At 33.7% G+C, this 938,605-nt stretch overlaps 15 protein-coding genes, 5 long non-coding RNA genes, 1 other non-coding gene and 1 pseudogene across 27 annotated transcripts; 8 read left to right on the top strand and 14 right to left on the bottom strand.

Annotated features, from left to right (window-relative positions):
- Window positions 1–58,314: 58,314 nt before the first annotated feature.
- Window positions 58,315–180,350, top strand: LOC149486225 (somatostatin receptor type 2-like). 3 transcript variants are annotated; one of them, XM_089699556.1, is made up of 5 exons: window positions 58,315–58,495; window positions 112,046–112,096; window positions 175,314–175,367; window positions 178,029–178,078; window positions 178,586–180,350. In XM_089699556.1, exon 5 carries the CDS (start codon window positions 178,644–178,646, stop codon window positions 179,886–179,888), a length of 1,245 nt encoding a protein of 414 aa, XP_089555682.1. In that variant the 5' UTR covers window positions 58,315–58,495; window positions 112,046–112,096; window positions 175,314–175,367; window positions 178,029–178,078; window positions 178,586–178,643; the 3' UTR covers window positions 179,889–180,350. The 3 variants fall into 3 exon arrangements, with proteins under 3 accessions (XP_089555682.1, XP_089555683.1, XP_089555684.1); XM_089699557.1 differs by lacking the exon at window positions 112,046–112,096; XM_089699558.1 differs by lacking the exons at window positions 58,315–58,495; window positions 112,046–112,096; window positions 175,314–175,367 and adding an exon at window positions 177,529–177,614.
- On the bottom strand, window positions 92,524–586,194 carry LOC149486210 (uncharacterized). The gene is made up of 3 exons (XR_016316111.1): window positions 586,030–586,194; window positions 93,812–94,111; window positions 92,524–92,633 (listed from the first exon to the last, which is right to left on the bottom strand). It is a non-coding gene; the product is annotated as an uncharacterized LOC149486210 (long non-coding RNA).
- Window positions 142,857–144,460, bottom strand: LOC149486227 (uncharacterized). Its single transcript, XM_089699538.1, has one exon. The coding sequence runs from the start codon at window positions 144,239–144,241 to the stop codon at window positions 143,492–143,494; it is 750 nt and encodes a 249-aa protein (XP_089555664.1). The 5' UTR covers window positions 144,242–144,460; the 3' UTR covers window positions 142,857–143,491.
- LOC149486226 (uncharacterized) lies at window positions 166,450–167,878 on the bottom strand. The gene is made up of 3 exons (XR_016316036.1): window positions 167,374–167,878; window positions 167,186–167,247; window positions 166,450–167,111 (listed from the first exon to the last, which is right to left on the bottom strand). It is a non-coding gene; the product is annotated as an uncharacterized LOC149486226 (long non-coding RNA).
- On the top strand, window positions 225,331–226,857 carry LOC149486224 (uncharacterized). The gene has a single exon (XM_089699552.1). The coding sequence runs from the start codon at window positions 225,331–225,333 to the stop codon at window positions 226,798–226,800; it is 1,470 nt and encodes a 489-aa protein (XP_089555678.1). The 3' UTR covers window positions 226,801–226,857.
- Window positions 278,430–280,160, top strand: LOC149486223 (uncharacterized). Its single transcript, XM_089698763.1, has 2 exons — window positions 278,430–278,785; window positions 279,164–280,160. Exon 2 carries the CDS (start codon window positions 279,175–279,177, stop codon window positions 280,099–280,101), a length of 927 nt encoding a protein of 308 aa, XP_089554889.1. The 5' UTR covers window positions 278,430–278,785; window positions 279,164–279,174; the 3' UTR covers window positions 280,102–280,160.
- On the top strand, window positions 301,495–388,846 carry Madm (MLF1-adaptor molecule). Its single transcript, XM_089699551.1, has 10 exons — window positions 301,495–301,959; window positions 378,745–378,969; window positions 379,281–379,411; window positions 379,490–379,668; window positions 380,008–380,182; window positions 380,302–380,420; window positions 382,740–382,887; window positions 383,261–383,459; window positions 384,617–384,736; window positions 386,223–388,846. Exons 1-10 carry the CDS (start codon window positions 301,834–301,836, stop codon window positions 386,373–386,375), a joined length of 1,575 nt encoding a protein of 524 aa, XP_089555677.1. The 5' UTR covers window positions 301,495–301,833; the 3' UTR covers window positions 386,376–388,846.
- LOC149486221 (uncharacterized) lies at window positions 309,419–331,364 on the top strand. The gene is made up of 4 exons (XM_089698557.1): window positions 309,419–309,433; window positions 310,332–310,552; window positions 330,398–330,459; window positions 330,534–331,364. The coding sequence occupies exons 1-4, from the start codon at window positions 309,419–309,421 to the stop codon at window positions 330,572–330,574; spliced, it is 339 nt and encodes a 112-aa protein (XP_089554683.1). The 3' UTR covers window positions 330,575–331,364.
- LOC149486222 (uncharacterized) lies at window positions 313,327–314,612 on the bottom strand. The gene is made up of 2 exons (XR_016316109.1): window positions 314,188–314,612; window positions 313,327–313,669 (listed from the first exon to the last, which is right to left on the bottom strand). It is a non-coding gene; the product is annotated as an uncharacterized LOC149486222 (long non-coding RNA).
- Window positions 331,967–336,780, bottom strand: LOC149486220 (uncharacterized). Of its 3 annotated transcripts, XM_089699562.1 has the most exons (4): window positions 336,244–336,780; window positions 335,527–335,771; window positions 333,007–333,196; window positions 331,967–332,430 (listed from the first exon to the last, which is right to left on the bottom strand). In XM_089699562.1, the coding sequence occupies exons 3-4, from the start codon at window positions 333,164–333,166 to the stop codon at window positions 332,273–332,275; spliced, it is 318 nt and encodes a 105-aa protein (XP_089555688.1). In that variant the 5' UTR covers window positions 333,167–333,196; window positions 335,527–335,771; window positions 336,244–336,780; the 3' UTR covers window positions 331,967–332,272. The 3 variants fall into 3 exon arrangements, with proteins under 3 accessions (XP_089555688.1, XP_089555687.1, XP_089555686.1); XM_089699561.1 differs by having other exon boundaries at window positions 335,527–336,777; XM_089699560.1 differs by lacking the exons at window positions 335,527–335,771; window positions 336,244–336,780 and having other exon boundaries at window positions 333,007–334,652.
- On the bottom strand, window positions 355,447–359,752 carry LOC149486219 (uncharacterized). The gene is made up of 2 exons (XR_016316110.1): window positions 359,434–359,752; window positions 355,447–359,339 (listed from the first exon to the last, which is right to left on the bottom strand). It is a non-coding gene; the product is annotated as an uncharacterized LOC149486219 (long non-coding RNA).
- On the bottom strand, window positions 394,374–402,388 carry LOC149486217 (uncharacterized). The gene is made up of 3 exons (XM_089699539.1): window positions 402,230–402,388; window positions 396,813–400,164; window positions 394,374–396,638 (listed from the first exon to the last, which is right to left on the bottom strand). Exons 1-3 carry the CDS (start codon window positions 402,250–402,252, stop codon window positions 394,833–394,835), a joined length of 5,181 nt encoding a protein of 1,726 aa, XP_089555665.1. The 5' UTR covers window positions 402,253–402,388; the 3' UTR covers window positions 394,374–394,832.
- On the top strand, window positions 411,081–413,811 carry LOC149486216 (lymphokine-activated killer T-cell-originated protein kinase homolog). Its single transcript, XM_089699563.1, has 5 exons — window positions 411,081–411,294; window positions 411,404–411,699; window positions 412,018–412,213; window positions 412,890–413,081; window positions 413,540–413,811. Exons 1-5 carry the CDS (start codon window positions 411,183–411,185, stop codon window positions 413,686–413,688), a joined length of 945 nt encoding a protein of 314 aa, XP_089555689.1. The 5' UTR covers window positions 411,081–411,182; the 3' UTR covers window positions 413,689–413,811.
- On the bottom strand, window positions 415,361–458,726 carry LOC149486215 (uncharacterized). Its single transcript, XM_089699565.1, has 8 exons — window positions 458,433–458,726; window positions 433,023–433,133; window positions 429,161–429,259; window positions 426,007–426,105; window positions 425,623–425,721; window positions 420,353–420,550; window positions 416,437–416,532; window positions 415,361–416,078 (listed from the first exon to the last, which is right to left on the bottom strand). Exons 1-8 carry the CDS (start codon window positions 458,442–458,444, stop codon window positions 415,905–415,907), a joined length of 888 nt encoding a protein of 295 aa, XP_089555691.1. The 5' UTR covers window positions 458,445–458,726; the 3' UTR covers window positions 415,361–415,904.
- On the bottom strand, window positions 458,778–461,561 carry LOC149486214 (uncharacterized). Its single transcript, XM_089698556.1, has 2 exons — window positions 461,516–461,561; window positions 458,778–460,244 (listed from the first exon to the last, which is right to left on the bottom strand). Exons 1-2 carry the CDS (start codon window positions 461,559–461,561, stop codon window positions 459,388–459,390), a joined length of 903 nt encoding a protein of 300 aa, XP_089554682.1. The 3' UTR covers window positions 458,778–459,387.
- On the bottom strand, window positions 464,840–493,613 carry LOC149486212 (uncharacterized). Its single transcript, XM_089699546.1, has 6 exons — window positions 493,523–493,613; window positions 470,209–472,097; window positions 469,479–469,934; window positions 467,027–467,122; window positions 465,183–465,336; window positions 464,840–465,037 (listed from the first exon to the last, which is right to left on the bottom strand). Exons 1-6 carry the CDS (start codon window positions 493,523–493,525, stop codon window positions 464,843–464,845), a joined length of 2,793 nt encoding a protein of 930 aa, XP_089555672.1. The 5' UTR covers window positions 493,526–493,613; the 3' UTR covers window positions 464,840–464,842.
- Window positions 479,383–479,454, bottom strand: TRNAM-CAU (transfer RNA methionine (anticodon CAU)). Its single transcript has one exon. It is a non-coding gene; the product is annotated as a tRNA-Met (tRNA).
- LOC149486208 (protein tiptop-like) lies at window positions 522,603–742,226 on the top strand. 3 transcript variants are annotated; one of them, XM_089699543.1, is made up of 5 exons: window positions 522,603–522,937; window positions 553,622–553,661; window positions 579,671–579,765; window positions 733,491–733,671; window positions 737,877–742,226. In XM_089699543.1, the coding sequence occupies exons 3-5, from the start codon at window positions 579,708–579,710 to the stop codon at window positions 740,905–740,907; spliced, it is 3,270 nt and encodes a 1,089-aa protein (XP_089555669.1). In that variant the 5' UTR covers window positions 522,603–522,937; window positions 553,622–553,661; window positions 579,671–579,707; the 3' UTR covers window positions 740,908–742,226. The 3 variants fall into 3 exon arrangements, with proteins under 3 accessions (XP_089555669.1, XP_089555670.1, XP_089555671.1); XM_089699544.1 differs by lacking the exon at window positions 553,622–553,661; XM_089699545.1 differs by lacking the exons at window positions 522,603–522,937; window positions 553,622–553,661; window positions 579,671–579,765; window positions 733,491–733,671 and adding an exon at window positions 736,419–736,751.
- On the bottom strand, window positions 525,766–527,089 carry LOC149486211 (uncharacterized). The gene is made up of 2 exons (XR_016316035.1): window positions 527,035–527,089; window positions 525,766–526,420 (listed from the first exon to the last, which is right to left on the bottom strand). It is a non-coding gene; the product is annotated as an uncharacterized LOC149486211 (long non-coding RNA).
- LOC149486209 (uncharacterized) lies at window positions 694,500–695,225 on the bottom strand (annotated as a pseudogene).
- Window positions 742,227–829,613: 87,387 nt separating the features above from the next.
- On the bottom strand, window positions 829,614–830,657 carry LOC149486207 (uncharacterized). Its single transcript, XM_089699537.1, has 2 exons — window positions 830,501–830,657; window positions 829,614–830,271 (listed from the first exon to the last, which is right to left on the bottom strand). Exons 1-2 carry the CDS (start codon window positions 830,516–830,518, stop codon window positions 829,696–829,698), a joined length of 594 nt encoding a protein of 197 aa, XP_089555663.1. The 5' UTR covers window positions 830,519–830,657; the 3' UTR covers window positions 829,614–829,695.
- Window positions 830,658–902,159: 71,502 nt separating this feature from the next.
- On the top strand, window positions 902,160–903,284 carry LOC149486206 (uncharacterized). Its single transcript, XM_089698762.1, has one exon. The coding sequence runs from the start codon at window positions 902,206–902,208 to the stop codon at window positions 902,968–902,970; it is 765 nt and encodes a 254-aa protein (XP_089554888.1). The 5' UTR covers window positions 902,160–902,205; the 3' UTR covers window positions 902,971–903,284.
- Window positions 903,285–938,605: the final 35,321 nt, after the last annotated feature.

Here is a 938,605-nt window from a genome sequence, read left to right as displayed (position 1 = left end):
CAGTCACCCTGTATTTATAACTCCGTATTAAAGAAATATTGTTTGTGTCTTCTTTTATTATGTAAACGTTTTTGTAAACAATGGCATTAAAGTTGGTGTAAATGAACAATAAATAAGACGGTAATTACATAGTAGCGACGCGCTAGGGCGCCGGGCGGCGTGGCGTACACCGGTAGCGGACGGCCGCGGTAGCGACGGCGGGTAGAGTTGTTAGAACACTCGCTCTTGTGTATAATTGTATACTTACATGTTTATAATGTCACGTTTACAATAATTAATTGTGTACATGTAATCATTGTTGATGAACAATTGTTTAACGTAAATTGTAAAAGATCTAAAATATTGCAATGTAACTGACTCTACATAATATTATAATCATGTCCAATAAAATTATATTTTTTTTATTATTGATTTTTCTGTAACACATACGACACTGCATATTTTACGGATAATGTAAATATATGAAATACACTTATCAGTTGTTAAGTAACGAGTGTAAGTGTCGAACGGTATAGCCCAATTTAGAAAGCGTACCTTCAGCAGTAACCAATAAGTGGCACGCAATATAATATTTTTATCGTAACATACATTTTATCGACAGATTAGCAGTCCATTGATATGCGCGTAGTACTATCATTGAGGTTAATATCTCGATATCTGGTGCTCGCCCAAATATTTATGTTAATTATGGTTTAATTGTGACGCGCTTCACACGGATTAGCGTGCTCTCAATATATTTTGTATCATGTAATTTGTTAAAACAAGTGCTGTCGATTTTAGTGACAGTTTTATATTTAAGCTTAGATATTTAATTTTAATTATCAATATCAATATAGTGATTTTATATAGTATTTTTATGTCTATGATACTTTCTAATGTTTATAAGAATTTGTACGTTTGTTTGTAATAAATTACATTATTAATGCAAAAGTTTGTTTTATTTAATTTATCCCGTCCTGTCTAGAATAATTTAATTAAGTTTTGCCTTGAATACAAAACAACGGTTAAAATTTTATCTACAAATGGACTCTCTGTAATAAATTATCATAGTAGTCATAATAGTATCCTAGTAAATTTTGAAGTTCGAAATAACCATAAAGATGCAGAAATATTAAGTATTACGTTAGTCTGTATTCATAAACTTTTGCTAGTCGATTCCATCCCAATGCTGCTGTTGCGGGCGATGTATTGAGTGCACGAGCCGACAGCCTCTTACGGCTTACCTGCCGCTCGGTGTTGCGGCGACCCAGTATGCGAACAAGCGATTGCGTTATCAGGCCAAAAGTTCAAAACGAGTTTATGTGACTTGTGCTATTTTTGTCTTCCGTTCATTACGTATTAGTTATTTGCTAAAGATACTATGGTAATGTGTGAACAAATAGTACATTAGTAATTAGTAAAGTTAAAAAAATAATATGACCTCAGCGCTCATTAGGCGCGCAAATATTTACTATGATGTTCGTAATGAATATAGAGTTAAAGTAGAAGTTTAATTACGTAGTTGAAAGACGTGTTAAAGTAATAATAAATCACGTCACGTCGTGATAGTTTGTGTGATTTCATGAATGAAATGTTATGTAATTGAGCTGCAATCTGATCAAACGAGTCACGACTCGACTCGACCGCCCTTTCGGCGCATTGCCTAGAGTTATGTATTAATTAAGGAAAAATAAACAAGTCTAGCTGATGATAGACGGATGCTCAAAATTCAATTTGCACACAGTGACACATCATCTTTTTGTTATTTCGTATCAGAAATTTATTTTATTCTATTTTATTGAATTACCACAGGTATATTTTAATGCCAAGATCCTTAAACGATATGAAATTCAATAAAATTCGCTCGCATTCCTAGTTTTTTCCGCGTAGCGATTATAAAGCGTACAAAGAAACTTGTAAGCTCAAAACTGTGGAACGCACGCAGAATGTCTAATGCACATTTTACTTGCATGAGACAAGCGTTTGCTTCGCGGAAAGCCTCGCGGCGCCACGTCGCTCGGCGGAGTTATGCACTAGCGAGGAGCGAGTGCTGGTTGGAAATAACCGAAGGCTCGGCAAGTCAGCAGGTGCAGGCGCAGCCTTGAACCGGGTCGCGCCGGTGACACCACGCGCATACTACTGCGCTGTGTGCATCGCTCTATTCACTATACACTCGTATACTAGCACTGGACTACTAGAAACATGTATGTTTAGACTTTAAGGTTATTAACTTATTAGCTTTGCTATCTTATGATTATTACTGAAGCGATGATTGTATACAGATGTATGTAGTAAATATCTTTGGATGTTTCGTTTTATTAAATGTGCCTGCAATATCATTAAGTATATGAACGCATATCAAAGAATAGCTCCCATATTACACACTTAAGAAACATACAGACATGTGAATCAATGAATGAGGAATGTAAAAGAGTAGGTAAGTACGTAAGTACCTACCATACGCCAATCGTTATGTAACATTGATTAATAGAAAAATAACTTTAAATTTAAATACCACGATAAAGGATCAACATAACAATCAAGTATTCTATCTTACTATCGATGCTGCTGGACACAGCACACTTTGGAATTTTACATCGACAGTATAAACATAAACACACAATCTATTTTCATTTCGAAGTAAAATAGAAACCTATTACGGCGTTTCAATGCGAACACTGCAATTGAATTCTTAAATTGCATAACATAATATAATAAGGCTCAATTAGATAAACACTTGATGCCTCGTGCGGTAATTACGATAATTATACAGGTCTGCCGCTATTTGCTGCACTTGTTCTTCATAACATAATCGTTGCAATGTAATACCAAGGTTGCACGTAGGCTAGAAATAAATAAATGTCCTCAAACGTAACTTTTTATAGGAAAGCAAGGCAAACCAGCCGTCGCCGAAGAAATCGAACAAGCGACTCACGCCGTCCATGAAATCGTAAGTAAACTGTTGACAACAGATTAGAGACATGAATAGGTCTCCAGCAGATTATATTATAATATTGAACACAGTATTTCATATATTAAGTAGCGATGAATTTAAAAGGATACTTACAAACAACAAAGGATAAAGTATTAAATCCCCTGTAGTTGAATATGGGCGGTGGACTCGCAAGCCCGTTTGCCCACACTAATATAAAAAAAATATCTTCCAAAACATATATGGAGGATTTATAAGTGAAAAAATGCTTCCATAAATCCTGGAAAAATCATGCGAATTACAAGGTTCTAACTTATAGAATGCCTGGGTAAAATGTGTCCTTTCGAATATATTTTAAATATTTTCCAAATTCAATACAAAAAGATAATAATATTTCATTCAAAGAGATAAGTGCTTTGAGGAGACCCTGATACTTTTAATTTATTTAAGGAAATAGAAACCGATCTTAAATGAAACCAAGATTCGTGATCGACTAAGATCCATATCGTAGCTTGGTTGAGAGATAGAGATTAGAGATATTAACATTGCAAAAAATTAGGAAAACTTTATTTTAAGAATTGGTTGAATAAAACAAGAGTTGAAATGAGCATAGAACGCAGTAGGTAGGTACATTTATGGATACAGTTTATAATATGAGAAGTTTATTGATTTTTTTTAAAACAAACTCACTTCATTCTGCAAAGTAATAATATAATTAATAAATTAGACGATTTTTATTGTAATTCTATTAAAAACTTTTGTTTTTTTTGAATAACACCACCAAATTATACAACTGAAATAATGATATGTACATATACATGTAATGCGTGTCGGCCCTTCTTAGCATTCAAATTTATGTCACCTTTAACTTTACCTACGCAAGCGTTTTGTCGACTCACTGGACGTATTTACTGTTTAGGAATTTAATTAAAATAAAATAGTCATTAATAAATTGGATCGCACGAGTATAGCTTTGGTTTGACTTGGCATTGTGTTGGAATTTTCCGTTCGTCCATAAAAAGTCATTAAGTTTGGGAAAAGCTCCCTAGAAACACGATAAATGTGATGGACGTGTACTTTACATTCTACGGAAAGTTCCACTACGTAAGAAAAGAAAAAATAGTTAAGTTTAGACTTTTGTATAGTTTTCAGTAAATAATAAATTTTAACTTACAGTAGTACCGAGTTATAGAAAACAGAATATAAATAATATCAATTTATAAAAGGAAACCTAGTTATGGAAATATCTAATAATCCTTTAATTTAAGTTTCAAAATGTTGTGTTCAACTTATTAATTAGGTTTCCTCCATTTATAATGGATTTCAGTTTGTGGCAGAAATAGGTAAATAGCTAAATGGGTAATTTATAGCTTTTAAATTCAGACAATACGTGCATTTGATTCTTTCTCTTGTAATTTAAAATTAAACATTTCAAGAGCAAGAATCATGAACAGATTTTAATGATTCTTATTTTGTTGGATTTGTGCCCATCTGAAATTAGACAATAATTAATGTAAAAAAATTGAAAAACATCTACCTGGGCAGAGCCAGTATGACCAGCTAGTTTTTAATAAATAAACTTTACAAACGAAGCAGACAAAAAATAGCAGTTTTACTAGTGATAAAATTAGAATGAATATAAAATGTAAATCTGACGAGGGCCGTGAGACAGCCTGTCTTCCGGCATGGAGCCTTGGAGCTGCCTAACTGCGCAGCGCTGCGACTTTTTGTGGCTCGGCCTGAGATCAAAGTCTATTTAATTAACGTGAGCTGCTATCAGAGAAGTTAGGAAACTCTTCTAAGATCTAAGAACCTCTTTATGTCGGTTAAAGGAGAAAGTGTAGAAGAAATGTGTTTTGTAAAATGACTAACGAATAATTTTTCTATTCATGTAGGTTCCACCTACTTACTTAAAAAATAAAAAGAATCAACATAAACTAAATAATAACTGCACTGATCAAATACATTGAAGATTTACTCAAGTTTAATGCATAGTGGTAAGTATCAGACATATTCACGACTAGACAAGAAGCAGTCGAGGGAGCCAGCGTCTGGCGTCATTAACTTGTAAATAATTCCAACTCCACACCAGTGCCATATTAGGAGATCAGGAAATCGAGGTCCAATATAAAAAGTGTTAGAGACCGTCGGAAGGGTAACCATGATTGATCACATTGGCAAAAAGTTGCGATATATGTTCGTATATAATATATGGTCCAACGACCTCTTTAGAGCTCGCACTGCACCGTTAACTCCACTTGCTCCGAGTTCGCAAAAAGTTGCTCCGAAACACGAATGGGCGCATTATTTTGATACATTCAAAACTTTAACGTTCTCTGCATGTTATTGAAAAGGTGAATTATGTGCCATTTATGTGCCAAATTATATGGAATAATTACAAGATTATAATATTATGTTTATGAGTAGTTCTATAAAAACAAATAAAATAGAGCACGACCGCTTTACTACGTCACGCAGCTAATACTTTATTTACACCAATCACATCATCCAGATTTGCATTGAATTAATAAACATGAAACAATCTATGAATTTTTATTGAATTACGCATCAGTATTTCCTTAATTAAAAATACTTATAAAACATCGACTGAGACTGCATGTTGATTCATGCAAATTGACTTCCAATCTGCAAATGTTTACGGAGACTCAACATGATTTGGCCTATTCCATAGTTTTAACCTTGTGTGTATGTAAATGATTGCAGAGTTTGAGCTTAATGGAGCAGGATCCGAGATGCTCGAAGAGACCTTGCACTGAAGTCACCTGCTCGTCGGGGAGCAGCTCCCACGACACACCTTCCATCTTGAATTCCAATCTGAATGCTTGCCTATGAGCAATCGATCTCGGGTAAGTTGTGGAATGCATCGCAGTATAAATTAATAAACCGTTATCGCTTTTGTTTTATCTCTGTGTAATGTAGAGTGTGATCGATTCGATCTTATAAAATACCTCATAGAAAGGATAATTTATTTATCGATTATAATTCTGAATTATAAATGGAATACTGAGTTTTTCGAGAAATGATTGGAATGTACGAGATCACTAATCTCTAAATTTATTTAATTGGGTTTTATCTAGCAAAGTTTTTGTCAAATGTCACGTCTAATAGACTAGAGTAGATAATTTTTGAAACAAAAAAAAATCGCAGTCGGATGAAACCCATTAGAAAAGGAGGGGAATATGATGAAAATGTAAGGAAAAATAAATTACGGTCAATCCGAGTTCGGGAAGTGGGAGGGGGGAGCTTTTAAGAGAAAAAAATGGTCTCTCTCGATTTCCGACAAAACTACAAGTCCTACGGAAAAAAGTTCAATGGCAAAGTTGTAGGTAATAAAAGGATCTACAACTTTTGTATTAACAATTTTTTCACATAACCTCAAAATTTAGGTGAAAAATTCAAAATACTAAGTTTTTGGTTTTTTATTTTTATCTACTTCAAAATTTATTGTTTTTCTACGAAATTTGGTGGAAACTTACTTTATTATGTCCCAAATACACTGTAATTTATTTGATTGAAAATATTTATTTTTTCGCCTTATTTTGAAGTAATACCAAAAAAACAACCTAATTTTCAATCGAAAAGTCACCCGTCAAAATATCAGCTTTTTTCAAAAACTTGGGGTGCCTTTTATTCATTGAAATCTCTACTTTCATATGATATAAAAAAAAATTAACACCACCATAGTAAATGTTCTCAGGAAATGCATACAAACAGTGTGAAAATTAGCTTTTACTAAATCAGGCACACTTCTCGAACTCTATATCTTCTCTTGTATCGGCTTTTCGGTAATATTTCAAAAGAAAAATAATTATCTGTTCTAAGTTTAATATTTTACAGCATATTCAAAAGCAAAATGATGTTGATAAAAACATTTCAGGTAGTTCGAGAAGTGTGCCTGATTTAGTAAAAGCTAATTTTCACACTGTTTGTATGCATTTCCTGAGAACATTTACTATGGTGGTGTTTATTTTTTTTTACACCATACGAAAGTAGAGATTTCAATGAATAAAAGGCACCCCAAGTTTTTGAAAAAAGCTGATATTTTGACGGGTGACTTTTCGATTGAAAATTAGGTTGTTTTTTTGGTATTACTTCAAAATAAGGCGAAAAAATAAATATTTTCAATCAAATAAATTACAGTGTATTTGGGACATAATAAAGTAAGTTTCCACCAAATTTCGTAGAAAAACAATAAATTTTGAAGTAGATAAAAATAAAAAACCAAAAACTTAGTTTTTTGAATTTTTCACCTAAATTTTGAGGTTATGTGAAAAAATTGTTAATACAAAAGTTGTAGATCCTTTTATTACCTACAACTTTGCCATTGAACTTTTTTCCGTAGGACTTGCAGTTTTGTCGGAAATCGAGAGAGACCATTTTTTTCTCTTAAAAGCTCCCCCCTCCCACTTCCCGAACTCGGATTGACCGTAATTTATTTTTCCTTACATTTTTATCATATTCCCCTCCTTTTCTAATGGGTTTCATCCGACTGCGATTTTTTTTATCTTTTCATTATTTTTAAAGGCTTCTACCCCAGTCTATAAATACCACAAACAATTTTCTTTAATTTGATTATTACTACCAGTATACTGTTTCATTTGCTCCGGTCTTTGGTTATGAGGCTTTAATTGTAATTTGGTTCCATTTAAAACGAGTCCAAAGAGGTTGAAGAACAGGTCTACCAATAACCTGTTGTCGAAACGTTACCAAGTCTCAAACCTCGTTCGATCCTGAACGAGGCGATTAGCGGCTGGACTCGCGTGAATACCAAATTGCCAGTACAATCATATTTGCGACATTTCATACAAGGGATATATAATAACCGTTTACTAATAATTTTGGTTGTTATTAGCGCCCAGAAAGCGGGTAACGACTGTTAAAAGTGTAGCTGATTTACGCGGAAACAACACAAGTGCTTAAAACGATATGTTCTTCGATATATTGAAATGGATAAAATATTTTCCCATAATTTCCGTGTAAATGAAATGAAAAAACAATTTGTTTCAATTATCAGCGTCTAATTCGTTCACGTATGACTCCACGGGGGTTGCTATAATACCAACCACCAACGAGTTAGATAGATCAGTTGTATAATAGTTTATTTACTGTAATAAATTACAATTTTACTCATCTAAGTATTAAAACTTTAAAAAATTTATATTATCTATTAAAAACTCTTTGAAGTCTCATGTGCTAAAAGTTAAAAAGGGCTGAAAGACATACTGGCCGATATAAGCAGTAACTATATGCTTGCAGTTGTATAAAATCTTTAAAAATCGGGGCTGACATTGACAAAATCATTTTAAATCGAATGCCAATAAGAACTGAAAAGGGAAATCGCAGCACGGCACACATACGAACTTGCTCGGGCGTTGTGCCCAAATCCGCGCAAGAAAGTTGCCAAATTCACCAGCAAGGGTGTGTCCGGGGTGCGGCGAGGCTTGCAGGGGGGAGGGGGGCACTAATTAACTCATCGGGCGCGCCGCACTCCATTACGGCCAGTTTATTGTGACAATTATTCGTTTCACCCCGCGAAACCCCGCGACACCAGGCGGCACCCTCGCCACTCGGCCGCACCTTTACACCAAACTCGAATCGCTCCTTCACTTCGATTTCACAAAACTATTTGTAACTTTACCTACGGGCTTATAGTTCCTTTATGGGGACGGAGTCGTTATGTTTCTCAATCGATGTGCTGCGCTTTTGTTTTTCCAAACGCAAAGATATGTGGGTATTTACACAAAGAGTATTTAAGTAAAAGAACGAATAACGACGTAGGTATAAGAAGAAGACATAAGCGACCTCTTACACGTTCAGGTCAATAAAAAATAGTGAGATGGTAATTATTTTTCGCTCTCATATACAATCATATATAATCTCATATATCTCGATCTGGTGTGTTTGAAAAAGAGTTATGATATGTGACTACTCTATCTAGGTATATTTTTGATCGCCTCTAATTTAGTAGCTTGTTTGTCACTTTTGTTTGTCACACCAATTAAGGAACTCTTCTGAATAAATTATCTTCCACTCGCTAAAACACAAAGCCAAGCTTCCAAACATCAAGTATTTTTGATGAAGAATTCTAAAAATACGCGCAAGGATGTGATGTGCCAGGCGTTGAACTTATCGATGTTTGTGGCCGCAATTATCGACAATTTGCTCGTGATTAGCGCCTCGCGATCCGGATACAACACTACACAACACAACACGTGCGTACCGCTGTGGAGATACAGTTATGTCATGTCCAAAATTGATTATCATTTAGTTAAATTGTTTTACTAATCATGTATATTATTTATCTTAATTATTTACAAGTTATAACACCCTCTTTTAACGTACACCCACGGTACCCTGTTTCGTATAGAAAAATACTTCGAAACATTAACCAGCGCTAGTTTCTTTTTTAATTTTCTCTTATGTTAAATCATCGTATTTTATGAGTCTGATGTTTTGTTGACTTTTCCATGACCCGGCATCAATTTGAGATAATGGTTTGATATATTAACTTTTATTGTTATTTTTATATATAATTACTTTTAACATACTTATTTGTCTCGTTAAATTTATCCTCTTCATTATTTATCATTATTTACAAACATTTATTAGATCTTCATGATTTACATAGAACGGTCATAATCTAAGAAAGAAGGAAGACTAAAAACCAAAATATAAATCAGTTGGAAAGGATCTTTTGCAGGATGCTAAGCTAGTTTTTCAGCTTATCCAATGAATTTACTTCAAGATAATGTTTTATTGTAGTGTAGTTAAGAAGTGAGAGCTTTCCGAATCATTAAAAAAAATCTACATTTATGTAGAGTTCATCTACACATAATTAATTGGTCAATTTATTAGTAGTCCATAATAATATTATGCATGATGTATAAATGCATCGATCATTGATTATAAAGTCAACTGTAAGTAAAATATAGACAGAGTGTTTGTTCAAACTCTACGAAGGAAATCTTGTGTGCCTTATAGATAATTGTAGAGTTTCAAACGCCTAGTGAATTGAAGTTAAAATTTGGGATTCATTCATAAAATGTCTAACCTAACACATTAAAGTTCCGAATTCCCTGTCCACGTGGCGCGAGGCGCGAGGCGCGAGCACATGTGTAAAGTGACATGTTTGTCGCTAGTGTACCACATGCTATCGCTATAAATACCACGATGTGCACTTAACCGCTAATACAATACGACTCAAATATAACTCTAGCAAATTAAAATAGGACTCCGTTTCGATTGGAACTCTAAGTGTTTTCGAGTCTTCGACCTCGGCAGGGTTATCGCGCGACCTCTTATCAGACGCACACACGCACACGGGCGTGGTACAGGCGAACAATAGGGCTATCAGCCCGCCTCGACCAGAACCGTATTGTGAGAAATACGCGGGAAAACGTGGAATGGTCAATATATCACTCGTTAAACACTCAACTTTAATGTTTATTTTCAATAATGTTCAATCTGACTGTATCTATGTGTTTATAATTTCTATTGCACCTTTCATGAATAAGTATTCTTATGTATAGTCTTTCAATATATACATATTATCTAAATAATATTCATAAATATACTTTATTTTATCACGTAGCAGCCCTGAAACAATGTGTGCACACTTGTATCCGCATTGTCACAAGTATGGATCGCTGGAACTACAAAAATTCAGTTATTGCTTTTGTTTTATAATTACATCGCATGGAATAATGTACTGCATTTATGTCCATTCATGTGACATTTCAAATGGCAAAGATTCTTCGAAATTATATCTATCATTAATAATATAATAATATCTTGCATTTAGTAATTAAAATCTATTTTCAAGTATTGATAACAATCGAACATAAAATCATCAAAGATATGTTTAAATTTATATGTGATAGGAAAACTACACAATCTCGTCTAAATAGAATTGTAGGTATATAAATTAGTAAGTACCTTATTTCAGTATAGACAACCAAAGATTTACTTTGGGAATAATAGTTACTTCTCTTCATGAAGATGAAAAGAAGTATAAAACTGATGTAATGAAATCAATTGAAAACCGGCTTATTGCAGAATAATCCATAATATAATCACATTATTAACAGTGAATATGAACATGCATGTTTTGTAAAGTCAATCACGAGGGGACAGCAATGCAGCGCCTTGTGATAACAATTATAGCCGATGGGTTGTGATAAGAGATGACCCGGTAAGTCCGGGTCGCTGTGATTTGCGTAATTCATCACATGACTGCTACTTTGTTGTGCAATAACAGCCCTTCTCGGTATCATTGGGTAAAGTCCATTTTCCTAACAACTGCAACATTAATTGTTTTTAGTTGTTACAGTTTTAAGTACAAGTGAAATATCTTGACAAAATTTTTGTGATCTTTTATAATACTAGCAGATTACGTGTCTAACTTTTATGTGAAACTGTAAAAAGGTAACGGTATATTATAAGCGCAAAATACATAATACAATGGTTGAAATTATTAAACTAGCTTAATTACAATAGTTTGCCGTAGAGCAGTTTCTTTGTTAAATTTGTGTGTTTGTGTCACAAAATATTAAAATACAACAAATATTTTCATCTCGCTCTCAATCCTAGAGACACACAGATAACAGCTAAAGGAATACGGAGGAAAGTACAAGTTATGAATCAGAAACGATTTTTTTATTAATTAAATCAATATCATTAAACTTGATGGTACATTCTAAATAAACAACGACTGAACTCGTTTTACACGCTAATATGACATTCTTTAGATAATTATACAATCTAAATATAAAGATATAAATATAATAATAATATGTTATATAATAATATAAATCTATAATATATCTTTCTTTTCTATTTCTATTGATAGATCAACGGAATATGAAATGCAAAAGAAATGAACACACAAAATATTAGGATTTCGTATCAGAGCGGTCGAACGGTGACGGTGAACGGCCGAGACTCAGATTAACTTGCAAATTAGGTGCCGCTACGAAAATCATAAAAAAGAAAGCCATAGCAATAATCGTCAATCAGATGCGAGCTCTGGGAATGGGGATAGATCGCTGGTTCCGTATTAAATATGCATTAGCCTAAAACATGGCTATAAAACACAATATATTGCCCATGTATCAGTTTTCCTCACGATGCATTCTAAAGAAAATTAGTAATGAAAACATTTTGAAATTAAAATGTTTATAATGTCATAATTAAGGTCTTAGAACGTCTTAGAACTTAATTGCTGTTGCAACGTTTCAGAGAACTTCCGTAAAGATTTTCTGTAACTTGGCTTAAACTCATAGGACAAGATGGTTCAATTTATATTTTTAATTAGACAACAACAGGAAGTTTCCAATATTTCAAACAATGAGAGTTATTTGTTATTTTTTGGTGTAATTGTTAAGTTTGGATAATGCCTAATTAAAATGAAAATATTTTTATAATAATTGAACAAGTGATAGCGTGTGGAGTGGCGTGAGGTCGCGTGAGGCTTCAGGCGTCTAATTAAGCACCACTTTAGCGAATTAGCCGCACAATGCCTCCACAGTCCACCGCAGCCTAAACCACTGGTGTTACTATTTCGGGTAACGTATATGAAGGAAACACGACACTTTCTACCAATTTAAATCTTACTTAGACTAAATTATGTTCAATTGTTTACTGTTTTGAGCAAAATAATAAAGTTTATTTGTACATTGTCCGATGAAAATGAAAACCAATGCTTTAACACCTACTGATTTCTGAAATTTTGGTGTATAAAGAAAGGATAGAGAGTTCTCATGTCTTCTAATATCAAATGTTGTTATTTAGGAGACACCTTACTTTGGTTAGATTAGTAGATTGCTTAAATGCTTAATGTCTTACATTCCTTAAATGATTCTAATCTGTGCTGATGTTATATTTATCAAACACGTTTGGAATATCCCGTGGCTTTTATGTGCTCAGAAAATTGACATATTAACGAGAATGTTTTTAACATGGCCATTTAATTTAATAGTTATTAACTGACTAACATATCTCTCGGTGGTCAAAGAAATATTATAGATGTATATATGAAATATTTTTGTTCTAGAAATAAAATACATATTTGTAGAGTTCTTTCATCTCTATTTTTTAGGAGAAAAAGTTGCCGTAAACAAGTTCAATCGATAAGAACAGAAAACACACACACACACACACACATTGCTTGGAGATGTGTGCTACCATAGATATTTTTTAAATGTAAGAATAATAATTTACGAATCTATCATCACTGAAGATATTTTTTTAACTGATGATAAATTTTCCTAACTGATGATAGTAACTGTAGATCAGTTTGGAAAATTGCATTGAACACTGTAAGAGAGCCGATTAATACCACTGCTTAAATTGTATTTTCTATTAGTTGTATTGCCTTTTGTAGTTATAATATAGGGGGCTGCTAATTGCCCCGTGTAAATCTGACAGCTGATATATCCCTCGAGATGTTCAATCATTCACACTAGACATAAAACAGTATGAAAAATTTGGCAGCAATGCAGACAGGGTCATAAAACAGATAAATAGGGCAATCCCCAACAGTTAAATTATAATTAGTGGGGTATCGTTTGTTAACCTCGGGGTGCGATGATGAATGCGCGGGGCGCGGCGGGGCGGGGCGCAGGGGCGCGGGGGCGAAGGGGCCAGTTAATGTCCCATTACTGGCTAGGCCTCCGCGGACCGTCGGCACGGCAGCCGCACCCTTAGCAGTTTAGCTTTATTTAAATATTACTAAGGTTATTAGTTAATTATGTTTGTAGAGCTAGCTTGTAAAACGTACTGTCCGTCTGTTTATTTTAGTTGCGTTTTATTGACTATTATTTAAATTTACGAGTTGTGAGATCATTGTATTGTAATTTATACATGTATTATCGAGTAAACGATGCTATTACCTACAAGTATGTATTGTCAAAAAGTCTATCTGGTAGTTAGTGAGCAAGGATATGAAAATATGACTAGTTTTAAGAAATTATGTCAAGCAGAGATGAATCTTTTTATACCGCGTGGTAATCAACAATTAGTGTAGGTAATCCAACATATTGTTCCATCACTGAAAAGAAACTGAAGAAATTTTGATATGACAAATGTTTTAGAGATTATAATTATCTGAGTAAATTAATGTGGAATTTAAAAGAAAATTACTAAAAATATATGAAAGAATTTATTCTCATTATCATAATATATTAGCACAAAACAAACAAAGCTGCATTTTGCCACATTTACATTACACTATTAGTCAAAACCGATTTGTTAATATACCACAGATAACATAATATTCTATACTTACAAATACTTAGTTCTGTCTAGTTGTAGGTTTGTCGAAAACCTTATTTTTATAGAATCAGTTAAAAAAGGATAAATTATCATAATTGCATTTTCTATATGCATATCTTTTATTTACCTTCTAGTTTTAAGCTCTACATTACACATAATATAGACAACATGTCAAAATATTTGAATCGATGTGGACTCTGAACAAGAGAAACAAATGAGAGTGTAGAGCAATTTCCCAAGCATTATTACGAATAGGTTTGCGAATGCTCGACACTCTGTTCGGTGTAATGTTTACAGCAATTGTGGATTTACATGTAAAATTTCGTTGTGTTGTGATCACTTGGATGTAAAGTCGGACCAACAATATGTTGCGCTTTGTTCATCTTGGTGAATTATATTAAAATTTAAAAGTAAAAAGAAACAGAAATGGAAGGGCATACGATCATTCACAATAGAAGATAACATTGTAACGACAATTGCGTAGCTCACTAGAATATTAAACAAAAACATATTAAACAATATACGGTTTTCAAAATCAGGAGCATTTCGACCAAATAAAAACGGCAAATTCTTCGACCTTTCTATTACAAATAAATTCTTTGGTATATTGTCACCTCGAACAACCGAAATCTTATTATTTCTTTTGTACATCGGCTTAGTAACAGGCGACAAGGTTTGTATAAACGATAAGCTTGAGGAAACTTGTCATATTATGTTAAATATATTACATTATTATGTGTTTTGTGAATTGTTTTCCTACTACACTATCGAATCTATTTATAGAAAGAAGGAAATGAATAGTTTCGAAGACAAAGCTTTATATATTATATCAATAACATATCAATGCGCTGGAATTTCTAGCTTAAATTGTTGCCAAATGTGTAGTATAAAAAGAGTTAGCTTATGTATGGAATTAATTATCCTGTCTAGAAATTAATATTGTCATTACATAATTTAGAAAAAAGTTTATCGAAAACAAGCAGCGACGAAGCTGGCATAGAGCGTAGAGCCGAAAGTACTAAGGCGCCATTTGATCTGGGCATTCTTATCATATTCATTAAACAGTAGGAAGCATTTATCATAGTCTATTTTTGCTATATACCAACGAGTTGAATGCATCTTTTTCAATCTAACGACTAGGTGTTTTAAGTTTAGTAGGTGTTATCTTTTGCGTTATGCATTTTTCACCCGCTCTACGCGGTACCCCAGGGCTGGCACTGGAAAAAAGGAAAAATTATATGGTTAAAATATGAATGAAACAATTCTGAAACGTACAGCTACTATTTATTAATTAATACATAATGTTTCTACATCGCTGATTTTCAGTAACTGCCCGATTGCTTTCTCCATTTCGACCTATTGTAGACCGCAACATGGTGGTATACAGGTTATCTTTAAAACCTCTAAAATCCATCTAATATGTAGACAATTCAATAAAAATGTTTATTTTTTTACAGAATAAAGAAGTGAACATGCGGGCTACATGTTAACCACGTTGCAATGTCATCTTTTAATTGCAAAAGCATTAAAACCGTAGCAGGTGGTTTAGGAGCATAATTCTAACCCTTTTTCAAAGCCTTTATTATAAATAAAAAGTAGATAAAATTCAGGATCCTTGAGATTTCAAGATGATTTGAATAAACGTTTAATTAGCTCTACGTGGTTCCACTTAATTAGGACTCGCGTTTATTTTCACAATCAGTTAGAGCAGCCCTTAACGTGTGACAGTAATACAATGTCGAGGCGTGCCACAGGTCGCGCTACAGGTGGCGAGGACGCGCCCTCAGTCCCTCCCGCTCCCCCCGCGACCCTTACTCCACCGGCACCGCACCCCCTACTAACACATTAGACTATTATTAACATTAATTGCTTTATATTATTAGAAGAAACAGACACTTGTAGCGGATTTAAGTTTAACTTAATTAAAAGTCAATTGACTTTTAATACCTATCTAATATGTAATTATAATCACACGTAATATTAAAGTAAGGATCATGTAAATCTGTTGTCATCTCTATCAGCATTAAACCAAATTTAGTTGACACTTCATGCTAATTATTTGATGTAGAGTCAGAATTATTTTATTGCCCACCTGAAATTTCATCAAAAGCATTGTAAAAAGCAGACTATGATGCATTTTATACTTTTAAATTCACAAAAAAATTTAAAGTAAAATCTCGGGAAACTTTGCAATCATTTAAAATTCCCGTTCAATCATAAAACACAAGAAAAGCCGCGAATTCTTTTAGCGATTGTTTCAGTGTTGGCTTGCACCCAGCGGCGAATTATATGCATCTCGCAAGATGGACAGTAGAAATATTTGTTTACCGACCGAAATAGAGTGATTGATGCGTCTTGTTTATTGCTCTCGTTGTAGGCACTCGCAATCGCATTGTTTACGCCGCTCGTTTCACATGCACTCGCACCAGCAGTTTGGTAAACAGCATGAATGAGCACATATTGTGGTACTTCCTGATATAATGAAGGATTTTCAAGATCGAATAATTGATATTTATCTAGGAGGTATCCTTTCGGCCCTTTTTACGAATTCATTTTCAGTGATAGACTGATGAAGAGAAGAAATCGAGACATGGATATTGATTCATAGTGAACTCGCATGTTTACACAGAGAGCCAAGTCAACTCCATGAGTTGGTTCATAACTCATCTTGTTAAACCTAATAATAAAAAACAAAATATTATTTTGTTTATCGTGACACAAGAATTAAAAAGAATGTAACATTATTTTAGTGAGGTACCGACTGTGCAGCAGAATAACATTCTCACCTTTATTTCTGGTTGCTACACTTATTGTAAGAAAGTTTAATTTCTATTTCATTTAAGGATGGAATTTCTACATAACTGGATGAATTGGAGTAGTGTAGATATTTTCTAACGGCATAATTTGCTCGCAGATTAGCTCATTCTGCAGCTCGCTTAGAAATTTGTAGCAGATTTGTCTCATTATAAACTGTTTTAAAATAGACAAAAAATAATTATATTTTAAGAAATCGTACAAAAAATGGCACATCGTTAGCAGGAGTGCTAGACTAGAGGGTCATAGAGATGCATCAGAATGAACGCAACAGGTAAATAAGAATAATTTCCATTCATACATGAATTGACAACATTAGACGACAATCTTCTGAATAAGTTTTAGTAGAAGTGGTCGCTGGATGCTATGAGAATGTCCGCGTCTGTTAATACTTATGATGATCAATGAATTATAAGTCCCGCGTTGCGTGCACGTGGCCGTACTACAATCCGTAGGGTTGACAGCGATACGACATAATTGTATTTATTATACGTTGATTATAATTATTGTAAACCAGGATTAACATAGTTATGGAATATTGTATTTCTTCCATGGTCTTGTAAGGTGTACTGTACGTGACCTATAGACATATACGACCAGGAATGCAATTTTATCTATTTTAGTAGTATTCTATAGTACTAATACTCAGTTGGAATAGACCAAATGAAATGCTTAGCATAGAAATCGAAGAAACACTAACATAATTGGATATTTAAAGTGTATTATTTATTGCTTGTTACAAGTTTCTGTTAAATATCAGCTAAAGCATCGCAGTCACAATTATACAGCCAAGACATTTTTAATGGTGAAGGATTCGGCGAATATTCTATTTACACGCATTGTTTAAACTTTAAGCGATTAAACATTTCAATGTTAATATACGTAAATTTTGTTCTTTTGACTAAGGTTAATGACATGCGTTTATCGAAGCCCATCGACAAGGCAATTCAAAATCTAAAAACTTAAAATTAGGGCCCTTCTTCGTTCATTGCGGTGTCTATTATTTTGAAGCAGTCAGCCCTAATTACATGTAACACATAGCTGTGGAAAAATATGTTTCCTCACCGACGCAATGACAAGAAATGTGAACGATTATAAACCTTATTACTTCAAGTTAAGGACACGGGTAAGCAGCTGCCGTGAATTATCGGAACATTAATTCTAGACATTATAATATCTTGGTGTAATATATTCAAAATACGAAACGAATAAAAGTGAAGGAGCCTAGAAAAGAAATAAAATGTGATTTTTTGTAAATACGACTGGTTGTTGAGTTTTTGTAAGTAAATTACGCGTTTATTATAATTAGCCGAGTTCACAGGTACACCCAAGTTGCGCTGCGCTCGGAGCGAGCCGCGAACACGTCCGCCGAACATGTGTGGTGACATGTACGATTAACATAACGTGAAGGTCGCAGGCGAGCCTCTGTTTTAAATAAACGTTGGGATCGTCTTTTATTTTATTGAAATTTCAACTGATCAGAATGTGAAATTATGGGATGTCCTTATGATGTGTTCCTTATGAACGAAATAAAAGTGAACTATAATATAAGATTTTATTTATTTATACGAAAACATAAAATGTACCGCTCTTCTACACTAGTTAAACGATATTAGATACTGTGATATTGTTAATTTTTTTGCAAAATATATTATGTAACCTATGACTCCAATTACTAGTGCCTGTTGGTAGGTTCTATTTGTACTGGTACTGGTCTGGTGTATTTACGAAAGGTGCCGTCCGGTACGGTAAGGCGGGTAGAGCTACACGAGGGTAGAGCTGACAACCGCCTTGCTCTAGGTTTGCATTTCTGGGACTGTGACAGGTTGTACTGGGAAAATAAGCGTTGTTCATAGTAATTGAATAACGCTTTTCGATTGCCGATTATATTGCTATATTCAAGACTCTATTAGTGACCGATAATAATAATTGGTCAGGTATTGGAATTAGATGAACATTCAACATACTTGCTTCTTACAGGCCGTAACAGGAAACGTACTGATAAATTATTATTTCTGAGTATTGTTGTTTTAAAATAAATAAATAATTTATCACCTCAACGGTGGCGGGAAGAAAAATGGTGCCTTACCGCTTCTTATTTTAAATTCAAGTGACTTATTTCGCCAGCCATATGGCAGCCTGGATTCAACACGAAATAAATTTAAATAATTCGACGATATCTTTGGTTATACCAAAACTGTATTGAATAACTCGGTGGCTAGCAACGAACGAATTTCCGAAACATTCGGCTTTGAACTTGAATGGTAAGCGAGCGATTTGTAAGTCAATGTGGATTGATATTCAGCTGGCTGGCTCAGGGCACGGGGCAGGCCAGTGACGGCCAGTGACGTCATCAGCGACTTCAATTATTTCTATAAAGCACGATCACGATTTTGCACTTAGTCCCTAAATGATAGTTCTTTCGGTGTTTGTGTACCTGCGATAATAATGGCACATTTAATTTTAATGGGATGATTTTAGAGTTGAGCAAATTGAATTCGCTATAATAATATTACTAGAAATTTTTTATAATGTAAGAAAAAATAAATTTTTTGTTCAATATTAGGCTACGTTAAGGGATCCTCGTTAAAGTTTATGTAAGAATCAAATTGATATCTCTATGTATAAAGTTACTTGTGGTGAAAGGTTTGCTTTACATTTTATATCTATCGATATTCGGATCAAAACCATAATCGTATATTCCAAAATTACTAAAGCATTGAAATAAAATAAAACCCCGAAGTAAAAATGCTAAAGTAGGTAAACAGCTAGTGAATAAATTGGATTAGTCCTTTTGTTAAAAATAAAATTATTTACATAAGTTATTTTTCTTGTTTTTTGACTTTCTGTGCTTCTTAAATTGAACGAAGATGATTTGTTTCGCAGTGGCTGGTTCTTATATAACATATCTCATAGCTCTAGATAGGTAACATTGTTTATTGAGTTAACTTCAATTATTATCTGAATTGTATAGGATAAAAAAACATTAAACATTTAACCATTTCAATTTAACACACATTATTATGTTGTAAATGACAATTTTAACACCCGCCATTGTAATTAAATGAAACGTCAATGAAAGTAAAATAATCAATTAATATTGCCTTAAATTAAAACATCTATTGATGCTAAAAAGCCTTGACGAAATGTCGAAGTATTGTGAACAAAGGTGATCAATTACTGTGCCATCGAGGTTATGTAGTGTGTGCTGAGTGTACCACATTGCGTAGATGGGTGCCCGGTGCCGCGGGGCGCACTTGAGCAAATATGCTTATACGTGGGTCACAATGTGGTACTCATGTTGCACTAGTTGTAGCACGTGGATTCGTATAATTCATATTTCGGTTCACTCTCTCTCTATGTTTAAGACGTTCAAATGGCGCTTCACTGGTTAGCAAATCTGCTTTTTGGCAGGTAGTTAGGATCTTATAATAATGCTAGAGAGTATTACACTGAATTAGAAAGAGATAATATGATTAACTTTTATTTGAGCGTTAATTGTGACGGGTTATGTCAGAGTAGAGTCTTTAAATAAAATGTGCTTGTGCAACGATTTTTCTTGAAAATTCTTGTATACAAGTTAAATAAGCGTAAATTGTACCTACATAAGTTTTAATTGTGAAAGTTCAAAAAAGGTCAAACTAGATCCCTAGATAGATTAAAACATCCATATAAAGTATGGTTTTCCACTATTTATGAGGAATCAATTACGAGCGCACGTCGACGTCACACGCCTACCCTTTATTTCACTTTGCCCAACAAACGTGACGCGTGTCGGCTCGCCCTGCGCCCTTTGCCCTTCGAGGTACAAAGTTTAATCTACTAATATATTGGTAGTTGGTACATCACATACGTATGCATGCTATAATGTGGTAGATTCTGTACTTTATAAAATGCATTTGAAACATGAATAAAAGGGTGGTAATGTTTATTAAAACTTTATAAGTTAGTTTTCAAAGTCTCGTTACACATTTTTGCACTAAACATAGCCTTGAAAAGTTGTTATTCATTTAATTTTATTGGGCTGACGTTGAGTGCAAATTAGCATAAGATATTACTTTAAAACAGCGCTTATATATTGTGCGCGTAGCGCATCCTCATGCTAGTGAGATATATTTCTGCTCACTTTACCTTAAATTAATATTTCTACTTCTAGGAAAATTATCTTACTAATTGTTAATTATGCTTAGCATTTCTGTAAATCATTGATTTAATAATCGTACAAAGTAGTCGAAATTTATGCAAATAATCTGTTTTGAGGGCAAATCAATTGCGACACGATTGAGACGTGACTCTTCACGATAGGACGCACGTATCTCAGCCGGGCCAAGGGGCAGCTCCTATCAACCCGGCCCAGCGCACGTGATATCGAACCCTCTGGGTTTATTATAGGGTTGAATTTGCGTTGAGCCACCGATAAGGTCAGTATGTTATCGCTTGGTGTTCGTTATTTTCCGATCAGTGATTGTGTATAAATATTGGATGCTCTATTTCTGTCACACCGATAGCGCGGACTTATGGCAGGACGATAAGCGACAGATAAGGGCCATTAAATTTGAAAAATATTCAGGATAATGTCATCTCCGACAAATATGTTTGCATTTTTATATTTTAATGGTATGAGAGATGTTTATGTCAAGTCGGTATTATTGCTTCATCAAATTGTCGATTTTGATTCTGATTTTACGATCTTTGGTTTATCTAGACTGAATGCAGATAAACTTAAGTCAACCTGTTGTAAGCTATTGAAAAAGTTGTAATTCCGATTTATGTGACGGACGCGGCTATAAAATTTTTATTCCTCGCTCGAGCTAACAATTTGTTCAATATTATTGGATAATTTATAACTCATTGAACAAGTTCTGTGTCAACTGAACGTAACAGCTTGTAATCTAACAAATTATTACTAGATTAAGGCTGTTTATAGATGTTTTGTTCATGGCTCTACGCCTTTGAAATTCCTTTAAAAATAGTTACACAGTAACAGGATAAAGATTTAAAAAAAATAAACGGACACATTTCACAACGATACAGACATAAAATATGGTTAGAAACAAACAACTACGAGCTAAAGAAAATTGATAAACTGATGAGCAATTGAAAAGCAACAATGAGTGCTGGTGGTAGCATATAGGAGTTGTTCTTTGTAACATTGGACCTATGTTTATTATAACAACTTATCGTGGTCTTGATTTTACAAAAATAACTTTTAATAAAGATTTAATGGAATTAACAAGTAGACAAGAGAACGGTAGAATTAAAACAAAAGTTGTGATAATAAAAAAAGAAAGCGGTTGGAATTGTAAAGTTGCTTTCTATTTTTCTAACTCTTAATCTATATTTATACGAGTCTTATAATTTAAACGCATTAAGTATTAACAGTATCTCATTAGAATGCGTTGACGTAACGTTACACAGTCCGCGCGTGTGTGCGTGCTGCGGTGCAACAGCGGCTATCAGGAATTCATGGAAGTAATCCTACTTCTTCTATATTCGATATGGCTGTCAATACAATATTCCATTTAAAATATGGTTAATAAACTAAAACAGACACTTCATTATGGTCAATTTATGAAATTAATAACATTTGTCACCGATCCTTGATAATGGCACAAATTTTGAATTGCATATTTTCGTTAAAATTAGATCAAAATCGACTCTACAGTCTACAGCAATCGGTTACGTGCCAAAAAACCGGCTCTCTGTTTTAAAAGCCTTCTTATGATAAAATATCAATCCGCATTGGGATCTACTTTATCATAACTATGAAGACGTATAAATATTTACATTTATAACAGCTGATTTCATTCAAGTTCTTATAACAATGTGTTATGTGTTGCTTATATATTTATTTTATATTATATATAATAGTTTATACTGTATTTTTGTAGTGTATTTAGTAGGTTATGTACTATTATGTGTATGTATATTTATATAATATGTAAGTATTATATTATATTTATATTAATTTATAAGTATTTATTATATATATTATGTTATTATTATTATTGTATATGTATATTATTTTTATTATTTGTATTGTACCTTTTGCTTAATTTATTTATTGAATTGGCGCCAAGTCGCGTTCTAGCATACATTCCTTACCAATCAGGGTTGCCTGGAAGAGATGGCTTTTGAGCAATAAGGCCGCCTTTTAGTACGTATGTGCCGTGTGTTTTCATTGTATTTAATTATAGTATAGCTTATTTATGTTTGGTATATTATGTACAATAAAGAATAAATAAATAAATAAATAAATAAACAATAAATATTTCAAACAATTTATTCGCCCATGAAGATATGACATAACAGAATATTCATTATACCATTATTCGTAACATGTTTCAAAAACTCTACATTTATAAAAGCTGTCGAAGACATTTAAGTTTAATACAAAACAAAAGTGCAATCAATTAAACATTTTAAATTTGCAGAAATTATTCCAATTGACCGGTTTCACTACACCCTGTAACGCTATAAGCCGCGCGTGAGTGTGCGACACTATCAAATTTTATCGAGCCGGTTAGCACACACACATTCGGTGCCGGGGTCACGGCCGGCGGGACTTCGCCCTTGCTCCACCACACCACATGCTCCTCGGCTTAGTATCACCTTGCACTGGTGACTAGACCAAAGGGTAAGATGACGTATCCGCCTGGAGTCTAGCTGTCAAAGATAAGGAATAAAAATATTTTTATTTGGTTAAGAGCCCGGTATGCGTCAGAATCTAGCGGAACTCTATGAGCTCTAGAAGAACCTGGTGATGAGAAAGTGGTTACAATTTGGTAAGGAACGTTGATCATCTTCTTGTTCGTGAAAACCAAGGAACCATCGCACACATCTCGGGACGTTACGTTGTCCTTTGGTTCTACAAACATAAGCATGAAATTCCGATATCGCATGTTGCATAGTTGTTACTTGTTATATGTTATCGCATGTTACATATTATGAATATGTAATAATTGTTTGACTCGATGGATATTCGGCTTCAAAACGTGAATCGGGAACCACTGTTGTAAATAATAAGAAAAACTCGCTTTTTGAATGTTTAAACAAATTAAGCTTATTGTATTACTAGATAAGTAATTCAAAATATGATCGTTATAAGTATTTTTATGCCCAGGGCAAATACAAGGCATATATATGCATTTTTTTATCCGTCTAAGTATAACGTTAAGGCGCGCACCGACTAGAGCAAGCGCGTTAATACATATAGATATTATATTAATTAACAGGAAGTTACACAGTCTAGTGATAGTTAAATTAATTTAATTAAGGAAATGAATTCCACCTCATCGTCTTCATCAAGTACGAGCGTGGTTTTTTGTCCGCGTTATGGCGTCATAATCTTGCAGTTGCTTGCTCGGTTAATGTCGTAATTAATTAATTATTAAGCCCATGGAAACTGGGTAAATTAGTGAGAGTTAAACAACGAGTCAACTGTGAGCCGGCTTAACGCGCCTGGCGTTCCGTATTTTTATCATCACAGATATTCAGATAAGTTACAAATGAGAGAAAGTTGTAAATATTATTATTGCACAACTTTATTACCTCTTGTTTTTGTAATGGGCTGACTTTTGGTCGCTCAATTCACACACAAAAAACTCACAATATGGTCCGGGAGCTAGGAACAGATTTTATGACCAAGTTCCTCTCAAGCGGTAATTAGTACCTAAAATGCATCAAAGTATAGTATTATGAAGCCTCGTGAACTTCAGCTGGAGCTCGGTTGGGGGGAAGAGCAGTTGTAGCCTCCCACGCACGTAGGAAAAAAAAAATACATTCATTCATTCCCTCTCAGCTAAAAATTTGTCAAATTGTAGCTAACCCAATATCTCAACGAAAAAAAATAATCAGCTGGTTACAACATGGTGTATTATACGTCAGCTGGTGTCTCGAATAGAATGACACATTAACAAAATCATCGAGATACGTGGAATTCCATCAACATAAGTCCCCGTAAAAGATAAGTAATAAGTTTATTAATTATATATTATACTATTATTTTTTTAATAATTATAGTTAACTAATGTTTTTAGTGGGTTATTTCATATTTGTTACACTTTTAGGTAGTTATGTGAATTTGATGATATGATAGTTATTTTTAAATGCAGTTTATAATATGTATTTGTAAAAACATGTTTACCGATGTGGCTGAATGTACGTAGTACCCCGATCATGCGCACAACTAACCACCTCCAAGCGTACCTTATTACTGTCTACATTATGCTAGCATGTGTTGCTTGAATTTTTAAAAATAACGATAATAATTAAAGATACGTCATTTCCTCCCAGATGAAAATTTGTGAGCTGATTGTTAATATATTGATGCGATAAATAAAAAAATCAGCTAGAAATAAGTTGAGGAAAATCTAAACTCAAACTCAAACTCAAACATTTATTTATTCAATTAGACTTCTTATAGAAGCACTTTTGAAACGTCATTACATATTTTAAAATTTACCACCGATTCGGAAAGCAGTATCTACGGAGAAGAACTGGCAAGAAACTCCATAGTTGCTCTTTTAAATCATGTCAGTTTTACAATTTTACAAAATACATATGTAACATCATATATTATAATAACATGCCAAAGAACTGTCCTGTGGTTTTTTCGCGACAACCCTCCATGGGTTTTTATCCGTCCGAGGTCCGTACGTGCGTGGGAGGCTACAACCGCTCACCCCCCCAACCGAGCGCCAGCTGACATTCACGAGGCTTTATAATACTATACTCTGATGCGTCTGACGAATTATCTCTTGAGAGGAAATAATGAACCAAATTTGGACCTGGCTCAATAGTAGAGTATATAATTTTAATTGCAATATTAAGAACTATAAAGTTTTGTAATACGTATAAATATAGCGTAGTGTATATTATATTATTTGCAATTTTATTTCAGACCCAAAACCCAATAATTCATAGTTCTAACATTAAAAAAAAACGCCTTATGTCTTATACAGTAAATATTTGACTAATTTCAGCACATTCGAACCTTGTGGTTTATCACAAAATAAAACCAGCGTTGGATTATGCACAGGACAAACGGAATCCCGAAATAAAATTTGAAACAATTAAACTTATCATTTGTTCTAGAAAAGTGTATAATTGAAGATGATAAACAATGTCATGGTGTTGCAAATGCGATACGCTATCAGAGTGACCTCTCACCCGCGCCCTCGGAGATAACTCCGCTCCTCCTCACCACTGAAGCCCCTCCCTCTGTCTTAAGTTTTGTAATACTAGCTTTATGCCCGCGGCTTCGTCCGCAGTTAAAGGAAATTCTCATGCGAATAGGATGTAGTCACAATGTATTATAAAATACTTTTTATAAGCTTATAAAAGTTTACACGAATAAAAAACATAAGTAGTGCGTTTTAGTTTGAATAATTGATTCGCGGTAAAAAGTAGCTCATCACCTTCGAACTATCTCCAGAACTAACTAATAACATAGCATAATATCGCTCCATTGCGGCGTGAGAGAAAGACAAACACGTATTTATAATATTATTATTGCTAGTAATTATTTCAACGATTGCGTACTGAAGGTCAAACACATTGTACCTATATAATATGAAAATTTCTTGATTGTTTTATAAATTAAAATCATGTCATGAGTCATCAGATTTTGATAGTAGGTATAAGGTAGGGGTTGAGTGGACAAGATAATGGATTATCGTCCACGGGAGGGTTATGGTAAACGTAGTAATTATTCATTTTTAAAAACTTTAATTTACTTATATTTTGCTTTTAATTTATAGCATACAAAATACATCAAAGCATTTATGTCGGATTTGTCGATTGCAAATTCACGTAAGTACTTACTATATTTTTTTTTTTTAATTTCGTTTTTTTTTTGCAGTTGATAATTAATAATTATAGGTACCTAGGTTCTTAATCGTTTAGAAAATATTTTTTTAAGTAATCAGGTATTTTGTAAGTGATAAATTAATATAAGATTTATTTTTATAATAAAGTTTCAAGAGGTATCAAAATTTAAGCACATAATAATTGTAATTAATTGTACATTTATTAACAAACAGTCATACAAAGACGAAATACAACATTCTTAGCCGTAATTAATATTTCAAGAATGTAAGTACACTTTAATTTGCCAAATAACTCATGTTCAAAAACATCTCGAATCACATTAATCATAATAATTATCTTTGCACATGATATAAAATTTAAAAACATTGAAAATGAAGTATTTTGCAATTTGGCAATAGCGCCATCTAGTGAACATTGTTTAAACAAAAATCTTGAACGATATTAAAAGCTCATTGGTGTAAGTAGTAACCAACATTAATAACAGATGTCGCTAACAAAAGTTTTTTTTACTTATGTTACTTTTTGTAAGTACATGTAATAGTAGGGGAGCCCAGGATGCTAAATGTGGATTTACTCGAGCGTCACGGGAACCTATTAGAATTGGTAGATTAGACCATAGCGAGAAAAAAAGGTCCTATAATGTTTTCACTTTTAGCGGTGGGGAAGGGTTTTTTTAATTTTTTTTAATTTAAAAAAGAAAAAAATTGGCTTGTAAATACTCAAGCGCGTTAGATATTGATATTTTGCATGCTCCAGGACGTCACTGAAAAAAAGTATACGTTAATCTGACGATTTAAGTGGCGATTTAATCGCTATGAAGAAAGGGTAAAAAATTTAAGTAATATTATTCGAGCGCGTCAGATTAATATATGGGGGGGTTAATTACAATATAAGAAGTCCCCATTTCGCTAATCTGACGATTCGAGCTCAACCTTAGGAAATTATGGATTATTCAAATTTTCCAGCGGGGCCCCTGAGCGCACCCACCAACCATAACTGCTCATATTGACTAGAGGTACTAATGAATAGCTAAGGTACCGTCCCTTATAGTAATCTGACGCGCTCGAGTAAATCCCAAAATCCCCTCTTGGGCTCCCCTACTATAATATGTACTTATATTATTTTTATCGAAGACATTCTTTTTTATAGTTTGAAAGGAATCATGGTAAAGCTATTCATAAAGAGAATATCTTGATAAAGATGAGAATTAATTTATTATTTTTTTGCGACTGTGTTAGAAGTCTGATTTTATATAAATGCCTTAAAATCATAATATATTAGATATCATCCGTCAAAATAGGTCCAGTCGTTCCTGTGATTAATAGCTGGAACAAACCGACAGACAGACGGACCAAAATTGAAAAATTATTATTTTGGTATAGATTAATCATACATATTACATAAGCTATATTATAGCTTTTAGCACATTTGAAAAAGAATCGAACAAAACCGCGCTCTTTAGCTAAAAGTAAGTTGCACAGAGTTCTCAAGTGATTATTAATTTAAAGAGTCTAGAATGCATTTGCTTCTCGGATAGAATAGAATAACAACCGTGAGTAGCTTGATACTCTGCAGTTGGAGTGTACGGCGCAATAACACGATATTATTGTGGACTCTTTGCTACAGGGACGAACTTACAAAGCTTGGGGCCGGGACCGTTTTCAAGAAATAACCTGCTGAGTGCTGACTTCCGTGCTGGAGCTAATAGTACTATCAACTATAAACTAATTACTGAATAATATATTTCCAAACGATTCGAGCGCTTCTTCATAATATTATATGAACTTGGAGAGCACTATATTATAATATGTTTGTTTTTGTAATTATTATTGATTCAATATTTCATACTATGTATTACACTATTATTTTATGATATATGTACCTACTTGATCTTGATTGTAGAGCTGCGATGTATAAATTACGAGTAATGATTAATAATAATTATTATTGTTCGAAAATAATTTTCCTCATATACATATAATACGAGCGCTAAAGTATAATCTTCACTGAATTAAATAATACTGTTAAATGATACATAAAATTCGTGGAAGCATTTTTCATTTCATTTCATCTATCACATTTTTGTCTGCTTCATCGATGTTGATGAAATTTCGTCGAGACAAAGGCCAGTTTATTAAAGAGCGCGTCCGATCACGTTGTTCTGATGTTAAATGAATATGTACCTATATTTTAGCGTTCAAAGACTGATGTAAATTCAATTCTACTTTAATTAAATGAACCGATACTTTATATGCTATGCTATCTAGGTACTGAATGAAAATTTAAATAACATCATATGCCAGAATTTAGATGAATGTTATTTCATAAGATTCTTGTTAACATATTAAGCGGTGGGGCTTCCACTTTGGGGCCTTTAACTCGGCCCGGCATTTCCCCTGGCAAGCACGTCTAACTTTTGTTCTAATACATTTTCATTGTCATCACTTTCAATGCAAAATACATGACTTTCAAGAATATCTTTAACAGGTGGAGAGTTGAGTGCTGTTCTTGAATTTATATTTTGTTGTATTTACCCGTTTTCTGTCCCGTATTTTTCTTGTGTATTGCTGTTGATGTTATAAAGTTTGGCAATTTACTATTCATTCCACTTAGCTAGAATTACGATTTTTATTTTATATTAGTTTTATTATTTACATGTTGAGCCAGCGATTTCGTCTGCGATGAAGAATTTTTTTTGCGGGCAATCCTAGTACATTTTCTTTTCATGTTATTTGTTCTGGCTGCGGCTTCGCTCGCATCAAGATTTTTTCTTGGTCCTATTAAGTTGCTCTACATATGTATTTTCTTTACAAAGCCCTAATGAAAGACAGACAATCTCAATTACATACAAATTTTTAATATTTCTTGCTATTGGTAAAAAGTATATTACTTTATTCACTATTCTAGAAAATTATTAACTTATCTCATTTTTTATGTGTAGTTAACTATTAAAACATATAAATATGTACAAGAAAATCACTTGTTAAATCTGAGACATTACTAATTAAAGAAACTCTAGATATTATCAATGAAAGGTGAACAAAAATGTTTCTTATATATTAAGAGATCTGACCCCTGAGCAAGCTTCAGACGAAACAATTGCTTTCTGAGAGAGTCTTATTACTTCCAGATGAAGAAATACAAGGCATCCACGTTTCACGAGGAGCTCTGCGGAATAGAGCCGGAGCCGTAAACAGACGACAAAAACTTATTTTGAATGTAAATAACTATTCATCCAATACCATTTAAGCCACTCTGATATCTCAAAGTTCGACTCAGTTTTAGTACATCATAAATTATGTATCTAACAAGGAACAATGCTCAGATAAAATATGAAAATGGTTAAAGTAAATCGAGTGATAATAGAAACATTAAGCTTTCTCAAAGGGCCGGCAATGAATTTTAATTCCTTGTTAATATTGAATTTTTATAAAGTTCGAATAAATAAGCGAGACAATTCGAACGTTCGGCAAATGTTTGGAAAGTTCCACAAGGATGGAAATCAAGAAAGGTTAAGGTCAAATATTTACTGAGCGTTTCGGTCGTTAATTTCAATACAAGTACTAGTAACGAGCTCGAGCGGTTAAACGGTGGAGCCTTTAGGGCCAGAATAACATTTTAAGTGGTCCTTAATTGTGAGTGAGTGTCGTGAATTCCTATAACATGAAGGGTATTGGTGAGCCGAACTCGGCGCTGACGGTTCAGTTTCGGGGGGTTGGTGCGAAAGGGGGGAGAGGGGGACAGGGAGGGGGGGACAGCGAGTGTTCGCGACACACTAATTGATTTACAGCGGGAACTACGGTGAGGAAGTTGTTTTTTCTGAAATCAATTACTCGTTCTTACTTAGTTCGATCACGCCGCTCGAATCAAATGCTCTCTAGAGAATTTTATGATTTTAAGTACTAAAAGTTTTATTTGAAAGATTTTGAATTCAGGAAAGTGGGATCAAGTTATAAAATTCATTAGGTACATTATTATTCTCGCATCATTAAAATATATCAAGAAAAATTTTCATTTCATACAATAACATTAAAACTGTTACGTATTTTCTTCGTAATATTTTTAATTTTTTTATGGAATCATGTTTTGAGTAAAAAACTAAAACTTTCATATTTGTAAGTTTTTAATAAAGTTTCCCAGTTTTATAAGATCCCATGATATTGAATGGCTAATAATTTCCTTCCATACAACATAAAAGCCTCCTCTGACCCTTACACGTCAGTTTACAAAGAAATGCTTACATAAGGATGAAAATACCCGGTTTCCATATTCATAATGTTTTGTGATCCACCGGAAAGGATTGGGCAAAAGGTTCTATAAAGAAAACGTTCATCGAGGTATAATAATAGCAAAGAGAGCATTTCTCTACCATAATAAGCAAAATATTATGATTACTTTTTTGTACCTATATCAGATAATATGCTCCGCAATTAACTCTGAAAAACATTAGAATGAAGTGAATGTTTTAAGTAGGTATTTTAATTAAATATTGTCAAGACAAATGTTTTTTTGCTGGTAATTTAAACATTTTGTTCAACATAATAATATCTCAACATAATTATTTAGGTCGATAATGGCGAGGACGAGCGCGACTAGATTCTTATAAAAACATATTTAGTTTTTACTATCAATAGCTTATTTACTTGTCTAGATTATGGATTGGTTTAAATTTTATTTTATTGTTTCATAGTTATATTATTGGGTGCTATTTGTCACAATAATTTGTATATAATATTATTTATTGTTTGTCGAGTGACAAATTGAAATGCCCTTAGAAAGGACGAAGGGTCAAGGGATATTTCGGCTTTGTATGTACAAACACACAGCAATGACTTGCGTTGCGGCCTGCGAGACATTGACGAGGATACAAATTATTAAACTTTAATTGGCACTTCTTGTTTCAATTCAGCCTCCGCAATAGTTCCTGAAACTTGTGAACATTATGTTACCTATGTCAAGTGTATCGTGTATCAAATGTACTTGTGTTATATGTGATACATATTGTTATGATGAGTTACGTTCAAATTATTGTTATGATGTTTAATTTTTAGTCTGTATAGGCACTAGGTAGTAAATTAAAAACATTATTATCGTAATAATGACATTATATACACATCCATACTAATATTATAAATGCGAAAGTAACTCTGTCTGTCTGTCTGTTACTCAATCACGCCTTAACTACTGAACCAATTTGCATGAAATTTGGTATAGAGATATTTTGATACCCGAGAAAGGACATAGGTTACTTTTTACCCCGGGAAATAGGATAGGTTTTAGCCCAGAAATCCCACGGGAACGGGAACTATGCGGGTTTTTCTTTAACTGCGCGGGCGAAGCTGCGGGTGGAAAGCTATATATAGACATAATATATAATTATCATCATCAAGCAAAACATACCTAATATACGAAAATGAAATCTAGATAATATTTCAGGATATGAACAATTTAGCCGAAACCGCAAATTAGTCACAGGGGTGTTTAGAAAATATTATTAAAAACCAAAATAAGCTGCAGTTTCATAATGTCTGGGAATGTATTTTAACAAGAAATATTAAGGTTAATTTATAAACCCACCAACAAAATAATTTCAGTTAACCTACTTAATTAATAATTAATTTATAAGTGAATCCATTCGAGAAAACAAATGAGTGTAACATTTTGTAAGTTTCATATTAAAATATTCCTCAGATGAATAGATCAAAAGGAAATTTCTTCGTTCTAATAATTTTAGACGTCTACTAAAGAAGTGAATAATTATATTTCGGCTTTTAGACGCTCTGTATGTAGGTAGGTATTTGAGAGTTAAAGAAATATGAGCAGATAAGTTTTGGAATCTAAATAAATTTAATGAGTGTAGGCTGTAGCAATATTTGTGATGTGAAATTTGTGATGTGTGTAATATCAGTTTCAAACACTTGATAGAATACATTTTCATAAAGATTTTTTATGAATTTATTCAGTAAGTTTACAGAGTCATAGCCGAAACTATTGAACGTAGAACGTTGAAATTTGGTTTCTATAAAGGTTCCTATCGGACCACTAAGGGAGGAAAATTAAAAAATAAATATTTTGGAAACTTTTATTGTTGTAAATAATTTTGCAAAAATATCAAGTACGATGGAAAACATGTATATTTGCCATCGGCGCCATCGTAATAGCAGTATATTGAAAGCAAGAAATAACTCGAAGGTTGTCGAATCCGATGTTTGTTTGTGAGCGTCGCAATCGGGGCGGTGACGCGTCGCAAACACGCCGTGACGCGCGACACGCGACACTCGACACCTGATTGAATTGATTTCTGAAAGTATAAGTAGTAAATAAGTGTCATGTCTGTGGTTGCGGTTTCGGCGATTAAAATGGGATTAAGGTTTGCTAGAACGGTAATCTGGCATGGTTGGTAGGCTGTTGTATCTATTTATCAGAGTCATTGGAAAGGGCAGCCTTGCAGCAGCAGTTAATACATTAGCGTAGTTAAACGTTTGTTTATGTGATCTTAACTAACTACAACTTAATACTAATTAGAAACCATCTGAACTAGAATTACATATAATTGGTACTTAATGTGAAGTTCAATTAACTTAATTCCTGCACAAATTTAAATTTAGATTAGCATTACAATTGCATGAATTTCGCTGATGATGAAATTAAGAGCATCTTTGGAAATATTTTTAAATATGAAACGGGACGCTGCGGGCTCATACATCACGGCGATTCTGATAGATTTACGATCTCAAAGAATGTAGCCCAGCAGTCCGCACAGTGGGTCGGGTTTACACGCTGATCGATCATACTAATTGTTATATAAACAGTTTGCGCAAATGGTTTGACGGAATGGTGGGAAGTGACGCCATTCGGCTCTGGTATTTATGGATGCTCTATTTAGAATAATACACCATTAACTAGCTGTGTACAAAAAAGTTGTTGTATCCTTGATTTATAATATGCAACTAGTTAGCTATTCACCTATCTCTAATATATATAAATCTCGTGTCACAATGTTTGTCCTCAATGGACTCCTAAACCACTTAACCGATTATAATAAAATTCGCACACCATGTGCAGTTGAATCCAACTTGAGAGATAGGATAGTTTAAACATGTAGGTACCACGGGCGAAGCCGGGGTGGATCGCTAGTCTCTGTATAATTTTATTTTATTAAGCCCATCGCAACTAAAGCTGTTGTATACTGTGTCTTTATCATTTTACGTTTTCCGTCATCTAACTCAGAGAAGGCAACGCAAATATTTCTTCAGCAACCCTTCCAAACGAAACAAAGAAGATTGCGTAATTAAACCCTATTATAAAGGATCGCGTTGTACGCGCTTATAAATTATTAACAAATACAAGAAAATGCTTAATTGTTAATTACGTAGCCGTTCTGCATTAAGCCAGTTAAGAGGCTGTCAAATATAATGAAGAGTTTGTTAACAATATAAGTGAATGTAAGTAAATTGGAGCTGAGTGTCTCGCGCAAACAATGCCGCGTGACGCGACGCGCCGACATCCGATTAACGAGGCTTTGGCAAGGGACTACACACATACTTACTGACTTTGACGATATTAAGATTGTAGAAAAAGTAAATGTCATAAATTATGCTGTTAAAGGGTTATATTTAAGAAGTTTTATTGTTACAATTGTTTAGAATAGAGTTGGTAATTATTTAGTTAACATCGTATAGAAATAGTTACACAACAAATGTATTAAACATAATATCACAAAAAGTAGTCATTACGCTATTTCAGCCTTTTCAATTTATGTTCTTGTTATAAAAAGCAGCCTTTAACGTTCCACTTAAATACAAACCAATCCATTTAGCATTTCAGTTAAAAACAACAAACAACATAAACACTTTTATTATATACGTACGAGCACGTGCGAATAAATGTGTAGAGACTTTAATTGTATCTGTAGTGGATGAATATTCCTCTCGTCGATGACGGCTGGCCCGTGATTGATATTGTGAGATCTCCATCTGATCGCAGCTATTGTATCTTATTTGATTTATATCCTACATACATTGTGTGGATTTGTAAGCTGTAGTTTTCGTATATGTGATAGATAGATCGGAAATGTGAATTTGTCTGGGATGTTTGTTATGTTATTAAAGCTGTTCCTCTATCCACTTAATTGTAAAACCCTGGTAACTAATAGGTACCTAATGTATTTAAATTTGATTAAATCCATGTTAAATGTTACAGAAGTTATTATTAAGGATTCTTGATCTCCGTATCATTATAATTTATAATAATCTACATTTACAATACAAAGTAAGTAATTAAATTTGTAAGATTAGTTATTAATCTAATAAACAGAGATTAGCCAAAGATAACGAATACACGAAGCAAGCCGTGTCTCTGAAACAAACAAAACTTCTAAATTATAATCCTTTATAGCGGCGTATTTCTATTATATCTCAAAACTTAGGTATAATATCAATTAATTGGGTATTATAATATTATAATGGGAGATATAAAGCTCATAAAGGTATTAATACAGCCAATGTTAAGATTTAAGGGTGATCACTAATCACACGAAGGTGAGGGTTCGTCGACCTGAGAATGGCCCCGATGAGGTAAATGTCAATACACCGCAGATACATCGATATTTACTTCTGATATTATCTGTATCTTTATTAAGATTACTTACAAGGAGTAAAAGAGATTGAGTGACTCGCATAACAACAAAATAATAGATTTATTAGCACTTTTCGTCAAGTTAGAGTTAGACTATCTCTTGAAATTATAATTTCTATAACTCAATTAAATGGATCCCGAGTTTAAATTCATAATAATTGGTGAATATTAAACTCGTATTATTAAACATAATTTTTATTATTTTACTCAATGGTTGTTCCGATAGAAATAACACTAATTTTTTTCCTTTATTACCTATACAAAGGAAGTACCGAACCAGTATTCACAAAAGAGTACTCAATATAGAACAGTTTGTTTTCTGAACCACCAAAATAACAGAGATTGCTCAAAAATATGAAAATATTCGAATGATTGAAACAAACTTTGTGAATTAACACGAGTGGATACTACAGCGAATAAAAAGTGGCGGAAAATGTTTGTTAAAACTTTGCTGTATTGACTTTCTCTATCGCTAACAGAAACATTGCTTTGTGTGATTCATATTCTAATAAATGAATAACTTTTTCTTTTTTTTACATTTTAACTTTCATATTTGTCCGTGGATCAATTAGAGTTGTTGCAAAGTTTCAAAATTGGTATATTTTCTGTTACGTTGTTGTATATTTGAATAATACGAAAACGAAATGGAATACATTATTCATTTTCATACCCACGTAAGCAGCTTATGATATAAATAACTAAAAGATAAGTTACCTGATAGAACTTGTAAAACTGTAGTCGATACTTGGTAAGACTATTGTTTATAGAACAAGTTCTCTTGTCTAAAATAATCCGTAAGCCATATTCGACTTGCAAAATAATTATATTGTTCGTTATGTTGAATTCTAAGTTCAAATATCAAATCGTGAATAAATACAGGAGTATATAAAAAAAGGAACTTTCAACTTCTGTAAAGTATTCATTGTGAATATCAATTATGATGTAACACATAAAACTATGATTAAAGTTCGTACCTAAACTATTTTCAGAGCATGTCTATAGTTTATACTACTTTCTTTCAAAACTTTATTATGAATGCAGTTCGTTTTAAAGTAAGTATATTGATAAAAAATTTGGCAAACATTCGCATATCCTGAAAATTTCAATGTTCTTGCGCTTTACTTCCGCTCTAGGTATTGGGAAATTTAGGGCGGGCGGCGCGGCGCGGCGCTTTCTGTATATTCTGACAATTATTTCTGGTTTCTTCAATTGTTAAAATGGAAGATATGAGTAATCACAGATATAGATAGTGTACTAGCACACGTTTCTCGTATCTCACACAAAAGGTCGGCCGTGTGGCGGAGGTATTGTAGCCGCGTCTAATTGCGAATTCCTGCTCCCGCGCGCAGCCTGCGGAACTTCCAGCATTCACTCGATACAACTATGCAAATACTTCATAATGATCCTCTGAAGACGGTTCCCTTCTACCTTCTCATTAACATTTGGTAACTGATTAATATGTGTTTATTAAGTGTTTATTATTCATATGCCTAGTTTTCTTTTACGGTGAATTGAAGTTGTCCTAAGTTATTAACTTTTTAATGTTAAAATGTCAACAAATTTTGTCTAAAAAGTAAGTCAGCTTTATTTTTACGGTTTTATTGTTGACTAAACATAAATGCAAGATATAGAGAGTTGCTAGAATGTGAAAATTAAATACAATAATAATTCCTATCAACCAAAACTGGGGCTTAATAATTTATTTTCCTATTATTCATAAAATTCATGCTGTCTTCATAATTCATATAAGACAAAAGGTTCTAACAGAACAATAACTTGTCCATCGGTAATGGAAATCGCGAAGATTACAAACAACTTAATGAATTAATCAACTATCAGGGGCGTGCACAGAGTTTTTGGACAGGGTAGGCAGAAATATTGCAATGATAAAAAATAATATAATAAAATAATAGTCATAAAAACTAATATTTCATATTGCAGTACTGATATTTGATTGGAGATACATAGTATTTCCGCAAAATAATGGAAAACATATCACGAACATAGGTCATATTATCTATAAAATAATTGTCAAAGTAGGTATGATATCCTAACTAGTATTCTATATTATGTAATTAATGATTAACTTTACCTTTGTGTATTACAAATTCCGGTATAGATCCATTTATAGATCGGCCTTTTTCCTATCACTCTCTGTTTGATAAAAGTTTATTCATAAAACAAAAATAAGAATTTTTCGTTAAATTAGGTATGCCTTATTATCTTACAAAATACACTGATGATATACATAATCTATTTAGTTACTCTCAAAACACTTCACTTGCAAATTGTCGTAGTAATATTGTAATTGTCATTATTAATTTTCTCAAAAAACAAATGTAAGTAAAAGTTTCTCAAAGTAAACGTTTGTTATTTCCAAAACAAAACAAACGAATAATGATACTATTTGCAGATGGTCTTTACCGCTACAAAATTGTATACATTATCACACTTCTTAAATTGGTCGCATATTCAACTTCAGTTTCGACTTTCGATGTAGTTCCGAATTCGGTTCGTACCTAATTCGTATATCTTCGTAAAAAGACATTGCCTACCTTGTGTGTTTGTGTGCGTGGTTTTATTACATCAGTGTGCCGTGTTTATAAGCACGCACACATATAAAATATGCGTAGACACGCAGAGCACACATATAAAAACTTAGACACGGATAGTTTGTGTCTTTGCCGTCCCGTGACGTACTGGGTCCTGTGGCGGCGCTAGTGCAGCGCATGAATAGTGACTTGAGCCAAGCCGGTGTTATAGAAATTAGATAATAATGCTACCAAAATACCGATAGATGGATCTAAAATATATTTGAAATATATTTTTATTTCATAACTACATTGCGCAATTAATAAAATTTAATGACGCTGTGAATTTCATTTATGCATATTAAATATTAATCAGAGTTTGGTAAATGGTAGGGTAGGCAGTGTCTTTATGTCTTTATGGAATGCACGCCACTGTCAACTATGTAGTTAGTATCAGTGGAAACAGGCAGTTAACTAAATTCACAGCCAAGTGGGAACTATGCTCAAGTGATCCGTATTGAAATTTGTTAATAAATTCTTATTGATGGATGGTAAGTCGATGAACTTGGAACTCGTGCCGGCGCGTCTAGTTTAGTAGTGCAGAATATTAATAAGGTTATGCACTTTATGGATATTAATCGTATCGATTATTTTGTAATTAATGCTTGAGATACGTGTGATGCACAAGGAGTTATTTCTAATGCCAAACAACCTATCTACACGGCATACATAATGAATTTCAAGTTATTGAATTTCCCATCTTATAGGTACTCGAAACCTAAATTGTATTCCAAATAGCAATGCCAATTTCATAGTTCCTATAATATTTCTGTACTGCGGGTTGCAGAACACCGAGCAGCTCCGACTGTGAAGTAATTCACTCACACAAAAACACATGAAACTTTAGAATCTACCAGAAATAACATCACATTTGCATTGTAAAGATAAAATGTTTAAGAACAAAAGATTTTATAAAACTGAATGAAAGGCTTAGACAGATACAGTCTGTTGAAATTCCGTGGAAATTAGTACGAAATGATTCATATTGTTAATTAGCTGTCACCATTAATGAAACGGGAATAACCAAGAGGGATTAACTGTTCAAAGGACATAATATTTCACTGGAACTCTGAATGTACTAAAATAGATGCCGAGTAGTTTTATATTATGCTGTATAGTTTGGTTGGCGAATATGTAACGTGGGTTTTAATCGCACCTTTATCTAACATTTTGTTAATGTTGTTTCAAAAATAGTTTTTGATTTCGTATAGTGTTGTAAAGAGATTTCATATTTGTTTGCATAAGGCTGTTTGTTATTCCTTACCAGGAGGCGGTTATAGTCTTTCATTGACCAAATATAACATTTTAAGCTATTCTTTATTTTAAGAGTCAGGATAAGTTTAAATTTCTATCATTGTTTATTCATAATACGTTAGTGCGAATGGAATACGAAGGAAATAAAAATGATAAGTAGGCATGTAGCCTGTAGGTAATAATCTCTTGCTAGCTTTAATTTCCAAATACTAATTTATTATCGTAACAAAAGTCTGAAAATTAAGGTATTCTAATTCATCGTTGGGCTTGATTCATCAAATTTCTTTTCTTATTTCTTTTTTCTTATTTACATTCATTTGTTACTAAGTAGCGACTTGCTCTACAAGATTTGAATGGAAACATTATAGACAAAGAATAAATAAAATTACAAATATCTTATGTTTCATTATCATAAATTCTTTTTCATTTGATCGTTTAGTTTTTAAATTAAAAATTACTCTGAAAATAAATGACACCTCTTGAAGGTCTTGCAAGACGGTCAAAGCGGTTCAAAATAACGAATTAAATTAACCTCTATATTTAAATATTACATAAATATACCCAATTGAAATCTGTAATTCTGCTTCACAAATACGCAATTGTAAATTCCGTTTATGCCTATTTCCACATTTCCTTGTGGACAGAAGGCACACCGCTGCACCACGTGGGCGGCGCGTGGGCGCTCGCAGGGCTAAGCTCTATTGAAGAGACCACGTGAGCGAATCCATGTACGTGTTACCCTATTGCTGCATAATAAACTATTAATAGTTGTAATGTGTAACAAGGCTCTGTTTCAAACTTAAACATATGTTTGTTAGTTACAGGAAATTAGAAGTTTCCAATTCGACGAAGCAATTGTGAGTTATGGTGTAAGTTGCTGTTTGTTATATTATGTTGTATTATTGTGTTACTATTTATATAATTTGTTAAAAGAAATAAGTCGCATAGAAAATTGTATTACATATATTGTTTCTTTAAGGGATAGCTTTCTTTTTACTAAGAAAACATTGCAGTTAGAAAATAGCATTCTTGTGTTATATGCGCGTAGAGGTAGAAATAAAAAAAAATTGTACATAATTTAACAGTTTTACATTCAATTTAATAATGGAGTTATACTCAACTCGTAAGGATTTTTGTATACAAGTATTAAATAGCTGGTATAATATTTTCAGATGATTACAAGAAACGTACTTTTTATCAAAGAGATATTACTTATTAAACTCAGCTACGGAGTCCGGTACTGACATCTTTTCAAATGCAAAAAATACTTTTTAATTTCAGCGAAATAATAATTTCCTGCTCGATTTAATGCTTTCAAAATATGTAAAGCGTGTAATTAATGGATTTCTTAAATATTCACTCGAATACAATTTCTCTTTTGTCATTAGATACATTAATTAAATAAAAAATGATATTCTGGAGTCAGACAGTCTGAAATGATAAGCGAGGAATTAATTATTGAATTCTAGGTATTTTTCGTAATTAGATACAATAAGATCTTGTTACTGAATTCTAGTAAAACATAATTATAATTAACTTTGATGTGAAACGAAACTTTATCGTGAATCTTTGCAATTGTGCCTGTAGTTAGATACAATATGATATTCTATCATTTAGTTTCGTTCTGTATAATAAATAATTGTTAAAAATACAAGAATAATGTATGCTTGTTAATAAAGAGAAAATAGAGAGTTTTATTTGGACGACTCGATCTTTTCGTATAACTTTATTGTCGAATGTCTTGATCTGATATAAAATATTTATTTTACAAAAAAAGTAAATCAAAACTATATTATGTAAAATGAACAGTTTTGTTTTTATATTTTTGTAATATGTTTTTCAAAAATGAAAAATTGAGAATTATATATCTCATAATACAATAGTGAATATCTGTTAATTTTATCAGAAGTTTTACTTAATCCTTTTTTAGACTATGACCTTTTAAGCCGAGCCTTTAACCTTTAAGCGAGGCTAATATTGTGGTTATAAAATTACACTAATAAATTGTTTTGTCAATATGAATTTTGGGTTCTATTATTTATGAGTTTACATAATATGTATTATGAAATCATGAAATACACTTTTTAACGTTCCATTAACTTCAACATAATAGTTTATAGGGCAATTTATTTTGAGAAGTTCAGATGTTTTTCTTTAAAAAACGTTCTAAACTTTAAAATGAATAGTTTTTTAATCTAGATAAAATTGTTCAATGTTTCAAAACACGAATAAGTTTACTAACAAACAGTACCATAGAAAACTATTTGAATACGATTTTATATGTAAATGTGCGCAATTATTTTCGCTTCGCTCGTAAAAACTAACGATCCACTAAATTTATCTGAAACAAAGAACTAAAAACTAATCCAAAGTTTGCAAACTAATTTTTATTAACGATCTCATAAAAGATGCAAATCGCGACTGGAATTAAGTTTGTATTGCACTTAGTGTGGGTTTCATAAAGCCACTACGTTCATTGTTTTAGCACAAAGTCGCGAAACTTTCTCTGTATATTGTGTTATATAACTGCGTATATTATATTAAAGTGGCGCACAGAACATCGGTAACACGGAGCTAATAATATGAATGAAAATGTTTACTTGGCTTCTTTCTAAAGCACTATTGAATCATCAAATTAAACCGGTACTGTAGTGTGTATTTCTAAAAATAATTCATCTATTGTGAAATAAATAATAAAGAATAATAATTTAATGCAATACATAATTAAGTACTAATAAGGAAGTAGTTCTTTTGTTAGCCGTTCGTGTGTTCTAATTTTCCTTTCAGATAATATGGCAGTGTTCTTTCTTAATACTTATAATCTACTAAACTGATGCCAGACCGAGAGTTTGCCTTCAATACAATAATGTTACGTAGTTAGGAACTAAAAACCCTGTGTGGGATTGTTTTACTATTATATGCTGGATATCAATAGTATTATATAGGTTTATACTCAGAAAATCACATACAACATACGGTTTGAGTTCTATCAACATGTACGATTTCTTGAAAATGTGTATTGACTGTCGCCACAAGTAAATTTATATAACACTCCACATTATAGGTGCATATGAGTCACTTATTACTCGTCTTTGATTAACGTATTAGTGTAATGTAATAAATATACTCAAACTTTTATCATGTACCAAAATATGTAGAATGAAAAAAATGTTGTGTGGTTTTATGAAACCACGGTAAAAGTGAAACTGTTCGAACGGTTCCGAACACTGCTTTGTGTAGCGCATGTCGCGTGTCGGTCGGCTGCCGAGTAGGTATACCTACTCGGCAGCCGACCGACACGCGACATGCGCTACACAGACCAAAAAGTTTGAGACAATGTAATAAAAGTTTCACTTTAAAAAAAAAAATATAACTTTTTAATGTATAAATCATTTGTTATTAAAATGTTAAGAAAAATCTTATTTGTTATTTTAATGTATTATCACTTTTCATAGTTCAGTAGTAGTAAATATTGATCTTTTAACATCTTATTAGCTCGAAACAGACAGGAGTTACAGCAGCTTGCACAAAGTCAATACGGAAGCCGGCTCAGTGCAGATGAGATGTAATCAATCATCAACAACTGTACGTTGTAGATACATGTGCCTTGTGCAGTAATACCACCTGTGCGAACCAACCGCGCTTAAAAACAAAATTGTGAAATGTACTAAATGTTATTGTTAACGAAACTAATTGTATTGACCACTCGTACAAAACTATCGTTAATACTTATATAATATGTGTAATAAGCTACAGCAAATTTTTATATTATTTGTATTGCTATTGTGCTTTTTACTGAAATAAATATATTTTCTTTTTCAAAACTTGTGAAAACTCAAGAAAACAAAATGACCCGAAATATTTTTTTTTGTGGAACTGTAAGGCGGGATTCAAAGCTTAAGTATTCAACAGTAATGTAAGGGCGCTTAATGTCATACGTATATTTAAAATAATGAAATAGGTACTATCTCTATCATAGCGTGGTGGAGAAAATTTTATTGATACAAAGGCTATATCTATCAACATAATGATTGAGGAGCTTATAATTGATGCAGAAAGACGAGCGGCTTGTGACACAGTGGGTAGAGGTAATTAACAATTAATTAATGAAATTGTTTCCGACACAAGTTTGTAACACGGCGGGAAGTCAATCAGATATCCGAGTACATGAAGCCTGTGTATTCGACACTAACAGCTAATGTTCTAAGCTGAACTTACTGTAGGATTTGAAGAAAGTTTGTAAATTGCAACGGTATTATTTGCGATTTCCTTCGAGTTTCGTGGCTGTCTGATTATCATTAATTGTAATGATAGTCAACTATTTTTTTAGTGTGTAATGATTAACTAATAACTTATACGTGTGTGTCATCATCATAATATATGTAGGGACACACATATGCAATTCGCTGACCGAGCTTTTGTATATGTGTGCGTCCACATTGTTTCCCCGACGCTTTCTACATTTTATAGCATTATATATATGTGTTGTTAAAACTAGCCGTCAAGCACTACTAAATAATAATTCTAATAAAATGTAGAAAGCGTCGGGGAAACAATGTGGACGCACACATATACAAAAGCTCGGTCAGCGAATTGCATATGTGTGTCCCTACATTATTCCCCCCCTTTTCAAAAAAATTATACACTCCAAAAAAAAAAATTTTATCAAAAGACATAATAAACAATTAAACACACAACAATTACCGTTAAATACAAAATGACAATGCAAGATAACAATGCAAGACACATATTAATTCGTAATATTTCTTATTTTTACATCGATAAAAAAATCTTACATCTAACGGCTTAGCCTAATTAAAACTGATCGGAATACGTAGATAGATCACGATATGGTCACACACTCACTAGTCACTACATGAATTTATCATTATGTTAAAACTACGATATTATTTATTTTACGCGTATCCCGCAGTGGGCGGCGCTGGCTGGGTCACTTGCCCTAGCGTCGCGGACGCTCGTCCTTGGTTGGCCTTATCCACCTCGCGACGAAGCCAACTCCTGATCCGGCGATGGCAAAAACCACGCAGGCCCAATAAGACTATGGCCGTAACGATCACAGCCAATACTATGATTACTATAACCATGGTGTTGACGTGATCGTCTATACTTCTGGATTCTATTTGCACGTTTGCAACTCCTCCAGTTTTCTCTTTTGTTGCGTAGTTACCCATGTTGTTAAAAATATTAAAAAATGTGTGCGTGTACTAGAGTACACACGTAAGAAGTGAAACTTCTTTATGACCTTATTTTTCAAAAAATAATTTACTATCTACACTAATATTACCTATAAAGAGGAAAACTTTGTTTGTTTGTTTGTTTGATTGATTGTAATGAATAGGCTCATAAACTACTGGACCGATTTTAAAAATTCTTTCACCATTCGAAAGCTACATTATCCACGAGTAATATAGGCTATATATTATCACGCTAAGACCAACAGGAGCATAGCCACGCGGGTGAAACCGCGCGGCACAGCTTGTATACAATATTACAGAAATACGTTAGTCTAACACGCTCGTCGCTTCGCTCCTCGCTACCTATTTAAATATTTACACCAGCCGCTGCTGAAACTCGCTCGCTTCGCTCGCTCGGCTCGTGCGGTAGTTCAAAAATCAAAAGTTAACCTAAGATGCTCGTCGCTTCGCTCCTCGCTACCTATTTAAATATTTACACCGGCCGCTGCTGCAACTCGCTCGCTTCGCTCGCTCGGCTCGTACGGTAGTTCAAAAGTTAACCTAAGATGCTCGTCGCTTCGCTCCTCGCTACCTATTTGAATATTTACGCCGGCCACTGCCGCGACTCGCTCGCTTCGCTCGCTCAGCTCGTGCGGTAGTTCAAAAGACCAAGGGAGACGCCAAAAAATTCGAGTTATATAGAGTTTTCAACTTATAAAGGATTTCGACTTAGGCGGATTTTGATTGGACATAAAGAGTTTGAGGTTTATTCTTATATAAATATTGAATTCACAAAACCATAATTGAACACCAATCAAGCAAACACGTGTTAACGTGAGTCATAGATTTATTATCGTATACCTACTCCTAAAATGTTTTCTAAGAAACAATACTGTACAAGTTTACATTGTCGGCAAGTTCTTAAAGGCGGTAACTTATTTTTGTTCGAACAATAGAGGTAATAAATATAAATTCCTAATGTCGAAATCTCGAAACAGTCAGAAATTAATGACGCACATAGTATATACATATTATGACAGAGGTTAAGCTTAAATAACTTGAAAAATAAATAACATGATCTCGCCCACGTGTTGGTGTTTTAAAAAATTCAATCAAAAACTGAGGTTAACTTTAAATACAATTTTAGAAAAATAAATACCACAATCAACATTCAAGTATTAGAAAAAATTGATACCATAATTCCACCCACGTGTTAGTGTATTGAAAAATACAATCAAAAAGTGAGGTTAATCATAAATAACTTAGAAAAATAAATACCATTATTACACCTAAGTATTAGAAAAATAGATGTAATTACTTATTTACTTTTTTTAGAAATTCACTGGAATTAGAATTAAAACAAACCCTTTGATTTTGCTGATCACTTTAATATAACATGTATATAGTCACGAGTACGGCGTAACGCAAAAATGTCACGCGCGCGGCGTAACGTAACGCAAAAATGTCTCACAAAATTTTTGTCCACCCCCGATAAAGAAGTTTCACTTCAAAAAAATATATAAACTAATTGCTAACTGTCTCCACTGCGAGCTGATTAATGAATGAATATACGTAATATTGATATTTTAATTAATAAAGGACAGTGCAGTCAGTCTCAGTAAGTCTACCGTCGGGCCACCAACCTTCACACGTTACTGTAATAATAGACTGGTGAAAAACTAAAAATGATAGTGAAAGGAGAGACATTTGCCTATCTCTAGAAAAAAAATATCGTTTCAAGTATATACTCGTTAATAGTTTTGAATGTCTTGTTTTTTCGCAAGTTATTAATTTTTGAACTCAAACTCAAACTCAAACTCAAACATTTATTTATTCAATTAGACTTCTTCCAGAAGCACTTTTGAATCGTCATTACATTCTTTAAATTTACCACCGATTCGGAAAGCAGTATCTATGGAGAAGAACCGGCAAGAAACTCCATAGTTGCTCTTTTAAAGTCATGTCCATATACAATATAATTTTACATTACATGTTACTTACATCTAACTACATAATATTATATATTATCATAATATGCCAAAGAACTGTCCTGTTATTCTTACGCGACAACCCTCCATGGATTTTCATCTTCCATATATTCCTTAATGCTGTAGTAGGCTCTCTGAACTAATACATTTTTTAAATAAGTTTTAAATTTAACACTACTAAACTCTTTAATACTATGAGGAATTCTATTGTAAAAACGTATACCTTGGCCCATAAATGAATTTTTAACTTTAGCTAACCTATAAAATGGCATTTCAATTTTATTTCTATTCCTTGTGCCATAACAGTGTCTATCTCCTACTTTTGTGTGTAAGTCCGCGTTTTTGTGTACATGTAAAACATTATTAAATATATACTGTGATGGTACAGTGAGGATACCAATATTCTTAAAGAGATCTCTTAGTGAGTCCCGAGCACGTAAATTATATATAGAGCGTATGGCTCTTTTCTGTAATATAAATATAGTTTCTATATCTGCAGCCCTGCCCCATAGTAGAATTCCATAGGACATAATGCTATGAAAGTAACTAAAATAAACCAATCTAGCCGTATCTTCATCGGTGAGATGCCTTATTCTTCGAACTGCATATGCAGCTGAGCTGAGCTTAGCAGCGGTGGTGGCAACATGGGTCCCCCATTGTAGCTTCTCATCTAGTGTCAAACCAAGAAAAACAGTAGACTCGACAGGGTATAATACCTCCCCGTTTAAAATGATATCCCTTTTGACCTTTTTTACATTTGGAAGGATAAACTCTACACAATTTGTTTTTTTTGCATTCAATAATAAATTATTAGCATTAAACCAATTAGATATGCGTAAAAGAGCAGAGTTTACTTCGTCAACATTTGTGTCATATCTATCCACATTAAATATTAATGAGGTATCATCTGCAAACAGTACTATTTCACACATATCCTGCAAATAATAAGGTAGGTCATTAATATACACTAAGAACAAAAACGGTCCTAAGATAGATCCCTGCGGAACACCAATGTTAATCGGCGCACCGCAAGATTTCTCTCCATTAACAACAACGGTCTGTACCCTGTTCTGAAGATATGAAGCTATGAGGTCCTGAGATAAACCTTTGATACCATAAAAATTTAGTTTCCGTAATAGAGTGGAATGTTCTACACAGTCGAAAGCCTTAGAAAGGTCGCAGAATATCCCCAAAGCATTCTTTGAATTTTCCCATGCTTTATATATATGTGACAAAAGAGCTATTCCAGCATCAGTGGTAGAGCGCCCCCTTGTAAAACCAAACTGTTTGGCGTGCAGTAAACCATTTGAAACAAAATGACTACATAATTGGTTTAAAATCAATTTCTCGAAGACTTTGCTCAAAGTTGGTAAAATAGAAATAGGCCTATAGTTATTACAGTCTTCTTGGTCACCGCTTTTGAATAAAGGAATAACTTTACTAAACTTTATCATTCATGAAGATGACTTAAAATTTAATTTAAAATATCATAACTTGTATTAATTTAAATCAAGCTTGTAATATTCTTCATTTTGCCATTAATCAGTTTAAGCCACTTCATTTGGATTCAAAGCAGTCTGTAACTCGGTTACAGCCTAATCACTGTTACTTGTTCTTGCCCTGGCTCAAATTGGATTATGCGATATGCATACATTGCGCTCTACCAAGTGCCAACACAATGCCTACATCCTTCGGAGAGTGTAACGACGTGCTTTAGAGGAATATGCTTAACTGCCAGAAATACCAGTCCATTCATATTTGCTACATATACTGAAGAAAGTAAGTAAATAGCCTTCATTTGTTGATGCCTTATAATAGATAGTAGTCAGAAAGGGTTGGTAGAGATATTTCATATTCACGATTATAATATGTAGGTATTTTTGTATGTAACTTGTAACGAAACAATATAATAATGCTAGATAATATCAAGGATAATAACTTAACAATATGATAATCAGTTTTTTAAGAAGTAATTATTAACTTTTCTCTGAACCTTTCTAGTTTATACCGTCAAAGAATCTTTCACATAAATACTTAATTATCTATCTGTATAAAAATATTTATAGATTATCCTGCAAGCACACGGCGCAGCCGCTACGAGTGTTCGAGGAGGCATCGTTATTGCAATCCTTTTTATTGGTTTTATTTACTGGCTTGATTTTACCGATAATGACATCGTTAGTTTTGCCACGAATACACGAGCTATGCAGGATTTTTATGAATTCACAATATAACGAAATCATTAAAACTACAAAGTATTTAACAATTTCAAATAATCTTAATTTCATAATTTTCGCTGAATTCATGAGTCAATTGAAGCATACGATAGAAAGAAATTCTTGGAAGTAGAATCGATCATGAAAACATAATAATATGTAGCTTCTGTCCCATACACCTCAAGGGGACGTGGCGCTTACAAATATTTTATTGCACCTAACAAAATATTGAATCTCTAGTGTATTCCTTAACATTTGGCTCACGTACAGCATATTCAGTAATCGCCATTTGATTTCCCATAGAGTCTCGCGAAAATCGAAATATAATAAACATGTTTATTCTCAGAAATGTCAGACATCAAACAAACTTAAGGACGATGTAGGTATAAAGAATACGTGATAATGAATCTCTGGTTCGGGCCACTTGTGAAGCGCTTGTGATAAACTGCGGGATAACAGACATTCAATCAATCAGTTGGAGAGGGGAAAGCGGATTGCAGACACAATGTTGTTCCCGATCTGATAAAAAGTGCTTTTATACCGTGCTTTACGAGATCATTTGTGATTAGGGGAGATTTAACATGGATATGATGATTTTAATAGCTGAAAAATATATTTAAAACGGAGCGCTTTCATAATTTGCTTGATGTCTTAAGTAAAATAATTATCAAAAAGTTTCAGTTAATATAATTACGAATGGAATATTTCTTTAATTGCCTGCTCAAAATACTGAAATTGAAATACTCTCTTTTAATATCATTACTTAGTTCTTTACTTTGAAGTAAAACGAAATGTCTAGATACCTTATTTTCTAACTTTACGTAGCCTGTTAAAGGTCGAAGTTAATCTTTTACAACAAGTTATTTCATCTCAGCATCTAAAACATATACGATAAGACAGGCGTAAATAATTCGAAAATCTTTTCTTACCAATTCAATGTGTAACGTTAAAATTTCAACATTTTCGAGAGATCAAGTTTTGCGAAGAAAAGATTTAATAAAAGCAGTCGAGATGAATATTCGTCGCTGTTTCACGTTAAAAGGACTTTTGTATGTTGCAGACAATGCTATCGAAAATAGTAATATAATAATGGAACTTGTATTCCCTTAAATTTTTGTCTGCATTTTAATATATTGTGATATTAACAAATATATTGGAGACGTTTGAGAGATTCCAAATTGTTTTATTCAAATGCCACCTCGATATTATACTATTTCTGAAGAAATTGTTGATTTTATTTATTTTAAGAATTGTCATATTAATTTATCTTATTGTACAATACATTTTCGTTCCATAACATAAGATACTTCTCAAAGAAAGACAAGCGACATTTGCTGTAATAAATTGATGTTATATTATATTACTAGCGGTCCGCCCCGGCTTCGCCCGTGGTACATATTTCGCAATAAAAAGTGGCCTATGTCCTTTCTCGGGTATTAAATTATCTCTATACCAAATTTCATGCAAATTGGTTCAGTAGTTAAGGCGTGATTGAGTAACAGACAGACAGACAGAGTTACTTTCGCATTTATAATAGTAGTATGGATGTGCTATTTATTAAATAGGTTTGAAGTTGGTGCCGAACATTAAGCACTTAGTATTAAGCCCGTGCACCGACATCAAACCTTTTTAATAAATTATAGCACATAATATAAATAATATGTAGTAAATAATAATGTCAAATCTTTTTTCTTTCTTACTTTTCCGTTTTTGAAGTCGGTTGTTTTTAACGCAGTTATTTTTATTAGTGAATATAAGCTTTCCGTGCGATTAGAGCTTTTTATGAAAATTAAGCTCTCCGTGTGATAAGAGCTTCTTGTGAAAATTAAGCTCTCCGTGCGATAAGAGCCTTTAATGAAAATTAAGCTCTGCGTGCGATTAGAGATTTTTGTGAAAATTAAGCTCTCCGTGCGATTACAGCTTTTTGTGAAAATTAAGCTTTCCGTTCGATTAGAGCTTTTAATGAAAATTAAGCTCTCCGTGCGATTATAGCTTTTTTGAAAATTAAGCCTCCGTGCGATTAGAGCTTTTTGTGAAAATTAAGCTCTCTATGCGATTAGAGCTTTTGTGAAAATTAAACTCTCCGTGCGATTAGGGCTTTTTGTGAAAATTAAGCTCTCCGTGAGATTAAGAGCTTTTTTGTAAAAATTTAGCTTTCCGTGCGAATAGAGCTTTTTGTGAAAATTAAGCTTTCCGTTCGATTAGAGCTTTTAATGAAAATTAAGCTCTCCGTGCGATTATAGCTTTTTTGAAAATTAAGCCTCCGTGCGATTAGAGCTTTTTGTGAAAATTAAGCTCTCTATGCGATTAGAGCTTTTGTGAAAATTAAACTCTCCGTGCGATTAGGGCTTTTTGTGAAAATTAAGCTCTCCGTGAGATTAAGAGCTTTTTTGTAAAAATTTAGCTTTCCGTGCGAATAGAGCTTTTTGTGAAAATTAAGCTTTCCGTTCGATTAGAGCTTTTAATGAAAATTAAGCTCTCCGTGCGATTATAGCTTTTTTGAAAATTAAGCCTCCGTGCGATTAGAGCTTTTTGTGAAAATTAAGCTCTCCATGCGATTTGAGCTTTTTGTGAAAATTAAGCTCACCGTGCGATTAGAGCTTTTTGTGAAAATTAAGTTTTCCGTGCGATGAGTTTTTTGTGAATATTAAGCTCTCCGTGCGATTAGAGCTTTTTTGTGAAAATTTAGCTTTCCGTGCGAATAGAGCTTTTGGTGAAAACAAGCTCTCCGTGCGATTAGAGCTTTTTGTGAAAATTAAGCTCTCCATGGGATTAGAGCTCTTTGTGAAAATTAAGCTCTTCGTGCGATTAGAGCTTTTTGTGAAAATTAAGCTTTCCGTGCGATATGAGCTTTTTGTGAAAATTAAGCTCTCCATGCGATTAGAGTCGTGTTCTTGGGTTCTTCCCATGAACTCGATCTACGCTCCTTGGACAACCTTACGCTTCGCATGCCCGCTCACAAAACCCGTTTTTACGATGCCTCCTTTACCGTGCAAGCTGTAAGGTTGTGGAACTCGCTCCCATTAAACATCAGGAAAGCTCAATCTATAAGCTCTTTTAAATATCAAGTCAAACAGCATTATCTTCACAACTGACGTTTAAATGTTTCATTCTTTCTTATCTATCTTACTTAGTTACTTTATCCTGTTCTTTTTCTTTATTCGCTATGTATTTTTTAATATTTGTATTTATGTATCTATTTACTACTTTTATTTGCACCTTATATTATGTTTCGCTATGCTCCTTCTACTTTTCAATTGTTTATTTTTATTCAAACTTTTCCTATATCCTAAGGTTGCCTGGAAGACATCGCTTCTTAGCGATAAGGCCGCCTATTTTGTACCGCTCTATATTACTTTGTTTGTATTTTTTTGTTTGATTTTGTTTTGTTTGTGTGTGCAATAAAGTGTTTATTATTATTATTATTATTAGAGCTTTTTGTGAAAATTAAGCTCTCCGTGCGATTAGAGCTTTTTGCGAAAATTAAGCTCCGTGCGATTAGAGCCTTTAATGAAAATTAAGCTCTCCATGCGATTAGAGCTTCTTGTCAAAATTAAGCTCTCTGTGTGATTAGAGCTTATTGTGAAAATTAAGCTCTCCGTGCGATTAGAGCTTTTTTGTGAAAATTAAGCTTTCCGTGCGAATAGAGCTTTTTGTGAATATAAAGCTTTCCGTGCGATTAGAGCTTTTTATGAAAATTAAGCTCTCCATGCGATTAGAGCTTTTTTGTGAAAATTAAGCTCTTCGTGCGATTAGAGCTTTTTGTGAAAATTAAGCTTTCCGTGCGATGAGAGTTTTTTGTGAAAATTAAGCTCTCCGTGCGATGAGAGTTTTTTGTGAAAATTAAGCTCTCCGTGCGATTAGAGCTTTTTTGTGCAAATTAAGCTTTCCGTGCGATTAGAGCCTTTAATGAAAATTAAGCTTTCCGTGCGATTAGAGCCTTTAATGAAAATTAAGGTCTCCATGCGATTTTATGCGGTTATTAATTCGGCCGGTATATTTTTTTTTATGTATGTATACCGATTACTCCGAGGTTTCTGAACCGATTTACGTGATTCTTTTTTTGTTCGATGCGGGATGGTGTCGAATTGGTCCCACAATTATTTTTTTCGGATAGGCCCAGTAGTTTTTATTAACCGACTTCAAAAAAAAGGAGGAGGTTATCAATTCGGCCGGTATGTTTTTTTTTTTTTTTAATGTATGTACACCGATTACTCCGAGGTTTCTGAACCGATTTACGTGATTCTTTTTTTGTTCGATGCGGGATGGTGTCGAATTGGTCCCATAAAATCGGATCGGATAGGCCCAGTAGTTTTTATTTTATAAGCATTTTTGTCTGTATTTGTAAATGTTGCAAGTGCAAGTTTGAAGTCGGTTGTTTTTAACGCAGTTATCACTTGTTTTATGAGCATTTTTGTCTGTACTCGATGACTAAGTTGATATGTAGCAAGTAACTTTGATTCACTTCCCGGTAACCGATTGAGCTGAAATTTTGTATACGTATGTAAATTTGATAGCGATGAAACATTATCATGACATGAAGCTGATTTGATGATGGAATCGGAAGGTGGCCATAGGAACTCAGTAATATATTGACTCAACTTTATCGAGTTTGGGCTCGTTTGATTCGTGTTGAAAAATACACTAAAAAGTATTAAATAAAAATAACTGCGTTAAAAACAACCAACTTCAAAAACGGAAAAGTAAGAAATAAAAAAGATTTGATATTATTAACTACTTACTACATAATATTATTGTACATAATATTTCGCAATAAAAAGTGGTCTATGTCCTTTCTCGGGTATCAAAATATCTCTATACCAAATTTACACATTCACATAAGTATATATGTATTTTGCTTTGCTTCTAGGGATCCTAGGTAATAGTAAAATCTAATTGAGATGTATGTCGTTATTCCGTTTTTTTTTCATTGCTATGTCGTTACAATACTAAGGTCCGTAATTATTATACGTATTTAACGTTCTATTAGGTACTACATGCCATTTTTGAAGACAAAATATTTGCGGTGACCTCATTTTTCAAGGCTATAAAAACCTGAAGCAAATTAATTTATTTCTGAGTTATTTATAACTCTTCTGGTCTACTAAATAAATTACACGCCATTAAACCGGCCGAGTTTAATTTTTAATAAACTTCCAAATTATATTTTATCCCCATTCTATGAGATTATAAAATCTCTCTGGATAATAATTGTACCGCTGGATATAAAGAACCTTGGGTTGTCGCGAATTGCTATTATAATGTGACGTCACTCAAATATTCCTAATGGATACTTCTTCGTGTTCTTTGATAGACTTTTATTTATTTACTTTGATGTTTATATGATTCTTTATGAAATATGATATTCATTTTTATAACGATATTGAGTTAAGAGATCATGTAATTATGTCAATATGTTTTAAAAGCACAGATAATAAATCAAATGTATTTACATAATTTTTATTTTTAGAAGAGCCTTTTAGGAAAAATATTCTATTGTTTCTATTATTAGGTCTTGGTTATGTTTGTCTTGCTTTTTTCTTAAATAAAATGAATATGCTTAGAAACTAGCCTTTATTGCAATTTATTCAATATATAGGTATTATTTAACTCGACAACACTTTATAGTTTTTTTTTTCTGCGTGACCACGCTCGTTCTAAAATAGCTTTAATTTCTAAATGTAAAGGTAATACTCGCACAAATAAAACATACCTATACTAAGATAGATATAGTTTACGAAGTTTACAATTGTCCTATCTTCATATTATACACAAATGCAAAAGTTTAAATGTAATTTCCACGCATGAACAGCGCAAGAGACTTGTAAGAATTTGGGCGCACCTGCGAAACAGTTTCGAACTAACATCGGGGAAGTTCAGTTTTGTATAAATGCACTGTGCAACTAAAAGCAGACATCGTACGTCTGTTACTTGTGGGATAGTGGAAATGCAATGAATGGTGATTCTCGGAAATTACAATGTTTGTGGAAAATTTAATCTGACCCCAATTAGCATTCATATTCTATAGTTCATAGAACTGGTATTTCGTGTAGACTACAAAGCTCTTTGATTTGGTTGATGCATTAACTTACAGAAAAGAGCCATTCGCTCTATATATAATTTACGTGCTCGGGACTCACTAAGAGATCATTTTAAGAATACTGGTATCCTTACTGTACCATCACAGTATATATTTAATAATATTTTGCATGTACACAAAAGCTCTGACTTACACACAAGAGTAGGAGATAGACACGATTATGGCACAAGGAACAAGAATAGAATTGAAATGCCATTTTTCCGATTAGCTAAAGTTAAAAATTCATTTATGGGTCAAGGTATACGCTTATACAATAGAATTCCTCACAATATTAAAGAGTTTAGTAGTTCTAAATTTAAAACTTACATAAAAAATGTACTAGTTCAGAGAGCGTACTACAGTATTCAGGAATATATGGACGATAAAGACCCATGGAGGGTTGTCGCGTAAAAACCACAGGACAGTTCTTTGGCATATTATGTAGTTAGGTAGATATAAGTTACATATTATGTAAATTTATTGACATTATTTAAAAGAGCAACTATGGAGTTTCTTGCCGATTCTTCTCCATAGATACTGCTTTCCGAATCGGTGGTAAATGTTAAAAATACTATGTAATGACGATTCGAAAGTGCTACTAAATAGTAGTCTAATTGAATAAATGAATGTTTGAGTTTGAGTTTGAGTTTGAATAGTTAGCTTTTCAGTGAATGCAATTGAATTTTTTTACCAAAATGCTTGTGTTTACAGTGTTTTATTATATAACAGGATTTGAGGAAGGTATACAAGAAAGAAATAGACTATACTCGTAAATTGCGAAGTGCAGGTGACAAGGGATTCAAATGTTTGTGATCGTGATAGATAGGAGAAGGGGATCCACCCCTTTTTTCCTGTCATCAACATTCAACATGCATGTGCCAAATAATAAAAAATATTTTATACAAACTTTGTACGCTTCTTCCTTGATGTGGTAAGGTTTGAGCGTTTGTTTGGCTTGGTTTTAGAATCGAATATTGCAAATATTCATTGAATGAAAACAAAAGCTTTTTATTTTAGCAGTACACTTTGGTACTGAAGCGAGAACAAATTATTAAATTACATCTTGATTTTAATACAGAGCGAGAGGAATGTCTGCAAAATATGTAATAATCCACATTAAAGCCCTTAAAATAATTAGATGTAATCTTCAGTGCTCATGTAATGAAATAGCGTTTAATTCCGACCGCAGCTTGACGAGCGCGTGATGTAATATCCATTGTTGTCACGTCTGTCTGCGACTCACAAGGATTTTATAACGTTTATATATTAATTAATGTGATTGTTATAAATGTATGTATGTACGGCATCTGTGTCTACTATTTCTATACTGCTTTTAATCCATTATTCCGCAACGCCGTACAAAAATCATGGAGACAAGGGGAAAAAATCTCTACCTGTACTTTCGAATTCCCATCTGCACTCAGTTGGACAGCTTACAAGTGACGTCATAGTGCTGAATCTTATTATTATATGCTCTTATATCGTTCTAGATAGGTCACCTGGTGGTTCAAATGACCCATAACTTTTCAACATGGGTCTGTAGTCTATGAAACTTTAATGACTGTTTTTAAAATAGCACCTATGCTCTTTTAATTATTTTATTTTATTACAATTTAATTATTAAAATAATTTCTCTCCTAAGAGCCGCAAGGGTAGAAGTGTGTGAAATACTACTAACGAAATACACAAAAGTGAAATACTTAAAGCTAATGCCACTCTTGAATGACGCAGCAAAACAAGATTGGTTAGTTTTGGAATATAATCCCGCAAAAATAAGTATTCTTATTAATTTATTTTACTACGTATGTCGTAATAAATAGGCTTAAAGTAGTAGTACGTTCTTTTGTTTGACTTTTCCTAATTCTAAATAATTTTTCAGCTGAATTTTTCTTTGATTCTAAATGTAGAGTTGATTCAATATTATTTCTCAAATAGTCTCTAAACATAAGAAATTATAAAAGAGTTTTAACAGAAAGTCTATTTATATTATACTAGAGGTCCGCCCCGGCTTCGCCCGTGGTACATATTTCGCAATAAAAGGTAGCCTATGTCCTTTCTTGGGTATCAAAATATCTCCATACCAAATTTCATGCAAATTGGTTCAGTAGTTTAGGCGTGATTGAGTAACAGACAGACAGACAGACAGAGTTACTTTCGCATTTATAATATTAGTATGGATTTGCGCTTAAGAGCTGTTGTTCAAGACAGGCCTACGCTCAAGCGGTAGTTAGTTTAGGCTTCAAGGCGGACGTGCGCCGAATATTGGCCGTGTTTTTCTATGATGGAAGGAAACGGGTTCTGAATAGACAACGTTGTAAGTTAGAGACCACTGTATATAATTTGATATAGATGTGATGGTTGAATTTTCTTATAATTGAATAATTGAATTCTTTATAGGAATATAGAGTACCTTAATAAAATAGGCATTAACTGACATAAAAATTTACTTAATTTTTAGATATATAATCTTATTTTGCTAACGTTCCTGCCTAAAATGCTTGATTTTTTAGCTCTGCAGTTTTTGTTAAAATAAATCGTCCGTAAAATTTGTTGTTATTAGGTACAGTGTATCGCAGTGCCGGCAGCGCTGATTTTTCACAAAATATTTGAAGGTATCTGTCATTTGCACTTTGCGTAGTGCCGCTATTTCGATGCGATCATTCACTTTGAAAATATTTGAGTTGCGGAAATAGTGGCTTTGTACATAAATCTCTGGAATTACGCGTGTTTTGCGAAACTATTTTTATCGCGCGCTATAATGAAATAGTTTAATGTTCTTGCATAATTTTACACTGGATTGTTAGTTTATTGTTGTATTGTAGTGATAACTTTTTTTTTATGTTGTTTAATGTTATAATTTTTGTTAATTCAATTGTATAATATATGAATTAGCAGTAATATTAATAATTCAAGATGAAGAAATTTGAAATTTATTTTTAGAAATACTCTATCATAATATTTTAAATATTATATTACTTTAACTATAATAAAAATTACAGAAATAAATCAAGGTTTTATTTTAAATCCAATTTACAGGATTCATGCAGTAATCGTTTTTCTTAAAAATATCTAATAATAAATTTCTATCGTGAATCGAACGACATCGATACGAAGTGGGTCGGCTTTAAATCATTAAAACTCTAAAAGGCGTTAAATAAATTTTTCTTCTTTGTACAGAGTAATACTGCAGTATTTTTCACGACAATATTACCTATATGTAAGCAAAGAAATCGTTGAATTATATGGTATATTATGAAGGATTTTTAATTTTATGAAATAAATACGATATTAAGTCTTTGGAACGCGTTTTGTTCCAAAATATAAATCGTAATTAAGTTTTAATGAATGTACAACAAGGTGAGTACTGACATTTTCACTGGTTTTCTCTCATATTATGTTGAAATGTCGTGTCGTAGGCGTTGCTACGGAGGATCTACGGTACGGGTCTACATGCTACGGTGCTACGAGTGTACGCTAGTCCGTTTCAGTTCGCGCTGAGCGCTCGTAGAGAGTGGACGGGTGTTTAGTTGGCGACTAGCGAAACTTTATACGATAACTCGTGTGAAGGAATATAATTATTATAAACTTAAGACATTATCATTCGAATTTCAGTGTGTTAGAACTGTTTTTAATTTGTGTTTATTGACTGTTTGTGTACTTATTTCTGATTGCTGTAGCAGTTAGGAGGTAAGTTTTAGATTTTTTTTTAGATTACTGTCTGTTTGATAAATATATTTTTGGTATTGTGAACAGCGCAAAAGCAGTTGTTTTCAGAACTTCTATTTCATTATTAATTTGTGTAATTTCATGCGTTTAATTATTCAGTTTATTTTAAAATTTTCGACCGATAATAAATCATGTAGAGTTTAGAAGAAGCTATGTATATTAGGTACTTTCTAAATAAATAAATAAATATGTTAATAATAAATAAAAATTCTTTATTGACAATAGAATACAACATTTTGAAATACTGAAGTCTCTGACTCCCAAACTAGGTAAAACCTGTATGTCAGGAGTCAGAAACTTCTACTGTTTATATATTACTTTAAATTCAATTACAAAGCAGCAAAGCAAAGCATTTTAACCTTAATTTTAAAAGTATTTGATATCGATATTATGGTTCTTAAATTAAAAAAGAAATTAAAAAATCTTGGATCAATTAGTTCATTTAATTGTTAAAACAAATAAAATAAAATGAATTTATTGTATTTTTAATTTCAAATTATACCAAATTAAAGTGTTTTTATTACTAAATCCAATTTCAAGTTTTAATTGAGTACTACTATATTTGAGCCAAAAAACGTGTTCAATTTCGCATTGGTTCGTTTTAAAAGAGCGTTCATATAGAGAGACCAAGTAGAGAGCGAATTTCAACTTATAAGAAAAATGCTGAAAAGTAAAATTCCTTTATCTCGTAACTTAGTATTAGCACAATCATTTGACTGATTGTCGGTCGCGTCGACGCTGAATAAATTATGTTCAAATTATCGTACCGTTTGCTTTTAACATTCAACACGAATTTGCGATTGTATTGAAAGAGTATTGGAATTTTAAATGTTCAATATCAATTGTACCTAGACAATAATTTTCCTCGTTATCTTAGGGTGATTGTTAAAGCTATAATTGTAATATAACTTCCCGGCAACTTTCATTACTACATAGTATAAAACGAAGTCGCTTTCTCTATCCCTGTGTCCCTATGTCCCTTTGTATGCTTAAATCTTTAAAACTACGCAACGGATTTTGATGCGGTTTTTTTAGAGTAATAGATAGAGTAATTCAAGAGAAAGGTTTTAGTATATAATTTATTAGGTTTTAGACAAAGCGGGTGAAGCCGCGGGCGGTAAGCTAGTAAAATATAAAAATATCTAACTCAAACCATTATTATGAACTAACTCATTATTTCTAGTTATTATTATCTACTCATACCTTATATTAATAATATAATATCATAAGTGGTTACGGTGTATACGTTGGTGGTATACGATAATTTTATAAGCTTGTCGTTAATTTTTATATACTTGAATAAGAATATAGAGTTGTTATCTTACGTTATTATGTAGATTGTATAGTCTCTTAAAATGTAGAGTTGTAACATATAACGTAGTATTATATAACGTAGAGTCTTTTTATAAATACTGGATTATATTTTTTATTATAACTTCATACTTATTGACAATGCATCAAGACAATATCTACATCCGTTCTAGCTACAGTTACGAGTGTACATATTGTCGCTGTCAGCTGCAGCTTATCTGGCGAAACTTGTGCATCCGCCGACGTGTCTGACGTGCTGCCGACATGCTCGTGTTACACTCATTACTATGGAAATCTGTAACGTTTCATGTAAAAAAATATGGAAAAGAGTCATGTGTTCTTATAAATGCAGTTCTCACATTGATTCTCGAAGGGAAATTTTCTAGCGATTAGGCTACTCACTTTACGTGACTTGGGGTCAGTCTTTTACCAATAGCAATATAATATAAGCTTTAAGTTAGTTTTAGCCCTCTATAAATAACTAATTTAACAAAATACCTTTAAATATGTCTTTTATTAAGTTCTCATGGTTGAATAAACCGATAATTTTTTTAATATTTAGGACTTGTAAAGTTTATGACAGGTAATATTTAGATAACAGTCTAGACAAGAGATAAAGTGTGCTTCTTTATTGTGAGGGAAATGGTCGGTAATATCTGATATTTTACGCAAGTGCGGGTTAAAACACGATAAGCTTAATTTATCGATAGCCCCTTCCATTGACATTTATTTTAACAATTGCATTTTTGTTCTATCTGTCTCAAATAATCGATCACCAATTAAAAATTTAATTGCGTAAAAATATTGATGAAAATGCGAATGCCTTTTTTACTGAAAAAATAATGCTACGAACTGAGTTTCCGCTTCCGTCGGGAAATCGTTAAAAATTCCAATTAAGAATCCATTAAGGTATAATTGTATTAAAAAGGCTTTTTTCAAAATTTGTTAAGCTGTTCTTTAAAATAAGGAAGAAGAATACTTAAAATCTTTTTAAAGAATCTTTAATGCGATTTCATTAAAAAGCATGTATTTTGATAAATTTAATTTCGAACGCTATACTGTTACCGTGATATCTACACCAAATACTTATAGTAAGAGAAGAAGAAAGAAGAAATACGTCTCAAGACACAAACGCATCTAATTGTAATTCGGATCAGTGAATCGAGAACAAGTGTAAAGTCCAACATTACGCCGCATTGTGAAGTTTGAAGGGAAGTGGGAATGAAGCGGAGCTGCGGAGCCCTCAAGTCCCGGCTTCAGAAACTTGGCGTATAATTAGACCTAGTTGTTACATGTGCTAATAGAAACTGCCTAGATTTATATTACTTTTATGAGTGGAGTATGTTGCAAATATCTTAATATCGAACACCATTGTTTAAGTGTAGAGCAGCCGAAATCTGTGTATTATATTAAATTTTTTTTATAACAAACATAATTATTTAAGATGACTTTTTAACATATTATGCATAGAGTAGCACGAATATATATTCGGTTGAACGGAAGAAGTAGATAAGAATTAAAAAACGCAGTTTTTGAAGTACGAGGTAGACATTATTTCAGATATATGTATAAATAAAGTTATCAATACGACTGTCGAAAATAGTGTGTGGGATGCTAATTTAACAGATTTGAAACGTTACGCGTGGCGCCGATTACTCGTAAATGTATCATATTTGTTAGTTCCAATCCCACTTTAATGTATGCCCTAAAATGTAATATGGAATCCAGTATGTTAGGAATTTCATAAGGCACAAAAAGTTACATTCGAGTAACATACTTTTGTTTTCATCTCGTTGTTTTGCTTTTTGCTTCGAATATGAATTTGATATACATTGCGAGCCGATTTTTATTTTCAGAAACAGGTATAGCAGGCGCGCATGGTAACGCCTGGACAATAGACTAGCTAGGTGCAAGTGAAACGGGGTAAAAAACAGGGAGTTTATTGAATTTTAGCTGCAGTTCATATTACTAGCACAAAAATATCCATATTGTAACCTAAGAACAATTAGAAATATTATATTGAGCTTAATACTTTAACGAAATAATATATTGGACGTTCTGTCAATCTGTCTAAATTTATTTTATATTTTTTACGCAACGCACGATGGATTGAGATTGATGGATGAAACATTAGAGGATTGATTTTAGCTACAAAAACAAAACTTTTACGGTTTGAAATAGGTGATATCAGGAACAGTGATTTAAAAACATCCTTCTGCCAGCTTTTTTCTGTAAAGACTGAGTTCCAAACCGGTAGTAAAACTATATTATAACGATCAAAAAATGCATTTTTGAAGCGAAGAAGTCTAATTGAATAAATAAATGTGAGTGTGTAGTAACGAGATAATTTGACGAACAAACAAGCAAATCCGCGGGCACAATATATTTACATTTAAAGATAAACTAAAATAAATACCGATGAAGTTTTACGCGGCTCGTGACTGCGCACTGATTGATCGAACACAAACATTGCCGGTGCAGTATACAATGGGTGTGTGTTTGTTTATAACTTAACCGATATTCATATTCAACATGTATTTTGCGCATTTGCATATATTGTTATAATAAATGCCGGTATTAGTATGATTTGTATTACAAACATTTGTACTCGTAAATTATTTTGCTCTATTATATTGTGTATGTAAATTGTAGAGCATATATTTTGTTATACTACAATGAACTATTTCTATTAATTTAATTACTTAGATTCTAGGATATTTGTAGGATTATAACATGTTTTCGGACACATAAATGCCTATTTATATGCTAGCTAAGATTTTAGATTTAAAATGTTCATCGTTATTATAATTGAATATAAATACATAAATAATAATATCCCCATAGTTTTTAATGTAATGTACTGTAGATAACTATTAAACACATTTGTTAATCGTTCAAATATACCTAAATTAGGTTAACCGAACATTTAGGCGTCTTTACACTAATGCGAAATGATCACGTGAAAAGGCAGTTGTAAATGATAAGAGCACTATCTGCACAAGGTTTGCGAGCTCAAGGTCACGGCCTTGCACCGGCGATGCAAATTGGAGCAAAGCATTGTCTTCGGTGGTGACGCAGTGTGGTACTGCACTCATTTGAATGTATTGTACTGTAAAGGTAGGACTGTTAGGTAGGAATGAAATAGTTGGTTCTGTTCAAGGAAAAATGTTAGTTAAATATAAGATTCCTACTATAGCTATCTGCACACGGCTTCATTAAATCCCGCTTTCTGTAAATCTTACCCAATTTACAAAAAAAACCTTCCTTGAGTACCTCGCATTATACACATGGATAGGCAGCGAGAAGCAATTTTAATTTTGACAACGTACTTATAGTGATGATTCATGTGATAAAAGTTAAGAAGACATACATATTATGTTAATTAAAGTCTTACCAATAGAGCGATAGTCGCAGAATGTCAATATATAAACCAATTTGATGTAAATAATTAAGTCGCTCAGCAACGAAATCACTTATATAAAAATACATCTTCCCGGTATTAAGAGATAAACAAGATGATCGTCTGAAGGAGCGAAGTCACGTGAGCGACGCCACGTGGCGGGGCGGAAGCGATTGAAACGGGATCTTTGTAATTAAGGGCTCTCGGACCCGCAGGGCCTTCACAACAGATAGATTTATGTACAATAAGATGTATTTATGAAGGCTTTAAATGGAAAAAACTGAAATAGACAATTCTTGTTAGGAATTCGATTCAATCTCATCTCAAAAGTCTATATCAAACATTTATTTATTTCACTCAAACTCGAATCCCGAACATTTTATGCAGTTATATACATTTTGAAATACACATGAGCAACCTAGTGTAAATATTGCAATATAAATGGAAGCACTTTTGAATCATTTTACTACATATACATTTATTGACTAGACAGAATTGTAGAGCATATATTAAATATTATCGAAAAACAGTTTTGAGTATTATATAGGAACCCATTTCCACTAAAAATAACAGCATTATTCAGCAATACATTTTACCCAAAACCATTTTTAAGCACAGTAACAAGTACACAGCAACTTATTTCTACAAAAAATAAGTTGAACAAAAATGTGTTCGCGCTAACAACTTCCCGTTGAAAGGAAGGCTGACATCTCATGTGATATTGGCAGCTTAGCAGCCCTGCGAACCTTTCTTTTCTCTATTACCACGTGATGTTAACACGTTCTAGCGTAAACTAATACTCTAATAATTGCAATAGAAATTAAACCTTGTTTCTGGAGAGTAACTTTGATATTTGTCTTTTGATAAAAGCTTTCCTGACCAAAATTATTTTGTCTTCATCTAGTATTTGTCCATTATTTTCCCAACTTTTATTTTCCGTAATAAAAATATCAAGTAGCATTAACATTCAATTGCATTTAGATTAAAATAATAAATATTCCCAGCGGTTGTTTTTGTAGATTTTGTGTTACATAGTTCATATTTTCATAGCATTCACTCTGGATTAAAATAGAAGAAAAATGTTGACAATGCCTTGACGTAACACTAAGAATACGCTTCACATTTGACCTTTGACCTTTTCGTCTTATTTTTTATTGTTTTTAGCTCCGGGATATAGTTATTTTATGTAATACTAGCTGCTCCGCGCAGTTTCACCCCCGTGGCTCCACTCCTGTTGGTCGAAGCGTGATGATAATATATAGCCTATAGCCTCCCTCGATAAATGAGCTATCTAACACCGAAAGAAGTTCCCGAGATAAGATAAGCAAACAAACAAACAAACAAACTCTTCAGCTTTATAATACATATAAGTATAGATTTAGTATGATTGATCAGAATTTGTCATAATTTCCTTGTACATAGGTACATGACAAAGTTTGCTAAATCAATCAAAGTAATAGATAAACTTTTTCCTAGTGTAACATGGCTGAAAAAATATAAAGGAAAGAATGTATAAAAGTGCAATGTATAAGTAACATTCTTCTAGAATTCTTTTAGAAACGCTATTGAATCGTTACATAATAATTAGGTTAGGTAACTTTCTACGGAGACTCTTTTCAAATCAGATAAAACTGTGTAATTAACATTTCTTCTTTGTGTATCTGACCCGGAAAACAGTTTTAAATTCTGCGACATGGCCAGAGTCATAATATTAAACTTTTATAAAGTCTTCCGTATAGAGTGCAACAAAAATCTATTACATAAATTAGTTAATTGTCGCGTTGCGGTGATTGTAATGAAATTTTGTATGCATATCGGGTCTGAGAAACGCCCAACATCTATTTTTTCTATCTTAAATGATAAGGTAAGGTAAAACTTGGTTAGTTAGTTATTTTATGTAAAAAAATGGATAATACGAATAATAAAAACTCATTATGTACACGACATAAATCTACAATAGCTCATATTAAACCAGCTGAAAGCAAATCTCCTTCAGCCGAGGGTCGTCGATATCAATCAAAGCAGTAGCAATTAGATATCCCGGCAACACGTGTCCCTGACATGCAATACATGTAGCTACGTGTGTGTGTGTCTTGATAGATGGTGTGTGCATTTGCTTTCATTAAATTGAATGAAAGAAAAGCAGCAAATACACCCGTGTATGGAATTAATCTATTTAACTAAAATGGTAAAGGTTGTTTAATTTTTTGTGTGAATTAATTCACAAAGGACTTTTTGGGTTCCAGTTAAAAAAAATATCTGTGTTATTTACCGATGAAGGTTTAGACTATATTATATCCCGCTACTACCAATAGCAGCGGATCAATTAACAATATTGCAAAACTACAAGCAAATGTGCCTTTTCAGAGAAGAAGTAAAGTAGCGTGGGTCAGCTAGAATATAATATAATAGCTAGAATAGTCATGAAATTTGATAAAAGTATAAAGACCGCGGTTGAAACGGTCTACGTACGCAAAACAAATTATTGTGAAAATCGTTTTGGCGGGTTTGATATTCCCCGTAAGAGGGTTTGTTAGTAATTTGATGTGGTTTCAGGATATATCTCGGGGAAGAGCAAATATAATAAACGTTTGGGCTTCTGTATACAGAGTAATATGTTTCAAATAATACCTTGTAAAATATTATTTGTATTTTTTGATGATGGAGAAAATTCTAAAAGAGAAATAGGCTACTTTCATAAATATAAAATGGGTTCCTATTATTTTCTGCTTATTTGTTTCATATATATTCAGCTGACGTAATGCACTTTAATTAAATATGACAATTTTAGCGATACATAATATGTATACATAATTTATCCATCTGTCGCACAAAACCTCGTTCAAAATATCTACATACACAGTTAAAAAAGGCGGTATACATAAAACAAAACCTTTAATAAGTTTTAATCATTTTAACAATGCAGGGCGGACACTGGGCGGCCGGCACACGATATCGAGTGTACCGTGACAGAGGCTTACTTTTAATAACAATAAAACTCTGACCGATAGCAGAGATACTGAAACTTATCGACAATGTTATCTTGACGAGCGTATTTATAACGCTGCGACATTTAATCCCGTTGTTTAAAATAACAAAACTAATTATAATATCGTTTACTTTAGTTAAGTAATAAATGTATCGTTTTGCTAGAATTTGGAAATTTAAGATAGGCATGCAGAGTTTGACTGAGACATGACTTTCGTGTGTCAATGTCAGACCTATTAACAATATTTAAGACTAAAGCCTTAAAACTATTAAGTACTGAATTCAATACAGTTTCAAAACATACAGCGCGTCCTTTCGTATTTAATTTTAGCAATCTCAAAAATGGCTTTGCGAAACACTCGCAATAATAACTTTAATTGAACCTTGCCATTTTGTTGGAGAAATAACCAATCTTTGATTTCGATATTACTAATAAAAACATTACAGTTTGGTAAAAGTAAGAAGAAGTACAAGCTTGATCATAATAATTGTAATACAACGGCCTCCTAAGAGTCTGGCAATACGTAATCCAGACAATAATAATAATGATCATATAGCTTCATATATTAGAAGTTCAGTTATTAATACTACACAGCATCTACAAATACACAATCCTCCTCGATATTAAATAACGAAGCAAACTGAGATATACACTAATATATCTGAAGATTCACTATTCATATGTAATGAATAGGTTCAGCAAAGCCTCCGGCGAACACAGCGTATAATTGCTACACTAGTTCCACTTCATGTTCTTAATTGAATACAGACAAATTGAATCCATGTAAAAAGCTTCATATTAAAGCATAAATGGATTCAGTTTTCACAAATTTTAAATACCAGGAAATTGCTGAATAGCTCATTTCCATTGAAATGCTATTTTCAAACTAAATACGCTTTACATATTTTGCTGTGTCTAAAAATAGTTGGTATTTTATTTATCTACACGTTTAAAATAAGCTGAATGCTTTGTTTGATCGGATGGGCTAATTTCAGGAACTGGAATAATTATAAATTATGTGTTATATGACTCAATTAATGAACCATATCTTAATATATATAAATCTCGTGTCACAATGTTTGTCCTCAATGGACTAAACCACTTAACCGATTATAATAAAATTAGCACACCATGTGCAGTTCGATCCAACTTGAGAGATACATGTAGGTACCAGGTAATTTAGTTTAGCAATTATAGAGCTGTGGTCCGATTCTTTTGGGTCTAGGTTGGCATTAGCTTCATGGCACATTAGCATACTAAGTGTTATTAAACCGAAGTGACGCGTCACCTACTTCCACTATAATACACTTAAATTTAATTTTGTATTCACATGCATGTTTTGCATGCAAATGTCGGCTGGGACATTCGTATGTTAATCGAAGCTGAGCTGCTAATTGGATAAGTATTTAATCTTATGCAAATTGTTATTAAGTGATCCCGTTTCGTATGTGCTGGAGTTTTGTAATTACCCTCAAATTCGCCAGTTTGGTTTTCACAATTTGTACCTTAATTTCAACGGAGCTGTTGACTTTTGGGTTGAGTATAATTTTAAGCATGCTGGTGTTGATAAGTGAGTATTAAGGCAGTTTGTTATAGAATTTATTCGTTTTATTGTATAATCTTAACTTTATAACTAGTTGTTTGTGGAGATAGCATAAAATTGGAATCGTGGCAGCGGAAAACGGAAAATTTGCGATAAACTTAAGTTTTTCAATAGACTTCAACAACATGACGATGATACGATGAACACGGACGTTTAAAGACACATAAAAATAATAAAATATGCTATTACAAATGTATCGAGCGAGTGCATACCGGAGTTAAACAAATCGAATCGTACTCTTGTTTCGTATGATGTTAATATGTACTGAATATCATGAATATATCATTACGTATCGGAAATCTGATATTTCAATTCATAGAATATAAACGAGGAATTCTCTTATCTCCGTATGATCTCGATATATTACGCAATTCCACATGAATACGAGTAGATTGAATGTTGAATTTCTTACACACGAAAACTCTAAAAATAGTACGTTTGATGTAGGTACTTTTCATGTCCACTTAATTCATTTATAAGACGACAAAGACACAGGTTGTAGGCGGGAATCCGTCGGCTATTTTGTATCTATAAAGTCTGTCTCCTAAGATCAATGGACGAAAAGAAGTGTCAGTAACATCCTCAGATCTATGCGAAAGTGTCTGTCAAACACAAGGGATATGTATTTGTTATTCGTTGATTTGTAAAAATAGGTTAGTTTTCAGAGTTTATGTAGGTTCCTAAAACGGTTGCCTATGTATATCGTTAGCTTCTTATGTAGTTATTAAAGTTATGTAATATTATAGTATGTTATTGAATCTTTTAGTGATTACGGATTGACAAAAAAATGTTGCTTTCACATTTAATTAAATTAATTATTTTTAAAATCGTTCTACTTAAACTCTTTAAGGTCAATTACAAAACGATCATGCAATATTGCTCTGATAACGCATAATAAAATCCAATATTTTATTATTAAGCAAGCTCATTTATTACGATTTTTTTATCGTAAACTCAAAAAGGTAAGGAAACATTATCTCAACACATCAAGGTAAAATAATGCAAAAATTTAATTAAAACGGCAACAAATTGAATACAGAAAACATTGCTTCATTCGGTGTTTAAACAAGCTGAACGTGTTTAAACATTTAATAGCGCGTGCAAACGACAATAATTTCCATAAAGTCCTCGCGCTAAACCCACTGTATCCCATTTGATAAGGTCGTCGTGTGACCGCGCGCGGTGCGTCATGCTTGCGAGTCGCGATATCTGCTTCTTATTTTAGTATTAAACATTTATTTTAACACATGGATAGTGGAGATAACTAAATTATGTATAAATAATTTACGCGCGTTTGATTTGATTTGACAATGCACCATATACATGTGTGTGTTATTTATAGTTGTAGTCAGTTGGACTCCAAAATTGTGATTTATAGGTTTAACCCGCAAGTGAACTGTTTGTAACGCCAAAATAAATATTAATTAGAAATAATCAATTACGCAAACATTTATAAAGAATCAAAAAACGCGCAACCATAAACGATCGAAACGCGGCGTTTGTACCGCACGTGAATACACCGCTTAAAGCTGACGTTGAGTAATGTATTTCGGACCTCTGAGATCTTGAGTTGAGTGCCAGTGTCGGCCGGAGTGTGGGTCTTTTGTTGGACCCGTGTATTGAGCTGAGAGTCATTATTATTTTGAACAAAAACTTATTTAGACAAGAAAGTAACTTTTCCATTTGTCCCTTTATAACGAAGTGTAAGTGATTGTTAGGAAATGTCTTACAAGAGGGATGTATTATTTTTGTTAATGGGTTCATGTGCCGAACTTGAGAATTGGTAAAAATATGTGTCGAGTTTCGATCGTAACTTGATATAATTAAATAATAAAAAGACAGACAGTATTTCCATGTATTTCATATCGTCACAATTACAATGTAAAGCAGAATTTGAAGTAAAAGTAAAAGAACATAATAATATTAAAGACAGGCCGCGATTAAAATTTTTTACTTGTTTAGATTTTGGAAGAACTTAATTTCCTGTTGGATAAACTGATGAGTTTATCCGTCAACTAAAAATTAAACTGGACGGAAAAACCAAATTCAATATTAAACAGGAAATTGAAAGTAAAATCTTAAAAATTTCAAATTCCTTGTACACTATAATTTCTTTTGCACAACATTGCTAAAAATTTGAGTATTTTTTGGTTAATTTTCTTAACAAAAAAACAATTGAAATCTAACTTCGCATATTATGTCTAAGAAAATGTATAGATAATGTGTATGTGACATGAGTCGCTCCTAAAGTCGGCCCTTAGAACCGTCTGTACTCGACATTTTATAGTTTGCTTCGATCGAAGTGGATAAAATTTTATCGTCGCGAAAGGTTACTCGTATGATATGTGCCAGTATTTTGTAGCGATATCAAACGCATTCCGTGTCAGTGAATTTTGATTCGAAATTATGTGAATAAAAGTTAATGTGTTTGTTTGATAGTATACTTTTGTACAGATAAAGAAATAAGAGGTTATGTAGATATTATTTATATTTTAAAATATTTAAAAAAAATTTCAGTGTGCATGGAAAAGCATTAAAAACTTATGGAGTGTATTGTTATGGATTAGTTATGGATATGTTAAGTGTACGTTTTCCGAACAAGACACGAATACAGAATTATAAAAATAATTTGAATTTCATTTTTTGTAATTATAGATTATAGATCAAAAAAATTAATTTACAAACGACTTAAACAATAGTAAAAGTAAATTTATATTTCTTCTTTATTCACAAGCTGTAGAAAGAACTAATTAAAGCGAGAGGTCTATTTTCAACATATTTATGAAGTTTCCACTTTAATTTTCATAGAACAAAAAGTTGTGTATTTGCTAGCGGCTTCACGTGACTGCGGCTAAGTAGGTTAGCGACTGAACACAATAGAAGTCTGTTGTTTTAGAAAACCGGGGCAAATGTATCTGTGTAATTTAGATTTGTAAACTTACGCAAAGTTGGACTTGAATGAAATGTTTTGTTTGCCATCTGTTTTTGTTAAGCTAGAAAGAGTTGAATAATTAATATAGTTAAGAATACGAGTTAAGATTTTCTACATATAATCATTTATTTGCTTCTATGTTGATCAATCTCCATAAATATTAATAAATACCTTAATGACAATATAGGTCTTGGTCACAGTGACAACTTCTCTGGCATGGACCATGGTTGCTTTATACAGCTAATATTTTACAGTCATTCGTTACGATGCAATGTGGTTTAACATACTTGTTCTCTTTCCTATTTTTATGGTTTATAATGAATGGAATTTAACTGTTAAATGTTGTCTTTATTACTTAATCATTTCCAATCAATATTATTTCCAGAATATAATTGTTCAGAATATGTAGGAGGTACTTAGCGAACATAAGTATAATGAATGATGCATTATAAATGCATCATTCATTAATATATTATATTCAATCTGAATTTTGTGTTTTAATGAAGTATAATAATAATTATGGGTCACCCGGACATTTTATTTGATCAGAATAATTTTCCAACGTTCTTAATTAATTAATAAATTTAAATTTAGCATAGGTACCTACTTTACCTACTTTGACGTCAACTATATCATCTCTTCAGTCAAGTTTTTCACTGGAAATTAATAAGTTGGCACCTATTTTATGATTATTCAAAGATTTAATACGTGCGTTTTATTTCTATTCTAGGCATATTCCCATACATTTTTTAAAGAAAAAAGCATTTCATAGTCTTAATTCTACTGCAAAATGCTATTAGAGCAACATTGGTTTTTAAAAAGCTAACTCCATAATATACTATTTTACCCTATAGAGAATTTAAAATGTTGACTTTCCAGTGATCCGTGAAGCTTAACCAAATACATTATGCATGGAATAAACTGAACAAATAGGAACATGGATTATCTATTTTGCATCGAGTTATGTGCGAGTAACATAAGCGGTATATTTAATGCATAGTTCGTGAAAGCTCTTATGTAATAGCTTTTGCGGTCACCGAGTTTTGTGCGATGTCTATTTTGGGATCACTAAAATACGTTTTAGAGTGATGACAACATTTTTGTGATAGATGTAGAGGTAATATCGATTGACATTATCAAAAAAAAATCGATATTACCTCTACATCCATGATAGATGTATTAAATCGCTGTAGCTAAACAAATCGCGCTTTCACAAAAATATATGTTCAGTCCTTATATTAAATACTATAAAAATAATCTTTCAGCAATGACTAATCCTTACTATAACAGACGCACCGCTACTTAAGAGCACAATAAAAGCAATTATGCAGTAACGCCTGCAAACCGCCGCTATCTGCTGACAATATTTACCTGATAACCTGTTCCAATACGGAAACACGGGAAAAACATTGCACCTTTACGTAATAGAGAACATAGGTAATACATAGGTTTGTAAATAATTATACACGTTCATAGGTTCAAAAACATAATTATCTCTTTAGTAATTATACTAGATTATAAACATTAATTGAATAAAATAATTATATATTATATTTATAGAATATAATTATAGAATAGAATTTCACTGCTTTGACTATGCTATTCTTAACTTTACTTTGTGTCCTTTAATTTATTGTATTTAATCTTACATAACTCCTGCTCTTGTTGACGAAGGTCCGACCACAAAATCCTATGTCACGCTGAAAACCCACACTTTTAATGAACAAGCGGAGAGATTTTTCCTCTTTAAAGCTTCCTTAAACTGAAATTAAATTTAAAACATTCTAGATACAGACTCGGAAATAAAACGCATCCAATAATTATTGTTCGTTAAGAATTACGGGCAAAAGACCATAGAACAGCAATAATAAACGAGATATCTCTTTCTTTTATATAAAAGGGAAAGTAAAACTTCAAAAGCCCAAACGAAATAGGAATCTCCAACGAAACAATTCAGTTTTTCCGCAAAGAATCGAAAACGGAGCAGAATAATACCAGAAGTGGATGCGTTATCTTATCGCAACCATTTACCCGATTACAACTCATTACTTATCCCCCCCTCCCTCCCCCTCCGGCGGCCGTCTCACCCCTGCGTCGCCCGGAACACGCGCAAAGCGATGGAAAATATCTCCTATGAAGTATAGTCCACAGAAAGCAGCAAATGCAATGCTAATGGGGCGCTTTTAATGGCTCGCCGATGTAGTTTTTAATTTTAACGACGTTATAACGTGCTTTTGCAACACTAATAAACGTTTCAACGTAATTTGTTTGCATTGTGAAAGAAATTGCTATTAAAGGTCCAATTAGGTCAAAATGTGAATCGAAAGTTATTCCTGCATGGGCATATTTCGGTCAATTTGCCTTAATTTTTGCAATTCCTTTGAATTGTGAACAAACAGGCTCAAGCGCTCGCCGAGTAATAAGTCAATTGATCTGAGCTACGTAAGGTTTCTTTTCAATTTGCCCAATTAATAGCGATTTCAAAATACCCTCGGATTTCAATGGATTCCGACAGCTTTTATCGAGAGTCGTTTTATTACAGTATCTGCAGTCCAACTAGTGTTGTGCCATGTCGATATTTGTGTTATTTCTGTTTTATAAAATATTGTTTATATGATATGAAATAGTTACTAGATACAATGTAATATGTATCGCATAGATAATTTTGGAATAGCAAGTTATCTGATATTCATGGATGAGTATTATCACGGTGGTCTATGATTAAAAGTAAGTGTCAAACATTATGAATGGTATTAAACCTGTAAGCCTATCAAAGCAAACAGATAATGTATAGTAACTTTTACTTATATTAAAAAGAATAGCACTTAAACGCACACATTTAAAAGCACTTATTATTGAAATTCCAATGTTATGTTACTAACATAACATATTTTAGAAGGCTCGAAATATAAAGAACAAATGAAAAAGCCTACCTTACAATGGTTAAGTTTCGGATGTAAAATAATTTCAAAAATTTATAGAGTCGTATCCAAGTTAATCCCTTTATTCATTACTTGTAACTCTTTCAACGTTTCCTCTTTATAGCATGACTGTAGAAAACAAAGAAATCTAATAAATCTTTCGTATGCGTCCCATCCCTATATCCCGACTCGTGGCAGTAGCATGATGGAACATGTGTTGGCGGGTGCGGCGCACCCGGCGTCAGACCTAATATATACCTACATACCAAGCTATGTACAAATGCAACTGGCAATCATTTCTTCGTTTATTTCTTGTTACTGTTAACGGTTTTTTTGTAAAGTGAAGTGGAATATGGTTTTGTATCCTATCGTGTAATTAATTTTCTTCTGGTTCTAACTTTATTGGAACAGAAATAATCCCAACTCAATTATGTGGTGATTTTTCACTTCGCAAGGAACCAGATCGACGAGATTTTTAACATAGAGGCACCGAACCGAAAATAATTAAGCCTATTTATTTATCACTAAATAATGTAACCGAAGGCTTAGACGAAAGCTTGTTTCATATACCTATACTAGCTGCGCTTCGCGGTTTCACCCGCGTGTCTCCGCTCCTGTTGGTCTTAGCGTTATGATATATAGCTTATAGCCTTCTTCGATAAATTGGCTATCTAACAACGAAAGAATTTTTCAAATCGGACCAGTAGATCCTGAAATTAGCGCGTTCAAACAAACAAACTCTTCAGCTTTAGATTATTCAAGGTGAAACTTCCAACCAACCTAGTGGACTAGAAAAACTATCCTTGTATATTATTTATTAGAACATTTCAGCTCACTTAGTGTGCTAAGCTATTCTAGTATGAATTGTATATGTCGTTTGGCAGGGGTTTGTTAGTTGCCACAGTGTAGATTCAAGTGAGATCCAATTTGTGTTGCAACGAGCTTAAATCTTACTAGAGATCTGTGTTGTTCGTGATTATGTTCTACATTATTTTACATATCGTAGTACTAAGAAAATGTTTTTGACGTGACAACGTCTTATAATTCGATAGAGCCGGATGCACGCACGAAAAAACATGACTCATGCGGCGTTACCTCACTCTGAGGCGTTCCATGTAAGGCTTGAAGTGCAAGTGAGAGCGCGGAACGAGCGACAAAGAAGCACAAACGGACGTTGTCACGTTCTACTATCGTCAGTAAACCGACTTTACAGACAACCAATTTTTTATCAAGCTAATGATTCTAATTTAGTATTATATTGTAAAAAAATGTTAAGTCTATTATCGGAAAAATATTATTGCCAATATAACATAGTGTTTTAGTGTACATTTGTTTGTATGCATGTCTGATAATCACATAGGTACCTATCGTGGTGCTTGCTATATTTATAGCCATTACATATATTTTTCGGTAGCAAATATTCAAATACTCGCATTGCTTAAATGCTACGTAAAACTCAAATTCAAATGTAAAATTTATGAATTCGTTTGTTCATCACGGTTAGGTATGTAGAGTACCGTATCTACTTGAAAAGCATGCGTTCGATGAATTCCGATTGCTCTTCCATTCATCCAGATAAATCTCTATCCATAGGTATTCCATTTATTATTTATACACATGCAAACATATTGTACAAATGTTTCGTGACAAGAATAATTTGTGACTCGGAGAGAATGATGAAGCATAAAATTGTTCTTTTTGAATCCAGATAAAAAATGTCGTGACAAAAAATTGCTGTATTGTCTAGCATTAATAGAATGCGATGCCTAATAAGTTCGAATGAATCAACAAAGCTAGTACATCGATAGCTCACATTTTGCGCGATCTTTGCTGATGATTTCGCAATGTTGATAGGCATTACATTATACCGTCTGCATATCACGATTGGCGACCTTCCAAGAGCAGTTGAGCCGACTTCAAACACCGACTTATTACCAGATAAATGTACCAATTCATCATAATATTGACATGTTTCGGCTAGTAGCGGCCTACTCGAGTTATTATAGTGCAAGTTTGTTTCAACGATCGTCATATTGCACTCTGTGGATTTATTACCCTTTCATTTTTCTCTTGCAGGAATATAGCAGTGAAGAAAAATGTAGGTTGTACGTATTGATATCAAATTCGAAATCTTTTGTTTATACTGTTAATGGTTACAAATAGATAGTTATAATGTAAATATTTTAAATAGATATTATTATTATGATTGGAGATTAAATTTAGAAAATAACGAGAGCTTATTTCTGGATATTTATGCTAAAATTAAAGAAGAGGCCACCAATTTATTGTAATATATTTAGATGAAAATAGGTCAGTATTACTTAATTGGATTTACATTGTGGGCTGTGAATTGATTGTGTATTTTCACTATTAATACAAACAGGAGGTACTTCTTTTACATCTTGATTCATAACGTACAACATCTTTAACGTCTTTAACGTACTACTTTTATATCTTCTACGATCACTCAGTCGATAACTTTAAGCTGAGTGCCGGTCTTGATACATATTTCAAGCTTTGCAGGAAAGTCCGGAAAATTATTTTCAAAAGTCAAACGTGACTGACTAGCTCCATCGTGCTGAAACCGTATCGAAGTGGAAAGATTGACATTTTTCATAAAAGGTTTTAGAATGACGTCATGTTGAGGACGGTATTTTTGGACATTCGTTCCATGAAGAAGGGTAGCTGATGCATGTATATTTATCGCCTACTGTATACAATTAGTCTAAAACTCTGTTGGAGTGTATTTCACAGTGACAACACTGTATTGTACTATTGTTATTGCTTCATTGTCAATCCTTCATAACCACTCGACGTTGAAACCAAATAATGGGCCGTGTCAAATGTGTCAAAAACATATATTTTGAATACAAGAACACAAAGGTGTTTTTAACCACAATAGCGCAAGGAATCTGAGTGAAAAGATACGGGGATGGTTAGCGAACCCCAATCGCGTGACGTGACAAATTATGAACACTGAGATTTATTTATGTAAAATCTGACACTACAAGAGCGAAACAACAAATTCTCTCTTAAAATTATTGCTGTGCACTGGTACTGTAGTATTATGTTTTTGTTTTATTAAGAAACAATATATTTCAGGCACTTGCGTATATACGCATACGCATTGAATAAATTATGTTTTTTAAAACTAGTTTTAACGATTCATTGTAGTAACAAAAATATCTGCGAATGTTTAAGAAATAAGTTAATTTAATGAAATAATATCAAACCGCACCAACCTATTCATCAAGATAATTTCCCTTTACAGGATCCGCCAAAGACCTTGTAATGTACAAGCGCAATGTTTATCAACGTCGCGAACCGAAACATTACTCATTTGCAGTTGCTCATAAATAAAATGTTTTATTTAAGAAAGAGCTGATGGATTTGTTTATTGTTCCTTTGGAACGCTGCGCTCTGTACATCGACGAGCGATATTTTAGCGAGCCGAAATACATTAGGAAAGGAATAAATGGGAAACGAAACAGCTATTATTTGTGTGCTCTTTTGTAGAAAAGATCACGTCATATTAACAGATTAATTCTATTAAGGCTTCAGCTTGTAAGGCTGTGGTTAAGGCACAGTTAGGGTCTCGATTGATACCTTGATCATTAAATCGGGTTCGAGACTACATGATCTTATTTTTATTGCGTCAAACAAGTACAACTTGTTGTTGTATTACAATTTAATTAATAAAAGTATCTCATCAAAAAGTCCATCAATATCGCCCTAACTTTTCGCCCTAAATAATATCCCCTGCAGATGCGAACAATTTAAAACTGTTATTAAAAAAAAATAAATCCTCATATCATTATGTGGAAACAAAAAGGTTGATACCGTTGCATAAATTAATGATACAAAGTAATTTGTTTTAAGCTTTATTGAGTTTATAAATCCAATTTATACTTGAGTCAACCTACCCACTTCACATTATCTGTAGAAATTTTGTTCCTCAAGGTTTATGTTACGTTGAGACGAGTAAAATCAATTAATTTTTTCTTTTAATTGGTTCAATAGGATTATCTATTTATCTGGTATATTGCTGATTTCTGTTGTTTATATTTCACCTGTATAAACCCTTTATTTTCGTTATAAACTAGCGGTCCGCCCCGGCTTCGCCTGTGGTACATAATATTTACGTTTTCTCTACATAAAAACCATCCTCGTACTTCAAGGAACATAATAAAAAAAGAATTATCGAAATCGTTTCAGCCGTTCTCGAGTTATGCGCTTACCAACACATTTTGCGATTCATTTTTATATATAAGAAGAAGATTATGTCATATTAGCCGACAGTAAGCTAAAAGGATTCCCTTATTATCTGCTTTTTTAATAAAGAAAATGGAAAACTTAATAGGCAGGTCCTCCCGTCCATCGACGAACGTAGTGAATTACTGCACAAACTTCTTAGCAAATAAACTTACATAATTATAAAGCTTTTTAATTTAAATTATAAACTTCTAATTTATATTTATTAATTTTCATGGTCATAATAACCCATGTTAGGTCATATTATTACTAAAAACATGTTGATATCATTGTTATATAATTATTGAAATGATATGATTATGATTTCAAATATGATATAACACATTATATTGACGCAAATGTTTGCGATGAAATCACCAACTTAAATCCAATTTAACTTTCCAAATATTTTAGATATTCAGGCTTTGGGGGTCTGCAAGCAAAACAAGCTTTTCACAAGTTACCGGTAAAATATATCACGAGGTTTGGCAGTTTGATTGCAGTCTGTCCTACTTCAAGTTAAAACGGTGCTTCATCAAAAACTATATCATATTATCTGCTTTTAAAATAGATGGGAGTTTAATGGACTTGGGGATTTTGTATATTTTTGTAAATAAACTTTTAAACTTCTCAAATAAGTATGTAGTGTGAAATATTAATAAGTTATTTCGTAAGGTTTATCTAAGGGTTTATCAAAGTAAATGTTTCTTAAAAGGTGTGTCATTTAATAACTGTTATAATAATAGACATAAACACAATATTTTTTTTTATTTCTTAAAGTTTTATTTTTCTTTTCTTAAAGTAAATTGTAAAGTAGTGTTAATTAAAAGTGCAATTCAAGAAAGCTTTGAGTTCTTTGCAACAACTCCTCTATATATTTTTATGTTTATTTTACATTGTCTTATTAAAATGGCTAAAGGACCAAGTAAAAATATTATAATTCTAGATTTAAGATAATATGTTTAAGAGGAAAATAAATTCCGATACTTTCTTAATAATATTAGTCTGTACATGGACGATAAATAGGTACCTCATATTTAAATATACGGTTGTGTTAATTATAATTTGCTAGCTTGAAATAAATTTATAAAACCAGGAAAGAAATTGGATACATTAAATACGTTTATAATGTACTATTTAATTTAAACATTGATATTAAACACAGAACTGCGTATACTTTCAGCGGTCGTGTTCATTTAAATTTTCAACGTTCGCGTTCTGATTAAATTTAAAATTTTAAAAGCTAGCTTTTATTTAAATTTCATAATTTTATACGTTAAAAGTTACCGAATAAGCTTCTTATGTTCTGAAGGTTAGTAATTAATGCATATAAATAGGTAATATTTAAAATGATATTATGTTTATCACATGTGAAATAAGTAATTGTAAGTCACAAATGATTTATTATAAAGTACTAGGTTTCCGCCCGCGGCTTCGCCCGCGCAGTCAAAGAAAAACCCGCATAGTTCCCGTTCCCGTGGGATTTCCGGGATTGCGTCATTTTCCCGGGATAAAAAGTAGCCTATGTCCTTTCTCGGGTATCAAAATATCTCCATACCAAATTTCATGAAAATTGGTTCAGTAGTTTAGGCGTGATTGAGTAACAGACAGACAGACAGAGTTATACTTTCGCATTTATAATATTAGTATGGATTTAGTAAGTCTCCATACTCCACGATAGGACATGAAACTTCACACATGCACGACACTCTACTCGAGAATATAAGAGTCGAGAGCTATAGAAATTGTCCATCCACTCACCACATCCAATAAATAATTTGATCACGTGGTATTGGCAGTTTAATAGACTCCTGACCTCAGTACCCTGGAATTGGCACACTTTAAAGTTGAAATGCTCTCAATCATACTTCAAGTTCGAGGAATGGAGCTTGCCCAGTCTACAACTACTCGGAAAGTCTATGCATTTCATTCGGAATATAATGTGAATTTTATTGAAACCGAAGAACTGTAAATAATATTAAATTTCAACTGAGATTCGCTATATTTTCCCGCAGAGTTTCCGCTGATCGCTTTGCAGCTAACTAAATAAAAGTCTAGTACCGACTTGTAAAATAGTATTCCACAAAATAACGAAACTTACGATGAAATAACGAACTCTATATTCGATGAAATAACATTCAGTATTAACGTTAAGTATACATCGCTGATAAATTCAACTAAATCTGTTTGTTTATAAACAATCGTATATTTTGTTAAACAAACAAATAATTGTTGTCGCTATGTAAACAAATTATACAAACTGAATCCAATTCAAATAAATACATTATCAAACAAACACATCAATTTATTTAAACAATAATAATTTATAAATAAAATAGGTAATACTTGTTTATGTAGTACATATATTATTATTAGTCTGGTAATACTAATAAAAACATAGTAAATAGTTGACTAGTAAAATACACGCGTGAGTATTCGTAGTTCGTAGTAAATTCGGATTTCAAAAGCGCCGACGAGAGGAAGAATTTTATTGCATAGCTTCTATCGCGGGCATTGAGCGCGGGGACTGAATCCAGAAATTCCGTAACGAAAAACCCTCACGCTCCCCACTCCGATGGGCGCGGCGGTGTGGCTTGAAGGCATATAAAATTTTAGCATGCAATAGCTTTACCGCGGCAGTCCCCGAGTGCCACACGTCTTTTTATATTTTTTTATTTGATTTTAATGAATGCGTGCACTGTATAGGTAAGTTCTTCTATTTTATTATTGTGCTCTTGGAAGTGGTTTTATTTTTGAATACCAAGCTATTGTATATTGCACGCCTCATAAGCGAAGCGTTGAGGTGGGTACTACTGTCACTTCGCGCAAAACATCTGATTTTTCAAACTTAAAATGTCTTTATGTATCATACATTGCACTTGTAAGATAATACATACACACACATATTAAGAAAAAACACTATTTTTAACGTTCATGATATTTTTGATGTCATTTTTGTTATTTAAACTAGTTAAAAAACAGTTTAAAAAAGTTCTGTCTTGGACGTCCGTGTGTCTGTATGTGCGGATCCTTTTTCTTGTTAACACGATAGCGACCGAAATACTTCACTAATCGAGTCTTTTTTTTTCTCTTACGCTTGAGTATGCTCAGGAATAGAACCCTTTCATTTTTCAGGGTCTGATTCGATGTGGTTTAATTGTTATTAAATAAACAAAAATAATAATTAATAAATATTTATTAAAAAAAAATTATGAGGCGTGCACTTTTGGATTTTCCAAATTTTTTTTCTATATGCGTTTATTTACATGTCTTAATTGTTATCGGTATCCTGTAATTCTAAATCGTATCGCAATTATACTATTCAACTTGTTAAATGGTAACTCTTAATGGTTACGTTATGAATCGAAAGCCATCGATTTTAACCTATTACATATTCTGTGATTTTATGCATGTACCTCAACATAGACTCAATCATATTATATTTTGAAGGCGGATTATTCGCTCCAGCAAGAATAGTAAAACGAGAGAGGTTAATTGTTTAAATTGCAAAAAATACAATTGTAGATTACCTAACATCATATAATTCAGTGCTTGTAAATTAGAAACTCCTCGTGAAGGTCGGTCAGTCTGAGCGACGTATGAAAGGTTTAAATCCTAATGTTTCAGTGGCATACGGGCTGCGGGTACTACGCATGAACATAAAGATAGTATCATACTAACAAGCAATTATTTTACTTTATTTTTCTATTTTCAGCAAATTTGTAGTAAGAAGCTCATAGGTATTTCTTTTTTATGATAAAAACATTTAAGGCACAGATGCAACAGCGACCTATTTCAAATTGAATGACATGTCAAGTAGACAAATATATATTTCAGTATCGACGTTTGAAACATGAATCTTATCTTATATATAAAATTCTCGTGTCACAATGTTAGTCTGCATACTCCTCCGAAACGGGTGGACCGATTCTCATGAAATTTTCTGTGCATATCGGGTAAGTCTGAGAATCGGCCAACATCTATTTTTCATATGTACCACGGGCGAAGCCGGGGCGGGCCGCTAGTAAGTATATAAAATTCTCGTGTCACAATGTTAGTCTGCATACTCCTCCGAAACGGGTGGACCGATTCTCATGAAATTTTCTGTGCATATCGGGTAAGTCTGAGAATCGGCCAACATCTATTTTTCATATGTACCACGGGCGAAGCCGGGGCGGACCGCTAGTATAAATATAGAAACATGTTTATTGAGAGGATGCAATACCTTATAATATTAAACAATAACTTCTTTCAAGAGAAATTATTAATTCCCTGATGACTTCCCATCAAAATAATTTGCATAGCAGTTAAATAATCCGACATTATTTCTTAATGAAAAGTAATTTGGGTGAAATTAGCGAACGAATCGAAACAATCCAGCATTTGTCTACAGCGATGAGTCGCTTGTTTGCGCCGGGACGAGCTTTTAATTGTTTCCATTTCAATCTGTTTTCACAATTATATTTATACTAGCTTCCGCCCGCGACTCCGTCCGCGCGGATGTCGGTCTTCGCGTGGATGTCGGTCTTCGCGTTTATTTCTCCATTTTGAGTAACTCTGACAATAACATCTTATAAATATCTATTGGACCCAAATACGGCTAGGCCTATAATAATACCCAACGTGTGTTCGCGGTTCTACAGAACAACGTCTATGGATAAAACTGAAAAATTAAGATTATTTTTTTTCTACGTATTTTTCCAGGGTAAAAAGTATCCTATTTTACGCCCAGGATAATAAGGTATGTATAATTATACCAAGTTTCATCGAAATCGAACCGTTAGTTTTCACGTGATGTCTTCACATACAGACAGACAGACAGACAGACAAAAATTTTTTTTATCACATATTTGGGTTTGGTATCGATCCAGTAACACCCCCTGCTATTTATTTTTTCAATATTTTCAATGTACAGAATTGACCCTTCTACAGATTTATTATATGTATAGATATAGATTATTGGAATATATTATAAAGGGAAAGATTTATAATTTAACTTATGTTCTGTGGAATTAATAAGAAATCCTCGCATTTGTTAGTTATTACTATTTATGGTTATAGTCATAGGTTATAGTCGAATACAAATATTAAGTAATTTAAAATCGAACACTTTCGAATAGTGATACCCTTATTAAGATAAATAATCCTGTTTCTTGTTTAAATATACCTACAATACCGAGATATACGACATAAAATTTTAAAATTTATAGGGTAAATAATTAACTATATTTTAAACCCATTGTCTCGTTTTTGTTATAAAAGCGTTTAGCTGTGGCGGGATAGATAGAGTGTAATTCAATTGAAGAAAGTTCACCGCAGCTCCTGATTTATGTCCGCGCGTTTATTGTTTTGTGAACTAAACTTATTACAGAAACAAATAAATCAAACATTTAGTCGCGTCTGATGCGTGTTTAATGGTCGAGTGTCTCGTCGCAGTTCATCTACACACTACACTTGCACAGATTTTATTTTTTTATTTCAAACTACTCTCACACTCTATAACCGTTCTGTTTCTATGAAAAAGCCAATTGCCCCTTGGAGGGACAGAAAAAAAAATATTATCTTTTATTGATTGGTTTTCTTACGGAGCAAGTAGAAAAAGTGAAAGTACCTTCTGTACAATACTAGAATTAAACTAAATGTCCATCTGAAATCAAAAACTATCATATTCAGCGATAAAATATTCATCGTATATCAAAGTGAATCAAAATAAAATGCTGATGATTGAAACGTGAATAGAATTAATAAATCTTCAAACTAAGCTATAGTTTTCAGAACACAAAGAGCGACGCCCAACAAGGAATGTAATATTTACTTCATAACATCGCCTGTTTTTGCGAACATTCCTATCGAAAACCTATTAATTTAACTTCTGTTCTATCGGCAAAACTATGAAAGAGCATTCATATCGTAGTTGGCACATCAAATAAAACTTTGTTATAAATTGCCCATTGAGTCTTAAAAGTCACTTACGGATATCGCAGTGCTTAATCAAAAGCTACTTTGGTTTATACTCGCACAGCTCTTCGTAAGTCTAGATTCTGGTTTAAGCTAGATTTATTAGACCTCTGGGAAATAAAATAAAAAACGCAGACGGTCAGCGGACGATAGTCCCGATTATGGATGATATTCGGATTGTTACGAGCGAGTTCTATATTTATTTATTTGTATTTTGGTCAGTTTGAAACGAGGTTCTAAATTAAACAAAGTTAGATGAATCGTCCGTCCGTAAGTTATTTTCGATGGTTTCAACAACATTTATAACTACCGTACCTATAAAATTCATATTTTGTGAAATATTGTGCATGATTGTGCTATCATTTTTTTAATTCTTAATTTTGGCATTTGGTGTTGCCAAAAGTAAGTCTAGTGAAAAAGGATTTATTTGAAAATAATATGTGGATGGTTGCTGTTTTTGTCATTTTTTTTAAATTTCATGAAAAATAAATTTTCAAATTAGTATGAAATAAAGGAAATTTAATTAATAAAATGGAATCGCAGACGGGAACCTCTAGAGTTCGAAACATACCATTAACCTGAATGCTAGATGTTTTTGCCTGTTTTATGTGTATGCTAATTAAGTTACCGCCTTTTATTCAGATTTTAGTGCCTACATATTTTAGGTTTTAGTAGTGAGAAGCCTAATTTACGATTGGTCTAGACAGCAAGAAAACTCAAATATTTGTCTCATTGTTCTTCTATATCATATTAATTTATGCAAAAAGCTCTTTTAAGAAAACGTTAAATGATATTTTTTATGTGACTGGAACAAATGAAATTCATAAATACTTTTTCAGCGACTTACGAAAGTTGCTAAGTTTATAGAAAACTACAATTATACTAACATATAGAAAAAAGTAGATACGTGTTAGATACTGTAATCGTAGAGCTTCAGATTTTTATTGATTCGTGGTGGTGAAACTTTATGATCATTATGTAGGTACTTTTCATCGATCATTCCAAGGAATAATCTGATGATTAACATCCATGTTTACATCGTTGTTTTTCATGAGCTTTTACAGAAAACAGTAAACAAAAGGGACGATAAATTTTACAAAAAATCTGTGGTCCAATAAATTAAGGTGATTTTCACACGGGCGGTTTTGCCGCGGCGTCGAATTGAATTTGGTCGCACCGCACACCGCCCCCTATCAGCGCGTAAATTTAAATCCTGGAGAAAACCACCAAAGACAATTAATTGTAAACAAAGCGAGGTTTCGTATAGATTACTTTGTTTATTTTGTTGGGCATTGTTTGTTAAAACATTTTGTTATAAATAAGCGTAATTTAAAGAAGGATTAAGAGGAATCTTCACGGTAGTATTCTACGAAGTATGTGATAATTAATTTTCTGTCTCTTTATTTAGCGTAAACTAAGTAAGATGGAAGTTTCTTTTTCAGTAATTCCTACACTAGATCCGTTGATCAAAGCAAGATTTTTAATTACCACTAAAGGCTAACCGCCTACAAGAAATCTCTACAATCCGTCAGCTTTAAGGATACACGCAAGTAGATTATATATTTTAGTCTCAACGTTCATTAACGCTAAGTCCCGCAAATGATGTGTAACTAAACACGTAAACACGGTCCCGCGTGTCGGCGCGTCTGTCACGCGGCCGCCCGGTCGGGACACGTGACACGATCTAGCCTTAAATAGTTATGTTTCCATACGCTTCATTATTAATAGTATTAGCAAAATGTTGGTAATTAGCGATTTTAATTTGTGAGCTGTAAATTGGGAAGTGGGAGTGGGAGTATTTTAAGTCTTCCAAAAATATCCATATCACAAAAATTCTGTTTTCTTTTTAATGTAGTTTAATTTAAACATCACCTATCTCATTATATTTCCTAAAAGTAATCCTATCCAAAGGTTGCCTGGCAGAGATCGCTTGAAAGCGATAAGGCCGCCTATTCAGCATGTTTATCTTATATGTTTTTCTCTTTTTCTTTTCTTCTGTATGTGTGTGTTAAATAAAGAATTTTGTATTGTACATATTTTATTGTATTGTGTTTTGCTACTTAAAACGAGCGTAAGCATGACTTGTGGGTAGCATGAAATTATTGCATAGCAACAAATATTATAGGATCCTTATTTTCTCCGAATACCGCTGATAATCTTTGATCATTCCATACATGGAAAAGATTAGACAAGCTTGAAAAGGAAATGTAACAGTTTGCTCGCTTTTCTTTGGATTTTCGTGGTTAAATAAACGATGTGACATCGATTGGTCGTGTCAAAAGAGTTACAAGGATAAAGCAAAAGGGACAAAAAAGGTAGCCGCAGTTTTTAGATGTATAACTTGTAAGGGATAATCTCTGCCTTTCCACGTGGAAGCGTCTTTTTGCGGATCGTTTTTATTTGTACATTAACTTTGGAAAAAGTTTAGTTTCAGTAGAATAGTTACTTGTCTGGTAAAATTCGGACGTTGATAAAATTGTAAGACAATAAAGGGAGAAAGGAATATTTAATTGGTAAATTCCTTTGTCTTGCGTAAAGAAGATGAAGAATTTATATTTGGTATTAAAATATTTTGTCTTTATTCATGCTTAGAAAATTTTCGAATCAACTAGCAATTTTGCTCATTGGTCACGTCAAATTTCGTTGAAAGTAAGCAGGTAACTACTAGTAGTTTAAAGCGACTAAACAAAAATTTGAATATACTCAAAGGCGTTGTAAAAATGTATAACTTCGTTTCACACCAACAAACTGTAATGAAATTGAATCGTTTTAGCATAATACTTTATGAACGAAACATTTTTTTTGTAAATTGATGTTTATTTTTTTTATTTTACTATAGTATAATATAAAAGGTAAACAATTGTTTGTCGCCACGGGTTATTTTTAAACATCCGCCCTAAACGTTGTTTAGCAGCGGCCGGTCCTTTGTCAATATTTTGGGAGATGAGGTGAAATTAGATTACTTAGCGCTCTAGTTTTAGAAGCTAGAGTTTCGGCCAATGTTATCGTCTATTGGAAGTATTTTCACGTTAACTGATTATTATTCTGTGTCGTATACTTAAGTATTGTCCTTCTATAACTAGGCTACTAGGAGTAATTTTATTATGTTTGTAATTATTGGTCTATGAACTATAATAATTTATGATGTATGAGCAATGGCTTTGCATTTTATTTTTAAAATTAAAGTCACGTGGTCTGTGGAAAACATAATACTTTAACTTATTATTATTAATTTATTTCTTATACCTATTTCGAGGCATGGCACTACAGAGCATAATATTACATACCCACAGTGTCTTTGAACTTGGAAACAAATCCACCTTCGACACGCGCGCCGCAAGCAAGATATAAAGATTAGTGAGGAGCTTATATCAATGCTATGTAAAGTTACTATAGACTAGCAGAATAGTATCGGGTTGCGATCTAGGTGGAAGGTAATTTTAAAATGCATTTTTATTTGAATGCAATATCAAATATTGGTAATATTGGCATTTGGTTATGCTGTTTAAACTTTTTATATAAAATAACCATACGAGTGTTATGAAAGTATGAACCGTGAGCGATTAGATTTTTTAGTAAAATACAGTACCCTGTACAGTATTTTCACTCGCGATATTAAACTCAATTCGCTAAGTATATTATATAATAATACATATCATATTTAATTCAGTACATGTCTTTCAAAAGATATTTAGATTCATCATAATATTATTATCTAAGCATTATGAAGCTTTCAGTAATCAGCAAAATCCATAACAATATTATAATTCAATTTTGCTACAGTAAATCTAAATCGCTTTATATGTTTACCGCTAAATTATACAAACACGTCAAAATTACGACTGTTCGAGCTTAAAGTACTCAGCGGTTGAAATAATGAGATTATTATCATTTATCACACGTGCGCGACAGCCTATCTTCTGTCTCTATCTATAGCTTTTGTCTCGCTCCATCCTTCACTATTGTAATTCAAAACTTAGTATGTAGAAACTTTCATGGATTCAGATCAATGGCGGTCTAGACATGATTGACAAAATACTGACTGTTTGTTGTGATATTAAAAGGTTATTTTAACGTTTTTTTTTTGTAAAGGCACCCGTCAATGTTATTTATTAGGTTCGTAGTTCGATTCAAATCTTAATACAAAATAAGATAAAGTCCTAACTACAAAAAAAGTTAAAAAATGGTTGGCAAAAAGCTTAGAAATAAAAATCTTCACGATACGACATTAACAACATTTGTTTTTAAATAGGTTTTATGTCATCTTACATACTTACAAGAATTCAATTAATAATTTTGTTTGAAGGATCATTTATCTAAATATAACTTTAACTAATGAAAAACAATGTTATACAAATTCTGAAGCAAATTACAATCGAAGAATGCTCTACACAGCACGTACACGTAACAAAATCAATCTCAACAAAGCTTGTAAATATACGATCGTGCAGATTTACCTGTTGCACCAAGGCACAAGGTACACTAAGCTAGCTATCGGTGAGGATTACCGGGCTGCGAGCTGCAGGCTGCAGGCACGTACCTCATCATACATTATTGGGACTGCACGTGAATCTTTCTTGTTTGTTTATTTAGTAAAGTGTGTATGGAAGTTGTGTAGGAGGTGTTGATAACGTACTTATTAACTCAGGCCCCGGAATCACAGACACAATAGAAAATCTATTGTGTCGCGGACCGATCTGGCTGTTCGGGGCTCAATGGGTTATAAGGGTTTCTTGTATACAGAATTACAGAAAATGAAGGTTTTGAAAAAATGATATTTGAGAAAATAATAATTTATCGATATAAAAGGCAAAAAAGTTTTTAAATCGTAACTTTATTTGATGTTATTTAACTTAATTGCAAGAGAACAAAATATTATGGTTATAAATATAATTATAGTGTAAAATATTTTGTTTGCCATTAGATTCTTAATAAATCTGGGTTACAGATCGAGTTATATGAAAATTAACTTAATTTGTAACTAAGTTTCCACAAACCATAATTATGTATCCTCCTTAACACACATAAGTTAATAACAGTATGTAAGTAGTCCGTGTATTTAGGTCAGATTTGGTCCTTTGTAATTAAACAAATTAAGTAATAACATCAACAGACTGGTAATTCAATCTAGAAATTTCATCAATATAATAAAGGTTTTATTGGTCCCATTCTTTTGTTCTGAATTATTTGAAAATTGAGCATTGTTTATAATTATCCTATTAACTCAAAGTTTCTAGCTGATAATTCTATAAAATATACAAGTTTATTTCTTCATTAGAGGAAATGTTCGAAATGGTTATGATCAAAAACATCATTAAGGAGAGTCCTATCCAATTAGTTCCCTTCCTCTTTAATGCCGACAATTATTAAATAATCTCCAATACTTAAAAGGCTACGCGAAAGTTTCGTAGCTGCAAGAAATTATATAATGTTATTTACTTTTTATTTCACAGAGTATATATGTATAAACACACAGCCAGTTTTAAACAGGTAAACAGGTTATAACTGCCCTAAAATTTTGGAAATTATTTATTAAATAAAACACGCGTAATGCCAGCAAGTATAAAATTACTGTGTGAAAATATTTACTTATTCGACCTTTTTGCATTTAAAGGTACAACCACATTGTTAATGGTTACGCAGAGCCTAAACAAATTAACCCAATGAAGCAATGAAATGTTAAAATCATATAAAATTAAATATTCTATAATGAAGATGTCGGATAAGTTGATTATTTTTGCAATAACGGAGTAATCACAAAATGAGGTAAGCCATCACTCAAAGTGATTAAGTATCTCGGTGTGACGCCGCCATAAATCACAGATCAGAGTTTGCGAAAATACTGCTTCAAATTCACGGAAAAATCACAAAAACTGACGGCTCATGGTGTATACGATTTCCATTGCTGAGTACATTGCTATTCCGTTTCGGTTTATGTTAATGAGCTAGCGAATTAATGCAGCAATGTATATAACTATTTTTTTTTCAGGTAGTTTTTTGGTGGATGCCGTATGATCAAGGTATTTATAATTATTCTCTAAAAGTACATCTTTTTTTGAAATTAAAGACATTAACTGATTTAAAGCGCAATTTAATCTACGTTAAAATATCTTCAAACACATGAAAATACCACCAGTAGGTATGTGATAATGTCTGATTTCGGAAAGGTACTGAAGGCTTATCACTGAAATACACACACACTCATATTCGGTTCAAAGGCGTATGGTATAAACTATAAAGTAAAACAGAACTTAAATAAAAACCCCGTTATATTTTGTTCAGGCACTTTATAGGCTTTGAAAACATTTTTTCAATCATTTTAATATACTTTTAAGAAGGGCTTTTATAATAAAACGGCCTCTTATACAAGATTTGCAAACTAAGTTTAACAGGCAATCGATGATTACATTTCCAATGTTTGCAAATACATATTATGTAACGTTACATAACTTAACCCTTCGTACAGAATTGTGAAAATACAAATATTGCTTATGTGCACTACAAATAAACTGAATAAAAAACGCAGTTCACAATTGTGTACATAGTATAATTTACTTATACCGTACTCAAAGCATACACTTACAAACATCAAGTGCTTAACAATAAGAACCTTAACAAATATAAGTCACTCGTATCAGCTTCAAGTGAGATTAGTCACCTGTCGAGAGTTACGCAGTTCAACGACCTTCACCTTTAGACGTGTAATAAATTGCCAATTTCCTGTGATCAGCTACTGCATGCCGTAACGTCTTTTTATAAGGGACTTTAACTGCTTCCGTTATCTTTTAAGTATATTTTCAGATAATCTTTTCATCTTTTATGGCGTATTGTATGCGATACTTGCATTGTCCTTTTTGGATATGAAATTTAATATTCTTTTGGGTAACAGGCTGTTAGTTATTTTTATGCTACTAATATCTATTATAAATGGGAAAGTTTGTATGTTAGTTTGTTACTCCTTCACGCAATAACTACTGAACCGATTTTTATGGTATTTGGCTCACCCATAGGAGGTAACTTGGATTATCATAAAGGATTATTTTAATCCCGAAAATCCAACGAGACCGAGTACTATGCGGGTTTTTCTTTGAAAAGCCAATGGTAAATGTGAAAAATAAAACTAATAATAACTACATGCTAACGGCTCTACCCTATTCTTTAAATATTGAGTTCATATTTCATCACTCGGGTGTGAATGTGATAAACATAAACCTAATAATGATATCAAACATTAGTTAATGCTAAACACTCTTTATACATCGCAACTGCGTAATGTTTTCGTGTGTCATTACCTTCCTACATTACGTAGTTAAACTAAAAGCTCACCTTAATTAGAAATCCCGCTTTATTACGGTAATATACCATGCTCTGGTAACATATAGAGAAGAGCTAATAAACGCGAGCGAACACTCCAAATATATTTTCCGTAAAAAATGCAGAAAGCTGTAAATCTGGGAATGAATGGAGACGAAGTATGTAACTATAGTACTGTGAAAGAAAAAATGGTTGAGGCTTTCAGTTGAAGAGATCTTTTCAGAGCTGAAATTTGGGATAAGCGAATTGAAATGGCGAGTTATTTTTGGGCTTGTAGAGTAATAATGAATTCAATGCAGCTAGTTAGCTGGTTGTGGGTGATTTGCGGATTAAATTTGTAGTTTTATGAAGATATTTTCATACTTATTCGTAGAATTAAATATTTTAACAGTAGGTATGTAATTATATGGCACAAAGAGGTACAATAATAAACTATGCTGAATATACGTCACAATAACCTTTTAAAATGGATTAAAAATGCATTTTACCTTTGACATGCTGAATACAAAAGATTACACAATAAAGAGTTATTGAACGCAAAAAAATCGCTAATTGGAAATGAAATCCGGATTTAAAAAGTTATTTACAATATTATTCAGTCTGCAGTTATTTATTTTATTTAATCAGTACATTTTTTTATTTGTAAAAGCTTATCCTACTTATGTTTTATTCGTGAATGTTTGTAATGGGTGGATGGATGTTTGTTAAATTTTCGAGCAAAATACGAGTGATTATATTTGAATAAAACTTGGTAAGAAAATAGACAATTTTCTGGATCTACCTTGTAATCGGACATAGGTTACTTTTAATCTCTCCTATAACACGAGTAATTTCACGGGTTTCGGCTAGTCGTAGGTATATTTATGTCACGTATTAACAGATCTCTCAAATGAGTCCAATAACCCTTTGCTAAATTCGAACATAATTTGTGTATCAACGGACGAATGGACGGACATGAGCTCTCTGTAATCATATTGATCGCACTCAAACTTTGAACCACAGAGCATTGTATGCTGGATGGATCAAGATTAAGTATTTATTATCCATACTAGCATATAAATTGAAGTTGAGGCACATAATAAAAATGTGATAATATGTTAATTGTAATTTATATAACACAGTTTGTTAGGTATGTAGTTATGTACGGATGGATTTTTGTAAACATCTTAATAAGTTAAACATCCCTACATCTTTCCATTCTCATTCATATATATATATATTTTAATATTTTACTTAAGAAGTAGAAATTAATAATTTAAGATACAAACCTTATCCAGTCCAATCTTGATCTGTGGTTTGAACTTTGATAGTAGAGATTGTCTAATCTAAAAATGAACGCCCCTCCACTAAACTTAATTGTTTCAATGTGTGAGGACAAATAATTATTGAACCACTTTATATGTGTGCGCGGGTTACCTATCTTAATCTCGAATTTTAATATTCCGAATATCATAATCCAGAAAACGTTTGGACATTTTTTCATAACCCCGAATTATAAAATTTCGAAGTTTTGTTTGCCATATAATCGCAACTCCGAATTTCATTTGCCCATTTCTTCATTTGTAAGACGTTTTACAATCCAGACGAATGAGTTCCAGACATACGAAATCTAAATGCACAAAATCCAGATGACCGTAATCCATATGCACGAAAGCCAGATTTTTAAAACACAAATTTTTGAAATACAGTTGATTGATATCCAGACAAACAATGTCCAGATTTTTGAAATTCAAATAAACGATATCCAGCGAAACGAAATCCTTCCAGGGGGTCGCAGCACGAACCTAACCTAACCTACTGAATATATTTTAACACTTTAACCTTTCTGTAATGGGCAAGTAAAACAATAGCGAGTCGGTTCTGGCACTCGCCGGCCGCTACCGCGGCACGCTCGCTTCGCTCGCTCGGCTCGTGCGTGAGGGGGCACAGTTCAAACCTAACCTAACCTACTGAGTCGAATTTGACACTTAAACCTTTCTGTAATGGGCAAGTAAAACAATAGCGAGTCGGTTCTGGCACTCGCCGGCCGCTGCCGCGGCACGCTCGCTTCGCTCGCTCGGCTCGTGCATCGGGGGTCACAGTTCAAACTTAACCTAACCTACCGAGTCGAATTTGACACTTAAACCTTTCTGTAATGGACAAGTAAAACAATAAATTTACTTACTGACATGTTTATTTTCAGTCGATAGTAAAGGTATAATCACGATTGTATGGAAATCAAATAAAAAGATTATGAAAATCTGGCAATAGTTTATCTGTTATACGATTATATGGGAACCAAATAAAAAGATTATGAAAATTTGGCAATAGTTTATTTGGAAAATGGTACGATGGGAAACAAAAAAAAGTATTCTGAGAATCTGGTATAATGAGATCTGTATTATGAAAATACGGGAAACAAAAAAATACTTTTTAAAAATCTGGTTTTGGTGCATCTGGAAATTGATTCACCTGGGAAATTAAAAAAGGAATTTTAAAAATTTGTCATTCATTACATCTGTCTTTTAAAAGTTCTAACAACCGTTTTCGGGGTTTTAATATTCGGGTAATAGAAATTCGAGTTTTTAATAGGTTACCGTGTGCGCGCGGCGATTCTACTGCAAACTTGGACTGTCTCGCGCACTGATTTGTCAACTAATCGGGCGATCAGTTCAGGTGCCTAGCATTGTATGGCGGGGAGAGCGCGCTATGTACGGAATGACACGTCCGTTCTGTCGTGCATCGCGTCATTTATGCACTAGTTGGCCAACTGGTCCTGTCGTTCGGGCATGGATTGGACTGGAGGACTGAACGACCAATGAGGCAGACCAATTTGTGTGTATTGCGTCTATACACGTACTTTGAATGTGAGCGTAAACACAGTGGAGGGGCGTTCATTTTTAGATTAGACAATCTCTACTGAACTTGATGTTTAGGCGTCGCATTGTCATTTTGATATCAGCTGAGCACAATGGGAATTTCTGAATAAAATGTTTGTGTGAACGATCCCTAACAATAATCTAGCCTTCCAAATATTTTTTTTTTATTGCAAAAAAAATTTTCGCTTCTCGTATTTTTCTACTCGTCACGTTTATACCAAAACATTAGTTGTAAATATTTATTCATTAGAAGGTATACGATAATACTAGTAATTCATTGCTTGGCTAATGTGGCCTTGATGTTTGAATCACAATATGATACCCAAACACAAAACGATCAGTTGCAAATACCAACGTGTTCATTTTCGTTTATTTTGTTTATACAAACGTAAAGCGAATTCTACGAACTCGGAACAGCAGAGGAATAGTTTACTTTCTGAGCTCTATCTCTTTACCATGCATTTTCATATTTGTTATGATTTTCCTATCATTTAATACTTTTTTTTCAGTTCACAGCGTAAAAATTACACCAATTAATCCAGCCACTAATTAAAAACCAATGTATTATTTAATTATTTACATAGCTTGTTCCGCGTGCTACATAGCGGCTGTGAGGCGCCAGGGAGAGTGGGCAAGGCGAGGGGAGACGCGGGGGGGGGAGTGCACAAATCGGTGGTTATCAATGTCACGATAGTAAACACCCACTTGACGAGCGCTAATTAAAAGCCGATATCTTATCGAACGGGATCGCTTGTAATGCTTGCTGTGCTATGTACCCTGGAAGAAGAAGGAAAATGTAAAATTAAAAAAAAAGTAGCTGAAAAACACAAATAAAGTAAATATAACAGTTTTCTTTTACATACCTAAACTTTTTAACGTCACGCCAAATATAATATTATTAAATCCAATACAAGAAACACGCCAATATTATTTCTGTTACTAATTTATTAAAGAAATCGTGATATTTGATATTCAATAAGCGATACAGGATAAGCTGTAAACACAACCGATATGCCCATAAATTTATCCTCAACAAGTAGGTTTTTGAGCTTACACGGGGTAATAAAAAGGATTATTTGCGGGAAAGAATAATTAATCCATGAGATAAAGTGCGTATTTCGGAGAGAAGCTGTGGATTGACAACGTGTGAACAGTTGTTGTTTGCGATGGCTCAATCTTATGGGATGAATTTGATCGAATAGTGCTTTATTGTTTATGTTCATATAATATGTAGATCTTTTTAGAAATTAACATTTTACAAAACTTAACTCAAAAAATACATCCATAATGTAACGAAACTTTAATTATTAGAAACAATTAAACGCCCTTCAATTATTAATTCAAAAACATTTATTGAGAGTGAAATTATATCCGCATTAAAATTGCAAAGCCCCAATTATATAAAAAAAATCTTTCCCTGAATCTTTCACTTCTTACATTAGGTACTGTATGAAGACCTTATGACATGTATGGAATGTGGCAAACATCACATATCAAATTAACACATGTGGCATGAAGCACCCTTCATGCCACATAAATGTAAATCTCAGGCAAGTACAGATTTTTACGAAATATTTCAACAAATTCTTGCTAAAACGTGCTAAAAGCAAAATCATTTATTTTGAATACACGAGATTTCTATAGGAAATCAATGTAAATGTGACGTGACTTAACCAAGAGATCATATTGTAACGAACACGGTATTTTTGAATGTAGCGCTGATTTTAGACAGTCATTGTTTATTTTTTATAAAATATTAATAAACAAAAATTTTACTTAAATATGTAGTTACGGACAATATGTAATATTGCTTCTTAAGCTAAGAAGCAATATTCATGACAGTAAAAATACAATTTAACCATCAATCTCATAGTGAACAATATACATATTATGCAATTGAAAATATCAGTTTAGTTCGAATCGATTCGATACCATTGCAAAACACAATCAAAAGATAACATGAAGCAATGAATTCATATGCGAATAAACATAATTTTGCAAACAATATCGGTGTTAAAAGATAATAATCAGCTAATTGTGAGCAAATATTCCTCATGAATGTATAATTATGCGCATTACCGCTTGTGTTTGATAAGAGCTTATGTGTCGTGTTATACGAATTTCTACTCTAACTGAATCGATTTAAAGTTCAATTATATATTTGTGACCGCTATAGCTCTGCTATGGAGTGTTTGCATAATTTTTAGTCGAATCCTGCTTTGCATAAAGTCGTTAATGCTTTGGCATGTTTATGATATTATAACGTTCGAGCAATGACCTTCCTAATTGTTCATACTTCTCTACAAAATAAGTTACGTATAAACTTCTATAGAGTATTCTTTATTAAATCTTTGATTTTATTGTATTGTATTGTTTTGAGTTTATTAGCCTATTGGGCTATTGCCAATGTGCTGGGCAAAAGACTCCCCAAGGCGCTTCTGTGAATCGAAAACTCATGTTATTAAATTTCAATGATTTGTGATTTGGTCTACTTAATTAAAACTTTTAATGGGGGAAAATATTATAAATTAATTTGTACCAGTTACAATATTTCAATATATTATTCAAAATAACGAAGACTTACAACAGTCTTTAATTTAATTTGCGGATTTATTTCACAAAATCTTCGCTTCGGACGATTTCATTGTGACGTTTTAATGAAGGTATGTATTTCCCCAATTCTATTAATAGCCTCATTTACCTGAAGCTACCTGTATCTCAGCTGTATCTCAATCACTGTCTATAAATGTCCGTTGCCATGACAACCCGATATTGCAATCTTATCTACAAATAGTCATATAGCGTCCTTTTCAGTGAAGATTCTCAAACTTTTTACTACAATGAAATTTAATACTATGTTTGCAAAACTTTACATCCAAACTAAAATTTTCTTTATTTCTATTCAAAATGGGGATATTATAATATCATGAAATATATTTAACTTGTCACTATCAAAAAGTTGAAAAGTTTACTTACGTATGGATGAATATAACGACAAAGGTTATTTTATGTCATGGAAGTAAAATTTGAAGAGGGTAAATCAAGGGGTAGAATTTATAATATTAAAACCGCTGTCATGCGATGCCGTGAAATGCAAGGCTAGTAATTCTTTTCATTTTTTTGCGTGTTGACATGTTCCACTTAAATTTTATAATTTTCAAATTAGCTATATTACAGTTCTCCCTGATAATAATCCTTACTAATATTATTATAAATGCGAAAGTAACTCTGTCTGTCTGTCTGTTAATCAATCACGCCTAAACTGCTGAACCAATTTGCATGAAATTTGGTATGGAGATATTTTGATACCCGAGAAAGGACATAGGCTACCTTTTATTGCGAAATATGTACCACGGGCGAAGCCGGGGCGGACCACTAGTTAGAAATATTTTCGACCTCAAATTTTTCAGCATTTTTTGATAAAAAAATGTTTTTTGACTAAGTATTATGTAGTAATGTAATAAGTAGTTTTCTTCGCAGACAAACCTGGGAATTCAGTTAGAATGTAGTTTGAGAAGCTTACGGGTGTTCTTTGGGCGAGGGAGGGGAGTGGGAGGGACGGGGGGGGAGGTGTCGATGTCTAATTACATTTCCGATATTGCGATATTTCTGACTTGCTGTTACAATGGTTTTACAGTTTCAACCTGTTCTATTGTTCTCTGGCTTGTTTTCTCTTTGAGATTAGGGGATGCTTCTCTATTATCTGATAAAATTATCTATGTATTTTAGTCAAAGTTCTTATGTAGATGATTATAATAATTTCTTGAAATTGTCAAGTTTTTATACTAGTAAAATGTTACCGTGTACGCTAGTAAATCTATTGAATGAAACAGAACCATTCATAACTTTGCACAAAATCCAATCCAACTTTTATTTAGCCATGGCATTTTCAAGATATATTGTTTTGGAAAGTTTAACTTTAGCAAGTTAAGAAATGATTTAAAAGTGTTTAAAGTGATATAAATGATAAAGAGAGTAACAAGTGAATCGCTTCGTACACAATGGAATTAATCGCCTTTACAACTTTTAATTGGCTTTTTGTAACCGCTTGCCTAACTGGCGGGGAAAGGTCAGCCATGGTTGGAATAAATTATTTATTTTTTAAAGAAATATCCCCAAAACTATGAAGTGGGAGTCGAGCATGCTTCGGCACGAATTGGGCCAGCTCGCACCGGGGAAGGTACCACACTCCCACAGAAAACCGGCGTGAAATAGCAGCATGCAAATGCTGCTGTGTTTCGTACGGTGAGTGGGAGGTCCGGAGGCCCATCCTATTCCCTTCCTATACCTATCCTTTCCTTTATTCCCATCATAAATCCTATCCCTACCTCTTTTTAATGAACAACATGGCAGCGGAATTAAATTACTTTTTACCCCAGGAGGGTACCAACCTTCACAGTGTTGGAGAATCTCTTCCTGAGCATTCATGCTCGGGCTGCCCTGCGTACTCTGGGGAGGGCAAAATCCCGCTCAAGAATACCACCAAGCGCAAACGAGCACATAAGTCTGTGCCACCTTCATTGTCCGTAGACTTTTGCAATGTGAGAGGCCTGCATTCTAACCTGAATCCCGTCCATCACCACCTAGAGACAGAAAAGCCGGCATTGTTGTTTCTTACAGAGACACAAATTCGTTCACCTTCCGACACAACATATCTCTGTTACCCAGGATACAAACTGGAGCACACTTTCATCCCACGAGCTGGTGTGTGTGTGTTTGTGAGGGAGGATATTTGCTATCGTCGTCTTGTCGGTCTTGAGGGCACTGACCTATCAATTATTTGGCTCCGTGCGGACTGTGGTGACCATCCCCGCATCTACGCATGTTTGTATCGGTCACATAGTGGTGATGCAGAAACCGACCGTCTCATCGAGCACATCCAAACAACGGCTGATGCAGTACATGAACAGATCCCCTCCGCAGAAATAATTATCTTAGGCGATTTTAATGCCCATCATACCCAATGGTTGGGTTCACGTACCACTGATCATGCGGGGAGATCTGTACACAACTTCGCGATGGCTTACGGACTTACGCAACTGGTCTCCTCAATAACGAGACTACCCGACATTGCTGACCACACACCCTCTATACTAGACCTTCTGCTGACCTCCCATCCGGCTAATTATCAGGTAAAAGTCGAAGCCCCTCTTGGGACTTCAGATCACTGTTTAATTCGGAGTACAGTGCCAATCTTGCGTTCATCACGGCCCCGTTCACTTGGGAGTCGCCGCGTTTGGCACTATAGGTCAGCAGATTGGGATGGGATGCGGGAATTTTTTGCATCCTACCCTTGGAAGCAAGTCTGCCTTGCACCTGATCCAAGTGACTATGCTGACTCAGTTGCGGATGTGGTGCTGCAGGGAATGGAACTTTTCATTCCAAACTCTGTAGTACCCGTCGGCGGTAAGTCCCAGCCCTGGTATGGTCGTCCTTGCAAAATGGCTGCTCGCCTGAAGCAAGAGTGTTTCCATGCCTGGGCAGAAGCAATGTCTAATAAGGATCCAAATGCTAGTGCTCTCAAAAAACGGTACAACTCTGCTGCCAGGGCCTACAAGAGGAAAATATCCACAGCAAAGTCGGAGTTTATTGGCAGCATAGGCGAGAAACTTTTACGCTACCCTTCTGGGAGCCGTGCTTTTTGGTCACTCGCCAAAGCTGTCCAAGGAAACTTCTGCAAGCCCTCGCTTCCACCCTTGCGGCGGGAAGATGATACTTTAGCCCACTCCTCCAAAGAGAAAGCCGATCTTCTGGGTGCTCTCTTTGCATCCAACTCAACATTAGATGACAGAGGAAATGTACCGCCTACTATCATGCGGTGCAAGAGCTCCATGCCGAATGTGCATTTCAGACAGAATGCTGTGCGAAAAGCTCTCTTCTCTCTTGATACACATAAGTCGAGTGGGCCCGACGGTATCCCCGCCATTGTGTTGAAAAGATGTGCTCCCGAACTGGCACCGGTTCTAACTGAGCTGTTTCGGTACTCTTATAACACCGGCATTGTACCTGCCTCATGGAGGACTGCCTCAGTGCACCCGATCCCTAAAAAAGGCGATCAATCGGATCCAACCAACTACAGACCAATTGCTATTACCTCCCTGCTCTCCAAAGTGATGGAAAACATCATTAACAGCCAGCTATTGGGTTATCTGGAGGAGAACCAGCTGATCAGTGACCAACAGTATGGTTTTCGTCATGGACGGTCGGCTGGTGATCTTCTAATCTTCTTAACTCACCGATGGGCAAGTGCTGTTGAGAGCAGGGGGGAAGCTTTAGCGGTTAGTCTGGACGTTGCAAAAGCCTTCGATCGGGTGTGGCATCAGGCGCTCCTCTCGAAAGTTACAGCCTATGGACTTCCAGAGAAATTATGCAAGTGGATTGCCAGTTTTCTTACAGCGCGCAGTATTCGAGTCTTGGTCGATGGATCAAGCTCTGACTTATTACCTGTGAACGCTGGCGTTCCCCAAGGCTGCGTACTCTCACCCACACTGTTCCTTCTGCATATCAATGACATGTTACAAATTAGTAACATTCATTGCTATGCAGATGACAGTACTGGTGATGCTATATATACCGGCCGCACTAATATTTCTCTGGAACACGTCCAAGAGTACCGTAACATACTTGTGTCCAAAATTGAGACTCTTCTTGGAGAAGTCTCAGAGTGGGGTCGACAAAATCTTGTCCGATTTAACCCTGACAAGACACAAGTATGTCTTTTTTCAGCTAAAAAAGCACCATTTATCACGGCGCCCCTATTTGAGAACACTCCCCTTAGTATCAAGTCTAGTATCGGAATTCTTGGTGTCAATATTTCTGATGACGTTCAGTTCCGCTATCACTTGGAAGGCAAAGCTACACTAGCTTCCAAAAAATTGGGTGTCCTAAATAGAGCGAAGCAGTATTTCAGGCCTGAACATCTATTACTACTGTACAAAGCACAAATACGGCCTCATATGGAATACTGCTCCCATCTCTGGGCCGGGGCACCACAATATCAGCTCCTGCCACTTGATAGCGTGCAACGAAGAGCCGTCAGAATTATTGGCAAACAAGCACTTACCGATCGACTTGATTCTCTAGATTTGCGACGAGACGTTGCATGTTTATGCGTCTTCTACCGTCTGTATAATGGGGAGTGCTCTGAGGAGTTGTTTGAGCTGATACCTGCCGCGGAATTCCACAACCGTACCGCACGGCATAAGACCAAGTTTCACGCTCACCATTTGGACCTCTGGCGCTCTAGTACGGTGCGATTTACCCGCCACTTCATTCCGCGCACAACCAAATTGTGGAACAGCCTGCCTTCGGCGATATTCCCGAACGCCTATGACATCGAGGCATTTAAAAAGAGAATATACCTCCACCTTAAAAAGTCGGCAACACATCCTCGGACACGTCTGTAGATGCCTATGGGCTGTGGAATTGCTTACCATCAGGCGATCCACATGCTCGTTTGCCTTCTTTCATATAAAAAAAAAAAAAAAAAAAAAAAAACATACATAAAAGGAAATCATTGTATTATTTCGTATGTTGGACGTATTCTAAGTCTATGTGATATTACTTACTTACTTACTTACTTACTATCTGGCGCGGTGACCCCAAAGTGGGTCTTGGCCTCCGACAGCAAGAAACGCCACTTATCCCGGCACGGAGCGATGTTTTCCCAGTCTCTTCTGTGCAGTGCCACTAGATCGTTGGTTACTTGGTCTGCCCAGCGATACTTAGGGCGGCCGACTGGCCGGCGGCCTGAAGGACGTCCCAAGTAAGCCCGCTTAGCAGCACGATCATCTTCCATTCGCATTACGTGGCCTAACCATCGTAGCCTGTGCGCACAGGCTATGTGATATTAGTTCATTTAATTAGTTAACTGTAAGAAACTACTAGCTTACACTAAGAAACTTTGTTTTTATTGAACTTGAACAAAATGTATGCAAAATCTGTTGTATTTATTCTATTCTAGTATTGAAGGTAGTATCATATTATCATCAGAACTGCTGCGTCCGATAAAATAAAAAACAAAGATAAACATTTATTGAATGTTATTGATTAACTGCCATTTCACTGAAATACATATGAAAACATGACGGATATAAAATACATTCAAAGGAAATGTTATGATATTCAAAACAGAATAAAGTTACCGAATCACGCATTTGACATTTAAATAAATTGGGATTCATGTGCATTTGGACGGGCGATGTGTAAATATTCAAACAGCTCAATGCAATAATATCGTATTTGCTCACTGAAACATTATATAAACGGGAGTGTAATAAATATTAATGTTTTGTGAATTCTGTCGTGAATTTGTAACAAAATAGCGGTAATGATTGCTTCGATATTTTCATATCATTTGATTTGTCTGTATAAATTATTGTAAGTGTTGTTTACATTTATTTTAATAAAACAGTAATAAGAGAAGTACTACCTTGATGCTATGAACTTGAGCCAAAAAGCTCTACATTCTCAATATATCTCTAAAGTTCTATCTAATAATGTTTAGCTCTACGCACTTAAGTAGGTAGCTGCAGCTCTTCATACATATTCTAAAGTCGAAATTATAACACGATCATTTCAAACAGGGTAAGTTTATTCCAGCAAAGTGAGATTGGGTCATTAGTTTTAAATAATTTAATAACTAGCGGTCAAATTACTTGAAAGTTCCTTATCCCTTAACCCTGAGCCGTGACAGGACAGAAGGGCACTTGCAGAGCAAACTCAGCTAAACTCAATTACGGGACTGTTGATTTTGTTAATTAATACTTGATTTAGTATCGTGCTATCTATTGTTCTAAATTGTAGAACAAAACTCGTTTTAAACGAGTTTTGTTTATAATATAAGAACACTAGCTTACCGCCTGCGGCTTCGCCCGCTTTGTCTAAAACCTAATAAATTATATACTAAAACCTTCCTCTTGAATCACTCTATCTATTAAAAAAAACACATCAAAATCCGTTGGGTAGTTTTAAAGATTTAAGCATATTTAGGGACATAGGGACAGATAAAGCTACTTTGTTTTATACTACATAGCAAAGTAGTAAGCTTATAAATAAATTAAATTTATATAAAGTATATTCAGATTATGAAAAATAATCTTAATATTATGTAAATAAAAATTTATACTTATATTTGAATGCTAAATTAATAATATCTCTCTATTAATTATTGTTTGCATGTCTAAACCACTGCACAGTTTAGTTTGATTTATTCAATTTGCCAACCGAGACTAGACAACTTGTAACGAAAATTATAAACAGGGTGAAATAGGGTTCAACTTTTTATAACTTGGCTTCAGTAACAAATCAAATAAACTGTCACATATCTTCTATAATATTGAAATACGAATAGTTTTGTAAATATGAAACGCAAGCCCGTGAAAAGTTTCGTTGCATCGCGACAGGAAGCGTTGGCTGCCAAACGGTTTCAGAGCGTGGAGATGTTGACTATATCCATCGTAAAATTGCATGAAATCTCATGTGAAGCTATGTATTAGGTTTTTTATTGCTTCGAAAATTCTGTTACATACAAAGTTTATTTTCCTCCATCATTAGTTCTAAACGGATAATTAATCAGACTTATGTTTAAGGAACATTGTTACAATTGTTTCATAATTCGTAAGCCGTAGTGGCTAATTAAATCAAATCCATACGGTGACTAACTGATTTTATTCTATATAGTATAAGATACCTATCTTCATTAAGTTTTAGAAAGGACGTAGACTAGAAGTATAAGGGTTTTTGAACAATTAAATTAATTATGTTCTTTGTTCAATTGTACTTTATTCGTATCTTCAATTAATTAATTATTTTAATGAAAATTAAACCACCTACTGCGATATAGAATCTTCCATCTATCTATTTTTTAATCTTTCGTCTCGTAATCTAACTATTGTTTTAAATCAAATCATCTATTCAGCACTATTAGTAGACGTATCTACTTAAGATAGTGCCACGTCTATTGTTTAGACATTGAAAAGTAAACAAATAAAACATTGCAGACTCGCACTTGGCCAATATAATTAACATACGCCCATAAAGCAGCTATAAACCGTCTCATTTTCGTTTGGGACATAAACAAAACAATGTCACCTGCTTTTGTTTTACGATCCGATCCATGTTTGTATGAAAATGTTTTTTTGCTATTTTATTGATATTTGTATTGGACTAATAAGCAGTAAATAAACTGAATGCTGTCATAAAACTGTTTATTAAACTTCGTTGAAGACCAATTGTTGAAAATATTGCATTGAATGAAATATGTTTTGAAATTAAAGTTTTATGTCCTACAAGATAGGTATAAGGTAACATATTACTACATGTAATATGGTAAGTGGAATACTGTTCTTCACCCTCGTTTTCATTATTTTATTTAATCATAATGAATACTTAAACAATTAACTCATCATAAATTATTGTTGTTTTTTATTTAACTAAGGCTAAAAAAAACATAAATAATTTTTTTTATTGACTCCTTTGAATGGTATGGTATGAGGTAAACCAACGAAATGTATTATAAGAAATCTTTATGGTAATATCTAATTAGGAAGGTCACAGACCTCTCCAATCTCTAAGCCTTATTTGCTCACAATGTTTAGCTCTTCAGGCCTTTACATGAAACTCTCTCATAGTGATATATTGTGAGCTTTTGATCAAATGCCAATGTATTGAAATCTGACGGCGACATCAATCACTGACAGAACTTAAAGTGTCATCCCTTGATACTGAGTGATTGATTGACTTTTAAGACTACTAAACAAATGTGTCGATACGTTACTTTTTGGTCGTTAGTTTGGTTTTTTTTGCTAAAAAGTTGGATGATAGTTTATACTTTATAGTGTAAGCCTCTTTTTGTTTGATTTTGAAATGAAATCGTAATATACATGAAAACTTACTAAACCCTCTTTTTTATACAGGGCATCGACCACACAAGGTTACTTGTAAACCACCAGCAACCTCGCAGGACAAGATAGCTAACATCATAAGTAACAACATTTGTTCTACGACTATTGGCATAACGAAATAAATTATTTTTAAATGATTTTTTAAGCTTTTATTGTACTCTCCTAAAATTTGTAAGTCTGTGCGCCGACTGTCGCAGATAGGACAAGTTCAAAGGCGCTAGCGCCGCTCCGCCCCTACCTTCCCCCTCTCGTTAACGTAATTTTTGGGATGCGCATAGAGTTTATAATATTCAAACGGAAATTAAATGAATTTTTATTTTTGTTTGAAAATAAAATCTAACAATTTATCAAAAGTCGTAGAACAAATGTTATTACTTATGATGTTAGCTATCTTGTTCTGCGAGGTTGCTGGTCTTTTACAAGTAACCCTGTATAAATCAGCTAGTTCTAATAAATCGAATTGGTCTTTTTAATCTTGAGGTGAAGAGAGAAGTCACTGGAAAGTTATGAAAATTATATTTTTATTCATTCTAAACGGTCGTGAGGTTTTGAATTATTCAACATGTCTCTCAAAGTTAAACAATGACAAGAAATCATTATTCAATGTTTATTCTTATTCTAACAATAATTTCCATTAGGAGAGTGAACGCGACTGTCTATTTTCAATAACAATATATATTTCTCAAGGCAAGATGTTTATGTTGAGTTTGGGAATATAGAAGTTATATTGTTATGTTAAAGTTAACAATATCGCGGGAAAGTATTCGAGCTTATCTTCAGTTACAATAACATTCTATTTTCCTTCTTATTCTTGAGTTATACTATTGTATACATAACTGAGAATCGCATATTTTATTGTACGGGTTATTGGTGTTATTGTTTTAAGTGTTTTTCTTCGAAAGCATGTGTGTATAATAATATATGCGTGCGATACTATAAACAGTTACCGAATTCTGCCATCTAAGACGAATTTTTGTGAAAAAATATTATAAAATGTTATAAATTAATGTATACAGTGTCCCGATATCAGTATACGAAGCGCCAAGGGACTTTAGTAAGTAGTTTTGCAAACACTGATCACGTAAAAAATACTTTTATACAACAGAATTACGTCAAAAAATTTTTTCTAAATTTTTCATTAAAATCCATGTTTTCTTCTCTAGCTTCGCGCAGCCGGCATATTATACCGCTTTGCTAATGTGAGCATTTTGTCTATGAAAAAATAATCCACGTGCTCTTATGGTTCACAAAATTCAAGAAGACAAAAATAATATTTTTGACAGTAAGTTTGGTCCTCATTTAAAATTTTATATGAGTTTCGTAGAGCCTGAGCTAAACACAACTAAAAACGAATTTTAGTTGTAGCACGTCGTTCATTATGCAATGCACGGTACATTACATTACTCGTACTAAATGTTCTATGACGAGATTTGGAGACCGTAATTAAATGATATCATTAACTTAACATGGCGTTTTAGCAGAATTTCCAACATTTAAGAGCTCTGTGCTACTTCTCAAATGTAAAATGTGAGAGTGTAAAATTTTTAAGAGCATAACAACAAATTTTAAATAATTATATCGGTCGGTAAAATAACCCAGATGAAGGGTAGTAATATAAGGGTAAAATAATAAAGGTAGAGTGAAGCTTTTGTAGATTAAAAGATAAATAGTACGTAATATTTGTAACGAGATTATTGATAGATTCAAAAAATCCATTCTAATTCTAATATTCTAATTCTAATTCTAATCCATACTAATATTATAAATGCGAAAGTAACTCTGTCTGTCTGTCTGTTACTCAATCACGCCTAAACTACTGAACCAATTTTCATGAAATTTGGTATGGAGATATTTTGATACCCGAGAAAGGATATGGGCTACTTTTTATCCCGGGAAAATAACGCAATCCCGGAAATCCCACGGGAACGGGAAATATGCGGGTTTTTCTAATTCGAAAACTATTCTAACTCTGAAGCTTTCAAGCTATTGTAGCTTTTGAAGCTATTGAAGCTTTCAAAAATAATTAATCTATGACTTAAGACTATTTCGACTATAGCTATTTTGTACTTATCATTATTTGAAATTATGGAAATAACAAAATTAAACATTTACGCATATGGAAAAGTAATTACGAGGTTTCCTGCTTGCCAGTAAATCTCTAAATCACGTAGACTTTATCAAGTAAATTAGAAATGTGTAGCGTGCATTCACAATTTGGAACACCAATTATTTTAGTTAATTCTTCATTATTTAGTTACTATGTTTTTCAAATAGCTATTCATATGTTAAATTATTAGATATGTTTGTTTGTTAATCCGTCACGCAAAAACTGCTGAACCAATTTTCATGAAATTGGGTGCACGCATAGATAATAACTTGCACTAAACATATACAATAGTTTGTATCCCATAAATCCCACGGGAACTATGCGCTTGTTCGTTCCACTGCGCGGGCGAAGCTGCGAGAGAAAAGCTAATAGTCTTAATCAATTAGTTATAATAATATTTGAATTCAGTCTAATAATGTTTCCGATTAATAGCTCACAATCTTAGCTCACAATAATATCACGCTGCAAATAGACTTACATAAACACACGTATATAGTATCAACAGTTAATTACCGATTCGACCTACATTTCCCTATACAATATTAGTTTCAGCAATCAGGCTAGGATATCCTTTGATGACGATATTCAGCCATTTTAATCGTAGCAATATGATACTTAGACGGGGTTTCCTTCATGTATTAATTGATATAGTATACGTAGACACGGCACGTGGATGTGTGTAATGAGGTATAATTATTACTTGTTTATTTGGTTATTATGTATTGTAAAAATGTTTGAGTAAGGAATAAATTAATTGATTTCATTCTCAATACATTCAATAGATTTCCAGTTACTTCTTTATCAAATATCGAGCATTATGCTCGCCAAGAAACCAGTCCTTTATTAATCTTGACATTACTTTGTGAAACGAATACGAATAGACGTTTATTATCATTAACGTATTAAAAAGAAGAATAAATAAAAATTAGTGAAAGTTTTTACATCGTTTTAACTTAAAATTATTAGGTTAGTTTTTTAAGTCGGAAAACACAAAATCTGTAAAGCTATATTTAAACGGTAACTTAGGTATAACATTTTTTCGTGTAAATCCCTCAGAGATTTCTGAGAAAAATCTTACGAGTTTGATAAAATTAAATTTTGTGTTCTACGTTAATTTACTGAAAAATTATCTAGAACTCCGTGATATAATTTTAATAACATTACATTGTTATGAGACTACGAAAAAACTTTAGACAAAAATAATATGATTTTATTAAATACGCAACATTCTATGACAGAAATATAAACGATAAAATATATGAAGAGGAAAAGTTTTCATAAAGGGATAAGAGTTATAAAATGTTCTCGATTAGGTACGTAAAAATGGATTTCATTTTAAATTTTTTAATCATGTGTCATTGAGGATAGATTGAATTTAAAAAAAAAGACTATTTTTCGTCACGAAATAAAAATTGAAGGTGCAACATTGGACACGAATTTGTATGTAGTTCAGATGCCATATAAAGGAAGACGTTTGCCAAGTCAACTAGTGTTTAAATAAAAATAATAATAATAATAACTGATGTTCTTGCTTACCCCACAAAGAAGATAATATTAATGTTTCGCTAGAGTTTATTTGTTCTGTTATTAAAACTTTTCAACTCGAACTACGCTGTGTTCTTGTGGTGAGCAATTTAATTTTGAAAAGCGTTGATTTTTCAGCTATTTATTATCTTCTTACCACCCAGTGCGACTCGTGTAGAAGTGTAATCGTTTTATTTATTGGACAGAATTGTACTTTACATCCTTCTAGTCATAAATTATTGAATGTGAAAATCACAAACATCACAAATTACAAACACTGGAAAGTTAACGATGAAGTATTTTTAAACAGTTGAATATATTTCTACTACATTTTATTCGTATACAAAACAGTATTTATAATTGTTTATGTAAACAATACGAAAATAGAAAATATGTTTATTAAAATTATATAATTGTATTCATAACATTATTATCATCTATTTATAATGTTTTTGGAGTCAGTTTATTTTATATTCATCTCGTAAGTGCAAAAACTAGGGACAAAATGTTAGTAGGTACTCGTCAACACAATCAAAGCAAATTAGAACAAAATACGTAATTTTACAAGTGCGTAATCCACCTGAACATCTTTATAAAAACACAAAAAACTAAGAGCCAAGTAAAAGCTTTTTCAGTCTTTATTAAAAGCAGAACTTTCACGCGGTAAAAAGTTTTGTTAATTCCGCTCTTAAAATACATTCTGTTTCATTATATTTGAGGATTTTGTGTAGTCTATTTTTATTTTTATTGAAAATAGTACTTTTTGTAGCGGTCTTGTAGAGATATAGAGATCATCATTTTAATAGCGCTATTGATATAAAATTTTCGTTTCACATAGTAATATTATATTACCTATATTATGTACTAGGTACTTCCAAATTATATCCATTGGGCCGGCAAGTCAAATAGACCGATTCCCTTCGCAATTAAGAAATAATATTACAATCGTCCTACTTCCACATGTTCTTTTATTCATGTCTTATTCAGACCAATTATTTATTATTGAAGCGGATAAACTTTATTTTACTGTGTTTTGGTTAAAATACGATTCTAAACCAAACGATAATAATTGCACTAACAATAAAAATAATTTACCTTTGAATTTGATATTTTTGGTTTACAGGCATTCAAATTCGACCACTAGTCGATTCGATCGAGTATCGTGAACGAATGTTTTATATTCTTTATAAATTTATAATTTAGCTTTATCAATGCGTACAGTGAAATTAGAAATTATAAATAGAATAAGCCAATAATAAACATAAAACATTTTACTTTTTCTTTGAATCCAACTTTGTTCGCGTTATTTGTTAGACTTCTCAATGTTACGCAATATTTTGAATTTTTGCCATCCATTTATTATCTGACTAGTGGTCCGCCCCGGCTTCGCCCTACCTACATGTTTAAACTATCCCATCTCTCAAGTTGGATCGAACTGCACATGGTGTGCGAATTTTGTTATTATCGGTTAAGTGGTTTAGGATTCCATTGAGGACAAACATTGTGACACGAGATTTATATATATTAAGATTTATAGATTTTTGTATATAAAAGAAAATTTTAACATTCAATTGCTCTTAAGTGTTGTAAATGACTTGTAAAGTGTTTACTTCATTAATTGTTAGACGTCTTCAATTGAATAAGATGTACTTGAAAATCTATTTAAGTGAACAAAGAATACATACACAAATGACAAATGTTTATTTCACGTAATGTTATGTTACTTTATAATTAAATATTCTTATACTGAAAAACAATATATAGAAAATAATTGCATAATCTACCAACGATAGCCGTTCAGCCTGTTCTTCATTGTTTATACATATAAATACAAACGCCATTAAAATCACACTTAAACATTACAATAGTAAGGTGAAGATAGAAATCTTATTGACTAGCACGTACATGGTTTTGTTTGCAATCCACGAACACAAGTAAGTGCATTGTGCATCGTCTGGAAAATTGCATACAAATAAATAAGTTTGCTAGTGTGACCGCGTGATGGATCTGGTGTTATTGGATATATAGGTTCGCTAGAAAGTGATCAAGTTAGAAGTATAGTAATGACAATCTAGCAACTGCTGTGATGGGTTTTGAAAGGTTACAATAATCACGAGTGTTACCGTATATTTTAAATGTTATGGGTTTCATTTCTGCTAACAACGAATATAATTGGTGTTTCAGTGATAGCTTATTTATCGAGGTAGGCTATATGCTTTAAATGATAACGCTAAGATCAGTAGGAGCGGAGCAATGCGGGTAAAACCGCGGGGTAAAGCTTGTATACAAACAAGAACAAGGAACTTCTAAGCTAGTACTATTTATATCATATTATATTTAAAAAGCTGTCCTTGGAGGAAGATTAAAGTAATATTTAAGGATTTTAAAAATGATTAAAGACGTGAAAGATAAATATGAGTGGAATGTACTTTATTCTCATTAGAATTTCTTTCGTAAAATAGGTATTTTTTAATGTTAATATTTAACATTCCTGAAATCTATCTTGCACGAATACCTATCTTGATAAAGAATATTTCAATGGAAGATGAGAACATTGAACTATACTCAGTTCATTTTTGTTTTCTATATTAACGAATAATGTGTCCTGAAATAACTTAGAGTGGAACAATGTGCAAAATTCCCAATCCTATTATAAGGCCATTATCACGATTTTCATGGATGGTGAATCTTTGTTACTGCACAGAAATGAGCAGTGTAGCGTAGATTGGTTTTCGGAAATTAGTTTATAGTGTGAGCAAGAATATAGTGATGATCTATGTTTACATAATTATGTATATAAGCAGTCGTAAATACATAATATGATTTCAATAGCGTTCTTTATGCGCAGAAGTATTGTTTGCTTGGAAAATGTATCTGTAATATTACTATTATTTTCGAATTGTTTTGGCACAACATAATATAGATAAGGGGATATGTTTAGAAACTATAATATCTCGTCACTTATATTATATTCAGTAATAATACACCTACTTTATATTTGCATTAGAGTAAAGCAGCTGTCTATTCATCTATTACATTTTCATGGTCTTATTTTAAAATAATAATAAAACTTCAACTAATGTAAGTACGTAAAATAATAATTTAGATCTAAATGTTACATCATGGAAAACCCAATTTATGAATAGAGACGGGAAAAAATAATCAACTCCCACATTATTTGCTTCCGTATAAATAAATTGACCAAATGACGGAAATATTTTTGATATAAAATATTTAAATCTTAAATACGTAGTAAATTGGCTTACAAATTATCTATGAGTATTTCTGCTTATGTCTTCTGTCGTTTTAGATTCATAGAATAGAAAGTACGCTTGTAAGATAAATGCCATAATCTCTGAGTACGCCATGTTGGAAATTCGTTTAGTAGGATCTTCGTTAGTATAATTTTACTAGTGTTTAATTATATTTTTTGTTACAGATTTGAAGATCAAACGAAAAATCAGATATCCACCGCAGCAGAAAACTAATGGTATGTATGTTTGTTATTGATTACTTGATTAGCATAGTGAACTTTTCTTTCGACTTTATTTACACTTCAGATTTGACTTCATCTTTCGGCGGTTTCATGAGTACAATCCAGATTCCATAAATACATAAATAGTTCAATATACTAATTGATACTTACCTTACTAAGATATAGGAAAATTAATAAGAAATCTGTATTTTCGGTAGTGAGAAATTATCATACATTCATGTACGTACTTTTGCATACCTTAAACCTTCTAATAAATTACACGTCAGAAGCATTAGCCATCCTCCACCATAAAAAGGTGTTCGCAACTCAACTCAATGACTGAGCAGTTAAAATCTAATTTTGTTTGTGATCCAAAAACTCTATAAACAGCGGCAAGTAAACCGACTTTATTTATAATTTATCGCCGTCTTTAAATAAAATTAAGTGAATAATTGGATGTTATTCTTTAAAATCTCCAAACAAATAGCTGCGGCGCGAATTAGGCGTATCTTTCGCAAGCGCTGGCTCCCCGCCAACTTCTCAAATTCTCAAATGTTTTCTTATTCATACGAATGAATAGAAAGTAATGGGGTTATATTTATTTAATGAAGTAGATTTTATTGCTTGTTCCCGCGGTATTTGTATTTGCATTCGATATTTTTTTGTGACATTGTATAATTTTGTACGATTCTGAATTTCATATACCTACAGCCGTTAACTTCTTCTTTCTGAATCAATGCTTATAATATGAACAGCATCAAATTTTTTCCAAAGCTCTTGATTATTTATAAGAGTGACTTATTGTCTATTATTTAATAGTGGTCATGGACTGAGATAGCAACAATTTTAACATTGATCCATAAAGTTCTCATCTAAAGTAGTTATCACTACTTTCCTATAGCTGATAAAACTAGCTAGCTTTTTCTTATTTCCTGTTTGTTTGTCACGCGTAAATTGAAACACAAGATACCCATAGCATCTGTGCATGAGTTAAATCTGTTCAACGAAGTAATTTAACTGAGTGATTACATTTGCTCGGATCGGATTCAGTTATCCCGGAGTATCAGCAACATAACTGGATTGTGCTGATTGAGAGGAAACTCGAACAAACGGTCCGATCGAGTGCGAGTTTGCATCGAGTTGCGGTAGTAATGACTCGAATTGTAATTATTGCGTGATTGCAAGCTGATGGGTCATGAAACTGATGAAATGACTGTTACATATTGATGGATGTATTACAAAGGTACTTAATAATACGAATTGTATGTTGCGTTAAAGTATGGGACATAACAAGTCATTATTTTTGATTTTAATAATATAGTTTAATTAAAATCGTCGGTTCATTGGAGGGAGTTTAACGAATAGATTAATAAAATGACTATTATGCTTGTGATTAATTTATTTGTCTGTGAAATCGTGTTTTGTTTAGTTCTTATATGAAATAATAAATATAAAATTGAATAAAATATCTTTTGTACATTAAAATGTCGAATTAAATGATTATATAATCATCCAACGGAAACATATAAATAGATAATTGAGCCGTGGATTAAATTTAAATATGAGATAAAATCACGTTTCCTGTCTGACCGCGACCGCGCGGACTGAAAATTATAATTTTATAATCCAAATGAGATAGGAAATTTTATGAATTTTTAGATGAATAAATTTGGAACTTCTTCAGTGCTTAAACCACTTGAATCATTAATTTAGTGCAAAGAAATCTCAACTAACACATCAAGTAGGTATAAAATCAGTATTGTAAAGTGTTAGTTATTTATGTGTATTCTGGACGGTATCCTTTTCCTTACCTTAACTATTTCTTTCCTTTTTTTCCCCCAACTGAATTATATTCTTACAAAGTCGGCAATCCATTTGCAGAGAAGTGAGGCCTCAAAATGTGCCTTTACAATATACATACAATTAACCCTCCGTGAACCACGTGGATAAAAGTTACGTCCTGCACTACGTGGGGTTTCCTGGACCCAATAATCTTTCCACGTTTTTATAGCTAGTATTTATTGTAAATTTGTAATGTGTATATTATTATTATCCCTTGACTATAAGAGGTTAAAAATAAAATAAATTTATCAAATATTATAAACATTTATTATATCTTTAGGCTATGTAACAGAAATAGTACTTTTTACCAACTAAAATAAGACTATGTTCGGTTCGGTAAGACTTTAAGAAAAAAAAAATACGTGTGGCACTCGGGGACTGCCGCGGTAAAGATATTGCATGCTATGCCTTCAAACCACACCTCCGTGCCCGTCGGAGTGGGGAGCGTGAGGTTTTTCGTTACGGAATTTCTGGATTCGGTCCCCGCGCTCAAAGCCCGCGATAGAAGCTATGCAATAGCTTAAAAATTAATATCCTGTACATCCTCTTCACTTTCACTTTCAGACTGAATGCTCAAGTGATCCGAGTCATCTTCACTTCCAGGTAGAAACAGCTCATCCGTATCGCTATCATTTTCTTCCATAAGTGCGGATATTATTGCATTTTCATTGATGTGATGAGCCATAATGAGCCCTAGAAACAATTTCAGATAATTTTAAATAATAAAAAAACAAACTAAATAAATATTTATATAAAAATAGTCGTATTTTATCACACCATACTGCTCACCTTTTAGTGGACGTCCCGAACTACGTGGGGTTTCTGACACCCAGCTGCACTTTGACGGCGTCCGTTTACCGCGTCTGCGACGCTATTACTAAACCAATGTCGCTAAGAGGTCTGGCAAGGTCGCAACTCCAGCTACACGAGGTTTCAAGACTTTCGCACAATGTTTGGAAAAGATACAAAGATTTTTTGTATGGCTGGGGTGTATTAAACCCCACATGGTGCACGGAGGGTTAAAATGCTACAAATGATAATTTTGAGGTTTAAAAATAATTCAGCAAACAGTGTTACCGCACTTTTAACAGCCTGGTGGTTGTATATAGGTTACAGGAAAATTAGCGCTACCGCAATTAAACATATTAATTTCTCTAAACCTTTAACCCAATTCTCGTCACCTCCACGAAAAAACCTTAAACTACTTACAGCGTATGTTAAATCCATCAGATATATGGGCACCATAAAATCGTGTATTGTTTGACCGTTTTACGATAAGCAAAGCGACATTAATGGTTTAGTGGGCGCTTAAAGACGTATCAGGGCTTTATTGCCCTTTCATTGCCCCTTGCCCCATCTGCCCCTCTGCCCTAGCTCCCGTAACCTATATACGATTCTTTGTGACCGCTACATTCGCAATTTATGAGTTAAGTATAATTTTGATTCATATTGCGATGGAAATAGGAATTCTATTTTTGTTTTATGGCCACTTTATTTGGGTTTTGGTAGTAACCGACTTGTCTGAAGAGGTTGGGTGAGGCACCATTAAACACGTTACTTGAAAACTCTACCTGTTTAGACATATGAGATTTATGTTAATTTCTTGTGCAACTTTTTTAAAGTAAGTGTAACGTAAAACCCTCAAAATATAGCATTCGGAAATATATCTTTAAACTTATTTTCAATTTGTTGTTTTGATAACATGCACATTGCACAGGTACACTTCCATAAACTGTTTACACCATACATTTACACCATTTATTTGCAAACAAAACACAAAATATTAATATTTATAAAGACAGGTGTCATATAAATCTTTGAAACATTCGCTTCAAGTAGAGACTTGACCTACATGTTGTGTTGAATTTCTTATATTTGGGAAAGCGCCTCGTGTTCGCGCATATAACGTTACAGCTTTCGTATAAACGAAGGGGAATTTTTCGTATATTCGGCTAGATAACGATCTATTTGTACCAACAACTTAGTTATATTTTGGGGAAGTTATGAAAATTTTGCTGTTTCATTTATGTTTTTATAATGCAAAACCATCCTTATTTGATCTTAAACTTAACAGGTTCCCCTGAAAAGTACGTCATAATATTTTATTAAAACTTAATAGAGATTTGGATAAAAAATAATGTGTATTAAGAGCAAGATTATTTTTATTCAAAAAAGTTGATTACCAAATGCTCCAGCATTGAGGACAGCTACAGATTTCTTTATTATATTTTATGATCTTTCATCTTGACATAAAAGGAATTCGCGTTAAAAATAATGAATAACGAAATCAATATCGAAGCGGCCATGACAGAGGGATTTAAAAGCACCGGTATTAAATTATCAGTATGTTTGATGTCGTAAAGAGATTCTTGATGCGTAAAATCTGCTTCTAAAGACTACAAAATGGGTTACATTTGGGTCATTGACGCAATTCACGTGAACGGTAATAGATTCAAAACATTCGCACGTCAAAAATAATCGGCTTTCAATATTTCTTAGTCAAAACCCGCGGCTGGAGTCGGGAAGGTCAGAGATTGTATCGCACGTACGGCGGTAATCTTTGACGACAATGCTGAGATCAGACCTGGCCTCTTGGCAATCATACATAATGTAACGCGATTATTTCAATGTATTGTTGGGACGGATTCGTCTGAATAATTTACGGTTGTTCTGAAGCGCAGATACAGTTAGCATGAATATCAAGCGTTTGTTTATCTCGCTCCTTATTTGCCAGTGTCACCGATTGAGTTTACATTGCTAACTTGTACCAGAATACCATTATTTATGAGCTCGTACTGTCTGTGCAAATAAAAATAAATCGATAGTGCTATTAAGAGGACAATCTTTGAGTTTCTAGTTGATTGAGTCGAATATTGAAAGACTGGGTGAATACAATTTGTGAACGTTTAAAGCAAATACACATTGAGTAAATACTTTGAAATAAATTGCTGTTTCGTAATGAAGTCTAAATTATTTGCTCTGAACCTGAACAATGGACAGTCTTAGATTTTAATATAATTCAGACAAGCTAAATTGTAAGCGTTACATCTTTATAAGAATGCAATGAAAAAGCAAATAAAAAAGTTGAACGTCCAAAAGATCAAATACGGGAACTTATTAAAAAGAAAAAGCAAATGTTTCAAGTACAAATTAAATATGCGGAGCGGCGAGAACGGGCGCGTCTCAATATTGTTCTTTATAGTTGCTATGAAATGAAGTATTTATGCACTTGGAAACAAATAGCTGTATCCTCTTGGAAAATGCAATATAATTTTTAATAAACGAGATGAAAGATCATAACTGAAGGGGTATTGGATGACGATAGCTAAGTTTATTCAATTTTTAATGGTCTCTACGAAATCTTAATATTTTTTTATGTGATTTCTCTTTAATAACTCTACATTTTACTTTATTTTTACAATTGGTTCAAAGGGTTCATATAAATTTGGTTATAAATCTTTTAATTTGTAGAATATTCTCGCAATGCTAAGGGGCGGTGGATATCACTTTCCAACAGGTGATCTGTCAGCTCATTTACTTGGCAATAAAAAAAGTATCTAATTATCAAGTACTTTTTCAGGCTACTACGTAATATTTTTTCCAGTTTTATGTATGAACATGGTCCCTTACGAATTAATTAGTATGATAATTAATACATATATCTGTTATTAGTTTAATTGGCATTAAAACACTGCAAACGGTCGATGGCAGCCTGTTGGTCGCGACGGCACGCCCGTGCAATCGCTTCGCTACAAATCACTGTCTGGCCCAACCCTCTCCAGAATGAGGTTATGTGTTCAAATGCAAAGCAATTAACTTTATATCCCAGATTTGCCCGTTGTTTGTGCCAAAATTAGTTTTAAGCATTTAACATATTTTAAGATTGATGTACTACTTGATGAATATACCTAAATAGTGTAAAAATTAATCTTATTTACCTACCTATATTTGAAAATCTCCAAGTTTGATAAGCGCCACATATACCAACCTAGTTCGTGGTTGATCACGTAATTACTGCTTCTAAAACAATTATTTTAATTAGTTAAGGACACAATGTAGCAAATATTATATTTTATTAGGTTCTATTGAACTAAAAAAAATATGAGAAATCAATTCAGAGCATCAATTGCAAATAGTAAACAAACACATTGGCTTTTGCGGTGTTTATATTATAAATTAGATTATGTGTTTATGTGTTAGCATAATTTCGGTTTAACTCAAATCTCAATTTACCACCAATCGATAATGGATCTACATAAAGTACATATGACTATTTAGAAGTTATTAACCTTAAGTGTAATATTACGTACTATGTACTACTACCACTTGGCCCCACTTCGCCCGGTATATTAAAATATCCTATCTCACTCTTGAAAAGTGTACTTTTTTAACAATGCTAGAATAATATTATGATCGGATCAGTACTTCCGAAGATTAACCCTAAAACATGCAAGTTAAAAACTTAAGGTACTTATTTATAAAATTAGTAGTCGATCAGTCATGTTTTTAATTAACTTATGTAGTAAGATTAATAGAAAAAGAGCGATAACTATATCTACATTTCCTAACTAATTCAGCATCCTATTCTCTACGGTTTACATAAAAAATGCATACAAAAGCAAATGTTTTCTTGCATTCTTTGTGTACAATATGTTGGTGTTACAAAGCACAAATTACGAATAAAACACGACGTAGCAATACTTTATGGTTTAATGTAGCATACTGCGACACTGTAGAGTCTGTTGCCTCATTTACTTTGCACTAAATCTTTGTATTGTAATAACTTTGTTTCTTTTGTATCGTAAAACTTTAATAGCATAGATTCAGTCTATTTAAAAGTCTTGAATCTCTTGGCTATCTAGATTTAGTTGATTGCTATGTCGTAGATTTGCTTTATCCCCGTCAATATTATATAGTGAACACTTAATATTAGCCTCTTACATTTGAAGCTATAAAGTCGCCCTTTGCCTCAGATGTCCTGTTTTTATACAAAATTTGTTTTTTCTGTTTTTGTATGCAATAAAGATTATAAATAAAATAAATAAATAATATGAAGATCACCAAGTTAGAATACAGTTTATAAAAATGTCAAAAATACACACACATTGAAATAATTTTATAGACGCATTACAAACTCATAGAAGTAATAAAAATACAGCCACATATAAGGCTATTCGCTCCGCGAATTTTTTCCATCATAAATAAGAAAAACTATCATTCACAGTTCAGTCTCCCCAAATATTGCCACCCTGTCTAGGGCTCGTAGGGCTGCCTCTCATTTATTTTTACTTTACATATTTATTAAACAATTTCATGAAGATATTACTGTAGTACATTTTGGGTTATCTTGATCCGAGAAAATTGAAATCCGGCTTGTAAGAGAATTTGGTTGTGTATGAATACATTTATTTTGGTGTATAATGTCATCATTCCGGTGAGAAGGTACAACACGTAAACATTAATATGTATTAGTTCCAAGTAAAGGTGTTGCAAGAAAAAGACTATTGAATATAAAAATAATGTATTTGATTTAAGACATTATATAACAACATAGTTATTTAAATAGTATTAATTTACAATTTAAAAGAATTTAATTTGCCTAATTTCAAAACTAACAAATAGAAAATGATTGAAATATCCTTTAGTGTCCTGTTGAACTATAGTGTATCCATCTGTTTTGCATGCTTAAACCACAATAAAAATAGCGGCAGCCCTAGTTCCCCACCATCAATCTCAGATAGCAAACATTCGTCAACAGAGTGTATAAAAAGTGCATTCGGGTTGATACCGCAATCCGGAAAGTCATAACAACTTCAGACGAAAACCAATTTTTACTTCATTTAGTCGGTTTCACTGAATTATTGCTCGAATATTTTACAAACTTTCGGATCCAGTTTATGGAAAGTTTTTTACTGCATATTTCACTCGGTAGTAAAACAAATAACGTGAAATATAGCGCTCCATGATGTTGCGATGCTTTCCAATTTGTTGGACCTTTTTGGCGTGTTTGTCTACCATTTATGGCTGGATTAAATTAAAGTTACTAGTTGGGGTATTCATGTACTTTATTCTGAAGTTATTTTATGATGATAATATGATTTATTAGACATTTTAGAAGAATAGAGCTTGGTTTATGAGGCAATGGACGGTGTAGGGTCATCTGTAGCATTATTGTTCAGGAATAAAATTTATGTATGTTAGTTCGCACGCACCAATGCATTCATATTTAAAATTATTTATTTATCTTTGAATAAACATAAATTTTATTATACCCAAAATCGTTTTATATTTCATCGAAAATATTGAATAGATAACATAATCGATCGAATCGTGATTTGTCACCTGTCAAATAGATATTACGTACTGTTTTGTTCTCCGTATTATTTTTTAAATTGTCACCATCACAATCACTATTTTGATACGTGTTACACATTGTTTGGAAGAGTAATTTAAGCAGAAAAAGTGGTTATAAAATAAAGGCGAAGCAACTTTGTACTCGTGAGTAATTAAGAAACTATTATTTTGCACTCCGTGACCTTGACACACGACTACCGGCAAAAACATTGCGTCGCTTCAACGCATAGATAACTCGCTTGCACTACCACCGCTGCAGCGCTTTAACGCTTTGCGCACGGCCGTGTCTATCAAATTAATTATTATTTATTACTGGCTCATTATTTTTACTATTATTTATAATAATTGATAATGTCATCAGCAAGAGGCAAGTGCACCGGTTGTTGTAACGCAATTACAAATAGAGAATACCTAACTTGTTCATTATGTAAGAAAAAATATGATCTTTACTGTGCGAATATTTCATCAAAAGTCTTCCATAATAGTATGAATCTTGATGAGAAAAATAAATGGAAATGTCAAGAATGCATCTGTAAACAGCCGAAGCTCGATAATAGTAATACTCCTCTCAGAAGCACGAAAAGTGATTCTATGAGCAACGAAACGGCTACACAGGACAATCTATGTGATGCGTATGTTAACACGCGTATGCGCAGCCAACACGTTAACACTATTGTTTCTGAGGGAGATTGTAATGAGCCCGTCACGATTGCCAACTTGAGGGATATTTTGAAAGACGAATTAGCTAAAAGTCTCCGGAATACTATTAAGGAGCTTATATCAGAGCAACTCAAAAATATACATCAAGAAATATCCTGCTTTAATGATTCGCTGAGCTTTTTTAATACTCAATTTGAAACATTAAAGACTTCCTTAGAAGAACGGAATAACATAGTGGATGAACTCAAAACAGAAAACGGAAAATTAAAATCGACAGTTTCGGATCTTGAATCTAGGTTGCACATAATTGAACAACAACTCCGCGAGAACAACCTTGAGATTAACGGAGTTCCTGAAAATAAAGGTGAAATATTGTCTAATACAATAATTCAGCTTTCGAAGACTATAGGCGCTCCTCTTGAAGAAAGTGACGTTCAGCATGTTACGAGAGTTGCTAAATTTAACAAGGAGAGTATCCGTCCACGATCGATTATTGTAAAATTACGAAGTACTCGTATTCGCGACACAATCTTGGCCGCTGTTGCTAAATATAATAAAAACAACCCTGAGGATAAACTTTCGTCACATCATTTAGGAATCGGCGGCCGAAGATCGCCTGTATTTGTCTCCGAGCATTTGACTTCTGCAAATAAGCAACTCCATGCTGCCACTCGTCTCAAGGCAAAAGAACGAGGATTTAAATTTGTCTGGGTCAGAAATGCTAAAATCTTTGTTCGTAAGAATGAGTTTGGTCCGGTTTTGACCGTACGAAATTACGATGCACTCCAGTCTTTAGAATAAATTGCGACCAGATACCGATATGAGTGATGTAGTAGTTTAATGTTGACCATGCTTGATATTTATTATCAAAATGTGAGAGGTATACGGACAAAAACGAATAATGTGTTTAATAATATTTTACTTTGCTCGTATGACATTATTGTTTTTACAGAAACGTGGCTTAACTCTAAAATAAGTAATGGTGAATTCATTGACAATAGATATAATGTTTACCGTAATGATCGTGACCCCTTCGAAAATAGCTATAGTAATAAAACGGACGGAGGAGGTGTTATGATTGCCATTTCTAATAAATTGAAATCTTATCGCGTTTGTAATTGGGAGGTCAAGAACTGTGCCTTAGAGGATTTGTGGGTTGTGGTTGATGTTAGTAATGAATCGAATCAGGGTCACAAAATAAGTAAAAAACTTGCTATATGTTCCGTGTATTTACCACCACCTGTTAGTCTATCAACCCTCAACAAATTTTTAGATAATTTAAATGATGTTGTTGTGAATAATGTTGATGACATTCTCATATTAGGTGACTTTAATCTTGGTTCAATTAAATGGATTAAGGACAATGATGATATATTCTGCAAACCATCTAACTACCATAGTATTTTGGATAGCAGTTTTGTTGACTTCATGGCGGTGAATAATTTAAATCAGTACAATAATATTGTAAATAAAGACGGCAGAATTCTTGATCTTGTCCTAACTAATTTAAATAATGTACACGTATCGCAACCTTTAGACATTTTAAGTAAATTGGATACATATCACCCCCAACTGCTTATTGAAATTACAAATGCTAAATCGAAATATTTGCGTAGTCAAAACCGCTGTGAATTTAATTTTCATAAGGCTAATTATTCAGAAATTATAAATTATTTAAAATTAATAAATTTTTCATCTGTTCTCGAGGCGTGCAATAATGTAGACGAAATGGTTTTGAAATTTTATGATATATTATTTGACGCTATACGTAAATTCGTGCCTAAACGTAACCCCACAAAAGGTAAATACCCACCCTGGTATAACTATTCACTCATTAGACTCTTGAGAGAAAAAGAACGGCTGCGTATTAAATTTCGTAAATTCAAAAATCCTCGCGATAAACTTGAGTTTGACATTTTGAGGGATCGTTGTCATAAATTACACCAAAAATGCTTAAACAGTTATAAGCAAAATATGGAAGACGGTATCAATAAGAATCCTCAACATTTTTGGAAATATATAAACGCAAAGCGTCGGAATGAATGTTCATTACCTTCTCGCATGTACCTCGGTGATAAATATGCAGAAAATGGTGTTGATATTGCCAATCTATTCGCTAATAACTTTTCATCTGTCTTTAAAAATAATAATTGTTCAAACAAAACGTTTTCTATACCAAGTATAACCTATCGTAACCATCCCTCCTTAGGCAAGGTGTATTTTACTGAACGTGAAGTAATGAAAAAAATAAAACAATTGGATATATCGAAGGGTTGCGGTCCAGACGGAATTCCTCCGTTATTTGTTAAACGCTGTTGTACAGTCATTGCGCTGCCCTTATATTTAATTTTCAACCGCTCTTTGGATTGTGGTACTTTCCCTTCTGAATGGAAGAAGGCTCGAATAGTGCCCGTCTATAAGAAAGGCGATTCAGCCAACATTAAAAATTACCGTCCAATTTCAATTTTATCATGTGTTTCTAAATTATTTGAATCTCTTTTGTGTCCCGTTATCGCAAGTCATACTTCCAGTTTCATTGATAGTAACCAGCATGGTTTTCAAAAAGGTAGATCTACTGAAACAAACCTGGTTTCTTATATATCCACTGTTTCGAACGAAGTTGACAAAGGCAATGAAGTTCATACAATTTATACTGACTTCTCTAGTGCGTTTGATGTGGTGCAGCATGATGTCCTTCTATTGAAACTTGAATCTCTCGGCATACATGGATCATTGCTTGCTTGGCTAACCAGTTACTTAAAAAATAGAATACAGAGTGTGGCGGTAAAAGGATATGTGTCCAACTATTACATATCTGACTCAGGTGTACCTCAAGGGTCACATCTGGGGCCAATATTATTTACGATTTTTATTAATGATCTATGTTCTGTTTTCAAAAAAAGTAATTATTCTGTTTTTGCCGATGATTTAAAATTATTTAAAACTATTAAAACACAACATGATATCTCAGATTTACAAATGGATCTCAATAGGTTGGAAGATTGGTGTAATAAAAACGGTATGATAATTAATGCTAAAAAATGTTTCTTCTTACAACTCTCCCGAAAAAAGAAACCAATTATAGCATCTTACGTCATTAATGGTCAGAATATAGAAACTGGTAACGAGATCCGCGATTTAGGAATCTTAGTTGATAGTAAACTAAATTTTTGTTCACACATTGATGCTATCGTTAAAAAGGCCAGTAGATTGTTAGGTTTTCTTAAAAGAAACACAAAATGCTTTAAATCAAAGACCAAAATTTTACTCTTTAATTCATTAGTTAGAAGCCATTTTGAATATGCAAGTGTAGTTTGGAATCCGTTCTATGCTGTTCACTCTCAAAGAATTGAAAACATTCAGCGTATATTTACCAGACATATAGCTTTCCTTTCACCGGGAATTTCACACAGATCGCCTTATGAATATCGATTATCATTCTTCAAAATGATTTCACTTCGTAATCGTAGATTGTTGCGCGATACTATGTTCCTGCTTAAAATCCTCAGAAATATAAATCATAGCCCGCAAATCTTAAGTCTAGTTAGGTTTGCTGTTCCAAATAAATTACCACGTTATCCTGTTTTTAAAGTTTTTGACCTTCCAAATTGTCGTAATAATGTTGGTAGAAACTCTCCAGTAACTCGTATATGTAGTACTTTTAATGACCTATGTAAGTCGTTGGGTGGTATAATAGACATAAATTTTGATTCACTTGTAGTTTTTCGCAAAAAAATTACTAAATTCTTGTTTGGTACAAAAATTCAGTAAAAAAAATGTTTAACGATTTATTTATTTTATTTTTGTAGTTAAATTTATTTAAGCACTTAAAATAACAGTAACGTAATTATATGTTTAAGTTTTCTTGTGCATACCTGTAATTGGTGTATACATCACATTAATATTCGTTAGTTGTTAAGATCTAATTGTTATAATTTTTATGTGTACTCTGTTGGTATGTCTAAATAAATAAATAAATAAATAAATAATAATTGTCACGGTTTTATTGTATTGGGATTATATTCAGTCCAAATTAGCGAAGTTTCAAATGCTCTTCTCAAATACACTTTGGTGAATCAGAAACAATATTTCAGTCCTTTTTAAAACTTATCCGACCAATTAAGTTTAAGACGTGCATTTTGAATATATTTTTCGAAATAGCTGTTGAATAATCTATTTTAGTAATTAATTTTAACCAAGGATTGAAAAATCACCCACATAAATGTTTAGGTTTTCATTTCAAATGATAACCTAATATATCTTCCTCATTCTAGAGAAAACGTCTTCTCATATTTCCGATGCCGATGATGTCGATGTTCTAACTAAAATTAACCACAAACAAAACCACAGGGTAAAGCTAGCAAAAAATTGCTTGGAAAACAAATGATGAACGTTAAATAAGATTTTTATGTATATTGATGCATGAATATTTAAAACTCCTCTGTATCGTATAAACTGGTTACTCGTGAACAGCTGAACAATTACCAAACATTTCAACATCGCTTGAAATCAAACTGAAATTGAGTTTTCTGTGAGATTCCACGAAAAATTTAACTCGGTACACGTCAAAAGGCCAGAACTTTATGCTAAACTAGTTTTGATTACACGAACGTAAATAAATAACGATAAAAAGTTTAGTTGAGGAGTCAGAAAATCTTGTTGCTCTCATTTTGTCTTTAGTAGGATGTATGTACAATGTACATTGTATTAATCTAAATCTACTAATGCTTTAAATTCTAGTTTAAGAATATCGAAATTTACAGAAACAAACTACGCATCTACATATACACATAATTATTAGATGCTGATGAGACAGGTTCAGCTTTTCTAGTGCCAAATTATTTTTTTCCGATTATCTTTATAATCTAGTTACCTATACCTATAGCAATAACTAACGAAATATTATTATTATTAAATATTAAACTGTAAATAATTATCAATCAATATTCCCAAACTATAGTTTTCAATTCGGAGCTTAATTGCATTGAAAAATTCGAAACTATAGAACTCTAATTAATAACTACCTTCTCCTTCGTCCGAAACTATTACGCAGTGTAATGTTCCATGTTTCATTTCCTTCACATACCGCAGTTAAAGCCTAAGCTTAGACAAACATACAAGCGTACAGAACTAGTTATTTTTACTGCTCTAATTTCTTTCGTACAATGCGCACTACAGTTATAGCTTGCCTTCATATTTTAGTCCAGTTTTACCATTATGTTTTACAACATTTTTAATTCGCTACTTTTACGACGTTGAATTTGCAGTTCGTTAAACTTGATTCACTAGATTGTGGTTTTAAAACGACAAAAAATGTTAAGTTTCAGAATTATTTTTTATTCATCTAGAGATGAGACAAGAGTGAATTTACGTGACATATTATAATATGAGATAACATTTCATCAATCGAATAACTCACGTATCATCTTGTGAAAATATCATTAAAAACAATTAAAGCAGGTCTAAGATTTTCAAACGAAACATTGCATACATTTTTATAGCTTGTATTGTGTGCTATAGCGGTGTTTCTTCCTAATATGTATAATATAATAACCCATTGACCACCGAGCGGCCCGATCGGGCCGAGACACAATAGATTTTCTATTGTGTCTGTGATCCGAGGACTGACGGAATAATATGCAAAGCCTATATTTATTTTATATGTGACCCGCATATACGTTTGCTTGCTCTGCTATAACAGAGAACACTACACTTTAGAGCGAGCTTACGTTGATAATTATTATGAGACAACAAAACTGCATCTTGCTGGAAATGTTGCTACTTATTTGGTTGAAAGTCTCTATAGAATACTATTTAAGTAGGTAGGTATTATTATAGTTAATAGAACGCAGTGTACGTTAAAGTGGTAAAAAGTTGCATTACATTGTAGAAATTAAAGGTAATTTTGCACACGTAAAATTCAACATATTTTGAATTGCAATAAATATTAAATTTACGTGCTGTTAATTGCATATAAATATTATAATAGTGCAGAATGTGTAATAAACGGCGCGGCGTGCCGCGGAAAATGGCGGAAAAACGATCAAAATGCTAATGGTCGTCAATATGGCAGGCGACAGTGATTGATCGCCTCCGTGTGTGCTCTGCCCAACTGCCTCGCTCGCAATCCGACTATTCTGGATTCCATTCCACATCATTCTTGCATAGTTTTGGAATAGATATAAAAACGAGCGTGTGTGCCGTGCACACGTGCCAGAAGTGAAACTTCATCTTCATTCAAAATCGTCTCAGTCCATGACGTGACGGTATTGCCATGACGCGACTTTGAAATTTTACTTTCAACGCATGTAAAGAGGTTTCACTTCAATTAGTCTCAAATTATTTATGTTAGTGAACTTAGCAGATCATTTTTAGCAGATCAAAAAAAAAATGTGAGTTCTTATCGCGTGCAGTTGAGTTCTACAGTTCCTGATACTTTTTAGAAATAGTTCTGGCGTTTTTACCTTAAAAAACGACATTTGAAAAAATGATCTGTCAACTTCGCGTAGCAGATCATTTTTAGCAGATCAAAAAAAAAATGTGAGTTCTTATCGCGTGCAGTTGAGTTCTACAGTTCCTGATACTTTTTAGAAATAGTTCTGGCGTTTTTACCTTAAAAAACGACATTTGAAAAAATAATCTGCCAACTTCCCGTAGCAGATCATTAATTTTAGCAGATCAAAAAAAAATGTGAGTTCTTATCGCGTGCAGTTGAGTTCTACAGTTCCTGATACTGTTTAGAAATACTCGCGTAAAATGAAACACTAGAAAATTTATTTATGTCATATTTCATCACGCCGTAGCACCATGCCGTAGCATCATGCCGTAGCATCATGCCGTAGCATCACGCCGTAGTATCATGCCGTAGCATCATGCCGTAGCTTCATGCCGTAGCATCATGCAGTAGCATCATTCCGTAGCATCATGCCGTAGCATCATGCCGTAGCATCGCGCCGTAGCATTACGCCGTAGCATCACGCCGTAGCATCACGCCGTAGCATCATGCCGTAGCATCATGCCGTAGCATCACGCCGTAGCATCATGCCGTAGCATCACACCGTAGCATCACGCCGTAGCATCACGCCGTAACACATGCCGTAGCATTACGCCGTAGCATCACGCCGTAGCAACACAGCGTAGCATCACGCCGTAGCATCACGTCGTAGCATCACGTCGTAGCATCACGTCGTAGCATTACGTCTTAGCATCACGTTAAGCCGGGTCCAGGTCGGGTTTTTTCAAATGTCGTTTGTTAAGGTAAAAACGCCAGAACTATTTCTAAAAAGTATCAGGAACTGTAGAACTCAACTGCACGCGATAAGAACTCACATTTTTTTTTGATCTGCTAAAAATGATCTGCTAAGTTCACTAACATAAATTATTTTAGTGTATTTACATAGTTGTTGCGTTGTTTTAAAAAACGGTATATAAGAGAGATCTTGCTAAAAGTACAACGACCCAGGTTGGTAAAGTGAAAAACTTTTCCCGTTACATAGAACAAAATGTTTTATAAATTCTAATCTTATGTATGAATTCTATAAAACTGCTAAATATTCACGAATGATAATCTAATACAAGTTTCAAATAACATCTTGTTACATCGACTTATTATAAAATGGGGAATAATAAAACGAGCGACTGAAAATAAAGTGAGCAACTGATTATGAGATACTGATTTAATAACTTGAGCGGTATGAATTTTTGTAATCGACAAATAAACTAAACAAGAAACGAATATTAGTTGATAATAAAATACAGATTGAGCGTACTAAAGGAGGATTGTGATTAATCCATTAATTGATATATTAGAATTCTATAAAAATTGATGGAAATAATGTAATAGTTGCTTATATTCAAGACATGGACATGACCTTTAACAAAATACTTACAAAATTTAATTAATGGTTATTTAAACATATCACGTAATGAACTACGAAAAATGCAAAAGTAATCTAAATGTAAATGCTAGTTATGGACTCGTGTTTCGGAGCCAAGATACGAGTTAGTCGTTTTTGTAAAGTTTTGAGAACTTCACTCTCAGGTATGATAATGGCGAACCAGGTTGTTACGAAATTTTAGAAAACTTTCACAAAACTTAAACATTACAAAGTATCGTAGTCTATTTGGAGGATTGCAAATTGTTGTTTGATCACGCAATTTAACTTTTATTTACTGGAATTGAAATAAGACCAGTATTTTTCAGTTCATGCCTCATTGGTTTCACTTTGTGTTTTTTATATAATAAAATTGTATTTACAGAATATGGAATATATTTATTTACGGGAGTAATAGACGGCCGGATAGAATTTAATATACCTAACAGATAAAAAATAAAAGAAATCTTGTTACATTTAATCATTTTTCTTCAGCACCAACAAAGCGAAGCGAAGCGAAAGCGAGCTTCTTCTGCCATCCATACTAATATTATAAATGCGAAAGTAACTCTGTCTGTCTGTCTGTTACTCAATCACGCCTTAACTACTGAACCAATTTGCATGAAATTTGGTATAGAGATATTTTGATACCCGAGAAAGGACATAGGCCACTTTTTATTGCGAAATATGTACAATAATATTATGTAGTAGTTAATAATATCAAATCTTTTTTATTTCTTACTTTTCCGTTTTTGAAGTCGGTTGTTTTTCACGCAGTTATTTTTATTTAATACTTTTTAGTGTATTTTTCAACACGAATCAAACGAGCCCAAACTCGATAAAGTTGAGTCAATATATTACTGAGTTCCTATGGCCACCTTCCGATTCCATCATCAAATCAGCTTCATGTCATGATAATGTTTCATCGCTATCAAATTTACATACGTATACAAAATTTCAGCTCAATCGGTTACCGGGAAGTGAATCAAAGTTACTTGCTACATAATATCAACTTAGTCATCGAGTACAGACAAAAATGCTCATAAAATAAAAACTACTGGGCCTATCCGAAAAAAAAATTGTGGGACCAATTCGACACCATCCCGCATCGAACAAAAAAAGAATCACGTAAATCGGTTCAGAAACCTCGGAGTAATCGGTATACATACATAAAAAAAATATACCGGCCGAATTAATAACCGCATAAAATCGCATGGAGAGCTTAATTTTCATTAAAGGCTCTAATCGCACGGAAAGCTAAATTTGCACAAAAAAGCTCTAATCGCACGGAGAGCTTAATTTTCACAAAAAAACTCTCATCGCACGGAGAGCTTAATTTTCACAAAAAGCTTTAATCGCACGGAAAGCTTAATTTTCACAAAAAGCTCTAATCGCACGGAGAGCTTAATTTTCGCAAAAACTCAAAATCGCACGGAAAGCTTAATTTTCACAAAAAGCTCTAATCGCACGGAGAGCTTTATTTTCACAAAAAAGCTCTAATCGCATGGAGAGCTTAATTTTCATAAAAAGCTCTAATCGCACGGAAAGCTTTAAATTCACAAAAAGCTCTATTCGCACGGAAAGCTTAATTTTCACAAAAAGCTCTAATCGCATGGAGAGCTTAATTTTCACAAGAAGCTCTAATCACACAGAGAGCTTAATTTTGACAAGAAGCTCTAATCACACGGAGAGCTTAATTTTCATAAAAAGCTCTAATCGCACGGAAAGCTTAATATTCACTAAAAACTAATCGCATGGAGAGCTTAATTAAAGGCTCTAATCGCACGGAGCTTAATTTTCACGAAAAGCTCTAATCGCATGGAGAGCTTAATTTTCACAAAAAGCTCTAATCGCACGGAGGCTTAATTTTCAAAAAAGCTATAATCGCACGGAGAGCTTAATTTTCACAAAAAGCTCTCATCGCACGGAGAGCTTAATTTTCACAAAAAACTCATCGCACGGAGAGCTTAATTTTCACAAAAAGCTCTCATCGCACGGAGAGCTTAATTTTCACAAAATACTTATCGCACGGAAAGCTTAATTTTCATAAAAAGCTCTAATCGCACGGAGAGCTTAATTTTCATAAAAAGCTCTAAACGCATGGAGAGCTTAATTTTCACAAAAAGCTCTAATCGCACGAAGAGCTTAATTTTCACAAAAAGCTCTAGTCGCATGGAGAGCTTAATTTTCACAAAAAGCTCTAATCGCACGGAGAACTTAATTTTCACAAAAAGCTCTATTCGCACGGAAAGCTAAATTTTCACAAAAAAGCTCTAATCGCACGGAGAGCTTAATTTTCACAAAAAACTAATGGCACGGAGAGCTTAATTTTCACAAAAAGCTCTAATCGCATGGAGAGCTTAATTTTCACAAAAAGCTCTAATCGCACGGAGAGCTTAATTTTCACCAAAAGCTCTATTAGCACGGAAAGCTAAATTTTCACAAAAAAGCTCTAATCGCACGGAGAGCTTAATTTTCACAAAAAGCTTTAATCGCACGGAAAGCTTAATTTTCACAAAAAGCTCTAATCGCACGGAGAGCTTAATTTTCGCAAAAAGCTCAAAATCGCACGGAAAGCTTAATTTTCACAAAAAGCTCTAATCGCACGGAGAGCTAAATTTTCACAAAAAAGCTCTAATCGCACGGAGAGCTTAATTTTCACAAAAAACTAATCGCATGGAAAACTTAATTTTCAAAAAAAGCTCTAATCGCACGGTGAGCTTAATTTTCACAAAAAGCTCTAATCGCATGGAGAGCTTAATTTTCACAATAAGCTCTATTCGCACGGAAAGCTAAATTTTCACAAAAAAGCTCTTAATCGCACGGAGAGCTTAATTTTCACAAAAAGCTCTAATCGCACGGAGAGTTTAATTTTCGCAAAAGCTCTAATCGCACGGAGAGCTTAATTTTCACAAAAAGCTCTAATCGCATGGAGAGCTTAATTTTCACAAAAAGCTCTAATCGCACGGAGGCTTTATTTTCAAAAAAGCTATAATCGCACGGAGAGCTTAATTTTCATTAAAAGCTTTAATCGAACGGAAAGCTTAATTTTCACAAAAAGCTGTAATCGCACGGAGAGCTTAATTTTCACAAAAATCTCTAATCGCACGCAGAGCTTAATTTTCATTAAAGGCTCTTATCGCACGGAGAGCTTAATTTTCACAAGAAGCTCTAATCACACGGAGAGCTTAATTTTCATAAAAAGCTCTAATCGCACGGAAAGCTTATATCTTCTTATATATAAAAATGAATCGCAAAATGTGTTGGTAAGCGCATAACTCGAGAACGGCTGAACCGATTTCGATAATTCTTTTTTTATTATATTCCTTGAAGTACGAGGATGGTTTTTATGTAGAGAAAACGTAAATATGTACCACGGGCGAAGCCGGGGCGGACCGCTAGTCTTATATATAAAAATGAATCGCAAAATGTGTTGGTAAGCGCATAACTCGAGAACGGCTGAACCGATTTCGATAATTCTTTTTTTATTATATTCCTTGAAGTACGAGGATGGTTCTTATGTAGAGAAAACGTAAACATGTACCACGGGCGAAGCCGGGGCGGACCGCTAGTTCACTAATAAAAATAACTGCGTTAAAAACAACCGACTTCAAAAACGGAAAAGTAAGAAACAAAAAAGATTTGACATTATTATTTACTACATAATATTATTATTTATATGTGCTATAATTTATTAAAAAGGTTTGATGTCGGTGCACGGGCTTAATACTAAGTGCTTAATGTTTGGCACCAACTTCAAACCTATTTAATAAATAGCACATCCATACTAATATTATAAATGCGAAAGTAACTCTGTCTGTCTGTCTGTTACTCAATCACGCCTTAACTACTGAACCAATTTGCATGAAATTTGGTATAGAGATATTTTGATACCCGAGAAAGGACATGGGCCACTTTTTATTGCGAAATATGTACCACGGGCGAAGCCGGGGCGGACCGCTAGTATAGAAATGATTTACCTCTTTGACAGAATGTCACTGACCTAATTGTTTTGAACTTCAATTGTTAAAAAATGGCCAATTCAGCGAGTGAAAATAGTAAAAGCAATGTAGGTCAGTTTATTGTGTACCTATAGGATATGCGGGAAAAAGCGGGTGTACACTAATTACGTGTAGAGTTAGCGAAGCGGGGGCTTGTGTGGACGCGGCGTTAGATGTTATACTACACATTTGTTTTGAAGATTCAGTCATACGTCACATGAATACACTATATCTATAGTACCTATATTAGAAATATAAAACGAGACCTATCCATTAAGTATTATGATAAATAACAGATTTAATTATAGGTTTTTGAACTTTGATTATAATATACCCATTGGTACAGCTATATACAGCTGATTATTTATTGAAATGATTCTTAAATTATACTATTGAATACAAATTTGATCTGATAAATGGTTGAATATTTGGAAATAGCTTTTCGCCAGAGATTTCAATTGTTTATAATATAAGTATTTTATATCAAGAATTTCAATTTTATTTTCATCTAAATCTAATGTAGTCTTTATTCTTCTTCTTATCCACGTAACTTTTAATTAAATGCCCTAATTTTAAAATTATTACCTATATCAATTAATTACAAAATCAGTTAAGCAGATAAGAAATGAAAGGTAAGTAGATAAGGCTTGAAATATTAATAGATATAAAGAAAAGTACGTTGCCATTCACAACGAAGAAGTTACAAAAATAAAACAAACATTACAATACTCGTTCAAAATTAAATAAAAAGAGAATACGTCATGTATACGAATCAATAAAATGTTCAACTTCAATTATTATCTATTTCAAAGAAAGAAACATTTATTTCCAAAGCACACTAACCATTTGAAGTCTTTTATTGATACCTAATCAAACAAATTCAGTAATTTATTAGTTTTCATGAATATTTTAATTCCACTACCTTATTACTTTATGTAATTCTCAATTATATACCTAGAATAGCTTTAGCCCAAGAGGTAACGTTGTGTCTTGTTGAAAAGCCAATACATTATAATCCTGGCTACAATCTATCTCTTAGATAAGTGCTGTTCGCAGCTGTTTGCATGGCGCATCCATCCATCCTCACAAACTATCGCGGTTATAATATCATGTCAAATACTGCATAATATTTTTATAACCAACTAGCTTTCCGCCCGCGGCTTCGCCTGCGTTTTCTAAGAAAAACCCGCATAGTTCCCGTTCCCGTGGGATTTCCGGGATAAAACCTACCCTATGTGTTAATCCAAGTTACCCTCTATATGTATGCTTAATTTAATTGTAATCGGTTTAGTAGTATTTGCGTGAAAGAGTAACAAACACACACATACACATTCTCACAAACTTTCGCATTTATAATATTAGTAGGATGTCAAATACTGCATATTAATAATAATAATAATAATAAAAATTCTTTATTGTACACAAAAAGAGAGGATAAAACAATTATACAGCAAAGTACAGAACAAGTACACAGGGCGGTCTTATCGCTTCGAGCGATTTCTACCAGACAACCACAGCAAAGGAAAGCTGCAGAGAAACGGAGTAGGTGGTGCACAACTGAAAGTTGAATTTTAATACATATAAATATATATACATACAATACATACATATACAATATACATACATACATATAATATATACAATAAATATACATACATACATAAATAATACATACAAATACTATACATATACTTACTATATACTTACAAAACAGTGTTAAGGTTCAACATCATTATCATCAATCTTGTGATAAGGATGCATAATGGTTCCTTAGCTCCTTTTTAAAAATAGGCAGGCTTTGAGCTCTCCTCACAACCTCGGGTAATGCATTCCATAGCGAGATGGCGGTGACAGTAAAGGAAGAGTGAAAGAATTTTGAATGATGATGAGGGAAAGATAATGTCAGTTTGTTCGAGGATCGTAAAGCTAGGGAATGGTTGGAAGATACGTAGGAAAAGTTTTGTTTCAGGTAAGGAGGAGTTTTAGGATCAAATAAAATGGAATACAAGAGGTGGAGTATGTGAGTATTCCGGCGAAGGCGAATTGGAAACCACTTGAGCCTGGCTCTAAATTCAGAAATGTGGTCGTATTTACGCAGTCCAAATATAAATCGGATACAAAGGTTTTGCAGTCGCTCAAGGGAGTTAAGCTGGCATTCGGTGAGGTCGGGATAACAGACATCTGCATAGTCTAAAATAGGGAATAGAAGGGACTGTGCAAGCGCAATTTTAGTGGGAATTGGTAAAATATTTCGGAGTCGCCTAAGGGAAGCTGCAACACCAAACATCTTTTTGCGTACTGCGTTGAGTTGTACCGTCCAGGAGAAGGTTTGGTCAAAGTGCAAGCCGAGGTTTTTGGCAGTAACGGAATAGGGAATAGGAGTGTTGTTGATTTGGATGGAAGGAATAGCGGTCCAATCAACTTTGGCAATTAATTGAGGACTTCCTATGATAATTGCTTGCGTTTTGGACGGGTTAATAGATAAGCCAAATTTATTAGAAAGAAAGAAAGAAAGAAAGAAAAGTTTATTCAACACCACACACATAATAAAAAGAAAAAAAAAATATACAAACTAAACAAAAGCAAAAAAATAAAAATAGTGACTTATTCCTAATCAGTGTGGTGCTAAAAAGGGTCGCTACTCAGCATGTGCTGCACTTGTTGTGAAGCGCTGATTTTCAGTAGCCCCTTGTTGGAGTGCCAGTCAATAGACTCAAGTTATAAAATATACATATTATAATTTCTTATGTATACTTAAATATAGATAATAATATATAAATATATAACAATTAATAAAATACACAACACAAGTACAAATTAATAATAATAGTAATATAAACAAAACACAATAACATAATTTTTCACATATAATATAGATATGAAATATAGCACAATAAACAATGAACACAATAATTGTACCCTGCAATATCCTATGCGACTAAGGCTGGTTACGAAACTCGGTAAGAAGTTGTTTTTTAAAGCCATGTTTAAAACTTGCTAAGGTCCTCGAGTTTCGCAATGGTGGTGGTAAATTATTCCAGCACTTAGTCGCACTATATTTAAAACTACCTTTAAAAATTGATTTATGGTGTTTTGGTACTGCCAGTTTGACGAGGGTCGCCCTAGTAGTTATACCATTATTACATCCCATCCATGTCAGTTTATTATAGAGGTACGCTGGGGCTTTGGTACTGATCACATCGAAGAGAAGAGATGCAAGATGTAAACGCCTACGATGGTCCATGTTAAGGATGTTTGCTTTTTTTAAATATGGCGAGATGTGCGTTCGAGCAGGAATATCCCAACAAAACCTTGCGCAAGCATTTTGCACTCGTTGAATGGCGTTTTTAGTACGAGATAGGAGACGGGGACCGTACATTACATCCGCATAGTTGAGTTTTGACAAAACCAAAGACTCACATAGTCTGAGACGTAGACGAGGATCTAGGTAATTTCTTATGCGATACAATAGTTTTAATCGGTAGAAGCAGTTTGCGATTGTCGTATTTATGAACTTTTCGAATCTAAGTGCTTCATCGAAAATTACACCTAGATTCCGAGCCTCACGCACACGTTCCAACGGGACTCCGTTTACATGCAACAGCGACGTTTGTTGCTCAATCTGTTTAATAATTTGAGGAGTACCCAGTATCATAAATTTGGTTTTATCGGCGTTAAGAACTAATGCGTTATTTATTGACCATTTTGAAATGCTGTCCAGATCGTCATTTAATTTTTGTATGAATTCGTCAGTTTTATCAGGTTTAAAAGAGGTATATAATTGGACATCATCAGCGTAAATATGGTAGTGGCAGTACTTAATTTTCGATATTATATCTGCAGTGTACAAGACAAACAAAATAGGTCCCAAAATAGAACCCTGAGGTACTCCTCGTTTCACTGGACTACAATGAGAAAGAGAAGTAGTTCCGTCACTATTAGAGACCACTACAGTCTGCCTACGTTCACTAAGATAACTCTTAAACCAAGCAACAGAATCTTGGCAAAAGCCGTAATAGACCAATTTTGATAAAAGTAGGTTAGTATCTATGGTGTCAAAAGCACGTGAAAAGTCTAAAAGGACCAAAAGCGTTCCTTTACCACAATCTTGTTCGCATAAAATATTATCCAGCACATCTGTCAATGCTGTTACAGTACCTCTTCGCTTTCTGAATCCAGATTGAAGGTCAGGCAGTATGTTATTGGACTCAAGATAATCCATTAACTGTTTGTGAACAATCTTTTCAAGGATTTTGGAGCAACATGGCAAGATGCTGATAGGCCGTAAATCTTTAAGAGATGCAGGATTACTTTTCTTTGGAAGTGGTCGCACCAATGCACTCTGCCACATCGCCGGAAATGTACTACTTTTTAAAGATACATTAATAATGTGCGTCAAGATAGGTAGTGTCTGTGATATTGTGAGGTTAATCATATCTAGAGATAAGTCATCAATACCTACTGCTTGAGACTTGAGACTCTTTAATGCCTTAAGTACAGTATCTTCGCTCACAGGCTTCAGTTCGAAAGAGGCATTGCTTATAAAGCGATGTTCGTTGAAGTGAGCTAAGTAAGATGTTGGTACGGCGTTATTGATAGGAACATTTAGAAAATGTGTATTTATAGTATTGGCGTCACTGATATGCGCTGGAAGTATGAAGTCATCTTTTAGTTTAATCTGTACATTATCTTTTATATGGGTCCATAAGGCGCGAGGATTTTGTATGTTAGAATTAATGTATGTTTCAAAGTAAGCTGTTTTTTCTCGATGAAGTGCAGATGCAACATATTTTTTTAAATCAATATAGTAGTTTTTGGCACTATCTGTCTTACAAATTTTAGCCCTGGCTTGAGCTTCGTCTCGTCTTTTCATCATTTGTTTAATATTATACGTCAACCAGGGTGGCTGTTTCAATTTGACGTATATATTTTTCCTAGGCGCATGTGAATCAAAAATTTCTACCATACTACTTGTGAACAAAGTAACGATATCGTTGACATTTTTTATTGATAACATGTAGTTCCAATCAACTGCGATTAACGATTTATTAAAATGATTATGATCTATGTCCCTTATACATCTACGCGAGATCCACCTTGGCTTTGTCCGTTCCTTTAAAATATTCAAATGGCAAGATATAACCGAGTGATTACTAAGAGAGGCAATGTGATCAACTGTTACACTAGATACGCCTGCATTGGTACAAATTAAGTCAATTAATGTTTCACTGTCATTTGTAAAATGAGTAGGTTGAGACACAATTTGGTTCAATCCCGCTGATTGTAAAAATTCGGATAACTTTTTTGTATTGTTGTGATTTTTGTTCAATACGTTCACGTTAAAATCACCTAAAAGTACAATATAGTCACTAAAAATGAATGTGCCTATAGAGTCAATGAGAGCATCAAAGAATGTGTCAACGTCTAACCACGGCGGCCGGTACGCAGTACCGATAACAATTGTGCGTCCACGACTTGTTATTTTTATCCACATCTGTTCAACTGGATGTGTCACTGGATGTGTTAATATGCGGTACGACAAGCTCGATTTAAGATAAAATCCAACCCCACCTCCCCGAGAACGTACAGTCTGTGGCCGAGGGATATGGCGTAGGCGGTAACCCGGCACAGTTGGTGCTCGCCCTTCCTCTCCCTCACGCAGCCATGTTTCGTTGATTGCCATGATATCGACAGCGTGACGATCCATTGCCACCATAAACTCATCATGGCGAGTGCTAAGAGAACCAGGGTTAAGAAAACCAATTTTTATTCTGTTTCCCCTATCGAACATGTATAAAATATAGTTATTTGTTCAAAAGTATTGTATTTGATAATAATAATTGTGTCTAATATTTTATATAAACAAGAAAAATTGTTCTCAGTTAATAAAAAGTAATACAAATGCATGTTATCATATATTTTACACATATAAACATTAGAATTAATTAATAGTGTTGTTATTATACAAATATAAGTGAGAAATATAAGTAAATATATTAGTATACACACATATTCCTTAAATACTATACAAGACACATACAATATAATTAATAATAAGATATAATATATTATAATATATACTAACGTTTGTAGAATACCCCAATTCAGCACCACACTGCCGCAATAATGAATAATAAACCTTAAACCAAGAACAGTATCCATTGGTAACTTAATAATTAACAAACTAAAATAATTATGATAGACTTCAACAGTATCATAATTCTTAAATCTATATCTTAACATTTTACTCGGTTGATATTTTATAATTAATGAAAAATTACAAATAAAAATTTTGCAAATATAACATGCCTTTCTATAAAATGCTGATAGCTTTTTACATAAAAACAAATTATATACAGTACAAATATTTAGAATTAAATTGTTCAAACGGCAATACGACAAAAAATTTGTTTAATGTCCTCTTCTGACTTTATACAAAAAGATTGAGAATTTGATTCACATCTAGCATATATACGTCCTGCACGGGTCCAGATATAACGCCATTTCATTTCAGTACCTTTTTGACGAGCCATATAAAACAATCTACGATTAGTACTAGTTAAATGTTCATTGACATAAAAGCGACGAGGCTCGCCACCGATATCAGTTCCCGCGGTGTCTGCGCCGCGATGCACGCGTGCAGCGCGCAGCAGGTCGTCCCGTACGAATCTGCGCGCCAAGCGCACGACGATGGGACGCGCACGAGACGAGTTATTAGGGGCATTATTTAAAGACCGCCGACCAGATCGATGCGCGCTTACTATGTCACGTTCATCCAACTGCTGACCAATTTTACGAGCAAGCGTCACAGCAATGTGCGTGAGGTTCTCGGCGCTGTTCTCTGGAATGCCCGTTATTTCGACGTCGTTCATCAGGTTGTCCTGTTCTGACTCATTGAGACGGTGTTGGAGCTCCGCAACCGATTTAAGCAGGCTATCACAGTTATCAGACTGGGCTTGTGTCAAGGTTTTATCCTCTAACTTTGAGACCCTATCTTCCACTTCATCAAGTCTGGTATTTATCTGTGATATAGCCAATGTTAACTGTGACATATCCCTTCGAAAACCGGACAGCTCTGTGCGCAAAAGCTTGATCTCATGAACCAGCGACGGCGCATCCTGCTGCATTACTGCATCTAAGAATGCATCGGTATCTTCGTTGGCTGGCATTGGGGGAGTACTCTTACTGCAGCCTTTACAAAGCCATTTCGGACTGATACGTGAGTTTGTGTTCATGTTTACACACGGCTTATGATAGGTTAAACTGCATTTATTGCATTTAGCTCCATCCGAGGTTGAAATGAATTTACCGCAAGAGGGACATTTGTTTGCCATTATAATCGTTATAAGTTGTTGTAAAGTGATTATAATAGATGTATATGGATTCTCAAAAGCAGTGAGTTAAATTTAAAATAACTTTAGCGGCACAAATAGGGATGATAAAAATTTTTCAATCGTGTTTTTATAATGTGGGTACTTGCGTGTTCATCAGCTGATCAACAGCTGTGTTATAGATTGTTTATTTCACAATACACATAAATTCAGTTCGAGATAACACTGTGGCACACGCGTTATGTAATTAACTTTCAAAATTAGAACTTTTTAGCTGCGTTTACACGACTAATAAATTATAAAACTCAAAAATTAACGGGAGCTAACTGACACTTCTAGTGGCTGACATTCCAATGTTATTACTACTCAATGTTGTTATTATTACTCCAGTCGGCAATACTTTTTAGGTCAGCATTCATAGTTTTCACGGAGTTGTGTAAATCTAATAGAGAGCATTGCGTGTACAGTTGTAAATCGTCTGCATACATATGGTAGGGAGAAGAAATATTTTGGGAAATTGAATTAATAAAAATTGAAAAGAGGAGAGGAGACAACACGCTACCTTGAGGTACACCGACAGAAACATTGCACCAAGAAGAAGTGGAATCATCAATCTTGACACACTGCCGGCGACCTTGGAGAAAACTACGAAACCAGTCAACAGCTGCTGGAGATATGTTAAGAGAACCAAGCAAACTCAACAGAATGTCGTGATCCACGGTATTGAAAGCATTGCTAAAATCAAGCAATGTAAGCAGAGTGAGTTGCCTGTTGTCCATTCCAATACGAATATCATCGGTTATTTTGACGAGAGCAGAAGTCGTGCTATGACCGGAGCGGAAACCGGATTGAAAAGGGTTAAATAGGTTATTTTTGTTCATGAACGAGCATAACTGACCCTGCACTAAACGTTCAAGAATCTTGGATAAAAAGGGTAATATGGAAATAGGTCGGTATTCGGAAAAAGAAGAGGGATTGTTATTTTTCGGGATAGGAATAATAAAAGCATCCTTCCAAGCTGAGGGAAAAGTAGACAACGAAATGGAAGAATTAAGGATAAAGGTAAGGACAGGGGCAATGATGTCAAGGATGGGGACGATCATATCACGACCAATGCAGTCGGGACCAAGAGCTTTCGATGAAATAGACAGAATATTCTTCTTAACATCACAGACAGCGAATTGACAGAAGTTGAACGGTGGGATGTTAGGAGTCGGTGCAGATGAAAGATTATTTAAAGTAACAATTTTGGTGCTAGCATCAAGAGCGATAGAAGTATTTGAGAAGTATTGATTCAGAAGGTTAGTATCGATTCTAGAGGAAACATTATTTGAAGGTTTACCAACTCCTAGTGATTTAAGAAATTTCCAAATTTTTGCTGGATCGCCGTTCTCGATCGATTTATGAACATAGCGCTGTTGTGCATCCCTACACATAGTATTGCAGCGATTACGTAGTTTTTTAAATTTTTCAATATTCTCAGCACAGCAGTTTTTCCTAAGCTTGACTTTAGCATTATTTTTGCGATTTATGGCTGCTTTTAATTCATTGGAAAGCCAGGGGGCAGGAAGGTGCTTGAGTTTTACTGGCCTTAAAGGAGCATGTTTATCGTAAAGCTGCAGTATGAGTAGATTAAATATGTCCAGCATTTGGTCTATACAACCAGCAGAATAAACACTAGACCAGTCAGTATTCTCCGCATCCTCACGAAGACGATCCAAATCCATTCCACTAAAATTGCGTTGCATAACAGTTTTGTGTTTCCTTTTGGGAGGTCGGACTTTGTAGGATAGGAATATAAGGTCATGATATGAAAACATCTCAGCTGGGCATTGGCCAAAGCTGGAGACGTGTTCAGGGGAAGAAACAATCATGAGGTCAAGGAGAGATGGGGAGGAATTGGGAAAATGATGTGTTGCGTTGAGAGGTAGGATATGCAGATTGTGGGAGTCGACAGTGGATTTTAACTTATCAGAACGATGATCACTCTTAAGCAAACAGGTGTTGAAGTCGCCCATTATAATAATATGGTCGAAGGAGGGAGAAAATTCTTCAAGGAGGAGATCAAAAGATGGGAAATAGTTAATGGAAAGGTTTGGACTGTAGAACACCCCAAGGAGTATACGAGTATGCATGACAGTTACTTCAACTAAAAGGTGTTCTGCTTCATCAGTGGGAGGTGGTTGAGAGGAGGAACTGAGGATAGTGAACGGGATATTACTGCGAAGGTAAATGGCGACACCACCACCGGGCCTACCAGTGCGATCATTTCTGATAAGCTGGAAATCAGGAAGGGAGTAGGATAAAGATGGTAGACAGGGTTTAAACCAACTTTCAGATATAAGGATGGCATGGATATTTTGGGAATCAACGAGTGCCAGCAAATCAGGATAGTGAGCCGGAATACTCTGGGCATTAATGTGGATGATATTAAAATGTTTATTGACAGCAAAGTGAGAGGATAGGGTAGAGTGTATAGGGGAAGAGGAAGTGCTATGGAAGCTATCGTTGCTTAGATCAGATTTGGAGGAATTCAATGAAGCATAACTTACAACACTGTTATTCAATGACATAATATATTGCAATAAACGTGAACCTATAGTCAATAAATAAATATGTAAGTATAATAAAAAATAAATAAATAAATATATAAATTATAATAATAAATAAATATATTTAAATATTTAGAGTAATAGATTTATATAAGAAGAAATATATATATGTAATAAGCAGTAATACGTACGAATAAAATATATAAGTATTAGTCTATTGAATTCAAAATAATTTATTAGTCAAAATACAATTTACCAAAAACACCTTCCAGTAGTTTTATAGAGTGGCAACACCAAGATACAAGTGCATGAAATGAAATGACATTTGACAAATGATAATAAGTGACAAATGACAGTAGTTTGTTTACAAGTGTGCAAAGAGTTGTAAAATAAAATTGACGGTGGTAAATAATTATATGTATGCAGATTGCAGGTACTGTGTGAGATATTACAATAATAAAGTACTGTAATAACAACCTATGCGAAGGCACAAAATCAAACCACAGTAATTTGTCACTCATTATTGCATACATTACATCTGCATTACAAAAGCGTAAACACACAAATAATAAGTGGAGAAACAGAACATGATAATATTATGGCGAGACTACATAATGAATTATAATAAATGAAAGATGATGAAAAATACATGATGGTGAATTTAGGAATAAAATAAAATATATTCCCGTAAATAGTATAGCAAAAGTTATCGTAGCAAAAACCGAAAATATAAGACCCTACACCATCATTTAATAAGCAATAAAAGAGAAAAAAAAGAAGTCATAGAAATATAAAACTACTTATGCTTAGGAATTCTTCTGGATCTCGCTGTTTGCTGCGAAGAAGTCTTCTGGTTATTGTCACTAGGAGCCGCAAGAGGTTGCTTTTCAGTATCAGGAGTCTGAGATTTAATTGAGTCTAAGTCAGCGATGGAATTAATCTGATTGCGAGTCCCGTCTGATCCAATAACAAAAATTAAACCATTCCTTGTCCAGCACTTGGATATGCCAAACCGTTTCCTTGCAGCAATGAAGAGGTCATGGCGAGCCTTTGTGAGGAATTCAGATACGGTAATATTAGTACCCTTGAATGCAGTCTTGGCTTGCCACACCTGGCTCCGAACCTGGATATCCTTAAATTTGACAAGAACTGGCCGTGGTTTGTCTTCCTTCATCATCCCCATTCTATGACACTGGCTAAATATTTGTGGAGCAACCTCGGGAATTTTAAGGTGATCAGATATAACCTTCGAAACGACAATGCTGGAGTTTTCATTCTTCGACTCAGGTATACCGTGAATCAATAGATGTTTGCGCCTGCTGCGCATTTCTAGTTGATCATGCATTTGGGTTAGTAGCTGAATTTGAGATGTAAGGCAGCTTAACGATGACAGCACAAATGTTCGAAAAACAGCAAAGTCTGAGGAAATCTTACTGGTGGGACTTCCAGAGCCATTGTTGCTATTTTGCAGCTCACGTTGAAACTCCTCCATTCTATATTTAAACATTTCACTCATATCCGCTACAGTTTGTGCAATGGATTCCATTTTGGAGGTTATGTTTAAACTTTTGTGTTGGATTTACAATAAATCTTGGTGAAAAGTGAAAGTGATTTTGTGTGACACTTACTGGATGGCAAAGGTAACTTTTAAAGCATATTACTTATGCAAACAACAGTAGGAGACAAATTTTTAATAAAACAGATCAAGAGTAAGAAAAAAGACATATGCACTTTACACTACCCACAAGCAGAAAAGCATATTTTCATTACAAACTAACTAGATATTCAAAAACTAGTATTAACTCGAATCAATCATAGAACAATGAACTATAGTCATGATTAATGTAACATCAGGTAAGATTGCTAGCTTTATTTGCGAAGGCTTGATTGATAGAGCTCACAGCCAGGTATAGACTATAGACTACAGACTAGACTAAAGGTAATGAATTAGGTTCTGAATAGACGACAGAGATAATTTTATTGGATGAGTAAAACGTATCAAAGGGAATGTGGATCAATTTCTCTTTGTGAGCTTTATAACATAATGGGTTTATTGTTTCAGGTGCGTACAATTTTTAATGATAAAATTTTTTAAAATTGAATACCAGTCTGTATAAAATGCTGCTAAAACTAAATACATTTGGAACACCACAAAATGTCTTTCGTTTCAAGAATGCTGCTTATGGCGACTGTGTTTCATCAAACATAGCTTTGACTACAGACATCGTTTAAAAATAAACGCATTTAAACGGTTCATCTGTTTCGAATGAAAACACAAAAATACACGTGTGATAAGTTAGTTTTCGTTAAGGTTGTCGTGACATAACGCCGCGGGGGAAATGTGTGCTGAAAAACTAATAACAAAGAAACGAAAAGATTTGCCGTTTATTTATTAAGGAAAGACTGTTATGGTTATTAAGCTTTTTTTATATTGAATATTATATGGGTAGAAGTCAAATTTGTAATAATTTCAGTACTGTTTTTGAGCGAAGTTTTCTTACCATAAAATTCCTTTAGAAAATTGAGAAAAACAAATTATTGTGTTAATATTCGAATTCCAATAATTAGTGTTTTTAATGTAACATTGACTTCAAAATTACTCGGTTAAACAACATTGAAAACTAAATAATAGAGATACAGCCGTAGCGAAATAATTAATTTCATTTTGTTTTGAAGCAAACACTAAGTCATACATTTACTTCATTAGTATAATATATATAGTATCGTACATATAATATGTTCGGCTTGAAAGGACACAGCCTGTAATGTCAGCAGGATATCCTTGTGCACAATCTAATGCCATCTATCAATGTCCGGTCTGTACCGATTAGTTACATCACTAACGCTTTAGCAAATACAAGAGTTATCCTAAAGAGATTGTGGTGCAAATAAATTTCGAATTGTGTTGGTTGGATTATAAAAGTAGTCTTGTATGGATAGTTTTTGGAAACTTTGCGATAATATTCCATGACGTAAGTTCACTTTATTTAAATTGAAATGTTTGAAGGGCGATTTATATAGTCACTATCACTATCACTACATAGTATAAAACAAAGTCGCTTTTTCTGTCCCTATTTCCCTATGTCCCTTTGTATGCTTAAATCTTTAAAACTACGCAACGGATTTTGATGCGGTTTTTTTTAATAGATAGAGTGATTCAAGAGGAAGGTTTTAGTATATATATATAGTATATATACTTTATTAGGTTTTAGACAAAGCGGGCGAAGCCGCGGGCGGTAAGCTAGTTAAAAATAAACGTCAAAATTTGTTCTAGTTGAAGCCTGAAAATAAGTTTGAGTGATTGTTATTTGATAAAACTTTCATAAACTTAATCTATTACAACTTCTTTTTATTTGATTGATTTATTAAACATTATATTTATTAGTGAGCTTTGTGTTCTGATATTTATTATTAAATATAACGAATTGGTACGAGTACATTATTGTGAAAGTAAATATTTGTCCAATGAAAATATGTTTGTTTCAATTCGTTTATGAAATATGTTTTGAAGATTAACGAGCCTTTACTACGTATGAACACTATAATATAGTTAACGTGATATTTACATTTATTTTATTTACTATTGATTATAGATTATAATTAGCTTCAAACTGTACTTCAAAATTAATTGTTACTGAATAGAAACTTTCCAATAACAATGAAGACGTGATCAATAATTATAAGACGTAACTTAATCCAAAGCTTTCTTCGAAATTTCTTTACAAAATCAAACCAAGATAATCAAGTCACAAATAGGATTGGTAATAGATACGCAAAGGAGAACTAGCAATAACAATGATGTTGGTCCATCCATCTCTGGCGTCACGTTGAACTATAATTTTTCACTGAGCCACGTGACGAAGCGCACCTGCGTCTTGCGCGTGATCGGATTTGTTTAGAAAGGTATTAATGGCAAATATAAATAGAGTTTAATTTTGGATTTTTATTGTGTTATTATTATTTATATATGTTTATTAGTTAGTGCTGACGTTGACGTTAAAAGTAGGTATTTTATGGTATTTTTCGAAAATACTTAAAACTGTGTCGGCCAGTAGCTCCGACATGAAAATAAGCGCCAAAATCGGTCGGCACGGTTTGCTGAAACAAAAAAAAGCATTATTTTTTTTTTGATATTATCGTATACTTGTTTTAAATTTGTGTAGATCTAGGTAATTGAATGTGAATTTTAATAATTTTAAACCAGACGGGTGAGAGATTTATAGTAATCTCGTGATACATAATTAATAGAGCGCTTAAATTAAAACGGTTTAAGGTCTTCTAATCCTTTAATAATGATAATTGGAAGGTTCACGGCCAAAGTGATTAAATATTAAATAACTTTTACCACAAATTTAAGAAATTTAGAACGATTTTAGTGTAAAGGTTAATGATGGATATGGATTTGAATAATAAAATATTCCTTATAATTATTATAGGTACTTGCTTCCCTTAGTAATTATAAACAATGTTTTTGGAAAAAGTTTTCAACGTCGACATTTTTATATTTTTTACACGATTATCGCAAAATATGTTGGTAAGCGCTGTTTAAATAATCGATTTATTTTTAAATTCCTCTTCCTATATGACTAAAGTTGTTTTCGTAATTTAAAACGGCCACAGGAGACTTACATTTGTGGATTTTCCAACTGACTACAATGTCGGAATGTTGTTTGTTACGTGACACCGCGTGACATGACATGTTTAGATAAGGGACGTCCGGTGGGAGAGGATTGTGTTCAATCTTTACAGAGAAATCTTAGCTTAATCTTTTTGCAGGTTGACATTTATAGCGAAAATCATAATAGCGGTTATACAGGGTGTCACACTTTTGGTATACTAAGCTCAAAGGAGGTTATAGTTTTGCATACGCTGAGTACGTAAAAAATACTTATAAAATTCCAGACGCATTATTTTTTTGGATAGATGAATTCTTAAAACTCTATGTATACACCCCTAACAAGCAACACGCCCAAATTTGCCATCCGCACGTGAGATATCGTTTAAGATTATGTTTTCATAGACAAAATGCTCACATTAGAGAAGCGTATATGCCGACTGCGCGAAGCTAGAGAAGAAAACATAGATTTTCAGGAAAAATTTAGCAAAAAAATTATGACGTAATTTTGTTGTTTAAGTATTTTTTACGTGATCAGTGTATGCAAAACTACAAGTCCCTTCGCGCTTAGTATACCAATAGTGGGACACCCTGTATATTATTACGTAGTACGTAGGTAGTTAAACTTCACAAAGGATAGGAACAGTGAGAATGTCACCTGACTGTTGAAGAATATCGATGGTGGATAAAAAAGAATTATGCGTGTGGTAGATATTTACAGTTCCTCATCTATCTTAAAATGTCCGTCCTAGCGATTCGGTTATAGCGATGGTTGACTTCTCATTCAGAAGAGTAAAAATAAAAGCACCTGTCACTTTTCATTAATTTAATTACGTGATTCAACAGTTTGTTTGCATTTCCGTACATTAGAACAAGCGTTCACAAAGTAAGTTATAAATAAATGGAATCTAAAATAGAAGTTTTAATTAACACAACATTAAATAAATAAATGACACACGGTCACAGAACTCACCTAGTTCGCTAAATAAATGCTTTTAGCGAAATGAATTTTACATTTTTAATCATGCCAAATATTTGTAAAGCTTTGCCTCGAATTTGTTCCGAGTTTGGAAGTTTTCTTGTTTACTCTATATTCAATATCAATTTGTATCAAAGTATCCCCGGGCTTGTTTGCGATGGTTATTAGGGAAACAGTTTTTATATAAATAGCTTTGTGTTTGCAAAACGAGGTAATATTAAAGTATGTCACTAGTGGAAAAATGTTTTACGCTTGTGGTGTCAACCATGTAATAAATGAATGTATTGGATTTAATTTGATATGAAAAATTGTTAAATTCCAATGCATTTTAACTAAAATTGTATTCAATATATCACAAATAACTCTGTCAATTCTTTCACGTTTCTATAAAATAAATTCAATAGTCATTCATTCAACTTACCTAATTTATTTCATTCCAAAACACTTTCCGAAGTTTAGTTTTTGGACAATGTTAATAGCCAACTTTTGAAGTTTGGACTTTCACTGAAAATTTGGTACAAAATCCTAATATTATTATGACAACACATAAATATTATTGCCAAGCCCTAAAACAAGCTCTGTTACAATAATTGAAGTTAGAAAAATAATATGTATCGATTCGTGGTATCGTGAAGTGTACACGAGCGAAGCCGCGGGCGGAAAACTAATAATACATTATTAAACAGATAACAAAACCGTATCATTAAAGAATTCTCCGAATTAACGCTACAGGCTAAATACAACAGGATTACCTCATATATTTCGTTCAAAGGTAAGAAACGAAATGTCAACAAAATATAATTTGAATATAAATGAGGTGACCCGAAATACGCGACGGGAAAAATCATTTGTGTCGAAATATCGAATATTTCTCTTCGATTCCAATCAACAGGATTTGTGAGGATGACACTGAATACGTTTCCAAAGTGTCGTATTACGGATTATTTTTAGCGATCTGTATTACAAGTATCGAATTCTAATAAAGATGGGTAATTGAATGATGATCTATTAGATTTCCGCCTGCGGCTTCGAAAACGTTTTCAAAGAAAAACCCGCATAGTTCCGTTAATTAGCTTTCCATTATTATAAATATTATGTATTTATGTTTGAAAATTATTATAAAACCTTCACGATATTATAAAGAGCATCATATCTACAATCTAGTACATAGGCTTACTAAAAATTATTAATAGTTTACATATCATATTGCTGAGCAAATACTTAGGTGTTATATTTAGAATATCCATCAGTTACAAATTTCCAATAATGCAGTCAACCAAATATTGAATGTCCAACCAACAAATAGTCTCAGCTATTTAATCGTATTATTGAATAACACGATTCCTAAAGGGGTCGTGTCTGACCACAGATAAGGGTCACGAGGGGTCACAGTATTTGTGTCTGATTCTCTGAGGCTGATACTGTTTCTTTACTCCACTTGCTTTGACGGACATATCCTTTGATACATTGAGATGTTTCAGGGTTTTTTCGGCCGCATTCCGTTAAGAGGGCGTATAAAGCCAGATAATTCTACGATTAAGCCTCGCCCATTACGCGCCATGCCGCGCGCCCTCACAATACCCTCATACACCCGGCTCATCCAACGTACGTAAAGTTCATCGCACGCTAAATTATACACAATATTCTTCGCTCGTTCAACGCGTATTTTCGGTAGTTAGTAGGTATGTTGTCTAAAATAATTGTATAAAACAGTGAAGTTGAAATCATCACAAATTATGTAATAAGTATGTCTTTTTATTATTATTTGTTTATAATTATTAATGATAATCTATACATATTATAAAACAGTAAAAAAACTGTCTGTATGTAATATATAAAAAAAAACAATATTAGGGAAACAGTATAGAGCACGAATCCGTAAAAAAAGTCTGTCGAAATAGCGAGTATAGATACTATTTTTAAATAAACATACGCAGTCGACGACACACATTCCTCCAGAACTTTATTTTGATTAATTTGGTTATAGTCCATTGAATGAGTCCCTCCAAGGGGGGTCTAGAGTGCGTGAGTTAGTAACGTAAGATGTTTCTTCGGAAACATGTCAAGAGTCCCTAGGTAATAAACATACTAAAACCCCGGGCCACTAGGAGGAGCCCCGGAGTGGGGGGAGGGGGGAAATGGGTCCATTTTTTCATTTTTCGCTTAAATCTCAAAAACGGTACATTTTAGAGAAAAACTTTTAAGGAAAAATTGAAAGGCCATAAAATTATCTACAAGTTGTACCTGAATCATTTTTTCCTATATCCTACCGTTTCTGAGTTATACGCAGTAAAACATGATTTTGGCTCAAACAATTTCAACATCAATCGATCAAAAAATATTTCTTTCTTCCAAAAAACTCAAATGTGCAACTTGTGACCAGTACTGATAGATTGCTCTTAATTAGTTCTATAATTGGTAAAATAAACACATTCCTCCATGGAAGCCTTTAGGAGGAATCGATTGTCAAAATATTATATTAGGGCAGTTTGAGTTACTGAACTTGATCTTTTTATTTTTTTCTTCCAAAAAACTCAAAAGTGCAACTTGTGACCGGTACAGATAGATTGCTCATAATTAGGTCTATCATTGCTAAAAATACCAGATTCCACCACGGAGGCGTTTACGGGGAATAGAATTTTATCAGGGTAGTTACGATACATGAACTTTTTATTTTTTTTCTTCCAAAAAGCTCAAAAGTGCAACTTTTGACCGGTACAGATAGATTGCTCATAATTAGGTCTATCATTGATAATAATACCAGATTCCACCATGGAGGCGTTTACGGGGAATTGAATTTTATTAGGGTAGTTAGTTAAAAAGTTCATGTATCGTAACTACCCTAATAAAATTCAATACCTCCTAAAGGCCTCCATGGTGGAATCTGGTTTTTTTATCAATGATAGACCTAATTATGAGCAATCTATCGGTACCGGTCACAAGTTGCACTTTTGAGTTTTTTTGGAAGAAAAAAAATAAAAAGTTCAAGTATCGTATCTACCCTAATAAAATTCAATTCCCCGTAAACGCCTCCATGGTGGAATCTAGTATTTTTATCAATGATAGACCTAATTATGAGCAATCTATCTGTACCGGTCACAAGTTGCACTTTTGAGTTTTTTGGAAGAAAAAAATAAAAAGATCAAGTTCAGTAACTCAAACTACCCTAATATAGTATTTTGAAAATCGATTCCTCCTAAAGGCTTCCATGGAGGAATGTGTTTATTTTACTAATTATAGACCTAATTAAGAGCAATCTATCAGTATCGGTCACAAGTTGCACTTTTGAGTTTTTTTGGAGAAAAAAAATAAAAAGTTCAAGTATCGTAACTACCCTAATAAAATTCAATTCCCCGTAAACGCCTCCGTGTTGGAATCTGGTATTTTTATCAATGATAGACCCAATTATGAGCAATCTATCTGTACCGGTCACAAGTTGCACTTATGAGTTTTTTGGAAGAAAAAAATAAAAAGATCAAGTTCAGTAACTCAAACTACCATAATATAATATTTTGACAATCGATTCCTCCTAAAGGCTTCCATGGAGGAATGTGTTTATTTTACCAATTATAGACCTAATTAAGGGCAATCTATCAGTACCGGTCACAAGTTGCACTTTTGAGTTTTTTGGAAGAAAGAAATATTTTTTGATCGATTGATGTGGAAATTGTTTGAGCCAAAATCATGTTTTACTGCGTATAACTCAGAAACGGTAGGATATAGGAAAAAATGATTCAGGTACAACTTGTAGATAATTTTATGGCCTTTCAACTTTTCCTTGAAAGTTTTTCTCTAACATGTACCGTTTTTGAGATTTAAGCGAAAAATGAAAAAATGGACCCATTTTCCCCCTCCCCCCACTCCGGGGCTCCTCCTAGTGGCCCGGGGTTTTAGTATGTTTATTACCTAGGGACTCTTGACATGTTTCCGAAGAAACATCTTACGTTACTAACTCACGCACTCTAGAACTTTTTATTCAATGGACTATTAGATTGTACGACATTTTTCGACTCAGCAATTATTCTAAAAATAAAAATAAAAATTATCCTTTATAAAATATTACAAAGTTCTTCGAAATTTACGTATTATTTTATCGAGAGCTGGTAACTTTAGCAGGTACCTTTCTGCGTGGCAATAGTCAGTAGACACAGGTAGAGAGTGAGGGTCCACATTTTCCAAATTTAAAATTGTTCTGTGAAATTAGTAAATTACTTTCAAACAGGGTCAATTAAACAAATATAAATTATTCAAAGTCAAAATAGCGAGTATAGATAGTATTTTTAAATAAACATACACAGTCGACGATACACATTCCTCCAGAACTTTATTTTTATCAAATTCGTTAGATTGTACAATATTTTTCGACTCTGCAATTATTCTGAAAATAAAAATAAATATTATCCTTGATTAATAAAAAAATAAAATATTATTTGAAAACTAGTTATTATTTTGTTCATATTAACAAATTTCTTCGGAATTTCTTCGAAATTTGTTGTATTATTTTATCGAGAGACGACTAAAAACATGTGATTCAACACTAGCTGATGCCCGCGACTTCGTTCGCGTGAACTTTAGACGTGAACAACTAGGAGAATTTATTTAGAGTAGGTGTAATTTATATATAATGGTATAGTTTGTTTGAGCTCCTAGGGTATGTTCCAGACCTTCGAATTTTTAAATTAAAATACCCATTAGACTGAACATTTTTTTTAAGACTTCATTCCTATAAATGTGTAGCTGGGCTCTTATGGGTCTATATCAGATGTTCCAGATCTTTGATTTTTTTTAATCAACAGAAAATTTCCATCAGACGCAACAATTTTTGTTGACGTCACTCCTATAAATGTTAGAGTGTGATCTCAGGGTCCCTCATCATACATTCTAGATCTTCGAATTTGCATATTTATATTGCCCAGATAATACCTACACAACAAAATAACTTTCATTCAAAGCCGTCCAATAGTTCCGGAGATTGGCGTGTACAAACAAACAGACACATAGAGTTTTTTTAGGATTTACGGGAACAAACCTATCCAATGTCCTTTCTCAGGTCTCAAGCTATCTCTGTATCAAAGTTAGAGCTTAGAGAGCCAGACATACATACAGACAAACAGACAAAAATTCTATAAACTATGTACCTATATTTTTGGCTCCTATATCGATTGAAAATCACGCCCCAAGTAGGTATCCGTAAAAATATTCAATGTACAGTTTTGACTTTCGTACAATTTTTTTTTATACCTATGTGATTGTAATATTATTATCTAATACAGATTGTAAATATATATAATGTGTACCTAGTTACTATTCACAACCTGTATTGGTTATTTACTGGAGCAAACATAGGAATCTACCTATAGTAATACTATAATATATATATATATATATTATAGTATTACTATAGGTAGATTATATCGGGAATGTTTTATAATATTATTATATATATAGTTATATATATATATATATATATATATATATATATATATATATATATATATATATATATGATAATATTATAAAACATTCCCGATTTGATTGATTGCATTTGCAAGGCGACCGTAGGAATTAGGTACCTACATAACTAAGTATAAAAAGTGTCTTTGTAAATTGTAGGTACCCACTATGAATGTAGGTATCTATAAATATCGTCGCATGAATACTCAACTCGCGGAAACGAATTTACAGAATTTACACAAATAATAATATCCAAACTCGCCTGGATAAACTCATCCTATGACCTTTCTCAGGTCTCAAGCTATATCTGCACCAAAATTAGAGCCCAGACATACATACAGACAGACATACAAAAATTCTAAAAACTTTATTTATGTATAGATATGTACTACATATTACTATGTAATACATATGAATATATTATATATATACATATACATATGTATATTATAAAAAAATACCTATTCAATGTAAGTACAGTTTTGACTTTCGTACTGTTGTTTACCATTTTCAACAAATCAATATTCGGCGTAATTATAAAACACGGCGCAGCAATTTTAGCGTGGTCTACTCGTCTCAACGGAGCGATAGCGTCTGATGTATGAAATAGAATTATGTTTTTAGCTCCCGGAACGTGCGATGGAAGATGATTTCTTGCGTAATTAAAAATATAGTAAGCGCCAAAAGTGTTTTATCGTGATTAAACCAAAACTAAAAGTAATTACACAAAATGCTCTGACAAATATCTTGCAAATGTTTTAATATAATTGTTTATGAAAAAAAAATCATAATAAGTATTACCATGTCCAGTAAAAAACGTAAAAGTGTGAAATTTAGAGGTAACTTCGTGAATTTTTTCTATCGAGTCAATTTCAATATTTTATGTTTTTGATCTGACAATATAATCGAAAATATCATCAAGTTTTACATATATTTTATTTTTTATATTTGGTCTTGAATATTACACGTATCAACTAAAAGTTGATTGGTGATTTGACTTTATACGCGCCCTTAAATGGGCCCGGATTATCCGACCATTTTTGGGTGATTATGTACTTTATTCGTGTATGGCATGTTTACTTATCTATGAATGTAAATCGGTCACTGAAGTCTGTCTGATGTTTAACAAATAAGGCTTTGTATTGATTATTTTGTTCGTTTCGCTTTTCAATTTTATTAAATTAAGTTAAAATAAGGAACTTCGCCACATAATTATTACAATAATAAATGTTCTTTAGGGAGATTATGAACAACATTCAAATATTGAAAAACTTTACCCACTCTACGCGATTACAGAGTACTTTCTTGTAGTACATTACTCCAATTAAAGAATGTATAAAATAATAATAAAAGAATGTATTTCGATGAGTACTGACGCCTTCTCAATAGAATACAGGTACATTATTGAAATATAATTTCATCAGAGAGTCTCCTTTGACATCAAAATTGGCTGTGGCCTTTCAATATTCAATTTTGTTGACGCTTTTTCATTATGAGCGATGGATTGACGTATGACGTTGAGTGACATTATATTGTAATGATTGTAATCAAATTGTAATACAAAATATTATGAAAATACCTGAAAATACAATGAAATATGTATTAAATAATATGTTCTTTATGACACATTCTCTGAATCTTATTTCAGAAGTACGATATTTCTCATGCAAAAAGACGCACGCTAACATTTAACAAGACCAAAACACAAATTATTTACTCAATAATTATAATTTTAGCTCAATGCTCATTAATTACTTATATCTCAATTTTCGTAAAAAATTCTACGTAAATTCAAATCATTATGTCGCTTTTTTCCGCATATTTTGGCGATCTCGCGAGTTCAATTAAAAATAACAAATTTCATAACCTACCTGATTTCCAGCACGTTTTAATCAATCTGCGTGAAATCGTTTTTATGAACAAACCAATTTAATGGTTACCAAAATTGTTTAGATAGTAAATTTCCCTTGCGTTCTTTATTATTTTTTTATATTTTGCCTCAAGAAACCAAATAATAAATAAAGTTTAGGCACCTGATTTAACGTTATAATCACATGTTCTATATATGTAATCCAACATATATACATATTATTATACCTATACTTCAACATTCTTCATTCATATTATGTCTACGAGAATAATTGAAGTACCTATAGTCATCCACTATCATCCATATTTCTATAAGAATTCAGGTACCTATAGGTGTTTACGTATTTCAAAGTCTACGTGTGTATTTTCCTTTACATGAAAAATGTTTGTACAATTAACACACACCACACTATCAGGTGTAAGCCGAAGTTAATGTGTTCATTCACCTCACACATTCCCCTGCCACAAACCAATGATACCAACATTGTATTCAAATATTTACTTATGTAAGTGATTACTTTTTGCTTGTCGTATCAATTTTTTCCCGCCCGTGGCTCCGCCCAAAGAAAAACTCAGATAAAGAGTCTATGTCTTATTCTGGGTCTTCAGCTACCTACATACCAAATTTCATTGTAATCAGTTCAGTAGTATTTGCGTGAAAGAGTAACAAACATCCATCCATCCTCACAAACTTCCGCGGCATTTATCATATAAGTATAGGATTAAGATGCAATGTTATAAAAGGATAAAAAGTTACCTAAACATGTATCCGAACGAGACGCTTAAATATTTTCGTAACACATTGAGAATTCTGAAAACACTACATTCTACAGCACTCGTTTGAAATAACATATTGCTTCTAAAAATATTATGTTTGGTTTCAAGTAAAAAGTCGTTCTTCAACAAGAAAACGGTCCTTGAGAGATAATTTTAAAACGTCCCAACAAAAGGATCGGGATTTCTTTTTACGTAATGTGAAAAGTAATAAAGAATTATGTACTTTTTTTAACATCGACAATAGAGCTCTAGGCGTTTTTTATTTTTAACTTTTGAATTGAAGGGAGATTTCTTCTAACTTTAAGCGAATGAATGATTTATAACACAAATAAAAGTTCAAAGGAGTGAAATATCTTGTAAGTCTGCAACTTGTAATAGACTCGTAAGAAATAAATAAATGCGAAAATATTTAAATACCATTGTTTGTTGAGGATTTATCAAAGTGGAAAAGCAGGATTAAAGTTATAAGCACTTTGAGATTAAACTTAAGGAGATGTGACGGACGTGCACAACAATGTGTAAATAATTGGAAGGTAAATATTATAATGTTGAGGTAAAAAGAAATATGAGATATATAATTATATATAAATATAATTATATTCCTAGACTAGAAGATCATTCGTTTTATTTATTATAGTACTTTACTAGACACCTTAACATTTATTCAAAGAAAACAAAAACCATGCTCACCCCTTGTCTGTGAAAGTACTCGGATAACTTTTTTACAGTCATCTATCACAGGAAAAGGTATAAGAAGTCTAACTCGTATTTGTTTGGATTTTTGTAAATTTAAAACTATTGGAATAGCTTTTGTAAAACAACTTTACTGCAACTATTTTCTGAAGTCCATAACAGACTTATATTGTTAAATACTATAAAAATTAAGACAATAGTTCCTATAATATTTATTTATTCCATTATTATTTAATTGGAGCAATTATTCATACTAGAGCCGTTTATTTCGTATGCAATGTATGCAGAGGAAATAAATAAAACGAATTTTAATTTGATATCGCGAAACGTAACACATTCAGTTCTTTAGCGCAAATATTTTCAGTGCGCCACTTCCGTAGTACTTAAATGTAATTATTTACATTTGAATTATACGATACTTGTACTTTGAAGAACTATAATATTATGTACATTTATACCTACGGCATTTTTGTGAATGTTCTTTTAATATTGGGAAAAATGAAAGTCTTTCTTCGTGCATGACTTTTTAAACTTGTTAATGGTACTTAATATTTTTTTACTTTCGTATATATCTGAATCACAAGATTTGTACTATTGAAATAAAATTAATTTCATAAAAAGCGTCACTAGATGCCATAAATTGAATGCATGAATGCTAATTAATCCGCATTCCTTCAAATTATTATTTTTTTAATGTAGAATAAATGATAAAAGAACGCACGCATCGCTCTGTATCCATTACAAAAAAATCTCTGCCACATGCACATGTCCTGCCATGAAAGTATCCAGTAAGCGCTATTATATCCGTGACTGAACCCATTCCGGCCATAGCTACCAGACAAGTGAGCACGTTAAATCTAGCAGAATGTACGGAACCGTAATAAACGACCAGCGGCCGAGGACCTTTGTCCTTAGGTTTAATCACTCGAAAGCGATGTCTTGCACATTCTATTGTTTGGAAAATGCGTTGTTGTTGTTTAAATTTGTGGAAAGTTCTCACGTAGTATAGCGAAGTATGTACGCAATACTATATTATAGTTTGATTGTAACGTATGTATAGTAAGATTTAGGGCTAATTTTTCAATCCTTGGTTAAAACTTATTCGTCGAATAACATATAAAATAACCATTTCAAAATGTATTCTTATTGCATGCAATTGACAGATTACGTGACATATTTTAATATTATCGTGTAATACTTTATTGGACGGATAAATTTTAACCAGGGATTGAAAAATCGGCCCTTACAATAATAAATTGAATACTGTTTGTTTTTAATTGATAAGAACAAATACTGGACTGACTTTGAAAATTGTTTGACTAATAAAAAGCTATGTTTAGCTGAGTGTTTTTGACCAGGCCAACCGTGGTAGAGCCAGCTCTAGGAACTAGTATTTATACGGACTCTTTATAAATTGCTTACTTTCCTATCTTCATATCGATGCAAATATATTTCATGTAGATATATCTTCAGTTAACCGTTTCTTACATTGCAGAACGGTGTAGGAAATTTGCTTTACATATTTTAAAATGCATGAAACTTGGTGTCATTGAAAATGCTATTTTCACATCCACTACTAAAGCGTTTCTCACAACTACAATATTACATTACGTAAACATTATTTATTTTTCTCTGTGTGCAATATTTTGTGTGAACGAATACGAATTTTCATGCTTCGAAAGCTTATATAGAGCTTGTATTTTGTTATCGATAAAAAGATACACTCTTTATAAAGCAAAAAGACAAATTGGGGCAATGTGACTAAAGTACGAACACCTTAAATTAATTTTATCACAATATCTCCTATTTATCTTATACTGTATACAAGACAGAATACGTATATACTCATCGTAATGCTAAGAATACCTACTTAAATTAGACATTTTATAATAGACCACTACTAATAATAAATTATGGATCCATCAGCTTTTTATCGTCATTCCCTTCATTACGTCTTTATACTTTATACCCTATAAACATAATGGAGGTAATTTTGTAAGTTTGTTTCTATGCTATCTTATTACAATTTTATGGTTAATTTAAGAAATAATAGAATTTAATCAGTGCTTTATAAGTACACAAAATTTGTCAGGTTGTTTAGTCTATGCAAGTATGCCTTACAATTTATATGTTTGCCAAATGGATGAAAAACTGAAAGAAAACCATGGTATTTAACTAATGTAAAGTTTCAATATAGAAAGATAGAAAAAGATTACTTGTTTTGAATAATGAGCCCGTGAGCTAACTTTCAGGAAATTTCCTTCAGTTTATTCTCAAATTGACAGCCACTTAAATCTGTAACGTTGGAACACTTCAGTGAGTCGTAAAAAATATGCTGATCTATTTAATAAAAGCAAATCATTGGCGCGGATGCAGTTTTATTGCTTCTCAGAGATCCTTCCCGACTCATACCTCTCGCTAACAAACTACGGACATAAAAATCACTTCTAGCCACATTACACTTTACACTCGCAGCTTTAAAGTCGAAACTCGCGTACAAAGTGATTTGAAGCGAGACAGATTAGGGCAACTACCCTAGATACGGGAAAATTTGAGATTGAGCGTTGCACATCGCCGCTGCAGTGAGTACGTCGTGTCATGTTGCTCTGACGTAACAAGCAATGTAATTTAAACGAGTTGGAAAGATGTTTTCGTGTGCCAAAGGTATTACGGAGTTGGCCGTCTGTCCGGAACGCGGGTCGCCGACCGACACAGAGTGCTTCTAACTTTAATACTTTGTGTAAATAAAACTCCACGAAAATGTAGTTCGTAGTTTGTGAGTTAAAAGCTCTTTAATCAAAATGTAGTTTGTTCAGCCACCTAATAATTATTGAGATTAAAGGAAAACTTTTCATAGTTTTATAGTTAAGTTCGACCGGACGAAGCCTGAATTACTGAATATATAAAGACGTCATACTGTATATATACAATTAACATAGTTTTAACAATATATACTTATGTAACATAAGGGTATTGTTTAAGGCCGGCCTTAAACAAGCGTTTACACATGTATCATGTTTATGGAATATTGTTACATGATGTTTGCTTTAGATCGTTCGGTTGTTTTGTTTGTAAACAATTAATGTTTCTTAATAATTTGTTTTTATTGAAAATTGTTATTTGATCGATTATATAGAGTTACTCTATATTTTCAAAGTCCCTGAGTGAATAAGAAAAAAAATACAGAACTGAATCCATATTAAGGTACAATAAGAACTAAATTTAAATATATTTCTAGTTACAGGGAAAAATATAATAAACCTGTATATTTACAATCGTCTAATTAATTAAGAGATTAAAATTTTATACCTACATTTTCGTCAACCCAGATTTTCATTAGTGTCCCCAGAGCTCTTAAATTTCAATTTACTCGTAATGAAATCTGATGAAGAGCGCATGGACCGTTTAATACCAATATGATTGTGTCACGCTCGTCACGCCGTCACGCCCGTCACGCTTGTCACGCCTGTCACGCTTGTCGCGCCTGTCACGCGCCGTCACGCTGACAGAATGTGACGGCGTTGATTTTACGCGCCCAAAATTGACCTTATTGATATACAATTCATTATTTATACAATTCTTATTTTGTATCTGTATTTTCAAAGGATATTATCTAATATTAACATAAATGGAAATTCTGTTATTGAAAGAAATGTGAAGGGCATTTATTTTATTTTATTGTTGACAGTCTGCTTTATGAATTATGGATTATTTCGATATTTATATTATTTCGTAAGTTAATAAAGTATTAATTATGAACGTAGGATATATTTTACGAACGAATGTAGGTGTACTGGGCGTATGCTATGGAGGACGCATATTTATTGCGTCCTCCATAGTTGTTATTAATAATGTTTATTAACAAATTAAACTTTGAGTATGCACTTAATAAATACACATAAATATAGAAGTATAACTAATGCATTATATAATAACAGTACATAATATTTTCTCCTTATTGCTGAAGAGGTAAGGGAACAAAGGGATTCTGCGGATAAGCAAGGGGCCTTCACGAATATCTTGTTATCCTTTCTAAGTATTTTTCTGGTGTAGTGGTAATAAACCATAATATGGTCTCAGTTGAAGCACTTTTTCAGCAAATACGCATTCACATTGTTCCCAAAATGCTACTGGGATGAGAGGCTCTGGTAGATACAATATGTATATTCCTCTGAATTTACATTTTTTCGGAATCTGTTCTTTTGTAAGAACTACATAATTATATTTGTGCACAAACTTCAGTGCAATCAAGTTCTTTAATTGGATTTATATACATGGACAAAGCGAGCTTGAGCGAATTGGCATATTTTTACAACATATTTTTATTATTCATTTATTTTCATGAATCGCAAGTATTTATTATTGCAATGGTAAAATAATAAGTAAAATATGAGAACATTCGAGTTGAATTCCTTTTTGTTTCAGCTTATATTAATTTATATTGTATTGAACTGCGGTGCACGACCCACTTTCATAGAAATGTCTTCATTTTTCATTGTATGATTAATTAAAAGGCTGCTACAGAAAAACACGAAGCAACAGCCTTTGAAAACACTCCGTTTAATTGAATCAATATTTCAACACTAAAGAAAACGTCCACCTTCTTTGTATGTAGATCTATTGATAAAACTTAATATCTTTGTAAATTTTAACACTAGAGCGCTCGCGCCTAAAATTTTCCTTGAGTGCACGCGAGGGTCACATATGTCACCCAATACGACGCACGTTTTTTTCATAAAAATCGTAGTTTAAAAAGTAAACGAAGTACTTATTTATGAATCAACTTTATTTTTAAGTGATGAAACAAAAAAAATATCAATATTTTCTCATTTTACTTAAATTATGAGCTAAACATAAACCTCTGTGAAAAGTAACTAATTTTTTACTTATTGTGATCAATCAGTTTTTTTTACTTTGGAAACTACAAATTTGATAAAAATAATTATCTAATTATAAAGTTTAAGAATAAGTTGTTCTTATCCAATAAAATTTTATTTTCAATAAAAAATAAGTATGTCCTAGCACTCGAATATGAGTATTTTATTTCGATTTTAGTTACCCATTATATTAATAATTTCTTAAAAGTATAAATTGATCATAAGAGCAGTAAAAAATAAAAGCGGTATACTTGATTTTCACTCGTAATTGTATGATTTCAAAAACTTCCTAGAACGCTCGCGCGGGGGACATGCGTCACCCATGTACTTTTATATTTTCGCAGAGTACACTTTGTTGCACCAAGGAAGCTGACACGCTGCTAAAATGTCCGGTGATTGGTAGTCGGGGAATACCTGAGACAACAACACTCAAGCACGATTCTTTAAAAAAATATTTAGCAATATATAGCACTGGGTGACCTATGTCCCCCGCGCGTGCGCTCTAGTGTTAATGTTTCCACTGGTTCCATCATAATATTATATAGTTTTATTGAACATAGATCGCTAGAGCTCAATGTTGTTAACGAAAGGGCTCATTATAATATTTAGGCCTGAGGAAAAGAAGGTAGAGATAGAAACCTTTAAAATACACCCGCTGATTCTGAATATTAATATAAACGTAAAGTAACAGATTTGTAGTATAAATATTAATAATATATTATTGAAGTGAAACTTCTTTATCGGGGTTGGAAAAAAATTGGGGGCGTGAGATTTTTCCGTTACGCGCCATCTTTTTCGTATCCCTACCACGCGTGATTCGACGTATTTCTGTAAAGTTGCATATAGTAAATTATTTTTTGAAAAATAAGGTCATAAAGAAGTTTCACTTCTTACGTGTGTACACTAGTACACGCACACATTTTTATTATTTCATTCGTAGTAGACTAGAAATTTCATCTCAACGTCAATACAATAACGGTAAGCTCCTGTAAACAGGCTGCGAAGTTGTAATGCAGTTTATTATTAACTTTAATAATAAAAGTTTGGCATTTATTCAATGTTTTCCGATGTTTTAGCAGCTTCATAAAAACAATCTGTTCTCTATACCAAATAATATAAGACTGGCGATCGATAACAATTTAATTTCTCACAATAAAATTATAACATTTGTTCATATAATTAAAGTTCTTCAAAGTTCGGTGTAGACATTATTTTTAATAAATACTTCCACTGTGTTCAATTGTTATGGATACTTTTATGAAATAATATTTTTTTATTTCGATTGACTCATATTGGAACACTGAAAATTCCTCACTTATTTGAATTTTTCCCACAGCAAAGCCACTGCTAGAGTTTCCTACCGCCTTTCTATAGAACTTAAGACCGGTGGCAATAGGGCATGTTCTCTTTGATTCTAAGCCGTGTTTACGATAGGCATTGTTTACACAATCAAAATAAATCATGAAACAAACAGGCGATTTAAATAACGAGTCAATGACCCCGTTCGGAGCCATTACCTTTGTAATCTTGTTTACCAAACAAAGGCAATACTCCAACGGTATCGGATCGGAATAACTCGCCAAAGTAGTGTTTATGTCTGTCCGTCCGTAAATAATGAAGATTTAACTCGTTTTACGATCGCTCCGGGAACCATCATCGACGCTACATAAACTTTGTACTATTCGACATTGTGCCAATAGTTAATATGCAAAGAAGATAATAATTCTGTTTATAAACCTTAACGCAGAATAGTAGTGTGATAAGGTTGTACTATTATGTACGGACTAGATTTCCGCGCGCGGCTTCGCCCGCGTTTTCAAAGGAAAACCCGCATAGTTCCTGTTCCCGTGGGATTTCCGGGATAAAACCTATCCTATGTGTTAATCCAAGTTACCCTCTATATGTGTGCTAGATTTCATTGTAATCGGTTCAGAAGTTTTTACGTAAAAGAGTAACAAACATCCATACATCCATACATCCATACAAACTTTCGCCTTTATAATAGTATTAAGATTAAGATATTATATCACAGTCTAGTTCCTAATATAATCTGGAATTAATGGTTTACAATCGGCGAATCTAGAAGTGCGTTATCTTACAACTATACAACGCTTACTATGTTATCGTGATTCGAGAAGTTTCTTTCATTGAATCTTATATCAGTTTATTGTATAGTTGCTTATCTTTTTTCGATAATCTTATATATAAAAATGAATCGCAAAATGTGTTGGTAAGCGCATAACTCGAGAACGGCTGAACCGATTTCGATAATTCTTTTTTTATTATATTCCTTGAAGTACGAGGATGGTTCTTATGCAGAGAAAACGTAAACATGTACCACGGGCGAAGCCGGGGCGGACCGCTAGTAAACTATATTTCTATGTTTATTATAACTACTTTCTGAGTATATCCATACCCTATTCACATATTTCATAGATAATTATAATTAAGTGGTAATGTTTTATGTAATAGAGTTTATTATAATTAATCGTAATCTTTCAAAAGGTTACATTGGGTAGCTTTGAATAATCTTAATTAAAAGTTAATTTGAACTTACATATAATATTACTGAGCTTTAATATTAAATAATTACGTATGCTGAGAAATAATTATCTGAATAAAAATACTATGAAAATAATAAACTGAGGTCGAAATCACGAGGGCCACTACAAAAAGATGTACTAGCATACCGGCGAACTGCGAACACCAGAGACACCTAGTCTTTGCTATAAACCTCACGGAGCTCGAGACCTTTCCAACGAATGCAATTCCGTCGAAATCGGTTCATGTGTTCTGGAGTTATAGCATCAGGAAGGAAAACCCGACTTATTTTTATATAGTAGATTTCCCCTTTACAAATTTCGAGTAAAAAATAACCTAATGTAACACATTATACAAGCTTCCAGCAAATCATTGTTTTCACTCGCAAATTGTCATTTTAGACAGGATAATGTTACGTCTATTATAGTCATATTTGCTGTGACGTCACGGGTTTAGAAATACTTGACATAAAGTGAGATTCCAGGTATCGTGTCCTTTGTTTTAATTTAACAAGAGAATACAATTTCCGGGAGCTGTTGAGATAATACTGAAATAACATGGGGATGACATAATTTGTTAGCTTTTTACACGTAGGGATATTTGATATTTTGCTAACAATTATGAAGAGAGATTATTGCATTTTTAGTAATGCTCATAAATCCTTTATTTATCAGTTTTAACGAGCTACCAACCATTTTACTGTAGTTGTAGATGATCCCTTTAAGAGAAAAGATCAGCTCAAAATACATATATAATAAAAATGTATTCATTGAAGTCACATTGAAGTCCTTTTTTATAGAAAGGGCTTGAATACAGTTACAGAAACGCGTAATAAGATATTGATGTTTAAAACCGATAATAATTATATAAGTTTTGCAAACAATTAAGCTGTCAGCTGTATTTACGCGTTTGAAGTTAAATATAATAACGTCTGATATTTATGAATTCCCTATGGATATTGACGTCAACGGCTCTATTATGGTTCATTGAATTAAAATTAAATTACAAGTATTTAAATGCAAAGGTATTCCTTCGTATTATGTGAGAAATTAAAATTCTAATATTACCTGGGCTTAATATACTTTTAAACCCCAGCCACACTATGCTACTCGTCCTGCTACTCGTGCTGCTCCTCGTCCTGCTCATCGCGCTGCCGCTCGCCTCGATATTGCCGTCTGGCCACACACTGCTCTACTCGCGCGATTAAGACGATACACAAAAAAAAATCCACTGCTTGGTGGGCGGAGTCTAATAGCTCGCTATCGCGAACGCGGGTGTGCGCGAGTCATTCTTGCAAACTCGCCGCGCTGCCGCTGGTCGACTCGGGACAAACATGTATGGAGTCGTCATACAGTTATAATATTGTTATACATATATTTAATTGTTGGTTTATTGGTTTTATTTTCTTGCTTATAAACAAATAATCTTCTTTTTAACAACTACTTAGACATTATTAATAATTATTATTATTTCGTAATGTTTACTTTATTACAAAATAATACAGGTTATAAATAATCTTTAAAATAACAAAAAATATTGTTACTCTGAAAAAATGAAATGGTACTCAATAACGCGGACTACTGAATTGATTTAGATAGAATTTGATGCTGACGTAGATATTACATCATGCCCAGAAATGAAAGGTACTATTTCTGAAAGAAGTTATAAACCCTAATTCTTCTCAGTCAAAGTCAAGAGTGGAAGATATCACTAATACAGTAAAACTGATGCGAAACTTTGGATGTTAATTTGTATATTTTTTGTTAGTTGTTACTTAATCACGTCAAGACTACATTACCAATTTTCATAAAATATAGCTAATTGCCTGGATTTACACATAGGATACTTTTTATCCAAACTGAACACTTCTGTGGGATAAAACAGGATTCAATGATATTTTTTTAAATAAAAAAATTGTTTTAAAAAAACACAAAATATATTGACGCATGTATTTATTTCTTGCACTCTATTATAATTGTAATTATTCATTACAAATAATCAAAATAAAATAGCCAGAACAAAGTTAGGCCCTGGTAGGGTAGGTAGGCAGGTACAGCAATGTGAGACGAACACTGGCTTATTTATACCAATAATAATGTATTATAAACATTAAATTAAGTTTACTTTCTAACAACAAAAATACATAATATTAGCTAATGTGAAAAGGAATCAACCAATCATCCCACAACAATGAAATGTGCACACAAATATTCATCCAAATCGGTTAATGTGATTAGGAGGAGTGACTGCAGCGCCATCTTCCGGGCCCAATTGTGTTTCCAGATCACCCAGGAACTCAATTACTTACTTACACAAAATTTTTCGAAATGAAAACTCACATTACTATGTAAATATGATTCATATAAAACCTGTTTTAGTACTAAGCAATTTCCCGCACAGGTGTAGTAAGTATAAATGAAATAAATATCAACATCAAATTCTTTATACAACATACTTATCTACCACCTACTAAGAAATGTAATTCTTGAAATTTTTTCGTATTTTTTTAAATATAATACTACTCCAATGAGCTCCTGTTCCATATTACGTCCACCATGCTTCCACTAAGTTCACCATGATTTTTTATTTCTTGGCACTTTGTTGCTTTTTGCTAAAAATGGAATCATGCGATAAAACCAGTAGAGCGTTGATAACATACATTTTTGACTGAATAAAGATACTTACGAAGGAGTGGGTTCACATTGTGAACAATCAGTGGGTTTATTTTCCTTCTGGGTTCCGGATTTCTGAAAAGATTATCTATGCTATAAATGAAAAAATCTTACACATTCGTTATGTACTCAAAACAGGGGTACATATCAAACATCGTCTATAATACAATTATCATCAAATTTTAAATAAAACCAACTTACTTCATTAATTTGTTCCAATTGTAAGCATTCTTTTTCCTCCAACCTTTATGTTTCTTCTTCTTATTTTCTTTATTGTCCCCATTTGTCTCATTTTGTCTTATCGTGTTGTCACCCTTTTTTACGATTGCGCGAGCGACACAAGTTCCCCGTGTGACGGCCGTAGCGGGAATGACTCGTGCAGCGATCGGGGTAGGAAGGTACAGGGCGGCTCTCGCTATATTGGCTGGTCGCGCGCTAATTTCAAGTATTTCTTGTTTATTTCAAAACCATCGCATATTTCAAAATTCTAAATCGGTAGACGTATAGGTTGTATATTTTATGGTTAATATCCAAAAAGTCGTAACTTTACGTTTGTTATTTTGAAGATGCCAGAGATTAAAAAAAAATAACAATGAGAACTTTGTATTTTTTTTCTATCGAGAAAATATCATGGAATCATGTTTCTAAAACGGTAGACGTATTGTGTTACTATTGAACTTTCTTCTCAAGAATTTTCATCACGACAACTTTAGTAATAAAAAAGTTACGAAGGTTTAAAAAGGGCCGTAAATGTTAGAAAAATTCATTCATCACCTTAATCGCGACGCTCTTCACTAGGGATGAGTCGTCGACGTATTTTTCATCAACGAGACTAGATCGTTAATCAACTAGTTAAAATCTTCGACTAGTCCATGTGTAAAATAAATAACTATTATTTAATAAATTCTTAAAACAATAAATTCTTCTAAAGCCGTTGGCAGTGACAACATTGGCCGTAATATGATCATTCCTATCCTTGATACCATCATTCCCATTCTAACTCATATCCTTAATTTCTCCATAACATCCTCTCAATTTCCAACTCCTTGGAAAGACGCTCATATTATCCCCCTTCCCAAAAAAAATAACCCATCTACTTTTGGTGATTTCCGTCCCATATCCATTCTTCCTTTCTTATCCAAAGTCCTCGAACGCCTTGTTAATGAACAGTTAACTATGTTTTTAAATTCCAACAAGCTGTTTGATCCTTTCCAATCCGGTTTCCGTCCCGGTCATTGTACGGCTACTGCTTTAGTTAAAATCACTGACGATATACGTATGGCAATGGAGAATAGGCAACTTACTCTGCTCACTTTGATTGACTTTAGCAACGCATTTAATTCTATAGATCATGACATAATGTTAGCTTTATTATCCTCATTAAACATATCAAAATCTGCAAGTAATTGGATGTATAGTTACCTACGGGGACGCCGTCAACGTATCTACAACAACGATTCTTATTCTTCCTGGTGTGATATCGTTGCTGGTGTTCCTCAAGGTGGTGTACTGTCTCCGCTTTTATTTTCCCTATTTATTAATTCTATTTCAAACAACATTTCCTCTCTCTATCACTTATACGCGGATGATCTACAAATCTACACGCACTCGTCTTTTGAAAACCTACCTAATGCTATACGTGAAACCAATAAAGACCTATCTTCAATAATCGAATGGAGCAAAACACATGGTTTGAATATCAACCCAGTTAAAACTCAAACCATTATAATAGGAAGTCGTCACTTCATTAACAAAATTGACTGGGTTGGTATTCCTAAGATTACTGTTGATGGGCTCGTTATTCCATACAGTTCCACTGTTAAAAACCTTGGCATATATCTGGACCAAACACTTTCCTGGTCTCAACAGCTACAGGAATTGCGAAAAAAAGTTTTTAGCTCTTCGGCTTCACTTAGACGTTTACGTAATGTCCTACCAATTCCCACTAAAGTTGAGCTAGTACAATCATTGCTTCACCCTATCCTTGATTATTGTGACAGCGCCTATCCCGACCTTAATGAAAAGCAACTAGATGCTCTTGAACGTGTTCAAAACCTCTGCATAAGGTTCATATTCGGTTTGCGTAAATATGATCATGTTTCCTCCTTCCGTACCAAACTGAAATGGTTACCTATACGCCTTCGTCGGAATGCACGCATTCTTCATCTTCTTTACTGCATTCTATTTGATGTCAGAACACCAATCTATCTAAAGGAGAGATTTAAATTTCTTTGTTCCAATAGCCTTGTGTTGAGATCTACATATAATCTCTCTCTTTTGATTCCATCTCATCATTCAGATTTCTATCATTCTTCTTTCACAGTACGTGCTATAAATCTTTGGAATGCTTTACCTAATCCAATAAAACACGCCCAAACAATATCTTCCTTTGATAGACTGGTTAAAAATTATTATCTTTCGCTGTAAAGTCATTTGTATTTATATTTTTAACCCTTAACCAGTGACGTGAAAAATGTATAACACTATACGGGACATGACGTCTGACAGACTACTACTTTCAAAGTAAATTTTAGGCATAAAATGTAATATGTACGTATCAAAATTGTGTTGATATTTAACCATCGGTATGTAATAAAAGACACAAAACTAAATACAATCAGCTTTTATTATAAAAATAAAGAAAAAACAGTCATTAACTCTATCTAGTACTATTCAGCCTTAATTGACTTGAGATCTCCATTTTAGCCTTTTAATTGACAAAACACAAGTAACATTTGAAATTTAACATTTTTTACTTAAAATCAAATCAATAAAGAAACGAAAGAACAAAACAGCACTTCTGAAAACAAAAATATAAAAAATTTGACAACCGCTCAACTTTATATAAATCACTGGCAATTTTTGCACAGGGGGCGAGAACATTGCAAGCAAACGGGATTAGAACACCCGACACACGTGTAAATTGTCATTCTGTGTAGTTTAGGTGGACAAACCCTACATGCTCTTCGTTTACCCTGACTTGGCTCATGACTTTGGTCACCTTCTTCGATCATATCATCCCCCAGAACTCGCTTTATCACTAGTCGTAACTCCCTTGGTAATTGACTGCTGATGACACGTCTTTGCATATGTGGTATCACTAGCGAACGGGCTAATGACTTCAAAAAATCACCTCTATCGGCAACCTTAGGTTGATACATGTTGTATAATATATAGGCGTTCATGCCGCTCAAATCAATAATGCGGTAGAATAAAACCATTGGCCACCTTCTCGTTCGGCGGCTGCTGGAATAATTGGAGCACTTTTTATCAGCTTCGTCTACACCACCTTTGGTTGCATTGTAATAAAGAATAATTTCAGGCTTTTTAGTATCCTCATCAACTTCGTTGTTGTGATGCATTGAAGGCACAAATATCACAGCTCTATTTTTTTGGGTACGTACGAGCACAGGGTCTTTACTTTCGTGAAATCGTGAAACGTGATATTTTTTTTCATTGTACCCACATAAGCCAGTGAATTTGTGGCAGACTTTTTACGTTTCCTCTGATTTTCCGCCATTTTGCACTGAAAAACAAAAAAATGGTTTAAAAAACATTTGTATGACAACTAGGGACATTTAGCCTGACAGACTCCTTTAGATTTTGTAAGTGTTTTTACTCACGTGTTTTACAACCGACGACAAGTCCGCCTCGTTCCCCGATCGTTTTAGCACTAAAATAGAGGCTACTGAGAAGCGGTGTCGCGGCAGGCGGGGGGAAGTGACCAATTCTGAGAATTTGTAAAACACGCGACGCCTGTGAGACTCCGCGTCACTAGTTAAAGGTTAACGCCTATGCACATACTTAATATATTTTTATGTATGTATGTTTATTATATATGTATATATGTTTATTAAATATGTATGTATGTTTATGATATGTATGTATGTTTATTAAATATTATTGATATGTTAAATATTTTATATTATTTATTATTTTATCATCTTCTTCGTTCTTGCATTGTTTTACACCTCCAAAATTATAATCTTCCAGCATTTCCTTGATCACAGGTTGTCTGGTAGAAATCACTTGTTAGTGATAAGACCGCCTATTGTACGATAATCCTATTTGCTGTTATTCTTTTTGTATTGTTTTATTTGGTGTACAATAAAGAGTTAATTATTATTATGTTTCTCTTCTCCATAATACTCGGGTACCACCAGAAGGACAGTACCCGGATCTTTGGAAGGCTTACGTGGGGACACGGATCCAACACGCAGAGGCCCTTTCGAGACTTTTAATGTGTTGTGGGACACCAGCCGCAGCCTGCCCATGACTGCACTATAGAGATACAGCCCTAGGCAGTCCGCGGCCGATGTAGGACTATTGCAGGGTATGGAAATTTAATAATTGGGCTATGGATTGGGATGCTAAATGGACTGGTACTGGGGACTATGGGAAACTATGGCACCTGCCTTTCTACTAAAAGAAAGTAAAAATATGTTGGCAGGTGGTGACTCGCCCTCTCACTGTATGGGCCCCCGAAATAAGTCACTGCAATAGTGCGACAAGGGGGCAACATATTGTGAGCAGCTAAGGGTGGAGAGGCGTCCCTGGACTTTAAACTTATTATTATTAAATTCTAATCTCAATAAAACAATTAATAAATGTTTATGCTTTCTTACAAAAATTATACTCCCTAAAAAAGTATGTATTACTAAAAAACTTATTATCGTTTGTTTTTATAGTTTAAATTCAAAACATTGATCTTGTAAACCAAAAATATTTTTTTTTAAAAACTTCATTGAATTCAACTAGTGCATTGGTGAGCGATGGAATAGTCGAATCGTTGAGTGTACATATAGACGGTTAATTTAACTAGTCCGTTGATTCCATGACGCCCATCCCTAATTCGCACTCGTACTGCCGGTCCTTTGACTCGCGCGCACAAGCCGACAAAATAGGGAGCAGTGAGCAGGACGATGAGCACGACGAGTGGCATGACGAGTAACGTGGCCACACTACGTCCCTGCTTACTTCCCTCGTCACTTCCCATACCACTCGTCGAGTCGTGTGGCTGGGGTATTATAAATTCCTATACTCTTTATGACCGAGGTCTAAAGTTAGTGGGATATCAATTCTAAAACTCTTTTCTGATTTTATTAAATAGCTTAATTGAATGTACAGATTGCATTTTTATGCACTTATTCTCTTCAATATTTTATGTCATCCTATATAATATAATACCTATATTAATAGAAAGTGAAAAAATGCTTAACAAATACCTGGAATTGCGTGGAAGGTGCTCGATTAAATATTTAAGGGATTTTATAAATCTCCACCCTAAACTAAAGGGGGTGAAATCGGGATCGGAATGTGAGAGGAAAACTTTAAAATTTTATACAAACAACGCTATTCCATATTGTGATATTTAAAATTATTTAGCGTTTGTTTTCCCAACTAGATCTTAAGAAATATGTTATTTATTACTGTTGTATGACGTCACATGAAACTAATGTGTTTTTATTGGAAGAAGGGCGAACGGAAAGACGGATAATTTATTTTATTTTTATTTTATTCATATTATATAAATCAATTTAACAAAACATTTTGGATAAAGAAAAATGACATGAAAAGTTTCCAATTAAGTCAATATTATTCAAACTCATAACTCAAACTTAAACATTTATTTATTCAATTAGACTTCTTCTAGAAGCACTTTTGAAACGTCATTACATATTTTAACATTTACCACCGATTCGGAAAGCAGTATCTACGGAGAAGAACCGGCAAGAAGCTTCATAGTTGCCCTTTTAAATCATGTCATTTTTAAAATTTAATTTTACAAAATACATAATATGTAACATCATATATTATAATAATATGCAAAAGAACTGTCCTGTGGTTTTTACGCGACAACCCTCCATGGGTTTTTATCGTCCATAATATATTTGTTGTGATATTAATGGCTTGGATATCAAAGAGTTGGCTTCGTAAAGAGTAAGCCTAGCTGTTTTCCTGTGTTTGATTTTATGCGAATATTTGTATATTTCATAATAAGGAGCATGTCTCATCAGTCTGCCAGCGAACACGACCAATATTTAAAATAATTTAGAATTTTAAAGGATTTTTTGAACATTGAATTGTTGTTAAATATACATATTATATTCAACATTACTTTCATTCCATCGACGAAAAACCTTTTAACCTCAAATACAAGTATTTCTTTTTCTCTTAAAAAACATGCTATTGGTAATTAGTTTCAATATTACCTATATTTAATGCCCTTCAATATTAAGGTACACACCCACAGTATAACGCATTTTCAACGTACACGAATCATTTTGTTTTTCCGAACTATGTATAATTTACGGCGCTTGTGACGTTACTGTGCTGTGTTTATTGCTCTAGGGAATTACGGAACGGTACGAACATCAACAGTCGTTACTTATCCTACCTACTATTAGTCTTATTTTAGAACAGTCTGTGACTTGTTTGAAAAATTCATCATTTGTTACGTAAATCTTTAGATATATCAATATCTCAATATTTTCATACATTTTACCAATTATTGCGTGTAATTGGTTATGACGATAGAGTTGTTACATACTTCTTTGTTAAACATAGTTGTTTAAGTAGTTTTTCCTCATTGTATTTGTTGGTAAAACATATTTTATTTATAATGATCATAGTGAATGCGGAAGTTGGAGGAATGATGCTTTCTGATGTATGTGCTCTTCAATTGAACCAATTTAACGATGTCGTAGGATACTTCTTTTTCTTGTATCAAAGTGTTGTTCTATGTACACTTTTATCTGTATTATTACAATATATGGTCATGTGTCAGTTTAAATATAAATGCTTTGATACCGTTCGATTTTATTGGCTATAAAGTGAAATATTCTTTTCATCAACTCACAATACAAAGACAAATTATTTATGACTTGAAACAGTAGTATTGAGTCTTATATAAAAGACTGGATTTTTTCATCGACAGCCCTTTTTATCCCGATAAATTTCGATGTCAATTTGTTTACAAAGAGTTTTTCAGTTGGATAGCTTTTTCGGTAGGCAATGCGCTCAATTTCATTTGATAAATTCGACTCAGAAACAAAGCAAAAAACCTGTTCATTTCGGTGTATTTAACATTATTTTAAAACACTCAATTTAATTCAAGGTTTTTATTTCTATTTGAGTGAATCTCTATGCTTTTATTTTTGTTAAAAATATTGAAGGCCATAAATAAAAATAAAACTATTTAACGATAAAATTTAAATAATACATATGAAAGTTTTGAGTCATTAATATATAAGTTTAGTTAATTATATTTATAAAAAATCTCATTAATGTTATTTTATATTAAAGCGACGGATAACCTTTAAATACCTCCTTCAAATTCACTGTCCTACTCGTCCTACTAGTCCTACTTATATTATAAATGCGAAAGTTTGTGAGGATGTGTATGTGTGTGTTTGTTACTCTTTCACGCAAATACTACTGAACCGATTACAATTAAATTTAGCACACATATACAGGGAAACTTGGATTAACACATAGGATAGGTTCTATCCCGAAAATCCCCTGGGAAACAGGAACTATGCGGGTTTTTCTTTGAAAACGCGGGCGAAGCCGCGGGCTGAAAGCTAAATACATAATATTATAACTTTCTAACTATTTTATATCAACATAATTAGTTTAATAATTTTAGCAAAATTATTAGAACCAATGAACTAAATTTAATTTAAATTTCCAATTAATTAAAATTCTACATTAATTAATTTCAATAGGCTTGCAATAAAATAAGAATGTTTATGTCTGGAAGAAAGTCAGTTACTTTTGCTATTTAAAATATAAATTATTATAGCACTAAAATTTTTAAATACATTTTACTGAGAGGCGAGTTTCTCGAACCTCATTATTTTTTTTAGAAATTAAGAAAACTTTCTTGAGGTATAGAATAAAATTCATTAATAATAATATAACAACATCTATCATGTAAAATATAGTGTAAAAAAATATTTTAATAACACTAAACACCGTTAGGTACTTAAACAATCAACAATAAATTAAATAGCATATTATTGATATACATCTTCGATTAGATTAGCACAATACGAAATTGACCTATTTCCTTCTCCATCAAGTGGAATTCCCTCAAATGATATTTCATACTTGACAGCAATTTATTTTTATTGTTTCAGATGCGACACGGCGTCTAGAATCAATTTTATTACATCGCCACTTACGCTTCCAAGGTAATATCTCTTATATTATATTTTATTACTAGATTTCCGCCCGCGGCTTCGCCCGCGTTTGCAAAGGAAAACCCGCATAGTTCCCGTTCCCGTGGGATTTCCGGGATAAAAACTATCCTATGTGTTAATCCAAGTTACCCTCTATATGTGTGCTAAATTTCATTGTAATCGGTTCAGTAGTTTTTACGTGAAAGAGTAACAAACATCCATACATCCATACATCCACACATCCATACATCCATACATCCATACAAACTTTCGCCTTTATAATAGTATTAAGAATAATGTGCTACTAGTTTTCCGCCCACGACTTAACCTGTATTAATCTTACCAAATTATAAAATAAATAAAAATCGTTTATTTAGTACAAATACATAACACAATACAATTTAAACTCGACGATCAAATTATGCACTATAAAATCTTCTTCCAGAACCACTCTACCTATTAACAGAAACCGCATCAAAAACTGTTGCGTAGTTTCAAAGGTCTAAGCATTATAAGAACAGACAGCGGGAAGCGACTTCGTTTTATACTATGTAGTACCTACTATTTAGAATGCTTTAAATATAAATTTTCTACTATAATAAAATATTATGTCGTTTAGTGTACCACGTCAAAATTTATTTCCACAACTCAAAATAGTGATAAATCACTTATAATTACGGTTTGTAAAATGATGCATGAAATCTTCTCGCCAAGAACAATAAGCTGAGTATTTATTTATAGTGTGTAATAACAATGGCTCTTCGTGTCTAAAATTAAATTGTAAATATAAATACAGCATTAGATCCGTGTAGTGGAATTACGCAAATATTATTGATAAACATGAATGAAACCGCATGGTTCGATTCATAAGTTCATAATAAAAGTTCTATTTCGTTAGCCAATTGTAAGTATTTGAAAACTTTACAAATATTATTAATTTCATTAAAATGTTTTTCTCTTTAGTGATTGAGATACGAGTTAATGGCTTAGTTTATTATGGAAAATATAAACATTATTACCTTGCCTCTATTAGTTTTGATAATACACTGTGAAGAGTTTCTTACTAGTTGAGAAATCACAGATACGAATTAAAAATCTATCTATAATAACTAAATAAAAGTCACCTGCCACTACGGAACTGGTAGCACACATCACTATCACTACATAGTATAAAACAAAGTCGCTTTCTCTGTCCCTATGTCCCTTTGTATGCTTAAATCTTTAAAACTACGCAACGGATTTTGATGCGGTTTTTTTTAATATATAGAGTGATTCAAGAGGAAGGTTTTAGTATATAATTTATTAGGTTTAAGACAAAGCGGGCGATGCCGCGGGCGGTAAGCTAGTAAACAAATAAACAACAAACAATACATATTAAAAATTTCTTTGCAAAAGAAGAATAACTCGCTCAAATGCTCCTACGATTCATAAATAAGACGATGGATTGTACCACGATATGGATTTACGGACAAAGAAAGGCGATAAAAAGAAAGTATACCGTATTAAAGTTAAAGAATAGACGTATTATGGTTGTTTTTGCTAAGCCAAAGGTAGTAGCACTTGATAGACAATGTTGGTAGACAAAGGCCTTTGTCCAGTAGATTGGATCGTAGATACATCTTGTGTGTGCATACAATGTAGCCACACTAACATGTTCTTCAAAGTTCAAGTTCCTATCTCAATATAATATGAACATCATCTTAATTGACTCATAAAGCGAAGCATTAGAGAATGCTTTAAAATCGAAAATTTGCCTTGTTTTAATTTTTTACTGCCGAGTTTCCCACAGATGCATATAAGTAGGATTAAGATTTCTGCAACAGGCTCTATTGACTTTCTCGGCTCTATTAATAGAGAAAATAACTAAGCAAAAAGTATTGTAATGAGGATCAAATGTAATATATTTAACTATTTGGTAGATATTCATTAAAATTCAATGGTGTATTTCATTATATCAAAATATAAGGCTCTATAAAAGTAGCGTTTTGTTATTTGTAAAGCTTTAAGCTATTACAAATTAACACGGAATTCAATAAATGTTCAACATTCCGCCAAATCGATTCTCATTTGCTATTTGACAGCAGCATGTCTCACCCCACGCGTGCAGACAATATTTAACAAACAATTCGTTATTAATAATACGTCTTTATTTATCCGCCATCAAACGTACGGACTCACCCATTGTTCTATTTTAGCGGAACGCCTTGTAAACACCGAGGCTTGACTGCCAAAATATATCCAGTCTACAACCACAAATAGGTATTTAACTAATTCTTGGAGAACATTACATAATTTGTTTCCAGAATGTTCGGGAAAATAAATACTTACAAGTTTGTTGAGGGGATCAAATTTGGTCTATTTGTTGTATTTGCGTTTACTTCACTTTTTATGTAAAGCAAAATAGCTAGATCTATTCTCGCTTATAATATTAATACTTTATGTCTTAGTTATTGTTCAAGAGAGTGCCTACATTTTAATTTATTAATAAGACAGTAAAAGTGTCATAGATTAACTTTCAATCTTTGAACCTGAGAAATATCAATTTTATTACAGCGATTGATATTTATTTCATAGCGAAGAAATGTTACATAAAATGCAAGCACTGAAAAATGATACATTTCTAAAACGCAATTCATAAGATGCAAATTCTAACTGAATCTTATTTTGTTTCAGATCCATTGCGCGTCCAGCAGCATTATTATCATAAGCAACAGAAACAAAATGTAAGTGAACAGCGTCCATTAAGAAATGATATTATTTAAGAGCTACTTGGTAAAATGGTCCTATGGAAATTCTTCGGACACTGTCGATCTAATAATCTTGACGTATAATCAGGGTAAAAGGCCAAAGAAAACAATCGCTATTTTAAAGTGATTTAGTGAGAAGCAGGAATTCAGGTCACTCGTATTATGTCATAAATTTGGACTGTTTTGAAATGATATGCATATTTTCGAATTAATTTTATGCATACTTTATATTTTTCATCTGTCAAGTAAGATAGTCACTATGCATATTGAAACACTAAGCATATAGCAATTATCAGGTGGTATTGAAATGTGAATTGATGGGTTCTATACGTCCCCTTATATCGTGTACTTCATGCGATATCTACAGAAAGTCTTAAAATAACTTATACACACATGGAAAGTAATTAAAAACCTCTTTTAATTTTATAATAAAAACAGTTTATCACAAATATAATAATTAATGTTAATTTCCTTTCTTTACAGGTAAAGACCTTGAAGTAGAGAACATTTTACGTAAATCGGACAGACAGACGCTGCAACAATGGAGATAGAAGAAGTAGAAATGTATGGCAACGGCAACTATGCGTACGATGAAAATGGCACCTTCAACAGCACTTTCGAGAACTGCCCCAACATTAATCTTCCTGTGGTGTACGTGGTCACGCAAATCCTGTACGCTATAGTGTGTGTCGTCGGCCTTCTGGGTAACACTCTGGTTATATACGTCGTCCTGCGCTACTCGAAAATGCAAACAGTAACCAACATGTACATCGTCAATCTAGCCATCGCAGATGAATGCTTTCTGATCGGAATACCCTTCCTCATCATAACTATGTCGCGTGGAGCGTGGCCGTTCGGCAGGTTCATGTGCAAAGCCTACATGATATCCACCGGAATCAACCAATTCACGAGCAGTATTTTCCATTGCATCATGAGCGCCGATAGATACATAGCGGTGTGTCATCCGATCGCCGCGCCGCGGTTTCGGACGCCATTCGTGTCTCGTATCGTGGCGGCAACCGCCTGGACCGCGTCCGCTCTCGTCATGACGCCGATATTTATGTACACAACCTTGATACCCACCGAGAGCGGGGTATCTTGCAACATAGTGTGGCCGGAACGCGACTTCAACAAAGGATCGAGGACTTTCACGTTATACTCATTTGCATTGGGCTTTGCCGCGCCGTTAACACTCATTTTCATCTTCTACTGCCTCGTTATTCGCAAGCTGAAAACTGTGGGGCCGAAAAACAAATCCAAAGAAAAGAAACGCTCGCACAGGAAGGTGACGCGGCTGGTGTTAACGGTTATAGCGGTATACGTATTGTGTTGGCTTCCTTATTGGACGTTTCAAGTAGCCCTAATTTATTCCCCTCCCACGGAGTGTGCGAGCCGCATAACAATTACCGTTTTCCTAGTCGCCGCCTGCTTCAGCTACAGCAACTCGGCCATGAATCCTATTCTTTATGCTTTCTTGTCGGATAATTTCAAGAAGAGTTTCCTGAAGGCGTGTACGTGCGCTGCCGGGAAGGATGTGAATGCGGCTTTGCATGTGGAAAATAGCGTGATACCGAGGAAGAAAGGTGCCGGGGCAGCCCGGGCGCAAGCTAGAGCCGCCAACGAGAAAAGAAAGGCTGCTCCGGGGATTGGCGGGTCTAGATCCGAGGCATCCACCGCGATGACGTCCCAGTCGATGGCGGTGAACGAGCCGCTGCACCTGGACAGCCGGCCGTCGACGCTGACCCCGCTCATAACGCCAAACGGCCTCACGCACACGAGGCTCTGAGTGCGGGCCTCTCGCCGCCAGCGCGAGCCCTCCCAGTCGCTCCTCGAGGAAGACACTCTGATTGTATCTATAGATTAGTTCTGTGTAAGCGCATACGTGTATAATCTCCGACAGCTGAGTGACATGAGCCCTGTCATTCTAGCTGTCGAATATCTTATCAAATCTCGATGTTATTTAAATGTCAAATTGATGTGTTGCGCGGGCACTGGGCGCGTATACGAGGTTCCTTGGAGTCGCGGCGAGTGAACATTAAGTGTGAGGTTATGTGTAAAGTTATGTGGACGGACGTGTTTCGACCTGGGGTTGTAACGATGAATTTATTAAGTTTAGGTAGTTTTCTCGCAAGGCGAATAAGTTTAACATTTGTATACCAGTTAGTGTAAAAATGTACATATCGTGTAAATATTCATAAATTGTCATATTGTCAGAATTGGATTAAATTACATATTATTGAATATTGGAGTTGTGTTTTTTCTTCTACTTTCCTATAACATAATATCAGCCTATCAGAAAATATTGATGTCCCGAGGGTCCGGGTGAAAGCGACAAATCTATACCTGCTTATACTACAGTCATTTCCTGATCGATTTTCTTTTAGGGCAAGGGTGGACTTCACTGTCCTACTGCACTAAAATCGATTCAGCTACATTAATATTTTTAGTCCTTGAACATCAGGCAAAGCGATAGGATTTATCTTACTAAATAAATAGAGATTACTGTAAAGAGTGTATCTTACGCTATAAATACTGAACCGATTTATTAATGCTAAACTATTAACTATCTCTCTATAAGAATGAACAAGAGGCTTAGTCATTCTTTAAATAACAACTATTACTTTTACGCATATACGGTGCAGATGCATGTACATGTACAATATACACATAGGTATAACAAAATATTATTAAGTTTTTATACTGTATGTCAACGAAATAGCTCTACCGATTCTGATAAGTTAATCTATTGTAATAACGAGTATTCTAGAGTGTAGACTTATATGATTCTTAAAAAGAAATTTAAAGTTTGGGCTCAAAAAATGCAATTACATATTAATTTTAACTAAGCTACACTTTTCACAGTAAGGGTATAATAAATAATTGATATTATAGTAAAGAGCTGGGCATTTAAAATACAAATGCAAAAAAATATTTTTAATTGCAACCAAATATTTTAATCACAGGTCACTGTAGTTAGCTTATTCCTGCTGAACTGAAACCAAAATAATACATAAAAGAGAGTATGTAAAATTTTCTTGGCACGATCTTGTTTACTCTACTGGAAATTATTACTCTTTAGCCACAGAACCATTTTATTACTCTTTAACCCATGACCTTTTATACAAGTAATAATAATTTAGTAAAGAAGCTCAAATTTCACAGACTAATTTACTTGAGAGAACATAAACTATCAACCAAATTAAATGTCAACGATGCTGATGTTTACATTGCAATAGCAAAGAAGACTTTAAAGTGATTATAGCTTTACAAGGAATCGAGTTCACAACAAACGTTTCAGTCTGATTAACTCAAGTTTTTAAAGGGCATCGTTGACTTTTAATATTAAAGCAAAATCAACTCAAGAAAACGGAGTTTAAACGCAATAATATTATAAATGCGAAAGTTTGTGAGGGTGTGTGTGTGTGTGTGTTTGTAACTTTTTCACGCAAAAACTACTGAACCGATTACAATGAAATTAAGTACACATATAGAGGGTAACTTGGATGAACACATAGGATAGGTTTTATCCCGGAAATCCGACGGAAACGGGAACTATGCGGGTTTTTCTTAGAAAACGCGGGCGAAGCCGCGGGCGGAAAGCTAGTCTCTTTATAAGTTTAACTTTTAAAGGATTCAAATGATTATATTGTCAACTCGACTCCGAGAACAAGTCATATATTATGGCAAGTTATCAACATATTCCAAGCATGTTACATTTTTAAGGCTTCTTGTATGCTAAGAGAAAATTAAATAAGGCATTGAAGTTAGGAATTTAATAATGTTCGACGCGTTTGATCGAAAATTGTTTACGATAATAAAAAAACTTTTTAAGAAATTATCGTTCACTTGATATTTTATTATTGGTAAAGTTTAGAAGATATTATGTAATAAGTAGGCAATTTTTTCCATTTGCTCTGTAGAGTTATTATAATTACAGGTACCTTAATAAACCATCAAACTTAGATTAATTCTCTTTATGACTTTGTTTTTATTGAAGTTAATTTTTAAGAAAGCTTAAAACTTTTGTGAATATATAATTTAAATAGGTTAATAACTACCGTGATCAACAATCTGCTTTAAAACTAATGAACTACGAAACTACTCTAACTTAAGAAGTTTCCTGACTGACTTTTTTAAATTTTAATTTTAATGCTAATTTGAACTAAAGACATAATAACTGGTTTTTTATTATATTTTTTATTAAAACAATAACTAAAGATAGCAATAATATAGAAAGCATTCAAAATCTATTATTAGACACCGATTTATGTTATCAAATAATATGAAAATAACTAGCGGCCCGCCGGCTTCGCCCGTGGTACATATGAAAAATAGATGTTGGCCGATTCTCAGACTTACCCGATATGCACAGAAAATTTCATGACAATCGGTCCACCCGTTTCGGAGGAGTATGCAGACTAACATTGTGACACGAGAATTTTATATATAAGATTTATTACTAAAGAGCATAACCATCTATCATTCTTAAAGTCTAATGTGACGTATGACCGACATCCACAGAGCGGCAGAGCGAATTACATAAAAAACTACTAAATCTTTAAGAACGAGCTTGTGTGTTAAACATGTATACCACGTACCAAATATTTATTATTTAAAAAAGTAAAATATATAAAGAAACTCACGTACAAAAGCCAATAAAGAAAATGAGTAGAAGATTAATCTGCCGATGTGTGTCAGTCCGACGCGACGGAGGGGCAGACAAATTGACAAGCCGCCCTATATTTACATACACGGCTTCACATGAGATTAATATTTGCATACAAATATGAGCAAGTGGCTGACGTCAGCTGTGGTCAGTCTGAGCGATTGAATCGAGCTCAATTATGCATGTTCTAGCAATGAAGAAACTGTGTACATTAATGTTAGTTAAGAGTTAAGATCGAACAGTACAGGGTGCTTGGTGAATGAAAAGTTTATAGTCGAAATCGAACTAGAATTTTAATCTTTAATGTCTTCATTTGAAATTTATAGCGTTTGTAATATTATTGGATTCATTTATACATTAAACTATTTGTATATTCACTAATTAAAGAAACAATTCATAATATTGTTAAATTTACTTTTATTTTACTTCAAATAATCGATACTAATATTATATAGCTGAAGAGTTTGTTTGTTTGAACGCGCTAATCTCAGAAACTAATGGTCCGATTTGAAAAATTATTTCGGTGTTAGATAGCTCATTCATCGAAGAAGGCTATAGACTATAATATATTATCATCACGCTAAGACCAACAGGGGCGGAACCACGCGGGTGAAACTGCGGAGTGCAGCTAGTAATAAAATAAAATACTTATTTTGCAAGAACTGTGGAAGATTTACAGTATATAATTCATAATTCATCACAAATCGCCCATTTACATAACCAAGAGGTTATTAAAAACTATTATTCCTTTTAGGCAGCCATCCTTCAGGTTCCTTACTTCAAACGTTAACTTATTTCCTTATAATAAAACCATCAAAGCTCACGATATTGAATTTCCTTGCAATAGCGTTGTTTGCGTATAGAATGAAGTGTCCGTATGTTGGTCAGCTCATTGAATTGGGTTTGTGGGTCAATTGTGTACCACGCTATCTTATGCAGGCTTGGAGGTAATATCATTCATAATGTTGTATTTTTGAAGTGTCAAGTAGAGATTGGTATTAAGTGAAGTCCCATGCCCCCTAGTGGGGTAAGGGGCAGATGCATTATACATCTGTTTCACTGATAGATTTTCTATAGGGACAAGTAGGTGATAAGCCTTCTGTGGCCTACCAGACCGAGACATGACGATTTTTTATTCGTCTCCACCGGGAATCCAACCCAGGACCCCTCGGTGCTACGTTCAACCACTGTACCAAGGAGGCGGTCCGATTGGTATTTCATATAGTATAATTTTAAATATATAGATAATTAACACCCAGACATAGAGCAAACATCAATGTTCATCACACAAATATTTGCCCTGGGTGAGAATTGAACCCACGACCTCTGGCTTCGAAGGCAGGGTCGCTATCAACTAAGACAACCCGTCAGAATAGATTATTAAATCTTTTTGGATTCGAACGCTCTTAAAGAGATCTAGTTAATGCAAAGAAAATTTTTCTTTTAAAATCTGAGTAAGCATTTCACTTGATTATGCATCTTGCTTACAAATATAATATTGATAAATGAATCTGTATCTAATGACATTCAATTAAATAAAAATATTCAACTTTTATTAATCTTTCTTGCCCTAAAAACAAATGTTGTTGCAAACCCATTTATTACAGAGAACTAAACAAATCCTCACAAAGGCCATTGTTCAAAAGTCAAGATGAAGATATATTGTGACATTTTCATATTTCGCACAAAACAAAGGTTAGTCATTAATTATCACCTAAAATTGCCTTAAAGATTAATGACTATTTCTTCCCATTACATATGGATATAGTACACGCTCCATTTACCTTTCCCCACTTCAATCCGTGCCAATTTAGCTTACAGCTGAAGCTCTGTTACAGCTTAACCCGCCATTGGTGACGTGAATTTGACTTACAGCGTTGGTGACTCCGGTCTCACGCTCCGGGGTTTTTGACTACGAGTTTATCTGTAATTTACGGTTCATGCTACTTTTCATTGGGATAGATATAAAATTTGATCTTTTATTGTCAATAAAACATAGGTATTTAATAAATCAAATCTCTTTTATTAGCATAAGACAACATCTTTGAAATAACTAAAATTGTCAAGTATTTTAACAAAGTTTTTTTAAAACTCAAAAATAAAGCATCAATCTTAATTATTTAACAGTAAAATTAGGCTTAGTCAGTCTTATGACACTGAAAACATAAAATGAAGTAACATAAATGGTAATACTTCGACCAAAAAAAAATATACAATACTAAAATCACTCATCTTCAACAGCCAAACAACTAGAGCAAGTTATTGGTACTACGTGCGATCTGGTTCGAAATTATCTGGTTCGAAGTCACTTCCAGATTCACTTTCCGATGACGTTTGTAATCTGTCCTCATCAGATACTGCTTCTTGCAAAAGAGCCTCGAGACGACACTGATTACTTTCGTAAGACATGCTGAAACAGTGTTCACAATTTGAACAAAAAACACGGAATTTCTTGTAAAATATCGATCAAATCTAGCAAAACGCTTACTAATAATAGAATTATATGATTAAACTATAAATTACAACAACAGCTTTATCAAAATATGTAAAATAAAAAAAATACACAATAACCATTTTACTTACTTAGTTGGTGACGCCGGTCTCACGCACCGGGTTGGGGCCAAAACTCAGTAACGTGCGCCCGCGTCGCTGTCGTGGGGTAGGGGTAGGGTAGGGGGCGCGAAATTAGGCAGCTACTCGAAACCACAGTGCAATTCGATAAACGGTGACAAAAATATTTGGGTTTCTTTAACTGCCCGGTCTCACAGACATATGAGGTCACCAATGGCGGGTTAATAGACTTATATGATAATTAAGATGATGGACAGACTGTATACAAGAGCATGCATGAAATAGTGTTGTGGTTAATGAAGTTATTATTATTAATCATAGTATAATGAATAAAGCTGAGGAGAATTTAATAGTATGTAAAATAAATTGTTCAAAATCTTTACACGCACACGACCTTTATTTAAGAAGTTACGACTTAAGTATGTAAATAAACAATAATTTAAACAACACTAGTAAATGCTTTTCTTTTCTTTGATCTAAACCAAATCTAAACTTATCTTATATATAAAATTCTCGTGTCACAATGTTAGTCTGCATACTCCTCCGAAACGGGTGGACCGATTCTCATGAAATTTTCTGTGCATATCGGGTAAGTCTGAGAATCGGCCAACATCTATTTTTCATATGTACCACGGGCGAAGCCGGGGCGGACCGCTAGTCTAAGTATAAAAGAGTGACAGTTATATAACTGGCACATTACAGCACATAAAACTCAAGAATACTTACTTACTGAACGAATCTTAATGATTTTTAGTCCGTTGTGTTTGTGCTAAATGTAAAACTATTGAAAAATGAGTTTACTCATCGCAAATAATTTTAGGTATCATCCTTTAATTAATGATAATAACGTACCATAAAAACATAAAACATTAATAATTATTGTTTACACAACACGATAATTTGAACCAATTGCCTGTAAAGGCAATGTAATAATTATAGGACGAAACGTGGAGCCTCCCATTGAAGTAGGTCGATTGACAATTAGACGCGGACACAATGTTTACCGCTCAACGCTTGTATCCAGGGGTAATTGATTTTGGGATTACGAATTTAGAGGCGTCATGGAAAAATCTCTTTATCGAGACGACTGTTTGTTGTGTGAATTTGTCTGTAAATTGGTGTATGAATTATGGATGTTAGTGATTAAAGTACGGTACTATTTGAGGAGCTTCGGAACAAAAACCGCTAAATCCACTTTCTAAGATTTTTGACAAATCGGAAAAAACGTTTTATTTCTTTGTTTTTTTAGGTAAAAGAGAGTAGAAAATCTTAATATATCAACATTAGCAACATTGTTTGGTGGCCAAATCAACAGATTCGTGTGTGAAGTAATAAACGAAAAAAAAAATAAAAAAAAATGGATATAGCGGTTTTTGCTTAGACTATCCGGATTTATCGTTTTTTGAAAAAATCAACTAAGGATTTATCGCTATGTGAAAAAACCATTAACATTTTTGGTTAAAACTAAGTATATGAGGAATTAAATAATTAAAAATTAAAAATTGATATATCGGTTTTTGTCTCAACCTTATAAAAATCTATCAAATTTATGTAGGATTTATCGGTTTCTGTTAAGATATCAATTTTCTTTTACCTCATCAGTGGATTTATCGGTATCTGTATAGATCATTTAACTTGAAGCGCATTTTTCTACTAGATTCATCGGCTTTAGAACAGATTCAATAAGCTTATCATGTAAAATTATGCAAAAGCATCGAAATTACAAAAAAAAAAAAAAAAAATACAGTATGTCGTTTATCGGTTTTTGTTCCGACCCTCCTCATTTGTAATAAGGATTGTAGGTTACGTTGTGTAAAGGTGTTATACCTCGATAATCTCTAAAAACTAAAAAGCAGTCAACAAAATATGACTTCCCCAATAATGAAAATACGATAGCAATATACCTAAAGCAAACAAATATTTCGTCATATTCTTAACAACTGAATCAACTGTGAATTTACAAAGGTGTGCACTGTGCAGTCAATGAAATTAAAATCCTTAAAATAATCATTAAAAAGTCCCTAAAGCTATATTTAATACAAAATTTCTTTATTACTCCTTAACTCTATTACAGAATCAAAGCTCACAACAAAATGAAAACTCTGCCTTTATCCAAGTGTTTAATAAATATATAAATGATATCCCGACATGTCCCAAAGTTGGCATTCAAAGTCTGAACAGGAGCGATCAAACTGTCTGCAAGACACGTCGTTGAGAAGTTATAATTGGTCCCATCCCATCCCCAGGGGATTCCCCAACTTCGTAAGCTCCTAAAAATTAATTGCGATAAATCTTTATAAATATGAGTCGTTGAGTGTCCAGAAATGTTACGGATAATGATGTTTATATTCGAATTTTCTTGATATTTATAATCGTTTTCTTATTTGCTAATACGAGTTTTTATGTCATCAAACATACTTTCTAAATAAGTATTTCAATAATTTTATAAGCATACAGTTTATTATAGCATTATTATATTACTTTTAAGGGTGTACTTACTCTTACTTGGTTACTGAACGAATCTTTGAAATTTGGCTGTTATCTAACGAAAATCTTTATTGCATTCATGTATTTAAATCATAAATAAAGTTACTGAAATTAATGCATGTTATACAATGTATATTTACTCCCATTTATCATACTACCATTTTATTAGCTTAATATTAATATTGTAGAGTTTATTTAAACAATAAATAAAAAAAATAATAACGTATACATAAGCAAATCTCGCGTGAAAACAAATAAATGTAAAATATAATATTGTTTAGAAAGTTTCAGCTTAATAAATTGGGCCAGAACGAGAACAAAAGGCCCATAACATTACACTAAATTTCCATTATTTCTTGAATTCAGAGTCCGTGTCACGATACGGAATTTCATATTCTTATACGAATAAATGATTATAACTTTAATAACCTTATGAACTTGTTATTTTCGAAATATATAGGTACTAAGTAATGTCGAAATTTTATGTTGTATACCTGCAAGAAATTTTAAGTATATCGAAAGAAGTTGTAGAAGAAAACTACAGCATAAAACATGTTCTTGTGAATCAAACTACTTCAATAACATAAATACCCCATCAGAATCAAGTCATAAAAAGGTTTGTTTTAAACGAGTGAGTTGTTCACTAAACTACAAAACAAAAGATAAACAGATCGAAAGCTTGTAGTTTAAAAGATTTCGCTGTAGTCTGTGCATCGCAGATAGGACACAATAATATATTGTGGTAATGATCGCTCATGATGCGGCAACGCTCCCAGGGCGTGCTACAGGGATTATTGTTAGGGCTGCTACACTTGTGTTAAAAAAAATAATAATTTATACTTTATAAATTTTAAGCTTTCTTACACGTCTTGTTTAAATGTATCGATATGTTCAAATAAAGTACGATTAGTTAGAAGATATTATTAAATATTTTGAAGATATATGTATATTTGAGATATTTTTGAAATAAAACAGAGTGCAGAGAGAAGAAACTAAAATATTTATTTCATTTCAATTCGGTATTATTCCATAAATAAATATTAAATATAATTTTACGCTATTTCACGCCTACGTGACATATAGATTTTCAACAATACAGTCGCCTAGTGTGGGCTGACTATCAGGTGCATGACATGTAAATTTCCAGAATATTTCAAAAGTTTTCTGTATCATTTCTAGTTAAATTGAGGTTAATAACATCAAAACTTAAATGACACGTATCATATTGTATTTATGATTTACAAAAATACGAAATATTCACACTATGAAACTAAAATTGAACTTGAACAATGAACAATACCGTTTTAACGGCTACATAAATAACCTAGGGTTTTAATATAAGCCATTTTTCTACGAATTTATATAAATCACCCGATTAAAAAAATATGACTAACTCCATATTATTTATGATAGACCTGTCGATAAACATTTATAAAAAATACTTTTTCTATCCATTATTTCAATTAAAAGCCTTCGCATAATGAATACGAAAATAATTCAAATTTATTATAACACACATTACAATATTAAAGAACCATCGTGTTCTGCTATACTAATAAAAAATAGCGTACCAATATTTCATTCCTTTCAATAAAAAGGTTTTAAAAATCATAGGTAGCAGCCCTACATCATAAGGATAGTCGTACACCTGAGTCAGCCCCGCGACCAGACGGCTGAGATTAATAGTACCGAGCTTTGAGGCCCTTGACCCTACAGGTGTTTGTATTTCGTTACATTCCGAGCTTTATGTTGTCACAGCTCACGTGGTAATTCTGAAAAATGTATTGTATCTTAATACGATTAAGATTCGTGAAATAGATTCTTCTTTATTCAACGTTTGTTGTGATAAATGAAAGAAAGAATTCATTTAAAGAAACAACCTACACAAGATTAGTTCCAATGCTGAAATTCACCTGCGATCCCTTTTTTTTTAGACACTTTAGACCCATCAATCTTAATATTTAAAATATTTATTTGTTAAAAACTCTACCTTATAAATGTACAATGCACAAAGTCTTGTATCGAAACTTATCAAAATATAAATACAATTACTCACACATATTATCAAATTTAATTACAATATCAGTTCCAATCTTAATCTTTGTGTCAGAATAAGCAACCTCTGCGTGCATAATTGTTTAAAATACCTACAACTCCATATATGTATTTAAACTGTTTTCAATTTTCCAAAAATAATTAATTAATAACTTATTGTTACTCGTAGGTTGTTTCGGAAAAAGACAGCAAAGGTATATTCCAAGTATATTAATTAAGTCAGCTTTGTATAAGCTATATTTGCGCTCCTTTCATCATCAGTTAATATTATCACTAGGTACGGAGTGTAAGCTCTTAACGGATTTGAATATTAAATTTTAGAGAAACATTATTATTTAGTTATAAATCATACATCTTTAGTTTATTCGTAGCTTTTGGAATAGCTCTTGTATGAGACCATGAACGGATACTGTGCAACAAAAATCTTTATCAATATTTGGAGCTTTTTTGCATGTATAAAATGGAATTATTGGATTTAGTTTTGAACCTTATTTGACAAGAAATAAATTACATAAGTATTTGTAAAGTTCAGTTATGAGGTTCTTTAAAATCCACAGTGTAGATTGAATTATCACTACATAGTATAAAACAAAGTCGCTTTCCCTGTCCCTATGTCCCTATTTCCCTATGTCCCTTTGTACGCTTAAATCTTTGAAACTACGCAACGGATTTTGATGCGGTTTTTTTTAATAGATAGAGTGATTCAAGAGGAAGGTTTATATGTATAATAACATCCATTAAATAGTGGAGAAGTACTGTTATTTTTGAGGTTTCTAATGTGATGTCGTAAAAAATTACTTTTCTTCCGCTTACATTGCAAACGCAGGCTGAACCCTAAGAGTTTTATCAAAATAATGTACTAGGTATTATACACATTGAAAAGGTCTACAGAAAAGTCCGCGATGGTATATGTCTATCTCTTATGGATAACCCACAATAACTTTTTTTGTCATTTACTTTTTACGAAAAATAATGGTTAATTTTCGATGCGATTTTAACCAATACATCATTAATCCTTAACCAATTAAATACCTTGAATACATTGTTCATTTAATATAGATCTATATGGCCCTTTACACCGTATGATTTAAGTGAATATTTTCGAAGATATTACAGATTTAAAAATTGCGGGACGTAGCGTACCGGTACCGGCCGCCCGGCTATCTACTTTAATTTTATACCCGTGCGAAGCCGGAGCGGGCCGCTATGTTTTTATATACAACGTTCACAGTTTTTCTGTAGTGTATTTAGTATCAGCATTGCACCCGTGCGAAGCCGGGGCGGGTCGCTAGTACTTTTATAAAATAATCTTGACACGGAGCGACCTCCTTTGCGGAATGATCTATAAAATGTTGCCAATCTCATACTTTTCTAAAAGTAAATTCACAGTTTTCTATTAAAGCCCAGGTTGAAACAAAATAAATATAATTTCAGTGGGCTCATCCGTTAGAGGGCGAACGTGAGGGGACAGCCAGACGGCTTTTCTAATCTTTTCTATATATAGTTACTTGTATATACTTTGTACTTAGTTCAGTATCGTCACGTTTCTAACTAGATTTTTCTTTACATATTGAGAACATTATTTTGTAGTTATTTTGTTGTATAACATCATTTTAGTATGAATAACTTTGCGTTATGTATTAACAAGAATTTATTTTATATTGAATTACTATTGTTATAATATATCGGAAAATATTGGTAGAATACTATACTAATAAAAGTATTGGTATCGTTTACATGGGTATTCGATTTTAATCACTATAATCCAACACTAGTCAAATATAATATCTATTCTTGAGGAATGCAATCAGAAGGCTCGTAGCTATTAAAATGTTATTTGTACAGCTACCTTCCTTGCAAGTTTTAGCATCGAATGAATACTTATATTCTGTGTTTTGTGAACTCAAACTCAAGTGGTGGATCATTAAGTTCCTCAGACTTTATTAACTTTATTAATTTTGACGATTTAGATCTGCTTGTGCTCTACCAGAACGAATCTTTTTTATCAGTATGCATCGTTTACTAATCTGTACTATACAATTCCTTCGATGAACTACATTCCTGTTACAATAATCCACGTAACAAACTTTTACTTTACACAACGCACGAAAAAACACAAACGCCAGTATGCCGTTACAAAACTACGTAAACTTAAACACATTTAAAAAGTATGGGCTTGAATTCTATCCCACTTCTGATGTAAGAAATAACACGCGAGGCCGGGTAAAATATTAGTAATTTGAATGTAATAAGAATGTACTGCGATTCTACACAGCTACCTAATTGATGTAGGTAGTTGATAACAAATCGCAGCAAGTCAACCACTATTAGCAAAGTGAGGGTAGTTGGGTCGAACGTCGTATAATCACTGTCCGAGCCCCTAGGCACGATTCTTACGAATGCACCACGAGTCAAAGGAAAGCGGCTTTTTATAGTATTCAGTTCAGATATGAAATAATGACAACTATTCATCCACAAAAATATTAAATCAAAAGTTACGTCTAACACTATATATTATAATAAATGGATGAACCGATTTTGATTAAATATGCCTGATTATACTTCACACATCATGCCCTTTCATTTGATATGTCACTTATTTTATCATTCACACTTTTATACCTACCACCTATATCCAATAAATGGATGAACCAATTTTGATAAAATACACCTAATTGTACACGCCATGCCTTTCATTAGATATGTCACTTGGGTAAATTTGATAAAATTCATTTTTTAATTCTCATTTTAACCCCTATATCAAATAAATGGATGAACCGATTTTGATAAATTTGACTAATTGTTCTGACAGGTCGTGTACTTTCATTTGATTTGTCACTTGGGTATAAATTAAAACATTCGTTTTTTTCATTCCCACTTTTACCCCTATATATAATAAATGGATGAACAGATTTTGATAAACTATATCTAAGAACCAGCGTCGGAAAATATTCCCCCTCACAAATACCGCATCTTATTACTCGTTAGCGGGCTACGGTGGCACAGACAGACACACAAACACACATAGCGGTGTGTCATAACACGTCCCCTCTTTTTGCGTCGGGGGTTAAAAATAGAAATTTTATATAGAAAATTTACATAGAAGTAACTATAATGCAATTTGTGCAGGTTTTAGGCTGAGCAAAAATCTAAATAAAGGTCCTTTGAACTCCTCCCCCCCTACTGCACCCTCAGCTTACCCCGCCCCCCCTTGGGGACTTTCGATATGACAATCTGGACTTGTCAAGGAATAACTGTAGCGTATAACTTACGTAATAAATTTATTTATGTGTTATTATCGTACAATGTACAGTGTATCAATAGAATGCCTTAGCAAATGTTCGCCGTGATTACTTAAATGGTCATAACATATTCACAATATATTTGTGAAAACCGCATCTAAATCGGATAAGCCGTTTCTGAGATTAGCGTGTTCAAACATACAGACAAACAGACAAAAATTTTTTCAACAACAGTTTTGGATTCGGGCACGATTCAATAATAACACCTGCTAATTTTTTTTTACATATTTCAATTGTACAGACACTACTTTTCTACAATTTTATTATATTATGTATTGATGATGATGATGATTTAAAAATTGCGGGACGTATCGTTTGCGGCGGTACCGGCCGGCCGCCCGGCTATATATTTTATTCCCGTGCGAAGCCGGAGCGGGCCGCTATGTTTTTATATACAACGTTCACAGTTTTTCTGTAGTGTATTTTGCATTGCACCCACAGATTGCACCCGTGCGAAGCCGGGGCGGGTCGCTAGTATATTATAAAGATGAAGAGTTTGTTTGTTTAAACGCGTTAATCTCAGGAACTACTAGTCTGATTTAAAAAATTCTTTCGGTGTCAGATAACCCATTTATCGAGGAAGGCTATAGGCTATATATTATTACGCTAAGACCAACAGGAGCGAAGTCACGCGGGTGAAACCGCGAAGCGCAGCTAGTCCTTCATAAACATCATTGAAGACGTTAGCATTTTTCCATTAAAAACTGTTGGATAAGTATACAGAAGTCACCTTCACGTGTATTTCCATCGTAGACGCATAAATACGTTGAATGTACTTTATTAAGGCGGCAACCGGTCGGTGTACACTGGCATAAAGTGGCGCGAACTAATGCCCCACGGTATGCTAAGCAGCTAATCTATGCAGACGACACGACACACGACAAACAACGATAATGTGTCGTTCTCGTGTCGGAGACAATGTGGCTTATTGTGCCATGTTTATCGGGCAGGTTTTTGTTTTGCATTTTCTTTCATTTGTTTTGTAAGTCAGAGTTGCATAAGGCTTCAAAGTAAATACAAATCAAAATCAAAATTATAAAAATGAGCAATCTATTTAAAACAAAGGAAAATAACGGCATTCTTAACACTTAATTTTCAATTATCGCTCTTCTAAAGTATTTATTAATCCTTCTGTGTATTTATAAATAGATACACATAACCCAATGTTATCTGATATTCATTTCATGCAATTATCGTTAAAAGCTCTACGAGTTATGTAGGCGTTAAAGTCTATTATTGAATGACATATAGAACTAGCCTCTGTGCTTTGAATAGTACTTAAGAAGTTCGTTGTTAGACACCAACCGCTAAGTCAAAGGCCTTTGAACAACTGGTTGGCCACCAACTATAAAGAAATAAGTGTGACCCAATTCTTGAAAAGCTACAGTTCCAAAGTGAGTCTTCAACGCTAAATCTCTTTAAGTCTATTTGAGTTTCAGTCTAGATATAGACATACACACCAGTTTGTAAACGCTTCAGACGAAAGTTCTATCCGTCTAAGTTAGGACTATATCCAATATTAACTCTTTAAGATGGGAAGTTTTGCAGCCTTTAAGACGTATAATGGTTCTTTCGTATAGCTTTTTAAACAAGAAGAATAATGGCGAAATGATAACTTCTACGCTTTAAGTTTGCACTCAATTACAAAAATCTTAAATAAGTAAAATAATTCAGCGAAAGTGTCTCAAATCTGACAATATGTATATAGAGCACAGTCCTCTATATTGTAAATGCGAATGTTTGGAAAAAATGTAAAATGCAAGTAACGTTGCGAAAAAGATATTATGCAACTTGGTCATACAAAAAAGGGAGCAGATCTGTATAAAATTCTGGTATAAATTATTTTATTCATAAGTTATTTCTAGCATGACGTGTTACGAACAATCATTATTACCTATTCATTGTCATCAGACTGTAAAGACATGGTCATGTGTAGTAATTCCAATAAGACCTTTGTCTTGAATCTTGAATTAATAATAATTAATACATAATATATTGTATTTAATCAGTAGATCGGATCGCTTTTTATTTATGTAAGTGAAGCGCACCTAATAGATACATAAAATAGCATGTAACTTGCCTTCGAAATAGTATTCTCAGCAGATATAAATTTATAATAGACTAGCTCTTGCCCGTAGCTTCGCCTGCGTGGAAAAGATAAATATTCATGGTACAAACATTCATCCCCTATCTTATCCCCTTGGGGGTAGAATTAATCAAAATCCTTAGCGGATACCTACGTCCTAAAATCTACCTGCGTGCCAAATTTCAGCCCGATCTGTCCCGTGGTTTGGGCTGTGCGTTGATAGATCACTATGTAGTATGTACCCTTGAGTTATAATGTTGGTGAACTTAGCAGATCATTTTTAGCAGATCAAAAAAAATGTGAGTTCTTATCGCGTGCAGTTGAGTTCTACAGTTCCTGATACTTTTTAGAAATAGTTCTGGCGTTTTTACCTTAAAAAACGACATTTGAAAAAAATATGATCTGCCAACTTCCCGTAGCAGATCATTTTTGGCAGATCAAAAAAAATGTGAGTTCTTATCGCGTGCAGTTCAGTTCTACAGTTCCTAATACTTTTTAGAAATACTCGCGTAAAATGAAACACTAGAAAATTTATTTATGTCATATTTCATCACGCCGTAGCACCATGCCGTAGCATCACGCCGTAGCATCATGCCGTAGCTTCATGCCGTAGCATCATGCCGTAGCATCATGCCGTAGCATCATGCCGTAGCATCGCGCCGTAGCATTACGCCGTAGCATCACGCCGTAGCATCACGCCGTAGCATCATGCCGTAGCATCACGCCGTAGCATCATGCCGTAGCATCATGCCGTAGCATCACGCCGTAGCATCATGCCGTAGCATCATGCCGTAGCATCACGCCGTAGCATCACACCGTAGCATCACACCGTAGCATCACGCCGTAGCATCACGCCGTAACACATGCCGTAGCATTACGCCGTAGCATCACGCCGTAGCATCATAGCGTAGCATCACGCCGTAGTATCACGTCGTAGCATCACGTCGTAGCATCACGTCGTAGCATCACGTCGTAGCATTACGTCTTAGCATCACGTTAGGCCGGGTCCAGGTCGGGTTTTTTCAAATGTCGTTTGTTAAGGTAAAAACGTAGAACTATTTCTAAAAAGTATCAGGAACTGTAGAACTCAACTGCACGCGATAAGAACTCACATTTTTTTTTTTCATCTGCTAAAAATGATCTGCTGAGTTCACTAACATTGAGTTATATTTGTTAACCGACTTCAAAAAAAAGGAGGAGGTTATCAATTCGGCCGGTATGTTTTTTTTTTTTTTTTTTATATGTATGTACACCGATTACTCCGAGGTTTCTGAACCGATTTACGTAATTCTTTTTTTGTTCGATGCGGGATGGTGTCGAATTGGTCCCATAAAAATTTTATTCGGATAGGCCCAGTAGTTTTTATTTTATGAGCATTTTTGTCTGTATTTGTAAATGTTGCAAGTGCAAGTTTGAAGTCGGTTGTTTTTAACGCAGTTATCACTTGTTTAGATAAAAAAGAAATGTTAAAAACATTCACTTAACTAAAACCTACATATAAGAATGCAGAATACCTTTATTCTCGACTTCTTATAATAGACTGCTCTCTCATAATGTAAGCCAACAATGATGTTATCTATACTAATATTATAATAATATTATAAAGAGGAAAGGTTTGTATGTATGTATGTATGGTTTTCACGCATAAACTACTGGACCGATTTTGATGAAATTTAGCACAGTTAATCTTTAGACCCTGAGAAAGAACAGAGGCTATCTTTTATTGCGAAATACGTACCACGGGCGAAGCTGGGGCGAACCGCTAGTGATGTTATAAAAGTTCAATTGACTCAAACTTAAACATATGAAGGTTTAAAAATAACCAGGGGTATATAAAGAAGTAGAATTTACTTTTAGACAAACAAAGGCTTTAAAAGTAAGTAAATTAGGTTTACGTAAGTTTTGTACTGAGCCTGTATTGATGTCTCGCAAGTTCAACTTAAGTGCTGTTTCAAGTAAGTTACGAGTTAAGAACTAAGTTATCTGGGACCTAGTACAGTCGACGAAATATAAAAAAAAAAAACAATAATAAAAATGGGTGTTTTATTATAACTTTAGATATAAGAAATAGGATTATTTTGAAAAGATTTTAATATATAAATGAAATTTCATACTTTATGTTAGATCATATTAACCTTCCTATAGTACAACTTAGTTAGTTAGTTAGAACTTCACTTATTGTTACAAAAGTTACAAGAAGTGTGCGTGTGGGAATGGGTGTGTGTGTCATTATACATAATATTATGGTTTTCTTTCCTGTTTTTCCCGCCTAAAGCTTCGACGGCTTTGTCTAAACTTAACATATTATTATAAACAAAATCTTCATCAAGAACCACTTTATCTATTTAAAAAACTGTAACAAAACCTTTGCGTAGTTTTAAAGATGAAATCATACTATGTACAGACAAGCAGACAGTGGGAAGCGACTTTGTTTCATCGTACTATGTAGTAATTATGTATTAATAGGAACGTATTTTAAATCAATAAGCGTAAAATTCCGTAATTTATACATAAAATTCAAACTCAATCCAAATTAACTGTCGAATTATTGAGTGCATGTAACAATTAATAGTACTTTATCGAAAAGCCATCGACTGCAGGAAGCTTTAATAAACTAAGTAGAGTTGATTGCGCCAATTAATTTTCTTTGGAACGAAACGGGTTTGAACGTAAACCAAAGTTTAACCTTGCCTCTTGCCAACTTTGTATTTACTCGGTTAAGGCGCTTTAGTGCCATTGATTTAATAATTACTTAAGGAAAACTTTAATTCAATCTTACTTAATTAACAGCATGTTTTCTGCTTTTTATTACAACACAGTATACAGCTCTATGTAACAGTAATCTAATGTAATCTACACTTTATTCAGTTATGTATTATTTATTTTATTTCATTACAACTGTAACATCCTTACGAATATGAAGAATACGTTCTACTATCTTTCTGACTGTCAAATATTAGGTTTAGATCTCTACACCATCATTACTCTGACTTTCTAGACGTTATAGACGTTATAGGTAAAATCCTAACTTTTTGAAATTTCAAAAAAAGTACAATAATTAAAATGGTTACTACACGTGTACTCATAAATTTGGTAAATAACTGCTACCATTACTTAAGCGCGTCACACACGTCACACTCCCGAAATTTTGTGGGTCATTTGTAACAGGATGGCGGTTCTACAGGGGTCTTAGTACGCAATGACAATAAGAAAAATGATGGTCCGAACGCTGATACCGGATACCTTAAGATACTATAATATAAAATATAACCGTATCTTAAGATAGAATATTATAGTATCTTCACCGTGTGTGACGCGCTTTATTCCTTTCAGATCCTTCGTTCAATAAAAAAATTGGTTATCTGCAAAGTCGGTTTACTAACGATAGTTGAACGTGACAACGGCCGATTGTACTTCTTTGTCGGTCGTTCCGCGCTCTCGCTTGCACTTCAAGCCTTACATGGAACGCCTCAGAGCAAGGTAACGCCGCATGAGTCATGTTTTTTCGTGCGTGCACCCGGCTCTATCGAATTATAAGACGTTGTCACGTCAAAGAGAAATTCATACCCCAGAAATATATCCATATCGCAACATTCTCCGTATTAATGATAATTAGCGAATCTGATACTGAAACATAACAAATAATGAATGTCTTAACAATCTGTATAACGAGGGACAACAAAGGAACTAGGAAGGCTTTGTTCCCGCCATATTGGATACATCGAACAATGTGTATGTGAAATATTAATCGTAGGAATGTTTAATTAATAAACTATAAGGAGTAATTATTTGTATCCGATGTCGGTGAGTAATCTGTTTACGTGATAGTTTTGCTTTTAATAGACACAAAAATTGGGTGGGTGCGTGGAATCAGTGAAACAGATGTATAGGATAATTATTAATTATATATTTACAGGTATAAGCGTTACGGAACATATTCAATTGTTTGTAAACTTTATAAATAACAATGCTTTTAAATATTTTTTGGATGTTTGACTAACTCAAAAGCTACAGAACCGAACTTAAAAATACTTTTGAGCAAAAAGTTTCACTACCCATTCCCGACTTCCATACTATGTTAAATAGGCTCGGGTAACTTAGTTCAAACTGCTAGTAATTCACAATAAAATACGCAAATACCTAAATTTAATCTTTAATACCACTAATCCTATATTTCTAATCCTTGAAGCGAAAGGCACGCTAAACGTTGTCTCTATAAAGTGTAGTACCCTCGAGAGCCCACACGATTACAGTGGAGTATAAAGCCCGGATATTACGGGTTCACTGTGGATACCAAATTATGTTTTACAGTATATGCCATGAATTGCTGATTAAACTAGTGAAGAAATTGGAGTATGCAAAAATATTATAAAGTAGTAAAATGAATGGTTCTTAAGTGGCCATAGAAGACAATAATCAAAGTTATAGAATACTAGCTTTCCACCCGCAGCTTCGCCCGCGCAGTCAAAGAAAAACCCGCATAGTTCCCGTTCCCGTGGGATTTCCGGGATAAAACCTATCCTATTTCCCGGGATAAAAAGTAGCCTATGTCTTTTCTCGGGTATCAAAATATCTCTATACCAAATTTCATGCAAATTGGTTCAGTAGTTAAGGCGTGATTGAGTAACAGACAGGCAGACAGAGTTACTTTCGCATTTATAATATTAGTATGGATTTGTAAATTTTTGTCGCCTAACATTATAATGGTCAGCTACATTTCCCTGTAATTTAATTTTATTTGGTCCCTACTTCTTCAATGTATGTACTTACGTATAAAATATCGTGTCCAACTTGTGTCACATCCAAGAAGCTTATATCTAATACACTGGAGATTGCACTATGACCATTAACTTGTAACAAGAAAATATGACCTTGAATCACGCCTGTATGTTTTTTTATCCCTTTCCTAACTTGGCAAGTGGGTGTGAAAGGGATAAAAAAATATACAGGCGTCATTCAAGGTCATATTTTCTTGTTACAAGTTAATGTTCATACTGAAATCTCCAGTGTATTTGTTATAAGCTTCTTGGTCACATCTAACCTTTGGATAACAATCCAAAAACTGTCAAATATTTTATTTAACGACCCTAATTTTATATCACAAACTATGATCACCAATTCCTACAATCGCCTTAAATTACAACCACACTCGAATGCATAAGTTTATCATCAGCATTAAGCGAATAAAAGCGTCGCCAACGAAATTTCCATTAAAATCGAATCGTTACGATTCCACAGAAATGCAGAACTTTCTGGAACGGAATGTAGTTCAGATCCAATCTGCGGCAACTAATTGAGGACCATCGATATGCTAATACAGCTTGTTCGAGTTAGTTTCTCAGATTACGTGTTTTTACCTACGTACCAATTTTCTAACAAAGTGTAAGCCAGGTTGAATTATACAAGTATCTTTTGTACGTTTTACCTTTGTACAAATAAAATTGTATAAAAGACTTTGTTCTGAATAATACAAGAAGTTTTAGTTTGCTCTACATGAAGGATATATTCTCATTGTCAAGAAGTTGTATGATTTGCTGCTTTGTAGACACTTGTGAAGTTGTCGTCTTTGTTTAGTGAGTGATCTGTTTACGTGATAGTTTTGCTTTTAATAGACACAAAAATTGGGTGGGTGCGTGGACGTATATAAAAGCAATCAGTGAAACAGATGTATATGATAATAATTATTAATTATATACTTACAGGTATGAGCGTTACGGAACATATGCAATTGTTTGTAAACTTTATAAATAACAATGCTTTTAAATATTTTTTGGATGTTTGACTAACTCAAAAGCTACAGAACCGAACTTAAAAATACTTTTGAGCAGAAAGTTTCACTACCCATTCCCGACTTCCATACTATGTTAAATAGGCTCGGGTAACTTAGTTCAAACTGCTAGTAATTCACAATAAAATACGCAAATACCTAAATTTAATCTTTAATACCACTAATCCTATATTTCTAATCCTTGAAGCGAAAGGCACGCTAAACGTTGTCTCTATAAAGTGTAGTACCCTCGAGAGCCCACACGATTACAGTGGAGTATAAAGCCCGGATATTACGGGTTCACTGTGGATACCAAATTATGTTTTACAGTATATGCCATGAATTGCTGATTAAACTAGTGAAGAAATTGGAGTATGCAAAAATATTATAAAGTAGTAAAATGATGATCATTAATCGTTTTTTTTTTTTTAGATAACTTACTCATATTTCGTTAAAAATTTTTTTCTTAACATACTACTGAATGTCGTAAAAATTATGATTTTGTTGTTTTTTTTTATCAGTCTATAGTATCAGAACTAGTCCATATTATAAAATAAAATATGAATGGAAATGTATGTACGTAAGTTATACCTCAATTACAAGAAACTTTATCGAAAGTTTGACATTTTCGGAACTGAATAGTCTTTATATTTCTTGAGGAATTCATTGGGCTAGATATTAAATCAAAACTTGGGTGGGAGGTTTCCAAAATACACGTTCACAATATTTTGTAAAGGGAAGGGACTGAAATCAAAAATATCACATAACTGTTATCACCGTGATTTAACAGTGATATTTCTGCTATATTATATTACTGAGAACTTCATTAATGCACACCTTGTTATGATTCTCGGAATAATAAATTAAAATCCGACGTCAGTACAGGTATTTTCATTAAACAAGATAATTATTATTAAGAACTACTGAGCATCACAATTTACTACCATAATATTAATTTGCATCACTAATTATGATTAAATATAAAAAAATAAGATCATCGTTATCTTCGATTTCAAATTGAAAACACCCACAAATATTTAAGTAAAGATTACAAGAACTGACACTACAAAAATCACTGTGAAATAATGTAACATTCCGACATCACTAGATGTCACAAAACCGAAAGGTCCTCTCTTACCGCCCACGCCAGAACTCCTCTGACTCCATCTCTATTAATTTGAAACATAACAACGGCCCACGCTTCCTCCCAAAAGATGAGAGAATAATCACTGTGAATTATAAATGTAACAGAATGAGGCAACCTTTGAACCGCAACCGGAGGGACTTTAACAAAAATACTCTTATTAATTCGCCCGAATAAATGTAATTCGAATGGTATGTAAACAATGTTTAGGAAATATCATTAAAATTGTGTAAGCAGAGGTATTTCTCATTATTTTTGGGGCCAAAGATGATAATTGGATAAATGGATCCTTTATGTTAAATCCACATTTTATAATTAAAGATAGAAATTTAAAATTAACAGATTGTTAGATATTGGCGTTTGGTTCTTAGGTTAGGTTCTTAAGTGGCCATAGAAGACAATAATCAAAGTTATAGAATACTAGCTTTCCACCCGCAGCTTCGCCCGCGCAGTCAAAGAAAAACCCGCATAGTTCCCGTTCCCGTGGGATTTCCGGGATAAAACCTATCCTATTTCCCGGGATAAAAAGTAGCCTATGTCTTTTCTCGGGTATCAAAATATCTCTATACCAAATTTCATGCAAATTGGTTCAGTAGTTAAGGCGTGATTGAGTAACAGACAGGCAGACAGAGTTACTTTCGCATTTATAATATTAGTATGGATTTGTAAATTTTTGTCGCCTAACATTATAATGGTCAGCTACATTTCCCTGTAATTTAATTTTATTTGGTCCCTACTTCTTCAATGTATGTACTTACGTATAAAATATCGTGTCCAACTTGTGTCACATCCAAGAAGCTTATATCTAATACACTGGAGATTGCACTATGACCATTAACTTGTAACAAGAAAATATGACCTTGAATCACGCCTGTATGTTTTTTTATCCCTTTCCTAACTTGGCAAGTGGGTGTGAAAGGGATAAAAAAATATACAGGCGTCATTCAAGGTCATATTTTCTTGTTACAAGTTAATGTTCATACTGAAATCTCCAGTGTATTTGTTATAAGCTTCTTGGTCACATCTAACCTTTGGATAACAATCCAAAAACTGTCAAATATTTTATTTAACGACCCTAATTTTATATCACAAACTATGATCACCAATTCCTACAATCGCCTTAAATTACAACCACACTCGAATGCATAAGTTTATCATCAGCATTAGGGTGACAAATCAACATCGAGCTATGCTGCGCTGTACTGCGCTGTGCTGTGTTTGGTCAACTCGCTCGTCTAATATTTTAATGAGGATACAAACAAACCATGCTGCGCTGCGCTGTGTGAGGCTACGCTCTGTTTAAAAACGCAGCAGTCTCGAGCGAGGCGCGTTACCCGCCGTGCTGAGCCGCACTGTGCCGAACTGTGCTATGTTTTTATGGAGCTCTGCCAAGCTGCGCTGTGTCGAGCTTATCACTACAGAGAGAGAGATAAAATAAAGTCGCTTTCTCTGTCCCTATGTCCCCATATCCCTTTGTACGCTTAAATCTTTGAAACTACGCAACGGATTTTGATGCAGTTCTTTTTTTAATAGATAGAGTGATTCAAGAGGAAGGTTTATATGTATAATAATATCCATTAAATAGTGGAGAAGTACTGTTATTTTTGAGGTTTCTAATGTGATGTCGTAAAAAATTACATTTATTCCGCTTACATTGCAAACGCAGGCTGAACGAAGGCTGAACGCCCTACGAGTTTTATCAAAATAATGTACTAAGGAATTGAAACATTGAAAAGGTCTACAGAAAAGTCCGCGATGGTATATGTCTATCTCTTATGGATAACCCGCAATAACTTATTTTTGTCATTTACTTTTTACGACAAATAATGGCTAATTTTCGAAGCGATTTTAACCAATACAGCATTAATCCTTAACCAATTAAATACCTTGAATACATTGTTCATTTAATATATTATGGCCCTATACACCGTATGATTTAAGTGAATATTTTCGAAGATATTACAGATTTAAAAATTGCGGGACGTAGCGTTTGCGGCGGTACCGGCCGGCCGCCCGGCTAAAGTAAACTAAACTAAAAAAAATGTTGTGTGGTTTTATGAAACCACGGTAAAAGTGAAACTGTTCGAACGGTTCCGAACACTGCTTTGTGTAGCGCATGTCGCGTGACGGTCGGCTGGCGAGACCAAAAAGTTTGAGACAATGTAATACAAGTTTCACTTTAAAAACAGAACTTCTTTTTCAAAACAAAATAAACTTCTAAGTAATAATAATAAACATATCAAAGCACATATTTATCTATGTTTGGCTTAGTTTTGAGCCTTGTCTGTCCATCTTTTCCCAAGTAAAAATCACGGGAACTTCAGATATCTCTTCATTGTCATCGTCTTGCTCGGTTTCGTATGTCTCTTCTTGTATCTCCACGTTGCCTTCCACCTCACTGTCATTTTCGTCTTCATAGCAGAAACAGAACTTGATTCTTCCAGCAACAATCTGATTTGATCATCGTTCATTTTGACATGAAGTATGGCCTAAAAAATTGGTCAAAATGTAATTTAGAGCAACATTCATACATATATTTTACTATACATACTTCATAAAGTATTCAAAGTCTTAAAAAATATATAAATGTACAAAATATATAATATTAATACTTACACAAAAACTTGCACCTATACTCGCGTCGGTCTCACGGACCGATTGGCGCCAAATGCTATGACACGTGAACTTCTGCCGACCAGTGACCACGCCGCGACCTGCACTAAAATGAAGTTAGCCCCAAATCCGGAAACTAGCAAGGAACTCGACTTCACAGGATTTACCTGCATAAAAATAATTACGAAAATGTGTTTCGTCGGTCTCACAGACCAACGCGCGAGTATAGTAAGGTTAAAAAACGTAGCTTAAGAAACACAGCACAGCACAGCGCAGTACAGCGCAGCATCGTTTAATTGTTAAAAAAACGTAGCTTATGAAACACAGCACAGCACAGCACAGTACAGCGCAGCATAGCTCGATGTTGATTTGTCACCCTTAAGCGAATAAAAGCGTCGCCAACGAAATTTCCATTAAAATCGAATCGTTACGATTCCACAGAAATGCAGAACTTTCTGGAACGGAATGTAGTTCAGATCCAATCTGCGGCAACTAATTGAGGACCATCGATATGCTAATACAGCTTGTTCGAGTTAGTTTCTCAGATTACGTGTTTTTACCTACGTACCAATTTTCTAACAAAGTGTAAGCCAGGTTGAATTATACAAGTATCTTTTGTACGTTTTACCTTTGTACAAATAAAATTGTATAAAAGACTTTGTTCTGAATAATACAAGAAGTTTTAGTTTGCTCTACATGAAGGATATATTCTCATTGTCAAGAAGTTGTATGATTTGCTGCTTTGTAGACACTTGTGAAGTTGTCGTCTTTGTTTAGTTAGACCTAGTGTTGTTTTAACATTGGAAGTATTAATTAAACAGGTTTCATCTCAAACTAGGCTATGGTCTTCGGTCACTTGTAATCAACGTATTCAATAGTCTTGCGTGTTCTGAAAAAATAAGCAAATTTAAGTTTTTTAGTATGACTTATATCTTACTGGTTATGTAAAGAAGTCTTGAGAAATTACTTGTTTCAGTATGGCGTAACTCAACAATGATAAATAAATTTTAAAAAATATATAAATAGATTGTTATTTCTTTGAGAATTATGTATATACATAATACGTATTTGTAAGTTCGGTGTAATATATAAAAAGTTGGAAAGTGTTTGTTATGTATATGTGTATTGTGTAACTAAGCCTGGAAAAGACAAGTTTGAAGCAGTACTTACGCGTAAACCCGATAGCTTAGATAGGTTGTGCCTATTTGCATATTATGCTTCTAATGTTTACGTCTATTTGGATCAGAGTATATGTATGTTTGTTTGCATTAATCACACAAAACTTTTGAATGATTTTCAAAATAAGGTTCTCCTCCTAATCCTGATCAAAATAATAATATTGTGGTTAGCAGAGAATATTTATAGATTTAAGTGCAAATAAACACTTAAATCAGATCACAGAGAACACTATCTTCTCGTAACCCAAAAATCGAGTCAACAATTTTATTTTATGATCGCCAATAATTCAACATCTGTATAAATGGACGCGGCGCATCTTCAGGAAAATAAGAAAATAACTTGGGAAATTTTCGATGGTTCGAAAGTTTTGCGAAGATGTAATCATGGTTTCGAAGTTCCCTTTGAGAAGTTCTGTGAAATATCTCGTATAAATAATGGTGCCGTAGTTATGGAGGAAAAAATTGCTATTTAAGAGCAAATAACCAGCGTCTTGCACTGACACTTAGATATAAAAAGTGGAGTACAGCTACAGCAGTTCGGACAGATTGAATTTATTTTTACAAGGCTAATAAACTATGATTTTGGTGCTGTTAGTGATGGAACAACACAATTTGATAATCTAAATTATTCTTTTATATGAGTTACAACTCTGAATATTGAGTAGCAAAATAGTTTGAATGGGCAATTAAAATATTTATTCGTCTGAGTACACAAATATGTTTCAATGGTATTCAAATCAATAGATTATATAAATCGTTATACATTCACAATGTTATGATAAAATATTATCGCTGAAATTTCCTAAAACAGTTTGTTAAAGCGCCGTATTTACTCTAAAGTCTATACAAACGAGTAACTGGCCATTTATTCCAAAATAACATTGAATAATTTCAAATTTCACTGAATTATACTTGATTAATTTTGGGAAACGTTTCGTTTAAAGTTCCCAGAAAGCAATGAATAAATGAATGAATAAAGGGTTTTGTAACAATCATCACGTGACCTTTAATTAAATGTAACTCCAGGCGAGTGGGCGATGCATATTGCAATTCCAATAATTCCTGAATAATGCGCACGGTATGCTTTCGTTCATTAATATATAGTCCGGGATCCATCGCCCATTTTTGCAAGTGATTACTATCAAGCTAATTTTTCGTGAGTAGCTTTATTTTGATGAGATGCCCAATATTTTCATGTACGAAACTCTCGATTGTGGTAGCTTACAGAAGTAACAAGGATACAATTTTTTGATTTGACGGTTCTCAAATATTTATTACGCAATTTGTAGGACAATATGTCTGTTGAATTATATAAGTATTAAATAAGTGAAAATAAAAAAAATCAGCTGGTTAGTAATCATTTATGATGACTTCGTTATCGATACACATCGGAAAGGGGGACTCTTTGATCAAACCATAGATTTTGTAGGACAAATATTTTTTCGAATAATTTAGATAATTATCTTGAGATTGAACAAAAAAAAACATCCAGTTAGTAATTAATATTTGAGAACCATCAAATCAAAATATTTGATCCTTGTTTCCTCTGGTAGCTACCACAATCGAAAGTTTCGTACATGAAATTATTGGGCATCTCATCAAAATAAAGCTACTCACGAAAAATTAGCTTGATAGTAATCACTCGCAAAAATGGGCGATGTATCCCGGACTAATACTGTTAATTTGTTTTTAATTTGGCTATCCAAATATACCGAAAATGTGTAATGCGATATAATATTATTTTAATTCTTGGAATAAGAATTGAATCTACATAATATTTTTTATGCTTTCAAAATAATTATGAGAAACATAATTCTTCAGAATCCAAATGTTATTTCGCAACTTTATACCTAATAGTAAGTAGCCAATATCCTTAATTGCTATGTTTTGACAAATTGTGATATAAAAGTACTTACACCCACTATTTACGTACGAGAATACACTAGAGAGAGCTATTTTTACATTTTTGCACTTTTAATATAAATTGTGGGAGTAAGATATTTTCCTATTTTTGTCACAAATGATTGACTGTCATTTTGAGAGCCTTTCTTAGATACAAAATATACATATTTAAACTCAAACTCAAAATATTTATTTATTCAATTAGACTTCTAGAAACACTTTTGAATCGTCATAACATAGTTTTACCAACAGTTAGTTTCGAATATATTATGGTCACGTCTCGCAAATAACGTTTAGGCCCATTCTCATATATCTCCAATTAGCTCTGATGATGCTTGGCATCTCGCCACACAGGGGAGTTGCGAGATACGTGCTTAATTTTGTTCCTTTTATTGCTTGAAGGTTAGCTATACGTCACTTTGTACAGATAAATACATATTTTTATTTGTGTGTTGTATGTCCTTATAAACGAGGAGGGACTTACCTTCTCGTTCCTTTGAAAAAACTTCTGTAAGGGAATGTAGATTTTCTCAGCTTATTTAATACTAGCTGTTGCCCGCGACTTCGTCCGCGATTACGTCGTTTTTCGTCATTCGTCGTTTAAAAAAAATACGTGACACTTTATTTTTGAATGTTCTTTTAATTGTCTCTTATAAAAATAAACTACATTAAAATTGAATACTCTGATTAGAAAATCTTAAAATCGGAGGACATCGAAAATCTGAGGAAAACATGAATTTGATTTAAATTCTACATTACTTAGTAATTCAAATAATAATCTAAATTAAATGTAGATTAACAGTTTGAGCGCATCATTATATAATATGTACCTAAGTATTAAATTACGTTAGTTTACATAGTAATTTTACTAAAAACACGATGACTTTCTTTCGCGCTCGGTACAACAAACTAAGCATGTTTGTGGTACGTGGCCCGCGTCACTTGACCCCCCGCGAGTTCCCCTCCGTTACTATGCGAAAATACATTCGTCGCCCTACTGTAGGAAAAATTGTAATATTTTAAATTCGAGAAATATTGATTTCTTGTATTCGACTATTCGTTGTAGTCGAATACAAAATATATTTGAAGAAACTTAGGTTGGCCTTCAGGCAAAAGGGATCCTATCAAATGATAAACTTGACCTTGTATCTTAAAAGTAAGCATGAAAGGATCCTCTGATAATTGTTGAGCACCAAAGGATCATTTAAAACGCACTACTATAAGAGCGAATATTGTCTAAGAACTGTTAACACCTTGGCCACGGACACCGGCGGCGCGACCGACGGCGCGACGGGCGGCGCGGCAATTCGCGCGGCGCGGTAAGCACGCCACGGGCAGTTGCGTTCGCCGCCGCGACCAGTGTAGACGAGGAGACGAGATGGCTTTATCAAAGTTAGCTCGACGTTGTTTGGAGAGTAGCAGCTTTTTTGCTCAAGATTTAATGTTTGGAAGATATAGTGGAGTACACGAATTAAATAGAAATCGTGTTACAGACGGAGAATTCCACCAAAAATATGAAAAATATAGGCATGATGAAAAATTATGTTGCGGGTGGCTAGACTTCCAAATAGCTGGTCTAGCTAGAATTTCTGCAATAAAAGCTTCCGTCTCCATTTTTGCGAAAAAAAAAACAAACTATTTTAAATTAAGTTCGCTCCGGCAGTAGTCGCCGCGTCTGCCGCTCGACTCCGTGGCCTGCGCCGTATTAACTCATACATTTGTTTCGATCGCTAGTCGTGCCGCGCGATTCGCTCGGGGAAATTCGCCGGTCGTCTCGCTGGTCGCCGCTGCGCGTGGCATGCCCAGTACATTTCCATACATTTGATTCATTCGCAAGACGCGCCGCCGGTCGCGCCGCGCGAATTTTCGCTATAGCGAATTGTCCGTGGCCAGCACGTAAGATTGCACATGTTCCTCTAAAAGTAGTGATTTCAAAGGTTCTGGTGTATCTTCAAACGAAAGCCGACTCCTTACTCCTCTTTAAAGCATTACAAAAAGAACATACTACGTTAATATCGCCTATACAGAAGATGATCTGTAATCAATTGTGAGGTTATAAGCAAACCCACTTTTATATTTGTCGGACCACACCACCGAATTCGTAGATTGATCTTCTATGTTTACCTCTTAAGTCTTAATAGACTGTCGAAATCTGTCTACAGTAAGACGGGCCTCTCGCTATTCGTCCGTTTCAAGAGACCGAATAGTTTCAATTCTTAATCTTTCATTAAACAAACTTATTAATCGTACTTGTCTCAAATAATCTTGTCTCAAATAATGGTAATATTCGCGTCCCTACTCTAGTCATTGCTTATGCTCATGTTCATCTTCAAGAGATCGAATAATATTATGGTGCACCCTATCATTTGTCAATCGGTCTTCATATTGAGTAAAAGTTTCAGATTATCGAGATAAAATATGCCATTTGCGATCAGCTGTGAGACGTTATACCCTCTCAGTGAAGGTTTCGGTCTCACAGGATAGTACATGCCGTTCGCGGTCAGCTGTGAGCCGCAATTCTCGTTGTGAAGCGGTTTCAGGTTCTCGGCATAACACAATATGTTGTTTTCGGTCAATAGTAAGCCTCTTACCTCTAACGATCCTTGAGAACTCTTATTTCTCATTTTCTTAGCTTTACTCGAATTTCGATATAAAGATTTTTTAGGTGGCACTGATGCGAGTAAATAAAAATTAAGTTAAAACGGACTGAGAGTGTTATAATCATCAATCATCATCATCATCAATACATATAATAAAATTGTGGAAAAGCGATGTCTGTACAATGAAAATATGTAGAAAAAAATTAGCAGGTGTTATTATTAAATCGATCTTGAACCCAAAACTGTAGTTAAAAATTTTTTTGTCTGTTTGTCTGTATGTTTGTGCACGCTAATCTCAGAAACGACTTATCCGATTTAGATGCGGTTTTCACTAATGTATTGTGGTAATCTTCATTTAACAGTTAGTGTTTATTTCATGTCAATCGGTTCAAAAATAAAAAAGTTATGACAATTTATAAGTAATCACGGCGAACATTTGCTAAGGCATTCTATTGTACACTGTACAGTGTACGATAAAACGTAATTTATCTGTTATACGCTACAGTTATTCCTTTACATGTCCAGATGATCATATCAAAATTCCCCAAGGGTTTGGGGGTAAGCTGAGGTAGTAGGGGGGGCGGGGTCAAATTAACATTATGGTTACTTCTAATAGGTAAATTTTCCACACAAAATGTCCTTTAAATTATGTCGTATTATATTTTTAACCCCCGACGCAAAAAGACGGGTGTTATGTGTTTGACTGCTATGTATTTCTGTGTGTGTGTGTGTGTCTGTCTATGGCACCGTAGCTGGCTAACAGGTAAACCGAATTAGATGCGGCTTTTTTTTGTTAGGCAGCATATTTTCCGACGCTGGTTCTTAGATAAATTGTATCGAAATCGGTTCATCCACTTATTATACCTACATAGGGGTAAAAGTGGGAATGAAAAAAATTATATAATAATTTATTTTTAAAGATCGTTGGGAAGTTTATGAAATTATTTATTCCTTTTTCTATACACTTTTCTTCGTCTAAACGGTTAAGTTACGTGCTCCCTCTCTCTCTCTCTTCAGCCTTTAGTTACGTGCGTGAGACAGGAAACATCTAATTTGGATTTGTTGCTGGATTTGATAAAAATTGAGTATCGATTAAGCTGATCAGTGGCTACACCATACATTATTAAAAACATCCATTTAAGAAAGGAAGGAAATAGAATTTGCTCCTCTCCCCCCCTGGTTCCTAAAAAATAATATGACATAATTTAAAAGAAATTTTACGTAGAATTAGTTAGGCATTTCTTTTTTGATTTTCGATATTATATACTAATCATAATTTTTAATTACAATATTATGTAGTAACTATTTGGTATAGGTTAGGCATTTCATTTCTTGATTTTCTTTAATAAGTTGGTACGTAAGTTTTTTAGCTCAGTTTAGTAAGAAATTTTAATAACAATTCTTTTAATTATTTATGGTAGTACGTATTTACTCAATAATTGTATGTTAAGTAGTAATTCAGCATGGGCGTAGCCACGGTGGGGCTGGGTGGGGCGCTTACCCTGGCTTTGATCTGGTAGGTACCAATTGTGAAGGGGAGTGGGCGTGGGCGTTGGCGTGGGCCTGGGAGTGGGCGTGGGAGTGGAAGCATGAAAATAAAAACAATTATTGTTGCCCCACCCTGAGCCCATGGTCATAGGTCCCATAGTCACTATTCCACGCGGACGAAGTCGCGGGCACAGCTAGTAGACAAATATAATCAGAAAGCTTTGAACTCCTAAGCTCAACCATAAAAGATAGACATTAATTATGATGTCGGGAGATATTTTTTATATAATATGGAGAACATTTCTTTCATACTAATAATTGTACCAAGTTTCGTTTAAATCCGTCGAGTAGTTTTTGTTTCTATAACGGTTATACAGACAGACAGACGGACAAAAACTTTTGGCGTCAGTGTCGATCCCTAATCACCTCGTGATAGTTATTTAGGGAATATATTTCATGTACAGAATTGACCTCTACAGATTTAATATAAGTATTATTCATATAGTTAGATGCCAATTTCCATGTAACGTTAAATTCGACTATACAAAAACTAACAGACAACGCAGGTTACTCTCGTTTCCGTAAGTTGAGGCGGCTACATATTCGGTCCTCATAACTTCACTTTTTGAGAACGAAACGACAGCGCGGTTTAATTCGATGCCAACACCATCAAAAAAAGGAAATATTTTTAAATGTGAAAAAATATTATGATTTACACTATTAATACTATTTTAACATTAACACAAAATATAAGATAGTGAGTGTGTAAAAATAAATCCAGCTAGTTTCACATCAAACTTATGTTTTTAATTAGGTATACGACATGAAAATATATTAATTACCAAGCAATAATCATACAGGTAAATACTGAACAAAAGTATTAACAGTCAAAGTATATTTTTACTTACAACATGTAAATGATGAAGGAATAATAATTATCAACGAACTAACCTTTTTGTATTATTGTTTATAAATATAAATTCATAAACAATAAATTTATAAAGAATAGAAAAAATTCGACCACTAAAGAATGCTGGTTCGAGTCCCGCCTCGTTATCGAATTTTTAAAACACGAAGATTTTTAAAAATGTAAACAATGAACACAATCAATATTAGATTAACTGTAAGTAATGGTGTCTAGTTTGACTTAAAATAATAAACATCTACCCTCACTTTTAAAAATGTAGTATATTCACACGAATTATAAGCGCACCTTATAGGGAAGGGAAGATATGGGTTAAAGAGTTAAATAAATAAATAACATAATTATATTTAAATTATTAATTTTTAACATTGTGTTCAGTAGTGTTAACATGTAAATTGATTTGATTTTTACGAAATCTCATAGATGGCGCTGTTTCAAATTTGTATACTAATAAATTCATTAAACTGATTCTCTGCCCAAATTACGTAAATGACATAGTTTTTATTGTGTAAAGCTAGATAATAGCATGGCTTACCCGAAACCAACATTTAAACAAGAGTCTTTAGATTGTACGCTGTCGTAATACACGGAATACGTAAGAAAAAAAAAGGTTCACAGCTCCTCCCCCGGAGGTGATAGCATGATAATATGTTTAAAAAAGCCTCACCCGACCTGTTAGTAATATTCATGCAAAATTTGAAGTCAATCTATGCAGTACTTTTCGAGATTAGCCTGGACAAACATACAGACAAACAGACAAACAGACAAACAGACAAACAGACAAACAGACAAACAGACAAAAATTCTAAAAACTATGTTTTTGGCTTCTATATCGATTATAGATCATGGATTATGTATTCTTTTAAAAAAATATTCAATGTACAGTTTTGACTTTCCTACGATTTTATTATATGTATAGATTAAAATTACCTCATTGATTTTGACTATGTATTTTTGTTTTCATTTCTTGTTGATAAAACTCAAACATTTATTTATTCAATTAGACTTCTTTTAGAAGCACTTTCGAATCGTCATTACATATTTTTAACATTTACCACCGATTCGGTAAGCAGTATCTATGGAGAAGAACTGGGAAGAAACTCCATAGTTGCTCTTTTAAAATCATGTCAATATTACAATTATATTTGAGAAAGATGAATATTTTCATACACGTAACAAATCAGTCCAAAATCATTGAAATTATAAGATTAGAAACAGTAATAAAACGACATGAAATTTTATTTCTCATACATTTTATATCAGGATTAAGTATTCTGTTGTAAAGTTGTGTCGATTAGTCAGAGCGTAAGCAAGAAGTATCAATTACAATGTATGTACAGTTTGTGAACTTCGCAACTTGAGAAGTACAAGTTGCCAGAATTGGCGATATGTTTTACATGTTATGTTTACTGACATTTGGTGTGGGTGTGTATTGTATTTAAAATAAATTTGGGTGCAGAAGTTTTAATTAAAATGGTCTAATCCGTGGTATTTTTATTACTTTGATCCACATTAATTGATTTTCGAAACGTTAGCTATTCAACATTGGATGAAATCGATTTTATAGCATTCATTACGGTCTTTGAAAAACAAGGAAAATATATGTGAACATCATGGATGTAAGAAATAATGAGAACAAACATCTTATTTATTTTTATAAGCTCCTTATGTATTACTTATTTATTAATCGTTAATGGAAAACAAATAATATTTCGCTCTAGATTTGTAGCGCAGATGGTCGCTCGATCGTTCATAATTTATTTTGTTCTCATTTCATGTTGAAGTTTGAACGAAGTTTTTTCACCAATAATAGAGAATATAATAAACACGAAATAATATTCTCAAGATTTTTATTAAAACTTCTTTAATTTTTACATACTTAAAGAAGTTTAGTAATTTCAAATAGTATGCCAAGTTATTTATTCCATGAAATATATAGTTTTTTATTCCAATATTATATTGTACTAATTCAAGTTTTGTGTAGAAATATTTAAATGATTTCAGAAGTAGGGTCATAAACATGTTTAATTCTCTTGATAGAGTACGTGTTATTAGCCTAGTACCTTTGAAAGGTATCATTTTTTATATCGCTCTTATTTACATTTTCCGAAACAATAATCCTTACCTCTATATAAAATAATGGCTGTATTGTTGTAAACAATGTCTAAACAAAGCCGTAGTTGGTGAAATAAAAATTGGCGATAAGGACTGTCAACGGTTCACGAAAAGGGAATTCCTGTGAAATTATTTTATCCACATTCAAAAGTTACATGCGAGAGCGTGCAAAAGTGTTAGAAATTTTCAGCTAAAAACTTTAAAGAACAGTGATAACTGATAACAATTGAAGAAAAAAAGATTACTCAATTACTCATAAACAAGGTATGGGACGTCGAATCGAAAGCCTCTCTATATAAAGCCAAACGTAAATAATATCATCTAATAAATAAGATATTTTAAATCAAATCAAAGCACTTTATTGTGCTCCAAACTATGCATACACGTAATATTATAAACTGATAATATATGGCAATATTATCGCTAAAGCAGTGACCTCTTCCAGGTAAGCCGGTAGGTAGTCTAAACTATCTAAACTATAAAACAAAGTCGCTTTCTCTGTCCCTGTGTATTCTTAAATCTTTAAAACAACGCAACGGATTTTTATGCGTTTTTTTTTAATAGATAGAGTGATTTAAAAGGAATGTTTTAATATAATATAATTTATTAGGTTTTAGACAAAGCGGGCGAAGCCGTGGGCGGTATGCTAGTATCTAATAAAATACAGTTTGCAAATTATTGTAGAGCCTATGAAATTCCCTAAATAAACTGTTATTGAAATAAAAAATTGTTACCAACACGATTGTTACAAACGTTTACCGCAGCCCAAGTCGATGGAAACCGTAAAAATTTATTGTTATAAGTCGGCTTTTCGATATCACTAGCGTTTATTGATTTTATTAACCATTTGATATTTTATTTACTGTATAGTTACCCAAAAATTCGTTTATATTTGTTAAATTAAATAAAAATAATTGAATGTAACCATAGTAGGTATAAGCACAGAATACATAATAGTAGCTAAACGCTAGTATAAGTATATGTACCAACTTCATTGATATTTATTTTCTCCGCGTTTTATCTACTGATGCAGATTTCAATAAAAATTTTGTAACCAAAAAATAAAAATATCATCAGTCTTCGGTCTTTACTTAATATCTTGAATCCTGTCACCTTCCTGTCCCTATATTTTTTCAGATCTTCAATCCATAATCAATTATCAATTACATGAATAAAATAAGAAAACAAGATAAAACCAAATGTTCTTCTTTCCATGTTCGATCATCTGAAAATGATATGGAAATAAATATATCCCATTCATACATGTCTCGATGTATTTTTGTTTGAATTAATCCAACATCATATATCAAACACGACATTTGTTGTGATTTATTTTCGATTATATCAAACGGGTTATGAATCCCGCTGATCTCGTATATTCTTTGAATGTGGGCAATAGATTTTTGCAAGGTTTTGTCTGTTTCAGATGGAAGGTTTCATTTTTTCAACGGAAAAGATTGACAAGACTTCACTAGAAAGTTATACTGCAAAGTGATACTTGAAAACACGTATTATATAATTATTATACTCTATTGAATTTTTATCCTATACTGAAAAATACAACAAGAAAAGTGTGAAACTCCACCGAACTGTCACTGATTATAAGGAACATGAAATGTTACTACAGTACAATATTGTATTAAACATAATATTGTCTTTTTAGTAGCCAATATTGCACGTAATTACAAATTGGTTAAATTACTGTTAACATAATTGGCACATATTGGACACATTTCTGTGCCACTTTAATTGCAAATCCAACTTACAAAGAATGCCGAATTTTCCATACTATCAGTGCTATATAGTACAATTGTTATAACTTATAAATTGTGTACATAGGAACATTTCAGGAAAAAGGTGAAACTTCCTAGGTAACTCTCGAATTTACTCGTCTTTCGATTAGTCTGCAACATCGGTTAATATAAACCTTTATATAAATAAATAATAACAAGTTAGTAAAAGCTTGTAAAAAGGGACTTTATTTATTATTCATCACCAATTCCTAATTCCTTATTTTTCCGATGTTACAAACTTTACCTACCTCTTTATATCCTAAGTAGATCGCTCGACTCAACACTCGCTTTAATACCTACTTACTTTAAATAAATAATTGAGGTAGGTTTTAATATTTAGATTGTATTAGTTCAAACCTCAAAAATACTATATTTTTCGATTCCCACAATTTGCCAATCATCGCCTTCTTGATACTTGGATATCTCGATAATCGGTTTATATCTAGATTCCGTACAATTTGGGAACTCTTTCATGTTTTATTTCATTAAATGTCCTCGAAGGGCAAGATTACGGAATATTTTATTGCTATTTTCTACTATTTTACAGATTAATCTTCGTGATCTAAATGTTTTTTTTACTCCGATTACAAGAAAATTATTAAAAAATTCTCGAAAATGTTTCCTAAATCTCCATTAACTCAAGAACAGTTGTGTACCTATATTATATTGTATTGTTCTTTGAAATAAATCTTTTCAAAAAGACTGTTATAAAAACTTGATAAATGACAATGATTCTGAAACTTTTTAGTATCGACAGAAAAACGTATCGTTTTCCAATACTGTAAATAAATGAAACAAAAAGTCCGCCTACACAGAAAAGGAGTACACGCGAAAACCTGAACCAAAAGATGAATGAGCAAACGCTATGTTACGTATAGGTAAGCGTACTAAAATATATTTTTAATTTAGTCAAAATTGTATTGCTGGGAAAAAATATACTATAAGTTACCTAGTTTTTTTAAATATTGTTCAAAATAGGTAATTTAAATATTGTATGTTCTTTGTGTTATATTTTACTAGCTGTGCCCCGCGGTTTTACCCGCGTTGCTCCGCTCCTGTTGGTTTTAGCGTGATGATATGATTATACCTAACCTATAGTCTTCCTCGATAAATCGGCTATCTAACACTGAAAGAATATTTCAAATCGGACCAGTAAGTAGTTCCTGAGATTAGAACATTCAAACAAACAAACTCTTCAGCTTTATAATATTAGTATAGATAATACGCTAATATATTTTCTGTTATCACCAAATCACAGACACGTTCGCAGCAACACGCATATTTTTACCAACAAAAAAGTAAACAAGAGAATTTTTTATAATAATTCGGACATGGCCGCCGCGATGGCATAATTACCATTAATTTTATCCTAATTGAATTTATGACGTGACGCAAAACACGACACGTTACTGTTTCTCATTACGGTTTCATTAATTTAGTTTGTTTACACCGAGTACTTGTAAAATCTCCGAAATTTTTGATATAATTTTGCAAATTACTACGAATACAAGTAGTTCACGATTAAGCTTTCTCACCTTTTTAACTATTTCTGAGTTAAATAATATATTCATTTTAATAATTTCATTTCATTAAATCTGTAGAGGGTCAATTCTGTACATTGAAAATATTGAAAAAATAAATAGCAGGGGGTGTTCCTGGATCGATACCAAACCCAAATATGTGATTAAAAAATTTTTTGTCTGTCTGTCGGTCTGTCTGTCTGTCTGTCTGTATGTGAAGACATCACGTGAAAACTAACGGTTCGATTTCGATGAAACTTGGTATAATTATACCTTATTATCCTGGGCGTAAAATACTTACTTGATACTTTTTATACTGGATACTTTTTATTCTGGAAAAATACGTAGAAAAAAAATTAATCTTAATTTTTCAGTTTTATCCATAGACGTTGTTCTGTAGAACCGCGAACACACGTTGCGTATTATTATAGGCCTAGCCGTATTTGGGTCCAATAGATATTTATAAGATGTCATTGTCAGAGTTACTCAAAATGGAGACCATCCACGCGAAGACCGACATCCGCGCGGACGGAGTCGCGGGCGGAAGCTAGTTATTAATATAGACTGTATATTTTTTGTGTTTGTGTTCTTTCTTCATTTGAAGGAAGGCACTGGGCCTTCTGGTTGGTTTCATTTATTTGGTTGTGATATTTCTATGGTTGTGACCATTTTGTTAATACATAAATTAGATACCTATCTGTATTTAGTTGTGTAATAAAAGCATACATATTTTACATGCATCTCGTGTAGAATGATGAAATCTGGCAAATATTCATGTACAGAACCTTCGTTCCGCTGATTCCAGGAACCGCATTGCTAATTTCCCGAAGGACAAATAACACTGTCACGAATATACCAAACCCATCGATTGTGTAGATTTATAACGTAAATCACATCTGTGTTTACAACTCTATACACAGAAACATATCATTTTATATAGACTTACAAAAATGTCAAAATATTACCGCCCTAGCAACATATCGAAGTAAATGAAAACGTAGGTACCTTACACAGGTAGGTATCGTTATGTCACACCTCCTATGAAAAATTGAATCGGTCCATTAGAGTATTAGAGGAGATAACATGCATAAAATATTTATATGCCACTAGTTACTTGATTTAGCTAAACAAACCCAAATTCGGAAGTAGTGCTAAGTCTAAATAGTAAAACTTAATAATCATTTGCAATAAAAACAAATAACTTACTGATAAATCGTTGAATATACATAGTACAATATTATTGCAAAGTTTTAACTCTCTATGTGTCCTTATCATAAGAAAATAAGTAATGTATAAAGTATCGAGGCTCATTGCACAAGGAAATAACACATCTTTCTCATAATTATGGAAAAATTGTATAATAACATTATTTTGATTAGCTGCTTCCTTGTTATTTATTAGCTGTTTTGTGACTGTAGAAAACAGGAAAATGGTATTTACCGTAACACATTAACTGTAACTTTTTCCCTATAAGCAATATATTTTATATAATATAATATATTATATAAAATATAATATATTATATAAAATATATCGTTAAGGGCCGATTTTTCAATGCTTGGATAAAACTTATTCGTCGAATAATGTATAAAACTACCATTTTAAAAATGTATTCTAATTGCCCGTATTTGACAGTTTACGTGACATTTTAATATTATCGTGTAATACTTTATTGGATGGATAAGTTTTATCCAAGCATTGAAAAATCGGCCCTAAGAATATTATTCTTAACGAAACATAAGAATAATATAATAAATTATAGTTCCCTGGGGGAGGTACGGGGGCGTTCCACGTCATTGCGTTTCAATTGAAGACATTTTTATGTCAAGATAGGTTCTCTACCTTAATCTTTTTTAATAGAAAATGTATGTTATTGACCAAATGATAAATTGTGCGTTTGCTGCCTTTGAGTAAATTCAAATTTTCGTTGAGGAGCCTTAAATTTGCCGTTTAAAATAGAGACACTTTATTAATTGGCTGATTAATCTAGTTGATTGCAAGGTATACATTGCACTTAGCTATATTTTAAGCTTGTTGATGCAATGGATCTGTTTTGAAGCGCATTGAGTTAGTAACTATCAAGTTGGTAAGGGTGGTAGGTACGCTCAATAATATATTTTTATTTACATTCATATTTCGTTGGCGAAGGATAAGATCGTTGTTACTACCCTGTATTTACAAAGGAAATTTAATGTACAGGAAGGGAATAAACAAATACATAACAAAAATATTATGTAAAAAAAAACCGCCTCTCACAAGGAAAGTAAACATCATTAAATATAACGAAGTAATGAAAAACAAAGAATCACATGTCAATTCGTGAGCATATCTAATATATCTTCTTTATGGGATTGAATACATAATCGCATACAAAAGGTATGTAAGTGAGGTCATTTTGGCTTTAATGGTGGGATAGAGTAATTTCCGCTCAGAGCTGAGCTGCGAATCCCATCTCGGCCATTGAAGTGTGAAACATTGCATGTGATTGCATTCCAGTTTTAATGTTAGGTGTTTATACTTGATTCATACTCTGGCTTCGCTTGTTCGACTTTAGAGTAGAATGGTAGAATTTAAATAGTACGGAAAGAATAAACAATTACTCTTTGTAATATCCTTCTAGTGTTTGTCCAAAATTACAGATGAATTCAGAAAAGTTTAAAAATACCGAGATTAAATGTGAATTTTTTAAAAAAAAGTATCAGAAAGTAGGTATTCTATTTCATTTATGTCTGAGCTATACTTGTTAAACTTCCATGATACAATGCGTGTCACTTGTTATTTTTTGTTTTTCGTATGAAATTCCAAACATAACCATTCACCATCCTTAATTGGGATCATGTTAGGATCGTTATCGGGTCGGGTATAACAGAACAAATAAATAATTAATTATTAAAAGTAACATAAATACAGAAGATTTCTTTAGAAGTTGAATTGTGATATCTTATCATTAATATGAACATCTATACATATAATAAAATCGTAGGAAAGTCAAAACTGTACATTGAATATTTTTTTAAAAGAATACATAATCCATGATCTATAATCGATATAGAAGCCAAAAACATAGTTTTTAGAATTTTTGTCTGTTTGTCTGTTTGTCGGTTTGTCTGTTTGTCTGTTTGTCTGTTTGTCTGTATGTTTGTCCAGGCTAATCTCAGAAAGTACTGCACAGATTTACTTCAAATTTTGCATGAATATTACTAACAGGTCGGGTCAGGCTGTTATATACATATTATCATGCTATCACCTTCGGGGGAGGAGCTGTGAACCTTTATTTTTCTTACGTATTCCGTGTACTACGACAGCGTACAATATAAAGACTCATGTTTAAATGTTGTTTTTGAGTAAGCCATGCTATTGTCTACCTTTACACTATAAAAACTACATCATTTAAGTAATTTTGGCAGAGAAACAGTATAATGAATCTTAGTAGTATAAAGACAAATTTAAAACAGCGCCATCTATGAGATTTCATTAAAATTAAATCAATTTACATAATATTAACGCTCCTTGGAAATTCATAATTTAAATATTATGAATTATGATGTTGGTGAGGTTGTTTTTTTTTTAAAGTTAAATAAATAATTCATATCTTCCCAGAGTCCATTTCAGGTGCGCTTATATTTCATGTGAATATACTAAATTTTTATAAGTGAGGGTAGATGTTTATTATTTGATGTCAAACAAGACACCATTACAGTTATATAGGTAGTTATATCGGGGCCACCCGCAGTACATGCGAGCGATGTCATATTTGTTAACGCAGCAAACTATGGCCACCCTGCATCGCCTTAATGCATACGTATTGTATTTCTTCAAACGCTGCATTTTTGTTTAGAGATAAGTTTATTAGTTTAAGTATTAGTTTAATTCATTCTGAATGTAGAAAGCACTAATTAAAGACGTGTAAATTAAATCTTGTGTTTTTAAAAATCGTCCTTCGGTCCGTCGAAATTTGAGTGGCGCAGCCGGTAGGATACTCGATAATATCCTGCTGCCGAGCTATCAGTAAAGCCATAATTAAGGACCTGTGATAGTGCGGTACAGACGAGTATCCTCGAACTAAATAAATAACTCCCGCGACGCGTACGCGTAAAAAACTGAATCGCTGCAGTGAAACGCGTACGGAGACCTCAAGGACGAGCATTCAGGATCATTAGTGAAGGACATGGGAGCGAGCAGACTGTGAGTAGACCTCTTCACTCCTGTTTTTCATATTCCCTGTTTTTCACGAAATCCCCGACCCAAAATAGTCGGCCTAATCATTACGTTTATTTGATTTTGTTCATTGCAATTATCGTGATAAGTCGTAATTTTTAGTGTTTAATTTTAATTGTTAGTTATTAGTTAGTGATTTTAAGTGTTAGGTACTTTCATTAATTTCGTGTTTTAATCGATAAAACTACGCAAAATGGAAGAGATTAAACTCATTCCTAGAGAAATACTATGTATCATTCCCAAATTTGATGGGGATGAAAAACTGTTAAACCTATTTATCAATAAAAGTGAATATATTATAAGGTCATTCCAAGATGCGAGTAATAACGCACAAAACTTATATGTATACCATGCCATAACGAGCAGGCTTATCGGTAAGGCAGCTTCACTGCTTAGTGATTACCAAAATATAACTTCATGGGCTGAATTGAAAGAAATACTTACCCAACATTTCGGAGACCCGCGATCGGAAGAGTGTATAGCATTAGAGTTAGAAGGGTTAAAAATAAAACAAGGTGAAAGTTACATACAGTTTTGCCACAGAATACAAAACGTAAAAAGTTCCCTATTTTCAAAGGTGAACCGCTTCACGGATGAAGGGGTCAAAGCCGCGAAAATGATCATATACAATAATACTGCGTTAAATGTTTTTCTGTACAACCTCCCGGAGGACATGATCCGGATTATTAGATTAAGGGGTTGTAAAAACTTAGAAAATGCACTTAGCGTAGTTACGGAAGAAGTAAATTTTATACAACAATATAATGCAAAGACTAGTAAGCCAAAACCTATAACCCAAAACACTTTTCAAAATTCATTCAAACCTAATTTTATTACAATGCCTATAAATCAAAACTTTAAATACGGCAGTCCTCAACAGCCAATTGGTTATAGACCAAATTTCGCCCAACAACCCCAACAAAATTTAATGCAACCACCTCGACCAAATTTTATGCAACAGTTAAAGCAAACACCACAAGCCCAAGGCTATAAATTTGGCACACAATCTAATAATAACCACCAATTGCGACCTTTTCAAAATACCGGTTATCAATTAGGAATAACAAATCAACAAACAGACCAACCTCGTTTTAAATTTGGCATACAACATGCCCAGGCACCGAACCCCGGCTTAAATAGCGATGTATCAATGCGTACGGCACCTATGAGGCAAAACGTAACTCATAACATATATTACTGCGATGAACCAAATTATGAAAATTACGATAACTCACCCTTAGATTATAAAGAAGACGCCGCGAACGAGTTATACGAGTATACCGATCCGGAAGTAATTGAAAGCAATTTTCATGACAATAATGAATTTCCTGTTACCGGCCTCCGACGAGACAGCGAAATAATTAATTTAAATTATTGTGACAGCTTCTTAAAATTACCACATATTATAGTTCCCGAAATAAAAGCAAAGTTTCTCATAGATACAGGAAGCAGTCGTTCCTTTATAAGTCCGGCCAAAGCAGAAGAATATTTTAGAGATCATAAACAGTATGAACAATTTACAGTTGTTAGTACCCATGCGCAAAGCACTCATGATGAGGTTATAGAAATTCCATTATTAAAAACTTTTAGAAGCGCACTTTCCCACAAATTTTATGTATACAATGTAGACAGTAAGTATGATGGATTAATCGGATCTGATTTACTTAAGAAACTAGATGCAAATATCGATATGAAGCACCAAGTTTTAGAAACATTTAACGCCAAAATACCGATTATATATAACCCTCCGTTAAGAATCACTTTAGAGCCTCGATCAGAAACTAGAGTATCAATTCCAACTAACCTTCAGAACGGTGACGCTATATTAGATTTTCAGATTTTTCGTGAAAGCGTTCGTATGCCAGCAGCAATAGTCGACGTGTCAATGAAAGTTAATGTAGATGAAAAGGATCGAAATCTTCAAAAACAATTGACCGATGAAATAGTAAAAGTTAGTAACGATCAGGCGGGAAAATGTGACCGACCCCTGACGCCGATTACAATTTCGTTTGATTCAGACCGAACAGTGCCTATCACTAAAAATAATCGCCCAAGGTCCCCATATTCGATTCTGTCACCTGATAGTAGTACAATAACCATGGAAAGCAGCACCTTGACTGCGTCTAACAATAATAGCGAAAATTCAGATACGGTTCATTCAGCTCGCGATCTTGATACGGAAGGCATGCTGATTCTAGATCAAGCTGTAGATTTTAATAAACAATTAACTCAACAATTTGTAAAAGATCACCACAAACGCACAAAACTCTTATACAAATATCTTACAGACAAAATTATTCATAAGAAACAGGTTATTAAGGATAAGCATGGCGGTGAAAATGATTTTAACATAGACATAGGATATTCAGTTTACATTAAAGGACTTAACACGAGACGTGCTAAAGATAGGCCTACATATCAGAATTATTTCACGGGACCAACCCATAGAAATATTGTGCCAGTAACGACACACAATCGTGAGACTAAAGTTCCAATTAAATACATTAAGCGTCCTCCGCAGGTTACTGCTTCTGACGATCCATGTGATCCAAAACCAGGGCCTTCAACTGCACCAGATTAAACGGAACCCCGGAATACTACCCCTCCGTGAAGGCTATGCAGTCGTCAGCAATGACACATGGAGAGTTATTAAGGTGTTAGATTTAAAGTTAATATATGATGATTTAGAATTTAATATAAATAGTTATCTATCATTTAGAAATCAGGTTCATAGTTGTATTGATGTAAAAGCGTTAGGTTCCGATTTTATTACAACAGAATTACAAACAGATTATCATATGAATTATACTATTGATAAATTTGAACAATTAATTCCGTCTTCTAGATCTAAACGTGGTTTATTAAATCCACTTGGTTCAGTTATAAAAATTATCACCGGTAACCTCGACAACGAAGATGCTATACAATTCGAAAACACTATTGAAAAATTAAAGACTAAACAAGACTCTATAATACATAAGATGACGATCGTTACTGAGATGGTGGGTTCGTTATTAAATGTAGCTGAAATATCTAATGACAATTTCATTGCAATCCAGAATAAGCTAAATGTAATTGATTCGCTTTTAAATGACACAAATTTACATCAAAAGACTAATGAAATTATACATACATATTCTGCATTTTTACATAATTTTATGTCTATTTACGTTAGATTAAGTGAAATTGAAACTGCTGTAGCTTTTAGTGAAATTAAACTTTTACACCAATCCGTTGTAGATACGAAGGAATTATTACTTTTATTAAAAAATATTGAAACTAGCTCTAAGTTACCATTTCCAGTAAATTTAGATAATGTTCTTAAAATTGAACAATTAATAGAAGTACAAACTTATGTAAAACAAAGTCAAATAAAATTCGTAATGACTATTCCATTAATTACTGATGATATTTACTCATATTTTAAAATAATACCTTTACCTATATTTAACAAAGAAAAAGGTCAGACTTCCCTTATCCTTCCCAAATACCCATATGTCCTTGTGAAGGGGTTGAAAACGATGCCACTTTCACAACCATGCAAAGAAATTGATGAAGACCGGTTCCTATGCCCGGAAATACTGACATCAACATTATATAAAGATGATTGTTTAACCGATCTTCTGCGGCTATCCACAAATGTTTCCAGTTGTCAGCAGATTCCCATTTCCATAGATGACGTGAAAATCGACAATGTTCTACCAAATAGATGGATACTTTACGTAAATGTGGAAACAGTACTTACTAAGGTCTGTGAAAATGAGGTAACCCAAGAATTTCTTCGTGGTACTTATTTATTGGCGTTAGACGAGATTGGCTGCTACGTGAAAATCGGAGATATAACACTAAAGAAATATGAAGCGAATGGAAATGATATTATATACCCAAGTTTACCAAAAATTATATTACCAAATTTGATGAACTCCCAGACCGACAGGAAGCCTGTTAACCTGAAGGGTGCAAATTTAACTGACATAAATATGCTTAGGCATTTAATTGAAAATAGTGAAAATAGTGAAAACCAGTTTAATAGTACAGTGAATAGTGCCGTCGGAGTGATTAACATTATAACTTTTGTATTAATCGTAATTATAATTGTAATCGTCATAGTTATTAAGTCTAAATTAAGAAAAATATGTATTCAAGAAAACCCTTCAGATTTTCTTGAAACTGAGGATGGAGGAGTTATATCGGGGCCACCCGCAGTACATGCGAGCGATGTCATATTTGTTAACGCAGCAAACTATGGCCACCCTGCATCGCCTTAATGCATACGTATTGTATTTCTTCAAACGCTGCATTTTTGTTTAGAGATAAGTTTATTAGTTTAAGTATTAGTTTAATTCATTCTGAATGTAGAAAGCACTAATTAAAGACGTGTAAATTAAATCTTGTGTTTTTAAAAATCGTCCTTCGGTCCGTCGAAATTTGAGTAGGTAATAGACGTAGTATTTGTATTCTCTTTGGGTAATAGTAGATAACAGTGATTGTGTTCATTCGTTACATTTTTAAAAATCTTCGGCTATTTTTTAATTTTCGCCTTCTTGCGTTCCCACAAAAGGTAAGTTGTAGCTTTTATATTTATTGTTTATTATAATTATATAGTTATACTCATGTTTTTAATTAGTTAAAGTTATGACAAAATAAGAAAATGATGAAATTTTATTTTTATGTATAACTTTTACAAGACTATATTATACGCCCAAAGAAGGTCACTTTAGTTCTTGATAAAACTTTATTTGTTAGTAGCTTTTTAATAAAATTAGGTACTTATCTTTTGATTTTTTTTTATTTACAGATTCAATGTTCATAAAAATTGACGATTTGCATGAGGATGTAGTGGAAATTAGTAACCTTGCGCGTGGTCAATCAATACATATAATAAAATTCTAGAAAAGTGATGTCTGTACAATAAAAATATGTAAAAAAAAATAGCAGGGGTTATTATTAAATCGATCCCAAACCCAAAACTGTAGTTATAAATTTTTTTGTCTGTTTGTCTGTATGTTTGTGCACGCTAATCTCAGAAACGGCTTATCCGATTTAGATGCGATTTTCATTAATATATTGTGGTAATCTTCATTTAACATTTAGTGTTTACTAGGTTTCCGCCCGCGGCTTCGCCCGCGCAGTCAAAGAAAAACCCGCATAGTTCCCGTTCCCGTGGGATTTCCGGGATTTCATTTTCCCGGGATAAAAAGTAGCCTATGTCCTTTTTCGGTTATCAAAATATCTCCATACCAAATTTCATGAAAATTGGTTCAGTAGTTTAGGCGTGATTGAGTAACAGACAGACAGACAGACAGAGTTACTTTCGCATTTATAATATTAAGTATGGATTTCATGTTAATCGGTTCGTAAATAAAAAAGTTATTACCATTTAAGTATTCACGGCGAACATTTGCTAAGGCATTCTATTGTACACTATACAGTGTACGATAAAACGTAAGTTATCTGTTATACGCTACAGTTTTTCCTTATAAATGTCCAGGTGATCATATCGAAAGTCCCCAAGGGTGGGGGGGGGTAAGCTGAGGTAGTAGGGGGGGAAGGGGTCAAATTAGAATTATGCTTACTTCTAGGTAAATTTTATACATAAAATGTCCTTTAAATTATGTCGTATTATATTTTTAACCCCCGACGCAAAAAGATGGGTGATAAGTGTTTGACCGCTATGTGTGTCTGTTTGTGCCACCGTAGCTCGCTAACAGGTAATACGAATTAGATGCGTGTTAGGCAGCATATTTTCCGACGCTGGTTCTTAGATAAAGTGTATCAAAATCGGTTCATCCATTTATTATACCTAGGTATATAGAGGTAAAAGTGGGAATGTGGGAAAAAATATTAGTTATATTTTTATCCAATTCGGTTTATCCATTTATTAGATTACAGCGGTAAAAGTGGGAATGAACAATAATCGAATGTGATCAAATAATATACTCAAGCGGCATATCAAAATATAAAAGAGCAACGTGTTTTATCGAAATCGGTTCATCCGTTTATTACATTTAGGGGTGACAGTTGTTAGATAAATAAACCAAATGGAGCATCAAACGACAGGATATGACGTGTACATAATACATATAGGTATAATTAGATAATATGGTTTACATCAAAATCGGTTCTGCCATTTACTAGGTGTGGAAAGAGAAGGGTTGAAAGTCTGTTAAAGAAGAGGGGGATATGGGAGCGGGAGGATAGCCACACCCTGGAAATTTTGAATTCTACTCAAAGCCACATAGGCCTGGCTCTTGGCAATTTTTTTTTCCTAAAGATACCAAAAAGATGTCAAGGAGCAACAAACTTATAGATATCAATATGATGTAGGAATGTAATGTAAGTATGTAACCGCAATCGCCGGTACAGCCTGAAAATCAGCGCTGCTTTTGTGCAGCATTTTGCTGAGGCTGTCTCCGTTTGCCCAATTGTAAGATAAATTTTATAATGTGTTTGGCTGTGTTTTTTTTTGGCTAAAAAAAAAACACAGCCAAACACAATAATAATAATAATTTCTTTTCTTTCTTTCTTTTTCTTTCTAATATGGAGGTAGAGGTCAAAAACTCACTTGAAAATATCACATGAAATAAGAAACATGAATAAGAAACCGAAGTTAAAAATTTAAAAATTAAAAAGAAAAACCCAACGCAACGAAGGAAAAGGAATAAATAATAATTTTACAAACTTCCCGACGATCTTTAAAATTAAGTACCATTATAAAAAAAATATAATTGTATATGATATTATGATAATGATGGTATGGCAGCCCCGATGACTTTGTTTTTTTAAAGTGAAACTTTTATTACATCATCTCAAACTTTTTGGTCTGTGTAGCGCATGTCGCGTGACGGTCGGCTGCCGAGTAGGTATAAAGCAGTGTTCGGAACCGTACGATAATTATTATCGTACAAATACGATAATTTTGTGCCTAAGTTTCACTTTTACCGTGGTTTCATAAAACCACACAACATTTTTATTTTTATAAATATTTAAAATGGTATTTATTTTTAAAGATCTTCGGGAAGTTTGTAAAATTATTTATTCCTTTTTCTATGCACTTTTCTTCGTTGCGTTAGTTTTTTTTTTTAATTTAATTTTTATTGCACGGTCTAAACGGTTTAGTTACTACAGGCGTGAGACAGGAAAGATCTGAGCGCTGAGACAAACGTCAAAACGCAAAGGAATAGAATCCGCTATCGATACTAATTATTGTCATAAGCGTATGATGTTTTGCTAAGGATTTGTTCACCTTACCAACGACGACGACGACCACGAACAAAATTTTCATCCAGTCGTAATTTAACAAAATTGTGCTAAACACAATTAAAAATAAATTATTAAAATTTCCTGTCGTTCTGGTGATTGGAATTTTTTTTTGAGATCAATGAATGAAAAAATAGATTTTTCGTAGAAACGGTAAAATTATCTATAAAAAACTTCAAATACATTGTTTTCTAGGAGCCACCGTTTCTACGAAAAATCTATTTTTTCATTCGTTGATCTCAAAAATAAAAATTCCAATCACCAGAACGACAGGAAATTTTAATAATTTATTTTTAATTGTGTTTAGCACAATTTTGTTAAATTACGACTGGATGAAAATTTTGTTCGTGGTCGTCGTCGTCGTTGGTAGGGTGAACAAATCCTTAGCAAAACATCATACGCTTATGTCAATTAGTATCGATAGCGGATTCTATTCCTTTGCGTTTTGAAGTTTTTCTCGGCGCTCAGTTGCTGCATGATATATTGTCAAAAACATCCATACAAGGAAGGAAGAAAAATAAATTTGCTCCCTTCCCTCCTGGTGCCTAAAAATAATATGACATAATTTAAAATAAATTTTACGTAGAAAATTAACTAGGCATTTATTTTTTATTTTTTAGCTCAGTTTAGTAATAAATTTTACTAACAGTTCTTTTAATTATTTATGGTAGTACGTGTTTATTCAATAAAAGTTAAGTAGTCACCTACTATGCAGTCACTATTCCACGCGGACGAAGTCGCGGGCACAGCTAGTCATTAATACAGATCTTTTTTTAGAATAAAAATAGATTGTATTTTTGCGACGGAATATAGGGTTTCTCAATATTGGCCGCTCCAGTGAATGATATCTTGTTTATTCGATATGTTTTCAGCTTTGATATAAGAATATCCAATTATAAATAATCCTTCAATAATATAAATCTCCTGTTCAATGGAATCTTCACAATTTCTGGGGTGAAATAAATGGATCACGTGATTATGTCTACTCAACGTGGTTAAGAGTCGACAATTTGAGATTTTTCCTCATAAATATGGAAAAACATAGAAACGTTGCTAAAATGATCAATAAGAATTACACATTTCTTTCACCCATAATTTTCACACCAGGATCCCTCTATCTTTTGTTAAAAGTTGATAAATCAAATAAAAAGCTTCAAAAGTCTTTTTAGAACGTTAGATTCGAACAATCGATGGTCATCGTTCCGTCGTTAGAATGTATTCGCTGTAAAAGTCCAAAACGGGATAATTTTTCAGTCTGGCTGTGCAGTCAGTGGGCTGGAAGCGCAGTCCATCAGCGCTCAGATTCTAACCAGACTCGAGATCATGGGCCAAGTTATGGCAGATCGCGATCGCAAACGCAATCTACTTTACTATGATAATATATAATATATGGTTTGTTGGCCTTTTAGACCTGCATGTGTCAGTACTGAATAAGTGTTTGTAAACATAAAGCTCTTTATTTTCTAAATGCAAAGTGAAGTTCAATAGATACAAAATACAACGCTCGACATACTTTCTTCGCAGCATTGAAAATTTCATGTGTATAATAATAATATCATGCGACTTTTACTCGCCTTAATTTTGTACACCAGCCCAACGATTCCGATTCCGGTTTCACCCGCGTGGCTCCGCTCCTGTTGATCTTAGCGTGATGATAGCCTATAGCCTTCCTCGATAAATAGGATATCTAACACCGAAAGAATTTATTAAATCGGACCAGTAGTTCCCGAGACTAGCGCGTTCAAACAAACAAATAAACTCTTCAGTTTTATAATATTAGTATAGATAATCATGATCGTAGAATCCGCTCCCGCTATCGCTGCCTCCTACAACTTCGATCACCTCTGGCTAGACAGATGCTAACACATTTTTCAAGTCACTTTGGAGTCAATGTTTTATCTCCGAGACGGAATATAATTTGTACACATTTAACATTTAGTTAACGATAAATAATGGAGAAATTACGCCAAATATTCAAATTGAACCGTTTTGATTAACTCTCCCACTCCGGTCTTTCCTTGTTAAGCAATTTGTGTTGGAATTGTTTGAAATAAATTAGTAATTAGGAAGATGATATTCTTATGTTCAAACATTGAGAAAAGATATTATATTATTTAACAATATACACACAATAAAACCTAAAACACAGTTATATAATTTTTCATGCTTTATTTACACTTTTCATGAATGAATGACGCTTTTTCATTCATTGTTTTAATATAATAAATGAATAGAATGTAATGAATTATAAAACAAAAATAAAATAAAGTATTAAGCTCCTATCGTTCTTTTATGGCTGTTTACTACGTAAAGTATAAATAAATAAATAAATAAATCATTTATTCCACTTAAAACCTTTTACAAATAAGAGCGACCCAGGCTCCTAAGATAGTAAGAACTGTTTTTCAGGAGCCTGTGTCTTCCATTTACAGTTACATGACACGAAAAAAATCAGAGACAAATTAAATAAAATCAAAAATAAATTAAAAAATTTACATGCAATTAAAACTATTAAAAAAAAAAATCAATAACAAATAAGTACATACAGCAAAACAAAAAACAAAATGTGTCTAGGTATCTAATTACAAATAAAGCACGTCCAAAACAAATTTCGAAAATTATATCATCACATAAATAAATTCATCTAAAATTAAATAAGTTAGTAATTATAAAATAAATTGAGCAACATATATTAAATCAGCAAAAAATCAATATTAAATCGAAACAATGCAACACTATTATTATAAGTTGTTACAATCAACATAACAATAAAATGTAAGTTAGTAGTACCTAAGTTATTATAGCTAAATATTACAAATTACAATTTCCAATCAATTAAAATTACAATTAAAAGGTAAAATTAAGATTCATGATAAGTATATTAAAATGTAAAAATCAAGAAATGGAAATTAATAATTTAAAAATTAAAATTAATAAAAAGAAAAAAAAAAAATCAATAAGTCCAAAACCATTATCAATACTATATTAATTAGGAGAATAAGATTATGTAAGTGTGCGTGTGTGCAGGCGTGCATGTGTGTGTGTATGTGTGTATGTGGGTGCGTGTGTGTGTGTGTGTGTGTGTCTTTGTGTTTGTGGATACCTGTATTAATAATTAATCCATTTAAGGAATTTATAATAGATTTTCTGTGTCATTGTAGTCAAGTCTAGATAACCAATTCAAAATTCTAGCCTTAATTTGGTAATTGTTCAGAGCAGTAATATTATAAAACTTATTCATTTTATTGTACAGTTTTGGAGCAATATATTTATAGTGCCTGTGTCCAAATTTGGATTTAGTCCACGGAACTGGAACAGCAACTCTTCTATTTTTGTTATACTCATTGCTGTTATTAAATCTATGATAACGCCGTATACATTGATACACAAATAGTTTTCGGACACTTAAAATCTTCACTTTAGAGTATAACATGGTAGTTGGGTGGTCGAATGGTAACTTGAAAGCTACTTTTAAAAGCGCACGCTGAGACCTTTCAATTTCTAAGAGATAGGTTTTTGCTGCTCCTCCCCACGATGTTATACAGTAGCTTATGAGGCATTCCCCAAGTGCTTTATAAATTAGAGTTATTAAGTCATTGCTTGCAAAGTTTCTAAGTGTTTTAAATACATATATTAATCTTCTGATCCGCGTTGAGACATTTCTAATTTGCGGAATCCAGTTAAGCTTATCATCAATTATGATGCCAAGATATTTTATTTGGGGAACTCTCTGTATCTTCGGACACATGCATGAGCCTGTAGTACTGCTGGAATCACGGTTGCACGGAAAAACATGTAGTGTAAGGTCCAGGTGATCAGCTGGACTAATTGCAGATGTTTTTGAAAAACATAGGTATTTAGTTTTAGATACATTTAATTTTAACAAATTAGTCTCCAACCACCCGGTCACAGCTCGAAGTCCCTTTTCAGATTTTTTAAATACCTCTTTCCATGTTTTACCTTTAAATAATATAACCGTGTCGTCAGCAAACATAGTTACCTCACAGTCAGCCACATTTAGTTTACACAGCTCATTCACATATATCAGAAACAGCATAGGACCGAGAGTGCTACCCTGCGGCACTCCATAAGAGACCTCACCCTCGTTACTCAGTTTAGATTCTATACGCACAGATTGCGTTCTGTTAGACAGGTAATCTGTAAACCAGGCAAGGGGAAGGCCCCTTACGCCCACATGCTCCAGCTTAGCAAGCATAATTGGGATGGACACAGTGTCGAAGGCTTTTTGAAGGTCTAGAAATATTCCTAGACACTTATATCCTTCATCCAGATGCGTTGACACTTGTGTAGTGAGCCGCAGTGTGGCATCCTCAGTAGATCTTCCACTTCTAAATCCAAATTGGTTGCTATGTAGGAGCTTATTTTTTTCTAAGAAGCGAGTAAGTCTCTTGCTTACACATTTTTCTAATATCTTAGCTAAAGTACATAGCAGAGAAATAGGTCTATAATTAGAGGGGCATGATCTGTCGCCTGATTTATGGATAGGGATAACAATGGCTTTTTTAAGAGGCTTTGGAAAAACTCCTGTTTTAATACTTAGATTGCATATATAGGATATGTGGGGTGACAGGAGGTCTCTGAATTCTTTAAATATGCGGGTAGGTATATTATCATAGCCAGAAGCACTACAGGAATTCAGCTTAGATAAGAGCCCACATATTTCTTGAGGATCAGTAGGACTAAGTAGAAGAGAATTTTTAGGACACTCATCGTTTTTTAAATCTAGTGTTAATTCCTTCTCCGTTTTCTTCAGTGAATTAAGGGTAGATTTTGCGAGTGTTCCACCTATTGAAATAAAGTAGTTATTGACTACATTCAATGCGTCAATCGTATCATACTTTAAATTTAAAAGTTCATTGCTAGGTGCTCTGTTGTTCGATAGACTACATGCCTCCTTTATTATCTTCCACATGCCCTTTGGATTGCCATAATTTTTGTCCAATTTGTCTTTATAATATGACTTTTTCACATTTTTTATGATGTTATTACATGTGTTTCTATATTTCTTGTATTCATCGAGTAAAGCAAGATCTGTGGGGTTTCTTTTGGTTCTTTTATGTAATCTATCTCTTTTTCTTAAACATTTAATAAGCCCGAAAGTAATCCAAGGTTTCAGGGGTCTTTTTCGGTTGGGAACTTTTTTAACTATTTTGCAATTATTTAATGCAGATTCAATTTTATCGATGAAGAAAGTCACAGCTTCATTTGGGTCTTGTATCTTATAGAATTCGTACCAATTTGTATTGTCTATTAAGTCAGGGAGAAGCTTATGATCATAGATGGTTTTATACAGCGTTTCATTATTGTTCTTATCTTTTGACGTGCTGATTTCTAGAAGGATAGGTGCATGATCTGTCAAGGGATCAAAAACAACAGTTTTACACCTTTTTTTTGTTCTTAACATGAAGTGATCTATGCAAGATTTTATCCGTGTTGGTTTATTTACTCCTTGTCTAAGTCCATGGAAGTACATCATGTTCAGATAGTCACACGCGTAACCCGTAGTGTTACTGGGAAGAATATCCAAGTTAATGTCACCAGTCAGAATGATTTCATTATTTGAGATAGTGCTTAACAATTTGTCCAGCGAATTTATAAACAGTGAAGGATGAAGGCTTGGTGGTCTATAGGAGCAGATAAGAGAAAGATTACGCCCAATTGTTAGAAGAAGACAATTCCCACCTTCCATTTCCGGTTCCGAAAAAGTATATTTGAGGTGATTTTTAATATATACAATAACGCCATCATTCTGATTGAGACTTTTACTTGTTTTTATGGCAGTATAAGAGTTCAAGCCTGGTATTATACTGTCCCCGTTTATCCAACACTCTGTTAAAACGACAATATCTATATTTGAGTTTAAGGATGCCAAAAATAGAGCAAGTTGATCGAAATTTTTGTGGACACTGCGGATATTTACCGTTAGTATTAATAGCGATTTGTGGTTATCTGGGCTACTAAAGTCTGCAGGACTCGGCAGATATGTACAATCGATTTCACTAATTATTTCTAACTCAGTATAAATATTATTATCGTCATCGAATTTGAAAGCATATTAAAAGTTTCGCTAAATTAGGGACCCGAATATTAGACATGCACTGGTTAAATATACAATGATCATCTGAATTATAAGCACGTGCCAATTTGCAAAGTAATATAAGTAAATACAGATTAAATTCCTTGTTATTATGGATATTGTGTTTTGTATAATAACGTGTGTAATGTGTATGTTGGATTTTCACAGTTCTTTGTAAAAGATCATAAATAGGGTATATAGGGAGAAATAGAGTTAACAATAAATTATTTCGATAACTATCATAATGTATGGATATGAGAATGGTTTTGGATAATATAAGTCATGCTGTCGCTTCATTCAGTTGTCGCAGCTGATTTTCTTCCTTGATATGAATATGTTGTCCACCGTCCGTTTTTCTCATATACACTCTGCCATTCGTTGTCCAACAGAACTTATATCCATGGAGGTTTGCAAATTGTCGAGCTAAGTAAAACAGTTTTCTGGTTTTGGCAGTGAGGCTTTCCGTTATGTATATGGGAACAACGGGTCCAGGGATGCCAATGTGTTGCGAATTAAACTTATTGTGAGTATTAGTTTTATTAAATTCTTTAACCTTGGATAGAATTTTATTTTTAATAGAGATGGTAGTGAAGTCCACCAAAACAGTCGCTGAGGGTTTCTTTTGATTGAACTTATTAATTATTTTGGAAACATCTTTTATATCAGATAATTGAATTGGCACATCCAGAGAATCACATGTCTTGTTGACAACCGATAAGAGGTCAGCCGTCGCAGCGGGAGTGGGGGGGATGTTTCGAATTTCAATCATGGTGGATTTTTGTGACCTATGCATCATATCAATTTGATCCTCTAGAGACTTTATATAAGTTAAAGTTTCTTTTCTCTCTTTCTGCAACAGTGTCACGGCACTTTTAAGATCTTCATACTTTTCTGACAAGAAGTGGAAGGATTTTTCTATTTCCGAATTTGTGTTTCTGATTTCAATGTTAGTTTTTTGAATGCTGATATTTTGTTGCTTGACTTCAGCAATATCATCAGTCAGTTTCTTTAGCACTAGCTCTTGTTCTTTTTTCCAAGCGTCAATTTTGTTAAATATATCTTCCTTAAATTGTTGGTGATCCTCTCTAGTTTTATATACATCTTCTTCTTGCGATCCCCTGCGACGTTTTTGGCGTTTAGGATTTGCACCCTTCTTTTTGTCTGTAGGATCATAAAATTTTGCTGTCTCGGTATCCGAGTTATGCGGTGTGGTTTTGCTCATTGGTGGAGTACGTTGCATTTTTAAAAGAACTTTATCAATAATAATAAAAAAAAAGAGAAAAAAAAAAAAAAAAAAAAAAATTTTTTTTTTTTTCCTTGCTGTTTTGCTACCTTTTGATCACCATACATACACTCTTTTCAAGAGGAAATAAATATAAACAATTTCTGAAATATATTTTCAAGTAGGGCCATGCGAGGTTTGAACTATGGTTCAGATGATTTATGACCGAAGTCTATCCGACTCAGCCACCGATGCGCTAGTTGGAACAGCGAAATTATTGATGATATGTAGCTTATAAAAATACGTTATGATTATCGAAGTTACTGAGTCATTGACCTTTGATTACGAACAAAGAACACAGTTTTTTTTTTATTTGCACTTCGTTTTCACTGTAATTATGAATTTATTATTTTTATTTATCGCTTTATTGAGTAATAATGTTTAGTTTAAACACTTAGAACACTATTTTACAGTAACTTATTTGTTCAAATTCACTGTTGAATATTGGGCATTTCACTGTTGTACTTATTATACTTAACACATAATTATTATATATATTTTAGCACTAGTAAACATTAGAAGAGGTAGTCTGGGAGATGCACTTTACTATTTTAGACTGTTAGATCCAGATTAACACTGTAAATATTTTATTGTAATTTATAAACACGGAGCTGATACTTTCGTGCCGACGATGAGTACGCGAATGAAAATAAAAAAAAAAAATTACTCTAAACGCACCTTAAGAAGTTTCACTTCAAAAATATAAATGAAAAGAAGAACACACTATAAAATAACTTACAACAAGACAAACAAAACGACTCAATACTCATAACTACCAATCATACAAACCGAGACTTTAAAATCTATACATCGGTACACTAAAGGCACAGTACCCACTACAGAGGTCCCCAATCCCCTATTATCCAGCCAGTAAGCTGTAGCTTACAATTTAAGCCGAATTCTCGAAGATTCCATTATAGATCTGCGCATTTTAACGTCCCCTACATTTTATATTGGAATAAAGGCCTCTACCCATTACAACGTTACACTATGACCGTAACAGAAGGTGGCAGAGGCTTTTAAAAAAAGTGCTACACTGATTTTCATGACATTTGGCACACTTATAACAGAGGGTAAGTTGGATTAACACATTGGATTTAGAAGAAGTTTTAATATCGAAAATCCCATGGGAACGGAACTATGCGGGTTTTCCTTTGACTATGATTATGATAGCATAACGTGTTGCTTTCCGACCCTGACACGTTCCTATTACGGTCATAGTATGACACGTTGTAGTGGGTAGAGTCCATTATCTATACGTTTGTATCAAACAACCAATATCGATAATGGACAAATTGATAACCATCGTGTTGAACAATATTGAAAAGAATGTACGTACACGATAAAATAAATTACGAGCTTCTTGATTATTTACCAAATGTTATAAGAATGTTTTTATGAATAATTTAATAAGTTAAAATAAACTCAAACTCAAACCCAAACTCAAACATTTATTCATTCAATTAGACTTCTTATAGAAGCACTTTTGAAACGTCATTACATATTTTAAAATTTACCACCGATTCGGAAAGCAGTATCTACGGAGAAGAACCGGCAAGAAACTCCATAGTTGCTCTTTTAAATCATGTCAGTTTTACAATTTTACAAAATACATATAACATTATAATATATTATAATAACATGCCAAAGAACTGTCCTGTGGTTTTTTCGCGACAACCCTCCATGGGTTTTTATCGTCCATATATTCCTGAATACTGTAGTACGCTCTCTGAACTAGTACATTTTTTATATAAGTTTTAAATTTAGAACTACTAAACTCTTTAATATTATGAGGAATAATATACACAATGAGATCTTGCTTCCAATACGTAAGTATTACTAACCCTGACTGATAGAGTATTTATTTATGAAATCTTTAATATCCTATGTGTATATTCAAATAGCATCATCATCATCATCATTCCAGCCTTTCAGGACGTCCACTGCAGGACAAAGGCCATATTTTAAATAGCATAATATTGTTTATTTTTTTAAAAATTCAAATTCAAATTATTACCGACTTACAATCTAGTTAAGGAACTATCGCAAAACCTAGTTCTGCAATAAAAACTAAAATACTAGCAAAAGTGTAAAAAATGTTTATTACGACGTATAAAAGTTTGGTTAAAACAAATAGAGAGGCGGCTGGGTTCGTTAAAACTTTGGCGTTAGCAATAAACACCTAAACCATGCTTCACTGTGGTTTCAGTATAATTTTATTATTATTACTTTTACTGCCCTTGTTAAAATGATAAAAGAGTAAACATTTTTGTGAAACTTTTTGAGCTATTTTTATAATTATGTTAGCAATTTAATTATGTATCTTTCAACATGTATTGCCCATTCGAATGCGATGAAATTTTATGACAACTGAAAATTCAACTAAAAACCTTATTCTTAAAATGCACTGAATTCATAACATATGAATACTCTACAGTTCTACAGTAAGAATTGTCGTAGACGTTCTTCACGTAAAATGAAATAAATGTTATTCAACAAGAACGCCAAAAGTTTTCTGGTAGGCATCATCTACTCTTATTACATTGAATAAAATACAAAAATATATTTAAGATCCTGATAAACAGTTCGTTTTATAGAAACATTATCTAAACATAAATCAGAACAACAAATAAGCATAATTATAAAAAATAGTTTATGGCTAATTGGTGAAAGAACTTGAACAATTACTATAAAAATAAATATATAACATACTCCTAGCCACAGGAACTACGTGAAGCAGCGTAACACAGCTATTTCAAAATAAAACATCTGTATTGTAAAAATATTCCAGCTTTGTAGCTGTGCTGTATTCAGTATTTTTTCACGTTTCATGATTTGCTTGATGTTTTATTCAAAGGGTGTTAAGTAATATAGTACATTACCTTTGGCACGATACCAAACGCATACATTATCGACGATAGGCTTATATATTCTCTAGACTAGATCGCTTGCAATGCCTGCTTACATACTACGGATTACTGCCTGCGATGTGAGATAAGTAATGATTTATATTTATTGGCGCTCTTTTTTTCTCGAGATAAACGTTTGATTTTGTCACGATAAAAGTGGTTTATCGCAGATAAAACCAAAACTAAAAGTAATTACACAAAATGCTCTGACAAATATCTTGCAAATGTTTTAATATAATTGTTTATGAAAAAAAAATCATAATAAGTATTACCATGTCAAGTAGAAAACGTAAAAGTGTGAAAATTAGAGCTAACTTGGTGATTTTTTTTTATCGAGTAAATTTTAATATTTTATGTTTTTGATTAAACAGAATCGTTGAACATATCATCTAGTTTGATATATATTTTATTTTTTAGATTTGGTCTTGCATATTACACGTATCATCTAATAGAAGATTGGTTATTTTGCTTTATGCGCCCCCTTAAGCGAGCAAACATATTTATAATAATATATTTTATTATTATTATAAAAAAATATATTATTATAAACATGTTTAAACTAAACATGTTAAAACTACTCTGTAAGTGATTCAAATGTAATCTTTTGAGAAATAAATGTCTTAAACCGTAACCTCTAGAAAAAGGTACACAAAACTGTATCACGGGGTATTTTCCGTTGATTTCAACAATTTCCTTTCATTGCTTGGATATCACATTCCCAGTGGGTAAGCCTATATTTTCAGGCGCCGGTGTTTTGCAGAGTAAAGTGCATTGAAGGACGCTACTTTGAATGTTATGCGCGCGTTTGACCCGCGATGGATGCCGCATAAATAACTATATGTTTATGCGCCTGCTATTTATTATGTGTCTATCTATATTTGGTGTTTGTTGTACTGGAAGGACGTTGCTAATAGGCATATACAATGGCTACGAACGAATTAGATCCATGGTTCGATGTGTAATAATATTACCTACGTGTCTTTTGGAATCTGATAGCTAGTAAACTATTTGTAAATAAAATTGATCTCAGAAAACAGATGTGAAATGAAGGTACCTATAGATCATAGAAACGACTTTAGATTTTAGAATAATTTATGAGAAAACCTACAACTACTTATTTTATTTATTCCAATAGGATATATAATATAGAATAGGCACGTAGAATAAAAAGATAAAATAGGACCACAGATTCCCTATATCAGCAACGCAGATTCCCAAAAAACATTTCCACAAAAGCTTTACAAAACTACAACAATAAATATACAAAAAAGATATCACTATTCTACGCAATACATTAAGTCGCAATTTAGTGAAAAAGTTCCCACATTAGCGGCGGGAAGGCTTATTTCGCAACGACAGGCTTTTGGCACTCCGGGGAAAATTACCTCGGGCAAGTAATGGCCCATGCTGATATTTCCGGGCTAAGCCAGACTAGGCTTGGCACGCGGCGCCGCTCTTTGTAAAGCTTTATTGCCTGACATTTAAATGTAATTACTGTTAATATTAAATTTAATTAATTAATTTAATATTTTCGTAATTAAACTAAACTATCAAGTAGAGAAAGTGTAAAATACAACCAAAATTAATGGCGGTATATGCATTGAAATTACTTCTTATGAAAAAAAATGTTTTTTTTTATTTGGCATTATTTGAAATAGTAATAATATGTATAAGTACTTTATTATCTGTTTGACCCTTTCAATACCGATACAAATATTTGTTTTATTTTTTATTCAGACTTTACCAACCGCCTCTTAGTGATATTAGTAAATTAATTTATTAATATTTACCATAGATTTAGTCTTTTAAAAATAAAAACTTGGAACATACATTCCAGTAAATATATGTCTCAAAGTTATAAATATGCACAATTCATACAATACGTTGAATTGTCACATAAATACTTATTCCAAAAACAACAAATATTTTTCAAATATTCTTTATGTACTCAGTGTACAGTTTACCGAGTACATAACAAATAAATATAATAAAACTTTTTATTTACGCAGACGTTCTTACGAGAAGATATTTTCAAGTAAATTTAATACCACGCATGTCTAGCGAGACTGGATAACATTTAATTTATTATTTATAGCATGTAAATGTTTGTTCATGCATTTATATTTTATATTAGCCTTGTTTTATTTTTCCATTTTGGACATAAATAAGCCTAGTCATTTATTCAAGTTATTAAATTTATTTTTATTATTTATATAAACACAAATATTTACGAAGTTATTAAACTAATTTAGTTTAGTGAAAAGTTAAGATTTACAAGTACATATTAATTAATATCACTACATAGTATAAAACAAAGTCGCTTTTTCTGTCCCTATATCCCTTTGTTTGCTTCAATCTTTAAAACGGATTTTGATGCAGTTTTTTTAAATAGATAGAGTGATTCTAGAGGAAGGTTTTAGTATATAATTTATTGTTTTAGACAAAGCGATGAAAGCCGCGGGTGGAAGGCTAGTACATAATATTACTCTTTCAGCCATTTCCCTCATTGGTTGAAGTGTTCTAGTGATCATCCTATCATATATCCGAGATAAGTTTGAGTTTGCCCCATATAAAATGAAATGAAATGAAATAAATTTATTTGTCCATTATATGATTTACAATTTTTAATCAAATACAACGGGATGGCACTAGGCAGGTAATTGATTTACTAGACTCAAATCTTTCATACTTAAACGAATTAAATTTAACTTAGTAAGTATTAAGACAATATTTGATCACTGTTTTAACAGAGAGTTAGTTGACTGACTGGTGAAACATCTATAATTACACACATACTTATAATATAAAACTGAAGAGTATGTTTGTTTGTTAAAACGCGCTAATCTCAGGAACTACTGGTTCGATTTGAAAACTTATTTCAGGGTTAGATAGCCCATTTATCGAAGGCTATAGGCTTATATATCATCACACTAGGGCGAATAGGGGCGGAGCACTGCGGGTAAAACCTCGGGGCATAGCCAGTTTCCCTAGATAAAAACTATCTTTTATATATAAATCTCGTGTCACAATGTTTGTCCTCAATGGACTCCTAAACCACTTAACCGATTATAATAAAATTCGCACACCATGTGCAGTTCGATCCAACTTGAGAGATAGGATAGGTTTTATCCCGGAACTCCCACGGGAAAGGGAACTATGCGGGGTTTTCTCTGAAAACGCGGGCGAAGCCGCGGGCGGAAAGCTAGTATATGTATATAAATCTCGTGTCACAATGTTTGTCCTCAATGGACTCCTAAACCACTTAACCGATTATAATAAAATTCGCACACCATGTGCAGTTCGATCCAACTTGAGAGATAGGATAGTTTAAACATGTAGGTACCACGGGCGGGGCGGACCGCTAGTAAAAACTATAAAATTAACAAATGCGATAACAATTAGGTGACACATACCGATGACGCATCCTAGCTTTCTCTACATAATGCGGGTTAGTAATTCACGATAATCGGTCGCGATAACATCCGGCAGAATAAATAGTTTTATAGGTCAGCCTAATGAAGTCCCAGACGCTCAGGGTTAATATAATTATGGCGTAAATGAGTTAGCTTGCTCGTATGGGAAACATCCTATGGTTCGAGCCTTTCTATGCTGTTTTTGTCTATACAAATATTATAAAGAGGAAAGGTTTGATTTTTTGTTTGTTTGTTTGTTTGTATGAATTGAATAGGCTCCGAAACTACTTGGCAGATTTGAAAAATTCTTTCACTGTTGGAAAGCTACATCATTTCTGAGTGACATAGGCTAGGTTTTATCCCGGAAATCCCACGGGAACGGGAACTATGCGGGTTTTTTTTTGAAAACGCGGGCGAAGCCGCAGGCGGAAAGCTAGTTATATTATAATATGTATGTATGGATACTGAAGGTTTATTAATTACAATTACTTATCTTATAAAGTGAATCTTGTTTGAACTTCTAAATGGATGGACGATTGAAATAGACTCCCAAAAGACTGATTTTAAAAATTGATTTACTACTTCAATAGGTAAGAATTAATTTCTGTACTCTACATACATTTTATAAGTTAACAACTAGACAACGTAATAAATAAAGATTCATCATATTAAAGAACAGAAGTCTAAGCATCATTCTATACATTTATTAACTCTATAACTCTGATCCGTAATATCAACTGCGATTGCTAGATTAAACTGTTATTATTGAATGAAGTCGTCGTCGATGTACATTAAATTTCGCTAAAAATCGCTATTTTTTGACATAGGTTTTCTTTTACGAAAAACGTTTAAACCAAAGATTAAGAATTGTCAAGGTTAGGGTAAACTTAAGTTTACAAATGAAATTACTAACCAAAGACGTGATAATACCAGTTGATTATCACGACTAATACATAAAGCATCAATCCACGAGCACCACTAGGTCGGTCACGCGACTCCACTATCATCATTATTCACGCCAGCCTTCATTAACTTCGAGTGCATATTCCTTATCGACAGTGCATTTTATCTTAATTAATTTTGCTACATTTTTAATGGCAACAGCAATAGATAGCATCTACTGATAAAATATTAGATTGTAAATTGAAGCTGAACATATTTTTTTAAAAGACCTATGACCATGAGGTATACATATTACATATGTTTATCTAAGTAAATATGTTAATATGATAGAGTTAAATAAGATATCTTCAGGTTTCAGGTTCAAACAAAATATTATTGTGAAGGTATTTGTTCCTACTTGGTCTCATATATTAAAATTATAAATCTAAGTTGGTATAAACATTCATGTTAAATAACTTTAATAAAATTAATTATTAGAATGTATATGTCGCAGGCAAATTGTAATATTTCGCAGTTTACAAACGGTCGGCATTTTGTAATATGCCGAAAATTCGTAATCAGAAATTTTTGGTTTGGATAAGGGGGTGGGTTCGGTTAGGTTCGTGTTTTTTAAAACTACACAGAAATAGGAGCCCCACAAAGTGGGGCTCCGTCGGCTCGCGACGGTCTTTTTATAGAATTTTGGAAAAAGACTTTGGAGAGAGAATTTTCAACATATTACAAAATGCCGACCGTTTGTAAACGGCGAGATTATACAATTATTCTGCGACATATAGATAGCCTTATACCTTATACCTTTCAATGTTTCACTATTTTTATATTTTAGCAAAAAAACATACAACTGTGTGCACATTACAAATTATTGGCGAATGTACCCAATTTATTTGCTTTCTCGTAAAAATATAAACGTCCAAGATTTAATTGGACCATAATTAGAAGAGATGTATGTTCCGTACAGTTAACTGCTGAAATAATTGTATTGTTGACTTTGAGATAAGGTTTTTCAAATATCTTGAACTTGTATTAGAGGAAAATTGCTAAATGAAATTCCTTCTTTATTCAAGTATGTAGGCCGTTTATCCTGGATTAGAATCTTGAATTTCATTTGGATATTTATTCTATCGATATTTATTCTATCGAATAAATATCCAAATAATTATTTTAATAGAATACATATTACAGTTCAATATCAATTATCGCCTACTTATATCTTCTAAATGTGGAAAAATAACGAACGATATACTTACTACGAATAAAATTGTGTTTATTCATAGAAATCTAACTCGTAAATATCTGTATTCAAACATTTTTTGTATTTTTATTTGTAATAATTTCATATAATCTTATATATAAAAATGAATCGCAAAATGTGTTGGTAAGCGCATAACTCGAGAACGGCTGAACCGATTTCGATAATTCTTTTTTTATTATATTCCTTGAAGTACGAGGATGGTTTTTATGTAGAGAAAACGTAAATATGTACCACGGGCGAAGCCGGGGCGGACCGCTAGTTGAATATAAAAATCAACAACAGGGGCTTATGTCCAGTCTAGTGCGCTGAGTGTTCTAAAAAATGCAATTTTGCAATACACAGCTGATATTCGACCTTACCACTTTACAATAGAGTTGAGATGACTTTGTTTCAATTTTACCGCTGCTAAAAAGAGCCATACACACCGAATTATAGGATTATTTTAAAACAACGAAAGAAAATAGAAAATTAAACCGCGATAAGAAATCAAATTCGCTTTGGCTTCACGTCTTTAAAGATTAGTATATGTATTACTTTCAAAATAATAAATACAGTTTTACTTAGGTAAAAGTAATAGTTTTCAAGTGAGCTTGATAATATTACTATGTTCAATTATTATTAAACACAACGGGACTATTATCTCTATCTAAAGTTTATGCTTATTTTAAACTCTCAAAGTTTGTTGAGATTACGTATTCCCCAACGCATTGTTTGATCCAAAAATGATTGGAGCTACTGAAACACTAATTAATAAAAAAAATGTACTTCTGAATCTTTTTTTATAACAACTCATTATATTTTAAAATGGCGACTTCTGAAATAGCATTTAACGTATGGATAAAACTGCTTTATCCTTTATCCCGTACATTTTGTAACACGGACGTTTTTAAAGTATAAAATTATTTTATATACAAATCTACATAACATTGAGATACCATTCTGTAGAGATGAAAATTTCGCTTAAAAGTTAGGATAGTTGATCGAATTACTGTTCGGTGCAACATGCGTCCAAAATGTATAAATGATAATATCATCCACTGACCCGGCTGCCCTTCACAGTAAAAGTATCATACTTTTTATATCCCCCCTCCCTCTGCCCAACCCTCCCTCGCACCTACCCGCGAACCGCGAAACTTAGCGTTGATTAAATTTTTAGAAAGAACGTTGCACATTCCGCGGAGAGAAATGGCTTCATAATGCAGCACATATTTACAAAACACCGTTCTGTCCGCTATAAGCCGTGCGGACGTTGGCAAATTTTAAAAATTTACACTTCCCACGATTTTCTTTGGTGTACGGAATTTTATGTTGCCTTTTCGAGCGAGATAACACGTAATGTCAATGAGGATACTGTGCGGAATTAGAACGAATGCTACTGGTGCTTTAGAGTCACATTTATACAGAAAATCCTTAAAAATAAAATCTTCAATAACTACATAATAAAAGTGTGTGTTCGATTTCTGCTAATTATATCTATTCGTGCAACCAAACTTAGTATCATTAAAAGAAACATTCTTGGAATATTGGCTTAAAACTTTTTCATAGTTCCTCGTATTTTAGACCGGGAGATACTGACACAAAATTTCGAGTCATTTGTAACAGGATGGCGGTTCTACAGGGGTCTTAGTACGCAATGACAAAAAGAAAAATGATAGTGTGAACGCTGGTACCGGTGGGTTAGTCGCGTGGGCGTTAGTCGAACTCGTCGGAAAAATAGCGAAAGTCAAACGATTTGTAACACAAAAATTTTAGAATTTACCGATAGCCCATAAAAAAGAAGTAGGCGGTAGTGTCATGCCATACTTTTCCGGTATGACTTACAGCCCGCCATACCGACGCGAATGTGTTGATTTAAAAAAAACAATTATTCAACCATTTGTACCAAGCTAACTTTTGCACAGGTAACCATCGTCGTGCAGCCATTTACGAAAATCGCCATGCCATACTTTTCGGACGATTCCAAATGGTCGCCATACCGCCGAAAATCTGCAAAAATTTTTTATTTCTCCTATCTTTTTGTACCAGTATTGCATTTGGCTTTTTGGAGAGTATTTGATAAAATGTGACCATTATTATATTTGCCATACTTCTAGTAGGGGGAAAAAGTGCTGTCATACTTGAAAAATAAATTTATTATTAATTTATATAAGTGAAGATTTCCAACACCTAGATCTTTGAAATTTTGTATTTATATTCGTTGATCCTCAAACTTACAGGAAAAATAAGTGCCATACTGTTACAAATCGTTTGACTTTCGCTATTTTCCGACGAGTTCGACTAACGCCCACGCGACTAAGCCGCCAGTACCAGCGTTCACACCATCATTTTTCTTTTTGTCATTGCGTACTAAGAACCCTGTAGAACCGCCATCCTGTTACAAATGACTCGAAATTTTGTGTCAGTATCTCCCGGTCTATTTCAAATGGACCTTTTTTTCGGTTTAACGTTACTCGTGCCTCCAATAACACAACACGTGTAAGCTTGCAGAGCGCTGACGTCCGCTCGTAACATATTTCATGTACTATTTTAGACTCTTTTTAATTAGCCCAGTTGAAGAGACAATATTATTGATAAGAGAATTAAATATTATTTATTTATTCAGGCAAAATAGAATAACATGTACCTAACATTCACATAATTTCAATTAAAAAAATTATACCTTAGTTAATTAATTACCTACATAAAATTAGTTATAAATTAATTTCATAGATTGTTACCTTACATATTATTTATTTATAGATAGACAAATTTAACACAATATTCACAACATTTTTTATTACATAGTATCAAATTTGTAGAGTATTAAAATATACGTCTTTATTAAATATCGAACTAAACTACGTGTCACACGTTCAATGATGTATGATGTAAGTACATTCTGTTTATCAAGTCTCCATAAAACAAAACATTTATTCCGTAACATAAGTTCATGATCCGTTTAGCCAGCGAAGACGAAGCGAGTTATGGCTCTACCTGAAAAGCACTAATCTATTGTTATTTTAATTTTCAGCAAAAAAGCTCGAAATTAATATTACATCTTAATATATACATTTTAATTTATTGTGACTGCAAATAAATTCACACAAATATTTACCCCGGGTGGGAATCGAACCCACGACCTCTGGCTTAGAAGGCAGCTGGCCGCTACCAACCAAGCCAACCGATCAGTCAAAAATACGATTATGAATGAAGATTTTATTAAAAGTAATAGACCGGGAGATACTGACACAAAATTTCGAGTCATTTGTAACAGGATGGCGGTTCTACAGGGGTCTTAGTACGCAACGACAAAAAGAAAAACGATTGTGTGAACGCTGGTACCGGCGGCTTAGTCGCGTGGGCGTTAGTCGAACTCGTCGGAAAAATAGCGAAGTCAAACGATTTGTAACACAAAAATTTTAGAATTTACCGATAGCCCATAAAAAAGAAGTAGGCGGTAGTGTCATGCCATACTTTTCCGGTGTGACCTACAGCCCGCCATACCGACGCGAATGTGTTGATTTAAAAAAAACAATTCAACCATTTGTACCAGGCTAACTTTTGCACAGGTAACCATCGTCGTGCAGCCATTTACGAAAATCGCCATGCCATACTTTTCGGACGATTCCAAATGGTCGCCATACCGCCGAAAATATGCAAATATTTTTTTCGCCGAACCATTTGTAACACCCTAAATTTTTTTTTCAACAACTCCTGAATGATTATAAATAGAAGTGTGATAATGCCATACCTGTGGGAGGTGGCGAATGTGTATAAGATTTTTTTTTATTGTATGATTTTATTCGTATTTTGAACGATTTGTAACAGTATGGCATTAATCTTTCCTATAAGTTTGAGGTTCAACAAATCTAAATACAAAATTTCAAAGATCTAGGTGGTAGAAATCTTCACTTCTATAAATTAATAATAAATTTATTTATGAAGTATGGCAGCACTTCTTCCCACTACTAGAAGTATGGCAAATATAATAATGGTCACATTTTATCAAATACTCTCCAAAAATCCAAATGCAATACTGGTACAAAAAGTTTGGCGAAAAAAAAAATTTTTGCAGATTTTCGGCGGTATGGCGACCATTTGGAATCGTCCGAAAAGTATGGTATGGTGATTTTCGTAAATGGCTACACGACGATGATTACCTGCGCAAAAGTTAGCCTGGTACAAATGGTTGAATTGTTTTTTTTAAATCAACACATTTGCGTCGGTATGGCGGGCTGTAAGTCACACCGGAAAAGTATGGCACGACACTACCGCCTACTTCTTCTTTATGGGCTATCGGTAAATTCTAAAACTTTTGTGTTACAAATCGTTTGACTTTCGCTATTTTTACGACGAGTTCGACTAACGCCCACGCGACTAAGCCGCCGGTACCAGTGTTCACACCATCGTTTTTCTTTTTGTCATTGCGTACTAAGACCCCTGTAGAACCGCCATCCTGTTACAAATGACTCGAAATTTTGTGTCAGTATCTCCCGGTCTATAATAGAAATACTCTTTGAGAATAGGTATATGCATAGATTTAAGTTTACACTAGCGAATGAAGCTGGGCGCTAGTTAAAATAATTAATCAACAACCGGACAACGTACAACGTAAAAATAAACATGTATTTATAGAACATCAGGTATGAACAAAACTAAATAGTTTCTGCAAAACTGCAAAGCTGCCGAGAGCCTGTGGTTTGAGCTAAGCTTGCCTTTACTAAGCTTCATCGTGTAAAACAATGCAGCCTCCGTTTTGCAACTTTCCCTGCGTCTATTTTGTTTTAGATAAAGTTTGCATAGAGAAAAACAAATTTCGGGTTGCGAATAATGTTTAAAAATAGATTTCACAGTGGAAGAGATAAAATGTTTTTGTTCGTTCATTCGTATTTATAACAATTTTAGATAGTATAAAAATATAAATGCAGTATGATACTTGACTGAATGAATATTTCCAAGCAAGAGGTTATTTTTAACGTTTAGTTGTATTTTTTAAATCATTGTATTAATTTGTGGCGTTAATTGTCTTGCTATATAAATATAATCGTAAACGTAATCCTATAAATAATAATAATATTTGATGCCACCACAATACCCTCGCAACACAACATTGTTTTCAGTTCAACAACTCCTTCTAGAATATTCGATAACAGATGACAAAGCAAGCTGTTAAGATAATAATTGTGTAGCATCTGTGCCACGTATGCAAGGATGCAAACGTGACGTCGGGTTAAGTGCGGCCACATCTGCGGCGCGATACAATTTCACTGCAGTTTTGATACATATAGGTTTATGTATGTACATTGTGTGACTGTTTGGCGGCAATTTTCTGGTATTTTGTTGGTTAGAATAAGGTTTGTTTCAAGGATTCGTTTTTAAGATAAATCAGACAACATAACATAATCTATGGTACTAATATTATAAAGCTGAAGAGTTTGTTTGTTTGAATGCGCTAATCTCGGGACCACTGGTCCGATTTGAAAAATTCTTTCGGTGTTAGATAGCCCATTCGTCGAGGAAGGCTTAGGCTATATATTATTTCGCTAAGACCAACAGGAGCGGAGCACTGCGGGTAAAAGCTAGTATAATATTATATGTATATAGGTATGCAGGCATGAAATATACAGGGTGTAATCGTTAAGTGTGCACAGGCGATTATTCCGTAACTATTACAGATATCAAAAAACTTTAAACTGATATCGAAAGTACTTAACCTAATGAGTAAAATGGCCATAATAAATTTTTAAAAATAATACGAGAAATATCTAAAAAATTAACTTTAAACCCTCCCATACATTTAGTATGAGATATGAATATCCCATGTACATGGGTTGATCCAAAAGTAATGATAATCAATATTAAACAAGGTCATTACAGTTAAAATAATTATGTATTTCTCTAGATAGTCTTCTAACTAGATAATATACTTCGATATTTTTTTTCCTTAACTTAGAAAAAAAAAAACTTTGACTTCATCTACAAAAACCCCTCAAAATCGGCCATCACTTCGCTGTCGTCTTAAACTTTCTTATATCGACGGTGTTTCTTGTGCCGAGGTAAGAGATAGAATTAACTAGGAGCTAGATCTTACAAACAGGGTGGGTGTTCAAGCATTTTCAATGCCGATTTTTGATTGGCAGCCATCGCAACTGACGCTTTGTGATCTGGTGCGTTGTCTTGGTGAACCAACATTCAAGACCGAAGTTTGCCATGTCTCTTTTTCTTACTAACCTACCCGCAATCTTTTAATTTGGTCTGTGTAGTAAGAGCCCTGTGTAGTAGTGGCTACCTTCTTAAAATATTCCACATTTCTTCAGCGTCCCAAAAAACTACGGCTTTAATCTATCCCACTAATTTTCACTTTGAAAATCTTCACCGTCACTTTGGAAGCTCGCATCCAGGCCATTGATTGTTTCTTGGTTTCAGCATAAACATGGTGAACCCAGGTAACGCCCATGGTCACAAATCGTGACAAAAAATTATCCTGATCTCATTAAAAATTTAGAAATTCACCCTCTAAATGTCGAATCGTTGTTTCTTCTTTTCGTCGGGAAACATTCTGGCTCGCACTGTTCACATTAAAATTAATGTTAATACTTGGAAACGTGACCTGTAGATATAATTTTTTTGTGATAACTTAGTGATTACATGAGCAAGCATAAAACATTTATTTTATATTTTTATGTGCACAGGAAATACCCAATTATCATTACTTTTGGATCAACCTATACATTTAATATGAAAGATTTTAGCTTTTTTTTTGTTTTTTTGGTTTTCTGCTTTAATTACTTCGTAAATTTGGAGGGAAGTTCATTTAGAAACTGTAAATAGACCTCCTCATTGTATTGCACAATAAGGACGTCACTTCGAAAATCTACTATGAATACAAAATGTATGGGAAATAAATTGTATGGGAGCGTTTAATGTAACATTTTTGGTTATTTCTCGTTTTATTTTTAAAAATTTATTATGGCCATTTTACTCATTAGGTTAAGTACTTTCGATATCAGTTTAAAGTTTTTTGATATCTGCAATAGTTACGGAATAATCGCTTGTGCACACTTAACGATTACACCCTGTATAATTACCTGATTTCCGCCCGCGGCTTCGCCCGCGTTTTTAAAGAAAAACCCGCATAGTTCCCGTTCCCGTAGGATTACCGAGATAAAACCTATGTGTTAATCCAAGTTACCCTCTATATGTGTGCTAAATTTCATTGTAATCGGTTCAGTAGTATTTGCGTGAAAGAGTAACAAACATCCATACTTACAATAGTATAGGATATACAGACAAGAAACAATGTTTTTCAGCAAAGCTTCACCTATAAATAAAAATAAACCTTTTAACAATCTTTTCACATTTTCAATACATAAAACACTGTCGACATCTAAGAGATGATAAAAACTTTATTCAAAACTCGCGTAAATTTATACACGACGCGATAACGGTGTTTCGTTTAAGCGCTTTGAGACGCTCCATTTTCAGCGTCAACTATTGGAGTCAAGATAAAAATTTACTGCTAACTGCTCCACAATTTTAATATGGAAAAGTTTGTCATAAAACTATCGTATTATATTCACTTTATTTGCCTTTTTTAATGCCGCGAGCAGATGTGAGCGTCGTGTTTATGACGAGCGATAAACAAGATTGTGGCGATAAAACGCGGAGCGTCGCGTCCGCATGTGTGTACATAGCCTTATTTACGGCCACTTGCCATCGCTTGTAACGGACGACAGAATTGGATTAATCTTTGCTTAATATGTGATTGTGATAATAAAGTGTGTCGCCGGCCTGACACAAATGTTTGTCGCAATTCAGATTTGCAGATAATGTAGAAAAGAGCAAATATTATATTTTACTTATTGACGACCTATCTTCGCTACTTTTTTTGTGATGTTACCTTTTTTAAATGCATTAAAATCGATCCATTCATTTCCAAATGAGATGACAAATTTAACGATAATAAACTGCCAGATAACAATCAGATATAGTACTGACTGAATATTCTTTGGTAATTGGTACATTTTTGAAGAATTTTAATAATCATCGCTTGACGATTTATTCCTTGAAATTTATTACCTATATGAAAACGATGGAATAAAAAGAACTAAAATTACCTTTGTTCTCAAACTTATTAAGATATTCTTATCAAGTATCATTTTCAACAAAGATCGCAAAGTACTTTGAAAGTCGATTGTTGCAAAAGTATATTTTTAAATAATTTGGAAAATCCAAAAGTGCACGCCTCATAATTTTTTTTTAATAAATATTTATTAATTAATTTTTGTTTATTTAATAACAATTAAACCACATCGAATCAGACCCTGAAAAATGAAAGGGTTCTATTCCTGAGCATACTCAAGCGTAAGAGAAAAAAAAAGACTCGATTAGTAAAGTATTTCGGTCGCTATCGTGTTAACAAGAAAAAGGATCCGCACATACAGACACACGGACGTCCAAGACAGAACTTTTTTAAACTGTTTTTTAACTAGTTTAAATAACAAAAATGACATCAAAAATATCATGAACGTTAAAAATAGTGTTTTTTCTTAATATGTGTGTGTATGTATTATCTTACAAGTGCAATGTATGATACATAAAGACATTTTAAGTTTGAAAAATCAGATGTTTTGCGCGAAGTGACAGTAGTACCCACCTCAACGCTTCGCTTATGAGGCGTGCAATAATCACTCTATTATATTTTTGGCCATTAAATTTCATACAGCTTCTATCAATGGATCTATTCATAAGTATCGAATAAATTTTGCTATTTAAATTTTATTTTAAGGATTTCTTATTAGGATTTGTCGCAACATGAGTGTATTTCTAGAAATATAAATAATTTTGAATGTCGTTCTGCATCGCTTTGTATCTTTTTTATCTACTCACAATAAATAAATAATAAATAAATAAATATTTCAGGACAATTTTCACACACGGCACGATCTGATACCATACTAAGCTTTCGCTTGTGTTATGGAAACCAGATGGCTGATAAACATACATAATATATAATTTTTAAATAAATACTTATATATAGATAATTAACACCCAGACACAGAGCAAACATGTTCATCACACAAATATTTGCCCCGGGTGGGAATCGAACCCACGACGACCTCTGGCTTGGAAGGCAGGGTCACTTCCAACCAAGCCAACCGATAAGTCAAATGTAAAACAAATGTCAAAATGTAAAAAAAAAAAGCTAATAAAGCATTCATAACTTATTTATCGTATAGGAGCTACCAACGTTGACAAGAGAGCATTTTAGTATAGTTGGTTCTTTGATATACTGTTCCTCTTGCTATTTCGGTTAGAGTCCGGGCTGTCTGGCTGGTCGCAGTGGTTGCGTTTATTAGTGCGCATCTTATCTGCACAGGAAAATATCCTTAATTTAAAGTCATTTTTTAACGCGTAATTTTTTATCTTTTGCCTTTAGATAGATCCATGAGACATAATTTTTTTATTGCAAGACGTTTTTTTCGTTGTTGTTGATGTAATTTCACTTATTTCGATGACATTTTAATGATTTTGAAATAAAAAATTGCGTATGGCACCTATTTAACAACGAAAAAAACGTCTTGCAATAACAAATTTATGTCTGATGGATCTATCTAAAGGCAAAAGATTAAAAATTACGCGTTAATAAATGACTTTAAATTACGGATATTTTCCTGTGCGCACTAATAAACGCAACCACTACCGCCAGCCAGACAGCGCGGACTCTAACCGAAATAACAAGAGAAACAGTATATCAAAAACCCAACTATACTAAAATGACTTTTTTTAAAACGTTAATAGCTCCCGTACCGCTTGCAACGAACTATATTTTGAACACTATATATAGCTCTTAGGCGTCGTTTTATTTAAATTTAATTTATACCGATGAATATGTAATGTTTGAAATACAATTAAATAACACGTTCTTTAAAACATTACGTAAGCACATTCAGAATTAAAATGTATCAATCAATGGATGTGGTTCCTGAATGCCAAATATAAACATATTGTGTTCCCAATGGCAAATAATATGTATTTTATTGTGCCGCTAATTGGCAATGTTGTTCGTTCATTAATTGGTCATTTTGTTTTCTCGAATATTTAGTAATATCAATATTTTCCACTTCAATCATTCGGATTTCCAATAACGTATGAAGGTATTTAACATATTGTTAATTCTCTTTAAATGGAAAATTTTAATGGTTTTCAGCTGTAAAATGTAAGCAGATTTGTTGAAAATGAGGTATGCTAGAGTACACATAGAAAATGAATTTGCGAGCTTTATCACGATTCTTAAATTGAATGACGAATAAAGTGAACACAGAATATTAAATTTGAACCCTTTTTACTGTGTCGTAAAATTTACGACCGTCAAAATAGGCTTCGATATCAACTATCGATTAAATGAATTGAGAACTCTGTTCGTTTTACGATACATTGAAATATAACATCATAATATATGTAGTACCTAATCATGTAATGCAAAAACTGCTTAACAGATTTTGTAGAAAATATGCACCGATGTGCCTAAATATAGATCGTAGTGTGTAGATCACTTTCTGAATAATGTAAAGTTTACATTGAAGACCCTGTCAATCAAAAAAACTTCACAAGAACAAAGTATCTCCTTCTATAACATAAAAATATACATTTTACTTCAACAGAGAAATTGTATTTCACAAAATGTTGATATAATCATCAAGATATCGTTAAAATATACCTTTCAAAATTGCACTTAACCGTGTTCAAGATAATGCCAATAAATAACTAACACAATTTCGCCAAAAAGCATCACAATTTGAGATGATACACGCGACAAAAAGCGATCTGTTTTAAAAGCTTCGATGTTTTATGGATAAAAGCCGAAATTCAGATCTTCCTCTCAAAATACACTTTGTTATGACAATGTATTATGTTTCTGAATTATATTATGGTGATTGGTTCGCTTTATTTATTTATGCGAATGGATACCTATTAAATTCTCTGACGTTAATAGTATTAATTTTAACTTGATCTGTTTCCTCAATATTATTTTTATTTTTGCCGTGAAGTTCTATTCATTCTTTATTTCTAAACATAAATCTTAGTTTCATCCGTCTTCTCTTTTATAAAGAAAAAAAAAAGATATAACTCAATGCACAGATTCCGAAGTTGTCACATTTTTATAAGAGTTATATTTCATTTTTCGTATCGAGATTAAAGTTGGCATACTTTTTAATTAAAAATTATGAAAGATATTCGTTATGAAGTTTTAATTAAATGCCGAGAGCAGAGAATTTGATCATTATTATGCGCTTAAAAATATAGCTTATTAAATTTAGGTACGTTGCCGCTGAGCCGGTTCAAATGCTTTGAATGCCTGGAATTTATAAATACTTACCTCTCAGTGGATATTATTTATTTAAAAGTGATTCTATATTGCCTTCAAAAAAAAATAATGAAAATTAATAAATCATTTTTATAGGGCTCTATGTATTTAAACTTAAAGCACACTCTACTTTCGTAAATTTAATAAGTATAAAAAAATTAAACTAAGTAGTAGATCTCTCTACTGTCTGAATCTGTCAAAAGTCTGAATGTATTATATTTTAGTATTAAACTCGTAATTATTTAATAGGTTACATTGATTAGGTACCTATACTCATTTCGCGCCAAAATATCCTCGCGCTATGACAGGCCGTCAACCACAAATAGCAGAATATAGTAGAGTTAAGAATGTTCAGACCTCCATCATCTGTCGATATGGATTTCTAAAGTACCTACTGGTTTATCGGAGGGCTTTAAGATTTAATAAATGATCAGCGGCCTATCGCCTGTGACAACTTGAGCTGTAGTATTAACATGATTGAAATGATGCTCGGCTAACCCGACATTATTTATAGTCGCTGGCGAGCTTTGTGATAAAAAATAAAATGGAATTTTGCCGCTTTTCAGTTCATTTTGTGTCAACTGCCTCGTGTAGACTGGGAGATACGGGAAAATGCTGAAGTGTTTCTAAACTTTTTATATCTACGTACGCACTATTAAAACTAATCAAGTTAATTAACACATAATACTAGAATCACAATTGATTAATCTCATAATATTCATTACCTTAATACATTACCTATGACAAAATAGCAAAAACAACCTTGCTTAACCCAAAAGTGTATCCGTGTGGCCTGGAATCTAATTCCCTTCACTAAAACGCACTGTGCACCTTTTCACTCAATTATTGAGAAGGTAATTAGTCCGCCATCTTTTAGTGTCCCGGCTGCGGCTCTGATTGGATTTGCTTTGACACAATAATCCATATTTGGGTAACTCTGGTTTAATACCTGCAAACTTACTCTGGTGTAGAGCTTAATAATAAAATTACTTCTTAAAGTAAAACGACATATGGGAAATACTGTTATTTTCAATATTTGATAAATAATTATTAAAAATTATACGTTCGTTTAAATACATAAATAATTATAATTGCATGATTTTTATCACGTTTATTTGTTTCAAAGTATTTATGAGTCTGCTGTATCCTTTAAAATGAGCCACTTTCTTGAAGTAAGATTCTGAGTATTCTAGACAACCAATAATTTTCTAGATCCAATTCTTTAAATCAAATCGTAAGACATGATTTATAAACTAATTTTTTATAATAATATAGTACTACAGTAGAAGCACAATATAAAGTCTTAAGTTCCTATAGTTTTTAATAGGTCCCAAGGGAGTAATTCCCAAGACACAGTTAAATGGTCCAGCATCTGGTGCCGACTCAGCGAAATAGGCGTCCCAGATAAAATAATAAACTTGGTGAGAGCTATCTACAAGCGTTACGTATGTAAGGTCACACATGACGGACTTATCTCGGATGACATTGGTGTGAGTGCAGGTGTGAGACAGGGCTGTTTGCTATCTCCCTTGCTTTTCCTGGTGGTACTAGATGGCATAATGCATAAAGTCAACGAAGGTAAGCGACGCGGTATAGAGTGGGGGTTGACCGACCAGTTGGATGACCTAGACTACGCTGATGACCTGTGTCTGCTCAGTCACAAACACGTTGACATGCAGTCCAAGCTCGATGACCTTCAACGTGAAGCTGCTGTTTGTGGACTAAAAATTAACACCCTAAAGACCCAGGAAATGCGCACTGAGGGGAGAAATCCACAACCACTGACTTTAGGCCCACAACAAATAAAGCGTGTCCAGCAGTTTACGTACCTCGGCAGTATAGTGTCTAATTCCGGTGGAACCGAAGAGGACATCACTTCGAGAATCGCCAAAGCAAGGGCAACCTTCGCGCAGCTACGACCCATATGGCAATCGGAGAAGCTAGGGCGTGGAGTGAAATTTAAAATATTTCGCTCCAACGTAAAGAGTGTCCTTTTATATGGGAGTGAAACGTGGAGGGTGACCAAAGACATCACGCATAGACTTCAGGTCTTCGTCAACCGATGCCTCCGCCAAATACTGCGAATCCACTGGCCAGACAGGATTTCCAACGACAATCTATTGGAACGCTGCCACGAAACTCCTATATCCCGTCAAATCTTACGTCGAAAATGGACTTGGATCGGCCACACCCTCAGAAGGAATACCTCACATATACCTAGGCAAGCCCTGGAATGGACTCCGCAAGGAAAAAGGAAGCGTGGCCGTCCTAGGCAATCCTGGCGACGATCGGTGGCGGCGGAGGCTAGGGCGATTGGGTTGACGTGGCAGGAGGCGAAGAGCGTAGCCCAAGACAGAACGCAATGGCGGCGCACTGTGGACGCCCTCTGCCCCACATAGGGGCCACAGGACACTAAGTCAAGTAAGTCAAGGGAGTAATTATTTAAATTGCGGTTTAAAATATGCTCCACAATAAAATGTTACCATTTTACACACAGTGATTGTATTTCTCCCAAACTATGTTTTTGTAATTACAATAATTGTAACTATACGGTGCTAACAATGTAATTAGGGACATCAACGGAACTTGTAAATCTAGACTATTAGCACGTTACTCGGCTAAGTTACTACTTTCAGATATATGTTACTTGGTAGCAAAAAGTTTTAGTTGCAATGTGTGGCGATTTTAGGGTAGGTAATTCGTTATTTCATGCTTTTTTTCGATTTGGTACCCCTTAGATTTAAAGATGAATTTAAGCAATGGAAAGTTGGAAAAAAGAAGTTTCTTATATTATTAATTTCGGTTTAATACAGTTATAAATACAGGTTATAAAAAATGTTGTGGTTACGAAATTTTTTATGAAATTCTTCATGCAAGCACTGAGTACTAAACGATTATTGACTATTATATATTTTTTATTTTTAATGCATGGTGTTCATTTCCTCTCGAACCACACGATAAAATAAAAGGAACAATGCAATAATTTACTCCACCTTAGATTTAAAGTATATAGAGGCTCCAAACAAGTTATCTAGAAGCACTACCGATCTGCAGCCTGCATCTCAAAGCTTTGAGAGAACTCGATTACAAGTTTAAATGTACGAGTGTGAACGCATGCTCTGAGCACTTTGAATTTTCCTGACGTGTCATATTTCTTTTATCGTTTGTGTAGGTAAAGAGAAGCATCTTTTTGAGTGTCAAAAAGAGTTAAATTTAATTTGTACGATAGCAATTTCTGATGCTGATTTTAAACTTTTCTTATAAAATTATAGCACTAGATTTCCGCCCGCGGCTTCGCCCGCGTTTTCAAACAAAAACCCGCATAGTTCCCGTTCAGGTGCGATTTCCGGGATAGTTTTATCCCGGAAATCGCACCTATCTTCTTAGGTAATCCAAATACCTATCTATCCTTAGTTAATCCAAGTTACCCACTATATGTGTGCTAAATTTCATTGTATCCGTTCAGTAGTATTTGCGTGAAAGAGTAACAAACATACACACCTACACATACACATACATACATCCTCACTAACTTTCACATTTATAATATTAGTAGGATTATGGCATTTACCCTCATTAGAAACCTATGTTTGAGCATTGAGAGCAAAAATCGTCGTATTAAAGTTTTAATATGCACATAAACTTAATCAAACATTCAACAAAAGCATCACAACGTATCTCAAACAACAATAATTCCTTTAAATAATATTATATTTCATTTAAAATCTCTGCAAATATGAGACATATGAGCAACGGTTTATTCAACAACGATGTTTGTTTGAGAGGGCAAACATCATAAACGGCTGGACAACAAAGAGCAGTTTGGACTGGTAATTAGTCTACCTGCGGTCACGAACTAACCGGTTGAGACGTCACGTATTGTTCTGTCTGGATTTTAGCAATATCTAGTATTTAAAAAGACCCTACGAAAACTTAATGTAGCTTTTCGAGGAATCACTAGAAAAGTATGTATAGACTTCATGGTTTTACTTCGTATGTGTATGAAAAGTTTGATATATTATGTTATTTTAATTGGTGTATTTTATTTGATGCTTCATAATAAGTATTCGTTCTCAACTACCTAGTGTTGTTTAGCGAAGGAGCGCTTTGGTATTATAATCTTTCTTTTTGCAAAGAACAACATTTTTCAAACTATGTATTCTCTTAAAATGTATCACAAATTGACGTTTAAATTAAACAAGAACGTAACTATTAACATTGTAAGTTAATAATTAATTATTGATTATGTTTCTAAATACTTTAAGCATCAACAATTTTGGGTTCCAAAATCTTTGCTGCATTTGTACATCATTACGCTCTTTAATCCTTGCCTTCTTAATCTTTATTTTTTATTCCCAACTAAACAAAAGGTCTCTTAAAAAATCCAGACACAATTCAGTACATTTCCCCTTGAATAACGAAATAAATGCTAATGAAACGTTTAGTTGAAGTTTAAATGTAAAGAGTTTGAAGATTTGATACCAGATTCTGGATGTCGGGACTGACTCTATTATGTACTGTCTGTATTCATAATTATCAACATTGGGGACTTCTTACATGTACCAGTACTAATAATAGTAATATTTGAAAATGAAAGTTTAAGCCAAAAAAGTATTAATTTAAAAATTATATTGTAGTAACAAAATACTTCTAAACGAAGATAATTTTGGACTACATAATTTAGTGATGCAAAGAATTTAGGAAAAGAAACAATAAAATAGTGCCAAAATCGTTAAATCTTATGAGATAATCGCGTAATCAGCAGCAAAAATCTACAAAAAGTATTTTAACTTTGTTAAAATAATAATTATTAAAATTGTCAACTTCCAATCATTTCCCTTTGTTTCAAAGGCAATTTGCAATTTCGTGACCCATTTATTTTCATTTGTTCAGCTATTAATCAGTGTATTTTATTAGAAGACGCCTCTGATTTAGTCCACAATTCATAAGATTTTTTCAATTTTTTTCAAAAATAATAAACCCAATTCCTGTAACTAAATCGAGAGTTTAATATTAAATTGTTATATAGGTCAGTATGTTCTTACAGCTTATACAAGCTGTGCTCCGCGGTTTTACCCACAGTGCTCCGCTCCTGTTGGACTTAGCGTGATGATATATTATAGCCTATAGCCTTTATTCATAAATGGGCTATCTAACACCGAAAGTATTTTTCAAATCAGGCCAGTAGTTCCCGAGATCAGCGCGTTCAAACAAACAAACTCTTCAGCTTTATAATATTAGATAGATATATAGTATAGATTTATAAATATTAATGCATCTGTTTCTTATAGCGTTATTACGGCAACCCAAATCCAACATACTTGGCCTACTGATTCCCTGCTCGTAACAATATTTCTATTGCCAACTTACTATTCCGTGAACACAAGCTATTTTATTGCCCACTGACACTTCCGCCATGTTCGCTTGCCAAGATGCAATCACTGAGGAAAATAAAATACAGTAGCACCTCGTTAAGTCGAACCTCGATAAGTCAAAAACCTCCAAATCTCGAAAAAATTTGTTGTTCCCTTCCCTTCAAACCCGAAAACCTCCGTAACTTGAAATATTGGCCCTCTGTTAGTCGAAATAATCACCGAGTCCCTCCAAGCCATTTTGGTACATATTTTCACTCTATAACTCGAAAAATTAAATTTGACCTCTGTATCTCGAACATGGCAACATTTTATTTTACAATCTTTATAACTTGATCATTTGGACTTTAACAACTTGCCGACATGACAGTGCAGTACACTATAATTGTTTCTTAGAAAACATTTTAGGAGTATACGATAATAAATTTATGACTCACGTAAACACGTGTTTGCATTAAGTAGGTATCTAATGACGAAATTATCGATTCAGTAGCTCAGAAAACCGATACTAATGATTAAGATGACATAGAAGACGTGAATAGTACATGCGCTCCATGGGTTTCCATCAAAGAGGCAAGAACCGCATTGAATACGTCCTTACGAAATTTTATAGAGCAAACCAGTATCTCTGAAGAAGAAGAATTTTCTGTTCTTTATAGATTAGATAATGCTAGAGAACAACCAAATTATCTAAAGCAAAAAAAATACTGACTTTTTTAATGCCATATTTTTTATTTTAAAATGATTTGAAATAATGTTGATTTGTAATAAATAATTTAAACATGTTTGTCACCTCTGCAAGTTGAATTTTAATGTACTTTACCTCTCTAACTCAAAATTTATAAGAATAAACCTCAAACTCTTTATGTCGAATCAAAATCCGCCTAAGTCGAAATCCTCCATAAGTTGAAAACTCTATAACTCGAATTTTTTGGCGTCTCCCTTGATATTCGACATATAGAGGTGCTACTGTACTTTGTAACTCTGAAGGCTCATAAAATTACATAGTATGTACAAATTAAACATAATCTTATTAAAAATACATAATGTTTAATCTAGTAGACAGACAATAATAAAAATCAAGTTTATACTCGTATTAAATTCCACGTAATTTTCACGTCGATTTAAAGATTATTTTGATTATTTTTTTACGGAAGTATATCTTTACCACTTTTTAGCTCAGCTGATTGATTTTCTACTTTCTAAACTCTGAAATCGCTTACCTTTAAAAATATATTTATTAAATCTAAATTACTATTCTAAATTTACATAGTCTACAAGATAATTGTGTGTAGTCCCCCAGCCAGTGTTGATTCACATTCGGAGTCCTATCTCTTCACCTGCCGTCATTGCTTCGTTATTGAAACTGCTAACAAAGTTTGAACACGTTTACATTTTCATTTTGCGCAACGTTAGCTTCTGATTATGCGATATTATTACACTGTTATTATCTTCTGTGACAGATACAGAATCCATAATTGTATTTTAGATACGAAATTATTTGACGGATAGTATATAAATGCTATTTTGCAAAATAAAATTTAATACAATTTCAGAAAGTAAATATACACCTATCGATAAGGTAAATCTAATTATTTTATATTTATTAAATAAAAATAATAATAATCAGCAGGGACATGTAAGCATTGCTATAGCAAGAGACGCGAGACAGAGTCCACAACCCAATTATTTATGCTATTAATTATCATGTTTTATGATATAAATATGCATTTCTTGTACGCCACTTTACAGATTAAAAATAACAAGTAAACAGATACATTTATATTATACTAGCGGTCCGCCCCGGCTTCGCTCGTGGTATATATTTACGTTTTCTCTACATAAAAACCATCCTCGTACTTCAAGGAATATAATAAAAAAATAATTATCGAAATCGGTTCAGCCGTTCTCGAGTTATGCGCTTACCAGCACATTTTGCGATTCATTTTTATATTATAGACTAGCGGTCCGCCCCGGCTTCGCCCGTGGTACATAGGTATTTACGTTTTCTCTACATAAAAACCATCCTCGTACTTCAAGAAATATAATAAAAAAAGAATTATCGAAATCGGTTCAGCCGTTCTCGAGTTATGCGCTTACCAACACATTTTGCGATTCAGTTTTATATATAAGATTATTATATAAAATATATACTCGGATATTCCTCGGACTTTGGTCACTCGCTCGTCGCCCGTAGGCTCGCTCCACTGAACAATTTTCTAGTCTCTTCCATGTGATCGAACAATGCTATGATATCATCTTTATACATATTTTATTAACTTTTAATCTATTTTGTAAAACACTCTTGTTAGCTCTGATTTATCAAGGACTTTCTAACGCCTGTCATTGAAAGATTTCTGATAATAATTTGAAACTTCTGTGGCTAAATTCGTCTAAAAATCTATTATATTTTACAGGTTTTGTTAGTGATGTTATAGTTAGTTCTTAGTTCTCTGCAGGAATGAAATAAAAGTCTACTTAGGATACTGTTATTGTTATATTACAATCACATACAATGCACCTTTTAAGTTTTATGCGTTTTCCACGCTACGGCTTTCATACTTTCACACTTTATATTCTTACTAGATTTCCGCCCGCGGCTTCGCTCGCGTTGTTAAAGAAAATCTCGCATAGTTCCCGTTCCCGTGGGATTTCCGGGATAAAACATATCCTTTGTGTTAATCCAAGTTATGTGTGCAAAATTTCATTGTAATAGGTTCAGTCGTATTTGCGTGAAAGAGTAACAAACACACACACACATCCTCACAAACTTTCGCATTTATAATATTAGTAGGATAAACACACATACTGCTCAATCATAAAGCTTTGAAGCAAGAAAAAGATTATGATTACTGATTAGGCCGCAAAGCACCATCCAAGCTGATTCAACCTAAATCACATAGACCGTACTTACCTATAATATTATTTGTAGATTTTGGTGCGATAATGACCTGTGAAAAATTGTCGCAAATTCAAACTTTCGCATTTATAATATGAGTAGCATATTATAAATGCGAAAGTTTGAATGTTTGTTTGTTTGTGACTCCTATACGTGGGCGTAAAGCTAGTGTTTTTTTTTTTATTGTATGTTAGAGAAGCGCTTGACCACGATCTCGACTCATGGAAAGCTGAGATGTGGCCTAAGATGGAGCGCGCTTCCCTAGAAGGCACCTGTTCACTCTTTTCTTGAAGACCTCCATATTGTACTCGTCGGGGAACACAGACTTAGTGTATTATGATTTAAATTACATATCGACTTGACATGAATTTAATATTAACAAGATGGTATTGATATATATTTATTCATATTTGCTCTATCCAGTTGCTCTATCTACGAAACTTCCGCGTCTTTACGATAGCTATAATTTTTAACCATAACCTTATCACAATAACACCTACTATACTAGTACTTTATCATAGTTTAATGTGCACAATGAGTACATACGTGCTGTGCCTGTCAAACACTAATCTTTATGACATTTCCACACATATCACTTTAACTGCCTCCGTTTGATAAAGAAGTTTGCCGTAAATTCCATTTATTTACGAGGAAAGGGAATCATAAAATATTTATGTGTACGTACTAGCTATTACAATTGAGTTATTTTTGTATTTCAAGAGTTAGTCACGTCTAACGGATTTTAACGCGATTAATTCATAATTTTATTTTTGCCGACATTTCAAACACTATATAATAACGCGGATGAAGTATCAGGCACGTAGATCCCATTAAAAGTCTTGTTTTAAAATTAAAATAACCTCGTAAAATGAAAAGTGAACAACACATTGGGGGGGCAACCCCCCATTTTTGTTATTTTTTTATTAAGGCTGCTTGCTTTAGCAAGGTAAAAACAATAATAAGTCTGTGATCTAAGTTTACTATGAAATTTTATGTAGTTTTAATAATATCGACTCGTTTTTTAACAATAAATTAAAAGGTATATATTTACAGTATCTTGTTCTCTAATTGCATGAATATTGAAATCTGGAATGAAACATTCACCTTAAGTTTGATGCACCAGACAATATTTAAACAATAAACAGTTCATTAGAATACTAAATAAGGGAGGAAAATGGAAGATATGAGATTTTGAACTGTAGATTTTAAAAGTAAACATTTTATTACTAAAATAAACTTTCTCTCTGACAAATTAATTTAAATTAAACAAATTTCAGGAGCCGACGAGTTTCATAATAGGTATATTATTAATTGCATGGCAAATAATTTAAAGATTTTTATTGTTATTAAAAAGTTACATTAAAAAACTAACCCACAGCTTCATATCAAATTTAAACCGCTTTTCCTTCCATTTAATACGAAACTCAACAATAAATCCAACGTTCCCTCAACACTAATATACATGTTGGAAATATGAATGGCTTAAGAGATTGCGTTCACAACGAGTTCGGAAACGAGAACTATCCATGTGAGATAAATAGCATCAAAGTACACGGATATAGAGATTTTAGATAATAGATATTTAACATATTGAGTAACAAACTTAGCATACATATTATTATGAACTTGACAATAGTTTATTCTATAACACTAGGCCTTTTTAATATTCCTTCTTATAATTTCTCTCTGGAAACTCAAACTACGCGTCGCTGTCAGTATTTATTTTGTGTGTTTTATGGACATTTTAGTAATTATCACGAAAATATATTATATGTAGTTTAAACACAACCAAACATAAATAAATAAACAACATATATTTCATTAAGTACTCTATTCAATAGTTTCAAAAAGTACCTCATCCAGTGCTATATACCTACTCGTAAGTCTCCCTCGAGAGCGTGGTGCCGAACTTTCTATTAACACGATTCTGTTTATCCACAGTTAATTTAGACCCAGTCGCTCCACACTACACTAACGCCTACAACTTTATCTGTTAATACGCAGCTTGCGAAATAATATTATTCGATGACTTTAAATCTAAATAATTCAAACAAGATAAATTAGAAAACAAATTATTGGAAAAATTGTGTGTCATATTTACAGTTAATTTGACCATTAATAATTGTTATAAGCAATGTGTCATAATATTATATTGTAGTTATATTAAGCAAAAAATGAATATTAACTTTTTAACGCGTATTAAGCGATATTGTCAAAATTAAAGACCATTTAACATTATATTTACCTCTAATTGTAAAGCGCGTCACACACGGTGAAGATACTGTTATATTTTATATTACAGTATCTTAAGGTATCCGGTATCAGCGTTCTGACCATCATTTTTCTTTTTGTCATTGCGTACTAAGACCCCTGTAGAACCACCATCCTGTTACAAATGACTCACAAAATTTCGGGTCATTTGTAACAGGATGGCGGTTCTACAGGGGTCTTAGTACGCAATGACAAAAAGAAAAATGATGGTCAGAACGCTGATACCGGATACCTTAAGATACTGTAATATAAAATATTACAGTATCTTAAGATAAAATATTATAGTATCTTCACCGTGTGTGACGCGCTTAATTCACTCAACAAACGCCGGTTGAACTTATAAATAAACAAATCTTTGACTTTTTTATGAGCCATCAACTATGTACCACCGGGACATAAAGCGTGTCCACACTAAAAAATAAATAAGTCCCCAAACAATCGGCCTACATTTTGTGGTCCCAGGTGAAAGTGACCCTTCCTTTAACCGCACCCTGAAAACTTATTTCCTCCACATCCTGGTGCAATAATATGTATTTTTTTATTTCTTCCATTGCATGTCCTAAAATAGTTGAGGAAAACAAATACATTCGTAGGACTGTAAGCGATTTTACTCACGATTACTCTCGTGATAAGGGTATTAGTAGCATACACTTAATTGTGTTTAATATATTTTACCATAATATAATGATAATTAGTTTCATATTCGATTCTTTAAAAAATGGCAGTTTAGGTACATGTACCCCATATACATAAATCCGATCGAACTTCTTGAATGCTCTACAATTTTCAAATGTTTCCAAATGATATCTGTAATCTGTAAATGTTTCATTTTTATATTATAAGATCTGTTTTACTAAATTCATGATAAACGCATGAAATTAAGATACGCAAAAACCAACTAAGATAGGCCATTATTATGACGAATATCCATGGGGTTTGAGCAAAAAAAGGTTTAACCCGAAGCATATTTCACTGTCAGAAGCTATAATTAGTTTGTGACAGTAAACCCCGGCAAATCCCGTTTTTTGCGTTTTCCTTATGTAGCTATAAGAATTTTTTGAGAATTTTCATTTATTCCTTAAATATAAATCACACTCCAAACTCATGCACTTATTTTCTAGCGTGTATTTTTGTAAATTTGAATTTCTCTTTAGCATTGAAGAAGTTGTAGTTGTAATTTCTCGTAGCGGCTACGGTATTTCGTAGCGAGCTACGTGTGCTACGCGATTGAAATTGTATACCTGTGCGACATCTAATCCTAGTTCCATTTGATATAACCTTTTATAAAGTGTCCTGTAATATTATACTATATTTTTATATGTATTTTTATTTAAATACCCCACAGAATAAACTTAATTATCCATACTAATATTATAAATGCGAAAGTAACTCTGTCTGTCTGTCTGTTACTCAATCACGCCTTAACTACTGAACCAATTTACATGAAATTTGGTATAGAGATATTTTGATACCCGAGAAAGGACATAGGATAGGTTTTATCCCGGAAATCCTACGGGAACGGGTTTTTCTTTGAAAACGCGGGCGAAGCCGAGGGCGGAAAGCTAGTTAAACATAAACTTTCTTTACAGAATTTTAAAGCTTAATTAATCAATAAGTACGTCCGTGTATAAATAGTGAATTAATTTTTTAAATTTATAGAAGCTCGAATGACCCTACTGATCAGTACAGTAGCAAATATATTTCGTCGGGTTTTCTTTGCTATTATTAGTAACTATATATTATGTGTGCAATAAAAATTATATAAATAAACATATAGTAGATACCATACTAGATTTGACTCACATTGGCCAAAACGTAGTTGCTATCTCGACGCTGGACATCGAGGCTAATGCATTACGATTATGACAATGTGTTGTACCAACAGAGAGCTAAGTAAGTTTCGGTGTCCTTATAGAATTAATTTTAATGCCTCGTAAACAGCTTCTTTACGACTCGCGCCTGCGAGTGTGAACGGCTCTTATGTTTGTCTTGGCCTACTTAACTTTAATGCTTTAAATATACAAAGGTAAAAATGGGATAAAAAGCATCAGTTATATTCATTTTAAGTAGGTTTTTTGACGATTTATATTTACTTTAGACCCATTTCAAATTATAGTTAGAATCTTAATATTACAGTTGAGTTTCATTGTTTAATCGGTTAATGTTCTAACAATGATTTTCTTTCCTAGAAAAATGAAAAGAGACGCTATAATTTGAAAACAGCCTCTCAATTAAATATATTTTAAATTTATTATCTGTATACTTTTATTGCCTAGATAATCCAACTAGCTTCCAGTCTAGACTAGGTGACGTCGACGATGAAAAAGTCGATTATTGTTTATTTGATATTTATAAGTTTCCAAGAACAAATAATTAAAGCGTGTCCCAGTTACAAATTTCCACCAATATACCATTGAAATCCATTTTCACTCTAATTTTAATCAAGTGTGCTCGAAACTAAATTACTCTGTAAATGACTCAGAATATTCCAATATTATTTAATTAAACTTACAAAACTGAGCCGAATATTTTATTCGGTTAAAATAGACAACCTTGTCTTGTCAGACATCTAATTGATTGTCGTCTACGAGTTTGTAAAGTGGTTGAGAAAACTCGAGCTATTTCGTGATAATCAATGGTTTGGTGGTTTTGAGAGAGATGGTTAATAGTTGTACTAAGTACCCTTTTAGTATGTGGAGAAAATATAAATAGGAAAAATCCCATCCTAGGGAGACAGACTCTATCCGAACAAAACCTCATGATAATTTCATATGAGGCTTGATCCTGGTCTGATAATATTCCTTTAAAAATTAATTTTATAATAATGAAAATCAAAAGAAATATTAATACAACCTAGATTCTTGCTGCCTTTTCTCCCAAGAATATAATATTTCACAAAGATTTGAAATTCCCAATTCAAAACTGCATAAAAGGCTATCAACTTGAATGTAAAGGAAATTCTATCGAATGTAAGATACATCCGTTACACACCCGGAAGTTATATGCAATGCTAAATTTCAGACGTCAAAAATTTATTTCCTTAGGTTTTCTTATGAATGTGCAATGATCAGCATTCATTACATTATCCTTACTAAGATGAAGCGTTAAGTTAGTTAAAATCACAAATTATAGCTACTTGAAACAAAATAAGAGAATAAAGAATAGTATAGGAAAAAGGGCCGGTGCTAAACAAATAGCAGTGGGTCCCTGCAGGGCTTATCAGTTTGTCACGGAAGAATTCTACCATACCCGTGGCCCCGTCGTTGATGCGGCTTGACGGAACACAGTGGGGTTTTGGTCGGTAGGAATCCGACATAACCCACGGCCCCTTCCCCGGAGGCCGTGGGTATCTATGCAAGATATCCCCACTTAAAAAAAAAAGGGCCTATCAGTTTACTGTAGCTAATTACGGAGTACACTAGTCGCCCAAGTTTTAATGACAAACTTTAGTTGCCGTAACCTTTAGAAACCCGGATATTAGAACAGCTGTAATTTGTTGCACAACTATTAGTATAAATATATATATTTCATATATAGATACTTTATTGAACACGTATTTGTACGTAAAAATAATGCGATGATAATTTCAAATACAACGTGTATCTTCCAATAATTGTACCCATATCGTCAGCGTTTCATTCCAATCAACCAAAAAAGACAGCAAAGGTTTTATATTATTTCATTACCAAGCTGTAGACTAGTTAACTTGCTTTATTTTTTTTAATTAATAATTTTAAAATCATTTACAGAAATTGTATAATCGTATTTAAATATGAAAGACATTTACTAATTTCACTTCATTAAGAACTTTTTAATGAATAATTTGCTTCATCAAACAAAATTTATTCAATTAGAAACTAAAAACATATTTTTAACTAATAATTCAATCGTCAATCATATTATTATTTAAACCATAACTCAATATATTTTAAATAAATTTTAATAATTTCAATTAAAACCCTGAATATTTTATGATGCCGCGGTTTAAAGTATAACTTGTGTGCACTCGACTTGGCGAGCTTTTAACATAAATTACTTAATAGAGAAGTTTAAGTAAACTTTACAATTTTTCACAATCTTTTCGTTTGTGTTGTGATTTAACGGTGTATGTTACCTACTTTAACGTTACTTAGATTAAAGAATACATTTTCATTTCGGATAGTTGTTTCTTTGCCTGACTTCTATAAGAAATGTTAGATCTAACCATCTGTAAGAATTTTTGATTTGAGATTGAGTTTAATGTGAATATCTTTATCTGCAGTTAAAAAAAATTGCATCACGTTTTTAAATATTTTGAAGTTATAAATAACACTCAGAATCTGATGTTTTTGTAGTCATAAATATTATTGATAACTTTACAATTTTTTTTTTGATATAATATTATTATCGTTACAATCTAAAAATACTTACAAACACTGTTATACACTTTTCAATCAGCATCACTGTTCTTTACAGTCGTAACATCAACGTGTCAATATTAGTCATAATATAATTAGAGTTATGAATCAGTTGGCAGCCCTACGCCCAATAAACGTAGATCGCAACGCACACTACGCAAATTGATTAGTCAGCAGCAGCAGCAGCCAGTACGGCATCGGTTCTGAGATCAATACGTGGCATTAGCATCCGAAGGATCGGATTACTTAACGTCACGATCGCCTCTTTTTGACTGCTTTATCTGCTACGTTTGGCAATTTCAATAGGGCTGTCGCTGACCCATTTTATAACATTAAGTTTGTGTTTATACAGTTCAATGTGTGAACTAGTTTTACTTTAGTTGAAAACTATTAGACTTAAGTCAGTTTAATCTATTTATCAGGGAATTAAACGAAGATGATTAAAATAAAGGAAACATCATGTAAAAAAATATTAATATCACCATTCGAACTAAAACTTTTCAATTATAAAAATCTTACTTAAAACTTTACTATAAAACCTACTAAGTATATATCAGTTGTTTGTAAATTCTTTAAAAATGTTGTCACATTTGTGCCAACCCTATCTTTACTGGGCTTTATGTATCTATTTCTATCTTAACGGATTTGCGACAATTGTTCGAATCGTATGTTCATCCGCAAATATACGTGAACATGTACTCTAAACTCTATAACTGTTACACTAAGAACCTTCTTTCCTTGGCCTAACAACGTCAGTATACTGGTAGAATTCACAATTCATGAGTTTGCGAGTACCTATAGGGTTTATTACACATTCAGTGATTAAGGATTTTACATTTATGTGCTTCGTTTAAGTCTTATCGATTTATTTTATTAGATGAGCACATTTAAACACGGAAAGGTAAACATTCTAAACATTCTATCAATTGTGTTTACTGTTTAACCTATTTCGAAATCGTGGTAATTTATTTTTCAATTGAAACGCAAAATCAAAGGGTGATATTCAAATCCACAATTACAAAGTTTCAGGTAATTGCTAGTACATAAAACTAAATGGGGATTTGAGTCACGAAATGTGACCTTAACGATGTCCATTAAATTGGGGGGCGTCGATAAAATATGACGCCCAGGGGACACTTTATTTTGGACAAGTGTGAAGCCGACAAAGCATTCCAGATCTTATTCGTTGATAATCACAGCGCTTCGAACAAAATATTACATTCCCGGGAAAACAAGTCGTTTTATAAAAATATTGAATTGTTTTTGCCAGCGCTGGCTGTAAAGGTTGAGATAATAGACGGCATTCATTGGAATCTGAAGAGACTTAAGATGAAGGAAATAAATAAAGATTTGAAAACAATAACACACGAATCTTGAATAATATCTTGAAATTTTTTAGCCTTCGTTTTATTATAATTATGTTATGTGATTAACATTGAAGTTTTTTAGATATAGGAAAAAAGTTTTCTTTGAGTTAAAGTCGATTTAAGTATGTATACATGAATAAAACCGTTGAGCTTTAATGAACCTGTAAGGCTGTTAGGTACTGCGGTACAGCTGCCCTAATCTCTACATAACCCAGCAATCTTAAGGACAATTTTGTAACGTCCACAATTAACTACCATACTACGTTTCATTTCAAAATTTACAACTAAATTATTCCTGAATATTCTATTGAAAAAATAATATGTTTATTCAGAAAGTTTGTAATAAGAGATAGTAAAGTACACATAATAATGTTTTCCTTAAATAATTGTTTATTCTCGTCGCAGATTGTGTTCCAATCCTGTTAGAACTGAACTCTTAGTGTAGTGCATCCTTTCAGACGCACTAGAAGTCTGAATATAGGTATATAAATAGATTGAAGCGTAGAATGGTTCGCAAATGAAACTGGAGATTATATTTGTAATGTCAAAGAATACAATGTCTCTAAACATTTATATTATAAAAATAAAGCTGTATTTTTTATGTACTTACTGTCTATTTCAAGTAAAAACTCAGAAATGTTATACTAAAAAAACAATAATTAAAAATTAAAGAAGTTGCTAGGACTGAAAAAAATAAGATGTAGTCCCATATTATGTAGGCTATAATTGTTAACTCAACTTCGAATAGGTTATGTAAATAACAACAAAAATATATACAATAGGTACCGTTACCAATTCGAGATATAAATATACAAACATTATAATTTATAAAGCTTTAGGGCCCATATCACATGTTCTAACCAGAGCGAAAACGCATGGTAAGTGCATACAATATTGTGTAGTACCTCGGATCTGGAGGACTGAATGCACATTGTGAATATTAGCATTAATTATAGCGGCCATTAATGCCATAATATTCATAGATCAATTAACGCAACTAGCTACGCTTCAGTGATATTGAATTGACTAATTATACATAATATAATCTAGAACTTGTCTACAACAATATTAAGGCGTTAATAGGGGCTAGCGACCTTGACGACGATTTACAAGGCGGGATCGGGGGACCGGCGCGAATCTACCGTAGTAAAAGTACGTATAAAAATTATTTAAAATGATATTTGGGTATGGAATCAAAATTTAAAACAACCATGCCCTGTGTTTCAATTTCATAAACACACTGTAAAAATACTACAATAATTGACGTTATATTGACTTAGCGTTTTGGTTTAAAGTCCAAAAATCTACCTCAGTTCATGATTTTTTTCCCAAAAACCTGATTGTAAAATAAACAAATTAAAACAACCATGCCCTTTATCATATTCGAAACTTTAATATACATTTTTTTTAGATATGTACATTAAGAATCTAAGAAGAAAAACGGTTATAACTAGAGTTAATTTTCGGTATTAAAAGGTCATTCTACCCGATTCACGCCTAGTCGTAGTGACGTAACCGATTCTTGGTAAAACTTATTCGTTGTGCAGTTGTTCGAAAGAATATAAAACGCGTCAATTCTTTTTCTACTTTCGAGTAATTGGTTCTACTTCTTATTTATTTATTTATTAACCATTTATTGTACCAAATCATTTAACATCAAAATAGATTGTGATATAGGTATAGATATCTAATAATTAGTTTTCTCCAAAACGTAGATTAAAAGATTGAGAATATTAACAGCGAAAATATCATTATAACACATTTATTATATTAACGTTATAAATGTATTAAACTACGCCAAGAAGCATGATTGTCACACATAAAAGGATCATAAAGCGCTGTAAAATATCAAACACAATAGTTTGCTTGAAAAAGCTAAGTCCTTTATGCTCTATGGCCGGAAATGGGATTCGCGTTATATGCGTTTAGGATCAGCGCACATTAAGATGCGAAAATATGCTTTATATTATTATAAGAAAGTATAGTATGGGAAGGATTGGCTTGTTTATATAGCTACAAAAAAATATAATATAGTAGAACAAACTTTCAAAACTTTTATTTTCATATAAAGTTTATAATAAATGCTAATTTTTTAAATCGATTTGGACTATAGTTCCTATAGAGAAACGACAAGAAAATCATATCTCATATATTATGTTTTTGTAAGACTATAAAGTAGTTATAACTAGCATGACTTTGTTTGTACTACACAGACTACACAGACTTTTCATTGCTATGGAGCTGCATTTAAGGAGATTTTTCCGACTTACATTGACGTGCTAAAAGTACCTTTCCGCTTTAAAACCTCAAATGTTACCTCAAGTGTAAGCTGTTCCTTAACGTCGATAGTCGATAACACCGCGTCGTAAAGAGAGCAGCATTAAAGTCCACAAACCCATCTCACTGAACGAGCAGATGCAACAGAAGCTGATGTATGACACGAGTTTACGGCTCTCTAGTCTCTGCTCCACAAAAAGTATAGTAGTGCTTGGAGCGGAAAATAGAATATCCCATAGTTATGTGTGTGTATTTAATTTAGTTATACATATATTGTATCATCTTAATGAAATTGCATTTTTGTTTAGATTTTTTAAGCAAAGCCTGAGAAGATACTAGTTTTGGTCATTGTTTTTGTGATTAAAACCAAAATAAAAGTAAACCATTACCATTACCATGTAACATAACATTTATTGCAAGTTAAAAAAACTGCTGAATAAACGTAAACAATGTAACAGACTAAGGGCCGATTTTTCAATGCTTGGATAAAACTTATTCGTCGAATAATGTTTAAAACTACCATTTTAAAAACGTATTCTAATTGCCCATATTTGACAGTTTACGTGACATTTTAATATTATCGTGTAATACTTTATTGGACTATAGTAGAGAAAAGTAAAGGTATATAGATGAGGCAGAATAACATGATTCAATACGATTTCGACTAGAGATTGGAGATTTCGACTAGAGAAACCCATGTTCGGTCGAATATTCGGTACAGCTGGGATACCTATATTTTGCATTAAGTTATCATCTTTTTACCAACCTACTTTAATTGAAAATAAAGCTTCATTGACGATAAAATCAGAAAGCTACACTCTAAAATACTTACCTCATTACACTGTACTACACTGTACACTGAAATCATCATAATACACGGGTCTTAACAATAAAAACTTACAGTATCACTTTGCCGAACATTAGATGATTCAGCCGAATATTCGGCCGATTATGAATATTCGGTAAAGATGCCGAATATGCCGAATACCGAATATAAAACGAATATTCGGTCCATCTCTAATCGTAAGTGGCACAACAAAGAAAGTACAAAACTTTTTCACAGCAAAATTCCATTAAAAAAATTATGTCTCCTGAATACTGTTCTCCATATCTATTGTTACATGACATAAAACTTTATTACACTGCATCAAAGAGTCAGTTAATACTTTATATTTCTGATAACTTCGTTCCTACCAATTCGAGCAATTCCTTCTGGAATCTTCCAAATTTGTTCATGTTTTTCTAAAATACATGAAATGTAACATGTTTATTGTGTAAACATTGGTGTTTTTGCAAGGTTGTTCCTGATGTGTTTCTAAGTTATAGCGTAAGGTGGGAAAATATTTGAGAAAAAGCACTCAACTGTGTGAGGTAAAATGAAAAAATATGAAGTTGTCTTTTTAGTTGACTTAATTTTAACTGAACCTCAAACTTTTACCAGCATCACAAAATACATAACATAACGTAGCCAGCATACAATGTGATGAAGTAGCGTCAAAATCTTTAATAATAAGAGTACTTTCTCAAATCGCATTACAGATTGTGAATATCGTACGATGTTCAATATCTATGATGAAGAGTTTATTTAATCGAATCATATTGTTATTAAATCGAAAACAGAACTACACTATTGTTTATATTGATATTCCAGGATATTAATTGAATATTTTCAGGACATTAATTTGTTAACACAAAAAAACTACAGTTAACACAAAAACAATTGAACAAATTGTGACAGAGCTTTCACTAGCAAAGCTCTATCTAATAAAAAACTCCGACTCTTACTTTCATGAAAATAAAACTAAATTAAACAAATCAATCTTATCATCCCTTTAACCAGGACAATTCAGTTAAAACGAACAGTATAGTGAATAGTGATTCCATAACATCAGATAGCAAGTGATGGCCCATAACGCTAAAGCCTACGTGAGACGACTGACAATCTGTCAACAATATGGCACTCACTTGTCGGTTTATAGCGTTATATAATAAACTTTAACGGCACTATAACCGTTATTCCATTTTCTATTTTTTATTACGAAGTGCCTATGTACAGATATTTACAAGTAATCTTTCTTTTATCGTGTTTAACTTTGGATACGACCTTATTATCTTTTATTTATAAGTTGGAGGAATGGTAAAGGATGTATTATAAATTTCTTTTTCGGTCAAATTGCCATTTGTCATACTTTTTTTAACACATAAAAATATTATATTAAATGAAAAAATTCGTAATAACAAACTCGACCGAGATTAATTGACCTTTCCTACCACACCGCGATTCAACCGTCAAAGGACTAAAATTGAAAATGATATGTGTTCAGTTATTTGTAGAGGTACCTATAGGTAATTTTATGTCTTATCCTAAGCCAATAACAACCTGATATTAAGCTTAATATTTAAAATTTATTAATTGCATAGCTTCTATCGCGGGCCTTGAGCGCGGAGACCGAATCCAGAAATTGCGTAACGAAAATCCTCACGCTCCCCACTCCGACGGGCGCGGAGGTGTGGCTTGAAGGCATGCTACGCAATAGCTTTACCGCGGCAGTCCCCGAGTGTCACACATCTTTTTTTTACATCAATATAACATTTATTTAAATTTTTAATAAATGTTTCGCAAAGACAAGTTTGCTTTATAATATCATCGTAATCTTTACATTTATCAATCAAAGCTGTCCTGCTTGTTATTGCTACTAAGTTTGCGTACATTAATATTATTAATGGGAGGTCAACCGGTTGCCTGATAACGTGATCAAGAATTCGTCGAAATAATGTATTATTAATATTATAATGATAAGAATTGCCAATTACTACTTAATATGTATTATCAAACTCGTGACTCGTGTGCTCGTTCTTCCCCGTGTAGCTCTGATCCACTTGCTTTTGATTTTAAAATAATAAAATTATATTACCTAATACTCTTTATTTGCAAATCCATGAACAAAAGTGCTTTCACGCAAACCTAAAATAGCTATTAAATTACATTTTTTAAATAAGTTAAGCTTATACAGCCTTTTTTGATTCGTAAAACCAAGTTATCGTTTTTTTTTGCGAAATCAAAAACCATTTTGTCAGTTTTAATCATCTACTGATTCCTACAAACAAGTAGATACGTACCGTACCTAATCTTCGTATATAAACAATATTGAACTATATTATTTTCATAGAACGTAGGTACAATCTTCGACCGCTGAGGCTAAACATGTAAGTGTTACTAAACAAATTAATGTATTATATTTTAATCAAATAAAAATTTCCACTTATTTCATGCTTAGTAGTTATAAGTAGTTACAAGAATAGCATTTAATTAAGTATCTTAATCCATATTCCATATATTATTTATTATTTCTTTACTAGTACTTATGATAATTATATAATTTTAAGTTATCGAAACGGAAAACCATATTTAAGAACAAAACAACGAATTTTCTTTACTACTCAATGAATATTTTTTCCCAACTCTACAATCACAATTTTTGCTCTTACAAAAACTAAATGTCTAATTTAAAACATCGATCTCATATTACTATTTCTGAAAATCATACTATGTCTTTCCGTCGCTAAAACATTAAATTTTTTCAGATAAACTCAAAATGGTAACAAGAATAAGGATGCTGATACCTCTTATATTTGTTTGTCTTCCATGTCTCACCACCGTGGAGTGTCGCTTCAAAGGAAAGATTCATGTGAAACATACACCTAATATGTGGCTGACAAACATTCCGGATTCACGCAAATTAAATACACTTGCATTTGTCGGCACTCGCGATCCACCGACATTCGAGACTACCTTCAAACGATTACCCAAACTATTACCATTGTCTGATAAACTGACGGTCGGCATACGCGTTTTCGATATGGGTGTACGTCGGATTAACAACGATTTCGCTATGTACAACGGTTCCTTCAACATGCGAGCGAAATTTGTGGACTTGGTGCAAACCATAAAGAAGTTCTTGAAGGACAACCCTAAGGAATTCGTTATAATGATCATGCACGCTGAATCCACGGCTTTGAAATCGACTTTGTCCGAGTGTGAAATACTTAGGAAAAAGTATGTTGAAAAATATCCGAATTTATTCGTAGAAAATTGGTCGTTGGACGATACCGTTGGGCAGCACCGAGGAAAGATCTTGTTGCTTGAAAAGAGTCCCGAATTCAACGGATGTTCCACTTTACTGCCGTGCGTGGTGCACGATCAGCAAAATGAGAATCTAAAAAATGATTTGGGTGAATATTATGAATATGTTCGAGAGCTTCAAGCTGAGGTAAACAAACAAAATTCCAAATGCTACCTATTTTACATGACGACCAATCGTGAATTTTATTTTAAGGATGAAAAAATTAGCGCCGATGCGAAGCTTACAAAAATGATACAATATAATGATCAAGACATTCCTGAAACGTTTGGTTCATTAATTGATACATTTAATAACACCAAAAATTCTTTTTACACCATCGTAGCTGATTTGCCGACTTTGGATGTGCTTAATTTAATTATATCGAGTAATACTAAGTAGTCAACAATGTTTTAATTATAACATAGTTGAAAAATAATAAAGGTTATTTTTAAAAGTAAGTTTATCTTTTTATTACAAGACATATTATAATGCAAAGCATGAGGGGGTGCTGTATTACCGGAATGTATTCATAGGCTAGAGTAGATAATTTTTGAAACAAAAAAAAATCGCAGTCGGATGAAACCCATTAGAAAAGGAGGGGAATATAATAAAAATGTAAGGAAAAATAAATTACGGTCAATCCGAGTTCGGGAAGCGGGAGGGGGGAGCTTTTAAGAGAAAAAAATGGTTTCTCTCGATTTCCGACAAAACTACAAGTCCTATAGAAAAAAGTTCAATGGCAAAGTTGTAGGTAATTAAAAGTTCTATAACTTTTGCATTCACAATTTTTTCACATAACCTCAACATTTAGGTGAAAAATTCAAAAAACCAAGTTTTTGGTCTTTTATTTTTATCTACTTCAAAATTTATTTTTTTTCTACAAAATTTGGTGGAAACTTACTTTATTATGTCCCAAATACACTGTAATTTATTTGATTGAAAATATTTATTTTTTCGCCTTATTTTGAATTAATACCAAAAAAACAACCTAATTTTCAATCGAAAAGTCACCCGTCAAAATATCAGCTTTTTTCAAAAACTTGGGGTGCCTTTTATTCATTGAAATCTCTACTTTCATATGGTGTAAAAAAAATAAACACCACCATAGTAAATGTTCTCAGGAAATGCATACAAACAGTGTGAAAATTAGCTTTTACTAAATCAGGCACACTTCTCGAACTACCTGAAATGTTTTTATCGACATCATTTTGCTTTTGAATATGCTGTAAAATATTAAACTTAGAACAGATAATTATTTTTCTTTTGAAATATTACCGAAAAGCCGATACAAGAGAAGTTATAGAGTTCGAGAAGTGTGCCTGATTTAGTAAAAGTTCATTATCACACTGTTTGTATGCATTTCCTGAGAACATTTACTATAGTGGTGTTTGTTTTTTTTTACACCATATGAAAGTAGAGATTTCAATGAATAAAAGGCACCCCAAGTTTTTGAAAAAAGCTGATATTTTGACGGGTGACTTTTCGATTGAAAATTAGGTTGTTTTTTTGGTATTAATTCAAAATAAGGCGAAAAAATAAATATTTTCAATCAAATAAATTACAGTGTATTTGGGACATAATAAATTTTTAAGCTTTAATCTGTGTTCTATCTAAAGATTAAATAAACTGCATTAGTTTCCGTCTACAAAGTGCCATAATCATCAAATAAATATCGAACCGTAAGAATTTTTTTTATATTTATCTACCCGAACGAGAATCACAACCATCTTCGCGGACAAAACGCGTAAGCGACACGTTCTGCACGGCGCTTAAGCTCTTTTAGCCACAACGTTGGGACTTGGGACGTACTGCAACGCATCGTGAGCATTTATTTCCGTGAAAATTCAATGAGATTAATATTCTGACTGAAAGTACTTTTATATGGGAGCATTTATTGCAGAGCTTTTCCAAAAATATTAAATTATTGCTATATTTCTTTTTTGCTTTAAATTGTGAAAGCAAATAAGATAGATAAAAATTCTTAATTATGTCTGCATCTGAATTGGAGTGGGGATGCTGTTCCTTAATTGATATTAATGAAGAATATATACATTGTATTAAATGCAAAAAATCTTTTCATTGTAAATGCATGAATCTGGATTCAACAACGTGTGAACCAACTTTGTGGATATGTCCTATTTGCGTCTCCCAAACACCTAAAACTAAAAATAACGATAATACACCCGTTCGTTTCAATCCGAATATAACTGTTCGTGGCAATAAGAGACAAGCTTTACAATCGCCACCGGGAACGTCAACAACAATGGCTGAGGACAGTGTACGTGCTATCATACAGGAGGTAATCGGAAATCAATTTGATACGCTGATCGGAAAGTTCACAGCTGCTATGAAAGATATATTAAACAGCGAGCTTAAATCCATGCGCGAAGAAATTAAGGATATTAGAGATTCTGTGAGTTTTATGAGCCTCCAATATGAGGATATCTTGAAAGACAGAAAAGAGGACCAAGCAATTATCAAGAAACTGCAAGAACAAAATGATGTTCTGTCAGCCACATTGAAAGATGTCTCATCGCGTCTTAATAATTTGGAACAGCAGGCTCGGGCTAACAATATTGAGCTGCAGTGTGTTCCTCAAAAGAAAAATGAGAATTTAATCGAAATAGTTAAGGAAATAGGGAAAGTTATAAATAGTGATGTGAAGGAAGAAGAGATATCCCACTGCACGCGTGTTATGAAATCCAATAATTCCAGTAAACGTCCTAAGTCTATAATTGTCCAGTTTAGTACATCGAAACGCCGAGACTCGTTTCTTGCAGCCTCAATTAACTTCAATCGTTCTAAATCTATTACTGAAAAATTAAATACTTCATACTTGGGGCTTGATGATGTTAAATCCCCTATATATATCACTGAACATCTAAGTCCCTCAAATAAAGCGTTGCATGCAGCAACCCGCATCAAGGCAAAAGAAAAAGGCTATAAACATGTTTGGGTCAGAAGTGGTCGCATTTACGTGAGGAAAACGGACTTTACTGAATACATATTAATAAGAGACATCGACTCATTGAATAAAATAGTTTGATTTGTATAATTTAGATCTATAAGCAAGTTATATTTATTGTTAGTAAGCATTAAAATTCAATAATTTAAGGATATATTATCAAAACACTCGCGGCTTGAGATCAAAATGTGAAGATTTTTATCGTAATTTATGTAATTCTATGTATGATGTAATTGTTTTGACAGAGACCTGGCTCAATGAGGATATCGTTAACAGTGAACTTTTTGACGATAGATATTTTGTTTTTCGGCGAGATAGAACGCTTACTAAATTCAATAATAAAATTAAAGGTGGCGGCGTTCTGATTGCTGTCTCAAAGAGGTTCGCTGTTAGTGAACTCGTAAATTTTAAAAGTGACTATGAGGACCTATGGGTTTCAATCAATATTGGTGTTAGATTTAAAATTACATTTTGTGTGGTATATTTACCACCACCTGTACAAAAACCAATTCTAGATCATTTTATGGATAATTTTAATTCTGTTACTGAAAGATTAAATGACGAGCATATAATACTCATTGGGGATTTCAATATGAGCTGTTTGGACTGGTCTCACGTAAATATTTCTCGCTCCAACGCATATCCTAAATTATATCAAGATTTTATAGATTTTACACATTTAAATAATTTAAAACAGTGTAATTATGTCCGTAATTTTAATAACAAATTGTTGGACTTGATTTTTGTGGATGTACTTGGTTGTCTTGTAACAGAAGCTACAGATTGTTTGTGTAAAATTGATCCTTATCATCCCCCACTTGATATAACATTGAATTTGAGTTTAGATAGCAATTTGGAACCGAACAAATCTGTCAGATTTGACTTTAATAAAGCAGACTATACGAATATCAATACGGAGCTAGGATTGATTAACTGGCATGAACTATTTAATGACCTTAGGGATCCAAATTTGATGGTTGATATTCTGTATGATCATGTCAATGATCTAATTAAAAAATTTGTTCCTACAATATCTAATAAAAAACGTAATAAGCCACCTTGGTTTAATAAAAAACTTGAGAGATGTATTCGGGAGAAAAACAAGTACATAAAAAAAATTAACCTTTATGGAAACCCCCTCGATAAAATAGCTCTTCGTTTATGCAGTAAGCGTTGTGAGAAGTTATCCAAGCAATGTTATAAATGGTATATAAGTCAAATGGAACATAAAATTAAGGAACAACCAAAGTATTTTTGGTCGTATATAAAAGCTAAGCGAAACGGATCGAGTACGTATCCAAAATGTATGTCAAATGGAGTGAATTCAGCATCTACTGGACAGGATATTTGCAATTTGTTTGGCTCATATTTCCACTCTGTATACTGCCCAGTTAGAAAGTCTTCCGAAGGAAATACGTCATCCGCCAACTTAAATATTATAAAAAATAATTCTGACTGTTTCTCTTCTTTATATATTCACAAAGATGCTATTATTACCAAGCTTAAAAAACTAGATATCTCTAAAGGGTCAGGAGCTGATAACATACCCCCTATTTTTCTGATAAACTGTGCTGATCAATTAGCTATTCCTCTTTACATCATTTTTAATATTTCGCTTAGCACTGGAATATTCCCAGATAAGTGGAAGCTAGCAAAGGTTGTTCCCATTCACAAATCTAATTCAAAAGATAATTTATGCAATTATAGGCCTATTGCAATTCTTTCAACTCTGGCAAAAGTTTTCGAAAGTTTAGTTTGTCCGAATATCCAAAGTTACTTTAAAAAATACGTATCCGACTACCAACACGGTTTCACTACTGCGAGGTCTACATGTACTAACCTGGTTCTATTTGTAGAAAATACTATCGAGTCTGTGGATGCTAATGGGCAAGTTGATGTCGTCTATACAGACTTCTGCAAAGCGTTTGATAAAGTCTCGCACAGTGTACTAATTAATAAACTATCTCTTTATGGGTTCACAGGACAATTTCTTAAATGGCTTAACTCTTATTTAGAAAAGAGGTATTTTTATGTTGTTGTTGATGGCTATAAATCTAACATATTTGATATAACCTCAGGCGTGCCGCAAGGTTCACACCTAGGGCCCATCCTGTTTAACATTTTTATAAATGATCTGCCGAATTGTTTTCTTAACTCTATTCCTTACATGTTTGCCGATGACCTTAAGTTAACCATGACTATAGGTAGCATTGATGATGCTTTGTTACTACAAGATGATGTCAACAATTTGTTCACCTGGTGCAAAAGCAATTGCATGGAGCTCAATATTAAAAAATGTTCGTGCATTACATTCACACGCAAGACCAATCCAATCATCCATAATTATACATTGAATGGGTCACACTTACAAGTTGAATCATCTATCCGAGACTTAGGGGTAATTATGGACAAAAAGTTAACATTTGTTCCTCATATTGACGCAGCGATTAATAAGGCTTCAAAATCTTTGGGTTTTATTATAAGAAACACTAAATCGTTCCAAAATGCTGAAACCAAAATAATGCTATACAATACGCTGGCGCGCAGTATACTGGAGTACTGTGTTGTTGTGTGGAGACCTCACTATGCAGTGCACAGTCTCAGGATAGAGCGTATCGTGAGCGTAGCGTGAGTATTCAAAAGAGATTTTTAAATCATCTTGCGTTTTCTGTAGGCAAAGCAAAAGAATTAAAAGGCTATAATGACCGTCTAACCCACTTCAAAATTAAAAAGTTAGATAATAGAAGGAACGCATTAGACTTAATGTATTTATTTAAAATTTTAAACGGTCATATAAACTGTTCGGCGTTGCTATCAAAATTCAAATTTAGAGTTCCTTTTACATATCCCAGAAATCCCGTTAACCTTTTATCTCCTCCATTACGCAAGACTGTCCTTGGTTCCAACTCTCCGATTCCCAGACTATGTAGACTTTACAATAAATATGCTAAAGATTGTGATATGTTTTCCCTTAGTCTAAATAAATACAAGTACCTGGTTAATCACTTAGACTAATGGATGTTGATTTGTTGTTTAGATTTAAGTATAACTATTTTTTTTTCTCACTGTATAATAACACCTTTTATAGTTTAATTGTACGCATGTGGTGTTTACCTACTTAAATTGTGCACTTAGTTTTAAGATTATTTTTTGTATACTTGCTTATTTGTGTAACAATTACTGGTAAACCTAAATAAATAAATAAATAAATAAATAAATAAAGTTTCCACCAAATTTCGTAGAAAAAAAATAAATTTTGTAGTAGATAAAAATAAAAGACCAAAAACTTGGTTTTTTGAATTTTTCACCTAAATTTTGAGGTTATGTGAAAAAATTGCGAATACAAAAGTTGTAGAACTTTTAATTACCTACAACTTTGCCATTGAACGTTTTTCTATAGGACTTGTAGTTTTGTGGGAAATCAGGAGAAACCATTTTTTTCTCTTAAAAGCTCCCCCCTCCCACTTCCCGAACTCTGATTGACCGTAATTTATTTTTCCTTTTATTTTCATCATATTCCCCTCCTTTTCTAATGGGTTTCATCCGACTGCGATTTTTTTTATCTTTTCATTATTTTTAAAGGCTTCTACCCCAGTCTATCATTGCATAATTCCGACGAATATTTAAATTACCATTCTCTAGTTTACGGATACAACATTCGACATTGAAAAACACAATACACCATAATAAAAAAGGAGATTTCTCTAACATATAAACGATATTATCGTGTCGTTTTACAATTATACTACATGGAGCACTGTATATGGTCAAACATTAAGCTGACGAAATACATAATATCAGTACCGAGACCCTGATTAGCATGTTGACCCTCAATCTTTTATCGTTACACTTCTGCTGAACTTTAACTTCACATAATATTATCTATCAAGATTGATTACTTCAAAGGTTCAATGTACTTTAGTACACAGGAAACGACCTTATATTCGGAATTCCCTATTTCATCGGAATTTGGTCAAATCGTTAATATATTTTATTTTCTGAGTTGGAAGTTTTACTAAGTACTAACGAATTATGATAATAAAGGCAATTTTCAAACGGAAAAAGAACCATACGGTAACAAATATAATAGAAATATCCAGTAATAGCTTCCCAAGTGGCCACAATTTCCAATATTGTATGAAAGTCCGTCGCACGCGAAACCATTATGGTAGTAAATAATTTAAAATTTGAAAAGCTTTTCAATCTACAAAATAATCACTGAAATTATTAAAAAAAACACATATTTTGTCATTTTATTATTTAACAAAGCAAAAGCATGGCTATCTATTGCAATTCTATGATAACAATTTAAATACAGTTTATACTTTATACTTTTTTAAAGTTAAAACAGTTTTGAGTCACGTCACTGCCGATCCTGATAGCTTCACAGTATGTACATTGTTTCATCATTGGCGCGAAATTATAAAATTATTTGTAGCCTTTAGTGAGAACTTGAAAGCTAATGTGCTAAGCTTCATGGGACGTCACAGAATGAATGCGGATATTGTTAACTAGCGGTCCGCCCCGGCTTCGCCCGTGGTATTTATTTCGCAATAAAAAGTGGCCTATGTCCTTTCTCGGGTATCAAAATATCTCTATACCAAATTTCATGCAAATTGGTTCAGTAGTTAAGGCGTGATTGAGTAACAGACAGACAGACAGAGTTACTTTCGCATTTATAATATTAGTATGGATGTGCTATTTATTAAATAGGTTTGAAGTTGGTGCCGAACATTAAGCACTTAGTATTAAGCCCGTGCACCGACATCAAACCTTTTTAATAAATTATAGCACATATAAATAATATGTAGTAAATAATAATGTCAAATCTTTTTTATTTCTTACTTTTCCGTTTTTGAAGTCGGTTGTTTTTAACGCAGTTATTTTTATTAGTGAATATAAGCTTTCCGTGCGATTAGAGCTTTTTATGAAAATTAAGCTCTCCGTATGATTAGAGCTTCTTGTGAAAATTAAGCTCTCCGTGCGATAAGAGCCTTTAATGAAAATTAAGCTCTGCGTGCGATTAGAGATTTTTGTGAAAATTAAGCTCTCCGTGCGATTACAGCTTTTTGTGAAAATTAAGCTTTCCGTTCGATTAGCGCTTTTAATGAAAATTAAGCTCTCCGTGCGATTATAGCTTTTTGTGAAAATTAAGCTCTCCGTGCGATTAGGGCTTTTTTGTGAAAATTTAGCTTTCCGTGCGAATAGAGCTTTTTGTGAAAATTAAGCTCTCCGTGCGATTAGAGCTTTTTGTGAAAATTAAGCTCTCCATGCGATTAGAGCTTTTTGTGAAAATTAAGCTCTCCGTGCGATTAGAGCTTTTTGTGAAAATTAAGCTCTCCATGCGTTTAGAGCTTTTTGTAAAAATTAAGCTCTCCGTGCGATTAGAGCTTTTTATGAAAATTAAGCTTTCCGTGCGATAAGTTTTTTGTGAAAATTAAGCTCTCCGTGCGATGAGAGCTTTTTGTGAAAATGAAGCTCTCCGTGCGATGAGAGCTTTTTGTGAAAATTAAGCTCTCCGTGCGATGCGTTTTTGTGAAAATTAAGCTCTCCGTGCGATTAGAGCTTTTTGCGAAAATTAAGCTCTCCATGCGATTAGAGCTTTTTGTGAAAATTAAGCTCTCCGTGCGATTAGAGCTTTTTGTGAAAATTAAGCTTTCCGTGCGATTAGAGCTTAATGAGAAAAATTAAGATCTCCGTGCGATGAGAGTTTTTTGTGAAAATAAAGCTCCATGCGATTAGAGTTTTTTGTGAAAATTAAGCTTTCCGTGCGAATAGAGCTTTTTGTGAAAATTAAGCTCTCCATGGGATTAGAGCTCTTTGTGAAAATTAAGCTCTTCGTGCGATTAGAGCTTTTTGTGAAAATTAAGCTTTCCGTGCGATATGAGCTTTTTGTGAAAATTAAGCTCTCCATGCGATTAGAGCTTTTTGTGAAAATTAAGCTCTTCGTGCGATTAGAGCTTTTTGTGAAAATGAAGCTCCGTGCGATTAGAGCCTTTAATGAAAATTAAGCTCTCCATGCGATTAGTTTTTAGTGAATATTAAGCTTTCCGTACGATTAGAGCTTTTTATGAAAATTAAGCTCTCCGTGTGATTAGAGCTTCTTGTCAAAATTAAGCTCTCTGTGTGATTAGAGCTTCTTGTGAAAATTAAGCTCTCCGTGCGATTAGAGCTTTTTGTGAAAATTAAGCTTTCCGTGCGATTAGAGCTTTTTGCGAAAATTAAGCTCTCCGTGCGATTAGAGCTTTTTGTGAAAATTAAGCTCTTCGTGCGATTAGAGCTTTTTGTGAAAATGAAGCTCCGTGCGATTAGAGCCTTTAATGAAAATTAAGCTCTCCATGCGATTAGTTTTTAGTGAATATTAAGCTTTCCGTACGATTAGAGCTTTTTATGAAAATTAAGCTCTCCGTGTGATTAGAGCTTCTTGTCAAAATTAAGCTCTCTGTGTGATTAGAGCTTCTTGTGAAAATTAAGCTCTCCGTGCGATTAGAGCTTTTTGTGAAAATTAAGCTTTCCGTGCGATTAGAGCTTTTTGCGAAAATTAAGCTCTCCGTGCGATTAGAGCTTTTTGTGAAAATTAAGCTTTCCGTGCGATAAAAGCTTTTTGTGAAAATTAAGCTCTCCATGCGATTTTATGCGGTTATTAATTCGGCCGGTATATTTTTTTTTTATGTATGTATACCGATTACTCCGAGGTTTCTGAACCGATTTACGTGATTTTTTTTGTTCGATGCGGGATGGTGTCGAATTGGTCCCACAATTTTTTTTTTTTCGGATGGGCCCAGTAGTTTTTATTTTATGAGCATTTTTGTCTGTACTCGATGACTAAGTTGATATGTAGCAAGTAACTTTGATTCACTTCCCGCCCCCCGGTAACTGATTGAGCTGAAATTTTGTATAGGTACGTATGTAAATTTGATAGCGATGAAACATTATCATGACATGAAGCTGATTTGATGATGGAATCGGAAGGTGGCCATAGGAACTCAGTAATATATTGACTCAACTTTATCGAGTTTGGGCTCGTTTGATTCGTGTTGAAAAATACACTAAAAAGTATTAAATAAAAATAACTGCGTTAAGAACAACCGACTTCAAAAACGGAAAAGTAAGAAATAAAAAAGATTTGATATTATTAACTACTACATAATATTATTGTACATATTTCGCAATAAAAAGTGGCCTATGTCCTTTCTCGGGTATCAAAATATCTCTATACCAAATTTCATGCAAATTGGTTCAGTAGTTAAGGCGTGATTGAGTAACAGACAGACAGACAGAGTTACTTTCGCATTTATAATATTAGTATGGATTAATAGTAACAGTTTATGAAATAATTCATAATATAATGGGCACAATTCACTAATTTTCTTCGTGAATATTATCAAAAGTAAGGGAAGAGATTGTATTTATTCACTAATTTAAACTCAATTGTACATGAGTACTTTGCTACTACAGAAGCGATAAATAATTATTTAAGTAATTTAATTCGAGTATTATTATTTTTTTTTTAATCTTTAAACGACTTATGTAGAACAGTTTAGTCGCGAAAGTAATTGACAGGCCAACAGACTTATATATTTATAGAAAACGAATAAAATGAATTGCATTCTACTAAGTAGATACCAATAATATCGTATTACAGCGTAATATTTCTCAAATGTTATTGATATTTAATTCGTCCACTACCATTAAGACTAACAGAGCTATAAAACTGAAAACGTTAGCAATGAAATCGCTCTTATTGCCTACAAAATTGGATTGAAAATTGCTTGTATGTCGTACCATTCAATTTGATGCCCCATAACTTCTTATAACTGCGATGAAGACTGCAGTATAATTGTGCATTATTGTTCAAGTATGCATAATGCTGTCTCAATGTATTTGAGATTCAGTTTTCTATATGGGAAAAGATTAGTCTAAATCCCCTTTTAAACGATTCATAAAATTTGAATGCGCACTTAGATTTTCAGTATGTTCTCTAATATAAGATTTTATCGTATTGCTCCACTAATATTATATTACGGCAATAATGCCGAAAAAGAAGCATCCTTATTACATATAGAGAAACAACAACAAAAACAAAGTTTATGAATTTGTGAGTTTGTGACATTGAAGGGGTAATCTCTGGATCTAATGAACTGATTTTAAAAATGATTTTATCAATAGAAAGCCACGTAGCCACGTCATCTGTTAATGTCATAGTAAACATAGATATATAATTAACAGTAACATAATATTATAATAATCTATAGGTATTAACAGCATATGATATTACCATTACTACACCAATAAACGAACGGACTTTCTATTATTCATAATATTATTTATTCCCTAATCCATTCTCGTCACGGCCAAAAATACCAAAACCATTCGACATTATTACGCATGATCGAACCTATATTAAAAGACCACTAAAGCAAACCTAACTCGATACATTATCACAAATTACTATTGTTTCCTGGACCATTCTTCCAACTTTTCTAGAGAACATAACTTAACCTATTTGTTGTATTCATAGCGACTAACAAAGTTACTTTCTGACAGCTTAGGGCCATGTTTTTCGGTTTCGTCATTAATTACTCTCAGCTCATTAACCTCACCAAGGAGGTCTCGTGAAAGAATTATACTCACGAGGTAAGTAGGCTGGAAGTAAGGCTAGAAGAATGATTTAGCGATACTCTTACGGCGTACGTCTCGTATTTAATACGCCTTTTGAATAACATAAGATAATAGAAGTAGAAAGCTATAACAGGCTTATTATTTCTCTTTGAGGAAAATTACTTTGTTGAGACCATTAGAAACGTATAATGGTATTTTTGTCTTCTGTTTGACTTTAAGAAAACAATTAACATTTAGGAATCATGTATAGAGAAATTATTATATTATTAACTATAAAATCTTTTAAATTGATTTTAAATACGATTTATTTCTTATAATATTATCAAATATAATAATATTATGTAACGTTTTGGACGAGCAACTGTGGTCACAGGCAGAGAGAACGTTTCTAAAAGTAGGAAGTTACCTTCGAGCTTTTGTTAACATTTGATATTATGATATTTTTTTATAAATAATCACAGAAATGGACTCACATCCAAATAGACAGAGAATGAATACAATTCCTATGTAAAATGTCCCTGTGAAATGTCCATTGATATACAAAATTTAGTTATATTATAACAAACACTTACTATAAATATTAAAAGTTTTACATTGGTATGAAATTATTTAAAATATTTAACAGCTCAAATAAAATTACATAGGTCTATGTAACCAATATATATATTGTATTTTCCGCAGTCGATTGAAAAAGCTTTGTCCCTTTGGTCAATTCACAAACTAAAACTGTTTGATTTTACAACTAAAATAAGTTTCCTGGCGACTGGCAGAGAGCCAGCGCTTACTGCAAGGTACTTGTTGTAAGTTATCATTTAAAGCCTAGTATTTGCAGTCGGTAGTTACGTTTAAACGAGGCTTTGCACTGGCTCCAGTCCAAACGAGGCATATTGTTCTTATTACTAACTGGAATATTATACATATTGTGACTATGGATTGGATACGGTGCTTATGGGTTTCAGTGCGAGATCATTTTGTACGATAAAAATTATTTTGTTTCAAAATACCGCAGCTTTTAACCAATTGATATAAATATAAAGTAGTAAATTTTTCTTTTACGGTATTACAGAATATCGGCGTGTATCGACACTCTATTTTAGCTGATGGGAAATGCAATTATGTAATGCCACTTCAAAAGAAACAAGGAAAATAATAGAGCTTAAAACATTATTTCAATGGTCGAAGACATATATACTTAAGTATTACATGAGTCCAGCTTATTACTGAAATATTTACAATCCTATATATGTATTAGTACAAGCTTGTGCTGCTAATACGATTGCACGAGAGCTTACTTATCCATCCACCATAAAATAAATAGACAGGAAACCCTTCACCATACAAAAAATACTGTTCTGTAACATATTCCTTGTCAGATTAACATTAAGAATTAATAGCCCACACATCTTAAGGTATCAAAGAATATTAGCTGCCATTCACCCAGATCTAACTCTCCCCTGTTATTCATAAAACTGTATTACAAACCGACTTGTGACCAGAATACAAAATATACCAACAAAATGGCGGAAACCGAAACTTCTGCCAGAAAATATGACGAATTGAAAACAATTTGTTACCCACAAATAACAGGAAAGCTTCCGAGCAAAAAACTTGCGGGACTCACAAGTTCCTGAATACGATATTCGCATCTAAAATATGAGGACAAAGTTATAATGAAATACTCGTGGAAGGTAACTGCATAATAATATACTATTATTATGTCAATGGAAGAGATTCATTACTTTCAAAAAGTTTAAAAGTATATCTATATATTCGTATTAAATTATGTATTCAGTGAGTGTATTGTTATTTACTTACTTATTATTTTCTACTAACACAAGTTATAATATTTTTTATTGATATCTCTTCAATAATAATTAGTGACTGTGTATATGCAATATATCTACCAAAATAACATATTTATTTAGCAGTGGAAGCGATCTCAATAACGGATAACCACTTATGTATTAAATGAATGTTTTCAATTTATTAACTTATCGTTAATATAATCTTTTATGTATAAATAATTTTAATTGATAATATCAGATAATTTTTAATACCTATTATATAATGTGTACCACTTACCTTATTTGCAATTAGGAAGGGTTGCAGGCCTACGATACAAGCTGTCTTAGTGTAGGCCTGCAGTTCATAATAGGTATTATTATCTTAATCATCAGGTTCTATTATAATATCCTTGAATAATTTTTTATAGGTTTAATTAATAAAGATAATGATTATGCATTTAATTGTATTTATGAAGAACTAGCTTTCCGCCTGCGGCTTCGCCCGCGTTTTCAAAAAAAAACCCGCATAGTTCCCGTTCCCGTGGGATTTCCGGGATAAAACCTAGCCTATGTCACTCAGAAATGATGTAGCTTTCCAACAGTGAAAGAATTTTTCAAATCTGCCAAGTAGTTTCGGAGCCTATTCAATTCATACAAACAAACAAACAAACAAAAAATCAAACCTTTCCTCTTTATAATATTTGTATAGATGTATAGATAAACGATTTGATTTGATGCGATTTGATCGTTAATTTTTGTAGGGACACACATATGCAATTCGCTGATCGAGCTTTTTGTATATGTGTGCGTCCAAATTGTTTCCCCGACGCTTTCTACATTTATTATAGAACTAGCGGTCCGCCCCGGCTTCGCCCGTGGTACATATTTCGCAATAAAAAGTGGCCTATGTCCTTTCTCGGGTATCAAAATATCTCTATACCAAATTTCATGCAAATTGGTTCAGTAGTTAAGGCGTGATTGAGTAACAGACAGACAGACAGAGTTACTTTCGCATTTATAATATTAGTATGGATGTGCTATTTATTAAATAGGTTTGAAGTTGGTGCCGAACATTAAGCACTTAGTATTAAGCCCGTGCACCGACATCAAACCTTTTTAATAAATTATAGCACATATAAATAATATGTAGTAAATAATAATGTCAAATCTTTTTTATTTCTTACTTTTCCGTTTTTGAAGTCGGTTGTTATTTTTATTAGTGAATATAAGCTTTCCGTGTGATTAGAGCTTCTTGTGAAAATTAAGCTCTCCGTGCGATAAGAGCCTTTAATGAAAATTAAGCTCTGCGTGCGATTAGAGATTTTTGTGAAAATTAAGCTCTCCGTGCGATTACAGCTTTTTGTGAAAATTAAGCTTTCCGTTCGATTAGAGCTTTAATGAAAATTAAGCTCTTCGTGCGATTATAGCTTTTTTGAAAATTAAGCCTCCGTGCGATTAGAGCTTTTTGTAAAAATTAAGCTCTCCATGCGATTACAGCTTTTTGTGAAAATTAAGCTCTCCGTGCGATTAGAGCTTTTGTGAAAATTAAACTCTCCGTGCGATTAAGAGCTTTTTTGTGAAAATTAAGCTCTCCGTGCGATTAGAGCTTTTTTGTGAAAATTTAGCTTTCCGTGCGAATAGAGCTTTTTGTGAAAATTAAGCTCTCCGTACGATTAGAGCTTTTTGTGAAAATTAAGCTCTCCATGCGATTAGAGCTTTTTGTGAAAATTAAGCTCTCCGTGCGATTAGAGCTTTTTTTGAAAATTAAGCTCTCCGTGCGATGAGCTTTTTGTGAAAATTAAGCTCTCCGTGCGATTAGAGCTTTTTGTGAAAATTAAGCTTTCCGTGCGATTAGAGCTTTTTGTGAAAATTAAGCTCTCCATGCGATAAGAGCTTTTTGTGAAAATTAAGCTCTCCATGCGATTAGAGCTTTTTGCGAAAATTAAGCTCTCTGTGCGATGAGTTTTTTGTGAAAATTAAGCTCTCCGTGCGATTAGAGCTTTTTGTGAAAATTAAGCTCTCCATGCGATTAGAGCTTTTTGTGAAAATTAAGCTCTCCATGCGATTAGAGCTTTTTGTGAAAATTAAGCTCTCCGTGCGATTAGAGCTTTTTGTGAAAATTAAGCTTTCCGTGCGATTAGAGCTTAATGAGAAAAATTAAGCTCTCCGTGCGATGAGAGTTTTTTGTGAAAATAAAGCTCCATGCGATTAGAGTTTTTTTGTGAAAATTAAGCTTTCCGTGCGGATAGAGCTTTTTGTGAAAATTAAGCTCTCCATGGGATTAGAGCTCTTTGTGAAAATTAAGCTCTTCGTGCAATTAGAGCTTTTTGTGAAAATTAAGCTTTCCGTGCGATATGAGCTTTTTGTGAAAATTAAGCTCTCCATGCAATTAGAGCTTTTTGTGAAAATGAAGCTCTATGTGCGATTAGAGCTTTTTGTGAAAATTAAGCTCCGTGCGATTAGAGCCTTTAATTAATCTCTCCATGCGATTAGTTTTTAGTGAATATTAAGCTTTCCGTGCGATTAGAGCTTTTTATGAAAATTAAGCTCTCCGTGTGATTAGAGCTTCTTGTCAAAATTAAGCTCTCTGTGTGATTAGAGCTTCTTGTGAAAATTAAGCTTTCCGTGTGATTAGAGCTTTTTGTGAAAATTAAGCTCTCCATGCGATTAGAGCTTTTTTGTGAAAATTAAGCTTTCCGTGCGAATAGAGCTTCTTGTGAATATAAAGCTTTCCGTGCGATTAGAGCTTTTTATGAAAATTAAGCTCTCCATGCGATTAGAGCTTTTTTGTGAAAATTAAGCTCTCCGTGCGATTAGAGCTTTTTGTGAAAATTAAGCTTTCCGTGCGATTAGAGCTTTTTGCGAAAATTAAGCTCTCCGTGCGATTAGAGCTTTTTGTGAAAATTAAGTTTTCCGTGCGATTAAAGCTTTTTGTGAAAATTAAGCTCTCCGTGCGATGAGAGTTTTTTGTGAAAATTAAGCTCTCCGTGCGATTAGAGATTTTTTGTGCAAATTTAGCTTTCCGTGCGATTAGAGCCTTTAATGAAAATTAAGCTCTCCATGCGATTTTATGCGGTTATTAATTCGGCCGGTATATTTTTTTTATGTATGTATACCGATTACTCCGAGGTTTCTGAACCGATTTACGTGATTCTTTTTTTGTTCGATGCGGGATGGTGTCGAATTGGTCTCACAATTATTATTTTTCGGATAGGCCCAGTAGTTTTTATTTTATGAGCATTTTTGTCTGTACTCGATGACTAAGTTGATATGTAGCAAGTAACTTTGATTCACTTCCCGGTAACCGATTGAGCTGAAATTTTGTATACGTATGTAAATTTGATAGCGATGAAACATTATCATGACATGAAGCTGATTTGATGATGGAATCGGAAGGAACTCAGTAATATATTGACTCAACTTTATCGAGTTTGGGCTCGTTTGATTCGTGTTGAAAAATACACTAAAAAATATTTAATAAAAATAACTGCGTTAAAAACAACCGACTTCAAAAACGGAAAAGTAAGAAATAAAAAAGATTTGATATTATTAACTACTACATAATATTATTGTACATATTTCGCAATAAAAAGACATGGCCTATGTCCTTTCTCGGGTATCAAAATATCTCTATACCAAATTTCATGCAAATTGGTTAAGGCGTGATTGAGTAACAGACAGACAGACCGAGTTACTTTCGCATTAATAATAATAGTATGGATTATTATTCAGTAGTGCATAACGGCTAGCTTAAACAACACATATTGTAAAAAAGGATTAAAAGTGATTAAAGTAAAGGCATTATTATTTGGGCAACCTTGGGGGCAGCAGCACTCAGCGCTACTCAACATTGGTGACCCCGACGTGATGCGATGTGCGGCGTTCCTTAGGCCAAAACTCATACGGGGAAATTCGAAAAGTCCGAAAGGAGTAATAATAGCAGTTTTTTCTATATCGCATGGGGCAACTTTTATGCAGTTATAGGCTCTATTTATGTCCACTTTTGAATATATTTTCTTATTAGCCAATATAAAAGTAAAGTCGTGTAATCGCGGAACTGGATATCTGTCGGGTTTTGTAATTGCGTTGAGCTGTCGATAATCTCCGCACGGCCTTAACTCGCCATTCTTTTTAACTACGATATTAAGCGGACTAGCCCAAGCACTTTTAGAAGGCCTACAGATACCTAATTCTTGCATAACCCTGAACTCTTCCTTCACCTTTTTGTATCTATCCGGGGGTAACGGTCTAGCTCTAGCATGAATAGGTGGGCCGCTCGTCTCTATATAATGCAAAACGTTATGCGATGTAGTTTCTTTAAACGACATCGGTTTAGTAATGTCAGGAAACATACTTAATAAATCGTAATACGGATGACTTTTGCACACAGAATTTAGCGATTGTTGCGTACACGAAACTAAGGAGGCTAATACATGTAAATCGGTAGTTTGATCAATTAACTTTTTTCCATACAAATCAACTAATAATTTATGATGTGTTAAAAAATCAGCTCCCAATATTGGCTGTTTGACGTCTGCTAAGAAATCCCAACGGTACGGTCTTCTTAAATTAAGGTTTAAAACAATTGATTTAATGCCATATGTTGCAATTTCTGTACCGTTAGCAGCGTATAATTTAAGATCGGATCGACATAATTTATTATATTTAAATGGATTTTTAGATACGGGCAAAACGGAAACATTGGCACCGGTATCTACTAAAAATTTTAAATTAGTGTTTATATCTGTTACCATGAGACGGCTGCACGGCGTGATGGTACAGACCTCCACCGTAGTCTGCACCTGCCTAGCTAGTTTTCCGGCTGGGCGGCTGCTGCGCTGGGGCTGGGGTTCCTCTTCCACGCGCACGGCGGGATGCACTTGTGAGCGCGCTGCCGGAACCTGAAGTGGTAGCTGCACAACCAGTCGGGTCCGCCGGGACGACGTCGCTTCGAAGATGACCTTGACGACTCTCGAAAATTGCGTGACGGTGTTCTGGGTCGCCGGGTGTATCGCTCGTGATCGTAAGCGCTCGATGTTTGAAAGGCGCACGTTGATTTTCGCCAATTCCGCCGAAAGGGTGCCGTAAAAGTTAGATGTAGGCGTCGCCATATTAAAATTTAAATTCTTCCAATAAATCTTCGTCTTCAAAATAATATTTAATTGTATTAGAATTTCTTGATGTTCTTTGTCGGGGGTCACCAATGTTGAGCAGTAATGAGTGCTGCTGCCCCCAAGGCTTTATTATTTGGGCAACCTTGGGGGCAGCAGCACTACTTAACAATTTTAAAAGCAAGACGCTGACTCAAGTCTCTTTACCACTAAGAATTAATTCACAATTCAATAATCTTAATACCCGTTCCCGTGGGATTTCCGGGATAAAACCTATCCTATGTGTTAATCCAAGTTACCCTCTATATGTGTGCTTAATTTCATTGTAATCGGTTCAGTAGTATTTGCGTGAAAGAGTAACAAACATCCATACATACAAACTTTCGCCTTTATAATAGTACTAGCGGTCCGCCCCGGCTTCGCCCGTGGTACATATTTACGTTTTCTCTACATAAAAACCATCCTCGTACTTCAAGGAATATAATAAAAAAAGAATTATCGAAATCGGTTCAGCCGTTCTCGAGTTATGCGCTTACCAACACATTTTGCGATTCATTTTTATATATAAGAAGATTAGGATTATAATAGTATTAGGATTAGGATTAGGATTAGGGATGTAACGATACATGATTTTGCCGATACGATACCGATACCGATATTTGTAGTAATGTATCGGCGATACCGATACCGATACCGATATCGATGGCTTGGTAGAAAAATAAATAGTGAATTATGCATAAAAAGTTACCAACATTTAACAGAGACTCAACTGTTAATCGTATTCTTTTAAATAAAAATGCCAAATCAAAAAACAACAAAACCATTTATTTTAGTATTATTATTTTACAAAGTCAGTTAAACCTTAAGTAATACACATACAATCAGTACCTAATAAAAGTTTACTATTGGTAGAGTTTTTTCAGAAAACAAAGTGCGCACGCGCGGGCGGCCTCCCGCATCGTTTATTGGGCGCAGTTTTTTTAATTGTTTGATATCGGTATCGGTTGTTTTATTATCGGCGATACCGATATATCGGCTTGTCGATTATATCGGCCGATATATTAGTATCGGTATCGGTATCGGTATCGTTACATCCCTAATTAGGATAATAAGCCACATACATGAACAAAGTAAGGCTTTATGAATACACAAGATAACACCATCTTAGAAGCCAGTTGTAACCACACACTCATGCTGTTTAATAAATTACTTAAATGACATTTCTCTAACCTCGATCTTCATAAAATCTTAGTTGTATGTAATGAAAACCTTGAATTTTCTTGACTCAGAAGACTCTATAACGTTAATATAAATGAGTTGGCATAATTATTATTTCGTCGCACATGACACGCATGACGACACACTAATCTCATCACGTGTTCAGATCAAAGCTACACTTAGCTGAGTGCGCAACATAGTGCCGAAATTCTAATTATTAATCTTTTACGTGCTCAACTTTCATACAGAACTTGTTAATAATGTTAATTTGCTTGTATTGTATGATAAGGCGCAAATTAAAATATTAATTAGGAGATAATGATTAGGTACCATAGGTCGTTTGGGATAATATTTTCAGGACGGGGTGAAAACACACGCATGTACTAGATTATCCACCATTACGCTGAAACCATGTATAAATCAATAAGAGAGCTTTGACAATAATAAAACAAGAGGTGGTGGTACTTGTTAAATTAATATTATAAGTAACACAACAATGCGATTAAAAGAGATTAAAAAAAACAACGTAAGGATAAACGAATCCTTAGTGTCGCGAGTCCGACTTGCACTTACCCAAGTTTTATATAATATAATATATTAATATCTACACCAAAACCACATTATTCGATGTCGAATCATCATACATGATACAATAAGTAAGACTAAAAAAAAAACGGGTAAACTGAAACAATAGTGAAACAATGGATCCTTGAAGAAATAATTACATTATCTAAGTGGTTACAGTTTTCTTTCACTTAAGTTGACGTAACACTCCAAAACTAATACTCACAAAATGTACAAGTACCTACGTCCATTATTGAGTTTGTCGTATTCATACAAACTTTTTCTTAGTACCTAATAGAGAAAATATACTTCTCTAGTAGATAGAACAAAGGATAATTAATCTATATGGGTCATTACATTATGAAAGTAAACATAAAACTAGTTAAGTACCTACTTAGGTACCTACATTACAAAAAAATACTAGGTATCAATTATTGTTAGATTTGAGAAAAATAATGTGCCTACCTCTCTAACTACTACACTAAATAGATTGTAGGTACAATTAAAAGTAATTTGGAAGTGCTTACTGCTTGGGCCGTAAAATCGATAAAAAATCCATGTACCTACACTATTTACTACGTGTTTAATTTTATTTTCAGTTTTCCAACAATTTCGGCTTTCTCTCCAATTTCCAAACTAAAACACGTTACCAGTAGACACTGCTAAGTGCTAACCACCCGCGTTTATAACCAAACTCAAGTACATATTATACACCTATTATACAAGTATTATACAAGTACAACATTATACATGTTTTGTTTTTATGGTAATTATCAAACCTATTTGACTTTATTATCACATATCAGGGCTTTAATATAATATGCACTAAAAGTGAAAATATCCTACTTACGATATTTTTGTTAAGTATACCTACATAGGTATAAATATAAACATTTTACTTGATACGTAAGTAAATAAATATAATTAAATATTATGTTACATTCGTAAAGATGTACCTACCTACATTATTTTCTAGTGGTGAAAGAATTTTTGAAATCGGTGAGTATTTGTCAGAAAACATGGCCCGGGAGCCCATAACAGATTTTCATGACCAATTTCCACCAGAGTGAAACTTCGTAAAATGCATCAGGGACTTACGGGAAAACAATAATTATTATTATTACCCATACCACAGACTAATAATTATATACTACGTACATACAACCCATACCCCCATCTCATTACATATATAATACTGGGATTTTATAGATAAATTTAGTAAAGTGACATCTATGAACAATTTTATGAATTAATGAAGCGATTTTTGCAAACCTTACTTTAGTTGTATTATGTTAACGCTAGATGTCGCTTTTGAAGATAGCGTTCAATGTTAAGATTTTTTTATTATTTGATATAAAATTAATGCACATTATTTACCATTAGGATATGATTTAAATACTAATTATAAAATAAAATTAGAAAATTTATGAAGATATTACATACAATTCACTTAACTCTAGTATCTATGGTGCATATTTCTCGTACCTACGTCCGTCGATGAAAAAAGTTAATGTTAGTCTATGGTATATTTGTGTCGGACAGAAATACGTCGAGAGTTTCGCCGGTGAACGATTTATTTCAATTAACATGAGTGAGCTCACTAGAGAACTTGCGTCGTATCGCTGTTTATAGAGAAATCTGTGAACTTCATTTTTCGTAGAACGGAACCATTCAAGCGAATGCTGCGTAGCAAATAATGGATTGGTATGAAACAGTGACGTCTCGACTTGCAACCTTGGTTATGGTTACAAGAAAAAGTGTATTTTGAAAATATTTCCAAGTGTTTTCTTAGAGAAAACGTTTTGTGAGATAGAAGTCGACTGTGCGTTTGTTGAGTTTGTTGTTGTGTTTTGACGAATTCGGTGTTATGTCGGGCGGCAGGAGCATCGACAAGGAGCGCAAGTCGCCCCGTGAAAGTGGCGAGGATTCTGAAGATGAAAGCGAAATCCTGGAAGAGAGCCCCTGCGGTCGCTGGCTGAAGCGACGGGAAGAGGTAAGCTGGCACTTATTACATTATATACAAAGTCAATTTATGTAAACCAGGACAAAAGTGTCATCAGCTGATTAACTTCATACAAGTAGCTGCATAAAGACGTAATATGTTTCGTCCTTTGTAATATTTGTACATTATTATTATCTAGGTTTCATATTATGCATTTACTTTGTGCTTCAATACTCAATTTATGCTTATAAACAAATTACTAAATTATCAGTTCATAGCCTTGATATACAAGGTTATATTATTAAAATAAATGATAATCAAAACTTTGTTTAGGACATAAACAGACATTATAAGAGAAACATGAAATGTTTATTCTGCAAAAGAAACTGATAATTAAATGATGTGTATTTATAGTAGAGTAGTAAACATAGTTAAGACATTATCAATCAATACATGAATACCTACTTAGGGAAAAATCTTAAACTACATTCTTGCAATGTCAGTGTTTTGAGTGGAACAACTGTGAAAAACAAAATATACCTACTTTATTTTTATAAAACTTTAGCATAACTTAGTTGTTTTATCATTAATCCATCAGTAGCAGTAACTTTTTTATCTTTTTTTCTCTATTTACTTCATCTGATAATGGAACTGTGTAGTCTATCTATAAATACCTAGTGATATTTCTGCAAGATACTTATTTGTGAATTTTCATTATAACAATGAATTAAACACAATTTTACATTACTCTGATTTTATAATGTGGCTAATAAGACATTATTTGAATTTGATATTTGGTTTTATGGCATTCAAATGCTTTATAATACAAATGGAAGGAAGGACCAAGCCGCAGGCAGAAAGCTAGTGATATATAACTAGCTGTGCCCCGTGGTTTTACCCACATGTCTCCGCTCCTGTTGGTCTTAGCGTGATGGTATATAGCCTATAAAGCCTTCCTCGATAAATGGATTGAAATGGCTATCTAGCACTTAAGTAATTTTTCAAATCGGATTACTTCCTGAGATTAGGGCATTCAAACAAGCAAACTCTTACAGCCGTACAAATAAAAACTTGCTTATTCAAACCTTATGCAATGCATAGATATGATAAGAATAAATAAAGAATAAGGATGTCATAATTTCTTACAAATAAATTTGGAATAACGTCGATGTATCTATGCTCACGCTATGCAATAGGCGCGAAGCGGCAACGTCGCAATTCATTCACAAAATTATGAAAAACATTGAAATTGTCTACGGTTAAGCCTTGGTGCTGTCATTTTGCTGACGCTCGTTTGACTTCGTCGAATTTGTTGTGAAGTTTCATCATACGATGTTCTGTTTATTTATTTTTTAAATATTTATTGGAAATAATTTAAATATATCATTAAATATGCAAGCAAATGAAAGAGAACGCTATCCAATATCTGGAGAACAGAAGATAAACCCACCTTGAGATAGAGAGTTGCCAAATAACTGGTACTCAAAACATACAACTCCAGGCTTAGAAGATTTATATTTTCAACGAAAGTGTATATTATTGTGATAAGTTTAGAAATAAGTTTTATGTATGTATGGTTTGGCGCATGTTGTAAATAAATAAATCATTATAAATATCAAAAGGGTTTTTCATAATTTCGTATATTTTGACATTTCATACAAAATTTTCCATTTCAATAGGTACGTAATGAAATTATTAATTTGCTCAACTTTTTCTACTTCTCGTATTACTCTCATTGCTATTATCTCAAATTTAGGCTGAAAATTGCTTCTAAAACTTGTAAAACACAGCACAATGTACTAAAAGATATGTTATAACTCGGTTATGTCAGACTTATACTAGGGTGGTAGCCGTAATAAGGACGGAATAGCATTAGTATGAATACTTATTACGAAGTTATACTAGGTTACATTTATTTCGTGTTTATTTGTATGATTTTTCCTTATTCTTAGTTTATTCTTTGCATAAAATGTTATAACTCGTTTATTTGTACGGCTGTTAAGCTTTTTAATATTCGTATAGTTATACAAATAATAAGTTGATTGCACAATATTAAGATAACCTTAATTAAGGATATCTGTTTTATATATGCCTTCCACGTAATATCTTAATCTTAATACTATTATAAAGGCGAAAGTTTGTATGGATGTATGGATGTTTGTTACTCTTTCGGCGGAAATCTAGTTATTAATAATTTTATTGTTTATGGAAAATTTATAATGGAAAATACTATTTAATTGAGCAGGTAATTTAGTTCAATTGAATAAATGGTTTACTAGAATGCTGCGACTTCACTTGTATGACACATGGGTAAACCTTGGAGGGATTGGAGTTCTAGCATGAAACGGGACCAAACATGTATGCATCTATCATAAACTTTCACATTCATAATACTTACATACAGCCATCCTTACAAACCGTTGCGTTTATATTATTTGTAGGATCAGTTCGATGACAATATATTATTATGGTACTTAGATTAAATTTGATAAGTGTGTGAATCCCATATCCCAGTTTGAACAAATTATTTTACAATTTATTTCAAATATCAATCTTTACTTTGTCTTATTCATTGTCCTGAACTTACCTTTCATTTTAAACTTATTGCCTAGTATTAAGAATTAATCTCATTATATTTTATATCTGAATCTATTTTTTACAATAACTTAATGGCTTCTTCGATGGTGCTGTCATAAATTTAAGTAGAAATCAACTTTTAAATTAGAACTTTTCACTGCGACCTGAGATGATGATGAACTTTTCTCAAAATTATTTTGTTGTTTCCTTAGTTTACATTTGAAACTGGCTGTCATTATTATTTTGGTAAATCAAAGGAAATTAAAAGTAAATGTAAGATAATATTTAATCCCTAAATTACATATTCTTATACAGTTTGGAAATTTTCTTGGACCCTGGGGGGACTTAAAATAACGAAGATAGCAAATATTTGCTGAAAGGAAAGATTTCTTTAGTTTAATTTAAAAAATATATAACTGCATTTAAAGATCTTTGAAAATTCACTTGCCAAGATGGGGAAGCGGACTGGCTAAAAATTAAAATTATTTCTTACTTCAAATTGATGTGAATAATGTTTCAAATAAATAATAAAACGAACATGAACACTTTAATTGTCGTCAATGACTTGTAAACATCAAGAAAGTTATTAATTTTAACACTTATATAAACCAGAAATTTAGTTGAAATAAAGCGTAGAGTGAACAGGTACTTTCCAGGGAAGCGCGTACCATCTAGACCACATCTCAGCTTAACATCAGGCGAGATTGTGGTCAATCGCTTCCCTATTCTGAATAAAAAAAACAGTTAAAATATTACTTTATGCAATGATAAACTATGAAAGTTAAATATATGTTTAAGTAATTAATTAACAATTGAAGGCATAATGTACATATTAAAAAAAATATAAATATTTAGAGATGTAGGTAACAAATGAGAATTTAAAGACGAAGCCTATGGAACGTTGAGTTTTTTAGGTAATTAGTTGATGAACCCAACACATGGAATATAAGCGTATGGCGAGTTGTATGTGTAGGTAAAAAGCAATTGTTAGGTCGCCCGACTTTCCCTGCCTCGGTCAGTGACCGTCGATTCGGCGTTTGCGCAACCAAAAATCACTGTCACTTTCTAAGCTAGACTCATTTATCATGATTGCGAATTGCCTGTTCATCCATCAATATGTAGTACCGCTCGTATTATCCTACTATTTAAAAATGTATTTTATCATCAGCAGTCTAAGTATGATTGTGGAGTTTTCGGCCAATTCTTCATGGTGTAAGCATTATATATTTCTGAACTGGAAAATTTGTCGATATCATAAAAACGGAAGTCAATTTACGTAAAATACGTTTAGTACCTTCAGTCATGTGCCTTAGTTTTAAATAATTCAGACAAAAATTAAAAAAGACGTGTGGCACTCGGGGACTGCCGCGGTAAAGATATTGCATAGCATGCCTCCAAGCCACACCTCCGTGTCCGTCGGAGTGGGGAGCGTGAGGTTTTTCGTTACGCAATTTCTCGATTCGATCCCCGCGCTCAAGGCCCGCGATAGAAGCTATGCAATAGCTTAAAAAACAATTAATGTGCTTTAAAAAAGACTTTTTTTTAAACTTATGACCGAAAGCAAAATTTTATTTTTTGAAAGATATTCAGAGAGGATTTAAACATTTAAATGAGTACAATATCTCAACTAAGCATTTATAAACTCCATGTTTGCCTAGTTTTGTATTCCAAAATATTCACCATCTATGTACTTTCACATAGAAGTGGGTCGAGTCATGCGCTCGGAGATTTATTTGGATAATTACAGGCTGATTTGCATTCTCACCGGGACGGCACCCGGCATGGGAATGGACCGACCTTTTGGCGTAGCTACGTTAGAATTACCAATACAACATACATGTATGATGCTAGAGATATTTCGCTAATGTTCGATTTTATTTGAAGCGAGATCTTATCACAATATTATCAATATTTATCTAATAAAATTTAATAAGATAAAATCTAAAGGACTCTTGTGTCATCGACGAAATTATTTCTAAGGTTGATATAAAATGTGATTTTTTGCGGATATAAAGTATGTAACTATTATGTTTGGAATTTCTTAAAATCTTAGGAAAAATTTAAAATTTCGCACTTTAATACAGAAGCGCACATAATTTAGTATATAAGTAGGTAACTGAATGAAATCAAAATTTCCCAGAGGCGAATACGATAAAAGCTAATGCATGTATATAACAAATAGTTACACGAAAGTTCGACACAAATACAACAGAAGGTCACCAAACGTCGCATGTGACGACTCCAGAAGCAATATTCAAATTGGCTTGGATATTCATCAATAAACATTATGTTGGAAGTCGTCCTGAGCCAATGTTCGCGAGACGACGTAATGCCGTCGTCAGACGTCTACTTTCAACCATTCATTTATATTCAAATTAATCGGTTAGAACCGTTTGCTAAATTTTTAATGAGGAATGTTATTGAAAATATTTTCTTCGAAGAATTATCACAGCACATAATTATTATGTTAAAGCTCTATATTAACTTCATCATCATCATCATCATCATCATCAGCCCATATACGTTCCCACTGCTGGGACACGGGCCTCCTATGAGGGTACAGGCCATAATCCACCACGCTGGCCAAGTGCGTGTTGGCGGATGACACATGTCGTCGAACTTTTTAATTCTTCGACATGTCGGTTTCCTCACGATGTTTTCCTTCACCGTTCGAGCAGTGGTAATGTTACAACATGCGCAGATAAATTGAAAAAATTAATTTATTTCCTGCACGCTCGCCTGGTCTCGAACCCCGGACTTATCGATTCGAAGTCCGAGGTCTCACCACTGAGCCACCACTGCAATTTTTACTTTATTAGCATAATGCGTAGCAGCATTGTGAGTGCAGTATTAAAGACGAAGTAGCGTGGATATGCTAACAGATTATAATAATTGTTACCAATATGATAACTCTAAATACCGGGTAGCCGTAACGTAATTACGAACTTGGACGTTACAAAGAGATCCTTATTTTATCTCAATTGTTCGATCAAAACGTTAATGACTTGGTTAGTTCTTGGAACTGATCTGATGAAAACTTCTTGATAATAGGGAGGTATATTGTTGTATTCCTAAAATAAATATTGAAAATTCAAAAAAAAAAAGTTAGTTCGATACCCAAGTCTTGGCAAGTGAATTTTCCATAATATATAAATGCAGTTTTCAGCAAAATTTTTCATCTTCTGTACTTTAAGTAGGTACTTTCCCTCCAGGGCCCCTAGAAAATTTCCAGTCTGTATATTGTTTCGTTTCGCTAATAATGTTTTCACAAAACCAAACTACAATTACATACCTACAACCGCTACAAACATTTTTTTTATTTAACATTATTTTATTCAAATTTCAACTTTGCTACACATTAAGTATCCAATTATCACGTCATTGCGGTATCCACCAATTAAAGGAATGAAGCCGTCGAGAATGGGACGAGCAATTCTAAAAATAAGCTACAAGTTCATAAACTCCTTTCTAACTGTCCAAAGCTCTTATCCGCCGCCATCGAAACCACGAGAGACGAAGACTATTCATCATTCATAATCGTTTCAATTTTTTGTTATCTTCAACTCTCGACGAAGATCAAATCAGCACCGATTGTAGAGGCAATAAGATCCACATTTGCGTAATTTCATTGGTATGGTTTTTGTTATATTAGTGGGTCAGTGGCGCGTTTAGGCTCTACTGGTGTGCGAAAGTGAAAATTAATATGTTCATCCATCATTTTGAACTTCGATGGATGGTAGAAAGTTCAGGTTCGCTCAGAATTCACGAATCGCGGTCGATTCACTAACATTATGTTGAAAAATACGGTGATAAAAGTCTCATTTCGGCCGAATCTATTTTCCGGAAGCGATTGATTTAATTTCAAGTTGCCTGAAATTTTAATTAAAATTAATTACGTTCCAAAGAGCAAAAAATTTAAGCGTTATCTATTCTATTAACTAATTCATGTTTTCAAGTTATTACCTGTGCAGGCTATTACGCCAATATTGAATTTAATCAATAGTAAGTACCAAGCTATTTTATCGACGTAAATATTGAAGTATTAAACCCGTCGTCATTGGATGAAACGGCTCGGTATCAAGTTATGTAATGTATATCCGACCGCAGGCCAGACCGGCTGCTAACATTAACATACTGCGAAGATGTTTCACAGTTCACACATTCCTTGCTAATACGATCAATAGAAATTAATAAAAAGCTACAAGGAATCTGAGAAATTTCGTAATGTCTGTTATAAATTTGCGATTAATTATCATTTGTTATCACCCCGCTCTCAAGTTTCCCATCATTATAGGAGTTTAAATAACCAAATGGAGTCATTATCCTATAACAAGCAATGTATAATTGCTTTATTTAGGCTTTATTTAAGTATTTATGAGGAATGCGCACAAATTATATCCATGAGGTTTTTCTGACAATACTTCTCAACATAATAATCATTATGAATGTAAAGCACTAAAATTATACCTGTAGCGAAATAATATTACCTACTACATATTAGTTTTAAACGCCATTTAACAGAAATTCTATTTCAAAATTGGCTCCACTTATCCCCCAATCACTTACTTACTGATTTAAGAAACAATAGTTCTAAGAAGAACATCTCTGCATAGACTGAACATCGAATAAAGAAAATACTAGTTCGTCAATATATTTCGTCTGGCAGTATCCGCAGCATGCTTACATGTATCCACCCTGGACTAGACCAAGCTTCTATAAATGATATCGTGATCGCAATCCGCGATCTGGGATCTGGCCATCTTTGCACGTTTGCGTCTGCGTGATCTCTCCGTCCGTGGTTTGACGTTTGTCTTCGTCAGCGCCGGTGCACGCGACGCGGCAATTAGTTTATTTTTTGCCGCCATAAAGTGTAAGGATGCCTCTCCTCTAGAGAGAGCAGTGTATCTTATGCTATCGATTAGATCGAACGATAATGTTCTTGGAGAAGGTACTTTTTTGTTTGTTCCTTTTTGCAATGTTCCATGTATCTCTTTGAATTCTGTTTCAAGCAACATGGTATCTTCAATGTTACTTTTGTTGAATCGTAAAAAATATTTTATCCTAAATGGCTTGCAAATCCCACTGCTTTGAATATCTTCCTGTTTGATTACTGTTTCCCCTAAAAGGTTGGCTCTATGTAAATCTTTTAATACGTTTATAAGCTTAGGTTTATTCATAGTTTATCCGCTTATGTTTAATTTAGTACGCTATGTATATTTAGATTTTAATTGAAAAGTTAGGCTTCCAATACATTGGAAAGTTATTAGAATTTAGATTATCGTTATTCTAAATTCTGTTGCTTTTTTCAGTATCACCAAAATTGTATGAGATTTCTGAATTTTGAAACGCTTTTATTCAGAATTTAATATCCTTATTATCAGTTATCATCCTCATCAAAACAGTTATTTCCTTGACATTTTCTTTCATTGAATACAAAACGTTTGCAGAGTTTGATCACGCTACGTATGTTATATTTAAGTACTTAAGGTGATGAATTAATTTTTCTAACATTTACGGCCCTTTTTAAACCTTCGTAATTTTTATATTATTAAAGTTGTCGTGATGAAAATTCTTGACAAGAAAGTTCAATAGTAACACAATACGTCTACCGTTTTAGAAACATGATTCCATGATATTTTCTCGATAGAAAAAAAATACAAAGTTGTCATTGTTATTTTTTTTTAATCTCTGGCATCTTCAAAATAACAAACGTAAAGTTACGACTTTTTGGATATTAACTATAAAATATACAGCCTATATGTCTACCGATTTAGAATTTTGAAATATGCGATGGTTTTGAAATAAACAAGAAATACTTGAAATTAGCGCGCGACCAGCCAATATAGCGAGAGCCGCCCTGTACCTTCCTAGTTCCTACCCCGATCGCTGCACGAGTCATTCCCGCTACGGCCGTCACACGGGGAACTTGTGTCGCTCGCGCAATCGTAACAAAGGGTGACAACACGATAAGACAAAATGAGACAAATGGGGACAATAAAGAAAATAAGAAGAAGAAACATAAAGGTTGGAGGAAAAAGAATGCTTACAATTGGAACAAATTAATGAAGTAAGTTGGTTTCATTTTAAATTTGATGATAATTGTATTATAGACGATGTTTGATATGTACCCCTGTTTTAAGTACATAACGAATGTGTAAGATTTTTTCATTTATAGCATAGATAATCTTTTCAGAAATCCGGAATCCAGAAGGAAAATAAACCCACTGATTGTTCACAATGTGAACCAACTCCTTCGTAAGTACCTTTATTCAGTCAAAAATGTATGTTATCAACGCTCTACTTTTTTTTATCGCATGATTCCATTTTTAGCAAAATGCAACAAAGTGCAAAGAAATAAAAAATCATGGTGAACTTAGTGGAAGTATGGTGGATGTAATATGGAACAGGAGCTCATTGGAGTAGTATTATATTTAAAAAAAATACGAAAAAATTTCAAGAATTACATTTCTTAGTAGGTGGTAGATAAGTATGTTGTTTATAGAATTTGATGTTGATATTTATTTCATTTATACTTACTACACCTGTGCGGGAAATTGCTTAGTACTAAAACAGGTTTATATTCATATTTACATAGTAATGTGAGTTTTCATTTCGAAAAATTTTGTGTAAGTATATTAAATTGAGTTCCTGGGTGACCTGGAAACACAATTGGGCCCGGAAGATGGCGCTGCAGTCACTCCTCCTAATCACATGAACCGATTTGGATGAATATTTGTGTGCACATTTCATTGTTGTGGGATGATTGGTTGATTCGTTTTCACATTAGCTAATATTATGTATTTTTGTTGTAAACTTAATTTAATGTTTATAATACATTATTATTGGTATAAATAAGCCAGTGTTCGTCTCACATTGCTGTACCTGCCTACCTACCCTACCAGCAGGGCTATTGCGTATCTCATTTGACATTTCATAGTGATGATAACTTTGCACGGTGCTCAACGATTTCTTGTCAAACCATGTTTTTCGTATTGGCTATTATAAGTTATCAACTGAAATGACGTCATGAGCACCAAATCAACTTGAAAGCCACCGTAACACATTTGACAGGTGTTTTTGTATCGATAGTTTATAAAGTGGTATTCCGTAAGCCAAGTGACCATCAAAAGGTTGATCACTATAATATTGTGAAAGGAACTAGTATTGAGCAGTGTTTTGTAAATTCTCAGTGATCGACACTATAATCCGGATAATTTAAATATTAAAAATATATTATCAAGATATAGGAAGAACAGCACGTATATGATTTAGCGTCTTATTTCAAGTGTTTCTATACTATTTTATGTATATTAAGAAAAGAATTTTTTAAGTGTATTAATACATAGCCATTTTATTTTTTCCAAAAGGTTTTTAGTGGGATCCATATTCCATATAATTTATAAAGTATGGCCCGTGCTTTTTTACTTGGATTTGCGGAAGAAGAAAGAAAGAGGAAAGCATTAAGATTTAAGAATTGAAAGGCGACGCTTACGTGATGCTAGTGATCCTGTGGTGATCCTTTACAGCTGCCTGAAAGAGAATTTATAGCGAATTTTCGTTTGACAAAGGCTGGTTTTCAACTGGTGGTGGAGATGTTGAAATAGGAAACATTTTTCTTCATTAAATGTATTAAGTAATAGTAAGTCTAAAAATATCCATGTCTTTTGTTTTTCCTTTTTTATGTGTAATTTATTACTGATGACTTACAAATCAATAAATTTACTATTCAACATTAATAATTATCTGTATTGTATTAGGTTTAACAGACATTAATAACTCATTTATAAATACTTAGATATACCTACATAGAAAATAATACAATTATTAATGTATATCTTTTCAGTTTCATTCCAAATTAAACATAATGTATGTGGATGCATCATTTGGTGGTGCAGCACATGATTCCTATGTTTGGAACCATTTTCATTAAATACTAAATCTTCATTTAATTTCTGTGAGCATCATATGAAGTATGCATAGAGTATAAAATATTATACCTGTTTTTAGGTGACTCAGGATATGCGCAATGGCTCTGGATGATGACACCAATATTAGGAGCATGACGGGACACCTGAAGAATACTATACCAACCTTCATTGCCGTGTCAGGAATACTGTTGAATGGTGTTTAGTGTTATTAAAAGCACGTTGGAGTTGTTTGTTGGCCCATAGAGTACTTCATTATGATCCAGTTACTGCTGGTAAAATAGTGAATGCATGTGTTGTTCTGCACAACATTGCAAATATGCAGAATGCCAAAATACCCGAAATACAGGCTTCTGATGCTGGAAGTGAACATATGTCTCAGGATTTAGGAGAGGATGCTATATGATGTTGAGGTTATACAAGATCTTACCAGAGAACAATAATTAGTACAGAGACTATGGAATTCAAGAAGATGATATGTATAATCTTTATATATAAAAATGAATCGCAAAATGTGTTGGTAAGCGCATAACTCGAGAACGGCTGAACCGATTTCGATAATTCTTTTTTTATTATATTCCTTGAAGTACGAGGATGGTTCTTATGTAGAGAAAACGTAAACATGTACCACGGGCGAAGCCGGGGTGGACCGCTAGTGTTAAATAAATATTTATTGTGCTTAATGGCTTAAAAATGTATTAGTTTTAACTGATAATTATTTATTCTTGTATTTGTGATTAAACATATTTTCTTACTTAGATAATATTATAGCTTCTAATCGAATATGACAATATTTCTTGTATAATTTATAAATAAATTATAATATGTTGTTAATGCTCTGATATAAATGTGATGTAGTTGTGTCAATTAGGTAATAGTTAAAACAAGGTATTAAAGTAAATAAACTTTTGATATCTAAAAAAATATTTTTTATTTATTTTTAACGAAATTTACACCATAAAGATTGTGTTCAATAATTGTTATTTTTAGTTAAATCTAGACAGTTATTTATGAAAAACTTAGAATAGAGTTATAAATAATTATTAATAATAAATTACATTAATGTATAGTATAAAAAAGAACAAAAACTATTTAAAATCATTTTAATTTACTAATATATATATTATATATGTATATCTTCCTGTATCTTGGTAAGTGATGCAGCTAATTTTTCTATAGCAGCTGTATGCCTTTCCTCAACAGCCAATCGCTTGCTTTCAACTCATAGGCCCAATGAGGCACTCTCTCATCTTGGCTTACTGAAATAACAATAGCATAATACTTAATTCACTTACATTTTCAAAATTAAATATTGTACTCAGTAGTTTCTTTGAGTAACTAGAGCAACTATTTTGGATTTCAATACATTAAAAAAATTGTCACAATTAATTAGATAAACTTGTTAATCAACTAACTAGGTATCTGTAGTTTATAGAAAGGTAAAACACATTATTACAATAACAAGTAGGTATATTTAAAAATAATGGATAGTTTAATGGGAATTAATAAAATAATATTTAATTCTCCTCAATTACTGTTTTCCGACAAATCTATCTAATTTAGAAGCTCTCATGAATAGTCATAAGACAATATAATAATTGTGCTTGAAATAAATAACTTACATTTTATTAGATGTATTTTAAAATAGATTTTTGTTAAACATTTCATAAAACTATACAAAGCAATTTAAAGGATACAAATATTTAAAATTTTCAAATTTATATATTTAAATAATTAATGTTAATATTTCTCTAAAAACAAGGGTTATAAGACTTACCTCAGTTTTATTCATTTGTTATGTACTGTTTCTAACTTTCAAATACACTTGTGTACACAAAACGACGACCAAAATTGTAATTGTAGACAGACCAAAATTCAAGTGTTATGAATTTAGCGCCATATAAGAGTAAACATTTCAAATCCCAAGTGTTCCGGTTAATATAACACGTAAGATTTAAATATGCTCACGTATTTATGGAATGTACGACCAAATGTATATATTTTTAATTTTGCTGCATAATGTCGATAAAAAATAGTGACGTTCGATGTCATCGTTGATAAGCACCGTAATACACCGTGACATGATGTCCACTTACTAAGATACGCAATACCAAATCTTTAAATTTTTAGTGGACATCAAAGTTCAGTGATCATCAAAACTATGTTGATCACTTAATGTGTCAAAATTAGACAATAGCCCTGCAGGGCCTAACTTTGTTCTGGCTATTTTATTTTGATTATTTGTAATGAATAATTACAATTATAATAGAGTGCAAAAAATAAATACATGCGTCAATATATTTTGTGTTTTTTTTAAAACATTTTTTTTATTTAAAAAAATATCATTCCGACCGCACCTATTATAACCTGTATTATTTTGTAATAAAGTAAACATTACGAAATAATAATAATTATTAATAATGTCTAAGAAGTTGTTAAAAAGAAGATTATTTGTTTATAAGCAAGAAAATAAAACCAATAAATCAACAATTAAATAAATGTATAACAATATTATAACTGTATGACGACTCCATACATGTTTGTCCCGAGTCGGCCAGCGGCAGCGCGGCGAGTTTGCAAGAATGACTTCGCGCACACCCGCGTTCGCGATAGCGAGCTATTAGACTCCGCCCGCCAAGCAGTGGATTTTTTTTTGTGTATCGTCTTAATTGAATAAATTATATCCACGTAACCTTGATGAAGATTACACAACATGAGTGTTTTTGCCCGTGAACCGATACCGTCCAGACGAAAGCGTGTTCCGACATGTCCTATCGCGCTGCGGTGACGTCACATGCTTCTAGTCAAATTACAAGACGAATTGACCATTACGGGACCGCAGACATGACAACGACAGCCGTAATGATGAAGATAATTTAGAGCCCATATTTGATTTGACGATCGGTGATTAAGGAAAAAAACTTGTTTCTTATTTGCACGAGAGTTCCACGAAAGTGTTTATTCTTTGTGCCATCTTACCAAATATCTGCGAACATATAAAGGATAAATTCATTATTGAAAATGGTGTTTAAACCTACGGATATCTGATAGATATTATATTGGATCTAGAAAATATGTCGAAACGTTTATTCGACCAAAACAAACATGAGGATTCCTTGGCCTTAATCTTGACCGTCTATAAAACCGGATTATCAGATTAGCTGGTAAAATGATCCCATTTAGAAGAGGTAAGATGAGACAGATAATAATTTGTAATTTATCTGTATTAGAACTTTAGAAGATGTAGGTGCTTGTGCTTGATAAATATTTTGCCATAAACTGTTGAGAACAGGTTTTTTTTCCAATACCTTCTACGCTATTCGAATTTTAGCTCTTCTAAAGAACTTGATACCCAAACACAACATTTGGAAAAACTTCATCATTTAAATTTTCCACTACATGATTAATGTGAAGTTAAAAGTAGGTACTAGATAAATAAATAACGGTATACCGTTTGTCCAATGTGTTACTATAATGGACGTCGATGACTCATTTGGGTCATATATTTTTAAGTACTTACGAACTGTTACGTTTAGTTTATCACCTAATTTTATGACTAGAAATTTGTTCACCATTGTAACTATCCTTAAATTATAACGCAGTGCTGCAATTACAAAAGACCAGATATTTTTCTGTAGATAAAATGTAATACTGCCTTTGAATATGTACAATAGAGAGAACGTAGTACAATATTCGCATACATAAATCGATAATACAACAACTTGGGAGTTGCGAGTTTTCATATTAATGTAAAGCTTTGTCTGAATTGTGAAGCTTCATGCCTAAATTCTATAAGAACTTCGAAAGATCCTAAAGTTTAAAATCAAAAACCATAGGTAATCAAATTATTAGGGATGTAACGATACCGATACCGATACCGATATATCGGCCGATATATCGGCAAGCCGATATATCGGTATCGCCGATAATAAATCAACCGATACCGATATTTTTTTATTAAATTTCTTTCTTTTCTTTTATGTTTTTGCATTGTATTCATTCATATTGTTTTATTTCTGTTTCTGTAATAGTGTTAAGGAAGAGCGGAACCTCCTGACACAAGCATTTTATTTGCTTACTAGGAGTGTTCCAATCACAAATTTGTTTATGTAAAGGAAAGAAATAAATAATTTTGAATTTTTTTAATTTTTAACGTGATAACGTTTTTAAAATCGTTTTAGTCGGGTGACATGTTCATAAACTTGTGTCACACCAAAACCTCACGAGCGCGATCGCAGGTATAACGAGAGAGAGACGGACCGATCTCCCGTTTCATCTCGAGCGCTGCCACTGCATTATGTTATCACGTAAACATCTCGATCGTAAACCTACTTTACAAACAACCAATTTTTTTGATATCAAATAATTCAAAAACCCGCGCCCAATGAACGATGCGGGAGGCCGCCCGCGCGTGCGCACTTTGTTTTCTGAAAAAACTCTACCAATAGTAAAATTTTATTAGGTACTGATTATATGTATATCACTTAAAGTTTAACTGACTTCGTAAAATAATAATACTAAAATAAATGGTTTTGTTGTTTTTTGATTTGGCATTTTTAATTAAAAGAATACGATTAACAGTTGTCTCTGTTAAATGCTGGTAACTTTTTATGCATAATTCACTATTTATTTTTCTACCAAGCCATCGATATCGGTATCGGTATCGGTATCGCCGATACATTACTACAAATATCGGTATCGGTATCGTATCGGCAAAATCATGTATCGTTACATCCCTACAAATTATATTAAACAGACGTAAAGCAATTATCTGCATGTAATGCCTGTAACAATATGATTATGTACAATGTTATATAGGTACACCGGATTTTAATTTAAATATAGTCTACCTAGATCGGTTTAATATCGAGCTGAATACGTTACCACAGCCAACGTGAATACGGTCTTAGCTCGGTTGCGGCGCTCGTTATTTATTGAACTGTAGTTCACATTATACGCTTTACAGGGCGCTATATATTTTTAATCTCGCTTCCAATCTTCTGTTGGAAGATCATAATAATTAAAAACTCTGTTGCGGAATGGTGCCTCCATTTTTAATCAGCTTTCTTTGGTTAATAGTGATAGAAATAATCGTCTCGTAGATAATATTGTAACTATGAATTCGGAAGGTCTGTCTTATATTCAGAGCATTTTTCTTTTTTAGGTTTCTTGGCTTTGGTTAATAGAAGAAGAAATAAACTTGTTTTTTCTCTAGTTGTCTGATGTGGAGCTTTTATTGAATTTCAATATTATTGTACATAATAAAGTTGGCACATGGGAATTATCTAGCAAAATTCGCGTGAAAGGTGAGGAATTTACGATCTCGCTCTACTCACTTCGTCTAACAGAGGCAAGGAATTTTTAATAAGCAAAGACCAAGGCGATTGTATTCTATGAAAGGGTATATTATGTTTCAAGGAAAGTACGTTTGTTAGGGTTCCGTAGCCAAAATGGCAAAAACGGAACCCTTATAGTTTCGTCATGTCCGTCTGTCCGTCTGTCCGTCTGTCCGTCTGTCACAGCCGATTTACTCGGAAACTATAAGTACTACAGTGATGAAATTTGATGGGAATATGTGTTGTATGAACCGCTACAAAAATATGACACTAAATAGTAAAAAAAAGAATTGGGGGTGGGGCCCCCCATACATGTAACTGAGGGATGAAATTTTTTTTTTCGATGTACATACCCGTGTGGGGTATCAATGGAAAGGTCTTTTAAAATGATATAAAGTTTTCTAAAAAACATTTTTCTTAAAGTGAACGGTTTTTGAGATATCAGCTCTCAAAGTCGTAAAAAGTATGTCCCCCCCCCTCTATTTTTATAACTACGGGGTATAAAATTCTAAAAAAAATAGAGGTGATGCATGCTAATTAACTCTTTCAACGATTTTTGGTTTGATCAAAGTATCTCTTATAGTTTTTGAGATAGGTTGATTTAACTGTAATTTATTATATTTGCTGCTACGGAACCCTTTGTGCGCGAGCCCGACTCGCACTTGGCCGGTTTTATTAGTTTACGTGGGCTCGGTTTCACATGAATTGTTTTTAAATTTACATGATGTAATTTAGGCTCCTTCTAACGAATAGTTTATTTGAGTTTAAGCGATGCAGACTGGGATTATCATTCCTTTACCATTTCCTGGGTCTTTCACATTACGATCTTTATTTTGTCTCTTATGTCAACTTCATTGCGATAAATTTCGCTTTGCCTGAAAAATATCGGTTATTGACTATCGCTGTCGTCCATATTGTTAAGAATCATAGGATACTGTTTAATCGTTTTTCATTAGGTAGTGCTAGTCACTACCCTTTTTTGCAATTGTTTTCTTAATGATTTTACAATTTCTAATTTATAAAAACTTTATTTGAATCAAAAACATTTCAAGTGATATTTTATCATGAATCCTACTTATCGTGAAAACTTTGTAGATTAGTTCTACCTACATTAACGTAGTTAAGCAGTAAGACTCGATGACTCGGTACGCAGTAGTTTTGCCAACTTCTGTATTTGTAATTGCCAAGATCATGTTATTATAATCACGTCTATTAATTAGCGAATTCATTAAATCACTGGTTATTTATTTAGCAGCAAGCGTAACAAGTAACAATGTAGACTGTTTACTGTATTTGGTCACGAAATGGCTGATCACGAAGTCGATTTAGCATAAATAGATGTAGTACTTTGATTAGTGAATGAATTATTACAATGAATGATATGTACAGTTATTGTTTATTGTCAATTTATTGTATTGCTTAGATTTTTGGATATTATCTACTACAATTTGCGTTTAACAATTCGATTAAAATGGGGGGATCTAACCACATAACAACTAAGCCTGCGTTATCATTTGTCATTATCACAATTAAATGCACAAAAAACGAAAGTGTAGAAATCTATTGGAAATGTGAAATGTTTTTGAACCATTAGCAATTGTGATTATTATGCAAATAGAAATAACTGCACTACTTACCCACTAGTAAAGTGTGATTGTAGTGTTTTACAAAAACCACAGTAGTTATGTACCCATATATGCAATAGCATGGTATATTCTTATTTCTTTATTAAATACAAGACACTGCTACAAAATAATGGATTTCCTGTACCTATTACTTAATAATTTAAATAGATAAATATCTCGTTCTCTGTAAAATGTATTCAATTCGAAAAATGCTACGCTTACTCGATGGCAATTTAGAAAGTGTTACATCACCAATGGGCAATGAGGCCCGCCGATCAGCAGACAGCCGGCAGACGGGAGAAAGGCTGCTCGGTGCGCCGCGCCGCGGCCGGTCGGAGGGCACTGCTTCGCTGTTTTTGATAACTGATAAACTATGGTTTATGGCTAGTCAAGAGGATTTTGCTTATTTAGTTGTCTTAACTCTAAACAATAAATTTGAGACAATATGATAAACATTTGAAAATGTTTATAAATTTCGTACTTAATAGAAATAAAAATGGTGAACATATATATATTTAAAAGACTGCCTCTCTTCTACTAAAGCAATGAATCAGTGTTATTTTATAATTTCAATGATCAAAAAATAAACAAGAATTAATAAAAGTTTAACATTTAGGTTATAGGTAGTTAGCTGAGGTATAAGTGTTCGATTGACGGGTCATTTCATATATTCAGAAAGTTCGAAATCGGCTCAAAAATATTTTTCGAATATAATACGGCTTGAATAAAGTCTGCAAACATTGTTCTGTTGTATTTTTGTTTACTGAAAATATTTTGCGAAACCTGCCAGTTATTCACTGTCGAATATTAATTGAAAATGTTACAACGCTCTATGTTACTTTAACACACGTCACATGTTTTTTCAACATTCAGAAATAAAATTTAAAGACAAAAATAATATCCAAGCAAGCTAATAAAATAACTCTTCAATCCCATAATATACTAATAGATGGAAATGTAAAATCAACACGATGCACTAAACAAACATGAAAACAAAGACGTGTGGATATTAATTGCAAACGGGATATTAATTGCAAACGGATTGATATCTCGTAACTATAATATGAAACAGTGGTGGCATTGAAAGGAAACGTTGAACCGTGACGCGGACGGCTTGCCAGATAAATGGCATTGTGGGCTGTGGGCTGCCTGTCGACGGGGCAATCTTGCTTATTTTCAATTAGGTCGCTTTATACGTCTTTAGGAGGTATATGTCCTTAATGTGATTTAAGTAGTAATAGCACATCCCGGTTTTGACTGAATGGAAACGGATGAAATAATGTTTTAGCCCACGCACGATAAAGTATTGGAATATTGTCGATTTGCATTTGGCTCTTGTTACAAATATTCAAACGATAAATCTTCATTTTTATTTAATGAACAATAACAGGTAGATTAATCATGCTAAAAGGCAATCGATACAATAAAATAACTGACCGACTTTTTTGTCGACCGTACAAACGAAAGTGCATACTTGTGAAATTGTTATGCTAATTGTTAGCGCAAATGCACACATCTAAAATATCTGGTTGAAATTGGAAATCTCAAGCAGTATCCGCAGAACAAATGGTTATATTAATTCAGCGAGCTTTCACCGATACTATAATGGGTTTGGAAAGCACGTAGCAACAGAGAGCTCGCGGAGGGTCGATAAATCCTGCCTCCTGTCGCGTGGGCTGCTCCGGCGTAAGAGGGCTGATGGTGTTGTGATTGTTGCCGACTTGTGCGAGGTGCGTACTGTGTAGGGACAGTAACGAAGAAAAAAGAATAAATAGATGACTTTCAGTAGGTATGTTTTAATTAGTTATGTCCTGTGTAATGTTATTTATTTTATTTTTAGAGTGAAAACTTGTTCCTCTGGGCATTTAGATAAATAAGGTGTATATCTGCTACTATGTATTATGTATTATAAATCCGATTAATTTGTATGAGAAAATATATGTAAAATGAAAATTCTATATTTTTTTCTTGCGATGATAAAAACTTGAAGCGGGTCGAGCGATAACGTGAAGTGCACACGAGAGATGGTGTGCTGGTTGTATAATGTGTAAAGTAAATCGTAATGTTTGCCATTTAATAATAACTTAACAACGCAAACAATTATATTGGCGTGCTATTTTTAACATATCTATTTCAAGAACCGATTTAATGGCCGGCTAAAGAGGTCATTGCTGGCACTAGCGTAATTTACCTCGTAAGTTGTATGATTAAGGATAATAGGTCGTTCGCGAGACTCAAACTGTTCAATCTGCGCTTTCGGAGAAATGTTCACTAGCGCAGTTATCTTTCTCGTATTGAATGCTGCCTTGTAAATTATCGCTAACGTGTCAATTATGTAAATTTTCTGCTTTGGAATCGATGTGCATGCGTTCTAAAACGGTCTCGTTGCAGTATGGTACGATTTTCTGGCTTATAAAGAAAATATGCAGTAATATCTTACAAATGTAATCACAAAACGTTCAAGTATAAAACAAAGCAAGCCGTACTGAATTAGTATATCACACGCCAGCTCAGTCGGCAGGTTTCTACTAGCGCACTTTCACCGCCAGTGTCCCATTTACCAATACCGGGGTGGTTCGTGGTCCGTGGCACGCCCACGTCCATTGTTGGACTTGCCACTGCAACTGCACTTGCAACTGTTTCTGGACCCCGAAAAGCTGGACGATATATCTAAGGATTTCATCCAAAGATCCCATCAAAGTTTTAGGTATGATGGAAATTGTAATAAAAAAAAATTATCTCGATGGTAGAAACAAAAAAATGCATTGAAAGTGTCCAATATACATTCTCAAATTTGATGCATTCGGTAGTAAAGAACATGTGAAGGCATTGTGAAGGTGATAGTTTTCTTCGGACCAAAGCAAAAAACGTCCACTAGCTCTTAAAAGCAATGTTCGGTTTGTAAATCTTTGCATATAGCCTAGCATCTCCGTGCCCGCTGTCCTGACGCGCCTTATTGTAATTTATAGCCGTACATTAGAAACCGATCTCTTTGCTGTACATCGTAATGATAAGGTCGCGAAAACATCGTTATTTATTGGCCAATCTCTGGGTCGGTAAAAATAGCTTTATTGTGATCGTAACGTATTGATTTTGAACACAAACAACTGGATTTATTTCTTTCCAATGATACCGTTTATACACAAATAAACGAATATTCAAATATCAGAGATCAAGATCATCTTTGGGTTACAAGTTCAAAATCTAAATATGCACGCTCTCGGCAAATCCGCCTACTCATTTAATTCTATTTTATCATGACTACGACGTAAAATAATAAATGATTTGATAAAATGTCCATCCTAATGTGACTTTATTTAGATATTATTTATTAACGAAGCTTTGCAGGTCATTGCTCCAGTAAGTTCGTGGACAAAAACTAACCATTTCCCATAGAAATTAGATTGTTTCACGTGATATGAGCAGCGATCGTTAAATTAAATTAGTCATACAACTACCAATAAATTATAAAGATTTCCCTTGTTGTAATTTTGTCATAATCCTATGACAATTCCCCTGCGACGTGTAACCTTATTTCCAGTATTACATTTTCTACTTCAGGTAAATTAATTTTATTAGAAACTAGCGGTCCGCCCCGGCTTCGCCCGTGGTACATGTTTACGTTTTCTCTACATAAGAACCATCCTCGTACTTCAAGAAATATAATAAAAAAAGAATTATCGAAATCGGTTCAGCCGTTCTCGAGTTATGCGCTTACCAACACATTTTGCGATTCATTTTTATATATAAGAAGATAATGGTTCATTACTACTTTCTAATATCATTATAGCTCCACCGTTTCATTACCAAAAACTTTATATACTTAATCCAACGATTCCCAGAAAAGAAGTGCAACTATATTAGTGACACATCGTCTAATAACGATAACTCAAAGTCCTCTACAGACACTTAAAAACGTAAGCAATACAAAGCTGTAGGTACTCCGGTAACATAATATTTAGCAGCAGGAAATAGCAGCGATTAACCGGAATGGTCTCACCTCACCCTCCCGGGAGAGGAATGCTAGGTTCCCTCATTAAGTGTTACACCGAGATTAATTGCCGCGGTTATTTTAAGGCTTTACCGGTACTGGCTATGGCCTTTCATTGGTCCCTTTGTTAAGCCTTAGATATGTAGTGAACCTTGGGTTAGATTTCGTAGTGGATAAGATTCAGTAAGGGAACTGCTAGTGCTCAAATTTAAAAGAAATTTATTGTTATTCCTATGACAGATTTTTGTTGTAGGTACATTAAAAATTTCATACTATTAATTTTGATAAAAAGAGGAAAAGTGAGAACACGCCATCAGTTATTTATATTTTAGCACCATAAACTTATTTGTTTAATATTTCACGTTGACTACTAAAAATAAACAACAATCTGTTATAGAATCACGTCCTCAATTACATAAAAGTGCCTACACTAAACCGCATCATGTCCTAAGCTGCACACACGCCCAGTGTATTTATAATTTCTTCCACGTTAGCAACTCCTTTAATACACACGGTACTTCAATTATGGTAATGAGATCGTTACAGGCGTGATTCACCATCCGTCCCCGTGGTGATTCATGCGGTGATGCGGCCGATGTGTGACTGTGTGTGACGATGTAGTAACCATTGTACGTGCTGGTCCTTCTGTAAAGGCCTGTCTAAAGGACAAGGGAAAGCTTTACAATTTGGGCGGATTATAGGTAAGAAGGAAGTAAACAATAATAGTGATGCAGATGGATTCTCGTGGTGGAATAATTGCTAAAATGCCAAATTGGATAGCAGAAACGTTGTAATGAACGCAGGAGAATTATAAAGAATAATTATGCGGGTGATTGGAATGCTAAAATTACAAATGCAAACAGCATTAAGGTTGTTCCTTTAAAACTTATATTTTTGTTACCTACATTTGTTTAGTATTTTACAACAGGAAACGCGACGATCGTTTACATACAAAAACACATCTGACCAGATTGAAAATGAATATGTTATACCCAGTTATAACAGTAACCAAGCACGCTACCAAAATTTGCATTAAGAAATTGATAAAATCGCGTGTCCGACGATACCCATCATTACATTCATGAACGGCACCGTTATTTTGCGTATGTTTTTGCGACTTGAGCAAAAAGTGCACAGCGCCGGCGCGTATTGACGCGAGACAAAAAGTACCAAGATTTATATGGTAGTGCCGTAGTAAACACGAATCGAGTATCGGCAGATGTGTTTTTATCTAAACGAAAACTTATCCGAGGATTTATTACTTTAAATTGCGGTTAAACGAACGATACTGGCTGCGCACTTGGTAATTTTCGACTCGAGTTGCGGAGCTCAACTGCAAAGTGGGAATTACTCATGTTCGAGCTGACTTGCACTAGCTTTCCAGTTTTATTGAGGTTTAGTTACAATATCTGTTGGGTTGTGATGCCAGTAAACATCCGTAAATGTTAGAATATTTTAAAACATTACTCCATAACTATGAAATCAATATTGATTGTCACTATGTTTACAAAACACTCAGAAGTCTCGGAATTCTCGGCGATTGAAAAAATAATGGAAGAACAAAATATGTATGTAAACGTTGCGAAACTTGACACTTTTGTATTTGTTAAAGTTTGCCGACAACACACTGTTCATCGGTTCTGCGAAAATCTTTTAATGTGTTTAAGATGTTACGATGTTGTTCATTTATTTTACTAGGCAATAATCTACTTAAGAGATTTGGATAATCCGTTGTTATAAGGCATTAAATGTTCTCGTTGTTAGTAAATAAAACATTTTACAAGAAAGACCATGTTTTACGAACAAATAACAATTAGGAGACGATAATCCCGAAACTATTGGTAAAGCCATTGAACAATTTCAGATAACGTCTCTAAAGAATTTTTTGCGACGCTAAGTCCCAACCTATAAACTTGGTGAAATTGAAGTTTCATGAAATGAAAGGCTTTTAGGCTGTGCCCTCTGGCTGTGCTCCGTTAACCTACAAAATAGTTCTAAAGCGAAGCCGCGTGCGTCCCGAGGCTAAAGTCTTATTACATTACCACAAAATTGAAGATTACTCTGCAATCAGGGATTCAATCTTGCAATTGGCACGGTTTATCAATAAGATTCTTTGAGTGTTGTTATCCATAGTACAATGATTTATATAACTGCTAATCCTCTACAGCAATAACTTAATTTTACATCCAAATTATGTACATACCTATAATTGTACTTGAATTTATTAAACATGATTGTGTTAACTTTGAAAATTAGATTTTCCATCGTCACCAATTTTGGGCGTTTACTCCTTCGCGTCCTATTTTCAACAATATATCAAAGTCAAATTAATATTCCTCTTGTCAATGATAGTATTGTTCACGATTCTGACTCATGTAGCAAAATGAAATTATATATTTCGGCGTCCAAGTGGAAAGTTTTACGCTAAGTTTGTACCTACGTAGATAAGTGAAAATGCACCGATAAATTTATTGAATAATGGCATGCTGTAATAAAATTTAATACGTATTAATTTTCCTCGGCAGTGCCATGATGACGCAGAATGTTTTATCACCGATCTGTACTATATAAAATGATACGATGATATAGCATGTGACGTATGGCGTGCGAATTTTTCCTAAGGTCGACGGGTTTGTACTGTATCAATTTGCATGTATGTAAGTGCTCTATTTCTAGAACAATAAATGTGTAAATTTCTGATCACTTGCGGTTGGCAGTGACTGGCACGAATTTTAGGAAAATTTTGGTAATTGTCTCTAGAATTTCGACGAATTAAAAGCCTTGCAAAGCAGTAATAAAAACGCGTTTTTATATAAATTTATACGTTATGTTATAAATTCTGGAAATTTTCTGCATGCATTAGCGCACCACAAAATAACAGCTGTAATAACTATTTATAGCGAACTACACACCGGCAAGTGGCAACAAATTACCCTCATCTCTTTTATTTATTAGACGCTACAAAGTGTCTCGATGTATCTACGAAACAATCAATCGCATTTAATCCGAGAGCCCATCGAAATGCAAACGTAGCAACACTTGATTATAAACGCACAGATGGTCCAACGTTATAATTTATTCCCCTACATCGGTGGCTGATAGTGACAAATCGTCCGCAGAGAGTTGGGGCTACGTGACTCCGTGGCCGTCGGCGCCCCGGCTGCAATCGTTATAGGCACCATGACTGGCCCAAGCGTTTGACATTTTTTTGAAAATCATCTCCTTTTGTCATTGTTTGCGTAGCTGTGTGTTATTGTAGTTGGTTGATCTTATAATAATACAAGAACGCCTCTGTGTCGGTTTAATATTTTTGTCGTTCATGAAGTTAATGCCATTTATATTAGAATATTTAACTGTATTTTAATTACTTTACTCTTGTATTTAATAGATGTTTGATAGCGAGTCGATGCTATCTACGAAAGATACTCGCGCGTACGGAAATTGTTAATAATATTTGGCAATATGTGACGACAATGTGAACGCTTTGGCGCAGAAATATTCCACAGAGGGCTCCATCCCAACAGAGCCCGCGTAATCGGATTACCTTATTATGGAAACAGAAAACGTTTTATTTGCCGCCTTTATCGAAACATAGCTACAAGGATTAATTTTGATTTATTAGAAAAGTGATTTTTTTTATTATTTAATCCTATTGGAATGTTGGTAAGAATGGGAATATAGTCAAAAGAACCAAAAGATATTTTAATTAAGGAAACCCTGTTATGAAGCCATGTATCACCAAAGTCATTATGCGCATCGCGAACTATAAATATAATGAAAGATTAGGGCAATAAACGTATTTTGGAGCAGCCACTAATTGGCCAGCGGCTGGTGGAATCGGCCAAGGTCCCCGGCTTCCAACGCGTGACGTCACGCCGCGGCCGGCGTGAGGCAGGTCGTAAAACATGATAACGATATCAACTATCGCCGCGGTTACTGTACTCTAGTTAAACGTGCAGTATGAACTATAACGTACTTGCTACATATTGAAATGGAAAAGTGTTTTGTTGATTTTCCTTCAAGGCATTAGGCAACAAAGCGATGTTATGATATTATGATTTTTAGGTAGGATAGTTAGGACGCCAGAGAGTGATATAGGCTAGGTTTTTTAGACCGCGGTAAAACATCTAATTTCTATGAAAATTTCCTTTGACAAACCTGGCGAAGCCGCGCAGAATAACTAGTTTCTAGTATATGTAAAATGTTCTATGGTATTGTATTCCCAAGCTTCTCTGAAAGAATTACCTGGAATGTTCAAAACGTAGTTAGCAACATTTTGCTATTGTTCCACTATGCAGCGTGGATTTAACAATTTAATGACGGCACTCTTATACCGTCTGGTGTTTTAAAACGTAATTTTCAGTGCGTTTATAATAAACAGTAGTTAGATCGTTTTTGTGAATAGTATAATATTATATTATGAACGCCTTAGTAATTGGTGGTACTACGTTTTTGTGGATATTTTTATATTATCTGTTTGTATGTTTTATGTTAAGATTTATTTGAATTATTTATTTGTTGAAAAGGTGACACCTGAAATTGCTTACAATACCATAAAGATCTATCATAATTGGCCGTTAGTGGCAAAGCGTGGGGTACTGAATCTTCAGGACTAATAATTGGCGCTTTCGATTGACGTCACAGACACTTGCGCACACAACCGCCATGTTTACGGCTGACGTTCGTTTTCAGTTTCCATGCTGACTTTCTAGATCGTAAATTTCGCCAATTCTTTGATAATAATAGACGTTTTGAATGTTATAGCGTCGTTGTTGCATAATGCATTGGATGAGTTGTGATGCTTGTTGTTTTCGATGTATGGATGTTTATTTTTGTTGAACGAACAGATGTATTGTTTTCATATTTTTTAATACTGCTGCGGTTCAACATGCATAAGTAAACTTGTTGTTTGGATGAACAAAACGGCTTTGTTTTGTATAACCAACTAAAATTCATCGTCAAATAAAATTCGAAACATGTATTGTATTCATTTAAGTGGCGTCTCTCTATAGAACTATTTATGCGAAAAATAGATAAAGCAAAGATTAAAATACAAGTCGCTAGCTAACAATGCTAGCGACTATATCCATACTAATATAAAGCTGAAGAGTTTGTTTGTTTGAACGTGCTAATCTCGGGTACGACTGGTCCGATTACAAAAATTATTTCGGTGTTAGGTTATCCATTCATCGAGGAAGGCTATATAATTATCACGCTAAGACCAACAGGAGCGGAGCACTGCGGGTAAAATCGCGGAGCACAGCTATTATGAATATAAAGGCTATCAAGAAATGGCAGTTACCATTGTGTAATAATGGTCTTATTTGAGACCACTTAAAATCGTATTTTAATTTGTACGTGATAAGAGTGTATAAAGCATAAATAACGAAAAATAGCGATTGACGAGGGAATCACGGCTGTTGCTTTTCGATCTATTTTATTACCCTCAGGGACAGGAAAATGATAGATAGGGTTTTCGTACAAATGTATCTAATGCCCGTTTCTAAACATAGTTTATATAAATATGACCTAGATGTTTGTAAACTTGTCCTATGATAATGACCTACGCTATTAAATCAATGTAGGTAAATTTGTAGTAGATTGTATTGTGATTGTAGATTGTGACCATTTGTAGTAGTTTATGGACCATATGTAGCTTGTAGTTTTTGGTCTAACATCTTATCAACTATTTTCTTTAAGTAAAACGATCTATCTATACTAATACTAGCGGTCCGCCCCGGCTTCGCCCGTGGTACATATGAAAAATAGATGTTGGCCGATTCTCAGACTTACCCGATATGCACAGAAAATTTCATGAGAATCGGTCCACCCGTTTCGGAGGAGTATGCAGACTAACATTGTGACACTAGAATTTTATATATAAGACTAGCGGCCCGCCCCGGCTTCGCCCGTGGTACATATGAAAAATAGATGTTGGCCGATTCTCAGACTTACCCGATATGCACAGAAAATTTCATGAGAATCGGTCCACCCGTTTCGGAGGAGTATGCAGACTAACATTGTGACACGAGAATTTTATATATAAGACTAGCGGTCCGCCCCGGCTTCGCCCGTGGTACATATGAAAAATAGATGTTGGCCGATTCTCAGACTTACCTGATATGCACAGAAAATTTCATGAGAATCGGTCCACCCGTTTCGGAGGAGTATGCAGACTAACATTGTGACACGAGAATTTTATATATAAGATTATAAAGCTGAAGAGTTTGTTTGTTTGTTTGGTCGTTTCGGTGTTAGATAGCCCATTTGTCGAAGAAGGCTATAGGCGGGTGCAAGAGCAATGCAGGTGAAACCGCGGAGCACAGTTAATTAAGGTGATGAATTAATTTTTCTAACATTTACGGCCCTTTTTAAACCTTCGTAATTTTTATATTATTAAAGTTGTCGTGATGAAAATTCTTGACAAGAAAGTTCAATAGTAACACAATACGTCTACCGTTTTAGAAACATGATTCCATGATATTTTCTCGATAGAAAAAAAATACAAAGTTCTCATTGTTATTTTTTTTTAATCTCTGGCATCTTCAAAATAACAAACGTAAAGTTACGACTTTTTGGATATTAACTATAAAACATACAACCTATACGTCTACCGATTTAGAATTTTGAAATATGCGATGGTTTTGAAATAAACAAGAAATACTTGAAATTAGCGCGCGACCAGCCAATATAGCGAGAGCCGCCCTGTACCTTCCTACCCCGATCGCTGCACGAGTCATTCCCGCTACGGCCGTCACACGGGGAACTTGTGTCGCTCGCGCCATCGTAAAAAAGGGTGACAACACGATAAGACAAAATGAGACAAATGGGGACAATAAAGAAAATAAGAAGAAGAAACATAAAGGTTGGAGGAAAAAGAATGCTTACAATTGGAACAAATTAATGAAGTAAGTTGGTTTTATTTTAAATTTGATGATAATTGTATTATAGACGATGTTTGATATGTACCCCTGTTTTAAGTACATAACGAATGTGTAAGATTTTTTTCATTTATAGCATAGATAATCTTTTCAGAAATCCGGAATCCAGAAGGAAAATAAACCCGCTGATTGTTCACAATGTGAACCCACTCCTTCGTAAGTACCTTTATTCAGTCAAAAATGTATGTTATCAACTCTCTACTGGTTTTATCGCATGATTCCATTTTTAGCAAAAAGCAACAAAGTGCAAAGAAATAAAAAATCATGGTGAACTTAGTGGAAGTATGGTGGCCGTAATATGGAACAGGAGCTCATTGGAGTAGTATTATATTTAAAAAAATACGAAAAAATTTCAAGAATTACATTTCTTAGTAGGTGGTAGATAAGTATGTTGTATAAAGAATTTGATGTTGATATTTATTTCATTTATACTTACTACACCTGTGCGGGAAATTGCTTAGTACTAAAACAGGTTTATATTCATATTTACATAGTAATGTGAGTTTTCATTTCGAAAAATTTTGTGTAAGTATATTAAATTGAGTTCCTGGGTGATCTGGAAACACACTTGGGCCCGGAAGATGGCGCTGCAGTCACTCCTCCTAATCACATGAACCGATTTGGATGAATATTTGTGTGCACATTTCATTGTTGTGGGATGATTGGTTGATTCGTTTTCACATTAGCTAATATTATGTATTTTTGTTGTAAACTTAATTTAATGTTTATAATACATTATTATTAGTATAAATAAGCCAGTGTTCGTCTCATATTGCTGTACCTGCCTACCTACCCTACCAGGGCCTAACTTTGTTCTGGCTATTTTATTTTGATTATTTGTAATGAATAATTACAATTATAATAGAGTGCAAAAAATAAATACATGCGTCAATATATTTTGTGTTTTTTTTTAAACAATTTTTTTATTTAAAAAAATATCATTCCGACCGTGGCTTTGCCCGCGTGGAATTAGGTTATATCGTGAATCCTGTTTTTTCCCACAGAAGTGTTCAGTTCGGATAAAAAGTATCCTATGTGTAAATCCAGGCAATTAGCTATATTTTATCAAAATTGGTAATAGTCTTGACGTGATTAAGTAACAACTAACAAAAAAATATACAAATTAACATCCAAAGTTTCGCATCAGTTTTACCGAGTCAAGAGTGGAAGATATCACTAATAAGTGATATCTTCCACTCTTGACTTTGACTGAGAAGAATTAGGGTTTATAACTTCTTTCAGAAATAGTACCTTTCATTTCTGGGCATGATGTAATATCTACGTCAGCATCAAATTCTATCTAAATCAATTCAGTAGTCCGCGTTATTGAGTACCATTTCATTTTTTCAGAGTAACAATATTTTTTGTTATTTTAAAGATTATTTATAACCTGTATTATTTTGTAATAAAGTAAACATTACGAAATGATAATAATTATTAATAACTAGCTAAAAAACCCGGCTTCGCCCGGGAGTTGATATGAGATGACGTGGTAGAGTCGAAATAAAAAAATAAACTATGACGTAAAAAGTAAAAAAAAAGTTTATTGAAAACGTTTTCTCATTATTTATAATACTTGTTTATAAACAACATTTTTCATTTTATTGTCCGGAGTATATATATATTTAGGAACAGAAGTGGGAATGAAATAAAAAACACAACGTTACAATTATTTACAAAACTCGTTAATAACTTTTATTGACACTAATACCATTTAAATTTAAAACCAAGAACACGAAATACAAAATACAAAATTATAAAATAATTTTACACTAATTCCACACTAATTTTTTAAACATAACAGTTAAAAAACTTATACAAAGGAAAATAACTAGGCAGTTGACTTCACAAACGGGCAGAGTTGTAGTATGTCAATTGACTCGCGACGAATGGTGCCGCGAATTAGCGCGCCAGCGCTTTTATTTGCAATCCGCCACCACGTCTTGTCATCCCCTCTATTGGCGCTGTCTTAGTTTTTATCTAACACGGCCTCTCCTGACTGGAGGACGTCCCCGTTCTCCTTTGTTTTATGCGGAGAAGTACAGGCTCCTCTAGAAGTGCCTGGTACAGGTTCATCAACAACGACTCGGTCATTTGTGGACTCCTCATCTTCAATACTGGCAGCATCTGGGAAGGGTTAATGATAAAATATTAGCAACTAATAAACATTACACTCCCCTTATAGCAGGTAAGCGCAATACATAGAGAGGAAGCACTACGTTCGCTATCTCTGACACCAATGACAGCATAACATAGGCACGACGTTCGCGTATTATACTTTACACATATAAAATAAAACGACCACATGACATAGGCACGACGTTAGCATATCATGAGTCCAAGACAAATGTATAACATAGGCACGACGTTAGCATATTATACGTTACGCATATAAAATAAAACAACCACATGACATAGGCACGACGTTAGCTTATCATGAGTCCAAGACAAATGTATAACATAGGCACGACGTTAGCATATTATACGTTAAAAATAAAACAACTACATGACATAGGCACGACGTTAGCTTATCATGAGTCCAAGACAATTGTATAGCATAGGCACGACGTTAGCATACTATACGTTACACATAGAAAATAAAACAACCACATGACATAGGCACGACGTTAGCTTATCATGGGAAAACTATAATTTGTGACATAGGCACGTCGTTCGCTTATCACAAATTAGGGATCAGCTCACCCTCAAAAAACGCAGCACATGTCTCAGGAGTCCACTCCCCACGCCACGGCACCATGAATTCTGCCGCAGCCTGCGTCGATTTTCCATAAGAGCCCGCCAGTAACTGCAGCTCGTATCGACCGTGGGGAAGCGCTTTGACCACGCGATATGGACCGCGCATACCAGAGTCGAGTTTGCCAGTTGCTTGAGCCTGTTTTATAAGAAAAAACCAAAGAATTAATTTCAAATAACCGTGGTGCCTTTCGGCTTGTATTTACAGTTTCGTCTTGCCGACGTTGATTATTTTTTAAGCGCTCAGAGACACGTTGTCTACGCATTTCTCGTAATGCGTCGCGATTGGGACGAGAGCCTTCTAGTGCGATGTCACGAATGAGGTTACGTAAAACAGGTGTCGCAGCTTCAATACCCACCAATAGATTCAGAGGTGAAAAGCTTTTAGTTTTCTGTTTTGTGATGTTCAGAACCAGCTGTAGTCGCCATATGACATCAGACCAATCATTTTGTCGGTGATTGCATTCTATACGAACCATGTTGAGTAAGGTTCGACAATAACGTTCAACCTGCCCGTTTGAATTATGCATCTCTGGTGTTATGAGATGCATGTCAATGCCCAAGTCAGTAAAAAGTTTCGTTATTTCTGAACTCTGAAACATTCGACCCCGATCTGCCACAAATAATTTTAGGGGTCCCAAACAAAGAGATAACATTATAAAAAAATATTTTTAATTCAGTGGAATCTTGACCAAACATAGGATACAAATTACAAAAGACAGTATTTGGAAAAATGTGCGTTTTTATGTGTTATACATATCAAACAATGGTCAATGTATTTTTTTTTTACAAATAATAACACCAACCAGACACTATGTCTATAATTTTGCAAGGCCTTTACAACGGCTAAAGTTTCCAGCTCATAGGAATGATACCTTGGCTCAGCACCTTGAGTTTGTTTACTGAAGTAACTCACCACCCGCTTATGCCCCTTTTCATGAACCTGAAGAAGCACTGCATCATATCCTATACAGCTGGCATCTATATGAACTTCAATAGGTAAAGCCGGATCATACATAGCTAACACAGGTTCACTGGTAAGATGAGAAATAATTACTTGGCGTGCTTCTTCTTGTTCACTACTCCAAATAAAAGGTACCCCTTTTTTCGTCAACTTTGTAATAGGCACAGCCTTTATAGCAAAGCCAGCTATGTAACGTCGAAAATAACTTGAACTGTCTGGTTTGTTTAACGGTCTTTGGAATCGGTGCTTCGACCAAAGCTTTAATCTTTTGACCACTCGGTCGTACCTGACCCTGACTAATCGTACGTCCCAAATATTCGATTTAAGTAGATAGAAAAGAGCATTTCTTTAAATTTATGGAAAACTCCGCGCTTGTAAGAGTTTTAAGAACTCTACGTAAAATCGACAGACCCTCCTCAACCGTACCGCTCATAATGAGGACATCATCGACGTAAACTAGGGCTTCGCGATTTAATATATCGGTGCCAATGATGATTGGTGTATTCATCAATTTTGAACTAACTACGTGTAAATCTACTTCTAAAGTAATTTCATTAAACTCTATTGGTAAAGTGACAAAATAAGTCGATTCAATTTCCTGCCCACCACGCAAGATCCTAAATGCAGGCATTCGCACACATTTCAAATGCTTTAATAACGATAAGGAAAATAATGATATACTAGAGCCGCTATCGATTAAGACATCGACTGGGATTCCCTGGATGACAGCTACAACAATCTTTATTCTTACTGTCCGGGTTTTCTTCGCAAAAATTAACATTGTTTGTATTACGTGCCTCCCGACTTTAATTTTGCAAAACACGCCTCAGTTTTATGGCCGGGCTTTTTGCAGAAATCACACAATACAGATTTATTCGAATTATTAATAGAAAAATATTTATGGTCATTACCAAGAAACATTTCTGTTCGTTAAATCGTCGTTTACGATTATTTACTACATGTTCAGATTTTAAAGAACGATCATAGCGCGACCTGTGATCAAAATGTCTGTTTGAGGAGGAATTGGATTTAACGTAAATTGAAAAGAATTCAACCAATTCATTTGTCGTTAGCTTTGCATTAATGGCTGCAGCGCGAATCTGCGGATCCGTAATCCCTCGTATTATTATTGCAGATATAAGTTCGTCACTTAACCCCCTAACAACACGCAACCTTAGAAGAGAGCGACGAGCATAGTCTGCATACGTTAGGTATTTATCAGAATTGATACTCATAACGTCATATAAAATATTCGCGATATCAGGTTTCTTAGGACACAAAGGTTTAAATTCTTTTTTAAAATTGCTCCAACTACGGTCTGATGTTACCCATTCATTGAGCCATGTCCTAGCATCTCCCTTTAAACAATTACCTATACGAGATAGACACTCATTATCATTCCATTGATTTATAACCTTAGCGCAATCGACCTCCTCACACCAGGTTTCTATATCGTTTATACTCGGATCAAAATTTGAAATGTAATAAGATTGGCTCAACCTCACCGTCGTATTGATTGATCGTATAGCATCAACAATACGATTAGTAGCGTTACGATCGCAGCCGACTGTGGCGCTCCCGGAATGTCCCGGTGAAGAAGGGACCGCCGACCCTGAGTGCGCCGCAGACTCCGGATGCACAGCGACGGCCTCGACGATCCGTGACCTCGGCGGCGTTGTTGTCACACCGCCAGTGTTGGACCCTCGTCGCGACGGAGAAGAGTGACGTTCTTCTAACGACTTTATCCTATCTGAAATTTGTTGCATTTGTTGTGTTAATGCATCGTTGAAAGGACTATATCGTCGTCGGCTGCGTATAGGAGGTGTAGCACTACGATTCCTAGAACAGCTTCGGTCTTTGTGCTTATTATTAGGCATCTCGTACGTAAATATTTCTTTTTTTTTTTTTTACAATGGAGGAAAATGTTGATATAAGGAATCGATAAAAGTTAAATATGAAGGAAAAAAAAAACACACACTTAATATTTCGTTAACGTATTAATAAAAAAAAACAAAGTTGCGGGTACATTAAAAAAAATACGTATCGTACTATACAAAGATGAAATAAGCGTAATGAAATCATATGCTGTAATTTATTTTTTAACAAAACACAAATCACAAAGGGTTTAAATAAATACTTCAATTATACCAAAGCTGCTTTAAGCTATAAATTGATAAGAACCTCGCTTCTCCTTAGATAGCAAATGATTGGAATATACTCACCAAAATTTTGCGTTATATACTTAGCCACACAACTACTATTTTAGTTTCACTTAAACGAAACAGAATAAAAGGTTTAGAGATTAAGTATTATTGAGGGTAATTTTAAAAGTGTTATAAACTAATTCGTTTGAAGAGTCAAACTGCCATTTTCGGAAAGCAAACGGTTAAGGACGCGTGAGAATCACTATCCCACTTCTGAATTTAGGAACAGAAGTGGGAATGAAATAAAAAACACAACGTTACAATTATTTACAAAACTCGTTAATAACTTTTATTGACACTAATACCATTTAAATTTAAAACCAAGAACACGAAATACAAAATACAAAATTATAAAATAATTTTACACTAATTCCACACTAATTTTTTAAACATAACAGTTAAAAAACTTATACAAAGGAAAATAACTAGGCAGTTGACTTCACAAACGGGCAGAGTTGTAGTATGTCAATTGACTCGCGACGAATGGTGCCGCGAATTAGCGCGCCAGCGCTTTTATTTGCAATCCGCCACCACGTCTTGTCATCCCCTCTATTGGCGCTGTCTTAGTTTTTATCTAACAATATACATAAATTTTTCGGATTTCCTACTCTTGAGCAAGCTACATATAGCTGACCGTGAGAGAAGCAGGATTCTTTGAGGTTAATGCCACAATATTTTAAAGTTTATCCTTGCGCTTTGTTAATTGTAAAACTAAAGGCTAATTTTATTGGAAACTACAGTCTTATTGAAATGGCAATTCCGAAGAGATCAGTGGTATTCTAGGTATAAATACTGTCTGTCCTTTGGTCTTTCCAGAAATAAGTTCAGCTTCAATGATATTATTCGATAGCTGTTTTACGATCATTCTAGTTCCATTACATAATTTTGGGGAGTTGAGATTTCTGAGTAGTATGATTGGAGTTCCAATTTTCAGACGAAGGCAGTGTAATGGCATTCCTGGTACTTGTAAAGAGTTTAGAAATTCAGTGGGGAAGTTGACACTTTCTTCAATAGATACCATCGTGTCGATCGATTTATATATTTTCTCTTCACCAGGTATTTTCTTCAGAATATTAAAATTGATATCGTCAACGATATTATTTTTAGTGGCCAAAATTGCTCTTTGAAATAACCACTCTGCATTAGTATAGTTCTGAATAATATTTGGATAAATTTTGTCGATTAGTTCGTCTTCAGTAGTGGCTATATTACAGAAATCACTATTAATCCGTCAGTCCTCGGATCACAGACACAATAGAAAATCTATTGTGTCTCGGCCCGATCGGGCCGCTCGGTGGTCAATGGGTTAAGTTCAATGAGGCCGGTCGTTTGGTCAGTAGGATATGTACCTTCGCCGATTTGTAAAAGTATTTTAGCAAATTGTGCTGTTGTTTCATCTCTTGATAATTCAACTCTCATGTTTTTTGTTAATTGCAGTATTTGGACTTGTGGCCAGAGATGTGATTTTTTCAAGCATGCATTGATCTCGTCTGCTGATGTTGTCTTGGGAATAACTGGAAGTGTTTGTCGAAAATCACCTGAGAGTATGAGTAGAGCTCCTCCCATTATTTCAGAGTTTTTTCGCAATTCTTGTAATGTTTTGTCCATGGCTTCTATAAATTTTTTATGGGCCATGGTGCATTCATCCCAGATGAAAATTTTAGCTTGTTTTAGAATTTGACCACGTCCAGATTTTCCTGAAATTTTACATACCGGGAATTGTTGTTCGGCTATATTCAATGGTATTTGTAAGGCAGAATGGGCAGATCGTCCTCCTTCCATAAGTGTGGCTGCAATGCCAGATGATGCTAGTGCCAGTGCGATGAGTTTTTTAGCACGTATTTCCGCCAGTATTAGATTTATGAGAAACGTTTTACCGGTGCCTCCTGGTGCGTCCAAGTAAATAATTCCACCAATATTGTTATTTATCCGGCTCATTATAACGTCGTAAACTTTTTTTTTATTGTCATTGAGAGTTGTGAGCAATGTATTCAAGTAGTTCATTGATGTTGTAACTTTTTTCCTTCATAATTTCGTAGTTTAGCACACTAAAAGCATTTCTTTGTGGTGCTGGCATTCCAAGTTCTACTTAGGCTTGATTATTTATTGCTAAACATTTATCTTCTAAGCGAATGAGTGTTTCATTGAAGATCTCGTCATTGAATTCTATAGTCAGTTCAGGATTAGCTTGTCGGACTTGGTACAATATATCATCACTCATACTCCTTTTGAAAGAGTCCCATAGCTGTTTTGGGTTTGATGGGTTACATGTTGTTAATATTATAGGGAAATTTCACGAAAAAAACCCACAAATAACTTTTTTCTATTTCGTTTCAAAATCGAGAGTTAATTAAACACACTATTAAAAATACTCACACGTGATACTTCTAAATAAAGGCTCACAGATAACTTCTCTTCTTTTCGTTTTGAAATCGCTCGTTTCGCTGTTCAAATTAAACTAACTCTGGTGAGCGACACCGGGCTCTTATATATTCAGAGAGCCTAGGCTCTAGAATATTCGAGAAAAGTTGAAAATATTTTCCCTCTCACACCTTCTAGAGTATTCTGGTCACTATCGTCCGCCATAATAAAAGGTTCTATAGCGGTAGCATTTGTACTAAAAGCGCGAAATTTTAAAACCTAAATTTTTTAATGTTTTGAGAACTAATTTGGATAACTAAATGTCGCTTTAACTCCAAAATATAAGTTAGCTAATGACGTACAAATACACAAAATTTAATAACTTTATTATAGCAACAAATTAAATTTAAGACTTTATTGAAATTGGAATTTTAAAATAATTTCGTGTCACTACTACACATGCTACAATTGCTCGCAACGCTTTTGGAAATGCAACCTAAACAATCGTTGTCCTGAATGAAGTTCAAATATTCGATAACAGATGGCGCCACTATGTAGGGTTGGAAAGTTCCTTATATCTTTAGAAACACGCCCTTAGATTAAAACGGGAACTTTCTAGCTTCTGTAGCGGTAGCGTATGTAGTAAAGGCGCGAAATTTAAAAACCTAAATTTTTAAATATTTTGAGAATTAATTTGGATAACTAAAATTATGTCACTTTAACTCCAAAATATACGTTAAATAATGACGTATAAATACACAAAATTTAAATTTAAGATTTTATTGAAATCGGAATTTTAAATTTCGCGCCACTACTACACATGCTGCAATGGCTCACAACTATGGAGACTATACACTATTGGAGTGTAATATAGTCTCCGAAGTTCAAATATTCGATAACAGATGGCGCCACTGCACTTAATTTCCAAGTTGAAGGGTCGGAAAGTCCCTTATATCTTTAAAAACATGCCCTTTAGATTAAAACGGGAACTTTCTTGTTCGAGGGGGGATAAAGGGCTATCACACCACATAAGTCCCTTTATCGTGTCGGGACTCCTTTTTAAGTTTTATCGGCACGCACATTTTATCGACTTAGTTTTATTATATACTAGCTAAAAAACCCGGCTTCGCCCGGGAGTTGATATAAGATGACGTGGTAGTCGAAATCCATACTAATATTATAAATGCGAAAGTAACTCTGTCTGTCTGTCTGTTACTCAATCACGCCTAAACTACTGAACCAATTGTCATGAAATTTGGTATGGAGATATTTTGATACCCGAGAAAGGACATAGGCTACTTTTTATCCCGGAAAAATGACGCAATCCCGTTCCCGTGGGATTCCCGGAAATCCCACGGGAACGGGAACTATGCGGGTTTATCTTTGACTGCGCAGGCGAAGCCGCGGGCGGAAACCTTGTAAAAAAATAAACTATGACGTAAAAAGTAAAAAAAAAGTTTATTGAAAACGTTTTCTCATTATTTACAATACTTGTTTATAAACAACATTTTTCATTTTATTGTCCGGAGTAGGTATATATACATAAATTTTTCGGATTTCCTACTCTTGAGCAAGCTACATATAGCTGACCGAGAGAAGCAGGATTCTTTGAGGTTAATGCCACAATATTTTAAAGTTTGTCCTTGCGCTTCGTTAATTGTAAAACTAAAGGCTAATTTTATTGGAAACTGCAGTCTTTAATTGAAATGGCAATTCCGAAGAGATCAGAGGTATTCTAGGTTTAAATACTGTCTGTCCTTTGGTCTTTCCAGAAATAAGTTCATCTTCAATGATATTATTCGATAGCTGTTTTACGATCATTCTAGTTCCATTACATAATTTTGGGGAGTTGAGATTTCTGAGTAGTATGATTGGAGTTCCAATTTTCAGACGAAGGCAGTGTAATGGCATTCCTGGTACTTGTAAAGAGTTTAGAAATTCAGTGGGGAAGTTGACACTTTCTTCAATAGATACCATCGTGTCGATAGATTTATATATTTTCTCTTCACCAGGTATTTTCTTTAGAATATTAAAATTGATATCGTCAACGATATTATTTTTAGTGGCCAAAATTGCTCTTTGAATTAACCACTCTGCATTAGTATAGTTCTGAATAATATTTGGATAAATTTTGTCGATTAGTTCGTCTTCAGTAGTGGCTATATTACAGAAATCACTATTAAGTTCAATTAAAAGCGCGAAATTTAAAAACCTAAATTTTTTAATGTTTTGAGAACTAATTTGGATAACTAAAATTATGTCGCCTTAACTCCAAAATATAAGTTAGCTAATGACGTATACATACACAAAATTTAATAACTTTATTATAGCAACAAATTAAATTTAAGACTTTATTGAAATTGGAATTTTAAATTTCGTGTCACTACTACACATGCTACAATTGCTCGCAACGCTTTTGGAAATGCAACCCAAACAATCGTTGTCCTGAATGAAGTTCAAATATTCGATAACAGATGGCGCCACTGCACTTAATTTCCAAGTTGAAGGGTCGGAAAGTCCCTTAAATCTTTAAAAACATGCCCTTTAGATTAAAACGGGAACTTTCTTGTTCGAGGGGGGATAAAGGGCTATCACACCACATAAGTCCCTTTATCGTGTCGGGACTCCTTTTTAAGTTTTATCGGCACGCACATTTTATCGACTTAGTTTTATTATATACTAGCGACCCGCCCCGGCTTCGCACGGGTGCAATGCTGATACTAAATACACTACAGAAAAATTTTTAACGTTGTATATAAAAACATAGCGGCCCGGCCGGCCGGTACCGCTGCAAACGGTACGTCCCGCAATTTTTAAATCTGTAATATCTTCGAAAATATTCACTTAAATCATACGGTGTAAAGGGCCATATAGATCTATATTAAATGAACAATGTATTCAAGGTATTTAATTGGTTATGGATTAATGCTGTATTGGTTTAAATCGCTTCGAAAATTAGCCATTATTTGACGTAAAAAGTAAATGACAAAAAAAAGTTATTGTGGGTAATCCATAAGAGATAGACATATGCCATCGCGGACTTTTCTATAGACCTTTTCAATGTGTACAATACTTAGTACATTATTTTGATAAAATTCGTAGGGTTCAGCCTGCGTTTGCAATGTAAGCGGAAAAAATGTAATTATTTACTCGACATCACATTAGAAACCTCAAAAATAACAGTACTTCTCCACTATTTAATGGATGTTATTATACATATAAACCTTCCTCTTGAATCACTCTATCTATTAAAAAAAACCGCATCAAAATCCGTTGTGTAGTTTCAAAGATTTAAGCGTACAAAGGGACATAGGGACATAGGGACATAGGGAAATAGGGACAGAGAATGCGACTTTGTTTTATACTATGTAGTGATATAGATATAGATGTCTAAGTAGTTGTTAAAAAGAAGATTATTTGTTTATAAGCAAGAAAATAAAACCAATAAATCAACAATTAAATAAATGTATGACAATATTATAACTGTATGACGACTCCATACATGTTTGTCCGGGTCGGCCAGCGGCAGCGCGGCGAGTTTGCAAGAATGACTTCGCGCACACCCGCGTTCGCGATAGCGAGTTATTAGACTCCGCCCGCCAAGCAGTGGATTTTTTTTTGTGTATCGTCTTAAACAATATTTATAATATTCACTAAAGCAAACAGGGGCATCAATGAATTACATTCAATATGCCCGAGCAACATTGTAAACGGGAAAGTCGGCGAATGTGGTGTTTTACAATTAAAAGCAATAGCGGTAGGAAAGCTTGTCCCCACTGCGACATTGGAAAAGTTTTAATTGCGATATTAAGTGCTAATGCGACGTTAATCGTAACTGATTTCAATTGCGTTTATATTTATAATTGCTTAATGTTTTATAAGGATTACAAATTGAAGTGGTTGGATAGGTTTTCGCTTTATCTTGCTGTATTCATGGCTTCCTTTATATGTTTACCAGGTTTCTGCCCGCGGCTTCGCCCGCGCAATCAAAGAAAAACCCGCATAGTTCCCGTTCCCGTGGGATTTCCGGGATTGCGTTATTTTCCCGGGATAAAAAGTAGCCTTTGTCCTTTCTCGGGTATCAAAATATCTCCATACCAAATTTCATGAAAATTGGTTCAGTAGTTTAGGCGTGATTGAGTAACAGACAGACAGACAGAGTTACTTTCGCATTTATAATATGTATTAGTATGTTAATCGGTGATATTTGTGTTTACGTTGTTTCCTCTTTTGTATATGGTTGTTGGAACACTATTTTTTTTTTTCGTTTTTTATATGACATTCTACTTATAATATATCACTGTTACATTATGCAATTACTACATTTTTCATATTGGTAGGGCTAGAGTGTTTTCATTTTTTCATTATAAATGTGAAATATCATTCAATGCAGGCGAAATGCAAAATTAAGTTGAAACTGTATATAATTCATTTTCAGCATTCACAAGTAAACATAGACGCGGTAGGTACAGGCAAGGTGCTAGACTACGATTCGCGCGGTCGTTGAACTTTCAGCGGTGTTTCACGCGTTATTACGCAAATACGCAGGCGACGTGACGCGCGCGTTGCGTTGCGTTTGATACTACGCGACGTTGCGTAATGCGATGCGAGAGGCATTACGCTCTTTGCTGATTAGCGTTTTAAATGATGTCCCGGTTTGGTGAATTCTATAAATAGAAAGTGCTGATGTTGCGTTGACGTGTTTTTGCACGCCTCATAAGCGAAGCGTTGAGGTGGGTACTACTGTCACTTCGCGCAAAACATCTGATTTTTCAAACTTAAAATGTCTTTATGTATCATACATTGCACTTGTAAGATAATACATACACACACATATTAAGAAAAAACACTATTTTTAACGTTCATGATATTTTTGATGTCATTTTTGTTATTTAAACTAGTTAAAAAACAGTTTAAAAAAGTTCTGTCTTGGACGTCCGTGTGTCTGTATGTGCGGATCCTTTTTCTTGTTAACACGATAGCGACCGAAATACTTTACTAATCGAGTCTTTTTTTTTTCTCTTACGCTTGAGTATGCTCAGGAATAGAACCCTTTCATTTTTCAGGGTCTGATTCGATGTGGTTTAATTGTTATTAAATAAACAAAAATAATAATTAATAAATATTTATTAAAAAAAAATTATGAGGCGTGCACTTTTGGATTTTCCAAATTATTTTTTGTTTACTTTTAGTTCATTGAAGTAGGTATATCTTATTGCATCAGTCCATTCAATATAAACACTGAATATCTTAAAACTTTTTTTTTCAAGCGCTTTATAATAGCGCATAAGTATCTACTAGTGTAATATTTCATTGAGCATAGTTCATTCGAAGCGTAGTACGGGAAAAATTCTTTTTAAAACCATCGACTCCTATAAATGCATAGCCACTACAAAAATGATTTGTCATACCATAAACCTGCGACAATCACAGATCGCACATATGCTTTTATAACAGGGATACGTTTCGCTGAAAAGATGAAAATACATTTTGCACAGATCCACCACACACCTGCGCGTGTCATAAACAAAATATTATGTATTAAATAATACACCTTGAATGATCTCAAGGAAAACACAAGACGATCGTACGGTTATCTAATGAGATTAATACGATACAGTTGTCTCGGTGTCGGGTGTACGTAACGAAATACTGTAGTCTGTGTGCTAAAGGTGTATAGCTGTAAGGTGTGTTTGACGCGGTTGGCTGATAGCCTGATAATACCTATAGGTACTAGGCATGATACCCGGCTTCGGCTAGGTTGAGGAATTGGTGAGGTGTAGATGTCCCACTGTCGTACATTAATTGTAAAACATACAATTGGACAAATAAATTTATTTCATTTCATTTCATTTCATTTCAGATATTGAGGATGTAGATGTGTAGGATATTGTAATAAGGCTTATCTTAATTGCTAGGCAATCTCGTATCTAGGTTAGTTATCTACGACTTTTTCTGATTGAGTATACTTCATGAAAAATAAGTTCACCGGGACCGAAACCAAAACTTCTTGTAAAGCTGACATGCTATTTAAATTTAGGAAGTTCTCAAGCCATAAAAAAATATGAAATATGAATCGTTGAGAGCAATACAATTTATCTACGTAAACAAAATTAATTCTATGCTATATTATATAGCTTTGTAAAATCCTTTCTAATCAACGGGGACGCTGAAGTTTTATTTTAAATGGGCAATATTAAAAATTGAATGTAATTTATTATATGTACAAAACGGTTTTCTCTTTAATTAACAGAGATTATTCAATAACCACAGCCTGTTTGTCACTACAACCAATTAGTTAAAAATTCAGAGCTCTGAATAACCTTTCAAAAATTATTACCTAGTAACGTTAATTCATGTAAATGAAAGATAAAATTCTCGAGTCTACTGCAAAACTATTCATTTCACATTCATATTAAATAAGCAAAAGTAAATTTACACTGCATATGAGTAATATAAATATTATGCATGAATTAAGTAAATACATATTCTCAGTTTCGTAGTTCATATATAAACTTTGTAATAGCCATATCATAAGATAAAATATATTCATAAACTATGTCTTCATTCCTTTGATTACAGAATTATTTTATTAAGTTCTGTATAAAACTAAGTCAAGGATTCGTCATAAAATTTATAAGCCAACAACGACAAGAGCAATGTTTTCTCCCGAATATTATAGTAAAATAACGATTCATCAAAACAAAATTGTAAAGAAAACGCTTTACAAATGACCGTTCAGCTAGTTCAAACATAATATTCAAAGTTATTTCAATAAAACTATTTTACAGATCGTATAAAATTTAATCAACAGTTTCAATTAAGAATTTAGTCCAAGGCGTTTCCTTTATAATTGCATTTTTATCTAGAAGTACAAAAAACAATTACGTACGCAGTAGGTATTTGTAGAAGAAAGAGTTCTTAATTAATAATTATCTAATGCATTGTTTCAGGTAAGCCACGTTGAGCACTTTCACCGAGAGCGTAAGATTGTTTGCTATTATCTGTGCTGTGTATGATGTTTATTTAAATACAGATAATGTAACAATGTTATGTTGTAATCAAGCCATTAATGGACCAGTACAGATACTAATTGCAGACAGATGGATGAATCATGTCGATGATTTTAAGTTTTATTGCTTATTGAAGATGCATTCGATTGAAAGTTCGTGATTGATTATTCTTCGTTTTAAACATGTCGCAAGTAATATAACATTTATTAATTTATTATAGGTACCTAAGAAGATATCTAAGGCTTTAATTAAAGCGATTAATTGTGACATTGTCTGTTTATCCTCTATAAGTACGTTCAATAACATTGACTCGGAGAAAGGCTGTATAAAACTGTATAAAAAAAATTAATATTGAATTTCATTAAAATAGATTAACATTTAAAATTCTTTCTTTTTCACCAACCATGAACCGCTTATAATATTTACGGTATCTAAAGCCCGCTTGCTCGCGTGGCTGGGTAAAAACGTGCCTATATGTTACTCCGAGAGTAATAAAGGTCATGAGAACACAAGCTAGATAAATATTACCTTTCTTACCTAAATATGTACATTGTATAACTTCCCACTTTGGTGCGGAACCATTATTCATCAAATCCTTAGCGTTTTTCCGTCCACTGTTTGACACGAGCCTCTCCTAAAAACTATCATCATCATCATCAGCCAATATGTTCTCACTGCTGTGACATGGGCTTCCTTTGAGGGTTGAGACCATAATCCACCACGCTGGGCAAGTGCGGGTTGGTAGATGTTATATGTCGCTCTCTGATTGCAAATAGTGGCAAAATTGTATGAAATTGAAAGTTCTTCGAAAGATTCGCGGCGGGCCTGCACGTCATAGTCCGTTTTCTTATGGGCATGCTTGTATGGAAAGGTATACATTTTTGAGTAAAGCAATGAAATTTGGTTCGAATGTTGTACTCGTCCACCTAAGCCCAAATCGCCTGGTAGCCAGTGTCTACTCCCCGGCAGAAGGGAGGGAGGGGGGGTTATAGAACAGAGCGCCCGGCGCTCGGAAAAAAAATTCTGGCGGATTCATTTGGCCCTTTGAGTCGAGTTTGGTGTCGTTATCAGGTAACTAGATGATGCCCAATTCATTCCCCATACCAGTTTTTTAGGGTTCCATAGCAAAATATGTCACAATCTTTAAAATAATAAACTTTTGGCAGTGGCAAAATCCAAACAAACCAGTATATTTTTATATTTTTGTATGAAACTTGGTTTATAAAAAATACTGTCTGAAAGGCCATTTCATGCAAATTATAAAAACATTAACATGTAACATATATCTCACCATTTTCAATGTGAAATAAATTATAGAAAGTACAGGAACGTTCGTCAGCGCAGCGTGGGGGACGGCTTATAGACCCGAAAAATAAGCAATAACATAAAACAAAAACCAGTCAAGTGCGAGTCTGACTCGCCCATCGAGTGTTTCGTACTTATTTGTCCTATACCATGTTATCTTGTCTGGTAGGACCTGGTTAACTGATACAAACACACTTTCGTCTTTATAATATTAGTGTGATTTTTAATCATCTTTAAATTATAAATGAAGTCAGGTAACATTGTTAAAAATAAAGATATATAATAATAGAACGTTTCTGTATTAATAATAATGGCAACCACCTCCACAATTACATAATTCGGTACATTTGAGCTGGCGTATAAAACACTTCAACCTGGAATTGCAAGACTTCACGCACCGACATCTTATCAATTCAAAGCTTCTCTTTTCTTTTTATTTCAAATGGGCAAGGAATATTTTGATTTTTTTAGGTCCCTTAATATATATACAGCCTGTAAAACTGCCCTTAAGGTGTGTGGTTTAAGGGCAGCTTCTGTGGGAGGCAAATTTTCGATTTGCCTGTCCGTTTTTGTTAAAAAATTGTTTGCGACCCTCATTTACTGTCACAGCGGGGTACAATGTGAAAAATAAACATGTACTTATAATAATTATAAAAAAAATATAAGTTCTGGATAAGAGTATCCTTAAAATATCGTGACCGTCCTTAACTATCATGCATTGTAATCACAAACTTTTCAATTTCACTGTCTGCATATTTGCCACTGTAAAGTGCTTCAAATCCTCGTGTGCCATTCGGATATGCCTTCCATACCTCAAATGCATGTGTACCTATAGTTCTTTTAGACCTTCTAGCTTTGGAACACACGATATAGTAGTAGTAGCCAAAATAATGTTAAGAACAGTCGACAGACATGGCTAGTACAGAATATCATGTATTCCAAGCTAAAAGGTCTAAAAGAACTATAGGTACACATGCATTTGAGGTATGGAAGGCATATCCGAATGGCACACGAGGATTTGAAGCACTTTACAGTGGCAAATATGCAGACAGTGAAATTGAAAAGTTTGTGATTACAATGCATGATAGGTAAGGACGGTCACGATATTTTAAGGATACTCTTATCCAGAACTTATATTTTTTTATAATTATTATAAGTACATGTTTATTTTTCACATTGTGCCCCACTGTGACAGTAAATGAGGGTCGCAAACAAATTTTTAACAAAAACGGACAGGCAAATCGAAAATTTGCCTCCCACAGAAGCTGCCCTTAAACAACACACCTTAAGGGCAGTTTTACAGGCTGTATATATTTAGGGACCTAAAAAAATCAAAATATTCCTTGCCCATCTGAAATAAAAAGAAAAGAGAAGCTTTGAATTGATAAGATGTCGGTGCGTGAAATCTTGCAATTCCAGATTGAAGTGTTTTATACGCCAGCTCAAATGTACCGAATTATGTAATTGTGGAGGTGGTTGTCATTATTATTAATACAAAAACGTTCTATTATTATATATCTTTATTTTTAACAATGTTACCTGACTTCATTTATAATTTAAAGATGATTAAAAATCACACTAATATTATAAAGACGAAAGTGTGTGTGTATCAGTTAACCAGGTCCTACCAGACAAGATAACATGGTACCTATAGGACAAATAAGTACGAAACACTCGATGGGCGAGTCAGACTCGCACTTGACTGGTTTTTGTTTTATGTTATTGCTTATTTTTCGGGTCTATTAGCCGTCCCCCACGCTGCGCTGACGAACGTTCCTGTACTTCCTATAATTTATTTCACATTGAAAATGGTAAGATATATGTTACATGTTAATGTTTTTATAATCTGCATGAAATGGCCTTTCAGACAGTATTTTTTTATAAACCAAGTTTCATACAAAAATATAAAAATATACTGGTTTGTTTGGATTTTGCCACTGCCAAAAGTTTATTATTTTAAAGATTGTGACATATTTTGCTACGGAACCCTAAAAAACTGGTATGGGGAATGAATCGGGCATCATCTAGTTACCTGATAACGACACCAAACTCGACTCAAAGGGCCAAATGAATCCGCCAGAATTTTTTTTCCGAACGCCGGGCGCTCTGTTCTATAACCCCCCCTCCCTCCCTTCTGCCGGGGAGTAGACACTGGCTACCAGGCGATTTGGGCTTAGGTGGACGAGTACAACATTCGTACCAAATGGCATTGCTTTACTCAAAAATGTATACCTTTTCCCATAAGAAAACGGACTATCAATCCAATTAGCCACCTTATTAACATAATGGTAGAGATTAAAACAATTATCTTCGCGTTATGTCGTCGGTGGATTGTCGCCGGCCTAAATGTCTGATAGCGGAGATGCAGTGACGTCACGTAATTGGCAGAATTTTTAAATGTATTGACTCAATTAAAACGTGGTAAATTTGTTTAGTAGTTAAATTAGATGACGGGTTAGTAGTATGGATTCCCGGACTCTGCCTCACTGCGTGAGGCAGAGTCCGGGAATCCAGTGAATCCAAACGAGAATCCAAACATACCCCGACTAAAAAAAAAAAAAAAAAAAAAAAAAAAAAAAAAATTCTATTCTGAATCCTATCAACATTCCAGTCCCATCTCTTACAATTCCTTTTCAAAAACTGGAGATGATATCGCTCAGGTGTTCGTCCATATGAATCAAAATATGCCATTCGTATCGATATGTACAGCTACCCAGTGTGAACCTGGTTTATCATCCACATCCAAATTGCATATTATATACGTTGGTACATGGGTATACATAGGCAGTCTATTAGCAGCATAAACATTATTTTCTAGACTGGGATGAATCTTTTTCATATGTTTTTGTAATTCTAGTGTATCCATGATATTACTGTTATTAGCAGATTATTACAGTACCAATCTATTCAATGGTTGTCATAGGAATGTTCAATTATAGTGTTTTGTATAAGATTAAATAGGAAGTTTGTAAGGAAATAAAAAATAGTAAATTGTATACAATTTGTTTTATTTAATTTTATAATGTTTCCTTTAGTTACATATACACATAATGCATTAAGCATAACACATAAATCTAAAACATAACACACATTATAACCTTAACTACTATAGTCTACAGTAACATTTCTATTTTTATCTATTTCAATAATATTATCAAACTCAGCATAAACAATACAGTTAATTGTTTGTATTAGTGAGGATTCAAATCGTACTTCTAATCTTACACTACCATGCTTTATGAGATTCCAATGAGCTGACGAGTTAGCTGATAAATCAGGAGTTAAATCAAATGCTAAAAGACAGTAACCTTTGGCATACTGTTCACGAGAGATTGCATTTCCTTCATTAAGAAAGTGAATACCAGTCCCCGAGAATAGAGTATGATATGCTGATGTAAATATATTATTATTAAAAGATGGTTGCAAAGCTTTTGAAGGTATTTGTTGACCATCAATATATAAGCTGAAAGAGTTAATGCCATAGTTTTCAAAGTTAAATGGATTTTTAGTAAGTGAGCCATTAAATGCGGAATTGTTCACAAATCCAATAATACATCTTTTAGGTACCTGTCCTAAGAATATATTATCAAGAGTTTTTCCTTGAACACCTGATGGAATTGTTAAAACTTTAACTTCAGCACGAGTAATAGGATATTTAGCAGTGGTAGAAGCTAAAACTTTCTGATGTGCGAGTAATACACTTGGATTAATTCGTGCTCTTCGAACAATAAGAGTTGCATCCGTAATGCAAACTTTAAACTTTTCATCATTTGACCCAGCAATTAAATTAAAACTCTCTCTTGACCGAACTAATTTTACACTCATTTCAACACCATTAATTAAAAATTTATCTTGATTGAAAATGTCACCATGAAGATGACCAATCATTTCTATTTCCCTACTTTCATTAACTAATTCCTGTCTTTTAACAAACCCTATGTTTTTACCATCTGTGGAATCCATTTTGCCTGCTGTATCATCATACCAAAGACTACAAGTAAGATGAGATTGTTTAGCAGCAGGAGCATAGTTTAAAAGGGTTTCCATGTATGCTCGATAGGCATAGGTATTATTAGGTGGTGATACAAGTTTTTGGTTTAAATAAACATCGAGTTGACTAAAAAGTGAATGCAACCAATTATTTACAGGTGCTACTACTGTAGCTGATGTCAATTTTGTTGAATCTTGATTTAATACTTTTGCCTTTATGTGGAGTAATGTATGAGACAAATCTATGTAGTCATCGCCTGTTCCAGGAACTTGAAACTCGATAGGTCCATCATCAGCAAGAGATGAAATTGGTTTATAGTGAATCCACAATCCATTTTCAATGCTTGTTTGTGTAGACGGTAATGCAAACAAATCTAATTCTGACTTAACGCACTCACAAGAATGATTATGAAGGAAAGACATACTTAATTTGAAAATATATCTTTGATGTTTTTGGGTTTTAGACCAAGTTTTTTCGTAGCTTTCACTTTAGCTGTTAGTGGTGGAATGAACGAGGCCAATCGTTTTCTTTTAGTTATATACCCAGATCCTGTCATGTTTAATCGATCAATTTTGTCATCAGCCTTTCGTTTTAAGTTCGTACTAACTTGCTTTAGACGATCTTTTATTGAGGTTTCCATAGGACGGGCTTGAATCATATCCGATAAAAGTCCTACTCCAGCGTTTAATGCCTCCTTACCAACCACTCGAGCACCACTTGAAAGTAAAGGTAAAACTGATCTAAATAACCCTCCTAAGAAGCTCCCAATACCATGACCGCGTTGGTATGGTGAACCCTTATAAATTACTCCAACTCCTGATCCAGCTTGATGTGAATAATAATTTTCATATGGACATTTATGATGATCATGAGGAGAATACATTATTATAATTTGCGGAAATGTAGTTTAATACACACGGTTCCAAACTGGAATGGTATTTTTTGTCCTGCGCTGGATCTTATATCCATTTCCAGCGTATCGAACTCTCTTCGCATAACGGGTAAGTAGTGAGGTGGAGAGAAAACGTGCATTTTATACGCACCATAAATGTATTTTGAAGGATCTAATGAAATGACTCTTAATAGCGGAGTCATAACATCACCCACAATCTGAGGATCGATAATGTCGCAATATAGAAATAGTTGAGATGGTAACCCTAAGTGTAAATTAGCAGGACACTTCCCAAAATTTCTGTCTAGGAGATTTGTATTTGGTTCATAACCTAGTTGTAAACTTAATTTGGGTGATAATGTTACGGATGTTATATTTTTATCCAAAACAGAAACAGACACAAATTTTGTTATTTCATCATAACGAAATTTCAAGTTCTCTCCGATACCATTTAACGCTCTCAAAATATGTTCAACGTTATCGTAGTTGGTAGCGGGAATATGTTTTTTGTAGTACACTGTTGATGGTTTATCTTCATTAGGAATTAACATGGTTTTTGTGATGTATACAACATTTTCATGATCTTGAACAGTAAACATTGTGCATGGATATTGAAACTCGACAACTCCAACCAACCATTCACCTTCTAATTTCATAGCTTTTGGTAATTTTGTTGAAAAATTTGTGGTCTTGTTATCAGGAAAGTATTCCATTGAACTATTGCTGAGCAAAGTTAAATAAAAACTTTCTTTATTCATATTTCTTTTAAACTAGAAGCTAAAATCCAACTGTTAAATTTATCTGGATAACCTCTCCACTTCACTAATACTTCTTTTCTGTTGCCCGAATAACGAGTGCCAATTATTTTATCTATTTTATATTGTGAGGTGGGGTTGTAAGTGACCTTCTGTAATTCTCTTTCATAAAAAGTACCAACTATTGGTTCATTTTGTAAATCTGTAATTGTATAAACAACCCATGGAGATCTATCAATTATTGAAGATATAATAAATATTTCATCACTCCAATTTGATTCATATCCTTTTTGGAAAACATGTTTATATTTAGTTATTCGAACATAATCACCCACGTTGAAATTTGGTTTTGAATTTTCTAAAGAAAGTTTGTTTGACCCTCTATCATAAAGATTAGTCCAAACTGTCATAATATTGTTGGAACTTACATCACATGGGCACATCTTAATACTCGAGTGAATGCTGTGATTATAAGAGTATATTAAATCTTGTAAAACATCTATATATCTATAAGTATTATTATGAGTGAAATAACGCCACATTTTCATTTTTAGAGTTCTTTGAAATCGTTCAACAATACTTGCCTTAATATCAGGATTGTTAGTGGTATAGTAATTTATCTTTTTGGATTTAAAGTATTTTTGTACATCTTTTGAGACAAATTCTGTACCTTTATCAGATTGTATGTGAGTAGGTGTTGAATTACTTTCAGTAAATATACTTTCAAAACATTCTTTAGTTGTTTCTGAGTTTTTCTTTTTCATTGGTCTTGCAAAAGCATATTTACTAAATACATCAATAACACAAAGTATATAGTTGAAACCATCATTATATTGAGAATAAGTTCGCATATCACTTAAATCAGCTTGCCACAGCTCATTAATATTTGATAGAATGTACCTATTACGCGGGAATTTTTTCCGAATGGGTTTATGTAATGTATATGTTTCTTGTGATTGTAACCATTCCTTTACTTGCTTTTTATCCATTTTACCCTTCATAGCTTTTGATAATTTATCAATACTACCAAAACCAGCGGGGTTAGATGGATCATAATAAATCCTGTTAATTTCTTCTAGTACGGGGTCCATTTTTCCCAATCGATCTTTTTACGTATTTTAGTTATATATCTTTTATCTCCACTGCTCGGTGTAGAAAATTCTTGAACTTCAATCTCAGAGGTTTTGTTCAGATCTTTTGCTTGAAGTTGGTTAATAAACTCACATCTCTTTGGATTTCCAATATAAGTAAGTGGTACTTTAATATCTTTTAATGCTTTAGCAAATCTATCCCACCCTATCGGATCACTTTTTTTTAAGGGTCTAAGTGAATCATTTATTAAATCAACAATATTACTTCCTGGAATTTTTTCATTATCAATTATGACTGTACCTTCATTATCCCAACGTATTTTACTTTTACTTATTCCAATTAAGTTTAATAATGATTCACCTTTTTTATTATAAGTTTTCGGTATTAAACTGAGTATTTGTGTTGGTGAATACAGTGGATTTGCCTCACTTTCTATACTTTTAATGGAACCTTTCTCCCCCAACAAAGATTCAGCATCAACTGAACTTTTTTGATCTCTATCTTTATTTTTAAAACCAATTTTAGACTCATTTGAATATTCATTAGATGTATCAGAATAAATTGGTAATCTGAGTGGTTGACGATCCTCTTCGGTAAAGTGAAGGTATCTTTGTAGTGTTTGTAAATATAGCATCCACTTCTTTCGGTCTTCCGTCTTACTATTCATAATATTTTGCATTTCAATATCTAATCGAGACAAATTACTTGTATCCTTATTTTCTTGTTTTAATTTTTCAATCAATCCAGGTTCAATAAGTATCATTTTCTTAGCATTTTCCATGTTAACTGGCTAGTCCACTTACTAATCCACTCAATATTGCACCTAATATTATTGGTAAGAAAGCCCCTCCTTTTTGTATAATAATATTTTTTCTTAGTTTATGTTTACACTTACGCACCAGTTTACGGAGTATATTTTTGTGTTTATTCAATTTTTGTTTATCTTGATCTTTAAGTGGTATCTTTCCTTGTAAAACGTTATGAATACATTCACAAATACAATTTATTTCTTTTTCATCACACGTTTTAAGTAACGCTTTTTGATATTTTGGTTTAAGCGTATGCAAAGCATTTAGCAAATGTTTATGCGTTGTAACTCGACGAAGCATCATTTAGAAATGATTTGAATTGTTTGATTCTTGGTGTATTTAAACTCTTTCGTGGGGACGTAGACTGTGCAGTGACCATTAAATGGGAATACATGTGTCTTGATACGACAAAAATCATTTGTATTCTGTTTTAAATCTACCATTAAATATCCATGCGCTTCTAAAGTTGCATCCCTGTAGGCGTCTTCAATGAATTTTGTGTTATCTGGTGACACTTGTCGTGCTAAATATCTTATTTGAGTTTTATCTCGAGGGTTTTTAAAATAAATTATATAACTTGAGTTTAAAGAAATATCTCTTTGACCTTTACCTTGATGAAATAAATTTTGTGTTAAATAAAATACACTAAGATTCCTGTGATGACTACCTTTTGTAAATATATCCACAATTCTTCCATCAGACTCTCTCATTAGATCATCAATAATAATAAGGTGTGGGTTTTCACCATCAAACATATTAAGATTTGGAATTCCTTGATGATACTTAACATTTGGTAAATTATATAAAGGCTGCATTTCGTCGTAGCACCATGTGATTTCAGAAAAAAATTCATTACATACACTACTCCTATGTTTAATGAATTGAGTAACAAAGTTAGATTTTCCACATCCACTTGGACCTGCTACGATGGCAGCAAATGGATGAATAAAGTGAATCATTTTTATACTTCTATCTTCTTTGGATGTAGCAATAAAACTAAATATTTTTCTCTTTAAACATTTTATTTATACATTAAGGTTACAGTTTAATATAAATAAAGTAATATATACAAATAAACACAACCTTAAAAATTATTACAAAGCACATATATCCAAAAAAATAAATAATAATAATAATAATCAAATATATTCATAACTAAAATTTTTGAAATATAAATATCGTTTTAGCTGAAATTGCCATCGAGTTTATAATGACCCAACGGTAATGTATCTATATTGTTTGGTAGAATGTACCGCTTGGCATCATTAAAGGATAAACATGTTTTATTTATTTCTTGTGTAAAAATTGTATGCTTTAATGATTTAAATCTATACATTTTACAATATTGAACGTTTTTATTAAACAAACATGACTTATAATTATCTAAAGTTAATTTTTTTGTGACACACTTATTAACACCCTTTGCCTTAGTAATAATTTTATCATCAACCTGTAACGCATACATTTTTGATCGCAGACCTACAAATTCCATAAAAATTCTACCACAGTTTTCATCTTTGAAATAACCTATTTTTTTTTTTATTTAGTTTAGGAAAATTAAAAACGTTGTTAGCATCATAATCTGATGTATCGAAATATGTATTAATGTCCAGTTTTATATCATTATAAAAGTTACTCGTAAATATTTGATAAATGAGACTGTCGGTATCGGTGTATAGCAATTTCAAATTGGAACCAAATTTATCTTGCATGTAATTGTAGTGGAAATCATACATAAGCGTTTTAGATATATCTAATATACAAAATCCTAGATAAATAGGTTTATTATAAATTAACTTTGTTTTGTTTAATTGAATTGCAACAAGACTATCAGAAAAAATTGAAACACTGTGAAAATGTGGTTGAGCAATTAAATCTCCAGCTCCCAATACTTTACCCCGATTTTCCCAATGAGTTAACAGTTTAACATTTACACGTTTTTCAATATTTTCCATAGTCTTACCAAAAACAGCGTTGTTCATTAGTTTATAAAAATCTTTCTCAAAATCTGAAATAGCTTGGGTTCTCAATTGTGTATTTAAGTCTATATATTCTTTTAACCATGGAGTCTGATTAAATTTTAATATTCTATGAATTTTTAATAATTTTAACCCCATTTTTAAGCATTGAATTAAATTTCTATAATATATAATATATTTGGATTTGTTTTTTAAGTTTGGAATCAATCTAATTTCTTTAGCGTCACCTACAGGTATGTTTTCTGGACAAAGAGGTAAATCGGAATGTTTATCATGCAAATCAACCGGATACTCAAGATCTACCTCCAAGATAAATCCTATCTCTGAAGAATAACTAACATTAAAATCTGTATCGGGGGAAGCCCACTCAAAATTACCTGTAGGTAGATATTGGGACATAGCCCAACCATACAGGTTATTGGCATCGAAATACATTAAAAATGAATCTTTATCTTTTGAGTTATAGTTGGACATATAAACATTATTTGCTTTTGCATAGCGAGTGCTACACTGTGAAACACCTCCACGTATTCCTGATTTAATAAAAGCAATCATCTCAATATCTGTAAGTAATTCTAACTCGATTCTAGTATGTTTCAACATAGCATCCCAACTTAATCCAGGAGCTGTATAGTAATGGGCGGGATCTAAATCATAAGTTTTTATGCAAACACATCTAAAATTTTCAAAAATATCTGCTAACAATAATACATCGGTTTTTAAATAAAGATTTGAATAGTCCATCATATTTTTACATTTAAAATGATTCCAAACGTCTTTCGCATGGTTGTAATCTTCATTAGAAATAAAAGAATCTGTGAGAGTACTGTAAAATTGTGATTGCATTGGAAGTTGATATTGGTTTAATGCATCAAAATCTTTAACAAATTCATATGGAAATACACCTTTTTTAGTTAGTCGTTTAAAGTCTTCTAAATTAGGGAAACATTTTGATAATTCTTTAAAATCATTATCGTTTAAATTTTTTGCTAAGGTATCTAAGCTACTGGGTAAAAATTTAAGTGAATCCACAAAACGTAAAGTAACATTACTGTTATTGATTTTAATTATCTTTGAAAATGATATATATTTTTCTTTATTTTGTGGGAGAACTTCTACCTGACCTTCATCAAAGTTTAATGCATGTACAATGAAATGTGCATCATAATGACTTAAATTGTGCAAGAAGACTGGTATAGTGTAAGGTACTCTAAATTTTTCTGAACAAACTTTATGCACGACCCCAATAAATTTCCCAGTAAACCAATCATGGTAAAACACTGAATCCCCATTCAAATTTTTATTACAAACATAACAGTGTTCAGATTTGCTAACTATATCTTGTTCTATTTGTGATAAATTATTAGAAGCTTTTTGAAAACCAATTTTCTTCACAATTATTTTCAGATTATCTTTTAACGATTCCATAAATTTTAAAGCACAATTTTCACCAGTATATGTTACATATTTAGACAATTTATCATCATAAGAACATTTAATGTAATATCCAAAACTATAAACATTGTGTTTTTGTACATTTATCGTATGTGATTTTGTAGGGTCATTTGAACACGATGCTAAAGGACTTAAAAAAGCCTCAAAATCCGCATATATAACAAAAGGTAACTTCAGTTTACGTTGGAATTTATCAAAACTTAATTTACTTTCAGATACAATATCACCCCACCAATTTCTTTTATTTTTATCAACGCTTGGTATTTGTGTACATATATGTCTGCAATCATTTTTTTGATGGTTATTCAAACGTTCATATGTTGAAAAATATTGTAAACAAAAGTCACATAGATATATAGCTTCCTTCGATTTTGAAATTTGATGACTTATTAATCTTGACATATTTTTTATGTAACAATAATGACCGATTTTACCCTGTGTCAAATATAATAAATTTATATGAGTCTGCATTTTGTTCTTTGTAAAATACAAGGGTCCGACAATACTATTTTTTTTTCTTTGTTCATTATATTCTAGACCAAAAACATTAATACTAATATTGTTAAGACTTTCAATTTTGTGAATATCGTTTAATTTAACTGGAAATGTAATATTACCGAACTTCAATTTATGACTGTGTTTGGTGTATGATGATACTCTATCCGAATTTTTATGTATTGGAAACAAAGCGGATAACAGTGCCCACTTAAAACAGGCGTTATCTGTGTTTTTAACATTTATAACAGCTTTTTTTATTTTTATGTCATGTGGTAACTCAATATAAGATTTTCCTCTTAAAGGGTTAAATTGATTTATATTCATATCCAAATGTAAAATTTTTTTCAAACTCCACCCACTATCCTTTTTCTCGAATGAATTTATATAATTAATAAGAGAATTCGTTACAGTAGTATAAAATATATTTAAATCATCACCGGTGCAAACAATAAAATTCATTGATTGAAAATCAAAAGTGTTATTTATATTTTTTGACTCCTGCACAAAGTCACCATATAAAATAAAATTGATTTTTAAAATTGTATGCTCTTCTATGGACTTATTTATTAACGTAAATATTGTATCTTTGACTGAAGCAAGAAATAAATCTGGTGTCTCAAACTGTAAAAAATTTTGATTTTCAGAAGTTACTCTATAAGTTATTATTCTATTACCGAACGCAGTCTCAATTATCTTAACATTAGGTTTTATTGAATGTTGTATTTTATCTACATTATTTTTGTGTACGTTGCTTCTCAGATGATTAGCAAAATATTTTTTGGAAACACTTATATTACAAATACTACAACATTTCGTCTTGGAATTAATACCTTCATTCGATGTTGATGGTTGTTGTGAAGTCCGTGAAAAATCAATTTTAGTTGCAGATTTTATCCTTTTGATGTCATCAGAATTAACATCAACTTCTGCTTTCCTTTTGGTTCCCCGTCCCGTTTGTTCCACCCTAAAAAAAAAAAAAAAAAAGAAGTTATTTACTTCGATTGCTTAAAATACAAATAAGAAAGAAAAAAAGATGATTATAAAAAATATATACTCACAATTTTCCATCGAATTCATCACATAGCTCCATCAAACTTTGATCATGAAATGAGTGATTTAATTCATTTCTTTCTATTTCATCACAAACGTTTAAAAGTTCATTTGTATCAATGGATAGGCTTGTCAATTCAAGATCCATTTCATTGAAAAAAACACTAACACATTCTTCAGACATTTTAAACACTATATTTGTTTCACAACTGCTTTCTTGTAACACACTTTTTGCCTTAATGCTCAATGGTCTTCAACATAATCATTGACTTTATACATTGCAACGTACTATTTATACTAGTAGATAAACTAATTACTAAACTACCACATGAAGCCGAAAAATGAATACATTAACATACTTAGCTAACAACTAATACACATGACATGACACAACAAACACAAACAAAAACAACAAACATAGTTAAGCAATCACTTATGTACTTATGATTATATTGACAATTTGGGAATCATTATCTTTGGACTTCAGTTTGTGGTGAATATTGCTTAATGTATGCTTAATGCATTTTGTGTATATGTAACTAAAGGAAATATTATAAAATTAAATAAAACAAATTGTATGCAATTTACTATTTTTTATTTCCTTACAAACAATAAATAATATACTATTATAAAGGCGAAAGTTTGTAAGGATGTATGGATGTATGGATGTATGGATGTTTGTTACTCTTTCACGTAAAAACTACTGAACCGATTACAATGAAATTTAGCACACATATAGAGGGTAACTTGGATTAACACATAGGATAGTTTTTATCCCGGAAATCCCACGGGAACGGGAACTATGCGGGTTTTCCTTTGCAAACGCGGGCGAAGCCGCGGGTGGAAATCTAGTATACATATAAAAATATTGCATATATTGGGATGACAATATAACATGATGTTAGTTTAGGTTGATGATTGATAGAAATTGGATGAGGTCAAACATGTAAAAATGAATACATTAGACCTGCAAATGAGTCTTCATAGAATACACCCCAGCCTCCAGTATAGCGTGTACCCCTCGAATCGCCTGCCAATGCATATACACATACCTGCATTTATTATATGCAATCTCGACCCTGACTCACAGCCAGGTTCTCATTGGGTAGCTATTCATATCAACCACGAAAGAGTTGGAGAATATTTTGATTCCTTTGGACGTAAACCGATTAGAGTAATAGCGGAATTTTTAAGAAGAAATTGTCGCATGTGGGACTATAATACTGCTAGAATTCAGGATATCTATTCCACGTTTTGTGGAGAGTATTGCGTGGTATATTTGTACTACAAGTTCCGAGGCCTGAGATTGGAAGATTTCCTTACAAATTTTTCGTATGACTCACCAAGAAATGATATGACACTTGTTAAATTGTATTGTAGTGTAATGCGGGTGTAAATAAAGAAATAATATATGGAAATAATATGTTTTATTTTCAATCAACTCTTTTACAATCCTTGTCCTGCCGTAACAAAGTTCGATACATCAGATTACCCGGAAAAACAATTAGGTTAGGTTAGACTTTGATAAACAACGCCAGAAGCGAATCGCTTTTTTTAAAAAAGCAACAATTAGGTTAGGTTAGGTTAGACTTTGATAAACAACGCACGAGCCGAGCGAGCAAAGCGAGCGTGCCGCTGCAGCGGCCGGTGAGTGCCAGAAGCGAATCGCTTTTTAAAAAAGCAACAATTATAATAATATAGTAGGATAATATATAAATATAGGATTTTAGACGTATTTTTTCTTGAATATAATAATACATCGTTTGGTTAGAATAGCGAGGTAGGTCGTAACAAAGAAGTTTAATACAAAAGCAGTGATAAGCGAGGTGCACAATGAGTAATAGATATGAACGCCGATAGATAATAGGAAAAGGCAAACAACCGGTGGGTCATTAGCGTCCCATTAATGACCCATCGATTAACTCTTATCTAATTGATATTTGATAAGAGTTAATCGATCTGCACACCTCAGCTATCTTTGGAACCGTGCATCCTATCGCTTCGGGAGTGAGTGCTATCGACTCAGCGTGGCCGCTTTAGTGGGAAAAGAGTCCAAACTTTTTTTTTTTTTTTTTTTTTTTTTTTTTTTTTTTTTTTTAGTCGGGGTTTTCAATCAAGTCACGTCCTCACCGTACCATACAGTGAGGCAGCATAGAGTGAGGCAGTACCCGGGAATCCATACTACTCGGGTTCATAAACGTGTGTATGTTTAAAACGAATTTTTATCTTAGGAGATTATTGGTTTTATACCAATTGAACGGTAACTTTGGTGGGTAGGTAATAGCTAGGTACTCTGGTTATTATATTTGTTTACTTTTAAACTGCGAAAGGAAAGGCTCCATTGTCACAGATAAACACAAAGCTTGCATTCAATCATTATCTGCATAAGTTCATAGCCTGTAAAATTGTAGCCATAATGTCCAAATATGCCAATCTTCAGCGCAGACGCACAACAAAATATTCCATTCTCAGGTCTCAACAATATTCCAAATAGTGTACCCAAAGACATTTCACGCCGGCACCCGGGGTCGCGCGTTATCGGAACTCGGGAAAAGTGAGATAACCCACATTTAGACTGATCTTTAACCTGAGCGGCGTTTAATTAATTTCAACTTAGGTTAAAGGGTGGCAATTAGTGTTATAATGTTACATCTGTTTATAGGTTAGTTATTGCATTTTCAAGCGGTTGAAGAGATTAATGAGAAGTTTTTTTTAATATTAAGTACAGTTATGCGGGTAGGTACAGTTGGTTCGCATAACCAATGTATTTACTGTTGTTTTTATAAACAATGTTTATAAAAACCTTATTTGTAAATACATATTTAAATTGTGTCGTGACTTTGTTTTTTTTTTAAATGCATTGACATAATGTAAGCTAAATAGTATCTAATAAATAAATACTGCTATACTTTTGTGCATTAGGTATTTAAAAATTTATTCATTTTAATTTTTAGTCTCAAATATTATCTAAAATTCGAACAATCAATCTTAAATCTTAATTAACAATTGGTTATCAGCTAATTGCCGCCGGTTATATCTTATCAGTCGTCTTAATCCACGAATATTAATTAGATTCCGTTCGATTCATCATTTCTGTGCGTGATGAGGTAAATACTTTACTAATAGGTGTAGCATTGATTTTAAACGACTTTTTATAGGAAAATGTAGTTTTTTGTTCACTGTCTTACGTCTTCTACTTGGTAAATTCCGAATCGGTGGTAGAGGGCACATTTAAAAGTTTCTGAGAAAACATTTCGATTTTATTCATAAATCATAATACAGTTAATTTAAATACTCTTCTAATCGAACATCAACACGATCCGTATTAGAATGAACTATGAAGCAAAACAATTTCGGTGATTCGTATTTGCGTACACGCAGACATGAGGCTCGCTTGAAATTTAAATTAATAGTATAAATTGAAAACAACTTCGTAAAGCGTACGCATATATCCTACAAAGTTTATAAATTCTAGTTTTTTATTTCTCTGTGGATGTTTTGATGTTCCGACACGCAAAAAATATAACGGATTTTTCTTTATTTGGTACGCAGATAGATTACGGCCTGGAATAGCAAATAGACAATTTTTATATCTTTTGAACAAAGCCGCACCCTACATATAGCATAAAATATTAAGATTAGTCAAGCGAAACAAGGCAATCATTATTTAGTTGTGAACAGCCTCGAATTTGATTAGGAAGCGTGTTTAATTTGTAACAAAGGTGTAAAATTGGTGTTTAATGATTAGGAAATTAGAGCTTGGTGATTGTTTATTGTAGTTATACCTATCTACTTATTAGAAAAGAGCGTGTGTCCAGAGTATTCTTTGACAAAGATCCCAAAATCGTCGCCTTCATCCATGACGTGACGGTATTGCCATGACGCGACCTTGAAATTTTACTGTCAACACTATAATACTAGGTAGATAGAAAGGATGATTTTAGTAAGGATAATTCAACGGAAAATAATAATATGACCAATCAACCTGAACGGTTTTCGTTTTCACGTCGCATTATCCCCTACCCATCCTCTCCTCCCCTATCCTTAATCCCTCCCATCCTCGCCCCTTTCTCCATAATTCCTTCCAAATCCCTTAATCCTGGTAGGCAACAACCATAACCTCTGTTATGGTTTATGGGCGACGCAACCTGCTTACCACCAGGCAGTGCGTCCGCTCGTTTGCCTTCCCATAACATAAAAAAAAAAAAAAAAAAAAAAACACAGGTACTATGTATACAAATCCAATAGCTATGTGCATAAAGCCCGATTTACGCGTTACGTAAGCTATCTTATAATGAAGCCGTACAGGCGTAAATATAAAGCAAAAAAGTATTTAATGCCATTTACACATTGTGTATCCGACATAACCCACGGCCCCTTCCCCGGAGGGTATCTATGCAAGATTTCCCCACTTAAAAAAAAGGGATGACATTATGTCGTAAATGTTTTACACGGAATACAAAGAATTCCTCAAAAACCTATTAATTTGACCCAACATTTGAGCCAATTAAAATGTCTTTCAACCGCTCGCGATAAAATACTCGTTTGTCTTTTTATTCGTTGAATTATAACTTTTGTGTAAGTATGAGTTTTATGTCAAAGCAATAATTACGGACTTTTTTTATTAGATTACGTTGTTCTGCTTGACTCGTTGTAGAACTCGGTGGGACTTAACTTTTTCATTCCTTCTTTAAAGTCCCCTTTTGTGACAAAAAATAGCAACTTTCTTTTTCTGTAAGGATTCGTTCATTAACATATTTTGTTTAGCGCCTCATGCGTGAAAACCTATTAGACAGGCAGAACAGACAGAGAATTACGTACTTTCTCATTCAAAACTATAGAGACGAACCAAATGTAAGTTTGTGTTCCTTAGATGAATTTATTTAGTTTATTGTTAGTAGTTTATGAGAATGTACCTTCTTAAATCTGGGTCTAAAAAATTCGAACTAATTTTTGCGATTATCGCATTTCATAGGTACTCCAATATATACGCTTATGTACATAATAAAATTAAAGATATCTTGTGAAGTGGACAAATAAATATAGTTGGGAGTACTTATCTGTTGATGTTTTCTTCTAACCGCACGATATGGTAATTTGCACTTAAATATAAATAAATGATAAACATGGTGTATTTGTGTATTAATTATAATATGAACAAATTGTTGTGTCGTTTTCGAATCAATCGAGAATTTTAGCATCCACTTACTTTTATGAGTACAATCAACAACATCACAAAAATGTAAGTCACTCACGTAAATTAGTCTGTTCAGTTTTTAGTGAAATTGTTATCTCATTTTATGCCAGGCAGAACCGGGTTGGTTGGTTAGTTTCAAGAAAAACGCTAATTGCATACATAGAAATATGTTAATTGGCAGACGGTGCGCGTCAGTTTCCAAAACCTTATCGTTACAACTTACAATTAACTGCCGCACGCTACAATACTTTATTGAATACATGTTGTATCCTACGGTTTGCAACGTATATAAAAAAAACCACATAACCTGAAATGTGCAGTAATTTAGACAGTTTTCATCTGTTCTCTCTTTGTAATATGGAGGCCTTTCATCTTGCCTGAACGCGGAGTTTAGTTAAAAGTCATTTTCAAGTGCATTTTGCATGTGATTTGTTAACTGTAAATTTTTAATTTAAGACGGGGTAAATAAATAGCATCTCTACTTTTCTTTATATCTGAAATTTGGATAGATGCATTAAGTTAGTCTGTAAGGTATTTATTCTATATGTCCGTACAATTTATTGTTTGTCACCTGAAATAAATGTAATAATATTAATTAAATTCATTACATTCTAATAAGTTTAATATGACTATGTATGTTAACATATTACGATTTGCGACTGGCAAAGCGTATTAGCAACAAAAAGATTAGGTCCTGCGTATAAATAATGGGATGTCTGAATAAATCAGCGGAATGGAAATGGAGAATGATTCATGCATCGAACAGTGAAGGGTTCGGCTGTTGGTATAATTGCTTGAATATAAATTGGATTCTTTAGCGTTCGTATTGACAGACGATGCTTCTGGGTCAATAATATTGTGTCAGTTATTCATGCTTGACTTCTAAGGGGTTGGACAGTGGACTGCTTTGGATGTTTTGTAATGACAAGAAATAAAGAAAATATAGTTATCTAGGTGCTTTAGAAAAATGCTTCATTAGAAATAACATAATACCTACTGATCGAAATACAAAAGTAATCGTATCATTTATTTACAAATATAGTACGTTTTTGTTATGCATATTGTTATTTGTTACGTTAGAATATAATGGTTGATTGTGTAATAATAACAATAGGAACTAATTAAATGTCTATAAAATATTATAGTCGGTTTTTATTTGCAAAGTTGAACAAAAACATGATTTAATTAACACGTTATATTGTGTAAAGGTGAACAAATTGCGCGGTTGCGATCGACCACCAATATTTGAGGTAACACGTTGATATTAACACATATAGGTAAATACTTAATACTGATGACAGCATGTGTGTTAACGCTTTAATTTAATATATTTGCCATTTGTATGTGACTTGAAAATAAAGACAGACTCCTAGGTAAATATCTTCAAAATGTTTATTTCAAGTGAAAATACACAAAATGCTAATAAATAACTGAAATCGCTATCCATGCGAATGCCTGCTTTAAAGTATTTATTTCAGTATATAAACTTCAAATAGTTGCAGTCGTATTGATTCGGCATTCAATACGATAAAAGTGAAAACGTTTATCTATAGAAAAACGTAAGCGGAAAAACATACTGATAGCAATTAAGATACTCTTGTATGATAAAAACACTCAGAGGTTTTTCCGATGATCAATATTCATTGAGCACGCGACGTGAATAATTAAATTAATTTCTTTCCCTTTAATATCGTCCGTTTTATGGTGGAAAATTTTGTCTAAACAAACAGACGGCCACCCAGTGTTGTGCCCACATAGTCACCCCCGCTCCTACGTGAACGACAAACAAAATCAGATTACCGTCTGCACAAATACATCGTATAAATACAGTAAAACTAAGGCAAATAAAATCATATTAATCTCTAAACAATTTATTGACGAATCTTAAAAAACTTTCAAATTAATGTAGCAGAAATGTTCGTATATCTGAATCGGAAGTCAGTGAGCTTTTCAGAGAAACCGATCTCGAGCACCCGCTCAAAACTCGTGCGTAATCCACTGAGTGGTCAACTCGGAAATATAATCCTACTCGTCTCTCGGAAACATTGAAGCTACCCTTATTATATCCAGATTTTAGAATATCCATTTATAATACGTTGTTAATAGATTTTTAATTCATCGCATTTAGGGAATTTTGTTATTAGGTTTATTTATTTGGATATAGGGCTAAAATATTACTTGAATTGTTTCGTTTAGTAGGTCGTTCGCATAGTGCAGTAAACAAGAAAATACTTCGTTTAGATGTTCAAAGGGGTATAAATAGTCACGGCATTCAGCAAAATATCCTGAAAATGTAATAAAACAAGAATAGTAATATAAATGAACGGATTAAGACACACTCCTGGAACTTGTAGAGTAATCAGAAAGATAAAACAAAATAGAAGATATATCTTTGTGTATGTCATGTAATAACTAATTCAATACGATCGTCGAATACATTGTGCGAGTGCGCCAGGAATAGCCGGGCGCTTTATTTTGTTTTAAGTTGTTCCGTCGGGACTCGGGAATAACTTGCTGCGAAATGTTTGTTGCCTTTAAAGGATCTGTTGTCGTCGACCAACGATTCTTTATTTACACATCTTCTATAAATAACCTTTTATCATTATACAACATTGCCTGAAATTTAAAAAGTAATTTCCGTGATATTATTGTTACATTGGCCTTCATTCCTAGGATCATAATAAGGATTTATTAATATTTAAGAACTCGTCATTTGCATTCAGAAAACTATTGTTTTCCTTTAAAAAACACTGAGATGATTAGAAACCAAGGATGGAGGAAAATGTATCTGTGTTTAATGATCCTTCTGCAAAGGGCGCAGTTTCCTTAGATCACTTTATTATTCAATTCAGGAACTTCATAACATTATACTAGCTTTATTCATCTCATTACAATGCAGAAGATGCCATTCGGCGCAGCTGTGTGTGCGGCTTTTTGTGGAATCTAAAACAATTATGTCACTTTCGCCGTCGGGATCACGCAACGCTTATCTGATGTATCAGTGCGCGCCAGACCGACGGGTGGCGAGTCTATATAGATAAATAGTACATGGCTAGTTTTGTTCTTGTTGTCGAGTATTTGTGGCGATTGTCACGCGCACAATGTTTGGACGGATGCTATGTCAGCCGTTGAATGCTGCTGTCGTCTCGGGAATATCGAAGAGTGGATCTGTGAGACGGGCGAATGAAAAATGCAAATAAGAATAAGGTTCTAAATGAATAAATATAGAAATTATTCTTTTAAATTCGTGTTCATTTGTTTACTTTAAACGTTAAGTGCTTATCAAAAGCGTCTAAAACGTTAAGGGTAGAATCTCTGAGAAACAACGAGAAAATATTTTATAGAAAGAACCTAAAAGCCCTCGGGAGTCGGTAACAACTAACAAGTCATACCCTTATCAAACTTGTTTGCATACATTTTAATTCAAATCCATCGTTGCGAAACTGAACTTCAAAAGCAACGTAATTTCTGTTTGATGATTTTCTCGTATGAAATGCATGCAAGATGCATGGCAATGCGTCATCGTTGATTAGAGTACACGTAAACTAAACGAATAACTGGCGTATTAATCATCGCTCGACGTAGGTGGGATTGACAAAGTGTAGAATTTTCCAGAAAATCGCAATTCTCATGAGCGTCAGACACGTGGATGCTTTTATCGTTTAGCAGGAAATTATAAATTACACACTTTAAATGTCAAATGTTTCATATTTGTTTATGAAGAAATATTTTGTACAAGCAAGTATAATATTAGTTCTCCCTTATTAAATTTTTATTACTACCTAGTACCTACACTTGTCTTTAATGTATGCCCTGATCAACAACACAGCTATTTTTTTCTATTTTAGCGCAAAGCTCCTGACAGAAATTGTACATAAAAATGGTAACGTAATAATATCTGCTTAATTCCTTCCATTATAATATTCGTCGGATAACTTGAGACCTGAATATTGGAGCATTACTTAGTCGCTAATAGCAGTCACATTTATCACACAAAAGCCTCCCACTAGGGTCTGCACAATGGCACGCCTGTTACGTTTAATGTTCCATGAGCTGGTTCATCTGATACTTGCTATATCCCGCGGCTTCTCCTGTACGTCCAAACTCAGGATTAATGTGTTTTGGATATCCATTATAGTGTATTGGATAAATATTGGACGAGATTTTATTGATTTATGATCGCTCTGCATTTCTTTATCTTCTATCGTTCACCAGCATTATTTATTCCATTAAAAATAAATGGTTATGACTTTAAACTCGTGACTATTATTAGAAAAAGGATAGCAGGATTGCGGAGGCGGTTTATATGGGCCATTTCGCTGCCACCACATCAAAGGTGGGATGGAATTCCAGATCTCGCCGAGCAGCCATTACCATAAAGTTTACGTTTTGAAAATAGTGGGTTTAAAGTGGACAGGCGTTAGATAGTGCATAGGCGCTTGGATCGGTGCCAGGGCATTGTCGGCAGTCGCGAATACTGCGCCGGCACAGGGTCGACGACACCGGACGCGATAGGAGAGGGAAATTGAAATGGACACTATTATCTAAATATCCATTGCAGTTTAAACTTTGCTATACAACTGTCCGTTGTACGATGGGGCAATGTGCTTGTAATTGGTTACCATTTATGGATAGTAAAAGTCATTTATGTGCTGTGAAAAGATTTAAATTGAAGCACTTTACTTGGTTGGCAGTAAACCAAACTAAATTCTAATTTCATGCAAGTTTGACTTTTTGAAAATTTACCCGCAGAGACAGATGGAAATAAACATTATTCCATTTATATTATGACATCGCGTTATGGTATCCTTAAAATATTAAATTGGGATCCGCAAATTTCAGTAGGAGTGATTCTAAAACCGAAAGTACTTGTATAACTTTAGAATTGCAGATGTTTAAAATTAGACTAACTTTAAAAGGTCTCTAACTTTACACATCTTGTTTTTTGGCGATTTCAGAATAAACAAATGTGCAAATATTACATAATCTGTAGCGTACTATAAAAATGTCTGTGGCGCCAAAACCCTTATCTCTTTGGCAGTATGACAAAAATGTTCAAAACAAACATAAATATCGAACATGCTAGAAATTTTACAATGTTCTTAAAATACTCATAGCGTACCGAGAGGATGCACTACATCACATTATATGTAATAATCGTTATAAATTTACCAGAGCTACGAAATAAATTTGTGAACATAGGTATATTTCTCTAGTGAGTTGCTAAAATTTCAAGAAAACTGCTGACGTTATAGACGGATAATTTAATTTAATTCTACTCGACAAGATCGACATAATATGCTAAACTACCAATAAAAGTGCCCACCAGACAAATTAAACTCAATCTAACAATTGAATTGGAAAATTGCTGTTTTGTACCTGACAACGAATCGGAAAATCCGCCCTTCGCATTGACGTATGCCATCCCAGCGTCTAGGCGAAGCCAAGCAAAAGTCAGTCGGCTGCGAAATAAAACGTCAGGGTCGCGGCATTGACCTTGATCGCGATTGACTGCCCCCGGGAGGCACCGGGAGCGCTATTCCTATCGGTGACGTCATCCTGGTATAGCACGGTCATCGTTGACGCGGGCTACTACACGCCCACTTTGTCAGAAAAATGGGGAATGGTTGATGTTGATGGTTGTAGACAGAAGATGTTAATTGGAACTGTGTGGTCTAGAAAGAGATGATTTACTTTTTCTGTTCAATTCAGATCATCGCACCAGTAATGCTGGTAACCATGTACTTTTAATGTTGTTTGTAAGTGTTTTTGTATACAAATAGAAAGAAAGAATAAACATTTATTTGTACCGATGCATATTAATACATAAAAAATAAAATTAACTTATAACTAGTTACAACGGCACAAAATGGATAATATCCACTCAGTGGTTTAAGAATCTAAGGACATATAAGACACTTAGATTCTCCACTGATTTTCAGTGGACACCACATTGACATCCTGACAGTGGCAAATATAGAGTCTAATATTTGTTGCACTTCGCAAAACTAGAAAAATCTTAATGTTATTTTATTTTCGCTACAAATTGCTGCAGTAATTTACGCTGTTTTAAATGATCGTGATCTTGTTGGATCTCGGCCTTGACCAAAAATCGGAACTTGAGAAATTGAAAATAAGAAACTTGGCCAGAGCGACTGCTTTTAAATTAATTTACCAAAATGTTCCTAAAAGCAATGTATCATTTATTTGCATTAATATAATTATGAATAGCTCTAAAAGCATTCGCTTTAAATGTATTTAAATACGAACGTAATCAGGATGTTTACAGAAGCGTCCTGAGATTGAATCTGTTATCTCATTTATCTATCGACTATTACGTGCAGTGGAAACGACTTGGCTGTTTATTTATTTATAAAATAACATTAATGGAAAGCTTATTTAGTTGAGAGTTTAGATTTCTTACTTCCTATTTACCATTTCGTATAATTACAACCTGAGGTGTTATAAACCGAGAAGAGTTTAATTTTTAAGATACAATATCTTTTTTTACATACTATAATTATATTAATCGCATTTAGATAATCTTCTTTGTAAGTTTTTTATTACGTAGTCATCGACTGAATTGAACAGCAAATCATGGATATTTCACGTTAACATACAATGCGCGGTAAACATTAATTTTATTAGTGTGCGTCCACACTGAATGCGCGGTGGCGGCGGCCTAGGCGGGCGCGACGAGCGGGCGCTCGCGGTGGCCACACCGACGCGCGAGCTCAAGTAGCGGTTCGACGTTTTTCGGGTGTTGCAAACTTTGGACGATTTGCTATTTTTACTGGACAGTCCGATTTTGAGATGAGATCATTATAGAAGTTGTACACGAAATAAATAAAACAGAGGAATAACGGGTGAATCTTATATGAAGAATTGAGATTATACCCTACAAAATTACTGTGGTGTATATAAGTGTTTTAGATTGAATCGCACTTATAAATAAAGAAGTTTCACTTCAACAATTAAGTATTTACCGCTATTTTACGCAAAACAATAAAGGATATAATATAAGAAGTCGAGCGACAAGACCGAACTGGTTTGATACCCCCGCCGTCCGCGCATTGGGTCGCTTGCTGACTAGGCCCGTAGTGTGGCCAGAACGCGCGGATAGGAGAGTTTGAAAACTACGCGCGCTGGCTCGCTCATTACCGTCGCACTAGGCTTCCGCCATAGTCATTTCAATGTGGACGCAAAGGCGCGTTTCATACGTTTGATATTTCGCGCCCGCCGTCGCAACCGCGCTAGGCTCGCAGTGTGGACCTGCACTAAACGATTCTTCGAAAGCCGAATTTTATGGCGGTACCATGTTATCGTTAACTTTTAGAGAAAGTCGTAGTTGGAATAATGTGTTCTATTATCTAATATGACCTTGAAAACCTCAATTTGTATATTGTATACCTAATTTGTGATTCAACGTGAAATAGGACAATTTCAAAGGTCGCGTCGAGTAAGTTCCACAATGCTCGACATCCGTATAATAAATCAATCGTAGCGGATTCTTTTTGCGCCCAATATTACAAAGAAGCCAAGGTGAATATCACAACCTTTTATGCGAACAAGCTACAGTACATTTTGACACCTGCCCTTTGATGTATTATGGAGCAATAAATCGTTGCCAGCTTACGCCTTACGCTTTCTTAAACGATTCGCATTCAATTAGATTTCACGCGTAAATAAATCTCACATAATTTATTTAGCGTATTAAATGTAGGTAGAGTATTATTTATCCTGGTTTTCAGGACACTTTCTTGAAGTCATTTCACATAAATAGGAAAAACCTTTTTTTTAAATACGTTTCTTATAATTAGATGGCCAAAAAAGGACAAGTATATAACAAGAAACAATGTATTGTATATAACAAGAAACAATGTATACATAAAGATTAGACCTCATATTTGTAAACATTATGTACCTACTTGACAATCATCTTGTAGCCGGTCTCCCACTAAGTAAGGTCCGCAAGAACCAACACGTGTGTTTTTCTTTCACTCCATTCTATTAGCCACAATTTTATATACTTACATTAATGAATTTCGCGCAAAATCCATCAAACATTTGATACACAAAGCTTCGATTGATTGATCTATTTCCTAAAATTCCATTACAAATATTGCTTATAGGAAGTTGACTTTGATGTCAAAAAGAGGTTTCAATCAAAGATTGCTCAAAAGGCTATATTATGTATGTATTATGTAGTCTTGAGCTTTCAGCTGTCTTGAGAAAAATCGATAATATTATAATCCCGGGCACATGTAATGCGTCGCATCCGTTAATACCCCATTAAGAAAAATAAACTTTCCTACGACTCTGTACTGTTTTGCTTCAATTAAGTATCGAAGTAATTAAACTTTACGCTCTATCTTCTACGAGTAAATATTGGTTATTATAAAGCCATTATTTACAATTTGTATGTTTGTATTTGTGCACTATTGAGTAAGGATGCAGTAATATATTGTATCGATAAGCTATTTTCTATTAAATTTAATGAATAAAGATAGGTATCTATATTGTCAAAGATCCGTTCACAGGTGGACTCAAGTCCATTTGCGTCTCGCGTTTGACGAATGCCAGCCCTAGTTACACTTGAAGTTATTGACGTCGCCGCAAGGCCACCCGCCGTCCGCTTCCGCAATCGTCGGCGAATAAACAAAATTGTGCGCACAAGCATATTGTTTTACATTTCACGTGACGTGTCGTCACGGCGTGACGTCACGCGCTGCATTGCGCACTGCACTCGGTGTGAACGAACCCTGCGCGTGCGCCGATAGTGTTATCTTTATTGCGAATGTTGAGTGCATTCTTTAATTGCAATGCTTGATATAGGACTCGCATAAATCTCGAGTCTTTCCAGTTTCCACTCGTCCTAAGATATTTTTATTTTCACTTCCCGTTGAAAATGTTTACAAGCATATAATATCATATAGGTATAAGTACAGCTTCTGTTGTATTGTCTTTAAAAGGTTAGCAGTACAACCCAGCTCAAATGTCGTCGTTATTGAATTACATACTTAACAGTAAAAGTCATCCTAACGTAGATACATGAAACAGCTACAATGCTTAAACGATGTTTAGTTCAAATGGAATTTCTTAACTTCGAACTATCGATTATTGATTATAAAAAGGTATTTGAAATTTACTTCTCTAAAAATCGAATAAAAACACGTTTTAAATGAATACTTTTAATTTGTAATAAGGATTTCATTCATTTTTAGGTATATAGCTTTTATACCTCTGGTAATAAAGAGATCTTAATTAACCGTAACTTTAAAGAATAAAATCTGTACAATGAACATTAATTGCAGAATTTCGCATTGAATTCATAATCAAAAGGTTTTTGTTCGACTACACTTTTGCGAGCATTTATGAATCGTTTCTTCTACATAATTGCTGATAGGAAATAACCGGTTCTGTAAGTTTCAGCTTTTGATATCACAATTGCCAACATTTATGTTTTAGGTTGTTATAGGTTTCTAGGTTTCTAATTCGTAAATTTTGGTAATCTATAAACGCAGTAAAACATTAATTGCCTCGTTACCTAACTTGAAATTCATCATTACTGCACTGAAAATAAAACAGAAAAGTTTTTATTTAGAAATTGTATAAATAGAAATATACGGTATATTGCATTCAACAACAAGATGATCACATACATCGGTTCTGACGATGTTCCATCTCTCAATATGTTCACGCATGAATGGAACTTTGACGCCTAATTCTTGGCCGCCTTCCCTCGACTAGTCGTCACTATCGCCGCGAACGGTGAATTGAATTAAATATTAAAACAATAAATATTATCGCTAATAGTAGTTCTTATACACGTGGTAAAGTTACTACTTACAAGTGAACGAACTTAGCACGTGCGATGATAACTTATTGCAATATTTATGTGTACGTCGTAAACTGGCGAATGTTTATACTTTATAGTTTCCGCACGTATTCTACAACTGTCTTAGTTTTAGAAAAACGGATTTATAGAACTTTAAAATAAGCTCTTTAAATTAGGGTGCCATTTTACATTGCCTACGTCAGTTTATTTTACAACTAAGATAGAACAAAAATACAAACATGAAACCTTAAGATAAGATTCTTCTTTTTCTTTTAAGAGCAGTCATGAAATTAACACTTGCAAATATACATAGGTTCCGTGTAATACCGATAAGTAAATGTAAAAAGGCGAAACTTTTAACAGCCTATTACTAAAATGGAATAAGTTAGCAACGAAGCAGGCCTGGAGAGGATTGGAGAGTATTACGTAAATTGCAGCCGTGTGTTGGCATGTTAGGTGCTCTTAAATGTACCTATTTTTTTTCTACTTTCCAGAAATTTCGATTATTCTAACTACTCTGCATATATGGCTGTTATGAATGAATCTATACAATCTATTGAACAAGGTGTATAACGATAACCTAGTTTATATTACGTAGCGAATGGCAATAAATTTACAAATCCATGTATTTCTCTTGGCAATACGCAGTTAATGCTCTGAATTGTTAATCACTCATTCACAAGCGCTTTCATGAAACCATGTAATTCTACGCGTGTGCATATTGAATAATATTTGAGAAGTGTTGAAATACTATAGAATTGATCTGTTTTGAATTTCGTTAATCTGATGAATTATTCAGGCAAAATAACTGTTTATCTATGCTTAGTTCATATCAAAACCTGTTAAGCCATATAAAACTAAATAGTAAAATATAAATTAAAATATGAAGCTATTCCAATAAAATATTTTAGATCAACGTGCTCACTATAGTCTATTCTATATTACTCGTGCGTTCAAAGCAGTTCTAATTAATACGATTCCTAATGAAATTCCGTTTGATGAATGTTATTATAAAGCTCATTAGAATGCAGCACGCCACGGAGCTTATTAAAGCTCAATAAATTCACAAATTGTGGTTGGTTGCGTGCGCGAGACGCGGGGTTCCGTCGCGGGAACGTTGAGCCCGTAACCCCGGAGACAAGTTCATAATCCTGACTTCGAAACTTTGTAAAAATGATAATATTTACGTCGGCAAACGAATATAACCTTGACAATTAAAACATCAAGGATAAAATTATGTGTAACGAAGAAATGATGAAGGATTCATTTTTGAGATATTTTGTTGTATTTGAACCAAGAAGCTTATATCTAATACACTGGAGATTGCACTATGACCATTAACTTGTCACAAGAAAATATAACCTTGAATGACGTCAGTGTTGTTTTTTGTCTCTTTCTGTGGGTGACCACACTGGTTTGTATATTCAGGATTTTTCGAAATAAAAAAAACTAAAAATCATGGTCTATAAATAATAACGACATATATTTTTAACAGTATTTATATTATAATATTACTGGTCAACTTACATGAATAATTATCATCTTTATAGACCGTACATACCATTTTAATTGGTAGAGAATGATAGTTTTAAATAACGCTTGATAACTTTTGATCTCATACTACGATTTTTTAATTAAAATGAGTGCTACATACATTAAAACATCGTTTTGGTTACTCAAGCTTCAGTCTAAATCTTTTCAATATTCCAAAGGGAGAGTTGCATCGCTAGTGTTGATGTGTGGTAACGATATTACAGTTCTCAGAAATTCGTATGTCTTTCAGGAGCTGTACTTACGGTTACTAATGGTTTCATGGTGGTTAATTATAATATAATTAAAATTACTTTATATCAGTTGAGACGCAGTAACAAGAATGTGGTAAATAAAAAGGTATAGCACTTTTCAAAAGGTATTTTTTTTCTGGACCGTAATCCTCAGGCTTAAAATGCAAACTGCATATTCTGGCATGTTGATAAATTTTACCCTTGATAGGCACTATGGACAGCCATTTATTTCTTTTTATTTCATTTTTGGAAAGCTGAAATACGTAAAACAAAAAAATATTAGGTTAAAAAGTATAAATTTCAATGTAAAAAAGAACAAACCACAATATGTGAGTGCAATACCGATGTCGTGTGTTGTTTCATTACTAGTATAAAAATTTTTAAAATGGTGTTCTAAATGTTCATCATAATATTGTTTAGCAATATATTATCGTCGCTATCCGTAAAAACCCATCATCATGGTTACCTTACTTGTTAAATTTGTTTGTTGAAAACTTGTTGAAAAATGATGAAAGTATTAGGAAAAGAACTTATTTAACATGATTGCTTAGTAAAATGATGATAAATTTGACGATTTTTGCCATTAAAATGATTCTAAACAGGTAAATGCATGAGTATTGAGGAATATTGTAAATAACGTAAATATACACTTGCCTGTGAAATTATAGGCCAGAATTTGGTGTCCAAAAACTTCTGCAATTTTTCACAATGCAATACATAATTAATATTCGGAAAATATTTATTAAATACGCAACAATATTAACTTAAATATTCGAAGCGACGCAATTTTTTTGACACTTATGTCATTCCGCCTGCGGCTTCGCCCGCGTTTTCAAAAAAAAACCCGCATAGTTCCCGTTCCCGTGGGATTTCCGGGATAAAACCTAGCCTATGTCACTCAGAAATGATGTAGCTTTCCAACAGTGAAAGAATTTTTCAAATCTGCCAAGTAGTTTCGGAGCCTATTCAATTCATACAAACAAACAAACAAAAAATCAAACCTTTCCTCTTTATAATATTTGTATAGATTGTCAAAGTGAGAGTTGCTACAATTTTATTATGGTAACTACCCATAATCAGGGAATATCGCTTTTTAATAATTGGTTCAGATACTTATTTTATTTAGCATAAATAATAATTGTCTCATCCAACAATGCTTCTGAATGACGTTGTTGGCAATTTATCAACAAACTCATGTACAAAAACTAACCTTTTGCACAGAATATTACAGCATACATAGTAGCCTTGGGAAAACTTCGTATTAACAGTGGCAATACAAGTTAGGTGTGAAAGTGATAGAACACAACAATTTTCTTGTTACACGTCAAATGTTCATACCGAAATCTCCAGTGTATAAGATATAAGCTTCTTGATTTGAACTATGCGTTAAAATAGCAATCTTTTTATATCAGACTAGAGGTCCGCCCCGGCTTCGCCCGTGGTACATATTTCGCAATAAAAGGTAGCCTATGTCCTTTCTCGGGTATCAAAATATCTCCATACCAAATTTCATGCAAATTGGTTCAGTAGTTTAGGCGTGATTGAGTAACAGACAGACAGACAGAGTTACTTTCGCATTTATAATATTAGTATGGATTCCAACTATATTGAATAGTTTACGTGGAATATAAGTAGAGAAATTGAAATGGAATAGACCGAGATTATATATTTTTATCGGAGATTTAATACCGGGCTTCCAGCAACTCCTGCTAGAAGCTCTTTTAATTTTAAACTTCTATAATAATTTAATATCGTATTCTATATATAAGTTCAGTATTGAATAGTGTGCTGGAACTAGGAATAGAAATAATCAATATTATAAAGATTAAAGACTTCAAGGAGTGGGGGAGTTTGTAGAAGGGTAATATTTTGAAAATACTTTAACTAATAGAAAGCCACCTTATATTTGAGTATGGTTATATATAATTTTATTCCTGGTAAACCAGTCCGGAAGCGGCAGTTCAGATATAATTTTACAATAAACCTGGAGAAGGTGGCCAATAAAATATGAGATTGCACGCAAGGATAACATGATCAGACGGCAAATCGCATGGAGCTCGGAGACTCAATTGGATGATTGGTCGCGGAAACCACGACAAGCATCAATGATTTGCTATTGTTATTGTTAGTGCTTGCTGATGAATATATCATGCAAAGTCACCTTGTTTTTTGTTTCAATACAATGAGTCCTGTTTTCAATTTCATCTGTTGTTCGTGTGATAAATGATGCAAACTGCGCAAGGAGGTTTTGGCTCTTGTTGTTCTTACAGATTTAGTAGGGAATTTGAAGTAGAAATATGAAGATTGTTACAAAATATTTATGATATGATTTTAAAAATATTTGGAAATAAGAATAGTTTAAAGGAGAATATTGCAATTTGCAAATGAAGAATCCTTTCTTTCCCTCTAACGAACTTTAATTTTTATTAAGACGTTATATTATTATCAAAATTCTACCATTGTCGATTATTTTTTTAACAGCTATTCTCCTACTTTCCAGGTCGAACAGCGAGATGTACCAGGCATCGACTGCGCGCACCTGGCGATGGACACCGAGGAAGGTGTCGAGGTCGTCTGGAACGAGGTGCAATTCTCGGAGCGGAAGAACTTCAAGGCACAAGAGGACAAGATACAAATGGTCTTCGATAATCTTACACGGCTCGAGCATCCCAACATCGTCAAGTTTCATCGATACTGGACGGATACCCATAATGACAAACCTAGGGTAAGAATATTTTAAATTTTATTCCCTAAGAGCTAGCGCGCACGAGCAACTTTGTCTCCGCAACTATTTTGTCTCCGCAACTATTTTGTCTCTCCACCCATGGGCTAGTATGAAAGTGCGCGCACGTAGCGACGCAACTCCCCATACAAATTGATGGGAGAGACAAAATAGTTGCGGAGACAAAGTTGCTCGTGCGCGCTCGCTCTAATTTTAAGTTTATTTCTGAAAATTAATTAACTTAAAATTAGTGATATTAAAACATGTATTGTCTTTTGATTTCAACTACTAAAAAAATATTGTTACATTTACAGGTCATATTTATAACGGAATACATGTCCTGCGGTTCACTCAAACAGTTCCTGAAACGTACCAAACGAAATGTCAAGAGACTACCTCTGCAGGCCTGGAAACGGTGGTGCACGCAGATCCTGTCTGCTCTCAGGTATGTTCCACTTTAAACCAAGTGCTATAAACGACTTTACCAATGAATAGTGGTCTTAAACTAATTGGTTATTTCTAGCTACCTCCACGGTTGCGTGCCTCCCATAGTCCACGGCAATCTGACGTGCGACACAATCTTCATCCAGCACAACGGGCTGGTGAAGATCGGGTCGGTGGCGCCGGACGCCATCCACCAGCACGTGAAGACTTGCCGCGAGAACATGCGCAACATGCACCTCATCGCGCCCGAGTACGGATGTAAGTGTGCCCGCTGGCCGGGACAGCTAGAGGGGACTCACTGTGTTGTTTCCGTTTGTGCATCTCAGCAAAATGCCTCCTGTAGCGCCCATGTTTTATAAATATCCTCTTAAAATCTCACATTCGGTAGCTCTAACAATTGTTTTAATAATGTTATTGAAGATGCAATTAAATTAAAGATTTAACTCGATTATTAATAGATGAAAAGTTCACTTTTTTCAATCTTCGTCCAGCCTCCCCGTATCCGAGCGAGGATCGAAAAAGCCACAATTTTGTTGGATGCATGGACGGAGACTGTAGTCACTTTACGTATTTATTGCAACTTTATTTTCGGATCAGCATCTCAAATGGTGACCCCAGCGATGGATATCTACTCGTTCGGCATGTGCGCTCTCGAGACCGCCGCTCTAGAGATTCAGGGAAACGGTGACTCCGGCAGCCACGTGACCGAAGATCACATCGTACGGACCGTTGAGTCGTTGGAGGAGACCAGGCAGAAGGACTTCATATACAGGTATTTGTCTCTCGCACGGGTGTAAGTATGGTAAGCTTTCTTGCATGGGTACCTAACTAATTGTGGTCGGCCGCGACTTGCAAGGCTGCGCGCTAATACGGTCGCGTCTATGTTTGCAGGTGTATAAATAAGGACCCCGCAAAGAGGCCAACGGCAAAGGAGCTCCTCTTCCACCCATTGCTCTTCGAAGTGCATTCTCTGAAACTTCTGGCAGCGCACACACTCGTCAACACTAGTGGTGAGTAATAACCATTTCTATTTGCTTTTTTGTTTCAATTTCAGTTTTAATTCTTGTTTTTGTTACGGTGTATTTACATCAAACGAACGAATGCACATTCTAGCCCCCACTATGTCAAATACTTTTGGTGTAAACAGGGTTAGAGCATTTTTTGTTGTTCATAGTGCGTTTGAAAAGATTAAATGCAATAGTCTCATACTGTACAACACTGAATACGAGTTTTCGTTTACATTAAACGATCACGAAAGAATGCTCTAGGTCTATGTTCGTTTGATGTAAATGCACCATTAAATAAAATCCAATGACGTTATTATAAAATCATAAAAATTATACCTAGTAAGGGGGCCTGAACCCCAATCCAATATGACAAACTTATGTAATTCAAATAAAGATTTTATTTATTTATTTAATTACTAGATTTCCGCCCGCGGCTTCGCCCGCCTTTTCAAAGGAAAACCCGCATAGTTCCCGTTCCCGTGGGAATTCCGGGATAAAACCTACCCTATGTGTTAATCCAAGTTACCTTCTATATGTGTGCTAAATTTCATTGTAATCGGTTCAGTAGTATTTGCGTGAAAGAGTAACAAACACACACACACACACACATCTTCACAAAGTTTCGCATTTATAATATTAGTAGGATTAAAACTGCTTTTTACATTATCTCTCTGATTAAATTTTTTAATTTATCTATCAAATTAAATACTTAATTAAATCTTAATATACTATTATAAAGGCGAAAGTTTGTAAGTATGGATGTATGGATGTTTGTTACTCTTTCACGTAAAAACTACTGAACCGATTACAATGAAATTTAGCACACATATAGAGGGTAACTTGGATTAACACATAGGATAGGTTTTATCCCGAAAATCCCACGGGAACGGGAACTATGCGGGTTTTCCTTTGAAAACGCGGGCGAAGCCGCGGGCGGAAATCTAGTAAGTAATAATATTACCTTCACAATCGCCTAAAAAAGGTTTAGAGCAATCTTCCGTATCCTCTCCCATCTCACGGAACCGTTGTATTAAGTTCTCTTCTGTATTATTTTGTTACCGTTGTATTATTTCTGAGAAACATGAAATATAAGGTTATTTATTATGCATACCATGTTTAAATATAAATTTATAGTTGAATCGTTTCTATAGCCTTAAATACGTATTTTATCATAATTTATCTATAATATTATTTTTGTTGACCTATCGAAATTTTCCTGGCTTATAGAATTTTTCCTGGCGTATATAATTTTTCCTGACTTATAGAATTTTCCTGGCTTATAGAATTTTTCCCGGCGTATATAATTTTTCCTGACTTATACAAATTTTCCTGACGTATAGAAATTTACCTGGCTGGAAATTTTGCTGGCTAATAGAAATTTTCCTGGCGTATAGAAACTTTCCCGACGTATATCAATTTTCCTGGCGTATAGAAATTTTTCCTGGCGTATATAATTTTTCCTGACTTATACAAATTTTCCTGACGTATAGAAATTTTGCTGGCTTATAGAAATTTTGCTGGCTTATAGAAATTTTCCTGGCGTATAGAAATTTTCCCGACGTATATAAATTTTCCTGGCGTATAGAAATTTTCCGGACTTATGGAAATTTTCCAGCTTATAGAAATTTTCCTTTATGGAAATTTTCCTGTCTTATAGAAATTTTCCTGGCGTATAGAAATTTTCCTGACGTATAGAATTTTCCTGGCTTATAGAATTTTTCCCGGCGTATATAATTTTTCCTGACTTATACAAATTTTCCTGACGTATAGAAAACCTGGCTTATAGAAATTTTCCTGACGTATAGAAATTTCCCTGCCTTATAGAATTTTTCCTGACGTATAGAAATTTTCCCGACTTATGGAAATTTTTGCGGCAAAGAGAAATTTTCCTCACGTATAGAAATTTTCCTGGCGTATAGAAATTCTCCTGTCTTATTGAAATTTTCCCGACTTATGGATTTTTCTTGACTTATAGAAATTTTTGCGGAAAAGAGAAATTTTCCTCACGTATAGAAATTTTCCTGGCGTATAGAAATTTTCCTGTCTTATCGAAATTTTCCCGACTTATGGATTTTTCCTGACTTATAGAAATTTTTGCGGCAAAGAGAAATTTTCCTCACGTATAGAAATTTTCCTGGCTTATAGAATTTTTCCTGGCGTATATAATTTTTCCCGACTTATACAAATTTTCCCGACGTATATAAATTTTCCTGGCGTATAGAAATTTTCCTGGTGTATAGAAATTTTCCTGGGTTATTAGTTTAATTGTTGGACATATTGTAACACTAACTGCAATGTATAAACACCGTGTGTCTCGTGCAGCGAACATATCGGAGACGATAACGGACGAGGTGTGCGGCAGCGGCGGTGCGCTGGCGTGGTGCGTGCGCAGCGGGGAGCGCCGCGAGCTGGCCGCACGGGACCTGCAGCCGCACAACGAGAAGTTGGAGAAGTTCGTGGAGGACGTCAAGTGAGTGCTCTGTGCCTGTTGTGTCCGGCAAACATATCGGACGAGGTGTGCGCCAGCGGATAATTATAGTTTCTATTGGATGACATTCATTTTTTCTTGCAAAAATTCATAGGTTACAATGAAAATGACAGCAGTAGATATACTTAAGGGTCGCGCCATTTAGGTCGCCACAATGTTTTGAAGTGATAACTTTTTAAAATCGTTTTAGTCGGGTGACATGTTCAGAAACTTGTGTCACACCAAAACCTCACGAGCGCGATCGCAGGTATAACGAGAGAGAGACGGACCTATCTCCCGTCTCATCTCGAGTGCTGCCACTGCATTATGTTATCACAAGTTTGTGTTATAATAATTAGAACGTGTCGCATATCAGGTACGGCATCTACCCGCTGACGGCGTACGGCTGGTGGTCGGGCGTGCGTCGCGCGGCGAGCGGCGGGCGCGCGCGCACCGCGGCCGAGAGCGCGCCCGCGCCGCCCGAGCCGCGCGCGCGGGACCGGGAGACACGGCGCGTCGTCAACATGATGTGCAGCCTCAAGCCGCCGCGCGCCGACGCGCCCGCCGACCTGCTGGTGAGTGAGCGAGTGACTGAGTGAGTGAGGGAGTGGCGCAACTCGCGGTGCACAAGCACGTGACAGGCGAGTGAATGCTCAAAACCTTTTTAAGCGCGTATATAAAAAATACTCAATATAACGTTCATTATTTACATAGATTTCTATCGTTTTTACTTAAGAAACAAACAGTCATTTATAGAAAAAATAATACATAAAGAGATTTATACTTTAATTTCTTAGCTATAATTACATTATACACCACTGCTATGTAATGCCAGTATGCCAAAATCATAAACATTTACAGAAACAGTTCAGTTATAGGTACAATATTTCGTACAATTCTTTCTTATTAATTTTCTTTCTTGTAAGTTTTTACATTATTTATATACATATTTATTATTTAACTACTACATACATCCAAACACTGACATCGCCAATCCGACATACATAATTGCATACAAATAGTCCGGGATACATCGCCCATTTTTGCAAGTGATTACTATCAAGCTAATTTTTCGTGAGTAGCTTTATTGTGATGAGATGCCCAATAATTTCATGTACGAAACTCTCGATTGTGGTAGCTTACAGAGGTAACAAGGATAAAAATTTTTGATTTGACGGTTCTCAAATATTTATTACGCAATTTGTAGGACAATATGTCTGTTGAATTATATAAGTATTAAATAAGTGAAAATAAAAAAATCAGCTGGTTAGTAATCATTTATGATGACTTCGTTATCGATACACATTGGAAAGGGGGACTCTTTGATCAAACCATAGATTTTGTAGGACAAATATTTTTTCGAATAATTTAGATAATTATCTTGAGATTGAACAAAAAAAAACATTCAGTTAGTAATTAATATTTGAGAACCATCAGATCAAAATATTTTATCCTTGTTTCCTCTGGTAGCTACCACAATCGAGAGTTTCGTACATGAAATTATTGGGCATCTCATCAAAATAAAGCTACTCACGAAAAATTAGCTTGATAGTAATCACTTGCAAAAATGGGCGATGTATCCCGGACTAAAACATTATAGGAATTAAGACCACATTATCCTAACCACACGATACACATAGTGTTTATTTTTTTCGTATTTTCAAAATCTATTTCAAAAGGTTATCAAAAACTATGTTTACTTTATTTTAACATAAACATTTTACCATTCCAGATGACGATCCTACTGCGCATGGACGACAAGATGAACCGACAACTAACATGCGCGGTATCGCGTCGCGATTCAGCGCAAGCGTTAGCGCATGAACTTGTACAGCTCGGATTCATACATGAGGTGAGATTTGAGTTTGAGTTTGAGACGCGTAAACAATCGCACACACACACACACACACACGTTATAACTTATAAGACACATTCGTACACACACACGCGTTATATGCGTATAGGAGTGTTGCATTACATACGCATGCGGTCTTACTTTTTTACAAACAATGAATGAATAAGTTACGTAATTCAATTAAAAATAAAATATAGATAAGTACTTACCAGAAAAAATTGGTTGTTTGTAAAGTAGGTTTACGATCGAGATGTTTACGTGATAACGTGTTATTGGTGGCAGCGCTCGAGATGAGACGGGAGATCGGTCCGTCTCTCTCTCGTTATACCTGCGATCGCGCTCGTGAGGTTTTGGTCTGACACAAGTTTCTGAACATGTCACCCGACTAAAACGATTTTAAAAACGTTATCACGTCAAAAACATCAAATGATTTTATTTATTTATTTATTTATTTATTTATTTGATTTGCCAACAGATGTACATCTTATATTTATAATATATTTTGAGTATGTGACATAAATTAGCATGCATAGCAAGATGTAGATCCAATTACAGGCAAATACAACATGCATTTTTGAGTTGTATCAAATAATAGCTTCTAATCGTAGTATAAATTCTAATCAGAAAACATTATTCTCATCAGTATAATTTTTATGTAAAACGCTTTTATATGCAAACAAACTAAGAAAGTTGATGTCAACTTTAGTGCTGTTAAATAATCTATTATGTTCCCGACAAACTCTAGCAATGACGCTGTTGAAGCCTAAATTGGTTCTATATCTTTTGACAAAAAATACATTGGTTTTCCTAGAGTATCTCCTTGGAACAGCTATATTAATTTTTGATAGAAGATTAGGACAAATATACGAATTTGTAACAATTTTATATAACAACATTTGATCTGCCATCCATCTCCGATGTTTAAGACTTTCCATTTTAAAAAAGTTTAATCTGAGGTCGTATGATTTTAAAGATTTAAGTTTTTGCTGATGAACAGTAAGTAGATAAAGAAACTTTTTCTGTACAGACTCAAGTCTTTTTATGTGACATCGATAAGATGGATTCCAGACTGGTGAGCAATATTCCAAGAGAGATCTTACTAATGAACAATATACAATTTTTATAGGTAGGTGTAGGCAATATACACTTTTGAACATTTTGCAATTTCTCCATACAAACCCAAGAAGTTTTAGAGATTTCGTTACTATATTATTAATATGATGAATAAAACCTAATTTTTTATCAAATGTTACTCCTAAGTCGAAGAATAAAATGTATGCTCTTATAGATAACTTGTAACACACAATCATTCTCACGCACACACTCAAACTGCTCACGTACGTGGTGCCGCACTATAATACACATACATTCGGACACATGTATACTCTACACAGACACAACTCACGTGCATCATACAAACGCACATCACACTTGCACATACACACACTGACAGTGTATAAAACATTGCGTATATTGTTCGCAGGCGGACCGCGACAAGATCTGCCGGCTCATGGAGGAGTCGTTCCGCAGCAGCTTCGGCTCGCCGCCCTCCCCCTCCCCGTCGCCGGCCCCCGCCCCCTCCCCTTCCCCCGCGGCCCCCCTGGCGCACCGCGCGCCGCAGCACGTGGCCAGCTAGTGACGGCGCGCCCCGCACGACCCCCCGCACCCCTCGCCCCCACACCCGCCCCGCACAGCCCCGCCCCGCTCGCCAGTCGCGCGCCGACCGCCGAGCGCGCCGCACGTGCCACGTGTCCGACTACGCTTCTATTGCTGCCCACTGTTTCTGTTCTTGTAGCTGGACTCCCGTAGTGTAAGGTGGAACGATAAGTGTCGCGTTTGAACGCGTGCGCTTCGATAGTGGAAACATTTCGATATTGAGTATACGTTTACTACTTGAAGTTTAAGGATATATCGTTTTATGTTACAAACGGGATGATAGAGTGAGCGGACTGGGTTGCCAGCAGTATAATGTTTTAGCGTACAATTAATTTATAATTCTAATTTTCGATTGTAGACCTTTTGTAACTGACTTATATTCATCTATATTTTATTTATCATGTAAAATCATGTTGTTATAACTGAATGGTAACCCGACGAAGATAAACCTTACAATCAATACAAAAATTTCTCTATAATACATATTATTATAATTCGAATTAACTAATTGTCTTTAAAATAACTGAATAATGATATGAAAGTAAAGTTTATCTTTGTATAACGCTAATCTCACAAAATGTTCAATATTATTTTTATTCATGTTGTATGTTACTGTAATAGTACAAACCACGTTAATAATATTTTGAATACTGTTATTTTCTTTTTGCAATTTATTTATCAATTAGTAACCCTTAAAATATAATGCGAGCGGACACGTGCGTTACACACATCATATTATTATTTGGTAGCTACGTTAAATCAATGTTTAAATTTAGCATTTAAACGATTGCATACAAAAATAAAGGTCCCAAAGTTGTACCTTGAGGGACTCCAATAGTATTCTGGTTATATTTTATTTCATTCACATTTCACAAGCTTGTAAATTTTATAAATAGTGTATTCGTCGGTCGTGTAATTTAATCGGATAAGTTAAGTCAGTGTCAATTTAAATTTTTATCAAAAAATTGTTGATGCAGTATATCTAATGTATATTCAAAGTCGCCGACTCCTAAAAACACTTGTATAATTATTTCCGATGCACATAGCTTTTAATGATGTATTGAAGTGTTTTATAGTCAACTAGAGACGGGCCCGAATTTGTACTGGACCAGAAAACCTAAACACAGTCAAATCGCTCCCGTGTATCTTAGCGTAAGTAGCGTAAGATAGAACTCTGCGAAGAGATTTACTTTTATTTTTGCATACGAATGGAACTTCGACGCGTTCCGTGTTAGTGAAATTGGGTGAGAGTCACAATCGATATTGGAAAATTAAAAAAAAAAATATAGCTGTAATTGATGCATTTTAACGAAATATATAAAGTGTAACAGTGCAATATGTTTGCGAGCCCGCGCGGCGAATGTCTGCTAGTCGAATGAATCTGTCTTTGTTTGGATTCAAACGCTTCCTTGAATCCTGATCGTCTAAGGAAATCTAATTATTTCGGTTCGATTCCCGGAGTTCGAACGATTAGGGATCTGTATGAATGTGTATAGACGAGATGATATTTAAAAATTATTTAAACGATAACTTTAACGATAGTAATATGTATAGTGAGGCTTCCTCTTAGAGCTTTATGGATATGGTTATGTAAGTATACGGAAAAATGAACATACTCACTTCGTATTAAGGTTCAATTTGTACTGAGATGACGTCGAACATTGCGCTGCCCGTTGCTAAATTTATTTTCGTATTGAATTTCTACGGCCTTGTTAATTCGGAAATGTATCGGCTAGATTGTTGGTGTTCATAGAAGGTTGAAATATTAACTCTATCTTCGGCCACGCTCCAGTGGCCATCTGTTCCTTTTGGATTCTTTATCTTTGTTCATTTTTTACATCTTTGTAATCAGCAGGTTTCCAATAAATTAAAATTTGACAAGTTAATCGATCGAACAACACCTATCCGTCTACGTTTCCGCCATTCGGTGTGTTTTCGTTTTTATTTGGTAAAAAGTGTTTCCTTTCGTTTCGGTTATACGTAATTGCAGTGGTGCTAATATTGTGTCCTTGATTTAAAATTTCACGAGCGCTAGATCTTTTGGTGCTCTCAATTTTTTCTCTTCCCCTGAAATCCTAAGCTTGTGGTGCCAAAATCAGGTGCCAATTTAGGCTTATTATCGATTGGTTTTTATTCCACACTACCTTTAGTACATCAGCAATTATCTTTGCATATGTTTCTTTTTCATTTCTTATCCACATTAATTTGATATATTCGTATGAGGCCGAGCTGTAGACAAATGAATGCAATAATACGTCTTCGAAGAACATATTGTATTGTCGCTGTGTGAGTCGCACCGGGAGATGTTAGTTGTAGTGAAACGAAAGACTGGCTAATGTTACGTAAGGTTTGGACGGACACGCTCCTGCTTGCCTTCGATGTGTCTATTTATTTGATTAAAATGCTCAAATTTTATATCTACCCTCATAATTAACGCAGAAGTATCGAACTTTCAATTATAAGACTTATGTAACTATATACACAGAAAAGGTTATTAATTTATAATATTAAGGAATTTATATAGAATCAGTTAAAAGCCAAATGATCAAAGACAAGTAGGAGCGGAACCAGGAGGCAGGTGTCTAGCGAGTGATGTGACGTGCCCCGTGTAAATATTCGCTTTTAGTGTAAAATTATACTTAAATGAATATATTATTATACGTACCTACGAGTTGAGGCCGGCGCTTCAAGTCCTATGTAATCCGATTGCTTTAATATTGTTTAACATATTTTTATTAGCCGTTTTATTCATTATATTCCATCTAGTTTTAACGTCGTACGGTGGTTCTGCGCGGTCAAATTTTTCGTATATTGTGTGACATTCATCTGTTTTTGACCTTAATAATACAAACTTGATTTTTGTATTTCGATACATCAAATAAACTTAGGAAAGTTACACACAGTATTTACCTTTAAAATAATGGTTGTCATGACAACTATACGATAAATGTGATCGTGCATTATCACCGTAATGTTTGTTAGATTTCGTGATGCCATCACTGTTCCTAGCCACGTGGTCACTGTGAGTGTGACCAGTTCGATTCCAGACAACCGCGGTTTGAAAGTTATCACTTCGTCACTACCATTGTCTTTTATAATAACTGTAGCAATTGTGAAGTTGTGTCCATTTAAATTGAATCAGATATACAATAACCGATACGTTGTTTTTAATTTATATTTACGACACTAGGCTAAGGTGTTACGGGCATAGGAAGTTACGGACCAGAAGTAACCTAGGTCACGTTATGAGATAGGTCAATGATACTAGACTGCTAAGTAGCGTTGAATTACTCCAAAATGTTCTATATTGTAATACGTTTAGATCTTACGCTATGACGCATTTTGTTATCGACGACTGACATTATTTTTTAAATGTTTTTTTGGAATTGTCTACAGAGTTTTAAGTTAGAAAAGGATAGCAATTTAACATTCAATTATGAACCTTTTGCCAAAATGAAAAAAATGTATGCGTGTACTAGTGTACATACGTAAGAAGTGAAACTTCTTTATGACTTTATTTTTCAAAAATAATTTACTATATGCAACTTTACAGAAATACGTCAATCACGCGTGGTAGGGATAAAAACAAGATGGCGCGTAACGAAAAAATGTTACACTAAATTTGTTTCCAACCCCGATAAAGAAGTTTCACTTCAATAAAGAATATTTAAAAAATAATGTCTGATCATATTGTCCGTAATCAGTCTAGTTAATAAGACCCCGCTTATTGTATCTGTATACAACTGAAAAATGGTTCCTTTATCACAAATGTTTGTAACGTTTTTACTATATAATATGCGTTCGGATGAGATTTTTTAAAAACGTATGTAATAGCATTTGTTCTGACCTTGTTTATATTTTATGAACACATGTTGATTTCGCCGTTGTATATAATTCGTGTTCGGTTTTTGTTTTACCCAAAGAGCTATGTGTTCACGTATGAAATTTTTTTTCTTTTTTATTTTTATTATTTCTTTTAATTTGTAATTTATTTATTGGACCCAGATTTGCATTTGCACTCGTTTAGTTAAGAACCGTTGAGAGTAGTCCCGCTATACGCTCTACGGATAACATAATTATGCTCAAAGTGACGTCTAACAGATACTGATCGATCAATCGAGTGATGTTTGCATACTATTCTAAAATAAAATGTCAATAAAGTGGTATTTTAAAAGTCTTTGTGTTTTTTATTTTATTATGTCCCTGGTGATGGTATAATTATTTTGCTAGCCAAAATGCCAAATGCACCGTGCATGAAATTTATGATATCGATAATTAAAGTAGTTCATAAGTAGGTAGGTAAATCACAAAAACAACTCAATCAATAACATGGTTGAGGTCTGAGTTTAGTAAACTCACATCTAGATGGCGCTAATTTGCCAGCGCTAATTGCACTTGGATAAAAACAAATATATTGCTTAATACTATATGCTTATGCTTATATTACTTATTACATATACTATATGCTTATACTAGCAAATGATACCTGCACTAGCCCTCATTAAATATGTGAAGATGCACAGGCCACTTATGAAAATAATAATCTGTGTTAAATTCCAGTGTCCCTTCGTCCAGCATACTCACCACAACTCACCATGGAATCCTGATATTTCATGAATGTCAAAAAACTGTTCTGAAATAGTGCTAAATAGTGCCCAAAGGAAAAAAATAGTGCTCTTGTACTTGCGAAGTTATAGCCATAGTTCGATGAGTATGCTGGACGAAGGTTTCGCCCAGCATACTCACCTCCGTCCGGAGAATCTGTATACGCTTCAAACATAATTCATACTTCAAAAAATAGTTCCCAAATAGTGCCAAACGGTGCCCAAAAAGAAAAAACAGTGCTCGAATAACTTCGGAGTTACAGGCTTCGTTCAGTGAGTATGCTGGGCGTAGGTTCTACGCCCAGCATACTCACCTCAGTGCGCGAATATCGAACGAGCTATAGGAACAATTTACGTCTCAAAAAATTGTGCTTGAAATAGTGCCCAATATCAGTCCAATTTTTGCTTGACTTTTGACCTAGAAAACCATTAAATTTGATTGTAAACTTCTACATACATTACATTGAGTACAGTCGAATACAATATTATTAACTTTCTTTCTAACAATTTTTGTCTTGTGTAAATTATTTGTTTTGTTATATTGTCTATGTAAGGGAGTATTTACTTTAGAATCGCAATATTATTAATTACACATTATTTTAATAATACTTTATAATAATATGATTAAGCCTTCGCGCGTCGCATGGGACCCCGGTAGCTAGGAACAATGATTTTATATATTTGTCTAGATCACGGCGCTTGAAGGATTAAGATATCAAATGAAGTAAATCATGCATGAAAAATAAAGTTGCTGTTATTAATGCTTACATTACAACTGACAAAATTATTCAAAATAATCATTTTCCGGATCAAGGACGGTACCACAACGTTTACGGAATTGACCTGTATTCCTCATGTGATAAAGTTCAATATAGTGTGGCAGTAATGGATGCACGTACGGTCAATAGGTATGGGGCTTACGACGCGCGGCGCCCGCGACGCTAAACATTTTTTTATATGTATATTATATACAATATTAAAACTACAATTTTTTCTATTTACATTGATTATATTATGAATGTTAACAAAAGCTGTGAACTAGTTAACTAGAATTCTGATTACTTTGGCCCTTTAAATAGTAATAAATAACGTAAGTAATTAAAAATGTTTTTTATTGCTAAACCTTTCATTGATGAAACTATTGGAAAGAGTTTTAAAAATTTGTATAACTATGTCACAGTACTAGTTTTGACTGGTTATAAGTTTTGCCTGCAACATATATAAAAAAAGAAACTGTATAATTTCCTTTTAACAATTTTTCAAGATATTAATTTTATTGGCTGCAAATGACTGTTTTTATTCAGACAAACACACAATGCAATGAAGTAATAGACTTCATTTACGCTTAAAGTTTCATTCATTTATTATTATTTATAAAATATATAATAATGCATCGAAAGTTTTTGACATGTGAGAAAATACCATAATTATTTCCAATAACATGAAGTCTACAATTAGAAAGTTTAATATTTTTGTCCAAAAACATGTGTCGACGACTGTACCCCATTTTACGTTAGTATGTAGAAGTTTACATTAAAATTTAATGGTTTTCTAAGTCAAAAGTCAAGCAAAAATTGGACTGATATTGGGCACTATTTCAAGTACAATTTTTTGAGACGTAAATTATACCTATAGCTCGTTCGATATTCGCGCACTGAGGTGAGTATGCTGGGCGTAGAACCTACGCCCAGCATACTCACTGAACGAAGCCTATAACTCCGAAGTTATTCGAGCACTGTTTTTTCTTTTTGGGCACCGTTTGGCACTATTTGGGAACTATTTTTTGAAGTATGAATTATGTTTGAAGCGTATACAGATTCTCCGGACGGAGGTGAGTATGCTGGGCGAAACCTTCGTCCAGCATACTCATCGAACTATGGCTATAACTTCGCAAGTACAAGAGCACTATTTTTTTCCTTTGGGCACTATTTAGCACTATTTCAGAACAGTTTTTTGACATTCATGAAATATCAGGATTCCATGGTGAGTTGTGGTGAGTATGCTGGACGAAGGGACACAAATTCCATTATTGATATCTTTATTTATTATATTATGTGATATGACATAATGTGGCAATATTATGTACAAGTCTTGGTAATGTACAAGTGGGTAATCCAAGCACCATTTAGTTAGATCGATAACTAACAAAAAGTAACTTGAAAATCGGTCAAAAAGAATAAAATGTTGAATCATCTGATTTGATTAATTCAAGTGTATGTAATGTACAGGTACATCTATCGGAATTCCATTGAATATTGTCTAAGGAAAACAAACATAAGCTTTATATTATCTCGTATGTGACATTACTAGATGGGCAAGATTGTTAAAGTAATAGAAACAAAAGTTTGTACAACATATTTATTCTTATCACAAAGTCACAGAACACAACCATTTCAATACTGTCCCTACCCTTCAAATTACTGCAATATTCAATTATCTGAGCTGAAACGCACGTAAATAATAATCACGTTGAAAGTTCTCTATATCAAACAGTTAACAGCAGAGGCGGCTCGCCCTAAGGAGCGCTGGTGCAGTGAACTCCCATAAATAATTATAATAAAATCATACTCCTTAATTTCATTATTAATATTAATTATTACTATTTAAAATCAATCGTAATCGTAAAAATCTACTGTCAATACCAATGAATATATCCATCATTCCATCATTCCATACACTTGAATAATACTGTATTTATACAGTAACGCGCGAAGGGGAGCGCTCACGATTGCGCTCCAATGAAAAAATATTTAGTTCATTTCCTAATACGAAATCCAATAGGAGTGAAAGAGATGGTTTGCCAGTGCCCTGCGCGCGTGAAACAGAAGATTTTCTATGGAAAGATAGCAAAATTCGGTGCGCCGCTCCCGCAAACGTTGCCGGTTCGTTTTTACCGCCGCGCGCGACATTGCCACTCTCTATATTATAAACAAACACTCGACTCTCGAGTCTCGAGTCAACTTCAATGCACGCGCGCGAATGCAAATTCGGGAATTTTCTAATTAAAATCATAAGATACGTGTTGAAATAGTCTGTAGTTATCAGTATTACTTGTGAGTGTGAAAATGAACAATTATAATGTGGCGTTCATTAAAAAGTGTGTTAAAACGTTACAAATTCGGCTTGAATTGAAAGCAGGGACTGCCACGGCCTGAACTTGACCTTACGCAAAAATGTACGACAAAAACGAAAACATATACGCGTGTGTTTAAATCCGAACAATATTATGTGAAAACACCGTGGTTGTATGGTTGTGATGAAAGCAACAACAGACATTTACGAATGTCTTGTCGCTTTAAGTTATAGATATTTTTGCACACCAAAAAGAAAGACGTATGTATTTCCTTTATAAGTAATTTTTTTGATAAATGTACTGCTTAATGCTTTACACCACGTATTTTCAGTGTTTTATTTCAAGTGAACACCCATAAAATTTTGTCACGAGCCGCCTCTGGTTAACAGATATCAATTTTTAACTTACAAGTCTTTAAAACAATCGTTTACATAACAATTAATCTTTGGCTCAAACAAACATAATTAATTAATCGAAATTTTATTATATAATCACCAATTTAACGTGTAGTACCTAACGGTCATTATATCAATAACTACAAACTTAATTAATGTGAAGGATTAACTTATAACACACTCGGTAGTCGGTTGGCATCGTTTTTCATAATGTACACATTGCCGCCGAAATGGTATTAATGGTTCCGCATGACTACCAATAACGCACTGTTGTAACACGGTATCTGCTCGCTTTGTTATTGCAGATAATTCATCGCTCTAACTTAAACTACATTTATTATTTACATAACATGTCCGAATAGGATTTACAACTGGTATTGGTACGGTAGCGTGACCGACTTGGGATCCAATTCTTCTTTCTCTTCCTGCTCCGGCACGTAATAGTGCAGCTCGTAGGCCGGGGAAAGTTCCACCGTGGAGTTGTTCTCACAGTCGCCGGCGGGTCGAGTCAGAAGTCGACTCAAGTAAGCCCTTGACGAAGCGACGTCTCTGCCGTGCTCTCCGTGTAATTCGCTGTGGATAATACTGTTGTTGTACAAGAGCGGTAAATTCGATTTGAATCTTTCGCTATTTTCATTGAAATTATGCACGAATCGTTGCAACACGTCTTTTTTGTAATCAGTATCGTAGTCGTAATTTTCGGGAATATCTGGCTTTGTTTTTGTTTGTGGCATAAAAGCATCATTCAATGTTACACCTTGAGATGGAATTTTCGTATATTGAATATAATCTGCATTTTTATCTTCCTCGTGATCTTTTGCCACGGCATTTAAAAAGTCTCTGTAATTCTTTATGACATCAGACGCCTTGTTGAAGCTTCCATCGTCGGTGACGAACGTATACGTATCTTTGTCTGCGTTTATTTCAGGAGCGGGTGTTATGTAGAGATCTTTCTCATATTGGATTGGTTTTGTTGTAAATGAGTTTCTAAAAGTACTTTTTAAAGTTGGAGTAAACATATTTTCCTTGCGAGCTTTCGGTAGAGAAGTTGTTTTCTTTGGATAGGAAACTGGAAGAACATTTGTTGGCGGAGCGGCATCAGTATAAGCATTCATCTTATGGTTGTAATCGTCATATCCCTTGTTTTTAAACATAGCCTTCTGCGTAGTCAAAGGTGGGAAATATTGAAGAGTAGGTTGTCTATCATCATGTTTGTTATGAACATATCTGTTGTTAGTTACGGGCCAAGGCGGGGGAGTATTGGCCTCTGTGGTACTTTGGATCGGAACGGTATACTTTTTCAAATCTAATTTGGCCAATGACAAGTAGTCCGCGTCGTCTTCGTCTGAGGAATCATAATATTCTGCAACATTAAACACTTTCTTTGTTTTCTCAGTTGTAGCTTTTGGTTTGGTAGTTGTAGTATCGATTCGTGCCTGTACGGTAGTTGGAGCTTCAGTAGTCCTTGTTGTAGTAGCTTGAGTGCTTATCGTAGTCGTGGGTTTCGGTGTTGTAGTTGTAATTTCCGTTGTTAACGTGGTTGTAGATATTCTATATGATTCCGTGGAGACAGATGAGTAGTTTTCGTTTGATAAAACGTTTTCTTTTGAATTTCCATCTTCATAATCATTATAATAAACATTGCCAAATGCGTCTGTCTTCTTCTTCTTAGTTTTTCTCATCTCTGCTATTTTTTCCAATCTTTCTCTTAGATCCGGCGTCTCGTTTTTGTTTGATCTCTCAAGCAAATTGTTCCATTCCGTCTCAGTCTTATTTTTTAAGACTTGAGTGAAAGGTTTTGAGGAGTTCTTCGGATTGAAAACAATTCCCAGTGAACTTAGGCTCTCATTTCGCCAACTGTTATCATCGGGGTCTCTTACAAAAGTTTTGGGCGGCTGCACTTCTATTTTTTTGGGGGGTTTATAGTTTGGACTAACGGGATACAAAATTGTAGTTTTTAACTTTTCTAGTATACTCAATGGTTTAACACTTAATTTTTCATCACTTGTATCTTTCACAACTGGCTTACTAACTTCATAGATTTTAACCGGAATCGTAGATTGAGGCATTGTTGTGGTTTCAATAGGATCTCCTTGATACCTGTCTTTATTTTCCTCATAATTATTTATCCTATCTTCTTTTAAAAATTCTTCTCTGATATCATCTTCATTCTGAAAGAATATAAATATAACGTCAGATTTTGTATAACGTCTGTATACGTTTTTTTTTTAATAGTTCGAAATAATATGTATTTAATCGAAATATAAACTATTTCAAAAGGAACATTTTAAATACGAGTAAGTATGTCTTAAATAGAATTAAAGAAATAAATCGATTTCACTTACCATTTGTATAAAAGTTCCTGTTTGTTTAACATTACTTTGTTTATTTCCATAATCACCATTTTCAGGTGTGCGTTCCTCAGACAGTGTGGGATAAGGTTGGAATGTGGTTTGTTTCTCGTACTTATTGCGTTCTTCCTTACGTTCTTCAACTTTATCGTCCTTAAAGACAATTCTAATATTATCTTGAATTTTATAATCAGGAGTTGATGAGATCTTAGATTTCGAATCGTTTTGCGTCGTTAGATAAACACCATCATTTTCTTTGCCTTTTATTTCTTCATTTGAATTAGGAATAGAAATAGTTGTTAATTTATAAGGTTCATTGGGTTCTAAATTTTGTGTCGTTTCCATGTCGTTAAACTTAAAGTCAGAAGGATACTTCACTGCGACAATGTTTTGCTGTTCTGTCTGCTTTGTTTTAGAAGTCACGTTTTCATTTTCGATTGCAGTTGCACCCTGTATCTCAGATTCATCCTCTTCTTCAATCGTTGATAGGAACTTTTTGCTATATTCATCTAACATCGGTGCTTGTTTATATTGTTTATATTCACTTCCTTCGTCTTGATTTGATTTATTATTAAATTCTTCTTGAATTGTGGTTTGGGGTGGTATCTTGTTAACTTTATCGATATCGACTTTTAATGTAGTTTTATTAATTTCAACAGTTTTGATGGTATCTTCCTTTTGTCTTAACACGTCGCCTCTGTTCCTTTCCGTGTAACTTTTATTATATTCTTGCAACTCTTTGTCTGTTTTATCGGTTGATTCGAATTTTCTATTATAGTTTTCCCTTCCATTGTCATTTCTTGATTGAGAAGGAATTCTTTCGTTTTCCCTGCTTCTAGAATTTTCATTCCTTCTATTCATACCAGTTGATTCTTCCTCCTCTCTCGAACGAGATCGAGATCTAGTTTCGTCTTTCTTTTTTTCTGGCCTTTCACTTCTTCTGTTGTTATCTCTATCTTCATTTCTAGAACTTTCTTTCTTTCTGTTGTTACTATTAGATGCTTCTTCTTCATTTCGTGGACGAGAGCGAGATCTGGATTCGTTTTTCTCGTTCATAATCTTCTCAGAACTTTTATCATCATGAATCCTTTCCTCTTTATTTTTCTCGAAGTTTTCATTTCTTCTATTGTTATCTCGATCCCTAGAATTTTCATTTCTTCTGTTGTTGTCTCTTTCCCTAGAATTTTCATTTCTTCTATTGTTGTCTCTGTCCCTAGAATTTTCATTTCTTATGTTGTTGTCTCTTTCCCTAGAATTATCATTTCTTCTATTATTATCTCCGTCCCTAGAATTATCCTTCCTTCTATTATTACTATTAGATTCCTGATCTTTGTTTCTTGAACGAGAACGAGATCTATCTTCATCTTTTTCGTTCACTATCTTTTCAGAACTTTTGTTGTCACGATATCTTTCCTCGTTATATTTGTCTGGTCTATCATTTCTTCGGTTGTTATCTCTATCTTCATTTTTGGAATTTTCTTTCCGTCTATCATTATTAGGTTTTTCTTCTTCTTCTCTGGAACGATATCGAGATCTTGATTCATCTTTTTCGGTTATTATTTTCTCAGAATTTTTATTATTATGATTTCTTTCCTCTTTATTTCTTTCAGATTTCTCATTTCGTCGGTCATTATCTCGTTCTTTTTCATTTCTCGCACGATATCGATATCTGTCCTCATTTTTCTCATTTACCGATTTTTCTGAACTCTGATTTTCGCGATTTCTGTATTCACCTTTATTATCGCTTCTTCTATCACTATCCCCGCCTTTTGAAATTCCTTTTTCATTTTCTTGTCGTGATCGATATCGATCATAATTTTCTTTAGAATCAATTTTCCATATATTTAAAACCTGTTCTTTTTCTTCTCCGTACGGTTTAATATTTTCTGTCATGCTGTTTTCTGTTTTATTACTTTCTCGTGAAGTTTCTTTACTATCCATTTGGAACGATTGGCGGTATTCTTTGTTTTTTGAATCTTTATCGTTATTTTTATTGGCATCAGAAACTTCTTCTATAGATTCTTTTATCTTTATATTATCTTTTCTTCCTTGCTTTTGGTCAAAATCTTGCCACTCTTTCAATATTTGCTTATCAGTCTTAGAGCCATTTCTATCACGGGAATTTATATTATCATTAGTGTACTGTTCTATGCTCTCATTGATATTTTTGGAATCCGAAGATGATTCTTTCTTTCTTTCGTCATTGTTTTGTTCTTTATTATCATTCGATTTTCTGTTAGTATCCTCCTTATAGTCGGTATCCTTATTTTTGGTATTAATGTCCTCTTGGCTTTCTTGGATAGTTTTAATTTCATTTTTATCTTTCTTGCGATCATTGTTATTCTTATCATCATCGTTCCTAAATCTAAACCTGAGCCTACCTTGTTTTTCACCAGAACTATCTTCTTTACTTCGATATCTCGATCCAATCCGCCAACTTAATTTCCTATTCTTAGGTCGCTGGGTGTTTAGTTCTTGTGAACTATCCTTTTTGTCGTCGTTGTCTTCAAATAAGGATTTTAACGAGAAATCCAAAAATCCGCCGCGTTTAGATTCAACTGTGGCAGGTGTTTCTTTGTCAGTAGACGGTGGTGTGTTTTGTTGAGTTTGTCCAAGATTGTCATTCGCAGATTGATCTGTTACCTCCTTGCTAGAAGTTGTGTCGTTTTGAGCATCTGATTTGAAGAATGAAAGAAAACTTTTTATTTGATTCAGGGATGGTATGTCTCCTTGTTTAGAATCTTGTAATGGACTACCCGTTTCGTCTGTAATCATTTCCTCAGATCTATTTTCTGACATTTTAGGATCATTTTGGAGGTTGCTTATGGGCTTTCTGTTTATAGTTGTATACTTCTTCCAAGACGGAGTAGTCTGTTCCTGGGACAAATTAATATTTTGTGATATATGCCCGTATTTTTCGTATGTACTTTTACTAATATGATCATCATTGAGTGTCGATATTGTAGTGAATGCTCCAATGTTTTCAGTCGATTCGTTTGTTATTATCTGAGTGCTATCAGATACTTTTTCTTGCGCCGTCGAAGTTTCATCTGTCGCATATTCTACTCGTTTCGTTGTACCAAAACTATTTACAGACGTTTGATCATGAGCAGTTGTCGCAGGTATGGTAAGGACTTCTTTTGTCTCAGTTTCACTTACTAAGAGCCTATTAGGATCTGCAATGTCATTCGGCCGCCTAAAATCATCTCTAACTTCTAATCTTATACTTTCTTCTTGATCAAGGTCCTCGATAGCGTCGTGAAATTCACCTGGACGACTAATTGTGAACGTATCCGCGGGTGTGTCAATGAGAGACAACACAATGGTCAAGCTGAACGCGAATAACCTGAAACAAACATAATTGAAGTGATAAATAACAATAGATACCAAGAGGTATTAATAAAACGTTCAAGTAAAAGCCTTGGCTTTTATTTCTATTTATCGAAAACATAAAAGTTATAAAATAAATGTAATTGAAACAATTAGCGTAAATATCAATAGGTATTACATATTTGTACGATTAGTTGTTTCTATCAAACATTACGCAAGTGGTAAATAGAAGCAAATACACTGGTTTGTATGGTCACGCGAATTCGTAAAGGATCGGTTGCAGGATGGCTCTTTATAAGACAGACACGCACGTTAATATTATTCCAATGTTTTCATACTTAGTAAAAACTTAATGAAGTTTTTCCCACTTATTATTCAATTGTTCAAACGGATATTATAAAAATAAAGACGATTACCGAACAATCGATTACTATTTTTAAACATACAGACCTTTATATAAGATAAATTCCATTGTTATATTTAACTTACGTTCCTGAATATCATCGACCGGTGTTTATAAAATAGCATTCGCTTCATTTCCTGACCTTATACTAATGTTTTATTTTGTATGTTCAATGAAATTGAAGGTAGTTACCTATATTATTACTTTAAGGCTTTAGCGTCAGATCAACTTTTAATATTATTTCCTGTACTTAAAATATACAAGGAACTGGTAACTTTTCCGTATTTCAGAAATCTTTCTAAAATATTTACTTAATTAATCAATTTGATTTTATCTGTCCCAACTCCCATCACACGGTTTTTATAGTAATTCAACATCTTATCGTCTAATAGTAAAATGCGAAACAAGATTGTCAATATAAATTTTGGATTGAGTAAAGTAAAAAAAAATACTAGCAGAGTAATAATATGTAGGTACTTTTTACTTTCAAATCTAACGAATTTTGACCTTCCTCCACACTCTAAATTTAAAACTCTAATTCAATTTAGCTCTATAGTGTGTCTTATACAGTGGATAATGGAATCTCAAACCTCTATATAAATCTGGTCAAATGCCCATACGATACAATAAATTAAAATATTTGAATGAGATGATTGATGATTGAACATTTAGATGAGAGGTGAATTACTAAAAGCTAAGGAAAATAAGAGCCCTTAGCTTCCGTCACTTCCCCTAATGGCACAAAACGCATCCGCCTACATCCTCGTATCTTATTGTAATTTGCATCCCCTCAAAGTATCGGGTGGTAGCGTGCATACTTGACCTAGCGACTCTAAAAAAAAGCAATCGACCCAAATAATATTACAATTAGTTAAAAATATGTAGTTACCACAAGTTACAAAATAGTTACTTAGGTACTACAAAAAATATATTAGCATACGCGTTTATAATATCCCTAAGCCAATAGAAGTCGTCTTCGTGAAAAAAGTATTTTCGTATAGAGGCAGTTTTATTTACATAGCGAATTCTGATAATTTGGAAGTTGGATGTCAATTATTGTTAATTCACTGATTCATGGTTTAATATATTTTGGGCTTGCAATGTTAGATATATTTAATTTTGTTAAACGAAATAAAATATTATGATTTTCGTTAAATGTTTTATGCCACATTCTGTCATTCTGGATTTTGGATTTTTACTTGCCTATTTTAACTGTCATTTAATTGTGTTCAGTGTTATTGTTACAAATGCAATGCATGGCAAAGCATATGAGGCGACAGAACCGGCTAATCCGCTTATAATTACCGAATAACACTCGGTCAAGCATATACATAATATAACTAAAATCACAGTTCCCTAATTATGCCACTGTAATAATTTCAACCACGAATTAATAGACAATTTTACGTAAACATCCGATTTGCATTATGTACTTCGCAAACTAATCGTTACGATCACGATTTAATTTTAAAACGATTCAATGAGGTTTCTATTTCTTAATTAACTTGGACTGTTTAACAGATCGAGTAATTTAAGAACAAATTAATAATAATTAAAACTATTTTGAACGTTATTTTCAAAATTTAAAATTTTCTCGTTGATCGAATCGCGGACTAAAAAATAGCAGTTGTTATGCAGTAATTAGATGCACGAATCACTGAAACGCACTAATTCTCACCTGAAAGTGTTACACAGTGACATCTTACTGCAGTTGCATCACTAGCACATGGCCGCACGCGCGCACGCCGCGATCGCCCTGTGATAACTGCGATTTTTCGCGATATTGATGATTATCTGTGTCGAACGCAGAACTTCCTTCCATTGAGTAACACAACTTCAATATCAAGAGCCCAAACTTCGGCCGCTAACCTTCAAACGTTTTAGTTTAGTTTCCCTCCAAACCTGCTCCCGGATTAGGGCTATTATCTGTAGGCGCAGGAAGATATAGATTAAATAACGTTAGTTAATGCAATTAATGATATTTATTGATTATATCTTCCTCTGAATGCGTATAGCTGATAAACATATGTCTTTGTATTATTTTAATGAAATCGCATCCGAATGTCGCAATTCTTGGCTCGGGCATTAAACTATTTAACAATTTAATTAAATTAAAAAATATGTTGTGTGGTTTTATGAAACCACGGTAAAAGTGAAAGGCTTATTACACTACCCGATATGAAGGGCCCTGCATCTAGGGTGGGCGTGTTCCCTAGTTAGTGTGGCGCTTATTACACTTCTCTGCGAATTGGGCCCTAACTCAGTTTATACGCGAATGTCTAGAGAGATAAACGTATTGTTGCATTTTACATTATGCCGTCGTCAATATCGAAACTTCAAAAAGTTGCTGTAGCAGTGGCAACCGTTGTCGCAATAACAAATATTAAAAAAAGAAGAGAAAGATCTGGGTGAAAGAGTATTTGCGGTTACGTGAAAAGCTTTCAAATATGCAAATACTAAGCGTGCTTGAACCGGGAGTTTTAATGAATTAATTAGAGTAGGTGCAGAACAATTTGAACACTTGTTGAGTTTTAAAACAATTAAATAAACAATTGATTTAAACAATTTATTTATTTGTTAACATGGCGGTGTGATCACAAACATTTGGAACTTCCCTTTTAAGTTATATAAACCTGTAGTAGGGAAGTTTGGTGACACCTTACATACAAAAACAGCCATGGGCGTAGCCACGGTGGGGCAGGGTGGGGCACTTGCCCCACCCTGGCTCTGACCTGGAAGGTACCTAACCAAATCTAAAAAACTTAATTATCTAGGTACTGACTACAAAACTTAATATCCGTTAAAAAATTCTCACTCGAAAGTTGTCAGTCAACACAAAAAATGCGATCTAAACAAAAAGCTTGCGCTTCTATGTTACATGATTTAAACCACTTTTGGTGCCAGAAAAAGTAGTGTAGTACTGTTACCCCATTCAAAGCTGTTTTTATTTAGCCAAATTCGCACTAAATTTCCCATCCAATTACACTTTTGTTTTAGGTTAAGTTACTGACCATAAAAGCACAAAATGCTGACAGATCCAGGTGGAGCTACGCCCGCAATCTTACATAAAAGTTTTTGGCCGATATCTCATAAACTATCCATTTTAAGGCAAAAAATATGGGGAATTTTTGGTGGATAGTAAAATTTTACATGTTTACGATTTAAGGCCTATTTAATGATCCGATTAATCATTTTTGGCAAGTTACTCTTTAAAATATTGGATTAGTCAATGAAATGCAAAGGCATTACTATATCGCTCATTTGCTTCTATAACGTGACAAAGTCAAAATCTCAATTGTTGGGAAAACGCATTTGAAAGTTTAAAATTCCTGTAACTTTTTAATTATTATGCTTAGACTATTCAGCTCAATACAACATATTAAAACGTTCTCGTTTTTTTGAATCAAATTGTATTCAGAACAATTAGTCGGTTATTAAATTTATTATGATTATTTATTTCAGAAAGGGCCCTTCTTGTTGCGTTTTTCTTGTAAAAAGTGTGCAGTATTGCGTTACAAACAGATATGTATCATTTTTCTTGAAAAAAAAAATTGAATAAAAATCTAAAATTTTACAAGTTATGTCGTATTGTTACGTTTTATTGATAATCAGTAACCTAAATGTATTGGAAATTTTAATTAAAACGTGTTACTGTAGTAGAAATCTTTTTATTTTTGTACTTTGTTTTACAAAATGAAAGATATTTTTGCGAAATTATTGTGTAACTTTCTCTGAAATACAAGTAATATACACATTTAAAAAAAATATACAATTATAACCAGACATTAATATTTTTTGTTTTACTTTTACTCACAAACGTTGGCAATTATAATATTACGACCCGCCCCGAATTCGCACGGGTGCAATGCTGATACCATCGATTTTTCTGAAGACTTTTTCATGTGTTAAATACTTAGTAGGTAAATTATTTTGATAAATCTCGGAATGCGTTTGCAATGCAGGCGGAAAATAATGTAATTATTTACAACATCACATTAGAAACGTCAAAAATAACAGTTCATTCACCTATTTATGGATGCTATTATACAATATACATATAAACCTTCCCCTTGAATCACTTTATCTGTTAACAAAAACTGCATCAAAATTGCAAAACGCATTCGGCCGGGGAAAACGACTTTGTTTTATATTTTGCTTATCTCAGTAATATTAGGAAACTAATCTTTATTGCGGGTCCCGGTCATACATAAATCAAATAAACATATTAGCTAAACAAATCACAGGTTCTTGTCTCGAGACAGCTTCTTGATCTCTCCTAAATTCCAGTAATCTTTCAGTATTTCATGGTGTTGTTCTTCGGAAAAAAAATTGACACTTGAAAATGCAGGTTTCCTTGCAGGATTCTCTTTTAGTTGACGGGGCGGCACAGCTTTTTTGTGATGCTTTCGATTCGTAGGACTGTCTTGCATTTTTTAACTGATTTGTAATATTTTTTTTTTCATATTTCTTTATTCAGTGGTATTTTTTACTCGTTTATGCTATAAAATAAATTGATTGTTTAATTCATTTGTATTTCGAGAATCGGTATGATCTTTTCGTTTTTCTAACTTAAGTGAATGTAAAATAAAATAATGAATATTTTCTCGTACAAGATTTACAAGCTTCCTAGACCGTGATTCCATCTGAAAAATAAATTGAGTAATCAGACAACATTTTTATCATTTATAATGCAACATTGTAGCGTATTCGTTGTAAAAATGTATTATTTTTTATCAAGAATGTGTTAACTTGAGATAACCAACATAAATACCAAACATTTTGTACTTTTATTATCAACTGTAACGGAACATCTTAAATTAACCAACAAAAAACATTGTTTATTTCAGCAACAACGGGACAATCCTATGTAAACCGTAGCATGCGAATACTATTTTTTCTACAATAATGACCCACATACAAATGTCCCGTTATAGCTGCAAATATAAATCAGTAAAAAAACAAAAAGCTGTACTTACCTTTCAGCAAAACCGTGATACAATAAGCTGTTACGTTTTTACCGCAATCGGGCAGCAGTTTCCTTCTCAAGGGAGCAGCGACAACTGACTTAAACCGTTCTTGCATTAAATTCAAGAGCAAAAAGAGATTTCGCTAAACCGATAGTCGCCGACCTTTTCCCTCATAACTCGGTCATTTTTGGAGCTAGAAATATCGCGTTTTAGCAGCAGGTAGAGCGCGATGCGACGGATTCTACTGTATCATTATTCCATAACGATACATATGCTCGTTAACACGTTCTTGTCGCAAATGAGCGATATACATATATGCATTATCCATTTATTAAGATTACTTTATTTGAATTTTTTTTTCTAATGCTTTTTGAGTTATTTAACGTTTGGCGAAAAATAGAAAATTTCAAGGTATACATACCTTCGTATATATTTCGTACAACTAAATAATATTGAGTAGTTATTTTATGTTCGGATGCAAGAATAAAATAAAAGAAAATGGAACGAAAATATTTAAAAAAATGTATTAAAAATTTTTCTATAAGTAAAAAAATGGTTGCCTGTAAAGTCGGTTTTACGGGCGAAGATTTTACGTGACAACGTCTTTTTCTCGATCATAGTTGAGTGGGAGAGAGACGCAAGGCATTCGGCGGGCCTCTCTCTCGTTCGGTGACTCATCGTAACGTTACCGAGCGTTACACTTTTTCATAAGTGACTCCCAGTCGCAACCTAATTTAAGACGTTGTCACGTCAAAAAAAATCAAAAATGTTGCCGTTTCGGAAATGGTGAAAATCCACTTGCATTGGAAATTTCTTCTTCGTTTTCATTACATCACCTGCCACATCACCCGCCGAGCGGCGGCATTTCTACATTATACGTAGAACAACTCAATAAATATTATGGGCACTCAAAAAAAAATTCAAACAAAAGTTGTAGAGAATAAAGTGATCTAAAAACAATGTACAATGTACATACCTACATGCATTTTATTCATTAATCCAATATTTTAACGAAAAACCGGTTCATTAAATTTATAGGCCATAACCGTAAATAGTAGTTTTACAGAAAAGTTTAAAGAGTATAAAAGATGCGAAATTTTTCTTTCTACAAAAAAGTCTAAGTAACTTTTGCCCTAAAGTGGATTATTTTCGAGATATCGGTCAAAAACTATAAGATTGCGAGCAAAGCTCCACCTGGATCTATCAGCATTTTGTGTTTTAATGGTCAATAAGTGACCATTAACCTAAAACAAACATGAAATTGGATCGTAAGTGCAAGGTTTTGCTTTATTTACTGAGTTATATCTACCATTTGAAATGGTTTATTTTTCCATTTACATAGACATGTTTAGTACCTAGATTTTTATGGTAAAAAGGAATCATATTATTTTATTAGAAAGATAAACTTTATTATATAGGGATGAAATTTGCAACATAAACGGCTGTACCTATCTTTTGATTTATTCATTATTATTCCAGCTTGATACCACCACGCGTTCTTGAAAAAAAAAAAGTATTTTTAGACAGATAGACAGAAGGACAACAAAGTCTGTCTGTCAACACAATTTTTCTCAGAAACGCGTGGAGGTATCAAGCTGAAATTTATATCGAATACTCAAGTCTATCGAAAACTAGTATGAGCCAACGCAATCAAAAGATCCATTTTATGCTGCAAATTATCGCAAATTTCGACATTCGCAAGGAAATCAAAACCTACATTGTACTTCCCGTGAACACAGTCTTGAAATTTGGTTAAAACTTAAAAGCAATGTCTTATAGCACAGATAAAGGGAAAATTGCTAAAACATACATTTTAGAGTTACAACATAATAAAAAGTAGGTTTGTTCGGAGCTCTCGGTGCGCGAATCCGACTCGCACTTGGCTGGTTTTTTTTTTTGCCCCACCCTGTGCCCATGGCTAGCTACGCCCATGAAAACAGCCACTCCACGCACTAGTCGCGCGGCAACTGAGCTCCCTAACCGCCCTAAACGTTATTACATTACCCAATCTGCAGGGCGCTTAGGGAGCTAGGCAGATCGGGCAGACCCGATCGCCCTAAATCGGGACACTAACTCCCTAAGTCTTATTACACCACTCTTAGTTAGGGTTAGGGTCCCTAAAAATTGGGTGGTCTAATAAGCCTTTGAAACTGTTCGATCGGTTACGAACACTGCTTTGTGTAGCGCATGTCGCGTGACGGTCGGCTGCCGAGTAGATACCTACTCGGCAGCCGCGATACACGCGACATGCGCTACACAGACCAAAAAGTTTGAGACGATGTAATAAAAGTTTCACTTTAATAATAATTTATTTAATTAATTAATAATTAATTCGGCCTTACCGAACATAATCAGAATTATTTTTAACATAAAAATATCAACATTTGGATGGTGGAAACTTGGAAATTTACCTTGTAGTGGAAGAAAAAGGAAATTCTAGTTATAACTAATAAGGGGTTTGTAGATGACGCCACCGACTTATAGGTTCTGTAAGCATTAAGTAGATACCTACATAGTTTTACGTTTAATATTTCCTCAGTTTTAAATTTTTGTACATTATTAATTTAATTTTGAACACAACAAATAACAACATTGATACCAAAAATAAGTCCTAACAAGTATTCTTCTTAGAATATCAACAGCATGAGCTACCTTCAAGGTGGCGGTGTTCATCATGTAAGGTTAATAAATGTTATAACCACATATAACTAATCTATTAGCAGTAAATAGGTCAAAGTAACAGATGTAGAGATGTAATAAGATACTTTCGGTGTTTCCTTGTGTATTAGATAATAGATATATCATATACCTATGTAATATACATTATACATACCTACATGAAGTTACAACTTATTACTTACATCCCGTATGTATTACTTTACTCTTTGACTTACATGTTACAATTTGCGGACGCAAACTCAAATTCAACTAATGTAAACGAATAAAACACGCTAATAATGAAAGCGTGCAAATTTAAAAATATAAGAATTGCAAGATTATGGAAAATATTCATAATATATTTAAACTGTTATCCATACTAATATTATAAATGCAAAAGTAACTCTGTCTGTCTGTCTGTTACTCAATCACGCCTTAACTACTGAACCAATTTGCATGAAATTTGGTAGGTATAGAGATATTTTGATACCCGAGAAAGGACATAGGCCACTTTTTATTGCGAAATATGTACAATAATATTATGTAGTAGTTAATAATATCAAATCTTTTTTATTTCTTACTTTTCCGTTTTTGAAGTCGGTTGTTTTTAACGCAGTTATTTTTATTTAATACTTTTTAAGTTTTTAGTGTATTTTTCAACACGAATCAAACGAGCCCAAACTCGATAAAGTTGAGTCAATATATATGAGTTCCTATGGCCACCTTCCGATTCCATCATCAAATCAGCTTCATGTCATGATAATGTTTCATCGCTATCAAATTTACATACGTATACAAAATTTCAGCTCAATCGGTTACCGGGAAGTGAATCAAAGTTACTTGCTACATATCAACTTAGTCATCGAGTACAGAAAAAAATGCTCATAAAATAAACTGGGCCTATCCAAAAAAAATAAATTATGGGACCAATTCGACACCATCCCGCATCGAACAAAAAAAGAATCACGTAAATCGGTTCAGAAACCTCGGAGTAATCGGTGTACATACATAAAAAAAAAATATACCGGCCGAATTAATAACCGCATAAAATCTCATGGAGAGCTTAATTTTCATTAAAGGCTCTAATCGCACGGAAAGCTAAATTTTCACAAAAAACTCATCGCACGGAGAGAGCTTAGTTTTCACAAAAAGCTCTAATCGCACGGAGAGCTTAATTTTCACAAAAAGCTTTAATCGCACGGAAAGCTTAATTTTCACAAAAAGCTCTAATCGCACGGAGAGCTTAATTTTCGCAAAAAGCTCTAATCGCATGGAAAGCTTAATTTTCACAAAAAGCTCTAATCGCACGGAGAGCTTAATTTTCACAAAAAAGCTCTAATCGCACGGAGAGCTTAATTTTCACAAAAAGCTCTCATCGCACGGAGAGCTTAATTTTCACAAGAAACTAATCGCACGGAAAGCTAAATTTTCATAAAAAGCTCTAATCGCACGGAGAGCTTAATTTTCACAAAAAGCTCTAAACGCATGGAGAGCTTAATTTTCACAAAAAGCTCTAATCGCACGGAGAGCTTAATTTTCACAAAAAGCTCTAATCGCATGGAGAGCTTAATTTTCACAAAAAGCTCTAATCGCACGGAGAGCTTAATTTTCACAAAAAGCTCTAATTCGCATGGAGAGCTTAATTTTCACAAAAAGCTCTAATCGCACGGAGAGCTTAATTTTCACAAAAAGCTCTATTCGCACGGAAAGCTTAATTTTCACTAAAAGCTCTAATCGCATGGAGAGCTTAATTTTCACAAAAAGCTCTAATCGCACGGAGAGCTTAATTTTCACCAAAAGCTCTATTCGCACGGAAAGCTAAATTTTCACAAAAAAGCTCTAATCGCACGGAGAGCTTAATTTTCACAAAAAAACTAATCGCACGGAAAGCTTAATTTTCACAAAAAGCTCTAATCGCACGGTGAGCTTAATTTTCACAAAAAGCTCTAATCGCATGTAGAGCTTAATTTTCACAAAAAGCTCTAATCGCACGGAGGCTTAATTTTCAAGAAAGCTATAATCGCACGGAGAGCTTAATTTTCATTAAAAGCTCTGATCGAACGGAAAGCTTAATTTTCACAAAAAGCTGTAATCGCACGGAGAGCTTAATTTTCACAAAAATCTTTAATCGCACGCAGAGCTTAATTTTCATAAAAAGCTCTAATCGCACGGAAAGCTTAATATTCACTAATAAAAATAACTGCGTTCAAAACAACCGACTTCAAAAATGGAAAAGTAAGAAATAAAAAGATTTGACATTATTATTTACTACATATTATTATATATTATATTATGTGCTATTTAATAAAAAGGTTTGATGTCGGTGCACGGGCTTAATACTAAGTGCTTAATGTTCGGCACCAACTTCAAACCTATTTATTATTTAATAAATAGCACATCCATACTAATATTATAAATGCGAAAGTAACTCTGTCTGTCTGTCTGTTACTCAATCACGCCTTAACTACTGAACCAATTTGCATGAAATTTGGTATAGAGATATTTTGATACCCGAGAAAGGACTTAGGCCACTTTTTATTGCGAAATATGTACCACGGGCGAAGCCGGGGCGGACCGCTAGTGTTTTTATAAGTTTTCAAATCGTTAAAATCCGTTCAGCCACGTTCAGCCGTTCTTGACTTACAAAATGTATTTAAAAATTCACAATAATAGCGCCATCTATCGGAGTACCCGCGCGGCTCAGTCGAAATCGAATCAGAGCAACATAAAAATATGAATTTCGTTGCGCATCAGTGGTGGCGCAAAAAAAATATACTGAACAAAATACTAGTGGTTTCAATAAGAAACAATTTACAAGCATTTAATAAACACAAAAAGTAACTTTTATGGAACGTAACTTGAACGTAACTATAGGACATTGAATTTTGACAGATGCTGACTGACGTATTGTTCGTTAAAAATTAAAATTTGAAAACGATAAACAAAACAGATCTTGTAGAGACGAGTTTTTGAAGAATTTATCAATTCAGAATCGGTATATTCAAAATGTCTGAATTCAAAACGCCAGTGAAGAGCAAATTAATGAGTGATGGTGGTGAAAAACGAGAAATAACAATTCCTCCATCACCTTTCCTGAACAGACTCGGTTATGGAACAGGTAAATAAAAATAGTGATGTTGACTTATTCAAGGAAATTAGTTTTTATAGTAAGTAATAGTTATTTTAATAGTGGTATGTTGTCTTAAAACATTTTATTTATTTTTAAGGTGTATCAGTAATGCAACTGGTGCGATCACCAAAAGCCGGCCAGATGAGATCACCGTGGGCATTGAAGATGATAAATAAGCGAGTGAAACCTAACAAAGTGTACACAGAACGGCTTCAGGCGGAAGCTGAGTTATTACAAAGAATGTCACATCCCAATATTGTGGGTTTTCGGGCGTTTAGCAAAACCAAGATCCTTTACTTGGGTATGGAAGCCTGTGATCTTTCGTTGGGAGATATGATTGAAAAGAGAGTTGAAGATGGATTGGATGCATTTCCACCCAAGAATATTATAAAGGTAAATGATTTTATCACTTAAGTATTATATTTCTTTCAGTAAATGTTATTTTCATTTGATAGTCATAGAATATTTTCGTTATTTAATTTTTGAGTTCAATTATATATTAACGGCCTTACTAATAAAAAGTTAAACAATGGATAAATTTCAACCATTTTCTACCATAGCTGTGTCCTGCTCTTGCTCTCATGAAACGTCAATCATAAAAGCAAGACAAGTAATTGCAATAACTAATCCATTGCATAGCGAATGGGTAACATTTTATTAGTAAGACCGTAAAACATTAGGAGTAATGTTTTTTAAATTTAATGGTTTCAGGTGGCATTAGACATAGGGAGCGCGTTAGACTACCTTCACACAAAGATGCAGATCCTCCACGGAGACATGAAGTCGTACAATATATTGGTGAATGGTGACTTTGTTGTTTGCAAACTGTGTGACTTTGGGGTCACATTACCACTTAATGAAGATGGAATTTTTGACAAGGAGAATGCTGGCAAGAAAGTGTATTATGGTAACTTTATTTGAAATAATTTCATATTTAATATAATAAATAAATAAATAAATAAATATATAAATATTATAGGACATTATTACACAAATCGACCTAGTCCCACAGTAAGCTCAATTAAGGCTTGTGTTGTGGGTACTAGGCGACGATAAATACATATAATATTTAATAAATACATATATAGATAATAACACCCAGACCCAAGAACAAATAATTGAGTTCATCACACAAATATTTGCCCTGACCGGGGATCGAACCCGGGACTGTCGGCTCAGTAGGCAGTTACTTTACCACTGCACCAACCGCGTCGTTATAGTAAAATGTAACACTTAAACAATAAATAAAGTACAATATTGTGAAATTGATGCTAGAGCTCTCATGGATATTTAAAAAAAAACTTACTAACATACTTAAACTTTTTAACATACTTATAATTATTAAAGAAGGAATTTTTATTTAAAAATCGATTGTATTAATCAAGTTATGATGAAAATGTAATTGTTTTCTTTTTAAATGAAATGAAATGAATTTATTCGCAAGTGGTAATACAATGGTGTTATGAGAGACTTGTTCTTCACAATTCGCCAGTCACAGCTGGCATGCAAATAGTTACTTTTTTAAAGGAGAGGGCTCCAACTTTTCGTTTTTAAAGAAGCTTAAATTTTTTAATTTTCTACAGGTACAGAAGCATGGAGTGCCCCCGAGGTGCTGGCAGGTGACGAGATCAGCAGCAAGACAGACGTCTGGCCGTTAGGACTCACTCTGTTTGAGATGATGTCCCTACAGCCTCCGCACACACTGATTGATGACAACTTTGACGAGAGTCTCGAGTTCGATGACAGCTATGTGGATAATAATTTTGAATTGTATGGTAAGTAACTATAGAGATTATTTGCTGTTATTGTATGCAATTGTTCCATGTTGGATTTTGTTTAGTGTATTTTAAGAGTGTTTTAATTAATTTTATTGATCTACATAGATTTTACTCATCATGTAAAAAGAATGCTGGATGAAAGTGATGGGGTGTGTTTTGGCATGTATCGATTTTAGCACGAAAGTTATTTGCTGCTTATTTTATTTTTGAAGTAAGCTCTCGAGTCGTGGCTTCGTAACTACGTATTTGTTATTCTTATACCACCTCATAACACCAAATAGACCAATAAATCGCCAATGCGCAGCTTTAACCGTCAGCGTTCTTTTTACATGACGCGACCTATATACACATTTATTCTTGAGCTCAAATATTTCTCATTTTAAATTCAAATACTATGCAAGTGTTATGTGTATAATGTATATTCTATCAGATTTTTTATGTTTCTATAATTTCAGGCACTCGGCCAGCGATTCCAGCGACCATATCTATAGAGGAGTACAGTGATCCCATCGCACTGTTCCAAGCTTGCACAGAGACGGAGCCCTCCCGCAGGCCCTCTGCAGAACAGCTGGCGGCTGTCGCTATGAATATGATGAACAAATAGTGATGAATATATTATATGATGATAATGGTGCTCGAGATGTCTGTGAAAGATATGAACTATATTGTGTAACTGTGAGGACAGGATATTCCACATTGTTAATAGATTTTAATAAATATATTGATGATCTCTATTTGTGCATGTGTTTTTTTACTGAATTCAACTTACTTTTTATAACTTGCTCTTTAATATCTAAAAATTGATGTATAAAATAAAAAGGGAGTAAATTGTGAGAGAAGTAAAACAACAAACAACTTTAAAAACAACTTATATTTAAGTAACATAAATAAAAATTCAACAATCTTAACCTAAGTATACAACTCGTATGTACTAATGAGATTATACATCAATGAGTCGGTTAGTTTGAGCGGCGCGAGATTATTTGAGATTCAACAGGTAATGACTAGTATACAAATGATTGTTGCTAAAGTAGATTATTGTATACAATTAAACAATACAATAATAATAGAATAATGCCACTTTATCTGGACAGTGGTAAAAAGGATTTTCTAAACCATCATATCGATTTTTTATGCCGAGCACACATTTCAGAAGTGAAACTTCTTTGGCATTGGCGAGATTCAAAGATGCTAAAATCGTCGCCTTAATGACGTGATGGTATTGCTATGACGCGACTTTGAAATACTCTCAACGCGCCTAAAGAAATTTCACTTCAAATTTCCAAACGTTATTTTTTGACTGAAAATTTTTATTTTATCCCTTTTCACTGTCACAGATAATAAATATGAAAGTTAGTACATAGTGTGGAGTATGACAAAATATATTTTACTATGTGTGAGGTACATGTAAGGCAAATAGACTAAGCTACCAGTGATATTATATTACATATACAAAATAGTTTTTATCTTGATATTGTTATTGAATAAGTAAGATGTTTTGAAAATGGTACAACTAATGAATAAATGATTGAATAATTGAACCAGGAATCAAACCCAGGACTTGGTTTTATCACAAGTTAACTACAATACCAATGAGGTGAATTAAAACAGTATTTTGTTAGTAAGAGCTATGTGAAATTAATATTTTGATAAAAGCAATATGATTTTTATAATGCTTCGTCGCTATTTTTATGCAATATTGTTTGGTTTAAAATAGCTACAATTTTTTCACATTAAGTTATTCATAAAAAAATGAAAATATTATTAAATAAAAACTAAATCTATTCGATAAATGGACAGGACGCTTACCTAGGAACCTTGCTATCCCTGTTATTTTATTTATTTAGTTTCATTTCATGAAGGTAAATGAAGAATACATTTTTAAATAAATAAAATGTTATTGTGCTTTTAATGACTGAAGCTTAAATAATATTGTAAAACATGTTGAATAAAATATTTTCCATAAATTAAATCATATCTTTTAAAGTGTTCCATATTGAAGTAATAAAATTCTAAAGAAATGGTTATATTTATTTTAATTAAAATCATGATGGTTTTAAAATTAATATTCTGATTTCTAGTCATTGAAGTTATAATAATTAGATTGTTAAGTAATTGATAAATGTAGTTCACTCCTCACTTCATTTTAACACAATATTATTACAAGTTGATACTAAAATTAGCAACCATTTTTTTGCAAATGTGGGCACTGGGCGTGGGCTCGATAAGAATAAGCTGGTAATAGTATGTGAGGTGTTAATGTTAATAAGTATACGTATTTATATTGATATTGATAGTGTATCTATAATTCATTCATCTGTCAAGTGCTAAATGTACGCTTATTGGTAAGCCAGGGGACGGACACAGGCGAGCTTGTGCTAAATGTGTTAGAGGGATTATGAAGCTTTTTAGGTAATTTAGGTACCAGGTGTATATATTGTATATTATTGTTTACTATTATCACGAGTGCAAGTTAGCGAGATAAGCCACTACATCACTTCATCCCGAGCCAGGGGACTGACGCAAGACAGTTGGCCCAACATGGTCACACATATGCGCAGGTAAGATAATGTGTGTTTGTATTATGTTTAACGTGGTAAATGATGATATTTTGTGTGTGTTATGGTAAATTTTTGTGGGGGGGCGGGCTTGTGGACAGTTTTATTAGTGATTTGAGGGGGGGGGATAGTATGTGTGTTTGTATTATGTTTATCATGCTAAAGGAAGATATTTTGTGTGTGTTATGTCAAATGTTTGTGGGGGGCGGGCTTGTGGACAGTTTTTTCAGTGGGGGGAGGGGATAATTTAACGTTTTTACTATCACGAGTGCAAGTTAGCGAGATAAGCGACTACATCCCGCTTCCCCGCAGCAGCAGCAGCCGCAAGCGGAGTGTGTCCGTGCGCGTTGCGGATGTGCGGCGAGCGACGCGCCAGGAGACGGACACAGGAGAGCTGACCGAACATGGCCGCACCGTGCAGGGCTGTTTGACCGTTCTGCGGGTAATAAATTATTATAAATTGTATAATAATATACAATATGAATTAAATAGTTTGTGTGGAAGAATTTGTAGCATAACACACGAACTTAAAAATCTTAGACTTAAGCTCTATCGTTTTTTTTTTAATATTTTACCATTATGCGAAATCGGGGAAAGCGATCGTCCACAATCTTTATACATATAATGAATAAACTGTACTTGAAATATACTTGATGTATAGGAAAAATCAATTCAGGAGTTTTACATGTTTCTTAACTAGAACCACACTCATTTTTTATTCGAATAAATGATGATATTTTAGATCGTTATTCAAAAAACTGACATTACAAATAAAAAATAACCAAAATACATACCGGCAGTAATCCCAAGTCAGGTTTATATTTCAGCAACTCCTGTACAACCGCTGCATGGCCCTTGTGCGCCGCTTTGAATAGAGGTGTTGCACCGTCCTGGAAAGTGTAATAATTTTGTGGTTAGTATGTGATAATTTTCTGTTCATAATTATGTATTGTCAAAATATAAATATGGGATATATTTATAATGTGATTATTACTGGCAAATGAAATTATAATATAATAAATAAATTATGCTGTTGGTGTTTGGCAGTATGTTCTACTTAGCATTTGCTATTTTTTCGTCGTTTCATTCGTATTTGGTTGGCGGTTAGTAAGATTTTTTTATTATCTTGCATTAACTGTCTTTTCTTTTTTCATTAATATATATAATTAAAATTAAATGTACAAATAGCGGCATTATGGCTCTAAGTTATCTCTGTCCGGCAATTTATATATTTGTCTGCATTTTTGAAGTGAAACTTCTTTATCGGGGTTGGAAAAAAATTAAGTGTAACATTTTTTCGTTACGCGCCATCTTGTTTTTACCCCTTACACGCGTGATTGACGTATTTCTGTAAAGTTGCATATAGTAAATTATTTTTTGAAAAATAAGGTCATAAAGAAGTTTCACTTCTTACGTGTGTACACTAGTACACGCACACATTTTTTCTATGAGTCTATTGCTTCCCTGTTTTAATTCTTGCGTCAGTCTATATCTCCCTTTTTATATCCCCGCTAATTTGCAGTTATAAGTCAGTCCCCTGTGTACCCAGCTTATAGGAGAGAGATAGCTCTCCTGTATCCATTAGTCAGTCCTGTCGTCCCCAGTCTTTCTACCCTGCTTTCATTTGTATACTGAAGTATTATTTATAATATATAAAGCTACACTACCACTGACTCACTGACTGACATCGCTTTTCTCGGAAACTACGGGGAAAATGGGGGGGATAATTATGTGATTGTGTAGAGGTGCGCCGAGTGAGCAGAGGAAAAATATAGCGATCTCGATCATCTTCGAAAACCGAGTGGACCCCTGGAGGTGCGCAAAAACGGTGGTACCTGGAGGGGGGGTGTCTGAACAAAAAATGCTCGGAACTGGTGGCGATTACCAGGGGTGGTGGAAAAATGGCGATTTTCGCGAAAACAAGATGGCCGCCGTACTTTGCCAAAATCGCCGTTTATGAATCCTTACGTCTCAAATTTGGCACACGTGCTCTCTTCGAGCCGGCGAATCGATCGGTGCCCCGTTCGAGTGGCTCCGGGCCCCCGTTTCCGACTTCCATACAACGTAAAATCCAACGGCCTGCGGAAACGGTGCGAGTTGGGTGGGGGGTCCGGGAACTAAAAATGATCACCACCCTGGGACGCTACCAGGGAGCCATAGTGGGACGCTCGATTTTGGAATTTTTCCATTTTTGGCGCAAACATAAAAACGTAAATTTAGACGAGGTGGCGCAACGGAGAAACACACCAATGATGCATTCATACTCGCCCAGCTCTCAGGATATCCAGAAAAATCCGAAATTTTGAACTTTCTCACAGCCCACGGAGACGGTCAACGGCCCGCGCAAACGGTAGCAGCTACATCTGGGGTGCTCAAACTAAATGTGTAGTAAACCTCGAGCAATTACCACATATAGTGAAAAAAATTCAAAATGGCGGAAAAAATGGCCGCCGCCATACAAATGCTAAAACGGCCATCGCTGGTCCGATCGCGCTGAAACTTGGCACAGGGGCTTTAATCGAGCCGCACATTAAGTTGGCATACTCATCATCGAGTTTCCATCGCTGGTTTCCGAGTTTCATACAACGCGAAATTCGACGGCTCTCCGAAACGGCGCCAGATAGGTGGGGGGTGTAGAACTAAAAAATGATCAGGAAGATGGGGTGCTACCAGGGCAATTGAGAAATTTCAAATTGGACGTAATTTTTTTTTCAAAAATGGCCGATTTTTCGAGGCAAGATGGTGGCGCCGGTTACTTTACGATCGGTCTGAAAATTGACTTTTGTGCTCTGATCGGCCAGATTTACAAAACTGCATACTCAGAATTTCTCTCCGACCCCCGGTTTCCATTTTCCATACATCAGGAAATTCAACGGCTCTCTGAACCGGTGACAGGTAGGTCGGGGTCGCCTAAGTAAAAAATACTTCAAAACCTGGTCCGCTTCCAGGCATATAAAATTTTTTGGTAAAAAGCGAAATTTTTTTTTTCTAAAATTTTGTATGGAAATTTCCATAGTAGGAAGGGTAATTGAATAGCAACGGAAAAAGACGGCGCCGCGGGCTGCTTGCTGCACGCGCACGGCGCATACGCGAAGGTCGACAGCCTCCCGGAGTAGAAAATATTTATAAACTTTTGAACTACCGCACGAGCCAAGCGAGCGAAGCGAGCGAATCACGGCAGCGGCTGGCGTAAATATTCAAATAGGTAGCGAGGAGCGAAGCGACGAGCGAGTTAGGTTAACTTTTGAACTACCGCACTAGCCAAGCGAGCGAAGCGAGCAAGTCACGTCAGCGGCCGGCGTAAATATTCAAAGAAGTAGCGAGGAGCGAAGCGACGAGCGAGTTAGGTTAACTTTTGAACTACCGCACTAGCCAAGCGAGCGAAGCGAGCAAATCACGTCAGCGGCCTGCGTAAATATTCAAAGAAGTAGCGAGGAGCGAAGCGACGAGCGAGTTAGGTTACTTTTGAACTACCGCACTAGCCAAGCGAGCGAAGCGAGCAAGTCACGTCAGCGGCCGGCGTAAATACTCAAAGAAGTAGCGAGGAGCGAAGCGACGAGCGAGTTAGGTTACTTTTGAACTACCGCACTAGCCAAGCGAGCGAAGCGAGCCAGTCACGTCAGCGGCCGGCGTAAATATTCAAATAGGTAGCGAGGAGCGAAGCGACGAGCGTGTTAAGTAAACTCTTTAACAGTTTATTATGAAAAGTCACTGCCCACTATCGATTAGACACATCAAAATGATGAAATTTGCGGATGACGTTTCAAGAATTTAACCAATATGTGAATAAGTAATTTATAAACAGTTTCGACTGACTGTAGAATCGCTGTTAGCAGATGTAACAAATGGACAGGAAATTCAAATGCATTTTCAAATGACTGAAGATTTCTGCCCTGGGATGAGCCGCGAGCTGCTTGCAGCTCGCGCACCACGCACCCTCGAAGGTAGACAGCCCCCCGGAATAGAAAATATTTGAATGGGAAATTTATAAGCACTTCCGATTGACTGTGGAATCGCTGTTAGCAGATATTAACAAATTGACGGGGAATTTTTATGCATTTTCAACTGATTGAAGATTTCTGCCCTGGGATGCTTCGCGGGCTGCTTGCAGCCCGCGCACCACGCACCCTCGAAGGTGGACAGTCTCCCGGAATAGAAAATATTATAATGGGGAATTTATAAGCACTTCCGATTGACTGTGGAATCGCTGTTAGCAGATAATAACAAATTGGCTGGGAATTTTAATGCATTTTCAATTGACTGAAGATTTTTGTCCCTGGGATGTACCGCGGGCTGCTTGCAGCCCGCGCACCACGCGCCCTCGAAGGTCGACAGCATTTCAGAATAGAAAATATTTGAATGGGGAATTTATAAGCACTTCCGATTGACTGTGGAATCGCAGTTAGCAGAAAATTACAAATGGACTTGGAATTCTAACACATTTTCTAATGACTGCCCTATTGCTTCAACCCAGGGGCAAAAGGGGCTCGCGGGCTGCTTGCAGCCCGCGCACAACGCACCAGCTAGTAATAAGTATAATACTACATAAGTCCCCTCTCTAGCCAGCTTGCCCTCTTTCAATTCTCGCATCAGTCTTCTGTCCCCAATCTATCTCTCCCCTGTCCCCAGTCAGTCCCCTGCCCCCAATCTATATGTCCACAGTCAGTCCCCTGCCCCCAATCTATCCCTCCCCTGTCCCCAGTGACTCACCTGTCGCGGTCTATCCGCGTCCGCGCCCGCCGCGAGCAGCGCCCGCGCGACCCGCTGGTGCCCGCACTGCGCCGCGATCCACAGCGGCGTGGCGCGGTCCAGCCGGGCGGAGTCCACCGCCGCGCCCGCTGAGAGCAGCGCGAGGCAGACTTCCTCGTGGCCGTTCTGGGCCGCTATGAATAGGGGAGTGGCTTTATCCTGCAATATGAAATGAAATGAAAATGAAAAATATTTATTTGGACCCACATTATAAAAAGTTTAAATACATGAGACACGACAATCGCCTAAACTAGACCTGTGCTATAGGCGATAAATAATATAGACGAGGACTTTGAATAAGAAAGAAAGAAGAAAGAAATAAATTTATTGTCATTAACAACACAATCTGCCACAGAATATAACAAAGGTTAATATAATAAGGTTTTTGCTTAGTCCTGGACAGGAAAATGATAAAAATGAAATATTAACAGGGAACTGACTTTGTCCCTAATATTAATAAAACCACAGCGGATGACGTGAACGAACAGACTTTTTTTAGTAGTAATATTACAGATTACATACAGTAGGAGGCGCTAGTGATACAAACTGATTTTGTTACCATATTAAAATAATACCGCCACTTAACAAAATCAAAAAATGAAGTGACAATCACTAGCTTCTTATAAGAAAACAAAACACAAAAAAAATTTATGAGAAAGTTCTTGTGTAAAAGAGGAACAAACACACAATTGTATATAAACTCTTACTTTTAACTATAAGTATATAGGATAAGATACTTTAATTAACAGGTAAAATGCCAAGCTTCTTCATAAAATAATAATGTTTTACAGAATTTAAACTTTTTGTAAGTATGTCTGCTGGCATTTCAGTTGTCTGTAAATAGCTTAATTTTATATAATTATTGGCTACAGCCTCTCTTACAAAGTTGTATCTAATATCAATATGTTTTGATCTACGATGGAAAATAGGATTCAATGCTAGTTTTTGAGCACTTTGACAATCATTAAATAAAACAATTGGATCCGATTTTCCAACAATTTCAAACAATAAATTTCTTAAATAAATCCCTTCTTTACATGCTTCAGACATGGATATATACTCAGCCTCAGTGCTGGATAATGCTACATTTCTTTGTTTTCGACATTCAAAAGATATAACAGTATTTGACAACATAAAACAGAAACCAGAATATGACCTTCTGTCAGTAATATCTGAACCCCAGTCAGCATCTACAAAACCTTCTATAGAAAGATTATTCTTACAAAATACAAGGCCATAGCTTTTAGTCTTTTTTAAATATTTTAGAATTCTCTTTGCATGCTTCCAGTGGGTTTCATTATATGCATTATTAAACTGGCTTAAGTAAGTAACACTAAATGCAATATCTGGCCTACTAAGAACTGCTAAATACATAAGTCCACCTATCAACTGCTGAAATGGATAATTATTATTACAAATAAAAGATTTCTCTAATTTTAAATTTGCCTCCATAGGAGTTTCTGCAGTTTTACAATGTATCATATTAAACCTTTTCAACAATTGATCAACATATTCTTCCTGATCTAATGTTATTTTAGTTTCATCAATTTTAACTCTTATACCTAAGCATTTTCTAATTTGACCAAGATTTTTAATTTTAAATTTACTACTTAATTCTTGAACCAGCTGTTCAGTAGCTTTCTTACAATTTGAAAATACAAAGAAGTCGTCAACAAATAGTGCAATTACAATTTTTACATTATCTTTAAATTTTGAAAATAAACATGGTTCATACTCTGACTTTTTGTAACCTAAACTAATCAAGTAATCATTGACTCTCTCATACCAAGCTCTAGATGATTGCTTTAGGCCATATATCGCTCTTTTCAATTTTAACACTTTATTTTCACCATCATTACACTCAAAAGTTACAGGTTTTTTCATATACACAGTTTCATTCAGAAAACCATTAAGAAAAGCGGTGGTTACATCGAGATGGGTGACATCTAAATTTAATTTAGCTGCTAATGCAAACAGTAATCTTAGTGTGGAATATCTAAGCACAGGGGAAAAAGTTTCATGATAGTCCACTCCAGCCTTTTGAGAGAAACCTTTTGCCACTAATCTAGACCTATACCGCACATTATTATCACTATCATATTTCTTTTTGAACACCCACTTGCACTGAATTACCGAACTATTTTGAGGATGGTCCACAAGCTCCCAGGCTTCATTCTGTTTGAAAGAGTCCAATTCTTCCTTCATGCTAGCTCTCCAGAAAACACTCTCCGGGCCATTCAAAGCTTCATCAAGCGTGACTTCTCTGTCAATATCTTCACATTCTGCAATACACAGATTTGTATACCAGTCTGGTTGCCTTCTTGTACGTCTTGGTAGTTTTTCTTGTTCAACCAAGGTGATATCTGAGTCTATAGTGGCATCAAAGAAGCTGTCGCTAGAATCACTTACTGAAGAAGCTTCTGCATCTGGAATATATGTCTTATCTTGATCATTATCTTCTTCTAAGATTGTACTTTCATTTTCTTTTGTGATGCTTTCCTCCACTGAAGACTTGTAGTCGACAGGTATCTGTACAGTATCTTTAACTGACTCATTTGAAGACTCCATGATAACTATGTCTCTGCTGGTAGTCACGGTATTGCTTGTTTTATCATAAACTCTGTAGCCCTTAATATTTTCAGCATAGCCAACCAATATCAGCTGTTTGGCCTTTTCATCCCATTTCAAACGTCTTTGTTTTGGAACATGTACCATTACTTTGCTGCCAAATATTCTCAAATGGCTTAAATTTGGCTTCTGGCCTGTCCAGACTTCATATGGCGTCCTGTTGTTCAGTCCCGTAACCACAGATCTATTTCTGAGATATACAGAAGTATTTACCGCCTCTGACCAGAATTTCTTGTCTAAATCAGCATCAAAAATCAAACATCTGGCCTTTTCAACGATGGACCTGTTCATTCTTTCGCATAGACCATTCTGCTCCGGGGTGTAAGCATTTGTCCTTTGGTGGACAATTCCTTGCTTTTTCAAGTATTTCTCAAATTCCTGACCACAGAATTCACCTCCGTTATCTGTCCTTAGAATTTTTATCTTTCTGTCTTTCTGTTTTTCAACCATGGACTGAAACTCAACAAAATATTTGAAAACTTCACTTTTTGCTTTCATAAAGTACACAAAAGCCATCTTACTGAAGTCGTCCACAAACAAAACATAATATCTCGATCCCCCTATCGATAAGTTTTCCATAGGGCCTGCTACATCTGAATGTATCAATTCTAGCAAATCCTTAGTCTTGGATGAACTTAGCTGGAATGGTAATCTGGTTTGTTTGCCTTTACAACATATAACACATGATGTTTTATCTATTTCTGCCATGTCTGGATATAATATTCCATCTACAGCTCCATTTCTCATTTTGTTTAAGCTGTTACTGTTAATATGTCCCATGCGCCGGTGCCAAGTCTCACTCGATGCAATCGCTGTTGCTGCTAGTATCTGTTCTGTTTGTAATGTACACAACTTATACACACCATCAATTAATTCTGCCTGGCCAACTAGTTCTCTCTGTCGATTATATATATAGCAAACATTTTCTTCGAAAATTACACTGTTGCCACTTCTAATCAACTGACTGACGGATAGCAAATTGGTGGTTAAATCTGGTATAAACAATACATCTTTCACTGTGATGTCATATTCTACATCTTTCACAACTGTGACAATGTTGACATCACCAGAACACAGCACTGGAACTCTAGTCTGGTTTGCAATAATAATTTCTTTAATTTCATGTTGATGCGACGAATTCACGAGGTTATTTTTACATGCCGTCATGTGTTTACTTGCACCACTATCAATATACCAGCTGTCTTTATTGAATTTTCCAGTCAGGAAAATAGCATTAAATGCGTTAGTTTGTTTCCTTTTCGTTGTTTCTTCTTGCGGACACTGATTTTTGTAGTGACCGGTCTTTTTACATCTGTAGCATTTAATAACCTTATTTTCAGACTTTGACATTGACTTCTCTGACAGTTTATGGCTATTTTTAGGGTTGCCATTTCTCATTTTATGCGTTCCTCTAGCAATAAATGCACTATCGCGATCGGAAGCGGAAACAGAACCAATTTCAGACGACATATCCATTAGCTTCGTTTTTATTATATCAGATTTGACCTCGCAACCTGAATGTTCAATGGCCATTATCATGGGGGCATACTTTTCAGGCAATCCCGCCAACATCAGTGCACCAACCCACTCATCTGTTATTCCAAAACCCGTTCCCTGCAATCGCTGGCTGTTTTCAATTATTTGCGTTACATACTGCGTCATTGACTCACAATTTTCAAGTCGAATGTTGATGAGATTTCGTAACAAACAAATCTTCCTTGTATAGCCGGAATCATCAAACATCTTCTTGAGTGTAGTCCATAAATCATATGTTGTGACCGCCTGCTTAATGTGAACATAAATCGACGGATCGATTGACAATATTAGCTTCGCCTTGGCTTTCGCATCTTCAACTTTTTGCTCTGCAGTAGCGGTTGATTTCAACTGGCTTTGTATGCTCGCCGCCATGCCTTCCAACACCAACAAATTTTGAGCCGCAAAACACCAATCATCATAGTTCTCGCGTCCTCGCAACTTTGGAACACTTGCTAAGTAGTTCGTCGTCATTATTATCGCAAACCTAGCAGTAACTTTAAACTTTAAACTATAAAAAACAAGAAAAATACGTAGCTGGGCACATAACCTAATAAAACCACAGCGGATGACGTGAACGAACAGACCTTTTTTAGTAGTAATATTACAGATTACATACAGTAGGAGGTAAGGAGGCGCTAGTGATACAAACTGATTTTGTTACCATATTAAAATAATAAATATGAATTGCAACATTGAGAAATATTCATGAAATATTTCGAATCTGCCACACAATATAACAAAGGTTAATATAATAAGGTTTTTGCTTAGTCCTGGACAGGAAAACGATAAAAATGAAATATTAACAGGGGACTGACTTTGTCCCTAATATGAATTGCAATATTCATGAAATATTTCGTTAAAAACTGAGACATTAATATACTTAATATTGATTCGAACCGTCCCATTTTTTCAATATTATTTGGACAGTCAGAAAAAAACAAAAATAATAGTTACCTACCTAACTTTAATCTTTAAGAATCAAGAATTAAGTGACGGTAATTGAGGAAAGTACACATTATAACACAAAGTAAGAAAATATTTTATCGCTCAATGTAAAATATACACACCTTCATACAAGAGTTAACATTGGCTCCTCTATGTATCAACTCTTCAACGACAGGTAAGTGCCCACACTGACAGGCCACGAATAAGGGAGTTCCGCCATCCTGAAATTAGGATAATTCACATCTAAAAAACTATCCTATATTCTTTTTCTTATAACCATGCGTTACCTTTACGTTAGTATTCTTTAAAATATTATAAAAAAAGACGTGTGGCACTCGGGGACTGCCGCGGTAAAGCTATTGCATGCTATGCCTTCAAGCCACACCTCCGAGCCCATCGGAGTGGGGAGCGTGAGGTTTTTTCGTTACGGAATTTCTCGATTCGGTCCCCGCGCTCAAGGCCCGCGATAGAAGCTATGCAATAGCTTAATTAAAGTGGGTATTTACCGCAGACGGGGCATCTATAGCGGCTCCGGCGTCCAGCAGCAACCTCGCGATGTCAAGGAACCCGCCTTGAGCCGCGAAGAACAGCGCCGTCGTTCCTGTCTGATCAACACACGGCTTTAAATTACCCTCATGTTAACTTTATGCACCCAAAAGCAAGGAAGGCATTAAGGAGAAGGACATTTGGAAACTTAGACATAATATAGTAAAGGAACAGGTAAAGATCTGAGACAGAAAGAAAAAAATAGAAGTTGGATAGAAGAATGAATAACTAGCAGGACAGGCAAAACCATAGAACTTAATATGTAAAACGTCAAATTCTTAAAACGCCGAAAACTGCACAACTGCAGTACAACTAACGTTTTTGGATGTTAGAACCAGAAAACTATACCGAAATATCAGTTGTTTTCCTCTACATATATCGTGTCTGCTAATATAAAGTCAACATCAGAAATGTTATTAGAGATTTTCCATTAAAGAATATCCGTTACGCCTAATGTTTCGGTCACATGCCTTTCTGAGTTGAGACCGCTAACCATGGACTAATAGAATCTATATTCTATTAGTCCATGCCGCTAACTCTTGCATCCGTGTTTGCGTTACAATCATGCACTATAATAACATCTGCACAGTTATCTTATCTCCAGAGATTAATAAATCAAATAGAACAATGCAGAATTCATAATTTAACAAAAAACCTGATTTTTTTTCAATACACAAAAAATTGCCTGTATTAATTTTTAATCTATAAACATGCTGGTTCGTACAATAAATTTTTAAACGAAGGGTTAAAACCTATATCGAGAAGCTATTGTAGTCAACATTGCAATAATAGCAAAAACAAAGGTCCTTTTGTTATCGTAGTGACATTTTGCGTGTATGAACGAACTTGAATAGCCTCATTCACCTGGAACAGGGGAGTGAGTGCTATTCATGGCGATAAACAGTGAAAGGCTAAATAGGTCGCTTATGTGAAATGTGAAGCAGACTGATTCGTGTTATCATCTTTATGATTTCGTTTTTATTTCAATTTGAATGAGACCATTTCTGGCTATTTGATCTTTAAAAGGAGACTAAAATGTTTACTTCATAATCGTATAGGAGCTACCAACGTTGACAAGAGAGAATTTTAGTATAGTTGGTTCTTTGATATACTGTTTCTCTTCCTATTTCGGTTAGAGTCCGGGCTGTCTGGCTGGCCGCAGTGGTTGCGTTTATTAGTGCGCATCTTATCTGCACAGGAAAATATCCGTAATTTAAAGTCATTTATTAACGCGTAATTTTTAATCTTTTGCCTTTAGATAGATCCATCAGACATAATTTTTTTTATTGCAAGACGTTTTTTTCGTTGTTAAATAGGTGCCAGGCGCAATTTTTTATTTCAAAATCATTAAAATGTCATCGAAATAAGTGAAATTCCATCAACATTAGTCCCCGTGAAGGATATACTATGTATAATATTCATTTTACTATTTACAATTTTTTAGCAACAATCTACCATGGTGCCTCCTTTTCCCAACGAACCTCAAATAGGACGTTAATGTAAACTTGATAAAAACCAAATATCATCAAATTCATATTAATACCCAAAAGTGTAATAAATATGAAACCATCTATTAAAAATATTAGTTTACTAATTATTCAATATAAGTATTAAAAAAGGATAATATAATATAAGTAATAAAGTTATTACTTACCTTTTAAGCGGACTCATGTTGATGTAATTTCACTTATATCGATGACATTTTAATTATTTTGAAATAAAAAATTGCGTATGGCACCTATTTAACAACGAAAAAAACGTCTTGCAATAAAAAATTTATGTCTGATGGATCTATCTAAAGGCAAAAGATTAAAAATTACGCGTTAATAAATGACTTTAAATTACGGATATTTTCCTGTGCGCACTAATAAACGCAACCACTACCGCCAGCCAGACAGCCCGGACTCTAACCGAAACAGCAAGCGAAACAGTATATCAAAAACCCAACTATACTAAAATGACTTTTTTTAAAACGTTAATAGCTCCCGTACCATAATAAACTGGATCAACTTCCACTAGAAGAATATTATGATAACCAACTCTCCATACTATCACTGAATACACAAATATGCATTAATTGCCATTTCATTAGCAAACTATTGCATGATTTTGCAAGTTTCATTAATATTGTTTTATGCACATGTCGCACAACATCGAGTCGGTCATAAATTTTAACTATTTTGCGTGTTTGCGTGGTTGCTACATTTGGTTGATATTTGATAATGATGCATAACAAAATTAGCTGTAAACAATTTTGAATATCTAGTTATGTATTATCTAATAATATTGCGCCAGTTATTGGCTGTAGGTACATTCCAAATTTTGTTTATTTTAGTTGATTGACGTCAAAGTATTCGCAATTCTAATATCAAAAGAAATGCATTAATTAATTTACAGAAAAGTCATGATTTATAATATTATAGACTACTAGCGGTCCGCCCCGGCTTCGCCCGTGGTACATATTTACGTTTTCTCTACATAAAAACCATCCTCGTACTTCTAGGAATATAATAAAAAAAGAATTATCGAAATCGGTTCAGCCGATCTCGAGTTATGCGCTTACCAACACATTTTGCGATTCATTTTTATATATAAGAAGAAGATATGTATATGTATAAAAAAATATGTGTGAAAGATTCCAAATGTAACACAAGGCAATTATTGCTAAAGCTTATCAACGCAACGCCAAAATCCTACTATACCTTTTTTTTTTTTTTTTTTTTTTTTTTTTTATTTTTAAGTGGGGAAATCTTGCATAGATACCCACGGCCTCCGGGGAAGGGGCCGTGGGTTATGTCGGATTCCTACCGACCAAAACCCCACTGTGTTCCGTCAAGCCGCATCAACGACGGGGCCACGGGTATGGTAGAATTCTTCCGTGACCCCGTCAGCGGCTGCCCGTCGCCGGGCCAAAACAAATTGTGAGCCAACCAGCTCTAACCTCATGGGGCGGCGTGAGCGGAACACGTCTCACGCCACCACATCTCTCCGGACGATGGACTAAATCCCCGCTCCATCGCCCAAAATCCTACTATGTTATACCCATATTATAATATTCTATTCATACAATTAATTTATCTCTAAAGAATACAAAAGCTATGAGCAGTAACATACCGTCCTGCAACAGGCGGGGTCGGCTCCTTGCGCCAGCAGTTCCTGTACGCACTCCGTATGCCCCATCGCGGCTGACAGAATCAGCGGCGTGGTGCCGTCCTGCAAACATACATATTCAATCAAACGTTTATAACTTAAACTAGACTTCAGAAGCTTTTTGAAATCGGCAGGATACAATAATAATTGATTATTGACCACCGCTTCGAAAGGTAGTTTCTACAGGGAAGAGCCGACAAGCAGAACTGTAGTTGCTCTTGTAGAATTAGGGCATTTTATTCAGCAACTACTTGACTTCAAAGAAAATGGAGTCATTAACTACAAGATGACCCGGGGAACTTCCTATTTCCTACCACCAGGTTATACTGTGAAGCAAACAAATATACTCCATTCTACCAAGACACTTTCAAGATTTTCCGACCCAATTTGACATCCAAAAGCAGGTTGATCGATAAATAAATAAATTACAGGAAATATATAAAGTTAACTCGAACACATCCAATAAGCGATGGCGTGATGAAACAACGGCACAATCAGTTAATGTGAAATGAACATTCGCGCCGCTCCAGCGAGCGGCTTGTTACGTGTTTGTATGGAAATGGGATCTCTGGACGCGACGCAGCGTGACTGCTTTTTCTGGATTCTCCGAACATCGTAGTACAGGATGTGGTGGTTGCTATGCTATTGTTTTTTTGTCAGAACATTAGAGCGTAGAGCTTGTGTGAGAACAAATTCTATCGCTGCTTTTTCATCTCTTGTCTTTAATGTATTGTCTTCTCTATTCAGTGACTAGACGTTTAATGTTAAATAGATAGACACAGAGTAAATTCAGAAGTAACCTAATAATATACCTATAAACTAATAAGGTAAATTTTTGGTATGGAAATGTAATGTTTAAACATTTCTGTAAGTATAGGATGAATATGGAAATTGGAAAGGAAAAAAATTGGGCAACCAACCATGGTAATACATGCAAATACCATAAATTTTGATAAACTACGATAATAAATCTCGAATAAATAGCTACAAAAATAACCATAATTATGGTATATAACGAGATAATTAGCCCAAAAATCATGCTGAGTAATACGAAGAGATATGCAAAACATTAGCAAGAAAAACAGAAATCAGTCACGCACGTTGTTATCAAGGTTATGGTGAAATATTATGCAGGGACAAAAAGTCGATCCATCATAATGTAGACCTTTCTCCTTACGTAACCATGAGCGGCCACAACAATCTTTGATGTTTCGGCCATTATGCCATAATCTTTGTTTGTCGTGGAACATTGAAGAATTTGGTTCTCATGAAATTTATAAGGTTATGCATAAAATAGTGAATTGGTCTTGGTTTACAAGCTTATGTATAAAGAATTTGGTGGTCTTCGACTTTATTAGCCATATTGATGGTGGGAATAAAAATGGGGAGCTGTTTGATTTTTAAATGTGTTTCTTAAGCAATTGTTAACCAAAAACAAAGTGTTTTGAGCTAGAACTGTATGTAGAGCGAGCGTTCATTTTCCGAAAGAGCTTAATGTATCTTCCTGTGCTATTTGGGTCACATATGGACAAAAGCAGATTCCATGCTTTGTCAGAAATGGAATCGTCATATACGACGCATTAATAATAGCTTGCATTTGTTTAATTACTATTATATATGCTTATTATTAAAATTTTGCATTTAATTATTATTAATTTATGAACGAAACGGACGGATTAATATAAATGCGGCGTTAAATTTCATTATATTTTTCTATGACCGTGAAATATGAGTATTTAATTAAACAGTGTTGCGATCCATAAATACGAAGAAGTACAATGAACCTGTATTTACGTAAAGATGTTTGTCTATTAGCAACTGTGATTAGTAATAATTTGAAATGCGTAATAAATTCGCGATTTGGAGCGGATATCTTGAGAATCGCTGATAAGTTTTTCACTATCAAGTATGGTAAGAATATAAATGATGAAAAATTGTTTTTTCTTTGTAATTTTTTCAAGTACCAGATACTTAAAATTCTTGCTCCGTGCGGTCTCTAGAGAGGAGGAAATGGAGCACGAAACCTACGGTTTCACATACATACAAAAGTGTATGATGTACCTATACCTAGTAGAATCTTCTAAAAATGCGAGATTACGTTCACGTTAAATAAAATTATTTTTTACAATCAATCCTAATTCTTTTGCATTTGCAGAGACTTGTGATAACGATGCTTTTCAAATATGCGTAATTTTTATTTGCGCGGTGTTATCATTAATTTATTCATTCTCCTTTTCACAAATTAAAGACGTTATCGGTACATTACGAAACTTTTCACCGACAATAAGAAACCGTTTTCTCTTGATTTAATTACTTTTTGCATCATAAGTTCCAGAAAAACTTCAACATCACTGCCAAAACCGCAACGACTATTTTAAAGCATAATAGTACTTCACAGTACGTTATAAAACACTCGCTACCTCGTTAACCTACAAAGCTGTAAAATGCACTAAACATTAAACATATTTCATATTTATTTACTTGCACTTAACGTGTTAATGCAATGGAAGTTACTAGAACATTTTAAAACAACGGGATTCTAAAAATATTTGTGGTTGAAAATAGTTCAGAGAGTTCCTTCCTGAATGCTAATTGGTTTTTAAATTCAAAGGAATCTTGCCATATTTTATGCGTGTGCGTCGATTGTTCTTTTCTCTCGAAAATATAAAGCTTTTTATTTTTTTAACCGACTTCAAAAAAAACGAGGAGGTTATCAATTCGGCCGGTATAATTTTTTTTTGTATGTATGTACACCGATTACTCCTAGGTTTGTTAACCGATTAACGTGATTCTTTTTTTGTTCGATGCGGGATGGTGTCGAATTGGTCCCATAAAAATTTTATTCGGATAGGCCCAGTAGTTTTTATTTTTACGTTCACGTTACACACATAATCCCATAATCCAGACAAATACAAAATCTTCCTAACTTTCTATACCTGTATACTTGGCCTGTACACGATACCTGTAGGTATATTATATCAACGTGTAATATAATACGTTATCGCTTTTACCTTGCATTTCCAATTTTCCAGATACTTCAAGCATATACAAATATTTAAAAAATTTCTCAAATCTCCAATCTTTAATCAGAAACTTTACATATACATACTTGCGATTCTCGATACAAATTTCGCAATCTTCTAATGAATGCCACACGTGTTCAATTTACATACCGGACCTGTGACTTTCGACTGATCCGCTCCGATTTATATTGTTTTTCGACGAATTTGATTTTAGCAATGTTGCTGGACTAGTTATTTTTTGAGTTAAGTTGGTATAAAAAGCGCTATGGAATAAACCTGTACTTTCATAATATACTCGTCTATGTGTCATATGTGGTTAAGCCATTTTTTAACGATTTCCGTTCATTTATCACTACAGAATAGCACTTAGTTATATATGTTATTTTAATGGCCTAGATTTCTAAAATTTAAGTGATTTTTTATTTCTTTTGTCTCTGTATTTTGTAAGTACATACGTAAAAGTAATTTATTTAATACGAGTATTGATATGTAAGAAGAATAGACTTAAATTCTCCGCTTTATATAAATCAAGGCAGCACGACATAGTGTAAGCCGATTAATGATTGTTATTTTTACCCTATTTAAGCACGCATGTAAAAATTATGCTGCATTTTTATTCATTTCTATCCTACTATCGAGTTACATGCCGATTCTTTTCTGTGGAAGCTATCTTCCAAATCATTGGTAGTTTAAAAACATAACTATTCATAATTATTAAACCCATAAAAGTATACATAAATGAAAAGGGTAAAGTATCAACAGTTTTTTTATTTTATATAAGCTTAAAATAATAATACACTTACCCGATCTCTGGAGTCAATATGCACTTTGCCGGTATCCAATAGTTGTCTGAGCCTGTCGCAGTCCCCGCGCAACGCTGCGAGATGAAACTGCACGTCTGTCCGAGATTCTTTCTGAAAAAAATAATATTTTTATGAGTTCTAGTAACTTCTAGTAATTACAATATGTAGTGACCACGTAGTGACCGCCTCCTTGGTGAAGTGGTTAACGCCTGAGCGTAGAAACGAGTGGATCTCGCTTCGATTCCCGGTAGCGTCGTAAGAAATGTCTTGGTCTGGTAGAAACAGAAGGCTATTCATCTACTTGTTCGTAAATAAAATCGATCAGTGAAATAGATATGGATACACCACTAGGGGACACGGGACTTCACCCATAAATATTAGTGTTACTATATTTCTTTGAGATTTCTAGTAAATTAAGCAGTAGTTGCATTGCAGTATTTAATTGAAGAAATAGGCCACCTTGATTGTCGATATGCACGTGTTTAGCATTACGATAGGTATTGGTTATTTTTAGAAAAATCTATAGTAAGTTTTATACAACAAGAATCTATTATGTCATTAGGGCATGCAGAACCGAGTCCGGTTCCAAGTTTCTGAAACCCGGTTCCAAATCGAGCTCAGAACCGGGTAGAACCGGGTTACCCGGTTCTTTTATAATACATCGGATAAAATACGAAATTAAACAAGAGTAACTGTAAAAGTACCTGATGGGCCTTTTATTTTACGCGGCTTGTGTCTTATTTTATTAAATTAATAAAGAAACAAAATTTCAATACTTCTCTTTATTTATCAGTCTTATAAAAGTACCTTGTTATCATAATATCACTTAAAAACTTAAACCTTATTCATTAACTGCAAACTGTAAAGCAAAAAACCGGCCAAGTGCGAGTCGGACTCGCGCTCCTAGGGCTCCGAACAAATCTATTAGTTATAATGTTGTAACTTTAAAATTTATGTTTCTAGCAATTTTTCCTTTTTCTGTGTTAAAAGACGTTACTTTTACCAAATTTAAAGGCTGTGTTCATGAGAAGTACCCTGTAGGTTTTGAGTCCCATGCGAATGTCGAAATTTGCGAAAATTTTTAGCATTTACGGCTGTATCTTTTGATGCGTTGGCTTGTGAGTTTGACTTTTTCACAGCATCAAGGGACCCAAGACTTGAGTATTCGATATAAATTTCAGCTTGATACCAAAAAAAAAACATGACTGGATCATTATATGAAACAGCTCAACAGCTTTTCAAATTCACGACAAATGTAATAAAAATATTTCAGTAGCCTCTAGTTTTTGTCATTTTCAAAGCCTAATTTTTTTTTGGTAATAATTCACTAGGAAACTTATAGCATCTGGGGGGGGTGAGACTAACGGCAGAGAATAGAATAAACGCGGAATAGAAACTGCTATCGCTAAATTTTTGACATACGTTCATGATATTTTAGTAATGGTTCGGTCACACTACCCACGACGACGACGACCACGACCAAAATTTTCGTAGGGTGAATAAATCCTTAGCAAAATATCGTACGCTTTTGACAATTAGTATCGCTAGCGGATTTAGACAACCAATCAGAGCCACGCTTGAGGCGTGGCACGAAAATTCGCGATGCACGTGAGTCGGACGTTGCCAGATAGAATAAATTTGTTAAAATAATGCAGCAAAATATAAATAATACTTTATATTTTAATATTTTGGTCGGAACCGGGAGAACCGGGTTTCATACAATTCAGACCCGGTTCTCAAGATCATCAAAAAACCCGGGTTTGTCCGGGTTTTTCGGAACCGGGTAAACCCGGGTGCATGCCCTATATGTCATTGACAAGAAACAGACCTATAGTAGGTACTCATTATTCCGAGCTAACCCAATTTTCTTCGCTAGCCTGGCTCTATTATTCTCTTTTCTGTCATTTAAAATTTTAGGCCCATTCTTACACACTATTTATTCAGATTAATGTACGTCCACACTTGCATAATAAGAGCAAGTTATTACAAACTTTTATTACAACTGTATATAGATCGTTATATTTATTTAAGGAACCTAAACAATATCACTTGGTTACAAGGACAATCAAAAGTCCGTAATATTCTAGCATACAGGCAAAAATAGTTTCACATGCAAACCATAGCTCTTATCCCTTGATACTCATAATCATAGAAATACCTTGTATAGAAAATATTTTCAATAAATCATAACCATAGGTCATTTACGTCAGCTCTATATAACCATATTCCGAGTCATTCACAGTGTTCGCGTCAGTGGAATTGTTATCAACGGTATATGTAACTGTTGTTGTGATCGTACTGATGTTATGTAAAACTATATTCAATGTACATGTGATAAAGATTATAAATATAGTTTATTAACCCAAAGTTAGATAACGGATGCGTGAATGAATGTTGCGAATTGTGTACGAGATTTGAATTATGACAACTAATTAAAATATTTACAAGATTTACGAAATTAAAAACATACATTGAATTGACAGAAGTGGAGCAGTATCCAATGTTAAACTGAAGATATAGGTAGGTAAAAATAAATAGAAAAAAAAATTGTTTCGATACCACGATTTCTAGATCATCATAAATCACGTAATATTTTTCAATGTTACCGTACACTAAATTTAAAAATCCAGGAGGTCAATACACATTAGAAAAAATAACTAGTAACCTTGTAAATAAACAAATTAATGACGATAATCGTCAAATAAATAGCAGGTAATAAACATCGTACCTGCAACGTGTGTGCTAATTTAATTCATCCTGCTGCGAAGTCGTTATGTTGATGGCATTTATTACCGTGAGACTGTGATTTATCTTGTTTGTTTCAAGGAAATAATCATAATTACATCTGAGAATTAATAAACTTTTTATGTGTTTTAAGTGAATTTAATGATGGAATTCGTTTCTAAGCTCGTTTCCTCTCCTATCAAGACCTGGGACGACATACCTATGTCATACGCAAGAATAAGATCCGTTAGAATTTTCGGAAGGAGGTTTTAAGTTTTACCATTACAAATTATCTGATCCTTCCACTTTATACGATTACAGTTGATTTAAATTGAGCCTGAATACCCGTTCGAATAATTGCTTCCAAAAATCATCAGCTCAATATAAATAAGATTGAAGATACTAAAGACAGCAATTACCTGTATCTATAAAATAAACAAATAATCATAAAATGATTAATTAACTTCTACAGTTAATATTTTAATGGAGTTAGAAATATTGAAATTGCATTGAAAAATGGTCCAGTGAAGGATTTATATCTTATCTTATCCATTGTGATTCAGAGGTGCGTATTTTAAAATTTGAAGACATTTTCGTAGGAATTAAAAAGAAAGAAAGACACAATACAATCAAAATAGTAATAATTAAATATGGATTAATGATACCAATAAACCCGCAAATGATGTCTTTGTACGTGAAGCAACAGTAAACACATTTACACACACATAAAAGCGATCATAATAGTGAAGTCGTTTCTTATAGAACTATAATTTGTGCTTTCAATGGAGACAGCAGAATTATAGCGTCTGGCTGGATCGTTTAACGTAATGACCAATCATTTAGACGGACATACAAATTAAAACTGTCTTGTTTGTCTGCTGTGCTATAGATACTAGAAGAATTTAATATGGGAACGGCTGGAACTTATCATTGATTGAGTGGTACATAAATGGATACAAGTCTTATGATACGGGCAAAGCCTGTATTGATTGCTTTAATCCAGGACAAATATAAATTATGTACATGTATATCTCCATATAAGCAGTGTTAAAAATGAACAATAATGTTAACTTTTCGATTATATAATATTTTGTTACAGGATGTTTACAACGCGCTCGGATACGATTCAATCTATCTCAGTTTATTATGTAAAAACGCTAAATTTGAAGAAGAGATCGAAACTTAATTAAAGATCTTACTAAAATCATTGGACTAAATCTCTCTTGGAAAAGTTTTATAACTTTAGCCAAGCTCAGTAGATTAGCCAAATTCCCTAAAAGTTTCGTTTCTCTCGTGTTTGGAATTAATACTGAATCCATTTATCTTGAATTTCACACTAACGAGAGAACAGATAACTTTGTAGAAAAATAGGAATATCCTTAGTAGCAGAGATAAATCTACAATAATAACGAGTCTCTACTTTTGGATTTAAAATGAAATTACACATAAACTAAAGATTTAGAAGACTCTATAATAGGGTAATAAATAAAACCTAGATTTACTCCTCTGAAAGGCTTAGGAGCACTTCAATAAATTGTAATTTAGCCTTTCGAGAGCTGTTCTACTATAATCCGATACTTGTTTTGGGTAGCCGCTAGCATTTTAACGTTTCTAACATTTATGTTCTAATATTTATTTTAGAAGACATTATCCTACGCATTATTCTTTATCCATGGTATTATTATACCTTATTTGCACCTAAGATGAGTTACTTCAAAACTAAATAATTATAGAATCAAAATTATTGAAAAATAATTATTATTATATGTATTATTTAAAAACAAACAAAAAAGCAGTGGAACCGGGGCGAACAGTTAATATTTATTAAAATTCAGTATTCAATATTCATAATCAATATTAATAATCAATATTAATAATCAATATTCATTATGGAAAGCATAATTCCAAAATAAGACGTCGCAAAAGTTTTCGCTTGTTGCTTCCTCTTGACACTGATTTCTGTCGAAGGCTCATAAATAGAGATGACTGTTTTGCTGTTTTCATTTTTGTCAGTTTCAGCTTTTTTGGCATCACTATCTTGTATTTTTATGAATTATTCAATAGGTTTATTAATATAAAACCATTTGGTTTTGATTTCTGGTATATTAATATTTCGGGATCTGTCTTGTAGGTACTATCTTAACTTGCAATTAGATATTTAGTACAAAATATAAGTAGTACAACTCCGCCAAAGCTTATCCTAAAAAAAACAAATATTATATTTTACATTCTTCCAGATAAAAAATTGACACTTGCTCTATATTTTATAGTCATGAAAAGGAAATGAATTGCTCTTGGCAACGAGCAGCAATAAAACAATGTTTGAAGACAGTTACTACATATCGAAGCATAATACTTAATTAAAGAAAATATTAAATATAACAGTTTTAGTATAACTTTTTCCTCTCCAAAAAATTGTTGCGCTAGTAGCTTTTCAAAAAGATGCTTTTAAAAATGCCAGATAAAGAAAAGGACAGGTGAATGATTATTAAGTGGCCAAGTAGACAATTCTCATTTTTATACAAAAAAATTAAAATGTAGTAAAACTGTAAAGGTCAACGTAAATAACAACCGAGTTCGTTAAATTACGCGTTCGATGTCGATTGAAAAATATAAATCTAGCCTATAAATTGTACAACCGTATTCTAACGATACCCCTTCTAAAGTTTTAGATAAATACACAAACATAGATACGACCCTGAAAAACAATTTCAGAACACATCCGGAAGTCATTACCACAAATAATGAGTCAGTCCCTCGCTTACCTTTCGCAATACCCACAGGTTATTCTGATGCAAATGCATTAGCAAATGTAACTTTCGTCTGAGTCACTTGACCCCGCGATCCTTGCAGGAATATATCGCACAGGAGCGGCAAACCGGTTGCTGTGATGCTAACTAGGGTTATTGTACTTTATTATGCAATGATCAGCCTGGAGGAGTATGAAAATGATGTTTAAATCTATGAGAATACAGGTACGAGCAATTCTTTAAGATATACAGAATACGCTATGCCTAACGAAATTGACAATCTGTTATTTATTCACATCAAAAATACACCTTACATATAATAAGAAAGTATACTACTTGTAGCCAAAAAGTGAAATATGGACTAGTTTATTTATATAATAATAAATCTCTAGATATATGGTACCGATCACTGTTTTACCGAAACAATAACTGGTCAAAAATCAAAAAATGTCCAGTCTGTTTAAAATCTATGATCCAGCGGCTACAAAATTTTATTATTAAAACTTCATAAAATACTACAAAAAATTGCACGCTGATACGCGTCTAATTGCATTTCACGGTATAAAAATGATTGATAGCATGAATGAACGAAAAAGGTATTTATGCTATAAAATAAATATCGTTCGTATATAGCAAAAGGACAAAAGGATGCTTATGTAAAACCTGATGCATTAAATAATGTAAGAATTAAAATAGATGTTTAAACTCAAACATTTATTTATTCAATTAGACTTCTTCTGGAAGCACTTTTGAAACGTCATTACATATTTTTAACATTTACCACCGGTTCGGAAAGCAGTGTCTACAGAGAAGAACCGGCAAGAAACTCCATAGTTGCTCTTTTAAATCATGTCAGTTTTACAATTTAATTTTACAAAATACATAATAATATGTAATATCATATATTATAATAATATGCCAAAGAACTCATGTCCTGTGGTTTTTACGCGACAACCCTCCATGGGTTTTTATCGTCCATATATTCCTTAATAATATAGGCTCTCTGAACTAGTACATTTTTTATATAAGTTTTAAATTTAGAACTACACGAGTTGATGAAGTCGTCATAGAAGTTGAAGTCGACAACAGTGTCAAAAGCAATGATTGATGGTAACCATAACATGCTTTCACTGCTTTTAGACGTCTTAATTTGTGGTTCCATTCTCCATTTACGTAACCATGATGTATGGTCTGTCAAATCAACGTCTACTTACCAGCTTGCTTTTAAAAGAATGAGTAACAATGCTTTCAATTTTTCTTATTAGTGGCAGCAGAGTTTAAGTTATCGTTTGTTTTTTTTGGAAAGCACAAGAGCGCTTTCGTCCTGTATTAAATTTGTGGTGGGTGCAATGTCTTTGTGTCCTACTTCTCTTAGTATCCTAATCCTAAAACTTTTAGTTACTTTATCCGGAAATCACATCTTCTAACACACATACCAAATTGAAAGGAAACTATAACGCTAAAAAAATCGTATCATTAGATTTGATTACTATCATTCAATTATTTCTATAGAACTATTATACAACACCACGTAATCAGTAGAAAGGGAACGCCAAAATAACCATAATAGTTCATAATAATCTACGTAATTAAAGCCAATGGTCAGTTCACACCTACACAAGACAATGAACGCCTGACCCACATCTCGTAATAGCGAATTAAGATTACGATTACACTCGTTACGCAACCGCAAGAGTAGATCGCGATTATCCACTAATCAACTTCATAGATGTTGAGATAGGTGAGTTGGAAATTACACCGGTTACTGAAGTTCAGGAAGAACTGGTTAAAAACTTCCAGGAACAAAAATGTTCTTATTTAAAAGGTACCTACTGGATTTTTTCCAAAAGGCATTTTACAGGAAGAAAAGTAGGGATATCAACAAATTAGCAGTAAATGCTCCGACTAATTATTTGTATATGCTGTCAAATTTGCGCAAATTAGCGAATAGCGTGGTTCCTTCCTTCTTCCCTGATTTGAGCGTGTCCCAATCTAGCGTGCTACCTCTCAAACATGGATAAGGAAACGTCGATAGATCAGCATGACGTGACAATTATTAAGATTTCCCGGTGCCGTATAAATAATTTGATACGAAACTTTCTATATAATCTTCCATATTAGTTGGGCAATGATATTGTAAGTAAATATTTGCACGCGACCGTGTCGTTGGAGAAAGTTGTCTTTTGACACCGATTGCACTCCTTTACGAGCATATTGATTAAAGATATCCTTTTAAATTTTATACCCTCTACCGATTTTATACGAAGTATTTTCTCTTCTTCTTCTAAAATTACATGTTCATTGACTTAGGCTTTTGCCTGAGTCAATATCAAGTATTGTTGTAATAATTATTATGAACTTGGTCTTCAATGAGTATTTTTTATTAAAACATCATATTAATAAGGTTATTGTATGTTTGTAAGTCAGTTATCTTTTTCCTGTTTTAAATTTAATCAAATGAAAGTATTTAGTATAGCCTTGGCCTACTCTATTAACTGGAATGATTACGACCAAACTGGTTTATAGAACTAAACGAAATAGATCAATTGAATACAGTGTCATATTGTCTATGTCATTTCTGTTACTACCATGGTAATATAATAGGTATATTAAGTTATAAGTAGGCCAAGGCCACTTTCATTTGATAGTTCTATAAGAATGAGTGTCTTATGTTGTTGTTGGATAAGAAACAGAAAAAATGAACATCTTTTTTTACTGATTATAAATAGAGCTTTTCAGACCAGCCTATGTCATCATATTGACTGAAATAGCCATTTCTAGTCCTAATGTCTCAGAAAATTCTAATACATTTGAAAATTTCACTTCCTTGTACTTCTATGTATCTGAACTACAATAATTGAGGCTACAGCAGTACAAATACTAGCACTTGTACGAACAATAACAGTAATTAGTAATTACATACAATTCAATTGTTATTTGCTCAATATTCATCTATATCTCGATTATCGTGGTAGGAACAACGCAATACAGCGCAGATTAGTCTACTAAGATTAGAGACGGATTGCAGCAAAGATCAACCGTGTAATTGATAATTGACTGTCATAACAGTGAGCAAACTTGATGATGGAGCGGTTACGAGACTACGGTTATAAGGAGTTAGGATTTTAGCCGGTATATGATATGCTTACATATTTAGATTTTAGATTATTGAATACCTACTTAACTTGTAAACCCTTTTAATATTATATCAACTGATGGTACGATACCATAGTGCTTTGTAATAAGTAGTTAGCACTTAGCGCCATTGCCGCTTGAAAAAGTAATTGTTTTGAGGTCCAATTTAAAATTTGAATTAAAAAATGTTGCGTTGTTAAATCGAAGTCATTGCAACACTTTTTGTTAACAAACAATAAGTAGTAAGAAAAAGATTAAACTAGTCAAATCATTCTACAATTTATTACTTACATTGTATAATATTATGCGTTATAGGTACATTGCATATTGCCTGTAATACTTTACTGAATCTAGGTCTTAAATGCCAATGTACCTGTATTTATAGCATTCGTTCATGTTAATATGCAACGCTACTTAAATCCAATTATAAATAGTTTGTTTAAATAAAATGTTAATATATGCAACGGATATTTCTGTAAGTGATATTATACTTTTTATTTTACACCTCATTTGATCCCTGCATGTATTATGTAGTAAGGTAAAGATTTTGGTATTTGCAATGTAGGTAGAAGGGGAAAGAATTATTCCTTTGTTCTGTATGAACAAAGGTCCCAGGGAATCGACTGTGTCATAAAGAATTCTTCGTTCACGGCTAAGAGCTTATAATTATTCAGCAAATATAAGCGATAAATTTCCAAAAAATATGAATATATTTAATCCTTCGAAACGCACCTCATTTTTCCTAGCTTGGGGTTGTGACTTGTGACTCTAATGTAGTATTTTGCCCAGAAAATTCACGATAGCCAGTAAAAACTACAAACCAAAGCCAGGGTACATACTCCGAGATCAACGCTAGCTCTGATGTACGTCCTATCCAATAACCTATACTACTGTAGAGATAAACTACGATACCATGGCGCGCCCCTCCAAATTACTGTTTCAATGTGTGTAGTGAAATACAAATATTTAAATATTATATTATTATTATTTATAATAATATAATAATTAAATTATTAATTATTATATTATATTACTATATTATTTATTATGAATTTCACAAATACTTTCAAACGTTTTGAATTTTGGAGGGGCGCGCCATGTTATCGTAGTTTATCTCTACTACCTATAGTAGCATAGTTTATAGTTAGTAGTGTAGTTAGTGTAATGTTCTAAAAGTACACATAGATCACTGAAGCCGCTGCCGAATTTAGAGCATACTTTAGAAATGGAGAGTTGTTTACATCCGCCGGCACGTCCTAGACTTTTTGTGATCTGTAGGGTTGCCACACTTTTCGTTTTGCTATCTGGGATATTTTGGCCGTTTTATGAACTGATATGCTCTCTATGTGACCTTTATTTAAGGTCCTTATTAATTAACTCTGAGAAGATTAAACAAAAAATTAAAAAACCTTAAAAAATTTTCGTCACTAAACTGATCTAAAATAAGCTCTATATGTATAATCTGTAGCAATGGCATCAACACACTTATCTTAGAATTATTTAATTACCTATTAAATCATTTATTATTGATCTTTACAGAATCTCTGTGCTAAACCTATTTTATCTCAACGAACAGAAATACACATAATGATTGATATTCGAAGTCCAAAAATAAATTTAAATGGATAAATTTAATGGTCACTATACTGTACAAGTGAACACCGTTGTGTTGACAGTTACCGTCGCAGGCGCACAAAAGCACTGTTATTGTTTTTTGCTGACTTATGTAACTCGTCCTATTTCTCAGCGTGCCGCTTGCTGGCGTTCATTTTTTACTGTCTTACATTTTGGCTGTAGTTCAAATGTTAAGATTATTTGTGCTATTGAGATTCGGGTATTGTTTTAGTTGTATAATGTTAATTTACAATCATTGATGTTAAATGTAATTACGAGATTGATAAGCTTTTTCTTATTTTTACCTAGTTGTCTTATGAAATGTAAATTAATGTTTGGTTTTATAAAAAGCACTTGAACGACAAGTCTTGGTATATAATTAAAAATATTAAAAGAGTTCGCTTTAATATTACGACTCAGTTGGCGCATTGGTTATTGACCCGGAATATCGCCTCTCAGGCTGCTAGGTACCTAGATTATATTTAATAGTAAGTATTTATACGTACATAATTTAGTTTACTTCTATTGTTAGTAATTAGTATAAATCAAATCTTGGTTTGGCCGTCATTTCATGTCAAAAAGCTTCTTCAAACAACGAACCCATACATATATGAACGTTTAATTTCACAATAATTCAAACATTCGTGATATGCATTGAAATTGCTTTACGGCTAATTAATAAAGTAACTAATTGCAATTTGCAAGTATAACAAAACAATAAATATGAAAACATTTAGCAAACAAAGCCGCGAGTATATTTATGTAGAGCCAAGTTAGTCATGCTCTATATACATAAGCTAATTATGTACACGATGTTACATTTAACATATTATCTGCTATTTCAATAAGTACAATAATAAGAGTATTTACACAATATTCAAGTCTGTACATCAACATAGTACAACCTAGGGACATCATATTATAAGATTTGTTCGTCGTTCGTCGCGTCGTTTGTAAAATATTTTAATACTTATAATAGGAGGGGTCCGGAGGCCCAAAAACAACAACCCCCAAATATGAACGCGGCATTATTAGGCTGGCCGGCAAAGCACCTGCAACACTTCTAGTGTTAGGTACAAGTATTTATGGGCGGAGGTGGTCCACCTGCCCCTTTGCTTGCTCTGACATTAAAAAAAAACTTATAATAACTCGGTTGTGCAAGATCAAATATGGCATAATGTACTTTAAAAGTTTAGGTGCATGAAATGTTATCACTTCTAATAAAAATTGATGTCAACGATCGAGCTTCGAGAAAATTGCTTCAACAATTTTGAGACAAAATAAGTCCTACCTATAGTAAAAATTTAAGTAATTTTAAAATAAAAAGTAATACCCGGACAATAAACAAAATAGTTGAATATGAAATAGTTTTGTTTCAATCGTTTGAAAGACTTCATATAATAAAATAAAGGCTGTTATTTTATTTATGCTTTGAAAAAGAAAATCTATTGTACAGACAATTTGCAAACCAATTGTGAATATAAAGAAAATGGCAATTCTAAAACGTAATACTTCAAGGCTGTACAAAAGTATGTGGAATGAGAATTTAATTGTGTTTATTGTTCCTTGTGCAAACAATGAAAAGACAAAAGTATGTTTCATCATCGGCTCTTGTAAATAAATAATTCAAGCATTTTCATTTTATTTTAAAACGAAGTTTGAAAAAAAATCAACGCTCGTTAAAAACACTGTGATTCCGAAAAATTAACAAAAACTTTTCTTTCATATTATTTTTTTACCAATAAACTCTCTTTTCAGATCTCTCCCTCAACACATATTTCCAAAATCAAAAAGAAACTTCGATCTTTAAATAGAAAATATAGGCTTGAACAAATTAGTATGCTAAGTGCTAACAAGTACATAATATATATTTATACTGCAAAAAGAAATAGCCTACACAGAGGTCAGTTTCATAATCGTAAAGTTCGATGTACCTTCGGTCGTGCCCTTAGTTTTTGTGCTCGCCTGCGCCGGCGCAGCTGTCAGATGCATTGCGCAAGCCAGCTTTAAAACAACTTGCATTTTTGTCTAAGCTGCATTTTAATACAATAAATCGTAAACATACATAGAGTAGCTAATGCCCATTTGTTCGTCTATCATTTCCACAAAAATTTATGAATGATTCAAAATACCAATTGAATGTCGAATCTTGGCCTTCAATTTTCATACTCAATTTAATCAAAATCGATTCATCGATCGAGCCACGATTTCTTTGCCTTTAAATTTTTGACATTAGTATAGATTACAAGGATAGTATGAGTACCTGTTAAAAATAATATCTTGTTACAACGAATACAATGACTAATCGTGTAAGGAATCAATTCTTCTTAAGCAAAGACCACAATGACTAATCATGTAACGAATCAATTAACACTAAGCATCAGTAGTTACAACTCAAGGTAACCCTTGTCCACAATTATTTAGAGTTCCAAGCCAATTAGAATAACTACGGAAGCAAAAGTATCGATTTTTCTCAACTACGGCATTCACAGCCTTGACATTAACCCATAGTAATAAATAACATATTTGGCAACTGTTATTTGCCGACAAACGTTACGGTTAAGGTCAGGACAAAACTAATGGAAAAACTACTTCGATCGCTGCTAAACTTTCTACTATGTATTTGCATTTACAAAACGTTTCTTTTCATTAAATCTTATTTTACACCAGTTACAATTAAATAATCTTGTAGTAAAACTCGAAATACCTTTTCAACATTTATCATCAACGTAGTTACACGTCTTAAAGAGGAGAAGTAACTGGTAAGGACATCAGAGGATAATTATCAATCGGAAAATATTTATAAAACAAAATTCCTACTTCCATACTTAATTTAACATACCTATTAACGAATATTTCCAAATACATTCCTACCTCATTGACAATAAAAATTTTATCTCTAATTAGACAAAAACAAGTTTTACTGCAAACAAGGAAGAAACCTGATGCCTACAGTTTTTGTTCCAACCAGTTTGCTGACGATAAAAACTGACAATTACCTACACCTATACAGTAGTCATAAAAGTTTATTAAAACTAGGTTACAGAGTCCGACTTTTTAATAAATAATGTGGGAACAAGCATATGTTATGGGCCACAATAATAATATTGTTGCTGTGGTGATATTGCGTCGTATGAAAACCTTTTCAAAAGACCTACAAGGTTAAAGAAGAACTTGGATAGAATTTCGACAGGTTGATGATTTAGGAAATAATTGAAAGCTGCTTGCAAGGGGTATAAAAGGATATTCGTGCTAAGTTTCCGGTGATACATATGAATTGAACTAAAAAGATGGCTCAAGAAAATGCTCGTAAACAAAAGTAATGCGATTACTATTTTTAACTGAAGATTATTAGTTACCTACTACGGACAAAATATTATAGAAAGTTGGATCAGGAAGACTGGACATCATTATTAATAGTTAAGAGACCTCAGAGTCAGAACCTATATCATCCTTACCTAAAAAAGTAAGTAACAATAAGATATGTCCCAAACTATTCAAATTTCTTCTCTAACAACCCGAACAAGTTTCATAACGAAATTACAAAGTTAATAGATTTCCTCTTGACATTCCTGAGGCCGGACGGCATAAATACAAAAAAGTTTATGAGCAAATTGCCGAACTTCCCTTATTAACATCAAAGGATGTCATGGGAACGAAGCCATGTCATGAGTTATGAAATTCGTGGCATATATAAAATCGCTACTGTTTTGAAGTTAAAATTACATTTATAATGTGTTTTCTTTGTTATTTCCGCGCTTTAAATGGATATATTTATTCCTAAATAGAATTATTCCGGGCTTAGAGCTGCCTTTGTAAATATCCTCTTTACAATAATCTCGCTCGTTTTCTGTAAAATACTTGTTGCTTCGGATTACAATTTTCAATAGGTCACCGTGTATCACGAGCCATTTATTTTACATAGATATCATTTGTTTCAATTTAGTGGATCTGTCAATCAAAAATTAAAATTAAATTTTTCATTCATAAAGCAAAACTTTATCATGTTATTCATAAGACATAATAGGAAAAATCCTGAATAAATAACGAGGTGCTGGGTAAAGCCCGAATCGATAACAGACGGAAGGCACACACCGACGTCACCGCATGCATTTTATTATAAAAAGGAAACCTATTATTGTATGGAGAAGAAATTTAAAAATTGCAGAAGCTTTTTGTATATTTGTCGACTTATGCTTGTAGCCAAAATTATATCCTGTCCATGAACTTATGGGAGATTGTAATTTCGCCTCAAATTTTGTAAAATGAGGCAAATAAGTGCGTATGTGTAAGAAATTGTCATATCAGCAGTGAATTTCCACTTGAGCATTTTGTTTTAGATATAAATTTTAAACATTACAAATAAAGTGTTGATTCTTGAACTAGAATATGAACCACATAAGCACAACGTTAGATATTTCGAGTAACTGGCCTATTTGCGATCAGCAAGTTGCCTTGAAAGTAACGGAAGCCAGAGCTGGTATGAAAAGAAAAATAATGCAACTACATTGAATGTTTTGTTATCAATGGAATGACGTGGCGTTCTTGGTTAATTGCTATTAACTTGGTTAAATGACTCTTGGATTTTTAGCTTGCTAATATTTACTGTGTTGAGACTTGAGGCATTGAATGCTCTAGGCATTTCCGCTAATGCTTACTTTCCTTTGAAGTCTCCTAATTTATTTAAAAGTCATTATTTAAACGTATAAGTATGTAGACGAAATGTATACTCACAGGGACAAACACAGAGCTAAAACAATAAGTTCGTTAAGGTCTAACAACATTATAAAGGTTTAACATTCGCCCTTGGATTTTAACCTAAACAAGGTTATTTCACGCTACCTGCTTAGCATATGTAAATTATCCTCTTATCTTTAAGAAAACATTTCGTATTTACTTGAGGAAAAGGTGGTTAATGGCTGAAGAAGCCTTGAATGGTAAATGGTAATATGTGTGTAATATGCATGTTCACTCGAATAAACGGGAGATTGTCTGTAGTGATAATAATTGTTAGAAATTTGAAGTAAGTAATACCTACATATTACAAAAAACTGAGGCATTTAATGAGGCAATAAATGAAATATTAGTACATAATTCATGCTTCCGAAATATTAAGTGATAAGCTTGTAAGTATTTACTTATGTCTTTTCAGATATGTTCATCGAGCAGCCAAGTATTCTGATGCAAATGTATGCACTTTTATGTATATGAAAGCATCCGGGAATAGGAGGAAACGCTTCCATCTCTAATTATAACAAAAACTGGGTATGGAATGTGATGATATGGAAAACTAGCTTTATAGACGTGTTTTCACTCGCTAAATTTGTTTCATGTAAAAAAGTGTCTTTCCTAGGGAAAAGAAATTCCTAATAATATGTGAATCGGATTTTAAGGAGAATGAGATTGGAATTTAAAAAGATTTTCTGAAATGGGATTTTGATTAAGAACATCTATAGCATATAAGGGTAATATTACGGATTTAAAAGGTTATAATATATAACCGTTATTTTCTTTGAATAACGAGGAAGCAATTTGACCTTAACTGAATAACAGAATGACCAGTGACATCACTTTATCTAAACATAACTCCTACGTGTTGTATATTCACATTTGCTCGCTTTTGAGTTTGAGTATGATTTCTTAATTATATTTGCGATGTAAATTAGACAGAGGACTTTGAACGGCCAATGAACCTTTAAGAGGAATTACGTGTGAACGTTTTACAAATACTTATACGACCTCTTATAATGATATGTGAGTATATTTTGATTTTTCAAGAGGACAGATCATTAAGCTGGAGCGGCATACCTCTCTCGCAAAATACTTGACCAGTTAACTTGACCAGTCTACTTAGAGTGATGTCCCGTAGTGGGGTAAGGGGCAGATGCATTATTCATACATCTGTTTCACTGATCGATTTTCTTTAGGGACAAGTAGGTGATCAGCCTTCTGTGTCCTGCCAGACCGAGACATTTTTTTTTTCTTCGTCTCCACCGGGATTCGAACCCAGGACCCCTCGGTTTTACGCTCACGCGTCAACCACTGTACCAAGGAGGCGGTCGACCTCCTACTTAACTGTTCAGTTATTAATTCTACAATTCTTATTAAAATATACCAACATAAATTGAGTTAACAACTTCCAAATACGCAATACAGGATTGGCTTTGCGAAATTGCGTCAATCATTTCCAAGTGGGTATGTAAAACCGTTTTAAGCAATTGAACTGCGTGCGTTATCAGATAATCAAGTCTATTACTAGCTCAGCTTACACAACGCAAGACCGGGAGATAACAAGCGCTAAATACCTGGGATTGCGTAAAGGTTAACTCGGTATAACTAACATCCGAGCTAATTATGTTTTCTGCAATGGTTATACATTTGTTTTTATATCAGTGATACCTATTAGAGCTTAAACGATAGATTTGATGGTCTTATGAGGATTCGTTATTTGACAATTGAAAGGATCTAAAGCAAAGTTAACTTATGTATTCCTCAGACTATAACATATTGTGAAGAAAGAAATATTTATCAAGCTTCGTAGAGCAGTTTGGGATTCACAGTCAACATAAAAATCAGAGATGTTGCACAGAGTGGTGTTAGTAATGGCCAGATAAGTAATTATATATCACGAAAAACAAATAATATTATCAATTAGCTTTTATTATACTACGTGACAACAGTTAAACGTAGTGCAAATGAACCACAGGGCCGTGTCTCAAGAGTCGCAAATTAAGGGCATCGCATTGGTCAGCTAATTATATTCACAACCAAACACCTGCTGGTAAATAGGTCTGTGACTTGTCAGACCATATCATATTACTAGATTTCCGCCCGCGGCTTCGCCCGCGTTTTCAAAGGAAAACCCGCATAGTTCCCGTTCCCGTGTTACCCTCTATATGTGTGCTAAATTTCATTGTAATCGGTTCAGTAGTTTTTACGTGAAAAAACATCCATACATCCATACTTACAAACTTTCGCCTTTATAATAGTATTAAGATTACGATTGTAATAATTTGTGCCGTAACATGGAAAAGGCTAGTATTTTGATGAGAAAATTCATATATTCATCGTAATATATGTTACGATATAAGGTTTAACGGCAGACCGTAATATTTTTTATCATTGCGAAAAATTGTAATGCCAGTATACTCACAAGTCACAAGGTTGATTAATTATTATTAAAGGATGTAGGATATACTCGTGTATTTATATGTCCTGTTATAAAAAATAATATTATTATAATATAACCATGCATTTTATTACGTAAATTATTATTAGTCACGTCTAGAGACAGAAAGATTTAAATTATATCTATAAAGTCTAAAAACGTGATAATAAAATTGATGTAAGTAATATGTAATAAACTATGTTTTATCTTTCTTTATCATGATATTTTACTATTATAGTCTAGGATATTACAATTATCTCTTGAAAACCTATTCTAGACGTAGTTTTTTTGCTCAATTAAAATACAACAAACATTATTTATAAGGTAATAATTACGACTGAGCTATAATATAAGGGATAGTTGAATCTTTGATATAGGAAAATGTAAAGGGTGATTTTTTTGCTGGTTTCTTTTTGGCAATACTGTTTTTGATAGATCACGCGTGAATCGTGTCTTGTGTCTTTATCAAACTTGTTCAGTTTGGTCCATAATTTAACCATGAATCGACTTACGAGTTACGAACGAACAACGCTTGCAAATTATTGAATTTTACTATCAAAATGCATGCTCGGTTAAGAGAGTGTGAAGTCGGTTAAGAAGTGCGCGATGCACTTCATCGATTGGCGATTTTATTTTTTTTTGCCCAAAATGGAAGAATTGGACATGCCTCACACGAGGTTTCAAAAAGACGGTGCCACATACCACACGGCACGCGAAACAATAGCCCAATTGAGAGCCGTCTTCGGCGAACAGTTTATCTCACGTTTTGGGCCCGTCGATTGGCCGCACAGACATGTATCAAGATAGACTAAGCGAGTGTATGTACTTCCCGTGTCCAAACTAAGTTTATGAAACTTACTTGACGCTGGCCTACACTCAGTCCGCGCTTGCAGTTCGCCAAGGAAAGACGTGAAACTGAATAAAGTAAAATGCCGAATTGCGCCGTTATAAACTGTAGAAACTCCACAACTGTGAGTGGCCGAGTTAGCAGAGATGTTTCCTTCCACCGGTAAGTAATTTTCTAATCAGAATATGCACTATTTATTTTAAAATCAAATAAAGAATATCTGTGGAAAACGATCGTGACAAACACGGATACCAACTCATACGAAATGATTCGGAATACATTGCGGCTTTTACTTGGCACGGTAAAGATCGCGTCGTATGATAACAAGCAATGAATAGCGTCTTCTCATTTTTCTGTTCTCATTTTTCTGTCCAATTTTGTGGTTAGTGATGTACATTTGATGCAACAGTTCTCGATTCTAATCGATTTTATAATCGAACAGAAAAATGATAATTTGAAGTAGCAATTTTTCAGAAAAAAAGGCATAGATTTTTTTTGTCATTTTTTTTGACCTAGAACTTTTAAGTATTTTAATACAAAGGTACTTAAAATAAATATTATGACATGGACGCCATTAGTTAAAGTGTCATCTTGGGAGTTTTTTAAGAAAACTCCTTATTGCTTAGACTGAAATGAAATGAAATGAAATGAAATAAATTTATTTGTCCATTATATGATTTACAATTAATGTACGACAGTGGACTATGTTTGTTTTTTCAGTTTTCCAAGTAACCCGAACATAAAAGAAAAATGGATCGATGCAACGGGACATAAAGATTGATTGATTGACAGTTTCATTACTTTCTTTCGATGGCCTCTCTAGTACGTAGTACATGGTAACTCAATGGGCATATGTAAGAAAAAGCTAAAACACATTAGTTTACTTGTTAGAATATTAAAAGGTTTATAATTTTATTTTATCATTCCTCTGTCTATGGTAATTATAATTTTTCTGTCTTGAATCGATTTAGTAATCGATTACGATTCATTTATTTAACTACCTCTTAGACATAGATCTGTCTACCTCTTAGAACCGTTTGATCTGATTTCTTTCGATTTACTTCGATGGGATAGGACGATACTAGAATCGCCGCGCGAGTGGCGTCCTAATCGATTTAGCGTAAAATGAAATTACCATCACTAAAAAGCGCTCGTGACGTCATAACGCGTCAAGGTCAGTACAAAAAATATGACACGCTTGGTTTTCATACAGATCGCGGTACTTGCGTTGTCTACTAAAATATACATGTCTGTGATTGGCCGCCTAGATCGCGTGATCAAACGTCTTTGGACTATTTCTTATGCCTACAGGGATAAACCAGCAACGATTGACGCACTGGTAGCCAATATTGAAGCATTTAAGTATTCGTGATATACCGGCCGATATGTTGTAGAGAGTGTGCCGAAATGCGAATGGGCCATCTAAACCGGAGCCGTGGCCATCATTTGCATGAAATCATCTTCAAACATTAAATTATATTGATCGTTTTATCAATTCCATTATAGATTACATCAACATTTTCAAGTTTTTTGTGTTTTTTTTGAAAATCAAATCCTATAGGTACCTCTTAAAAAATCACCCGTTATATAAATTGTTCTATTAGGCTCTCTTCTGCGTAGAGCCTTTTTAGTGCACGACAGATTCAAAGTGTTGACTTTCTAGATGTTTTTTCTGATAAAACAGTGAAGTTAACCCAAATAAAGGTTTCCTCATAGAGGACATACACGGTTTCACACCTTTCTAGCAGTCAAGATTCCAATGTTCTTATTTAGAGATAGCAGCTATTTTACATTTAATTAGCTACTAATTTGGTGTTTAGAAATTAAGTGGATTCTACTTGTGTGGTGTATGTTGAATATGTGATCGTGTGTATTAGTTAGGTAGACTTGGACATAACATAAGCCACGTGAATCGTGATATCTTTAATGAGGATGGAAATTGCTTCGATAAAAAAATGACTAATTAAGAAGTATACTGTATACTGTATATTAACCATAAGAATGATAGGTACTTACATTTTCTTATTTTACATCCCACTAATATTATAAAATATAAATGCTAGTGAGGATACATCCAGTCTATTGTATATGTGTATGTGTGTATGTTTGTAACTCTTTCATGCAAATACTACTGAACCGATTACAATGAAATTTAGCACACATATAGAGGGTTACTTGGATTAAAACATAGGATAAGTTTTATCCCGGCAATCCGACGGGAACGGGAACTATGCAGGTTTTTCTTTGAAAACGCAGGCGAAGCCGCGGGCAGAAAGCTAGTAAACTTATAATTAGGGTTATCTCATGGTTATCTTGATAATTTAATTTTATGAAAGTATCAATCACATCCTACACTTTTTATTTTTAATTAAATACCTACACAAATAATTCAAATAACGGTTAGGAACCGGACGCAATTTGTATTTAAATTATTTACCCGTACTAATGTTATAAATGAGGATGTGCAAAAAAACTGATATTATAAAGTCAATATTTTTACTCAGTAAAATCGTAAACTTTTATTATAAAACACTAGCTTTCAGCCCGCGGCTTCGCCCGCGTTTTGATCGCGTGGAATTTCCGGGATGAAACCTATCCTATGTGTTAATCCAAGTTACCCTCTATATGTGTGTTAAATTTCATTGTACCTAATCGGTTCAGTAGTATTTTTGTGAGAGTACCTAACAAACACACACACACACACATCCTCACAAACTTTCGCATTTATGATATTAGTAGGATTAAATGCAAATGTATACAAAAAAACAAAACAAATTCACTATCCCAACGAAACAGTCTCATACTATAAAAAATGTACCTATAGTTAGGTGATCGGTAAAGCTAAATCCAGACACATCCAGGCGGCCGTGGGCTGGGACCTGGGTGCTTTCCTCTGAATGGCAGGATATATTTACGCGACCTACAAACAACTCGCACGATCGATTGAACTCTGAACAAATAAACATCGGAACGTTGGAACTTGGAATATATGTACTTAATTTTAAGTGTAAGCTGAATGTAATGGGCTCCGTGATGTTTGGGAATTTATATTTTTAACTTTAGTAAAGGACGTACTGTATCTACACTAGTCTACACTAATATTATAAAGAGGAAAACTTTGTTTGTTTGTTTGTTTGTTTGATTGTAATGAATAGGCTCATAAACTACTGGACCGATTTTAAAAATTCTTTCACCATTCGAAAGCTACATTATCCACGAGTAACATAGGCTAGGTTTTATCCCGGAAATCCCACGGGAACGGGAACTATGCGGGTTTTTCTTTGAAAACGCGGGCGAAGCCGCAGGCGGAAAGCTAGTGTTTTATATAGATGCATTTAAAGACTATTACTTCATTATCACTATTACTTCAGGTTTTTATTCGTTCTTTTTATGACTGTTTTACCACAAAAAATCGTCGTTTATAAACCGGAATTTTATTTGGAAGGACATATTTTGGTCTCATTTCGATATAATTTACGTACTTTTACCTTATTAATTGTTTATTACTTGAGGGAACATTATTATTCATTTTTGTCAGTTGTTTCTGACTTATTCTTGTAAACACTACTATTAGACTAGAGTAGATAATTTTTGAAACAAAAAAAAATCGCAGTCGGATGAAACCCATTAGAAAAGGAGGGGAATATGGTGAAAATTAAAGGAAAAATAAATTACGGTCAATCCTAGTTCGGGAAAAGGGAGGGGGGAGCTTTTAAGAGAAAAAAATGGTTTCTCTTGATTTCCGACAAAACTACAAGTCCTACGGAAAAAAGTTCAATGGCAAAGTTGTAGATAATAAAAAGATCTACAACTTTTGTATTGACAATTTTTTCACATAACCTCAAAATTTAGGTGAAAAATTCAAAAAACCAAGTTTTTGGTTTTTTATTTTTATCTACTTCAAAATTTATTTTTTTTCTACGAAATTTGGTGGAAACTTACTTTATTATGTCTCAAATACACTGTAATTTATTTGACTGAAAATATTTATTTTTTTGCCTTATTTTGAATTAATACCAAAAAAACAACCTAATTTTCAATCGAAAAGTCACCCGTCAAAATATCAGCTTTTTTCAAAAACTTGGAGAGCCTTTTATTCATTGAAATCTCTACTTTCATATGGTGTAAAAAAAAATAAACATTACCATAGTAAATGTTCTCAGAAAATGCATACAAACAGTGTGAAAATGAGCTTTTACTAAATTAGGCACACTTCTCAAACTACCTGAAATGTTTTTATCGACATCATTTTGCTTTTGAATATGCTGTAAAATATTATACTTAGAACAGATAATTTTTTTTCTTTTGAAATATTACCGATACAAGAGAAGATATAGAGTTCGAGAAGTGTGCCTGATTTAGTAAAAGCTAATTATGACACTGTTTGTAAGCATTTCCTGAGAACATTTACTATGGTAAGGTTTATTTTTTTTACACCATATAAAAGTAGAGATTTTGATGAATAAAAGGCTCCCAAATTTTTTGAAAAAAACTGATATTTTGACGGGTGACTTTTCGATTGAAAATTAGGTTGTTTTTTTGGTATTAATTCAAAATAAGGCGAAAAAATAAATATTTTCAATCAAATAAATTACAGTGTATTTGGGACATAATAAAGCAAGTTTCTACCAAATGTCGTAGAAAAAAAATAAATTTTGAAGTAGTTAAAAATAAAAAACCAAAAACTTGGTTTTTTGAATTTTTCACCTAAATTTTGAGGTTATGTGAAAAAATTGTCAATACAAAAGTTGTAGATTTTTTTATTACCTACAACTTTGCCATTGAACTTTTTTCCGTAGGACTTGTAGTTTTGTCGGAAATCGAGAGAAACCATTTTTTTCTCTTAAAAGCTCCCCCCTCCCACTTCCCGAACTCGGATTGACCGTAATTTATTTTTCCTTTAATTTTCATCATATTCCCCTCCTTTTATAATGGGTTTCATCCGACTGCGATTTTTTTGCACTTTTTATTATTTTTAAAGGGATCTACCCCAGTGTATATTACCTAGTATAGGAGATGTCTCTACCTTGCCTCCATACAAAACAAAGTCAAAACAAAACAATCCAGTTCTGCCAGTTTGCCTGCTTTTGAGTACCTACATATTGTAGATTCTACTAGCTCTCCCTACGCAGTTTAGTGCACTTACGCTTCATTTTCGCTTAATAAAAATTATTCATACAAATTCCTTCTTCCTATATAAACTCTATAATGTTATACTTAATAAAGAAAAAGTGAAATTAGTTATCCAAAGTTCGAACTATCTACTTGTTTAAATTCATACAAATTTATTATGCAGTTCATGTGTAAAATCCTAACAGACAGACATATTAATTTCGTTTATTTAATAAGTACAGATTGCGACATTTTCTAGAATAAGACTCGAACAAAAATTGTAGAAAAAATTGTTTTTAGCGAGTGAACAGGTTCAAAACAGGTCGTGGTGGCGCCAATGAGTGACAGCGCGACGTGCTTGATGCATTGCGATAAATAAAATTATAACTACACTAGCTGTGCCCCGCGGTTATACCCACGTGTCTCCACTCCTATATATAACCTATAGCCTTCCTCGATAAATGAGCTATCTAACACCGAAAGAATTTTTTAAATCGGAACAGTAGATCCTGAGATTGGCGCGTTCAAACAAACTATTAAGCTTTATAATATTAAGTATAGATTTGTATAGTACCTTATAGTGGACTATAAAAGCTAGCAGTTTTATAACACTAATGGCTTCTCTTGTATGTGCTTACAAATTTATTTCCTCTTACACACCACAGATTACCAAATATTTAATGATAACACATACAACAAAATCTACCCCTAAATCATTTAAATTTATATTGTTAAGTATAACAGGAGAGGAATTTTTTAAGGTTTATCAATTTATTTATTTTATGATTGTTGCTTGGTTCATTATCTTCACTGACATTTTGATTTCTTTTGGAGCTTTTTTATTCATAGATTCCCAAAAATTGTAAGCAGAGGATATCCTTTATATCATGAGTTCTGACGATTAAAATACTGCAATTTTGTTTTATTTTAATTCAATAATATTGGAAATGGGGACAAAACTCTTACTTTTCAAACAGAAGCCCCTAGGTTAGCATTTTAATTCTTAAATATTATCTATTTGAATTAATCAACAAAGCATTAACATTTTTTCATAGAACCAATACACTAAAATTGATATATTATGGTATGAATTGATATTATTTATGAAAAAGGATTTCTAAAAACATTCCAGGATTACTATTATTGCTATTGCATAGGATGTCTTAAAAGTATGACTTATATTATTTCTGTAGTGACTTTCTTGATCTTATTACTGATAAAATTCATGTCTGTCCGATATCTTTAACAATATTGGATTATACATGGTTATAACTTATAACTAAACAAATAAAATTCCTTACAAAACTACAATTAATTAATCCCTCAGCCCCCGGAATCACAGACACAATAGAAAATCTATTGTGTCGTGGCCCGATCGGGCCGCTCGGTGGTGAACTAAAGAACTCAAATGAAGTAAAGGTAAGAAAAATGCACTAAAATTTTCCTTTAACACCTTAGCAGCCCCTACGGCCTACCCTCCCTCCTAATATGATCAAAATATGCACATTCATTAAAAAAAATTATGCCTCAGCATGAACAAATAAATTATGCATGCATCAAGCTCAAACACTAGAACACTATCTACATAAAATACTAAATTTAAAATTATAAACCTCACCAATCTTCTCATACAATAATATAATAATGTTATAATATTAATTAAGATATGCTAAAAATATTTTTAATAAAACAAAACAGATGGAATACATAAAACACTATCACTGCTTTATCTGCAGCGTGTATACAGTACGTTTAATAAATCGGCAAATATACGCAAATATAAAAATAAACATTATCGGTAAGTCAAGGTTGCACATTCTCAAATACCTAATCACTAATGCATTTCAATTTTCATAGTAGATCACAAGTTCTTTCATATTTATAATTTCTCAACAAATACTCCTTAAAAATAATATTTCAGTGTAGGTAGCGTATTTGGATTTTATAAAATTATAATATAAATTACGTAAATTATCAATCTAAACGGTTTGTTCCTTCAATCTACCCGAAATAAAAATTAATTTTCTTAATATTATGAGAAAAGCAGTAGAAGCACTTACCTTTAGAGACATTTTATATATATTTCAAATAATATTCACTGCACAGTAAAATAAAAATCCATCGCAAAACTGTTTCATATATTTATTACGCGAGTGTTTACTGTTTTAACTCAATTATCACATAAAATAACCACACCAATGTTACGATAAACTTTTAAATATATATTAATTGTTTGTAATAATACGTTTGTTATTTTTGCATTAACATAAGACCAAACCGGCGAATTTATAGAAAAATTCAACATGCGCGACTACGCTATACCATTCACCATGTTGTATTATTTATTTTCCCTCCAGTCCTGAGTCCACCCAGGCACCCAATGAGTATTGGAAAAATGATGTAGCGACGACAAGCCAATTTACGAGTTACCGAAATATTTCAAGTGTAGTACCTAATAAGAAAGTTCACACCATAGGTTCACACGGTAACTGGTATATAAACAGTTCGTGCGCTATGCATGGACAGTTAAGGGCTTGTCGGGACGCGGGTTGGTCGCATTAGGTCGAATATTAATTACATACCGAATAAATATATGTAGTTAACGAAATATAACCTTTGCGTAGTTATTTCATCTTTTATTACACCCGCACATAACAAGCCCCTACATTGGTGACCCCGACGTGATCTTAAATCTACAATCAAACCATGATGTGCTAAGAAATCTGCACCTAATATAGGTTGAGTTACCTCGGCGATAATAAATGACCATTTATACGGTCGCCGTAAACTGAGATCTAAAGTCATTAACTTAGTACCAAATGTCTTAATTACACTAAACTACACTTTATAATCACTACACAGTACACTCACTCGCGGATCGGTTATTTTTCGACACTGGTAAAACTGAAACATTAGCGCCGGTGTCCACTAAAAACTTAAGATTACTTTTCCTATCTTTTATACACAGGCGTTTATTTTCGGTGGAACAGACATCCGCCTCTGTCTGTACCGTATTTAGTTTTTTGGTCTGCTCTCTTGCTGCTTCTGCCACGCACAGGGTTGAATGCACTTGTTGGCGTTGTGCTTATAGCGGTAATGGTAATAACATATCCAATTGGAATTTTTGTGTTTTGATATTCCTGTACGATCGCGACTTCGCGATGCGGAGCGATGCGTGCGATTTCCATACTTTCCACCACTAAACGATCTGCCTCTCGAGCCTGCAGATTCCAGCTGGTTTATCCGCTGCGTTAACTGTGTAATCTGTTCAACCAGCGTAGGTTGTATTGAGGATATTTTATCTCTGGCACACGATACCTCCTGTATCTCCGCGAAACGTGTCGTTTCTATAATTTTATCTGCCATGTTAGCTAATTTCTCTGTATCCTTTAATTCGCTAACAGTGAGGACTGCTTGCACGGCTGCGGGTAAATGTCCCATCCACAGCATCGTCAATGTTTCCTCCGAGAATTTATTTCGAGCCAGATCTCGCATACGCCGTAAAAGTTGCGATGGCTTCTGTTCGCCCAACTCAAGTTCTTTCAATAATTTCTGGACCTGACGCACTTCCGATTCTTCATAGACTACGAGCAACCGGTTTTTCAATGCTTCGTACTTCTTTGTATCGGGTGGTGCCAATACAATGTCACTAACCTGCTCAACGTGTTCGCGACTTAATTTCGCTACCACCAGGTTATATTTCGATTCGTCCGCCAGCTTCTGATTCGCCACCACTGCTTCAAACTGCGCGAACCAAAGTCGTGGTGATTCTTTCCAGAAGTCTGGAATTTTACTCGACACAGTGATCTGCGCGAGAGCATTTTCACTCTCGTCCGCTCTAATTGGAACTGCCGGACTTGTTATGTAAGTACCTAGATATAACTAAGCCTTCATCGTACAAGGAAATACCTAGCCACGGTGTTTTTCACCATATTGAAACGACTGGACCTCCAGTGTTTGCCCGGGCTAGACCTTTACCTCCAGCTAGATATAAAAAAGTCAGGGAAGAATTTCGATACATGCAGGAAGCAGGTATATGCCGACCCTCTAAGAGTCCTTGGGCTAGTCCACTTCATGTGGTACCTAAGAAGAATGGCGAGTTACGTCCGTGCGGGGACTATAGAAAGCTTAATTCTATAACCAAGCCGGACCGATATCCTATACCGCGCTTATCAGATTTTACGTATTTATTAGCTGGTAAGAAAATATTTTCTAAAATCGACATAAATAGGGCTTATCATTGTATTCCTGTTGCCCCGGAAGATGTAGAGAAAACTGCAATAATAACGCCGTTTGGGTTATTCGAATTTCCACGCATGACGTTCGGTTTGCGTAACGCTGCGCAGACGTTTCAGCGATTCATGCATCATACTGTTTTTCAGGACCTAGACGCGGACAGTAAAGATAATATTTTTTGTTATATTGATGACGTCATAATAGCTTCATCAAATGAAAGCGAACACCGTAGACATTTAGAATCATTGTTTAAGCAATTTAGCAAATATAATATAACCATTAATTTAGCGAAATGTACGTTTGGGAAAACGGAAATCGACTTTGTTGGTTATCATGTTACGTCAGATGGTATTCGCCCGCTTGATAATAAAGTAAAAGCGATTAATGAATTTCCTAGGCCCGAAAACATCGAACAATTACGTCGATTTTTAGGTATGGTAAACTTTTATAGAGCGCATTTACCTAACGCAGTTTCATCACAATCGATTCTCAATAGTTTCATTCATGGCTCTAAAAAGAAAGATAAAACACCCATTGTGTGGACATCAATCGCCGAACAAGCATTTGAACAATGTAAGTCGAGCTTGTGTAATGCGATTACGTTGTCGCACCCTTTAGCCGATGCATCGCTCGCACTTATGACGGACGCATCGGATACTCATGTAGGTGCAGTTTTACAACAACGTGCAAATAATGAATGGTTACCTTTAGGTTATTTTTCTAAGAATCTATCTAAGACTGAATGCAAGTATAGTACGTATGATAGGGAGTTATTAGCAATTTACTTAGCTATTCGTCATTTTCGGAATATGGTCGAAGGACGACAGTTAACGGTGTATACGGATCACAAACCGTTAATTTATGCATTTTCTAAAGTAAATAGCGAGAAAGAGTTACCCAGACGTACACGACACTTGATATTCATTAGTGAGTTCACAACGGATTTGAGACATGTTAGTGGGCAAGATAATGTCGTTGCGGATTCGTTATCTCGAGTCGCAACAATAAATTGTCCCACTGTGATAGATTACGCGGAACTTGCTAAGGAACAACAACAAGATTCTTATATGTTACAATTATCTAATTCGAAAGACGCTAATAATAGGTTAAAGAAAATTATGTTACCTGAAAGCGGTACATTTATTTATTGTAATTTAGATAATGTTAAAATTAGACCCTATTTGACTGATAAATTTCGACGTATTGCTTTTGATAGTGTACATAATTTATGTCATCCCGGAATAAGGACTACACGCAAATTGATTCAAAATCGTTTTTATTGGCCAAATATGATTCGTCACGTTGGCCAATGGGTTAAAAGTTAAAACATGCATTGAATGTCAACGATCGAAGGTTAATCGACATACAGTGTAAGGTTTAGGATCGTTTCTGCAGTGCGATAGGTTTGAACATATTCATGTTGATTTAATTGGACCTTTACCCACTTCACCCGAAGGTTTTAGGACGTATTGCCTAACCATAGTGACAGGGGGACGCGATGGCCAGAATGTTTTCCTACGAGATATATAACTGCTGAAACGATTTCGCGTGTAATATATGAAGGATGGATCTCTCGTTTTGGTTGTCCGAAAAAGCTAACAAGCGATCAAGGACGCCAATTCGAAAGTCAATTATTTGCTACACTAATGAAGTTATTAGGTATTAATAAGTTGCGTACGACACCTTACCACCCACAGAGTAACGGGGCGGTAGAGCGTTGGCATAGGTCGCTTAAAGCGGCATTAACGGCTCGTTTATGCAATATATCATCATCTTGGGTTACGGAATTACCAACTGTGTTGCTAGGACTTAGAACAGCAGTAAGAAGTGATACCGGCATAAGCGCAGCAGAAATTACGTACGGAACAACTTTACAATTACCAAGTGATTATTACGATAAAAAGTCGAGTTTAGAAAAAGATAGCAGTCTTGAGTATTTAAGTAAATTACGAGACTCTATTAGGAAATATCAGTCAGTAGCTATTAGGCAGAATGAAAGACGGAACATATTTATACACCCCGATTTAGAAAAGTGCGATTATGTTTTTGTAAGAAACGACGCAGTACGTAAGCCTTTACAACCAACATACGACGGTCCTTATCGTGTGTTGAGTCGAGAGGAAAAGGTATTTTACATTCAAATGACTGGCAGGAAAGTTAGAATATCTGTAGACCGTCTAAAACCTGCATATTATTTGAATGATGATAGTGATACGATATCTGGGGCAGATACTAAGGTTCCGTTACAAATTCCAAGTAGCGAATTGCCTAATACACATACCACGCGTAGTGGAAGAGCTATACGATTACCGGTACGATTTAGGTAATAGTATTGTATTTGTAATTGTTTCAACTATTTTAAATTTATTAGAATTACGATGATTATAAGTATTCATAAGACTTCATAGAAATGTGTAATAAATACTTAGTAATCAACACATCGTATTTAATAAATAATAGCACTTATGAAATTTGAAACGAGTTTTTTGTTCATTGTTTAACGTTTTAAGTATGGTATTTCAAATTTATGTTTGTGTTGAGTTTTGATTGAAATGTTTACTACTTAGAAATTTAAGTACTTTTGATTTATGGCTTTTGAGTGTATAGTAATAGCCTTTGTAATATTAAACGATAGGTACAAGTGTAAAGAACGTATTGAGATTTGAAATGTTAATGTTACTAAGTGTTGATTGACGTGTAAAAATTATCGCACGCCACTTAGAAGATCCAACGCAAGTTTTTGTAATAACGTAAATAGTAACGAAATTAGGTGTTAACTGTTAACCACTTGTATACGTTATGATTGATTTATATTGTGAACATTTTTTTATACTTTATATTGTAAACATTTTGTAACCTTATATAGCGACACTTTATATATACCCCTTTGTTTATTATTTAATTTTATTGTAAGATTTTTTTACTTGTATACCTTTTTTATTTTAAGGGGGGAATGATGTAGCGACGACAAGCCAATTTACGAGTTACCGAAATATTTCAAGTGTAGTACCTAATAAGAAAGTTCACACCATAGGTTCACACGGTAACTGGTATATAAACAGTTCGTGCGCTATGCATGGACAGTTAAGGGCTTGTCGGGACGCGGGTTGGTCGCATTAGGTCGAATATTAATTACATACCGAATAAATATATGTAGTTAACGAAATATAACCTTTGCGTAGTTATTTCATCTTTTATTACACCCGCACATAACAAGCCCCTACAATGACATACGGAAATGAGTTGCAGTGTTGCCATTATGACTTTGAAATTAATATAATTTACGTAAATTCTTAACTATTTTAATAAAATTTTCAAGTAAAATAATAATTAACTTATAAATGCAGTTTTTAAACCATTTTTTTTTATTTATAAAAAAAAAATTAAAGGACATGCACGCCATCTAGTTTAACTAAATTTAAAAATAATTCTGTGTTGATAAAGTTTTAAGAGATGGCGCTAGAACCAAACGAATAGGTAAACTCGAAAATATAGCCACCATTACACCACTAGTTTTTAATCAGTACAAAAACTTTAAGGACATGTTAGCGAATATATTATTATCATATGTATGATGTTAGAATTACATAATATCGATAAATAGCAAAGATATAATCATTTGTTTATTTAAGAAAGTCTCACCAAAATCATAGACACATTGCAGAGTTCATTGACTTATTCGTTGATAGTATTGTGATAGTATTATGTACTTGTATACGTAGTGTATTATTATTAGTCTGTGGTATTACGTTGTATACCACAGATCTAGCACTAGATCTGTGTTGTTTAAAAGTACAATTAAGTCTGTGCTACCTACTAGATATTATATTATTACTAGCGGTCCGCCCCGGCTTCGCCCGTGGTACATATGAAAAATAGATGTTGGCCGATTCTCAGACTTACCCGATATGCACAGAAAATTTCATGAGAATCGGTCCACCCGTTTCGGAGGAGTAAGTATGCAGAGTGCAGACTAACATTGTGACACGAGAATTTTATATTTAAGATTAGTATTATTCTGTGTGAAGCGTTTACTTTTGCGTCTATACTATAAATTATAATACCTATAATAATTGAGGAACTGATATCCAGAAATTCGGTATTGTGTGAAAAATTAATGGGGTTTAGGAAAATACTTTCCGTTTACTATAAAAATGATTCAGCATTTTTTAATTTAAAAAGTATTTATTAATAATCATAATAAAAAATAACATTGAATATTATGTAGACTATTTTACAACAATTTCACTTTCAATTGATTTTTAACTTCTTCAACGGCAGCCTTTTGATTGTATTTATCAGGATGTTTAGTAATATAATGCATCCGTAATTCCGTGGCTAAGTTAGTTTGGTACTCGCAACACTTGCATTGATAAAGATACATCCCTGGATGTTTTTTCCCTTTGAGAACATGTTTACGTAGATTTTCCTGAAAAAGAAAATTGAGTGTTAAATATTCTCTTTGATAGATGGCGCTGTTATCGAACATATATTATATGTTCAAGTATTTTTACACAAAAAATATAATGAAAGCAAAAACAGCGATAACAATCTTAAAAAAAGAATAAACTTACCAAACTCCCACAAGTGAAGTTACAATGCGGACACGCGTATGGTTTCTCTCCTTTGTGGCAAACCATGTGTCGTTTCAAATGACTAATTTGATCTGTTTTGAAATCACACTCAGAACATTCATGAACCTTCGCTATCCCGTGACTTCTGCGATGCCTATAAATTAAATAACAATAATTATCTATTTAATGGTAGCCAATTAGCCAAATAATGATTTTTTTATGTTTTTTATATCAGCGCCATCTAGGTATTTTTAGATGTATCACTACACTTAATTTAAGCTTAATTTTCATTTGGATAAAATGACATACGATGCATGACGTTCATAATAATATTTGATTATGCCACTAGATGGCGCTGACACAATATATTATAAGGAAGGGCGGGGCTATTTTGTCAGCGGGGCAATCTTGTCAGAAGACTTTGTAGCCTACAGTTTAATAGATTTATAGTAACAACATCTTTCGGCAGGTATAAAATTTAATTAACTACGCGATAAGCTAACAGATGTTGCTGTAGGATACATGGTTTTGGAATTACAGCTATTCTTCTACAGTCGCCATTTTGAATGGACACAACATAGACGACGCTCCGCAAATTTTATTTCGTTTTACGTGTAAAAAGTAATTGTTGTGAAATCTGCCCAAGGTTAGTAATAACTTTGAATGTTGGAGATTCTTTCTAAACTATTTATTTTATCTTACGCTTTAAATAAAAAGTGTTATTAAGTCCGATGTCATAACCACAAAAAATATTTTGGCGGGGCTATTTTGTCCATTTTTAAGACGAAATAGCCCCGTCGATTTTGTATGAATTTGCAAAAAGCTAGTGACGTGCTACGATTGGCTTTCTTATCGACATAAGCATAAATGTTGAGGCAACTGACATTGTGTTTTGTTATGAGTACACATATTTAACTTAACATTTATAAATTAATTACTTGATGTAAACATAATTTATCCAAAATCTATTTTGGGTGAATTGGAGTGGTATTACACTTATTATTAAGTATACCATATAAGTAATAAATATTTCACTGTAATTACAATAATACATTTTTAATTAGTGAAGAGAGTGCCAAATAGCGTCAAGTTAAGCCACTTAACTTTTCTTATTCAAATTGATTCCACACAAAAAGTTATCGATATTTCAAAAAAAATTGTATCGATATTGTGTGCGCGTCACTATCTTGTATGGACGCGAGACGGAATAGCCCCTCCAAAAATTTAGAATGATTTTTCTCGAAAATGAACCTTATGTCTGCGTAACTAAATACAAATTCAAATAGGCAGCGTCATCAGTATTGTATATTTCTGAGTAAAATGGAAATTGCTCCACAGATGTCGTTCTATTTAACTCTTGACGAAATAACCCCGCGCGGGGCTATTTTGCCCAAAGTCAACTCCTATTAGAATTTAGCTATTTTCTTAGCTACTGCAATCGTTTTTCACGTTCTAAATATGATGAATAGAATAAGAAATAACGGCTTGCTTTGATGTAATTGACAAATTTTCCGTAGCTATTATTTAAGAAAAAATACAGACGTGTTCTTTTTTGAGTGTTATTTTTCGGACGGAATAGCCCCGCCCTTCCTTATGGATTTTTAACGAAAAGTTTAAAAATTATAATAAGCAGTTTCGATTCCCGCCTAATTTTTACCATTCATTAAAATCTTTCAAACCTTTACAAGCATTTTTGTTATAAAACTATCTAATAACTAAAATGATAAGAATGTTATAAGTAAATCATCCCAAATTAAAGTATTTAAAATTGCTAGATACTGAATTTAATTAAGTTCAAACTAATGTAAATTGTAATAGGTACAGATTTTTTATTTTTTATTTACCTGAACAATTGTGACGGAGTACTTGCTACAAACGTGCACTGCTCTTCAGGGCATTTCAATTCAAACACTGGACAAGCGTGATCGATCAATTCTTTTCTGTAAACATCATGATCAATAATTAAATTATGAGATCCAACTAAGGATGGTAACGTCTATGATATGTGTTGTGAAAAATACTAGGATGTATTAAGTTTTGCATTTCAATAACAATCAGTTATTGAATTCGTCGATTTTAACTTGCTTAACAGCTCTCACGTCTAATGTAGGTAAATACAAACATTATTGCTTTTATTAGGGTACGTAGAATATTATTATTAGTCTGTGGTCCTACATAATTAATTCTGTATGGGTATGACGTCATATTTCACAAATCATCAAAAGGCACTGAACCACAGACTGAACCTATAACCACTTAGCTAGATCGCATTAAAAAAGCTTTAAAACGATGCAAAGATTGCAAAAGTTTTAACCAAATTAGAAACATAAACTTTTGAGCTTCTAACATCTCAACGAAATTCTTCAATGTTAAATTTTATGACTTATCATAAAAAGTAATGGTCAAAACAATAAGTTGACGAAATATAAATCAGACAAGGCAAGAACAACCATATACAAATATAAACTTCACATATGATTATGATATTATGCTACGTGAATTGCGAATTGAATCGACATCGATCCTAAACCCACGCTCTCTGAAACATATAACGAAGATTAGAAGTAAATAACGACTCTCATATACAACCTCCATATAGCGCATATTTATTACCTGTTAAGCGTAAAATAGGAGTGGACGAATCGCCATTACATAATTTCGGGGCGAGAGAGGCGCCAAGGAATTCGCTTGCAGCTAACGAGGTATGCGACCGTTGAACTTTTAAAATTGTTGCATTTTATTTCAGAAAACTGCGACAGATCCTGGCTCGTCTGTTTAATAAAGTTAACGAGCGTGGAGTATGAGGTTACGTTAGAAAGAAAAATAAATTATTTTATATTGATTATGTTTCGTTAGTCTGATTGTTGTGTCGATAAATCGATTTTTAGATTTTGTCGTAGCGTTTTAGGAATTAATATTTAAGATGGAGTGTTTGTTTGTTTAGATGAACGGAGCAATGAAAAAAAAATATTACTTTTGAAAGCAGACGAATTTACGTGCGTAAGTTAGACGAAGTTTTGATAAATTTAAATCTTTGAGATGTTTTTTCGAAGCGTAATAGGCAATGGCTGCTAAACTAGGTACTCATACATTGCTGGCACATATTTCCATGAATATAGAGTCATTGAAAATGATACCGTTTAACTGAATGTATGGCAAACGGCGTTAAGTTACCCAAACACCAAACTTAACCGGCACTTAAGCAAACTTTTCCAAAATTGGACTCTCAAAGTGTCATTACGCAAACACTACAGTCTATATGTTAACACTAAGTGCATTATGCACATCAGATGTACCAAGTTGCACCATCATGGCCGTTAGTGGCCTGAATGGGGCATCCTAAACTCGCTGTTATCACCGTTTTGTGGTGATTTAGGTACTTTTTATTTATGATGAATTAGTAATTAAATATGTATTCAGTATTGTACTTAATACATCTGAATACTTATTTTCATATTAAGTAACTAACATTTTTGATCATACAACGTTTGCATATAAACAAGAAAATATGTTTACAGAATATTGTAACGTACAGCGAGCGTCTCACAGAAAATCGTTGTTTTTTCAATAAAGATGACAGTGATACCAACGATTTATGAGATGTGAAGTCACACCACGATATGAGCATCGGAGAATGAACTATGATTGAGATTTATTCAGTAAACACGACACAAGCGCTTATAAACGAGACGAGGAACGGGCCAAGTCGGGAATCATGTCACGCGAGTGGACAGATCAAAACGGTATATTTAGAAGCGACAATTCAAGAGATTGTCAAAGCGAAAACCATTTGGCATATCGTACATATCGTCGAAACAACACGTGCCTTCAATAAAATGTAAGTGGTATTTTCAGTTACGAAGCATCCGGAGCGGGATTTATGTGTGTTCAGTTAAAAACGTCAACACTGGGACGGTATCAAAGTATCGGTGTCGTTATGAATGCGCCTGATATTTGTGAAGGAGTTGTGTGACGGCTGACACTGTTGCATCCGCCGCCGCGAATGTTGACGGCCTTTATTTTAGTAGCGCTTGCTCATAGCTAGTTCTATGATATTCAGTATTTTAGCACGTTATATAAATACCGGAATGCCTGGTAACGCTCGGACTGTTAAATTATTTGTGATGTACAGGGACATCGAATAACTTGCTTTGACAATGATAAATTTAATTTGAATATAAGTACTTAACATTACGCTTCTTTACTTTATTAGCAGTAAACGAATTTTCAAATGGGTGAACTTGTTCTCAAATTCATCGCAAAAAAAAAAACATAAAATAAAAACAAAATACTTACTCATCCTGAAACTTCTTTTTACATCTGCCACATTTAGGTTCAACTCTTTTTACAACTTCAGAACTGTGGCCTGAACTCTGATCCTCATGTTTTGCCTTCATATGGTTACTGAGACTGCTCTGCCTTGTAAAATTTGCTCCACAAACCGGACAAGCGAAGGGCCTTTCAAACGTGTGCTGCCGCAAATGCTCCCGTAGTGATTTCTTTTTAAAAACCTTATTGCATAGAGGGCAGGCGTATTTAATAATTTTGGAATCAGTTGATTCTTGCAGGGGTGATGTATGGAGTACTTCATGGAAGAAGCATTCAGCCTGCGAGTCGGTGGTGAAGAGGCATTGGCTGCAATTCCAGAGACCAGAGCTGATGGCGTGCGGCTCGAGGAATTGACAGGCGTTGCGTTTGATGTGCTGCGTCACTTCTTGGGGTAGCGTGAACGCTTTGCCGCATTTGGAACATCTGTTATATTGAAAAATTAATTGAATTGTTTTTTTTTTTATATAAAGTCATATACCTAATGCGCTTATCTACAGCACAATAACCTATAAGAACCTTAAATACATATTTAAATTATTGAATTGTGTTTTTGTCTGAATCTATCGATGAAAGGGTTGATAATTATTTTATCGAAATTCGAAAAAAGTAGGCATATAAAGAAAGACTGTCACACAATTTACAAATTTAGATAATGATGATGATTAGCAAACCAAATAACAGGAAGAAACATACTTACTTTTTCTTTATATTTGGATGAATTCTTCGAACATGATCTCTAAGTTCAATGACGTTCTTCAGAAGTACTTTTCCCGGACAGTACGGGCATTTCTTTCTCAAATCCTTAGTGCATAAACCACGAGCGATCATCTTCTCCTTGGTACGTACTCTGTGTTCAGACGTCTGTCTATGTTGTTTCGCCTCTGATGAAGAATTGAATACCCTAGAGCATACGAGACAAAAGAAAACTTTCGCTTTATGCTCAGACTTTAAATGGGAACACAAGGAAACTGACGATTTGAACTTCTTCTTGCAATGCTGGCACTTGTGTAATTCCTGATACATATCGGTTGCTGTGTACGCTATGTCATGTCCAGTTTTCTTGCAATGTTGTTTTACTTCTATGTTATACCGAAATTCCATATCGCAGGTATCGCATTTTATTACTGACTTCTTGCGGATAATTATTGGCATTGATCTATTGATAACTGCAACCACTTCGGTGTGTTCAGAACTGGATAAGTGGTCGAGCATTTCTTGTGAAGTATTACATTCAAATTTGCAAAACGAACACCAGAATCTGCCACTCATTGACGCCACTTTCTGTTCATGTTCTTCCGAATACCAATGTTGCATGAAATTCGAAAGCCAGTTAGTGTAAAACTTGCAAGGACTGCATTGAAATGGTGATTGATGCACAACAGCATCCATGTTGTTTAATATAAGCTGTTTATAGTCAACGCTTTTCATATCGGTTGCTTTTCTGAAGTGATAGTGAGATATCAAGTGTTTTCCCATCAAGTGTAACCGAACACGCGATTTACAACCTGAACATTGTACAAAAATCGGTTTCCTTTTTCTCTTCTTTTTCGTTATTGCCTTAACGCTTTCTGATTTCTGTCTCTTTCTATGAAATTGTGTATAAATAGTGTCATTGGTGAATAATGTGGACCGTGTAGAGCGTTTCTCAGCTACTGTTCTTATCGGTTCTAGATGTCCAGCGAACTCTAGTTCATGCTCTGGAAGTACCTTTCTCATATGCAAGTTAGACATTAAATGTTTATCGTAAATAGCTCTAGAGCCCAGCCGGCGATTACAAGGTCCACACCAGTACTGTACGGAGCCTTTCGATTGGATCGTTGTTTGCATAATTTGTGTTTTATCTTGGCCTGGAACCCATTTGCCTTTTGTATGGTCAGGTGGCGGTGCGTCGTAATCATCTTCACGGTCATTTCCATCTATACTAAGTCGCTCCCATTCATCATGTTCTGGTGATGCTGGTCGCCATTTGCCACCTGTGTAGTTTGGTGGAGGTTTCCACTTTGCCTCATGAGGCGGCTCTTCCTCATCTTCATCTTCTGAATCATCAGACTCATCCAAGTCATCGTCTCCTTTAAAATCATTATACGTATTAATGCTATATGAAGATGTAGGTAGATCTTTCTTAGCCGCGCCGCTGATACTCGCAACAGCATTGATCAGTTTCATTTGATTATCTTCACTTGTTTCTATTTTCAGGCTGTGTCCACCAATCCAATCCTCTCCTCTTAGATTATTTTCTAATGGGCTCATTCTAGGAATATCTCTAGATGTTGATGTTGAAGCAATTGTTAGTGTGTTTTTTCTATCTGCACTAGATTTGTAAATAGGTGTCGGTGGCGTGAGTCTCGATAGCGATGAAGATTTTTTGACGCTACTCTGCAGTTCTAAGGATTGAAAAAATACATCAGCGCCGAGACTGTACGTCGGCTCCAGAGGATCTATTGTAGGAAGCACAGATTTGTCAACACTCTTCAACTTTCCGCATCTCTCTTTTCGATGCTTGACGTAATTGTCCAGTCCGATTATAGTCTCATTGCATTTGATGCAAAGGTGATTGTCGTCATCGTCGTCGTGTGGCGACAGCATCTGGAAATAGAGAGGAATATGAATACAGTTACGCGACGAACGAAAGCGATTAAGGGATGCGATGTCGTGACGGAGCGGAAATAACTTATTAATCGCGTGGCGTCTAGATATTACGGTGACATCTCGAAGGCCGGTGAACTAGAACATAAAATATGCCTTGAATGCGAATTATTCAACCGTAGCTATTTCGTGATGTACAATAGTGTATGCAAGCGGGGCTCTCATTACTGCGCAACTTTGTTTCGTTATAACTTATAACCCTATATTTGCATAAGACGATCTATCACTCTATTAACTTGAAGTCACTGTGAGTTATGAAAGAATTTGATTATTGTTTGCTGACAACTGGGTCGGAAAACGAAGGGAATTGCTGCAATATGACAGTAGTTTGAGCTATAAATCACGATGTTGTTTCTAGAAATAAAGTCGGATTCAAAGCAGAATTATTATGTTAAATAAGCGTCTATCGGCGTAGCCTGCCCATAAATTATACAAACACAGCTAATATAAACTTATGAAATAGGACTAGAATAAAGAATTATTTACCGATTTTATTATCTAACATTAGACTTGTTCAAGATTTACATATTCTTTCAAAAGTTATACGCTATTTGTATAATTTTAATTTATTCAATTATTTTGAAATTTACTTATAGAATTGTACAGATCGTCATATTGCTTCATTACAAGGTTTTCAGAAGGTAGTTCTTTTTCTTATTGCAAAAATTACAAAATGAAACAGCTGATTTAATGAACTTGAAAAAGGGGCAAACGATGATGTAGACAGTAGACAGGTCACTAATTCTATCTGTAACGCCGAAATTTATTTATATAGCAATATACAGTATGTTACATTTCGCGTATCACAAATCTATTAACAATAACATGGACACGCTTCAATCGCGAGCGCACCGCCTGACACCATTGTCGCTGACAATTGACAAACCGCTGACAAATGACAGGTGACAAATGGCCGCGTCAGTTGCCGCTAATGACGTTATTGTCGTGTGTTCGTGGAATCTTTTAATTATGGCCGCGGTTTCTTCGTAGCGATCTTGGTTAGGCTGTGTCTGAACTCTGAACAAGGTGTACGCGGAAGGTAGAAATATAAGGATTTTCTTTCCAATAATTTTCTGTTGCGTTATAACGCAAATAAAATCGTTAAAAATTATAGAATCGGGTAAATATTTTTTTAGTTTTGTAATTGCTAATGTTTTGTTGGCTTATGTTTAATCTAATTTCTTCAAAATCGCTGTATTTTTTCTAAATGTAACTCTACAAAATGGAAACTCATAATGCGTCTTATTATTGAGTCTATTATAGAAAGAAAAAATAATTACCTATATAATTTAAAAGAATTAATAGAAGAGCATTTCTTTATAAAAAATCTACATATATGGTGGCATATAATTTAATGTTAAGTACCTACATAATTATAATAACATAAATTGTAGATTACCAAATATTTTTATTGTCAAAAAATATATTCCATCCTGAGCATCTACGATAGAAGTTCATGAATTTTTTAAATACACCATACAAAAAAACTCTTATTCCAACCAAAAAAGCGTCTGCCCCTTGCCCCTTGCCCCACTGGGAGCTGGGCAGTGAAATAAAAGCGAACACGGGTGCATCAGAAGTCAACCGTGTCTATTGTGTACATGTGTCCGTCAGCCCGCTGTCTGTCCGTCACTTGTGTGCGATCGGGTTACTTTCGTTTCGATACTTTTGGTGACCCAATGATTTTTTTTTTTTATGGAGGACGTTTTAATAAGTAAGTGTAACACTGTGATGGTATGGTGTTATTATACCAAATTCTAAAGTAATATTATTTAGTATTTTACTAGCATAAGGACCCGCCCCCACCGGATATGCTGTTGCACTCACATAGCAATTTACCGTAAAAATATATTTTTAGAGGAAAGATTGCTTTTATCTTTCTAGATCTCAAGTCCACTCAATGAATTAAACGCTGTCATCTTAAGCATGTTTAAGTAACAAAATATGACTAAAGTCCGGTCGCGGAGCAGGAAGAATTTCGTACATTAACCTGTTATTACCTGTCACTGTCACTCCCGCGTAAAAATAATGTGTCTTGCTCGCACAGGTGCAATGACCGCCGTCCTTAGGGATTGTAAACCTTTAACCTGAGAGCGTAAGGTTTGTGTTTGCTTGATTGGTGTCAGGTGTTCAAGCATAATTTTGTGAATTCAAAATTTATAAGAATAAACCTCAAACTCTTTATGTCCAATCAAAATCCTCCTAAGTCGAAATCGCGTGTTAGACTAACGTACATATTTCTGTAATATTGTATATAGAAAAATTATTTTTTGAAAAATAAGGTCATAAAGAAGTTTCACTTCTTATGTGTGTACACGCACACTTTTTTTATATAATATATCGTGGTTATTGAAAAAGTTAAAATGTAACTAACTAATAAGTATTGTAAATGAATAAAGGACATTTATTTAATAAGTTAGTAAAAAACATTTTCTCCTCCAAATATTTCATGTAAACTGCAGTCTGCACTTCATTCAAAAATGTTTGTGACCACTGTCAGTAGGTAAAGAGGTCATTGTACGAAATTCTTTCTGCTCCGCGACCGGACTTTAGACAAGAACACAATGTATTCCAGTAATATATTATTCTCTAAATTATTATAATTATAAGAGAAACGAAAATTTAAATTAATCAGGTTAAAATTTAACTAGTTTCATAGTTTATCGAGTTCATCTTCAGCAACTCATTACACAACAGAGACACCACATCAAGTTTTGTATTATAAAGAATATTCAAAAAAAAAGAATACAACATCATCCCAACAAAAAGTATCGAAATGCATCACCCCTCGTCGTCGTCAAAGGCTGTCGTCCTAATAACGACGTCGCCATCGATCGACCCCGCCCTGTCACCTCCGAGCAACAGACAACGCACTGCCCAGTGCATTCTACTTGAGACCTTCATATTTTGTGTCCGCTTTCATATTAATTCAATTATTCGATTAGACTTCTTCCAGAATCACTTTTGAATATTCTTAGCTCAGTTTTTCCACTAACTACCGATTCAGAAAGCAGCATCTACAGAAAAGAAGCTGCAAACTCCGTAGTTGCTTTTTTAAAATTATGTCCATTTTAAATTATTTATGTAGAAATGACAGATTTTAAGAAAGGTAAGGGAAGGACACGGGATTGACTGCCTGTCTAGTGTTTTTTGGTGTTTTCTAGCTTTAAAATGAATGATTAAGCTTGATCTGAGTAGCTGAAATGTAGGAAATATTTAATGGATGTAATGCATAAAAATAATATATATGTTTTAAATTAGAGCTATCGAAATGGACCACTTGCTACTAAGTGAATTGTATGCTATGTATGTCTTGCTATTGTATTGAAAGGTTTCATTATTTCACGGTGTGTGGTACACGTACAGCCTCCGGTGTATCCATCTATAGAAGGTTTTATTCTTTGTTACCTATGATATTTGTATTTGAGCTGGATAATTTGCTTGTTCCAAACGTTGGGAAATTCACTTAGATAAACTAGAAGTTAGTTTTCGAACAAAAACGAACGAAAATTCATTTCATTATTTTTTCAAAATGCTATCTAATTATGATCTGGGTCAATGTCGTTTCAATGGAATGATAATATTATGTCTTAAATAACCCATAAAATACCTAGGGAAATAATTTTAATGGAAGTGATCTTGAGATCAAAAACTACTTTTATATCTTGTGATCTTATCAAATTCCAATAAACATAGATAATGAGCTTCTTTCCGGTCTCAAGATTCATCTTTTATCACACATCAAAATAGCATTAGTTTAGATTTAGTACGAAGGTATATGCTTCACTCATACAACTAAAGGTAAAATAATATGCAGAAGATCGTCTATAAGATACTCGTATTTGTATCGATAGATTGATATTCCTGTAAGAACTTGTATTATAGTAGAATTTTCATGTTCCCTTCACATTATGATACCTACATAAAATATATTTAAGTAGGTGAGTTCATATTTAAAAATATGTTTATTATTATTCAGATTTTTCAAATGTAGGTACGTTTTATCGCTTCCCGTGCAGTCGAACGCAGGTGAAAGTCGTTAGAAGGAGCAAGTCGAATTCTCATAAGAAAGAATTCGATCATCAAACTGCAATTTCAACTTCTTTCAATTATGAAGCATATCAAAATTTATTTGTCCTAAAACAGGTTACCTATATTATATGAATCTGTAAAGCATTTCAAAAGGATCGCCAACAATCGCCGGAAAATGGCCTGATTTCACATCTTTCACAGGTAAGTTCACAGGTGATGATGTATTGAAAAATATATTTTCATCGGAAATGTTAAATATCTTGTGACGCTATTTGTTTTTGGTGGAAGGATTATTCGTAGGTACCTATACCTATCATCAAACTGATTTAACACATTTCTAAAAAGACGACTTGAATTTTGAATTGATTGGAGAGAAGTAAGGCAAGTCCAATTAAGGCATCGCCATCACAAATATATACATTATACAACATTATAAGCGAGCGGAGCACTCCCCGCTGACGCGCACATAAACACAGAAACATTTCAAAAAGGTCCATTTCAACTGCGATGGATTTATACCTATTATTTATTGGGATAGCCAGCCTCTAACGATGACGAATACAAGATACGTAAACCCTTTTGAATGGTGATATATTCCCGTGCGTCCGCGGTATAAAGAACGCGGCAGGGTGCGCGTGCGGCGGCGCGCCATTGGTCGCCGCGGCGACTGCTCTCGCGCGCCGTGACGCGGAGTAATGATGGCTGTACACATAAACCAATGACGGATAGGCACCTTTTTCAATGCATTGTGTGTGTAATATACTTGTAACAGATACGGATCTCGTGCATTAACCGAGGGCCCCGGTTGATTGGTAATACGGAATACTTAATCTTCGCGGCGACTAATTTATTGGTATCAATTTTTAAGATAAGTTAGCTCGACGTTTTGCGGGAACCTTGATTTATGCGTTACTTATATTTTGTTTTACAATATTGTACGTTCTAAAACATCTCTCGTGAAGTTATTTTATGGGTTTATTTATCCGATTGTTGTGCTGTAAATCATTTGTCGGCGAGTCAGGTTTCAGATATTTTAGCTAGCTGCTAGATACATGGCATTATTACTAGTTGTTTGGACTTTGGGTTGCCTACTATCGAACTATATTGTGACATGTTACGACTCTAATCGAACAGGAGAGGAAAGATTTTATGAATATTAGTGAAAGGCATTGCAGAAGCTGAGAAAATTATGTTCTACGTTCTACGATTTATCAAAATTGGTATCAGAAAACAGCATTTTCCAAAAGAGACAAGTGCATGCTTTAGATATTTAGTAGGTATAGAACTAGCAACACAACTACTAGATACCTACTTAATATTGATAGCTAGTTTAGACGTAATGAAGAATGCTAGTTCGGCATTCAGTGCTAATGAATCAGCGGATCCCGGGGGAGACATACGTTACCGGGACCTTGACTTATCTCCTGTTTGTTAAGACCTGCTTCCTATACTGGTGCTTTTTTAATGTCCAGTTTAGTCCTCTTAATTTGTGATGAAAGACTAGGGTGAAGGAAAATTGCTTTTCTAGGCCTACTTCGAATTCTTTACCCGATTATTTTATTCATTATTGTAATAAGCAATTATGAGTGAAATATTTGTTTGTATCTTTAAGGTATCATCCCGAATAGGCTGTTGTTGTTCATCTGTTCCACTGTTTATGAATCAAACACTCCTTGAGAAATTAAAATTTCATGGTAGGTATGTAGTGGCCTGTGGCAGTGATAAAAGACCTAATTAACCTTTGAGAATCATCGAGTATTAAATAGTAAAAATAAATTAACGAACTCAAAATAATCTTCCTAACTGCTCATCAAATTCTAGAAAATCGTTCTGTAAACACAATCCTAGTGCTATAACAAGGTCTAGCTAGTTATTATCTACTCATCCAGTTACCAATTCCGTGCTCCCATTCGATAAAATACAATCCACATCTAATATAAAGTACTGCAGGTTATTAATAATTATATAGGTAAGGAGGAACAGCGAGGCTGGGAGGGAATCAATTATAGTTCTCATTAGATTTAGGCGTGGCCACCGATTTATGTTCAATGCACCTTTTGCATACCTGACGTGCGTCCAATGTATTGGTCATTTATTTATAATTTTTATGTTGGACTAGAATTTTAATTATAGCTGTATATTTGCAATGTGAACTAGGTAGTAAACTGTTTGAATTAGATCAATTATTTAGATTCAATTTAAAAATATGTTATTCGAAAGATGCTGGTTAAGTATATTTCATTCGAAACGAAAGTGGAAGGTAAACCGACTTTATATTACCTAGGTACTTATTTTCATAACTTCTATGTTTTAGTTCCTTGATTTTCGAAAAAATGAATATTCAAATACTTACCCAGTTACTTTAAAATTTAAAGCGTCTAAGCTCAGTTCTACCAAAAATAGAGGATCTATTTTTCCAACCTCAAGGGTGAATCAAGGCTAGGCTACGCTGGGTGGTACCTACGTTCATTAAAACCACAGGATACAGTGAATGGTACTGAAGAACCGCCGTCAGCTATCAAGTGGTATTTGGTATCATGTTGGTGATACCACACGTTTGTGGGATATTTTATGATTATAATATTATCTCTTACGTATATTTTCTTCACTGTCAAGTAAAGTTGCGGTATTTAGGGTAGAGGTACTTGTTATGTAAGTGTCTTAAAATCGAAAAATTATAAGCAAAATGTTTTTTTTTTTTTGAAAACTGTACAATTAACATCTTTTTGCATACTTTTCTGTATGACACTGATCACTCTGTCTTAAGTAAAAACATGTTTAATTATATCATGAAGTTCAAAGACATAATAAATGTTATTTAACTGTATTTAAAATACTTGCTTGCAAGATGGGACTGGTCGCGCATTCCCCAACTTCGGGGTAACCACGTGTCCGATAAATCAACAGTGGCACAATAACTGCAAGATTTCAATTAAACATAAATCTCGCGTGACGGCCCGCTAATGGAGTTGAAACTCGCCCCGCAATTACATAGATGCTTGTAGCCAGACATATTTACTGTTCATTCACTTCAATTGTAACTATCACCTCTGAGTGGGTAAAAAAACTTTGACTCATATTTAATGGACTGTTGAAAAAAATAGATTTATTTTATTATGAAAAAACAAGTGTATTAAATAAAAATTATGTTTGTAATGATATTTGTATCATAATAAAAAAATAAAAAAAATTCTAGCAGAGCGTGGTTTCGATCCACGGACCTCTGGGTTATGGGCCCAGCACGCTTCCACTGCGCCACTCTGCTCTTTGTGAGAGAAACGAAATTAAGTACCATATTGCGCTTACTACATTATAACTGAAGTTTGTAAATTATTGCAAACAAAATAAATAAACGAATATAATAATTGATTTTATAGTTAATTAAAATTAAATATAATTAATTGGTAGCTATGAATATAAAAAATGCAGTATTCAACGTAAGATTAGCAAATATTTTAGATTTCTTCTCTTCGATAATGATTGAGTCGTAAAATTTTTACGATACAGTTTATATTTTCATGAATAATTCAAGGAAATGAAGATTTAAGAAGCCCACAGGCCAAGCTATTTAAAAGCGATAAAAACTGATTTTATCAGTATCATTGAGATAGGAAGATAAGAATAGAGGGTAGGTGTGTGACAGTAAACACATGTTTGATCAGCTGTTTAATTTAAAATATTATTTTCGTTTTCATCTTAATATTTTTTAAAAAGTTAATATGCTATAAATACCTTGGCCATTGGTTATTGTATCCTATAATTATTTCACTTAAACTTGGTAGCTATTAAAATCAGTGTCACAACAACATAACCTCACTTATCACTATCTTGCACTATTCCTTTGAATCATGGAATCTATTGCACAGTCCATGGAGCAAATGGTTGAAACATTCAATCACAGAATGGATGACTTCCAAAAGGATCTCCAAGCTATATCTGCAGCACCAATGGGTAGTCCCTCGTCGAAATTGGCTTCAGACTTTACTGTATTCCGAACCTTTGTGCTGACTTCATTACAATGCCTTCAGTCCGAAGTTGTTCTCCTTAATAAGCTTGTTGATCAACAAGAGATGCAAACCAGGAAGAAGATACTATTAATTCATGGAGTGAAGGAGGATAAAAATGAAAAAGTGGACTCTACTGTAGCTGGTATCTTAACCGAGCATCTGAATATTCCCGATGCTTCAATAACATCTTTCAGCCGCTGCCATCGCATGGGACGAAGCAACAATGATAGACCCCGTCCCATAGTAGTCAAGTTTAAAGACATATCGCTTAAGCACAAGATCTGGTCTGCCAAGAAAGATTTGAAGGGATCTGGCATCACATTGTCTGAGTTTTTGACAAAGCCAAGGCACGATGTTTTCATGGCTGCTCGAAAGCGATTTGGTGTTGAGCGCTGTTGGACCAGGGATGGCAACATCTTTCTGATCGGGCCGGATGGGAATCGGCACCAAATTAATGCACTTGCAGACTTGGATGATGTTCCTGTCAGTGATTCTGCCTCAAACCGGCCTGTTCACAAAGCTCCAACTGCATCATCTGGATTCCAGCCAAAAGATAAATTGCCTCCAAGATCCAAAAGAGTAATCAAGAAATAGATCTTCAATACGTCAATATGGTGATATTGTTCTTTACTCTTCTTTTTTCTTGTCTGTATTTTGATATGCTTTTTTATTTCCTTCCTGATTATGGCTTTGGTATTATCATTTATAACTTCTATTGCTTCTCTCTATGCCACTGGACTTGTATGTTTTATGTTTTTATCTTTATTTGCCAAAATTGCTATTTCAAATCTCTGTTTGTGTGTGATATGCTCCTTCTTTTAAAATTAACTTCTATTTTTTTTGCGTTGGTAGTTAGAAAATGCTAGTTTATGTTAATAATATGTAAAGAAATAGTTCTAATTGGCACACTATATTTTGTAAACAATTATGACACTCACGTCAAATACCACAAGTCAAATGTTACCGTCACAAGTTTTTTTTATCATAGATACGTGCATTTTTGAATATTAGTTGATTAGCTGTAAGCAGTGTTTTTTAATATAATATTATTGTTGTTTTTCTTTTTTAATAGTTATGTAATGTTATTACTTATTACCATACTATCTAATGTTAAAGGTAACTGATGGGTAAAGGATAAACTGATAGATTGTTTTTAGGTATAATTGCTTATATATCACATATATTTGTATTTATTATTTTGATTATTTTTATAGGTATTGTTATTTATTATTATTTATTACAATTTATTTATCAACTTTTATTTTTATGTCTGACTCTAATAATGATAGTTTTGTCTCAGCGTTATCGTCCGATTCAAGCAGCAGTACGAATGATAGCTTCCAAAGTGTATCGCACCCATCTCTACAATCTTTACTCATAAACAACTTCACCGATTTTTCTAAAAATTTCAATGTCGTTCATATAAACGCACAAAGTATCCCAGCGCATTATCCAGATCTTTTACTATCCTTTGAATCCAATCCCAATATCCATGCAATACTGATATCCGAATCCTGGTTAAAGCCCACACTCCCATCTTCCTGCTACTCCATACCCGGCTTTCGACTAATACGCAACGACCGTATTGGAAGAACGGGTGGTGGTGTAGCAATCTACCTGCGTTCCCATATTCCTTTCTCAATTATTAGTTCTTCCTGTCAACCCCCTCCTCCTGATGCTCCTGAGCATCTCCTTGTCGAGATATCCCTTTCTCACACCAAAATGCTCTTAGGAGTATTTTATAGTCCTTCGATGCATGTGGACTATTTTGCGTCATTTGATCAATTGCTGGAGAATTTTGTACCATCCTATGACCACATAATACTTATGGGTGATTTTAATACTTGCCTGGTTAAAGATGATTCGCGTGCTAAAAGGTTTGTCTCAATTGTCGATTCTTTTAATCTCCACATACTGCCTCTAGATCCTACTCATTACTTCCCAAACAGTTCTCCCTCCCTATTAGACTTAATCCTTGTTTCAAATCCTACCCTTGTCTGTAAACATGGTCAATATCCCGCGGAAGCTTTCTCCTACCATGATCTCCTCTTCCTATCCTATAAACTGCGTGCTCCTAAAGTAAAACCTCAAATCCTCTTGCAGAGAAATTTTGCTGGAATGGATCTTGATAGACTGAATCAGGATGCGTGCAAGATTGACTGGAGTCTTGTGTACGATGCAAGTGACGTAAATGAAATGGTAAATGTGTTTAATTCTTTACTGGTGAATTTATATGACCATCATGCTCCTGTCAAACGGGTAAAAGTTAAACACTTACCAGCTCCATGGCTAACTGACGACATTAAATCGATAATAAATTCTAAAAATAGGGCTAAAGCAAAATTAAGATCAAACAACTCTCCTGCTAACCGGGACAAATACAATAAGATTAGGAATCACTGCAATACACTATGTAGAGATGCTCAGCGGCGCCATATCTATAATTCAGTCGAGGACGGCGACACGGCCAAGGTTTGGAAATTTCTAAAATCCTTAGGAGTTGGTAAACAACAGCAGCCTTCTCTTCCAAATAATATCAATATCGATCAGATGAACCAACATTTCACAAAAAATCTTGTTAACTTCGATTTAAATCATAAATCACTAACTTTAAATAATCTTTCTTCTTATCAAACTCCTAATTATCAACCGTTCCATTTCAGGCAATTCTCCGATTGTGATGTTAAGAAGAGCATTTCATCGATTTCTTCTAAAGCCGTTGGTGGTGATTGTATTAGCCGCAGTATGATCCTTCCTATTATTGATATCCTTACACCTGTAATAACTTTCATATTTAACTCTTCCATCTCCTCTGGCATATTTCCGGATGCCTGGAAAAATGCAGACGTTCTACCCTTACCTAAAAAAATCCATCCTGCATCCTTTTCCGATTATCGTCCAATCTCCATCCTCCCTTTCTTATCCAAAGCACTGGAACGTTTAGTCCACGAACAGTTAACCCGTTTCCTCAACAAAAACTCCATCTTAAATCCTTGTCAATCTGGCTTCCGTCCTGGGCATAGTACGGCTACTGCACTCACTAAGATCACTGACGATATTCGAGCGGGAATCGATGACAAGCAGCTCACTATTCTTACCTTACTGGATTTCAGTAACGCGTTCAACACTGTAGACTTTGATATCCTAGTGAGCTTGCTTCGCTCCATTAACATATCTCCAACGGTGATTGCGTGGTTTCAAAGTTACTTGCTGGGGCGTCAGCAACGAATCAAAGTTGATAGTACTTTCTCAACTTGGTCAAGCATCACTGCTGGCGTTCCACAAGGTGGCGTCCTTTCTCCTCTCCTCTTTTCCATATTTATTAATAATATCACTGTTTCCCTTACTTCGCTCTCACATATGTATGCAGATGATCTCCAAATCTATACTCGTTCAACTCTCGAAGATTTACCATCTGCTATTGGATTGATGAATAAGGATCTTGCCTCGATAGTAGCTTGGAGTAGATCATACGGTTTGGGAGTCAATCCATCAAAGACTCAATCTATTATCATCGGGAGTCCCAGTTTCATTTCGAGGATTGACTGGTCAATTCTTCCTCCTATTACTGTAGATAACACAATTATACCGGTAAGTGATTCGGTTAAAAATCTTGGTGTTATGTTTGATCGCACTTTATCTTGGCACAAACAAATTAACGAACTGAGTAAGAAGGTATTTGCTGCATCACATTCGTTAAGACGTATTCGGAATTTCTTACCCATTCCAACAAAAATTTCTCTTGCACAGTCCCTCCTCCTTCCCATCCTCGATTATTCCGACATTTGCTATACTGACCTTACTGAATTGCAATTGGACAAACTTGAACGGCTGCAAAATGTTTGTATAAGATTCGTATTTGGCCTCCGCAAGTATGATCACGTCACAGAATACCGTATGAGGCTCAAATGGTTACCCATACGTCTACGTCGCAACATGCATATACTTACATCTTTGTACAAAATCCTTTTCTATCCTCAAGCCCCTGTCTACCTTAAAGAAAAATTTGAATTTCGTTCGAATGTTGATTTAAATCTGCGCTGCACTGGCAATTTGCTATTGAAAATTCCTCCCCATAAATCAAAATTTTACCACAAATCCTTCCATATACAGTCGATACTTCTTTGGAACGCTCTGCCAATTGAAATCAGACGTGCGAAATCGCTGAACATATTTAAAAATTTAGTTTTCAACCATTTCTTCTCCCAAATAAATTGTTAGTATCCTTATATTTTATTTAATAATTGTATTGTATAGGTATATATATTATGTATTGTATGTATTGTATATTATGTGTACGTATATATTAATATGTATATAATGTATATGTAGGTATTCTTAAATTATATTTATTACATATTATTATGTATTTATAATATAAGTAGTTGTATGGTTTAAATATACTGTAATTCATTTTCATTGCTGCACCACCTATTGTTTTCACCTCTTTCTTATAATTAAAAATCCTACCCATAGGTTGCCTGGTAGAAATCGCTTAGTAGCGATAAGGCCGCCTTTTTTAGCTTTATAATCATATTGTCTGTTTCTTTTTTACGTGTATTTACATGGTGCTGAATAAAGTGTATTTATTATTATTATTATTAATTAAGATAAACGGAAAATAATGTAAATAAATAAAGAATCGTAAATTGTTTCAAGGTAAATATGGCCGTATAGCTAACTCTATTGCATGTCAAGCGCCTGCAATAAAAAAAATAAAAAAATTAAAACTCGTCTTTATTGTTCCGACCGAGGCAGTGACGTGCTTATTAAGAGGGAAAATTGAAAATTGACTCGGCGAGATGATTGGCAAGGGAATATTAGCTGGATGCAATTTTACCGGCTTCATTGTTTGCGTTTTTAAAGGAAATTCTCGTGTGACGTTAATCCATCATTTTGGCGCGCGACATTGCATTACGCGGGAAAACATGGCGGTCGATTTATGTCAATTGTTTTTTAAAGGATGAGTATAAATTATATTTTATATCATAATATTGGATAAGTAATAACTAGATATATTTTGAAAATTGTTAAAAAAAAAAACAACGTAAAGTCGGCAACACATCCTCGGACACGTCTGTAGATGCCTATGGGCTGTGGAATTGCTTACCATCAGGCAATCCACATGCTCGTTTGCCTTCTTTCATATATAAAAAAAAAAAAAAAAAAAAAAAAAAAAAAAAAATCTGAGTGTACTAAATTCTTATACATATTTTAGTTCCTAAACTAGATGGCGCTCATGTTATTACTGCTAATTTGATTTATGTGAATATAATCTATCACAAAGGAGCATTTAGGTACTTAAATGTGTAAATATTTTATCATTTTATTTTTGAATGAATTATAATTTTTTTCACTGAACGAGATTCATAAAATAAAGAATGCAAAAATTAATTATGTATAAATTCCACAAAATATGTCACCTCTCAACTACTATTAAACAAATACATCTAATTATGTATTTATGTTTATTTAAATACATACTAAAATTACAATTTTACATGAACAATATCCTGGCATAAAATATAAAACATTTTATTTTTAAAATTAAACTTGACGTGTTATAAATTTTCCATTGCAGATTTGAAGCAGCCTGTATACACATGAATGTGACGTAAAGTACTCAATACTCGTACATTATTTTAATAAATCAACAACAAAGGGTTCTTGAGATGTGATGAGAAAATAAAAATGAGCACATTTGAAAGCGACGCGCGCGCCCCTGGCGGCGATTGCGCGTCACAGCTGCGATATTACACCTTCATTATTTGCGTTATTTCCAATATGCCCGCCGTCTCATTATTCCACACGACATTACTAATCCCGCGGGACATCCTAATGGATGTGATCGTGTGTCTATGCGTAACTTATTGAAATGACGTATCGCGTACCTGAGGGCCCGAAAAAATACATAAATCATGACGGCTCAACTATAAATAAATCGAAATCCAATAATTATGAGCCGGCCGGCCACAAATCAAGCGCGCATACTAATGCCGTATCCTAAGATCTGATTAAAAACATCAATACTTGTCAATAGAGCCTCCCATGTAATTATGTTCAACAATATGGCGGGTGTATCAAGGCATAATAATTGAAGAATCGATTTAATGAAGAGTATTAATTGTAAGCGCGACTGCGCGCTCTTCAACTGTTTAACTTTAGCTGCCATGTTCTCTAGAATAAAGACAGTTTCAATTTCATGTAAAATATGAATTCTGAAACACACAGATGAAGCAAATATTAAACTAATTATTTAAAATTGAAGAGCATTACAAACAAAACATAAACAATAAGTAGCTTTTTAATTTAGAACGTTCATGGCATAGACAATTAGCACAGCTAATGCACGATTTAAAAACCGAAACAAGGAATGTATGTAAATTCTGCGTCTCTTGTCAATTGGCAAGTTGCGATGCTATTTCAAAAAACGACCTTACACCATTGCGATAGGGGTGTTTTAAGTGGAAAGTGTAATGTGGTAGAGGTTTGAAACAACGCGTTAGAAACTGCTTACACGAATTAGCGCATAAAGCGAAGGGGCGAAATTAGAAAACTCGGTAGCCCCGCGCTCCGCGCCCACTCACCCCGCGATCGTTCCGCACGTCATAATGTGACAATTTACGATAAGGTTGGATTAGCCTGTTTGTCTGTATACAGTATACACTCGGGTAGATTCAGGACTGTATTCAATTTGAACTCGTGTAAGTGACTACATGAGTCCTTGGTTTAGATGTAGACTAGACGATTGAGTAACTTTTTATATGGTATTCAATCATAAAGCTTGTCTACTACTAGAAAAATAGTAAGAAAATGAAGGTTGGAATTTATGAATTGAAGAGGGTAGATGAAGCTAAGTTTAGTATTCAGGTAAGTAAATTCAGGAAGAGTCTTCTGACATCCCAAGATACAGACGGCCACCAGGTAACTTTTTTATGTTTATGTTATTAAAAATACAATTAAAAGAGAACCCAAGTTCAATTTAACGGCTGTACTGAGATTCAATCGCTCACTACTAAAATGTTTATGGTCACAGCGTTAATTCCTTGAAGGGTGACCGCGGCCGTGAATAATTGTCGCTAAAAAGAAAGCAAATAGCCAAGATTAGCATAAAACCATCGAAAGCGGCCGGAAACGGCGCCTTCCTTCCTATATTTGTGAAAATTACGCGCTTCCGTCAACCATTTTGTTTAAAACAAACGCAAAAGCTAGCGAGAATTTTCATTTGTAATTTTTGCGAGTTAATTAGTTGAGTGGAGTTACTGTAATGTGAAGGGAACTACAGAAGGAAGATACATATTAAATACTAGCATAATACAAGTACCCTGGGTACTTGCTGTAAAATGTTTTATTTTTTATGTAGAAGTTGCGAATAACAGACCAGAAAATATCCTACGGATACAGAATCCTTATTTTGAATATTAGCAATTTATCATCAAAGATATAGATTGCAGAAAATTATTATCGAAGCTTCTTGGTAAAGATAATGAATGGCAGCACCTACCTAGGTAGTTGTAATTGACTTTCGGATTAGGAATATTTGCACGAAAGAATTCAAATTTGTTCATTCGTTAACTTATTGAAGAATTCATGTTCAACCAAATTCATCGAAAAATTAAATTAACAAGAGATACGGTCCACATCATGCAAATTATTATAGGACCATCTCTGTATTTATGCCATTTGTAAGCTTTAATCTAGTCGTGTTTCTGCCATAGAAGCTATTCTTTTAAACTCCACTTTAGTTTGATCAGAAGTTTAACATTTTCCCTTCGAATGTAACCATTTATATCAATGATCGTGCTACAGTTGCAGGAGAACATCTCCATCATGCCGCTGCCGGTTCCAATAAGCCAACGTGAGCTGATATATTGAATGACCAGTCACGTCCAAAATCGAGACCCCCATAAACGATAGACGAACAGACACGTAGCACCGTTAAAATTTACGAATAATACCGCAGGAACGAACGACAGACATCTGCTCCAATCGCAATAAAAGTAGACGGCAGAAAACATAGAATTTTATCACCGCCGTGTCCATCATAAAGCATCCCTCCGCGCCGCATAAAAGTTTACAGGCATTCGGCTAATAAATCGTGTCAAATAAATAAGTGTTGAGTCGGTTGGCGGCATATTGATTCGTCATTCGCCTTAGAGCGGGGGTAGCGGGCCGGGCGCGGCGGCTGGGTGGTCATAAAGGTGCGTAATGGCCGCCGTCGGAAGACAGCGCAGTGCGCGCATCGATTAGCGCTTTGCCGCGTCAGACGCCGACGCAACGTACATTCACTCCGCTGCACAATCGAACACATCAACCCATCACTATTTTTTTCATTATCTGTACCAATTATTTCAAATTTGACATTACGCAAAACTCGATTGGCGCGCTGTCAAATGAACATTAAATAGTTTCGGCGGCCAATACTAGATGGCGTTAGCGGCTTCATTTGTAATTGTAAGCGGTAATTTTGTGCCGTAATTTATTTAATCGTAAATAAAAGGTAATAATTATAATAAAGTTGATAGTGTCAGTGTGAGTTAATGAGTGCAGTAAATCATAATACACCTGTAATAACGGCCAGGCGCAGTTGTAAGTCTGCCAAAGGAATTGGAACGGTAGATAGAATTTATGCACCATATGGATAGTCAATTTTAGTTATAATTAGCCCGATGTTAATACATATTTCATTTCACGTTTCGTATTAATTAAACAATATCCTTGTAACGTCAGCTGTCTTTAGTATACTTTTAAGTTTATTTAATTTATCGCGAATGAAATGGATAATTATTATTTCACGTGGATTTTAATCCCGTAAAATATTAGTATTTCAAAAGCTCTCGTCACATAACAGAATGCCATTGAACGACCACATTTATAACGATTATGTGAAACCTAAATCACATAAGGTGACAGATATATAATATTGCATTAAGATGATCAAACGTCAAATTTATACAGGCTGATGTTTTATGCATATCTGATTGTAAAATATTCAGCAATCTATTGAATAGTTTTAAATTAGGGATTATTATTATGGATGAAATATTAAGAAGGGCTTCTATATTATTAGGGATGAAATTTTTTTATATTATTTCTTTAGTGGGTAGGTATAATAGATACCTATATATTATATGCATGTATCAGAACATTAAATTGAAATTGTTTAGTTGTATAACAGTACAAAGTATGCCATTTCAAGTTAAAGTCCCAACACAAAAAGAACCAAGATTATTATTTTGCTCCCATGAAGTAGGTACTAGAAGATAGTAATAATTACAATTATTGATTGCTGTGTACGCTACGTAACAAATATACCTATTACCTTACCATTTCAAGCACTCCAAATAAATCGATACAAATCGATTGACTCGAGATCATAATTAATCGAAAGTTAATTGCGAAGCATCCTGTGCATGAGTCGAGCCTTTGGACTTTGATTAAAATCAACAAATGACGACTCGATTTTCACCCTTATCCCGATGACAATACGGGCTTTGTAATTATAATATCTACCACCTGTCATGTGATATATTGACTAAAATAACATATCTTATTTATGTCGGTTGGGGATGGAAAAAGGTTTTATTGTGTACGAGTATGTATGAATTATTGTCCTGATACAAGAAATTTTGACGACTGTGTTATTTAGATATTCGTGATAACTGAATTGTTTGATATCATTTTTTATGTATTAAAATATAGCATCTGTTGCAGTTCTTCAACAAAGAGCAACTGATGCATAGGTAAGTATGTTAATCTATAAAAAAATACCTAAAACATAGTTCATTTTGACTGCTTTGGTGATAACTTAATTTTTAATGGTAGATAAGATAAAAACGAAGGTATGTACCTACCTATATCAGTTTGTAATGCAAATTCTGATTGACTTATAATTACTAAGTATATTTACCGTTTTTTAATAAAAAGTTTAGTGTGATATAGATAACTACGTTGATGTCTAGGTATAATATTTGAACATATTTAATGTCTAAATACAAATCGATCATATATTTAATACACAACTCAGATTTTCATATATGTATAACTTTTTATCCTTATAGAGTTTTGCAGAGTAACTTATCCCATTACAAAGAACGGTTCCTGAGGGATAGATATACAGCGTTCTTGTGCCGTCAAAATCCGTTATTCTATCTTCTTCAAGGAGCAGCCAAGACATGGGAATAAACTAGTCTCGTCTTTGTTCGTTAATGTTTAAAACAGCTCTAAATTTTCAATTATTTATTCTGAACCTGAATGATTTAAATAAGAAATCAATGTTTATTTCCTTTCGCACGTATGTCGTATAACACAAAAAAGTATTCTTGGAAATATTGAACAAAAAATTGATTTAGTTTTTGCTAAACGTGACGTTAATACGAATTTATCAACAACACGCAAATAAATCATAACAATCAATGGGAAATTTAATTTAAATTCATTAAAGCATTATTAGGTTACATTAATACAAATGGTCGGATCCTCCCACACGTCGCATTTTAATTTAACTAGTTTGACCAAGAATTTCTGTCAAAAGGTCAAGCCGTGGGGCGCCATGTTGATTTTATGATATAATCAGAATTCGGAATCTATGGATACCAAGCAAGCATTTGTTTTCATTTAATTACACCTTTAAATTATTTGGATATGTTTTGAGGTGTGAAATATTGATTAATTTATGAATATCGCAGATTTGCTACAGATGAGTCGGTCGAAAATGTTATAATGGAATCGAGAAATTAGAATTGTACTTTTTATTGATAGTGTATCACTGTGTATGGTGTCTTAGGTACACAGGTACACTAAACATCAGATAAAAATAAAACTTTAAATGTATTCCAATCATGTACCTACTTTACTTGTGACTATAAATCGACGATTAGGCTTTTAGCTGAAACTTTGTATTTTCTCCAAACGGTTATCGAACCATAAACTTCTTAGTTAACCACTGTACCTAGTGTATAGAATATATTAAGGTAATAATGCAATACTGCACCTTGGCCCAATCTACAGCCATTTCATTACAAGAATCACGATATGCAAACAAGCTACCAATTCGTGTACCTACCGCTTATAGAAACAGTCAAAACAAAACGGCCATTAAACCGGATGCCTTCAATTGTTTTCAATACATAGCTCATATGAATAAAATTTAGTAGCTATCTGTCCGTATATCACACGACCTTTCCGTATTCCAGCCCATTACATTGAAACATAATTCATCCGAGTTTTCAGTGGGACACGCAAGCCACTCTCAAACAGACTGCGGTACGAATAAATTAAGGAATTGCTAGCATATCTAACATCTCACTTTTTACTTTAATTAATGGTTTTGAAGAACTTCAAATGAACTTGTGTTAAGCTAAAGTTAAACTTTTTTATAGATTAATGTTTTTAAATATGTGGCCACATAAGTAATTAAAGTAATAGTATCGATTGAGAACAGGAGAGACCTTGTGGACTCTCTGAAATCAAACAAAATTATTTCACGTCATACCTATCAGTTTTCTGACCTTTCATTTAATAGACAAAGAAAGAGCAGCTTTGGGAAATATAGCTCCTAATATTGAAAATATTTATTTCTAGCATAAATTAAAAATAAATGATGGAGGCAGCCCTGGATTCATCGAACAGTGACACGTGTGTCAAAAAGCGTCATCCGGCGCTCTATCACTCAATACACATGACGTCTGCTGCTGACCGATCAGATGCAAAAGGTACCACTCTTATACAGTGCGTAATAACAGATATCAAGTGCTCTCCCGATAGGGCTGCCGCTACATTGTTTTTTTTTTATTGTAATGAATTAATTTTAAATGTATCCCATGATAATTTTTTTCAATAATAATAGTATGCTTAATAATACATATGCACTTAAAACAATAACTGTTATAATTATTGGTTTCAAAATGATGATCGATTCATGTTTACACTTTACACCCGATTCATACTTATAAAATTTCTTACATCCGTAAGCTTAGAATAATTAAGTCCGTAAGTTTAAGTTAGATATATGAGACGGAATGTAAAAACACACACAATAAAAACGTACAGAAACTCTGCCGAATTTAAACTAAGAAAACACCAACGGAATTGTTGGTCATACCCCTAAATTCCAGGGCGGTGTCCAAGGCAATAAATTAGTAAATAAAAATAATATAAATTAAAGCGGAAGCATTATTTTGTCCCGTGACGTCACGCTAATCCCCGCTGTTGATTTATTATTAATTAGCGATTCCCCAACGAGAATTGTTTATTTTAAAAATGTGTCCGACATACAGCCCTCTAAATCCATTATATTATATTTATGGTCTATTCCTCTTTATGGCGAACAACAATAGACTTCAGTCCAATCTGCTTTTTACTGCATGCATTTTTTAAATTAATATTTTTAGTAATTAGGATAATTCGGGGAAATAATTTTCGAGATTACCTAAGTCATAATGGATTGAGTAGGTAATTCAATTTAATTATGGTAAATCTTACATGTTTTTAAATCAACAAAAGTGCTGCAGTGAGAGGGATAGAGCAAAAAGTTTGTTGTTACGAACAAAAATTGCGTCAAAACTAGAAGTAAAAGTAGCATCACAATAGAAAACTATTGCGCCATTATAATATTTGTAACAGTAATGTTTAAAAAAATAAAATTTACGGCCGCTATAGACAATGGCAGCAATGCATCACTCGTCATAAAGGCAAGATTAGACGCGTCCCGTGTGACAGATTTACGAGGTTTGCATAATGCTCTCAAACAAAAACAACGTGGGACAAGAAATATATCTTCGAACGCGTGATTTTTTTGCAAAACTCCATCTCCATAATGCTGAATGGACTATCAATTTTTGTATTATTGTTATTCAATACTAAACAGAAAGTTAAGCGATTGGAATACATTTTGGTAAGCGTCATTTGAGAACATTATTCTTTAAATATATTGAAAAAAGACAACTATCATGTTTTAAAAAACTGAGTTTATATCGGTCACATAAAACTAAGGCAAAAGTTGAGAGCCGTTGGACATCTTTTTGTTAGAGCGCCATCTATGAATACTTGTTTGGAAACTATAAGCATCAAACATTTTGAGGTTAGAACTTGAAGATATAATATTTCATTCATAAAACTGAAAATAGAGCTTGCTATAACAAGGGTAAATTTATTTAGATTTTTAGGAAATCGTATCTGTTCATAGCCATAAAGATTTGTAGATAAAAAAGATCATTATTGCAACAATACTTCCCATACGGGTTAAACACAATTTACGGAATGATAAGATGAATATACAACTTTAAATACATTTATGGGTCAAAAGAAATTATAAAATTAACTTACCATCAAGATTTAACACGTATAATGAATTTAAAAGCAAAATAATTGTCAGAGCAACGTGTGACTCAGCTCACTTTACAGCTACAAGAGGGAGACAGAACGAAGTGAGCCGGAATCGTTCGAAGTTGGTCGAGTCGTTTGTTGGCTCAGAGGAATAAACCTATTATTCCTCTGAGTTTGTTGGCGTCCCGCCTCCGGCGTGACGGATTCAACTGACAGCAAACGCGCGCGACGCGTTGCATGACGTACGTGTGGCGCGAAATGCGACTTCAATCGCGCGCTCGACGCGAACATTCAAAAACAGAACACGATGATTAAAACAATGTTACAGATTTATGAAGACTTTATCAAAGTAATGTTGCCAATGTAAAAAAGTTATTCAAATGAAGATTATATTTTTAAATTAATTGCAACTTTAAAACATTTCATATTATTGGTGTTATTAAGAGGTAAAATGCAAAGGTTCGCCTTGATCTGTGTTGTGGTATATTGAAGTAAATAAATTATTGAAAAATAAAAGGTGGACAGCCGGTGTAACCGGTCGAAGAGATTTAAATCGTTGAACAGGTAAGTCGGACAATGGCTATCGGGCCACGATTCGCTTAATTAAACATGATAAATAAAAACACATGAGAATGACCGTCGTGTAACTTGAGCCTGTTATTTTGCATTATAAGCAAATGCTCGCTTCTATACAGAAGCTATTTTTATTACATAATTATAATACAGTTAATATTATAATAGGGTCTTTTTGAATTTAATTATCATGGTTAAACACGATAAAATACGGTTTGCGTCTATCTGAAAAGACAACTTCTGAATGTTTTAAAAATTAAAATAAATTTTATTTTACCTACAAAATTATAAATTTAGGTTGAAATAATAAAATGACATTGAAACATTTTATAAAATAGTAAATAAAAACTAAGTGTTTGTATGTCTGCCACTTAAGTAAGACAAAAACTTTTTATTTCTATTATTGAAATACATATTTAAATTTTGTAATAAATGTAATACAGATTAATTTTTGTTAATAAAATACACTCTAAAAACATACAATTTATAAATATTTCTTAATTCTTGAAATAATAACAGCGGGAAATTAAATGTTTTAGCTTCTGCAATCTACCAAGAGATGGCGCTAGTTGTTCAGATTGGCGAATTTAGGCTCAAGTAAAGTTGTAATATGTATTTTGAATCAAAGTTTGATTTTAATTAAAACAAAATAAAATTAAAGATGTGCATGTAAAATTATTCATTTAAGGTTTAATTTAAAATGATTTTCTTTAATAAAACGTTCCTTCTACCATTTTTTTTGCTCCGCAAAGATTTTCTTTTTTTTTCCAGGTAAAACTAAAATATAATAATATGTTGTGAATGCTGATATTTATAATGTGTTTTATAATTTATACAAAAAATATTACCAGGACCTAACAAGATCACTTTTTTATATAAAAATATTTATATTATATAAATTGGACCCATTAACAATTCGACAAATTATACAACTTTAACATGACTATCCGCGTCAATAATTGCGACATGAAGATAAAGAATATACTATTTATAATTACAATATAGAGTCTATTGAAGTACAAATATGGTAAAATGAAATTATTAAAATGTATTGAATTTATTATTGACACGCTAAAGCACTATCTTCTAGTAATATTTTATTACCAAGGTGTTACTTTATTTGAGTTCAACACATTAGCGTAAGATGTGAATGTAATCACTAATCATTAATTTATTGGAATAAAACAATCTATAATTCTATGTATCATTTATTAATTATGTGTAATTATTTCCTTATTCATTGGAAGAATAATACAGTTACTAAGTGCTAAGTGGATGTTATAAAATATTTATTTGATTATATTAATGCGTTATAGATATTGCCGAAAATGGTTTTATGTCATATCAATATTATGAAAAATGTTAGAAAATGAATTTTCCCAACCACTTATGCTAAATAGTAAATATAAATAATATTATAAAAATATACTTAATATTATTATAATATTATTTCGGTGTTAGCACATTTATCGACGAAGGCTTTATAAAGGCTAAGGTATACCTGATATATATATCATTACGCTAATACCACGTGGTTGGAGCCACCACGAAGCGAAGCTAGAAATAATTTGGAAAATCCAAAAGTGCACGCCTCATATTTTTTTTTAATAAATATTTATTAATTATTATTTTTGTTTATTTAATAACAATTAAACCACATCGAATCAGACCCTGAAAAATGAAAGGGTTCTATTCCTGAGCTGAGCATACTCAAGCGTAAGAGAAAAAAAAGACTCGATTAGTAAAGTATTTCGGTCGCTATCGTGTTAACAAGAAAAAGGATCCGCACATACAGACACACGGACGTCCAAGACAGAACTTTTTTAAACTGTTTTTTAACTAGTTTAAATAACAAAAATGACATCAAAAATATCATGAACGTTAAAAATAGTGTTTTTTCTTAATATGTGTGTGTATGTATTATCTTACAAGTGCAATGTATGATACATAAAGACATTTTAAGTTTGAAAAATCAGATGTTTTGCGCGAAGTGACAGTAGTACCCACCTCAACGCTTCGCTTATGAGGCGTGCAAAAATATATACAACCGATACTGAGAATATATTAAATTTCTTTGAGCTTTCGCATTTATAATATTTAATGAATTAAAATTACTTCTTGTAATAATTTCCCGAAAAGGACCTCCTTGAATTAGTTACCTACCTTTTCAACATAAAATTACGAATTATTTATTTATTCTCTTATCAGCACTTTTCAGACTTAATGTGAATAAATAGGTAAATTTCATTGAAAGTAGAGAATATATTTTTAAATTAATAGAAATACACAATAGTAATATAAATTAAAGTACCATACACATTAAATGGATTCACTTCCATAACCAAAAAATCTTCAACTTAAACATCCCGCTCTACATAAGCAAAATAATTCAGAAATAATCCTAGTTTAATGTAAAAACATGGCAACATAAAAACACAGTCAATTCCCAGTTATGGAGTTGCAATCTAAGTTGGATCATTTTCGCCTCAGTGTTGCCATTACCAAATAAACAGGCGGGAAAAGTTTAAATGAATTGGCAAGAATACTTCGTGAAACGGTGGACAGGGGTCAATGTAACTTTGATGTGAGGTAAAGTCAATTAGGTGCTGATTATGAGCCCGTTTTTATTAGTCGCAGAAATGTGAATGTTTGAATGGGTTTGTGTTGACTGTATTATATTATCTGGGTAATATTTATGTAAATTGGTTATTAGAGATGGTGTAGGTAAGGTCAGTTATTCACCGTCCCAGTCTATTCCGTTCCCCACTGCAAAATGACTTGAAAAATTGAGGTCGTAGTTAATCACAATGGCCAAGTGTGGGTTAGAGTGCGTTTCACGAAAGAGTTCCCCTGCCGTTATGTTGGCTTACCTGACTGTCAAAAACGAAAATATTTTTTTTTAATAAAAAATGACAGAGAAAATATTCTCGTTTCTTCGTTTTTGACAGTCAGGTAAGCCAACATAAAGGCAGGGGAACTCTTTCGTGAAACGCACTCTAGTAGTCAGTAGATGTCACATGTCAACGACCGATGAAGATGATAATGATGAGAAATGTCAAACATTGATAGCACTTGCATGATTTGGATAACTAGATAAACTTCTAGGCCACATAATTTCTGTAGTCGCTAGTCTATATTTAATTATCAAGACTATAATTTTAATTGATGTCCTTCACACTCCAAATTTTAACAAAATCGATTCAGTATTTTTGAGAAATATCAACAAATATCTTAATAGCCAAACAAACAGGAAAAAAGGACATCCACGACATAAATTCGGTTTAAAATAATTGTAACTGTTATTTTGTTTTCATGACCACGGAACCTCGCGTGCGATGTCACATGTGATTATTGTAAAACAAAGGTTAATTGTAACAAAATATAATTATGATTTTGTAAAATAAATACATCTTCCTATTTCTTAATAATTGATAATAATTACCTACTACTAATATTATAAATGCGAAAGTAACTCTGTCTGTCTGTTACGCTTTCCCGCTTAAGGGTGCACTCACACACATCAGTCACCGTCACGGCACGTCACCGGACAGGATTAAAAAAAAATATGTATCAATAGTTCTAGTATGACTCTGTTCCCACACGACAGTCGCCGGCACGAAATCTATCAGTGACGTCCCCGGTCAGGCACGTCAAATAATCTTTCCATACATGTATCATACTTTTATCCCCACTCACCCGGTGCCGTCACGTCTCAGTTCAGTCAGCGTCGTGCTACCGTCAATTGCTACATGTTCTCTAGCGTGACACACGTCTAATCACTCACTAACCTGATGTATGTGTTCAATGATTCAGTCAAACCGGCGACGTGACTGACGGACAACATGACGGTGACTGGTGTTTGTGGATACGTACACAAACCGTCACCGATCAGTCATCGGTGACTTGACGGTGACTGATGTGTGTGAGTGCACCCTTAACCTCTCAACCGATTTTGATGATATTTGGCACAGACAATCTTTACCTCTAGACCCTGAGAAAGAAAATAGACTACCTTTTATTGCGAAATATGTAAGTACCACGGGCGAAGCCGGGGCGGACCGCTAGTTATCTATAAGTAAGTATGATCTATCGACTGTAGCAGGACTTGTTTTTTGAGACTTTGCAATAGGACGTCGTGTGTTTTTAATTAACCCGAAATCACTAAAATAAATAAATAATAAACAGATTTTTTTATAAATCTTAATGTATTATCATGTTAAAATTTAATTTGAATTATTCCATCGATCTAATTTAAAAATTAGATTTTCATCTTATTTACATTTATTATTTATTTGTTCATAACATCCTCTTGTTTACTAATTTATGTTAATTACGAATTTACTTGGCGGATCTTAAATATAAAAAAAAAATCTTATAAACATTTATTTAACAACAAAATCAGCACTTGCATCGTCCTTGTATTATAAAATGCAATGTTCTCAATATTGTTTTCAATTTGTATTGATATCACGTCAATCGTCTACCTATCATTTGATTGACTCTGAGTGATGGTGATAAGGCTGATACCATCGGCTGACAAGAGCTCAAGATATGGAGATCATCCGTTGATGTGCGGAAATGTGTTCTGGAGCAAAATACGCAATACATATTGATAAAATCAAAATGCGTTTCAAATCTGCTTAATTTTGGTAAGTTCTGTAATAAGAGAGAAAATAATATTAGATGAGGAATTTTTTTTATGAATTTGAAAGTACAGACGGTATTGTGTTCATAAAGGTAGGTATTCACTATTCACCCACATGTGAATGTGCAAAAAAATATTTCAATTTATCTGCATATTTTTCAGATCGCCACTGCTTCAATCGACATGTGTGTAAGTTTCCATTAAACGAAAATTATAAATATTCCAGCGGACTAATATCGCAATACAATTTTATATTTCAAACCACGAGCATAACCATAAACAGCGTTCCACACAATACGACACAACATTAATTCTATTAAATTCACAAATAAATTACCTATCAGCGGTAACAAGGAACAGTGTCTGAAAACAAAATGTCCACTAATTTAGCTTACAATAACGACACGTAAGTTGACACGCCACCGATAAGCGCTCACCTGCTCATTATTCCCTGCGCGCACGCATCCACGATATATCCATTTAAACGCATTTCGTTACTATCTGTCATCGCGAGCAGACGTGTATTGGAACGCGCGATTAAATCTCTTCGCGGTGGTCATTATAATAAGCGCTGGTAATAGCCAGATAGTGACCTGGAACGCGTGACTCACAAATTTGTTACACCTGGATCTTAATAGATGTTGTATTTAAATTTGCTACGAATTCACGATATTGTGCTATTCCACGGAAAGGTGCACTTTTTGCATGTATTTGTATTAAATGCAATTTATCGAGCTGTTTATTTTTATGCTTAAAAAGGAATATTATATAATTTTCAACTGTTACGAGCACTAGGTGAATTTTAATGTTTCCTTGTTTAATTATATTAACGTTTTTAAAAAATTAAAAGAGTATTTTTTATACAGCCGTTTGTAAATATATTATTTTATTAATTACAGATGTTCCTTATCAAAAGGTTTAAATCTGCTTATCCATTGACCACTAAAATTCATTTAGAACACAATTTTTTATTTATTTTACAATAACATGCAAAACGATCGAAAGTAAACGAAAGATTGATTTTAAATAAGTATGTAAGACTAGTATACGAAATTGTATTGTGTTGTATCACTAGTAAAAAAAGCTCTTCTAAACACTTAATAAAAGTTTACCCGAAAAAAATTTTTGACTTTGAGTATACCACATATGTAGTAAAAATCACGCAAACGTTCAAAGCTCAAACTCCCCATAATTACCACCGTATCCGGTGATCCGCGATAACATTCCGAAGGCACAAGATGTAGAATTGATCAGTAGTCAGTGTTAGTATGTGGACAAAGCGAAACAAAAAGGGGACGCAAAAAATGTCTGCCGCGCTATCTGCAGCCCGCGATCCTGTCGCACATAATAGCACAGGGAGAGGTGTGGAGTGGGTGTTGCGTTTTAATTGGTAGCATCGAACCTTCTTATATCATCTTCGTATATAAGTTTTAAAATTAATATAGAACCGGTATGTTATATGTGAACACCCTGATATCAACTAAAACTTTATCAACACATTTTTAAAATAAAATTCATAAGTATTGCCGTCCATAAGCGATTGACGAGTAACAAACTACTTTTCTGTTCAATTAATTTCCAATGCTTTTCTTATTATTTTTTCTTATCTGTTTATTCGTTCTGTATGTTGGAAAAGTTTTTTAACGAAAGTTTTGTGCCTCTAGCTATGATAGCTATCATAAACGCTCTACCATTTAGTCTATCATTGCCTTCACGATCTTATGAACATTATTTGCTTTGCTTTCCTGCCTGTTTACTAATTAAAGCCCTATTTACGCAATATTAATAATATCGTTTACCAAAACGTTTCGATGCAGTCGGCATTGCAAAAAAAAAATTACTTAAAAATTTAAAAACAATATTCATGCGACTCCACTGCTCTGTTGTTCCGCGTCGGCCCAGTAGAGCACCGGCCAGCCACGTAAATCTACATCAACACTGTCCCTTCGTTTTGTTCTCATTCACTTAAGGCTCGCATTCACAACCCCCCCCTCCCCCTCCTCACTCCCCCCACGTCACAGTGTAGCTTATTACGCGTTATCCAGGAATCCTAATTAGTGTTTAGGCATTTAATTCTGCTTTGGATATTCGTCGTATTGATCTGTGTTTGTGTTTATGTTTTTCAATGTTCGAGTTGCTATTTGTATTGGTATTATAGATATGAATTTTAGTATTGATTAACAAAACAAGAATATTGGTTATTTTGGTAAATGATGAATCAATTTTCTCAATTTTTTTAAAAGATTTCTATAGAACTTTTGTACGTCCGCGTCGTTCATTGAATGAACAAATATTTTGTGCGTCCTAGAGAGATAGAGCCTTAATTTCATCAATGCGATCAAAATAATGTGAATGTGAAATAGAAAAGAAAATATTTGTTCTATTCAGAAGAATATTATCGCATATATTATAGGTAATTAAAACCATATGAAAAAAAAAATATGTAATAATAAATTTATAATCCAAATCAATCAAAATTCTAAAACCTGGCTGCAGCTAAATTTCCGTAAACGCTAAAAACGCAATCGCCTCACAAAAAATTGCTTTTAAAAACACAAAAGTACCGCTGCAAATTTAGCACATTCAAAATATGAACGTTATCGACGGCGGTGACAGGTGACGGGCGTCAGGCTCAGCTGACGTCACGCGTCACCTGTCACCCGTCAAACTGAATTTGGGATTGACAGCGACGAGATACGGCGCTGTCACGCCGCTTCCAGCCAGTGACGGGTTATTTCCACAAAACGACGGAATTTGCGTTCCAAATTGAATTGTATTTTAATACTAATGGACGTATTGTAATTCCGATTGCAAGGCACCTTGTATTCAAATGCAGGAACCTATTTTTAGGATTTAAAAATATGTGGCTAAATATACAATTACCTTCAGGAAATGAGTTCTCTTTAAATAAGGCAATTTGTCAATTACATAAATATATTGCTTACCGTACGTTTTTTTTATTATTTGTCCTAACGTTCAATGTGATATCGGTTAAAATTGTTTTATAATAAAGAGTAACCACAGTATTACAATATCATTTCCGAGTAACTCTACATCTTGTTGTATTTCATTGATCTATAGTACCTACCCAATAAATGTTCTATAGGTATGTATTTAAGTGGTTATTAGAAAGAATATAGGTAATATATATGTATATTGTACTCCAAGTGACCGGCATGCAAACCTTATGCCACAGATATTCCTACCTCTAACTGTGTAGACCACTAGTATAATATTGTTATGGTGGTCATTATGATAAAAACTTAATGTTTTTCTTGTTTTTATTCGCAGTTTCTCTGTATGCAAATGTTCCCAGCGTTTAATTACATAACAGGCAAAGTCAGGAATTACAGCTACTTTATATTTATAGCCGGATTAAAAATGTATGCGATTTATAATTGCACGGCTGACTAGATGCCGGCTGTCGCTCAAACGTCAGCGCTCGCTCGTAAATTATGACGTTTTTGCTGCGCGCGCGCACGCAAATCAGAGCGGCAAAGAGTACCTAACGAGGTTTATGTGGTGATTGTTTCATTTTGTGTATGAAACGAGGTGTAAATGTGAGTTGATTCGATTGATTTAAAGAGGTTTATCTAGATTGAGAAGTTTTTGTACAACAATAGATACTTTTTATATAAAAAATAAACAGTAACCACAGGAATAAGAGCTACGAGAGAGCTAAGATATTTAATCTTCCAAAATAATGTATCTCTTTAAATTACTAGGTTTACCTACTTTTCAGAGATGGTATGTATAAAATTCAGTAATTAATATAATAATAATAAATAATAGGTAATACTTTCAATTGTTTATTTTTAAGGTTGTTTTTCAGGAACAAAATATGTTGTCTGCATTTTTTTTTAAGAATTTAAGAATTATCCAGTTGCTCACAGAGGTTGGATGTTCGTGCGTATAAACCACTCATAATTCATATCTACACATAATCTTTGACACCAAATGATAATGCCTCGCACGTACAAGGGTGGGCAAAGCTGAACTATTAGCATATTAATTATCGAATCCCCGACCGTCCAGTTCGCGTGACTATATTACCTAGCTCTAAGAAAATGATGTACTAAGATTAATCAGTTTAAAAAACATCTGCTGGGCAGGAAGTGAGTTCCTATTTCTGTCTAATTTATTAATCTTTGAAATTGTAAAAACGCAAACTATTGCTAATGGAGGCTAATCTAATTAATTGGATGTATGTATTTAAGAAGTTTGTGAGTTTGATAGTCGGTTATGCAAAACAGCTATGCATTTGTGAAATTTCGCTGGCTGATATCTAGTTTGCGCATAGAGTTTGCGCTTCGAGAATAAAGAATGCGGTAAAATTATTAAACAAGAATAGTGCCTATAATATATATTTTGACAGTGATGGTGACAATTATTAATCTATACTAGTAATATAAAGCTGAAGAGTTTGTTTGTTTGAACGCACTAATCTCAGGAACTATTGGTCCGTATTTAAAAAAATCTTTCGGTGTTAGATAGCCAATTTACCGAGGAAGGTTATAGAATATAGGCTTTATATCATCACGCTAAGACCAACAGGAGCTGAGCGCGGTTAGTTTTATATAATATTTTAACATTATAAATATCATTCACTAAATTTCTTTCTAAATCTCAACTCGCTGCATTATCTTCGCACACAACAAAGTTTTCTCAATATCCGAGTAGTACATAATTTAATCAGATCGGTGCGGGTTAAGACACCGGTGTTTACCACTGAGAAGCTGCCGATTACCGGCCTATCTACCACTCCTAGTCTACCTAGAGTGGCTGGGACGCGTTTCCATGGTAACACGAGATTTAAATAACATGTCTTGTAACATGTTAATGGACAATGATGTTTGTTAGATGGGTAAGACGAATACATAATCATTTTTTTTATTTTTTTATCTGTTTGTAGATTTTGTTGGCTTATAAGTTGCAAAGGGGTACAATATTGTTGTAATCATTTGAGTTATTTGCGTCATAGTTTAAGAAGTCTGATGGGGTCGATTAGGTAAAACTTGTACTAGGAAACTTATCAAATGCTCAGCGCAGTTATTTCGTTTTAAATGACGAGTATGGTGTCAATAGAGACCTTCATTTATCTACGTTCTCATAGGCTTGCAATATAACATTAACTCTACGTTGTACCATCTGCATCAGCTCTACCACGCTTATTTTACCGTACCGCGGTGCAATGGAGATAAGGCGGCATCCACAGTATCAGATGACGGGTTCGACGCGTCGTGTTTATGACCGGGCCCTTATTTATAGCGACCGCCGACACTTATTAACGCCACATTGTTTCTGCCGCGATTCACTGTGCGTAATTACTGATATACTGACGAGATTTTATGGGTCCAAATTTGATGGGGTATGGAAAAGTTTTGTATAATAGGTCTGTGGTATGTATATTGCCTTACTTCTGTTGAATTGTAGTTGCAACTTGCAACATCGAAATGTTACATTTAAAGATTGATGGCTAAAAATGGATATTATAATATTTTTTGGGAAAAAAGAAGTAACAATATGACGTAATATTATTATCTTAGCGGAATTCTCTCTTTGTTGATATAAAATATAAAAAATACATCAAACATATTACTTATATACAAGATTTTTTTTAAAGAAATTCAATAAAATAAATATTGTCAATAAATATACTTACCTAATAAATAATTTTATCATCGATATAAAATCAAGGAATTGAATTTCGATACACATTTCTCCAACAATAATTGCTCACTATGCCAATTATAAATATGTTATGTAGGTTCAACATTAATTCCAATTCACTCACACAACCACACATAAAAAATCGACATCCATTGCTCCTCACGCATTCACAACCACGAAATCTTAAACAATAGCAGCAATGTACTGTAAACTATGCTAGTGGTGTACTGGTGTAACACACACATACATTCAAAGGAATATAATTACGTGCGCAGGAGTGCAGTAAATAACAGCGGTTATGGCGAGTGATCGATACCCGAGTATGATGATTGATTTTAATGGTCGATATTCTGCAAAGGGTCTTAATTCTATCAAGAAATTTTTATGCAGATTTTTTTTATTGTGTCAAAAGGAAACTGGTTTAATTAATGGCTGACATATCAACACAAATTCCAAAATAAGAAAATTCGAGAAATTCCACCCTATGCTTAACAGGGTGGTGGTATAATTAATCGTAGAATGAAAGGATATTTCAGGATTTTTGAAATTCAGAAATCTGAAGAGATTGATGGAAATGGGTGACAAAGTAAGGTACTACACGACAAAAGTCAGATTTATGTAAAACTTGTTTAGATATTCTTAATACAATAATTAGTCGAACTACACTAACCCGGATGAAGTCAGAGGCAGAAAGTCAATAATAAAGTTTCGCATTTTCGGTACAGCCTGTGGTACAGCCCTTAAAGTGTCGGACGATTATTATTAGTAATCTGTGTCGGTGAATACCAAGGTATTCGACTTTCGTGGTGCTAAGTTGGCATAATTGATGCAATTATTTTCTCAGATACTAGTAAAAAAAAGGAATTACATCAATAGTACCTAGTGAAGCTAATTTTATTGTTTAATCGAGTCATTAATTAAAATATTTAAGAGTAAGTATTCATTCTTCTTCACATCATAACCATTATAGTCCTTTGTAATTATCCGACAATGGACACTTCAAAGAAATGTCCTACATAATCTAAATACTTTTTAATTGCATTCATTATTTCATATCGTCACTTGAAACAATGTACATATACCCTTTTTCACAGAAATAAGCCTATAAAGAAGTACAATATGGGTTCCTTCAAGAAGCGAATAAATAGGCATTTTCTAGGTAGACATGATTTACCACCATAGACCGCGTCACCGCTTTCCATAAGGTGGGACTGTGGTCAAATGTCTACCTATCCTAATGTAAAAAAAAAAAAAAAAAATATTATTATTAGTCTGTGCTATAACTTTACCCACAGGTCTTCAAGACTTGATTATACATGCTTCAAACTCCATATTAGTCTGAAAGATAGCATTAATGGGATATTATTTTTACATATAAATGCTTTACATGTCAGTAAGCCAAGGTGCAGTATACGTGGTAGAAATTACAATGAAATTAGAAGCAAAGCTATCGCTATATGATGGCCGTTGCCTATTATAAAATTTATTTAATGGTCCTTCCTTACACCACCTGCTTTTAGCAAACAAACATAAATATACTTAAAATCATGCGCATTTGGTTGCGGATAATGAGTATAAATTATACAGATATGATTATCTAATTAATAGAACACTTTGTAGATTTGCGTGCTTTTTGCATATCTTTGTTGAAGTACGAAATGCGTGTTATCTAGTTTTTTAGTTTCCCTGTATGTGTGTTAAATGGGTTTGATACAAAGTAAGTGTGTATTACAAATCTATACTAATATTATAAAGAGGAAAGGTTTGTATGTATGTATGTATGGTTTTCACGCATAAACTACTGGACCGATTTTGATGAAATTTGGCACAGATAATCTTTAGACCCTGAGAAAGAACATAGGCTAACTTTTATTGCGAAATATGTACCACGGGCGAAGCCGGGGCGGACCGCTAGTGATTAATACTTTTCCAAACAGAATGCTTCACATTATTGTTTTTCTACTTACATTGCACACGTATTAAATTGTATATTATATGGATTACATAGTCAGCCTGTTTCAAATTATTTAAATTATAATTTTATAGGTACCTACTCTTTCTTTAAATTAATAATTAGTTTCAGCACTTGAAATGGTAATTTATCTTAATTTAGGATAAAAGTAACCTATGTAATCCGACCACATATTAATTATTATTATCTATCTACATATATAAACTATCTGCATGCAGAATACAATCAATATTTGTTCAATACTTTTTGCGGCATATTTATATCAGCAGTCACAGAAATAATAATATCATAGAAGAAATAGATTCATATATGATCTAAGATATAAATAGATTCAAATAGATAAATAGTACAAAGTGTTCGTTTGATAAGTATGTATCAAATAGTCACATGTTTATTATCAAAGACAAGATATTTTTATGGTAAACAGATTTATGTAGTGTTTCATAAATCTATTTTTATGAAGACAAATCTATACCAATATTATAAAGCTGAAGAGTTTGTTTGTTTGTTTTTTCGAACGCGTTAATCTCGGGTACCGTACGGGTAAATACGGGTACGTACTACTTGTCCGATTTGAAAAATTCTTTCGATGTTAGAGCATTTATCGAGGCTATACATGCTAAGACCAACAGCAGCGGAGCACTGCGGGTAAAACCGCGAAGCGCAGCTAGTAAATCTTAATATATATAAATCTCGTGTCACAATGTTTGTCCTCAATGGACTCCTAATCCACTTAACCGATTATAATAAAATTCGCACACCATGTGCAGTTCGATCCAACTTGAGAGATAGGATAGTTTAAACATGTAGGTACCACGTGCGAAGCCGGGGCGGACCACTAGTTACTTATATACTTGAACCTACCTCTTGAATAACTCAATAACCGCATCAAAATCCGTTGCGTAGTTTTAAATATATACATAGGGACTAAATAATACATAGAGACAGATAATGTTTGACCCCATGCAAAATGCAGCTTTCCCTGTACATCACCTTAAGGTAATAAAGATTAGAATATACCTATACAGAAATAGTAATAGAGCCTAGGTTATACGACCCAGGGTTTTTATTTTTCAAGACGGGAAGTTACATTAATATAATCGCCCAGCAGTTGACCTGTGTGGTCTACCAGGTGTCTAAAGGTCAACTCTTTACTGCGTAATGTTTACCAATTTATATAATGATTATGTTTTAATGAACATTATTATAAACGTAATGGGAGTAAGCATGAGAGGACATGTGTTATTTTACGACTGCGCTTGTACGATGATGTAGGACGTGTTTATTAAAATGCTATTTATTATTACTGGCTTTCTTTAATAATTTTGAACACGCTCTATATGTAAGTAAACAGATTATGTCGTAAATGATGATGATGCAGTAAATATAAAGGGAATATACCTACTTATTACATTTGCAAAAAACTATACATGTAAATGATTTTTCCTCATTAAAAATTGACATAGTTTCATTCCAGTAACAAATCGCAAATTAAGAAATAGTTATTTAATAAAAACTCTACGCTTTATCGACTCTATATTCGCAACTACAATGTTCGAACTGCGTAATAACACCAATAAAATATTTATCCGTTGCTCGATAATCATTCATTATCCATCATACACAATCGATGAACAAAAACCGTTAGTCCCACATCACTATTCAAGTGGAGGATCTCAATCAGTGTCGACGCAGTCGGGTGAAACAACTATATTCTCACGGAATCATTTTAAGAAAGAAAGAAAGAAAAAATATTTATTGCCACAAGTTACACACACTTAACAACTACCTACTTACATTACTAAAAAAAATTAGAGAATTTACATGGCAATCGGGTCAGACTCAGCCATGCTGTCGGGCTTTATCTTTTTATAAATAGAGAATATCGATTTATCTAATGTAATATTATATAAATTTATAAAGAATAGAAAAAATTCGATCACGTGATCATCGTGATCGAATTTTTTCTATTCTTTGGCATTTGAATGCCATAAAACCAAAAATATAATGTAATATTGTTTTCATTGATGTAGAGTTTGTAATTTGTATTCATTTTAGGTTTATATATATTCATTAAAATCGTTACATCGTCTTCATTAAACACATACTTATCGAAGATAACACGCACTTTGTGATAATATCTTACCTATATGTATGTGTGTATGATGATTGTAATTTTCCAAACAAATGAATCTTTAAAAAGTTAATTAATTTACTACATAACAGGAAAAAAATCCACAAAACATCTCTGACAAAAAATTTGGCTACTTATCGTAGAAATATGCATGTATGTTTTGAACAGATTAAAAAAAAATGAACGTGAACTATGATGAAAGTTTCCAAGAATTCCTAGAGATAACCATTAAAGTAGACGAAGATTATAGCATAATGCACTAGGACCTAGGTTAGAGTCTAGACCGTTAGATCGCACCTGGCTAAGCGTAACCTCTGATAGATAGGCGCGTATAAACTTTCTTTGAACATAATATATGGTTATCACTTATCTCGTCTTTGGATTTGATAAATGATATATATAATAATTGTGCCAATTTAAAACTATATATCCATAAAGGCATATATATGTAAATCCTGAACTGTTTTTTTATTATGAATAACTGAATATACAAAAACTGAACTATGTACATACTACATATTCTTAGTACGTATTTGCTATTTCCTCAGTAGATATTATTTCACACTACGATTAATAATATCTTTAAACTTTTAACAGCACTCCACATAATCACATCAGGTATTGATAAGCATTCCGGAGTTTCATAATCTACATAACGTTGTAAAATTGAAGACGGATTGGGAACGGCGCTAGTAAAGTGTAGATACTGGATGCAAACCGATAAATATATAGGTTGAGGGTTGGACCGGTGAATAAACATGAATGAGTTTACACCGCGGGCGCAGCAAGCGGTACTGTGCATATTTTGTTTGTGTGGTACAGGTATTGAGTAAAGAAATAGTTTGATACTGTACTTTATAGACCTAAGTACATGTAGGAAGGTGTTAACAATCATCTTCTAGAAAAATATAGTACTTGTCGCTTCACACGTAAGCAGGAATGAAGAAACAGGGCGATATATTTCTATTTTGATCTAGAAAATTACGGTTAATCTATCAGTCTATTATAAAGCTGGTTGTAACGTCTCATAAGGTGAAAATTATTGGAATGGTTTTCTTTAAGGGTAGTTAACTGCAAAAACAAACAAAAAATACCTGCTTTCTGAACAGGTGCTAAATCATGATTTTTCTGTATACGTTTAAAAAGCGCAAAAAATAAACGATTCAGTTCGAGTTTGAGAAATCTGTATTTGGGCTTCATTACGATATTTTGCAATGTTACATTGTCACGCTCACGTTGATATTTTCAGTAAAAGCAGGTGCTTTTCAACATTGTATCCAGTAAATTAATCTAATCGCTCTTGCGCCGGTCACGGCAAATAAATTTAATACAACTAAACAAATTACAACATTTTATTGATAGCCTAATGTTCAGTGCACACGCTATGTTACAATGAGTGATAAATAATTGCACAAGAATAAATAGGCTTTAGAAAAGAATTGCAGATATTTCCATGTGGTTTGTTTTATTATGATAACAACAGATTGCAGATATGTTTGAAATAGGTCATGTATGTTAATAAAAAATAAAAAGTCCGCTAACTGGACGTTCCAACATTTAGAAATAGTGAAAATACAATCGTAATCTTTAGGACTTTTAGTTGGACGGCCTTCTAAGAGCGGACACAACATGCAAACAACAAAATATATCAAACAATTAATGAGATAATTCATTCTTCCGACAATATTATCAAATTTGTCACTGTAGATTGAAATGAAACCAAATTTTTTCAGTCTTTCTGTACGTATACCGACAATATGTCAATGCTCCATAGTTTACTTTAAATTTTAATCTCAACATCTAGATTCTAGACCACCAATGTAGACTATCGCCCAAAAACATTATCCCTAGGAAATAACAAAAATATACAAATATTGTAGCGTTCCCGTTCTTCGGCCAGCACTGTACTCCTGTAAGACAGGCCTCACTCAATATCGGATATTGTTCTTGCAAATGAGTATTTATGTCATCGTTTGTATAAAATGTGCGCCAGTGTGGCTCACGCGTTCCTGCTATCAGCCGTTGTTTATTGCAGAAACTTCCAGAACATTTTTTTGTTCTGGAGCGAACGAATTGTTTCTATCGATTACATGGAAAGGAAGCTGATATTTGTATTGTTTATTTGGTTCAGTTTTTGTTTCTTTACTGAGATATTGTATGTCTTTATTAATTCGATAAAAGGTAAGATATGTTTATTTATATTGCTAGTTAAAGTAAAGCTTTGTGTTCCATATTATTTTTATCATATACTAGCGGTCCGCCCCGGCTTCGCCCGTGGTACATGTTTACGTTTTCTCTACATAGGAACCATCCTCGTACTTCAGGAATATAATAAAAAAAGAATCATCGAAATCGATTCAGCCGTTCTCGAGTTATGCGCTTACCAACACATTTTGCGATTCATTTTTATATATAAGACTAGCGGTCCGCCCCGGCTTCGCCCGTGGTACATATTTACGTTTTCTCTACATAAAAACCATCCTCGTACTTCAAGGAATATAATAAAAAAAGAATTATCGAAATCGGTTCAGCCGTTCTCGAGTTATGCGCTTACCAACACATTTTGCGATTCATTTTTATACAGTACTAGCGGTCCGCCCCGGCTTCGCCCGTGGTACATATTTACGTTTTCTCTACATAAAAACCATCCTCGTACTTCAAGGAATATAATAAAAAAAGAATTATCGAAATCGGTCCACCCGTTCTCGAGTTATGCGCTTACCAACACATTTTGCGATTCATTTTTATATATAAAGATATAAGATTTGTTGTTCTCCAATCTGATCATCTGATTGTAAAAATGCCTTCTGTGATAATTTAAGTTACTGAATCAAAACAATGTTACAGAAATGATGTTACTTTTTCGTCCTAAATTTTAATTGCTGTTAATTATTAGAATAGGCATGACGACAGTATCCATAAATGTTCGAATTAGTGTTTTTAAGGGAAAATGTATAATATATAAATTAAAAATAGTGACTTAGAAATATTAAAAACATTAAGATTAATGAGATTATCAATAAAATAAAACATTGAAATTCTGCAGTCGGCCATTTTGACTGAAACACGCGTGACGTCACGTCTACGTAAACAACTCACAACAACTTCGCGGCAGGTGTATTTTGTTGTTATGAATATGCTGAGAATACGCATTTTTATTTATTTTCTATTTTTTCACGTATGCTTTATCGACTCAGAACAGAAATATAATTGCGAATTCACGAATATGTGGTTCGGGTTTCTCTGCGTCAAATTTATACAATCATTTCATATTATTTTCTCACTTTAAACAATTACTAACACTTTTTTGGGTATTATTTTTATGTAGATTCACATTGCAATACTGCACACCACTTATAAACTTTGAAATTAGATTCTATAACACTTTATAATTAAATATTTGTTTAATTTTACTTCGCTATGCATACAGATAATTACGTATTTACGTAAGAGTGACGTCACGCCTACGCCATGACACCTGTGAGCTGTTTTAGCACAGTTAATAAATATTTTTTGAAAAATGGCTTTTATCTTCGTTAAATTTAAGTATATTAGCGAAATATAGGGTTTTTCTTGTTTAATAAACGTATACACACATTATGGAAGAGGTTTTGAAAATCTTTCGTCATGCCTTTACTCATAGGACGCTCTTTTATCTGCGTTTTTTTAAATGGATTACCAAACTAAGCAAATCTTTTCTATTATAGAGAACAACTTACAAACACAGCATGCAGTAGATATGTTTAAAAATATGATATTCCTTCAGTTTTAAAGATCGACTCTACACCATGTACAGTCTGTGATACAGTTCAACAGTCAGCAACCACTACTACAAATGAGTGATTTAAAAACAATAAAATTGGCTAAAATAAAAGATTTTTATTTAAATTTTCTTTTATGTCATGTTTTTATTTATACAAGGTGTGGAAGAGTGCGAGGCACCGCTGTTTTATGGGTCGTTAAATGTTAGAAACAAAACATTATCTTAGTTGTTCGATATTATATTAAATAACTGTTTGCTTGATTATTTTGGTCTGTGGTTTAAACATGAACTTATAGAGGTTTTTGGTATAAGTATTGTCTTTAAATAAATGTGAAAGTTATCCTGTATATGTAGGTACTTAGGTTTGATGCATAAGCTGCTGAACTGATTTGGCTTAAGTAATTTTGATTTAAAGGTGCTCTGAAAAAAGGAAAATTGTTCTGAATTCTACATATTGAGGATGAATATTTCAATGGAAAACTGGTCAATGGTCATCCTTATCAAACTTCAGGAATGGATTAAGTTTTCGTAATAGACCAACATTTTTCATCACATACCCTAGTTAAAATAGTTTAATATTTATATTATTTACTATTAACAAAGATGTTTCTTTTCAAAGATAAAAAGGACACAGTTTATGATAGTATGTTTTATTTAAGTATTTGTGACATTAAACCAATTGTAAACTTGAAAGCAGGAAATCCTCGTTAAGTTTATTGACATATTTAATTAAATTTATTTTTTATTCTTAATCAAGTGACTCCTTACTTCCACCACAAACAGCGAACAAAGATGGCGGGATTTACATAAAAACTCTTTAATCGTAACTCGGTGCTATCGCTCCGAACATATTACCATAAATTAATCCAATAAGGGAACGATCAATGTATTCACTGCGCGGGCGCAGGCTAATGGCCAAATCTAATCTTAATACACCGAAGATTAACATCGCGTGATGTACATTGCTGGTTAAGTATTACACATGAATTAATAATCATATCGTGCTCATACTCAGCGAGCAATGGATGTGCTGGTATATTGGACGTACGCAAGTTTATGTTTTAAAGATAAAGAATTGGTTATGTGGTAGTAAGTTGTCTTAGTTATGATACCATTAGGCTCTGACATCGCTTTTCGCATTCTGACGGACGGACGGGACGATTCCCTGATAAGACGTAATAAATTTACGTGTTTATGGACTTTAAGTTTTAACAAATAATTGACGTAAATCGGGGAAATTAAGGACAAACTTGTTGGGACTTTGTGGACATTGATAAGGTTTTTTATTGAATTGGTTTGGTTTAATTGCGTTATGTATGGTTGTGGAGCACTTTGTAAATTATATGTTTTTGGTATTTATACCAAATACATCTTATAAGATGTTGGCATATAATGCATTTTAGATATAAAGTATAGAAGTATAGCTGACATACCTATAAGCCTATACACAAATGAGGGAAATTGCATTTGAATTGTATTTCTTACCTACATTTACGTTTATCATTTTCCCAAACTAGTTCCTTAGTTCAGATTCACATTCTGCTCAAGGTCAACCAAAATGTCAGCGTGAAATTAATAGTAATTGTGAATAGACGATTCACACGCGTTCATACTACTTCATGCAAACAAACACAACGTAAAAAAAGTAATTTCCTTTTTTATTTGATTACTAATTTGTACATAAAGAGATACATATAGAAAAACACATAGAAAAACAGTGTACCTATACCTAGGTACCTATTATATTTTTTATTTTTAGAATATGTATTACGATAAAAACATACCTATATTTTAGTGTTTATGTAAAATTGCAATATTTACGAGTAGGTATTTCGCGTGGGTGAACTCTTATGAATGAAGTCGTGTCTTTGGTGAAAGACCCGAGGTAATGTCAAGGCTACGACTTATAATAATCGTGGCTTATGTTCTTTATAGCTTTAGCTATAGTCTATACATATTATATAAAACATAAAGGTTTCACTTAAATCGATCGTAATGTGGGATCAAGTAAAAACTAATCTACTATTTTTTATGAGACGAGAAACACTATATGTATAGAAACGTAACATTTTATTGTATTTGATTTTTACCATAATTTGTAGAAGTTTTATAATCATCACCATTCTTTGGGATATGTATTATGTAGTTCTATTTTTTCAATCTGCACAGATGCAGTTAATATAACGTTTCAAAAATATATAACCGCTTCGCCTATGCACAGTCGAAGATTGGTCGTACCAACTAAGATTGGACAACACTTGTAAGTAGATCATCAAAAGTATAGTTTACGATTCCAAAGCAAAAGGACATACTTAAACATTTATTTTTATACTGTATTAGCGGTCCGCCCCGGCTTCGCCCGTGGTACATATTTCGCAATAAAAGGTAGCCTATGTTCTTTCTCAGGGTCTAAACATTATCTGTGCCAAATTTCATCAAAATCGGTCTAGTAGTTTATGCGTAAAAACCATACATACATATACATACAAACCTTTCCTCTATATAATACTTATTAGTATGGATAGACATACATAAATACGATGAAAATGAATATACTACCGACTCATACTATCTGTAACACATACGTCACAGTACCTACACTGTATGACTGTAGTCTGTACAGTGAGTACTGAGTACCTACTCACAACTCACAACTCACTATCTATTAGTTGAACAAGTGACCGCGGTTCCGACGCCGCTTCCCGCATTGTTTATCGTGAACCTGTCACCGCTCAACTAACTAACCATCCTACAGTGTTATAAGCTGTTGCCTGTTACAATATTTTAATGGTGCGTTTACACTTTTGTGTGAACTGTGTATGACTGACCGGTTGGCTTGGTTGGTAGTGCCCTGCCTTCCAAGCCAGAGGTCGTGGGTTCGATTCCCACCCGGGGCAAATATTTATTTGTGTAATGAACATAGATATTTGCTCTGTGTCTGGGTGTTGATTAACTATACCAGTATTTATTTAAAATTATATAGATATGTATGTTTATCAGCCACCTGGTTTCCATAACACAAGCGAAAGCTTAGTATGTGATCAGATCGTGCCGTATGTAAAAATTGTCCTGAAAAATAATAGCGAGGTTAACGAACAAACAATGCAAACGAACAAACAGTGTAAACAATGCTCTATTCGCCTCGAGATTCGCGTATTAGTGGTTTTTGGACGTTATCAAAGGAAAAACGAATGTGTGAGCAGCGATTAATGATTTGTGCAGACATTCGTATACGAATGTTTCGTCGAAAGATGTTTAAATGCCCCAAAACTGCAGGTCGCATGTTCTGTTCTGATTTTGAAATTTAAATATATAGTAAGAAATAATATGATGAGATGTTTGCTTTCGCTTTATTCGAAGGAATTGGAATATAGATAACAAATACCTAGAATTTTTTTTGTTTCTTTTTCTGGTTCTGCGGGACTCAGAAGCCAACTCGCGAGATAAAGATTGTTAAATTGTAGAAAGGTAGGTAGTGTAGGTACCTACATCGATACACAAGTCTGCTTTTATAAGATGTTTTTCAACAATGTTTATACTTAATAAATTTTTTGTTTTAAAACTTAGTTTAATTCCATATACATATATATTTGTTAAATATGTTGGTCATCGAAATTTTATGCGAAAAAATAATAAATTTTTATAGGTAAGTAATGAAAATTCAATATTAAGTACCTAATTGTTCTAATAGCACCGTTATTTAAAAGTACTGTGTAATTAGTAATAGGTCTATATCATCTAAGAAATTATATAAATAATAGGTTGTTAAAAATAGGAATGTATGGTAATGTCTGCTCGTTAGCGACTGACTACCAGTTACCATATTGGGATTAGTGACTAAGGGAACTGTATTTATAAAAAGTCAATTGTAAAGACAAAAAAATAATAAACGGTTAATTTCCTAAAAATCTTCATATTAGGTATTGTCCTTTCCTTTTGATAAAATTACATATTTACAACTCAAACTATGATTGATAAAATAATTAAGTTTTTTAGTATCCTTTTTTGTTTTACAAGTAGGTACATATTACCTTTCAATTTCAAATATAATGATTTTCATCACAATGTCTTTCATTTATTGCATCAGTGTTTTTAGGCAATCTGTGGTAGAAAACAAAAATATAATGCGCGTTTTAAACATCTACCTTAAATTTAATCCGCAATAGAGTTCAATTTGGCTTGCACGGTCCTTTTCCAAATTCATTATGTTTTTGTTTAGGTAATCTGTGCTCGTAAAGCGCAATTTCGCGCGCTTGACGCCTGTCATCACATGACGTCTGTTTTATGGCGCCAAATTATATGCGAGATGCACCGGTATTAGATTACCTATCTAGATTTTATTGTAGATTGTTTTTTATGACTTTTATGATGTCCTGATTAGGGGTTTTGTTAAAATGAGAGGATAACGTTTGTGTTTGCATTTTTTCGCTAATAAGCAAGATATAAAACTTATGACATTCTAGGTTAGTTTAATGGCTTTCGAGTTGTCAATGGAATTTTAATTGGTTACAATTTGCATGATTAAGTATCGTATTCTTTCATCACAATGTCTCTGTTTTGTATTTTCTGTGAAAGGTAGGCATTATGTTCTATGCATATTGTTTGTCCCGTTATAAAAAATACATTTTATAGCTATAAATAGGTAGTGGTAGGTAGGTAGGTATGTATGTGTATTATTCAGGTAAGGAATGACAAACAGGTGTTTCATATATGGACCTATCTAACGTAGGTAGGTAATGACATTATAATTAAATGATTTTTCAATTTTGATAAATTAATAGTTGCATTACATTTTTATTTTTTTTTTGTAAAGAAATCTAATACAAATTAAAGCAGGTACCGGTAAAACCTGCTAGCTTTGCCAACGGTTGCAGACTTTGCCATAGCCAACTTCTGAGGGAAAAAGTGTAGTCACATCTTAATATCAGTTTTTTGTCATGTATGCATGCCTTTATAGTAAAATTTATGAGTTAAATGGCAAAGCCGAATGAGATGTGGCAGCCCAGCTTGTTTTTGAGATGTAATTTTCGGCGGTTACTTTTTTCGAATTTTGGCGGTATGAAACTTAGTGCTCCGGAACTTTTACAAAAACAAACGGGAAAAGCATTGCCTACGTAAGTATTTTTTTGATATTATGTTAACATAATGTTCTTTAGCTAAATAAAAGCTTATTTACTGTGCTACAAGCTACCTTTACTTCGCAATTGGTATTGGTAAATTCAACAACCCCAATCACAACGTCTGTGATGGTGACTTTGCCATGTTTTGTTGGAGGTTAGGGCTGCCACAAAATTTCTGATGAATATTTTATCAAGTTTAAAATAACAACAATTTTTATATTCAATCAAGATCATATAAATAAGAATTTGTCATTGTTTAAATCTTTTAGGAATGTCGTGTAATGTGTGATATTAAAAATAAAGTTAGTTAGTTTAATGAATACTATTTTTTTTTGTTTTATTATGTAAAACAATTCAAAGTTAAGAAACTAACTAGAAGTAATTGATTATGTTTTTTTTTTACTTTTACTAAATTGTTCCTACTACGAAAACATTTTTATTTGACAACCCTAACCCTAACTTCTTCTTATATAGGAAATATTTTGGAAAGGTTGGTGAATTTGCCACCTTCTTAGAGAGTTAAATTACCAGTGCTAAATAATATAAAGTTTTTACTTTATTTTACGGGATATAGGAAGAGTGCAAATACAGTGAAACTTGGTTAAGTGGGACCTGGATAAGTGAGAAACCTCCATAACTGGAACTAATGCAGAGGTCCCAACACTTTGGCACTGAATTACCTCTGTTAGTGGGACGAGGTAAACCTCTATATCTGGGATTTGTTCTTTCGATTTATCATCATAGTCACCTCTATAACTGAGACAGCGAGTAAATTTTATATGCATATACCTCTGTAACTGAGATAACATTGTTTGTTTACTCATTCTTATTCTACCCACAAATTCCACACGTAATTCCAAGTACGTAAGTACAAATTTTGAGCTTCAATTACCTGCAGTTTTAGTTTCGCTTTACTATCATACAGATGTTAATTTGAAAAATGTCAAAACGAAAGCTACAATCGTTATCAACCCTCTGTAAATGAGACCGATATTTATTTATACCTGTATATCTGAGACACTGGGTAAGTGGAATACCTCTATAAGTGAAACGACATTGCAGGTCCCTTGATGTCTCACTTAACCAGGTTTCACTGTATATTACTTTTTCACCTCATAAACTCCAAAAATTTCATTTTTTCTTTCATATGGCAAATTTACCAGAAGTGACAGCTAACTTTGCCATAATTGTTTTTATGCTTAAAATATTATAATTTACAAAAATGAAATAGATATTTAGTAATAATGTAAATTTTCATGAAATTTACTACGTCTAGGTGCAGGTTACTCATTACGTTTTCATACAATTATATTTTTTTAAAGCGAATCAAACTTTTTAACCTCTAGGTTGGTAGGTAGACAGCATAGGTACTTCTTCCTACGGTTGTGACAAACAAACAAAAATAAAGCGAGCAATTCACGCTGTGGTACTCAAAAAGGTGAAGGTGATAAAATTGTCACTTTATGGTGATCGCATTGACAGCTGGGGTCAACGACCGCGGCCTATTTGATACGTAATGCATTCGTTTGATTCGTGTTATCAGTTCGTTTATTGTTTTTTGCCTGCATTCATAAATTTTGATTCCTGTGTGAGGGTTTATTCGATTAATGATACAGATTGATGGATAAGGGTCAATGTTAGTGTTTATTTATTTTGCAAGGTTTGGAGTTGGATGTAATTATTTTGCTCATTGGTGCATTATATGTATTTGATACTTACCTACCTACTGTTTATTATAATTTATATGAATATATTATACCAGTGTTTATAACCAATGTCAGTATCAAAAAGGTTTTGTATAATAAAACAACCAATGGGAGAAGCTGTATACATTTATGTTATAAGTAAATCATTGTTTTAATGGATAAATAATTACTTACAAAGTAAACATGAAACCTAATAGACTACAAGCCCGCATAGGACAAAAATATGGGTCAAATGAACCACCAGGGGATATATCTAGAACGATAGCAGAGCAAAAAATAATAAGATTCATCACTATGCCGTCACTTGTAAGCTGTCCAACTGAGTGCAGATGAGAATTGAAAAGTACAAGTAGACTCGGTAAATTTTGGTCATATATTTTTGTACGGCATTCTTAACCATCGATAGATCCATTAAAAATAATAAGAAACCGCTCAGTGCCGTACAAAAATGGTGGTCCACCAAGTCGGAATTTTTATTTAATTTTCGAGAGTTACCGGGGGTAAATTTGGTCATTTGACCATGTACGGCATCTGTGTCATACTATTGCTATACTGCTTTTAATCCATTATTCCGCAACGCCGTACAAAAATCATGGGGACAAGGGGAAAAAATCGAGAGTTGCAATTCCCTCTCTTTCCCCACTCCAGGGGGTCATTTGACTAAGTACGGCTTCGGTTCCAAAACATTATCTAGCACTCAAAAGTACTATTAAAAGCAATGCCGTCAAAAAATAATTGTTCTTTTAAATGTATACCAATAATCATCTTAATTTCATCGAATTCTTAATATAAAGAGCTGTAAGGTCATTTGACCCTGTACGGGAACTTTTTTTTTAACATGATATTGTAAAATTCAATTGTTGTATAGTATTGCCGTTCAAAAGAAACCGTTCTAAAAAAAGTTATAGAGAAATGCAAAACCAGAAATTTTGTTAAAGTTTAAACATCGTAGATTAATGAAATATAATAGTTTTCTACACTTTATCAGTTGTTTTAAATAGTATTAACATAGATAAATTAGGAAAAAACGATGCCGTACATTTTTGTGCAGACCACATCTTTTAGGCTGATGAAAGCGACGAAAGCTACAATTTTAAGGGTGCTTTATGGCCATTTGATACAGTACGGCATTAACATATTTTTACCCAACTACGGCAAAGCAAAAGGAGGGTTATGGTTGTTTACAGGTCATGTATGTATGTTCATCTATTCCCTCGTAACTTCTAAACTACTTATCAGAATTCGACAAATGACATATCATTAGAAGCGTCTGAATTGTTCACTGGATAACCAGCGACTAGCTAGCTAAAGGCTATATGGGGTTTCACAAAATCTAATGTGGCGCCCTCTAGCGGACAAAACATACAGAGTAAAAAAATAAAGTTAAGATAAATATGCAGTGTTTGGTACCATTTGAAAGCGCTTTACTTGTACATTTTGAATATGTATATATTACTAGCATTTGCTTGTGACTTTACCTGTATTCATGGACTGACTGCATATAATTCACATCTTTTCGTTCATAGCTTTTTTATTAGTTCATCAATTTAACGGAGTCCATTCCACCTGACTGTCAATTTCCAAGGTGATAATTAACCACCTCGAGCTTCTTAATATTAATGTATATTTATATTTTATTATTAAAATATAAAGCAAACATTTCGTTATATGGATTTTTTTCTTTTTCAGATTTTTCCCCTTTGAACCAACGAAAATGTACGGCACATGAAAAAATATTATCTATGCATAAAATACTTTAAAAATAAATTCATTTCGTGTTGTGTCAAATGACCCCCTGGAGTGGGGAAAGAGAGGGGATTACAACTCTCGATTTTTTCCCCTTGTCCCCATGATTTTTGTACGGCGTTGCGGAATAATGGATTAAAAGCAGTATAGCAATAGTATGGCACAGATGCCGTACATGGTCAAATGACCAAATTTACCCCCGGTAACTCTCGGAAATTAAATAAAAATTCCGACTTGGTGGACCACCATTTTTGTACGGCACTGAGCGGTTTCTTATTATTTTTAATGGATCTATCGATGGTTAAGAATGCCGTACAAAAATATATGACCAAAATTTACCGAGTCTACCTGTACTTTTCAATTCTCATCCGCACTCAGTTGGACAGCTTACAAGTGACGGCATAGTGATGAATCTTATTATTTTTTGCTCTGCTATCGTTCTAGATATGTCCCCTGGTGGTTCATTTGACCCATATTTTTGTCCTATGCGGGCTTGTAGTCTATAATTGGACAATCCGAGTTGGAAAGATAGTGAAAAATCACTGAATTCCGCGGCAAAATGTCAACCAGCCAGCAGCATAGTGCGTACAGAATAGGCGTGCGATAAAATATGTTATCTATAAAACAGATAAGCTATTAAAAAAAAACATTTAATTCCTCAACGAAATGTCAACGCGCGAATTCCAAATACAAAACGTAGGCACAACAGCGTCGCGAGTGAGTTACGCGGGAACGGCGGTGGGCGGGGCCGCGGCAAGCCCCTCCCCCGTGCGAGCGGGATAGCCGCAAGGTCACCCTCCCGCTCCAACCTTTGACTTCAACTTGTCAATGACACTTCTATAAGTCGCAAGTTTTAGCTATCTTCGCGTAATTGTCGTAAATATTTGTTTAATCTGCTTTCATCGTCATTTTTAAGACTTATCTATTTCAGTTTACAAAATTTTTTTCTTTTTTTGTAAATTATGGTTTAAAATAAGATATTAGGTTTACCCATTTGCAGTAAAAATAATATTGTCCGTGATTATGGACAAAAATAATTTTAACCTTGTAATAATATCGGAAAGCCATTGTTTTTAAGATTTAAAAAAATACAAATTGTACCTACCTACCTAGAAAATTAACAGTTCATTAATGGTTATTTTTATAAATTTATAGTAAATAAACCTACCTACCTATTATTTATCTAATTTTTTATGTCTATTAGAGATCCAACATCTTAAAATTGGGTCCATGTCCTATTATCAAAATCAGGACTTTGCCGTTGCTGAAGTGATGGAAACAGTTTCACATTCGGTTTAAATTATCAAAAAATCAGACTGGGAACTTTACTGGGAAGGTTCAAGTTCTGGTTGCAATAACTTTAGTTTGCTTCATATTTCATTATAATAATTATAATATTCTACCTATAGATATTAGACCTATTACCTAAGTCTAGCGACGATAAATATACAACATCATATTAATAACAAAACTAAAATTATATTAAAACATTAAAGCCTCACATTGCGAGCACAACATTGTTTCGTTTGACAATAATTCATTGTTCATAATTGAAACCTATACTTAACGATTAATAATGTTAATTCATTCAAGATTTAGCGTAATAAATCGCAACAGCGCCTGCAGCGCATATTTTTCAATACAAAAAACGTGGAGCAATGCAAAAAGAGCGAGTGCATCTTATCACGGGGACGTTTGATTGAGTGCGCTAGTTCGGGCGGCCGCCGCGGCGCTGCGGGCGCCCGCTCCGCGCCGCGCGTCACTCCGGCCGCGGCGCGCTCCCCGACCGCTCGTCGCGCACACCGCCCGCGCCGACCGTAAACAATCGCACGTGTTGCCGCGAGTGCTACTCAAACCTCGTACTCCATACCCAGTGCTCAGTGTTGTGTTACCCGCCGCGATACCGCCGTACACCTGCCCAAATATCTGCCCGTGGATCCCGCGACTAACCGAGTGCCGTTCCGTTCGCGTATGTCGAAAACAAATATCACTTGGAAAACAAAGGATAGTTGAGTTTGCTTAGGTGCAGGTGATCGGTGAACCGGTGACATTGCTTGTTGACACTCCGAGGAATTTCTGCTGTAAGGTAAGCGATTGGAAAACGACGAGGAAACGTTTTCACGTCGATGTTGAATTGTGAATGTTTTACAGTTTCACTTTATTTTACACATATTTGTAGTATCATCAATTATATTTTACAGTTTATTCAGTTAAAAGTAACTTCGCTAATAGTTTCCTGTGAGACTGAATTTGGTGAAACGAAAGTTGGCAAATTCAGCAAAACTTCTCAGTGATGTATAGGCGACGGCCGGCGTCGGTTCTGTGAAATATTCTGTAGCGACGAGGCCTCGAAAATTTTATGTTTTCCGAGATTATTGCGAAAAATTTGCATTTTATTCGTATTTGAAAGTATAATATCCACGATAAAAAGCTCGTATTATTTTATTGGTTTATTTCGCACGAACGGGATAGTTAAATATAACTTTAGATTGGGCCTGTTCAAAAAGGTCTAATAAAAAGTTAATAATTTCAGAATAATGAATATCATTTAATATTCTTCTTCTTTCTTATTTTAAAAATATGTACAAGAGTTTTAAATGGTTATCAAGGTAGAGAATTGTAACAGAAGTTAGAACACAGTTAGGTATAATACAGTAAAAAAGTTTACTATTAAAAGTTCCACTTGTTTATTCCAATATAATCATATTTATACATAATATTACTTACTACTATTTATATCATTACTTACTACTATTTATATCATACACGCTGTTATATTTTAAAATAGATTGTGCTTTCTAAAACTAACAATAAAACACCAAACACTTCAAATTTTAGAAAACAATCCAAAATCACACACAGTTTATCAGCAATCAAATTAGCGGAAAATGTTCGCACAAGAGTGCAACGAAATATGAAGTGCATATATTTTTCTTGTCCGCCATCTTTAGTTGTAGTGCGTTGCGGGCGACGGGGCGGGGGGTGGAGGGGGGCGGGGTGCTAGAGAGAGACAAAACGCAAACATAGCCCTTTTGACGTTTGCGACTGAACATTTTTGCGATATTTTTTAAATTTGCATTTAAAATATGCCATTTTATTAAGAAATTTTCACTTGTGACTTGTGAGTTGCGAATATTTTATGCGTGATTGAACACTTTTTAATTTATGTTAATCGTGCAGTGGTATTAATCAGTTTTGTTTTACACGAACTTTAGAGAACTGAGAAAGATTTATTTGGTGTAACGATGTTTTGTGCAATGGAAATTATTCTAAAATTAACTGTTTACAATTAATATTGTTTTATAAAAAATACCGATGTAAATTATAAAGATCAAAATAGCTAAACATGTTTCTATAATTGTTGCAAGAAGTAAATAAAACCGCGACGTGATAAAACAGCAATAGTATTTAGATAGGTAGGAAAAATGGCGAAAATGGTTGCATTTTTATGGGATTATAAATATCCAAATTAAAATCTACTTAATTACCTACATATTAAGTATCAAATAATATAATTACTTTAATGTTCTATTTATCAAAGTGTATCTACCTATAACTAGGTAGGTGCGTATTTTTTCATGAATGGACCATTTTTGATAATATTTTATTTAGTGTAAGTAACTAAATAGATTCGTAGTAGGTATAGGTAGTAACTTATATTAATAGCAAAGTACAAAGGTATGTAGGAAGGAAGATTAATTAGAGAAACCTATACCTACCTACCTATAAGTTTTATTTTTATGCTCACGGTTTCACTCCATCTGAAGTCTATAAATTGCTATTTATATATTGACCTGTGTGATAGGTCAGGTATCTGAAATTACCTGTAACATATTAAAGGTATAAATAGCAATGTCCCATACCCAGTTATGAGTAATACAAAAATTATCAGTATAATAAAATATTTTAAAATAAATATGGAAATGTATTCACATATAATATAAGTTTTATTATAGTCACGGTACATTAAAACACACATGTTACGAGTGCCGTGTAAAATAAATAATATTATGTATTTGACTATTTGAGTTATGTAAGTGTGTTCGTTTATACCTAAGTACCTACTGTCCTATTTGGCTCCTGACATGCTGTTTTACTATTTTCGATAGTGTTCTAAATATAAAATCGTTTGAAAGTAAAATTATTTCGTGGTAAGGACTAATTGATTGATGAAGTTTTTGTTTATGTATAAATTATGATCCTAACGTGAAAAACACTGATATGGGTAGTTCTACAAAGTATGGAAGAAACTGAGTCTCATTTCGGCCCACATTTTTTTAAACGTTCTGTTTGCGGAATTCAGTCTAATGACAAGAGTACAACATGTCTAAAAGTATGTAGAGCGGAACAGTCAGAATATCTAATAGTTTTCGATTTATGACCATTTTAAGGAAATCAACCCACAGGAAACTGAGCAGGTCACCAGGAAACTGAGAAAAACAACAAAAATCGGTAGAGATCAACGAGATCAACGTTTATTTATCATGTTTTACATGAATTTGTATTATTAAATAAATTTTTAATGGTACTAGTACCTTTAATAATAACGAAAAATAGCTCTATGCTTGGCTTACATACTAATTATATACTTAAGGAGTCTTGAACAGAAACTCTATTCATCAAATGATCATTGAGCATTAAGAATTAAGTAAAATCTTCTTAAAGATAGTTAACAACATGAAAATAATGAATGACACTTCAACCTAGCATTGTACTTAAATCTAGTAAAAGAAAATAATAAAAAAGGTAGGTATTAATAACTTTGGCGGTTGAAATTGATATTTTTTTTGTTTTATGGCATTCAAATGCTTTATAAATATAAATTTATATTTCTTTTCTTTATAAATTTATATTTATAAAGCATTTGAATGCCATAAAACAAAAAATATCAATTTCAACAAAAAAAAAAGGTCGTGTTCCATCGTTACAATATTGTATTCACTGAAAAGTGTTTCATATTGGTTGAGATGGTTGTTAATCATCTCAATAGATGTAGCGCGGTGTGTCCCTTAGACACATAAAACTGAAAGAATAGAATAAATTCGATTGCTATGGCGGGTCACGAGTGGCTGAATTGGTCAGGCATCCGCCCCGGAATGGTGCGAAAGGATACGGGTTCGAGTTCCGCCTCGTGATCGATTTTTTTCTATTGTTTATAAATTTAAACTTTGGCGGTTTCAATACTATATTATTTTTATGCTAAATTTTAAAATCACAGTCAGCTGAGCAGTCAGGGCATGTGAACAATATAGAATTGCCTTTAATGCATCCATCATGTGCCCAATTATTGCATACTAAACACTGGAACCAGTCATTTCTTGTAGTATCTTCGCTGTGAGACCACCACAGATAAGGCACTCACAGTACACTACTGTATTTATTTTCCTCTCCATTTTTTGTTTCATTTTCTTTGCCTCTACATTTCTTGGAATCCAATTTTCGCTTCTGTTTTGAGTCTGTTTTTTTATCGTAGTCTGTTTTTTTTCTTTTTCAGCTGCCACTCTCAGGGGATCTATTTTAATTTTTTCATACCTCAATTTCTAGCTTTCCTTTGGTTTCGCAATTTTTTCTGTACAAAAAAATATAATATTTAGTGTTCAAAATACAGTGCAATGCAACTAACTTTATTTTACACTTACATGTGTATAATGATTGTTATTAGACTATTAAAAGATTTATTTTTCTACTAAGTCATGACATAAGTTAAGTTGTAGTGTAAACACCTACAGTCAAAATAGTACTAGGAACTGCCAAGATCGGTAAGAGTAATGTTTTATGCTTTTTTCCGAAGCTTCTATAAGATTACGTGCATACTTAAAGATGACCATTACCAATACTAATTATCTGTATATATTTAATTACGACAGCTACTCAAATGACTTATTTCATTAATTTATACGTAGTTTAATGTTTATAGGTAGAAAGTTTTAAATTATCTTACGCAGAAACAATGTTTTAGTGTGAACTTATCAGGATCCTGGATGGTCATCAGTATCCTGGCTTTCAATTTGACAGGAAACTGAGACCAGGATCCTGAGAATATCTGTCTAATATTTAAAAAAACATATCAATTTACAACATTTAACCAGAATTAAGCAAAACTAGGCCTTTGCGTCAGCATCTTACGTATCATAACGCTATATTTCCTAATATTATTCAATAATTACGTAAAAAATATCTTACCAGGATTCTGGGAACTTCACTGATTACGACACCACTTCCCTTGTTCACCGCGCCGAGCTGACTATACTACGCGCTAGGTGTGAATAGCTAGATGATATTCTTTGTCTCTTTCATACGTCTGATTGACTCAACTGAACGGCAACATTGCACGGCAAAAAACCTAGCTGTTATTTGCTTATTTTACATCGACCAGGATCCTGATATGAAAGCGTGGGGACAAAATGTTGACAATATTTTTTTAATGTTTTTTTGGGAAATTAAAGTAATAATTATTCTACCTAGCAAGAAAACACAGTAAACTCACCGATTTGGCTTTCAAATTACCTTGATACAGAAAAGTAAATAAATCACGACGAACTTTAAACCAGAATTTGTCCGAGGGACAATTCAGGATCCTGAGAATTTGACACTTTGAACAAAGATTTCGTGGCATAAATAAATGTTTTTATTAATTATTTTCAGTGACCAACAAGAAACAGCTTTAAATAACAGTATTCCGTACAAATTAATTACTTTGAAACGTTTTTTTTAGTATAATTTGGCTGAGCCGCTAAAAATTCCTTACTTTGTAGAACTACCCATATAACTAATCGTAGAAGTAACAGAGTAGAACCTTTTATAAATATACGTATATGACTACTGAAGTAACTACAGTACATACCTACCTACTACCAAAATAAAACAAACCTAGAGATAACCAAGGACTTTTTCTGTATTTTCCTTTTGGTCAATATTTTTCTGTTACATTCTTATTAGAGCTAAAGGTAAAATATGTAGAAATATAAAATATATTTCACAATAACCTGTAACATTGCTTTTATTCTAGTACATATAGGTAACATATGTAACCTATTTGTAGTCAAGTTTCATGAAACTAATCGTCCGAAATCTTGTTACAATATCTACTTCTGACCACGCGTTTTCAAAATAAAATTACTATTGTATGTAATTTAATCATTTAAATAATACATCTAAAGCTGTTATATCTGTATAAGTTAGTATAGTTTTAGTCTAAAATCTAATATGAATCATCATTTTTTAAGAAATACACAAACATTAATAGCATTGAACTGAATTACCCGTAATACCTTGCTCTTTCCATGTTAGTACCTACATTACAACGACCTAGAACAAAACCATTAAAAAAACGTGGAAAATGCGACGACACACTATTTAAACGTCAATATTGAAACAATAAACACGAAATCAATACGCCGCGTTTGATGGTGTTCCCACGGAGTGATAGCTCGCGTGGAGCGTGACCGTAATTACAAATGGCGCCCGCGCAATGTCAGTGCCGGGATTAATCATTGGCTACATAGTTTTGTAATTACACTTAATTAGGCGTTAAAATTATTTGATGTATGGCAACTCGTTTTAGTTGATTATAAGATAATTGTGTAGTTATTGCGTATGTGTATAATATATGCGTCTATTTTGAGAGATCTGTAAGTGGTGAATCCTTATTATTTTTGGAAATAAGTTTACTTATAATTGTTTACGATATCGAAGCATTATAAAATAAGCCGTCTGTTGAAAGGTATATTTTATTACATGACAGTCATTTATCTTTTAAGTGCCGTCAAAATCAGGCCTTTACGTAATAAACTAGATTGAAACAATTCTAAAATATCATACCTATATATAATAATTTGGTATTATCAATTATGTATTAAGTAAAGTATAAACATTACTATTACGACTTAGGACGTAGTGTCATTTAATATACAGTTTATTTATCTTTATTTTTTGCATATAAATGTTGTTTAAATAAGTATTTATTACTGGATACAAACATACAATTTTATATATAAACTAGCGGCCCGCCCCGGCTTCGCCCGTGGTACATTTACGTTTTCTCTACATAAAAACCATCCTCGTACTTCAAGGAATATAATAAAAAAAGAATTATCGAAATCGGTTCAGCCGTTCTCGAGTTATGCGCTTACCAACACATTTTGCGATTCATTTTTATATATAAGATTATTAACAAGTGATTAGCACACATTAGCAAGGTTAATTGTATAATTGTTGTTGTCATGGAAACACGATAACATTACTATGTTGACAATATTAATGACAAGGACAAATATAGGGAAAATGTGTGAATAAGAGAAAGACATCACTTTTCCTGTACCTACAGGTAGATAGTAAATATCCTACTTCCTATCCAGGTTATAGGTAATTCAGTTTCTTGTATCTAGGTAGGTATGTATGTTTGCTTTTCTTTCAAAAAGTACTTAAATTCCTACTGAATCGATTTGCATTAAAATTGGTATACCTACAGATGTATTGAGAAAGAAACTAACTAGTTAGCTAGGTAGGTACCTATATATTTAAAAAAAACATTTGCTATACCGTATTTATAAATTGAGCAAGAAAAACCGCAACGTGAAGCTAGTTTTTATTAATTATCCCTCAATAAATTATTAATTTCCAATAAATTGATTTACGATGATAAGTGAATTAATTTTATTCAGTTGGTTGTTCTCTAATTCCTTGAGTTAATAAAACCTGTATTTTTATCCATTTATCTGTATACATAATAAAGTTGATTTCTTTATAGGTTACTTATATCAATTTATTGTCAAATAAATTTATTGAACTTATATAACTGGAACACACATGGCATTTAATTATTTAATAACGATTTTAAAATTAAAATAATCATTAAAATAATATTAGATATTACACAATAATGTCCAACAAGATGGCCGCTCCCGCGCATTTCAATGGCGCTGTTAATCATCCGCCATATTTATTATATTTATTTTGTTTTGAATCTTAATTTATTTCTGCTATTAACATGTTGGCTGTCGCCCGCGGTTATTGGTATACGAATGAAATTATTTATATTATGATAATTGCTTTTTATCGAAGTTTGTAGAACAATCAATATTGTTTGCATTGAGATAATATTACTACGTATGGAGGAGACACCACGAACAAAATCTGTGCGCCATTTTTTTGCTCTAACTAAGTTTTAAAAATTATTATTTAGTTAGGTACTTAACGATGAAAGTTATTCCTTTGCACTTTTCCGTATTATTTGTATTATTTGTGCAATATCGTAACACACACGAAGGCATGTTTGATGCGTTTCACTTTAAAACCATTAAAAAATACCGCTCAACATACGTCACATGACGTATGTTGAGTGGAACATAAGTGATGTAGGCGGTGTCGTCTCCTATTAATATTATCTCAATGATTGTTTGACAATTTTATTTTAATTTAAAGATGGTCGAGTTTTACGAGGAGAAATTTCAAATTATGGATATAAAACGTTTTGATAATTGTTGTACAAGTCTTGCAGCCTTTGTAAGTAGATGTACCTACCTAGTTGTTTGGTGATTTTTGGAATTATCTGAAAATCTTCAGCAGAAATTTAATACAGAAAAATAGACTTTTTCGCCACGAAAAACCTCTAAGGCTTGTGCATTGTCGCATTGTTGCATGTATATTGTCTTACTGAATTGAAGAGTCCAGAATTAAAACACTTTTGTCTTATTGGTGTTTGCTCTCCTAGTCATATTTTAAATGTAAGTTTGTCAAGATAGTTTTCATAAATATTACGTTATATGTTTATTTTATTCATAACTTTTCATCTGCTTTCAACATAGGCGCAGCCCAGTCGATTTGTTAGTAAAGTAAAAAGAGCTCATATGAAGCACTTATTCTAACACCATATGAATGTACATATAATTTAAAAATACTAAAACATCACACGACCATCTACGTACGCGTCTCCCACGCAACTGAAAGCTATTTTAGCTATTCCTATACTCTATAAGTCTATAGTATTTCTACCGTTAGTGGTCAAATCAGCAACCGTTTTATGTCAACAACATAACCATTTATTTGTTTAAAACCACTCAAAATGGTAACACCACCCACACCTAACGGTCAATGTTAATATGAGAAAATGCCGATCCTTGTGATTTTACAACTTGAGTGGGATTTCAATGGCATAGCATTTGCATTCTTTTAACGGAGATGTAAAAATTTTGTGAGGGTCTTTCACTTTATAGTCAAATCGTAATATAGTAAATCTATTGTTCAAAGTTATGTTTTATTGGATAAATGTAATTAAAAATCATGTAACTTCCATATTACTTTATGTTAAGTTTAAGTTTTCGTTCTGTTATATTCTTTATACATGATTTAAGTTCACACACAGCATACTTACCTACCTACATGCAAAAGTTAGCAGTAGCTAGCTGTGCCACTTATTCAACAAATTACCTAATGTTGAATTGAATACAGCATAGGTCAAGATTAAGTTATTAGGATCTTGAATCACTCTCTACATAACAAAATCCTATCAATATCTAATGTCAGGTTCAATGTCACCAACCAACAAATAGATATTCATTCTAAATGTGTTCTACATTATGACTTATGTTCCTGTGTCCCCTAGCTGGGGCAGAGGGCATCCACAGTGCTTCGCCAGGCGTTTCTATCGAGAGCTTCCCTTTTGATTTCGCTCCAGGTTTTCCCGATTTTCTTGGCTTCGTCTATGACTGTCCGCCGCCAGGTTTGTTTAGGACGACCATGCTTACGCTTTCCTTGGGGGTTCCAGTCTAAGGCTTGCCTTGGAATATGATCAGTTTCCCTTCGGAGCGTGTGGCCAAATCCAGTTCCACTTGCGGCGTTAAATTTGCTGGTCAATCGCGATCTCACCACAACGTACCCAAATTTCCAACGTTCTAAATTATACACGAGCTATAATAAAGTTGTTTCGAATAACAAGTCTAGATGGATGCAAGAGACCTAGACAGAGATAACACATGATCTACGGGTGCGGGAATCCTATGACATTTGTGAAGTTATGTATCCAAACGGGTCACTTCGGTCACTATGAGCCACGATTCGTCACCGATTTACATAAATACGACATTAGGCTGACTTAATTGACACCGCGAGATTTATACGTTACGACCAAAGAATTTTTATCGCTCCGATATCGTGACGTGTAAACTAGTTTATTTATTTGGGCGCTCTTTTGGGTTTCACGTCGACGTTTCCGGTGGTGTTTAATGAATTAGGCGCTTTCTTGTAGTTTTAGTCGTGAATGTAATAGAACGTGAATCACGTTTTTCAATTTTCATAATATGTAGGACCTATTAGTACATTTTTCTTCGTGTGCTTTACGATCGTTTTTACACGATTTGTTTTAATTCTGTAAGATTGAACGTTACTCAAGTGAATGTATAACCGTTAATTTCACATAAAACTGACGATTTAATTATTGAGTACGTATCTGCTTACTAAGTAATGACCCAAGAATTTAGCTTCATAAAAATTAATGTTCCAATAAATACTGATTAATGAGCTATTAAATGAAATTGATTATATAACGTGTGTTAGTAGCATGCTCATCGATACATGGATATTACTACTATGCACTTTTTAAATTAACTGATGAGAAAGCTAAAGGTTAAAGAAAAAAATTGAATTAAAAATAGTGTAAAATTACGTTTTTAAAAAGTTCTATCTAATGACTAAAAGGCTTACGGTTATATCAATATCTATACTAATAATTATATTATAAAGCTGAAGAGTTTGTTTGTTTGTTTAAACGCGATAATCTCGGGAACTACTGGTCAGATTTGAAAAATTCTTTCGGTGTTGGATAGCCCATTTATCGAGAAAGGTTATATAAAGGCTATATCATCTCGCTAAGACCAACAGGAGCGGAGCACTGCGGGTAAAACCGCGGAGCACAGCTAGTCTAATAATAAAATCAACGAAACCATTCCATATGCGCAGGAGTTTCAACTTCAAACGACAATCTGTATATAAATTACAGCTATTATAAATTTCCTACACCCTTATCAAATCAAACAGCACCAAAGCAATCTATTTGCTCTGAAAAAACAAGTAACAAACTGATTGTTTCAGCACAGGCTATAAACATGTCGAATATCGATTATTCACGAGTATCGAATAATCGATGCCGTAATATCGGCCGAATTGCTCGGATCGCGCGGCACGTCGTTAGAATCAGATCAAAAAGTCGATTGTGTAAACATAGGAAGGTATAATTCGATCAAATGCGCTATAAAGTATCTATGTGAGATGGTAGCTATGATTTTTTTGTTGAGTACCTAATTTATTTGAAAGTTTAAAATTCGATTAGTAAAGTAAATAGGCATTAATTCCATATTTAGCTTGTAGTAGCTATAAAAAGTACCTACTTAGAAGAAGACAATTAAATGTGTAAGAAATGTCTTATTTAAAAAAATGCAATTAGGTAACCTACTAAATTATCAACTAACTAAGCCTTTCAAAAGCCAGTTTTTTTAATTTACAAAATAATTCATAGGTAAAATGCAATATTTCCATCTCACCAATAAAAAAAACCTTCGTCCCAATAATTATTTTTTGCAATTTTTTCTTAAATACTTTTTTATAAATTCTCACTAATAAAATAAATGAATACATGGCCACATCACAATCAAACGTACATTACCCACAGTGTTTGTGTTGTATCAATTGGCGCGAACGGATGGTGTTTTGACAGGCCAGTAGCGAGCAGTCAGCACATGCGTAGTGTAGGCGATAATGGGGTTTAAAGCGGGATTTATTCATTACTATTGCTTCTATGGAGACAGTGAGAGGAAAAATTTTAAAGATAATTGGATATGGGTGGGATATAAAAATCCTTCTGTCCTGTCCTACAGCCTCTAATAATCATCGACGTTTAATGTATTTTAATTTACTATCTCACTCATTCACATACTTATCATTTAAACAATATTTTTTAAGGATAGTGACGTTAATAAGCTGGTTCAATCTAATCTATGAGTAAGACTGAATAATCGATAGATCAAGAAGGAGTTGTCTACTAAGAAGGCTTATTACTGCAAAAGATAAATGTAAAATTATCCCAACTATCTCATCACCAAGCTATACAAAATCCGAACACATTCCATTCCAAACTGCCCTAAAACACATAAAAACATAGCACAAACAATAACCGAACACAGCATCTTTACAAGTCATTAGACTCCCCCCACCCCCACCCGTTTGTAATTAACTAGCGCCCATAAATTGACCGTAACTGTCATATCATATTGATTTAGTCCCGAGCTTCCGTTGGGAATTAAAATTGTTTTTTCCGTGGAAACTTCCTGGCAGAAATGTAGCCATCTGGGTTTGTAGGCAAGCTGGTGATATTTGGACTGCCAGAAAAGTATTTTTCGGTATAATAGTTGTGCTATGGAGAAGCAAATGTAGTAAATGTAACGTGATGAAAACCTTGAACCCATGCGTAGTCCAACTTATTAGTTATTTTATAGTTCAAATAGATTAAGGTGTACCAGGTTTATGAAGGTATATTTCGGCCCTTTTATTTTTGCAATCTGCATATGGGTTTGGGCTATGCGCCATCCTACTACTAGGGGATAACAACTACAGGCCCAACATTGTGATCGCCTCGACGTACATGCCGGCAGACGAAGACCCACCACCGCGAGAATTTGCCAGGCTGGTGGAGTACTGCGCGGGAGAGGGTCTGGAGCTTATCGCTGGTACAGACTGCAATGCACACCACCCCCTATGGGGGATGCCTACAGGTAACAACAGAGGCAGAGACCTTGTTGAATACTTATTTACAACTAGTCTTAATTTAGTAAATACAGGTGCTGAACCAACCTTCGTTACTCGCCGATGTAGAACTATCATTGATCTCACACTGGCGACCCCTGGCATCATAGATAGCATTAACAACTGGCACGTGTCAAAGGAGGCTTCTTGCTCCGATCACAGGTGGCTACGTTTTAACCTACAGGTTAACACTATTACACCCATTCCTACAAGGAATCCCAGGAAAACTGATAGGACACTCTATCGGGCCCATCTTGAAAACCTCCTCGCGAATTCATGCTTTCCAGACAGAATAATGCTTATACAGGATTTAGAACGTCTGGCAGAGCAACTAACTACAAATATTATTTCCAGCTATAACACTGCCTGCCCACTGCGGGTAACGAAAGCAACAGGTGCCAAACAGCAATCCTGGTGGGGACCGGAACTTGCCAAACAAAGACAATTGGTCAGAAGATCACTGAACCGTGCAATGAACACTAACTGCGACCACGATTGGAACACTTACAAAGTAAACAAAGCTGAATACAAAAGACAAATAAGATTCAGAAGCAGTGCAGGATGGAAGAAATTCTGTGATGGCATTGAATCCTGTAATCAAGCAAACAGAGTGCGCAAAGTCATCTCCTGCTGCAATACGTCCAAGCTGGGATCGATCAAAAAATGCGACAACACTCTTACAAAAACACCAGCTGAGACGGAAGCTGTTCTGATGCAGACACACTTCCCCGGCTGCAAATTCATACAACGACATGAAAGGAAAGACACAGCAACCCACACACCATGTGAGGAAAACTGGAGTACTGCTGAGCTCATAGTCAGTAAGGAAAAAGTACAATGGGCAATCGACAGCTTTCAAGCATACAAGGCACCTGGTCCAGATGGTATATACCCGGCTTTACTACAATGGGGGGGGCCGATACTCACGTCTCACCTATCTGCCATTCTGACATCCAGCCTCGCTCACGGCTATATACCGACCAGCTGGAGGACTGTTGATGTTATTTTCATTCCTAAACCAGGGAAAACAGACTACACGGATGCGAAGGCCCACAGACCTATCAGCCTCACATCCTTTTTACTCAAAACATTAGAACGGCTCTGTGACAGACACATTAGGGATACTGCCCTCGTGCGTATTCCATTACATCGGAACCAACATGCTTACAGCCACGGTAAATCTACCGATTCGGCCTTACACTGTGTAGTGTCCAAAATAGAAGAAGCCCTACAAGAAAAATCAATGTGCTTGGGCACTTTCGTAGACATTGAGGGAGCTTTCGATAAGACACACTACTCAAGTATACAAAATGCCCTATCACAGCATGAGGTTAACCCCACAGTAGTCTCATGGATTATAAACATGCTAGGCAGTAGAGAGATACAACTTAGCAAGGATAAAACAAAGAAAGTGCTGGTCACCAGAGGCTGCCCACAAGGGGGAGTTCTCTCACCGCTCCTGTGGAACCTAGTTGTGAACGACTTGATCAGCACACTAAACAAAAACAAATTCCATACCATTGGATATGCAGATGACCTAGTAATACTTATCTCTGGTAAGTTCACGAGTGTTGTCTGTGAAATTACACAGAGAGCTCTATCAATAGTTGAGCGCTGGTGCAACAAATATGACCTTTCAGTGAACCCGCGCAAGACGGAACTTGTTCTATTCACTAACCGACGCCTTCTAGGAAGCTACCAGCTACCAAAGCTATTTGGCTCCGTACTTCAGTTATCGAAAGAGGTTAAGTACCTCGGGATTACCTTAGACGATAAACTCAACTGGAACAAACACCTTGAGAATAAGATCGAAAAAACAAGCATTTCTTTCTGGCAGTGCCACAAAATGATTGGTAATAGATGGGGGCTCTCCCCGAAAGTCACAATGTGGCTCTACAAAACTGTCATAAGACCAATGCTAACTTACGGCTCTGTGGTTTGGTGGCCAAAGACACAACAATCGGCGGCTATAAGCAAACTGCAGAGATTTCAAAGACTCGCCTGTCTGGCAATCACTGGCAGCATGAGCACAACACCGACTGCTGCGATTGAGGCAATGCTCGACCTGCCACCCCTACATCTTTTTGTAAGACAAGAAGCTCTAGCGACAGCTGTAAGGTTAAAGACACAAAACCTATGGAGAATGGTGCCTACAGCACACAGTAAGATCTTAACTATGGCAGCTGAGAAGGAGTCCTCACTCCTTGCCATAAGTGATAAGATCCCAAAACAATTCATCTTTGACAAGAAATATAAGATACAGCTACGTGAATACACGTCAGAACACAACAGCGTTGAAGACCTACTAATCTTCACGGACGGGTCTAAGACTGGAAATGGCACGGGTGCTGGGGTCTTCTCTGAGGACCTAAACATTAACATCTCGCACCCCTTGGGACCCCATAATACAGTCTTTCAGGCTGAATGCCTAGGACTTCTACTTGCAGCTTCGGCCATAATTAAAAGAAATGTAACAAACTATTCGATTCGGATCTTATCGGATAGTAAAGCAGCACTCATGGCAATCAAAAGCCATGAATTCACTTCAGGGTTGACCCTTGAGTGTCACTTAGCCCTCACTAAGGTATGTGACCTGGGAAATTCCCTAGTATTACAATGGATAAAAGGACACAGTAGCTCACGTGGAAACGATGCTGCTGATATACTAGCCAGAAGGGCATCTGAAACACCGGTCATGGGACCTTTTCCCATTATACCGCTACCTGCTAGCTGGACCCGGATGATGATTACCCAGCTCACTAGCACTGCTCAGAGAGCGGAATGGTCATGCAGATCTGATTGCAAGCAAGCCAGAGAAGCCCTACCGGACATTGACTCGAGACTTGCACGTCGGCTTCTCAACCTACGTAGAGTGCAACTACGCGTAATAACAGGGACCCTCACAGGGCACGGCCCCTTTAACAAACATCTCTTCAATCTAGGGATCACAGACAGTCCGCTATGCAGAGCATGCATGGAGACCGAGGAAACGGCAGCCCACGTCATCATGGAATGTAAGGGGGTTGCGGAGTACAGGGCAAGACACCTGGGGTCTCCCGGGTCCCTCCCCGAAGCCTTTGGCAGCCCTCACAAGCTGCTTGGCTTCATGGAGGAGCTCGGGTGGTTTCAATTTTAGCTGGTTTCCCCCACCTCCCTCTCTCACGCAAAATAGGCGCTTGACGTCGAGTTGCGGAGAAATGCCCGTATTATTATTATGTTTCTCATCACCATAATACTCGGGTACCACCAGAGGGACGGTACCCGGTCTTTTGGAAGGCTTACGTGGGGACACGGATCCAACACGCAGAGGCCCTTTTGAGAGTTTTAATGTGTTATGGGGCATCAGCCGCAGCCTGCCCATGACTGCACTATATAGAGATACAGCCCTGGGCAGTCCGCGGCCGATGTAGGACTATTACAGAAAAATGGAAATAAATAACTGGACTATGGAAAGGGGTGCTATGTGGACAGGTTACTGGGTCTATAGGAACTATGGCGTCTGCCTTTCTACAACAAAGTTTGTAAAAATATATTGGCAGACGGTGACTCGCCCTCTCACAGATGGGCCCTCTAAAAAGTCGCTGTAACTTAGCAACAAGAGGGCAACATGTCGTGAGCAGCTAAGGGTGGAGAGGCGTCCCTGGACTTTAAACGACGATCACGCGCTCCCTGAGGGTCCAGCATCACGTGCCCACTCGCCACTTACGCTTCGCATCCACCCTTCGAGCTAAAAGCTCTCGCGACTCCACTCTGGCCGGCCGGTTAAGGCAAGCCAGAGGTGGGGGTCCTGTCCTCGTCAGGCTTCACTCCGACCGGCCGGTGAAGGCGAGCCGGAGATGAAGACAGGGGCCTCCCCCGGGAGCACTCGGTTCCCGCGGGGTCGCTACTCCCCGACACCCCGCCACAAGGTGTCCTGCGGGTTGACTGATTGCACGGTTGGAATATCTATTGTCTAATAGATATTCCAACCGTGGGCGATGGGGTCGTCACATCCCTACGCCGTTATTATTATTATTATTATGGGTTTGGGCAAAGTGAAAGTTAATGAGACGTCATAATATGCACGTTACGTATGTTTATCCAAAACGATTTCCTATACCTATTGTTCCAGACTGTCTACATGTAATTAATTGAAATGTTGATAATTAATTTTGCCAAATATATTGGGTACAAATTCCAGAGCGTGTAAATCGCCTTCCCCTAAAATGAAAGGACTCTTATGGTTACGGTTTGAAGAAGTAATGAAAGTGACGTTACAGTTAATTGGGAAGTGCATACCTATGACTAAAGATCTGTTTATAGGATAAATCTGTTTTTGGAAGAACATTGACACGTTAGATTCATTAAATCAATCCATCTCATATTGTAAATTCAAATAAAAGGTCCTTTATGTTGAATATTCATCAATAAATCGCAGGTCGCTAGTAATAAAGTACGTATATATTTATACGTCGCTCGTTGTTATTACCAGGCCGCTGTCAGCTGTCCGTCAATCAATCAATCAATCAGGCGACCCGACCGAATTTATTGATTGATTCCCGCGTGTTATGATAAAACACGTGACAAAGCATTATGGCTCCCATTCTTTGTGTAATAGCGGCTATTTTTGAAAGAGATGCTGGATATGATGACGTCAGACCAGAAATTGCAATGCACGTAGCCTCGAAGGTTCATCAGTATTGGTAATCAGTTTAAAGTATAAAGATCAGAAGTGGGAGCAAAACTGTTAAAGTAGGTCACATGGGTAGTTTTTTTCTGCCATCCCACAATCCTATTCAGATAGTAATCCCATCAGTCCTCTGATGGGATTTTAGTTACTAGATTGGCGCGTGCTTCTGTCACCTGCTGTGTATTTGTTGCTTGTCATATATCTTCTTGTAGAAGAATATTTATGCAATGGTAAATAATTTACAAATTCAGTAACTCGATGACGATATTTTTGTAGTTTATTTTAATTTTTAGGTAATTTAATGAAGTAGAAAGATAATTATTAATTCATCTCGGAAAGGGGAGTCTCAGTTAGCAAATGACGTTATAATTTTGTAAATGTAAGAAATTTAATTTGGTACTGTCAAAATAAGTTTAGCAGCTGTTATAGTGTATCAATTATCAATATGAGAAGTAATGCTGTGGTAATGCTTAGTTTGAGAATACATAGGTAGGTAGTTTAAAATGGCAAAAAAAAAACATTTAATATGTAAATGTTTTATTTTTTTAATATTTGGTTTTGTTCTGATTAGCAATATTGCAAATAATCAACACCAGTAAACTTTACGAGCAAAGTATCCATCTAAAATCTAAATCATCTAAAAATCAAGGTTTATACCCGTCAAATTGTAATTACCACATCTCAACGCAATAGCAACCTTATCCCCTTGCAATAAGATGCAAATCAGCTCACGTGTTACGCATGCAATAAAATATGCAGTGTAATTATATCGAATGAAGCGGGCTGTCCGTCTGTGTGTCAATCAAACTGTGATGTAGATCGATTGGATACAATCTTTGTTTACGCTAACGTTTTATTACAGAAAATATAAATTTAAATTAATTCTTGATGCCTAGCTGGCTTGCGCCTTGCACGCGGTTGTGGAGTGCTTTTAATTTTATTTTTTTAGTGAATTTTAAAGTGCGTGACGAATATTTTAAGAAATAATGTAATCATTGAATGATTGATTTTAATTACATGTTGAATGGTATGATCACAATTGTATGACATAAAATAGTTTTAGAGAAAACATAGTTTTAGAAAGCAATAATTGATCTGTTAATTATATATCGTAGATATGACAGATATTGTGTTGTATTTAAGTATTTAATAAACAATATGACTACACATTTGTCTGTATTTTTTAAAATAAACCTAAAAGCAGATTGGAATATGACGTAGATATTATTGTAGGTGAAGTCGTATTGCGATCTGTTTATAGGTTGACATTTATTAAAAATCGGTTCAATAATTTTAAATATTTATTCTATACCAAAATGGGAAGGTTTATAATTTTATTTAAATTATCACGTGATCGTCTATTCGTATGAAACATCTTTGCAAAATAAAATGGCTGAAATATATCGCACTGGGATATTATAGTTTTGAATAGACATTTAATGCGCTAACATTCGTCCATATATTATTGCCGGAAATTACCTTATATGGCTATGGAGCCGTTGGATACCATTTGAACGTCACGACACGACGCCGATGCGACATCTCGTTGACGTACGATACGACATGCGAATTTGAATATTTGCATTATAAGTTGTAATATGTTGTCGTGGTCACATGATTATGTTAATCGAAACATTATTAATTAAAATATGTTTTATAGTAACTTCTATTAAAAGATAGTAAATAAATAAGTGAAATACAACATGTTTATGACGGTGTTTTTAGTAAAATAAATATATGAACTTATTTCATAAAATGTCACAACAACATTTTCGAGATGTAATCGATAAAAATGTTTTAATTAAGCAGTAGTAAGGAAAGCTCGGTAAACAAGCTGGTACAATTAAAGTGTCCGATACATTTATAATAATTGTCTTTCAAACAATATAATGTGTTTATTGTATACGACATATCGTAACATGTAAATGGGAGTCGTCCATTTTGTTTTATTGCATATCGTTATGGGAAATAATTGCATCGTTGACCTATGTTATGTAAATGGAACCCGCGACCCTCGAGTGTGAATAGGCAATAGCGATAGATATATCTTAGCTTAGTTGTCAACCATTGGGGTATGGGACATAAATTTTTTATATGAAAGTAGCTCAATTTATCTTAATATAATTATAAAATTAATCCCTATTTCCCTTGGTCACGGCATCACGCATGAACGGGTGGAGCGATTTCGATAATTCTTTTTTTATAATCTTCTTTGAAGTACGAGGATGGTTCTTATGAAGAGATAACGTAAACATGTACCACGGGCGAAGTGGGGGCGGACCGCTAGTTATAATATAATTTTCATTATTTGCAATGGATTTTAATTTTCTGGCCATGTAAAAGCTACATTGCCAAGTTAAACCATAGTTAAAGTTAAAATAAAATTGCAAAATCTCTCAAAAATTTATCCATATAATGCACAAATGAACTAAACCATGAAAAACATTTCATAGCAGCGAGTTAAAGCCGTCAATCAGGCATTTCCGGGCATCAAACCCGCGCCGTCAAAACATCAGTGCGTTGAGTGCAGCTGACATTGAAATTACCAATTTTCAATAGAAATTTTGAAGCCCCTACTAGGGTTCAATCGGCATTTTAAGTCACGAGACGAAAATGATAATTATTAAGTATGAAGAGATATTTTTGTCTAATGATTGCATATCTATAAAGTGCAATAGCACTTGCAATGCTAAGGCTATTGGCAAAATAAATAATTACTTTAATTACGAAATAACAGGTAGGTAGGTACACTAAATAAAAGTAAAACATTATATATCAAAATTAGTTCTCAGAAGAAGAAAAACATAAGAGATTATTTTACAAAAATCTGTTTACACTTTTACGTCCAGTATGTTATCAAATTCTTGAAAACGAAAAACAAATCGATTAGTATACGTAGCAACTTAACACCATGGTATACCGTAAATAGGGTTATCACTATTGAGAACTTAAAAAATAAAAATTTCATCCATATCTCTAGGGTTGACTTTATTATATTAACCAACATACACTGGGTAATAAGTTAAATTGAACGAAAGTCAATGAACTATTTTTACTAAAACGATAAGTTATTATTGCGTACCTAGTACCTACTCATAAATTAACACATCAAAATATTTTGTATCAAGGTAATGCAAGTTCTTTTGAATGATATTTTATGCATCTCTGTCTTTTAACTGCGACTTCAGTTTTCTGGTTAAACTCGTGCTTATATGAAATGAGAAAAGTAATTCATTTTCATCGAATAATTTTTGACATACCTATATAGTACATACCCAGAATGACCGCCTCCTTGGACACAGTGGTTGACGCGTGAGCGTAGAACCGAGGGGTCCTGGTTTCGATTCCCAGTGGAGACGAAGAAAAAAAAATGTCTCAGTCTGGCAGGACACAGAAGGCTGATCACCTTCTTGTCTCTAAAGAAATTCGATCAGTGAAACAGATGTATAATGCATCTGCCCCTTACCCCACTAGGGGACATGGCACTTCACACACACATACCCAGAATCGTACTTTTGACTTAAATTCATAACTTCTAACCATCCTCTGTAAAACAATTACGTCACTAAATTCGAAATATTCCAGATTATACAATAAAACAAACAACTCGTCAGTGGCAGCCCTACGGCCCACAATGCTGCCAATCACCGATACAGCACATTTGTTTGCGATGGCTAATTACCTGCTCAAATATACGCTTATTTGTATTCTTTATTTGGACTTGCTTGCTCAAACAGTTTGTCAAGACGTACTTGCGAAACGGTTAGGTTTTGAGAAAATGTGCTTGGTTATGTTTTAGTACCGTGTTTAGACTAGAAGATAATTCTTACATAATCTTTAAATACTTTTTAGTTAAATATAAGAATTACAAATGCTATTCTATCAATTCTATTATTTTTAGTATTAAAAATAAATAATGATGTAGCCTATGGTTCCTTAGCTGCTTCTGTAATATGTTGTAGTATATTGATGTATTTCAGCCAAATTTGTAAATCGATGATTTACATTTTGAATCTTCTACTTTATTAACTAAGTCTTGAACTTTTATAGGTTCTCAATTTGACTGCATTTTTGCGCTTTTTTACATCAGAATAGGGGTAACCAATTTTGATGATTCTTTCTTTATTTGGAAACTGGTGCCTTCTGTGCCTTAGAAGTCGGTTTTTTTTAAATAATTATACAATATTTCCAAGCTGAGCAATAGATGTCATTCCATCAAGTAATCAATATGACAATTGCACGAATAAGAATGCCAAGAACATTCGAGATCAATCCCATTAATCCGTCAGTATATCGCAATAATTTACAACAATCGCGATACAATCTCGTTTTATGTACGAATGAAATATAGTGTATAATGTGGCATTCGATACATGACGTAATCATCTAGACTGAGTTTGAAGCTAGCTTTGGAAGTAAATCTGGTATGATTTGTCACTTTCTAGAAGAATTAATGTAAGTTTGATGGGTTATAAAAATACAGGGCAACATGAGTCAAGCATTTGTTTGTGGGACGCCGAGTTTTCACGTGTTTTCTGCAATTCAAAGTAAATTGATAAGAGATATACTCGGAGCCAAATATTACATTTATTTTATGAACTCTAACTGTAGAGATTCCTACAATGAACCCATACGCTAATTGTTTTGTTTACATTATAAGTGACACGAAAAGGAGTCCATAATCTCTAACACATTGCATAGAAATTATTAGCTGACATACCCGCAGATATTTTCCTTGAAGACTTCTAAAGACCAAAACGTTAGATAAATCGTCATCTACCGTTTAAGGAAGTGTCGCAAATCATTACACGGCAAAGTAATCGAGCACTCTCTGCTATCTATCGACTATCCACATGTTAAGTATTGCCATAAATCCTATCCTAAGCTACTAATACGCAATCAGCGTTTTGTCGGAACTGCTGGTACCTACTCTTGATATAAATATTGCTACAAAATATACAAAGGAAAAATGACTCGCATGGCTTCTTTTTTATATTTACAAAAATTTTGAGTATCCTGTATAAAACAAAATAATGTTGACCAAAAAGCACACCCTGTATACGTTTTTAAAAATGCTCAACACAATTACCCAGTCCGGCAAACACATTTTTATTACCTCGATACAAACTAACGTAATGTAACGTTTTATATTACTAGTTTTATTAATTGCTATGACGACGCCAGGATGTAATTAACAGGTTCTCATTCTAATTATGCACTTTCGCAATTATTGCATTTAATCCCTTCGGTGCGGTGGTTGAGCGATGGCTTTGTGTCTGGCTTTCCGGTTCGATTTGTATACAGGATGTTTAAAAAATGGAAATCTATTTATGGATGTGCAGGGGTCAATTATTATATTTGCATGTTGAATGTTCAGTGGAGTGTGAAAGATATTAATAATATTTTTATTAAAGGAAATAAATTATTTAAATTATTAACAATGCATGAAGTGTTCGAAACGTTAGTCTTTTTAAGACAATCTAGGTACTTACAATCTTAAGAATTGCATGTAATAAAACTCGATTAAAATATTCAATTCAAAGAAAACAACAATGGAAATTGAAATAAATATTAACCAAAGAATAGTAAAATGAAAAACTACCTTTACTACAGATTAAGAGTCATTACGAGAATTCCTGTTACAGCCACTTTATTACAATAAAACAGTTCAATGAATCCAATAGTATTTAAAACTAATAAAAAGTATTGTATGGTTTCCAGAATGATTCAAACGAAATTCTTTATAGCTTTTTAATAGTACGGACACTGACGGAGCCAATAAGTTGAGATTTGATCGTCACCAATGACATCGCATGAATTTTACACTTTACGACTCTTCATTAATTTTTATCGCCCTCATTATCGGATCGTCCCCGTATCGCACGGTCGCTAAGTTGACGAAACATTTTTATACATCTAACTTTATGACGTGGAACTCGAGTAAAATACTTTGTCAGATAAAATGCGTTCTGCGTAAATGTCAATAAATAATATCGCGTTTTGATTCGTTTATCCTTTGGCAATAAAACTCCATTGGTTTTTATAACGCATTTACGATCTTGCTTCGATGTTATTTTTCGCTTGGACTGTAGGTATAAACGTTTCGCTTTTATTATTCCTTTGAAATTAATTTCCGCTATTATTGTGTGACAGTGGACGTTTTATTGAAACTTTTTATACTTTTTGCGTTGGACCTTGCTAAGATCTGTTCGTTTTATTGAATGATTCTTCGTTGTTGCTTCAATCTGGTAGTGGATTATACAAAAAAGATTTATTGAAAGTTATAAGTATCCCGCGGTTTTGTACCTAGCACATGTTATTAACTGATAATTTCAATTTAGATGAAAAATGTTTACCTTATGAATCTGTAACCCCATATATTAAACATTTTATTTCAAATATAGATAAATAACTTAAGTATCCACTCTCGAGTATTTAAAAATGTTTCAATTGAAGAAAAATTGATAGTCGTGTTGCGATCGTGTCGTTACTTCTAAATATATATTCTAGTACAGGCCACACGTAGCTATGTAAATAAAAATTTGTAATTTTATACTTTCGATGATGAGTTGTGGCGGTCATTAATATGGAGATTTTAATTTAATATTTTATTAATAACTGGTTATTTAACAAATAGGAAATAGCGTGCTAACTGGTAGCGGGTTCAGTTTCCGCCGAGTTAACAGTTCGTAATATTTTAATGTGGTTTTGATGGTTTCCCTTCGCTATGTTTATTTAAAATTTTAATGTCGTAAGTAATAAAAGGTGTTATTTGTTTATTTGCCTTTTAATTGGAAGTTTGAATAATTATACCTATATGTTACTTGTGATAATAGTATTATATCAGTACTAGCGGTCCGCCCCGGCTTCGCCCGTGGTACATATGAAAAATAGATGTTGGCCGATTCTCAGACTTACCCGATATGCACAGAAAATTTCATGAGAATCGGTCCACCCGTTTCGGAGGAGTATGCAGACTAACATTGTGACACGAGAATTTTATATATATAAGATTATTACACAGGCTTTAAATATGGATTGGTAAATACCGTGGTAATTTTCAATACAATGTCTGTTTTTCGTTTGTATTGATGAAATCAGATAACAAATAGTGTTTGTTATGGCAACGCTACAACTTTCTATTACTTAAATTCTTAATGTGTAAGTATGCAAAACCGCACCCACATATTTACATATTACAAAACAATAATCATTTCATATCTTTAGTGTAAAATGAACAAACTAGGCACATTCCTACCCTACACGGTTTTCGGAATTCTTCACTACATAGTATAGAATAAAGTCGCTTTCTCTGACACTATGTCCCTACATATAGCAACAGATTTTGATGCGGTTTTTTTAATAGATAGAGTGATTCAAGTGTAAGGCTTTAGTATGTAATTTATTACTTATTAGGTTTTAGACAAAGCGGGCGAAGCCGCGGGCGGGAAACTAGTAGATCTATACTATATCATAGGTATTGATAATAATAATCTTTCTATATTTTGATAAACAAAGTCACTCATATATCTTCAGATATAAGTGTTGGCAGCTCAAAATTCAAAAGAGTCCATTGAAGCGTACAAAGGGCGCACCTGAAAGCCAGCCCTTCGCAAAAATCACCGAAATCATCCGATCCATCTGTTATCGCCATCAATAGATACGAAATGGATCAAAATGGATCAAACTCAAGTAAGGAGAGAGGTTAAAAGCGCGAGCGGAAGCGGGAGATTCTTTCGTTGTGCTCAGTTTTTAAATTGTATTCGTAACATTTTAATTTATAAGTATTTCTATGGAAACACTTTAGATAGGTAATATGTACTAAGAATATATTATGGTGTTGTTGTACATTTTTAATTTATTTATGGAGGACAGAGTTATGTTATGAAACTTTCAGTGCCTAACATTAATCAGTAAATCGTCCGTATGAACAAAATCCTTTCTAACTGCTAAACTTTTTCATATTATCTAGATAGAGATTCATTTTTCTAAGAGATTTTAGACTTATTAACTATCAAGCTACTTGTCTTTTTAAACTCGCTTCCGCTCCCGCTCCTCCCATGACCACTGTCACGCTGAGCTAATGCTTCATCTATTTGCCAGATTCCAAACAACATCATTTGTTACACCATTCAATGGTTTTCGAAGCTTGTGTTAATAAAATTGCACTTCATTCCTTTTTGTCGATCACCGTCACTTAGCCGTGACGGGGGTGTCCATTGGTTTCGACTTTGTGGGATAAAGTTATGGGGATGTTTCTATGGATAAATATAATTTATTTCATAAATATTTGCTGTATATTCAATTGCAGATTTTAGTGTATTTAATTTGTATTTTTGTTGAATTTATGTATGAAATTATATGCGACTGAACCTTATTTCAGGTGTTTAAAAAGACTGTATGTGTATGTAAATAAATGTCGGATCGAAACCTGTTTAAATATTTGAAATAATTTTATTGGCTTTATTAGTAAGGTACGTACCAATAATAAAACGATACATTTTAAAGGAAAGCGTTTCATAGACATTATTTTAAAGAAGTCGAGTTGCAAATAACTAACATAACCTTTTGGCACAATTAAAAAATAATTGTCGTAGTAGTATAAATAATTGTCGTGTCCGTACTTTCAATTCTGTAGTTAATAGTTACATTGAAAAGTTATTTTAATGGTTATATTAGGCGTTCTAATGTCCACCAAATCCCCAAAGCATAACTCCCCTAGCGCTCAACAGGGTCGGCGCGAATTCGCAAGTCATCTTGACGAGCGTCGGGTTCCATAGTAAATACTTTATTTTTACAAACTATGAACGAATAAAGCAACTTATTGTGAGATAACGCTTTTGGATAGGAATTGGAAAGGAAGTATTTCGAGACACTTGTGAAGTAAAAGTTTAAATTATTAATCTAAACGTTTGTGTACTGAAAGTGAATACAAAAAGTAAATTGTGTCTTCATCTTATACGTGTAAAATATACATATCTATGTATATTTGGTAATATGTGATGTATTTTTATTTTAAACTGATTCTTTGCTAGCTGCAGATACATTTTTATATGCGTATACAGAAATCTAGACCCCATAAATTTCTTTTTAAAATACCACCTACTAACCAAACGATTTCTGATGTGTTATATTAGTATTACATCAATAAACAATATCCCATAGAACCCCACACCCCGATGGTATCGTGGTGCGGCCGGTCACGACGTCCATCATTCGATTCCTTTGACTCGTCAGCGCCTGTCCGATACAACTGACAAACAGTGATGGTCTGTTCCGCTTGGTGTCTTTTGTTTTAGTTAATTTCTTTAATTAATGGTTGGTTGAACGATAAAATAATTATTAATTACCTACTGGAACGATGATTGACGAATCTTTTTTTATTATTAACAGAATGTGCTGCAGTAATTAATTTCATGAAAATTATTTAACAATTGCATGATAATATAATTATTAGTCCTTTTACAGTTTTAATGTACCTATCTATATATTTATATTTACTCTTAGTATGAAGTTAAGTTTTAAAGTATTATTACATTCCACAAAGTAAACAAAGCTATGGTTTAAAGTTTAAACACATTTTTCTATTTATTCAGGTGTAACTTAATTTGGTCGCAAATTTTTTCACGTTGTTACATATGTTACATTTGTTTTATTAAAATTCATGTATACATATTGATCCCAAAGTTAACATCAATTGCGCCAAAACTAATAGCTAAATTAGAAAAATAATAGAAAATTTTAATGTTTTACCGGAGTGTCAGGCAATTTATCCAAAGCATTCGTAACGCAAAATTTATGGTTTTATCAGGTCAATACACGATGAAAGCAGTACCAAACCAGGTATAATGGTGTAAAGAGTACTCTTTCTCTCTTGTATTTATGAAAAGCTGTAACCTTATTACTGAAGATATCAAAAAATTTCATTGACCGATAAAACGCCGGACAATCCCAATTTCACGGTGCGGCCGGCGGGGCCCAAGCGGAGCGCGCCAACCAATGACAAGCCGACAAAGCGATACAGAGATCATTTCTAATTGTGGGTTTTGATACGAAAACTCATTGTTGTATATCTCATAATCAACAACAAATCCGTCTTTTGTACGCGCCGATTTCACGATTTCTAATTAAATAGAAAGGATAGTATTACCTGAACTCCAGGCTATTGTTCCACAATTGTTTTAGATAATCTCGAGTGGTCGTGATTTGATAAGCATTTAATTCGTTTACTTGGACGATTTCATTTGTTGACCTTCCGATTGAGTGGGGTCAATGAACCTGTGATGCTCATCAAAATGCGATACCTCAGCATTATTTGTTTGCAGTACTGTCGAAATGTGATGTAAAGAGAATTGGCGAAAATTGTGAAGCATTTCATAATATGTATACGTAGAAAACTTGGCTAATGTGTCGTTTTATGTATTTTGTAAAATCAAAATGTAAAACTGACATGATTAAAAGAGCAACTATGGAGTTTCTTGCCGGTTCTTCTCCGTAGATACTGCTTTCCGAATCGGTGGTAAATGTTAAAAATATGTAATGACGTCTCAAAAGTGCTTCTAGAAGAAGTCTAATTGAATAAATAAATGTTTGAGTTTGAGTTTCGTCATGTAATCGTTAATTAAATTGTTTACGTATAGATGAAATGGTCAAAGCTAAATTCTCTAAAATTTAAAAAGAGGTATAAACTATTTAAAATAAAATGTCTGTGCATTGTAAGTAGGTATATTTATGTAAAAGATTATTGTAGGTTTCCTAGAAACAATAGACCTCTTAATCTAGAACTAGAATTAAAAATTAATAATTTTTTTATGTAATATTTATTAAATATTGGATCTAAGTATGTATTTATAAATGTCAATTAATAAATTGTCACAATTTAATTCCAATAATTTAAAGCACGATTTGAACGCGTCAATGACATCAAAATACCCGTTTTATCTCCTTGAAAATTTTGAAGGACACGTAACACTTTTTGGTTCCTTAATTGATATTAATTTTAATAATTACCTAGATATGCTTGATACGTGTAATTTATTTGTTTATATTAGAAGCTGATCCATTTCAGCAGATGTGGCTTCTGTAGTAAGAAGCTGTCCACTACAACTTCACAATTTTACATTTTATAAATCAACAAATGCTTGCCCTATTTTTAATAATATCTGTATGTCTGAAAGTTTATATTATCGATAGACGTGAAGATATTTACAAGTTACTGCTAAAAGGAAAAAAATGCTGTATCGATTTTGCTGAAATATTGTATGCAGTTTAATTATGGCCTGGCACATACGCTAGTTTAGCAGATTGTCTTACCAATAAACTGCAATACTATTCTATCAATTTTAAGGAACACATGACAAAACAAGATCTCGCTATTTAATGAATAAACAATAATAATAATTAGTACGACACATTCCGTGCGCGCGCGCACCGCGGGCGGCGGAGATCTTCATAACTCGTAGGGTGCATATTTTCGCCACTTTTTGGGACTCTTTTGTTTATGTATTTTAATATCAATATTTTAAATATAGAACGAAGACTGTAATGGATTTGAAATACGTTTTTTATTAATTATTCCATTCGTCGTTTTTTTTAAATTTAATGTGGGTCGAGTAAACGGGTAGGTATACTGACTATTACAACAATTTTGTTTTTGTTTTGCTTCAATAGAAATAGTTTTAAGGATAAATTAAGAAAGCAAATGTTTGGTGCAATCTACTTATGTTATAATGTGTTGTTTTTACTAACCATCCGGTTATAATACCTTTTGAAATAATTTAAGTCTAAAACGAGGCCACTTATTTTTCTTCCCTCACCACCCATAAGAAGCATATAAACCGCCAACAGCTCAGTCCCACAGTCCCCCCTCCCCCAAACTCATAGTCACCCCCCATTACATCACAGACCCTATTTACAGTGAAATGATTTATCCGCGCGGACGACACGACGATATTTACGATTTAAATAACTGCACATTTTATGAGCACACTTGAGAAATTGCAGCGTTATATTCGCTTTTATTGGCGCGTTTAATCAATCAAGATGTATTCATAAAAATACCAATTGAAGTTTGGATAATGTTTCGTTTGTTAGATTCATTTGGCACAAAAGAGCAAAAGTCAACTATATTTTTAAAGTTTTTAACTTTATTTATCATCAAGTTGTAAATTTTGATTTAATAACTAAATATGGATGACATTATTGTACAATTATTATCACATATTAATTAATTATTATGCAACTTATCGTCATTTTGGCGAGATTCTGCAGTGACCACCTACTTAGTAAAACCAGAGAATATATAAAACAGAGCAAAGAACCTTCCTGTAATTCCTCGGTTCAATTACTAGAAAAAACCAGTGTCCGCATTCGAGATAGATTTAGGTTACCTACATTCCTGTAATGAAAACCACACCACAAGAGACTTCTACCTGTGGCCACACTCAAACTCAAAAAATTAATTAAAGCCCTTGCTGTTTAATTAGTGGCATGCCAACGATGAGTTATCGTGGACTGGTTGAAGCTGTAAATTTTAGTAAACACATTCATCTTTTGTCTTGCGTATAAATTATTTTTGTTTTGATCAAGGGAATACACTTAGAATATAAATTATGCTCAATAGTGTTATTTATGGCTTGGCTCTACGCTTGTAATTTTTATGTAATGGTTGGTTGACAAATCGGGAGTTCTAATTGTGATGGTGTTAGTATTCTTAGCATGCTATGTTGTTTGTGAGCAGTGCATCGGTGAAGGTCACCTAGTTTAGTTTTTAATTTTTAATATAAGTACTATCAGTAACCTGATGGCTGTTGGTTTGAATGATGAGATTAGGGAAATAAGGTAAATTTAAGTTTTATAATAAAAGGTTAATAAGACTAAATATACCTAATTTATAAATGTGTGTGTGTGTGTGTGTGTGTGTATGTACCTATTGATGCTGATATGTATATATTTTATCATCGATTTAGATAAGACGATGACAACGAAGGTTACTAGGTTACCAGAAAACTAAACTTGCAAGTATGTACTGAAAGAGATGAGAACGTCCCTTAAATGCTCTTTCTCGGTAATATGAAGGGTATAAACAAAACCACGGGAACGTACTAGTAAGTTAGTAACAATATAAACTGAATAGTAATTAGCACATTATTCAATGATTCGCATATCCACACAAAAACATGTCTGCTCACACGATAGCATCTCTTGTAAACTTTACAATATTATGACATAAATTAAACACGGCGGTTAACAAGTAAAAATAAAAATGGCCGCTGTCAATGTGACAGGTTTACTCGCGAATTGCGTGATTGTCTCCAATAAGCCGGTGGCGATGTGTGCTGGTTAGTAAACGCGGTTCTGCTTGCGATTTTCAAATCATTTAGGTACTATAATTAAAGGTGTCTATCATCGCTATAAACATACATTCTTAATTTTCAACCCATATCTCACTTACTTTTTTTATGGTAAAAGTTACCAAACTTCTGAAAAGTTGCAATCGATGTGTCTTTTTTATTTTTACTTTATTAATCAAAGATTTTGAAATAAGGAAAATGTGAGCTTAATATCATCAGAATTCAAATTGCAAAAAGGGCAAATGTAGTTACTGAATAACAGAGAGTAGCGTCGAAAGGAATTGTTGATTTCGTCGATTTTAAAATCACATGATTCTATTTGAAATTAAGCTTTTTTTATTGAACGTTGAAGCACATGCGCAAAGTTCTAGTGTTCTTAAATTAGATACCTATTTCTAGTGTTCTTATATTGAAAAATGAGTTCGACTGTACTTTAATTCAATTTTATGTCTTTAAAACCCCAACAACAAAGGTTTCTTACATATATTAATCAAAATAACAGGCTTCTATCTGCACGATATCTTGTTTGATGATGTACCAGGAAAAGACCCTTAAAACGTCAGATTTAACCCAATTTTTGTCGCCCATTAAACCCTGTTTACAACCGCCATAAAACTTTAAGCACCGACCAATCAAGAAAGATCCTCGTTTACTGGAAGTTAACTGTAAACGACGGTTTTATTTCAACTGGTTATTTGGAATCGATTGTAAATCGATGTGGCGCCGGTTGTACGCGAATTAATCGATTATTCACTCGTATATCTTAATACGGAATGATACAACTTTTACTTTTGACGCATTATAATGACCTTACTCTTACTAGCTGTTAAGTTGATGGTTTTTTAACAAGATTAGTTGTTGCGATTAGATAATTTTTATGCATTTTTAACTTGCAAGTAATTATCGGTAATATTCAATTAAGATATATGAATAACCTACTTCGTGTTTGTTTCAGGTCATTGCGACGTCGATATGGAATAAAATATTGAAGCAATTTTAGACATCATTAGGTTTATGTATTACCTATTATAATAAATATGCTACAAATGACATGGATCAATTAAAAATATCCACATATTGGTAGATTTCTGTTAGATACCAAAATTATCAGGCTAAGGTTAATGCTTAGTGTCAGCGACGTCTTCTTCAATTATTTCCTGTGGTGTTGAACATAGATCCTCTCGTTTATACTTCTCTCACGCCAATTATTGTATTGAAGCGTAGGTAAATCAGCGAATTAGTAATGTGCAGTTATTTTATCATGTTTAGCTTCAACGTCTTAACAGATTACTTAATCGTCCCGAAAATAGCCTCCGGCTGCGTGACTTAGACATCCATCATAGCCATGATTTGTTTGCAATTTCTCAAACATCACATTAATAAGCCGAGTCCATCCGAGATTCTATCGGGACACAGCATTCCGGCCTACTTGTACCGTTCGCCTTTGAGTTACCGCCGAATAAAACTGCCATTACAACTAAACAATTTCAAAATCAAAACGCACCGTCCGCGCCGGACGGGCGGAAATATCCTGTATTCGATCAGGGATAAGAATCAGTTTGGGCCGCGGCCCGCGGCGATTGTGACGGGTAAATTGTATGATGTCGTCGGTGTATGATGGGTTTGATTTATGCGACAACGGTTTCATATTCTCGGTACGATCGTAAAAGCGTTCGGATCGCGGCGTGTCGGCCGTTTGCGCACGTTTGATGCTAAATTGTGTATGATTTATCGTTTAATGTGGCTCGTTACGTCGGAGATGGCACACATGAAAGTTTGAGGCGATCGCTCGAGCCATTAATTGTTATTGCGTCTTAGTCAATATGTTTAATTGCTTTTCCGTTAAGCCAAACAATTCGTCAAGTGCTTGATGTGTTTAGTGTTAGCTATTGTGGAATGAAGAGTTGAGTTCAAATGATGTTATGTTCGTGTGAAAGACGGTCGCAAAACCCAATTGAAAAAGCGCGTAGCGGTTATCTGCGTCTCGTTCCACGATAAAGCAAGCCTGAGGAACTTTATATACCTACCTACCTCGATATCACCACTCACCAGCATCGATTATAAGTTCAAGAATATTCTACATCATATATTCAAGATATTATTGTGTATCTACAATGTATTTATTCAGTGGGCTCACGATCAAAACAAATAAATTCTCAAAACTAACCATTCAACTATTTTGACGTTTGACATCACAAAACACGCTTTTAATCAACGAAACACATTGCTTATATAGAAAATAAATATGAGAACATGATGTAAAAAGAGACCTGTAAATCTATCAAGATGTGCAAAAAGTCTTATTTAGATCGCATGCCTCTATTATCCTGCTAAATAGCAGGGGACAGAAACGTATTGTCATCTATCAGACTATAAACAGATAGACTGTTCCCATCATGTCTTGAGTAATGTCCTCCAGAAATAGCTAATGTGAAACACATGTAGACTTGCTGACCAGCTTGATGCATTTGGAATTGACTGGTAAGTGTCTCGTGATGTGGTCAGCTTTGCGCTAAGCAAGTAACTTGGGATTTGGACTATTGCTGTACTCACAGAACTGTTATGGAGAGACTAAAGTTTATGATGATTGTGAGTAACATATTAATGCAGTATATAATTAATTTTAATTGTATTATACAGCACTAATTAAATATATTCTGTGAGCATTTCAATTAATCCAAATAATATGAAGGAAGCATAGGCGTGAAGGACGCGGGTTCGAATCCCGCCTCGTGATCGATGTTTTCTATTCTTTATACTTAGATTTATATCTCCTTATATCTTCATATCCTGGTATAGCAAAAGATTCTGCTTCTCCTTTTACCTAATATTGTATCCGTATCGACAACAAAATATGTATTTCAAACTCACACCTATCGATCTGAAATCAAATAGCAATCAGAACCCTCAAACATAATGAGGTCCCGCACAAAAGGACAAAGGTCGCGGATTCGAATCCACGATTAATTCCATTTCAACAAAAGAACAATTTCTTCAACTTGGATTGAATCTTGACCCGGCTTTCAATTGATTTTTGATTTAAAATCTGTGAGAGAAACGTTCGTATTGTTATTTTTGCATAGGCTATTGGAATGTGATGGTTTGGTGTTATTGATACGCTTTTTAAGAAATATGATATTTGGTTTAATATAAAGTAATTGTTATTTATCGTAAAGACAACTGAATTCCACTGGTTACACGATCATTTCATGCCTTTTGTTATTTTTAAATAAATCGATATTGAATTTTTTTTTAATGAAATTGAGAGTAAAATTTCAAGATCGTGTCGTGGCAATACCGTCACGTTATGGAGTGGCGACGATTTTGGTATCTTTAAATCTTGCCAAAGAAGTTTCACTCTTTTTTATGATTATGTACCTACATATTTTAATCGAGTTAATGCCCGTATAAATAAATTAGTGTAGTTATTTTTAATTTTCTAGTACCTATCCACTATTTTGACGACCATTGTGTCCGTCCAAATTATACCAATCGTATTAACACTTCGTTTCTTCGAATTTCTTCAACCATCAAACTCTTTTATCATCCATAATAGTAAAGATTACAAGTTACAATCGTCATGATATCAAAGTGTGACGTCATCAATAACAGATCTTACCATTCAAGTGTTCGATCTGCGATAGGGTGCCGTTAGCTTTGTTTGATGAGGTAGGGCTGCTGCTGATTAGTTTTTGGTGAATTAAATTCATTTAACATTACATTTTTTTTGCGAAGAAAATAAATAATTATTTGCTTTAAAAAGGACTTATTTTTTAAGTACCTACCTTATATTTTTTAAATATATCTTATAGTTAGTGTTTTTAATTTTAGTTTTACTGCTTTTAGATTTGAGTTAAGGGAATAATTGATATGGGAATTTAAAAATATTATAGACATCTAAAAAACCTGTAGCGTCTATATTAAAAGTCTAATAATGAGTAAACTATACTTAATTAGAACTCGTAGTGGCAACCCTAGATCACAGTATATTGATAAATCCGATTATTTTAAACTTAGACACTTGACAGGTAAAATTAGGTAAAGTCAGAAGATAATTAAGTGTTCAATCTCACAATTAAACTAGCTTTTACCTCAGCTTCTGCTGTTTTTTCCTAAAATAATTCTGATGAATAAGGATTATGACTGTCTATGAGACTATACCATGAGCTCTTTTAGTAAAAAATATTTAAAATGAATTATCCAGCAATCATGTTCGAACCCATACCTAACTAGCGCCTGCAGCGCTTTAATCGCTTCAATAAAAAACAAACACAAATTGCGTATTCTTATTGCGCTTTACGACTCGTAATAGCAGCGCTCGACTGATTGAATTGTTCAGCGTGTGACGTCATAGTGGTCATTGTTCACTAGCTACGTAGTTTCATCAAGTCTTACGAATTAGTATGTTTCATTGCTGTACTAAAGGATCTGGGTTCGAGTCTTGTGTAAACGAGAAAACAATAAAAACAGATTTTAATGTAAAAACTGTTTGAACTGTTTTGATGGCGTACAGAACAATGATTAAGAAGAATAATATTTTTTTTACAAATTTATAAAACCTGAATAGGTAATATGTATGATAAGATAAATTCGGTGTCAATAATATACTTAACATTTGTAATTTGTATTGGTAGATTAAAGGATTAAAAATAATACCTTAGTGAAATATCTATTTCCATTAATAAGTTTCAATTAGAACCGCAATATTTCCCATCGACCCTACATTTTTCACACAGCCACTATCACTACTGCGGCCACCGCAAAAACAAAACTAGACGCTAATTAATATTTATAAGCAACAATCCGTCTATAAATAGGCGATGTCGATTACACTATCTCGGTTTCGATTATTGATTAGTAAAAGGCAATAAACAATTCATAGTTTTAATGTTTTTATGCGCGTGCGCCGGTGGTCCGCCATTTGCAATACACGCGATCTGTTGCCAATGTTGAATTCCCCTGTTTTATTGGAAAATTATGCGCTATGGGCTATGCCCTACATATAATATTAACAAATCAATTTATGGGAATCGTATTTGCAACTGTGAAATAAGCAAACCTGTTTGACACTGTGTATGTTATCCTAATAGTGCGTAAAATACCTTCACTGGCACTGAAAATTTAAATTGTTTTTAAATCCCTTAAGGTAGGTATTACGGATTACCTTTATTTAAAAAAAAGTATTACGTAAGTTACAGTAATTTTTTTTAAAATATGTATATGTATTTAGGTATCTAGTCTATTCCGTAATTGACCTACGTAATAAAGTAACATGTGTACTTTATGTAACATCATAAGTTGTATCTCTAGTATTTCACAAGATTTTTTTTTTTTTTTACATTTTGATATTAATTGTTTACTTATTTTGAACAATTATGTTAACTTCAAATTCCGTTACCTAGGCAACACTGAGTTCAATGAAGTAATGAGCTATTAACGCTCGGTAACTGACGATTACAATGTATATGAACGTTGGGAATCAGTTAATCAGGTGAAAACATAAGAATGTGTAAATAGCAGTTATTTCACATATACAGTTAATTTTGTTTGTGTTTGTAATACTACAAATTAGGATGTTTTAAAGCCAATAACAGTGATAAAACTATCATAAATTTTTCAGTGATAAAAATAATTATAATTATTTTTATCACTAAGCCATTACTATTTATTCCGCCCAAGAAAACTTTCACAAACATTACCTACTGCTATTTAATTTGTTACCTCTGTGTTGTGTTAATAATCGTGATATTCACGGTTTTTTTGCATATTAATTGTTAGTTTGTAAACATAGTTAATCGATCGAAACGTACGTGCGTTCATGAAGAACGTGTAGATAGCTACATAGCTATTCTATAAAAGAGCCAAAATTGACGTCAAATCCTGACCTATCACCCAACATTGTACCTAAAAATACACGTGGAAAAAGCAAAAAGTCCCTAATTGCTGCAAACTTAATTAATCTCAAGACAGTGCGCACAGTAAATCCTCATGATTAAAAATTCAGTAGCGCTCCGTATCAAAGTCGCCGCGTGCGTGGGCGCAATTTGCGTAGCTTCATTAGTGATACACTTATCGAAATGCCCTTTTTATCCCTTTTCAAAATCGACAGGTCTTTTAATTAAGCGCGCGTGAGGTCCGCCACCTTGTGCGTGAGTGCGTGTTTTGTGCCTAGGAATCTAGGGAATTAGGCATTGATATTTTGTTAGTACTTTTATAATATTATGTGCAAAGCGTCAATATCGTTCTTATTTTACTTTAATTTTCCATTTTACTTTATTTGAAATCTTTAATGTTCGGAAATTGCAGTAGATTTATTGCCTTATCGAATTATTTGTAATGGAATATACCTATTTCTGCTAGAAATTAGGAACTATTAAAAAAGTTAACCGTTTGAAGAAATAAAGTGCGTATTAACTGCGTATACACAAGAAAACTATCGAATACACAAGTGTTAGTTGTTACTGCTTCCACCATAATAAAACATAATACCTTGAATAAAAACAGCTACTTAAAAACGATTATAAATGAAAAGAGTGTAGAATTACAACATAATTCCGCTAATCCATTTAAAGTACTCACGTCGGTAAATACTAAAATACAAAGGCTTGTACGATGTACGTGGTGGAGACAGCGAGTCGCCGTAACTATAGTCCAAAGGGTTGGATGTAGGGTTTTCAACATTTAGATTGAGGGAATAATAGTAAAAAAATGTAATTGTAAACAGAATGTATACGATATATTTCAAGGGAATATACAACATACTCCTTTAGTTGTAGATTTAGTAAGAGAAGGAGTGTTTGCAGCCTTTCTAATATTTATCGTGAGTAATTATTTTTTATTAAACGTCAATACATATTGTAAAAAATATGTATTGACGTTTCAAAAGTGCTTCTCCAAGAAGTCTAATTGAATAAATAAATGTTTGAGTTTGAGTTTTGAGTTTATGTCGAGACCTTTCAGTAAGCTGCCATGTTGTAATAAATAATTGGCTTATGAAATTTTATAAACATAAGATAAACTGCACATATTTAGTGTTATTGAAAAAATTAATTATGTCCTACAAAAAATGTAGCTTCAAATAAATAATTAACCTCCAACCGATAACATCATGTTCAACAATTCCAAGTTGACAACCCTAGCTAAATATCGGAATTTGAAAAATATGAGATATTGGAAACATGCTCCTTATCGGACAGTAGCCTATCTCTGATCGATGTCTCGGAGCGGGATGGTTCTGACACCTGCCTCCAGACTGCTGGCAACACTTAGGTTTTATTCTGGTATAGCTTATAAACAGATAGGGGAATATTCATGTAAATAATTTGAAGTATATGTCCATCTTCATCAAATTCTGATCAGCCTCACTAGAAGCAGAACATTTTTAAATAGTTATTTTACAGCGTTGGCTGATATGTATATTTGTCAGATCGATTCGATCGATTAACCGTTCCGCGATTATTTGTTTTTTTATTGCAATTCAACAGAAAATAACTAAAAGAAATAAACTTTTTTTATACATGAATTGATAATTATTGTCACTATCACATTTTGTAACAATAAAATCCAGTTCAGTTTTTGTCCCGATTGATGTTAATAAGTATTAAGTAATAACCATTTGATAAATTCTGAATGTGACTTACATACATTATACCAGTAAAGTATCGAACATTGAGCGATAGAAATTTCCAAACAAATCAAGTTAGCAACACGTTGGACCGTCGCCGGCGTCGCTTTATGAGGCTCTTGCTCTTTTTTCCTTCATTTTCGCGGACACATGCGCTCAGCACCCCTCTGTCAAGACTCTATAGTCTTTAGATAAAGACAGCATTACCGTGAGTAAGGGACGGATTGAAGAGTTTTGAGGCCCGGGCTTGGGGCTCTAATTAATATGTGACATTCGCATTTTTGATTTTTGTAGCTAATCATATAAGTTACATAACTATAACAATAACCTATCTTTATTAGGTATCTGTTGATTAATAAGTATAAGGCATTATATTTTAAAATCAAGTTAAACATACATACATAACAATAAATTCAGTGCAATTCTTTAGGTTTATTTATATCTTATATATAAAATTCTCGTGTCACAATATTAGTCTGCATACTCCTCCAAAACGGGTGGACCGATTCTCATGAAACTTTCTGTGCATATCGGGTAAGTCTGAGAATCGGCCAACATCTATTTTTCATATGTACCACGGGCGAAGCCGGGGCGGACCGCTAGTAGTTATATAGTATAGTTTTTTTTCAGATCTGTAATGGCTTAGTATTAAATCGTAGAATATGTTACTACCGCTTACGTTCATATTTTTAAATATGCGTTACGTTTCATACACGAAAAGTTAGAGGCCCCATATCAAGGGCGTCGGGCCCAATACGCAAAGGAGCGGTCAGGCAGCGGATGTGAAGATAGGAGGAAAAAGGACCGTTCTGTCGGAGACGCGTTATTTTTGTTGCAACTGGGGATTTTTGCAACTTGCGCATCGATTTGTGGCGTCTGCTTAGTTTGATTTTAATTAAGAGACTGGGTGGTTTCTGTTAGCTATATGTGTTTATTAGTTTTGTGCAGTTTATTAGAATTTTTATAGATTAATTAGGGTTATGAACGTCTTGATGTTTAGGTTTTTAAAAAGCCTCAAATCAGCAGGATGTACTTCTTTAAATTTTGCTATAGTAATAAGAAATTAAATAAAATTTAACCTGATATGAGCTAAAATATTATTAGCGGTTTTCCGGATTATTAATAGAGTAGCTTTTAGGCAAATTACATGTAATTTAAATAACATAAGTTATTTTGTAAATAAATTATATCATCTTTTGCATGAAAATACTTGTAATTATTTGTAAAGACACACATATCAGTATAGTAGTTGTAGAATATGTGTATTTACATAGCAATGCTGTGTCCAGTTATACAGATAGGCGATCGCAAGTTGTTAATCCCGTCCTTCTTGTTATAAAACCATTAATATTATGACTGCTGACATTTACATATATACATACATACAAATATATTATTATCATAATTAAACATTCAATTAACAGACCAATTATAAAACATCTGCCAGTAATATTTTCAGAGCTGTCGTTTGTCAAAATTACTGATAAAATACGATGGTTTGATGATCGGTGGACGTGTTGTGACAACCCTATTATGTTTGTAAAAAACATTGTGCATTTAAATACATTTAATTTTGATAAAAAAAAATAAAAAAAATAATAATAATAAAGATATTTTGTGCGGTAAGTGAATGAAACTCTTCTATAATAGAGTATTTAATGATTGTTAGCAATCAAAATTGGTGTGTGATAATTTTACTATAAGAAGTAAGTTTGTTTCTATGCAGTAGCAATCTATGATCGGCTGTCATTCTAGATTTATAATCGCCGTATTGGTGGCAAACATCGACGATCATTTGTTGGGCCAATGCTTCCCATTGTGAAGAGTTCCCATAAGGGCATAAATTTTTTCGATATCGATGTTATGTGTAGCCTATTATAGGTACAATCACATGAAATCCTCTCAAATACAAAAAGTACAGAGAATCCGAACAATCTAGAAGGATGTTTATCAAGCATAAACTCGAATGATTTTATCGTTTTAAAATATGGTAATGTCGACCGCGGCTCAATCATACGCCGGTAATGGATCGGCAGCTGATTGGTCGCCACTAAATTATAGGACAATAAAAATTTTATGGCCCAAGATACCTGCATTGACAGCAGGCTTCATTTCGTACTGTTTACATTTATTGAACACGCTGGCTTACACACTGTGCAACGTGTTAAAAGCAAGTTTCAATGAACTGTTTTCACTTTTCAGCGGTTACTCTTGTTTAATATTTCTTGTGTAATATTTTTTTCAATATGCGTAGTCATGTTATTTGGATTGACTATGCAGTGAGCATTCATTATTTTTTTCAATTTTTATTTAGACAACAACTCAATGAAGATCACACGTACATTTTTGATTACAGCAAATTTGCACAGAATGCTTCACAAATATTTTTTTTTCTATATATTCAAAATAATAAAAATAGGTGGTAATATAATTACTTAATAGTCCACTTAGGAAGTCTTAATATGATCTTAGCGATTGTACGAGTGTCGCGCGACATTTCCCAGCACAGTGGGTAAGCGCATGCAAGTTTATGCACAGCTCGAGCTCATTCTGCGGTAATCAATAAAACTGCTAAGTTTTTTCACCTATAGCAGTAGTCGTTACACGGCCATATGTTTTCCGATTGTATTTTATAGGATTATATAGTGTACTTATTATTCTCTTCATTTGTACATGAGTTTATTGGTAATGAGCTGTGGTAATCTTAATATATGTATATAAATCTCGTGTCACAATGTTTGTCCTGAATGGACTCATAAACTACTTAACCGATTATAATAAAATGTGCAGTTCGATACAACTTGAGAGATAGGATAGTTTAAACATGTAGGTACCTACCACGGGCGAAGCCGGGGCGGACCGCTAGTGAGTTATAAGTATTGAGTGGATTAAATATGTTACAGTGGATGAGTTCGTTTTGATCCAGTGTTTGATACATTAATAAGTTAATGACATTATGAAAAGGTAGACTGAAGGCTGTTAAAATTATCATATAAATTCGATTATGTTACATAGTCCGACTTAGACATAGGTAACATGATATATAGTTTTTATTTATCAGGCCCCCTTCCTTTCCCTAGAGCGAAAGGGGTATTTTTATTTATTTATTTATTTAACAGTTTTATGTACCATTACAAATTTTATTACAATCATATTAATGTAATATTAAAAGAAAAGAAAACATTCACAGCACATAAGGCAACCTTATCGCTTATTAGCGATCTCTTCCAGGCTGCCCAAGGGGTATATAATTTTACAAAAGTAAAAAATCTATTGGAGAGAAGATGAGGCAATGATTTGCTATAATTTAAAGCCAATTCTATAATGGCGGTCAAGGCGGTTCTATTTCACAAAATGCAACATTGTTGGAAAGCGTAGATCCTCGATGATTTCTGCATTATAACTCTTTTAAAACAGATTGGCATTTTTATCATAAAACAAGTTTTCACTCAAGCTGTGGTTGAGACCTTGAGATGATGTTTCAGAAATTTTTGTGGTTTGTCTCCGGCATTTACGGTTGTATGCGGAAGCCCTAACAATTATATATTCTGGGAAACTGCGTCTTTTTAAAAACCAAGAAGAAAAAATACAAATTTTAATCATGATTCAGTTTAGACTTTAGAACCTAAACATGGTAGATAGATTTCAATTTAGTCGTAGATTATGTATATGTGCTGTTAAAAATGTTTGTAAAGTATTTCTTGTAGGTACCTATGTGTGTGTTGAAAGGATTACATCAAGACATTTATCGACAGATAAAAAAAAATCATTTTACGGTATTTGAACAAAGAGTAACAAAACGTTAACAAAGGATTAAAACATTACATCTAAGTAGCCGTTTTTAAACTATTCTTAAATAAGTATTCCAAGTTGGTATAAGAATACTTTAAAAAACTTTAATTTCCGCACGAAAATCATTCGCAATTGTCGGGGTCTACCATTATGTCCTGTGAGTTGAAGTATATAAGAAATTCGTAGAAGCTGTTAGTGACAGCGAAAGGCTAGTCATTCACAATTATACAAATCAGCCCAGTAAATCACGGAATAAACGGTGACGTAGACAATTGAGATTCATGACCAATAAGGGCATTCACGCGGCCGCTAATGTGCGCGCACGCATGTATTGATGCCACACTTGTTATTAATTTATCGGTTTGAACTGTCAAGTGTGACTGATACATGGTGAGGATTGATGTGTTGCATGGTGATGGAACTAGGCTGGTGATAGTATGAAATACTACCATAAAAGCAGTTCTGCATCTTCAGACGTAGAACTGCTTTTTGGGCATGTTATTTTGTAGATTTGGTGACCATGATTATGATTTAGGGCATTTTTGAAGTTTGTTCGATTGAAACGTATTTTTTTCTTTAATGAAAATCGAGGCTTAGGAAAGAGAGGAAAGAAAAGTGAATTAAACGAGTGGCTTATTGCCATTGTTTTCTGGTTGTAAAATTTTATCATGATGATTATTTTTTTATTAGGATTTGATCTGTTCTTATATTGTATACACGTTGTGAAACGACAAGCCCCAAATTTACAGTAATTTTTGAGCATGTGTCAATTTTCCTGGAGCGATCGTGACTCAGAGCATCACATGTTTGGATAAACAGTTTAATTTAAAATTTGTGTGAGTTGTCATCTAAATCATTGTTAGCAAAAATATTCCGTTATTGATAGTTTTATTACCGGATAGCAGATAATCTCGACGTCTACAGACTTGCGCACAATTTGTCTGTCGTTTGAAATATGCGAGTGGGTTTCATATCAGATGTCGTGATATGCGCTGCCATAGATCAAGTCGCAGATGTGGCATCGCGAAATGTTCCAGCCTTGAAGTGAAACTAGTTTCTTGGCGTTTTGAATTTGATTTACTCGGTCTACGTTAATGAGTATTAAATATTAACTGGCGTCAAGGAAGTGCTTTACTTGTAAATAACATCCGTCAGATGAAGTTATAGGTAATTATTTTTAATGTAACATAAACATTAATTGTCATGTGGCAAAGAGTTTGTGGTAGAATGGTATAGTGCTTAAATGTCATCGTTTTCGGTATTTGTAGATTATGTACTAATAATAATAATTATTCGAAATGGCATATGTATAGATGATAATCTTTGGTACACGAGTAACTTGTGTGGACAAGGTTTCCAACAAAGCGGACAATGTCCACTAATCTGTGCACAATACGTGAAATAGAAACTGCAAGTCAAGACATAACAGAATTAAACGTTGCACTGTCGCATTTGACACGAACCGACTGACGTATCCGATTGATACCTTACTCTTTGCCCGCACAAAATTAACTCTAATAACTTCAAATAAGGTCGCTTTTGCGCTGCAAAGAAGTTATTAGCGGGAAACATCAGCATCCATCATAATTTTGCCTCATTTTGTAATGCTATGCTGCTATATTTTCATATGTAAATGCAATTTTCTATTTACCGGCGGCAGTAACTTTATGTTAAGGGTGTAAGGTGGATTTTCGCGATGCATTTTATAGCTAGTGCGTAGGAACACTCTGGTTATACTTGTTGGAAAGTTGTTGAAGTCTTGGGTTTTATTTCGCTAATCAGTCTGCGATTTCTCTGCTAGGCTTTAATGCTTTGATTAGATGTAAATGCGTGAACAAATGGCGTGTCCGTCAGTGCGCTTGGCGTAAATATATTATTTATTTTATTTGCCAGGAACTGACTTGATCAATTTGCATAAAATGAAGTACCTACTCATGACTATTCTTACCTATAAAAAAAATCGTATATATGGTATAAACTGTTTATCAATGCAATCTTCGGCTAGTTTGATAAAAAGAACTGGAAATTAAAAAGTGTTCTACTTAGAGTGGACAAGTCCAATTCTAATTTCTCATACCTGGAAAATTTTCCGATAGAAAAACAACACTGTAATAAAATCGTTCAAAAATAATGATTAAATCCATAAATATTTGAAGTAGTTGCAGTTTAGTATAGCTCTAATGCTCTTTACCGCCACTCGACGCTAGGTGTCGCTGACAGGTGATCGGACATTCATTTTAAATTATTACGCATCGTACTGTAGGGTTGTCACATGATTTTATTTATAGCAGTTTATTAGCATACTTTTTTCTGCTTCTATTTAGTGTTTTTAATGACATTATAATGACTCCAAATAGAATTTGAAATATAATTTACTTATTTAATTATAACAGCTTAGTCGTTATATTTCTTATAATATTATTTAAATTTAATTAAGCATTATGGTTTAATCTACAACATTATTTAGAGTTTCTTCGTTAAATTCGTTCTTAAAAGCAGTTGTTACGCGTAGGTTGTATAGCCACCTATGTATACGTACTTTCTTAATATTATTTTTCTACTTACTCACTGCTTTTATTCTTCTTTTGTTCTTTATTAATTTATTTAGATTGTAATGAAATCTAGCCCTCAGATAACCTGCAGTACAGTTATACGCAAAATTAGGACGATCGTGTCGTAAGGTCTGCGTCTGCGCCATCTATTCATTGACTTTGATTTAGTGTAAGATCTGCGAAACATTAGCTGAAAGACCTCTTTAGTTAGTCTTGGTTCCTAGTACATATATTTAGTTGAAGACATTGCGATAATGCGTAAATATTTTCATTCATCTTAGACTTTTAGTTTGAATATACTTCAAAAGTTTTCTGATTGACAATTCTAATTTAGTACTGTAAGTATTAAGTATAGGTAAGAACAGTTCTAATTTAAATATGTGTTTCTTTTTTATTTTCCTTTTTTTACTATGTTACGTTACTACTTTATCTGCCAATCATAACGTTTTTATCAATGTAAATAACGGTCACGTGAGCAACTGAGATTGACAAAGTGCAACGTAAAGTAGATGTCTCTATGACAGCAGAAGTCTGTTCGAAACCACGCTTGCTGAAAAATGTCCGAAATTTCATAAAAAGAGCATTTGAAATAAATTTTAGTAAAAGATTTTGTGATTTTAATCTATAGGTATGTTTGAACCGTTTTCTAATAGAAGTTTTAAGACAAATACGAAACATGTATGTTGTTTGTTTAGATTATAACATTCGTAATTAAAACTTAGTAGTCATACCAACGCCCATTTCATATAAAAACGCCCAAATCAATTTATCAAAATAATTTGAAAAACTAATAACATCCCAATTTGAACAGTAATTTTAAACGAATCGGCTAGTACCTACTACCTACTTATTTCGGTAACTAATAAAACATTATAGAGGCAGTTCCATTTAGTGTAAACGATATAATTATCGTTATTAAAATATAATAATTAAAGTGATCGTTTTGACATTTTAATCATCAATAGGTAGTGACGGCTTTAATCACGGCGGCGTATGATCTTAATTAAGGCTTTATTAAAAATTTCCACGAATTAACTGCAGATTTTTGAAAGCTACATAAATTATTTATTTTTACACGTTACGATAGATGGCTACGATATCGTGAAGCTGATTGAATTGTTCGTGAAAATTCTACGGAACATGTTAGGTTAATTTGCTGTGATTTTTTAAAAAATATTTTTCTATAAATTCATGATTATGCGAACATTGAAAATGTCTTCGTTATCGTAATGGAGGGTCACTTGTTGCTGTATCATTGCGCGACATGGTCAAAGTACCTAGGTACGCATTCTGCTAACGATTATATAACTAAAGATTGAACATTACAGTCTGCCCTTGGTTCGTAATGGTATTATACAAACGACACGACATCGTGTCGTACCATATAAAAATCTCATATCAATATCCGCCAATATCCAGGTAATGAGGGGTCGGTAATTAAATGTCGCCTGTCAAAGCCGTCGCCGCGTCAAATTATAATGCGACTCGCCAAAATGGCCGACAATGACGTCACGATACATTTCCATTGATGGCGTTTTGAAACTGGCATAGTATTAGAATAGGGGTTGAAAAGTTGAATAATTTATTTTTTTTTTCACGAGGCATAGATATAGCCATAAGTGCGTAGAAACTAAGCATGCAATCATTATTTTGTTAATAATTAATTAATGTAGCTGATTAAGATGACCCGTAAAATAAACAGTATTCTGTAAAAAAGCAATTAGGTGCTTAACTTTTTTGATTGTACGGGCATTAGGAAAAATAGTATTGTTGGTATCACCCTTACCTCAAAAATTGCTACACTAATATTCACTTATATGCAAAAACAGTTAAATCAATATCCAGAGAAGATCATATTTTGACTATTCTACTAAAATAGATAAACTTTAAAATTACCTCAATAAGAAGCTTAAATTATGTAAAAATACGTATTAGTTCAGAGAGCCTATTACAGCATTAAGGAATATATGGAAGATAAAAACCCATTGAGGGTTACGCGACAACGTAAAAACCACAGGACAGTTCTCTGGCATATTATGATAATATACAGTTACATATTTTGTAAAATTAAATTGTAATACTGAAATGATTTAAAAGAGCAACTATGGAGTTTCTTGCCGGTTCTTCTCCATAGATACTGCTTTCCGAATCGGTGGTAAATGTAAAAAATATGTATTGACGAAAAGTGCTTCTCGAAGAAGTCTAATTGAATAAATAAATGTTTGAGTTTGAGTTTATAAAAGTACCAAATCAAAATGACTAACAGAAAGGCACTAAACACGTTCGATCTGCATCTGTCCACACATAAATCTATCCACAAAGAATTAAAACGTCCCACGATGGGGACGAATAAATCTTCAAGATATCGGAACGGGACTATATTTTACAAGTTTTTGACACTCGATAGGGAGTCAATGCCACCTGCTATGATGGCGAATTATGATTGGGATGGTGTCTTGGTGCTAAGTGAAAATAATAAAAATGTTGTGTGGTTTTATGAAACCACGGTAAAGTGAAACTGTTCGAACGGTTCCGAACACTGTTTTGTGTAGCGCATGTCGCGTGTCGGTCGGCTGCCGAGTAGGTATACCTACTCGGCAGCCGCGATACACGCAACATGCGCTACACAGACCAAAAAGTTTGAGACGATGTAATAAAAGTTTCACTTTAATAGGTAATTGTATATAAGCTTTAGATAACAAATATTAAGAAATAAGATACTTAAGTATATATTATTATGTTTTGTTGAAATTCTTACGTTCATTTGCCACTGAATTGGACCTGCATTATGTTTAATAATTCAAATAATCTACACAGATTTAAAACAATTTTTTAATTATGTTCTTAACTAACTTATAACTGAAATGATTGACTTAAAGAATTTACTAACTATTATTTTTACGTTGACTGTCGTTTTGGGGAAATAAAAAAGGAGAGCTTCGTTCATGGACGAAGTTAAATCGCTTAAAAAATAACGTTAAAATAATCTGATTCAAGTCCTCAATTCCAATCGCACCTTTGTCAAGGCGAGCTCCATATTATTCGTTTATTTAAATTGAAACTTGTTGAAATTAATTAATATTATGTAATTATCGGGTGAGGCTTTTATCACTCAGCAAGTCAATTATTATAAAACAACGGACAGATCGTTGTCAGATTGACAGAATTTAAGATATAACCACAGATATAACCTTGTTTGGTTCTGTAAATAATCAAAAAGTTACGCTGTTTTATATGAATGTTAAGTTTTGAAGAAGTGCTGAATGAATTGGATTAAAATTCATTTATACCTTATGTTCACATTAATTACTGCTATATTAATATTTTTCTGTTAGGTTAAAAAAAATCTAATTTGAAAGATTAAATGAAGAAAGACGATATGTACGATTGTTACTCAAGATTATAATCAAATCTGTGATTTATATCATCAGTATTTAATATTATTTATTATTTATTAAAATATATATGCCACTGGTATCTACAGTAGGAGTACCTACTCCTACACCGTTGAACCATTTAACTTTCCACACTGTAAAAAAATCCTCTTATGTTTAAAATTACGTCGAACCTGATAAAAGCACTAAACAAACCTTTCACATGCTCCAAGCATATCTTACCAACATTACCAATAAAATATGCAGTGAATGTCACAGTAAATCACAACCACAGGCTCAATCAGGTTCGGACGAATCCCGTCCCAATGAAGTTAATAAATTGTCAAGGTAAAGAAAAATAAAGTCGCCAATAACAGTATAGTTTGGATTTTATGTTGACGCCCTTTATCTCTGACGGACGGCTTTTATTGTGTCTATAAAGTTGGCAATTCACGGATCGACGTTTGATGCGTGCGCGCTGGAGCGGTAAATGATGAGGCTGTGGGTATGGCGCGACCTTTTGGAGTCTGTATTAAGGTAGTATGTGGGTTTTGTGTTCTGTATAAGTTTATTTTTCTGATAATCTGAATGTTTTGGAGTCTTTTGGGGTGCAAGCAACATATAGAAATAAACATAAACTTCGATAGGTATATCTTAAACGCTGACTTTAGATTAGAACAAAAATAAAATTATTTTCCATCAGATTTATTATGTCAGTACTTAACCATAAATGATTTCTGACGAGTCTTGTAAAAAACGTTTTTAAATTAAGTTTCATTGGAAATACGAAACGAGTTCGTCCGAAAAATGTTTCCGTGTGTTTTCAAGAGATGATATGCATTAAACCAGTTTTTAATAACATTTACGTAATTTGTTTTATTTTTATGGTAAGTAAAGGAGGTTTAGTGCTGTATATTAAGAGCAAGTACACATTGGGCGCTCGGCGTTGCGTTAAGCGCGCGTTGATAGCGTACATACAGCGCGCGTTAGTAGGGCGAACATACTTTTGGATCAGTTCGAAAATGAACGTCGAAGAGATCGCTTGTGTGTAGCTCGACGACGACGAAGACAAAGAGAATATTATGCACCTAATACAGAGATGGACTGACGCATGGGTTGTTTGTTACATTATATCTCAAAAAAAAAACAATACGGGGCCTAAGTTCTTTAATTATTTTAGAATGTTTGTAAACAAGAATTGAATTTATCTTATCCTTATAATCGGGACATTCTATATGCCAGATAGCTGGTCGCTTTTGGATTTATCTATAAAGAAATCAGTATCAAAATGCTCGATCTCTACTCAAAAGCGCGCGTTGAAATGTACAGCAATATGACCGCTCATGTATCTCGAAGCACGCGGCTGACGCTCTCCCAACGCGCGTTTGAACGAAAATCTCAAAGCGCGCGTTTGACGCGCGCTTGATCAGAAACGCGCGCTTGCATGTGTACACTTCAATAGAATTCGAGGTTCTCGAAACGAACGTTAGCAAAGCGCGCGTTTCAAAACGCCCAATGTGTACTTACTCTTTATCCCATCAAAAACATCCTGTAAAAAACCCAAGTCTCGCAGCTCAGTCTTTCTACCGTCAAAAGTTGTGAGATCCATGTAATACCAAGTCGGTTAATCTATTTAGTGTCTACTTGAAGGACCTTCTGTCTTAAGTTATTACATAAGTTATTATCATGCCAATATTAAAAATATTTAACGTTTTAAACAAATAGATCGACTTGGACATCGCTTGATTTGATTATTAGTATGTATCACACTACACAGCACGACGGGCCAGCGACCAACAGGAACGAGAGTTTCAATCGCGTGAGGCGCGAGAGACTAAAGAATCTAATATAATATTGTAATATTCATTTTGTTTTCATGCGATGTCCAAGACGATCTATTTGTTTAAAACGTTAAATATTTTTAATATTGGCATGATAATAACTTATGTAATAACTTAAGACAGAAGGTCCTTCAAGTAGACACTAAATAGATTAACCGACTTGGTATTACATGGATCTCACAACTTTTGACGGTAGAAAGACTGAGCTGCGAGACTTGGGTTTTTTACAGGATGTTTTTGATGGGATCTCACTTCTTTTTGTAGAGCCTTTCTTTTTGATACCATTGAAAATCGCAAACTTATAGGTTAGGTTTCGAGGCACATACGAACAGCATGAGGGCGCTCGCACGTATGCGTGCGGCTGCCGCTCGCTCGAAGGCATTCACATTTCATTGTTCTGTCATTTTGGCGTATATTTTGCTTGTCAGTCATAGAGTAAAATAGAGGCACGTCTGTCTGTAAGGAGGCTAGTCGCGCCAACAATTTATATATAACAGATTTAAATTATAATATATTGTTTTATTAGATTTTCGTACTTCAAGACATGTCCAATCATGTGTTTTTCATTACGTCGACCATTTTACAAGTAATAATGTTGTTCAGTTTCATGGGCTAAACACACCCTTACCCACCCTATACCCCCTCCCTTGCCTCATATGGTAGGTAACTATAAAATGTAAAATTTATAACCACCACCAACCACCAACTGCATAAATAACTTTGTAATCCCATATATTTATATGGGATTACAAAGTTATTGATGCAGTTGGTGTATTTGGAAAACTGGACCGAAATTACAAAATATTTAAGTTTTCCCATGATTAAGACACTAAACTCTATATGTATTCCAAATATGAAGCTTCTAAGTCTGCTAGAAGTGCCTTGGACTTATGATGATCGGTGAGTCAGTGAGTGACAAAATTTAGAAACTTTAACAAGTTGTCATTCTTAAACTACTGGTTCAAATTGACTGAAATTTTAAATATTCCGTGTTTATACAATGCCGGATTAGTTACTGAAGATTCAGGTTTCTTGCTTTATCCACAACCGAATTATAGGGGGTCGAAAAAGGCCCGAATTGCTTCGAGAAAAGGATGGTACGGCCGTGCCGCTTTTTTTTTGCTCGACTTGGCGGGGGCACTGCCGTGCCCCCAGATTATATCATAGTCTGTCTAGACGGGGGAGTAGTCTTCATATTTTTAACCGACTTTAAAAAGAGGAGGAGGTTATCAATTCGGCCGGTATGTTTTTTTTTTACATTTGTTTACAATTGTTTGAATGTGGTTGGCATTAAAATAATTGTTTCTTATATATGTATATTCAATGTATATCATCAAATAGTTTCAATTTCTGTTATTTACCTGACCTATGTATAATGTAAAATAAATCGAAATAGAACGTTAAACTGTTAAATGTCAGATTTAAGTCATAGCGATAATTCTTAGCAGAATTTTTTGTTCAATAAATTAACAATTTATCTATAAGGTAATATATCCACAAAATATTAATGGCTTTATCGTCAACAGTCAAAACACAAACACCAACAATATTTGTCCTTTAAATATTGTACAAAGGTGTGTTAAATTATTTGCGTTAATTAACATTAGCCTATATTGCACGCCTCATAAGCGAAGCGTTGAGGTGGGTACTACTGTCGCTTCGCGCAAAACATCTGATTTTTCAAACTTAAAATGTCTTTATGTATCATACATTGCACTTGTAAGATAATACATACACACACATATTAAGAAAAAACACTATTTTTAACATTCATGATATTTTTGATTTTTGTTATTTAAACTAGTTAAAAAACAGTTTAAAAAAGTTCTGTCTTGGACGTCCGTGTGTCTGTATGTGCGGAGGATTTTCTTGTTAACACGATAGCGACCGAAATACTTTACTAATCGAGTCTTTTTTTTTCTCTTAAGGTAGCATTCGGATCTGGGCGGTCGCGACCCGGCAGCCGCTGCCCCGCAGCCGCGACCGTGGTCGCGCCGTACCGCTTCGTAGGGAATTGTATGCGATTAGTGTTGCCGCTCGATAGTCCACTATCGATAGTCTATCGATTAACTATCGATAGTTGGGGAAAAGCAATAGTATCGATAGCACTATCGATACTATCGATAGTGTCGATACTATCGATAGTATCGATAGTCCTATAAGCGTAAATACTATCGACACATAGCAATACCATCGATAGTATCGATACTATCGAAGCTCAATATCGAACGAACTATCGATACTATCGATAGTGTCGATACTATCGAAGCTCAATATCGAACGAACTATCGATACTATCGATAGTGTCGATACTATCGATAATATCGTCCCATCGATAGTGACCTTTTTCTCGATAGTATTGCTTTATCAATAATATTATAGTGAATGACAGAGAACTAGATGTTAGAACTAGATGTCTCTTTATTACAACGATTAAACCAAATACTAGTCTTAACTTTTAAACTGAATCATAATATGGGTCGGTGGCACTGACTGACCCATTATACCAAGAAATCGTGAACAATACTATTGCACAATTTACTACTATCGATAGCTCAAAACAATCGATAGTATCAGTACTATCGATAGTATCGATTGTAGTTGCAATATCCAGTAGCAATAGTATCGATACTATCGACAGTATCGATAGTATAGCAACTATTGGCAATCAATACTATCGATTTTATCGATACTATTGCAGTTCATCAATAGTATTCCATGATTAACGCTATCGATAGTGTCGATAGTATCGATAATATCGATACTATCGATAGTGCTATCGATATTCTGACTTATTTTCAAGGTCAACTATCGATAGTCAAACTATCGATAGTTCGGCAACACTATATGCGATAGTTACCGACGCAAGCGACCGAGCCGCGCGGCCAAGGGGCGTGGCCTGCTCGCGACTTTGGCAGCGCCGCCGAGCCGCTCCGGGAGCAGTACGGTCGCGCTGCTGGCGACGTTTACCGATGAAAACGACGAGTTTTTAGTTGAATTAATTGCTAAAAATCCACCACTTTACGATCCTTGATTTAAAACCTATAAGGATAATGTTATGATATTATGAATCGATTTTATTCCTCTTTGATGATAGTAAGACCAACATTATTTGATCATCCTCTTCTTCGTCCTCTATCAGTCTCTTCACGAGTTCTCGCTTTCGTATATTTGACTATTATTTTGACTGAGTGCTGTTTGACTACTGCGCGTGGCAGTCGTTGCCCGGGTCGCGGACGCTGTTATCCGTAAGCTTCTGGCAGCGCCGCACAGCAGCGACAATGCAGGGCCGCGGCTGCCAGGTCGCGACCGCCCAGATCCGAATGCTACCTTTACGCTTGAGTATGCTCAGGAATAGAACCCTTTCATTTTTCAGGGTCTGATTCGATGTGGTTTAATTGTTATTAAATAAACAAAAATAATATTTAATAAATAATTATTAAAAAAAAATTATGAGGCGTGCACTTTTGGATTTTCCAAATTATTTTTAAAGTGGTGGCCCTTAAAGCGTTCTCTGCAATAATTAAAACAAAAATGATAAAACTTGTTCCGATAGTAATTCAGTAACTTAAGGCACTCAAATCGATTTGGCGACAGTTTTAACAAAAATATACTAATAAATAATCTGTAATAGGTCCATTTAAAAAGATAATACTTGACGAATGAAATTATTGTGCCAATTAGTGAAAAAAACATACAAAATATGAGTTTATAAATTTACAAGGACGTCTTCGTATGAAAAAATACTAAAAAGTCTTGTTTTTTAGACATATTGCTCTTTGTTGACATCTTATAGGTTAAACGAAATTTATGAAATTTATGTTATTATGAATACAAGTCATTGTCGTTGTATATATTATTTGCTAAACCGTATATAGGTATGAATAAATCACGCTTTAAATCCGTCACAATCGGTCATAACAATATTTCATTGTCAAAAACAATATAAATCAAAATAATAGTCATAATTAGACATCGGATTATATGCATTTGCATATTTGCATATGCAAATGCATAAAACTCTCTAATTACGGCGTTAGTGCATATTTTAGCCTTTTTCCCCAATCGTGCATATTTCGTTAAGTAGCGGGAGTTTTGATTGGTCGACTAACCTTTATTAGCCAATCAGAACGCTCAGCGAGTAAACAAACCCTATTTTGGGATGGTAAAATGGCAAAAAATTACAAAATGGGCTCCATTTTAAGTAAATTTTGAGCCATTCAAAATAGGGCTAGATTACCCTTTTGGGGCTAAAAACTTAAAACACGGGTTGAATTCCAAAAAAAGGCTAGATTTAGCCCGGAAAGGTCTAAGGTGGCAACACTGGGCTCGCGGGTGACAAACGTCACAAATTTGCGCTCGAAAATTTGGTATAAATGCTTAATTGTATATTGGCACAAAAACTATACTTAATTTCAAGAAAATTTCAATGTTTTGTACAATCTTTGATTTAAATACAGGGTGTCCCAAAAAGTAGTGATATACTGAAGCTGGGAGGTAGAGGACTTAGAGGGCTATCCGAATCACCCCCATGTGTGTTATGCGATTTTTCGTATTTTCGGAGTTATTACATTTTTTTCAATTTTTCATCTATCGCCGAGTACGATGAGATTTTTATTTATGGTGACGTGAATTATTGCGCTAGATGCTTGTTTTTTTTTGTGTGCTAAGCTGAAAGATAGGCCAATTCAGTATGGTAACATTTACTATCGTTAGATCTTCGAATGGAATAAAAAAAAGAATTAAATGCTATGAAAGATAAAATTACCCAGTATGTTCATAACTTCAAGGGCCCATAAAAAAATAAAATCACATAAAAAAGGTTTTCCATTTGGCTTTTAAAAACTTGCTCTATCGATCAGGTAGCTACCCTAAAAATTTCATTTTATTATTCTGAAGGCTTCAATCGAAAAATTGAAATCTAAATGTGGTAAGTGCAAAATTTTTATTAACATGATGATTATTAAAACCAATAAATAGGTGTTTAAAAATGAATTTTTTTTAAATAGCCCCGCTGTTGCTCAATGCAAGTGCGACATCACCGTAAAAAGTTGTCTTTTTAATGTCTGAATGCTCTTTTATCATTTTTAATGGTTTCTTCTGCTACTATGAATTTCCGGGTTATTTCGTCCAAATTGTGGCAGTCTCTCGTCTTTGTAGTATCCCCACGGAAAAAATTCAATAGGGTTTATGTCCGGAGACCGTGGAGGCCAGGCTAAAGGGCAAAAATACCCTGAAAGATGGATTGGTCGTTGCAGCCTGCGCATGCGCCGGTGACGCCTGCTTTAAAGCCTGGCCTCCACGGTCCCTCGAATAAATCCCATTGATTTTTTTTCAATGGGGATACTAAAAAGACCTCGGCTACTTGAGAGAATGCCCCAATTTGGACGAAATAACCCGGAAATTCATAGTAGCAGAAGAAACCATTAAAAATGATAAAAAAGCATTCAGACATCTAAAAGACAACTTTTTACGGTGATGTCGCACTTGCACTGAGCAACAGCGGGGCTATTTAAAAAAATTCTGGTAATTAAATACCTATTTATTGGTTTTAATGATCATCATGTTAAAAAAAATTTTGCACTTACCACATTTAGATTTCAATTTTTCGATTGAAGCCTTCAGAATAATAAAATGAAATTTTTATGGTGGCTACCTGATCGATAGAGCAAGTTTTTAAAAGCCAAATGCCAAAATGCCAAACCCTTTTTTATGTGATTTTATTTTTTTATGGGCCCTTGAAGTTATGAACATACTGGGTAATTTTATCTTTCTTGGCATTTAATTCTTTTTTTTATTCCATTCGAAGATCTAACGATAGTAAATGTTACCATACTGAATTGGCCTATCTTTCAGCTTAGCACACAAAAAAAATCAAGCATCTAGCGCAATAATTCACGTCACCATAAATAAAAATCTCATCGTACTCGGCGATAGATGAAAAATTGAAAAAAATGTAATAACTCCGAAAATACGAAAAATCGCATGACACACATGGGGGTGATTCGGATAGCCCTCTTGGTCCTCTACCTCCCAGCTTCCGTTCATCACTACTTTTTGGGACACCCTGTATATAAAAATAATAAAGGTTTTTTGATTTTTTATTGTGCATATTTTAGGCATATCAGTCGTTTTTAGTGCATATTTCGGCCTTTTTTAGTGCATATTTGCATGCATATTTTGGCATTTTGTTAGTGCATATAATCCGATGTCTAGTCATAATGCACCCGCATCAAAAGATCGCGTGTCGAATTACATATGATATTAAATTTATTACAAACATCCTCATATATATCCCTTTCTTGGATTTTACAAAAAAATCGATTTTATCACGAGAGCCTGTTAATTTATCGACTTCTAGACGGTTCGAAATGCTTTGTCACCGATTAACCCTTTATTTATCGATATTACGATTTTATTGTAATCGTTTCTTGAAAGATCCGGCATGTTTTTTGTAATGCTTTGACATGTTTTTACTTATCGTAATGAAATTTTTGAAGCTTCAAATATGAAACTGATTTTGGGTTTTGAGTGATTTTTCAATAAAACATTGATTATATTATGTCTGTAGAACATTATTGAAACTACGAAAAAATCTTTCAGTTTGTCTGTTTTATCTAGGTACGACTAAAGCAATTTGAAGATTTCGATACAATTCGATAATGAACAGTGAATTGATAAGGTCATTGATAAAACGAGCTTACTATAGCCTACTACTAGATGGCGCTGTGGGAATAAGAGAGAAAAATAATATAATAACTTCATGTTAGGGTTAGTTTTTGTATTGAAATCGGAAATACAATTTACTTTTTTTTAATCTAAATTATAAACAACTGACTTAGTTATTTGCTTTGAAATTGATTCAATAGCAATACCAATGTAAACATTTGTTCATATAATTGTACGACGGTAAAAACTTGATTTTAAGTTAGAATGATATAACTTATAAAACATCATGATAGTAAAGAAGCTTATAAAAAAGATCTTTTTTTAAAGAATTCTTAGCAGCTAAAGAGGTTGTTTGTTAGTTTGTTTGAACGCGCTAATCTCAGGATAAACTGGTCCGATTTTAAAAATTCTTTCGGTGTTAGATAGCCCATTTATCGAGAAAGGCTATATATCATCAAGTTAAGACCAACAGGAGCAGAGCACTGCGGGTAAAACCGCGGGGCTAGTAGTAATTTATTATTGTTTGCTTTAAGATATTGTTAATACTATATTAATTAGAAGCTATTTTAACCATCTTTTTGTTGCATTAAAGATATAGTAGTAACCTACCAACACTTAATTTCTATCCTTTTTATACAAATACAAAAGGTAAAATTTTGGAAAGTCTTAAATATTTGATATTATTTACTCAAAAGCATGCTCAAAAGTTAATTCAATATTTTTATGTGAATCATACTCAAAAGTTGTGTAAAATGCTACAGATGACATTCAATCATATGTCAACAGAATTTCAATGTCGGGAAGGTCGGATGCAGTTTTATTTTTATTTTAATTTATTACTCAACGCTCTTTTGATAAACCATTAAGATCTATCGGTAATATATTTGTTTTTTATTTAAATAATTGCTTATAAAATGACAAATTTATTTGATTTATATTTATGTGCGATGATTTTTCATCGTCGCGTTGTTTGCATTTAGTGATGATGTCACTTTTAGATCTTGTGAAAAAAATCTACACACTGCCAAAATTATTATCAGTCAATTAAAAATACTCACGGACATAATTTTTTTTCTATTCTACCACCAACCATGTTTTTTGTCTTTTTTGTATGTCTGTCCGTGCACAACTACAATACGGCTGTCATTCCAGATGAGCGGTCGCGAGGCGGGCGGCAGGCGCGCCTAAGATGCGCTCGAAGCAGCAGCCACGACCATCCTACCGTTGGCTGAGCCCTAACGAAAACGGTTAGTTATTATTTATTACCTAGGTTTAATAAGATCTAGTTTTAATCCTAACTTTAAATCTGTTTTTTTTATTGTATTAAATAGTGTTGCTTATTAAGATAAATTATATCGAAGAATTTGAATTTTCGTCAACATTTGTCGATAAAAGAATATCGCCAGAACAACTATTCAATGTACCTCGACATTTATTAAAATTTTAAATATATTTAAGAAATTATTTAGATGTTGAACAAATTTCACTTCAAAAGAATTGCTTAATCTAAATCATACCGTAACAAGCCTTCATTCAGCTATCAAATGACAGGAATTAGTCAAAGATATCTGAACTAAAAGTTGGATAAAAATGTAACTAAAATATTGCTTATTTGAAGAGTTGTTTCGCATGAAAACTCATCAATTTGCAGTCTTGTTACAAATACATAGAGTCGTTATTGTTATAGCACTGTCACAAGTTTGAATATTCAAAGTGAAATGCAATAAATATAAAGTTATTGCTATAGAAAAAACGTTACACAAACACAGTGCATAACTCAAAGGTCTTTTTGTATGTTAAGCCACCGTGACGCTATAAATTATATTTATTTTTGCTATTATACGCTTTTTGTTGATTGTAATGGGTGTTAAAGTGCAGGCTGGGACCGAGACACGCTTGGCCGTTATGGGATCCATCTATGTTTTAATGTGGTGACAGACTAGAGGATATATAAGATATTCTATATGTACATATTATAATAGTCCTTTAAAATAGTTTTTAAGTATAGCTACTAAACTTAACCAATTTTTCAATTATTTTTGCGGGTAGAAAGCGGCATAATGCTATTGTTGTATTGATCTTGATACATATATTTTATGTGAATTATACCATAATATATTCACCCAATTATTTATTGAGCTTTGAAGTAGAAGGCATCTTTGCCATAAAGAATATTTTTTATGAATGTTTTATATCACATAAAATTTAAGAACATGAATGATTTCAATTATTCCACAGGATTGTCCAATTTCAACCCCACAATATTATCTTTAAACGGTAACTACGAAAGAATTAGCCCCTCACCTTTCCACGTATCAAATTTTAATATATTTCTTGATCACTGTATATTACAAACGAACATCTGTCCTAAAATCAGCGTGTCCATGCACAATGACTCGCAGGGAGATGTAATAAAAACCGAGTGTTCTGCATAGTCTAATTTATGGCCCAGCTTGATGCTTTCTCTTTGTGGGGTATGGGACAATACTTGGGACAAACAGTGGTTCTTGTAATTGCTGGGTTCGCGTGACTATTGTTTTGTTTTAGGGTGGGTCAATGGAATTGTGGTGTGACGCAATGCTTAAAGAGAAGGAAGTATTTTTTAATAATGGTAATTATTTCAGTGACGACAATTACAAAACTTCTTAAGATTGAAAATCTCCCAAACTATTGAACCGATATTGAACCGAATTTTTAGCATAGGGTAAATAAAAGAGAACATTTAATATTGATCAAAGTCATAGATAAAAAGCTTTCCGTTTCAGCTAGTTTTTATATTATTATTTAATAATGTATACTACATTATGTAACGGCATGACCTAAATAAAAAAGCTTCTATTCATTTATGACAAAGTTTCATATTTAAAACGACATACTATTTTATTTCTAAAACATCTTATCCAACTACTGACTAAAGTCTAAATAACTTTCAAACTCGATAGAGTTGAGTCTTCTAGCCCAATTAATTATTATCGGAGTAAGTTTTTCATAAAACAATCGTCCACAAATCTTGAATCGTAAAACCATTGATGTTTTACGATTGGCGGCTCCCGTCTTAGTTTTATGTTCTAATTATATTGTTCCTTGTGGTTTGTCTTCGAGAGGGTTAAGTCATAAAATGTGGTGAAAAAATTGTATGGAAAAACATTTGCATATTGGTTTTGAAATGGTTTTGAAGCTGTGAAACTAATAGTAATGAATGTCTCGGTACTAAAACAGTGGGATGTCTTCTACGGATTTTAGTATTTCCGCAATGTTTTGTGTGTGGTATAGATATTGTTAATTCGTATGCAAATGAATTTAGCAATGTAAAAATTATATTTAAAGAAATTTAGTCGTAGGTTCATAATTTAAGTATGGTTTTAATACAAATCACACAAATTGTTTTCACGTAAATGACACAACATAGCTTTAAACTGTATTCCTTTTTGTGTGCATTAAAACAGTCGAATACTACTTTTTAAGCATTTAGTCAATTGTTTAGTCACTATAAAAATTCAAAAGTATAGAAAAAGTTTCATTTTACGATAGAAAAGTGATAAAACGTTAAATCGAGAATGGCTGTCAAAGCGAATCAATCACGCGCCAATAAAAAGCAATAGCGAATCATAAACGGGCTATAAACCGGCTAAAAAAAATGTGTCGTATCCGCGCAAAGCTGTGTTTACAAACAGTGGGCACACTTTATCTTTACGATCGGTCGGGTAGGCCGAAAACACCCGATGCCTGATTTATGGAGTTCCGAATGACTCCCGTCTTTGCGACCAATTTACGGCTTCATACAGTTTTATAACTGATTCTATCTATCGTTAACTTTTGCTGTCTTTCATTTAGGCGGTTTATACACTATTAGGTGATTTAGTGCTGTGTAGGTAAACTACTTGGTTTTAAGTGATGGTCGCTGATCGTTCAATTGATTAAATACTTAATTTAAAGATATGTGACTAACACATTGCGATAATATGAAATGTTAACTAGAAGACATTTGTACTAAAAACATGATTGTTTTTCATATGATGTGTTTTTTATAAAAATAAATACACAATACATTATAATAAATATTTAGATTTCACACACTAATCAGCCAAAGAAAGAGAAACGTACCGTATTTTAATGAAATTATTATAAAACATTATGTCAGTGTGTCTTCTACCTATGCTGTATGTTTATCCAAATTAACATGTAATAATTAAGCTACGCAGCGGGCAGCGTCGGGGCGGTCACTTGTATCATAAACTTATGTGATATTTTAACATAATTATGTAGTTCTTTGTACATTATTATAAATTTTATGATAATTATAGTTTTAATATTCATTTTGGTGATGATTTAGGGGCGCGTTGTCATAAATCGTATTTTATTATACCTAGTGTTTTATTCATTTAGAGAAATTTGTTATATTCAAATTCTGTCATTTGTGATTTGAATTATAAATTCATTTATGATAACCATTATTTAAATAGTTTAAGGGAATTTTATAGGAGGAATTCATGTTATTAATTTTATAGCATATTATTAAATACTTGATATTAATGTTTATCTTTCAGTAAAGGTAGTTATACATTTCACAAGTTTCTTAATAATATGACGAACTATCTACATAGCAAATTTCAGCAAAATCGATTCAATTGTTTTTATAGATCCATAAATAGAGCTTTTTTATTTACATTCTAATAAAAGTAAACTGTTTAAAATACATCTAAGATCATGTAGTCACAAAAACCAAAGAGATTTACGCGCCGTAAAGGTCGTTCAGACGGCTATAAAAGCGCTTCACACTTGTCGCCGTTCTGTGGAAGATCGTAAACGTGTGTGGTCATGGCTTAATTCAATTTCTAGAAATATTAAACTTTAAATTTAAAGAACTATGTTTTTTATTTACCTTTGTTGTAAATATGCTAACCCAAGTAACTTCGTCGCCTTATAGGTGCATTAATGAACGAGAAAAACTTTTTTTAATTTTTTCTTAAGATTTTTAGAGCCTTACTGAAACCTTCCTCGATTAATTGTATCAATCAAACACATAAACTCTTTAGTTTTTTTTTGTAAGTATATCTGTTGTCTCCATTACCAGTAATTACTATACTTAGTTATTATTCTGTGCCATTTAACAAGGATAAGATAAACAATCAAATTAAAAAACCGGTGACTTTTTGTATAATAATAATTTATCTATTGCTAAAGGACTTATAAGTCAAATATAAATATCCTAGTCCAAATGTCAATTACGAAGAATAGATGTGGACTAATGAATTAATCATATTAATCAAATTTTTATTTTTAATAAATTCTAATTAGCACAAATATTGAATTTTCATTTAAATTATGATCAAATATGTCACTTTGTAGTTTGTTTCAAGAATAACTGTTGTTTTGGTAGTCCATAAAGTGGTGTTCATAATACGTACCTACATTGATATTATCGCTTACTAGGAAAAGTAATAAAAATATATATAACTTTTAAATGTGTGAGTTTGATATTTTGCATTATGTTTCCTAATTAGATAGCTATAAGCTACTCATTATTTCTATTTTAGTTTCATTATGAGTGTATATTAATCTATAGGTACTTCAAGATAATTTTTCTCATTTATGTAGGTACATATCAATTTTAACTAATATAAAGTCCTTTTTGGAAACTAGGCTCAATTAGAAATTCCACTCATGCTTTTATAGTCAAACTAGCGGTCCGCCCCGGCTTCGCTCGTGGTACATATGAAAAATAGATGTTGGCCGATTCTCAGATTTACCCGATATGCACAGAAAATTTCATGAGAATCGGTCCACCCGTTTCGGAGGAGTATGCAGACTAACATTGTGACACGAGAATTTTATATATAAGACTAGCGGTCCGCCCCGGCTTCGCCCGTGGTACATATGAAAAATAGATGTTAGCCGATTCTCAGACTTACCCGATATGCACAGAAAATTTCATGAGAATCGGTCCACCCGTTTCGGAGGAGTATGCAGACTAACATTGTGACACGAGAATTTTATATATGAGATAAGATTAATATTAGTGGTACATTTACGCTAACCGTCCATTATGAAACCGTTCTTACAACTCTAATTCACTTAACTATATTAGCATATCTAATGTCCCCTCGTGTCGATTAAATCAATCTGTATGGACCGATGTCACATCATCTTTATGTGTATATGCTTACGATCACGTGAGTTGTTCTTGTATTGGTTGGGTTGTGTATCTTTGTTTCTGAGTTTTATATAAGTACCTATATAAAAAATGTTTATGTATTTAATTAAACTGTGTTATAAATAATTTGATAAACGTATCAAATTACAAACTTTATCTTATATTAAACTAAAATTATGGAGATTTTCATCAGTTTATAAAATATTCGAAATTAATTATGAAATCAATGTAATAATTTAGCAATGCAGACATAATCGTGACTGTTTGTTAACATTTTTATTAACGACTGTGTTCAAACATAAATAAATGGGAAATGTTTGTGATATAAACATTTCGTCTGCGACAAGTATGCCGATAGTACAGTTAACTTTCGATCGATTTGAATATTGTATTTATTCCATTTTGTAATGTAGTTTTGTAAATGTGATAATATACTTTCAAAAGCGAGAGAGAGAGAATTGCTCTAGTATTTTTATTACGTTTTAGGTGACATGAAAAAAGGATATTTAGAAATAAAAATGAAATTTAATCTCTAGTATTTATAGAAGCCATATTTTAATTAAATCTTGTTTTTTTGTATTTACCAAAATGTATTTATGAGCAATTTTTATACTACCATTCCATCGAAATCATCACCAAAAAGACGCGGGTTCGAATCCTGTCACACAATCAGATTCTTTCGAAGTTTTGAAGTAATGTTTAAACTTATGTAATCGTATCAAATTTCTATTTATTAACGCGCGATCTATTTTTATGTGACATAAAAATAAATCTCTTAGCGACAACCGTAAAAATGGATATATTTCGCTATGCAAAATATATAATTATTTAAATCAAGACATTTAATGACAACGGAAGACGGAATGTGCTGCTCGACTGTTACAAAACTAGCTTCTGTTAATGTGTATTATAAATTATATTAATATGCATACATAAATAATAAATATATGTTCACACACACACACATGTTAAAAATGTAATATATCATAGAGGCATCCGCGACGACTCAGATCTTGGAAAAGTTTTTGTTAACGAAATTAATTCTGTAATTGTTGGAATAACATATTCCAACACAAGCTGTGCTCCGCGGTTTTACCCGCAGAGTCAGCTCCTGTTGGTCTCAGCGAGATGATAATATGTACCTAGCCAATAGCCTTCCTCGATAAATGGGCTATCTTACATGGAAATAATTTTTCAAATCGGACCAGTCGTTCCCGAGATTAGCGCGTTCAAACAAACAAACACTTCAGCTTTATAATATTAGAAATAATAAATCATAAATCAAGTAATAAGCATGATAATGTAGGATTTACAACTAGAAATAGTCGGACGTAGGCAGAGAAATGAGACATATAACTATAGACCTATTAGATACTAGCTGTTGCCCGCAGCTTCGCTTGCGTGGAAAAGATAAATTTTCATGGTATAAGTTTTCATCCCCTATTTTACCCCTTTAGGGGATGAATTTTCTAAAATCCTTTCTTAGGGGACGCCTACGTTATGACATCTACCCGCATGCCAAATTTCAGCCCGATACGACCAGTGGTTTGGGCTGTGCGTTGATAGATCACTATCAGTCACCTTTGAGTTTTATATCTATACTAATATTATAAAGAGGAAAAGTTTGTAAGTATGTATGTATGTATGTATGGTTTTCACGCAAAAACTACTGGACCGATTTCAAAAATTCTTTCACCATTAGAAAGCTGCATCTTTACTGAGCAACATAGGCTATATTGCATTTTCAAAAAAATTAGAGATCCTTACCAAAAATGCAATAATGTAACCCAAGGTGTAAAAAAATCCTCAATAAAATTTCTGTCATCGCGTGCGCTGCAGAATCTATTGAAGATAGAACAAAAAAATGTTTTACGGTATTATAGAATGGATCAATATCTACAAGAAAGTCCGCGATACCATATGTCCATCTCATAGAGATCCTTTAGTTTCTTTGATCTGTGGTCCATCTTCAGTAGTTATGTTACTACAATAACTTTTTTACGTTTTCAAAGTAAATAGAAGTGCCGACAGTAATCAAACCATGTTATCCATACACATATATTAATCCTTATCCCATTAAATGATGTTTTACTATAGACTGTTTCAATACCAGCAAAATACTTTTTAAATGAAAAGAATTGGATATTCCATTCAAAAGATATAACGAATTTTTAAAAGTGTCAATCTACAGAAAATAGTAGGTATACTGTTCGAGCAGGCCGTAGTGCGGGGGTCACGGAGGAATTCTACCAATATGCGTCTTGACGGAACACAGTGGGGTTTTGGTCGGTAGGAATCCGTCATAACCCACGGCCCCTCCCCCGGAGGCCGTGGGTATCTATGAAAGATTTCCCCACTAAAACAAAAAAAAAGGCCGTAGTGCGGGACGGGGTAAAGGTGATTTTCATGTGATTAAAAATTAAACCTATAGTCCGACCTATAGTAGACTTTTCACTGTAACGATATCGCTATCTATGCGAGTGAAGCCGCAGGGCATTGCTAGTATTATATAGTTTCAGACAAATTGGTGAGGCGTGCCAAATAAATATATCTACATACATATACTCTTGACTGACTGGTTGGCTTGGTTGGTAGTGGCCCTGCCTTCCAAGCCAGTGGTCGTGAGTTCGATTCCCACCCAGGGCAAATATTTGTGTGATGAACATAGACGTTTGCTCTGTGTATGGGTGTTAATTATCTATTTAAGTATTTATTTAAAATTATATATGTTACATATATTAGCCGTCTGGTTTCCATTACACAAGCGAAAGCTTAGCATGGAATCAGATCGTGCCGTATGTGAAAATTGTCCTGAAATATTTATTTATTTATATCTTTCAGCTTAGTCAGTTACAAAAGTAATAATATTAAGCTAAACTCTAATCTCTTGATGTAATTTTATATGCAAGTTATTAGCCAATTAATAAGTTATTAACTACGTCTGTATTTAAAGTGACGAGAACAAATTTGCAATCTACTTTGTAATGCATGTAACATAATTCTAATCACTACATAGTACAAAACAAAGTCGTTTTCTCTGTACCTTTGTATGCTTAAATATTTAAAACTACGCACCGGTTTTTCATGCGGTTTTTTGTAATAGATAGATTGATTCAAGAGGAAGGTGTATATAATTTACTTTTATAATTTAGGTTTTAGACAAAGCTGGCGAAGCCACGGGCGCATAGCATTATGTAATGTAGGAATTGAACCAGTATACCTAAGCTCATTACCACTGAACCACAAGTAATTAATTGTGTATGTAAATAATACGATTCGTAAGCAGCGCATGGTATAATATCCTCACAGTTCTTTTTGAAATTAACATGTCTTATTCATTAATATTCATATAAATAATAAGTGTTTGTGATATAGTAGCTATGTCTTTGGTTTGTGTTATAAGAAAACCAAATTGAATAGACCCCTTTGTAGGTAATTGGGTAGACTAGGTAGAGTCGTATTATAGACTAGCTGTGCTCCGCGGTTTTACCCGCAGTGCACCGCTCCTGTTGGTCTTAGCGAGATGATATAGCCTTATACCTTCCTCGATAAATGGGCTATCTAACACCGAAGGAATTTTTCAAATCAGACCAATAGTTCCCGAGATTAGCTCGTTCCAACAAACAAACTCTTCAGCTTTATAATATTAGTATAGTTTAGTATAGAATATGTGTAAGAAATGTACTGATTATTAAGAATTTTACCATATTAAGTAGCGAAAATTTATGGGAGGATAAGGATGTATGTTTGTTATGTTTTCAGGCCATGACAGCTATTCTTGATGTAAATTGCCACAGAGATCGATTATGATCTGAAATAGCAACCAACGCGAGAAAACCGCGTGTTAAATCTTATAAATACTTACTTGAAATTCGGTTTTGGGTTGTTTGCGACAAAATAATATAAATTGATCAGGACCACTTAATACAAGTCCTTTTTTGGAAACTTAATTATGTATTGCAAAAGCTATTCGTCAGTCACAAATTTTAAAGTCATTTTTTTAATATACATATAAATATGAATTATAATGACATTATAGTAGCATTATAACAGTAAAAAAGTTTTTCATTAATATCTGTAGGATAGAAAGAGATAGAAAGTTATTCTGTCTTATATGCAAAGCAAGCAACGTCACGGGCTACAACATGTATAATTTTAAATGTCAGTAAAATATTTGTATATTACCTCGTGAAATGCAACTCGTCAATCGTATTGTGACATTTTAAAAGCAGATCCCAAAGTGTTCAAGATTGAAGTCGAAGCGTGGGCGCGTTGATATGTTTATGTTTTTTCCAATGTTAATTAATTTGGTAATACTTAATTTTTGAGTTTTGAAATCCTGTTTGGGAAACGTTCGTGTAGTTTATTGGTTAAGTGTTACAATGTATGACTGTGTATGCTTGTAATTTTAGTACGGTTAAAATACAAGGTATAGGTAATGTGAAGAATTGGAGAGCCCGGGCAAGGGATCGAGGGGTCTGGAAGAAAGTACTGGACCAGGCCAGGGCCCACTCGCGGCTGTAGAGCCTCAGATAGGATATAGGTAATGTAATTTACAAGAACCGCATAATTGTTTTGTTTGTATCGGAGAAAATGTTGATGATTATAAACTCTTAAACTGTGAAAAACTTAAAAGAAAGTATTCAATATTGTTATTAGTATAAACGAATTGTTTGTTGTTTACTAACTTTGACAGACCATTGATAGACTGATGGTAATGCGTTTCAGTTTAAGTGATTTTTTTTTCCAAATAAATTAATCCCTGATAAATATTAAGATCTATACTAATATTATAAAGCTGAAGAGTTTGTTTGTTTGTTTGTTTGAACGCGCACATCTCGGGAACTATTGGTCCGATTTGAAAAATTATTTCGATGTTAGATAGCCCATTTATCGAGGAAGGTTATAGGCTATATATCATCACGCTACGACCAACAGGGGTGGAGCCACGGGGGTGAAACCGCGCGGAGCGGCTAGTTGTTACTTGTTAATAATACTAGTCACAGTTTTGTTGCATTTTTCAAATATCACCCTCCAATCAATATCAAAGTGATTTCTCAAGTTGCGCTCGAGTTGCAAACTGCTGCCAGCAATAACCATCGCCTATAATCTCATTAGATACGTGTTGTATGCAATAACGTAAGTACGGCAGGTAGTTACAGGTTGGTTGATTTTAACGCGGGGAGACGGGGCGCTCGAGTTCGGGATGGTGTAAGGTATAGGCGGATAGAGGTTTGCGAATGAAGTTTATTTATTTATTTATTTTATTTATAAGTTTGTGAATTGTGGCCTGTGTTGCGCTATTTCTGAAACAACAGGTTAGCGAAGTGTATTGGTTGTTCTTATGACATATTTTTCAGCAGAAGGTAGTTACCATAACAGTTGTTAAATTTGTAAACAAGAGATAGGAGAATTCAATTACTTACAAATAATCTCTTTTTGATTTGTGTTAGAAAGCAGCCTGCAGCATTCATGATTTTCGCTTGGTTATATGAACTTAGGTATACTATGTCCAAATTATAACAAATCTTTTATTTAGTTTATTCTAGTCTCAGTGGTGGTGATACTAATTTTACATATCTTAAGCCAAATTATAAACAAAGTGTTTTCGGAATTTCACCCGTATCTCTATGTAACCAATTTTGAGCTGATGAACTATTATATCTTAAAATCGCTTGCCCTTATCCCTTGCGCCACTCAAACTACTCGATAGCTGATAAATTCTATCAATAACAGAGGCGAGAGACGTCGCGCGCCCGCAATAGTGTTTACCCCTTCGAGTGTGAAATAAGACGTTTAGTTTAACTTGATTTAGCTTTGTCAGTGTCTTGCGTCATCTGGGCTCTGGATTATGTATTAAGGCTTATACATGCGCTAATAACCTTGACCATACTTGACGGATCTCAAACCTCTCCCGCTGCACCTTCTTTTTTCCTCGCATTTTGTATTTAAAAAGATACCAATCAGTGAAACAAAAAATCCTCGTCAGGGACTGTTGTGTAACTGATAATTTATTAAACATAAAATTTTCAGAGCTCTAAGTCAGCAGGTTACGAAGTTTATAGAGTATTTGCGGAAAAATCGATGGCACATTTTTTTTCTAGAAATCTATTAACTTTGGAAAAAAGTCCTCGCGAGCAATTAAAGATCAAAGACCATCCTATTTTATATATTTTTTTCGGTATTGTGCTTTATGTTGTACCAGACTTTATAGAGGTTGAACATAGTAGAAATTGCCGGGTAACGCCTTAAGTATGTTTGGTGGGCAGTCACCCGAGGAATTTTATATAATACTAATATTATAAAGCTGAAGAGTTCGTTTGTTTGTTTGAACGCGCTAATCTCAGGAACTCCTTGTCCGATTTGCAAAATTCTTTCGGTACTAGATAGCCCATTCATCGAGGAAGGCTATAGGCTATATTATATCATCACGCTAAGACCAACAGGAGCAGAGCCATGCGGGTGAAACCGCGGAGCGCAGCTAGTATATAATATAGTTAAGTATTTATGTAGGGCGATAGACCCAGGGGTGGGCTGCGTGGTTAGTGTTGGAGGGATTTGTTATAAAATCAAACTAAAGTTACACTAAATAATTTATATTTTCTAAAATCACTGTTATACTTGTTTGTTACCAAACACTATTATACTTTTACTTGCTAATGTTTTACTGTTAATGCTATTGTTAATAATTGTTATATTATATGTTAATTATCCTGTTATGTTATGTTATATGTTTAATGTTTAACGCGTCGCGACGGTAATATGTTATTTGGTGGACTGCATGAATTTATGTTAAACGCCGCCCGCGATACCTAGTATTTGCTGACTAGGCTGTTCGGTGGTCATTGCACCGAACAGTATTAGTCTTCAATTAATATCTTCTCGTCTGCGTGAACTTTCACGTGCGTAATGTTTAAATTGTCATTAAATTTCGTAAATTTTGTCATTTTCGGGACAATTTTCTTTACATTTTCATTTCGTTAAAACTATCTATCGAACTTTAAAAGAAAAAAGTATGAGTAAATATGGTTGGAACCACAAATTTTTTTAGTGCGTATGCACTTAAAAATGCATCTCTATTTTTGATAAGGTTCATTTAGAACTTTTATATGTTCGAAAGTATTCTATGTACAGGGAGACATTATCTTTGTAAAGAACTGAATGTAGCACACTTACAAGCGATGTCGTGACTCGGTTCGACTCCCGACACGTGCACGCTTCACAAATAACATGTAAACTGCGTCCACTGAGTTAAGAGAGACATTTTCTCTCCGATTTTAAATTGTTTTTACGAATATTTTAAAGAAAAATGAGTAAGTACATAATTTTATAAAAGATATTTATCCTAATTACTTACGATTCTGCAAGTTGTTTCTACAATACATAACTGGAAAAATCAACTGTAGTTTGCTCTGTTCACATCATATTATACGTTTCCTTTTTGATATTTATACTAACAACATTAAAGTATATAAGTATTTAGTATTGTCACGATGTCATATCCATTTTAGAAATAGTGACTTGGAACACCATAAATTGAGTAAATATGCAGTAAATTTAATTGAATTTAATGAAACAATCGAAGGCAGTGACCGTTCCCAGAGTACCAGGCGAGCATGAGGGTGTGGCAGATCGATCTATATATCATGAGAACGTGATAGTTCACGACTTATGATGACTGCGGCTAATGTAGTTACGTCGCGGTGGAAAGCTTGCCTAGGTGTCCTAGATACTATATCAATAAATACATATATTACATTTCGACAAGTATAGAAATGTGATTTATATAGTTCTGAAATAGTTGAATAAAAAGATTTTAAGAAATACATTAGTGCTAGAAATGAAGATTAATGACGAGCTAATTGGAGCGGTGTTGTATTATTTAAGGAATATAAATATTTATCAGTCTTAATTGGTCGTTAGTTTTGTATTCGAATATTGAAATTGAATTTGGGTAAATATTAATTTAAATTTATACATTTTTATAAAAATGTCTTAAGTAATACATCCTTCTTAACTTTTAGGTATAGATAGTTCGTTTTAAAGCGGTGTTTACACTGCAATAAGGGGCATTACACATCTAAGCCGGCGAGCGGAATCATTTAATCATCAGCGACGGGGCGCGCAACTAGTGAAGCAACAGGTCGCCCGCCCCGCGCCGCCCGCCCCGCGGTGTCTTCAACGTTGATTCGTGAATATACCAATGTTTAGGGGATTTAAAATGTTTTTTTGTATTATAACATATTCGATAACTATAACTTCTTACAATAAATAATGACGATATAACAACGATTTATAACTATGACTTATATTGAAAGTTTAGCATGTTATTAAAAAGGTCATAACCGCAGGATATTAAGCAAATTCATCAACTAATACTTAATTTAAAATATTTTTTTATAGTGGCAGAAATATACCTATATATTATTAAGCTAGGTAAATAATGTGCAATGAGGGTTTTTAAAAGAGATAATTTATTATGTAGATAATATTTTAATTGAATATTTGTGATATTGCACGCCTCATAAGCGAAGCGTTGAGGTGGGTACTACTGTCGCTTCGCCCAAAACATCTGATTTTTCAAACTTAAAATGTCTTTATGTATCATACATTGCACTTGTAAGATAATACATACACACACATATTAAGAAAAAACACTATTTTTAACATTCATGATATTTTTGATGTCATTTTTGTTATTTAAACTAGTTAAAAAACAGTTTAAAAAAGTTCTGTCTTGGACGTCCGTGTGTCTGTATGTGCGGAGGATTTTCTTGTTAACACGATAGCGACCAAAATACTTTACTAATCGAGTCTTTTTTTCTCTCTTACGCTTGAGTATGCTCAGGAATAGAACCCTTTCATTTTTCAGGGTCTGATTCGATGTGGTTTAATTGTTATTAAATAAACAAAAATAATAATTAAAAAATAATTATTAAAAAAAATTATGAGGCGTGCACTTTTGGATTTTCCAAACTATTTATTTAATTTGATTCATGCCTATATTTCAATGTATTCATGTAGGCAGCCACTACATATATGCAATAGGTATACATAGGGTCAGGTATTTAGGTGGTGTCCATATAAAATATTGGCACCGGTACATTCCTATCAATTACGGTAATAATTGAATAAAGCACGGGGCCGGGTAAATCACGGTAATCTGGGAAGTGCAGTAATTAAAGATAACGCACCTATACGCGTAATGGACCAAGTGCGCGTAATAGAGTAAGGCGGTGGTACACAGGGCTTGGTTGTGAGGAATATTGACTAGGTTTGAAGACGTTTACATGTGAAATAGATAAATAATGGATTTTAGTTGTATAAACAATGAACCTTTTGGAATTTTTTTGTTATTTTATATGTACTAAAATATATTTGTTTTTCGAAAAGGTAGGTAAAATAGGAAATTGTTTTAACAGATTTGTATATGAAACAGCATGGTTATATACTTACACGTCTATTGTATGTATTCCTTTTCTAATTAAATAACTAGCTTTACAATTTCTTAAATTAAATCCATCAATTAAAATCAATAAACCCAGTGCATCCCCAGCTGCATACAGATAATAGGTGCGCAAGCGCATACGAAGCTCCCAACATCGTTTACCGGCCATAAATATCGCGGAATCGTCCGTAATCACCGGATTTCATTACACCACTTATTGCTCCACCATTGATTACTGCTGGATTGGAACATGTGTAGAATTAAAGAGGGGGGTGGCTTCTAAGGTGGTGATTGGTTATAATAATTATTTGGTGAGGTTGTCATATACAGATGAGAGAAGTATGATATTTGTATGTATTATAAATTTGTAAAATCGTTGACGTTTAATGTTATAAGCCACGTTTATTTTTTTTGAATCGTTAGAAGAAGTTATTTTTTTACAAAAATAAATATTAATAAGCTGAAACACGTCATCTTCAGTAATTCTTCAGTAAAGATTTCTCTTATCTATAAATGGCATGATGATGGTAATAAATTTGCGTATGCATACCTTTTTAAAGATACCTTTTCCGTGATTGACTCACCTTTGATGCACATGACGTTTCGCATTCATAATATATCTACATATAACTATGTTTCCGACCGCGGCTTCACTCGCGTAGATAAACAAAAACTTGCATAGTTTTCATACCCGTGGATGTCCGGGATAAAACTTATCCAATGTCCTTTCCACAGGTCTCAAGTTATCTCTGTACTAAATTTCATCCAAATTGGTTCAGTGGTGAAGAAGAGACAAATAGTTAATAGACGGATAAAGTTACTTTCGCATTTATAATATTAGTTAAACATTAGCGAGCTACAGCATCAACAATTTTACATACGAAATAAAGAATCCAACACAATACTGACGAGACATTCACTATTTAGTATTTAGCCTTCTGTTTATTGTGTTTAGAGTATAAACAGACAGATTTAGTGGACATTCCTACAGTGTGTGCTAATAAAGTGCGTCAGTCGTGAATGGGGCCAGCTGGTTTATAAAATCAAAGCCCTTTGAATCTCAAAGAATTGTAAGTTCTACACCCACGTGGTGTGGTGCGAGGTTGAGCGTGTGGAAATATCGATGATCAATATAATATTCATGGAAATGAAAGTGAAATTATGATATTAGTGTTGCAATTTGAGAAAATTTTATTACCTATGTATTCTAACGATACCTATTGAGCCTACTGTGGATGTCCTCGCATTTAGTTTAAGTAAGGTTAAGTTGGACAACCTATATCATATCTGATATATCACTACATAGTATAAAACAAAGTCGCTTTCTCTGACCCTATGTCCCTTTGTATGCTTAAATCTTTAAAATTACGCAACGGATTTTGATGCGGTTTTTTTTAATAGATAGAGTGATTCTCGACGAAGGTTTTGGTTATTAATTTATTAGGTTTACCACAAAGCGGGCGAAGCCGCGAGCGGAAAGCTAGTATATCATATTTGAGTCAAATTAAAAAGCAAATTTTCCAATTCTAAAAAATGTATGTACTTACTTTGAAATATCGATCTATTTCCTTTTATTTTTCGCTTCCGCTACCGCTTATATCTCAAACCTCAACTTGTAATAAGTTACAATGAGTCACAGCACCTTCACAAGGCTGAACTCGTCACAAAAGGACTGGACGTATTCTTTCTGCCCAGTGACATAAACGACACTTAATTATTATGTATATTTTATAGTGCAGTAGTGAGTAAGTGTGTTCGAAGTGTAGTAAGGATGTTAAAATGATTACAGATTTTTACATAGGAGTTTTTAGTTAAAATTTAGTCGATTAAAGTTAAACATGAGCTTAATTGACTACCTGCAACATTTAAACTATTTAGTTGTACTTATTCTTTAGTTGTGTTTGTTTCAAAAAGTAAATTTATTCATGTTTAGACAGATAGAAATAATATTTTAAAACGATCTCTTCCTAAGATATATTGCATCACTAAAATATAATAAAATTAAATTAAAAATAGAGCTTAAACACGGGTAACACACAAAATCTCTCCACATTTTTGAGCCTTTCCTATAGCTTTAGCAAGTTATAAAATATTTTTCGCAAGTTTATTCAATTCTATAGATACTGCTATAATAATAACTTATAGGTAAACAAATCTTGCCCAGTAATTTTTTAAATCACATTAGATAACTCACAATATTTCTATTCACCTCTCGCACTACCTACCTCCATAATTTCTGAAATCAGTAGCCGTCTCGCTGACTACGGGTATTATTGCATTTCGCCATTTAAAGGCGCAAATTACATCGCATTCTTGGATCCTGTCTCAGCGCCATCTATCGGCCATTACCAATAATTCCTTAACGTCATTACGTAGCGCGTAATTGAATCTGATAGCTAGATACTTGAGTAGCCGTGTGTTTTAGGGTTCCGTGGGAACTTTTATTAAAAAGAAAATTAATAAAATATGAGTAAATTGTAGACTGAATGCTTTGTGGATGTGACTGTTATCACGCTTATTCAAAAAGGTAGTGGATGCTGTCGAAATACATTAATGACATAATTTGCAAAGGTCATCGATATAAGGCTTATGCTAAATCTTATTTGGGTAAAGTTCTGATTGAAACAGTTTTTGAATTATTTAAATAAGCAAGTTTTACAACTTACATCATGTTTCAGTTACGAGTAATTTTCCGTTTTACACTATAATAGACTACGAACCTTCGATATGTAGACTAAAAAAACTATAGAGTCGCAAGCTTATTCAAAAATTATCTCGCATACTCTAACTCTAAAAGGAGAACTATTCGATTCAGTGTGACCTACACAGCTCTAACGCTACGTTCACACCTGTTTTCCTCATTTGCTTAGAACAATGGCTTGTTATGGCCCTTTGCCTTATCGGGCGCAATGACCCGAGCGCAGGAATTAAATTGAAATCAAATATTTTACTTGCTATTTGGAATTTGCGGATAGGTATGTATTTGAGGTTAAGTACAAGATTATGTGACTTAGTTTGCGTATAAGTAACTGTATCAGTAAAGTTCATGATTCTGTAGGTTCACATAAGCGTATATTAGCGCGATGGTAGCGATAATACACATACTATATATGTATATTTGTTGTATGTGTAATAAATTTCTCATAAATAGCGAGTTTAATTCCCGAAATTACCATGTTACCAGATAATAATACTATCTAGTAATAATTTATACTAACACATACAGAACTGCGTCATATCCATGAAAAGTAATTATCTAATGAACCAGATTAATTAAAACTCCCAATAAGTCTTAATATTACGTTGCTATCGTAGCAAAGGACTTCTACATATCGCATCTGATATCTAAAACTTCGATCCCGTCTATCCATATTAGTCCAAAAGGACCAAAGCAGAGCACTCTTATTAACAATTCAAACACGAATCCAAAAGGCTTAAAAAATTACAGTCTCGTCCTTCTGATTAGGAACGTACAAAGAAGCTGATAATTAAATCGGACATCACACTCGCACTCGATTATAAATCGAATTCGCCTCGACGCAGAATCGATATTAACCTATAAGTTATGCGAGTGAATTCGTTGCGATTTAGCCAAGTGATGACAGGAATGGTGTGGAGTCGCTGGGAAGAATTTGTAGCTTTGATTTTTAGTTATTAGTTTCAATGGGCTTTTCGTGATTTTCAACGAAGTTTATGAATTTAAATTATAATAATTAATATCTAAAGTAATTGAAATTATGCTACTTAAAAATATCGTTCTTCAGTTAAAGAATAATAAATTGATAACATTACGTGAAGCAGAATTGTTCGTCAGATTATTTCTATACCCAAAGTAGCCGGCTATTAAATATAAATAGTGATTGAATAATGACATTTGTTAATATATGTATAGTAATTTATTATAATCTACGAACTAACATTAAACATAAAACAATTTTTATTAAAGTATAAAATCAAATCAATACACATTCACAACTGAAATTCACAAAAAAAAGAACACAAGCCCACTCCACACCCGGCGCTGTCCTGAGACAGGAGGCACCTGAATTTTCTTTTTTCCTTCATTCCAAAATGAAGTAGCCGTACGGAAGTGGACAGGCACACCCCCACCCACCCCCCCGGCTTTAATTAAAGGCCAGTAAGGTTTTAACACGTCTCTAGTCCACCTTTGACGGGGTCTTGTCTTTTCAAGGGCTTTTTTTAAGGGTGAATTACGAGATTAAGAGGAAAGGGTTGTTCGCTTTGATTCGACTTACACTCGAGTTGAGGATATGTTAGGTTGGCTGGTTGGTGCGTCTTCGTTTGACCGTTTGATTCGGTCAAGTGTCAATTTTAGTGACGTTAGCAGGGTAGTTGTTGTTTGAACGGATTCTAGCTTGTTTTGTTTTTGTTTTAATTATGTACTTTATTTTTATTTATTTATAAAGATTACGTACGTATTGTAAATTATTAAGTTGAACCTCCTCTAAAGTTACGTAACAATTAATTGTTCATGATTAAATATTTAGAAATTAAAGACTTTTTAATGGTCACGGGGAGACTGTCTCCCCGTGACCACGCTCGCTGTAAAGTGTTCGAAACATCGGGAAAATAATATAATGAATAAATCGCGTTTAAAATCCCTTAATAAGTCTTTAATTTCTAAATGTATAATACTCGCGTAAAATCAAACACTAGAAAATACTATGATTAAATATTATTTGCTGTTGATTTTCCAGAATTTAACTTGGATATTACATTTTAATTTAATCCTTAGCAGTAAATTGTTCAAACAAATATTGATCCGTTATGAAAAATAACTTTGAGTCATAAATGTTTAAACATTTAATATATATACCTATAAACCACGATAATTTTAAAAACGTTACTTGTATATTTAGTAGAATAGTGAACTTGAATTGAAATAAAACGGTTAAAAAATATATAATTTATACAAAATTTGAATAAAAAAATAGCCGGATGCTGTGTTTTAGTAGGAATTAGTAATAAACAATGGTAGAACACAAGATGAGTGGCGCCATAACAAGCTTTGTGACTATTTAAGAAATCTCTTCATTTCAAGATCTCTGACCTGCGCCCACGCACCGCGTAATAGCTTAGACTGCGGTTATAGGCGGGAGCATAAGCGATTTTAGAAATAGACTATTTAATTACGATTTATTACCCAAGCAAATCTATAAAGAATGTGTACGAACTTATGATTTAAACTAAATAAAACAAGGATGTCGAGAGGGAAACGAGAGGCAAAAGAAAGAACCCGGAATGAAAGATAATGACTTAGTTTATCACTATTAACAAAATTTAAAATTATTGTGAATTATCCAAAAGCTTCACAATAAAGTTCAGATAAAAGCTTTCGATTCAAAGATACTTAACACACAAACGCAAATATTTTATGTAAAATCTAATTAAATGTTTAGTGTTTCTTCTACTCTATTCTCAGGGGTATTTTAATTTAAAACTTATAATCTTGTTTTTAACAAAAACATACTAAAATACTAGATGCATGTTTGAAGTAAAAGTTATATCTATACTAATATTATAAAGCTGAAGAGTTTGTTTGTTTGTTTGTTTGTTTGAACGCGCTAATCTCGGGAACTACTGGTCCGATTTGAAAAATTCTTTCGGTGTTAGATAGCCCATTTATCGAGGAAGGTTATAGGCTATATATCATCACGCTACGACCAACAGGGGTGGAGCCACGGGGGTGAAACCGCGCGGAGCAGCTAGTTAGAGATAAGTAGGTATTCTAAATCGCTTAAGTACCCGCTTCGCTTATGACGTACCAACGAAAAGTATCATTTACTATAATTTTATATATTCATACTGCGGTAACGAACGCTTTCAGTGGGACATATTTATTTACTTTTGTATAGCTTTGACGATTTTTATTGGATTCTATAAGCAATGTGATGTGATTCCAATGGATTTCATTTGTGTATGTTTGTTCTGGGTGTTTATGAGTCATTTACGATACATATGAATGGTCGAATGGATGTGTATGGGATATAAAGTTAATGTAGAAAGAAAAGATGTGTGGAAGAATGTCGTTATGGTCGCATTTATATAAAAAAGTGAGAAATTTTAAATGTATAAGGAAATAATTTAATAGAGCCCGTAAAATCTAATATATAATATTATAAAGGCGAAAGTTTGTATGGATGTTTGTTACTCTTTCACGTAAAAACTACTGAACCGATTACAATCAAATTTAGCACACATATAGAGGGTAACTTGGATTAACACATAGGATAGTTTTTATCCCGGAAATCCCACGGGAACGGGAACTATGCGGGTTTTCCTTTGCAAACGCGGGCGAAGCCGCGGGCGGAAATCTACATAGTACCGTATAATTTGGTTAGTTTCTTACTAGGTTAAAGTTTCTAACTTGAGCAACAATGATTTGTTTTCCATACAATACAAAAATAATTTCGCGAATACTGCGAGATTTATGTATTTATCGTAACGCTTGACCATCCATATGTTTTCCTATTTATTTACATCTGCTAACAACGTAGCATATTAATTAAAATCAATTAAAGTTATTACTATAACGGACACTAAAAAGTGGCCCATAAATCGTCAGCGCATTGGTATATATCATGCGATAATGAGACGTTAGCTAATTACGCAGTACATTGCGGACCCGCTGCGCGAGTGACGTATAGATTAAGTTGTCAGCGCGTAATCGATGCTTTGATATGCGATATAGCTGTAATGATGGCTATCGATGGTATGGAGTATAATTTGTTTAATTTTTTATTTGTGCTATTGAACATTTTGAATAAATATCCATTTATTCAGGGTGGTGGGGTTATTATATTTTCTAGTATCCGTCAGCATCATCTTGTCCTTGTTTAGTTTGTGTTGATGGTTGAATGTATGTAAAAGAATTTCTAAAATATTCATAGCGTATTTAATTTTTTTTATAGCATTTTAACTGGTTAATCTAATTAAATTGTATCTTGTTAACAATTTGTATAAACTATAAACTATTAAAAATGAAGAGAGCAATCTGAAACTATACAGTACCGATATAAAGCATTATGTAAATGAATATGACATAAGGTCTCGTGGTATTAAGGAGCCTTCACACAGTCACTGCACGTGACGGGACGCCATGTGGACTAAGTTATGAGTTATAGCGGGAAATAGGGAAGACGTAGCTTTAATGATGACAAAGAAATGGATATTTGATTGATTTAAGGAAGTTCTAATTTAATCGAATGATATTATTATTGAATATTATAATAGTGCACTTATTGAAACTGAGAAGAAAAGTGTGTGTTAAATTGATGTATTTTAATTCGACTGTATTTATTTGTGTTTGTTTTTTCTCGACTGTAGATTTTATGAGATTGACGTGATTCTTCTTCTCATTGAAGGAAATAATTTAAATATAGCCACTGTCTTACTGTTGTCAGTATTGTGTATGCTATCAAAATCGGTTAGTTGACTTTCAAAATCGGTTACTTGACTATCAAAATCGCTTATTCGTATAAAAATCGCTCCCGCTACATCCTATAACTTGCGCCAACTCCAAGACGAAGACAATTGTCACGTCAAAGACAGTGCGCTGCGCCACAAATCAGCCGGTCAGTCGGCGGGCTCATTGGTTTGCTCTGCGCCGGATTGGTCAGTAATTACTGCGATAGCCTTTGTGTGGGGTAAGCGTGGACAGCAGAGGTCGGGAAGCGGATGGGTTGAGTTTACGAATGTTCCGAGGAGCAATTGATTTGGTTTGTTTATTTTTTGGTTATTGATAAGTGGTTAGTTTTTGGGAAAATAGTCTTACATACCTAATGTACGTAGGCAGTTATTTACTGATGAGCTTTTTTTAAATCTTTGAAATTGAGTCGAACTTAGAGAAAGAGTAGAAAAGTGAGGTGATTGAATACTTTTGTAGTTAATCCATTTTAAATTAACTTACAAACAATCTCATCTTTGCTGATCATAACATGAAGAATGATAACGTTTATTATAACTTATAAGTTTCAAGTAATTGATAACACTAAAGTGAAGTTGCAAACTAATTAAAAATAATACGACGAACGATAGGTCATATAAAAGCAAGTAAAAAATACAAAAAGTGATAAAGCATATAATGAATTTATTTTCAAAATAATGCAATGTATAATGTAATTGGAACTATACAAATAGCCAGTCAAGCGAAGCCGAGCATAAAACTAGTATATCATAGAAATGAATTCCATATGTCGATAAGTTAAATGGCTAGTCGGATGGAATAATTTCTAGCCCCAGTCATTCAACACTTCTTATCCATTGCGGGGGCATATCGGGTGGAGCCGGGATATAATCTAGGTTTATAGTCCGAGAGCTGGTGGGGTAATCTGTGAAGTAACTGTGTTGGGGAAATTTTACATTAATTCTTTACATAGGTATTTCGTTTGGTGTAGCTTTTCGATCTAATATAATATTTTGAAATAATTATGTACACAAGTGTGATTTTTCTTGATATTTATATGCCATAATTTTCAGATAAACTAGTGCGGCACTCTTTATTATTATCTAATTATAGAATATAGCGTACCTAAACGACTATTTCGATAATAAATAATATTAGGTACCTTCTTGTACTCTTCTTCAATAGGGTACATATGAATAGATTTCATTGAAACATATCAGTGACTCTAGCTCTCTGTCTATAATCGCATGCGTCTCACACGACCGGTTTTTAAATCGGATTCAAGTGCAATTAGTCAAGCGATGTGAAAAGTCTGCCGATCTGCGGATTTTATCTGATTAACTGATGACTTAAGATTTCTTCATTGGCTCTTATGGTGAGTGATTAGAACACATTTACGCTGAATATCTCTGTATGTGTATTAGGAGGAGCGATTTCTTTCAGCCAACTATAAATTAAAAATATTCGCATAAACAGGAGATGTATCCCAAATCAATAAATGATTAAGAATGTTGTTTTGTTTGACGAGATGATAGAGCTTGCTTGCTTATGTTTGACTAAGTAGAGGTTTACGCGTTTTGTTTAGAGTCTATTGAAGCTATAGCATATCTGTAGATAAACGCTTGAATTTTTTTAAATAAAAATACAAACTTCAGAAGCTTTCGTAATTCGCGAAGACCAAAAAGGGTGTAGCAAAATTTAGTAAATGAAAACGAAATATTTCATTAATTCAGCTAGCTGTAATATTATAGTTTCATCGATCTTTACTTAACCAGTTTCTCACAGGACAGCTTCGAACATTTATCGAAGAACTTATAAGAAAATCATGTTGATTATACAATCCCTAAAAAGTACCTAAATTACAATATAATCATGTTCCTTCTCTATACCTACACGTCGATACAAAATATTCTTACATCTAAAAAACCGTCTACAATCCGCTGGCTTTATCTTTACTATTCTGCGCGGGAAAATTATGACAACTGCAGAGTTTCCGTCCCGCTCTAGCGCGCTATCTCTCTCTGTTATGCAAGTTGCAACGACTGTCGGGGGACATACTAAGCTTTATACGGCCTTCGAGGAACTTGTGTTATCTTCGCTCTTTTAATTTTGCTTTAAACTAGTTTTTTTTAGTTTGCTCATCGAATTTTCTGGATGGTTCCAGTGTGGTTTAAAAGAGTGAGTGTTGTTTCGAATTTCCTAGGATTTTTCCTAAACCTAACTTTTATGGGCTTTGTGTTCGTATCAGAACGTAGAGTCAATTATCACTGAAAAATTTCTCCATATAGTTTGCAATAAATGAATAAACTTTTCGTTTTTCTTATGTTGGTAATTACAATCACACGATGGAGCAAAATATTACTTCAGTATGTAACGTTCCCAACTCTATCAAACAGTTACCAAATGATTTTCTTTAACCTACAATGTCGTAAATCCACCGTTTATGGCTGCAAAAGTATGTTAAGTTGGCCGGCGATATTTCCTAGACTGCTAGTGACCGGTAGATATCAGCGTAGATTGTAACGCGTCGAGTAAATCACGAGGATTACCGCGAAATTACTGGAGAGTGGATAGTATGGGAAGAGGCAGATTAAACGTACTCATATTTTTTTGAGAATTTGTTTAAGATTATACTGAGTATTATATTATAGGTAGGTACTTAGTCATTTGTATTTTTTTGGTTGAGCGACAAAAGAAAATCTTTATAAATAGAAATCAAGTTAGTATTCAACGGAAAAGCTAGTATGTAACTATAGGAATCATGGATCCATTATATTATGTAGTTCGAAAGTTTTTTGAATGTCTGTCGCAATAAATATTCTAAGTACAATAAAATATAGAGCAGAACATACTTTAGTTTGATAGGTAATAAGTACTATAATTATATGTAATTCGATTCTTCGTATTGAAAATAATTCATGTTGAAATAAATATTGATCAACTTCATAAACTATTTAGATCAGCCCAACTTTCGGCCATAAATTAAATCAGTTTTATCTGCGCACCGTACATGTACTACACGAAAGAGCCTCTTAGGCAATGATTTGTTGCGAAGTACCGTCAGCAGCGATGTAATCTCTCACTCTTACAGCGATCGAGATTCTGCCTGCGTGGACGTTGACCGCTAGGAACTGCTACTAGTTACTAGGTTTTAGTGGTTTGGTTGATGAAATTGATCAATTTTGAGTAGGTAGTGTTTTTTTTGTTGACTGAAATCTATACTAATATTATAAATCTGAAGAGTTTGTTTGTTTGAACGCGCTAATCTCGGGAACTACTTGGTTCGATTTGAAAAATTCTATATGCTATATGCTATAGGCTATATATCATCTCGCTGAGACCAACGGGAGCGGAGCAATGCGGGTGAAACCGCGGAGCACAGCTAGTTGTTAATATTTGAGGTGTTTTTCGGTTCGATGTTTTTAAAGATCGCAGTTGAAAAGAATTGATTTTATCAATTTAAAGTTAAATGAGTTTGCAAGATAGACGTTGTTTTCGTAGGTAATCATCATGAATGCTTACATGCTCAAGTCAAACTGCACTTTTTTATATTTATTTATTTACACTTTATTGTGCTGGTATACAAATAATAAATCCTTAAAATTAAAACTTATAACTAGTCCAGCACAGAAGGCACAGATATTTCTACTTTTTACCTTATTAATTTATCAAAGAACTGACGAACACCCATAAAACGTCGACGATTCCAAAAGTTTCGTACACAACTAGGTATATGAACTTTTGTTATGTCCAAACATTTAAAACGACGACAAAAACAAAATTTCTCAAATAAAGTTTCGAGTGCTAATAATTTTTCTTTATAGGCGGGAATAATTTAATTCGTTGAAGCAAAGAAAGGAATAACCTTACATCCAATCTAGACGGTGTAGTGTCTTTATGGCAGTTTGCGAGTGAAATGAGATTCAAAAACGAAATTAGCTGGAATGAAGCTGGGGATTTGATTAAACTACGTTTTTTTTATATTTCAGGTTTAATTTTTGATGACCGTGTTTATGATTGATAGTAAGATGAAAGAAAATTTGATTGCTCAAAATTGAAAAAATGGGGAAATTTAGGAGTTAAAACTAACCTTGTTGATAAAATAGTAAAACCGATAAATAGAGTGAAGGGTATTGAGATTATCGTCTGCTAGCGTAAGGTAGCCCTTGTTAGAGCTTGAAGCTTTTATCAAAGCACGGTAACCTTTCTCTTTTGTTAATTAATTTAGTTGCCTTTCCCATTTACCTTCGTAAGAATACTATTGAAGCTTCTTCCTGTAATATATAAAGTTATAGAATTTTTAGGACATTAACAATTTTCTTGTATATATTGTAAAACTAGAGACATCATTATTCTTTTTGACGATTATAATAGTAAGATATTAAAAAAAAGCTTTCGGTTAGATCAAAGAGAAATTAACCATTACAATCAGTTTACACCGTTCAAATTTCTTAGAAATCAGTCCTATTACGGGCAAATAAGCAAATAAAGTGCATAGTTCATCAACCCTATAAGGCAGGGCGCACACTGAAGGCTGTAGCCTGTAGCGCATATTTCTGCGGGGATCGTGTGGTAGACACATTCCCATGCTAATCAGAGATGCTGTGTCTGCAGACGCTTATAAATGTCCCCTCTTGCGGATTTTCATCTTATTGCTTTGAGATATTTTAACTTTGTAACGATCAAGCTTGGAGAAATGTGGATATGATGTGACGGGTAAGCGCGAAGTGAATAAATTACCTACTTATAGAACAGCATGGTGTTGTGATAAAATAGATGAGAAATATACGTAGGTAATAAATAAAACTATTAATTTTTACTACATAACCAAAATTATTTCAATGTGCTCATAACAAAATAAATAGCTGACTCGTTAAATAATTTGCTATTAAAACGCGCTGCCGCATCCGCGTGTACCTCAGTGACAGTGACGTCACGCGATATCTGTCACGGCGGCTGACGGCTGATGTCACGCGACGTCCGACGGGGGCTGTCAACTGTCAGGTTTGACGTTCGCGGGCTGTCATCCGCGCCGACGTTGACGCGGCGCAAGAAAATCGCTGCGACAATGTTATTCGGATGTTTATTCGATGTTCGATTAATCGAGTAATAGACGGTGACGTGTTTGTTTGCGTGATATTGTAATGACAATTATTATAGGGATCGTTCATGGATAGCGCTGTTAGCTGTTTAGACAAGTGTGACTGCGTTTAGTTCTTAATTACGAATAATTATTATGTTTACGCCTAAGTTTTACTCGAATTATGTAGACATTCTTACGTTACGTTTTTCTCGTCCTACGTGTTGTTTTTCGTTTTTACTAAGATTTTATTTGATTACCTACAAAGAGACATTACATACAGGTCTATTATATTTGATGTAAGCTTTTATTTAGGAATTTTCTATTCAGATATTTGATTCAGCACATAGTTTTTCATTCTGTTTTCCCTTACTTTCAGGTAAGACACTGGAATCTACAGAAGCAAACCAAAATTACGTGGCAAGTTGTAAGTAATCATTGCATAACGACACATGCCAATCAAGCCTGCTTTTACGCGTGTATCAATCAAATCATTTGTTCAATATACTTTGTAATATTTTATCTTTGTTCTTCACGACATTTACTTCCTGTATCCAAACATCGATCCTATAAAAATAGACGCATTTGTCTACCAGAATGAAGAACCAGTTCATATTATAGTTAGGTACTATAAACTCGGTCGAACACGTTGTACAATCATGCAGTGAATTTCCGTATCAAATAATAATTCGCTCGTATATTTATTGGTTGTGTCCTAATGATTGATAGCCCCCGTAATAGATAGCGGAGTGATGTGCAGGTAAATTGCAAGGAGCAGCCAACGGACATGATGTATTGATGTGTTTTTATTGCCAATTATAGATTATGTCGTAAAGACGGCGCTGTCTAATTATTTTGACGGAATTATGGTAGGCTAGTTATGTTAGAGCGGCTTTTGTTTGTGAGTGCAATTTGGAACTTTTTAGAAAGGAATTTTCGGTAATGTAATTTGATAAATTGCATTCCCATCATTTAAAGTTTTATTCTTTTACAGGTTTCTTCATAATTCGCGAAATCATATAATTTATGTGATTTTTAAAGTGTGTATCTACATATTAGGACACAGTTTATGTTAATGCGTTTAGTAATGCTATTTTGAGACACAAATATAGGTAATACATACTGTAAATAAAACACAGAAGCTAAGCTTATTAAACAATACTGAACTGTATATTCTAGGCATCCATTGAATAAAAATCCTGCCAATAAGAAAATCAAATCCCACGGAAGTCTCACCTGCAATGAGACCATGCAAAAATGCGTAACCAAATCTCTGCCAAAGCTCAGTTTAATTAACACTGGATGAGCTTCATTATCCCCCCTTAATTAATCAAGTCTACATTCGGTCTTAGAACACCTACGCTTGCCTTAACCGGCAAATCATGCCCTTATGTTTAATTGGCCTAATGAATTCCATCTGGGGCATTCGTGGCCTAATTAAGCATGTTTTTGTACGCGTAGGTACGTAAAGTACTTTTGTTTTAGCGCTTAGTGGGTTTAAATAGATGGTGTAAGGATTTGCTATCAGGTGTGTGGATTCTTTGTATTGTTGACACAAAGGATCCATGGTTAAAAAGTTTTATGATAAATTATTATTATTGAATAAGCTTATACCTATTCGTATATCTGCACATTGTGAAACAGACACTGTACAGCCTGAAAAAGTTATATAATGTTAAATCTCATACAATTAAGTACATTCTTGTTCTTGATTTTAAGTGCGTAAGTCAATACTTACTTACCAATATGTATTTTTTCGTTGTAATATGTGTTTATACTTTACATTAGTTACATTTAAAATTTAAATATCACATAATTACTATCACCTCTCATACATAAAATCTACAACCGTACAATAGCATCTACCTATTTACACGATTAACCGACTTCCAAAAAAGGCGACATTTTTTCAGTCGTGTAGGTAACGCATGCGCGCGCGCATATCAGATATAGCAGCGCCATCTATCGTGCGCCGAGCGATCTATAGCGTAAACTCGCGTCCTTTCTCTTGTTAGCGTAATTAACGAGCGATCTATGCCTTCCTAGCTATTATGATTGTGTAGATCGTCAGGTTAGGTAAGAGCGAGCGCGCACGAGCAACTTTGTCTCCGCAACTATTTTGTCTCTCCCATCAATTTGTATGGGGAGTTGCGTCGCTACGTGCGCGCACTTTCATACTAGCCCATGGGTGAAGAGACAAAATAGTTGCGGAGACAAAATAGTTGCGGAGACAAAGTTGCTCGTGCGCGCTCGCTCTAAGGATTTAGATTTTGTATAAGATGGTTGAAATGGTTGTTGTTACATTGAGATGAAAATTGATTTTGTTAAAGCTCGATGAATTTGGGTTAGTTTATTTGTCTGAATAATAAATTTGAACCTACATATTATTGTCGTATATAGGTACTCGTACTCATAGATAAAATTGAATTAATTTTCTGAAAATCTTTTTACATAAATAATACAGTTTACATTGAACGACCTTTTTAATAGCTTAAAACAAGCATTGACGCTGTAAATATACAAAAGTTTAAAATTAAAAATGTCACCAAGTACAATGAATATATTTTTCCTTCTGTACTCAACCACGTACACAAAAAGTTTTCCTAGTAAAAAATACATAGTTCATAATTCCTAAATAGTAGATCTATTGCAATGTATATTATGGTCATTACGATTATGCCACTAACCTGCGATGGCATCGTCTATATAGGTAACTCAACCACCTCGATACACAGTGGTATTGCCACAGATTGCAGGCCCACTCACTTTCAGACGTTAATTTGTGTGGAAGGAAGAGAATGGGGAGCTTCATAAAACTTTTCAGGAGTAGCTTTTTCTTAATTTTATTGTTTTAGATGTGGGATTAGAGTTAAATAGATTTGTTGAGGCATAAACAAAAGGAATTGTATTTTATGATCAATTTGAAATTGTAGGAATTTTGCAATATTTTTCGCAGTGGTAATATATCAATGTTTGTTTCTTTATACATATATGTAAATATTTGTTGATTGTACACAGCTTCTGTTAAATTACTTCTATTTCTATTTATTTGTCCTTAAAACTCGTTAAAAAGTTTACTCCAGAATGAAGTAACGCATCTGCCTCTTAACTAATCTTTGGAACAATATTACGTATTTAATTTTGAAAGGTCCGATAGAAGGATCGTAAGTTTCGAGAACATTCGATTCGATACAATAAATTCCTTTCCCGGTATAAGTACATAGCAACAAATCATTTATAACGCTATTTATATGGCGATGTACTAAACAGCTCGGACTGACGATTTAGATTTAGTGATTAGGCTCAGGGCGAGTGTATAATGATCTGTAGTTGTAATGATTGTGTGTTTTAAAAATACGTCTATTGGATTCAATTGCAGAAGCGTCCTATGGTTTTGAAAAATCATTTAAACACGGCAGTATCATTGGGATAGGTAGGTAGCTATTTATAAAGTACAAATCACTGTTTTAAACTCAGATCTTTTCTACTATCCTAACTAACCATGCAGAAATTTATTTTCACCAATAGAATGTATAATCTGATCACTTTGAGTGGTGAAATAAGTTGCCTCCTAACTTCCGTCTACTCATATAATAAATAGCATAATTTATCGTCTATTATAGCATCTGATCAACCGCATCTGTTTACCATATTGCCCAAATAATAAATAAGCCGAAATCGCTTAGATATCCAACGGGTCGTGTATCAGCCCTGGTTCGCAGAAGTATGCGCTACCTGTGCTGTCACTTGCGATTTGTGGTACAAGGCCTTAGTTAGGGTTGCCACTGTTAAGTTTTGGAATGGGGTTATTAGGTTGTTGCTTTCTAGGGCGGATTGGTAATGCGAGTATTCGAAGTATCTAGGTACATATATTGTTTATGTATTATACACACATTTTTAGTGATATAAAAAGTTCCATTTTATTAACTGAAATAGCAAGTATACGTTCATAATTTTTACTCTAGGCACTACGTATAATCATATTAATAAATCATTTATATATATTTGCTTCTAGTAAAGTATTATATTATCTGTGCTTCAATAAATTTTTGATATAAACCTGCGTCCGCGTATCGAAAATATCAATACCACCGCAAATAAGATCAAAATGAATTAGCTATCTCGCTTCCAGCTGTAGCATGATGTGGAAATAATACCGACAATACGATAATGTTCTTGTGATAATAAATTGTGACATCATATAAATAAATCCACCTGTCTATGACAAAGTTGCTCTTCGCGTGACTGACTCATCGCTGTCAACGGATTGGCTTGTGCTTTGCGTATGAACTATGAATATAATGAGCAATATTATATGATTTATTTGGGATTCTGGGGACAATATTTTCATTAGAATAATCTAATGAAAATAGTGTATAAATTCTCTATGATTGTTAACTGTAGCATGCAGAATTTTAATAAATAAAATACATTGATAAATTCTGTGAATTCGGTCTGTGAAATAATTTTGGAGTTAATTTTTAGCCCTTATATTCCATGCGTAAGACGGATACCATTCCAAAATATCAAACATGCTGAACGTTAATAATCAAGTTTTCACTTCTGCCGGCACTCCCGGAGTGCAACCCGTCTTTTTTTTTATTTAATTTTATACGCAGTGTTAACTTTTAATAAACAAAGATACAGTAAAAAATATAGTTTAATTTAATTATTATATAGGTTAAGTGGCAACCCTATCGAGCTGTCACAATTTTCGTGCCCTCTCGTATAATGAGGCACTTTTCTGAACTCATTCTGAATCATATCGCGCGATAAATCTCCGCGGTAACGCACGGGATGCGCGCGCGCAATTTTTGTTTCCTTTCGAAATAGGGTTGTCACTACAAAAAAGTGTACTTTCGTTCTTCTTTTGTTTTTTGTTGTTTGGGACACGTTTCAATGGTGCACAATCATCATTAATTCCTCTTGAATTGTATTGTAGAGATTTTATTTTACTGTACGTATGTATCTATTATTTCATTCACATACAACACGATTTAAATTTAGTTTGACATAAAAAGTTCACAGAAACGAATCAAATCAAAATTTAATAGCCAGCGTATCTATTCAACACGTTAGCCGAATAAAATAAATACAGATTAAACAAAATTAATTGTAAAAAATCCCTAGCCCATAAAAATAAATAAAACAAACGATTTACATTTTTAAAAGCCAATCAAAGTAACTCACGGTCATAACCGTAAGCGCGATGGCGGCGATAAATTCCAAATATTATGGCATTAATATTTGAATAAACATGTCTGTTGCGTCGGCTGTAAGTCGCTGTGTGACACACGGTGATGCTCATTTGCATCAAGATCCCTAGTGTTGAATATGAGTTTAACATAAATATTAGAGGACGATTCGCTTTGTTCGTGCTGTGATGTCAAACGAATTGGTGCGTTTTTTAACCGTTTCCAAGACGGAGAAGATTCGTTGAGTTTTTTGTGGCTTGTGGATGTAATGTCTCACTTGTGATGCTGAAATCGATCTCAATCGTATGTATAGGTCAATCGTGATTTTCGTTGTTGGATACGTTACTATAAATTGCTATAATAAAATAGTGCTTCTGCCAAGTATCTATCAAGTATCAAGTAAAATGTACCTTGACATTAGGGACGCTAATTAGCTACAAAAATTATGTAGTAAGTAATCTATTTTGATTGCTTTGATTAAGACTATTGAAAATAAGTGTAAAATATGCGGGAATATTTATACATTCATTTGAATATTACAAGGTTTCACAAAACATTACAAAACATTTCATTACAAGTAACTTTTAAGTTACCGAGAACCTATGTTTGCGATCGTATCGTCATTCTTACGCTGATAAACAATAAATTCAACTTAGCCGTCACAGAGTTATTATGTTGGACATAAGTTAAGATATAGGGACCAATAAATTGTACGCTCTATGACGAGCGGACAACTTCAGACATTCAATTAAATTGGATCCAACGTTTGGATCGTGTCGATCATGTGATGTGAAGGGAAATGTTTTTTAATAGTTGGGCAAAATAATTAGGACAATCGTTCCAAATACTGTTGGCAATTTTTTAAGTAAAAAAATTTCGTTTTGTCGTAGTCGATCACATCACTTATATTATTCACTTCTTATAGATTTTTACGTTAAAACTGAATCGGTGAAACAATAATTCTCTATTGTCAGTCACAGCGCATCCCGGATTCAAAACGTTTCAATCGTGACTATTTTGGGCGTCACCGGGATATCTATCTCGTTTGTTAAGAAAAGGTGGGGTTGATTTAATTTTAAATTCCAAACTGATGGATTTATTTGCCTTTTTTGTGATGGGAGGTGCGAGTTTTTAATGGAATACATTAAGTTTGTGTACATTATACAAGTGGGGTTTTATGGGACGTATTTATTGCGTAGGGAATGGGCCTAGTGTATTTAAATGGCTTTCGATTTTGTTTATGTAATCACGATTTTGGATAGAGGGTTGCAGTAAATAGAAAGGATATGGTTTTGAGCTATGCTGTTGATTGTTCATAAAAATGGTTGTTACATATTTAATATGTCCACTTTTCAAACTCAAACATTGATTTATTCAATTAGACTTCTTTTAGAAGCACTTTCGAATCGTCATTACATATTTTTAACATATACTATTTTTTAAACACTAAGCGTAATTTGTCCGCAAGATTTGAAAATTTAGATAAATTAATCTTGAAACACCTAACTATTTTAGAACTATTTATACTTTTTAGCTTAAACAAACTTGATTATCGAGATAAAGTAAATCACAGGGTTCTACCAAACAACAAAATAAAAACCATAAAACAATGCAATTTCAGCGCATAATCCCCACAGTGTAATTATAATCGCGTCGAAAATACACTAGACATTTAAGATAATAACACATCAGTCATCTGGCGGCTGACACCGGCACTTTGCGAATGATCTACGTGCGCGGGCGCATTAATTCTCCCACTTGATCGATTTATACGCTGCTGGTCAGCGAACTGCAGTTCACTTCGGAAAGGTTAGATGTTAGTAAGGTAAATAATGAGCTGTTAAGCTTGTAACAGGATTTTGTTGTCTTTTTTGGTCCCATATGAAATGTTAAATTGAACTATCAAGTATGCAATCGTTTATAGGGTTAAAAGTGTATTTATTTTAATAGTATAAGGCACTTCATTCAAAGAAGAACAATAAATTCGTTCTGCCTCGTTCTAGCAAGGAAGATAATATTACGTTAAGAGAAAACATAACGTCTATGTCGCTTTGTAGTTCTCTATTGGTGAAAGAATCGTCAAATCTCTCAAGTACAGTTTTTGAGTCTATCCATTATGAACATACAAAAATGTAATCTTTAGTCTTTATAATATTACAACAATGTTATCAATTAACAATCGAAACAGTAAAGGCCACACACAGCTTGTCACAACAGATCAGCATTCAATACAGAACCAGAATAACACCTCAATCCGGCCAAGTTATCACTCAACATAATAACCGGGTAATGCGCCAAATGTCTGGTCTGTCCGTTTGTCGGCGCACAGCCACAGAACAAAGCAGTCACTTGTCTAGCTGTAAGATAAATAGGACAGTCGTAATCAAGACTGATTTGATGTTTTAAGGGTCGTGCAGGTGTGCTGCTTTGAGATTTAATTAGGTTAGGGTGTTATCTTTAATTTTAACCATTGTTAAGAGATGGTCATGTTATATTTTCTTATATCTCGTTGTGTGTCATTTAAAATATGTTTCAGTTTGGCCTCATTCTTTATACCGCTCAGATTTTTCAAAAGGGCACCAAAGATTTTATATTTTTTTATTACCATATTTTATAAAGTATGTACGAATCGCACATAAATAATGTAGCATTTCCTTTTTTGAATGTCCACGGTGATATATAAAAATTACGGAAACGAAAAAAGTTGAAACTTAAAAACCCAATAAATTATAGGATTAGTTGTGCCGTTAATTTTTCAATCTATAACCGGCAAAGGGTTAACCTTAAAACGAGCGTCATTATCAAGTGACAACTACAAGGCGACGAATCGGTGGACAAAGTTGTAGCTACGGCGGGTTGCGCGATTTTGAGCGCTATTCCATTGTGATATGGGGTTTATAATTAGTTAGTATATGTTACTTATCACTGTCAGAGGCGTAAAACATCTGTCATTCGCTAACAAATGTAGACAGAAATTGATGCGCGCATGGACAGTGAAAAACGCGGAATCGCGTCCGGCGACTATTTTTGTCGCGCAGCTGTCGCGCGGCGTCGCTAGGTATCAAAGTGGCCGTATATCTGGCGCCACAGATTAATTGCTAAATTAAACAGACGCAGCATTGAGTGCTTTATGCGAATCGTGATGGGTATTGATGGTTCGAACACCTGAACGCTAGTGGGATGTGCGGTTTTTTTAATTAATGGTTTTAATTCTGATGGTGGTTGTTTTATAGATCCTTTTTTCAAATGTTAAAAACAATACCTGTAGGTAAAGACAGACTCAACGGGCAAAAACACTACTATGTTAATGTTTGTTAGTTTTAGTTTTGTTACAAAAATATTACGCGGCGCCACAACATCGCTCTTAATATAACACATAACTCAATCCAAATTGGAAGCACTGAGAATTGTTATACAGTAAAAGGAGATTGCAAGTTCTGTAATTTGAGTAATCTATATTCTATGACATAAGTAAGAGGGACATTGTGAAGTTTGCAGTGACTTGTTGATATGTTCATGAAATATGGTTGGTATTGACTTCGCTCAAGACTATTAACTTATAAATTAAAGTGTCATAGATTCATAATGTAGAAACGGTGATTCGTGTATATGACAAATAAGATCCTGGTGCCAAAATGACTAACGCTTAATATAAATTATATAAGATGTTAAACAAAAGACGCAGATTAAATACCTATTTTTCCTAATCCTTTTAAAGTTTTAAACAATTTGTAAATTTTAATGTAAACAGACCTTAAATATTTGAAAATTGTTTGTAAAAAGTACTGTTTTAGGTTGTGTCTTTTTTTAATTTCTGAATTTGAATATTAAGATAATATGGACATTTCTAAGTAGGACAGTTAGTGCTCTATCTAAAAGACTAAAATATCTTGAAACAACAACCAAAAAAGTTATACACACACATATACATACACATATTAAATAAATCAAATTCTCCAAGCACACACTCGAAATATCGATACTTTTTTGCCCCAGACCTACATGAACATCGAAATGAAAACTTTCCCAATGAACCCGAGCAATAAATAAGGCCCACAAAAATTCGTCACGCGCTAACTCCGTACATTTCATCAACAACAATACAGCATTTCGACTCTCATTGTACTCCGTCTAATAAACTATCTCCTAGAGATATCCGAATGACTTTTATGGCTGTTTCTGACATATTTGTGATGCCCCAAGATCGGGATCCCGTCATGGATTTATAGATTCCGAGCCATTTCTTCCGAGCGGTCATTCTTTGTGGAATTTTTTGTTTTTTTCTTGTGTGCGTATGATTTAGTGTTATTTCTATTTATGATGGTTTTATGTCTGTTGTCTATGATTTGAAATTATTTTGATGTGTGGTGAATGGGTGTGCCATTTGATTGCTTACGTGGTTTGAGAAAAGAGACTATGTATTAGAAGTTTTGAAGTTATTCCTGACCTTCCCATAAAGGCTTTCCTTTTCTGTCTACTTGACTTTTGAACTTACAATAACACATTATACATTTCCTGCGATTGCCTAGTCTACGTCGAGATTGGCTCCAGTTACCTAAAATACATACGGCGAATCTGGGGGCACGGCAGTGCCCCCGCCAAGTCGAGCAAAAAAAAAGCGGCACGGCCGTACCATCCTTTTCTCGAAGCAATTCGGGCCTTTTTCGACCCCCTATAATTCGGTTGTGGATAAAGCAAGAAACCTGAATCTTCAGTAACTAATCCGGCATTGTATAAACACGGAATATTTAAAATTTCAGTCAATTTGAACCAGTAGTTTAAGAATGACAACTTGTTAAAGTTTCTAAATTTTGTCACTCACTGACTCACCGATCATCAAAAGTCCAAGGCACTTCTAGCAGACTTAGAAGCTTCATATTTGGAATACATATAGAGTTTAGTGTCTTAATCATGGGAAAACTTAAATATTTTGTAATTTCGGTCCAGTTTTCCAAATATACCAACTGCATCAATAACTTTGTAATCCCATATAAATATATGGGATTACAAAGTTATTTATGCAGTTGGTGGTTGGTGGTGGTATCAAAAAGAAAGACTCTACAAAAAGAAGTGAGATCCCATCAAAAACATCCTGTAAAAAACCCAAGTCTCGCAGCTCAGTCTTTCTACCGTCAAAAGTTGTGAGATCCATGTAATACCAAGTCGGTTAATCTATTTAGTGTCTACTTGAAGGACCTTCTGTCTTAAGTTATTACATAAGTTATTATCATGCCAATATTAAAAATATTTAACGTTTTAAACAAATAGATCGACTTGGACATCGCATGAAAACAAAATGAATATTACAATATTATATTAGATTCTTTAGTCTCTCGCGCCTCACGCGATTGAAACTCTCGTTCCTGTTGGTCGCTGGCCCGTCGTGCTGTGTAGTGTGATACATACTAATAATCAAATCAAGCGATGTCCAAGTCGATCTTTTTGTTTAAAACGTTAAATATTTTTAATATTGGCATGATAATAACTTATGTAATAACTTAAGACAGAAGGTCCTTCAAGTAGACACTAAATAGATTAACCGACTTGGTATTACATGGATCTCACAACTTTTGACGGTAGAAAGACTGAGCTGCGAGACTTGGGTTTTTTACAGGATGTTTTTGATGGGATAATATCTACTGTTTATGTGTTATTTATGTGCACTCGTTATTTTTTTTTTATTATATCTCCGTTTGCTGTAAACGATTTTGATTGTGAACGTTTATATAATATCGTATTAATTTTGAAGAAATCGTTGCAAAATAATCGAAAAACGGTAAAATAATTTCGCGTGAAGGTAAAAAAATCGGAATATTTATTTTTAATGACGATTAAGCGCCATTATTGATTTAACTGCGAACCGGAGCGCGTTTATTTGTTTTAAAATATAATTTACTCGATAAAATATCGATTTACTTGCAAATTGCGTTACGATATCGAATTACTAATAATTACGTGGATTCGAGGATAATCAGTTTCTATAATATTAAACAGTTATTGTTTTTTTTACAGTTCTCTCGGTATTTCGGGTCGAAATGTATGCGAATTGTTACGGGGAATGTTTTAAAACAATTTCAGAAGCGAATAGTATCGCGTTATCGACATTTTGGCGATTTTGATGCTTGACTGCTTTCTCTTGATATTTAAATTGATACTGTTATTACATTTTTTGGACTTTTTTATTTTTTTAAGAAAAATACAGTGTTAAGATTGTACGTTTTATTGTTCAATGGTTCGTTTGAATTTTTAATTTAATATTATATATTTTGAACTGTTTTCGTTCGGTTTAATTTTGAACGAAGATAAACTTTATATTAGCACCCATTATAACTGTTCTTTTAGGCTTGAATTTTTCACACGAAACATGTTAGGTATATAACCAAAATTTTCAAAGTACATAAATCAACAAAATCTTATTTTTTAAACACTAAATTCCTACAAAAATAAGAATACCAAGTCCCATAGAGCTCGTGAGCGCAAAGTACAGTCAAGACAGAAAGTCATTAGCCGAGTGGTTTGACTTGATAATTATAAATAGGTACAATTAACGTTGATTTATACGCGGCCCGCCGGATTAAAGTCACCGATTAATAGTGACATCTGCGGCGATCGATCCTGCGACCTTTGGCTTCTCTCCGTGACTGTACTTATCGATAGCGCTCGTTTATCTGATGTATCGATAACTGATGTTTATTCTAGAGATAGTGATGTACTTAGGTGTTATGTATCGTCGGTGAATGTATCTTGGGGTATTTCTTGCGTTGATTATTTAATATTTTATGTTTTTTTTATAGATGTAATATTTATTAGTGTGGGTATTTTTAGAGTTATTATATCGTGTAAATAAACACGTTAACGTCTAAAACGTAGACTTATTGAAGGATATAATCTATTTGTGTTCCATAGTTAGGTACATAATTAGTTTTAAGATGTCACATCGCTGTCTAAAAATGAACGAACTTTCGAATTTAAAACGTGTAAAGAATATGTAACATGATGTATTTTGATGTTAATAAAGCAGGATATAATTTCAAAACAACGTAACAAAAAACTCATCAAAATATAAAAGTAAAAATCCACTGCCTGTTATTATCTCATACGTACTTTTAATAAGACAAAGAGGGTTCCCTAAATGCGGGCGACACTTAATTTGTATATTTTAAGACAAAATAAACTGTGGTAAAATGCAAAAACTGTCTCGGAGGTTGCGCTGACGTTGCAACGAATTAGCCGACCGGGGACAGCGGTGGAATGGAGCTGCGGGAAATGTTAATGCTTAAATTTATTGAATGTGTACACTGTACAGTCAGGTTAGGGTAAGAGTTTTTAAAGCTGTGAATTAAGTTCAGTTTAGTGTATAGATTTTTAATAGTTTTTATTATAGTCATTGTCTGTGATTCATTTCTGATTGAATTTAAGTATAAACATTTCATTATTATAATCGCAATCGATGCTAATCTAGCAGTCTACTATGATTTTAATAATCGTAGTTTTTTAGTATATCACATCGGAAAATTACCAATAGAAGACCAACATCGACTCCACAGCACCTCTGTGCGGTCGGCTACACTGTCACAAAGTCCTCACGCCTTAGCAATGCAAACGTCACAAGGCGTCTATTCGCGACAGTACCTGCGACACCGGCATATATTTGACACTTTATCTACGCGATTGTACCCGCATATATTATATACTCGCTGGATAAATGTACGCGATTGTACACTTCAATTTATACACCTTGCTACATATATTTAACGTTTCTTTTCAAATGTCATGGCGTATGCTGTTCGGTCATATGCGACACTATAATGGTTGGTTTTGAGATCTGTTTCACGCGTGTTTATGTTTTAAAATAAAATCATGTAAGTATTATATTGGGTTTTCATTATTATTGAAGTGAAAACTTCTTTAGCGGCGTTGGGTATAAAATCTTAAACTCGCGTCAGGACACGTGGCCTGATCGAAAAAGCGTAAGACGAATTTTTTTTTTAACCCTTATATTCCATGCGTAAGACGGATACCATTCCAAAATATCAAACATGCTGAACGTTAATAATCAAGTTTTCACTTCTGCCGGCACTCCCGGAGTGCAACCCGTCTTTTTAGGGTTCCGTAGCCAAAATGGCAAAAACGGAACCCTTATAGTTTCGTCATGTCCGTCTGTCCGTCTGTCCGTCTGTCCGTCTGTCACAGCCGATTTACTCGGAAACTATAAGTACTACAGTGATGAAATTTGATGGGAATATGTGTTGTATGAACCGCTACAAAAATATGACACTAAATAGTAAAAAAAAGAATTGGGGGTGGGGCCCCCCATACATGTAACTGAGGGATGAAATTTTTTTTTTCGATGTACATACCCGTGTGGGGTATCAATGGAAAGGTCTTTTAAAATGATATAAAGTTTTCTAAAAAACATTTTTCTTAAAGTGAACGGTTTTTGAGATATCAGCTCTCAAAGTCGTAAAAAGTATGTCCCCCCCCCTCTATTTTTATAACTACGGGGTATAAAATTCTAAAAAAAATAGAGGTGATGCATGCTAATTAACTCTTTCAACGATTTTTGGTTTGATCAAAGTATCTCTTATAGTTTTTGAGATAGGTTGATTTAACTGTAATTTATTATATTTGCTGCTACGGAACCCTTTGTGCGCGAGCCCGACTCGCACTTGGCCGGTTTTATTTTTTATTCAAATGATAATTTTCATCTCCGTTAAGTTTTGGACAAAAATGGCCTTAACGTATAACAGATTATCTTAACCATATTTTAGTTTCACTGTGACAACAAAAACAAAAAGAACTCGTAAATGGGGGTAAATCAATTTCTTTACGTCCTATCTATACTAATATTATAAAGAGGAAAAGTTTGTATGTATGTATGTATGTATGTATGTATGTATGTATGTATGGTTTTCACGCAAAAACTACTGGACCGATTTCAAAAATTCTTTCACCATTAGAAAGCTGCATCTTTACTGAGCAACATAGGCTATATTGCATTTTCAAAAAAAATAGAGATCCTTACCAAAAATGCAATAATGTAACCCAAGGTGTAAAAAAATCCTCAATAAAACTTCTGTCATCGCGTGCGCTGCGGAATCTATTGAAGATAGAACAAAAAAATGTTCTACGGTATTATAGAATGGATCAATATCTACAAGAAAGTCCGCGATACCATATGTCCATCTTCAGTAGTTATGTTACTACAACAACTTTTTTACGTTTTCAAAGTAAATAGAAGTGCCGACAGTAATCAAACCATGTTATCCATACACATATATTAATCCTTATCCCATTAAAGGATGTTTTATTATAGACTGTTTCAATACCAGCAAAATACTTTTTAAATGGAAAGAATTGGATATTCCATTCAAAAGATATAACGAATTTTTAAAAGTGTCAATCTACAGAAAATAGTAGGTATACTGTTCGAGCAGGCCGTAGTGCGGGGGTCACGGAGGAATTCTACCAATATGCATCTTGACGGAACACAGTGGGGTTTTGGTCGGTAGGAATCCGACATAACCCACGGCCCCTCCACCGGAGGCCGTGGGTATCTATGAAAGATATCCCCACTAAAACAAAAAAAAAGGCCGTAGTGCGGGACGAGGTACCTAAAGGTGATTTTCATGTGATTAAAAATTAAACCTATAGTAGACTTTTCACTGTAACGATATCGCTATCTATGCGGGTGAAACCGCAGGGCATTGCTAGTACTTTATAAAAATCCTTCACACCTATCTTTATCATAAACACGAACAAGAATCTCTTTAAAGTATAAACTAAAGGCTAAAGGCTAAAGCAAGCAAACCCGTCATCCAGAGACACCGTTGTTTTATCTCCATGTTTTCAGCAAAAATATTATGGGCATACGAGCACAGCATTGAATAGCATGTCTATACAACCCCTTTGAGTTGACGAGATTGCATCGCACACTGTCGCAGACACTATCTAGAGATGTGCTAAGATGTATGTTATCTGTGATTTTGAGAGGTCACTATTGGCTGTTGACAGTTAACTTTTTAAATTGTAAGCATTTGTGGCCAGTATTCGATTCTGAATATGAATTTCGTGAATGGGAGTTTTAGGTTAGGGAAGATGTATGATTTAGTTTTTTACTTATCGATGTAAATAATACAATATGATATCAAATAGCTATAAAAATTCTTAGATGTTCAACGTCAAGAAGTGTGCTAATTTTAGAAGAAAAAGGACGGAAAGTTTCCAGCTTTTTAAGGTTCTATCGACATATCGTGCAGACGGGTATTTTTGTCGCGGCGTCAATAAATAATGGCCACGGGTCAAACACTGAGAGCCAATGTGTGTTGATCTTGCGCTGTTTCGTGTACGACAAACAATGCCTTACCATTGGTTTCACTTCGAATTTGGAACGAGAATTGATTTAAATTTAGAAACAATTTTTTTTATTGAGAATATTTAGATATTCTCAATAAAAAAAAAATCGGAAATGTGCATATAAATTAAAAATGGATAGATTTCAATTTTTGTAAAAATATGTTGCAATAATATATCTTTGAACTGGTATATCTATAAATATTTAAAACTTATGTATAATATTGTAACAATTTGATATAAATAGCTCACTTGATCTACTTTCTATGAGAAATTAAAACGCCTATTGCTTTCAAATGACATAACCACTTTAGATTGACAAAATGAATCGATAAAGATTAATTAATTAGTTCTGAATGTCAATTTATTTCCTTTTCCGTCATAAATATGTGATGAAAGTGAGCAGACAAGAGAAATTCCGACATTTTTGTATAAAAATATCTTGATGATTTGGTGATATTTTATACCTATAGTTGATATTAATTAGGCGGTTGTATTTATTAATTTATTTAAATTTTGTAATAGTGTCGTAGGTTTCATTTCCATACATGATAGTATCTCTACTAGAATCTCGTGGAATGCGTTCGACCCCGTTATCAGATAATAGATGGATTTTTTTATTGTTTTTATAGAATTTTATATTAATTAACATCGTGGTATAATTTAAACGTGGTAAAATTGTTTGATAATTAAGGCGTTTCATTGAGGTTGTTTCGTGAATTAATTATTATTTGGTTATGTACAATATGATAGGTTAGCCATTGATAGTATCAATTACATTAATTCATATAAATTATTAATTTTGAAAGTTTCAAGTTATCAATTTGCATCAAAATCCAATTGTGTACCTGTAGGTACATAATAATAGTCGTAATTTTTGCTTACGAATATTAATTTTAAATTTATTTTAATTTCATGCAGAAGATTTAATGACAGTTATTTCAAAATTTCGAATACAACGGAATTTTCAATAAGATTTTAACTATCGAGAAAATCTCGAATCGACTTGCGATCTAGTTGCAATAGTAGTGGATACTCTATACTGTGTAGACAGTGCATATTTAGATTGAAGTGGGATTACTAAAATAACTGAACTGAACAATGTCGATAGCTTCGTTGACATTTAGCCCTGTTGGCTTACAATTTAAACATTTAATGAATTAGAATGAGTGACAAGGGACTTTGATTTGCGAGTTATAACTATGTTCTTATAACTTTTAAAATTCAATTTTATAAGCCCTGCTACTTTTGAATGTATATGATTATGAAATACAATAGTGATATTATGGATAGATTCTAATATGTAAGGGAATGTTGCCTGGTAGAGAAAGCTTGTAAGCGATAAAGGTTGTGGCTTTAACTGTCAGTTACAAGCGAACTTTACTTGACTGTGTTTTGTATAACTAAACGGCGGCATTCAAAAATTCCTCAAGGAGGGGCTTTAAGTCATAAAAATTAAATTCTACCAACAATCGTTAACCCATAAAATCGGTTTATGGGCCATTAACATTCAGTAATATGATATATTTTGTAACCAATGATCGAACAGTGAGATATGCTTTGACTTTATCAAATATACAAATTCACTCCCACGTGACTTGAAAATTATATCGACTTTGATATTCTGTCGATATTAATTTATTGTTTTTAGTAATTAATGCTTACGTATTACATGAATATTCATTCGTTTTGTGCTACTTGTCTATCGAATCTCTTAGGTATTTTATTTGAATTTGAAAAAAAAAATGATTTAGTTTTTGATGATCAATATAAAATGACTACTGACTAATCATTTATTCTTACTAGGTACTAAAAATATAAATTTAATTAATACTCATATTTCAAAATATTAATTGAGTATTTTACTATTTTATAATCCTGATATAAATATCGATACAGCTGTCGCTCGTTTATTACAAAATAATGAACACAGAAATAAACAGATCCATAAAAAACTATTATATTCAAACAAAAACGTAACTTTAATGTGTCGTAAACTTGAAATCTATCTTCAATATAATAGTATTCTAATACATCGTAAAAAATGTTTCGATCGGTTCAAATGTCTTCATATTGTATTTTATATACGTTTTATTAGTTTTATCGCATGGCCTCATTAATTTTTGGCTATCATGTTAATGAATTATCAATAAACTAATAAATAAATGTCATATTGATCTAATTTTATGATAGACTCGAATTAAATCTATGAATTCGTTCCAAATATTATGTATATTGATGAATTTATGCATAAATTTGGTAATACGATTGAATATTGATATTTAATTTTGTGTCCATTTTGATAGTTTAATATGCGCTTGTATTTGTATTTGCAGGTGCAATAGATATGTTTTAGACTGTGTTATTAATTTAATAAATAATTGAAACAGATATCGGACAATAGCGGTAAGTAATTTATAAACAATGAGACTTACTACCGACATACGAACGTGATATATTTGTATCCAGGAAAATAATAATTATAATATTCTTATCTTCTTCTTCTCCATAATGACTGACCGGTTGGCTTGGTCTGACCCTGCCTTCCAAGCCAGAGGTCGTGGGTTCGATTCCCACCCGGGACAAATATTTGTGTGATGAACATAGATGTTTGCTCTGTGTCTGGGTGTTAATTAGGTATCTATATACGTATTTATTTAAAATTATATAGTTATATGTATGTTTATCAGCCATCTGGTTTCCATAACACAAGCGAAAGCTTAGTATGGGATCAGATCGTGCCGTGTGTGAAAATTGTCTTGAAATATTTATTTATAATGATATAGGTAATAATTTGTTTATCAACAGGCTATTTACCTAATTAAATACTATAACCATAGAAAATTACCGAAAACGGAAACATTTAAGACAGCTCAAATAATTCAAGATTTAATTACACCAAGAGTCAGTAAGCTGTCCCCGACAGTGACGTTACAGTAACTAAGACCAGTGACTGTGAAGTTAGGCCTTGAATGTTACGCGCTAGTCACTTGCCAGAAATGGTATTTTTGTGTCTGCTTTTTTGGAGATTTTGGTGGTTTTAGAGAGAGGTATTTATATATTATAAATACTAATATTATAAAGCTGAAGAGTTTCTTTGTTTGAACGCGCTAATGTTAGGAATGGTCCGATTTGAAAAAAAAAATTCTTTGTTAGAACGTGTTACTGTTGTAGAGATAAACAATTTTTGTAAAATATTATGTAAGTATGTTTAGCAGGAAATGTTTCTTGTAAAATATAGAACATATTATTTTTAAATAGATCCAACTCTTGTCGAAATTAATTTTATGCTATCTTATGTATGCTAGCTATTCTAACTATCTATTCGGATGAAATATTTAAAATATTATTATATTTTTGTTTCAGGTAAGGCACAATCGTCATATTCAGCATCTTCTCTGTGGTGTTAGTGCTCTAAGGTCGGTGGTTAATGTTAAAAATGTAATAAGGATTCAAAAGTGCTTCTCGAAGAAGTCTAATTGAATAAATAAATGTTCGAGTTTGAGTTTAAGCACTCAATATCCCTTGTTTAAAAGTGACCAAGTCTTTTTCATTAATGAAATTAAATGAGTACAAATATATTTTTATAGCGTTTTCGTGGACAATGGTGAATGGACTTTGCAGAAGTTAGCATTTGAGCATTACGTCATAAAGGTTCTTGTTATTAACTGAAGCGCATAAAAACAAAAGAGAACCGCCATTGCAAGGGTAAATAACAATCAATCTAAAAAAATAGCATCTGCCCCAATCACCATATAAATAGTGATTAAAATGGATACATTCAATTAACAGAAAACACGGAGCAGTCGCCAACAAAACTATTTTGACCACCCCGTGCACAGGATAATTTATGACTTCTTAAAGCATTACCGTAAACTGAAGACGCATCAAAGGCGCCGACATTTAAGTGTCATTTGCGTTACAGATAAGGGCCTGTTGTGTTTAAGTTAATATCGTCATAAAAAAGTTATGGCTCGTCTAAATATTTCTTCGATAACTATTAACAGTTTTATATATTTACCAACGGACCTGGCTTTGATCGTGTTGCGTAAAAAAGTATGGGAAGGTTCTATTTCAGACATTTTGTATTTTTAAGTTTATGATCAACGAAATTGGTTCTGGAGTTATTATGAGAAAGTGCGAAAAACATTTTCATGTTAGGTACTTAAAAATTAATTTATGAATTATATAATTTGTTTGATTACATAATTAGGAAGATATTTAACAATTTCGGAGCCCGGGAGAGAACTAGCCGGTACTTGCAACTAACTTCTTCAAAAATTATTTGTTCATAACTAAATATACCCTTTCATAAATTATCAAATTTGTTGATATTAATAACGCTCTTTGCCTTATTATATTAATGTTACATAACACATGTCCAATCGAAAAGTACCACAAAATCTGTTCACATATATCTATAAATAGTGTAGAGTATAATGTAAATAAGAAATCCGTCCATGTTTGAAGCATCCACAGCGATCGGCGATCGGCCACAATCACGTGTTGTGCGCGTCAACACAGACACGCGATCGTAAATCGATAGCACACACACAAATCATTCAAAAGACTCGTAAATAAGTCTACGAAACACATTAATCATTGAAAGGTCCAGAAGGCCGCGAACGCGATTGGCCGGATACGAGAACAATTATTTAAATCCCGCGCGCCGATTGGCCGGCTGACGTTGATGGATTCCCACTCGGGCGCAGGTTACGCATGTAATTTGCGTTTTTGTGGACTTTTTTGCCGTATTTAAATGCGTAATTTAACAATCGTGTTTTCGGTTTTTGCCTCGTTACGTCGGTCGGTTGCAATTTGTTCGAATCGCACTCGACCGGTATTTTTAAGTGTTTCCTTTTTATGAGTGTTTTTAGTTGGCTCCGGGTGGGGAATAAAAAGTGTTAGAAATTACTTGTTAATTCAGATAGGGTTAACTATTACATTCATAACGCACATGACGTGGTACAAAGATATTTTTAATCCATTCTTCACATATTTTTTCCCGCAAAATAATTAATTTAGATGCGATTCCACATTTAACTCGACACGACTGGGAATATACAACAATAGTTTTATAGAATGGAATATTCAGTCTCACCATCTATTTAGTCCGTGAGGTAGAATGTTAAAGCGTTAATTATTATCTAATCGACCACGCAATCGAGTGGTTTAATGAGGACGGTAGGGTTACCACCGATACAAAGTTTATGGGACTAGTGAGATATTTAATGGGCTCGAATAAATGCTTATTTCAGTCGTATATTGTAAGGCAATGATTGTATAATTTGTGTGAAATTTATTTAACAAATTCAAGCGAGCAAATATTTCTGTTAACGAATGTTTGTATAGGTATACATATTTTGTTTTACAACAGGAAATAAAATAAAGCGGTACCTAACATTAATGAAATATTTTTACAGCAGTAATTTCTCCATCACTCACACTATATTTAACTATAATATCATTTCTGCTACCAATTTTATTTTGATATTAATTGTTGTTGCATTTTAAGAAAATTTATTTTGAATTTTAATTTTTTGTATCGGTGAAACGAAAAGAAACTGCTTATTTCTTAATCTAATTTTTTTTTGATTAAATAAAAAATGGCTACAGATGAACACATTGTGGCGCCCCTAGGCGAGAGGCGGCTGAGCGGCGTCCCACATAAATCTGTCAAGTTGCGCGAGCGCAGTAAAGCACGCATCTTGATCTAGAACAGGGGCGCGCAACATTTTACCCTTCCTTTTGTTTTGATTTCTTTTACGATAAAATTAAAACTATTTTTTCGTAAGAATTAACTATATTGTAGTGAGTGATCGACGAATGTAAGATAGTTAGTTAATTAACATGTTCATTATTTTGAAGATTGTAGTTGACTTGATTTGAATGAAATCGGATACAAATGTTGGGTGCAACAAATATTTGAAACACTTTCGTTTTTAACTGACATAATTTAATCCTGCACGAAGACAGAGATTAAAAATACAAACCTATTTGAAAAGTTTTAAAATTAAAATGATCATGAGACACAAGAATACATATATTTTAAAACCATTAATTGCTTTAACACTGTACTCGACGTGTATAAATACCACATAATAAATCCATCACATAACTCACACACCTTGGTACCGATAAAAATACATTAATTACTATGAATTATTTAGCCATTAAAGAAGTTTTTTCTTACTTGTAATATTTGTCATTATTAATCGAAGAGTGAAGACTGAGTTATGTACATAATCTTATTAAATAAAAAAATCGAATAAGAATTTCTTTCCATTACGCATTCCCTTCGAACTGGAATATAAAGTATTGCTGATAAATCTGACTCAAAAATAATCACAGCTTTCCCATAAAGGTGGTCTGCTTGTATGTCTATCTCTGCGTAACTTGGGAACTGTTAGGCGTATCGTTGATCTAAACCCGCTCTTGACCGCGTAGAGATTACCGATATGTGAGGCATTTGTATCGTGTATATATAAAATGTTGGTAATGTGATCAAAAAACGATGTTACGAAAAAGGATGTTATCAATGACAGAAGATGACGATGTCCCAACTAAATTACATATTAAAAAATGTCCACGCAAATAATAATTTCCGTGTTTTTTAATGAATTTTTTTCTAAAATTTTGTCGTCAAATCATTCGATGCTTGCTTATAATGAAATAAGATATAAAAGTAGATTTTGATATGTAAGGATGTGTAAAACGCAAGAATCGACAGCGCGTGAACACCAACATATAAGGCTACAATCACCAAAAAAATCTAATCACAAGATCGTTTCTCATACATCCAGCTGATCCCATCCACCCACAGTACCATTAAATGCTTGATTTACAACCGAATATGAAATTAACTATCATGTTTTAAATTACAAAATATCATTCGTAATATATTAGGGACTGTCCGTTGAAGATTTATATGGAGCCTGGCCCCTTGAGTTGACGTGGATTGAATCCGACTCTAACAATTATGAGGTCTCGTCATGCGATCATTTTATTATTAATTTTTAATATTTTATTCAAAGCATGAATTGAAAAGTCGCCTTTCTTCCGTTTGAATGGAATAGTTGCCGCTTATGTTTGTGTGAAATTATTTTTTAATTTAAATCACTAGTACAAAGGTATGTGATACAAACTATTTAACATTACTAATATAATACCTCAAATATTCGGCTTAGTTTTATTCTTATAAGAGATAAAACATATTACATATATTTTACTAACGAGAAGTTTATAATAAACACATGTATTTAACTTGTACATACAATTAAAATTTTACACATGCTGTTATAATTTGTAAATTTTATTCTTTTAATTTAATTTGTCATTTCGGTGTTCTCTAGAGAAATAAAATGTAATGTCAAGTAAAGCTATAATGATATAACATATAAAACGATCAGTTTTTAATCATTATATTTAAATGAATCATAAATACTGTTTGAAATTCAGCCCTTAGGAAATAGTGGCAGCCATCGCATCCACAATACATTATAAATTATTAATTGTTATCTGTTACTGAGGATTTCAATTATCAACGTCCGATGGCCGAACATTTAAAATCAATTAATGACGTATATTAATTAACGGCAGCAATAACTCGTAAATAATTACGTTTTATTTACGTACGGCCCGCAAACGGCCACACTTCATGTAAATTTGACTGTTAATACGCGACGATAAACGCTCGCAACGACCTAATCCACCGCGCTGTGATTCTATTCGTATCTAATGCTATTTGGTTAATGGGACTGTCCGAGCGTTATGTTTATTATATTCACCCTATTGTCCCGTTTTATGAAATAGTTTAAATGTCATCATGGACACTGTTATTTTGTCAACAATGGCTGCTTATTTACGTGTTTACGGCTTTTCTCATACCTTGTTTAGCTTTTTGGAATAAAGTAGAGTATGTACGGACCAAAAATTTTGAAGATTGTTAATTTATGATATTGCTGAACAATATTAATTACTTTTAAATATTTAATTTATCCCCTTTTTATCTACGCTGTAACAGATTAGAGCATAAACTTACTCACTCTCACACTCACTGTAACAGATAGCATACGTTCATCTTCGAAAACAATTTCACATTTATAAAATTGTAGATATTAAAAATAGTAAGTATTTAATAAACAGAATAAAATAATATACCGGGTAATAAAGACTAGATATCCGCAGAGCACACCTAATATTTTACACGTTTCGCAGTTCGATTAATATAAACGCCATTTTTTATCAATCACCTATATAAATGGTATTATTAGTTGCCAAACACTGAAAACCAATGACATAATATTGATTTGTATCCACAGATGAGGTCATCTTAATTAATTCCCGCCATTATTTATCATCTGTCATTTTTATTACAGACTATAAATTTGCCACAGATGATGTATTGTCGGAGCTTTAATTGCATCTATTGGTTGTCTATGTAAATGTTTTGGCGTAGTGTTGCTAGGTGGAATATATTTGATTGGTTTTTAAATATTATTATTTATGGTGTGTACTGTGTATATTGTTATGTGAAATTTTATTGTTTGGTGCATGTGTTTATTGGTTTCGATGGATTTGATTGACGTTGTTTATTGAGTGAATTTGATTAACTAAAATATAGACAGTAGTAATAAATTTTTGTTCTGCATGATGTTAACGAATTTGATATAAGTTTAGGTATTAGATAATATACCTAGTCTGTTGAAGAAGTACAATATGTACTAACATATAATGTATTATGTACGTAAATTAGTCAGAAACTGCTTTTAATGAAAAGTTGTGTTTCAAAAGTAATACCCGCTACATATTATTAGAGCAAACGAAACCGACACCTTGTATGTTCTACTGTTACCATTGACTACTGAGCCGATTTTAATGAAATTCAATAAAACAAAACTTTCCAGTTTATGTTTTCGTACATTCCTCAAGGCAATAACACTATATTTTTCAAGTTCGGGCGCCATGCTCTATAATCGATTTCTATGTAAATAATTGGAAACAGAGACGGCACTCGAACCGGCTACCATCCAACACGACCATTCGGATGCTAATTTTACGAGCTGGTCGAGTGATGGATATCTTAATAGTAGGTATTACTTGTCGTCCGGTTAAGTAGGCTTCTGTATTGGAGTTGGATTTCATTTATAAACTGGCTGTTTGTCTGTGTATCGGGATACAATGTAACGAAAATATCACTTGAAAGCATTGAGATATTATTACTACGTATAGAGAGGACACCACGAACAAAATCTGTTAAAAATTAAAACCAATCAATGTAAAAAAATTGGTTAGAGACGATTGGCTCTAATTCGTGTTACAAATAGTGTCGTAGCGATGTCCTCTCTAGTACGTAGTACATAGTAACTCAATGCTCGAAAGTAAATAAACTTTGCCTATGACGTTATTTTGAACGCTGGCTTAGTAACCATAACAAACGTTATATCAACAAACATGTGAATATCAATTAATATTTAATTAAATATCATCTTTCCTGTAGATGAAGATCTGAAAATTAAAATACTTCATATTGAAATAAATCTGTTTTTAATTTTAAATAACGAATTAATTTATATCACCACTCTTAAATATCAATTTAATGAACAACGAGCTAATACGAATAATTAACAGCCAAACCGATACAAAGCGCTGGAACCCATCGGCTCGCATCGACACAATCGAGCATTACTAGAAAACGATCAAAGAATAAAGTACAATAAGGAACAGAGCCGGCACTGCACCTATTTTACCTACGAGCACGAGCTAAATTCCCCGACTCCATAATCCCGTTCCGCTCGGTAACTCTGTACTACCTATTAAACGTTTCCTTTATAGCGGTTCTCACTCAGCCCGATTGGTCGCGCTCTAGCGCAGGAAATTGTCTATAATAAGTTACGACTAATGGCGGAATTGTGCAGTTTTCTTATCCCCAATTCCTCGGGGCGACTTTAAATTTTGATGTATTTGATGTCCCAGTTAGTTTGTTTTAGTTTCCGAATTGTTTAACGTCGAAGTGCGCTGGCCGATAAAATCGGATGGGTGCTTTTGTTTTGTATTATAACGTTGTGCAGATTGTTTTAAATGAAACACACTTATTAATGTACTATTTTTGCAACATTTATTACCGTTGCTACGCTACTATTGGTTTACAAATGGACTTTGGTGCTTTCAACCAAAAAACAAACAAAGTAATTCTTCTGCTTTATACTATTAGTTTATAAAGCTTTTCCATCAATCATTTTATCATCTTAAAATTGTATTAAAGTTTATAATTTATTCTCAACTTGTCTCTCACTTATAACCCTAAATACCTGAAACAATATAGCCTCACAGATGCAATTGCTCGGCGGCATTACACTAGAAGCGCATTACAAAATGTAATGTCGCATCTGCGTCGTTACTCTATGGCGTTATAGCAGTTTTCACTCAGACGACTGTGCCGGTGACCCGTACCTTGTAGACGTTAGCAATAACTGTATTATGTACTTGAGTGATCGTTCATTTCACCGACTTCACAAGATGAGGCTATTCTTTTGAGCTGGTTTGTAGATTATGTGTTTAAAATTGATATTATGTAATTTTATAATATTGTTAGATGTAGTTTGTACGAGTGTGAATGTGAACGTTATGTTTTGGTACTAAGTTCATACATTTTATTTGTATTTCATAATCTCCACTTATTAGTATTGTAATTAAAACTTCACCGTACAATTAGAAAATATTATTCTCAAATCGATACTGAGATTATGTTCGTTTAACGTTTTGTGTAGTTTATAATTGCCTCATTTGAAAAGTCGAAATATTAGCGTATACTTATTATTTGGCGAATTATTTTGTTTCTCTTTTTAAATCAAAATAAAGTAGGTAAGTAAATAATAATCAATTCATCGTATTCAAGTAAAAAATGAACATCTAATGACATAGCTTAAATATTCAAATATGGCCAATTTTATAACAAAGTCACCGCTTCAACATAAATTTAATTTTAAATACGAAAGGGTCACCCTTCCAAGAACATAAGATATGTTTCATATTTTAATCATTATAATCAAATTCTAAGCCGTGCTATAAATTCCTAACATTATTAATCCAAAGTAAAAATTAAGATACATAAATATGTCCCGTCCTCTACTTTACGGGACCTGTATACAATACTCGTAAAACTGTGCCATTCCGTGTCCAAGTAAATAAGGTTCAAAATCGCTCAATTCCTTCGCAAAATATCATTGATATGACGATACAAAAATGATGCGTCGGGGCTTTTCTTAAGTCCAAGTGATAGGGTTCAAAATCGCTTGTTCGAAATGGAAATAGCCGTTGCAAGGGCCATGTAATGCGACAGTTTGTAAGCATGAGCTTCATAGGGGGTGGGGGGGATGAAATACAAGTTGTTTGTACCTGAAGGTCGTTGACTTTAATAATATATTTATCTATCTAGCCTTATCTCGTCCCTTTTTGTAAAATTGCTCCTTTTGTTTGTGGCAAATGCTAGGAGGTTACGTCATTGGGTTAAATTCTACGGGTAGACTGATAAGATTTTGTATTCCAGTAGGGATATCAGCTTATTTGATGCTTTCATTCATTGATCTTATCGTAATCAGATGTTTTAAATTATAGATGGTATGAGCTGAATTTAAATCTTTCAATTATTTCTAAACGGTTTTGCAAGCAAATAGTTCAGCCTACTTTACAGTTTTTGAATGGATGAATCTTGTTTTGTAAATTATAATTTCAAAGGAAAAATCGCTCTAATTTATCCATTACCATGGTTATGGTATAAGTCCGTACCTTTGTATAAGTAGGTGTAAATTGTGAAGTTGTTGGTTACTCTTTTGTTCAAAACATGCTGACTCGATTCAGATGAAATTGGTATGCAAATAGATTGTGACCTGAGACAACCATATAGGTATACATATTTTGAAAATCCTGAGGTCTTCCTACAATATATTGTAACTTTCTTCATTGTCTATTCAATTGGAATATATCACCAAATATCAGCATCACTCACAAAACATATGACGAGCGAGAGGGACGCAAAAGTAAAATCCAATCAACATAAATAAACAGAAAGGAGCGGCTCATTAAGCGCAGACACTGATTGGACACTCAAGTACAAAAATCTAACTAAGTTTTCGTCCAAGTACGATGAGGGATCAGTGCATTCAGATCACGTCGCCGCTTCCCGGTCCTAATTAAAAATCGACCGATTTTTGTTAGCCACTGTACATCTCGCTCCGATAATCGTGTGGGGGGTTCCCCCACCCGCTTTTTAAAATGCTGGCTAATTAGACGGAATAATAAAGTTTCTAAATGGATAATTTAAAGCGTATTCTAGGTTCAGGCATTTAGATTTTATTAAGAATACGGCAGGTTTCTTAATTGTATCTTTTGGGATTGCTCCTCGTTTGTACAGTCTTCTAATTCCTTGGTATAGAAATTGAACAGACTGATTGTTAAAGGACAAAGGAGAAGAAATATTTTTATAACAGAATCAAACAATAAGTTTTATTTAAACTGCGGTTTTTCTCGTCTGGTTGTTATCTCAAACAAGTAGCCAGCTGAATTGAATACCCTTGTATAGAAAAATTAAAGTTCCTGTGGCCTTCTCAATCATAGATCGTCAAAGGTGTCCTGTGTATTCAATTTTCTGCCTGAAACTTTTTTAATTAATATTTGATGATAACCAATCAGTAAATCCATATAACCAATAGGTTTTCATACATTTTTTAATATTTTGAGAAGCATTGCTGCTTCTTCACAATAGAGATGGTTTTTCCAAACCGTGTTATATTACAAAATACATACGGTAGCTCTTGCACGATGTACTTCATAGTTAGTTAGGCTCCTTTTGCACACCTTTAGCTGAAAAGTAGCATGTAAATCTCGTAAAGTATAGAATCAAAGTGCTTAAATATGAACACTATAAATACCCGCATGCCCGTTAAGTTCAAACGCCGTTTGAAGCCTGACTCCCTCGGCAGCTAATTTTTCCCCTCTGTCCTCAAAGGCGGTCCGTCACTCACATAAACAACTGAAAATAAACAATGTTTCTTTGCGAGCACTTGCTTTGAGGCGTTTTAATTCGCTTATTCCGTTGCTGGTAAATTGCAAGTGTGTTTCCGAATTAAGACGTTGGTTTTGTTTAGGGGAGGAGCTGATGGAAGCTTGGAAAAGAAAAGCCTGGAATTGGAGTGATTGGGTTAAATCATTTATTTTGTCATCATATTTACAGAATATGGGAACTGTTCATTATCGTGGTATCATTTGTAAATAATGGTTTAAGGTATAAAGAAGATGCACTGATGACATAGGATCTGTTACATTACAATTTTTTACTGAATGATAATTTGAGTATAATTTAAAGTTTTTACATTTGAATTGTTTGCACATACACATACAATATATTATAAGCTTGCAATAGTCAGTAGTAACCCTGTAATTGAAGTACTATTTATTCATTTTACTTACGTTTTTAATGATGAACCAAAAAATCGCTTCCGCGTATAAATGAGTGTTGCTTTATATCTGGCGAGTGGCGAGGTCTGGTCGCGTCACTCGGGCGATCGCAAAGCGATGTGATCCTGCGCTCTCAGTTAAAGGCTCATAATTTTTCTGTACTCGCTTATTGTATCAAAGCATTCTCATTGTTATTTATATTTTTCTATTTACTCTCTTTAAGCTCTTCATAGCTTGTATTTTTAAATAACCGATATTTTTTGCGGTCTCTTAGGAAGAATTATTTTCATTCTTAGAATTCAAAGTTTATACATTACTAGCGACCCGCCCCGGCTTCGCACGGGTGCAATGCTGATACAAAATACACAACAGAAAAACTGTGAACGTTGTATATAAAATTAAAAACATAGCGGCCCGCTCGACTCGCCCGATAGCCGGGCGGCGCGGCCGGCCGGTACCGCCGCAAACGCTACGTCCCGCAATTTTTAAATCTGTAATATCTTCGAAAATATTCACTTAAATCATACGGTGTAAAGGGCCATATAGATCTATATTAAATGAACAATGTATTCAAGGTATTTAATTGGTTAAGGATTAATGCTGTATTGGTTAAAATCGCATCGAAAATTAGCCATTATTTGTCGTAAAAAGTAAATGACAAAAAAAAGTTATTGTGGGTTATCCATAAGAGATAGACATATACCATCGCGGACTTTTCTGTAGACCTTTTCAATGTGTATAATACTTAGTACATTATTTTGATAAAACTCGTAGGGTTCAGCCTGCGTTTGCAATGTAAGCGGAAAATATGTAAAAAATAACGACATCACATTAGAAACCCCAAAAATAACAGTACTTCTCCACTATTTAATGGATGTTATTATACATATAAACCTTCCTCTTGAATCACTCTATCTATTAAAAAAAACCGCGTCAAAATCCGTTGCGTAGTTTCAAAGATTTAAGCGTACAAAGGGACATAGGGACATAGGGACATAGGGACAGGGAAAGCGACTTTGTTTTATACTATGTAGTGATTACAAGAATTATTACTGCAGGGATTATGAACATTTCTGCGTTAAATTACGTTAGATTATATTTTAAATTTAATTAACAATAAAAATTATTATACTGTCGTCCACCATTGTTTACTAGCTGTGCTCCGCGTTTTCACCCGCATTTCTCCGTTCCTGTTAGCGTGATGATATATAGCCTTCCTCGATAAATGCGCTATCTAACACCGAGAAGAATTTTGCAGTTCCTGAGATTAGCGCGTTCAAACAAACAAACAAACTCTTTAGCTATAATATCAGTTATCTGAAACTAAAAACAAAAGGAATTAACAAATAATTAATAAGCTAAGTACAATAATCCCAAGACAGAAAGGTGACAGACAGGCCCGTGTCACGGACAGCTCGTTTGTCACTCCGACCTGTTCTACGACGTGACAGGCATCCGTCAATGTCACGCAATTACTAGCTATTTATATTTGTTACCTAGTTTGTTTTAATTGAAACAAAATGCTGTCGAATCGCAGCAATTAACAATGGGTGAAACAATAAAGGATTATTTTAAAATATCAGTTTTTCCTTCGTAGATAATATCATAAATAGCATATTCTTTTTAACATTGAATTTTAGAAATAATTCGTATGTCCGTATTATATTTGAAATTTGAATGTTTATTTGAAAATCAGTCTATCGCAAAATACATAATATTCATCAATAATCAAATTCGATAACATTATAAGATCGAAACTTGTCTTCGAAGTTCGAACAGATAATGTGAACGAACTCGTGTTCATTCAAATACAAGAAAAAGCTTTGAAACTTTGTGAAAAAATGATCTTCATTTAAAAGTTAAGTAAACATCCTAAAAGCGGTCGAATTCAATAACGTCTCAATAATTTATTTTTATTTTGACCACCACATAAAAGCCCAATAAAGCATGGCAGTTAGTTTAAAAGCTTATCTGTTTCAATTATAACTCGACCCTTCCCAGCACGCGTTTCATTACGAAACCGGGCTCTTGATATACTGGTTCATCAAACGTAAGAAATAATGACATAACCAATGTCATTATTCCCCTTGATAGCACAAACATGCCACTAATCACTCGTTCCTGACTGCCATTCGTCACCGTCCAACACTCGCCACATAGTACACAAACTATCAACCGTATCCCGAAGCAGTAAAGGCGATTTTGCAACAGCGGTGTGTGGTTATAAATTTGTCAGTAGAACGTCCAGTTAGTTCTGACCTGCCACCCCTCTTTGAAGTCCAAGTGAATCGGACGTTATCGGGTGTTTACTTGAGCATGTGTGGGGTCTCTTAACGGTGGTCGTTTCGATCATACGTCAAGAAATGTTATCGGCGGGTCTTAATTGTAGATAATAAGGGGGGACATGTGTCTCTGTCGCTTTGTGGGGAGAGGGGTGGGGGGTGCACTTTTTGTTAAGATACGCTATTAATTTATGTCAATCGAGTTACCATGTCCGGAGTGGACGGTGTTTTTAAGTCGCGTTAGAATTTTAACCATTGCTCTTAATTATAACGTTTTGTTACGATTTCCGGTGTTCATATTTGTGTATTGACTGTATTTTTATACAATAGCTTGATTAGAAACTTTAGAAAGTTAGATGTAAATATAATTTGTTTTTAATTTTAGTTGTTAGTAATAGCTTGTAAGGAAGTTTCCGTTAAAAATAATTATAATGATTAGGTACATGAAAACGACAGATCTTAAAATCTTATCCAATCTCGATTTAGCGAAATATTAATTTTAAATACTAAGTCCAGATAAATAGTCTAGCAGCAAGTTGCAAGACAGTTAAATCGACATTGTTACGATCGCTCACCTGCTTTCTGGGGTAATATCAATCCATCTGCCGGGGGGAGTGGGGTCGGGTGGCACAAAGGATTTTATCTTGAAGTCACGTCTGTGGTCAGTGCAGTGTATGGAGCTCTGGGTTAGAGCCTGTGGACACTGATTGTAAAAAGAATAAAGAAAAACGTTTATTTAAAATATTTTTGGTAACATAGGAATTTGCTTAGATTTACGATTTGTTTACAATATAGAGATGTTCAATTGTGTCTTTGTTGACCAAAACAAAGCCAAAGATACTAAATAACTTTTACTAACTTTTTATTTATTTATCTGAGACCACACACCACTATTTAAAACGAATAATTACTGGCATCATTAATGACTTAAATAATGTTTTACAATATATAACAAACACTACAGTTTAATGAACTTACAACATAAACAACTAAACAGAAAAGCGATGAAACACACAAAAAGTAACGATGTAACTGCGCCCCCACTTCGAATACTTGCAAAATAATATCTATATCGAAGGTTTCACCTGCATCCGTGGGGTAAGGAGGTGGGGACGGACAGACGGACGCTTCTTTGAGGCTATTTAATTTTGTGCAAATGACGTCCCACGTCACAGACAGACGCTTTGTTGTTCGGCGATTTTTGTAATTCTGTTTCAGTTAATTGTCCTTGCTTGGTAATTGAATGCATCATGCATGTGTGGTTTGGTGTTGTGGTTTAGTTTATAGTAATTTTTAATTTGATGTTGATAAATGTGTTAAATTTATTTAAATTTTTTAAATATATTTATTGTTAAATTTATACTAGTGTTTGTTGGTAAAGTTGAAAACTATTAAATGAATTAAAAATTCACTCACATATCGAGGGATATTGTAATTTTAATCTATCATTCATCAATTTTGCATAAAACTTTGTGTAAGTCAAACTTAATACAGAAGCGTAGTTGGTAATTAGTGTAATTACACATAGTAACATTTTAAAAACTAAAATTAAATATCTGCAAGCAAAAAAAATCGCAATCAAGACGCTGCAAAAGTTTAAAAATTCGACATTCAATTCCGAAGATCACACGGACTCGACGCACACATCTTAGCTCGACTCCCTCCGGGAGGGGGGGTGTCCCCGGTGGGTCCGTCACGTCACTGTCCCGGATCGCCATCACGCCCGTCTCGTTTACGTCACGGAGTTACTTGCACGAATATCATTTGAATCATAGAATGCAAATTTTGTATAATTTTTCCGCTTTCTGGCTTGGTTTCTGATTTGAGATCTTGGGATGGTAAATATCTCGAATATTTTATTTTATAAAAGTTGTTGCAAATACTTCATTCAACAAAGATAGGTTTGGTCATGTGAACTACTAATTAAATATCGCCACGTAAATTTAAATAATTCATCTTTAGAAAATTTAAAGGATCTAAAATATATAGATACATAGAAGTACAGACTTAAAATATTATGTACACAAAAATTACAATAACAAAATAATGACTTAGTAATTATTGTTCAGAAAACGGCCAGTTTATACTAATTTCCAAATACCACATATCAAACTTTTTTACATAGCACAAGGAAATTAAAAGACTCCAATGCACTTTTAAATTACTCGATCGCCATAAAAAAGGCCGTCGTCAGTCGTCACACGAAATGCACCGAATCAATCTATCAACAGCCTTCAAGTGCAATACGTTGTGTTTTTCCATCGTGCGATCGTTCCGTCTTACGGTGCAATATCAATCCATCTGGTCACCCCCCCTCTCCCCTCTGGCCCCCGGCCCCACGCCTCACCCCCTGTCACACCCCACGTCAGTTTGAAATGACTGTCCCGGCGCACAGCTCAAGACTGACGGTCGCTTTGATATTGCCTCGTTATTTCTTATTGTATTGCACTTTACGTTCGTGCGGGTGGAACGTTCTAGAAGATTTGAATGTATACGTAGATGTAATGAGCAGAATTTGTATGTGCATGTGGAAATTAATTTTCTTTGGTCGGAAAATGCTAACTTCTTCAAACGCCTTTGGTTGTTTTGATTACCTCAAATATAACATTAGTTCAATTTTTTACATGATACAAATTACTTACCCTTTTTATAATTTGAAAAAACTTGCATATACAGTAGTACAACAACAGCAACTTTGACGTATGTTTTCAGGTTCTATTATCTTTGAGGTTCCAAAACAATCGCAATTCTTTTTGGAAACGTAGGAGATTCATCCATAAAGATACAAATATAATCGTTTGTATTGCAAGAATGTCAATCACTAGAGAACATCTCAAAGACGATATCCAGACTACAATCTGTCTACCTTGTGAGATGACAAGTGGGTCTCGATCGAGTGACCCCCGCAGGTCGTGTCGTGTCAACATCGTAGCGCACTGCGCACTGCTATTGTCTCGTAAACTTTTGCTATAATTGCAACAATAATTTCATTGACAATTCAGGTGCCAGGAACTGGGTCTGTTTCCAGTTTTTTGTTTTGGTAATTTCTGACTGATATTGTAATTAGTGGAAAAGTAACTTTTATTGTAACTTTGAAGTCATAATAAAGTAAAGGAAAAGTACTAATTTTGCCTTTACTTCGTCATATTTAAAGAAAGTTTTATACTGATTTGTACAAATCTAAAAAAATCGTGTCAAATAATATTTACAATACATAACACTACCCTCACTATTTGCGTCTACAGCAAAAGAGTTAAAGCCGAACCATCTGTCCAACACACTGGGGAACGATTCGCTGTCAATCGAATCGAACTCGAAGGAAATGCAATCAATAATAACATCGGCCGAAATAAACTAAGACGGCGTTGTGAGAAGTGGTGGAACGGTTCAGTCGCGGGCTGTCATCGCTAGCGAGACTGTCGTGACGTGACAGGAGTGACTTGGGCACTCGTGGTACTGGGCATGAGCGATCGCGTTTGATAGTTTATTTGTTAACTGATGAAGATTAGCAAGTAAGTAAAACATGGCTTAGCATGGGAACATATATAAATATGGGAAGGACATAACAGAAATTATAAATTTCTGATAAAATATAATAGTTAATTGGTTATTAAAAAAAGAATATGAATAAATCTTTTATAGGTGCTATGTATAAAGCGAAATGGCATAGTGATAAATAACTAAAAGTAGCACAGAAGCAAACTTCACACTATACGTCCCTCATAGCCTATTAAGTAACATGCCCTGTGTGTGCCACATAACCAGACTAATCTAATAGAAAATTCACAAATAAACCAACCGCTGTCCGCTCATCGCTTGTTCCTCACCCATCCAAGTCTGGAGTGAAATTTCCAGCGAAGCAGAGTAAACTTAGCGACGTGGAGCGACAGCGCTGGCGTCATCTCTGCAAGTTAATGCACTGAGTGTGCCGTGTTTGACGGCCATCATGAGCACTGTTTAATTAGAGCGGGGCCGGAGGGACGCCAGCTTTTGGGGACATAGTGTTTACAATTAGGTATAAGTTTGATGAACGGTTTTGAGAATTTTGTTAGATAATTTTGGTAAGGATGTAATTATTAAAAATAAGTTAAACCAACTAAGCCATTTTTTGTAGATAAACTAAATATTTATTAATAGTTTCGTTCACTATATATTGCAATGATTTTCACCTGTAATGGTTCAAAGATTTGCGTCAGATTCTATCTCGGCAATCTTACCATCTTCAATTGAGCCGCCACTTTGCAGCACTTCAATCAAACATCCCGGAGAATAAACAACCAGCAGCCATATATCAGCGTTTGAGAGACACAGCAAATTATTTAGACGCTCCTACAGATAAACAATAAAGAACACATGCTTCGAGGATAGACGTCGAATAACAGGCATTGTGACAGCTCAATGAAGCACCGGGATAGGACGTGCGATGTGGTCATCCAGCTAGAATTCCTAAATACATAAAGTTAAAAATCATCTTCACCTCTCAAGTATAAGACAATTATAAGACATTTAATCATATCGCCGTATTTAATTAATTAATTCACAAAAGCTGTCAACGCTATCTCAAAACTGATAACAATTAAAGTGGTGCTAATAGACCGTTGTATAAAATTAATAGAAATGCTAATTGTATGATAAACCGAACAACCAGACGGACAAGATTGTTCAAATTAGCTTGTCAATATCGTCTAATCTTGAATCAAAGTTTGTTTTATAATTTGTGCGACAAGGACAATGAATAATAGGCTTTTAAGTCGAGTATTTGTGGTGCTTTGTATTTTGAAATTACTGTGACTTTCCGCTGACTGTAATTTGATTTTTCTCATGAAAAGACTGGGTTTCAATTAGCTTATAATTATATTCCTGGACATGTCCTCTATGGTTCACAAAGAACAAACTTTTGGCAGTTAATAAAAGTAGAGATGCAAAGACAACTGCAACAAACGTCTGTAATGTCCAGGAGTTGTTTAAAATCCAGCATTAAACCCGTCAAAATGGCGTCCGTTCTATATTAATCTATTCACATAAGTCCTTCCAATTATTCAAGTTGAATTCGAAAAGTTTTAGTCAGTTGACACACAAGTCGGACCGTCTGTCCTTGCACGTAATTAGCTGCATTTCCGTTTTGCATTACTTGGCCATTTTCGTGTTTGATTTTTGCGCTATTTTCCTCCGCTGTATGAAGTACCAGTTGATATGGTTTTTGCATGTTACGTTTGCTTGGTGGTGATTTGATGTACGTTTAAGTTCGTTTTGTGAATGCTATGTTACGTCTGGTTTTGTATTCAAATTGTTTTGAGCTGATGTTATTTTATTATCGTTGTTAATTTTATCGATTGTAACTTGTTGCGCTTGCAAATATAATTGTGATCATTTGTTTGAAAATATTATGATAATTTATTGGATACTGAATTATTAATATCGATGTGCATACTTCGTGTTCTATAAAGTCTGGACGGGATTTTCGAATGTGTCACGGATTCGTCACAGACAATTTAGAATTCGTGAAAGTTTTATAGCATCCTTATTACTCATTTTACCGGCTACATTTTGCATTTTGTAATTTTCTGGTGAATCACATACATAAATAACTAATGTTTGTTAGACAACATTTTTCCCTGGAAGCTTGGAATTTTGCATCGTTTCTGGCTCAATAATTAAGGAAATTTCTTGGAAATAATAAGGTTTAGAAAAAACTACGTGAAGATATGATATGGTTACACCTAGTATGTAATCAAGGAATTCCTGAAGGTGGAAAGATTTGCAAAGAGTGTACAAACGACAAATGTCACAGGAACGTATAATACATATGACAGCAGGTGCAGAGAAGGCGCAATGAGCACTAATCAATACGGTGGAAGGTGGCGAAAAATAACGAATGTTGTATTACCGATGCTCGTGTGTTTCCGTGCGCACTCAGATGCAAAGTACCGTCAGCATGTTAATGTGTAGTAAATTTTCATATATTAAAATTCTAATTTGAAATTAAACATAACATGTGTTTGTATTGGTCATCATATTATTCCTTAATATTGGATACTTTTAAAAATGTCAAACGGAACTAATAATAAGTTTAATCAAATTTAGAACATACAAACTTAATACCTACCTAATAGTTGAACGTATGTAGATACTAAATAAAACTATACTTGGTATTTTTCATGGTGCCTGAATTTTTAAATAAAAAAAAACTTTTCAAACGCAATATAATGTTAGTACCTATAGCATATTGAAAATTTTGTACAATTTATTATATAAATCATTAAAGGACATGTGCACATTATAAAATGATCTTCATTCATTAAACACCAATAGACGAATTCATATAGATATTATAAAAAAAAAGTTTTTGTTGAAAATCAACTTTTTCTGCCAACGCTACATCGTAATCGACGGCCGGCCGGGGACGTATTGGGCCGTCGTTGAGACGCTGGCTTGTTTTTAAAGCTTTCTTCCCCGCCTCCACAATCGATGCCGTCACTTGGCGCCCCCCGAGTGCATACGTGAACACTGTCTTTGGTAATTACTCGTATGGGGTAATGTGACATTTAGAATTAGTAAAATGTTATTAGTGACCTTTGTGTTATAACAATTGTGTTAAATATGCTCTGATTATGTAGTAGCCTCTCGTCCACCCGTGATCTCTACTGAGCAATGGAATGCCTTCTACTATTTTGCGTTTTAAACACCATTCATATTTATTAAATTAAATATAACGTGTAAAATCAGATATGAAAATTTCACAAAAAATTCGTTTTTAACTTCGGAAAATCACTGCGAGGGCTATCAACGACCGCGAAGTATAGCATCCCTAACTGATCATCTCCAACAAAACATATTATTGCAAAAGAAATACATTTAAAAGGAATAAGAAATGCATTAGCCGTGTGTGCACAGTCAGTCCGCAGACGTGCGCCTGACAGCCCTGTCATGTCAATGCCTGCAGGCGACATATGAAATTCCCAGCTCATAATAATCTTAGATAGTTCATTTTCTGTCTTAGTATTGTAGGAGTTCATATGAGCACTGAAATTTATAACTTGACCCAATAAACAATGTATTCTTTTGAGTCTTGGAAATTACATATAATTTTATTTAGGACAGTCACATGTCAAATGATTAAACAAAAAGTAAATTGGAACAGACAATAGAAGGAAATTGATAATTTAAATAAAGTTTGTAAATCTTTTAAATATTATGTGTTGCCCCGGCAAAAAAGTCGCAGGTTTGAGTACCGCCTCGTGAAATATTTTTTTCTATTTTTTTTTAATTTCGTTTGTCCCTTGTCCTCATGTCGAAATCCCCTTAGCAGTTTTACTGTACTGTTTATATTTCCTACTTGGAGTTATTTCGATTGATTTTATATCACTTTACGATTATTTAGATCAGCTTTATATTGCGTTCTATAATTTCCTGCCTGTATTTCATCGTACTTAAGTTTGATATTTCGTTGCAAGCCTGTATGTTCTTCTTGAAGGTCCCATCTTACTAAATATGGACAAAATATTGCATATAAATATATAGTTTGGATTAGCATAATATGCTTCTCTTTTATAAAATTATTGCAAGAAATAAGTGGAACAGACGAAATACACTTTATAATTTAATCATAAATGAAAAGAAATTCAATTAGCACAAGTAACGTAGTGATTAAAAATTGAAATAATAGTTAATTTATTACAAGAAAATGTATCGCAGAGCTCACGAACCGGTCGCATATTTGAAACTATTTCTTTCAGTTCGACAGCTTATGCGGTTCGAAAAGGTTACGTTTATGGATAAGCTATTAGCGATTTTATTTAAATTAAAATTTAATTAAAATCTAACATCTTATTTTTATATTTTTTTTGTGATAAGCTAGGCAACTGAAATCGAATTCGGCCTATTATTAAAAGAAAAAAAAAATTCTCCCATTTTGTCTACAGTTGGATGCTGTACACTAAAAAAAATGTTGTGTGATTTTATGAAACCACGGTAAAAGTGAAACTGTTCGAACGGTTTCGAACACTGCTTTGTGTAGCGCATGTCGCGTGACGGTCGGCTATACCTACTAGTAGGTATACCTACTCGGCAGCCGCGATACACGCGACATGCGCTACACAGACCAAAAAGTTTGAGACGATGTAATAAAAGTTTCACTTTAAAAAAAACACAACAGTACCTACGCAAATGAGTTCCACAATTTATTTTAGATGTCATTTTTTACTGATGTGAGTCTTTACTCAGCCTGAGTTAGGCTGCTTTTCCACCAGAAATGTGCGAGGACGCATAGCGAGGGATGTGTTTGTAAAGAAGTAGGTAATAGTATCGCTTCAAATGCTAAATGAAGCGATACGAAACGAACCCGTATTTTTTTAAATATTTTCCGCTCCCGCCCATCAACGCTCGCTACCTTACAGCTTTTAAATCTCAAACTTTTCGCTGTTTTAATTAACTTGACGTTGCATTTACAACTGTGTTGATTTGTTCGTAAAATACTCGGGAACTCAGGAATCGTTTCTTTGGTTATACGGATGGAGTTGCGTTTATTTCTATCGTTGATGTCGGTCCAAAGTTCGATTAAATGTTCGAAAACTTGTATTAAAGGTAATAGGCACAGATGTGGTAATAGGGCTAGGTAAATGACTTTAATTTTGGTTTTTCGAATGAGTTGGGAAGTGTATGAATGGCAGATGTATGGAGTTTGCTGGAAAAGCTGATTTTAATGTAGTAAATAAATTATTTCGGTTTGAGTATTTTTCATTTAAGTAATTAATTTAAGATAATTATATAAATATAAATTGATATATAATCAATGTCTTTATTATAATTTTTGTAGGTATAGAGTATTCATAGTGCAATAATTGACCGCATGCTGCCAACTAAGGTGCAAAAGTTGGCAAACAACCAAAAAAGTTTAACATAACCTATGTGTTTGCGCCTTATTATTATTATTAGATTTTAATGTGTTGTTAATAAAGCTCTTTCTTCTGAGATTTAATATTGTCTATGTTTTGTTGCATTTAACATGCTTACGTTTTTTCATGCAAAAGGGGTGCATGCATTTTAACTACAATTTGTTTGATAAATTTACTTCTCATCATCATCATCAATCATCTACCATTAATATATTACATTACTATAAAACAAAAAACGAACGAAAAAGAACTGAAAAATTAGTTAAATACCAACTTCAAGATCAAATGTCAAAAGTCACAAAAAACTTCTAATATAACCGCAGTTCAATTAAAATTAGCGAAAAGTAACAACGCTGAATTCATATCCACAAATATCAAAGTGCATTGGAAAGAACAATGGATACGGGCTTTCATTAATTTCGGAATATACAAGTCGTGTGAGGTAATTTCAAATTTGTAGGTAATGGACTGACTAACTGATTTTGATTTTTCGTGAAAGTTTTTAGACTTGTGTTTGTTATGACGTTGTTTATTTAATCTGTGTTTGATTGTATATAACGTAAATTTAGAATTATATAGAGTTGCGTACGACTCAGTAGTTTTCTTTGAAAATAAAACAAATACATATTTACAATATTTATAGAAAAATTTCACGTTTGATAACTTGAAAATTTAAGTGTTCCGTTGATCTCGTCTTGCCCTTAATAAAAGAATGTATTTTTCATGAAAGCACGTAAAGCACCTGCCCGTACACGCCTTAATTAAACATAAAAAGGTGACCCCAAGAATCTCGCAAACTAAACCCGGCCATAAACCGAAATTGGATTACAGAACAAATTTGCTCCTACACCATTCATAAATATTTTAAAGCGAGCCCTCGAACTATCCTATCAGATAACCCTAAACTGCTGCTGTGGGTATTTTCGATCCCGATATTAGGCAGGTAAGGTTTCCCATCATGGTATTGCAAAAGAAATCAAATTAGATATACAATAAGCTCGGTCGTGGCCCGATTTACATAAGCATCTCGGCTATTCGGCCGGTTGATACGAGATTGCGGCTCGGTAACAATATTGCTTTGCGCACACTGTCTTGAGTTTGTTAGCGCTTGACATCTACCCCGATATCCATTTTCAATGGCATGTTTGTTGCTTTTTTATTTGCGCCAGGAGGCGACATGGGGTATTCAAATACGCAAGTTTCATTTGAGGTCGGATGTGGGCTAGGAATGCAAACGGGTGATGGAAGGTCTCTGGGACCCTCGCAGCCTGCATGCATGTTTGCATTTATGTGACATTTTTGGGATTCGAGCGGGCCAATTTTATTCGATCGGTTAAGAGAGTATATTTTTAAAGTGACTTGGGATTGTGTGATCTTGATGTATTGCAAAGAACTTTTTATTTGAGAATATATATTCTCTTAATTCAATGCGGTGCGTTTTTAAATTACTTTCAAATAATGTAAACAAGTACTTTACATATTCATTTGTGTGATGAAAATAATTAAATATATTTTTAGTACCTTGTTAATATTATAAAATCATTAATATAACTTGTTTTACACGCGACATCTACGGGTCGAGTTCGTGGAAACGTTTAATTTAATGGACACGATTTAATCTCAATTAATATTTTAAAATTTAATATTACGATAAAGAATGCACAAAATATCGAATAAACAAATTACGTACGCATAAAAATAAAAGCAAGTATTACAAATCCTTCGGTAGTTACAAAAATAATTTCAACTCAAGAAATCCGGTTACCTACTGATATGTCGCGGCAATAAAATGAAGTCTTTATGGGTGATAAAATCCCCTCTATCCACTATCTATCGGCGGGTATCAAGTCGATGCAAATCCACCGTTAAGTGAAGTATAACTAAAGGTTTATATACTTCTTATAAGAGTCGTAAAAATCGTCCCGTGTCCGGGGCATTATAAAAACACGGGGGCCGTGGAAGGGTTGATTTGACCATTTCGGGTTCGTTTTTACGTTATTACTTGCGTTGATCTTATGTGCGTTGAGGTGATTGTAGTTAATGTATTTATATATGTCTTCTTGTTTTGATTTTGGTTTGTTTCTTGGTAGATATTACACCTATCTACTTCTTTTATTAAGAGAACTATTATAAAACTTCGAAAACGTAACATATCACACAATCAGTTGTGATTCCAAACGTTTTGTATTATGGTCATTAACATTTGTGTAAGTAATGAAAAATTATTCATGTTCTTTTTTTGTGTTTTACAGGTAAGCATCGCTTTGTTTATAAAACATCTGCTGAAAGATACTACAGTACGGTGCGTATATTTTTCTAGTTTAATGTTGGCCTTGATTTTAATAGATTTTCACCTTAGAGCAGTTGGTTTAATGCTCTAAGATTTTAACTTAAATAGAGATAGTAATTTTTTAATTAAAAGTAATGTCCACAGCAGAAATTTTATCGATAGGACATTTAGGTACTATCCTTTTCCAAAATTGCTCTATGAAATAGATAAACAGGTAGTCAAAGTAACCATCTCTCATATCATATTAAGAGTTACATCCATACATTCATATCTCCATACATCCATACTTACTTGCCAATCATACACGGATTGTGCGGATCAAGCCCTGATCGAATGTAATAACTGCATTTACCTCCATTTCATATTCTGTATGATTTTTCATATAATTGGTTGTGAAATTGTAAGGAGGGTAAAGTAGGGCAATGTGCCGATCTGTGTTTTAATTTGACGGGATCGGTGTATGTTTGCGTGGTTATAGATATCTTTTTCTGTTATTGTTTCTACGTTTTTCTTTTATCCGATTTCGTAAAGTGGGATATTTTATATCTACTGTAACTGTATGTGTAGATTTTGAGCTGTGTCGTTCTTATTATACATACATTAATTACATACATTCGTCGCAATCGTAAGGGTAACATTTAATAGACGAAAATTATTAAATGTAAACTTTAGTTGCAAAGTTTAGGTTTACGTCCTTCAAATTTAATCCTTTCACAAGTCTGGGAAAAGAGGAAATTATAGTTAACACATTCAATTTTCAGTAAAATCTCAAGCGTCCACAACGAAGTCAAAAGCTTCCTAAATTTAAAACTTCTTTCACCTGACTCAAGCGTGATAGCAGATCCATATAAACACAATATGTCCTGAAAATATTTCTTTTTTTCAATTCTCTATAAAATGCGATAGAAATATAACCAGGGCTGCATAATTGGGTATTAACAGATAGTCGGTGCGGTTAGACACCGATCCGTTCAATCAACTTTTCATTTGGGCTGTGACGTATCGAGCCTGGCTAATTAAATCCCCTGTCATTTATATCACAATGTAAAATTAATATTCATTCGGCAATTTGTCTCTAGTGGTTTTAACTTTTAACGATTTGAGGTGATTTTTATTGAAAAATGATGCGTCAGTAGTGCTGGATTGTGATACACTTATTTTATTGGGATTCGTTTTAAAAATGTTTTGGTTACTAAAGAAAGGAAAGATTTGGAAAGTTTGGTGAAGAATTTTGATGTGCCTATCAAGCTAATTATAAATATTCCATAATCTTTAAAAATTCTTAACCAAAGGACAAATCTTTTTTCCCGACCGGACTTGCCTTTTTTAAGAGAAAATTTAAAGACTACACATATTGCTTATTGAAGTACCGCCAAAGTCAAATCTATAATTCAACCCGCGCAAAACAAACAGCCTCTATTACCCCACTACTCACTACTAACATGAAATTTACAAAACGTCCACGCGAAATTTCATACAATTTCCAAGTCCTTTCAAGCAACGTAAATACTGCTCGTATTGACACACATCGGGTGGTGTGAGTGTGGGGGTGCACACACACACGCGCGGAAGCGGCATTAAAACTTTTGAGTGATTCTGCTCAGTCAAACGCGGCAAGACGGGGTCCGGTAGTGTCCGGTTCGGTGCATATGATTGTGGGAAAGTGGAGATAAGTTTTATGTGTGATTTTGTAGAAGTAGTACAGTGTAAACGAGTTTCAGTACTGGATTGGTATGGTTATTTAGTAAGGATTGCTGGCTAATTGTAGAGCTGCAAAAATTATCGATCGTTTTGACTGATTGCTTATGATTGAAATCCTTTAGTACATCTTAAAATCGGCTTTTCATGAGATTAACGTCTTGATAGATATTCATCTTTATATACATAGGTTTATATCGGCTTAAATACCTATCTTGGAAAATTGAAGAGTTATCTATTCAGATGCGGATGACTGATTAGATACTTAGATACTGCGGATGACTGACATACAGTGCAGTAAAAGCAACAGTAGAGAGACATTTTTTTTCTCTATATTTTATTCAATTTCAAGAATATTGTACTTCTTTGATATTCAAAACAACACATTAGTATTTTAAACACCTTCATGCAATAATCCTTAATACTGAATGAAGTAATTTCTTCGAAATCCCAGCACAGACGAGCGTGTGGTCACCGTCCAGCGGATGCGGCGTCGGGCGAGCCGGGACGAGTGCTTCACTAATTTGCGACTAGACGCTAGATTTCCAAATTATACTTTCTCGTTACCGTTGTTTCATCTTATGGCGTTTGCATTCGTTTTACGAGACTTTTGAATTATATAGTTTTAATGTATGTTTAAAATGACTTAAGATTTTAAATTATTATAACACTTATAGGAATTTTTCTAATTGCTGAACATGTTCTGTTTGAACTTCACTTATCTTATCGAGTTAAAATGACAAATAGTGCATAAAATATATGTATATTAGTCAAAAAGTGTAAAATCTGAAATCTGTTCAGCAATGTAAATGAAAAATAGTATAATAATACGAATTTGTAAGTTATCATTTAGTCAATACGCACTATCTCGATCTTCCAAACTATAAAAAACTGGTGATACAAAATAGCCTGTAAATTAAAACACATTCTAAATATCGCACTCTTACATATCCAGATGTAGGGTAGGGATAATCACCCCCTTGCAAATAATGTCCGTCGCCTTATGAGTCGCCCATGGGGGGAGGGGGGCGGCCGGCCGCAGATCAATCGAATCCACCTGCACTTTTCATTCTTTAGACAGACATCTTGTATTATATTTTCAATTTATTGCTTGCTACGTTTTGGGAATTTTAAGAGGAATGTTTAGTATATTGTGTTTTTGGTTTGGGTTTGACTTTTCTAATGATAAACGGTTAAAAAATGATTACAGGATGCCTTTGTTCATTTACCTCGTCTTAACAATTCATTTATTGATAATGTTGGTACGTAAAGTAGAAGAGTTACAATACTAAAAATGTTTGTAACAATTGACGTCAATGTGCCTCTTTATTTCTGCAAAAAAAAAATCATTTGAACAAGTGTCAAGAACGGAAAATGCCCCGCGTCAAAGATAACGTCAAGGGGTTGAGAAAAAATCTTATCTCAAGCGGAAATTTTGAAAAGTTGTACAAATTTTCGGGGTACTTAATTGTTTTTTCCCAAGTCGATTGGACTAACTATTTAAGTGTATTCAGCCCTTTGCGTGTCATGGAGTAAAGTTAACATGGAATAGTTCGTCTGTAGGGAAAATAAAGGGTACTTGATATAACACTTAGTGAGATCTTGTCAACGGTCCCGATAAATCGTGTGTTGGCATTTTTATTGCCTCCGCCGTAAGTGATATACTGTTATAGTAATGATAAAACTTAATTTTATCGGGTTTCAAATAAATTTATTGTGTAAATTGCAGCTGTTTTGTATTTGAATTACAATTGATATTGGGAAATGTTTTGGAATAAAATTGGGAGTGACACCAATCCCCTTAATAAAACTAAGGATTGTATCTTTTAAGTTGTTGGTGACTGTTTATCTTTTACTTTTTAGATGCACAATTTTTTTTCAGTGAATTGGCCAGTTCCTGCAATTAAAACAATATTTGTTCCAAGTGTTTAACTACATTTGGATTAGAAAGTAATTTCATTGAAACTATAAAAAAAATTCAGTTCAATTGATAATGAATACACTATTACCCATAAAATATTTGCCTGAGTATTAATCCAGGCGATGATATTTTTACAACAAATTTTAATCAAATGCGTTTAACAATTATGAATGTTCAACGCATAGGTATCACAACATTAAAACTTTCGAATTTATAATATGACTAGCTTTCCGCCCGCGGCTTCATCCGCATTGTCTAAAACCGAATAAATGATGTACTAAAACCTGCCACGAGAATCACTTTATCTATTAATAAAACTGCATCAAAATCAGTTATGTATTTTTAAAGATATAAGCATACATATGGACATAGGGACAGAAAAAGCGACTTTGTTTTATACTATACTAGCTTTCCGCCTGCGGCTTCGCCCGCGTTTAAAAAAAAAAACCCGCATAGTTCCCGTTCCCATGGGATTTCCGGGATAAAACCTAGCCTATGTCACTCAGAAATGATGTAGCTTTCCAACAGTGAAAGAATTTTTCAAATCTGCCAAGAAGTTTCGGAGCCTATTCAATTCATACAAACAAACAAACAAAAAATCAAACCTTTCCTCTTTATAATATTAGTATAGATAGTGATTAAGATACAAATCTATCAATCTATATATTCCATATTTCCAATACCCCACACGGTCTTCCAAGTTAGCAGTTCCACGTCGCGGACATAATTTAAGACGGACGGAGGGAGGCTGTGTCGCTGCCATCTGCAACTTGATTTGTTTGCACTGTTACTATGTTTTAAATGTATCGTTTGATGTGTACTTTACTGTAGAAGTTGTATTGATTGAATTTGATAATTTTTTGTTGATTGTGATTGAATTAAGACAGTCATTCGCGGATTTGTAATTGCATGTTTTATTTGATGTTGAAAATTGGATATTAATTTAATACTTATTCTGAAAAGTAGAGCTTACGTCTTTTATTAATGTACTGTAATAATTTTTTTATTGTGATTATCAATACATACATGTATTAGAAGTAGGATAATTTATACATTATACAGTATTTATTTATGGTCGATTTGCAATGATGGAAAGTTGACCGCGCGTGTCTCTTGCGCAAATTATATTTACTTTAAAATTGTTTTGTGTAGTATCTAGTTTTTTTTATATTTTTGCTGCAAGTCTCATTGTAGACACTTCTAATGGAAACAAAATTATTGATCACATTAAAATTAAAATTTTCAAAAGTGAATGTGATTTTGTAACGGATGTGAGTGTCAAAATCGAGTGGTGCTGCGGGCTCCAGCTAGTTGTATATAGGTATATTAAGATGGTCAGTGAGTAAGCTTCACTACATATTGAGTCGTTAGTTAGTTATGTGGCTAACTATGCAGTTAATTTCAAAGGAGTATTTGAGTAACTGTACATTTTCAAAGTAATGATGTCGTACATTTTAGTAATTTAAATAGTTTAGATTTGTTTATAAAAAGGGTATCTACTTATGAACTAATTAATCGAATCATTGAATCTTTGATATCTACCGTGACGCTAAAAGAAAAACTAAATAGAAATAATTATTCTTTAAAGTTATCGACATAGCTTGATAAATTATAAAAATAGTGTGTGCATTTATTAGTTGATCACCACTAATTAACTGAACTGACATCATAACTGCGCCTCTCAATTACGCTCGCGTTTGTGCAGTGACCAGCGCTTTTTAGCCGACAGTAGCGGTGTAATGTATGCTGCAACGTCTCCACCGGGTCTCATAATATCGTGGCGTATTGTTGGCGCACTCAGCACATAAACAGAATTAACTTAAAACTTCTAACTCGTAAAGAAAGATAAGCCCATGCATTATCATACAAACGTGACCAATTTACGACTCATTCGAATTCGCTGGCTAGCTTCAATTATTATAAATACAGCGTATGTGGGTCAGGGGGTTGTGGGCTCGGGGGTAGGGGTTGGGGGTTGCATCGGGGGGTCGCAAGGTGGGTCCGACACCCGTCAATCGATTGTCAAGAAGTGCAGGCGTGCTGGAGATAGCACTTTCTCAATGTATTTAACTTTGTATAAGTTTGAAATGTTTTTGACGGTTATTGTGCTTTTTCAAATTCATTTGTTTTAGTTCCGATCGCTGAATGGGTTGAACTCTGTTCTGTTTATGATGTTTTTGCTAAACTGTTTTCTTGTCATGAACATTTTTTAGAAGTGCATAATTATTATTGGGTGCTACAACTGTAATTATTCGTTAGCTGCATTTATAGTACCTACCTATGTTCTATTTATTTATGTATATAAAATAATTTGCAACACAATTTATTTCAAACTTAGTTCGCGTATTCCATCAAAAATCCATTATTAGAAAATAATTTACAATCCTGGTTTTTATTTGTAGTCAAGATAAATAGTGAATGAAATAACGTACCTACATAGGTAAAGCACCTACATAGATTTGTCGTGTTATTAATTTCAAACTTTCATCGAAATTCCAAACAAGTTTACGGGCAGAAATCAACTCTATATAGTCGTTGACTGACCAATTTTTTATTTTTGTTTAGATCTTAGTCACGTACTAATAAAAAAAGTGTTACATAATCAATCGCTCTACATAGAGATGTAGAGACGCTCTAAGGTGATAAATATGTATAATTTATTTCGTCGGGAAAACTTTACGCTGTCCATGCAGTCTGTGTGTTTGTCGCGAGATCTATCATCGTCCCAAACGAGGGAGCCAGCTGTTGTGAACTGGATTGATAGAGCCATAAACTATATTTATAGAGCACTTCGGGAATAGTTGCGTGTCCGCGGAGTCGCCGGAGCGGTGTAGAGTTGGAGTTATTTTGTAGAGACCTAGAAGGTGCAAGAGCCTTTTATTAAGTTAGTGGTAGAGATTGATAGAGTTATTTTGTAGAGAGCTTCTGAGGTAGAGACGAACATGACGAACTAGGTACAAACTACAAACAACAAGTAGAAGGTAATTAAAATTTCTGAAAATACGATTACGGTATTGTATTGAAAAGAAACAATAAAAAATGACACATAAAGAAAGTTTGTGATATGTGAATTTTAAATCCGCAGGTTTTTGTGTATTTTGTTTGAATCAATTGATATAATATATTGATAGATCAAAATTTAATAAAATAACATTTTTATTTCGCACCTAATCCATAAAAAAGGAAATCCTAATAGATAAACAATTTTACATTAATTTTGAGTCTACAAATTAATATCGAAAAAATTATGAGTCATCGCAATATCTTGCCGCATCCACGTTTCGTAGATCGTTGGCTCGATAATGTCGTAAACAGAAGCATCCTACGCGACTCCCGAACTAATAAAACAAGCGTTATTGTCGTCAAAATATCTACACGACCTGTTTAAAAACACTATTTTCGGTCCAATCAATCACGACGTTGTATAATATCGCGGACTTTGGATGCGGCGGATTGTGTTGAGAAATGATGCTGCCAAGTATTTAAAACTCAAACTCACACTGAGTTTGATGTAGTCAACTGTGTATTTTGAAATTGATTAATTTTATTTTTGATGTGATCGTAGATTGTGTTTTAACAGTAGCTTCTTCTTTCTGGTAGCCTGGTACTTCTATCTGGCTCAAATTTCGTAACGCTCAAGCTTCTATTTTGAATTTGTTTAATTTTATTTTTGATTAATTGATAGTATATTGTGTTTTAATCATAGCTTCTTCATTCTGGTTCCCTGGTACTTCTATCTGGCTCAAATTTCGTAACGCTCAAGCTTCTAATAGTTAATTAAAATTGTATTATTTTCTTTATGTTTATTCATATTTTATTGGAACCATTACCTAGACACCTTAAGTTATAGTTTGCTTCAATGAAATTCGTTCCTTATATTTCAACAACTCATATGATTAACAAATTGCATTCGACAAACATGTCGACGAAAAAGTCGATTTAATGAATAAATAATTAAGTTTTGAGTATTCCAAGACAAGTTTATACATCAACTTATTCATACATAGGTATTTAGGAAGGATAACAACACATATCTGTTACGTTTTTACAAGAGGAAAAAGGCGGCATCGTCTGATTTATGCAGTAAACACATAAATCTGACTTCTGTCTGTCATGTACGTTGGTTCAGATATGACGAAAGTATTTTCAGTTTAGGAAATGTGATTTATTTATGGTCAATAAGATGTTATTTATGGTGATTTGTTAGTGCTGTATTAATTATATGAGTCAAAAAAGGTTTTTATGTACTACTACTAATCATAATTTAATTACTTTTTACACTGCTATAGTTAAACTACAATGTTCTCGTTTAAATAATAATAAATAAAAACTTTATTGACATTAAAAAAATAGGTATAGCTTATATATGAATCCATAGGCTCCTGAATTAGTTAAATACTGTGTCTCAGGAACCAGTGGCTTCTCCCATTAATTTCGAAACAGTATACCTACGTTATCCAAATAAATTTTTAAATATAACAAATAAAGGTAAGTGGAAAGCGCGCGTTTGCTAGTAATAGTTAAAATACAATGAAATGTAATGTAGAAAATATAAAATGAATATTGTTGATTGTAAATTGACTATTTCAGGGTGTAGGTAAACTATCAGTTTTATTGTATTGAATGGTGAATATTGTTTTTCTTATAGTGATGAATAATTTTTGAAAAAGGGATAAAAGTTTTTTAGGAACATTTGTTTCTCACATTTTAAGTAACATTTCTGCATTATTTAAAAAATGTAAAGTCTTAAAGGCACCTGAAGTGAGTATACAGTTCAACAAACTTGGCACGCCTTTGGGGGGAATATGACAAGTTTATGAGGAGCTCCCTCTTCCCTCCGCGGAGGGAAATTAGTGCTCATTGCGCGATGTTTATGAGTGGTGGAGTTCTCAAAAATACGGTAATGTGCGGTTCGTCTGCTGTATATCGATTGCGTGACGGCGAGGTTTTGGTTTAAAATGGTGGAATAGTTTGTTAAAAGTCGTAATTTGGTGATTGTATAATTTTGAAGTGTTTGGAAGGATTTTTTAAAATCTTTCACTTATGACTATGACACGTAGTATTTTTGAGAAACAAAAGCAATCTAGATCATTCCTTAATCTCTACGTAAAGTAAAGTCAAAATTGTATGAAAGATGTCTTATTTTTTAAAGTTATTCAATGACCTACAACTTTTGACACTGATAAGAAACATAATTCGTCCTATTACACATTTCTTGAAATTTAAGCAAACCACAACAAACGCTTATAAAACCATCCGTCTTCCCTCTTCCGTTTAACATTCATTGCGCCCTTCCTTCACAAGCGAATACAATATTCGAAACTAAATACGCGATGTACATCACTATCCTTGTTACAACCACAGGTAAAAAATGTTCAGGAACGGCCCGTTTCAGGACTCGTTGATAAATTGATCGCTATTAAGGTCAGGTTGGCGTCAAATTTGTTTCCCTTACCGACTCACTTGTATGTCTAGTGTTAGCTCAATTATTATCTATTTATCTGTTATGTTTAAACAGGAAATCGATTGTTTATAATAAATGAGAATTTAGATATGTTTGGTATTCAAATATGGACTTATATATGTTGAAAAGTACAAATATACTAATGTCACTACTAATTAGTGGTAAAGAAGTGATAAAAATTGTTTGCTAAAGATATATGAAACAAATATATCATATTTAAATTGGAATCCATATGAAAACAGTTTATTATAAAGAGCTTACTTTGTCGAACTGAGTTTTTATTCGACATTTTGTCCCCATGAATTCGAGCTAACAGCGCGGCGACGAAATATACAAATATTAATTGTTTTTCTTTATATACAATATCATATACATAACAAATTCTATGTCCACCGACCACCAACGAGCTCACATCAAACAAAGAAACGTTCAGTATTATTATAATTACATAGTTAGTGAGTTAGAATCGATGCGATATCCTCAGAGGGGCGGCAGGCGTGATTTATTGGCCCATAAAGTATTATAATTAAAAGCCAAGGGGTGAAACTATATGGACGGAAACGCCACCCCCGCTCTGGTCAGGTATTTGTGTTCACGATTTTAATATTCAATATAGTAAAAGGATGTGGTCACGTGACTGGATGGAAATTTTGGGAGTAAATTTTTCTATATATATCTATGTAATAGGTATTGAAGAAAAAAATTCTTAAGTATTTTTTTTGGATTTGAGTTCTGTGATTTTAATCAGACTTAAAATATACCTAAGTGAGTATTTTGTCAAGTTGAAAAATTACTAACTTCTCTGTTGGGTACATATTATTATGATCATAGTTTTGAAAAATTAAAATGGTGATTACGATCAGGAAAATTAATTCTGAATTCGTTTTAATTTATTATATTTTAAGATGCATGTTGTTTTGAAACTATGAGCTACTGAGCTTATTTGCCATAATACGTGTACGTGGTACGTACACGTATTATTATTATTTTTTGTCAAAAAAAAATTTAGGACCAATTTAGCTAAAACTACACAACAATGTTAGCGAGAAGACCATAAACGTCATGGGAAGCATATCGTAAGAATTATTTGAACGCAAGACCGGCGACGCGCAGTCTCGCGGTGACAAACGGCCTGTTTATTAAACTCATAATGCTATAGTGGTGTAAATCTTGTGGGGGGAGGGGGGAGAGCCACTAATTTTCTGCAATAGCCACTAACCTCCAGACGGAGCTATCTGCATGTGATGTGCAGTTTTCTACGGGCGATCTTTGTTGGAAAGTACGGTTGGTAGAAAAGGTGATTTTTTCAGTTTTAATAGATACTCCGATAAAATGTGCATATATTCGTCGATGTAATGAAATATTGTATAAAATATTATTAATTCCGAATTGTTATTGTTTCAAGACATTGATTATTTTAGCATAAATTTTTAATATACCGTTATTTTATATTAAAATACAAAACGATCGTTTATTCCCAGCATAAGCCCTCGATCCGAGGATGACTCATTAGAATTATTTACAGATTTGCGCAGAGAAAATTAAATTCTGTCAGAGAGCGACAACAAATCATGTTTATACCTAAAAATACCTTCGGTGGCCATTAAGTGGCGCGAGCGCGGACTGTCCCGGCCGGGGAGATTAGGCAAGGAGGACATTACACTGAAATTATTTATTTAGGACCCTAGATTACATTACTCCATACACATAAATAACGAAAACAATAAGAGCTATTCTAATAAATTATCTTTTTATTGCCGGATTGTGAAAATTTTAGACACTTATCCAGGGGCCGCGTGGGGGGTATTGTCCCAATTATTTATAGCGGTTGAGACGCGAGGGATTCTGAATTCGTCGGCGCGTCTGTCTCCTTGTAGATTCTATTTTTTAATTAAAACTTTTAAGGTTAATTAATGGGCCCATCACCGCGGTCGGGATATCTTTATACGTTCGCTCTTTGATACGACGGGACAATCATCATAATTTAGAGTACATCTGTCGCTTCAAGTTTTTTGTCTTTTTGTGAAGGCTCTTTTACCTTATAATTACATTTTAGTGTATGCCATTAATTCTCATTAAGCGAGACGTACATAACTTACACATTATAGTTATGTATATATTCGTGTTAAGAGTTTTTCGACAAAATATAATATACAGTAGGCGCGCGATAATCCGGCGCTCGCCAATCCGGCACGCTCAGTAGTCCGGCACTTCGGGACTCAGAGAGCCCGCTCTATAATCCGGCATTTTACATAGCTGAACGCCGGATTACTGAACGAAAACGTCACAAATGATGAACCTAATATGTAATTTTATTTTTTTTATTATTTTTTTTTTTATAATAAATTCAACTTAGGTACCATTTTAAATATGAAGTCTTATTTCCTATACTAATTCGATAATCCGGCATTTCCGACAATCCGGCATAGAGGAAAAATTGCCGGTGCCGGATTAGCAAGCGCCTACTGTACATCCTAGATTTTTTTATATTTCTGATTATTTATGCAGTTTTATAATCATTTGGTTGAAGTACTTTCTGGTAATATTTTATACAGATTCTATCGTCGAATGAATTATAAATGTGATAAGGTGTTTTATGTCGATAGAATTCAAGCATATGTCGAATAATAAATTACGCGTATCTCTCAAGCATGCATAGAATGTAATTCAAAACCGCTGTTAGTAAACATCCACCATGAATCAGTTCTATTGTTCGCCGCGAAGCCACAAATCAATCACCAAAAAAACCAAATCCAAAAGCAAATGTCCTTCAAACCAATACGGCACAAGAATACCTCGCCATGAATAATCTAATAAATAATCTTTTGAATCGTAATTTATTAGGTATAGCATTACCGGACGGAAGCCTCGCGGGAGCGAGAGGGGTGCGGGAGCGTGCGGGGGGGAGCGAGAGGGAACGAATGTCGTCTGTCATAAATAACATCGGGCAAAAACAATGGACAATGGATCGTGGTGCCGAGATACGTCTTCTTTACCCCCGCCCCGTGGGGGAAGGTGGCACATTCAAATGCGCCGGGACGGTCAGAACGCGTGCGCACCGTAGTGTTATAAAAATTCTTTCTCGAGCTATTTTTGATGGAACGGTGTGTTTTATGTGCTTTTTATTGAGTAAATATTTACTAATATTGTTGGTTTGGACGGTGTTCGAACAGATTTATAAGTCATATTTATTGTTTTACCGCATGAATTGGGACAATAATCAAGTTTTATTATTAAGGGGACCTAAATTTTACAGACACACGTAATATTCGTAATAAATTATAATGATTTGTTGAAATATTGTTGTTCTTTTGGTTAGCACGAAGTTACGAATACAGTGGTAATAAATGTAAGCCCACGCGTGTTAATTCCTACTCTATTACCCATTTAGCGTTCTCTAAATACGCGCCATGAATTTTAACTAAATTAATAAAACAATTAAACGTTATGTCTGTTATTTCCTTATTAATGTGAAGCGCAGTGACGTTTATAGCTAAATAAACATAATGATATAACTTGTAAGGGAACACCCACGATGTCCAGTTCAAATTTATTTGTATTTGTGCGATTGTCGTACGCAATTAAAGATATCTAAGGCCCTTTACACAGGAAGCGTCTAAATGCCTTTGTTGTGGATCAACAGCTTTCTACTGTTGTAGGTAACGAGCGCGGGGCAAAGGGAACTTTTAGATGGTTTAATAAAAATATTATATATATGAATATTGACAACAATAAAGTGATTTTAGTTTTTTTTTTGTTATATATATAGAATGGACAAAATCACAGACAAAATTTCTGTATATTTTTTCCATACTTTAGTTTCCATTCTAGTTTCTACAAGTTGTGCCAAAAAAAATATGGACGTGGTTTTTGTCACAGTTACAGTCACAGTGTCAAATGCTAAATTTATATATGTACCACGTGAGTAAAACCACGTGCTGAAGATAGAAAAACATATTTCTTATTTTCTAATGCGTATGTATGTCTGCTTCGTTTGTGCAGAGCCTAAACCGCTAATGTGTTTTCGATGTATCGCCTGCGTGTGGGCACAGGTAGCTTGTCCACTTAACGACTCGGCCATTTTTATTGCTTTCTCCACTGCTGGTAAAATTGAATTGTTACTGTCATTTTTTAAACCATGAAATGTTACACCTGTAAGTTATTTATCTAAATTATATTTATAATGCAATAATTGAACATAATATAAAAAACAAAATGCATTTCTTATCTCATGATTAGTTAAGTACTGAAACATTAAAATATTTGCAATTATGAATTTGAATTCACGATACAGCTGTTAAAATAAAATGAAATAAACAGTATAAACGCAACAGTTAAATGTAACTGATATAACTAATCTGTTAAATATATTATGTAATACACGATTTATAGATCATTAAAGATCTATCTATACATATATAGAATAGTCTCACCTATATACACGGTGGACAATATAAAGGCGAACACTTAAGAATGCCAGCGTTAGGCCAACTCAAATTTAGTTTTACGATGTGCGCAGTGTCACTAAATAACCGTCAAACAGACACGAATTTGATAGATTAGAGGCCCCATTTTGTCCCTGAAATAGAAGTTCCTTTAAAATTCTAGTAAAAGTTACTTTGATATTTATGATGAATACATTTAATTTGATGCATGGAACAAATACAAGAGAGATAAAGAAAATTTAAAATGTTTCACGTGCCAATGGAATAAGTTTTAAAGTGCGCCGACATACATAATGCAACAATTTAGTGTATGTTTGTTTTATAAATGAAAAATTGTCGTTGTCAGATCGCGTTAAAACACAAATCGCGAATCAAAAAGTAAAGCAACTTTGCTCTACATGTGCCCTTAAAACCACCTCCTTCGATTTAACTCTAGATCATACGCTTTGTCTTAAGGCCCCGATCCCGGGCCCCAACCCGTATCATTTAAGCAGGATTCCATTGCCTCGTAAAGTTTCGATAAAGCTCTAAAAGTGGGATCCGACATACCGACTCTAGTTTATTGCTATTGGGATGTCGATCGTTAAATTTTTTCTACGATTTCATCAATCAGGCTAATTCTCACATATCCAATAGGATTTTTGAGACTACAATAGTGAGGGTAGATTACATAGTTTATGTGAAACAGTTTTTTATTGTCGTTTTGGATACTTCGATACGGACATTCTCAATTCGTATTTTGGTTTCATGATGGTATTTTAGGTACATAAAGTATTTGTATTATTTTAATGAAATACATATTTGGAATTCAAACTAAATAGGGACATTTTAGAAGTGACATTACTCGTCTTTCACGGCAATAGAAATAAAATTAAATATAAGTGATTATGTTGCTCTATGATGCTGTAGAAAAAAGTTTTATTGGACACGATTTGGCGCCAAAACTCATTTTATGATGATATCCACTTTGTAATATAATTACATCAGATTTAAATGCACGAAGTATTTTTTTACGATTCTTTATAAGTGTTGCACTTGTACAAAGTGTACCTGCTTTTCTGCCAAATTGGATGTATATACGTTTTTAAAATATTATATCAAATCACACTAGATATATACGTATACTAGCGGCCCGCCCCGGCTTCGCCCGTGGTACATATGAAAAATAGATGTTGGCCGATTCTCAGACTTACCCGATATGCACAGAAAATTTCATGAGAATCGGTCCACCCGTTTCGGAGGAGTATGCAGACTAACATTGTGACACGAGAATTTTATATATAAGATAAATATGTCATGCGCTACAAACAGATATAAATAATTTACTCCGCATGTAAAATAGAAGACAGACAGACAGATAGAAAGGACTAGCTATTATAGTGATTATTTCTATATTTGATATCTCGTAAATTCATAGAATTGAAATGTTTATAATACATTGCATCTTATTTGATATAAACTCTATATTATACTAAAGGTGAACAGACAATGTAAACGCATATTTAATAGAATTTAATGGTTCTTCTTAGCAATCAAATATGATATTTATGTGTGATAGATCCAAGATATAGTAAATAAAACCGTGCTAAATTTATTAAATTTATGGCAATAATAGATAATTAATTTGTTTTATTATCTGAATTATCATTATTTATTATAAAAGTTTCAGTATCCCCCACTTTAGAAGCCGAGACCCACCAATTTTGTTTGTGCTACCAGGATAACAGAGATATAGAGACAGTGAAGTAATCACATTGGAAAGACCGCACAAAGCCGAATCATTGTGTTTATTATCTCCCAATAACAGGCCGTGCTGATTGACTACACATTCGCATATTTATTGACTGATCTGCACATTTTCACCTTAATAGTCTTACGCACTGTGCACAACTCATCCGCCATCCCTGTCTAATGTACGTCGGTCGAGAGAGACGTGTAATGTGCAGACGGATATATGCACAGTGTTGCAATTGCATACATCAGAATCGAGATAAATCGCGACAGATGTTTTGTTTCTGGATAAGTGTTGATTAACAGTTTCCAATGGATACTGGTTATGGTTATTTAGGCGGATTTATTTTAAGCTAGTGTTTACTGACTGCGTGTGTCCGAATTTTCGGATACAGTAGAGAAGCCTTTGTATGGAAGTTGTCAGCTTTTTAATATAGACGAAATAACTGATTTATTTTTTGGTCCAGTCTCATTTAATCTCAAACTCAAAATTTCTAGGCATTACAGGTTGTCTTGACTTTATACTTTGCTTTGCTTTGCCAGTTATTTAAAATTACTGAAGTTTCTCTCCTTTTCTTATAACATCATACGTACCCTGTAGTTTAGCAAATTAATAGTATTTTTTATCAATAAATGCCAATGATAAAAATAAATCAACACTTTGTAAGTAGTTTGAATCGTTTAGCTGATAACACGTCTTCCATAGACTTACAAAAACCTTGATTTATTACATCCCAGAACAAAATAGACATTAACATTCAAATTAATATGAGTCGCCATTTTTAATAGCTTAAATATTACTTCAGGTTATTGACCGGGATATTAATACATCAACGTTTAATGTTCTCGTCAACTGTCGCCATTAATTACAACTTATACACATAAAAATGGGCCAATTATGCGATTTTGGAAATGCCAAACTAGCTACTATTTGTTTTAATGTAAATTTGATGAATATATAGGAGTTTTTTGAGTGTTGTGGAAGGATTGTGTGGGAGTCAAGCAAAATTGGCTACCAATTTGGAGAATAGATTCTTGAAAATGGTCAATAAATAAATTGTTGTGTCTGCTCTTTATCAATTTTTTTTAAAGAACCAAATGCAGTATTAGAAAACCAAATGCAAATTAAAATAGGTCTTACCTTCGCATACAATTGTCCCTAAAAAATATATAGTATAATGCGTCTGCCCCTTACCCCACTAGGGGACATGGGACTTCACTTTTTTCACATACAATCGTCTTCTTCCTAACCCAGCAGTTTCGTAAACGTCGATCAAACAGTCAGTTCTTCAGATATAGACGCCTAAAATTCTCTCCGAAACCGTTATAACTACGTATATTTTTACACACAATTTATGCGGTTGTTTTATTCCAAGATTAATGGCCAATAAAAGTTGAGTAACGAAAGCTGCCGCCAGATTTAGCGGAGACATGTGTCGCGGGTTCGACGATAAAAAATAGATTAATTTTAAATCTGTTAAATTGAGGAAATGTTGCGTAATTGTTTACGGCGTTTATTATTGGAGCTAGCTGCAGTTTTCAGCTCGCAATGCAGGGGAATAATATCTTTTTACTAGCTGCTCCGCGCGGTTTCACCCCCGTGGCTGCACTCCTGTTGTTCGTAGCGTGATGATATATAGCCTATAACCTTCCTCGATAAATGAGCTATCTAACACCGAAATAATTTTTCAAATCGGACCAGTAGTTCCCGAGATTAGCGCGTTCAAACAAACAAACTATTCAGCTTTATAATATTAGTATAGATTATGTAGTGCCCGGGCATATCGGTTTCGGAAGTTGATAATAAGTGGAGTGAATTGATGTTGATAATGTATGTTTGCACATGCGATACTTTGTTACAGAGGTTAGGATAAGAAACTTAATGTCGTAGGTTATTAAAAAGTCTATACTTTACTATTTTTATATTTGTAATGAATTCATAAGGACTCCTTTATTAGGGTACACTTTTATGATTTATATTTTTAATTTCTTGTCATAAAATCGGTATAGGTCTTAGCGTTTTGATTAAACAATGTTATTGTTGTTGAAGATCACATCATGAAGAATGTCCTGCTATTCAAGAAGATCATATATTTATTAATAGAATTAAACGGCTTTGAATATTCGAATAGTAATATTAAGGAAAGTGCCAAATATATTTAAAATTCTAAATTCATCATCACAAGCGTATCTTTGATATTTTTATAGTGTACCTTCATCCGCCCACCGTGCCATAAATATATTATACATCATTACTATTTTACGACAACATCAGTGTTAATCTAGTTTTTATGACAATGTGTGACACCCACGGTATGTTTTACACTTAGAGCGCAATTTGATATGAATTAAAGTAATCTTAATTCGAAGGTAAGGAAGGTACCTTAATATAGTTATAGGTGCTGTGCTCCGCGGTTTTACTCCGCTCCGCTCCTGTTGGTCTTAGCGTAATGATATATAGCCTTCCTCGATAAATGGGCTATCTAACACCGAATGAATTTTTAAAATCTGACCGGTAGTACCTGAGATAAGCGTGTTCAAACAAACAAACAAACTCTTCAGCTTTATGATATTAGTATAGATAATAATTAACCTAGTGCTTATAACATAGTTTGGAGCAAAATTAATATAAATGCGACTGTCTTGTCTGTTTCGCTTTCATGGATAAACCACATCACCGAGTGAAATGAAATTTGTAATGAAATATTGACCACACTTTCGAAATAAAATCCTGAAAGAATTGAAATAGAACATAAAAATTTATTCTGGTGGTTTTATGCCAGGGTGAAACCGAAGGCCACAGCTAGTATGTACGGGCTTCAAAAGCCTTCGTTCGGAATATTTTTTATCTACCTATAATCATAAGTACCTATAGCGATATTTATCTACGTAAAAACTTACAGATTTATTATATTTGTAAGAAGGATAATGAATAACATTAAACGTATGCGTGCTTGCGTTCATCTGACATTCACACAACCGCATTACTATCGGTTTGTCGTTTTCCGAGGTTTTATTAATGTCTGTTGACGTAGAGTCACAAATCAATCGTTTTCGTAATACTGAGTCATGTTTCTATGAATATATGATGGCTTTTTCGTGAATCAACGTTTCTTAAAAGTGGATGTTTTATTGCTCTTATAAGCATAAATAACTGCAACCGTAGGAGGAGTTGAAAATAAATAAAATAACTATGTACATACTGTTATCATTATTATTTAATGATTAGTTGCTGTGTTCCGCGGTTTTATCCGCTCCTATTGGTTTTAGCGTGATGAATTCTTAAATTTTTTCTACTAATAATTATTTAAACAAAAAAAATATAAAAAAATGTATAAATTCTTGGAAGTACTAATTAAAAATATTAAAGTTTTGGTAACTTCATAAAATGTATTCTCAGGAATTTCTTTAAGAATTCTCCTTAAAGAAATTTCAAGGACATTTTCAAGAATTTCACAGCATCATTATAAACTTGGAACATGTTATGGCCAAAATATAAAAAAAAATAGAAATGTCAATAAAGTGTATGCAATTGGTAATATCGTAACAGCTGAAAAATAACAAAGCCTTCTTGCGCCTGATTCTTTTGAACCTGAATACATTATAAAGAGGAGAGTTCGCTAGTATATAATAATAATTATGATATACGATTGTTTAATTTTGATTGACCTTAAAGGAAGTTGTTTCTATACCTATGGTAAGTTAAAAGGGCAAACCCAGACAAAAACAAGATTGATTATATCAGTCCCTGAATCTGAGGACAGCATGATCACGTCCAAAACATTAGAATAAGACGGTATTATTTCACGAAATTATAACACGTCACTCATAAATAATAAGGAGCCGTCAGACTAAGTTTGTCCAAACGACACTTACGTCTGAATGATAAATATGGCGCCAAAAGGCCTCCGTTCGTCACAATCTGGCTCTAGTTCATGTTTCACTTACATTTCCACTTTAGTTTGGCTGCTTAAAGCGCGAGCTTTCCGCGTTCAAAGAAACGCAGCAATGGATTGCTACATTTATTTATTTCGTTTTTCATCTCGCTAATTGTATTTGTGAGGGTGATGAAATGTTGCTATGGGAATCTCACAACAATATGGTACATGGAAAGGCAGATTTTCTTACAATATCTTTAAAATTATCAGCAAGAAGCTCCATTTAAATATATATCTAGCTAATCTTATAAAGATATAAGCTGGGACTAAAATGGAAGCCGTACAGATAGCACAAAAACTCGCTCGCGAGTTATGCTCACTTACCCCGTTATTGCTACACCAATGGCCTATCTCCTATCCCGCTTCCACCCCATATTAATAGCGCCCATCTCACTCACACTTACGAAAATATCCGAACAAAGCAAGTGCTAAAATTTTATTCGCAGCGCACGTGGTACTGCCCGCATAATGCAGAAAAAGAAAAGATAAGTGCATATTTATACTATCCGTACTCGATATTTCGCAATGTATACGATCACGATTTAATGTCGCGGTGCTGTGAAATTTAAACTCAATTCTCGTTCTAAAATGAACTTTAGAACCGTACGTGTAAGATTCAAATTCACTCGGCAATTTCGTGATAAATGTCGCTTGGCAGTCGCTCCGGAGTCGTACCGTACTGTAAGTAGTCGCCAGAATGTGACATCTACTTTTATAGTTTTTTTAAAACAGTCTTTATTGGGCCTTGTTCTGTCGTATTATTTTTGTAGTTTTTTAATCACTTGACCACTAGTTACTAATGCTGTTTTATACAGAAGTTCCAAAGTTCAATTGGATGAAACGGGAAATATATTTTCTTTTCTAACCAAATATTTTTTTATCTCTTATATTCTTCCTACTCTTTCCGGTATGTATTATTTCTTAAGGCATATAAACATATAAACGTCGTTATTAAAAATACATGGTTTTCTTTTTTCAAATCTATCAAATGATTTATTTTTTATACATAATGCAAACACACATCAAACCAAACTGTGGGGTATCATAATAATTAGTGATATTAATATTTATGTTTATATTTTGTTTCAGGTATGTACTGCTCAAGGTAAAAAAACAAAAAAAGCAGGCTCTAACAAAACGCCAATCTGATTGATTATTAGTAATTTTATTTATTCAGTCCGTCCGTCCGACCTGATTGACATATTTAAACATTAATTGACAGCTGTCAAATTTTTAATTGCAAAATCACGAGGCCGAGTTTTGTCGCTTTTATCTTCCGAATATAAACTTTTTGCTCACTGTGTTTATTACTAATTGGGAGATACGTCGAGAAAAATAATATTAATTGACAATACTGTTCACAAATATTAAATTATTTCTTGGCATAGTGACTCTTAGCCTTTAAAAATGAAATTAAAAACAAACGTATTTAAAATTATTCATAATATGTGGGTCACCTTTCTATTGACACCTGCTAAATTTAGTAGTCTAGTGACTAGTCTATTTGGAAACAATAATAATCAATCAATAAATTCAGTCTAGTCACTGGTGTATTGAAAATAGATCTGAACTGTGTCGTATTAATAATACAAATAGTTCCTAATGAAATGACATAAACAAAATTTTAATTAACTGAAAATTTCATTAAAAGATGATTCGTTCACTATTCACTGAAAGTACCAAAGCGGCAGAACCGGCAGGAGTTTACACATCAATCAAACGTCAAACGCGGAGTGAGCATTAGTCACCGAGGTACCAGGCTACCATGAGTCCCGACTCCCGACATATCAATCAAACGTCAAGGCAATGCAGAGTAAACAGCGACAGGTCAAGGGTCGCCGCGCCGCGCCCCTCGCGACCCGCTCCCCCCTCTCCCGCACTTGATTGATTTCGTATTGAAGCATACGTGCTTGCAAGACGTGTTCAATGGTAGATCTTAATTTTATAGAACTTGAAGTATTTTTAAAATTGACTCTTATCATCTTAAATTTCTTGAATTTAAAATTCTAAAGTAGAAAATGTAGAGATCTAGGCATTTTTAACTTAATAATAATATAAGTGTTTTCAAAAACAGACACCTCATTCTGGTTTTGCGTTCTTTTTTCTGGTAAAAAATATATCTCGTTCCTTCATAATAACAATCCACTGGATATAGAGTCCAGTTTATGAGTATAGAATTCTTATCCTACACATTTTATGTTACCTTATTACTTTTCCAATATTCGTATCTTATTCTACCTACATAAAAACGTAATCTTTGCATTTTAATAACGATTTCATTAAGAATATCCACAATAATAAACGTCAAGAAAAATTGTCATATCTTCAGCATTCTATTTACGTTATCAGGCTCTCGATTCTAATATTAATTCTCATCATATCTCGGGTGATTGACGGGTGTCTGCGAGGAATATATCCGTCACTGCCCCCTCCCCCCACCCTGGGAGCACCTCCCACCCCCCCTCGAGTGAAATATCTCAATCTTCAGCGCGATTTATTGATTGATATATCGATTCTGCTCCGAATTTATAGCTATCGGTCAGATTTGATTTGGATCTTATGATGTATGTGCTCACTGTTCGTACGGGTGACGTTCCATGATTGTTGATAGCTATTACGTTGTTTTATGTGCGGAATACGTCGTGAAATTATTTGGAATTCTCTATTCCAATTTGAATACACAGAATAATGAGCGCTGAATACATTTAAAAAATCGAACGTTGTTTTCGCGCGCATTTTGCTGCCAATTAATGTAATGTTTTTTTTTATGACGCTTCTAGTTGCCAGTGTCAAGGTCGAATGTGAAGTTAATATTTACTGTTCTTTTTATTGACTCTGTTCCGAACGTTAATGAGGTTGTTATTTTTTAATAGCCATAATTTTTTAAACACAATTTCATGACAAATAGCAATAAGTTTAGAGAGCTTTACGAGTGACATTAGATTATTGTCAGACAATACAATTTGAACGTCGTGACGTATTCATCCGAAAATATGTAAAGCAAACGAGGTGCGAACTCCCCCGCGCGACATCTGTAGGCTATTTGTCAAACATAGTTTATTTTTGTCACTCTTTATTGCTCGACGTCGCGATTTTGAAAACTTTTACTATCTCTTATGTTGCATTCTTTATGGTTTTGTTTTAGCGTAAATCAAATAAAAATACGACGTGTGCGAAATGATTCAAATCTACTGGTTTTGCTAAAATGTCAACCGGATCAATTAATTTATCACTTGTATCGATATTTCAAATGACAAAAGTTCATAGGATACATTCTTGTTTGATTTGGAACAGATTAAAAACGTTTTATCTATTTAATAGTTTTTGTGTGAAACGGAAACATGCAAACGATAAATCGACTGTTATCCGAATCCTATTATATTGAAACCTGTTTGGTGGTTTTTGCGTGACATTTGAACCTATTAACAAAAAAAAGTTGGCTTCACATAATCATTCTGCCGAGTTTCATCATATTTACATATTACCTTTTACGTTTCAATAAAAGAATATTGGAGTGTACCGCCTCGAGAAATATTTTTAAGGCTAGCCTGTAATTTTCGCGCAAATACGGAGAACCGTTCTCATTCCAACACCACAACTATTTTCTTCATTGACGTCGAGTTCCAGACAGAGAGGCGTCTTCATTCCTGTGACATGACGGAGACTTGACAGCTACGCATCTAAAGAAACCACACGCACAATAATCGACTCTACTTACATAAAATTAAGGTTTAATTCGCATCGTGCGGAAATTTGCACAAACCTTCGTACAATGTTTTGTGTTACGCCTGACGTGTGTCATAATAGTTGGTGCTAAAGTTCAAAATGGTTATCGATTTTACTTGGCAAGCTTGTTTTGATAGAGTGGCCCGTCAATTAAATAGTGTTCAGCGTATGATAGAGTGCAGTGGTGCAGACTGAAGATATTGTGGGAACGCTTCTTATGTGACCTTTTAGTTATCTGCGGCGCGTGACGTTCGATTGGTGTTTGATTGATAATTGATTGTTGATTGTAATGATCGGTTGATGGTGAATTGGTGTTGTGGAAATTGTTTTTTTTTTGTTTGAAAATGTGAGACGTTATTTCTGGTAAGATTTTCTGACTTTTTTTTTAACAAAAGATTTTCGGTTAATAGGATTTTTATTGTTTAATTTTTATATTATGTGAGTTTTTTTAATTAAATATTAATCGAAATAAAATTTCGTCCAATCCATTTTTCCATCAGGTACTGCTACGTAATATTAGTACTTCGCTAAATTATTTACCAATTCACAATCAGTTTATACTACACATTAGTCACTAAGTACAGTAAATGTACTAAAATTCATACACCTACTTAGTCACAACGTGTGACGTCACGCATCCCTCAGTAACGTGACAAAATAAACAAACACGGGGAGAAAAATCGATGACAGACATTGTCCGACCCAGACTTTGAGATGTCAACTTTGATTGAGTCAGATGTATAGACTTATGAGCCGTAGACGCGCCAGTGCGCGTGTGTGCGTGATCCCATGCGTTTTATAGTAACGTATCGAGTTTGTATATTATATTCGTTTGAGCTTATTCGCCTGTGTTTAATGTATGATAGACAGAAAATTTATTGGAATGCACGTTTTCTTTATTTAATAGTCAATGTCTAATAAGTTTTCTATATTTATATTATTATTCGCATTACATTATAAGTCGGTACGAAACTCAAAATCTATTTTAGCATAAATTTACTTGAAATAAATTCTGATTAGAAACGAATTCCAATTCGACTGAATCTTAATAGAAACTTATTACGTATCGGCCATCATTTAACAGGTCCCCTTCGATAGCACGCTCAAATAATCCCAGCCTTAAAGCTTGACCAAATAGCCGACAAAATATCAGCTGTCTAGAAACATCGCCGCGTCTATGCTTTACAAAGGCAACGGGTAAATAAAGCGGTGGACAAAGACGTCCGTCTGTGCGCGACATCTGAGCGACGTGTGTCCCCCCCAGTGGCTAGGGCTGCCACTAGCCACCCTGCGCTGGGCGTACGGGGTTCAATCCTGTTTGTGACTGAATATATTTTATGTATTGATAGTATGATGTTTCTTTAGTGTAAAAGTAGTAATTGTACATTATATTGTTTTTTAAATCATATATGTATTATATTATACATATTTCATTAAGTTAACTGTTTGTAACATTGCAATATTGTGATGAGCTGATAAATTCATCCAACTTCTATTTTTACGGCTAAAAACTAAATCTTATGTTACGTCTATTATTTTGTTGTTAATTCATTCGTTCGAGAGTGTGAAATAATCATATAATGTTCTATTAATTAAATATGCTACGAGTAGAGCCGTTTTTTTTAAGTATTCCTCCAGAAACAGGTGGCAACCCTATCACGGCATGTCGCCCACACCCGCCCGCCCCACCCCACCGATAATGATGTTAACTCGCCAGCACCGGCCCGGCTTTGTCGCGTTTTTGACTACACGGCTAAGAAACCTTCATTAATATTGTTTTTAACTTCCTAAGATCAATTAGGGACATCGTCGTCTGTTAATTGATACTGACTTGGATCTGTAAATAAATAATGACAATTTTTTAGAAAATAAAATTGACGCTGCATAATTAACGGACGATAAACTCTCGGTACAAAAAGAAACTACATCTGGTGGAAAGTTGCATGCAAATGGTTTACTAAATTCCGAATTATAATACTTTTTCATTTATCAAAACCTCATATTATGATACAGATTATAATTTAGCAATCACATTGAACAAAGAGCTCTGTATCGATTTTGTTTACTACAGTTATGTATGTACAAATAAATGTACAAGAATCGAATCTTCGGTCTCGGTCTATAAACACAGTACTCGTAATTCAGCGGCGTCATCAACAATAAACATCTCTTATAAAGCGTATAATGTACAAACTAAATAAAATACAAAACAAAATTTCATCGCAACATTCTAGTACGAAGCGGGTCGGGTATAAATTGTCTTCAAGAGCTGACCGCCCCCTCAGGGGGGCATGAGGTATGGGCCGACCCCCGTTCGTCTTGCTTATGACTGACAGGCGGACAACTTGAGTGATTGAGAGTGACTGGAGATATAATGCGCTCAGGCGGAATACGCTGCGGCGAACAACGTCGTATGTACCGCCGCGTCTATGCAATTCTTAGCTCTATGGCAAAGATATAGGGTGCAATTTTACGTGAATTATCGAATGCTTGTTACGTTTTTAATGTTTCTAAAATGTGAATTAAAATACGGTGCATCATTTTAATGCGATACGCGAATGCAATTAGATGCTAAGAATGTATAAGCCTTCATAATTTGATATACATAATACATTTTCAGAATTATAGTTACAATTTCGTTGGCTATTTTTGCACAGTTCTATTGTAATTTGGATTATTCAGCTTCGGGTAAAATTTGCAAAAATATATTTTGTTTTTTTTTAATTTGATCGTAAGATACATCTCAGTTTTATTTGTTACTTTGTATTCGTAAAACTTATAAAATATTTTAATAAATTACTACGTCTATTACCGTTAAACTAACTTATTACACCGATCACCTATCTTAGCTAGATATTAGACAAAGCCTATTAATTGAACCTATGGGCTGATTACCTGTCTGTATAAGGTTGCGTGTAATATGATGTTATTAATCAACACTAAGGCTTGTTCAAGTTGTTCCCAGTAGTATAGTAACGCTAATGTTGTCGATACCATGACCTACACTACATATTATTAAGGAGTTCAAAAAATTTATGTATTTATAATTTACTACTACTAATATAACAATTAGATAAAAACATTATGTAGTCTTGTGATGGTTTTAACAACGAGATTAATCAATCCATCTGAAAAACTGAAGGTCGTGCCTAAACTTCAAATATGAACATCGATTCATTGAAATTTCCCAATGCAAGTATTAGGATATCATAGCCTAATGCCACCACGATGCTTCGCTGTCGGTACATGTCATGTACAGTTACGTGTACTAAGTTCCCTCTAAAATACATTGTAAGAGGGCCGGATTGGCAATCTATTGGACATCCCATCGACACACTAAACAACACTACGAAAAACATGTCCCAACACAACACACTTTACGACTCAGCTGCGAAGTACCAGGCACACATAACACATTAAAAGGTCGCAAATTATCGACCGACACCATGCCGATACGTACCGGGCCGCTGTAATGCGTCGGCATAAAGTACATTTTTGCATAACGACGCATCACATTTGCAGCGTAGGAGTGTAACAAGATGATGGTCCGACTATTTGATTCGAAATATATCGCTAAGTCCAGTTGTAAATAAGTGTCGTAGGTGGGTTCGATTCCCGCGCTGTTCGAATTGTGTGTGGCGTGTTTGGACATGTCCTGTATTGGATTGTATTTTAGATAAATAAATGATCTATAAATAAGTGCGTTATTGGATTGAATGTGTCATACTGTACAGCGATCGCGTAATTGTATATTAATTTATTACCATGAACTTCATAATGTTTGTCAAAATCATTGTTATTATAATATAACCAAAGTTCAACTCAATTGAATAAATTCAATATTAGTTGCCCATAAATTGAAGATGGTGTAAATTTTAGAATGTATCGTCGATTAAACGATTTCGTGTTGTCATTATTCATTATTGCAAATTTACAAATACCTTGTTCTTACATGTATTAGGGTTGTCATCTTTTCAATATATTATATAACAATATACGACAATTAATAACAAATGTGCAACTATGAAAGTTGGTAATTATTTATTTCATTGATTTTCAAAATTGAAAATATTTTGTTAACCATTAAAGCTTTTAAAGAATGTAAATAGTAAAACGTTAAGTACTACTTGGATACAACTTTTGAACTGATATAAATATATTGTAGTAAATAATAATAAGTAAACTAAAAATATATTTTTGTAGTAATTATAACAAGTGACAACCCTATTTACATAAATACGTAGAGTTAAACATTTATGAATACAGAAGCAGTAGTTACCACAAAAGTTTCATCATAACCGTCAAACTTAACATTGACCCCGTCATATTAAATCTTTGACAGATGGACAGACAGAACATCTTGAACATAATTTATAAACTTATATTGCAAAATATATTTAAATTCGTAAATGTTGGTCATTATTGTTAATAGTAAACAGTAGATATAATCTGCCTGCCGAATCTATTTTATTCGTCAATACTTTTTTTCTAGCCTTGTAATAAATTCAAGTATAATAATTATGTTTTGATCAAATTTTTCATATGACACATACAAACCATTCTGTTGTCATCTGTCAAACATTTGATGTAGATCAAAGAAAACAAAGACGTGTCAGGATTATCTTAGGTTAGGTTAATATAGCAAAAAGATTTGGAAATACTAACAAAAATATTAAATAACAGAACCCGGGTGGAGCCGGGCGAGCATCTAGTCTATATTATAAAACAAAGTCCTCGGCCGTGTCTCTGTCTATTCGCGAACTTAAAATCTATAGTTGATTATTAACCGACTTCAACAAAAAAGAGGAGGTTCTCAATTTGACCGGTATATTTTTGTTTCACAAGTTGATAGAGTTGTTTGCGGGGATAATAGCTACCTATATATTTTTTTTAGAAAATGCAAGTGAAGTCGCGGGAATAAAACTAGTGATACATAAACATATGACCCTCTATCACCGACTTTGAAGATGTTAATTCAGTCAATAGCGAGTGTCAATCATCGTTGATTGAATCAGCAGAGCGAGGCCGGCGGGTCAACATGACATGTCGACAAATTAGTTTTAATGTATAGAAAAATTTACATTACCAGTTTTATGTGTGGTTATGGAGTTAAAAAAGAAATAAAAAACATTATTAACCTTTTAATATTAGAAATGTTAATAATAAATAATAGTAATAGAAGATATTATGACTGTTGCATTTGCAGATTGGCTACTTTTTGCTCATTTACTACATGAGCGAAGCTGCGTACTCCAGCTATGTTTTTGTTGTTATTGCATTGTAAATTTTTATATAAATTAAACGAAAATATAGTTCTAACCTATTACCTTACTTTTGAATCGATGTAAGCGTATGAATTTTATCGATATAAGATAAAAATAATGTAAAATTTTCTAAGGTTTTTTTCATAAATATAAAGGAACCCTAAAAGCAAGATCCGTACACAGTGATCAATCGGTAACAGCAGATAGAATCATTGTACTTTTTATTATCTTAATTATATCAAATAATAATTCATTAATTACTAATGAGCTGATAAAAATGATCTGGGTTTGAAAATTCTGAAAATTTGGTAATTAATCAAATTTTATTAGTAAGCGGTGTGTTCATGTTTTGTGGCACGTATTTCCGGTTGCCATGGTAACGCATATATTTGCATTTACTTTATCGTAAATGATTAAGTTTCACGTAAATAATTAACTGCATGTTAGATGTTACTTATGATTCTGATGATAGTATTTGTGAGATTTCTCGGTCAGTAGACATCATTGTTTGATAGTTAAGACACTTAAAATGATTCCTCTTAATATTTTTGTGATTCCCTAAACCAATTTTGCGATATTATAATTTTTAAAATGTGTGTCTACCCAAAGGTGATTAATAAAATAGGTACATAAAAATACCAAAATTTTCATTTTTTTTATTAAATGTAGGTTGTACATTAAATGCAATATTGGAAAGGCATAAGAATAATTGCAACAGCACCACACAACAAAAACCAAAGTCGCGAGAAAAATCTAGATAATTTGATAAACAATTGTTGCAACATATTTGTCTGAAACACAATCTGCCAACGCTGATAACTTATCATTCGATTACTATGATTGATTTATAATTTAATGCGTAAACATTAATCATTCGGATTTCAATAAAACACTAATTAATATTAGTTCTATTACAATATATTATGATATATTGTCTGTCCTGTCGTTAATCCTCTGGATAAATAGGATTTAAATCTGTAATCTTAAGTTTTAGTTATAAACATGTACCTACATAATAAACGAACAATCCCCCTTTTGACATTTATAATTACTTACCTACCTACTTTGTTACTCTGATCACATGAAAAAAAGACGTGTGGCACTTGGGGACTGCCGCGGTAAAGCATAGCATGCCTTCAAGCCACACCTCCGAGCCCGTCGGAGTGGGGAGCGTGAGGTTTTTTCGTTACGGAATTTCTAGATTCAGTCCCCGCGCTCAAGACCCGCGATAGAAGCTATGCAATAGCTTAAAACTTTACTCAATATGTGCTCTGTCCTACCATCGTAAATAAACAAGTGCACTGTATTTTTAACATACATACCTACAATTAGACTTTTATCTACACATAAGTAGAAAAATTATCCCGAATCTGTCTCTAAAATTCCTTTCTTGCTAAACGTTTCAAATTACATTTAATGCATTAGAAATAAAAATAAAAAATTACTATCTACCATAAAAAAACGCATGAAAACTTTTGACATTGCGCCGAACATAATACGCTTCACCCATACGTACGGCATAACAATTACATTATTAGATCGCAAGCAAACCCGCGGGAAGATTGCAAATCTGCATAACCAGTAAAATCAGATGTTATTGCTGTCCGCCCGTCCGTCCGTCCGTGTTAGTGACTAGTGTGACGCGTGACGACTTCCTGACGGTTCGCGCAGGTGTGTGGGGTTGACTTGGTCGACGTCTGATGAGCGGAGCGGGAGCGGGAACGGGAGCGGAAGCGGGAGCTAGTTATTGTATTTTTTTTTGTATGTGAACATAATATCCCTTGCCGATATTATAACATTATTAATTATTACTTTATAGTTTATACGACCTCTAAACGAGAGGGTAAATCGATTTAGCTAGGATTCATTCAAAAAAGTTGAGAAAAGTTCGATACTAACGAATGTGATAGAACTTTTAGTTTTAATTAACTATTTTGTTAAGTAATTAACAATTTTTGATAAACTTAGGCGAGAATGTAAAAAATATATTAATTTTCAATTAAGTGATTGCAATAACCAGGATCTTTCGTTAAAACCTTAGTTATATCACCTTGGTTCTCAGTTTTTACAGAAGGAGCGCATTTCGATAGATCTATTATATTCCCACTTAATATAATAAAACTAAAATCGATAAACAGGAATATCACAACAAAAATAATCGAAGCAATCAGTCAGTTACTAAATCACTACCCGAATGCGCCGACGCATCACGCTCAACTTGATTAAGGGCGCATGCGCAAACCGACGCGCGAATATACTTAGATAAATTAACGTAGTAAATATATTTCTATAAGAAGGTAATAATAGGATTGAGATGTAAGATAAATGTTTTATGTTGTGTGACGACAGTATGTGGTAATACGTGACAAATAAAGTAAAAAAACTTGTGGTTTCATCAAAATTAATTTGAATCAGTTCTCCATAATATCTATATATGTGAATATGCTATAGTTAGGACGACTTAGCTTTTCGATTCAAAAGACCAAAGTTTAACTATTAGTTCAAACTGAGTACAGAGCCACATCTGGTTGGATAGTCTTCACCTGTTACTATAGAAGGAATATTGTTATTTATTTATACTAATTTACTTTGAAATATCTTATAATATTTAAAAAGCATACATTAATTTTGCTAACAGTCCACGAGCAGTAACCTCAATAGTGGGGCTAATTAACTGACAAATTATAAGATATAGGTATAATTCGACCATAACAATGAAACTTTGTAATATATTATCTATTAAAAATTGCATAACTTATTAATTTAAACATATTGCGCAAAAAATTTGGTCACAAATGTACTTTAACATTACCTGTCTTTCAGTCACAACACATAGGTACTGATATAATATAACAAAATTATATTCCATATAATATAATATAGTAACACAAGCATTAATCGTCGTACGCTATCTCGATGCCGGGACTCGAACCCGCGCCCTCCGGCTCTGATTGATGCGATGCGATGACGTCTTGCTAAGGTGCAGGCAGGGATAGGGTTGTCAACGGGGAGTTAATAATTTCGACAGGTGTCATTCGTGTCGAGAATTAATTATTGGGGTGTTTATTTGCATTGTTTAAACCTAAGGTAGTTATCTTTCTTTACCTTTTATACCTGTCTATTGCATTCACAAAATCTGGGTATTATGAAAGATGCAATGTTTGATGTTTAAAAGAAAATTTTCCGAGCAAACGACTTTATTTTTAATTCAGTCTGTTTAACTATTGTTGTCTAGAATAATGTAGAGATAGAATTATGTAAAGACAAAATTTATAATATCATCAATAGCCGTTTCTTATAATATTCAAAGATAAAACGTATTTATCAATTAGGTAATTGAAATTTACTTAGAAATTTTCAATCCTTCCGGCTTTGAATTATCATAAATTAAACTCGTGATAAATTTAATCTTAATGTACTTATTGCATCAATAACTGCTGAGTACCTATTTTTAAATATATTTTGTCATGTCATGACATGTTTTTCCAAGTAGTCAATCAATTAATCATTTTTCTTATCATTGACTCCAACAAATATTTTAAAACTAAAAAGTGTCAGCCCTACGAGAGACATTTGAATAGACGTTCCCAAGGCACGGCCGGCTGAAACAAAGAGTAACAAATAACATATGATGCGAACGATCAAACGTTGCACCTACACGCGCCGGATTTATTAAATATTGTTTGACATTACACAGAGGTAGATTATAAACTTGTCTCGTAGTGGCAACCCTAATATTTTGGCACAGTAGGTACATACGCTCTGTGACGCTAATACCTACTAACATTTTTCCTTCTACTGTCCCATTTGAATCCAAAATTGCATAGATTTATTGTATTGCATTACAATTCTTGTACATAATAAATGTAGGTACTTTATAATCAGCTTGAAACGTATCTACGTTTTAAACACTGAAAAATAATATTGAATTTTACAGTAGTTAGTTTGCTCAACAATGTTTTCTTACACTTAGCTAAAACACTGCTCAAGAAACAAAATAGAAATCCGCGACGTTTCAGCCAAAAAAAAGGTCATCTAGGAAGTCGGTGAACGGCGGAAACAACCCAAACCGGGGGTATAAGACGTAACTCAGCCCCAAGGTGTCCCCAGAGCGCAGTCGATGGACGAAGCCTTCATTTACATTTCTATGCACTAGCTTGAATTTTATGCCACTTGCTCCGGTAGTTTTTGTACATGGCTGACTCCGCTGAAGTGAATTGAATACATAGCTAGAAATTAAAGGATGTACAACTTTGATTGTAGCTTTGTAAGTAGTAACGTTGGGTTTTGATGTGTGCATACCTTCGAAGGTTATGCTACCCTGGTAATATTGTCACAATAGTTTGTATGCTTGTCAGTCGATCATGCAACAGAACAGATTTATATGATACTAGCGGTCCGCCCCGGCTTCGCCCGTGGTACATATTTACGTTTTCTCTACATAAAAACCATCCTCGTACTTTAAGGAATATAATAAAAAAAGAATTATTGAAATCGGTTCAGCCGTTCTCGAGTTATGCGCTTACCAACACATTTTGCGATTCATTTTTATATATAAGACTAGCGGTCCCCCGGCTTCGCCCGTGGTACATGTTTACGTTTTCTCTACATAAGAACCATCCTCGTACTTCAAGGAATATAATAAAAAAAGAATTATCGAAATCGGTTCAGCCGTTCTCGAGTTATGCGCTTACCAACACATTTTGCGATTCATTTTTATATATGGGGCATTTCACGCCAAGCGACACAGATTTCAGGGTCAGGTTTCAGATTTCGGTTATATTTTAGTATGTTACACCTGTATATATTCTCGGTATGTATACGAAAAATTTTTGCATTTAGAAGCTTAGTTTTCAAAATACAGGTCTTTGAAGATGTCAGTAAGCGCGAGGTATGGGGGACTTTGAATGTAATTATCAGTTCAAGAAAAGTAATTTTTAAATAAATGGATGACTGAATAATATACCCCATGAAATAAACTTTTTATGCTCATATTTCGAATTTCGAATTTATATTAAATTTCCTTAGAAAAATAAAAAAATATTTTTCTTTGTCATTTTTTACAAACTTTGCGTATTTTTAATTTTTTTAAAGATCATTAAATAAATAGCTTATATTATACTTAAACTTCATGCAAAGTTCTAGAGTGGTCATCGCAGAAGTTTAGAAGCTACATGTATCATAATGTCGAAGTGCGGCAATATCCCCATACTAGCGCCTTTTTTTTTTTTTTTTATAGTGGGGAAATCTCCTCCGGCGCACTTTTATAGAGATTACCTCGCAGCCCCCACCTCACCAGAGGTGGCGGCCCTCGGTCCAGCCCCACGGACCGGATTACGAGTTGGCAGACGGGCGTTTTACAGCGGCCGCCGCCCCACACCTCTCTGCAGGAGTCTCCGCGCGTCATCACAATGACGCGTCGGGATCCCGCCCTCCGCTGCACGGCGTGGCTTGCTAAAACAGCGAGCCCGCCGCGCCGCGACCTCTGGCCGCCATCCACCGCCGCATAAAAGCCGGCTCCTCTCTGGCCCGCAAACAGGACCTCTGCCGTCGGGTCAGTCGAGGCTTTCCAACCCCAACTGCCGTTCAGCGCCACCTTTGCCTAGTGGATACGGGGTCCGCCAAGCCACGACCTCTGGCCGCCATCCCACGCCGCACACAGCGGCCGCTGGGCCACACCTAGCCCTGGCCGTCGGGCCGGTCGAATCTCCCCGACTCTAAACCAGCCGTTCAGCCCCTCGCTGGTCCAATTTCGCTTCACTCAGAGGGCCATAACTCTGAGCTACTGAGCCCCTCCGCCGCGTAGCGCCTAGCGCGACGCACTGCAATATTCATAGAAACGGGGACAAAAATTAAATTCTAGAAATTTGAATTAAATGAAGTGTCAACAGATAGGTCTTTAAAAATTGATTAGAGGTTTATCAATAAGTTTTATGCTAAAATAAATAATTGACGAGATATACGTATTCAAAGTCGTAAAAATGTCATATTACTTTACTGAATATTTTATTTTTAAGAAAACTAAAGTAATATTTTCTTGCTTGTTATTTACCACTATAAAATCTTATTAAAACCTGAAACGGTGTTATTAACTAACTATAATGAGATAAATACTGCAGTACGGTGCGCTAACCAACTAAGTGCTAGTATGGGGATATTGCCGCGCTTCGACATTATAATACATGTAGATTCTAAAGTCCTGCGATGACCACTCTAGAACTTTGCATGAAGTTTAAACATAATGTAAGCTATTTATTTAATGATCTTTAAAAAAATTAAAAATACGCAAAGTTTGTAAAAAATGACAAAGAAAAATATATTTTTATTTTTCGAAGGAATTTAAATATAAATTCAAAATTCGAAATATGAGCATAAAAAGTTTATTCCATGTGGTATATTATTCAGTCATCAATTTATTTAAAAATTACTTTTCTTGAACTGATAATAATTACATTCAAAGTCCCCCATACCTCGCGCTTACTGACATCTTCAAAGACCTGTATTTTGAAAACTAAGCTTCTAAATGCAAAAATTTTTCGTATACATACCGAGAATATATACAGGTGTAACATACTAAAATATAACCGAAATCTGAAACCTGACCCTGAAATCTGTGTCCGCTTGGCGTGAAATGCCCCATATAAGATAAGAAGATTTGGTCTACAGGTAGAAATTAGAATATGTAATTAGCAACAATAATGTTATATTTTTAAAAATGTATACGAATTAAAATTTTCATAGTAAAGATTGGTTAAAGAAACCCTTATAATACATTCTCTATTATGTATAAATACTGCGTAACCATCTATACTATCCTACCAAAAACATAAGAAAAACACATTGTAAAAAGCACTAAGGATCATAAAAACAGACAGCCACAATTCTATTTTGACTCAATCAATAAAGCATAACAGGTCAAAATAAATCACCCACTTAAAATTGATAAATTAAAAACGAATTTATTATAAAGATTGAGCATCTCAACACCTTTTGAGGGTCGGGCTGAAGATTGACGGATGCTGTCTAGACGGGATAAATATTATAATTGTGGGTCCGTACATCTTAATATCAATAACGCTCCCTAATGAACTAAAATAACGTCTATCAATCAATGTGTGGATGGGTTTTGTTACACTTACGGTGGTCTTAGTGTGGACATGCTAGTAGATTTTAAATTTGTTTAAAAATTGATTTCGAATTACAACTTAAAAAAATATGCTTTTGAATAATTTATTTGTCTACACTAATATTATAAAGAGGAAAACTTTGTTTGTTTGTTTGTTTGTTTGTTTGATTGTAATGAATAGGCTCATAAACTACTGGACCGATTTTAAAAATTCTTTCACCATTCGAAAGCTACATTATCCACGAGTAACATAGGCTAGGTTTTATCCCGGAAATCCCACGGGAACGGGAACTATGCGGGTTTTTCTTCGAAAACGCGGGCGAAGCCGCAGGCGGAAAGCTAGTAAGAAATAAATTGTGATTGAAATAAATAGTGTATGAAAGTTTTTTGTTATGAAATATTCAATAGTCATTGCATAGGGCAATGATGACATTTTGTAAATTTTATAAGTTCAAAGTTTCGCTGTTTCATGCTTTAGTAAAAATAACTATTAGCGAGGCTATCTTTCGTAACCGCGTTTAACCAGGCGATCATAAATTGTAAGCAAACTCCAATTAGAGGTACCTTAAGAAAAATACGTGACTATCCGACAATTAAGAGGTTAAGTTAGGTTACTTTAGGGCAGGTCCACACAATCCCAAAGCGTGCGAGATTATCTAAACCTTAAACTTTGTCCTGCAACTTGTTTATTCTAAAGCAGGTGTACACATGCACACGTCAACTGTGATGAACGAGTACAGTGTACACTACGCTTAAGTGGTCTTGGACATTGTCAAATCAATAGTATTTGTATGTGAGACGTGCTTTCAATCGGTCGATGTTTATTTTAAATGTTTCTATTTTATGTAAAAACGAGTCGGGCATCATCTTTGGAATAAAATTGGTTTCGCAGATTTATAGATATGTTTTGGATATATAAAAACAAACAATTAGAATTTGTGAAAAAAAATAATTTTAATTGATGAGGCGGAAGGTCAGCTAGTAATTAATTAATTTAATAAATTAAACCGATTTGTTATGATTTCTATCACCAATAACATGCTATCTATCTATCTCTTTTCTAAATTTAATTATGAAATGGTATCTATATAAAAATAGATATTGAATTGATCGTACATGAGATTATATACCTAATTGATCAAATACCAAAATTTTATACATACCTACTTACATAATTTGTAAACTTTAACCAATGCCAAACTACAAATACTAACAATACAATACAATATCACTAACAATTTAATACAAACATCAAAATCGATGCATCCGTTGCATAAACTAATTTTTCATTTAAGTAATCACTGTGTTTAATTTCAATTTACCAAAAATTGTTCTCTATTAAATGATAATAATTTCCATTTATTTTACTTAATAAAATTTTGTGGAGTCTACGTTTAAAACGCGTCAGTGATCGACAGTTTTTAATAATTCTGTACAAAATTAATTCGGCCTTCAATCAAATAATTCATTTATCAAACGCGACTTTTTGTAAAAATAAATTACAGCTTCACTTAAAAATAAACGTCCGTACAAATTCCGTATTATGTCACCTTTATTTTAAACTCCATTATATTGGTGAGCTAATCAAATATTATCATTCATTTTTTAATCCACGATACATCAATAAAAATCACAATTTTAAAGGGGCTACTTAGGTGGATTGCACATATAAGTTTGCGTGAGTGTTGAGCTCTATTGTGGGGGTGGGAGAGCGTGTTATCGCGTGGCTCGGGAGCGGTGGGTGGTGTCAATAAAGATTAAGAGTATTCCAAGTGTCAAGTTAGGCTGGTCGTCAACCGTTGACAAGTGATTGACGCCGGTCGCCGAGACCGTAAAGAAATACGACAGTGACGGGTTTAGTGCGGCCTTTATTTGTTCCCGTTGAATTATCTGCTTGTTAATTTTATTGGACGGCTGATTGATTCTCTTTTTATTGTTATTTATAGACTGGTAAGTAAGTTGCAAGAGACACATTTTGTATGTAGGGATGTTGGGAATGAATATGTCATATTTATTTTTCAGTTTTCTGTTTATTCATGTACTTACTGCATCTTACTGTATTCATTTCAAAATTTGCAACGGTTTTTGTGATGGTTTAATATTTTTTATTTGTTGGATGGTGTCATATTTTGTTTTCTTCAACCTCGTCGAAACCAGGGCGGTCGGCTAGTTAAATAAAATATTAACGTATAATCTTTCCTGTGGGATATTTGGCACGCGTGACAGACCACCGAAGATGTCTGTCACGCGGTGACAGCAGTGAGGAATGACGCCTGCGTGACAACCCGATGCATGGTACAAATTTGTTAATTACACCTCTATTTTGGGATCCAGTAACATTGGTTTTGTCATCGCTGTGACATTTTCAGGAAATACTCTTTAAATATTATTGCGCTTGACATTTGTAAATATTACAAGAAGAATTTGCTATTTGTCACGGGTGTTAAGATAAATATTAGCAAAATGAGTGTCAAGTTTGCACTGCACATATTTTAACGTGTTTTTTCAAAATACTCTTATTATATTGAATTATGTATTCAATAGAACTTTTACATATCATGTTGCTCGTGCTCACACAATTTACTGCTACATTTTATCAATCACAATCTTAAAATAGAGTATGACTGCTACAAAAATATGAAGTCAGCAATTATTTAGATTATCTTAGAAAGTTCTATTCTGAAACCAGCGACGCGTCTTCAACGTCGGCTTTTATCTCTTTCACACAATAAATCCCAAGAACGTCATCAAGTCGACAAATCATCAGGACATCAAAAGTCCATCTATTCGGCCCATTTTTCGTCACCGTCAGTCGACATTTGAGTCCCCTTCACCAACGAGTTGTGTGGTCGATTGTTCTAAGAAACTATATCCACGTTACGTCAATTTTTAGACACGAATTAGGTGATCTTTTAATAGTATCGGTTTAGTCAAAACTGGGTTCTGCTGACTTAATTGTGTTTTATTAATACTTGGCGATAGCTTTATATATACTTTCTTTGTTTTTATAAGTTTATTCGGAATAAATAAATACTTGAAAGGATCTTTTATTTTTCAGTAGGTACTCAAGATATCGATACAGAAATGCTTTAATTACTATTGTCTTACACGATTTATTAAACTATACATGTAAAGAGATGTCTCTGAACATTGTAATTATAAAAATGAGAAATTATATATAAGTTTATATGTCAAGTCGATCGCCGTAACAACAATGCAATCGCGCAATAAACTCCAAATCGCTCATAATCGAAATGCGAAAGATACGTAACCAGTGAAGCGTGACCCTCGATCATTGGCCGTCACATTTGTAGGATTTTCGCGGCACGTCCGAGACGTAATAAGCGACCGGTCCGTCAGGAGGGTAAGGAGAAGGGGGTCGCCGGAGTTAATGAAGTTTTCTCCGCGATTCCCACAGGTCGTCACATGCGGACCGAGTTTGCGGCACATATTGTGCACGTCGCCATCGCCAGATATTGCTCGGGTGAAATGTTTTAATAAGCGCATCCCGGATAGCGGGGCCTAGCGTTATTCGCTCTTATTAATGTCTATTGTTTGGAGTTTTGCGTTATTGCGTCTGTATTGACGGGTTTTATTTGACGCCATGTGGACGTTATTAAGATATCTGATCGGGTTGGCCGTGGATTGTTCAATCTCCAAATGCTGTAAACAATGCGGATGTCTCTATATGTTGTGTACTAATAGGAGATGTAGCTTGTTACATTGTTTGAACTGAAGAGTTCACAAAATAGAACCGAGTTCCGTCCTTATGGTTTATTTTATTTTATTTATAAGAACAGTGATTTGATTATCTGATTTATACCAGATTGTTTTTAGTATTTGTACCTCATTCTACATCAAAGGTTAAATGTATCCAAAGACGTTAAAAACTTTGCATAAAAATGACACTATAATGGATTTTTTTATCCGTATCTTGACGTATATCTCATCATTATTTGTCACGGAGTTAAAAAAAATATTAAGCTTGCCCGCATTGCAGCAAATACAAAGAACCACTAATGAGTGTGAATGCAATTGTGTTCTTTTTCGTCACTACGATTCTTACGCTAGTTACAAAAAAATACATTGAAAAGCGTCTACAAGACGAGCCATTTATTCTAAACTGTGCAATTCAAAGTTATGCACGATTCGTGCGCGGATTGAATCGCTCGCCCAAATTAACAAACTTCGCCACTCCGCCCGGTCTCCCCTTTCACTGTTTTGTTCAGTTTTTGAGCTCGATCTGTGTACCGGACGTTTTTACATTGATTTATTTGAAAATTACTTTAAATGAACTTTAAACGTGTGTTTAAGCTTAAAAGTGATATTTTTATATCAATTTGCAATTACACTTTTTAAACACCAATTAAATTCTTAAATTAAAGTCTCCAACGAAATAAAACAATCGAAACGAGCACTCGTATCTCAGACGGCACAGAACAAAAACTAGACGAAACGTAGTCGATAAAGCAATACAAGAAATACGTAAACCTATATCCCATCAAAAACATCCTGTAAAAAACCCAAGTCTCGCAGCTCAGTCTTTCTACCGTCAAAAGTTGTGAGATCCATGTAATACCAAGTCGGTTAATCTATTTAGTGTCTACTTGAAGGACCTTCTGTCTTAAGTTATTACATAAGTTATTATCATGCCAATATTAAAAATATTTAACGTTTTAAACAAATAGATCGACTTGGACATCGCATGAAAACAAAATGAATATTACAATATTATATTAGATTCTTTAGTCTCTCGCGCCTCACGCGATTGAAACTCTCGTTCCTGTTGGTCGCTGGCCCGTCGTGCTGTGTAGTGTGATACATACTAATAATCAAATCAAGCGATGTCCAAGTCGATCTATTTGTTTAAAACGTTAAATATTTTTAATATTGGCATGATAATAACTTATGTAATAACTTAAGACAGAAGGTCCTTCAAGTAGACACTAAATAGATTAACCGACTTGGTATTACATGGATCTCACAACTTTTGACGGTAGAAAGACTGAGCTGCGAGACTTGGGTTTTTTACAGGATGTTTTTGATGGGATCTCACTTCTTTTTGTAGAGCCTTTCTTTTTGATACCATCTACTTCTAACGACTTGATTATTTTAACAAACTGCATAAATAACTTTGTAATCCCATATATTTATATGGGATTACAAAGTTATTGATGCAGTTGGTGTATTTGGAAAACTGGACCGAAATTACAAAATATTTAAGTTTTCCCATGATAAAGACACTAAACTCTATATGTATTCCAAATATGAAGCTTCTAAGTCTGCTAGAAGTGCCTTGGACTTTTGATGATCGGTGAGTCAGTGAGTGACAAAATTTAGAAACTTTAACAAGTTGTCATTCTTAAACTACTGGTTCAAATTGACTGAAATTTTAAATATTCCGTGTTTATACAATGCCGGATTAGTTACTGAAGATTCAGGTTTCTTGCTTTATCCACAACCGAATTATAGGGGGTCGAAAAAGGCCCGAATTGCTTCGAGAAAAGGATGGTACGGCCGTGCCGCTTTTTTTTTGCTCGACTTGGCGGGGGCACTGCCGTGCCCCCAGATCTATTGACCGTCTAGGGGAGTGCATTAATGACATTTTTCACATGTTTCTTACTCAGATCACAGGTCAGGGGGTGGCGGGGGGTGGCGAGAAGGCGCGGGGGGAGTGTGAGGGAGGGGGGGTGGACGTCTCGCGTCAATCAGTACTATGGACGTGCAGCGAATGCTACCAAGGTTTTTCGATAACGCCTGATTATTTGCGAACGCGGTGATATTCTCCGTTTATTGAGGATTTAGTTAACGCGTTCTTGGGATTGGTTTGTTTTTTATTCATTGGAAATCGGATGGAGAAGGTGGACGGGTGCGGTGTGATTGGATAGTATCCGTTTTTTGTGAGTATGGAGTGTAGCCTGTAGGCCAATGTATTGCGCTTTATACGATCTTGTTAAGTTGAATTAAGTATGGATATATACGTATTTGTGAGTTTATGCATTTTTCCTATGCATTATTTTATCATACGTTCTATTTTTACACGCTTTATATTAGCTTCACCTGTATGTTTGTATGTTTGTAACCGACTTCTTTGGGCGCGATTTTGACCCACTTTAAACGGCCAGATTTCGTTCAAACTTTGTAGATTTATTGAGGACCGATGACAATACACTAATTTGATAAAATAAATAATAGTTTAAAAAAAATAAAAAACACGCTTTTTATAGAAAACCGAACTAAAAGCGTGTTTTTTAGTTTTTTTAAACTATTATTTATTTTACTGTGCTACAAGTATTTTAAAACTATTGATTCAAGTACCTATCATAAGTAAAGTGTAGGATTCAAATAAAAAATGGCTATTTTTAAACTTTGTTTTTATTCCTAAGTTCATCACCCACCATACTTCATTAAACTTATTAAGGCGTAAAAAACATCAAGGTCACAGAACACAAACTTAAAACTAAACTCACTTTTAATAATATTTTTATCGACCAAACGGCCCAAAATTAATCCGTTAACAATATGCATCTAAAGCAAAAGCATCACAAAAAGCCACACCATCTGTTGCAGATTATAAAAAACCGAACAGGTAAGTCTTTGAATGATTTCAAGGTCCTCGAGAGTGATCCTCGATCACTCGAGATCTGAATGAGTGAGTGAGTGAATGAGTGAGGTTTGGAACACCAGTTGATCGGGCGTGATGGGCCGGCCGTCAGTGTCATTTGATACGGGTGGCGTGGAGTCGCTGTTAGTTCTGTTTTTATGGGTTTCTGTAAAGTAAGATTTGTTCAACTCTGTTCCATGTTGAGGTATGAACTGTTTATTAAATTATGTTGTGAAGAAATGTATTCGTTTGTTATAAGTAGGTATAAGATTAAATGTTTAATCATGATTAAATTAAAAGTATAGTATTGGTACTTGTTATTGTATTTCTATAATCTGTGATGGATTGTTTATTAAATTTTTCGATAAGGTTCATAAGCGTGTTAAAAATAATGTAACGAACAAAGTCCTTATTAATTGTCGATTTAGACGCTGTTACTACACGTGAGACATTTATCTTTCAAAACAACTTAATTGATTAACCAAAAACATCATACGCTGTAAATAAAGTGGAACATATTTCACAATCACTCAAGACAATACATGCCACGCACTTGTGCAGCACAACGCGGTCGAAATAAAATTTGTCAGAGTTTTATTTACGGAACTCAACGTCACAAATCGCAGTTCCATTGAGCTTTTTGCAACACGGGTTATCGAATGCATTAAAATACGCGACAATAGTGGCCGTGTAAATCAAAAGGCCATAAAACGCCACAATTCGGGCGACTCCACGCCAGCGCTGTGCTTGATTTATACGGTCGTCGGTGCGAACGTACCTAGCGGAGTCACGGCTTTTTTTCTCCGTTTTATTGATGGCGTTCGGTTAAAAAGTGGCCGGGGCGGGCCGGCTAAGCGAGCGCCGTCAGGGTTTGCAAATGATTTTTCATCCGACTCATCCCGCGTTTTCGGCCCATTTGTCAGCGAGTGAAAAAGATGCATGTACGCGGTGTTGTGATTTTTTTTCATTTATTTTTTACGCTTTTACGCGGCGCCATTGACATGTGAAAGTATGTTAGCGTCGGGCCAGTTTATAAATCTACCGGGCTTTTTCGGTTTAAGGCTTTCGGACGTTTTTTGGATAGATTGTTGTTATGATTTCTGCGTGTTTCACTTGTGGTTAGTGCACTTTTTTCTATGCAAAAATTATTTGCTATGTTTCATTTGAAATGAAACATGGATGCTGTTAAGTTTTTCCTATTGCAGATTTACGTCCATAAGACTATCCGTCCGTCCAAATGTCGTCTATTAGAGGTGTAATTTTTTTACAAGTTAACTTATTCCAAATATTTTGCATAAATGCAGTTCTCTACACAAAACAGCTACCAGGAACACATGAATACTATACAGTATGTTTGCAAAAACGCATACTTTGAACAGCACATGCACCGACCACAGGTTGTATGATTGAAGAAGCCCACAAAAATGTCGGCCAACTATTGGAAGCCAAACCGCGGCGCCGTTTGTTTATCATTTTATGGGATACACCAGTGTTTATGAGCCCAATGTTGTTATAATGTTTTATTTTGGCCACGCTGTATTTAGTTGTGATAATATTTAAATTTGGCAAGTGATTTAAATGGGAATTGGCCCATAGTGCATACAGAATTGCAATGTTCGAGTGGTCAGGAATGTATTGAAGAAAGAAAAAAAGCAAATGATAGGAAAATATGTTTATCGTTGTTTGATCCAGTTCGTAGCCACGCTGCTATTAATTTAACCAGAATGGGTTGAGCTATTGGAAAAATGTGATGAAATTTAGTTTTGTCTTCTGTTATAAATAAATAAAATGCTGCAAGACACATAATTCATTTTTCTTCATTTAAATGAAAGCTAGAATATAGTTATTTTCAAAAGCTATTATGCCAGCAATAGCTGTGTGTATGATTGATATAAAATTGATTGTTTTTACAATATGACATGTTACAGTTTATTTTCAGCTGTTTAGTTCTCACAGTATCAGTTTAACCTAGTTCAGTTTAGATAGCGTGTGGTTAAATGTCCCGGAATATTTGATTATTTATTATTTAATTTAGACTGAAATTAATAAGAATAAGTCGGAAAATGTAATTGTTACGACTTCCACAAACTCTAAAAATATATAATAGTTAAAATACATTTTAAAATGCGAAATAAAGACCAAAACGTTGTTAAGAAAATTTCCGTCACAATACAAAGTGCATTTTATACAAAACGGATGTAATTATAAAAATATATTAATTCCCTTACAAAGATGCATAGAAACTCTTTTCATATGCTAATCATGTATTTAATCACATCGGAAGTTGTTCACTTGATAATTATGTGAAATGAAAACAATAAAAAATAATTTCGCGCCGTGCACGCTTCGTAAATAACGATTATGGCCGTATTCGAACAATTACATACTTGGGGATGGCTCGTTAAAAATCATATTCGGGGGAGTAGACGTGCGACTGGATGTTGCGACTGGTCGCGCGATTGTGTCGGACTTGATGCTAGTCTTTATGATAAAGAGTAAATTTATTACCTTATTACATATACCTATATTATAAATATTAACGGTATTTTATTTATTTATTATTTAACTAGATTTCCGCCCGCGGCTTCGCCCGCGTTTTCAAAGGAAAACCCGCATAGTCCCCGTTCCCGTGGGATTTCCGGGATAAAACTAAAAAGTTACCTTCTATATGTGTGCTAAATTTTATTGTAATCGGTTCAGTAGTTTTTACGTGAAAGAGTAACAAACATCCATACAAACTTTCGCCTTTATAATAGTAATAGGATTTTTAATTTACATTTATTTTAAAAGTTCATGTTTGTTTCTATTTATAATTAGAATTTGAAGGAATCATGTTGTACTGAATAAGACTTATCTTATTCTTATAAATAGGTAAAAGTAGACAAAATATACGAATTTTATAATTATTGACATTCCAAAAGGCATCGTCTCAAAATAATTGTTGGATAAATAAGAGCTTACGCAGAGATATTAAAAATAACTCTACACACAGCAAATCGCAAGTATACCTACTCAGTGCGACGAGAAAATCGCATGTACACCTCCCCACGCGGGTCGGTTAACACGGTTAATAATAGGCTCCTTACCCTCGCCTTATCTGCAGTATTAAACCATAAAACATTATAATTTACAACCCCACGTCGCGGCGCTATGACGTCGCGCACTGTACGCGCTGGTGCTCAAAGTTTTTCATCTCTGCACCTAGTATGAAGTCCTGGTACCTCTGTAGCGTATGAGAAGACTTACACAATTTTTTTTTAATCTTCTTCTGAATTACATTTTTTTATGGTTTCCATTAGGGTTGTAACGGAGGCCTACTTAGCGGAGGCGGAGGCGGATGCGGAGGTGAAGAGGTTCGCCTCCGCGGATGCGGAGGTTAACGGAGGCGGAGGCGGAGGTGAAATTTGTTGGGAAAATATAAATAAATTTATGATTAATAGAGTCAGCAACCATTATTTATATTATATATAACATACATGTTCATGATTCATCTTAGTAAGTAATCAAAATTGACAAGAGCCAAATTATATTTTACGAACAAAAGCTTTGCGGCTTTTTCGCCTTATAAGCGGTTTCTCAAGGGTTCGTAAATTAAACCAGCAGCACTAAATAACTGTTCGCTTGGCACTGAACTTGGTGGCGCCGATAAGTAAATGCGAACTATGGGAGCAAAAACTTTATATTTAATGTTATATCTCCACCACAATAAGGGATCTTCATTTAGTTGGAGTCTATTTTCTTTATTATATTCATTAATTAGTGTTTTCCATATCATGAGGTTGCTGTTGGTATCCATGCTGTCATTTTCCGATTCCTCTTTATCACTGCAATTCTTCAACATATCAGCCAGGTTGGAATGCACACTTTGTATTGGTGACAAAATCTCGAAACTTGTGCTTGGGTCAACATTACTCGCATTTGATGCTAATCTCGCTCTCTTGGCTACAGAAGGTTCATCATTGTCAACTCGGCTTGCAACATTCGAGTCATAAAGGGTTAGCAAACGTATTAGTTCGGACTGAACCATTTCACTTGAAAACACGCAGCCGAGCGGCCGCGTCGCCTAGCGTCGCTCCTTGCGCATTGTTTGTGATCGTAAATGAACTGCCGATATGACTCCGCATAAATTTTGCGGAGGCGGATGCGGAGGCGGAGGTTAAATTCGTTGCGGAAGTTCCGCAGTAACGGAAGCGGAGGCGGAGTTCCGTTACAACCCTAGTTTCCATTATGGATAATTAATACTCTCTATACTTAATTAATTACCAATGTGCTCGCCAACGACTGGTGGTTTAGTATTACTAATTTTTACGTTTTATTTTATGCGTACGTATTTTGGGTTGCTTTTTTATTTAAATAGAACAAAACTTGACTTGTACTAGTCTTTATAATAATATTAAAATTCTTAAATATTAACGTAAAACATTAATTACTACGTTATGTTTCAGTTCGAGCTAGTTAGTATACGTTCTGTATAATTAAAATTGAACGAAATATTTCCATCTCTTCCCCATAGTCGTCATATTCATAACAGCAAGTTTAATCTCCCCCCACGCCGTAATTTGAGAACCGCTGGCGAGATACTTAAAAATAACGAGATTCTAGCAAATATTGTAATAGCCTTTCTCACTCCGTATTTAGTGGCGGTCGCTTTAACTGAGTCGACGTTTTTGTCGATGTCGATAAAACCCCCCTGTTTACCTTACATCGATAGCGGCCGTCACATCCCTAAATATGTTATGTTTTGTGTTAATAGACCCTGTTAATGGTTATTGTCGGGTTAGAATTAGTGTTGTCTGTTCGTTTGTGATATTTTACTTGGATTACACGGTTTGTTTGTTTGTAAATGCTAATTCTGTTGGGTCTGAATTATACGCCGTTTATGTTATTTTTGTTGTACCCTGTTGGGATCATACACATTGACGATATTGCTATCCCTTTTAATCGTCATATTGTATGATGAGATGATGCATATATTATATTTTAGAGATATAATTTTAGAGCTTATTAGGTAAAAATTAAATTTTGTCTTACACCTATTATAGTACTTTTGAAAATCATAAATGTTTTCGAGTGAAGATAATTTAATCTTAGGTATTAAATGTTATAAATACCGTCTAGCCAATATTAATAATGATCAATAATGCACGAGTCTTAATAAAATCAATAAGGAAATACCAACCCTACATATTAAGCACATCTGTACCAAATATTTGCAATAATTCATAGTCAGGAGTCGTGTTGGAGTTTTCTTTCTACAACATGATTACCTACATAAAACTCTGATGGTTATCTAACAATGCCAAATTTTGAAATGTACCTACTTAATTAATTTAATGATCGATTAATTTACTATTACTTCGTTAATTGTTATTATCATCCCTTCAAATCAGGAACGAAAGAACAATTTCTTATCTCTCGTAAATAACGCCTTTAATTTTATCAGTGGCCGAGATTACAGCAAATCTACTGATTACTATTTATTCTGTACTCTATAGATACAAGTTAACAGTAATCTATTGCTAATATTATATCTGTTTTTGTAAATTTCCTTATCGCATGGGTCTTCGCAAATATTGGTCAGGATTACCATATTCAGGTTGAATTACCATGATTCTGTATGTTCATGTGATTATATGGTGTAATGTAAGTTGGTAGAATCATGATAGTGAAGTAGGATGTAATTCTTCTTATGTAATACAGTTTCAATTGCCCTCTATATTTTTAATTTATCAAGCATCTATTCTATGGGAAACAACCTTTGAAAACTTTATTATAAAAATTAACTCCTGGCCTCAATGTACCAACAATCAAAACACGATTCAAGAAGAATACTCAAAATGATCTATTATTTCTACTTTTTTTAGGTTTAGTTAATTCATAAACAGACACACAACCACGTCGTTTCCCAAACTGTCACTTCTAATCCCCAAAATACCACAACACGAAACTTTTAAGACATCTCATACAATAACAACAGCGTATTAAAACCGTAAAATATCACCTCGAATGTGCAAGGTAAATGTAATTAAGGGGGGTAGATGCAAAGGAATCGCCTCCACCGGGGCTAAAGCGTCCCCGACCGGACACTTTGAACGAATTATGACGGTCATTATTAGAGCGTGGACAGAATTAAATTGCCGCCCCCCCTCACCTCTCGCACCCCCGCAACCCCCACCCCTAAGTATGCCCGCATAATGATACCTGTCTGGTACTTATCTTAACCCTTCGCTCGGTGATACAGTTTTCTAGGTGGGTTTTGTTTTTTTTTTTAATACATTTATTTGGTTCAACTTGCTTGGTTCTGGGGTCAGTAGTGAAATATTATGTGCTCGTCGGTTTATGGTATAAGCGATGATCGGAAAATATTTTATTACTTACCAAAGATGTCTATTTTCGTTATAAAGTATGATGTAGCTACTTTTAAAAACGCAATTTACAAAATATTACAAACTGGTAAATATAAGGTAGATAAAGAGCATCTCTCCTGCATTTGCTGTGTTTTTAGAAGCACACATCGTTCGCCAAACTTATAATAGGAACAAAAATGCGGCCAAAGCAGGGGGGCACTACCAAGTTCACAATTTAAATAAAGTACCACTCATCCAAAACAACTTGCCACGGGCCATATTTCAGCGGGAGACAATTGCCATTTGTGTGTGTGTATGTGTGTGTTATCAACACGTGTAGGTGGTAAAGTTTGATTTATTCGTCTTTATATCGTAAATGGATTAGGGAAGGCCCCTAAGCCCCTTTTATGGCGGTAATTGTAGGAGCATTTGAGCCAAATATGCTCTGGCAGTTGCTTGGCATTTGGGAAATATGTTTAATTGTAGAGGTTGGTTCGCTTTCTCGCACTAGGTGTTACGCATATTTTCATGTACTTGTATATGCTCTTTCCCCTGGTTAATTTTTGTTTCGAAGAAAAGTTTATTTTGTTGTCCAAATTTCCATCTTTAAATTTATAAAAATTGAACACAATTCATTATTGTATTTAATTTGATTTTAAAGAGATCAAGAAAATGATTGCTCTACTTAATCTTACATGTTCTGTATTTAAATTTGCAACTTTTTGTTTCAGGTATGTTAAGTTTACGAGTACCTGCTTATTACTAACACTACAAGTAAGTAAAATTAAAAACGGTTTTTGAACATTAGAAAAAATATAATCTGAAGAAGTTACAAATTCTGATTTAATTTCAAATTCAAATTCGTTTATTGTTTTTGGTCTGGTTTTTCTGATACGAAATCCATCGGGACCTCTAGTATTAAAAGTATTACCTGTCTGATTTAAGAACAGTAAAGCACAGCATCCTTCACCATATCTTGCGACTTTATCAACGCGCGACAATCGCGCGGTGCGATCTCGACGTGCAGTAGCCCGGTCAGGCACGACCCTTATCTTGCTACAGTTATAGCATGTGCTACTAGGCTTTCAGAATTGACTACCAGTGAATTTGAAACATGATAGGAGGTATGCCGTATGGGGTACATAGAATTGACATGTTTTACACTTTATGTACGCGAATTGTCGTAAAGTTTCCATAAAGCAGCTGTTGAATATTTTTACTGGGTATGTACAATAGTAAAATATATAGTTTAATTTTTATGCGTATGTCAGTCGAAATTGAACAAGTTTCGAGAACTAGTCCAATACCATTTTTTTCTAATAAAAACACGCTTGAAGTGCGCTATGGTGGATATAGCGCATTATACTATAATGTATATCTATAGTAATATTATAAAGAGGAAAGGTTTGTAATTATGCATGTATGTATGTATGTATGGTTTTCACGCATAAACTACTGGACCGATTTCAAAAATTCTTTCACCATTAGAAAGCCTGCATCTTCACTGAGCAACATAGGGTATATTGCATTTTCAAAAAAATTAGAGATCCTTACCAAAACTGCAATAAAGGTGTAAAAAATTCCTTCATAAAAATTCTGTCATCGCGTGCGCTGCGGAATCTATGAGGATGGTTCTTATGAAAAAAAACGTAAACATGGTACCACGGGCGAAGCCGGGGCGGACCGCTAGTTGTATATATTATAATTAACCTCCAAAGAATCAGTAATCACGCAGACGTAAGGTATATAGAAATGTAGAACCGCCAAGACGCAACCACAATAATGTGGCAATGATTTCTAACTAATGAATCCGGACTGGGTGCAGTGGTGTTTATTTAAATTTGCCGTGTTCACCTGATTAAGAGGACTTGCCTATAGTAACGAGATTCCAATTCAATTGTAACAATTTACAAAGTGAATAAAAATTAATTCGTGGCAAATAAGTTTTCATTTCAAACTTCAAGTTCAAGTTTTAAAACTTTCACAAGGTCATTTTTTTATTGGAAGTGAAAATTAATCTTGACTGAAAAAAAACATTTAATATTCAGGAGGCTCTGATTATTTTTAAATAAAAATTTTAGTTACTTTAAATAATTTGATTCGGAAAGCAGTTCTTTACGAAAATAATTTGAAACAAGTGCTCGAATCGGGCTTGGCCAGTATTGTCTCACAGCACCACAACACTAAGGGCCTGTTCCACCAAGCATTAAACGTCTGAGCAAGAATTAAGTCTGTAAATAACATACCTATCCAATTAGAAATCTTTCCTATTCCCGTCACACGGTGACCTCCCCCTGCTTCACTTCATTTGCAGAGTCTAAGTTAAAATCAATTATGCCCGCGATTGTTTCGTTAGTGGAAGCAAATGTTTTTTGTCCCGGTCCCCCCCGCCACCTCGCGTATTCGTGTCTCCCTCCCGCCTCTTTGTATTCCACGGACGAACTGTCTCGCTATTGCGGATTTCTTTTGATGAAGTCAGTCTTGTGATTGGGTGCATTTTGTTCATTTGGTGCATCTTTTTTTACTTGCTTCGCTTTTCTCTCTAATTATGTTTCGTGGGTCTATTGTGGACGTTGTACTAGGAGATCATTGTGTCTTGAATGGTCTTAAATATTTGGAACGAATATTGAAAATTATTTCTAATACATACGTATACATACTTCGTATGGTTATTTTTAGGGTTCCGTAGCCAAAATGGCAAAAACGGAACCCTTATAGTTTCGTCATGTCCGTCTGTCCGTCTGTCCGTCTGTCCGTCTGTCACAGCCGATTTACTCGGAAACTATAAGTACTACAGTGATGAAATTTGATGGGAATATGTGTTGTATGAACCGCTACAAAAATATGACACTAAATAGTAAAAAAAAGAATTGGGGGTGGGGCCCCCCATACATGTAACTGAGGGATGAAATTTTTTTTTTCGATGTACATACCCGTGTGGGGTATCAATGGAAAGGTCTTTTAAAATGATATAAAGTTTTCTAAAAAACATTTTTCTTAAAGTGAACGGTTTTTGAGATATCAGCTCTCAAAGTCGTAAAAAGTATGTCCCCCCCCCTCTATTTTTATAACTACGGGGTATAAAATTCTAAAAAAAATAGAGGTGATGCATGCTAATTAACTCTTTCAACGATTTTTGGTTTGATCAAAGTATCTCTTATAGTTTTTGAGATAGGTTGATTTAACTGTAATTTATTATATTTGCTGCTACGGAACCCTTTGTGCGCGAGCCCGACTCGCACTTGGCCGGTTTTTTTTTATTTGATTAATCTGTTGAGTAATGCGACTCAATAAAATATGTGAGCTCTACATAAAATATAAATAACACCATTTTCTAAGAGTAGGTAAACTAACTATAAACTAACACACATACTCTGACACACGCACGTACAAACAAACACATTTCCATACATAATAGACGGTAATAAGGCATGAAGTACCAGGAGCCCATAACGCGCACGTAGCATTCCCTGGCCGTCTTCGCATTGAAGCGTCTTGATGCAGTGACCAGCACGCCATAGGAATACTAATTCGTCAATTATTATCGGACGGACGCTGATTTTAAGTAGCTAGTTAGGCACTAATTTGATTTTTTCACGCTCGTAGGTAATTGAATTTTGTACGGTCCATTTTAAATTGAGCATTCTTAGTTCCTACTTCGTAGAATGTATTTCATTTAAGGGCACTTATATAAATCATCATAACATTTAGCGCATACGAATTTTAGTGGGTAAGTAATAATTATTTTTGTGGGTTGAACAGTCAATCAGATAATCAAGGAATATTATTCTTGTAAGGGCTGATTTTTCAATCCTTGGTTAAAACTTATTCATCGAATAACGTATTAAACTACCATTTCAAAAATATATTCTAATTGTTCCTATTTGACAGTTTACAGGTGACATTTTAAAATGTGCGTGTAATACTTTATTGGACGGATAAATTTTAACCAAGGAATGAAAAATCGGCGCTAAATGTGTTTAAAATTTAAATTATGACGCATATAATTAGAAACCTTTAATTACTAAAAGACAAATGAACATAATATCTTCATTACCTTCAATTTCTATCTATTTATAAATAAATCATATGATTATGTGATTGAGTTGGCATGTAATTAAAGCATACAAGTTGCCTCCCGTGGCGCCTGCTGTTTTTATATATTACTGCGGAGATTTTATTTGTTTTCCTATTAAATTTATCTATTTTGCATATGATTACGTGAAAGTGTTTAGGGGTTAAAGGTTTTATAATTTTAAAATAAACAGAAGAGTTTTATGGTGTATTTTTTATGGTTTCAGTCGTATATAAGCCAATATCCGCTTTCCAAAATTCTTATCTTGTTACGTATAAAAGGATATTAATGCATAATTAAACAATAATGTCGGTTTTAGTGTCTTATTAAAGATTATATTTTAATTTTAATGGAGAGTTGTTTGAAAAATGTTTTTAAATATATTGCATCGAATGATTACGAATACCAAGTATGCAATGACACCGGAGACACGAAATATTTAAATGTTATTCAAAAATATCACACGGACATCACCATGTTGCTTATAAATGTGTTATCGCGTATTAGTCGACATCAAAAAGGTACATTCATTAAAAATATTGTTATTTCTGATGACGGACAGACGACCGGAAACTGATACATTGGTCCTCGGTATGGACTTCAAAAAAAGTTTTATAATAAATTTGTCAGCCGCGCGATTGACTGATGTACCAGGCGTTCAGAAATGTGAAGGACGTTTTTTTGATGCTTTGATGTTATAGAATATAGAAGTATATACATTGATTTAATTGGGCAGTTGTATATTTGGTGGGTGATGGGATGTCATATAGATTTTGATAAAGGGTTTTTGTAGCGAAGTAACTACATATTTTTAAAAAGATAAAGTTAAATTTGAATCGTTAGTTAAGTGTGAAGTTTTACAAAAAAAAATGTCTTTTGAAATATATTTCAGAATGACGTCAATTTTAGGCATTTGTTGTACCTACTAGTGTGTATCTTAAAACAAAAATGTTCAATTCTGCGAATTAATTTGATAAAATTTATTGAAATAATGTAATCGGAAAATTTGCCTGCAACGATTGATTATGAAAAAAAATCAAAAGTAACGGGTTTTAATTCCGCTATGAAAAAACGGTTCCCGCGTTTGATATTTGATAAATTTTTTATTTTAATTTCTTCACTCGATAAGCTGATATACTGATTGATGTAAGCTCGCCTTCCGGAGCTTTCGACGGAGAGAATTTTTTTTCTTCTGGCGCCTAAATGATGACAGTTCCAAGTTGATTGAGAGAGTGTCAAGTTTATTAATTGAATGTATTGTTTTTTCTCGAATGTTCCTTTTTCATATGGTTTTGATGTTGGTTAACTCTGTAAGGGCTTTGGTGCTTTTTTATAAATAATAATATGTATTTTATTTAAGTAACTACTCTTTTAATAAAAAAAGTTTCAAATAATACGTAAAATTAAAAGGTTCTCCACAAAAAATATGATGTTCCTATATTGGTAGGATTTAAGTATGATAAAAAAGTCACTGAATACCGTAACTCTTAATATTCAAACTTAATGAAATTTACGTCTTTGTACAAAATTAAAATTACCTACTAAAGAACTGCGTTATAGGTTATAGCCGATTAGTTAGTATAAACCGTTCAGGACAAACAGATGAAATAAACATACTTAATAACATTTGTTCAATTAATGTGTCACTGTTTAAAATGAAATTGAAATGTTGTTTTCTAGATTCTTATAGATTTCATCGTTAAAAATTCATAGATTTATATCGACATAAAAGTTTTTATTACCGAGTGATGAATTAATCAAGAATTATTGTATAATCCCGGACGTATAAAAATGATATGTCCATGAGAGATTTGTGTCATATTTAATCTTATTATGGGACATTAAAATTTACTTGTTTTCGATAAAATACCTCCACCTGCGTAAATGATAAATGTCACACATCTATCAACGATTATTTCGTACTTATAAATTATTGCACTTAAAAATAACTTCGTTTATCGTGCGTTTATCAATGCTATATATATTTTTTTTATCTTTTAAAATTTAACTCCTATAATATAGATAGATTGATAAATTATCGAATACCTTGAGTTGGATTGATGTCATTTAAGGTGTATGTCTAACTTATTTATAACTCAATTGAGCTGATTACCTTCTGCCCTAGTTGCCTGGAAGAGATCACTACTAAGTGATAAGGCCGCCAAATACACTAAACTGCTTCTTGCTTTTATTTTTGTATTCTTTAGTTTGTAAGTCTGTTTAGTTGTATTAAAGAGTAAAATAAATAAATATGTCCTAATTTATCGAATTGTGCACAGCTTTTCGGCCGTTTGACGACTTTTTTATAATTTGTCATCTCAGAACTTTCGATTCGTTGAACCGATTTTGATGTTTCTATTTTGTTATTTGAAAGCTGGTGCCTCCTGTTATTGTTCCAATTGGTCTTGTTTTGACAATTCAAGGGGGTTTAGTTATCCTACTAATATTATAAATGCGAAAGTTTGTGAGGATGTGTGTGTGTGTGTGTGTGTTTGTTACTCTATCACGCAAATACTACTGAACCGATTACAATGAAATTTAGCACACATACAGAGGGTAACTTGGATTAACACATAGGTTTTATCCCGGAAATCCCACGGGAACGGGAACTATGCGGGTTTTTCTTTGAAAACGCGGGTGAAGCCGCGGGCGGAAAGTTAAAATAAATACAATTTTAATCAAATCCGATATTGGTCTTTAAGTTGGGACCTATATACTTAGTAACTCTACTTGTATTTGCGTATCGGTATAAACCACAGACATATATTATTAAGTAGACAACGCAAGTACCGCGATCTGTATGAAAACCAAGCGTGTCATATTTTTTGTACTGACCTTGACGCGTTATGACGTCACGAGCGCTTTTTAGTGATGGTAATTTCATTTTACGCTAAATCGATTAGGACGCCACTCGCGCGGCGATTCTAGTATCGTCCTATGATCCTATCCCATCGAAGTAAATCGAAAGAAATCAGATTAAACTAGATCTATGTCTAAGAGGTAGTCAAATAAATGAATCGTAATCGATTACTAAATCGATTCAAGACAGAAAAATGATAATTACCATAGACAGAGGAATGATAAAATAAAGTTATAAACCTTTTAATATTCTAACAAGCAAACTAATGTGTTTTAGCTTTTTCTTACATATGCCCATTGAGTTACCATGTACTACGTACTAGAGAGGCCATCGAAAGAAAGTAATGAAACTGTCAATCAATCAATCTTTATGTCCCGTTGCATCGATCCATTTTTCTTTTATGTTCGGGTTACTTGGAAAACTGAAAAAACAAACATAGTCTAAGCAATAAGGAGTTTTCTTAAAAAACTCCCAAGATGACACTTTAACTAATGGCGTCCATGTCATAATATTTATTTTTAGTACCTTTGTATTAAAATACTTAAAAGTTCTAGGTCAAGTCGTATTAAATGACAAAAAAAATCTATGCCTTTTTTTCTGAAAAATTGCTCCTTCAAATTATCATTTTTCTGTTCGATTATAAAATCGATTAGAATCGAGAACTGTTGCATCAAATGAACATCACTAACCACAAAATTGGACAGAAAAATGAGAACAGAAAAATGAGAAGACGCTATTCATGGCTTATTATCATAGGACGCGATCTTTACCGTGCCAAGTAAAAGCCGCAATGTATTCCGAATCATTGCGTATGGTTTGGTATCCATGTTTGTCACGATCGTTTTCCACAGATATTCTTTATTTGATTTTAAAATAAATAGTGCATATTCTGATTAGAAAATTACTTACCAGTGGAAGGAAACATCTCCGATAACTCGGCCACTCACAGCTGTGGAGTTTCTACAGTTTATAACGGCGCAATTCGGCATTTTACTTTATTCAGCTTCACGTCTTTCCTTGGCGAACTGCAAGCGCGGACTGAGTGTAGGCCAGCGTCAAGTAAGTTTCATAAACTTAGTTTGGACACGGGAAGTACATACACTCGCTTAGTCTATCTTGATACATGTCTGTGGTATAAACTATATCTTATAAAAATCAGCTTATTAATCAGGAGACCATGATATATATTTTATTATCTTATACGTACAGGTAACGCTCTTATATGTACGTGCTTTTAGACGATCTTGCGTATTAATATATTAACTAATAACACATAAATGTTATGCAATTTATTTCAGATAAAACATCTAATAAATAAGATTATTTATTAAGCATAATAAAGATAATTATTCTTTATATCAAAATCAGATTTAGCGTACTAAGGTACGTAAGGTCGTACTTTGTATGACCACATAAGAGCAAATAAACAGATTTGATTTGATTTACTCAATCAAACTATTGCCTTTTGAATAGTTTAATGTTAAAATTTATCAGTTCAAATGTAAAAGGAAAAATCTAGTTCCATGTTGTATTTATATTAGTTTTTAAAGGACGCTCGGAGGCGACTCCTTCGAGTTATGAATGACATCACATGCAACGCGGTTCACTAAAATTTGGATGCGGCATTTTATTAATTTAATTTAAATGTAGAGTACCGTACTATGAACGAATATGTTTTCATTGCCGTTTTATTGTCATAATATATAATGCTATATTTCCTAAAGTCCCTTTATCCATGCAGTTCCAGGTCCATACAGATATAATATTTTATCCATTAATAAAAGAAAAACATTACCATCCTTTCCGTTTTTTGAAAAATAGTAAAGTCAATGAACTTTGAAAGTTAACTTGTACTTAGATACATACTCCCACTTAATTGTAAATATTCATATAATATTTTTACTATATCACAAACAATAATAGTTACCACAAAAGGAATGACGAATTGCGCCCCACACCGGCCGCGGCGCGCACAAAAGCGGCCGTCAATAACTCGCATAACTTGATTACCGCCGCAAACACAACTCAACATTTTTATAGTCACTATCGGCCTATAAAAATGCCGATGTAAATGCCTCCTCCATAAGTGAATTCGCAATTACGTCCCACAGAGTATAATAATACTTCAACGCTATCTAAATGGTGTTAGAATTGTTTTCATCAATAACGCACTGAGTGTGGATTCTTGTAGTTTGACGTTTGTGTTTTTTTTTCAATTCGCCGCGCATAATCTGTGGCAGCTGTCAGTTGACTTTATGGTCGGCCGGTTTATTGATCGGGATTTAGGAGGGTTAATTATAATTTGAGTTTTTTGTAGGTTTGTTGATTACGAAATTAAAGGATAATAAATAAATGATTTTATTCGTAGTTTTGAAATAATTTGGAAAATCCAAAAGTGCACGCCTCATAATTTTTTTTTAATAAATATTTATTTTTGTTTATTTAATAACAATTAAACCACATCGAATCAGACCCTGAAAAATGAAAGGGTTCTATTCCTGAGCATACTCAAGCGTAAGAGAAAAAAAAAGACTCGATTAGTAAAGTATTTCGGTCGCTATCGTGTTAACAAGAAAAAGGATCCGCACATACAGACACACGGACGTCCAAGACAGAACTTTTTTAAACTGTTTTTTAACTAGTTTAAATAACAAAAATGACATCAAAAATATCATGAACGTTAAAAATAGTGTTTTTTCTTAATATGTGTGTGTATGTATTATCTTACAAGTGCAATGTATGATACATAAAGACATTTTAAGTTTGAAAAATCAGATGTTTTGCGCGAAGTGACAGTAGTACCCACCTCAACGCTTCGCTTATGAGGCGTGCAATACATAACATAATTCACTCCTTTAATTTTGAATTTGTGTCAAAACCAAAAGTAACCTTAGATATCTTTTCGCAAGGACTTCTCTCCTTTGAAAATAAGTATCATCAAAATCAGTTCCGCAAGAAGCTAACTTTGACATTTAAATAGTATTAGAAATAGCCATCCGCGCTGCTCAAGTCAGTTTCCACTACTAAGTATCTAACCCATACAAGCAAAGGTGCCAGAAATCTATAACAACATGAAAACCATTAATTAAGCCGAAACAAATCTATCGCAACCAATAGGGTGACAACCCGTCGCATGTCCCGCGCCAGTCCCGCAGGGTGTTCACACGATCAGATTGCACTTGCTTTATGGCACCGAGCGGACGCCATTAGCGGGAACTGAATTGCCTAATTAGAAACAGGGAACTGGTTTTCAGGTTCGCTATTTGTGAGGAGAAAGGTACACCTGTTAATGGATTGACAATGTATTGACTATAGTCTATACCTACATAGTCAAGTAATACCTCCTTCCATAGAAGCAAACATTCCATTCGTATCATATATTTTTTTCAAAGTGCTCTACAAAACCAAAATTCAATATAAAATGACGTACATATATTTAAAAATGTATTCATTTATCTTATTGTAAACATTGGCCACACTTCTAAAACTCATTCCCTTTTGAGCACAACCGATACAATTTTTTTTACATGAAGCATATTTATCTATAAATCGTTTAATTATTTTACATTCTCCTGCGTAGATAACAAACAAATTTGCTCACGTTTAGGTCATGTTTATCACAAGATAATTCGTTCTAGATACTAATTGATATTTCTTATTTCAATACACGTTTTATTTTATCAAAAAATTGTTTATATCAGCTTCTTAGATCTATTCCACTTCTATAATGAAAAAAATCTTTACCTGATGATGAAAACGTTACATGTGTTTTCGTTTTCATTCATAATATTTGTAGAAAGTGTGCTTAGTAACTAATATTGTCTAGTCATGCTGGAATCGGATTAAGATATTATTAATTAGAGATAGGCATTTATATTATTGATAGGGCTTAACGACCGTTGTTTTAATACTATCATGGACTTGATCGACTGTTGACGGGTTTTACCTGCAGATCGTTTACTGACCAGTGTTGTATTACGCTTAATAGTTCCAACATCCGACAGTCTTATTAAGAAACTAGTTACATATGAATGTAAACAAACGCTGAGCTGAAAGTTAAGGTTCAATAACATTCAAAAAGATTTCCATTTTATTTAGTGTTTGATTAAAATACAGTCCCGTTCGGCGTTTTTACGATTACAGATATATTTATGAAGCGCGGCGTACACCTGATAAATGATCTAAATATTTTGAGCGCATCGCGTCTCGACCCATAAAACGTACGATTTATATAAATTTTATTTTATCGCATCAAAGAAATAAACAGGCGCTCATGATACAACACTATATGCAACGGCATTATCTGTACATACGAACAGTGAACACCCGCGGAACGTACATAAAGATATCTGTTCCGTAACACGAAAACATTATCGTTGAAATATCGATACAATTTCCTTGATCTGTTAAATAAAATCTCGTCGGTTGACGTTTTGTTGGAATTTATGCACGCGCGTACATCGAGAGGTTGTCGTAAAGTTGAGGACGTTATGGTCGCTGATAAGTGCGGCGCGGGACTGTCCGGCGGACATGTTTATTGTGGACACCCTACCGGGACGAACTTTGCGTTTTTATTGCGATAAGCTTAGAGTGACTAAATCCGTTTTAGTGTTTACAAGGCGGCTGTAAATTTGTATTAACTGGGCTTGAGGCTTTAGCGCCGCTCATATCTGTACAGCGATTGAATTGCTCTTGTTTTACGAATGTTTAAAACGTCAGAATGTGTTTTTCGATGCTAGAGCAAGTTAAGATCTAATTGAAAATTACTATAAATGTATGAAGGTTGTTTACTGAACAGACTGGAAAGAAGCGCTAAGAAGAAAAAAAAAGACGGGTTGCACTCCGGGAGTGCCGGCAGAAGTGAAAACTTGATTATTAACGTTCAGCATGTTTGATATTTTGGAATGGTATCCGTCTTACGCATGGAATATAAGGGCTAAAAAAAAATCCGTCTTACGCTTTTTCGATCAGACCACGTGTCCTGATAGACTAGAGTAGATAATTTTTGAAACAAAAAAAAATCGCAGTCGGATGAAACCCATTATAAAAGGAGGGGAATATGATAAAAATGTAAGGAAAAATAAATTACGGTCAATCCGAGTTCGGGAAGTGGGAGGGGGGAGCTTTTAAGAGAAAAAAATGGTCTCTCTCGATTTCCGACAAAACTACAAGTCCTACGGAAAAAAGTTCAATGGCAAAGTTGTTGGTAATAAAAGGATCTACAACTTTTGTATTCACAATTTTTTCACATAACCTCAAAATTTAGGTGAAAAATTCAAAAAACCAAGTTTTTGGTTTTTTATTTTTATCTACTTCAAAATTTATTGCTTTTCTACGAAATTTGGTGAAAACTTACTTTATTATGTCCCAAATACACTGTAATTTATTTGATTGAATATAGTTATTTTTTCGCCTTATTTTGAATTAATACCAAAAAAACAACCTAATTTTCAATCGAAAAGTCACCCGTCAAAATATCAGCTTTTTTCAAAAACTTGGGGTGCCTTTTATTCATTGAAATCTCTACTTTCATATGGTGTAAAAAAAATAAACACCACCATAGTAAATGTTCTCAGGAAATGCATACAAACAGTGTGAAAATTAGCTTTTACTAAATCAGGCACACTTCTCGAACTACCTGAAATGTTTATATCGACATCATTTTGCTTTTGAATGTGCTGTAAAATATTAAACTTAGAACAGATAATTATTTTTCTTTTGAAATATTACCGAAAAGCCGATACAAGAGAAGATATAGAGTTCGAGAAGTGTGCCTGATTTAGAAAAAGCTCATTATCACACTGTTTGTATGCATTTCCTGAGAACATTTACTATGGTGGTGTTTATTTTTTTTACACCATATGAAAGTAGAGATTGCAATGAATAAAAGGCACCCCAAGTTTTTGAAAAAAGCTGATATTTTGACGGGTGACTTTTCGATTGAAAATTAGGTTGTTTTTTTTGGTATTAATTCAAAATAAGGCGAAAAAATAAATATTTTCAATCAAATAAATTACAGTGTATTTGAGACATAATATAGTAAGTTTTCACCAAGTTTCGTAAAAAAGCAATAAATTTTGAAGTAGATAAAAATAAAAAACCAAAAACTTGGTTTTTTTTAATTTTTCACCTAAATTTTGAGGTTATGTGAAAAAATTGTGAATACAAAAGTTGTAGATCCTTTTATTACCTACAACTTTGCCATTGAACTTTTTTCCGTAGGACTTGTAGTTTTGTCGGAAATCGAGAGAGACCATTTTTTTCTCTTAAAAGCTCCCCCCTCCCACTTCCCGAACTCGGATTGACCGTAATTTATTTTTCCTCACATTTTTATCATATTCCCCTCCTTTTCTAATGGGTTTCATCCGACTGCGATTTTTTTTATCTTTTCATTATTTTTAAAGGCTTCTACCCCAGTCTATGACGCGAGTTTAAGATTTTATACCCAACGCCGCTAAAGAAGTTTTCACTTCAAAAAAAATCACTGGTTTTCAATTAATCTTGTATGAAAAATGTTCTTCATAGCCTATGATCAGTTACGAAATTATGATTTTTTAAATTAAATGCTTTGTTTATTAGAGGACGTTGTACAGAAATTATTATTAACATGTATTATCGATAAAATAGGCTAGCTTTTAATAATAATTATTAGAAACACAAAGACACGTGTGCAAAGGTGTGGCTATTAAGGGGACATCCGATAATATTTATCACGGAGTGACGCCTGCGCAGATAAAAAGATAAAATATTACGACCGATGTGTAAACATGCTACCCCTAAAATGGTCATATTAAAGCTCGAATAAAACTTATGAAATATTTTTGTATTTTTAATTTAATCAATCACGATAGTGTATCTGGGGGCACGGCAGTGCCCCCGCCAAGTCGAGCAAAAAAAAAGCGGCACGGCCGTACCATCCTTTTCTCGAAGCAATTCGGGCCTTTTTCGACCCCCTATAATTCGGTTGTGGATAAAGCAAGAAACCTGAATCTTCAGTAACTAATCCGGCATTGTATAAACACGGAATATTTAAAATTTCAGTCAATTTGAACCAGTAGTTTAAGAATGACAACTTGTTAAAGTTTCTAAATTTTGTCACTCACTGACTCACCGATCATCAAAAGTCCAAGGCACTTTTAGCAGACTTAGAAGCTTCATATTTGGAATACATATAGAGTTTAGTGTCTTAATCATGGGAAAACTTAAATATTTTGTAATTTCGGTCCAGTTTTCCAAATACACCAACTGCATCAATAACTTTGTAATCCCATATAAATATATGGGATTACAAAGTTATTTATGCAGTTGGTGGTTGGTGGTGGTATCAAAAAGAAAGGCTCTACAAAAAGAAGTGAGATCCCATCAAAAACATCCTGTAAAAAACCCAAGTCTCGCAGCTCAGTCTTTCTACCGTCAAAAGTTGTGAGATCCATGTAATACCAAGTCGGTTAATCTATTTAGTGTCTACTTGAAGGACCTTCTGTCTTAAGTTATTACATAAGTTATTATCATGCCAATATTAAAAATATTTAACGTTTTAAACAAATAGATCGACTTGGACATCGCATGAAAACAAAATGAATATTACAATATTATATTAGATTCTTTAGTCTCTCGCGCCTCACGCGATTGAAACTCTCGTTCCTGTTGGTCGCTGGCCCGTCGTGCTGTGTAGTGTGATACATACTAATAATCAAATCAAGCGATGTCCAAGTCGATCTATTTGTTTAAAACGTTAAATATTTTTAATATTGGCATGATAATAACTTATGTAATAACTTAAGACAGAAGGTCCTTCAAGTAGACACTAAATAGATTAACCGACTTGGTATTACATGGATCTCACAACTTTTGACGGTAGAAAGACTGAGCTGCGAGACTTGGGTTTTTTACAGGATGTTTTTGATGGGATATGGTTATCTCGATGTAGTATGATCATTTTAATAACAGCTGAGAAATACACCTGCCTTGTCCTTTATGAGGACATTATTAGACTGTTCAAATATCTATGTTGTAGACCAATTAATTTATACCGAAATTCATCGATTTCTGTTTTATGGATATCCTGAAAACTCACTAGTTACTACTAACTAAACGTAAAAAATATTACAAATACCTAGCAATATCAAAAATTAGAAAAAGATCGTCCAATAAAAAGCACTCAAAATATTCCATCAAGTACCAGGCGAGCCGCAGTTTGAAGAGCTCTTTGCAAAAATTAAATCATACGACGCCCGCGCGACAGTCGTACGATGATTGATCCATCGATTGTGCGAGACGGCCATCCGTCACGGTGTCGCCGCCGTGTCGCCGCCGTATCGTCATCCATCACACCCCTTTATCAACACGATTTTTTATCGTCTCGACGATGTTGGTGTGAAATTTTTGGACTCTTAATCGTAATGCAACAATAGGCTATTTGACAAGGTTTTGAAAACTGTCTCAAATTATTAAGATACGTTTATAGAGCACACAAAATACATGTTTCTTAATTTTTTGTAGTTATTCATTGAGAAAATGGAAAATAAAAACATGATATTCAAATACGCCGCCAAAACACAATTTTGAAGAATATGGCGTCTCGCGACCATGGTGACGTCACAGCGGCGTAAATATCAACTTGCTCCTAGTACTTATTGTTCGTTTTTGTTTTAATTATAGTATAATTAAGTTAATCTGTTTAAAAACCAGAGAATGAGTTCTTATAGGTGGTGTGTAGTTCCTGGATGCAGAAATACAACTATTAAAACCCCTGACAAACTATTTATATGTGCTCCAAAAGATATAAAAATGCGTAGAAAGTGGTTGCAGTTAGCTCGCAGAAATCCAAGTGATATTAGATATATCAATTAAAACAGTTATATTTTTTTGTGAAGACCACTTCGATGTAAGTATGGTGTTGAATACTTAGTAGGCAGTTTATTTTATTTGCAATACATAGTATAAATCGTCTCATTACCTACCTGCTTGAGGTAAGATAATAATATATATAAATTGATGATGACGTGTTTGTATTGATATTGAAAATAATCAATACAAACACGTCAATCCTATAAACTGGATGGCTGAAATGAAAAATAAAGGACTTAATCTAAAAAATGTATACTTCATAATTTTATTATTATGCTATTGTGATTCATGTTTGTAGGTACAATTAACTAAAAAGGTAATGAATGACGATTGAAATATTAACTTACGTAGCTGTTTTCACATTTCTCAATTGAGGAGCGTAAAAATCTTGGTTGTTTTTAAAGAACATGCCAACCATTATAGCACAGTATTAGAATATTATGTCCTAATTATAGCGTCCACTTTAGGTAGATTTCTACTGTCTGCTTTTTCGAAATTAGGTTCCATGACAAACAAAAATAACACATAAAGAACAAAACTGATTACAGACACCTTGAATCACAATAAATAAGTTACACAAGAAACAAAACCAAAAGCGAAATTCAGCAACGACGTGAGTAAACGTTGGGATCACTTGTTATTTACGCCGCTGTGACGTCATGGCAGATGCAGCCAATCATGGATGTTTTCGGTCACGTGGTCATTTTAAAAAATATGATATTTTTCTCGACGATTTATAAATAAATAAGTTATTACATATTTATATCATTTATTTATTTAAATCGCTTCAAAAACCTTATATATATATGGATTACACAAAAAAGTAATTTATTTTTTATACTGTCAAATAGCCTATTACTTGCGTTATTAATTGTCTGTCAGCAATGTGGGATTATATAATTTGTAATGTACTGCGAAGTACATATTTTGTCTCTCAGTTGATCTCAGTTGAGAAAAAGCTTCTTAAAACTATGTAAAATCGTCAGTATGAATAGAAAAATTATTTAAATTATTTAACTCGACAAAAAATTCGTCGAAATGCACAGCTCCAAAATATTATGTGTTCGTAATTTTGCTTTAAAATTAATCCTCACTACTTTTGACCTCGACTATTTTTATATATAAGTTATGCCTTCGAAATAAAAATAAAATTTATAAATTTGAACCAAAAAGCTCATCTCGCATTTGCTCAAAGTCGGAACCTGTCAACTACTACCCAAAAAAAAAAACTGTTTAACAGACAGGTTTATTACATTCAAAATACAATTAACAAAACATATTCTACTATAAGTACCACACGGTTTTAATAGCAATATGAATAACTACATGAAATTATAACATACTAGCGGTCCGCCCCGGCTTCGCCCGTGGTACATATTTACGTTTTCTATACATAAAAACCATCCTCGTACTTCAAGGAATATAATAAAAAAAGAATTATCGAAATCGGTTCAGCCATTCTCGAGTTATGCGCTTACCAACACATTTTGCGATTCATTTTTATATATAAGAGAAGATGATTAACACGTGTACTCTATAAGTAAATTAATAGATTAGTAATCATAGAATAATAAGTCAGTAGATATCAAACTCAAACATTTATTTATTCAACTAGATTTCGATTAGAGCTTTTAAATCATCAAAAGACAGAAAAATTACCACTGATTATTTACCACCGATTCGGAAAGCAGTTCTTGTATCATATCTGTATATTGTATATAACCGTTCCATTAATTACAAAGTTTCTCAATCATACGCAAATATATTAATTACCAAAAGACCTCCATCCCACAGGGCTATTTGCTTTACATTAGATCAAACGTTAAGGCATGCCATGCGAACCACAATAATTGGTATCGCATGCTAGACTCCCATAAACGCTTCTTTGCTAATAGGGCCTCGGAAACACGGAGGCACCTCACTTTTAGTACAAATTTTACTAGCTATGTAATTACATGTACACGGAATTCATGCGATTGTAGAATTTTTAATGCATCGCTCGAGTGACCTTTGTTTTATGGTGTGGATGCATTTTTAGGTTCTCGTAAAACGTCTGACGTATTAAGGGCAGGTGTTTCGAAAATTTGTCTTATAGTTAAGTAGATGTCAACTTCGTATGACGAGCAAAATTACGTCTTTACTTCGGAGTATACTGAACAATTTTGTTATTTCTTTTGAAAGAATTGAAAACAAAAAATTGTGACTGATTGATTGGCTTAGATGTAGGTAGAAAGCGTACAACGTCAATTGTAACAGCAAATGTTTGCTCTCTAAAAACCCGCCAGTAACTAAATGAATTTCAGAAGACTAGATTTGTGCCAACACTGTATCCAACGTATAACGAGCTGATTTGTCAATCGCCATATCGACGGCCATCTTGTTTGCGTGTAAATGTCACCAGCGGCCGACCAATTACAAGCGAGCGCGGACGCATTGACGGCAACAGCGCACCTCGATACCATAAACCTTCGCGCCATTTATAGAAGGTGAAATCTTCGATCAGCCGTTCCAATTAATGCTAAACCGATACTGGACCTGGGAATAAATCTTTAGATCCTGTCCGTCAGATTTCGCCTAGGTTTTGCGGAATTTTTGAAGGTGTTTTATGTGGCAAGCCAGTCGCTCGTTAATTGTGCTGATATTTAACTATTCGCTTGTTTACAGCTTAATGAATAGTGCCCTTTATAGAAAATGCGTTTGAACTAAATGCCCCAAATCTTGCAGAACGATGAAGCAACATGTTTAAAGACGATTGAACTGAATAACGAATTATTATTTGAATTGAGTCGCGATTTCGAGCAGAGCTTTGAGATCACGGAAGGGTATACAGCACGAGAATTATACATTTGATAATAATAGCCACCCGCGTTTAACGCCAAACGCCCGCGGCATTAATAATTTCGCTGCAGACGCCCATTGTAACCTCACTAGTCGAGAGACACGATCGCCATCGCTGCCTATCTCGTATTTCCTCCGTCCCCGATCGACCATGTACAGAACCAACTTAATATGTGCATCACGAAGACACGTATATGGTCACCGCCCAATACCACCGGCCAATCCTATCACGCATTTAAATCCCACATTGTATGTATATCGAAGATGCCGGGCATAAATTGAGTTTTCCTCGCGTTAACTCATCCTTCGCTAAGCCGAATCAATCGGCCACTCCATAAATTAAAAGAAACAATGATCCTAAATTATTGCAGTTGTCGCTTATCGTCTTTTTTGGGACATAAATGAGAGCGGGCGACTTATTAGGGCCGGAATTTCACCGGCAGATCGACAGGCGTGATAGCGGAGGGAATGCCGATGGATCCACATTAATTATTTCACTTCCTCGTCGCAAATGAAGTAGCCGGTATCGGGTCCATCACTCGGATATTTTTCGCTAGCTCGCCGCATTAACATAAAACAAGGAGGCACGCTCGCCCGTCCATATTTCTGCTACCGTCGTGACGGGCTCGGTATTGTGCCCGCGATACCGATCAGCGACGCATGCGCACGCCGCAATATTTAGAAGCTGTCTCTTAAATTCGCGTCCGAAGCGACTTAACGAGTCGCATTCTGCGTACGGCGACATGCGATCGGCTATTGTCCTTTTCCTTTATTTAGAACCATTCCATAACTGGACACTCATTCTGCCGAGATAAATGGCTCACGTTGTGTCAAATGGGCTCGTACTAATTTAACTGAACTAGGAACTATTTTTACGCTACTTTCATTGTTGGGATGCATTGTAAGGATCAAAGCTGGCCAAGATTATTCGACGATAATTTGTAATTAAATTTATCAGATATTTAAAGTCTGAAATATGTTGCAGCGTAATTGATTAAAGCGAGATTTAAACGTTGATAAATTTGAATAAAATACATTGAAGCGAATATTTGTAAAATTAGGAAAAATCTGAAAACTTATTTGTATTAGAATAACAGTACCAGAAAAATGGTACCAATACAACATAATAAAAATATTAATAACTTTGCCAACTTGGTCGCATAAGAAAGTCAATACAATGCAAAAAATAGGTTTCTTCCACAGACATAGATAGACTACGCAAGTACCGCGATCTGTATGAAAACCCAGCGTGTCATATTTTTTGTACTGACCTTGACGCGTTATGACGTCACGAGCGCTTTTTAGTGATGGTAATTTCATTTTACGCTAAATCGATTAGGACGCCACTCGCGCGGCGATTCTAGTATCGTCCTATCCCATCGAAGTAAATCGAAAGAAATCAGATCAAACTAGATATATGTCTAAGAGGTAATTAAATAAATGAATCGTAATCGATTACTAAATCGATTCAAGACAGAAAAATGATAATTACCATAGACAGAGGAATGATAAAATAAATTTATAAACCTTTTAATATTCTAACAAGTAAACTAATGTGTTTTAGCTTTTTCTTACATATGCCCATTGAGTTACCGTGTACTACGTACTAGAGAGGCCATCGAAAGAAAGTAATGAAACTGTCAATCAATCAATCTTTATGTCCCGTTGCATCAATCCATTTTTCTTTTATGTTCGGGTTACTTGGAAAACTGAAAAAACAAACATAGTCTAAGCAATAAGGAGTTTTCTTAAAAAACTCCCAAGATGACAGTTTAACTAATGGCGTCCATGTCATAATATTTATTTTTAGTACCTTTGTATTAAAATACTTAAAAGTTCTAGGTCAAGTCGTATTAAATGACAAAAAAAATCTATGCCTTTTTTTCTGAAAAATTGCTCCTTCAAATTATCATTTTTCTGTTCGATTATAAAATCGATTAGAATCGAGAACTGTTGCATCAAATGAACATCACTAACCACAAAATTGGACAGAAAAATGAGAACAGAAAAATGAGAAGACGCTATTCATTGCTTGTTATCATACGACGCGATCTTTACCGTGCCAAGTAAAAGCCGCAATGTATTCCGAATCATTTCGTATGATTTGGTATCCGTGTTTGTCACGATCGTTTTCCACCGATATTCTTTATTTGATTTTAAAATAAATAGTGCATATTCTGATTAGAAAATTACTTACCGGTGGAATGAAACATCTATGCTAACTCGGCCACTCACAGCTGTGGAGTTTCTACAGTTTATAACGGCGCAATTCGGCATTTTACTTTATTCAGCTTCACGTCTTTCCTTGGCGAACTGCAAGCGCGGACTGAGTGTAGGCCAGCGTCAAGTAAGTTTCATAATCTTAGTTTGGACACGGGAAGTACATACACTCGCTTAGTCTATCTTGATATATGTCTGTGGTTTCTTCAATAACTTATTTTGTCACAAATATGCGTTATTTCTTGCATTTCCAACTGAAGCATTACCGAATCTAAAAACAAAATTCGATCCTAACTAAAACACAAGTCTGACGGACTAATATCATTACCGTATAGCCGGCGTCACAGCGTACATTATCTTGCCCGGGAATGCTTTCTCTAATTTCCCGGGACGTTAATAGGGGGCGACTTTTCCACCGCAGCGTTGACACGTTCCATTACATAAGGACGGTGGCATAAATACCTTATTGGTGTTGCTCGCTCCCACCTTTCTCATTACGGCAGATCATTAGGTGTTGATAAAATGCGGTCGGCGCTGTCTCCACGAATCGGTGCATCTTAACGTATTACGGGTCATTCTGTTCCTCCGCTTTATAATTGAATTACGATCGCAAAACAATGGCTTGATTTTGTTAGGGTTTTGTTTTATGGTTGGTTTCGTTTTTGGTTATTATTTTTGGTGATGTTACTGAAATGGTCTCTAGTACGTTTTACGTTTGATCGTGAATTACATTTTTGCAATATTTTTGAATGCTATTGACCAATTAATTTATTTTTGATTCAGGTTATTTCATTGCTATGCTCGACAATTTTTTGCATAACTTCGCAACTTTCTCCAGAGTTCTCATCTAAATGGAAAATATTACAGTCTACCCAAATAACATTCAGCGAAAAAACATCTAAATTATCCTTAATCCCGAATGCATTGTAGGATATTCTTAGCATATGCTAATGTGCACTATCTATTCTAAAGCTAGACTCCAATCTAGCATCATATTATGCTATACATATATATGGTGAGTGTCTGTGGTCGAGTGTCGAGGGTATGGTAATGAAATCGACATTCCCCGGTTAAGGATGACCCTTAATGCATCTAAATACGTTATAAAATACTTGCGTTTGGACACACGGTTGTGACGATTTAATGTTATTTAGTTACAGCGTCTATTGTTATGGTAAGTTCTTATTATTTTTGTTGTTTGATGAGATGCATCGATGTAAAATTTTACGATAACTTTACTAGTCCTTCCCTAATTTAATTTTAATGCTGTAGTGAACGAAAATGTTTTATTTCTCAAACCATTGTATGCCTTCCCCTTAATAACAATTTTATATTAAATTTTAAACAAATATCGCAAACAGTATTTCGAATACGACCATCCCTAAAAACGTAACATCACGCTATTTTTAGCTGACAAGGATATTGTTCGAATGAGAATTCTCGTTGGCTCCACATTCTATGTGACTGTGTGTCTCGGCCAGTGCAACGAATGCTTGCGATGCACTTGCCTTATGGTAATGAGATCGAATCCAAAATTGGATGCAGTGTCCAAGAACCACCATATTTCGATTTATTTAGTGATGCGGTTGAAGAATGCCTGGCCCTGATCGAATAGTTGAAATTCTGTTATTAGTTGGACAATGGATAAACGGTTATGATTATAATTTGATAGATAGAGAATTTGATATATCGAGAGATTTACGAGACTAGTAGTAATTAAATTTTTAAGTTTACAAGATAAATAACTAAATATTTTTACTGGTTTCGTTTATAAAGTTAGGTAGCTAGGTTATCTTATACTCTATCTTCATGATCTGTAATTTTATCTCGCTCATTTTTGTCATTTGATACATCTACAGTACTTTTAAAGCAACTCTCTGGTGAAGAGACTCTCTCTCTTACTATATTTTTCTATCTTGTGACGTATCTGCCTTCTTTCCTTATTTGCCCAAAGCTAGTCTTAAACCATACCATTCGTAAAATTGTCAAGTAAATACATGGGGTTTAAAAATGGTTATCGCTGTAACAAATTAATTCATAGATACATATTGAGCGCAATTCGCGGACAAGCATTGTTATCTGGAGTAATGTAAATATTAACGTTATCTGTCTGTTTGCTAGTCACGCCTCTATTGTTTGCGGCTTTTGTTTTTACTTCATGTTTAAACGGTTTAGATGGAGATTATTTGGTTAGTTTATTGAGGGATTTAAGTCTGAGTTTTGGATTAACGTCCTCCAGATATGGTAGCGGTTTATTGTTTTTGTCTATGTTCGTATTGTTAGAAGGTATTCATAGTTTTGTAGGCTGAGGCCTATGTCCAGCAGTGGACAAATGTAGGATGATGATGATGATGATAGTTTTGTAGGTATGTGAGATATTGTTCAAATATCAATACAATATCATATGAGAATGGTTCGCCAAGTCGTGATGATCTTGATATCATTTTATATGATTGAACTATTTTGCTAGGTGAGTTAAATTTAACATGTCCAAATATTTGACAGGAACTAGGAAGTTAACAAACGTCTACAAAAACAAGCACACAGATATGCAAAACATTGACGTATCGAATGATCGTAACAAAAGCGGGACCATAAATACGTTCCATAGATGGCGCTGTCAGCGGCCATTGTATATCAATATCGCAAATGTATTCCACGTAGTCTGCGCAAACGCATTCACCTGTCGCAAGTGGGCGGGGTCTGCTACTTTTGCCCTTTTTTCCCCTTTCGCAATTTCGCCTTTTTATCTGTCAGCGGAATTCGGGTGCAATATTTTTGTTCGGGAATGCGAAGGTGCTGGGATATATATGGATGGCGTTCGGTATTTGTGCGGTTTGATGTGACTTGCGTGGGTTTGTCTTTTTGGGCTGTGTGGTGACGGATATTGTGTGCATTTGCTTGCGTGTTTTTGGTGGATGTTTGTAGGCTTTCGATTATTTTCGTTCTAGTTTCCTTGATTTTGATGAATGATTATTGTGTCCTATAATTTACAATTTGCATATCTTATCTATTTACTTCGTAACTTCGGTAGTCTTGAATTTAATGATTCTGTAATAAAACAATGTTGATGATAACGAATGCAGTGCTTTAAAAATGCTATGTAAATGCTAGACGTAGAAAAAAAAATGTACAGAAATTGAACAAAGGCAAGAACACAATATTGGAGAAAAGGTTGATATGCGATGCATCATGACGCATATATGCATATGCACATACAACAATGAACAATGGGAGCATAAATCAGAATAATTAGTTTTGCTTGAGCGGAGTAGAGTCATTGGTCAAAACGCGAGAGTCCCCGCCCCCTGCAGTGAGCGGCGTTAGAGCAGGTACTTGGATTGGATCAAAAGTAGCGTCAGCAGACAAGGTGACGTTCCAAAAAAATATTAATTTTTATTTCCACTTTGGTTTTCTTCAATGGTTTTATATAAATAAATAAATTTTAGGGTCTTATGGAGTATCAAAAGTAGGAACCGGAGGAAGAAGTAATTCTTTGTAACTCTAAATTTTAAATTATGACTATATTTGTGGCAATACACTGAAACAATAGGTACGTTTTGTCACAACGTTATTTTTTTAGTGCAACTATTAAACTTCGTTGTTTCTAAAGATTTCATTTTTATATTTGCTGGCGCACTATAAAAAATTATAAGTTTCCTTTGAACTCACTTCAATATTTACAAAATTCTTCATTAAAGTAAAATATACATCCAATAAATTATGACTAGATAAGTACTAAGAAAGTGACGTTACAGAATTACTTTAAACACAGACAGATTCGTCTCAGAATTGTATAAACAAAAACGCACGAAAATTAAATAACGATTAACTACTTTTTACATCGACTACTTTCCAACTTATTCTGCTGACGGTACGCAAGTGTCCAGCCGATCGCGTGCCGTCTATTGTGAATCGCATGTTTTCTCTATCAATACGAGTTTACAAGTATAATCTGTTACAATATCGACACCGGGTTGCTAGGGGCAAGATTTTTTATCTGTAGTTAAAAGTTAAACATTTCACTTCAAAAAACCGTTTTGAGATACCTCTATTGTTTAATTTATATGTACCTATTTAGTCTTTGTACAAGTTTTCAAAGAACCTTTAAAATTATTGTAACAGCAACATGTTAGTCCCAATATCTAATATTTGAGATATTGAATACCGAGAGAAACAAATATAAAAACTTTATTAGGTTTAGAATCTATAGATTCCAATAATATTACAGATTTGTGGTCACCTAAATAACTATAAATAAAATTAATCAAAAAATCCTAATAAATAGTAAGTAGGTACGTAAGTATATTGAAGTAAATTTGGAAATAGATATTCACTTACTTTAGATTCAAGAATTTATTTGTTACTGTTTTTTAAATTTTATTATACCGATAGTGAACATATTTCCATTAAATTAATGAAGAAATTGAAAACGTCGAAATTAAGACACGTATAATTTCCTTCTTTTAGTCTTTTTTTAAGTAGGTAAACAATACCAAAACAATAAATTATACAAAAACAACATTATCTGCGCAATAAATATCTTTTATCCACAGATCAATTTAATATCATATTTTCGTAAATCATTCAATTAGTGTCAACTGATTATGGTTAGGGAGCCAGGTGCAAATTTGGTTAACTATTTCCTCTCAAGAGATAATTCGTCAGACGCATGAGAGTATAGTATTATAAAGCCTCGTGAACGTCAGCTGGCGCTCGGTTGGGGGGGTGAGCGGTTGTAGCCTCCCACGCACATAGGAAAAAAAATACATTCATTCATTCATTTCCTCTCAGCTAAAAATTTGTCAAATTGTAGCTAACCCAATATCTCAACGAAAAAAAATAGTCAGCTGGTTACAACATGGTGTATTATACGTCAGCTGGTGTCTCGAACATGAAAGTTAAATTTAAAGAAAAATTTATTTTCCGTTATTTCCTCTCAAACAAAAATTTACCTGATGATAGCTTATATGTAACTGTGGATAAATATATATGTCAGCTGGCTGTATCTTGGTGGAAAAACCGTCAGCTGATACGGGAGGCTACAACCGCTCTTCCCCCCAACCGAGCTCCAGCTGACGTTCACGAGGCTTCATAATACTATACTTTGATGCATTTTACTAATTACCGCTTGAGAGGAACTTGGTCATAAAATCTGCTGCTGGCTCCCGGACCATTATATTTTATTTTAATAATAATTATAGCATAAATAGATTGTCTATCATAATTACTTTTATTAACGAAGAAATACACTACGTAATTTTTATTTTAGTATATTTTGATATTGTATTTATCGAATCATTATTACAAATTCGACTAATAAATCACTCATTTACATTATTTTCTTGTGTTTGATTTATGCACGTTACGGCTTCGCACGTGGTACATATTTCGCAATAATAGCTTATGTTCTTTCTCAGGGTCTAAAGATTACTTGTGCCAAATTTCATCAAAATCGGTCCAGTAGTTTATGCTTGAAAACCATACATACATACAAACCTTTCCTCTTTATAATATTATTATAGTATAGATTTAGAAATTTAATTTTTTATAGGATTTTAAACTCGATTTATTCATATTATTATCACAATACAGACACGTCGAAACGCCGGTTTAAATAATATCATGAATAAATCGCGTTTAAAATCCGTTAAAATGTCTTTAATTTCACTCGTTCTCGTTAAAATACCATTACAGAATTCTCGATCAACATTTCTATTCATTACTCGGAACAAGGCTAATGTTATTATATCTTTAATATTAAGAACTAGCGGTCCGCCCCGGCTTCGCCCGTGGTACATGTTTACGTTTTCTCTACATAAGAACCATCCTCGTACTTCAAGGAATATAATAAAAAAAGAATTATCGAAATCGGTTCAGCCGTTCTCGAGTTATGCGCTTACCAACACATTTTGCGATTCATTTTTATATATAAGAAGATTATGATAAATCGACTCCCGCTGTTTAAGGTAGGCGTCAGACGGATACAGTATTGACAATATGTTGATTCGTGATTGACCTTAGGGTCAAAACGGGATGTGGGCGTAAAAATATTAGTAGATAGACGCCTTGGTAGTTGGTGCGTATGAATCAAGTTTTTATAGTGTCGTTAATAAATTAATTTTTATGTGTTCTAGATGGCAGTTTTCATACTTTGAAGATTCTTAGTTGAAGACAAATTGAGTGTAAAAATATAATTAAAAAAAAAAAAATATGAACTTGATGTCCAAAGATTGGATTGTATTATTATACTAGATGAATAGATTAAGCATGCGATGGTAACAAATTACTAAAATCAATTATAAAGATAATTAATTATAATTTATTATACCAGTGATAAAAATACTATAACATTGAAAAGAAAATAATGAAAATTACTTGATAGATATAAATTATAAGAGATATGAATAAATTTACGTACTGAATATAGATAACAGCACTTAGTGACAAAAAATATCAAAAATTTAGGTGATACAATTCATGATAATGATGTCTCCGTATGACAGATTAAGTTGTTATCGTTAATTAATATTGATAAATAATTAAATCATACGACAAAGTGATGTATTCCTATAAGTAGGTACTTAAATGGTCAAAAATAAGATATACTTCTCGTTAATGCTGATAAACTAAGCGGTGTGTACAAGTCTTAATAAAAATACCTAAAAATTGCCTAAAGATACACGTGATTATAATTAATTTATAATAATAATTATTATTATACGGATGTGCCAATAATCTTTCCATCTAATCTGGCTAAAACAATAACAACTTAACAATTGTGAATCTTATTAGTAATTAATTAGTTATCATTCCATTCATAATCATGGAAAAATACAAATTTTGATACTTACCTTATGATTACATGAAATTTACGACTGCGATTTCACCAATCGTATTTCAATCACTGATTGATTGATGATTGGCTATTTGGAAATTATAGGTACTTACTGGATTTAAAAATCTTCCATGTCCAAACTCAACTTTGAGAACATTACTCTTTTTTAGTTCATAGAGTTGGTAAGGTAAGATTTTTAATGCATAATTTATGTCATTAATAATAACTAAGGCTAATTCTATTCTGCTATCTAGTTCTTTTTTAACACCAAAAAAAAATACTAGCATCATCCAACTCTAATAAACTACAATAAACTAAACAATTCGTATTAAAAACGTCTTTCCAACGGACCCTAGAAAAAATATGGTCGGGCTTACACGACCCTATCGCACCTCAGACGGCAGTATTAATGTAGCCTCATCCACCCTCTAATGAAAATGATGTCCAACCGTCTCCACACTGACAAATATGGATTGTAACTTAGTACTACAACCTGGGTGAGATTTTTCAAGATTTAACTATCTGTGGGTTTGGGAACTCTGGATTTGGGGTCGTTTGATTTGTTTTGGTTGATTTGGTCAGTATAAGCATTGATTGAGTCGATCTCTATAAGAGAACTTGGTTTAACTGTATACAAATTTACATCATATTTGGAATATCGTTTATTTGTATGTTTGTAACTGAATCATATAAATAATCTTATTAAGATGAATCAACGGACAATTAGGTAATAAAAGTAGTCTGCAAGTTTCTAACATTGGCATTATCTGTTGTGTAATTTAAAAAGTCTTCTTTTTTATGCTTCATGTGCTTCATCGTCTGCTTCATGTAGAAAGTTCCCCTGGATCCATTTTGTCCATCTTGATACACTAAAATACTTATGTAACTATCTAAAATATTAATACGTTCCAATTCAATTTACTACACAAGCTTTATTTATTTTTCGTTTGTCTTTTCTTTTTTGCAAGGGTTTATATTATGATTGAGAAAAAGTTTATTAAAGTGAAACTTTTATTACATCGTCTCAAACTTTTTGGTCTGTGTAGCGCATGTCGACCGACCGTCACGCGACATGCGCTACACAAAGCAGTGTTCGGAACCGTTCGAACAGTTTCACTTTTACCGTGGTTTCATAAAACCACACAACATTTTTTTTATTTAGCCAGTTCTAGAATGCACATCGCACTAACTCTGTACCAACAAAACTTAACCTTGGTCCGGGTGTACGTCACCCATCCATCACTCATTGACGACACTCGATTCATAAAGGTATTAATTTAACTTCGTCTGACGTTGATTGATATTAACGATATTACGATGTACTTCAATAATTACTGCGTAACGATTATTCATACTGTTGCCGTGGGTTTTATTAATGTGATAAATTAAAAGATATCGAAAAAATATGTGTTGATGATCTAACACCGGATTGACTTAATTTAAGATATAATGTTTCTACAAAACTGAAATGGGTTGGAGATTTTTTATATTGAAATCAAGACAAAGCTTAAAACACTGCTGTCGTGTATGTAGAATTTAACATTGATAAAATCAATGTCCTATCATCAGACATTGGACCAACCAGGTTATATTAAAATAATAGTAGAAAAACAAATTGAAAATGAGTTTAACAGAATCATGACTATTATTAATATTATTATAACGAGTACAATATGGGGGTCTTCAAGCGAAGAGTGAACCGGTACCTACTAGACAAATGCGCCGATGCTCTTTTGACCGGCGGCGGCGTCTAGCATCTTATTTGCCGGCGGCGGCGGCGTCATCGGCGTAATCGGCGTGGATGGGGAAAATGACTAAAATACGCCTAAATCTCCATTAAATTTCTTATTTATACCAATGGCGACAATCAAAATCAGAAAAAAAAAACAAGGAATTATAAAATAGGGAAGTAGCTACGAGCAAAATATAAATGACAAGTACAAATAATATGCAAATTATTTTACCTTTTGTACTTGTTTCTTGCACATGTCATCTGAATCGGCCTTAACAAGATTGTCGTCATGTGGGATAGTGATGTCTACCAAGAAAATCCTGGAAGTTGCTCGGTCCATCACCACAATATCAGGTCTATTCGCTAGAATAGTCCTGTCTGTGATGATGGGCCGATCCTAGTACCATTTGGCACGGTTATTTTCCAAGACCGGCTCCGGCGCGTACTTGTAATAAGGCACTTTTCCGTCAAGAAGGCCATACTTCAGAGCGAGCTCTTGGTGGATAATCCTAGCTGCTAGGTTGTGCCTGTGCAAGTACTCAGTGTTGGCGAGCATGGAACAACCGGAAGTAACATGTCGGAGAGTTTCTCCAGGACGGTGACACATACGACATAAGTCTGGGTCCCGTCCTTTATGATGTACTTCCGATAATTATTCGTTTTAACCACCTGATCCTGTATCGCACAGACAAAACCCTCGGTTTCCCCAAAGAGGTCACCAAAACGCAGCCAGTGAACGGAGGACAAGAAATCTACATGAGGTTCATGCAGAATCCTGTGAAACCTACCGTGTAGCTCTTTCTCTTTCCATATGGCCTCCCTGTCGGAAATGCTGAGCACCGCCGGCTTTTGCCAGTCCTGTTTGGCCAGGGACAGTGAGTCCTTTGTCACATTCTATGACTTCAGCATGGATGGCATAGCCAACATTGCGAGGAAATAGTCTCTGAGTTTGCATATCTCACGATTGTGCAGCAATATATTAATTGCACGCCTCATAAGCGAAGCGTTGAGGTGGGTACTACTGTCACTTCGCGCAAAACATCTGATTTTTCAAACTTAAAATGTCTTTATGTATCATACATTGCACTTGTAAGATAATACATACACACACATATTAAGAAAAAACACTATTTTTAACGTTCATGATATTTTTGATGTCATTTTTGTTATTTAAACTAGTTAAAAAACAGTTTAAAAAAGTTCTGTCTTGGACGTCCGTGTGTCTGTATGTGCGGATCCTTTTTCTTGTTAACACGATAGCGACCGAAATACTTTACTAATCGAGTCTTTTTTTTTCACTTACGCTTGAGTATGCTCAGGAATAGAACCCTTTCATTTTTCAGGGTCTGATTCGATGTGGTTTAATTGTTATTAAATAAACAAAAATAATAATTAATAAATATTTATTAAAAAAAAATTATGAGGCGTGCACTTTTGGATTTTCCAAATTATTTATTATTATTATATATTTAAAAATACTAATGCTTTATTTAAACTATATACGCCGATGACGCCGGAAAAAAAATCGGCGGCGTCGGCGTGACTGAAACGGCCGGCGGCGTGCGCCACGCCGATCGGCGCACATGCCTAGTACCTACTAGGGAAGCGCATGGTACGCGCTTAGACCGCATCTTAGCTTTCCATCAGGCGAGATTGTGGCCAAGCGCTTCCCTATCTAGAGTAAAATAAAAAAAAATTGTTATCAATCCATGAAATAAATGATGTTCACACAATAATTATTTGCGTCCATATAAAATAGGTAGCTGAAAACACAAAACAAATCGCGTTTTAAAAGGTCGTTAAACATCTAAATGGATTAGGGACAAATCCCTTGGTTTTGAACGAGATATATCATCCTATCATTACGATGACTGCTCTAATTCGTTGACACTGGAGCCTGTGACAGCTACAAATGATACTTGTTGCTCTTGCGATCACGATTGTGGCCCTTATCTCGCAACTGATTTACAATAGATCAATTAAGATGGATTGATGCATTTTTTGGAAGAGAAAATTGAGATGAAATCGTTTGAAGTGTAACCAGATTTATGACAAAAGCAGTATACAATATACATATATATTCGTATACATATAATAAATATTCGTTAATTGAATCTAGCTAAGCCAGTAGTATATAATGCAAGGAATATGTAAATATATGTATTTATTATTATATGTATTTATTATATATTAACTATGTTATTCCGTGATTTACCTTGCAATTGTAATTTATATAATCTCCTCTCTTCATGCTAAAATCCTTTATACCGCATAAACAGATGCCTCTCCTTATTAGAAAGAAAGAAAGAAAGAAAGAAACATTTATTTATCAGAGACAGCACAACACACACACATACATAGATATTAAAACATAAAACCGTACAAGTAAAATAAGAAAACATCGCAATAAGAAACAGTTACAATAAAAGAAGCAAATACTTAAATTAATAACATGAAAAACACGTACAAAAAAAAAAAAAATATTAGTTAGCAGTAGTTGATTGACCATCGATAAGACTATGCAAATATAATAGAATCTTAACTATTCCTAATTAATTATAATAAACTCTCAGAAAGAGTTACAGTATCAAAAGAAAATATGAAATCGTTCCATTACACACAGTACTCAATCTCGAGTAAATGAAAACACCATACAAACACTAGTAACGGCTAGTTCACGAGTATTTAGGCTTGATAGCTCACTGGAGTGTGACAGATACAAATGATGCCTCCACTTGTTGCGTCGCTAAGTGATTCTTAAACGGATAGAAACGTGACGCTATTCTTTTAGTGTAGACTTTGATTGGATTAGATTGCAGTTAGAGACATTTGGAGACATCTTGATGCTTGCCAAAGGTAGAGGGTAATAAAATGGAGTGTAGATATATAATTTAAAATATGTGATCTGATTGATTTTACTGTTTGAATGTACCATTAAATACTGGTACATTGCAACCTTCACACACACAGCACAGTTTACATAAACCTGACTTTTAATAAAATACACTCAAAAGTTAAATATAATTGAACAATACAAAAAAACACTGAACTTCCATCTTTAAACTATCTTCGGTTATTTTTAAAACTTTCTTCAGTCCGTTCTAGGTAGCGACGTAATTAATTTGGTATTGTCCAATAAATTCCCGTAATGCTCAGCTAGTGTTTCGCGTCTTCAATACTCGATAACAAGTCGTAAATTCAGACCGGTAACGAATCCTAGGCAGTAGCTTTAGTAGCTAAAGAGCGGTGAAGTAAACGCGCGACAATTTGTCGCAAGTCGTGAAGAATGGTGTTATATCGCGTCGCAGTTATAAACAAGGCTTACAAGCCTTTATACTAAATACTTTTCAAAGTACTATGAAAAGTATTTGGTTCCATTATTCGTGATGTATTTTACCTACTATTACTATCATTTCTTCATTGAAATAATAAACTAGATTTAACTGTTGTTTTTTATAGATCTTCAGTGATGAATAGAATTAACAGATTCCATTGTTTTAATTTACTTGACTCGACGCACGAGCGCACATTTTATTGGTAAAAACAGGCAACTAAGTTCAAAACTTTTAATCTTAACTTGCTTGAACTGTCCTATTAAAACTGTCCCAGAATATGCAACTTTTAGTCGCATGCACAGTAGCTTTCGTCGCACGTTTACCCTTGCTCTAAACCTAGGTTTTTATCGACCAGTAGGCTATCTTCTATCACGTGGTAATTGACCAGGTGGGATCGTAAACTGTCAGATAGTGTGTCGGCGCCTGTGCGCGGACAGGGGCAAGATAGCGCGGATTAGTTAGAAAAGATTGTTGAAAATTGATTGTAATTCGCTGGTAGGCTGATCACTTTGTTGTGGTATCGAGTGAGGACTACATACATACAGTGTGAGATATGTACACTGCATACCTACGTAGTATGCAGTCGCTACAATGGAGGTTGGAAGGAATCAAGAACCCTTTAATCGTCTGAACTGCAACATAATTGTGTAAGTTAGACCTACAGATGCTATGCAATTTTAAAAGATAGGTAGTAGATAGTATTTTGTAATTCTCTAATGACTTAAGACAAAATAAATTCTTCTGAAGTAACAATACTTTGATTTTCCATTCTCATTATTAACCATCTAGGTACATTAAAGAACTACAGAACCCTCTAGGAACCATCCAGGAACGTGACATCACAGAACAATATTCTAATACCATTAACCGTCGATTGGCTCACAAAACTTGCGGTCCGTCGGTTCTTTAATACAAAAACTACGCTTTGTGGAATCGAACGCGCGAACAACGGAACAAAAGCTTGTGCTTTGTGCCGTCTGGTGCAGAAGTCGATAACGAGAGCGGGGAAATTACGTGTCGTCTTCTGATTGAAACTTACCATTCGATTTATTTAATTATAATAACCTCAAAGGAATCTGTCTGTTTGTGGTACGAGAATCAACAAAGATATAGTTTTCGAAATTTGTTTGTTTAATGCAAGAGGGACGTCTATGGAAGTGACAATGTAGGGTTTCCAATTGGAAAAGTATGTTTAATTCCTATATTTCGTTCCAATAGGTCAACCATGTAGTATTTAAAGTTAATTGATTGATTGTCTGTATTACTGCCTTTCTTTATGTAACTCTTATTATTTTAACTGAGACATAGTGAGTATGTTTACTTTCAAAATCGATAAGAAACAATAGTTACTTATTTTTACAAATTTAAAATACCTTCATTGTATTTTTAGAATGATCTATCTTATATAAAACGTTAAGAAAAGAAACAAATGTAATATCAAAACGACAATCTTCATTATTATTAATCGTTAAATCAACAATACTTTCATCAAATGCTCAGTGCGGAAACTTATGGTATCGCTCCGATATATTCAACTGTTTACTCAATAAATTCTATTCGATTATCAATCACCAGAATTTCCGATAAGTAAGTGCACTCGCTACGAACTTACAAAGAATGTAAAGCAAATAAAGTTTGTGTTGCGAAACGGTGTCCCTTATCGACTGATACGGGATAAGGATTAGTGCTACCATCACCACTTGATTGATCATTAGATAAATGTGACATAGTATCTGTTTGAGTGATTATACCAACCGCTGATAACTTATACCCCGATCAAAGCTCAACTAAAAATCGTTCAAATAACTCATATCGCCGATTTATCCATAAGAACGGCTAAAACGACAGCGATAAAGTTCAAAACCTAACGACGTCCCCGTCTCTATCGAGACCTATTTATGATGGCACGATACAATCAAGATTTATAAGTTTTATTGCGACCCAATGCGTTTCGTTAACGTTGACATCCGTATCGCTAATCAATAATTTACCACAGATAATCGCGCTTCGCATCGATTTACGGAGAAGCTAACAATTCGTACCGTTTTCCGAAATTCTCAATTGTCCAATTGGCTTTAGCGAGATAAGTCTATACAAGTCGGTTGCTTAGAGCGGAATCAGACAGATGACTGCAACGGTGTTGGTTTGCGGCAATAATTCAAAAGCATCACGATAACGCCACGTGTCATTTGAGCTCGAATTCGGAAGAGCATTCAGGGGCATAGGCAAATGCTTCCTTTGATCTGAGCGGAGCAGACGCGTTTGTGGAAGTCGGGCTCGCCTCGGGCATTTCATGCGGTGCATCTCTGTCCGATATGGATTGACACGATGCGTTTTAATCAATTAGCATGCAAAACGCAGTTCACGAGCCAGTGAGCAGTGAAATAAGCGGACCGCGCAGGCCACCGTGTCGCTGCGTTTTTGAATGCTCTCCGATTACAGAGTGCTTTTTTCGGTACGTTTTCGGTATGATAACTTCATAATCGGGACGAAGGGTCGCGCTCTGCACTTTGTCCGGACGGTTTAGTCTTAGTTAATTTGATACCCAGCATCATGGTGATATCCGGTGTCTAGATGCGCATCTGAAGACCATTCATGCTACATTGACACTGCTGGATATTGCAACAAAATTTGGTCCCAATTGCGTGTTTGTTATCGACCAAAATTAGAATTATTGTCACATGGCAGACGAATTTTAATCACGATATTGTGTACAGCAAACACGCAAGCGATTAAGTTCGATTACCGTTCAGGTCGACAAATTAATTCTGGTGTTCTTAATTGGGCAGACGCTTCGAGCGATAAGCGGACGAATGAATCGATATTATCGACTTATTGAAATTATGTCAGCTGATAGCCGGTTTGAATAATTGATCCGTTCGAGTCTATGACTAACAGAATAATCAATCAATCATTAATCATATGTTTGCGCAACACGACGAGCTCTGGCCCCGTTTTGGGTAATTTTCCTATTTTTATCGAATGCGCGATATTATCGTAACTGTCGTTTTAAAATGTTGCTTTTCCCATTCAACCTAAATTTCAAGTTTTATCAAGATTTACGAATGTATTGTTTGTCTGTTTTCGCTTGAGCAACCGACTTTACTTTTCAATTTTAATTTGTTCCATTGACCTGTAATAGACGGTTATCTTATATCTTAATTGAACCTGTTGCTGAATGTTTGAAGCTATACAATTTACTACCAGGAAGGAACATTCTAACTTGGCTACATAAACTATATGTACATTCTAAAGATAGCGGCTCTTATTGTTGCCAATTATTGAGACGAGTTTTATAATAATAGAAGAGATTACATATTTTTAACACACAAATTGAAAATAACTGCTTTAGACTAAACTAAGTATCTTCTCTTTGTCCACAGAAGAAGCTACAAGTCCAGACAGCGGCGTGAAGGATCACCACCGCGAGAGGGGGGCGGTGGAGAGAGAGGATGAAGCCTCCAGGTCCGCCTCCCCCGCGTCCCGCACCTCCCCGGCGCCCGACGAGAGGGACATCGAGCACAGCATACCGGCCACCCTCATCCAGGACCCCAATGCAGAAAGGTAATGTCATAACATTTGATCAACCTTTCTTAGGAAGGTCATGAGTTCCTTAAAATAGGAACAGTAGGTTTCCATGAATTCCTTAAAGTGGGAAATAGGAGAAGACAAACTGATATTCTACCTACTCGTAGGTATCTGATGATAGGATACTTCCTAAAACAACTACTTCTTCTTTATATTTTTATTATCTTTTTAAATAATAGGCATATTGCACAAAAATATAATTAGTTTTTATCGAGCCATCAGAATGTGAAAAAAATAATATCGAAAGCTCAATAAAACAAGCATTGTTGACTTTTCGGAACAAGTAATATCGATAAAATTCGCATTAATGAATCATTAAGCTATCAGAACTATCATTCAACGCAACTGCGACTGCTAAGAGCATTGTCTGCTTGACGGTGGTCTCGCCTTCAATCCTGGTGTCCACTTTAACGATCCCATTGTTTTCGATGATCAGTTGTCAACTGCTGTCCTCGACGCTATGGAACCCACCAATCATAACGACCTCAACGATCACCTCTATCTCGAAGAATTAAAGTTCACAACTGACCGTATTGGAGTTCAATGATTTATAGCCGCTCCAAGAATGAATGGCTGCGATAGTGACAGCTAGTAGGTAGTGACACTAAAAATGATCAAGAACTTTACGTTTGACACTCCATCAATATATGTTTAACTGAAGAAGCTCCGTCTCCTGGATAGTCAGGAGACAAGATTGATCGAATATGCTAGATAATGGTCGCTGTAGATAAAGTAATATCGACGATTATTATAACCTTGTTTGTAATTTACGTGCCATTTTAAAATGTCACTTACGGCCTCAACCACATTATTGATTAAGGACAAACAGATACAGTTTTGTTTTAGATTAAATACTCAGAAGTTATGGATTTTAACAGGTGTTTAATAGATTAAATAATTTAGATAAAAAAACCCACGATGTCGTACAGGAAATCAGTTCGATATCAGAAATCAAATATACATTTTATATATGAATTTAAACAGATTTTCATAATTATATTATCTTTAAGTAGTCTAATAGTGATAAAAACAAATAAAGTATATTAAAATATGTTAGGAGTGTCATAAATAATAATCAATAATGGTTAATGTATAATTTATAAATCCGAAACGGCTTAAAAATACACGAATTATGGATGAAAATCAACAACTTAATTAGGAACATAAATGTTTATGAGGAATAAAAACTATAAGACCAAGGGCAGCCGATTTTTATCACTCGGACGATATTGCTATCGTAAAATCGACTCTTTTGCATATAGGTTTAGTATTATGGATGGATTGTAAAGTTTTCTAAACAGCAAATAATGTATTGGCAGGCTATCTACGCTCCCTGTTCCATCACTGTCAATTAGCTGCAGTGAGGAGACGTCATCAATCATAAATATTCTCCTCTAGAATATCCATCTCAGATACTATTGTTTAGATTTTCGATTCGTTTTTTGTATATCAATTAATCAGGTGATCTGTATCACGCTGATATTATCACGAACAAACCTAAAATGTTCATTTTTAAATGTTTAATTGGGTAAAAAGTTGGTTGCAATTAAGAATTTCTTTATTCCGATAATAAACTCGCCAAAATTATTAGTAATGCACTTTTATAGCTTCAGACATCTGGTTGCTTTATAATTCACGTTGTAACTGTGAAATTATTCAACAATGACAGGTGTCCCCGCGCAAATGGAGATCGTATGATCTGACGCTATATTGAGTGACATCACGTCGCTTGAAAATATATTTGTTTTTGGTAAAATCATATTTTTCGAACATTTTTGTAGTTATAAAAATCGTGAAATCTAGATGGTATCAATGCTTATAGGAAATAATACACTAAAATATTAATAAAACAAGAATATTTCCAGTTTTGAAAATTTCATAATTCAAGTTTTTAATTGAAATCCAATATATTATGTACCTAAAATCTATCTGAGATCGCTTTAAATGTAGTTTAGTCACACTTTATAAGTAGTGTCCCAATTTAAACTCTCTAAAAAACTCTTTTATATCAATAAACGCGGTAACTTTGCCATTTTTTACCTATAAGGCATTTAAATGTGCGCCTGTTTCCGAAAGTGTGCGTGCCGAATGTGTGGGGAAAGAGTATAATACCTGTCACATAAATATTAGTGATTGATTGACCCGCACCCAACTAATGCTTATAGGATGCAATAAACAGCTGGCGATCCGTTTGAAATTTCATACGTTTGTTTCAAACTCGACTTGCTTATGGTTACCATTAGCTTAATTATACTTTTAAACTACTATTTATTAGTTTTGTGAATTGTATTTTTGGGTATCATGAATAAGCTTTTTCCAGCACGATAAACAAGACATTTTCCTTTGTCAAACGCAGCAATCTGTTCATGATACACGTAAATCCGTCCCCTGTCCCCTGTCTGTCCGCGGTGAAAGGCCTCGTCTCCGCGTGTCGCTGCGCGCTTTCCTCGTCACCGTCTCCTAATCCCATAAGTCGACAATCTTACATCAAACATTCATTTAAATTACAAACGTCGATGAGTTATCGTATCGATAGCTCATCAAACTTTTGATCGGTGTCACGACGGTGACTCAGCTATGCGCCAGCTACACTGTCGGCCTGTCAACGAAACGATCGCCCGTCATTGCACGTCCACCTCGCGCATAGCACGCACGCTTGCATTACGCAGCGCACCACCCCTCGAAGCCGAATACGTATACCCGTCTCTCTCCTCCGCTCCCATTCGTCCGTTAGCCCGGCGGCCGTCTCTGTCGCTCGCGAGGCGTGCGGGGGGAGGGTGTTGCAGGCGGGTCGTAAATCACGAGGCATCTCATTCCACGCGGGACCGCCGCCGCCGCCGCAGGCACCGCGCACTTCCTTCTCGACCGCCGGCCGCATCTTTCGTGTCGTGTTTACATTTCCAATAGTTCTTAGGAAGTCTATCTGTTCTCATGTTCAAAGTGTTTCAACGATTGTATTGTGCTCATTAATGGATTCGAGAACGCTTCACCATTCGACGTTTTGAAAATTTCGAAAACATTTCGTCGAAGATGATTGTTGAACCTGACCACGTGAGGTACGATTTTTATTTATACAAGTGCACTTTTATTTTGAATGAATATTATTTGAATTGGAAATTCTATCAATTAGTTACGGCTTAGTTATTCCGTTAATGTTTGTTTTTATCACCGTCTTCGATTTACATATTAATTTATTTTTGTTATGTTTGCTGACAAAATTATTGTTGAAATATGTTTCTCTCTAATCAATGTTTATTGAACGTTTGACAATTATATTTCAAGACACACTAAAGGGAAATAGTTTCCAACACCTGTGCACTAAACTGCTGTAAAGTTGGCGTTTAGTTGGCAACTCTGATGCGAACTCAAATATCCTAATCCTTCTATTTTCGTTGACAAGATTTATTTTTATTGTCTTCATATCGAAATATGTTACATCAGTCGATATCTTTTATTGTCTCATAAACATTGATAACTTATATACCTTCCTCTATTCACGCTAATAAACATTTATCAAGGAATTATCTTCGATTCTCTTCTATAACTATAATTGCCAACATTCTTATATATATGATGACTTGTACAGATTTCTATTGTCAATTAGTTTATTTCGTATTCTAATTTAAAGGATGCGATGAGTGTTATCTTACAATTTAAATTAATAACGTAGAGCTAGTCTTGTAGGCTTTAAACATCTAATTTACAAAATAATAGCCTTATAATATATGAGGTCACTTTAGGTTGACTCCACTTATATGAATGTTGATGATGATTCAATTTCCATAAAGCTATAATCGAATTTAAATGGGATCCTATTAACAGTTCTTTTGAAATAGAAAGTTTTCTCAAGAGATCAACGTCATATTTTATTAATTTTAGTGATAAAAAAATATTTATAAAAGACATTGTAATTGTAAATAATGACACAGTGTCATGTTCAACATATGATTGAATATTTTTAAAATCTCATTTAAATGTAAATGTCTGTTAAAACTTCAATAGGATGTATTAAATTATAAACACATAATGTTCATCCATAAATATTATGATAAACGATAATATACAATCGTGTTCTCACACACGAATATCTCGAAACCGGTTTCGCTACAAATGAAAAGCGAAATGATAATTTAATTCATGGATTACGATGTGTGTATTTATAGTTGTTGTTTTGTCAACAGGGAGAGTCCGAGATGTTTGTCGCGGGAGTCGTCCGGCGCGCCCCGGTGTCCGTCCAACGACTCGGTGTACTCCGGCCGCAGCGCACCCAGCCTCCCGCTGCCGGCTGCGCTCTCCGCCGCCCTCCCCGCAGCGCTTCCAGCCGCTTTGCTCCCTCCGCACTCGGCCGCTGTAGCCGCCTACCTCGGCGCTGCAGCCGCTGCGGCACAACAACGTCTTCTCATGTCTTGCCAGGAAGACCTAACCGACGCAGAACGCGCAGACGCCGTGTTGGACTTCAGTACAAAACGAAGTGAGTCGCCCCATGACGATGATGATATGGACGGCGATGATGCCGTCAATCTTAGTAAGAATGAAAACGGGCCTTTAGATTTATCTGTCGGCACAAGAAAGAGAGGACCAGAAGATTCGCCGTCTCCGGTTCCAACGAGAAAAAGTTCTAGGTCTGCAGATTTTAAGCCTCTTGCGACGCCATGGACCACGCCCGTTGCTCCACATTTGCCATATTTCGCTGCCGCCGTAGCCGCAGCCAGCCTCTCACCTAAAGGGGGTGTACCTGGCGATTGGAATGGAAAACTTAAGCACGGTGCACCGACCCCCAGTGATGCGACAAAAGCTCTCGAGAAGATGAGCGAACTGAGTAGGTTAGGTGGAGAAGAATTATTTAGATCTGTTCAGAGTGCAGCATTAGGTGCTGGATTAACACCGAACGCTGCCGCTCGACATTCAGCTTGGCAATCGCACTGGCTGAACAAGGGCGCAGACCAGACTAAAGATGTTTTGAAATGTGTCTGGTGCAAGAAAAGTTTTAATTCATTAGCTGATCTGACAGTTCATATGAAGGAAGCTAAGCATTGTGGAGTGAACGTACCGGTGCCTCCCACGTCAGGTGCCCCCATGCCATCCTCTCTGCAGCCGCCATCGAGCTCGCCCTCGACGCCGTCACATAATTCTTCGTCTTCAAGTAGTTCATCTAAGCCTAATCATAATGATCTTAATATGCTTATTAAAGAAAATATGCCAATACCTAGAAAGTTAGTTCGCGGTCAAGATGTATGGTTAGGAAAAGGAGCTGAACAAACTAGACAGATATTGAAATGTATGTGGTGTGCTGAGAGTTTCCGATCATTAGCAGAAATGACTAGCCATATGCAGCGTACCCAACATTATACAAATATTATATCACAAGAACAAATTATTTCTTGGAAGTCTTCCGATGATGCTAAAGGTTCAAACTCTAGCACACCAGGTACTAATAACGCTGTTCCTCCCACCACGGGAACTAGTAGTCATGTAAGCGCAGTTTTAACTTGTAAGGTTTGCGACCAAGCGTTTAGTTCGTTAAAAGAGTTGAGTAATCACATGGTTAAAAATTCGCATTATAAAGAACATATTATGAGATCTATTACTGAAAGCGGGGGTAGGAGACGCCAGACACGTGAAAAACGAAAAAAGTCGTTACCTGTTAGAAAGCTACTTGAACTCGAGAGAGCACAACATGAATTTAAAAATGGCGAAGGTAACAGCGTCCCAATGGGAAAGCCCATTAGAGACTTCGGTGCTGGAAGCCGAATTACTTGCGAAAAATGCGGTGATAAAATTGAGACTGCACTATTTGTAGAGCATATACGTCAATGCATAGGCGCGCCCATGTCTAATAGCCAAAGGAATTTTCTGAAAAGCGCGCTTCTTTCCAATAACATTATTCCACCTGATGTTCCCGGACACGTTACACCGACTAGCCGCGATGGCCGTAAGAGTATTAATGATGAAATACCTTCTCCAGGTTCTGCGCACCATCGCTCTCCTTCATCTATTAATGAATCTTCTCCTAGTTCCAAAGACCATAATGCTAGTAACGATAAAAGCTCTTCGCCATCGGTTCTTAATGCTATTGAACAATTAATAGAAAAGAGTTTCGATACACGTTCACGGCACTCGGTGCCCGGCATGCCTGGCGGTGCTTCACACGCTCCAATCGGCTCAAGTATCTTAAAAAGGTTAGGTATAGATGAAAGCGTAGATTATACAAAGCCTCTAGTAGATCCTCAGACAATGAACATGTTGAGAAATTACCATCATCAGCAAGGCTATGGCCGTCGCGAGCGTAGCGGTAGCGAATCCAGTTCAATGTCTGAACGTGGAGGCAGTAGAGTGGAATCACTCACTCCCGATAGAAAGCTAGATTCATATCACATGACCCCGCGCACCACGCCCGACACCCGCGGCTCTCAGACCCCGGCGTCTGAAGATAGACCTGCTGAAGTTAGAATAAAGAAAGAGGTTACTGACGATGATGAGCGCGAAAACGGTGTAGACTTGAGCAACCAGCCTGTTAGGGTTAAAACTGAAGTAGACGATGACGAGGAGCAAGCTAGGCCAAATAGTTCGGTAGATGAAGATGTCAAACCCGCTGTTACTAAGCGTGAAATAGAAGGTCCAAGTCCAGTGCCTAGTCCGCGCAGTCCTTCCAGTGATCGATCTGCCCCTACTCCTGGTACAGAACGAAAGCCAGCATCTAGTTTGGGTGCACTCTCCTCTATGTTCGATAATTTAGCCGGTGGTGCTTCATCCAATGAACCCAGTTCTTCCCGTCGCAGCGGTAGTCACCCGCTCGCAGCTTTACAAAAACTTTGCGATAAAACTGAAACAAATTCCAACAGAGCGCCCGCTCCCGCCCCTTCCCCCGCGGGCCCTCCTAGCATCTTAACTTTCAGTTGGGCTTGCAACGACGCTGTCGTCACTGACTCCATAATGAAGTGTGCTCTGTGCGATACGCCGTTCATTTCCAAGGGTGCATACCGACACCATCTCTCCAAAATGCATTTCGTGAAGGACGGCGCGTTGCCCGAGCCGGTCCCGATGAAGGCGCCGCCGCCTGCCGCATCTCCCGGCACGCACAAGAGCGGCGGCTCCAACGCGGCCTCCCCGCAGGACCCGCGCAGTCCCTCGCAGTCGTTCGACGAGAGCCCGCACTCCAAGTTTCTCAAGTACACGGAGTTAGCGAAGCAGCTGTCTAGCAAGTACGTGTAAGTGTGACGTGTCCGCCGGGCCATCAGATGTGATGATACCATATCCTGCATTGAACCTTCATAGGTTTAGGTCGCATCGCGACGCTAAGTATTTCGAAACTCTTTGCCAATTTAATTATTTAGGTAATCGTTAGAGATCACCGCGTAGATCGGTTAGTGTAATTAATCTAGCGACATAAGTATACGCCAAACGTCTTACGTTCATTTAGGTGTAAGAGAATATTTTTAAAATATTGCCTTTAGTTAAAGAGGTTGTAGCGCGGCCGGCCGGTCGGCTTATCTTCCACGACGTATCGTAATTCCATTTCGATAATTGTAAATATAAGTCACGTTAAGTCTTGAAATTTAGATTCGATCTCTCGTAAAAGTATATTTTTTGCTAATAATCTAAAAGGAAGTTTCGTCGCGCGACGATTGGCTTGTCGCGTCGCGGCCGTCAGTATTCAGACGAATCCGTTGCAATATCATGTTTCGTGTTACTTAATTTTTATGTAAATCAGAGTTAGTTAACTGTTCTAAGTTTATCTATGTATATTTTGGAGTTTTTTTGTTTTTATATAATTTTTGATATCCGTCGATGCCTGTAATCTCGGAGATCCAATCTCATGGTCGATTCATGTAAATACGACGAAATCGTCATAGGATGCAATATAACAATCTCCTTAGTGTAAATTCGCTGTAGGTCCCTCTCCTCGCGAGATCGCTATTTATTATTTAGACTAAGTAAGTAAATTAGGTAACCCTACTGTGAACACTTGTATACCATTGTATCAGCGCATTATACGGTTGTCCGAATAAAAATTATATTTAAAATTTATTAAAAGTGATATGTTATTTTCTTTGAGGACAATTACATTCGTATACGTGTAGGTCTTTTGGTATTGTGAGATTCTTCCAATGTAACAACAGTTATACGATGTGTATATACGGTCTTATGAGTGCAAACTCTTTTATATTTAATAAAGAATATTGTAAACTTGTATTGTGTAAGTTTCAGGCGAATATCAATGAAGTGCGTTTCTGTACATATTTAAAGGTTCGGGGTTTGCTAACATCGTTTAGGATATTTGCTAGTCTATATTTACCCGAGCCTTTGAATGTGTTACGAAGTCGCACGTAATTATAAATGTAACGTTCAAAGTATCATTTAATAATAAACTCAAAAGAATGTATACGCTAGCTCCGACGAGATATATTGCTCATTTAAAGTGGTGTTGAAATATTGATTTTACCAAATTTAATAATCTTATTTAATATTTTATGTTGTATTTCAAAATGCAATTAAAAGCTCAAAGAAATATATATGTTAAATACTTTAAAGGTTATTTTATTTACCATTTCCCCTTGTATTACTGACATCGATTTTTATATTGACTAATTAGCGATAAGACATACACGCACACAGGCAACATGTTTCTGTATATGTTAATTTTTTCTTCATATAAAGTGAGTGAAGCAAAAATAAAACACAATAATAGAATTAAACTGTTTAATTATGACTTGATCATATATAAATTAAATTGAGACAGACCATCTATGGAGATTATTCTTAGAATAAATGGATATACAATTATTACTACAATTATTAATAAACAGATTTTTTAAAGTAACTTTACAGTGGAATGTCTGTGACATGTCTTATTTCAGTACTAGCTTTCCGCCCGCGGCTTCGCCCGCTTTGTCTAAAACATAATAAATTATATACCTTCCTCTTGAATCACTCTATCTATTAAAAAACCGCATCAAAATCCTAAAGATTTAAGCATACATAGGGGACAGAAAAAGCGACTTTGTTTTATACTATGTAGTGATTGAAATTCGATGTGAGACAAGTAACTAATTTGAAATAGAAAATTATAATTCTTTTCATATTATGTTCAAAGCTGATTTTCATTTTCAAGTAATAGTTTATTTAAGAACATCTTTTATATAGGTTACATTTTACTGGTTCTACAACATATGAAAGAGTGTAAAAATACACACATAATATTATATACATAAAATAAGTAGGTACACCCTTTATTTCATTGATGATCCAAATAACGACACCATATGAAATCATTACACACTGTTACAAAATTAATTTCTGAAGAACGGAAACAGTAAAGAATTCACATTATTTTTTATATCTACTTATAACACACGTATTTGGGTTAAACATTGTAACAGAATATCAAACCAGTTCAAAAAATTTGCAAATATTTTGACATGCCTCCGTACAAAATGACAAAAACTTTCTCGCATTTCAAGGGAGAATGTCTATAAAATTAACTAATATGAAACACTCGATACAAGACATTTTACCCAGTGTAGACTGTACTTTATTAAGTATTTTTTATAGTTAGAAACACATTTCGTCTTAACTCATCAACAGATTAACAACAATTTATTGCTCGCACATGTTTGACGAATTTAAAGTGGAATAAGAAATAGGGCAGAATTTTAATGACTATAATATTATGTCTTAAAGTACAATAAGTATCATAATATTCGTTTCCTATGTACAATGCTTGATTTTTTATCGAAAAGGATGACTTTTCTTTACAAAGGTTTCACTGTCTTGAATAAACTGTTAGTAGAAATTAGTGATTACTCCATTTGTTATATTGATACGTTCTCATTTAATTTTTTTATTTATATAATATAATATCTATGCAATAAATATGGAAAAAGCAGTAGGTAGGTAGTAAAACCAAACCATCACCGGCTTGCCGATTTCCCAAAAGGATTAGTATATTTTTAATGACTAGTCATCAGCTTGCGATTTTTAAATATATCCATTTTTTAAATGACAACTAAAACTGCACCAAATAAAATATTTTTTACTGAATATAATACGACAAAGTACGTGCATACATTACCAGGCTAATTAGTCACTCCACCCCCCCGGGAATCACTCAGACATCTTAACCGAGCGTCGATTTAATCACACTAACGACGCTACATTTCATGTTCGACGTTAAGAATTGTTGACTGTCCATTGCTGGTCAATTTTGCGAGCGAATAAATTTAGTTGAGAAGCGAGCAGTGGTAATGTACAATAAAAAAAATAAAAAAATACAATAGTAAGTAATTGAATTAATTTGCTAAGTTTAGTACCTACAGTAACGGTAATTATAATTTAAACTATATAAGTACCAATACAAATTCCATATCAACACATATTATTACTTTGTAAACAATTTAAAATATATAGACCAATTTGAAATAATGGATAGAGCTTTTTATACTATTAGCGCCATCTGTTGTCGATTTTAATGTAATCAAATAATAAGTCAAGTATTCTCAATCTGAAATTCTATACCTCATATGCATCAGTCCTTGGTTAAACCCTACACAGTTATAAAGCTTTGAAATTTTGTATGTTTGCACGTTTACTATACTGATTTTGAAAACTTCCAAGCTAAATTAATAATTCTTAGCAACAATTTAGCCTATATTTATCAGTCTTCTTACTCCAACCCAGGCGAAGCCAGCTCAAGCAGCTAGTTACACAAAACCTTGGGTCATTTACACCCACCCGATATTTTTCGCTCCACAAAAGACTCATTCCTTGGCAAAAGGGTTAAACAGTTAACCCTTTGACAAATGCGAGGCTATCGTTAACATCAATCCGCTTATTACCCCAACTAAATCATTTATTGTGCTAAATCTCGGTATTTATTCAGCGGGTCGAAGAGACCGATCACTCAAGCGTCAGGGCGCCGGTGACGGGTTAACGAGGAGATTTTTAAGGGTTACCTCTATAGACTGAGTGTAGAACTTGGTCTGAAACTTTCAGTGATAATTTTAAGAAGAATTACAATAATTAGTGCAATCGAAAGTAAATACATACAATCCATACTAATATTATAAATGTGAAAGTAACTCTGTCTGTCTGTCTGTTACTCAATCACGCCTAAACTACTGAACCAATTTGCATGAAATTTGGTATGGAGATATTTTGATACCCGAGAAAGGACATAGGCTACCTTTTATTGCGAAATATGTACCACGGGCGAAGCCGGGGTGGACCACTAGTCTATACATATAATCGTAGGAAATAAAATAGTAAATAAAATTAGTTTTTTATAAAACTTATAGGCTATTCGGGTAACGTGGATACGTAAGTATGTATGTATGTATGTATGTAGTTATATTTATATTTCAATATTTTAAGATGTTTCCTACTGAAAATATTATCGACAATTTATAACGTTAAAATAGATGTGGTTTGGTATATCCATACTGCCATTTTATTTATCTTTTAAACTGTAATCTAGAATAACTAAAAATAATATATCGTAATCGAAAAATCGCTAAACATAAATAATTCAACAAATTATAACAACTTCCGTCTCACTTTTGAAAAAATGATTCATAATTTTAATTTTTGAGTTCAAAATGAAAAGTAGAACTGCATGCTAAATAAGAAATACATAATATGTATGCTGACATCTTTTTTAATACAAAAAGCACAATGCAAAAAAAATGATTTTAAAGATTTTTTCTTAATATGAAAAAAGCCTTTTAAATCTATATATGAAATCGAAAAAAAAATTAAAATCGTATTATCTATACTAATATTATAAAGAGGAAAAGTTTGTAAGTATGTATGTAAGTATGTATGTATGTATGTATGGTTTTCACGCAAAAACTACTGGACCGATTTCAAAAATTCTTTCACCATTAGAAAGCTGCATCTTTACTGAGCAACATAGGCTATATTGCATTTTCAAAAAAATTAGAGATCCTTACCAAAAATGCAATAATGTAACCCAAGGTGTAAAAAAATTCTCAATAAAACTTCTGTCATCGCGTGCGCTGCGGAATCTATTGAAGATAGAACAAAAAAATGTTCTACGGTATTATAGAATGGATCAATATCTACAAGAAAGTCCGCGATACCATATGTCCATCTTCAGTAGTTATGTTACTACAACAACTTTTTTACGTTTTCAAAGTAAATAGAAGTGCCGACAGTAATCAAACCATGTTATCCATACACATATATTAATCCTTATCCCATTAAATGATGTTTTATTATAGACTGTTTCAATACCAGCAAAATACTTTTTAAATGAAAAGAATTGGATATTCCATTCAAAAGATATAACGAATTTTTAAAAGTGTCAATCTACAGAAAATAGTAGGTATACTGTTCGAGCAGGCCGTAGTGCGGGGGTCACGGAGGAATTCTACCAATATGCGTCTTGACGGAACACAGTGGGGTTTTGGTCGGTAGGAATCCGACATAACCCACGGCCCCTCCCCCGGAGGCCGTGGGTATCTATGAAAGATTTCCCCACTAAAACAAAAAAAAAAGGCCTTAGTGCGGGACGGGGTAAAGGTGATTTTCATGTGATTAAAAATTAAACCTATAGTCCGACCTATAGTAGACTTTTCACTGTAACGATATCGCTATCTATGCGTGTGAAACCGCAGGGCATTGCTAGTAAGGTATAAATAAGCATTTTTTCCTTTAGGTATATACTTACATTATAAACTAAATTTAAACCGCCTTCCTTACTTGTTTTGGGTACGGATTTCGACTTGACTCTATTTTTCAAAGGAGTTTTAAATTTTCGTTGAAAAAAGTAACTTTTCTATTGTAAAAATTGAACACTTATAAGGTATTTTCATAAATTTCTATTATCAAATTAGTCACAGATTGCAGCTTTCAAATGAAATAAGAATCATCAAAATCGTTTCATCCAGTCGCAAGTTACAAACATAAAAAACATACATTCGAAATTTACGACTTACAAATTTTATGTCTTCTATATATTAGTATATATGTAGTTGTAAAAGTTGTAAATTGACTGTGTGGGAGTAGCAGGTGATAATTCTTCTCTATCTAAATTTAATACAGAATAAAGTGTCGTATACATATATTATTTTAGTTTAGAAACGATGAACGAGATCTTTTACGAAAACTGCATGTTTTAAAAGTAGGTTATTGTTTAATCTATACTATCTATACTTAATATTATAAAGCTGAAGAGTTTGTTTGTTTGTTTGAACGCGCTAATATCAGGAACTACTGGTCCGATTTGAAAAATTCTTTCGGTGTTAGATAGCCCATTTATCAGGGAAGGCTACATAAATAATACATCATCACGCTAAGACCAAGAGGAGTAGACCACTGCGGGTAAAACTGTAGGGCACAGCTAGTAAATATACACAATGTACGTAGCTACTTTTACAAATATACTATTATCGTTTATAACAATTAAATGCACATGTTTTGCTAATTTCCTATAGGTATAACAATAGAATGAGCACGTATCTTGAATTATGATTGCTGTTTTAACTCAATTTCCAGTCAAACTTAAACATATACGTTTAACATAGATACTATGGTTTTGAATGTATCCTGTATAATATTACTAGCTTTCTGCCCGCGGCTTCGCTCGCTTTGTCTAAAACCTAATAAATTATATACTAGAACCTTCCTCGAGAACCACTCTATCTATTAAAAAAAACCTCATCAAAATCCGTTGCGTAGTTTTAAAGATTTAAGCATACATATGGACAGAGAAAGCGACTTTGTTTTATACTATGTAGTGATTAATGCGAAAGTTTGTTTGTTTGTCTTTCTTTAACGCAACAGAGCAATTTTTTGACATGATTTTATATGTCTGGAGATATGTAGGAGACTAGAACACTCTCTGTGTCTCTGACATAAGCTACATACTACTACTACATGCTACATAAAGCTACTTTTTACCTCGGTGAACCGTGAAAATTAGGAATTTCCATTGAAATTTCCTCTATAATCTTATGTATCTGGAGATAGGAGGCTAGAGTGACATACCACGGCTTCTTACCACGGTGAACCGCGAAAGATTTTCATGGGAATTTCCTCTACAAGCGAAGCCGCGGGCAGGCAGCTAGTGACTAAAAATTGCACTAATGTTTGTCAAATTTGCGATCTTCTTGACCGCATTATCATGTCGGGCGACATCTGTCGTTGATCGATGAACATGTGTCGAAGCGACGGACAAAAAGAGCGGTCATTAATCAAATAATGCGATTTTGTGCAGTTGCACGCGAAATAATATATTTTTGTAGTTTTGCACGTTTGGGGTAATTTATTGATTTTGTGTAAAGACTGTTTGGTTGGGATTTTGGACTTTATTATTTGTTATTGGCTCGGACAATTAAAGGTAATTCATATATTATACCTGATAATTTATGATTGATTGGAAGAATAGTTAGTTTGTGTTCTTCTGTTTAAATGTGCACATAATGAATCACTGCATTTAATCTAACGATTCTTATATTTCACAGTCAATATGGTAACAATCACACCTTACCTTACTTCATTAACAACAAGTCTCACTTCAGAAAATTAAGCTTATTATTCATCCAGGTTTTCTATCTTTACGCTAAAACTTATCAAACACAATCCAGCCACACAAAACATTTCTTAATTGATAATATGTTACTATTATGACGTATAACACAATACTCAGATACATTCAAAATCATATGCTGGAGCACATACCCCTTCAATGCCCTAAGTCCTAAGATGAATCACGCGCTAAAATAACCGGGATAAATACAAAACGCTTTGTGATGACGATGACGGATGGGCGACGCTTCCGTGGCGTTGTGACGCTCCAGATGTCGTCGGTGATCAATCGATGACATCTTGTATTTTGAGCAGGTGACTTCTTCGGCTTTACTTATAAAAAGTTAAACAATGGATAAATTTCAACCATTTCCTACCATAGCTGTGTCCTGCTCTTGCTCACATGAAACGTCATTCATAAAAACAAGACAGGTTATTGCAATAACTAATCCATTGCTTAGCGAATGGGTAACATTTTATAAGTAAGACCGCTTATGTGGAGGTTAACTAGTTGAAGAGTTCTCCGTGGAAACTGCTTTTCGAAACGGTGGTAAAACTATCTTAATATGACGACTATGTTATGATGATTAAGGGCTGATTTTTCAATCCATGGTTAAAACTTATCCGCCCAATAATGTATTACACGATAATATTAAAATGTCACCTGTAAACTGTCAAAGACGGGCAAAGAATACATTTTTGAAATGGTAGTGTAATACGTTATTCGACGAATAAGTATTAACCAAGGATTGAAAAATCAGCCCTAAAGGTTATGGTAATAATAAGTTATGACGATTCAAAAGTGCTTCTAGAAGTCTAATTGAATAAATGTTTAGATTTTATTTGTGTTTAGTATCTTTTGATATTGTTAATAAAATATTTCTTTATTAGGTCTTTGGACTGCAACAGCAGAGTAGCTGAAAATATAATTTAAAATAGCAGTTTTCTGTCATTTATCCAGATTGACAGACTGCTCTATTTAGTGAAGGAGTTTACAAGGAAATTGGTATAATCAAGAATCTTAATGTTCAATGTCACGTGGTGTCACGTTCAGCGTGGTGGATTATGATTTCTGGTAGAAGGCTTATGTATCTGTTCATAAATATTATAATAATATTATATTATACTAGCGGTCCGCCCCGGCTTCGCCCGTGGTACATATGAAAAATAGATGTTGGCCGATTCTCAGTCTTACCCGATATGCACAGAAAATTTCATGAGAATCGGTCCACCCGTTTCGGAGGAGTATGCAGGAGTATGCACATATATACATTGTGACACGAGAATTTTTTTATATAAGATTATAATATTATAATGGTTTGATGATAGTGATGACCAATTTGGAAAGTAATTCGGTGTGTAAACATAACATTAAAAAATCATAGTAAGTAATTAAAAATTAAAATATGTTATCGTATCTACTTATATAATAGCTGTAAAAAATGGAGTCTTTCAAATGGATTGACTCGATTTTTTATTTTTTTTATAAATGTGGGTGAGTTCACCCATTGCTACGTTTGAACTACCTTTTAAAGATCTTTAACTTCTCCGACTTGTCTCTACTTTGAATAGAAAATACTCAGAATTGACAAAGCTGTCGAATACAGACAAACTGATAACTCAATAGAATTTTATGAAGCTTTTTATAGAGAATAATTCACCAAACATACCAATAACAGTAATTTTAAGAATCAGCCCAATCAATTATGAATTTTATTTCACCATAGATAATGTTTTCCCTTATAGTTCCGACCAATATGTCATAAAAAATCACTTTCTCCTTTTAACATTTAACGTCACAAATTTAAACAAATTAACGTAACTATTTATTTTGCATATTTTGAATAATAATTAATCAGTACGCATTAAATTAATAATTAACTCCTCTCAAAAAATATGTAAATTTACTCAGATTTTATGTGTTTATAAATAGTATTTTAATGGACGTGGAAAATATTAAATAGCTGCGCTACTTTACAATCCAAATATTCAATCAGGCACGTCCTAACAATATAAACATAGTAATATCAAAACTAAACATATAAAAACAATACAAAAAGCAAATTATAATACACATTAAATCACGTCAATCACTCCATTTGGTATTTTTGTTAACTTCTTAACCCGTCAATGCCGGCGACATTTCGTCGACGTTTGATTGAGTCGTGAGTAGGGTCGCTATTTGTGTTATTGTGACAGAATCAGGTGCTCGCCCTGAATGGTCCAGACTGACATTTCATATTTGAGCTCTTAATTTGATCGCATGTCTGCCACAATGACAGTTTAATTTTTAAATGTTACTATTTCGTAATATTACATTCACTCAGCGCTTAATCATTATTTATTAATTCCAAAAACGTAATCATTTTTATTAAAAGTCTATATTAGGTAATTCGCGATATGATACACTTTTGGTTTTATTGATTACTTATTGATGTCTCAAGGAGTTTATAAATAGGCATTACGTAGTGTAATTAATTCAGTATTTTTGCATTTTATAATTAATTAAACGTATTTTGTAAAAGATTACGACTTGTATGGAAAATATCTCAAAGCTGTATTTCTAATTTTGGATATAAAATATCACTGTCCACTTATAGATCGTCGTCGCGGTCGTTCGATCAATAGAATATTTAAAGTAAAAGCGAACAGATTATATTCATATTTGAAACCGTTGATTCATCAACCAAAGTCATTTTGAGACGTGTAAAAAATAATCTATCGCATGTACGTAGTTTTTGCATCGGAAATGTCAAACATAATTACATCAGTCCACAATGATATTTAGTGCAACGTCCTTTGCATGTAATTTATTAAAATTAAATTCGTATCTTATGACGTTAATTGAAATTAAAATGTGGCCAGAATCCGAATCGACCTCGCCCTGTTTAAAACAATATTCATAACCGACTAATTTACGTAGCACTTAATCGATTGAAAAATACCCTCGACAAACGGTGGTTGTTAGTTTAATTTGAGTCTTAAGGTAATGCAATAAGGTCGTGAAATGGGTTTCGATGAAATATGAGAGGTACAGTCGCCGTCAACAGTGATTGATGTGCGCTGACTGACGTGTGCACGAAAGTAGGGTGTGAGGGCGCAAGGGATAAGATTGGAGCGTTTTTGTTCCTTTAATATGCTGAATCTTAGTAATTTTGATTATATTGAGTTGTGCTAAATATACAGTTCTGATATTATTTAAGATGAAACTCAGATATTGAGTTTAATATTGTTATTGTGTTATAATATGTTATGTAATACTTAATAGTACAATGATAGATAAACCTAATAATAATAATTTCATAGGGACTCTAAATATTGAAAAATTAGATTATCTAGATTATTTTATAACTTCAAATCAGTAATAACGTTATTAATTATTATACGAATAATTCGTTAGCTCTTTATAGACTACAGAGAATAGAGCCCGCTCTTTCTTCTAACTTGGCCAAAAAATAGTTGGTAGTTCAGTAAACACGGTTGTTGGAATACAAGGTGACCTGGCCGCTGCGACCCCCGCGGGGAAGGGTTGAGTTTGTCGTTAAAAGTACCGCTAATTGAACAGGAAGATGTAATGAAAACAAACAGGAAAAGGGTTAATTTTTGATGGTAATAATTTTAATTGTGTATGTTGTAATTGAAGAATGGTGACCGGTCATTTGGAAAAAAACTTTTAATAAACTATTTTATGCCATTAAGGGCTGATTTTTCAGTCCTTGGTTAATACTTATTCGTCGAATAACGTATTAAACTACCATTTCAAAAATGTATTCTTTGCCCGTCTTTGACAATTTACGGGTGACATTTTAATATTATCGTGTAATACTTTATTGGGCGGTTAGTTTTTAACCATGGATTGAAAAATCGGCCCTAAATGTATTCGCTCGCGTAAAATTAGTCGTAAGGACTTGCTTCATCATGCATGAATATAAGGCAATTACTCACATACTTTTGTTTCTTTACACAAACTTCGAGAGCTGGTGTAAACAGATTTGTTTGAAATTAAATAAATTTTAAAGCCTTAATCAGTATAATACACGAAGATTATAAAAACAAAATAAAACAACAACATACCTACTATTGAGTATTTTTATCTACTACGCGTCAATGGCGCCAAAAGCTGTCTATAGCACGATGTTAGTGAATTAAAGATAATATTTTTTAACGCAATTGATATCGTATTCGTGGTAATAATATTGTCTGTTTTATATTTCGAAGCAACATATACAAAGAAAGTTTTTTTATACACGTTTAATAAAAAATAGAAAAACATTAACTTAGATAGTGAGAATCGATACTAATATTATAAATGCGAAAGTAACTCTGTCTGTCTGTCTGTTACTCAATCACGCCTAAACTACTGAACCAATTTGCATGAAATTTGGTATGGAGATATTTTGATACCCGAGAAAGGACATAGGCTACCTTTTATTACGAAATATGTACCACGGGCGAAGCCGGGGCGGACCTCTACTATATTATATTTTAATACCCACACAGTTGTTTTCTGTTGATTATATAATAATTTTGAAATGTAGGTAAACTATTATTTAATAATTAAAATATAATATTAATGTTATTTTGGAATCATATAATTACTCTGTAGGTATGTGGCTCTTGGAAATTGTTGTTTTTGAAGTGAAACTTCTTTAGGCGCGTTGAGAGTAAAATTTCAAGTTCGCGTCATGGCAATACCGTCAAGTCATCAATGACGTGACGGTATTGCCAGTAAGGCGACGATTTTGGTATCTTTGAATCTTGCCAAAGAAGTTTCACTTTTGACACGTGTGCTCCACGGCCCGCAGGCTCTTTTTTATTTAATATGACAAAGGTAAGAATAAAATAAAATTTTGGAGATTGATAAATGCACATTTTCTATAATAACATGAGATGAGTCTTCTTTGAAGTTTCAATAATAACAAAGTTAATGCCAATGCACCATATTATGTCAAGTCAGAGTATAATATAAAAAACCGCCGACAAAAGGGCTAAGTATACAAAAATATAAAACAAATCGTAAAAATATTTACATTCGCAAGAAAACTAATAACACAATTAATCTTACTAATGAGACAGAAGACAATCAATCAGAATTTATAAAAGCTAAAATAGCATTAAAAGTATACAAATAATTATTTGCCGAGAATGTCCTGTCTATTCGAAAGGAGATAAAACTTAACGCTAAGTAGATCATCCATCAAGGCTCACTTCGCAACACCTGCCCTTTGAAACGCCGGCGAGATAACTAAAAACTACACTTAAACCACCATCGCATCATATTGGGTCCATCCACACATGACATCACTTGAAGTATTAATTGCACGACTTAATCGATTGGCTCCCACGACCGCGGGACATTCGTAGACACAAATGTATCTAATGCAAGATAAACATTCAAGCGAAAATCGATCTTATAAACTATAACTAAAGTCTATTTTGCCACGAACGTTTGGTAGTAGTGCAAGGACTTGAGTGGATCGTGGTACAGTTTAACGACAGTTTTTGTAACGTCAGAACAGCACTTGGTCTTATTAAACGAACATCCCGTACGACAACGCCCTTTGATCGTGTTGGCATAATGTGGATACGACCATTATTACATTTACATAGATATAAGTCTACAATAACATGCATTTATCACATTTATACAGTGACAAGCCTACAATTATTACATCGATAATTAATATGCTAAAAAGTACTACATATGCACACAAGACCAACTTCTGCAGTTTATTAACAACACCATCCAGTCATTTCAATTTCCTCATGCATACAAAATTCATCGATATCAAGGACAAAACCATTCCAAACAGGCCTATCAAGAGCACACACTAAAATATAAAACTCACTACCATTAAGATCGCTCAGACGACTTCAATCGTTCAATTATGACCCCATAAAGTCATGACTTTCATGTCATTATTCCATTGTTTGGAACTCTCAGAGCGTATCCATATGTCGCCGTCTTGCACTATTAGTCTCGAGATTAGTTCGGTTTTGACAATTGATTTATGTCCGTCAAGTCTCGTCACGGCGGCGCGGCGACTGCGCGCGCGCATGCCCCTCCACCCGCGCTCTTAACAAATAGCGGCCAAAGATTATTGCGCAGACATATTGTGTGGTGTTGGCGGATAATGTGAAACAACTACATATTTACTAATCAATGAGAGTTTGTACAATCCTACAATCACATCAGGCCAGTGGTGAATTTTTAAGTTAGATTTATTAGACAGCGATTTCTTTTTTTTATATAACATGGAAGAGCGATTCTAATTTTCCACTAAGGGTAGCACCTAATATCGTTATTATATGAATGAGCTTGAAAATGTACTAGGAGAGATAGATACTAGGGTACCTTATAAATAACTTCTTGTTAAACTAGGTGTAAATAACTATATTATATCTCTGTGTTAACATAATAGCATATCAAAAATTAATCATCTTCACAATAAAATGTACTTAAATAAACTAGAAATGTTAATTAATTTTATAACTGTATGAATTAATTAGCTATTTATCATTGTGTTTTATTTCAACGATGAATTAAAAATATTATGAATGCAAATATATAATTAATTAAATTAAATGCGTGTTAAAAATTTATTGAAACGAAATTAAAACTCCGAAATATAAAAAAAAATCGTATTAACGATAATCGTCCGTTCGCCGAGATACTAATATTATTCTTATCATAACTTACCTATTTATTATAATATTATTATTATTTGCCCATAAATTTTGTATGATATTTATGATATTGAACTATAAAAAAAAGAGAAATGAAAGCAGTGTCACATCTGTATATTTGTTCAGAGCAAATCAATATATCATTGAAACAAAAATAGTTGTTCCCTGTTCGCGGGAGAAGTTTTAGCAAGAAAAGAAGCAATTTATTTTGATCTATTTTAAAGTTTTAATCTCTTACATCTGGATGTATTGTTGACATGTTTATAATACGAGCTGTGTATTTTGTTTTTGAGATACGTTAGAGAATTCGAAAGAAATTTTGTCAGAAAGTTTAAATTGAAAAGTACTGGTGATTAGAAGTTAGTTGGTGAAAATTGTTTTATTTTTATCTTTTATACTAATATTGTATTTGTTTTTATACTAATATTGTATTTGTTTTTGTTTGAACGCGCTAATCTCACGAATTACTGGTCCGATTTGAAAAATTATTTCAGTGTTAGATAGCCCATTTATCGAGGAAGGCTATAGGCTATATATCATCACGCTAAGACCAACAGGACGCGGAACCTTGTGGGTCAAACCGCGGGGCGAAGCTAGTGGTGGATAAAAGTTAGGTGACCATCGAAAACCTCGTAATTTTTAAGTCGACGTAAATTTGTAATTACTTATTTAATATCAATCCTAACTATTTAAGTCGTCAATGATAAAATAACACATGATAAGCCCACAACCTGAATTTGACGAAATAATATTATGGAGTTTGAAGACACCCGCGTGGTAGATTACGGCTTAAACCCTGCTAGGAGGCCTTGCAATGGAATCAAAACATATTTTTAGGATAACAAGGAAAAAGATTATTATCTTGCTGTCACTTGTCAGCAATGTAATCGATATTTGTTTAATTTAATTATTATTTATTACTTACAATGATGATAATATGAATATCAATAAAAATTTTCCTCATTCACACGTTGTCTTTATTTATGTTATTATCTTTCTGTAATGTAGCCTTGAATACGCTGTTTTGACTAAAAATAGTTTTATGCTGTTATTATTTTTAATATAAATGATGAAATACGAATGATTTCCTTGAGATCTTTAAAAATTAGCAGATAATTTAAAAAAATATGGCCAGTAACCTACGATTTATTGATCATCGTCATTATTCGAACCGCTAGGGACTGGAACATGCTTCCTGAATCTGTGTTCCCCGATGAGTACAATATGGAGGTCTTCAAGAGGAGAGTGAATAGGTAGGTACATTCTAGGGAAGCGCGCTCCATCTTAGGCCACATCTCAGCTTACCATCAGGCGAGATCGTGACAAAGCGCTCCCCTATTGTACTGTAAAAAAAATCATTTTGTTACTACTATAATACTATTTGAGTGAACATAAACCGTCTCTATGTAGGAAACCAAACACAACAGTCAACACCGTTTTATCGTATTTTTTAGAGATTTGAGATAAAGCTTCCATAGTATCATAGATTTTTAGTGTTGTATGCGTTTCCATAGAAATCCATCCAGTCCGTGTATAAAGTGTTGATCGTTTTACTGAAATAAAAATACAACTAGATCTTAGGAATGTTATACATACAAAACTCATATTATACTAGCAAACCGGCCGAACTCCGTTTCGCCACCAGAGACACCTTTTCTTTGCTATAAACCTCACGGAGCCCGAGACCTTTCCAACGAATGCAAAACCGTGGAAATCGGTTCGTGCATTCTGGAGTTATAGCGTCAGGAAGGAAAACCCGACTTATATAGTAGATTATTGTTGAATAAAACAGGCAATCTGAAAAAAGTATAGAAATATATCGCTTGGATTGACGCAGGATAAAAAAAGGAAAAAAATATTTCAATCAGAAATATCGTAGTTTTGGACTGATGAAATCATTTTCAAGATCTCATAACTCATTAGTTCCGGAGTTTACTACATACAAATAAACAAAACATTCTATTTTATACCATCAGTATAGAATAACACATCTAGAAATTAATAAATCTATACGTTCAAGTTAGATTCATCATTACGTGAAATTCATATAAAACCTTACTAGTGTGAGTACGCAAGGCCACGCACACATGCGCACATTTGTTACAGTCTAATTAACAATGTGTCACTCGCTGGCCTGGCAGGTGAGTGACGCTGAGTGACGCGTGACAGCTGACGCGAAGTGACGCGACGTGACGTGACGTGACCGTAATGAAATTGTATATGAAATTAAACTGTGATTGCGTCGCGGTTTTTGGTTTGGTGATGATTGATATTTTTTATGTTTGTATATATTTTTATGTAAGGTTTGCACATTTTTGTAAGAGGAAATATAAAATGTTTTTAAAAATAATTTTTGTCTATACGAATTCTTCTTCTTGTTTTTTTTTTCTTTAATTTCACCTATCTGTTTGAGCACTGCGATCTTGACTTACATTTCTCTTCTGCTGATACTGTAAAATAATCTCTTTTACAATATATAAGTAGGAAATACTAATAGGGTAAAAAGGGTGGACACATAATATGTATTGTATTTATTAAAAACTTATCAGGGGATTTTAATAGGACATAATCCTTATTTTATTCGTGGTCACGGGCAGTTTATTCGTCCTACAGACATTAAATAATAATTAAAATAATTCATATGTATTTAATATTTGGGTTCTGAGTTTTGTGCCATGAATGAAAACTGTTGGTACAAATAATACAAATGGATTATATATGGTTTTAATATAGAAATAACTGATTTTTACTAAATGCATATGGATCAATACCAAAATAGTAATTTTTACAATTTTTGTATGTCTGTCTAATCTCAGGAACGGCTCGCCCAATTTTGACGGGACTTTCACTGAAAGATAGCTGTTGTTATAAGGAACAGCATAAACTGTTTTTAGAACATTAGGATTAAAAGTAAAAACTCATTCACGCGCGCGGGTGAAATCGCGGGGCGCAGCTAGACAAATATGTCCAACGCGGCTAGCCGCTAGGTAGATAGACTCCTTCAGATAACAGTAATTAAATTATCTATTCTATGTATCGTAATCACAATCAATCATACAAATCGAAATGTTTTCAAAATTGTGCTTGTAAAATATTAATTATTACACTTCATACAGACACAACAAAATAACCGCATTATTATAACAACAATTAACAATAGATTCTAACGAATCATTAAGCTGTGAAAACCTCGAGTCATTCAAATCAAAAAACAGACGAACTGAATAGAAAGCGCAAGTCACAAACAAAAAAGTATATTTCAAAAATGGCGCGCGTCTGACATTTGTCAATCTCGCCGTCACGTCAATGACAATTAATGGGTGTCTATACAGAGTTTTATGGCTTTTATTACTTCAATTGTAGTGAAATGATTAATGTAATCGCTAATGCAAATCCGGCTGAAGCACGCATTGTGCTGTGTAGTTTTCTATAAATTGATTTATTGTGCGACGTTGTCCGGTGGGTGTATGGATTTGTAGATTTTTGTGAAATCGTCAAGTAAATTGGTCGTATTTTGTTGTGTGACGTTTATTGATGGTTCGGTTTTCACCTCGATGTGGGACACAAGGTTTTACTGAGTGCGAATGTTATGCTTTAATTTGCAAAGTGTGGAGTGAATTGTGGACTAAAAGATAGAAATATCGCTACTGACATATTTTTTTCTATAATTTAATTAAATACTCTAGGATTTGTCAATAATTATTAATTGAAATACATATTATTTTACTATTTTTTTTTATATCAATGAATAGTGAAGACGTAAAATATTATTCCAATTTCCATGCATTCCATTATATAAATAATTTTATAAAAAACATTTAACTTTTTTATAGAGAAAGCTTTCATCACCATAATTTCAGACAGACAGAGTTATTTAAAGTGTGAAATCAAAATTTTCATCACGCAATAAAAAGATCATCGCTCTGAAGCGTCGGTCCTTCGTCAGATGTCAGTTGGCGGTATCAGGCGCGCGCGACGGCTGTCAGTCAGCCATATTGAAAGAAATGTCAATGCGACGTTTATTTTCAATCTACAGCGATAGGAATGAATTGTATTGTGAACGTAATTAGTTGAGAATGCTATGAAATAGATTGTAAACGAGATTCGATAGTGTGGCGGCGTTTTTGAATCGACAAGGATATACTAGGACTGATTTTTAATATCACTTCTTGGTCGAAATAATGTCTTAAATCAGCTATACTTTAATATTATAAAGCTTATGAGTTTGTTTGTTTGTTTGAACGCGCTAATCTCAGGAACTACTGGTCCGATTTGAAAAATTTTTTCGGTGTTAGATAGCCCATGTAACGAGTAAGGCTATAAGGCTAACGAGTAACGCTAAGACCAACTAGCTAAGAATATACGATAAAGTTCTTGCGATACAGTTCTTATTTTAATGTTAAGACTGAGAACGAAAATCAAGAGAACGAAAAAGGGACCTAACAACATGGTACATAGACATTAACGGCCATAACTCCAAACTTCATATTCCATCACACGTTGCCAAAAATACAGCTGGATTCATTATCAGTGCGATACATCACGGGTAATGGCGGGGGGGTTGATTCATAACCTATAAATCAATGGAGTAGGGAGCAGTAATAGGCCAAATATTGTACATTAGGGTGTGCGGAGTTTTATTTAGTTTTGCTTGATGCTTTTTGGTGATGTTTTTGGAGAATGCGTGAAGTTGTCAGCGTCTTGAATGCGTCGTATTTTCATAAATTAAACATCAGATAAATTAATATTAGTTCTTTAACATTTTACAATCATTATCTAATTATAGATTATGTTCCCTTTATACCACCGTTTTTATAGAAGTAAAAGAAAAGGAAGAATAATTAAAACCACGTAGACAAAAAGTGGCTCGTGGAGTAATCAACAAAAAAGTTAATTCTAAAACAATACTCTCCTTCAGGCATAGTCGGGTAAAAGAAACATACTTTTAAAAAAAATCAGATGTTTTGCGCGAAGTGACAGTAGTACCCACCTCAACGCTTCGCTTATGAGGCGTGCAATAATTGTAAAATAATTCCAGTTCGATCGTTTGATCTCTTTATCGCTGTTAGCGCACGAAGTAAATCAAAGAAATTGAAACGGGGAGTTGAAACTTGTAATAAAATGTTTTTATTTAGAGTTTTAAACAAAAGTCGGCGTGACTGGCACACGGCATAATAAAATGAAATGAAACAATCCAATGATTTATTTTATAACCGTGGACGAGCTTATGCAGAAGTTACAATTGTGGCTTGTTTAAAAAGTTTCTACCAGTTGCAGAGGTAATAAAACTTGGGATGTTTTAAGGGCATGGGGCAAAGAAATGATGATAGGTATTACCAATACAGATGCAGTCATTTTCCGACTATAATACTACTTTAGGCTTATTATATGCATGTTTTTCCACGTATATGTACGTAACTACTAAAAAAAACAGACCAAACCTTTTGTTGAAACCGATTCCTTAGTTAATTAATATTATAAATTTAAAAGAGCAGTCGGTGAGCTTGTAGAATTATACTATATCTTCTCTTGTAATCCTCTCGTTTTAAATATTAACTCCTCCTAAACTGCTGGACCGATTCTCATGAAATTTTAGAACTGTAGATCTGAGAATCGGCCAACATCGATTCTTCATACTAAATGATAAGAGTAAAGCAGAAAATTTCCGGGACATCTAGTAATTTATAAGAATGTTTCTAACAGCTATCACCCCCATTACCGACCGATCATATTCTATACAACCGCAATTATTTCTCTCTCGTCGCATATCGTCCGGCAATCGACAAGCGAGTATTATTTATACGCGACACAGGACACGGTGTCACGGCAACTGATCTACGACTCTCTGACACTCGCGCCGGCATCAATTTTTGTCGCTACGTCAAATGTGGACAGCGCGATTGATTGCTAAATAAAATGCGGGTGCAGGTACGAATTCTTTTAATTACTGTTCTGTGTGATATTTGTTAATGTATGAACCTGTTAAGCGCGTCACACACGGTGAAGATGCTATAATATTTTATCTTAAGATATACTGTAATATTTTGTGGGTCATTTGTAACAGGATGGCGGTTCTATAGGGGTCTTAGTACACAATTACAATAAGGAAAATGATGGTCAGAACGCTGATACCGGACACCTTAAGATACTGTAATATAAAATATTACAGTATCTTAAGATAAAATATTTTAGTATCTTCACCGTGTGTGACGCGCTTTATACACTTACCATTGTATCATTATATCTTTCATTAAATAAATTAATAAATATTTCAAGACAATTTTCACACACAAAACCAGATGGCTGATAAACATACAGATAATTTTTAAATAATTATACTCATATAGATAATTAACACCCAGACATAGAGCAAACATCTATGTTCATCACACAAATATTTGCCCCGGGTGGGAATCGAACCCACGACCTCTGGCTTGGAAGGCAGGGCCACTATCAACCAAGCCAACCGGTCAGTCATTTATTTATAGGTAGAATTTTTATGTAAACTCTATATTTGACATTTGTGAGTGAATATGTATACATAGATCGTTTTTCAGAATTTTAAATGAAGAATTTCAGAATTAAATTATTTGGTATTATTATACATATATGTAGGTAGATGTTTTGGGGTCACACTACACTAAATGTACACACTCGTTAGTTATAGGCTCGAACACTGCGTAAGCAGAAGCAGTAGGTACCTACTATTAATGGAGCTTTAAAGGTTTTACATGTGTAAAGGTTTTAAGGCACTTTTATGAGGAGGCTCCCTCCCTTTTAAAGTAAGTCTCAATTCTTATTTCGTTCATAATTAAAGTAATAATTGATCTAGAGAAAAAATATCTTAGGATTCGATAATAAACTCTATTTTCTTACTGTTAACATTTATTTTAGACATGAAGTCCAAGTAAATCTTTAAAAAAATGTAATAATCCTTAAAAAAGGCATAATTTTTGAATAATTTATTTATTTATTTTATTTATTTATTTATTTTATCATAACATCAAATTACCATTACAGGCTTAACCTAATGCGGTATTGACTTACACTAAAAACTTTACACAGAAAAACTAAAACTAATAACAAAACAACTTAAACTTACGAACTAGATAGTAATCTAAGGAATATATTAACACGATAATAATACAATAATTAATAGCTAATAATATACAAAAGAACCTTTACTAATTCACCCAATGGGCACGTAAAAATGTCCACTTTGCCATGGACGTCATTGAGAATGCGTAGTGCTCGCACGAGAGGAGACTTCGCGAGCAGCATGGTTCGCGCCTGAGGGACGTAAAGTAGCGGCCGCGGCGGCCTGTGACGCTTCTCAGTGTACTTGTCCGGCACACATAAAGAGAGGGATTGCAGCATTCCAGGGTTATGTGCAAATCCCCGCAATAATTTAATTAAATACAGCGCAAGGGAAAATTCCCGTCGCACTCTAAGTTCATTGTACCCTACCATACCCAGTATGAATAAGGTAGGATACATTAATGGGTAGAAGGGGTATACCCCGTAAAGTTTAAAATAAAGGTGTCTAACGAATTTATTTTGAACCCGCTCTAACATGACATTATATTTTTCTTCGTGTGAAGACCAAATAATGGAGTTGTGCTCCATGTGGCTGCGTATTAACGCGTTGTATAGCACTTTTACAGTTGCTACATTTGTAAAGTCCCTTACGTGCCGCAGTAGAAACCCAAGATTTTTGTAAGCCTTTTTGCAAATATTTGTGATGTGCTCACGAAACATCAGGTCCGGTGTGAAGTATACTCCTAGATCACGCACCTTATTCACCCGTTGAATAGGTACGGATCCAAGCGAGTAGCTGTAGTGTATACTCTTATTCGCGCGAGTGAAACTGACTACGGAGCATTTAGCTATATTGAAATGTAGCTTGTTTTGCTGACTCCAGCTGAAGAAATGAATCGAGCGAAAATGTTACAATTACGTAACTGTCTTGTACATCGAAAGAAAAAGACCCAATCAATCATATACTAAAGTTCTATTTTGATTGTATGTGTGCCTGTTTCAGAATATTAATGCAAATTCACATAAAATTTAGGGAGCCTCCCCTTAAGGTGGTGGTGGTTGGTGTTGGCATCCCGCATCTAGGAGTTCGGAGGCCACGTGTCAGTCCTGCGCCTGATCTCACTATTACAGTGAAAGTAGGAGCGCGTGTTCGCGGTCCCTCCTAGTCCACGATTTATATCATGTCTAGCAGTTGAATAGGCTCTGACCTATTGGCTGCCCTGGAAAGAAAACATCATTATTTAATTAAAATAATACACAATACGATTAAATAATTAATCAAAATGAATTTTGATTTGTTACACAACTTGAATAAATTAATTAATCATCAAAAATAAACCAAGTATCAGCGTAAAATTATGGTTGTAAAAAGCAGTTTTATCAATCCGCCGAATTTCGCTTGACCGACGTGTTATTTAATATCGTGATTTTGTTAAATCTACAGCGGGTAGTGGCCATTAATCATGGTAACGTCAGTAATTAATGTAATTTATGTACGCCGTATATTTTCCGTATTATGTTATGCGAATGAGGTCGTTTATCTGCTAAAAATTGCTATTGTTCTTCTGGTTCTCTTTATACTATGGTATTTAGAAAGAAAACAATATTATTGGATTGGTGGTAAATGATACTTAGGTCCAGGTTTTGGTGGAGGTCTGAGCTGATGTATTTTTTAGGTCAAATAACTTGCGACAAAGGAGATGGAAAATTGAATGAAGAATGAACGAATAAAAATTATTTTTATGTTAAATTGATTTTATTTGCAACTATAAATCCTAATCTTCTATCCTAACATAATAAGCTCAGGGTTGTAAACAGCTGAAATTATAATTTAAGGAAACAACAGAGCAAAATGGACTTTGTAAAGAAACAAAAAATATCGATATGATAAGATGCAGTAATAAGACTGGTGCCGTATAAAATCAGTTTTAATGCAAATTTAATACACCTCAATATTTAAAATATCTAAGAATATATTAAAATCGAAACTTTTCACGTGACGAGTTCTTATTTTTAATGTTAATCAAATATATTAATTAATTACGACCGGTTTCAAATTATTAATTCAACACAAATATTAATCTTATTCGTAGGGGAAAAATATGACTATGATAGCGATTGTCTTCTATTTTTCCTAGGATTATTTTTGTGCAGGTAGTTTTTCACTAATTCAAAAAATCCTTTAAAAAAAACTTTATTTTCTATTTTTAAGCAGATAAGAGGCCGTGTTTCAACCATCATACTTCGTAAAATTTGTGTTATTGTTTCTTAATTAATTTCCCATGATTTATATATTATTTTTGAAGATATTGATGAATTGCCATTATATCTCTTATTTGAAAGATAATATAATAAATAAATATATTTTTAATACGAATGTTATAATATCCATTTAGCATGTATTTTGTTACCTCGATCTTGACTCTAGCCTTGAAAATCGTTCTTGTTTGAACGAAGTCGCGTGACTAAGTAGTGATATATTGGAATTTCACTTATTTTTCAAATATCGATTTTACTACATGAGTATATTCACTTATAATACCACAAGAGCTTCAAAATTATCGGGTATTTTCCGATAGGTTCGTTGCAAACAAATGAAGGAGTCAAGTTTTTAGTCAAGGTTAAAAAATCACGAGCGCGAAACGCGAGTGATTTTTCCTGCAAAACTTGACGACTTTATTTGTTTGCAGGGATCCTTGAGGGAAATGCCAGATAATTTTGAAGCTCGTGTGGTATTCGGGAGATTATTTTTCCGTCCCAAATGTCGGCCAATAATTTCACAATTGAATTGAACCTGTCAGTTTGACGTCAACGACCAGAGAAAATTTTCAAAAAATTATCAGTATAATACCATGTAGGTGTAGGTGTACCACGTGACGTCGAATGGTGCAATTCTATTGGTCGATATTTGGGTCGGAAAAATAATCACTACAATTTTTTTTTAATTTATGTGTTAAATTGAGAGTAGAGGCATTCTTTCAACCAACTCCTTCAGAGGTTCTCAATTCGACTGTATTATCGGGTTATGGATATCTTTCGACTCGGTGAACAGATTTTGAAGATTTTTTTTGAAAGCTGGTGCCTTCCTAATAAAATTTTGTCTAGTTCTGACAGTGTACAATTGTAAATTTTACAATTAATTGGAAAAGAAAATCTGTATTAATCTCTACCCCATATTTGCGATCATCAACCACAATAAAATCAAGGACATTAATTCCTATTATGTACCAAGATTTTAATGAGTATTTAATGACATTAATCAAATTCTTCACTTCCCTTAGTTTCTAAAACATTTTTCCTGCATTACAAAGGAACATCTATCACTGAATAGCATATGTTGATAGGAGTCCGTTGTTACCATCAGGCGACCCGTCTGCCCCACCAAACGCTGCAACAAGGGAATATGAACTTAAACAATAATATATAAAGTTGGTTTTTGATTGTCCTTACCAAGTTTGCTAGTGATTCGGACTGAGTTCTGGATTTGTAAGGTATATCCGTGAGTGGATAAAGTTTTCGTCACACATTCTGTTTGTCTTTGATGAGGTTTTATTTTTTTCTATTATGTTATCTTTTATGTCGTGATGTATTTAATAAATGGCCACGAAATACATGTGTATGAAAATAAACATAATATTGTGGATACAACATAGAATGAAATACGACTATAAAATTCAGATATATTCTAGTATATTCTCCGATCAGGCAAATTATTATTCATGAAAGGCTATCATCTAAATTCTTATCAGCAAAACAAACCGCCATTCAATGCTAGATCATAAACAAGTCGAAAATTACTAGGGCCCGATCCCAAAAACAATGCTCCGGCCGAGAAGGCAAAACAAAGCAAAATGGATTCTATAAATTTAAGGTCAAAGTTCATATTTCAATAAATTTCACACACATGCAACTTTGTGAATAACTTTTTTCAATTATAAAAGACTTAATCTGTTTCACCGGCGGCGTTGCAATTTGATCCGTCTCCCGTTTCGCGTCAGTCGCTTTTCGATCGCCGCCCAATAATTTTAAGACCTTGCACTCCCGAAAAGGTTATCCACGAAAATGTTAATATAATAGTTGCTTCAGTGGCACGGGTTTTGTTGGCGTGAAGGCATAAATCAATTTTATAGCCCCATCTAAATCAAACGCGTTTTAATGGGCGGCCCCCGTCATATCATAGCAGAGTATGATAATTTACGGCTACTATGTGACGAATGTAGGAATAAAGGTCTCCATCCCCTCTGGAGGGATTAGTTTTATGTCCTAAACCGCAGCCGTAAATATGTCAAACCGTATCTTGCGAGTGTGAGGAGATAATTTTTGGATTTACGAAGTGTGTTGATATGGGTTTTTCTTGGTACATTGTTTTTGATAATGTCTCGTTTGAGTGATTTAAGCATGTCGGTGTCAGCGGCGCTTAATCCGAGCAAACAAAAGTTTTTAATGGACGAATGTTACTATGCGCTGATAGGGATTTGTTAGCTGGATTTTGTACCGGGATTTCACTATTAATACGTAACAGTTTATTCGTTTACGGGCACGTGTTATTGTGAACTAGTTTACTCTGACTTCGTCTGTGCTGCCATATAAAGGCCTGTATGTTGCAAGCTATCTTTGAACCAAATCGATTCAGCAATTTTAGTGTGTTTGAGTAACAAACGTCCGAATGTCAGAACATAAATTTAGACATTATAAATTATAATGTTAATATTGAACTTTCGGAGGTTCAAGCTATCAAATAAAATAATAAACACACTGCGATTTAAATCAGTTGTTTATTTCATATTATGAATAAATAAATAAGAGATTAAGTAAAATATTGAAATAGGAAGGGACATAGGTAATACATACATCTATAATACATGAGTATCTACAGTCTACGAGATAGTCAGATACCTACGTAGGTCGTAGGGTTGTGGTATACAACACATAATAATTAATTTGAATGTAAGTATCAACGAATATGAAGATTCAAAAGCCCTTTTATACTTTCTAGATGCTCCAAATAAGTTTATTTTTTAGATCTAAATTAAATATATCATCTTAATGAAAGCTACACGTACATATTATATTTTGATTCCTTGCTGACAATAGTTAAAATATATCAGAGTAATCAATAAAGCACCTTCAGTAATGATCATCTGTACTAATATTATAAAGCTGAAGAGTTTGTTTGTTTGTTTGTTTGAACGCGCTTATCTCAGGAACTACTGGTCCGAATTAAAAAATTCTTTCGGTGTTAGATAGCCCATTTATCGGGGAAAGTTATAGGTTATAAATCATTACCCTAAGACCAACAGGAGCGGAGCAATGCGGGTGAAACTGCGCGGCACAGTTATCCTTTATAATGCATCAAGAGGGTTGAATTTTACTGTGGACATTTTTCACGACACATCAAATAATCAGATCAAGTCTGCAGTGAATTTCCAAACTAGCATCAAAAAGCACCTTAATACTTAATACCATTAAAATTTATTCAATTATTCCCAAACTTTCAAAACATAACCGTACCGTATCAAATAAAAAATGCCTACGAGAACATTATTTATCTAATTTACGATTAAGGGACAGATACTATTGGTAGTATCACATGGGACATGGCCATAAAACAGCTGTCACTCGATTGGAGCCGACGCTCTAAATCTGATTTACTTAATAGTGGATATAAAACTTAAGGTGTCAATTGTTCAGGAGATATTTGGTGTCAGGTATATAGAGATATAGTTTTATGGGGTATATGGTATAAATAAGAGTGATATGGTATCTTTAATAGTAAGTGAATCATTTGTTGGTATTTCGTCACATAAAATTTGGCTAGCCTTGTTGAAGATCAGCTGCTGGCCGCATTTTGAATAATTTATATCATAACTAGCTTTCCGCTCGCGGCTTCGCCCGTTTTGTCTAAAACCTAATAAATTATAAACTTAAACCATCCCCTTGAATCACTCTCTCTATTAAAAAAACCGAACTCAAATTACGTTGCTTGGTTTTAAAGATTCAAACATACAAAAAGCGACTTTGTTTTATACTATGTAGTGATTAAAGTACTAACATATTTATTGTTAGTGAACAACTGAACACTATTTGTCAAGTCTGATAGTGTCTAGTATTATTGAAGATTCATTCCACATAGTTAGCGAGGTAGTATCGACATTGATCAACAAAAAGTTTATTTCAAATATATCGTTTTTTTATCTATGATTTAACACATTGTTCGTCGATCATTAGCCAGCTTTAATGATTGTACTTATTCTGAGTAATTTTAACCCTTTTTATGTTTGTTGTTTTATCAGAGGAAACCAATTGTTGACTCTGCGAATATTGTCTAACTAGCTTTCCACCCGCGGCTTCGCCCGCGTTTTCAAAGAAAAACCCGCATAGTTCCCGTTCCCGTGGGATTTCCGGGATAAAACCTATCCTATGTGTTATTCTATGTATAAGCTATATTGTGGTAAAGTTTCATTCAAATCCATTCAGTAGTTTTTACGTGAAAGAGTAACAAACATCCATACATCCATACTTACAAACTTTCGCCTTTATAATAGTAGTAGGATAATGTCCCTCCCAGAGATCGAATCTTAAACCATGTAAAGTAGCATCAACCGAGTCTAGACATATAGTATAGCTATAGGGTGTACCATAAGTTATCGTCACGCAATAAAACATACCTTGAACGTGTCGCGTGACAACACTCGGCCAAACTCATATCTACCCTGTTACTACATAAATCAATTTGTCAGTCTGTCACGCTGCTCTTTTAGTTTACTTTTAGTATACTTGCGCGAGTTTACGACGTTTTTATGTGTATTTACTATTTACAAGTTACGTTTTTAACTGAATATGGATGGGTTACGTCATGTATGCGTAATAAGTGCGTAATACGTGTTTTGATATAAATATTGTTTCAGTTTTGATCCATTGACTTTAAGTTGGTGATTGTTTTGTAGTTGATTCGAATCTATTTAATGACCATTTTTATTAGATTCAAATCTTAAATTTTAAAAGCATTGTACTTAATACATTTTTATCATTACAATTTGTAATGATAAAAAATTGTAAGGAGGATCACATTTTGAAAAATATATTAAGAACTATGATATTTCTTCGTGTTTATGATTGGCCTATTTGCTATACAAACCATTGATTAATTCGAAAGAGAAATATAATTGAAAATATCTGCTAAATTATTTCTAGATCCTGTTTTCCCAATAATAAAAATAATGTTTATTCTCCAATTGTGTTATCGAACACAAAACCAGGTGTTCGGTATAAAATAATAAATTGCGAAAACGCCTATTTCGGCTTGACTAACACCTTGGCCACGGACACCGGCGGCGCGACCGACGGCGCGACCGGCGGCGCGGCAAGTCGCGCGGCGCGGTAAGCACGCCACGGGCAGTTGCGTTCGCCGCCGCGACCAGTGTAGACGAGGAGACGAGATAGCTTTATCAAAGTTAGCTCGACGTTGTTTGGAGAGTAGCAGCTTTTTTGCTCAAGATTTAATGTTTGGAAGATATAGTGGAGTACACGAATTAAATAGAAATCGTGTTACAGACGGAGAATTCCACCAAAAATATGAAAAATATAGGCATGATGAAAAATTATGTTGCGGGTGGCTAGACTTCCAAATAGCTGGTCTAGCTAGAATTTCTGCAATAAAAGCTTCCGTCTCCATTTTCGCGAAAAAAAAACAAACTATTTTAAATTAAGTTCGCTCCGGGAGTAGTCGCCGCGTCTGCCGCTCGACTCCGTGGCCTGCACCGTAATAACTCATACATTTGTTTCGATCGCTAGTCGTGCCGCGCGATTCGCTCGGGGAAATTCGCCGGTCGTCTCGCTGGTCGCCGCTGCGCGTGGCATGCCCAGTACATTTCCATACATTTGATTCATTCGCAAGACGCGCCGCCAGTCGCGCCGCGCGAATTTTCGCTATAGCGAATTGTCCGTGGCCAGCACGTAACAAGCTTAGGAAGTAATTTTTAATATTGTTACAAATCGACACTTTGTATTTGATGCTTGTAATATATCTTAGGGTCTGCAGTTGGAACGGTCTTGCATTACGATGTGTGTTTACTCAATAATTCGATACAAGTGTGGTGGTGTGAGTGAAGAGATGTAGCGATTTGAGATGAATGCTTTGAGGTTTAATTGTACAATTTTTATTAAAAATATAATGTAGTTTGACTCTTCTTATAAGTTATTTACTTCACAATCTTTTCGATAAATTTCTTGTATTATATGTACATTTATTATACATTCCATTATTGTCTATTAAGTAGGTATTCGTCTAAACTATGTTTTTTTAATTTAGGAAATTAAATAGAAATATTAAGGAAATTTACCTAATTAAGCCTAAATTATAATTGCAGCAATTTTATGTAATTTTAAATTTTTGAGAATAATTTTTTTCTTGTTTGTTAAACGAAATTAGCGCACCTTGAATATCCGCTTCAGCTCATTCTCACATACTAGAAAGTATCGCAAAACGATCCAGTCGCGACTCGTCATTTCTCGCATTGTCGTAATCCGCTGATTTACTAGCAACATTAATCAGCTTGACGGCCGATAGGGACTAAATCACTACACGCTACTATTACACTAAAAACACTCTTATGCCTAGGTAATAAGAACTAAAATACCCCGTCATTACCGTCTTTTAACTATCACTACTGCATGATATTGCTTGTAATTCTTTTTGCGAATGTTTTGTATAGAATTTCTACGCGCGTTGATTTATTGGTCGTTTCGCGGTATGCCCTTTTTGAGGGTTTGACTGTTGCTTGATGGGTGATTTGAATTGTAATTGAAAATAGTACTATGTTACAATTATTTATAAGTACACGTTCTTTAAAAAAATATAATAAATAAATAGGTAGGTAATTTCTTATATTAATTTATGTCGAATGTAAGAATTTATAAAAAAAATGTAAGAACCTAATCAAGCGTCTATTTTCAGTTTAATAGAATTACTTTTTTATTGAATATGGGTTTTTTTAATGATTAACACCTACCTACGAGATAAAATAGCACAAAAAAATCCAAAAGTCCCACCGCAATCGCAAAATGAAAATTTCCTAAAGTGATTCGTAAAATGATAACACCATAATGATGTCGTTTTGAAAAAGCAGTAGATAGATAGAACGAGAAACAGAGGCCAATAATTATTCATTGTGTTTTTAACAGTTGCGCCAGAAGCTCGAAAATTGCAATAGGGTAGCACGGTGTTCGCCTCAGTGATGTCGTAAAAATTTGTTCTTGGGAACCGTAGAGTCGCTGTTGGTACTCAAATTTTTATGAGGTTAATTCATAACTTGTGTAAAGTGTATTTTTTAAGCGCTTGTTTGACAGAACAAGTAAATTATATATTTATAAATAAAAAGGTGAAATAATTTAAATTTTGTAGTTTTTATTTATTTTAACTGTAAACTATCAGTTTTGGTAAAATAAAGTAACAATCTATCTAGAATTGAAATTATATGCTATGTAATAAGCTTGAGTTAATACAAAGGGTGATATGAAATGAAATGAAATAAATTTATTGGTCCATTATATGTTTTACAATTAATGTACGACAGTGGGTCCCAAACTAAGGAAAAGTAAGTACATAATATATAAAATTATATTATGTACTTATTTTAAAAAGTCTTTTCATCCATTACAACACTAGGTCCTATTTTTTAAATCTTCATCGCATGAAATTCAACCTCTTTGATTCAACTCAACAAACACAATTTGGTCATCAGGAAAAAATACAATGAAGCCGCTCCATATCTTTTCCTCTTACCCGCCCAAGCATCTCCTGACTTGTTAATGCCTCCAGCCTACTATCTTAGCATATTGCAAGACTAAATAACACCATTATTCGCATCCCAGCCAAATATAGAAACGTTAGGGAAAATATTTGAGAGGCGAATTGAATTTATTATTTAACTCTAATCAAGTGGAGTTTCTTGAATATTTATGAAGTGCCACTTGACGGTGGCTGAATAGATTCTGAAAGGTGATGGTAGGAATGTCTCTTTAGCAGACTTCATTAGAGGTACAGTTTTTGTGGATAATTTGAAATTGGTTATTGCAAACAGCTTCCCACAGCTACCTGTGCACTGAGTAAATTATTAGGCTAGTAACTTTCGCAATAATAAATAATAAAAATAGTTTAAAATAAGTTGACAAAGTTGAATTAAATCTGTCCGTTTAAAGGGTTCAAAATTAACTCTAAAGGAGTAGGTTATATACAAACATAGAAAAAGGTAAAGCTGAATAAGCGTTTATAATAATAACTATAATTATATACTAATGTATGCTTACCAACTTCAAAATTTTTCATTGATAATTTTTTTTGAGCCAATAGACAATTACTGCACCGTTTACTTACCTACGCTACTGCATTGCAACGCTTCTCCAGAATTACTCAACAATAAAAACCAAAATAACGTTAATTACGCGAATCTCAAGAGCAAATGACAGAGGGTATAAGTCAAAATTCATTACTTTATAGAATTAGTTCGATTCGAATTAAAGGGTTGAGTTGAGGGCCAAAGAAAATTTCCGCGAAGGGTCTCCCCTCAGTGACGCGCAGTTTTTTGTTTCCATTGTACTTGAGAGCTATAAATTCTACGCCTAGTATGTATTTTGTATATACAGTAATATAATGGCTCTCTGTAAATCTACTACAGTGACTTCCGAAAGAAGAATGTTCATCCGATTCATTTAATTTATTGTTTTTCGTGTTGCTTTAAGTGTCTTCAGGATTTGTTGGGACAATTGCGAATTTAAGGAATAAAATGCTGGATAAATAAGAATAGTGTGGAGTGATGAAGATACGTATTAACCTAGTTTAATGTGCACGGGGCCATTGATAATAGGGTCAATTATTGACCTTCTTTTCTTGTCAATTCAAATGTAATATAAGAACTTCGTATCAAATGATTGAAAATTAGGCGACGGTTACATAATTTGAACTATTGAAAATTTGACACTATGTAAATATTTTTATAATTATGTAATTAAAAAATGATTTTAAGAAATAATCTAGGTAATAATTTACAAGTTATAAGAATGGATTAATCAAAAAGTATATTTATTAATAAAATTATGAGATAGGTTTACGAGAGTGTGTATATTTACTAAACTAGAAATTGCTGAAACACTATCATATACCCAAAGCAATCTACGCATTACTTGCCTCTAACAAAAAAATGCCAAAACATTACTTCACGGTGTTTATACAAATACACAATTTAACAAAGAACGCCGCTATGAAACCATATCACTATCTACTTAAGGTGTTAGAGCGGCTCCTGTGTCTTATTTACCATCGAAACAAATGTTTGACTGCGCTTTCAACTGTGTGTTTAAGTTGAGAAAGATACTGTTTAAGAAGATGCCGCGGTGTAATTTCAACTTTAGAAGAATTAAGGTTATTTCGTTGCGACATTAATAAAGGCTGGTAGATGTTTTTTAACGTGTTTGACTGTGTGTGTTATTGAGAGGTCCTATAGGTACCTATTGGTAAACGTTGGTTTATCAAATAAAAAGTTGAGTGAATTAAAGAAACAAAAGCCTTGCGGTTTGTATTACAGTTAGGATAATTATGTTTCTGTCAGTTAAAATGTATGAAACATGTCAAAAGTATCAAATATAAACTTAGAGCAGTTGTTTTAATGCTCTAAGAATATAAAGGACAACATCAGCAAAAGGTGAAAATGGCTCTATAATCTATTACTTACTCTCTTTCAATTTCATACAAATTAGGCTAGTTTTTTTTGCGTGGAAGAGCAAACCCACATCTTTATATTTTACAAACTTTCGTGTTTTAATATTAGTAACATAAAGGTACCTATTTATCTTATCTTATATATAAAAATGAATCGCAAAATGTGTTGGTAAGCGCATAACTCGAGAACGGCTGAACCGATTTCGATAATTCTTTTTTTATTATATTCCTTGAAGTACGAGGATGGTTCTTATGTAGAGAAAACGTAAATATTATGTACCACGGGCGAAGCCGGGGCGGACCGCTAGTATGTATATAAAAATGAATCGCAAAATGTGTTGGTAAGCGCATAACTCGAGAACGGCTGAACCGATTTCGATAATTCTTTTTTTATTATATTCCTTGAAGTACGAGGATGGTTTTTACGTAGAGAAAACGTAAATATGTACCACGGGCGAAGCCGGGGCGGACCGCTAGTTATTATTAAAATCATAACCGCACTAAAGTTTACAGTTAACACGCATACGCAAAGGAATCAAGGCCCATCCATCTGTGTTTGTCACAAATCAACAAGACACATTGCATCCGGGACTCGAACCCGCTGTCTGTTATTCTTTATTATATACATTTTTTATTTGCGTTTCGAGAACATTCAAGTGTGGTAAAAGTGTTTGTGAATGATTTTTTTGCTCTATGTTTCAGGTTTGGCATGTATTTAGCGGGAAAAAACATATGTAACTTGCAGATTTATGAATGGCATCTAGATTTTTAACAATAACCTAGGTCATTAGAGAAGTCTCTATGCCGTTTCATAATATGCTATTATTTGAAAAATGTTATGCTGCATGGTTTGTGTTTAAGAAAAATATGCTGTGAAAATCTTAGATAATACTGGAAAATTTTTGGATAATCGTTGAAATTGGATTATAGACATGATAAAAAAATGGACCCTATACAGAGAATATCTATACTAATATTATAATGGTGAAGAGTTTGTTTGTTTGTTTAAGCCAACGACTGGTCCGATTTGAAAAATTCTATCTATATCTATATTCTATAGGTGTTAGATAGCTAGTTTACCGAGGAAGGCTATAGGCTATATCATCACGCTAAGACCACCAGGAGTGGAGTAGGTACCTACTGCGGGTAAAACCGCAGGGCAAAGATAGTAAAATATGTATGTGAAATTATAATATCACGTGTTACATGGAACTATGTCTACTTGATGCTTTTGGTATTGTATGAAAATGGGCTGAAGCCAGAGTCAAAAAGTTTCATTCTTTAAAAAGTAGTACTTTACACCTTACCAAAATATTATCTTATAAATAATCTGTTATTTCGTTGCATGTATATTTTGTACGTTACATAATATTATATTATAGATAGTAGTTTGTTAATCAAGAGATGAAGACTGAAAAAAAAATAATGTACTTAGCTCTATTTAATTTTATATTCATAAACATAAGTACTGATAACATATTACTAGTAACAATACTAAACGGTTAGTCCATCAGGCAGACGCAACCTAGACCTTTAATTGCCCTTCACACGTCACGATATTTCAATATATTATTAAAATTTCAAAGAGCCAATTACGCGTCGTATGTCGTATCCGACCTAAGCCGCGTGTACCCGCGTTTTTTCCACTTAATGATGTGATTTATTGTTTCCTTCACGCGGGATTAGCGCTGCATATTATTGGATACGACTATTTATAACTTACGATATTTTGGTCACGATGTCGCAGATAAAAACTCGTAACTTTTAAATATTTTATAATTTGGAATAAATATATTATTTACCGTTTTTTCGTATATTTTATGTAAAAATAAGTCTTTTCTAAAGTCAAATACTAATTAGAATGTTCCAACATTCTAATTAGTATTTGACTATTTTTATTTGAATGCAAGGAAATACGATCAAATAAGATAATGTCATACTATTTTGGGCTACTGGAATGGTGTTTTGAATAAATTAACCTAAATTAGAAAATTAATTTAATTAATAGTCTCAAAGGTCACTTAGCGACAAGATTAGAGTGCAAAAATTATAAATTAAAAAAATTTAAATTATAAATTAAATCGGCATGTTCCGATACGAAAAAGTTGAACATCTTGCGACATTTGTCAAACTATCATTTAACTATTTGCTAGCATGATGTATCTAACATAACCTAGGCATTCGAAGCAAGAAATGCACTGGGAAATAACAGTAAACATTTTGATAATAACCTCGATAGAGAACTTGACACACGACACGACATCGTGTCGTATCCGCATCGTCCCCGGGTCGTGTCAAGTCGCCGCGGGCACATGTCTGTCACCTTGCGTGCACAATCCGTGCGCATGCGCGACTCCATAATTGGACTGTGAAATTTCGTCTTGTTTTAGACGTGTTAAATGTAAATGAAGCATATGTAAATATGTCAGCTGATAAAAAAAACTCGATTTCATTTCGGATCAGTCAATATTTTCTTTTATCGCGTGTATGTCTGTGTTGATGTTCGCAATGGTTGAAATATATTGGATGAACATGAAATCTTCTTGGTTAAGATATACTAAGTCGTAAAGTTTTAATTTAAAGTAAAACTTTAATAAAGTTAACGGGCCGGTTCCACAGCTACCTGATATGTTCCGTTTAGCTTACCTATCTGTTAGTTATAATATATACTAATATTATAAAGAGGAAAGGTTTGTAATTATGTATGTATGTATGTATGGTTTTCACGCATAAACTACTGGACCGATTTTGATGAAATTTGGCACAGACAATCTTTAGACCCTGAGAAAGAACATAGGCTACCTTTTATAGCGAAATATGTACCACGGGCGAAGCCGGGGCGGACCGCTAGTGACAAATAATGTAGGTACGAATCATAATGTATCCGGAACATTCAAAATAACACGAAAAGATTATGAAAATAATTTTAATAGGTAATTTATTTTTTTATTAGCAATAAAAAAGATTCAAAACACATAAATATTTGGATTTTAAACCTATTTTGTCAAAGTAAAAACATTTAAACTGTGTTTTATAGACACCTAGCGCCATCTAGTACGAGTCAATGGAAAACCAAGGGTCAACTAATTTTTTTATGGAGATTTCAAAGGTAAAAAATATGTTTATCAAATTAATCATTGTTTTGACTTTTTCGCTTTGACGGCAGAAAAAAAAATGTTAATTTTTTTAATAGATCATCACAAAACGTAAATTTTTCATTACTACAAACATACACAATAATTACAGTAGTTATATTTTATGGCAGAGTAGTGGCTAGACAATAAATATTAATTATTAGCATATTTTTGGAGTAGGAAAAATGGTCTTTACAATATCGTTAATATTATACAATTAGTGCGTTTAATACTGCCACTTCAAGGCCAGAAAGTGTATGAATTTTTAACTACATCGTTTAGGTGATTTATTTGCCATTGTTAATAGTGTTTCCTTGTATTTTTGTCATTAATGTGCAATCAAAATGATTGATAGGAACCACTAAATGGTAGTCGACAAGTCAACGTACTTGCGAAGTATTTCTAATTTATAGGTTCAGTCTACCTAAATTGCACGACGATAAAAAAAATCAACATCTTAAATTAGAATTTTACTCAAACGGAAATAAATAGATAAGCAATGAGCAATATGGTTTCTAAGCTACGCAAGGTTTAACATACATGTTATTACAATACAACCTTTACCTGTGACTTTACTTATCGGAATTTGCTCTTACTATCTCAATAATTTTCTGGTTAAAGAAAAATCGTCATACCGAGTTTTAAAGATTTTATCAGATTTCTATAAAAAAATCTATATCCAACACTAGTCAATATTCTTAAACAAAAATAATATTACAATTAAGATACATAATATATATGTATTGAGTACAGTCACCATTTTCAAAGTAGAAACATATATTTTATCACAAAATCGCCGTACAAATTGTAACTAATCTTGATTTACACGAAGCGTTTCAAGTCATGCGAAATAAAAAAGTGCATTCGTCACAATGTACCTACTGTAAAGCGAAGCACGTTTTGATGTGATAGATTTATGGGTGTAAGTCACAGCTTGTCATATTGTTTGTTGATTTATATCTGCCACTCGGGAGAAAAGACGTAGTAATTGGTTATATTTTATGTGAAATAAAATTCTATACGTTTTGTGATGTTGTATTTTTTGATAGACCGAAAAAGAACGGAGGTCAAATAGTATTTTTATAAACTTAAAACGTCATTCGATTCGATGTCTTACAAAATTTAGGTGATTTGATTTTTGCATTACGTTTTAAATTGACATTTTATATGATTGGGACGATTTTAATAAATAAAAACAAGTTTAAATCAAATACTCTTGCATTAATATGTAAATATTGAAGTGTAGGTATTTATATTCTTCACTAGCTGCGCTCCGCGGTTTCACTCGAGTGGCTCCGCTTCCGTTGGTCTTAGCGTGATGATATAGCCTATAGTATAGCCTTCCTCGATAAATGGGCTATCTTACACCGAAATACCAAATCGGACCAGTTGTTCCCGAGATTAGCGCGTTCAAACAAACAAATTCTTCAGCTTTATAATATAAGCATAGATATAACTCTATAATGGCTTAAATAAAAACATTCTATACAGTTTGTACTTATGTAGTATCAAACTATATTATTAAGTATCTAAAATTATTATTACGGTGCTAAACATGTTTGCAAAAAATGTAGGGGTTGAATAAACATTAAACCTTTTTTCATTATTACTAATGATTGTAACAGCATTTTTTCCAACAACATATCTTTTGTATAAATGAAATATGTTTGCCGTTTGACAACAGGTAACCTGGCACTGAATTCAACATTAATTGCAATAATTATTACGGAAAAAGCAACTCTCTATAGACTCAGTATGGATGTATGTTCGTCATGGGACATGTTAATTATTATTTATATACATTTATTTCGGTCTAATGTACGACAGATTTCGGACTCAATTTATGATTGATGTTATGGAGTTTGCGCTTTTGTTTTTAATTATTTTTAATTTATGAGTGTTTTTTAATATTTATTTTAATACGACTGTGAAATATTAGTAATATGAATTATTTTGGTTGTTCCCGCTTTTCGTCTAAACTAAAAAAAATATTATTATGTTGACGTTAGGTACTATCAAAATTAGATAAAAGAGTATGTTTTAACAAGTAGGTTTTACACATCAAATTAACAACGATTAAAACATTTTAATTTATACTGTCATTAAAACAAACAAATAATCATGAAAATAAAGTACTCGAATCTTTCCCTTATCTTACTGCAATCAAAACATCGAACTAAAGCATTTCCCGCCAAAAATTAATCTGTCAAAAGCCACAGACAAAAAACGCGTTCAAAATTCGAACAAACGCTTCGATTGATCTCATTGTTTTGGCGGTTTGGAACAATGAATGCTCGCTAATGTCACCCCATTTGATCATTCGATTAAAGGAGATGTCCAAAAAATGACCCAGAATCGACAGGAATGAAATGTATACCAATGGATTGGTAATTAAATATAATATAATGTAGCAAAAGCAGTAATCCTGAAATCGTTATAGTATAGGAGCTAGGAGCAAAATAAAATAAGTAAGAAATTCGTTTAAAAAATCAAAAAATAAGTTTACGTCATGTTGTAGCTTAATATGACGTTATAATAATGTTGTATCACTTGTGTTATACATGATAATTATCATCAACACATTTTAAAAGCAACAGCAACATAATAACATCATGTTCAATGCTAGGGCATGCAGAACCGAGTTCGGTTCCAAGTTTTTGAAACCCGGTTCCAAATCGAGCTCAGAACCGGGTAGAACCGGGTTACCCGGTTCTTTTATATAAAAATACGAAATTAAACAAAAGTAACTGTAAAAGTACCTGATGGGCCTTTTATTATACGCGGCTTGTGTCTTATTTTATTAAATTAATAAAGAAACAAAATTTCAATACTTCTCTTTATTTATCAGTCTTATAAAAGTACCTTGTTATCATAATATCACATATAAACTTAAACCTTATTCATTAACTGGAAACTGTAAAGTAAAAAACCGGCCAAGTGCGAGTCGGACTCGCGCTCCGAGGGCTCCGAACAAACCTATTTTTTTTAATGTTGTAACTTTAAAATTTATGTTTCTAGCAATTTTTCCTTTATCTGTGTTAAAAGACGTTACTTTTACCAAATTTAAAGGCTCTGTGTTCATGAAAAGTACCCAGCTGTAGGTTTTGAGTCCCATGCGAATGTCAAAATTTGCGAAAATTTTCAGCATTTACGGCTGTATCTTTTGATGCGTTGGTTGTGAGTTTGACTTTTTCACATAAAAGGGACCGAAGACTTGAGTATTCGATATAAATTTCAGCTTGATACCAAAAACAAAAACATGACTGGATCATTATATGAAACAGTAAAATCAACAGCTTTTCAAATTCACGATAAATCTAGAAAAAATATTTCTGTAGCCTAATTTTTGTCATTTTCGAAGCCTAAATATTTTTTTTTGGTAATACAACCGTAGGAAACTTATAGCATCTAAGGTTAGACAACCAATTAGAGCCACGCTTGAGGCGTGGCACGAAAATTCGCGATGCACGTGAGTCTGACGTTGCCAGATACAATAAATTTGTTAAAATAATGCAGCAAAATATAAATAATACATTATATTTTAATATTTTGGTTGGAACCGGGAGAACCGGGTTTCATACTATTCAGACCCGGTTCTCAAGTACATCAAAAAACCCGGGTTTACCCGGGTTTTTCGGAACCGGGTAAACCCGGGTGCATGCCCTAGTTCAATCACAACATAACTGACTAAAGATTCCGTTATTAAGTAGTAGTTTTTATTTTGGTTCAAGATACTACAATTGCTATAGTACTGTGTGTATTATTGGTGCCTAATTCTGTGGCTAAGGATTGGAAATAAAAAATAATAATAGGTATAGTATAGGAGTTAAAAGACAATACAACTGAATAAAAAATCGTTTGAATATTATTAATATGTGGATGAGATTATCTTTGTTATTATAATTTTAATTTTAATTGATTAATTGCTTTTGCTGGTACATTCATGTGCAACACAATTTGTTGTAGATTCGAATGTAGTTGCTATTATAGATAGGTAGATTATAATATCATTAATACAACTTAATAAAATTAGACCTAATTATAAAAATAAATGAATAACAACGATATTCTAACACACAACATAACGAGTTTTTATTATTTTCAAACGATTTTTCACTTTGTTTTTTGGCTCTTAGCTCCTATACTATACAGATTTTTTTTTTCAATCTTTAGCCATAGAATTACATAATATAATACTATAACAATCGTAGTATCTATAAAATAAAAGAACAAAACTACAAAATTGAGAGTTTTTGTTATGTTGTGCTTTAACGTTTTTGTTTCGTTTCTTGTAAAATATGATATTTATTATGTGTAACCCAAGTGATAAAACATTATAACATCGTCATATTAAGCCACAACATAACGGAAACTTATGTATATTATGTTTTTTAAGGAATTTCTTAGTTATTTTATTTTGCTCCTAGCTCCTATACTATAACGATTTCGGAGTTGCCCCCTTGGTAATATTATATTATACTTCAATGCGAATCCATTGGTATACGTTTCATTCCTGTCGATTCTGGGTTTTTGGTTCATACATTTTTGGACATGTCCAAAAGAAAAGCGCATATAAATCAAACGCCTGGTAATAACTGCTTTGCTTTCATTGCAGCCTTTTCTTGGATCTTAATTTGATTATAATTTGGTAGCGATTGCGAATTATCGATTTTTATTCTGAAATTGAATTTATAACTACGCAAATCACCTGGATAGGACTCTTTAATATTGCTCATATTTATATTTCATCATCATCATCATCAGCCCATATAGGTTCCCACTGCTGGGACACGGGCCTCCTATGAGGGTCCAGGCCATAATCCACCACGCTGGCCAAGTGCGTGTTGGCGAATGACACAATATGTCGTCGAACTTTTTAATTCTTCGACATGTCGGTTTCCTCACGATGTTTTCCTTCACCGTTCGAGCAGTGGTGATGTTACAACATGCGCAGATAAATAATTGAAAAAATCAATTTATTTCCTGCGCGCTCGCCTGTTCTCGAACCCCGGACTTATCGATTCGAAGTCCTAAATATGAATATGTAATAGACCACTGAGCCACCACTGCTCTATTACATATTTATATTTACAGCTTGTTTTTTTCTTATCTGTTTTTTGTACATTATTTAAAAAGAAAAACTAATTCTGTAAACTTAACGTAGACTACACAACACAGTTAACAGTAAAATCTATTCCACAGCATTGAAATCGATGTGAAAATGATGAAATTTTCGTATTGGCAACCCGCATGTTAAATGAATTAAAGCATTTAGTTTGTAATGATACCACCCCGGGGTGGGAGACACCCCTGGCCATTCCGTAATTTTATCGGGTTATAAATTTGAATTTGTATAATGCGCCGGCATTAACGCATGATTTATACAACTTGACTCTGCTAAGATTTCAAAGATGAAAAACAATAAATTTTGTACCCGTAACTATTACGTTTAATGGGAACGGGTATTGGTTTTGTGTGGATGAGACTTCCTACTTCTATAGTGAAATGTGTTTTATAATGTTTGTAATAAGCAATGTTTATTTATAAGGATCGTTACAATCCCCAATATCCACAATATAAATTATAGTAAAATTTCAAAAGTGTTGTCGATTGTGAAAACGATTGTTTACATATTGTTAAGTTTTTTATTACTCATAAAAATAAAAACGTAGTGACCAGTTGTTTTAGCTACTTTACAGGTATTTTTCTGGAATATCTTTTAGTTAAATTTTTGCGTATTTTACCAGTCTGTGTATTGTTGTTTTGTAGCCTTTTTACAATTTTCTATAAAAGTTATATAATATTATTTTAGGCTAAAACTTCATTGTACATTGTTCATTAAGTCAGCAACAAATTCGTAGTAGCTACTTCCATTCTTAACTAAGATAAGACGCATTCTACAAAAATCCTTAATTTTGGTAGGTCCACACAAATCTAACGGCACAAAGTTGACGACTTTTTACTTGGTCGATTTATGCGATACATTTAGGAGGTGCTCGTCGTATACAAGTCAGTTAAATATTTAGCTTGCCTTCTAATTTATTCGGTTTATACCGGCTCATTTGGTTCCGCGCCATAAATATGCTAGATTGATATACTTTTTTGAACAGGTTTTTGATTCGTTGCGCTGTACTATTGATATTTTTATTGAGGCGTTATTATTCCGTTTTACGTTTATGGGCTGGAGCTTTTGGGAAACTTTGGGATATGTATAAATGTTTTAGTGCAATATTATGTTTTAGTAAGGATAGATAAAAAGTTAAGTTTATCTGCAAACTCATGATTGCTGTTTCACAAACTAAAACGGATTAAGTATACATAATATTGAACTCACCTTTGTTAATAAATAGGATAAATTTGACCGCCTCCTTGGAACAGTGGTTGACGCGTGAGTGTAGCACCGAGGGTTCCTGGGTTCGATACCCGGTGGAGACGAAGAGAAAAATTATGTCTCGATTTGGTAGGACACAGAAGATGCATGCATCTGCCCCTCACTCCACTAGGGGACATGGACTTCACTTTTTTTGTTAATAAATCGATTTTACTCTTTATCTACCACTGTCCAGGAATATGCGAAAAAGTTTGAGTATAAAGTAGTACATACTGACCATGGAAAAGGAATATTTCTGGTCTAGTTTTTGCCTCAAAAACAATGCATTAAAAGTGTGTAATACTGAATAAGACGTAAAAAAGAACAGGATTGAAGGTCACTACATAATACCTTCCTAGAGTCTGAACGCTTATAAAACACCATAAAAATAACCACGATACAGCCTTTTACTGGTAATCCAACTAATATGATTACAACGCTATAATTTATAGTTAATTACGTATTATAAAGTACAGGATAGAATCGATTAACGACTCGATTGCAATCGATTTTCATTAATGCCGCGATTCGATGTTTCGTGATATTAGTTCAGCCCTTATTGAAGGTATATTGTGGCGTGTTTTGATAAAAGGAATGTAAAATTCTTCTCCGTAGATACTGCTTTCCGAATCGGTGGTAATAATTGTTAAAAATATGTACCTAATGACGTTTCAAAAGTGCTTCTAGAAGAAGTCTAATTGAATAAATAAATGTTTTAATTTGAGTTTGAGTTTGAAAATAGGTGGTGATGACTCAACTAACTATGTATAGAAGAAAGGTTTGATTGTTTACGTTTGTTATGTAATAAAAAAACTAATTAATCTATTTTCAAAGTCAATTCTCTAGTGCAAAGCTATGAAATAATGAATAAACAGTTACTTGATCCCTAACGATTTTGCAGGTGGAATATCGATGGAAAAATTATCGAATTTATCTTAGATTATATCTTCACGACCTCCTTGTTAATATATAAAAATTCATTAACAAATTTAGCTTTGAAATTTTGATTACCTACCAGTCGGAAACTATGTCTTCTCCCTTTACACAGGCAAGGTTCCTGAAGATTATTCAAATTAAAATGCCCTAAAATCTATGATTTAAGAACTAAATGATAATGTGACTAACGACTGACCATCCAAAGAACCGACCTAGCTCGCTGTTCCGGCCCTACACGAAAAATTCATATTGTAATGTGCGAAAGTGTCTTCATATATCATCTTATACTGGATCACTTAGTTCGGGACTGTTTCCATTGTTATTGTGGCGGAATAAGTAAATAAGATAGTTTATGGAATATTTTTCTAAACCTTTTTCTTCGTTATATGATGGAAGAGCATTTTGATATAAGTATTGTGAAATTGTGTTTTAAAAAAAAATTAACCATAGACATATAATATATACCTAATACATGCAAGGAAAAAGTTAACATTGTTTTATCAATGTATGTCATTGATAAAAAAAAAGTACAGATACAGATATAGCTGTCCTATCGTATTTATCATCTCTCTAGGAGTTAAAAATAAGAAACAAAGAAATAAATTGCCAGAGACGATTGAGATTCACGACACAGAACGTCACGTTACACCATATTAAATATTATATTGGCATGTAACGCACGTCAAATCAGTTTTTTTTTATTGACGTATCGTACGCCATTGGACACAGTCCCCCGCGATCACGGTCAAGCCTGCAGTGGCCAGATAGTGGCCAATGATTTAATGCCAACTTTTGACACAACTAAGCTTTTTGGACACAACGCGTATAAATAACGCCTAACATCAAGGGGAAGATTGTTGTTTTTGTGCTTCTTCCATTTGAATATTTTTTGTAAGAAAGCAAAGTAAAATATATAACAAAAACCTTTATTTACATAGATATACCTACATAAGAGATACATGGCAAGTGTAGTTAACAACAACGTTGTACGCGCAATGACGAAAATTTTTTGACATCGTTCCGTATTTGCAAAAATAAACGATAATTGAATGAATAAAAAGCCGGAGCGTCCAAGAATTTCGTTCGTACTTCGTAGTGATATCACGAAAAAATTACCCGTTTATTCACAATAAAACGTATAACTTCGGCCGTTGGCCACTGGGAGCGAATCACAGTTTTATGGGGCGATAAAAATTCATGATCCCGATGTTGACAAGTGATCTTAAAGAAACGCAATTGAATCTTATTTTGTTATCAGTTCATGGGATTTTATTTGATATTGTAATTGTGCTGAATTCGTTATGTACTGTGTGACTGTAGGGGCCGAATTGTAGCATTATGTAGGTAGATGTAACGTGTTCTTGTAGATTAATATTCGTCGTATTAAGGGAAATATTTTACGAAACTTATTAATGAAATTTATACAGGGTGTCCCACTATTGGTATACTAAGCGCGAGGTGACTTGTAGTTTTGCATACACTAATCACGTAAAAAATACTTAAAAAAAATTTCAACAACAAAATTACGCCAAAAATTTTTTGCTCAATTTTTCCTGTAAATCCATGTTTTCTTCTCTAGTTTCGCGCAGCCGGCATATACCGCTTTTCTAATATGAGCATTTTGTCTATGAAAATATAATCTTAAACAATAGCTCACGTGCTGGTGTCAAAGTTGGGCGGGTTCCTTGTTATGGGTGCACACAAAGAGTTTTAAGAATTCATCTATTTGAAAAAAAAATGCATCTAGAATTTTATAAGTATTTTTTACGTACTCAGCGTATGCAAAACTATAACCTCCTTTGAGCTTAGTATACCAACAGTGGGACACCCTGTATAGATAAGTTTCATTTTTGTAATTTAGGCACACGATGCATAATGTGGTTTTGTTTTATAGTGTTTGTATTACAATACTATCTTTATCGCATCATGTATAAATTAGTAGATATTAATATTATGCTATATCAATAATTAGTACAGATTTTTTTATATTAAGAGAATATAAGGATAATTGCGTATTAAATTTATCTTTGGAAGGTCTGAAAAAGTTGATTTCGTTAATATAAAATAAATTAAAAGTAATAATTACCAAACGTAATTATCAACTCGGAGGTAGGTATGCAAGCTAAAAGTGCAATTATACACATTATATAAAACTTAATAACCAACATTGCAAAATAATCGATATCTATATTGCAAATTAAAAACAGCTAAATAAACGAAGACGTGGTTATCGGTTTTAATATTAACATGTAGCAAATTGTATCTTTGGAAAGGTACATTCATATAGACTGGAATCAAAGTAAAAAAACAACATATACTTTCTCTATTTTATTTTGTTTTTGTTTTTTTTTTCAAATTAAAACTGTCATTTTTCTAAAAATATTCAATATTATAGATAATTAAATACATAATTCAAAATAGAAAATACAGTTTTTAAACGATAAAAAAATTTTGGTAAAGTGTAGGTACCTATCATTTCAATTCTGTAATAATTGTCATTGAAAATGAATACAGGGAAATTAGTTTAGAAATAATTAAAATTAAATATTAAAACTCATTGAACATTTTGAACATTACGAAAAAACTCCTGAATCGTTGCCCTGTTCCTGCCACCTACAATACCAATAATAAATCACTTTTTGTAGTTTCAATTGAAGTATAATATGCACTTTACACAACTAACAAGAACATTTTTTTGTCTGTCTTCGCATAAATTATTTATTAGACCATATTCTATTGATTAATAAAGTATCATCCCTCATATTATGTGCAATGTACCTCACACATAACGGATTCAAGGTGACCTCAGGAGCCTATTAAAAAATTATGCGACGACACCTTTCACATCGATACAGATAAACGTAAATGATCATGTCGCAAGCGCATCCACGACTGATGCGACAAATCGTGTGTCCATTGTCATACGATATTTATTATTTAAAGTCGTATCGTATGAATATATGAAATAGTAAGGTATGCATTGAAAACAGCAATGTATGAGAGGAATAAAAAGGATGCAAACACAAGGCAATGTGTGATTTTTGTTTGTTTTTTTTTAATATCGATTTTAAGTAGGTAATAGATAAGTACCATTGTGTTTAAATAATTAAAATAAGACAAGATTCTTATTGCATTTTACTTTTTAAGTTTTTAGTTAATAATTTTTAGGCATCTTTATATTGTAATTTTTATAAGAAAATATACTCATTCTTTTTAATTATGTAAAATATTATAATTGATTAAATAAATGTCTGTACCTAATAAGAACTATTAGGTACAGACATTTAAAGTTATAGTCACTTAACTCACACAATTTACAGTTAATAAATAATCAAGAACTTTACATAAAAAAATCAACGTATTTAATATTTATCGTTTTACAATGGACACGCACACAAATCGAGTCGATCTCAAGCGTGTCAATAGTTCGAAAGCAAATTTGACGCTCATTTAAAACTCGTAAAACTTTACAGTTGTATGTGAAAACATCTGAAATCAACACTCATTGGTTATCGATTCTCATTTTCACTTATATTAAGATTTCGTATCATATTTCTTGAGAAAATAATGGGTTTAAAAAACGATTGAAACATATTATTAAAAATGTTCACTTTCAACATTTTGTTATTATTTTCGAAAATATTAAGTTGATATGAAATCAAAATTTTTAGTTTTAAAGGTATCTACTTAGTTTAATAGTTTGCTTGGGAGGCAAATGTCGACCCTAAGTTATTATAAGACCGACTAGTTTTCACCAAAAAGAAAATATTATGTAAAAATAGAAATCAGCTAAATATATCAATACAGATCGCTACAATAAGCCATTGTATTTGTTACATCATAGAAACGTCTTGAATCTTGATAAAGAAAGATGGCCGACTATTAAGCCTGGGTAACAAAACTACATAAATCTCGTGTGTTTCGCCGAAATTCCTATGTTTATAGCAATTAACAGTCGACGCCGTGTCACTCCAAGGCAACATGATTTAGAGTTAGGCGCTGTTTATAAGAAACGTGTTACATAAGATGTAAACAATCATTCAGAATCGGTCTTTTTTAAACAATTGAATGGCCATAATGTACCTATACGTAGTTTTAGTAAAGTCTCAACTATAAAATTATATACTTTGTATTTATACTTACGTTAAAATCGCTACTAATCGCTATTACAAAATATTATAAAAATATAATCACAAATATATGTGTTTTATTAACTAATTTCAAAATCAAAGTAATATGTAGTATCGGTAATTGCGAAGTACAAATACAATATGTGCAAAAATAAATAAATATAATTTCCATAACTTGTATAACTTTTTACACAAAAATTAATATGAATAATATCTTAACAATGAACAGCATGTGAACGCGACCTTACCAGTCCCGCCTTTTTTAGTAATTTATTGTCGTCTTAATTACTAACTTTCGATCCTGACGGAAGGGATTCGTCCACTTCGGAATCTATCCAAAGATAGAAGAGAATTTTAATTCATACTTTTTAAAGCTATCGACCCGAATATGTATATATCTATGAATTTATCCATTTAACCATTGAACGATACTTACTAATACACATAGTAACTATTTAGTAATATCTGCTTAAACGTGCTATTACTACCTATAGGTAGGTACCTATTATATATCTATATACCTATTATTACCTTAGAGAATGCAAAATTTCTGTATTATGTACCTACATTTTGCATTGTCTAAGTATGCAATTTTTTGTGATAAATGACGCCGGCCACAGATCACAGAAACTCTCTATGACGCCGGCAAACGAATACAACTTTTTGTATGATATTGTTTCGTCCTAAAATTTGCTATTAAATTGATAACAAACACTGAGAAATATTTACGTAATAATAGAAGCTGTGGTGAAAAGCAATCCTCCAACGCAAAGAGAAAGGGATCTCCTACCAATCTCAATAAATACTTCAGTTAGGCTCGAATAGTTATTTTTGGAACGTATTCTACTTCAAAAATAAATATCAGTAGCGCTAATTAGTATACATACCTACTAATTACTAACTGCTTGATTGTCTAATTCACATTATACGCAAGACAAGACAATATTTAGCATCAAAATTCTTACCACTTTCTAAAAACACAGTAACAAGAGCAGCTGTAAAACATTCCCAAAAACTTATTACAATCGTACCAAAAATTAATCTTACATTTTCAAAAAAACCATTGTTGAAACTACAAAAAACAACGGCCGAACATTATAATACATACTATTTATTACCGCCCAAGTACCGCCTTCATCACGTATATCATCTTAATACATTTCCATAAATAAGTATATAATAACACCTTTGGAAAACTGTAACGCACAAAAAACCTAATCAGTCAACGTCAAAAACCTCATAACGCTATCTCGAAGGCAATAGAGTCGAAAATCGCTTTAAATCCAGTTACGGGAATATCGATTTTATTGTACATTAAAAGGGTTTAAAATTAATCCGTTTAAACGCAGCAAGACACAAAATAAGTTGCTCCATCGCTTCGAAGGCATAGACCTTACTCCCTTATATTGGACCTCGAACTTTGTTGAAATTTCAACCTTATCTATATGTATTAAGGTTCAATTTTGATAGCAATTGCACTTATATAGGATCAATCACAAATCAATAGTGACAAGGTCCAGCCCAGTACGAATGGAGTTTAATTGTCGGGTCGGTATTATCATTAGTGCGCAGGCGCATCTGATGCTATCTCGATCTTAGATCACTGGTGATTTAATTGTGTTTTAGTCTGCATTTCGCCGCCAGCCGCATTTTTATGGAATAGGTTAAGGGCGATATCTATGTAAAAAAAAACTTGTTTAGTTTATTAATACTTTTCGCTATGAATGTATTTCTAGTCATGCAAATCACGATTTCCTTTTTGCAATCTTTAAGTAAAACTGTATGATTCCCTCCTTTACTTAAATTTTCGCTTTTAAGGACCTTGACTGTGAAGACCTTATAAAAAATATGATATTCAAATGCAAATAGAGCATTCTAATACTTACCTAGATTTGATCAACAGTCTGTATGTCACCTGAATGCTTTTTTTCAGTATTAGTAATATCTCTTCAAACAAGAATTATCAAAATCGGTGCACTACTTCCAAACATTACTTCCAAATTTACTAAACAACACAGGGAAGTGAAACAGGGCCTTCGAAAGCCATCAGTTTTTATCGTACTATACATAAATACAGGGTTCACATGATGCAAGGTGTCGCGCCAGCTGCCTATTTACATACGAGCTTGCCTTGAATTTCGTTATCCAAATGTATGTAATTTATTGTCTTTTTTGCATAGAACTCCTGTCTTTGGATAGCATAAGGTTTTAGGAATGTGACGTATGTTGTTATATTGTTGTCTGATGTGAGGAGAGAGTGTAGGTTTAAAGTCATTGTGCGGTATAATAATTTTAAAAATAATAGTGATGAATTGCTACTTTTTGATTCAATAATAGAACATGTTATTATTATAGTGGTACAGACCATGACCACACTCAATAATTTGCGTTAAATAACAAATATAGGTACCGATGCGTATGATTACGTTAAATAACGATGTCAGTTGCAAATTGCAATCGTATTTCGTTGCCTAATTTTTTACTTAATATTAGATCCAGACCTTAATTTACCGAACTAGACGTCGAATAGGTATATCTCACAAGTCATCAAAAACTAAATACTTGAACAGTTTCATATCATACAAACGTGTGAATAAATACCACAAATGATCAAACTTCTCAAAGATCGACAGAGCCCTCAACCACCGAAGTCTATCCAACCATCCAAAATAAACCATATAAATTATAACTATCCGACGTATATAATAATTTATTCACCGACCGACGAAGGTCGTACCTACATATGACGAGAAAAAAAACCTAGTCATAAATAAGCTGATATCAGATTGGGGTTTAACGTTTTAATAAATAACTCGGGACCCTGTGATTCTTTCCAAATTAATAGTAATACTGAATAAATCAATCGGAATGGAAATGTATCGGAATGATTTGTATTGCTGAGGAGCAATCAAGGGGAATGAACGGATTTGATACTTTATAATGAATTTAGTAACTGCCGCTTATTCTCTGTAGAAACTGCTTTTCTAAACGGTGGTAAATACTGAATGTGTTTTGACAGTAAAAAGTACTTCTGAAAGAAGTTCTGGATTTAGTTATATTTATAATTTATGTGTGTTACATCTGCTAAATAATGACTAATTTGGAGATTTTTCTATATGAAGCAATACTAGGTATATTCCGTATATTGTACCTGTTTCGAGCCTGTAGAATAGAAGATAGGTACGATTTAATCAATAATTAATTTTATCGCATTTTCATTTTCTTAGCTACAATCTTTATCACGAGGATGTAGTTTTAAAAAGCGAAAACATTTAATAAAAACCCTGTTTTCGTAACATACTTATGTAATTTGTTATTACGATTTGTTATTCATCTGTCAATTCAAATAATGTCCTTGAGTATACTCAAGTAAATAAAAAACAAACAAATTGCATTTTAAATAGATTAAATACTGGTTGTGTTTAAGGAAAATGCTTCACATTAAATAACACTAGAATTAAGAATATGATGATCTAAATATGTATTAATTTTAAAGTGACAAGCGCATCAAACTACATGAATAATCTTGATAGTTGATACTTTATTGAAATTATGTAATCGAGATTGAATGAAGAAAAATAGCCAATATTATGAATCTTAATAGTATATATGAATCTTAATAGTAATAGACAGAATAGTAATAGTAATAGATACTTGTATATTTTAATCGTGAATTTGGTTAACAATATAACTTGTTAGTCAGTTTTTATATAATACGTTTAACAGTGTAATTTTTTTCAAAATAACGCAGAAGCAAATAATTTCTTATCTAAATATCTACAGAAGTACTCAATTACAAATACGTTTTCATTTTTCATTTGAATGGTATGACATATTATTATGCGCAAGCGCATGATGTTGAATATTTTACAACTTGGACAGATGGCGCCATCTGTTGTGAAGCGTCGTAAACAAATTATTTGTGATGAATGAAACGAGTGTAACTTTATTACTAACGTTATCACTTATCAGTATATTATTGTTTTTTTATTGTTTGTTAGATTATTTATATGGCAATACTTGACATGAATATTTACATATCACAAAGTTTTAGAATCCTAATTACTTACTAAATAGGTATGTAACATAATATTTAAATTCGTAAGATTAATGATTATTATGTCTTTTTTATGACTTTAAGAAAAACCATAGACTAATATACTCAATATATTTATTAGTCCATGGAAAAACCTAAATTTATATCATAGATAATAATTACAATCGTTCGTTTTCTGCTTGGTTTTCTGAAATTTTGCCGGTATTATGGCACCAATCGTCAACTTTCAACAGAAAGTGACAACCTAACAATTCCATAAACATTACACCTTGATGGAAAGACCCGATTCCGTCGAATTATCATCTACATATTGGCGATAGTCCCGTTTATTCGTAACTTCCATGCATACAAAATCAAACATTTCATACAATATTTCGACGTCAGTTCGACATTTACAAAACATAGCCGATACGAGCCAATTTCGGTGCGATTCTAAACAGAGGTTACCGTACAATATGTAGTTGTCAACTCTTGATAGAACCTGTCTTTCAAACTATCAACTCTTTACACACATCACTATATACTATACCACAATTTCATACGTAATTTACAACCCTACAACCTTGGCATAAAGTTGACAATCCGATGAAATCCAACCGTGACTTACGCCGTTTTAACGGAGAACGCAAATGTAAACATGTAGTTACGTTATGAATGTTAACATCGATGTGTGATATAATCCATTGCGTTACCAGTTCATGTAGCTCCAAGAGAGGGTTGTTAAAACCGGTAATGTATATCGTTTTAGAATTAGTTTCGTATTAAGAAAGGAATATGAACGATGCAGTTTGACGTCTTGGGAGAAGCTAGGTGTTGAAATGATCGCGGTAGGATAGATCAATGATATGTCAAAATCGTGTTATACTTGGGGGATTTCAGATATCCAGACAGTGATAGATTCAACCTGTACGGATACACGACTGCGGCAAATATTGTATCAATTCCAATAATGTTACACATATTGCTTACACTTTGTAGGATTTGAATTTGTTATTTCTTAAGGTTCTTGCAAGATTGGTCTGGAAATAAATTCTGAGGTTTCAAATTCCGTTAAAAAAGCATTAATTAGAAGTTATATTTCATATTTTCCTTCTGTAAATTTCCAAACAAATGATTTTTTTTTATAAATTCCAATTTTATAATTCTTAACTTCCCTATGCACTGCAAGAACGGGCTACACAAATATTATGTACACAGAAAATTGTGCAAATTGTTCTAATTGCACGCGGCACGCCTCATAAGCGAAGCGTTGAGGTGGGTACTACTGTCACTTCGCGCAAAACATTTTAATCTGTTCCAAATTAAATGTATCAATGCTCCAAACATCACAGGTGCGAAAGATACAGTTAGTCCGGATCATTGCAAAACTACGTATTCAGTCACGTATTTAGGTAGGTACGCCAAACGCCTAGCAATAAATTCCCGCTGTTAATATTTTCCATTGTCAGCTATAGATCTAAATTGAACTTCAATTTAATTAACAATAAATCATATCGATGAGATAGACAAAGGAGTGAATTAAAGTTGTCCAATAAATATTGTTATCTCTCATAGTGGCTTATCTTGCGACCCATCGTGTGATAGGTGTGCCCACTATGTTCTGTAATTATCATCCCTTGTGTAATTTTAACATGGTTGGGAGCTGTTTTGGGTATGTCTAAAAAGGTAAGTAAAGGGCTTAAATATAATAGGTATATATGTATTATTTCTTAATAGCTATAGAAAGTTTTATCAATAAATATTTTGCTTGACTTTGAAATGGGTCACAAATATCGATGTGTGAAAGGAGTGTTGGATAATTTTCGTTTCTGAATGATGCTTTTTAACAAAATCTTGTAAACTAAATAATTAGTTGAAATTTTATTATATAACTATGTAGGTTGATAAGCATGAAAAAGTTGGTTTTAGTTACCATCCTAAAATTAATCTATAGTTATTCCTTGAATCAGCAATGTTAGTTGTATTTCTTCTTCTTCTCGTTAGTCTTTATTATTTATTACTTTTTCGTTTATATTAGACATTATTAGATATTAAATACAATGATAAACAAATTATGAAATGCAATTGATCTCTCATTGTCTCTGAAGTGAGATCGGGCGACACTCCTACCTGAATAACCCAATAATTGTGTACATAAATCATTTGAACGACTTCTGATAATTCTCCCTTTTAACTAAATGTGTGGGACACGGTAGGAGAAACGATATCAGATATTATTTAAGTATTAACCAAAACATTATTTAGTCTTTTCTCTCTATTTATGTGAGTTTTAATAAATACGTAATTTATCTAGTCATATATTAGTTGTTTGAAGTGTCATTAGAAGATAGGAAAAGGTTTTGCTATTGGGACATAGAAAATTTCATGAGCTAACATTAAATTCGTTTTGAAAATCATATTCATAATGGTCTGTTTATTCAATTACGAAACACTGATATTTAGCACAATATGTTAGAGTTTGATAAGCACGTCTGGTTTTCTTGTGGTCTGTGTTTGTTTATTATTGTAATCAAAATGATTTAAAATTATCATCACTTATTACCTTAATAGTTGTTACATAATAATCAATGTTTATTGTTTTGGTAAAGTGCATGATATAAGTAAAGATATTCCGTGCCAAAAAGCGTAAATTATGACCCAATCACTGCATCGAATAAATTTTTTATCTAGGAAAATAATTATACGGGTTCATTTCCCGCCAAAACCTCATTGCTTGTGCCTTAATTTCCCCACCGTAAGGGTTTGCCCACGATAACGTGATACGTGCAAATCGTTACTTTTCAACCTTTTGTTAGCAAAGACGATAATACACATAATATATGTGCTTTGTTTCCTTGCGTTTGTCACATTTTATTTTCATCTCAAAGGATACCTTTAAATCTAATTTATAATCTTTTACTGCCCCTTTATGCTGTTGTCTTTTTGAAAATTGTATTTGTTTGATGCCCGAGGGTTGTTACTTGTTACTCAAAGATACGTTATCGTAATTTACTTTAATTTTATTAAGGGACTTTAATTATTTTGTAGAACGACAGAAGCTAATGCGGTACCCATGGATTAGATATTTTAACATTTATCATATCTAAGTAACTTCTGTTTCATTTGTTGTTACCTAGTTCTTGTATGTAGTGAAAATGTACGAGTCATTTTCTATTAGTGCCCCTGTTTAAATTGCACTGATTGATTGATTATAACAAAACTGAAAGCCAAGACTTACATTTTTACAGCACACAGTGCAACAATGCATCATAAATCAAACGAGATACCTGAAAGAATTTTCATCAATGCCTCCAATATCCAAATGGCTAGTTTGCACCTCACAAAATGACTCAAAGAAAACCGCAAAACACACCTTCGTACGAGATCATAAATTTTGACAAACGGCCATGTAAATAAAATACACACAGCGCTTCATTTTTACCGACCGCCTAATAGATTCCCCTAAGTGCTCAGCGAACAATTTCATAAATAAAAAAAGTAATGTCCCATTCATTAGTCCCGTACGAGCGGTGTCACGTGATGATTTAAGGGATCCCGTGGTAATGGCACGATAAATAACACTGCAGGCCACTCTAAGTACACGAAAATGGCGCTTAAGCGACTAGCGCCACCTAGTTGCGCGGTGGGTACTAAGTAAATCATTATCTGTGATGTATGCTTGTTTGTGGAAATTATTGTTTTTTACTAATAGTTTTTTTTGCACAACTTTCTTTTTTTAATTCGGGATGTACCTACTGGGATAGAAGATCTCGTACATGTACAATTTTAAATACTCAATTTTATTTTTTGTACATATATGTATTATAATATGCAGAAGAAAATTAGTTGTTTGTGTTGATTGATAGTGAATGTACTAGGTAATAAATTGTCTCATAAAATTTAAAATGATCTTTATAGTATTTTGTAAATTTTACACATTCGAATATCAATCAAAAATCGATTGAGTTCAGTCGATCAACACTAGATGGTGATAATATGGTCTTTGACCATAATGTTATTGTTCGCGGATAGATGTCACTGTTATGGTCATTGACCATATCAACTTTTATTGTAGTTCGTGATCTATCCAATAGGTGGCGTTACATATCCTGATATTATATTATTTACTTTAATTCACTTTAATAATTTAAATAGAACAAATAAAAAAATATCCAACTAAATTGAAACAAGCCAATCTTTATAAATTATACATAATGTTTTCCTTACTACTCTTACTATAGAGCCATTAATTTAATTTTTAAAGATTTGTAGATAGGACCTATCCCACAAGAACATTAATGTTTTTCTTTTAAAATTAATCATTAATTTAATAATTAAAGATTGTAAATGTCCAAACGATCAACACAGGAACAGAAGAGAAACAATTGATATTTATTTACTATTCTTCTTTTTCAAGGTCCATAGAAGAGAAGTCTACATAATATGTCTGACTGGCATAGAAGAGAAACAATCGTATTTAATTATTTACTATTCTACTTTTTCAACATCCATAGTTTTCTAAAAGTCTCTTGAATTCTACCTGCTATGATCACCAGAGTACCTTATGCATGTTTCCATACCACACTCACCAATCTTCCAACAATATGACCAACAGATCTTCATGCACGTTTCCATACCATAATCGCCAAGTTCATTACGCACCAAACGATAATTAACGATTATCCCGTAACGTGAGATGTGAGACAACGATAAAAGAGCCACGGTTCCGTAACGATAACGATAGATAGCCGCTACGGAAACCGCTTCCTCTGTAAATCACGAAGAATATCGTCGGTCATCAATTATAAATATCAATTATGCTGAACAACTTAAAAATATTAAGGGATGTTAGCGTTTTCCATTTTTTGGTACTGTATTAATTTAAAAGGATGGAGAGGCTTGATCTTAGTAGGTAATTATTGTTTGAATCCTGAGCAGACTATTTTGAATCTTTGCATGTATTAGGTAACAATCTGACTGTACATTTTAATTTTACGTTATTTCTGACTGAATTCGTCTTAGTGAATACAGCAAAAGTTGTATAACTAAAAAATTCAAATTCAAATTCATTTATGATGAACACTTACCTACATTAGGTAGATGTTTTGTCTTACAAATTACACGTATATTAGATGCTTTGAATACAGCAGAAGTTGGGTGCAGAAAACCTTTCTTAGTTTCTGTTTTGTCTAGATCTTTTCATATTATCTATGTCAAATTCAATTTAGTCAAAACGCGACGTGTGATATTTACAATATTTCGATAATAGAAGTATCATTGTGTCAAGGCACAAAGGATTATAACCATCAATATTTAACACGTTCCATCACAAACAATATGCTATTAAGGGACCCTTTACCTCAGCGTACATTTACTGTATTCACGTATAAATCACACGATATTTCAAATAACACGTAAACATAATAAATAATAACAATATTTGCGAACACTCAACCCGCGTATCGCCCGCGCCTCAAAGTTGCCCGAATTTTAATAATAATATATCTTCGTAATTTATTTGGCCGCCGGCAAGGCGACAACGTTTTCAAATTGCAGATCGACGTAATGTTATAGAACTTGAATGTAATAATTCAGCGTTTAATTTGATGTCAATACTAATTTATTTGTATGATTCGTCAATTTATGGGGCTCGGGCGGTAATTAATTGTGAATAACATAGTCGAATTTCTGTTTTACACGTCAATTTATGAGTTATGTATTGAATGGGAATAATATGATTATTGTGAATTGATTATAATTTTAGTAACGTAAGCTCTAACACTGACTCATTGAAGCTATTTTTTTATAATGAAAAACCTTCCATTGATCTTGACATTTTTATAGTGGGTATGTACTTTTATAGTAGGTACCCATATGTTATAAAATTAAGCGATAAGACTTTTCGCAAATAATTTTAATACATGCAAATATCAATGAACCTAGAACACTATATTCCTAACAAATTAAGGCCCAGTTTATCCAAACACATTAAACCAACACAAACATAAGCAGTAAAGCAGAAAGTACCATTTTATAAATCATCGTAAGCCGATACCCAATTCAGAGAATTCACACAAATTTAACCGGGGAAATGACATTAGGGCATAAAAGTCCCAAACGTCGATCTAACCGGGCGGCTGCCAAAGATTTGACGCCAATGGTAGCGAATCGTAAATTACCATTATCTGCAGACGCACGGTGCTACTATTTATTATTTATGGGTCGGATTGACTCGCCTCGGGGCCGATACGAGGGCGTTTTTCCCCAAAGCGCGGTCAGGGTTGAATTTTCGAGGTATGATTTGCTAATGCTCGAGTTTTGAAGTTTTAATCTGATTTAATTGGGTTGTTATATTATTGGATTTTGTGGAGAGATAAATAGATGACTGATAAAAGTGGCAACTAATCTGTGCTAATATTATACAGTTGAAGAGTTTATTTGTTTGTTCGAACGCGGTAATCTGATGAACTATGTGTACGGATTTAAAATCATTTTTGTGTTGGATATTTAATTAATCAAGGAAGGCAGTAGAAGCGACCAATAAGAGCGAAGATGAATGAAAAAAAAAATTTAGTTTCCGAAGCTCCTGTTGAACTTGAGTGCGCTGCTAAACAGTTATGAATCTACTATTAGTTGTATACGTAGTATATTATTATTAGTCTGTGCTATTAGTTTGTAAATCCTAAAATGAATGCGAATGAAACCGCGTAGCACAGCTATTCGTGCATAGTAATTCCTATATAGAATGGTATTAAACCATACAGTATATGAATGACAATTGTACTCACCCTGAAAGAAAATCCACCAGCGCAATGGTCAATCAGACATACTTTCCAAAGAACATAACACACAAGACTAATCTGATGTAAGCACCGAGTACATAGGTACACAAAAGCAGGAAGAAATAATTAAATCCGAACGAGCTTTCCCTACAAATTTCCACTCGACGAAGAACTAGTGACATAACGATATACGACATCGCCATCTTTCGAAAACTGCTAATTAATAAAACTTGAGTCATAAATAAAGTTAGGGGTAGTGGGGGTGGGGGGTGGCCGTTAGCAAAAACTGTTAGGATCATAAAGCTGTCAACGGATGAGGCACTGCCTTTGTTGCTGTTTCGTCGAGGCGGACCGATAAATCTAATGCGAGAACAATTTGGGGCGGCAGTTCTTTTGAGTTTATATAATTATTGGATTCGAGTAATTATGGCCTTTGGAAGGTGAGAGATCTCTAATGAAATATGTACGGTAAAAAAAGACGTGTATCTTCGAATCCGTCACTGTAGTTGTCCTGAGTAAGTACGTTTTAGATTTTTTTAATCAAAGATATTAAGAATTCTTACTTTGACTTTTAAAACTGTGTTTCTTTCTCTCTCATACTGTTTTATTTGATAGCTAAGCGTGAAAAAGAACATATTTTCAGTCAATCTCAAATGATTGTACAAAAATGAGTTACAATATAGGTATTATTACTCACATATTTTGAGGGTAACGAATAAAATACGTATACACCGGTATGTATGAGGGAGTAGTTATCGTTTTAAAGTGTAATGTATGTGTTAACATTTATTTATTTTCTTTACTAACCCTTACTTTCTATTCATCCCGCGGCTTCACTCGCCTAGAAACCAGATGAAAAGCAGCCAATGTGTTTGCAAATTCAATTTACGTTAAGAAGACATTCATCCTTCAATTTTTACATTGCAAGATAGGTCGAGTGAGTAAATTGACATCAGTATTAATAAAAATTTTGGAAAATCCAAAAGTCCACGCCTCATAATTTTTTTTTAATAAATATTTATTAATTATTATTTTTGTTTATTTAATAACAATTAAACCACATCGAATCAGACCCTGAAAAATGAAAGGGTTCTATTCCTGAGCATACTCAAGCGTAAGAGAAAAAAAAAAGACTCGATTAGTAAAGTATTTCGGTCGCTATCGTGTTAACAAGAAAAAGGATCCGCACATACAGACACACGGACGTCCAAGACAGAACTTTTTTAAACTGTTTTTTAACTAGTTTAAATAACAAAAATGACATCAAAAATATCATGAACGTTAAAAATAGTGTTTTTTCTTAATATGTGTGTGTATGTATTATCTTACAAGTGCAATGTATGATACATAAAGACATTTTAAGTTTGAAAAATCAGATGTTTTGCGCGAAGTGACAGTAGTACCCACCTCAACGCTTCGCTTATGAGGCGTGCAATAAACAACGAAAGAAACTCTTGGACCTGTATAAAAACATCAACGATCTATAAATCGTTCGTCGGTCAGCGCCATCTATCTTGCGCCAGGGAAAGCGCCGTAATGTGGCGTGGTGACTGACAGATGGCGCGCGCGCAGGAAACACTTATAGCGATATTTGCTTACTTTACGATATAAATTATACAAAACATGTGTAATTGAAAGGATTTGATTGAGTGATTAGGGATTTTATTCGGTTGTGTGTGGATGTGAGATTGGAAATTTTCGGGTGAATATTTTTTAAGGTATCATCTTGTGAATGTATAATTTTATTGCTAGAATTTAGGTCAATATTTATATCACTTGAGTCTGTAAGTAGGTATATAGATAGGTAGGTATTACTTATTAGTATGAATTATTAAATAAGTTTTATCTATTACAAAATTTTACATGTGAAATTAAATTCCTCGTTACGAGGTAGGTAATTGAGTAAACTTACATTACGGGAAAAATAATTCTTAACACAAATACCTACGCTTATACTTTTATTACGATTTATTAATCTGCATGTTCTTGTCAAGCGTAGGTAGGTACTTACTGGATTTTTTCAAAGAAACTAACTACCCTCATATTCCATATTATGAAATCACAAAATATTACCAACTAATAATCTATACTTACATTTCTCTCTAAAACACATTAAAGGGTTTTAAATGATTACTATAAGTCCTGAGTGACTGATGAGTGTGAGGGACTCCCTTGCGGCCACTCCGAACGAACCTCTAGACTCTAGAGACTATGATGGACAGGTGGAGTTAAATATTTGCTTTAAAATCTGCTGGATTTAGTACAGAACTGCTATCGAGACACTAAGAAAATAAATATATTAGGTAATGGGTGTAGTAGTATTAAAAAAAAAAATGCAAATTGCAATCACTTGAGATTTGTGTTCTATTTTGGACCCTTTCCTATTTGTTACACTTACGTAAAAATTATACTAGGTTCACCTACGACAAAAAACTACTGTATATCGTAAAAACTTATTACTTCAATATACATATTCAAAAGAAAGATGACTTTTTCTACATGATTTGTCTATATTGGATGCTTCATCTAAATATATCCAGCCGCTTCAAGTTTTAGGTATGCATATCAAACACACACAATCAGATAAATAAAACTAAGTTTACACTTAAACGCAAGTTAATTAATACGATCATTGTAATTACTACATACCAAAAAGAACTAGGTACTAAGTTATTTTCATTTTAATATCAATTTTTTACTCGATGAAAATGAAAAACCTCACTACCATCGAAGTGTCGTATCGGCTGTATGGCGTTCAACATCCCTTACAAAACTTAAAGCATTGAAGGGTCGGATCCGTAACACATCGGTACAAAACTCGTCTGTCCGTCCGAACTCGGGCCGATATATCAACATTAGCCATGTTCCCGTCCGAGCGAACGGATATAGAGATACTGGATGGCGCTGTGTACTTAATATCTCAACGAAACATTTAAATGTGGTTAACGCCGTTTTTATTAGAACTTGTTTAATTAATTTGCACATCCAAATTTTTATATTTTAAATTAAAATAATGTTTTAAGTATTTTAAATTGAGAAAATAGTCATAGTGGAGATACAAAAGCACATTGTTAAGAAATAAGTTAGATATACGAGAAGCGTACCTAAGAACAATTATAACGTAGTTGGTAATCATTTATGGAATAAAATTCACAGTACATAATAATGAAAGTTTAATTGAGAATAGATTTCAAAACTACATTCCTAAAAATAACATGTAACACTCTTCCCTCTTCTTTTTTTTTCAAACTATTAAACATCCCGCGTTTGTTGTCCTCAGCAGTTAAACCAATACATATTAAGTAATCAGTGGTTATATCTTAAACATGGTGCCATGTGTTTAATTTATGTCACATCCAGTTCTCTACAGCCCAGCCGTCCACGCCCTGGGGACGTCAAAAATGAAGATTTAGTCCCTCGCCACGTCATACGTTACTGCTAATGAAAACACGGCATAGTCCGTGATGAAGTGGACGGGTCGCGGTCCTGTCTTATACTTTACTGTCCCATCCATTTTAGATAAGTCTGGTCCTTGGTGACGTCACGGTTTTTTAGGATTTGAAGGGGTGGTTCTTGTATGGGACGAGAGGTGGTTCTTGTATATAGTGAAAAGCGCATTTCGATAGGGTACATGAATGTATGATGCAGTTGAGTTTGGTGTGAAAATCAAAAGGAAAGGTCATTTATATGTAAATATTAAAAATTGTAAAAGATACAATTCATGAAATATTTTTTTAAATTTATTTTTAACGAATTTATGCAAAAAATAACCGCATATCAGAGAATCTGATTAGAATTACGTTCACCTTATACTCCTAAATTGATCGTTTCTTTCAGTAAATAGCAGCTTCATAAGTAATTTACTAAAATTGTTATCAAAGTTAAAACAAAATTTATCATTATTAGTTCCTCCGGTCCGGTGTAAAGCAACAAACATACGACATTTAATCTATATTCTACAAAGTCGACCCAAGATAATATCGGCTGTATAAATCAAGATGCGGTCGCATGGTAAGTGATCAATACGTAGTATGATGTAGTGATCGTGGTAATATTTCAGTCTGCTAACTTGCCCCCTCGAAATTATCGGAGTTTAGCTATTATAATAATGTCGGCTGGAGAATACTCTGGTTGAAAATAATTAATATTTTTTCCATTCTTTTTACATTTCAAGTTACGTCAGATGTTTTGACTTTCTGGGCATGCATTTATTATGCTATGCATATTTTACAACAAATATGGGTTTCATTGTTAGTCATCTTGTTATAATATACAAGCTTTGCTTAATTTAATATAAGGTAGTATTGCCTAAATAGCGCAAATGTCGAAGAATATATCATATTTATTTATTTATTTAAATACATATATATAACTAGCTTTCCGCCCGCGGCTTCGCCCGTGTTTTCAAATAAAAACCCGTTCCCGTAGGATTTTTCCAGGATAAAACCTATCCTATGTCCTTTCTCGGGTATCAAAATATCTCTATACCAAATTTCATGCAAAGTGGTTCAGTAGTTAAGGCGTGATTGAGTAACAGACAGACAGAGTTACTTTCGCATTTATAATATTAGTATGGATTTTGTATGATTTGACCCTGACAAGCGCACACATTCAGCGAATAGATGATCTATGAAAGAAAAACTGGAAATAGAGAAAAAATTACTCAAGGTAGTTTTAATTTTAAATGACAAACTAACATCAAATAAACATGCATTGGTGTAATAAAGGTTAAATAAAATTAATTTTTAACTGTTTTTTTTAATCGATTAACCAGGCAAACGACCAGGCGGGTCACTTGATGGAGAGGGATACCCGCGGCCCATAAATAAAGTACTCGGAAATCTCGGCTACACAGAAAACTTAATACAAATATTATTTAGAACTATAAATTATTTCTGAATATTTCTTTGAAGTAGAGTTACTTCCACCTCACACTGAAAGTAGCCAATCTTGAGCGCAAATAATTTATATCGGCGCATCACGAGAGGGTTAGTCTTATGTGGGTTACGTTACTTCATATATCCCTCACGTCCAGTAAAACGAGAGGTATCGCCTTCGCAAACGAATATTCTAGAATGTAATTAAACTTTCTAGTCTTTGGATAGTTAAGCGGACTTTAATACAATTTTTATTGAGTATAACATTTGATTAGACTTATTTTAGGCATGATTTGGGTAATGAACGTACCTTTCTACATAAAATATAAATGTTATTCAATTACTTACATATTTTATAAAGTTGAAGAGTTGGAGTTGAATGTGTTTACTTATTTCAGGAATTGGTTGAATGGAAGACTTACACTGAACTGTTAAAAATGGTAGTAAACTCTGGTGAGGACATTCGCCACTTTTTGACGCTTACACACTTTTTGACGCTGCGGGCACGACTGGTAAAATAATACTTTGATTGCTATTGACTGGTTTTAATGTCTGAACCATAGAAATATAGGCATAGTTTACTTGTGTGTACTGTTTAGCTATCGGTTTAAATGTGTTGATTTTGGCGACAGCGGTTTTCATACGAATTATGACATTATAGCACTTATGTGTCTTGTTATTTAGATTTCTATGGTCCCATTGAATTTAAATTTTCATAAATAGATGGAATCTAATATTATATAAAAAAAATCTTATTGGTTTTAAGTCGCATCGGAAACATTTCAAGATCCATTGACCTCTTCATCTTTTCCTTACACTTACCTAATAATATTATGAAAAATGTACTGTCCTATTCTAATGTTATTTTACAGCCACGTTTGCATCAAAACAAACCGCTTCATTCAACAAACAAAGTTTTAAATTGAATCCAAAATGGCCACGCAAGAGTATTTTTACTTATCTCCTTCATAAACAGGGCTCAAACCCTTTCGCTATAAATCCGGTGACCCCCCCTCCTCCCCCCTCCCGAGGTGGTTTGAATGGAGATTGAGCCAATTAAAGTAATCGCCGTAACAGTCGGCATTGCCTTGGATTAGTTTTGCGGCGAACAGGAGAGTGGAGCTGTGTTGTGATACAAAATATTGTTACTTTGTAGTAAATAGTACCTACAGTTTTATTCACAGAAGAAAATAAAAGTAAATTAACATGTAAATATAACATTAGCCCATTGACCACCGAGCGGCCCGATCGGGCCGAGACACAATAGATTTTCTATTGTGTCTGTGATCCGAGGACTGACGGATTAGTTTCATAGGGAACATGGAATTATACTTTAAGTGATGAAGTAAATATCGTTATAATCAGGTCATAAAAACATTTTTAAGTAAAATATAATTAACGGAAAATAATTCACTCTTATGTTATCGTATCACTTTGCAACATATTATTTACTTACTATAATATGTTTGTCTGTTTGACTATAAATTTTATTAAGGAGTCGTACTGCTTAAAATTAAACAAATACACAAATAGAGAAAATTTACTTTACTTCATGCAGATTTTGTTCGTATAACTTTTGTTCATTTAGCAAAATTATCAAAACAATCCGCTCCACGCCACTCCTGTTCCAAGGATTAGTATCATACAATACAAGCAACGAGTGAATCCTTTTATTTATTGCTATTTATTGTTATTGCATTCGCTCTGCTCATTTCTCTCTTCTAATAACATTGTCTTGTAAATTTTACTTAGCTTTTTAAATATTATTTGGCTAATTAGAATAATTCTTTGCTTTTTTAATTAAATACAGATGTATGAGGGTAGTGTTTACTCAGCTTAAATTTATATTTATTATTTGAGTATAATTATTAATGAAGATCTTTAGTGGTTATTTGATTACATTATTAATATTATTCAGCAGATAATATTTTTAATAAATAGAATTATTGTCACCACCACCATTTTTTTCACACCATCAAATTGAAATTACCAAATCTTACTAATCAAAAACGTGGTTTATTAACTAGGAAGACAATCTTCATAAACAAGTAGGACTTCCCAGAGCTGTCGACTAAGACAAATCACGAATCATGAGAGGCATTGCACATCAATCAACCCCGTTGCATGTCACGTCCATCAAGTTAGACCATCATGCATGCTTGACAGTGACGTGCATGACCGTTTGAGATCTTTATCAAGTATGACTAATTGTTACATAAATTCCCGCTGTAATTGAGATAACATTTCGAAATAATTAAGACGCTTTTTTGTTCTTTAGATATCAGATTTCAGCAGATTAAAAATATAATCTACAAAATTATTTTTATTCTAAGCTAGCTTATCACAGCGGCTTTATCCGCGTTGTCTAAAACTTAAAAAAATATATTGAATCTTCCTCGTGATCCACGCTCTTTATTGGTGAAAACAGAAATCAAATAGGTGTAGTCGTTTTTGAGTTTATCGTGAACAGACATACTATTAACACACGTTGTTGTAGCCTAGAATACCTATAGGCGTTGGAATAGAGTTCCACACAGTTCGAACTTCGAATGAATAAATTCGCAAAACGCTATGTCGCATGAATGTCAACGGCAAAGGCATGTAAAATTTTCTAAGATCACTATTTGAAATAGTGAACCAAATTTTACCTACCGCTTTAATTCTTCTTAAATCTTTCATCTAAATTGGACTCCATCAAGAATCCCAGTTTCTCAAAATTGATCTTCGTTCTCAAGAGCCCAGTTACAAACCGTTTAGACGTAACCAAAGGATAATTCGCGCCAAAAACCAACAACCATAACTTATAATTCTTGCATTACGCTAAGCCGTATCACACCAGCGTGACTCAATACATTATAGCGCTCGGGAAATGTGGCATATTATAATTTCAACATAATAATGGCCATATTTTACGAGGACATAAACACTAGATCATCTGATGTACGCATTACGGTGGCCGTTAATTTATAATAGCTGTTTCGACGGTATTTATGCGAAGAAATTGTTGGCTTATTGGATTTTTAGGTGGTGAATTAAGCGACATTTTTAATGCAGTTCTCAAGTTCTTAATTTTTGTAAAAGGTCAATTTTTTAATTTGCCTCATCTTGTAAGTAAACACATGTAAGTTTTTAACAGAATTGTATGTTCATATCAATTGGAGAAAGGCTATGTGTTTGAAGTAAACCTCAGTATTTCATCAAACCGCGGGAGATGAGGAAAGAGAGCTATTCCCTGACAAAACGATCTTCTATATCCTGCCAGACAAGGCATTTTTTTGGTTAGTCACTACCATTTTCAATTCTACGCTTACACTTACCCCTACCAACACAGGATCATTTAAATATACGCGCACATGTACCCCTATCTCCAGGAAGACGATAACTCCCAGTTCACCATCAAGTAATCTCTTTACCCATGACATTACTCTACCATTGAGGCAGGTTGTAACATTGAACCCAGCAGATGAACTCTCGGTCACGACCACGTTGACATTTATCACTTCTGACCTTTTGTTCGTGTAATCATTTAATAATAAACATTCATACCATCTTGCATCCGAGTATGGAAATTGTTGATTTCGTTCTTCATCTGTTTATTTAATATTAACCCGATATGGTTATTCTTTATTTGGTTTATTGAAAGCGGTGCGTTTTATTTAACAATTATAGTGTCATTACAACATAGTATGTGAAATTATTACATTATGTATTATGTCATTGATACTAATAGTTCGCCCGCGGTTTCGCTTGCGTTAAAGACATAGTTGTTCTTTTGAATTGACATACTAAGGGAAAAGCTTTTTGTACTACAAGTACTACGGTGTATAGACTATATTTTTTCTCTTTTGTTCTCACGACAAAAAGTAGTCCATGTCTATCTCTAGACAGTGGGCGTCCATGCGTGAAAACAAAGCAAATACATACGTAGTTTTTCTTTCGCTGTTTTTAGGGTTCCGTAGCCAAAATGGCAAAAACGGAACCCTTATAGTTTCGTCATGTCCGTCTGTCCGTCTGTCCGTCTGTCCGTCTGTCACAGCCGATTTACTCGGAAACTATAAGTACTACAGTGATGAAATTTGATGGGAATATGTGTTGTATGAACCGCTACAAAAATATGACACTAAATAGTAAAAAAAAGAATTGGGGGTGGGGCCCCCCATACATGTAACTGAGGGATGAAATTTTTTTTTTCGATGTACATACCCGTGTGGGGTATCAATGGAAAGGTCTTTTAAAATGATATAAAGTTTTCTAAAAAACATTTTTCTTAAAGTGAACGGTTTTTGAGATATCAGCTCTCAAAGTCGTAAAAAGTATGTCCCCCCCCCTCTATTTTTATAACTACGGGGTATAAAATTCTAAAAAAAATAGAGGTGATGCATGCTAATTAACTCTTTCAACGATTTTTGGTTTGATCAAAGTATCTCTTATAGTTTTTGAGATAGGTTGATTTAACTGTAATTTATTATATTTGCTGCTACGGAACCCTTTGTGCGCGAGCCCGACTCGCACTTGGCCGGTTTTATTTTTTCTATACTAGTATTAGGAATATATTTTTGTAGTTTATAATGTGTTAAATGGTGACATTTTGATTTTATAGTTCGAGAAATTTATGAAAATAAAAAGAACCAGAAATTTTTTAAATTAGTTGTCGACTACATTAGTAAATCTTATATATAAAAATGAATCGCAAAATGTGTTGGTAAGCGCATAACTCGAGAACGGCTGAACCGATTTCGATAATTCTTTTTTTATTATATTCCTTGAAGTACGAGGATGGTTTTTATGTAGAAAAAACGTAAATATGTACCACGGGCGAAGCCGGGGGGGACCGCTAGTAAATAATAAAGTTTTCAAACTTATATTTTTGAATAATTCATAGGTACATCGTTTTCACATAAACTCTATACAAATATCTGGCTGATGTATTCGATGTTCAAGTACTTTAAACTAGTTACTATTTACTTTTAACTAGGCAACCTTGGGTCAGTTCCTAAGCTTCTCTTGACCTGTGTTTTTATAGCATATTGTTTAAAAAATATTAGGTTTTTTCCACTTTTTTGACGTTATGTAACTTTTTGGTTTTTTCCGCTTTGAAAAAGTAACACACTCGTCACGGACTTGGTTTTTTGAATCCAAAACCAACATTTATTTGTACAAACTATGATTGGAGTGCTTGCCACTTATTTTCCTTGTAAATGTTCAATCGAACAAAAAGTAAAGTTTCAATAAAATATTCTTTAAAAATCTAAAGTCTATATCTACTAATAATATTAAATAAAATGTTATTTTATTTGTATAATTTAAAATCCTAAAATTATGGACAGTATTTAGAAATTATTACACCACTAAAAAGCTAGTTATTGTAAATGTAAGTTGATAAATGGCATAACTATGCTTTGACGATTCAAAAATGCTCTTATGAAGTCCAATTTAATTAATTAATGTTTGTTGCTATAAAGCCGGAGCGAGTTTGTTTGTTTGATTGATTGATTGACGCGCTAATCTCAGGAACTGCTGGTCCAATTTGAAAAATTATTTTCGGTGTTAGATAGCCTATACATATATCATCACGCTAAGACCAACAGGAGTGGAGCACTGCGGGTAAAACCGCAGGGCACAGCTTGTACTTTATAAGATGGATATCTGTCCTAATAACTGTATATCGCACAAAGAGGCAATAAACGCACCACTCACTTTCAGTGACGTAACTGGTCGACATTTTGAACTTTAAGTAAAGGCTTTGTTTCGCCATTTTCACTTTTATCCTAACTGGTTGGACGGGTGACGTCACAGTATGGAGTATAGCTGTATGAGCAACTCGTAAGAGTTAGGAAGTTAATGGGATTATTAAATCAAACACGACAGAAAGCCAAGCTTATAATGAAGCTATTCATCATTTTTTTATTTAAAAGGATAAAAGTTGTTGATAAAGTTTTATTTCTTGGATAAATACTATCGTATCGATTTAATTAAAATTGTGTACTGTAATATTAGGAAAATATTAATAAGAGCAAACGCAGCACGTAAAAAACAATTGAAGTTATATCAATCTGAGTAATAAAATATAAAATTGTTGAACTAAAAACGACCTTATACCGTATACGTCTTATACGGTATAAGGTCTCTTTCACGCAAGTTTCAATTAAAAATTGATTTAATTTTTCTGCACTGTATCTACTAGTTATTATTCTGTGACTATATTCCTTTACATCTATAAATAAAATGTATGTCAAGGACAATAATATCCGAATCATTGTTTACACATTACGTAAAGTGAAATCCGGATGCCTTAGAATTATCACCATTAGCTGAACAGTGTAAGGTCGTTGAAGTTTGCATCATCGACTTGCAGGAATCCATTGTTTTCCTTGTGTATCGAGGTCTATACTTATCAAATAATTTCAACTTTGAGTGCACAATAAAAAATTAATGTTTTGAAATTGGATCGTGTAATTTTTTGTATGAATTATACGACTGCGTAAAGTACTCGGTGTCATTAAATTAGCATTTTAAGTTCACACGGATTGATTGAAACAACAGGGTGTATCCATTTTTTTCCGTGAAACCTAGGCTCATCTGTAATAATAATGAAGGTTTTAAATTGAAAGATTCAAAAAATTGTTTTCAATTAAACTATATTAGGCACATTATTATTTATACATAGTCTTTGCAAAGTTCGATATCTTCAAGTTCCGGCATAACTTCATGTTAACCATTGCTATATTTAAAAACATCGTTAATTGTCGTCAAATAAAAATATGTGCAAATCATTTTCACCACATTCAATTTAAGATAAATATAAAACATAATGAATCAATCGCCATTCATCTAATGTATATATACTATATAGGTTTGCATTAGTTTTATAGTTTGTGTAGTGTATGTCCTTCCCTATTATCGGCTCTTAGACGCACACGACCTCTCGCTCCGACCGCCTGCAGCCAACTGAGCTGTGTGAGCGGTGTCACCGTTGCACGTGCGCAAGAGATGACATAATACTTCCCTCTCTTTCACTCACATACACTACATCCCTCCTTTATTTTAGAAATTTTTAATTTGTTCAATTAATTTTATTAAATAAAATATTATGTTCTATTCGGGTATGTTAGTCTATACCTAAGCACCAGTATCAGTTAGTAAACACAACTCAGGGACACGTCCGCTCCATACCAGTGATAGAGTAGAATGTGTCACCTGGCCTAGTAATATAATTCTATCTATATGCAACATCTCTCCTTTTCATTTTTTTTTTTCTTTTTTTTTTTTCTACATTAAGTATATGTATATTCAAAATTATAATAATTTTTACAATATATGTATTCAAATCGATATTAATTAATAATTTTTTCAAACTCAAACCTTCATTCATCAACCAGACCTCGTCCAGAAACATTTTAAAATCGTCAATATAAGGACAAAATATGAATTTACCACTGGTTCGGAAAGCCGCCTCAACAGAGAAGAGCCGGCAAGAATATATGTATAGGCATATAGTCGCTCCTTCAAAATCATAGAAAATAGAAATGTAACATCTTATGTAGGTATTTATAATAACAATAATGACAATTTATTTAAGTATACGACAATCTATCATGAATAAGTTGTATACTTATATTTAAGTTTATTAAGTCATCATTTATTTATTAACCAATGGGACGAAATCGTTTTCAGTAACTTAATGTATATGTAAGGTATAATGTTTAAACTATGTTCCTTCTGTAACTTAACTGTACTTTTGACTAACTGTACCTGTACTGTACCTGTTTTATTTTTTCCTTACATGACTATTGCACTACCTTGTTGATATGTTTCACTCACTATTTATGATGACCTGCACTCCAGGTCATTTAGAAGAGGTGAATGCTGCTTCTTCTGACGCATAATTTAATTCACTTTACCTGCACCGGCATCACACACCGGCATTTTCCCACATATTAAAATTATAAATAAACGATAGCTGCAAAAGACCTTATAATTGGATTAGTAACAATCTAAGTAAAACTTCGGTACAATTATTACCAAGTGAAATGCCTATAGACTGGGTACATACTTAAATGCTCGGTTATTATTTAATATCTATATTCTGTATATATGTACTTCGTTACTAAAACAATATATGTTCCGATTTTAATTCAATATACCTAATAAAATCGGAATGTAATATAATATGTATATATATCTGTACCCTAAATAATATAATAAATATTATACGGCAAAATTTTAACCAAACATAATTGGTTCATTATTTATTCTTATTTAAGCAACAACAACTTATCATATGATCCTTAGGCACAAGGAAGATTTGTTTATTTCTTCGTTTGTCCGTCTCTCTTTCATATCGTAATAAAGCGATTTATGATATATTTTTGGGCGATAGTTTAGAGGCTAGAAAGTGGCAGCCTTTTTTATAGCGCATTAAAAATATTTAATTCATACAGATACATAGTATTACAATGTTAAGGTTCATAATTATCAATTATTTAAATACCAACTTTCGGGTATAAACCACTCTGACAGAATTATAGTCTTAGTGGAGCTTGCTCTGCAACAGTACAATATCATACTACCTATACTGTGCCATTGACTTCTATTGAACCGCTTTTAGCTTCACCTGTATGTTCGTATGACTGTATGCAACCGATTCTTTTCGATTCGCTTAGGACCTACCCAAACCGTACAGATTTAACTTCAGTGACAATATTACAACAATTTATTGACAATACAATAATGAATATTTAGTAAAGCGTGATTAATAATGTATTTCTTTTTTTATACTTCTTATTGTAACCTCAACACACACGCGGTGTTGTTCATTGTATGGTTATTACATTAATAACACATAGGTATTTAAAATTCAATAAATGTAACGAACCTAAAACGAATCAAAATGTATCATTTTGTTGATGACTTTTTTTTATTTGTTACTTATGATAACATTTGTATTTGTATTACTGACAACTTAATAGCCACTTGAAAAAGATAAAGATAACTTAATGACAATAATAGTGGCTAGACATTAATCACACATTAATGGTCTGAAAATAAGTACTTAGTTGGATACATATTATTTTTTTTTAACTGTACAATGTTAACTGTAACAATCAGTAATACAAATTTAACTGTAACAATCAATAAAAATTAATTAACTTGAATTTACAATATTCAACTTTGCATTTCGAAGTCAATACCACTATACCACCTCAATATTGTAGAGATTAATACTTGGAATTTATATTCTGACTAAGGCACGAATGGTGACCTTTTCGCGATAATACATTTTTTTTTTTTTTTTGCTTTGATAAGAAATCTTTAACGTATTTCTTAATTGATAATCTTTTATTCATTCTAGTACGATATCCATTATTTTTTCGCAGCGGTGTTAATGCATTAGGTGCGATATTGAATGTTCAAAAGATGAGCTCTTAAAAGATGTATTACGTCGTAAGTACCTACTTTATGAATATGAAATCAGACCAGTCTTACAAACCACCATTAAAACTTGGATTTTATATGAATTACTACGTTGTAAATCTTATTAAATTCTTAATAACTTTTAAACTTGTAAATAAAATTATTAGTGTATTGACTTTTATAATACTATTCACGTTGATGTTTGTGTTGCTGATTTTCTCGTCTATTATAAAATTGGTGTTTTTAAATTAAAAACAGTCGTTATTAATATAGTAATAACTAGATACACATGGTGTATGATTTTACCATGGTTCTTACATATACCTTGCATATAGGTACCAATATTTGCGGTATGATGTGGTTATGATCCATTTTTTATTTTACATTAAATGTTCGTCTTGAAATTGACCTTTATTATCTATCTAAAAATTTTAAGTGTATATTTGACAGGTTGTTTGTCACTATACACTATCTAAGTATCAAAGTAATCTACTATATAAAAATAAGTCGGGTTTTCCTTCCTGACGCTACAACTCCAGAACGCACGAACCGATTTCCACGGCTTTGCACTCGTTGGAAAGGTCTCGGGCTCCGTGAGGTTTATAACAAGGAAAAGGTGTCTCTGGTGCGAAACGGATTTCGCCAGGTTTGCTAGTTATTAACAATTAACGATTCATATTTTATGCCAACTGTCTATTGTCCAACTATTGTCTTTCACGGTATATTATTGTATAAATTACGTAAAAGTCGTTTTCAACGTTCCAACATGTAATGATTAACAGTGTGTTATACCTAACCCCAAACCGGGGTGCTACATTTCCGCTGAGGGAGTAGTGTTATACTACTGCTACGTTCCGTTTAGAAAGCTTCTACATACCCGCAACGTTCCCGCGCAGGGAATTGTCGCGTCCTTGCCACGTTCCGATAAGGAACCTCATACGCTGCTACATACCGCTTAAGACCCATCTTCAGTAGTAGTACGACATTGCTACGATTGCCGCTGAGGAAATCCTTCTACGTCTTGCTTGCTTCGGCTCCTTAATTCCTGTTGAAGGAATTCAGCGACCAACCCTAACGACACCCTACCGCCTAGCCTTCGCAACGAGACGCGCACTCCATCTTACGTCCACCTATATCAGTAAGAGCCCTACCGGAGGGTTTGGACCTAGGCACACCACGGCTCTTATTGTTACTGATATTTGTATTTTATTTTATTAATTAACTAAATTAATTGTCGACTGTATGGTGAGCAGTTCTTATTATTATTTTTTTTTGTTTCCACCTCACCTACAACGCCACATAGTATGTATATACAATAAAAATGAATAGCCAAATATGTTGCCAAGTGTAAAACTCAAACCTCGGCGCGCGGCGCGTATCGGCTTAACCAATCCGGATAATATTCATATTCCAATTCGTTTAACGAACCGATAAATGGCGAAAGAGCATAACAACGTCTGCCAGGTGGCTAGTTTGAAATAATGAATATTGAGACTACTCTGTATGTCTCTCATTCCATTTATTTTTGTTTTCGAATATTCATTGTTTTATTACCTTACTCTGTTTATGATTATTATACAATCACTTAACCTGACTAACTTTATAGTTGTCGGTTAAAATATGTGCAATACCTACCGCAGATATTTTAGGCATTGTTATCATTATGATTATTCTTTCGTTGTTTAACAAAATCTGCTATGAATTTACGAAAATATTAAGTCACCTTTAGATATTATGAATAATAAAAACTACCTACTGTAAATATTTTAGCATTTATTATTTATACTCTTAAAATTGTGTTATTCCATTTTTAATTTGGATAACAATACTAACCGTAAGTATTTTCGAAGATACAATCCATATTAGAAGAAACACTATGAAATGATGACTAACTATCACATCTTTTTTAAAATCGCGTATGTAAGTGCATGAATTCGCAATATCGGCATCACCCAAAATATAAACATTTTATACGAGCATCACCCGTATCACATCACTACAGGCATCACCTGTATTGTAATTATATTACGACTACCAGGCATCTCTGGTATAAAATTACAAAGTACATACGGGCGTCACCCGATTTTTGTTTTTTCCACTACCAGGCATCATCATCTGGTATAACATTACAAAATACACACGGGCGTCACCCGATTTTTCTTGACCACCAGGCGTTATCTGGTAACACAGTACAAAGTACACACGGGCATCACCCGTTTTTTTCCTGTACTACCAGGCATCATCTGGTAACACATTTCAAAGTACGTACACGGACGTTACCCTTTTTTTTGTCAGGCTTCATCTTGTAAAATTATAGCTTAACGACAACAACTTTAGAAATCCCTTGTCGTGGTCCACATCACCATCGAAACACATACATCAGAACTTCCATAATGTTACTATATTAGCCTGTCCAGGAAACTTACGTTCCTGATATAACCATGATGATAACCATTAATTACTTCTTTATGCAATAATGAATAATCTTAAATAATACTCATGCAACTTCACATCGAGTAATTAAAATAAGATATAAGTGGGTATTTGGTATAATTATATTTTTTGTAACCAGACAAATCTATTCTGAGCTGATCGGGAATCGAACCTTCTTAGCTCATTTAATCATGTTTAACCAATCCTCTAAGCAGGTTTTTACATATCAGTATTAATAAATTTATATGTAATCAAATGTCCCAAAATAATAATCTACAGCCTCGACTAAACAAAATATCACATAAATTAATCTCGCTTAACGCAGTTACAGTCCTATGAATGACTACGTGAGTACATACTGGACGACGCTAGCTGTATACCCGTACACTGTACAGTGTATTTATCATACAGGCACCATACGCTCGAGCAATAAAGACAGCCCGCGTATGCATTGGTATTTGGTATCAGTGAAGTTATGTATACGAGAAACATTTTACAACACCTACTTTATCCTTCTGGCTACAAAAACAGCGTTATTAATACATACCTACTTACTAACGCATTATCACCAATACAGTTGTTCTCTCTTTTACTCTCACGCACGAGACATAATACATGTCTCACTCATGTACTTCGTAATAACAACTGCCGATTAAAATATAAAAGAACGTCCAGCCACGACGCTGAATGGTGCGTGACTAAGTGAAACTCGGGCACTTAGCTGAGTTTTTTCTTGCCAAAATAGAGAGCGGGTAACGTATCTAGCTTTTTATATATCATAGTCTGGCTACAATTATTTAAGAGGTTTTGCTAAATCTTTATGTAAACGAAACCTTCGTTTTCTACGGCGCGGAGGCACGCACATGTTATTGCTTTGTGCGGGTATTTTTTTTTTTATGTAAGCGGCACAAAATATCATAATTAAAATAAGTATGTGTGTCTATTATTATTAACTTTAATATTCCCTTCGATGTAACTTGACTGTGGATATAATTAGTTCAATAGTTATCACAGCACACCTATTTCCTCCCTTTTTTTGTTTGTTTTGTAATTTTTTTTTTTATTATCAACAAAAAATTACTTACATTTATTCCCGATTTACCTCGTCGCCAAAAATGTAGTGTATGTCCTTCCCTATTATCGGCTCTTAGACGCACACGACCTCTCGCTCCGACCGCCTGCAGCCAACTGAGCTGTGTGAGCGGTGTCACCGTTGCACGTGCGCAAGAGATGACATAATACTTCCCTCTCTTTCACTCACATACACTACAGTTTGTATCGTTTTTGGGTCACGATGTGGGTGGTCTTGTTCCCTAATGGATGCCTGCGAGCTATAATATTAAATGTTATGTTATAATAGTTGTATGTATTATTTTTGTGTATGTAGGGATGATACATATTATTTAATAATAATATGTATTTAATACTAATGTACCTATTCAACAGTAAATACTTCTTAAAGATGTTCATTTAAATTGAGAAACTAGGCTGGATTTTATTATGAGTAGTGGTGTTTTTGGGGCGCAGTAAAAATTTTACTTAGGTATGTTCAATTTTGTTTTAATGTAATAGACAAAATCCCAGATATTACAGTACTATGTTGGAAAAGTAATTGAACTTTTTGCATCTACAGTTTGCCGGTAACATAGTAAAGTTATTGCAAGTTTATCACGTCTCGAACCCCAGCCTTTTTTAAATGTTTCTAAGACCACTAAACTAATGTTGCTCTTATATAACATGAACCAATCAATCTAACTAATCGTCTAATGTCCAAAGAAGGTAAAATTGCCGTAAATTATTTTAAAAAAGTACTTACTATTCAACGTTACAAATTCGCAATACGTGTTATCCGCTTTTGAATTATTTACCATTCCTATTATAGATACCAGTTTACATTTTGAGACGTACAAACGGTCAAAAGACTATAATTAAGAAACATGTAACAGGTGCGTTCTGATACGCAACTGTGCACCGAATAACCAACGTATTAAGGGCGTGTATCGCATACAGATCACACGTTGTGCAACTCAGATATAAGGAAATGTAATCCTGGCTGTACATTACTTATTTAAAAGTAATATGTAATATCTTACGCATCGAAATTTTATAACTTATATAACTATCTCATTTCTTATTGAAGGGGATAATGTGGGAAAGTTAGGGGACCATTTGAATGGTTTTGAAAAACTTTTTTTTCTACTCACGTTTGCATATAAAAACTATGCATAAAGCATATACTTTATTGCTTAGGAGTTAGGTTGTATGTATAATAAAATTATTTGTTTATTTATAATTCATCTTCTTCTTTGTTTATGGCCCCACCAAATAAAGGGACTTCGCCAATGTCCAGGGAAAGTGGAAGAGTCAGGAACTTTATAATTATTTTCATGGATATGTAATTGTATTGTCATGGGTATTCGATAAACGTGCAAATTTTAAAATAAATCAGACGTCTTGAAGGGATAGGTTGGAAAAGTTACGTAGGAACGATATTGACACTCGATATACCTACTCCTATAGGTAGGCATGATGCATACTGACAGGTCAAACTCATGTGTTTCAGTCATGCTGTGCCTAATCTAGAAATATTCCTACAATCCAGATAAATAAATAAATATCTAAATAAATAAAATACTATTAATAAATAATATGTAATTTTAAGTTTTCGTTTTTGATTCAACCTTAGCGGATCTGCTGAGTTTATCTCGCAGTTAAAATGGCAAAAAGTGTTAAATAGGGATGTGATAAGGAACATTGATAAGAAGTGATGAAACCAATTTTACGTCCATCCATTAAACTGCCTGTACACGCACGCATTAGAAGTGTTAAAACTTAAAATCGAAGTTTCATCTGCGGACGAATCCTCGGCCAAAATTAACTATTTTTATAGCTCTTATGTTTTTCTGATGTGTATCTGTATGTATGTATATATTATAATAACCTATATTCCTAAAAAGTTTCTTCTTAATCCGTCCAGTAGTTTTTCGTGAATTTATAATAGTAGGATAGGATTACAGCAATCGAAAAAACTAAAATAAACTCCTTATGTTGCGAATTAAAAACAAATGCATTATTTAACTGACCACAGCTGATTATGAAAGGCAGTGGTCAGTCACGTTGAGATGAGACGCGGATGTGTTGTAACCGTCTAATCAGATGTTTTGCCGCGCTGCATACCAAGCATGTGGGTTTTTTTTTAAATTTGGAATTTAGAGTGGCCAGTATGTTTTTCCTTTGTTTAAATTGGCGGGAAGTGCGTTATTTCTTTTTTTTAGATGATGCTGTAGTGGCTCTATGTTCAAATAGGCGGGAAGTGCATTGTTTTTTTAAGGTCGTAGTGGCCAGTTCTTTTTTTTTGTTAAAATGGCTAGTAATTTTTTTTCTTGGCAGCATGGAATAAAGAAGTAACTTTTTTTTACAAATAGCAAGCACGATATGTAGTGATAGCTTTAAAACGAATTTTGGCCAGGGTACTTAAAAAATTGTTCATGGTAGACTCTTTGTGTAGAAATTACAAATTTCATCGTGATAATATTATCCATTATTTTAAAATTATATTCAAAGATCTCATTTTAAATATTATATAATTACATACCTACTCAAGTTACTAGTTATTTTTGCAAACACGAAATCGTTTGGCGAACATATCATAAAAAATAGAAACACCTAATCACTATTATAGCATGAGTGGGTGAAAGTGACTTACCAAATAAAGCCATAAACAGACAATCAGATATAAACATCGCTAATGTTACGTGATGGCCAATAATGACAGGAAATTGATGTGAAAACATAAAAACAAATGATAATAACCAGATATGATATCTGTGTAAAAAGATATAATGTGACCTAACAAAAAGTTGGATATTTTGTATGGAAATGAAGTGGCCAGTATAGTGTGGTCCAAGGGAAAAGTGGCGCGATTTGTGAAGGAAATCGAGCGTAAAATATGTTTTTATAATAAAAAGATAACTGGATACACACTGTTATAAAAAAGAGATAGTGCGGGGAAAGTTTAGATTATTATTTAAAAGGACATTTCGAAATGCCTAGTGACTAGTCCAAGTGATAGGTATGTGAAGAAATAGACCTTCCTTTTCAAACTATGTTTCTTAATAAAAATGTCACAGTTTAAACTGAAAATTTATGTTTTATCGTCTTTTTATTACATGTGACATTATTTTTTACTTCTGTTTCGTAAATTTAATAGATGACTTAAAAAACAAACTGTTTACTAATATTTAAGAATACCTTAAAACATTTTATTGCTATGATGTAAGATATCCGCTTATTCCTCTAAAAATAAAATGAGCTATAAATCATGTTTGCAAATACACAAATGCAAATAAAAATTTGAGTCATAAACTTTTGTTGATTAATTATTACAAAATTAGTTACGTTATAATATAATGTTCTCATAAATATTCATTATACTGGTTTAAACATTAACATCTTTTTACGTGTTTTCTATTAAAAGCAAAAACAATGTTTATGTATTGTTTAATTCACATATCAAAATTTCCAGGTAATTTTTCGTATTTATTTCATTAAAAAAAAAAAATAACTTTTACGTAGTTTACAGCTTCACAATATGTTTATTTACATAAATACTAGCGGTCCGCCCCGGCTTCGCCCGTGGTACACATGAAAAATAGATGTTGGCCCATTCTCAGACTTACCCGATATGCACAGAAAATTTCATGAGAATCGGTCCACCCGTTCCGGAGGAGTATGCAGACTAACATTGTGACACGAGAATTTTATATATAAGATGAATTCTAGTTCCAAATATATTTTTTCTCATAATTAAGAGGTATTTATTAGGTACTTATTAATGCGGTAAAATAAATGATTTATTCATTTATTTAAATTCATAAAAACAAATCTTGTTTCCAGACTACTTATTTAACTAATAATAATATTAAATATGGTGATCTTTCGCCAATACCAAGAGGAAGTTCATTAGTCACGATTACGGACATGACTGGCGTTATGTGAACACTGAACACTGAACACTGTATATTATACTGTTCCTGATTACAAAGATTTTTACATATTATAATGTCATTATAATTTATAGGTAGTGAAATGTCCGAAAACTTCGTCTTCGTTAGCATGGTGGTTAAAAATGAGCCTATGAGCTAAATGGATTATAATTTATCCTGTCACCTGTATACGAATTCTATCAGCCTCTTATGAAAAGGTGACGAACGTCCATCCATCCATCCTTTATATCTTCACAATTTAGAAGAATATTGTGTATTTCGGACATAATTATTAATCTTATCTTGTTATCTTCTTCTTATATATAAAAATGAATCGCAAAATGTGTTGGTAAGCGCATAACTCGAGAACGGCTGAACCGATTTCGAAAATTCTTTTTTTATTATGTTCCTTGAAGTACGAGGATGGTTTTTATGTAGAGAAAACGTAAATATGTACCACGGGCGAAGCCGGGGCGGACCGCTAGTCTTATATATAAAAATGAATCGCAAAATGTGTTGGTAAGCGCATAACTCGAGAACGGCTGAACCGATTTCGATAATTCTTTTTTTATTATATACCTTGAAGTACGAGGATGGTTCTTATGTAGAGAAAACGTAAACATTTACCACGGGCGAAGCCGGGGCGGACCGCTAGTTATAAATATAACAAAATGCCTTTTTTATTTGTTATTATCATTTTATGATTTTTAATCATATTTTAATTATTTTTGTTAACATTTTTTAAGACCCATTAAATAAGAAATTATCCTCATGAAATATTATAGACATATTATGTACTAGATTTCTGCCCGCGGCTTCACCCGCGTTTTCAAAGAAAAACCCGCATAGTTCCCGATCCCGTGAGATTTCCGGAATAAAACCTATCCTTTGTGTTAATCCAAGTTACCCTCTATATGTGTGCTAAATTTCATTGTAATCGGTTCAGTAGTTTTTGCGTGGAAGAGTAACAAACAAACACACATCCTCACAAACTTTCGCATTTATAATATTAGTAGGATAAATTACAAATGTATTCTTGACTCACGTTATGAGAATCGTAGCTTTTTCAGTAAACAATACAAGTAGATATTAGTATAATTTCATGATTACATTTGTAATTCTATTTCTACAAACAGTACAATGAATAAAGTTAACAATTTGCGAACTTCGTAGAAAATTGTATGTTGTACCGTATACTTAATTATAGGTTATCCAATTTTGATGTAAAGTTAGCATTTTAATGTGTGAAAGTGTAAATTAATTATTGAATTCAAAATATTCGGATCTCAAAAGCGAGAGCAGCCTTGCGAAGCAATTGCTGCGCGAAGCAGCTTGGTCCGTGTGGACGTGGCTCGACCGTGAAAAGCGCGTGTGACGTCATTTTACTCTACCAAGCGACGCACACAAGATTAATGTGCGAAGTCCCGTGTCCCCTAGTGGGGTATGGGGTAGATGCATTATACATATTTTACTGATCGATTCAATTAAGTGATCAGCCTACTGTGTCCTGCCAGACTGAGTAATTTTCATTGTCTCTACCAGGAATCGGACTCAGGACTCTGCAGTTCTACGCTCATGCGTTAACCACAGAACCAAAGAAGCGCTCGCTCTATGGAGACCCGCCTGTTTTCGTTCAAGATAATTTACACTGTACACATTCACACATTAAAATGCTAACGATATACCAAAGTTGGATAATAACAGTAATTGTGTATGAAACTCGGTCATTAGGTGAGAACTGCTTATGTTAATCAACATTATGTAATTATTATCTCGTTTGGAAAGACGCGTTTTTGACATCAAATACGAAAAAAAATGTTCAAAAGATACAAAAAAAAACAGTATAGGTATAGGTACTATACATAAACAATATTTTTACTGAATATTCAGTTTGGATTTTTGGGTTGAGACTTCGGTATTCATGTAAAAGTATGTAAAATAATCGGTAACCTTGAAAAAATATAGTAGATTTTATATTTAAAATAAAACTTAGTTTATAACATTTGTGAATTTTAGCAAAAAACATACCTACAAGATTTTAACAATTTCAAGACTTAATTGTTTCTACCAAATGCATATGATTTTGAATAAGGTAAGGCATTAGGTAAAGGATGCGGGTTCGAATTCCGCTAATGAATTTTTTTCCATTGTTTTAATATTTAAAATGCTTAAACTTAATTTTTTCCATAGTTAAATGATGGATTAGTTACTATATCATTACTCACTTTCCTAAAGGTTCATGTCATTGACTTTTGACCGGTCACAGTTCAGAGTACGAATATTGCAGTTTTTCAAATTGACGTCAATTTTCAAAATGGCTGCCGTAGGCATTTTGTTAGTTCCTGAACTTTGCGGTCAGAGGAAAGTGAAATTGTTATTTGTTTGAATTATGCCATATTCAGAATACATCAAAATATATCTAAATACTATCAAATAAATAGTTTAACTTCATTTCCATTTTGAGATATTAGTTTTTAGGTTTCTCAACAAGCTGTAGGTATCTGAAGATAATCATGTTATGAGAAACAGGAACATTCGAACATAATTCATTATCTATATTCTATACTAATATTAAAAAGCTGAAAGTTTGTTTGTTTATTAATTTTGTTTAAACGCGCTTATCTCAGGAACTGGTCAGAATTGAAGAATTCTTTTGGTGTTAGAGGAAGCTTATAGGCTGTAATATAATATCATCACCTAAGACCAACAGGAGCGGAGCAATGCGGGTAAAACCGCGGGGCACAGCTAGTTGTATATATTTTGTTTTTTCTTCTGTTTATTACGCTCTTTTCACGGTGTCAGTTATTGGTAAAATTATATTTTTTGTACATGTATGTTTGAGAAATAACTTCATTGATGACAGGGGACTGCTGATGGCCTGTAGATATAACATACGGATGGACGGAACAGAATTAGTTCCTGGTGTTATGCACGGAACTTTGTTACTTTCTCATACTAGGTATATATATGTATTATCATGGCATATACAGGGTTACTTGTAAAACACCGGCAACCTCGCAGGACAAGATAGCTAACATCATAAGTAACAACATTTGTTCTACGACTTTTGATAATTTGTTAGATTTTATTTTCATACAAAAATAAATATTCATTTAATTTTCCGTCTGAATATTATAAACTCTACGCCTCCCAAAAATTACGTAAACAAAAAGCGAACGAGAGGGGGAAGGGGGCGTCGCGTCGTCCATCCGATAATTAATAGAACATAGACTTACAAATGTAAGGAGAGTACAATAAAAGTTAAAAAAATCATTTAAAAATAATTTATTGCGTTATTCCAAAAGTCGTAGAACAAATGTTGTTACTTATGATGTTAACTATCTTGTCCTGCGAGGTTGCTGGTGTTTTACAAGTAACCCTGTATAGATATACTGTTTTACTTAGAACTTCAATAATTCTATAAAGTAAGACCTTGCAAGTCTTCATACGAGCTTCAGCCTAGGTTTGTTTAAGAAAAAATAAAACATCACTACATAGTATAAAACAAAGTATGTAGCATTTTTTGTATGGTTTAAATCTTTAAACTACAACAGATTTTTGAAGTGAAACTTCTTTATCGGGGTGGGAAATTTAGTGTAACATTTTTTCGTTACGCGTGACATTTTTCCGTTACGCGCCATCTTTTTCACGCGTGATTCGACGTATTTCTGTAAAGTTGCATATAGTAAATTATTTTTTGAAAAATAAGGTCATAAAGAAGTTTCACTTCTTACGTGTGTACACTAGTACACGCACACATTTTTTTTAAGTAGATTGATTCAAGATGACGCTTTTAGTATTAGCTAGTAATATTATAAAGCAGAAGAGTTTGTTTTTTTTTTTGGTTAGTTAAACGCGTTAATCTCAGTAACTACGGGTCCGATTTGAAGAATTATTTCAGTATTAGATAGTTCATTTATCAAGGAAGGCTATAGGCTAATAGGAGCGGAGCAATGCGTGATAAACCACTGAGATCAGCTATTTATAAATATATTCAATTGTTTTATCAGTGAATTATATACATATATAATTCACTGACTCATTTTCTTTTTATTAATTGACACGTGTGAAACTGTTAGACAGAAATAGTCTTCAATTAATCAATACTAAATAAATACACATTTCGCGGTTTTTAATCTAAAACTAACAAAAACCAATTTGTTACAAATTTTATTAATCGTGCTATACCTACATATTAAATAGTTATAAATTATCTCACCACGGAATATTCGTAAGATAAAAATTTAATTTGACCTTTAATCTTTTTTGCGTTACCAGGATCCAAGAAACGCCCAGAAGATTACTCCAACACGCATTATACACAAATAAAACCGGCCAAGTGCGAGTCGGGCTCGCGCACAAAGGGTTCCGTAGCAGCAAATATAATAAATTACAGTTAAATCAACCTATCTCAAAAACTATAAGAGATACTTTGATCAAACCAAAAATCGTTGAAAGAGTTAATTAGCATGCATCACCTCTATTTTTTTTAGAATTTTATACCCCGTAGTTATAAAAATAGAGGGGGGGGGACATACTTTTTACGACTTTGAGAGCTGATATCTCAAAAACCGTTCACTTTAAGAAAAATGTTTTTTAGAAAACTTTATATCATTTTAAAAGACCTTTCCATTGATACCCCACACGGGTATGTACATCGAAAAAAAAAATTTCATCCCTCAGTTACATGTATGGGGGGCCCCACCCCCAATTCTTTTTTTTACTATTTAGTGTCATATTTTTGTAGCGGTTCATACAACACATATTCCCATCAAATTTCATCACTGTAGTACTTATAGTTTCCGAGTAAATCGGCTGTGACAGACGGACAGACGGACAGACGGACAGACGGACATGACGAAACTATAAGGGTTCCGTTTTTGCCATTTTGGCTACGGAACCCTAAAAAGGTAATCTTATATATAAAAATGAATCGCAAAATGTGTTGGTAAGCGCATAACTCGAGAACGGCTGAACCGATTTCGATAATTCTTTTTTTATTATATTCCTTGAAGTACGAGGATGGTTTTTATGTAGAGAAAACGTAAATATGTACCACGGGCGAAGCCGGGGCGGACCGCTAGTAAATTATAGATTTCTAGCAATAAATAATACAGATTTGCCAAAAAAAACTGTTAAAAACAATAACAAGTGGCCATTAATATAACTAAGACGCGGAATTGAAAACTATGAGAAAATTCTCAGGTATTTGCATTCAATTGAATACGAGACAGTGAAAGTATTTTTTAAGATGAACGCAAACATTAATTTATGGAGACTATGTATATGAGTCACGTATGTAAATTGTAAAACTAATGAACACTGCATTTTTTAGTTATAGATTTGATTGAATAAAAAAAATACTACTTTTTATTACATAATGCAATTCTTTCAAGAATTAACAATACAAAATATAACCTAATTTGGACTATATTAATAGGTCTTTTACAGATGCAATGTAATTTTTATTTATATCTTAAAAACAAGTTTGATAAAGTATCAGTTGAATCTAGATAGGAAAATTGAATAGAGTATTTTTTTCGGGAAAATAAGCCATAAATATATGTACATTTATAATGGAGAATACCCTTATTACGTAAAAATAGGTGTAGAGCTGTGGTGTAGAGTGTAAAATAGTTGGGTAAAGCTGCAAGCAGTAGCTATGTTTATTCTTTGCTACTTGTGTATTACGGCACGATATGTAGAGTTAGTGAAAGTCAAGGACAGAGCGTATGTTTGCAATTTCGCGGTAAAAAATAAAGAAAATTTTCTATTAAATATAACTTAGGGGTAACTTATACAGGTACTTTATATAAAATACCAGAAAAAAACATTTGTGGAGTCCTTCAAATAAATATCTACGAAATTTCGAAAAAGGTTCCACAACTACTATAGAACTTAATAAAGCAACAGATATAAAAATGAGATTTAATAATATGACAAAATATTTATAAACGGATTTCATTGAACTTAAGTTGATCTACATAAAAGTCAACATAATAATAATTAATTATTTACCTCTAATTATCCCAAATAATATCAAACCATTAATATACATATTTCAATCATGTAGTCACCTGTGAACAGTTACACAATAGAAATCAACGCCAATTAGACATCAAAGCGAATTAACATCGGATATTATGTATGTATGTGTAATATCAGAAACCAGTGTGACTACAATCTAAAGAAAGGCTTGCGGGTATGGTAGATGGATAGTTGAGAGTGTATGATTGATAGCGCGACAGTCGCAGGACGCGTTCATATGGACTGGATAGGATGCGACTAAAAGTCGCAAGACAAGTTGGGAAACAAACGACTTTAACTGAAAATTTGTAGAGCATATAGAGCAGTATTTTTAATGGATTATCGTCGTTAATATTTAAATATGAATTTAGGAGCAATGCGACAGCAGAAATCGCATGACAGTCGTCAAGTAACAGGCAAGAATTTCTATTCAAAATGCTTTTTATCAACAAAATAAGAGATAGATAGATATTGTTATATTTAATAATTTAGAGAGACGATCTATTTATGGTTCGAAACAATTACATACTTTATAAAATACATTTTTGAAGACGTAATAAAATATTTTTTTTACTTCTAAAAATTCTGTAATTGATTTGTTGTTTTATTACAGTTCAAAAATTATATGTGTATAATGACGAATTGTAGGTATACTTAAAAAATCTGTTAGTGAAGTAATTCAGACACTACAGTTGTGTATACCTCCTAATAAGGAAAGGATTCGTATATTATTTGAGAGCAAAATCTGCAAGCTATACGTATACACACCGCAATTTAGATTTTAGTGTCGATCTAATCTTCTAATTCTTAGTTGTTATATTGACTAATGGACTTGTAAATTTTACTATCGGTTCGGTAGTTACAATGTATATCTTCTAATATTATAAACAAGAAATATTTAGTTTAATATTACGATATTGTTCGAAAACTACTTGGCTGATTTAAATAATTATTTGACCTATAGAAAACCTAGTAGTAGTAGTCGTTACCTAGAAATGTCTTGTTTGATACTTGTTTTTTGTTCCAGGTCTACCCGGGTGAAGCCAGGATAAGCGACTAGTTGTTTATAGAGGCATATAATGATCCTAACTATTGGTGGTCCACTAGACTAGCACAGATAATCACCTATTTGGCTGTAAAATCAATTGCTTTAATAAGTATGTATAACTAGATTTCCGCCCGCGGCTTCGCTCGCTTTTTCAAAGGAAAACCCGCATAGTTCCGGGATAAAACCTATCCTATGTGTTAAAAGTATCCTAAGTTGCATTGTATCCTAAGTTACCCTCTATATGTGTGCTAAATTTCATTGTAATCGGTTCAGTAGTATTTGCGTGAAAGAGTAACAAACACACTCACACAGATCCTCTCAAACTTTTGCATTTACAATATTAGTAAGATGTAGGTAAATAAGTACATATATACAATTAAAATCTATTTCGTATTGATCCAAAAACAACATACCTTCTATCCTATGATATACTAACCTTACCACTTATTAAAACCCACACGTTCGCGGCTCTTAAAAAGCCTAGTCCCGTATTAATTATCAAAAACCGCGACCGTTTTTTGGCAATATAAACTTTCGCGAATAAAATATCATACAAATACCACTTGGCGCTTGTCAATTGTGGTAAAAGGTTGCATTTTTGGCATAAATACCGAATTGTTTTGCCAATTATACGCTGTTTATTTTATTCAGTCGCTAATTATGTATAATTTTCGATAAAGATACGCACATTAACCGTGATTCATGCTCATTGCCTTTCGTTGCGATGTGATTTATTACATGGACTGTACGGAAGTAAAGAAAGTCATCAATTATATGGTAAATTTAAAAATTAACAATTTATGCATAATATATTCGTAAAATATGAGTATTTTTTACACAGCTGTAGTAAATATATTAACTCTTAGGAAAATTTGTAAGTACCTACATAATATTGTTTTTCCGATTGTTTTTGAAACTTAACTATTCTGAGAATTACCTATAACAACACACAACATTAGTTGTTTAGTAAGAGGAATAAGTTTATATCATAGTGATTTGGTCATTATCAAAATGGACAACATGAAATTTATGCGCAGGATAAATTAATTTCCCTTGTCCTTTGTCTTGTTGTACCAGTCTTTAATTTACTTAAAGTTATTTCAAATCAAATAAAATTACGAAAATTTTATGTAACTATAATTTGTGAACATTTGTTTGATCATACGGCCTTTAAAAACGAGAAAGCAACGCTCGAATAACGCTAAAGTGGGTTGAAAAGCATCAGGTTCTTACGTATCCCAATCTGCACCAGTTTACGCAACTGCTGAATTTTTTGTCTCGATATACTTTCGAAAGCTCGAAATCGAACTTGCGATTTACATGGTCAACATAACCACATGCTTGCATAACCCATTTCGGTTCGGGAGAAAGTGCATCATAGCTGTATACCTACATCACTATGGAAGTAGTATTATGGCTATAATTTCGCTTACGATGGCGCAAGCGACCCCGAACGGGTTTCTAATATCGATAATCCTTGTGCAATTATGTAAAAATACAATCAAAATCACATCTGTGATATAATAACGATAGCGTCAAGGATGTGAATCTGTTACTGTACTGAATTATTTAGCGGCCGAACCGGCTCTCGTGAAAGTAAAAGTGAATTTAAAACAAAAGTGAATTGCGTAACATCTTTCATTGACATCTTAATTCGATCATTAGTGAGGCCTTGCGATGCATTCGCTCGCGCTAATTGTATTTTCGACTACCATGTATGGGTTTTGCGTTTACCTTGCGCAAGTCAAAAACGGGCTATAAAAAGATAGTTTTTTATTTACAGAAACTTATTAACTAATATAATACAGTTAACATTTCGATCACAAGTTTGACTATTTTTTTAGTGGGGGACGCCGTAGGACGACGAGACAGAGGGGACGCCGTAGGAGCCGGAGGGCACGCCGATGGTCGAGTATCCGGCCGAGCCGTGACCGCTGGAGTATCCGCCGTGACCGCTGGAGTATCCGCCGTTGCTGTAACCGCCGGAGTAACCGCCGGAGTAGCCGCCGGCGTATCCGCCAGAGTAGTCTTCGACGGCTTGGTGGTATTGGGCGACCTGGATGCCCTGTTGGAGGGATTCAAGTTCGACGCCGACGATTCTGTCGTGGGGCACGCCGTAGACGGGGGCGGGTGGGCCGTAGTGGGAAGAGATTCCGTGGGAGATGCCATGGCCGGAACTGGAGGACTGGTAGGCCTGGTTTTGGATCTCATCCTTCAGGATGATGTGGCGAATCTTTTCCAATAGATGGGGGTCGATGTGGTAGCCCTCTGAGCTCTGGTGGCCCACTGGCACGGAGGAGTAGTGGCCTCCACTGCTGAGCACGGAGCCAGAGCTGCCATGGCTGTAGGACGGGGCGGAGTAGCTGTAGCCCACGGGGGGTTCGGCGACGGCACAGCCGATTAATGCCAATGCGACCTGTTGACAAAACAAATTTATAAGAACACTGTGAAACACTTTTTAGCGGTCTTTTTAACGCGATTTTAATTTAAGTTTTATTTAAGAGAGGTTATTTAGAATTTTTGAAAATTATATGATTTTTACGATTGAAATTTTGAACTGAATTTGCACTCCAGAACCAAAGGACACAATTGATCTAAACACTCTCACTGTACACTAAGGATCACAACACTGCATTCCGACTTACAATGGTCCACTTAGCCATATTGATGCGATCACTGTGGAAGCTCGAAGGTATGTGGTGTGTCCAAGAATGGCAACCGCTTATATAGCTAGTAATCTGCCGTACCTTTTACCATCCGCGGCCAGAGGACGAACGTTGCTTACGAATAAAGTGTGCTCGTAACCTCTGAATTTAAATCTGTATTAATATTTTATCTTAATGCACTTTCTTGGAATACTTTAAAAGAGAAGGTGATATCAATTATTTACAATGTGTCTTTAATCTAAATATTTTTGAGTTTTCTAGTGATATAGATAAAATCGCGAATTTAGTGTTTCAGACATGATTTTACATATCTTAAATTAATGGTCGCTTGCATTAAATGCTTGTATGAATTTATGATTAATTTTATTAGTATTTTTATTAAAAACATAAAAAAATTACAAGATAAGAGCTGATTTATATTAGGTATTCAATTATGTACCTGTTCAAATCTAATTAAAAACTCTAATGTTTGTAAATATTTCTTTAAAGGCTTACACTTTTAATGTTTAAATTTTAATTTCACGATTTAAGTCTTACAAATTCATAAATAAATTATAAAATTTAAAATATTCGTTTGTTTTAATATTCATATTTCACTGAAATTTGCCACACTTAACCTGAATTCCGTGCAATTATTTCCAAACGCATCATAAATATAATAAAACAAATAATCCTTTCGAGCGGAAGTGTACCAAAAGTTTTTGACATTAAAATTAAGTCCGCGACTGTACTAGAAAGGAGTTTGTGCAACAATTACGCAGTCTTTGATATAATTTAATATACATATAATAAAATAAAACTGGTAGAAGCAGATCATATGATAGGTGTTGGGCAATGGGTCAGTACTCAGTATTTTGCTTGTTCCATACTATACGATACATGTATAAAGCTGGCTACTCACGTACCTGCAGCAGGGGCAATATTACACCCTTAATTGTCTCTTTAATTGTAATGTCTATAGGCAAGCAGGGGCAATTTAGAGAACAACTGAAATTGCTCCAACCGCTGTGCAACCGAAATTGTTCCAATTTTGCCCCTGCGGCAGGTAGGTGAGTAGCCGGCTTTAGATTACATGTAACACGTCACATGTTTACGCATTTACATGCTACAAATATGGTGGTATCTTGGGACATTTTTTATTCTTCCTCTGACCTAGAAGTATTTGCAATTCTACTTAAATGTAGGTGCCTTGTGTGATTTAACGCGAGTATTATTTTACAAAAATATATAATTCTATAATGTATCTGAACACTTACTGCCTTTATGTAGATGATAAAATATTTGGTTTGATTATATAAAGAATTGATGTCACCTGAATTTTTTTTTATGTTAGGATTAGGCAAGCATTTGACCATCGCTTCGCCTGATGGAAAGCGACAAGCGTGGTCTAGGATGGAGCATGTTTGCCTAATAAGTGTCTATTCACATTTCTCTTGAATAAATCCAGATTGTAGTTTCTGGGAAAAACGGAAGCCAGAAGATTGTTCCACTCCTTACTAGTACGCATAAGAAAGGAAGAAATAACAATATTAATCTATATTTTCTCCATTTATAGAAGAAGTAGCTACGTAGCGTACATTTCGCCATGAAAACATCATGAACGACGTAAAATAGAGAAAATTGTATTCATGTTAATTAATGGATACAAATAAAATAGATAGAATAGTAAAGCTGGTAATAAAGTATATTCTATGAAAAGAAATATAATATGTACCAATTTTTTTATTTAAAGACATACCAACAGTAGCTCAATTTGTAACATAATATAGAATTCGTACTAAAAATATCATTCTAAATTGGCTATTAATTACAGGTACATATACCATTAATTGAACATTGAATTTAATTTTGTATTTAATATAAATTATACACAGAAAGAAATGACAGAAAATAAATAGAGCAACGTGAAAACAATATTATCAAAAATAATAACTTAGCGGAATTCAATAACAGTATCCATACAGATAATTCCAATAATTTTATTCTTAAAATACCAAAACGAGTCGATGGTATTATGAATTCTTAACAAACATTTAAATATGTAAAGTCTCTTAATGTTTGATTGTTCACACTATTATTTTGCCACGCTCCAAAATATCTTTAGACCTACTTCTCATGGTGTAATAATACGAAATTTATATTATAATTGTTCTATCTTTGTATTATCTTTACCAAAAATGTGGTTCATGTTTAATGAATCTAGATCTATCTTAGATTAAAAAAAAACTTTTTGGTATTACGTAGTAATAATATTTAGGTAAGTTATATATATATCTACTTCAGGCTTTGACTAATACGAGCGAAGCTTTTATGAAAAACAGACGAAGTAGGTTCAGCAATTATCATTATAAAAAACGCTCTATAGGGTAAAAGCCGGATAGTTGCGCCACTTTTCAAAAAAGCTATATTATGAAAAATTATGTACTTAATAAGAATAATGAAACATGTATATCAAAAGATAGGTCTTTAAACCATCATATTAGCCTATTTTATTAAACATAATTATTAAAGGTTTTGAGTAAATCCTGTTTTATTTGACCTCTCAAATGAAGGATAGTTGCCTAATCTAGCGGATAGTTGCCTATCGTAAATAATACTTCAGAGGATACTTGCCTCGTGAGGGGATAGATGCCTCACAATATTTTTTTAAATAAAAACAAATTTATTTCAATCTATTTAAGTAGATCAAAAAATTTTGCAACGTCTTCTTGTTGAGACCCCTCGCTCTTTCAATTGATAAACCCTCAGCTTGCCTCAAAACTATTTCGGGATTTCTTTCCAGAAAGCTTTTTAACCATTGTGGCCCAGCCGTTATGCTTTAACCCCAAATTTTCGGCAAACTGGTAAGCTAGCTGACGAATTGTATTTCTTTCAGGAGGAAATCCTGGGTCTCCGAGCTTTAGTATATGAGTCACTAGTCTTTTTTCATTTTCAAAATCAAGGACAGGGTATTTTCCTGGAAGTTAAATAAAAAATTAGCGAAATGAATATTGTACCGGCACGGAGATGCCTTATTACCAATAAAAACGCAATAATATTAATATTTGCTAGTGAAAGAATTTGTAGTTGCGGATAGTTGCCCCGAGAGCAACTATCCGCACAAGTTTCTAAGGCGACTATCCTTTTTGATACGGATACTTGCCCTTTTTATTTGCGAAATAAATCAACAATATTTTGCAATAAAATGTAATTTACAGTATAATTTAAAGTCTAATGCACGCAAAGAAACATAAACTATATTGAAATCACAATTAGTAACAAAAATATTCAATACAAATGACTTACCAATATAGTTTCAACGCCTATCGAAGTTTCACCGCGGAACAATTTCGCTCGCACAGATGAAACGCGTGCGTCTACACAAACGATTGACGTGGCACTGAGGTCTGCGGGAGGGGTACTTACAACTATAGTAAAGCGTTATTGCCACTAATGTCCGTAACATAGTGTATTCGAAACTGCGGCAAGTATCCCACTGGCGCAACTATCCGGCTTTTACCCTATAGTGATGACCGCTGCCTTGGTACAGTGGCGACGCATGTGCGTAGAACCGAAGGGTCCTGGGTTCGATTCCCGGTGGAGACGACGATAAAAAAATGTCTCGGTCTGGCAGGACACAGAAGGCTGATCACCTACTTGTCCCTAAATAAAAATCGATCAGTGAAACAGATGTATGAATAATGCATCTGCCCCTTACCCCACTAGGGGACACGGGACTTCATTTTTATAAGATTAAGTGATAATAATTCAGAATTACACTAATAATAATCATAATTTTTTTAGGATATAATTTTTATGTATGTTTATCTGAAAATTTGTTGTCTTTTGTTAAATTCACAGTTCACAAATCACTGAGTCTTTGGGATTTTAAAATAATATAATGTGTGAATCAGAATTTGTATTAGTCGCGATATCTTTATTTAGAAACCTTGAAATAATTCTCAGACGACTTACCATAATTTATGCGTGCATGTTGATTACATCCGATAGTTAAGTTGGCGACTTAAACTCCATAATTTACTTAAAATTTTGACCCCAACCTTGAGGAAAGCAGGTTTTCTGTTATTGAACCAAATAATCTTGAGCTTTTACTAGCCTTGTTAACTAGTTTTACTTAACTGTAAGAATTATGGTGTGGAGACAGTTTGAAATGAAATGAAATGAAATAACTTTATTATGGACATATTATGAAAAAGAAAGATACAATTTAGATGAAAAAAAAGGAACTTAAAAAATACATATATGCCATAATTAGGCCAACCACTCAGTGTGTCATCACTGATTTTCAGTGGCCGCCTTAGGATGTCTTATTGACAGTTTAGCATGTATTGCAAATTTTGTATCATTTTTGAAATAATTTTCTTATTTACCTTTTACCGTTGAACACAGTATGTACACAATACCGTTGAACCGAATTAAAACAGCATTTTTTCATCATAGTACACTCGAAAATTTTAATTTTATTTTATACATAAATTTTATTGTATTTTAAAGCATAAATTTAATTGTGTGTCTCTTTGTCTATCAGCATATCAATTGTACGCAAAAATTATTGTAAGAGGTATTTTTGGACTAACACGAATCGCATTATCTCTCATCATATTTTCTCAATCATAATTGGTTTATTCGCATATTCAAACTGACAAAGATATCTCATCAAAACTATTTACTTTCATTTTAATGAAATAATTAAATATTCGACACAGAACCAGTTATCATCCAGGGTCGTCATGGTTACAAAATATAAGATAATCTATTATTGCATGCATCCTTCACACTACGTAACACCGGGTGTATTGCTAGGCAATCTTATATATAAAAATCTGGGTCACATGTAAAAGGCTATAAAGATATAAATTTGGCAAAAACTACTTACGTTTTGGAAAATAAGAAAAAGACACATCAAGTCAATTATTGTGAAGCATAATTCATAACACAAATTTAAAATTTCTGACTTTCAGGAGTATTTGTGTTTAAAGCTTTTTTATTGTTTCAGGCCAAGCAAAAAATATCCAAAATAAAGAAGATAATATGATCATCAGCTTTCTAAGTATGAGAAAATTCGATTCAGTAGTTTTGGTGTTATTGAACAATATATAAGTATCAAGTATACCTAAGTAATATGAATACTCTGTCATTTATATATAAGCAACATCCAACGAATAAAATAAAGTTGATATGTAATAATTAATCAAATACAACCGGTTTTTATTCGCTGTTTCCATAATACAAGTAATATAATAAATGCGAAAGTTTAAAAGTAAGATTTAGATGAAGTTTAGAATAGTAGTTTAGTTTTTAATAGTAGAATAATACAATGCTTATAAGTAAATTTTTTAACGGATTTTGAACGCGATTTGTTCATTATATTAATGACTAGCTGTGCTCTGCGGCTTCACCCACATTGCTCCGGTCTTAGCGTGATGATATAATATAGCATAGCCTTCCTCGATACTATATAGGGCTATCTAACACAGAAATATTTTTTTCAAATCGGACCAGTAGTTCCTGAGATTAGCGCGTTCAAACAAACAAATAAACCAACTTTTCAGCTTTATAATATTAGTATAGATATTGTAGTCTCCCCATGACCATGATCTCTGCAAATTATCAAAAACATAGCGATACATATATAAGAATAAATCGCGTTTAAATTCCGTTAAAAAATTCTTTCATTTGTATAAGTAAAACCGAACACAAGTTTTAATAAACATGTTTGTAAAAATGGAAAAATGGAGTAAAAACTTCAACTAAAAAAATTATACAAAACATAATTCATGAATTACCTGTTTTATGTCAATGTTAACTTTAACACGAAAACAAAATATGCAAACCACTATTACATATGAATAATAAATTTGCATCTACATGAATTATAATTCTTGTAATTATGTAATGATTATGTTGCATTATTATTGTAATAATCTACGAAAGAGTTAAGTGTGAATTAAGTTAGTACTTAAGTATTGTATGAGTAGATTTATTTTTTGGAATATGGGTTAATTTAATTTTTTTATGTCACATTAATTGTATCAGCACCTCGGACATAAAAGAGCCGACTTGTAAGGTTAGGGATTATCAACGATCTACAGTGTAGGCTTCTGTTGGTCCATTGTCTGATTATAATCGATTATATGTTTATTTCTTATATGCTTTAACGTCGATTACTTTGTTATGTACATAAACATAAGAAGGTACATAGGCATAAGTATACATTGTAAGATCCAGAGCAAAGTTTTATCTCAAAGACTTTTTAGATATTATATTTTAAGCAAGTATTGTAATAAAAAAATATTAATAAATAATGTTTTATTTATTTTTATTACTAACAATGAAGAAGTTAGAGGAAAAACTGGTCAAACAATTTGACTAAAAGTGAAACAAAAATAAATCTTTTGCAATCTTAAAAATAGCTGCAATTACTGTATGATACAAAGAAGAGCTGTATCACAAAAATGGCCATTTAATAACCACCATTCACCATATATATTTTAATCACACTGGTAATTACCGCTATTTAAGTACTCCAGTTACGTCCCCTTGACATAGATCGGCATCCATCCTATAGCTTGCATAAGATTATCTATTGCACGCCTCATAAGCGAAGCGTTGAGGTGGGTACTACTGTCACTTCGCGCAAAACATCTGATTTTTCAAACTTAAAATGTCTTTATGTATCATACATTGCACTTGTAAGATAATACATACACACACATATTAAGAAAAAACACTATTTTTAACGTTCATGATATTTTTGATGTCATTTTTGTTATTTAAACTAGTTAAAAAACAGTTTAAAAAAGTTCTGTCTTGGACGTCCGTGTGTCTGTATGTGCGGATCCTTTTTCTTGTTAACACGATAGCGACTGAAATACTTTACTAATCGAGTCTTTTTTTTTCTCTTACGCTTGAGTATGCTCAGGAATAGAACCCTTTCATTTTTCAGGGTCTGATTCGATGTGGTTTAATTGTTATTAAATAAACAAAAATAATAATTAATAAATATTTATTAAAAAAAATTATGAGGCGTGCACTTTTGGATTTTCCAAATTATTTGTAATTATCTTTAAAGATTCCTTCTGTGAGAGCAAGGTAAACGAGCAGAGACCGCACCTCTCCATCCGAAATATACGAAACTAGCTTTTCCACGCGGTTTCACCGACGAACTCGGGAAATCTAGAATTTCTACAGCTCATGTGTTCTTCTGTATTAAACTACAACACTGCTAAGTTTTATCAAAATCCATTCAGTGGTTTTTCCGTGAAAGAGTAGTATATGCATATAATATCCATCCACTTTCGCTTTTATAATATACTAGCTTTCCGCCCGCGGCTTCACCCGCTTTGTCTAAAACCTAATAAATTATATACTAAAACCTACCTCTTGAATCAATCTATCTATTGAAAAAACCGTATCAAAATCCCTTGCGTAGTTTTAAAGTTTTCAGTATACATAGGGATATAGAGACAATCTATCTCTATACCAAATTTCATTCAGAACCGATTAGTCATTCTTATATTTTTATGTTTAAACTAAAACATCTGTTCACCCTCAAAAATATCGCCTTAATAGTAAGACTTCATGAAAAAATCTTCCATTTCCCATTAGCTAAGCTTAACATGATGTAAAAAAGTGAAGACCCATGTCCCCTAGTGGGGTAAGGGGCAGATGCATTATACATCTGTTTCACTGATCGATTTTCTTTAGGGACAACTAGGTGATCAGCCTTCTGTGTCCTGCCAGACCGAGACATTTTTTTTTCATCTCCACCGGGAATCGAACCCAGGATCCCTCGGTTCTACGCTCACGTGTCAACCACTGTACCAAAGAGGCGCTCAACGTGGTGTAACACCCATAATATTATATCCGTTTCGAAAGGTAAGGAATTTTACTTTAGAGCCAATACGCTTTGGTAGATCAACAGTATTATATTTCATTATTTCCTCATATCGATAGCGCCATAGATTTATGATTATATTCGTTATTTTACATAAATTATAAATGTTTGTTTTACATTTATTTCTTAATTATCATAATTACATAAGGCGATGTATAAAATAAATTTAATGATAACAGATGAAAACCTTTTATAAAAAACTAGTAGTTTTTGAATTAAAGCGTAACAACACAAAATAATAGTGTTTTTTCTTCACAATCCCTATATAAATAAATCTCGTGTCACAACGTTAGTTACCGTAATCCTCCGAAACGGCTGGACCGATTCTCATTAAATTTTTTCTGCCCATTGAGTAGATTTAAGATCGGCTAACATTTATTTTTCATACCCCTTAGATCACTAAGGTAAAAGTAAGGCAGAACAGCGTTTGCAGAGACAGCTAGTATAAGAATAACTCTACAAACGCAGACAGAGAACCCATCTCATTACCTCAAAAAAAGTAATGTATGAAGATTTATTTCAGCCTAATCATATTAAGAAACAGAACACGTTCACTTTAAATAACAGCGAATCACGATGCACAACAATCACAAAATAAAATAATAAATTATGACTTTCGATTACATTCAAGGAAGCGTATATTTTGAAATACATCTAGATCAAGTCTCAAATTATTCTAGCGGAAAGTACGGGACTTGGCAAGTCAAATATTCAATGTAAAATATTGATATCTATAGTCCATACTGTGTTGGATTACTGAGAAATTGTTTAACATTATGTAATAGGAGGAAAACTTGTACATTATGGGAAATTATCAGTTTTTGTCATCTTTTTTACTAAAGTCGATAAGTTGTTTTAAACTTCATATAGTCATAAGTATGTATGAATAGAGTTATTTTTTAAGAGATTTAAGTCAAATGAGTTGCGTTTATCGATTTAACAGATTGAGTTTACTAGAAGAATTGAAGCAGTGCAGAAATGTGTTAAATATCTGTCATAACTTGAATAATTTTTTGAGAATGCATTGAACTTTACATATTTACATTACATACAATATGACGTAATACTCTCAATATTCTAAGCCTTATTATATTAATTATCTGTACTATCAAGTTGGCTCTTCACTCATTACAATCTACATATAAATAGCGAAAGTCATTTTACAATACAATCATATTAATTTGAATTACATTAGCCCATAATGTATTGCTCTTGGGATGATAAGCAAATTTTCTAAATTGATATTAGACCGTTTCAATGATTATACTTATATTCTTATTACGATTATTAGCATTATTACCGGAGTAATAAATGTTCTTATAAACCATCATTCACACACATGTCAAGTGAATATAGGTTATAATGTACTAGAGAGTAACACAATATTTGTAAATCATATTATTTTTAATATAAATATATTAGGTTTTATTGCTAGTGTATTTTCCTATACAAATACTTAAAATTTACTGCTGTCTGAAATTTATAAAAATATTAGAAAAATAACAAATATTAATTGAAATTACTTTAATTTGATTGCGTTTTAACACAGAATTTATTGTAAACATTAATTATTATTGCAATAAAGCTTTACGAGATAAAAGTGTTACTAATTGCAATTATGTTTGTTAATTTAAGATATTTTTTAATACTAAATATATAATTGAGAAGACATTTAAAAAAGTAAAAGTAATTAATTGAGCACACTGTTTTAATTGATTTTATCCATTACATTCGCTTTAAGCAAATTGTGCTTTAAAATAAAATATTATCAACTTTATAATACACTATATTATATATTTTGTGTATTGTTAGAGTTAACAAATTATTTATCTTTTATTATTTAACCGATTCTTAATAGATATTATACAGTACAGCTCAGATAGAATTCAAGTACTAATTATAAAACACTTAGAAATTCAATATTTATACGCAATGTAGGTACATTTTACATTCCTACCGTCACAGAAGCATTATTATGTTAAAAAGTTTTTAATTGAAACGTTGACTCTCCTAACTCCACAGATCAATCAAATACTAAACCAATAATTCAGTCTCTGTTGTCAGCTGCTCTGTACAAACGACACGTCGTGCAGGCTCTATTGTACTGTCAGGGGTCAATGGCACGGTCATGTGTGATCTCAATCAACCGATGACTTAATAGTGAAAACGTGGATGCAGTTTTCGCAGTTTTGGTTGAGTTTATGTTGAGTGTGGAAATTTCTTTACGATATTATGTACCTAGGTAAATTATGTATATTGGAAGATTGTTTCCATGATTAAATAAATATAGATTCCTTACATATTACGAGGGACAAAAAAGTACCCGGGGGAAAAAACCTCGTCTGCGCAGGCCTTTAAATAAATAGTTAGGTATTATTTTTGTCTTTGAAACATGTAGTTTCAGATTTTGTCTTATCACCAAGTCTCTTTTAATTTTTAATGCATAAGAAAAATACACAATGAGTTGCGATGTTGGTATTTAACATATAAAGACTAGTATTAACTCGCAGCTTTGCTCGCATAATACCCATGGAAATAAATAAACATGTTTGAGCAATTTATTTCTTCAAAACCGACATACAACGTCGGATATATAGAGCTTCAAGAATATTCAGTAAAAACTTAAGCTTCAATTCTACTTATTTTTGTAAAAATGACCAAATTTATAACTAACAACATAAAAATGTTTAATATTTTATCTTATATATAAAAATGAATCGCAAAATGTGTTGGTAAGCGCATAACTCGAGAACGGCTGAACCGATTTCGATAATTCTTTTTTTATTATATTCCTTGAAGTACGAGGATGGTTCTTATGTAGAGAAAACGTAAACATGTACCACGGGCGAAGCCGGGGCGGACCGCTAGTTCATTTATAAAAAGGTACCTTATAAACCAATGTAACATATTCCCATGTGAATGTGAAAGTTTAATATTCAATTAAGCATGAATTGCTGAACGAATTTCAATAAAATTGCACAAAATGATCGTGTTCCAAATAAATACGCAATTTACTTTCTATATAATACATAAATTACTAAATGATGGAGCTTATTATTATATAATATACATACAAAAGCATTTACATATTTTTGCACATAAATGTATTATATTTAACTAGCTTACCGCCCGCAGCTTCGCCCGCTTTGTCTAAAACCTAATAAATTATATACTAAAACCTTCCTCTTGAATCACTTTATCTATTAAAAAAAACGCCTCAAAATCCGTTGCGTAGTTTTAAAGATTTAAGCATACAAAGGGACATAGGGACAGAGAAAGCGACTTTGTTTTATACTATGTTGTGATAACAAACACAATAAAATACTATTAGTAAAACATTAAATTCAAAGAAAATAATATAAAAGTTATTACTCAAATTATTCGTAACTGGAACAAATTTCTCAATAGAAAATACCAAGACACCATAAAATGATTACAGCTTGACCTCAAAAAAAAACATAATTTAAATTTTTATTGTTATTTCAAACAATATAAATATATTAAAATATGCAGATTAAAACAATAATTTAAATTAGGCATATTTGTTATAAACTTGAAGATAAATATTTTAGAAGAGCAAAAAATTTTTTATTTTTACTAAGCAATAGGTACGCAGTATAGGTCAGTTAATAATATTTTATACATTATATACATAAAGTTTATTTATTGAATTACTACAATACTTTAATGCAAAAGTACTATAATAATAAATTTTTCTTTATAACAAATAAAAACCAGATTTTATTCAGCTTTAATACCATTCACATATTTAATTGTAATAATAATTTCATGCCTTTATTGATGAATACTATTATATTTTTATTTTCGTACAAAATAAGAGTAATTTTACACTAAATCCTGTTATAATTACCATAAAAACCCATTCAAAATCAAAATAGAAAGTAGGAATCTGTATTTTTCAATAAAGCTGGAGATTTGTGTCTTGCCTCTCGTTGATGTCTAATGTAAGCTTTGTACGGATTCGAACAATCCATACTAATATTATAAATGCGAAAGTAACTCTGTCTGTCTGTCTGTTACTCAATCACGCCTTAACTACTGAACCAATTTGCATGAAATTTAGTATAGAGATATTTTGATACCCGAGAAAGGACATAGGATAGGTTTTACGGAAATCCTGAAATCCGGATTTCTAAATCCTACGGGAACGGGTTTTTCTTTGAAAACGCGGGCGAAGCCGCGGGCGGAAAGCTAGTTCTTTATATATTTTCCTCTATAAGAAAAATGATTGATTTGACAATAATATTATGAGATATATTATTGTCAAATCAATCATTTTTCTTATTAGGACTATACATTTGCTTTATAGGACTATAATTTTGCATCTGTGTGTTTTTTTCTGTGTTTTATGTAAATCTTGTGTGTGTGCAATAAAGTATTATCTACCTATGTATCTATAATTTACTACTTGTATTTTACAAAAACAAAACTATAAAATATTATTTATGGTTAAAAAAACAATTTTTTCTATTGACAAGTTACGATATAACATTATTTATGATCTATTAGTTGTGCCCTGCGGATTCTCATGCGGATTTATTTAAAACTAACGAAGCTTCGCTCGCGAGGAAAACTCGCGTAATGAAATTTCCGGGATGAAAAACAACCCCATGTCTTAACTTATTTTTAATTTCATCCAAATGGGTGATGACAGCGTGAATAAGATACAGACGGACGAAGAGACAGAATTACTTTTAAATTAATAATATTAGAGATGAATTGAAAAATCCTTTGCAAATTTGTTTTTTTAACCATGAAAATGTTAAATACAACTCCTTTCTAACCAAACATTAAAATATTATACAATTTACTCCTTTTTGCAGTGGGATAATATTACAATATAGATATGTGTGACGCACAGACGTACACTTACGCTCTAATAACTTTCATTCGCATAACGTTGAGATCATCTCGTCAGGGAAAGGTTTAACTGTTTGTATCCATTATACTACGACTTTTGACGTACTTTATATACGACAAGTCAAACTTAAACCTTTAAGAAAATGTTTTTGTCAATATACGCGTGATTGCTACATAAGACGTAATGGAATATTATATTCTATGTTACGTAAATATCAAGTAACTAGATGTCCGCCCGCGGCTTCGCCCGCGTTTGCAAAGGAAAACCCGCATAGTTCCCGTTCCCGTGGGATTTCCGGGATAAAAACTATCCTATGTGTTAATCCAAGTTACCCTCTATATGTGTGCTAAATTTCATTGTAATCGGTTCAGTAGTTTTTACGTGAAAGAGTAACAAACATCCATACATCCATACATCCTTACAAACTTTCGCCTTTATAATATTATTATCAAGTAATGTTGTTGAACTATCACCGAAATGAAAAATAGCTATAAATTAGAATATGTAACATAGTAATATCATCAAAAAGTTGGCAATCGTAAACTTTTCTTCACAGATAACAAGGTTATAATCAGTATTAACAGTAATGATTAAAAAAGTTAAATTTGTGTGACCTATTTAAAATATTGTCTTAACTCCATATTAATAGTTTTTTTAAGTAATAAAATAATAATCATTTCAAATAAGTGCAATGGAAACATAAAATCGAATACCATACAAGCATACTACATTCACTGAATGGTTATGTAAATAAGTTTTTATAGGCTCTTTTCAAGGTGCTCATTCATATTATATAAGAATTATTATTTAGACTCCTCTAATAAAGTCGATTATATGTACTATCATTTTGATTATTAAGAAAGTTGGAATAAAAATAATATCAATATTTAATAGGTATTTACAAAAGAAAGTCGGGTAAGTCACAACTTATAATTCCAAAACGGTTGAACAGATTTTAGTAATAATTTTCGGTTTTTGGATTTGAATCTGATTGAATTAACATATTGACGGTTAAATACTTGAACAAAAACAAACGGGTGAAGCCGGGGCTAGTAGGTAGCGACCAATATAATCCATTTAAAATATCACATTATTTATTCATATTATATTGTGTATAAGTATTTTTTACTTATTTTTTATTATTTCCGAAACATCCCTTAAATTAAAAAAATATATTTTTTATATTTTTTTAATTTAAGGGAAGTTTCGGGACATTTTGAAAACAAATACAAATATTAAGACGTTTTAATCATGGTTAATAGCTGTACATCATTTAAAATATAATATTTATCGAAATATCAATATACCCGTATATTTATTTACACAACAGAATTCTCAAATTTTAAACTTGTGAAACAAGTTGAAGCGTGAACTAAAAAAATATTAATTGGTAATAGCATAATTAAAGCCAGTTGTAATCATTATTCACCAAGTATGGAAAGCAGCCCCTGAATGTTGCTTATATCCTAATAAAGAAAGCAGTTGTGTTTGTGCTATATACCTACATTCTATTTACTCAATAAAAATATAACGTCTATATGTCTACTAATATTTTAAATATTAAAGTATCAATGTCGGTCTGTCCTACCTACACTACTTAGCCATTTTTGATGAAATTTAGTAGAAAAATAGCTTGAGACCTGAGAAAGGATAAAAGATAGGTGTTATTCCGAAAATCCTACAGGAACTATGGGGGTTTTTATTTTACTAGACGGGTGAAGATGTAGTCGGAAAGCTGAAAGAAAAAATGTTATAAAGATAAATTTATTTAAGATTATTTTTATAAAAATAATTGTTATGAAATATTTTATTTCTATTTGATCAGAAGTATTAAGAAATCTGTGCAATGACAATATTTGGTGTGCTCTCAATTCTATAGATATTTTATACAGATAACATTGTTATTTAATTTGGTAGAACGTTTTAAACATTATCAGATCGTTAAGAAAATATTATTAAATTTCTAAACAGCTTATTGATATTAAAACTAATGCAATCTTACTAAACTCAATAAACTTAGACATACATTCTTTACATATTAAATACTAGATTTCCGCCCGCGGCTTCGCCCGCGTTTTCATAGGAAAACCCGCATAGTTCCCGTTCCCGTGAGATTTCCGGGATAAAACCTATCCTATGTGTTAATCCAAGTTACCCTCTATATGTGTGCTAAATTTCATTGTAATCGGTTCAGTAGTATTTGCGTGAAAGAGTAACAAACAAACACACACCCTCACAAACTTTCGCGTTTATAATATTAGTAGGACATTCACAAAAGATTATCTTTGATCACTTGCACACACATCTACCCTATAATCAAAAATAATTAACTAAAATATTAATTACACTTTCAAAATATACTTACTACTATAGAAAATAAACATGTTCTATTATATATCGTTATATGTATATCGTTACTTCAAAACAAACCAGCCCCCCTAGTCAAGTGGCTTTCTGTTAGCGTAGCGTTCAATAGAATAGACTACGAATGTATGAGATTGACGTAAGCTTTACGTTTATCTACAGCCTACGTCAATCTCATACATTCGTAGTCTATTCTATTGAACGCTACGCTAACAGAAAGCCACTTGACTAGGGGGGCTGTCCAGCCCCTTAACTACATTACTCATGTTATCAAGTCGATCTAACATTATGTAACATCTTAACTAAGATGTAATGACAACCGTGACTGATTGCAATTGAATATATAGGGCAGGAGTGTTGAACTTTGACTTTTAGCGTATTTTCGTATTTATGATGTCATAAAGAACTTTTGATAAACATCCTATTATGGAATAGATATAATTAAATGTTTACAACGCTAAAACTAACCCAAAGAAATTTTTTGAAGCAAGTCATTTAAAAAGATACGATGCAATCGGTTAAAAGTGAACTCGGTTCAGTTTCGTCGGTTTCATTACTATTATTATGCCTAAACAAGTAGTTGTATTGTAAATTATTAAAACCTATCTATTGACTGCCTTTAGTTTACATCGGTATTTGTTGAGTAGATACTGAATAAATTATCCGATCGCCCGAATTTACCAAATTACTAGTTTTACCTCTGTTACTTTTAGACTACGGTTCTATTATAGACGTAAAAAATCAATATTAAATCATAACATATCATTGTAACAAAGATGTGTGTATGCTACCGTGGGAAGAACGAGGCCATATGTCTGTTGTCTATTTATGTAATTATTTTATTGTACCAAAAATGTAGAATAATTTCTTTTATTTTTTATAATCGTAATGATGATGAATCGTTTGATGATACAATTGTATTCTAAGCTTTAATTACAATGTAAAATTTATTGTCTTGTACATTTTTTACAATTGTTGAATATCTTATTACTAGAATAACAAAAAATAAGACTATAAGTAAATTTTGAAGCTATTTGATAGGTTTACTTTTGCACTGGCATATTGAATATGTTGTAATTAAATGTTATTTATGTCAACAATATTACATAAACATGGTATGAAGACGACTGAGGAATCTGGTAAGTTTTAAATCCTAACTATGGTGTCAACAATTTGTAGCCACGGATACCGCCAATTCTATACATATACATAAATGCTAGACTAGTAGCTCCCTGTCTATAATTTCAAAATAGCCAATGTTTTTTTTCTTCGACCTTCGTTTGAAGTATATCTTTCCAAATGCGAACACAACTTCTGTACTAACTTTTTATTCAACTATCTATCTCGTTTTTGGTCCAAGTTAATATAAATATAACTCTGATTTAAATATTCTAAAGAACATCTAAATTGATTTGCGATTATATTTCTGAAATGTAGAGCACCCAAGAAAATATTAAACGTTCCATAGAACATGAAACCTACAATTTTATTACAAGATTCCACAACGATTATAGTAGCGAGAGGAAAACTAATTTGAAATAAGGCATTAAACAGATTATGACTATCTCTAATTGTTGCCAATGTGTTGGGTAATGCAAGAGAATCTGTAATACACGTAATATTGGGATTACCTAACGTATCGCTTCGGTATCATTTGGAGAAAGGGTCTTAAACAGTTAAACGCATCGAGCAGAGGTGAGTCATCTTTGGAGCGGTTTATTTTTATTATTGAATTGTTTTTTTTTAAAGGCACCTAATATATCATCACAGGGTGTTGGCGCCACCTCTGGATTATAGTCCAGAGAGATTTTTTTTCTTTAATTATTTTTGTACAAATTCTTTAAAAATACAATAAAATTTTTAAAATTTAAACACAATAGTAATTATTGAACTTTAGAAGGGTTGAGAAAGAAATCATATGTGAGTACTGAAATGATGTGTATTTTTTGCTATAATTTAATTTATTTGGAAATAAATTGAAATTGCCACCATATTCATGCTTTAAATAATACACATATACATATAACAATTTCCAAAAAAATCCAGGTAAAGATCGAAATCACTGTTACTATTTATAATATGCTAGAATCAGCATTTATTTTAAATACTGTGGAACTAGTAGTTTACAATATTTTTTGTCCAATTCAGTGATTTAAATGTGTTTTTGAGAAAAGTCTACTGATTTAATCAATAAAAATTTGATTGAGTCTGAATTCGAAAGGAACACATATTATGTTGATTTGGGAATAACATTTTTAGCAGAAATTGTTTATCACATCTGACAGAACTATTATTCAACGTATATTACAAAGTCGTTCAATTAATATCCCTGTTGAAATAAACGGAATCTGCCCCACCCACTAACTTATAACACGATCATTTATTACAAGAAGATATCATAGGTCAAAACAGAAGTATAAATCCATACTAATATTATAAATGCGAAAGTAACTCTGTCTGTCTGTCTGTTACTCAATCACGCCTAAACTACTGAACCAATTTTCATGAAATTTGGTGTGCAGATATTTTGATACCCGAGAAAGGACATAGGCTACTTTTTATCCCGGGAAAATGACGCAATCCTGGAAATCCCACGGGAACGGGAACTATGCGGGTTTTTCTTTGACTGCGCGGGCGAAGCCGCGGGCGGAAATCTAGTATATTATATATATCTTAGTATGAGTTAACCCATTGTATTAAATTTTGGTAATCGTAGAATATCAACCCACGATTTATTCTTATTGAAATACATAAACTACATACCTGTATAAAAAAGAGCGTGTGTGCAGAGCACACGTGTCAGAAGTGAAACTTCTTCAGCAAGATTCAAAGATAATATAGATCCAAATATAATATCCAAAAGAATATCCAAAATGGTCGCCTTACTTTATGACGTGACGGTATTGCAATGACGTGACCTTGAAATTTTACTCTCAACGCGCCTAAAGATGTTTCACTTCAAAAAATAAACTAATAGTATAGTATAAAAAAATTAAACGGCAAGATATTTATAGTTTTAATTAACCTTATTACAATATGTGCATACAGTTTCTTCATTAACCTCGAATCAGTCAGAGATAATATTATAAATGTTAATAATCTTCTTATATATAAAAATGAATCGCAAAATGTGTTGGTAAGCGCATAACTCGAGAACGGCTGAACCGATTTCGATAATTCTTTTTTTATTATATTCCTTGAAGTACGAGGATGGTTTTTATGTAGAGAAAACGTAAATATGTACCACGGGCGAAGCCGGGGCGGACCGCTAGTTTTGAATATAATCTGATTGACATTAAACGCTTTAATAATAATATACTATTTTTGAGTTGGATTTTGAATAATAGCGTATTATAAATATGTAACAAACATCAATCGTTCTTGAAACATAATGCTACATCAATTTAATAAAAATAGCCACGAACTGTTTTATAGGTAAATTTTAAAAGTAACAGAAAGATAATGTTTTTCTTTTAAGAATTAAATATTGAAAAGCAGTAGGATAGTACAGCGTCTCTAAACGTTACTCTACCGAAACTATTTCATTCTTTTAACATTTTATACTTATACTATACACAACTTCCTTAAATAGTATCAGAGGGACTTCTAATAAGTCCTGGAAGGTTGGCACGATGTCTTTTAGCAGTATTAATTCCAGTATGGAAAAATGGTAGAGCTTTATCTAGGTATTACTTTCCCACACTGGATATCAAACCGCTTTAAGACATCATTGGTATCAAATTCAAACATTTATTTATTCAATTAGACTTCTTCTTGCAGCACTTTAGAATCGTCATAACATATTTTTAACATTTACCACCGATTCGAAAACCCCCATAGGCGAAAGGAATATTTTCCTCCCCAGTACAAACGAAAACCTGTTAAAAAATCCATTATTTGTATTTCAAAATACTTCGTCAATTGCGTTACAGACTTATATTTCTACAAGATACAAGATTAATGTTCACGTTTCGCAAGCGGATTGAATGTAGCAATTTTAAATTGTATTCAATGCGTATCCTAATAGTTATTGCCGATTTTAGGACTATTTTATGGCGGAACAAATGTGGTTAGAATTTAAATTATTTAATCATACATTACGATTCTGTGAGGTAATAATGTTATCGAGTTTATAGTTAAGTAACTGTTTGCTCTGGATTCGATCAGATTTATTTGAGATCAAAAAATAATCTCTCTACAAAAAGTGCTTTCATGTTTTATAAACAATCAAATCTATGTTTTTCCTAAATAAACAAGACCATAACAATAATACAATTAACCGATATTACCATATACATTACATGGACTTTCCATACGCATCACTTTAAAACAGATCAACCCACTTAACGCACCATGAATCCTAATAAAGAACTATTTTCTAACGAAATTACAAAAGAAAAGGGCAAATTACCATAAATACGTAATAAAAATGCGCCAAAACAGACAGTTCACAGTAACGGTGTCAATGGCACACCATAGCGAGTTAAAAATCAAAGCGCATATATGAAACATAAACATTAAGGTGCAAATTGGAAGCTTAGGCGTGTTATACTTTGGTTTAAAAAATAAATAAATAGTTTGATGTTGGCAGAGAGCATAGAACATAATGGAGACTTCTTGAAAGTTATAGAGATGACATTCATATATTTAAATCATTGATATGTAGCACGTTTGTCCGTTTATTGCTTAGGCGGGTTCCTACAGAGCAAGCAGCCTCGCGAAGCAATTGTTGCGCAAAGCAGCTCGGTCAGTTTGGACGTGGCTGGGCAGAGATAAATGACGTGTACTGTCATTTTCCTCAGCCGAGCCAGTCAGCAATTGCTTCGCGAGGCTGGTCGCTAATAAATTTATCTTTAAACGTTTTTATAAGAATTTTATTTTCGGTAGAGAAGATTTATAATCCTATAAGAATTATCAATCGAAGACAGCAACATTACATCACACAGCCAGTCACTATACAGGATGTCCCGTAAGTAGTGGACCAACGGGTTATGGGGAGTAGAGAGACTTAATAACTAACAAAAATACTAAAATTTATCCATCCTGTATAAACTATAATGTAAACAAAAAAAATGTGAGCCGTCATGGGACGCCTGGCAGATGTGAAACATCGTTCGGTTTACAAGTGAGCCTATAGATGTGTATAGCGTGGCGACCCGTCGCCATGGCAAGCGTCGCCACGTCAACAATTCAGTTTGCAAGTGAGCCTGTAGATGTTTCACATCAAAAGCTTATACCTCAAACCACATAAGTGACAATAAAACAATTTGGACTTACATAACTGTTAACTGGACACTACATGCGGGGTTGGGTAAGCAATAAAGAGGGTAATGTGTTGCGAAAGCCAGTGCAATACCGTGTGATTCACGCTTTTTGCAATAGTTATATATCTCACAACTTATTAGCATTTGTTTTAAGGAATGCGTTTAACTTGTTAATGGTGAAATTGTTGCAAATATCCGTTGAGGTTCTATTAGTTAACCATCGTTTGAGTATTTCAAAATGATATGTGGATGTGTTAATTAGATTTGAAGGAAATGGTAATTGAATAACAAAATCGATTACTTAGTAAGGAAGACATCAATGTGTCTCAGAATCGATCTAAAGAACGTGGAGTCATAAAACCCAAAATCATGCAAGTACTGGATCGGGGTTTAAAAAATTGTGCTCACCCTACATCCATACTAATATTATAAATGCGAAAGTTACTCTGTCTGTCTGTCTGTTACTCAATCACGCCTTAACTACTGAACCGATTTGCATGAAATTTGGTATAGAGATATTTTGATACCCGAGAAAGGACATAGGCTACTTTTTATCCCGGGAAATAGGATAGGTTTTATCCCAGAAATCCCACGGGAACGGGAACTATGCGGGTTTTTCTTTGACTGCGCGGGCGAAGCTGCGGGTGGAAAGCTAGTAGACCATATTTTAAATACGAAATAAGCTTACGGATACTATTATTGATATCTGTGATAACATTAGTTCATTATTTCATTACCACGATTTAAGATTAGCATTGTAAAATTAATATCGTAAGTTAGATCTTTAAGTTTGCAAAAAAGAGCTTGTCGTACTTATAATTAAAAATGTTTATAAATATCAGTTATCTCTTCTAATTTGTAACAATTACATTATCAAAAGATCTTATTCTGATGAAATTAAATAAAACAAATTATAACGTGGTTACAAAGCTGATTTCACAATAAAATCCATTCTAAAGAGATACTGTTAAAAGTATTTCAAAGTTATTGCCGAAATGTTACTGTTCATTTAAATTGAACTTTTACGTGTATTAAGTGGTTAAATTATTGGAACTATGTGTTTAAGTTTGAGTCCTGCGTCGAGTAAATAATAATAATAGATAATAATAGTTTGTGTTTTAACCGCGGGCTTTCGTATTTCGTAAGATTCATTATTTGTTATTTTAATATATTTTTTTTTCTGTTAGTTCTAGAGATAAGTTTTGTTTTTTAAAGTCACAAACAAGAATACTTGGTTGCTGTACCTACTGGTTAGTAATATTCAAAATTATAACTATTAATAGATTTAACTTTAATTATAAATTTAACTTGGGATTAGGTTGACTGGGTTCGAACTCCTTGGAAGAATTAATAAATCTGAATCAGTGTTACAACACGTATGATGGTAGAAGGAAGTCTATAAGTTTATGTTGGACTATAATAATTGGCTTTTATACTACATTATACTATTAAAACCCTAGATGTACCTTTCACTCCAATTGAAAAGACCAAAGGTTAGGTATCTGTAACAAACGTATTGTAATAGGTAGAGCTGCGCTTGCGCAGGTTTAGTGTAGCATTTCCTCATAACATGTGTACGATATAATTAGGAGCTGTTAAAATAAAAATACCTATAAAATATTTGAAGATAGTGATAAAATATACTAGAAATATACAACTATGTAATATATTTACAAATTATGTTTATTAAACTCTTCTGCTTTGTGGGTAATCAATATTAAAAGGGGGATTCCCTTCACCGCTGGAAGTCTGCGAAATGCCTAAAGGCAATTTCAATAAAATAAATATTAAACAGAGCAGCAAAATTAAAGAACTAAAAAAAAATCGCAGTTCGTGTTGTAACAGCTCTATATAAGTATGCATTATACAAAATTACAAGCGAGAGCATTATCGGATTTATTATAATTTTACATAATTTTATTGATATGTCATATTAATTTGCAATATTTTAATGGAGTCTAGAGCTGATGAGCGGTTAATTAATGTAATATTTAAATATCGTCCTTTCTAATTATGTGCTTGAAATGTGAATGTAAGTTTAAAAGTCAAAAGTGAAAGGATGGCAAAATTTTGTGGTTTGGAATTTGCGAAGTGATAGTAGTTCTTGAATGTTGATGCAAGCTCTAGGGTTCAAGTGGAAAAAAATATGTCAGTTTTAAAAGCAAAGTGTGATATAAGAACAATGAATATATTTTATTGGTCTTTTTTAAATCGGAGTTAAACTTCTTTAGGCGCGTTGAAAGTATTATTTCAAGGTCGCGTCATGGTTATACCGTCACGTCATGGAGTAAGGCGATGATTTTGGTATCTTTGAATATTGCCAAAGTAGTTTCACTTCTGACACGTGAGCTGGACACACCCTTTTTTATATTCAAGCAGCACACGAGTGAAAACCCATGCTCTACCTAGGATAACAATGTAGATTAGCACCCAAATAAGAAATATCATACCTAAAATATATTTTCAAATATCCTAGACACTAACAAAATCAATGCCGTAAAATAAGCAGTTTAAAGTGTCAATAAAATACAAACCGAAAAAAGGTATTTAGGATGCTCGGCAAATCGTCGTTACAGCAAATCCCTTCAGGCCCAAGATCACGAGATACGGGAGTAAACACTACCTGATCCCGAATTCACATACAAAGTTATGGAATTAGTCATAAAATGTATGCGTGACTCAAATATCTAACCTATGCATTGCGTCAGTAATTTTAGAACACCCTATATACAGCGCCCAACATTTAAAAATCAACCTTATCACCTAGACTTAAAGTTCAAATTAGCTAGATGCTACTGTCATATAGGTTGTTCTATACAGGAGGGCGATATGAGTTGACATTCGATAGGGCTGTGACGTCATTAAATCAGTAAAGTAACAAAATTTAGAGCTTAAGCGGGGGTTGAGATTGCGTTGCGACTGTACGTGGTTGTGAATGATTTATACGCCGACTGTACTTAACGTAATATATGTGTTTTCATTTTCTTCCCGCTTTGTATACGGGCTGTACATTTTTAATTAATGTAATGCTTATGATTGAAAAATGGATAGTTATTTTACAATGATACACACAGTATTATTAAATGGAACGATTTTTTTATAATGATTAGAAATTTAATGTTAGAATAGTATCTATAGAAGTATATTGAAGATTAGAATAAACGGGAAACATAGAATGAATAAGGGCTGATTTTTCAATCCTTGGTTAAAACTTATTCGTCGAATAATATATAGAACCATTTTAAAAACGTATTTTAATTGCCCGTATTTGACAGTTTACGTGACATTTTAATATTATCGTGTAATACTTTATTGGACGGATAAGTTTTAAACCAAGCATTGAAAAATCGGCCCTTAAAAGAATAAAAAAGACAGATAAAACGTCTCCGAATTTATTTGATATAAAAATGCAAGAAACGCTTAATTTATATCTTGTCAACTTGTCAATTATTGCATTGCGCCAAGTCAAAATCATAAAATATTCCGTTGCAGCCTTATAAGGTATGTTCTTGACCTGCCAAATGTAGAGTGCAAAACATAAAAAAACCTTCAACAATCCAAACTGCATCAAACACAACAAAAGCCGCGCACAAAGCTTGTTAACAGAACGAAAACAAAACAATATTACAAGCAATACCTCTGATAGACACATTTTTGTGCAAAAAGGAAGCATTGCTAATTTGATTATCAGTTCAAAAGGCCGTCATACGCAACGATCCTTTGATCGGCAAAAATACAAATATGTGCTCCACTCTGCTTTGTGTGTGGCCCAAGTGGTAGGATAACGCGATTACAGATTCAAATTCTTAAATTAATTATCAAGATGAAAGACTTTTTCTGAATGTATTTAGAGAAAAAACAAAAGATTGTTAAACTGATTTCAAAATTATTTCAGAAATATGTTTAGTAGGTACCTGAGTGGCACAGGGTTTATAATTATTATTCTTTCGCCAGGTGAATCTGAGTAGAGCCTCTGAAATAACTATTATAATAGATGAAAGGTATGTGCGAAAAAATGTTCAATTGTACAAAAATTAATAAGATCAGAAACAACATAACAGTAATTACACAACAATTAATCAAACTATAAGTTTCCTTCCTTACGGTAAAGGCTGCCAGTTTTGGTATCAAATCAAGGTATGTATTATTATATAATTGTCACAAAAAAGCAAATAAAGTTCGGTCTTTGTATACACACTTTTTTACCTTGTCACACTTTTCTCCAACACAAAAAAAAACTTTCTTTTGAGCGTAAATAAGTTACTCTTCCGCTATCGCTGCCTCCTATAACTCTTACCAAGCACAGATAGTGCCCGAGGCATATCGTACGCCGCTAAGCTAATGAGATGTCAGTACAATCATTTGTGCTTTAACCTTGCACGACCAGGTTTTTGGTCTTTCGTCTTTATTCTAATATTAATTAAATTGATGTGTTAACGCGCAAGAAATTGGACTCTTAAGTTGTGTGCGTGTGGGGTCGGAATTGAATGATGGGGTTGGTATAGTTGGTAGGAAACAGTGACATGGAAATTGGGTGCGTATATAATAAGTCAGTACTCTTAGGTATAGGGAATGTATATAAAGACATAACTAAGGGCTGATTTTTCAATCCTTGGTTAAAACTTATTCATCGAATAACGTATTAAACTACCATTTCAAAAATATATTATAATTGTTCGTATTTGACAGTTTACAGGTGAAATTTTAAAATGTTCGTATAATACTTTATTGGACGGATAAATTTTAACCAAGGATTGAAAAATCGCCCCTTAGTGATATAAACAATAACAGGCGCTCAATACATACTCACAATGGCTGATCGATTCAATTTTTTTTATGAAATAATGTTTTATCAAAAGACACATCTTTGCTCTTTTCAAAGAGAGCAAAGATCTCCGCAATAATACAAAGCATTACAAAACATTACAATAGAAAATTCAATAAAAGTTTCAATAATAATAAGATCTATTATTCTGTTATAATATTTTCTCTTGATAAGTAGAGTCAAAAAAAATCGATCAGGACGTTAATTTATGAGAACTGTACATTATAAGAGTATCGATCTATGATAAATACGACTTAAACAAATAAATACATATAAATGCAACAGATATTAATTACACAATTCATAAAAAAAAATTGTTATAACTCTACCACTTAAAGTACTAAAATTGCTCCATATTAAATAAACAGTTAATTGCCAAAAAGATTCCGTCTGAGCAACATATTTTGCAATACATCAAATTAATTAGTACGTTCGGTTATATAAATCACGGAAACGACTTGAAAGGCGTTAACACATACCTTACTACATCATTTCTATGCAAATTATATGCAAAAATATTTTTCATTGATAACTCGTCAATTTGCAATTTTTTATTCTTAATTCATTTTGCAATATGAATATGTATTTGTAAGTTATGTTAAACTATCTTGACAATGAAAAACAGGAGATTTATCTTTTATTACCTAATTTATATGAGTACCTAATATACCTAGTGAATTGTAGCGAAAGGACTTCTCATCACTTGAAAATTGCTTGACCATTGGGAACGGAATTTTTCATAAAAGTAGCATTCAGAAAACAAATTATAACTTTTGGTATAGACCTGAGAGACGGTAACTACATAATATATTCTAAAAACGTGTTTTACAAAAAAAAAAATCTGAGAAAAACTTTCACATTTCCTATCTATAAAAGTAACGTAAATCGATTTAATACAGATAAGGTAAAACAATTAACAACATATTAATATGTTACAAGTAATTAAACATTATTCAAATAACATTAACAAAAAGTATATATAAGATTATATCAACGTGGTACGAAATGAATACGATTAAAAAACCAATTCATAATTGTGTAATCTATTTCACATACATTGAATAATTTTTATAGTTCGTATTAAATTAAGTCCTAACTTTTAAAATTCGGCAAGTAAGCCAAACCAAGTCACAAAGATGGGGTATCTGAGAACAGCCGCAGGTAACGAATAATTATTATTTCACTTTGTTTTCAAACCTTTGTTATTTTTCTTTGACTTTGTGTAGTTTGAATCGTTTGCTTCGAAATAATGTTTGAAATTATGGTTTAATTTTTGAATCGAAGTTTCAACTCCAATTCCAAATTGAATAATCTAATGTCAAATACGACAATGCCTTGATAATGCTATAATATTGAAGAAAAGCAATGAAGGTAAGCATTATAAAAAGGAATATGTTATAGAAAGCTAATTAGAAGACAAATAACAATGCTTATAATATTATAAATTTGCGTGTATATATTTTGCTTTTCTGTTATATAAAACAGCATTAAAAAAGAGCTAAACCACTGGCTTAAAGCTAGTCGAATAGTTTTATTGACTCACTACTTAAAAGTTCTTCCATCATTCCCAAAAAAGCAAGCTTTTCAATTCATCGTTTATTTTATACAATTCTGTTGTTCACTTCGTTCAATAGTTTTGTCATATATCTATACAAAAATGAATATTATTTCCGTCCAATTTCCATGTCACAAATGTTTTCGGGGATGTCCCCATCGTATCACACGTGGCCTATGACAGATGTCATTGATTCGCCCCGAGGTGTGATCAAAAAGGGATTGTTTTGAGTCTTTGATGTGGGCTATGTTTAAAATAATTAAGTATTATAGATAGTAAATAACTCTGGGATTATTTATATATTATAGTATATAGTAGATATTATAGTATCAAAAAGAAAAAAATATAAGGCATAGACGTCTGGTTTTTTTTCTACTAACTCTTAAACCATGCAATGAATTTTGTAACTGTTTTGACTATGGAGTAGTTATCTAAATGCGGTAGGCGTGGGTGTATTTTTTAACAATATATATATACATATAAAAGACTCTCATATCAGTTGGACACAAGACAAGCCGGTATGCACAGCTAGTATATTTAATTAATTTTTTCAGGCCCCTCTACAACTGAAAAAGGTAAATTTTTACATAGACATTGCTAATACGATAAATGCGATAGCAATTTACAGCAGCGATAACTTTCTATGATACAAATCCTACAATAATAATATAATTATATTATAAATGCGAAAGTTTGTGAGGATGTGTGTGTGTTTGTTACTCTTTCACGCAAATACTACTGAACCGATTCCAATGAAATTTAACACAGATATAGAAGGTAACTTGGATTAACACATAGGATAGGTTTTATCCCGGAAATCCCACGGGAACGGGAACTATGCGGGTTTTTCTTTGAAAACGCGGGGGAAGCCGCGGGCGGGAAGCTAGTTTAATTAATAATTATTGTTGATAATACCTAATATTAACACAACTTAGAATAAGCTTTTGTTTAAAATATAGCCGCCGATTAATGATCCTGATGTATGTGTTTGTGAAATAATGTGTATAGGAGAAAAGTAAATTTTTTGCATACAAAACAGTATCGTTTTAATTCAATCTGTCACAAATTATACCATAAAGTCAGTTCATAAAAGTTCGGAATTGTCAATATTGCTATATTTACGAAGGCTAACAAAAAGCAATGTGTATAGTGAGGAGGTTGACATATTTAAACATAACAGACAGAATGCACTTTTATTTTCCGGGACTAAACCTGGACACTCATTTTTCCCGGTATTAATACTGACAATCATGCAATTCATAGCGAAGGCTACTGTTACACCGAATCGTAACTTGAATGTAATATTTTTTTTTGTAATTGCAGTTACTATGTTATTGTCTTCCGAAGCATTTTGGCCCTTTCAGTTAAACAAGGGATTTGTGCTATAAATGTTTCTGACTTGAGTAATGTTGTCAGTCTTTTCATAATTTTTTTTAGAACAAGCAATTTATTAATTTATTTCATTTTTCTATTTGTGAAAAATATGTGTTTATTGAGCCCAATTATTGTTTCTTTTTCAAAAACAAAAGTACCAAATGTAGAGTCAATTGATAGTCAAATATGTATAATTATGTCATCCAACCCCATAGCCTTCAGAAAAAACAATAAAATAACGTTACAGAACCGTATAACTGCATCCATTTTCCCCACAAACACTTTAATCGACGACCGTTTCAGCCTGTTTCACATCCATTACCACTTTCTCTATCACATCTATAGTTTATTGAACAAAACGCGCAATGTATACAAAATTTTTTTATACGAACGTAACACAAAAAGTTGGTTCGACATGCCCTTTTTTAATAGCTTTATTGATAGGGTAAGAGGCGTAGTTTTTTAAAAAATAAATAAAAGCCAAAATCTGTTTTCATTGACGACTCACTATCGCACGATGACAGCGCTGACTGAATACATAATTTTTTATTCGGATTCGTCCGAACGGCTATTTCCGAACATTAAGACTGACGTTGGTATTAACAAATCGACGCGGACGGCTGGATTGTTTAAATTTTAATTTTTTTTTTGTATTCACTGCCTATTAGAATTGTAAAAAGCTTTGATCTTTAAATTAGTTCGCTGCAGCGCGTTGTGAAATTTAATAAGCATTCATTGTAAATTATCATTAAACACTTTAGATTTAAGAACATCAAATATGTTATTTACTAAAGAATATCAAACTAAAACGCATATGCAAAGTATATGGATTTCTATAATATAATTATTAATTATGTATAGATAATCAAGTAAAAGTTAGAAAATTTAAAACATAATAATTTCTTGTTTTTTTTATTACTTAACAAAATATGTATGTAATTTCATATACAAATTAAGTCACATTAGTGCAGTGCATATTTTGAAACAGTACACATACAAAAAATATTGCTCCACAAACAAAATCATTCAGTATCAAACCCAAAACCCTTACCCTAAGTGAAATTATTCTAATTAACGACGTTACACCTAGAACATGATTCTTATTCCAAGCACATCACAGGAACCGCTGACTCAGCGGAACGGGCCAATTTACTGGGTCTTAATTAACTCTCCTTGACCCCTGGACACCTCCCAATATGCTGAGTGAACATTTTTGTTAGTACCGTGTACGTACGTAAGGATTTAATGTGGTTATATTGTGAAGTTACAGGGATATTGTCTGAACTCGAGGTAATAGGAATAAGTTATGATATTTAAGGCTATAACAGATTTAAAACGTTTTTAATTAATTATTATTCTGAATTAGGAAACTTTAACAAATGTGGTCGCGGTTAGACTGTGTTGTCTTGATGATCATGTAAAAATTTAAATTAAATTTATTAGTTACTAGCGGGCCGCCCGGCTTCGCCCGTGGTAAAAAAGGTAGCCTATGTTCTTTCTCAGGGTCTAAAGATTGTTTGTGTCAAATTTCATCAAAATCGGTCCAGTAGTTTATGCGTGAAAACCATACATACATAATTACAAACCTTTCCTCTTTATAATATTAGTATAGATAGTGATTTTACATTATAAGAAAGGTTCAGTTAATTCATGGATTTTTGTGCATTTTTTCAAGAATATTATAACCTTTTCTCTGCATAACAGTTTTAAATAAGACAATGCCTTAAAATAAATACAACTTCATTAATAACTCTTTCTAACTTACATAACGCTATTGTTTTATGTCTGGGAACGGCAAAAAATGCAACAATCAAACATGTATACACTTAATATTATTCATGTCTGTTTCTTTAAATACTTTTTGTTTCATTTTTGATGGATTGTGTAAGAAGAAGTAAAAAATTTATAAAAATATTATATTTATAGGATGTACCTACTGTTTTTTAACGAAAAAATATTATACAATTCTGTTGTTATACCTTTAAAATAAAATATGGTAAAAAATGTTATTTTTATCTTGGTATAAGAGCAATTTGCTTCAGAGTGTTCCAAAATGGACTGTGGTAACAAAATACTAGAACTTATAGTTTTACCAACCTTTTTAAATCTATGTGCACATTTGTTTGTCTAAATTACAATACAAATTTATACACTGATCTGACATAAAACTCCTTATTATATTGTGTAAGTATCGACTTTTACATAATATATATAATCTTGGAAATATAAATGCTAAGTGCAGTATGTAATCGATTTTAGACAGTAATCAACATTATATTTCTTCTGGTCTCAATTTCGGATAAAACGTTTTTCCGTTCACGTAGAGTTGAGATACCATCCCAGGAAACAGTACAAGTAACTACTGTTTTTAGACAGGAAAATTTTACAATTAGGGACATGTAAACGGTACAACTTAACCAATTCAGTCAAATGACTACAGTGTAACTATACACAGAGAGTTCAATAAATCAAGCCCACAGCTTAATTGCTACATCATACTCTTCAACCGTCCTTGGACGCCACAGAGTAAGAGCAACAGATACCAACAAATAACTCAGCTCAGATTTGTTGTCGCCATTCATTGTCGTCGCGACACACCAGTAATGAAAGCCGCTATCTCCGCGACTGTACCGCTTATCTACGTCACTGTACCTCAAGACGGCTAATCGAGTACATTTGAATGGAAATTATGTACGCGACTGTCCGAGCGGGAGTGATGTATGGGACGAAGGTACTTCTGTTGTTGGTTCTGAAAAGAAAAGTAAAAAAAGCGAATCAGAAATTGAATTAATTGTTTAATCACACACAATTACTCCTCAGACAACAAATTTACAAAAGTTATTATATTCATAAATTATACGTGGCTATTGCATTTACGTAACTAAATAAATTAAAACTAAATCTTTATTTTGCTTCTAATTTATACTAATATTATAAAGTTGAAGAGTTTGTTTGTTTGTTTGTTTGAACGCGCTAATCTCAGGATCTACTGGTCCAATTTTCTGTTCGAAAAATTATTTCGGTGTTAGATAGCTCATTTATTGAGGAAGGCTATAAGCTATATTTTATCACGCTAAGACAAACAGGAGCGGAGCAATGCGGGTGAAACCGCGGAGCACAGCTAGTGAATTATAAAACGATGGACAAATGAGTTTGCTCCTTCACGAAAAACCTATTGTGAATTAAGCTAAAATTTTAAATGCATCTATAGGCTATAATCAGCAATCAAAAATACACTATACGAAATTTATGAGGGTAGTCATACAGTTCAATACATTGCTTCGTACATTCAAGTAGAGAATAAACAGCTAATTAGTGCGTATTATTTCACAAGTGACAGTGACGCGGACAGCTCCGAGCGCGACAGACGTGCGCCGGAAATTACTAAAACTGACGCGATTGTACTTTTCCATTTAGAAAAATACAATGCGCTTCAGTGCTGGACATTGGATTTTATGGGATTTATTTAATAATTTTTTATGGTTTTGTATATTCTATATTAAATACTTTTATTTTCGCTCAACGAAACTCAGTCTGAGTCAAGTTTCTAGATATCTTTTAGCACAATAATATAAGGATCCTTATCCTTCAAGCGTAGAGGGATTTTTTTAGAGAAGGGCGTTCATCGGCCACATCTTACCTTAAAATCAGGCGAGGTTGTGAATAAGTGGTCCCTATTGACAATAAATTAACAAAAAGATATTCAGAGATGAGATATCTATCTAAGAATTTCTTGTGAATGGAAGATTTTGATATATTTCAAATGCAACATCTATTTATAGCAAAAGGCTGGCTAGTGAATAGTTTAATTGGCAATAATTAATTCTCAAACGGAAACATTAAAACGTAAATTTGGCTCAACATGATGGCTTATCTAACCCGAATACAAATGTATTTAGTAATTGCCTCAATGTAGAAAGACTTTTCAAATAAAACTAGCTACAGCTTGCGAATCGCATACTTAGAAAACAATATTGCAAGTTTTTTGTTTCAATAAATAATTAAATAATTCAATTTAATAATAATAAAAAAGCTCGTTTCTAACAGTTCTAATCTTCAAAAAAGTTTTGTTACAAGTGGTTTACTTACATACTTATTAAGTTATTACTATACATTTTAAATAAAACTATTTAATAACATAAGTTTTAATTTCTAATAATGCCCTTTTATTTTTCTTTTGTTCATCTTACGTGCATTCCAATAGAATAACTCAATTTAAGTCCCTTAATACCCATTCAGTACGAAACACACAGGGATTATTTCCACACTTACGTAACGGCGCCCCAAACGGCGCCCTAGCCGAATTAGCAAACGAGAAAAATACGAAAGCAAAGACGGATAAGAGTAACACATTTTCGTCGCGAAGGCTAACGATTCCGAAGCACGCTGTCTCATAAATCTGCTGTTGATTGATACATGGCGGTAGGGCGACGCCCATCCCGTAATTTACTGCCTGCGACGCCCCCAGATAGAAGACTTTTGTTTTGCATTAATTCCTTTTACTTCCTTGGAACTCGATATCATTTAGGCGTTCTTTGATCAATGCTTGGGTAGTCTGTTATCAGTTTATTATCTATAGGTATGTGGTTATGCTAGTTCAATAATTGTTCTATGGTGAGCGGTGCAGCCAAATTAATAATTTAATAATATTGCTCTAACAATCAATAATTTCTAAGATTGTGATAAAAATCATTCGCATATATTTTTTTTCCAATAGATACCAAATAGCAAAACTAAAGTCGACTACTTTTTACCGTTCAAACTTCTTTCAAAACTTATTATATTCGTCATAGTATAAAGTCATCATCGGTAACGTAGTAATAATTTAACACTTTAAATATGAACTAAATTAATAAATAATAAGAATTAGATTTCTATAAGAAATTGAATATGCATAAATTATTGTCTTTAGTTGAGATTTTAATGTTACGATACCATCATCTCATACTTACCTACCACTTCACAGCCTACTGGTTTCTTTTTTATATTTATGGACTAAAATTTTTTAAAAGCATTGAATTTTTAAAACTTTATTACTCGCTAATTAAAGAAGATGTGGCGATGGCTTAAAATGTAGAGCTGAAGGCAATTAATAATTCTCAAAATATATTATTTTACTTACTTGCACGTGTGAAAAAATATTCTCAAGACAAATGAAACCCTCATACTATCATATCTTCTATTATACCCAAACGCAAAGTCAGTGTCAATACACAATGCGAACTTTAATCACAAACACACAATCACATCACAAAACAAACCATAGTTTCAATCTACTCTTAAAAAGAGCAAGTAATTCCAGTCTACACAGGGCCGGATTGCTTTTCTTAACAGCTAATCTAAGACAAAGGCGTTATTACGGACGGCCCGCGGGTGTAGGACGACGCAAGCTTTGTTTATTTTAATTTTTTGCGCATGGCGGACGTCGAGATGCTAAGGAGCTGGTACAGGGTGCTCTTTTTGATGTGTGGCTTTTATTTTGTATTGGATTTTTTTTTAAGTTAATAAGGAATAACGCTCGAAAACGATAACACAGTGCTCCAATTAACTGTTACTAAAAATGTGACTAAAATATCGCTCATAGATTTCATAATCTTAAATTACATTGATACTAAAAACTCATTATCCAATTGGAAATACGTTTTATAATTATTATGATACCATTATGTATTAAAAAAAATATTATAATAATTTGCTACTATACCTCTGATATTTTTTCGATATTTGTGAATAGCGTGACTATTTGGAGAAATTAGATGAAGAGATTTTTTATACAATTAATGATTAACATTGATTTAATAAAAGTTACGAAGATCTGTTGGATGGATCGCTTTGAAGGAAAATAAAAATAATTCATCCAAGTCATTAAATACACATTTTAAACTTAAAACCATGGAAAAAATATATATGACGCTGTGACAATTATTTGAATCACCCTGTATACAACCAGATAGAACCGTGATACGCTCTCATTGTGAACCCTGTAGCAAATTATCAACGACGCGTGATGTCCACGCCTTAACGATGGCTGATTAAAATTACTTTTGTTTTATTTATGTAAATGTATCAAGGAGAATTGTTACGTTTTTCGTGTGCAGTCATTTAATGGTGAAGCTCTCATTTCGATATTAAAAAGCACATCACTGCGTCAGGCTTTCTTCTTGTTAGTTGTTACGTATTTTATACAGGGTGATTTTAATTTGGACGATACGAGACATTTGGACTCTAAGTGACTTTGTTTGTGGCGAATTTTAAGTTCATGTCCAGTTCAAAATTTGAATGTAATACTTTAATATTTGAGGAGATATTTAAATTATTGTAGGTACTAAACTGCAGAAAGCTTACACGTTTTAATTCTACATTTTTTAAAATATATCGGAATTCAATATGCTATATTTATCGTCGCTTAAACAATTTGATATATTTTATTTTTACAGCATTCACATTCTTTACAACTGATAATTTTTTTTAGAATAGATATAATTCGACTACGAGTCGGGATTCGAACCCGCGTCTTTCCTCATCACTTAAACTTTACTTGAAATTTCAAATAAATAATACATCACCATATCTATTAAAAAAAAAGTTAAAAATATTTATTTCCAGATATGCACCCTTATTCTGTATGACAGAATGACAATGCACACCACCAGCTTCACAAATATATAAGAACAATAGTGTTTCATTTTAGTTGGTTCTCATATGAGTCATAATGTGACTGGGCGTTGGTTTTACAAAAAAAATAATATGAAGCTTATTTTCACTGTTCATTCGCTTGAAGTTTATTTTGGATGCATTTTTGATGTATAAAAACGACTAGAATAGTGACATCCGAGGGTGCTTTGGATTTATGGCGCGTAATTCGAGGTTTTGTTGCGGAATTGTAAATTATAGTTTTGTGTAATTATTTTCGGTGATGTCTTTGGCTTTAAAGTAGTGATTATTAGATATAGTGAATGATTTAAAAGTTTTTTACGCTTTTCAATGTCTGAAATTTTCAAATCTGTTTGATTTATTGAAACTTCTATAAAATAATTTTCATGGTTCAGATTCTATAAATGTGAAAATGGCGGTAGTAGTAATGGTGGCTGATAAATACTTCAAAATATTAAGTATTTATTTCCCGTTATTTTTACTATAATAAGAATTATGAGTGCACTTTACATATTCAAATAAAATACGACGCAAATTATGTGTCGTAAATTTAAAATCATCTATTATGAAGTACCAAATCAAACTCCAACTAAATACCTCAAAGGCTAATTATTTTCCAACACGGGACTATCGCCCATATCCACTTGCAATAAATATTAATATTGCTTGAATGTTTTTGTAAAATTATTTGGTGCAAGACTTAACACTTCGTATGTAGCAATGCATGTTTAATGGCGGTCACTTTGAGAGGACACGTCGCTCCCGGAGGACAGCTTTTGAAATATTCCCTGTTTCCATTGTACTACGGTGTTAAACAAGAATTGAAATTATATTATTATCATTATTTAAATTTACTAATCTTTTCATTTTAGTTTTACCGTGATTATGTTTAAAAAATATTATGTAGGTAATCATCTAGTTAGAACAGAGAGTAAAATTGAAATGAATACATATGTGACCACCAAAGAGTCGAAATTCATTCTCATATATTAATATAATGCATAACAAAGTGGTGTTAAGGTGTTATTATATTCCATAGAACTAATATTTCCAAATTACGCATAATGTGCTTGTTCATAATTAATAATATTTTTTTTATCAACACTGGCACAAAATAAAACATATTTATTCTATAACTATTTTTACATGAGAACCTTATAAACACATTTTTTTACCTTCAAAGTCTTTTTTTTTCTATATGAGCAGGTAACTGAGCAGGTGTATCACCTAATGAGGTAACACCACCGCCAATGAGCACTCACAAAGTTACCTTTGTGAGGCTGTTACCGGCTGTCGATGGAAGAAGAAGCTTTTAAGTTCTATATACAAAATATAAATCATAAATCAGTATCCCGTACAATGGAAACGCGCACACAAGCACGAAACGTCTCCACACTGTCTTACGTAACGCTCCTTTGTAAGGGTCACACTCAATACCACCAGCTCTGCATATTTCACCCACCGCGACCACAGCCAGCTCTAAACGCTATCTTTACGTTGACCTCCCAACATTATCCAACTGAGGGTACTTACAAAACACGCGAAACGCAACCTTATCACTCGGCAATAGAGTACACGTTCCTAACGTTAGTAGCAAGACATATTTGTCGAGATAGGAAAGTGGTCGCGCTTGAAATATTAGCTGCTTCAGTCTTCCAGATGTGTGCATTCAGAGGACACCTCGCTACGTGAGATATAGATTTTGATAGCCTTTGAGGGGAATTGCCGATGCTTTGAGCGTAAGTGCAGTTTTGGGTAATGATGCAAATTGATAAGGGAATACGTGGCGTGATTTGAATTTGTTTTCAATGTGCTGTCTGAGATTTAGACAGGCTAGTATTTAAGGTTGAATGTCCACCTGGTAAGGCTCTATTGCCTTTGTAAAGAATAAAGAGATAAAATGAATGTTGAGAGCGAGCTCCATTACAATAATTATTTATACGCTTAATGAGCCAGTTGTTAATTCTGTTTTTATAGAACTAAGAACTCTACTGCAGTAGGTCGAAAATAATAAATTGAAATATAATTCTTATCTCTACAATTTAGAACCTTTCATGAGGATGTTAATTAAATCTCCACATATTTGTTCTTTTCTTAACATAAACTTAAATCAAAAGAGACACTGCATGAACTAGTCAAACTGAGAACTCCTTGACCAACTGAAAATCTTAAATTTAACGACAATCATCATCTACGAAATTTATTATTGTCGTAATTATCGTCGAAATGATTTATTTAAATAATAATTCATATTTAGTTTTATAGCATTTGTTTTATAAATGAGAAAATTCTTAAGAATAGAAAAAAATCGACCCGGCAAGAAGATAGACGCGGGTTCGAATCCACATCGTGATCTATTTTTTGTATATCTACAAACACACCTTACAACATCGTTTACTTTAATCAACATTCAACAATAAAGATTACATATCTACTATACTATATTTAATACTAGCTTTACGCCCGCGGCTTCGCCCGCGTTTCAAAGAAAAACCCGCGTAGTTGCCGTTCCCGTGGGAGTTTCGAGATAAAACCTATCCTGTGTGTTAATCCAAGGTACCCTCTATATGTGTGCTAAATTTCATCGTAATCGGTTCAGTAGTATTTGCGTGAAAGAGTAACAAACACACACACACACACATCCTCACAAACTTTCGCATTTATAATATTAGTAGGATATTTACAAGCAGACCTACATCGTCGTATGCATATAAGCTCCATCCAACAATTAGGAAACTTACAATAAAACCACTGACATGACCGAAGCAGTGTTGCATTCTTCCATGCATCAGATGTGATACTTGTCCGAGCGTTCGATCGATGACGTTTGACCTCCTTACCTGACGTCTTGCTGTTAAGGCGATGCCACTTGTGAAGGGATAAAGAAATTGTATAGAAGTAGGTTTTAAGCCAATTCACCCGCGTGGTTAAAGGAAATTAACATGGAGATGTTTTGCACTGTGGTAAAAAGTGTACTATATCTCTATCCACGCACGCTCTCACACACACAGACTCGTGCACGGACACTCACATCTATTAAACTGAATATATAATAATTTAAATTGAAATTTGTACAATCTTGTAGTTATACTAAATACTTTTTTCCCTTCTGCATCCGAGAAATATTTTATAACAACTGCACACTCCTAATATAGATCATTAACAATCTGACATCCCTTCATTCATACCATAAAGCGAGGCATAATAACCGACTGAAATGCAAAACATTCAAAACTATACAATCTAGTTTTGAAACAAACGACTCCCCCTTAACACAGCCGAGTCTGCAATCTGCCATCTTTCTACGGACTTCCGAAATGAAGCTAGTTTTAATACACACCTCTCTTGAGTTTTCAATCGAGATCAAATCTACATTTTATCTAAGTTAGATTTTTTATTGATACTGAAAGTAGGCATTAATTAAATGTTTTAAAGCGAAGAGATTTGTATTTAGCGTTCTTTTAATTCGTGTTTAAAGACTTCAGTGATTGGACTTAGATAGTAATCGAATTTCATTATATTAATTAATTTATATTTTAAAATTATTGTATTTTTTTCTTCGAGATGTTTATTAAATAATATCGAATTTGCAATAAAAAACATGATTCTATAAATAGATTTATATAGCGACCGGCAAGGTTTCGATTTCACTTCTATTAGGTAAAAACTAGGTACTTCATGTCATATAATATGATTATCCCTTCAATATTTTGTAAAAACTTAAAAATTAACCTCTATTCAATACCAATCATATACAACACCAAACTACTTAGATTATCTAATTTACACATAATTTGATATACATATATATATAAATCTCGTGTCACAATGTTTGTCCTCAATGGACTCCTAAACCACTTAACCGATTATAATAAAATTCGCACACTATGTGCAGTTCGATCCAACTTGAGAGATAGGATAGGTTTTATCTCGGAAATCCCTCGGGTACGGGAACTATACGGGTTTTTCTTTGAAAACGCGGGCGAAGCCGCGGGCGGAAAGCTAGTTTGATATAAAATTTCGTAAATATAATAATTTGTTGCTAAATCATATTTTACCGATTCGAATATTAATGTACACCAATAACTGCGTAATATATTAAATTCTATGATCGTCAGTCATGAAACAACCCCATGAAGAGTTTTCATTTCATATGCAATGAATTTAATCTAATCGCGTATATTTACAGTGCACATCTTGTAACAATAGAAAACAATATGTGTATTACATTTGCTTACTTTTATCCAAAATATGGAGCGGGTATTGCCATGAAGCTTGCCAAATCGAATACTCAACTTAACATTGAATGAAAAGGGCGCGTCTACACTAGGTGACGAACTTACGACATGTATCGAACGTTCAGTTCTTGGCTCGTCTAAAATATATTAAGTAAGAAATATTGTTGCAGTTTTATGATAGCAAAAAGTAGTTCAAATTGCAAAAATTACGTGTCTTTACGTTATTATATTGAAAGAACTATCGATAGAGCTTAAAATAAAGATCTCTTTTATAAACTTGCTCTACAAACATATAAGTAGTCGTGTCTGAATTAAAATAATAATCATCAACTTTAATATAATTCTAATTCCAGTATCTAAATAATAATGGATATCAGATTAATCTAAAAGTAATGTTTCATAAAAATTATAAATACGTTACAATTTGTATGATACGTTACCATGTTAACACTTTGTTAAACATAAGCTCAACGTAAACAAAATCAAGCAACATCCAACATCGCCTAAACGAAAGGCACAAGTGTAAACACAGCTTAACTTCAAATGGAGAGTATCTATGTGAAGGTAATTTGCATAAGGAAGGCTTTATGAATCTAATACGTTTATATTTATTTGTTTTTCCGATGCACCTTCGTACCTTTTTCTTTTAAAATGTTTTTGTATTCACGCAATATTATGTTGAAACAATTCGGTTTTAAAACTCGAGCATAGTTTTTGAAGAAGATAAAGTAAAGTTTATTTCATAAAAATTTGATATAATAATATTAAAAACCAGTCTAACTTTGTTGTTGATGTGTGAATTTATGTTTTATAATATTACTAGAGGTCCGCCCCGGCTTCGCCCGTGGTACATATTTCGCAATAAATGGTAGCCTATGTCCTTTCTCGGGTATCAAAATATCCCCATACCAAATTTCATGCAAATTGGTTCAGTAGTTTAGGCGTGATTGAGTAACAGACAGACAGACAGAGTTACTTTCGCATTTAATATTAGTTTGGATTTTATGTATTGTGTGTCAATGTCGTATGTTCATAAAAAATGGTTAAAACACAAACATATGAGCGAATAATGAATTCAATGATTTTAATAAATATTCATATTTAAATAATGATTGATTCAATTTATAAAATGCATTAACATAAAAGCGTATATTTGTTTTAGAAAATTTTGTATTTATTAACAAATTCTCATCTGCATCTTGTTTTTTTGAATAAAATTAATATTAATATTTAATACCAAGACACTTTAAAATATGATTAATTAACATTATCTGCACTGTCTTCATCATGTCTTTCAAGACAACTTTAAAGTGTTATTTCGTAACATACTCAATCGCAAATTATACTTAAAACATCAATAATAAACAGTTTTCAACCATTTAGAAATTAAAGATTTTAACGGATTTTAAACGCGATTTATTCCTTGTATTATTTTTGCGAGGTTTCGCACACTTTGTAGCGAGCGTGGTCACGTAAAGTCTGTTAAAATCCGTTAAAATATTTAGTTTCTAAATGTATAATACTCGCGTGAAATCAAACACTAGACAATACTAGTTTTCAACCGTTTAAAAATTACAATCATTCCCAAGTAACAAACGTAATAATCCATAAAACTCTACAAGAATATAACACCTTACCGTGTTTTAAGTATGTCACTATATAGTTGCAATGCCCCTCACTGACCACCCCAGGGGGGGTCAGGTGACAGGGGGGGAGGGGACAGACGTCAATGCTGTCACGTGAGAGCTTCAAGATGGAAAGGATAGGTCAGGAATAAAAGTATTTCAAGTTGGATTTTTCTAACACGTGTGAGGTGATTTTTGTAATTATTGTTCAAGGATTTTGAATTACTGGCATTCGGTATGTGGAATGAGAGTTCACGAGTGTATTTCTTAATAATTTATTAATCCATTTTGTTTAATTGTTTCAAGAAACATTTGATTATAAATGATTACATTTCCATTTCATTACAACAAATTAAAATAATTTAAACGTTCATTGACAATTATTATATTAAGACTCTTCATTTGTTTGAAAAAATAGTAATACATAAATCTGAAAAATAATAAAAATTTACCATTGCCAATTTTAATTCACTTTAAAATTTAAATTTTTACCTTCTAAACTAATCATCATCGTTTCAATGCCGCAAAGCACTTATTCTAAAAATTCAAAAGTAATTAACCGAAATTTTTGACAACACCTATTTGCCCAAAAATACAAATCACACAAAGATTAATAAATATCTCACAAATTGTCGATAAAAGAGGTGTAACAGCACATCAATAACACAACGTGGGATTTAATTATTGCACGCCCAGCACCGGGTTGGAAGGCGGGCGGCAAAAAGCTCAGCGCGACTTTATGGTCTCAAGTTTTAGGAGAGCGTTTTTAATTGATAACGAATTGATATTGATAACAATATAAAATTCATTTATTTAAATACAATTTTTTACATATAGAAGTGACATGTAGATATATAATGTATAAAAAAATGTTTGCGTGTACTAGTGTACACACGTAAGAAGTGAAACTTCTTTATGACCTTATTTTTCAAAAAATAATTTACTATATGCAACTTTACAGAAATACGTCGAATCACGCGTGGTAGGGACAAGAAAAAGATGGCGCGTAACGGAAAATGTCACGCGTAACGAAAAAATGTTACACTAAATTTTTTTCCAACCCCGATAAAGAAGTTTCACTTCAATAATTAAAGTAGTCTTACAACACTTATGAACGACTGAACGGCAAAATTGGAAAATTACAATATAGTATGTCCACCAACCAACTCACAAATCAGATTTTTTAATTGATTATATTTCTTAAGAAAATGAAGAAGATTCTCTTTCAAACAGCGAAGTATATTCGTCTTTACCTAGAAGACCAGGCCAGGACAAGTGTTTAAATATAAGGGTCAATTTCTGACATCCGTTCTTTTCACGGAGCTGCAACTCACAAGCAACACTTATAAAGAAAATGGAGCAATGAAACTGACTTTCAAGTTTCAATGCACCAACTTATCACACTTTGACTTGCCTACGAAAAATTCATTTTCACAAACTAAACGTTGAAAATATCACCCTACGCTAAATGACAAACTCCTTGTACCGTTAACCCTTATCTATAGGTATATGGGTTCGAGCAACAAAATTATAAAAGGGTAAATAGAACAGAAAGCTTACACAAGTCATAAATTTGATTTATAGAGATTAAAAAAGGCGCTTTAGAAACGGCTCGAACGAGAATTTTCGGTGGGACGGATCGGGTGACTTGACGTACGGTCGGCAAGATAGCATAGCATGCCTTTTTACATTCAATTTTCCGGATATTGTTAATAGATGTGAAATGTGTGAAAAAGTAAATTATTGTTTATTATTATCACCAAAAGACACTCAAAATATATCCTCGTGTATAGCCTAATAGTACACAGGCATGTAGAACGATAGCTGTTTATATAGTAATCAAACAAAACAGTTATGTTGACATGAGCAAGGCCTTCCAAGTATTAATCCCATTTCATCAAACGATACTTAAATAATATGCGACTCATTTAAACGTTGATCTACATGACTTCAGTTCTTTAAAGTGCAAGTTGTAAAAAGTTTTTCACGTTTCTCATAAATAAATTATGGCCATTTATAAATAATGAATAAATAAAAACAGTTTTCAGATGTTTATGTAATTAGGGGTTACTACGGTATTAAAATTATAACGTAGGTACCCACTTGTAAACGTATTATAATACGTTTACAATATATATAGAAAAAAAAGCGAACAATTTGTTAATGGGAATTTAGAGCTTCAAACAAAAAGCTAGTAACACATTATGTAATAAAACACAGAATTAATTCAATATAATTTAATTTCATCTGTTTTGCTATCGGTACACTTCAGCGCTGTCGATGCCGCCGTCACGGGGTAAGAAAATTTACCGCCACCGACATATTTCAGCCGCGCTAATCCACCCTCTTAATGCGTCGTTTTGTTTACCTGCTGACCCTACTAACGTTTAATGGACGATTATTTTGCGTAGCGTCAGCAAAATTATTCATTAGAAGGCAATTAAAGATGGAAATGAAAAATTCAATTCTTCTGTTTGTTGTTTTTATTAAAAATAAGTTGTAGTTTAATTTCTTGTCATCGGTACACATAAAATAAAAAATCTATTAATTTCATAACAATCAATGATATTGTATATTTTCCTTCTATTTACTTAAAAAGGTACAGTTTTCAGATAACTACCCTATAAAGCATACATTTTACAATTCAACAGCTTGTAGTGCAAAAATAATAACACAAAATTATTACAGAATTAACATAACAATTCTTAATTATAACCTTACTAGATTTCCCCCCGCGGCTTCGCCCGCGTTTTCAAAGGAAAACCCGCATAGTTCCCGTTCCCGTGGGATTTCCGGGATAAAACCTATCCTATGTGTTAATCCAAGTTACCCTCTATATGTGTGCTAAATTTCATTGTAATCGGTTTAGTAGTTTTTACGTGAAAGAGTAACAAACATCCATACAAACTTTCGCATTTATAATATTAGTAGGATTAATACTCCCAACATTTCTTTTTATTAATAATTTAACTAAAACACTAATAATTCGTACCACCATAACGTCCTCTCTCCACTACCGTCGCGTCAACACTAACAATAAATCTGGCAGGAACCCTAAGGCACTCCCCCCTCCCCCCAAACGTCAGGCAATGATAGACGGCCCCGTATAACCCTGACGAGACTCCAGTGAAATGGCTCTTCGGAGCCCCCTATATCATTTTTATTACATGCCATCTTCATTTTCATATTTCATATTTGCATACGCCCGGAGTATTGTAATCTTGTGGACGTTGTATAATTAGGTGTTGTTTTGTTTTCGATTTAGAACTATGTTGTTTATAGTTTTTAGGTTACGTTTTTGGAGTAAATCATTAATCAGTAGCTAAGTCTTCCAATTGTAATAAGAAAATTGCTGATGTATTTACAATAATTATCACAAAAAATATAGGAGGTATTTAATTTATACGCACATTATTTATACCAGCATATTAGTAATCTACTAGCTTACCGCCCGCGGCTTCGCCCGCTTTATCTAAAACCTAATAAATTATATACTAAAACCTTCCTCTTGAATCACTCTATCTATAAAAAAAAACCGCATCAAAATCCGTTGTGTAGTTTTAAGATTTAAGCATACAAAGGGACATAGGGAAATAGGGACAGAGAAAGCGACTTTGTTTTATACTATGTAGTGATGATGAGAGAAAACGGTTTTTGTCTATGATCTTATAGAGAAAGTCTTCTCTCAAATAGAATAAGAAAGATAATAATATGAGGATTATGAATGAATCAATAGCAAAATAATGTAACGTAACAACAAACATAAACTGCATACACAAATTATTTTTACGTAATTTATAGAGCTGTTAAAGTAGGCAAGGATAACTAAAATAGCAACGCATAAGCTCTTATAAAAGCTCACATAAAATAATCAACGTAATATAAACTTGAAAACCATTTAATTTTATTATATATAAATTCGAAATACAAACCAACCATAACTGTAACTCACGCAATCTCATTTCCAAAACAGTGTTGAAAATAAACAAAGTGTATATTAGGTGAGGTATTCTAAGCTTGCATCCTAAAAAGCTCCGTTGAATTTAATATCTGTTTAGTTGTGCTAAAACCTATTATAATTCTCGAGGACCGCACACTGCTCGTAAAGAGGGCTATACACTTGCAGTTTTTGTGTAGTGAACTCGTGGTCACTGCATAGTTAAGGGTAGGTTTGCATGTGTTGATATGTAATCGCACGATTAGAATTTATCCGCACGTTATAGTAAAGAAAAATATTTTAGATGGTGGTGGTGCTGTTCGGTAATAAATATTTCCGTTTAGTCTTTCATTATTTGCAAATATTTAATTTACAACTCGATACTAAATCAACTTGAGAATGAATATATAAATAGAAGCAAAAATACAAGGCAACGTAAGAATCTTTGCTCATGATTTGTAAGAAATATAGCTGCAAAGATTCAAAATGCATAGTTTTACTATTGCACTTATTAGTGAGTGTATATTTTCAATAATAAGGTTGTGTATTTTACAAATAACTTAACTAGGATAGACCATTAAAAATATTTTATTTTTATCACTGAAGTAGAGAAAGTGATCAACCAAAATTGCTACATATTAAACTTTATTAAAAATTAAACCGAAAAAGAAATCTGAACTCGTCTTCCCCTTAACAGGTGGCCAGGTATTTAGTTGACTATTTATAGAGGCGTGTTTAAGAGTCTGAGCCAGCTTCCCGATCTTGCACCGATATTACGTGAATATGTGACTGCCGTGTTGTGCATCCACGGGCATTACAGATAATGTCCATTGACTTTAGCCTATTTTCACTTTAGTCTTTAGATAAGGGAGTAACGATACGTTGGATTTTGTATTTTTAACTGGCTTCTGGACTGGACTTAGGGCCGATTTTTCAATGCTTGGATAGAACTTATCCGTCCAATAAAGTATTACACGATAATATTAAAATGTCACGTAAACTGTCAAAAACAGGCAATTAGAATACGTTTTTAAAATGGTAGTTTTATACATTATTCGACGAATAAGTTTTATCCAAGCATTGAAAAATCGGCCCTTAGTGTGTAAAAATTACGTAACTATATTTGTAGACGCAGAAGAGAATTAAATAAATAGGCTTAGTCAATTTTTTTTTGTTCTTCTTTTAGAAAAATATCTTTTTGATTGTTTTTCTTTAGATACATACCAATGCTTTTCTGGTTTAAATTTGATCTTTGCTTTTTAATTTTCCTTTCAATAAAATGTTCCATGTTTACTGCATGGTAGGAAGCATACCGGCTAATATAAGCATAAGGTAAAAGTGAATAGTAGATAGATTGAATCTATTATCATTAAGACCTGAGAATTTCTATCTTTTTCCTTCATAATTATTATAAAAAAAGAATGTTAAAAAAGTAGTGTAAAAGTAGAATGCTCTCCAATCTTAGATATAACTATTCTATATTTTATGATCAGATAAATCTACACTAATATTATAAAGAGGAAAACTTTGTTTGTTTGTTTGTTTGTTTGATTGTAATGGTCCGGGAGCCAGCAGCAGATTTTATGACCAAGTTCCTCTCAAGCGGTAATTAGTAAAATGCATCAAAGTATAGTATTATGAAGCCTCGTGAACGTCAGCTGGAGCTCGGTTGGGGGGAAGAGCGGTTGTAGCCTCCCGTATCAGCTGACGGTTTTTCCACCAAGATACAGCCAGCTGACATATATATTTATCCACAGTTACATATAAGCTATCATCAGGTAAATTTTTGTTTGAGAGGAAATAACGGAAAATAAATTTTTCTTTAAATTTAACTTTCATGTTCGAGACACCAGCTGACGTATAATACACCATGTTGTAACCAGCTGACTATTTTTTTTCGTTGAGATATTGGGTTAGCTACAATTTGACAAATTTTTAGCTGAGAGGAAATGAATGAATGAATGTATTTTTTTTTCCTATGTGCGTGGGAGGCTACAACCGCTCACCCCCCCAACCGAGCGCCAGCTGACGTTCACGAGGCTTTATAATACTATACTCTCATGCGTCTGACGAATTATCTCTTGAGAGGAAATAGTTAACCAAATTTGCACCTGGCTCCCTAACCATAATGAATAGGCTCATAAACTACTGGACCGATTTTAAAAATTCTTTCACCATTCGAAAGCTACATTATCCACGAGTAACATAGGCTAGGTTTTATCCCGGAAATCCCACGGGAACGGGAACTATGCGGGTTTTTCTTTGAAAACGCGGGCGAAGCCGCAGACGGAAAGCTAGTATCTAATATATTGCTTATCATGTTACTGCTAGCAGAGATGCAGAAATCTGTTGGATTTGCACGCCATAAAGACAGCACTTAAAAACTGAAAACATGCTAAAACGCCATCTATATATCGTTCGTGCTTCTTAAAACGGCCCTATACATTAACACCATTCTTAGAAATAACACACGGGAAGTAAAGTGAGCGATAAATCACTATGAATCAAACATACGACGAAATTTACGAGCCCACAATAATTATAACTTATAAGTTGGATAGAGTGCTTCAAAATCATCTATAGAGCAATATTCCTACACGCTAGTGTAAATATTTTGATCGTATGAACGGCCACAATGCCGTGAATCAGATTGCTAACGAATAAATCCGTCGACGGTTTGTATAACAGTACATACATATTTTGTTACGCGTTTTAAATCGAGGTATGTGCGTCCGTGCGTGGTGGCCATGCTAGTAGTTGATTGGGGATATTTCCAACTGACTAAATTATCAATAGTAGTAGACAACTAAATGAGTAGCTATAGTGGACTACTAGTAATATTATGGAGTATTGAAAGGTGTAGATGATTCTCTGACAAAGCGGTATGATTTGTCACAATGATTTTGTTAAATAAAAGTCTTACTTTACATAGAACTACATAATATGGTTTCTTTTGAAAAAATCAAATTATCGAACACTTTAAATCTAGTAATAGACATATGACGAAAAACCTAATCAATATATTTTATCTACAAATATTATGTATCACAATAAAACTTATCTTACAAATTGAACTGAATTTAAAATATTTTTGATTCTCAACGTATTTTCAAAAAGCAGTCTATGTAGCTTTATCAATTAACCACTGTAAATAGTAATTTAAATTGCATGCAATTATTAAAAAATATATATACATATACATATTCTAAGTTGTTTAAAACTTTCAATGAAGAGAAGAAACAAAAAATGATTCGATTTAGTTATAATTAAAATAAACAAAAACGTAGTTTTTTATTCAATTATATTGTGGTCACCCTACGAATGGCATAGTTGCCACTGTTTACGTTTCTGTGTGAGATCGCTCGAACAATTCGTCATCGGCCGAATGAATCTCTCAACACTTACCAACTTTGCTTGCACGGAAGAGTTGTGTATGTTTAGACAGGACTTTTAATGTTAAATTAAAATTTTACGTTAATGACATATAGATTTAAGTGACCATAATTCAATTTTAATTGTCTTATTTATGTTAAACATTTAATTAACAATCGTTTAAATATAACCCTTCCTTTGAAATTCATTTACCGTTGATGTACAACTGAATAAATAGTCTTTACGCTACATTTCGTTTAAAACTGTTAATTTTCAAATAAAATGATAAAACTTCTAATTTTTTAATCCCTATTTACAGTTAATATTAAGCCTAAACTTCTAAATTTCTCTTACAACAAGTTGTAAAGATTTTCGGACGTCAATACTTTATCACCTGACCAAATAACCACATACATTAGCCAGCTCTAAACCTCCCTAACTCTTCAAAGCTCTCAATCTTGCTTCTTCGATCCAGCCGCGCTGACGATCGACAGATGATCTGATGTACGGCTGCAACATTCGGACCCGATTTATTTGTATTTTCAATTATAATTAATAGCGCATTGAAGGTTACGTGCAATACATTCTGCATGAACTCTAAAATAGATCGAACCTGGATTTAGAAGGGACTATGGGAATATTATACCTAGGTATATAGATTTCTATCTTTATATTATTTTTTGTAAATATTTCGATATTTTAGAAAACAATCATTTGATTAAGTCAAGACACACACAGGAGAGACAAGGCTGATCTTTCTGCTTTAAAAGAATGCAAATAACTGAGTTAAGCGCGTCACACACGGTGCATGAAGATACTATAATATTTTATCTTAAGATACTGTAATATTTTATATTACAGTATCTTAAGGTATCCGGTATCAGCGTTCTGACCATCATTTTTCTTTTTGTCATTGCGTACCTACTAAGACCCCTGTAGAACCGCCATCCTGTTACAAATAACCCGAAATATTGTGGGTCATTTGTAACAGGATGGCGGTTCTACAGGGGTCTTAGTACGCAATGACAAAAAGAAAAATGATGGTCAGAACGCTGATACCGGATACCTTAAGATACTGTAATATAAAATATTACAGTATCTTAAGATAAAATATTATAGTATCTTCACCGTGTGTGACGCGCTTTAGATGCCATGCAAGTCTCAGTAATCCCGTTGTCAAACAAAATTTTATTCGAATTTGCAGTGTTTATCTCTTTTAAAAGGTGTTTAACAATCGATAAATATCAAATTGATTAATTAATCATTCATCACAATATGTATAATGCAATTTAATAAATATTTTAAAATAAATCTAAGATATAATACACTTAAAAATAAGGCTCATTTCACATTCGGTTAAATATATAAACGACTTAACAAGCTTACAGGCGCCCAATTATTTGTATTTACCTGATAACTAGATTAAATATGTACCTATTAGCGGAGATATTTAAAATACAATTCGACAGTTCACTGGGCACATTTTCATTAATTAATACGTTTACAACGTCATTGGTTTTAATGGGGTATAATTTCAAATTAAAACGAATTCCGAGCATTATCGGTCAGGGTAAATTTATTTGCAATTTTGATATATCCAAAACAGAAGTGGAAATCTTTATAATTATTAAAATAATTACAGGACGAACAAACAGTTAACGACCGCAATCAAGCCCAGATGTGCATTAACAGGATTCATTATCAACAAAAATGAGTTTATATTTATTTGTGTTATCGCCGCAAACGTCAAAACAGTGCGGCTGTCACGCCGCAAAAACTAGCCGCCGATGTAGGGGTTTAATCAATGTGACGTACACAATGTGATTTGTTATCTATGTGTAATTAAATGTTATATATATATACATAGTTATACTAGCGGTCCGCCCCGGTTTCGCCCGTGGTATCTAAATGTTTAAACTATCCTATCTCTCAAGTTGGATCGAACTGCACATGGTGTGCGAATTTTATTATAATCGGTTAAGTGGTTTAGGAGTCCATTGAGGGCAAACATTGTGACACGAGATTTATATATATATATGTATTAAGATAATACTAGCGGTCTGTTGTATGTTGGTCTTAGCGTTATGATATATTATAGCCTTCCTCGATAAATGGACTATCTAACCCCGAAATAATTTTTCAAATCGGACCAGTAGTTCCTGAGTTTAGCGCGTTCAAACAAACAAACAAAATCTTGAGCTTTATAATATTAAGTATAGATTACTCGTCAGTATGTTCTCGACTAGTTCACTGGGCTCTAAAGCTATAAGATCCTCAATAAAGTATAGTCAACATCAAATAAAGTCAATTATGCGATCTAGTATTAATGTTTCATTCGTCTAAAGTTACTTAACAGCTCAACAATTTGATTTTTATTGTAATTATTGTGCTGTATACTAAACATTTTGTGAAGTCTGCAAATTGGATCATTATTGTATCCAACTACATATTAGTTATTCAATCGGGTGAAAATAATAAATAAATTATTTATTTGTCTCAAAATCAGAAGAAACACACACCATTCAACAAGTTACAGAAAGTGGAATTAAACATACATAAAACAGTAAATCGATCTATTGTTTCATTTGCTAGAATTTTACAATGCAAAGAAGAACATATCACTTTTAACGAACTATTATAGTGAAATCTAATAAAAAACAACAATTCAATGCACACGTATTAATCATAAATTAATCGTTTATCAAAAAAACGGAACCCACTGTCAGTATCAATTCGCAGCTCAATGATCACGCACAAAGGGTATGCAACTAAAACTTTGTTGGTACAGGAATACAGGAAGGCTCTTTTACATATTATATTGTTAGCGTAATTAATAGCTTTGTATTTTTATTACATCTAATAACCTGAATTTGCTATAATTTCAAATATTGTAAAGATTTATCATATATCTCTATCAACAATAATGATTATACCACACCACGTATTTTAAGAGTAGGTACACAACGAACATCCCTTTTAATTTAATCACATAATCATATAATGTGACAAAGGAAGTAACGCTGGATTTCAACATATAATTAAAGATACTCCTTCGACATGAACTGTCTTAGGTTAGGTAATTTTTTTTTATTAGAATTCAGCTGAAACCATAAACTAGCGACAAATCAACACATGATTGTTTACTGTAGGAACTTTCAAAGGAATAGCTACATTGTTGATTCCTTGATTGAAACGATATTCTGAATGACTGGAATAAAAAAGTATAGTTTAAGTATTAAAAAGTATCAGGGGCCTTAGACAAAGTAACAATTAAAAAACGATAACGAAGTTAGAAAAGGCAAAAATGTATGGGATTGACATACGCCGCGTTAGATCACGTGGTCTATCTAATGTCAATCCCATACATTTTTCCTTTTCTAACTTCGTTATCGTTTTTTAATTGTTACTTTGTCTAAGGCCCTAAAGATACCATGAAGTTCTTTAAATACCATACAGAATAACATAACTTCAGACAAGAAGCAAATCATCAAACCATTAACACCCACATCAAAACTATATCAAGAACACTACGAATTACATCCAATGCAAAGCATAAACAAACAGCAATTATCTTTCAGATAAAACACCGCATTAACGTCACACAAATTAATGATAAACGCCGCTAATGTCAAACACAAAGCGAATATATTCAAAATGGCGCGACAAAGCGTTCATTATATTATCTCACCAATAAAATCGGTGATGTTCTAAATTTCCCAAATTTATTTATTTATTGCTTTTATAATACGTCCGAGTATATATCACAGGGCTGTCATACTGGCGGGCGATAATGCAAAATTTGCGGCCAGAGAATGGCATGGAGTTGCTCTGGAGTTTATATTTTGTTTTTACTAACTAATATGTACATATGATCACATCTGTACTATCATACTTACCGCAGACAAACTTTTTTGGTCTTAGGCCTATGCTCTCGTAAGTTTAAAAGTTTTTAATTATGGCAAAAGCTTTAAAAGTTGAACTACATCATGAGTTCTGTAAAATCTGCGATTTTCCACTTCTATATTACAAAAGGACAACAATATGAGATAAACAAAAATAGTACGATAAGTGACTCTACATTGACCCTTGCTATAGTTCCTATGCTTGTCTTACGTAAACATGTACTTAAAGGCCTATTCAAACCAGAGCGGTATCTGCTACCGCCGCGCCACGCCGTGGTCCATGGGTGGTCGAGTATAACGATCAGTACGCATTTCGAGTCTCTATTATAGACTAAGTAAGTGATTTAATCGCGTACCCATCGGGATACCGGTAACTAGGGCGGTAGCAGATACCACTTTAGTTTGAATAGGCCCTAAGAGTAGATACCGTGACTACCGTCTTTATTTGAACACACCAATGCGACTCCACACGTTCCCTGTCCCGCGTCCGCTGGCAGCACCGAAGTGTGCTAGTAACGAGAGGCGTCACAATAATTCTCCTGCATGACAATGCTTTAATGCCCGTTTGATTCATCCCGCTTACAAATGAGGTTATCATTCGCAGTTATGTCGACTTGTTACAATGATTTTCGTTATTGTCACGGCTTGCGGCCATTCTGTGGGAACGGATTTATGTGTTTTGACGTTAAATACTTTTCAATTTTGTGCGTGACGTTCTGTCAGGTTGCGTGATTGTCTGAACAAAAACAGGTGTTGATTGTTTTTTTTTTTTTTTTGATTTTTGGTCAAATTATGGCTTTCTACTTGTAGCTATGTATTTTCCTAATTAACCTAGGTGAACTGGAAACTTTTTTTCCACAGAGTTGGGGATTGGAGTTTAACTTTCGATAAAATGCATTCGAATTCTACTTTGCTCAAACATTTATTCGTTAACAGGGTTTCTTCAAAAGTATTTGAATAGCATACCAACATTAAGATAAATTCGGGCAGTATGGTAAAATTAATCAAACTGTTACTAAATAAAAACAGATCAACGAGAGCAGATGTTGTAATGAAGCTTACTCAATTAGAATTTTAATCAACAAGTAATTATTATTAAAAAAACAAAATACCCGACTGCACACTAAAAAAAGAGTAAAAATTTAGAAAAAATATTATTATGTCTTTATCCCGTGGGACTTTTAGGATAAAATGTATCCTATGACACTCCCGTAATCAAGACAAATCTAACGATACCTCATACATCAAAACCCATCAAGCCGTTTAGGCTACAGGTGGTCACAAAGGAAAAGACATACATACATACTTACATACACTCGAAAAACATTACCCTCCTTCTTTGGCCATGGGTGGTCGAGTATAACGATCAGTACGCATTTCGAGTCTCTATTATAGACTAAGTAAGTGATTTAATCGCGTACCCATCGGGATACCGGTAACTAGGGCGGTAGCAGATACCACTTTAGTTTGAATAGGCCCTAAGAGTAGATACCGTGACTACCGTCTTTATTTGAACACACCAATGCGACTCCACACGTTCCCTGTCCCGCGTCCGCTGGCAGCACCGAAGTGTGCTAGTAACGAGAGGCGTCACAATAATTCTCCTGCATGACAATGCTTTAATGCCCGTTTGATTCATCCCGCTTACAAATGAGGTTATCATTCGCAGACCGCAGTTATGTCGACTTGTTACAATGATTTTCGTTATTGTCACGGCTTGCGGCCATTCTGTGGGAACGGATTTATGTGTTTTGACGTTAAATACTTTTCAATTTTGTGCGTGACGTTCTGTCAGGTTGCGTGATTGTCTGAACAAAAACTGGTGTTGATTGTTTTTTTTTTTTGAGTTTTGGTCAAATTATGGCTTTCTACTTGTAGTTTTAGTAGTATTTTCCTAATGAACCTAGGTGAACTGGAAACTTTTTTTCCACAGAGTTGAGGATTGGAGTTTAACTTTCAATAAAATGCTTTCAAACTCTACTTGCTCAAACATTTATTCGTTAACAGGGTTTCTTCAAAAGTATTTGAATAGCATACCAACATTAAGATATAGTAAATTCGGGCAGTATGGTAAAATAAATCAAACTGTTACTAAATAAAAACAGTTCAACGAGAGCAGATGTTGTAATGAAGCTTACTCAATTAGAATTTTAACCAGTCACCATCATTTACAATCTAAATTACGGCACATGCAAAGTTACCATAATATATTCTTCCTAACATATACCTCATTGCCATTCACTCCAAAATGATACTATTAAATCATGGAATCGCTGACACTGGCCAAGTTATCCAACTTTTCCGGACACCTTCAAGCCATTAGGGTCTTAATGACTAGCTGTAAATTGGCCATAATTCACTGGCAGTCGTAAATAACAGCGTGATAAGGGCTCTGCTGACTCGCGATGTACCAGTGTGTCTATCTTACTTAGCATGCGCGATTTATCGAGGGACAAATTTATATTGTGACATAGTTTACTTGGGGGGTAATGGAATTCTTGGTCTCGATATACTTAATTAAATGTTAGGGATTTGTATGCTGAGTTATTGTTGTGTTTTATTTTTGTTGTTTGACTATATTGAACTTGCTTAATATATTTGTAATAAGATATGTGAGAAATTTTGATGTGTTGTCCTTTTTCGTTCTTTCTTCTTATCTCTCTTAATATACCTACGCTATAGGTGTTTGCTTCTTTGAATTCAATGTGAAGTGAAGATGACTCGCCAGTTCATTATAAAGTTTAAACTTTCTTACAAGAAAAAAATACAAGGCCATTCTTCGAAGCTTCCTAAGACTTCCCTTTAGTATACTTTGTTAAAAATTTGATATACTCAGTTCTCGCAATTTACGTAACTATTATTATGTATTGCATAAGATCTTATAACTTGAATCTCATCGATTTTTTTAACTATAATAAATTGTGAAAACTAAATATTTCCCTACCGATAGAATAACAGAGTGAACAATAAAATAGACAAACCCAACAACATTTCACACAACACAATCATCACAACAAAAGGCGCAACCAATCTAAATAATTCGGAATAGAGAAAAACAAACAATTATCGTCTGTGGGGGGGTAGGCGCTAAATTAGCAATTACTTAGCCCCACAAACCGCCATTATCTCGACTCACCGTAACTCGCGGCTAACTGTTATTGCCATCATTGCGCCTGATTTAAACAAACCGAACGACAGAGACGCGTCACGCGTTCAAGAGTTAAGAAGGTATAGACAGTACGTAATCGGTATATCTAGGGTAGTAAGATAGGGGAGAAATAAGTACCTACTTAAGAATGCAAATAAATAATGTATTTAACAGGCGACATTTTTTATTTCATTCAAAAGTACCAGGTACTTAGGAATGTTGCAAGTGTTTCACACTTTGAAAAAGCTCCTTGAAATATAATTTTAAGCAGGTTATATAATATGGTGGTTCATTAAAATCTTCCTACTGACTGATCAATATTTTATTTCCACAGATTTCTTTCAACTATAGCATGATGACTCATCGGCAGTAAATTAGTTGTAGTTTGATTACAAACAAATTTCAAACGATCAGCAAGCGGTTAAATTGAATCAAGACAGCTGACCCCCGTAGCTATTTTCAGGTGAAATTTGTGCATTGCATTCTATTCAGTGAAGTATTTGTTCTTGTTATTTTTAATAAAATGCTTACTTTTAGAAATCGTTTTATTTTAGCACTAAATATTCTTTTAATAAGAAAACATGACGATGTCTATAAGATTCGTGTATCTACGTCAATATCAAAAGATTTGCTATATCCAAGGAGATAAGTTCATTATTCCGAAATGACCGAACACCTTCCCGTTATCTCAGCTGTTAAGATACGACGATGGATACGTCCAGAAATATTGTCATTCTTTGTTGGATGTTGGAAGGATTATATTTTAACATTAAATGTTTCAATTTTTGTTTTATTTTCCTACGTAGTTAAAACTAAAAAAAAAAACATTAATTTTGATTTTATTTTATATCCATATTTGCAGTGTTAATGGTACAATAGGCGCCATCTATCAACTGTTCTTATACATCAAATTTACATTTTCATTTATTGATTTTAGTTTAATAATTGTAAATGTGTAAAAAAACTCCTCACAAACTGTTAAAAAATAATATACTTAGTTAAAATCATGTTAACTTTTCAGTTTATATTTCGATATTTTTTGGTAATATATAATATCTTGCTGGCACATTATATTTACGCGCATAACAAATTAAAAAAAATTGTCACATTCAGTAAAATAAGATAACATGATAATCGTTGAAGATAACCATTAGCATATTTAATTCCTAAAATATGCTTCCTTAAAACTATAGAATCGAATCTCCCTGTATCACAAGAGGGAGGGGGGAGGGGGGACATTTAGCGTGACATTTGGAGTATTTATTCGCATAATAATAATACCTCAGCGACGACGGGACCCTCTGAGTTATGGCGGGGGAGACACCTCTGAGGTGATGTTTGAATTGTGAGGACATTCCTATTAAATAGCGAGATTATACGAAAATATAGATTTGAATTTTGAATAGGAAGTAGAGCGGTTACGTAACTTATAGCAAAAATATAAGCATAAGTAAGAATTAGAGTAAATAAATTAAATTTTCTAATAGCTTAGTAATATACTATTATTTACTAGTTGATCCGCGTTATAAAATGAAATTTTACAATAGTATTATTCATACTATAAGAACAAATAAAATATTAGAACCTACTTAATTTACGTCATTCTACCTTCTAGCTGTTTACTTTTCAAGTAAATTTTCTTTATATATTTTAAATCTCAGTGAGTTTTTAACCTGTTCAAGTATGTATCAAAAGTATTTTTATTTTATCACACCTGTTATTACGAAATCTACCTTAATGTGACTTACATTAAAAACTTAAAACATTTAATAACTCTAAACATCGGCGTATCCTCCTCACCTAACGCGACTCGTCCATCGCCTCAAGATTAAGGCATTACAAGAGGCACCAGCCTCTGTACTGTTACACCTTCACCTTTGCATAGCTCCTTATCAAACATTACAAGCCACTGGAATTTAAAATACTTTCAATGGAATAGATTTGTATGGTTTGTTTTTTTAATTATGCGCTTTTGAAACCCAGTCATTCAATAAATTTTAAAAGCAGTTGCATAGTGTTATTTTTTTAAAGTGAAACTTTTATAATTTTATTACATCGTCTCAAACTTTTTGGTCTGTGTAGCGCATGTCGCGTGTATCGCGGCTGCCGAGTAGGTATACCTACTCGGCAGCCGACCGTCACGCGACATGCGCTACACAAAGCAGTGTTAGGAACCGTTCGAACAGTTTCACTTTTACCGTGGTTTCATAAAACCACACAACATTTTTTTTATTTTTAAATATCATTTTTAACAATTAATATTCTGAGTACCTACTTGCAAAAGTCGAATAAAATTTGTTAATGCACAGTAGAAGATTCAAGCCTCGCCGTAAATAGAATTAGCTATTCAATTATTAAATTAATGAAATTATTGTGTACTATTTAACTTGCAAGGTGCACAACAATCCATCCTGATAAAAATATAATACAAATACGCATTCCTGCAGAAACATAAACTTTTCCAATCAAATATTTATTGAATTTATATTTTTGGTTTTATGGCATTCAAATGCTTTATAAATATAAATTTATAAAGAATAGAAAAAATCGGGTTCGAGTCCCGCCTCGTGATCGAATTTTTTCTATTCTTTATAAATTTATACAAATATTTATTACTTATCTTTGAAAGAAATAAACTGGAAAGGTAAGAAGACCATTATAACCGTGATTACTCCGTCAAACCGACACCAAATAACCGTGGATTAATCTCGAAGAATTAACGGGATCTTTGGACCAATCACGGTGAAGGGTTAAGTCTGACAGGGGCTTACTTGAACGTCTTGTGATTGTTGACATTTTATCCTTAAGGCCAATAATATAGGTAAATACGTGAATTAGCTTTTTGTCAGTAAACAGTAAGAAATGGACCATCGGTGTGCATCATTCTATTTACTGTGGAAATATTTAATTTAAATAAACTATGCTTTTTATTTTATTATACCACTAGCTTACCGCCCGCGGCTTCGCCCGCTTTGTCTAAAACCTAATAAATTATATAGTAAAACCTTCCTCTTGAATCACTCTATCTATTAAAAAAACCGCATCAAAATACGTTGCGTAGTTGTAGAGATTTAAGCATACAAAGGGACATAGGGACAGAGAAAGCGACTTTGTTTTATACTATGTAGTGATTACTATTGCGTTAATTGGCAAAACGAACAAATGTTCGTTTAAAATGATTAAATCTGAACGTATCTAGTTATATATTGAGTGCTTTTGTCGTAGCATGTATAGAGATACAAAAGTAAGAAAACTTTAATAAGGCATTCAGAAATAAGTCCAAACAATTCTACAGTTCATTCAAAAAAACAATCACTAATTGAACCATAGTACTCGTTATAATGCGACTAAATATCTGTACAAAATTGTCATCTCAATCCAACCCTCACAACTAAACCGCTCCAAAACCAGCTAATTCCATAAAAAAAACATCTTCAAAAAAAGTCGACTGCAAGCCCTCGCAAGATATTGGAGCGTGTTGACATATTTACGGCCTCTTCGACTATTAAGTAGTGATTTAGTGCTACATATCTCGATGGATACGTTTTTATCGCGCGCCGTACATCCTTGCGCTCTATTATACAAACCATTGTGGAGCGCCATCTAGCGTTAGATATGATGGGAACTTAATGCGTGGATCTTTGAAATAAACGTATTCGAAAAAGTTGAGGTTGTTATGTGTATAGGTATACTCCCAAAGTATTAATTGTTTAAACTAAAAGTTCAAATTTTTGATGACTGACTTGTGACAGGAATTTTCTTATGCATTTTATGCTTACCCGTTTTCTATTATTATTACTACACAATTATTACACATACAAGGACACTTTGCCTGATAGTAATTTTAATTTTCATTGCAAACCATGTTGTGAATAGAACATATGTTTAGTACATATATGTAATTTATCTACTTTACAATTTGTCTTATGATAATAAACATTGTTTAATAAATACATTCGTGTAGGTATCATAAGATGCAACTCATGCATATTACAATCTATCTGAAAAATCGTCCTTAACACAACAGATTAATTAAACCAAATAACAAAAGCTAATCTTCTGCAAACTTTAATAATGTACACCGGACAACGGGGCAATGCGCGAAACTAATTAAAATCGAATTAATCGTAAAAAAACCGGCATCACGTCAAATTGAGCGTAAAATTTCAAGAAGAAAAACAATGGAGAAGCGACGATAACGGACCACGACTTAAATTAAATCGGAGCTGTTTCGAGGAACCCTTTTATGCGAATATACGGGTGTACAATTTGGACGGGCACGGTTGTAAACGTTTATGTAATGTAGACACATTACATAAACGTTTCCAATATGTAATATCTTGATTCAGTTCTAACTTTGTTTTGAGACAGAACTTGGCTTACTTGCCTTTTGCACATAATATTATATTGATTGGCATTTAATTACCTACTTATACTCAATGCATTTTTAATTTATCATAGTATTGGCCAATTACAAAAATTATTGAGTTTTTAAATAATAACATCAACGACTTTCCCCGTTCCTTTATACATTATAAATCTTATACATAAGTGAAAATTGAAAAATCACATTCGACACACAAGCTTGTATTTTGTCGAGCTGTTATTTTCAAAATATAATCCGTATGTTTTACCACCGGGGTTAACTCTGAACTCCAGGCAAGGTATGAATATTTACGAAAGCATTAATTATTTTTTAACTTTCTACGGTTTTAAGAGGATTTTCTTAGCCCGGACGGGAAGTGGTGAATGACTGTGATTATTTTTAGTTAGCCAACTTTTCCCCACGCCGATATACTTCCCAACAATGCATTTTTAAAGTTCAATAAAATTCAATTAATTTTATCGGCCGGTAGAATTTTAAAGCGACGTAACTTTTTTTAATTAAAACAACCCGTCAAAAATACTTTCCGTTTAATAAAGGACATAACTCGTTGCTAAATAATAATTAGCTAGCTAACTTTAAGATAGGTAACTATTTAATTAATTTTAGATGAATACTTACTCTTAATAAAGATACTGTAATTCAAACTAAATCGAACTACTGATAAGTAATTAAACAATTCTCATTCTCTATATAAAATGGAGAGGAGGTTGTAACTATTTCCACCGGATTCATCGACGTTCACCTGCGCTGCACTTATCACAATGAAATATATACGTACCATAAATCCATACTAATATTATAAATGCGAAAGTAACTCTGTCTGTCTGTCTGTTACTCAATCACGCCTTAACTACTGAACCAATTTGCATGAAATTTGGTATAGGGATATTTTGATACCCGAGAAAGGACATAGTCTACTTTTTACCCCGGGACATAGGATAGGTTTTATCCCGGAAATCCCCCGGGAACGGGAACTACGCGGGTTTTTCTTTGACTGCGCGGGTGAAGCCGCGGGTGGAAAGCTAGTGCTATATATAATACAAGTTACAACATACAATTGCGTATCAATATAAAAATAAAAATTCATAATGTAAACATACTTTTCATTACCTACGTCATGTTCTACGAGCTACAACCGCGTAGCCGCGTAGCACCGTAGCCAAGCCAAACGCGAGGCATTAATAAAATTTAATTTGCACAGTTTATAAAGAGAGAACAGGACAAATTAGTAATAAACACAGAGAAATAATGGCCGGAGTTTGATAGTACATTCAAATCTAGTGTACACATTAAGTGTAATGGTGGAGGTCTGCGCCTCGAGATGACGCTGAAAGAATATTGTGGATAATTCTGTAATCTGTAGTAGTATTTAAATGTTTTATTTTTACTATTTCTGCACTTGAAAAACTATAGAAGAATGAAAAATGTCTAATGTTACAGTATTTTTTATTTTTTATGAATATTTATTTAAGTAACTTATGTCTCTTATGTTTAACGAAGATAAATAATTACATTAAAATATATCTGAACAAATTTAAAGTTAGTTGTTACTACATACTTACAATGTAACAATTAATAGAGAAATTATTACTTTTAGTGATAAATTTTCTAAATCAATCAGATCAGATCATCAATACAAACAATGATCTAAGATGCAAACAGATTTTATCGTGCCTATTATCCCATCAAACCTTTTGAAGGTTTATACACTAACTTCATAATTTTCTACGATTTCATAAATCGCTACAACCACACCTTGCGAGGTGTGGTGTTAACCATGTGTTCTTGCCTCCCACCAGATTCCGGAACCTCCCAACATCTTACAATTCTTCAAGAAAACGTGGAAAAACCAACAACAAAACAGGCACATCCACACTATCCTCTCCCCATTCCCTTGCAGCGGTACACCAACAAATTCTCGGCTCATTTGTTTTTTATTCATCCACCAGCGTAATCGAAAGTATAAATCGACCTTAACTACGCGCGCAGGCCTCAGATAGCCACCGTTAACTCGTAATAAGAGAATAAACTTTACTTATGAAATATCAAACTTTCTGCTGCGGTAATGCGATGCGGGCTTATTCGTAAATAGTAAAAAGTTAACGCCTTATGGTAAATTGGAGCAATGTTTCTTGGAGGCGTTTTGTTCTTAGTTTATGTATCATGATAATATCTTTAATTTAATTACACAACTATTATATATTTTTTATCTTATTAAAGGCTATTCCGAACATATGAATTGTGTTTTTATTACTGTTATTATTTGATGCACTTTTTTATTTTTGATTGCTAACATTAATTCCATAAAACGATAAAGTTACGTCTACTTTTCCAAAAGTAATACATAGTAACACATTAACATGAAAACAATTATATTAAATACGACTAAAATAATCATAATATTTTTACTAATATCTGTGCTTATAAAATCTCCCACATATTTACGATTATTGTACATGGTCAAGGGGAGCGACCATTAAACCCATACATATAAAGCCTTATTTAATCCCGTTCATATTAACACATAAATAACAATGTTTAACCGATTTGTCTGTCCGTTCGGTGTAATTAGCTAAACTTAACGACTCACTCATTTCGTATAACGAGCTGTACATACATACTGTACATTTAATTTCCGCTTATGTTCATGGTTTTAGCGTAATTGGGGAATGATAAATAATATATAATTGTTTACGCCTTTTAAAAATGTTAAGGCAAGTTTTTCCAGAATGTATTGATATTAGACATTCTGCTTATTGCAGTACTAAAAGCGTAACTTTTGATTCGAGAGAAAATGGATTCAATTCCCGCTAATAGCTAATCAAAAAATGTGTCAGTGTAGTAAGAAACAAGGTGCTTGACTTGCCTTATAATAAAAAATTGTCAAGCTTTCGAAAATTTGCCCTATTATTATTTTATCGCTTTATGAGTTAAATGTTTTTTCTAATGTATTATTCTAAGCAAAGACTTAAGATGCAGAATGCTTAGTTATCAACGATAATAAAAACCCTAGCATTTATTAGCCTATATTGATATTAGAAGATAAGATCCTTGTTTATGAAAAGTACATTTCGCCAATGTTCTTTTTTACCAAAACACACTTAGCTTCATATATGACACAATACAGCCTCTGCAATAAAACAATCGAATTAATCCAGGTAAAAAATATAAACAAAATGTCCTACAATTAAATAGCCGAATCGTATCCATATTTATGTTAAACATTATAAAGCTACCAATGTTACGAGTGCGTGTAATTATCGTAAAACGTCACATGTTTATGTATTTTTAATTCCGTCGTATATCGTGAACTGTGGCGGGAAAACGGTCGCCATGCAATATGGCGTCGATTCGGAAATCGCTCGACAATAAACTTTCGTTAATGTGATGGCTTCACTATTCGATATTGTTATTCGTTGTATTTTGATGGGGGTTTTATTTATTCGAATTAAAATATTACAGGTTTTGTACGGGATTAAAAGAATGAAAAAAATGTTGAGAATAGCTTAGTCGACTCATACTTGGAGCCCGAGAGGAGAAAAACTAATATTCAGTCAGCCTGAAATCAGGCAATAATTTAAATTTGTGAAAAACTGGTTTGGCAAACTTCGAACTTGGCACTTTATTAATCTATACTTAATATTATAAAGCTGAAGAGTTTGTTTGTTTGTTTGAACGCGCTAATCTCGGGAACTACTGGTCCGATTTGAAAAATTCTTTCGGTGGTAGATAGCCCATTTATCGAGGAAGGTTATAGGCTATATATCATCGCGCTACGACCAACAGGGTGGAGCCACGGGGGTGAAACCGCGCGGAAGAGCTACTTATTTATAAAGTGTAACAGAATCGATCAAAATATAAAATTGAATTTATATGAAGTTGGATTTTCGTCTATAATTGGTCGATATAATTGATATTTATTATTTAATTGTTCCAACCCAAACACAGTACGCACGGTAGAATAAGTAAAAAAACCTCTCAGCACACGAATTAATGAACAATCTCGATTCGTTCATACTAATTACTGATAATTATCGTTACGCCACGATTGGATGCAGTTTTAATTCGGCAATTGCGCTCTGCTAACGAGCACCGCATCGCTTTTTGATCGTCACTTCCGTACCTTATTGTTTTTATTGTGTTTTCTAATGTTGGTGATATTAAACACCATTAACTTATATACTTTTCATGTTGGAACGTAAATTTTGTTACGAAGAATAGATTGACCAAGAATAAACATTATCCTATAGGATGTTGATTTATGGACCATTTTCAAAATGTTATTTAAATTAGACGTCTAAAGCAACAATGTTATTATAATTAAAATTAAAATTATCGATATTTTGTTTTGGTCCATTTTATTACATTAGTATTTTTATTAGGGGGATGAATACTAAATTCATTCCTCTAACAAAGCTGTTAATATCGAAGCCTATTATTATTAGTACTTACATAAAAGGGTTTTCTAACACACACGGTCACAAGACCATCTGCAAGACCAAACTATAATATTGTGAATAGTATATAATATTATGCAGTACCTACGCACGCACGCACACACGCACAATAAGCAAGACCTACAGGTTGTTAAAACTCCAAACATCGTCTGATTGTGGGCCGATATGGACGCAATAAACAGCGCTGCAATACGGACGGTTGTCCGCACGCGGCCGCGCTCGTAACTCGCTACGTGTGGTTACTGTGCATGCTGGGGAATTGTATAGAGCTGTTACAATGATGGTTTTGACAAAATGGGTCTTTTATGGGGTTACAAATTGAAATATAAAGTTGTAAGTAATAAAGTAGTAAAAGATGGATGCGAAAAACGCAAGCTGTAATGCCGGGTCCAGACTGGTGAAACGTAACATGCAATGTAACATGCAATGAAAGAATTCACCGTCCACATTGCTGCAATGTATCATGAAAGGTAACACACTTTGTAACAATTTCTCATAGTTTGGACGTCTTGCGCGCGCGAATTGTGCATTACACGCGCATGCTACGAGCATTACAAGCCGCGCGCGGAGCGATCCGAAATTTGTCGGTTTTTCGACGAACACAAAGGGGCGCGTAGTGTGCGCGGAGCAGCCAATGTGGACGGTAGTTTGAGAACGCAACGAACATGGAGGACGAGACTGCGTGGAATGAGCAAAAGAAAGGGTCTTCGGCGTGTTTTCATGAGTTGATGTATTATTAATAATGAAGTACTGATAATCGTCATAGCAAGAACGTGGTCTTCGGACTCCATGCTTCGTGTGATCTACCGGTTTGACGCGCACGAAAAAAACGTGTATCGAAGGGCCGTGTTCGCGGCAGAATGGCGGAAACAGACGAACGCGGGATGTTCGTAGTGAATGCGCGTTATGAGCGCGCTACGCGTCCACACCAGCAGCGAACATGCAATGAAAGGCAGAATGTTACATTGCATGTTACGTTTCACCAGTCTGGACCCGGTATAAGCGTTGATAGATTAATCAGGAACAACGGATTCATTTACAATATTAAATACACATTTACTTAGTGAAAATGTATTTAATGTTAGCGCGAAGCTAAATTATTTGTTGAAGTTGACGTAAATATAACAATTTCTGCGATATAATGATATTTACTTTTGTTAAACTCTTGTAACAGACAGAAGGTATGAATGAATGAATGAATGAAAAATACTTTATTGTACACCTTATAGAATACATTTTACAAACTTAAAAATAGGTAGGTATAGGTATGGTCGATCAACAAAACTAAAATTAGACAGTTTTCATAAGATTTAACTGAGTGCAACTGTAGGCTCATATTATAAATGTCTGTCATTCTACTCATACCAATAAATACAATCACAACGCCAAATTCAAACAAAAAAATTGTATCACCAGCTCCATACAATTCGCACACAAACTAGCCAATTAAAACAAGGCAAGTCGACGTTGGCCATCTTAAATCTGCACGGCTAGTATTGGCAATATCTAGGCGCACCTATTACAATGCGTGCAAACGTTGTATATCCTGGATTTAACACTAGCGGCGTACTTAAACAAGCCTAAATATTCCCTTGGCTGTAGCGTGGTTCCGTTTTTACGACTGTGTCTGTGTGTGTTGTGTGTAGGTATGTGTGCTGTATCTTATAGTCTGTATGTGGTTTAAGTTATATTGTAATTGTTATAAAGTTGATGTAGGTGAGGTCGTTTTTTTCATGGAATAGGACATGCATTTGAAATCTGATTCATACAGTATGACGGATTTTCATTGAAAATGTAGTTGTTGTAGCTAGTAGGTAGACTTCTGTTTTCTTCATGAACTCCAAGGGTACTCCTAAGATATCTTTTTTCTAAATTACACGTAAGGAAAAAAACACGTAGAACTAGTTAATTAAATAGGTATGCTCGTACCACTTGCTTTGCATTTTTGAAAAGAACTGGATGAGTGATGACCACCACGTTTCAGATTGTCTTAAAAAAATTTCATGAAATTCCTATTGTTCTGTCTGTTTTGTATATCCCTAAAAAAGGAAATACCTAACAAAATGTTGATTATTCTGGTTTAAAAAAAAATTAAGTAAATAATTTCCTGCATAGTCACACAAAATGTCAAAGAGAAATATTCCAAAATGTTAACATCTAGAGTTCCATCCCGTTCATTGTTCCAGAAAGAAACTAATGGGTTTTCGATCGTATGGAGGTCGTTTACCAAAAAGCCGTACCTTGTCTTCTTCTTATTATTATATTCCTAACCCATTTCACAAGATATAAGAAAATATAATCAATTTGGGAGTAAAATCATTTTGCATCAAAAAGGCTCCCACACAACAATAACGGAAATCCTAAACCGTGAAAATCATATCACTAAAACGGCCTTATAAAATAGGCACATTAAATTAGAATTTGCACAAACGATGATTATTTATTATCATCGCAGTCAATAATGTCGGACGGTAATGACTGTACTAAATATGATTTAGTGATAGTGACGTATAGACGCGGCCATAATGCGCTGATTCATGGCTGCTGGCGATGAATTTTAATGGCGGACTTATAAGTAAATAAATAGATAATACGTGGGTTTGGTGATTCTTCAGAATCAATCGGAAGATGACTGTAACTGGCGATAACTGCCTATATTCTGTAGGTACTATAGCAATACCCACGATGTACTAAGAATTCTTAAGGACCTAGATAAATAAATATCTGATCATTGTTTTTTCAGCTTGTTGGGTTATATTCAGCATGCCTATGTGACGGTGACATTTATTAAATTAGTATTAATAAAATATAAGTCGAATTACAATTTTATAATCCCAAATAAAGTTCTAGTGTGTTACACCACTATAAATACTAATTATAGGCGTTTATCCTCCTTTAGAATCTTTGTAAGATTCACATTTTCTCCGCTCCCTTTCTCTTATAACCATACTAGCTTTCCGCCCGCGGCTTCGCCCGCTTTGTCCAAAACCTAATAAATTATATACTAAAACCTTCCTCTTGAATCACTCGTTCTATTAAAAAAAACCGCATCAAAATCCGTTGCGTAGTTTTAAAGATTTAAGCATACATAGGGACATAGGGAAATAGGGACAGAAAAAGCGACTTTGTTTTATACTATGTAGTGATGACAAGATAACTAATCTATCTCGAACAACCTACGCAACCATGCTACTTCATCCATAAAACACTATGAAATAAACAACAAAATCAGCCCACATTGTTCCCTTATCACGTATCTAACCCATAAAACTAGACTGATCAAAAACTGGCGTACAGAGAGTTATAAATCAATTCTTAACTGCACATCGCTGATTATGGCCTGGTAATATTATAGCGGGGTAATGAGAGCAGCGAATTGCGTTGTTTTGATTTAATGTCCGAGAATAATAGCAATCAATATGCAGTATCAGTATCGGACTGGAATGAGCCGTAAAATTGTGTTATTTAATATTGCGCGGATATGCGGTGCGGTATGGTCTTTTAAGTTAACAAATAGGTTGTGTTTATTTACGTTTAGTTAAAGCGTTTTTGAATTCTCGTATTAATGATGATACAAAAATGAGTGAAGAAGGTGATTCATGGATATCGAAGTTCGAGACCCGGCGAGCGCGCAGGAAATAAATTGATTTTTCAATTTATCTGCGTATGTTGTAACATCTCCACTGCTCGAACGGTGAAGGAAAACATCGTGAGGAAACCGAAATGTCGAAGAAACAAAAGTTCGACGACATGTGTCATCCGCCAAATCTCACTTGGCCAGTGTGGTGCATTAGGGCCTCCTATGAGGGTACCTCATAGGAGACCCGTGTCCCAGCAGTGGGAACGTATATGTATAGGCTGATGATTATGAGACAGACAGTTTCTATAAAATTTACTTCTTCTTCTTCTTCTTTTTTTCAAATGGCAACTCCCGCTATAAAATTTAGGATATTTATATGTCTGACGTATGAGATTGTCTTTACCAAGTTTCCTCCACGTATAGAAATGATTAAAAACAAATGATTAGTGTTTATTTCCATCTTATAGGGCATGTGGTAATCATATTTATAACTTCGTGATTCTTTTCCCAACTTCTCCATGAAAGCTTTAGGTATTGCAGCGCCATCTAGTTTAAAAGTAAACCAAGCTCGGTTTCGTTCTGAAACTAAAGTTTGCAACTTTTGAATAGTCGACACATGTTGACAAAAGTTTGTTAACAAATGAAATAACATTGAAGGAAGGATGACATTATTTTTATGAAAATTCTGATTACTGACTTAATTTGGATTCAATTTGCGCGCGCTCATATAAGTTAAATTAAAATTTATTGTTCTTGTACTTACAATTTTCTGTCTATAAAATCTATACTCATATTATAAAGCTGAAGAGTTTGTTTGTTTGAACGCGCTAATCTCGGGAACTACAGGACCGATTTGAAAAATTATTTCGGTGTGAGATAGCTCATTCATCGAAAAAGGCTATATATCATCTCGATAAGACCAGCAGGAGCGGAACACTGCGGATAAAACCGCGGAGCACAGCTAGTTACAAAATAAAGTTAAAAATTAACCACGTGAAATAAGCATGTTGCATCAAAAACACACATTACATTAATTAGTGAAAATACAAAGGGCTACATGTCAGCGCAGTTGTTAATTTATTCGTTTTCAAACAAAAAGTTATGCGGGATGCTAAATTTGGTTTGATTTTGCGTTTGTTTCGACTATAAGTTGGTGTAAACGCATTTTTGATATAACATTAAAAGCTTAGTTTAACTTTATTTTTTTATATTATTTAGTCTTAATAATAATAATAAATGTATCTACACTAATTAATTGGTAGTTCGGAGTAGGTACCTAAAAAATATGGTGAAAAACTTAAAGGTGGAGTATTTGAAAATATTAACTGATTGGTGTATACTGTATTTGGAAGTTGTAGACGAATTTTTTTTTTAATTGCTTCAGTACGTAATAAAATCACAAAAATTTATTATGCAAACATTCTCTCGATTAATCTTCTTATATATAAAATTCTCGTGTCACAAATCACAATGTTAGTCTGCATACTCCTCCGAAACGGGTGGACCGATTCTCATGAAATTTTCTGTGCATATCGGGTAAGTCTGAGAATCGGCCAACATCTATTTTTCATATGTACCACGGGCGAAGCCGGGGCGGACCGCTAGTTTATAAACAAATGTAATTATAACTATACCGATTTTCTGACCATCTATTTTAAACCAGTTTTTCGTCAAAAACATTACAATTTAAATCTAAGTCCCACAAATTCGCACAATAAATATCCGCACAAATAAAATAACTAATACAAAGAGATATATACAGTCTCATAATCCACTATTCACCTTAATCTTATTATTTATTATGTAAAAGCGGCAATTAAACGCATCCACTGCCGTCGTGTATCATACAGTGTAATCCGGGAGACGGGACGATAATAACAAAAAACAATAAAAATAACGAATTACGGCACGGACCCGCTTGAATTGGAGGAAACGGACAGAAATGGGGCGGAGTCGATATTGGTGCTTGAAAAAGTGCTAGTGATGGTGGAAATGTGGCATCAAATATATTGAACTAGATTTCCACTCGCAGCTTCGCCCACCTATTCAAAGAAAAACCCGCATAGTTCCCGTTCCTATAGAAGTAGCCTATGACTTATTCTGGGTCTTCAGCTACATACCGAATTTCATTGTAATCGGTTCAGTAGTATTTGCGTGAAAGAGTAACAAACATCTATCCATCCATTGAATTATTTATTAAGGATTATGGAGAAATGCTGTATACTAAACATCACATGCCTGTTAATTTAATCCGAGTAATTTCAAAGTTACAGTTTTTTTATATGAAAAGTTTGATAAATAATTAAAGAGTTAATTAATTATCGTATCATAAATTAATCGCATCGAATTATTATATAATATAAACTCATTATTCGAAGTAACAACGGCATAAAACAAACGTTTTATCCGTTAGATTTACAATAAAATATCAGATACTTTAAACTTATCTTAAATTAACTGCATAAAACCGTAAAAATGCACCTATAAATTTCACTACTACACCCGTATTCTGTATTATAATACCTACACTAAAAAATAAGTCAAACAGCGACTCCATCCTAAAAAATCGTCTCTGTTCCGAATCCGCGTACTGTTTACGCTCAGTCTTAATATGGGGCAAAACTGTTGGAAGAACAACAGTTTCTGTTGTATATTTTATGTTGTGTGACGCCATAACTCAGCGGTGACGCGTCACCATGAGCCTGATTTACTCCCCACTGGAACTCCTTATTTACGCGGGCAGTTATTTTTATTTATATTCTACTTTTATTGGTTTATTGTGTTACGGGCTGTTGGTCTTTAAGAGATGATATGTGGAGATGTCGTAAGAATCTTGTTTCGGGATTTATTTTTTGCTAACTGCTAACTGCTATTTTTGCTATCCGATGTGTTTGATTAAAAATTTCAGCCTAACATTTAGAATATTTATAATTTACTTGCGGTCCGCCCCGGCTTCACCCGTGGTACATATTTACGTTTTCTCTACATAAGAACCATCCTCGTACTTCAAGTAATACAATAATAAAAAAAGAATTATCGGAATCGGTCCACCCGTTCACGCGTGATGCCGTGACCAAGGAAAACGGGTTTCATTTTTATATTTTTCAAATCAATTTACATGATTTTTTCAAAATTTAAACAACTGAAACCCGAAAAAATGGAGTAACTCCTAAACTTTATAAAAATTTACAATCCAATTCAATTTAATTCAATAAATTTGAAATAATTCCAATTCGATTTTAATTAAATAAAAACTTATTCAAACATTTATTTCGTATCCACAATAATTGCACAGTTCTCCAAATATGACGTCATCAGCACATTATCTCAACGTGCGTCTAGTCACAATTTATCGTAACATATCCGTGTGATAAACCGATTTAATTAGTATGATCCTCCGCTTTAAAATGGCTGTTTATTTTGTTTATCATTCATTTAGATTGTAATTAAAACTAAGTATTCATAACTGGTGCAGTGGGGATCAAAGGTTTAGATTATGCTTTGTTGGAAGTTAAATATATTTTTAAAACTTTACAGTTTACATGACGCCTCTGTTTTAAATAATATAATTATCTATGAATTGAACTTTAAATTATTAACAAATAAGAAAGAACAATAATTTGTAAAATAGTGAATAAATAAAAATGTGTTTAATAGTTCTTTCTTTGTTATAAGGTAAATAAACTTATTATAAATATTAACGCAATCACTACATAGTATAAAACAAAGTCACTTTCTCTGTCCCTATGTCCTTTTGTATGCTTAAATCTTTCAAACTACGCAACGGATTTTTAGTCAAAGCGGGCGAAGCCGGGGGCGGTAAGCTAGTTCTTAATAAAATAAAACAATGACTTTGAAATTAAAGGCCATATTGAAAACCGCCGTTGCTTGTCTTTTGTTTTCAAATTATGACAAACTTATTAAAGTTACTAATTATATTATTGGGCATTCATTAAATTATTATATTATTTACTTAGGAACAGATAATAGCTATTTAACAAACGACGTAATTATATTAAACAATATCATTAATTTCGAACACAGGTGAAACAAACACCTAATGAGTGCGATACGCAAATAAATATAATCCCTTCTCCCTTCTACCTATACGAAAGAAAGAGACCACTATAATCCGCAATGTTTCATAAATTACCTATAAAGCAATAATTTTTCTAATCACGGTAGTTGCATTTTATTCGCTGCTACGACACCGTTAACACAAAATGAATTCCATAGTTGATATCGACGAAATACTCTCTGAAAACGAACAATGGAAGAAGTTGGAAGAAGAATGGGGTATTCCCATCGATTTGGAAGGAGATGATGACGATCAACCAACAATACAACGAGTTTTAAGTACTATCGACCTGAAGACAACGTTCGATTCCTCATTCCTATTCAAGAAAGTGAGACGCAACCTTGGCCGGCGGTTATCCAAAAAGTCTATAGCGTCAGCCCCGGAATACGGGGACTTCATCAGCAACCTACAAAACGATCCAATGAGGGAATCCTCCCAGCAATTCTACTGCGTGAACGGCCAGATTCTCTCCGCGGTATCTGTGGACGAAATATGCAAGAAAATAGACGATATATTCAAATCTATAGAGAAGCTTTCGTCATGTAGTACAGTGAGGAAGAAAGTGAAGACCATTCCAGAAATCGTGCAGTGCAGCATCTCAGCTACCGACTTATCATTTGACGACACAGAATACGAATATAACAGTGAAATGGACAGGCATATGGAGGAGGCATTTCAAGAGCTCAGTTCGACAATAAATACTATAGATCGTGGGGATAAATCGACGCTAGAATCTGTAAGTACGTTGGTGAGAAAATTCAGCATTATCGTCAACCATCCGAAAATGAAGTGTAATCCTAGACATCAGAGACAGTGTAGTGAAAAATTCAAAGACTTGGCTGAGTTTTGGAAAAGTCGTGCGTTTGCGAATGACGGGTTCAGTAAGAATTGTGATGAACAGAAACAGTAAGTTATTTTGACAAATTAGAGACTGAAATGTTTATTAAAATGTAGGTTAAAATATATTTGCTTGCTCTGACATAAAACAAAAAAATAAAGCGTGTAAGAATTTGGATGTAACGATATATGTATAAGCTAAGTATTTCAAAGTATAGTTTATTAGCTATAGTTTCATAATATATTAAGAATATTTATTGAACAGAAATACAACCGTATTTTGTATTATACTTTTGTGTAAATTATGACAATAATTGGAGGTAAGTTGCGAAAAACCTTTTGACAAATAAAGTTTTTGAAAATTTTAGCCATAATATATTAATTTTATATTGTAATAGATAATAATATATTTCAATAGTTTAATAATTAACTGTTTATCGTCAAAAAATCAATTCACCCTTGTGGTGCATCGAGATATTTGTGGTGACAGATTCAATTTACGAAATTATGTTGTTTATATTGTAGGAAGTTTTGACAAATGTTTACGATTAAAATATTATAATTAAATTGTCTACGTTTTATTTTTATTATCCATTGCTTTCAAAGTAATTTACCATTCATATTTAGTCTGTACAAAATTTGTGTTACCATTTTCAATAACTGGTCAGCATACTATATTTAAAAGTTTTTTTTTTTGCTTATTAATTATTTTGAAATTTTTCTAGTGTTTAACATGATAATTATTCACATTTACTAAGTACCAGATTAGTCTTATGGAAAAACAATAAATTATAACTTTAATCATTCCAATAGTTAATACTTTCTATGTATATGAATAATTATTATATCCAAACAAATACCAATACAAACAACTAAATAAACACACCTATTACTTAATTACCTGAACAAATAGAAATGCATGGTTCATTAGCGACACGAGCATAGCTGGTCCAGAACTCGTCCATGGTCCAAGTTGGACCCTAAATCACGAGTGGTGCCTGCGGACCTTGGGGAAACGTACTGGAGTCTATTCGGGAGGGAACGACGCGTTTTTGTGTTTGGAAACTAGACTTTATAAGTAAGAAGTAAAGGTTGGTTTTTATAATGTACTAGCTGTTGCCCGCAGCTTCGCCTGCGTGGAAAAGATAAATTTTCATGGTACAAACTTTCATCCCCTATTTGATCCCCTTGGAGGATGAATTTTCTAAAATCCTTTCTTAGGGGACGCCTACGTTATGACATCTACCTGCATGCCAAATTTCAGCCCGATACGTCCAGTGGTTTGGGCTGTGCGTTGATAGATCACTATATCAGTCACCTTTGAGTTTTATATAATATATATAGATATGGTGAAAAAAAATAGTGTTTAGAACTAAATTGAACAAGAATTATGTAAGGTTTTAAGTAATATAAATTAAAAAAACTTTTCTAAAAAAATATCATGAAAACTGTCTGTTTACCATAGCACCAATATTCTGTATGTTATCTTCTTGTTAAATAACAAGTTGAATGAAATTAACTACTACACAAATTTACAATGTAGGTATTGGTGTGTAATTTTCTTAAGCTCGTAGGGTTATTAAAATTATTTTTCCAGCAGTATTAATTTTTCATAATTCCTGAGTAAAATAGGACTATTAATTCTTCCTGTTATTACCTGACCCAGGTCAAACTACGCGTGCAGTTATTACTGAAACGCTTCGTTTCCGCACGCAATATACTCCCGTGTGTTTCCATCCCGCGCACTGACCGTAAGCATAAACTTATTCGTGTTCATGAGAGTTGGACACTTTGTCAATTTATGAGGCCAGCACAACTATAGCGATACGTGAAGGCAGATCTGCTTAATTGAGTTACGGTATTATGGGCTAGATGTAGTATTAATTATTAAGATAGAATACATTTTGTAAGCGCGTTTTGGAAACGATTATAGTGTTGTGTAGTTACATGTGGAGGAATGAAAAAGTACGTATGATTCAAATTAAAATAGGTTGTATGGATTTCTGATAACTGTTTGTTAATTTTAAGTTTAAACATAATTTATTGCATGAAATTTTTCTATTTTGTTTGTACCTGTCGGGCCTCTGACATGATCTTAGAGACATGATATAGAAATTATCAAGTTCATAGAAGTGATTTAAAACAATTTCATAGAGATCAGAGAATTCGCATTTATAAACTAACACTAATTGTAATAACTAATTCTAATTATTGCCATTATTTTGTTTACATTTTCAATAAATCATGAATCTTAAAATCTTTAAGCTCCATTATAAAATTTTAACTTCGTAACACCCATTACTCGCAATTAAGTGTACTTACTTGGAACTTAAAAAAATTATCGCGAAAAAGTGGCAACATTGTCACTCCATTAGTGACGTCACCGAACACCGCTCTCAATCAATTTGCTCGGAATCGCCAGAGAGAAGTGATTTTTAATTAATTTTATGAGTGAACATCACCGGGTTAGAGAAATGTGTGGAGTTGATTTGTTGCGTTAATTTTTTTAAATGTTTTCTTTTGAGATTGGAGACTGTTTTCCTATAGTATAAAAATATTTGGTTTAGATTTTACTTGTAATAGCAATTTTTAATATTTTACTTGTAATAGCAATTTTTAATGATATTATAATGGAGTTAAAACGCTCACTTAAAAGGTAAAACTTACTTCAATATTTTTATTGTACGAAATACATAGTATAAATGATATCAATTATGAAAGGTCGACTAATTTATGTACAACACCCACCATATAACAGGTTTTAGAATTGTGTTTTTCTTTAAATGTGTTTTAAGATTATCTATATAAATAAAACGAATTATTACATTGTACCTATAACATATTGTTTAGTTCAACATGCAGCTCCACAGATTCCACTGTGCGCGGTCAGCGGCTCCGTCCACGCACTAATTCAATATGGCGACGTAAAGGTAGCATTCGGATCTGGGCAGTCGCGACCCGGCAGCCGCTGCCCCGCAGCCGCGACCGTGGTCGCGAGGCACCGCTTCGTAGGGAATTGTATGCGATAGTGTCCGACGCAAGCGACCGAGCCGCGCGGCCAAGGGGCGTGGCTTGCTCGCGACTTTGGCAGCGCCGCCGAACCGCTCCGGGAGCAGTACGGTCGCGCTGCTGGCGACGTTTACCGATGAAAACGACGAGTTTTTAGTTGAATTTATTGCTAAAAATCCACCACTTTACGATCCTTGACTCAAAACCTATAAGGATAATGTTATGATATAATGAATCGATTTTATTCCTCTTTGATGATAGTAAGACCAACATTATTTGGTCGTCCTCTTCTTCGTCCTCTATCAGTCTCTTCACGAGTTCTCGCTTTCGTATATTTGACTATTATTTTGACTGAGTGCTGTTTGACTACTGCGCGTGGCAGTCGCTGCCCGGGTCGCGGACGCTGTTATCCGTAAGCTTCTGGCAGCGCCGCACAGCAGTGACAATTTTCCCGGCTGCAGGGCCGCGGCTGCCAGGTCGCGACAGCCCAGATCCGAATGCTACCTTTAGCCATTTGCGATCGCGCTTGACGCATCGCCCGTGAACAAAATCAATTATGATTTTTTGATAGGCCAGGTTATAAATGTGGAGTTTTTTATTTGGGGGCAGGTTAATCAGAAACAGTTAGGATGAAAAGAATATATTTTACATGCTTGTGTTTTCATAATGATGGTTATTTTTCTTTTACAATGTAAACCTCTAGTGTTTGATTTTACGCAAGTATTATACATTTAGAAATTAAAGACTTTTTAACGGATTTTAAACCCGTGACCACGCTCGCTGTAAAGTGTTTGAAACGTCGGGAAAATAATATAATGAATAAATCGCGTTTAAAATACGTTAAAGTCTTCAATTTCTAAATGTAAACCTCACCAGCCTACTTCATACCTTTCTATAATCTTTGTTTTCTTTTAGTTGTGGGTACTTTATTTCTTTCAAAACATATAGCTTAGTAAACCGATAATAAAAAAATAATAATAGTTTAAAAAAACTAAAAAACACGCTTTTTATAGAAAACCGAACTAAAAAATAGAAAATTTTATCAAATTAGTGTATTGTCATCGGTCCTCAATAAATCTACAAAGTTTGAACGAAATCTGACCGTTTAAAGTGGGTCAAAATCGCGCCCAAAGAAGTCGGTTACAAACATACAAACATACAGGTGAAGCTAATATAAAGCGTGTAAAAAAGCGATTTATAATTTAAATAATTTCACTCAAGCTTTCTCCAAAAGAATTGTTTGTTCACTAATAAAATCTACAATTACCTATATGTTTATTAACTCGATTGATAAACAAAGATAACAGTCATTTCAAACACCCAAAGCAATTAAACAGCAACCAATAAATGTAACAATTAATATAATATATTAGCATTTAGCATACATCGACTGCATTGCACTAAATATCGCACCGTTTTAATATATGAATAAACTTGTGCAATTTGAAAGCTGATGCAACCGACCAACTTCGATACACTGGGACCATAAATTGATAACGGCCACTTGATATAGTGTTAGATGGTAATGGCTTTGTCTGAATTTTGGAATTAAAAGCCTTATTAACTACTAGAGGTCCGCCCCGGCTTCGCCCGTGGTATATATTTCGCAATAAAAGTTAGCCAAGCCAAGTTAGTAATGTTCTTTCTCAGGGTCTAAAGATTATGTGTGCCAAATTTCATCAAAATCGGTCCAGTAGTTTATGCGTGAAAACCATACATACATACATACATACATACATACAAACCTTTCCTCTTTATAATATTAGTATAGATAGAGCGACCTCACCGCATGGACAAATTCTCACGAGAATGACATTTTTGAAAAAATAGTCAAAACTAGCCTATGTTGTTTTCTAGCCTCCTAACTGTACTCATAAATCATACCATGTTGCGAAGTGAAAGAAAAAAACAAACAAATTACATCAATAAGGGAAGTAAGAATGCTCGCGGCTTCAGTCACGTGGTCGGGGGCATTACCATGTGAATAAGACTGTAATAATTGTCCGATAACACTGTAGCCTACAGTCTACAGACACAAAAATCATACTTACTTTGCCTTCACTTCAAAGAACGATAAACAAACATTAATTTATTATATTAATATAATAATACTAGCGGTCCGCCCCGGCTTCGCCCGTGGTACATATTTACGTTTTCTCTACATAAGAACCATCCTCGTACTTCAAGGAATATAATAAAAAAAATAATTATCGAAATCGGTTCAGCCGTTCTCAAGTTATGCGCTTACCAACACATTTTGGGATTCATTTTTATATTATAGATTAGTAAGGATGCTATTACGATACTTACCCAGTCTATTAGCTAATTAAGTCATTCAATGAAAAGATATCTGCAATCTCCCAAAATATATATATTGATGAATTGCCTAGGTACATTAAAATTGTTCTAAAAAATTTACTCTTCAATAAAACCAAATGACATATAAATTATCATCTTATAAATTAGCAAAGGTTAACTTTTTTACTTGTTCTCTTTCAATAAATAAAATAACAAAAATTTATTATTTTAAATCATCTTATAAATAAACGCCCCTCATTTTTTGTAACAAAGTTTATACATATTTTTCTAGACATCATATAGTACAGATTAAGACACGTGATACGGCTATAAAAGCTCTAATTAGGTAAAAGTAATGTAATTAGCGAAGCAATGGGCACATACACAAGCTTTATGTAATCCCTGGTGCATCGTACATCTTTATGATATATGCTGAGCGAATTTGATAACTTTGTAAGCGATTTATATCGTGGATTTTAACTGATGGTTTTTTTTAAGGTAGGTACTGATAAATATTATAATAAAGATATTTAATGGAGAGGTTAGGGAAGTGTACTAGTATTAGAATATTAGAGATATATTATATACTAGGTTTCCGCCCGCGGCTTCGCCCGCGCAGTCAAAGAAAATCCCGCATAGTTCCCGTTCCCGTGGGTTTTCCGGGATTGCGTCATTTTCCCGGGATAAAAAGTAGCCTATGTCCTTTCTCGGGTATCAAAATATCTCCATACCAAATTTCATGAAAATTGGTTCAGTAGTTTAGGCGTGATTGAGTAACAGACAGACAGACAGAGTTACTTTCGCATTTAAAATATTAGTATGGATACCTTTTTTAAAAGTTAAAGTATATTTTTAAAACAACAACTTAACTCATTAGGTACCTACTCCAAATCTCTAATTCCTTACCTACTGGCATATTATTTAACATTTGAAAAATATATGCCATTAGGACGAAAGTTTGAAAATAGAATTTAAATTGCAAGTCAGTCGCCGTCCTTAAGGGTCCACTACGAAAAGGATTCTTACAATGGTATGGCCATATCTTCGTATCAACATCGGTCATCGACAAACTGATAAGTACCTACCTATGTGTAATAATGACTTAGTTATTCAAATAAAGGTAAAAAACATAAAAATTTGATATTTTGATTGATTGATTTCAAGGTAACTTAAACAATAATACATACATTCACTCTTTTAATAGATCGTAAGAAATATTTCTATTATTTATTTATTTATTTTCAATAAGTACAAATAATTTTTAAAGTTTATTTTTTCAGGTGCATTAAAAATAATTGTTCACAGCATTATTAATTATAAAATCAATTCACAAATGACAAAATATAAAAAAAAGCTTCTTTGACAAGATCAAAGATACCAAAATCGTCGCCTTACTCCATTACGCGACGGTATTGCCAGGTCGTGACCTTGAAATTTTACTCTCAACGCGCCTAAAGAAGTTTCACTTCAAAAAACATTTACAACAAAATCCTGAAAAGCTACACTAAAATAAAACAAATGAACACGCATGGACAAACTGATAAACAACCGCAAATCTGCGCCCAGCACACTCGCCTCAAATTAATCTAACGCCTAACACTAACACAACAGTTAGGATGACCATTCTTCATTAGTACAAAGGAACTCTCCTTTTGTCTTGCGACCATTCATTTGTGATTGTTTGCGGCGAGTGGGAATGTGCGGTGTTATTCTGGTGGCTTCTTTAAGGAATGGAATATTAATTAGGTGTTATTTTTTATTATTTAAATTGTAAATACTTACAGGTATATTTGGTAGAATACAAATAGACGACCGACGTTAAAGACGATCATGATTCAAATAAAATATTTGAAAGTTTAAATGATCATTTGTTTCAAAATAATTATCATACAATGTAATAAACTAATTTGAATTGTTTGACCTAATCATCGATAATAGTATATCTAAATGATGATCACTATCATTTATATCCGAAAACTTTTAATGGGAAAGTATAAAATATCGTAATGATTTTAAATTTTAATCATTTAATCCCTCCAATCAATATAACATAAACTGATAACAATATAAAACACTGGGTAGCTAAACAGTACAAAGCGCAAAAACCACGCAAACATTTTTCAACCGTTTGATTATAACCGGCGGAATCTAGTTAAAACCAGAATAATCCGGTTGTCGGGCGGGCTTGATCCCCGTCAGCGAGTCCACAATACTGTGACTCGTCACCCGGGTCCAACAATGAAATGATTAATGGACACCCTTCATACACTCAACTATTTGACTCCGATTCGATTTGCCGAGGTTGCATTATTAATTAAGGACTAATGGATTGTTTTGGATGGAGGTGTATGGGCTTTTGGTTGTGGGTAAATAAATAAATGGGTATTCACTTAACTTGAATCTTTTTAATTCATGTCATGCATATATTTTTTTGAAACTAGTGTCGCTAAAAATCTGTTTTGCGAAGCATGTAAGTACCTTCTCTCGTTGTAAAATGCTGAGGTGCATTTTTTTTAGTGTGCAGATATGTCTTATTTATTTATTTAATTAACTTACTTGGTACAAATATATCATATACTTAACCTAATGTGTATGGTATACTCGTATGTTAATAAATATCCAACGCAGTAGTAGGTACGTACTCGTATTTATTACAAACTAGCTTTCCGCCCGCGGCTTCGCCTGCGTTTTCAGAGAAAAACCCATTCCCGTAGGATTTCCGAGATAAAACCTATCCTATGTCCTTTCTCGGGTATCAAAATATATCTATACCAGATTTCATGCAAATTGGTTCAGTAGTTCAGGCGTGATTGAGTAACAGACAGACAGACAGAGTTACTTTCGCATTTATAATATTATAGTATAGATTAATTAGTTGCATATACATACATGATATTGTAATAAATCTTACAATGACTATTATACATATTGTTCAGTTGTATTGATAAAGATGCAAACAAAAAATAATTTAGTCAATGGGAAGGAAACTTTTCACGTTCCATTGCTATTCCGTGCGTCGTACAGGCAAAGCCGAATGTGTCAAGAGTTTAACATACATTCCTATTTATAACGGAAAAAACTGAAAAATAATGCTTAGTGGGGTTTTTCCGTAATCCTCATCTTAAGGACGGCGACAGCCTCCGTCACTCAAGGATTATTCTTGTAGATAAGAGGTGACGCGGTAAAATGTTTACTTAAAATGGACGCCACCACTGACAGATTATTTCGTGGCTATTTTTATTTGGAGCAGGATTTTAATACTCTACTGTGTGAGTACTTTCGGTTAAATTTCTTGATGGCACAGTAATAAGGAACTCAAAACAAGTACAAGTAATGTACAAACTGATGCAATGTGACAAAATATTTCTGCATCGAATTATTTTTTTCTGATTTTTCATTTTGGTAACTTTTTATAGTATTTTTTAGCGCGAGTTGAGACTTCGGATGATAGAGGAAAGATGCAAGGTAATAATATTGTCAGGCACATGATCACTTGATTTCCTAATATATCGATCAGATGACACCTCTATTATGTAACGAAATTAAAAGCATTCTTCAATAAAATTACCAAATTAAATCAAAATATGAACAACAAAACCCTAGAATACAAAACAGATCTCTTCAATTACAGCCGCTAAACGCCCACTTAACTTACCATTAACCTACACAAGTAAGTGACAAAACAAACTTGCACGGGCGCGCGCCGGCTCAAACCGCCTTAAACCGGTTTACGCTGGTGTGAACCGGTTCATGCCGGCTTAAACGCGATTTACATAAAGTTTCTGGTGTTAGATGTTTAGTATTTCAGTGCTGTGTTTAGGCCACGTATTTTCAAGTAGAAAATGAGTGAAATTAAAACATCTGGGACTAAATTTTACAACGTAACATTCGAGTATATTACTTTATCAGCTGATCTTACAGCAGCCAAAATATAGTTATACATTGCATATTACATCTACTATACAACTTCTTTTTCAATTCATAACTTTAGAATCTAAATTTAAAAAAAACTGTAAATAAAATCTTTCATGCAACGAAAAAAACATAAGCCATAACTTGCTTAAATGTTTTTCCATCTATACAGTTACTTACAAAAAAAGCAACTAGGTAAATTCTTACACGGGAGCTACAAATGCAGTGATCCACGACAAGTACCCACGCTGCATTAAGCACGCAATCTTTATCACCCACATTCAGGACATTTGCGATTCTATGGAGACACTGACATTTACTTAAAAGGGTACACGGTATTTGTTGGGCACATTTGTTGTGGTGAAATCAGACCTATAAATAAATGTATTTTTTTTGGGATGAGTCAAGGAAATTGCCATCTCAAGACAAATATAATGCTTCAATCGCTTTGCAATTGTAGGACGTACAATAATTAGTCAGTGTCTCTAGGAAAATTTAGGTTATTCCCAAACAATCATAAATTGGAAACGAATAAAAGAAAAGTTCAACAATTAAATCCACACCTCACCTACCTCACTCAACAATACGATAGAAACATTAAAAAAGAATTCTAACGTAAAATGGTACTCGAATAAATCAAGCGGCTGGCACATAACAAGGTGAGTGGCAAAATGCGTGAACCGCAAAGCAAACAGCAGAACAAAGTTTGCGCCGCGGATTGTACGGGATTACGACGCTTTGAACTGACGCGCGGCGGCTGTAACCAGTTAGAACCAGTTAGAGGCGGTTAGAGGCAGTTAGTCAGGTGAGATTCGCAGTCGCGGGGCTTTACTATTGGTATTATCGTTGTGCAATTGCGGTTGAACGTGAATGTAAGTTACTAGTTTGATTTTAATCCACTTATTTTTGGCTGTTGCTCTTCGCGAGTGGTAAAGTTTGTTGGTAAGTTTGTGCTTCCTTTAATCGGTTCTAAGCTTATATCTGCGTTCAATTTATTTGTAAATAAATACGTTTGAACAACTGAAGCTGTCTTTTAATTATGTGTTTGAATATTGTAGGAACTGTTAACATTTATAGGACAATGACCAGGATTAGAGATATATTTTGACTAAACACATTTGTCTTTTACAATATGCTTACTAAATTAACCACCACTATAATCACCGACAATTCCACACAACCAATTCACACCATCAATCTTCAACCTAATGCACTAAGCGTACACCCTTAAATCAATAGGTCTTTGTCCAGGTGCCCTAAGTGCTATCAAAGCTTGCTTGATTTAATATAATAGCCATGTGCGCACATTTGACGATCAATTGGGCATCAATTGCTGGGTTAATTTGCAGTAAATACGCGGTAATCCAATGCGTCACGGGTGGATTTGGGCGCGTCTTGCAGTTGTGGCCTGATGATATTAGGCTTAAATTAGGTGGTATGTACTGCTAATGTTGGTAATGTACGGCATGGACAGGAAGATTTGTAAGGTTGCTTGTTTGAAGTTATTGGAGCGGCTTCTTTAATTCAAATTAACTTAAATATTATGACTGTGATCGATTCAGGTGGTATGATGACATAAAGGACTGAAAATATGTATTTTAAACGTAAAGCAATTTATTTCATTAAATTCAGTATTTTATCTATTGGTACATTTAATGCTAGTACAATCATTTGTACCTCGTTATCCTTAGCCAAAATGAATGCACTGGCATCTATCTAACGAAATAACAAATCACAATTTAAACGAATTTTCCTCCGAAAAGCGATAAATAGTTAGCCATTTTTCTTGTAAAACGGCACAATTAATTGATTATCCGTAATTCAGTCGACACTACAAATTGCGGGGCCATATCTCAAGACGACAACGGCCTATCAATAAGAGCAAGCCCTACAGTACTTGCCAATAGTCTATTGGCGTTTGGTGACTATAATGTTAGAAAAACTGGGACGATATTATATGAGAGTAAGGCTTGTTAGTAAAAATGCTTTCTTTTGCAATTGAGTCTTGAAAGATAATTTTATGATAATAAAATTGGTTTATTTTTTGTATTTAGTGTATTTTATTTGGTTTTTGAAATAATTAACGCATAACAAAGGGGGAACGCGTCAGCTGCAGCTGCTGAGTTGTTTATGATACAATACCGATAGAAATAGAAATACGAATTACAAGTACCTACATAGAGTGGTCAAAACTTCCCTCTTACCCATTAAGGTTATTGACCAATAAAATAAAGGTATAAAAGTGTGAGACCTTGTAGGTATTTAATTAAATAAATAAAATATTTTATGACAGGCTTGTACCGTGTAAATTTATTTAAAAGTAAAACCCTTTAACGTCCGCTTTCTTCAGCAAACCATAGTCACCCGAAACGGTGTAAATTAAGACGACCAATTTACGAGCATCGGTCGCCAGTCGTTCCTGAATGCCTTGTTGCTGTCAATGTTAGATTGAGTGCGCCGTAATAATTACCACTAAGTGTCGCCATCATTCCAGAATTCGTGGGACAGGTGTAACGTGGTGTAGTAACTAAACTACACTATGTAACAGTGCTGAGTTTCGCTCTAAAGATTAGAATGGTTTGTTAGTAAATTGTTCCGTTTTGATATGGTCGGACTTGGTCGGACCACTGTGATAAAATTGAATGACTAATATTAAATGAATGTCTGTCTGTTAACTGTTTAGCTTTGTCGGTCAATCCAACTCTGAGAATTCGAATTACAAACATAAACATTTTTTTTTTGGATTTCACTAAACATTTTAAATCTATATAACTACCTTACTTATTTCGGTATAATTTTAATTTTAAACCGCAGAGTTGAGAAGAAGAGAATTTTCATTCATATTATGCATAATTGAATTATGCATAGGGATATTATAATATGTAATTTCCCGTTGTTCACGGTCAGAAAATTGAAAGCAAATATAGAAAACAGAAGCTGCTTCTAAATAACTACTGACGACGACAAAAAAGCCCTCAATTCCTTATCATCAATAAAGTGCACAATTGAGCAAAGCACCCTAAATTCCGTGACCTTTTAACGGCAGTTTATATCAGGTCTGTCCTCTTGCGACTCTGGCCCATAACATAAACATGACGGTACACTATTAAAACTTGGACTCGTTTTGTAAGCCGAAATATTCCGACTACCTTCTATCTCGCCCGTATCGGAACCAGGGTTGCCAACTGTATAACATTTGCATTTTTATTTTATTTTATTACGTTCCGTATTCGAATTCGAAATTCCATTTTTAAACTTTTCGAATTCTGTTTACAATTTTGTTATCCGCACTGTTCACGCTTATTCGAGATTTAAACTGGGATATTTTGTACGCGCTAATAAATTTTTGTGGTTGCATTTGGAAGTTTTGCTTGAAAATAATATAAAGTATCAGTTTTTCTTTGCTAGTTTTGAATTTAAATGCGTTAGCTCAGTGACCTACATTTCTGTGTACCTCTATTTATTCTAAGTAAAATTCTATAGAAACAATGATAAACAAGTTAGAATAAACAGAAGCAGGCTATTTGTTTCAGGAAGAAATATTTAATAATATTCGTAGAGATCTTCATGTACGCTTGTGAATCAAACAACTTATTAAAAACCATTAGGGTTGCCCTACTTACTTATTCCTGAAGAAAAATCTTACAAGAATTTTTATTGAATACTATTTAGTGTGCAAATTTCTGATTTAATTTATTATTTTGTTTTCAACGACAATGGGTTTAATCGCTTTTGTTATTTTAGTATTGGAGACAAATTATATTACACACACATAATATTATGTAGGCATAAAATATCAAATCACTACGTAAGTTTTATTTGACTAATAAAAGAGTACGGTCTTATGTTTATGAAATGAAATGAAATGAAATGAAATGAAATGAAATGAAATGATTTATTTGTATGAATTGTGGTTACAAAGCAAAGTTATAATAAATTTCACGTCCGCACAATTCGCCAACAATTGGCATACAAATATTTAAATTTTATAATTTAAACTAATTCACGTAAGTTATTATTTAAACAATATATTATTTACATTAGTTCATTTTACATTATAAATTATAATATAGCAATATGACAATTTGATTATTACATTCTATTACATTATAATTGATTTCTTACGTCAATTTTGTCAAGCTAGGTTAACATTTTTATTGTTTCGGTCATTATAATCTAAAAAATTCGTTTAAGGAATATAAACAGTGATTAATAAGCCACGCTTTTAATTTTTTGTGCATTAAATTTTTTGGTAGTTCCCTTATGTGTTTTGGTATATGGTTAAAAATCTTTACACACATTACACTTGCATTCTTTTGGTAGAGTGCTGAACGGCAGTTAGGCATCATTAAACGTGTGGGATCTCTTAGTCCCAGTATAGAGTGGTCTTTCATGCTTTTAAAAAGTTCACTATGTTTTTTGACAAATATACAAATTTCCAAAACGTATAATCCCGTGAGTGTTAAAAGATGGTGCTTTTTGAATAATGGTCGACAAGATTCTAAGGGACCAATATTGCACATAGCCCTTATGCACCTCTTTTGTGCCAAGAATACATTTGTCACGTCCGTCGAGTTGCCCCAGAATATAATTCCATACCGTATCACAGATGTAACGTATCCGTAATATGCGGTAAGCGCAGCATTAAAGGACACTGTTTTTCGTAGTCTTCTTAATGCGTAGACGAACTTATTTATTTTTCCAGTAATCATGTCACAATGTGCTTTCCAGTTGCAATTTTGATCTACATTTAACCCTAGGAACTTTATGTAATGTGTTTGTTCGATAGTATGGAATTTGTCCGTTACATTAAGAGGTGTATGTCGAGCTTTATAATTTGAAAATTGAATAAATTTTGTTTTAGTCATATTAGCCGATAGATTATTATCATTAAACCATGTCAATACTAATTCTAAATTTTTATTAATTGTCATGTTATAATTTATCTCTTTGTGATCGTCAGAATAAATTATTGAAATGTCATCTGCAAACAATATACACTTTTGGTCCATAATGTCAGGTAGGTCATTTATGTAAATTAAAAATAATAAAGGCCCCAATATGCTGCCCTGTGGCACACCGAAACTATTAGGTAAATAGGGGGACTTGTATGTAGTGAACTCTAGCTTGGTATTTATTTTATTTATTTCAACACTCTGTTGTCTCTGAAACAAATAATCATGAATCCATTCAAGAGCAGGACCTCTAATGCCATACTTCTCACATTTATATATAAGTAGTTTGTGGTCCACAAAGTCAAAAGCTTTTGACATGTCAAAGAAGATTGATGCAACAGGAATTTTATTATTAATGCATCTCGTTACTTCCTCAATTAAATAGAACGTAGCCAATGCAGTAGATTTATTTGCTTGAAACCCTGTTTGTTCTTTTTTAATTATACTATATTTGTTTAAAAAATTTATGAGTCTGGCACTCATAGCTTTTTCCAAAATTTTTGAAAAAATGGATATAAGTGTAATAGGGCGGTAATTTTTTATATCCGTTTTGCTGCCTTTTTTGTAGAATGGCTTAACAATAGATACTTTCAGGTTTTCAGGGAAGACGCCTTGCGAGAATGATTTATTAATTAAATTAGCCAATACATAAGAAATGCTGTGTTTACATTCTTTAAGTATGCTTGTATCTATTGAGTCATAACCTACAGCCTTTGTATTCCTAAGAGAATTTATGATTTTAATAATCTCTTGCTCTGTGCATGGTGAGAGGAATATGCTGCTATTTATTGAGTTTATTTTATATTTGTAATTACTTGATTGATGAATGGAATTAGTTATTTTACTTGAATTATTATATGTCAAATTTATTTCATTTGCTTTCAATATTTCTTCACATAGTTTACAAATACTTTTTTTATCACTTCACAACGCATCTTAAATCAAAAACTTTGAGAAATATCCAAGAACAGGTAAGTACTTGATACATAAACTGTTGAGAGGCAGCCCTAGCGGCGGTCCGGCGCAGTCCGGCGGCTGTCTCATAAACATGGCCCTGTATCAGCGCGTAATCTGCCGGATTTGTCGATCAGGCTGGCTATCCACTGGCCAGATTTGTACGAGGCTTTGGCGCATACATTTTGCTTTTCTTGTCTCTATTTATTGGATCACCAGGTGGATGTAATGGGTACTGTGATGATTGGTTTGCGTGTGTGCTGATTGGTTGTGTGTGTGTGTGTGTGTGTTAATTGTTACGGATGGCATCGATTGTGTTTTGTTGTGCTGTGTTTTATAATAATTGAATGTAAATATATTTAGTTATATTACTTAGAACAGTATTGTTAAATAAATTGTTTCACATTTTCAGGGACAAAAATTTGTCAATACTCAATACCAATAGTACTGGGCTTATAAATAAAATTACATTAAAAATTACAGGTATGATGCATAAATTTTAGGAAACATAGCATATTGTTATTTAATTTTAAAATCATTATTTAATAATTTCTTTAACATTGCTATACAACAAATAAAACACAACTAAACTATTGATAATTATAACAGGGTTGCCAACGCAACTGAAATAATTTTACATCAAAATTTTATCTTAATTATTAAGTAAGGTCTGCAAATGAACATTAACATCACAAACTACGGTGCTGTCTGTACGTGCGTGGGGTTCGGTCCCGGGTCGGATATATTTAACGTATTTTATTTATTTTGATACAAAGGTCTTATCGGTGGATGTGGGCGCGTTTTCATATGACTACTACTATGTATTTTAAATCAAATTTTGTAGTGTTTCAATAGTTTTCATGTTATTATCACCCGCGTGGCTCCGCTCCTGTTGGTCTTAGCGTGATGATATAATATAGCTTAAAAGTTATAACCTTCCTCGATGAATGGACTTTCTAACACCGAAAGAATTTTTCAAATCGGACCAGTAAGTAGTTCCTGAGATTAGCGCGTTCAAACAAACAAATAAACTCTTCAGCTTTATAATATTAAGTATAGATATAAATTATAATTAATAAGTATAGATATAACAACACTTTCATGTTCAAAATTTTCAGTAGTTTTTTTTTTTTGTAATGCAGAGCTATAATCACAAATTAATGTTTGCAAAGTTACTCGTTTATAAAATTAGTAGTATAGTAGATCTAGTAGTATCAAAATTAGGCTTGTTTTTCTTATACAAACTTTAATTTTCAATACAACGGATCATCTTCATAGAGATATGAATCAAACTGTCATTTAAGATCATATCTTTACCAAAATTCTTATCATATTATGTGAAATTAATAGCTAATTTACTGTCATCTATCTTTAACAAAAATCATATTACTAGAAAAATATTAAACAAGTATCCCAGTATGAACAGACTCAGATATGATCCATATAAACAAAGCCTTACGTGCTGGCCACGGACAATTCGCTATAGCGAAAATTCGCGCGGCGCGACTGGCGGCGCGTCTTGCGAATGAATCAAATGTATGGAAATGTACTGGGCATGCCACGCGCAGCGGCGACCAGCGAGACGACCGGCGAATTTCCCCGAGCGAATCGCGCGGCACGAGTCACGAGTCACGACTAGCGATCGAAACAAATGTATGAGTTATTACGGCGCAGGCCACGGAGTCGAGCGGCAGACGCGGCGACTACTCCCGGAGCGAACTTAATTTAAAATAGTTTGTTTTTTTTTCGCGAAAATGGAGACGGAAGCTTTTATTGCAGAAATTCTAGCTAGACCAGCTATTTGGAAGTCTAGCCACCCGCAACATAATTTTTCATCATGCCTATATTTTTCATATTTTTGGTGGAATTCTCCGTCTGTAACACGATTTCTATTTAATTCGTGTACTCCACTATATCTTCCAAACATTAAATCTTGTGCAAAAAAGCTGCTACTCTCCAAACAACGTCGAGCTAACTTTGATAAAGCCATCTCGTCTCCTCGTCTACACTGGTCGCGGCGGCGAACGCAACTGCCCGTGGCATGCTTACCACGCCGCGCGAATTGCCGCGCCGCCCGTCGCGCCGTCGGTCGCGCCGCCGGTGTCCGTGGCCAAGGTGTTACAGAGGGTTATAGGCCTGACGGGAAAAGCTAGTAGTTTTATATGACGTCACTTGATGACTCGCATCTACCCTCATATTGTATACCTTTGTTTGAAACAGTATTATACGTGACGATTATACATGTACCGTCAGTTGTATTTGAATGTATAATTTTTATTCATACTGTTATTGTTATGTTTTATATGTATACATTCATTTAATACATTGAAATAATGACTTATAACAAATGTTTCTAATAGTATTAAGTCTTTTAAAATTTATAGACTTCGATTGCAAATACATAATTAAAATATTATACATATTATGTTATATAATATGACGGTTTTGTTTACATGGTTTTTTTTTCTGGTCAATTAAAATAAAAGTGTGTGAAGTCCCATGTCCCCTTGTTAGGTAAGGGGCAGATGCATTATACATCTGTTTCACTGATCGATTTTCTTTAGGGACAAGTAGATGATCAGCCTTCTGTGTCGTACCAGACCGAGACATTTTTTTTTCTTCGTCTCCACCGGGAATCGAACCCTGGGTGCTACGCTCACGCTTCAACCACTGTACCAAGGAGGCGGTCAAATAAAAGTACTAAGATAAAAGTAGTAAGTCAAAAAACTAATTAATCTCATCAAAAAATGCTTGAAAGCTAGTACAAATCAAGCTCCTTTTGAGACTTATAAAATGTATTGTCTTTACTCTTTAATGCTTTTAATGTGAGTAACTTTAACAAACAAATACGTATTGAAAGCCTCTTATCAATTAATTACACACACTCACAACCCCATAATTATCACTTACTTATAATACCACAAGAGCTTCAAAATTATCGGGTATTTTCCGATAGGTTCGTTGCAAACAAATGAAGGAGTCAAGTTTTTAGTCAAGGTTAAAAAATCACGAGCGCGAAGCGCGAGTGATTTTTCCTGAAAAACTTGACGACTTTATTTGTTTGCAGGGAACCTTGAGGGAAATGCCAGATAATTTTGAAGCTCGTGTGGTATTCGGGAGATTATTTTTCCGTCCCAAATGTCGGCCAATAATTTCACAATTGAATTGAACCTGCCAGTTTGACGTCAACGACCAGAGAAAATTTTCAAAAAAATATCAGTATAATACCATGTAGGTTGTACCACGTGACGTCGAATGGTACAATTCTATTGGTCGATATTTGGGTCGGAAAAATAATCAATAATATTTCATCTCATGCTCTGAGTATTTCATTGTGAACTCATACTTTCTAAATATTATTTCACTCTGTCACGGATACAATGATAATTAAAAGAATAATAAAATTAAATTAGGATATAAATTCGCAAACGAACCCTTAACTAGGCGTAATTAGGGCCATTTGGTGTCGTCTTACACTTAACGAGATCATCAAAATTGTGAACAAAAGTCAAACATTCAGCTATGAAATTAAATAAAATGTAGTGTAGATAACCTGTATCATATTATATATAATTTATTAAATAAATAACGCAATAAATATATAATTAATGCAATGCTTAAGCATGCATACCTAATGCAAATCTATACTAATATTATAAAGCTGAAGAGTTTGTTTGTTTGGACGCGCTAATCTCAGAAACTACTGAACTGATTTGAAAAATTCTTTCTGTGTTAGATAGCCCATTTATCGACGAATGCTATAATCTATATATCATCACGTTAGGGTCAACAAGATCGGAGCAATGCGGGTGAATCCGCGGGGCACAGCTTAGTACTGTATAAAGTGTAAACCATTGAATCAATTTTGAAAATTAATCTTAATTCAAAGCTATGTTTTACACAAAATATTAAAAAATAATACATTACTTACCTTATTTTTCTTATAAATATATGTAATGATTTTCTATACTTACACCTTATTCATATTACAACATACTCTCTCAAACTTCTTTACAAGGTTGATTATTTTTACTTTTTACTGCGAAAAACAGCCGCATCCATTTTTCCACGTGCCCCGCCACAGACAATAAATAATATTTTAAATTAATGCTAATGGCGCGGGTTTGCCTAAATGCTGGGCGGTTTGTTATAACTCAAGACGTCTATCCCTTCGTTAATATCACAATATTTACACTCGCATTAACCGTTATTTATTATGATTGTCGGTTGAGACGGTAGATAAGCCTGTTCCCTGTTAATTGCTTCAAATGTATTTACTGCTGATCTATGGTACGCCTAGATTTGTACTGAACATCTGTGTAATGTCAGGCACTTGAGTAATTAATTGTATTACATTTTCAAACAAACGCAAACATTTATTTATTCTGTACTAGCTTTCCGCCCGCGGCTTCGCCCGCGTTTTCAAAGAAAAACCCGTTCCCGTAGGATTTCCGGGATAAAACCTATCCTATGTCCTTTCTCGCGTATCAAAATATCTCTATACCAAATTTCATGCAAATTGGTTCAGTAGTTAAGGCGTGATTGAGTAACAGACAGACAGACAGAGTTACTTTCGCATTTATAATATTAGTATGGATTCAATAAGACTTCTTATAAAAGCACCTGAATATGTTTTAGAAAAATTTAATAAAAATCATTATTAATCGTCTCTTCGATTCGATAAGTATTTAAAAAAAACTCAGTTTAATGCATCGAGATAAGTACATACTATCTCTATGGTTTAATGTTATGCCTTGTAATGTTGAATGCATCCTTATTATCTACTTCACTAGCTCTCTGCCCGCGGCATCGACCGCTTTCACTTATAAATTATATACTAAAACCGTCCTCTTGAATCACTATATCTTTTTAAAAAACTGCATTAAAATCCGTTGTGTAGTTTTAAAGATCTAAGCATAGCTACATACATACATATAGACAGACGCGGGAAGCGACTTTGCATATTCGTAGTGATGTCACATAAACATTAGACATCGTTACCAAAAGAAATCTCATCGTAAAACAAGACATACTCAACATTGTAAGTACATAAGCGCAAACAATAACATTCAATAACAAATAACACAGCAGTGTGTCATAGTTAATCGCTTGTAGTTAAACAATGCAGCTAGCTAAGTGTGAATTATCGGCCAAGTTCGCGTCTTCATATTGTTTACCTTGTCGAGACCCGTTTACCATTCCTAAGTGATTAAGAATACTGTTATATGGACATAGGATGTGTGGACTGGTATAAAATAAATAATAATTTATGCTATGAGAAGCGAGTGAATTTATTTTTAATCTTTCCTTAGTGAATTTATTTTTAATCTTTCATAGTAAAAATTTTCTGATGTTTATTATTATATGATTTTTACTTACTTAAAGGATAAAATTTAACTGAGTTCAAAAGATTTTAAATACAATCTACCACAAGCATTTAAATACTTGAACATCTCGCTCTTCCGAAATTACATTAACTTTTATTGTTACACGAATTTAAATGTATTCGTAAACCGTAGAACAAAAATATGTTGTTGTAATTGATAAAGTGAAGCTGCATGAAAGATATGATGCGCTAATTTTCATAAACCCTTCATAAATATTCGCACATAAGTATATGAAGAACTTAACAAAATTTAATTCCAACACCGACTCCATGCATCCCATAACCAAATCACGGTTGGTAAGTACGCAAGACACAGTTCTCAAATTCCAAGTCAAACCAAAGTAAGTTACGCTCGGCCGATCGCCTTTGTAAGCTGCGAGGCAATTATCATTCATTATTATTAAATGTGACGCGACTGATAAACGGCATCCGATAACTTGTGCAAATAATTCAAATGCTGAGGGTCCAAATGAGATTTTGATATCACTTATATTATACTATGCCCGATATATTATATAGTCGACTGATGATTGACTGAATACAGTATAAATTTAGTTCCAAAACCAAATTCGAAAACTTATTAAAATTATTCAAACTCATTATAATGTGTTACAGATACTTATGTTTCAATTTTATGCCTGTTACATAAAATGTTTCATAATATGGGAGAACATCTAAATGCATCTGCTACGAAATGCTACGAGTGCTACACTGCCTACGAATTCTTCAACATCGTGTGTATTGCTCCTAAACTTTATTAGAAAAAAGGAAACGTTAAGTAATCATTTAAGAATAATAATTATGTAACTAATGATTTATTACTTATAAATAAATAACATTTTAGCCAAGTTGAAAGGATTAAGTTGAGGATATGAACGTAAGTAAAAACACATTAAAAACACAAAGTCAAAAAGATATGATAGGTCAATAGGTCGTATAAAATTGTCGAACCTTACTTTTTATCTCGAATTTAAAACTGAATTTCCAGACATAATAATATTATAGCAACTAGGCAACTGTTACGCAGCACACGAATGGTAAGTATAATATAAAATAAATATTTAAGCAAACATAAATTTATTTCTTATAAATTCATATATTCCTTGTACATATATTTGATACAACTATAATGTTGAAAATACTTTAATCAAATACCCTGTAATATATTTTTAAACACAACTCATTTGTTCGAACAGTATTCAAATTGGAAAGGTAATTATAGTATAGGAGCGAACTCAATCGATGGCGCGATAAGGAGCTAAACAAGTAGCGTACTTTGTTGCCGAATTCTTAGCTGGGTTAATGGGATGTAACGCTGATACTTGGCGAGTGCGAAGATTGGATGTGGTAAATGTATTATTTATTTAATTATTGAGTGCTAAAGGGCTCTTTAAAACATTTGTACCCTTAGGAATAATATGCTTATATGTACAAAGCAATTTAATTTTTTTGAGAAAATTCGAATCGATACGACCGAGTCAACTACTATATGTACAATCACCGAGAATATTATAAAGTATAATCTAGTTCCAAGAAAGTAAGCTGTGTGCAAACGAAGTGATAAATAAAGTTTAAGGTGCATATTTTTCATAATGCAGTCTTAAATTATGTTGTGTTTAGGTTAGGATGTAAAATAAGAAACATAGTTTTTGACTATCAATTTATTATGACCATGGATTGCAAATAATAACAAGTAAAAACTGTTTTTAATTATACTGTCTCAATAATATAAATTACAGATTGCTTTTCTCCATGTTTCTAACTTGTGCTTCATCACTCATCACTATTAATACAGCAAATTGTTATCTATCGAAAAACTTACAATATAAATACCGCATCCACGTTAACCAGGTTCCTTGCCAGTGTCAGTCGCATACCCATATCAGCGATCTCAATAGTACTCTCAAACAGCGCTGGATTAACTCGATATCCAGCTATTGCTACTCGATAAGAGCTTGCGATCCTGAGAGCAAGATATTTATCGTATTAATTAATTAAAAATTTAACATGCTTAGTTTATCTTTGTTGAACTCATTATGGTGATTGGTTACTGGCTGATTGGAATCGTAATTGGATCTTTTTTACTATGCTTTTGGTAATTCATTTGTTAAAGAACTTTAACTTTAAATAATGAACAAATTATATTTAGAAATGTATTGTTACAGATTGAGGCAATAAAACTTATTTGAAGAACACAGTAACGCAGAATTAATGAATAATATAAACTAATTACTACAGAAAATCGCAGTTTTCAGGTTTTTTACCTGAGCACCTCACAGGTTTTTACTGACATTGACAAATTCTGTTAAAGAAACAGTCAAATTCGATAAAAATAATGCTTATTTTTTATAAAACACTCAAAATCTTCTACGAACCAAGTTTTTACATGGCCCATATATTACACGACTTCTACATCTACAAACAAAGTCGCGGGCACAACTAGTACAATATCGGTCCTTCATTACAAGATCGGCATTAAGATTGTATCACTTTGAATTGAGGTGGATAAATGAGTTCCCGTAACTTTCCTATCTGATATGATTATTTAGTTATTTGGGACTTGCCACAATAGGACTCAAATTTCGATTACAATTGGATACACAAATACACCGTAATGATGAAAACTTTAAATTCTGATCGAAATTGTAATCTTGGAATCAAACATTTATCATAATATTGTCTTTGAAGGCGTTTCGTTAACAACTAAATTATAAGGTAAGTTATATTTGGTATTATTATTTCTTGGTAGCATTTTAGGTCATTACTCATTGTATTATTAAAGTAGATTATTTACCTAGTGTACCTAGTTCCACTATGTTAGAACTTAAAATATAGACTGATAAGAAACCTGAACATTTCAAATGGTACTTTTAAAACTTTTGTTCACAGACCATTTTTATTTATTATGCTCATCAATATTTATTCATAAATTAAGAAATTAATCGCAATAACACATCTGCTTCCTGGAATAAACAAATTTAATAACTTATGTTCACATACTACATTCTATCGATATTTATTAACAGAAAATATTAAGAAATTAATCGCAATAACACATCTGCTTACTAGAAGGATTTACAGGACAGGACACATATATAAGTTAGTTCAAGGAAACAATTGTATTTTATTATAAAAATAAAAAAGAAAACAATCATAATTATTTAAACATGAGAAGATGAATTTTATTTTCCTAACACATTCTCCCAACACCCACTAAACTACATCTAATTCCAAATTCTATTTCCACAGCGCAAACAGTTAATTAAACAGAACAAATTAATTATTCCAACAAAAAATTAACGCAAGGCACATGCAAATAGTCTTAAGACAATCGCCTTAACGGAGCGCTATCCGTTGTTTAATTAAACTCAAATTAGTGTTGCCAATTAACACGAGCGCGTACGCATCGTGCCACTAGTTGTGTCGTTATGCTAATTTCATATTTATTGAACTGTAAATAAGGTTGGAATTGGAGTGGCTCGGTTCGACAAATGAGAAGATCGCGCCCTTACAAATCGCCCGCATTAATATACAAGGGGTAATGTCTGTTCTACCAGTTTGGGTGCAGTTTTGTGAAGATGAGATGTGACGGATATACAAAAAATAAATAAAAATTCATCAATACGATTCTAGGAATATTAAAGAAACAAGGAAGTTTTATTCTATTACATTTCTTAGTAATGGATCATCCACCAGGGATTGCATGATCCCTATGGTTTACGTTGATCTTTTTTAATGAAAAATAGCTAAATACATATATTTTTATTAATACACAGTACTACAGGCGCATTGCCTTATGGAAATGTAAACATAACATAAATTAGGATAATTAAAATAATCACTACGATTGTGTTTTAATGATAAAAAATATATAGTATCTTGTTTCTTTCTTGTTTTAAGTGTACAAATATTTCGTTGATTTCTGAAAATAATACAATCGTCGCACCACATTCGGTTGATAGTACATTAATGTAGCGAATTCCTGCGTAGATTCTTTAACGGGGGCTGTCGAATCTTCATCTTGAGAACACACCGGGTTCCAACTGAAAAATAAAAAACAGTAAGTATTAATTCAAATAATTCAAGTATACATATATAATGCATAATGTATAGAAATAAGATATAGGATTTAAAACTTGATGTTGATATAAAAATAAAAGCACAATTCACAACTTTGAATTATTATGCAGATCATTTTTTCATTTTCAATGTTTTAAATAAAATATGTCTTTGTTTCTTATACATTTCTAACTATCAAGAATTACTTATATAAAAATTTCTTGCGTCTTTTAGTACACTCTTGCGCTCCCATTGCACCCCCTACCTTATCTGTCAATACCCACCAGAGTGAGTGGCTGGTGACGGAGGTGAGGAATGTTAATTAAACACCGATCAACTCGCCTCATTGCGACTTATCAAGAGCAACTGAATAGTCCTTGCTCTAATTGGAAAAGACTTGAGTTGTGGCTATTTTTGAGAATGACGTCACAGTGACGTAGTTCGTAGACTGATGGATACTTGAGTGCTACGAATCGACTTTGCTTCTACGACTGCTACGGTTACTGTTTCTGAGTTACTGTATCGTCATTGTCGTTCTTATTGGAACTGTCTAGGTTTTGAGGTAAATGACGTCACAGTAGACATTCTACGTCACTACGTAGAATGGTTCAATGATGGAATAGCTACTTGGGTGCTACGAATCGACTTTGTTACGACTGCTACCATTAGTCTACCGGAGTAACTGAATTGAGGTTTGTATTAAATAAACTATCTGGATTTTTAGGTGAATGACGTTTTTACAGCTACCTATACAATAAAGGAGGTTCGATTACCGGTGGATGAAAATTCATACACAACAACTAAGATTTTTTTATTATTGTTTCACATTCATTTGTTCAACAACATTAATTTAAATTACAAAATTTCTTATTCTTCATAACAATAATAAACCATCAATACAATGTAAAAAAGCACAATTTTCATTTAAGTACTTAAAATTAAACCGATTCATAAAGACACGGATGAAACTCGATATAAAAGGAACAAAGACTCCACGAAGTGTCGCGGGACGGCACGATGCAAAAAGGCGCTAATTTTGCGAAACCAAAAAGTGGTAATGGTTATGCGTTGCAGCGCCAACGCGTTTGTCTCACGATAACGTGCGCTTACAATTAGTTAGGATGGTGTTATGCAGAAGTTAAAAATTAGTGAAAAAATAGAAGATGATATTTAGATGTTTCTACACAATGTGGTTTAAGAATAATAGTTATTAATGAAATATAATAATTATTTGTTAATTTCTCAAATTCAAAAGTAGAATAAAGTCATTTCTTATCCTTAATATTATACCAGTATATACACTATCTGCGAGTTTTGATACAACACATCTTCTTGAAATTACACCTACTGACAGTTTAACCTTTAAATCAATGAATGATCGTAATCAAACTGTGTCAGATACCTCCATCAGAATGAAAATATAATAAAGGTTTTAAATAATTAAGGTTTTATTAATACCACGGTACAGTTTGTGCCAAAGCTTAAATATATCAGTTGCACTATAACACATATTCCAACATCACTCTTGCATACCGCCGTCCAGTCGCAATTAGACGCGACTTGGCGACTATAATCGTTAATGTTTAGCACCGTCCACATATTTCTGTACCTTGTGCAATGCGCCTTACGATACATCTAGAGCAATCAGCGTTTTGCACTTTTACACGTGTTTTAATTTTTAATTCCCTTTATTATTTGAACTGTAATACAGAATTGGTTATTGGATATAAGTGATGTTGCATGTCGTTATTGTAAAACTATGAAGAAAAAAATTGCAATAGAAGGCATAAAAATTTACCTATTTTGTAAATAATAAAATTAAGATACGAAAAATTATTATTTCAATGAACGTTAGTCGTGAACATTTGGACATTTATTTTCAATGAAGGGCTGGCGAAACGATTTATATTGAAACTAAAATCACAAACGTATTAATAATTCTCTTAGAGAGAATATTATATTATGGACCTAATGAATATATTTATATTGGTTGTCCTAAAAAATAAACAGATTATTTATTGAATTTAGGATGTGTGTGAAGTCCCGTGTCCCCAAGTGGGGTAAGGGGCAGATGCATTATGCATACATCTGTTTCACTGATTTATTTTTCTTTTCTTTTTTAGGAAATTGAATTTAGGATAACACACTAAAATTTATCAACCAGCATCCCATACATATTTTTGTATTATTTCCTTATATTCTTGCCAATCTAACTCCACAAATTTAACACATGTATGAAAGTGTCTAATCACCATAAGCCTTACATCTAACACAAATACAAAGAGACAGAGTCATTAACTCGGCACATATCGACGCGCCTGATTTCTCCTGGGCGCATCTACAATTTGATGGTAGTCTTATTAAACTTACACGCACGGTACAGCTATGGAATACGCGGATTTCTTGCTTTTTGTCTGATATTAACCAGAGGAAAAGGAATTAGGTAGGTACTGATATTCTATTCTGATTATAAAATAGGCCTTTTCTAAGAAAGGTCATCTTTATACTAGTTTTCCGGCGGCGGCTTCAAAAACCTTCCTCGAGAATCACTCTATCTATTAAAAAACCGTCAAAAGAGAGAAAGTGGCTTTGTTTTACACTATGTATTGATACTCGTCTAAATTAATTAATAAATATATCTATAATGTGAAATATCGTACAGTCGTGGTACAGTTCAGTATCATGCAGTTCTGCCATCAGGACTTCAAGGTAGTAGAGTCTATGTAGTAATCTGTGCTTCAAGTCCAAGTTTTCATAATAGAGAAGGTTGATATTTCGTTTTATAGTATTTAAATGCTTTATAAATCAGATATTTTTTTGTCCGACTTGGGTCAAAAGTCGTCAAGTGCCAACCCCTTATTAAAACTACTACTATAGATTTTTTTTGTATCTGTTCAACAATAAACCATATCGTTGTAATATTCTGAAAACGCTCATTTGATTGCCCCACGTTTTAAGAAGATGTAAAAAATTCTAAAATTTATACGTAATCCAAAGCCCATATTCCCCAAAATATAATAATGTCATGCATCATTTTTTAACAGACTGTCTGCTCGCACTCCCTATTATATTTGTTTCTCTCAAAATGTATGTATAATATTATAATTGTATCTCAAAGAAACCAAAGTTTTCTCCAAAAAGTAAGCCTAAACTAAAATACTTAGATGATAATATCAATTTCCAACAACTACTCGAAAATCTTGCAAGTATAAAAAGAAATGCGAGAGAAAATCTCGCGCTAACATTGATTAAATTACACTCTTTATCTCCTCAAATCACTGCCGTAAAGGAAAATAAGCTGAAAAATACAAGGGCCCGCGTTGGGCGCCAAAACATCGCCTATTAAATATTCATACACCGTAAAAGTTCCGGAAAGATCCGTTGAAACTCATCAAATTACAACTTGCTCCAGTTATCAGCAAGAGGGAGAAAAATACATCGAGAAATGAAGATGTTATGCTATTAATAAATTGTTTAAACAAAATACGCCTAAATCCAGCCAACTTTCTTATTCATCGCTTCTGCAAACTTCCTCAAAGATTGATAAGAGGATTTAAAGAATTTTAATCTTTAAAACGACGTTGCTTCAGGAATGTGACGTATAACGGACAGAATACAATAAATTTTAATTGATAAAGTCAGATAGAAAGACCTGTCATTAAACTATCTCCGAACGACCGGCGCCGTCGACCGCTCGGGGCGAACTGACTAACTTTTAATTTCTTCGCCACAGACATTGACATCAGACGATTGCGATTGGCGGGAAAGTTACATAGCACAGATAAAGACAAGTTTTTGAATGTAGAAATGTCTAATAGGTGCGTTCGGACTAAAAGGTCGTTTAACTCTTCAAGTATCTTGATACGACATCTTGATTGACTTTTCAAAGACAGCTTATTCTAAATTAAAGGCTTAGTTAATCTGTGTATAAGCATCTATTGCAGTATTCGTGAAGAAGAGCTTAATCTGTCAATCAGATAAATGGCTTTACTGATTTTCTTTGTTTTATTTGTGAAACGTCTACAGGAGATCGTTTTGATTGTTAAGACGCTTTTCCTGCTCCTCCTTATTGTTTTACATATGTTGAAGTAAGAAGTAACTATAGTACCTACCTTACGAAACTACAAAAGTGTGTAATGATATGCATCTCAAAAATTTTAAATGCAGTGACATTACTCGAAAAATATAATTATTGTACATTATGCATTTTCTTTAGCACTACGGTCTCGATAAATTTTATATTATATGGAATATGGATAGACAAATCTTGTTTTCCTTATATAAAATAATGCAATAACAAAAACCGCACACCGACATAGTACATAAAAAGATTAATTAAAGAGCGTCCAAGCAAATATTGTTATCAACATCAGAGATAATCGTGATACTAAAAAAACCCAGCCTATTACGGACTCAGCGAATCGGCCTAATGACACGTGTTGTCCTAAACAATGGTTTAATGCTGAAACTCCCTTACGTGGATACTGGACGTATTTGTTTAGGACAAGCTAACGGCCGGCCGTTTAAGCAACCCTATGTTTGTGGTACAAGGGAACGGTGAAAGCGGTATGGAACGATCTCGGTTGCAAATCATTATTGTAAAAGAAGATGGTGGCAGGCGTTGAACTAAGTACTCGTTTGCACATCATGGTGATATAAAAGTAGATTGTGCTTTAAATAAGTACAAAGGCTGGAATAAACTTATTTTTAAGTAGAATTAAAACTATGAAAATTGATAAATTTTCAAGAGAATTTTGCTGTCAATGCTGTGATTTGTCTATCAAAATTTTGTTTTCTTTGGCAGAACAAGTTAGGAGCAAATAAAATAATGTAAATAGATTCTGACATCAACCTTATACATTCTCAACGACATAGTAACTCGCAAGTGGCTTTCCTGGTGGCAAGTGTTTTACTGGATTTAATATGCATACAGCGAGATTTCTTGCCGATAAGAGGCAGCGCTCTTTATATGCAAGCCAATATAAGTATAGTCACTGACAGCTACCGACATTGCTGGCCACTACAAGCCTGATAAGTCCAAATAAAACGGAAGCTTACACGCGTCGAATAGAACAGCTTCATCTCATATCTTGTACCACACCATATACAGCGTGATACAGGTGCGAGATTAAATGGCCGGTGTATACAGGGTGTTCATTATGATATTGCTGCGAGTACAGCGAATATTGCTCGGTTTTTATTAGGGACGTCATAACGGTATCCACCGTTTTGATGAGAATTGAAAATATGTTTGATCTACCCCGTTTGGGGGGTTTGTTTATACTTTTATGATGCGTGTACGATGCTGTTAATTAATTATGTGTTGGTATTCTAAAAAGTTGTCAAATAGTACTTAATAGGTTCAACTTTTTTCAAACTATATTTCAGATAAATAATTAGACAATAATCGTATAATTATTAATTGAATATACTAATTAAACAAAAAATACCTACCGTTTATATAATCACTAGCGACCCGCCCCTGCTTCGCACGGGTGCAATGCTGATACTAAATACACTACAGAAAAACTGTGAACGTTGTACCTATATAAAAATTAAAAACATAGCGTCCCGCTCCGGCTTCGCACGGGTATAAAATAGATAGCCGGGCGGCCGGCCTGTAGCGCTGCAGCAAACGCTACGTCCCGCAATTTTTAAATCTGTAATATCTTCGAAGATATTCACTTAAATCATACGGTGTAAAGCGCCATATAGATCTATATTAAATGAACAATGTATTCAAGGTATTTAATTCGTTAAGGATTAATGCTGTATTGGTTAAAATCGCTTCGAAAATTAGCCATTATTTGTCGTAAAAAGTAAATGACAAAAAAACGTTATTGTGGGTTATCCATAAGAGATAGACATATACTATCGCGGACTTTTCTGTAGACCTTTTCAATGTGTATAATACTTAGTACATTATTTTGATAAAACTCGTAGGGTTCAGCCTGCGTTTGCAATGTAAGCGGATTTTTTACGACATCACATTAGAAACATCAAAAATAACAGTACTTCTCCACTATTTAATGGATGTTATTATACATATAAACCTTCCTCTTGAATCACTCTATCTATTAAAAAAAACCGCATCAAAATCCGTTGCGTAGTTTCAAAGATTTAAGCGTACAAAGGGACATAGGGACATAGGGACAGGGAAAGCGACTTTGTTTTATACTATGTAGTGATTTATCAATGCTTGATCAATTGCTCGATCTTCATAGGTACATCTGTAATTATTACAAAGTTCAGTGTCAAATACTGATGTTGACTACTTCAAGGTAATTTTTTTAGTATTTAGTGCTATGCTGTATAGCTTCAGAAGTTGATATTATTTATTTTTATATAAAGTCAATAAATTATTGGAGGCGATGAGCCCATAGTCTAGACTCTAGAGGACACTGAAAATTCTCCATTCTTGGCTTTAGACATACATCTGAAGCGGAAAAAAACACTTTTTTGACACAATAGTCTGTTCAACCACATCCAAAACTGTCCTAACCTGACAATATAAATTTAAAAAATGAAATATTCACAGCATGTTACGTCCCACGTTTAGCCAATAAATAATTTTAGTGGGCGAGGCAACGACAAAATCGATGCACCAGTTCTTGAGTTACGACCGTACGTACACACGAACATAAATATAACCGTTACTCAACCGGCCCGTTCTGTCCACCTGTTACTATAATCGATGTCCGATATTATCGGGTATGGGCCTTGAAAACAAAACCAAAAGGTCGCGGTGACATACCGGCTGTCCTGTGTCCATGTATGTCATCGTGTATAATACAGACGACAGAATTACTAGGTAATTTAGTACAGAAATAATCGATAATTCTCTCTCAAGATCATACACTTACTATTCTTCTATCTCCTTATAAATACATACCTCTACATCTTACTAATTTTCAGTAACTGCTTCTTTAGCGGTATCTTTCTTTGATGAAACGTGACGGTTTAACCAAAAGTTTCATAAAATTATATTGATAGTGAATTTTTTATTCATTCAGAGTTGCTGTAAATATCTTCAAACCTATGGTATTAACCTATCGATAACCTAAGAGCTAACGATAATACGTTACAAATGTAACAGATCCATTTAAATAGGCTTAAAATAAAATTAGGACGATACAAAATCCAGCTCGGAGGACCATCACCTAACATCACTAAAATTTTAATTAAATATCTCCCAATAAAACAAAACGTCTGAATACCCATTAGGTCAGTCCCTTACATCGTAATTGTTTGCTTGCGATTTAATAGTGACCCCCGTCACCCTGGAACCACCCCTAGGTTGATACAATTAACCCCTAAAAGATTTGTATGTTGTGCGAATGTTCAACAATAGTTTTGTCATAATTTCGTTTTATATACAGGGTGCTCTCTATGGTCTCGTTGTCTACAGGCCCAACTGGTGCTGAGTGAAATGTTGCAAATACCATTTTATTTCCATGAATGCATGTTTTCATCTGGTCTTGAATTTCCTGTGACATTAATAAAATTACAAAAACTGCTTTCCACAGATGTTTTGATCATTCTTATTGCACGCCTCATAAGCGAAGCGTTGAGGTGGGTACTACTGTCACTTCGCGCAAAACATCTGATTTTTCAAACTTAAAATGTCTTTATGTATCATACATTGCACTTGTAAGATTATACATACACACACATATTAAGAAAAAACACTATTTTTAACGTTCATGATATTTTTGATGTCATTTTTGTTATTTAAACTAGTTAAAAAACAGTTTAAAAAAGTTCTGTCTTGGACGTCCGTGTGTCTGTATGTGCGGATCCTTTTTCTTGTTAACACGATAGCGACCGAAATACTTTACTAATCGAGTCTTTTTTTTTCTCTTACGCTTGAGTATGCTCAGGAATAGAACCCTTTCATTTTTCAGGGTCTGATTCGATGTGGTTTAATTGTTATTAAATAAACAAAAATAATAATTAAGAAATATTTATTAAAAAAAAATTATGAGGCGTGCACTTTTGGATTTTCCAAATTATTTTACAATTACAAACAATTCATGCAGTTTTCTTAAATAATGTAGAAATAGACCTTCATATAAGTTAGTCACTTTTTTGTGTGCGTTAAAAATCAATCAGCCTGTATAATCTGTATGACAGTTACAATGTTAGAAATAAATTGTCGTTAAAGTTGAGACGAGGGTTTACACAATTACCAGAGTCACGGGTAAAGAATTAAACCCGTCAAAATTGCTGAACTAACGCAACTAACAACATTTCGTTCGAATTAAAACGAATTTAAAATTAAATTAACAGAAATAAGAATTGTTTAAATAGTAAATCATAACCAAGTGGAAAGGAGTAGCTTCGTGATTTTCAAAATATTATGATAACACGTTTTTCTTATTTGGTTAGTCTCTTATGCTTTCGTTTTAATTCAATAATAAAACCACTACTTCATTTGGAGAGAAATTCATTTTCTACTTCATTATCTTCTCTAGTGAAACAATTTGCACAAATACGAATCCTCATCTGTAATTCCCAAAAAAAAATCCAACACAAAGCGTTCTAAGAAAAACCACTAGGAAATTGCGTTATAAACAACGTGAAACGGAAAACGTTAGCGAAGGCACAATGACCGAAATTAATTCCATAAACAACATCACATATGCACGAATAGACAATAATTTGCACGCGCGCTTTTCCGAACGCGCCACGTGGTCCAAGATGGCGGACCCGACCTTTTGGCGGCAACGCTTGTCTAACGGTAATGGCATCTTTTTACGCTACCTGCTTGCTAATTGGAAATTAGTAGCTTAATGTGTTGGGCTCTAATGTACGTTTGAATTGTTATTGCCTTTTTCGATTTACGGATTTGTTTGTCTTTTCCAATTGACGCTGAGACAATTTGCTTTTATGTGTCTGGGGTACATAATTAATTCGCATTTTTGTGAACAATAACAGGAAAATGGACAAGTAGTATCTCTGAATAAAAAAGTAGAGAATTCAGTGAATTTAATTCACTTGTTGAAGTGGTCTGCCATTTCATTTGATCACCTTTGGCAAAATTAATACTTACTACAGTTTATAAACCATAATATAAAGAAAACTATAACTATTTACTTTTAATCAACAAGAAACCGTACTGAATTTTATCATAAAATATGATATAAATAAACCATAGAATAATGTGAAAAGCATTAAAATATTATAGATGATGCAAAAATTATTCCACTAACTCGATACCTTATGAACATTGAACAGTTAACACACCCAAAATGAAATAATGAAACAATAAAACTCCAAATATTATAACAGAAAGCGTTCTAATTAGATCACCTATCTACATTCAAAGATGGCTGCCGCATTACCGCCATCTGTCGCGTGTAAAATGAATTTATTTATATATCTAATTGCTTCGTACGGCAATAGCCGGCGCGTATGCACTTAATATGGATAATATTAAAGCTAAAAGCTGGTATCTGCTTAAAACAACGGTTTATTGCTCTATTGTCGTGAAGTTTTATTATTGAGGAACGTGGCGCCATCTTTTTTTATGTTGTGGAATAAAGTTTTTAAGACGCGCTATAAGTTTTATATGCGGTAATGGAAAAGGGGTTATGGAATATTTTTCATCACATATTTTGGCTAATGAAAAAAAAAGATATAATATATCTGTTTCATTTAATGTTAGGTGTATTTCTTCCGTTTCTATAATAATAATTTGAGATAATTTTTCAAATTTTAATAGTATTACTACTACTTACTAATCTTCTAGTAAAATATTAAACAAACTTTAAATTGACTTCATTTGTATTTTTAAAGAAAAGATATTGTACGTTTGAATTTATTTGATTTATTATAAAAACACAATGGAAAAAATTATTCAAGGTAAACTGATTAATTTATTCAAAATCATCAAGATATTATTGTAGAAGAGCAAACATAGACTGATCCTTTTAAAGTACAAATACCAACATTCATTAAACCAACAAAATTGCATCTCACAATGTGCATCTAATGTTTATAATTTCGCTGAGCTCAATAACTCACGATTAAGCATCAATTAGTATAATATATCGTGTATTCGTGTCATAAATATGTCAAAAAACGCATTTCACCCCCCTTCTATCAGCCCTAGCAAGACGCCATCAAAGCCAGGCTATAAACCATGCCAATATTATATGAAACAGACGCTGTGTCGAAAGATAATGTGGTTTTGTTTTTTATATTTGCTTATCGTGTACACAGGAGATAGGGTTTTAACTCCATTTTTGGGTTTTATGAGAATTAGGTATGTCTACTAAGTATAAGAAATTTAGTAGGATATAATCGTTTTACAAATCATTATTAAACACTATTAAATACAAGGACCTGTATGGAACATTACTCAAAATATCTTGTTTACAAAATTAAATTAACACTTTTTACATAACCAATGCATTATCTTAACGTGGAACTTAATTTACACACACATTACATAATATTATCATTCTATTTTTAAAATCCTATACCTACAGTACGGAAACAGAAAAATCTGCAAAAAATTCACTTAAACCATTCTTAACACTTCGACTGCGGTCGTAAATACCGCCTCACAGACTGACGAGACCCACTTTTATTGCACCTACTGTCATTACGAAGGGGCCACAGCTATCTATCAAGGTATATGGCTGTTTATTGTTTTTATGTCCCGAATAATATTTCTGAAGGAATTAATGGCTCGGAAATATTGAACGCATCTGGATAACATCATTGGAGTTTAGTTTGGCAATATCATTACTTTTTTTGTATCATTTGCTTGATTTAGGCTTGCTGTTGTGTTACAAATTTTGTTTAGATAGCGATTGTAAGATAAAATTTATTTGTAAACGTATATTAGATTAAAGGATCTAAAATAATTTCATGTAGGTATACGACTTTACCCCATTATAAGGACTCTTCTTTTACATACCACGTGCGTAGTAGTAGTAAATGTAATACCTAAGTAATAAATATAAATGTTTCGGAGACTATAATATTATATTATGTAGCATAGTTTTCAAATGTCCCATCTATAGTGATAAAAAATAATTAAGTACAGAATTAAATGTACACAAAAGGGTTGGGCAAAAATAATGTTTCCTCACCCGAAGTATTTGTATCAAAATGAACATTGTTTA

Source organism: Colias philodice, chromosome 9, assembly GCF_061535455.1.
Source record: "Colias philodice isolate Cphi_HAF_F1 chromosome 9, ilColPhil1 Martin Lab GWU primary, whole genome shotgun sequence".
Classification (NCBI taxonomy): domain Eukaryota; kingdom Metazoa; phylum Arthropoda; class Insecta; order Lepidoptera; family Pieridae; genus Colias; species Colias philodice.
The sequence above is the reverse complement of the archived record's forward strand: the minus strand, read 5'-3'. Positions and strand labels throughout refer to the sequence as shown.

Excerpts from the sequence above, each read along its gene's own strand:
- LOC149486227 (XM_089699538.1), bottom strand. The coding sequence starts at position 144,241 with ATGGAATCCATTGCACAAACTGTAGCGGATATGAGTGAAATGTTTAAA.
- LOC149486225 (XM_089699557.1), top strand. The coding sequence starts at position 178,644 with ATGGAGATAGAAGAAGTAGAAATGTATGGCAACGGCAACTATGCGTAC.
- LOC149486224 (XM_089699552.1), top strand. The coding sequence starts at position 225,331 with ATGAATTATACTATTGATAAATTTGAACAATTAATTCCGTCTTCTAGA.
- LOC149486223 (XM_089698763.1), top strand. The coding sequence starts at position 279,175 with ATGGTAACAAGAATAAGGATGCTGATACCTCTTATATTTGTTTGTCTT.
- Madm (XM_089699551.1), top strand. The coding sequence starts at position 301,834 with ATGTCGGGCGGCAGGAGCATCGACAAGGAGCGCAAGTCGCCCCGTGAA. Across the intron at positions 380,421-382,739 it reads CACACTCGTCAACACTAGTG|CGAACATATCGGAGACGATA; the intron begins GTGAGTAATAAC and ends TGTCTCGTGCAG. Across the intron at positions 383,460-384,616 it reads ACGCGCCCGCCGACCTGCTG|ATGACGATCCTACTGCGCAT; the intron begins GTGAGTGAGCGA and ends TTACCATTCCAG.
- LOC149486221 (XM_089698557.1), top strand. Across the intron at positions 310,553-330,397 it reads AATTGGAACAAATTAATGAA|AAATCCGGAATCCAGAAGGA; the intron begins GTAAGTTGGTTT and ends TAATCTTTTCAG. Across the intron at positions 330,460-330,533 it reads CAATGTGAACCCACTCCTTC|CAAAAAGCAACAAAGTGCAA; the intron begins GTAAGTACCTTT and ends TTCCATTTTTAG.
- LOC149486220 (XM_089699561.1), bottom strand. The coding sequence starts at position 335,898 with ATGCCTAATAATAAGCACAAAGACCGAAGCTGTTCTAGGAATCGTAGT. Across the intron at positions 333,197-335,526 it reads TACGATCAATCAATACGACG|GCTCAAGCAACTGGCAAACT; the intron begins GTGAGGTTGAGC and ends CTTATAAAACAG. Across the intron at positions 332,431-333,006 it reads ATGTGCTGCGTTTTTTGAGG|ATGCTGCCAGTATTGAAGAT; the intron begins GTGAGCTGATCC and ends AACCCTTCCCAG.
- LOC149486217 (XM_089699539.1), bottom strand. The coding sequence starts at position 402,252 with ATGTCACTGTGTAACACTTTCAG. Across the intron at positions 400,165-402,229 it reads TCACTGTGTAACACTTTCAG|GTTATTCGCGTTCAGCTTGA; the intron begins GTGAGAATTAGT and ends TGTTTGTTTCAG. Across the intron at positions 396,639-396,812 it reads CAGGAACTTTTATACAAATG|AATGAAGATGATATCAGAGA; the intron begins GTAAGTGAAATC and ends ATATTCTTTCAG.
- LOC149486216 (XM_089699563.1), top strand. The coding sequence starts at position 411,183 with ATGTCTGAATTCAAAACGCCAGTGAAGAGCAAATTAATGAGTGATGGT. Across the intron at positions 412,214-412,889 it reads TGGCAAGAAAGTGTATTATG|GTACAGAAGCATGGAGTGCC; the intron begins GTAACTTTATTT and ends AATTTTCTACAG. Across the intron at positions 413,082-413,539 it reads TAATAATTTTGAATTGTATG|GCACTCGGCCAGCGATTCCA; the intron begins GTAAGTAACTAT and ends CTATAATTTCAG.
- LOC149486215 (XM_089699565.1), bottom strand. Across the intron at positions 420,551-425,622 it reads ATGTTAACTCTTGTATGAAG|GATAAAGCCACTCCCCTATT; the intron begins GTGTGTATATTT and ends TTCATATTGCAG. Across the intron at positions 416,079-416,436 it reads CTGACTTGGGATTACTGCCG|AACGGTCAAACAGCCCTGCA; the intron begins GTATGTATTTTG and ends TATTACCCGCAG.
- LOC149486214 (XM_089698556.1), bottom strand. The coding sequence starts at position 461,561 with ATGTCTCAAATCCGTTGTGAACTCACTAATGAATATCAAGTGTCGT. Across the intron at positions 460,245-461,515 it reads TAATGAATATCAAGTGTCGT|GTACTTACATAACAAGTCCG; the intron begins GTACGTCTGGGT and ends AGTTATATCTAG.
- LOC149486212 (XM_089699546.1), bottom strand. Across the intron at positions 469,935-470,208 it reads CATCCAAATATAAAGAAAAA|ATGTTCCAAATGCGGCAAAG; the intron begins GTAAGTATGTTT and ends TCAATATAACAG. Across the intron at positions 465,038-465,182 it reads ACTTCACTTGTGGGAGTTTG|GAAAATCTACGTAAACATGT; the intron begins GTAAGTTTATTC and ends TTTCTTTTTCAG.
- LOC149486208 (XM_089699544.1), top strand. The coding sequence starts at position 579,708 with ATGCGCTCGAAGCAGCAGCCACGACCATCCTACCGTTGGCTGAGCCCT. Across the intron at positions 579,766-733,490 it reads GCTGAGCCCTAACGAAAACG|AAGAAGCTACAAGTCCAGAC; the intron begins GTTAGTTATTAT and ends CTTTGTCCACAG. Across the intron at positions 733,672-737,876 it reads CAGGACCCCAATGCAGAAAG|GGAGAGTCCGAGATGTTTGT; the intron begins GTAATGTCATAA and ends TTTTGTCAACAG.
- LOC149486206 (XM_089698762.1), top strand. The coding sequence starts at position 902,206 with ATGAATTCCATAGTTGATATCGACGAAATACTCTCTGAAAACGAACAA.